General features: G+C 46.6%; 13 protein-coding genes and 1 pseudogene across 24 annotated transcripts; 10 read left to right on the top strand and 4 right to left on the bottom strand.

The window, feature by feature from the left end:
- The first annotated feature begins 24,533 nt into the window (after positions 1 to 24,533).
- Positions 24,534 to 55,367, top strand: MGAT3 (beta-1,4-mannosyl-glycoprotein 4-beta-N-acetylglucosaminyltransferase). The gene is made up of 2 exons (XM_070371544.1): positions 24,534 to 24,709; positions 50,662 to 55,367. Exon 2 carries the CDS (start codon positions 50,663 to 50,665, stop codon positions 52,271 to 52,273), a length of 1,611 nt encoding a protein of 536 aa, XP_070227645.1. The 5' UTR covers positions 24,534 to 24,709; position 50,662; the 3' UTR covers positions 52,274 to 55,367.
- A 15,372-nt stretch (positions 55,368 to 70,739) lies between these two features.
- MIURF (mitochondrial elongation factor 1 upstream open reading frame) lies at positions 70,740 to 74,988 on the top strand. The gene is made up of 2 exons (XM_070371543.1): positions 70,740 to 72,304; positions 74,748 to 74,988. The coding sequence occupies exon 2, from the start codon at positions 74,776 to 74,778 to the stop codon at positions 74,986 to 74,988; it is 213 nt and encodes a 70-aa protein (XP_070227644.1). The 5' UTR covers positions 70,740 to 72,304; positions 74,748 to 74,775.
- Positions 74,989 to 80,703: 5,715 nt separating this feature from the next.
- MIEF1 (mitochondrial elongation factor 1) lies at positions 80,704 to 86,985 on the top strand. The gene is made up of 4 exons (XM_070371541.1): positions 80,704 to 80,847; positions 82,518 to 82,695; positions 82,894 to 83,156; positions 83,683 to 86,985. Exons 1-4 carry the CDS (start codon positions 80,704 to 80,706, stop codon positions 84,487 to 84,489), a joined length of 1,392 nt encoding a protein of 463 aa, XP_070227642.1. The 3' UTR covers positions 84,490 to 86,985.
- Positions 86,986 to 90,555: 3,570 nt separating this feature from the next.
- ATF4 (activating transcription factor 4) lies at positions 90,556 to 92,636 on the top strand. The gene is made up of 3 exons (XM_005899452.3): positions 90,556 to 90,733; positions 91,319 to 91,633; positions 91,731 to 92,636. Exons 2-3 carry the CDS (start codon positions 91,414 to 91,416, stop codon positions 92,555 to 92,557), a joined length of 1,047 nt encoding a protein of 348 aa, XP_005899514.1. The 5' UTR covers positions 90,556 to 90,733; positions 91,319 to 91,413; the 3' UTR covers positions 92,558 to 92,636.
- Positions 92,637 to 95,237: 2,601 nt separating this feature from the next.
- Positions 95,238 to 98,915, bottom strand: RPS19BP1 (ribosomal protein S19 binding protein 1). Its single transcript, XM_070371542.1, has 4 exons — positions 98,757 to 98,915; positions 98,475 to 98,603; positions 96,070 to 96,167; positions 95,238 to 95,690 (listed from the first exon to the last, which is right to left on the bottom strand). Exons 1-4 carry the CDS (start codon positions 98,806 to 98,808, stop codon positions 95,556 to 95,558), a joined length of 414 nt encoding a protein of 137 aa, XP_070227643.1. The 5' UTR covers positions 98,809 to 98,915; the 3' UTR covers positions 95,238 to 95,555.
- Positions 98,916 to 138,028: 39,113 nt separating this feature from the next.
- Positions 138,029 to 251,086, top strand: CACNA1I (calcium voltage-gated channel subunit alpha1 I). Its single transcript, XM_070370085.1, is given in 37 exon segments — positions 138,029 to 138,261; positions 156,676 to 156,787; positions 158,326 to 158,459; positions 178,788 to 178,885; positions 196,268 to 196,427; positions 203,044 to 203,359; positions 204,726 to 204,818; positions 209,342 to 209,546; positions 209,549 to 209,647; positions 212,651 to 213,075; positions 222,529 to 222,680; positions 223,455 to 223,640; positions 223,951 to 224,068; positions 224,690 to 224,845; positions 225,346 to 225,439; positions 226,105 to 226,307; positions 226,955 to 227,422; positions 227,774 to 227,874; positions 228,530 to 228,653; positions 228,933 to 229,001; positions 229,525 to 229,709; positions 230,147 to 230,273; positions 231,572 to 231,697; positions 233,043 to 233,132; positions 234,862 to 235,054; positions 235,645 to 235,796; positions 237,057 to 237,166; positions 237,777 to 237,910; positions 238,668 to 238,738; positions 242,053 to 242,131; positions 242,821 to 242,942; positions 243,499 to 243,843; positions 244,098 to 244,244; positions 245,228 to 245,350; positions 247,274 to 247,439; positions 248,966 to 249,162; positions 250,418 to 251,086. Coding segments are annotated over 37 exon segments (6,582 nt in total).
- Positions 251,087 to 305,519: 54,433 nt separating this feature from the next.
- ENTHD1 (ENTH domain containing 1) lies at positions 305,520 to 391,978 on the bottom strand. The gene is made up of 6 exons (XM_005899454.2): positions 391,630 to 391,978; positions 375,429 to 375,671; positions 360,649 to 360,764; positions 346,784 to 346,907; positions 319,803 to 320,198; positions 305,520 to 306,124 (listed from the first exon to the last, which is right to left on the bottom strand). The coding sequence occupies exons 1-6, from the start codon at positions 391,976 to 391,978 to the stop codon at positions 305,520 to 305,522; spliced, it is 1,833 nt and encodes a 610-aa protein (XP_005899516.1).
- An 11,656-nt stretch (positions 391,979 to 403,634) lies between these two features.
- GRAP2 (GRB2 related adaptor protein 2) lies at positions 403,635 to 472,316 on the top strand. 2 transcript variants are annotated; one of them, XM_070371540.1, is made up of 9 exons: positions 403,635 to 403,863; positions 440,531 to 440,633; positions 450,117 to 450,208; positions 457,616 to 457,707; positions 460,753 to 460,872; positions 464,504 to 464,672; positions 466,730 to 466,918; positions 468,407 to 468,529; positions 469,167 to 472,316. In XM_070371540.1, exons 3-9 carry the CDS (start codon positions 450,131 to 450,133, stop codon positions 469,344 to 469,346), a joined length of 951 nt encoding a protein of 316 aa, XP_070227641.1. In that variant the 5' UTR covers positions 403,635 to 403,863; positions 440,531 to 440,633; positions 450,117 to 450,130; the 3' UTR covers positions 469,347 to 472,316. The 2 variants fall into 2 exon arrangements, with proteins under 2 accessions (XP_070227641.1, XP_005899517.1); XM_005899455.2 differs by lacking the exon at positions 440,531 to 440,633 and having other exon boundaries at positions 469,167 to 472,315.
- Positions 472,317 to 496,804: 24,488 nt separating this feature from the next.
- Positions 496,805 to 532,902, top strand: FAM83F (family with sequence similarity 83 member F). Its single transcript, XM_005899470.3, has 5 exons — positions 496,805 to 497,321; positions 521,149 to 521,316; positions 521,831 to 521,952; positions 522,792 to 523,483; positions 531,325 to 532,902. The coding sequence occupies exons 1-5, from the start codon at positions 496,833 to 496,835 to the stop codon at positions 531,372 to 531,374; spliced, it is 1,521 nt and encodes a 506-aa protein (XP_005899532.2). The 5' UTR covers positions 496,805 to 496,832; the 3' UTR covers positions 531,375 to 532,902.
- A 13,865-nt stretch (positions 532,903 to 546,767) lies between these two features.
- On the top strand, positions 546,768 to 809,342 carry TNRC6B (trinucleotide repeat containing adaptor 6B). Of its 6 annotated transcripts, none has more exons than XM_070371534.1 (25): positions 546,769 to 546,985; positions 615,673 to 615,746; positions 621,358 to 621,448; positions 641,961 to 642,028; positions 731,533 to 731,620; positions 736,411 to 736,432; positions 743,609 to 743,950; positions 746,284 to 748,632; positions 751,363 to 751,521; positions 754,932 to 755,107; positions 757,332 to 757,406; positions 758,546 to 758,591; positions 761,683 to 761,831; positions 767,396 to 767,521; positions 777,880 to 778,011; positions 778,278 to 778,373; positions 778,499 to 778,694; positions 784,569 to 784,703; positions 786,997 to 787,173; positions 788,532 to 788,678; positions 788,934 to 789,029; positions 792,037 to 792,261; positions 792,937 to 793,007; positions 795,806 to 795,945; positions 796,839 to 809,342. In XM_070371534.1, the coding sequence occupies exons 3-25, from the start codon at positions 621,404 to 621,406 to the stop codon at positions 797,224 to 797,226; spliced, it is 5,448 nt and encodes a 1,815-aa protein (XP_070227635.1). In that variant the 5' UTR covers positions 546,769 to 546,985; positions 615,673 to 615,746; positions 621,358 to 621,403; the 3' UTR covers positions 797,227 to 809,342. The 6 variants fall into 6 exon arrangements, with proteins under 6 accessions (XP_070227640.1, XP_070227635.1, XP_070227637.1 ...); XM_070371536.1 differs by lacking the exon at positions 546,769 to 546,985 and adding an exon at positions 547,010 to 547,114; XM_070371535.1 differs by lacking the exon at positions 546,769 to 546,985 and adding an exon at positions 547,013 to 547,123.
- A 6,172-nt stretch (positions 809,343 to 815,514) lies between these two features.
- On the top strand, positions 815,515 to 832,344 carry ADSL (adenylosuccinate lyase). Its single transcript, XM_005899458.2, has 13 exons — positions 815,515 to 815,733; positions 820,016 to 820,219; positions 821,862 to 821,906; positions 822,411 to 822,490; positions 825,274 to 825,445; positions 825,660 to 825,706; positions 826,507 to 826,597; positions 826,949 to 827,018; positions 827,163 to 827,310; positions 828,636 to 828,726; positions 829,322 to 829,411; positions 829,816 to 829,992; positions 832,062 to 832,344. The coding sequence occupies exons 1-13, from the start codon at positions 815,563 to 815,565 to the stop codon at positions 832,146 to 832,148; spliced, it is 1,473 nt and encodes a 490-aa protein (XP_005899520.1). The 5' UTR covers positions 815,515 to 815,562; the 3' UTR covers positions 832,149 to 832,344.
- An 11,896-nt stretch (positions 832,345 to 844,240) lies between these two features.
- Positions 844,241 to 878,237, top strand: SGSM3 (small G protein signaling modulator 3). 3 transcript variants are annotated; one of them, XM_070371531.1, is made up of 22 exons: positions 844,241 to 844,368; positions 869,753 to 869,864; positions 870,359 to 870,444; positions 870,811 to 870,877; positions 872,120 to 872,316; positions 872,389 to 872,496; positions 873,031 to 873,174; positions 873,391 to 873,586; positions 873,831 to 873,976; positions 874,207 to 874,431; positions 874,837 to 874,891; positions 875,044 to 875,171; positions 875,267 to 875,422; positions 875,549 to 875,603; positions 875,782 to 875,831; positions 875,993 to 876,145; positions 876,256 to 876,326; positions 876,445 to 876,493; positions 876,568 to 876,653; positions 877,130 to 877,252; positions 877,355 to 877,415; positions 877,626 to 878,237. In XM_070371531.1, exons 2-22 carry the CDS (start codon positions 869,858 to 869,860, stop codon positions 877,704 to 877,706), a joined length of 2,244 nt encoding a protein of 747 aa, XP_070227632.1. In that variant the 5' UTR covers positions 844,241 to 844,368; positions 869,753 to 869,857; the 3' UTR covers positions 877,707 to 878,237. The 3 variants fall into 3 exon arrangements, with proteins under 3 accessions (XP_070227632.1, XP_070227633.1, XP_070227634.1); XM_070371532.1 differs by having other exon boundaries at positions 844,302 to 844,368; positions 869,671 to 869,864; XM_070371533.1 differs by lacking the exons at positions 844,241 to 844,368; positions 869,753 to 869,864; positions 870,359 to 870,444; positions 870,811 to 870,877 and having other exon boundaries at positions 872,177 to 872,316; positions 872,928 to 873,174.
- Positions 878,238 to 878,241: 4 nt separating this feature from the next.
- On the bottom strand, positions 878,242 to 1,054,208 carry MRTFA (myocardin related transcription factor A). Of its 4 annotated transcripts, XM_070371530.1 has the most exons (16): positions 1,054,149 to 1,054,208; positions 1,011,391 to 1,011,652; positions 989,203 to 989,256; positions 917,772 to 917,837; positions 896,779 to 896,834; positions 894,224 to 894,299; positions 893,393 to 893,554; positions 889,795 to 889,970; positions 889,217 to 889,348; positions 886,998 to 887,263; positions 886,234 to 886,405; positions 883,943 to 885,160; positions 883,465 to 883,560; positions 882,940 to 883,092; positions 882,616 to 882,676; positions 878,242 to 879,555 (listed from the first exon to the last, which is right to left on the bottom strand). In XM_070371530.1, exons 3-16 carry the CDS (start codon positions 989,246 to 989,248, stop codon positions 879,053 to 879,055), a joined length of 3,183 nt encoding a protein of 1,060 aa, XP_070227631.1. In that variant the 5' UTR covers positions 989,249 to 989,256; positions 1,011,391 to 1,011,652; positions 1,054,149 to 1,054,208; the 3' UTR covers positions 878,242 to 879,052. The 4 variants fall into 4 exon arrangements, with proteins under 4 accessions (XP_070227631.1, XP_070227630.1, XP_070227628.1 ...); XM_070371529.1 differs by lacking the exons at positions 989,203 to 989,256; positions 1,054,149 to 1,054,208 and having other exon boundaries at positions 1,011,391 to 1,011,458; XM_070371527.1 differs by lacking the exons at positions 989,203 to 989,256; positions 1,011,391 to 1,011,652; positions 1,054,149 to 1,054,208 and adding an exon at positions 941,102 to 941,443.
- On the bottom strand, positions 896,845 to 917,754 carry LOC138987981 (large ribosomal subunit protein uL23 pseudogene; annotated as a pseudogene).
- Positions 1,054,209 to 1,080,342: the final 26,134 nt, after the last annotated feature.

The raw sequence follows: 1,080,342 nt of genomic DNA, 5'->3' as shown, positions 1-1,080,342 counted from the left end.
GGTCCTCTGGCCCATGGACGGTGGCAGGGCTGTTGTGTGGCTCCCAGTCTTCCTGGTGGCGGGCCCGGTTCTCAGCACGAGTGTGGTGTGGCTGTCAGGGCTACAGGCCTCCAGGACACAGGCCTCCCATCCTCACTGGTTAATATACGTTGAGAGGGTTGCTCAGCTTCGTTTCAGTTTTGTCTGCGTGGAAGCTATTCTATGAATACTGGTCCACGAAGAGCCTCTTCCTGCTTTACGGGACTTAGACCTCGTCCCTCTAACACTGTGAAGTCATGTGTGATGAAGACGCTGCCTGGTCATTGCATGTAGCAGGTGCTGCTGCTGCCGCTGCTGCTGAGTCGCTTCAGTCATGTCCGACTCTGTGCGACCCCATAGATGGCTGCCCACCAGGCTCCCCCGTCCCTGGGATTCTCCAGGCAAGAGCACTGGAGTGGGTTGCCATTTCCCTCTCCAGTGCATGCAAGTGAAAAGTGAAAGTGAAGTCGCTCAGTCGTGTCCGACTCTTCTCGATCCCATGGACTGCAGCCCACCAGGCTCCTCCGTCCATGGGATTTTCCAGGCAAAAGTACTGGAGTGGGGTGCCGTCGCCTTCTCTGGTAGCAGGCGCTACTGGCTGCGTATCCCAGGAACCCAGATGTCAGGCCATGGTATGGTTCTTGCCTTTTCTCAGCGAAGCCCAGAGGGAGGCTGTCAGCCAGGCTTTCAAACATTTCCTCCAACAAGAGCATCTTCCGTGATTTCTTTTTTCTGGGCCCCCTCCTTTGAAACCAAACAACGATGCAGATCACTGCTAACCCAGACAGGCTTGGCATGAGCATGCATTTTGTTCCCACACACAGGTGATGTCAGCTCAGAGCGAAGCTGACATTCCCATGCGTCTGGGTGGGCTCCTCGAGGACAGACAGTGTCAGGCAGCCAGTTCTGAGGAGTACTGACACCAGTTCATGGTCTCCATTCCTGCCTCTGCGACCCCCCTACCCTCCACCTTCAGGCTATCGGACCAGCTGGCTCATTCAGCCCCTGCTTGCCTTGTTCTCCCAAGTCACTCAGTGGGCCAGGGTGGACCTCAGAGCCCCACCCTTTCCTTCGAGGCCAAAGCCCCTGCCTGTTTCCTGCAGTTGTCTCTTCAGCAAAGCCTTCCTGTTGTCCAGACGATGCTGAGCTCAAGAACCTTCCTTATCTCCTGCTTCCACCTCCCGACACCTGCTGTGTCGCAGTCCTTTGGGTTTGCTCACTCCTCTCCTCGGCCCCCTCCAACCTAAACCCTCTTCCTCAGTCGTCTCAGTAGGCCAGCCCCTGGGCAAGTCGAAGAAACATCAGAGGAGCAAGAACAGGCAAGGGGTGAAGTGCCTGGGGAAGAGCTTCTAAAACTTTCTTACAGGAAACATCTCTACCCTATAGAAAACTATTCCCACCAGTACCCCCCTCCCCAGAGTTTGGAAGTGTGTAAGCAATTAGATGTCTTATAACTTATTTTGAATGTCTAGGTGAGTTAATTACTTACCACCAAGTAAGTCGATGCTTCAGGAAGCGCTCCATGTCAGACCTGTAGATTCAGAGGCCTCGGCACATTGCAGGGAGCCCAGCAGTTCCGAGGTTGACGGACCCAGGTGACCCTATAAAACTCTTAACTACTACGTGCCAGGTGGGAGGAGAAGGCAATGGCACCCCACTCCAGTACTCTTGTGGAAAATCCCATGGACGGAGAAGCCTGGTAGGCTGCAGTCCATGGGGTCGCTAAGAATCGGACACGACTGAGTGACTTCACTTTCACTTTTCACTTTCATGCATTGGAGAAGGAAATGGCAACCCACTCCAGTGTTCTTGCCTGGAGAATCCCAGGGACGGGGGAGCCTTGTGGGCTGCCGTCTATGGGGTCGCACAGAGTCGGACATGACTGAAGCAACTTAGCAGCAGCAGCAGCCAGGTGGGAACCTGCAAGGCATTAACTTGTGAGGGAGGCCCTCAGGGTGGCCCCCCTCCACATGCCTCCCAGTGCTACCAGGCAGGGATGTGTGCCCAAAGGTTCACTGGGTCCTGTTGGTGGTCCTCACTTTAGAAATGAAGAAATAAAGCACAGGTGGGACTTTGAAGAGTGGTCAGGAGACAGAGTTCTGCTCAGGATAAGGACTTGCTAGTAAGCCAGTGAGCTGTTGAACGTCAGAGGGGGCTACCTGCACACACCATAAACATGGAGATGTCCATCTTTCTGGTGTGTGAGCCGAGCTGCACCCCTGGCATCTGGTGGAGCAGAAGGGTTGAGCTCTAAACCCAGCCTGTCACAGACACTGAAGAGGGCGTAGTTGTTAAAAATAGATTCCTTGGCCCTACCCTGGACTCACAGATCACCACCTCCAGAGGGAGACCCCTGGGTCTGGAATCCCACAGGACCAGGTACCCCTGGAATTCTTGACTGGCTGAGCTGCATGGCCTCTGCTTACTTGCCCGCTCCGGGTGGCCTTCCATGAGTTGGTGCTTCTGTGAGTAGTACGTCTATGTGCCCCTGGGTGGCCTTGGATGAGGCCCCAAAGCTCTCTGATCCCTGTAGCTCAGCTTTTTGTGAAAACAAAGCCTGCAACTATCATTTAATGAATTGTAATCGTGTACCAGGCAGGTACCTGGCATGAGGTCTCGTGTAATAGTTAACAACCTGGCAAGCAGCAGATGTCAGTGACCTCACCGTAGAGAAAAGGAAACCAAGACTCGGAGAGGATAAGCTGGCGCCCAGGATCACGCGGGAGCAGGAGTTTGAACCTGAGGCTTTTCTCTACGCCCCAGGAGGTTTCCTCATGATTTTCAAAGGACCTTCTAGGCCTGAGAGGTGGGATTTGACAGCAGTCCCTCAGCGCGGGTGTAACATATCCTGACCCCCCGGGTGCAGGAGGGGAACTTTCACAAGGACCCTCTGAGATCACAGGTCACACTGGAATTTTCTCGCCGGGTCTGATTTGTCCTCTGGGATTTGGGGACAGGGGAGGTACCAGGCCTTCCCCAACACAGGGACGTGGCCCTCAACTTCAGACCAGGCAGGAATCGGCTATGGCCCTGTCCTGGCTCACAGTCTGGGGTTACACCTGACCAAGTTTCGAGGGCTCCTGGAAGATTGTCTGGAGGGAGTGAGGTGGCATCTTGACAGAAGTAGCATTCAGCTGTGTAGAGGAGGAGAAGAAGGCAGCTCCAGGTGGCCCGAACAGCAGGAGCACAGGCCTGGGGTGTGGAGGGCCTGTAGGGCTGGCTGCAGTGGGCCTGAGGAGGCTGTGGCCTGAGGAGGCTGTGGCGGTCAGGCCTTCCTCTCCGGAGGATGTGGGGAGGGAGTGGGGCTGGGCTGACGGAGCAGGCGGCAGGGGGCCGGGCAGAGGGTCAGGCCTGGTGGGGGCGGGCAGGGGTGCTGGCTCAGCCCTTCCCTGAAGGTCCCAACCCTGGGGCTGTCTGTAGCACCTAATGAGGTCGGCCCTGCCTCTCAGTGACCAGCAGGGCCTTGGTTCCCTTTAGTGGGGTGGCCTGCAGTTGAGGCCTGGTCCCAGCCTTCCTGAACTGAGCACTCCTGGGGTCTCAGGCCCAGGAGGAAGACCCGAGGAGAGTTCAAGGACAGGTAGGAGGTGATCCTGAGATGAAAGCAGAGGAAGGTCCCCTCACACTCCGCTTTCATCAGCTCCAAGCCTTCGCCCAACAGTCGCTTCTTCCCATGTGCCCTTGGCTTTCTTTCTCTGTCTAGTGGCAAAGCACGCTGAGCGCCAGCTGTGTGCAGCCCTGGGTCAGGGGCTGTGGGTGGGAGGGTGGAGAGAAGTGGGGAGTCCAATGAGATTCCTGCCCTAGAGGGAAGATAACCCAGCACCTGGAGCTCCAGCTGGAATAGGCCCTGAGACCCAAGCTGAGTGGGAGGCCCCCTTCTTGCTGACGGGTTCGGAAACTCCCCAGAGCCAGGGCTGGCATACTCCTCCAGGATATGTATGGGCTTCCAGTCTAGTCACGTCCCGAAAGCTTTGCTAAAGATGGCAAACTAAACAGGCACTAACTTTCTTCCCCTCTGAAACCCTGTGAACACTACAGAAATTTTTTTTTTTAAGTACAGAATTCCCTGACTGTCCAGTGGTTAGAACTCTGCACGTCCACTACTGGGGGCCCAGGTTCGATCCCCAGTTGGGGAACTAGGGATCTGCACCTACAAGTTGCATGGTGCAGCCAAAAAACATTACAAGCATAGAAAAAAGACAGTAATGTTTTGGGAATTCCCTGGTGGTCCAATTGTTAGCGTGCCACACTTTCCCTTCTGAGGATCCAGGTTCAACCACTAGTCTAGGAACTAAGATGTGGCAAGCTGAATGGCGTGGCCAAAGAGAAAAGGGTATAAACCATGAGGATGGGGCAAGCAGGATGGGAGACAAGTCAGTGCCGTTCTGAAGCTGGGAAGTAAACATGGAGTGGCGATGGACTTACGGGACCTCAGAAAAGCCATGTGCCAAGCGAGCAGGGTGGCAGCTAAGCCCCAGTGTCGTTCACCCCACAGAACCACCAAGGGTTTAGCCTTAAGGGGCAGCCCCAAGTAGGGTAGTGGGAGGGGGCGAAATAAAGAGTAGTCAGACCCTCAAATCCTATTGCAGAACTGCTAGGTCGTCACCCCTCCCCAGCCCCAGCAGGAGGAGTCATTCTCTGGTGACAGGCATCCCTGGGGATGGGGGCATCATACTGAAAACAGAGCTAGGAGGTGGGGGCTTCTGAGTTCAGAGCCCCTGCCTTATCTCCTGCCCTGCTCCCAGCAGCAGCCAGGCATTGACCCTCCAGGCAGGACATTGAAGGATCCTCTGGAGGTTTGAATCCTCTAAGAACAGATTCCAAAACATAGTGACATGGGGGGGCATCCCCAGCAAGCACCCCCCAAACCCCACTTCAGCAGGTTCAAGGGTGTGTCCTAACACACCTCGAGGAAGCTGTCGACTCTTTGAAAATGTGTATCTAGGACTTTGGTACATAAGTAAGATAAAAAAGACAAACAGAGCCAGCCGTTACCAAGTGACCTAGGAATTCCATCCCAGGAAATGGAAACAGATGTCCACACAGAATTTATACACAAACGTTCACAGCAGCACAACTCATAACAGCCAAAAGGCGGAAACAACCCCAGCATTCCTCTGTGGGTGGCTGGATCAGCTCATGGTGGTCTGTGCATACAGTGGAATATTATTCAGCCATAAAAAGCAATGAAGCACTGATGTATTCTGTAAAATGGATGAGCCTTGATGCCATTATGCCCAGTGAAAGAAAATAGACACATAAGGCCATGTGTTGTATAATTCCATTTATATGAAGTGTTGGGAATAGGCAAATCCATAGAGACATAAAGCAGATTAGTGGTTGCCATGGCCCGGGGGGAGGAGAAAATGAGAGTGTATTCTTAGTGGATATGGGGTGTTTTTCTGGGGTGATGAAAAAGTCTGAAACTAGGGGGAGGTGGTGGTTTTCCAAGGTTGTGAACACACTATGTGCCACATAGAATTGTGCTCTTTAATGTGGTGGCTGAGGGTATGTTACGTGAACTTTCTCTCAATTAAAAATAAACAGGAGAGCCAGCCAAGGCTTCCAAGCTCCACACTCCTCCTCTAGACTCAGCCGTCACCTGGATTAACCTGCCAGGGTTATGCTTCCAATAGAGAGGAAGTCTGAATCACAAACGCCATGCTAGATTGCTTCATGGTCACACTCAAAAAGTGGAAAGACTCGAGTGAAACTGATAGGCACAGAGCAAAGGGACAAAGCAGGTGATTAAACAGTTAACCGCACCAGGGGAGACCTCTGTAAGCTAATGGTCACTCGAGAAAGCAGTTTTGGCAACAGGAGCACGATGCCCCCAGACAATAAAACAATGGTGGCGTGAGCCCCACATCCAGCCCGGCGAGCTCAGTAAGTTAATGATTCACAGGATACGCTCCTCTGTGTACACGAAAAACCAGAATATGAGGAGAGGGTGACTTTATACTGAAGCCTGAGATGACTTGCCATAGTTTAGTGTATGTTACCACCTTTCTGCTCATTTCTGTTGCGCCGTGACAGTCCTGGCTTGGCCATGCAGGGACAAGGAAACTCCTCCTTCCGATGTGCAGGAGGAGCTGATGATGGAAGCTGGACATCTGCTCCAGGATGAGGAAGAAGGTGGTCCTCTCCTCCTCCCCACTTTGACTATAAAACTGTAGCCCATTAAGTTCTCAGGGCAGAGCACCCTCTTGGCCGCCCACTGGTAAGCCTCAAAAGTATCCCATTCTAATAAACCGCTTCTTATCTACCACTTTGCCTCTCACTGAATTCTTTCTATGCTGAGACAGAACAGAGTTTCTGTGGTGTCAGCATTAATTTTAATACTCTACTTCCTTTAACCCAGTATAGCCAAAATATCATTTCAACAGGTAATCAATATAAAAATTACTAATGAGAGGGCTCTTTCACTAAATCTTTGAAACATGAGTGTCTATCTGCACAGAGCATCTTGACGCAGACTGTCCACATTCCTGCACTTCACAGTCACTCATGTCTCATGGTCACCCCAATAGGACTGTGTAGCTCTAGAGAGTCTCAGACTGGAGTCTTGGGACATAACCTGCAGAGTATGAGAGTTTAAAAATATAGTGGGTTTTGGGTCTGTGAATTAAAAACAAATTGACTATAATCCTACTTAGGATCATCTGAATAATTGCTTAAAGATAAGTCCTAAATTAAACGTAGAATTACCATATGATCCAGCAATTCCATTTCTGGGTAAACGCTCAAGAGAAGAGGAAGCAGAGACTTAAACAAATATTTATACACTGACATCCATAGCAGCATTATTTACGATCGGGAAAAGGTGAAAACAACCCATTGATGGATAAAACTCCCACCAACAGATGAATGGATGAGCAAAAATGTATTGTATCCACACAATGGGCTATTATTCGATTGTAAAAAGGAAAGAAATTCTGATACAGGCTACAACATGTGAACCATAAGGACATTATATTAAAGAGAAATAAGCCAGTCACAAAAACACAAATACTGTGCGACTCACTCATACACCACACTTAGAGAAGTCAAGTTCATGGAGACAGAAAGTAGGAGGGTGGGTGCTGGGGGCTAGGGGAGGGGGAGCTGGGGGCTAGGGGAGGGGGAGCTGGGGGCCAGGGGAGAGTGGGAGCTGGGGCTGGCGGGGCAGCTGGGGCCAGGGAGAGGGAGCTGGGGCTAGGAGAGGGGAGCTGGGGGCTAGGCGAGGGGCAGCTGGGGGCTAGGGGAGAGTGGGAGCTGGGGGCTAGGGGAGAGTGGGAGCTGGGGGCTAGGCGAGGGGCAGCTGGGGAGTTAGTGTTTAGCAGGGGCAGAGGTTCAGTTTGGGAAGATGAAAAAGTTCAGGCGGTGGATGGTGGTGGTAGTTGTACAGCAGAGTGAATGTACTTAATGCCATTGAATAATAGGCTTTAAAATGGTTAAAATGATAACTCTGATGTATATTTTATCACAATTAACAATATATATATGTCCTGCTACTCGGTGTGTTTTGGTTTGTGTTGATCAGGGCAGTCGAGAATTTGCAGTCACTGGTGGTTAATGAGAAAAGATGGGGGAAACTTCGTACCCGGTGAGGACTGGGTGACCAGGATGGCCACGTGCTATTCAGGCACTGACTCCCCAGGTCTGTCTAGGCTGGTGAGGGGTGATGCAGGGGGCAGGATGTCCCCCCCCGCACTGTGGCCAAGGCCCCTCAGCCCCGGAGGACCAGCTCCCCTTTGAGTCCCCTGGACTGTGACATCTGTGGTGAGAGCTTGCAAGGTCCCTTCCTGTTGTCAGTTTGTATTTTGATTGGCTCTGCAGGGGGGTGGGTGTGTGCATCCTGAGTCTTGAAAGGGGAGTTTGAAGAGTAGGAGATGGGGAGCGGGAGGGGCCCATCTCAGGGGGAGGCACTAGCCCAGAGGGTGTCAGGGCTTCTGAACAAAGCCCCTGCTTTGCCCAACCCTCGGGGGTGAGCATCCAAGGGGTCAGCCTTCCCACCAGACTCTCCAGGACTCCCTCCTCCCCGAAACTCCGGACATTACCTAGTCCTGTTGGTCTCAACTCCTCTCTCAGCCCCCACCTCACGTGGCCCAGCCACCATCACCTCTTCCCTGCATCACTACACCTTTGGCCTCCCCAGCCGGTTAGGGATGTACTAGGTCCAGCAGGTGTTCAGTCATTCACTCGGTAAACATGCACTGATTAGCGTAGCGCTGATTGGGTACCAGGCAAAGGCCCTGCCCTGTAGGGGATGGAGGACAAACAAGGAAATGTAAGTGCATCATATGACCGAGTTGGGAGAAAAACAAAGGGAATGGGGGGAGGGCTCACAGGAAAACTTCCCTAGGTCCTCAGGTGGGTCGGTGGCTCCAGGCCCATCGGCTGGCCATGAGGCAGCAGCCCACCCCCACCCCCCACCCACTGGCTCCTGGAGGGATCTGATCACCGAGGCTGGCAGCCCCATTGAAGGCTCCGCCGCAGTGGTGAGAAAGCCAACGTGGTGTGGCCTCAGGACAGGGGGCTTCCAGGGTGGCTAAAGAATCTGCCTGCAATGCAGGAGACCTGGGTTTGATCCCTGGGTCAGGAAGATACCTTGGAGAAGGGAATGGCAACCCACTCCAGTATTCTTGCCTGGAGAATCCCAGGCACAGAGGGGCCTGGAGGGCTATAGTCCAAGGGGTCCCAAAGAATCAGACACAACTGAGGGGCTAACACTTTCACTTTCAAGGACAGGGGTCTCAGGAAAGTGACACAACCAAGGCCACACACTTAGAGGGTGTGCTCTTGCGACTGGGCCCAGGCCGGACCCCTCTTGGCCATCATATGACCTGGTGTGGCTGCCTGACCTTAGGCAAGTCAAGGTCCAGGTTCTGAGCCTGAGATTCCCGAGCTGTAGGATGGGCACAGGGTTGGTAGGCAGGATCACTGCAGGGACCAGCAAGGTCTGAATCCTCCAGGGAGGCTGGAGGGGCGCAGCCCAGGGAGGGACGAGAGACTGCCATCCCAGCCCGATTTAGAAGCAGCTCCTCTCCCCTCTCCGGAGCTGGAGACGTCGAAGTCTCATGGTTGTTTGCAAACACAAATATAGGTCTGTCCTGGTCCCTACTCCCCTCAGATCTTGCTGTGGGAGGAGTCCAGGTAGCGGATGTCCCGCCTGCAGCCTCAGGGTCTGCCATGTGACCATCCGCGCCTCCTCTTGCCCCCAGATACTGGGAGGCCTGGGAGATGGAGATAAACGCCGGGAAAGCTGGAGGCTGGCTCGGCATTGCTGGCCCTGGGCCTTCCAAGCCTCTCCCAGCCTCAGTTTTCACGTCTGTAAAGTGAAGCTGGTCCCTCCCCACGTGACAGGAGGAACAGATCATGATAAGTAAACCATCCTCTGCCATCGTCTTGGTGGGGGTGAAGTGGTGGTCTCCAGAAATGGAGTGTGGGGGGAATCCCAGTCCATGAGGCCACTCCAGTCCTCCTTTCGGCCTCAGAGGAACCATTTCCCCTGAGCTGCGGAGAGTTTGACCGGGAAGCTGAGGGCCGGGTGCAATTCCAGGCCTGGCTCTGTCTCTTTCCCGCTGTGTGATGTGGGCAGGTCACTCCCCCGTCTCTGGGCCTCTGCTTTCTCTCTGGGGGCTGGTCTTGAAGGTAGCACGGGGCAGCCCTCTAAGCACCGGCCCCAGAAGCTGGCTGCTTTGCACACCCTCCACACCCCTGCCCAGGGCGAATAATGAGGTCTGCTTAGGCACTCCCGGCACCCGCCCAGGCTCCTTCCTGCACAGGGATGACCCACAAATAAAATGGCAGGAGTGTGGGGGCATGGCGAGACCGCGGAGGGTAAGCCGTGCACCTGTCCAGGCCCACAGGAAGGAGCGGTGGGGGATGGGGAGGGCAAAGCTGGGCACGAGGGTCGGTGTGGCCCCCCCAAATGGGGGACAGGTACATACACACAGATGGTCCCATGGTGGTCTTGGCACCCTCAGCCCCAAGTAGACAAAGACGCATCTCTTTCTCAAGATTCCCCCTACACAAACCCCTCCTGTGCAGAAATGTGGTCCGACAGTCCCACCAGGGCGGGCTGAGTGCCCTGTTTCTGGCAGTTTCTCAGACAGGAAAGCCTGGAAAGAACTGGTGGGCGAGGGGAGGAAGGCCTGGCAATAGGGGAGCACGTGGGCTGGGCACTGCCCCCTTGCTGTGTGTCCTGTGGACTCAAAGTCCCCCACCCAGGGCCCTTCCCGCTCAGCCCTCCACACCTGGCCTCACCCGATGGACCCTGGGCTGCAGGGGTCTGGTGGGACGGGCAGAGGGGTGGCGGCGGACAGCCTTCTGCTGACCCCGAGGAGCCTGGGCAGGGACCAGTGGCTCATCTCCATTTCTCCCAGACAGGAAGGGACATGGGGGTGGGGACGGAGGACAGGTGGGGAGCCACAGGTCTGGGTGGAGTCAGGGAGTCGCCTTGCCTTTCGGCCTCACCCTGTCCTCTCACCTGGGGCTCCATCGTACGCCGCACAGGATGGTTGGATGCTCCCAAGCAATGGCGTTCCTATGCAGACGTGGTGCCTAGTCGGTCCCCGAAGCCATAGCCTTGGAGAGCGCCCTGGTGTCTCCAGGTCCCTGGAGACTGGCCAGCTTGAGAGAGTCTGCCTGATTCGGTCCTGGAGACCTTTTTAATTCAAAAGACGCTAGGGACTTCCCTGGTGGTCCAGTGGCTAGGACTCCGTGTTCCCAAAGCAGGGGGCCCAGGGTTCAATTCCTGGTTGGGGAACTAGACCCCACACGCCCCACGTAAAGATGCTGTGTGTCACAAGGAAGATCAAAGATCCCACTTGGTATAGTTTAGACCTGGTGCAGCCAAATAAATACAAATAAATATTAAAAAAAGACCCAAACTCCAGAAGTCTGGTGACTTCCCAAGATGGAGAAGGAAAATGACCCTCTATACCCTCTGCTCCAGACCGCTCAGCAGGTTGGGTGGAAGCAGCAGTACCCGCCACACTGCTGCCAGAAAGAGATGGGGAGGGACCATCGTCCTGCGTGGCAGGGCTGTTAGCCCAGGGACCCCCACCCCCACCCTGGGAAGCAGGAGTAGACGAGACTCCACAGCTCATGTTTCTCCAACACAACCTCTGGGCCAGCCTCGCTCTGCCTCCTCATGCTAGGCCACACGGTACTATTGTTATCCTTGCTGGGGAGGAACCACGTCCCAGAGAGGTGTTGTTAACTGGCTCAGGCCACTAGAGGAAGCAGGACTTGAACCCAGTGGGATTGACATGTTGCTGAGATCTTGAGATTTTTGGGGCCTTAAGATTGATGACTAGAAGTATATCAGCTGTCTACTGCTGCATAACAAACATGCCCCAAACCTAAGTGTCTTGAAGCAACCACCAGCATGGATCTGCTCACAACTCTGCAGTTTGGCAGGTCCAGGTAGGGACTGCTTGGCTCTGCTGGGTGTGGTGCAGCTGGGGCAGCCTGGCTGGCCTCCCTCACGTGTCTGGTGCTCCAGCAGGAGAAGGGTTGGGAGAGGGGAGGCAGGGCCTCTCTCCTCTGTCTTGACTCTAGGGCTTCTCAGAGCACAGTGGCATTTCTCTAGGAAGGGAATCCAATTTCCTTACATGGCTTCCAGCTCCCAAGCTGAGAAAATGGGTGCTTCAGGGCCTCTTGAGGCCTAGGCATGGAATTTTATCCCATTAGTCACAGCAAGTGGTACACAGGCCACCCAAATTCCAGGGAAGAGGAGAGGGTGGGTCTCACAGCCGAGCTACAGGGTTGGGAGCAATTGCTGGCAGCCATCTCGGTAGACTTACTTCCATCCAAAGGACTTGGCCTGAAAGCGACTGTTGCCAGCTGACAGCTTCCTGTGTGGAAGAGGGTGGAAGACAGGATGGTGACCCATGAGTATGCGGACAGGGGAGAGCCAGGAAGCTGGGAGGCTCAGCAGAGGGAGACAAGAAGGACAGGCTGGCTTTGGCCAGGTCCGAGGGGACCAAAGACCTCAGAGCCTTCTCTCTCCAGGCTTCTGGGTCTTTCCCCCACTATGCCCCAGTGGCTCTGCCCCTGAGGAGTGAGGCGGATGAGCCCCAGTGGGGAATGAAGCCAGGCCTGCTCGTCCTGTTGGTGACAACACTCTGCACCCTGCCTCGGCCCTGCTGGGGGTGTCCTTGCTGGCAGGGAGCAATGCTGTGGCCCTGCCTGCCACCTGCCACCTGCCACCCACCCTGCCCTGCCCCTGGGCCTCCCTGATTCTGAGAAACTTTCTTCCAGGAGCTCCACCTCAGCCCCACCCCAGCCTCACAGGTTCTGAGGAAGTGCTGTCCCCAGACAGTGACTATGCAAACCCTTCTCCAACCACCAACCTCCCGAGGACCTCAGGAAGCGCACAGCGGCTGTGGATTCAGTCCCGGCTCTGATGCTCACTAGCTCTAGGATCTTGGGAAAGTTACCTCTCTGTGCCTCAGTTTCCTTATCTGAAAAATGGGAAGAAGAGAGGACAAAACATAACCAGGCCTTGTTCCCAGGACTTTACATCAAGCAGCTCATTTAACCCTCCCAATGACCCTACGTGGGCTGAGGGCAGGGCGCTGTGTTATTAGCCTCACTTTACGCATAAGGAGATGAAAGCACAGAGAGGTCGAGTAACTAGCCTGGGGTCACACAGTCATCATTCTGGAGTCTCCGCTTCATCACTCCTGCAGTGTCTGTTCCCCGTCTCCTAATCCCTTCTCTTTTTTTATTATGGAAAAATATACATAGCAAGTCAAGGCTATGGTTTTTCCAGTAGTCATGTATGGATGTGAGTTGGACTATAAAGAAAGCTGAGCCCTGAAGAATTGATGCTTTTGAACTATGGTGTTGGAGAAGACTCTTGAGAGTCCCTTGGACTGCAAGGAGACCCAACCAGTCCATTCTGAAGGAGATCAGTCCTGAGTGTTCATTGGAAGGACTGATGTTGAAGCTGAAACTCCAATACTTTGGCCACCTGATGCGAAGAGCTGACTCATTTGAAAAGACCCTGATGCTGGGAAAGATTGAAGGTAGGAGGAGAAGGGGACGACAGAGGATGAGATGGTTGGATGGCATCACCAACTCAATGGACATGAGTTTGGGTAAACTCCAGGAGTGGGTGATGGACAGGGAGGCCTGGCGTGCTGCAGTCCATGGGGTCGCAAAGAGTCGGACACGACTGAGTGAATTGAACTGATACATAACAAAACTTACCATTTTAACCATTTTCAAAAATTATTTATTTTTGGCTGTGCTGGGTCTTTGTTGCTGAGTGGACTTTCTCTAGGTACGCAGAGGGGCTGCTCTCTAGTTGCTGTGCTCTGGCTCATGGTTGCCGCGGCTTCTCGTGGTTGCGCATGGGCTCTAGATCTCAGTAGCTGCGGTGCACGGGCTTAGTTGCCCTGCAGCACGTGAAGTCTTCCCAGACCAGAAATAGAACCCGTGTCTGCTTCATTGGCAGGCAGATTTTTAACCACTGGCCCACCAGAGAAGTCCATATTAACTATTTTAAAGTGCATAATTCAGTGGCATTAAGTACATTCACATTGTTGTACAACCATCACCACCATCCATCTCCAGGACTTTTTTCTTCTTCCCAAACTGAAACTACCCATTAAACAGTAACTGCCCATTTCCTGGCAACTACCATCCTGTGTCTATGAATTTGGCTCCTCATAGATCTGCAGTCATATGCTGTTTGTCCTTTTGGGACTGGCTCATTTCACTTAAATGACTCAACGGACATGAGTTTGGGCAAACTCCGGGAAATGGTGAAGGACAGGGAAGCCTGGCGTGCTGCAGTCCATGGGGTCACAAAGAGTCGGACACGCCTGAGCGACTGAACGGCAAGATTTCACTTAAAATGCCTTCAAGTTTCACTCATGTTGTAGAATCTGTCAGAGCTTCTTTTCATTTTTTGGCCACACTTCATGGCTTTGGAATCTTAGTTCCCCAACCAGAGATGGAACTTGGGCCCTCAGCAGTGAAAGTGGAGTCCTAACCACTGGACCGCCAGGGAATTCTCGAAGAATTTCCTTCTTTTTCAAGGCTGAATAATATTCCACGGCATACTTTCACCATATTTTTGCTTATCCATTTATTCCTCAATGGACACCTGAATTGCTTCTACATTTGGCTATTGTGATTAAAGAGTCTGCGAACACGGATGCTCAATGATCTGTTCAAGTCCCCGCTTTCTGCGCTTTGGGGTACATACCCAGAGGAAAAATTGCTGGGTCATAGGGTAATTCTCTGTGTAATTTTTTGAGGAGCTGTTGTGCTGTTTTCCACAGCAGCTGCACCATTTTACATTCCCACCAGCAAGGCACAAGGATTTCTGATTCCTCCTTGCAATCATCCAAGCCCAGGGAATGCTGGCAGCCCCTCTGGGTGCCAGGCAGGGCTGGGTAAGATGCTGGCAGAGATTGTCCAGCAGCTCCTAAGTGAGGAGTGTGTGGGGTGGGGCAGTGATGCCAGCCTTTTGAGCAGGCATCTGGGGAGCCTGTCCTGCCAGCATCCTCACCCATGGATGCCAAGCCCTGGGTTCAGTCCTCTGGCTCTGACCTTTCCTGACCCCGTTCTGCCAGGCCACCTTAGACCAGGGCAAAGGGCATGAGAGGGGCCAGCGTGGGGGACGCTGGCAGGCTTAAAGCCATGGCATAGCCAGACCCTGGGGCAGAAGGGTCCCTGCTCAGCAGGACCTCACCCTGCCCTGCCACACCCCTCACTCTGCCATCACCCTTCCCTGGCCTCAGTTACCTCTTCTGCTTTGTAGGGGCAAGCCTGAGAATTGACTTTGTGACCCAGGAGATGCCAGGCTCCCTTTAGGAATTCCCAAGGCCAAGCCCCTCACTGGGCAGGTGAGTCAAGGTGGGGTGGGAGTTCTAGAACCCTGGCTCCAGGCTCCCACCCTGGCTCACTCCACATCCTGCCCCTCTCCACACCCTGCCCAGGCTGCTAGAATCTTCCCAGAGGGGTGAGGCCATCAGGTCCTTGAAAGTCTGGACTCATTGAAGGCTCTGGTCCCAGGCTGAGGATGGGTGCTCTGCCCTCCAGAGAAGATGTCAGAAACAGAGCCTCTTTGGGTCCTCTTCCTGTCTCCTCACTAGTATAATGGGGTTAGACTGGGACTCAGTAGCCTTTAAAGGCCCTCCCATCTAGAAGATTCCATGACCCCAAACTTTCAGAAGAGGAGGAGAAGTCACTGAGGAGTGGGGCTGCAGTTTCTAGACCACATGCATGCGAAGTCGCTTCAGTCATGTCCGACTCTCTGAGACGCTATAGACTGTATAGACTGTAGCCCACCAGGCTCCTCTGTTCATGGGATTCTCCAGGAAAGAGTACTGGAGTGGGTTGCCATGCTCTCCTCCAGGGGATCTTCCCCACCCAGGGATTGAAACCGCATCTCCTGCAGCTCCTGCTTTGCAGGTGGATTCTTTACTGCTGAGCCACCAGGGAAGCCCTTCTGGACAATAACCATCTACAAACAGTAACAATGGCACTAGCTACGTTTTCTAAGCATTTTGACATGTATAAACTCATTCCATCCTTACAACAACTCATATGCAGAAGATATGAGTCTTAGTCCTATTTTACAAAAGAGGAAACTGAACTGCAGGTAGCAGCTAGCAGGAAGTGTGTAAGAGAGGCCAGAAGCCTGACCGCAAAAACAGGCCATATGAAGCTGAGGCCTATCAGGGGAGGGAGAGGCCCTCGGGCTGTACTAGTCAGGTCGTGTCTGGGGAAAGGCAGGGCAAGTGGGAGAAAGGCCGGGATGGAAAGTTCTGACAACCCTGCATCGGAGGAGCCGCTAAAGATCCTGGGAGGAGAAGTGGTGCAGGGACTCTAACCAGTTTCTGAAGGATGGTGGTGCCAGTGAAGAAGCTGACTTGCTCGGACCAACTCCAGGCAGTGGGATCTAGGATTTCTAATAGCTGAAGTTGTCCCACCGAAAAGAGCTGTCAAGGGAGACAGCAAGCAGCACATCACAGGAGGCATGTAAGCAGAGCCACGTGGGTCAGGGGTCAGAGGAGATGATCTTGAAGGTGAGGCTCAGTCGAGCCACGTCTAGGCAGCCCTGGCAGCCTCACGGTGCACATGGGCTCAAGGTTAGCAGCTGAACCCTTGGTGCTGGCTCAGGTCCCCAGGTGGAGTGCCAGCCCCGCCCGGGGCCTTTTCTGTGGCCAACCCACAGACATATTTCTGGGTGAATTTTTCTCTTCTTCCACTCCCACCCAGCAGCCCGGCTCCAGCTGGACAGCCTGGGCTCCCCGCAGCACCCACATTATTTACATTTTTGGTCATCAAAAGGACCAGAAAACCTGCTGACCCAAAGGACCTCTGAGACCCCTCAAGGACCACCTGTGGGCCCAGGGCGTATAGGCTCAGACAGGGAAAACAGTCTGGACGTCCAGAGGTTGCCTTCCGGGCTGGGGAGAGGTGACCGAGGGGGTGTGGGCCAGGTGGTGGCCCAGCAGCTGTGAGGCCGGAACCTCGTTGATGGGCCCCAGGAGCGGAAGCTGCCGTCGGGTGGACAGGCCGTGAGTCAGCAAGGTGGGCTGGTGCCCCCACCTCTGTTTCTGGAGTTTCGAGTCACCTTTGCCAGGGTAGGTGCTGGGGGCGCGGATGGGAGCAGCAGCTACAGGCCGGAGGGGGCTCCGGGTGGGCCCAGCCCAGTCCTGCCCTCCCGGCTGAGGCTGGAAGGAATGTTGTCATGTGAGTTTGTGGGGAGCACCCAGTAGGGTTTTGAGGGTTGCAGGGTGTGTGTCCTCTGTGAGTGTACAAGGGGTGTGTCCATGGGGCTCTGTGTCCAAGGCTGAGCGTGTATGTGTAAGTGGCACTAGAATGGGAAGTCTCCTGGTGGGCGTGCCCTGCTCCAAGCAGGTGCCAGGCATAAGCACGCAGGTGTGGTTGTGAACCTCTCTCTGCTGGTAGGACCACTGATGTGACCCAGAGCTGTGCCCTGGGGGACCCAGCCCCAGGGCCTCCCTCCAGCAGGCCACCCTCCTGGGCTGCCATCTGCCATAGGGGGTGTTCCTAGCTCAGCTGGTGACTTAGCCCAGTGTTCAGCGTCTCTGGTGTCTTTGGAGCTTGTGGAGACCCTCGGGCTGACTCACTCCCTGCCTGTCCCCTGCACGCTTTCTGGCTGTAACTAGTCCCTTCCCTGCCTAGCCTTGTACTGGATGCCCATCTCCAAATCTGCCCCAGCCTTCGAGGCCTGGCTGAGATGCTGCCTCTACCTTCCCAGCCGCCGGGGGCCTGTGGCTGTCTCGGCACCCCACTGGCCCTGCTTCTCCTGGGGTCAGGGATGAGTCTGACTGCTCTAGCCCAGGGCCTGATGTACAGTAGGTGCTCAATCTGTGAACGGATGTAACCTTGCACTCCCCCTGCCCCACGTGCTCACCTTCCTCTCTGGATGGGGTCAGCTGTGAGGAGGAGAGGACTCAGGGAGGGACCTAGCCCCTGGTCACTGGAGCCCTGGCTCTGGGCTTGTGTCCTGGCTGTGCTCTCAGCTGTCGGGGGGGCTCTATCAATCAGTTTCCTCGATGGGGGATCCAGTGTGCAAGGCTTGGGGGTCTCCAGGGAAGGCAAACGTGGTGGAGAGGGAACGGGCTCCCGAGTTTCTACGAGAGGTTGCCAGGATCCAGCTAAGTGTGCGGTTCATGGCACAAGATGTGACTGGGCTGCTGGATCACCTCGGTTTACAACCACACAGCAGCCTTGGCCCCAGTGGGGGGATTCTTCCAGTCCGAAGGTCTTCCCTCACCCAGAAGGGTGGCACTTCTCTCTCTAGGCTCCCAGCAGTCTTCAAGGCCCACACAAAAGACACTTACAGATAATGCATGCATGCATGCTCAGTCATGTCCTACTCTTTTCTGACCCCATGGACTGTAGCCTTCCGGGCTCCTCTGTCCATGGGATTTTCCAGGCAAGAATACTGGAGTGGATGGTCATTTCCTCCCCAGGGGATCTTCCCTACCCAGGGATCAAACCCATGTCTCTTGTGTCTCCTGCTTTGCAGGCGGGTTATTTACCAATGGCGCTACCTGGGAAATTTCAGGGGTGACCCTCAACACATTCAGTGGGGGGCAGGGAGGAGGCTTCCTTCCTATGAACAGAGATTACCCAGCCGCTGTTATGTGCCAGGCTTGTGGGTACTGAAGAACCGACAGCGGGGTCAGGACAAATATCACTGCCCTGCTAAGGGTTATGTCTAGTAGGGGAGACAAGCAAAAGGACAAGACACAGGAAATTACCTAGTATGTTGAAGGTGAAAAGTTCTAAGAATAAAGAAGAGAAGGCAGAGTGATCCGGAAGCCTGCACCTAAAGAGGGTGCTTGGGAAGGCCCTGAGTTTGCACCGAGACTGGGAGGGGGAGGAGCCATGTGGTATCTGGGGAAGAGCATCTGGAGGAGAGAACTCCAGAGGAGAGAACAGCCCGCCCCAAGGAGGTAGATGAGTTCAGGGAGCATGGAGGGGGATGGGGCGGGGGGTGGAGGCGGGCAGCAGGCCAGACCAGGCGGGCCCTTGCGGCTCCTGAAGGACTCTGGCCTCATGCTGGGTGAGATGGGAGCCATAGCAGGATTTGAGCGCTGGATCTGCCTTGTTGCTTTCTAGAAATGCACTGACTGCTCTATAGGGTGGAGCAGACGCACCAGGAGCAAAGCTATGGCAAGCATGCAGGTGAAGGACTTCCTTGGTGGTCTCGTGGTTTAGACTCTGCGCTTTCACTTCGGGGGTGCACAGGGTCGATCCCTGGTCGGGGATCTAGGAGCAGCTAAAAATAAATAAATAAAGCAACAACGGCTATTTAAAACAAAAAAGAATGCAGGTGAGAGCCATGGAGGGGTGAGAGGCAACTGGGGAGCCCCAGGACCCTCTGCTGTGGGAGGAGCATGGGAGAATTGGGGGAGGGGCCTCTGAAGGGCCTCAGCTGGCCCCCAATCCTTTGAGGACCCAATAACAGCCATGGGCCCGCTCCCACAAAAGCACACAGGTGTGCACGCACACGTCCACAAGCCACATGTGCTCATACACATTCACACGCGCAAGCACAAAATCACATCCACGTGCGGGTATACCCATACCCATGTTCACCCACATGTGTGCACACTCACAAACACACACCATGCCACAGGAAATTTTAGAAGACTCCTGGACCCCCTGACCTCCCAGGTCTAATCTATCCCCTCCTCTTGACAAGTATGGAAACTGAGGTTTGCAGAGAGAAAGGGGACTTATCCAAAGTCATCCAGGCAGAGAGGTTCTAACCAGCAGCATTTGGCCCAGACAAGACTAGACTCCCTGCCGTGGAGCTCTCTGTCCCCCTGAACTGAGCAGGGTGACCCATCTCATGTTTATGCCCTAAGAGCTCACCAGGAGGCCAGTCATGGAGGTCAGAACATCAGACAGGAAGTGCTGAGGGGCCTAAGAGGGCCCTGGACACCCATAGTGGGCCATGAAGGTGAACTTCAGGAAGGGGAAGTCAGAGAAGATTCCATGGAGAGGAGGCATTTGTAACCTCACCCTGGAGGACTGGATGGGTGGAATAAATACTTAGAGATGAGGCTGGGGAGGGCATTGCAGGCAGAGTCCGTACCACCAGAGGCCTTGAGGTGGAAACTCTACAAATCAGGCATGAGCAAGGCCTCTGGAAACCAGAGTGGCTTTCAGGGTTAGGGGTTATGTGGGTTGGGTCTTGAAGGATGAGTAGGAGTTTTTTCAGAGAGGCTCTCTGGGCAGGCTGGAGAAACTGCAAGCATTTCAGAGAGCTGCTTGCTGTGTGCTTGGGAGATGGGCTCAGTAATGAATGAATGAATGAATGAATGGAGTGCATGTAGGGGAGGGTAGGAGAGCCAGTCCGGTGACTTCATGTGGCAGGTGATGAGGAAGGAAGGGGACTAATATCCTGCTCCTGCTGCTAACCCACATGCTCTCAGGCGGCCATCTCATGCCCATTACACAGATGAATAAGCTGAAGCTTCTTTTTTCTTTGGCTGCACCACTGTGAGGCTTGCAGGATCAGTCCCAACCACCAGACAGCCAGGGAATTCCCTAAGCCATAGCTTTGAGCCAGCTCATACTGCCTATGGCATCACCAGGCTCCTGGCCCCTGAGGAGCCTTGGCAGGGCAGGTGTTTGGGCCTCATCACAGCTCAGGGGACTTCTCACCTGGAGACCCAGGGCCAAGTGAAGGAGAAGGGGAACATAGCTCCCACTGGTCAGGCAGCAGCTGCCAAAAGGGATAACAGACCTAGCAATTGTTCCCAGAGCCAAACAGGCCCCAGGTGAAAGGGGACAGCAGATCTGTAAGGTGACACCTGTCTTGGGGTAGATAATCTTGTACCCAGACCTCTCTCAGCTCCAGGCTCCCACAGCCTCCTTGTCAGGTGGCCTGGCCCCAAGGGAAGGGTGGGGAGGGAGGAGCACTTTCCAAGCCTCTGCCTCCCCAACACCCCCTTTGATGGTGTGGAGACAGGAGAGGAAGTGAGCAAGTGGGAGGGAGAGGATGGAACTATCCAGGTTCCACTGATATCAATGTGATGACTGGGCAGCAATCATTCCCATTTTCTGGATGAGGAAATGGAGGCTTAGTGCAGTGACATGATTATAACAGGTAGAGAAGCTGATTAGAGCCCAGGTCTCTTTTATTTATTTATTTGGCTGCACTAGGTTTTAATTGCAGCATGTGGGATCTTTGATATTCATTGCAGCATGCGTGATCTTTTTTAAAAATTAATTTTTATTTATTATTTTTGGTTGTGTTTGGTCTTCGTTGTGCACATAGGCTTTCTCTAATTGCGGCAAGCCGGGGCTGCTCTGGGTTATGCGGGCTTCTCACTGGTGGCATGTCTTGTTTTGGATCATGCTTTGGTAGTTGTGGCTCCCAGGCTCTAGAGCAAAGGTGCAATAGTTGTGGAGCACGGGCTTAGCTGCTCCACAGCATGCGGGAACCTTCCTGCACCAGAGATTGAACCTGTGTCTCGTGCATTGGCAGGAGGACGCTTTACCACTGAGACATCAGGGAAGCCCCTCTGAGTGGCCTTATGAAGGAAACTTCCTTATTCCCATTTTACAAACGAGGAAACTGAGGTTTAAGTCATCGACACAAAAACTCAGACTGAAGCCAGATGTCTCTGGTTCCTGAACCCAGTTACCACCACGCAGTGATCTGCCCACACCCTTATCTCTCACTCGGCCCCACAGGGAGGGCCTGGGGGGCTCAATGATAGATGACCACATCTATTTTGCACATCGTTAAAAAAAAAAAACAAAAAGGAGTCAAGCTACAAGTGTGATGAATTAGTTTTTAGGTCACAGCAAAATGGCTTCACACCAAATGAGCTGCATTAAAAAAAAGTGTCACAAGGGTAAAATCCTTACATAGAGGGGATCTGGGAGGCCTGGGCTGGGGCTAGGAAGCTTCCTTTCCACTGGCCACCCTTCAATAATTTTCAGATTTGTACTGTGTGAAATTATTCTCTACCCACCCAAATCAGTTAAATGATTTCAAAGGACAAAAGGCATATTTGTGGCTCAGGGCTTGATTTGGAATTGTGGGGCTTGTGGTCTTGTGGGGCGCCAACGTTTGTCAGAGGCAGAAAGAGCACACATTAGGTGACAGATGAAGGCTATGGACCACCTGCCAGGAGCATCCTGGCAAAGAGAGTGAAGACTGAGAAAGCCCCATAAACCTGAACTTGAGCCCGGGCACGTCACTTCACCTCCTCCCCTTTGCTGGGAGCTGTGAAAAGTGAGGGATGTGATATTTTGTGCCCAGCTTGGTGCTGGGCCAGCATCCAGGTTTCTGGAGAAGTTCGCTGGGGGAGCCAGACCTGCAACAGGGCTTCTCTTTTGGGCCGAGGGATGTCCACAGTGCTGCAGGAGGCCGTGGGAGAAGATTCTCCTGCGGAACATGGCTGGGCAAGGAAAAGTGTCTCTAAGAGGGTCCTTTCCAGATGGCAGGAATCCCCAGGTAGAGGTGGAGTGATGGCCACGGCAAGGTGGAGGTGAGTGTGTGTGAACAGTAGTGAGGATTCTGTAGGGGTTGAGCAACAAGGGCAGAGAGTCTGCTAGCAAGGCAAGTGGGGGAGAAGCGAAGGCTGACATTTTTTTTTAACATTACTTAATTGTCACTTGTTGCAATGCACTTTATCTATTTGACTTCCCCTGGTCTTAGTTGCAGCATGTGGGATCTTTAGTTGCAGCATGAGAACTCATTTGTGAAATGTGGAATCTAGTTCCCTGACCTGGAATCGAACCTCGGGCCCCTGCATTCGGAACACAGAGTCTTAGCCAATGAACCAACAGAGAAGTCTCAAGACATATTTTCAGGGTAGAATAGTTGGGATCTGGGTGGGGGAGCTAGTGACAGAGTAACTGAAGCAGGTGAGTCATGCAGATGATACATAAGGCATAGTGTGGCTTCCCTGATGGCTCAGAGGGTAAAGAATCTGCCTGCAGTGCAGGAGACTCGCATTTGATCTCTGGGTCAAGAAAATCCCCTGGAGGAGGGCATGGTGACCCACTCCACTATTCTGGCCTGGGAAATCCGAAGGACAGAGTAGCCTGGTACAGTCCATGGGGTCATAAAGAGTTGGACAAGACTGATTGACTAAAGTTTCTTTTTTTTTTTTTTTTTTTTTAAGAGTAGTGCCAGCTAGGAATGGTTTTTACATTTCCAAGTGGTTGGAGTAAAAAATCAAAAGAATAATGGTTTACCTTGAGTGTCCCTAAATAAAGTTTTCTTAGAACACAGTCATACTCATTCCTGTACACAATATCTATGGTTGATTTTATGCCACAATGGCAGAGTAGAGTAGTTGAGACAGAGACCCTATGAGCAACAAAGCCTAAAATATTTACTATATCGCCCTTGCAGACAATAGTTTGCTCATTTTGGGCTTAGAGGGTACTAACCAGCAGAGGTAAATAGCAGAGGGTCTATGTCACGAAGGCCTCCTTTTCTTCTCAAGAACTGAGCTTAAGCTGAAAGCAAGTGGGAGCCATCAGGTGTTCAGGGAGGAGAGTGTCCTGCTCAAGTAAATGTTGGAGAAGATTGACTGGCTGCTTAGCAAGAATCGACAAAGGTAGGCGAGGAGCACCTGAACCAGGAAGAACAGCAGGAGAGGGCTCCAAAGGCCCTTGGGGCTGCTCTTGAGAACCTTGTGGGTGCCTAGCCTGCAGGCAGCTCACTGCCCTCCCGGTGCCGTCGCCGCTGGTCCACAGCGAGGCTGCTGCATACCTACACCCGCTTACACACATAGGCGGAAGTGATTGCTAGCGGGGCTCACATGAGCGGAAGCGGAAGCCCACGGCCCTGGAATGGCGGGAAGGACGCGGAGGCCGCCTCGAGCCCCGTGCACAAGCATGAGGAGACAAGGTGTGAAATGGTGGGCGCTCGGAGAACCGCTGCTGGTTGTGCACCAGAAGAGGAGACGCAGGAGGTGGGCAGGACCATTGGGCTTTGAGTGCCCGCCGAGGGGTATGGGGTGGGGGTGGGGAGCAAAGTCCTCCACCGGGAGTCAGTGGGCCAGGCCTGGAATAGAGGGAGCGCAGAATTGCATTGGTCATATGCCTGGATGGAGGGGTCAGAAGGATACAGGCGGGACAAGGCCCAAGGCCCAAGGCCCAAGGCCCACAGGCCAGTGTACATCGGCGATCTTTACAAACACACAGACGTGTAGAAGTGGTCACAGGCCCGCAGCGATACATACAACACAATACCAGGCCCTTTGCACACGGTCACAGCAGCGTATACACATCATCACAGCCGCCCAGGACCAGGCACCCAGACAACACAAGACCCAGACGGCTCTCTGCATGGTCACAGATGTGTGCACGCAAACACTATCCAGGTACACGCAGGCACAGCGGCTGGGATCCACGCCCATGTACACACAGGAACAGACTCGGGTACACGCCTGGGTCACCCAGACCCATACATACGGCAAAACAGACACATGCATCCACGCACAACAGAATCGGACACGCAGACGCATGCACATGCCAGACACGCACACACTCTGACCCGCTCCGCCTCTCATCTCCTACACACACACACACACACACACACACAACCGCACAGGACGCACCGGGCCGTGGGTTGGCGCACGCACGGTCACAGGCAGGATCTCGCGCGCCTGGGCGCGCGCGCGCGCACACACACACACACACACATTTGATCGCACACGCGGGAGGCGCAGAGCAGCGGCGGCCTGAGACTGCGGTCCTAGGCGTCCCCGGCCCCGCGCGGCGAGCGGAGCCCGGCTGGCGGCGGAGGGAAGGGGGCGCCGGTGGGGGCGGGGCGGGGGCCGGAGCCGCCCGAGCCCGGCGGGAGCTGCCCCTCTACGCGCCGCGCTCGGGCCTCGCCTCCGCACCCCCCGCCTGCCTCCCGTGGGGCCCTCCCCCGCCGGGGTCCGCTCGCCGGGTCCCCGCCGCGGCCCCCGGGTGCAGACAGGCGGCCGCGCCGGGCCCGTGGGACGGGTTGGAGGTGGGGGCGGGGGCGGCGGGGCGGGGATCAGGGCCGGGCCGGGGCCGCGCTGCCTGCGATGCCGGGCGCCCGCCGCAGCCGCCGCCGCCGGAGCCCGGGATGGGGCGAGAGGTTGCGGCGAACGCCAGCATCTCCCCGCCGGGGGCCCCGGGGGCCGCGGAGCCGCCGCCGCCGCTGCTGCTGCCGCCGCCGCTGAGACCCGGCGGGCGATGGGTGAGTTGACCCTGGTGTCCTGGGGGCCCGCGTCGCAGCCCCCCGCACCCCGGCACTCCTGGCCCTGCGCCTCCTCCTCCGCGCTCGCTGTGCCCCCCGCCCCAGTCACAGCTCCCACAGCCCCCATCCCCGAGCGTGACCTTTGGGGGCGGGGGCGGGAACACCAGGCTGGGGGTTCTGGGTGGGGGCCGAGATGGGGGGCGGATGCTGGGGCGGCTACTCAGCTCTGGCACCCCCTCCCCCAACCTGGCTGCTCAGCTGAGCTTTCTGTGGCCCGGGAGGGCAAAGCCTCATTCCCTCGACCCCCCCACTCCCCTGACCCCCGGCCTGGGCAGGGGGCGTCCCCGAGGCGCTGGGTTTGAGCTAGGCTTTGTGCACCGCGCCCCTGACAAACCTCCCGCGCGCCGCGAGGCTGGGGGTGGGAGGCCTCGGCTCCCGCCTTCCCCTACCCCCCGACCCCGGGCTGCGGCGCGGCCGCGGCCGAGGCCCTGGCGCTGTCGGGGTGCTGGGCGGATGCGGAGGCCGGGATCAGACCGAGGGAGGTGGAGAAAGAACCCCAACCCTTTCTGGTGGGGGGGCTCCCGCTCTTTCCACCGCACTCCCCAGGGCGGGGGAGGGAACCTGGCTGGGGGAGGGTGCTATAAATATCTGCAAATAGTGGGTTCTGGAACCGGGGGTGGGGAGGGGACTGCACCTGGGTTGTATTGGGGAGGGGGGTCTGTGCCTGAGCTGGAGTGCCAGAGAGGCAGAGATGGGTCTCAGCCAGCCCTAGTGACCTGAGGTCGGGTGACTCTAGGCTCCAGGAGACTTCCTAGAGGTGGGCAGGACCACTGCCCCAGTGAGTTCTCTCTCTGGTCCCCAAGCCCGGCTCTCTCTGGGTCCACATAGCACTCCACTCCTGGGCCACCAGCCCAGATCTGCCTCGATGGGGAAGACTTGTGTCACCTCCCGGGCAGTTACTAAAAATCCAGGCAATGGGCCAAGCCTGGGGATGGAAGGAAGAGTAAGACAAGTTCCTCCCCCCACCCCACCCCACTCCCCCCAATGCCTCACCGGGCGGAGCTGACCATTCTGCAGGGTTATCAATGTTTCTGCCAGCTGAAGAGATAGACACAGGCTCCTGGGAAAGTTTGAAAAAGGGGCCCCCAGCACCGCCCTCCCCCCCACCCCCCGGGGAGAGAGAACTTGCTGAAAGACATAAAAGGAAGCTAGAAGGATTTGCTTGGGAGAGAAAGTGGGAAGGGTATTCTGGGCAGAGGGATGGATAAGGCAAGGCTCCAACATGTGCTGAGTGTATGCGAGAGCTGGAGGTGGGGGACAGCCAAAGCCCTGCTAGGGGCTGACATGAGAAGCCACTGAAGAGAGGGGAGGCGAGGCTGGAGGAAAAGGAAGGCCAGGTGGAGGCGAGGTGGTGGGCCACCCCAGGGAGCTGGCATGAGGACAGCAAGGAGACTGGCTGGGATGGCACTGGCTGGCCCAGCTGACCCCCTGCTGCAGGTCTGCCTAGCGCCCTTGATGTGGTCAGGGCTGCTTGACATTGCTGATCACTTTCACTGAGATAGCCGGACCACCTCGGCCGGACAGCCTTCTGAACCTCAGTTTCCATGTCTGACAAATGGGGAGATTCCTTCACTGAGTTGTGGCAAGGACTGCATGAGATGCTGTGTCTACATGTACAGGTATGCCCAGCACCTGAGAAGCACCTAGGAAACAGCTGGCAGCTCCATGGGTATTTTCACCTGTGTAACAGGGACGCTGATACCAGCTGGCAGGTCATGTCCACTTCATGGTGGTTGTGACCAGGAGGAAGCTGAGGCTTGGGGGAGCTGAGTGTCCCTGTCCTCCTCGGAGGAGACAAAAGTAGCAGTGAAGTGTGACCCAGGCAGGGTGGTCTGCATGGACAGCCTCCTTTTGCCTGTGTAGACACCCACCACCTTCTGGCCCCTGGCCAGGTCGAGCAGGGGACTCTGCTCTGCTCCCCAAGGCCAATTTTCGTTCTCCATGCCACCGCACGGTACACCCCTTCCCAGCTCTCTAGTCTACCACATGGGATCAGGGCTCCCTTCCAGAAGTTTCTTCAGATATTCTGGCCAACAGCATGATGTCCTCCTGCGAGGGGCGCTTTCCCAGGCAGCCTGGTGGAGAGGACAGAGGCCTTGCCCACCAGAGATTCAAATTGAGTTGGGCAGCAGATACCCCTGGGCACATGGGCACAGATACCCATGGTCTGCCTAGCTCTGTGCTGGCTGCTGGCAGGTAGGGAGCAGTCTCGATAATTGTGCCATGAGGCAGTCAAGTGCAGAAAGAGCAAGAATTTCAGATCCAGTGGCCCAGGTTCGGACTCTGATCCCGTCACTTCTTACACATGACAGTAGGCTAGTGACTCTGTCTCCCTGTGCCTCAGTTTCCTCGTCTCTAAAGTGGGGGAGATGCACACTATTGCTCTTTGAAGAGCTCCGTTCAGTTTCCAGTGGGCGTTCGCTGCCCCACTTCTAGAATGAGTCTCCCTATTCGCCTAGCCTGCCACAGTCGATGTGTGGTCCACTTTCTTGTTGTCTTCCCCTCTGTCTGTGAGTCCCCATGGGCTGGGTCCTGCCTCTCTGTACCCATTTCTTGGAGAAGGCAATGGCACCCTACTCCAGTACTCTTGCCTGGAAAATCCCATGGACGGAGGAGCCTGGTGGGCTGCAGTCCATGGGGGTCGCTGGGAGACGGGCTCGACTGAGTGACTTCACTTTCACTTTTCACTTTCATGCATTGGAGAAGGAAATGGCAACCCACTCCAGTGTTCTTCCTGGAGAATCCCAGGGACGGTGGAGCCTGGTGGGCTGCCGTCTCTGGGGTTGCACAGAGTCGGACACGACTGAAGCAACTTAGCAGCAGCAGCAGCAGCAGCACCCATTTCTTGGGCGGGGGGGGCAGTGGTCTGCTGGCTCGCCGATGAGCAGTGCTGGCCAGTTTCCGTGGTGTAAATCTTCCCAGCAGGACTGATTTCAAGCTGCCAACAGTTTAACAGTCTCACCATGGGAGCCGGTACAGCACCCAGGCATTCAGTAGGTGCTTAATAAATAACAGTAGAACAAGGAGGAAAGTCCCCAGGAGCTGTTGGTCAGATAGACTTGGGGAGCGGCCCCCTGATTCTGGAGCTGCGGAGGGCTTGTTGGAGGGCACTGGATAGGTTGAGGGTGGGCGAGAGACTACCCTGAGTAAGCAGCCACAGGGAGGAGGGGAGGGGGAATGGCGGGTGTCTCCTTCCCTCCACACCTCTGAGCCTGCCTCTCTCCTCTCTAACCTCTTCTCCTCCCAGGGACTCCCCTTGACCTTGGCCTGGGCCTTAGTGTAGAGTGGCCCTGCTGGAGCCCATGCTTTAGCCTAACAGAGCTCTGAGATGTGGTCCACACAGGCCCCAAACCTCAGATTCTATTCCTTTGCTTATGCTGTTCTCACCACCTGAATGTCTGTTCCACCTTCTGTCCCCTGGCACTCTGTCACTCACCAGAGGCCTCCGTGTGATGCCAGCGTGTTTGTTATTGTGTGTTTAGCCCCGTGGACCTACAGGAGCACGAATGAATGAATGAATGAATGCGTGATTCTCAGCCAGGGGAACATCCCTGCTCTTCCTTCCACCTATTCCTCCTCCTCCTCCATCCCTGATCAAGGACACTGAAGCTCCAGTGGGCAGCCTCACTTGCAGCAGAATGGCACAGGGACCTTGCTTGTCCCCACTTCCCAGAAGGGGAAAGAGGCTTCAGGAAGGGTCGAGAACTTCCCAAGGGCTGGAAGCAGGCCTGGGCGGGTGGAAGGGTAGTGGGCCACCCTCGCATCGTCTAGAATAGGCTGACCAGGGGCCCAAGACCTTGCTCATAATCCAGAAAGTTAACGGAATACTTTTCCTTACATTGCTGAAATTCTCCTGTTGGCTCACTTCTTTTCATCTTTTCTATAAAAATAAAATCAGAACAATAGTAATCATTCACACACCTAATTACTCTGTTGTCTTATGAGTTTAGAGCTTATTTGGCTAAGACTTTGGTTCCCACCGAAGTGGGAATCCCGGGGGTGGGGTGGGGTGGGGTGCGGGGTGAAGGCCAGGACAGAAGGTAGGAGTCTGTGCTGATGCTGGGGTCTCCTGAGGGCCCGGCCTCTGGCTACCCCTCTAGGCAGGCCAGGAATTTCCCAGAAGGAGCAGGCCAGGCGGTCTGAGGTCTGACCAAGGGAGGGTGGCCAGAGGCCGTCTCTGAGAGTCTGGATGCCAGAGACCCGCGATGGAGGACTTTGCAGTCATAATAATTTGCAGCTATTTATCGAGCACTTACTATGTGCTGGGCTCTGGGCCAGAGCACTTTGTCTGCATTATCTCAGAGACACCTCCTAACTTCCCACGAGGTAGGTACTATTATTATCCTATTTGGCAATGCGAAGGGGCTGGGGACCCAGGGCCGGGAAGTGGCAGGGCTGGGATCCATCATATCCAGCCTGTAGGTCCCCAGCCTGTAGGATGGGGCTGCTTGTCCAGGCCCTTCCATCACCCAGAGATGACTTCTGTGTGCGGCTCAGACGCCTTGGACTGCCGCCTCCCCCACCCCGCCCTCTGTGGGGGCCCTGGGGCTGCCCTGCTTCCTTCTCATAGGCCTGGGACCCTGCCTCAGGAAGGCCCGCTCAGCCTTGCCTGGGCACCAGGGGGATAGTATGGATTTTCCAGGCTCCCCTCCCCACCCCACCGAGTCAGAATCCCACCCTGGGAGGGAGGGTTGGAAATCTATAGTTTTGAATCCCCTGGAGATTCTGAGGCCTGTGGACTCCAGGAACCACTGCTTGGCCCCACGAATTCCATGCTGCCTTAGGAGACCCCTTTAGCCTCTGTGACTCAGCTGCTTCCTGTGTTCTCTCTGCTCCCACCCCTCCCATCCCTCCTTTCCCAAGCCCATTGCTTTTATCTCAGCACCTGCTGCTGCCACCTCCTCCAGGGAATAGGTCCCAGGCTGACTGTGGAACCCCCCAGAGCTTGCTTAGCACTTTGCACAAGCCCCTCGTGGCCGCCCTCCTCTTCTACTGGGGGCCCGGCACTTGGTCTGGGTGCATCGAGGTGACTGGGGAAGAAGGACTGGGGAGGGGAGCTGCCCATTAAGTGAGGGGCACTGGTTCCTGAGCTGGGCACACGGGCACTCTCTGGGGGGCTGGCACTGTGCCTCACATGAGGAGGCACTTGAGAAGTATTTAAGTGTTTGCTGAATGGTGATTTTGAGAATGGAGAGTGAGGGCCACTTCTGGAAACAAGGCAGATTAGCCGGTTTAGGTGAATGGTGGAGAAGGTGCCTTCCCGACCATCACCTGGGACTGTGCGTGTGTCACAACTCATGTTTATGGCACGAATGGGGAGGAGACGCTGGTGCTTTCTGGCGTGATTTCGTTTCAGCATCTCAGGGGCGCTGCACCAGCTCTCGCCCCGACCCAGACGAGCAGCGCCAGGGCCAGCTCCCCCTCCGGCCTGTCCTGGTGCTGTCCCTCTGTCTGCAAGTGCCCTTCCTCTCCTCTCCTGACTCATCCATCCTATAAGACTCCTCCAGGAAGCCATGTGGCGCTCCTACTACCCAGATTCCTGTCTGTCTGCCTGGGAGGAGACCCTTGTGCAGGGAGGTCTGTTGAAGGCCTGGTTGGAGGGGAGGATGCCAGTGGAGTGGAACAGAGAGGACTGGTCGAGGGGCTGGGGTAGAGGTCACCAGGGGCAGCCGAGGGGCTTGCTCTGCTGTTTATGTGTCCAAGTGGCAAAGGGAGGGGGGTACAGAAAAGGTCAAGGGGCCTCCTGGCACGGCTCCTGGAAGCAGCTGTGAAGCGCAGTCCAGCCAGGTGACAGTCACCTCAGCCTAGAGAGGAGGCCGCCCATTTCACAGAGGGGACGTTGAGTCCTCGGGCGCTTGGCACTGACCCAGAGCTTTGTGGTCTCTAGGAGGAGCGCCCAGGACTGTGGGTTTGCGCCCCGCCCCCATTCCTTTCCCACACTGGAGTGTTTCTCAGTGGGGTCCTGGTCAGGGGGTGGATGAAAAGGAGGCCAGGAGAGCAGAGTCCCCTGGCCTGCCCTCTGGTCCTCTGGCTTGGAGACAACGCTCCTTAGGAAAAATGCGTGTTGCCCCCAAACTGGCAGGAAATCCATGCCAATAGTTCATTCCAGCAAAAAGGTGCTCAGGAAAAAAGTTTACAAGAACTTAGGCTACAATGTTAGCCCAGGGGTGGCAGGTTGATGAGTGGTATCATCCTGTCTCTTTCGCTGTGATGTCTCAATTCCCCAGAATGTACGAGAAACCTTTAAAACCAGGAAGATGAAGTTAGGTTCTAAGAGAGAGAAGAAAAGGGGCTGTGAGAACAGCCAGCTCCCCATTTGTTGGGTTCTGGGGTCCCTGCTCATGAGTAGCCTCCAGGGAGGCTGGCTGTGGGGTCTCAGGGTAGGAGTTGCCCGGCCCCAGGGACATCCCCCAGCATAGGTGCACTGGTGCACACAGCTTCCTTCTCTCTCATCCCTGGAGACTGGGTCTGTGAGAGTCCAGGCCAGGGGGTATTGGGATGCTGCACCTCGAGAATTCTGTCCACACCTCCGACCTCCTTCCTGTGGCCCCAGTCCAGCCTTTGCACCTCTTCCCCTGCGCACCCCACATTTCTGCCTTGGGGCCATTACTGTGCTGGACTCTTCATCTGGAAAGCCAGCTAGCTCCACCCAGATGTTGCCATTCACCTAGGAAGCCACCTCTGCCCCTTCCAACCAGAGGCACCCCTAGGGCTGTAGACATTACTGCCCCCCCAGCCCCTGTGCCCAGTGTCTTCCTGACTGACCCTGTCCCTAAGCGCATTTCCGGCAGTCCTTCTGAGCCATAGTCAAGTTCTCACCTGTGGTCACGGGCTTCCTAATGACAGCTGAGCCCCGATTCCAAGTGGGAACTCGATCTCTGTCTCTGCCACGGCCCCCTGACTCTGTCCTTGGTACAGAGCACTCGTTCATCCATTTAGCACTTGATCATGGGGTGTCTTCTCTGTGCCAGGGCCTGGGCTGCGTGCCAGGGAAGGGTGTGATCATGTCTGTGTTTTTGTGCTTTTTTTTTTTTTTTTTTTGCGAGTTACCTACGCACACACACAGCAGGAGCCCCTCCATCATATGAATGCATGTCCCTTAGGCTGTGCCCGTGTGTAATGCTGCCAGTCCCGAGCATGCCTAGCTAATTCATTCAGCAAGCTTTTATTCAGTGCCCACAAGGAGGTGCCAGGCCATGACCCAGAAGCCGAGTGCCCCAAGGTCTCTGCCCTTGTGAAGTGCCTGTCTCGTGGGGCCATTATAGAGCGGGCTAGTGGGGAAGGGGGCCCAGCGGGCATGGGGGGTGGTCAGGACGGCATCTTGGGGTGACAAGGAGAGGGTTGGGGAGGGGCATTCCTGCCGGGGCTGTGGGTGTGCTCTGTGATCCCACCATGGCCCTGGGAGCCCAAGCGGGCCCTCCTTGCTGCTTTCGCTGTTCTAGGACCACGGAGCCCTGGGCTGTGAGTGCCGCCGCTGGTGCTAGGAGGAGGGCACAGTGCCCTGAAGAGGGAGCGTGTTGGCTGGAGAGCCTGGGCTGCAGAACTTTCTCTCGTTTTTTAAAAATTAGTTTATTTATTTTTGGCTGCACTGGGTCTTCATTGCCGCAGGGATTTCTCTAGTTGGGATGTGCGGGCTTCCCGTCGTGGTGGCATGTCTTGCTGCGGAGCGTGGCCTCTGGGTGCGCTGGCTTCAGCAGTTGCAGGACTCAGACTCAGTAGTTGTGCCACACGGGCTTGGTTGCTCCGCGGCCTGGGGAATCTTCCTGGACCGGGGATTGAACCCATGTCTCCTGCATCGGCAGGTGGATTCTTATCCACTGTACCACCCGGGCAGTCCCTCCAGCTACAAACTTTCTTTGAGAGGCGAGCCTTGGAACTAGAACCCAGAACACAGCACCCAGAAAGTAGAAACCTCCCCCGCCAAATTCAGACCAGGGAAACTAGAAGATAGAACTTGGAGAGGGAACATGGCGCAGCAAACCTAGAACGTGGCCTGTTGGAACGTGGAATGCTGATATGGGTCAAGCTGGAAGGTCATGTCTGCACCTCTAGGCGTCAGTGGGAAACTGAGGTCCAGAGAGGATGGGGCGGCCCTTGCCTTGGGGAGCAGCAGTGGGCATGCGCATGGCCTCCGCTGAGCCAGTCCCTTCCCGTGGCCTCCTTGGATGAGGCACGTCCCCTCTGTAAGCCTCGGTTTCCCCGTCTGTGAAGTGGGCTTGTGAAGATGAGCTAGGGCGAAGCACACGACCTGCGAAGGGGATGCTGCTCTTGGTGCCCAGGGTTAGCGGAATTGCTGAGGCCTGGACCCCAGCCACCTGGCCCCGTCTCACCTGTGCTGATGTTTCTGTCGCTACTATTTCATCCCCTGTCTCCTACCCTGTGGTCAGCGGGAAATCTGAGCACCTGCTGGCCTGTTCCAGAATGCTCCGTGGGTCCAGCGGGCAGGAAGGACCAAGTCATTACTGGCGGGAACAGATTGGTAGCACCCATGAAATTAAGGAGCAGGGGCCCAGCGCCAGCAGCCCTGTGTGATATCCCCTCCAGTGGTGAGGGTTTACGGAGAGCGCCTGGTGGGGACAGTCAGGTCCTGACCCAGGGATGCTGTAGCCCCTCACAGGCCAGGTCGGACAGAGAAGAATCAGGGAGGGAAAAGAGAAAAGGCTCATTGTTCAGCCTCGAGGAGGCTCACCAGGTGCCCAGAGCTGCAGAGCCAACCAGCTGTGTACCTGCTCAGGACTGCGCCCAGCAGGAGGTTAATTATGCTGCTCAGGTTCCCGTGGCCGCTGGGCCAGGTGCAGCCCCCAAACCCTCCTGGGAGCCTGCAGGCAGCGTTACCAGCCTCCCTTTCAGGCCACCGACAAGCCTGGAGAGAGTGGGAGTTTTGCTCGGGGTGGCAGAGCCAGGCTCAAGCCCATTTCCTCCCTCAGCAGCAGCTGCTTGAGCACCTACTGTGTGCCAGACCTGGATCTGTACACTGAGCACCTACGTGGTGAGCCTGGTGGGAGGATCCTAACGTGCGGCTGCTTCACTTTGCACCTCCCTGCCCCTCCTCGCGGCCATCAGGCAGCTCGTTGCCCAGAGCGCCCTGAGGATGGGGTCGTGCCCTGTGTCCCCCTTACCACCTGCCCATTGGAGGGGACCCTGAGGATACACGCAGACGAGCCTCTTCACTGGGGCGTCCTGAGCCCGAGGTCATGTGGCAGGCAGAGCTAGGACTCGCAGCCACCTTTCCAAGCCCCCGACCAGGCCTGAGAGCCCAGCGGCACTAACTGAAAAGTAGTGTGTGGATTTGGGGAGGCGGGGGGGGGTCTTTCACTCATTCGTTCTCCAAGCCTCTGTGGCAGGTGCTGGGCTGGAGCTAGGGACCCCGGGGTATCGGGGGGCCAGGCCAGGGTCAGAGAGGCCTGGAGGAAGTCAAGTCCAGTTCTGCTGAACCCTCCTGATCCCGGCATGGGGCCGGGGAGTGTAAGATTACACAGAAACTTGGAGCCTCCTGAGAGATCTGGACTTTATCCTGAGGCTGGGAGGGGCAGCGTCAGATGTGGCTCCTGCCTGGCTCCAGGGCACCTGGCTGGGAGCCCCCTCAGGAAGGCCACAGCTGTTGTCCAGGTGAGCACTGGCAGTGGCACGGCCAGTGGGGGACGGGCACAGGGTGAAGGGTGGGGCTCGAGAGGGTTCAGGGCACACGGAATAGACCCGCCTTGGTGACGGGTGTGTAGGATCAGTGAGAGGGAGGCTTTAGGGTGGCTCCTGGGGTCCTGGCATGGGCTCCCGGGTGGCAGCTCACATCACCGGCGGGGCACAGAAGGAGGCAAGTTGGTAACGGCCGCAGTTGTCCCCCTGTCCTGGGTGCCAGGCTCAGGTCACGGGTCATCGGCTCAGGTTGTTAGAACAACCGTTGGAGCGAGTTCTTTGTGCCGTCTCTTGCGGCCGAGGGTGGCACACAGGCACGATGGGAACTGACTGTAAAACCCTGCCCTCCCTGTGGCCCATCCGGGATCCCGTGGAGTCTGCCCATCTGTGTCCCTCAGCCCAGCCGGCGCTCGGGCCTCCCGCGTACATGGGTGCACCCTGACGCCCGTACACGTGGGGAGGTGCCCATGGGAGACCTTCCACTCCCACTGCCTAGGAACATGGGGACCAACCTCTGCCTCCGTCATGTGCCTAGGCACCCCCACCACCCTGGGCATGGGCCCCCTCTTGCCCCCCCACCCCCACAGCACAGGCACTCTCCCACCCCTACCTCCCAGGGTGTAACGCCTGGGACAAAGTTCCTCCAGCTGCAGCTTGACTCTCTCGCCCACCCAGCCTGAGCAAGAGAAAGCACCGTGAGGACAGAGAAGGGGTGGGGCGGACCCTCCCCTCCCCTCTCCTCCCCTCTGCTCTCCTCCCCTCCCTTCCCCCACTCTCAGGCCTTCTGGGCTGGAGATGGAGCTGAAGTGGCCCTTTGTACATTGTCCCTGGAGGATGGGCGAGCCTGAGCGGGAGGGGCTGGCACTGCCGGGGCTGCCTGCCTGGGAAGGATGGCGCTGATCTCAGCGGGGAGGGGGCAGGGGGCTTTCTCAGCACAGCGCAGAGCATCCTGCTAGGCGTGGAGTCTAGCACCACTTCCCATCCGGGTTCAGTACTCACTCAGCAGCTGTTGGTGAAGCTCCTGCTCCGGGGTGGGCTTTCCCTTAGGGAGTGGGGAGCAGTAGGGACCGGCGACTGTGGCCCATGGTGACCCTGCTCTCCTGTTGTTGACATTCCAAGGGAGCCGGGTGTGGGTTGGGGAGACAGACCACTAACACATAAACAAGGAGACAGACGGCTTCCGCAGTGGAGTGTTGTGGAGCCCGTGACCGGGGAGGGGACCACTGCTTTAGCTGGCTTTAGCGGGTTGGTCAGGAAGGCCCCTCTGAGCGGCAGCCGGCATGTGGAGATCCGAGGGAAGGGCATTCCGGGCGGAGGGAACAGCCAGGGTGAGGACCCTGAGACAGGTGAGCCTGGGGTGTGGAAGGGACGGGAGGCAGTGGCTGTGGCTGGAGTCACGTGGACGAGGGACATGAGGTCAGCAAAGATGCAGGGACCAGATGGCCAGGGCCTGTGGGTACAGAAAGGAGTTGGGATTTTATTCTGAGTGCGATGAGGGTTCAGAGCAGGGGGATGTGGCCCGATGGGGCCTTTGCAGTGACAGAACTGGTGGGGCTCAATGCCAAAGGAAAATGTAGGGCCCTTTGTTCAAAAATCGAGAATTTCAAGAGAGGGGACTTCCCTGGCAGTCCAGTGGTTAGGACTCTGTGTTTTCACTGCAGGAGGGGATGGGTTCAATCCCTGGCTGGGAAACTAAGATCCCACATGCCCGGAGGTGGCCAAAAAAAGAAAAAAATTTCAAGATGGAAAAAGATACAGGCAAGAGGGAGACCAGTGAGGAGGAAGAGGAGGAGGGGACTTTCAGAGAGAAGTGCCAACTGCCCTACCAGCATCCCTGCCAGGCCATCCAGGCACACGGAGGGCATGTGGAGAGCGGGCATTGACCCCAGTCCGGAAGCTCAGCGGACTGGTCTCTCTCTTTGGGTGTTATCCTGTTTAATCCTCCTGGGGTAAGGGGCTGGGGTGGTCCCACATTGCAGATGGGGGACTCTGAGGTTCAGGGATATTAAGTGACCTGCCCAGGATCGCACAGGAGTGCGAAGGCACAGGGGCCGGATTTGAGAACAGTGCCTCTGGATTCTGGATCTTGGGCAGCTGCTGCCCAAATCACAGTGCCCTGACCCACCTCCTGAGAGATGGGGCTGGGGGCATCTCCTCCTGTGCTGGGCCTGGAAATGAGTTTGCGCTCTCATAGAGGCAGAAGGTGCTCAGCCCCAGCCTGACTGGCCTTGCTTCTCCTCGCTGTGAGCCTAATCTCTGTTCTGCAAATGTGGACACTGAGGCAGGGCAGGGCCATCTGCTCTGGTCACCCTCTTGTCCTGATGGGCCAGGGTGGGTCATTTGGGTCTGGAAGGACGAGTGGCTGCGAGGTGGGCCAAGAGCTGCAGGCCCGAGATGCAGGGGTCTCTGGGGAGTCTCCTCCCCACTGGCTTTGGTGGGCTCCATAAAGATATGGGTAAACTCTGGGAGTTGGTGATGGACAGGGAGGCTTGGCATGCTGCAGTCCATGGGGTCGCAAAGAGTTGGACACGACTGAGCGACTGAACTGAACTGATAAAGATATGAGCAATAGGCCTGCGTGAGGCGGGCTTCTGGCCACATTCCGTGAAGGCCGGGCAGCGTGTTCCTGTCCTACACTGGAAGGAGCTGAGTTCTTCTCCATCCTTCAATCAGAAGCTCTATTAATGATTAATAGCCTGCCTGAGTTGTTATTGCAGGCCTGCGCTCCCCTCCCTGCTGCCTTGGCCCCACGCTGGCTGGACCCTGGCCTCCTCCCGCCTTCCTCCCCCTTCCAGCACCACATGGCACCTGCCTCTCCCAGCCCCGTCTCTCTCTGCAGAGAGAATCCGGCCCGGAGCCCTTGGTCCGCCCCCGACGTGGGGCTGTCCTCTCACTCGGGCCTTCAGCCACCCGACTGGGTGGGGCTGACCCTGCGTGACAGAGAGGGACACGGGCACAGTGGGGTTGTGGGGCAGACAGACAGAGCGACAGGGCGGTTCCCTCAGGTAGATGGGGCTCCTGAGCAGGCGGGGGTCGAGGCCCCCCGACCCCTGCTGAGAGACGAAGGCTAACCTGGGGGTGCATGGAGGGGGAGAAGGGAGTCCTGGGGTGGGGGGCAGTGCGTTTAAAGACGTCTAACGCATCCCACCTCCAGCAGCACCAACGCTGGCAGTTCTGCCGGCCACGCTCCTCCGGAGCCAGGGCCTGCTTCATGTCTTGACCCGCTCTGGAGGACCCTGGAGAGGCCCATTCCTAACACAGAGAACTAAGGCCCTGGCCAGCATGGACTTGGACATGGAGCCAGGCAGTAGAGTAGCTCGCTGATTTCTGATCCGAGGCCACCCGCAGCGAGGCCCTTCACCCTTGCCTGCTCCCACCCCAGGGCGGAGCGCTGGGCCCCGTCCAGGTGAACAGCCCAGGTCCTCTGAGGGGCAGAGTTGGATCCAGATCCCGGTCCCCACTTCGTCTGGGACACCGGCTGCCGCCAGTGGAGCAAGCCTGCTTCTGAGCTCTCCTGTGTCTACCTCCACCGTGTCCCATCCGCGTCCCACTGGACACGCCCAGCAGCCTCTGGGAGTCAGGGCAGTATCAGTTCAGTCGCTTAGTCGTGTCCGACTCTCTGCGACCCCATAGACTGCAGCACGCCAGGCCTCCCTGTCCATCACCCACTCCTGGAGTTTACTCAGACTCATGTCCATTGAGTCAGTCCTGGGAATCAGGGTAGGATTCACAGTGACCTTCCACCCAGAGAGGGAACAGGGCGAGGCCCCAGAGGAGCTGGGCTTACAGTTTCCTGAGTGCAGGGTACCAGCAGGCCCCTCACCTGCGAGATGGAAACCCCAGGTCCTCCACTTCCTCGGCTCCTGGCTCTGGGGAGCGGCTCCGCCAGGGTGGGGCTGCCTCACCCTGCCCCGCCATCTGGTTATCTGTTTGCACCTCAGTAGATGAGGAGACTGAGGCCTGGACAAGTGGGAGGAGGTGGAGCCAGGAAGCCAGGCCCTTTGAAGGGCAGAGCTGGCGCCAGGCCAGGCCAAGGCCGGCTCATCACGTAGCCACCTACCTGCTTGGCCTGGGGGGTGGGGAACCGTCCTCAGGGAGGAAGCAGCTGCCTTCCCGCCATGTGGGCTGGGCACTGGGTCGGGCAGCGCCTTGCAGCCACTGGGACGGGACACTGCCTCACCTGTGGCTTGCCACCCTGGGGTCCGAGGCAGGTACCGGGTCAGGTGAGGGGAATGTGGGCCTGGGGGCTCCAGGGAGGGGCCAGGCAGAGAGCAAGGCAGGGGAGGTTGGTGGGGAGTGGGAAGCCCCAGGGTCCAGGTCAGACACTCTGCCACCACTTAGAGGGTGGGTCAGGCTGGGCACTCTGACCCTGAACCTCTTTCCTCACCTGTGATGGCTCTGGCAGCTAATGAAAGGATCAAATTGGAGCAAAAGTACTTAGTGTCCCTGCCAGAGGGTGGTTCTGGGATAGGCCTCAGGTGGGCCCGCTTCTTCCGCCCATATTGGCAACAGGCTGGTGGCGATGGCTGTGGGCACAGGAGTCCGGGGGTCCCCAGGCCATATGGTCAGGCCCAGCTGGCAAACAGCAAGCAAATGGAAACCCCCCAGTGGGGGTGCAATTGTGTGGTACCCTCACTGTCTGAGCTCTGGGCCAGTAGGACCAGGGAGAAGATGATGGGGAAGGTGGGGATAAAAACTGATGAGAGAGAGGGTGTGGGCAGGGGGCAGCAAGAGTCAGGTCCTCTGAGAGGTTTCAGGCCCCCAGAGCTCCTGAAGTCCAGGCCTGGCCTCAGAGGTTCCCCAACTTTTTGGAGCACCAGACCCCTTCAAGCTACTGGAGACCACAACATGGGACCCTGTTCAGGGTGATCTGTTCCCATTGGAGAAAGGGCCCTGGGGCTCCCTCAGCCTTTCTCAGGGAACCCAGAGTTTTGTGAAATGTGTGGGTTTTTTAAATTCTACTTTTATTTATTATTTGGCTGTGCTGGGTCTTAGTTGCGGCACGAGGGATCTTTAGTTGTGGCATGCAAACTCTTACTTGCGACATGTGGGATCTAGTTCCGTGACCAGGGATCGAACCCGGGCTCCCTGCATTGGGAGTGCAGAGTCTTAGCCCCTGGACCACCAGGGAGGTCCCTGAAATGCAGTTTGAAGTCAATGCAGGCCAACCTTGCAGAGCATCTCAGGTTGGGGTGGGAGGACTCACATTGTTACAGGGGGAAGGGGAGGGAAGCTGCCAGCCAAGGGGGTTTGGGAGGGTGCAGCTGTCCTGGGCATGGGGCTCTGGTGGCTGGTCCGGGCACATGCCAGAGCCAGAGAGGACTGTGACCCACAGACTCAGGCCCACAGGCTCCTGCCAGAGGCCCGTCCCAGGGTCAGGCTCAATGCGGCAGCCTAGCTTTTGTCCTGGAAATCCTGAGTGAGGAGTCGCAGAGGTGGTGTATGGGGCTCTAATTCCTCCCAGCTGGGTGGTTTCTGGCAGAACTTTCCAAGGTTGATGGGAGGCTACCTCTGATAAACACTATCAGTTTTCTATAAATCCAGCATTTATAGGAAGTCAGGTCTCCTAGTCCTTAAGTTTAGTCTCCCTGAGGGTATATGTGTGAGAAACTCCACTTTGTATCTTCTCTGGTTCTATTTTATTTATTTAGTCTTGGCCACGTGGCATGCGGGATCTTAGTTCCCCGACTAGGGATCAAACCCATGACTCCTGCCTTGGGAGCACGGAGTCTTAACCACTTAAGCCCCTGAAGCCCTCCTCTGGTTCTATTTTAGGCTAAAAGTTTTGCACAGCTGCCTTGGGACTGCTGATCCAAGAGGGTGCTGACCAAGATGCGGTGCCCAGGCTTCTGCCCTAGCCACCCCCGAGTGTGGGGCGTGTCCGTGCCACCCCTCGAGGCCCCACACCCCTCCCCAGGCTCGGGGCCCCTGCTTTGCTGCCCCTGCGCTGGGGTTCCCGACACACTGGCTTCTGAGCCCTTGGCCCAGGGCCTGGGCCGCTGTCCCCACTCTGTGCAGTGGCTCCTTCTCAACCTTGGGTCTCCGCTGAAGGGTCCTCTCCTTGGGAGGCCCTCCCTGACACCTGGCACCCTCCGTTGGTCGGTTTTCTCATTTGTCCCCTGTCCCTCCACTGGACTGCGCTCTATGAGGACCTCCTCCCCGCACCTGGCTCCCTACTGTACCCCCAGCTCTATTGCCAGGAGCCAGACTGCTCTCTCCACCCACCTCAGGGCAGGCAGAAGCACCAGTGGCCTGATGGTGGTCCGTACATCTCCCAAGGCCCTCTCACAGCCCCCGGGTGCCTTCCCTCCACCCTGCCCCTGCGCCCCTGCTGAAGGGAACAGATGCAGCCAGATCCTTGAGCTTGAAATTCCACCCTAGTGCGCCTCCCTCTGTTGTTGTTGTTATTCAGTCGCTCAGTCTTGTCTGACTCTTCGTGACCCCACGGACTGCAGTGTGCCAGGCTTCCCTGTCCTTCACTGTCTCCCAGAACATGCTCAAACTCATGTCCCTGGAGTCAGTGATGCCATCAAACCATCTCATCCTCTGCCACCTCTCACCTCTGTGTTTCCCAGCATTGGGGTCTTTCCCAATGAGTCGGCTCTTTGCATCAGGTGGCCAAAGTACTGGCCAAAGCTTTTCCCTCTGGCTTGCCCCAAACACTCACTGAATGTCTGTCTGTCTGGGCCCCAGGCTGGGTGTGGGGAACGCAGGCCCACCTGACTTAAGAGAACAGTGTGGGGACAGAGGTGGGCGAGGCAGGGGACAAGGCCTGTTGCCGCCAAGGGTTACAGACCCAAAGCAGGGGTTGGAGGAGACTGGACTGCCCTGGCTCAGTGGCCCCTGGTCACGTCCAGGGGCAGTTAGGGTCAGGGCTGGGGCACCTTGGGGGTGCCTTGCTCTGGAACACCTGTTCTCAGTGCCCACAGAGCCCTTTCTGTGGCATGTTTGTAGGTCTGTGCGTCCAGCCCCTCTCCTCATCCCCAGAGCCACCCCAGAGTCCCCACTGCCACCTCAGAGGCCTCAGTAGTCTCCCTCCTCCCGTGACAGACGTTCCCCACGTGCCCCTCACCAGCTGTTGTCTCACACATACCTCCTGGTCCAGGCACTTCAGACATGCAGACCCCTCACCACTGCCCCGTGACGGCCACATCATCACCCCATTTCACTGGTGAGGAAGCTGAGGCCCAGGGAAGTGGCGAAGCCCTGCCATCTGGCTGCAGGATCTGGATGCTGTCTCAGGAGGCCTCTGTGCAGATCCAGGCCTGGCCCCCCCTCCCCCGCAGGCTCGGGTCAGTCTGTGTCCCCACCTGGCACAGACCACGGGCACTGGCTGGTCCCTCACGGCTCTGCTCCCGCTCTTCCACCTTCCCAGACCTTCCCCAGGCCCTGCCTTCAGCCGCCTCTTGGTCCCGGCATGTCTGGGCTCCCCTCAGAGCAGCATGCCTCCTCCTCTCTCTCCCTCAGTCACCTAGTATTTAGCAGTTAGTGTTAGTCGCTCAGACTAACGTGTTTGACTCTTTGCAACCCCATGGAGTCCTCTGTCCATAGGATTCTCCAGGCAAGAATACTGGAGTCGGTAGCCATTCCCTTCTCCAGGGGATCTTCTGGACCCGGGGATGGAACCCAGGTCTCCCGCATTGCAGGCAGATTCTTCACCATCTGAACCACCAGTCATTCCATAGTTCTTAATCCAGGCCGGCCCCCTGGAGCCGAGCCAGCAGAGAAAGTGGAAGTACCCAGGGAAGTGCCCTCAGTGCCCCATCTGGCTGGTCCAAGAACTGGTTCCCGGTGTGGCTCTGCCTGGCCGCTCGAGTCCCTTATCTGTGGATGGGGAGAGTGGTAGCTGTGCCCCACCTCCACCCCCCAGTTAAACAGGTTTTACCAGGACATTCCGGTCACCTGGGCAGACGGAGTCCTTCCCTTGAGCCGATGCCAGGGGAGCAGAATTCCTGGGGACTGAGGGTCATGGTACACCAGACCCACCCTCAGCCATTCTTGTCCAGCCCGGGTCAGGACTCCCAGATCTGCAGCCCCACTCCAGGTCTACCTGTTGGCAGGTGCAGGATGCTCGGGGAGCCTCAGTTTTCCATCTCATCTTCATTCCCACAAGCCCTGGGTGGCGGAGTGAGTAGCTTAACCTCTTGAAGCCCCATATTTCCTCATTTGCGAAATGGAGACACACGTACCTTCCTTCAGGCTCTGCCCCAGGCATCTGCCCCTGATTTTTTCTCCAGCCCTTGCATGGGCAGCGCCTGGCTCATAGCAGGTTCTTGGTAAACGTCCACCAGCAGCCTGGGTCATGTGCTGGCTGTCGAGTGACCCCAGGTGTAGGCTTGTTTCTTGTGGAGCCGGCCTGATGGATATGAACCAAAGGAATGAATAAAACGAGAGATGACTCAGCATCAGCTGTTTCTCCCACCTTGCCAGAGCTATGGGATCCGTCATGTTCCGTAGCCACCTCCTCAGCCTGTCTCGTCCCCATGTGGGATTGGGGAACCTCACGTCGGAAAGACCCTTATTTAGTTCCAGACTCAGTGGGAGGTGGTTGCTGTCTTCTGGTCCCTGAGACACTGGTTTCCTCTGCTGAGCCGTAAGGAAGAACCCGGAAGTGGGGCAGAAGCTCCAGGGAAGCTGATTGAGGCCAATAGAAGAATTTCTAGCAGCCCAAATGGCCCGGAATGGGCGGTACTCAGAATTGGACAAGCAGAGGCCAGATGGGCACTCGGGAGGGGCACTGGCCTGGGGCAAGAGGTTTGGTTCGGAAAGCCAGATAAGTCACTGAGAATGCATTGCAAGGTGATGGGTGCCAGTCAGTAAGGAGCGCCCCCCTCCCAAATCAGCCCAGTCATTTAACAAAGCTGGCCAGGAGCAAAGCCTGGCACACGGAGCTAGGCAGAGCCCTCGGGTACTGTAGAGCGGAACTGGGATGGGGTGCAAGGCAGACTTCGGCTCAGTCAAGATGCCCGCTGAAGCTCATGGGAGCTGGTGAGAGTTCATCTGAAGGTACTCTTGGGTTGGGGGCTGTAGATTCCTCTAGGAGTGGAGACAGAGGGTGGGCTCTGCAACCTCTGAGATTTCCCCCATGGATATTCCAAGAGTGCCCTGAGCACCTCCTAGGTGTCAGACCTGTTCACTGGTGGCCCCTTCTGTCAGCCGGAGGAGTTGGGTGCCCTGTGGCTGCTCCCAAGCTGAGGACACCAGGGATCACAGCTGTCAGCAAGGTGTTGCGAGGCAGACGGAGAAGGGGGCCAGAGGGTGGTGAACAGAGGACACGGCTGTTAGGAGAGAAGCTGCAAGACCTCAGCAGAGGCTGGCAGGGGCCAGGGTGAGGCCGGCTAAGGGCCGAGCTAGGACCCTGGTCAGCGCATGTGAGCTCAGGACCATGGAGAGCGCCACAGGAGCCTGGTCACCAGGTGACAGCTGTCAGGGTGCATCCACACCCGGGAGGCTGCTGCCCGCCTGACTGGCACACGAGTCACAGCCCGTGGCCTCCAGGGAGCACCTGTCTTTTCTCTGGTCGGCAGCCCCCACTGGACGCAGCCCGAGCCCAGACCCCAAGGCCGTGACTGGGTGGTGGGCTTTGGGCTCATCTTCCTTCTCTCACCTCATGAGCTTATCAAGCAGAGGCCGGGGGAAGAGATCACAAGAAGGAGGGAGGAGCAGGAAGAGACAGGGTGCAAAGACAGTCTGCCCAGCTGGAACCTTCCGAGCATGGCCATGGCTGTGAGTCAGTACAGAAAGAGGAGGCCCAGGGTGGGCTGGTCCTGCCAGCATCCTGGGTCTGGGTCCGCTTCCTGCAGCCATGATTATCTGACTGTCAGGAAGCACCTGATCTATTCCCATCACATTCCTGCAGGAGACCCAGGGCTCTGAGGCTGGTGCCACCTACAGAGTGAGTGAGTGAGTATGTGTGTTTGTGTGTGTGTGTGTGGCGGGGGGTCTTTTAAGGAGGCTTCCAGAGTCTCATAGTTCTTCCCTCCTTTCTGTGGAGCCCAGGGAAGCAGGGCACTGTTTCCCAGCCCATCTCCCATCAGACTCAGGTTCTGACCAGGGTCCAGTTGAGCCCCCTACTCGACTCCTTACTGCTGTTAAATAAGAAAGCACCCACCAGGCCCCAGGCCCTGCCAGGGGCTCAGCTCTGGTTGAGCCTGTGCACGTGCTGCCCCCTCCCCCCAGCTGAAGGCTCTCCCTACTCTGCTTCCAGGTAGGGGAATAACAGTAGTGGTAAGAAAAGCTAATGCTTATTGGGTTCTTACTCTGTGCTAGGAGCTTCACATGGGTTATTATTGAACCCTCATTTTCTAGATGAGCCAAAGGAGGGAAGTTACTTTGACCTGCCAAGGCCATGCAGATAGGAGATGGCAGAGCCAGAGGTTTGAGCTGGGCTGTCTGGCTCTAGGCTCTGTGTGCACACAGTTGGCGGCTCTGGTTGAAGCTCGCTCCCTGACAGCTCCCTGCCCCCAGGGGCTCGTGCCCAGAGATGAGGAGACAGACAGATGGGGAGATGGGCTCAGCACTGGGAAGAAGGGATGGGGTGGGGCTGCGGATTGGTCTCTCTGATTTGGTGACTGAAGTGGGCAAGGCACTTAGAGAGGACCCTGCAGAGACAAGAGCTGCCTCCAGCCCAGCTCTGCCATTTTCCGTCTCCATGGAGGCGGTTGAGGGATGACTTCCACCCTAGTCAAAGGCTGGTCCATTCTGCAGGTCCCGGAGCCACTGAGTGTGACTCGCCACTCACACTTCACGCCAGGTCTGACCGCTGCCTGCACCCCGCCCCTTGCCCAGACAGTGCCGCGGGCTCCTTGCCACTCTCCCTGCTCTGTTCTTCAGGGGACCGTCTGTTCTCAGCAGAGCAGCCCAGCTGAGCCTGGACGCTTAGCATCCTCCCGTGAAAGCCGCACTCCAGCACTTCCGTTCCGCCGCCCCTCCTCCCTTGTCTTCTGGACTCACTCTTAAGGCCCACCTTGGCCACCTGATTACCTGCGAACCTGCTCACTCCTAGTCTTCACCATTTTATTTTTCTCCAGAGCACATCTTTCTAACATACCGTATTATTTGGCTCATTTTAGTTGCCACAGCCCTGTGCCCCACTCACCCTGCACCAGCTCCATGAGTTGGGGGCTCTTGTGGTCCTCATCTGCTATGCTCCCAGGGCCAGTGCAGCGCCTGGCACTCAGTGGGCTCTTAATAAGTAGTTACTGAGTAAATGGAGGAGACGGGTTGGGTGACACCCTGCAGGGGCTCACATGGGTCAAATGCAGTGGTGGCTGTTCCATCCATGGACTGTCTTCACTGGTCACTGGTGGACTCTCCATGGGACCCTTATCACCCAACTTGGGTTTCACCCCACTTGGGCTGAACTTGGAAGGTGGAAGGGACCCAGGACAGCTTTACCACTGGATGAAATCCCACTACTGACCCCACAGGGTTGAGTCCGACCCTTACTAATTGTGTGTCACTAAGTTATACCATCTCTCTGGCCTCCGTCTCCTGATCTGTAAAATGGGAAAGACAGTGGTACCTGCTACATGGTGGGGGGATCTGGTGAGGACGTGCATGTCATGTGCTCGGGACAGTAGCTGGCCTGTAAGTGTCAGTGACCATCAGCTTTATCGGTACACCTGGTGGTTCTAGATGAAGCTTTATAATGGAGGCAGAGATGCTGAAGCAGGGGTCTAGTTTGGTTCCACGGCTTTAGCCCGCAGCCAGGCCAGCAGCACCAAGGAGGGCTATGGTCTCAGATGTAAGGAGGCAGATGCTGGTTTGGAAACCAAACTTACCTTGAGGTCCTGATTTGATCGCCTTCCTAATATCCTTTGGGGAAAGTCTTGCCATCTTTCTGACTCTCAGTTTCCCCATCTGTGAAAACGGTGATCACAATCCTCAGTCTCCCTGGGTGGGCAAGACTTACATGAGACCCCAGGGCCCACGCTTATTTATTCGGTTTCTTGTTTATAGGCTACTCAGTCTATAAAATGTATTTGAAAATACTTGAAGATAAGATAAAAAAAGATCAGGCCAAGAACAAGTTCAAGGAAAACAAAAACAAACAAAAAAAAAACAACCCAGACAGCTGTGTGTAACAGTGTCCCAGAAAACTTGGCCTGTGAGGCACTGCCTTGCTCCCGGCCAGCCTCTGTGTCTGTCAGCCTCCCAGCAGCCCAAGCCACGAGGGAGACACACTCCATTCCGTGATTCTTGGCGGCAAGCCGGGCTGGGGCCTTATCACATGGCCTCACCCTGAAGGCCCCTGCAATTCAGATGGGGGACCCCAGGCCCTGGCGAGTCTGTTTTCCAAAGGGTGCAGCTGGCCAGGGGTAACTAGATCCTAAAAGCTTGTCTGACCAGGGAGCTGAGGGGCAGCTGGGTCAGTGTGACCTCAGCAGGGCTGTGGGGGCGCCTTACCTGAGTTGATCTTACCTTCCTGGGGCCTGTGTTCACGGCTGCCAGGAGATTTCTTCTGAGTGGCGGCCCCAACCTTGCCCTTCACCACTCATGGCCAGTTCAGTCCAGGGAGGGCTGGGATTGGGGTGTCTCATAGAGACAGGCTCCAAGTGGGGAGAAATGATCCGCCAGAAGGATCAGGGCTGCCTTGCCAGGTCCTAAAAGCCCTCGGGAGGGTCACTCTGGAGACCTCTGCCATGCGGACCTCTTGTCTGCAGAGTCGCCTTGTACCTGGCCCTGCCCCACAAGAGCTCCCATCCTCCTGCCTCGACTGGGCCTCTGCCCTGGGCCACTCCATTCACCCCGCTGGCCTGTCTGCCTTTGCCAGAGCAGGGCTAGAATCTGTGGTGGGGACGAGAGCTCCCTTCTGCCTCCCGCAGAGCCAGTGGAGACCAGTCCCTCCCGCCTCTGTCCCAGGGCAGCTGACATTTACCAGAGGTCAGGCCCCTACCCCTGATTGTCCTGCCTCCTGCAGTCAGCTGTCCAATCCCCGCCTGAGGCCAGGCTCCAGGGTGTCTGCATTTAAACCGGAGGAGGGGGGACATCTGAGGGCACAAGTACCGCCCTGGTCAGCAGGATCCGCAAACTCAGCTGCTCCAAGGTGAGGCCCCTCCTCCCCGACATGAAAGAGTGGGAGGAGATGGTCCTTAAAGCTTGTTCTAGATCAAACATTTCATGATTGTGCGTCTTATGATCATGTAGTTTAGAGAACATTTATGTTTGAGTCTTTCAGCCTTGAGCTTTGAAAGAAGTAGAAATCTGTTGAATACCTGCTGTACACCAGGAACTCTGTACCCATTTCACAGATGCAGAAACCAAGGTTCAGAATGGTGAGGAGCCTGGCTTAAGTTAGGAAAGGAAGGGGAAAGTATAGCAAGGGAAGTGAAGTCGCTCAGTTGGGTCCGACTCTGCGACCACGTGGACTGTAGCCCACCAGGCTCCTCTGTCCATGGGATTCTCCAGGCAAGAATACTGGAGTGGGTTGCCATTTCCTTTTGCCAGGGGGTCTTCCCAACCCAGTGATCGAACCCAGGTCTCCCACATTGTAGGCAGACACTTTAATCTCTGAGCCACCAGGGACGCTCAAATGACCCAGAGGTCATTTGAGCCAGAAACATAGGGAGAGGCCACAGAAAGGAACATTTTAAGGGAAAGGACGGTGCGCCCCCGCCCTGCCACACACACACAGGGAGATCTGTGGAAGGGAAATGAAAACACCAGTTTCTGTCCCGGCCCCTCCTCTGACTCTGCAGGTCACTCCAGCCAAGGCACTGGTCATGAACTCAGTCATGCCTGACTCTTTGCAGCCCCATAGACTGTAGCCCTCCAGGCTCCTCTGCCCATGGGATTTTCCAGGCAAGAATACTGGTGTGGCGTGCCATTCTCTTCTCCAGGTGATCTTCCCAACCCAGGGATCGAACCTGAGTCTCTTATGTCTGCTGGCTGGCAAGCAGATTCTTTCGCACTCAGTGCTACCCGGAAAGGCACTGGTCTGACTTGGCCAGATGGGCGTAACCTCCTGGCCGGTGTGCCCTCTGTCCTGGGCTGCGCGGCGAGAGTCAGAGGTGTCGCACAGGCTCCTCATGAGATGAAGAGCGTGGCTGAGTGAAGTGTGGAGTCCAGTGTAATGTGAGCCTTTCCGTTTCTTAGTTGTGACCACACACTGCAGCAATGTCAGTGTCCACACTTGGGGAGACGGGGTGACGGGTGTGACGGAACCCTCTGAACTATCTTTGCAACTTTTCTGGTAAGCTACAAATACTCTAAAACAGAACTTTTTTTTAATTATGAAAATATATATGGCTCTCCATTGCACAACCATAAACTAATTGATAAACTGCAAACAAGTAGAGAATGGTCATAATCATGACCCCTCATAGAGAACGATTCATTCCAGATGAGTATGGAATATGTGAAATTTAAAAGGAAATGGGTACATTTATTTCTACTGATGTGAAATCTCTTTAACCTGTCGTTGACTGAGGAAAACTACTTGATTGGATGAGTGTTCAATAGAATAATAATCATAAAAAATATTAAGCTGAGAACAGAAAAAATGCATATAAAACCAATGATGCACCTCAAGTAGATAATATTTATGGCTGGTTATCAGTCCAGTGCCTTGCATGGAGCAATGAAGGAGTTGTTATTCAGTCACTCAGTCGTGTCTGACTCTTTGCAACCTCATGGACTATGGCACCCCAGGCTTCCCTTGTCCTTCTCTATTTCCTGGAGTTTGCTCAAACCCATGTCCATTAAGTTGGTGATGCCATTCAACCATCTTATCCTCTGTCATCCCCTTCTCTGCCTGCCTGCAATCTTTCCCAGCATCAGGTTCTTTTCCAATGAGTCGACTCTTCGCATCAGGTGGCCAAAGGATTGGAGCTTCAGCTTCAGCATCTGTTCTTCCATTGAATATTCAGGGTTGATTTCCTTTAGGATTGACTAGTTTCACCTCCTTGCTGTCCATGGGACTCTCAAGAGTCTTCTCCAGCACCATGATTCAAAAGCATAAATTGTATGCTTAGCCTGCTTTATGGTCCAACTCTCACATCTGTACAAGACTTTTGGCAAAACCATAGCTTTGACTATATGGACCTTTGTCAGCAAAGTGATGTCTCTGCTTTTTAAATACATTGTCTAGGTGTGTCATAGCTTTGCTTCCAAGGTGTAAGCATTTTTTAATTTCAGGGCTGCAGTTGCCATCCTCTGCAGAACTTCTTCTTTGTTTATTAAATATGTTAGAATTAAAAGTGTTCCCTTGAGACCTGGGAATTTTTTTCAGTGAAAAGTTTTGTTAATATAGCCACACACACACACACACACACACAAAGATAAAGAGACAGACAGACGGACAGATAGTAGGAGAAAGCATCCTGGACAGTGCAGGGAAGGGACCCCATGTCTGCAGCCTACAGCCCACTCTCCCCCTCCCTCAGGGCTGGTGAGCCCCCTGGGGCAGGTTCTGCATTGCAGGGTTGAGCTTCTCCCAGGATGCATTCTGTTCCTGGAGTAAAGCACAGCGATGCAGCTGGTACAGTCATGGTGGGGTGGGCCAGGTGCTGGAGCTGGCTGCTGTTCTGCCAAAAGTGTTACTTTCCTTTTAGTAAAACTTTTCAAAGGATTCATTTGAAACCACTCTTGCACACAAGTAAACAATTCCAATTTTTTATAGCAGATAATTTAATTTCAACATACAGTCACTAAAAGAAGAAAAATAGAATAGACAGATATAAAAACATATATAGCACCACATTGGGCCAACAACCTACATCCAGACTTGACCATCACTGGGAGGTCCCTGCAATCTGGAGTCCCACATGGGAAGGGTTTTGGGTGGTGCATACACCCCAGGGGTGATCATCCAAATTGCAGCTTTGAGGGCTCCTGCTTATAATCCCAGGCCACAACCTGATACTATAAGCAGTTTGTGTTCAAAAATGTGGCTCTGGGTTGTCTTTTTTTGTTTTTGTTTTTAACTTTTACAATGCTGTTTGTTTCACCTTGTGAGTCACAGGATTTCATTAGACCCCAGGGGGTTGGCCAGACCTCCAGGGGCTCAAGAATCCCAAGACCCCACTCCCTTTCTTATTTAAAGTGCTGCCTGACTTGCTGTGCTTTCAGGCAGGCATGGAATCCAGGCAGTGTGCAAGCAGGTCAGAGGCCGGCTCTCCTGCTTCTGAAGCCTGAACACGACTTTTTCTATTTTAGTTTCCCTAAAAGTTGCATTCCCTCCCTCAGGAGAAGAGCCTTAGGCTCCCCTCGCCAGGTCTGCAGATCCTGACCGCTGGGCTTTCTCCCGTTTCCTGCAGGATGAAGATGAAACGCTACAAGCTGTTTCTCATGTTCTGTATGGCCGGCCTGTGTCTCATCTCCTTCCTGCACTTCTTTAAGACCCTGTCCTATGTCACCTTCCCCCGCGAACTAGCCTCTCTCAGCCCTAACCTGGTGTCCAGCTTCTTCTGGAACAATGCCCCGGTCACGCCCCAGGCCAGCCCGGAGCCGGGTAGCCCCGACCTGCTGCGGACCCCACTCTATTCCCACTCACCCCTGCTCCAGCCGCTGTCGCCGAGCAAGGCCACGGAGGAGCTCCACCGGATGGACTTCGTGCTGCCTGAGGACACCACCGAGTACTTCGTCCGCACCAAAGCCGGGGGCGTCTGCTTCAAGCCAGGTACCAAGATGCTGGAGAAGCCCCCATCGGGGCGGCCAGAGGAGAAGGTGGAGGCGGGCGACGGCGCATCGTCGTCGGCGCGGGGCCCGGGCCGGCAGCTACTGAGCACCCGGGAGCGAGCGGGGAGCCGCGGCGGCGCGCGGCGCAAGTGGGTGGAGTGCGTGTGCCTCCCGGGCTGGCACGGGCCGAGCTGCGGCGTGCCCACCGTGGTGCAGTACTCCAACCTGCCCACCAAGGAGCGCCTGGTGCCCCGGGAGGTGCCACGGCGGGTCATCAACGCCATCAACATCAACCATGAGTTCGACCTGCTGGACGTGCGCTTCCACGAGCTGGGCGACGTGGTGGACGCCTTCGTGGTGTGCGAGTCCAACTTCACAGCGTACGGGGAGCCGCGGCCGCTCAAGTTCCGCGAGATGCTGACCAACGGCACCTTCGAGTACATCCGGCACAAGGTGCTGTACGTCTTCCTGGACCACTTCCCGCTGGGCGGGCGGCAGGACGGCTGGATCGCAGACGACTACCTGCGCACCTTCCTGACGCAGGACGGCGTGTCGCGGCTGCGCAACCTACGGCCGGACGATGTCTTCATCATCGACGACGCCGACGAGATCCCCGCGCGCGACGGCGTGCTCTTCCTCAAGCTCTACGACGGCTGGACGGAGCCCTTCGCCTTCCACATGCGCAAGTCGCTGTACGGCTTCTTCTGGAAGCAGCCGGGCACCCTGGAGGTGGTGTCGGGCTGCACGGTGGACATGCTGCAGACGGTGTACGGGCTGGACGGCATCCGCCTGCGCCGCCGCCAGTACTACACCATGCCTAACTTCCGTCAGTATGAGAACCGCACGGGCCACATCTTGGTGCAGTGGTCGCTGGGGAGCCCCCTGCACTTTGCCGGCTGGCACTGCTCCTGGTGCTTTACGCCCGAGGGCATCTACTTCAAGCTCGTGTCGGCCCAGAACGGCGACTTCCCCCGCTGGGGCGACTACGAAGACAAGCGGGACCTCAACTACATCCGGAGCCTGATCCGCACGGGGGGCTGGTTCGACGGCACGCAGCAGGAGTACCCGCCGGCCGACCCCAGCGAGCACATGTACGCCCCCAAGTACCTGCTGAAGAACTACGACCAGTTCCGCTACCTGCTGGACAACCCCTACCGGGAGCCCAAGAGCACAGCGGCCGGTGGGTGGCGGAACAAGGGTTCGGAGGGAAGGCCACCCGCCAGGGGCAAAGTGGATGTGGTTGAAGGCTAGGGCTGCATGATCTTACAGGGCCAGTGGCAGGGTGGGGGTGGGGTGGGGTGTTGGCACTGCCCCTCCTGTCGTTACCTTTCTGCCTCCTTCCACCCTCTGGGTGGTTCGTCAGAGGACCAGGAGTGGAAGATGGGAGAGTCTTTCCTACTCAAGCCCCTGTGAATCCAGGGTCAGGCCTGTGAGCTCAGAAAACACCCTTCCTCACCAGGGGAGGAGAGCAGGTATTACGCCCCTAGGGGTGCTGCCCCTGGGAAGTGCCCGCAGAGAGCGCAGGAGGGTTACTGGGGAGCAGGGGTGGGTGGGGGAGGGAGCCTGCAGGAACGCCGTAGGGCAGCCGAGAGGGGCGCCGCGGTCCCCTCCAGGGAGAAGCAGCCCACCATTTGGCCTCCTGGGGCTTTGGACGCACTGTAGGAAGGGAGAGATGCCAGGAGTTCCCAGGGCTCTGTAAATAGTCACATTCAGGCCCTGGACGAAGCAGGGACACCAAGGTGGGAGGGAATGAAAACGGCAGCTGGGAAGAAGCTCCAAAGGATGCTTTGTAGTGGCCTCAGGAGTGCTGGGCCAGAGGGAGTGGGGACCTCCACCCTCATCCCACAGGACATACAGCACAGATGGCCCTGTGCCCCTCAGCCCCTCTGGAGATGACGCAGGTGTGGGGAGGCCCGGGAAGTCTTCTTTTAGGTTCCCAAGCTGGCCTTGACATTTCTTCTTACTTTTTATATCACTGTCTTGTGGGCTGCCCACCCAGTCCTTGTAAGTTCCAAGAGTCCAGTTCTCAGGCTGGGATGGGACCATGAGCTAGCCTAGGTGAGATGTGGGGGTGGGGGGTGGGGAGCCTCCTCCCCCATCACCCCTTCCCACTGGAACCCACAGCCTCAGCTCGCCACTGTCTCAGGTGGAGGCACTCTTGTGCCCCTTTGGGGGCTGGCTTGGGGCCAGGAAGGGGCCACGAGGCTGCTCTAGGCCCACAGGGGACATTGAGGCCAGTTGTTTGTCGTCTCATTCCTTAGTTGCCTCGGGGGAGGGGGGTGTATATGTTAGAGTAGATTCTAAGCTGCTGTAATTAAGAGACCCCAAAATACAGTGGTTTCAGCAGACAGAAGCTTGTTTCTAACTTACTCTCTGGAGGGTGGTGGTCTGGAGGGCAGCTCTGCTTCCCTGCCTCATGCCTCCAACTCTGGATAGAGTGGTTGCTCCAGCTCCCACCATCATGTTTGCATCCATGTCCGAGGGAAACAGAGAACGTGCACACCCTTTCTGTTAAGAGCGTGAGCCAGAGATGGTACAGTCACTTCTGATGGCATCTTGCAGGACTCAGTCACCTGGCCACCAGGGAAAGTAGTTTCCAGCTGGGCTGCCCCTTTCACCCATTAAAGGAAGGAGGGAAGAAAATGAAGGTGGAGAGGATACTTACGGGGACGAGGGGCATCTCTGACCCCGAGGGAGGAGGGGAGAGGGCAGAAGTGACTGTCGCACTGGTGGGGTCCTGCTGGCATGCCCACAGCTCCTGGGTCAGCCCGTCCCTGCCCGCCTCACTGGCGACCCAGGGCTGGATCACTGAGAGCATGCAGGGGGCAGGGAGAGGCGCCCCCTCCCAACGGCCCCCTCGGGTGTTTACCCAGTGATGCTGGACGCAGAGCCTGCCTGTGGAACGGTCCATGTCTTTGCGTGCGTGTGTATTTATGGCATGGGTGCATGCTTGGTGTGGATTGTCCGTGTCCGTGTCGATGTGTCCCTGTACATATATGCCTGTGTGTGGGACGTGGGAGCCGGGCCCAGGCCTCCCCTTGCTGGGACCTGCAGCCTGTGGCCACACTTCCTGCAACTCCCCAAAATGACTGAGGCAGAAGGGCAACCTGGGGAGCCAGAAAGCCAGGCTAAAAGGGATATGGGGGTCCGTCTGTCTGTCTGTCTTTCAGTCCAAGGAATGAGAATGCTCTCAACCTGAGGGCTGTACCGCTGCGAGCCCACGACCTCCCGGCCTCTTCCCTTCAAGCCGCCAGCCAAGACTTTCTCGGCGTGTCTTACTGGGGGGTTTCCTGGGGAGCTGGTGTGGTGTGGGGAGCTGGCCGCGGAACAGCCTCAGGCAGGCAGGCATGAAGCAGGCTGGGGAGCCCCCACTGTCCCTCCGGTTGAGGGGGTGTCCCAAGGGAACCAACCCCTCCCTCGGAGTTAGAGCAGCACCTCCCAACCCCCCGGCCCCTTTTGGGGCTGAGAAGTGGCTCAAGAGGTCAGGGTGTCCCTGTGGCTCCAGGTCACCCCAGGCCAGGGCCTGCCCGCCAGCCACCTCTGCCCACCTCCTGGGCAGGCATCTCTGGGGACACATGCCTGAGCCCCAGCCCAGGGCCTCCCACCTTGACAGCCTCCTCACCCCACACCCCCACACTTGTGGGGAGGTCCCCCTCCAGGCTGGCAGAGGTCGCTCGCTTCCAGTTCGCCAGCTCAGGGGCAAAGGTAGAAAGAGGGAAGGAGCTCAGATGTGCCAGACCCCACCTTCCCTCTCGGACAAGGAGGTCCAGGCGTGTTCGTGGTCACCCCCCAGTGGAGGCCTGGCCATGGAGAGCAAGCACAACCGTCTGCGGGGTCAGGGGACCAAGGCGTGGGGTCGCAGAGTTTCACTCAGAGTCACATCATACACTGGGAACTTCGGGGACAGGGGAGCCCTGGGCCACTCCCCTCTATGAAGGCAAACCAAGCTGTGAAAGGGGACGCCAGCAGCTGCTGGCCCTGTCGTCATAGCCACCTTCCTTCCTTCCTTGGGAAGCCCTGGCCCGGGGGTTTCCAGACTCATGGAGGCTCAGCCCACCCTTCGGGGGTTCCCTAGGGTGTGGTGGTTCCCACAGGCAGGCGTGGGAGAGCTTTGGGGACAGGTGACAGGGTGGGGAGCTAGGACTTGCCCCAGCAGCAGGCAGCGCCCTGGGAAGTGTGTAATTTAAGGACACCGATAATAATAATAGTATTATTTTTTTTGTAAGGGAAAATCAATATGTACATTCTGAAATCATTTTCTCTGTAAATGGTTGGATTTCATTTCACCCTTAAAGGGATGCTTAAAGGAGAAAATAATATTAATAATAAAAACAGCTACAAAGTCTGAAGGTTGTACTTGAGTGGCTACTTTGGGGGTGCGCTGGCACAAGAAGGGGTGCAAGTGGGTGACTGGTCTTGCTGGGTCGGTGGGGGTTGGTGAGCCTTCCTGAGGACTGGACAGGCAGTGGGGGGGCATTCCAAGCATCTTCATTTAGGGATGCAGTTACCCCACTCCTGACCCTGACCAAGGGAGCCTCTGACCTCCCACCAGTGGAGACGGGCCTGGAAAGGGGGTGATGACAGGTGGTCCTTCACAGAAGGAGGAAGAAGGTCCGGGCCTGGCCACACCTTCCTGAGGTGGGCAGGGGACCTCTTTGGGGATCTAGATGTAGACCCTGGTGCCTCTAGGGAGAGGGGAGTGATTCCTCCACTATTGTGCACCTGTCAGGGGTCCTAAGGCCACACACATAGTGGGTGTGGGGTCGGACGTGAATTAGGGGTACCAACCCTCCAGGGCAGGTGGGGATGGCAGCCTCCAGGGTTGGTCGTCTCCCCTGTGGAGCTAAGCTGGACTTGTGCTGTGATGGCGCCCAGGCGGTGGAACATGGGGACTTCCTGGAGGCTTATTCCAGGTCTTTTGGATCCTGGCTTTGTCCTGGGGAGGGGAGCCTCTGGATATTTTCTAAGGAGAGTCTCAAAGATGAACTCTGCCTCGGTCCCTCATGGGGCGGCTGTGCAGCCTCTTAGATGGAGAAACTGAGGCTGGGGACAGGGAAGAGGAGTGACCACAGTGTTGCTGACCAGAGCAGGGGCTCATGTCTCCTGAGCACCTGGAAGTGCCGAGCCCTTTATGCCCATAACTGATGCCTGGACTCCTAGCCACACTCCAAAGCCCAGGAAGGTGCTCGCAATTGCAGACTTGAGCAGGAGTGGGAGAGATGTAGCCTGAGCACCCAGGAAGTGCTGAGCCCTTTATGCCCATAACTGATGCCTGGACTCCTAGCCACACTCCAAAGCCCAGGAAGGCGCCCGCAGGTACAGAATTGAGGAGTGGGAGAGATGGAGATGCTGCATCTATCTGAAAGATGGCAACAGTGACCCACCTGCCACTTAAGGTCAAGTTTACAGCCTTTAAATCATGTCTGATAATGAATCATCACCATTGTAATCCTTCACAAACATTTTTAATGAAATGCCTATTTTGTGCCAAACTCTGGGATAAGAGAGTTCCCTCCCTTATCATTCCCATGTTACAGATGTGGAAAGTGAGGCTTGGATACATTCAGTAAGGCAAGGAAGGGCAGTTTGCCTAACTCCAGAGACTGAGATCTTAACTGCCAAACTTCACTCCATCTCTGAGTCCATTCGGGGAGGAAGAGGAGGGTAGGGGGAGAGGTGGAGAGGCTGGGGGTGATGCCAGTGCCATCATTCAGACATCATCCAGGCTTCTGACAGCCAGGCACAGTGCTGGGTCGTGGGTCACCGAGAGAGAGGACAGTCCCTGTTCTCAGAGGGACCACAGTCAGTGGAGAAGACAGGGAAGCATGACCTCAGGACAGTGAGGCAAGGCTGGCACAGAGTCCCCAGAACCCAGAGGTTGGCATCACGCAGGAACCAGTGTCGCTGTCTGTCTGTGAGCATCAAGTAAAACACATCCCCTCCGCTGGCCATCCAGGTAGGTGTGGTGGCATCGATGGGCTCCATGACCTTGGAGGGGGGAACATATATTTTCTTCCAGACTCATTCTCCTCTCTACCAAAATAGCCCATAGAAAGCTTTACTGCATGCAGAGGATAAAATGAAATAAAGAGAAAAGCTTGGCAACCTGGTAAGCTCCATTAGGTTGGAAGAGACAAGAGCAAACGTGATGACTGCAGTCAAGACCTATCGTTAAAATCCTCCCAGTATGCTTTGCAAGTGGGGGCTTTGGCTGTGTGTAGATAAAACCCCCAAATCCCAAAGGCCCATCATCCTGGAGCCCATTGGAAATCTCCACCCATGTGCCCCAAATCATGAAACACCCACAGATGTTTGGGGTTAAAACAGATCTCTGGTTAAAGCTCAAAGGAGTGAGAGGCCTTGCCCAGGGCCAGCATCCTTGACTCTTCACCTGCTGTTCCGGTGAATTCCCAGTGACTCAGTTGTAATAGGAAACTAACTCTTTCAAATTAATACAGTTTAAAAAAAATTGTTTATTTATTTGGTTTTGCTGGGTCTCCGTTGCTGCACAGGCTTTTCTCTGGTTGTGGCAAGTGGGGGCTACTCTCGTTGCAGTGCAAGGGCCTCTTGTTGCAGTGGCTTGTCTTGCTGCAGAGCACAGGCTCTAGGGTGCTCAGGCTTCAGTGGTTGCGGCAGGTGGGCTCTGTAGTTGCAGCTCCCGGCCTCTGCAGCACAGGCTCAGTAGTTGAGGTCCACAGGCTTAGTTGTCCCATGGCATGTGGGATCTTCCGGGACCAGGGATTGGACCTGTGTCTCCTGCATTGGCAGGGAGATTCTTTACCATTGAGTCACCAGGGAAGCCCCCCAAATTAATATAGTCTTTTAATAGTCTTTTTGTTTGTTTGTTTTTAAACGCTGTTGCTATTTATTAATGCAACACAAATCACCCTGAAATATAGTAGATAAAACAACAATCTATTTGCTCCCAATTCTACAATTCAGGCTGGGCTCAGCTGAACAGTTTTTCTGATCTGCAGTGGGTGGACAGCTGCTATAGAGACATGTCCACCTGCTCAGACCTGACCTGCATTGTTTTGATGAAGGAAGGGATAACACACAAAGAATGAGCCTGCCAGCCCGTCAACAGTCACATAGACAGGTCTCCCTCACCCTCACAGACCCACTGAGAAGAGGCTCTGAGAAGGACCCATTTTACCCATGAGGTCTGCTGCTGAAAAAAACCACTGCCTGACCATGATCCCAAGGAAGCATCACACAAACCCAAATTAAGAGAAAAAACCAATCTGGCCTCTCATCTACCCTTCCACAGCCTGCAGTATTTGTAAGAAAAGCTCGACCCTCCATCAGTAGCACAGACCATCTTTGAAGCACCTATCCTAGACTCCTGAAAGCTTCCAGAGACAAAACATCAACAGTGACATAATTGTTATCACTGGGGCCTCTACATGTGGCCTGGCTGTCTCCATCATCCCACTGGTCAAGGCCAGAGGACTTCCAAGTCAAGTCCAACCCATCAATCCAGTCTCATGAGCTGAATTGCTTCAGCCACTAAACTGTGGGGGTGATTTGTTACTCAGCCTAATTGTGGCCCTACATAACTGATACAGTTTGCTTTCAATGAAGGATAGAAAGTCCAGCCCAAACTAGAAAAGCAGAGGAAGAGCTTATTGGTTGCTGGCAATAAATGTCAGTAATGGTAAAGCCTTCAGCTGCAGCTTGAGGCAGAGCTCAATGTCACATGGTCATCCAGCTCTCTCTGTGGCTCAGCCCAGCTCCACATCCCGACAGGTGTTGCCCTCATTCCCAGACGGTTTTACCCCTCATGCCTGTAAGATGGCTGTAGCAGCTCCAGGGCTCACACCATCCCATCTTGTGTACTCAGCACAGAAGAAATAGAGCTCCTAAAAGCCCTGGGTCTGGATCGCAGATCTCACTGACTTGGATGAGGTCATGTGATCATGCTTTGACCACTGAGAGTGGAGAGGGGTTGGCATATACTGATTGGCTTAGATCAACCAGAGCCCATTCTACATTGACTGAAAAGGAAGGGAGATGCTCCCCCAAACTCGGGGCAAAGATGTCACCATTGGTACAATCTCAGCTGCCTTCAGCAAGCCTTTCACCAGCCCTTGGTCAACCTCCTCTCCTGGATCATCTGTGAGCTGAGGGTCTTCATATAACAGGCTTCTGGAGTGGGTGTGAGGATGCCCAGAGCTTGGAACAGAGCCTGGAGCACTGTGAGGACTTTGTAGATGTGAGTCATTATTATGACTGACACCTCCCTGCATTTCCTCACGTGGTGTGCTTGACACATGCACCATGCATCCCTTTTCAACACTCCTTCCCTTAGCCTCTGTGCATTTCTCTTCCTCCTCCTTGTCATTCCTTCCTGGTTGCCTTTCTGGGCCCCTTTTACCCCATAGGGCTTTCCTGGTGGCTCAGATGGTAAAGAATCTGCCTGCAATGCAGGAGACCAAGGGTCAATCCCTGGGTCAGGAAGATCCCCTGGAGAAGGGAATGGCAATCCACTCCAGTATTCTTGCCTGGAAAACTCCATGGACAGAGGATCCTGGTGGGCTACAATCCATGGGGTCGCAAAGAGTCGGACACGACTGAGTGACTAACAATTTACCCCATACAGGCCTTCAATAAGGGGTCTCTCTGGGGCTTGGTCCTGGGCCCACAACTCTGCTTACAGTTCATGATTCTTATCAAGGTGGGATCGAGGGATTTTCCTGGTGGATACAGTGGATAAGAATCCACCTGCCAATGCGGGGGATATGGGTTTGATCCCTGGTCTGAGAAGATTTCACTTGCAGCAGGGCAACTAAGCCCGTGTGCCACAACTACTGAGCCCAGTGCTGCAAGTACTGAAGCCCGTGCACCTAGAGCCCGTGCCCCGCGTCAGGAGAAGCCACCATGGTGAGGAGCCTGGGCACTGCAACGAAGAGCAGCCCCTACTCAGCAGCTAAAGAGGGCCCGTGCACAAGACCCAGCGCAGCCAAAAGTAATTAATTAATCTAAAAATAAAGGTGGGATCAGATAAATCTCTCCAGGGAGTCCTCTCTCCTGAGCACCTTATTCATGGATCCCACTGGTGTTGAGTGTCACGGTCACTTCAAACACCGAAGAGCCAAATGGAACTCAGCTTCCCCAAAGGCTCTTTTCCCCGTACGTTCCATCCTGTTGATGATGCGTCATCTTCCCTGTCACAACAGCTGGAAATCTGAGAGTCATCCTTGAAAATTCCCTAATAGTAGCTACCATTACTGATCACCTACTGTATACCAGGGTTATGATCCAACCACTCAGGGTCCAAAATCCAGATTCCAAGTTGCTAATCACATGACCCTAGATGTGTTCAGCTCAGCATTTGTAAAGTGGGGATGACAACTCCAACCTCAAAGCATTGGCTGGGTGTGGGTATTAAATGAGGCCTGTGAAGCAGTGGGCACAGAGCTGGGCATCCAGTAAGTATTCAGTCAGTGCTACCTGCTGTGGACATCTGCACCTGTTCTTCTCAGTATCTCCTAGTGGGTACACCCAGCTTCCAAGGTGGCCCTGCATGGCTAAGCCAATGAGTACATCCATGGCCTGGTCAGGGCGATAGCTTCAGGGATGGACAAGTGGCCCAACTGGGACTTCAGTTCAGTTCAGTCGCTCAGTCGTGTCCAACTCCTTGTGACCCCATGAATCACAGCACGCCAGCCCTTCCTGTCCATCACCAACTCCCGGAGTTCACTCAAACTCACATCCATGGAGTCGGTGATGCCATCCAGCCATCTCATTTTCTGTCGTCCCCTTCTCCTCCTGCCCCCAGTCCCTCCCAGCATCAGAGCCTTTTCCAATGAGTCAACTCTTCGCACGAGGTGGCCAAAATACTGGAGTTTCAGCTTTAGCATCATTACTTCCAAAGAACACCCAGGACTGATCTCCTTTAGGATGGACTGGTTGGATCTCCTTGCAGTCCAAGGGACTCTCAAGACTCTTCTCCAACACCACAGTTCAAAAGCATCAATTCTTGGGCGCTCAGCTTTCTTCACAGTCCAACTCTCACATCCATACATGACCACTGGAAAAATCATAGCCTTGACTAGACGGACCTTTCTTGGCAAAGTAACATCTCTGCTTTTGAATATGCTATCTAGATTGGTCATGATACAGAATAAACTGCTGGAAGCTCCTAGAAAAGAAGTTCTTGGGGATACTTCCCTAATGGTCCAGTGGCTAGGACTCCACACTCTCAATGCAGGAGGTCCGGGTTCGATCCCTCGTCAAAGAACCACATGCCACAACTAGATTCCATATGCCCCAACTGAGAGTCCACACACCACAACTAAAGATCACACACGCCGAAATGAAGCTCGAAGATTCTGCATGCCACCACTAAGACCTGGTGCAGTCAAATAAACAAATAGTAACCAAAAAAGTTCTTGGGAATTCCCTGGCAGTCCAGTGGTTAGGACTCTGTGCTTTCACTGCCAAGGGACTGGGTTCAATTCCTAGTCAGAGAACTAAGATCGTGCAAACTTTACGGTGTAGCCAGAAAAAAAAGTTCTTTTCTTTAATAAAAAAGAACTTCTCCATCCACTACCAGAAAAAATACAGGGGTGTGTGTGGAGCATATAGCTTATAGCACTGGCTGCTATATGGAGCCTCTGCTAAAATACAACCAGGGACTTCCCTAATGGTCCATTGGCTGAGGCTCTGCACACCCAATCTAAGCGTCCGGGGTTCAATCCCTGGTCGGGGAACTATATCCTACATGCTGCAACTAAGACCTGGTACAGCCAAATTAAAAAGGAAAAAAAAAAAAAAAAAAAAACCCACACCCAGGATTTCTCAACTGTGTGTGCCCTTTTGTCAAAGGCACGCTGGGGCTTCCCTGGTGGTCCTGTGGTTAAGAATCTGCCTTGCAATGCAAGGGACACCGGTTCGATCCCAGGTCCTTGAAGATTCCACATGCCTGGGAGGAAAGAAGCCCGGGTGCCACAACTATGAGCTCTCGAGCTGCAACTCCTGAAGCCCTCACCATAGAGCCTCTGATCCACAAGAAAGGCCACCCGGCCCCCGAGCCTCTTCTGTGTCCACACCAGGCCCTTTGGCTATATGATCTCTCCCGTAATCCGAACGAAGGGTTTCCTCCCACATTCCAGAATATGAGATTGGAGGTGGGGAGCCTAGGATTTCGGGAGATTAAGGGTAGAATTGCTGAAAGGCTGGGAACCGCTTCCAGCCGGATTAAAGACCAGGGCTCTACCAGCCTTCTCGTGGCGCAGCGCTGCCCCCTAGTGGGAGAGCCAGAACCTGCCTCGCTTGCTCCCTTCTTTCCTTCCTCTTCCTTCTCGCTGGACACCACCCTGGATGTAAGCCAGATGATAAAAATACAGGCCACAGAATGGAAAAGCAAATGTATAAAAATTAGAATTTTGGAAAATGATAAAAGAAAACCAATCTCAGGAAGTAACACAACACGATGAAGGCGATGCTGGGGGCATGTCAGAGTGCTGAAGGCACAGCGGGGTAGGAGGTGGGGGTGGGGGGGCGAGGAAGGGAACCTTCTCTCCCCTTTACAGAGGAAGTGAACCAGAGGTGCTGGAGCTCCGAGAGAAGCATGAACAGAGGACATACCTCTGGAGCATCTCTCTTGTCTACGCAGAGGGGCTGGGCCTCACTTTTGGGTCTCCAGTGGTCTGCCCCAGGCCTGGACACACTCACTAAATCCTCCATGAATTGTACTGACCTGGGCACAGAGTAACTCACCCTTCCTCGGGTGACTGGTCTCCCTGGCCTCTAACTTGTAATAACAGTAGTAGACATTGGAAGGCAGTACCCTGACCTGGAAGTCGGCTAATGTGAAGTTGCCACTCTGTTCTGAAGACTTGGAGACGGGGTCCTCAAATACACACAGGAATTTGATATATGATAAAAGTGGCATTGGGGGAAAGAAGGATAGTTTCATAAATATCAGACAGTCGTTTCAAAAAAAGATTAATTACAATCCCTCCCTTGCTCCTTGTAACAAAATGAATTCACCATAGACATAAGATTTTTTTTAAAGTACAATTTGGCCAGTCTTTTCTGTCTCTTGAGTGACTGTACAGTTGAAGAGGGGGGTCTGTGCAGGGGAAAAATTAAGCTGAATAAACTCTCAGGTCTAACCCTCAGCCCAGCGACCCTCAGCCCTCCACACCCACTGCTGCTGCTGCTGCTAAGTCACGTCAGTTGTATCTGACTCTGTGCGACCCCACAGATGGCAGCCCACCAGGCTCCTCTGTCCATGGAATTCTCTAGGCAAGAATACTGGTGTGGGTTGCCATTTCCTTCTCCATCCACATCCACCTGCTTCCTGTAATACTTTGCCCTTGACTGGAATAATCTTAACTCTCATTTCTTCAACTCTAGCTGCCCCACCATGCCTGGATTTTCTCCTGGGACTTCCAGGAGGCGGGTTTGGGAGCCCTGCAGGTCCCAGCACTCTCCAAGAGTCCACCTTGGCTCCCAGGCTGTACCAAGAACTTCAGCTTCAGTTCCCGTCCTGAGCTGTGGAGGTATTTATCTTAGCTTTGAGCACAGCTGTGCTGTTCTGGTTTCCTCTTTCTATATTTTAAGGCTTGATGCTTTGTGATTATAGCTGGGAAGATACATCAGAGAGGGTACCCATCCTGACTCTGGTGGGCAATCATGCTTTCTCTCCGAATCCCTTTCCTTTCCAGCTCAGATGAGAAAGCCTTGTGAGGCTTTGGCAGACTCGGCAGGATACAGGAGCCCAACGAGTCATGTAGATGAATGAACACCCATGGATAAGATGACAGGGAGCAGTGGGGATCAGCGTGCGGGGGGAGCTCAAACTCTGAGCCAGTGCTTCCAGATCTTCTAAACATTTAAGCCGAACTAGAAAGCTGTCTTTTATATTTGTCTGTATCTTACAAAGCTTGATGTGAAGCAAGAACACATCTTGGTCCAGCCCAGCACGGGGACTTCCAGTTTGCCCCTTGAGGAGGTGAAAGCCTGTTCAATAGCTAAGTCATGAAGCTGTCTGAATGGTGCCTCATCTGTAAAATGGGTACACTGAGAGAATTCTCTTGTGATCCAGGGGTTAAGAATCTGCCTTCCAACAAAAGAGGCGCAGGTTCCATCCCTGATTGGGGAACTAAGATCCCACACGCAGCAGGGCAACTCGAGTCACATCATCCCAAGTGATGAAAGATCCCATACGATGCAACTAAGACCCAAGGCAGTAAAATAAATAAATATTTTAAAAATTGTGGTACACACACGTAATGGAATATTATCTAGCAGTAAAATGGAATAAACTGATATGACAACATGGATTAAGCTTAAAATAATTTTTAAAAGGCAATGGCACCCCACTCCAGCACTCTTGCCTGGAAAATCCCATGGACGGAGGAGCCTGATGGGCTGCAGTCCACGGGGTCTCGAAGAGTCAGACACGACTGAGCGACTTCCCTTTCACTTTTCACTTTCATGTATTGGAGAAGGAAATGGCAACCCACTCCAGTGTTCTTGCCTGGAGAATCCCAGGGACGGGGGAGCCTGGTGGGCTGCCGTCTATGGGGTCACACAGAGTCGGACACGACTGAAGTGACTTAGCAGCAGCAGCAATTTTTAAAAAGTGGGTACGCTAGTGCACTGCCCTGGCAGGCTGTAGTCAATCCATGGGGGTGAAGGATGTGAAGGAAAGCCAACTGCCACTCCCCGAGCAACTGCCCTGGGCTGGTCACTGTACTCAGTCTCCCCGTCTCTCTTCTACATCCTGGAACTCCCCGAGGTGCACAAGTGGAAAGTGGGGAGCTGGGATCTGGGCTCTGAGCCCACACATCTTCTGCCCTCAGTCCGCTACTCCTGGTGCCTGCCAAAGAGAGGTATTCAGTGAACAAGCTTCCGTTCCCTTTGCCCATTTCAGCACCACCTGGCACAATGTGGGCAGCAAAGATTTCACAGGACAATGGGGGAAACACCTGTCCGGGGTATCAGGTTCTAGTCTGGTAAATACAGAATCGATGACATCTGAAGATAGCAAACCCCATGAGGATGGAGTTAGCTCTCAGAGAATGATTTCCAGGTCCCTGGCCGCTTATATCACGGAGTCTTCATTGATCCGGTCATAGTCAACATCTCCATCATCCTGGGTAGTAAGAGCATCTACACTTTCCTACACCCTGAGTCTCCCTGGGTAGGCTGGGGAGGGTTGGTGGGCTGGGTTGGCTTTCTGTCTTGTTGCTGTTCAGTCTCTAAGGCACATACAACTCTTCGTGAGCCCCAAGGATGCAGCACACCCAGATTTCCTATCCTTCACTGTCTCCCAGAGTTTGCTCTGAAGAGCAAGAAGAGTCTGCGGGAGCTTATCTGAAGGGCAGATGCCCAAGGGGCCTTCCTCTTTCCTTCCTAAAACTAATGTTCTCCAGAACAGGAGGGTCAGGGGAGATATAAAAGTTCCCTTGGTCTTCCATCTGGGAATGTCACCAATTAGGCTTATGTGGGTCACAAAATTATTTCCTTAAAGAGCAAAGTAGGGCAGCCTCAAAGAGTTGGAAGAATACACATTTTGGAGTAAGACAGACCTGGGCTCCACAGTGAGCCTCTCAGCTGCCTGGCTTGGTGTCTTAGGGAAATGCCTGAACCTTTCTCTGCTTTGCCTATCATCATCAGGACAATCATGCTGACCCAACGTGGACTTTTGACATGAACAACATTTGTAAAGTACTTAGCCACGTGCCTGGCACACAACAGCTGCTTCATAAAGGCACATGTAGGGTCTGCTGCCATTTCGGTGTTTCTCCCACACCAATCCAGCCCTCGGGGAATGATGCCTAAGATCCCAGATGCCACACACATTATTACTCCTAAATCTTAGCCTCCTCAAAGCCCCTATCCAGGTCCCTCCCTTTCCTAGATGTTCCAGGGGTCCACGGTCTCCCCAGTATTGATGGGGCTCCCTCTGTCATGGGAGATCTTCCTTTATGTGAGTGGAGACTCTAGACCCCAGAAAACTGCCTTCTCTTAGAAACATGGGAAGCCTGGAAGATGCTCTTGAATAGGTTGGAGCAGGGGAAGCAATAGGGCATTACTCAGGCAGGACCCCAAAGCCATGGTTGACCCTCCGTCTCACTCCCCCATCAACAAACTGTGGCCCTACCTCCGAATACTTCCTGGATCCGACCACTCCCCTCCACACTGCTGCCCCCTGGGCCAAGCCCCTGTCCTCTCTCCCCTGGGGCTTTGCAGCAGCCTCTTGACCAGTCACTCTGCTTTAGCCCTTCAGCCTTCTATTAGTCTCCAGTCAGACTGATCCTTTGAAAATAGAATGCAGGGGCCTTTTTCTCAAAGATGACACCAAAAGTGAAGAAGAAAGCCCCTGCCCTCCCAGAGCTAACGTCAAAACAGACTTTGAAGGTCAGGAAGGCAGTGCTGAAATGCAACCAAAGACACACACACAAAAGAAAATCCACATGTCACCCACCTTCCAGAGGACATAGACACCATGGCTCCAATGGGAGCCTAAATATTCTCATAAGTGCATTCCCAGGAGAACCAAGCTTGACCACTATGCCAGTACCACATCCCGCAGGCCACTGGATCCGCTGTGAAAGAGAAGACAGCAACACACTCATGTTCTTTGTGGAGGTCAAGGCCATCAACACAGGTATCAGACAGGCTGGGAAGATGCTTTTATGACATCACCTAGCCAGGCCAGCACCCTGATGGGGTCTGATGGAGAGAAAAAGGCATATAGGTTCGACAGGCCCTGTAATGCTTTGGGTGGTGCCAACAAATTGTATCATCTAAACTAAGTCCAGTTGGGTAATTCTAAGTATAATTTTTTTTTTAACCACAGACAAACTAATGGATGTCAGATCCCATCACTACTTTACTCCAAATCCTCTGGTGGCTCCTGTCTCAGATGGTCTCCTCTCCCCTGTCTGTGACAAGGACCTCCTGTCTTGCCTCTTCTTCACCTCTTGCTCACTCTATTCCCCCAGGCACTGGCCGCCTCCCTGGCTGCTCCTAAGATAGACTAAGGGCCCACCTGAGGGCCAATACCTGGAATGCCCCTCCTGCAGGTCCTACTCAGGTCCTCTTATCAGACAGGCTCTCCAGCAACATTTCAGGTATAAAAGCAGCTCCTTTCTCTCCATCCTTACGCATTATTTTTTCCTCCCAATTCTTATCACTTCCTTTTACATCTGCCCCGGTGGGAAGACGAGGACGTGATCTCATCTCATCGGCCACTCGCGTGGCAGTGCACGGCATGTTGTTGTTGTCCATTCATTCAGTGTGTCTGACTCTCTGCAACCCCACAGACTGCAGCACACCAGGTTTCCCTGTCCTCCACTATCTGTTGGAGCTTGCTCAAACTCATGTCCATTGAGTCAGTGATGCCATCCAACCACCTCATCCTCTGTTGCCCCTTCTCCTCCTGCCCTCAATCTTTCCCAGCATCAGGGTCTTTTCCAGTGAGTCAGCTCTTTGCATGAGGTGGGCAAAGTACTGGAGCTTCAGCTTCAGCATCTGTCCTTCCAATGAACATTCAGGGTTGATTTTCTTTAGGATTGACATTAGAGACCCCAAACAACGATTTGTGCAAGAATAATTGGACGGGTGGGCAACTGCTCTGTGGGTGCCCACCCCTTCCTGCTCAGTTCAGTTCAGTTCAGTCACTCAGTTGTGTCTGACTTTGCAACCCCATGAATCGCAGCACGCCAGGCCTCCCTGTCCATCACCAACTCCCAGAGTTCACTCAGACTCATGTCCATCGAGTCAGTGATGCCAACCAGCCATCTCATCCTCTGTCATCCCTTTCTCCTCCTGCCCGCAATCCCTCCCAGCATCAGGGTCTTTTCCAATGAGTCAACTCTTTGCATGAGGTGGCCAAAGTATTGGAGTTTCAGCTTCAGCATCATTCCTTCCCATGAACACCCAGGACTGATCTCCTTCAGAATGGACTGGTTGGATCTCCTTGCAGTCCAAGGGACTCTCAAGAGTCTTCTCCAACACCACAGTTCAAAAGCATCAATTCTTTAGTGCTTAGCTTTCCTGACAGTCCAACTCTCACATCCATACATGACCACTGGAGAAACCATAGCCTTGACTAGATGGACCTTTGTTGGCCAAGTAATGTCTCTGCTTTTTAATGTTATCAAGGTTGGTCATAAGTTTCCTTCCAAGGAGTAAGCGTCTTTTAATTTCATGGCTGCAATCACCATCTGCAGTGATTTTGGAGCCCCCAAAAATAAAGTCTGACACTGTTTACACTGTTTCCCCATCTATTTCTCATGAAGTTATGGGACCAAATGCCATGATCTTAGTTTTCTGAATGTTGAGCTTTAAGCCAACTTTTTCACTCTCCTCTTTCACTTTAATCAAGAGGCTTTTTAGTTCCTCTTCACTTTCTGCCATAAGGGTGGTGTCATCTGTGTATATAAGGTTATTGATATTTCTCCCGGCAATCTTGATTCCAGCTTGTGCTTCTTCCAACCCAGCATTTCTCATGATGTACTCTGCATATAAGTTAAATAAGCAGGGTGACAATATACAGCCTTGATGTACTCCTTTCCCTATTTGGAACTAGTCTGTTGTTCCATGTCCAGTTCTAACTGTTGCTTCCTGACCTGCATACAGGTTTCTCAAGAGGCAGGTCAGGTGGTCTGGTATGCCCATCTCTTTCAGAATTTTCCACAGTTTATTGTGATTCACACAGTCAAAGGCTTTGGCATAGTCAATAAAGCAGAAATAAATGTTTTTCTGGAACTCTCTTGCTTTTTCCATGATCCAGCGGATGTTGGCAATTTGATCTCTGGTTCCTCTGCCTTTTCTAAAACCAACTTGGACATCTGGAAGTTCATGGTTCATGTATTGCTGAAGCCTGGCTTGGAGAATTTTGAGCATTACTTTACTAGTGTGTGAGATGAGTGCAATTGTGCGGTAGTTTGAGCATTCTTTGGCATTGCATTTCTTTGGGATTGGAAGGAAAACTGACCTTTTCCAGTCCTGTGGCCACTGCTGAGTTTTCCGAATTTGCTGACATATTGAGTTCAGCACTTTTACAGCATCATCTTTCAGGATTTGAAATAGCTCAACTGGAATTCCATCACCTCCACTAGCTTTGTTCGTAGTGATGCTTTCTAAGGCCCACTTGACTTCACATTCCAGGATGTCTGGCTCTAGGTCAGTGGTCACACCATCGTGATTATCTGGATCGTGAAGCTCTTTTTTGTACAGTTCTTCTGTGTATTCTTGCCACCTCTTCTTAATATCTTCTGCTTCTGTTAGGTCCATACCATTTCTGTCCTTTATCAAGCCCATCTTTGCATGAAATGTTCCCTTGGTATCTCTAATTTTCTTGATGAGATCTCTAGTCTTTCCCATTCTGTTGTTTTCCTCTATTTTCTTGCATTGATCACTGAGGAAGGCTTTCTTATCTCTCCTTGCTATTCTCTGGAACTCTGCATTCAAATGCTTATATCTTTCCTTTTCTCCTTTGCTTTTCACTTCTCTTCTTCTCACAGCTATTTGTAAGGCCTCCCCAGACAGCCATTTTGCTTTTTTGCATTTCTTTTCCATGGGGATGGTCTTGATCCCTGTCTCCTGTACAATGTCATGAACCTCCGTCCATAGTTCATCAGGCACTCTGTCTATCAGATATAGTCCCTTAAATCTATTTCTCACTTCACTGTATAATCATAAGGGATTTGATTTAGGTCATACCTGAATGGTCTAGTAGTTTCCCCTACTTTCTTCAATTTAAGTCTGAATTTGGCAATAAGGAGTTCATGGTCTGAGCCACAGTCAGCTCCCAGTCTTGTTTTTGCTAACTGTATAGAGCTTCTCCAGTTTTGGCTGCAAAGAATATAATCAATCTGATTTTGGTGTTGACCATCTGGTGATGTCCATGTGTAGAGTCTTCTCTTGTGTTGTTGGAAGAGGGTGTTTGCTATGACCAGTGCGTTCTCTTGGCAAAACTCTATTAGCCTTTGCCCTGCTTCATTCCATACTCCAAGGGCAAATTTGCCTGTTACCCCAGGTGTTTCTTGACTTCCTACTTTTGCATTCCAGTCCCCTATAATGAAAAGGACATCTTTTTGGGGTGTTAGTCCTAAAAGGTCTTGTAGGTCTTCATAGAATCATTCAACTTCAGCTTCTTCAGCGTTACTGGTTGGGGCATAGGCTTGGGTTACTGTGGTATTGAATGGTTTGTCTTGGAAATGAACAGAGATCATTCTGTCGTTTTTGAGATTGCATCCAAGTACTGCATTGTTGACCATGGTGGCTACCCCATAGTAGATATAATGGTCATCTGAGTTAAATTCACCCATTCCAGTCCATTTTAGTTTGCTGATTCCTAGAATGTCGACATTCACTCTTGCCATCTCCTGTTTGACCACTTCCAATCTGCCTTGATTCATGGACCTGACATTCCAGGTTCCTATGCAATATTGCTCTTTACAGCATTGGACCTTGCTTCTATCACCAGTCACATCCACAACTGGGTGTTGTTTTTGCTTTGGCTCCATCCCTTCATTCTTTCTGGAGTTATTTCTCCACTGATCTCCAGTAGCATATTGGGCACCTACCAACCTGGGGAGTTCCTCTTTCAGTATCCTATCGTTTTGCCTTTTCATACTGTTCATGGGGTTCTCAAGGCAAGAATACTGAAGTGGTTTGCCATTCCCTTCTCCAGTGGACCACATTCTGTCAGACCTCTCCACCATGACCCATCCGTCTTGGGTGGCCCCACATGGCATGGCTTAGTTTCACTGACTTAGACAAGGCTGTGGTCCATGTGATCAGATTGGCTAGTTTTCTGTGATTATGGTTTCAGTGTGTCTGCCCTCTGATGCCCTCTTGCAACACCTACCATCTTACTTGGGTTTCTCTTACCTTGGATGTGGGGTATCTCTTCACAGCTGCTCCAGCAAAGCGCAGCTGCAGCTCTTTACCTTGGACGAGGTCGCCCCTCTTGACCTTGAATGTGGGGTAGCTCCTCTCGGCCCTCCTGCGCCCGCGCAGCCACCGCTCCTTGGACGTGGGCTTGCTCCTCTCAGCCACTGCCCCTTCCTGCTAGATGCTTTTTAATCCTCACAAAGGCTGAGAGGGGCTGAGAGGGTCTGAGAGGGTCTGAGAGGGGTCAGGTTAGGAAAGTTGCCAGAGGGCAGGCTGCTCTCTTTAAGGTAGAGCTGAATTTGGAGCAGGCTGGGCCTGATTCCAAACCCTGCCTTTTCCCCTCCCCTTCTGAGATGCTGAGCTGGCAAAAGGGGGAAAAGGGCTGACAGATTCCATAAGGACATGGGCTCCTGCCCTCAAATCTGATGAGAGACAAAAAGTAATGGAGAAATTTAAAAACAGTGCCTAGCAAATAACAGGCGCCAAGAAACGTGTTTGTGTACTTCCCTGGTGGTCCAGTGGCCAATATTCTGCACTCCCAACGCAGGGGGCCCAGGTTCCATTCCTGGTCAGGGAATTAGATCCTACAAGTCACAACTAAGAGTTCGCATGCAGCAACAAATATCCTGAGCGCCCCAACTAAGACCCGGATTAGCAAAAAAAGAAAAAAAAAAAAAAACACAAAGCCCAAACAATACATTTCCTTGAAGGACTGAAGCCCTAACTGGGATGTGCAAACAGTTCTGTGGGACTCAAAGGAGACACCTAGGTGTGTTGGATGAGGGGCGCGGAATGAGCTGGAGACTTCTAGTGGGGATGTTTGAGGAGGACCTTGAACAGTAGGTCTTTAACAGTCGAGCGGTAACAGCACGGAAGGATGAAAAGAGAGCAATCTGGAAGAGCTTTAAAACCCACGATAGAGAACATTGTTAGTGCTAAACCTCCCCAGGGACCCTCCACGGCTCCAGCCCGAGATCAGCAAACAGTGCTGGGGCCTGACAGGTCATAGGGCTGACAGCAGGTTGGGTGACCAGCCCGCACAACGGTTTCCCCCTCTCTTCCATTGGACCACTTGTCCGCGGCCCTCTGGGGCCCTCTGGGCGGGGTCCAAATGGCCTGGCCAGGCCCATCCTTAGGTGACGTCACGTATAGAGGCGGGACTCAGGACTGTGGGGCGGGGCCCCGAGAGGGGCGGGGCCCGACGCGACTCCTGGCCCCACCCCGAGAGAGGCCTAGGCAGGGGAGACCGGAAGTCCTTCAGCCACCGTCGGCTTCCCGGCTCCCTTCGGTTCCTCCTCTCAGCTCCGGTCGCAAGGTCGTGGCCCGGAAGTAAAGGGGCCATGTTGGTGGGTGACCCTAGGAGAGGTACCGGGCGAGAGGCGAATCTCGAGTAGAGGAAGTGCGCGCGGTCCTCAGGTGAGCGAGGGGAGGAGTGACGGCTAGGGGTGGGGGTTCGCCACGCCTTCTCTCAGGGTCGCTGTTTGAGTCCCCAGCCCGGCCGGGGCCCACACTACCGGCCTGATCACCGGGGGTCTCGCCCCAGGCTGCCCTGGGTTTTCCCCTGGAGGCCGCTCCGGGGCCTCGCCCCAACCTCCGGAGCTCTCCCGGTGCCCCAGAGCCGGCCTGCCCCAGCCTCAGGGTCTTTCCACCCTGGTTCGGTGCGATCCCCCCAGGTAGGGGGAGGACCTGGGGACCCTCCAGGGCCCAACCGCCCATTCGCCTGTCGACCTTGTAACAGCTCTTGCATGCCAGTCCCCTCCTACTTCGTAAAACACTTTACTGTTGATTTCTGGGTTCATCTGTCCCACTCAGGGAGACTTGGCGCCGAGGGGCGCTCTTCTGCAGTTGAGGGTAAAGGGAGGAGGACGGTGGCTGGCTCACCCTCGCGCAGCAGGCTCGCAAGGCCAGAGGCTGACGGTAGCTGACTTTGGGCCCAAAGTTTAGACCTTTTTACCAGTCAGATACCTCTCCCATTCAGTCTCATTTCTTTATTTCAGAAAGAGGGGTGATCATTTTTTCCACACAGGGACACTGTGAGCGTCCTTCGTTATTTTTTGAGCCCTCGGTATGTGCCAGGCGCTGAACTGGGAAAGTCTGTACAGCACCTAGAAGTGCTGTATGCATGGTAAGATCCCAGCCCACGGTAGTTTTCATTCCACAGGCAGGCAGAGTCGGGGTCGGAAGTGCACCCCCCCTTTACAGCCCTGCCTGTGGGCGAGTTACTTCTCTCTGGCAGCATCAGTTTCCTCCACTTAAAATGGAGATAACTGGTGACACTAGAATTGTTGATGGAATGAGATGTCACGTGGGACCTGCTTGGCCAGTGCGTGCTATAATAGTAAACAATCAATAAACATTAACCATTGTTGTTATGAACCCTGTCCACTTCATAAGTTCCTCAGTTTAAATGTGATAATGGATGACAAAGCACTTTGCAAATGGTAACACTCCTAGTTCTGTAAGGGTTTATTGTTACTGAAGGTAGATGATGGTGGTTTATGTGTAACTAAATCTGATACTTATTGAACATTTACAAACACACAAGGGGAGGTAGCATTAATCATAGCTGCCACAATAGATGGCTTGGCATATGCTGAGTGCTATTCTAACCACATTTAATCCTCATACTAACCATATGGAAAATACAGTTTTAATCCTCATTTTACAAATGAGGAACTAAGGTAAGCCCAGAGAGGTTAAGAAACTTGCCCAGGGTAATTAGCTTACTAAGTGTTGGTGCTAGGATTCAAGTATGACTGAGGCCCCTTGTGGTGAAGTTATATTACGTGTGCTTCTTCCCTGGTGGCTCAGATGGTAAAGAATCTGTCTGCAGTGCAGGAGACTGGGGTTCAACCCCTGGGTCGGGAAGATCCTCTGGAGGAAGAAATGGCAACCCACTCCAGTTGCCTAGAGAAGCTAGGCTCCAGAGGAGCCTGACGGGCTACATACAGTCCATGGGGTCACAAAGAGATGGATGTGACTAACTAATATTTTTACTTCCTTTCACTTTACATGCGATATCTCAGGCAAGTTTCAAAATAATCCTATGAGGTAAGTACTATTAGCATAAAAGTACATAGCAGTATATAAATGTAGATAGCATTATTTCTATTTTACAAGCGAGGAAACTGATGCTCAGAGAGGTTATGTACTTTGCTCAAAATCATATGGCAGGTAAGTGGCAGAGCCAAAATTCAAGCCCAGGTAGTCCAGCTTCCAGTCCCTGACCTTTCAGCGTAGCTGGTAGTTTCCCAGGAGCAGGAGTCTGTAGGCTGGAATCTAGTCCCGGCCCTGCCACTAAGTCACAGTGTGACCTTGAGGGGGTCTCTGAGACCTGGATTAAAAACTACAGAATTACTGGTGACTCAGATGGTAAAGAATGTGCCTGCAACAAGAGAGACCTGGGTTCAATCCCTGGGTCAAGAAGATCCCCTGGCGAAGGGAATGGTTACCTACTCCAGTAGTCTTGCCTGGAGAATCCCATGGACAGAGGAGCCTGGCGAGGTACAGTCCATGGGTTTGCAGAATCAGACATGACTGAGCAACTAACACTTTCACATTTCACTTTCATAGGTCCTTCTGGGCTTTCCTGGTGACTCAGTGGTAAAGAATCCACCTGTCAATGCAGGAAATGTGGGTTCAGTCCCTGGGTGGGGAAGATCCCCTTGGAGAAGGAAATGGCAACCCACTGTAGTATTCTTGCCTGGAGAATCCCATGGACTGAGGAGCCTGGCAGGCTACAGTCCAAAGGGTCACAAAGAGTCGGACACCACTGAGCAACTGAACGAGAACAACGGTGTAGTTCCCTTCTATCATTAATTCTGATTCTAGGCTTCTCTTTCTTCCCTCCTGTGTATAGCTTGACGCCCAGCCCCTGTCAGTCCCCCATGGCCTCATGGAGCCGAGAGGCGGTGCTGAGTCTCTACCGGGCTCTGCTTCGCCAAGGCCGACAGCTTCGCTACACTGATCGAGACTTCTACCTTGCCTCCATCCGCCGTGAGTTCCGGAAAAATCAGAAACTGGAGGATCCCGAGGCCCGGGAGAAGCAGCTGGAAAAGGGCCTGGTCTTCCTCCACAGCAAGCTGGGAGGGATCATTTAGGATCCTCTCCTTTCCCCTCCCATCCTAATTCCAAGGGAAAGAGGACACAGGTGCCTTCCAGAGACACGCCTGCCTCTCTCCCACCTCCACCTCACAGATGCATTAAGAAGTCTCAGGTAGGTAGGCCTGTGTTCCTGTAGGTTTCATTTTTTCTGATACAGGGGACCAGGAAAGGGAGAATCTTTCCTTTTAGGGGCCAAAGTTCTTCAGGCATACTGAAGGAAATACCAACATAAATAACAGAATGTTCCCTTATAAAATGCTCCCAGTTAAAAAGGCCCTTAGTTTCAAGTCCTACTAGGGATCATTTTTCTTCATAGAACATTTAATGTATGAAAATGCTAGAAAAATTACTGGTTAAAACTTATATCTTGTTCCATCTGGCTCATTCTTCAGTGGATTCAGTTCTCTTGAGGATTAGATCATGTTCCCCCAAACATAACTATGTGGTTTAGTCACATAAGTCCAGTCCTACTCTTTGTGACTCCATGGACTGTAGCCCACCAGGCTCCTCTGTTCATGGAATTCTCCAGGCAAGAATACTGGAGTGGGTTGCCATTTCTTTCTCTGAGGATCTTCCCAACCTGGGGATTGAACCCAGGTCTCCTGCACTGCAGGCAGATTCTTTACCAACTAAGCCACTGGGAAGCTGTAAACATAACTATACTCGGTTTCAAAAGTCTCTAAAGCAAGTATAGTGTCCAGACCTCAGAGGACTGCCTTCGTGGCTCTGCTGCTAACAACTGTGGGATTTAGGGCAAATCATTCAATCTGTCCAGGCCTCCATTTCCTCATTTGTAGATGAAATAGCATCCCACTCCAGTATTCTTGCCTGGAAAATTCCATGGACAGAGGAGCTCGTCGGGCTAGCTACAGTGGGGTCGCAAAGAGGACACGACTGAGCACCACCACTAAAATAGTACCCACTTCTTCAGCTTATTGCAAGAGTTAATGAGAAAATGCACAGAGTGCTTCAATGGTTCTTGGCCGGTGGTATGTGAGCTCTGTTTCCTGTCATGCCAAGGTGACCAGCAAGTTCCACTGTAACCTGATGACTGTATTTAATTCAGCAACTAGATGGGGAAACAGTGGAAACAGTGTCAGACTTTATTTTGGGGGCTCCAAAATCACTGCAGATGGTGATTGCAGCCATGAAATTAAAAGACGCTTACTCCTTGGAAGGAAAGTTATGACCAACCTAGATAGCATATTCAAAAGCAGAGACATTACTTTGCCAACAAAGGTCTGTCTAGTCAAGGCTATGGTTTCTCCAGTGGTCATGTATGGATGTGAGAGTTGGACTGTGAAGAAAGCTGAGCACCGAAGAATTGATGCTTTTGAACTGTGGTGTTGGAGAAGATTCTTGAGAGTCCCTTGGACTGCAAGGAGATCCAACCAGTTCATTCTAAGGAGATCAGCCCTGGGATTTCTTTGGAAGGAATGATGCTAAAGCTGAAACTCCAGTACTTTGGGCACCTGATGTGAAGAGTTGACTCATTGGAAAAGACTCTGATGCTGGGAGGGATTGGGGGCAGGAGGAGAAGGGGACGGCAGAGGATGAGATGGCTGGATGGCATCACTGACTCGATGGACGTGAGTCTGGGTCAACTCCGGGAGTTGGTGATGGACAGGGAGGCCTGGTGTGCTGCAATTCATGGGGTCGCAAAGAGTCGGACACGACTGAGTGACTGAACTGACTGAATTGAAGACAGGTGACTGGAGTTGAGACTGAGCCAGGTCTAGAAGGACATCCAATCTCCTGTTGAGGAAGTCGTGATATCTGATGAGGGGGTGGTGGGCACCACAGCTTTGTCAGCCGGGGAGTGATGTGGATGAGGGGTCAGGGCAGGGGCAGCATGCAGAATAAATCGGTGAGAGGCCCCAGAGGGGGTGAATCTGAGCAGATGAGTGGAGGGACTGAGGCGGTGGGGTGGCTGCATGTAGGTGCAATGTGGGCAGCAGGGGACTTTACCAAGTGGGGGCTGGTGTAGCAGGAGGAGGGAGGATGAAGGATGACTTTGAGGTGGAAGGCATGCCAGCTGGGTGGAGGGTACTGTTTTCAACAGAGAGGGAAGGCAGGAGGAGCCATGTGGAATGGTTTTGGGTTGATTGGCAGACCTGCCTTTGGGAGTAAACAGCAGGTACGAAGTGATGCCCACTTCCCTATGCCTGCATAGGGAAAGTGGAAGTGAGTACTGAAGACTTTGTGTTCAGAGTCTGTTTTGAGTGTGAGTCGCGTTAAAGGTTGCTGCCACTACCTCCTCCAAAAACCAAAAAAAAACATAGACTTAGTAGCTCACGGGTGGAACAGATGCATCAAGTCCTGTCTGTCAAGTACTGCTGGCCCTGGGGGCAGTGAATGAGCCAGAATGGTCCTGGGGCATATGGTCTAGTGGTGCGTGGAGCGCAGATGGGTACAAGGTGGGGCTGCAGGCTGTTTGGGACCCCTGTAACCTGCACCCCAGCACCGTGAGCTCTAGGTTCAACTCACGACTGCACAGCTTACTCTCATGATGACTGACCTATGCCTCAGTTTCTTCATCTGACAGGGGAGCTAACAATGTGACTGACCTCATGGGATTGTTGTGAAGAGTAAGAGAGCAAAGAGGGGGAAAATGCCCAGCACATGGTACATGCTCAATGTATGTTAGTTCTTATCATGTATACTTAAACCAGGTCATGTTTAGTTCGAATCATATGACCTTTTCAAGTAAAAGAAGTTGGAATGTTCAGAGTTCTGTGTTGTCATCCTAGGAAGCCACAGGGCCAGTGTTACTCATCTCCGCCACTGCCAGTACACGGGGTGGTGAGTATGTCCGTTCCCATTCTTGTGTCTGAGGAGGCAGGTTAAACACCGTGTCTGAAGTGTCAGCAGAGTTCACATTCCGCATCCTCAGCCCTGCCCATTGAGACAGTGGTTCCTCCTCTTTTTTTAAATACTTTTAACTAGTTGTATGTGTACAGTTCAGTGGTGTTAAGAATATTCATCTTATGATGTAACAGATCTCCAGAGCTTTTTCATCTTGTAAAACTGAAACTAAACCACAGGGCTCCTTCCTAATTGCGCAAGGACCCAGGCTCCTTCCCCCTTGTTAGGCAGAGCTCCTACCCTTCACTGGCTCCCAGCTAGTAGAGCACGGCCTGAGTGGAGGGTATACTGTGGATAAGCAGTTTCAACTGGAACAGGTTGAGTTCAGTTTTAGAAACTCTGATCTCCCTGGGGGAGCTTGTGGGTGTTCTCTCTTCTTGCTGGTTGCTAGGTCATCAGCACCACCTGGTCCTTGGATGGGGCAGGGAATATACTGCGCTGGTGTAGAAAAGCCTTTTCCCAAGTCTGCTCAACGTAATAGTTTTGGTCTCAAGCCCAGGATGGCATCAGTGTGGGTTTCAGAGACCGTTCCTGGCTCCATTTCAGAAGGTGAAATGGACCTCACAGGACAATCTGGATTGCTGAGTGCCTTCTGAAACGTGACCTTTGTCCTGTGGATGGAAATCGTAAAAGACTTGATAGCCCACGTTCGTAGAGTCCTTTAACAGTTGATAAAATGTTCACGTGCAGTATTTTAGTAGCTGTGTTGTCCTTACTACAACCCTGTGATTTAGGCCGTGCAGGCGTCATTATCCCCTTTACATAGCTGAGGGGCTGAGTAACTCATTTGAGGTCACCCAGCTAGTTAGTCAGGGCTCAATGGCAAGTTCTCAAGATTTCTGACTCTAAGATTTAGCCTCTTCTGTCGTGCCACCTCACTGCCTCATTCTCACCAGCCATCAGAGGGTCAAGGACTAAATGGCCCAGAGAGGCTCCTTCCAGCTTCCGCGCAGAGGGGAGCTGGGCCCTTCTTGCTCTGCTGTATCATATGCAAGGATCATTTAGGAGATGGTTCTCCCTATTGTAAATATATCCCTAAAGAGCCTTTTGTTTTAAAAGAAATAAAACAGTGGTTGGAATAGAAAATGGCAGCCCGCTCCATTATTCTTGCCGAGAGAATTCCATGGAAAGAGGAGCCTGGCGGGCTACAGTCCATGGGGTCGCAGAGTCAGACACGACTGAGCGCACACAGAACAGTGCTCATCATTCTGTATGGGGACTGTACCTGTCAGCTTTGTCCTGATTGTGTTAGTTTGTCTCAGTGGCTGCTGGAGGGACGATAATGGCTGGAGTTCCTGCCTGACCCCACCTGCAAATACAGTTTCCCTCTTCTCAGCCTTGCTTGCTCTGAGCATTTGAAGTGGAAGTGTATTTAATTTGGCCAAGTCTCTCATCCTGTCCCTGAACCCGAAGCGTCTACTAACTGCAGAAGGTGAGAAGAGAACAGAAAAGTGCCAAAGTGGTGAATTCTAGTTCGAGAAAGAGTAAGGCTCGACTGCAACTGCTGCTGAAATAAGTGGGGTCAGAAATACTCCTTCCTTGTTGAGGAGGGCAGAAGCATGCGGTGTGAGGTGAGCAGTGCTCGGTTGTAAGGGTATTCGAAGGAGATCACTTCACACTGGCGGGCGCACCAGCGATCTTGCCTCTCTGTCCTCCCATTCTGGGTATACGGGTGAATGGTACACAACTGTTTACAGGGAGTTCCTGGGATACAGGGCACGGGGGGAAGAAGCAAGCAGTGTGAAGCGCCGTGCTCAGATCTGAGCCACTCTGTCATCCCTCATCTGGGTTGGGCCCAGGGTTTTAAGTCCATGGGAAATGGGTTTTTGGGGGGATGAGGGGAACTTCAGTCAGGATGACCCCGTTGTTGCCAGGGAACGAAGGTGAGCTCACCCTGCGTGAACCCTGTACGGAGGCCAGCCTCGTCTGCACTGTGCCTGTGAACTCCACTCGGGGGGCCACATTTTCAGCGCATTTTTCAGGTGCATGTGAACGGGTGGATTTTCTTGTTCTCCAGTTAGCAGCTTAGTCTCCAGCAACCGTCGTGTTTATTCAGTCTCTGCCCCAGAGCCAGGCTCACCTGAGCTTCTCATGGTCCCCTGCGCACTCTCCCCGAGAAACAGCATTTGTCAAGTGGGACTGTCCGCAGAGAGTTCTTTTCTTCTTTGGCCCTTCCTCACACATGGACTTGTAGTTACACCTCCATGTGCCAGGGTGTTCAGTCCGTGTCATCGTTGTTACCGTTGTTCGCAGAAAGTTCGCAGAATAGGAACAGTTTGATCTGGGCGAGGGTAGACATGATAGAGGAGGAAAAGCATCACGCTAGGAGTCGCGAGTTGTGCACGTGGCTCTGTCATCCCTTTTCTCTGAGCCCTCTGACAAGTCACCTCCCTGTGTGTGAGGGGATGTGATGGGACTAGATGGGCCACCTCTAATTAAATGAGACCTTCTCTGCTCTTCTTTCCACAAGCAGTGGCCGAAGGATCAAAGCACTATCTGCGCTACAGTGTTGGGAAAGGGGCCGGAGGATTGGGTTTCATGGTGGGGTTTTCACTCTAATACAAGAAAGGGTTGACCATGAGCTTAGTGCTCTCTATAATCTCAATAGACGGGTGGGGTGGTTTTCCCATAACTAGCATGATCATTTCCTCCGCCTGCATCTAGGTACATCCAGGACACACTACCTCCCTCCTGGCCCTCGAGCGTGGAGCCCTAGAGTCAGGAGGATTTGGTTTGCTGGAACTCAAGAGTACCCTGGACTGGCCCAAAGCAGGAGGGAGGAGGAGGTCTGTTCTCAGGGTCGCAGATGGTGACAGCTGTGTTCTGCCTTCGTCCTCAGGTGCGCGATGGCAGGCTCTGGTGAGCGCAAAAGCAAGAAAGATGACAATGGCATTGGGACGGCCATCGATTTTGTACTCTCCAACGCCCGGCTGGTGCTGGGGGTCGGAGGAGCAGCCATGCTGGGCATCGCTACGCTGGCGGTTAAGCGGGTAAGTGCACTCAGCCCAGGCCAGGCATTGGAGAGGTGGTGAGGCTGCCAAGTGGAGCTGACCTAGAATAAGACCGTGATACTGCTAATGGGAATGTAATATGGCAATTTGACATTATTAGACAAGACCTTAAAAGAATTAAGTAAATGTGCTTCTAGGATCCTGTTATAAAGTAACTGTTGGAAATACAAAGAAAGAAGTTTATCCCAGGGTTAAATTGCAAATAACCAAAATAGCTTCTTGTGACCACCTTACTTAAAATAGCAGCACCCTCACCACACATATATCCTATTTCCCTTTCCCGCTTTACTCTTAATTAACACCTGTATCTGCCTGCTTTTGCTTGTTGATTATGTATCTGAATCCCTGTACTGGACTGCAGACTCCATGAAGGCAGGAATTGGGTTGGGAAACTGATTTATTTTGTACACCTAGAACAGTGCCTGGCACAGAGTAGCCATTCAGTGATGTGTTTGTTAAATAAATGGATCGGTGTTTGACATTACGGTGCATTGATAAGGTACAGTGTTGTATCATCAGAAATTGTACCATATTGTTCAGCCCTGATTCATTCTTAGTGATACGAGGAGTGATAAAAATGACAAGTAAAAAATCAGTTTTTTAAGGTATATATAGAGGAAGATTGGAGAAGGCAATGGCAACCCACGCCAGTACTCTTGCCTGGAAAATCCCATGAACGGAGGAGCCTGGTAGGCTGCAGTCCATGGGGTTACTAGGAGTCGGACACGACTGAGCGACTTCACTTTCACTTTTCACTTTCATGCATTGGAGAAGGAATTGGCAACCCACTCCAGTGTTCTTGCCTGGAGAATCCCAGGGACCGGGAGCCTGGTGGGCTGCCGTCTGTGGGGTCACACAGAGTTGGACACAACTGAAGTGACTTAGCAGCAGCATAGAGGAAGATGCTAATTATATAAATACATATTTCCAGAAAGAAATATACCAAAATATTAATAGTTATCTTCTGGCGTGACTTCCCTGGTGGCTCAGGCAGTAAAGAGTCCACCTGTAATGCAGGAGACCTGGGTTGGGAAGATCCTCTGGAGGAGGAAATGGCAACCCACTCCAGTATTCTTGCCTAGAGAATCCCTTGGACAGAGAAGCCTGGCGGGATACAGTCCATGGGGTCACAAAGAGTCGGACACGACTGAGCAACTAAGCACACAGCACGGCACTTAGTCTGTCAGACCCTGTCATGTCCTGAAATGGGTACTGAGGCCCCGAAAGCACCGATGGGGCCTGACTCAGATGTCAGCCGCTCCTTGTGGGGTCCGGCTGGTGCCTGTGCCCCCAGAACAGAGAAGTGGCCCTGTGGACAGGTCCGGCAGGGGCACAGGTCTGACCCACGTCAGGGAAGCCCTGGGGCCTGGGTGGAGGAGGGGGTGTCCCCGAGTCACCCAGCAGGGTCTTATGAATAGAACTAGTAGAAATTCTGAGTTTTTTTTTCTGGGTTTTGACATTATAGATAAATGTGTTTCTTACTTATTTATATGATTTAGTATTTCCTGAGATTTTTCTGTGTGGAGCAAAGCATTCCATAATCTAAAATAAAATGACATTACTGAAAAGTAGTAGTGGAACTCAATATGGGAGAACTGGTGGGAAGCAGGAAAGAAGGTCCACATGCTGGGTCCTCTCTGCTCTTTCAGATGTACGACAGGGCTATCAGCGCCCCCACCAGCCCCACCCGCCTGAGCCATTCAGGGAAAAGGAGCTGGGAAGAACCAAACTGGATGGGCTCTCCCCGACTGCTCAACAAGGACATGAAGGCAGGCCTGAGCAGGTCCCTGCAGGCCCTTCCCACAGGCTCCTCTGCCTTCGACACAGGTGAGGAAGGCTGTTTCCCTCTGGGACTCATCTCGGGCTCTTGGTGCTACTCTTGCCCTCAACATGTTTCTTAAGGACACACACGCCAGGCACCATGCTGGCCTTTTGTGCTAAGCCCTTCTCCTCTCTGGGGCTGAGGCAGCTGTGGATGAGCAAGCATGGGATGAGCTCACAGGCCTCTCTTTCTTGCCTTGGCAGATACATTCTGCCCGCCCCGGCCCAAGCCATTGGCCAGGAAAGGCCAGGTAGACTTGAAGAAGTCACGACTCCGCATGTCCCTGCAGGAGAAACTTCTCACTTACTACCGGAACCGGGCGGCCATTCCTGCCGGCGAGCAGGCTCGGGCCAAGCAAGCTGCTGTGGACATATGTGCTGAGCTCCGGAGCTTCCTGCGGGCCAAGTTGCCTGACATGCCACTTCGGGACATGTACCTGAGTGGCAGCCTCTATGATGACCTGCAGGTAACCAGGGGGTGCTTACGAAGGGTAGGGTGGTTCTGACCACGATGCTTCTCAATAGTGCCATTGGGGCAGAAGATCAGTGTCCCAGGCTTGCCAAAAAAGATTAGTCTTACTCCTTCTGAATTCTGCACATGTGGTAACATTTGATCCCTGCCTTTAACTCGTTTCAGTCATAAAACTTCTAGGAAGCTTTTAGAGGCTTCCTCCTTCCTTATTCTTGTTCCAGTTTCTCCTTCCTGGCTTTCTGTCTTCTGGGATCTTGAAGGCATGGAGGATGTTATATGTACTTCTGAGTCCATAAACAGTGGGGTGTGTGGAACGAGCACAGGCTCTAATGTCTAACAGACCTGGGTTTAAGTCCTCACTCTGAATTGATGTGGTCATGTGCAAGAATTTTTAGTTTCCTTTTTTGCTGGGTTCAGAGGGTGGTGGTGGGGGATACAAGATGGTGAGACCTGTGTTTGGGGAAACTTGTCTCTTGAGGAGATGAAGGTCCCTCAAACCCTTTTTAATTTTGCTATAATAGGTGGTGACAGCCGACCACATCCAACTCATCGTGCCCCTCGTGTTGGAGCAAAACCTGTGGTCATGTATCCCCGGGGAGGACACCATCATGAATGTCCCTGGCTTCTTTCTAGTTCGCCGGGAGAATCCAGAGTATTTTCCTCGCGGTAGCAGTTACTGGGACCGCTGTGTAGTAGGGGGCTACCTTTCTCCGAAGACGGTGGCAGACACGTTTGAGAAGGTAGTGGCTGGCTCCATCAACTGGCCGGCCATCGGGTCCCTCTTGGACTACGTGATTCGACCAGCCCCGCCCCCAGAGGCCCTGACTCTGGAAGTGCAGTATGAGCGGGACAAGCACCTTGTCATTGACTTCCTGCCATCAGTGACCCTTGGTGACACTGTCTTGGTGGCCAAACCACACCGGCTAGCCCAGTATGACAACCTGTGGCGGCTGAGCCTGCGTCCTGCTGAGACGGCGCGCCTGCGGGCCCTGGACCAGGCCGACTCGGGCTGCCGCTCCCTGTGCCTCAAGATCCTCAAGGCCGTATGCAAGTCCACTCCGGCCCTGGGCCGCCTCACTGCCAGCCAGCTCACCAATGTCATCCTCCACTTGGCCCAGGAGGAGGCTGACTGGTCCCCGGACGTGCTGGCCGACCGCTTCCTGCAGGCCTTGAGGGGGCTCATCAGCCACTTAGAGGCCGGCATTCTGCCCAGTGTCCTGAACCCCAAGGTGAACTTATTTGCAGAGCTCACCCCTGAGGAAATAGACGAATTGGGATACACTCTCTATTGCTCGTTATCCGAGCCAGAGGTGCTGCTGCAGACGTAGGGCAGGTGAAGGCCAAAGCAGGTGTCGGGTGCTCAGGCCCGATTCTCTGTTAGAAACACTTGGCTACATAGTTGGTGCCTCACAGGGTCCCTAGGTGCCTCCTGTCTTGCTGGTCATCACCCTGGTGATTAGATTCTAATCTAATGGCAGATTAGAATGCCATTTCTGTCTCCTCTTTTCTCACCTTCCCTTTCGACTTTTGTTATCAAACACTGTGCTCCCTACTCTTCCCCTCCCCATGCTCCAGGCTAGTTTTCCTTGAATGAACTGAGAAGGTGGAGCCCTAGCCTGAGCTGTGGCGACCACTTGGTATTTTGCATCTTGGCCAGCCTGCCCTTCTTCGGTGTCTGCTCTGTCTTTCCTGCCTGTTCACATCTTCTTTGTTGCTCTTTTTTCCTGGAGCACATCTGCCTAATTAAGATGTTGCCTTGCAGTTGACTGTCACTGAAGTTAGGATTGCATGTTTCAAACTCAACTCTGCAGGGAGTGCTCAGACAGTATTTAGGATTTCCGGGGATAAAGCTGGTGGAAAAGCTGGTCTTTGACCCAAGTTCCTGGAAAAAAGAAGCCCACCCCCACCTCTTGACCAATTCATATCCAGAAGGACCAAGAAGGTCTCCTGGGCACCCTTTTGGCTGCCGCACAGGGGAGTGAGGGCTCACGGTAAACTGGATGCAGAGTTATTCGGAGACTGTCTCTCAGTGGCCATTGGTGAGAGTGCAGGTGGGTGAACCTGGAGGTGGCGGTGGGGTCTGCGTGCCTGATGTCTGTGCCTCACCTGGGGCTGCTCCCGTCCGGCGCGGGCGGAAGGGCTGCTGTTGGCCCCTCCCTGCCGTATTGCTAATGAGGACAAGGCCTTCAAGGACACAGTCTTAGTGCGTGAGGTTGACAGGCAGCTGACCATCAATGACCAATTCCTCCCTGTCAGGCCTGCGTTTCTCGGATATTGCCTTAGCCCAAGAACAGGTCCAAGAGCCAGCCCAGTGTGTGCCGTGTGAACATGAGGGAGTGTTTGCTGAACTCTGCAGGCATCACCAGAGGGCAGGCAGACATGCACAGACCTCCTCCCTCCATCCCGTCTCTCACCCAGCACCTGGGGAGATCGGTGCTACCCAGGAAGAGCACATGGCTAGAACACATGAGAGGGAGGTGGGTACTTCCCACATTCCTTCTTGTTTTCTGCTGCTAAAATTGCACTATTTATTGCAATGTAAAAAGTATCCTGAGAGTGGGGAGGAATATTTAATATACAATGTCAGTGCATCTTGTTTTGTGTGGTTTTTTTCCTGTTTGTGGCAGGAGGCTGATGATAATTCTATTTCTGATCTTCCCATCCAGTATTTTGTTCTCCCATCAAATCTTATTTTTATTCTTACTACCTCTCCATCAATGAGATTCTGGTGAAGCTCTCTGCAGCTGTCTCATTCCTTTCCAATGACAGCGACATGAAATGACTCTTTAAATAGCATTGAAACCTTAGCTTCCCTTTGAATTTAAGGTAGAGACTCCTGTCCCCTTTTTTGTCATGGTTTAGTAGGTTGAGCAGTAGGGTTAACATTGGCTATATTTAGAGTCTTCCTGTCTCTTCTCTTACATACATGCAAAGGCCCCCTGAAATGGTTCAGTTGTTCCCTTTGTATGAAGACATTGAGAGAGAATGAAAAACAACAGCCCCGAAGCCTGAGAGAGGTTCTCCCTCTTGGCTGTTCATCAGAGTCAGACCGGGAGTTTACAACGCTCTGTATGCCTGAGTACCACCCAGGGTGACTAGTGTAGAGGCTGTGGGGTGGAGCCGAGCACTGATGCACCCATCTACTGTCATTAGAAGAAAAGGACAGGGCCACGAGTGTTTGAAAAGCATTCCTTCTTGTTTTTCTTCATTCAGAGAAAGGATCTGGTTTTCCCCATGTGAATATTAGAAAACCTGGAATTTTCCCAAGGTGTCTCTGACCTAATTCTATATAAGACATTGGATGGAGACTCAAAAAACAAAAGACTTTAAAGACCAGATCCCAAATCATCTAAGCCAAGTGTAATTGTGATTTGAGTTTATCTCCGAGCACCTTTCTACAGGCAGCTCCGTCTCTTACCTGTTTTCAAAAACCAAAATGCCTAACTCTGCCATTTCACAAGCAAGAATCTCTTAGCGGTCCTCAGAACTAGAAGCAGTGGGAATTCTCGACTCTAGTCCTGGTGGATTTGCTGACTGAGATGGGGCAAGTCCCATCATCACATGTGGATGAAGTTCAGTGCTTTGAGATTCTTGGATGGAGGAGGGGACCCCCCACACACACCTACACACACACACTTTTTTTTTTCATCTTTGGGGAAAGATGTAGGGCCTTTCCCTGCCTTTCTACTCTGTAACTTTCACCTTTGCCTGAAGTAACAGCATCTGCTTCTACTCCATCTGGAAATTTTTTTGCACCATCTAGGTTAACAAACCACATAGTTAGCTTAATGCTTGAAAAAAGACTCATCATCTCGAAAACCCAATCAATTCCAAAGTGTATTTTGGTTTTCCCTGTTGCCCCTTCCTAAAACATGAGTTCAATTCAAAGTACTTTATACTCTTGGTTGTGACTTTTTTTCCAAATAAAAAAATAACTGAAGCTCATGTTTGGAAAAATTGTGTTGTGAGACCTATAATCTTTCCTCTTGGGCTCAGCCCCTGTGGTCCTCCTGTTCATATTCTTGATTGGCTGGTGTTGCTCCCTGGTACTTCACTCAAGTTGAGAACGCAAATGGTTTTGATGAGGAATCAGCTTCGGGATCAAGAAGCCCTGGAGAGGGTTGGGGGTGGGGATGTGTGAGCGGGGATCCCTGCCATGTGTCCAGAGGCTCTGTTGTGGCACATCTTTGAGACTATGACCCTGGCCGAGAACTGCTCTCACAGGACGTGTTAGAACCCTGACCTTTGAGCCGAAGCTTAAAGCCAAAGAGAATGGTAAGAGGACCCAAGACTAGAGCTGTGAGGCGGTAGCCCTCGTAGATACACTTAGCTGATTGGAAGAGGCCAAAATATCAGAGGTGTGTGTTCTGGGGCTAACTGTGTACAGTGCGTTGCTTATCTCTTCATTACAGTCACCTCATGCTCTCTATTCTTCACCCCTGAGGCCAGGCCCACAACATGCCATCCAGTCATTTGCCTGCCCTTCAATAAGAGGTTACTATGTCTGGAGGATAGGTTTGGAATCCAGCACCAGTCTTTTCTGTCCTGTCTGGGCTAGGTCCAGAGAGAAGCAGCTTAGCCCTGAGACCCAGACAACTACTATCCTTTTTCTCCTTGAGGGAAGAAATAAAGCCGGGGAATGTGCTGTCTGTCTACAGCACGGGAAGACGAAAATAAAGAGTTTCCAACAGCTTTGGCTTGTGTGTGTGGTATGAAACATTTTCCTACAGGACTGGGACTGGTTCTCCATTTGCAGGTAGGAGACACTTTGAACTGGGTTACCATAATGGAAAGGATGGGATGACCTGCTACTGGAGTCATTCTCCCACCACTCTGCAGTGTCAGTCTGGAGCAGGATTACTTTAATTCTCAGCCATCGATATGGTCATCTGTCAAGAAGCACTGACAGCTCCCTCCATACAGCAAATGGAGGACATGTCCCCCAGGGTCCTTGGTGACACCTTTGGAACACTTGAGTAGTGGCCCAGGGGTTCTTACTGTCTTTGCACTAGACTAGATGCCTTATGTATGTCGAGATATTTGTGATTCCTCAAGGGGAAAGAAAAACCGCATCTAGTATGCTTTGCCTATACTAGTTGTTCAGTTGTTGATTTCATCTCTGTAAATAATAGTCCTCTGAGGAAGCAGGATGATGTAATGGAGATGGGGACGGGGGACCTAGGAGGTTCAGAAGACCTCAGTTCTAATAAAAGTAGTAATAGGAACTATTTATCCAGCACTTATCAGATACCAGGAGCTTTGGCTCAGTGCTTGCATGTATTATCTTACTTCATTCTAAGCATACTCATCATGAGCCTCATCTTACAGATCAGGAATCAGACTCAGCAAGGATAACTCACTCAACCAAAACGTCTCCACTAATAGCCAAATTTGGGGGTATTTGCCCCTAAAAATCTCTCAACTCCTACCTCATACTGCCTTCACGGCGCAAGAACACTTCATCCCTTTAGTCCTCAGTTTATCACTGAAAAGAAATTGTTAGGCTAAACCGAATCAAGTCAATAAAATGGTCAGTAGTCACGGAGGACAGTGCTTCCTCAATTTTTCACATCACAGTCCTCAAAGGAATATTTGTAGAGCCCACTTAAGTGGATGGAAGCAAAAACTCAAGGTTTCCACCTCTACAGGGCTTTCCTCACCACTCTTAACAGTTCCCCAGTAGAGAGTGCAACACACACACACACACACACACACACACACACACACACACACGTCGCTCAGTCGTGTCCAACTCTTTGCGACCCCATGGATTGTAGCCCACCAGGCTCCTCGGTCCATGGGATTTTCCAGGCATGAATACTGGAGTGGGTTACCTGTTTCCTTTGCCAGGGGATCTTCCTGACCCAGGGATCAAACCCAGGTCTCCCGCGTTGTAGGCAGACGCTTTACCGTCTGAGCCACCAGGGAAGCCCATTGAAAACACAGAAGAGTAGGAGTAAGTTTCAAAAGGATTGTCAGTTGAGATCTTTTATAGAAGAAATCTACTTCCTAGAAGTCAACTCGCCAATTATATGCACAGTTGGAGACAAGAGGCTGCATTAAAAAAGGTCCAACTGGAAAATATCTCGGGTACCCAATTAGATCCAGTTATTCTGCGTCTGTGGATTTAAAATGATCATCATCCACGGTGGAACAGATGTGTCCCTCGTTGCTTAGAAAACCCACAGCTAGCTTGACTGAGGCTACGAACATGTGTTGGAGTTGGTTCTTGAGATCCTGAACACAAACTACCGCAATTGGGCATTGCTGGGAAGGACTTGCTGGGAAGCGATTGTGCCTTGGAGTTACAGCGGTGGGAGATAATTGAAACTACCCGAGAGACAGCAGCTTAATAAAATCTCTCCTTGTTCTTAGCGGAATTCAAACTACATAAATGGAAAGAAATCTCCCCTGTAACAGAATAGCAATTTATATTTTAGCAAAATGGATTATGTAAAAATACATTGGGCTGTAGGATTATGCATCTCCTCGACTTTTATAGTCAAAGTAGGGACGCGGAGCTGGCCTTTGATGGTAGGTGGGCACAGATGAGGCGATTCGACTGACGTCATCAGCCAATCTTTTCACAAGTGTCTGCATGAAAACGACACTGTGAAAACGCACACACGAAGTGGCACTTCCTTTTGCCTTTTATCTTCGGGCCTGAAACTGGTCGCTAGTTAGGGGCTTCACTGAGAACGGCAGGAAAGGACTGCATGGCCGGGACCTAACGCCATTATTTGGGACGCACTAGGGAGGCTGCCCCAGTCAATCAAGACCGGCTCCGGGCCGACCGGCCTGAGAAAACCACTGCAAAGCGTTACAACAGAAAAAATCGAGTGGGCGACAGCGCCAGACGGCGGGAACCTCACCGGCCGCTCCGCCCCTTCCCGCGCAGATCAGGAGCTTGAGCCAATAGAAATTGAAGATATATATGACTCACCGTGCCTGACCAATCATCTCGACGCGCTCTCTCCTCCATTATCTCGCGCGAGAACCAGGAGACCGTCTACTTCACAATAAAAACCTTTCTTGGGGTGAGACTTCTTTCTCCGCCCCTCGAGCCAACGCCGGAAGTGAGTGTACGGATCCCTCCGCGCTCTCTGGCGGAGGCCTGGAGTGACTCTTTGATTTTAAAAGCCTTGTAAAAAAGTGCACCTTTTTCCTGAAGCCGTAAATAAAAAACTTAACAAACTCCCTCTTCACTGATATGCCCTAGACATAAAAGTCGGAGATTTGTAAACGATCGGGGCGTCGGAGAGATGACAATACGTGGGCGGGAGGTGCGAGTCACGTGACGGCGGCGGAAGGATGTGGTCTGTGATGCGTCCTCACAGAGGCAGAGTCTATAAAGGATCCGCGCTCGGCTTGTTGCTGCCATTTTTCCTTCTTCCCGTCCATAGATGTAGTTCCTCCGGGCAAGTGCGCAGTCTCTACTCCCGCTCCCCCAGGGTCCGCGGCCACCATGGCGCATTAGAGGCAGCAGTGCCTGCGGCAGCATCGGCCTTTGCAGCGGCGGCAGCAGCACCAGGCTCTGCAGCGGCAACCCCCCCCAGCGGCTTAAGCCATGGCGTAAGTACCAGGGAGGAGCCGCTCTGGCCGTGATCCCCGGGTCGGTGAGGGGTTTTCGTCTGCTTGGGTGCGGCCGAAGGCCTGGCGGCGTCGCGGAGGGGGAAGCGGGTTTACGAGCGCCCAGGACGCGTGACTCCTGCTTGGGTGTCCCCGAAACGCCGGCGCCCTTCTGTCGGGAGATCGCGTTATTTTGCCGCGGAGCGAAGCCCTGGGCGGCCCCGGGCTCCCCGGAACCCACCGGAGTCCCATCTGGCGTCCCGTGAAACGTGGCAGCAAAGATGGCGGCGGGGCAGGGCGGCGGCCGCGGCTTGAGTCGGAGGGGCGTGGGCGGGGCCGGGCGGCTGGTGCCGGATTTGGACGCGAGGGTGGGGCGACTTCCTCTTGTGGCCGGTAGGGAAGGGCCGGGCGTCCATCTTGTGCGGCCTAATAGAAAGGTGACACCATGGCCTTGGGGTGTCACCATGGCCGTCCCTGTTCTCAACACGGAGTGGAGTTTTGATTTGGCCATCCTGGTTAATGGGTGAGAAGATGAAATTCTCGGACCAGCTGATGTCTAATGGGACTCGGTTTCTAATTGCTATCCAGGCTTTTCACGGCATTCAGCAGCAGCCTTGCTGTAACCGACAAAGACATCTTCGAATTAAGCACATTCCTCGAGTTAAGCACCAAAACCTCGCAACATGGCCGAGATGAGCTTTCTGAGCAGCGAGGTGTTAGGGGGGGACTTCGTGTCCCCCTTCGACCAGTTGGGTTTGGGGGCTGAAGAGAGCCTAGGTCTCCTAGATGACAACCTGGAGGTGGCCAAGCACTTCAAACATCATGGGTTCTCCTGCGACAAGGCTAAGGCAGGCTCCTCCGAATGGCTGGCTGTGGATTGGTTGGTCTCAGACAACAGCAAGGGTAAGAGGGACTTTTTTTTTTTTATCTGCTCGTGGGATCTGGTGATAGGGGCTCCTACGTTTGATTCAAGTTTCTTCCAACTTTTTATCTTTTCCAGAGGATGCTTTCTCCGGGACAGATTGGATGGTGGAGAAAATGGATTTGAAGGAGTTTGATTTTGATATCCTGTTCAGTAAAGATGACCTGGAAACCATGCCAGATGAGCTCTTGGCCACGTTGGATGACACGTGTGATCTCTTTCAGCCCCTAGTCCAGGAGACTAACAAGGAGCCCCCCCAGATAGTAAACCCAATTGGCCATCTTCCAGAAGGTTTACCAACAATTGACCAGGGTGCCCCCTTCACTTTCTTTCAACCTCTTCCCCCTTCCCCAGGGACCCTGTCTTCCACTCCAGATCATTCCTTTAGTTTAGAGCTATGCAGTGAAGTGGTTATCCCTGAAGGAGAGAGCAAGCCAGACTCCACCACTACTGGGTTTCCTCAATGCATAAAAGAGGAGGATGCCCCCTCAGATAATGATAGTGGCATCTGTATGAGCCCTGACTCCTCTCTGGGCTCTCCCCAGGATAGCCCTTCCACCTCCAGGGGCTCTCCAAATAAGAGCCTGCTATCTCCAGGTGCCCTCAGTGGCTCTTCCCGCCCCAAACCCTACGACCCTCCTGGAGAGAAGATGGTAGCAGCAAAAGTCAAGGGTGAGAAGCTAGACAAGAAGCTGAAGAAAATGGAGCAGAACAAGACAGCAGCTACTAGGTACCGCCAGAAGAAGAGGGCGGAACAGGAGGCCCTCACTGGTGAATGTAAAGAGCTAGAAAAAAAGAATGAGGCTCTGAAAGAGAAGGCAGATTCCTTGGCCAAGGAGATCCAGTATCTTAAAGATCTGATAGAAGAGGTTCGCAAAGCAAGGGAGAAGAAAAGGGTCCTCTAGTTAGGGTAGTCAGGAGTATGTGCGCTTGTATATAGAAGGCTGAAGCTGTGTTTTAATAAATTATTTTGTAGTGAAAGTACTACTGCACAGTCTGGTCTGTTGCCTCTGGTAAGAGTCCTGATGAATCCCAAGTCTCAATTGCTGTGGGATTGGCTGTCAGTATTCAAATGCACGGTGAGATTTTTTAATTTCCTGACCGGCTGGGCCATAGGTGAAGATTTTTAAATAACTGCTGTGCTAGGTTTTATCCTTGAGTAGGGATGGAACCTGGACCCTCTGCATTAGGAGCAGGAGTTTTAACCTTTGGGCCACCAGGGAAGCCCCAGGATGACTGATGCGGTTGGGCCTGAGACAATGAGTGGTTTACATCCCTTCCATAGGTTGATGGGTTTTCGCTGAAAACTAAGAACTATCAGACTTGATGCTGGTGGTAGGAAGAGCCTGGACGCCACTCCTGTTTTTGTGCCAACATTAAATACCCAGATAAAACCCCATGAGGCTGCACTAATCTGAATTCTGTACAGGCTTCTTCCCATAAGGGTCTGTTTAGAGAAAGTGGGCTCTAAAGTGGTGGCTGAAATGGGTGAGTGGGGTCAAAAGGCTGGCTGGTTTTGAGGCTCCCCTCTGGCACCTAGGCCAGCTGGAAGGCCTGCTATGCATTGGGGATGGGTCGGGGGAGAGTCAGCATGGAAGGGCACGGGCTGCGCTGCCCTTGCAACCCTGGCTGGTAATGTCCTAAAGCAGGATATGGCAGACATTTTCTTTGGGATTGTTGAGATCATCCCAGCCTGGGTAGGTTTCTTCCCTTATGTCCTTTGGGGCCTGTGGAGGGAAGATGAGTGTACTATCATGAAGGACAGTGTAGCTGAGTGTGTGTCATAAGGGTGATGGGAATGTGGCACCAGGCACTGTTCTGAACACAGTGCCCATGTCCTACAGCAGGGGGTGTTCAGAGTGGTAGGCCTAGCTGTTTGAATCCAGGGCTGGGCTGATTGGTGACCTAGGTGCAAATTTTCCTCCAGCACACCAAAGGTGTATGTGGCGTTGGTGACTTGGAGAAGGACAGGGAAAGTTGTGGAGACACAGAATGGGGAGGGCACCTGAGAGAGGAGCTCAGGCAAAGCCTTGGAGGTGGGGATGAAACCCCAACAAATAAACCTCTTGCAAGAGGACGGCCCTACCCCAGCTGTGCTACAGGAAGTCACTGGAGATGTGTAAGCCTCCCACCCACACGTGCCCATGCGGCTGTCTGGCTAGGGCCTCAGTCAGCCCTTCCACTCATGGAGGCTCAGGGCAGTGGATGGCTGGAGCAGCCCACCCCATGTGGAAGCCACAGGAAGCCTGGGCTGGGGCTCTATTGGTTACCCTAGGGTCTCCTCCAGGCAAATGTGCCAGCTGCTCCAAACCACCAGAGACATGCTTCCAGGTGCTTCACAGCCACTCAGAGAACTGGTCTTTCTAGCCTTGGTCTCAATATGGTAACCCAGTGTCCCCTTTCTTGGCTCCTGAGCCTTTCTTTCCCATTAGATCTGTCATGTGCATCTTTGTTAGGAAGGGGGCCTGATCAGCCTGTTCTTCAGAGAACAAACTCCTGGTGAGAGGCAGTGAGCAGCTGAGCCTGCTTCTTGCTAAGCTACTTAAAAGAGGAAGCACACCCAACCACCTTGCTCTGTGGGGGGAGGACGGTGGAGAGCTCAGGGCACACCAGCCTCTCCCTTCTTAGACAAGCCCATCTGAGGACATTGGCACAATACCGATGTGGAGTCTCAGCTCCTTTCCTCCCACCTTGACTTCCTGAAAGGCTGGCCAGCTTTCTACTCAGATGGTGGCCACCTGCAGACAGGAAGGATTCCAACTTGGACTCAGGCAGGTCTGTGGTCCTCTGAATCCCCACTGAGGATGGAAAGCTGGCTAATAACCAGGGAAAGTGCTCCCCATCCCAGGATGGGTGTGTAAGGAGTAAAACCACCTGCACTAAAGAGGCCGTGGTGGGATGGGCCAACTCTTCCTAGCCACGGGGCCCTTCGGAAGTTCTCACCAGACAATGCATGCCCCAAGGAGCTTTTTAGGCATGGGTGGGTGGGGGCCCTACAAGAGCCAGACTAGCAGCCTGAAGGCCTCCAGGGCCCTTTCTCCACAAGGCCCCCAACCTGTCCTCAGAAGGAACTCCTGGGGCTACCAGGCCTTGTCACCAATACCACACTGAGGCCCAAACTGGGCAGCACCACTCACCCACTTGGGCATGCCGCTCAGCACTGCCTGCGGCCGCCAGATGCGGCCCAGCTTCCACCTTCCCCCTCACCTCGCTAGTTCCCACCTCGTGACAGAAGTAAGAGGAAAAAAAAGTAGCCTTTGATATCTGTCCCCCGACTGCGTGTGCACGTGCCCTGGGCACTGGCCTGAGGCAGCAGTGATCCCTCCCTCAGACCCTGGTGTTGGCTTCCCTGGAATGAGCCCCCAGCAGCTGTGGGTGCTATTTTTGCCTCAAGAGCTGCCTTCTCAGCCGTGGCTGCCCGCCAGGGGGAGGAGGCTCATGGAGGCTGTGAACTGCTCTCCGCTGGCGCCTGCACTGGGGCTGGGCCCAAGGACTTCTCATCTGGAGCCTAAGCAGCAGCTGGAGGGGTGGGAGGGTGGTGGTGGAGGCTCCTTGGTACCAGGGGAGACAACGGGAAACACCCTGTTAGAGCAGTACACAGCCCCTGGGCCACATTTATTAGAACCCGAAGCCTACCCAGTGGCCCTCCTATCAGAGGTGTGGTCCCCAAGGGCCCAGTGACCGGCCTCTCCACAGCAAATAGCTCAGAGGCCCTTCCTGGGTTAAAGCAAACAAAACAATCAGAAAGGTTTCTTCCTGGCAGGCAGGTGGCACCTCCTGAGCCTGGAAATGTCAGCTCAAGTCTGAGCGAAGGTCCTCCTGTGGGCTTCCAGCTCGCCAGCTCCCCCAGGGGTTCCCCACCCCGGGCTGAGAGATCAGAGGAGGCTGTGCCCTCCTGGGAGCCTAGCTGCCGAAATATTCCCGCTGGAACTTCTGGAAGTCTTCCTCGGTGAACACGGTGCCCTCGGCCTTCTTCTTCTTCTTCGTCTTGGTCACAGGCCGGTCACAGGCCTTGCGGCCCCGGTTCTGGCGCATAATCTGGGGGCGTGTGGGGGTCAGGAGCCCTGGGTGGTGACTCCACCACCTGGAGCTCCACAGCCTAGCGCAGCCGCCCAAGGGCCGCCCTCTCCCCCGGCCCTCACCACGTCTGGGGAGGGGGAGGGCACATCGTTTCCATTCACAGAGGAGCCAACCGAGGCCCAGAGGGGTAGCAGGGGAGTGAAGCCAGGCTCCCACCTCCCCTGTTATGCTGTCAGCCCTCTGAGGAGGCCCCTCACTGCACAGCAGTGTGTCCAGCTCTCAGGAGCCTGGAGGGGGGCCCGCCCCCCACCCTAGGCTCAGGGCTGAGACTCCCACAGATCCCCGGGACAGCCTCAGCTTTCACCCCCACTTCCCACAGCCCATCCCCCTGACGAACCTGCCGGGTGACGGATTCGTCCACTGTGCTTCTTGCACTGGTCATAAACCTCAGGTTTACTCCAAGGTAACCTCGACGCTCTTTCTTCCGGAACTCAGCTGTGGAGGCAGGGAGGGTGGTATCATTCCAGATTCACTCCCTGGAAGCCTTCTGGGGTCCCTTCTGACATCTCCCCACTCCACCCCTGCTCCCCAGCCCTGCCGAAGGCCCCATGGTCCATTCCCCACGTCACTGCAACAGGCTGACTTCTTATGTCAAAACCACATTCCACACAGATCCCACTCAAGAGTCCCCCGTGGTTCCAGCTGCTCAAGTGATTTATTCAACAAGTGCGTCCTGGGCATTCACTGTGTGTCAGGCACTGTTCTAGGTGCAAGAGCACAGAGCCGGAAACAGAACAGCCCAAAAGTCCTGCCCTCGTGGAGCTTCCATTCTGAAGGGAGAGAGATGGTAAACAAGGCAAGCAGTAGTTTAGAGGGTGAACGTTTTATGGAGAAAAAGAGAACGGCAAGCAGAAAGGAGGAATGCAGGGGATGGGGGGAAGGTGGCAATTCTAAAAAAAATAGGAGGCTCTGAGAAGACCTGAAATTCACTGAAAGAAATTCTGAGCAAAGACTGGAGGAAGAGAGCATTAAACTGTGGGCGGAAGAGCATTCTGGATAGAGGGAACAGTCAATGCAAAGGCTCTGAGGCAGAAGTGTGACTAACGTGCTTGAAGGACAGGGAGGGGCGAACCTGAGGGTTGGAAGCTGGAGGGGGCAGATCACGGGGGGCCCTCAGCAGGCACGGAGGCATGGAGGCATGGAAAGAACTCAGGCTCTCACCAGGCCGATGGGAGCCCCTGGAGGGTGAGAGGCAGGGTAGAGACAGGTCTGACTTAGGATTTTACGGCATCACTTCAGCTGCTGTGGTGAGAACCAGATGACTGGGGGAGGGGGATCAAGGAGACCAATTAGCAAGTTTTTGTAATAATCCAGGCAAGAGATGGTGTAGCTCAGACCAAGGTGGCAGCCACAGAGGTGTCCTTTAGGTTGGCCCTGAGAGTCCCCTCACTCATGTGCCATGGCAGGGTGGTGGGATGGGGTGGGTGGGGATGGAGGGTGTGCCCGCTCCACCCTGGCATCACTGTGGCTCAACCCAGGCTCACTTCCCTGCTTTCACACTTGCTCCTGTTGTCTTACCTCCCCGAGATTCATAGTTCTTTTAACAGATACTTGAACACCTTTATATTGATTGCACCAGGCCCTGGAGAATTGAGGCTTCTCCTGTGGCTCAAGACAGTAAAGAATCTGCCTGTAATGTGGGAGACCTGGGTTCGATCCCTGGGTTTGGGAAGATCCCCTAGAGGAGGAAATGGCAGCCCACTCCACTTTGTTGACTGAAAAATCTCATGGACACAGGAGCTTGGTGGGCTACAGCCCATGGGGTTGCAAAAGAGTCAGACAACCACAAAACTAACACTGGGGATTTGAAGACACACTAGGAGCTCAAGTCCTGCCACAGGTCAAAACATCCAAACACCCCACGATCCTGCCCACCCTGTCCCTCTTCAAGTCTGTACATCTCATTAAGTGGCGCCAAATCCCTCAAGATGCTCCCTCCATCCTCACAGCCAATCCACCACTGACACCATCAACACAGCTTCCAGCCGCAGGATTCTTGTTATGTCTGCACTGTCACCGCTGCTCAGGCCACAGCACCTTCTACTTGAAGGGACAGGCGGGAGCAGGGCTCTGGAGACACACTGCCTGGTTTCCACCGGTACCATCTGGGCAGGGGTCTGTTTCTGCATCTGAGCAATGCGGGTAATGACAGCGCCGGCCTCACAGGGTTGTGAGGAACAAATGAGCAAACATCTGTCAGAGACTGAGAACAGCACCCGCAGTGTTAACTTGTACTCAACACTCAGTCTCTGACCCTCGTTTACTATATGTCACCTCGACCAGACTTCTTTCTTTCAACATTTCAAAGATTAATAATAAACTTCTGATTCCACATATGATAACAGTATACGTCCCCCAGCTCATTCTTATATTTCCATCAGGTCTGTGCTTAAATGTCGCTTCCTCAGAGAAGTCGTTCTTCTAAGTCCCTTTCAAAGTACCCTAGTTTTACAGCACAAACCTCATCACAGAGATCCAACCTGACGCAACCCAAACCCAAAATCAGTTTCAAAACGCTGATTTTGAAACTCCTCAGTGTTCTCTCCCCACTAGGACTGTAGACCTTGAGGGTCGGGACGATGTGATTCGTTCATCTCCGTGTTCCCAGGACCCCGCTCCGCGGCCGTAGCATGGCAGGTAGTCTAGTAACGCCTGGGGAAGATCTGAAGCCCTGACTCCAGCGCCAGTTCCTCCAAGGCACCGACCCCGGAAGCAGCGCGTTCAGCCCCTTCCCAAGCTCACCCAGCGCCGACTTGGGCACCTTTCCCTTGGCGGAGTTCCGCAGTTTCTGGGCCTGGGTCGCCTTCGCCTTACGGGTCCGCTTCATCGGAGCCTGGCTCGGTTTGGTGTGTCCTGGAGCGGCGCCGGGGGCTGTAAAGAACGGACTCGGGTCGGAGGGCGCTCAGGGTTCCCATCCCACCGAGGCTAAGACTGGTTTGGATCGTTGGGCGCCCTCGGGGTTCCTGCCCCCAGCCCCTGCCACCTTCCCGCCCGGCCGAACGTCCTCGGGCAGAGCCTCCTCACCCTCAGGAGCCCCCAGTAGTTCCAAGCCCCGCCGCAGCAAGGCAGCCGACATAACTGCCCTGAGTTCTGCCCACAGTTCTGCCCACACGTCTCAACTACTTCCGCCTTGGCTCCCGTGGTGGTTTCGACGGAAACCTGAGCCAGAAGCAAAAGTTCCACAGTGAGCGGACGGAAGTGCCCACCTTCCTTAGAACGCATGCGTGAGGTTTACTAATCGGCGGAAAGGGGGCGGGATCTGGAGGCGGGGCCAAAGCGCCGAAGGAAGCATTTGTCGTCCAATCGCAACCCAATCAACCCTTTGCGAGACAGGCGGCACCTTCTCCCGGAAGCCGCCCACCAGTAGCTCAGCCTCGTAGGTACAGCCGCTGCGGTCAGCCCGCTACGTAGTGGGCAAGGCCGGGGAGGGGACTTAGTAGTCTCAATTTTTACGAAAAAGGAGAATATGTTTTTGGAAATATTTTTTTATATACTTCAACCAGAGCAACGTTTAGTTCGGCGTGAGAATCCAGCTGTCTTGCATTAAGCCAGATATTAAAGATATTTGCAAAAACGTAAAACACTATCAGTGGGTTTTAGTAGTTTTTTCTAAATAGTTTTTAATAGTATTTTTTGAACTATTTTGTTTGGTTTTGGAAAATACAACCATTTTCATTAAAATACGTCAGTTACGTTAATATGTGAGTTTGATACTGTTATTTTAAATTAATATTTTAAAATGTATCTTTTAATTTCTAACATGGTAACCCTCATTAGATAGTTATGTATGCAGAAGCTCTTAGGGATTCTGAAGTTTTTTAAGAAGGAAGAGGATCCGGGGCCACCTCTTTACCTCTCAGTGGTAAAGAATCTGCCTGCCAGTGCAGGAGACACAGGAGCCACGGGTTCGATCCCAGAGTCAGGAAAATCCCTTGGAGGAGGAAATAGCGTTCCACTCCAGTATTCTTGTCTTGGAAGATCCCATGGACAGAGGACCCTGGCAGGCTGCAGCCAATGGGGTTGCAAAGAGTTTCTTAGATAAAATATTGATAGTTTGAGAAATCCTGGCTTAGAAATTAGTGCTCTTCTTGCTGCGGGGAGGATCCCTGTCTTGTTCACTGCTCCTGTGCTCCTAGCCCAGTACCTGGCATGCAGAAGGCACTCAATAAATGAGTGGAGAATGAATTCGCAGGACAAACATGTTCTGAGGGCCTTTTGTGTACTAGACACTGTAGAGTGTAGGACATGGAGGGGACTCAGTTGCTCCTATGTGAATGAACCTTACTAACCTCCACCAGCTTGTCCAGAAGGGAGAGAAACACCTAAACAAACATTAATAACAAACACTACCTCGAGGTGCTGTTTTCAGTGTTTTACATTTGTTGGCTCACTTATACCATCCCCCTCACTCTGAAGTAGAAACCACTGTTTCCCTCATTTTACAAATGGCCCAGAGGGTCACACAGGTGGTGTCAGAGCTGGGAATAAAGACCATGGGGCCGGAGCATTTATGCATTGCTGGCCTGTGCCAACCACCCAAGATGTGGTGTGGGTCAGGAGGCCTCTGGAGAAGAGCTGACAGTGTGGGAGGGGAGTGTCCGGGGCAGGAGGACCCTGTAGTAGGGGCATGTCCCTTGGGACAGGTGTGGCCCTGGAGGAGCAGAGGGCTGGGTGGTTTCATTGGCATCAGGGCCACAGATTTGCCCTGAGGGCTTGGTGGGGGGGTGGTCCCAGCATTCCAGTGATGTTGTCAGACAGGCTCTTTTTTCCTGCTTCTGAAATGACCAGATTTTCTTATTTCTGTTATTATATATTCATTGGAAGGACTGATACTGAAGCTGAAACTCAACATCAGTTTGGCCACCTGATGCGAAGAACTGACTCATTGGAAAAGACCCTGATGCTGGGAAAGATTGAAGGTGGGAGGAGAAGGGAACGACAGAGGATGAGGTGGTTGAATGGCATCACTGACTCGTTGGACATAAGTTTGAGTAAGTTTCCAGAGTTGGTGATGAACAGGGAAGCCTGACGTGCTGCGATCCATGAGGTCGCAAAGTCAGACACCACTGAGCGACTGAACTTAACTGATACATTCATGCAGTGTTTAATGAATGTTTCCCCACCCATTCCTCAGTGTAAACTCTATAAAGAAAGGCATCTTCCTTTATTCACTGTTACATCAAGCGCCTGGAACAGAGTCTGGCATAATGTAAGTGTTCCGTAAACGTGTAAATCAGAGAGAGGAAGGCAGAGATGTCCAGGTCCACTCAGCGTGGGATGAGTGTCTGCCTTTCAGGAGGGCAAAGGACAAAGCCTGACTGTAACCCATTTCTCCTCCCTACGTGGGATGGTCAGCACATGGTCGTCGTCGTGGAGGGATTTTTTTGTATCCCGATGTCCCAAACAACCAGTTGGATTCCTGTAGCATTTCCGCCGGCCTCTGGAGGGGACAAGCGGCCACTCCGGCCACTAGGTGGCGCCGCAGGACCACTTTCTCCCATCGCGCGGCCCTGCAATCTGGTTTGCCACTGTCCAGGCTAGGGTGCCGGCGTGGAGTGGGCACATCCCTCGGAGTCGGCTGGCTCTTTGTGGTCAGCCCTGCATGGCCCTGGCTTCCTGCTGTCCCTTCCCCGTGGCCTTCCAAGACTGGGTGGGGAAGCTGAGGTAGAGCCACCAGGTTGGACTGCCCAGTGGGGCGATAAGGCTTTCTTATGCAAAGGTGTGCAAACGACAATGGGGCATTCACCCAGTCCCTTAACAGACAGTGCCTCAGTTTCCTCATCTGTTAAATGGGGCTTAGCTCCCTGATAAAGTGAGGAGCCAGTAAGTTAATACTGATAAAGTTTGTATTACCCGACTAGAAACTGGGAAGGAAAGTACCCCACGAGGGTTCCTGGTGAATTTTACAGCCAGGTCTGCCCCACTCTGATCAAGAACTAGGTGCCTGCAATTGGGCACCTTAGAAGGGCCAGGCCTGTCCTGGTCCAGCTCCAAGAGGGCAGCTCCCTCCTGCTCACTCCTGCCCCTGGGGAGCGGGGGTCCTGAGGTCTCACAGGTGGGTTTCTGTCCTGGCTGCCTGACTTCCTGATGCTTTCCTGCTCTCAGCCTGTTTCTTCATCTGTTGGTGGAAGCGCTGGGTTCCTGCCTGAAGTGAAGTGAAAGTTGCTCAGTCGTGTCCGACCCTTTGTGACCCCAATGGACTGTATAGTCCATGGACTTCTCCAGGCCAGAATACTGGAGGGGATAGCCTTTCCCTTCTCCAGGGGATCTTCCCTACCCAGAGACTGAACCCGGGTCTCTTGCATTGCAGGCAGATTCTTTACCAGCCTGCCCCCACCCTTCTCTGGGTGCCCCTCTGTGCCTGCTTGGCCCGGGCCCTTAGCCGCACAGAAGAAGCATCCAGGTGAGGTGGCCGCCTCCCTAGCCCCTGTTGCCCACACGCCCCATCCTGGTCTCCTTCCTGGCCTTTCTGGAGCCAACTTAACCTCACCGGGCCTGGGGGCGGGGAACCTCAAGGCTCAGAGGGAGGTAGGGTCTTCTGCAGAGTCACAGGGTATTTCAAGAGCAGGGGGAGGACTAGGACCCACAACTCTGAGTCCTGATCAAGAGCACATGTGAGTGTGTGTATGAGGCCATTTTGAAATTTCTTTCTTTTTTTAAAAAAATTATTTGGCTGTGCTGAGTCTTAGACGTGGCCTGTAGGATCTTCAGTTGCAGCAGATCTGGTTTCCACTGTCCAGGAACTAGGTGTGGGATCCAGTTCCCTGTCCAGGGGTGAAACCCGGGCCCCTGCACTGGGAGGAGGGGTTGGCCACTGGGCCACTGGGCAAGTCCCTGTGTGGCCGTTCTGACTTGTGTGTTGGGGAGCACCTGGGATCTGGTGACTTGCTTTTGCCTCCCCCTCTTTGTGTGTGTCTTTATCTCCTCGCCTTTATCTCTGACTCTGTCTCTCCATGTCTCTCTCCTCTCCTTTTCTCCCTATCCCTGAGTCCTCTCTGTCTCTTTCTCAGTCACTGCACTGTCCCCTCACCCCCACCCCAAGCCCCCAGCCTCTCTCCATCTTCAAACTGAAAACCCAAATGGAATTTCCAATTGCCTTTTCCGACTGGTGATTGTGCGTCTCCGAGCCCCGTGTGCCTGGCCCTCTCCCTTCCCTCTGCCGCCTGGCCTCTCTGCCTCCTTCCCTCTCACCTCCTGCTCCTGCCATCAGTGGCTTTGAAGTGTGTTCACAAGAGCGTTCAAGAGAAAATCCATTTCTGCTCTGTCGGGTTCTAAATGGATGGGGAATGGGCTCTTTTCGGCCTCTGGTCTCATCGCCTCCCTCTCAGGGTCTCTGGAGCTTTCTTTTCTGAAAGGTGATGCTTGTGTCTCCTGTCTCATCTCCTCCTGATCAGGCTGTCACCAGGCAGTCACTCGTCCGCAGCCCCCGTGGGTAGGGGAAGGCCCTGTGGGCCAAGGGAGGGGTTGGGAGGTGGGCAGGGCTGCGGCTGGTGCAGAGGCTCTGGGCTCACACAGCCGCGTGCCCCAAAGTAGGCTGCCTTCCTTGTGTAGGGCTGTTTCCTCCTCTGTCAATTGGGCTTTGAGAAATATTGTCCGGCCCTCCTCCCAGGGCTGAGGGTTGGGGGCAGGGGGCGGCGCCCAGAGCTCCTGGCTCCAGGGTCCTGAGGTCTGGAGGGGAACATGGGTTCTGGAGCCAGGCTGTGTACGTTCGGATTCGGGCTTCTTCATTCACTAGCTGTGTGACCTTGGGCAAGTCACATAACCTCTCTGTGCCTTGGTTTCCTCATCTGTGCCTTGGTTTCCTCATCTGTGTGTTCATTATAATAATGGTCCCTGCCTTCTGGGGTGGCTGTGGGGATTGAGCGCAAAGTGTTAATACTTGGAATAGCACATAGGGTACAGAGTTTAAGCACAATGTGTTTGAAAATGAAGGATCGGCAGTGTGCCCTGGGACCTCTGTCCATGTCCGTGAGTGTGATCTGTGTGTCTGTGTAGCTGCTGGACCTCCATGCTCTTATGATCACACAGGGAGAGTGCTGTTCAAGAGCCTGGAGTCAGCAGGCTTGTGTTCAAATGCAGCCTTTGTCACCCTGCTAGAAATTCTCCATGGAGCTCTGGGGTCAGATAGTGACTCTGGGTGGGGGTCAAAGATGAGATCTTTTTTTTTTTTTTTTGGGGACCATTTTTAAAGTCTCTATTGAATTTGTTACAATACTGCTTCTGTTTTTATGTTTTGGGTTTTGGGCCAGGAGGCAAGTAGGAGGGTAGCTCCCCGATCAGAGATCAAACCCAACCCCCTCACTGGAAGGTGAAGTCTTAACCACTGGACTGCCAAGCAGGTCCCAAAGGTGGGATCTTTTTATGGACTTAGCCCTGACCGGCCAAAGACACTAAGTTGCTTGGGCCTCAGTTCCCTCTGGGGTGAGATGGGAGGGTTCTCACCCCCCGCCCCGGCCCCAGAGACCTGCCAGGTCCCCAGCGTCATTGAGATGTTGTGAGATTACAGGGAGAGGAAAAGTGAGCTTGGAAGAGTCAGGGGAGGACCCGAGGGGCCCTCATCCAGCCAGCACCCCTTCCTCTTGTCAGATGGGGGGGGTCCTTAGGCAATGCAGACTCTGGGGACCTGTCCTCACTGTGAGATTTTGAATAAGTCCCTTCTCTGCTCCAGGCTTCAGGCTGCCCATCTGGGCAGTGGGGACAGACACTAGGAACCTGGCTGCAAAGTGTCAGGATAGGGCTGGGGGACGGGCGAAGGGTGGGGAATAGAGGATGGTTCAGGTTCCAAGTGGCCAGGAAGGGTCTCATCCCTTCCAGCCTCAGCTTTTTAATTCTAATTACATCTCCATTAAAATGCAAATTTCCACAAACACCCAGGAAGGAGGACCTGTTGTCATGGAAACTGGAATCTGAGGGATGGGGGAGAGGGGAGCCGGTCTCCATCTCCTGAACTTTCAGTTTGCTTGGAACTGCTCTTCTTCCCTCTCATGCACCACCTGGGGGTCTCCGGCCCCAAGGCTGGGTCTTTAGGGGAAGGGAGCTGGGTAACCTTGATGAAGTCATTTCCCTCCTTGGCCTCAGTTTCTCCATCTGTGAACTGGGGATAACACTATAGGCCTCTTTTGTAGGATCGCCCTGGGGATTCAGTGATTAAATGTACAGGACATCAGAGCAGGGTCTGCTCTCCGGATGCAGTTCCAGGGTACCTGATGAAGCCGTGGTCTGGACCCCTCCCCGTGACGAACCGAGGAATTCTAGCTTCTGCTGCATCCCTAAACCAAGAGCCAAAATAATGGCATGAGTGACCTTCAAGTCCTGTGTATGCTCAGGTCCTCAGTTGGAGCCACTCTTACACGAATACTGCAGCCCTTTGACTTTATGCTGTTCCTTTCTTGCAAGGGAGATGTGGATGCCTAGAAAATGGTGGCGGGATCTTTGTACCCCAAGTGAATCTGAAAACAGGGAGGATAAAGAGAAGGGCAAAGACAGCTGGTGAAAGAAGCCATAAGGGATGATTACATGAAAGAAGCTGTATCCCTTTTTGCCTCTGTTACTAGGAAGCTCAGATTGGATGGCATTATTACTGTAATACAGTAATAAATGTAACCGATTACATTATTATGTTATATTATTCAGCTGTACTGTGTCCATTTCAGCTTTCTAATCTATCTAGCTCACTCTTTTTCCCTAAATGATTTCTAATCTTTTTATTTTGCTTCCTGAGAAACCCTCTTTAGAAATAGCTGAGAGTATACATGTTTTGGTAAATAAATCATGATGGCAGAGAGAGAAAGAATGAGCATGGGCTGTTCTGTGCAGACCTTTCAGCCTCTGAACCTGTGGGTGACTGTGGCCTTATTTTAAGTGCTGGAAGGGGGAGACAGGGAGTGGGGGCAGGGAACAGTGGCTATAAAATGTGTCTGATGGTTGATTTTGTGTTCTTAATGCTAAGTGGTTAAGATCACATCCCTACAAGAACAAGGGTGGGGCTCGAGGGTCTGGTCTCGGAGGGGCCAGATATTGAACAAGGTGGGGGTCAGTTCTCAGGAGAGGCCAGGAAGTGTGCATCAACCCCCTTACCCATCCTGACGGCTCAGTGCTGGAGTTTACAGCAGCTCACCAACCTTGATCGCTGGGTGGGGTCAGAAAATGAGTTCTGGCTGATGGTGTGTTGGTGGAGGAAATGACACAACTCTGGGCCTGGCCTGGCTCTTGAAAGCACCCCTTGCAATCTCCAGCTCATTTTCTTTCTTTTTTCCTTTTTTTGGCTGCACTGCATGGCATGTGGGATCTCAATTCCTTAATCAGGGGTCGAACCTGCGCCCCCTGCATTGGAAGCTCGGAGTCTTAACCACTGGACCCCCAGGGAAGTCCTTCCAGCTCATGTTCCTTGCTACCACGACCTTGGTACAATATACTATGGATGGCAGAGGACAGTCCAGTAGAGCTGTGACACTCATAAGAAATAAACTATTGTTACAGTTTTTTGTAACTCTGAGATTCAGGATCAGTTTGTTACCATAGCATAGCCTATCACATCCTGACTAATACACCTCCCAGTTCCTCTCCTGAGCGTCCCCAGGAGCCCCCAAGAGGTCAGGCCGGGGCTCCAGGATGACCTATATCGTCTATGCACAAAGGCAGAATGAGAAGGAGCAGGCTTTGTCACGGTTTCAGGATCCTGTGTCTGCTCAGTGGTGAAACTCCTGTCCCTGAAGGCTCAGGCTTCATGCATGCAGAGGACTGAGAGGCCTGGAGCTGGGGCTTGAGGCCTGTGGGTGTGCTGAGACCTCAACCAGGTCTCTGGGGCTTCCTCAAGCTCAGAGGAGGACACCCCAGGGTCCTGAGATGGCTGACAGGGAGGCTTAGTGAGGAACCAGGGTCAGAGGCTGGGGCAGGGTCATCCCACTCCTGCATGTCCTTGCTGGCAGCCCAGAAGAGGCTCCAGCCAACCTGTGGAAAGAGAAGGTGTGGAATGTCTGAAGCTCTTCACCGCACACAGGTGGAGCTGAGGGCACGGGTGATGGGGGCAGGGCCAGTGATGGGGGCTTCTCTGGACCCCAGAGCCCCGAACTGGGTGTATCTTGAGAGGCTGCCTCCCAGTCAGGACCCTGGGACCAGGAATCAGGATGTGGTCAGAGGGGAATCCCAGGATCTCCCAGGAGGACCCAGAGTTAGAAATTTGGGCCAAAAATTCCCCCAAGGAGGCTGAGCGCCAAAGAATGGATGGTTTCGAATTGCAGTGCTGGAGAAGACTCTTGAGAGTCCCTTGGACTGCGTGGAGATCAAACCATCAACTCTGAATATTCATGGGAAGGACTGATGCTGAAGCTGAAGCTCCAATACTTTGGCCACCTGATGTGAAGAGCTGACTCATTGGAAAAGACCCTGATGCTGGGAAAGATTGTCGGCAGGAGAAGGGGACGATGGAGGATGAGATGGTTGGATGGCATCACCAACTTGATGGACATGAGTTTGGGCAAACTCTGGCTCTGGGAGATGGTGAAGGACAGGGAAGCCTATTGTGCTGCAGTCCATGGGGTCAAAAAGAGTCAGACACGACTTAGCAACTGAGTAACAATGACTCCACCAAGGACCCCCAGGAAGGGTCAGTTTATTCCATCCCAACCCCACTGGTCCGACCCAGCCAACACTCCCCAGGGGTCTGCTTTTGCTAGCCCCATGCTGGGCTTTGGAGACACAGAGAAGAATTGCTCTGACCCCACCACCATCAAGGAGCCTGGTGGGGAAGACGGTGACAGTGTCCTTTGACTTGGTGTGATTAGGGCTGGCAGGCCTGAGGAAGTGGGGAAGGGAAGGAGGGAGCATCTGTCAGAGTCCTTGTTCCCTGAGGGCAGGACTAGCTATTTGTGGATCCCTGTGCAAAATAAGTGTGGCGCCCCTTGTTCAAAATGGAGACGGTGAGCTGAGAGCAGAGCCTTTAACCAAGCATGAGGCCCTTGGGGGTGGAGGTGGGGAGCCCAGTGGGACTGCCCATGCCTGGAAGGGTTTTTCAGCTTGGGATTTTTCTAAGGCACCCCTCACCCCTCCCACTGCAGCACAAGAACCAGCCAGTTTCCTCATCTGCAAAATGAAAAAAAAATGACACCACCTTCTAGAGTTGTGAGGATTCAAGAGAGTGTAAAGCCTTGAGGTGGGGTGGGGCAGTAATGGATCCACAGGTGATCCACCCTTCGATCTTCAAATGACCATCACACACCTCCTGCCGCCCCTGCCCCCCACCCCCGCCCGTGTTCACTCCACAGCACTAACCACTGTCTGACCACCAGATATTTTATTCCACTTCTTATTCTTATTTGTTGTCCATCTTCTCAAACGTGATGTGAGGCCCACAGGGCTTCTATATAGCCTTTTTTCCTTCTGTGTCTTTTGATTGAAACCTTCAGTCCATTTACGCTTAAATTAATTATTAAATGTAATAGGAATGCACTTATTGCCATTTTGTTAATTGTCTGTGGTTGTTTTTCTTGTTCTCTGCTCCTTCTTGCTCTCTTTCCTTATGATTCGATGACTTTCTTTAGTGTTATGTTCATCTTCCTTTCTGTTTATCTTTGTGTCATGGATTTTTGGTTTGTGTTTACCATGAGGTTTTATATAACAACCTACGTACATAGCGGTCTAAGTTGATGGTTGCTTAAGTTTGAGTGCATTCTAAAAGTGCTACATTTTTATTATCCCCCTACTACAGAGTGAGGTGTGTTTTTGATGTAATATTTTACATCTTCAATTTTGTGTATCCTTTAACTCATCATGGTGCTTCCATGGTGGCTCAGATGGCAAACTGTCTGCCTGCAATGCGGGAGACCCAGGTTCGATCCCTGGGTCAGGAAGATCCCCTGGAGAAGGAAATGGCAACCCATTCCAGTACTCTTGCCTGAAAAATTCCATGGACAGAGGAGCCTGGTGGGCTACAGTCCATGGGAACGCAAAGAGTTGGACACGACTGAGTGACTTCAAACTCACTCACACTCACTAACTCATTGTAGATTTTCTGCTTTTATCTTTTGACGTTCATATTAGCTCTATAAGTGGTTGCTCTATTGCCTTTTCTACTTATTTGCCTTTATCGTGAGATTTTTTTCTTTCATAATTTTGTATTCCTACTTATGGCCTTTTCCTCTTTTTCCTTTTAAAGGAATCCCTTTAACATTTCTTGTGAGGTTTTGCTTGTTTGGGAAACTCTTTATATCTTCTTGGCAGCAGCCACAGACCCTCGAATGGTGCCTGGCAGATATTTGTTGAATGAATGAATGAGTGTCAAGCCATTTGTTAGGTAAAAAATATGTACTGAGCAGCTACTGTGTGCCAGGGACTGTCTGAGGTTTCCTTATGAGTGAGCTTTGGGGCAGAAGTGAGGGAGGGGAGCAGAGTGAGTGTGGATGCCGGACGGTAGAGGGGCAGGCGGGGTGCAGATGGTGTCCACAGACTCAAGGACAGGGAGACCGGGTTGGGGAGAACGGGCTGGGGGAAGGCTTGGTCGGGAGGAGGGAGCATCCGTTCCTTGTACGGCTGTAACCTGTCACGGGGAGCCCACTCCTCAGCAGGCAGCCTGTTTCCTGGCAGGATGGCCTTCAGACCTGAGTCAGCCCCTGGCCCCTGCACTGTCTGCAGCATCTGTGCTGGAGGTCCTGAGTCTGGAATTGCCGGGAAGCGGGGCAAAGCCCAGCCTGAGGACAGTGTCACTTGTAGCTTCAGTCTGGGAGGGCGTCCTGGGTGATCGCCCCTTGTGGGGGTTCTGACTTGGTGGACACTGGCAGGACATGTCCCCAGTTGTTCTTGTTCAGTCACTCAGTTGTGTCCAACTCTTTGTGACCCCCTGGACTGCAGCACATCAGGCCTCCCTGTCCTTCACCATCTCTTAGGATTTGCTCAAACTCATGTCCATTGAGTCAGGGATACCATCCAACTGCCTCATCTGTCGTCCCCTTCTCTTCCTGCCCTCGTCTTTCCCAGCATCAGGGTCTTTTCCAATGAGTCGACTCTTCACATCAGGTGGCCAAAGTATTGGAGCTTCCGCTTCAGCATCAGTCCTTCCAATGAATAGTCAGAGTTGATTTCCTTTAGGATTTACTGGTTTGGTCTCCTTGCCAAGGGACTCTCAAGAGTCTTCTCCAGCACCGCAGTTCAAAAGCATCAATGCTTTGTCCCCAGAGGGTCCTGGTAGTTCCCCTCAACTCCTCTCCTGAGAAACGGATCAAAGGAGGCTGGTGAGTCCACTGGTCCTTGGCCAAGCCGTCTCAGGCTGTGTGGCTTCTGTGTGAACTCCGGCCTCTCTTTAGGGCCCAGACTCATTCTCCATGGGCTCCTGGCGTGTCCTCTGCTCTTGTGTGTTGCACGGGCCTCTCAGCCTCAACCTGTCCCTAAGGGAGCTTGCTCTCCTCACCCAAACCTGCTTCTCCTCTCCTCTGTCTCACTCCAGCCAGGAACTGGGGTGCCAGTCTCCCCTTGTCCTTTACCCCACCTGAGAGGAGTCACCCGTCCTGTCCATTCAACTTTCTAAATCACCTCAGAGTCTGCCTTCTCTCCACCCCCAGGAATGTGCCCCCAGGGTCATCGGGCCCTAGAGATGACTTCTCATCTGTCCCGAGGCTTGTGCCTGCAGATGCTTGCTTGGGATGGGAGTTGCTGGCAGGCCTGCCTGGGGAGTGGGCAGCTTTTGCCTGTCCAGCTGTGGCCTTTAGGGTGGCTGTTGCCTCCTCTGCTGGCCCCAGGGTTGGGAACACACCCTCTCCCCCCATACAGACCTTTTGTGCCTGAGGACCCATGGCTTAGGCTTCTACACCGACAGGCTCACAAGACCCCTTGGTCCTGGGGATGGGGCGCTAGGCTGTGCCTCCACCCCAGTCTGGTCCCAGAATTGTCCCTTCTTCTGCCTCTGCCTTCCTCTCTTCTCTGTCAGATGACCTCCTCCTGTGTCCTCCCAGGCCTGGTTGCTGGCTCCCTTCCCTTCCCTTTCCTTCATGCTCCCAGGTGGAGGGAGCAGAACATGATGGTTAAGAGCATGACTCTGGAGTCAGATGTCTGGGTTTAAATCTTAGCCCCACCATCTATCTGCTGTGTCTTAGGCAAATTACTTAAACTCTCTGTGCTCTGGTGGCTCCATCATAAACTGCTTAACGATAATGTCAACCCTGTAGGTTGTCATAAGGATTAAATGAACACATTCTAAGCGCCTTAGGAACCTAGCTGTTAAGTTTTTTGGTGCCTATCCATTTGTAGAGTGCTTTCCCAGTTAAACTCTGGGCCTCACACCTAGTCTATTTGGTGAATGCGGAAACAGAGGTTCCTACCTACTCGATGCAGTGGAGAGCATGAGACTGGGAGGTCAGACCTGGGTGTGAGTTTAAGTCAGGTCTTTTCCTGTGTGTCTCTGGGAGATGCCTCCTTCTGAGCCTGTTTCCTGACCTTTAGAGTCAGGATTATAAGCCTTACTTTCCAGGTATGTGAACTTCAGCCAGGTTACATGTCTCTCAGTGCCTCAGTCTCCTCACCTGTAAAATGGGGGTGATAATCCGAGCACCTACCTCACAGGGCTGATGTGAAGGTTAAATGAGGTCCTATGTGAAAGTGCTTAGAACAGTGCCTAACTCACAATAGAGACTGTATACATGTTTGCTATTATTATGAGTTGATGAAATTTGCACATGGGCACAAGATTTCCCAAACATTTCCAAGAGGTTCATTCCTGGAGTGTCAGCATCCTTGGATTAGATATCCCCTGGGATTCCTTGTCAGAAATGTGTGAGTGGGTATTGGAGATCCCTGTGGAGGTAGGACATTGAGCTGGGGCTTCTAGCCAGAAAGAACACCTCTGAGTCCTGGTTATGTTTCTTACCTACCTGGTGGTCTTGGGCGAGTCATCTCCTCTCCTCGAAGCCTCGGTTTCCTCTTTTGCAAAACACAGATGGTAATATTGGGAGGTAAAGGTTAAATCGGATGCAGTGCCTGACAAGAGAAGACCCTCAAGAAATGATCACAGTGATTAAAATGCCCCAGCACAAAGCAGGCAGTCCACAACCAACTTCCTGCTATGCGTGTGAGCTCTGTGGCTTTTATTTCTTTAAAATAGTGAGCTTACTTATTCATTTTCTTAAAAGCAGATTAAAAAAATTTTCTGTATTTATTTTTGGCTGTCTGGGTCTTCACTGCTGCACAGGCTTTTCTCTGGTTGCGGCAAGCCGGGGCTGCTTTCTAATTGTGGCGTGTGGGCTTCTCATTGCGGTGGCTTCTCTTGTTTTGGAGTGCAGACTTTAGGGCTCCCAGGCTCTGGAGTACAAGCTCAGTAGTTGTGGCCCATGGTTTTAGTTGCACCGTGACATGTGGGATCTTCCTGGATCAGGAATCCAACCCATGTCTCCTGCATTGGCAGGTGGATTCTTTACCACTGAGCCTCTAGGGAAGCCCTGAGCTTACTTTTTCTTTCTTTCTGGCTGCACTGGGTCTTCTTTGCTGCTCGAGGGTTTTCTTTAGTTGCGGCGAGAGGGGGGCCACTCTCTAGTTTTGGTGTGTGAGCTTAGTTGCCCTGTGGCATGTCGAACCTTCCTGGACCAGGGATTGAACCTGTGACCCCTGCACTGGCAGGCAGATTCTTAACCATTGGACCACCGGGGAAGTCCACCGTGTCTTTTAAAATATGGGGATTTTCCCAGTACGCCTTGCTTCCTCCACCAGCTGCCTCCTTACCCTCTGCTAGCACCCTGCTTACCCCCAAGTCTGATGGAGGGATTCCCTGCAGGGAAAGTGGGGGGCACACACAGTCCCAGAGGAAAAGGGGACCATGGCCTCTCTTTCTCCTCTCCCTGAAACAGGGAAGGAAATCCTCCCCCCATCTTGGGAACTATTGAGCATCCCCTCAGACTCCAACTCCAACTCAAAGCTCCTCAGAGACCTGAATGAATTAAAGATGTAATTAAATTAGGAATCCTTCATTATTTGAAGGCTGGGATTCTCTGGCAGGTGGGGTGATGGTGGAGATGGGGCAGGGCCATTTTTCCTGCAGAGGCTGTTAGATTCTCTCCTGGGGGCATGTGTGTGGCCAGGCTGGGGCCCAGAGACCTGGGAGACAGAGCCAGCTCCCTTCCCACCTGCTCCCACTCAGAAGGACCTCCCCTCAGTCTCGGGCAGCTTCAGGCTGCCCACTGTCTTCCTGGCCAGCCCTGCACCAAGGCCCTTCCTCTCTCAGCCGCAGTTTTCTCATCTGCAAAATGACACAAAGCAGGGAGGGAGGATTCTGTTAAACTGCTTTTCAGGTTGCTGTAGGCAGTAAATTTCCATCTAAGAACTTGGGAGACCTCTTCCTTCGAACGCCTGCAACACTCTCCTTCTAGAGGAGTCAATTTGCACCCCTCCTCCTCAATCCTAGGGCATTTAGTTAAGCATTTCTTTGACTCAGCTCACTCATCTAAAAGGAAGGGAAACCCAGGAAATGGATATGACAGGTTCTCTGCTGGCTACCGGGGATACTGAGTGTGGTATTTCCTGCCCTGCAATGTCCAGAGGAGGAGACAGAGAAGCTGGGCCTAGAAGGAGAAGAGGGGGAGGGAAGGCTCTCCGGGTTGGGGGTGAGAGAGGGTCACAGCATGTGTAAAGACCTCAGAGGCAGGAGACAGCAGAGGGAGGAGGCGAGTGTAACTGGAGCACTGGGGGGCAGGTGTGTGCAAGGGAACAAGGCTCCAGAGCCTGGTGTGTGATGGAGAAAGGGAGGGCTAGCACTCTGCTACATTCCCAGAGGAAAACAAAAATTTTCGAAAGTGTCAGAAATGTGATGGAGCTGTCAGGAGTACATGAAACAGCCACGTACCCTGGGAAATGGAAGTCAAGGCTCTGTTTGTTCCATGGCAGTGTGAAAACTCACAACCTTTTCATCAAGATGGGTAAGAAAAACACAGGAACACTAAAAGCGTTTTGGTTCAAGTCTGCTGAGGATGTTACTCTCAGCCCGCCCGGTTTCCGCTCTCCGGCCTGGATTCGTTTGTGCATGTCAACACTCACCCAGATCAGCAGACATCTCTCTCTGCTCTGGTTTCTCGACTTGTCAGCCATCTTCGCTGTGGTGTGCTTGGTCACTGTGGTTCTTTGAAAACGATGTCAAAGGAGAAATTGCTCTCCTTGAAAATCTTTGGCTGGAGTCACCTCTCTTACAATCCCTGTCCTCTGTCTCTGTCTCCCGCTTCCTTCCTGCCACTCTCCTCCCCCAACCCTGCTGAACTGCTAGGAGGGGTGTGGGTGGGAATGGACACTGTCCAGGCTGAAGAGAGGCATTGAGAGGTTCAGCACCACGGACAGCGACACAGCCTGCCATCTATAGGAAGTGATTCTGCAGGCTTAAGACTGAGCGAGTTGAGGGCTTTCCTGGTGGCTCAATGGTGAAGAATACACCTGCCAATGCAGAAGACACTGGTTGGATCCCTGACCTGGGGTGATCTCACATGCTGTGGGGCAACTAACCTCGTGCACCACAGCTGCTGAGCCTGTGCTCTAGAGTCTAGGAGCAGCAACTACTGAGCCTGTGTGCTGCGGCTACGGAAGCCCCTGCACCCTAGAGCCCGTGTTCCATAACAGGAGGCCACCGCAGTGAGAAGCCCGCACACCACAACTAGAGAGTAGCTCCCACTCTCCACAACTGGAGAAAAGCCCGAACAGCAACGAAGACCCAGCACAGCCAAAAATAAATACACAAAATGATCTAAAGAAAAAAAAAAAAAAGACTGGTTGCATGGCCTTGAGTGCCAACTCAGGAAGTTGGGGTGCAGGTGGCTGGGTTGGGGGTGATGATGTCAGAGAAGCTCCCTGTGGGTCCAGAGATGCTTTTTCCAGTGGAATTCTCTTTTATTTTTTCAAGACCCTCAGTCACCAGCCCTGCCCCCAGTTCCATTTCTTCCTCTTCTGCAGGACTTTGCTCATGCTCTGTCTCCCCCCAGGTTCCATGCTCCCTTCTCCAGGCCTCAGGTTGCCTGTCCACAGGCACTCAGCTCACCTCCTCGGGTCCACACCCCTGGCTCATGTGGGAGATCCTGGCCTGGCTGTCACAAGAGGCTCTGGTGAGGCTCAGTTACTTGCATGCTGTGTGACCTTGGGCAAGTGTCAACCCCCCCGCCTGACCTCCTAGCATCAGAAGGGGCAATTTGGACCATGTTATTTCTGAGCTTGGAGCCAAATCTCATGGTCAACTCCTGGCAGTCAATACACTGGTGGGGAGCTGTAGGTAAGGGCAGGATGCGTGCTGTTGGCCGCAGGAGGCCACAGGCAGGGCTCTGTGGGCTTGGGGGAGGGAGAGGCAGGGACTCTGAGTGTGTATGTGTGTGTGTGTGGGTGTGGGTGCTGGGGAGGGGAGGCGAGGGCGGGAGGAAGAACGCAGAGGAGCTGCTGGACCAGAACAGAAGAACCCCTTAGCCTGTATATTTAGCTCATCGAGGTATATAAACAGAAACCTGGAGCCAACCCAACGCTCCCCCCGAGTGTGAGTCATCTGTGCTTCTGCAGCTAAAGTTAGGCTCCAATCACAGGCTCCCTCTCCCTCTCTTTCCCTTCTTCACTCTCAGTCCCTTACTGCCTCCTTATCTTTTCCTCCCCATCTTTCCCCTCTCCTCTCCTCTCTTTCTCCCTAAACCTCTCTCCTCTTGGATGCTCTGAACTCCCCCCTTTCCCTGATCTGCCCATTCCCTCATTCTCTCCCCTCCCTCGATTTTTCCACCTTCCTCCTCTTTCTTATCCCTTTCCCTCTGTCTCTCTAACACTTAACTCTGTCTTTCTGCCTTCACGAGTGCATCTGAGAAAGGGTATTTTTTGCTCTTGTGTTTGTGTGAACCTAATAACAGTAACGCTCAAGTGGCTGTGTGTACTTGAGAGGGAGTGTGAATGTATCTGTGTGAATTTGTGTCTTGCTGTGAGGATGTATTCAATAAAAATTCTGTCTGGGTGTATATGTGGAGCTGTCTGTGGTGTTTGTGGTTCTGTGTACACACAGGAGTGAGGGGATTGTGTGTCTCTGTGTGTTTCTTCTCCTTTGAGGGGTGCAGCTCTATGCCCTGGAAGGGAAAGCAGTGGAGAACCCCTCCCCACTTTTACACAGAGGCTTGGGTTGCATGGAGATCGCCAGATGCCCTAAAGACTGGGAGCAGGGTGGTTACAGGCTCTAGACTATCTAGAGAGTGGACCCAGGCTCGGGCTTTTTGGCTCTGTCACTTTCTGCTGTGTGACCTTGAGTCAGTCTATTGGCCTCTCTGGTCCTTGCTTCTGCATCTGCCAGAGGAACATGATCCCTGCTCACCCTACAAGGCTGGAGGTGGGGACCGAGGGAAGTCCTAGGTGTGGAGTTGGTGAGGACACGCTGGTCACCAGAACACCTGAGGCCCCTTCATCAGGTGTGAGCTTTTCTGCTTCAATGGGTTGGCTCATGTTGCTTCCCCAACTGTGTGTTTATAATTTGATGTTCAAAGAATTGGAGGCTGGGTCCTCCCACTGGAAGTATCCCCCATCTTAATCCGTGGATGGCTAATCTCACCTTCAAGATGCATCTTGAAAGCCACCGTCTGCAGGAAGCTTCCCAGATCTCCGCCAAGGGTGTGTATCTGCGTCCTCCATCCCCCTGTGAGCCCTCTAACACCCCCACCATGGTCTGTGTCTCTGCCCTTGATGGAGGGATCCCCAGAAGCATTTTATGAAAGGAGATGTGTGTGTCCTGGGAATGGTGGAAGAGAATGGAAGATGAGAGGTGGATGGGAGGGGCAGAGATAAAGTGGGGCAGCTTGAGCCCCAGGCTCTGCTCACCCAGAGGGAGAAGTAGGAGCCTGGGCCTTCAGCTGGGCAGGTGGGCCCCGATGTCAGGGGCCATTTGCATCAGGGATCAAGGAACCTGCTGAGAAAGCATCAGTCCTCTGGCCCTAGAGCACATGGAGATGGGTGAGCAGTGCCCCTCCCAGTCTGGTCACCGTGCAGCAGCCAGGGCGACCCTTTTAAAAAAATATTAATTTATTTGGCTGCTTCAGGTTGCAGGGAGTGGGATCTTTGCATCATGAGAGATCTTTTGTTGTAGACTCTCTAGTTGTGGTGCGTGGGCTTAGTTTCTCCGCGGTATGTGGGATCTTAGTTCCCTGACCAGGGATCGAACCCTTGTCCCCTGCATCGCAAGGTGGATTCTTAACCACTGGACCACCAGGGAAGTCTCTAGGGAGATCTTTTAGGATCTGAGTCAGGTCACTACCTCACTTTAAATGACCCATCTGTCCTCACTGTCCATCTTGCTTTATTTTTCTTTGCCTGGAAAATTCAGTGGATGGAGGAGCCTGGCAGACAATAGTCCATGGGGTCACAAAGAGTCAGAAACTACCGGTGAACTCAGCACAACACACGACGTGTAGGCTGATCATATCTGGTGTACTGTGCTTCCCTGGTAGCTCAGCTGGTAAAGAATCCGCCTGCAATGCAGGAGACTCTGGTTCGATTCCTGGGTTGGGAAGATCCCCTAGAGAAGGGATGGGCCACGGTTCCAGTATTCTTGGGCTTCCCTTGTGGCTCAGATGGTAGAGAATCGACCTATAATGTGGGAGTCCTGGGTTTGATCCCTGGGTTTCAAAGATTCCCCTGGAGGAGGGCATGGCAGTCCACAGGGTCTCAGAGTCAGATGCGACTGGGCGACTAAGCACACATGTATTTCACACTTTTAGTAATAGTAGTAGCAGTGTTAGTAGCTCAGTCATGTCCAACTCTTTGTGATCCCACAGACTGTAGCCTGCCAGGCTCCTCTGTCCACGGGATTCTCTAGGCAAGAACACTGGAGTGGACTGCATTCCCTCCTCCAGAGGATCTTCCTGACCCAGGGATCAAACCTGGGTCTCCTGTGTTGTAGGCAGATTCTTTACTGTTTGAGCTACAGGGAATATTTTCTGACTTGCTCACTACAATATAAGATCCAAGAGGGGGCAAAGACTTCATTTTGTTCATTGCTGTGCCCCCAGGGCCTAGAAATGTGCCTGGCACATAATTGGGGCTCAGAGAGGAGCTGATGAACAGACAAAGCAGCCCTGTCACGCTCTCCTGTGTGAAATCATTCATTCATTCATTCAGCCATTCATTCGTGCTGCCACCTGCTCTATGCCAAGTTCTACCCTTCTTTGCAGGGGTCTTGGCCTGGCAGGGCAGGACAGAGTGCTAGGCCATCAAGATGGGGAGGGGGTAAGGAGTGAGGACCTCTGACTCAGCTGGTGTGATGGGAAGAGGAGGCTGAGCGGGGCTTGAAGGTGCAAAGGCACTCTCTAGGTGGAGACATTTGATCGTGGTTTTTCATCTCCTCCCCACAACCCCCAAGACCAAGGCTGAACAGAGGGCAGGATGGGGATTACTCTCTAAAGCTCAGAGTAGGCATGGGTACAGACCTGGCCCCAGAGCTGGGGCAGTGGGCTCCTTGATTCTTCCCAGGGTCAAGAGTTGGGGTGAGGGGTGGGAGTGGGTGGGGGTGGAGGGGTGTGGGGTGGGTTCCAGTTTTAACAAAGATCAGAACCTTAAAAGAAAGGAGAAATTTCAGCCATCCTGGGTGGCCGAGGAGATGGTCCCCAGAAGGCCCATCCTGAGTCAGCAGGGGTCCCGAGGTTGCAAGGCCAGGAGGCCTGAGGCCAACCTGGAACAGCCTCTCCAGCCCAGGACCCCGCTCCTACCTGGACAGCCCCCAGCCGTCTCTCCTGGAGGGTGGCATTGAAGGTGGCTTTCCAGAGGCCTGACTGCAGGGGTGCCAGCCTTTGTCCAGCCGAGGATAAAGGAAAGAGTGGCCTGCTCTATTATTCTGTCTCCAAACAGCAGGCAGGGCAGAGGGAAAAAGGCAGCCAGAGCATGTGTGGGGGGGAGACTTACACACAGGATGAAGACAGAGCAGCCCTCCTGAGTTAGGGAGAGGGGGAGATGCTGGGGGAGAGGGGACAGGATGGCGGGGGGGGGGGGGAGGGGGGTGGGGGTGCGGGGGAAGATGGGCAGAGCCGGAGAGAGGGGAAGACAGAAAGCAGCCCTCCTGAGTTAGGGCGAGGGGGAGATGCTGGGGGAGAAGGGACTGGACGGGATGGGGGCAGGGTGGGGGTGGTGGTGGTGGTGGAGGAGCAGAGAAGAAAGATGGGCAGAGCCCGAGAGAGGAGAAGACAGGAGACAGCTGAGGAGGAGGGAGCCGGAAAAGAGGAGAGGGAGAACGGAGAAAGACGGAGAGACCGAGACAGAGAGACAGACAGAGACAGAGAGACAGAGAGACAGAGGGACAGAGACAGAGAGACAGAGACAGAGAGAGAGGGACGGAGGGACAGAGACGGGGACGGAGACAGAGACAGAGAGATGAAGACAGAGAGACAGAGGGACAGAGACAGAGGGACAGAGGGACAGACAGAGGGATAGAGACAGACAGAGAGACAGAGGGACAGAGAGACAGAGACAGAGACAGAGAGACGAAGACAGAGAGACAGAGGGACAGAGGGACAGACAGAGGGACAGAGAGACAGAGACAGAGAGATGGAGACAGAGAGACAGAGGGACAGAGGGACAGACAGAGGGATAGAGACAGACAGAGAGACAGAGACAGAGAGACAGAGACAGAGAGACGAAGACAGAGAGACAGAGGGACAGAGGGACAGACAGAGGGACAGAGAGACAGAGACAGAGAGACAGAGGGACAGAGGGACAGAGAGACAGAGGGACAGAGAGACAGAGACAGAGACAGAGAGACAGAGGGACAGAGAGACAGAGGGACAGAGAGACAGAGACAGAGAGACGGAGACAGAGAGACAGAGGGACAGAGGGACAGAGGGACAGACAGAGGGACAGAGACAGACAGAGACAGAGAGACAGAGGGACAGAGAGACAGAGGGACAGAGACAGACAGAGGGACAGAGGGACGGAGACAGAGAGACAGAGACAGATGGAGACAGAAAGACAGAGGGACAGAGGGACAGACAGAGGGACAGAGAGACAGAGACAGAGAGACGGAGACAGAGAGACAGAGGGACAGAGGGACAGAGAGACAGAGACAGAGAGATGGAGACAGAGGGACAGAGGGACAGACAGAGGGACAGAGACAGAGAGATGGAGACAGATAGAGACAGACAGAGGGACAGAGACAAAGGGACAGAGGGACAGAGAGACAGAGGGACAGACAGACAGAGACAGACAGAGGGACAGTGGGACAGAGACAGACAGAGACAGAGAGATGGAGACAGAAAGACAGAGGGACAGAGAGACAGAGGGACAGAGGGACAGACAGACAGAGACAGACAGAGGGACAGAGGGACGGAGACAGAGAGACAGAGACAGACGGAGACAGAAAGACAGAGGGACAGACAGACAGAGACAGAGAGACAGAGGGACAGTGGGACAGAGACAGACAGAGACAGAGAGACGGAGAAAGAGAGACAGAGGGACAGACAGAGGGACAGAGACAGACAGAGAGACAGACAGAGGGATAGAGACAGAAAGACAGAGGACAGAGAGACAGAGACAGACAGACATACAGACAGAGAGAGCAACAGAGACAGAGAGATGGAGACAGAGACAGAGAGACAGAGGGACAGAGACAGAGAAAAGGCAGCAGAAGCTGCTTTCCCTGGTTCCTCCTTCGCTCTCCCCTCCGGCTCCCCCATGTCTCCTGTCTCTTCCTCCACCCCTCTCTCCCCAGGTCCTTCATCTCTTCCTCTCCTCTCTCTCTCCTGGGCCGTCTCTCCGTCTCTCCTGCACTGTGCCCATCTCACTCCCATCCCAGAGCCTGTTTTGCTGGGAGCAGCCCTGGGGGCTCTGTTGGGGGAGATATCAGGCATCGCCACCCGCCTGGGGAACGCCAGAAATCAGAACCCTTCTTCCTCAGCTTCCCCAAGTCCTGTCCCTCTGCCTCCAGCACATCCCTCGAGTCTGCTTCCATCCCTCCGGTCAGCAAACCAGCCCAGGCTCGCTAGGCCTCTGGGCCCCGGTTCTGCCCTCTGCAACAGGCTCTCACAAGGTACCCAGGTCCAGGCTTCACCACAAACCTGATGTTGCCACTCACGACTCACCCCCCACCCCTGGGCCTGGCATTCAAGGCCGTTGGTTCCCAAGACAATCTCTGCTCCTTCAGAGCCCCAGGCCTTTTCTCCTGCTCTTACCCCTGCCCGGGATGACCTCTCCCACCGCCCACCATCCCTCCAGAACTTCACAGGGCTCTCTGCAATAGGAAACCTGCTTTGACCCTCCTCACGGGAAAAGATGGTTTCCTTGTGGGGGGCCCCTTCTCCACTGCGCTTCATCAGGCTTGTCAGGCCATCGCCCTGCTGGGCTGCAACACCTCCAACACCTCACACACGGTAGACGGTCCCTAAGTGTCACTGAATGGCCCCCTGGAGTGATTGTCCCCGTGCCACATCTTCTCGTGACCTCATTTCCTCATCAGTAAGGTGGACATGCAAACAACTGCTCAGAGTGCTGGCACTCAGGAACGCACTGAGCAAACAGCGAGCACCTACTCTCTGCTGTTACACACGCCGGATGTCGAGAGGCACCAAGAGGGTGGTGTGCTCACGGTCAAGCACCAGCCGGACGTGAGGGGGTTTCTGGTGTCGTCTGGGGGTCTGGGCAGTCCTCCCCGCGGTTCTCTTCTCTGATGTTCATCCGGGAATGCAGGTGCTGGTGCTCCTGGCCCCCCGGTCCCCACACCCACTCCTGCCCTTTGCAGACCGCTGGGGCATCAAGTCACCCTGTCCATCTGCACTCAAGCTAGATTCTTCCAGCCCTACCCAGGAGGCTTCTAGGGCATCAGAGGCTTCTTTTGGGGCTTCCCACCAGGCAGGAACCTGGGGGTCCTGAGATCCGTCTCCTCCCCCTCTGCCCATCTCCAGCCTTCTTCCTGGGCAGGCAAGTGGGGGATGGGTCTCTATGTTCTCTCTGTCTCTCTCTCTCACACACACACACACTCACTCACTCACTCACTCTAGCACAGAATCCTGTTTCTGCCGCTCATTAGCTGGGTGACCCTGGGCAATTTACTTAATTTCTCTGGATCCCGGCTCTCCCATCTGTAAAATGAGCTTCCTGACCCCTCTCACCGAGGACTGCTGTCAGGTTAAGTGGGCTAACGAGGAGAAGGACACCTGTCTGGCAGAGGGGGCTGCCGTGCCTCAGCTGGGTACGGAGGCTGGACCTCCCCCCCCCACCTTCCAGCTTGGGTGGAATTCCTGGGGCTGCAGCAACTCTGGAGGGTTGCCAGCATCCTCCTGGGCCCCTCTGGCTCTGACCTTTGCTTCTATCAGCTTAGTCGAGTTGGGGGATGGACTGGCTGACCTGCCCAGGGCTGGCCTCGTGCACATCAGGTCTAAGGGGAATCCAGCCCCACACTGAAAACCCCACTCTCACAAGGCCTGTGTGCATCTAGCAACTTCCCCCGGGGCTTGTGGGGAGAGAAGACTGGCATATCCAAGTCCTCCTGTCTGGGGGCTCCTCCCTGGGGGCTCCCCCTCGATGTGACTCCACCTCCTCCTCTCCTCTCTTCTGCCATCACTTTCTGCTCATTCCCCTCTGAAACTTCCGATTCTCCCCTGACCAATCCAGCCACGATCCTCCAGACTGGGCTCTGGGTCCACCTTGGCCTCTCTGAACCCATCAAGCGCCTGCTCCCGGGAGGCCCAGCATTTGGTTCTCCTTCCCTCTGAAAGTAACTCTAAATCTCCTCCCTGTTTCATCCACAGTCAGCATTTCTGGGCCTTTCCATCTCATCACATTCTGCAGCCCTGGCATAGGCCTGGTACCCAATAGATGCTTAATAAAATCTCTTGGAATGTTGAAGTTTGTTTTCTGCCATTGATTTGCTAGCTGCTCCCATGGTGGGCTGCTTCCAGAGTCTGGTTCTTAGGCGTCCAGGGAGCTGGACTGAAAGCAGTTCCTCTCCATGCCCTGGAGGGGATGCCCTTGAAGGGCACGGGGTGGCCAAAGTGAGGGTATCACAGGCCATCCCCTCTCTGCTTTAGTGGATGGGGTTACTCTGCCTGTTTGGAACCCTGAAACCTTGACTCTTAAGAGTTTCTGGGTCTTAGAATCCAGGAGCCTAGTGAAGAGTACACACTCTGGCCCCCTGAATTCAAATTATTAGCTGTGTGACCTTGAGCAAGTTACTTAACTTTTCTCTGCCAGTGGTTCCTCATCTGCAACACAGTAGTGACGATTTACAAGACTGCGGAAAGGACTCAATGCGTTAATATTTGTCAAGGGCTTAGACCAGGGGCTGGTGCACATAAATGCTCTGTAAGTGTTTGAGAAATAAATCAGTGTGGATTTGGAGGAAATTGGAATCTGTGTGCTCTCAGGATCTTTTGGCCTGGGAGGGACCTGTCTCATGTCCTTGGGCAGGAATTTGACCCCAGCTTCCTTTAGTCCCAGCTTGCTTATCCCCACTGACAGATGTTCCCTACTCTTGCAGCCATGACAATTGCTAGAAAGTTCTCCTCAGGGATGGAAAGGAGTCTGGGCTTCTCTGCTCAGCAGCTGCTGGAGTGTGAGGACCCAACAAGGCCTGGACTTTGTTCTGGGGAAGGGGATGGTGAGCCTGGTCCAGCTGTCAGGTGGGTGCACAAGGGGACTCCAGGCCAGGGCCCAGCTCACTTACCTCCTGGCAGGGGCCTCCCTGCTCCCAGGGCAGGACAGGGCCTAATGAGTGTGTGCGGCTGCTGCAGCCTTCTGCAAATACCAGGCGCAATATAAATAGCAATAATGAATAAATGAAGCTCCAGCAGCCAGCGAGGGCCTCCAGGAGGGACTGGCACAGCCCTGCTTCTTGTGGAGACCTGGAGTTGCAATCCCATCCCCCAGCAGGTTTGAGGGTCACCCCTCATCCACACTGCTTCCATGACCTTTACTCCATGTGCACCCTTCATGTCCACAGAACCCATCCCGATGTTGAGCGGTGGGGTGGGCAGAGGGTAAAGGAATGCACCAGGAAGCTTTTTGCTGAAGCAGAAAGCATCTAGGTTGGACACAAAGCAGGACTTCTTGCCAATGTGGACGCTTGAAGGAGGCTGGGGAGGGGGTGTTAATCCTGTCGGGACAGGGAGGGGACTGGGATCATGGAGGGGGGCAAATATCTCCTTCAATCTGAAAAAGAATCGTGAATGATCGGAGTTGCTCAGAGAACAAAGGAGCCGTCCCAGGAGGTGGTGAGATCTACGTCACCCCAGGTATGCAGGCAGGAGCTGGGCCCTCACTTCAGGAGACTGTGACGGAGAAGCCCCGGTCCTGAGAATTCACCATCTGCTGGCTTCTCAGGGTCCAGCCTGTGAACTTAATGAAAACGTTGCCAGAGGAGACTGGAGAGAAAGCGAGCCGTAGCTGGCATCTTCTCCCTGCTTCGTTGTCTGATCTCTTTCACTCTCCTAAGCCCGGGGCTGTCCAGCTGGGTACTCAGCCGGTCAGGGCATGGAGTGCCTGCTCGCGCCACCTCCTTCCTACCTCCGAGTCTTTGCACATGTCCCTTTTCCCTCTTCAATGCCAGTTCTCCACCCACCTCGTCTCCTCTTATCTCAATCCTGCACGTGCCTTTGAGGTCCCGTGCAAGCCTTTGGCCCTGGATGAGGTCTTCCCCGAGACGTCTGATCTGCAGCCCACTCTGTTCTGAAATAAATCCATCCCGCCCGCGGACGCCTTCTGGCCTGCTCAGTCCATGCCTGTGAGACACCACCGCCCAGGCTGGTGTGTGCTTACATGACCTTGCGCTGCGGTCTGGTGATGAAGGTTTGTCTGGTTTCCCTGGACAGATGAAAAGGTAAGGAGCAATGAATGTTTGTTGAGCACCTACTATGTGCCAGGCATGGTGCTAAACCCTTTTTAGACTTCTCATTCTGCAGAGCATGAACTTAAATTCTTTTACGGGGAATCTGTGTGTTCCTTTCACAGAAGAGGAACCTGAGGCCCAGAGACTTCAGGGGGTTTCCCAAGGCCCTCTGACAGAAAGGGGCTGAGCTGGGATCAAGCTTGTAGGCATCCTCTTACAACTCTGTCCATTTAGCAGACCAAGTGGTTCCAAGGGAGGTCTCAGCATCCCTTCGCTAAAGCCCCAGCCCAGCAGGGTGTCCCCGCTCCCCCAGTCTCCAAGGAGATGAAGTGGGGGTGGGAGAGCTGAGCAGAGGTTCTGACCCTTCTGGGTCCTGTGGCCCCCGCTTCCCTGGAGGAAAGTGGTGAGGCTGGGGCATTTGCAGGTGGGGTGAGGTTTCCTTTCCACCTGAGAGCCCTCTTGGAAGCCTTCCTGGAGGAGATGGCTTTTCAGCCAAGCCTTGAAGAGTGGGAAGAAGCTGAGTGTGGGTGAGAGGAGGGGAGGCTGCCTGGGCTGTGGAGTGAACCTTTGGATTTGAGTTCTAAGCCGGGCTCCACCTTGGAAAAGCTGGTAGTCTTAGACAGGCAGCCCCTCACCGGGGCAGCAAGGACCCTCTCCCCGCCCTTCACACAGCATCTCGGTTAGAATCCGGACAGTAATGTGGCCAACCAGGCAGCGGGTCAGTAATGGGGTCCCTCCCTTTTTAATGCATGACGCAGCCCCCTTGTGGAGGGGATAGGACCCTCCCCCGGGCACGACCCTGAATGCTGAGGAGGTGGCCTCAAGGCTAGGGCGGCTTCCTGTCCTCTCGGGAGAAGAGGGGGCTCACCAGCCGCCGCCGTCGGTCTGTCTGTCGCCTCCACGCCTCCCCCCTCTAGCGTCCCGCGCCTGCAGCTTTCCCCGAAGACATTTGGTGTCAGTATAAGGACGGCTTTGCCTCGCACGCGGCGCGGCTCGGTCTCGCCGCCGCCGCACGTCCCCGCACCGCCCGGCGCTCGGGCTCCTCCGCAGCCCCCGCCGCGCGCAGACCCCGCGCCTGGAGCCCGGGGCCGGAGGCGCGAGCCCAGCCGAGCGGGGCGAGGAACGCGGCCCCGACCCCGGGCCTCCGCCCCGGGCCGCCGCCCGCGCGGGCTCCTCTCCGGGCACTTGCCCCGCCGCGCAGTCCCCGCAGCGCCCCCGCCCCCGGCCCCGGCCCCGGCCCGGGAGCGCCGCGCTCCCGCCCGCCCGCCGCGCGCTCCAACTCCGGCTCGGTCCGCGGCTCGTCCGCGCTGCCGGCTTCTCGCCGCCCGCCGGAGCCGCGCGACACTCCCGCCAGCCCGCCGCCTCCTCGCGCCATGGCCCGGGCCCCGGTGCCCGCCGCCCACCGCCCGCCGCCCCTAGCGTCCCAGGGGCTCAGCTGATCCTGAATTGGCGGGGGGCGCCTGGCGGGGCTGCGGGTCCCCCTCGATTTCCGGCTTCGGGGGACGCGTCGCCCCCGTAGCTCTAACGTGGACGACCCTCCCTCCCACCCCCCGCGGCCCCGCCAAGTCCATGCCAAGGTAGGTGGGGGTGGGGGTGGAGCGGGGGAGGGAACTGGAAGCAAGGGAGGGCTCCGCTCCGATGCCAATTTCTTGGCGCGTCGCGTTCTTTATTGGGGCGTTTATTTATTTCTGGGGACCGGTCCCCCCACCTGCGCGTGCCCATCAGGTCGGCCCCCCACCCCGAGCCTTGTGGGTAGGTGCCTTGGGAAGAAGGACGGGAAACTTTGACCGGTCCCTTCTCCAAGGCCACGAAAGTTCTCTCCGTGCCAATGCTGAAGCCGGCTGAGCCAGCGCTGCAGAAATTTATTCAACAAGTCAGGCTGCCGGCCGGGGGTTGGGGGCGGGGGGGCCCAGGCTGCCTGTCCGTCTATCCCGCTGTCCCTCCGTGGCTGCGGCTCTGCGGCCGGCGGGACCAGAGCTCGTGCCCGTGTCCAGGGGGCTGAGCTGGGAGTGTTGGCGGAGGCAGGGCGGCCGCAGGGGGATTGAATGGGGGAATCCCAGGCAGCGTTTAACTTTCCTCGAGGCCGGGGTGGGAGCCGGCCCCCTCCTTGGTCAGCACCCCGAGGGTGCCCAGAGCCTGGCTGTGGGAAGCCAGGCGGGGGTCGGAGGTGGGACTCTAGGGGGTAAAAGGAAACCTCAGTAGGTTGGGGCTGGTTATATAATGAGTGTTTATGATGACTGGGTTTTAATTGTGTGCTGGGTGGTGTGTGTGTAGGATGTGGGGGGACAGGAGGCCTTGGCAGGGGTGGCAGGCCTCTGGGTGGGGGGAGGGCATGATGCCTGGTGGGAGGGGGCTCTTAGATGGGTCCAGGCTGAGGCGTCAGTCAGCTGCTCTGCCTGTGTCTTTCTTTCCCTTCAGGGTCCTGGGGGCTCTGGAGCTGTGAATGAGGTTGGCCTCTGGAGACACCTCAGAGCTGTATTCTGGCCCTGGGAGTCTGTGGTCTGGGGCCAGGTGTGTGCATGTGTGTGTGTGCGTGTGTGTTTGTGTGTGTGTGTGTGTGAGAGAGAGAGAGAGAAAGCGAGAGGAAGCTTGCTTGCATCTGCTGTGGGTGTGATCAGGTCTGACATGTCGACATGCAGTGTGACGGCATCCTAGGGGCTGGGGTGCTCAGGATGGTCTGACCAGGGAGCGGGTCTGTCCTACTGTCTCTTGCTGCCTAGGGGACTCAGCGAGCAGATTCTGGCCCTGTCTCGCGCCAGGGTGCTGTGCAGATGGAGCTGTGGGTCCGTGTGCCGGGGCCCGTGGGAAAGGGTCTGGCTGAGGAGCTAGGCTGCTTGCCTGCTGCTCAGGCCCTGTCCACTCTGTCAGACCACCACTCAGATCAGTGTCTCCCCTCAGCCCCCAGGACTGGCCCTGGAAACTCTTGTCCACCCTTCAGGACAAACTTTCTGTTCAGGCTCCAGACTCCTGGGCCTTGGATGGGGACTGGGCTGGGGCATCTAGAGACCTCCCTGTCCCCTTCCCTCCTCCACCATCCATGCTGAGCCCAGACGGGGAGGACCCAGGGGGTGACAGGGCAGGTGGCACTGAGCTGGGACGATTCTGGGGCTGCAGTCTGGGGGAGGAAAAGGGAAAAGCCACATCCCGAGGGAGTGCTAAGCTGGCTGGCGCCAAACTCGCCCTGCCCCCCAACACCCCCACCCCCGGGGGGCCTGGGTACCACTCCAGGATCTCTGGGCTCCCTGCCTGGCTGAAGGTAGGGAGCCCAGAAGCTCAGCTCCCAGCTCTGAGCTGCCCAAGGCTGCCTCTGGAGCTCTGTGGGGGGCAGCTTGGGGGAGGGGCGGCCAGCCTGGCTGAAGGTCTCTCCCGGTTGCTTTGATGGAGGTCCTCCGCTCCTTTTCCCTCCACCTCTGTTCCAGGTGCTTCCAAGAGGGCATCTTCTAGGCCCACCAGGGGGCACCACGCAGCAGTTCTCTGTGCCCTGACTCCCCTTGACCTTGGGTGGGGAGGTGGGGGCGGAGGTAGCTGCCAGAACCCCCTCCCTCCCCTTCCTCTCCCAGGTGCTGGCTCCAGACAAGCCTGTCCCTTGCGAGCCCTGAAGCCAAGCTGGGAGCAGTTTCAGGGACTGGCATGTGACCGCAGTCTCCCGGGGGTCCTGGACCCAGATCCACATCCCGAAACCGCAGCGGGGGGCGGGGCGGGGGAGTCGCCTCCGACTCACCTCCCCCTGTCCCCCTCTACAGCCGTCTCTGCCCCCTCACCCTGTGCCCCAAGTAGGGCTCCTCGGGAAAGTCTGCTTCTGGGCCCCGCTCTGTCCCTCCCCAACGCTCGAGGGGCTCCCGTCCCTGGCAGCTTCTGAAGGCACACAAGGTAACAACAGGCTCTCGTGAGGCTCCTTGGTTTGTGCCATTTCCTCCTGGGCTGCCTTGTTCACCGGATGCCCAGTCAATGTGCTCAAAACTCTGTCTGGAAAGAGAGGCTGCCGGGCTGGGTGGGGGCAACAGGGGGTGCATGGCTCTTCTCCCTTCTTCCCCATCCCCTCTCCTCTTCTGGCTTCCCGCTTCCTTTGGTCCGCCCTTCCCCTTGCTCCTTTCTGACCTCTCCCCGCCCTCTGGTTCTTTTCTGCAGAGCCTTTTCTTCCCACAAGTTCCCAGGAGGTGCTCTTGGCTAGTGCCCTCAATCCTTCTTGCCTGCAGGAGGCTGGCGTGTGGCTCTGCTGGGGGCCCAGAGACCACCCAGAGCTAGGAGCGTATGGTCTGTGGGTCTGTTCTCCGACATCCATGGATCTCTGTGAATGTGTGAGTGTGTGGGTCTGCGAGCCTTTAGGTCTGTGGGACTGTGGGTGAAAGTGTCTGCGAGCCGGTAGATATGTGGGTTCGTGGGTCTGTGTGTCCGCACTTTCGTGGGTCTGTGGATCCTCATATCCAGGAAGATGTGGGCTAAGTCTCTCCCCTTCATGGCTGCCAGTCTACAGAGGGAAGAAAACAAATCCGATTTCCTGGATTCCCTTCTCTCTTTTGTGTTTGATAAGCACCTACTATGTGCCAAGCCCCGATCTGGGCGCTGGAGGGATGTAGCAGTGAACAGAGGGGAGAAGACGAAGGCTTGGAGCATCTGTGTCCCTAGGAGGGGTCTGGGCCATCCCCCCTGCCAGGTGCCCAGGTGTGGGCATGTGGTCATAGGGCCTGCTTTCCTCGTTCGTGCTCAGAGAGGAGAACCAGGCTGTGTTTGGCACCTGTGGGGAAGGGTGCAGATCATGGAAGCCTTTGGAAGCACGAGGCGTTTGGGTTCCCTGGGAGCTAGTGCTGGGAGCTTCCGGGGCTTCTTGAGCAGGAGAAGATGAGAGGGAAGTGGTTTCTCCAGGGTGGAGGCCACAGTCTTTTGGGGCCAAGGTCAACACAGGCCTGGTCCTGCCTTGCCGACCTTCTCCCTTCATCTTGGAGGCCCTCACTCTGCCAGTTCCCCGTCTCCTGCACTCTGGCCTGGGCAGTCTCGCTGAGAAAAGTGTCAGGGTTTTCCTTCTTACCGCTGACCACCGGCCCTGATGAGCAGTCAGGGTTGCCCTTCACTCGCCACTGGTCCAGGGACTCAGGCTTCCTCCCTGGATCCCTCAGCTCTTGTTCCAGCCGGAAGAGACATGAGCCCGTGCAGGGTCACAGGCCTGGCCCCTGAGGGGCAAGGCACTTAGCATCATGGGAGCATTGGCTTCTTATAAAATTGGGAAAATAGCATCCACCTTAAGGGATTTTTGTGAGGCTTAGAAATGTCTCTGCAATGCCTAGCACGGGGTCTGGTACAGGGAAGCTGCCTTTTTTCCTTAAGGTGCTTTCTGAATCTCCTTCCCCATTCACTGCCCCGTTTGAGAGATAGAGAAAGGACCCTGTGTTGCATTTTATACAAGAGAAATGAAGCTTGCTGTGACTACGATTCAGAGCAGGTGGAGCTGGGACTCCAGACCCAGGGTTCTTCCTGCTAGAATGCTCTTCCTCTGTCAGGGGCCACCGTCACCCTGACTGGTTCACTGAAGTAAGACCCCAGGCCCTACGTCCTGCAGAGGGACTGAAAAATGATCAGCAGAGTCACCAGATGGGAGATGTTCAAACACATGGATGGAGATTCAAACACAGCCCCACTTGCTGGGACTTGTCTTGAGGCCGAGGGCCGACGAACAAATGATGATGCCTAGTGACAGACATGTGGACAGGTCCTGGGGGTAAGAGCATGACTTCAGCCTTCCGTCTACAGCCTGGCCTGGACAACTCTTTAACTGGGGAGCTGGATTTGAATCCCCTCCATCCAAATCCTAGCTCTTTGACTAAGTAGCTCTTGACCTTGGGAAAATCCCTGCATCTCTCTCTACCCTGGTTCTTCGTCTCTAATTGGAGAGGGCAAAAGTGCTTACTTCATTGGTTTGTAAAAAGTGCCTGGCACATAGCATGTGCTCAACAAACAGTGTCGGCTGTGAGCCTTGTTAGCTGTCTTGGAGGGGTTGCTCATCCAATTCATCGAATGCAGCAAGGATGGAGGGCGAGCTGTTGATTCTGGTACCAGAACCAAGGTGACTGCAGTATGTGGGCAGGCTCAGCTGGCCAGACCAGAGCAAGTTTTGTGTCAGGTCCCGCATTTAGAGGCCAGATTTCAGCCATTCCTCTTTAGGCTAGAGGAGCCTTGACTTGGCTGCCGTTCCTCTGAAGAAGATTAGAGGAGACCGGTGGACCACACACCTCATAGTTGCTTCAGTCTGGCTGCTAGGCTCCCAGACTGCATCAAAAGAGTTCCCTCTCCATCTCCGCAGAGTCAGGAGCGGACCTGTCTGCTCTACTCTGGGTGACGTGGTGCAAACCTGGTCTAGCCCTTGCAGGGGGGAGGTCGGCAGACTCTAGCATGACAGGGGAGAGGGCCCAAGGAACAGATGATCTGGAAATTGTCACCCAAGAAATGGATCAGGGAGCTGGTGACAAGAGGCCTGGGGCAGATGAGGTTTGGGGGTGGGCGGGTGGTTGTCACACATCTGCTGGGCTGTCATCTGGAAGAGGGAGCAGACAGAGGGTGCGGGGGGCTCTGAGATGCCAGCCGGAAGATTCTGGTAGGCAGGTTTCCCGCAGCCTCATAGAGACTTTTTCCCAGGCTCTGCATTGGAGGGTGTGGTGTTTGTGTGTGTGTGTCTGTGCGTGTGTGATAATGAGTGTATGAAGTGTGTGCGTGCATGTTTGTGTGAGTGAATGTGTCTGTGTGTGTGTATCATGGTGTGTGTGTGTCTGTGTGTGTGTGTGCGTGTTTGTGACTGTGACAATGTGTAAGACATCTGTCTGTGTGAGTGTGTGATTGTAGGTATGTCTCTGTGTGTGATTGTGATTGTGTTATCTTGTGCTGGTGAATGTGTGTGGTGATGATCAGGTCACTTTTGGGGTCTCAGTCTTTTCAGAAGTTCCTTGTGTGGAAATCTGGAGCCACTGCGTTTCTGGGACACTTGAGTTCCAGGGTGCTGGAATTCTGCAGCTGATGCGCTAACACGTTTGTGAAACCATCACAGGTTCTTTGTGCACCGGCCCAGTGGCTGGTGGCGTGGTCAGGTGCTGATATGTGTTACCCCATTCATCCTCCCAGTGGCCCCACCACAGAACAGCCAATAGCCTCATTTTATAGGCAGGGCATCCGAGGTCCCTGCCAGGTTGTCATGTGCTAAGGTGAGTTGGTGTCAGAACTTGGACTCTGATACAAGTCTTGGCTTCCAGCTCTGGTGCTCTGAAGCACACGTTATAGAGTGTAAGGTCATCATAGTTAATATCTTGGGTCTTTAAGGTTCTTTCTGGGCGATTCTAAGATATTCTGATTCTGAGATTCCTGGATTCTAGGATTCCCAGAATAAATCTGTTGTCCTTGGAGCTGTGACATTAGCTGATGTGTGGTTGTTGACAAAGGGATAAACAAGTTGCTGGCCTGTGTGTACCTGTGAACACACACACAAGCACGCACACACACATGGCTTGGGTAACCCGGCCAGGCCTTGGGTTCTTCTCCACCAGGACTCTGGGCTCTGCAGAAACAAGGCTTCCCCATACCATACTCTAAATGCTCTGGCATGCCTGTGGAAAGACCCTGGCAGGCAGATTACCCCAGAGACTTGGGAAGACTTGAGGGGCCTTTGCCCACACTGGGGGTCTTGGCTGGACCAGCAGCTGTATCTTCAGTGCCTGGTGACTCAGCTGGGAGGGAAAGACTGGCTCCAGGGTACCTTTCTTTGTCCCAAGGTGGTGCCTGTGATGGTTCAGTGGGCTTGGGCTCAGGGTTGGCAGGCCAGGCCTGGAACCTGACTCTGCCCTATCCTGGTTGAATGATCTCAGGCACTGCTGGACTTCCTTGGTCCCCAGTCACATTCTCCATGAAGTAGGAATAAGCATGGTGTGTATATCATAGGACTGTGGTGGAAATCAACATGGACAGTGCATAGGAAGCCCTTTGCCCATTGCCTGGTATAGGGTCAGACTCAGTCAGAGCCTCTGTGATGCTGTGATGGTGGTGGTGATGGTGGTGGTGGTGATGATGGTGGTGGTGGTGATGGTGGAGATGATGGTGATGATGGTGGTGATGGTGGAGATGGTGATGATGGTGGTGATGATGGTGGTGGTGGTGGTGTTGACAGTGGTGGTGATGGTGGTGGTGATGGTGATGATGGTGGTGGTGGTGATGGTAGAGATGATGATGGTGGTGGTGGTGGTGGAGATGATGATGATGGTGATGGTGATGATGGTGGTGGTGGTGATGGTAGAGATGATGATGGTGGTGGTGGTGGTGGAGATGATGATGGTGATGGTGGTGGTGGTGGTGATGGTGGAGATGATGGTGATGGTGATGGTGGTGGTGGTGATGATGGTGGTGGTGATGGTGATGGTGATGGTGGTGATGATGGTGATGGTGGTGGTGTTGACAGTGGTGGTGATTATGGAGATAATGGTGGTGGTGGTGGTGGTGATGATGGTGGTGATGGTGGAGATGGTGATGATGGTGGTGATGGTGGAGGTGGTGGTGGTGATGGTGGTGGTGGTGATGGTGGTGGTGGTGATGGTGGTGGTGTTGACAGTGGTCGTGATGGTGGTGGTGATGGTGGAGATGATGACGGTGGTGGTGGTGGTGGAGATGATGATGATGGTGGTGGTGGTGGTGATGGTGGTGGTGGTGATGATGGTGGTGATGGTGGTGGTGGTGATGGTGGTGATGATGGTGGTGGTGGTGGTGTTGACAGTGGTGGTGATTGTGGAGATGATGATGGTGGTGGTGGTGATGGTGGTGGTGATGGTGGTGGTGGTGATGGTGGTGATGGTGGAGATGGTGATGATGGTGGTGATGGTGGAGATGGTGATGATGGTGGTGATGGTGATGATGGTGGTGATGGTGGAGATGGTGATGATGGTGGTGATGGTGATGGTGGTGATGGTGGAGATGGTGATGATGGTGGTGATGATGGTGATGATGGTGGTGATGGTGGTGGTGATGGTGGTGGTGATGATGATGGTGGTGGTGATGGTGAAGGTGGAGATGGTGATGATGGTGGTGATGGTGAAGTTGGAGATGGTGATGATGGTGGTGATGGTGATGGTGGTGATGGTGGAGATGGTGATGATGGTGGTGGTGGTGATGGTGGTGGTGATGATGGTGGTGGTGTTGACAGTGGTCATGATGGTGGTGGTGATGGTGATGATGGTGGTGGTGATGGTGGAGATGATGACGGTGGTGGTGGTGGTGGAGATGATGATGATGGTGGTGTTGGTGTTAGTGATGGTGATGGCAGTGGTGGTGGTGGTGGTGGTGATGATGGTGGTGGTGATGGTGATGGTGGAGATGGTGGTGATGGTGGTGATGATGGTGGTGGTGGTGATGGTGGAGATGGTGATGATGGTGGTGATGGTGGAGATGATGATGATGGTGGTGGTGATGGTGGTGGTGGTGATGATGATGGTGGTGGTGATTGTGGTGGTGATGATGATGGTGGTGATGGTGGAGATGGTGATGATGGTGGTGATGATGGTGGTGATGGTGGTGGTGATTGTGGTGGTGATGATGATGGTGATGATGATGGTGGTGATAATGGTGGTGATGGTGGTGGTGTTGACAGTGGTTGTGATGGTGGAGATGATCATGGTGGTGGTGATGATGGTGGTGGTATGATGGTGATGATGGTGGTGGTGGTGATGGTGGAGATGATGGTGGTGGTGGTGGTGGAGATGATGATGATGATGGTGGTGGTGTTGATGGTGTTGATGGTGGTGGTGGTGATGATGGTGGTGGTGATGGTTATGGTGGAGATGGTGATGATGGTGGTGATGGTGGTGATGGTGGTGGTGGTGGTGGAGATGATGATGGTGGTGGTGGTGGTGTTGATGGTGTTGATGGTGGTGGTGGTGGTGATGGTGGAGATGATGGTGGTGGTGGTGGTGGAGATGATGGTGGTGGTGGTGTTGATGGTGGTGGTGGTGATGATGGTGGTGGTGATGGTTATGGTGGAGATGGTGATGGTGATGATGGTGGTGATGGTGGTGATGGTGGTGGTGGAGATGATGGTGGTGGTGGTGGTGGAGATGGTGGTGACAGCACAGAGACGTTAGGGTGACAGCCATTGGGGATGACACCACTGGCCCCATACCTGCTTGGGCAACCACCTTGATGGGTCCTATAGCATCTTTCCATCTGTGTCACTTTGCCTCTTCACAGGAGCCTACAGAGGGAGGCAGGAGGAAGGCTGAGCTTCACAGAGAGAAAACTGAGACTCCAAGAGGCCAGTGGAGTCAGGAGTAGGTGGGGGTATGCTGTAGATACAGTGGGGTCCTGATCCTGCCCTGGTCGTGGAGGCCAGTCTAGTCACACACCACTGCCTGTGGGTCCACCCTGGGAGCACTTAGGGGGAGGAGGCTCTGAACATGGAGGCAGCTCAGACTCTGGGGGCAGATGGACCTGAGTTTGAATTCATCAGCGCTGCCTACCACCTAAGGTGAGTGGTCTGCTTTCTCTGAGGCTCCATCTGCAGACAGGACAAAGCCCAGGGGGGCCCAGCTGCCAACTCCCCAAGAACCTTCAGCCACAGACAATGAGCAGCGGGGGACAGGAGCTGGGCTACAGGCACAGAGCGGAGGGGATTGGGAAGGGAGAGCTGAAGCCAGAGAGCTATGGCCTGGGCAGCTGCGAGGGAGCAGGCCAGCAGGAGATGGCCTGGAGGGTCACGGGGTAGTAGGTCAGAGGGTGGAGGCTGGTGGGGTGGTGGGCAGTGGATTGGTGGCCTTGGCAGTCATGGTCTCTAAGAGCCCTGCAGTGTGCGAGGAGAGGCGTGAAAGCAAGGGACAGCACAGTGTGACAGCTCTACACAGGCCAGGTGAGGCAAAGAGCAAGTCAATACCGAGTGGAATGAGCTGACAGCGAGGAGAGGAGGCAGTTCTGTGCGGTCCCAGAGGCCACGGCAGCTGTTACCACCTCTGCTGCTCCCAGCAGGGCTTTGGTGGAGCTGGGCGAGGTGGCACTGGGGCCAATGCCAGGCCAGGCTCTTCTGCCTGTAAAATATACCTCAAAGCCACCCCTTTCTTTTCACCTCCTCCAGCATCCCAGGCCAGCCCAGCCCATCCTCCCAGGCTCCTTCTGGTCCTCCCCTGCCTTTCCACCTCCTCTCCCTGCAGCCCACAGAGGGGTGGGGTTAAAACGCAGCCCCAAGCACACCACTCCCTGCATAAACCCTTCCGTGGCTTCCTGTCGCACTTGGACTAAACCCAAGCTCCTTCCGTGGGCTCACAGTGGGCCCTGCCAAACTCTTCAATTTCATCCCTCCTCCCTGGCGCCGGCTCCGCCACACTGGCCTCATTTCTGTTCCTTAGACGCACCAGCTGTTCCTGGTACCTGGAGGCCTCTTCCCACCGAGCATCCGTGGCTGGTGCCTCCTATTCTTGTTTTTATTGTAAAGATCTGTCTTTAGAGGGCAAGATGGGTTCTTCCCGAGCCCACCTTTCTCCCTTGTTTGTTTACTTCCCAGCACTTTTTACTTATTTAGTCACCAACTGTTTGCTGAGCACCTGTTACGTTCCAGGCGCTGTCCAGGCGCTGGGGTGAACGATGCAGACCACAGTCCCTGCTCTCTTGCAGCCCCCTTTCAGGTCGGGAGACAGACGCTAAATCATAAATATGTAAATACATAAATTATGCGGCATGTTGGGTGGTGATAAGAGCTTTGAAAGCCTAGAGAGAAAAATGAATTGACCCATGTTCCTCTCTCTTTTGCTGGACTGAAGGCTGAATGAAGGCTGGTGCCGAGTCTGGCTTCTTCACCAGTGTAGCCCCCTGAGCCTGCACACTGCCTGCACATAGTAGGTGCTCAGGAAATCAGTGTTGGGCAAATGAATGAATCGTCAGGGCCTGGGAGAAGGGAGGATGGGAGATGGGGAGAGGGTGTTCTCGGGAGAGGGAGCCGCGTAAGCAGAGGTCTGGGAGAGGAGGCAGCCTGCACCCAGGATGGGACGAGGCAGTGTTTGGCAGGAGCGCGGGGCCAGTGTGGGGAGCGGTAGATTCGGGCTGGCACAGCCGTAAGCAGACCTGCAGCCACCCCGGGGAGGATGTTTCTCCGCCCAGTGGTTGACACGTGGCGGGCCGAGGTGCCTGGGAGCTTATGTAAGGCCCGTGGCTATTTCTCTAGAACCAAGAGCAAAGCTCTGAGCTCAGGAGAAAACTCGGCCTCACTGACCAGCCGGGCGAAGAGGCAGGAGGTGCCACCTCCCGCCTGTTGCCCCCAAGAGCCAGAGAAATGTCCAAATGTATCAGCTCTGGGTGGCCCAGCTGACAGCTTAGCAGCCACAGGCAGCAGCTGGGTGGGTACCACTCATCCCTGACTCCCACTGCCCAGCCTGGCACTGCCAGGGTGTCAGGGCCCAGGAGACTCCCCTGGAGGAGGATTCAGGGATTATTAACCTCTTGGGTGATATGGGCAGGGGCAGGCCCTACCCTTGACTGGCTGTGGAAGGAGCTGAGCAAGGCCACAGTCAGTTGTCACTGAATCTGGAGGCTGGTGCTGGGCTTCTGGCCTCTAGACCTGCCCTAGTTTAGCCTGTGCCTAGGTGTAACCTGCGCATGCCCCTCCCATCTCAGTTTCTCCATCTGCTAAATGGGCCCAGTAAGGCTTCTGGGGTTGTAATGAGCATCAGATGAAGCCAGGCTGTCAAAGTACCTCTGAGTGGAAGTCAGGACCAGTTAAGTGAGTTGCAGGTCCCAGCGCAAAATGAGAATGTGGGCCCCTTGACGAAAAGTATTAAGGATTTCAAGTTTGTGACAGCAGAACATTAAACCAAGCGGAGGGTCCTTCTGAGACACCAGGAAGCCAGCCCTGGTGGAGTTCTGTCTCTGACTTTGTGTCTATCTTCCTCCTTTGCCGTGTCTCAGTTCCTCCAGCTGTAAAACCAAGAGGTTGGTGTGTGAGGTCCCTCTGGGTTCTCAGCTTTATGGAGCAGTGGGTGGGGTGTCCCTGGGCTCCCCTGTAGGTCTCGGCTCAAGGGTCACTTCCTCAGGGAAGTCTGCCCTGATCCTACCCCGGCTTGCTCGGGTACCTAGAAGTCCCACGGCACCTCTGCTTTGCAGCACACGTCATCCTGGCAACGTCTGTCTTCCCGATAACTCTTGTCTTTCTCCTGCAACTTTTCTTCGATGATGCAATAAATATACAACTCTGGTCTCATTGGAAAAAAACAAAAAACAAAAACTGTGTTCTAAGAAGGTTTTATTCTCTCTACATTTCATCTCCTCCGAATGAGGTTCACCAAGGTTGACCAGACCTGCCCCAATACCACCAGCCTGGAAGTGGATTCCAACTTGGGTGCCTCCGGGCCCTCGACTCTTCTGACCCTCACAGCCAGAGTGTGGGCGAGGGGCCTGCGGGGCTTAAGGCTGGGCTGTCTGACCCGTGTCCCTTTGTCGAGGGAGGCGGGTGCCAGGCTCGCCCCCAACCCCCTGCCAAGTGCCGCCTCTTTTTCTTCTGCAGGGCTCCCTGCTCAGCGCCGACATGGCTGAGAACTCCCCACCGCCCCCTTCCCCCACCACAGCCCTGGTGGCTGAACCCGGAGTCACGGAGCAGCCGGGGCCCCAGAGCCCCCCTTCCTCCCCTCCTGGCCCAGAAGAGCCCCTGGACGGAGTTGACCCAGAAGTCCCTCACCCGGACCTGGCCCCCGTTGCCTTCTTCTGCCTGCGACAGACCACCAGTCCCCGGAACTGGTGCATCAAGATGGTGTGTAACCCATATCCTTTGTGGGGCCTGGGTTTATCTGGATTCTGCCCGGGGCCCCGCCAGTCCCTCTGGCCAGGAAGCCTGCGGCCCGGACTGAGGCTGAGAGGCTGTGGTGTCGGTTAGCAAGCTCAGGGGCTGGGCCTGGGAGATCTTGGACCACAGAGCTCGGACGGATGAGGACCTGGCGTCCTGCTGATGTGAATGTTCTGGGAGTTGCTGATGACCGTGGGTGGTCAGTGCAGTGTCCAGGCGGCTCAGGAAGCCCTCTGGTATGAACTTTAGGTCTGCAGGAGGAAGCAGAGTTAAGTCAGACCCTGGCCTGTGGCCCAGCTCCTGGTGATCGAGTCATTTGGGGGTTGCTGACCACAGGGGTGATGAGAGCCTGACAAGAAACTGTGGGCCTGGACCGTTGGCAGGTGACTCTGACACGCAGGGTGAGGCTCCACCCACCTCACCTCCTTACAGAGCTTCCTGCCTCCACTTGCTGCATCTCCTCCACTCGGGTCACCCCCTGGTGAAGACCGTTCACCCTTTCCCGTGGTCTTGGAGGCACGAGCAGAGTCCTACCCAGCCCCCAGGCCCTGCCCCGCTCCCCTCATTCTGCTTCCCCTGCTCTTCCAGGCCTCAGGGCCTTCTCACACACTCTCTCCTTTGAAAAGCCTTCCCTTCCCTCTTCACTGGGCCAAATCCTTTGTTGCCTCCTTCAAATCCCCACTTACACGTCACTTCCTCAGGGCAGCCCTCTGAGGTTCCTCCTCCGCCTCTCTTGCTTGTCCTGAGCTCATGTGGGACTCAGACTCTGACACTGTCTCCTCCAGGGCTCTGCCAAGTGATCAGGACACAGATCAAGCCTGTCTTTTTGCCTGCGGGACCCCAGCACCCAGCACAGTGCCTGGCACATCGTGGGTGCTCCTGCAGTGTTCGCTGGGCGCGTGTCTCCACAGTGAACGGAGCAGAGGCCCCATCACGGGGCACTCAGGCTGGGCTTTGGGATCTTGGGGGGATGTAGTGGGATTCTTTGATCCCGTGCCGAGGGCTCCAGGATTCTTCCCCAGCCACAAACCTCCCTCCTGCCCCTCCTTCCTGGGAAGGAGCTCAGGAAAGGAGCATTGCGTAACCCAGTGTTCCTCAGTGCGGGCAGGGTTGGCATTTGGAGCGTGATGGTGTTGTGTGGTCTGAGCTGTCCTGCAGGGCACAGGACGTTTGCTCTTCCTGGCCCCTAAATATTGGTAGGGAGCAGCCCTCCGTTATTGCAACAACCAAAAACGAGCCATTGCATCTGCAGACTTTGCAGGAGCCTGCTCTCCATCAAGAACCCAAAGGAATGGTGGACATGGAGGTGTCAGGGTCAGGCCAGTAGGGAAAGGCTGTCAGGACCTGCAGGCCGGGGTGGGAGCAGGGCGGTGTGGGAGGTCCGCCCGGGACAGACTGTTCCAAGTGCCGGAGTCCCTGGTGCTGAGGGGCCCTGGCTCAGAGCCAGCTGCCCTTTGAAACTTGGTGCTTCCTGACTCAGCTCCTCCCCAGCCCAGAGGCAGGCCCTGAGTCACCGCCTGACTCATTGGAGAGACAGAAGGCCGCTGGGACCCTCCGTAAGCTGCCAAGCTGGGGTGGCAGAGGTCCATTCACCCAGAGGTCAGCACTGTTCCTTACCTGGCCTGGGCCTTAAGCTCACACTGTCAGCCGGGTTTCAGCTGGGAGGACTCTGCGTCTGAAATGTCAGGGGGTCCGTTGTGCTGTTCTTTTTTTTTTTTTTTTTTGAATCAACTAATTTATTTTAAAAAATATTTATTCTTTGGCTGCTGTGGGTCTTAGTTGCCATCCATGGGGTCTTTGTTACATCATGCAGGGTTTTCACTGAGGTGCAGGGATTCTCTAGTTCTGGTGTGTGGACTCAGGAGTTGTAGTGCCTGGGCTTAGTTGCTCCATGGCACGTGGGATCTTCGTTTCCCGATCAGGGATCGAACCCACGTCCCCTGCATTGGAAGGCACATTCTTAACTATGGGACTGCCAGGGAGGTCCCCCGTTGTGCTGTCTGACTCATGGGTAGGTGGCATGTGGAAAGCATTGGGGACCGGAGTAAGACAGACCCATGGGCTGGTTCTGCCTGTTATTTGCTGTGTGACCACAAGCTGATTTCTTAACCTCTCTGAGCCCCAGTTTCTCCATCTGTTAAACAGAGACGGTATTTACACATTTTACTGGATTGCATTGAAGACCAAAGCAGTACATAACTAGCACATGGGAAAGCACATCTTTGTAGCCTAGAAAACCACACATGTGGTTATCACTCTTATCACCTGTGCCCAAAAGTGATCAGGGCCCTCACTTACAGCTGAGTAAACACTGCTCGTGGTAGATTCAACAAGACACCGGGCATCACGTCTTTAGGTAGAACATAACGCCTTCAGAGGGCATTGTTCCCAGGGAAAATCAGATTCTGTCTCTGTGATTTAGGTAGATTTGTGCCAGTTACCATGCTGATACCTGTGCCCTCATCCGTGCAGACATTGCTAATCGATCACAGCGTCCTCCAGCAGGGCACCCTTGGCAGCATGACTAATCAGTTTGAAACCCGTTTTCCACCCTCGATTAGATTTTGAGAGCCTTTCTTAGGCATGTCACCGGCGGTGTGCGGGAGAACGGCCAGTGGTGGGTTGTATGTATTCTGGTTTCCTTTCCCTGAGCCTTAGTTTTCTCATCTCTGTGATGGGACAAAGACGATTAGAGATGATTCTTGCAAAGCACCCAGCCATGTGTCCAGCCCAGAAGTGGGATCAGGGAGGAGGGGCGGTGATAATAACAAGAGCCAGCACTTAAACTGTGCTGAATGCTTTGCCTGCAGTATCACCTTTTAACCCCTATAACCACCCCCTAGGAGGTAGGCTTTCAGAGCCCCATTTACACATGGGGAAAGTGAGCTCAGAGAGGTTGACTAACTTTTATCCAGGTTGCACAGCCAGGATGTGGTAAAGCTAGCACAAAAACCTCAATCTCTCTGAATTCCCCAGGCTCAGCTTTTATCCAGGACACGGCTGCCACCTTCGGAGGCTGGAGACAGGTTCTCCACACTCCACCGGAGCAAGGATGCTTTGCAGTTCCAGGAGGCTGGGCGAGGGTCTTCCTGGGTTCCAGCTTCTACCTTCTGCAGCCACCTCACTGTGCCCTGCCAGGGGCCACCCCCCAGGAGGACTTTGCAGCCCCCTGCCTCCCCGCGTGCCCCTGGCTGCTGCCTGCCCCATGCCAGCCTGCGCTGAGCCAGAGCCGTGGGAGCCAGCCATGCGTGGTGGGAGCCGGTCGGCTGTGGAGGCTGCCTCTCTGCTGGGCAGGGGGAGGGCGCCAGCCTGGGCCGGGAGGCGGGAGACACCAGCTGCCGGTGACCTTGGGCAAGTCACTTCCCCTCTTTCGCCCTTGGCCTGCCTGTCTGCAGGATGGGGAGACTCGGGCAGTCTCCCCGAGTCAGGAGGGGCCGTCTGGGGTGCTCACTTCCCTGCTGCCTTTGTCAGAAAGTGTCCCCGTGGTGTGCAGGGATGGGGCTCTGTGTTCCCGGTGGGCAGGTGTGCTCGCTCTGTGCTTTCATGGCTGTGATCCTGGTTCTCATCTGCTCCTCCGTCCCTGCCTGGCTCTGCTGCTAGGACTGAGGGTCTGTGGGTGCGCTTGCATTGAAGCCCACCTGGCTGAGACCCCTGCCGCCTTGCAGACCCTCTGACCTGGGTCATCATGGGGCAGGAAGAGACAGGGTCCATTTTCTCATCACAGCCCTGCGGTGTCAAGCCTTGTGCTGTTCGCTGTGAGGGTTCAGTGAATTTGCTGAGGTGGGCGAACGGGCTCTTGTTCATCCGTCCTTTACTCACCCATTCATGAGCTGGGTCGGCAAGCCTTTACTGAGTGCCTGCCATGTACCAGGCTCAGAGGCCAACTATGGCTGTTTTGTGCAGGGGAGGGTCACTCTGGCTCCCTTGGTGAGAAGCCAGCCAGGAGACCATCATGAGAGGGGATCTGGGGAGGCTGGTGGCTGAGGGTGCTGGTGGGGCCGGAAAGGGGGTCCGAGTGGAGGCATGGCTGCCTTGGGGGTCACAGAGGTGACCCCAGGGATTGTAGCTTGGTCAAGCATGAATGTTAACCTTCTTGGCCAAGGAGCCTTTGTCTTTGCTGAGCCTCAGTTTGCTCATCTGTGAAATGGGAACTTCAACGACCCCCAGTTGGGAACATCAGGGGTTCCAGAGAGAATTCCAGGGCAAGCATTGACTGGGAAAACTGCTAAGTGTGGAGTAGCAGCTGTGCGCACCCTGGAGCCAATGATGGAGCTGACGGGGACATACTGGGGTGACTTGGGTGACCCGGCTCAGGACAAGGGTTTTCAAGGTTGGTGGATAGCTGGGTCCTGTGTCTGGATGATGGTCTGAGAAGCCTGTGGGCTGGGTTGCCCCCAGGGAGAGAGATGCCGACTCCTGCAGGGTGGAGGGAGGGCATGAAGTTTGGGGAGTGAGGGGGAGAAGGCCAAGAAAGCCCTCACCACAGGAAGAGAAATGGGGTGTCACCACCCTCCCATCGCCCTGCTGCCCTTGCTCTGGTCATTTAGTCCATCCCCCTGCCTCTGGTGGGCTACGCCTCTGCTGCATTAGATGGGCCTGGGGTCAACTGATAAGCACCTTTTGGGCCTTCTGAGGCTCTAGACTGACTGTCAGGAAGTCCTCCTTAATCTAACCCCCCCCCCTCCTGTTCTGAGCCCTTTCTCTGGGTCGGGGTCATTGGGAAATCCGAGCCTGTATTCCTCCACCTCTTCCTGTGTAAACAGGTGGCCTCTGGGATCTCACCCCTCCTGCCCCACTGACAGCTGGCATCTTCCTCCTTCCTCTTTCCCACATGGTGGAGAGAACCCCCGAGCAGGAACCCAGAGCGTAGCGCCCTCTGCTGAGTGCCTGTTTCCTGCACCCCTCCTCCCTACTCGCCTTCATCCTCCGGGGGTCCTGAGCTCCCGGTGTGGACGCGGTTTGTCATCAGTTAAGGGCTGTTCGCTCCCTCCCTCCCTCGCTGCCTTCTTCTATTTGTTTGCTTATTCATTCCTCCCTCAGAAACCTTCAGCGGCAATCTCACCCCCAGAATAGTCTCACTTAGCCTGGATTCGGGGCCTTCCACCATCCACCTGGTTGGCCTCCAGCCGCCTTTCTGCTGTTTCCCTTCACACACTCTATCCTGAAGCCCAAACACGCTGCTCGTGTTTCCTGACACCCCTGCCTGCCCGTCTTTGCTTACGCTGGGTCTGCCCCCTGAGACACCCTCTCCCCCAGTCTCTAGGGTGCCAAATCCTGCCAGCCCCACCAGCACCAGCTTCCTGGCCACCACCTGCAGGAATCTCAGCTTTTTCCTCTCTATCCTCCCGCAGTCCTTCCCTAGCCTCCGGCCTCGGGAGATTGCTGGTGGCTAGCCTTGTCTCCTCCTCCCTCAGTGGGGTCCCAGAGGGCTGGGCCCGTGGCTCTCACTTGACTCTGTCTCCAATGCACAGGCGTCTCATCACTTTCTGCCTTACAAAGTACTTTCCTGCTTGCCATGACCTCTCAGATACTCTTCTCCCGTGGGGTGCCGGGACCAGAAGTCTGCTAGCTCCCCATTCTACAGCTGGGAAGCCTGAGGCTGAGGAAGGGAGCCTGACCTGCCTGAGGGCACGTGTTGAGTAGTGGACAAAGCCAGCACAGATCAGAGCCCAGGACTCTCAGGCCAGGGCCTGCTAGTGGCTGGGGAAGGGGTTCTTTCGGGGAGGGTATCCCCTCCTCCTTCAGCCCTGGCCCAAAGGGAACGTCCAGACGGACGGCAAGTGTTGCTGGAAGAAGCAGCACATGTCTGGGAAATTGTCCGTTTCCCTCCATCTGGCGTAGAGAAGGTTGTTTTTCTCAGAAGTACAAGTCAGCACCAAGCTGTGCCCTGGGGATGCTCGCGGTGGTCAGAGTGGATGCTGCACACTCACTGGTCAGCAGGGTGGACCTGACAGCCAGTCAGAGGTCTGGGGCCAGGGAGAGCCTGACCCACAAGGCGGTCTCAGGTACTGTCACCTGGAGATGTCTATATAAACAGAGCTACAGGTGCAGAAGCTGCCCCTGACAAAGCCTAGGCGGGTTGGTGAAGCCTACCTGGAGGAAGGGACATTTGGCTGGGTCTTGCTGCATGAGTAGGAGTTTCCCAGGAGGGCAGATGAGGAATGGTGTTTTAGGCAGGGGGACTAGTGTAGGGAACAGGAAGGAGTTTAGTGTGGCTGGAGTGGTGTGAGGAGGGGCGGGATAGCAGGGTATGAAATGCCAGGTTAGAGCTTACTCTCCATCTTGTGGACACTGCAGAACCACTGAAGGATGTCCAGCAGGGATAGGGCACATGTAATTTCATTTATTAGAACAGTTCCTCCTGAAGCAGAATGGCAGGTGCTTGAGGGAGAGAGACTAAGGTCAGGAGACCAAGCAGGAACCACCTGTAATAGATACAGATCAATCAATTGATGGATTCAACAAGTGTTTAGCGAAGCCCAGCTTCAGTAGTGTTGAACACTGTCCTAGACAGAAGTGGAGGGCTGTTCAGCCACGCTGGGGGGGGGTCACAGTGTACCAGGCCTGGCACCCAGCCTTGGCCCCCGGGAGACCCCAATCTGATGGGGGAGGCAGAACCACACCCAGATCATACTCTAGTGAAGAAAAACGGGGTAAAGACTGGGCAGAGGGACCCTGAGTGGGCTGTGGGCACCAGGAGGCTGGTCAGTCCGTTGTGACTGGGAAGCCGCAGGAGCCCTCCGTGGACGAGGAGTGGGGCAGGAGAGACTTTGGTGGGGGAGAAGGCGGGGACGGGGCATGATATCCCAGTGGAGGAAACAGCCTGATCGGAGGTTCAGAGTCAAGCTGGGGTCACCAAGGTCGCTGACTACAGCCTGGGGGCTGGGCTGGGAGACCAGAGGAGTGGGGTCTGAGCACAGAGGGACATTCGGGGTCTAGATTCTGGAAGGCTGTGCCAGAGAGGATGCTGGTGATCCCTAAGGGCCTCCCATGCACTGCCTGGTGCAGCTCAGGTCCCTCCTTGAGATTTCCCATTTGACAGCTGAGGCTCAGAGAGGGGACATGCTTGTCCAGACCACCCTGCCAGGCGGTGGCTGAGGAGGCTTGGGGCGGGGCCCGGGCCTGTGTCGCCAGCCCCTCGAAGCCCCGAGGTGAGCCCAGCTGGGAAGCCTCGTTGTGATTGATATAGAGCGGGCGGATTAGAAGGAGGGCTGGCTGGCTAATGAAGAGTCAACCCCCTCCTGGGACATTTAAAACACGATTGGATTTTTACTGTTCAGTCCCCCCTCAGCTACAGCTTCATGTCAGAGGCCGACTTTGACCTGTCGCCTCCCTCAGACTGCCTCGCGGTCCTGTTGGGAGACAAATGGCCCCGTTCATTTCCCTGGGAGAGAAATCGATATGTCTTTTTAATCAGCCAGAAGGTCTTCCTGCTCATCTCCCTCCAGCTCTCCTATGGGGCCGCCATCCATGTTTCCTTCCCCAGCTGCCCTGGGGAGTCCTGCGTCCCCTGTCTCCCGTCAAGTTCAAATCCTGACTCTGCTGCTGACTGCTGTGTGGTACTGAGCAAGCCACTTGACCTCTCTGGGCTCCAATTTCTATCTGACTCCTGTATGTAGATGAGAAAGCAGAAGGAGAAGCCTTGGCTGACTGTGAGATTCTGTATGAATATTGGGGGCTGGGCTAGGGGAAGAGATCCAGCCCAAGTATAAGCCCTGTGACCTCAGGCGGTCACTCCTCCTGTCTTCATCTCAATTTCCCAAAAACAAAAAAACCAGGACTGAGGAAGGGGTTGAGCCGTATCAACCGTGATCTTCAGTTGGGTGTGATTTTGCCCACGGTATTTGACAACGTCTGCAGACACCCACTCCAGTGTTCTTGCCTGGAGAATCCCAGGGACGGGGGAGCCTGGTGGGCTGCCGTCTCTGGGGTCGTACGGAGTCAGACATGACTGAAGTGACTTAGCAGCAGCAGCAGACACTGTTGGTCATCACAGCTCAGGGAGGGTGTGCTACTGGGCATTGTTGTCTTTCAGTCGCTAAGTCGTGTCTGACTCTTTCCGACCCCATCCACGGACTGCGGCACATCAGGCTCCTTTGCCCTCCAGTATCTCTCAGAGTTTGCTCAAATTCATGTCCATTGAGTCAGGGATGCTATCTAACTATCTCATCCTCTGCCACTTCTGTCTTCTTTTGCCTTCTATCTTTCCCAGTGTCAGCATGTGTTACTGGTTGCCAGTGGGTAAAGGTCAGACATCCTACAACGCACAGGCTAGCCTACAACAAAGGGTCCTCCATCCCTTGATGTCAATAGTGCGGAGGCTCAGAAGGTCCCTGAGATCTCCTGAAGCTCCGAGAGTGTGGAAAGCATGGAGCTGAGGGTCTTGTGAGGAGGAGGGCTGAGACGGAGGGAAGCTGAGGATGATCACTGAGAGAGAAGAGGAGGACATGCAGAGTCCCAACTGGCAGGGTTTCTTGTGGTCTCCTAGACTTGAGTTTGAGTCCTGGAGCTGCCATTTACTAGGAGTCACATTCTCGATCACCCCCTTCCTTCCACCCACCCATCTCCCCACCCTCCTTCCTTTGCTTCATGCATCAATTCATCCAGCCACTCCCCAACCCACTCATCCATCCATCCACCCATCTATCCATTCATCTTTTCATTTCTTCATCTGTTTATCTGCACACCCACCCATCTATTCACTCAGTCCTTACATCTGTGCATTTATCTACCCACCTTCCCAATCATCTACCCATTCAATCATCCATCGCTCCAACCACACAAAGGCCTCCTTCTCACCCTCCTACCTACCCATCTATCAACCATTCAGTTATTTGGCAAATGCAGAATACCCAGCCCAACCCTCTGTTGGGCACCATCACTCTCTCCTTGTAGCACTTACAAGACCTCTTGTACCTGACTTCTTATTTTCACCTTCTGCTAGACTGTGAGCTCCCTGAGGGCAGGCTCCATGTTCCATTAATGCATGTCTCTTCTTCAGCCTTGACCCTCAGCCCTATGCTGCACATAGTGGGTGTGCAGCAAAGCTTTCAGCGAAGCACATCCTAGTCAACAAGGTTGGAGGTGGAGGTTATACAGACAGAGAGGAGGCTGGCCAAAAGCTCTTACACAATGGAACGCAGAGCCAACGAATCTGGAAATTCTCTGGAAGGCAGTAGGGAGCCATGGAAGGCTTTTGGTTTTGGAGGAGCCCTCGGACTGCTGCGTGGAGGGTGTGTCAGAGAAGGCAGGGCTGCAGGAGGAGCAGGCTGTTCAAGGACTTAGGAGTGAGAGAGCGAGGCTTGCCTGGGGCAGTGGGGTTCAGAGGTGGGATGGAGAGGAGAGATTTAGGGGGTGAGATGGACAGGTCTCTGAGATGGACGTCAGGGGTGAGGGGAAGGAGGGCTCTGAGGGGTTCTAGCCTGGACAGCTTGCAGGATTGGTGGTAGTTGGGGTCATCGTTCAGGGGGTGGGAAGTTCAGGGGGGAGTTTGGTGGTCTGCAGAGAGGATGACCTATCCCATTTTAGACATGATGACTTTGAGAGGTTCCCTGGGACATCCCAGAGCAGTGCTTGGGAGGCTGTGGCTCACTCTGGACCTGTCAGTCCAGGGAGGATCATAGAGGCTGTGGCTCTGGGTGTGGGTTCAGTGGATGGAGAGGGAATCTCAGGGGCCTGGGGAGCCCGAGAAAGGCCAGCAATTAAAGGGTGAGGTCCATCAAGCAGGATGAGGATCTGTCCAGGGGCTTGTGGTGTCCCCAGCGCCCAGCAGGAGTTTCTGGAACAAGGGTCTTAAACTGAGGTTCATCCACTTGAATCGGGACAAGCTGCGTGTTTGGTTTCATTGACTTCCAACTGAAATGTAGCATTTCTTTGTGTTATGAACAGAGGCAGCCGAGCACAATGGGGTTGCCGGCAGTTCCTGCGACTGTCACCAGCAGCAGTCACCGATATTTTGAGCCACATCACGGTTCCTTGTAGAGCTCTGGGAATGTCATTGTCATTCTCCCCGGCTTCCCAGGCACACAGGCTCAGACCCGCCCCTGGCTTTGGTTATTCATTGTGTTGATAACGAAGCACACAGAGTTCTCCATCACAAATTTGTTTTCCTAAAAAATATTTTGACAACTATTTTAACATAACTGTCTTCTTTCTTTTCTAATACTAAGCTTTCTTAAAAAAAATTATGCACTTAAAAACAGTATTCTGAGAAAGGGTTCATGAACTTCCCCAGGAGGTACAGAAATGCTTAAGAGCTGCTGGTGCAGGGAAGAGAGTGGGTCGGCCGTGCCCAGTGCTGCTGCTCCCAAGGGGGCGTGGAGGCTGGTGTGCACACACTTTGGCGTGTGTAAGTGTGGGAGGGGCTCCGTGCAAATGCACATGTGAACATGTACACATGTGTGGTCAGGGGCAGGCAGAGAAGACATGTGGTGGGGGATGGGCCCCCAGGAGGCCAAGGAAGAGCGGCATCACCCTCTGTCCAGCCCTCACCCTGTCCAACTGCATCTCCGTTAGTGTTTGTGTCTGCCCATGGCTTCTGCAGGGCAGGGACCATGTCATCTTCATTCAGGGCTTCCAGGGTCACTGTGGGCCAGACAGAGCGGGGGCGGGGGCTCAGTGAAGAGGGGCTGAGTATAGGAATAGTGAGTGATGGATGTTAGAAAGGAGAGGAGGGGGCGTTCGAGGTGGGGAGCGGGGCTGCAGATCCCTTCAACACAGAAATCCCTCTTTAGCCCCCTCGATGCCTCCAAGTGACGGGCACCTCAGTCCTTCCTGAGGTTGTAGATGCCCTGAGCTGCTGCTCCAGGTGGGCCTCTGGGCACAGAGAAGGTCGGATATGCGCTGCCCTTGGAGAGCACGGCCTGGTTGGGGGCGGGACACCGGGACAGAACCACACTGTCATCAGGGGCACGTCTGAGGTTCTGTAAGGGGCCCGGGGAGGCCTCCGCACCCCCTGCTAGGACTCCAAGAGGCTCCCCGGCGGGTGCACCTTCTTTGTGGATGGGCTCCTGAGGCTGGGTCGGCTCGCAGACAGCGGGACCCTGGTCCCCAGGGGCCTTCCCTGCCCGTCTCTTCAGCAGTGGCTGAAGTGTGGCATCTGGTGGGTCTCCTTGGCGGGAGCTTCCTTCCATGGACCATCCACCCCGGTTTTCTTCCAGGCTGGCGGCCCCAGTTCCCTCGCCACTGCCTCCTCCACTTCGGCTGTCTGCACTGGGCACGGAGGCCTGCTGGGCATCTGGGAATCAAAGACTTTGGCCAAATTCAATGAGTTGTCAAATTACACAGACTCTAAGAAGTGGGCTTGGGGGCAGCGACACTCTTTCTAAGGGATCTCAGCCCCCTGAACTTATAGCTTATCACTAGAACCAGTCAGCCTGGGGAAGGGCTGTGTGTCGTGTGGGGAGCTCCCTGTCACTAGAAGCACGTAAGTGGAGAGAGGATGAGGACCATCTGCCTAGCGGGTCCATTCACTTTGTGGAACAATTTTCTGTCTCAGCTGAACCACTGTGTCAGCTTGGCCAAATCCTGCCACCTCTGAACTTTCATTTTCTTTCTTTTTTTTTTTTTGGCCACACCATGAGGCATGTGGGATGAGAGAGCTTAGTTCCCTGACCAGGGATCAAATACATGCCCCTTTCAGTGGAAGCGGGGAGTCTTAACCACTGGATCGCTAGTGAAGTCCTGGGACCTTCATTTTCATATCTGTAAAGTGGGTGGAATGATGTCTGCCATGCCCATCTTCCAAGGTTGCCGTGGGCTCGGACAGAAGAAATTCTTAAACGAAGACAGGATGCTGCGAGGTTCAGATCCCCGTTCCGTCCCTTGCTGTGGCCTCGGGCAAGTCTGTGGAACAGGGGTGACACCGCTCCTTTGCAGGTTGTGGTGAAGGTCTTCTGGGGGGTCCCTGACAGCCAGTGCCCCAGCAGGGGTTGTGGCTTTTTAATTGTTGCATTTTATATTTCCCTATAGCTGTAGCTCGGCATCACTTTTTGTTACACTTTTCATTGTGATAAAATGTGCATGCAGTAGAGCTCGCAAATCTTAATGTCTAGCTCAAGGCATTTTTCCATGTAAACACACTCCTGTGACCTCACTCCGTCCAAGAAGGACATCTCCAGCCCTCGCAGGCTCCCTCACTCCACCCGGGATGAACTCTCTCTCCTCTAGAGTTGCTGCCCTCTCTCACTGTCGCTTCGCTTTGCCTGGGTTTTCACTTCGTATGACTTGGACGCTCTTTGCTCTTCTGGCTCCTGTTACCACTGTCAGGTCTGGCCGCTCCATCCACGCAGCTGTGGTAGCGTGTTCTTTTAGGTCACTGAGTAGTGTTCCATCAAAGGAAATGTGTCGCAGTTTCTCAGCCTTGGCACTGTGGGCATTTCAGGCTGGAGAATTCTTTGTGGTGAGGCTGCTCTGTGCATTGTGGTGCGTTGAGCGGCATCCTTGGTCTCCATCCACCAGATACCAAGAGCCTCCTTCAAAACCCAGTTGTGACAACCCAAAACGTCTCCAGACATGGCCGCATGTCCCCCCGGGGGCCCAAATCATCTCCAGTTGAAATCTCCTGCCCGACTCATTCTCCTGTCAATGGCCACTTAGATTGTTCCCAAGTTGGGACTGTTAAAGGTAACACGTGCTTTTTTGTGGACTTATTTGGGCATTTCTCTGGGGGGCGTGGACCCAAGAGTGGCACAGTTGGATCCTAGCATGGGCTTATGTTTTTTAAAGTCACCCTTCTTTTTTAAAAAATACTTATTTATTTAATTTTTGGCTGTGCCTGGGCTTCACTGCTGCACAGGGCTTTCTCTAGTTGTGGAGAGTGGGGGCTGCTCTCTAGTCACGGTGCGTGGGCTACTTGTTGCGGTGGCTTCTCTTGCTGTGGAGCCCAGGCTAGAGGGTGCTCAGGCTTCTGTAGTTGTGGCACATGGGCTCAGGAGTTATGGGCTCGAGAGTGAGGGCTCAGTGGTTGGTGGCACATGGCTGTTACCCTGTGGCATGTGGAACCTTCCTAGATCAAGAATTGAGCCCATGTCCTCTGTTTTAGCAGGTGGGTTCTTAACCATTGGATCCCCAGAGAAGCCCTCTGTTTAGTTTTAATAAATGCTGCCAAGCAGCTTTCCAGAGTGGTTGTGCCTCATAAAGATAAGTGGAGTGAATGAGTAAGTGAATGGATCTCCTCCTTAAAGCCCAGGGCCTGAAGCACAGCTAACATTCAGGATGGTAGCCACTTCTAGTACAGTGCATACTACGTGGCCTCAGACCATGGCAGGTCCTAGAACAGGTAAGCACTCTGGGCACCTCCAGCCTGGCTCATCTCAATACACTGATTCACAGGTCAGGTATCCAGTAGGTGTTCCATGGATGCCTGTGAACCTGGCCTTGGAAGAGCACAGAGCTGGCCCAAGAACAAGGGTCTGGAAGCTCGGGCCCTGGTCTATGAAGGCCTGAGGCCTGGGTGCCCATCCTTGGATGCCCTGGAGACAGACAGAGGAGGGAGCTCTGTATAGGGGCAGGCTCACCTTCCCTGCCTCCCTGGTCTAGGAGGATGTAGCTCCCAGCTTGCTTCCTCCACTTGATTTATTTAGACAACCGAAGTACACACTGGGAAATGGATCTGATTTCAGATTTGACAAAAATAAAAACAAACTTGGCTGCCCCAGCCAAACCGAGCACTCCCATCCCCTACCTACCCTCCCAGAGCCCCCTGGAATTGCAGAAACCATGACTGTCAGCTGAGCCTGCAGGATGGAGGGTGGTGGTTGCCATGGTAACCGTGCAGGCCTCTGGTTCTGGTTCCTGAAGAGGAGGCTGCCCTGAGGGGCCTGGTTGGGCTCTGGACATTGCCCAGCCAGTCACTCTTCTCTTTAGGAAGTGGCGGGTTCAAGGGGGCCCCTGGCATTGTAGCTTTGCTGGTGGCTCTGTCCTACCAGGTGACACCCCAGCTTCTTAAGACAGCAGCCAGGCATGGGGTGGAGATGGTCCTGGTCTGGCTCAGCTCTTGCTGGGGACTTTGAGGCTGGCACCCTCTCCTCACTGGCTTCCTCTCCCATCCTCTCCTCCACCATCTCCTTCCTTCCCAGTCAGAGTGAGTGAGTGAGTGAGTGAAGTCGCTCAGTCGTGTCTGACTCTTTGCGACCCCATGGACTGTAGCCTACCAGGCTCCTCTGTCCATGGGGTTTTCCAAGCAAGAACACTGGAGTGGATTGCCATTTCCTTCTCCAGGAGATCTTCCCGACACAGGGATTGAACCCGGGTCTCCCGCATTGTAGGCAGATGCTTTACCGTCTAAGCCACCAGGGAAGTCTCCCAGTCGGAAGGGAAAAGCAAATATTCCACTGAGCATGTGCCAGTCCAGGCCCTGTTCCCTGAGGCCACAGCATGTGGCTGAGAACATGGGGTTTGGAGTCAGGAGAAGCATGTTCAAATCCTGACTTTGCCACATACCAGCCATGGTATGACCCTAGGTGGCTGTGGCTGGAGCCCTGGAGCCAATGCTGGTGCCTCAGTTTCCTCATCTGTAAAATGGGGTAACAGTAGCACCTGCCAGTTGAGGGGACTCGGCTGAAGGTGAAGGACGACTCTCCAAGTTGTTGATTGATTGTATTTAAAGCCTGTGAGTGAAGGTTCAGTCCTTGGGAGGCAGCCATGGTCTAAAGGGTTTGTGATCGCATCTCTTGTCCTTACTCAAGGTCATGTTAAGTAATCAGCAGATAACACCAGTCTGAGATTCTCAGTCCTTTGCTGGTGAGGTGGCTTTTTTTTTTCGCCCAAAGTCAAAGAATGAGAAACCCTGGACCCTGTTATAGAAGAGGTGGACAAGGATAGGGGCTTCCCTGTTGCACATACATGACAAGCCCTGGTTCTTGTCCATGATCACATGGGTTCTGTGTTCTGGGGCCTCTGGGGTCCCTTCCTCATGTGCTTACTGTAAGGTTTAAATGACATATTATTAATATTTGCTATTTCATTAGAAAAGTGAAAAGCTCAGGGACCCTGTGGCTGGGGAGTCTCTTTCTTGAGGGTCACTTCTGCTCCAGGGTCATCATGTCCCTGGGATGCTCTCTGCCCCTCTGTGTCCCCTCTGTGCAGTGGGGATGGGATCAGGGGCTCTCTGAGGGCCGGGATGGGGTTGTTCTGTGGCAAAGGTCACCTGGAGAGGCGTGAGGGTCTGGGCGGCCAAGGGGGCAGAGTGGCAGGGCCCTAACCACAGAGCCTTGGGTGCCGGCGGGGCCCTGAGCTTCACACCAGCTTCCCACCTGGAGCTGGCACCCAGGCCCCAGCCTGCCCTGTTACCCAGCAATCCTGTACCACCCTCTCTGGGCCTCTGTCCTCTCTTGTGCTGTCCCAGAGTCCCGGAGCTCTGCTTGACGGCTTTCAGAATTTCCTGGTGCTTGTGACTAACGATGGCAGCTCTGGGCGCTGGGCCAGGCCCTTCACGCCTTCCACCACTCTCCTTCCCCGCGCCACGTGGTCTGGTTTAACTTCAAGGAGGGCTTATGCCTTTGATCCCCGAGCCAGTGGGGAGTGTGTCAGGATCTGCAGACAGCTATGCCAGCTCTGGCCTGACTTCTGAGCCTCGCAGGCTCCTGGAAAGGGCCCAGCCCTGCCATCTGGGATTTCCCTGAGTGCCTTGGGGCAGGGCTGAGACTGTCCATCCCTGAAGCTGAGCCATCTAGAGGTGAAAGCCGCTCCATCTGCCCCTTTCGAGGGACGTGCACCAGAGGTGGCCCTGTGGCAGCGGCTCCGGCACCACTAAGTCAGACCGTTCGGGCATCTCATTGACTGTGACCTTGGCCAGGTCATTCCAGCTCTCCAGGCCATTTCTCCATCTGCTCCCTGTGGGCTATGAGAAGAATTAGGGCCATGTCCCTAGGGGCCTGGCAGGCAGTAGTCATGACTACTGCCAAGTTCATTAACGCAATATGAGCTAGACCAGGTGGGTGGGGAGCACTTTGGGAAGGAGGCTGAGCCACCACTAAGTGAGTGGGGAAAGGTGCTTCAGGAAAGCTTCCAGAAGAGGTGACAGATGACCTGGGCTGTGAAGGATGAGTAGGAGTTTGCCTGGTAAAGTTGGTAGAAAGATATGCATGTTGGTAGAAAGGTATGCATGCATATCTCATTCAAAGGGTATAATTGGGGACAGCAAGAAGTTCAGTGCATGCCAAGGCTGGCGGGAGAGGCCAGAAGAGTTCATTGAGGTCAGAGTGTAGGAGGCTGTGGGTGTCAGGCTAGGGAGGCTGGAAGGCTTTTGAATAGGGGAGAGGTCTAATCAGAATTGGACTTCAGCCAGATTAATTTGGCGATGACGAAATGGGGCAAGAACAGCAGGCTCTGTTTTTGTAGCTCAGCTCTGCCTTTTTCCAGCTAGGGTCCTTGGGCAAAATTGTGTTCCCCTTTGTGACTCTGTTTCCTCACTTGTAACTGGGGCTTGTAATAGGGCTGGAGGATTAAATGCGATAATGCTTGCAAAGAGCTTGGATAGTATTGGCCACACAACAAACACCTCGGGATTGTATGCAGGGCAGATTGGAGCGGCAGAGACCAGAGCTGGAGGCCAGCAGGGAGGCTGGGCAGGGCTCAGGTGAGAGGTGCTGGAGATGAGCTGAGGCCTCAGAGGCTGGCAAGGAAAGACACGGGCAGAGACAAGCCCTGCACCACAGAGGAGAGCAGGTCTGGGGTGAATCTCAGCTCCAGCGCTTCCCAGCTGTGTGAGCTGGGAGAGGCCCCTCATTTCTCTGAACCTCAGTTTTCCTAATCCGTAAAATGGGTCTGCTGACCCCCACTGCTCAGGGCCTTGGTTAGGAAGAAGTGGGAGTGCCAGGTTCCTGGAAGACACCTGCCAAGTGCACTTTGAACTTGAAGCTGGCAGGAAGGGCAAAGGGAGCAGAAGAGGTGGCTGGAAGGAGAGAGAGCACGACAGGCCAGGGGAAAAGGCAAAGAGGATGGGGGACGTTTGCTGGTAATTAGAACGTTTGAACTTCAAAAAAGTTAATTAATGATGAAGCTGCTGCTGGAGCGATGCTCAGGCTAGAAGGGGGCCCTGGCAACGACTGAAGTTAATTACAGGCTGTGGTGGGAGAGTGGCAGAGGTTTGAGGGGGCAGGAAGGAGCAGAGTTGGGGCAAGGAGGGTCTGACAGGGAGGCGGGAGGGAAGGCAGTATCCCAAGGTGAGCAAGGACCGGGGATGGGAGGGAAGCGGTTGCCAAGGAAACCAGGTCAATCTTCCATTAAGCAAGAGATCCTCACCCCACTGCTGGGTGGGGTCTGGCTGAGAGTCTGACTGGCGTTGCTGCATCCGAGCTCAGAGAAAGGGCTTTGAAATTGAGGGGCCAGAGCTTTCATGTGGGGACACTCAAGAATCTTTGGGTGTCAGAGTGGGCAGCACCTAGAGAGGTTTACTCAATCAGACAGACATTTATTTTGCTCCTCCTAGATGCTTGGCACTGTTGGGGCATGAATGCCACCCCCCTGTCCCCTTGGAATGTAGGTTCTAGCCTTGGATAAAGACAATGAGCCTGTCAGCAAGTTGACCCATGAATGACCCAGGCCCTCGGGCCCTTCTGGGTTCTGGCTCCCCTGATTCCCTTGGGGGCTTGGGGATTCTAGGTTTGGGAGGGAGGGATGGGGCTGAACATCAGTGGGCTGTGTTCTAAGATTGAGCAGGAACCAGCCAGGAAGGAGCAAGGTGTTAGAGAGGAGAGCAGCCTGGCCTGGAAAGCCCACTCACCCGCGTCTAAGCATGTGCCCTTGAGGCCTGGCCCAGGCTGCTGGCTGCAGGAGCCTTTCTGCCTGGACAGGCCTGAGGAGGCTGAGCCCCACCCTGACTTGTGCAGGGGTTGGGGGGAGCCCAGGCACAGACCTGCTGGAGTCTGGCAATGGGCTGTAACCCAGCCACAGGAGAGGAGAGAAGTACAGGGTGTCTGGCCAGTCTTAGCCATGCTGGATGGACGCTCTGCAGGGTTCAGCTCCAGGGCTTGGGTAGAGATGGAGGGGGTGTGGGTGGAGGAGGGGAGGGATGGTCAGAGAAGGGAGGCAGTGACAGTCAGAGGAAGAAAATCAGAGTTAGAGAGGCTGGGAGAGTCTGGAGATGGTCCCCCAGTCAGGTCTCTGGGGATCTCTTCCTTTCTGGTTCTGGGAAGTTCAGGCTGGGGCAAAGAGGTCAGGGGAGGGCCATGGGGAGGGCATCCTGGCAGATGGTGGCTTAGTGGAGTTCAGGTTCTCTGGTGGGTTTGGCCATGTCTGTTGTGAGGAGTCGGGGTAGGCTGTTTAAAAGGTCTTTGAAAATATAGGCACTGACCCACCAGGGGAGGCACCTGGGGGGCAATGGGGTGGATATCTGTGTTGGTGGTGGGGGAGTGGCCCCCCAGCTGTTGTGTCCTTGACTTGGTGCGCACGTGGTTTGAATGTATCAGCATGCTGGTGATCCTGCTGAACTGCGTGACCCTCGGCATGTACCAGCCGTGCGACGACATGGACTGCCTGTCAGAGCGCTGCAAGATCCTGCAGGTGAGGTCGGCTGCCCCGCCCCGCCCCGCCCTCAGGCCCCGCCCCGCCCCGCCCTCAGGCCCCGCCCATCCTAGCTAGGCCCCGCCCCGCCCCTCCCACTCACTGCCAGCTGGTCCTACCTGCGTCTCTTCCATCCTCTCTCCCTCCCGTCCTCTCCTCTCTGTCTCGAGGCCTCTGCCCTAGTCCATGCCCTTCCTTTTCTCCCATCTCCAACTTCCTCCTGGTCTCCCCATCCCCAACCCACTATCCAGTAAAGCACAAGTGACCTGACACTCCCTGAAGAAGGCCTTGCCCTTCACGCCCAGTGATCGGGATAAAGGCCGAGCTCCATCACTATGCTGATGCCGTTAGGAGCCGCCTCCTGGACCTCTCCTATTCTCATCTCACAGAGATCCCAGGTGGAGGCCTGACCTTTGGCCCCTGTGGCACATGTACACCTATAGTGCAGGGTGTTAGGTCTATACCCATTTTACAGATGTGGAAACATCTAATTCTGTCTCCCTTAGAAACTCAGATTCCTCCTGAGAGGAACTGCCCTCGGCTTCCTGTGTTCCCACAGGACTCAGAGGTTCCCAAGCAGCCCAGTTTCTCCGATTCCTTTGGGGGTACATGTTCAAGATCCAGACCCCTGGCCCATACAAAACCTACAGAATTAGAATCTCTGAGGTGGGTCTGGGGTCCAAGTGGGTAACAAGCTCCTGGGCCGGCCCCAGGGTCCTGGGTGGAGTTAGAACCCATTATTAACCTCAGTGAGTACTAGACTGGCTTCCCTACTAGGTGGTGAATTTAGCGAGCATTCATCTCTGGGCCCCCAACACTCAGCCTATGAGCTACCCAGAGAAGGTGCTCAGTGTCCATTTGCTGAATTGAATTGTCTTCAACCTTCATTGATTCTGGAAAGAGGGATTCCACCCAGGTCCCATCCTCAGCAAATAGACGCTCACAGAGCCCGTGATTGTGGCCATATTTGGGGCCTTCCTTTCCGAGCAGAGGAAGACATCACAGGGACCTGTGCCCACTGCAGGTGTCAGGCCTGTTTTGAGAAAGCTCCTTCCGTGTGTGTTTAGGAGTCAGGGAGACCTGAGTGTCATTTCTTCCCTTCACTGCTGTGGGAACTGTGGCGAGTTTCTGAAGCAGTCTGAGATCCCGGTTCCTCATCTGTAAAATGGCAGCATTCAAGGAGTCACTCAGAGAACTGAAGAGAGAATGCAGGGCAAAGGTCTAGCCCAGGGCATGGCAATTATTAGGGAGACCCCCCTTTGCCCACTCCCATCTGGGTCCCTTGTCATTATGCTTGCTTTTAGGGAACAAATAGAGGGGGCTGGAAAACCCTGGGCAGTCTCCTCCTCTGTGAAATGAATGCCTTGGACTAGGATCTCTGAGGTTCTCTCCCGGACCAGGAGAAGATGTTTCCAGGTCTCTCCCTGGGCCCGGGTGTCCATCCCCATGTTCCCACCTCACACCGTGGCTCCAACGCTGCGTCCTGATCTGGGACCTCACGCTGTCCCTTGCTTCTTGTCTTCCTCCTGCCCCTGCAGGTCTTCGATGACTTCATCTTTGTCTTCTTTGCCATGGAGATGGTGCTCAAGATGGTGGCCCTGGGCATTTTTGGCAAGAAGTGCTACCTTGGGGACACATGGAACCGACTGGATTTCTTCATTGTCATGGCAGGGTAGGTAGATCATATCAGACAGGTCCTAGCCCCTGATGCATGCCAGACATCATGTAAATAATCTCTGGGGCTTCTGGGTAATAATGAAGAAGCTGTGTGTTATTGTCTGGATTCTTCCTGGGCCTCTCTGATGGAAGGAATGATGTCCCTTCCCTGAATGGCCTGGACAAACAGACATTCCTTCCCCCTCATTCTGGTGAACTGTGTGTCTTCCTGCGCTGTCAACTGATACTGGATCTGTTTTACACTAACTAACTGTGACCTTAAGAAAGCTACTTAACCTCTCTAAACCTCAGTGTCCTCATCTGTGAAATGGGGATAATGTATAACGAAGGCCAGCTCCATTAAAGTGAGCACCCAACAAATGTGAGCTATTATTATTATCATCCTAGATCACTTAGCAAGTTAGAGATCCAGCACAGACTCTACTGTCTGACTCCAAACTGTGGTTATTTCTGCCAAGATGTTAGCTATAGTCAGAAAGAGGTCAGGGGACAACTTAAACTGTTTGGAGCATCTTGGATTCTGCTCTGTGCCTTGTCCTTCCTTTCCTGGGTTAAGCCAGGCTGGTGGCCCATCCACACATTCATTCCACAGTCAGCAGTTGACTGAGCTCCTACTAAGTGTCAGCACTGTCTTCAATGCAGGGCAGGAAGGATGGCAAATCTAGACATAAACTTTATCCTTCCCAAGTACCATCTGGAGAGAGGCATTCAGCAGCTACATGGGTGAGCATGCCACATGCTGAGACCAGGGCCCTGGGAAAGAGTTATGATTCTCTGACAGCATCTTTGGGCCAGGCTGGGGGCTTGGGGATTTGACGACTTGCCTGAGGAGGTGACGCACACACAACAGCTGGAAGATAGACAGGTGTTAACCATGCCCAGTAATGGTCAATATGGCAGAAGTGAAAAGCAGGGACAAAAAGGCTAGAGACCCACGAGTGTGTGTGTGAGTGTGTACACGTGTCAGTGACCTTGAGAGCATGTGCATTTATTTGCATACATGTGTGTGCCAAGATATGTGTGTGATGCCCTTGAGAAGTTGCAGGGAGGGTGGCCAGGCACGTGGCTGAGATGGGAAGTCAGTATCACCATGTACACACTGAATTCTGCGGATGTGTCCTGAAGGGCCGTGGGTTGCTCACTGGTGTTCTTTAGAATGTGACAGTACCCTGTCCTCAGCGCTGTATTCAGTTCCACAGCCACATTATCAGTGACGATGTAGACCAAATTAGAAGTTAAACTGGGTCCCTACGTGGGAGCTGTGTCACCCTCTTTGTCAGATTCTTCCTTCTCATTCTCATCTTGGTTTGGCTGGAGGACATCCTTAAGTAGTTTTGTTTTTTAGAGAGTTCATTTGGGTTTTCCCATCACATGTTAAGGAAAAATCCGAACGAACTTTTTGACCAACTCAATAAAAAGAAAAGGTGTTTGGATAGTGTCGTTTTTCAGTCTTGCCTGTCCACGCATATATCCCTTTGACCTTGGTGGGTGAAGGGCAGTTTTTGTCTGCACTGCACTGGACTCGAAGTTTTTCTCCCTCAGAGCCCTGTGTGTGGTACTGTCCAAATCGACACCATATATTGCAGCCGAGGCCACTATAGATCTGGTTCTTCTTTGTTGGGAGAAACCTGCTTTTTCTTTGCTAGAAGCTTGAAAGTTTTCTCCTTACCTTCAGAATTCAGACATTTCACAAGGGCAGGTGTTAAGTGAAGGATCGCTTCTGGTGGGGCCTTTTGGAATTCAAGACTTGTGCATCCTTCAGGTCAGAAAAAAATTATTCCGTATCTTGTTTGGTGACTGGCCATTCTTCTCTGCTCTCTCCTAGAATTCCCAGTAAGTGGTTATTTCCATCATCTCTCTATTCTCTGCATGTTTCGTTCACCTCTCTTACAGATTTCATCTGTACTAAGAATTCCTTGACTTGGCCTTCTGAATCACTAACAATGTCCTTTTCTCAATTTACTGCCCCTAATGGAAGTGCTCATCTCCTCTGTGTCTTTTTAATTCTCAGGATCGCTTGTTGCTCTTGAATTTCTTATTTTTCAGAGCAGCTTGTTTTTATGGATGCAATATTCACTCACATCTCTTCGTATATACAAATTAGGCTTTACTGATCCTGAAGTCAAAGTATAATTTCCAGAAAGTTAAAAAAAATTACCCTCACACAAATCTTAGAAGGAACATGTATATTACAGATTTATTCGACTCATTAATGAGGAATCAGCAGGATGGTAATCGTCAGAACCAGAAAAACAGGCAATGGAAAAAAAAAACCTGGGGATATGAGGTGCTTAGAATCAAAGCTGGTTAATGGCCTTATAGGGTCATAAAACCGTAATCTTTGGGGTTATCTTTTTATATTGGGCAGAAACCACTTACAAATACCTCCAAGTTCACATGTAATTTCATAGCAGCCAGACCTTTAATTAACAGTAAAGAGTGAATCAGACCAAGGTGTGTTCCCCCAGATAATGAAATAATCTTTAGATGGGTCTGTTAAATAATGCTCCAAATGATATCACGAGAAATGCTGCCCTTCCTTTGCCGAAGTTCCAAATTTTAGGATGATTTTTCGTAACTCCTGTTTCAGGGAAGTCATTTGTTTTGCTGGCTCCGCTGACTGCCTCCTATGAGTGCCCCCGCTCTGCCCTTTTGCCTTGAAGAGTCTCCTCTATTGCTTAGCGGTTCCCCTCTGTCTGCTCATATTTATAAAAAAAGACAATAAAGATCTAAACTGAGTGGTCTAAGGACCTGGGCTGGCTTCAGCATTGTGGCGAGGTCTCCGTTTGACATCTTCTCTTGGTCTTTGGGGTGGAGACGGGGCGGGGATGGGGTCCACAGGCCAGCAGCCTCCTGGGGGGTCAGGGAGGGCTGGGTACATGTGCAGCCCCATAGGGCCCCATACTTGGGTTAATGCTCTGCTTTCATCAGTTTGAAATTCTTTTTTCTTTTTCTAGTGGTTGCTGGTGTTCCACAATGGAATTCTTTCTTTGAAAATTTTTTTATTGGAGGATAGTTGCTTTACAGTGTTGTGTGGGTTTCTGCTGTATCAGCAAAGTGAATCAGCCATATGTGTACATATATTCTCTCTCTTTTGGATTTTCTTCCCATTCAGGTCGCCACAGAGCACTGAGTGGAGTTCTCTGTGCTACACAGGAGGTTCTCGTTAGTTACCTGTTTTAGACGTGGAAGCCCCATTTTATATGTAGCAACATATCTCTGTCAACCCCCATCTCCCGATTCTCCCCCGCACCCCTTCCCCACCTGGGTGTCTGTGCATTTCTTCTTTACGTCTGTGTCTCTATTTCTGCTTTGCAAACAGTTTCATCTATGCCTTTTTTCTAGATTCCGTATATGTGTGTTAACACGTAATATTTGCAATTCTCTTCATAAAAAGATTTCACTGTATATTATTTTTTCTTACTTTTGGCCGCGCTGAGTCTGTTGCTGTGTGCCTGCTTTCTCTAGTTTGGGCCAGCAGGGGCTCCGGTTGTAGTGCGTGGGGTTCTCATTGCGGTGGCTTCTCTCATTTCGGAGCATAGCTGTAGATGCCTGGGCTTCGGTATTTGCAGCACATGGGCTCAGCAGTTGTGATCTTCCTGAACCAGAGATCCAACCTGCGTCTCCTGCATTGGCAGGCAGACTCTTAACCACTGTATCACCAGAGAAGTTCTGAAATTCTTAATACATTTTGAACAGGGGCCCTACGTTTTCACTTAGCCCTGGGTCCTGGGAGTAATGTAGCCAGTCTTGGCTTGGCAGTGGGCTCAACAGAGACATTTTTGTGAGTCATGAACAGCCCCATGTGGGATGCTGGGAACTCTGGGTCCTTCCTGTCCTTTGTGCCTAGGGATGGTGTGGGTGCAGAAGGCAGGATGGGGAGCCCTAAGCCTGGGCTTCAGAGCCCAGCTCCCCTCACCCAGTCCCACCCAAGCCTGCAGCTATAAATGTCCTGTTTCTTGAGCAACAGGCTTGCCATCCTGAGGACGTTTTCTTCCTTCCTGCTCCTCCTTATCCCCAAATTACTGGCTCCCTTTTCAAGTGACAGAGGAGACAGAACCCCCACACTGGAAGGTGCCTGCAGAGGTCAGAGCCTTCACCTCCGTATCCAGTCAGCCCTGCTTGCGTGCTGCCACTAGGGGCAACTCACAAGGCAGCCAGTTGCAAACTGGGACAGCTTTTGTTGTCCAGTCCCTAAGTTGTGTCCAACTCTTTGCGACCCCATGGACTGCAGCACGCCAGGCTTCCCTGTCCTTCACTGTCTCCTGGAGTTTGCTCAAACTCATGTCCAGCCTAATGTGCTGGAAAGTTCTTTCAAGGAGTTTGAAATTTGTCTTCCTGTAGCTCCCGCCCGATGGTAGATCTTGACACTTACTCATTGACAAAGTCAGCATTTATTGAGCACCTGCTGCACCCCAGGTGCTACGCAGGGAGCACATGAAAGGAACAAGACAGATGCTGCTGTGATTTCATAAAGCCCACGATCTAGGAAACAATATAAAACAGATAATAAAGTTCTAGATAAATTCTACTTGGGACCAAAGCCGTTGCAGCAAAGTGTAGAGGGCCACGAGGGCATGGACTGGGTTTGTATACAGCTTCCTGAGGAAGAGAGGCCTGGGGGTAAGAGTTGACCAGCAGGGGTTCGGGGAGGGTGTCATCAGTAGAGGGGACGGCTCGCAGGGGGCCTGGAGGGGCTGTTTGAGGAAGAGGAGGCTGTCAGAGCCCAGGGACCCGTGGGATGGGTGGGTGGGTGCTGAGAGATGAGGCAGAGAGGGGGCAGGGCCCTGACCGTCCAGAGGCGTTAGTGGCTCAGTCGTGTCCGACTCTTTGCAACCCCGTGAACTGTAGCCCACTAGGTTCTTCCATCCATGGAACTCTCCAGGCAAGAATACCGGAGTGGATTGCCGTTGCGGCAGGGGTGTCCCCAAAAGACTCGTGACAGCCTTCACACATTCGAAAGCGGCTCATTTCTTCCCCGAGTCTCCCCTTCCCCACACAGAATGTTTCCAGCCTCTCCCACTGTTTGTCAAAGGAGGGGAGGTGGCCTCCCCTGCCGGACCTACTTTAGGCGGTCTTGGTCCCTGGCCGGGGGGAAGGACCCCGGCTTCCCACTGATGACTTGTGGGAGAGAAAAGGGATTGCCCTCTCCTGGGACCGGCTGGCAGTGTGGCCTGCGGAGGGGCTGCGCTCTCTGCCACCCCTAGGTTGTGTGCAGTCTCCAAGCCAGGCCTCTTCTCCCCTGGAACTGAACACAGGTGATTTTTTAAAAAACACACAAATACCCACCTTTGCATTTATTGTTATTAATTTCATCTTACAGTGATCTCTTGGAGTCTTGTTTCCGTCACTCATTACATTTTCTTCCTGTGCTTGATCAGCCCGGGACAGTGAGGCCCTGGGCACCTCACTAGAGGCTCTTCCAGTGTGGACAAAGCCCCACTCATCAGTGGGCAATAGTGGAACCTACCTCATTGTGTTACTTAAGCTATGCTTCTCTGCCTTAGTCCATTAGGAGGTCATGAAATATTCAATGACATTCTCATTGAACTTGAGATTTTCTTTATCTATACATCTCCCTTGCTGCATCATACTGGTAATACTGCCACCTCCCTGAACCAAAAAAATAAAACCACATGAACTGGCCGTTGACAGCTGTGGAGAGGGGTCTGGGTTCCTCTGTTAAAGTCTTTCCCAAGAATTCTGATGACTGGTGTCTGGGAGGAGGGGTGGGTATGGTGAGCCAGGGCTGTAGGGCTGGGCTGGTAGGGACCTTTCTAGAATGAGTCTGAGCCAGTGCCTTTGCCAAGGTCATGGCTGGTGTGGGCCCCGCCTTGGAGGAGCTCAGGGAACAGGAGTGGCCTTGAGTCTGATGTCCCTTAAAAGCTTTTGACTATGATGGTATCCTGGAGAAGGCCTTGGCGTGGAAAGTGAAGCTGCTGAAGGATAAGCATGAGCCGATCAGGAATGGGCTCTTAAACATATGTGCAACCTTGTACCCCTTCTCTCTGCTCCTTGAAATTAAGAGAGCCACAGGGTTACTGGGGCACAGGTTAAACTACAGATTCTGGGGCCTCATCCAGGGGATCCTGACCCAGCAGGTACAGAGGGCCTAGGCATCTGCATTTTATGCAAATGCCCAGGTGGGTCTGGGTTCTTTTGACCCTCAGAGAGCCCCTCATCAGGAGTCCTTCGAGTGGTGAGCATGATTCCCGGTTCTGGGAACCACAGGAAGGAGAAGAGGCCTGGGGAGGGCTCTGTCTCTGATCTGTGCCCAGGATCTGAATTAATTCTCAAGATAAGCAGATGTGCTCTGTCAATGAAACAGTGGGGACTCGTAAAAATTTCTGTCATCGTTAATAATATTAACACGAATAGCGCTAACATCAGGAACTCTGCACCTTGGCCAGGGAGGAAGAAGGAGGGGCTGGGCCAGGATCTATCGTGCCCTGGAAACAGCTTCTCCCCAGAGTGCGTGGGGAGCAGCTTCTCCAACCCGACTCTTACAAGCTCTCGGGCAACAAAATGTCAATAAGAATTGTTCCTTATCCCTGAACTAGAGCTTTCTAAAGAGATCAGGTAGGCTTGTCCCCTCTGTGGTTGCTTGCTGAGAGTTCCTATTGTCCAAAGTGGCCCATCAGTGGGACTTTAAAAAGCAAAAGGAATTGAATCCTCTTAGGCATTATCCAGGTGAAAAAAAAATAAGAGCATCTACTGTTTGCGGAGTACTCACTGTAGGCCTGATGCTGTGCATTATCTGGCCTAATCTTCAAACTAGCACTGTGAGGGAGGCCCTGTGGTCAGTTCCATTTCACAGATGAGCACAGCAACAGGGAGTGACCTGCCCGAGGTCACGACAGACCTGGTAAGGGGCAGAGCCAGGAGTTGCATCCAGGCAGCTTGGCTCCATGGGCTGGCATTGAATCCTGGTTCTCTGTAACTTGCTGGGTGTATCTGTCAGGGATGCATTGGACTGCAAGTTCACAGGACATCTGACCACAGCGCAAATGCTGGGATGTTTTTCCCGACATAACATGACGTTCTGAGGTCAGCGGTTACCAGTGATGGCTCTGTGATGTGGGGACTGACGTCCTTGTGATTTTCCAGATCTTCTTTTCATGGGCACAAGGTGGCTGTTGAAGCTGTGGGCGTCATGTCTGCATTGAAGGCAGAAAGGGTGGAGGGAGACAGGACTATGCCAGCTGTGCGTATCTACTTGGATCTGGAAAACAACATTTTCTTTTCTAGATCCTTCCCCATCCCAGCACACTTGGCCAGAACTGGGTCTCATGGCTGTGCTTAGCTGCAAGGGAAGCTAGGAGAATAGAAAACATAATTGAATTTGGGTAAATCAATCAAGAATTGTTCCCTGGGGCTAGGCAAGATTGGAAGGAGAGAGAGTGCACTTTGGGTGGGCAACTCTCAGAGTCTGCCACCCTCTTCTCCTACAGTCTGTGTTTCTTCATTTGCTCTTGGCCAAAGCTGTGGCCCTACTATGTCTCCAAGCCCTAATTGGAGCCTCAGGAGCCCTGCCTGGGCTGTCTGGGGATGTACGTGATCTGCTGAGAAATCTAAAGTCAATTACCGACCCATGTAATCTCCGCAGAGGCTGGTGCCCACTAGCAGACTTGCTGTGGTTACTGGTGTGAGAGGGTCACCCCTGGGCTGTTTCCAGAAGCCTTTGCTGCCTGCCCACCTCCTGCACGGCTCTATGTGCATGATCTCTGGTCAAGGAAGCACGGCACATGTCCGCAGGCCTAGGTAGAATCCTCTTCGTTCTATGAGTTTAGACCCTGACTTATCCTGGGCTCTATAGGTCTGTCTACTCCAGGACCTGCGTGCCCCAGGGCAAGGGCAAGGCCAAGGCCGAGCCTGCGTCCTGGAGCCCCTGGGACTTGGCTCCAGGGCCAGCACAGAGGGGAAGCTCCATATTTGTTCTGTTTCTTTGTGTCCCTGCGGAGCTGGGGCATCTGGGGCCATTTTCTTTTAGCTGAATTGGCCCTTGGGTGGGTGTGGACCTGGGAAGATTCCAGGGAAAGTCCTGGTGTGGATGATTCTTCATTTGCATATAGAATAAAGTGGGTGGGAGAGACAGCATGATGATCACCACTCCGACCCGTTTCCATGGAAACAGGATGCTAGATGACATGGAGGACTGGGTAGGGGGTAAATCACCAGAGATTCTCAGGCTACAGGTTGACAAGCCAGACACCAGTCAGTCATAAATCAGTCAGGATTCTCTCAGTTTATACGAACAGGAAGCCTCTGAACCTTTTTTAAAGAAGCTTACTATTCCTTTTCCTGAAAGTCGAGGGGTCTCTGACTTTAGGACCCGCTCAATCCAGAATCCTGAAAGATGTCACCAGGCGGTGTGTCCTCCCATCCTACAGCTCTTCTCAGTCCTCTGACCAAGGACTTCCATCCATGGCAGCTTTCCTCTGGTTTGGAGCGGGATGGGCAGAAGAAGAGCACAACTCCTCCCTCCAGTTCAACAGAAAGACACCTCTGCTTCCTTAGCCACTCTAAGCAGAGTGGGAGAGAGCCTCGTTGGCTTGGATTGGCTGGAAAGGGTCATGTGCTCATCCCTGAGCCAATCAGTTCAGTTCAGTTCAGTCGCTCAGTCGTGTCCGACTCTTTGCGACCCTATGAATCGCAGCACGCCAGGCCTCCCTGTCCATCACCAACTCCCGGAGTTCACCCGAAGTCACGTCCATCGAGTCAGTGATGCCATCCAGCCATCTCATCCTCTGTCGTCCCCTTCTCCTCCTGCCCCCAATCCCTCCCAGCATCAGAGTCTTTTCCAATGAGTCAACTCTTTGCATGAGGTGGCCAAAGTATTGGAGTTTCAGCTTTAGCATTATTCCTTCCAATGAATACCCAGGACTGATATCCTTTAGAATGGACTGGTTGGAGCTCCTTGCAGTCCAAGGGACTCTCAAGAGTCTTCTCCAACACCACAGTTCAAAAGCATCAATTCTTTGGCATTCAGCTTTCTTCATAGTCCAACTCTCACATCCATACATGACCACTGGAAAAACCATAGCCTTGACTAGATGGACCTTTGTTGGCAAAGTAATGTCTCTGCTTTTCAGCCAATCACTGTAGCCTAAATGAGGCAGCACTCTGATTGGCCAGACCTAGGGCAAGGTCTATGTCCTGGGCCAGGTGTGAGGTTGACCTCTCTCATACCACATGGTCAGAGAGTGGGGAGGGTGCATTTGGCAAATCCCAGAACTGTTACCCTACAAGCAGAGAAGGAAGCTCCAGGTAGGCACAAATCAGTGATGATGCCTAGGTGGGTTGCCAGAACTCAGGTTTCCTGACTGAGTTGTGCTTTCTTACTCCCCCACTGTCCTGAGAACTTGAGGTTGTTAACCTCATTTCCCAACTGGGGAAATGGAAGCTCAGAGAGATCAGCAGCCTGTCTCAGGTCACACAGCCTGTAGGGACTGTGTGATGTGTTCAGGTTCTGGGGACAACTACATGCTGACTCACAACATGAAGGGTTTTACCCTTTCAGAGGCCAAAAGATCCCAGTCGCTCTGCCCTGGAGGACTTGGACGACCTCACCAGCTCTCAGAAGGATGTGGGATGAGTCCCGGAAGAGGGATTTTTTTTTCTCTGAGGCTGTGGTGGAGCCAAAAGAATCCCTATCTGGTTTCCAGCAGCTGTGCCCACCGGCCGTGGTGCCAAGACTACTCTGGAGTAAGGGAGCTGAATGTTGTGGGAGGCAGTCAGGAGGTATATTTGGGATGTATACTAAAAAATGATAACACTGTTTGCCTGAAGTTCAGACTTAACTGGGCATCCTCTATCTACTTGGCAACTCTACCCAGAGATAAAGCCAGTGAGTGTTGTCCCCTGCATAGAGCCTTGTGGAGAGATGGTCCAGGGTCTCCTGCTGCCGAGGTCCCCAAATTTCTTTTGTGGCCCCCAGTTCCTCCTTTACTCTGAACTTGACCTGACTTGGCTTCAGCCCATCAGTTTGTCAGGTAGGCTTAAGAAACCCAGTTCTTGGACTTCCCTGATGGCACAGTGGATACAAATCCACCAGCCAGTGCAGGGGTCATGGGTTCGATCCCTGGTCTGGAAAGATTCCATATGCCGTGGAGCAACTAAGCCTATGCATCACAACTTCTGAGCCTGCACTCTAGAGCCCTTGCTCTGTAACGAGAGAAGCCACCACAGTGAGAAGCCCGCGTACCCCAATGAAGAGTAGCCCTACTCGCAACTAGAGAAAGCCTACATGTAGCAATGAAGACCCAGTGCAATCCCCTCCCCCCAAAAAAGAAAGAAACTTTATTCTGGTCTCATAAGAATTGTGTGATGGTATCTGGGCAATAACAACCCACCAATCATAAAACACTGGCCAGAGTCAAGGGTTAACATTATCAGTCCCTAATTTTCTCTTTCCATGATTTCCTCTCTCCCGCCTGCCCTCCCTCCACTGAACACCTACTATGTGCTGGGTGCTGAGACAGTAGCATAAGCTGGTGGTCTAGTTACCACCCGACACAAGCCTGAGTCATCATAGAGCTGCCTCCTGACAGATGAGTTGCCATTTCCAGCATCTCAGCTTCCTTTCCATTAGCTACATCTTACATTACATTTTAAGAAAGCCCCTGTGAGTCCCTTGTAAAGACTGAGGAAACACCCTATTTTTATCAGTAACACTCAGAAATCATCTCCTGGGAGGGGTATTTCCTGGAAAGATGTTAAGTCTCAGTCATTTTATGTTGCTTCTTGTCGGCTCCTAGTTTTTTTCTTTTTTTCTGGTCTTGTCCCTCAAGTTATTTGTTTGACAAGCTGGCAGGGGGAGCTGCCTCCAAGCCAGGTGCTGGATGAGGGGCTAGGGACCTAACTAGGGCTCTGAGCCATGACCTGAGGAACAGGGACACGACAGCACCCCTTCGAGCCAGAGATGCCCTGGGGTGGGATCTGAAAGCTGGGAAGGGCGTCCCAGGGAGAGAGGCTGACAGATGCTGAGGCATGTCTGCTGGTGTATTCTGGGAAACTGAGATGTTCGGGTGTTCCTGGCTGCTGCTGCTGCTGCTGCTAAGTCGCTTCAGTCGTGTCCGACTCCGTGCGACCCCATAGATGGCAGCCCATCAGGCTCCCCCGTCCCTGGGATTCTCCAGGCAAGAACAGGAGTGGGTTGCCATTTCCTTCTCCAATGCATGAAAGTGAAAAGTGAAAGTGAAGTCGCTCAGTTGTGTCCGGCTCTGTGCGACCCCATAGACGGCAGCCCATCAGGCTCCTCCATCCATGGGATTTTCCAGGCAAGACTACTAGAGTTGGGTGCCATTGCCTTCTCCGGGGTGTTCCTGGACTGCAGGGCAAATGGTGGGCAGTGATGGAGTCTTGGTCGGGGAGCCTCCAGAGGCCCTTATCGCCTGGGCTCCCCCCGGGAGGAAGTGGGATCCAGGGAGGGTTTAAGCAGGTAGCATGTGATTTGTGGGCCAGTGTGCCCCGAGGCAGCAAATAAGGCTGTGATGTAATAATGGCTGGCTTTCATGTGCCAAACCCTGCCCTAGGTGCTGAATCCACATGTGAACGCATTTCCTCAACCCCGTGAGGTCAATTCAGTGACTTGCCCAAGGTCACCCGGTGCAAACCCCAAGCTGGGATTGGAACCCAGGCTCTGTGCTCTAAACATCGGGTAACATAGCCTCCATCGTTGCTGGCCCTGTTCCAAATGCTGCCGGTCCGATTTACTGGCTGGCTGTGGCAGTTGCTCTGCCTGACCTGATGATTGATGAAGTGTGGGGGGCAGGTCATGCAGAGCTCCTGGGCCCCCCACTGCTCAGTTGGGTTCTGTCTGTGCCTCAGCTTCTGGGGTGGGTGCCCTACTCCCTCCAGGGGAAGGGGCGTAAAGTGCCTGGCACACGGCAAGTGCTCCGGAAAGCCCTCTGAAGCAACAGGACCCTGCAAGTTGCCAGGGAGAGAAACCAGTTCACATGACACCTAGGCCCCAAAGGGAAGGGGCTGGCTCGTGTGCCTGGGCAGAACAGAGCACAGATCCACGGTTCGGGTGCAGCTGGGGAGGAGTGCTCCAGCCATATGGTCAGGATCCTGCCTTGTCCTGGTTCTGGCCTCCGCCTTCCTCTGTGTTGGCAGAGCTTTCCGGCCACCACGGAGGCAAGATGGCCATTAGCGCCTCCGGGTTTCCTGGTGGTGGCTTAGCCAGGTAGAGCATCTCTCCTCTGCAGTCCCGGCTCAAGGGCCAGCAGCTCCTCACGGCCCATCCTGAAGTAGTCATGGTGGCTGGTGGTGGTCGTGGGGGCTGGTGTCTGGCGGTAGACCAGGCCTGGGTCTCTGCGCTTCTCCTGGGAACCAGGGGAACAGTACAAGGGGGTGGCTTCTTAGCAGGAATACGTGGGGAGGGCCCTAAGAGCAGGTGTCCAACCTGCCTGCCCACTCTGGCATGGCCCACACTTCAGCACGGCCACACCCGAGCCCCTCTTCCCAGACGACACCCCATCCGGGAGCTGGGTGCAGTCACCCTCCTCCAGGGGTGATGTCAGGACGAATGTGCTCGCTTTAAAGCAAAATTACTTACCTAATTAGGCGCTTGGGAGCTGGCAGGAGGTAGTGGGGTGGGGGTTGTTGGTTTTTGTTTTTTTTTTAGACTTTTAGCACTGAAGCTGCGCAATAAAGTAACTGTGTAATTAGGGATTAATTTCTCACTCCCTCAAGTAATGTCTTACTTGGGGCCTGAGGGAAGTCAGCCGGATGGTTATTCACCCACAGAGCAGCTCTCTTCCCCTTCTCTTTTGTCGGCTGGGGGGAGAATGCTCCTTCAGCTCTCCCGAAGCGGGAGGTGGCTTCTTCCGTCCCAGGTGTTCTTCATGCTGCATAGATTCCCGAGTCAGTGCTGTGCCAGCTCTGTGTGGTGGGGCTGGAGCAGGCTGTGTCTGAGAGACGCCCGGCCAGCATCCAGCCGGTCGTCCAAGGATAACACCTCGGCCCCACCCCCGGCTGGTCCAGGTCTGATGCACACAGCCTGTTAGGGTCCCCACTGGGATTGCACCCCGTTTGTGTTTGCAGGGTAACCTGCTCACGAACAGCCCCTTGCTGGTTTTTCCCTCTCTGCCCCTTCTCTGGGCCTCCTGGGATCACCTCCCAAATAAACTGAGTCTCCTGAGTCCTTGGCTGAGGCAGTGTTGGGGGATCCCAAGCCAGACTGGAGTTGTGAACAGAGTGTGGGAGGAACCAGAGCCCAGAGGGGTGAGGGCAGCCCGAGGTGCAGGGAGGGGAGAGCAGGACTTCTGGAGGAGGGGGTCTTGTAGGCGGAGAGTACGGAGGATGGGCTCCACTCAAAGGAAAGGGACAGGGAAGTGTGTTTGGTGAGCTCGGTGCTCCTGGTGCCCGAGATGTGTGGAGTTGGAGCAAGGGGTGGGGGAAGGGGGCTGAGGCCAGACTGCAGGACCATGAAGACCCTGCTCAGGGGCTTGGACTTTGTTCTGAGGGCAGTGGGGAGCCATTGAGGGTTTAAGCCAGGAGTGACACAGCTAGCTTTGCGTTTCAGGAGCTTTGGGCTCACCAAGGCTGCTGCAGCTGTCAGCAGAGAGGGACGGTGGCTGGGCAGGGGCAGGGTGCTGAGGCTGTCAGTGACTGTCCACGTTGGGCTGGTGGGTACAGTCACCATCAGGACGGTGTGGTTCCAGGGCAGAGACTCAGACCTGCAGTTCCTACCTCCCGGCCCCTCGCTTGGCGCCTGTCTCCCCATCCTGGTCCAATATGCAGCTTTCTATCCTCTTCCTCTCAGGGAACTGTGAGATCTGCTGGATTCCTCACCGTGTACCTGCTATTTACTCTTTACCTCTGAAAGCATTTACACCTGGTCTTACTCCCCTAGACAGGAGATGCGGCTGTGGCAGGACACCCTGATAGGTTCACAGAGAGTTAGGACCTGGGAGTAGTGTTCAGGCAGAGGAATTCCCAGGGCCAAGGTCGATCATGCTGCCATGAACTCAGTGACTCATCACATTTCCCCTTTTGACTCGACTGCCAGGAAGCTCAGAGCCAAGATCTTGGCACTAAGTTCTTCAAGAAATTTCTCTGGGGGAGTTTTTCCATGGGAACCCGGGGGCTTGCAACTGACGAATTCTCAGGGGGATTTTTGCAGTAGAGGATGAGGTCAGAGGTGAAGGGAAGGGGCAGAGCCACTGTGTTGGTCTGGGTCTGCCAGGCTGTGGCTGTGTAGTTCCCTTCAGAGATGGGACAAGAGTCAGATCAGCCTCCATGAGAGGGCTGGGGTCTAGGAGGTGTTCAGATCCTAGGGCTCACTGGCTCTGGGTTATGGTGAGCCTTGGTGACATCCAGTAATAACTTGCATTGCACTCAGGAGGCAGGGGCCAGCCCGGCTTGTTTTAGAGAAACACGTGAGGAGGGTGAACCCGATTTTTCACCATCGGTCCTGAGTACGCAGGGCATCTGTAGTTTCCCATTCCTGCCCTCCAGCCTGTCCTGGGTCAGGGCCACGGTGGATGCTCCTGACTTAATTAAGAAGCTTTAGTCCCAGACTGTGGACTGCAGGTTCTTTGCGAAGGGATCGACAGCACGGAGCCCGCTTGGCAGAGTGGGGTGGGGGAGTCAGGGACCAGGCACGACTGTCTTGTGGGCTCCCAGCGCGGAGCGAGCCCTGTGTGGCTTGTAAGTGTGGGTCTGCCCTGGTCCAGGGGAGCAAGGAGAGGGTTGAGGTGGGATCTGAGTGATGTAGAGGGCACTCAGGAGGTTAACTCAGGTGAATAATGAGAACACACGCAAGAGGCCCTCAAAATCCATTCTTTTCTCTGTCTACCCCTCTGCCTGTGAAGCAGCTATTTATTTTTATTGTGAGACGTGAACAAATCCTGGACTGGCACCTGCTGGAGCTCAGAGGTGTGCCCGAGGCTCCTGGAATGTAGTCCCTGGGTGGGTTCCGTCTGGCATGGCTGAGGAGCCCCCCACCTCCAGCACACGCAGCGAGGCACCAACCGAGCCGGTTGTCAGGATGGAATAGAACGAGGCAGAAGGGGGAGGGTCTGCATTAGTGGGGATGGGGGAAGGGGGAGGGGAGGGCTGGAGCTGGGCCTAGCTGCCTGCCCTGGGGTGGCTGTCCCCGGCCTGGTGTGTGTGTGTGTGTGTGTGTGCGTGCGCCAGTGTGAGAGCCTGTTTGTGTGCCCACGTGTGCCACCCCCACAGCGCCTCCATCACGCACATCTCCCAGGCTGCCTGGAGAGCTCTTTCTTCCAGATAGGAAAACAACAGTTTGGCTTGCCCACGCACGGAATTCTCATGCAGTCCCCCTCCCCCGGCGCCCCTTCTCACGTCACCTGCTGCCCCTGGGCACCTCGGCCCTCGGCCTCTCCGCCTGGCTGCTGCCCCCTGTCCCCCTGCTGCATCCCCTCCCGCCCCTCCTCTGGTCCCCCTGGTGGTCTCTGTCTCTAGTTCTTAGGTCTCTGTCACATTCCTTCATCTGAATTTGGGCTCTGGTAGGCGCGAGTGTGGATGAGGGCATGCAAGGAGTGCGTGTGTATGTGTGTGTGCACCAGAGGTTGTGTGCAGGGGTTTGACTCTGGGTTGTGTGTGAAAGAGAGAGAGAGACAAAGAGAGGGAGTGAAACCTGGGCCCCAGAAAGCTGGGGGATGGATGGAGGCATTTGAGGCAAGCAAGGCTTTCACTCAATTACTCTTCAAGCAGCGGGGGAAGTGGGGGGGGCGGGCAGCTTCACAACAGTTGGACAGGTTTGCATGGTGTGCAGGAAAAGCCTTCATTCCCGTTGATGGCGGAGACATGTGGAACTGGCAGCCTGGCCCGAGCCTCAGGCTTGAGTTGCTCAGGTCTGGTGATTGGGGCGCCTGGGGTGAGGCTGGGGTGGCAGGCCCCTGGGACCTGTCTTTCAGAGGTGGGGAGCAGGTAGCGACTGAGCAGGGAGGATCTGGTGGACGTGCTGGGAACTACAGGCCCCCCCTCCCCTGAGATCTGCCTGCTGCGGAGATCCAGGAAGGCCTCCTGGAGGAGGCAGACTGTCTCTGAGTTGCTGCTGGACTGGTGGACGGTGGGAGGGGTGGGTGGGCCTGTGGGGAGAGGCCCCAAGGATGAGAAGGAGGGCAACGGTGAGGGCTCCAGGGCCGTCTTTGCCTTTGAGTCTCTGCCCTGCCTCCATGTGAACTCCTGAGGGTAGGGGCCGGTCTGAGTCGTTCTTGGGGCCATAGCACTTGGACTGGCCTGGTTCATCATGGACCTGGGTGTGGAGAAACTGCTAAGTCTCCAGGGACTTCTGTACAAAACCCGATTAAGGCTTCAATAGAGGAGGGAGGTGTTCCAGGCGGAAGGGACAGTGCGGGGAAAGCCTGGAGTGGGACAGTGCAGTCAGCCCGAGAGGCTGGAGCCTGTGCACCTTGCAGGGGCTGGCCGATGGGTGTGCCCCAAAAGAGGGGATTATTCCTACAGGGCGAGTACCACCTGCCTGCCACACCCCTGAGCCATGGCCTGTGAAGCCTGGCCTCGCAGAGCCCAGGTGAAACTCAGAGACGGGAGAGGGGGCAGAACTGGGATGGCTCCTGGCTTGAGCTTCTAAAGAAAGGCAATGCCAAAGAATGCTCAAACTACCGCACAATTGCACTCATCTCACACGCTAGTAAAGTAATGCTTAAAATGCTCCAAGCCAAGCTTCAGCAATACGTGAACCGTGAACTTCCAGATGTTCAAGCTGGTTTTAGAAAAGGCAGAGGAACCAGAGATCAAATTGCCAACATCCACTGGATCATGGAAAAAGCAAAAGAGTTCCAGAAAAACATCTATTTCTGCTTTATTGACTATGCCAAAGCCTTTGACTGTGTGGTTACAATAAACTGGAAAATTCTGAAAAAGATTGGCATACCAGACCACCTGACCTGCTTCTTGAGAAACCTGTACGCAGGTCAGGAAGTAACAGTTAGAACTGGACATGGAACAACAGATTGGTTCCAAATAGGAAAAGGAGTACATCAAGGCTGTATATTGTATCCATGCTTATTTAACTTATATTCAGAGTACATCATGAGAAATGCTGGGCTGGAGGAAGCACAAGCTGGAATCAAGATTGCCAGGAGAAATATCAATAACCTTAGATATGCAGATGACACTACCCTTATGGCAAAAAGTGAAGAAGAACTAAAGAGGCTCTTGATGAAAGTGAAAGTGGAGAGTGAAAAAGTTGGCTTAAAGCTCAACATTCAGAAAACGAAGATCATGGCATCTGGTCCCATCACTTCATGGCAGATAGATGGGGAAACAGTGGAAACAGTGTCAGACTTTATTTTTCTGGGCTCCAAAATCACTGCAGATGGTGATTGCAGCCATGAAATTAAAAGATGCTTACTCCTTGGAAGGGAAGTTATGACCAACCTAGACAGCATATTCAAAAGCAGAGACATTACTTTGCCAACCAAGCTCTGTCTAGTCAAGGCTATGGTTTTTCCAGTGGTCATGTATGGATGTGAGTGAGTGAGTGAGTGAGTGAAGTCTCTCAGTCGTGTCCGACTCTTTGCGACCTCATAGACTATAGCCTACCAGGCTCCTCCGTCCATGGGATTTTCCAGGCAAGAGTACTGGAGTGGGTTGCCATTTCCTTCTCCAATGGATGTGAGAGTTGGACTATAAAGAAAGCTGAGCACCGAAGACTTGATGCTTTTGAACTGTGGTGTTGGAGAAGACTCTTGAGAGTCCCTTGGACTGCATGGAGATCCAACCAGTCCATCCTAAGGGAGATCAGTCCTTGGTGTTCATTGGAAGGACTGATGTTAAAGCTGTAACTCCAATACTTTGGCCACCTGATGCAAACAGCTGACTCATTGGAAAAGACCCTGATGCTGGGAAAGATTGAGGGCAGGAGGAGGAGGGGATGACACAGGATGAGATGGTTGGATGGCATCACCGACTCAATGGACATGGGTTTGGGTAGACTCCGGGAGTTGGTGATGGACAGGGAGGCCTGGCGTGCTGCAGTTCATGGGGTCACAAAGAGTCGGACATGACTGAGCGACTGAACTGAACTGAACTGAACTGAGTTTCTTAAACCCATTCGCTAGGTGACCTGGGACATGTGACATCACCTCTCCTACAGCCTTCAGATCAGATCAGTCGCTCAGTCGTGTCCGACTCTTTGCGACCCCATGAATCACAGCACGCCAGGCCTCCCTGTCCATCACCAACTCCCAGAGTTCACTCAGACTCACGTCCATTGAGTCAGTGATGCCATCCAGCCAACTCATCCTCTGTCGTCCCCTTCTCCTCTTGCCCCCAATCCCTCCCAGCATCAAAGTCTTTTCCAATGAGTCAACTCTTCAAATGAGGTGGCCAAAGTACTGGAGTTTCAGCTTTAGCATCATTCCTTCCAAAGAAATCCCAGGGCTGATCTCCTTCAGAATGGACTGGTTGGATCTCCTTGCAGTCCAAGGGACTCTCAAGTCTTCTCCAACACCACAGTTCAAAAGCATCAATTCTTCGGCACTCAGCCTTCATCACAGTCCAACTCTCACATCCATACATGACCACAGGAAAAACCATAGCCTTGACTAGATGAACCTTTGTTGGCAAAGTAATGTCTCTGCTTTTGAATACACTATCTACGTTGGTCATAACTTTCCTTCCAAGGAGTAAGCGTCTTTTAATTTCATGGCTGCAATCACCATCTGTAGTGATTTTGGAGCCCAGAAAAATAAAGTCTGACACTGTTTCCACTGTTTCCCATCTATTTCTCATGAAGTGATGGGACCGGATGCCATGATCTTCGTTTTCTGAATGTTGAGCTTTAAGCCAACTTTTTCACTCTCCACTTTCACTTTAATCAAGAGGCTTTTTAGTTCCTCTTCACTTTCTGCCATAAGGGTGGTGTCACCTGCATATCTGAGGTTATTGATATTTCTCCCGGCAATCTTGATTCCAGCTTGTGTTTCTTCCAGTCCAGCGTTTCTCATGATGTACTCTGCATATAAGTTAAATAAACAGGGTAACAATATACAGCCTTGACGAACTCCTTTTCCTATTTGGAACCAGTCTGTTGTTCCATGTCCAGTTCTAACTGTTGTTTCCTGACCTGCATACAGATTTCTCAAGAGGCAGATCAGGTGGTCTGGTATTCCATATCTTTCAGAATTTTCCACAGTTTATTGTGATCCACACAGTCAAATGCTTTGGCATAGTCAATAAAGCAGAAATAGATGTTTTTCTGGAACTCTTTTGCTTTTTCCATGATCCAGTGGATGTTGGCAATTTGGTTTCTGGTTCCTCTGCCTTTTCTAAAACCAGCTTGAACATCAGGAAGTTCATGGTTCACATATTGCTGAAGCCTGGCTTGGAGCATTTTGAGCATTACTTTACTAGCGTGTGAGATGAGTGGAATTGTGTGGTAGTTTGAGCATTCTTTGGCATGGCCTTTCTTTGGGATTGGAATGAAAACTGACCTTTTCCAGTCCTGTGGCCACTGCTGAGTTTTCCAAATTTGCTGGCATATTGAGTGCAGCACTTTCACAGCATCATCTTTCAGGATTTGGAATAGCTCAACTGGAATTCTGTCACCTCCACTAGCTTTGTTCATAGTGATGCTTTCTAAGGCCCACTTGACTTCACATTCCAGGATGTCTGGCTCTAGGTCAGTGATCACACCATCATGATTATCTGGGTCATGAAGATCTTTTTTGTACAGTTCTTCTGTGTATTCTTGCCATCTCTTCTTATGTATATTCTATATATTATGTATATAATGTATATATATCTTCTGTGTATTCTTGCCATCTCTTCTAACCCTAACCCTAACCCTACAGCCTTATCTCATCATAAATCCAGGCATCTAACCCTGGCTTGGGGGGCTCCTGGGGACTTGGGGAGATGGAGGGACTGGGGAGCTCCACCAGACGCTGCTGCTGCGGCTGCAGCTGTGATGGCCAGTCACTGTCTGAGCTTAGCTTGGGGCCTCTGGGCACCTCCATTCTCCCCCTAGGGAACAGGGTGACTGCTCCCTGTTTGGGGGGCTGCCCTAGAAACGAGGGCAGGAGCTGCCAGCGCATGGCTGGACAGGCTTTGGGGACCCAGGGCCTCTGCTCCTTATTCCCTCTGCCCCCGGCCACATCTACCAGGCACCTCTGGGCAGTCTACATGGTGGACGTCACCAGCCCTGCTTACAGAGGAGGAGATGGGCCCAAGGGGACAGCCCGAGGCCACAGGGCTGACTGTGGCTTAGCCGGGGATGCTGACCACTTTTCTTACCCCATCCAGGCAGGTGTGGGCGTGGCTGGTCTGGCCATGGCCCCGCCGTCCTTCGAGCTCCGGGTCTCACTCTCCTCCCCTCTCTTTGCAGGATGGTCGAGTACTCCCTGGACCTCCAGAACATCAACCTGTCAGCCATCCGTACCGTGCGCGTCCTGAGGCCCCTCAAAGCCATCAACCGTGTGCCCAGTGAGTTGGTGCCCCCGGCCCTGCCCCAGGCCCTGCCACTCATGCACTCAGCAAGACTGCCCAGCACCTCCCAGTGCCAGGCCTGTGCTGGGCACGGGACCCTTCCGTGACAGGACAGATGTGGGCCCTGTTGCCCGGGCCTCTTGGGCCATTACTCGGGCCTGAAGATGCGGGAGGGTGGTCCTGATGCCTCTGGGTCCCCAAGGCACTCGTATTGCAGCAAGTTTCTGGCTTGTTGGGGACAAGGGTCCTTGCGGGGGGCAGTCAAGGTGGCAGGTGTGTGAAAAGAAGCTGGTTGGTTGGAGGGAGGTGTCATGAAGCTTTCTACTGAGGAGGGGCTCCTGGACTCCCCACTTGTGCCAAGTGACCTGGAACTTGAGCTCCTGACCCCCCTCCTCATCCCCCATAGGTTCACCACCCCCCTACATGCAGGTCCATCCACCCACTTGGCTCCCCCGTCTGACCAGGTGCCCATCCGTCCACCCACCTAGTATTGAGAGAGGTTATCTAAGAACAACAATCCCTGACATCTGCCTAGACTCACACCGCTTTCAAAGCCTTTCATCTCTGTGATTTCTTTTGGGCCTTACCATCCCCCTGGGCGGGAGCGGGAGGTGGGCTGTGCTCATGAAAAACTGAGATGGAAAAAACCGAGACTTGGAGGAGACACGAGGTTACTTGCCCAGGAGGTCCCCTGACTCTTTTCCACTTGGTGTCAAGGATGGAATGGGGATTCGGGAAAGGAGTGAGGGGCCCTGCCCCAGGGAGCTTCTGTCCTGATGGAGAAGGACAGGAACTTCCAGGAGCATCCGCCCATCTCCTGTGTGTCAGGCTCTTGACATGCTGATGGCTGACTTAACCCCCTCGACAACCTATGTGAGGTTCAGGGAGGTTAAATGGCTTGCAGAAGGTCACACAGCAATTCAGGGGCAAGGCAGGGATCTGAGCAGAGTTCTGTCTGTCCCGAGCCCCGCTCTTCCTGGACTCCATCTGAACTCTAGTTCTGTTCCCTGCCTGAGCCTCCGTTTCTTCTTCTGCAGAAGGGGAAGGGGCTCCTGGCACCTCGTTCTCCTCCCCAGTTGGTACGGACCCCGCTCCACCCATTCCCAGCCTGCCCACCTGTCTGCAGCCGTCCGCCTGACTCTGGGCTCGTGTCGGTCAGCCAGGGCAGGCCTGGCGTTGCAGGGGAGGCTGTGCTTTGGGATGTTTGTGGAGCAGAGGGACTTGGGGAGGGGGCAGGCTGGCTCAGGCTGAATGATGTGCAGAGGGGGAAGGGCTGATGTCTCAGGATCACATGTACAAGGTCACCTCCCCACACATGAGCCTTGACATGATGGGGAACTCGGGGGCCCCTGAGAGCTGCTGTGAGGGTCCCCAGGGAGGACTTGAGAGGTAGGAATCCAGAGGTGGGCAGTGGGAACTCAAGGTGTCTGGGAGCGGAAGGAAGAGTTCATCTTTGTCCCCTCCTGGTCCTAGGGAGACTCCCTTGGGGCAGAGAAGGGGCATCCAGAGAAGCCATCCTGGCTGGCAGCCTTTCTGTCCTTCCCACTTGCCACCAAGCCTAGGAGTCTCCTTAAAGATCACCTCATTCTAAACCGTCTTTACCCCTTTTAACAAATGAGGCCAGTGAGGCCCAGAGAAGGTCATGGCCAGTCCAAGGTCACACAGCAGGTCAGTGGCAGGGACCAAACTGGAGCCCATTTCTAAGCAGCACGCTTCTCCCAGGGGTGCATGTTCCCCTTCCCAGGCCCCATCTCCTCCTGGGAGGCAGGCCACAGGCAGCCTTTGTTCCCGCAGTGCCCACAACTCTGTCTGGTGTGTAGCAGGGGCTCAGTAAATAGGTGTGAAGTGGACCCACTGGGCAGGTATATCGAGCAGCTGTCCTGTGCTGCCCATGCTTGGACCGAGGGTTGCCGGGCATGTGGAGGGCACAGGGGTGCAGGGAGGGGCACAACGTGGGGCACTGGGGGTCTGAGGTGGTGTCTGAGCTGAGACCCAGCGGAGCGTGGGGACTGAGCCGACAAGGGAGTGTTTTATAGATGCCTGGCAGCGGTGGGCAGGTGGATACAAGACTGCTCTGGCAGTGTGGGTGAACGAGGGCCAGGCTGGGCAGGCTGGAGAGGAGCAGGTGGCTGGGAGGTCTGGTCCTAACTCTGGAGAGTCCTGGAGGAAATCAAGTGTCTGACCTGGGCAACTCCACAGGGAGGGCAGGCAGGGGCTGCATCTCTCCTGGGCATCCCCCATAGGGCTCCCCATTTCAGTCCCAGAGAAAGGCAGGGCTGCCCCCAGGGGGCGGCAACCACATGACCACTGTCACCCTCCTGGCCACGCAGCCCGCAGGCCTGGCCCCATTTCCAGAGATGCGTGTGCCGGGGTCATACAGGGGCGTTTGGAGGCCATCCTGCATTCTGCATCTCCCGTCAGGTCTCAGGGTCTGACAGGCATGGGAATAGCAATGTGACAGGGCATTTCTGAGATGGTCTGGGTGGGGGGTGGATGGGATAGACACACAGGCTATGGGTCTCTGTGGATGGGTTTCTGTACATTTGTGCGTGTGTGTGTGTGTGAGGGTCTCTCCTTAAGAGACCGTGTGTATATGTGTGTGCACATGTGGGAGTGTGCACATGTGGGAACGTGTACATGTGGGTGTGCACATGTCGGGGTGTGTACGTGGGGGTGTGCACATGTGGGAACGTGTACATGGGGGTGTGCACATGTGGGAACGTGTACATGGGGGTGTGCATATGTGGGAACGTGTACATGGGGGTCTTCACATGTGGGGGTGTGTACATGGGGGTGTGCACATGTGGGAACGTGTACATGGGGGTGTGCACATGTGGGGGTGTGTACATGGAGGTGTGCACATGTGGGAACGTGTACATGGGGGTGTGCACATGTGGGGGTGTGTACATGGGGGTGTGCACATGTGGGAACGTGTACATGGGGGTCTGCACATGTGGGGGTGTGTACATGGGGGTGTGCACATGTGGGAATGTGTACATGTGGGTGTGCACATGTGGGAACGTGTACATGGGGGTGTGCACATGTGGGGGTGTGTACATGGGGGTGTGCACATGTGGGGGTGTGTACATGTGGATGTGCACATGTGGGAATGTGTACATGTGGGTGTGCACATGTGGGAACGTGTACATGGGGGTCTGCACATGTGGGGGTGTGTACATGGGGGTGTGCACATGTGGGAATGTGTACATGTGGGTGTGCACATGTGGGAACGTGTACATGGGGGTGTGCACATGTGGGGGTGTGTACATGGGGGTGTGCACATGTGGGGGTGTGTACATGTGGATGTGCACATGTGGAATGTGTACATGTGGATGTGCACATGTGGGAACATGTAAATGGGGGTGTGCACATGTGGGAGTGTGTACATGGGGGTGTGCACATATGGGGGTGTGTACATGGGAGTGTGCACATGTGGGAATGTGTACATGGAGGTGTGCACATGTGGGGGTGTGTACATGGGGTGTGCACATGTGGGAATGTGTACATGTGGGTGTGCACATGTGGAACGTGTACATGGGGTGTGCACATGTGGGGTGTGTACATGGTGTGTGCACATGTGGGGGTGTGTACATGTGGATGTGCACATGTGGGAATGTGTACATGTGGATGTGCACATGTGGGAACATGTAAATGGGGGTGTGCACATGTGGGAGTGTGTACATGGGGGTGTGCACATATGGGGGTGTGTACATGGGAGTGTGCACATGTGGGAATGTGTACATGGAGGTGTGCACATGTGGGGGTGTGTACATGGGGTGTGCACATGTGGGGGTGTGTACATGGGGGTGTGCACATGTGGGAACGTGTACATGGGGGTGTGCACATGTGGGGGTTTGTACATGGGGGTGTGCACATGTGGGAACGTGTACATGGGGGTGTGCACATGTGGGGGTGTGTACATGGGGGTGTGCACATGTAGGGTTGTGGCCCACATGCCTCTCCTCACCCGCCCTCACTGCCCGTGTGAGGAACTCATTTGCGGCTCCTGGCTGTCAGGGGTCACTGGCAGGCCCCCCATGCCAGTCCGTCTAGTTGTCTAGAGAAGGGCCGGGCTGGGCCCCACGCTCATGGAGGTTCTGATTTCGGAGGCTGGGTGGCCCCCAGGGCCCAGAGAGGAGTCCGGGTCTTTCCTCAGGGGCTTCTTTCCTGCTAATAGGCTTTGCCAGGAGGCCCAGGGCTGCCTGAGGTGGGCAGTTCTGTTCCCACTCTGAGCTGTTTCTGCCTCTCAGCTGACAAATGAATCTCTTGCTTTCTCAGAACCTGGCCTGGGGGAGAGTTATTGAGAGCATGAGCCCTCCGGGATCCAAAATATAGCTCATGTGCCTCACCTCCCTCCCTGAAAGGGACCTTAAGATAAATCCATCTTCACGAGCAACTTAACAGGAGCCTCAAACTGTTGGAGCGCGTGCACTAATCCAGACCTTGCCACTTCCTTCCCAGGTGCCACGTGCTCTGCCCAGAGTCACTGGGAATGAGTGGCCTGTAGGGGTGCGGGGTCACTTAGAAGTGTCTGTTTGAGAGGTTTGGTTGGTTGCCTTCTTTTTTCCTAGCTGTTTCCCTGAACATTCCAAGTACTCCCATTTATCTTTTTTAGGCCGTGCCACATGGCATGGGGGATTTAGTTCCCTTAGTCCCAACCAGGAGTTGAACACGCATCCCCTGCATTGGAAGCATGGAGTGTTATCCACTGCCAGGGAAGTCCCCCATTTATCTTTATTGCTGCTTCTGCCCTGGGACTCGTTCAACAATAGCCTGTAGCTTTCAATTTGGCCACTAGATGGCAGGCTAGAGGATTGGGAGGGTGAAGTCAAATTATGGGTTATTAATTGCAAAGCTGTGGAGAGGGAGGTGGCTGCCTGAAGTTTAAAAACACAAGCAACCAGGAAGACTCAGTTGGGTTGTCAGGGAATGTAAGTTCTGCTTCTGAGCTCTGCTGAGAGTCTGCTGTGTGACCTGGGAAGCCCTTGGGAGTCTCTGGGCCTGTTTTCCTATTTGCACAAAGGAGGAGGAGAGGCTTTGTCCAGGATGGGTGGGGCACCTGGGGGTCGTGCTCTTTACAGAACATCAGAAAATGTGTCCCTCCCCCCACCCCTGTAGGTGTGTGCTGGCCACTCAACCATCGGTGGATAAAGGGCAGGAGGGCATAGAGGAGCCAGTTGGGGAGGGAAGGAAGAAGCACTAGACTGCCAGTCAGGAGGCTAGGTTCTGACTTTTTATAAGTCCTTGCTGTGTGACTTTTCATAAGTCATTATCCCTTTTGGGGCCTTGGCAAGATGGGGCTGGTTTATCTCTGAAAGTGCTCCCTCCTGGCACCAGCTGACTCCAGGTTTCACCCACCCTACACACCCCTCAATCAGCTGACTCAGTCGTGTCTGACTTTGCAACCCCATGGACTACAGCACGCCGGGCCTCCCTGTCCATCACCAACTCCCAGAGTTCACTCAGACTCACGTCCATCGAGTCAGTGATGCCATCCAGCCATCTCATCCTCTGTCGTCCCCTTTCTCCTCTTGCCCCCAATCCCTCCCAGCATCAGAGTCTTTTCCAATGAGTCAACTCTTCAAATGAGGTGGCCAAAGTACTGGAGTTTCAGCTTTAGCATCATTCCTTCCAAAGAAATCCCAGGGCTGATCTCCTTCAGAATGGACTGGTTGGATCTCCTTGCAGTCCAAGGGACTCTCAAGAGTCTTCTCCAACACCACAGTTCAAAAGCATCAATTCTTCGGCGCTCAGCCTTCTTCACAGTCCAACTCTCACATCCATACATGACCACTGGAAAAACCATAAGCCTTGACTAGATGGACCTTTGTTGGCAAAGTAATGTCTCTGCTTTTGAATATGCCATCTAGGTTGGTCATAACTTTCCTTCCAAGGAGTAAGTGTCTTTTAATTTCACGGCTGCAATCACCATCTGCAGTGATTTTGGAGCCCAGAAAAATAAAGTCTGACACTGTTTCCACTGTTTCCCCATCTATTTCCCATGAAGTGATGGGACCGGATGCCATGATCTTCGTTTTCTGAATGTTGAGCTTTAAGCCAACTTTTTCACTCTCCACTTTCACTTTCATCAAGAGGCTTTTGAGTTCCTCTTCACTTTCTGCCATAAGGGTGGTGTCATCTGCATATCTGAGGTTATTGATATTTCTCCCGGCAATCTTGATTCCAGCTTGTGTTTCTTCCAGTCCAGCGTTTCTCATGATGTACTCTGCATATAAGTTAGATAAGCAGGGTGACAGTATACAGCCTTGACGAACTCCTTTTCCTATTTGGAACCAGTCTGTTGTCGGCTGAGTATGAACTGCTGGCCCACCTGTGCCCCTGTACGCCCTGACCCAGGCTGTGGATGGGGTTGGGAGGGAGGCCTAGGGAGCTCGGGGCAGCTGTCCACCTCCTGGAGCCCTATCTGGCTGACAACCCCTGGGTCAGCAAGGACCCACCTCTGTGCAGGGGCCTCTGGGCTCTGGCTGGGCTGGGCAGGGCCCAGGGACAGGGGGGCAGAGCTGACAGTGCTGTGGGGAAGGCCCCTGTCGGGCCCCAGCTGCAGGCTCAGGACTGGAGATTAGCTCTCTACTGACAGGCCCCAGTTCTGGTCCTTCCACCCACCTGTTGTGGGACCCTGGGCCTCTGTTTCTCCAGTGATAAGATGGCATTAGTGATACCAGTTACTATATGGTTTTTTAAGGACAAAATGCTCCCATGTGTATAGAGAGCTTGGCCTGGAGCCTTGTATGCAGTAAGTGGTCAACAGGTGCTACTCTAATGAAGAAGGTGCTTGGGAGCATTGGGGTTGGAGGGTGAGGGCATCAGGACCTCTTCACAGAGGTTGCCTGTGGAAAATGCTCACCAGCAACACAGAGAACTGGGAAGAACAGGAAGAACAGGAACGGTGGTCCTGGCAGACGGAGTGGAATTGCACATGCCAGGGTGGAGGAGAGGAGCTCTCCTGGGACTGTGTGTATCTGTATGTGCACATGTGGGGTTGTGTGCACATTTTAGTGTGTAGGTGCAGAGCACTGCCCGTCACGGGGAGGCGTGAGGTGAGCGTTCCACATCTTCTAGGGATTTACTAATAATGATAAGTGGCTAAAATTTATCATATGCTTTACACAACTGTATCATAACAGTCCTAGGATGTTGGTACCATTGTGATGCCCACTTTACAGATGGGAAAACTGAGGCAGAGAGAGGTTGAGTAACCTGCCCAAGGCCACACAGCTGGCCAGCGCTTTATGCTCCCTTTCACAACCTCCTTCCTTTCCTTTTACTGGGTAGGCATCTTAGCCACCCACTCCGTCTGCATAGGGGCATCAGGAAAGACACCTGCCCACGTTCAAGGTCAAAGCAGAAAGGCCCCATGGGCTGAAGTAGTGGCCCCTTCTTTACCCCCAAGTTTGGTGTGCTCCAGACCTCTGAACGCCTTTCACTGTCAGGGTGAAGAGTTCTCGTGGTGCTGGGCCCTTTGCAGCCTGAGGGGGTGAGTCAGGGCAGGAAGGAGAAAGGTAGAGTGGTTAGTGCGGAGCATGGTGTCTGAGTTGCCCTGCCAGTGTTCAGAGCGTGGGCCTGTGTTGGTTAGCTGCAGGACCTGGGAAAAGAAACCTCTCTTGTTTTGGACCCCTGTCCTCACAAGGGGGATGACACACGGCACCTCAACGTGGGATAGTCTGCAGTGCCAGATGCAGAGCAGGCGCCTGGAGAGCTGCTCCATCCCCGCCCCCTTGGAGGGAGGGTCCCAGTGTCGGGGCTACAGCATCCAGAGCAGTTAGACCAGGGTTTGTGCCTGGGATCTTGGCCACCTCTCAGACCTTGGTTTCTCGGTCCATAAGATGGGTCCCAGCACTTGCTTGCTAGGCTTCGGAGTGGCAAAGCATCTTCATGACACCTGCTCCTAGAAGGTGCCCAGTGAAGGTGCCAATACTGTACGTTGATCTTGGGTCTCATGTTGTCCTTTAGTTGCTAAGTTGTGTCTGACTCTTTTGCCACCCCATGGACTGTAGCCCACTAAGCTCCCCTGTCCATGGGATTTTCTAGGCAAGAATCCTGGAGTGGGTGGCCGTTTCCTTCTCCAGGGGGTCTTCCAGAGCCAGGGACTGAACCCACATCTCCTGCACTGACAGGTGGATTCTTTACCACTGAGTCCCCGGGGAAGCTTGAGTGACTTCTCATACTCCAAATGTCATACTCCAGATCTATTGGCAGAGGGGCTGGGGTATCTGGAAACAAGGCTTGCATGAGAACCTCAGCATTTTCAATCTGTACATGTGTTCAGTGGGGCTTGGGGCACAGCTGAAGGGGGCTCTGATCCCAAGCAGGACCTTGAACTTCAGACTGTCTGTCCTTGGCACCCACACAGCTCCCCAGATGCCCCGTGGAAGAAAGGTCTGGCAGCCACCCGAGAAGGAAGGGAGGGAAGGAGGGAGGTGGGGAGAGAAAAGAGAAGACAGTGAGCAGGGGCCCGATTTCCCCAGGGCTGCTGCCTTTCAGAAGAGATGGGGGTGGGCCGGAGAGCATCTGGACAGACCATCTGATGAGAGCCTGACTCAGGAACAGGAAAGAGCAGCCAGGACTTCGAGAGGAGAGATGCTTGGGGTGGGGCTGGGGTGAGGGCAGCCCTCTCCTCCCTACTCTGCCTCTGCGGTGGGTCAAATTCCGCTTTACACATCAGGAGGGCGTGATTCCTGGACACCAGATCAAGGGAGAGAGCCACTGCGTGTGTGTTGACGCCTTCATCCGTTCATCCGGAGTAGCAGCCCCTGTGGGGCCACGGAGCCAGGCCTTGGGGCAGACGTGGGGGTCATGGAGAAGGCTCTGATGCTGCCCCGACTCTGTAGACAGATGCTCAAGCTGGGCGGCTGTGGGCCTGGGGCCAGGTGCCCTAACGGAGGCAGCCGGGCCGAGGCGAGGGGCTCCCGACACCGTACTTTGAGGAGGCTTCAGAGAGGAGCGGGCAAGAGACTCTGGAAGAGTGAGCGAGAGGACATCCGGGGCCATGGTGGGGTTGGGGACCTTCAGCAGGACAGGGCCGGGCACCCCCCCCTCCAGGGTGAGTGCTGACTGCCCGGGGAGGAGCCAAGGCCTCCCCTGGGGTGGAGGGCACGATGCCGCAGACCCCTTGTGTGGGCACTGCTTCTCGTCTCAGGAGTGGGCACTGAGGCCCCCCTTCAGTCCACAGGCCCCACCCCTCAGGGCTGGGGCCAGCAGCTGTGTCCTCGGCCGCCGGACCGTATGCTGCCTGGCCCGGCCTCCCGGGCACCCACTGTGCCTCTGATTAGTTGGCGCTGGCTGTGGCAGGAGCAGCACACGGCCTCTCTCAGCCTCTGCTGACCTGGGAAGACCAGGGAGAGAGGGGAGCCCCAGGGCCAGCCACTGCCTCACGGCCCCTTGCCCCGGGCCTACTCCCGTCCTCCTGGCTACGGGCTGAGCCCCTGGCAGAGGCTGGCATGAGCTCGGCTCTTTCTACTTGAGCTGCCCTGGCAGAGCGGCTGCGCTAATCTGGGCTGACAGCTCCTGTCTGCAGAGAGCACCCCAGACCTCCAGGGGAGAGGCCTGTCAAGAAGTGCACCCCCTTCGCCTCCTAGGCGCCCCGCTGCGACCAGGGGCCCTTGTCTGGCTGATGCCCATCTTTCCTTAGGGCAGAGGGCCTGGTCCAGGGGCTCGCTGGCGAGAAAGGGGTGAAAAGGTTGAGCAGCTCCATCAGTTTGCCCACCTGTCATCGTCTCCCTCAGCTCCTGGCATTTAAAATGCCACCTAGAGGGACTCCCCTGGTGGTCCAATGGTTAAGACTCCACGTTTCCTACGCAGGGGGCGCAGGGTCGATTCCTGGTCTGGGAACTAACATCCTGCATGCCTCACAGTGCGGCCAAAAAATTAAAAAATAAAATGCCACTACAAACTGTTTCTACCCTGGTGCCACCCACGTGATGCTCCAGGCCATACTTCTCCCTCTGAACCCCAGACCCTGAGATCTGATTTCACACAGGTATACACCAGGCACCCCCAATTCCACATATCCTCGCAGACCCCCATCTCCGCTGAGGGCTGCTGTGTGCCTCTGGACTCAGGCCCCCAACCTTGGAGATGCCCCAGCTCCTCTATTCCACTCACACCCACATCCTACCCCTGACTCAACCTTTGGAATGCCTCTAGAACCCCGCCTTGACGCCCCTCTCCACTGCCACGTCATCTGAACCCAGCCAGATGTGTGTTATCAGGATGGCAGGTGCGCGAGGGCTGGGCCAGGCCAGGTGGCCTGAAGTGGAGCAGGTAGACCGAAGGCCCGGTCCCCACCCTGGAGAGTGCCCAGTCCCAGCATCTGGCCTGGGCAACCTCAACAGGGAGGGCACTGGGCAGGAGCCTGAGTCTCTCCTGGACACCCCCTTGAAACAAAGAAAGAAAGTGAAGTCGCTCAGTCGTGTCCAACTCTTTGTGACCCCATGGACTGTGGTTCACCAGGCTCCTCCATCCATGGAATTTCCCAGGCAAGAATATTGTAGTGGGTTGCCATTTCCTTCTCCAGGGGATCTTCCTGACCCAGGTATCAAACCACTTGTGTTCCGCATTGCAGGCAGACGCTTTACCATCCGAGCCACCGGGGAAGTCCCCAGGCACCCCCTTGAGGGATCCCCATTTCAGTCCCAGGGGAAGGCAGGGGGTGCCCTCGGGAGGCAGTGACCACGTGGCCACTGTCAGGCTCCTGGCCATGCAGCCCACAGGCCCAGCCCCCTTTCCAGATGCGTGTGCGGGTTCCGGGGTCACTCAGGGGCATTTGTAGACCATCCTACAGGCTGGGTTCCGTAATGGCCTCCCTCTTCCGCCCCAGCCCACACAGTTGTTTTCTCTCCAGCAGCTGGGAGACCATGTCTGTCTTCTACCCGTGACTCTCAGTGCCAGTCAAAGCTGGAGTCACACGCTCTCCTGCAGGCAGCCCTGTTGCCCTCCCACCTTTGCCCGGCTCTCCCCTCTCCTGGAGAGCTCTCCCCAAAGTGGGCACACAGCTGCTCTGTGCGTCTTGGCAGGGTGGCCTTTCCCAGCCCCCGCTTTATACCAACTGGGCCCCTAGCCCCAGCCTGGTCCTCCTGCAACTTACTTTTTGTTTTTATAGCACTTACCACCCAACAAAGGAAGAAATGTACTTATTTATCATGTTTGCTCTTTCTTTGTATCTCGCTTGCTGTTTAGACGCTCAGTCGTGTCGAGTTCTTTTGCGGCCCCATGGACTGTAGCCCGCCAGGCGTCTCTATCCGTGGGATTTCCCAGGCGAGAATACTGGAGTGGGTTGCCATTTTCTTCTCTAGGGGATCTTTCTGGCCCCAGAATCAAATCCACATTTTCTGCATTGTAGGCAGATGCTTTACCGATGAGTCACCGGGGAAGCCCCTGCCTCTTCCTACCCTTAACCTGGAATGTGTGCCTCATAAGGGCAAGGGTTTGATCTGTTTGTGTGTGTGTGTGTTTTTAAACTGATATATCCCTAGAGCTTAAAACAGTGCCTGGCATGTAGTTGGCCCTTGCTCAACATTTGTAGTTGGAGAAGGCAATGGCACCCCACTCCAGTACTCTTGCCTGGAAAATCCCATGGGCGGAGGAGCCTGGTAGGCTGCAGTCCATGGGGTCTCGAAGAGTCGGACACGACTGAGTGACTACACTTTGACTTTTCACTTTCATGCATTGGAGAAGGAAATGGCAACCCACTCCAGTGTTCTTGCCCAGAGAATCCCAGGGACAGGGGAGCCTTGTGGGCTGCTGTCTCTGGGGTCGCACAGAGTCGGACACGATTGAAGCGACTTAGCAGCAGCAGCAACATTTGTAGAACAGATCCATCCACCCAGAGCATCACTCCTACATTCGTTCAGGCTGCCCCCCTTGGAGGGGTTACCCTGTACTGGGCCCCAGGCTGGATTGGGGGATGCAGAGCACCCCAGGTGGGCTTTGCACTCGTGGTTTCTGGGGAGAGAGGAGGGCAGAGCTGTGATGAAGGGTGGCAGTGTAATAAGTGGTGTGATGGAGGGCGGACGGGGCTGTGACAGCTCATTGCAGGGACACGAGCCCAGGCCTGGGATCCAGGAGAGGTGACCACACAGCAGAGGTCTGAAAACGGAGGAGAGATGGCCTTCTGAGCATGTGCGAGGGCCCGGCAGTGACCCAGAACCTGAGCTTCCCAGGGATTGGAAGTGGGTCAGTCTGGCTCCGGCATGGACCCTATCCTGCCTTGGCAAGTCAACTTGGCATTGCTCTCAGCAGCGCAGTAATAAAGGAACTCCCCTGGCAGAGAGTGGGTGGGGGGTCAGTGGGGGGCAGGATGTGTGCACAGGTGGGGAGTGGGCGTGCTGGGCGTGTCTGCAGTCTGGTGGAGCAGCAGGTTCAGGCGTGGCCTGGAGGACAGAGCGGGGTGAGGCTGGGGTGGCAGACTGGAGCCTGATGGTTGGGGGTCCTGCGATTGGGGGGTGGGATAAGGATTTATACTTTCCCCACTGGAATGGGAGGCTTTGACTTTGGGGGCACCCCCCGCTGAGGTGTTCTGGCCTTGGGGTCTTCCTGAGGCTGGACAGGAACCACTGTCTTCTTTTGTAGTTGAGGCCTCTGGGGCCCAGAGAGGGCCAGCTCTGCCTCAAGGCTGCCCAGCCAGAACTGGCCCCCAGATGTCCTGTCCTGAGTTGGTGCTCTGTCTGCTCATCAGAGAAAGGGCTACATGGATGTTCTGAGGACTCTGGGGTCCTCTTCCATCTTAACTAGGGGAGTAGGGCCCCAAGCTACACTCATGGGTCACCTGCAGCCTGCCCTCATCAAGGCCCACCTGGTCTCCATCCAAGGCTCAAGAGTCACAGAGACCAAAACCAGGTAATCTCACCCCGGGAGAGGAAAAGGGAGAGCCATAAGGGAGTGAGAGGCAGAAAGCCTTCTAAGTATCTGGGGGTGAGAATCAGAGAAGGCTGCCTGGAGGAGGAGGCCTTGGCTGAAGAGAGGTGTGGAAGATAAGCAGAAAAGGTAGTCTGAGGTAGATGGTGATGGGTCTTAAGAGCAGTCTCTGCCTCTTTCTCTCCGCCTCTATTCTCTGTCTACAATTCTCTCTTTGTTTCACTTTCTCTCTCTCTCCTGTAGCGGTTACCAGGGGAATCAAGGGCATGGCAGAACCCTCCGACTTGCTTGAGCTAATTACTTGACTGTGGGCATTGAAAGGAGGATTAGCTGGGTTCTCGTGAGGTCCTCCCTGGCTCCCTAATCCCGTGGCCCCTGTTCCCTGGCACGGAAGCGATGAACTTGCTCTGAGTCCCTAATTAGCTAATTATGCCCTGGCTCTGTGGCCCTGGGACTCCCTGGGCCCCAGGGGGGCTGTGAAGTGAGCTGGGGTTCAGCTCAGCAGAGGGGAGGGAGGAGGGGAGGAGAGATCGGGCTGCCATTAAGGGAAGCCAGCGGCCAGGCAGGTTCTCAGGAGCCTTTCAGAATTTCAGTGTCCTGGAGAGCTGGGAAATGTAATTAATTGAGCAACAACAGCTGGGCCCGGGGGGAGTAGGCGGGAGCAGCCAGGCTGGGATGGTGCAGAGCGGCCTCCTGCAGGCCTCTCTGAGCCCACCGCTTCTCAGGGCTGCTGCCTGGCCCTTCATGCTTGCCTCCTGCCTCTGTCCTGTCCTCCAAGATTGTTACATCGGCTTTAAAGCCCAGAGCTGGTCAAGGGCTCAGCCTGCTTAGAAATCTCCCAAGTAGCCACCTAGCAGAGACCCCCGGATGCCCTCTCTGACTGGTCACTCCTCTGTGCCTTTGCCATGGCTCCTGTCATCCTGCAGGGCCCAGCTCGAGTCAGTGCCTCCAGCGATGTGCCTAGAGCTCCCTTACTCCGCAGGCCTTGTCCCTTTCCCCAACACTGGGGTCCCCTGTCCCTCTGCTGGCAGACTGCAAACTCTGCAAGGGGTGAAAAATGGGATTTGGGATTTCCCACGAGCCCAGCACTGTGCCTGGTATGCAACAGTTCTTGTAAGTGTTTGATGAATGAATGAATGATGGGGCACCAGAAAGGCCCGCGACTGACTGACTTGATGTTTGGATGGATTGCAAACTGATTGCTCTGATTTCTCACTTCCCTCTTTCTGCACACCCCGTGTTGTGGGGGTGGATGTGGAGGGAGCGGGGTACTGAGCCCTCACTCACCCTGGCTTGCTCTCAATTGGAGAGCAGGAGCCTGCAAGGGAGCCCCACTGTCTTTCCCAAGAGGAGGCTGACCTAGTTTTGTGGGGTGGGAGGATGGGGGTGAGCATTAATTATTGATTGGAAATTGCTCCATACAGAGCTCGTGATGCAAATCCCAAATAATTATCCTCGTTAATAACTACCTCAGCCATTGCCCCTGGAATAAATAAAAATCTGGACAGAGCCGGTCTTCTTGTCACCATCCTTTCATCCTCCCCTCTCCAGTATTCCACCCCTCCCCATGACTTTGCACATTGTTCATTCGCAAGCAGTCATTCAATAAATGTTGAATGTAAATGGCTGAGACTCTGCTCTGGGCCAGGACCTGCTGGGTTCTGGGAGTACTGAGGTGACTCAGACAGACCCTGTCCCCAGGAGCGTATAGCCCAGTGGAAAAAACAGGAGAGTAAATGGATAATTATATATTAGGGTTAGAAGATTAGATGTTGATGTAAATGGTGCCTCCAAGGTTGTGCAGTATGCAGCCTGCACAGCTGTACATGACAGCCTACGCTGGGTCAGAGGTGCTACAGTGGCCCAGAACAGATGAGCGAGAGATGGGTTTAGAAGGGGTATGGGAAGTCACAGAGAGACTTCACAGAGAGAAGGCAGATCCTTAACTGAGCTATGGTGGCTAAATAAAGGTTTGCCAGGCACAAGAGAGGTGGAAGAGCGTTCTAGAAAGAGGGAACAGCATGAATAAAAAAAGCATGGAGGTGTGAAATCCCATGGTATCTTTGTGCATGTGTGCTTGCTAAGTCAATTCAGTTGTATCCGACTCTGTGTGACCCTATGGACTGCAGGCTGCCAGGCTCCTCTGTCCATGGGATTCTCCAGGCAAGAACACTGGAGTAGATTGCCGAGTCGTCCTCCAGGGGATCTTCCCGACCCAGGGATCGAACCCGCGTCTCTTACGTCTACTGCATGGGTAGATGGGTTCTTTACCACTAGTGCCACCTGAGACCTAGGGTGTGCCTGGGGACAGAGGGAGGGAGAGAGGAAGATGAGGCTAGAGAGGGTACACAGGAATCACAGGATCTTGGGTGGTGTACACTCAAGGGTGACCCATTAGCTCTTGACGCTCTTTGGAGCCACAGACACTTATGTGGACCTTCTTCCCAGAAAAATTCATGGCATCATACTTGCATATTTTATAGCAATTTCATAAGGTTCAATGACCTCTTGTAGTCCTTCCAGTGACCTCCCCCCCCACCTGCCAGGGGTCCACAAACCCTGGTTGCTGAAGAGAATGTCATCTGTTTGTACACATAGTGATGACATGTCCCCATTTGTGTTCTAGAGTGGCTGTTACCAGAAATTATCCCCTCTCTGTCCTGGGCTCTGCTTTCCCTGGGCTGGCTTCAACCCCAGACAGGCACTATCCCTGGGAAGCAAGATGGCCCCAGCAACTCCAGGCTTCACTCCTCCCAACTTTAATCCCTGCAGTAAGAGAGCGTCTCTTTTCCTGTAATTCCATCAGAAGTCTCATTGCCAACTCTCATTGGTCCTAGGTAGAGTCACATACTCATCCTGGACCAATCACGGAGCTAGGGAAACAGACTATGCTGATTGGCCAAGCCTGGGTCATGTGATCTCCATGTCAGCGCACGCAAACCAGGGAACTGGAATGGAAGAGTGATGCTGTGTTCAGAGGACTGGGAAAGAGGGGCTGGGCAAAGCCACAGAGGTGGCCCACCTGTCTGGGACATGCATTCCCGTGGGTTCTCCAGTGACTGGGGTGGCTGGATCTTCTTGAGGAGTCAGGAGGGAGTGGGTGACATGCAGACCATTACCAAAGCCATGGCAGTGGATGACATCACCCAGACTTGAGAGAGCAGGTGCTTTTCGCAGCTGGGGGCTGAGCCCATGGGGAGAGAGGGCTTGGAGGGTGCAGATGGGCCAGCCCAGGCAGGCAGGGCAGAAGGGAAGGGTAGGGGAGACAGACATGAAGAGCGGCAAGTGTGTGAAGTGGTGCCAAAGCTGAGCCTGTTCCCCACTTCCTCTGTGGGGTGGGAGCCCCAGTGTTTGCTGAGACTTGGGTGTGGGCCCTGAGCTGGGGGATCTTTGTAGCGTGGTTGCTGTCTTCTTGGGCCCCTCTGCTGAGGGGTCTTATCCTCCAAGAGGGGAAGGGACTGGTTCAAGGTCCCACAGGTCCCAGAGGCCAGCAGCGTGAGGATTTGAACCCTGTTCTCTCTTCATCATGGGCTATGTGCTTTCCACAGGCTTTCCCTACCTGCAGAGTTCTGGGATGTCAGACCTCCTCAGGAAGTGACTGACATGTTCTGTTCCCCTCTCCATGCCTGCCTGAAGCCCCAAACAGGGCACCCCATCACCCTCCCTGGGGACGTCTATCTCCTCTCTCATTTCCCCGTTTTCTCCTCTTGTTGCCTCTGGCTTGGCTTGTTCATTGTAGCTATTTCTAAGGAAAGGAAAAGTCCTCTTCCTCTGGCATCAGGACAGGTCTGGGTACCTTGGCTGGCCAAGGTTCTTCTCTAGGTGGTTCTGAGAACTCTTCCTGATTTCATCATGCAGTGGGGTGGGTTAGCAGGATGGTTTTGGTTGGTACAGATGTGTCCTGGCACGGTCAGGGCACTGACTGTTCCAGAGATAAAGGACACTCAGGACACATTTATTAGGGTACCAGTGCCCATCCTGGGTGGGTTAGGGAGATGAGATAACCTCAGTCTCAGACCTCTGGGTACTTGGGGGCTATGGAAAGAGTGCTAACTTGGTGTCAGGACACCTGGTTTAAATCCAGACCCTGCTGCTTCCTATCTATGCGAACTTGGGCAAGTAGCTTCAGCTCTATGAACCTCCAGTTGCCTTTTCTATAAAATAGGGATAATATTACCACCCTCATAGAGTTGTCATGGAGACTGAAGAGCTCGTATTTGTGCATTACCCCGAAAAGCATTTGGCACATTAAAAGCGCTCCGTAAATATCTGCTTATTCACCCATGATCTAGTGGAAATATAGCGGGACGCAGAGCCATTTGCATGGCTTCTGGGAGAAGGGGTCTGGTGGCCACTGAGCAGGTTGAGGGCAGTAAGGAGCCCCTGCCCACGTGTCCCACCTCTCCTCTCACCACCCCCTCTCTGTTCCTCTAACCCTGCTCTCTCCCTCTCCTCTCCGGGCCCTCTGCCCCTGTCTGCCAATCCCTCCACCCTTCCCTCGCCCAGGTATGCGGATCCTGGTGAACCTGCTCCTGGACACACTGCCCATGCTGGGGAATGTCCTCCTGCTCTGCTTCTTTGTCTTCTTCATCTTTGGCATCATCGGCGTGCAGCTCTGGGCCGGCCTGCTTCGCAACCGCTGCTTCCTGGAGGAGAACTTCACTATGTGAGTGCAGCCCCCCATCCCCTGCCCTGGGACTCCTGGCTGGCTTTACCTGGGGCATTGTTCATGCAGAATGTTTCCAAGCTAGGAAGGTCTCCCCATTGAGCACCTGGTCCCCATCCTTACTCCCGGTGGAGCAGAGAGATTAAGAGATGTGCCCAGGTGAGTTGGTGGTAGGTCTCCCATGAATGGTTGGACACCAAAATGAGAGCAAAAGGCCTCTGAGCCCTCCAAACTGTTATGACAAAGTCCCAGTCCAAGATAGGCCTTTAGATGCTAATTCAGCTCCTACTGACTCTTACTTAACACATAGTTTTAACTTACTGGGTGAAAGTGAAAGTGTTAGTCACTCAGTCATATCCGACTCTTTGCAACCCTATGGTCTGTAGTCTGCCAGGCTCCTCTGTCTATGGGATTTCTCAGGCAAGAATACTGGAGCAGGTTGCCATTCCCTTCTCCAGGGGATCTTCCCAACCCAGAGATGGAACCTGGGTCTCCTACATTACAGACAGATTCTGAGCCACCAGGGAAGCAGGAAGCAGCTTACTTGGTAGTTGGGACCAAAAGAGTGGAAGCATCGAACCAGAAGGAGGTTGGGTAGGAGGGGAAGACCCAAGCAGAAGTGACGACAGCAAGGAAAAGCAAGACAGAAAACCTCAAAAGCAGACATGAAGCCTGGCTGCCTAATTACAGCACAGACATTCCAATCGGTGACTCTGAGTCATCAGGGAAAGGTCAGCTTGCACTTGGCCCACGTGTGTCTAAAAGCAGCGGGGGTGGACAGCTCCCTAGAGAGAGGCTTGTCCAAAGCTACGTAAACAGAAATTGAGCTGTGGCTCTTGGAGAAGTTGGGTTGAGTCGTCGGAGAAATTGGACCTCTGTAGCATCTCAGCGAGGAGGGGTGAGCAGCACCTTTGAGTACACATACATGGCCATATGTAGTTGGACATGACTAAGCTTTCATTTCGTTTCACTAATATGCGTTAGTGCACTCCTGCTGTGTGCAGGCCCCAGGGACAGAGGTAGGAAAGCATTTTCATTCATCCTGTGACTTGACACGCTCACCGAAGCGGCGGCATTTGCGCAGCTCGGGGGAGGATGCAGCAGAAGGTGGAGTTCCAGCCCTTGGGGATCGAAGGGTGCAGGGACGTGGGGGCACTGCACAGGCAGGGGCTGGGCCTCCCTGTCCGCCTGACTGCTGGTTGTGGGGATGGAGCTACGCTGGAGAGCCAGGGGGAAGCCTGGGGAAAGAACTGGCTCCCTCTGCAGGGCTCCCTCTGCAGCGCTGCAGGGGCAGATCAGGGCCAGGGCACCCTTGTGGGTCAGGGCCCTGTTTGGGGGAGGGGAGCACACAGTGTCAGTCACTTGTAAGGGGCAGGCCCTGCTTCTCCTGGTCTGGCCTGCACAGATGGAGATGGGCAGGTGTGAGCTCTCAGCTTTGGGGGTTCAGGTCACATCCAGGCCCCTCTGCCTCCCATGGATCTTTTCCTAGTTCATCCTGAGGTGGCCCCCTCTCATTCACCCAGCTCAACCCCAGTGTCACCTCCTCCTGGAGGCCTTCCCTCACCACCCCTTTCCCTCAGACATTATCCCGCTTGATTTTCTTGGCACTGTCTCTGTCTGAACCTGTCTCGCTTGTGAGTTTATCTTCTGGGTTGTTGGGCATCTCTAGTCCAGTTCATCGCCTTGGTTAGCAAGGATGACACGCTCCTGTGTGACACGGGTGGTGACGGTGGTGCTTGACTTTTGACCCCATGCGGAGACCCGGAAACTGAGGCTGAGAGAGGAGAACCTTGCTCCAGGACCTCCAAAGCCTCCCGTGACCACCCCCCAGTGAGTGTGCACAAAGCCTGCCCCAGGCACATAGGCCCCCAGGGAGACCCCAGATGGCCAGACGGAGGGTTCTTGATGAGCAAAGGCGATGTCACCCACCTAGGAAGTGGCAGGGCTCCGTCTCGTGTCCTTTGCAAAGCATCTGCTCTCTTCTGGCAGATTCTGTCTAGCCATTAATGCACACGCACGACTGTTTACACCCCAGACAAGTTTTAAAAATGGGAATTGCTTTGGCAATGTGTCCTGAGTGTGTCTTACATCAGTGTTTCTTATTCTACAAATGAACCACAGTTCAGTGAGCCAGCCTCTGTCTATGGACTTTGTGCGGTTACCAGGTTTTTGGTTTTACGTGGAAGCCTGCAGGGAGCATCGTGTATGCTTGCCATCTTTGTATGCCCTTGTGTGATCAATAACTAGACTCATAATTGCTAGTCGAAGTGTAAGGCACACCTCTGAGATACTGTGGGTTCGGTTCCAGACCACGGAAATAAAGTGAGTCATGCGATTTTTTTGGTTTCCCAATGCATGTTAAGTTATGTTTACACCATCCTGTGGTTTGTTTTTTTTTTAATATTTCTTTTTATTTATGTGGCTGCACCAGGTTTTAGCTGCAGTATTTGGAATCTTCAATCTTTGTTGCGGCGTGTGAAATCTTTAGTTTTGGCACGCAAATTCTTAGTTGCAGCATGAGGGACCGACTTCCCTAACCAGGGATTGAACCCAGGCCCCCTGCATTGGGAGTGTGAACCACCAGGCAAGTCGTCTGGAGTCTGTTAATTGTGCAAGAGTATATAAAAAAGAACATGCCCCAACTGAAAATATTTTATTGCCAAAAAATGCTAGCCATCTCTGCTGAGCCTTCAGTGAGTCATAGTGGTAACAACAAACATCATTGATCGAAGATCACCATAACAGACATAATAATAATGAAAGCTTGAAATAGTGCAAGAATTACCAGAATACGACACAGAGACACCAAAAGAGCAGATGCTGTGGGAACAGTGGTGTTGGTAGGCTTGTTTGAGGCAGGGTTGCCATAAACTTTCACTTTGTAAGAAGGATAATAAAGCAAAGCTTAATAAAATGAGGTATGGGGGATTCTCTGGTGGTCCAGTGGCTAAGACTCCACATGCCCAATGCAGGGGGCCTGGGGTTTGATCCCCGGTCAGGGAACTAGATTCCGCATGCTGCAAGATTGCACACACCCCAACTAAAAAGATCCACATGCCACAGCTAAGATCCAAGATCCCACATGCTGCACCTCAGGCCCAGTGCAGCCAAATAAGTAAGTAAATAAATATTTAAAAATAATAAAATGAGCTATGCCCTGTGTCCATTAAAAAAAGATTTTTTTAAAAATTTTAAATTGAAAGATAATTACTTTACAGAATTGTGTTGGTTTCTGCCAAATATCAATATAAGTCAACCATAGATATACATATGTCTCCCTCCCTCTTGAACCTCTGTGTCCATGTTTTTTATTTGCCTTTTTTGGTTAAGGTATAAATTACACTCAGCGCCAGGCACAGCTAATAGGTGCTGTGGGGGGCGGGGTGCTCAGTGAGGTTTTCCCTGGATTAAGCACGGGTGTAAATCTACCCTGAGAAATTCACAGTGCCCAACAGGGCTCCATCCTGCCCCTTCCTCGTCACCCTCCCCCTCGCCCCAACGTAGTCGCTATTCTGATCTCTTATCTCCATGGACTCCCTTTGCCTGTTTCTGAGGTTTCTTTAGATGAAATCATACAGGCGGTTACCTTCTGTGTCTGCATCTTTGGCTCATGGTCCTGTGTCTCTGAGGTTCATCCAAGTTGCTGCATGTATCAGTAGCTCCTTTTTTATTGCTGCAAGGCTCCCACTGACTGAATACACCACGAAGTGTTGTGTTTTTCCATTCTCCTGTGGATGTGGGTGGTTTCTGGTTCTTTGGTTCAGTGCCTCATGAATATTCTTGCCCATGTCCTTGGGTGGATATGGCCGTTCCTTCTTTTGGGTAAATTCCCAGGAGTAGAAATGCCAGGTGAAGGGAGTGCCTGTGTTTACTGGCTTGTAAATTTTGTCAAGCCGTTTTCCAGGATGGTTGCACTGAATGTTCACTAGCAAAGTCTAATGAGTTCCAGTTGCCCCACATTCTATGCCGATGTTTGGAATTGTCAGTCCTTTAATTTTTACCATTCTAGTGAGAGTGCAGTGGCGCCTTATTGTGGTTTTAATTTGCAACTTAATTTGAATTTTCCTGATGGCTAGTGGTGATAGGCACTTCTCTGTGTGTTTATCAGCCATTGGTATATCTTCATGTGAAGTGCCTGTGTGGTTTTTGCCATTTTAAAATTGAATTGCCTTTATTTTTCTTATAAATTTGTAGCAGTTCTTTATATTCTGGATTTGAGTCCTTCAGTGGATATATATGTATTTATGACATATATCATATATTTGATTCCAGTTTGAATTTTATGTTTTCACTCTTTTCTCCCCCTTTAAAATTTTTCTTAATTTTGTTTTTTCTTCTTCCATTTTAATTTCTTTTTAAAGGTTTTTTTTGTACTTCTGTATTTTTTCTTTTCTAATTTTCTTTTTGTCTTTTTGCAGTTTTCACTTTCTTAATGGTATCGTTTGATTGATAAACAGAAGCTCCCCAGTTATAATGAGGACCAGATTATCAATTACTTTTCTAGTATTATTTTTTGTATGCAGTGTAAGAAATCTTTTTCTAACCCAAGGTTATGAACTGTCCTCCAGTGTTTTCTTTTAGAAGCTTTCTTGTTTGTGTCTTTCACATTTAGGTGTGTATTCCATTTCAAGTCATTTTTAGTATGGCATGCGTTTGGGGTCAAGATTCATTTTTCATGTGGATGACCAGTTGTCCCAGCGCTGCTGCTGGAGAAGTCCATCCTTTCTCCATTGAATTGTCAGAGTGCCTTTATTACCACTGGGGGACCATATGTATTTGGGTCATATGTCCACATGTTAATTGTTGATGGATGTTGCCAAAGTGCCCTCTAGAAGGGTTGTGTCAATTTAAACTCCCACTGCTAGTGTATGAGCGTGTCTGTTTACACTCACCCCCACACTCAATATTATCAACCCTGAAATGTTTGCTGTTTGGATGGATGTAAAGTGATCTCACTGTAATTTTTGTTTGCATATTCCTGTTATTAGTGAAGTGAGCATCTCTTCCTGTATGTTGGTCATTTTGATTTCTTCTGTGAATTTTCCATTCTTTCGTCCTTTATTTCCCTAGTGGATTCTTTTTCTTATCGAGTTATAAGAGATTTTAATATGTTTTAGATGATTATATTGTATTTGTTTTATGTGTTTCAAATACTTTATCACAGGGGATGGCAAACTCTGGCCTGTTTTTGTGAATAAAGTTTTGTTGGAACACAGCCATGCCCACTTGTTTATCTGTTTTCTGTGAGGGTTTTCATGTTACAGTGGCAGAGTTGCATGGTTGGGACGGAGACCATGTGGTTTTCAGAAAGAAAAAAAACTTTCTATTTGTCTCTTTATGGAAAAAGTTTGCCTACTTCTGCTTTATTGCAATTTGTTGTTTGTATACTATTATTTGTCTCAGAAATTTTGTATACACTCAATCCTGTCAACCTTTTTCCTTATAGATTTTGGATTTTATGTGTCGTATATAAGAAGGTCTTACCTATCCTGAGTTAACAAAAATACCTCATATTTTCTTGTAAAGTTTTTGTGGTTACTTTTGTTGCACTTATGCTTTTTTATTCACCAGGATTTTATTATTTAAAATTTTATGATATATTTTACTTAACCTAGTATGTCCAAAATGTTATTTATTTTCAGTGTGCGATCAATACAAACAATTGAGGAGATAATAGATGTTCTTTTTTCCTTTCAATACCATGTCTTCCATAGGTTTATTTTTGTATGTGGTGTGAGGTAGGGATCTAACTTTATTGTTTTCCAAATGGATAGCAGATGTCTTAACACCATTGATTGCCTAGGCCTTCTGTTCTCCATGGGTCTGAAGAGGCTTCTCTGTAATACACCAAGTTCTCTCTTATGCCTGGGTTTGTGCCTGTGTTCTGTGGTGCTCCACGAATCTTTCTGTTCCTGTGCAATACCACAGTGTACATTTTGACCTCTTGTAGGGCTGTACTCCACTCATCTTTATTCTTTTAAAAAATTGTCTAGACTAGTCTCCCATTTATATAAATCCTAGAACCATCTGGCCAGGTTTCATAGACAAAAGCATGTTGGAATTTTCATTGGGATTGCCGTGAGTCACAGATTAGCTCCATAGGATGGGTAGGGCAGGGATCGCTATCTCTGTTTTACAGATGAAGAAATTGAGATCCAGAGAGGGGAATTGACCAGCCCAAGGTCACAGAGATGGGACAGGGTGGGACAGGAAGGTATCTTACCTTGATTCGTTGAACCGGTAAAATTCAGCATTTGTATATTGAGCACCTGATCTGTGCCGAGCAGACAGTGTGCAGGCACTAGGGGTGCTGAGACCCAGTCCTCGCCCTGAAAGAGCTCCGGGATCGCAGGGAAGTTGGGTGCATTTTCCCCAAGAGCAATAATGGAGTTTGTGCAGGGCCTCAGGCTCCCTGAGGAGCGGGGACCCTGGAACGCCCCTCAGTGAGGAGGTGGGAGTTTTTGTGACGATGCCAGAGGTGGAGAAAGGCGTCCCAGGCGGCGGAACAGCGGGTATGAAGGCCTTGAAGCGATGACGGCTGGTGGTTCCAGTCCTGCCATGCTGCGTGGCGGTGACCCCTCCCCTTCTCCTCTTTTCTGCACCGTCACCTGCGCAGACAAGGGGACGTGGCTCTGCCCCCCTACTACCAGCCGGAGGAGGACGACGAGATGCCCTTCATCTGCTCCCTGTCGGGGGACAACGGCATCATGGGCTGCCACGAGATCCCTCCGCTCAAGGAGCAGGGCCGCGAGTGCTGCCTGTCCAAGGACGACGTCTACGACTTCGGGGCGGGCCGCCAGGACCTCAACGCCAGTGGGCTCTGCGTCAACTGGAACCGCTACTACAACGTGTGCCGCACGGGCAGCGCCAACCCCCACAAGGGCGCCATCAACTTTGACAACATCGGCTATGCCTGGATCGTCATTTTCCAGGTGAGGCCCTCGGGCTTGGCACCGGCCCCTGTGCTGGGGGCTGGGGGTGGGCAGGGGTTGGGGGAGCAGCTTCACCCGGCACTCTGTGCTAGACGCTTGCCACCTGTGTCACTGAAGTCTGCCTGACCTGCAGGCACGACAGGCACTATCATGCCCATGTTCCAGACAGAGCAACTGAGGTTTGGAGAAAGGACTGTAGGCCCTCGGGTGTATCGCCTGAAGTCTCTGTGCCTCAATTTGCTTATCTCTAAAAATGGGGCTGGAACTTCCCTGGCGGTCCAGTGGTTAAGATTTTCACCTTCCCATGCAGGGGATGCAGGTTCATTCCCTGGTCGGGGAGCTAAGATTCCACATGCCTTGCAGCCAAAAAACTAAAATGGAAGTAATATTGCAACAGGTTCAATAAAGACTTTAAAAATAGTCCACATCAAAAAAATTTTTTTTAATTAAAAAAATGGGGGTTATAACAGCTCCCTCCCCCTGCCCCCCAACCTTGAGTGGCTGAGAAGAATAAACCAGACGATGTGAGCAGAGCCCAGCGTGCGGTGAGTGCTCGGTCAGGGTTACTTTTCTGCTGTGGTTGGAAGGAAGGATGGGGCAGGCGCAGAGTGTGGTGGCTGAGAAGCCGCTGAGAGGGCTGCTCTGCGAGCTTTGCTCTGGGGAGCATCAGAATCATAGAATTCAGAGCCGAAGGTGTGATGTGATCATAGCCCAGCATCTGTGTTTGGAGACCTTCTGGCCCCAAGAAGGGGAATTGCTCTGTGCAATTGCCCAGAAGCCAACAAGACCGCAGTGCTGGGAAGGATCCAGTGTTCGTCTTGCCCAAGACTGCTCTGCTTTTCCTCTCTGGGGAAGTGCATGGGGGACAGAGTCACACCAAGCTCAGCACAGCCACTGTCCCTGGCTCAGCCGAGCTGCGCCCCCAGCCCTGCCGGGCGGGCTCTGTTAATACCATGCACTGAAGAAGCAGCTGAGGCTCAAAGAGTGAGTGGCCCAGGGGGTGAGCTGGAGTTGCAACCCAGACCCACTCCCGGCCACCTGCTTCCTCCAGTCCTTCTGCTTTGCTGTGGAAGACTGAAAGGTAGGGAGCTCTGGAGCGAGAGGGACCAGGTTAAAAGTCCACTATCCACTCCTTGCTGGCTATGTGACATTGGACAAGTGTCCTGATCCCTCTGGACCTCAGTTCCTCACCTGCATGTTGGGGATGAGGATGCCTGCCCAGTGGAGCCCTCGGGAGAAGTATAAGAGAGAACACGTGTAGTGCCCAGGTGCTGGGGGACCTCTGTCTGGGGCACTCGTTTTGCTGCCTGCCTTTCCAGAGGCTCGGCCAACTCAGCCTGTCTCTCCTGCTCTGTTCCGGCTGCAGGTGATCACTCTGGAAGGCTGGGTGGAGATCATGTACTATGTGATGGATGCTCACTCCTTCTACAACTTCATCTATTTTATCCTGCTCATCATAGTAAGTGTCAAGGGAGCTGGTGCTCTCCAGGCAAGCTCCAGGACCCACAGGCCAGGGGACCAGAGAGTCTTTGGGAGTCCCCAGGGAGACCCTCCGAGCCCACAGAGCTGAGTGGGAGAGAGCAGGAGGGGCAGTTTTTAAATGCACCCAAGCCATGGGTGATTGAAGGGTCTCGTTGGGGGTGGCTGCTGGAGGCATCCATCACTTCTGATTGCCTTCGTTTCTCATTTCTGGGCATTGAAGTCCACCCAGCACTCAAGTTTCTCTGCCTTGCAGTCTCTGGGAATACATTCTTTTATGACCATAGCAGGGATGCAGCCCCCAGATAAAGCTTCTCAAGAGCTCCAGCATCTCCCTTGTTTCCTGGGGCGGGAAGATGAGACGCTGTGAAACTGAAGGCTGGGGTGGCTTCCCAGGCAGGGTCTGGAGGGGAGACTGAGCCTGGGTGTGGGCTCCTGGAGCTCCTTGGAATTCTTGGAGGGACCCACGCCTCTCGGGCATCTCTTCCTTGTGGGGGAGACTTGGAGGTGAAGGGGGGCTCTCTCTACCCCCAGAGAGGGCTCCTCTGCTGACCAACCCTGCCGGGGACCAGCCCCGGCTGATCCAGGGTATTCGAAGGAGAGACGGCATAGGCGAGGATCAGGATACAATAGCTTCAATTAGATATTAATTAAAGATATAAAGAGTAATAGAATAAGGATAGCTCAGTAGGAAAATTCAGTGGAGAAAAGAGGCTGAGTAGCTTGGTTTACGCGGGAGACCAATAAAACTTCAAGACAAGAAGTTTGCACCACTTACGTAGGCCGCAGGCGTCCTTCCGTTCTCCCGAAGGAGAGGAGACACTGAGGCCTCCCCGGTCGGTTCTTAGAAGCCCAGGCATAATTAGTAAGCATGGTGGGTTCCGCGCTCCAGATGGAGACTCAACCAGAGTGAGAGAGAGAGCGACATGGGGAGACCAGTATTTTGAGAAACTGATCCCAATTCTTTATTTTCCAGAGTCTGTTTTTATACACTGAGATGTTATACAAAAGTCACGTGGGGACAGCAGTCCTGACTTGTATTAAAGTCAGGTGCTTCACACAAATGTATACAGAGGTCTTAGGGGTGTTACATCATCTTCTGGCCAGGGGGGCCTGCTGACAATTTACGACCCTCTCCTTGTGACAGCGGTCAGTCAATCAGGACACTTATTTCTCCAGGGCTGATTATTCTCAAAACAGACGCCACCCAAATAAAGTTACATTCCTACAGGGTGAGGGTGTAGTGGGTTTTAGTTAAGGAAAGAATTTACTTAGCCTAAGGTCTAACGTGATTAATATCAAAGGTTAATTCTATATATTCATTAATGTGTGTAAGGGCAGGGGATGTGGAGACTTAGCAACAAACGTTGGCTCAACAAATGAAAAACCCTTCACCAACACAATTTCTAATCAGCCCATTATACTTATACTAATAGTTTTCTAACTTCTCTAAAGAACCTGTTTTTAGAGGGTTTAAAGCATCTTGTGCCTCTCACGGTTGGGAGGCTGTGAGCAATCACATGTGGCTGGACGAGCCTGTCAGGCAGGCTAGAGAACCTTCAGAGGAGTTTGTAGGTTAAAACACTCTTGTCACACCCAAGAGTTTTTATTGACTGGAGCTCTAGGTTAACTCCTTCTCCGAAAGAGGTGGTGGGGGACAGCCCCCCGTAAAGTCAGAGGTGTAGGTAAGAGCACAAAGTAGTAAAGTAGGCAGGCTCTGGTAATGGGGGTAGATGCTCGAGGAGTTCCAGGGGGACTCCTGAGGTTCGATCCCGCCTTTGCGTATGTCGAGCCTCCTTCCTCATGACCTTTGCCATGGGCGGAGTACCTCACTCTGGCCCCCAACACAACCCCTCTACCCCCACCACAGTCTCCTCTGAGCTTAGAGCTCATCCACTCTGTCATGCCTGACAGTCTCAGCCACAACACAGTCCTCAAATGTCAAGGTGATTCACTCCCAGGAAAGTCACTGCTGGCTCCCTGCTGTAGGGCTGGGTTGTCTGGCTCCCTGGTGTTAGGAGAGGGTGCGCTTAGCGCTGCACCCCCTCCTGGGCTGCTGGGACTTTGACCTGGGGATTCAGGACAAACTAAGCTGAGACACACCCAGTGCTGGCTTAGCTTCAGTGCCTTCCTGGGGGTGCTGGAATGCCTTCCTGAGGGTGCTAGAATGCCTTCCATAAGGAAACAGTGCCGATAAAAGAAGATCCCAGGCTTTGTTCAGCATCCCTACCCATCCACTGGTTCGTTCATTCCCCAGCACTTTCAGGGAAGCCTGCACTGTGCCAGGCCCCAAGTGCTGGGTATCGAGCAGTGGATCTGGCCTGCCCTGCCCTCTGGGAGCTCACAGTCTCACTGGGAAACAGGCTGCAGCATCAGGGACCAGTCGCATCTTAGGAGCTGCCGCAAAAGGAAGCCCAAGAGGCTAAGGGAGTCCAAAGGAGGCTTCTTGTCCAGCCTGGAGAAGGGATGGGGAAGTGAGAGGTTTCCTGGAGGAGGTGATGCCGGAATCAAAGCTTAAAAGCTGGAGGGGGAAGAGCCAGAGGAAGCGCCTTTCTGGGCAGGGGGCGCCTTGTGGAGACCTTGAACCCAGACAGAATCCTGCAGTGGGGCGGACTCTGAAGCACTGGGGTGGCGAGGGGAGCCTTGAGATCCAGCGAGAAGCGGCCAGATGCTTCATCTGCTTCTCCTGATGGAGTTAGGACAGGGTCTGGGGGTGGCACCTTTCAGCGTGATTCTGGGCAAGCCCCTTGGCTCCCAAGCTCATGGTGAAGTGAGGAACAGTGGCGACATCTGGTTCACGGGCCCTGGGAGGGTTAGAGGAGACAGGGCCTGCCGCCTGCACAGCTCCTGGCACGCAGTACTTGCTCAGTAAATGAGTCCCGCTGCTATTGTTGCTGCAATCATTGGGCCCCAGGTGGTGACCCCATCTCAGGGAAAAGGGTGGCTGGCAGGAGGCCGGGGTGCTGGGTTGGCCAGGTGCTAGGAAGAGGGTAGCGAACAGCGCCTGAGCGACCATTCTGTCCTTTGACCTTCACAGCCCTGGCCAGGCCGGGTCACCTGCCCATTTCTCAGGTGTGCACCCTGACCCTCAGAGAGGCGAGGCGCTTGGCTTGGACCATGCAGCCAGTGAGGGTTCTCATCCCTGAGACCCAGGTCCCCTGTGCTCCTTCTGGCCGGATAAGTCCTGAGCTCGTCTGAGCCCTCCATTTGACAGATGGGGAAAATGGAGGTCCAGGGGGGAAATGGGGCGCTGTCTGGTCACCCAGGGACAGCGGCTGCAGAGGCAGGCTGGGCAGAGGCCGCCAAGTGTGAGGTCCCAGCGGGCGGGGTCCGTGCCCCTCACACGGGCCTGCGGAGCCCGTTTCCCGGAAATACAGAGAGCAAACGAGTGAGGCATCTTCTTACTTTAGAAGCAGGGGATTTTCCCAGAGTCTTCTGGGCCAGGAAGCCCCCTACAACCCTCACACCTCATCTCCAGAACCCCAGCTCCCAGCCGTGCTGTCAGGGAGAGGAAGGAAGAGGGGATGAGCGACCGACTGTTGCCTGCAGGAACCTTCTGGTGGGCAACCTGGAGGAGGGTGCAACGCCATTGCCTCTCTCACTGCAGCTGAGTCTGGTCCAAGGCTCAGCACGTGTCTGGGAGGACCTGACTCTGGAAACTGCGGCGGGAAGGGCCCTTCTGGCTCTGGGGGCCCCTGGAGTGGGGCCTGAGGACTTGAGGTAGCAGAACTCCTAACCTTTCCCTACCACCCAGTCCAAGCACACAAGGAAATGCTTTCTAAAGCAAGCCTCTCTAGTGGGATCTGCGGGCCTAACTAGGGCCCAAGTCAAGGCCATAGCGAGGGCAGGGCTGGAGTGGGTTTCAGGGCTAGCAGAGCCTGCGGGGTCTCTGCCTCCCTCCCCTGCCTCAGTGTCAATGTCCCAGGTGGGAGGGCAGCTGTGGTCAGGACCTAGGGGTCTGAAGCGGGTGGGCTTGGAAGCAGGCTTCAGGGAAGCAGCCTTCTGGGGGGCTGTCCGGGCCACCCCTGTCCTGGACCTCAGCCTCCTCTGGGAGCCAGGCCTCAGTGATCTTTTCTTGTTCCTATCTGTGCCCGTGCCTCTCCGTCTCTCTGGGCCCTCCACACCCTGCCCCCTCCTCTCTCTCCCCGTCCCCACCCGCCCCCTTCTCCGTGCCTCCCACACCCTCCACCTCTGTCCTCTCTGAGCCTGTCTCACCCTCCCTCGGCGTCTCTCCTTACCTTTCTCTCTGCATCCCACTGTCTCTGGCCGTCTCTCTGCCTGTTTCATGTCCGGGATCTGCCCCACCCCTTCCCCTGGTCCTCTTTCTGCCTCTGCATCCCCTCTGCTCTTCGCCCTGCCTCCATCCCTCGTCTCCACCGCTCCCTCTCCCGCCCCGTCTCTCCTTCTCCCTCTCCCACTGTCCTGCGGCCCCTCCCCCTCACCCCCACCCCCTCTCACCCCACCATCCCCTCTGTCCCTGTCCTCTCCTCCCGTTGGTCACAGGTGGGCTCCTTCTTCATGATCAACCTGTGCCTCGTTGTCATAGCGACCCAGTTCTCGGAGACCAAGCAGCGGGAGCACCGGCTGATGCTGGAGCAGCGGCAGCGCTACCTGTCCTCCAGCACGGTGGCCAGCTACGCCGAGCCCGGCGACTGCTATGAGGAGATCTTCCAGTACGTCTGCCACATCCTGCGCAAGGCCAAGCGCCGGGCCTGGGCCTCTACCAGGCCCTGCGGAGCCGGCGCCAGGCTGCGGGGATGCCCGGATCTGCCACACCCGGGCCCCGCGCCAAGGAGCCCAGGCACTACAGTAAGTCGCGGGGCCTCCAGGGTGCTCCACCCAGGCCTGGTGTGTCTCCAGCTGGGGACTCAGACGCGGCAGTTTGAAAACGTGGCCTGTCTCTCCAGCACAAGCAGAGGTGTCCATCTAGTTCAGAACCTGGGCCTTCCCCGGGAGCTGCAGTCCACACTCTCAGTTGCCTGTCTCCTTTCCCGATCACCTGCTGGGGCCTGGGCTGGCCTGGCCTGGCCCTGGACTTGGGGAGGCCTAGCCCCACCCTGGAGGAATTCCCTTCTGACCCCGTGTGTGCACAGGACTCAGGCTCTACCGTGGCTCCCTGCACAAAACAATGAACAGTTATCTGTCCTTTGTTGTTCTGCAGCTCAGTCGTGTCTGACTCTTCGCAACCCCGTGGACTGCAGCACACCAGGTTTCCCTGTCCTTCACTATCTCCCGGAGTTTGCTCAAAATCATGTCCTTTGAGTCAGTGATGCCCTCCAACCATCTCATCCTCTGTCATCCCCTTCTCCTCCTTCCTTCAATCTTTCCCAGCATCAGGGTCTTTCCAATGAGTCAGCTCTTTGCATCGGGTGGCCAAAGTACTGAAGTATCTGTCCTTAGTTTTCAGTTCAGTCGCTCAGTCATGTCTGACTCTTCGAGACCCCATGGACTGCAGCACGCCAGGCCTCCCTGTCCATCACCAACTCCCGGAGCTTGTTCAAACTCATGTCCAAGTAGTTGGTGATGCCATCCAACCATCTTATCCTCTGTCGTCCCCTTCTCCTCCAGCCTTCAACCTTTCCCAGCATCAGAGTCTTTTCAAATAAGTCAGTTCTTCTAATCAGATGGCCAAAGTATTGGAGTTTCAGCTTCAGCATCAGTCCTTCCGATGAATATTCAGGACTGATTTCCTTTAGGATGGACTGGTTGGATCTCCTAAGCATCAGTTCTTAGGCGTTCAGCTTTCTTTATAGTTTTCCTTAGTTTCCTTTATAGTTTTCCTTAGTTTTATGAAACTATAAAATCCCTTTCCGCTGCAGACCATCTCCCCTCCCCGACCCCGCCCATGGCTTCCTGCTGCTACCTGCCTGCCTGCTCGCACACCTGAGCAGGCATGTTGGGCACCTCACACACTGTGATCTTCTCCTGCCTTGGGATCATTTCTCTTGCTCAACTGTAGACGGTTCCAGAGAGTTAGCCCCTTAGGCTTCAAAGGGTTTTCCATTCATTTTCTCATCTGTTCTAGAAAACAGTCTTAAGAAGGGAACAGAGTAATATCGGCTCCCGTGTTCAGATGGGAATACTAAGGTCTAGAGGGATGAAAGAAGTCACCCAAGGTCACACAGTGTGTTAGGGACATCAGAGTTACAGGCTCTGCCGCTCCCCGCCCCCCACCACCCAGGGGGACGTGAACCTCTCCGGTAAGAGGAGGTGAAGGAGCCACGGGAGGTGAGCCCCAGCCCAGGCCCAGCCCTACCCCCCAGTTGGTGCCAGTGAGGAAGGCAGCCGGCCTCAGGACTGTACCCCAGAGCAGCGGCAGCTGTGATGCTGGCTGGCCTGGCTCCTCTGCGGCCCTCTGGTCTCCATCCATGGCGTGAGGATGAGGCCAGGCCCTGTGGAGTCAGCCACCCCAAGCCTCGCTCCTGCAGCTCTCATGTTCTGGGAATCTGAGATGCTCAGAGACAAGCTGGAGAATTCATCCTCAGGGCGGCCGCCCACCCATCCCCGAGTGCCAGCCATCCAGGCGTGGTCTTGGAGGAGGCTCCAGGTGGCCCGTGGGCTGGCCCAGCACGTGGTCGGGGGAGCGGGGGTCTGGGCAAGGCTGGCACCCTGTGTTCCTGGATGATGCGGGGAGGGTGTTTACCACTTGGGGACTTCCTGCTGTCGCCCACCACTCTCTCCCGAGAAATTGCGTGGAGAGAAGCCCTTAGAAGGCCTCTGGAGGGAGGTTGTCCCCTGCCCTGGGCCTCTGTGCCTCCCCCAACTCCTCCCTTCCTTGGGAAACAAGCCTTAGGGGGTCAACCCCATGCACAGCTGGGCTGGGAAGTGCTCTTCTCTGACCTCCAATGCTGAGGTGGGCCCACCCCTGGCAGCCCCACCGGTCTAGAGGATGAGTGAGTCAGAGAGCCTTATCCAGAGGTATTTGGTAGCAAGCGTGGAAATGAAGGGTAGACATTTCAGGCTTTTCTTCCCCTTTAATGTTATATATTTTTTGTTACACAAGCAAAACCCGTTTATTCTAGGAAAACATAGACAAATATAAAGAAGGAACCAAACCACCCAAACGGAGCCTCTCTGACGCCTCTTTGAAATGGTTCACGGATCATAGAACTTGGATCCAATACTGGCCGAGCTCCTCACCTCTCCGGGGACAGCCCTGGGATGACAGCTCCTGCCCCTGCCACGTGTGGGGACCTCCTGCCCGCTCCCCAGGGCCCACCTCGACTCAGCTGTGTGGAGGGGAGCCTGGGGACGGGGAGAGGTGCTTCTAGAATGAAGACTTTCCTTTGCCCAGGGCTCCTGCTTCCTTCTTCCCTGGATGCGATAGACCCCAGGAAAATTGAGGAACATTGAGGCCACCTTGGCTTCCTCTGAGGGGTGTCTACCCTCCACACCGGCCTTTTCAGCCGTTTTCCAGGCTCCATGATGCTATGAAGCAAAACAGTGGGGACAGGCTGGGGTACCTGAAGGGTCTTTTGGTGACTAATCTTGGGGGGCCACAGGTCAGGAAGTGATGGAGCAAGGACACTCCTCAGGGCTCATCTGCGTCTTAACCAATAGAACCCACCCTACAGCTCTGTGGGGTGGGTGCTTCTGGTCCCTGCTTTGCTTTGGGGGCCAGGAAAGCCGAGAAGGGGAAGCGCATTTCCCCAGGAACCACCAGCCGTCGGCCTCCAAGCAGCGCTGGTGGGTTCCAGGCAGACCCTGTGGGCTCACGCGGGTGGTGACCCAGGTTATGCCAGACCCACTGCAGGTGGGGACTGCTTCCTGCATGACCCGAGGCCCCGACCCTGACCCCTGCTTCCTTTCCAGAGTTATGCCCCCGACACAGCCCCCTGGACCCGACGCCCCACACGCTGGTGCAGCCCATCTCTGCCATGCTGGCCTCCGACCCTGCCAGCTGCCCCCGCTGCCAGCACGAGAGCGACCGGCGGCCCTCAGGCCAGGGCAGCAGCAGTGACTCGGGCCAGGAGGGCTCGGGCTCCGGGGACGCAGGGGGCAGCGAGGATGAAGTCGGCGCGGATGTGGCCCGGACCAGCGAGGACGGGGCCTCCTTGGAGCTGGGGAAGGAGGACGAGGAGGGGCCGGCCGACGGGGCGGCTCGGCTGTGCGAAGACGTGTGGCGGGAGACGCGAGCCAAGCTGCGGGGCATCGTGGACAGCAAATACTTCAACCGGGGCATCATGATGGCTATTCTGGTCAACACTGTCAGCATGGGCATCGAGCACCATCAGCAGGCCAGTGGGGAGCGGGGCGGGGCGGGCATGGGGCGGGCTGGCATGTGTGTGGCACACATGTGCTGGCACACACCTGCTGTGTGTCTGTCTCCCCTGTTCTGGGTCCCGTTCAGCCACGTGACCTCAGTGCCCAGCCCAGGGCGAGGCACGGAGGAGGCAGAGCTCAGGGTGGATGAGTGATCGAATGGCGACCTGGGGTCAGAGCCAGGGGGAGCACTTCCTGTCCCTCTCAGTGTGGACACCAGCTCACCCACAGCCCATCCCCAGCCAGTCCCCGCTGAATCCTGACTTCCATTCCTCACCTCTGCACCCGAGCCTTCCTGTCTCTTCTCTCCAAAACCCCTGGAGTGGTCTTTCCAGAAGCTGGGAGCGCCCTGGCCCCAAACTTCCACAGCCTCCGTCGCCCTCGGCACAAAATGCAGACCTTTTCACTGACGGTCAAAGCCCCTTGTGCTCTACCCATGACACACCTTCAGCAGGTGGGGCGTCCTTCTATCCCTGACCCCCACCCCAACTTCTTCTTCCCTTCCACTGTAGCCCCACGGCACTGAGGACCCCTCTGGGGTTGCCCTGCTGCCCCTGTCTCCCTTCTTGGCTGAACTCGTGGCTTCTTCTGTCTTCAGCTCTGGAGGCATGGGGGACAGAGACTGTGTTGACGGAGTTAAATGGTGGGTCCCAGGTCCCCTGGGCCGCCAGGGGTACTGCCCAGGGTTTAGAGGTGAGGCAAGTCAGACACGACTGAACGACTTCACTTTCATTTTTCACTTTCATGCATTGGAGAAGGAAATGGCAACCCACTCCAGTGTTCTTGCCTGGAGAATCCCAGGGATGGGGGAACCTGATGAGCTGCCGTCTCTGGGGTCACACAGTTGGACACGACTGAAGTGACTTAGCAGCAGCAGCAGCAAGTTCAGAGAAAGGGTCCTCAAAGAGGGGGGGGTAGCTGCCCATGGGGGCAGGGATGGCTACTGGAAGGTGGCAGGAACATAGGGAGGATGTGTGGTACCGGAGGGTATTTATGGGGGCACAGGACAGAGGGCTGGGGGTTAGCACAGATGTCTCCATAGCTCACACTTGGCTGACAGCCTGGACAAGTCAGTCCAGCCCTGGCTCCTTTTGGAAAAACATCATTTTCGGGCTCCCACTGTTCCCCAGCTGCTAGGTGGGGTCTCTCCCTTAACCTGCACCCCAGCTGTGTAAGGAACTCTATCTAGGAGCCAGAGGGGGAGGCTTGAGGCCCAGGGAGGGGATGTTACTGACCCAAGATCCCATAGCCAGCTGAGGTCAGATTTCATCCCCCATAGGGTTTCAACACCCCCTTGGCTTCCCAGTGGTCCTCTTTCTGTGGGGCCGTCCCACCCGCCCACAGCACCCCAGGGTGGGCCCCACTCTCATTTCCCTCTTCATTAGCTCACCAGGCACAGGCTCCATTCAATTTACTTAAATGCGGCCCCTGGGGCTGCCACCACACTCTGCTCGGAGCTGCCCGTTTGCCAGCCATTCCAGCTTAATTACGAGGGTCTCTGGGGAGGGCCAGTGGGGAGGCTTTCTGCAAGGGTAAAGTTGGTGAGACTGGCAGCCCGGACCCCCTCACCTCGGGTCTAGTCTGCTGGCCTTTGCCTGGCCCAGTGTCCCGGGGACGGCGCTGCAGTGAACGGGTGCTGCGGGGGGTTGGTCTGGCTTCTGGATGGAGCAGCACCCAGGGTGCCTGTTACAGTCCCGCCCCACCAGCGCCTGAGCACGGTCCCTGTGCTGGCTTGTGGAACCAGCTCACAGGAGCCCGTTTTCTCAGATTCCAGGATTTTGCAAGCCTACCCTTCCAAACGGTTTGGCCATGAAGTGGGGGGTATTTACTCGTAGAAACTGCCGTACGCTGCAAATCAGGGCTATTTTTCAGAGGCCTGTTTGCTACTGTGCCACTGGTTCCCACCTTCTCAGCCATCCCTCCAAGGCAACACAGTGGCTGCAGCTCTGACCTCTGGGTCCAGCTTCTCCCTCTCCCTGCAGCCCCAGACTCAGGCCAGGCCATGGTCCCTTCTCGAGTCCTCTCAGGGTCTCCCCACCTGGCCTGTCCCGCCTTCTCCTTCTGCTGCATCCTTTTGGGCAAACACTCCAGCCTTCAGATGGCGGGGGTGGGGGGGGCTCTTCTCTTTGGTACTGCAGGCCCCCTTTGGTCTCCCCACTGGGGTGCCCTCACTGGCACCCTCTGCCCCTTCACAGGATCCTCCCTGGCCTCTTCGTCCACAAGCAGATGCCCTGACTTCGTGCCCTTTCCCTCATAGGGATTGGCTCCCTGGCTCCTACTAAGCGCCAGGCCCTGAGCCAGCCTGGTGTATTGAGTTTTCACCACCATCCTCAAAGCAGGTATTAACACCCCCTGCCCCACCCCTCAACCTGACATCTACCACTGGAATGCTGAAACCCACTGCTTCATCCTTTGGTTCTGCTGTTGCCCAGGAGGGTGACCTTGGGCAAGTCACTTGGCCTCCTTCAGCCAGTAGCCCCATCTGGAAGTGGGCACATGAACCTCTCCTCCCAGAGCAGCCAGGAGGGTCAAGTGCGTTAAGAAGCCTGCAACATAGTCCACACCCACTAGTTAGGAATGGTTTGTGAACTTCTGTTGGAACCTTACACCACCCTTGGGGTTTCCCTCATAGCTCAGTTGGTAAAGAATCTGCCTGCAATGCAGGAGACTCCGGTTCAATTCCTGGGTCGGGAAGATCTGCTGGAGAAGAGATAGGCTACCCACTCCAGTATTCTTGGGCTTCCCTTGTGGCTCAGCTGGTAAAGAATCCGCCTGCAATACGGGAGACCTGGGTTAGATCCCTGGGTTGGGAAGGTCCCTTGGAGAAGGGAAAGGCTACTCACTCCAGTATTCTGGCCTGGAGAATTCCATGGACAGTCCATGGGGTCGCAAAGAATCAGACACGACTGAGCAACTTTCACTGCACCACCCTTGGGCTGAGTTTACCCAGCTACCGTCTGGAGCTTAAAAAAATTATTAAGGAAGAAGTGAGGGGGAGGGAAGATTTTAAAAATATTCTCTTTAAAGCAGCTCGGAGCGGCAGCCATTGTTTGGCGGAGCTCTGCGCAGGGCCCGCTCGTGGGGCGCGGGCAGCTCTGCTCCACGCCCCTCGCTCCCATCCCAGACAGTGCTGGCAGGAAGCGATCCGCCCCCGAGTCTATTTTGAGCAACTCCCGTCTGAGGTGGTGCCGGTAGAGAGAAAGGTGGCCCAGGGCTGCCAAGGGGCAGAGAGAGAAGCTGGGAGCGGGAAGTGGAGGCCGAGGAACACATGCAGTCCGTCTCCTGCAGGGGAGGGCACCCAGAGGGGAGGCATCCTGGGGGGTCCCTCATATAGCCCCGGCTGCACACCCTGCAGGCGGCGAGCTTGGTGTGGTCGCCAAGGTGACGAGGGCATGACAGAGGTCAGGTGTCACTTTCCTTTTCCGTCTGTGAAGGGGCTACCCCTGTGTGGTCACAGGGGCTCAGATGAGAGGTGAGACGGGGGTGCCCATGGCCTGTAGGTGGTCACTGCTGCCAAGATCACGAAGGAGCGTCTCCAGGTTTCTCATGGTCATGGATACTCCGTGCAGGGACTGGCCTGGGAGGAGGTGGCTGGGAAAAGCAGGAGTCAGCCAGGCAGGGGCCTGTGTGTGACCCACGAGGTGGTCAGATGGTGCTGAAGTCTGCTCCCAATCCGGCGCAGCCCTAGAGGGGAGGGGGCCCAGAATTGTCTGGGATGGAGTCCACGTGACAGGCAGGTGGGTGGGGATGGCTTGGGCAGCCAGATTCCTCCGTCGTCATCTGCTCTCCTGTGTTGTCATATCTCTTCCTGGTATGACCTCTCGGCAGCCCCTGGGGCAGGCGGGGCAAGTGTCTTGTCCCCACTGGGCAGGTGGGGAAACTGAGGCTCAGAGAGGTGAACTGGCTTGCCCAGCGTGGCATGGTGAGCGGCTGTCAGCGCTGGGCTCCGAGATGCTGAGGTTGAATTGGAGGTTCCAGAAGGCTGATAGGAGGTGAAGGGGAGGCACCATTTCTGGGAGGGGGCTGTCTCAGCCCCACCCTCTCCTGGCACTCTCTTGACCATGCCCATGACTCCTCCCGAGCTGGGCAAGGCCTTCCTGAGACTAGAGAATGGTTGGACGACACAAAGAGGATTAGAAGCTTCCCTCGTGGTCCAGTGGTTAAGGCTCTGCCTTCCAATGCAGGGGGCGCAGGTTCGATCCTTGCTTGGGGAATTAAGGTCTCATATGCTGCAGTGTGGCCAAAAAAGAAAAAGAGGGTCAGGTTGAATGGAGTGCAAGGCAGGGGTGCAGAAACCCTCCCTAGAGCAAGGCTGACCCCAGCTGGGGTATGTCCACTGGCTCTAGCTCCCAGGGGACAGCATTCAAGGCCTCCAAATCAGTGGATGGGTCAGAACAGGTTTTATTCTTTTCAGCAGTCCTGTCAAGTCACTGCCAACCTAGATCTGGGTGACTCTAGGAAGAGGAAGATGGGATAGCTTAGTGCCTGACATTCCAGCTCTATGGGGGCTTAGGAGAGAGACACACCAACATGGGCTGCAGTCAGGGAAGGCTTCCTGGAGGTGGTGGCACTGGAGATGGATCCTGAGGGTAGACAGAGGAGAGACAAATGCAGGCACCAGGAACATAGGTATTCCTATGGAAGACCCTCTTGAGCCCTCAAGGTGCATATGCACATGGGCCAGGGCAGATAGCCCAGGAGGCCCGGGGGCTGTCCATTCATGAAGAGTCTTGAGACTGGCTTTATCCTTAGGGCAGTGGGGGAGGGAGGGCATGGAAGGCTTGTAAGCAGGTCAGTGAGTCTGTGCTGAACTGGAGCCTCAAGTCAGAAAGGCAGGGGAGGCGCAGGCACCTGGACCATGGGGAGGTATTGGGCCAGAGGGAGGAGACCTGCGTGTGAGATCTGATTCTTCCGCTGCCTGTCTGTGGCCAGGGGCAGTCACTTTTCCTCTCTGGGTCTCAGGTTTTCCGGCTGTCAGATGGGGCTACTATAGGGTAATGTTTTAGCTTTGATGGAATAATTCATGGAACGTGCTTAGCACCACCTGGCACATGGGGATGTTTTTAACACCAGCTAGCATTGTTGTCATGGGGGTGATGCTGGGCTTGAGGGGTTCCTGGGGGGCAGCTTAGGTTCCTGCCCAGCTGGGCCCTTGTCTGCCCCTGCAGCCAGCCCTCCCAAGCCTGGCGTCCTTCAGGGGTGAGCTGGCCCTGCCCCTGCCCCCGTCTCCCTCTGCTTCTGGCCTCTCCTCCAGGTTGCAGCCCCCTCATCTGCCCTCCATCTTCCCACCTCTGGTGTAACCTGGTTTTTCTGCCCTTCCGCACCTCCCCTTCCCCTGGGTGGGTCTTTGCCGTCTCCAGCCACCTCTCTGCAGTCTCTTCTGTCTGCCTCGGAGCTCTCACTTTCTGGCTCTGTCTCTGACTTACCCAGTGTCGTGATCGCAGTCCTTCATTCTGTGTTTATCTCTGTTTTCCTCTCTTTGTCTTGTCTCTCCACACCCTGCGTTAGCTTCTCACTCCCTGCGTCCATATTGGTCTGTCTATACATCTGTCTTTTGCGTCTCCCTCTGTCTGTCTCTCTGACGGCTGCCCTGTTCCCCTCCACATGCCTCCCCGCTTGGTCTCTCACTCACTGTGCCTAGGTTTGTCTACCTGCTTGTCTCCCGCTCACTGCCTCTCTCCCAGAAAAATGCTCGCAGGAGTGATGGATGGTCCATTAGAAAAAGATTAACAGGTGTGTGCTTGACTAGAGAAACAGCTGTTGCAAGGGAGGACGGGAGGAAGCAGGTGACCTTTCGGGGAGAGCCGGGCGGCAGGCTTCCCATCAGTTGTGGGTGGGCGGGCGCGTGTGCGGCAAGTGGCCCCAAGTGGGGTGACCGCGGTCACAGACTGTCAGCAGCCACATCTCTCATCTCCCTTTTGGCGGGCTGGGAAATTGGTGACTCTCAAGAGCATCTGGGCCCTGGCTCAGCCTGGGATGCTGGGCCCCAGCCCCTCCCACTCTGGGGGCCTCTCTTGGGGTCCCACTCCCCTTTCGGGACCATTTTGTGAGTCAAATGTAATTACAGATGGAAATGGTGCCTTCTCCTTTGATCTGGCCTTGAGAGGAGCTGGCAGTTTTATTAGATTTCCCAGGCACCAGGCGGGAAGCAGAGGGTTGTGTTGCTATTTTTTTCTCTTCTCCTTTTGACCCAAGTGGAGTCAAAGTCAGGCCCTGAGTCCCTGTTACTCTATGCGAGAGAGTCCCAGTAACTCTATGGGCCAGAGCGGGCAGACCCGATACTGGGATTTCTCCCACCTCCCTCCCTCGCTCTAGCTGGTCCCTCTGCCTGGACACCTTCTCTTCTCCATGTTACCCACTCCCCGCTTGGCTTTGAGCTCTCCTTGAGATGTCACTTCTTCCAGGAAGCTGCTCCAGACTCCACTGACCCTATGGCCCAAACCACCTGCAACTTCCCTCTGTTTTTATCACCTGCCGACTGGTTTGTTAAGCTGCACGATGGGCTTTGCCAGTGGAGCCTGCACTCCTCAAGGGCAGGAAGAATGTCATGATTGGCTCACCACTGCCCAGCCTGGGTAGCACAAGCCCAGCCTTTGACCGACGCTGGGGAGAGCCTGCAGCAGTGCACGAGTGAATGGATGGATGGATGAGGTCGGGGGTGGGGGTGGGGACTGGGAGCGCAGGTTGAAGTCTGACTTGGTGGTTCTGCCACAGCCTTGCCAGGTGACTCTGAGCACGGCGGTTCCCTTCTCTGAGCCTCAGTTTCCTCATCTGTAAACCGGAGACGACAACAGTTGCCTCGCAGGCTGGCTGAGGTGTCAGTAACTGAGTTGGGGTTGAGCTCAGGCCTGACAAATGGCCCTTTCCTGCTGCATGATTTGGGCAGGAACAACCTGACCCGGTGGTGAGTAGAGACCAGACACTTCACCAGTCCTGGCAGAACCAGGGGAGGGGAGAGGGGTGGAGAGAGAAGGGGCTGGAGCCCTGTATGGCCCTCCCCTCACTCCATCTCCCATTTTATGGATGAGGAAACTGAGGCCTGGGCAGTGAGGGCGGACTTGGAACCCCACCCCCAGTCGTGCTATAGGGTAGCTTGTTTCATACACTGGCATTCCGCGGGTAGTCCCACATGTAGGGGTGTCACGTGCTGCTAATAATTGGCAGGTATACAGCTCCAGGGGCAGAGGGTGGGTCTGTGGACCGAGGGGCTAGTCTCCCTCTGAGTAGCTGGGACTTTGACCTTCAGGGGCTTCCCTCATGGCTCAGATGGTAAAGAATCTGCCTCTGATGCGGGAGACCTGGTTTCGATCCCTGGGTCAGGAAGATCCCCTGGAGAAGGGAATGGCAACCCACTCCAGTGTTCTTGCCTGGAGAATGCCATGGACAGAGGAGCCTGGCAGCTACATACAGTCCATGGGGTCGCAAAGAATCGGACACGACTGAGTGACTTTCCCTTTGACCTTCAACCTCTCTGGGCCTTAGTGTTCTCCTCTGAGCAGCAGGTGAAGTAAGCCCCACTGACCGGGTGGCCCAGTGTACTGAAAGCCGTGGTGGCACACGGTAGGGGCAGGGCCTCTGTCTGCCCTTCACAGTGCTGGTGGTCTCCAGCCACCCACAGTCTTGAAAAGGCAATTGCGAAGGAAGGAAAGAGGTTGGGGGAGGGCTGGGTATGGAGGGCCAAAGGGCAGAGCCTTGGAGTTAGGCTGCCTGGGTTCAAATCCAGGTACTAGCTGTGCAGCCTCAGGCAGGGGACTGGCCTTCTCTGAACCTGTCTCCTCATCTGCATAATTGGCTCTTCAGTTCAGTTCAGTCGCTCAGTCATGTCCAATTCTTTGCGACCCTATGGACTGCAGCATGCCGTGCTTCCCTGTCCATCACCATCTCCTGGAGCTTGTTCAAACTCATGTCCATCAAGTTGGTGATGCCATCCAACCATCTCATTCTCTGTCATCCCCTTCTCTTCCTGCCTTCAATCCTTCCCAGCATCAGGGTCTTTTCTAATGAGTCAGCTCTTCGCATCATGTGGCCAAAGTATTGCAGCTTCAGCATCAGTCTTTTCAATGAATATTCAGGATTGATTTCCTTTAGGATTGCCTGGTTTGATCTCCTTGCAGTCCAAGGGTCTCTCAAGAGTTTTCTCCAAGACCACAGTTCAAAAGCATCAATTCTTCAGCGCTCAGGCTTTTTTATGGTCCAGCTCTCACATGCAAACATGACTACTGGAAAAACCACAGTTTTGACTAGACAGACCTTTGTCAGCAAAGTGATGTCTCTGCTTTTTAATATGCTGTCTAGGTTGGTCATAACTTTTCTTCCAAGGAGCAAGCATCTTTTAATTTCATGGCAGCAGTCACCATCTGCAGTGATTTTGGAGCACAAGAAAATAAAGTCTCTCACTGTTTCCACTGTTTACCCATCTATTTGCCATGAAGTGATGGGACTGGATGCCATGCATGATCTTCAATTTTTGAATGTTGAGTTTTTAGCCAGCTTTTTCACTCTCCTCTTTCACTTTCATCAAGAGGCTCTTTAGTTCCTCTTTGCTTTCTGCCATAAGGGTGCTATCTTATCTGAACATCCCCATAGCCTGAGGAGCTATGGGAATGTCGTGGCTATAGGGTAGCTTGCTTAATACACTGACATTCCTTGGGTAGTCCCACGTGTAGGGGTGTCACGTGCTGCTAATAATCAGCAGGTATACATCTCCAAATCCCCATAGCCTGAGGAGCTGACCAACATCCTGGATATCTGAGCTTATTGATATTTCTCCTGGCAGTCTTGATTCCAGCCCGTGCTTCATCCAGCCTGGTATTTCACATGATGTACTCTGCATATAAGTTAAGTAAGCAGGGTGACAATATCCAGCTTTGACTTACTCCTTTCCCAGTGTGGGACTAGTCCGTTGTTCCATGTCTGGTTCTAACTGTTGCTTCTTGACCTGCATACAGATGGGCTCTTGTGAAGGACTAAGTGACACGATACTTAAGAAGTGCACAGAACAGGACCCGCACACACTCACTAAATGGGTTAGGGTCGTGGGCAAACAGGGATTTCAGCAGTCACTGGTTTGCCTTCCTGTCTTGCTCTCTGTCTAACTGTGTGACCTCAGGCTGCCTTCTGAGCCTTATCTTCCTTATCTGTAAATTGGGTATCATAACGTGGCCCTCAGTGAGCAGTACGGGCATCATTGCCCCGTTGATGGGAGGTCAGCCCCATGTGTTCTCATCTCAGTAGCCCTCTTGGGACAGCAGAGACGATGCAGAGGCCAAGTGCAGGGGGAGGATGGAGGTCCAACGAGGACACGGGCCTGCGGGCCATGGGGCCAGGGTGGCAGAGCCAGGCCCTCCCTGGGGATTTGAGAGCTGATGGGTGTCCAGCTGCCCTCTGGCCTGACCGGGTCCCTGTCGCCTGCCCCAACATCCCCACAGCCCGAGGAGCTGACCAACATCCTGGAGATCTGCAATGTGGTCTTCACCAGCATGTTTGCCCTGGAGATGCTGCTGAAGCTGGCCGCCTTCGGGCTCTTCGACTACCTGCGCAACCCCTATAACATCTTCGACAGCATCATCGTCATCATCAGGTGCTGACCCCACCTCCCCAGCCTGCGGACTTAGAGCGAGGCGGGAGGGGGATTCAATGCACCGACCCCAGCCAGTAAATGTCCGACTCTTTGCAACCCGATGGACTGCAGCACACCAGGCTTCCCTGTCTTTCATTATCTCCTGGAATTTGCTCAAACTCATGTCCATTGAGTCAGTGATGCCATCCAACTATGGATGTAAATGAAGTACATAAGATCAAAGGAAGTCAATTATACTGAAAACCAGTTACGAAAATATTTGAAAATGTCTGATTTATCAATATAGATGTGCTTCTGGGTGAATGAATTAAATATCAAGATCAATAGTAGTGGGTCCATGACAACCACATTCCAGAGAAATGATGAGCATAACTAGCGTCTGGAAATATCTGTATCAGCCATCACGTGATAGAAAACTACCAGTTATTTCGATTGGCCACAGGGTCGTAGGGACTGCTAATTAATTCTCTGCTGTTTGTTGTTGACCTTCATAATTAAAGGAATGTTGAATCTCAAAAAGAGGTCAGCGATATTCATGAGCTGTAGACTTCTTGAATGGGGCGGTCCGTGGAATCCAGGTTCAGAGCCCCGGGATTAGGGTGCACGAGCCGCAGCAACCTGGCAAACAGTATCTGTTGGGTGAATGAGTGTCTGAACGGAAGGTGTGCGTCTCTGTCTCCCCGGCCCCGCTTCTTCCTCTGCCCCCGTTCCGGCCTCCCGCTGACCCCTCCTGCCTCTCTCCCCTCCCCGCCCTGCCTGCTGGCCTGGCCGCAGCATCTGGGAGATCGTGGGGCAGGCGGACGGCGGGCTGTCAGTGCTGCGGACTTTCCGGCTGCTGCGGGTGCTGAAGCTGGTGCGCTTTATGCCCGCGCTGCGGCGCCAGCTCGTGGTGCTCATGAAGACCATGGACAACGTGGCCACCTTCTGCATGCTGCTCATGCTTTTCATCTTCATCTTCAGGTGAGCCCTGCCTACCCTGGCGCCACACCCGCGGGGTCTGCTAGGGCCCATGGGAAGGGGCCTGGGGGAGTGTGACTGAGCTTCTCCACGCAGCACCCCAGACCTGGGTGTGAATCCTGGCACCGTCACTTCATCCCTGATGGCTCTGGGCAAATCCTGCCCCTCTGAGCCTCAGTGTTCACATCTGTAAAATGGGACCAACTCTGGTGCTTCTCCTCTTAGTGGGCTGTTCTGAGAATGAAACAGGGTGGGCGGGCGGAGAGCTTGGTGTGTGTGTGAGTCCCTTGAGCCACCTGCATCCTTCCCCCAGCATCCTCGGGATGCACATCTTTGGCTGCAAATTCAGCCTGCGCACAGACACGGGAGACACGGTCCCCGACAGGAAGAACTTCGACTCCCTGCTGTGGGCCATCGTCACGGTGTTCCAGGTGAGCCCCGGCCTGTGTCCACGGGTGTCTGTCGCTTTTTGGAGGTGTCCCCAGCCTCAGAGAGTCCGGGGAAGAGCAGCAGCCTGCAAGGAGGCCCCTCAACCCCAGCCTCCGGTGGCCAGACTGCCACAGCTCTGGCTGTGAGAGCTGGACTGACCGCCCAGTGCCCATCCCTGTGCATCCACTCCTGCCCCGAGACTTTGGGGTTAGGATTCTTCCCTGAAACCGTTTCCTCATGGGTACTGTGGTCGTGGGGTGAGGTTGTGGGGGCAGCCAGGAGGGAACGCTGGTCACCAGGGAGCGAGTGTTAGGGCAGGAGTGTGTGATGCAGGCCTTGAGGGTGTGGGCAAGCCAGGCAGCAGGAAGAGAAAGGTGTGTGTGTGTGCACGTGTGTGTGCATGTGTGTGTGTTCACATGTGTGTACACACACGCACATGCGCTTGGGTCTGTGGCTGTGCCCCAGCCGAGGCCATGATACGCGAGGACCCTGGGTGTGCACGATTGTGAGAGGATGCTGTATGTGGGTGTGCATGGGCTGCTGCGTGCCTGCAGCTAGGACACCCAGGGGGCTGGGGCCTGGGGATACTCAGGGGCTAAGCAGTCGATCCTCTCCCCCCACAGATCCTCACCCAGGAGGACTGGAACGTCGTCCTCTACAACGGCATGGCTTCCACCTCCCCCTGGGCCTCCCTCTACTTCGTTGCCCTCATGACCTTTGGCAATTATGTGCTCTTCAACCTGCTGGTGGCCATCCTGGTGGAGGGCTTCCAGGCGGAGGTGACTGTGGCCTTGGTGGAGGAAGCACCTCTTTGGAGCCTGTATGAGACTGTGGGGGTGGGCAGTGGCCTGGATAGAGGAGGACCGCAATTCAAACATCTAGCAGGCAACGGGTCTCCAGAGGAGGGTGTTACCAGTGAGGTGGTGAGCTTCCCATCACAGGAAGCATGCAAGTGGAGGCTGCATCTAGGACCCCTGCCTATCCCCCAGGGATGTAGGAATAAGCCCCTCCATCTCTGAGGTCCTAGAGTCCCCAAGATCTGGGATGCTGGATCCTGCCTGCTCCATTTTCTGAGGCTTGGGGGACACTTGCAGTCAGGCAGATGTGGATTCTGGCTGAGGTCCTCATTAGCTTCTCACTTCCCTTTTCAGAGCCTCAGTTTTCCCATCTGTAAAATGGTGTGTGTGTGGGGGAAATGGTAAAAATACCCATTGAAAAATTCAGGAGGGAGGAAAGGGCTAAACTGACTTTCATTCCAATGTGAGGGACGGTCTCCCAGGGTGATGCCAATCGCTCCTACTCGGACGAGGACCAGAGCTCATCCAACATGGAGGAGTTTGACAAGCTCCAGGAGGGCCTGGACTGCAGCGGAGGTAAACAGATTTCCACTCATCACCTGGGAGGCCAGGACTTCTCCCCAGAGCCCCAGGTGGGCAGAGGGTACAGCATCTAGTTTCCCCTTAAGCCAAGGCTCCGGGACTGCTAACTCTCTATGGTTTGTTGTTTACGTTTATAATAGACAGAAATGCTGAATCTCAAAAAGGTCAGTGACAGTCATGGCTCTCCTGAATTCTAGCCATGCAGCCCACCCTCACCCCTCTACACAGCTGGCCTGTTAGGAAGAGCTTTGGGCCTCAGGATGCCTGGGTTCTGTTGAGTACTTCTGGGCAGCTGGGAAGAAACCTCCCCAGCCCATGCTGTGTCCTTCTCAGCAACTGGGCTAGACAGGTTCTGCCTTCTTCCTTCAATGAGTACAGGAGTGAGGCTCCTATGCTGGATGAAGCCCAGAGCTGGCCTCTAAACATGGAGGGCAAGGGCTTCACTCATCCAAAAGTAAAGCTGAAAGCCTTGGAGATGGGCACAGGGGAGGCACGTGTAATGGGGTCCAGCCAGGAGGACTTCCTGGGGGAGGAGGTCTCTCCAGAAAAATTCTTCTTTTCTGTTACTGTCCATGTCTATTTCTTCATCTCATGGCTTCTTTTGCTCTTGTTCTGTCCTCCTGTCTGCCCCTCCTTCTGTCTCTATCTGAACCCTCCAGATCCCAAGCTCTGCCCAATCCCCATGACCCCCAATGGGCACCTGGACCCCAATCTCCCACTGGGTGGACATCTGGGCCCCACTGGGGCTGCAGCATCTGCCCCCCGCCTCTCACTGCAGCCAGACCCCGTGCTAATGGCCCTGGGCTCCCGCAAGAGCAGTGTCATGTCACTGGGGAGGATGAGCTACGACCAGCGCTCCCTGGTGAGTCCTTGTGTGGTGCTCTGGATGGCTGCTTCCTGCCGGGTGCGTGCTGAGTGACCCAGAGAAGATGTGTCTGCCAGTCTGGTGCCAGCCTCAGACTGGTACCTAGGCTTAGGACACCAGACTGCCCAGCCAGAACCAGGCAGGGACCATGTCTTTGTATTCCTAGGTGCCCAGGGAACAAGGAATGAATGACTAAGTGCCAGTGGGTCTGGTGTAGAGTTGGGTTTTTGTCTTAGCAGCAATGTGCAGGGTAAATAGCTGGGCCTTGGGGTTGGGGAGACCTGAGCTTCAATCTGGCCTCTGCCACTGTGAAGCTTTGTAACCCTGGCCAAGTTACAATGCTTCGCTAAGCCTCCGGTTTCCTTTCCTGTAAAATGGGCAGATGCCCTAACTTGCTGTACCTTTCTTACGAGAAATGAGGTGGCAGGAGGGACAGAACCACAGGGTGGAGGTGACCAAATGTCCCAAGATGAGGATGGAGTGAGAGGCAGAGCAGGGACAGGTCTCTTGGGGTCTAGCCCATTCTGTCCCCCAGTGGCCAGGTGCGTGGCCCTCTTTGGGCCTCAGCGGGTGTGCAGGTTGCCTTCAGTCACAGCCGTGACTGTGTGTGATGGCGCTGACCAGAGCCCCGGGCTTCCTCCCAGTCCAGCTCTCGGAGCTCCTACTACGGGCCGTGGGGCCGCAGCGGGGCCTGGGCCAGCCGTCGCTCCAGCTGGAACAGCCTCAAGCACAAGCAACCGTCGGCGGAGCATGAGTCCCTGCTCTCCGCTGAGCGTGGCGGCGCCCGGGGCTGCGAGGGCGCCCGGAACGAGGGCCCGCTACGGACCGCGCCCCTGCACGCCCCGCACGCCCACCACGCGCATCATGGTCCCCACCCGGTGCATCGTCACCACCACCACCGCCGAACGCTATCCCTCGACACCAGAGATTCGGTGGACCTGGCCGAGCTGGTGCCCGCCGTGGGCACCCACTCCCGGGCGGCCTGGAGGGCGGCAGGCCTGGCCCCCGGGCACGAGGACTGCAATGGCAGGATGCCCAGCATCGCCAAGGACGTCTTCACCAAGATGGATGACCGCCGGGATCGCGGGGAGGACGAGGAGGAGATCGACTATGTGAGTGCGCGGGGCTCTGGGGCAGCCGAAGGGACCACGAGGTGGAGAGCGGGCATAGAACAGGGAGGGGCCGAGGGGCGGGGCTTGAATGGGGCCCCACCTGAGTGGGCGTGGGGAGAGGACTTCAGGAGAGTGAGCAGGGGGCAGGGCCTGGACTGCCCACCTCTGAGTGGGCCTACCCTTGGCACAGAAGCCCTCCTGGCCTACCCTGGGTGGGGCGAGGATTCTGGTCTTGCTCGCAGAGTTCAGAGGTCATCCAGTGGCCACACTCTGCTAGATAGCCAGGATGGGTGGAGGCGAGCAGCTCTGGGCAGCACTGACCTGCCTGACCCTGCGGCCTTCTCTTGCCAGACTCTGTGCTTCCGAGTCCGCAAGATGATTGACGTCTACAAGCCTGACTGGTGTGAAGTCCGAGAGGACTGGTCCGTCTACCTCTTCTCCCCCGAGAACAGGTGGGCAGGGCCAGGCTTGGGGTGCCATTGTGTAGGGGATTGATGTGTCTGGGAGGGGGAGATTTCTGCCAAGCCAAGCAGGACCATTGGAGGGGCATCACTTATACCTCAGAGCCTGCAGGGTAGGGAGGGGTTTAGGAGGGGGCTTTTCTGAGCATCTTGGATAAATCTTCTGAGAACCTGGAGTGCTTCCCTCTGGAGGGAGCATCCAAGGGCTTCCTGGAGGAGGTGGCCTTTGTTCTGGGCTTTGGAAGCAGACAGCATTCTGCAGATGAAGAAGGAGGTGTGAGAAGGTGGAGGCCGGTCCAGGTGGAGAGAGTAGCCTGAGGAAAGGCCTGGGGTCAGGAGCTGAGGGTATCGGGCCATGTGTGCCCATGCGGCTGAGGACAAGGCTCAGGGACACGGGCTGGTGTTTGGAAAGCTTTGAGTGTCGAGGCTAGGTGGGTGCCCTGCATCCTGGGGTGCTAGGAGCTTGCAGTGTGGTCAGGTGGCATCCTGAGAAGATGTGAAATCGCCACCTGTGATGTGTCCAGAAGAGAAGGGTCAGCTTTCCAGGACACCCTGGTCCCCATGTGTGCTGGGGCCTTCTGCCTTCCTTCCGGCCAGGGTGAGGGACAAACCGATACTCACGTGGTCCCCTGCCCACCCTGCCCAGGTTCCGGGTCCTGTGTCAGACCATCATTGCCCACAAGCTCTTCGACTATGTCGTCCTGGCCTTCATCTTCCTCAACTGCATCACCATCGCCCTGGAGCGGCCCCAGATTGAGGCTGGCAGCACCGTGAGTGGCTGGGGCCTTCAGGCGGTGCAGGGAACAAGCCAGAGGGACAGACTGCCAGGGCCTGCTGTGGGACAGCATGCCGGGCTGGGGGCAGGGGGTGGGAGAGCTCTATGAGGCCGGATGCCATGGAGGGAGGTGTGGCCGGGAGCATGCTTCTGGAGAGGGGGCCACCTCCATGGACTGTGAAGTGGCAGCCTCTCCTGGGTGCCCCTTGGCTGAAGGCAGAGGGTGACAGTTCTGGGAGGCCCCTGGACCCACGGCCTCTCCCGGCTCTTTCAGGAACGCATCTTCCTCACTGTGTCCAACTACATCTTCACAGCTATCTTCGTGGGCGAGATGACACTGAAGGTACTGGCTTCACTGAAGGAAGGGACCTCTCCTTCCCCCTGCCAGGGGCCCCAGGCTCTGGTCCAGCCTCCATCAGCTGGTCATCCACTTGCCCCTCAGCAGCATTCCACAGGGGGCATTGGAGGCCCATCCCCACTTGGTGCCAGCCACTGGGTGGGGCTCCTGGGGCGGAGGAAGGAGGAGGGGGGGCGGAGGAAGGAGGAGGTGGGCGAGGTCAGCTTCATGTCTGCCGGGCGGGCGCTCACAATGCATTTCCAGTGTCATGGAGGTGCCTGCTGGAGGCGTGGGGCACAGGAGAGGGTTCCGTGTAGGATGCTTCCGGGAGTGCTTGGCTTCCAATGGGGGTTAGCCAGATATGCAGGGAGAAGGGAACCGGGCAGTCGTGGGCCTGTGCTTCAGGGAGCGGCCCCTTGGGTAAGGGGACACCTGTAGCCTGCCTTCAGAGGGGTGGCAGTGACACGTCCACTCCCGCCCACCTGCTCCCTGGACACCTACCTGACCCCGCCCATCGCCCCGCCCCCAGGTGGTCTCGCTGGGCCTGTACTTCGGGGAGCAGGCGTACCTGCGCAGCAGCTGGAACGTACTGGACGGCTTCCTCGTCTTCGTGTCAATCATTGACATTGTGGTGTCCGTGGCCTCGGCTGGGGGAGCCAAGATCTTGGGCGTCCTCCGGGTCCTGCGGCTCCTGCGCACCCTACGACCCCTGCGGTAAGGACCCCGCCCCTGCGGATGGGGATCCCTGCACTGTCAGAGGAATCTCCCAGGGTCTAAGTGGACTTACTCTCCCTCTCTGCACCCACGCGGTCCTCTGTAGCATGTGCCGGGCACCATCTGAACCCCGGGCTGCGGGCCCTACTCCTGGGGGCGGGGCCTGCAGCAGGTGCTGGAAGGCGGGGGCTGAAGGTGGTCCCCAGGGCTACTACCCACTCTCTGTGTGTCCTTGGGGGGCTCACTGCCATCTCTGGGCCTCTAGTATCTAGAGGAGGGTGCAGCATGTATCCCAAGGGATTGGGGTGAATGCACCCTGCCTTGCTGTGCATATAATCTGTGACCTGGGGCCTCTGCTCTGGTGACTCGGGCCTAGTAGGGGCTGTCCTAGGCCTGGCTGATGGCTCATGGTATCCTTGGCCCCTCCCCGCCTGCAGTGTCATCAGCCGGGCACCTGGCCTGAAGCTGGTGGTGGAGACACTCATCTCCTCCCTAAAGCCCATCGGCAACATCGTCCTCATCTGCTGCGCCTTCTTCATCATCTTCGGCATCCTGGGGGTGCAGGTGAGGGGCCCCAGGCTGGGCTGTCAGTAGGCTGGGCTCTGTAGTTGAGGAAGAGGCTCCACGTTCCTGCCCAGCTCTCGGGACCTTGTGCCAGATGCCCTGGTGGAGCAGCCATGGTCTCGGCCAGCAGGGAGCTCCCATTCCAGGCAGGGAGGCAGACAGGCCCCAAAGTGCTGAGCGCAGAGCAGGCGGGGTAAATGGGATCACAGGGGGCCAAGGGAGGCAGGAACACAGGGCTGGGCCGGTGACAATGGGGAAGGAGGTGGCCTTTTCACAGGGCCTTGAAAGACAAGTGGTTTGGGCAGGTCACAGTAGGGGCAATGAATGTCAGGGGCAGATGGGCGCATGGGGAGGCAGGGACAAGCAGAGCACTGGTGGAGAGAGTCCTGGAGCTATGACTGGCATGCAGAGGTGAGCTGGACCAAGGTGGGCGAGACCTGGAAGGGCAGCTTGGCTTCACTGGGGTGGGCGCCATGGAGAGCCTCCAACCCAGGCAGGGCCCTGAGCTGACTCAGATTTTGGTTTGGAGCCCAGTCTGGGAATAGGATGGAGCCTCAGGGCTGGACGGGGGTGAGGGGTTGCAGACCGTAGACTGTGTGTTGGGGGTGGCCAGAATGACCTGGGCCTTCTGTGGTCCAAGTGCCACGGAGACCCTGTTTCTTGAGGGTCCGAGCCCTGTTCTGAGGCCCCCAGGCTCCCCACCTGGTCCTGTGTTCTGGGCTGTAGCTTTGGAGGAGTCCCATGCACAGGTGTCCTGTGGGGTCGCTGAGAGATCACAGCGTGGCTGCCTGGGCAGGAAGGGCTTCGTGCAGACAGTGGATCTGCCCCTTCTAGGCAGCTGACATGGACAGGGCTTGGGTCCCTAAGAGGGTCCCCTTGCTTCTTTCTGTCTCTCCCTTGGGGATGTACAGGCAACTTTCTTGTGTGGAGTCCCTGCCCGAATCCTCAGTGTACATACTGGGGTTTGATCTCTGGGGTCTGTGGAAGAGCTGGAAATCAGACCAGGCTGTGAACTTTGGCTCTGCCTCTTCCTGAACCAGAAATGACTTTGGGAAATTAACCTAACATCACTGGGTCTCAGTTTTCTTACCTGTGAGATGGGATGAGCGTAGCCCTGCCTCATGCTGGAGGACTTGGAGAGCGGGTGGGGTAGAGTGGGTTGGCTCAGGCATGTACAGAGGACGTGCCCCTGGAAGGGCAGGTCCTTTTTCTGATTTGCACCCCAGTTGTACCCCATCCACCACCATCCCCTGGGAGCACTGGCTAGATGGTCACTAGCCCTGTGTCCCTACCCCCAGCTCTTCAAGGGCAAGTTCTACCACTGTCTGGGTGTAGACACCCGCAACATCACCAACCGCTCCGACTGCATGGCTGCCAACTACCGCTGGGTCCATCACAAGTACAACTTCGACAATCTGGGCCAGGTGAGCACCCCCTCCTGGTCTTGACCTGCCCCACCCCAGATGGGTGGGGGTGACAGCTCTTCGGTGCCAACAGCCCTCTTCAGCGCCAACAGGACTACAGACCAGGCTTCAGTCCTCCCCTGCCAGGGCTTCTACTTTTCAAGCCTTGATTTTCTTTTCTGTAGAATGGGTAGGGGTAGAACTCCCTTCACAGGTACTGTGAGGCTTAGGGACCCTGAATACAGAGTGTCTGGCAGGTGCTTGGCATTTAGTAAGTGCCTTAGTGGACGTTGGTTCCTGGTCCCCTTCCCCCGCCCAGCCCTTTTCCATTCTGGAAAATCTGCTTAACGGCAGGCTGATGACCTTAGACCCCTGAGTAGGTCTCCGCAGAACCACGTGGGAGGTTCCAGCATGGCCTGGAGCCTTAGGTCCCTCCTGGACCTCTTAGCAGCTGTGTGCCCTCACCCAGCTCTGCCCCTCTCTGTGCTTCCGTGTCTTCATCTGTAAATGGGAGTAGTGATAGCAGGTCTGTGATTCCAAGGTCCCCAGGCTCTCTGCACTTCAGAGCTCTGTGATCTAAGGGCTCACAGGGACATTTGCCTCTTGAGCTGTAAGGGCTTCGTGTGCCTCCCTGGTCGAGAGGGCTCCCTTTTTGTCCCCTGTCCTGCTCCTGGGCCTGAGCCCTTTCCCGGCAGCACCGGCAGCAAAGAGGAAGGGTCTGAGGCCTGGATGGATAGGATGGAGGGGCCGGTACAGGGCAGGAGACCTCTCCCGTGGATGCTTTGGCCTGCTGTCCATATAGAAGCCTTGGCTGCCTATCCCCTGGGGATCACCTCTGTTTCTAATATCATTAGCGAGGGTAAATATTGCCATTTACAGACAAAGAAGCTGGGGCCTAGAGACATGAAGGAACCTGCCCCAAGACACACAGCCAGTGAGTGGCAGAACTTGAGCTGGTCCTGGCGTCTCTTGAGAGCTCCTGTTTCAGGCACTGGAGGCAGGGCCCCTCGTGTTTTCAGGAACCTTCCAGTTTAAAGTCTCTGCTGATCCTCCCAGCCAATGTGGCAGGCAGGCCCTGAAGGGTTAGCGCCATTCTGTGGGTGAGGAGAAAAGATGTCATGAATTTTTTGCCTGTTAATTTCAGAGCTGAGACTGGAGCCCAGGACTCCAAGTCCAGTGCTCGTTCTCCTGCAGCAGTGCCTGCGGGGTACATGGCAGGCACATGGTGTGTTCTCAGAAAAGGTCTGTTGGTCAAGGACACAGCTCTGCCCTGGACTCGGGGAAGGCCTCTCTGTCCCTCAGAGGGGGCAGATGCAGCCTGAGATGCCCGTGCCATCTCCCTGCCCCCTTCCTCCCGTGTTTCCAGGCCCTCATGTCCCTCTTCGTGCTGGCCTCCAAGGATGGCTGGGTGAACATTATGTACAATGGACTGGACGCCGTCGCGGTGGACCAGCAGGTGGGCATGGCCGGGCCGGGTCTGCCGGGCAGCAGGGGAGGGACACGGTGTCTTTGGGGCCCCCGGGGTCTGAAGCTGGTGTCTCCCACTGTCAGCCATACCCGCCCCTCCCTGTCCTGGCCTGCACCCTTCCATTAGGGCTGTGCTCTGGCTGGTGTAAGTCCGTGCTCCGATTGCTTCTGCAAGCCTGCTGTCTGCAGGGAGAGCGCTGTGAGCTGGCTCTGTCCAGAGGGCTGCAGAGCCCGTGGATGGAGAAGCGAGAGTAAGAGGAGGCCCAGGGCTGGGCCAGCTGTGAGGACAGCAGGTGCATGCTTGGGCGGGACAGTGACAGGCTCAGGGAGTCATGAGGCCAGGGCCGGGGGTAGGAGGTGGAAGGAGAGTGGCAGGAGGCAGGTGGAGGAGGTAAGCAGGGCAGAAAGGGCAGGAAGGCCTAGGTGCACAGCTGGGGCTGGAGCAGAGGGTAGTGGGCATCAGTGAAGGGGTAACAGTGAGGTGAGCTTGTGGGAGCCTCCTGGGGCTGCTGGGTGAGGATGGATTTGGAAGTGGGAGGGTGGAAGGGGTCAGCAAGGAGGCTGGGTCTGAGCCCTCACCCCCAAGATCCCTCTGAGAGCAGGGGTCCCCTCAGGGGCTAGGTGGGGGCCTTAGGCAAGACACATGGCTGATCAGGGTCAGCAGTGTCCTGGCTATGAAAGTCATCAGAAGAAGGAGCAGGGAGATGCTCTAGGTCATGCCAGGACCCACTCAGTGAGGGCACTGGAGCTGGGGATGCCCCTAGGCCTGTAGGTCCCCTCAGACTCTTGGCTTCACCCTGGATGGCTCTGGAGTGGACATAGAAGTGGAGGTTGGGGATGTGGAGGAATGAGAACATGTGGTGACATCACCTTCCACTTCTTTGTCTGTACACTCTTCCTGCCTGCCACCCCCACTAACACACACATGGACACACACAGATGCACACACACACACACACACACACACACACACACACACACCCATCAGGGCTGTGATCACTCCTCTGCTGGCTGCTTTGTTTCCTGGTTTGTTTCTAGATGAATGAATAAATGAATGAATAGTTGGATGAATAGATGGATGATGAGCACATGGATGAATAAGTGGATTGGTGGGTAAATGGATGAATGAGTGGATGGATGGGTAAATGGATGAATAAGTGGGTGATGGATGGGTAAATGGATGAATGAGTGGATGGATGGGCAAATGGATGAATGAGTGGGTGGGTGATGGATGGGTAAATGGATGAATGAATGGATGGATGGGTAAATGGATGAATAAGTGGATGGGTGGGTAAATAGATGAATGAGTGGATAATGGGTGGGTAAATGGATGAATGAATGGATGGATGGGTAAATGGTGAATAAGTGGATGGGTGGGTAAATAGATGAATGGATAATGGGTGGGTAAATGGATGAATGAATGGATGGATGGGTAAATGGATGAATGAGTGGATGAATGGATAGGTTGGTGGGTGGATGAATAGATGGTGGGTAGAGGAAGAAGACAGAGGGCAGGGAAGGGGGCACTGTCTTTGCTGAGCACCATCCTTGTGCCAGGCAGGGTAGGCACTTCCTACCTCCACCTTCAAATCTCCCAGTTGCCCGGGAGGCTGTTACCAGTGCCTGCCCTGCACGGAGGCTCGTCGAGGGAGGGTACCCCCGGCAGTGGGCCCCATGGTGCCTGGCCAGCCTCCCTCAGCCCCGTCTGGTCCCCGCAGCCCGTGCCCAACCACAACCCCTGGATGCTGCTCTACTTCATCTCCTTCCTGCTCATCGTCAGCTTCTTCGTGCTCAACATGTTCGTGGGCGTCGTGGTGGAGAACTTCCACAAGTGCCGGCAGCACCAGGAGGCCGAGGAGGCGCGGCGGCGTGAGGAGAAGCGGCTGCGGCGGCTGGAGAAGAAGCGCCGGAGTGAGTGGGTGACCTGCGGGGGAGGGTGATGGCTCCCTGGCCCCAGGGCTCCTCTGCCTGCTGCTCTGCGGAGGCCCGGGCCTGACCCCAGCCACTGGGCCTCTGGACCCAGAGGGAACGGAGGTCTCTGTGCCCCTGGCCTTGCCCTTCCCCAGCATCTGCCTGACCTGACCTCTGTCATCAGTGTCCATCCAGAGTCTAATGGTGACCCCACTGCCTGTCCAAACGAGGCCTGGCAGCTCAGTCCAGGCAGAGGGCAGAGACAGAGCCTGGATGCCCAGCCCTGAGCCGTGGGACCCCTATCCTGCCCCCAGCAGAACCAGAGCCCCTGAATGGGCACATTTGGGGTGAATGAGGACAATCAGGACAAAGAGGACAATCCCTCTCTGCCATCCTGCCTCACGTGCTAACCCCTTTCCCTCGAGGTGCCCTGGTTGGGTGGGGTGGACCTAGCTGACTCCCAGGGCCTGGGGTGGACCTGATCTCTCCCCTCGCCTCCTCCCTCCCGTCTGCCTCTCCTTCTGTGTGCTCTGTCCCCACCTCTGCCCCAACCCTCTGTGGTCTGCACCACCCACCCCGCACCCCTGCAGAGGCCCAGCGGCTGCCCTACTACGCTACCTACTGTCCCACGAGGCTGCTCATCCACTCCATGTGCACCAGCCACTACCTGGACATCTTCATCACCTTCATCATCTGCCTCAACGTGGTCACCATGTCCCTGGAGCACTACAACCAGCCCACGGTGAGCCCCGGCCTGGCCCCTGGCCCGAGGTCGTGTGGTGGGGTTGGGTCCTCAGGGGCCCGCACCCCAGGGATGGGCGGGCCAGGGTCTGAGCAGGTCCTGCACGGGGTCTTATGCTTAAGAAGCTCAGGGCCTGGTAGGATGGATGAGTGAGAGGGAGAAGTCACCCCTTTCCAGGGCAAGATCCTGGTGAGTGGGGTGGGATGGGGTGGAACGGGGTAGGAGTGGGGTGGGGGTGACATTCAGGTCCAGCCTTGAACGTGGATGACAGTGGCCGTGGTGTGTTCACTGAGACTCTTTGCAGGACACACTACAGATATTAACTCTCCAATCCTCGCAGCAACCTTAATGTGTGTGTGTGGTGGGCTTTCTCCAGATTTTGTAGATAAAGAAACCGAGACTCAGAGACATAAAACACGCTGCCCTAGTCATTCAGCCAGTGAGTGGAGGTGGGACTGGAACTGTGGTTTGCCACCTGGCTCCACTGCTCCTGGGCATATGGAGCCTGGCAGAGGGGCAGGGCCTCTGAGGGCAAACACTGGGGTAGGAGAGGTGACCAGTCCCCAGCTGGTTGCAGGCAGTGTTCATGAGGGACACGAGGGGTGTGTTATGTAGGGGCGAGTCTCTGGGAAGACTAACTGGAGTGGGGGAAGAGGGGAGAGCAGAGCCTCTAGATGAGGAATTGGTACGTTATTTTAAACGGTAGGAGTGAAATACAATGAGTGCAGGCAGCCGTTGATGGGATGCGGCCGTAATGGTAGAACTTCTAAATTAACATGAAGAAATGGAATAAGAATAAGTTCATATTAACCAAGTATTTATTCTGTCTGGTCTTGGACTATTACCTCGTTTAATTCTGAGGTGGGTGCTATTATCATCCAATTCATAGACTGGAAAACTAAGTCCTGGAGAGGTCAAGTGACTTGCCAAGGCTTCAAACAAGGAATAAGTGCTGAGTCTGAATTCACATCGATTAATACGCGGCCTGGTTCTTAACCACTACCTTAACCATTACCCCATACTGCCTCCACTGAGTGGCGATTGGACCAGACCAGCAGAAATAAGGAAAAGGAAACCGCAATCTAAAATAAATAGTGCACATTAAGTAAGGTGGGAAGAGTAAAAGCAGATATGTAAATCACTGCATTAAGTGTGAATGGAGTAAATTCTCCCCTTACAAGGCAGAGATTCTTCTGACTGGAGTAAAGGTGGCGGACAGGTCATGGGGCCTGGTCATGCTTCTTTTTGTTGCTCCTGCAGTCTCTGGAGACAGCCCTCAAGTACTGCAACTACATGTTCACCACTGTCTTTGTGCTGGAGGCTGTGCTGAAGCTGGTGGCATTTGGTCTGAGACGCTTCTTCAAGGACCGGTGAGCAAAACTGGGCTGGGCTGAGGCAGCGGAGAGTGCACTGCAGGAGAGAGAAGCAGTCCTGACCCCCAGGGAAGCTATCCTGACCCCAGGGGAAGCTTGGGGCAGCTGGAGGAGGGGAACCAGTGAGTCCGAGGACTGATGGTCATTGACCCCAGGTGCTGCCTTCAGCCCTGATGGGTGCCGGGCATTCTGCCAAACCCCTCTCATGGTCCTCCATACCCCACAGGTAGAGCAGAGCATACCTCATGCGAGTCCTTCTTTTCAGAGGGAAAAAGTGGAGCTCAGAGAGGTTGATGGACTAGCCCAAGGCCACACAGAGGGAGCAGCTGGCTCAAGATTCAGACCTAGGAGTCAGAACCCATTCCTCCTCAGATGTTCCTTTAGCCTGGTCAGCCTCTTGCTTGAGGGATAGAGGCTGTGGTGGGGTTGGGGTTGGGGGGCAGCGAGGGAGCTGGAACCACTGGGATCTGGAGGGGCTATTAGGGATCCCCGAGGGCCATGGCAGGAGGGTGGAGGGCTGGGAAACTCCTCCCAGCTGGAGTGTGTCTAAACTCAAGTGCTTCTCGCCCTGCATCTCACTCCCGCCCTCCTCTGCTCGGCCGCACAGGTGGAACCAACTGGACCTGGCCATCGTGCTGCTGTCGGTCATGGGCATCACACTGGAGGAGATTGAGATCAACGCGGCGCTGCCCATCAACCCCACCATCATCCGAATCATGCGGGTCCTGCGCATCGCCCGGGGTGAGGGTTGGGCGGGGCAGGATGGGGAATAGGAGCCCGTCCTTGACACACACTTGACGCCCCCATGCTGTGTGCCCACACTTGCCCTCGTCCTGACAGCTCTGTACTGCGCCCTGGCATGCCCCCTCCATATAACACCCTGCCCAGTGTGGTCCAGTCTCAGGTGGGGTTGAAAGGACCCCAGGGCAGCCAAGAAGACACTGGGTCCTCACCAGCCTTTCTCCAGCTCTGGCTGGGACACCTTGTCCTTGAAACCCTGTTTGTTCTCCCAGAAGTCTCCCTTTCGCCCCAAGGCTGTCCTCATCCTTGTTTCAAAAAACCTCCTGCCTCTGGCCTCACCCTTCTACCTGCCCCGCCCGTTGCCCCCAGATTCCGAGGTGGTGAGGGATCCCGTGGAGAAACTCAGCAGTCACCCTGGGGCCTCTCCAGCCAGAGAGGAAGGGAGAGACCCAGGGGCCCTCACGCGCTGCTCACTGTGGCCTCATCATGGTGAATTACGTGCCCACGCACACACTTGATATCCGTCTGCTCCCTTGTGCCTGTCCTCCTTCTCTTGGGCTTTTTTACACAGACACCCACCCCAGGGGGGACGTGTTTTTGTGCACCACCCCCATTCATCTGCACCCAGGGGATTGTAGTGTGGCGTCTCGTTCACGCTCCTCCACTTTCTCGCTCTACCGCATTCACATGCACACACACACACAGGCCTGTCCCTGCTGGTCTGGGCTGAGTGGGCCGGGTTGGGTGTTGCCCACAGTGCTGAAGCTCCTGAAGATGGCCACGGGAATGCGGGCCCTGCTGGACACCGTGGTGCAAGCTCTGCCCCAGGTAAGAGCCGCCCCTCGCCCAACCTGGCCGTCATCAGTGTCACGCTGGGCCCCTGGGGGGCATGGGCTGTGACTTCCCTTCTCTCCAGATCTGCCCAAACCGGAGCTGAGGCAGAGTCCTGCCTCCAGAGAAGCAATTGTGAGCTCAGGGCGTGAGAGATGGGCGGGTTCCCATCTACTTCTTCCTTCCTTTCTTGGCTGAGCCCTTGGTCCCTCTTCCCACTCCTGCCCCACCTGCCTGCTCTGTACCCCGCCCTCGGGCTGGACGCTGAGGACCCAGGTTCTGCCCTCAGGAGTCTAGGGGAACGACAGAGGCCTCAGGGCAGTGTGGGGAGAGGCCCGCACATGGGGAATCAGAGAAGGCATAAGGCACTTCGAGCATGACCTTATAGGGCGGCTTGACCTTGTCGGTGGCTTGGTAAGAGGTGGTGATGTGGATAGAGAGGTGACAGGTATGACATTCTAGGAGGGGATAGCATGAGACACTGACCTGGGGGTGGGGACCCTGGGAAGTTAGGAAAGCACCCCCCACCATTGGTGAGGGGAAGGGAGATGGGGTCAGAGCCACAGGGGTGCATCTTCGGTCCTCCTGGGAGCTCTGCAGTCCCAGGCTCCTCCTCCCCTGCTGTCCCAGCTACCGATGACTCCTTTTCTCCCTCCCCTCAGTGCAGCCTCACCTCACTCTGAGGTGAGCCTCATATACATTCATTTATTCACTATGACTCATCTAGTCTTAAGGAACTTCAGCTGTTTTAAGGTAAAAGGCACAGATACAGCATGCTAAAGATGAGGATGAAAGATAAACAGCCCAGGGAAAGTGAAAGCAAATTCTCTCAGGCACTTGGGCTGAGGACGTTGAGTTCCATTCTCAAGTTTGGTGTGAGCTTCCTGGCAGCCTCGTTGCAAAGGGCAAGCGACACAGCAGACAGCCGGTCTGGATGGAAAGCAAGGGCTTTCATTCAGAGAGCTGTGGTCTTTCCTAACATGAAATTCCTTTGGAGGGATTTGTCACATGGGAGATGGGGGTGAGTTCTGGGCAGATAGTAAATGGGTTGGAGACCAGACTCAAGCCTCCCTGAAAGTCAAAGTGTTAGTCACTCAGTCGTGTCCGACTCTTTGCAACCCCATGGATTGTAACCCACCAGGCTCCTGTGTCCATGGAATTCTCCGGGCAAGAATACTGGAGTGGGTAGTCATTCCCTTCTCCAGGGGATCTTCCCGACCGAGGGATCAAATTCAGGTCTTCTGTGTTGCAGGCAGATTCTTTACCATCTGAGCCACCAGGGAACCTATGGTCAAAGCCTAGTGCCCTGTGAGAGCCTGGGGACGAGGTGCCTTTATTTTTCTTGCCTGTGAAATTGGGGCGAGGGATGGTGGTAGCAGTAGTTCCTATCTCAAAGGGTTGTTGTGAGGTTTAAAATAGTTAAAGCTTGTAAAGCACTGGATCATAAGCAGCACCGTGGAAGAGTCCGCTAAGGACAGGAATGGGGGTGGCAAGTGTGTGCCCCCCGCCTGCCTGGCCTCCTGGCCCTTTCCCCTCTCCCTTTCCCCTTGTTCTGACCCTTGGGCATCCTAACCCTACGTTGGTATGGGGCACATGGAGATGCCTAGGAAGTCCCAGCTTCAGGTAGGAGACATGGAATAGTAATTACAACTACTTTAAGAGATGTGTGTGCCTAGAACCATGTGGTATTGGGGTGAGGGCTTACCCCTCAAAATCTATTAGCTGATCCTGGACATTTCCTTGGTTCTTTGTAAAGTGACAGGAAAACGAAACCTCAGCCCTTTCCTTCCAGGCTTTGTCTCAGGCACCCAGAGAGGAGGCCTGAGGGAAGGCTTCTCAGAGGAGGTGACCCATGATCCGGGTATTGAGGGGTGGGGAGTAGGCATTTTCTAGGCAAAGGCAGAGAGAAGGTCTTCCTGGCAGACAAAACAGAATATGCAAATGGGTCTGTTCTCTGTGTGGCTGGAGTCTGGAGTTGGGTGATCAGTCTGGGAGGGGTCCACAGGGCTGGACCCCAGCAGCTGGGGCCTCACACCTGGCCTCAGAGGTGCTCAGTGAGAGCTTGTCTCTTTAATAAAAAAGCATCATTTAATTAGACTCTGTTGGTGTGATTGTGGCGCAGCTCAGAAGGAAACCCTTGTCTGGAGTAGAGAAACATTAGGAGCCCGTGATTAACACGGTTTACTTTTCAGCAATTAACACGAACATCCTCAGATTCCATTCATGCAGGTCTCTGAGGGTTCTCAGAGACACTTCCTTTCTAGGGCAAGAACATGTTGGAACCTTATCTTACCCATAACATGAGTTAAAGGTGGTCTCTGGCCTACAGATAGACTTGAAATAGGTTTGAAATCTGCGATATTTTTCTCCCACCGGAGCTGTGGGAGGGGGGTGGCTGGGTCTGCAGGAGGCTTCTGGGGGGCCCAGTCTTGCATGATTCCTATATTCACGCCTTTCTGGGGCCAGAGCTCGTGCTGACCCAAGGAAGCAGATCTGAATTACTCCAGCCATGCCCCTGCTCTCCAGGACTTCCTAGACTGGCAGAGACAGTGACAGGGATACACCAGTTACACTCACGCTGTAAGACTGAATCCCTGTCTGTCTGAAGGAATTCAGGCAGGCTTCATGAAGGAGGTAGCATTATTGATGTAACTTCCTTTTCTCCCTCTCTACATTCATCTGTGGGATGGTACTGACCACACACAGGTGTAGAAGCTGTGTGCAGAGACCCTGGGGCCAGCCTGCTAGGCTTGACCCCAGTCCTACCACTACTAGCGATGTGGTCCTGGGCAAGGACTTCACCTCTCAGGACATCTGTTTAATCACTTGAAGAATGGGGGTAAAAGAGAGTCCATAGATCATTGTGTGCAGCCATGACTAAGGAATGCTTGAAATCGGACTGCTCATAGGAAGGGCGTCATGCTCAGTCACTTCGGTCCTGTCTGACTCTTTGCAACCTCATGGACTATAACTCACCAGGCTCCTTTATCCGTGGGATTCTCCAGGCAAGAGTACTGGAGTGGGCTGCCTTTTCCTAACCAGGGGAACTTCCTGACTCAGAAATCGAACCCACATCTCCTGTGGCTCCTGCACTGCAGGCGGATTCTTTACCACTGAGCCACAGGGGCCACCAGTAAGGGCTTCACACGTGTCTTGTGCCCTGTGCTGGACCTGGCCGGCCCTCCAGGAGGTGGGGCAGGGGTGGCCGACACGGACACAGAGCCTGCCCTGACCTTCAGGCTGGCCCTTTGCCTGGAGCCTGCCGTGCCCCCTCCCCGGACCCTGCCCAGCCCCACCCGCTGTCCCCACAGGTGGGCAACCTGGGCCTCCTCTTCATGCTGCTCTTCTTCATCTACGCCGCCCTGGGAGTGGAGCTCTTCGGGAAGCTGGGTGCGTGATGCTGAAGCCGACCTGGGGGGTGGGCTATGGAACAGGTCTGGTAGTGGAGGGAGGGTCCCGGCAGGGTGGGGAGGCCTGAGACACCCTCCCCCGAACAGACTGTCATGCCACGGTCTCTGTGATGGGGAAATGTTCCCACAGCGAGCCTTTGGGGGCTGGATGGGTGACCCTCCGCCATCCATACCCCGCTCCCAGCGTGAATAGAGGCTTTGGAGAGATGCTCGCCTGGGTCCATGGGCAATCCCATACCTGTGCAGTGGACCCCCCACTTGGAGCCCCCCTAGCTGTCTGACCTCTCAGGGATGCCCCTTCCAGTGCCACCTGCCAGTGCCTATCCCCAGTCACTGCCATCCCAGTAGGCAGAGTGGACAGGGCCCAGACTGAGGGCAACGCAGCCCACATCCAGGCAGCCTTGCACAGGGCCAGCTCCAGCAAGCCGGGCTCCTCTGGGCATGAGCCCTTACCTACCTTAGCCCAACTTCTCCCTCAGAAATTGATACTGGGTGGAGCAAGGAGCCAGGCTCACCTGAGCTTGAGTCTCCACCAGCATGCCACCTCTCTGAGCCTCAGTCTCTCCATCTGTGGGCGTGCACAGGCCGCACACGCCTCTGAGGTTATCTGAGATAAGGCTGAGAGGCAGCAGCGCAGGGCAGGCCAGGCTGACCCCACTCTCCTTCCAGTCTGCAACGACGAGAACCCTTGTGAGGGCATGAGCCGGCACGCCACCTTCGAGAACTTCGGCATGGCCTTCCTCACGCTCTTCCAGGTCTCCACTGGCGACAACTGGAATGGGATCATGAAGGTACACGTGGTGGGCAGGGGAGGGAGAGTCAGGCTGCATTCTGCCTGCCCAGTGGCTCGTCGCACACGGAGGGCGTGCAGGGCACAGAGACGCGGGGGTCCACCCACGGCCCTGGGGCACAGCAAGGTGGACATGAGGCCAGAGCGGGTTTTCTGTCCGCCCTGAATGCTGTGCTGGGATCAGGGCTCAGAATCTAGGGGACAGGACTCTGCTTGGGGCCAGAGGGGGTGCTGGGGTCCCGAGCCCAGGGACTCCAGGCGCCACTGCTCTGACGCTGAAGCCAGCCTAGGGGGTGGGCTATGGAACAGGTCTGGTAGTGGAGGGAGGGTCCCGGCAGGGTGGGGAGGCCTGAGACACCCTCCCCCGAACAGACTGTCCCTTGGCTTGGGCTTCACTGTCCATCACCCAGCACGGGTTCCCTGGCTCTGGCCTGCAGTTCAGCCTGGGCTGGGTGGAGAGGGGCCTCATGAGGACAGAGATGCGGCCTGTGTCCCAGACCCCCGGGCCTCGTGGCTAGCTCCCTGCTGCATCCCTCTCTCCCCCGTCCTCGGTGCAGGACACGCTGCGGGACTGCACGCACGACGAGCGCAGCTGCCTGAGCAGCCTGCAGTTCGTGTCACCGCTCTACTTCGTCAGCTTCGTGCTCACGGCCCAGTTCGTGCTCATCAACGTGGTGGTGGCCGTGCTCATGAAGCACCTGGACGACAGCAACAAGGAGGCCCAGGAGGACGCTGAGATGGACGCCGAGCTGGAGCTGGAGCTGGCTCACGGCCTGGGCCCCAGCCCGCGGCCACCGGCCAGTGCCCCGGGGGCGCCCGCACCCGCCCACGGGCCAGGAGGGGCGGCAGGCGAGGGTGATCCCGAGGGCCGCCTGCACCGAAGCTGCTACTCGCCAGCCCAGGTGGGCGGGGCCCGGAGAGGGCAGCGGGGTTGCTGAGGGCTGGGAGGACAGCTGGGCTGGCGGGGGGGCTCGGGCAGAGAGCTCTGTCATTCCGGGCCCCGCTTGCTCAGCTCCGTTTCAGGGGCGACCCTGTGATGTGGGGTCGGGCCCAGGCCACGGGCGGAGAACCAGGAAGGCAGCCCGTGCCCGCCCACCCGGCCATCCCGAGCTGGCCGATAATCCCACCTGTCCCCACCCCGTCCCCGTCCGCCTAGGAGAACCTGTGGCTGGACAGCGTCTCTTTAATCATCAAGGACTCCTTGGAGGGGGAGCTGACCATCATCGACAACCTGTCCGGGTCCATCTTCCACCACTACTCCTCGCCGGCCGGCTGCGAGAAGTGTCACCACGACAAGCAGGAGGTGATGACAGCGCCCCAGGGGAGCTGGGGCCTCGGGGTTGGGGGGTGGCTCCAGTCCTGGTGGAGGGCCAGCCTGAGGGGCGAGCTGCTCTGGGTGGAAGCCCGCCAGGGCCTACTTGATCAAGGCTGGTCCCATGGGGCTGTGGTGGACAGGCCTCCTCCCTGAGCCCAGCCTGGCCTGATCCTCTGCTCGGTCCAGGCCTGTGCTGTGGCCTCAGGAGCTGCGAGGCCCCGCTCTGGGCCTGTACACAGCAGGTGCTCAGAAAGGGTGGCTGCCCACTGTGGTGGTGCGCTGCGGGTGCCAGCAGGAAGCCCAGGCGTCACCTCTGGTGCAGTGTGCCTTTTCTGTGACGTCAAGGGGTCACCCAGGACCATCGTTCCAGAGCTCAAGGCCTGAGCACCCCAGAGCCTCTTCCCAGGGCCCCTGTCCTGGTTCCAGGGCTCAGCCCCAACCTCCCCAGGTGGGGTTTCCCTGATGGGCGCCGCAGGGCATCCGTGGCCTTGGGCCTGTCTTGTGCAGGCTCAGGCGGGCCCTGTCCCCTCTCCCCAGCCACGTGGGGCCCTGAGCACCTCCCTAGGAGTGGCCAGCCCCCAGGGATCCCCTTTAGCCTGAGATGACTTCAGACTCCCCAAGGCCCTAGGGGCTCACAAGCACCCCCAGCCCATGAGGGCAGCCTGCACAGAGCCACAGGTGAGTCATTCCCAGCAGCCTTGAAGGGCACTTGGTCTGCTTGGACCAGCTTTGGTTCACAGCCCTCAGCAGCTCACCTGCCCGCTGGCCCAGCTTAGGCCCAGCACTCTGCCGTCTGTGACATCCTCGGGTCGTCTCCCATTCCCAGCCCAGGCTAGGTCCCTGCACAGGATGGACGTGCCATCTGTGCTCAGATCTCTTGCCCTCTCTGACCACTGCCCTGTGTCTCTCTGGAGGACCCCTGCCCCACCGCAGCCCCAGAGGTGACACGAGGTGGCCCGCTCTCCCTGCAGGTGCAGCTGGCCGAGACGGAGGCCTTCTCCCTGAACTCAGACAGGTCCTCGTCCATCCTGCTTGGCGATGACCTGAGTCTGGAGGACCCTGCAGCCTGCCCTGTCGGCCCCAGGGACAGCAAGGTGAGCACAGTGGGCTCCTGGGCAGGTGGATCTGAACTTGCAGCCTGGCCTCTGCCTGCCATGCTGGGACACTGCCCCTTCCTGGCGCACCATTTAAGTGGCACCTGCTGCATGCTGGGCCCTCATCTCCTGTTGGTCAGATGAGGGCTGGGGACAGAGAGGTGGAGTGATTTACCTGAAGTCACACAGCAACAAGCCAGAGCTCCAGTCACAGCATCCAAGTGGCCCTGGCCACTCACTGTAGCTTTGGATGTTTTTGCTCCACTGGGAGTTGTCCCTGGTGGGCACACTTTACGGGGGCACTGGGGGAGGCTGGAGAGTCTCAACAGGTGCAGGCACCTACTGTGTGCCCTTTGTCTGCACTCAGTGTGCCCGCCCCCCAGCTCTGTGCGTTGGGGGTAATGTGACTCCATTCCACAGGCCAGGGCATGAGGGCTCTGAGAGGTGAGGTGGCTTGTCCTGTCGCATAGCTGGGCACAGTCCCCAACCTCTGCCCTCGAGGTGGTCAGTCTAGGGGAGGCCAGGAGGGCTGGAAGGGCTGCTCTGTTGATCCTGCAGACTCAGGCAGGGGAGGTCTGCCGCAGGGCTTGTGACCTGGAGGCAGAGTCGTTCTTTTTTTTCTTTTTTAAAGTATTTATTTCTTTATTTGGATTCCCTGGTGACTCAGATGGTAAAGAGTCTGCCTGCAATGCGGGAGACCCAGGTTCAATCCCCGGGTTGGGACGATCCCCTGGAGAAGGAAATGGCAACCCACCCCAGTATTCTTGCTTGGAGAATTCCACGGACGGAGGAGCCTGGTGGGCTCCAGTCCATGGGGTCGCAAGGAGTGGGACATTTGGGTCTGAGTTGTGGCATTCAGGGTCTTCACTGCATCGTGTGTGGTCTTTTGTTGCGGCACACGGACTCTCTCGTTGTGCTGTGCGTGGTCCCAGTAGTTGCATCAGGGGGCTTAATTGCTCCGAGGCATTCTAGTCGTGCTTGCCCAGGCTGGGGGAGGTGCGAGAGCCCCCGGCCCAAGGTGGGTATGCAGTGGGCCTCCCCTAAGAGAGTCTCTTTCCCCCTGACCCCTGGCGCAGCCTGGATTTGGCACCACCGCCCCCAGGGCTGTCCTCCATCAGCTCCAGGAAGGCGGGGATGGGGGGAGTGGATCTTGCTGGCCCCTTCTGTCCCCCTCTGACAGCTGACAGCCCCTGTCCCCCGCTGCCGCCAGCCCCTTCCTGCATCTCCTGTACCCCTGCACTATTTTCCCACACAGGATGTTGGGGTGCAGTTTCTAGGGTCTGGTGGTGTTGGTGGGTGCTGTTTTATTAGGACTCAAATAATAGTTCATAGGGGGCTCATCTATCTTGGAGGGGGCATAGAGGCAGCTTTTGAGACACATACTGTTCAGAGGTAACCTTGGGCTGCAGGGTTGAAGAAGGGCAGGCCTCAGGGAGTGCCAGGAAGGAGAGCTGGTTGCCAGAAGGAGTGGTTCCTCTCTCATTTATGGATGTGGAAACTGAGGCTCAGCCACAGGAAGGGACCTGCCCAGGGTCACGCTCACAAGGAGGCTTTGAAGCTGCTTGGTCTGTCTTCTGGTGCCTTCACCAGCCTAGGCTTGGCCTTTTTGCTGGCCAGGGTCTGTACCACTTGGCTACAGAGACAAAGAAGAGCCTCAAGAGTCTCAGGGTCACAAGGGGAGTGAGTGGGGGAATTGCTACCTGCCTGGGACATCAGAGAGGGCTTCTTGGAGGTGGGGTCCTTTTACCTCCAGGAGGTTTTGGAAGATGATGATCGCTGGCCAGGTGAAGGAGGGGAGGAGAAGGCCGTCCCAGGCAGTGAGAGCAGCGAAGCAAAGGGGTGTAGAGCAGGGGCATGAAGGCAGCTATGGTGGGCTGTTCCCCCCTCCACCATCCTGCCCCTTCCACCTCCCTTTTCCTGTAGGGCGAGCCTGACCCGCCTGAGCCCATGCAGGTAGGGGACCTGGGCGAATGCTTCTTCCCCTTACCCAACACGGCCGTCTCATCGGGTCCGGAGAACTTCCTGTGCGAGATGGAGGCCATCCCATTCAACCCCGTCCAGTCCTGGCTGAAACACGAGAGCAGCCAAGGTGAGGGTGGGAGCCCTGCCAGCTCCCATGGCCCTGATCTTGGGTGTTGGCTTCAGAGGGAACTGGCTGAGATTTTTCCTGAGTAATTTTGCCTAGACTATTACATCGAGTCCAGAAAGAACCAGATGGTTAATTGACAATAAAAGATAGGAATCTCAGGCCTGATAGAACAATGACAAAAGACCAGGAGCCAAATAATACAGAGAGATGAGGTCATAATTATACCGAAAATCTGGGCTAATGGATGATTCATGCTGAGTGTCCTGGGAGCTGTGGTGAAAAAGGAAACAGGTTGGCACACACAGCTCTCATCAAGCAGAAGGCAAGCTGCCTAATTATTGAAGCGTTTTTCTAGAGCTGAATTTGAGAGGTGTTTATCCCACAAGATCGTCATACAAGGTGATGCTGAACAGCAGATGCCTGTGGTCCTCAATAGCTCTTTCATACAAAGCCCTACCCTCAGCGTCCTCTGTTTGCACTTTGGGCTTGTGGCTGGGCTCTGGGCTTGAGGACAGAGGACTCAATTGACTGGTCCATCACAGGTTCACCTTCACCTCCAGTCTCTCTGGAAGGTGATGGAATCTGGCTTCATAGTCCCAGCTGGGGAAGGGGGGCAGAAAGATGAACTCGTTGGAAGAGCGGCCCTGAGATCCTGAGCCCACCCCATGTACTCTTCTGGGAGGGGCCTTGGCCTTGAGCACCTTCCAGGAGCTAAAGGTGGAGTGACTCTTCCGAGGACTTTCCTAAAGCTGACGGCCTCTGGCCTGGATATGATGGCTGAGGTGCCAAGACCCCAGACCTCCTGAATCAAAAGTTAGGGCACAGGACCGAAGAGCCATTCTGATCAGATGAAGTCCCATCTTCTTTACCTAACCTTTCATTAGCATTTTTCTTTAAATAAGATGCCAAAGATGAGGAATCCCCCTTACCTGGGGACATTCGAGCTTCCATCCTCATCCTGGAAGCCACTGAGGGGACCATGGGCAGAAGTTGCTTCCTCCCACCTGCAGAACTGCCCTCATCTCCACCTCACCTTCTCTTTGCCCCCTCCATCCCCAGCACTCTGTCTGCTCTGCTGTCCAGCGTGGTGCCCACCTGTGTGCTGTCCTTGGGTGGGGGGCCCCAGGCCTGGCCATGCCCTGAGGGTGTCAGCACTGTGGAGTGAGTGTCTTAGTGAGCGCTGCTGTTCATGGGGCTTGAGCTCCATAGCTGCCTCTTGCTCTTACAGCCATGTCTCCACTCCTCTAGGTGGGCAGCTGGTCCCCATTTAAAGAGGAAGGAACCTAGGGGGCCTTGAGCCTGGGTCTGCTTGGCTCCAGAAACTGCCATCGCCCAGTGCCCGTCCTCCCAGGGCTCACAAGGCAGGCTCAGTGTTTCTTGCTCTCACGATGGACTCTGAGGCTCAGAGAGGGAGGCTTGCCCATGGAGTCACAGCCAGTTTGTCAGGGGGCCCTTCCTGCCAGCCGACCCTCAGGGGCCTGCCAGCCTGAGCCTGCTCCCCTGTCCCTCTCCTCCCTCCCCAGCAGTGCCCCCGAGCCCCTTCTCCCCGGATGCCTCCAGCCCGCTCCTGCCCATGCCGGCCGAGTTCTTCCACCCTGCCGTGGCCGCCAGCCAGGAAGGGCAGGAGAAGGGCGCCGGATCCCGGACCCTCCCCAAGATCGCCCTGCAGGGCTCCTGGGCCTCCCTGAGGTCGCCGAGCGTCAACTGCACCCTCCTTCGACAGGTACGGTCCCTCGGGCTCTGAGAGCTCTCCTGTCAGGGGACATGTGAGGGGGCGTCTTGAAATCCAAGGTGAGGGAGGAGGGAACGGGCCCAACCAAAGGCACCAGGCAGGGCGGTGCCAGGGACACTTGGGAAAGAGGGGCATAGTGGGAGCCTGGAGGGAGGAGGTGACACTAGAGGCTGATGAAGTGGACAGGGCTGGGTCCTAGGGCATCTGGGGACAGCAGAGTGTGGGGAGTGCCCAGGTTGGGGGCCCTGGAGGAAGACCTGGGCTCTAGCTTGAGGGGACAGGGAGGAGGGGGTGTTAGGAGTCATTGCAGGGTTTGGGGGTGGGGTGAGGGGGTTGGCATGTGATTGCTAGGAATGGAGGTCTCGGTCTGTGAGGCCGCCTGTATTGAATTGGCCAGGGCTACCACCTGGGCACCCCTCAGGGCACAGAGCAGAAGGGTCTGCAGACCTGACATCCCTGGTCTGGGGGTGTGGATTGGGGGCAGCGGGGGCAGGGGGAGGGGACCAGGTCTCAGGGAGAGGCACAGTGAGGCACAGGGAGAGGCATAGTCAGCCCAGGGCTCTTGCAATTACTTGTTCGTCCAGTGACTGTTGACCCCAGCTCCCGCCAGCCAGGCTACAGCCGGCTGCAGGGTGAAAAAATCCCTGCCTTCTGGGGGGTTTACCGTTTAGTGTGTAGCAGGGATGTGCCAGGAGAGATGATCAGAATAAATGCAGGGAAAGTATAGTGTGTTTGGCAGTGATGTGGGCCAGGAAGAATGCTGCGGGGGAGAGGGGAGGGAGCTGGTGGGGGAGTGGGGTGCTGACAGTTCAGGTGGAGGGACTGGGAGGGCAGTGAGTGGTGACACAGGTGTATCAGGGAAGAGCTTTCCAGGCAGAGGTGGGGGTGGGGGTGCGGGGTGGGGTGGGAGGAGCCAGGCGAGTAAGGGGGGAGGGAGGTCAAGAGGGATGGGGTGGGGCCCAAGGGCTTTTCCTCCCAGTGAATTGGATCCTCCTCTGCTGGGTGCCTGACTGGGGTCTGAGCAGGATGACGCTGGTGGCACACTGAGGGCCAGGCAATGGGGTGGGGTGGGGCCCAGTCGGAAGCTGCTGCAGGGACCACCAGGAGGGCCACCCTGCAGCTCAGACAGCCGGAAAGCCTCGCCAGGCCCGGTGTGTTCCTGAGGGGTCGGAGGGGCTTGAGGGGGTGCCCATCGGGGGAGGGGAGCACCGGGCAGCACCCCCATCCCCTGTGGCCCTCCCCGCAGGCCACGGGGAGCGACACGTCGCTGGAGGTCAGCCGCAGCAGCTCGGCGGGCAGCCTGCAGACCACGCTGGAGGACAGCCTGACCCTGAGCGACAGCCCGCGGCGAGGGCTGGGGCTGCCCGCGTCCGTCCCGGGGCCCCGCGCCGGCCCGTCGCCCGCCGCGCGCCGCCGCCCGAGCCCACGGGGCCGGGGCACGTTCAGCCTGCGCGGGCTGCGGGCGCACCAGCGCAGCCACAGCAGCGGGGGCTCCACCAGCCCGGGCTGCACGCGGCACGACTCCATGGACCCCTCGGACGAGGAGGGCGCGGGCGGCCGGGCCGGCGGGGGCTGCGGGGGCGCGGGCAGCGAGCACTCGGAGACCCTCAGCAGCCTCTCGCTCACCTCCCTCTTCGGGCCACCGCCCCCGCCGCCCGGCCTCCCGCCCGCGCGCCGGTTCAGCAGCGCCAGCAGCCTGGCCGCCGGGCCCGGCCGCCCCCGCGCCGCCGCCGCCCCCGGGCCCCGCGGCCTGGCCCGCAGCCCATCCTGGGCCGCCGCTGATCGCTGCAAGGACCCGCCGCGCCCGGCTGAGCCGGCGGCTCCCCGGGACCCCGAGGCGCCTGAGCCACAGCCCCCGCCGCCGCCGCCGGGGGAGCCGCCGTCCGGGGACGCCGCGAGCCAGGGGAGGAGATGAGGGCCGCCGCCCGCCCGCCCCGTTTCACTTCTTTACCTCAGGAGCCAGGGGCAGACAGCAATACTTCGTCCAGTCTACCACCTGGACCTGGGCGCCGCGCCGGGGGGCCGCCGTCGGGGCGGGAGGAGCAGGCCCCCCCACGCCCGCCCGGTAGCCGAGGCTCAGAAGGGCCCAGCGGAGGTCCTGCCTGTGTGTATACGTGTATACATATGCATATACATAGAGAGAGACAGACATATATATTTATTTTTTCTACCGAGAGCTTATGACTTCCAGAAAGTGCTAAAGTTGAGCATAGCCGGTGGGGGCCCACTCCGGGGGTACTGGCGGCTGGAATTTCTGGTGTCTCCCTCCCGGGTTGAGAGTGGCTTGGAGAGGGCTCTCAGGCCTCTGAGGGTCCCTACCGTGGCTGGGGAGACAGGCCCAGAAGAAGAGGTGGAATTCAGGGTGCATTTTTTTTTCCTTTAAAGAAGAAACGCTGCTAAGATCCCACCCCTCTACATGTTGGGGTGTCTGTCTTGTTCCTGACCGTCTAGCTGTTGTGACAGTCCTTCATAGATGCCCCAGAGCACACAAACTCTCTTAGTCAACCAGTTAGATGTCTTTCTTTAGAAAAACCAGGGGTGAGTCCTGGTATTACTTTAAGGACAGCGGTGGGGGTGTAAAGTGGCTCCACGACTGGGCAGGGTTGGGGGGCCTCACCTTTAGGTGAGGTTCCAGGGGCTTTTGCCCCCAAGGAGCTGAGAGCAGCAGGGCTGCAGGAAGGAGAGGGACGGTGAAGGTATTAAGCAGATGAGATGTTTGGAGGTCATATGCTGGTCGGGCTGCCCCCCAGGGCTCCTGGGTTCTGACAATCAGTGGCCGGTTACTTATTGCCTTTTACCCCCAGCCCGGGGTGGACCCTGAGCCACGGCCATTGCTGGAGGTTGTACACACCCCTCCACTCCCTGTCCCCTGACCAACTCTGCTCCCTGCCCCCCATCCTCCATGGAGTTCAGGGTAAAACAGATCTGACAGGACCCTAAGTAGGGGTGGGGGTAGCTGCCTGGGCCCTGGGATCAGCCCTGGGCCCTGCACCTTCCCACGCCCGCCTGGCACCTGGAGACCCACATCCCCACATCCTCTCTCCCTGCTGCCTGCCTCTAAGTCTCTGTTTTATTCCCCTTCCCAGCTTTCCCAAAGCTGCAATACTTCTCAAATGGGTTCCCAGATGGGTATTTATTTGAATAGACTTGCATTTATCAGATGGGTATTTATTTGAATAGTTGTGCATTTATTTCAGTACTTATTAGAAAAAAAAACCCCAGTACATTGGACCCATGACATCACAGATATAGTGCTCAGATCAGGGCTGGGTTTTGAGCAGTGAATGGACTTGAAGTCATTTTGAGGAAGAAGGCTGGGTCATAGTGATGCAGTGATCTGCAGACACGCAGAGGTTGTGGGGTGGGAAATGCCGAAAGCTGGGGACTCACCGCCCTTCAGCAATAACCAGGCCCTCTGCCGGTGTGAGAGCCTCTCAAAGGCTTTGGCTGGCCCCGCTGAGGGGCCCTTGACCTTGTTCCCCAAACCTGACCTTAAAGAGTTTGGCTTTGGGCTGGGCAGACGGGTTCGGGAGAAGGGTCTTCTTGACAGGCTGTGGGTCTTCTAGGTGGCAGAGGGACCCCTGGGGTCTGGGCATCGTGCAAAGGGAGGAGGTAATGTGGCCTGCAAAGCCTTTCCCCAAGAGCTGGTAGGGGGAAGGGTTGTTTGGTCCACTTCACACCTGAGGAAGCCAAGGTCCACCCCAGGGGGTGAAGGGGCCACCCTAGGACCCTCAGAACCCGGGGAGCAAAGAGGCTGGGGCCCTGTGGGCAGCCAGCCCCTGAGTACCTGAAATGTGAAACAGGGACCCTGTGTTTCAAAGCAGGTGGATTCAGAAAGTCACAGCCGGGCTGCAGGCCTCTCTGCTGGCAGTGGGGGAGTTGGGCCATCTTGGTGGTCAGTCCTGGACTTGCCCCTGAGCCTCTGGAGCCTCCCTCTCCTCACCTGAAAGTGTGATGGTGGGCAGTCCTCTTTGAGGGGTCGCTGTGAGGCCACACAAGGCGGTGCCTACACGCTCTGCACTCTCCCAGGTGGCAGCCTCCAGGGGAGGGGCTGGCTGGGCCTGGGGTCATGTCCCCTCCTGCCCCCCAGGGGCCCATTGGCTGGAGGTGGAGGCTGGGCCCTAGTCCTGAGCTGCTTGCTCCAGAGAGCCTTGCACTGGCTGCCCTGGCCATGCTGGTGGTTTCATCACGGGGGTGCTTGCTTGTCTGGGGAAAAAGAGGGCGTGGGTAGCCTGCTGGGCTCTGCCTCACCCTCCCTCCGTGAGCCACGCTGGCCCCAGCAATCGAGGTGGAGGGGAGGCCGCACACACAGTAGCTGTGCCCGACAACGTGTTCCTGGAGGGACGTGTGTGCCAGGGGCTGGAAGATGGCTAGTGGGGCCTGGGAGGCCCGTGTGGAGGGTGGGTGGGATTCAGGGGATGGCATCTGACTCCGGTCAGCAGCTCCCGTTTTCTGGGCTCAGGTGTCGTCGGGAGGCCCTGAGCCGCGTGCACTGCTGCTCCACGCGCAGACCAGGGAACTGACTTTCCTGATGTCACCAGGTTATCAGTGGCTGGGCAGGGAACACATCTCCGGTGTGTCTGACATAAAGCCATCCTTTTACTGGGATCTGTGTGACCTCAGAACAAGCAGACACGTGGGAAGAGTGATCCAGCCGTCACCTGAGTGATGGTGGGAGGTCTGGTCAGAGAGGGATATGTCTCAGAGCTGAACACAGAAGATAGAAGCTTTGCCTGAGGGAGTCGTGAGAGATGGGCTTGTTCCTGGAGGGCCTCAAATGCTGAACCCAGGCACTTGGTCCTGTTCCTGGGAGTTACAGGTGATAGGGGACCAGGGAAGCTGTGGTTGGCTGGCCAGGAGAAGCCCAAATGGCTAAGGGTTGGGTGATTAGCCCCTTTGCCCTCTCTGATCCTGCGGCCTGTCTATCACAAAAGCACAAACCTACCCTAACCCACGTGGCCTGGCCCTGAGGAGAGTGGGGACCCTGGTGCTGGACACCCCAAGCTGTGTGTTTGCAGATCTCTGCAGGATGGTGGCTGGCAGGCACCTCAACACCTATACAAAGGGACCCAAGACCAGATGGGACATGGCCTGCCCTGGCCAAACCCTTTTCCTGTCTCCTGCCAGGCCTTCTCCTGCACCAGGCAGCCCCCTAAAAGTGGACCAAATGTGCACAGTATCAGCCTGTCTGCCTGTCTTCCCCCCACAAATCTTCCCACTGGAGCTTTCTGTTTCCAGGGCCACCTCTGGCCCCCTTTGCTGCGCTGTGTAAGGGCTTGGGGTCTTAGAAACCGCTGTTTAGCCCAGATACACATACTCTTTTTTGTCTTTGTGCAATAATCAGTGTTCCTGGCGGAGCCTGGGCTGAGCCAGGGTTTGAGGAGGAGACAGAGGCCGCCTCCTCCTGGAAGCCCTCCACCCAGCCCTGCTGCTGTGACTATCGCACTCCCAGTCGCTGTACAGTTTCTATGGTGTGAATAAACTTCCCTCCTAGTTGCTGATGGCGCTGGTACCTACTGGCCCAGACGGCCTGGGGTAGAGAAAACAAGTGGCAGCCGCCACCAGTGTTGTTTTGAATAAAACCCGAAGCCTATTTCAGAATTTTTCTGTGTGTCTGGGCTGTTCTTTCCCTAGTGGCATGGGTGTTGTACTGGGGGGTTTCCCGCTGGGGGGTGGGTGGGCGTGGTGGTGGTGATGTGTTTATTATGCCCAGGCTGCGGGGCCTGGGGTGTCTGGGACCTAGAGACACGGATGGAAGTTTCTCTCCTGGCTTGGGTGTGGGTCGGGGGCTGCTGGGCTGGGGAGGAAGCAGAACCTGGCTCTTTAGTGAAGATGCTGGACCTGGGTGAGAAAGTAACAAGAAAGAAGTCATCTACCTACCTGGCACTGTTACCTAAAGTCATACTGTGGGTATTTTCAGGACTCTTGGTTCAGTTCAGTTCAGTTCAGTCACTCATTCGTGTCCGACTCTTTGCGACCCCATGAACCGCAGCATGCCAGGCCTCCTTGTCCATCACCAACTCCTGGAGCTTACTCAAACTCATGTCCATGGAGTCGGTGATGCCATCCAACCATCTCATCCTCTGTCATCCCCTTCTCCTCCTGCCTTCAATCTTTCCCAGCATCAGGGTCTTTTCCAATGAGTCAATTCTTCGCATCAGGTGGCCAAAGTATTGGAGCTTCAGCTTCAGCATCAGTCCTTCCAATGAATATTCAGGACTGATTTCCTTTAGGATGGACTGGTTGGATCTCCTTGCTGTCCAAGGGACTCTCAAGAGTCTTCTCCAACACCACAGTTCGCAAAGGACAAAAATCCAACTCAAATGAGTTTGAAAGAAAAAGCTGGAAGAGAGGAAAGGAAGGCAGGGAGAAAAGAGAGAAATAAGATGAAAGTAACTTGGTGGCTCCAGTAGCTAGAAAGCCCAGAGGTAGAGTCAGCTTCAGGTGCAGTTGGATCAAGGGCTCCAACTAGGTTGCTAGGACGAGGTCTCTCTCTACCTCTTGTCTCTACTTCCTTCTGAGTTTACCTCCCTCCTCTCCGAGTGGCCACCAGAAGCCCAGGCTTGGGGCCTATCTGCCCATCCCCAGATGAAGGAGGGCGTCTCTCCCTGACAGTCTGGCAAAGTTCATGGACTCTCATAGGTTGACTGGGGTACGTGCCATGCTCTGATTGGCCAGGTCTGAACTCTGGGATCCAGGGATGGGGGTGACCCACCGGCATCATGGTCTGAGAGCAAGAAAGGGAGAAACTGTCAAGGAGAACCACTGTGTGCTTGTTGGAAGGAGGGGCTGAAGGCTGGACACGCAGAGAAACCTGGGCAGCCTCTCCTCCGGCTAAGCTGCGTGCGGCCTCATCCCTGGGAAGGGTGCTCTCATCACTGTCCCTCAGATCAGACCAGGGACCCAGAGAGGTCCAGAGACTGAGCACCTGGACATCTATAAGCTATGGGAGTGGAACAGCCAAGCAGTGGCTAGAGGCCTACTTGGTCCCCACCAGCCCTATCTAGTCCCCCCACCCCCTTGGTGTGTGCTCTCTATACTTGAGGGCCAACTAGGGCTTGGCCTGGACAGGAGAGGGACCTGGGGACAACGTGGGTGACCTCCAGTGGTGTCCACTTCAGAGAACGGCGGAGAACAGGAAGACCTGGGGCCACCCCACAGACAGGCTTGTAACCCTGGCTTTCCCATCTGCTCTGAGACCCCTTCTGGTGGCCCCTGGGGGCTCTGGGTGGGGTGGTGGTGGTGTGGACAGAGACATCACTGCAGCCTTCCAGGTCTCTCTGCATGGCGCCCACGTGGACGCTTCCAGCTGCAGGCTTTACTGCTCAGAGCACTAGGTTTTCCTTGCTTGAGGAGGAGGAGGCAGAGGGGGTCTCACCAGGAGCCCTTTTGAGGCCTGGGCGTCTGCCTCACCATAGATGAGGCATGGGGGCAGGGAGAGCGGCAACAGCTGGTGGGGGCTGCTGCACACGCATTGGTGCATGAGGGCCTGCCCCGACTCTTGGATCAGCCTGCCTCCACCTGGGGAGGGGTCTGACCCCCATTTTCAGATGAGGAAACAGGCAGGGCAGGCCTTCCCCAGAGCAGGCAGGGCTCTGAGTCCCAGTGTACATCCAGGCCCCAGCCTGAGCCTCACTCGTTACCCGTGAGACTTGGTCCAGCTGCCCAGCCTCGGCTCTCATGGCCGAATCGTCCAGCAAGCCCTGACTCCCTGGGGAGACGCCCTGCTCCAGCCCCTCCTCTCCCAGCCCCCAGAGGCAGGCCTGCTGGACTCTTCCACGGGGCGCTTCAGACTCCACCTGTTTAAAACCTCTAGACGCCTGACCCCCAACACCCATCCCTCTCTGGAAGCCTGGGCCCCAGACTCCTCTCCTCACCTACCAGGGGCCCCTGGCCTGACTGCCCACCTCACCCTTGCTTGCCTTCTGCTCCCCCACCCAGCTCCTTCTCACCACCTCCCAACCCTCCCTGCTGACCCCCCAGGGCACATTCCTTGGCCCCTTGGCTCACCTTGCAGGGCCCTTTGGAGGTGACTGTCCCTCCTCCTGGAACTCTGCTCCCTCCCCAGGCTGTCTCTGCCTCCTTTCCAAGCCTCATCAGCCTCTGTCACTCTGCAGACCACCCACGTGCTGCCAACCACACGCCTCTTCCCCCGTGTCCTGTAAGAACAGCCCCTCCCACACCTAGCGTCCCTTGTTCCCTTTCTCCCCTTCTTCTGGCTCTTGCCTACCACTTCAGCTTACTCGAATGCCACTTCCTCCAGGAAGCCTTCCCAGCTGCCCATGGCTTTGCTCTCCAGCTTCCACTTCTCCCTCCACACCAACTCTTTATCCCTGTGTCCTGTCTGTCTCCTGAGTCCCCATCACACTGCATCAGTCCAGTAATGGCAACTATGGTCCCTCCGCCCAGCCCAGAGCCTAGTGCCCAGCTAACCCCTCCCCTCATTTCTCTCCCCGAGGAAACTGAGGCCCAGAGAGGCGGGATGACCTGTGCCAAGTCACACAAGGAGGCGGTGCCAGTGGTGACCGTGGCCCGCCTGCCCCTCCCATAGCTGCGGAGCAGCAGCCCTCTCCGCGCCAAGGCCACTGCGGGCCCTAGAGAGCAGAGCCCTGCTTTGTTTTGCTCTCCCTTACGCGTTAATAATGGGATTAAAGGCAAGTTGCTGCCAAGGAGAGAGACTGAGAGAAAAAAAAAAAAGAACATTTTAAGAGAATGAAAAACTTCACCCATCAGCACTTTTATTTAGACCTGAATTCATGAATTTTAACCAAATAAACACTGGCATGTTAGGTATTAATATATGGACGATTATGCAAAACCGCTATTATGGCTGTAATGAAAATTAGATTCTGACTCGGAGGTAGCGTTCCAGGAGGAAGGCGTCCTCCAGTTTCCTGCGCGGTGACCTCGGATTGCCGTTGTCATGGTAACAGGGTTGCTCTGGGAATCAGTGGATAGGATAGGATATGTCCTGTGGGCAGGGGCCGCCAGAGGGCCCCGTTGGGCTGGTTCGGACCTGCAGGCCCCCGAATTCGGGCTGGGCCCCCACGGCTCTGTCCCCTGGGGCAGCTTGGAGACTCACGGACAGGTCACCAGTGGGAGGGGTGGGGTATGCACAGCGTCCCCACGTCACCCACGACTCTTTCTCACTCCCCTTCCTGATGGCTCTGCCCTTATGTGTTTCAGTAGGTGTTTGCTGAGCACCTACTATGCACCAGGTGACAGTTGCTGGGGATACAGTGCTGATGGGTCCCCGAGTTCAGGAGCCTGCTGGCTCAGATGGGGAGATAGAAAATGAACAGCAAACAGACACACGCGTGGGGTTGTTCCAGAACCTGAAAGCGCCAGGACTGCTCTGGACCAGGGGCTCTAATGGAGGGTGACTGAGGGGAGGCGGCAAGGTCCTTCCGCCAGGGGAGACCTCTCTGGGGGGGAGTCCTTTGAGCCAGGGCCTGGAGGACAAGAGGTAGACAGCCATGCAAAGGCACTGGCCACCCCTCAGAGTCAGGCCGCCAGATCAAATCCAGGACGCACGGTTAAATTTGAATATCAAATAAATCATGAATAAACTTTTAGTGTAAGTCCCATACAGTACTGGGGACATACTGACACTAAAGCCCTACCTGTGGTTTGTCTGGAGGTCAGATTCTTATTTGCTGATCTGCCAATCCTATCAGAGGGAGGAGGTGACTGACTTGCCCAGGTCGAGTACTGGTCTGATCTTCTCCTGAGTGGCTGCCTGGGGTCCCTGAGTGCCCCCACCCGTTGATGGCTCCAGATGTCAGCTCCTCAGGATGAGGTTTTTGAGTTTCCCCTGGGAGATGCCGGGCGCAGGAAGGAAGGTCTCCTCGTGCTGCTGCCGCCAACCCCATTCACCCCACTGCAGCCTGCCAGCGTTGGCCTCCTGGCCCCTGAGTTTCCTCTGCTGCCGTCCCTCCCTCTCTGCCCCGCTCCACGTCTGTCTCTCTCTGTCCATCTCTCCATCCGCTTCTGTCTCTCTGTCTTATCTTCCTCCATCTCTGACTCTCCATTGGTATCCTGACCATTTCCCCTGCATATTTGCAATAACAGAAAGCACGTCACCAGCCATGCGGCCACCCTAGGCCCTCTGTGTTCAGTCCCCGCAGGGAGGGCGTGGAGGTCTGCAGGTGGGCTGGAGGCCGGGTCACAGCCCCGACCTGATTCTATTCTCTTTCCTCCCCACACGGTGCCTGTCTCATGCGCTCTCACCTCCTCTGTCTTGGGAGATGGGAAGGACACTTAGGTCAGGGTCCCTGTCCTGCCCACCAAATGACCATGGTCCACAGTCACCCTGCTGGGGCAAATCAGGGGACAGCCTGCTGTGCTGGTGCTGAAAAGGGCCAGCTCTGGCCCTGAGGAAAGATGCCACCAGGACTTGTCAGCTAAATGAAGAACTGAGGGGGGGGTCCTCACCCCCACTCCAGGGCACCCCATATCACATACTACCGGGAAGGGTGTTCCCCACAAGACACTCCATCCTGGGAGGATGGAGAGGCAAAGGTCAGGGACTCAGGGTCCCAGCTGGATTTGGGACAAGGCCCAGGCCATCCATAATCACGGAGAGGAGCGTCGTCCCTCCAGGAGGCCACCACAACAAGGGATACAGGTACCATCACCATGGTTACCTCCCAGAGCCAGAGGAAGATTTGGAGAGAGAGCATCCAGGAAGACCGTTCCCAGCAGGGGATGGACAGGCCCCGGGTGTCTCACCCGAGGAAGGTGGCAGCTTGTCAGATGGTGCTCAGTGAGCCTTCCTCCTGGTACCCACTCCCTTGCAGAGTCCCCACCCCTAGCGTGTGGGCTGGACCTAGTGATGTCCTTCTGATGGCTAGACTATGGCAAAAGTGATGGGATGTCACTTCCGAGAGCCAGTGGCAGGAATCTGGCTTCTATCTCTGACTTCTATCTTCCTCGCCTTGTCTGGCCCGCTCACCTCCTTGCTCTGATGGAAACTGCCACACTGTGGGCTGCCCTATGCAAGGCCTAGGTGATAAGGGATTGAAAGATGCAGTCCTCAGGCCAGCATCCATGGGGGTGAGGCCCCGAGTCCAACAACCCTCAAGGTGCTGATCCCATCCACACCCATTCCAGTGAGCCGGGAAGCTGACCTCCCTCAGCCAAGCCTGCAGATGAGAGACTGCAGCCCCTGGCAGTGTGTGGATGGCAGCCTTAAGGGACCCCCAAGCCAGAAGGTCCAGTTAAGCCAGGGGGCTCCCCAGGTGGCTCAACAGTTAAGAATCCACCTGTGATGCAGGAGACGTGGGTTCGATTCCTGGGTTGGGAAGATCCCCTGGAGGAAGAAATGGCAACCAACTCCAGTATTCTTGCCCAGGAAATCTCATGGACAGAAGAGCCTGTCAGGCTACAGCCCATAGGGTCGCAAAAGAAACACGGCTTAGCGACTACACCACCACTGCCCGGTTAGCCATGTCCCGGTTCCCAGCCCAAAGAAACTGTGAACTCTTAGGTGGTGATGTTTTAAGCTGCTCAGTTTAGGAGTAATTTGTTATATAGCTGCAGATAGTTGACACAAGTACACACAGCCCTGTGTTATGAGTCATGTTCTGCATCATGTGAAATTCTACAACAGGAAGATTAACCTGTAGTGGAAACAAATCAGAACAGTGGTTGCCTTCTGGAAGCAGGGGCAGGACTGCCTGCAAAGAGGCGGGAGGACACTTTCTGGGATGACGTGTGCTCAGTTGCTGGGTCGTGTCCAACTCTGCGACCCCATGGACCTTAGCCCGCCAGGCTCCTCTGTTCATGGGATTTTCCAGGCAAGAATACTGGAGTGGGTAGCCATTTCCTTCTCCAGGGGATCTTCCCAACCCAGGGATCGAACCGAGTCTCTTGTGTCTCCTTCATTGGCAGGCAGATTCTTTACCACTGAGCCACCTGGGAAGCCCCTCTGGGATGATAGTCATATCCTTTATTCCGATATGGGTTTGTATTACATGTTTATATGCAAACGACTTTTAACTTTTGTGCATTTCACTGTATGTAAATTTCACCCCCCCCCCAAACAGTAAACCAGGAAGCATTGAAGGGGAATTGGACTGACATCATCAATTTACTTTGAAATGCATCAAAAAGTAAGACAGATTGATGGATGGATATTGATAAAGCAAGTATTATGAAATGTAAATGGTAGAATTCTACTGTTATAGAATCTGGGTGTTCATTACAAATTCTTTCCACTTGGCTGTGTATTTGAAACTTTTATAATACAATGTTTAAAAAAATCACTCATTTAGCAAATACAGAGTGCTTAATGGGAGAAAATTAGAATAATAGCACTGTGGTCTGGACAGTCATTTTAATCAAGGTTTATTATCTTAGGCATCTGATGAGGCTCTTTCACATGAGTTATTTCATTTCATCTTTAGGGACAGGGCACAGGATACTTTGATGTCTTTAATTTTTTACAGACAGGAAAACCAAGGCACAGGAGAATTCCTTCCATCAAGTTTATGTAGCAAGGAAGCTGCAGAGTGGGGGTTTCCTTGGGTCTGAGTCCTCAGAAGGCTTGAGCTGTGTCAGCCCAGGGGTGTCACACCCTTCTGGGTTTCAGTTTCCCAATCTCTGAAGCCCTTTAATAGCAGCTACATGTCTCAAGGGCTGCTCCATACTGGCTCATGTTGCAGCCACAAGAAGCTTGTGGAATGCATGGTAAGACCCTCCGCCCCCATGGTCCTGCTTCCTCCACGGGCAGAAGGAAGGCGCACAGTAACGGCGGCGCACAGTAGGTGGTTCTGGACAGGGAGACACGTCCTCCCTTAGAGGCTGGCCTCCTCTCTTCTGCGGCTCTCATGCCTGGCCAGGGGTTTCTGGAGCCTCACTCCTGTGTGGTCCGATTCCTCAGGAATGTGACTTGCTGTAGAGATGATGATGCCTCACGGCCTTGGGACTCCACGGGGCCCTCACCACCGCCCTTCCCTTCATGAAGAAGGAGGCTGCTCAGTCCATCTGTAGCCCTGGCCTGAGAGGAAGCCTTCATCTCCTCCATCCAAGCCCCTACTTCTTCTTTTTTTTTTTAATTTTATTGTCTCCATAGGGTCTTGCATCATGTGGGATCTTTATTGCAGAGCGAGGGCTTCTCTCTAGTTGCCAGGTACGGGCTTAGTTGCCCTGTGACACGTGGGATCTTAGTCCGCCAAACAGGGATGGAACCCACATCGCCTGCATTGCAAGGCGGGTTCTTAACCACTGAACCACCAGGGAAGTCCCAAGCCTCTGCTTCTAAAGTGTATCCAGGGGCACAGAAAACGCCCCTAAAACGCCTTTGAGACCCTCCTCCCCACCTGAAATCCCTCCCTGTCATTCGCGTCATCTTCTCTGACCCTCCCATCCCCCTCCCTCCCCCGGGATCGTGTTAGTTGTTACACGTCCTGTGTCCCCACAAGCTTCTCAGGCAGGGACAGAAGGAGGGATGAGAAGAGGGGTTGGGAGCTCTGGGCATAGAGCGCCAGATGCCAGCTAAGCACTTCCAGTGTGGTCCTTCACCCTCATGGCCGCTTGGTGAAGGGGATGCTGTTATTCCCATATCTGTGGGACAAGAAGATGGAGGCTCAGAGTGGTGAGATGAAGCCCAGGGCCCTCCACCACTCAAAGGCAGGGCCGAGATTTCCAGTCGTGACTCAGTTGACACTGCTGCTGTTGTGCTAAGCCCAGTCATGTTCGACTCTTTGTGACCCCATGGACTGTAGCCCACCAGGCTCCTCTGTCCGTGGGATTTTCCAGGCAAGAATACTGGAGTGGGTTGCCATTTCCTATTCCAAGGTATCTTTCTGATCCAGGGATCAAACCTGCATCTCTTTCGTCTCCTGCATTGGCAGGCAAGATTCTTTACCGCTGAGTCACCTGGGAAGCCCGTAGTTGACACTGAGGTCTGTGCTATTCCCAGTTGGCTCCACGGGGTTTAAGATGCAAGTGAAAATGAACTACCCTTTCCAGTAGTCTGCAGGCTTCTGAGTTTCCTTAATATCAAATTGCTGGGCTCATCTGTGTTCACAGCTTTCCCTCTGCTCTTTAACCCTAAACACCCAGAGGCTCTACTCCACGGTGGGATAAGCAGAGGAGGAAGGGGCAGAGGAGGGTTACTTTTCTCTGGAGTGCAGGGCAGTGGCCAGAATAGTCCCTGTCAAGGTCAGAGGGCTGGCCCAGGAAATGTCGGGGGCTGACAAGGATGCCAGGGGCTGATACCACCCTTTGCACCTTATTCTCTGGGGGCCTCCATCTGCAGCAACGGATGGAGCAGGGTTGTGACCTCTGCCCCCAGCATGAGCCCCCTCTGCCCTCTGGAATTTATGATCTATGGAGCTCAGGGCGGGAGGGCGGTAGGAGACGATGGGCTTTTAAGTGGCACTTTGTCTCCCAAAACCCTGGGCTCCCTGTGGCCATGAAGTGAGCGCTGGGCAAGTGCAGCCCAGTGACTGTCCATTTCCCCAGATGGCTGTGCGGGTCTCCTCTGTCCACTGAGTTCTTCTGGGAGCGAGGCTGGGCTGGGCTGCCCTGGCCGCGATCTTGTCCCATTCCGGCAGCTCCCCAGGGTGTGGAATGCACTCAGACATTTTATTTTGGGTGGGTGGGAGTCAGGCTCAGGTTGAGGTGGGGTGGGAACAACATTCCAGAGCAAAGTGCAGAATGCTCAGCCTGTCCCTCAAAGGCCTTTTCCAAGCTGGGCCACCTTCGCCAACCCTCTGGCTGGGGTCTGGGATGCGTCAGGGTTGGCGTCCTACATGAGTCTGAATTCCTTGCAAGGGCACCAGGAATGGAAAGACAGGGGCCACCCCTCTGTGTGTGGTCCACAGGAAGCTCTTGAGACTGTGGTTTGGTTGAGGAGGCTGAGAGGCAATTGAGAGGAAAAGAGAGAGAAGGGAATTGAGAGACATATTTGAAGAGATCAGCTTGCATGACTGGAGGCTGGCAAATTCCAGGCAGCCTGGGAACTCAGGCAGAACTTCCATGTTCTAGTCTGGAAGCAGAGTCCCCTTTTCTCTGGAAAGCCTCTGATTTTGCTCTTAAGGCCTTTTACCCATTCGATGAGGCCTACCCACCTCATGGAGAGCCATCTCCTTTACTCAAGGTCAACTGATCGTAAATGTTATCACACCCGCAAATTACCCTCAGAGCTACGTCTACACAGCGCTTGACTAAGCAGCTGAGCACCACAGCCCAGCCAGGTTGACACATAAAGGCGACATCACAACTGGGTCATTCTAACTCACACCTCTGCTAGTAGGGACCACTTACCACACGTGTGATCTTGTGGGTGGGAGGTGGGGGGGCTGTGGACAGCGCTGTTACCAGAGCTGGAGGGGGCAGAGGAGGAGACGTGGTCAGTTCCCAGCAGGGGGCCCTTCCTTTCCTTCTAGGCTGTGAGCCATTGAGGGTGGGGATCCGGAAGCCCATTCTCTGGCCTGATGTGTCTCCGTGTTGCAGGAAGGGGGACCCCTTCCAGGTCTCAAAAGGGGGCTCTTGTCTAACACTCAGAGATGAATTGTCTGAGGAGACACAGAAGCTGACTTTATTGGGAAGGGGTGCCCGGCGGGAGAGCAGGAGGATAAAGGAACCCAGGAGGACTGCTTGGCCAGGTGGCTCCAAGTCTTGGGTTTTATGGTGATGGGATTTCTTTCTCTGGGCTGTCTTTGGCCAATCATTCTGACTCAGGCTCCTTCCTGGTGGTGCACACATTGCTCAGCCAAGATGGATTCCAGCGAGAAGGATTCTGGGAGATGGCAGGACACATGGCACCTCCTTTTGGCCTTTCCTGAATTCTTCCAGTTGGTGGTGGCTTATTAGTTACCTGTTCCTTGCCAGGACCTCACGAAAACGGTTACCATGGTGCCTGGCCAGGGTGGGCAGTTTCAATCAATGTTCCCCTAACAACTGTATCCCTACAATGTCACCAATGCCCAGTGGTGGCCCTCATCCCTGCAGAAGTGGTCAATGAATGTCTGTGGCCTCTTGAAGACATGCATGCACAGTGGGTGAGCTGAGGACTCCAGAGACCGCAAGGTGTCATTAAGGACTGTGGAGATGAGGTTTTTCTGCATGGGGCAGCCTCAACGTCCTGCCGGCTCTGGGCCACATGCCACCTCCAGAGCATGCCCGGGCCCCTCCCTGCCAGCGGAGCCGGGCTGCCCTCTGGAATCTCGCCTGCAGGGAACAGAGCAGGGCCCGCCTGATTCTGTCTCCAGGGACCTGAAGTTTGGAGCTGGCAACCTGGTACTTCCCAGCCACGCCCTGACCCTTGGTCAGAATGGGCCATCACCTGAGTCATCACTCCACTACAACCCACGACCACCATTATCTTCTCATCCCAGGATGGCCTATGTCTGCATCTGTGTCCCCAATACACAGGAGCTCCTCAAGAGCCGGCATCACCTGCACGGTGTGGGGACCTAGTGGCCAGTGCCAGCCTGGCATAGAATGGTGACAAGGCAGAGAAGGGGCATCTTTCTCAAACCAATATCCCACTTGCAACTCCAGTAAGCCACTCAGGCTCTGTGAGCCATGGTCTTGCATCCTTGAATACACACACTTGAAGCCCCTAAGGCCTGAAAAGATTGTACAGGTTTGAGTTAGGAGATAGATGGGCCCCAGGTTAGACATTTACAACTGGCCTCCTGTTTGCATTTCATGGGCCACAGAGCAGTGGGCTTCAGGCTGGATACTTAAAACTGTTAGCATTTCCTGAGACAAGAGATAGGTGGGTTCCAGTTAAGGTATTTACAAACAGGTTCTTTTTTGCCCTCTGAAATGAAAGTAATAAAAGAAATAGGGTAAAAAGCCAGTGTTTCTCTCTTGTAAACATCTTAAGGTAATAGCCATGGCAAGGACAAAGAGGGGCAAAACTCTGTTTGAGTAAAGGATTAAGGGATCTTGGCTCCCCACCTCTTTGGGGACAAGGGAGACACTACATATGCTCATAAAGGCTCCTTGTGGGTCAAAAGTCAAGGGATAATGCCAGGTCATATGAGTCTTGCTCCTCCCAGAAGACTTCACTTCGAGATTGATCTTGGCTGAGGGGTACGTGCACACCCAGGGGAGGGTCTCAGGGTAGGTCAGGTGTGGAAAAAAAAATCAGATAATTGGCCTGAAGGAAGACAAAGACCCCGAAGAACTGACCTATATAACTGACTTAGCCGCCTCTTTACTGCCTTCTTCCTCGCTGGGGGCACACCCACGCCCTTCCAGTCCGGGTGTGCATACTGGCCTTGCTTCTATCTCATTTAATAAGCTGTTTCTCTGTGCACTCCTCCACTTGCTGTACTTTGTCTCTAGTAATAAACTTGGTGCCTGCATTTGTAGTTTCTGCCTTCGTAATAAATGCATTTTTCACTGGGGGCAAAGATCCAGGGAAAAGTATCTTCCAGCCTCTAGCCTTTGCTGGTCTGGTGGCTAGGGTTCCTGGTTCTCATCCAGCTTAGTCACTCAGTCATGTCTGACTCTTTGTTACCCCATGGATGGTAGCCCGCCAGGTTCCTCTGTCCATAGGGATTCTCCAGGCAAGAATACTGGGGTGGGTTGCCATGCCCTCCTGCAGGGGATCTGCCCAACCCCGAGATTGAACCCAGGTCTCCCACATTGCAGGCAGATTCTTTACTACCTCAGCCACCAGGGAAGCCCTTCATCCAGGCTACCCAGGTTCAATTCCCAGGCAGGTAGTTAAGATCTTGCTTCACACCCTTGCTCACTGCTGCCTCCTGAGATTAATACTAAACTACAGGACAATTCTACGTGAGACTTTAATTCTGACAAATGGTGGACCAGTAGCCTAAAGAACACAAGCTGCTGTCACAGGTTAAGTCCCAGGGGCTTTTTTTCTTATTCATCTAACGTTTGAAATGGCAGGCAGTGCTCCTTCAAGCAGTGATTAAGGATGCAGGCTCATCTGTCTTGTCACTCTGCCATCTTTCCCTGTGGATCGTGTGAGAGGTTTTCACAATCCTGATTTGGGAAGAGTTCCACTGGACATGCTACATGCTTAGCTGCAAGGGTTGAGGGTAGCTAGGGCTGCGGTCTAGGTGTGAGCCCCAAAGGAAGAAGAGATGGTTTGGTGAACAAGTATTTGTTCTGCTATAGTCAGATCCTCTGGGGGTTGAGGGACACTCTTGCTACAAAAACACCTAAAAATGCAGGTTCAGTTATTACAAACTTCTTTACTCAATGCATAGCTAAGTTTGCAAGAAAGTAAGGGAAATTCCTGAGAGCCAGTAACGATGTGGGAACTGATACCGGAACTAGAAGCAAACACTGCCTTGAGGCATTTGCTAACAGGAGCCTAGAACTGGGTTTTAACCGCAATGCACACGTTATCTTTGGGGCCTCCTAGGTGACTTGGTGGTAAAGAACCCACTTGCCAAGCAGGAGATGCGGGTTCAAGCACTGGGTCAGGAAGATCCCCTGGAGAAGGAAAGGGCAACCCACTCCAGCACTCTTGCCTGGGAAATCCCATGGACAGATGACTCTGGTGGGCTGCAGTCCATGGGGTCACAAAATGACACAACTTAGCAACTAACCCACAAGACATTGTCTTATCTAGAGCTTGTGGGAGCTTGGGAGTGTGAAGTGAGATCTGTATCTCAAGCTGGGACCCTCCAAGGCAGTACACTCAGCATAAGTTTGGGCTGTAAAAACCAAACTTTTAGCAAAGAAAGAGAGCAAGGATATTCATGTGTCCGGGGCCCTACAATGAATGAAGATAAAAAGATTTCTTCCTGAGAACGTGTCAATTTAGGCTGACCTTCACTAGCAATTGGGGCTCCAATTTGTGAGATCAGTGGTCCAGAAAACCCCAAGCCCAGAAATTAACCTAAAGTGGTGTTGGGTGGATAGACCTGGGGCACACGGCCAGAGCACACCCATGAATTCTAGGTCCTTCTGGGTTCCTACAGAATATCATTTGGGTACAATCTCAAATTGCAAAACACACAAGAAAACAATCCATGATGAGTCAGAGTCAGCAGAAACCACGCATGCAAAACTAGATCAAAAGATTTTAGATGTTTGAGTGATCAGAACTAGAATAAAAATAAGTTAAAAATGTTTCAAGAAAGAATTGAGAATACAGACAAGGAGGGGAAAAAAAAGACTATAAAAGTGATCCAAGAGATTGAAAAAGAGCCAGGTAGAACTTCTAGAAATGAAAAACGTAATAACTGAAAGACAAAACTCCGCAGATGGGAGGACCAGCATGTAGACCCAGTTCAGGAGGGGATCAGTGAACTAGAAGATGGAACAGAAATGCACAAATGCAGGACAGAGGAAAAGCCAGAAAATATGAGATATAGGCTAAGAAGAGGAGGTTGGGATGAGAAATAATGCACAGCTACACGGAGGGCCAGAGGGAAACAACCGAATACAGGAGAGACAGTCGTTATTCGAAGAGGTGATGGCTGAGAATTTTCCAGAATTGATAAAAGACATTAATTTCAGTTCAGAGAGCACAATAAATCCTAAGCGAGGGATTAAAAAAAAAAACCAAAAACCCACACACGGACCCATCACAGTGATGGAAAATAGCAAAGAAATCTTACAAGAAGCTGAGAGAAGAGAAAATGACCCACCTGTGAGTGGCAGACTCCTTAATGGCAGCGAGAGAGGCTAGGAGCCTGGAAATCAATATTATCAAAGACTAAAACATAAGTGAATTCATTGTCCAACTGGAATCTGTATCACGTAAACATGTCTCACAAGAACAGGATGAAGGCATCTTCAGACAAAGCCCAGAGGGGACAAGAGACCCCCTACGAGAGCCACTCCTAATGGAAGGTGATGGAAGGATGGAAGGAGGTCCAAGAGGCAAGAGCAGGGGGCAGGGAGATGGTCCACACGTGGGGAAAGCCTGGAGGTACGTTGACTTTGTAGAACAACCCTGTTGTTGTTTAGTCTCTAAGTCGTGTCTGACTCTTCTGCGACCCCACGGACTGTAGCCTGCCAGATTCCTCTGTCCATGGGATTCTCCAGGCAAGAATATTGGAGTGGGTTGCCATTCCCTTCTCCAGGGGATCTTCCTGACCCAGGGATTGACCCCACATCCCTTGCATCTCCTGCAACTGGCAGGCAGATTCTTTACCACTGAGTCACTTGGGAAGCCCTGAGCAATCTTAGTACTGTCTAATTTGGGGGATAAAATAGATAAGATGTCCAAGATTCTGGTATTTCACATGATGACGATCTTATGCTCTTTGGAAAAATACTAAATATCAAATTTTTTGAATAGCATTCTCTGCTTTGCCCAGAACCCAGGAGCACACTTTATAGACCTGAAGGATGGTTCAGCACCTGGACAGAAGCCCAGAACACGCTTTGAGGCCTCAAAGTCTTGGCCAGAGGGAAGAATTCCCAGAATTTGCTTTCCTGATGCTGATTTTCCCACGGTCCAGCCCAGCGGGTCTCAAAAACACTGGGAGGACATTTTATCCTCTGTGTCTGATTCAGCCAGAGAATCTATATTTCTGAAAGTTCCCAGGTGCCCCTGGGCTTGGCCCAGTTTTAGAACCATTAATCTAATCATTCGAAATCTCTCCCGTCTGTTGCAAGGTTAACACCCCTCCTCCAGGAAGCCTTCCAGCATGCACACACACCTCACGAAGCCAGAACTGTATCTTTATTATTACCGCTGCATTTTCATCATTTGCCTGCTCAGAACAGAGCAGATGCTAAGTCAATTTTAGTTGAGCAACTAACTACATAAACTTAAAGTGTATCTTTTGGCCAGTGGGTCTTTGAGTGGGGGTTCAAGTCAAAGATGTCTTCCCAGGTGGCTCAGTGCTAAAGAACCCCCTGCCAATGCAGGAGACTGGGTTTGATCCCTGGGTTGGGAAGATACCCTGGAGAGAGAAATGGCGACCCACTCCAGTATTCTTGCCTGAGAAATCCCATGGACAGAGGAGGCTGTCAGTCTACAGTCTATGGGGTTGCAAAAGAGTCAGACACAACTTAGCGACTAAACAGTTCAGTTCAGTCGCTCAGTCGTGTCTGTCTCTTTGTGACCCCATGGACTGCAGCACACCAGGCCTCCCTGTCCATCACCAATTCCCGGAGCCTGCTCAAACTCATGTTCATCGAGTCGGTGATGCCATCCAACCATCTCATCCTCTGTTGTCCCCTTCTCCTCCCACCTTCAATCTTTCCCAGCATCAGGGTCTTTTCAAATGAGTCAGTTCTTCACATGAGGTGGCAAAGTATTGGAGCTTCAGCTTCAGCATCAGTCTTTGGGATTTGTCCACACCGAGAAATCACTGACATGCCTACACAACCCATACATATACACAGTGCACACACCACACACACACACACACACACACCATTTCTGTTTACCAGAGTTGCCATATCTCCTCTGCCCCTTAGCAAGCTTACTTGAGGGCTCCCTGTGCGCCGGGCCTGGCACTGGACCCCGCTGGTCCTTCCGCCCCTCACGGGGCTCCCCAGGGGCTACGGGGATGGGGGGTGGGGTGGGGGGGGGGTGGGGCTACTTGTGGCTTCTTCTAAAGACTCTGGGCTGCTTCTAACTGCCCCGCCCCCTCCAGACCCTGCTTTATTCTCCGCCCCAAAGCTGTGTCCCTTAGGGATTGGTCCAGAGTCCTGGAAAGCCCTTGTTTCCTCCCCACCAGTGAAGATGTCAGGGTCTGGCAGGGGGACTAAGTGGAACGACACGGGCAATTGATCCCAACAAGCTTAAGATGTCCCTGTTCCGGGAGAGGGGTCTGCTGACAGGAGAGGCAGCTGCCCGGGCTGCTGGTGGGAGTCCTGCTGGAGCAGCTGGGAGCCCCCGACCTGTCGTTGGTGGCGGGGGGGCACGGTGGGGAGGAAGGATGGTGCTGGGCATTTTGGGGGAGCAGGCCCTCTTCTGGAGGGTTTGGCGGTCTCAGTGGGTGCTGCCCTGAGAGGTGCCCAAAGGCCTCCAGGGGTGGAGGGGCCATGGACGGGTGCCTGAGGAGGCCTAGATGGCTGATTTATGAGGTCAGATTAAGAAGATGGATGGCCTGTCCCTGGGCCAAGAAATGAGTCCTGTTGCAAACCTCTGAAGGGCACGGACCAAATGTGGAGGAGGAGAAGACTAAGAAGGAGTCGTTCAGGAGAGTAATGAGGAGTAATGGGTTGAAACTGAGCCGATTTCAGGAAAGAGATCTTGGCTGTGACATCTACTTTGGCTGGAAGCTGGCTCTGGGAGGAAGAGAATCCTGGGGTAGCTACTGGACCGGGCTGGGGAGGCACAGGGAAAGAGACATGGGGCCCTTTGGAGGCCCTCCTGCACCACCTCACCCTGAGCTGGTGAGACCCAGCCTGAGTTCTCCGCCACCCCCTGCCCCTCCCCAGCAAGGGGAGGGTCACAGCTCTAGGGCTGCCTGGAGTCGGGAGAGGTGGGGGCCCAAGGGATGACAGCTGACAGAGAACTGGGTGTAGCCCGGCCCTCTGCTCTGCTCGTAGGGGACCGAGTGGGCACCACCACCCACCCTTGGACAGGGGGCAGGGTCACACCAACTCAGACACTGAGCAGACTTGTGTCAGAGCCCAGCTTTCTGTTCAGAGTCCCTGCAACCGATGGCGTGGGAGCTGGACATGTGGGGACCTTGCTGCGTGGCCATGTCCTCGGGAGCAGAGCACCTCCAGAGGTCTCTGAGATGCCTCCAGGGCCTGGGGGAGCCTCTGCAGCCTGGAGCTCACTCCCAGGTCCCCTGAGTGACTCGGCTCCCAGGAGCAAGGCTGCCCTTCCTTCCACGTGGGGCCACGTGCCAGGGCGGCTCTCACGCTGGGAGATGATCCCCATGACTCAGGCACCAGCACAGTGCCCAGCCCGGGGCAGGAACAGGTTGCACCCTCAGAGAGCCTGGGAGGGGGCGGTAGGGCTGGGGGGCCTTCAAGGGGGCCCCCTCCCACATGCCCAGCCTCCAGCATGCCTCCTGCTGGGGTCGGGGGGCCTAGTTCTCCCCTTTTGTAAATGAGAAGGTTGCCGTGAGGCCTCGCCCACCGGGTTCTGGGTTGTCGAGGGCTGATGGGGTGGACCCCTCATATCCGCCATGTGCAAGGCCGCGTGTCTCTCTCTGTCATTAGTTAGGAGACCAGTTGCTTCACCACCCTCAGTCTCCCAGAAAAAGGAGTCAGGACCTGATACCCACTCCACAGGGTCCAGGGAGCTGAAGGTCCAGCCTGGCCCCCGGTAGGTCCTTCTGCAGACCAGCATGGGCCGTTTCCCTGCTGAGGCCCTGGGCTGTGAAACAGGGGTGTCCTCCTCATGCAAAACGATTGGTCCTTGTGGGCCTGGCACCCACTCTGGCAGCAACTTGCTTTGACCTCTGTCTCCCTGCGCAGTCTGGTCTGGTCATCCTGGATCTGTCTGGGCAAGTTCCACCCACCCCCAGGCCTCACCCAGCCCAGCACCCAGGGCCTGCCCTCCTCTCCCCATTCTGAACCTCCCCTTCCCCTCCTGATTCCCCTCTGGCTCTCCCCTCCCAGCCGCCTCCCCCGCTACTTCCAGCCCTCCACTCTGAAACAACCTTGCTGCTGTCTTTGCAACTTTCTTGCTGTCAGAAGGCAGCATGTGGAACGTGAACTGTTCGTTTGTGGGATTTTTAGTCACCCATGGAGCTGAAGCTTGATACTTGACAGATGAGGAGTAAGAAAGAAGTGTGAATGTCGGTTCTGCCTCCTGAGGGGACCCCCCCCCACAACCAGGTCAGCGCTGGTTCCTGGGGGGGCCCGGCCTCCCCAGAGGGGAGCTGGGGTTTGAGTGCTGGGCTGCGGAGCTGACGGCGCACTAAGCCACGCCCCTTCCCCATACAGATTTGTATTCCGGGAATACTTGGGGGGAAAGTAATAAAACATGAAGGAAAAAAAAAAAAACCAAACCCCAACACGTCCCAACAAGATTTCTCGTCAGTTTGAAAGATGGACTAGGACCTAGGTTTATAATGAAGAGACAGGGTTGTGTCCTGATTAAGCTGTCTGGCGCTTGCCAGTGACGCTACATCTCCATCCTGACCTTCACAGAGGTCTCCAAACAATGAGGCTCACTCCCAAAGAGACACTGCCCAGTTTCAGGTGGATTTAAAGCTCCCCATCCCCTCACCCGTCAAAGAGCAGGCCCCCAGCCCTCCCAGCCTCCCCTGGGAGAACAGAGGGGAGGGTGCTGGTGGAGGGGCTGTGTCTTCTCTTTCTGGACCACAGACTCCTCCCCGTTGCCTGGCAATCCTGCCTGGATAAGCAGAGGATCCTCAGTGAAATACTGCAGGCTGCCTGGTCCTCAGCCCACCCTCACTCAGCACCCCTTCCTCTCCTGCTCTTGCAGCGCCCCGCCTGGTCATCTGGTGAGAGAGGCCCACTGGCCTGCCCTGCCAAGCAGGATGTTGCTTCTCTTCGGCTGGGGCAGAAAGCCATCCCCCCAGCCCTGGTTCCAGGGCTCAGGCTCACCCAGCGGTTCTAATTGGAGGTGGGGAGCGACAGTGCATGAGTCCTGTGGACTTGGACTATGCTAAACCAGGAGTCATTTCTCAGCTAAGGGGCATCTTCTCCCTGGAGAAAGGTCTTAAAGTGTCTAATGAACAAGCACAAAAGCAGCTCGGGGCACTCTACGTGAAGCTCCGGTGGTGACAGCCGCTACATAAAAATGATAAGAGCCATTTATCTTCTGTCTTTGGAACATGAAAGCAGACTCTTAGGCCTGAGACTACAATATGTGAACGGAATTGTTATTACCTGCAGCTGACCGTGGCACCCTGCTTCTGGAGGCCAGGCCTCCGGGGCAGCCTGTAACCATCATTAGAGAAGGTTTTACACGCTCTTAAATAAGAGACCAGGTTTAACGGCCTCTCTCGCCCTTGGGCTCTGAGTGCAGTGGCCTCCCTCTTGCTCTCGCCCTGGACCACCTCACTGCCACTCTTCTGCCACCTGCGGGCTGAAGCTCACCTTGGTTTTGGAAACTGCTTAGGCCAGAGCTGAAGGAAACTGAGCTTCAAGCCCTGAGAACTTTGCCTCCTAAGTGTTTCTGGGGTCCTTCTTCCGTTGCCAAGACCTCTGTGCTGAATCACCTTGCCAGCTTTCCCCAGGACCCCACGGGGTCTCCTGACTCGCCTGCCACACTGACCACGGGATCTACGTGAAGCGTGAATGAATCTGACTGCATCAACCCCTCAGCTTTGATGGCTGCTACTGCTGCTATGTCGCTTTAGTCGTGTCCGACTCTGTGCGACCCCATGGATGGCAGCCCACTAGGCTCCCCTGTCCCTGGGATTCTCCAGGCAAGAACACTGGAGTGGGTTGCCATTTCCTTCTCCAATAGCTTTGATGGCATCCCAGTGCTTTCCACAAGGCTCTCTTGACCTGATGTCACCTGCCCTCTGCCTACTCGTCCAGCCTTCTCTCTGTGCCCTGTCCCGACACTCCATGCTGGCGGACCTCCCTGGTGGTCCAGTGGTTAAGAATCCATCTGCCGATGCAGGGGACACTGGTTCAATCCCTGGTCTGGGAAGATTCCACATGCTGCCCACGTGCCACAATTACCGAAACCAGAGTGCCCTAGAGCAAGCCCGTGCTCTGCAACAAGAGAAGCCACTGCAGTGAGAAGCACTGCAGAGTAACTAGAAGGTAGCCCCCGCTCTCAGCAACTAGAGAAAACTTGTGCACAGCAATGAAGACCCAGCACAGCCAAAAATAAAAAACAAACTCTGTGCTAGCTACAGCGCCCGATCCAGCTCATATTGCATGGCCCCCTCCATCTTTGCTTATGCTGATCCCTCAGCCTGGATGCTCTCCCTCCCAACTCCCTGCACTTTGCTGGACTACTGGTTTTATAAGTGTCTGAGTTATTTCCTCTGCCAGGAAGTCCTCCTGGAGCTGCAAACCCTTACCCTCTCTCAGTGTGCTGTGTCATGACCGTGCCCATTTGGGATCTGTCTGACCCCAGTGGCCCATCTCCCCAGGAACGCTAGCTCTGCCTATGAGGCTACTTGACCCTGTCACTCCCTGGGTCCCTGCAGCAGACAGAAACTGACTTCACCTGGATGGAGCCCCGAGACCAGCGTGAGACCCCTGCCCACAATGCCTGAGGCCGGATGCCAGCACATCTGGGACCCTGAGGGAGGAGGCCCAGAGCCCTTGCCCTCAGCTCCTGGGACCTCCCCTGCCACCTCCCTCCTTGGAGACCAGCTGGCACCGAGGAAGGGCAGGAGCAGCGCTGGGCTCTCCACTCGAGGGAAAGGAAGTCTAGAGCCCACCCTTCAGACAGCATCCTTTTCTCCCAGGTCTCACTCGGTTACAGCTGCTCTCAGCCAGCACCTTTTTGTCCCTGGGAGAGGGCTGCTTGGTTCTCAGTGCCCCGGTCCCCTCAGTCACCCAGCTCAGCGTCACTTCATTTTGTTTTCATCACATGCTCTCATCAGGGAGGCCAGGGGGGGGCCCGGGTGGCGCCAGGATGTGGATCCATCTGGAAACCTCTTGTGTCCTTCAGCAAAGAGGCCCCAGACTCTCAGAGCCCACAAGGAGGTCATGACAAGGACCAGATGGGGTCCCCACGGACAAGGGTCACATGTGCCTCGAATGCTCCCGTCTTCCCTGGAAGTGTCCCTGCGGTTGTCATGGTGATAGGGAGGTGGGGGCAGGGTTGTGACATGTCACATGGGGAGGAAACTTCCTCATTTTCTAACTTACATAAGCCCCAGCCACACGGTGCCCCTGTTACAACAATTCAGGGTCTCAGAGGGACAGTAAACCCCATGTGTTCCCCAGTGAGGCTGGTCTTGTCACCTCCTCCTTCTCTTTGGGGACCTGCAAAGGACTTGGGCACAGCGGTGGAGGCACCCGCAGCCCCAGGACTCTTAGGAACCCAGGGACCCTTGAGGCCACCCCAGGGCAGGATCATGTTGTACGACCTAGTGCTTTTGAACAAGAGCATTTGCCTGGTTATCTGCATTCCTTCCATCTCAGAAATGCGACTCACTCCTGCCACACGGGGGATCCCGGGCATGCACCTAGATTAGGGGGCTGGACGGGAGCACAGGGGAAACTGGGTCCGAGTGGAGGGAAGGCTGGATCGGAGAAAGTGTGCAAAGTCCCTGTACGTAGTCAGATGATGAACACGGACTCACAGCGAAGATCTGAGTTGAAACCCTGAAACTGTCAGTCATTTCTCGGCCAGACACAGACTTTCCTGGCCTGATGTCCTGATTTCAAAGGGGGCACGTGCTGCCTCACAGGGTCGAGGCGGGTACCCTTGGAAGTGGCTGTCAGCCCTTGCTGGGTGCTGAGGATGCAGATCCAGAAGACGGGTCTCCGCCCCAGGGGCCCACAGAGGAGGGAAGCACGTCTAGGCTTGTTGTGTTAGAAGGAATAACCCTGTTCGGAGCCAGTTTAAATAATGTGAGTGCTGTCAGGACCCAGGGGGATCTCCCAGGACTTGCTGCAGGGAGGGCGCACCTCTCCCAGCCTCTCGAGGCCCCCTGCCCCTCTCTGCATGCAGGCGCCATCCTCCACATGCAGGCAGAGCAGGCTCCGCCCTCCAGAAGGGCAGGGGCAGGCAGAGGACAGGGCGGGGTCCCAGGAGATGAGGAGATTTTAACAAGGCCACCAGCTTCCGAAGGCTGACTGACCTTGGCCTTGTGGCAACCCCAGCACCCAGCAGAAGGCTGGCTGGAGAAGCGAATGAATGAATGAATGAGTGAATGAATGACTCTCAAACGAGAGCAGGCCTGGCTGTCAGGCCTGCACTGGAGCTCGTGGGCAGGGGGGTGGGCAAGCTGGGCAGGACTAGCACAGGGCAACTTGCAGGCTGGTGGCTGACCCCTGGGGAGCGGAGTCAGGACGAAACGTCCACAGAGGCCTTGACTTTCAACCAAGCAGTTCCACTTCTGTGGAATTACTGGCATAAATATACAGAGATATTTACTACAGCCATGGAAGCCACGGAAACGACCATCACAATGGGATTCAAACACTGTACACCACGGAGCAGTCACACCATGGAATTCCAGGAGCCGTTAGCGAGAACCACGGCACAGAAGAGCAAGTGGAGCCATTTGCCCAGGCCACACACCAGCAGGGGGAGAGGGTCATTGGCCTGATGCTGAAGGGCTGCGAGCGGCATTGTGAGATGAAGAACAGCGCGTGGGATGGTGTAAGAAGCAGCAGAGTGGGTGGCCGGGCGGCATCAGAAATGCTTGTGGGAAGAGGCTGGGAAACAGCCGAGGGTGTTTTACTAGCTGTAAACCCTTTTGCTTTTTTCCATGTTTGTTTCTGTCTCGGTTTGAAAAGCGGTTATTATAGATGGAAAATAACAAAATACAAACTTATTTAGCATCTTTCTGGCAGAAAGGAGCAAGTTGCTTGCAAATAATGTGATGAATCTTTAAAAATATCGCCCTCAAACTTAGAGGCGGGGTGACCTTGGTCTAGATTGGGGCGCAGGCTGGTTCTGGGGGAGGGGGTGTTGGTCCCCTGAGGGCATCCGGGAGGGAATGACCAGCAGTTGACAGCTGCACTGGGCTCAGGGCTGGGGCCTGAGGGAGGGTGGGAGACGGGCCAGCTTGTGACCGGCCAGGCAGGGTCCAGACCACGATGCTGCAGCTGGGCCTGGGGAGCAGAGGCTAGGAAAGAGCAGCAGAAATATCTGCACTCAGACGAGACACATGTGACGATGACAGCTGCCACTGTGTGCCTGGCGTGGTGCTGGGCCCTGCCTCTGAGCATCTCACTGGCTCCTCTGAAGGTCACAGGCTGCAGGCACTCAGTGTCCCCAAGGCACAGACAAGCAAGGGGAGCCATCTGTCCAGACCACACACCAGCAAGGAGAAGAGGGTCATCAGACTATCTGGGCCCCGCCTCCAGAGAGCCCAGGGTCCAGGTGCACAGTGGACACCAGGGCGAGCGGGCACCTTGACTGGCCCTGGGTCTGGGCTTGGCGGTTTAGGATCCCAGAGCCGGCAGCACAGGTCTGGGAGGCTGGGACTGAGAGCTTGCATTTGCCCCCTGCCCCAGAGCGTCCTTAGGGGCTGCAGGTACCCGTATCCCCCACACTGCCCTCTGTGATGAGCAGCACAGAACTTGTATGGTTGAGCCTTTATGCCAGCTCTGATTAGGGATGGTATCCGTGACCCCAGACCCCCAGGCCTGCTGGGCAGGGTCTGTGTTCTGCTCTGTCTTGGGGCCTGAGTCCTAAGGCAATGCTTTGCCTGCACGTGACCTGGCAGGTAGAGGCTTTGCAGAAAAGATTCGCTGATTCCTCTACAGGTGTTTTCACTAGGCAGAGGCTCGGGGCATTATGAACTTGACCCCTAGGGGCCCCTGAGAAAGAAGGGGTCCAAGGGAAGCAGAGGAGGGGGCTGGGGAGAAGGCCCGGCTGTTGTCTCCTAGGGTCACACCCCACCCACCTCACCCAGGGCCACTCGGTGACTCCGTGTGTCTCCCTACAGTCCACCGACACTGTGAGAGCTGCACTCCTAGCTGGGCATTGGCTGTGGAGTAGGGTCAGGGCAGAAGCTGGAGGAGTTCGGTGAGTTATGATTTCTAATAAAAGTCACTGCAAAGCAGGATCAGCGTGAGAATGTTTTATTTATTCTTCTCAGTTTTAGGGAGGGCATTTCTTGCACAAACAGGCCATGCCCCAGTCCCCCAACTGCTGGGAGCCTAGGGCTTTGTTAAGCAGGAGTATTTAGTATTCATCTATCTGGGCTTCCCTGCCCAGGGGGCCACAAAGAGTCTGACACGACTGAAGTAACTAAGACACACACACACACACACACACACACACACCGGGCTTCCCAGGTGGCACTAGTGGTAAATAACCCACTTGCAAATGCAGAAGATGTAAGAGACACAGGTTCAGTCCCTGGTTGGGAAGATCCCCTGGAGGAGAGGAGGGCATGGCAACCCACTCCAGTGTTCTTGTCTGGAGAACCCCATGGACAAAGGTGCCTGGTGGGCTACGGTCCGTAGGGTTGAAAAGAATGGGACATGACTGAAGTGACTTAGCACACAGGCACATATTTGGGGGTGGGGATGGGCTTGGTTGGATTTAACATATTCAACTAATATTTCTTGAGCATCTGTAGTGTTTCCATACATCCTAAAAGTCTGCCTGGTTTCACCCACATCACTTCTGGTCATCCCAGTAAGAGGCCTGTGAAGTCTTCATCCCCATTTTACAGATAAGACAATGGAGGCTCAGAGAGCCTGGAAGCTCGCTGAAGGTCTATGCAGGCAGAGGCCGGGCAGGATGCTTGGCACACATCTGGGCCTCACCTGACTCTGCTGGGTCTCCAGTTCCTCCCAAGGCTTGACTTCCTTCTCTCCTGAGTCCTCAGGGACTGACTCAGACAACACTGCAGCCCCAAATTCTATGAGCCAGATCCTCCACCCCAGGCTTCCCTCCACTCCCAACACCCAGGCAGGTCCAGATCTCCACTGTACACCCCAGGCCTGCCTACCCCAGAGCATCCCAGCTCCTGGTTGGGAGAAATAGACTCAGATCCCGAGTTTGGGACATCCTTGTTGGGTAAGCCTGGGCAGTGCGTTCCAGAACACCAGAACTCAGGAGGTGATCTTTCTTGAATCTGAGCATTCAGGAAGGTCTGAGCTCCTGGGAGATGGGGGCTGAGATGACCCAGGAGCTAGCAAGGAGGAGGACACACCCCCACAGACGCACACTTGCTTTCTTTACTTTTCATCTGCAAGGCATGTAATGCGCAAAATGCACACGGCTTGGACAGCAAAGAGATCAAACCAGTCAATCCTAAAGGAAATCAACCCTGAATATTCATTGGAAGCACTGATGCTGAAGCTCGAATACTTTGGCCACCTGATGCAAAGAGCCAACTCATTGGAAAAGACCCTGATGCTGGGAAAGATGGAGGGCAGGAGGAGAAGAGGGTGACAGAGGATGAGAGGCTTGGATGGCATCACCGATTCAATGGACATGAGTTTGCGCAAATTCTGAGATGGCTAAGGATAGGGAAGCCTGGCTTGCTGCAGCTCATGGGGTCACAAAGATTCGAACATGACTTAGGAACTGAACAACAACAGCTTGGTTTGCTTTTCCGTGTATGTACCCTTGTGTACGGTCATCTACGCCAAGATACAGGAGAGGCCCCTTGCCCCTTCGCACTCAGTTCTAACTCCTCCCCGCACTGAGGTAATTGGTATTCTGACCTCGTTTATTCTATACCAGTTTTGCCCATTCTTGAACTTCATATAAATGGAATCATACGACTTAGTCTTTTGCTTCTGACTTCTTCCATTTAACATGGTGTCTATGAGATTCATCCATGCTGTTTCATGTCATGTATTAAATGCTCATCTCTGTCTCTGAAGTGTATCCATTGTACAAGTGTGACTCAGTTTACCCATTCTCCTCCCAGTGGACATTGGCCCATTTCTACTCTTCATTTTCTCACTTCCACTGTATAATCATAAGGGATTTGATTTATGAATGTGACTTTATTACGAATGTGGCAGCTAAACCATTTTGGCCCTTGTCTTTGGATGGATGGACTCTTTTCTCTTACTTTTCACCAAGAGGTGGAATTTCTGGGTCATCGGGTGGGTATGTTAAAAAACCAGTTAATAAATGCTAATAAATGTTTAACCACCCAGCTTTTTGCGGAGAAAAAAAAAAAAAAGCCCTGCTGTGTAGTGCTGGCCAGTTTTCATGGCATAAATAATTCCACTATGGCTGACTTCAAGCTACCCATGTGCAGTCACCATATCTAGACTTAAAAGAGAGGCATGTGATGGGACCTTGGTCCCCCTAGGAGCCAGCTCAGGATCACCACCACCTGGGCTGCTCTTTTCCTCTGGAACTTGTTCAAGCAGAACAGGGCCTCTGAACCCAGAGACTGGGCTGCTGTGTGTCCATTCATTGTCCCTGCAGAGTCATATTTGCTTTTCTGCTGTCCCCCAAGTCCAGTCTGTGGGTTCAAGGGCAGTGCCCACCTCTCAGCAGAGCATTAAAGGGGGTGCGTGTTCACCTGGCTGGCAGTAGGGATCAATGAACTGTGGAGAGCTGCCCACCTTGCAAGTATCCCTTTGCTGCCAACCTTGGAGGATGTAGGTCTTATTATTAAGGAAAGTGGTCAGTTCCTTACAGAAACTGAGGCTCACTGACTCGATGGACATGAATTTGAGCAAGCTCCAGGAGTTGGTGATGGACAGGGATGCCTGGTGTGCTGCAGTCCATGGGGTCACAAAGAGTCGGACACGACTGAGTGACTGAACCGAACTGAAGCTGAATGGCACCTCTCAAGCTGAGGCCTGGGAAGAAAAGACCTGATGTCAGAGAAATGAGCCTCTAGTGACTTTTCAGGCTCCTTTATAGGCTGGTCGGGGGTGGGTAATGGCCCCACAGGCCTCATGACACCCTGAAGCTCCCTCAGAGGGCTGGGCCAGCCAGTCAGGCCTTTCTGCCTCCTTTGAAGCCTCCGATTCCCCACTGTGTAGTCGCGGGTGGCATCTTACAGGCATAGCCAGCCAGCCCTCAGTGAGCTGGGTGCAGAAGGCTCTTCAGTCCTGATGCACGGCAGCTATTAACAGACATGCTGCTCTGAGGACCTGAAGCCTCCGAGGACACATCTGCTCCTCAGAAGGCTCTCGGATGTGACAATCTTCTGTCCCTGCACCCTGTTTGCCCTGAGGGAAGGGGGGTACCGTTCCCATTCCTTCCCCGCAGCTCCCCTGTGCCTGTCCATCAGGCACCAACTGGCCCCTGACTCCCCCCACCCGCATCCACCCCTACCTTGCAATAGACATCTCCCAGCTCCACACTGCCTGCAAGATCAAGGAACCTCCTGGGTTCCTTGTCTTCAGGGTTTTAACAGACGGTGAATCCGCTGCTTCCCAGAACATCTCCTGTCACTCACCATCCGGCCCTTCTCTGTGGACGTTCCACTCACTTTGCACAGCCTGTGCCCTTTTTGGAGCGTGGACCCCCATCTCCTACCTGGTGGGCTCAGCCCCGAAGACCTGGCTCAATAACATCTCTTCTGCACCAGGCCTCCCCATCCTCTGGGAGAATTTGCCCCTGACCCAGCGCCGCAGGTCTGCCTCCAGAACACTTCATTGTATGGTGATGGGGTGGAGACTGTCTGCCCTCAAGGTCACAGACAAGGTCATCTTCCTCTTGGGGCCTTGGGGCTTAGCCTTGAGCCCAGCACTTAGCAGCAGCAACTCAGGAAGTGTCCACATTTTATTGAAAATGAGAGAAGAAATATCTCGGCCCTAAGGAACGCCGCCAATACCTCCTGGCCTGAAGGTGATCCAGAGAGGGTGCAGAGGGTGGGGTGGGGGGTAGGGAGATGGGGAGGTGGAGAGGTGGGGGGGGAGTGGGAGAGGTTGGGGGGGGAGTGGGAGAGGTGGAGTGGGGTACGACCTTTGGCGTCCTGTCTCTGAGGAGGGTCTCCAGGCCCTGCCGTGGTGGCAGCCGTGGAAAGAGCCCCCGGCTGAGCGCTTGTCATGGGTCCCCCATCCCGCAGCTGCACGTGCAAAGTGGTCTCGCTTTCCTTCCTTCAGCCCGGCAAAGGCGGAGCCAAGGATGAGGCAAGAGAACGTGGACTTTGGGGCTACAGTTACCCGCGTTGCTTCCTGCCTGTGCGACCGACCGTCTCAACCCCGGGGGCAGATGCTCCAGCCGTGGGTTGTCAGACGTGGGACCGAAGGCCCCTGCAGAGGACCTGCGGCCCCAGGGGCTCGGCCAACAGAAGCTGCTGTCACCTCCCCGGCTTCCCTGGCCCAGCCTTGTGTGGTTTTGCTCCAGCTTGACTCGGTCTCAGCTGCGTGGTTTTTAAATGCAAATAAGAGGTGTCCTTCCGCTGTGTTCCCCCAAAACCGTCATGATCTCCTATAAACAGAGTAGAACTTAGACTCGGCGGGTCACTGCTAGGGAACTGGGATTGGGGCCGGGTTTTCTTTTCCTTCTTTCTCAAATGTTTTTTTGAGATGAGACTCTGTTCCTGCCCCAACCTTGTCTGAACCCCTGCTTGAACATCTGGTTCGTGGGTATATGTGAGGAGTGAAATAAAACGGGAAAGTGAACATCAGCCCAAACAAAGAATAAGTTCTGCTTCTAACATTCCAGACCAGGGTGTCGTGGGTGGAGGTGGGAGGGCTCTGTGGGTCCAAGGCCCTGGCGTCCACTCGTGAACTGCCAGGACATATCCTGAGCTTCTCTGAGACTTGGTTCCTCACGTCTGAGATGGACTAATCACATCCATCTCCAAACACTGCTGGGGGATCAAATGAAATAAGGTGTGGAGACAACATTTTCCACACTGAGATACAGGGTATAACTCCTAACCACCAAGGATCTTTCACCATTTAAAAAATGTGTGGTCTATCCATAAATGGAATATTATTCAGCCTTTAAAAGGGAGGAAATTCTGACATATGCTACGACATGAACGAACTTTGAAGACGGACTACTAAGTGAAATACGCCAGTCATAAAAAGATAAATCTTTTATGATTCCACTCATATGTGATACCTGGAGGAGTCAAGTTCATAGAGACAGAAAGTAGAAGGGTGGGTGTTGGGGGCTGGGGGCAGGGAGGATGGGGAATTAGTGTTTGATGGGCAGAGAATTTCAGTTTGGAAAGATGAAAAAGTTCAAGAGATGGATGGTGGTGATGGCTAAACAAACATGTGAACATACTAAACGCCTCTGAACTCGACCCTTAAAAACAGCTGACATGCTAAATTTTATGTTATATATATTCTATCACCAAAAAAAAAGGTGTGACAGCCACTTGGGAACGGAAATGAAGGGATGGAAGCACACACCTCATTTCCAGAAAACAAAGGGTGTGTGCGTGTGTGGGATTTGCTTTATGTAGATGACAAGTAAAATAAAGGGAAACGAGAAAACTTTAAAAAGGAAGCATGCCAGTCCACGGAGCTGAGGTTTTTATAGCCTCTCAGCCAGTGTCCTTCAACACTGGAGAAAGACTGATATGGCTTGTAACATTTTGAAAGGTCAAAACCAAGTGAAACGCCAGCCTACTGCCTAAATGCATGATAATAGCAAATTTAAAAATTAATTACAGGGTCCTTCCTGCTGACGCCTGGTGCCGCTCAGAGGTGCCACTGTGCTCAGATGCCTTCCACTGCTTCTATTCTCAGGAGCAGCTCAGCTCTGCCTCATGCCATTGTTCCCGGACAACGATACGTTTTGAAATGAAAACCATTCTAGTTGGACACAAAGGAGACAGCTTCCGGATTCCGAGCCCAGAGGGGAATAAAAACTCTACTCAGCTGAGGGCGGAAGGGGCAGCCATTCAAGGAGGGCATCTGGGGAGCCCTGAGTCAACTTCAGACTCCCTGAGGTGCATGAGTCCCCGCAAGATACACGCTGGGGGAGTGGGGAGGGCACCCATTACAGCCAAGCGATCCATGTGATGGTGTCTGATCAAGTTCTCCCAACCGTCCTGCCTCCATCATTTCTGTTTCCCAGAGGAGCAAAGCAGCACCCACGGAGGCTAAGCTTGCCCAATGTCATCCGTTCTAACACTCAGGCTGGATTCAATGCTTGCCCCCCCGATGGCCAAGAAGGAGCAGGAGACCGAGGATCCATCGCCAGCTGGTATCTAGGAGGCCTTAGGGAAGCATGTTTTCATTAGCTTATTTTGGAGATGGGGCTAATTTCTGCTCCAGTCAGTATTGAAACCAAGCAGGATCCTGGGCACAGAAGCTTTTCTTTCACCCCATTTCTTGTTCGTTAGGGAATGGCCTTCTGACTCTGTGATCTTCTCTGAGTTCCAAAGGGCAGATTTGAACAACTACTTATCAGGGAAGGGAGGGGATGCAGAGACAAGGGAGGAACAGCCAGGAAACGGTGTCGCAGCCTTGGGGTTCTGTCCTGGTTCTGCCTCAAGGGATACACACAAAAATATCTTGGAGTTCTTTACAGAACTAAAACCCCCAACAGATGGAAGGTGCTAGCATTCTTTATTCTAGAGAAGACCATGAAAGGAGTGCAGGCCCTGCATGTAACCTCATCCTGGTCAGCAGACCCCTCCCTCATTAGGAAGCTCCTCTCCCAAACCTCCCAGGTTCGCACACATCGTTTTGAGAGGCAGGAGCCTGCTGTGTCCCCCTCCCTGGCAAAGCAATAATGCTATCCTTTTCTACTTCACCCAAAACTCTGAGCTTCAATTCAGCACCAGTGCACAGAAGCTAGGTTTTCAGCATCAGTTTGGTAAGAAGCTGCGAGGTTACCTCCATCTGTACCAACCCAACGCTTGCTGGCTGGGGACTCTGCGGTGTTGCTGCATGGCACGGAACAGGTGACTCAGAACATAAAGGCTTCAGCCAGGTTTTAAGTGACACAGCCATACCTAACCTCCAGGGGAGTGGGAGGCGCAGTTTTGCCCTGCAGCAGGGAGGTTGGGACCAGGTTTATCTGATTCCATGGTGTTTTCCTCACTTGCTTCCTAGGTTATTTGCCAGGGAGAGAGGAAATGTATGAGATATACTTTGTTAAACATCAAATTCTCTGCAGGTGTAAATTCCTCATGTGAAATACAAATGTAAGCTACTAATGTATTACTGTTGTTGTTATTAGTGATATTAATAAACCTTTTCAGAGGAGGAAATGGCAACCCACTGCAGTATTTTTGCCTGGAAAATCCCATGGACAGAGGAGCCTGGTGGGCTACAGTCCATGGGGTCGCAAAGAGTTGGACACGACTGAGCAGACAGCACACACCTGTGTTTCACAACATCCGAGAATCAGACATGACCATGAACCCAAAGTGGTGGGAGGTGCACTCTTCCGGCCAGGACAGAAGGCTCTGAGCGGACCCCACACTGTGGCCATGCTCGCTGCATTTGGCTTCTGCCGTACTGGCTGTCATTAGAGTTTTTCTTCCTCTGCGGAAGTTTCTATGATTAGCCAATCCCAAAGCCACAGAACCATCAGAATTTTAACAGACTTGGGCTCCAGAGCTTGACTGCAAACATTGTGATGCACAGCTATGGATGGAAAGCAATGGGTCTTTACAAAGTGACTGAACACTGTGCCTTTTAAGCTATTCCTCGGGGCCCCAGGGCCCTGCAGGGGTGATGGAGAGGTTTCTGGGAAAACAGTCGGTGGTGGGGGGATCATTTAATTGTCTCCATTTTTCTGTCCCTGGCGCTCTCCCAAAGTTATGTCACCAGTTAAAAAAAACTCATCAAGAAAGATCTGACAACTGCTAAAATTTCCAAAGGTCTGTCCTTGAGTTTCATGCTGGCAACTGTTCCTTTATTCTCTTCCTCTGCAGTTGTTTCTTTTCCTTTCTCCTTTCCAGCTGATGGCATCCTCTTATCTCCACTCTCCCGCTACCACCCTATCCCTGCCCTGGACACACACACACACACACACACACACACACACACACCCTTAGCTCTGGGTTCTTTCTTTGCACTTCTCTGACGGGACGTGCAGTGTCTTGCAGAAGAGAACACTTGCAGAACACTTCTTTGGACTCAAGCAGATCTGCGTTCAAATCCAGCCTCTGACTTTAACTTGGCTGTGTGTTCTTGGGCAGTTCCTTAAGTTCCCTGAGCCTAATTTCCTCACTACAACATGGGGAAGGTAATACCTGGTTTGCAGAGTTTGGTGTGTGACTATGACTAATTTCCACTTCTTCCTCCCTTTCCCACTGCAGCTCTGCCCCGAGCCTTTCCAGCCCTGTGTGTCCCCCGGTTCCAGGTGGGGCCCTGGCTCACCCAGCACTGGAGGGCCTTAGTCCCCCTTCTGGAGCTCGGGAGAGATTGGGCGGGGCTCACAGAACTTGGATGCTGGGGCTCTGGCAGAGGGACAGCCCAGGAGAGGAGTGGGCTGTGAAAGGCAGAGAGGATCCACATACGTCCTGCTCAGAACACAAGCTGCACCAGCCTTAGAGATGTGAAGGTTTAAGGGAGAATTTCTGACGATCGCTTTTGGCTGTTTGCATCGGGCTCCTGGACCATGGCTCCATTCAGAGGCTGCCCCATGTGTGTCCATGACCCCAAGAATCATCCTCACATCAATGTTTCATCCCTTCACAGCTCTGTCCCTGGCACAGGCTTGTCCACAGCCCTGCGTGTGCTGGGCCCTCAGGAAACCCTGGTTCCGGCCCAGGCCCCTGTCTGCCAGTTTCTTGGTAACCCCGGGCTCAGCTTCCTGCTGGGGCCTCCAGCTTCCTCAGCTCCCCATCCTGGGCCTCCTGCTCGGTCATTCCTTGCCCTCTTGCAACCTTCTTTGCATTGTCACGAGGCAACCTGGACTTGGGGTGCTGGGATGACTTAAAGCCTCTTCTGTTTCTGGGGCCTGCCTCCTCCTCAATGCCCTTGCCTGCTCCCAATGCCCACTTGCCTGTGGCCTCTGATGGGAGGGCCGTGTGAGACAGTTTCTAACTAGATCGGGGCCTGCTTCTGCTTTTCCCCGACTGCTCACCTCAGCGCATCCCTTTGTTGTCTCTGGGGCGTCTGACGCTAAAGAGGCCCCTGGCTAAGGAGACGCCCTGGACCAGGAGGTTGGCTGATTTCTGGCATCAGCCTGGTTCCCAGGGCATGGCTGCCCTGGAAGGGGTTCCTCAATGGACTGATCCCTTCCTGGTGGAAGCTAAGCCTCCGGTCAGGCTTGGGAAGGTCCAGTGGGTGTCCTCTCCACGACTCCTTCGACCCAGGTGTGGCTTCTGCTCACCATCCCTCCCCAGAACTCTCGTCAATGCTCCATATATAGTCCCACAGTGGTGTCCCCTTCAGGATCACGCAGTGTCAGAGTTAGGGTGGGTTGCGCTGAGACCATCCACCCCAAGGCCTTTGTCTTACACCTGGGGAACAGGTCACCAGCTCAGGGGCCAGCCAGGGCCAGAGTCTGGTCTTCTGATGCTCAACCCAGCACACAGGCCTCCTCCAGAGCCATCCCTGCACAAGCAGCTCTGGGCTTCGCTCTGAAGTGAGCACAGACAGTGGAATCACTTGTATGGCAACTCCCCACCCTACTCCCCGCTGGACCCCTGGTAAGGCTTCCCCGTGAGGGTGACGTCCTGGCTTACGGCTGGCCGGCTTGGCCCAGGTGTCCTTCATGCTGGCACCGAGTGTGATCGCTTTATAGGAGCCAGGTACCTTCAGATCACCCAGATCTTTTAGCACTAAGATCTCCAGGACCACGGAAGGAAAGATGCTCTCACCTCGAGAGCGCTGGAGCAATCAGGGAACGGCTGAGTCTCCTTTCCTATCCTGGCTCATTCCGAGGCCCGAGTTCACTGTGTTACTTGTTACTGGCTCCTCTTCTGCAAGCGGGCATAGCTGAAGTATGGAGGTGGAGTTAGATGTGCATACTATGTGACTCCACTGTTCGTGGGGAGTGACAGCTAGGTCCCCCAAGCAAAAATCACCCAGAAATCCAGGCCAAGGTCGGTGGCTGCCATGGTTTGGGGGCAGAGCTGACAGCAGTCACAGTGGATGGGATTCATTCTGGCCCATCCCACACTGCGGTTTGGGGAGAGCTTATTTGTAAGAATGAAGTACATCTCTAGGTCATCGGAAAGCTATAATTTTGGAAATTGTAACATGTCATGGGGTGATGCTGCACTGAAAGAAGTTTCCAGGGGCCAGGGAGGAACCAAGGAGGAGAATCAAAAGGAAGGAACGGGCAGAGCGTCCACAGCCCCACCACGGGAGGAGCCCTGCCTCTGTGGGGCTGTCGATCCATCCTGCTCGTTACTCTTTCTTGAAGAGATGCTTCCTAGACTCTGGCTGTGCCCCAGGCACTGGGTGAGGTTCTGGCAGCCCTGGAAGGACACAAGAAGAGGGGCGGAGGTCCCTGCCTCTTCCTGGCTGCCTTCGGAGTGGGTGCCCCCTGCACTCAGGATGCGCTGGCCTGAGCTTCTTTGTGTTCCTTAAACAGTCAAGCTCATCTCTGCTCCGGGGCCTTTGCCCGTGCTCTCCTCCTTCTGTTCAGGATGCTGGTTCCTTGATTTTTTTTCATGAGTGGCTCCTTCTCGTTAACTGGGTCTCAGCTCAAAGTTACCTCTTGGGAGGGGTCTTTGTCGATGAGTGTCATTCACTTTCTGACCTGTTTTTATCCATTCTGCTTTATTTTCTTTACAGCTCTTACCACTCTCTGGAATTCTGACTTAGTTCTTTATTGTCTGTGCTCACTAACTGGGCTCTCAGGTCCATGACAACAGGAAGCCTGCCTGTCTCATTCTCCTCTAGATCCCAAGATCTCTCCTAGAATAGTGCCTGACAGACAGAAAGGGCTCGGTAAATAAATATTCATTGATGAATCAAGTTCCACATAGAACTCTCGAGCCGGCTCTTTGTGTCAGGCACTGTGCTTGGCACGACAAAGCTGTAAGTAAGTTGATGGTGCACATGCTTCCATACAGTTGCACCGTTTTCCATTTAATCTTTATAGGAGCCTCGTTGGGAGAGAATTAATATTATTTCCATAGTGTAAACAAGACCATTGTAAATAACTTGTTCAGCCAGTCCCATCACTTCATGGCTAATAGATGGGGAAAAAGTGGAAACAGTGGCAAATTTTATTTTCCTCGGATCCAAAATCTCTGTGGGCTGTGACTGCAGCCGTGAAATTAAAAGACACTTGCTCCTTGGAAGAAAAGCTATGACAAACCTAGACACAGTATTAAAAAAGCGGAGATGTCATTTTGCCAACAAAGGTCCATATAGTCAAAGCTATGACTCTTCTGGTAGTCATGTATGGATGTGAGAGTTGGACCATAAAGAAGGCTGAGTGCTGAAGAAGTGATGCTCTCGAACTGTGGTGCTGGAGAAGACTCTTGAGAGTCCCTTGGACAGCAAGGAGATCACACCAGACAATCCTAAAGGAAATCAACCCTGTGTATTCACAGGAGTGATGCTAAAGCTGAAGTTCCAATACTTTGGCCACCTGATGTGAAGAGTTGACTCATTGAAAAAGACCCTGATGCTGGGAAAGACTTAGGGCAGGAGGAGAAGAGAGCGGCAGAGGATGAGATGGTTGGACGGCATCGGTAACTCAATGGACGTGAGTTTGAGCAAACTCCAGGAGATAGTGAAGGACAGGGAAGCCTGGCGTGCTACAGTTCATAGGGTTGCAAAGAGTCAGACATGAGTTAGCGGCTGAATAGCAATAAACAACAACAACAGACCATAAAGGTAAATAACCTGTTTCTTTGTGTGGTTCCACCCTTCTTCTTTTGCCCCTGTCATGAGAGCACATCCCAGGGAGGGGCTGTTCCTTCATTCTGGATCCCAGAAAGAAGATGCCATGGATAAGAGCCTTGGCTGACCAGGGGTTTAACTTGAGAGAGAAATACACTGTGGTGTTCGTAAGCCATGGAGAATCTGGGTTGTCTGTGACCACAGCATAACTGAGCAAGACCTGATTAGTGCACTGGCTATAAGAACGTTGATAAGGAAACACTTTCTGGAGGAGGGCGCAGGTGTGGTTAGCTAGAGATACCCTGAAGAAGAGATGGGAAGATGCTGGGCCACAGAGGCACCTACAGGCAAGCATTCTGACCCCACACGATTTCTCATCTCTGCACTGACAGTCATGGGGATGCTGGTGTATTGTTTCCTGAATGGACACCCCATCACCCCAGGTTTATAACCAGGCCCCAGTCTGCCTCGCCAGCCTCGTCTCCCTACTGCTTTTCTCTCTGGACCCTGTGTTCTTTCCTGTCTCTATCCTGAACTCACAAAAGGGCAAGCATCTGGGGAAATGACTTCCTCTTTCCAAACCTCAGTTTCCCACCTGTGAGAGGAAGGATAATGAGAACTCTTGGGATTAAGAGTTGAGTTAATGCGGGAAAGTGCCTGGCCCTCTGTAGATGCTTGTTGAATGAGTGAATGAATAAACAAGTGAATGAATAAACACTCGAAGTCTGGTGCCAGAGAATGATCCAGCTCATGAGGGTCTCTTCCGATTTGAGTTGTTACAACTCAGTCTCTTCTGGCTTGAGCACTTCTGGAAAAGCTGATAAAGCCACCATTTTTGAACCTCCAGAAATTGAGACAGCGGTGACCTCGGCAAGGGGCACCCCTCCCACGAGTGTCATTTTGCAGCAGGCTACAGCCTCACCTGCCAGAGGCAGGGGCGGGGGAACCAGGGTCAGCTGGAGCCACTGAGCAGAGAGACGCGTGTTCCAGGGCAGCTGTTCTCTTCTGAATGCTGCTCCTGGGTGTGCAGGCTCCTGGGAACACGGCAATTGATTTCTGTACAGCAGACACAAAGGCCCACGCGACATGGGACCTGGAGAGACACTGTGACGGTCAGTCATTGCCAGGCCTGGCGTTGGGCCTGTGTTTGTTTCAAAGAAGGCAGCCCACCAGCTGGCTGGGTACCCCTTAGTGGATTCTTAAAACCCAGACACTGAAAAATGCTTCTCCTTGCCAACTAATTGAAACACAAGTTCAGCTTGAGAAGCACATATATGTTGCAGAATTGTTTATGTAATAATATCAAGTCACTGCCAAATCCAAGGACTGTGTAAGGTATGTGGGAAACATGGAGATGGAAGGAGAGAGCTAACACTGACTGAGCATCTACTATGTACAAGGCGTCTTGTAGACATGTTTTCATTTAATTCTCACAATAGCCAGGCGACATGAGTGCTAATAACTCATGATATGCAGTGAAACACCTACTTCTGCTTTATTGACTACACCAAAGGCTGTGTGGATCACAACAAACTCTGGAAAATTCTTAAAGAGATGGGAATACCAGACCACCTGACCTGCCCTCTGAGAAATCTGTATGCAGGTCAAGAAGCAACAGTTAGAACTGGACATGGAACAGACTGGTTCCAAATCAGGAAAGGAGTACGTCAAGGCTGTATATTGTCACCCTGCTTATTTAACCTATATGCAGAATACATATCATGTGAAATGCCAGACCGGATGAAGCACAAGCTGGAATCAAGATTTCTGGGAGAAACATCAATAACCTCAGATGTGCAGATGACAATACCTTTATGGTAGAACTAAAGAGGCTCTTGATGAAAGTGAAAGAGGAGAGTGAAAAAGTTGGCTTAAAGCTCAACATTCAGAAAACTAAGATCGTGGCGTCTGGTCCCATCACTTCATGGCAAATAGATGGGGAAACAATGGAAACAGTGAGAGACTTTATTTTGGGGGGCTCCAAAATCACTGCAGATGGTGACTGCAGCCATGAAATTAAAAGATGCTTGCTCCTTGGAAGAAAAGCTATGACCAACCTAGACAGCATATTCAAAAGCAGAGACACTAGTTTGCCAACAAAGGTCCGTTTAGTCAAAGCTATGGTTTTTCCAGTAGTCATGTATGTATATGAGAATTGGACTATAAAGAAAGATGAGCACAGAATTGATGTTTTTGAACTGTGGTGTTGGAGAAGACTCTTGAGAGTTCCTTGGACTGCAAGGAGATCCTAAAGGTCAATCCTAAAGGAATCAGTCCTGAACATTCATTGGAAGGACTGATGTTGAAGCTGAAACTCCAATACTTTGGCCACCTGATGCGAAGAACTGACTCATTAGAAAAGACCCTGATGCTAGGAAAGATTGAAGGCAGGATGAGAAGGGGACCACAGAGGGTGAGATGGTTGGATGGCATCACCCACTTGATGGACATGAGCTTGAGTAAGCTCCAGAAGTTGGTGATGGACAGGGAAGCCTGGCGTGCTGAAGTCTATGGGGTTGCAAAGAGTCGAACACGACTGAGAGACTGAACTGAACTGAACAGGTGAAGGAGCAGAGGCTCAGGAAGCTTGAGTAGCAGGCCCAGGGCTGCAGAGCTCAGAACAGGCAGAGCCTGGACTCAAATTCTTGCAGTCTGATCCCCCAAACTGTGATGCTCACGTTGCTACCTCTGTGACCCTGTGTAGCCTCTGAATGGCTGAAAGGGAACACAGGAGGGCTGGGCTCTAGTTACACTGCATTCTCTTGGGAGCAGGACTGAATTGAGGCAGGTGAGCCTTCAGACTGTACCAGGTCTTAGCTGCAGCAGACTCTTTGTTGTAGCATGTGAACTCTTACTTGTGGTCTGTGGGTTCTACTTCCCTGACCAGGGATGAAACATGGCCCCCGGCACTGGGAGCAGAGTCTTAGCCACCAGATCGCCAGTGTGTGTTCAGTTGTGTCTGACTCTTTGTGACCACGTGGACTGTAGCCCGCCAGACTCCTCTGTTCATGGGATTTTCCGGGCAAGAATACTGGAGTGGGTTGCCATGCCCTTCTCAAGGGGATCTTCCCAACCTGGTTATCGAACCTAGGTCTCCTGCATTGCCGGCAGATTCTTTACCTGGGAAGCCCCCAGATCACCAGGGAAGTCCCTAAATTACTGTTATTTTAAGCTACCAAGCATGTGGCCAAGCAGCCCTAGGACACTAACACAGGGATGACAATGGTGGATCAGCTTCTCCTCTCTGTGGGGGCAGTGAGTTCGGGCCCCAGCTTGAACAGTGCACTTCCTCAGTGAAACCAGCTCAACCCCATTGGAAGCCTGTGGTTATACCATTACACCCACTGGAAGTCCTCGCCCCCATCCCAAGGGTGCTGTGGTGAAGACATGGCTATCACATTTCCCATCACATTTCCCAAGGGGCAGGTGAACACTCCATGTAGATTAGAGGGTTGGTTGCAGGGCAGAGGGGTCTGCACAGGCCAGCTGCCAACACCAGAAGAGAGAAATTACAGAAAGACACACACTCATTCCCAACCCTGTCCCACCCCCTAGATTATTTTTAAAATTCTTTAAAATTCAGAATTTTATCAACTGCTTGTTAATATCCAAACATCTCTATTTACTGTATTTTTCCATGCGGTAATAGTGATGGGCTGAAAAGCTGGCAAATACAGCTATGTTCTCATGCTAAACAGCAGAGCCAAGCCTCGGCAGATTAGTCATTGAAATTCACCCCTTTAAAGATTGTCATTTAGGCATCAAGGCAGAATCAGAGTGGATAATCATTGCTAGCTCGCCCCCCCCACCACCCGCCCAGCTCATCTCAAGAATGTGAGGTGTTCTGATCTTTGTGTAATATTGTTTCCAGTAACTGGCTTTTAGGGGAAGAAGTGGCGATTAATGAGCCAATGAAAACACTAATTTCCATATATTAGAGATGATGAAATATGTTAATGGCTTAAACAAAGCTAATCTACAAGATTAAGAATATAAAAGACAATTTTAAGGGCAGAGGCTCCATATTGAGTTTTTGGCAGCTGATTAGAATGCTGACGCGTGGCTGTGCAGGGAGAGTGGCTGGAGGCGGCACAGCTCATGGGACAGGATGCCTCCAGCATCGGAACGTGGGGGAGGCGTCCTGCTGGCTGCTCAGTGCTGTGTGACCTTGAGCCACTGACTCAGCCTCTCTGAGGCTCCAATCCCTCATCTGTCTCCCTCTCAAAGAGTCATGAGACTAAAGTGTTAGTCACTCAGTCGTGTCCGACTCTTTGTGACCCCATGTACCGTAGCCTGCTGAGCTCCTCCGTGCATGGAATCCTCCAGGCAAGAATACCAGAGTGGGTGGCCATTCTCTTCTCCAGGGGATCATATTGACCCACGGACTAAAGACAGACATGTTCAAGTGCTTTGCAAATGGTAAGGCGCCCCACAAATGTTAGGAAGCCCAAGGCCAAGGGGATTTGAATAGACTGAGCAGTGAAAACCTTCTGAGGTGAATTCCCGGTAAGTGCAGCGATCTTTTGTGTTGTTTTTCCTCCTGCAGCTTCCTAAGATGCTTTAAAAGGAAATCTAGAACTTCCCTGGTGGTACGGTGATTAAGAATCCTCCTGCCAATGCTGGGGACATGGATTAGGTCCCTGGTCCAGGAAGATCTCACCTTGGGGTAACTAAGCCTGGGCGCCACAACTATGGAGCCTGTGCTCTAGAGCCCAGGACCCAGAACTTCTGAAGCCCGTGTGCCCAGAGCCCGTGCTCCGCAAGAAGAGAAGCCGCTGCAGTGAGATGCCCGAGCATCACAGCTAGAGAGTAGCCGCTGCTCACTGCAAGTAGAGAAAGCCTGCATGTAGCAGTGAAGACACAGTGCAGCCAAAAGGAAATAAATAAATACAGTGTTTTGTTTTTTTTTACAGAGGAAATCTACAGGCTTCACGATGAGGCTTGTTGGTCACCCCCAACCTACACAGCAGGTAGAGGAGTGTCTGGACCTTTCGTTCCTAAGTTGCTCGCCACTACTGTCCCGCTGGGAACCACAGCTGGTGAAGGCACCTCCCCTTCAGTAGAGCAGTGACGATTAGGGGACACCGTGGCAAGACCACGCTCAGCAGTGGTTCTCAGCAACAAGTGACTAAGCTGGCCGGGACCCGCTCAGCCACAGACAAGACGGTCCCCAGGGCTGGGCTTGCACAGGATCGAGCTTCTGGAAGGTAGCCAGCCCAATCCCCACTGCAACTTTAGGGGAGAAGGCAGGAAAGCTGTCCTCTCCATGGGCTTTCAGGGCCTCCAGAGGCCCCTGCTTATTTGGGGGCGCATATGTAGATATTGAAAGGTGGTGGCATCTTCTGGAAGGGCCCTTGTCTCAGGAATGTAAGAAGTTTTGGCTTTGGGCTTCCTGTGTCCTCTTTCATGGTCCCCATGAGGTGGACACGTGGCTGCCAGTGCTGCCTTGGTCCCACTGGGGCCAGGCCCTGCCTCTCCGCCTCCCGTCACAGACAGACCTCCCTCACCTACCACTGCCTCTTTCAGGCTCAAATCAGCTTTTCCATTAAGTCCCTTCTTCTGCTCTCTTGTCCGGAGCTCTGCAGCCACCAGCTGACAGTGTCCACAGCGGGTCTGTATCGACCGCCATCTGCCCTGTGAAAGGGACGGGGCGCTGTGCCCGCTGGGTCCCTGCATCCCCAGAGTCCGTGTTTGTTTGCCTCTTTCTTGCCAGCTCTCTTTATCTTTGGAATTTGTGCTTTTCAAGCTGTGTGTTTATTCTCACCTTCAGCTTAATCTAACGTGTTACTGCTTCTGGCTCAGTCCTTTCTCTGTTTTTGGTTTTTAGGGGGCTGGGGGCGGGTGGAGGAAATACAGGTGGAACAGACTGTTTGAGGGTTAATAGAAGCAGCTCCCCAGGACTCTTACACAGCGAGTGTGGACATAAAGCAAATATCACCCCATTAGCCCGGAGATAACGAAACCAACCACCAAGGGTCACTATGGAGAAAGTGTTCCCCATTAAAAAATGAAGTACGAGCATATTATTGTATATGAAACTGAAGTCAGAACTGATTTTTTCTTTAGCTTCTGTTGGCTGTTTCTGGGTTGCTCTCTGTGGTTTTCAATTGCACATTATATGCTCCAGAGGCAGAGATCCATTAAAGAAATGAAAATTCTCAGACTTCCCTGGTGGTCAGTGGTTAAGACTCCATGCTTCCACTGCAGGGGGGTTGGGTTCAGTTCCTGGTCAGGGAACTAAGATCCCACATGCCATGTGGCTCAGCAAAAAATAAAAAAGGGAGAAATGAAAATTCTCTGCTGCTGGGGTGAACCAGTGAAAGCAGTCCCCAATTAAAATCCTGTGTGTGTAGCCACATGACATTTCCCAGGTTTAATTGTGTGGAAAAAAGAAATTGGGACAGTCTCTTCACCTCCAAACCAGCTCTTATGATATTCTAGCTTTCTCCAGCTTCTGCTAATTTGGTCTAGACATGAAAGAGGGCAGGGAACGGCTGGGGAGTGTGTGTGGAGGCAGATAGCTCTTCAGAAAAGGGATACCAACAAAAGAAAGATCCAAAAGGTCTGGGATGGATGCTTCAGCCAGGTGGCTCTAGAAGTTGGGGGCGACCAACTGGAGGGCAGAGTGCGAAGGGGACAGCTGCTGTGGAGGCAGGAGCTCCAGCTCCTCCCCAAACCCGGGGCAGACAGGCTAGCCCCGCCCATCTTCCTCATCTGTCATCCCAGTCAATGACACCGACGCCCACCTTGTTACCCTCACCCTGAATTGTGAGGCAGTGAAGCCAGTGATTATAAGCACAACCTCTACACTCAGACGGACCAGGGTTCCTGGTCTGGCTTTGACCCTTACAACTATCTGTGTGACCCTGAACAAGCAAACTCAGCTTTTCTCAGCCTCTGTTTTCTCATATGAAACGTGGCAATACCTTCCTGGTACGGTTGTTGAGAAAATTAAAACGTGCTTAGAACATAGTTAGCAGTCAGTGAATGTCAACTATTCTTATTGTTGATGTTGATACACACACACACACACACACACACACATCCCAGAACTCTGGATCTCATCCTGATTCATTTCTTATTTTGCATCTCCCAGATTTAAGCCATCATCTAGTCCTAGACCTACTGCATTTTGCTTCGGTGTTCTTCAGTGTTAAGAACGATGCAGCAACACTATAGGGACAAGTTCTCAACTGCAGCACAACTGAACACACATATTGTGATCTTTTATAATGGAATTTTACTGTTTGAATAGCTTCGAATGCCCGAAGCCATCATTCTGCAATAATTACCCGTATCTTTAAGAACTTTCTGCATCATCTGTGAGAAAACAGAATTTGAAATTACCAAACACAATCATCTTCAGAACCTAGCTTCTTCTGAGCCAAATGACTCTTTTCTGAGCCTGCCTGCTGACAAAAGGTGACAATATATTCTAGCATAACAATAATATGGTTGGCCTCCCCAAACGACTTGGTGTTCTGCAAGAAATAAAAATTTCTCAATTCCACGTAAGTAAACCCTGCCCGCTTTTAAAAATCACATCTCAGAATCCATTCTATTAAAAATAAAGTGAAACTAAGAAAAACAATCCCCAGGATGCTGAGTACATAACTGTTCACCAAGTTGTTCTCTATTCCCTTTCTCTGTAAAATGAAGACACGGGAGAGAAGGGACTCCTTGAGCAACCAGGAACAAGCCACTGTCACAGCAAACTCATTTGGTGGGACGATGAGTCACCAAGATCTCCAAGCCCCGCTCCCTCACTCTTAAAGATTTTTCTTTGATGTGGACCATTTTTTAAAAGTCTTTATCAAATTTGTTATAATATTGCTTATGCTTTATGCTTTGGTTTTTTGGCTTCAAGGCAAATAGGATCTTAGCTCCCTGACTAGGGATTGAACTTGCACTCCCTGAATTGGAAGGTAAAGTCTTAACCACTGGATTGCCAGGGAAGTCCCATCCAAAACCCTTTTAAAAGCCTATTTTTATCACTTTGTGAGTGGATTTTGGAAACCCTTTAACTCTCACATTTCTGTGACGGTTTATTTTCAATATGATCCATTTCCTTGTTGCTTGGTCCTTTTCTGTTACTCAGTCTATAAATGTTACCTATGTGTGTGTGCGTGTGCTGGGTCATGTCCAACTCTTCATGACCCCATGGACCATAGCCCACCAGGCTCCTCTGTTCATGGAATTTTCCAGGCAAGAATACTGGACTGGATTGCCATTGCCTTCTCCAGGGGATCTTCCCCACCCAGGAATCAAACCTTCGTCTTCTGCATCTCCTGCATTAGCAGGCTGGTTCTTTACAAGCTGAGCCACCTGGGAAGCCCTAAATGCTACCTCTCATCTCCTATTGTAGATGCATAAAAGGAAACTAAAGTGCTCACATTTTTTTTTTTTAGATTCCTATTTAACATTTATTTTTAATTTATTATTAAAATTTATTTAATTGGAGGCTAATTACTTTACAATATTGTAGTGGTTTTTGCCATACATTGGCATGAATCAGCCATGGGTATACATATGTTCCCCATCCTAAACCCTCCTCCCACCTCCCTCCCCATCCCATCCCTCAGGGTCATCCCAGTGCACCAGCCCTGAGCACCCTGTCTCACGCATCGAACCTGGACTAGTCATCTATTTCACATATGATAATATACATGTTTCAATTCTATTCTCTCAAATCATCCCACCCTCGCCTTCTCCCACAGAGTCCAAAGGCCTGTTCTTTGCATCTGTGTCTCTTTTGCCATCTCACATATAGGGTCATCATGACCATCTTTCTAAATTCCATATATATGTGTTAATATACTGTACTGGTGTTTTTCTTTCTGACTTACTTCACTCTGTATAATAGGCTCCAGTTTCATCCACCTCATTATAACGGATTCAAATGAATTCTTTTTAATAGCTGAGTAATATTCCATTGTGTATATGTACCACAGCTTTCTTATCCATTCGGATGCTGATGGACATCTAGGTTGCTTCCATGTCCTGGCTATTGTAAACAGTGCTATGATGAACACTGGGGTACACATGTCTCTTTCAATTCTGGTTTCCTTGGTGTATATACCCAGCAGTGGGATTGCTGGGTCATATGGCAGTTCTATTTCCAGTTTTTTAAGAAATCTCCACACTTTTCTCCATAGTAGCTGTACTAGTTTGCATTCCCACCAACAGTGTAAGAGGGTTCCCTTTTCTCCCCATCCTCTCCAGCATTTATTGTTTGTAGACTTTTTGATATTTTTGACCCACCAGTTCATAATCCTATTCTCAGACTCTCGTTCTGGCTCCCAGCTCTTGCACATGCTGTTCTCTCTGCCTAGGAAATTCTCTCTACCCTAACTCCCTTTGCTTGACTAAATTCTGCTTATCCTTTAGGATTCAGTTTGGATTTTATTTCCTCTGGGGGGCGTTCCCTGACCCCAGATTGGAGCTGGTTGTGGTTCTTTACCAGGCTCTCCACACCATCCTTTGCCTCCCAAATTCACAGGACTTACACATTATACTCTAATTACCCATTGATCTGTGACTCCACCAAACTGTGCCTCTGAAGACAAGACTGCATCCATTTTGTTCACCACTGTATCTCCAATGTCTAAGAAACTGCCTACTTATAAAGGGTGCTTAATAAATATTTAAAGAATGAACACATAAGTAATTTGACAGAAAGTAAACTAGAAAATATTTTTATAATTGTCTTATAATAAGATCCTCAAGTTCCAAGTAAAACGCTTAAGAGAATAACATCTAATGAAGTATTTTTAATCTGAGATAATTACAAAGTCAATCAGAACATACCCACTCCTAATTTAAGCCAAGTTTGTTCTATTCGTTTAATGGAGTTGGCTAAATAGAAACTGAAATTAAGTGCTTGTTAATTATACTAATTAACAAACGCTTGAATTAAAATATATGAGCTATGTAAAACCTAGTTAAAATCTGAAGTTACTATGTGCATGTAATAAGTGCATAGGAAGTAAGTTAGTTTCTCAAGAGGATAGTTTTCGTTCTCTCCGTTATTTGTGGGGTTTCTCTGAGTAAATTTCAAGATGTCTGATATAGCACTTTTCAGTGATGGGGGTGGGGAGGAAAGAATGCTGTATCTCTGGAAGCTTTTTATTTTTATTTTTTTGGAAGCTTTTTATTCTCAACTCTTGGCAATGTACACCTAAGAAATTTTATAGCTGTTACAAAAAAGAGACCTTCCATCTTTCTATCCCTCAAGAGTCCATTGGTGGATATTCCCAGATGATGAAGAAAGCCAATAGAAGGTGTCTTATGATTTCATACTTATTTTATGCTCTGCTTTATTTCAGAAAGAAGTTTTATTTGCCCAACATGTCATTAGTGGCATTTATTTCAATAATCCTGGAACTTGTATTTCAGCTCAAAAGTTATTTCCTTAAAGAATTCTTACACCAATCAAATCCTATATATTATTTCCCAGAACTATTAGCCTCTCACATTTTAAAACACAACTTGATTAATCTGTCAAAGTTCTCCAGAATTCTAGAACTCAAGCTGTCGGAAAACAGAAGTTATATCTGATTTTGTTCGGCACTGTATCCTCAGGGCCTGGTATAGAGTCTTACGGCACTGAAAAAGATGGAGACCTGATAGACAGATGATTGCAGAAGCCACTTTTCCCTAAGGGCACGTGTTGAGTTCAACAAATTCCAATTTTCATTTTGGTGGCCTTGAAAGGTGATGAGAACAAATTACTTCACATAAGGTGGGGCGTTAAACAAAAGACACTCCTTATGGTGAAGTGGAACCATATGGCTATGCATTGATAATGAATTTGAAATGAACAATCTCTTATGAGGAATTTAAGTCTGAGATTAACCTGATTATTCTAGAAGACTTCAAGCAATGGCCATGATTTACCTAACTACTATGAATACTCATTGGAAGGACTGATGCTGAAGCTGAAGCTCCAATATTTTGGCCACCTGATTTGAAGAACTGACTCATTTGAAAAGACCCTGATGCTGGGAAAGATTGAAGGTGGGAGGAGAAGGGGATGACAGAGGATGAGATGGTTGGGCATCACCGACTCAATGGACGTGAGTTTGAGTAAACTTCGGGAGTTGGTGATGGACAGGGAGGCCTAGTGTGCTGCAGTGCATGGGGTGGCAAAGAGTTGGACATGACTGAGAGACTGAGCTGAATGGAACTTAAATTATATCTCAATTTTTAAAAATTTGTGGATTGCAGTTATGCAAAGGAAAATTTATAGCCTTATGCATGTATTAGACCATTCTTAATAGTTTGCTAGCAAGAATACTCTTTAGTTTACTTATTATTCTTACCAGTAAGAATTTTATACTAGTTTACTTACCATTTCTACTAACAAAGATATGCTTGACACTATCTGTAATAAACAGAGGTCTGTGAAAAATAATATAGCCAATTTTACAAGAACCAAGTCAGTCAGTCAGGCAGTCAGTTCAGTCGCTCAGTCGTGTCCGACTCTTTGCGACCCCATGAACTGCAGCACACCAGGCCTCCCTGTCCATCACCAACTGCCGGAGATCACTCAAACTCGTGTCCATTGAGTCAGTGATGCCATCCAGCCATCTATTCCTCTGTCGCCCCCTTCTCCTCCTGCCCCCAATCCCTCCCAGCATCAGTCTTTGCCAATGAGTCTTCGCATCAGGTAGCCAAAGTATCATCGGAGTTTCAGCTTTAGCATCAGTCCTTCCAAAGAACACCCAGGACTGATCTCCTTTAGAATGGACTGGTTGGATCTCCTTGCAGTCCAAGGGACTCTCAAGAGTCTTCTCCAACACCACAGTTCAAAAGCATCAATTCTTCGGTGCTCAGCTTTATTCACAGTCCAACTCTCACATTCATACATGACCACTGGAAAAACTATAGCCTTGACTAGATGGACCTTTGTTGGCAAAGTAATGTCTCTGCTTTTCAATACGCTATCTAGGTTGGTCGTAACTTTCGTTCCAAGGAGTAAGTGTCTTTTAATTTCATGGCTGCAATCACCATCTGCAGTGATTTTGGAGCCCAAAAAGTAAAGTCTGACACTGTTTCCACTGTTTCCCCATCTATTTCCCATGAAGTGATGGGACCAGATGCCATGATCTTCGTTTTCTGAATGTTGAGCTTTAAGCCAACCTTTTCACTCTCCTCTTTCACTTTCATCAAGAGGCTTTTTAGTTCCTCTTCACTTTCTGCCATAAGGGTGGTGTCATCTGTATATCTGAGGTTATTGATATTTCTTCTTTTCATTATAGGGGACTGGAATGCAAAAGTAGGAAGTCAAGAAACACCTGGGGTAACAGGCATATTTGGCCTTGGAATACAAGAATCAAGTAGAATTATAGAAATGGAAAATACAGTAGCTGAATTAAAAACTAAGTGAAGATTTAACAACAAATCATATATAGCTGAAGACAGAATTCGTTAACTTGAAGGTAGGTTGGGAAATAATCACCCTGAGATTCATTCAATAAGTATGCTGAAATATTCTGCTGTGAAGTGTCATGATATCTGAAATTTATTTTCAAATAGCTCAGCAAAATGTGTGTGTTTATCTATATAATGTGTATATAGACACAGATGTGTTTAGCAAGAGAGGGAGGTAAGGCAAATATAGCAGCATGTTAACAACTGGTGAATCTGAATAAAGGCTATATGGATGTGCAATGTACAACTGTACATTGAACATTTCTATAAACTCTTCTAAAATTACAAATAAAACTGGTAAAACAGTAGCACTTAAATAGCACAAAAATATGAAGAACAAAGGATTAAGTCTTTAAAAAAAGAAATAGAAGCCTTCTTGGGGGGAAATAATGAGCTTATTGAAAAACATGAAAAGAACATCTATATGGACAGAGGTTTTAGATATATACCATGTTCATGGATTGGAAGATTAAATTTGTAAAAATTTCTCCAAATTAATAGAGTTAATGCAACTTTATTCAAAATTGAATAGGGCTCTGGAAAGAACTTGACAAGCTGCTTCTATAATATATATAGAAAAGGGCCAAGAAAACAAAAACTCTTTTGGATTCCAAATGCCACAGACAATATTGTTTTGTTCCTACCTCAGTGGTGCCTCTTTTTCAACTTCCTTCCTTAGTTTCCCAGCTTCTTCCTAATCTTATGTTAGAATGCCCCAGGGCTCAGGCCTTCAACTTCTTTCCATTATCACACTGAGTCCTTTGGTAATTTCATCTAGTCTCATAACTTTAAATAAAAATCACTTACTAGCCTCCATTTCAATCTAGATCTCTCTCAAACTCACTCTTCTGTCCAATTGTTTACTTGATATCTCTACTTGGTTATCTAATAGACATCTGAAATTTTAAAAAATGGATGCCTTAAATTAAAAAAAATTAATTCAGTTCAGTTCAGTTCAGTTGCTCAGTCATGTCTGACTCTGTGACCCCATGGACTGCAGCATGCCAGGCCTCCCTGTCCATCACCAACTCCCGGAATTTACTCAAACTCATGTCCATTGAGTTGGTGATGCTATCCAACCATCTTATCCTCTGTCGTCCCCTTCTCCTCCTGCCCTCAATCTTTCCCAGCATCAGGGTCTTTTCAAGTGAATCAGCCATCAGGTGGCCAAAGTATTGGAGTTTCAGCTTCAACATCAGTCCTTCCAATGAATGTTCAGGACTGATTCCTTTAAGATTTATCTTTAGGATCTCCTTGCAGTCCAAGGGACTCTCAAGAGTCTTCTGCAACACCACAGTTCAAAAGCATCAGTTCTTAAGTGCTCAGCTTTCTTTATAGTCCAACTCTCACAACCATACATGACTATTGGAAAAACCATAGCCTTGACTAAAGGGACCTGTATTTTTTGGCCACACCACACAGCACGTGGGATCTTAGTTCCCTGATCAGAGAGTGAACCCATCCATGCCCTCTGTAGTGGAAGAGCAGAGTCTGAACAATTGGATCGCCAGGGAAGTCCCTAAATTTTTTTCTATCTGCAACTTTCCTTATCTTAGTTGATGGCAACTTCATCTTGAATTTTAGTTGCTCAGTCCAATACCTTTGGGTTCATCCTTGACTCTTCTCTTTCACGTATTTTATCCAACTCATCAGCAAACCCCTAAGTGAATCACTTCTCATTTACCTTTACTGTGCTGACCCTGGCTTGAGCCATGTCCAGCTCTTATCCGGGTAACTTCAACAGCCTTCCGACTGGCTTATTTCCTCACCCCATGTTCCTGCACGTGTCCTCTAGTTCTTAACCCAGTGTGCATGACGAAAACCAGTTTTCATTTGGGACCAGCACCCAGAGCACTAGAATTCTTTTTTAAATGTCTCATATTTCTTCAAAATTATCAGAGATTATTTTAGCCTTTGGTTAGTAATTGCCGAGACTGAACAATGGGTACATGGAGCCCTTTACATTGTTCTTTCAAATAAATATGAAACAAAACAAAAGCTTCTCTGGTGACTCTAATTGCAGCAGGATTGAGAATCACTGGTCTGTAATCCCCAAACCAGATCATTTCCCCCATAAATAATTGAGACAGTTCTATTTAAAAAGCTGTCTTAAACAATTAAAAAAGATACATAAAAGACTAAAAACACCAAATTTATTTTCCAAAATACAAGAAAAAGGTACACATTTAAATTCACTTTGCATATAACAACAACAAAAACAGCAAAACCCCACCTATTTCATGCCCTACTTATCTCAACTTAACTCGCAACCACCTGTGGCATCCACAAGAAGGGAAAGATTTTTGGCCCTTTTTTGCAGAACCTGAAAGGTGACATGAAAAGGTGTGAAACATATACCCCAGACTCAATTCTCCTGAGACAAGGCAAAGGCTTGTTAACGATGAAGCTCCATACTGATGGAAAATGAGAGGCTTCTTACTGCCAACTTATCCAGGAACTCTGGAATAGTCATCTGCTGTTTGAAGCATTACCACAACTTTCACTACTGCTCAATGTTATTTTGAGGTAAAGTTCAGAGCATGGAGGAATGAAATTCTCTTCAGTTTCAAATGAACTAATATTTAAACCTGAAAATATTATCAAAGGTGATTCTTTTTCTCTTTAAAAAATAAACCACCCAGACGAATTTATTGGTTTGACGTATACTTGTTTAATAAACCTGACAAAGAATAATCAAACTATCATTCTATTTTTGCACAGTATGAGAATCTATAAAATGTTTTGTGTTCTATCAAAAATAGCTACTGAGATAATTAGACTTGATCTGAGCCCGCCTCAGAATACTGGGGGAACTGCAGAGACTTGCTTATTTGTGGACTGGAGCCACTCATGCTTACCAGACGGCTACTGATGACATTAAGCTCTCGTATCACCATGCTCAGGTCTTCGTGCAACGTGACTATGGCATTTTTTACCTCCCCAAGAAGAACATTAGTGGAATTGTCTGCTTCAGGCTCCCTAGACAGGTCTTTGGTTGCCTGAGAACTAGAGCAGGACATTGAGGTGAAATGGTCTACATTCTGAGTGGAAAACGCTACCCAATTACTGCTAGAAATAGAACTTGTCTTCTCTTTGGCAGAACCGGAGTTGTCTGAAAGAATTTCCAGTAGGTTGAGGTGGTCATTTTCTTTTTCATCGGAGGACAATGGACTCCTAGGAGCGAAAGGGTGATGAATCCTGGCTGTCTTATCTATATTTTTAACAGAGGCAGAAGAAGATTGTTGACGGGACAAAGTCCAAAAGGAAGGTCCGGGCAAAACTGGGGGTAAGGGATGAACAGACTTCACTGGAGAGGCTGAATCAGGGGATGACACAGATAAAGTAGAAAAGGAGAATGTTCCCTCAGAGGCAGCTGAAACTAAAATGTATAAATGAAAGACACAGATTAGGCAACATACAAATAAGAGTAACAGCTTACATAATTTTACAATGTCAGATTCTATCTGGTCTCAGCATAAACTACTTAGAATTTTATATGTTAAAGAGTCACAATAGGCCCAAATAAAACCAAAGCAGGAAACAGAGAAAATCTAAAGATGTGTGATACATCAATAATACCCTAGAAAAGGGACTTAAATAGAAATATCAATATTCATCTTGACTCTCAAACTTTGCCCAATATATTTTTACACTACACTTATCAGAGAGCAGAAAAGTAGAATATTATACCCTCTTCTACTCACTGCCAGAATTTTAAGTTGACATTTAAAACAGAAAGTCTAAGAAACCTGTAACTTAGATTCCTTCTTTTTTTGGTTTTTAACAGAAAATATTATGGCAAAACGAACCACCAACTACAAGTGCCTTGGAGCTAAAAAACTGAGCTTTTTCTCTCAACAGTCAAATATAGTCAAGGCTGAGTCCAACCCATCCGAGATCCAGGACACTTTAGCACTTGCATATAATTTTTTTTTTCCACCAAGAAACTACAAATAAAATGAAAAGCATTCTAAGCCTATTTTCCATAAAATTAAACATTTGATAATGTTTTTAACTTCCCTTCAGGCAAAAATCATATTAAACCTCTTCTTTCACACTTTATTCTAAATCATTATTTCCCAAACCATTATGGAGAACACTGTGTCCTTTAAGATGTAAAAAGATGTTTTGTGAGAACTGGGTTTCAAAGTCAAATAAGATTGGCCAATCGCACACTGTGCCTCCCATTAGGAGATTAACAATATCCGTTAGCATATTCAAGGTTCTGAGAAATCCATAGTATAGTTGACCCTTGAACAACATGGGGGTTGGGGTGCTGGCCCGCCCCACAGTCAAAGACCCCCATATAACTTTACAGTTGGCCCACCATATCTGCAGTTCCAAATCAGCAGACTCAATCAACCTCAGATTGTATAGTACTGTTCTATGTATTTACTGAAAAAAAAATCGTGTATAAGTAGACTCATGCAGTTTGAACCCATGTATACAAAGGCCACCTGTAAGTTATTCAAGTGTTTTCCAAACTTTATTGGACATAGATCATTTTCTTGTCTCCTTGGAATGTCTTTTTATTCATTTATGCCTTGGGTGGGTTTCCCAGATGGCTCAGTGGTAATCTACCTGCCAAAGCAGGAGCCATGGGTTCAATTCCTGGGTTGGGAAATGGCAACCCACTCCAGTATTCTTGCCTGGAAAAGTCCATGGACAGAGTCTGGTGGCTACAGTCCATGGGGTTGCAAAGAGTCAGACACGACTGATGTGACTGAGCTCGTATGCCTTAAAAGGTGATACAAGTTGTCAAATTCCAGTGCCGAAGTCTTTGAAATTAACTCTGGACTTACTACTTTAAAAAAATTTTAATTGGCAATTCCCTGGCAGTCCAGTGATTAAGACTCTGTGCTTCCACTGCAAGCGGGCATGGGTTTGATCCCTGCTCTGGGAACTAAGATCCCACACGCCACGAGGCATGGCCAAAAACTAAAAGTAAATAAAATAACAGTGAGAATAATTTGAGAATAAAATAATTAAAAAAACAAAACCTTATTCACTATAAGTCATAGAAGAGGGAGATTAATGCTTACCACTTAGCACACAAGACTTATCTTTCTTTCTTATTTTATTTATTTTACATATTCATGTCATTCTAAACTAAATTGGACCTCTTGTCTAAAAATGTGGCCAGGGCAGACAGCTTCTATTTTTGGCTTCAAAGCCACCTGGTGCCCAGCTCCAGTTCTCAGGAGAGAATTCCAGTCACGAAACTTTAAGGGGTGAAATGAGTATTCTCAGCGCCTAGCTCCAGTTCTCAGGAGAGAATTCCAATCACGAAACTTTAAGGGGGTGAAATGAGTATTCTCAGCTGGCGCAGCAGCAGGCCACAGAAAGGAAAGTAGGAACTTCATTAACAAACGGTCAAGACAGGACAAGCACACTTAAGAATCCAGGTCAGGCTTATCCAACATGCTATCCTTGGATTAAAAAGAGGGTATGTGGTTACCATCCTGCCAATGACGGAAGCCTCTATATATGCGTGTCCTGAGTCACTCTGAAACTCTCTGGGCTGTACTCACAGCTGTCATTGGACACATCTCTATGCCACCCTCCTATTTTCCATCAATATATCCTGGATCCTTGTCTTTCTTGGTCTATTCTCAGGCTAGAGTAACACGTTCTCCAGTGGCTAGCATCTCACTTCAGAGACCCTCCATGTACCTTCTCCAGAAAACACATCTCTAGACTTCTGCCAGAGGTTGTGAGAGTTGGTTGAATATTCAGGGCAACTATTCATCTGTTTGACAAGGAGGAAAAGTCTAAGGATTTAAACTGCTTTTCAATTAGCTATTTTCGAATTCTCTTTATTTAGCACCACACTCCAACAACAACCTGTGGAATAGGCTTCATAATCCCATTTAAAACATGAGGCAAAGGCATCTCAAAGAAGCAAAGAAACTTTCCCAAGATCACAAGGCTAAAAAGGGGTAGAGATGAGACTCAAATTCAAGTCTGTGATGTTAAAGCACATAATCTAATCCACTAAGCTCTACATCCACACCATTCTAGTATATTATAATTATTTTTACTCTATTAGAGAGTTATGTTAAATTCTAGATATAAAGTTGAGAAGGCAGGCAACCAGGATGATGAGGGATGTAGAAGGGTTGCTGCTGTTGCTGCTAAGTCGCTTCAGTCGTGTCCGACTCTGTGCGACCCCAAAGACAGCAGCCCACCAGGCTCCCCTGTCCCTGGGATTCTCCAGGCAAGAACACTGGAGTGGGCCGCCATTTCCTTCTCCAGTGCATGAAAGTGAAAAGTGAAAGTGAAATCGCTCAGTCATGTATATGCAAATCTTTACCCCAAAACAGATAGGAAGACAAAGGGTAGGAGGCTATATTTAGTTAATTGAAAACAATCAGAAAATCTTAGTAATATTTATCTTCCGTTTCTCATATTGTGTACATGTTGGAACTGCTGTTAGCAGGAGAAAGTAACAGGAAAAGAGATTTCAGTCCAGTTGAAAAATGAAAACGTTTAAATAGTTGTGGTTTCCCACACTTGACACGCGCTGCTTTGGGAAGCGGTGAGGTTCTTAACACTCATGGAGCTCATGCACAGCCTGAGCAACCATTTGGCAGGAATGTTTCAGGCAAGATCAAGGCATCAGCCGACAGAGCTATATATCCTTGGTGAGATTCTAGGATTCTAGGACCCAAACCACACACGTGAGAGTACTAAGGAACTATTCCAGAAATAGTTCACTCTGGTAAGAAAGAATGATTTCATAAGGAAGATTTAAGAAGGCCAGGAGGAAAATAATATTTCAGTCAAATGTTAGTATAATGTTATCTTATATATTTAAAGATCTCTGGTTCCTCGGCCTGTTCTAAACCCAGCTTGTACATCTGGAAATTCTCGATTCAAGTACTGCTGAAGCCTAGCTTGAAGGATTTTGAGCATAACCTTACTAGCATGGGAAGTGAGCACAAGTGTCTGGTAGTTTGAACATTCTTTAGCATTGCCCTTCTTTGGAATTGAGATGATAGAGATTTTCTTTTCTTGGGCTCCAAAATCACTGTGAATGGTGACTGCAGCCATGAAATTAGAAGACACTTCCTTTTTGGAAGGAAGGCTATGACAAACCCAGACAGAGTATGAAAAAGCTAAGACATCACTTTGCCAACAAAGGTTCGCATAGTCAAAGCTATGGTCTCTCCAGTAGCCATGTACGGATGTGAGAGCTAGATCATAAAGAAGGCTGAATGCTAAAGCTTTTGAATTGTGATTTGAAGAAAATTCTTGAGAGTCCATTGGGCAGCATGGAGATCACACCAGTCAATCCTAAGGGTAATCAACCCTGAATACTCATCGGAAGGGCTGATGCTGAAGCTCCAATATTTTGGCCACCTGATGTGAAGAGCTGACTTATTGGAAAAGACCCTGATTCTGGGAAAGACTGAGGGCAGGAGGAGAAGAGGGCAGCAGAGGATGAGATGGTTGGATGGCATCACTGACTTGATGGACATGAACTTGGGTGAACTCCAGGAGATGGTGAGGGACAGGGAGGCCTGGCGTGCTGCAGTCCATGGGGTTGCAAAAAGTTGGACACGACTTAGTCACTGAACAACAACAAATATATTTAAAGATAACACAGTTATGGTAGGCACACACGTGTGACATGACGAGTACCTGGCTTCAGTTTTATGCTGAAACTGAAAGTTGCTCAGTTGTGTCTGACTCTTGGGACCCCATGAACTATACAGTCCATGGAATTCTCCAGGCCAGAATACTGGAGTGGGTAGCCTTTCCCTTCTCCAGGGGATCTTCCCAACCCAGGGATCGAACCTAGGTCTCCCACACTGCAGGCAGATTCTTTACCAGCTGAGCCACCAGGGAAGCCCACAGTTTAATGCCAGTGTTTCTTAAAGTGGGGTTCCTGAACCAGCAGCAGCATCACCTGGGAATTTGTTAAAATGAAGTTCTAGGGCCCCACCCCAGACCAGCTGAATCAGACACTGGGCATTGGGGCTCAGAAAACTGGGTTTGAACAAACCTGCAGGTGTTTCTGCTACGTGCTCTGGTCAGAGAATCACTGCTTCTTGCTGTATGCCCACCTTTCTCCTGCTGCGTAGCTACAACTGCTGAGTAAACAGCTTCTCACTGTTTATAGTTCTGCAGCTTTGATTCGTAGGCTGCTTGATGCTTTTGCTCATAAGAACCCACTTCATCTCTAATTGCTGCACGCCAATTTACTTTTGTTTCCAAACACACTGCAGCTGTACCAGCCACTGCACACTGCGCCTCAGGGCGCATCTCCCTCCCCAGTTAGTGACCCTTCTCTGGCTCACTGCGGGGCTCACTGCGGAGGTTGTTAACCAGCATCCTCTTCATACAGTCGACCCCCCAGAGCTGAAATGCAGCAAGTATTGCAAATCAGCTGCAGCAAATGGCTGGATTTAAAAGTCTCACTGTGTGATACAGGCATGCTAATGAATGCCGGACTCGCTTGAAGATAGCAGTGACAAGATTTTTCCAAATGCTGATGTGTTATCTCTAATTTTTTATACTCACAAATAACACTGGATCTGCTAATTAGGGTCACAAAGAGTTGGACACGATTGAAGCGACTTAGCACGCACACACTGTTAATTATTATACTACAATTTTAAACTTAAAAAGCATTTGGAAGTACTGGGTTGAAAAAAATAAGATAACAAATACTTCTGGAAATATTTAAAGTTATCTTTAGCAGTAAATGTAAATTTTTCTGCGAGCAGCTGGTCTTTGGTAAACAGTTCACTGTACAACAGAGGGATTTTTTTCTTTTTCTCATTCTCCAATTCATCTCTTTCAGTTTTCCTCACTAATATAGAATGGCTGTCAAGTTACCTACACACAGGAATTATATTATCCTGATTTTGTTCTATGGCTAAAGAATGAAACATTTACAAAATTCTTTGTAACAGAATTATTCATAACTGCCAAAAAGTGGAAACAACCCAAACGTCTGTGAACTGATTATGATAAAGAAAATGTGTTTATCCATACGTTGGAATAATATCCAGCCACAAAAAGGAATGACTTACTGATTTATGCTACATTGTGGGTAAACTTTGACAACACGATGCTCAGTGAAAGAAATTAATCACAAAAGGCCTCATGTTGCATGACTCCATCACGTGAAATGTCCAGAAAAGGTAAATCCATAGAGACAGAAAGTAGACAGTGGCTACCAGGGCCTGGGATAAAGGAGGCAGAGAGCAACTGCTCGTGTGTACGGAACTTTTGAGGGTAATGGGAGTGCTCTGACATTAGTAGTGATGACTGTACAACTCTGAGAATACACTGAAAAACCACTACACTGTCCATTTTCAAAGGGTGCATTCTATGGCACAGGAATTAGATCTCAATTTTTAAAAGCTGCCATATTTGAAAATTTATTTTTAGTATCATTATTATAAATAAGCTACATAAAAGAACCAGATTTAGGAGTAACATGGGGCTAGAGAGAAATGCTAGTAAGTCTGCTGCTTATTATTAAGTAGTTATAAATCACTTATGCTGGACTTTTATTGGGAAAATTGGATTATTGGATTAAAGATGAGTTTTCTCACTTGCTTACGAAGTATAAATGTAGTTCATTAAATTAAAAAAATCAAATCGGTGCGTCTTTCTGTCTGCACAAGAGCAGGCAGGAGCTGCACAGTTGGAAGGGTTGCTGGGGCCCTGTCTAGGGGGCGGGAGCACCCTGGCCGTGACTTCCCTGGAGGGTGATAAGCCTTCCTCTCCCGTCAACGCTCTTCTCCACATGGTGCCTGTGGCCCACACTGACCACTAGCTCACCAGAGTTAGCTGGGATGGTCTGTAGAACTGCTTTCTATCATTTCCCCCATTGCTTCAGGGACACTGTTAATCGTTCTAACTCCAAAGGCTTTTATAGGCAAAAAGAAAAAGGCATTGAAAATGAGTCTTCGGTGTGTGTGTCACTTTAGTTTCTTTTCCTAGCAAAGGTGAACTGAAAAACAGCTACAAAGAGCAACTACTGCTGAAATCGAGTAAAAAAAAAAAAATGTGGAACCAAATGAGACAGAGAGGAGGAAGCCAGTGAGAATGGTCACTGCTATCTCAACAAGACAAAGTACAGATAATTTTTTCCTCCCCCAAATTAGAAAGTAAAATCCAGTGTGTCTAACACACTCACCCTGACTGTGGCTTATAAGACTATAAGGAAAGCTGCCTGCCACCAAATTGGCTTCGAAGTATGTACTAGCTCCTTCTTCCTTTTTAGTGCGTGTTAAACTAACGACCTAAAACAACAGTTTGAGCTTCAGACAAATAAGCACAGGAGCAGAAGGAATGGGCTGTTCTCAGAACAGAGGTACTGAGCATCAAAAGGTCAAAGGAGGTTGCTGCAGCAAATTCATTCCTCTCATTCAGTAAAGATATTAAAGCTGGCTGCCTTAGATAGTCTCCCTGGTATCTGAGAACCGCTAAAATATGCAAGTACTTTTTTAATTTGTCCAGTTCATTATCTCCAAAGAGTTTTATGACATTGGACCTGGACCCTTCCTATAAACAAACACTTAAATGAAAACCAGAAAAAAAGTACTCTGTTGTTATACTCCACCACCCAGTATCCATGGAGACTAACATACATTTAGTCTCATCATTTCTTGAATTCCTCAACCACAATGACCTTCAGCCATTCCTCTGAGTATTCCCTAGAATGTCATCACTCACAACTGCCCTACTTTGAAACCTTGTTTTCCAAGATTACTTTTTCTTCTCAGTTTCTTCCAGCTCTATGGATTCCTTTTACATTCCTTTTTATACATCTGCACTTTGGCCTCATTGATGCAATGATGCCATGCAAAGATGCAGTGATCTTTCTCTTTTCTGTCTTTCTATCAGTGTCCTCTTGGTTCTGGCTCCTTTCTTAAACCAGTCTAGAATCCCAGGATCCATCACTTTAGCCATTTTCTGGCTACTCTCTTGCTGAATGTCTTCTGCCTTCAGTTCAGTTCAGTTCAGTTCAGTCACTCAGTCGTGTCCAACTCTTTGCGACCCCATGAATCCCAGCACGCCAGGCCTCCCTGTCCATCACCATCTCCCGGATTTCAGTCAAATTCACATCCATCGAGTCGGTGATGCCATCCAGCCATCTCATCCTCTGTCGTCCCCTTTTCCTCCTGCCCCCAATCCCTCCCAGCATCAGAGTCTTTTCCAATGAGTCAACTCTTCAAATGAGGTGGCCAAAGTACTGGAGTTTCAGCTTTAGCATCATTCCTTCCAAAGAACACCCAGGGCTGATCTCCTTTAGAATGGACTGGTTGGATCTCCTTGCAGTCCAAGGGACCTTACTTGCCGCTGATTTCTTTCTTTGGCCTTGCTGGGTGGCATGCAGGATCCTAGGTCCCCAACCAGGGAATAGAAACTGTGCCCCCTGTAATGAAGTCTTAGCCACTGGACCATCAGAGAAGTCTCCTTGCTGCTAATTGCTAATTCAGGAGTCATCAAAACTTTGATATAAAGGACAAGATAGGAGACCTTTTAGGATTTGTGGTTCATACGGTCTCTGAACTACTAAGCTCTGCTGATGTGGCACAAAAGCAGCCAAAGACAATATGTGAACCAAGTAGTATGGTTGTTTTCCAATAAAACTTTTATTTACAAAAACAGGCAGTGGGCCAGATTCAGTCCAGGCTGAAAGTTGGTCAATCCCTATCATAGGCCTATTTCAATTTAAATATCTGCCTTTTTCATTTCTATCCCTGGGATGCTCAGCATAGGAAAAAAAAAAAAGCCCAGACCTGAAAAACTGGACCACTACAAATTACTGCTCCTCCATCTTCTCAGAGTCTCAGCAGCTCCTTCTTCCATTTTCTGCAGTGGCTGTTCTAATTTTTTTCCAGTTTCTTCATGGAAAAAACGAAACCACTCCAAACCCTCAGGCTTGGCAGGTGACCCCAGACAGTAAGATACGGAGGCCATGACATACAGAGTGCAGCTCATGAATGTTCAGTACATTTAATTATTAAGAACAATAAGACCCTTCCCTCACATCCGGTACACCCTTTCTCCTCCTTCCTCATGGGTTCTCAGCACAAGGTGACTCTCTTTCTGGTCTGGATTCTAGTCTGCCTTCCCCATATCGCCCTCCGTCTCAGGATCTTTCCCCCTACCTTGCTCACCAGCTCTTGTCTCTATCTCTCACCTCAAATCTTTTCCTTCAGCCGACTCATTGGAAAAGACTCTGATGCTGGGAAAGATTGAAGGCAAAAGGAGAAGGGGCAGCAGAGGAAGAGATGGTGAGATAGCATCACTGACTCAATCTGAGCAAATTCCAGGAGACAGTGAAAGAGGGAAGCCTGGCACGCTGCAGTCCATGGTGACTCATAGAGTCAGACACAATTTAATAACTGAACAACAGCGACACTTTTAACACTAAAATTTAAAATAAAATATATGGCATTTTCTATTTACCCACATATTTACAATTTCTAGTGCTATCTTACCCCTCCCCCACGATTCACTGGGGTCTTCCCCTAGACATATATTATGGCTTTAACCACTGTGGTGAGATCCACCGGGTCCCCATCCTGGGTGGCAAGTTCTCTGGACACCCTCAAGGGCTATGCCTACATAATAGAGTTTGCCACTGAGAGCTCAGCCCAGGCCACCATGGAGCCGGACAAGAGCATCTTTCAAGGCCAGGTCATCAAGTGCTGCCCAAAAGGACCAACTTACCAGGGATCCGCTCCACAGACCACAGGGGCCTTCAGGAACACCCAGGTGCCGGGGGGGAGCCTTCCCCAACAGCAGCCTCCAGGGCTAGGCCCTTTCCAGACCATGAGAATGGAACCGGGGGTGCAGAAGAGTCTCACCATGGTTTTTACTGTGTTGAAGCGAGGACCTGATTTTGAGAGTGGGGCTGTAGTGGGGTCAGGAGTTAACACAGCTCTACTGCTGCTGCTGCTAAGTCACTTTAGTCGTGTCCGACTCTGTGCGACCCCATAGATGGCAGCCCACCAGACTCCCCTGTCCCTGGGATTCTCCAGGCAAGAACACTGGAGTGGGTTGCCATTTCCTTCTCCAATGCATGAAAGTGAAAAGTGAAAGTGAAGTTGCTCAGTCATGCCCAACTCTTAGCGACCCCATGGACTGAAGCCTACCAGGCTCCTCCGTCCATGGATTTTCCAGGCAAGAGTACTGGAGTGGGGTGCCATTGCCTTCTCCCCACAGCTCTACTTGGGACCATTTATTCCACGCAGAATAACTGCTCCACCCTCTTCATTCAGTGGGAGGACAGTCCAAACCCCATGCCAAAGCCATCGGGCACCCAGCAGGGCACAGGGTGGGCCTGCCATGGGGGCCAGTCTTGACTGTGGAGGGCACGGGGCAAAGCTGCGGGTAGGTGAGGCCCAGGCAGCCGGGGTCGGCTCCAGTAATGCCTTTTATAGAAAAGTAGAAATGTGTGTCTTATTGGTCAAGAATTTGGGCAGAGTTTACAAATGGAATATGAGACTCCTTCTGAGTCTCCCTCCCTTTCAGGGTTTCCCTTATAACTTTTCAACTTTGTTGCCAGTACTGAGCTCTCTCTTTTGACACCTTAACCTTTATGAACGGAATAGTATCCTCAAGGTCTTAATTTCAGCTAATTATTTTTCTGCTTTGGAATTCAGGAATTCGGTTGACTCCTTTTTATAGATAGCAGTATTCTATTCCAATGAAATTCCCCCATCTTTTCTTCTGGTTTTTTTTTTTTTTTTTTTTTTATATATTAATCATAATTATTTTAAAGTATGTATCTTATAACTTCATTATCTAGATTATTTATGAGTCTGTTTCTGTTGTTTATTTTATCCTGTATTTCTGGTCATTTGTTCATTTCCTGGTATGCCTGGTAATTTTTTGGTGAATGCCAAACCTTATGCATGAAAAATTGTAGCACCACTCAAGAAAGGATTTCATTGTCTTCAGATACTTTGCTCTAGCTGAAGCTGGGTTTCAGCATTTGGGAGGGCTGTTCTATTTCCAGGCTGTCCTTACTCCAGAATGTACCTCTGATGCATAGGGTGTAGCCCTTTAGAGGGCCCAGCTGAAAGGACGGCGTATTTACCATAGCCCCTACAATTCTGCATATCCTAAACTCCAACCTCCGTGTTCTTAGCACCACAAGACTATCAGGATCTCTGGTTAGCTTCTTGGCTTCTTCCCATTTAGTTTCTCGGCACCTTATCCAAAACCTGAGCAGTTTAGCAGCAGGCAAAAGTAACAGTAAGAAATTACACAAAGACTTGTGGACTTTTTCTCTGTGATTCCCTCGCCTCTGAAATATTAGCCCCTTAAGTCCCTGACACCTTGGAAGCCCCAAACGCCAACCCTACCTCCCAAGCTCATTGAGATAGCAGAAAGCCCAGGCCTCTCATGTTTCCTTGGCTTCTATCACCCTGCTCTGCTAACAGGCAAACAGGCAAGGGGGAGAAAACTGAGACACTACTCAGATGCCAGCTGCAGGTCCAGGCCTCCTCTATTTCTGATGTGCTGGCTACAAATTGAAGAATCCCACGGTACCCTCTTTGGGTTTGATAATTTGCTAGAATGGCTCACAAAACTCAGGACCTTGCTTTACTTACTATGATTGGTTTATTATAAAGGAACAACCAAATGGAAGAAATGCACGGGGCAAGGTATGGGGAAGGGACACAGAGCTGCCGTGCCTCCTCTGGGCGGTCGTCCTCCCAGAACGTTCATGAGCTCACCAACCTGGAAGCCCTCTCAACCTCATGGCCCACGGTTTTTACAGAGGTTCCATTACATAGGCATGACTGATCAAAGTATTGGCCCCTGATTTTTTTGAAACTATCCATCACTGTCACCTGCTTGCTCTTTTTTAAAAAGCATTTACTATTTGTTTTGGCTGCGCTGGGTCTTCGTTGGAGCATGTGGGCTTCTCTAACTGTGGTGTAGGCTTCTAGGGCATGTGGGTTCCGTAGCTGCAATGTGGGCTTAGTTGGAATATGTGGGATCTTATTAATAGTTCCCTGAGCATGGAGTCTTATCCACTGGACCACCAGGGAAGTCCCCATTGGCTTTTGATTGATCAAATCATTGGCCATTCCTTCTCCTCTCCCCAGAGGTCGGGGATGGAGTTGAAACGTAAACATATTCTGTTTATGATGAATAACAGAAAATGCCTCTTTCTCTTCTATCACTCAGGAAAATAACAAGGGTTTCAGAAGTTCCGTGCTAGGAACCAGGGGTGAAGACCAAATATACATTACTTATCGCATCACAGTATCACAATCCTTTCCCCTAGGACCCTGACCATCAGGCGTTTTCTACCTTCGTTGTTTTATAATGATTTCTAATAGTTTTCCAGCTTTAACCAATATTGTTGGTGGAGGACTAGACTAATGCTATCTACTCCATTGTAAGTAGGAGGAAAAGTCTTCCTTGCTAAGTGGTTTTAGAGGAACCTCTTGTAATTTTTCATCATTAAATATACTTGATATACAAGCTATCACCCAAAGTATTCTCAGTTTTCTTTTTGTGGTATTTGTGGAAGAAATGGACCAAAGTAACAGCTTCCCAGGGGACAGCACGCACATGAGCTAATCATAACATGCACTGGCTATCGTAACCAGCACTAATTGGTTTCTCCATCAGTAGTCTCAGCAGAAAAGTTAATTTTGTGACAAAACTAAGAATTAGTTTTATTTTTAGGTACTCAATTAAAAAAAATTCTGGGAAGAGCAGTAAGAAGAACCTCTGACTAGTCACTGGCCTTACTAGCATTAAGGTAAGCTTCTTTAACCTCAAACAATTCTGGCTTCCATTGTTGGTATTTCTATTGTACTTCTGACCTGAATTTGAGGCAGTTTAAAGGATTTCTATTTTAAAGGTTCATATTTTAAAAATTATATTTATGAGTTAGTAAGCATTATTACACATGAGAATCAATAAACTACTTAGTCTTTGAAACAAAAAAAAAGTGAAAGTGTTAGTCACTCAGTCATGTCCGACTCTTTGAGACTCTGAGGACTGTAGAAGGCCAGGCTCCTCTGTCCATGGAATTCTCCATGTAAGAATACTGCAATGGGTAGCCATTCTGTTCTCCAGGGAATCTTCCCAACCCAGGGATTGAACCCAGGTCTCTTTCATTGCAGTAAGGTTCTTTACTATCTGAGCCACCAGGGGTATGTACCAGCAAATGGGTTATTCTTTTACTAATTAACTCTAAGAAGAAAGTATAAACTACGAAATGTAGGATTTAACAACTGAAAGCCAATGACCTGGGATCTCAACTGGCTTTATCCTCTATCAACCAGTCTAACAATACTGCAACCCTCTCCATGTTTTGTAAGACAGAAGAGGGAAGCAATTCTCTACTCCCCCTGCCCCTTTTTTGTTATCAGTACACAGCGCTTTTAAAAAAGGGAAAACACACACATACATACCCATATGGATGTATGTGTATGCATACACACCAATATACACACTAATCACTTTCTCTTATATAGATTTTAAATAAGTAACCTAAATGTTTGACAGGAAGCTCTTATTTAATGCTGGTGCTGCTGCTGCTGCTGCTAAGTTGCTTCAGTCGTGTCCGACTCTGTGCAACCCCACAGACAGCAGCCCACCAGGCTCCCCCGTCCCTGGTATTCTCCAGGCAAGAACACTGGAGTGGGTTGCCAGTTCCTTCTCCAATGCGTGAAAGTGAAAAGTGAAAGTGAAGTCGCTCAGTCGTGTCCGACTCCTAATGACCCCATGGACTGCAGCCCCTCAGGCTCCTCCGTCCATGGGATTTTCCAGGCAGGAGTACTGGAGTGGGTGCCATTGCCTTCTCCGTATTTAATGCTAGTTCTTTCTAATTTGTTCTGTATCAAAACTGCTCAGAACTTGGGCTTCACTCAAGCACATGTAACCATGATGATGATCTGCTATTAGCCCTTTTTAAAAGGGGCACTTTCCCAACTCAGAAGTACCTCTCTTCATACCAACGGGAGGAAAATAAGAGAAGGCAACAAATCAGGAGACAGAAAGCAGAGAAAAGTAAAAGAAGAGTACTTCAAAAGACGGGTTTCTTGTAGACTCACCCCATGTGGCTAAGGTCTTGAGGTTTTCATCCTCCATCGGAACCAGGCCGGACCGTGTTGCTTTCTGATGACCCTTACTGATTACAGTCTCTTTCATTGGGTCAAATGTTGTGAATGAGGGAGATACATACAATGTCTCCACGGAGGCCTGGTTACGGAAAGCAGAATCCGACTTTGATGTCCTTAAATGAGGGCCAATGAACTCTTCTTGACTAGATGGCCAATGTGCTTGTAAAGTCGTCAACGTGTCACAGCTTTTTGCAGCTGGCTGCTTTTCTAAAGGCATTTGCAGAGGGTTTCCTGTGACGGTCTTTGTAATGGTACTGTCCAAGTTCTTGACCAGACTCACATTTGTCTGCAGAGATGGGCTTTTTTCTGAGGGAACAGGCACAGCATCTGTAAAATAACAAATGAAAGAGCTATAAAAATAGTAAAATGGAAAGTACTCTATGTCAACTTTATTGCATTTTTAATAATTGGGTATTTTTATGCTGTAACAGAATTCTCTGCTGTTTAGTCGATTCTACTTTTTCACTGTTTCTATTCTGTCTATTTAAAGTATACCCAAGCTTAAGTGATGACTAGTCATTCTGTGGCTGTCTTCTCTCTCTCTCTCTCCTCACTGAAGCCAAGGCCAGGCAAGCTTCAAATAACTTGTCTTTAAATATTTCTCCCTTCACCCACTTTTCCATCTCTGAAACCACTCTATTTTTAGTTCCTTCAAACTTTCATCTCTTACAAGATAAACTAGAGAAAACATGCCACCTCATACTGGTCTATCCTCACAGAACCCCCAGCTACAAAAAAGTCTTTTTGCCCCAAAATAAAAAATGTCTTCTCGCCCCAGTGTCTAATCCAGGGCCCATGAAAGAAAATCACTCTCTTAGATAGCAACCTAATTTTCATAATAACTCGGTGGGAGAAAAGAAGCAATTTTTCCAGAACCATTGTGACGATTACTAAAATGTACATTCCACTGGGTCAGGGATCTTTGTCCTTTTTATTCATTAATATCATGAAAGTACCTAGGATATAATGGGAAAAGTACCTGGAATATAACAGACAAGTAATATTTACTACAAATCAAAGGGATTGAGAGAATGGAGAGGAATTGAAATTTATCTATTGAATATGAATTATGAGCCTGGTCCAAGTTTCTGGATGTAAATTGTTACCAACACTGTCACTGCTAGGGACTCGCTCTCGAATAATTTCACGTGAAATAGTATATGGAAAGAAAGGAAACTGACAGAGGGCAAAAGGAAGACTGTCTCGTCTGAGCTCCCCCGAAGACAGGAGGCATGGGAGCTGTGCGAGTTGCTATGAAGTGCTGGCGCGTGCCAGTGCTCATCACAGGGCAGCTCACGGTGAGCACCGAGATGCTCGGCGCTACCACTCTCAGGCTGTGAGTTATTATAATGAAAAGCAAATTTTCTTTGACTCTAACCTTCTTTCCCATTTCATCCACAGTTGGAGGCTAACCTGGGTAAAAGTGCTGCTGGTTCACCACAGAATCAGACAGCTCAAGAAACCTAAATCTTTACCTCTACCAGGAATCCCATTCCCCGCCCCCCCAGCCCTCTCATCTCCGGATATTTTCATACTTAAAAACTCAGTTCAACTCTCGCCTTCTCTACAACGCTTGCTCTGATCCCGTCTTTCCTCGCTCTATCCTATTACTGTTTATCTTACGGTATCTTGTCAGGAGCCCTGTGAGCAGTTGTAACATGTCATCTCGCTAACTATTAATACAAGTCTGGCCGCCTACCTGAAAACAGGTTAGTTGAGGAGACCTCACTAGGAGTTTCCTTTGTACCCCAGCACCCAACAGTGCCATTCCCACAGGACGTGTTTGATAAACGCCTGTTGAGTGGAAGGCCAAACTGAAGCACAAGGATAAAAGAGGTGATGACTTTGGTTTTTAAATTGAATATAGTTTAACCACTTAATAGTGATTAAAGGAAACAGAAGATTGTTAGATAAAAATAATATCTAAAATGTTCCAGGTTTCATACGATCATGTTATATCTAGTGGATAAAGGTTCTGATAAAAAGATTAATATATTCTTAGTAGAATATGAGATCAATGGTATCCCACAGTGTATGTGTGCTCACCATATTTACATAAAAGCATGGCTAAGAAGTGAATTTTAGTCAAATATTTTTCCATTGACTTTCATTTTTCTTAGGAGAAAAGTCTTTCTATAAGTAATGAAATCATCTTGAAATTTAGCAACATGTAAACTGAGATAATTCAGAATGACAGTGACTTTCTGATGACAATAGTCATAATAATACTCCATCTAAATCTAAAGAAAGAAAGAAACTGAAATCTCAAGACACTCCTTGAAACTCATTCCTCTGTGGATGCTTCAAGTGAACTCTGCTGGCACTCCTTCATCTCACTAAGCAACCTTTTCAATATTCTTCCCTGGCTCTGTCTCCTCTAAAATGTAGACAGTCTATCCTCGGCCCCTTTCTCTTCTGCCTCCACCATATCCCAGGGTGATGTCACCTATTACTGCTCTTAAAGGAGGATGAGATCCATCACCTGTATGCAAGTAATTCACACATTTTAATTCTCAGCTCTGACTTCTGCTGAGTTCTAGCCCCCAGTACATACCCATCTCTCTGTACAGGGCGGTCTCACTACCCTCCAGCCTGCTCACCCTGGGTGCTTGTTCTACCTCTATTAACATGACCATTAACTCCCCGTCATGCAGGTTATTTGGAGCACAGTTGCTACTACCGCCTCTAAGAGGTCTCCCCGCCCGTTCTCTCAGTTCATTCTGCACGGTACCGCCAGAGTGGCCTTTCCAAACTGAAAACCTGCTCATGTCACTTCTTTCCAGTACGTCTTCAAACTACTTAACAGGGTTTACAAGGCTCTTTCTAAGTCCGTCCCCATTTACCTCTCGTCTCATTTTGTGCTGTTGTTGCTATTCAGTTGCCAAGTCGTGTCCAAGCCTCTGCGACGCCATGGACTGCAGCATACTCTTCCTAAGACTGTACGGTTCTGCTGAACCTCTCCCAGTTCTTCACATTCACCATGTTTATTTCCAGTACCAAGTCTTCACCCATGCTGCTCCTTCTGCCCAAAATGCTCCTCCCTCTTTATACCTGATTCCAGCCTCCAGGCTGATGGCCATCAGGTGGACATACACTTTCACGTCTCTGGTTTCATGTCTCTCTGTGCTCTTCCTTCAGTCTAGAACATCCTCATCCTTACCCTTCTTCTCTATCAAAAACCTTTCCACTCTTCTAAACTCAATTCAAATACTGCCTCCTTGGTGAAATCCTTTATATATCCTCCAAGTTAAAATGAACCCCTATTTTCTTTGTTTTGCATGATACAATGGGAATATCCTTGTTTTCACTTATCATTTCAAATATTTACAGCCCATGGGGTCGTGAAGAGTTGGACATGACTAAGCATGCACACACATCATATTTCAAATATTATTCATTCATTTGACAAATATTTATTATGTATTAGTATGTGGCAGGCACTAAGCTCTGATGTCAGCAATGAACAAATCTTGTTGTTGACACCTCATTAGAGCTTGTTGACAGCTCTGACACCCCCTAGAGTTTGCACACTCACTCATGGCATATATTGTGTTCAACTTGTTCAATCCATAAGTGACTGGCAGAGTACCTAACACTCACTTGATAAATGTTTGTTCCAGGAATCTTTATCTGGATGATCCAGTTGTTAAAAGGAACATGAGCAGAGGACAAGAGATGTCTTAGAGGACATTCTAATTCAGTCCTTTTGTGATACACAGGAGAACCTGAGATTTCTGGAGGTCAGGTGACTTGTCAGGCTCACAAAATGATTCAAGGGCAGAAGTAGGACCAGAAGCCCAAATTCCTGATTTCTAAGTCAATGCTCTTTTTATTAGGGGACTATGAGAGAGAATAACGAGAACCAGCTGCACCAAGTACTTCTTGACCAACAACTGTTGTAATGGTACATAACTGAAGTGACTGGAGCTTTGGGATCAGGACATTTGTCCCTGGGGCTGCCTTTAGGGATGTGGGACCCTGCAGAGGGGGACAGAGTTAAGTACACAGTTGACCTATGTATCTGTGCCTGTTTGTTTTCTCCTAGGAAGGGGTGTGGGTGGGGTAGATTTTTTTCTTTGATTCATATGAAGAAAGAATAGCATTTATGGAAAAATTTCAGAAGCCCAGGAGAACCTGTGAGGGCTTGATGGAGAACAGCAAAAGGTTTGTCTTTTTATGCTTGAACACAAAGCACAAAAGTGGATATTCTGTAAACACTAAAACACTAAAGGGACTGTTTCATGAGGGACTCCCAAATTTCCCTGGGAGAGAATTTCTGTGAGTTCCACTGAAAAGGCAGAGAGGAATATAGAGTGAATTAATTTGGTTGGCTTGCTTTATCTGGTTTCTCATTTTTTTCCATTTAAACCTGAATGTCAAAAAGCTTTATTCTCAAGTTATCTATCCAGCAGACTCCTGGATGGGAAGTCTAGAATTGAATTATGAGACTGTACTCAGTTTCTTTATTGTAACAGTGCTTTACACCTGCTAAAAACCTTGATTAATGTAAAACAGGACCTTGAAATGTCAGTCATATTAAAACTGGTTGATAGTTATCTTTAGGAAGAAGCTTATTCCCTATGTAGGACATCAGACAGCAAATTTAAATACAGATATCACCAAAATGCCTGAAGCAAGGGAAGGAAAAAAGACAGCCAACAACACAACTCCATGCTTTGAGCCTAAGGACAAAAGAGAAATAGCTATGCTGCCGAAGGTATTGGAAAATGTTTTTGCTGGTTCAGAGACAATGATGAAGTCATTTTTAAAAGAGAACATCAGATTTAATTCTGAGTTGAGAAACCTTGCCTACAGACAGGAACATTCCCATACTGGTAGCTCTTTTACAATTTTCAATAATTCCACTGCCTTGTTTCAGGTACTATAATCACTGCAAATTATTTTATATTCTATTATACTGAGAATCTAATAATGGGTGTTATATTCCAACAGCGCTCTTGCTGTGGTCAATTCTCCTGTTGGTCTGATACAGTGTCTAATTACAGCTACAAAGCAGAGAGCTGGCAAGGACGACAAAAGACGGATGCCACACCACGTCTTTCTGTAGTTTAAAATCGTGTAACTAAAGGCGCTTCTGCTTTAGTAATTATGTTAATCAGAGAAAACAGGACCTGAAGATAGTAAGGCCATTTTGCTAAGAGGCCACAGTTGTAAATTATTAACACAGAGGGGTGATTTGAATTGCTCATTAATATATTCGTTTAGAGTAGACAAGCTATAAATTTTAAATGGATATTTAACGTGAAACTTAAATAACATGTTTGACATGAACATTTTAATATATTTACCTTACAATATTTACATAAAGCCCCAAATAATCATTATAAGGTAGCATAGCTATACTCTCCCTACGATCTATGTTAAGTGTGTGTATGTACGTGTGTGTATAGTGGATGTATAGACACACAGTTGTGGATTCTGAGAATTTTTTATCATGTATCATCATACTTAACTGTAGTATATATTATATCCAGATATTAAAATAAGGAAATATATTTGGAATTATAGTTATGAAATATGTCAAGTATATTTACTACTTCTTTTGATATATGTTTGAGGTAATGGCTTAGCTTTGCATAGAGAAATAGAGATATGGACACATTTAAAGGTGCTTTTCTTTAAAAATCATCAAATGGGACAGCTGAGACTTTCAGGCCATGAAAATGGATTGTAATGTTGTGCTGTGAGCTGTGAGTTCAATGCTAATGAAGCAACTGTATAAAATAAAGTGTCTTGAGACAGGAACACACATAAAACAAGGTTATGTGTTGATCGGCTGGCAGTGATGTTGTGACCAGAGATCATGGGAACCTGAGTCCGTTTCCCAGGAGCAGGGATTCAGGAGGGAAGGTGTCAGTGTTTGTCGTGACCTCAGAGAACCAGACGACTGTATGTTCAACTTGAATAAATCCTGCCCAACCTTTTACTAAGTTGATTGTACCACCAGGGGAGCTTTTAAAACTCCCCTGGGTCAGGTTACACCAAGACCAAATAAATTAGCACCTCTGGCAAGGGGACTCAGGGACAGTGGTCTAAAAGCCAGCGTCCACTGTCACTGATAAAAACTCTAGGAGAATAGATAGGATGATCACGGCAATCAGCTCAGTTCAGTTCAGACGCTCAGTCGTGTCCGACTCTTTGCAACCCCATGAATCGCAGCACGCCAGGCCTCCCTGTCCATCACCAATTCCCAGAGTCTACTCAAACTCATGTCCATCGAGTCAGTGATGCCATCCAGCCATCTCATCCTCTGTCATCCCCTTCTCCTCCTGCTGCCAATCCCTCCCAGCATCAGAGTCTTTTCCAATGAGTCAGCTCTTCGCATGAGGTGGCCAAAGTACTGGAGTTTCAGCTTTAGCATCAGTCCTTTCAATGAACACAGCAATAAATAGTTGCTAATTTCACCCTCCTCCCCCAAAAAAAGAAAACAGATCATAATGATTGGATTATATTGGGTTGGTCAGAAAGTATGTTAGGGTTTTCCTGTAACATATCATGGAAAAGCCTGAATAAACTTTTTGGCCAACCCAATAATATAGGTACTGGATGCTTATTATTAAATTTTACACCATAGTTATGGTCTCACCAATAATAGAAATCCTAATTTCCCTTAACAGATTATCATTATCAAAACTGAAGCTCTAAATATCTTCGGGAAGCTGGGGATCATTACCTAGAGCGCCGTTTTCTGTCTTTTAGGCTAGCATTTACATGGATCTGGTGTCTGGCAGGCCGAGGTCTCCGTGTGCTACAGAGCACACTCCAGGCTGACTGCAATGGGCAGGTGCCTGAGGGCGCAAGTGTTTGTCACCATCCAACCAACCCTTATAAGCACAATAAAACCCTGCATGTGACTCCAGGAGAGTGAAATATTAAGCGGAACTGGACCAGCGGTCTAATTCTGACGTGACTTAAACATACGCAACGTTTGAACTGGTACCTGGCCCACAGTAAACAAATGTAGTAAACAGGTACTGTTATTCCGGGACAGTCTAAAGAAGTGGCATTATGAGGGACTTGCTGCCATGGCCCTGTCTGGAAGCAGATGGGGACCTGAACACACCAAGTACTCTCCTTTCCCCCCAGAAATTCCTGCATTCGCAGACCACAAAGCATAACCAAGACTTTGTGAGCACTGGTTCTTGTATTTGAGAACACGGAGCTGGCGTGCTGTGGAAAGATGACGTTGAAGAACTACAGTTGTCAAACGTTTTCCCCATAGATGTACAGACCAGTGACAAACTATTTTTTACCTTAACACTGAGTAAAAATCATGCCTAAGTCTGAAATACTGCAAAAAACCTTTAAATATAATTTAAATTGTGAATTCAAAAGCAACTACTATTTCTCATGATGCATGAGTTACTCAAAATAAGCACACATGAAAACCTTTCAACTATTAAAACTTCACAAATTATATATGTCCCTTTGGAAAATACCTTACAGAACACCTAAGATGCTAGGTACTGTTTCTCTTCCTTTGGCAGAGGGGGATGGTCCTTGTTCTTACAGCTTTCTGCTTATACACATATATATGCATTTTAATTGAAATATAATTGATGCACAATATTATGTGAGCTTCAAGTGTACTGTATAGCGCTTTGACGTCAGCATACATTATGAAATGATCACCATGACCAGTCTCGTAACCATCTGTCTCCATATAAAGTTATTACAATATTACCTTATGCTGTATGCTACACCCCCATAGCTTACTTATAACTGGAGGTTTGTACCTGTTAATCTCCTTCACCTATTTCCTCCACAGCTTACATTTTAATATAATATGATTTACAACACTATAATTTATCTATTGTTTCCTTTGCTGTTTTTATTTCACATGTTTTCATTCATTCATTTTTGCAATGAATATATTGAGGATGGATCATGTACTGTACATTGTGCTTGAAAATGCAAAAGTCAGCAGAATTAGACCAGCAAAGCCTTCAGACATTGTTAATTCATTGGAATTATAACATACAGAATATAAAATGACCACAGATATACTTAGCTTCTATAAAGAAATAAAAGCTTGAAAACATGAGCAAGAAATAAGAAATTATACAAATAGAACAAAGGACTTTCCTGTTGGTCCAGTGGTTAAGATTCTGCGCTTCCAATGCAGGGGGTGCAGGTTCAATCCCTTGGCGAGGAACTAAGATCCCCCATCCCGTATGTCACAGGACATGGCTAAAAGTAAGTAAATAAATAAAACCGAGTAGATCTGACAAAGATCCAAATAGACTTCTGTGCTGTGCTATCCTTAGTCACTCAATCGTGTCCGACTCCTTGTGACCCCATGGACTGTAGCCCACCAGGCTCCTCTGTCCATGGGATTCTCCAGGCAAGAATACTGGAGTGGGTTGCATGCCCTCCTCTAAAAATGAAAAATAAAATAACTGAAAATTTAAATGTAACTGGTTGATTTAAGCAGCAGATTAACTCCAGTTGAAGAAAAAACTGGGAACTGGAAGACAGGTACAAAGATTCAGAAGCACAGCACAGAGATCAGAGGGAGAGACAGTATGGATGCGAGGAGTGAGAGGTGCTCCATCCAAGTGGCCAGAGCTCCAACTCTCCTTCCAGTCTCCAGCTGCCTGCCCCATGCGAGTCAGCCATTCTCAAGTGCCTCAAAGGTTCCCCCGCACACCAGGGGCTGTCCCACCTGGCTTTTGCTCCCGCCGCTCTTTTACTTTTCTTTCCCTCTGTCTTCTGGAGGTCGACTTAAAGGAACAAAGCTCCCTCCTATGAGCTCACAGGGGCGGGTGAGGGACAGGTAAGGGACAAGGGTCTGTCTCTTCCTCACTGGTCCCTGCTGTGGTCATATACTGTTGGTGGTCACCACTCTTTCTGCTGAGGTCTCTCTGCCCTCCAGGCAGCCCTACTGGACAGGACCCAAGATGACCACGATGGCTCTCCGTCCTGCCAAACCCACCTCTGGGCAGCTCCCTACTCTGATCAACTCTGGGGCACAGGCCGAAACCAACTCACCAGGCCTCAGTGGCTTTACTGCCAACGTGACTGGTCAGTGTCTCTCACTTCAGGCCAGAGTCTGATCCTGGCTAAAATTCCAGATATGAGTCAGGCACCGGTTCTCCAATTCCAGGGAATATATCTCAGAGCCCCTCTCACTGGGACTGGGATCAGTGAGTAGCAGTCTCTTCAGTGCTCCTCCAAAGGGGGCGGTGCGTGGAGACTCGTGGCATATGGCATTAGCTCCCTCCCAAGACATGCCCTGCATACACACGGTATTGATAGTAACACGAAGAGGGAAAATCAAGCACCACTATTTCCATTTTGTTAAAACTGCTAACTTCAGGGAAACGAAGCTGTAGCTTGAACATGCTGGATATGCTGGACTGTGATCAACAAGAAGGGCAAAATGATTAACTTCTAAATTTCTCTCTGAATTTTATTAAGGAATTGGGCATGTTTGATGATGACCTACATTCAAGATGTGCCATGCTTTTTAAAATAGTAATAAAATTCTCAGATCTCTGAAATGCACTGTAGACATAACCACTATCCAGAAAGCACACACAGAATCTTTAATTAGATTTCTCACGGAAAGACTGATTCAAGAAATAGGAAAAATAATCGTCTAAGGTGGAATTCAGTTATTCTAGTGTACTGATAGTCAATATTTCCAGAACAAATATAGAACTCCGAAATGCAACTCTTATTATTTCCCCAAACCTCTTCTCTCCTGTCCTCCCCTTCTCAGTAAATGGCACCGTCACACATTCACTTCACAAAGGCAGGAAACCAGGAATCATCTTTGCCTCCATCCTTTTCCTCATGCTGACCACGGGCCATCAGGAGATCCTCAGGGCTGAACTCTAAACTGCATGTCAAATTTGTCCACTTTCCTCCACAGCCACTGTTCTGCCTCAGCCATGGTCATCTGGACGGTCTCCAGAGCCTCATCATTGGTCTTTCTGCATTTGCTTTTCTCCATAACGCATTTCCCCTTGGCTTATATTTTGTTCTTGTTGTTCAGTTGCTAAGTCATGTCTGACTCTTTGCAACCCCATGAACTGCAGCATGCCAGGCTTCCCTGTCATTCACTATCTCCTCGAGTTTGCTCAAACTCATGTCCATTGACTTGGTGATGCCATCCAACCATCTCATATTCTGTCAGCTCCTTCTTCTCTTGCCCTCAATCTTTCCCAGCATCGGGGTCTTTTCCAATGAGTTGGCTCTTCACATCAGGTGGCCAAAGTATTGGGACTTTAGCTTCAGCATCGGGCCTTCTAATGAATATTCAGGGTTGATCTCCTTTAGGATTGACTGGTTGGATCTTCTTGGTGTCCAAGGGACTCTCAAGAGTCTTCTCCAGCACCACATTTTGAAAGCATCAATTCTTCAGCACTCAGCCTTCTTTATGGCCCAACTCTCACATCCATACATGTTAAAGTTGTGGAAAAGTTCCATATCTGTACTGGAAGAACCACAGCTTTGACTAGACGGACCTTTGTTGGCAAAGTGATGTCTCTGATTTTTAATGTGCTGTCTAGGTTTGTCATAGCTTTTCTTCCAAGGAGCTGCTGCTGCTAAGTCATGTCAGTAATGTTCGACTCTGTGCGACCCCACAGATGGCAGCCCACCAGGCTCCCATCCCTGGGATTCTCCAGGCAAGAATACTGGAGTGGGTTGCCATTTCCTTCTCCAGTGCATGAAAGTGAAAAGTGAAAGTGAAGTTGCTCAGTCATGTCCGACTCTGCACAACCCCAGGGAGCAAACGTCTTTTAATTTTGCGGCTGCAGTCACTGTACACAGTGATTTTGGATCCCAAGAAAATAAAATCTGCCACTGTTTCCATTTCTCCCCATCTATTTGCCATGAAGTGATGGGACCGGAGAGCCCAGAGAAGCAATAACTCTGTCTCCAGCATGTTAGGAAAGGCTTCCTGGAAGAAGCAACATTTAGCTGAACCCTCAAGATTCAAATGAACAGGAATGGAGAACAGGGTAAGGGGCACATTCAAAGTGGGAGAGAACACGGCATTTTGGCAAGCTGCTCAGCAACCACTGCTAGACCACTGCGTGTGATGGAGGAAGGAGGAGGCAAAAGGCAAGCTGCAGAGGAAAGCGGAGGCCAACGAGGAAGGAGCTTATCCGCCAGGCTAAGGTGATAGACTTTATCCTAAGGGGAGCTTCTCAGAATTCTGACCGGATCAGAGCTGCATTTTAGAAATGTTCTTAGTCTCCAGTTCTGTTTTGACCCCTGACTGCTCTTCCTAACTTGTCTTCCTCCAATCTTTTCTTTACACCACATCCACAGTCATCTTCCTGAAAGCAAGGAAGATCTGGTTGTCTCATGTCCTTGCTTAAATCACTTCAAAGGCTCCCCATCATTATCCAGACACAACTGAAACTCCTCCAGCACATGCTTGCCTTAGTCCATTCGCGCTGCGATAACACAGTACCACAGACGGGGTAGCTTAGAGACAACAGAAATTTCTCTCTCACAGTTCTAGAGGCTGAAGTCTGAGGTCAGGGTACCAAGATAGCTGGGTCCTGCAAGGCCTTCTTTTAGGTAAAGACTGCTGACTGCTCACCGTGTATTCAGCTGGTGGGAGGGCTGGGGAGCTGTGTGAGGTCTAAGATCACCAGTCCCCTTCCAACTTCCTCTTACCCCACCCCCTTGTCCTCTCACACCCTCACACCTCTCACAGCCCAAGATATTCTGTTCTTCTTCCCTCGCTTGGTCTGGCTGATTCTGTGTAATAGGCAAAACAGTGTAGTGAAGTGTTTTTCAAACTGCAGGTTGTGATCTGTTAGTAGGTTATGAGATCGATTTTGTAGGTCACATCCAATATTTAAAAAAAAACTGTCTAGAATAAAATAGAATGGATCAGAGTACATTTCCAATAACTATCGCAACACTACTGTTTCTGGTGAGTGTGTGTACTGGGTCATTACACAAAAGGAATTTCGGACTGCAGATCACAGTTAAAAGGTTTGAAACACTCAGCATAGGCTCGGGGATCAGACTATTTTGGTCTAAATCCTGACTTTGCCATTTCCGAGCTCTGTGATCTTGGGCAAGTTATTTAAAAATTCTGTGTGGATTTTCTTCATTGATCTCATGAGACGGTTTTGAAGAGTAAAGGAATTAAAGTGCATAAAAGTATACCCAGCACACACATGACACCAGGGCTGGCAGTTTAGTCATTATCTATCCTTTAGGTTCCTGAACTCACTTTCTCTAGAATGTCTCCCCTAACATCTGAAGTCAAAGTCAGGTGCCCTCTCGTGTGCTTCCCGGCCCACTCTCTATCCTGACACTTGCCTCATCTGTCTGATCAGACCTGATCAGTCCTGATTAGATCCTGGACTGGAAGCTACATAAACTCAGGGATCTTTGTCATCATCGCATATCCAGCAGTTGGCACAGGGCCTGACACACAGTAGGTATTCAGTAAATAGCTGTAGGCTGCGTAACTCACTCACTTGGAAATAGATACACAGCCATCTGTTTCACTCAAATAAAGTCAAATTGGGACGTATACACCTCAGGTGTCACAGTCATTTGATAAAGAACTCGTCACCTTAGTTTACATTAAGACTGTTTCTCCTAATTTGAAATCTCAGAGAGTTATATGATATTTTTATAATGCATGCACTTGTTAGTAATGTAGAAAAAGATTTAGGTGGGATGGCTCTTGATCTAACATGCATAAATAATTCAAAAGTCAGTGTTTCTTTTAATCATTGCAATGATGAAAAGGGTCGGCCACTGCATGACAAATAAAAGGTGACATCTTTAAATACAGTTACCATCTTTCTAGTCTTTTAATTATTTAATTGACTTCTGCAGATGATTGTGGCTTTGCCCTATTCATTTTAGTAAGAACCTTTCACAGTTCCATTCATGTCAATTTTTCATGCACGAATCATGTTTTCCAGATTTTTGAAGTTAATAAGGTGGGAACAATTAAATTTCAAAAAAGGTTTTAATTGAATTTCTTCACCAACCATATAAAACATAGTTACTATGTTGATAACCACTCAAATTTCTGTAGTGAGTCTGAGTGAACTCCGGGAGTTGGTGGTGGACAGGGAGGCCTGGCGTGCTGCAATTCATAGGGTCGAAAAGAGTCGGACACGACTGAGCGACTGAACTGAACTGAACTTGCAATACTCTGATGATAGAAAGATACTTTCAGGGAAATGTGAAAGCATGGAGCAACCCCCCTCAAAATGGAAACCATGAATGCAATGCACCTAACCCATGAGCAACGGCCTGAACAGCGTCATATACACCTGGAAGTAGCGAAGAGCAGAGTTCACAGTCAGAGCAGAGTTACCATACCCTGGGGTGGTCCACAAAACCCCTGAATCAAATGATTCTCTTACAGAATCAAAGAGACACACAAGTGACACACATCGGATGGTGCTAAGCGTTTCCAGGAAGATAAAGCAGGAAGCAGGGAGACGGTGTGCCAGTGGAGGTGGTGAGGCGTCAGTTTTTGGTACTGTGCTCAGGAAAGCCTCCCGAGGCTGTGACGCTTCAGCAGCACCTGAAAAGAGCGATGCCAAGAGCCAGAGAAGAGTGAGAGAACACTGTGTGTGGGACTCAGAAGTGGCCTCCAGAAGAAACGCACTCCTCTGGCAGGCTGTAGAAGGAAGCGTAAAGGCTCTGGGAGATGGGACTGTTGGAAGGGATCTGTTCCGTGCAATGTGCTCAGACAACTTCTAACTGCCCTGGAATAAACTCTCTTCACCAACACACTAGAAACTATCATGACGGCACACCAGCATCACTGCAGAGCTTGTAGGGGCTGTCATCTGCGGGCTGGAGAGGACCTCAGGGATGATGCAGTGGGACTGGGTTCCCTGATCGCAGTGGGGATAATGGCATCTGGAGTGGCAACAGCTTAATCTTAGAGACAAGCGAGGCACAAGAACCATAGCAGGCCACAGGGATGCAATGATATCAGGGTTTTTTTTTGTATGTTTGTTTTTACTTTCAGGGATATATCAGATCAGATCAGATCAGTTGCTCAGTCGTGTCTGACTCTTTGCGACCCCATGAATTGCAGCACGCCAGGCCTCCCTATCCATCACCAACTCCAGGAGTTCACTGAGACTCACGTCCAGATATACGGTAATGGTTAATGAATGACAAGATGAATAAAAAATAGGTGGGCAGCTTCTGAAGTGCTGCTCTACATGAAAAAGTGAAAAAAGTGAAAGTGAAAGTCATTCAGTTGTGTCCAACCCTTTGTGACTCCAAGGACTATACAGTCCATGGAATTCTCCAGGCCAGAATACTGGAGTGGGTAGCCTTTCCCTCCTCCAGGAGATCTTCCCAATCCAGGGATTGAATCCAAGTCTCCCACATTGCAGACGCTGCTCTACATACACAGATGGAAAACCTAAGTAGTGTCCTTATGGGAGAAGTCACGGCCTTTTACTCAATTCCTAAACTCAAGCCAGTTCACAAAGCCAGAATCTCCTGATTGAGGGGAAGGTCAGATCCCCTTGAGAAAGAATCCCGAAATGCCCACCACAGGTATATATGGTAAATCTCCTAAACCTTCCCTAGAGGACCCGAAGCCATTTACAATAGTGACTCTCCTTGGGAAGGGAAACACACAGAACTCCCCGGTCTTGTTAGATACTGGCTCTTAACTGACACTAATCTCTGGAGATCCAACAATGCCATTTTGCTGTACTAAGTAGGGATTTATGGAAATCAGGTAACACATGAAGTCTCCACCTAGACAACAGCTCACAATGGGTCCCGTAAAATCGCAGACCTACCTCCAGTATTTCCATGGTTTCAGAATGTATAATGGGAATAGATACACTTAGTAACTGGCAGAATCCCCACTTTAGTTTCACAACCCATGGAGTTCAGGCTATTACGGTTAGACAGACCACATAGAAACCTCAAGAATTAATTACACCTCCTCACTCCAAAAAATACTTTTTGGGAAACAGCAGACATTAGTGCTACCATCAAAGACTTAAAAGTTATAGGGGCAGTGAAAAGCCAGATAGTTTGTAGAGAATGACTAGAGATCATTGCAAATATAATCAAGTGGTGATACCAATCATAGCTGTAATTCCAGCTGTGATATCTTCCCTAGAGCAAATCAACACAGCCCCTGGAATCTTATGTCCAGTTATTGGCCTAGAAATGTTTCTTTAAAAACCTCTATTAATAATGAGAATCAGTCTTCATGTGGCAGAGACAGAGTATACCTTTACTGTCTTGCTTCAATCTCTTTCATCAGAGACCAGACAGACCTGGATTTCCTTGATATCCCACAGAACATCACACTGGTCCTTCACGTTGATGACACAGTGCTAACCGGACTTAATAAGCAGGAAGAAACAAGCCCTCAGCGCTTCATGCATGCAGAGGTGGGAGATAAATTCTCAGAATGCTCTAGGGTTGCAACATTTGTGGAGTTTTTAGAGTATTCAGTGGTCTGTTGCATGTTAACATATCCTCTCTAAAGTGAGAGACAAGTCGTTGGGACTTCCCTGGTGGCCCAGTGGTTAAGACTCCGTGCTCCCAATGCAGGGGGCCCAGGTTCCATCTCTGCTCAGGGAACTAGATCCCACTAAGAGCCCACATGCTGCAACCCCAGCTGCAGCCAAAAAAAAAAAAAAAAGCAGTGAGAGACAAGTCGCTGCCCCTTGAATTATCCAACACAAAGAAATAAATCACAGTGAAACAGGCGTCTTGGAATTTCAGAGGCAATGTATACCACATTTGGGTTGTGCTGCTCTGACCATTTACTGCCATTTTTTAGTGGGGATCAAAGCAAGAAAAGGTTCTGCCACAGGCCAAGGCCACTGCATAAGCTTCTCAGACAGCTGGACCATATAACCTTGAACCAACACAAGTGCCTGATGCAGAGAGAGATGGTAAGCAGAGCATCTCGTGAGCCCCAATAGGAAAATCACAAAGCTGACCTCTAGGACTCAGGAGTCATGTCTTCTTTTGCCTACACCTCAGAACACCAAACAACTATGTGCCCATCATGTAATGGGTGTTGCCTGGTCCAAAGGACAAAGAATTGGGATTGCACAGCAGCATTCTATTGTAACAGCAAATGGAACAGACGAGTCCAGACCGAGCCAGAAGGCCCATGGAAACTATACAGACAGATAGCTCAGACTCCACGGAATCTGCTCTCATTATTTACTACTCCCCGCTCAACTTCCACCTCTAGCTCCATGCAGAACTGCCAGTTAACAGAGAAAAGTATAGGGCTGGTTTACAGATGAATCTCTGGAATGCCAGGAGTAGCCAGCAGTAGTTAACTGCTAAATCAGAGTCTCACTCACAAGTGCCCTGAAAGAGTAGGAAAATCCTCCAGAAGACAGAATTGCAAACAGATGCACACTTCACATGGAAGGCAAGAAGCAGTTCATGGTCGATGGGGGCTATCAGGGACCTGGAAAAAAAAAGATTGGAGGATTGGAGACCAATACGCGGATGAATCTTCAGGGTGTATGCGCACACTGTGTGAAGACACTCACGCCCCATAGAAGTGCCTGCCAGAGAACATTCACTGCAGAAGAGGCTCTCAAAAATCAGACAGGCAAGACACTCTGTTTAATGGACGTCAACCGCCCTCTTCCCTTAGTCGTTCTAGTAGCTGTGCAGTGGACTTTGGCCGTGTGGTAGGGGTGGAGACTGCATGGGTTCAACAACACGAGTCTTCTGTCACCAAGATCATGGCTACCATAGCTGCTGAATGCCCAACCTGTTAAGAGTAGAAGTTAATGCTATATCCCTAGCATGTCACCATTTCCCAGGAAAAGCAGCCAATTACCTGGTGTCAGGTTGATTATATTGGACCTACTCATTATAAAGGGGGCAGTGCTTTGTCTTCATGAGGAGACAGATGTATTCTGGGTAGCTACGTGCCTTCCCTGCCTGCAGTCCTTCTGCCAGCGCCATTACTGAAGGTACAGAATACTTTATCTACTTTCATATCATCTCACAAACAACCCTACACAAATTATTCCAGCGTATAAACAAAGAGCAAACACTTTCCAAATCTTTTTATGAGTCTGGCAACATCCCAGTATCAAAACATAACAAATAAAATATGAGAAAAGACAGTCCTGGTTAATTTCACTCATGGATACAGATGCAAAACTCATAAATAAAACATTAGCAAACCAAACCCAGCAAGATACATAAAAGATAATATATCATCACCAAGTTGAGTGTATTACAGAAATTCAAGGTTGTTTCAACATTTGGAAATCAGTTAATTTACCAAATTAACAGCTTAAAGGAGAAAAATCTATAACCATCAATATAGATACTAAAAATGGATAAAATTCAACACATATTCATGATAAAACTGTTGACAAAGTAGGAATAGAGATCTGCAAAAAACATACAGTAAACTTATCTTAATGGCAAAATGCTGAAATCGTTTTCTTTAAGATACAGACTGAATCTAGGAAGACCACGATCACAGTTTCTACTCAGCATTCCCTGAATGGTTCTGCCTAGCAAGGTGAGGTAAGAAAATGAAATACAAGGTACAGTTTACAAGTGTGAAATAAATCTGCCATCATTTACAAGTGATGTGATTTTCAACCCAAGAAACTGAGAAGAATCTACAAGAAAATTGGTAAGAATTAGTTGAGCAAGGTTACTGGCTATAAAATCAATATACAAAAAGTAGTTCTACTCATTCTCATCATCAACAATCTGTTAGAATATGCAATTTATAAAATTATATCTTTTACAGTAGCAACAAAAAATACATAAAGTACATAGGACTAAATCTAACAAAAGATACATAAGACTTGTATGGGGAAAAACTATAAAATACAACACAGTGAAGTGAAAGTTGCTCAGTCGTGTGCGACTTTTTGTGACCCCATGGACTCTACAGTCCATGGAATTCTCCAGGCCAGAATACTGGATTGTGTAGCCTTTCCCTTCTCCAGGGGATCTTTCCAACCCAGGGATCAAACCCAGTTCTCCTGCATTGCAGGAGGATTCTTTACCAGCTAAGCCATAAGGGAAGCCCAGGAATACTGGAGTGGGTAGCCTATCCCTTCTGCAGGGGATCTTCCTGATCCAAGAATCGAACCAGAGTCTCCTGCATTGCAGGTAGATTCTTTACCAACTGAGCTATCAGGGAAGCCAATTCAATGAAGAAGACTTAAATAAGCAGAATAATTTGATATTGTAAAGAGGTCACTTCTCCAAATTGATTTAAAGATTGGCGAGCCAATAAAAAACTCTAAGAGGTTTTTTCAAGGAACATGACAAGCTTTTATGTGGGAAAGCAAGCAAAGGGCCAAAAAAATTAAAAAAAAGGAAAAGAAACAATGACTCTTCCTGATAAAGGAAAAGTTATCAAGAATTATTACAAAGGTTGAGTAATTACAAGTATTTGTTGGTTCTGGGATAGCCAAATGACTTGTGGAACAGAACAGAACTTGTGGAACAGAAAGCTGAGAAACAAAAATCCATGCATATGTGTAAACTTGCTTTAGGCTATAGATGGTACTTCAGTTCATCAGGGAAAGGACAGACTTTTCAATAATTGATGCTGGGACAGCTGGTTATTCATTTAGAAGTAAAAATGGACTCCTGCTTCAACCATACACAAAATCCAATTCCAGCGGCATTAAGAGCTTAATTGTGGAAAGCAAAATTATAAAAATCTTAACCTTTATGGTCTTAAGACAAGAAAGAATTTTTATAGATCACAAGATACAAAAAAATACAAATCATAAAGAATGAAATTCTACCTCATTAAAATTAAGAACTTCTGCTACCAGAAAATTAACAGGCCCATTAATGAATTTGATAAAATTGCAGGATATAAAATTAATATACAGAAATCTGTTGCATTTCTATATACTAACAACACACATTAACCGTACACGTTCTGAAATATCAGAAAGAGAAATTAAGCAAATTATCCCATTTACCATTGCATCAAAAAGAATAAAATACCTAGGAATAAGTACCTAAGGAGGCAAAAGACCTGTACTCCAAAAACTATAAGACACTGATGAGAGAAACTGAAGATGACACAAACAAATGGAAAGACATACTGTGTTCCTGGGTTGGAAGAATTAATAGTTAAAATGACCATACCACCCAAGGAAATCTACAGATTCAATGCAGTCCTTATCAAATTGTTGATGGCACTTTTCAGAGAACTAGAACAAAATTTTTCTGTTTGTTTGTTTGAAAACACAAAAGACTCTGAGTAACCAATCTTAGGAAAGATGAAGGGAGCTGCAGGAATCCTACTGCCTGATTGCAGAGTATATTACAAAGCTACAGTCATCAGAACAGTGTAGTACTGACACAAAAACAGGCATATAGATCAATGGAAAGGATAGAAAGCCCAGAAATAAACCCAGGCACTTACGGTCAATTAACTTATGACAAAAGAAGCAAGATTACACAGTGTTGGAAAGACAGTTTGTTCAACAAAAATGGTGCTGGGAAAACTGGACAGCTACATGTAAAAAAAGAAATGTATTTAGATCATTCTTTAACACCACACACAAAAATAAACTCAAAATGGATTAAAGACGGGACACAAGAAAATTCCTAGAGGAAAACATAGGCAGAACACTCTCTGACATAAATCACAACAGTATCTTTTTTGCTCTGACTCCCAGAATAATGGAAATAAACAATGGGACCTACTTAAACTCAAAAGTTTTTGCACAGTAAAGGAAACATAAAACAAAATGAAAATACAATCCATAAATTGGAAGAAAATATTTGTAATGATGTGATTGATGGGATTAATCTCCAAAATTTACAGCTCATGAGGCATAACACCATCAAAACAAAGAACTCAATCAAAAAATGAGCAGAATACCTACATAGACATTTCTTCAAAGAAGACATACAGATGGCCTGAGAGGCACAAGAAAAGATGTTCAATATTCCCAATTATTAGGGAAATGCAAATCAAAACGAGTATCACCTCACACCAGTCAAAATGACTATCATCAAAAAATCCACAAACAAAAATAAATAAATAAAAGAATAAACAAAAGATCCACAAACAATGTATGTTGGAGAGGATGTGGAGTGAAGGGAACCCTCCTACACTGTTGGTGGGAATGTAAACTGGTACAGACACTATGGAGAGCAGTGCAGAGGTTCCTTAAAAAACTAAAAATAGAGCTACCATATGGTCTGCTCCATATGGTAGCTCCTAGAGGAGCTATCCCTCATTGAAGGTCAGGAAGGGTGGCGGTGAGGAGATACCCCTCGTCCAAGGTAAGGAGCAGTGGCTGTGCTTTGCTGCAGCAGCCGTGAAGAGATACCCCATGCCCAAGGTAAGAGAAACCCAAGTAAGATGGTAGGTGTTGCAAGAGGGCATCAGAGGGCAAACACACTGAAACCATACTCACAGAAAACTAGTCAATCTAATCACACTAGGACCACAGCCTTGTCTAACTCAATGAAACTAAGCCATGCCCGTGGGGCAACCCAAGACGGTCGGGTCATGGTGGAGAGATCTGACAGAATGTGGTCCACTGGAGAAGGGAATGGCAAACCACTTCAGTATTCTTGCCTTGAGAACTCCATGAACAGTATGAAAAGGCAAAATGATAGGATACTGAAAGAGGAACTCCCCAGGTCAGTAGGTGCTACTGGAGATCAGTGGAGAAATAACTCCAGAAAGAATGAAGGGATGGAGCCAAAGCAAAAACAATACCCAGCTGTGGATGTGACTGGTGATAGAAGCAAGGTCCGATGCTGTAAAGAGCAATATTGCATAGGAACCTGGAATGTCAGGTCCATGAATCAAGGCAAATTGGAAGTGGTCAAACAAGAGATGGCAAGAGTGAATGCCGACATTCTAGGAATCAGCAAACTGAAATGGACTGGAATGGGTGAATTTAACTCAGATGACCATTATATCTACTACTTTTTCTGAATCCCTCAGAAGAAATGGAGTAGCCATCATGGTCAACAAAAGAGTCCAAAATGCAATACTTGGATGCAATCTCAAAAATGACAGAATAACCTCTGTTCATTTCCAAGGCAAACCATTCAATATCACAGTAATCCAAGTCTATGCCCCAACCAGTAACACTGAAGAAGCTGAAGTTGAATGGTTCTATGAACATCTACAAGACCTTTTAGAACTAACACCCAAAAAAGATGTCCTTTTCATTATAGGGGACTGGAATGAAAAGTAGGATGTCAAGAAACACCTGGAGTAACAGGCAAATTTGGCCTTGGAATATGGAATGAAGCAGGGCAAAGACTAATAGAGTTTTGCCAAGAGAACACACTAGTCATAGCAAACACCCTCTTCCAACAATACAAGAGAAGACTCTACACATGGACATCACCAGATGGTCAACACCAAAATCAGATTGATTATATTCTTTGCAGCCAAAGATGGAGAAACTCTATACAGTCAACAAAAACAAGACCAGGAGCTGACTGTGGCTCAGATCATGAACTCCTTATTGCCAAATTCAGACTTAAATTGAAGAAAGTAGGGAAAACCACTAGACCATTCAGGTATGACCTAAATCAAATCCCTTATGATTATACAGTGGAAGTGAGAAATAGATTTAAGGGTCTAGATCTGATAGAGTGCCTGATGAACTATGGAATGAGGTTCGTGACATTGTATAGGAGACAGGGATCAAGACCATCCCCATGGAAAAGAAATGCAAAAAAGCAAAATGGCTGTCTGGGGAGGCCTTACAAATAGTTGTGAAAAGAAGAGAAGCAAAAACAAAGGAGAAAAGGAAATATAAAAGCATCTGAATGCAGAGTTCCAAAGAATAGCAAGAAGAGATAAGAAAGCCTTCCTCAGTGATCAATGCAAAGAAATAGAGGAAAACAATAGAATGGGAAAGACCAGAGATCTCTTCAAGAAAATCAGAGATACCAAGGGAACATTTCATGCAAAGATGGGCTCGATAAAGGACAGAAATGGTATGGACCTAACAGAAGCAGAAGATATTAAGAAGAGGTGGCAAGAATACACAGAAGAACTGCACAAAAAAGAGCTTCACGACCCAGATAATCACGATGGTGTGATCACTGACCTAGAGCCAGACATCCTGGAATGTGAAGTCAAGTGGGCCTTAGAAAGCATCACTACGAACAAAGCTAGTGGAGGTGATGGAATTCCAGTTGAGCTATTTCAAATCCTGAAAGATGATGCTGTGAAAGTGCTGCACTCAATATGCCAGCAAATTTAGAAAACTCAGCGGTGGCCACAGGACTGGAAAAGGTCAGTTTTCATTCCAATCCCAAAGAAAGGCAATGCCAAAGAATGCTCAAACTACTGCACAATTGCACTCATCTCACACGCTAGTAAAGTAATGCTCAAAATGCTCCAAGCCAGGCTTTAGCAATACGTGAACCGTGAACTTCCAGATGTTCAAGTTGGTTTTAGAAAAGGCAGAGGAACGAGAGATCAAATTGCCAACATCCACTGGATCATGGAAAAAGCAAGAGAGTTCCAGGAAAACATCTATTTCTGCTTTATTGACTATGCCAAAGCCTTTGACTGTGTGGATCACAATAAACTGTGGAAAATTCTCAAAGAGATGGGAATACCAGACCACCTGACCTGCCTCTTGAGAAATCTGTATGCAGGTCAGGAAGCAACAATTAGAACTGGACATGGAGCAACAGACTGGTTCCAAATAGGAAAAGGAGTACATCAAGGCTGTATATTGCCACCCTGCTTATTTAACTTCTATGCATAGTACATCATGAGAAACGCTGGACTGGAAGAAACACAGGCTGGAATCAAGATTGCCGGGAGAAATATCAATAACCTTAGATATGCAGATGACATCACCCCTATGGCAGAAAGTGAAGAGGAACTAAAAAGCTTCTTGATGAAAGTGAAAGTGGAGAGTGAAAAAGTTGGCTTAAAGCTCAACATTCAGAAAATGAAGATCATGGCATCCAGCCCCATCACTTCATGGGAAATAGATGGGGAAACAGTGGAAACAGTGTTAGACTTTATTTTTCTGGGCTCCAAAATCACTGCAGATGGTGATTGAAGCCATGAAATTAAAAGATGCTTACTCCTTGGAAAGAAAGTTATGACCAATCTAGACAGCATATTCAAATGCAGAGACATTACTTTGCCAACAAAGGTCCGTCTAGTCAAGGGTATGATTTTTCCAGTAGTCATGTATGGATGTGAGAGTTGGACTGTGAAGAAGGCTGAGTGCCAAAGAATTGATGCTTTTGAACTGTGGTGTTGGAGAAGACTCTTGAGAGTCCCTTGGACTGCAAGGAGATCCAACCAGTCCATTCTAAAGGAGATCAGTCCTGGGATTTCTTTGCAAGGAATGATGCTAAAGCTGAAACTCCAGTACTTTGGCCACCTCATGTGAAGAGTTGACTCATTGGAAAAGACTCTGATGCTGGGAGGGATTGGGGGCAGGAGGAGAAGGGGACGACAGAGGATGAGATGGCTGGATGGCATCACTGATTGAATGGACGTGAGTCTGAGTGAACTCCGGGAGTTGGTGATGGACAGGGAGGCCTGGCGTGCTGGGGTCGCAAAGAGTCGGACACGACTGAGCGACTGAACTGAACTGAACTCACTGATGGCCCTGCAATCCCACTCCTGGGGATATACCTGGAGAAAAACATGGTCTGAAAGGATACACGCACCCCCGTGTTCACTGCAACACTGTTTACAACAGCCAAAACAGGGAAGGGAGTTTTAGTTCTATCTACATGGTTTGAATTTTAAAAATCAGAATACATTCACTTATTATTTAGGTAATGTAAAAATAAATAAATCTTATTAAATAAATAATTATGATACAAAACTATAAATTCTATTTTGGGGGTATGGGCAAGTCCTGTGGGAACACACTGAAAGGAGAAACTAGTGTGTGGAAAGATTTTATAGCAATAGTGACATTTGAGCTGTGCCTTGCTGGTTTTTGTTTTTTTTTTTTAATTTATTTATTTTTTAATTGCAAGATAAATGCTTTACAGAAATGTGTTGGTTTCTGCCAAACGAGCTGGGCCTTGCTGTTTGAATAGGATTTTGTTAAGCATTCATTATTTGGTGAAGAATTGTGGCAGACTGTATATTCCAAAGACAACTGTGCTAATACACTTCCCACTCCATATGCTTTTTTTTCAATATGACATTGACACTTGTCCATTGAGAGGTAGGCATCTTCGTACCCTCCCCTTGAACTTTGGAAAGACTTCTCGATTGCCTTGATAAACTGAATGGGGTGGGGGAAGTATCCTGGCGTGGCTTTTGAAATTATTCTGCTCTGCTTGGTCGTTGCCTTCACAGGATGTTGAGCCTTGGAACCCAGCCACCGTGCTACAGGGATGCCCAAACTAGCCCACGGGGAGAGACCACATAAGGAGACGCATGTGGAGAGAAACTGAGGCCCAGCGGACACAGCAAGCATCAGTTACCCGACAAGTGAGTGGATGAGCCATCAGATGATTCCTGTCCCCAGCCTCTGTGTTCTCGAGCTGAGGCCCAGACATACGTCATGGAGCAGAGACCAGTCGCCCCCACTGTGCCCTGTCCTAATTCCCGACCCAGAGAATCCGTGAGCAGAATAAATGGCTATTTTATGCCACAAAAGTTTTAGAGCGATGTGTTATGCAGCTGAAGTAACTGGAACAAAGACATTCTAAGGAGAGAGTAATAGAATGTCACAAAGTATTGTGAATACTGGCAGTATTGGTAATGAGGCTGTAAAGGTTGGCCCGAACCAGACTATGAAAAGTCTTACAAGACAGTAAAAAAAAAAAAAAAAATTAGACTTACTGGCAGTAGAGAACTGTTAAAAGGTTTTAAGCTGGAAAAAAATGAAATGCTAAGATCTGCATTTGCAAGCTATCTCTGAGATCAGTGTGAAGGGAAGACTGGAGAAAAGACCAAAACAGAAATTCAATAAAGATTTTAAAAATGGTTCACATAAAAAAAAAAAAATCTTTAAAAAAAATCGGAAAAGCTCCTCCAATTAAGATGAGTCCTAAACAAGTAAAAGGGTAGAATCATCTCTCAAGCGATATGCTTTGTGACTTTTTTCCTCTTAAGGGTTGCTTCTGATGCTCATTTATACTCAATTTCTTGTTTAAAATGCTGGCAGAGAGAAGCATGTCACACAAAAACCTGCACAGGAGTATTTACAGCAGCTTTAGCTAAAATTGCCAAAACTTGGACATAACCAAGATGTTCTTCAGTAGGTGAATGGATAAATTCCCTCATATATCTTACTCAGCACTAATAAAAAAAATGCACTATTAAGCCATGAAAAGACATGGAGGAACCTTAAATGCACATTACTAACTGAAAGAAGCCATCTGAAAAGGTTACATACTACATGATTCTAACTTAATGAATTTCTGGAAAAAGGCAAAACTCTGAAGATATTTAAAATGTCAGTGATTTTCAGGGGTTACAGAGGAGGGAGGAAAGAATAGACAGAGCATAGAGGATTTTTAGGGCAGAGATGCAGTCTGTAGGATACTGTAATGGTGGATACGTGTTGTATACGTGTGTCAAAACCCATAGAATGTGCACCACCAAGAGTGAACACCAACAAAAAGTATGGTCTTTGGATGATTAAAAAGAAAAGTGTTAATGTAGGTTCACTGTTTGCAGCAAATGCAGCACTCTGGTGTGGGATGCTGAGAGTGCAGAATGTGGCGCTTGTTTGGGGAAGAGGGGTATATGGGGAAATCTTGGTACCTTCCCTCAATTTTGCTGTGAACCTAAAACTGTTCTTAGAAAAGTCTATTAAAAATATTAGGGGATGGAAATGTTAGGGGATATTAAAACACAAAAACATTTTCCTTACGTTTTCTTTCAAATTTCTGGATCTGGACCAATTTACATAAAGTGTATTCTAAGAATAAAAGCAAGCTGTCTAAAAAATTGTTACCACTTATAACCAATTATTTATGTGAATAACGCCAACCTTATACTACAAATATCACCATAACCCACAATTTCTTGTTTCTGGGTTGATTAAAATATCCTCACCAGTCTTAGAACTGGCTTTATAAGAAAACTATATACAAGTGAACTTTTACAGTAAAACTATACTAATAAACTTCAGTTTTAATATTTTGGATATTGGGACTCTATATAATGGGAAACTAAGGTGCATGGTCCAAAGATGAGGGAGAAGATGAAACTCGGAATATAAGGAGCCAACTCTGTGAAAAGGATGCCTGGATGAAAATAAAAGCAAAGATATATGAGCGGATAAAAACTACTTGGAACGTTTTGTTCATCTTCACAGATCTTTTATCCTTTTTTCCTGAGAAAATCAAGGGAAGAATGTATTGGAAACTGAGTTCATGGAGAACAGACAGGCTGGAGTGGCTGGACAGTGGATCAATCAGATCTTGAGTAGCAGTAGAGCCTGGCTGGAATTCGATAGTGTAATTTACTGGAGGCCAGTAGTGCACTGTGCCATTCTCTAGTGTTAATTACTCAAGAGATCATTAACCAATCTGTGGGACACCATGCTTCACACTTTCTCATATTTTCATCTAATGCTTGCTTCTGAAAAATATAAGCTCTTCATCAAAGAGAAGATTAATACAAACAAGAAAAGGAGCTAAAATGAACTTTATGCTTTAAAGAAAAAAATTTATGAATATAAAAGATTTAACATTTGTAGTTAATAATTTTTGAAATGAAACAATGAAAGTGAATAAAGCAAAACAGACAAAAACATTGAAACAAATAGTAAAACAAGATTCTTGGACCCTGTGTAGACTGAATTTATCCACGTTAATCTTTTCCCACAGGACCAAAGTTAAAGCCACTGTTGCTATATTTCACAAAATAAAATCTGACGAAAAACAATACCTGTCCAGTGTTTCTTATTCACGTTTCTGAGTACAATTTTTATTCTTTAATTTACCTGTATCCCAGAGATTATAAACATCTGTTTGCCCTTCTGACAACCGCGCCGTTGATGAGACAATGGAAGTAGGAATTATCGGCAAAACTGGCTTTGGATCATCCTCACAAAATAACATCAGGTCCTTATGGAAAGCAAAAGAGAACACGAAAGTAGAAAAAAATTAATCCCATTGCTTCAATTTGCTACAGCAAATGGACAATTTACGTAGGCACAATGTGTCTGTGTGTGCTAACATTATCATACATTTGGATTGAAAATTAGCACAGAAGTTATCTACACTTGGGTGTCCACTGAGTGTTGAGCGGTTTTCTACCCTTAAAAATCCCCTCTCCCTGCAGCAATGTGGCTGGACCAAGAGAATATTATGCTTAGTGAAATGTCAGACAGAGAAAGACAAATATTGTTCGACATCACTTACATGTGGAATATTAAAATAATGCAAATAAATGTATATGCAAAACAGACTCTCATATATAAAAAACAACTAATGGTTACCAAGAGAAGAGGCAAGGCGGAGGGGCATACTACGAGCATGGGATTAAGAGATGCCAACCACCATGGATAAAACAGACAAGCAACAAGGATATATTGTGATAGCACAGGAGATGACAGCCATTGTCTTGTAATAACTTTTAATGGAGTATATCTGTAAAAATACTGGATTACTATGCTGTACTCCAAAATTAACAAAATATTTTAAATCAACTATACTCCAATTAATATAAATAAATAAGTAAAAACGCAATCTGTACCTTCTAAGTATGAAAAAGTCGCTCTTTGCTACCTAGTGCAGATAAGCAATGATTTCTCTGAGGGCATGGACTTTTCCTGCCACTTCTTGAGCATCCTTAGAACTTACTATCTCAGAGGCAGACTCTGTTTTATTGGTAGTAACAGAGTTACCTGTGTGTGTCTTTTATCCATGTTTAAAATTTTAAACTTTTTATCACGGAGTAAAGAAAGCAGACAATAATCCGGTCAAGTAGGTTAAACAAGAATCAACTCAACCAGTCTTGTTTCATTTGTATCTTTACCACTTCCCATCTATTTTATTTTGAAGCAAATCTTAGATATATCACTTATTTCAATATGTATCTCAAATGATAAGAACTCTAACAAAAATAATTGTGTTTACACCTATAAAAGATAATGCTGTGAAAGTGCTGCACTCAATATGCCAGCAAATTTGGAAAATTCAGCAGTGACCACAGGACTGGAAAAGGTTAGTTTTCATTCCAATCTCTAAGAAAGGCAACGGCAAAGAATGCTCAAGCTACTGTACAATTGCATTCATCTCACATGCTAGTAAAGTAATGCTCAAAATTTTCCAAGCCAGGCTTCAACAGTATGTGAACCCTGAATTTTCAGGTGTTCAAGCTGGATTTATAAAAGGCAGAGGAACCAGAGATCAAATTGCCAACAGCCATTGGATCACTGAAAAAGCAAGAGAGTTCCAGAAAAACATCTATTTCTGCTTTATTGACTATGCCAAAGCCTTTGACTGTGTGGATCACAACAAACTGTGGAAAATTCTGAAAGAGATGGGAATACCAGACCACCTGACCTGCCTCTTGAGAAATCTGTATACAGATCAGGAAGCAACAGTTAGAACTGGACATGGAACAACAGACTGGTTCCAAATCGGGAAAGGAGTATGTCAATGCTGTATATTATCACCCTGCTTATTTCACTTATATGCAGAGTATATCATGAGGAACGCTGGGCTGGAAGAAGCACAAGCTGGAATCAAGACTGCAGGGAGAAATATCAATAACCTCAGATTTGCAGATGACACCATCCTTATGGCATAAACCAAAGAACTAAAGAGGCTCTTGATGAAAGTGAAAGAGGAGAGTGAAAAAGTTGGCTTCAAGCTCAACATTCAGAAAACTAAGATCATGGCATCTGGTCCCATCACTTCAAGGTAAATAGATGGGGAAACAGTAGAAACAGTGAGAGACTTTATTTTTCTGGGCTCCAAAATCACTGCAGATGGTGACTGCAGCCATGAAATTAAAAAGATGCTTGCTCCTTGGAATAAAAGCTATGAGCAACCTAGACAGCATATTAAAAAGCAGAAACATTACTTTGGCAACAAAGGTCCATCTAGTCAAAGCTATGGTTTTCCAGTAGTCATGTATGGATCTGAGAATTGGACTATAAAGAAAGCTGAGTACAGAGGAATTGATGCTTTTGAGCTGTGGTGTTGGAGAAGACTCTTGAGAGTCCCTTGGACTGCAAGGAGATACAACCAGTCCATCCTAATGGAGATCAGTCCTGAATATTCATTAGAAGGACTGATGCTGAAGCTGAAATTCCAATACTTTGACCACCACCTGATGTGAAGAACTGACTCATTTGAAAAGAGCTGGGAAAGATTGAAGGCGGGAGGAGAAGGGCATGACAAAGGATGAGATGGTTGGATGGCATCACTGACTCAATGGACATGAGTTTGAGTAAACTCTGGGAGTTGGTGATGGACAGGGAGGCCTGATGTGTTGCAGTCCATGGGGTTGCAAAGAGTTGAACACGACTGAGCGACTGAACTGAACTGATGAACATCACAATAACTCAATGTCATCAATAATGATAAACTGTTCAGACTTTCAATTTAACATAACTGTCATAAATAGGTTTTCTACAGCTTGTCTGGAGAAGGATCCAAACAAAGTCTTCACAGTGGGATTGGATGACTTGTCTTTCTTCCCCCATGAATAGGGGAAAATGGTTTTTTCAGTAATTACTGAGGCATAATTAACAAACAGTAAAATGCAAAACCCTAAGTATAAAGCTCAATAACTTTTAATATTCTGTGTATACTTAAGTAATCACATTTCCTTCATTCCAGAAAGTTCTCTCAAGCTCCTTTCCAGTTGATACCATCCTCTCATCACCAGTAAAGAGTATTATACTTTATACCACCATCAATGTTTGCCTGTTCTTGGACTTCATATAAATGTAGCCATACATTATGTATTCTTTTGTATCTGATTCCCACTGCTTAACATAGTATTTGTGAGATTCATCTATGTTTTGGGTGTATTGGTACTTTTTTCTATAAAAAGTATTACACTGTATGAAAATATCACAATTTGTTTATCCGCTCTCCTGCACATGGACATTTTGGTTGTTTCCACATTTCAGCTATTATGAATAAAGCTCTATGGACATTCTTGCATGAATCTTTTTGTGGACAACTGTATTTGTTACTCCTGGATATCTACACGGGAGGAGAATGGCTCGGTCATAGAATAGATTTATTTTTAACATCTTTAGAAACTGTCAAACCATTTTCCAGGTGATTTGCAACTTTTTATAATTCATCAGTATTCTGAAATCATTGTATATTCACATTCAGTTGTAAGAAATAACACAGAGAGATCTTGTGTGTCCTTTACACAGTTTCCCCTATAAGTAACATTGTGCGAAATTATAGAACAAAATCATATTCAGGATACTGACATTGTTATGGTCAAAATACACAAGATTTCCATCACCATAAGTCTCCTTCCTGATGCTTTTTTTTATTACCATGCCCTGCTCCCAACAACTACTAGTGTGTTCATTTCTGTAATTCTGACATTTGAAGAATGTTATATAAATGGAATCATACAGGATGTAACCTTTGGAGATTGGTTTTTTTCACCTGGCATAATTCCCAGAGAGTCATCCAAGTTGTTGCATGCATCAATAACTTGTTCCTTTTTATTGCCAAGCAGTAAAGGCAAAGTGGTTGTCTGAGGAGGCTTTACAAATAGCTGAGGAAGAGAAGCAAAAGGCAAGACAAAAAGGGAAAGATACACCCAACTGAATGCAGAGTTCCAGAGAACAGCACGGAGAGATTAGAAGCCCTTCTTCAATGAACAATGCAAAGAAATAGAAGAAAACAATAGAATGGGAAAGACTAGAGATCTCTTTAAGACATTTGGAAATGTCAAGGGAACATGTCATGCAAGAATGGGCACAATAAAGGACAGAAATGGCAAGGATCTAACAGAAGCAAAAGAGATTAAGAAGATGTGGCAAGAATACACAGAAGAATTATACAAAAAAGGTCTTAATGACCCGGATAACCACAATGGTGTGGTCACTTCCCTAGAGCCAGACATACCGGAGTGTGAAGTCAAGTGGGCCTTAGGAAGGATCAAAGCTAGTGGAGTGATGGAATTCCAGCTGAGCTATTTCAAATCCTAAAAGATAGTGCTGTTAAAGTTTTCCAATCAATATGTTAGCAAATTTGGAGAACTCAGCAGTGGCCACAGGACTGGAAAAGGTCAGTTTTCACTTCAATCCCAAAGAAAGGCAATGCTAAAGAATGTTCAAACTACCGTACAATTGTGTTCATTTTGCATGCTAGCATGGCTATGCTCGAAATCCTTTGAGCTAGGCTTCAGCAGAACTTCCAAATGTACAACGTGGGTTTCCAAGAGGAAAGGAACCAGTGATCAAATTGCCAACATTCACTGGATCATAGAGAAAGCAAGGTAATTCAAAAAACATCTACTTCTACTTCATTGATTACGCTAAAGCCTATGACTATGTGGATCACAACAAACTGGAAATTTTTTGAGATGGGAATACCAGACCACCATACTTGTCTCCTCAGAAACTTGTATGCAGGTCAAGGAAGCAACAGTTAGAACTGGACATGGAACAACTGATTAGTTTAAAATTGGGAAAGGAGTAGGTCAAGGCTGTATATCATCACCCTGCTTATTATTTTCTAATGTAGAGTTCAGTAGATAAATCATGTCTAATTCTTTGTGACCCTATGGACTGCAGCATGCCAGGATCCCCTGTCCTTCACTCTCTCCCCCAGTTTGCTCAAATTCATGTCCATGGAGTTGGCGATGCCATCTAACCATCTCATCTTCTGTCACTCCCTTCTCTTCTTGTCCTCAGTCTTTTCCAGCATCAGGGTCTTTTTCAATGAGTCAGATGTTCATATCAAGTGGCCAAAGTATTGGAGCTTCAACTTCAGCATCAGTCCTTCCAATCAATATTCAGGGTTGATTTCCTTTAGGACTGACTGGTTTGATCTCCCTGCAGTCCAAAGGACTCTCAACAGTCTTCAGGTTATATCATGCAAAATGCCAGGCTGGATGAATCATAAGCTGGAATCAAGATTGCTGGGAGAAATATCAATAACCTCAGATATGCAGATAATATCACTCTAATGGCAGAAAGTGAAGAGGAACTAAAGACACTCCTGATGAGGATGAAAGAGGACAGTGAAAAAGCTGGCTTGAAATTCAACATTAAAGAACAAAAATTATGGCATCTAGTCCCATCACCTCATGGCAAATAGAAGGGGAAAAAGTGGAAGCAGTGACAGATTTTATTTTCTTGGGATTCAAAATCACTGTAGATGGTGACTGCAGCCATGAAATTAAAAGACACTTGCTCCTTGGAAGGAAAGTTATGACAAACCCAGACACAGTACTAAAAAGCAGAGACATCACTTAGCCAACAAAGGTCTGCATAGTCAAAGCTACGGTTTTTCCAGTAGTCAAGTATGGATGTGAGAGTTGGACCATAAAGAAGGCTTAGCACGCAAGAATTGATGCTTTTGAACTGTGGTGCTGGAGAAGACTATTGAGAGTCCCTTGGACAGCAAAGAGATCAAAGCTGTCAATCCTAAAGGAAATCAGTCCTGAATATTCATTGAAAGGACTGATGCTGAAGCTGAAGCTCCAGTACTTTAGCCACCTGATGCAAAGAGCTGATATTGGAAAAGACCCTGATGCTGGGAAAGATTGAAGGCAAAAGAAGGGGGTGAAAGAGGATGAGATGGTAAGGGAGCATCACCAACTCCATGGACATGAATTTGAGCAAACTCTGAGAGAGAGTGGAGGACAGAGGAGCCTGACATGGTGCAGTTCATAGGATTTCCCAGGCAAGAATACCGCAGTGGGTTGCTATTTCTGTCTCCAGAGGATCTTCCTGAGCCAAGGATCAAACACATCTCTAAATCTGCACTGGCAGGCAGATTCTTCACCACTGTACCACCTGGGAAGTTCAGGACCCATGGACAAGACCAAACGTGTCTTTCTTCCTATGATCACAATATCACAATCTTATAGAAGTCCAATTTTAATGTAGTCAAATTCTCCTCTAGATATGGCATCTAGATATGAAATTGGAGAAGGAAATGGCAACCCACTCCAGTGTTCTTGCCTGGAGAATCTCAGGGATGGGGGAGCCTGGTGGGCTGCCGTCTATGGGATCGCACAGAGTCGGACGCAACTGAAGCGACTTAGCAGCAGCAGCAGCAGATATGAAGTTATTTTTAGAAATACTTTCTCTAGTCTAAGACTTTATAAAATGTCACTCCAGCTTTTTATTTCAAGAGACTATTTTTTAGATCAGTTTTAGGTTCATAGCAAATTTGAGAGAAAGCTATAGAGATTCCCCTGTATATCTCTATAATCCGTGGGGTCACAGAGTCGGACATGACTTAGCAACTAAACAACCACCACCGCCAACAGCAACCATAGTTCCTGGCACAGAGCTCTGAAAACCCTTGGAATTTCCTGGGTGATAGGAGTATCTTTTGTTCTAATGAAGGGACTCTTGGCGGGTTCTTCAAGGCTTCAAAATGGGGACTGGCCATGAGAAAGCTCAAGCCATGGTTAGATACTTGAAACTTTCAGCCCTAACCTTCCAAGAAAGGAGGTGGGTTGGAGATTCAGTTAATGATCGATCATGCTTATATGATGAAGCTTCCACTAAAAAATTCTAGGTACATAGTACAAAGAACTTCTGGGTTGGTGAACACAACTGCATGCTGGGAGACTGGTACACCCAATTCCGTGGCTACAGAAGCTCCTGCACACAAAATGGCTTTGGGTGCATTTTTCAATCTCAGCTTACGTATTTCTTCATCTGCCTGTTCATTTGTGTTCTTTATATATTCTTTATTATATAATAAACCAATAAATGTAACTTTCCCCGACTATGTAAGCAAATACTGCTAAAAGCTGTTTTATCAAATGATCAGACCTCAGGAAGGGGTCACTGGGACGTGGATTTATAGCGGCCAGCCAAAAGTATAGGTGACAACCTGGGACCTGCAATTGGTATCTGAAGCAGAGGCAGGGGGAAGGAAGTGTTGCGGACTGAGCCCTTAGCCTGTGGGATCTGATGCTGTCTCTAGGAGAAAGCATCAGAAATAGATTAAATTGTAGGCCATCCAGCTGGTGCCAGAGAATTCTCTAAAGTATAGAAAACCCATGTCTCTGATGTTAGAAGTGGAACGTGGTAGCAGTATGACAGTAAAGGCGAAACATGGGTGGGGTGGGGGTGGGTGGTGGATAATGTGTTTTTATTTCTAAAAGGCAAAAAAAAAAGCCATAAATAAAGTAAAAAATCAAATGAATGACAAAGGATTAATCTACAGAATACATTAATATAAGCAGCTCATACAGCTCAACATCAGGAAAACAAACAGCCCAGTGAAAAAAGGGGCAAAGACCTAAACCGACATTTCTCCGAAGAAGACATACAGATGGCCAATAAACACATGAAAAGATGCTCAACATCACTCATTATTAGATAAAAGTAAATCAAAACTACAATGAGGTATCACCTCACACCAGTCAGAGGGGCCATTATCAAAAAATCTACAAACAATAAATGCTGGAGCGGGTGTGGAGAAAAGGGGACCTCTTGCTCTGTTGGTGGGAATGTAAATTGATAAAGCCTCTATGGAGAACAGTATGGAGATTCCTTAAAAAACTAGAAATAAAACTACCATATGACCCAGCAGTTCCACTACTGGGCATATACCCTGAGGAAACAAGAATTGAAAAAGACACTTATATCCCAATGTTCATCACAGCACTATTTACAATAGCTAGAACATGGTAGCAGCCTAGGTTTCCATTGACAGATAAATGGATAAAGAAGTTGTACATATATACAATGGAATATTCCTCAGCCATAAGAAAGAATGCATTTGAGTCAGTTCTAATGAGGTGGATAAACCTAGAGCCTATTATACAAAGTGAAATAGGACAGAAAGAAAAAAACAAATATTGTATATTAACGCATGTATATGGAATTCAGAAAAGTGGTGCTGATGAATCTCCATGCAGGGCAGCGGTGGAAATGCAGACATAGTGAGCAAAGTTGTGAACACAATGAGAAGAAGAGGATGGGATGAATTGGGAGAGCAGCACTGAAACATATATATTCAGTTCAGTTCAGTCACTCAGTCGTGTGTGACTCTTGGCGACCCCATGAATTCCAGCACATCAGGCTTCCCTGTCTATCACCAACTCCTAGAGTTTACTCAAACTCATGTCCATTGAGTCGGTGATGCCATCCAACCATCTCATTCTCTGTTGTCCCCTTCTCCTCCTGCCCTCAATCTTTCCCAGCATCAGGGTCTTTTCCAATGAGTCAGCTCTTTGCATCAGGTGGCCAAAGTATTGGAGTTTCAGCTTCAGCATCAGTCCTTCCAATGAATATTCAGGACTGATTTCCTTTAGGATGGACTGGTTGGATCACCTTGCAGTCCAAGGGACTCTCAAGAGTCTTCTCCAACACCACAGTTCAAAAGCATCAATTCTTCAGTGCTCAGCTTTCTTTATGGCCCACATTTTACCATATGTAAAATAGAGAGCTAGTGGGAATTTGCTGTATGATGCAGGGAGCTCAAATCCGGTACTCTGTGACAACGTAGAGGGCTAGGATGGGGTGGGAGGTGGGAGGTGGGAGGGAGGTTCAAGAGGTAGGGGCCATGTATACCTATGGCTGGTTCATGTTGATGTATGGCAGAAACCAACACAACACTGTAAAGCAATTAGCCTCCAATTAAAAATAAATAAATTTTAAAAAATCAAGTGAAAACTAAAAATGATTAAAGGACCAGATAATGGGTTAAATATTTAACAGACAAATAGCTCTAGTAACTGATAAAGAAAAAGATAGAAACCAAGTGGAAAAATGGGCAAAAGACATGAATTAATAAATAAATAAAAAAAGAAACACAAAGCCCAATAAACACGTGGTAAGTTGTTCAAACTTACAATTAAGATAAAAGAAATTTAAACAAGATTTTTCTACCTCTTAGATTGACAAAGATGTAGAAATTTGATAATAGTATATACAAAGATGAGGGGATACACTTTTGGTGGATATAAAGTGGTGCAACTTTTGGGAGGACAATTTGGCAGTACTTTTCAAAACTAAAAATAAATATAACCTTTCAGCAATTCCACTTTTGGGACAGCATCATAAAAATGCATGTACAAGGTTGTTATTGCAACACTGCTTTTAATAGACAAAAACATTAAAAAAATCCCCAAATGATTACCAACAGGGATGGGTTAAATAAGTTAAGATTAATTTATACATCAAGAATACAACATAAGATAAATAAGTTCTTACCCTTTTATATTGTTTAAACTTTTCTCAGTATTTTCTAATTTAAAAAGAATAAAAATATAAAAATGGAAACAAATGACTTTTAAGCACAAAGATGCAAAAAAGAGGTAAAAGGAAGATGAATTAACATAATTAGGATAAGTATAATGTTCATTTCTCTAACAGCTTTGATATGTTCAAATTTTTGCAAATATCATAAATGATATATGTTAATAGACTCAAGAATAAAAATTGTTTACTCTTCACTTAATAAATAATAAACAGAGGCAGTAAGAAATAAACATTTTTCTTCTGTCACTAGCGATTTAGTAACTCAGAACTACACTGAAGGCTTTGGTCAGCTTTAATTTTGTGTGAACCAATTTATAGCATCCCTAACTGTTGCTATGGAAACAACTGAGAGCCAAAAAAATCATAACCTCATTGTTGGATCTTCTCAAGTAGGAAAAGAGGAAGGTCTTTTGAGCTGATGAAAAGCTACAAATAGCCTTACTAATTAGCAAATTTAATAATAAAAATTCTGGACAGTATGCAAAGACAGAACTCATCCATGTCTAAGTGTCATAAATTTAAAGGCTTTCTCTAGTTTTGAATGTATCAGAGGCAAGTACTATTCGGTTTTGAAAGTCCTATTCTGTTCAGAATTTTACTTACTGCTTTTAGATCATTTTTGCATTTGTAGAAAGAGAATAGTTAAAGAAGTTGCTATTAAAAGTTTTTAAAAGATTTTTTAAGTACCCCTCTTCTGCCAAAGCAATCAACAATATCATTTCTTTCTCATTCTGTACTAAGAACATGAGAATTTTAATGTAGATGCAGGACATTTGGCAACAACAATTAGATTTACTATTCATCTTGGTAGGTTTTGTCTTCTGCTACAAGAGAAGATTACTGAAGAGGACATGTTGGATTGCATCAAGTATTCTTGACAGTAATAACAGCAATGTTTGTCAATGGGATGACGGAAGAGTGTTCTGACATAGTTGTGCTTTGAAAAAGGAAGCTTTAAACTTCGAGAGATGGGCACCATTTTCTGCTCATGGATATAAGATGTGAAATGATGTAAATCAATTACAGCGGATTCCTCTAAAGAAAAAACAATAATGATAAGAATTTAAAGACTGATATTAAAAAAAAAACCCAGTAGGTGACATTTTATGTCTTTGTGAGACTCCATAGCATATAAGATTATTCAAGTCTATTCTCTCCCTTAAAAGCCAGCAGCAGCAAATAAACTGATGGCAAATTTTAAAATCATTTTGACTTAACCTCATAACTTTGAAAATAACCTATAGATTTTCAATCTGTGGGCTACTTTGCAATTAAGATACAGTGGAATTTTAATCCTATGCACTTTTCTGAGCTACTAGAAAATCAGGTAAATCCGATACCTAGTGGCTAGGGGGAAAAGGCTGGGAACAGAAGACTAGGAAATAGTTCCAACCCCCCTCATAAGACCTCCGGCAAAACCCTGAATGAAGCACTCAGAGCAGGAGGCCGAACAAGCCTCTATCACAGGAAAAGAGGGGAAGGGCACTAACATTGACTGTCTCCTCATTCATGCACTTCATTTTTCATTAACACAAAGTGGGCAACTGAAGATTCAATAATAGACCAGAAAAGTCTCCAAAGCTCTAGAAACGGACCTTTCTTTCTAGTAGGAGAAATACATAAAACAGAAAAACGAACGAATGAGACGATTTCATAGGGCCTTGACTGGAACAGATTTCCAGTCAAAATGGTTCTACTTGCTCATACTGCAGGGCTATGTGTTCTCCAAACGCAGAGCAATGGAGGAGAAAAGAGGAAAGTGTGAGAATTAAAGGCATCATCATGCTAAAGGACAAGACGAACGTCTTCACAGATGAGAGCACGAATGCAAACACATGACAGTGAGGAGGTTGAAGCTGTGGATCTCTGAGTGAAAAAAAAAAAGAGAGAGAAAGAGAGAGAGAAAAAACCAGAGGGTCAGTTCCAGAGGGGTAAATACAGATTTAAAATGATCACCGAGGACAGGAGTGCTGAACATGGGCTGCCTGCTTAAAATGATGCCTGGGCATTGGGCTCCCCTACTTACAAAGGAACCTGAAATAATTAACCTGGCATCAGTCACGGCCTTGGACTCTGGCTTCTCAAAGTATTACACAAATGGGTTCGAGAGGACACAGACTAAACTTCACCAGCAACTGAGCCACAGTATCCCTTGGTCTGGAGACTGGATCTGGATTATCTCTGACATGAGCGAAAGAAAGGGGCTGTCCTCTGAAGGGAGTGCCTCCAGTGAGTGCAGAAACCCTGAGCAGGTGAGAACAATCCGTGGGACTGAGCAGGCAGGCTTGAGAAGACACTTCTTCACCCTTCCTCTTCCAATCCCCTGGGGCAGGTGGTTTACCACTGAAGGAGTGCCTTCCTCTAAAGCTGCTTCTTGGGGTGCTAAAGATACAGACCTAATCCGAGGCACTGATCCTCAGAATGAGCAATGATTAACTCTGGTATTCTTGGACAGAGAGGGGAGGGGAAGGACGTGTTCTCCACCCTGCAGTCCACTTCTCCCCCATCTCACTTAAGCTAACAGAGCTGACACGGACTAAGGTCTGACCTCTACCAGTCCTAGACAAAGCAGCCATAATCTCGAGGGGTAAACAGTCATTTGAGGACCAAAACGATTTTAAAAAAACACTGAATTACAGGTTTTGTCAAAGTATAGATATTAGAAAAGATGGACCAAGAACTTAAAGTTAGTATACAAACTAAATAAATAAAGGGATAAGCAATATGCAACAGGAATAAACACAATAAAAAAGGATGAAATAGAAACATTAAATATCAAATGTAAAAACAGAACGTGGAAACAGAGAACACAGTCAGGATAAACAGTGGAATGGATTTGCCAAGAACAAATATCAAACTGGAAGATCACATTGAGAAACTCTAGATGAAGAAAAAAGAAAACATTAAATAGAGTCTATAAAGAAAACTGAAGAGATATGAAGGTAGAAATGGAATTACTAATATTCAGATAAGAAGAGCTCAAGAAAGAGAGAAAAATTAAAATGAACAGTAGGAAATATCTGAATCAGAGATAACTGTCTCAGAATTAAATAGAGGTGAGAGATTGTCCATTGGAGAGTCTCGCAGGGTGAGAAAGAAGAGAGATAAGGAAAATCTACACTTAAACACTTAGAGTAAAATTTCAGTCTTTTCAACAATGGTGTTGAAACAATTGGATATCAGTAGAGAAAAAAAGTTTTTTTTTTTTTTAATCTCAACTATACTTCACACCTTACACAAAAATTAAATCAAAACAGATCAGAGATCTAAATGTAAAACATGAAACTATAAAGCGTTTAGAAGAAAACAGAGGAGAAAACCTACATGATCTTGGGATAGACAAAGAGTTCTAAGATACAATACCAAAAGCACGGTCCATAAAGTAAAAAATTGATAACCTGGACTTCACTAAAATTTAAAACTGTTGCTGGAAAGCTGGGTGAAGTGTACCTGGGCCTCTGTACTATTTCTGCAACATCCTAAAGTCTATAATTATTTCACAATAAAAAATGTTTACACGAATAGAGGAAGATGGACTGTTTGATAAATTCAATATTATTTATCCATGAGTGCATGCTCTGTCGCTTAGTCATGTCTGACTCTGCAGCTCCATGGACTGTAGCCTGCCAACCTCCTCTGTCCATGGGATTTTCCAGGCAAGAATACTGAAGTGGGTTGCCATTTCCTCCTCCAGAGGATCTTCCCAATCCAGGGATCAAACCTGTGTCTCCTGCATTGGCAGGCGGATTCTTTACAAGACAGCCACCTGGGAAGCCCTTGCTTACCCACAGGGGGTGCAAATAAAATAAAATAAGACCCCTATCTTAACACTATATAGTAAAATTCTAGAGTGCATAAAGTGCTTCCCTTGTGGCTCAGCTGGTAAAGAATCCGCCTGCCAGGCAGGAGACCTGGGTTCGATCTTTGGGTTGGGAAGATCCCCTGGGGAAGGGAAAGGCTACTCACTCCAGTATTCTGGTCTAGACAATTCCATGCACTATGAAGTCCATGGGAGTCACAAAGAGTCAGACACAACTGAGCAACTTTCACTTTCATTTAGAAGAAAAAATAAGAGACTTTTCTTATATTAGGATAAAAAATTTTTTTCTTAAGATTTTTTAAGACACAAAGTATAAAGGAAAACTTTGTTAATAAAATTTTGAATAACAGAAGGTATCAAAAGCAAAGTTAAAGGAAGATAGTTTCTCTTCCCTGAAGCTCGAAAAAGAAAGAAAACAAAATTTCCCTTCAGGGCTCCAGAAAGAAATGCAGCCCTGTAGACACCTGGATTCTAGTCCAGTGATCCCTGGGTCAGACTTCTAACCTACAGGACTGTCAAATGCCACTTTTGTGTTGACTTAAGGCACTAAGCTTCTGGGAACTTGTTAGAGCAGCAATAGGAAACCACGGTGACGACTCACCTCTGTCGATTGCCAAGCATTAATCTTGATGGGTGTTTCCTGGGACAAGACAGTTCCACTGGGCACCTCCATGTCTTGACACTGCTCTTGTTTCTGTCCTGCCTTGGAAGTGTTTTCTGTCAACAACATAAAGCTAAGATTTTACTTTGACAAAAAAGTAGTCATGTTTTCACACTGGCTCACAATTTTTCAGTTAATCACTTCTGACGATCCATTTTGTCTACAAAACATTATGCGCCAGTGGTAACCAATGAGTATTAATCATTTAATATATCCCTTTATCATAACTGACAAGTTTGGACAGATTTTAAAAATACAACTTCAATTCTAGCCCTTTCTCCCATCAATGATTCTATTTTACAGCTTTATTATTTGAATCACTTAAAAAATAAGGTATAATATAGAAAACAGAGTTTGAAAATGTGAAAATTACTCAAATGAAATTCTAGCAAAGCAGGAGTAACATCTATAATTATTTTAATACTTAAAAGAACTTTATTACTATGGTGTGAATTTCATGTGTTCTAGGCAAAAGTAATCAGAAATATACAGGTTTTTTGAGAAAAAGAAACTTTAAACAAATTTTTTATTTGAAAAATTTAAAGAAAAAGAACATGCCAATGAAGATAAGCTATTTTTGTTTATATCTATTTGCTGAATTTAATGATTTTTGTAGTCAGTATCACTTTCCTTCCTATGTTAAGTACTATGTAAATGAGAGTATTAGAATCAACTATATCCCAGCATGTTATTGGGCACCACAAAAAGTCTAAGAATCTATCTTCAAAGTAGTATACACACTTCAGGGGGTATTTAAAGACTTCCCAAGGGTTAGGTGGGCATCAGTTCAGTTCAGTTCAGTCGCTCAGTCGTGTCCGACTCTTTGCGACCCCAGCACGCCAGGCCTCCCTGTCCATCACCAACTCCTGGAGTTCACCCAGACTCACGTCCATTGAATCAGTGATGCCATCCAGCCATCTCATCCTCTGTCGTCCCCTTCTCCTCCTGCCCCCAATCCCTCCCAGCATCAGAGCCTTTTCCAATGAGTCAACTCTTCACATGAGGTGGCCTAAGTACTGGAGTTTCAGCTTCAGCATCATTCCTTCCAAAGAAATCCCAGGGCTGATCTCCTTCAGAATGGACTGGTTGGAGCTCCTTGCAGTCCAAGGGACTCTCAAGAGTCTTCTCCAACACCACAGTTCAAAACCATCAATTCTTCGGCGCTCAGCCTTCTTCACAGTCCAACTCTCACATCCATACATGACCACAGGAAAAACCATAGCCTTGACTAGATGGGCCTTTGTTAGCAAAGTAATGTCTCTGCTTTTGAATATGCTATCTAGGTTGGTCATAACTTTCCTTCCAAGGAGTAAGCGTCTTTTATTTTCATGGCTGCAGTCACCATCTGCAGTGATTTTGGAGCCCAGAAAAATGAAGTCTGACACTGTTTCCACTGTTTCCTCATCTATTTCCCATGAAGTGATGGGACCGGATGCCATGACCTTCGTTTTCTGAATGCTGAGCTTTAAGCCAACTTTTTCATTCTCCACTTTCACTTTCATCAAGAGGCTTTTTAGTTCCTCTTCATTTAGACAGCTATAAAGGATGTAACTTTCAGATCCGCAAGTTTTGTATATATTCTTACCAAAAACTGACCTGCCTGAGAATGCAGCTATGCAGAAGCATCTGGCTAGTTCTTTTCCTCCTCCTTTCATAATCAATTTTCTCCCACTTTACAAAGAAAGACATTTTCTTCACCCACCTAATTATGGAGCATCTTCCCTTCAGCTACAAGAATAAGAATCTCCGAGGCACCAAACAATAGTAAAAAAGACTGGTGTAGGGAAGCTTCTTTTCTTCAAGGCATGAAAAACCCAAAGCACAGCTTCAAAGTTTGTCCCGTCTTACACGTATTTCTTTCTCTCAGAAAGCATGGCATAAGTCACGGGCCTTTGGGGCCACACCAGGATGTGTGGTACTCAGATGTATCACAGTATGGAGAAGCAGGACAGTGTCCTCTTGCTTCCCACCCCCTGGTACTGTCAAAGAATGCGTCATTCCTGGGGAAGAGTCCCAGAAGAGAAGAGCAAAGAAATCATCGGGCATAGAAGCACCTCATTCCACCAGCGCAACACACTCAGGGCAAGCCTTTGTGGTGGTGGTGGTGTCGTCACTAAGCCGTGTCTGACTCATATGACCCCATGGACTGGAGCCTGCCAGGCTCTTCTGTCCATAGGATTCTCCAGGCAAGAATACTGGGGTGGCTTCCCATTTCCTTCTCCAGAGGATCTTCCCGACCCAGGGATCAAACCTGGATCTCCTGCATTGCAGTCAGAATCTTTACCGATTGAGCTATGAGGGAAGCCCTAAGAGGAGTTCCCCCAATGCAACACACTTGCGCAAGGCTTTGTGCCTTAGCTTTGAGAGTGTTAATACAACCAGAGTGATGGCTGTTTCCATGTGTATTTAAATAAAGTAAAATGTTTTCCTGAAAGGAAGTTTAAATCTGATTTGACTGGTTGTTTTGACAATGAGGACCAGCTTTGTAAACTAGGTAAATATGATAAATATTTTCCAGTAATTGAATGAAACAAACCTGCAGTTCTGAAGATTTGATGAAAATTCATTTAAAGCATATGACACACAAAAAGAATCATTTCTCAGAAACATTTGTGTTGACAGGTACATTGCAATTAGTGTTTTTATTTTTCCCACACATTCTGAGTATATTGGGTTAACTTAATGTGTAACCAGTATAATTGATAGTCATTTGATACATTTTAGCGAAAGTTTTTTGGTATTATTCCCAGAAATTGAGAACATAAATTGCTCCCAGTGACTGTTTAACAAGTCTTTTCCTAAGTAGGCTGTTTCCAATCCTTTGCTTTCAACAATGAAGAAAGACCTAATCATGTTAACAGTTGACAAGTGATGGAAAACATTTTTATAATAAATCACTGTATAATTCTGGGCATATTACTTGGAAAGAAATCATAGAATTGATTGACACTGCTATAATAAAACACCTTCTATTCCCACCGACAATTTTATGTGAACAAGTCTTCTCAGCATTTACATCTATAAAAATGTAAAACAGAAACAGAATTTTCATTGAACCTTGTTTATTTCAAGCAATAAGTAATGTTCACATGTGGTAAATGAACAGTTTCATGTAGTTCATAAAAAACATGTCCTTCCAATAAAATTTTATTCTTTATGTTTAATAAGTATTTATAAAAATGTATAATACATTTATGTGGTTGTGATTGATTGTGTACTAAAAATAATTACAATGATAAGTCAATCTAAAGGGACTATTTTGCCACTTAAAGCCTCTGGTTGCAGACAATTTAGAAAAATAATCACAATTTATATACATATTTCACGTAGAGAAGGCTTTCAAGCATAAGCATACTTTCTGTTAGGAAAAATTCTGTGAGATGTGAAAGAGAAATATGACTTCAAGGAGAAAAGAGAATGATACAAAATTTCTAACAAAGAAGACCATGCATTTTTAAAAATGAACGATTACAGATATCAATCACAATAGTATCTATATTCCTTTGCTGCTGCTAAGTCGCTTCAGTCGTGTCCGACTCTGTGTGACCCCATAGATGGCAGCCCACCAGGCTCCCCCGTCCCTGGGATTCTCCAGGCAAGAACACTGGAGTGGGCTGCCATTTCCTTCTCCAATGCATGAAAGTGAAAAGTGAAAGTGAAGTCACTCAGTCCTGTCCGACTCTTAGCGACCCTATGGACTGCAGCCCACCAGGCTCCTCCATCCATGGGATTTTCCAGGCAAGAGTACTGGAGTGGGGTGCCATTGTCTATATTCCTTTAGATGCTCTTAAAAAACTCATGAAACACTTCTGATTGTTTTCTTGTCTTTAAAGTCAATATTTTGAATTATATCCTTTGCATTTGCTATAGCTAAGACAGAATTTCACATGTCAATTAAAAATATTTAAGGGGGAACATAATTTTTCAAAATCATTTTAAGAGTTATACAAGAAAAATAGCCTGATTTTTGCCTTCAAAATGTTTACAGACTGACTAGTGAGGTAAGTCTAAAATACGGACTTATAGGAAACAATTAGAGGAAAACAATTACAGGCAAAACTTTCTGAAAATAACTTTCATTGGAAAAGACCCTGATGGTGGGAAAGATTGAGGGCAAGAGGAGAAGGGGACAACAGAGGATGAGATGGTTGGATGGCATCACTGACTTGGGGGACATTACTTTGAGCAAACGCAGGGAGATAGTGAAGGACAGGGAAGTCTGGCGTGCTGCAGTGCACGAGGTCACAAAGAGTCAGACACGACTCAGGGACTGAACAACAACAATGAATAGATATTCTAAGGAAAAAATAATCAGTGTGCCCCAGAGTAATCAGAAAGAGCCTCAAACTGGAAGGAAAATTTGAACAAGGCTTTGATGGACAGCTAGGATTCTGATAAATATAGAGGAGAAATGATTCCAAGCAGAAGGAACTCCATAGGCAAAAGGAGCAAGTACGGTATAAGCCAAAGATGCTGAAGAACACAAATTTTGCATTTATGGCTCTAACTTTTCATTTTCTTATAACTTTATCCAAAAATTAATAATTAAAATGAGCTTATTTTGGACTTAGAGATTCTATAACTAATCCTGGCAAACAGCAGTAATTTGAGGTTTAGATCATCTATGGACTTTTCAAGTGATTTAATGAAGATCTATACTATCAGTCTTTGAGCATTCAGCAACTTATTATCCTTGAAATGATATGGACTTAAGTTTCAGACATCCCAGAAGTTGTTGTAGTTCAGTTGCTCAGTTGTGACCAACTCTTTGCAATCCCATGGACTGCAGCATGCCAGGCTTCTCTGTCCTTCACTGTCTCCCAGAGTTTGCTCAAACTCATGTTCACTGAGTCAGTGATGTCATCCAACCATCTCATCCTATGTCACCCCCTTCTCCTCCTGCCCTCAATCTATCCCAGCATCAGGGTCTTTTCCAATGAGTTGGTTCTTTGTATTAGGTGGCCAAAGTATTGGAGCTTTAGCTTCAACATCAGGCCTTCCAGTGAATAGTCAGGGTTGATTTCCTTTGATCTCCTAGCAAGCAGTTCAAGGGACTCTCAAGAGTCTTCTCCATCACCGCAATTTGAAAGCATCAATTCTTTGGTGGCACTCAGCCTTCTTTATGGTCCAGCTCTCACATCTGTACATGACTACTTTAAAAACCATAGCTTTGACTATACAGACTTTGTCGGCAAAGGGATGTCTCTGCTTTTTAACATGCTATCTAGGTTTGTCCTAAGTTTTCTTCCAAGGAGCAAGTGTCTTTTAATTTTGCGGCTGCAGTCACCATCCACAGTGATTTTGGAGCCCAAGAAAATAAAATCTGTCACTGTTTCCACTTTTTCCCCATCATTATTTCCCACGAAGTGATGAACGTTCATTTTTGAACGTTGAGTTTTAAGCCAGCTTTTTCACTCTCCTCCTTCACTTTCATCAAGAGGCTCTTTAGCTCCTCTGCAGTTTCTGCCATTAGAGTAATATCATTTGCATATCTGAGGTTGTTGGTATTTTCTCCTGGCAATTTTGATTCCAGCTTGTGTGTCTTCCAGCCCAGTATTTCACATGATGTACTCTGCATATAAGTTAAGTAAGCAGCATGTCAAAATACAGCCTTGACATACTCCTTGCATGTATATTAAATAATCTTATGGGGCAAGAAGGCAGGCAGAATACAGTGAGCCTACAGAAATCCATTTAGATTTTTTTTTTTAGTATCAGCACAACATTGCCAGTGAAGTGTGTTTAATTAAATTAGGTGATTACACAACATTGCTTTCTGGGTTTTCACAATCAAGTAGAGGGGGAGAACACACAGCACACATTTAGCTCCCTAGTGGAAATGAAGTACCTTGTATATCACAAGCTATTTATCAATTGAGACTGTGAAGTCACAGCCAAGGAGGACCAGTATGTGAATGAGAAACCTCAAAGGAAAAAGTCAAGATGTTGCAGGAAGTGATGCTATTGAGTCATTCAAAGATGAGCGCTTAGATACCGAGGCTGTAGTTACTTGGCAGAAACAATCTAGAGAGAAGCTACAGATCTCATTGAGCCTGTATCACTCAGATAATAACACAAAGCAGAACTGGTGAAGCTTGTGATACTTCTCAGATAAGGTATCAAACTGATGTTCAAACTATCAGACAGTAACAACGCCACTGCGCATTTTGGAGTTGAAATGCTCCGTGAGTGCACAAATTGTTCTATGTATTATTTAGCATTAATAGACACTTTGGCTATGTATTAATAGTGTCCTTTTAGGTGTAATTGAAGTAAACTAAGTCACGTACCTAACAAACTTAACTTTAAAAAATATGATTTAATTATTATTAGCATTTTTGGCTGTGGTGGGTTTTTGTTGCTGCTCACGGGCTTCCTCTAGTTGTGGTGAGCAAGGGCTACTCTTTGATGCAGCACTCTGGCTTCTCACTGCGGTGGCTTCTCTTGTTGCAGAGCACAGGCTGTAGGTGTGAAGGCTTCAGTGGCTCCAGTGCGGAGGCTCAGTAGTTGTGGCTGGTGGGCTCTGGAGCACTGGCTCAGTAGTTGTGGCACATGGGCTAAGTTACTCCTTGGCATGTGGGATCTTCCTGGACCAGGGATTGAACCTGTGTCCTCTGCATTGCAAGGCAGATTCTTAACCACTGGACCACCAGGGGAGCCCCCAAAATTAACTTTTAAAAATGAACAAGTGCATCAATCATAGAAAATGAAGAACTGATAAGGTTTCAAAGCCTCATGGTGATTAAGATTATCACGAGTTTGGAACCTTAACAATTTTAATATCATGGAGCAGACTGATAGAAAAGATGCAAGAATAGTACAAAGACTTCTCATCCAGAGCCGCCAATTGTTAACATTTTGCTTTATAATTCTTTCCTCGTTTATGTACATATCATTGTCCTATATCCTAAGTCTCGAGGCAAAGTCACTGCTGTAGGTTGGGTTCCCCAGGAAACAAGACTTTGAGACTCAGATTTGTATGAGGGAGATTCATTAGGAAACACTCTCAGAAACCACATCTAGAGTAGGGAAGGAGGCAGGCCTGGGCCAAGGGAGAAACTGAACTGCAGTGCGCTTGCAACAGAGCTCTTGGCCAATCCTCCTGGGAGCTCTGGGGCTGGAACAGCCCTTCACAGTTGTCCTGCCTTGAAGCAAGGTGGCTGGCCCATATCCACAAGTCATTGAAAGTAGGTTCTTTTAGGGATGGGGCAGAACTTTAGGCAGAAAGGTTTTCTTCAGTTGTAGGGAGTTTGAAGAGAACTCAGCCGAGACCCCTCTTGCGCCAGCTCCCCCAGCAGCTGACGGAATAAGTGCCTTGATTTTGAAGCAGGAATCTGGGAAACACCACAGCATCCACTACAGACACCACCTCTGTGATTTCACTTTACTACTATATTTACTCAGGACAAATGCTTCAGAGGGACAGTTTCTAGAAGCCACCTACACTGCTTATCACTACATCTTCAAACCTCCCATGTGGAGCAGTGGTAAACTGCTATCTGCCAACGCAGGAGATGCAGGTTCAGTTCCCGGATAGGGAAGATCCACTGGAGTATGAAATGGCAACCCACTCCAGTATTCTTGCCTGGGAAGTATCACGGACAGAGGGGCCTGGCAGGCTACAGTCCAGGGGAATCACAAAGAGCTGGACACAACTGAGTGGCTGAGCGTGCACATCTTCAAGCCAGAAAGGGTGCATCAAATCCTTCTCAATCTTGGAACCTGTCCGACTTTTTCTTCTAACACCAGCAAGAGCAGGGTGCCCTAACCCCTGCTCTGTTAGGAACAGGCTGCACAGCAGGAGGTGAGCAAGCTAGTGAAGCTTTAGCTGCCACTCCCCGTTGCTCTCCATCACCCACTACTGCCTGAACCATCCCCTCCCCATGGAAAACTGCCTTCCACAGAACTGGTCCCTGGTGCCAAAAAGGTGGGGGATCATTGAGTGAGAGAAAATTCTGCTTATAAGGGGTTCATGTGATTAGATTAAGCCCACCTGAATACTCCCTTTTTTGACATATAATGTAACATAATCATGGGAGTGATAATTCATCATAATTCACAGGTTATCCTTACATTCAAAAGAGGGGGTTCAATAAAGGTAAGGGTCATTGAGGTCTATTCACAGAATTCTGCCTACCACAGTAGTCAAATTTACAAATACTTTAAAAAACAGTATTTAATAGTTTGCTCTTTTCTTGGTTTAAGAAATCCTTCCCTATTCCAATGTGGAAAAGATATTCTATATTTTCTTCTAAACATTCTGAAGTTTTGCTTTTTCACCTTTAAGTCCTTAATTCCTCCAGGATACATTCTTGTGTGGGCTTCCCTGGTGGCTCAGATGGTAAAGAATCTGCCCGAAATGTGAGAGACCTGGGTTTGATCCCTGGGTTCGGGAAGATCCCGTGAAGAAGGGAATGGAAACCCACTCCAGTATTCTTGCCTGGAGAATCCCATGGACAAAGGAGCCTGGTGGGGTACAGTGCATGGGGTTGCATAGAGTCAGACAGGACTGAGTGACTAACATACACACACCTACACACACACACACATACACACATTCTTGTGCACAATATGAGACAGAGACCTAATTTCACTTTTCCCAGCATGGATAAATGAATATCCTGGTACTGTTAAGCAGTTCATCCTCCCCCCACCATGTGAAACACCACCTCTGTCATACGCTAAGATAACACAGTTGTACAGGCTTGTTTTCAGGGCTCTATCGTTGGCTCCACTGGCCAAGCACCTATCCCTGCATCACTACCACACTGCCATGATCAGAGCTCTTTGTTCTTGTGATCTAGAAAGGCAAGCCCTCCATCTTATTCTTCTTCAGGAACATTTTGGATGTGCCTGACCTTTTGCTCCTTTCGGATGAGTTCTGGAATTAGCTGATCAAACTCCATGTTTAAAATCCTTTGGGGACTTTGATTTTAAATGTAGTCAATCAGTGATTCTCAACTTGGGGCAATTTTTGTCCCCAAGAGACATCTGACCACATCTGCAGACATTTCTGGTTCTCACAAAGGGAAGGGGTGTGAGATAATAGCATCTAGTGGGTATAGGCCAGAGATAAGCCTCAGCAACCTACATTGCACAGGGCGGTCCCCACATCAAAGCGTTATCTGGCTTAAAATGTCAATAGTACCAGGCTTTAGAAACCCTCCACTAAATTTGTGCAATTTGGAGACAACTGATACTTACTATTTTTTAGACTTGCAATAAAAAATACATATATATATTTCATTATTTAATTAAGTTTTTAGAAGATCCTTGGAGACTTCCCATACCTCTGGTGAGTCCAGAAATGTCTCAGTATATCATTTCTAGTCTTTAATTATTGTGCAATAAATGAGTTTCTTGGAGCTCCTCATAAGTGTTATTACCAGAAGCAGACCTGAAATATCGTCAGTGAAACTTAGCATTAGCACAATTCCATTTTTATAAAAAGTTTCTCTCTAGTTATTCATCTTCATACGTATTTGTATGGATGGATGGTTAGCAAGATGCCTAGAATTTACATTCATCTGGTATCAATTATGGCTATTTCTGAGTGATTGGATTGGAAGTGATTGATGCTTTACAGTGGGTATATTTTTTTTTTTACAAGAATAAGGTGGTTTTTCTGAAACAAAAGAAGAAAAATAATAGGACTAGAAGCAAATATTCTAAGATGTGAATAGTGGTTGGTTTAGGGTGGTAGAGGTATAAGATGCTATTTCTTTTTTGTATATTTATTTTTAAATTTTAAAAAAATCACTGCTTAAACATTCATCAGTGTAAATGTCTTAGTAGCAATCACACTTGAACCACACACTCTGCAGCTGAGACTGTGATAAAGCCACCAAATATGGCTCTACATCAACTCTCCATAAATATAAAGTTCACTGTGGGAAAATGCTGGTGGTTTTTCTGTTTTTGATGCATGTCCTGTTTGTTTATCTTTGTGGTGGGTCCCCACTGCTCCGCACGGGCCTTCTCTCGTGGCAGCAAGTGGGGGCCACTCCCCAGCCGTGGTGCGTGGGCTTCTCACTGCAGGGACTTCTCTTGCTATGGAGCACGGCCTCTAGGCACACAGGCTTCAGTAACTGTGGTGTACGAGCTCAGGACTTGTGGTTCGCAGGCTCTAGAGCACAGGCTCAGTGGCTGTGGCACACAGGCTTAGTTGCAAGACGTGGAATCTTCCCAAACCAGGGATCGAACCTGTGTCCCTTGCATCGGCAGGCAGACTCTATCCACTGTGACAGCAGGGAAGTCCAACATGGGTGTTTTTGCTCATTAAAGTATGACAGCTGCTTTGAATTCTAACTTTTGGTTCAACAGGAATCGTGCAATTTTTAGGGAAATATTTCCATGATGTGAAATGTTATTACATTTAACACAGGCCAGAGCAATCCTTCTCTGATACAGGTAAAGTCCCACTGCAAAGAATAGTACCGCTAAAGAGCTCTTTATAGAAGACCTGATGATCCACAGAGGTAATGCTTTGCTGGTCTAGCTGTAAGCAATGTCTCCGGTGATAGTTTTTATAATTACTACCTCTGAGGAAAGGCCCTAACTCTGATGCTTACAGCTCATAAAAGCTGAGTTATCACTGTGCTTTATACAGCTTTCTGTCTTGCCATCAAGCAGCACTTATCCTTCAGCTCATCTCTTCCTTCAAACAACAAAATCATCTAAATAAAAAATACCCAAGCTATCCACCAGAATTAAAACATGAGGAAAACATCCAGGAATAGGAAAAAAGGAGTAGAAGCAGCGATGTGTGTATAACACCTTCTCTAAAGTATCTTTTTTCCCTTGCTAATTCACCACAAAGAAGTGAGGCACAGCTGTTTCAGCTCAAGATCCTAAAGCCAGGGTATCAGATTTCTAGCAATGCATTCAATTTTACATTTCATTATAACTAAATAATTCAGAAGCATCTTTAAATTCCTTCTGATGGAAATTTACCCTTATGAAACTACAACTTGCCTTCATTTTCTCTGACTCAAATGTTAGAGTCATTTTCAATTTCTGTCTTTCTTCTCCAATATATCATCTATGTATCCATTCCCTCTCTATATTCTGTCTTTAAACATTACCTTTTCCTCATTTCAATAACCTTTGAGCGGGTCCTAGATTCAAACAACTGTCTTCTAGAAAGCTTCCCTCCAATTTGTAGCTCCTTCATTTCTACACAAAGCAATAAGAATTATCTTCCACCAACAGCTGTTTTCAGTAATAAGAAAGCTAAGTTCTGTGACTAAGCTGAACGTCCCTTCTGTTCTCCAAGGCCTACTATGGATCCTTCTTGCTAGTTGTATCAAACAAATTTCCAAATACTGCTAATAAACTGTATTTATAAACGGTGCAGAGTACTCTCAACTATCTGCCCACATTTTTCTACGTATTAAAATTTATATTTTCTGTTCCATTTAATCTGACAACCATGTATTACCATGATTAGTTCATTTCTTGTATTCTTTCCCACTATGGTAGGGACTATTTGTTGTCCCCTATATTTATTCTCTCTTTCTTCCTTAACAACAGATTTTCTTTCATTTGGGCACATGCTGCTGTTATATAAAGACTACATTTCTTAGCCTTTCTTGAAGCTAGGAGCGTCCATGTAACTAAGTGCTAAACAATAAGAGTACATAAGCCAAAACGTTACAGGCAATTTCCATAAACGTCCTTAAGGGAAGGGGCATTCATATTTTCAACGCTTCCTCCTTCCTGCTGGCTAGAAGGCAGAGGTAATGGCTGGAGGCAAGCAGCCATTGTGGATCATAAAGTGGAAGTTACACGGTGAGTTTGGTGGAACAAGAAAAGAGCCCTGACATCATGAAGAGCCATACTGGTCCTAGAATACCTAGTTCTGGACTATTTTTAGAAGAGAGAAGTTCTTACTATGCTTACACCACTACCAGTTCTGTGGCCCTAATACTGTCACTCACGGGTGCCCCTGATTTTAACTGATCCACACATCTCCAAGTTTTTATTTGCTGTTTTTCCTGTCCTATTAATAATGCCTCCTAATAAACTTTCTTATCTTCCCCAGGCCCAGCCGAATTAACAGTTTTTTTTTCTTCTTTTAAAATACAGTTTCATCATATAAATGGTAGTTTATAGAATATAGAAATCAGGGACTTCACTGGTAATGGTTAAGACTCCAAGCCTCCAATGCACGGGGCATGGGTTTCTTCCATGATTGAAAAAAAAAAAAAAAATACAGTTTCAGATTCAAATGCCTACATGGATATGGTTAGTATTGCTAAGCTTACTTAATCCAGTTTCTCTTTTTTGAACACAAACATGCACTTCTATATATCCCCTTTGTATGTATACGATATACAGTGATGGTAAATGAAATGTTAAAATCATGTAACAGATTCTTTAACAAACTTACTACAGCTTTATATGTAAAAATTCATTATTCACTTTAAATCTTCGCTACAAATGCACCTCAGCGATGCTGCCATCCACCAAAACTCCTTTGAACATCTTTTTTTTTAATCGGACTGAAAGTCCATCACCGGATATAACCTCTGTGAGAGCAGAAATACACCCGATTTGTTTACCAGGCCTAGCCAACAGTGTCTGGCACATAGTAGCCAGGTACTCAATACATGTTTGTAGTATGAAAAAAATGAATTGTAGCAAAACTTCTTCATTTGCAGGTAGACTGATTTTTTTTAATAGTCAAAAGGTATTCAGAGCTCAGTCTAGTTGAATAACAAGCTATCATAAAGCTGGGAAGTATCATTTTGGGTTTAAAAAAAGCAGTGACTGTAAGGCAATAAGCTAGATTTTCATATATGAATCACGAAAATGGCTCAGAGCTGAGCTACTTCTGCAGCAGTTTAGGGATTCATCTCATGAGTTGACGGTGAAGGGTGCCAAGCTTTCTCCCATCTCAGAGCATCTGCACCACTGTTTCCTCTGCCCAAAGATCCCAGATATACCTAGACAGTTCCCTCACTTCATTCAGGTCTCTGTTTACATCTCTGCCTCCTCCAAAAGAACCCCCCTCACTACCTGACCTAAAATAAAGCCATTCCTGTCCCTCTCTGCCCTGTCACTGCTTCCCTTTGCTTTACAGGACTTGACACTATCTGACACAGTATTTTACATCTGTTTTATTTAAGTGTGTTTAATATTTATCTCTGGCACTAGAATATTTGCTACATGATGAGAGGGGCTTTGTTTTATTCGCTGCTTTCACTCCAAAGTTCTGCTAGATATCCAAATTTCAAATTATAAATTTAATAAATATATTTATAATGAAAGAAAGGAAGAGGAAAGCAAATGGAAGAAGGAAGAACAAAAATGATAACAGAGAAGTAGCGAAAGAGATGCAGAAACTCTAGGTGAGTCATAATTGGTTATTTTACTCTGATACTTCATTTTAGGTATCAGTTTGAATTTAAGGCTTCTATGAGAAAATTTCAGAATGTGTCTCTTTCAAGATTTGTTTCAAAGGACCAGGTCCCCAAAGAAAGAGGTTCCAGTACTTTTTAGAAGTATTTGGTTGGTATTTATTAATACTATTATAATTACAATGCCCACCTCTCTTACTATCTCTCAACTGCCCAGTCCACACCAGTGCAAATGGAGTGAACATTTGAGGACTCTTGACTTGTCAGAATAGTATTATACTTTAACGATTTTTAGCAGGATCGTTTTGTATTGGCATTAATATTAACATTTAAAATTTTTAATATTTAACTGACACCTGGAATGTCTATCTTTCAATATCTTGCTTAATATGGTTACATGATAAAGCTGGGAGGCAGGCATTTGAAGATGCTTTCAACTATGTGCTCCTACATGTATGTAACATACATGTAACATACATATATATATGTAACATAACATATGTGTATGTTACTCCTACTATGCCCCTCACTATGGCACAAAGTGTGTAGCTGCTTTCAAGGGCCAGTTACCTAAGTCACATTTCATTAATATTTTTGCTTCTTCAAACTGTCCATTCTTTACACACAATTTATGAACAGGGTTTATACTGGAGAAGTTAGAGCCAAATGACATTCCTTTGTTGTTGTCTAGTCGCTAAGTTGTGTCCGAGTCTTTTTGACCACGTGGACTGTAGCCCGCCAGGCTCATCTGTCTGTGGGATTTCCCTTTGTGTTTCAGCAAATTCAGTAGAAAAGATAACTGCCTTTCTGATTTCTATTAAAACATTATAAATAAGTGCCTTCTTTTCTAAGAAGGACTACTTTTCAGTGGTCCAGATTTAACGTTTTAGGTAAAGGAAAGTGTTATATAACACAGGGAACTTTCCTAGAAGAGTTTTACAGCATTCTCAGAATTTGGAGGCACATTTTTTAATGTCAATGTCCTGATTTGGAGGTTCAAAGAATGCAAATGTGTGCACACCCAGACCCCTAGTCTCCGAACACACTTCTCCTTCATCTCCAGTTATGATTAACATCTTAAAACTCAATCCGGATGCCAAATAGGGTAGTACTAGTTTAATACCTTTAAAGCTCAAAAACATTTTATTTGCATCCCAGATAACTGCATTCAGAAAAAGTCATAAAATTATCTACTGAACAGTATCCTTCATCACTGTTGTCTACATTATGATGTCTAATGTAGTAACAATACTACTAACATAGCATTAATACTTCAGTACTAAAACCCAATGTTTTCTACTTTTTAATTGTTCTTAAATGATATCTATTGCACTTTAGGCCAATGCCCATTATACGCACTTTTATTATGTAGCCGTGCAACCTTAAGAAGCTTATTCTTCTTCTCTGAAACAGGAATTTCTGGTGTGGGGGCAGAAGCGCACGCTGTTGGTGAGTTACCCGCACCAGGTAATCTTTTAGGAAATGTCATAGAGTAGGAGGTACGCCGTCTAGTCCGACACGCCACTTCCCTCTCTCTATGCAGCAACTGTTCGTCCATCAGCAACGTTATAACTTGTTTTGACTTTTCCCGGATATAATAACCTGAAAAATACATTAATTGGCTTAGAAAATTTTAATTAAGGCTACCATAGAATTTTATTCTAAGAAAAAATAAGCAAAGTTGTAAAAACCTTTAGCAAATGTAGAGGGAAATCCAAATTTCATCAGAATTGTCAATGACTATACTCTTATTCTTACACTTTGAGAAGTAAGCATATGATGAAATCACATCATGCACTGGCATTACATTTTTCAATGGCATTTTAAATATGCCATTGAATTTCTCTTCTGAAAGCACTACGTTATTTATTTCGTTTTTCAAAGTGGCATTGAGCACCACCTAATACTGTACTATATAGGCGTCTGTTTACTTGTTTATTAGTTTCTCACCTGGAATACAAGCTCCATGAGGGTAGAGACTCTTTAGTGTCTAGAAGATGATTGGCACACAGTAAGTGAAAGTAAAAGTCGCTCAGTCGTGTCCGACTCTTTGCGACCCCATGGACTATACAGTCCATGGAATTCTCCAGGCCAGAATACTGGAGTGGGTAGCCTTTCCCTTCTCCAGGGGATCTTCTGAACCCAGGGATCGAACCCAGGTCTCCTGCATTGCAGGTGGATTCTTCACCAGCTGAGCCACAAGGGAAGCCAAAGAATACTGCGGTGGGTAGCCTAACCCTTTCTCCCACAGATCTTCCCGACCCAGAAATCGAACTGGGGTCTCCTGCATTGCAGGCGGATTCATTACCAACTGAGCCATCAGGGAAGCCCATAGTAAATACTTAATGAATATTTACTGAGTGAATGAATCAATAAAGGAGAAAATTACCAAAAAGTCTCCATTTTCTTCTTGATGCAGTGCAAATGGAGCCAACAGATGAAAAATACTGGTTGCAATTTACAACTTAGCTGCCTGAGAAAGTTATTTGGCCTGAAATAATTTCTTAGAACCTTCCTAATTGGAAAAGGTTAGAACTACAAATTATGGGGCAGATGTGGAACATTCTACTCAGAGTCTGCATGGATGGGTGGCTTTGAGGAGAGCTGCAATAGTTCAAAGGGAGAACCAGGTGCCTTGAGCAGAATGTCAAATACAAGGATGAGGGGCTTCCCCCCACAGCCTCAGGCCTCCTTCCTGAGGAGCAGTCTGCAGCATCAGGACAGTGAGGCCACAACACTTCACAGAAAATTGGGAAGAAATCATCCCAAAGTGAACTTCCCATTCAAGGATGCCCACTGCCCTAGCCACCTCCCATCATCCCCTAGGTACTGGAGGGTAGGAACCTGGATGTTTAAAAGGATCAGAGTTGAAACTGAAAAGATTCAAGAACCCAATAAACCTGCTTCAATGATGAGGTAAATAATAACAATAGTAATAAGATGGCATCTACTTACTTCTTACCAATACATTTCTGAAAAGGATGAATATATAGTACTAAAATATAATGGGCTTCCCTGGTGGCTCAGTGGTAAAGAATCTGTATGCCAATGCAGGAGACATGGGTTTGATCTCTGGGTTGGGAAGATCCTCTGGAGAAGGAAGTGGCAACCCATTCCAGTATTCTTGCCTGGGAAACCCCATGGACAGAGGAGCCTGGAGGGCTACAGTCCATGGGGTCGCAGAGAGTCAGACACGATTTAGCACCTAAACAACAACAACAAACTAAAACAGGATAGTGCTGAAACAGTTAGGCAGCAACTACTCTGTGTTTGGAAAAAGGGAGAATAGTGAAGGGGACTGAAGAGGGGGAGAGAGGAGGGAAGGAGAGGGAGACAGAGAGACAAAGAGAGGACAGGGGAGGAGAGAGAAAACAGATTCTCTGAGATAGGAAATTAAACTACGTAACAGATCAACAGCCAGATACTACATAAGACACATCAAGATGGAAAGCTTGTTAGTTGAGGTGAAGGTTGAAACAAAAACAAAGCTATATACCATTTCATTGGGAATCTTCTGGTCATTAGTGACAGAACCTCAATTTGAACTGCTTGTGGGAAAATCAGGGGTTGCAACTGGGCTACAGATACAAATGAAGCAGAGACTAGCAAACTGCCAGCACCCTCGCCCAACCACCTCTGCTTCCCTCTGTGACGCCTTTTCTCTTCTCACAGGTCCGCTTCTTCAATCTGGATGTGGAAAAGGCCACAGACAGCTCCATACTCACACCTCAGACTGTGTCACCTGAGAAGTCTCCTTCTTCATTATTCAAATTTGAAAATTCCAGGAGAATCACACTGAGTGGCCCAGCTTGAAAGTCACCTACCCGTCACTATGGCCAGAGAGTAGGATGCTACCATTGGCAACCCTCATTAGAAAGACACAGTGGATTAAAATGCGTGAAATAATGCCGTCTGCAGCAACACTGACGGACCTAGAGACTGTCATACTAAGCGCAGCCAGTCAGACAGAGAAGGAGAAACACCATATGGCATCCCTTATACATGGAATCTAAAGTAAATGATACGAATGAACTTGTGAAACAGACACAGACTTAAGAAAATTATGGTTGCTGGGCTGTGGTAGGGGAGAGGATGGGGGAAGGGATAGTTAGGGAGTTTGGGATGGACATGTACACACTGTAACATTTAAAATGGATAACCAACAAGGACCTAATGTATAGCTCATGGAACTCTGCTCAATGGTATGTGGCAACGTGGATGAGAGGAGGGTTTGTATATGTATGGCTGAGTCCTTTTACTGTTCATCTGGAACTATCAAAACACTGTTTGTTAATTGGCTTTACCCCAATACAAAATAAGAAGTTTAAAAAAAATTTCTTAAATTTTGTACCCATATGAAATGATGGACGCTCACTAAACTTATGGTGGTAATCATTTAATAATGTATGTAAGTATGCTGTATATCTTAAACTTAAACAGTGCTACTGGCAGGCGGGTTCTTAACCACTAATGCCACCTCGGAAGTCCCATATGTCAAATACATCTCAAGAAAACTAGAAAAAAATTTTTTTAAAAAGACACAGTGGGGTGAGAGGAGGATCAACAGGATAGAAAAATGAACGAGGAAAAAGCCAGTATGAACAATCCTCCCAAACTCAAAGGATGAGAACATGCAAGTCTCTAGATTAACTATGCAACAGGTAATTCTCGAGGATGTTAACTTACGCAGTCGTTTAACCGTTTCCTGTATACTTTAAGTTTCAGGAAATATTCTAAGTAGTGGGGGCACCGGTGAGGAAAAGACAGACAAGATCCCTTACAAAGATAATTTCAGATAAAAATTCATGTTTTACAGGAAATGAAGAAGAGAGATGTGCTAACATCAATTCAGGGTGCGGTCAAGGAAAGTCTTACTGAGGAAGTTACATATCAGCTGAGGCTTAAACAGCAAGAAAAAGCCAGCTGCATAGACCTGCACAGGGAGAGCTCCTGGCAGAAGGAACAACCCAGATTTCGCTTCTTCAGGAAAGCCTCCTACTGAGAGATAACAACCCCTTTCCGCCTCACCCTACACGTACCTCAGGACCTCACTGGTCACATTAGGCCCCCCTTCACATACTCACTGGAGAAGAAAATGGCAACCCACTCCAGTACTCTTGCCTGGAAAATTCCATGGACGGAGGAGCCTGATAGGCTCCAGTCCATGGGGTCATAGAGTCGGACACAACTGAGTGACTTCACTCACTTTCACTTTCACACACTCACAGCACCAATACCTGTCTTTCAGAGGCTTCCACGGTTTGTAACTGTCTGTGTGATAAATGTCTTTTTCTTCTATTAGAGTACAATATCCATGAAGGCCAAAACTATCCTTGTTCTCTTAAGAGAAACTTAAGAAACATTTGCATGTTTCACAAGCTGGAATCAAGATTGCTGGGAGAAATATCAAAAACCTCAGATATGCAGATGACACCACCCAAATGGCAGAAATCGAAGAGGAACTGAAGAGCCTCTTGATGAAGGTGAAAGAGGAGAGTGAAAAAGCTGACTTGAACCTCAACATTCAAAAAACTAAGATTGTGGTATCCAGTCCCATCACTTGATGGCATATGTTGTTCAGTTGCTCAGTCATGTCCAACTCTTTACAACCTCGTGGACTGCAGGCTTTACCCACTGAGTCACAGGGAAGCCCAATTTATATGGTAAAAGAAATCAAATAGTCGTTGCCTCTAGGAAAAAGGGAGGCTTGACTGGAAAGGGTAATAAAGGGACTTTCTGGGATGATGGAAATGTTCTTTATTTTAAGTGGGTGATGGATATGTTTATCAACATTTGCCAAACTGTACACTTAAGATCTATGTGTTTTAAAGTACGTAAGTTACATCTCAATAAAGCATTGTTAGCATTAAAAATATACTTTAAAAATAATTTATAGTAAAGAAATGGAAAATATTATTAAAGGAGTCAGTTATCACTTTTACAGTTTTTATATTCCTAAAAGAAAGTCAATTGCTATAAATTTGCTGAAAGTATAAATACATAAAGGTATTAATCATCCATTCACCAAATACCTATTGGGTGATCCTACACCCACCCAGGCATCATACTAAGTACTAGGAACACTATTATTGCCCTTAAGAAATTCAAGTTTGGGGAACTTCCCTGGTTGCTCAGTGGTTAAGGACCCATCTTCCAATGCAGGGTATGCGGGTTTGATCCCTAGTCAGGGAACTATGACCCCACGTGCCGTGGGGCAACTGAGCCCGCGCGCCACAACTACTGGAGCCCACGTGCTGCAACGAAGATCCCAAGAACCACAATTAAGACCCAACACACCAAAAATAAGGAAATAAATATTTTTTAAAAAAAGAAGAGAAATTCAAGTTTTGTAAGGGATACAGACACGGATATCACTGTACTCTGACAGAGGTATACAGACACTGTGGACATAAAGGAGAGGATGGTCCACTCTCTCTGAGGATGTCAAGCAGATTCAGGACTCTTGACTCAACTATGGAAACAAGGCATCTTCTCTGATGAGTCTGAGCCTTACCTGTAATGGGCCCTAAATCAAAGATAAAAGAAAACTGGCCAGTCACGCTAGCTATATCAAGTTACTTGCCCAAATTAGTTACACTTGAGTGAAGCATTTTCTGTTTTAATTGGAGGATAACTGCTTTACAATATTGTGTTGGTCTCTGCCATACATCAACATGAATCAGCCATAGGAGTACATATGTCCCCTCCCCCTTGAATCTCCCTCCCACTTCCCACTCCATCCCACCGCTCTAGGTTGTCACAGAACACCAGATTTGAGCTTCCTGCGAGTGAAGGACTTTTTAAGCCATGAGAGCTGCAAGGGGTACATTTCTTATACCATCTTTGAATGGTATAAGATAAATAACCATAAATGGTATAAGATAAATAACTCTGAAACATGCAAAAAAGGATAAACTGCTCAGCTCCTGCTCCAGATTAGTGAACAGAGCTAGTTCAGTTCTTAGGTCCTTCCTATCTGCTTTGTGTAACTAGTTAAATGCTTGGTCAAGTCTGGAGACAGACACGTGTTGACAAGACGGAGTAGAAGTGTGACGAGCATCAGGAGGATGGGGATAATGTCATTCATTCATTCACCGATACACTGCAGTAGTTAAGAACATGGATTCTGAAACCGAAACACCTAGACTGCAATCCTGGCTCTGTCACTGTGTGAACTATTAGGTTGGTGCAAAAGTAATTGCAGTTTTGCATTGTTGAAATTTACTGTTTGATATTGGAATATATTCTTAAATAAATGTGGTTATGTTTACAGTATTTTAATGTGCATTTCTTGCTTTATGATTTTTCGCTAATGACTTATTACTTGCTCTGTATTTTATATGTATTTTAGACTATGAAAATGATGTTAGACAAAAAGTAAATTTGAGCAATTTTCTTATTCGAGTTCAAAATGGGGCGTAAAGCAGAAGAGACAACTTGCAACATGAGCAACGCATTTGAACCAGGAACTGCTAATGATCATACAGTACGGTGGTGATTTGAGAAGTTTTGCAAAAGAGACGAGAGCCTTGAAGATGATTGTGGTAGCTGGCCATCAGAAGTTGACAACAACGAACTGAGAGCAATCATCAAAGCTGATCCTCTTACAACTGAGAAGCTGCCAAAGAACTCAACATTGACCATTCTACAGTCATTTGGCATTTGAAGCAAATTGGAAAGGTGAAAAAAATCTCCATAAGTGTCTCATGAGCTGACCAAAAATGAAAAAAAAATCGTTTGAAGCATCTTCTCTTATTCTATGCAACAACAGCTAACCATTTCCCAATCAGACTGTGGCATTCAATGAAAAGTGGATTTTATCCAACAATCGGCAATGACCAGCTCAGTGACTGGACCGAGAAGACGCTCTAAAGCACTTCCCAAAGCCAAATTTGCACCAAAAAAAGGTCATGGTCACTGTTTGGTGGTGTGCTGCCAGTCTGATCTACTACAGCTTTCTAAATCCCGGTGAAACCATTACCTCTGAGAAATATGCTCATAAATCGATGAGATACACTGAAAACTCCAACACCTGCAGCCAGCACTGGTCAGTAGAATGGGTCCACTTCTCCACGACAACACCCGACCACACATCACACAAAAAATGCTTCAAAAGTTGAATGAATTGGGCTACAAAGTTTTGCCTCATCCGCCATATTCACCTGACCTTTCGCCAACTGACACTTCTTCAAGCAGCTCAAAACTTTTTGCAGGGAAAATGCTTCCACAACCAGCAAGAGGCAGAAAACGCTTTCTAAGAGTTCGTCAAAATCTTGAGGCACAGATTTTAAAAGTCATGTATTTATTTTGAGATAAACAATTTGATTCATTGCTTTAAATTTACTTCACCTGAAAAGCTGTCTGGAGGTTGAATAAAACCATACTGAGAATATCATTTGAAAATATTAACGTACTATTTGCAAATAAGTTTCTCTCGTTTCCCACTTCTTCTGACTTGTTTTCTCAACTTTTTTCCCCAGTAGTATCACTGTTATTAATTACTAAGCATGTTCTTTGTGATAGGCACCGTTGTAACGTTGGAGATGAAGCCTGGACAAATACCTGTGGCGGATCCATTTTGATATTTGGCAAAACTAATACAATTATGTAAAGTTTAAAAATAAAATTAAATTAAATTAAAAAACCAGACACAGAATGTTCCTGTCCTTATGAAACTTACTTTCTAGTAGGAGAAGCTATGTCATAAATAATAAGATAAAACATACCAACATCTGACAAGAAATATCATGAAGAAAAAGAAAACAGAAGGTGCAAAACTTATCAGTGCAAAGAGTGGGCGGGGCTGCTTTTTTGTAAATAGGGTAGATCTAGAAGTCTGCATGGGCTTCCCTAGTAGCTCAGCTGGTAAAGAATCCACCTGCAATGCAGGAGACCCGGGTTTGATTCCTCGGTTGTGACAATCCCCTGGATAAAGGATAGGCTACCCACCCTAGTATTCTTGGGCTTCCCTGGTGGCTCAAATAGTAAAGAATCTGCCCACAATGCAGGAGACCTGGGTTCAATCCCTGGGTTAGGAAGATCCCCTGGAGGAGGGCATGGCAACCCACATCAGTATTCTTGCCTGGAGAATCCCCATGGACAGAGGCGCCTGGCAGGCTATAGTCCATGGGGGTCACAAAGAGTCAGACACGACTGAGCGACTCAGCACAGCACAGCACAGAAGCCTGCACTAATAAGATGACTTTTTGAGCAGAGATCTGAAGGATGCAGAAAGCACTACAGATATCTGAGGACTCCAGGCAAAGGAACAGCAAGTATAAAGACCATGGAGGAAAAAAAAAGACTCTTTTCTATAATATCTTCTACTTTTATCTTTTCTCTGGTCTCTTCTTGATAACCTGTATCTAGGGTATGATCCAGCTGTAGATTACTTCGGTCACTACAATTTCTCCTTGATTAATTTCTCCCTACAGATTTCACTCTGCTTTTTTTCTTCTCTGATTGAACAAAATTATTCGCACCAAGCAGTTTTTTAAGGATCACATTCCTTTCTTCAAGTCTCTTGTTATTTTTATGACTTCCATTCAATAAAAATTTACTAATCATTTAACATATGGTATATACCCTCAGAATTTAGATAAGAACAGATATACATAGCAGATAAGATACACTATAAAAATACCACTCTGATATTATGCATAAACTGCTGTAGCAATTATTTCTGCCCAATGAAGAAAGGAAGAGAGTTGGGGGTGGGGGGTACAAAGGAAGACGCTTCTGAGCTAGGATCTGAAGGCTAAATAGGAATTCAAAGAGCAGATATCAAGGAAAGAATATTACAGGGAAGAAGAAACATCTTAAGTACAAGTAGAGGTGTATAAGCAAATAATATATCAGGATTGCTTGGTGATACAATGCACTAGATTGAAAACTAAAGAAATGAGTAGAAAGGTAGATTGGAAACACATTAATGGTCCTGACATTATCATGAGAACCAGTCGTTTTGAACTATTTCAATAGCACATCTCAATAACAAAGTTTTACATATGTATCCACCCCCTAAATATATGTATATTTACTTATGTATGAATTATCTCAAGAGCTACTATTCTAATATGTTACACTCACTAGAGAACAAACACAAAAAGAGAAGTGTATAAAACATAAAATAAGTAATACTTTCCCCAATGCAATAGTTTTTCATTAATATTTATTAAATTAGTAGTGTGCACCAGTTATCAATCGATAACTAATATGCCTTCCATAATCAACAAATGAATATGCAGTTGACCCTTGAACAACACGGGTTTGAACTGCGTGCGTTCACTTAAATGTAGATTTTTTTTTTCAAGAAATATGTACTATGATACCACACAATCCACTGCTGGGTGAACCTGAGAATGTGAAACTGAAAACAGGTTATAAAGTTACGTGCAGATTTTCCGCTGTTCACCGGAGGGGGACGGTGTCAGCGCCCTAACCCCCCAGTTGTTCAAGGGTCAACTGTATATGCTTCTGCTGAAAATTCAGTTCTAACTTGCCTTTTTTTTTTTTCTTTCTTGATGCTAACAAAGCGAGTATTTATAAAGTCCAACACAGCATAGTTGTATTTCTTTAATCCTAAACTCAAACATTAGGTAATCTGAAAGACAGTGTATTCAAACATAACCGTACATATGATACTTTGTACATATGAAAGGTATAAATGAATAAATAGATTTTTCTATATATTGATAATTGCATGCTTATCTACTTTCTCTCTCGAAATAGCTCATAAACTCTTTAAAGCAATGGCTGACCCTCTCTTTCCATTTAAAAAGATATTATCACAGTGGTAAATACAGTAATAACATAGCCGTTTTGTGAAGTACAGAAATGATTATACCCCATTCACCATTATCCAAAAAATTATGCCTTTAAAACCTAACTCTTGGGGAAAAACAATATCATATACTCCAGGTGGCGCTAGTGGTAAAGAACCCGCCTGCTGATGTAGGAGACATAAGAGACTCGAGTTCAACCCCTGAGTCGGGAAGACCCCTGGAGAAGGGAACGGCAATCCACTCCATCATTCTTGCCTGGATAATCCAATGGACAGAGAAACCTTTCTACAGGGTCCCAAAGACTTGGACACGACTGAAGCAACTTGGCACACACACAACGCATATATATGGAACCTAGAAAGACGGTACTGATGAAATTATTTGCAGGGCAGCAGAGCTTCCCCGGTAGCTCAGCTGGTAAAGAATCCACCTGCAACACACGAGACCCCAGTTTGATTCCTGGGTCGGGAAGATCCACTGGAGAAGGTTTAGGCTACCCACTCCAGTATTCTTGGGCTTCCCTGGTGGCTCAGCTGGTAAAGAATCCACCTGCAATATGGGAGACCTAGGTTTGATCCCTGGGTTGGGACGATCCCCTGGAGAAGAGAATGGCTACTCACTCCAGTATTCTGGCCTGGAGAATTCCATGGACTATTCCATGGGGTCACAAAGAGTTGGACATGACTGAGGGACTTTCATTTTCACTGCAGACACAGATATAGAAGACAGTCTTATGGGTAGGAAAGAAGGAAGGAGGAGGGTGTGATGTATGCAGAGAGTAACAGCTATGGCTTTTCAGTAGTCATACATGGATGTGAGAGCTGGACTAATAAGAAAGCTGAGCACTGAAAAATTGATGATTTTGAACTGTGGTGTTGGAGAAGACTTTTGAGAGTCCCTTGGACTGCAAGGAGACCAAACCAGTCAGTCCTAAAGGAAATCAACCCTGAATATTCATTGGAAGGACTGATGCTGAAGCTGAAGCTCCAATACTTTGGCCATCTGATGCGAAGAACTGACTCACTGGAAAAGACCCTGATGCTGGGAAAGATTGCAAGCAGGAGGAGAAGGGAATGTCAGAGGATGAGATGGTTGGATGGCATCACTGACTCGACAGACGTGAGTTTGAGCAAGATTCAGGAGTCGGTGATGGACGGGAAGCCTGGTGTACTGCAGACAATGGAGTCACAAAGAGTAGGACACAACTGAGCAACTGAACTGTACTGAACTGAACATGGAAACTTACATTACCATATGTAAAATAGAGAGCCAATGGGAATTTGCTGTATGACTCAGGGAACTCAAACCGGGGCTCTAACAACCTAGAGGGGTGGGATGGGGAGAGAGATGGGTGGGAGATTCAAGAGGGAGGGGACATATGTATACCCATGGCTGATTCATGTTGATATTTGGCAGAAACTAACACAATTCTGTAAAACAATTATACTTCAATTAAAAAATAAATTTAAAATTAAAAAAAAAGAAAGAGTTAATGTCTGTAGTTTTGAATCATCTCCTTAAAGAAAAAAATAAACCTAACTCTTGGGCTTGCAAAATTTTAATTAATATTTAATAATAAATTTAACCCTAATAATTTGTAATTTCTTTGTAATTTCTGGATTAAGTAGTACAGCATGCTCAAGACTCAAGAAGATATTCTCCAGTTTTATCATCAAGCCTCAACCAGACCTAAAATAAACACTTAAAAAAAGAGGACATTCACCATGACCAAGTGGGATTTCTGCTAAAAATGCAAGGGAAACAGGGGAAAACACATAACATCAACTGATGCAGAAAAGGCATCTGACAAAAGTCAACACCCTATCCTGAGAAAGTCGCTCAACAGACTAGGAAGAGGAGAGAACTCCAGCAACCTAATAAAGAGTATCTATGAAAAACCCATCCCTAATATCATACTCGAGGCTTCCCCAATGGCTCAGTGGGAAAGAATCTGCCTACAATGCAGGAGATTCAGTTTCCATCCCTGGGTTGGGAAGACCCCCTGGGGGAGGAAATGACAACCCCCTCCAGTATTCTGCCTGGAAAATCCCATGGACAGAGGAGCCTGGTGGGCTACAGTCCATGGGATCGAAAAAGAGTCAGACACGACTGAGCACATGATGGATGGAACATCATGCTTAATGGTGAAAGACTGAAAGCTCTTAAGATCAGAAACAAGACAAGAATGTCTGTTCTCACCATTTCTATTCATCATTGTACAGGAGGTTTTAGACAGAGCAACTAAGAGAGAAAAAGAAATAAGAGGCATCCAGAGTGGAAAGGAAGAAGTAAAATCATCTCTATCTGCAGATGACATAATCCTGTATGTAGGAAATTCAAAGAAATCTATATAAAAAAAGACCAAAATACCCCAAAAGTATTACAGCAAATAGTTATTACAGAAAATATTATAGCAGAGTAATAAAATACAAGATTAATATACAAAAATCAGATGACCAGCTGAATTTCTACACATTAGCAATGAAAAATCTGAAAATGAAATTAAGAAAACAATGTTTGTGGTTTTTTTTTTTTGGTCTGTGCAAGATCTTAGTTCCCATACTTACTGCAGCCCAAGTGCGGAGTCTTAACCACTGGACCTCCACGGAAGTACCCATCATTTCATTTATAGTAGCACCAAAAAAAAAAAAAATTAGAAATAAATTTTAACAAAAGAAATAAAACTTGTACAATGAATACTACAAAACATGTTTGAAAGAAATGAAAGAAGACCTAAATAAAAGGAATGATTTCTTATGTTTATGAATTTGAGGAAATAATATTATTTATATGCCAATATTCCTGAAATTGATCTTCAGACTCCACGTAATGTCAAACAAAATTCTAGATGTCTTTTTTGAAGAAATTGACAAGCTGATGCTAAACTTGATATGGAAATGCAAGGAACCCAGAACAGCCATAACAATACCAGAAAATAACAAAGTTGGAGTTGGAAATAAAGTCATATTCCTTTATTTCAAAACTTACTACAAAGCTACAATAATCAAAATAGTGTGGCACAGGCATAAGAATAGATGCACAGATCAGTGGAACAGAACTGAGTACAGAAGTAAGCCCATATATCTATGGTTGATTGATTTCTGTAAGCATGTCAATATAATTCAATGAGGAAAGAATTCTCTTTTCAGCAAATAGTAGTGGGACAACTGGGTATAAAAGAATGAGTCTGGATCTCCACCTCCCACCATATATAAAAATTAATTCAAAGTGGACCCAAGATAAATGTAATAGCTAAAACTACAAAATTCTTATAAGAAAACATAGGTGTAAATCTTTGTGACTTTAGGCAATGAGTTCTTACTTATGACACAAAGTACAAGCAACCAAAGGAAAAACAGATAAAATGGACTTTTTCAAAATTTAATCAAGAAAGGAAGAAAACAACCTATATAGCATGGGAGAAGATACGTGCAAATCATCTATCTGGATAAAGGTCTTATATCCAAAATATATAAAGAACTCTTCAAAAAAAAAAAAAACTTAATGGGCAAAGAATTTGGATAGACATTTCTCTAAAGAAGACATATAAATGGCCCAACAAAGACATGAGAAGATGCTCAACATCATTAGTCTTCAGGAAACTGTAAATTAAAACCACAGTAAGTATTAATACTGCTTCACATCCAGCAGAATGGCTATAATACAAAAGATAAAACAAAAACAGGATCACCAAGGATGTTAACAGCAATCCTCCTATTAATACACTGCTGGTGGGAATGTAAAATGGTGCCACTGCTAAGAAAAACGGTTTAGTGGTTCCTCAAAAAGCTAAATATTGACTTACCACATGACCCGGCAATTCCACTCCTAAGTATACTTTCTGAAAGAAAGAAACTGAAAGCAGGAGTCTGGTAACTTGTACACTAGAGTTCTCTGTAGCATTATTCACAACAGCCAAAAGGTGAAAACAGCCCATTAACAGATGACCAGATAAACAAAATGTGGTTAAGTACCTGCAGATTAATGTGATTCAGTATAAAAAGAATGAAGTTCTGCTACATCCTCTAACATGGCTGAACTTGGCGGACATGGTAAGTGACATAAGCCAGACACACAGAAAGACAACTACTACATGATTCCACTTCACGAGGCACCCAAAATAAGCAAAATCAGAGAGACAAGAAGCAGATTAGAGGTTAGCACGGGAATTGCTGCTGAACGGTTACAGAGCTCCTGTTGGGGGTGATGAAAACGTCTGGAAACAGACACTGGTGATGGTTGTGCCACAGTGTGAATGTAATGAATGCCACTGAGTCATACACTTAAAATGGCAAAGTTTATGTTACATTTATTTTATCTCAATTTTAAAAATTAATTATACACCAAAAGTCATAGGACTGTGACCTCTAAATGGGTGAACTGTATTGTGTATGAATTATGTCTCAATAAAGCTGTTTTTTAAAGTAAAAAAAAAATCAGCTCTCAAGCTATAAAAGATATAGAAGAATCTTAAAAGCATATTGCTAAGAGAAAAAAAATTCTGAAAAAGCTATATATGGAATGATTCCAAATATATGACAATCTGGAAAAAACAAAACTGCAGAAACAATAAAAAGATCAGTCACTGCCAAGGGCTCAAGGCAGGGGAGAGAGGATGGACAGGTGGAACACAGGGCACTTTGAAGGCAGTGAAACTATTCTGCACAATACTGGAATGGCAGATCCATGACATCATGCATTTTCCAAAACCCATAGAACTGCAGAACACAAAGTGTGAACACTTTGTGTAAACTAAGGACTATTAGTTAATATTACTGTATCAATACTGGTTTAATTGTAACAAATGTGCAACACTAATGCAAGATGTTAACAGGAGAAACCATGTGTGGGTGGGGAAGGGCGTGTGGGAACTCTACTTTCTGCATCATTTTTCTGTAACCCTAAAACTGCTCTAAAAAAGACTCTATTTTTAAAAGGTATACTTAACAGAGACTGCACTGAATTTTATCCTCTTCTCATGATTCATAAGGCTATTCACTTCAACAAATTATAATTTGACTTTAGATGGGAGGAAGTGCTGATTCTTTACCACTGTAGAACAATATCAGGCACTACTGAATCATCCCAGTGCAATACCCTATGCAGCCTTTCCCGACTTCTCTTCCACCCCCGACAATATTACTGCATGACCTAAATTTCTGTATTCATAAAACTACTCCCATCATAGTTTCTGAAGAGTCCATAGTCTTTGGAAACAGTTTATCACACTTATGACTAAATTCCAGTCTAATTATAATTACAGTGACATTATTATATTAAGTTGTCATGCCTCCTAGTTTATTCACTTTGTTCTTTTTTTTCACAGGGCCATGTTAGTTTTATTTGGTCTAATTATAAACTGTGTTTTAAAACATACAAGTTCATATAAAACAAAATACAAATCATCTCTAGGGACTTCCCTGGCACTCCAGTGGTTAAGACTCCAAGCTTCCATTACAGGAGGCGCAGGTTTGATCCCTAGTATGGGAACTAAGATCCCGCAGGCCGTGCACAGCAGCCAAAACAAACAAAAAACACAATAGCAAAATGAAAAAACATCATCTCTAGTCCTACCAGGACCACTTGTTAAACTCTTATATAATAAATTTCATATACATAAATATAATTTTTTAAACAAAATTGGGACAATTTGCATATTCTTTCTTCCATTTATTATCTCTCTTAACAAATGTTGATGGTGCCTCTTCTGCTGAGAACCAGCAATGGGCAAGGTAGACAACGTCCCTGCCCTCATGGAGCTGACATCCTTTGGGGAGAAACAGGCAAACATATTTACACTCCTCACAACCATCCTATGAGACAGACATTGTTCTTATCCCAATGTACAGAGAGCTAAACTGAGGTAATCTAATAAGTTACCTTAGTATATGCAGTTAGGCAGCAGCAGAGTCAGGATTCAACCCCAGGTTGAAAGAAAACCCTATTTGATAAAAAAATACTCTGAGCTTTTAACTCATGAAAGAGATCTTAATATGATATCCTGTATCTTTATAAAATCGTACCAGGATTAATACTTTAGATTAGCTCCCTAAAATAACACATTTACTCCAAGGACATAGTTCCTTGACTTTAATCATGAAGCTTGCTCATGGAAAATTATTCATTGCTATTTTGTCATATGTAAATTAAGCAGGAACTCAAGTTCCACTTTTTAACTTTTTGGTGTATTTTTTTTTTTCTTACTTATTTTTTAAATCAATTTATTTAGACTAAAACAAAAATAGTTCACACATTTTCTTCCCTCCCTCCGCCTCTGACAACTGCTAATCTGCTCTCTGTACCTATAAACTTTTCCTTTTTTTAACTCCACATGTAAGAGAAATCATACAATATTTGTCTTTCTCTGTCTGACTTATTTCACTTTGCATAATGCCCTTGAGGTCCGAAAGAATGAAATCTTTCCTTGTGCGACAACATGAATGGACCTTGAGGGCATTATGCTAGGTGAAATAAGTCAGGCTGAGAAGGATGAATACTACATGATCTCTCTTTTATGTTCATTGTCTACGAGGTGTCCTTTTATGAGGCACCTAACTGTGTTAGTTTGACACATCATTTTGAAAAATATATATACATTGTTTTCAAAGGCACTCAAGAGTCAACACAAAGGATTAAACAGGAAACCCAAACTGTCCCAGAGGAAAGGCAGCTCGTACATTTAAGAACTACTTTTCCCCAGCTTCTGCTTTAAAGTAACCCCCCTCCCACACTCTTACTCTTTACTAGCACACTGTATAAACTTCTTCATCTGGTACCTTGATCTTTTCCAGCTTCATCTATGTGTTGAAAATCTTTCAGCGTTTGAAGGTTACAGTACCCCTCTCTGCAATGCTGAATAACTTTCTTTGATCCATTCTTGATGAGATAATCCATTAGGGTAAGGGATTTATACACATGGCGCCAGTTCTTCCCGTGGTCGTTGAGTCTCTGCCATAGCATGTTCATAATTTCAGAGAGAGAAATTGTGTTGAAAGTCAGGTCGCTGATATCTAACATTAGAGAACTGGAAGGACCCCAAGGGTCATTAGAAGTTGCTTCCCTGACTTTTATTTCAGCATCTGAGTAATTCTTCACGAAGTTTTTCACTTGCCTCCTGAATGCCATAGGTAAGACCAATCTGAAGGTAGGACGGGGGCTGAAAGCAACACAATAGGTGCTTGTGTCATTGGTTTACAGAACCCTTGAGAGGTAGCTGGTCCCCAAGTCTGCTGCTCCCAAATACAAATGACTCCCCTCCATCTTGACAAGGTATCAGTTTTCTGCAAAGGAATACACACGAAAAATAAGTAAGTTAAACATTTTTTAAAAGTCTCCAGAAGAGCAATTCAGTCTGAAAAATCTAGCTGTAGTTTCCAAATCAGCGCCTCACATACATCAGCCAGAACTGAGGGGACCATGTAAATGTTCCTAGGATCAATACGGGAAAATATCTCACGAGGGATTAGCCTATGTTATTTAAAGAAACATAAGTGGTCTTTCGAGACCTAAAAGTTTCCATTGAAAGTATTGGGACTTCCCTGGCGGTCCAGCGGTTAAGAATCTGCCTGCCAATGCCAGGGGACACGGGTTCAATCCTTGGTCTGCGAAGATTCCACATTCTGCAAGGCAAGTAAGCCCATGTATGACAGCTACTGAAGACTGCACGCTCTAGAGCCCGTGCTCCGCAACCAGAGAAGCCACTGCAATGAGAAGCGCAGGTGCCACAACGAGAGAATAGCCCCCACTCACCAAAACTAGAGAAAGCCCAGGCGCAGCAACAGAGACCCAGCACAGTCAAAAATTAAAAAAAAAAAAAAAGTATCCCTGAACCTCTTTGGCCAGAAATAAAATTATTATAAAGTATTACAAGAACAGTGGACAAATTAATGGTGGACAAGAAAATGGAACTTGCACTGTGACATCTCAAGATCTGTTGTCACGTATAAATATGCTATGTCCTGAGACTAATCAAGCGAAAACTGAGTCTTACAATCATCAACTGACCTTTGGTCCTATCCTTCTCAGAACTTACAAGTCATTAGAATCAAATCTAAATATGGTCTGTTTTCTTGTTAATCTAAAAGAAGGGAGGATCATCAACTATTAAGAAATTGTCCTCAGTGGACTCTACATGTAACCCACGGTGCCCTAAACCAATGTTTTAGTCCTGGTAAGGCTGGTACGTCGAAGGAAAGGTTAAATTACTTTCTTTACTCAGCTTTAGAAACATATTCCCTGATAAGCATCCAGACCCAATGAGTGCTCAACAATCTATAATCAGATTTTACTAGAGAAACTGCATACATACTAAAGAAAAAATGCTAAAAATCCATAACAAATATGCTTGCTATTTTTAGTTTTGTTTCTCTTCCTTGACCTTCTTGATTTTTAGCTCAGGTTTGATGAATTTCTCTATATGTATTTAAGGAAGACATAATTTTCAGAAGCAACCTAAATAAACTATCACTTCTTTTTTAAAAAATAAAAGAAGGGAATAAGTAATCTTTTTTTTTTTTTTTGGTAAAAGTGCAACGCATTCTCAAATAAACAAGGCAGAAAATGTATCTTTTTAATTAAGATTTCTCCTAAAGAGACCATCATCAACCCTAGACAAAAAAAGAGAAATTGTGTATTTTTACAATTTTCTGATTTTCTCTCCTGTTTGCACTTTGAATACAGACATTTTTATCTGACTCAATCCTACAGTGAAAACTCGACTTATAATGTGTTTCAATAAGCTATTAAAATTTTCAGTCATGAGGGTTTTCTTTTTCTATTGTCCTTTTTTGCCCTCTACCAAGCTCACTCAATGCAGCGATGTACTGTGACATTGGCTTGGAGCAACAAATATTGATCTGTTTCTTTACAAGCCTATTAAAAAAAAAAAAGGCCTTGTTAGAATCATAACTTGGAGAATTGAATACAGTTGTTAAAATTTTTTTCTTTTTCAAATAGCTACCTATGTATATTTTGGAGGGACAAAATCGTAATATCTAGGTTTTCCTCTATTCTTAACCTGCATTTTTAAATTAAAAAAATGCTTTCTTAGATGAAGTTTCTGCCATAGAAAATTATCTACATAATAGCCTTCCATCCAATAGAGTAGTTCACAATGGGATGTGCTGGATTTATCAAAATTAAATATATTCTTAACCATTCAAAAAACTAAAGAAAAATGTCTGGATAAGTGAATTAGTATTATTTACTAACATACAGTACATTGTGACATGAACACAGAATACATAACACACCATTCTACTACTTGAAATCTTGAAATCTTCTCAAGCTAACAAGAAATTCATTTGTGTTCATTGTAAATTAGGTTGGTTTATTATGTGTTTTAGACACCTGGCTATATGCAAACACTCAGTTTACTCGGTCCTTCAAAAGTTTGAGATTGTAAATATAGTGATACAGAGACAAACGTAGTGCCTGAGAGGATAAATGTTCACACCTGAATTTTGGCTGCCTGGCTATCCAAGTCCTTATAATATATAGGGAAGTAAGATATTTCATGTTGTAAATTTGGGTTTTCTCCTCTGAAAGGCCTTCACCCACCACACTTACTACTTAGGTCCTCCCATCATGCTCTTTTCAGACCCAGTTTATTTCCTTCATGACACTTATCAGGATGTATAATCACGTGTTTGTCATTTTCTCTTCGGCTTTCTCCACCACCAGATTAGAAACTCCTTGAGAGCAGCAACCATGATCATCTTATCAGTAAATTCTACTGCATAAACAGGTACCTAGCAGGCACTCAAATATGTTGCATGAATGACCAAGTGGTGGATTGATTTTGCTTTGGGACAAACATGAATTGATTCTACAGCTTTGGGTTATAAATATGACATTTAAAAATATAATCCAACCCTTGCAATAGTCAAGTAAAGTTCTAATGTTTGCTTATGAATCTAGAATTAAAACTAGAGTTAATATCTAGTTTTAACTTTAGAGTTTAAAGCAAACATTTTCAAATCAATCACAAGTATTTCTTGAGTACTTATTTTTATATAGCTTTGTGGAAGAAATAATAAATGTAAAACATGCTGCATACATTTAAAAATATCAATTAGTTAAGGAGCTTTCTCCCATTAACACTTCCAAGATAAATAATTAGGTATAAAACATCTCTTAATTTTCTTACTCCATTTACCCACTTATTCAACTCTGTGACAAAGGCTGTTTTCTCCCTCAACTTTACCTGAATAACAGGAGACTATTTAAGTTGCCAACTGGCATTAAACTACAGGTCCACAGTCTCTTATCTGAATCTTTTGAGGCCAAATAAGTTAGGGACTTCAAACTTAATTGGGGTGTGTGAAAACCTTTTGAAAAGTAATGCCATGCCTACACTATATATTACATGATATCCACACAAAGGTCTGGGGTAAGTAAAGAGGTCTGAACAATTAAACACATCAACATGACTGCAATAAAAATTTGCAAATATTTGTAGTAAGTAAAGACAAATGGCTGTTTCATTTCAAATCTTGGACCTAGATAAGTTAGGGGGGGAAAAAGTGGTTTTCAAAACTTCTTGGATATCAGAATTGAGAATAAGAGATTGAGGGGCTACACTGACTTTATCCAAAGATTTAGGACACTAACTATAACAGCATCTAAGAGGCTGAGTACCAAGAGGCATCTTTGGAAAGACACATTTAGGGTAGTGCTATGAAGACAGAACAGCTTTTGTGTTTATACGGATTCTGCCTGCAGACATGAGATCAACTCAGGAGAAAATAAACTCTGGCCAAGATTGTTTTGGAAGAAGGATTACAGAGATCACCAGGGCATTAGCAGGTGTTACTGTTTTGATGGAAAGCACACTGCAAGAGGCAGAGAAACTAGAGTCCTGCCTGTGCGTTCACTAAATCACTCAACTATTATTTCCCAGAGTTTACCGTGTGACAGGCTCCATTTCTAAGAAACAGAGAAACAGGAGCACAAGACACAGTTTTCACCCTCTGGTGTAAATGGCATGCTGTTGTTGCTTAGCCACTAAGTCGTGTCCCACTCTTTGTGACCCCACGGACTGTAGCCCACTAGGCTTCTTCTGTCCACGGGACTTCCCAGGCAATAATCCTGGAGTGGGCTGCCATTTCCTTCTCCAGGGGATGTTTCCCACCCAGGGATTGAATCTCCTGCATTGCAGGTGGATCCTTAACCACTGAGTCCCTTCAGTGAAGTGCTGTGTAAGTGCTACTCTTCGCTGTAGGCTCACAACATGCTCACACCTAGGCATTCAGTACCTCACCTCATTACTTTAATTAGGACTCCAGAGGCATGGATTTGAGGTCCTAGTCTGCCATTTCCTATTAAGGTTTCTTTGAGCCTCAGTTTCCCCATCTGCAGCATAAGGGGAAAAAATCACCACATAAGGGGTGGTGGGAAAGACATGACATGCTCCACAAAGAACTGAAGGTAAAGAGCAGAGGAAGAATCCGCTTCCTGTATCCATTCCTTGGCATCACTTAATTCGTTCAACAGTGGTTTCAGAACGACCACTGTGTTCCATGCAGGCCGTGTGGGGGACACTGGGTCACACAGACGACTCAGACCAGTGACTGCCCTCAGAGAGCATGCAATGTAGTGGGAGTGGGTATTGGAGAAGCTTCTAGAAGGAGGGAGTGATGTAACACCGTCACACAACAGTGACCTTCCCTCAGGGAGACCTGCGGGCCTTGTCCCCTTCTCGCCTCGCCTGACAAGGCGTAGGGACCCGCATGGAATGGGCAGTCGGAGAGCACCCCTCCAGGCCCCCTCCATCCCCACCCCCACCCCCAAATGAGACGCTACTACCTGAGGGGAATGTCCAACCACCTGGCATCTGGGCCTTTTCCCTGCCAAACACCAGGCCGGCCCCCCGCAAGCTGATCCGCCTCCTCCAACCAGGCCGGAGAGCTCACGCCCTCCCCCACTTCCGCTTCCTCACTTCCGGCTCTTCACTTCCGGCCTTTCCTTCGGCTGATGCCCGCTACTCCCAGGACTTCGAGGAAGGGAGACGCCTCGGGTTAAAATAATCCCTGCTTGTGGCTATCCAGCGGTATGAAGGCAGATGTCTTCCTTTTGTGATCAGTTGGGGTGTGGCACTGCCTAATCCTTCAATGAAAGAATAAATTTTACAATCCGTGTTATTAGTCTAATTTTAACTGACTGGAAACGTGATCTGAAGGACAAAGAATATAATCTCTAGTAGTAGTCTCTAGAGATGAAAAGTAATGGGAAATGACTGAGTGCTTCCAGTGAGGGCCCTGGGTACCCCTGATGGCTAGTCATTGAAACAGTCAACTGATTTTCACTGAGCATCTAAAGCATCAAGGACTCAGATAGAATCGAGTTCGATTAAGTTGACAGGCTAGTGGAGGTGACAGGCACCATCACAGAAGATTGTGACAAGGTATGCATAGCATAATGAGAGAGGAGAGACCATCTGATTCTACCAAGGAGTAGTTGAGGGCAGCCTTGAGAGAAGAATTTATATCTGAACTGATTCTTAAAGGATGACAGGAGTTCACTGCATAGACAAGAGGAAGCCATTAGAGGCAAAGGACGCATCATGTGTAAAGGCTTGAAAGCTGAGAGAGCCTATAATCCTGGTAAAACTGCAAGCTCTGTAGCTACCATGGCAGTCACAAAGACTGTTAGTGAAACAGCAGAGGGAGGTGAAGTGGCAGAGGACAGTCAGATCATGAAGCGCCTTGTCTGTACTGCCAGGTGGGTTTTATCCAGAAGGCAATGAAAGTGTAATCAAACCTATGTTTTAAAGAACCATGGTGGCTGTGTGGAATACTGACTAGAATGGACGAAAACACATGTAGAGAATAGGAAAATGCTTAGTAAATGAAAGTTACCTTTGCTTTTAGTTCCTACTGCTTCAATCATAATTACTATAATAACAGCCTACATTGTTGATACTGGCATGTAGATGGGTAAGTGTAATATAAAATGATAGGAAATACGAAAGAAATTGGTGCATTATAACCAATTTAGCTGGCTGTAATATAGAGTAATGAGAGCAGAAGGCAGAGGGAAATTGAAAAGATGGTCTGGAAATGGGTGGTTCAGGACCTTGAAGGCCATGATAAGGTGTTGGGCTTTATAAAGTAGTGAGAAATAAACCAAAAGTGCTTTTTTTTTTTTTTGCATTGAGTTATAGTTTATGAAGATTTTCATATGTATATCTTATGTAAATTTTAAAGGAAGTCTGAAATATAGGTGATATTATCCCATTTTATAGGTAAGAATGCTAAGTTTGAGGAACATGCATTCATTCTTCATTAGAGCCAGGCACTATGCTGAGCCATGGGAATACAAGAAGGTTACAGTCCAATAAGGGAAACAGGAATAAATCAGTAACTGTGATAAATTACTATGATAAAGGCAAACATAGATTGATCTGAGAGTAAAAAAGGAATTTTTCTAAACAACATGGTTAGGAAAGGCTTTCTGGAGGAGTTAAAACTGAGCTGAGTTTGCAGGAACAAATAAGTTATATGAATTGTCCAGAAATATTCAGCTAGCAAGGATTTAACTGGAACTTGAACCCAAATCTCCTGTATACACTTCTATGCTCTTTCCCCTATGCTGAGAATCAATCTTTTGTTCTTAATGTTGAGCTCCATTGACCTTCTCAGTCATGAATTTAACTTTTGTATTTTGAGAAGGTCAGAGATCTCAATTTTTTCAATTTAAACCTATTCATTTTCTTCTTTCAGAACGAATCTCTGAGTGTGTTCAGAAAATTAGATTGCAAGCAGAACAGAGGGACTGGAAAAAGAACAGAATTTTATAGTGAAAGTGAAGTCGCTCAGTCGTGCCCGACTCTTTGTGACCCCATGGACAGTAGCCTGCACCAAGCTCCTCCATCCATGGGATTTTCCAGGTAAGAGTACTAGACTGGGTTGCCATTTCCTTCTCCAGGGAATCTTCCTGACCCAGGGATCGAACCCAGGTCTCCTGCCTTGTAGACAGACACTTTTACCATCTGAGCCAAAGTGATGAAGGTGCCTTCCCTGGCAGTCCAGTGGTTAGGACTTCACCTTCTAATGCAGGGAGTGCAGGCTCAGTGCCTGGCTGGGGAGCTCAAGTCCCTAAAACCTAAACATAAAAATGGAAGCGATATTGTAACAAATTCAATGAAGATTTTAAAAATGGTTCACATAAAAAAAATCCTAAAACATAAAGTGATAAAAGTCATAACCAAAGCAGAAGCCATTGTTGTGGCACATAATCCACTCCACTCATTCTCCTTTGACACACGTTTGTGTATGAAATTATAGCACAGAAGCTATTGGACTTGGCTCCAGATATATCTGGGAGTCTACAGTGACACTCGAGTTTCTTTTTGGGGTGACTCTGTGAATGGTGGTTGCTAGTTTCACTAAGATAGGAACCTAGTCTGAGGAGCAGATTTGGCAGGAAAGGTGATGAATTCTATTTTGGACATTTTGAATGTGAGGTGAGGTGTCTGGTGTGACCAGGTGAAGATGCCCAAGAGACAGTTGAGTAGAAAAAATTGGGACAAAGGGAGAGTATGCTGGGCAGGGCTCATGAACTTGAGAATATTCAGTACATACATAGGTTGTGATTGAATAGGCAGATGGAAAAAAGAGAACAACACAAACTCAAAGACAACAGTCCCATTGTAGGTGGAGAGGCTGGTAGCAGTCACTGAGTGGATCAGACAGGCAAAAGGCTCACATGCTACCCGCTATGGAATTAACTCTGCTGAAGTGACTATGGTTTTTCCAGTGATCATGTACGGATGTGAGAGTTGGACTGTGAAGAAAGCTGAGTGCCAAAGAACTGATGCTTTTGAACTGTGGTGTTGGAGAAGACTCTTGAGAGTCCCTTGGACTGCAAGGAGATCCAACCAGTCTATCCTAAAGGAGACCAGTCCTGGGTGTTCATTGGAAGGACTGATGCTGAAGCTGAAACTCCAATACTTTGGCCACCTCATGCAACGAGCTGACTCATTGGAAAAGACCCTGATGCTGGGAAAGATTGAGGGCAGGAGGAGAAGGGGACGACAGAGGATGAGATGGATGGATGGCATCACTGACTCAATGGACATGGGTTTGGGTGGACTCTGGAAGTTGGTGATGGACAGGGAGACCTGGCGTGCTGCAGTTCATGGGGTCGCAAAGAGTCGGACACGACTGAGCGACTGAACTGAACTGAACTGAAAGTGACATGTACAAAGAGATGTCTGCTTTCCTCCATTTGGGGGCACCATAATTTAGTTGCAATACTGTAGCATCAAGAACATAGACATCATTTTGCCCCAATAACTTGGTGTGGGTTTTAATTTATTTCCTGAACTCACAGTTTTATAAAAGTGAACAAAACTTTCTTCAGTTGGCTTCCAAGACATTACTTCTCCTTCTCGTCTCCTTGGCTGGTATCCTCTCATTTCTCTGACCTCTCAACTTTGGAGGGGTCAGTTCTCTGCTGTGTTCATTTCCGGGATGGTTTTATCCAGTCTCGTGGTTTGCAACACCCTTCTCTCTCTCAACAACTGTCAAGATTTCATCATCACCCCTAACCTGTGTTAACCTCCAGACTCAGGTGCCTAACTCCCTTGATACCTCCACTGGCATGTCTCACAGACATCTCAAATTTAATACATCTAAAAGCAAACTCCTCATCTGGTCTTCTAGACCTTCTCACCCACAGTCTCTCCTGTCTCAGTGAATGACACATCCTTGCTTCTAGTTTCTCAGGCCATGAACCTTGGGGTCACCACTGACGCCTCTCTTTGTCTCTCATACAGCCTGTGATATCCATGAGTACACCTGTGACACAGAGTGGTTACTGATTCTGGGTTATGTGTGCTCCGTAGGTAATAAATGGTTTATCAATGCCATGTTCTAATACACAATAAAATAATCCTATTTATGATTCCAGACTTTTTTGTTACCCTGTATATTAAGAATTCAATACTTCCCACCATCAGTCCTAAGTCACCATCATGTCTTGCCAGGATCATGGCAGCAGCCTCTTACCTGCTCGCCCTGCTTTTTCTCTTGCTTTATTACAGTCTAATCTCAATACAGTGATCAGAGTGAGCCTTGAAAAGCTTAAAACACAGTCCCTGGTGGCTCAGCTGTAAAGAATCCACTTGCAATGTGGGAGACCTGGGTTCGATCCCTGGGCTGGGAAGAGCCCCTGGAGAAGGGAACGGCTACCCACTCCAGTATTCTGGCCTGAAGAATTCCATGGACTGTATAGTCTTGGGGTTGCAAAGAGTCAGACATGACTGAGTGACTTTCACAGAGCATATCACACCCCAGTTCAAAATCTTCCACTGACTCCCATCTCAAGAGTAAAATCCAAAGACCTTGCCATGGCCATTGAGGTCCTATGTATTCTGGTCCCTACTCCCGCTCTGACCTCCATCTCTACTCTTCTCCACCTCACTCACTGCATCCACCTTCAGGCTTTGCTCCTGCTAGTCCAGATATCTGAAAAAGCTATTTCTCCCCAAAAGCCACCAGGCCAGATCCCTCGCTTTGTTTTGGACATTGCTCAGATGTCTTTTGATCTTCTAATTAAATCCCAACCCCACTTCAGCCACACAGTCTGTGACTCTTGCCCCATTTTATAATCCTCTTTAGCAGTACCACCATCTGACACACGTATTATTTCTTCCTCTACCAGAATGTGTGATCCAGGAGAGCAGGGACTATGTTTTGTTCTCTGATACATCCCAGCACCTGCAACAGACCTAACAAGGAGTAGGTGTACAAACGTTGTCTATTGAATGAATAAAAAGAGAACGTTTGAACCCATGCTATTGGATGAAGAGTACACGTTGAACCATGAAGTTAAAGTTAGTGTAATTTTACATAAGAAGTTCTGATGCCAACAACAACCTCTCAAAAGGAACTGTTGAAAATTTTTAAATACATATGGTTTCAAACAAAATTTTCTCCATGGTGGATAAATTCAGATTTCATATATTCCTTAATCCTCCCAAATTTGCTGATTGGGACACACTATTCTGAGTGTCCCTTGATAGTGAGGACCAAGTTGCTGACAGTCTCACATGAGAGTTTTTATTCTTAGGTTCTGCCTTTACACTAGTTCAATTACAGAACTGCTAGGAAATTAACCACTAAAGGAGCCTTGCTTCCTGCCCTATTGCTCTGTACCACGTCTGCCGATCATTACTTACTACTGAAAGAACTTCTCTGTGAGGTTTTCCTGTTCTGCACTCTGCCTCATTCTTGGATGAGAAGGGGTTGTGTTCTGTGTCCTGGGGGCGGTGTCCGGAGGAAAAGCAGCTACATCGTTAGGGCGAGTGCTGAGGACACCATGGTGCTTCCTGTACAGCGCTAGTCAACAGTCTGCTTTCTCCCCAATTCAAAACCACTGGCTTGGAACAAGAGTTGTGGCCAGAGAATTCCAGTGTTTGAGAACCAAGGATGAGGTCATCAGGCATAACGATGATCCCACCAAGAAGGCCCTTAGACCTTGGAGACTGAAGAACCCTGAGGCCCATGTGGAGATGTGATTGTTTTAAAATTGGGCACATGTTGTTACCTTGAAACTTCTGTCTTTATAATGTGTGGAAGTAGTGGGGACCCTATTCAGATGCAACTTGGATTCAAGAATCTTTGACAGACTTGCATGAATAAAGAGAAAGCCCTCTATTACAGATTTAAGAGGAACAAATTACTTCCTTTAAGTCATCTGACCAATCGTTTGCTGAGCTCCTACTATGATCAAATACTCAGATTCTTCTTTTCTATTTCAATAAAATTGTTGAGTGATCATAACCAACATTTCCACCCCCTCCCCCCAAAAAACAAATCTTGAGCAAGGTTTAGGTATAAAGGGGCAAAGAGAAAAGGATACCATTCCACAATGTGGAATAAGTTCAAATTCGAGATCCCCAAGTTGTCTTATCTGATTAATGCTGGAACATCTTGTCAGCCAACATTTCCATCTTTATTTTGGGTCTGGTCCCCCGACTCTGAACAGTGCCTCTTAGCAAGTCGCAATATCTCTAATTTTGTGCAAAAGATGCAATGTTGGCAATCCATTTTCTAGCAAAAGCAGAGACAGAGGAAGAGGCCTTAGCAAGTTACACTTGGTCTAGGAGGAAGGAGCTGAAAGAGGCGCGTGAGCTACAAATCTGAAGGTAAGAACTAAGGAAGTTGAAGGTGATAAAAATGTTAGGCCAATGAAAAAAGTCTTCAAATCCCAGAAATATTTTAGTCCAGCCTATTAAGGAGAAAATTAAATTCCCCAAATCTAAGTAACCAGCCCCAGCTCGCACTTGGTTATGGCAAAGCTGGGGTTGGAACGCATCTTGGTTTTGAGTTTTTCTTCTTTCTTTTGTTAGGGGTAGTATTAGGGGCTAAGGGTAATATTATGGGCTGAATACACTAAAAAAGCTTTTTTTTCCCCTGAGATTTGAATGATGTGAGTGATCCAGGATTCTGTTAAATAAGTTCCCCTAAGAAGTCCTAATGTTCTTCCAGATGCTCATACCTGCTTGGAGAAAGTGCATTTTCCTTAAGACCAGCAGTAACTTGCCAATGGACCATCTCTAGGATTAAAAATTTTCTTATGTGAACATAATCGTTAGGGGCAAACTTGTTAAAACTGAAACCAAGCATAAAGAAGCAAAAGTGTTTCAGTGAACCTCCTGCATTTTAGTTCAACTCCGGCAGCAAGAAAACAAAACCACATAATCTAAGGCTCACGCCCAACTCTCTGAAGCCCCATATCTGCTAGTTCCTGTGTGGTTTGCATACAGACTGCTGGGCTGACTGGGGGTAGTTTGGAGGAGGGAGTAAGAAGTCGGGGAGGAGGAGGCACTCAATGGATCTGCGAGCCTGTGCCCTGGTTTAGCGCGCTATGTGGACGACAGCCCAAGGTGGATCTGGACTCTGAAATGCAGTCATTTTGACGTCGGAATTCAGCTTCCTTCTTGCAAGAGAGGATTCTGACCATTCGGTGCAAAGCCATAGACTCAACCTCTTCTCTTCTGAAAGGTATGTCTTTATGCAACATCAGTCTACACGCTCTAGAGGTCTCAGATTTTTACTATTTGCAGAATGTTCTCTTGGAGTCAATCTAATTAAAATGAATCCCCTGGGCTCTGTAAATATTGGTTTTAATTTTCAGCTCATCAGCTAAGGTCTCTAAATCTTTTTCTGTAACAGTGTTTGTAGTGGTAGGATTCAACTTCCAGTGAATGAACTAGAAGACTTGCTCCTTTCAGCCAACGTTATCCAAGAAGACTCCACTAATTGGCTTCTGAGCCATCTCAGGGAAAGACTCTGGACCTGGGAGTACAAGGGTGGAATTCCCCTTCACCAGTGTCAGCATTTGTTCCGAATTGGCGTGGGTGTGGGAGGTGGAGGGCAGAGTAGCAATGAATGAACACAAGTACTGCATGGTCAGGATTTGTTCCTGGGGCTTGCATTTCTACTTCTGTTAGTGTTTATGTTGCCTATATGTTGCCTTTATAAAGAACCCCAGGTTGAGTTCCTTTACAAAAAGAAAACTGTACTTTGAAATGAGATTTGAGAGAGTGCTGTCTATATTTATCCCTTTATTAACAGTTAACACTGTGTCCCTAAGACCGTCTTCAGTTCAGGCATAAAATCTGAATACAACTCTTTGACACCCTACTCTTTGAACCTGAGGATTGAATATACCCACCAAAGATTAATCCAATTTAAAAATATCATGCTTACATATCTGGAATTAGATCTTGTTAATAAAGTATATGTAACTTCATCTGTACATTACTGAAAGTATACAACCCCAGATGAATTAAGAGAAGGGAAAAATGTTTAGGATCTAAAACTCCAATAGAAAAGATTACATTTGCTCATGTTCTGTCATCTGAGGGTGGGAAACCTCAGGTTGAAAAATGTTTCATTACCTACAACTGCATTTATCATAGATTTATTAGTTTTTCAGTGGGTCCTCTTTTCTTTTCTCTTCTTTTTTTCTTATTTTAGTTTCAGAAAGGACTGAGTATAAGCGTATTCTGCTTTAACAACCCAGTATTGTTTATAAAACTTCACTTTTATAAAATAATTTTAAAATGATCCTCTTTACAAAAGGATTCATTATTAAATAAGGAGCACCAATAAAATTGAGAACCATCTAACTGTATTTAAATTTCAAATTTTAAAAATTTGATTTGTACCCTTTTGGAGAACTGGGAGTGGTTTTTTGGGTAAAGGGAGACAGTCCTATATCATTGAATAAAACTATATTTTTAGATTGAACTTAGAATGTCTCCCATATAGTAAACTGTAATCTGATTCTCCCATTATAATAGATTTTATTTTTTTTTAATGACTTTACTGAAGCATAGGGGAAGGAGGTGATCGATTTGTTCAAAATGAAGAAATATCTCTATTGCTAATATAATATCCTTTTGAATATCTTTCATATCTTAGGCCCTAATGAAAATCTTCTATCTTTTTTAAAAATTTCAATTGTTCTACATCTATTTCTTAGGGATATTGTAAGAATAAATGAGTTAACATAGATATGAAATGGCTTAGGAAAAAGGTGCTGTGAAAACACAAGGTGATATCAGTATTAATGATTTCTTTGAATCTTGATCATTTTCTTCCCACCTTTTATACAAAATATATCTGACTTACTGCCTGAAGCCATCTCTTTTATGTCTTTGCCTTCTGGAGGGGCTGAAAATGAGCCTACTTCCCACATGTTTATTGATTCTCAGAGAATAACACCTGTAGGTTTTGGTGATTTGCAGGGCTTGTGCCTGAAACAGAGCTTGCTTCTTTTCCTCACTCAGGAAAAGTCTACAACCACTCCAGTATTCTTGCCTGGAGAATCCCATGGACAGAGGAGCCTGGCTGGCCACGGTCCATGGGATCGCAGAGAGTCGGACACGACTGAAGTGACTGAGCACGCACGCATTTAAACATGTGTTATTGTGGGTGATTCCATTGGGATTTCTTAAACAAGTTATAGTTGATACTTGATTAGTCTGAGGAACAGAGGCTTCATTTTTGTGCAGTCATGAAACTCAAAACTTGGTGAAGAATCTTTATGGCCTAAGTTATTTGAATCAAAGGATGAGACCGACTGACCCTCCTATTTGTCCACCTCAAGTACGTAACTCAGCATGTCTTGATCTACAAAGGAACAACACAGCCTCCTGTGCGTGCATCTTTTTTTGACCTCTTTACAGTTTCTTTGGAAAATGTAGCCTCATTTAACAAATGAATGTTTATTAACACATTGTACATTTACTACGTGTCAGGCCTTGTTCTAGGCACTGAGTTCTCTTCGACAATGTTAATATTACATTAGGTTTCAATGAACCAATGAACCAATGGGATATTCAGTAAGTAATTTTTAGAAGACAGATTAAAAAAATAAATCCATTCACAGCAAACATTTTGTAATTAAAAGAAATTATTACTAAGTACGTGAAGATTAAAGTCTTAAACTGCCCTCCAAAGAAGATATAAGACCTACGTCTTATGAACAAAGTGAAGAGAATGTCTAAACATAAAGAAAAGTTGAAATATTTGTACAGTGAATAATTCCATACTCACCTCCTAGATTCAACAGCTGCTAACTTTTTGACATATTTGTTCCACCTATATGTATCTCTTTCTAACTACTTGTAAGTTACAGACAAAATGATACTTCACCCCTAGATAATTCGGTACACATCAAAGAATAAGAACATTCTCCTACATAACTGCAATGCCATCATTATACCTAAGAAGATGAACAGTGATTCATTAATATCTAGTATCTAGACCATATCTAACCTTAACCATTTGTCCCCCAAATGTCTTCCATACCTTAAAAAAATTAAGATCTAATTTTTTTTAAAGAAAAAAATATTTTTTTACATGAAGGCTTCATGTCTTTTATTCAACGTTAGTGTTTTTGAAAAGGTTAGGTGTTGTCTTGTTGAATGTTCTAATTTGTTTTTGCCTAGCGGTGTCATTTAATTTGTTCCTCTATCCTCAATATTTCCCATAAACTCCAAATTAGAAATAAAGCATTGATTACATTTCAATTGAACGCATTTTACAAGGTGCTCCATATTGTATCTCAACAGGAGACACTTAGTTCCAGATTGTCCCTCTATTTGTGACACTCAGTTTGATCGGGGCTCAAGGTAGTGATCTCAGTTCAGGGATCCTTTTGCAATTAACAAGTAGTCTGGCAAGATAATGCTTAGGCTTTGTGATGATATCCTGTTTCCCAACAAACCTCACTTAATGGCTTTAGGTGATAATCCTTTCCTAAATCAACTATTTGTTTGGGGGTCATATACATTTTCCGTATACTTTGAAGAAGGATTAGACATACACATTCATTGTTATCAGCAGCCACAGCAGATATTTGAGTGTTTTGTTAAGTTCAGGTAATAACAACCATGATGATGATGATAGTAATAAGTAACACTTACTGAGAGCTTGCTGTAGGTCTAGGTTTGAGAGCCAATCCTTCAGTTACTAACTAGGCCAATTGGGACAAGATACTTAGTCTTTCTATGTCTTAGGTTCTTTAGCTATAAAATGAGAGTGATAATGGTAGCTATCTTATCATACTGTTTTGAAGATTAAGTAATTTATACACATAAAGTTTCTGACACAGTATCTGTTATTGCTATTTGCCAAGAGCACTGTACCAGTGTTAACTCATTTTGCTTCTCCTAAGGGCGCAATGAAGCAAGGGCTAATATTACCCTTCTTTTGTAAGTGAGGAAACTGGGGTGCAGAGAGTTTAGGTCACTTGCACAAGGTCACTTAACTAGTATATGGTAGAGCCTTGATTTGAACCCAGGTGGTCTGATTCCAGAGCATTCTCTCCAAAGGCTTCTGACACATGGAATGAGAAGGAACAGAAATGGAACTGAACGAAAAGCAGCTACAGCCTGCCCCTACCCTGGCATCCTATCACCGCCCAAGTTTTAAGTTCTTTTGAGTTATTCAAAACCTGAGACTCTTGCTACCAAAATATATTTTAGGTTTTGTTCATCTGATAATAGCACTCTAGTAAGCATAGATGAGTATACTTATTGCAATTCTATAGTTTCAGGCTCTGTATAAGAAAGTCTAAGAGAAAGAGATAATGTTAAGACTGGAAAATGTAGAACTATTCAGTATAAAGGAAGAGGAAGGGGAAAAACTGAAAGGAATAATACAAGAAGGGAGTTATGAGACCTCAGAGTCTTGGGGCAGAAGATGACATTTTGATACAGTCAAGGGGAGAAAATGCCTCTCGTTTTTTACATTACTGTACTGTGTAAAATTTTACCACTAAAACACAAGAGTATAGCCATTGTCAGATTTATAAAAGACCACATTGGATTTCTTTATGGGATGATGGATGAGTCTTGATAGTAGGTAACTTCTCTGGTTGGTTATCTCGGTCACTCAGACATTCCATAAGTCAGTCTGTGTCTTTGGAAATACATAACTGCACGCAGAAAAGGCCTCACAAACCATTGGTCCCTACCCCTTCATTAGCATTAAAAAAGGATTCCAGTGCTGTCTTATTCACTCCTTCTATTGCTGCTACAGAAAGCTCTCAAGTATGATTTTCTAAAGAGAACTAAAAATAAATGAGAAAAAAAGTCCAACATTAATGTTTTTACGCATTTCCAACACAAGCATTGCTAAATTGGTCCTGCCTTTTTATGTTTTTAATGAAAAGCAGGCTAATTGATCAACTGGTCAAGAATAATACTTTTTCATTTGTTTTTCTCCACACCTCTCAGCCTTCCAGAACCACAGGCTTAATGTGGCAGCCTACAAATGGTTTACGATTTGTGTCTATTGTCTGGTGCTTTATGGGAAAACACTGGAAACACACTGCTGGAAACTCTGTAGGAACTCAGTAAATAATAAGCAGATAGTTCTCTTGCTAAATATGATTTTAAAGAAAAATCTTAAAATACCTAGGACATTCTACTAAGGAAGTACACTAGTAGGGAAAAAAAAAACCTGGTTGATTTATCATTTGAATTTTCATCTTCATTTTATAAGTTATAGACTTTTAGTAGTTTAGGGAGCAAAGCATGAGGTCAGATTAATTCCCCTCTCCCGAACAGATTTGTATTCTAAAAATGTGGATTATTGAATTGTAAAGCTAGCAAGGAGATCCCAACTACACATTAAATCTAAGAAAATTGTCATATTTTAATACATTATATCAACCTTTTACATTGATCATAAACATGTTGATATCCACAGCACAGAGGTTCTTACTGGTGGTGGTGAGGCTAAAGGAGCAGGGGAGTTTCAGAGACACATTTAGGAAGCTGATGAAAGCTATAGAAGCACCAGGGGTGGAAAAAAATATGCCTAGCATCATTCACACACACCTTTACACAGAATATTCAGTGGCTCATGGACACTCCCTGCCTCCCCCTCCACCACCGCCAACAGTGTCCATCCATATATCTTCAGAAGGAAAAACATGCTTTATATGGAATTCTTTTTTTTTTAACCTTACCTTTTTTTTTTTTTTTAACCTGAGCCTTATAAAGTTTTAAAAAGCATTTTCACACATTATCTCGTTTGATCTGCCTATGATCTGTGAGGCAGGCAGACCACATATTTTGCCTCTCATGTTGCAGAGTGGGAAGGGCAAAGCTCGCAAGTTTAAGTGAGTTGCTCAAGGTAATTTTGCTAACGTCTACCAAGACATAGTACCAAGGCTGTGAAATTGTAGCCAGGGTTCCTTCTCCCACACTGGTCTGGGCACAGCATCAAGAAACTCTTGACGTGGGTTCTGGAAATCTGAATTCTGGCTTTATTGGAAATTACCTGCGTGACCTTGAACGTGACACTATAACCTCTCTGGGCCTCAGTTTCCTTCTCTGTTGAGTGAGAGGTTAGACCACATGTTCTCTGAAGCCCCTTCCGTTCTCTGTTGCAAACTATCTCATCCTCCTGCAGTCTGAGAGCAGAGAAAAATGACCTTTTCAGTGACAGATGGCAAGAACTTTCACCCTTCCCTGTAGGTCATAAGAGCTGGTGTCCGGTTCAGATGGGTTCCTTTCCAATGTCCAAATCCTGTTAGAAACTAGCAGCATGGATCCTGCTTTTGTGGGCTACTTGTGTGTCGTGCCGCTGGTTGCCTCCTTTTCCTGCAGGGCTGGCAGTCTCGCAACAATTTTGCTCCAACCCTGTGCTCTGCATCAGACAGACGTACCACGGTATTTTATGATCCCTCTTGGGTAGTTCAGGATATGATATGGAAATAAAGAATGCTGATGGACTTATTTGGGGCTGATAGAACTTATCCTTCTAAAAAGGTTATTTCTCTTGAAGGACGCACATCTTCCACCTGATTTTTCATCACTAACAGTTATTTCCTTTAACGTCTCTGAAATGTGCTTGGAAATTGGAGTTGAGAGAGAGCTAGCAGCACTGAACACAGATGCCCTGAGACGAGAAAGGATGTGACCAAACCCTTTCTTTTGGGAGATGGTTGAAGAATCTTTGAGTCAGTATAATTAGGACAAATTTGTGTGTTAGCCTTTGTTTCAGATTTCTAAAAAGTGTCCACAGTGCATGGATATACAAAACCCATGACACAGCCCCAGTTTTATTTTGGACTTCTCCAGGAAGATAAAACAAGCAGAAAATTCTCATGCTTTGGATGTCAGTAAACCAGGCTTTTGTAATATCAGTTGTCAAACGGTGGTGACTCAGAATCAAAGTTCTTCTACGCATCACAGGAACCACCCTGCTCTTAGTCTTCTGAAGCATCTGAGCCAAGAGCTATTAGCACAGACAGACTGGCTACCCCAGCAGCCAAAAAGGTGTCAGTCTCTATTTGTGATTAACAGCCAATGATAAAAAATTGGGGGCCCTGTCCTTTTGCTCACTGCATTTTCTACCTGAACGTCAGGCTGGAAAGTGGAATTGTATTAGCTTCTTGCCGAGAAGTGTATAATTTGCTCTGTCCCATGTCAGGTCATTGGACTGTGGGAGGTAATACTGTCCAGTGACACGAGTGGCAGAGCATGAACTTGGCTTCTGTGTTCTGCATTCTATTCTCAGCTTCGTGGGTGACTCAGAGTGCCCCATCCATGCCTCTGTTCTTTAAGCCACTACACAGGAGACTTAAGAAGAGCTGTGCATCGTTACCCCCAAAGATGTTTTTATCTTTGGTATAATATAAATGTGCAACCTCTCTTTTTTAAAAATGCATACCAGGGTGCTTTCTCATTTAAACTCATTTGTGGAATTTCTCTGTCTGAGATCAATGTTGTTAAATAGACAACTCATTCATTTTATAAACCAGAAGCTGTGTGATGTTGTGACTTGACACCGGTATACATGTACTTGTGTGCCTGGTTGTGTCTGACTCTTTGCTACCCTTGGTACCCTGCAAATATCCAAGTAAACAAAGAAGGAGATGTGTGAAATCGAAGAATCTCCCAGCTGGAGAGTAATTCCTAAGACCTGACACAAGGAAGATGGGGCTCTTAAATAGTGGCATCGACACAGAACTTTTTTTTTTTTTTTGGCTGCACCTGGATTTTTTGTCTCCACTGTGGAGTATGGGATCTCTAGTTGTGATATGTGGGATCTAGTTCTGTGACCAGGGATTGAACCCAGGCCCCCTGCACTGGGAGCATGGAGTCTTAGCCACTGGACCATCAGGGAAGTCCCCTGGACACACAACTTTTATTTTGAAATGCAAGATGTAGGGAAAAGTAAGATTTACTATACTAGCCAACTTTGTCAGCTCATATTATTTCATAAAGCAAAGGGTCAATTACGTGTTGTTATCATCAAGAGAACATACTGTAATGCTTTGTCATGTAGGCACTATAAAAAAAATATCACCTTGTCTGGTTACTTTAATTCATCTTTTGGCTGCCGTCAGCAGATATCCCCTCAGTCCCTAATTCAAGGACCCAGATGTACTGAGAACATTTAGGGTAATCAAAACAAAAAGAAAATGGGGCCCTTTCCTCTAAAGAGCTAACAAGCTATTAGGGGATCTAGGACGAGTGAAAGCAAATGCTTCCGCAGTGCCACCTCCTGAGGAAGAGGACTCAGGTGGGGCTTTGGAGGGAGGGCTTCCTGAAGGAGGTGGTTCTGCAGGCAGAGGAAGATGGCTTGGCAAAGGGACATAAGCTCTTCGCACTTCAAGGACATTGTAGGAGGAACAGAGTCTTCTTTGATGAAGACCTGTTTACCGTGCAAAAGACAAAGAGTCAAGAAGGCTCTTGGGATCCAGAAAGAAATTAAACTTGTGCTGCTGGAAACTCTACCTCAGACTCTTCTCAGATAACCTGTTCTTTTTTACTTCTCGTCATGTCCCCTTAACATCTTCTTTTTCAAGCATAAATATCCTTTGTTCTTTCAGCTATTCCTCTTGTGATGTGGTTTTACATGCTCTCATCATTTTAAGTGTTTACCTCTGGTGGACTATGATGTGAGGCATCTCTTAAATCATGGTGCTCAGAATGGGACAGGGCTCTCCAGGAGTGGTCTGACCAGTGCAGAATACCATGGAATAGTAACCTCCCTTGATCTATACCCTATACTTCTATTAATATGGCCCAAGATTTGCATTAGTCTTTTTGGCACTCAGTTAGTATGCTGACTCATTCTGAAACTGTGGTCAACTCATACCCATGAGTTCCCATGCTCTACTATGAAGCCAGTTCGTCCTTATTCTGTACTTACATTATTGGTTTTTTTTTTTTTTTAAAGAAAAGAAAGAAAACCCTAGGCACAGAATTTTAAATGTAGAGATATTTAACTCTATTACACTTGATCCAAATGATAACAACCCATCAATATATTGATATTTCAGAGCTAGAGTGTTAGTTCTCCTTCCCCAAGGTGAATACTTATCTGCTGGCATAAGGGCAGAGCTAGTCTCAACACTGGCCTGAAGAGATCTCATAAGGGTCAGGACTTTATTATCTACATGTTTAGACAAACTAGTGAGCCTAAATCTTTCTAACTGTAAACTAGGAACAAATGTGAATGGGCCTTTCCTTACTGAGGATCTGCAGCAGTGAGTCAGATGTCTGCAAAGCTCCAAGTCAGAGTTACTCAGAGGCAGAGGAAATTTTTATATCAGGCTTTCGGCAGCTTTCAGGAGATTTGATTACCCTGATCGCTATACATTACAGTAAATAGCACTCATTTTTTGCAACTGGTTTATAGCCATAACTGAGTTATCTGATTCGAGGTTGCATTAACTTCATGTGGTGTCAGTATAATTTCAGCACGGAATAATTTGTCATTTGAGGCAGGTTCACGAATCTGTTTCTTTGCAAGGCCCCATTTAAAATGATCCTCCTTTCTCCATCCCCTTCCCTAGGCCTCCGCACCCCTAGCCTCTTCCTCCCTAAAACAAGGACTATGAAAACCTTGAAGTTCAGATTTGCATCAGGGTTTTGGAAACCTTTCCAAGTTCTGCCAAACTAACATAGCAGCTCACCAGTTTTTGCAGGTAGCTTGTATAATATTTATAATTTCAAGCGAATAGAAATGTCACATTTCAAAACGCATCTCTGAGAGCTGTTTTATTCTTTACAGAAAAACGCAAGAAACAGTCACATTTTTCTAGACTGTTCTTCTAATACAAATTTTAATCTTGCTCTCATGACCTTGTAACTATTACGATTCAAATAGCCCCTCCCCTACCTCTCACGAGTGATTTTGTTCTGGGGCCTTGCTGCTCAATGGAAGGTCTGGGAACCCGTGATATTGATACCACCTGGGAACCTGTTAGGACTGAGTATCAGATCCTGCCTGAAACTTGCCAAATCAGGATATGAACGTTTAAAAAAGTCCTTTTGTGATTCTCCTGCACAATAAGATCTTAGGAACACTGACCTAGAGTGAAGGGATTTCATCTCACTTTACCCCTTATGTTGTTAAACAAACCTTAACAAAATTCTATTTGGTGTTTATTACTAGTTTTGTGTTGTTAGTAGTCGCTTAGTCATATCTGATTCTTCTGTGACCCCGTGGACTTTAGCCCACCAGATTCCTCTGTCCATGGGATTTCCCAGGTAAGAATACTAGAGTAGGTTGCCATTTGCTCCTCCAGGGGATCTTCCTGACCCAGGGATTGAACCCCAGTCTCCTGCATTGGCAGGCAGGTTATTTACCACTGAACCACCTGGGAAACTCTTTTTAACTAGCTTAGAGCAGAGTTCGGAGAAGGCAATGGCAACCCACTCCAGTACTCATGCCTGAAAAATCCCATGGATGGAGGAGCCTGGTAGGCTGCAGTCCATTGGACACAACTGAGCGACTTCACTTTCACTTTTCACTTTCATGCATTGGAGAAGGAAGTGGCAACCCACTCCAGTGTTCTTGCCTGGAGAATCCCAGGGACGGGGGAGCCTGGTGGGCTGCCATCTATGGGGTCGCATAGAGTCGGACACGACTGAAGTGACTTAGCAACGGCAACAGCAGCAGAGCAGAGTTGTTAAATGTTTACCAGATTTAAACATTCCGACTTTTCCTCAAAGTATCTATAACTGACTTTAAAATGCTCTTGCCTTTCTGGGTTCTTGTAGAGCAAGAATTCTCAAAAGGGGGTAATTTTCATTCTTCTTTTGTTTTTGCCATGCCATGTGGCATACAGGATCTCAGTTCCCCAACCAGGGATTGAACTCATTTTTCCCTGCAGTGGAAGCACAGAGTTTGAACCACCTGACCGGCAGGGAAGTCCTTACGAAGGGCAATTTTGAAACACCCTCCCCATCAGAGACATTTGGCAATGCCTGGAGACATTTTTGTTTGTCACAATTTGGGGGTGGAGGAGAGGGGCTGCCTCTGGCATCTGGTGACTAGAAGCCAGCAATACTAGTTTTGGACCCTATAATGCACAGAATACCCCCCACCATAAAGACGGAACCAACCGTACATGTCAATAGCAACGAGATTGGGAAGGCCCATAGCAGAGGTATGTGGTTTGTAGAGAGGGACTCATGTGTGCAACGGTTCACAGCAGGATGCAGGAAAATGAAGCCATGTGGCGTGTCATCACCTGATAGGAGAAGAGCAAGGGGACTGGTAGTGGCCTGAGTTATGACGCTGGGAGCCTGGGGGTGGGAGGCCGGCGAGCAGAGAATCCAGCCACAGATGAGAGGAGAGATCTCAGAGAGCTTGTCGCCAATGCTCTGTGCACAGACTGCCTAGATAGCAGGGTTGCGGTTCAGAGACTGGACATCAAGTCTGAGCTGGGGGTGGGGGGTGGTATTGCTGAAACAAAGCTTCAGTCCTAGACTGGATACGTTATGTGATCCCAAAATCACATTAGACCTGGAAAGCAAGAAAGGATTTCCGGTGTTATCATAGGAAGACTTGGGTGGATTTCTGGTAAATCCAGTAAGAGATAGACTTAGGTGCAAGGCAGAACCCCACTTGTTAGAACTGGACACCTCAGAGCCAGCCTAGCAGCAGGGGATGACCTGATGACAGTTAGCTGAGCTCTTAGCTAGAGTGAACTTTTTAAATCCCTTCCAACCAAGAAGAGCCTTAGGGCTGAGAGTACAGTGTGGCTGACTTGCAGGAAGAGGTCAAGGGCTTCCAGCTATGGAGTAAGGTGGACAAGAAGCAAGTCGGCTCCTGGCATTGGCTGCTGAAAATTCATAGGATAAGAACTGGCTAGAACTTGAGAGATCCTCTGAGTCATTTCCCTACTGCACAGCACCTAACTCATTTCAGAAAGGTGGCCTACTCTTCAACTGTAACATTTTCAAAGAAAGATTGCTTTAAAAAATTTTTTTATTTGGCTGTGATGGGTCTTAGTTGTGGCACTCAGGATCTTCGTGGCATCATGCGAGATCTTTCGTTTTGGCCACGGACTCTCTAGTTGTGGCACATGAGCTCAATACTTACAGCAGGTGGGCTTAGTTGCTCTGCGGCACGTGGGATCTTAGGTCCCTGACCAGGGACTGAACCCATGTCCCTGCATTGCAAGCTGGATTCTTAACTACTGGACCACCAGGGAAGTCCCCCTAAGAAACATTTATTAAGGACCTGTGTTGATGCCTTATAAACCATCTAAGTCAAAACTGCTTCTGCATTCCTAATCTTGTACCTCCTTACCAGACGTAAGTTGACTTTCTTTCATCCTACCCTTCATATGCTGTGCTTTCTAACATTCGGCAATGGTAAACAAGACCAACTTACCTTCGCAGCTGCCAAAACCAGCCTTCCCTTCTCCAAGCTCTTTAGCTCAATTTCCCTCAATTTCATTAGCGTGTCACCCTGAGAGTCTCTACCCAACCTCTTAATCCCTTTGTTATTCTCTGGACCCTCTCCAAGTGCTGCCTGTTTGTGATAGACACCACCAAAATGTATTTATTAAATATACACTGTATGTGTGGACTGCCCTTTTGACAGTGGAGGCAAAGGAGACAGAATAGAAAAGGATATACATGGTTTTGTTGGTTTTTATCTGTCTCTTTTCTCTCCAAGGAGGTGTCCGTCTTTGCCGAGTTCATAGTCCGGCCTTGGAACAACAGTCCTTAGGCCAAGTTCCTTTGTAAAACTTTAGTTGTCCTGCAAATGCTTTCTCTGTGACCTTCACCTAAGGACAATAGAGTGCACTATCATATAAAATAGGTCTGATGTGACTTTAACTGTAAATAAAGCTGGGATAAATGCATTTGTTCAGTTCCAGGGAAGGCATTATACTGCCACGTGGATTTTCTTTCAAATAAGCTGCAAAACAAAGTTCCTTTCCACATAAAGGGATTTATTCAACTGAATGCACTTGCCTTGTTGCAACTGGATTAATTTCATTTCACATCATGTCTCTAAGTAGAAAAGTAAACTGATTTGCAGCAAGCTAAATGGATATGTTGATACATCCTACGTCAGTAAGATTTATTCCAGCTAGATTACAATCACAGTCCATTGGTTGCTTTAGCTTCTATTAAGTAGTTGCAAAAGTGCACCATTTCAGTGTGTGCACTGAAAAACAGTTTATCAAAGTCACGATATATGGGAATGCTATAGAATGAGAGAACATGCAGATGTGTAAAGTGAGAAAAATGTTATAAAAAATTTGTCACTCTATATCCATGTTCAATATTTTTATCCATGTTTTTATATATTATTAAATATCCATGTTCTAAAAGCCACCATCTTAGATTTTTGAATTGTGTTTCTCATGGCACCATTCGATATACACGCAAGCCAACACTTGGTGAACAAGGGTGAACGAGTATTGGCCATGGGCTGGCTGGCTGTTCACCGCAGCGCCAGGGACCACCGCCCACCCAGTACCGGACCCCACCCCTCACCCCATCCTGTACTTCCTGTTGCACTCTTGCCTCTTCTGTGTCTCTCTCCATTTCCGCAACTGCTATCTTACCATCCTCCTGGGATTCTCAATCTCTATCTGTTTTAGGACCCTCCTTTCATCTCTCCCAAATTGCTGACTTTATCTTGGCTTGTGCTTCTAGCACAATAAAGCTCCCAGTGGAAATCTGTCTGATTTCTATAGCTAGTAGCTTCTATAACCAGTAGTTATTTTCAAAAGGAAATAGCTTCTGGAGATGAGTCTGTGGTGTCACAGGGCTGTTATATGGATCAAATGTAATAATGTGTATTAAAAAAGCCACTTGTAAACTGTAACATGCTCTCTGAAAGTAAATTATTACTGGATTATATGACTTTAGGGTTTCAAAAGCAGCTGGATGATATATAAAAGTTCAGTAAGACTTGGTAACCCAGTTGGAAAAGAAAATTAGAGAATTTGGGGCATTGAACCCTTCCATCAGTAAGCTAGAAGTCTTTAACATTTTTTACAGTCAAAGCACACCCATCCCATTGAGAACACACACTCTGGTCCAAGGACTGTGTCTGTTCACCATTCTGGAACTAGGCCTTCACTCTTACCTGAGTATCCCCACCCCCCATAGTCACCTTTCGAAATGCCAGCCAACCTTCAAAGGTGAGACCCAAACCCGGTCTCTCTCCCCAGTTCTTCCCCAGACAGAATTCATCTCTTTGTCCCCAGCACTCCAGTTCAGTTCAGTTGCTCAGTCATGTCTGACTCTTTGCAACCCCATGAATCACAGCACACCAGGCCTCCCTGTCCATCACCAACTCCCGGAGTTCACTCAGTTTCACGTCCATCGAGTCAGTGATGCCATCCGGCCATCTCATCCTCTGTCGTCCCCTTCTCCTCCTGACCCCAATCCCTCCCAGCATCAGAGCCTTTTTCAATGAGTCAGCTCTTCACATGAGGTGGCCAAAGTACTGGAGTTTCAGCTTTAGCATCATTCCTTGCAAAGAAATCCCAGGGCTGATCTCCTTCAGAATGGACTGGTTGGATCTCCTTGCAGTCCAAGGGACTCTCAAGAGTCTTCTCCAATACCACAGTTCAAAGCATCAATTCTTCGGTGCTCAGCTTTCTTCACAGTCCAACTCTCACATCCATACACTTATGTCAGCCTTAAATTATGTATGTGGGTGTCCATCTCCCTGTGACTTGCTGAAGAACACAGCCATCCTAGCGTTTGTCAGGCCCACCCCTCCCCAACAGCTCAAAGTAAAGTGGCTAGAGGATAAAGCAGAGAATTCCACGGGCCAAAAATGTCCTACAAAAAAGCTTTATCCCTGGAGGCTGGTCCCAGATACAAAAATGTCCTCACTTGAGCAACTAACTGTAGGACCCTCTGCAATGAAACAAAGTCTATTAAATAGACATAAAAAAAACCCTGTGAGTGGAGGGTACATGGAGGTTTCTTACTCTTTTTCATACTTTTCATTTGCATAGTTCATGTTTTTAAATGAATATAAAAGACCCCATCCTATTTAAAAGTTACTGAATTGAATAACTTATTTTCATTCTAACTTGATTTTCAGCCACAATGTTTTCCTGTAGTTTAAATGAGAAAAGCCATCCTTCGCATCCCAGCTTAGCTATATTTTATCTACTGAATACGGTACCCATTCAGATCAATAGCCCATGGACTGTATTCTACACAATTCCACCTTGCATTGCACCCGTAATTGAAAGGAACTCGGTGTGCAAAGTGTGGGGCTCTTGGAGAATGAAAAGTACTACCCTTTAGCACATTTTAAAAAATCCTTGGGCTGTTCTATTATTTTAACACTTTACCTTTGGCAGAGCAGAAAGTCTTTTTTAGGAATCATCTCTAAAATGATTAACCATGTTACTATTGCCAAGTACACATTAGGTGCTCAATAAATATTTTTAAAATAAGTGAAAATACTGTGCCCTTCAAAACAAAAGATAACTCCAGTCATTTCAAACAGACAGCAATGGATATGGTTTCCAGCTGTTGCTCTTTTGTGTTCATTAGAAATCATAGAAAAATGGAAATTTGTGGGAAAGATCAAACCTTTTATGAAACTGCATTGATGAGCGCAGATTGTAATTTTGTTTATAGTGATTTAATGTACAGTTGCTTGAGGGATTTATTGTTATCACGGATTAAAGCTGTGTTGTTACTATAATAGAAGATTGGCCCAGAGCCCTCATCTGATGCCAGCTCTTCAGCATTGCCTCTGTTCTTTCATCAGCAGCCCAGTGCACTGCCCTCCCCCCAGCTTTGTGAGCTACAGCCCTGGCACAGACCCCTCACTTAAAACTCCAGCCAATTTCCCTAACTACACACTTTCTCCCTTCACCTGCCAGATGCTTCTTGTTCTGAGACTGCACCTTGAAGTCGGAGGCTTTCAATGAGTTAAAAAGGGAAATATAGAATTACCTAGCTTATCAGTATTTTAAGTATTCTTGTAGACTTAAATGAGAGTTCTTGTACAAAACCACTTGAACTATTTCTTAAGATATGCTAATTTTTTTTCTCTCTTTGATTGAACTGTTGACCTTCTGGGTATGTGACTGGTTATTACCTCAAGTATGTTTGGAACTTTCTTGCCCTAACCATTCTACAAGGTAATTAGCGTGAAGACATTATTGTAGGAGCATGTCACCTTGGGCTGGGATCTCACTAATAGAGCAGAACTGTGCCTACTCTGTGCTCCAAAAAATCTCTAAGAAAAATCCACAGCATTGAGGGAAAGGTTAAAATTGCTGATTTCGTGGGCTGTCTCTTACCCATATATTTAATTTGTAGAAGGATCCAAACATAGGGAGGATTGTGGTTCTTCTGTTTGAAAAATGAAAGCAACTCTGTTTTCTCAGAACTCCGCTTATGCAACGTGGCTGCTCTCACAGCACTGGGTCAACCAAAACCAAAATAAGACATTTCAGAGCTCTTGCTTCCCCACCACCTCCCTCCAACAAAGAAATACATAGCATTTGAGGATATAATCCCATGCAATGACAGATGTTACAGAGAATGACTGTCCTCTGGGAGGTAATTAACATATATGAGGAAACTGAGGCCCAGGGAGGTGCAATAACTCACAGGTAATCCACATTCCTTCTTGAGCTCTCCTGTCTCTTCCACTGTAGAAGGAGCTCTTTGCTTTCTGAATTGAAAACCATTTCATGTTGCCTGCTCAGTTATTTCAGTAAATGCTCCTAAGTTTGGGACCCATCCCAACTGTTATAAAACCTTATATGAGTAATAATGAGGCTCTTCAATCCTAGGATCCCCAAGGTGATCATTTCTAGTTCATCGCAGGGCACTTTGGATGCCCAAGTCAGACCCTAAGTGATGGGACAAGCCTGCCTGATTCTACCATCTGCTTCATTTATAAGTCTATAATGTGTCAATATGCAGTGATGTGTCACATAAACAATAATTTCTCATTATTATAATAACATTTTTCTTTACTAGCAACAATATTTCTGACCTGATCTGTTCTTGTCCTGGCTGCGTGTGCAAGCCAAGCCTTGTTTGCCTCTGCAACGTATTAATAATGTATTAATTATCTTCCCAGTGCTGCCCCAAAAAGGAACAGAGAGGATTTATCTAAATCATGAAACATGAAATGAAGCTAACACTGCGTTAATTATATTTTAGGGTAGTCTCAGCGTTAGGTAGGGTAGCAAAATTTTGGCCTAATTTTTGACAGAAGATGGAAAGCACTACTCAATTAACAAGGCATTTGTTTAGTACCTACTGTGCACAAATTTCAAGAGACTAAGAGGGAGGGAATTGGCCAATTTAGTTTTATAGTCTTAGTTCAAAGCAATAAAGGGTAAGGTAATATAAGAATTTTGGTTTAGTGTCAATTAGCTTAAGTATTAATATATTAGACTGCACCATTCAAAACTGACAATGTCTGACAGTTTTTTTTTTACCAAAAGAAGTGGCAGTTTCATATGATTCAGCCTAACATTAAGGGACTCTTGTCATACTGTATCAGCTTCTAAAACATCATAGTGCTCACTCTATTTTTAAATGAAATGATTCAAGTTGAAGCTGTCATTATTAGAAAATCAGTAGAAAGTAAATATAGGTCAGGGATTTGACTCCCGTTTCTCATATTCATTTATTTTTTAGACTCAAAAGCAACATATATTTTGTAGTTTTAAAGTGATTTGGGGAGGATTGTTTCTTTGTTTTTACTGCCTTAGGGAATTCTGTTGATTGGGTTGAGTCATGGACGCTGCTACTTGTTCTTCAAGTGATATTCCTCAGCTCAGTTCTTCAGGCCATTTCCTTTATGATCTTCATGCAAAACTACCTATCTCCCTGCTTCTCTGCAGACATGTTTGATTGCAGAACTCTCTGCTTATATATGTATATATATTTCTTTATGAGAGATAAAAATCTTAATATCCAATTTTGCCAATCTGTCCCTGAATAACAGATTACTGATCAGTCAGAACAGGTTACTGCATATGTATTTCACTAACAAATATTTATCAAAAATCTATTTTGTGCAAGCAGTGGAGTGACTCTCTGTCAAATATAAAGTTGTATGAACAAAGTGCATGCATTAATATACATATAAACTTCAGTTCAGTTCAGTTCAGTCGCTCAGTCATGTCCAACTCTTTGCGACCCCATGAATCACAGCACTCCAGGCCTCCCTGTCCATCACCAACTCCCGGGGTTCACCCCAAACTCATGTCCATCGAGTCGGTGATGCCATCCAACCATCTCATCCTCTGTCGTCCCCTTCTCCTCCTGCCCCCAATCCCTTCCAGCATCAGGGTATTTTCCAATGAGTCAACTCTTCGCATGAGGTGGCCAAAGTATTGGCATTTCAGCTTCAGCATTAGTCCTTCCAATGAACACCCAGGGCTGATCTCCTTTAGAATGGACTGGTTGGATCTCCTTGCAGTCCAAGGGACTCTCAAGAGTCTTCTCCAACACCACAGTTCAAAAGCATCAATTCTTTGGCGCTCAGCTTTCTTCACAGTCCAATTCTCACATCCATACATGACCACTGGAAAAACCATAGCCTTGACTAGACGGACCTTTGTTGGCAAAGTAATGTCTCTGCTTTTTAATATGCCATCTAGGTTGGTCATAACTTTCCTTCCAAGGAATAAGCGTCTTTTAATTTCATGGCTGCAGTCACCATCTGCAGTGATTTTGGTGCAAACTAAATACCAGGAACCACTCTTAGCCTTTGACTTTTTAGTCTGTTTAACCCTACCCAAGATAGGTACATGGTTATATCCTTTTTAAAGATGAGGAAACTAAGGCCAGAAGAGGTTAAGTGTGCTTCTATCACGCAAACCTTTGACCAACCATTGTTCTGGTTATTGTGGAAACCCGAGGTTAGGAAGCAAGTGCTTTTCCCAGACCATGAAATTACAGTGGGACAAATTAGCAGTGACTTCTGATGCCCTAAAATGGTAAATAGCAACACAGACCGACCTGTGCACAATGACACAAAACACTCATGCCTGTCACCCTGGGTTTCCTCCCAGCTCAGAACACCCCTCGAGGCCCCGGGGCACATGGGGACGCATGCCACACGCGCTGACCAGAGCTTTCTTGCAGAGTCACATCTTACCCCAAATCTTATCACAACGCTGCCGACTGTCGGGCTCTATCAAGAAAATGTGCACTCATCTTCCCGTTATGCCCAACGTGTGAACACTGATAACACATCTAAATTCGAAGAAAATCAACAGAAGTCATCTCAGTCAACCTGAAAAATCTAGTGACTCATTCACACCTTTTTCACAGGGCTTCTGCGGGCACTGGCTTCTCCTGAGCCAGCCTCCAGGCTCCTGCAGCCCCAGAGTAGCTCAGGGCTGGAGAGCTCGGCAGGTCAAATGAGTGCTGACTCTCTCCTGCACAGACGGCAGGGTTGCTCAACCAGCGGCCCCTGCTCTGTGCTGCCGGTAACCCCATCGCTTCTGTCCCCCAGGCCTGCTGAACAAGGTTGCCTTGGGAAAAAGTAGCAGGAGGAAGATGCTGGCTTTTCAGCCCCAAGAATAAATTCCATCACTCTGAAAGTAAAACCATGATATCTAAATTTGATTCGACTTATGTCAGGTCTGATAAATACGTGCACACATGTAGATCCTTAAACCATGTACGTCGACTCCCCAAAACAAAACCACTTTCTCATCAGGAAGACAAGGTCTGGTAGACCAGTTCACCAGAATGAAGAACAGAAAAATTTTATTTTTTTTGTTATTGGATTTATTTTTTGGATATTCTAATTTACACATATACATACACACACACACACACACACACACACACACACACACACACACACACATTGGTATAATCCAGCCCACAGGACAGTTAATTGCCTTGGCAAGGATGGACAATTACGATTTTGTTTAAATTTAAACTGGTCCCATTAACTTAGTGAGCTTGGCTTTAGGCATCCATCCTCAGATGGATTTCAGCCTCAAGCCGGCAGTAAGCAGAGTAGGTGGGCTTCCCTGGTGGCTCAGATGGTAAGGAATCTGCTTGCAATGTGGGAGACCTGGACTCAATCCCTGGGTTGGGAAAATCCCCTGGAGGAGGGTATGGCAACCCACTCCAGTATTCTTGCCTGGAGAATCCCCATGGACAGAGGAGACTGGTGGGCTGCAATCCATGGGGTTGCAAAGAGTCAGACACGACCGAGTGACTAAGCACAGCACAGCACACTAGTGGTAAAGAACCCACCTGCCAATGCAGGAGACAAAAGAGACTTGGGTTCGATCCCTGGGTTGGGAAGATCCCCTGGAGGAGGGCATGGCAACCCATTCTGGTATTCTTGCTTGGAGAATCCCCATGGACAAAAGAGCCTACAGTTGGTCTATGGTCTGCAGTTCATGGGGCCACAAAGAGTTGGACACAAGTGAGCGACTGAGCACACACACGTCTTCCAGCTGTGCAACCCAGGGTAGTTACTTATCCACCCCATGCCTCTACTTTCTCACCTGTAAAATGGGAATAATGTAACTAAACTAACCCACCTGGGTTTGTTAAAAAGGTTAGATGAAATTATAAATGGTGAAGCATTGAGAACAATGCAAGCTCTCAAGACAAGGGAGTTTTTTGTAACAGTAACTTGAAATGGGTTCACACATCCCAATAGGAAACTCTTGAATTCTCTTTTATTTTTAAGTTTAATCTTTTTTTATTTTTTGGCCACACCACGCAGCTTGCAGGATCTTAGTTCCCCGACCAGGGTTCAAACCCAGGCCTCCGGCAGTGGAAGTGTGAATTCCGAACGACTGGACTGCCGGGGAATTCCCATAACTTTCATCTTTGTAGCACTTAATTTCTTATTTCTCCTTTTTTTATGTATGTGCAGAATGAAGGTGTTTAGTCATCCTTGGAATACAATCTTTCCTTTCATTAAAAACCATTATTAAGTGTCTTCAAGCTCCTTTTCTGCAGTAAATGATCCAGATTACTTAATTGTTCTGTTTTACATGCGTTAATCATTTATTTGAACTTCTCAACAATCTCTGAATTTAGTACATGCAGAAATATTGTCTAGAATAATTTGGCTTTGGAACCCCTTATCAGCTTCAGTCCATTAGCTCAAGTGTTTAAAATTAATGTTAATATGCTCAAAGTGAAGTTCTTTACCATATTTGTCAGTTGCTTTTATTATGTCATATTGCAATAGTCATGGAATTCTCAAATGCATAGTTTAGGAGAAGCCAAACCAGACAAGATGATAAGCCATCCATTCATTCATCAAATATTAATATTTGTTGAGGGGCTACTATGTGCCAGGTACTGTGCTATTCTCTAAGATTACAAATAAAACACACCCTGCTTAGAGGAGCTTATAGTTTGGAAGAGAAGACACAGAAGTAAACAAAGCATGGCCAAGATCTTTCATCTGATGCTGTACTTGAAGTCAGAAGGTGCCAGGATAACCTCGGAGCAAAAGGGAGGAAGAACTCAGCACTGCCCTGGTGGCTCGGATGGTAAAAAATTTGTCTGCAACGCAGGAGACACAGGTTCGACCTCTGGGTTGGGAAGATCCCCTGAAGTAGGAAATGGCAACCCACTCCAGTATTCTTGCCTGGAAAATCCCATGGACAGAGGAGTCTGTGGGCAACAGTCCATGGGGTCACAAAGAGTCAGACAATTAGCACTTTGGTAGATCTAGCAAGGCTGCACAGAGAAGGTGACTTTTGAGCCTTTTTTTTTTTTTTAGTATTCAGTTCAGTTCAGTTGCTCGTCTGTGTCCGACTCTTAGCGACCCCATGGACTGCAGTACCCCAGGCTTCCCCATCCATGCACTGTGTTTTCAGTTTTTATGAAAAAGCTGTAGCAATCCATACATAGGGATCTCAGTGAGACAGCCTAACTTCTTGAGGTTTCAGGTTTGTTTGTCATAAAATGGTACCCCCTTCATCCTAAGCTCATGGCCAGTTTTAGTTATCCATGTTATCATTGATGAATTCCATTCTTTAATCATCTTGCTCAGTTCAGTTCAGGCACTCAGTCATGTCCGACTCTCTGCAACCCCATGGACTGCAGCACCCCAGGCTTCCCTGACTATCACCAACTCCCTGAGTTTACTCAAACTCATGTCCGTCAATTCATGTCCGTCAAGTCAGTGATGCCATCCAACCATCTCATCCTCTGTCATCCCCATACTCCAATTAAAAAATAAATTAAAAATAAATAAAGACCCAGTAGAGAGGGGTGCCAGTTTTGGGGAATAGGAGGAGAAGAGAGAGAGGCGCTCGGAAGGACGCAGAGGTTTCCAGGGTGGACCACTATGCGGGCCACAGGGCCATACTGTGCCCAAACGGAGCAAACGCAAGTGGCACAAATCCTTCTAGAAATGCTCCTCGAAGACTTGTTAAAGGTCAGCAGGGAATGTCAATGTCATATGCAAAGAGTAATATACGTATATTCCCTATTAGTTATTCTTTTCAAAAGACCCCTTAATATATGTTACTTACATGAGCTAAGATAATACTGATGTGGGAGTCTTAATGTTTAATTTTCCGGAAATTGATTTTCTAGGTACAATAAGATATTAGCATTGTTTCAGTTATCTGTGCCTGATAACTACTTAGATATCTACTTATTCATTTACTTGGTTATTATCAGTCTCTCCACCCCCCTCCTCACTAGAGGACAAGCTCCAAAGATCAAAGACTTTGCCTCTTCTGTCCACATCCGCATCCCCAGCACCTAAAACAGTGTTTGGCTAATGGTAGGTGCTCGGTAAATATTTATTTGTTGAGTAAATGAATGCATTTCCATGTGGGCAAAAAAGAAATCATCATATCCTTTACTAATGAGGAAAGAAAAGAAAAAAACCCTGGACTTACAGCAATTTTTCATGAACAGATCCAATTTTGCAAAAATGAAACTGACGTTTAAAAGATATTTTTCTTCCTGAAGCTCTGCTTCTGGGAAAATCACAGCTGCCAGCTTAGATGGTGGTTTTAACTGCCCAGTTTCAAATTCTGCACAGTTAAAAAACTGCCCAGCTACAAATTGGCAGAGCTCAGCTTCCTTAAATGCTGTTGGATCAGTAAGGAAACGGTGATTTTCCTTATTGATTTCATGCCAGTTCCTTTTTTGTGAAAATTCCCATGTGCTGTTCAATGGAACATGTACAAGAAAACCTGAACAGTGGGGGCCAGAAATTAAATAGGTCCCTCATGTTCCTCTCTGATCAGGTGATGTCAAAACCTTTCTACTTTCAGGATGAAGCGTTCAATTGTTTTCCCCTTTAAATTTAGCAGAGAGCTTATTGCCCCTGGTGGACTACACATATGCTCCTTCTGATCTGTGAAATAACTCATTCCTGGATGAACTTTAAGCTCCCAAATAGCGCATGTAAAATACTGTTTATGAAACGTGGGAGAAATGTTTCACGTTCTCATTACTCCAGCACAGTTGCACCAAACCATTCTCTCCAAGGTTCCATTTTTCCCGAGAAGAAGGAAAAACAGGGACTTCCCTGGCGGTTCAGTGGCTGGGACTAGGTGCTTCCATTGCAGGGGGTCCCAGTTTCAATCCCTAGTCAGGGAACCAGATCCCACATGCTACAGCTAAGACCTGGCACAGTTTATTAAATAAATAAATATTTTTTAAAAAACTTCAACATCACTATGATAACAGTAATAGTAAGCACACTTCTGATGGATTTTATTCAATAGTCTCATAGAGGCTGCAATGTAGAAAACCCATCATCAGCAAAAAAACTCCCATGAACTGGATACTATGCCAGGTCCACACCCTGCAAGGAGGAATGAGGCATGGTTCCTATCCCCTGGGGCTCACAAGTTAGCCAAGGGCAAGAAGACCAGAACCACAGGGCAAATTGAATAGTTACTAATGAACTACATGGTCAGTGAGCGCTCCACGGGATTCAGGAAAGGACAGGGGTCATCAGACAGCGTTCCCAGAGGAGATGGACTTGAATTTGAGTTGGACCTTTAGTGGGGAGGCTGCACTGAGATAGAGAAGAGTGCTAGGAACACTCCTGGATGCCTTTGCTAGGAGTTCCAGCTGGCAGAGGTGCAGGTTGTAGCAGCTAAGGTAGGGGGCAAGATCAGGGGTGGTCTTGAATGCCACTCTAAGATCCGGGGGCTTGATTCTCGAAGTAAAGTGGAATCCTTGAGAATTTTTGAGCAGAAAGGATGTGAGCTAAGCAATGCTTCACAGAAATTAAATCAAACAGAGATCTGTGCTATAAATTTAACTGGGGGTCTTCAGAATTGCGATAATGAGACTGTGACCCAGGCTGAAGACAATAGGGCATCTCCATCACGCAGCACTTCTTAGTGATTCTACGAAACTGCACTCTAGCTGACTCCATACTGAAAGATGGTGAGTGATTCTGTGATCCTGAATGCTGCTCGGAAGAGGTCTCATTCCTTTCGTGCCCCACGGTGTGTAAATGGACCAGAGCCAGGTTTGGTCTATCTGCAAACCTCAGAAAATCTAGGTAACTTAGAGAATAAAAGCTGGGAGGGTTCTTAGAGCCCTCAGAGTCCACCCCTTGGTGTACCCATCCAGAGGCCAGCCCTTGGTCAGGTTCACCCAGCTCGTCAATGTCAGGCTAAGGGCATGACCAGAGCTCCTGACTACACTCCAGCAAAGCTTCTGCAGCTGGTCCAAATTCTTTTTTGAGGTGTGCGTATACACATTCTGACAGAATCCAGAAAAATCAGGGCCCTAACTGAGACAGTGGAAGCTACTTTCCTTGACTCCCCCCAGTATCCTCCCCCCAGATCCAGTCCCTGCCTGAGCCCCCTCTTCATTCCTGCCAACCCCCTGCCTCCATGATTTCCTGCAGCATCCTCTGGCTTCTGGTTCTCTACTCACATCCTGTTGTTTCTTGTGTCTTGCCTCGGATTGTGCTGTCTTCTTTGTCCAGAACCCTTACCACCTTCAGGAGACACCCCCACAAACACCCAGCCTCAGCTCCTCCCATAGGTGGGCTAAGTTCTCTCTCCCTGGAGCTCTGTGCTGCCCTATACAAGACTCTATCTCTGTGTCTCTTAGATGTCTTATAATTGCCTGTTCCTGTGCCTGCCTCCCTCCCTTCAACTGTGAGCTCCTGAGGGCAGGGACTTCGTATGCATCACCAAACACCCAGCTTCTAGCTCAGTGCCTGGCACCCAAGAAGCATTCAAGTGTCTGATGAATGAATGAATAGCATTTGCCTTAGTGCATTCATGTAACAAATATTTATTGAGCAGTTACTTATGATCAGTACTGTGGTATTCACACTTACGTGTCAGTATATACCAACACACTCAAGCTCCAAATTATGCACTGGTAAGTTATACACGTGGCATGTTCACAGGCACACGCAGCAGAGACCGTGTACGTATCTACAAACACCAGAGCTGGCAAATGCAGTAAAGTGCGTGCCAGATGTCTCTGAAATTTGCAAAGAACCAAGAACCAAAAATGACAGTTAGCTCCATAAGCCCTCTAAAAGAAAAGAGAAAAAGTGTAAAAGAACAAAAGAGCAGAAGGAAGTGGCTATGGGGTTTTTTTTCTATGCACTTGAGCCGGGGGTGGGGAAGATTTATAAAAGCATTCTATGCTGGGCAGGTTCATAAAAGCCTGAGTTCCTCAAGGGCTGGTTTTAGGAGCTGTTAGGAAAATTCACTACCATGCATGAGTCGGGGGATTGCTTTTTATTCCACTGGAAACTGTTAATGAGGACGCCATTAGCGGCCCCTTCTCAATTTGCCTGATAGAGACAGCGGGTTCACCTGAGCAATTCTGGAACCTGATCACTGCCAATTAGGGGAGCATTGTCTGGCTGACATAATCAAGTGAGTATAAATATATTTATCATGATTGGAGTGGGAAAGGGAGAGCAGAAAGATTGAGGCAGAAGCTGCCGCCCCTTGCCTGGCCCCAACCTGGATCTAACTCAGCGTGTCTGTCACCCAGCGCTCAGTAGAAGCCATCACCGGAATGCACAGTTGAGAATTCAGGACTAAAATTGTTTTCCCTAGAAGGGGCCCTGTCTCTCCTTATTTTTCCTCCTCACTTCTTCCCGTTTTTTTTTTTTTTTTTCATGATCGCTTCCATGAACGCTGCAGAGAGACAGGAAACCAGATGCCCCGTTGATCACATTTACATGCTGCCCCCGTGGCCATGCTGCCCCTACTTAGCTTATCTGCAGTTCAAAGTGATCTGGGGGAAGGTGGCAGTGATGAGACTCCTACCCTCTCTGCCTGCCTGGGTGTGCCTGTCGGCCTGGCATTGTTTTTATTTCATTGTCTATTTGTGGGACTTTGATGGTAATATCTACGATATGTCTCAGAGCCGGTCTTGAAAGACCCTGATAAAAACAGTTCCCCTGCAGTGGACTAGATATGGGAGGAATGTCTGATGTTTCAACAGCTAGAAGGTGAGGTGAGTTGAAGTTGTATCTGGTGGTTATTCTTGTTGCCTGCCTGGAAAGCAGGGTCTATTTAAGCATTTGCACGGATTTCAAAATGCAGACTGCATCTCTTCATCCCCAAACCAATGGCTGGGGTTCGATACGAATGGTCGAGTGGCACAGTTGGTGGGAAATCAATGACAAAACTGACCTCTTGGCTGAATTTGATCTTGGGTCGATGCAGAGCCAATCCATCAAAAGAGGGACTTGTTTCTTCTTCCCTCCCTTGCCTATTTGATAACAACATTAATAGAGCTGAGTTGATTTCAGTTATTTCCTCTGTTCTTATCACGTGTGTGCTGCTCTGTCTTGGCCCTTGAAGGCTGAAGACCCTTCCCAGTGGCTATAACAGATGACAAAACCCTGTGTCCTGCTCCCACAGCTGCAAATTGCTCTCAGCCTGTCTTCTTGGATTTGACAAAAACTATTTTATTACTGGTAGCACACATATAATACTCGGCGATATAAGGGAAGGTGTAGATACACAGAATAAATAAGGAGCCGGTGTAGGAAAAATGTCATTTTACAGAGATCACTCAGCCTTAAGGCATCTGACCACCCTTATTCAGCCTGTTCCTGCTAAATTTTTCCTTCTTCAGCCGCCCAGGAATTGTCAAGGCTAACCTCTTTCCAGCCAGCTATCAGAAATATGTATTTCTTTTGCTTTTCAGATCTTAATGGATGAAATATTTCTTTTTTTTTCTGTCTTCTACCTCTTGCCAGACATATTGGGGTTTTTTTTGAGAAAGTGAGCTCATTTATCACCGAGGAATAAAGAAAGTCATTCCATATTTACCCGTTAACAAATTATCACTTGCAGTGAAAATACAGCAGAACTCTCTCACTCTGTAAATAAATGTGTTACTCGCCTTGACCAACCCTCGGTCGATGGATAGCCACTGTTCTCTTCAAGTCGGCTTAATTTTCTCTCTTTGGTTTTTGTTTTCTTGAAGCAAAGAGATTCTTGGTTCTTTCTTTGATCCTGCTTTTGAGGAATGCGCCTGTCTCCTTTGAGTCTGTTTGTTTTGTGAACTGGCTCGATTAACCCCTTAGCGTTTATCGAGGAATGTATTGTTTGGGTGCTGTGGGTTCCTCTGAAATCCTCCCTGTTTGAACATTGAATGGAGTCACTTATCTGAATGCTGACTCCTTCCTAATCCATCGGTTTTCCTCTGTGTTGATGAGGGCATGAAATAGCCACATACCTAGAGATAGTATAATGTCGTCAACTGAGCTTAAGTGCTGTAGTCAGCGAGACCCAGATTATAAAACAGTACAGCCTTGGGCACATGGCTTCCCTCTTCTGAACCATGCATTTCTTGTCAGAGATGCTGCTGAATCTCTCTCTATATATCTATACCTAGCTCTAATACAGCAGTCTATTCCTTGCTGTTCTCCATACAAACGAGAAGAGCCTGGTTTAACCAAATAATCCTGGAGCAAATTACAAATGGCTGTAAGAAGGTATTTTTGAGCATTTTAGTGGCATTTACTGCAGTGTCTTTGTAGGTCAATTAGTTACAGGGATAAACCTCTTTAACACACACCAAGCTCTTGACCAGGTTGGACATTACATCTTACGTCACTTTTTTCTTTTTAGTCAGTTTACTTTTTGCTAGGAAGTGGTAAAAGGGAAGCTAGAGGTCCAGTTAGTAGTATCATACCAAAATTGGTTTCTTGGTTTTAATACTATAGTTTCGTGATATCTTTATCAGGGGAAGCAGGATAAAGAGTAATAGGGGAACTCTCTGTACTCTGCAACTTCCTGTGGGTCCATAATGATTTCAAAATAAAAAGTTTAATGAGAGAGAAAGAAAATGGGGTGGTAATTAGGAGTAATAAAGGCTCATCTTGGTTTTGGTCCCCAGCTAGGCAAATATTTATATTTTGTTTGCCTTTTCCTCCCCTTTTCACATACACATTTTGTGAGCAGTCAAACATAAGAGCCAGGGTTCATTTCTCTACAGAAGGGAAGAAAGAATTAGAATGAGCTAGGAGGACCCCTGCCATCATCCCCCCACCCTTTACCTGCACAGACTTACCCTCTGCATCCGTGCTCATCTTGTCCTTCATTCCTGTTCAAGGGGAGAGACCTCACCTGCTGCTACTGATAAACTCCTTCATCTGTACAAGGCATCCATGCCTTCCCGCTGTTTCCAAAGGCTCATCCATCTACATAATCTCCCCCTGTGATTCCTTCTTACCTGGGGTTTTAACAACCATCTAAAGAGAATAACTCCCAAATGTATATGTCCACTCAGACCTTTTTGCTGAGATCCACACCAACAGACAAGAGAAGACAGAGACTAGGAATCTCTACCTAGATGTTTCTACCTAGATGTTTTGAATTTCAAACTCCTTCCAAAGGATCATTTCTTCCTATATTCTCTTACCTCCAAAAATGTCATCTCCATCTACCATATTGCCCACAGAAGAAAGATGAAAGCCATTCTATTACCACACTACCCAATATTGCAGCCGCCAGACACGTGTGCTGTTAAGTACCTCATGTATGGCTGGTCCAAACCGAGATGTGCACTCAGGGTAAATTATGCACCAGACTTAGCTCAGAGAAAGAAGACGAAATATTTTTATATCTTAGACTGATTTCTTGTTGAAGTGATAGTATTTTGGATATATAAGATTAAATAGAATAAATTAAAATTTGTCCTTTTCTTTTTTAATGTGCTACTAGAATATTTTCAGTTACATGTGTGGCTTGCATTTGTGATCTGTATTCTATTCCTATTGGACGGTCCAGCTCTAGACTCTTCTTTACCTTTTAGTCACTCCTAATTGGTCAAAAAGTCCCGGTGACTCACCTGAGTTAAAACGAGGTTTACCATGTGAGCAAAGCGGGCTGAATTTGAATTCTAGCTCCACTAGATTTTGATGCCTGTGAACCTGGGGCATTATCTAATCTTTTTGAGTCTCAGTTTCCTTATCTATCAGATGGATTAAATGATAGTTCTTATTCCTCAGTTCAGTTCAGTTGCTCAGTCATGTCCGACTCTTTGCGACCCTTCAGGTTCTTGCAAATGAAGAGGATAAATGTGAGAGGATACATGGGAAGCACTTACTGTGGAGATAAAAGCACAGGAATGCCAAGGAAGAGCCCCGCCTCTCACTGTCATAGTTCAGACTCTCATCATCTCAGGCCAAGCCTCCTGTAATAGTTTCTTCATCTCTAGCCCACCATGCCCTCTAACCCTGCACACTGCCACCAGATTAAACAGTACCTAATGCAAAGAGTATCAAAGCATTTAGTGAGTCTCCATCACCCTTGGGATAAAGTCCAACATCCTTCCTATGCTACGCAAGGCCCTCCATGACCTGACCCCACCGGAAACACCAACCCCACCTCCTGCCAATCCACAATGGCCATCATGAACCAGTTGGGCGCCCCAGCTCCTACTGACACACACCTCTGTCTGCGGTATACGTGCCCTCTACTTGTCCACAAGGCTCAGTTCAACTGGCACCTCTTTAGGGAAGCTTCCCCGATCCCTGCTATGCCTGTACCCAAACCAGGAGCCAGATATGAGGAGCCACTCCTGTAGCTCCTCACACACTCCATTTGGCTCCATTGTCACACTTCTCCTGCTTATTTGGTCGACCTGTCTGTCTGTCCTACAAGACTCTGAGCCATCTGAGGGTAGGATGTGTTCTCAGATCCATGCCAGATCTCCACATCAAGCATGGTGCCTGGCACAATGCCAGGTATCTCCTATAGAAGAATCTCCTATACTTTATCCATTCACTCGACAAACACTCACTGATGCTTGTTGAGTGAAAGGATAAAGTATAGGAGATACTCCCAAGAGGAAGAAGGAGCATGAGAGCAGTGAGGTCAAACAGCAAAAAATCTGAAGGCTAACACGAGGAGAAATGGATGCTTCTTGGTCGTGCAGACAGAGAAGAGAGAAAGGAAAGAATCTGGGCAGGGAGATAGTCATGAAGGATTTGAAATGAAAGACTATAAAAAACAAGAAGATCATGAAAAGAACAGAACCACATTTGGTACTGCTGGTGGTTTAGTAACTTCCTCTGCAATGATTCCAGGAAGAGACAAGGCTCTAGGAAGGCAAAATCATATAAAGAAAGGATGAAGTATCAGCAGCCCATTCAGGGATTATTTGTCATCAGGACTAGATACATGGGTGATACAAGTAAATGTCAACCTGATGACTACGTGATGAGACTACTAATAATTTACTGGGGCCGGTGCCCAGGAATTTTTTTACTGTAGTGCAAATGCCAAGCATGGAAATTTTTGACACGTTATAGATAGGAGAGAGCAGATAGTGAATTTGAGAATAACGATGCGAAATGCCAGAATAATCACAAGAGAAAAGTCTGAATGCATAAGAAGGTTTAGAGGATTCCAGCTTTACCACAAACATGGATTACACGAAAAGTCACTTATGAAAAAGAGAAATTCCAGTATATAAAACCCACTTACCAAAACACTTAGCATTCCAGAATGCATAATAGTAATAGCGTGTCTTTGAACACACACACAATGTCAAAAGCAGCAAATAACACCAGAAAGGTAGAGAAAGTGGGATGTATGACATTTTGTGGCTCACAGGGCATATGAATGGGAAAATACATACTTCTACACACAAACCACAACCTTCACAAGAACGCCTAAATTCGGAGACCTCAGGTCTCATCCCTCAGGAGAGCCTCCGCCACACTTTTCGTGTGAAAGATCTCATGGGACAGGCCTTGCGTGGGGAGAAGGGGCAGCAGGGAGAATCGAGATGAGAGGGTGAAAAGATCAAACGATCCTTAGCCATCGTCCTTGACCGTGAGCCAGTCTACCTGTTCGAGAGTTCTCTGGACAAGGTAAATGTTTAGGACACACTTATGCTAGAAACAATTTGTTGCTTATCTGAAATTCACATTGAACTGGCTGTTCCGTGTTTTATCTCACACCCCGACTTCGTGAGATATACACTTCCTCATTCGTGCTGCCCTTGAGCCACACGTCTCAATAATTGAGGAAAATGCAAGTAGTCAAAATAGCTAAGAACGCCTATGTGCCAGGCCCCATGCTGAGTGGGTTGGGGGATATACCACTTGTTTTTCCCCAGCACACTGTGAGGCAGGCACTAGTCTTGTTCCTGACATTTAAAAAATTTTATTTACCTACTTATTTTTGGCTGTACTCGGTCTTCATCGCTGATCGTGGGCTTTCTCTACTTGCAGTGAGCAGGGGCTTCTCTCTAGTTGTGATGCTCAGGCTTCTCACTGCAGCGGCTTCTCTTGTTGCGGAGCACGGGCTCCAGGGCACACAGGCTTCAGTGGTTGTGGCTCATGGACTTAGCTGCTCTGCAGCATGTGGAATCTTCCCAGGCCAGGGATCAAACCCATGTCCCCTGCATTGGCAGGTGGATTGTTAACCACTAGATCACCAGGAAAGCCCCGTTTCTGTTTTAAAGATGAGGAAACTGAGGCTCAGAGCGATTAAATAACTTGCTCAAGGTCACCCATACAGCCAGTAGTTGAGCCAGGATTTGAACTCTGGCAGTCTGACTGCAAAGCCTATGTACTTGCTCGTCTCACCTGACAAGGCGACAACAGCCGGCAAGGGGTAGAGACATTGAGTCTCCAAGAAGAGTAAGAGAGAGTGAGAGCTCAGGGAATGAGCAGGGATCCCCTGACTGAGGCCTTATAGGAGCAGCTGAAGTTCAGCCAGCTGCCTTTATTTAAGTCAGAGGAGTGTGCCTATGGTTCTAGGCACGTGCAGTCCCCCCCTGGGACTGGGAGCTTGGTTAGACGGGCACCAGGTGAATTTCTTCAATCCCCACTGAAGCCCATTTGGGGGTCCTTGTTCAGTAGACAACCTGCACAGCTGTACATGCATGGCAGCCTGAGTTAGATGGCAGGAGGAGGACCAGTACAGAGGAAGGATGTGGATGGGCTGCTTAGAGAGCAATGAAGAGCCATTCACTAAGGCACATTTGCAAAGGGTAGGTGGTGCTCTGAAGTCAGTTTAGAGAGACAGGTTGGAAAGAGATTGCTGAAGGCCTGAAATGACAACAAGAGAGTCTTATTTTAAGGTGTTTTTTTTTTTAATATGGACCATTTTTTAAGTCTTTGGTGAATTTGCCAATGATATTGCTTCTGTTTGATGTTTTGGTTTTTTGGCTGCAAGTCATGTAGGATCTTAGCTTTCCAACTAGGGACTGAACCCACATGTCCTGCCTTGGAAAGTGAAATCTTAACCACTAGACCGCCAGGGAAGTCCCAAGAGAGACTTGAGTGGATCTGGGAGGTAGCTTGAAACAATTTGTTATGTATCTGAAATTCACATTAAACTGGCTGTTTTGTACTTCCTCGTTCGTGCTCCCCTTGAGCCACATGTCTCAGTAATTGAGGAAAATGCAAGAAATCAAAATAGCTAACAACGCCTATGTGCCAGGCCCCATGCTGAGTGGGTTGGAGGATATATCACTTGTTTTTCCGCAGCACACTATGAGGCAGGCACTAGTCTTGTTCCTGACTTTTTTTTTTAATTTTGTTTACCTGCCTATGACATTGACGAATTCTGAATAGAAAAATGACCCTCAGAAAGTGTGTGTCAGGACTCCTCAACTCACAGGGGTCTTTGCTCCGTCAAGCAGACAGCGTAGGGTGGGAGGAGGATGGGAGTGCATCAGCTAATGTGACAGCAGATGATCTAAAAGACACGAGAAAGTGAAACAACAGACTGGAAAAGAGGACAAGGAGCGGGGAACAGAAAACACATAAGAGGGAAAGTGAGTGAGAAGCCGAATTTCTTCCACTTTGTATTTCCCCAAGCATCCCTCAAGGAAGAGTTGACCTGTTCTGGTTTATTTTCTTCTCCTGAGGTTTGGAAAGGGCCACGGGCATGGCACAGTTTGCTTTCACAGCAAGGCATCTGGTTGCATTTTTCATGATACCCTAGAGAACAAGATAAGAAAGACAGGTAGAGAGATAACTACTGAAGCTGGCAGGTTTGCAGTTGATACACAAGAAATAGTGATGAATACGTGAATGGCAACCTGGAGGGAGTTTTTAGGGAAGGAAACAAGAGTTCAGAGATAACCAATTTGCTTATGACCACACAATTATTAAATGAAGGAGCCAGGATTCAAACCTAACTCTGCCTGCCTGCAAAGCCCGTGTTCCGTTTATTGTGGAATAAAGACCAAAAAGCCATCGAATTTGCTTATGGAAAGACAGTTGGAAGAGATAACCAAGAGGAGGGATACAGATCCACACCTAGGCAAATTGCGATGAACTAAAGACCTGCCAACAGGGAACAAAAACAAGAGGAAAGTCAGAGAGACTAAAGTTGAACCTCACATTTTCTTTCCCAAAAACATCCCCTGAAGAAGTGGACAAGCCTGGCTTGACCCTCCTTCACATTAAGAAACACCTAGACTTTTGTTGTAGTTGCTATATCCCTCAGAGCCAACAGTGTGACACCACTATAAAAATCTTGTTGCTGTTCAGTCGCTAAGTCGTGTCCAACTCTCTGCAAGCCCATGGACTGCAGCACACCGGACTCCTCTGTCCTCCACTATTTCCCAGATTTGCTCAGATTCATGTCCATTGAGCCAGTGATGCTATCTAACCATCTCATCCTCTGCCTCCCCCCTTCTCCTTTTGTCTTCAAACTTTCCCCCATCAGGGTCTTTTCCAGTGAGTCAGCTCTTTGCATCAGGTGGCCAAAGTAGTGGAGCCTTAGCTTCAGCATCAGTCCTTCCAATGAATATTCAGGGTTGATTTCCTTTAGGATTGACTGGTTTGATCTCCTGGCTTTCCAAGGAACTCTCAAGAGTCTTCACCAGCACCACAGCTTGAAAGCATCAGTTCTTCGGCACTCAGCTTTCTTATGGTCCAACTATCACATAACTACCAGAAAAACTGTAGCTTTGACTACACGGACCTTCTGTATAGATCTAACAATTAAATAGTCCTATACTACTCAGCCCAGCTGAAACCACATCTTGAATCCTGAATCCAATTCTAGATAACACATTTTGAGAAGAATATTGGAAAACTGCAGTGTGACCCGGAGAGCAAGGAGTTAGTGTGGTGGAGGACCTGGAATGGTGGTGGGGGAGGCTGATATTTAAGCTTAGACACAAGAATTTGGGGCTTATAAGCATCATCTTCTTGTATTTTCTTTTCTTCTTAGGGAAAAATTCAGACTGAAAATTATCATCAGACATTTTGGTTTCATGTAACCAGTTCACCAAGCTGTTAGTCTGTTCCTTTCAAGTCCACCTGCCCCACCCCCGCCACGTCCATTCTCTATCATCTTAAAAATTGGGAGAAGACCAACTTTCTGAATCACTTTCAGCTTTGAGAATCCAAGATTTAGGGCCTGCTTGAATAAAACTGGAAATTAAAAAGAAAGAGAAGGACTTTAAACAAGGCCCATACAGGTGTTCCTCTGTTCAAACAAACTCAAATTAAGACCTACATATCCAAAAAACAAGAATATTCCAGTTATTCATTTGATGGAAGCAATTCACAATATCCTCCCTTCTGTTGGCAGCTTTTTAGTACCTTTATGGGGTGACTTGATCAATAAAAATGTAATTACCTCCAATTTCTCAGGGATAGGCATGAAATGAAGGAAGGCAAGCTGTCATAAGGGTTCATGTCCGCTTTTGCAAGCTTTTGTGACCAGTGAACTAAAACAATGACCCGCATTCCAATAATAAATGGGGGCTGGGGAATATAAGTAAAAGTGACAAGAAGATTGAAGTAGCTGTGGTCACGCAGTCATCCACTCTACCCTGTGTGCTCTGGTGAAGTTAAGGTGGCCCCGAGCACAGATGGTGCGGGAAGGGAGGGGGAGGCTGAGAGTATTTGTGGTGTTTGTGAATGGTGTTACAGCCCTGGTGACAGCAGAGTAAGAAGATGAAGGCTTTCAAATATGTGATAAATGAGCCAAAGATTTCAGAGCCCAAATCAATAAAAACAAATGCGAAGTGAACAGAAGGGGGAAAGGGAAAGAGAACATGAAGGCTCCATAAAATCCTGGTCATAAATTCCAGAGGAAGTCATGATGTGAATAGAAAATAGGAAGTGAAAAAATGAAGCCTGGGGATGTGTAAAATGTCTGTTGGGCTGTCTCTTTCTTGTCTTCCACTCACATATACCACCATCCCCCCCGGCCCTCCAAACAGGGCTCCTTAAGTAATTTCTGATTCTGTGTGGGCATTTTTAATGCTTCACTCCTGGTTGGGTTTCGCCAGCAGGATTCGTGGTGTTTCTGCAGACAATTGTTATTGCTTTAGGAAACAATCAGGATAAAATGAGGAAGTGGCAATGATAGATTCGTCTTGCAGCAGAGTCAGGCTGGAGGTAACACCTCAGCGGGGTGGGCTCTTTCTGTTTCATTTTTGTTGCTATTGTTTTGGATTGATGTTTTCATGGGGCTATTTAAATACAAACAGTGTAGAAGATTTTTAAACAGGGACATTTTAGATATACTTTTTCTATCTAGATTCATGGTAAGTTTCGCTGATGTTTTGAAGACACAGAAAAAGAGAAAAAACGCAGAGCAGGGACTTCCCTTGGTGGTCCAGTGGTTAAGACTTTGCCTTCCAGGGCAGGGGGTGCTGGTTCAATGCCTAAGATGGCACATACCTCAGGCCAAAACCCCAAAACACAAGACAGAAGCAATATTGTAACAAGTTCAGTAAAGACTTTGCAAATGATCCACATTAAAAAAAAAAAAAAAAAAGTAGAACAGGTTGTAGGAAAAGGTGATGGTGGGAAAGGTTAGAAAAATATGGCATCACAAGAGAGAAACAGGGAGGGAGAGAGAGAAAGAGAGGGAGGATGGAAAGGAGAGAAGAGGACAGCTCCTTGTAAGTTGATTAACTGAGATTGTTTCCACGTCTGCAATTGCCAGAAAGCACAATTGCTTGGTGTAAGGTCAGCCAGGTTTATTAGAGTCTTTGCTCTTTGACCAAAGAGCAATGGGCTTGAATTTTGAGGGTATGTGAGAATTGTTCCCATCAATTTCTTGGCTGAAGGACAGCAACCCAGGAAGGTTCGGGGGCCCTAAGCTAGTTAGCAATTATCCTGAACTGACTTGCATATTTCGCTAGGACAGAGAAGAAAGAGCACAGCCTTAGGAGCCAGCAGACATGTACCCTAATCTCTCACCTCAGTTTCTCATTCATAACGTGTGAATGAGGGCATTCCCTGGTGGTCCAACTGTTAAGCCTCTGTGCTTCCAATGCAGGCGACACGGGTTTGATCCCTGGTCGGGAGACTAACGTCTTACATGCTCTATGGCACAACAAAAAATATATAGAAAATGTGAATAATAATAATGATTATGATTATGCATTTTGCAAACAGTGGCCCTTTGTGAAGCCCTTGGCACGTAATGGATCATATCGATGAATGAAACTTAGTCTTCTCTGGTTCTTGTTTCTAGGCATTGGTGAGGCATGTTCCCTGAGGTCTTCCTACAGGGAAGAGCTGGGACTTCCTGTTTCAAGATAGCAACACAGTGACCGAGCTCTGCGCCCACGGATAAGGTTCAGAAGCCAAATCAGTTTTGTGTTTCTCAAACTTCCATTTCCCCACTTCCCTTTGGTCAATGCTATCTTTTCTCGTTACTTACTAGATTGTCTTGATTACAATGCACTTGATACATTGCAGTCTGGGGTTCTCAGTAAGCAGGGAGAAGCTAACACTTGCCCAGAGGAAGATGGGGGCAGAGATGGGGGCCTTGAAAAGCTGCAAAGGAGTTTATGCTTGTGTTACGAGTTTTGACATTTTTGAAGTTAAAAAAATTTTTTTTTCTCTACGAAACAGAATGGTAGATAGCTAAGAGGCAAAAAGTGCTTTGGAGAAAGATCCACCAAACTGTCGGTTCCCAAGAATGAGCCATACTTCCTGTATTATCTTCCCGAAACACTGTGCTGCGAGGTGAGAAATCTCTCAAGCCCTGATGAAGAAACTGTAGCACAGAGAACTTGTTTTCCCCTGCTACCAAGTCAGCAACAGACTTGAGCTTTGAAACCAGGTCACCGTGGCTGGCAGCCTCACCTGGCAGAGTGACAAGACAGGAAAAAAAGAATTTGCTTGAAGTTTGAGAGAACACACACACTACGTTTAAAGAAAGAGATCTTTTTCTTACAAAAAGCTTGAAAATGAATGAGATCTTATACGGTACGCTTTGAGTTTAACGAGAAAGTTGTGTTTTATAAGCCGCACTGGTGTTGATGAAAGAAAAGTAAGGTAATAAATATTCGGAAGAAAGAAGAGCAAGTGACCCTTCTTCTGTTGTTGTTCAGTCACTCAGTTGTATCTGACTCTTTGCAACCCCATGGACTGCAGCATGCCAGGCTTGCCTGTCCTTCACTATCTCCCGGAATTTGCTCAAACTCATGTCCATTGAGTCAATGATGCCATCCAACCATCTCATCCTCTGCCACCCTCTTCTCCTCCTGCCCTCAATCTTTCCCAGCATCAGGGTCTTTTCTAATAAGTCGGCTCTTTGCATCAGGTGGCCAAAGTAGTGAAGCTTCAGCTTCAGCATCAGTCCTTGCAATGAATACTCAGGGTTGATTTCCTTTAGGATTGACTGGTTTGAGCTCCTTGCCATTCAAGGGACTCTCAAGACTCTTCTCCAGCACCACAATCCAAAAGCATCAATTCTTCGGCACTCAGCCTTCTTTATGGTTGAACTCTCACATCCTTATACGACTGATGACCCTTCTCCTGGGCATCACTCAATTTACAAGGCAGGGGAGGGGAGGGACCTGCACAGGGACTGTCTCCTGACTTGTCTCTTCCCTCTTTACCTTCCTCCCCTTGCCATCCTCTGCCCAAAACAAAAAACCTTAAGGAGGAAAAGAAGAGCTAATTTTAAGAGAGGAAAGCATCCTTGAGACCAATGAAATCTCCATAATCCACAGTGACAGACAGGGACCAGCCGAAGAGCAATTTGATTAAATAAGGATATCAGGAGCTTAGAGGGACTCTCTAGTTTGTGTCACGTTTGTCTGTTAGTCTTTGAAATATATTTCTTTAGCTTCCAAACCTAGAAACCAAGTGCCTTCTAGCTGGGGAGATGATTTCCATTTGGAAAATAGGAGAAAAAAAAAAAAATCTCAGGGCAAAGCCAAGGGGTCCAGGTGGGGCTGGGGATCCCAGGCTGGACTGAAACTAAGAGGCTGGCAGAGGGTCTGCAGGAGGCCCTGATGGAGAGAAATGTTAGAAGTTTGGGCTGGGTGCCACCAGCCTTGCAGTGGATGGTTATGGGCTGAGCTTGAGTCCATCCCGGGCAGCACACCTTCCCTGCCCACGTTCCTATCCCACTGCCTGCTGCCCATTACCTGACATCAGGGACCGCTCTGTTGCTGCTTTCCTCAGGGAAGCATTTAGAGGATGCATTGTTCTGTGTGGGACACACCTGTGCAGGGAGATGGCGTGTCCCCTGAGGCTTCCGTTCATAAGCCACTTCCTAGTGGCTCCAGGACTGGCATCAGCAGGTCAGCCGTCAAGGAATCACCATCTTCGGACAAGCTTCAAAGGCCCCCTCTGGTTGCAAGTCTTTGCCCAGGGCGGACATGCCAGGGGATTTATCCTTTCCTGGGGCTTGTTGTTGTCACTGTTGTTTAGCTGCTAAGTTGTGTCCAACTCTTTTGTGACCCCATAGGCTGTAGCTCACCAGGCTCCTCTGACCATGAGATTTCCCAGGCAAGAATACTGGGGTGCGTTGCCTTTTCCTTCTCCAAGGGCTCTTCCTGACCCAGGGATGGAACTCACATCTCCTGCATTGGCAGGTGGGTTCTTTACCACTGAGCCACCAGGGAAGTCCTTCCTGGAACTTAGGAGGAGGAAATATTGAGTCACCTGGGGACGAGAGGAAAATAAGAATGTCCCTGTGGACAAAATCATTTTAAATGGAGGCTTTTAGAGAGCACTAAAATCTTAGCCAGCTAGCCAGAAATGGTTTGGTGGGGTACATTTTGCTTGTCTTGGGTCACTCTGCTTGGGATAAAAATCAGAAATGTTTATATCCCATGGAGAGAGTACCTATGGAAACAGGCCAGATCCTCCTGAGAAGGCCTCAGAGATGCTAAACCCAGAAAGGAATGGTCCTGCGTTTCTGACTCGGGAGATCCAGAGAAGCACAGGAGCTGTTGGTTGTAAATTGCTTAAAGCAGAAGCCCCTGGTGGCTGCTCCCAAGTTCATGGCTATCTGCCGTAGATGGTAGCAGCCAAGATTCCAATTCCCACCTCACCCTCCACACATGACTTCAGATCCAAATCTCCAGAGAAAGGAGAAAAGGGATCTTATGAAAATAGGATTGGAGGCACTCTATTATAAGGGTTCCAGAGGACGAGTTAGGAGTAATTCAAGAGCAGGCGCAGAAAAGAAATCTGTAAGCCTTGTAAGACGTTCAGCAAGAAGGTTATTTCCAGCATGGCTGGCTGATTAAGAGGCACCCTGTGAGCAAGAATTCTGCTGGTTTAGAACAGAGGCAAAATGTTGTCATTTGAGAACCCAAAGTGAGGAAAGACCAGCCTTGATCTCTTGGTCATGCTCAGCCTTTTTCTTTGTTTTCACTTTCTTTTCCAAAACAGATCGATTTGGGTCTCTGAAAGAATAGATAAGCCAAGGTTAACAGGTGAGTGATAGGTAGCCGTCCACCCTGTGTGTGTGCACGCTAGTCACTCAGTCGTCCCACTCTGCAACCCCGTGCACTGTGGCCCACCAGGCTCCTCTGTCCATGGAATTCTCCAGGCAAGAATACAGGAGTGGGTCGCCATTCTCTTCTCCAGGGAATCTTCCCGACCCAGAGATTGAGCCCAGGTCTCCTGCATTGCAGGCAGATTCTTTTACCATCTGAGCCACCAGAGAAGCCCCGTTGTCCACCCTATGAGTATGAATTTTCAAGAAGGGCCCTCTATGACCTTTCTCGGTTTGCTGCTCTGTCCAATGCCCTGTAAGAGGTGATAAACAAAGGCAGAAGGGCTCTAAGCACAGCTGGAAGGTTAAGATAAAAGAAAACACACAGTTGAGGTTTCAACACACATCAACCTAGACCCACAGACAGGAGTGACGGGCTGGTCAGTTGGAGATGAAAGGGGACCTGCTTCCCAGGGAGCTCAAGGAGAACTGAAGCATCAGAAAATGTGTAGGAGCAGATGTCTTCCGATTCTTTTCCATTGAAGCAATTCTGTATTTTATGGGTTTGAGAGTCTTTGAAATGTTAAAGTTTATGCCTTAAAATGCACCAGAGACAAATAAGACAGTCGCCAACCTGTCTGGAGAAGGATTGTGAGGGACTCAAGATGCATAGAAAAGTTACAAGATGAAATCCATGGTTTGGGGCGCACCATTGCCCTCTATTGGATTAAATAAATCAAACCTTTAATGTGGGTGCATGTTTCATTATCTCTGGCTGAGTCTGCCAAGAAGTCAGGGCACCTTTGAATGGGAAATTAATCGATCCTTGTAAATGGGTCCTTCCATCGGCTGCCCCTCTTCTGAGGAAATCAATTACAGTTGTAATTCTGATGGCAGGTCGTTCATCATGTTGCCAGTCTCTCAGCAATCATTTGCTAGGTGCCACTAAGCACTGGCGAGGTAGCACAAGGCATGTAAGGAGAAATAACAGCAACTGCTGGTACTGTTCATCAGATGCCTACTGTGTGCCAGAGTCTTTATACACATTTACACACAAGACCCCCATGAAGTAAGGGTGGCTGCTACCGGGTTAGGATGGCAGGAGGAGAAGAGGATGACAGAGGATGACATGGTTGGATGGCATCACCGACTTGATGAACATGAGTTTGAGCAAGCTCTGGAAGTTGGTGAAAGACAGGGAAGCCAGGCGTGCTGCAGACTATGGGGTCTTAAAGAGTCAGACATGACTGAGAGACCGAACTGAACTGAATCAGGTTGAGGATGAAGAAGCAGGATGCTTGGGAAGTAAATGGCATGTCTGAGGTTCAAATACAGGTTCATCTACTCCTGAGACCCCAGGAAGTTTACAGACTACCAGGGGAGATAGGATATAGCTAAAAACATCTACATGGGACTTCCCTATCCAGTGGTTAAAACTCCTCTCTTCCACTGCAGGGGACACAGGTTTGATCCCTGTTCCGGAAACTAAGATCACACATGCCTCAGGGCATGGCCAAAAATATATAAATAATAAAATAAAAATAGCCTATTCCCAAACTCTCTAAAAAACAAAAAGAAAATTTTTAAAGACTATATGGGGTCTGTAAACTATGGCCAGTAGGTCAAATTTGACTCATGTATTTTTCCCACAAATGAGAAGGTTTTCACTTTTTTGAACAGTGGGGCAAAATTATAATAATAATATCTTTTGGCATGTAAAAATTATATGAAATTCAAGTTTCAGTGAGCATAAATAAAACTTGTTGTTTTTCAGTCTCTAAGACGTGTCTGACTCTTTCCGACCCCATGGACGGCAGCACACCAGGTTTCCCTTAACCACCTCCTGGAGTTTGCTCAGACTCACATCCATTGAGTCGGTGACGGCATCCAGCTGTATTAGAACCCAGCTCCTCCTGCTGGTTTACTGTTCTCTCAGGCTGCCTGCCTGAAAAAGGACAGACGCCTGGTCGTGGCATAGTCTGTACAGCCCCCAGAGCTGAAAATCTCTTCTCTCTGGTCCTTTGCAAAAACGGTCTGGAGGATTACTAGTCTATACTCGGGCTTCCCCAGTGGCTCAACAGGTAAAGAATCCACCTGCAATGCAGGAGATGAGAGTTGATCCCTGGGTGGGGAAGATCCCCTAGAGGAGGGAATGTCAACCCACTCCAGTATTCTTGCCTGGGAAATCCCATGGACAGATGAGCCTGGTGGGCTACAGTCAATGGGGTTGCAAAGAGTTGAGCACAACTGAGCCCGCACACACACACACACACACACACACACACATCTATACTCCAAGGTAAAATGTTATATATCAATATATATAGGTTTTTACAAAGCATTTGGGGGTTAAGAAAAGGGTAAACTAATATTTATTTAACCCACTATGTAAGGTGGGAGAAGATACACAGGTGCGATCTATTTTAAGACTCAGTGCACGAAAAACCCAGCCTTTAAAACAGAGAAATTAAAAGGTAGCTATTTGCATAACAAATTTTCCCTTTCATTTAATACAGGGATTCACCATGGGGTTCCTTTGTAGAATGAGTCTCCATAATGCACGCTAATATGATTCCATTTACAAATACTCTCTTCATAATAACTCTTCAAGAACAGATCTGTTGTGTACAGTGAGGCTTAGCGAGCATCATTTTTTCCTGGCAGCATAAGGTTTCCCACATCTGAAAAGCCACTGACCTTGTCAATTTAGGCGGGGAGGTGGGGAAGTGCTGCCTTCCCACTGCCTCCAAGAAGGGCTTTGCCTGGCAGATTGAAAGGGTGAGGATTTCAAGCATGTGTGCCTGGGACATCCCATGGACAGAGGAGCCTGGCAGGATACAGTCCATGGGGTCACAAACAGACACGACTGAGCACACACACAGGATTCCTTCTTTCCCCGGGGCCTGAGCCTGCATCTTCCACCAGCTCTGTGCTGTTATGCAAATACTCTTTTTCAGAGATACAGAAAACGAAAGCCTTGGCTGTTCATAGCCAAATTAGGAGGAGCTGAAATTGTTCAAGAAGTTGCTTCCCTGGTACCATTTTGATGGAAACTATGTATTTCTTCTGAACACATCCCCTGACTTTGGCTTTCAAATGCAGACTCTTTTAAAGAACTGTCTCCCAACTTTTGTTTTCATCCTCTGTGGTGACATATTTTAGAAGCAGATAAACATCCGTAGTATATAGCCTGACTGTTTTTCAGGGATTTTGGTGGTACAAGAAACTTAAATGGAAATACAAGGGCAGATAAAATCGTGCCGAGGGCATCCTGTTGGCATGCGGGGTGATCTATGTCTCAGGGCTGCTAATGGGCATTCCATGCCATTTGTCAAGTGGGAGAGGGAGAGAGATGCAGAGGGCTGGTGAGGAAACAGAGCCAGCACCTGGGGCAGGAGCCCTGTGCAATTCAGAGGCGGGATTCCTGGACAAATGCTACCATCCCCAGGCCTGGGATGAATAGGGGGAAGCGGCTGACAGCCGCTTGGCACCTGAATGCCGTCACTTCTTATTCACACTCTATGGCAGGTAGCAGTGCAGCCGTTTCTAAGACTGATCACTGGAAGGGAAAGCGCATTTAACCCGTCTGTGCGGCTCTCTGAAGAGGTGTCTGTCTTCATGTTCCCCTGAGGTCAGGAGCACTCTACTGCAAACAGCAGTGAGAAGGCTCCACCGCGTTCTTGAGTTCTTGAGGCTGCTGCCCTTTCTCTCTCTGCCCCACCCCCACCTTTTCTCTCGTGGAATTGTTGCTACCATGCTCTATCTCCATCATTTGTTACTTTTCTCTTGCAGATGCAGTATGTAGCAGTGGTACGTACAGACTATCAAACAAAATGGATAAATACTGAATAAACTGTGTTAGCTCTGTTTTTTTTTTTTTTTCCTGGGTGGTAATTTTTAACTTTTCAAAATTAAAACTAATGGATAGCAAGGAATAGGATATCAATTTCCACGCATTTTTATGATCAAACAGAAGACTAACCTCTGGGGCTGGCACATTTACCATTCTCTGCTATTAGGGAAGCAGAGAATGGTAAATTCAAGGGAAGAGCTTGCAAAGCCCTGTGATTTGAACGAAAACGGAGCAATCCCCCACCCCTTCCAGCCGGGGCATCTCTCTGCCACCAAGCAGCATCTGAACAGATTTCATTTCACAAATGGAAATGGGACACAAGAAAATTTTTTCAAAGTGATTTCATGAAGAGTGGGCCTGTTTAATTGGGTTTTCTGAGCCAGGATTAATATTACAAGCTGGGGAGCTCTGCAGTGTGCCTCTGTTGTTGGCTTTGCCACACCACCTGCCTCCTGGGGGAAGGCAGAGAAAAGTGCCACCATTCAGAAGCAATTTTCCTTCTGCTTCCAGTCTTCTCACTGAATGACTTAGAGCCAGCTTGGACCAAGTATCCAGGCCTGATCTGAGTTATATGTAAGGTAGGAAAGATCTTTCTAAGCTCAAGGTCATCTCTAGAGCATGCCTTAGGTTCTTTTTTTTATCTCTAATGTATGTGATTTTCTAATATGTCTAGCATTTGCCCTCCCCTTGTCTCCATTCTGCTTATTAAGGTAAATTTGCATAGAAATGGGATCTTGGTTTTCAGGACCATTCACCTGACACTTGATCTCCTGATGTGACCAGTGTCTGCTGCTGATACCATGAGGGTGACCCACGGGAACCCATCATCCTGCAAACCAGAGGCAAGGCCTTAATTAGGGAAAGCTTTGCATGTGAAAGTAATGGGGTGAATCCAATCAGCAAAAGCATTTAGCTTTCACCCAGGAGGACAGAGTACTCCTTCCTGTTGAGTGGGTCATCCCGGGTCACAAAAATTTTAATTTGCCTTAGATGGACAGATCTTGAAGAAAGTTCATAAAAAGTATATAGATTTTGAGTCTGGAAATAAGTTTTGGCTGGTGATAAAGCTCAGGCAGTGAGCTATGACATTTCACTTTGGCTCCTGAGATATTTTTTGCTTAATATGTCTTTGGGCTTTGTCATGCTCATCCCTACAAATGGCCTTTGGAAGACCAAGCAAATGTGGAGAATCAGAGGAGGCGCCCCTTGCTATCACTGCTGCAGCAGTCAGCTTTAATCCCCTGATCTATGCAAGTCAGCCCCTCCCACCCGCAACCACCTTCGTAATTTACCTAAATCTCCTCACTTGGGCAGAATTTCCCACTGAGAGGACACATGTGGTCCCAGTTTACTGGTCATAGAAAGTCAGTTAGGTTTGAGGGTTTCTGAGCTACAGGGTTTCATACTTAAGACAAATTTTGCAAAACATTAATGCCAAACAGCAGCATTCAAGACGGTGTCCTGACGGTGAGCAGAGAACCAAAGAACTTGAGGGTCATGGAGAATAAGCATCAAATTTCAAAGAGAAAACTTTATAGGAGGTGGGGAAAATCAGAAGAAAATTATTGTGGCTTTTGGTTAGACTGTGTTTGCTGAGGATAAATTCATTCTACAAAATTATTCAAACTCGGTTTTGTCTTGGATAACATCTGGTGTCTATTATTTAATTTCATCTTACATCCTTCTCCACTGAACATTATGATCACCCTTTTACAAACAAGGAAACTGAGACTCTAGGAGGTTTACTTGCTCAAGCTCACACAGCTGTCCATCAACAAAACCAGGACTTTTCTCTCTTTCTATTACACCCCACTGTCTCCTAAAAAACCCAACTATATTTCATTCGTAAGTTGACTTATTTATCTTTATACAGGTCTCACATATTATTAAGAGGGGCCAATATTTTCACTCAATTCAGAGGCATGAAAATGAAAAATTCCAAAACCATGTTGGCTTCCATAATAATAATAATAAAAGTTGGAATCTGAGTCTCCCAGGTCTAAAATGAGAATGCTTTCTACTCTCAAACCATGTAGAAGATGGCTAAGTTCCCCACTGACCAAAGCTGTCTAATTCTCTTAAATGATTCAGATGTAAAAGAGAAAATGGCATCTGTCTAATTAACACCGGCTGGTTAAATATAGCTGCCGAGGGACAGTGTTTACAGAGCAGTCCTTCCAGCCCCTCAGGCCCCAAGGTAGCGATGATAGTGAGTCTTCTGTCCTTATCAACCGGAAACAGAGATGCCCCAGAAATGATCACAGGCCAGGACTGCAAATGGGGATGAAAGGAGAGGGGGAAGGCGGTCACTGGCCTTCATTTCCTGTTCCTGGCATCTGGAGATTCAGAGAACGATGTCGGAAAACGGATCCTAGGGGCTCAGGCAGCTCTTTCTGAAAACAAAAACCCTTCCTGTGTGCCTGCACCTCCCTCTCCAGCCTGGAGACATTGGATCCTCCACTACCAACCGCTAGGACTGCCCTCCTGGCAGAAAACACAATGACCACATTATTTCTCTTCCAGCTTCACGTTACAACATGGAAGCCATTGCCAAGTTCGATTTCATGGCCTCGGGAGAAGATGAACTGGGCTTCCACGCTGGCGATGTTCTGAAGGTAGGTGACATGGGGCCCAGGAGAGCCAGAGAGAGTTTAGGTTATTCTGGTCTAATCGCGAAGTTAATCTAACAGTTGAACTGCTTAAACTGTTTCTCAAGAAACACAAACAGTTCTTTCAAAATCCAAAATTCACCTCAACCAAAATGGTTTCTTCTGAGCACCCGTGCACTAACCACCAGGCGGGGTGAAGGAAATCTGATTGTATAAGCCACAATCCCTGTCCTGAGATGCTTGTGGTCTGGAGTGGGAAATACATCCGTGTGCAGGGCTTCTCATAGATGTTTTATCTAAGTGCTCAGGAGCACAGGTATGGGACAAGGATCCCACCTTGAAAGATGGGGTTGTAGGAAGGGGTGGCAACGTCAGTTGTCAGGGAAAGCAGTAAAGGTGAGTCAGGCTTTTGGTGAAAGTTCAGAGATGGTCAAGCTCAGGCAGAGTCTGGTCAGCATTAGGAGGCTCAGCACGGCTGGAACAGGAGGAAGGTGTGGGTGGGGACGCCTGGAAAGGCTGCTGGAGGAAACTCAGGTCAGTGAAGGCCACTCACACCTGGCCACTCTGGGGTTTCTCAAAGCTTGTCTTCCACCCGCACTTGACTTGTAGTGGCGGTTTGCTGAGCTGAAGAGGCCTTGGACTTCTTCCACATTCCATGCGCCACACTTGCATGGACTCTGCATCTCAGAGTGCCAAATAGCACAAGCCCTTAAAGAAGTGATGGGAGAGTCTGTGGCACCCATGCACCGTGGCCTCTGAACACCTCGGATAGCCTGATCCCCAATCCTCAGCAGTCCATGTAGCCACTGTTGTCTCTCCATTAAGATAAAAGCTTACTATGGAAATAGCCTTGTCACACGTGAGCAGGGGAATCGGAAAGTGTCCGCAGGGCACAAACCAGGTGGAATTTGAACAATCCCCTTCCTGCCCTCTTCCCAGGTGGTGCTAGTGGTAAAGAACCTGCTTGCCAATGTAGGAGACGTAAGAGAGGCAGGTTCAATCCCTAGGTCAGGAAGATCCACTGGAGGAGGGCATGGCAACCCACTCCAGTATTCTTGCCTGGAGAATCCCCTGGACAGAGGAGCCTGGCGGGCTGCAGTCAATGGGGTCGCAAAGAGTCAGACACGACTAAAGCGACTTAGCGTCCATGCATTCCCCACTCCGAGTGTTTATATAACTGCCCTCACTGTGCAAGATCTGGCAATGTGGCTCCCAAGAGCACGCCTTCAATGCTGGAGCTTCTCAAGGTCAAAATACTGCTTGGGCTCCTGACCCAGGAAAAAGTGACCCTCACTTCTTCAGGACCTTACCAAGGTCACTGAGGGGTCTGGGACAAGGTGAGAAGTCCCTCCCTTCCCTGTTGGGTACTGTCACCATGCGGTTATCAACCACTCTGCAGTGTTCTCACCCAAAAGAGGCCCCTGGGAGGTGGGTGTGGGGGCAAGTCCCATCCTCACCTCCCATTTCAAACCAAATCATCTGGCTTAAGTTTTCTCTATTCTCCAGAAAAGGAAAAACAAAGAGCAAAAATCTTTCCTCAACTCTGCTTCAGCTTCTAATTTCTTTCCTCTCCTTCATGGCCACACTGGGAAAAGTTCTCTGTGCTGGCTGTCTCCACTTCCTCACTTCCCGTTCACTCCACTAGACCCTCTGGAATCTGACTCTTACTCCCAACACTTCGTTAAAGTCCACCAGTGACCTCCTGAGTGTAGAATGTCCTGCTAAACACCTATAGGACTTGAAACTGCTAACTGTCCCTCCTTGCATCTGAAAGGAGCCCTGTCCCACCCAGAAACACTGTACTTCACTCTGAATATTTCCCTTTTATCCTGTCTCCCAAGCAACCCACATCTTCACCGGAGAGGAGCCTGGTACCAGTTAAAAGGAAACCGGATGATCCATAAATGATCCCCATATTGTCAATATCACCCATTCTGCCCTTGACTGTTCAGACTATTGCCACATCCCCTTGACTGACCCCATTCTCTCCTCTCTCTTCCTCCTTTATTTTAAAAACTAGACCCAGAGGGATCTTTCTAGAAGATAAATTAGATCATATTACTTCCTTCCTCAGAAGTGTTCAGTGGTTCCCTGTGACCAGTGGATGGAAATCTAAGCCATCTGAGCTCAACCTACCACCCAACCTCATCATGCTCAAGTGCAAGAACATGTATACACACACACACACACACACATCTTTGTGTAGGAAATGGCCCAAGTCACACTGCAATATGCACACTGTCCTTTTTCAGGCTCTCCCTGTACTCTGAATGTCCTTCTTCTGCACACATGCCTTTGACCACCTCTGCCGGGGAACCCTCATGAATCCTCCCCACCCCCCACTACCCCAGTAAACTCGTTATGCCCTCTTCAGCTCCTCCATGGCATTTCACACACTCTGCTCAAGGCATTCACACCCTATTTACAAGCAGGCGAGCTCCGCTCTCTGCACGGAAGCACCACCTCTGCTGCTCTCCCCCCATGCCATCCTGATTGTCTGGTCTCACAGTGGCTGCTTCACTCCCCAGAGCTCTGCGGGGGTGGAGGCTGGGCCTGCAGAAAGGTGAGGAAGAGTCAATGAACGAATGAATGAGTGGGTCATCCCACCGCTGGTCTGAGAGCAGAGTCTTGCCAGCTTCATCTTTGTGTCTTCCCAGCACCTGACACAAGTCACGGCCCCAGATGGGGGCTCAGTACATATTTCTTGAGTTGTTACACTGTGTTTCTGCACACTCATTTAGAATTCTATCAGAAAGCCAAACCCTTCCTTCCTTTCAAATTCTATCCATTGCAGCCATAGTGGTAAAGAGGAAAAGGGACGGGGCTTATTGGCTGAGTCTCATGGAAGGTCTGTATCATGGTGGTCAGTGGGCCCGCCTGTGGGCCTCTGAGTACAACTGTCTCCTCCAGATATGGGTAGCAAGCCCCCGGAGCCTAGAAATTGGTGTTCTGTTTCTTGGGGGTTTTTTAGAAATTGTTTTCAAGGCCAGTTCTTGACTACCCCAGCAATGCACTCCTGAGTGCTCTTTCATGTTATGCCTTTAGTTCTAAAACACTAAACAGACTTTTTCATTAGAAGATACAAAAACTGTCTGATTTGCTCATCACCAGCTGCCTGCTGCAGTCTGTGAGGTCCCCAGGGTGTAGGCCCCAGCTTATTCATCTCTGTATTCCCAGCACCCAAGTGCAAACAGCAGTTGCTCACTAGATGCTGATCCCAGAATGGTAAACAAGATGGCAGACATGGAACTCTAGCCACATGACTGGATCCCACTTCTCCTGTAAGAGAAACATTCCAAAAGTCAGGGGTTGAATGTTTCATGTGCGTATCACGACCTCTCCACCTGCAGCTGCACACAGCACCCGGTTACACTTCCCACTCGAACCTGCCGGTCATTATTAAAAAATGTCTCTTGAGCCAGGCCATCTCTATGTGCTTCTGCAATTCATCTAACACGACCCCATTTCTTCCCCCTAAAACAGCGACCAAAGAGCCCCCAGAGTTAGTCCTACATAATTAACTTCTTCAACACTTCTGATTTCTGCTATGCCTTTAAGAGCTATAATTTCATCCAATTTTGAAATTCTTCCAGCCGTACATTTTGTCCTCTTCCCACGTCTAACTTATTCTCAGGCCACGTAACCCAGAAAATGATTCCGGGAGGCAACACTGTAAGAGTTAAGTTACAGCGAAGTTGAGGGTAAAACCTCATGGGTTTAGGCTGAACTCCTTGCGCAGGTTTGCACGATGGGGACAAGAGATAGACAAACGGAGGAGATGGAGAGATGAGAGGGACAGGAAGTACCAGCCCTGCCAACAACGGCGGGAGGAAACCACCACCACCACCCCCCAAAGACTCTTCTTTGCTGAAAATGAGATTTTTTTTAAACCCTTGCCTTTTATACATCATAAAAAGCCTATAAATTTGCCTCTTTGGGAACACAATGTCAGGCAGACCAAGTATCACGTGGTGAGGAAAATGGATGGCATTGTGGGATAATCTTTCGGTGGCTACAGGGTGTAAATGAGTATGAGCCACGATTACTAAAATTACAGCCAGTTTTGGGTCAGAGAGCTAAGTGCAAAATGTAATTCCTACTGCGATGAGCCCATTTCCAAATGGTCTCTTTTACTTCATCCCTGCTCACCTTGGTATTTGACATTTGCTCCCCAACCCACGTGTCTTCCCATGTGATGGGAGAAAGGAATTCCAGAGCCTTGAAATTTGGGGGAAATGGCACAGAGTAAAATGCCCTTGTGTTTTTTATGTGATGACGATGCCCTGGTGCCGAGTTTCCTAGTTCTTCTTTTGACCTAGATTTCCTGCTCCCCTACCCCCGCCACCCTCCTCGGCACACACATACCCGCACGTCCTTAGCGATACCAACAGTCACATTTGATGTTAGAAACTATAAAGTTTCCTTTTCTCAGCAATTCTAGAACTCAAATATGGGACACACTTTTATTTCTTCAGAACAAATGATCACATTCAAAACATACACATAGAACACTTTAAAGAACTTATCAACCCTCCATGTCCTTCAGACCTGGAGTTCTCCTTCATAAGAATATCACGTTGGACAGAATTATATTTAAAAACACAGCCTGTACTCTCTGGAGGACGTCCAAGGATGAGGGAGCATTTGATCCTTGCATCAGCTCCGTGAAGGGGCTGCCAGTTATTATTGCCCCCATTTTGCAGATGATAATTGACTCGCCTGAGGTCAGACATCTAGGGAACCAAGGACCCAAGGACCAAGGGCTTCTCCTTCCAAACTCAGGAGTGGTATTAGAACTAGGTCATCACTGCTTCTCAATTCCATTGCTCTCTTCAATTCTCTTCTCGTCTCTGGGAGGCAGAAACCAGAGGCTTCAAGTCCACCCACTTTTTTGGATGACTCTGAAATCCAGCTCCAGCCCTCACCTCACTGCTGAACCCAGACACACATCTCCAGTGCTCCCTGAGCTTTCCTTCTCTGAGGGTCCCAGGGGCAACTTGATTCACCCGCAGGCGATCTGAGGTCCATGAGTTTTCCCTCAGACCTGTTCCTCCTCCTGTCTTTTCTATTTTGGTAAAAGCGTCACCACCCACTCAGTCTCCCAAGCCAGAAATCCAGAGCCATCCCAGAATCCCCTTCTCCCTCAGCTCCTCGAACAGTCACGAAATCCTGCCCGTTTGTGCTTCCTGATTCCTTTGAAATCTGTCCTCACTTCCACCTAGCCCAGATCTCCTTCGTCTATGCCTGGATGGCTACGCTCCTCTTCCTACACTCTCTCCCCTGACTTCACCCCCACAGTCCATCTTCAAGTTGTGATACCCCACGCTTTTCTTAACACTGATTCTCACTGTGCTGTTTCCCTGATGAAAATCCTTTGATGGCTCCCCGTACATTTCAAGATAGAAATCCAGACTTTTGAACGTGGGCTACAAGGCCCTGTAGCCCTGGTTTCCCCTCTCTCTACTCCTGGGGTCACAATCTAAACTTCCGCCAGATTGAGGAGTTCTGTCCCAAGAGTGCACCTCACTTCCCCACGCCCCAGAAGTACTTATTTTGTCATCAGACTTTGCCTAGTAACTCACCTGGGCAACCCAGGTGGTCCCTGCTCCGAGTAAGCTTTCCTATCCATCTTCTTCTTTCCTCTTTATCATTTCTCTTCCATCAGTTAAGACGTTTTCAGCTATGAGAAACAAACTTAAAATGGCCTCAGATCAGTTCAGGTCAGTCGCTCAGTCGTGTCCGACTCTTTGCGACCCCATGAATCGCAGCACGCCAGGCCTCCCTGTCCATCACCAACTCCCGGAGTTCACTCAGACTCACGCCCATCGAGTCAGTGATGCCATCCAGCCATCTCATCCTCTGTCGTCCCTTTCTCCTCTTGCCCCCAATCCCTCCCAGCATCAGTCTTTTCCAATGAGTCAACTCTTCGCAAGAGGTGGCCAAAGTACCAGAGTTTCAGCTTTAGCATCATTCCTTCCAAGGAAATGCCAGGGCTGATCTCCTTTAGAATGGACTGGTTGGATCTCCTTGCAGTCCAAGGGACTCTCAAGAGTCTTCTCCAACACCACAGTTCAAAAGCATCAATTCTTTGGCATTCAGCTTTCTTCATAGTCCAACTCTCACATCCATACATGACCACTGGAAAAACCATAGCCTTGACTAGACGGACCTTTGTTGGCAAAGTAATGTCTCTGCTTTTCAATATGCTATCTAGGTTGGTCATAAAAATGATAACAAAGATTTATAATTTCTCATACAAAGTCCAGGCGTTGGAGGACTCCTAAGCAGCTAATTCAGTAGCTCCATGACATCGTCAAGGTTCTTCCCATCTTTTTGTTCTGCCATCTTCATTTTGAATTATTGTTTGAGTCTGTGCTACATATTTTAGAAATATCAGTAGGGGAGGGTAGAGAGGAAGTCAAGTATTTGTCTTTTGATGATAGGAGGTTTTCTGAAATGACCAGAAGCCACATAGAACCAAGTCTGGAGAGTCATATAAGTAATCAAGGCAGGTGATAACATTGGGGGTCATGGTCAAGGTAAGACCTTATAGTAATGAGAAAAAACTTCTGGTTTTGCCTATGATCGCTGTCTAAAAACAAATTTAGAAGAGATATTCCGGGTATCTTGAGTTATGTCCAAATTGTGCAAACATGGAATATGAACACAAAGAGTTACTGTTTTCAAAGCTAGCCCCCACTTGATGTTTAAGTTTTAATCCGCTAGTGTAAAAAAGAACAAATTAAAATTGTAAAAGGTTCTCAGTTACCTGGCAGAGAACCACCTGCCTAGATAAGGAGCTTAAAGTGCTAAGATCTGAGACACAAATTTTCAAAACAGGAGAAGAGGGGTTCGGAGAAGCCCCTGAGCACTGAGTTTGGGAGGCCACACCAGGGTGGAGTCACATGAGGGGGTGGCCCAAGTGTACAAAAATAGCCTGGGGACAAGAGAAGCCAAACTCCAAAGATAAGCCTGCTGCTCCCCCTCCAGTGGTCCTGTGGTTTCTTTGGCGTGTGTGTGTGTGTGTGTGTGTGTGTGTGTGTACGCACTTAGTTGATCAGTCGTGTTTGACTCTTTGTGACCCTGTGAACTGTAGCCTGCCAGGCTTCTCTGTGGGATTCTCCAGGCAAGAATACTGGAGTGGGTTGCCGTTTCCTCCTCCAGGGGATCTTCCCGACCCAGGGATCAATCTCTTGTCTCTTATGTCTCCTGCACTGGCAGACAGATTATTTACCACTATACCACCTGGGAAGCCTTCTTTGACTTATTTTCCTCTAACTTCAAAAGCCTTTGTTCTTTTGGATTGGGTGGAATTTGGATTGGGGGGCATAGGTTCTTTGCCCTGCAGCCCATTTCTCCTGGTTCTTGGTGTCCTCCCCTCAGTGACTTCATCCTTCCTTCTCCTCCCTGTAGATCCTAAGTAACCAAGGGGAGTGGTTCAAGGCGGAGCTTGGGAGCCAAGAAGGATACGTGCCCAAGAATTTTATAGAAATCGAGTTTCCTGAGTAAGTATTTCCAGCCTGTGGAGATAGGCCTGCCCACACACACTCCCCTTACTTTTTCAGTAGCCACTAAAATTATCCGTGCATAGCCCAGACGCTGTCAAAAACGGTCGCCTCTGGAGAGGGAACCACGCAGCTGAAGGCCAGGGGTGGGAGGGAGATTTGCATTTCACGGCATTCTCTTTTGAATTTGATACCATGTGCAAGTATCGCCTATTTTAAATTTATAAACCAAAGGCATCTCTGATTGTAACCATGGCGTTTCCAAGAATTCCAGTGGGGGCGCTGTCGGCCACCCCACCTCCACAGCTGCTGCTTCAAGAGCTCTTCTCCCCTATCTCCCAACCCACCCTCCATCCCAGTTCCAGGATGACATGATGAAGCTCTTGAAACCGTGAGCTTCCCGAAACCATGCTCGCACTCAGTGAGAGAGGTTGGGGAAATTCCCTCCATAAAGAGGAAACGAAAAGTTGAGATTGGGTCATGTGCGTCTCAAGAATTGACCACAAGGGTTAGATAGAAATCTAATCTTGTCTGAGAGTCAGGGTCTAGCCGAAGAGCAAAGGTTTGTTAGAAAACCAAAGCGGTGTTGGTGACTCTGGTGAGGTGCAAACGTACCACTCACAGAGAATCAGCACTGACCACTGAACCAGCAGACTGACCACCGACCTCAGCCAGGGGGCCCTTGAGGCTGCCCTGTCCCCTTCTAGGTGAGCAAGGAACACCTGCAGCTCCTCCACCCACCCCCGGCCACACACACTCTCAGCCGACCGCCTGGCTTCCAGGACAGTGGAGGCCCCCAGAAAAGCCCGTCTATGCCACCCGTCCTGACTCACTGCCTCCACCCACATCCCGCAACTGCTCAGACACTGCCTTTCCTGCAGTTGTTTGGAAAGAACCGTCTGTGCTTCGAGCAGAAGTCCTCCCCTCTCTCCCACATCAGCTTTCCTGCCTCTCTGCTGGCTCATACCCGGCGGCAAACAAAGATCCTGCGATTTTCCCCGGCTTACCAAAAAAACCAAACATGAAACCAGACAACAAAACCCTTAATCCCAAATCCCCTTCCCGCTACAACTCCACTTCTTCCAAAGAATCATTATATTCGCCGTCTCTAATTCCTCTCCTCCTGTTCTCCCTGGAAGCCCCATGACTCCTTGGAAACCTTTTTATCAAGGTCCCAGTGAACTGCGGGTCCCAGTGGTCAACTGTCGGCCATCATCTCAGCACCGTCACATTCTTCACTGGGCTTCAGGGACATTCTTCCTCCTGGATCTCCTCCCACCTCCCTGGCTTCTCCTTCCCCGTCTCCTTTGCTGTTTCCTCCTCCCCTCCCCCATCTCCTTTGGGGTTAGAACGCCGCCCTCCCCACCACCACATTTTAAGTGACTGCCCCCTCCCCACCTCTGCTCTGTGTTCATTTTCCCCATAGCATCACATCAGCTGACTCCATATTCTAATTACTTCATTGTTTATGATATGTCTGCCCCACTAGAATGTGAGTTCCATGAGGGTGCTTGTCTGTTCTGCTCACCACTACGTTCACTACAGCCTCAGAAGAGGGCCCGGCACACAGTACATGTTTAATAAAAGCTGTTCAGTCAATGAATAGCTTTGGAACCGATGTGTAATATGAAACTCTGGCACTCATTTCACAAGTAGCGTGTGGACATTTTTGTAAGTCTTGAAAGAAGTCACTTCTTTCAAGTGACTTCAACAAACCCAGATAGAGGACAAGGGTGTATTTTCTAAACAGTTCCCTCTCTGGTTGCTCCCTCTTTCAAGAGACTTCCTCTGAGGAAGGCTGCTGTGGAGGGGGGTCCCATTCTTTTCCCCTCCCCATTATATTGCTGTGGTGGCCACTCGTCAGTCCCATAGGTTCGTATGGCACCTACTCCGGCAGGATCTCCAGGCAGATGACAGTCAGAAACCCTGTTTCTGGCCCCTCAGATCCTGACCAACCTTCTGCTGCAGTCCCAGGTCTGGAAAAAGGATAATCCTCCCACCACCTCTGTTGGTTCAGTTCCTAAGTTCCAAAGGGCACAAGGGAAGGGCTCACAGAGACCTGTTGGATGCTCACCTTAAAGGGACACGCATGCTCGCCTTGCGGGGGCAGTGATTAGGTAGCCATGCTGCAGCAAAGGGACACCGCCCCCACCCCACCCTTGGCTACCGAAGAACTGCGAACACTTGCTCTGCTCCGCGAGGGTGAGAGAGGTTCCTGGCCTCCTGCCCTGCGGCTGGAGCCACTGTTTGTCTTGCCTGCGTGCAAGTGCTCAGCCTTTTTCACATTCACTGCACCGCCTGTAGCAACACTTCCAAAGGCTGCCACCCTGACTGCTAACCTGAAAGAGCAGTTTCTCCTCAGTTCCTTCTTTCCACAGCAAAGGTTATTTTCCAGCAGGGTTTCTTAGAGAGGGCCCGGGAGCTGGCCGGGTAGAAGCCTCTCTCTGGCTACCGCCAGCCTCGCTCACTTCCAAGCATGCATGGGGACCTCCCTGGGTGCCCCACAGCGTCTGCCAGGGACAAGGCACAGCCACTCCTGCCCCACGCCACCCAGAGACCCTTGGTTATGACCCTTCTTCCCAGCCACCAAGGTCTCAGCCTGAAGCCAGCACCCAAGGGCCCTGCCCATCCCAGCGTGAAGGGGTCCCTGTCCTCCCAATGCACCCTCTGCTCCTGCAGTCCCTTTCTGGAGATGTCCCTCTCACAGCCACTGGCAGGTGGCCACTGCTGCAGTGAGTCCCTCCCACGCTCTCCCGTTTTGTGCAGTGGCACATTTCCATGACTCAGGATTTCCAAGCAGGCAGGAGAGAGACTTCTCCTGGGGGGACAGGGCAGGAGGTACCTCAAGGGGACACTCACTCACTTGCCTCGCCTGGAAACTGCTAGAGCGTTTGTTTGGTCTCAAAAGCGCCTGGCCCCTCTTGGGGTCTCTCCTCAACCCTTCTCCCTGTGGGTCACCTCTCCCTGACTTCCTTCCCTCCCTATTCCCAAACCCCATCAGTCTGGCATCTCACCAAGATCCTCTGTTTTTATCTCACCTGATAGGTGGTTTCACGAAGGCCTCTCACGACACCAGGCAGAGAGCTTGCTGATGGGCAAGGAGCTTGGTTGCTTCATCATCCGGGCCAGCCAGAGCTCCCCCGGGGACTTCTCCATATCCGTCAGGTACTGGCCAATCCTGACTCCGCCCTGACCTACTAAAGCACTAAAACGACAAGGTGACCTCTTAAACATGACCTATCCCTCAGGAGCATGGTGGCAAGGGGCCCGGGCACAACGTATCAATACATTCACCTGCCTCCCCTTCCAGCCCCGGTGCTTCTGGAAAGACAGGATTTTTATCAACCTCACCTCTGTGTGTTTCACAGCACCATGTAAACCCAACAGGTGCTGGGTGAGTGTCTGTGGAAGGGGAATGGGAAGGGAGAAGGAACAGAGAATTTCCAGAGGTCCACATCCATCTTGGAGTTGCAATCTTTTTTTTTTTTTTTATTAATTATTTTTGTTTGGGCTGGGTCTCCGTTGCTGCACTCGGGCTTTCTCTAGCTACAGTGAGCAGGGGCTCCTCTTCTTCGCGATGCGTTGCAGGGGCTTCTCTTGTGGAGCGCAGGCTCTAGGTGCTGGGCTCAGGAGCCGTGGCTCACGGGCTCAGTTGCTCTGCAGCATGTGGAGTCTTCCCAGACAAGGGATCAAACTCATGTGCCCTATGTTAGCAGGTGGATTCTTATCTACTCTACCACCAGGGAAGTCCAGGGTTGCAATCTTAGCATTTTCTGTTACTACCAATGCATGTCTGAAGAAGGGCAGAGAAAAATCAAAACCCCCAGGCACCGCCATAGGACACATCCGTAGTCGTAGGTGGCTGCACAGAAAGAAAGCCTACTTCCACCCTCTGTAATGCTGTGAAACTGACAGGGACAGAGCAGAGCCCAGGAGGCCTGGGATGGGGGCACTCTGACAGCAAAGTCTCGCCAGTGTGCGGCACCCCACCCCTCGGGAGGAAATGACTCAGTTTAACATGACATAGCCCCACACAGAGAAGCCCCAAGTCTGAACAGACGGCGTGTGGTCAGCGTGCTGGAGATGGCGAGTCACACATCAGACTTGGTGACCACATGTGAAAGTGCAAGGATGGCAATAGCAGCACAGGGAGCGGTGCGACAACCTGTGCGGTGAAACCTCACTGGCAAGTTACCTGACCGGAGGTGCTGTCTGGATTCTGCAATGTGACTTGAAAGGCATGCATCTTTAAGTTCCTAAATCCAATCTCGGGTAATAAACGGAGGCCACATCACTATTTAGAAAGTGCGGTACTTTAAAGATAAGTACTTTAAGGAATAAGTAGGAAGGACTTAAAAAAAATGGCTTAAGGGGACTTCTCTGGTGGTCCGGGGTCTAAGGCTCCATGCCACCAAGGCAGAGGGCTCAGGTTCATTCCCTGATCAGGGAACTAGAGCCCACATCCCACAACTAAAGATCTCATATGCTGCAACAAAGGCCTGGTGCAACCAAGGAAATAAATTTAAAAATAATAATAATAATGGGTCAAGCATTTGTATGCATTTGTCCCCAGTAGGCTCAAGAATAGCTTGGTCTCTTAAGCATTGCCCTTGCAAGCTGACTCAAACTCTTAATTTCCCTTAACTAAAGCTTTCTTTTTTATAGCTTGGATGATGGTAAATTTTAGCTCAGGCCAGTATTAATGTATCACCAACTCTAAACTTGTTAGGTCTTAATTCATGAACTTTTTCTCTATTAATAAATCTTACAACTCAAACCTGTTTCTTCAGGGCCACAGTTAGAGGCAGCACCAAGCAACTTGTTAGATTGAAAGGCATCTCTTGGTGCCCTTGGTTTGCATGTTGAGGCTGGCTTTTTCAGTGAGGAATTAGGGTTTATCATTCCTTGATTAAATTGAATTCTACAAAAAACGATCGGCTTTGATGTCTGCCATGATCTTCCCTGCCACTGAGGCTATGCAAGCTCTTGTGATGGTGATTATTACGGTAATCAGTTTTACCTCTTCTGCAGAAATGTAGTCTAATATATTCCAAAGCAAAATCACTAATGTATTTATACATCTGCTTTCTGTCCTGGCACAGATAATTAAAAGCTAATTGTAATTATCTATCACTTAGGATTAGTTGAGGGTCTGAAACACTAGACTGAGACTCTGGAGCCCTGAGTTACACCCTTTTCTCTGCCCTTCTCAGACCTCAGGACAGTGGTCCAGCCCCTCTCTCTCCGTTGGCGGATGACCAACCACAGTCCTGACATGCACCCTGTCAGTACATGGGAGTGAAAGAGTTAATGTTCCTCATTCCCAGTTCTTTGACTAAGAGATGGTGGATGAATAATCGTGTCACAAGAATATTCCCTCCTCCTCACCCAGATGTGGGGAGTGATGACTGTGAGTCGAGCTGTGTGGTGCTGGAGTAAAGAAAGCGTATATGAGTGACTGAAGCCAAAAGGGGAAGGGCAAGCAAGGATTGATTGCCAAGTGTCAGCTATGACCCCAAGGTAGTTAGGCAGAGGTCACTGCATAGGTTTGCCTGCTCTGAGCAGTGCCCTGAAAATAAGATGAGGAGGAAGATCAAAACGCCTGTCCCCTCTGAACACAGACCTCTAAATCCACCCCTTAGAAAGAATTATCTTTACTCTCCAACAGTCTAAATTTTTTACCTTTCTGCTGGGTCATGCAATTGATAGCAATAACATCAGTTTATTTTTAGATATAAATGTGTGTCCATTTGACCAAGAAAACTTGACATCCAAACAAGAATGACTTAGTGGTGGAAAATGTCTGGGGCTGTTAGTAAAGGCCCAGTCTCCTCTTTCAGTGAATAAAATCCGAATTCTCCACCCCTGGTACAAACATGCTCTATCGCTTCTGAGTTCAGCTGGTGTCAAAAGTGCTGATATAAAAGAAGTTAACATGAGAAAAAAATTAGCACATGTGCTTGGTGTGACAGTCCCAGCTCACTAGACTGGAATTAGAGAACCAGGGTCCTTGCCTCAACTCTGCCCTTAACAGTGACCTTGATCAAGCCCCTCCACCTCTGAGCCTCAGCACATTTTTTCCCCCAACAACTCAAACTACTTTGTAACCTTATTTATGCAAAACAAGACCAACCAAGAGATCCCAGCTATGTAGAGAACAAAGTGTGACAGATTTCTCAGGGTAGTTTTTGAACTTAAAGGAGCTGGTTTGGACTATTTCTGTTAACTGAAAGACAAGAAGGGCTTGAAAAACTCCTCCCCTCTGAGTCTTGGCAGAGTTCTTAGCCTGGTAAGGTCTCAGGCGTTGCCATGCTTCAAATAAACATTGTGAAAAAAGTCCTCAACCTTGTAGTCTTTAAAGCACTTGGAATATTTTTTTCTTGTAAAAGGGCGATTCCAGTATCAGAAGAAAGATTGCTTTCTGCTCATGTAAAAAAGAACAAAAAACCCCAAAACCCTCCTCTCAGGAGCTCCCTGGTGGTCCAGTGGTTAGGGCTTGGTGCTTTCACTGCAGTGGACTGAGGTTCAATCCCCAGTAGAGGAACAAAGATCCTGCAATCCTCGTGGCAAAAAAAAAAAAAAATCCCCTCTAGCTCAGCTGGAGTCCTAAGCCGCCTCTCCCAGAAATCACCCCTAGAGTTTGACTAGGCCAGCCCACCTGCCCAGGGATGGGCCGGCCACCCACACCTCTGCTTCCTGCCCAAACAGAACTCCAGCATCCCTGGATGCAGTCGGGCCTGGAGGCAGAGACATGCTCACCACGTGATACATGATTTGGATTTGTCTTGCTCTTTAGGCATGAGGATGACGTTCAGCACTTCAAAGTCATGAGAGACAACAAGGGTAATTACTTCCTGTGGACAGAGAAGTTTCCATCCCTCAACAAGCTGGTGGACTACTACAGAAAGAATTCCATCTCCAAACAGAAGCAGATCTTTCTGAGGGATAGGACCCGGGAGGAACAGGTATGCTGCTGGCCCCCATCACCCCCAATCCAGAGATTCTTGGCGCTTTGGGTCCCTATGTGAACCCCTAAAACCATGCATTTGATGGGCAGGTCCCTGCATATTCTGAAAAGCAGAGATCTCAGTTTAAATCCTAGCTTAACACTTTCTAGGTATGTGACTTTGAAAAGTTCTTTAATTCTCAGTTTGTTCATCCACAAAATTGGGATAATAGTGACAGCTACTTCATAGGATGGTTCTGAAGGTTAGAGAACGATATAGTCCATCCCTTACTTCATTCCTAATCACGCCCCAAGCACTCAGTATACATGGGCTCTTGTTATAGACACTGTTGTTTCATTATTCACAGACATTACCGTATCACAGTTTTCAGCCTAGCTCAGGAGCTACCCAAGGATGAAGTAACTTGGAGGAAGCCGTAGGGCTACACATGGGGATATTAGAACCTCGAGTCCAGGACTAATGCAGCAAGTAGAGCTTTGTGACAGAATTTGGGGGTGTGGAGGGTAGAAGCAGGGGGCACTGGAGGAGAAAACTGGAGGTGGAATTCTTGCTCTTGGAACAGTTTGGAACATGAAGTATTGTCTTAATAGAAAATACTTCCAGGGACTTCCGTGGCAGTCCAGTGGTTAAGAATTCACCTTCTAGTGCAGGAGGTGTGGGTTCTATCCCTGGGCAGGGAACTAAGATCTCACGTGCCTTGGGGCCAAAAAGTCAAAACATAAAAAGAAGCAATGTTGCAATAAATTCAACAAAGATGTTAAAAATGGTCCCGCATCAAAAAATCTTTTAAAAAATGCATCTCCAACGGACCTGGCTTTAAAAACTGATTTCATTGCTAACTATCCTGATTACCCAGTCAAGTGAAGAAAACTTTCTGAGCATCAGTTTTTCTCATCTGTAGAATGGAGAGAATATAATGCCTTCTTCATTGAACTGTGGTGAGGATAAGTGAGATATAATCATAGCACTCACCACAGACTCTGGTCCCCAGATGGCACTAAGGAAATGTTAATTTGATTCCAAAAGTAAATTCACACATACACGCAATCTATAAAATATATTTCAAAGGAAATATCATGGTTATAGGAGACGGGTATTATAGGAACCAGCACTGAGTGGAAAAGTTGAAATCCCACAGACAGGTTATCTGAAAAGGCATTGAGACTTTTCAAAGCAACATGTGCTTTGGAGAAGTAAAGAAAACCATCCCTTTCAAGTAACAGGTTGACTTTAAGCCTGAGAAGTTACAATCAAAAGAGAAAAGGGTGTTCCCAAATGTACACAAAAGTTCAAAAAGGAAAACAAAGGTTAATACGGACCTTGTGAATTCTTTCAACCAGGAAATGGACAGAGATACTCATTTACTAAGATGTGCACGCAGAGATGAGAGAGGAAACATAAAACTGCACTAAACTGGATTTAATGAGTTCATTTTGCCAAGTGCTTAGAACAGTGCCTGGCATATGCTAAGCCCAGGGCTCTGTGTAATTGTTTGTTAAATAAAAATAACAAGAAAGTGTCTCTGAGTCATGAGGTTGTGGTAGCATTCAGGAGAAAGGTCTTGTTTTTCCCTACATGCCCAGCAGCAGGCCTGGTTTCCATGGTGCTGTGAGAGCGTTGCTGTTTGGGTCTTTATCACCAGGCTATAAATGACAGTTCAAAATCATGCAAAGTCAATAGCAGAGCTTATCAGGAGGATAGGATGTCCAGCGGTGTGGCAACATGCGATAAGGAGGGGTGGCATTGTGTCAGTAAAATGGAATATTTAAGCTTGATTACACAGAAAAACAAGCCCACGAGGAAGGGACGAGATGGGTACCAGGTGGAAAGTGAATGAACCAGAGACCCAAACTCCCAAAGCAGGAGAATCTGAGAATGCACAAGCCACTGTGAAAACATGATGATCTGAACCATTGATTTTCTCTAAGCTGCTCCCACCCCCATCAGCTTTGGAGCTGTCAGGAGCTAAGTCTCGGAACAGTTGCTGGAAGGGCTGGGTCGGGCCAGGAGAGGTGGGAGGAGGATGGATCTGTGTCATCTCTGTTCTCTCCCAGGGTCAGCGGGGCAACAGCCTGGACCGGCGGTCCCAGGGAGGCCATCCCCTGAGCGGGGCTGTGGGAGAAGAAATCCGGCCTTCGATGAACAGGAAGCCGTCGGATCACCCCCTGCTCCCTCCTTCGCAGTATCCCCCGGCCCCACTGCCGGCGCAGCAGCGGTACATGCCACAGCATCATTTTAATCAGGTACCTGGGAAGGATAAAGTGGGCACAGGGAGTGAGGAGGACCTGCTCTCCCCCCAGGCTTCAGCAGCCTTGTCCCCACTGCCACTCATCATGTGAAAAACCCCACAGTGCCGGAGACAACTGAAACAAATAAATGTTGGGGGCCAGTTGTGGCCCCAGGACCGTCTGTCAGGGGAGGAATGTCCCGGTCCAACCCTGGTCCCATCTGGTCTCACTGAGCCCAGAGAAAAGATCCTGGGTCCTCAGAGGGCAGAAACATGGAAACTGCTTTTGGCAAAGACGTCTCTGTGAATTAAATGAGTCCCTGCTTAACCACATATACACACACATACACAAACACACATATACACACATGCACACATTCACACACATATACACATGCACATACACTCATACACATACATACACACATACATATACCTATACACGTGCACACATCCATACACACACATATATACATACAAACACACATCTACACACACATACACATGTACATACACACGTGTGTATACATATAAACACATATACACATGCACACATCCATACACACATACAAACACACATACACACACATATACACATACACCTACACTCAAAATCACGTACATACACACACACACACACACACACCTGAGGACTCCGTGAACAATGACTTCATTTTTCCTATCAGCACAATTCCATACCTTTTTGTGCCCCTTAACCCATCTGGCTGTAGAGATCTACAGGAAAAACTGGATTAAGGCCAGAAATGGAGCCTTGCTTATTTATTTATTTATCCCCCGCCTTGTTCCAGATGGGATTTTAGGTGGCTCACTGAGATGGACAATGTAGCCAGATAACAACATCCCTAAATTGCTTAGCAGGGCACAGAAAGTCCTTCGTGAGCTGCCCCGATCTGCCTCTCCAGCCTCCTCCCCTGCTCCCTCCCCATGCAAACACATATCCCTGCATCGTTGTACTTCCTCTAGTTATCAGAACGGTTCACTGCATTTTCTCTCATGCTTTTGAGTCTATTTGCTGTCCCTTCTGCCTGAAATGCCGTTTCCTAGTCAATTCTACTCTTTAAACCGGAGTTCAAGCATCACCTGCTCTAAGAAGCCTTCCTTGATCACCAGGCCAACTCAGACAGTTCTCTCTGCTCACTCATCACAGAAATGCATACGGTTCCCCCTCTGAACTGATGTTCTCTGAAGACAGGGGCCTTCTCTTTCCAGATACACATCCCCATGCTTAAGACAGTCCTAGACACATGGTAGGTGCCTGATAAATATTCCTTGGTTGAATGAGTGAAATCTGGCATCATATTCACAACTTAAGGTCTGTTTGTCACCCTATACCCTCTCTCCCTTATCTGGGGTTTATTGTCCTCTGTAGTAAGTATTCTTGGAGCTCTGGCTGTGTCCATGGCATCAGAGCAAGGCGCTGGGGGAGCCCATGAGGGATGCTTCCAGCGGTGTGGTGATGGCTGTCCGTCACGTCTGTTTCTAGGAACGCCGTGGAGCCAGCCTGGACATAAACGATGGGCCCTGTGGCCTGGGCATGAGCACCGAAATGAATGCCGCCCTCATGCACCGGAGACACACTGACCCAGTGCAACTCCAAGTGGCTGGGGTATGTGAACAGCCCTCTCTGGGCTCAGTGGAGGAGACCGAGGGGCCAAGCAGAGAGACAGTTGGTCCTCCAGAAGAGGCCTCACACAGCACGGAGTTCACACAGAGGTGGAGGGAACCCAGCCAGTGATGGTGGGGCGAGAGTTCCCCGGCAGAGCTAATCCCAGCTGGCATCATCCAGCCTGCTGTTCTCAGTTTGGCTGTCGGGCCTTGCCCGGTTCTCATATTTCCTGGCTGCCATTCTAGCAGAGGGAGATCTGTTGCCTTTATCACCGATGAGGTTGTGCTGGCACCAAGGGCTGTTAGTCTGGGCACGCTGTGCTGTTTGTCACTTGAAGAAAATAAAGAAGACCGGCTATTGATGTAGGGAAGAGCAGCTCTCAAGGATCCCCTTGGGGCCTTGGGGGATAGGCTCAGAGGTTGCTCAGGGCTAGGCACCCAGGTCTGCTTTCAGTGGCAGCAGGGTTTGAGACCTCTCTGGAGAGCCATCCATCAGCCTTTGGGGCAGGCTGCTCACGGAGAGCTTTGTCTGGACCACAGGGCCAGCAGATTGTCTTCCGTGTGTGTGCTGGTGACTCGGAGCCCAGCTTGGCCAGCCCGGGCTCAGCAGGGCCTCTCTCTGTGTTTTCCCCCAACAGCGGGTGCGATGGGCCCGGGCGCTGTACGACTTCGAGGCCCTGGAGGACGACGAGTTGGGCTTCCGTTGCGGAGAGGTGGTTGAGGTCCTGGACAGCTCCAACCCCTCCTGGTGGACCGGCCGCCTGCACAACAAGCTGGGCCTCTTCCCTGCCAACTACGTGGCACCCATGATCCGATGAGGCCCTCTGGAGGGGATGGAGGCTTTTGTCTGAAGCTGCCTGACTGCAAGGGACGGGGCAAGGAAGAAAAGCTTGGAACTACACACACATACATGTATATATATATGCGTGTGTATATGTTCATATGCACACGCATATATATGCCCATGTGTCCACACATTTTTAAATAGTAATTTATTGGCAAGTTAGTTGCTTACTTAGTCGATGTGAAAGGAACTCAGGTGGAGATTTATATTCATAGTTATTTTTCTACTCCCCTCAGCTGGTGTGCGGAAAGAAGGCAGCGGGGGTGTTGGGAAGCGGGAGGCAGGGAAAAGAAATCCAAACGCTTCCTGTCCTCAAGTCAGCATGGCTCCCTCCTCATCTCAGAAATGCTCGCTGAGAGGAGCTAAGCAGGTCCGCATCTGGCGCTGGACACGGAACAGCAGGGCGGGGCTGGGCTTGGCGGGGCTTGTTCTAGTTTATCTGAATGTCCTGCTTCTCCCCCGCCCTAGGGTGGGTGTGTGGGCCCCTGACCTCCTCTCCCGCCAGGGTGGGCACTGCTGGGTGGAGGATGAAGGCACAGATCTGAGCTGGGCGCACAGAAGGGGTGCAAGGGGAGGGCTGGAGCAGCAGGGGGTCCCGGAGCCTGGGCAAGGCTGGCCCCCCTGGCCAATGCTCCCTCAAGCGAACATTCCTCAGCTAATCCTCTCGCCTGTGGCTGACGTAAAGAAGCGGAGACACTGAGAGCCAAGCACTGTTGGGAAACGGTGGGGTTTCTCACAAATCCCTCACTGGCTTTCTTGGGTGTAACCTCCATTTCCCCCTGCAACCAAGAAAGCAGCGTCTTAGCCTCTGTAAGGCGCTTGGAGAAGGCCCAGCTGAAGATGGTGGACTTTAGAACTACTGTTTCGTGGTTCCCAGGGTGTCTCTTCAGGGCTCTGTTTCTTTCCCCTCTTGGTTTTCTGTATTTTGAAGACGCTTTGCCCAGCGGCACAGAGAGACGCCCATCCCTCAAGAATGTTGTTTAGCGCCTCATGGACCGATTGGCCGTGACCCTGGGTGGCGGGGGGCTTTAAGAGAGCTTCCTGCTCCTCCGACTGTGGGCCCGCTGCTGGCACCTCCCAAGCCCACGAGCTGCACCTGAGAAGGAACCCCACTGCTGCTGTCTCTCCTTCACCTCAAAATAGACTCCTGTCTCCCAGGGCTCACCTAGGGGCGTGAAGCACAGAGCAGGCTGGCTGGGGGGCAGGGAGGGACGCTGGAGGAGGACGCCCAGGGTCTTAGGCAGGAACAAACCTGTCTGCCCCGGGCACCTAGGGGGCCAGTGTGTGTGTTGGTGGCGGGGGTCCTGAGACATGAAGGAAAGGGCTGGGGCGGAAGGGATGGTGAGGGAACATGGGGCTGGGAGGCGAGGAGGGACGGACCTGGGGCTCTGTCCTCGTCCCACCCGTCCTGCTCTGAGGAGGGACCAGGCAGCCTCCACCCAAGGCACTGAAGAAGCGTTTCTGACTCAGAAAGTCAACTGTCCATGTTAACGCAGGCTGTCTTGGACTCTGAAATCTCTCGTTCTCCTGTCGCCTTTAAAGAAAAGGGGGAAATGAAAAAACTCTGTGGTGGATCTTGGGAGGGAAGAGAAAAATAGCCCTGAGAGGTGGGGGGGGGTGGGCGGGAGTGAGAGTGAGGAAGCCGGCCTTAGGAAATGAAAGTGCGGGGAGGGAGGAGGGAGTGGAGACATTTCAAAAGATCCCGGAGCAGCGTGAGAGGCTGGAGGGGTGGAGGAAGACACTGGAGTGATGGGTCAGGGGGCAGACAGGGCGCAGGCAGGAGGGACCCGAGGCTGGTGGGCAGGAGGGACCGGGCAGAGAAGACACGGCAGGACCAAAGAACAAAGGCCAAGGAGCCCTGATAAAAGTTCCAGTGCTGAGCGATGTGAACAAGTTACAGTAAATAAAAGCCAAAAGTAGTGTTTGATTTTACAGTATTTACAAACCTCATGCTATAAGCGGCCTGCAGATTGGGTCCCTTTTGTCTCATGCTGTGGGAAGACCAGTCCCAGGGAAGATAGAGGAAAACAACTTGATTCTAGCCTGGGTTTTGTGCCTTGAAACTCCTCAGGAGAGCGGTCATATTAATAAAACACAATGCCCTTGTTTTTCTGGGCTGGGTCTGGTGTCTGTGTCACATACCCCTTGGGCAGAGGGCAGGAGTCACTGACCTGGAACGGCTGACCACACAGTGTGGGCAAAGCTTTCAGAACCCCTGGATCTGGACCTTCTGTTCCACCAAAGCTTTTATTTATTTATTTTTTAATTGAAGGATAGTTGCTTTACAATATTGTGTTGGTTTCTACCAAACATCAACATGAATCAGCCATAGGGTTACCTATGTTCCCTCCCACTTGAACATCCCTCCCATCTCCTACCCCATCCCACTCCTCCAGGCCCCGGGTATGAGTTCCCTGAGTCACACAGCAAATTCCCATTGGCTATCCATTTTGGATGGTATCACCAACTCAATGGACATGAATCTGGGCAAGCTCCAGGAGATGGTGAAGGACGGGGAAGCCAGGCGTGCTGCAGTCCATGGGGCCGCAAAGAGTCGGACATGACTGAGCGACTAAACAATAACAATCCATTGTACATGGCAATGCATGTGTCCATGTGACTCTCTCCATGCATCCCACCCTCTCTTTCCTCCCCGCATCCCAGCTGTGTCCCTAATCCGCCAGAGCTTTTAACCTCTCTGAGATGATCAGAGAGCCTTTCTCCTGCTTGTTGGACAGCTCAATTCAGAAGGAGGCCAGAGTCACCCTAACCACCCACAGAGAGAACGCGGACCAGACTAAGCGGACAGGGACCAAGCTCTCTCCACGTTCTGGGGGGAGGGGAGCCCTCTAGCTCTACCCAGGACAGCTCTCTCCACCCGCACCAGGGGCGGGTCCCCCGCAGGGCCTCGCACCAGTGGCACAACCAGGAAACAGCATTGTCTCTGAACCACTCTGGGTGACTTGGGAGCTACCAGGAACTTCCAGAGAAAATCCAGTTCCTGTTGGACCAGTCTGGTCTCCCTCAAGCTTGCCGAGGCTCGCAGCATTTTAAGCGTCTTGTGACTGCCCCCTCCCACCCACTTTTAGATGGCCTTAGGGTGACCTGAGGCAGCACTTCTCAAAACCAACGTTCCTATGAATTTCCTGGTTATTGTCATTTAGTCGCTAAGTCTTTTGAGACCCATGGACTGTGGCCCACCAGGCTCCTCTGTTCATGGGACTCTCCAGGCAAGAATATTGGAGCAGGTTGCCATTTCCTTCTCCAAGGGATCTTCCTGACTCAGGGATAGAACCCGTGTCTCCTGCATTGGCAGGCAGATTCTTTACTACTGAGCCACCAGGAAAAACCCAATGCGTGCTTGCTAAGTCACTTCAGTCATGTCCAGCTCTTTGCGACCCCATGGATTGTAGCCCACCAGGCTCCTCTATCCATGGGATTCTCCAGGAAGAATATTGGAGTGGGTTGTCATGCCCTCCTTCAGGGGATCCTCCTGACCCAGGAACTGAACCTGCACCTCTTATGTCTGTCTCCTGCATTAGCAGGTGGGTTCTTTACCACTAGCATCACCTGGGAAGCCCCATGGGGAATATGTAAAATGCAGAGTCTGACTCAATCCTGCATCAAGCTCCAAGGTGATGTTGCTGAGTCCATGGACCACACTTGAGCAGCAAAGGGAAAGAACTTGGCAGCGGGCTAAACAGCTACAAAATCTAATCAAATCTCTCTTCTAGGGATACTCAGGCATTTCTCTTTGTCGCTAACAAGTCACTTTGGCTGTGGAATAGACAGACATGATTCAGAACTGTCAGAACACCATTTGCACTAGGCAGCCCAGACGTCTTCTTTTAGCGTCTTCATCTCCATCAAGAATCAAGGAACATCAGAGCACAAGGCATTCCGATGAAACACAGACAGAGATTTCCTCAGTGATTACTGTAAACACAAGCAGAGATTATAGAAATCGTGAAAGCTTTCTCAGGAAAGCCTTATGCTCCTGTCAGGTGTGGTCCAGCTCGGAGGCAGGGGGTTGGCCCTATGACATCATCAGATCTCCGCTAAGTCCAAGCAAAACAGGTCACACGTGAGGCAGACTGGCGTGCTTCAAATATTTGCCGTTTGCTTTGTGTAAAGTTGGCCTGGAATACCAAGGAAAGAGCCTGAGAAAAACCTGTTGTATTTGATTTACTATGTATTGTTGGCTGTGCTGGGTCTTCGTGGCTGTGCAGGCGTTTCTCTAGTTGTGGTGAGGGGGTGCTGTTCTCTCGTTGCAGTGTCTGGGCTTCTCACTGTCCCGGCCTCTCCCATTGTAGAGAATGGGCCTCTAGGGCAGGCGGGCTCAGTAACTGCCGCTCCCAGGCTCTGGAGCACAGGCTGAATAGTTGTGGCGCGTGGGCTTAGTTGTGGTGCCCCAGCTCCGCAGCATGTGGGATCATCCCAGACCAGGAATTGAACCTGTGTCTCCTGCATTGGCAAGCGGATCCTTTACCACTGAGCCACGAGGGTTGCCCTCAAGTCTTTAAATACTTCTATCACCTTGGAAATGCTATCATCATCTCTCCCTTAGGCAACTGAATTCACCTCCACCCTTTTCTCCCTGCACAGCCCCTTGTCCCCAATTCATTCTCTATACAGATCCCAGAGCCAGCTTTGTAAAACATGAGTCTAATGGCACCACTTTCCCGCCCAATGCACTTAGGTTTACATCCAAAGTCTTAACGCAGCTCTGTGAGGTCTGGTCCCCCTTCACCCTCCCCAGCCTCCTCTGTTTCATCTCCCCTCTTTTGTTTCATGTCCCTGCCCCCCTGGCCTTCTCTCAGCCTCCAGATGGCCAAGGATCTGTCTCGTATCTTTCACACCTGCTATTCTCTCTGCCTGGAATGCATATCCCCTGCTTTTCACCTGACTCAACTCCTACACCTCTCCAGCTCTTGGTTTAAATGTTACTTTCTCAAATTGTCCTTTCCTGACCCCTAATCTAAAATAAACCCTTCCCGGGACTTCCCTGGCAGTCTAGTGGTTAGTTCACTGCCAAGGGCCTGGGTTCAATTCCTGGTTAGGGAACTAAGATCCTGCAAGCCACATGGCACAACCACAAATCATCATCCTTACCATCATCCTTCCCGTTAGACTATCTCGTGGTTCCTGGTACTTCTCCTGAGGAGCACATACACAGAAGATGGTACCAGAATGATTACTATGACCTATTAGACGGTAAGCTCCTTGCGAGCAGAATCGTCTCTGTTCTGTGAACCACTGTAGCCCCAGCATCTTGATATTAACATTGATGCCCGAGTTAAAGTAGCTCTTGGCCACGTGTGCGTGCTCAGTCTCTTTAAGTCGTGTCTCTTTGCAACCCCATGGACTGTACCTGCCGGGCTTCTCTGTCCATGAGATTTTTTCAGGCAAGAATACTGGAGTGGGTCACCATTTCCTCCTCCAGGGGATCTTCCTGATCCAGGGATTGAACCTGTGTCTCCTGCATTGGCAGGTTCTTTACCACTGAGCCACCTGGCTCTTGGCCATCTGCCCTCAAAATCTCCAGCTTCTTCTGGAAGCCCAAAAGACAGAAGATGGTATCTCTCATGTGTTTAAGCACCAGTCTGCTGGTATCTCCTACTCTGGCCGTCTTCAATTGCCCAGGACATTGTCTGCTGACAACGTCTCCCCTGATGCTGCAGATTCACTGTGTATTGCATCTGTCTGCTGGTGAAATGGCCCAGTCCTTCAGGAAAACAAATCTGCCCCATCATCCACGTGGCAAGGAGTGGGGTGGAGAATGACCTGCACCCAACTCTGAGTAGCCCTTGTCCCTGGACTCCAGAGAGGCACTGCTTGGGTCCAGGGTCCCTCACCAGAGTCTTTCCATCAGATGGGACAGTGATGCCACCTTCTCCTTCATCTCTTTTCTTTCTTTAAAATAAATTGTTGCTTTTTAAATTTATTTTTAGTCTATTTATTTGACTGCGCCAGGTCTTACTTGCATCATGCAGGAACTTCCATCTTTGTTGCGGCCATGCGGGTTCTTTGGTTGTGGCAGATGAACTCTTAGCTGAGGTCTGTGTACATGTGCATGCTCAGTCATGTCCAACTCTTTGTGACCCTGTGAACTGTAGCTCGCCAGGCTCCTCTTTCCATGGAATTTTCCAGGCAAGAATACTGGAGTGGGTTGCCATTTCCTCCTCCAGGGGACCTTCCTGACCCAGGGATCAAACCTAGTTCCCTGACCAGGGATCGAACTGGGCCTCCTGCGTTGGGAATGTGGAGTCTTAGCCACTGGACCTCCAGGGAAGTCCTCGTCTCTCTTCTGTCTCTCTTCCTATCACCCCTTTCTCCTTCAACTAAAAAAATGCTCCTGTACCTCTTCATTTGTGCAGTAATGTCCCAGGAGATGTGCACTCAAGTTGTACAATCTGGGCTTAGCTATAATTCATTCGTGAAATCAACAAATATTTACAAAGCACTCCCAGGGACCACACGCAATCAGCCATTGGGTCCTTCCCATCTCTTGACCTTGCCCTCTCTCTGCTTCTGAGCCACAGTCACCTTCTTGTTTCAGATTTCCCTTGCTTCCCTCCCAGGTCACTGCCATGGTCTCAGAACTGGCCTCCCTGCCTCCTGGGTGGCCCTCTCAATCCACACTGCCAGAGCTGATTAACATGCAAAGCTGATGACATCGGGCTTCCAGTAAAGCCTTCAGGGGCTCCCCGTGGTTTTCAAGCTAGAGTTTAAACTCCTTAGCTTCTCACTAAAGACATTTTGTGATGTCCTGACTCCTGCTTGTTTGTTCAGCTAAAATCCCCACCTCTGCCCAAAATGAGTCATAGTATCTCAGACCTCTGAGTCTTCCCAGTCTGTTCCTTCTGCCTGGATTGTTTTTCTCCCACTTTTGATCTAGACCAGTGCTGTCCAATACTGCAATAATGATGGGAAAGTCTATCTGCTCTGCCCAATGTGGTGGCCTCTGGTCGTATATGCAGTGTGTCCAGTGCAGCTGAGTTAGATAGCCAAGTGCCTACTTATTGGGCTGTTTGGATCCAGACAACTGCTACTCCCTTTCAAGGCTCACGTTCTGCACTGGAAAGCCACCCCAACTTCACAGCTGATGTGGATTCTCCTTCTTTATGTCCCATAGCATCTTTGCTCTGTCTCTGTCCCCACACTCAGAACTTCATTGCCTCAACCTGCCTCCCCCACTGCCCTGAACATTTCTGAGGGCAAACAGTTCACTCAACAACATGAATGCTTTAGTGTACTGGTACAAGTGTAACAACTGGCTCTTTGAGGAAAAGCCCTGATTTGTCATGTTTGTCAATTTAGTGATGTAAACACTCCTACGATGTGACCAGAGAATGAAAAGACAAACCACAGAATGGGAGAAAGTATTTGCAAAAATCCTATCTGATAGATACGTTATCTAAGACTGAGATCCAAAATAAACAAAGAATTCTTAAAACAACAATGAGAAAATGAACAGCCCAATTCAAAAATGGGCAAAAGACTTGAACAGACACCTCACTGAAGATATAAGATGGTAGGTAAGTATATGAAAGATGCTCAGTATCATATGTCACTGTGCTGTGCTGTGCTTAGTCGTTCAGTTGTATCCAACTCTTTGTGATCTCATGGATTGTAGCCCACCAGTCTTCTCTGTCCATGGGGATTCTCCAGGCAAGAATACTGAAGTGGATTGCCATGCCCTCCTCCAGGGGATCTTCCCAACCCAGGGGTCGAACCAAGGTCTTCCATATTGCAGGTGGATTCTTTCCTGTCTGAGCCACCAGGGGAGCCCAGGAATACCGGAGTGGGTAGCCTATCCCTTCTCCATGGGGTCTTTCCAACCCAGGAATCGAACCGGGGTCTCCTGCATTGCAGGCTGATTCTTTACTGGCTGAGCTACCAGGGAAGCTTCTCATATGTCGTTAAAGAAATGCAAATTAAAACTATGAGATACCACTACACACCTCTTAGAAAACTCAAGATCTAAAGCACTGATAACACCAAATGCTGGCAAGTGTATGGAGCAACAGGAACTCTCACTCACTGCTGATGCAAATGAAATGAAATCAAAATAGTACAGCCACTTTGAAAGAAAACTTGGCAGTGTCTTGCAAAACTAAACATAGTCTTAACATACGATCTATCAATCACTTGTGCTCCTTGGCATTTACCCAAAAGAGTTGAAAACTTATATCCACACAGAAATCTGCACATGAATGTTTATAGCAGCTTTACTCATAATTGCCAATGCTTGAAAGCAACCAAGATAGCCTTCAGGAAGTTAATGGATAAATAAACTGCAGGACACCCAGACATGAGCTATCAAACCATGAAAAGACACGAAGGAAACCAAAATGCATATTACTATGCAAAAGAAACCAATCTGAAATGGCTACAATACCAACTATATGATATTCCAGAAAATGCAAAACTATAGAGACAATGTAAAGATCAAAGATTGCCAAGGGTGAGCGGGAGAAGAGGTGGAACAGGGGATTTGTAGGGCTTCACAGTGAAAGTCATCTCTCTGATCCTATAATGGTGGTTGTACGTCATTTTGCATTTGTCAAAACCCACACCAAGAGTGAACCCTGACAGAAACTATGGACTTTGGGTGATAGTGATGTGTCAATGCACGTTCTTCAGCTGGAACAAATGGACCACTCTGGTGGGGGATATTGGTAATGGGGGAGGCTAAGCATATGTGGGGATGTGGAGGAAAAATAACAAAAATCTCTATCTTCTTCTCTAAAAACTTCTCCTAAAACTGCTTCAAAAATTCAAGTTTATAAAAAACAAAAAAACCCACCTTGGCTGATTTCAAGCTACCGACATGACATCACTGAATCAGAGTAGGGTAGAGATGTGCACAATCGACTCTCACGAGCGTATAGGAGCCAGCTCCGGCACACCACTGCACGAATGAATGAACGAAGTGTGCCAGATCCTGGGAATATAAGAGATGCCTTCAGACTCCTGGGGAAGAAGCCTATTCAGATTTGCAAGAAGCAGGACATGCGACTGCAGGTCTGATTTCAGTTTCCCGCCATCAGATAAAGAACTGAGGCATCATGTCTTTGACTTATACGGGAAGACAGCCTTTTGTTTCCTTTGGGTCCTTTATCATTAATAGTAAGCCTTGTCAGGGTGTCTACTGAGTGCCCCAGTAAGACTAGACGAAAATGAGTGAGGCTGAGGCCAGGAAGCAAGAGAACCAGTTAGGAGGGTTTGCTGTCAAGAACACGGAACCTTGACCTGACCAGAAGGGTTGTGATGTCCTATATAAGATGTCCAGAGGGAGGAAAATTTCTGGCTTGTGGAATTCAATGGCTCATTGATGCCATCCTCTGAGCATCGGTGGTGTCTCTTCTCAGTGGCTGTTGCAGTTCCAGGCATCACAAGAAGTTCCATTCTTCATCACAATGAAGAAGAGGCATATTCTCCCCCAGTTTTAGTTAAGGAGAAAAAACCTTTTCTGGAAGCCCTTCAGCAGCCATCTCCTCAGATCCTACTGGAAATGACTAGATCTACATGACATTCTTTTTTTTTTCTTCTCCATTTATTTATTTGACTGTACCAGGTCAGAGATGTGGGTGAGGAATCAAGAATCTTCGCTGCAGCATATAGGATTTTTAGCTGAGGCACGTGGGATCTAGTTCCCCATCCAGGGATCAAACCCAAGCACCCTGCACTGGGAGCCTGGAGTCTTAGCCACTGGACCACCAGGAAAGTCCCACATGCCATTCTTAAACCAACTGCTTCCGAGGGACAAGACCATGGTAACTGGCTTAGGCCTTTTGGGGGACCCGAAAGGAGACAGAACCTGGGAACCCAGGCAGGGCTCTGCCCACAGGAAGAACCGGGTAAGGGTAGAGTCAGATCAGATCAGATCAGATCAGTCGCTCAGTCGTGTCCGACTCTTTGTGACCCCATGAATCGCAGCACGCCAGGCCTCCCTGTCCATCACCAACTCCCGGAGTTCACTGAGACTCACATCCATGGAGTCAGTGATGCCATCCAGCCATCTCATCCTCTGTCGTCCCCTTCTCCTCCTGCCCCCAATCCCTCCCAGCATCAGAGTCTTTTCCAATGAGTCAACTCTTCACATGAGGTACCCAAAGTACTGGAGTTTCAGCTTCAGCATCAGTCCTTCCAAAGAACACCCAGGACTGATCTCCTTTAGGATGGACTAGTTGGACCTCCTTGCAGTCCAAGGGACTCTCAAGAGTCTTCTCCAGCACCACAGTTCAAAAGCATCAATTCTTTGGCGCTCAGCCTTCTTCACAGTCCAACTCTCACATCCATACATGACCACAGGAAAAACCATAGCCTTGACTAGACGAACCTTTGTTGGCAAAGTAATGTCTCTGCTTTTGAATATGCTCTCTAGGTTGGTCATAACTTTCCTTCCAAGGAGTAAGCGTCTTTTATTTTCATGGCTGCAGTCACCATCTGCAGTGATTTTGGAGCCCAGAAAAATAAAGTCTGACACTGTTTCCACTGTTTCCCCATCTATTTCCCATGAAGTGATGGGACCGGATGCCATGATCTTCGTTTTCTGAATGTTGAGCTTTAAGCCAATTTTTTCACTCTCCACTTTCACTTTCATCAAGAGGCTTTTGAGTTCCTCTTCACTTTCTGCCATAAGGGTGGTGTCATCTGCATATCTGAGGTTATTGATATTTCTCCCGGCAATCTTGATTCCAGCTTGTGTTTCTTCCAGTCCAGCGTTTCTCATGATGTACTCTGCATATAAGTTAAATAAACAGGGTGACAATATACAGCCTTGATGTACTCCTTTTCCTATTTGGAACCAGTCTGTTGTTCCATGTCCAGTTCTAACTTGCTTCCTGACCTGCATACAGATTTCTCAAGAGGCAGGTCAGGTGGTCTGGTATTCCCATCTCTTTCAGAATTTTTCACAGTTTATTGTGATCCACAATAAACTTTGGCATAGTCAATAAAGCAGAAATAGATGTTTTTCTGGAACTCTCTTGCTTTTTCCATGATCCAGCGGATGTTGGCAATTTGATCTCTGGTTCCTCTGCCTTTTCTAAAACCAGCTTGAACATCTGGAAGTTCATGGTTCACATATTGCTGAAGCCTGGCTTGGAGAATTTTGAGCATTACGTTACTAGCGTGTGAGATGAGTGCAATTGTGTGGTAGTTTGAGCATTCTTTGGCATTGCCTTTCTTTGAGATTGGAATGAAAACTGACTTTTTCCAGTCCTGTGGCCACTGCTGAGTTTTCCAAATTTGCTGGCATATTGAGTGCAGCACTTTCACAGCATCATCTTGCAGGATTTGGAATAGCTCAACTGGAATTCCATCACCTCCACTAGCTTTGTTCGTAGTGATGCTTTCTAAGGTCCACTTGACTTCACATTCCAGGATGTCTGGCTCTAGGTCAGTGATCACACCATCGTGATTATCTGGGTCATGAAGATCTCTTTTGTACAGTTCTTCTGTGTATTCTTGCCATCTCTTCTTAATATCTTCTGCTTCTGTTAGGTCCATACCATTTCTGTCCTTTATCGAGCCCATCTCTGCATGAAATGTTCCTTTGGTATCTCTGATTTTCTTGAAGAGATCCCTAGTCTTTCCCATTCTGTTGTTTTCCTCTATTTTTTTGTATTGATCACTGAAGAAGGCTTTCTTATCTCTTCTTGCTATTCTTTGGAACTCTGCATTCAGATGCTTATATCTTTCCTTTTCTCCTTTGCTTTTGGCTTCTCTTCTTTTCACAGCTATTTGTAAGGCCTCCCCAGACAGCCATTTTGCTTTTTTGCATTTCTTTTCCATGGGGATGGTCTTGATCCCTGTCTCCTGTACAATGTCACGAACCTCATTCCATAGTGCATCAGGCACTCTATCTATCAGATCTAGGCCCTTAAATCTATTTCTCACTTCCACTGTATAATCATAAGGATTTGATTTAGGTCATACCTGAATGGTCTAGTGGTTTTCCCTACTTTCTTCAATTTAAGTCTGAATTTGGCAATAAGGAGTTCATGGTCTGAGCCACAGTCAGCTCCTGGTCTTGTTTTTGCTGACTGTATAGAGCTTCTCCATCTTTGGCTGCAAAGAATATAATCAATCTGAGTTTGGTGTTGACCATCTGGGTGATGTCCATGTATAGAGTCTTCTCTTGTGTTGTTGGAAGAGGGTGTTTGTTATGACCAGTGCATTTTCTTGGCAAAACTCTATTAGTCTTTGCCCTGCTTCATTCCGTATTCCAAGGCCAAATTTGCCTGTTACTCCAGGTGTTTCTTGACTTCCTACTTTTGCATTCCAGTCCCCTATAATGAAAAGGACATCTTTTTGGGGTGTTAGTTCTAAAAGGTCTTGTAGGTCTTCATAGAACCGTTCAGCTTCTTAGGGCAAAGGTTGTCAAGACCCAACTACAGGGATTATTAGAAGAAGATCCACCTGGTTTATGACCAGGCCATTTCATAAACATTTCTTGAAATAATTAAGGACCTGGAGTCCAGTGGTTAAAACTTCGAGCTTCCACTGCAGAGGGCACAAGTTTGATCCCTGATCAGGCAACTAAGATCCCACATGCTGCACAGTGTGGCCAAAAGGAAAAAAAAAAACTCATCATGGTCTAGTAAAATGTTAATAAAATGCATTTATTATTATTTTTTTTTAATTAAGAAACAAGAAGGCAACATGAGGGAATATGGCTTCCTAGCTTTTCCCCCTCCAGGTTGAAATACCTGCATTGATACACACACACACACACACACACACACAGATACACACACATATATACACATACACACATATACACATGCACACATATACACACATGTGTGCACACACAGATACACACATAGATATACATGTGTATGCACACAGATACATATACACAGATAAACACACACGTGTACACTCATATGTGCACACAGGTACACATACACCCATATACATACACATATATACACACATACATATACTCATGTACACATGGATATACACCGATACACATACATACTCACATGCATACACATGTATACATGCAGGTACACACATACATATATACATACATACGTATACACACACACCCTGCCATCAGCACTCCTCTAAGGATTCTCACGTGCATGTCAATGGGGACAGGTTCCATGCTGTTCAAAGAAACCAGAACTGTACATACTAAGGCCCTGTGTCAGCTGTGAGGGTGGGGCCCCAGCCGGCCCGGGTCTGCACCATAGTCCCAGCAACTCTCTGGTCCTGAGACTCCCCCAGGCAGGGACCTCCAGGTGTGGCTCTGTCCAGGGTCATCTGTGGCCATGGCCTGATGTGGGTGACCCCGTTCTGACAGGTCTGAACTCCCCAGGGTTAGCAGCGCAGGGTGCCTCTCGCCCCTGCTCTGACCTGGTTATGGGTAGTTGCTAGGTAACGGCTTCACAGCCTCTGCTTCTTCCCACGCCGAGGAAGCCTGGTTACCATGGCAAGTCCAGATGAGTTGGGACGTGCAAAGGAAAGGGAGCATGGGCCAGGGATTGGCAGCCTGGACTCCGCCTCACTCTCTCTGGGCCACTGGACCTTGGGGAGGTCTCTTCATCGCTCTGAGCCACAGTTTCCTTATCAGTAAAATGAAGGAGGGGTTGGGTCTCTCTTGGCTCTAAATGACTGACTCATGCAGGCAGCATAAACTAAATAAACACTGATCATCAGATGCCTCTTAGGTAAGGATGACTCAAGATGAGTGCAGAAAAGGAGTGGATTGAGTTATTTGCCTTTAAAATAAAACAGAAACCAGCAAGCCTGTGTCTTCATTAGGACACATAGAAGTTACAGAGGTTCTTCCTTCTGTTGGCAGAAACTTAGCTTCTAAAATCAATATTCATAAGTCCATGGGGCTCCCCGGGTGCTTTTCTGAAATCAGACTTCTTAAACAAGTTCCCTAGGGTCCCCAGCTTGCTGAAGCATGCTGTCCCACTCCCAGGCTTTACTGGCCCTTATGTTCCTGCTGAAGCCATATCACCCGCCCAGCCCTCCCCAGGGATCAACCGTGATTCCTACAGTGTGGGCTCTGTGCAAGCCTCTGGGATCTGCTGTGGGTCCTGCCTTCATTCTGAGACCTGGCCCCTCCCTCTTCCCTGGTCCTTGCCACAGACTCCCCACCCAGGCCCAGATGCCAGGACCTCCTCAGAACCCAGCTCCATACAGCCCTCTACCACCGACTCCATCTTGTTCATGCCAACCCCCCTCCCAGAATCCAGGCTCCTGCAGCTGAAGTTTCCTAACCCTGCTGCCATCCTGCAGGTCTGCCCGCCTGAAGCTCCAAATACTGTAGGCTGCTTCACCCCTTGGCATTCCTTCCACCCCTGTGGCTGCCAGCTACATGCCAACACCACAACCTCCTCCACCCAAAGCCTGTGGTCACAGGTGGCTCCTGTGCCCCCATCCCACCCCCCAGAAGCTGATCGGTCTTTCCCTTCCTCCTCGGACCCTGCCTCCTGGTCCAGTTCTAAGTCTTGGCCATCCTCGATCCTTCTCCTCCAACCACACACACAGCAGAAAGGGTTGTGTCTGAATGTGCCCCAGGATGCTGGAGTCAGATCACCCCACACTGCAGAGTCCCCTGGTTGGGGGCAGAATGAGGACTTTATACCTTATACACAAAGAATGAGAACCACTAGATTGGTCAGGGCAAGTGGCTTTTTGACTGCTGGCTCTGTTCCAGGGCCTCTAGACCATCTCAGCCCTGCAGAGACAGCACCATCCTTGAGTCATGCAGCCCAGTCCCACCTTCCTTCTAAGGACTCCTGTACAAAGGTGGAAAAGTCGGGAAGGCACAAGCTTTGAGTCAGACAGACCAGTCCAGACTCTGCCTATGACGAGTCCTGAGCCTGGGCAGCTTACTTGACCTCTCTGAGCTATTCTAGAGAACTGAACAGAGCAACTTGGAGTTGTCATGAGAAGGAAACAAGTTAAAGGGAACTGTTTGGTGAGGGCCCTGCAAACGGTGGGCAGCCCCTCACCGCCCCCCCACCACCAACTTGGCAGAGACAGGCTTCCTCACCTCACCCCACTCCCAGACACGCTGCTGCAATGGCCTCTTTGCCTTTAGACTTGTCTGCCCTGTGTTCAGTCCTGTCGGGGTAAGTCTCTTGGTGCTTATCAAACTGATAACTTGCTGACATAGTAAATTAACTCTGGGGGAGCACCTCTCCCTGGGCCTCACTTGCCCTCTTCCAGGTGCTTGCTGCCCCGTGATGGTGGCCACCAGGGACAAAGTACTGAGGGTGCTGGCCAAATGAAGGAGTGATTTTTTTTTTTTCTAACATATACTTTTATTTACTTGGCAGCACTGGGTCTTAGTTGCTGCAATCTTTCATTGCAGCGCTCCAGGCTTTGTTGCCCTGAGGCATATGGGATCTTAGTTCTCCAACTGGGATCAAACCTGAGGTCCCTTTACTGGAAGGCAGATTCTTAACCACTGGACCACCAGTGAGTCCCAGGAATGATTCTTGAAGGGAGAAGGCCAGGACAGGCTAGGGTGTCCTGCAACCACCATCCCTTCCTCTGGGCCGTCTTCCTGCTTCCAGACTCTCTGCTACCCTGATCTGGCACTTTCTCCACAGGAAAACTTTCCCCCTGCCATGCCAGGCTTGGTGGTCACGCAGCCTTCTGGAGATGGTGGGGGTGGGGATGTGGAGACAGGACATTGCCCTGAACCTTGCCCTTCATTTCCTTCTTTGACGACTATACTCCTGCAGGTTCCCACCCGGAGTTCCTTTTTCTTTTTATTTACTTTTGTCTCTTAGCCAGCCTGCAAGGCCAGGGAAAATGTCACCAACCTCACAAAGTCTTCCTTGATTCCCTCCTCAGCCTGGAGTAACTCTCTCTCTGCAGAACCTTCTCCAGACACGTGCTCTTCTGGTCTTGCCTTAGAGGGGTGTGTGTGCTCAGAGCCTGTGCCCTGTGACTTTGGGGGTTCCAATCCCCAAAGACAGGGGTGAGTAGATACTAAGTGAATAAATAATTTCAGCCCAAGTCCTTCGGTTGGGGTCAGAGCTGTCTTAAAATTTGTCTAAAAATATTTCAGACACACCCCAGTTCCCCAGCCACTGGGAATGGGAAGTGCTTCGTGGCAGCTCCCCTCCCCCATCACCTACCAGGGATGCTGCTCCAGGAACTGCCCTCCAGGAACTGCTCCCAAGAGGAAGTGAGAGGCACCTCCGTCCCTCCTGAGGCTTCCCTCATAAAGCCTCCCCAGCCTCCGAGCAGAGGTCCTTCTCTAGTACCAAGCGTCACTGGAGCTGACCACGGCCATCCTGTGCCCTCTGCCAGGCACGTCCATCTCAAGCATCATCTGCATCCACCGTTTCCCATCTCCTGCACCTTCCTCGGCTGCCAACTGCCAAGAGTTAAATTCAAACTCAACTTGGAATTCAAAGATTCAAGAACTTTCATGAGGCAACCTGTATCTCCAGCCCGTCCCTCTCCCCGTCCTTGATGTATACGCATGCACGTGTATGCTCAGTCGTGTCGGACTCTTCGTGACTCCCTGGACTGTAGCTGCCAGGCTCCTCTGTCCATGTGATTTTCCTGGCAGGAACACTGGAGTGGGTTGCCATTTCCTCCTCCAGGGGATCTTCCCGACCCAGGGATCAAACCTGCATCTTCTGCGTCTCCTGCATTGGCAGACAGATTATTTACCACTGAGCCACCTGGAAGCCCGTACACATGCACACTTATACACATGTCTATACATGAGCATGTTGTTGTTATTTAGTTGCTAAGTCGTGCCAACTCTTTGTGACTCCATGAACTTCAGCATGCCAGGCTTCCCTGTCCTTCACTATCTCCCAGAGTTTGCTCAAATTCATGTCCACTGAACCAGTGATGCTACCTAAGCATCTCATCCTCTGCTGCCCTCTTCTCCTTTTGCCCTCAATCCTTCCCAGCATCAGGGTCTTTCCCAATAAGTCAGGTCTTCAAATCAGGTGGCCAAAGTATTAGAGCTTCAGCTTTAGCATCAGTCCTTCCAATGAATATTCAGGGTTGGTTTCTTTTAGGATTGAGTGGTTCGACCTCCTTGCAGTTCAAGGGACTCTCAAGAGTCTTCTCTAACACCACAGTTCAAAAGCATCAGTTCTTTGGTGCTCAGTCTTTATGGTCGAACTCTCACATCCATACATGACTACTGGAAAAACCATAGCTTTGACTATACAGACCTTTGTCAGCAAAGTGATGTTTTTGCTTTTTAATATGCTGCCTAGCTTTGTCATATCTTTCCTTCCAAGGAGCAAGCATCTTTTAATTTCATGGCTGAAGTCATTGTCCACAGTGATTTTGGAACCCAAGAAAATAAAATCTGTCACTGCTTCCACTTTCTCCCCTTCTATTTGCCATGAAGTGATAGGACTGGATGCCATGATCTTAGTTTTTTGAATGCTGAGTTTTAAGCCAGCTTTTTTACTCTCCTCTTTGACCCTCATCAAGAGGCTCTTTAGTTCCTCTTCACTTTCTGCCATTAGAATGGTATCCTCTGCATAACTGAGGTTGTTGATATTTCTCCTGGCAATCTTGATTGCAGCTGGTGATACATGAGTATTTGTTGCTGTTCAGTAGCTAAGTCATGTCCAACTCTTTGTGACCCCATGGACTGCAGGACGCCAGGCTTCCTCATCCTTTACTATCTACTGGAATTGGATCAAATTCATGTCCTCTGAGTCCGTGATGCCATCCAACCATCTCATCCTCTGTCATCCCCTTCTCGTCTTGCCCTCAATCTTTTCTCAACATCAGGGTCTTTTCCAAATACTCAATTTATACACATACATACATACACCTATATATACACTTACACCATGACCCAAACTAATTTGTTGTTTCACCTGTGTTTGTCTTGAGCATTACGTTCATTCACTCACTCACTTATTCATTCATTCACTCATCCGTCCATCATTCCCTCAGTGCCAGGTCCATATTAGAGCTGGGATGCAAATGAGAACACAATTTCCCTGCTTCTCCTGGGAGTAATTACTCTTCAGCCAGCCTTCTGATAACTTTGATTTAATTTTGACTACTTTAAATTTAAATAGTAGCCCCCCTATTGGACACCTGTATTATAAGTTCTCTTATAAAACCCAACTGTCCCTTGCGTCCCACAAACTTGACGGCAAGTAGACTCAGGTTTGAATCCTTAGCTGTGACCTTGACTGGGTTGCTAAACCTGAGTCTCAGCTTTATCAGTTATATCAGGAACAGGTTGAAACATACAATGTAAAGATGAAATGAGCAAATGGATGCCTGTGCCTAGAAAATGCTTAGAAAAAATGTTGAATCCTAAGCTTTGTCTCTAGAAATTAAATAATTATTTGGATGATGATCTCTAGCCTACTATTAACCTTGTCAATATTTTTAAAGGCTTTTAATATATTCAGGCGGCCTGAAATAATGTAGAATTTCTACCTCCTTCGCAGCTTCAAGGACAGCAAGGGAGACAGGTTCTGAAAATCCCTTCATTCTCTGGGCTGTTTTTGAGCTGGGAGTGGATCTGTGTTTTTTTCTTGAGTCCCCTGTAACACAAGGCTCCACGTATGTTTGCTGATAGAATCACTGAATTCACTGATAACAATACTCAGAATTCAGTCTAATAAATATTTGATGCATGCACTCTGGCAAGATACTGTGGGAAACACAAAGGCAAGCACAATAGTTCCCAACCTTGAAAACTTAATCTAACAGCGGAGGCAACATGTTTGCTAGTGATCGCGCCGCCCTCTGACTCTGGGCGTGAAGCCCTTGGGATCAGACCATTCTGGTCAGGCTAGGTGCCTCTGCCTGAGCAGGGAGAGATGCCGGCAGAGGGTGGGGTGGGAGGTGGGAGTGGGAGTCGGGGTGGGGAGGGTGTGAAAGCCTGGTTTGGGAACCTAAGGTTGTCTTGGTCCACCTACTTCATGGTCAGGAATCTTCTTCCGATATTAAACCAGCAGAAACCGCCTGAGCATGAGGCATCGATGACCTTTGTGTTTCCACAGTATCTCACCAGAGTGCATGCACTAAATATTTATTGGACTGAATTCTGAGTCAGAACTTAAGCTAATCTACCACAGCTATCTCTCCGGTGACCAGTTTTTGCTCTAGATCACTGCATCCATCCCAGGACCCACAGTGGGCTGACTCAGACAAGGGACAGGAACACCTGGGCAAGGGGAGAAGTCTCCAGAGGAGGAAAAGCATGAACTCCTGGGCCTCTTCCTAGGCAGGACTTTGGTTGAAGTTCTGCCCTCTCCAGGACTCTGCCCTCTGTCCCCTTCCTGGTCCTGCCCCCCACCCCACTTCCCCTTCAGTCTGCACCTCCCAGGAGGATGCGGATGCAAAAATTTGACCTCATCTTTAAAGTATACCGTCAGTTCAGTTCAGTCGCTCAGTTATGTCCGACCCTTTACCACCCCATGGATGGCAGCACGCCAGGCTTCCTGTCCATTGCCAACTCCTGGAGTTTACTCAAACTCATGTCCATTGAGTCGGTGATGCTATCCAACCATCTCATCCTCTGTCGTCCCATCTCCTCCTGCCTTCAATCTTTCCTAGCATCAGGGTCTTTTCAAATGAGTCAGTTCTTTGAATGAGGTGGCCAAAGTATTGGAGTTTCAGCTTCAGCATCAGTCCTTCCAATGAATATTCAGGACTGATTTCCTTTAGGATGGACTGTCTCTCTCTCTCACATACACTCCCCCGCTCCCCTCCCCCCACCACCCCCGCCCCCCTCCCCACACACAGGGTCACACTGTGTAACTGAATGGCTGAAACAACTCACATTCAACTGAGTTGACCTTTTCTTTCCAGGTTCTTAATCTTATATCCTTACTTCTTCTATACCAAGGGAGAAAAATCTTACCCATTTTTAAGAAGGAATTCCTGGGCTTCCTTGGTGGCTCAGTGGTAAAGAATCTACCTGCCAACGCAGGAGACACAGGTTTGGTCCCTGATCATGGAAGATCCCACATGATACAGAGAAGCTAAGCCCATGAACCACGACGATTGAGCCTGTGCTCCAGAACCTAGAAGCTGCAACTATCGAGCCCACAGGCCACAGCTACTGATACCTGCACACCCTACAGTCCGTGCTCCGCGACGAGAGAAGCCACTGTAGTGAGAAGCCCTCGCACTGCAACTAGAGAGTATCCCCTTCCCCCGTCAACTAGAGAAAAGACTGCCCAGCAACAAAGACCCAGCACAGCCAATGTTGTTCAGTCACTAAGTCTAGTCTGACTCTGCAACCCCACGGACTGCAGCATGCCAGACTTCTCTGTCCTTCACTATCTCCCGAAGTTTGCTCAAACTCATGTCCATCGAGTCGATGATGCCATCCAACCATCTCTTCCTCTGTCAGTGGCCTCCTTCTTCTCCTGTCCTCATATTTCCCAGCATCAAGGTCTTTTCCAGTGAGTCGGCTCTTCACATCAGGTGGCCAAAGTATTGGAGCTTCAGCCTCAGCATCAGTCCTTCCGATGAATATTCAGGGTTGATTTTCTTTAGGAGTAACTCGTTTGGTCTCTTTGCTGTCCAAGAGACTCTTAAGAGTCTTCTCCAGCATAAATAAATAAATAAAATTATTTTTAAAAAGAAGGAATTCCTTGTCAGTTTGAAGTAAAACAGCAGTGGAAAAGGGAAAAATGGGGATGAAGGTCCAGTGTTCAAGTTGTAATGGCTGGGAGTACTATGCTGAATAAGACAGTCCTGCCCTCCAGGAATCTACCACCTGCTGGGGGAGACAAGCCATCAACACACAGAGCCTGAGTGCTAAACGGGGGCTGAGCATGAAGTGAGTGCCCCTAACCCAGACCTCCGGGGCCAGGAGAGATGCCGTGGAAGAAATGACCAGGCAGAAGACAAAAGGATTAAGATGAATAGCTCATGGACTGGACAGAAAAGCATTTCAGCTACAGAAAGTCTCCAAGCAAAGCCACGACATATTAGGGAAGCAGAAGAAACCTAACAAGAAGCTTGGCCTTTGGTGGAGGGACAATAAGGCACTTTGGAAGAGTTTTGTGCAGGGAAATGACATATATGCTTGCATTTTAGAAAGAATGTGGCGGGGGGAGATTGAGTCAGGAAGATCAGTTATAAAACTCTCGCAACAATGTGGAGGGGGCGGGGTGTGACAACAAGGATGGAGCAAAAAGGGCTGATAGGGTCATCCCAGAAGAGCCTCACCTGGCCTGGTGGCCCTGAGATGGGGAAGAAGCCAAATGCATCCATGTGTCCCACTCAGGCCACCAGGCAGATGGCGGTGACCTTCTGGAGGAGACAGACCCAAGTAGAGGGAACAGGGAGATGGAGAAGAGGATGCAAGTTTCCACTGAGACACTGAAGGTGCCTGAGGGATGTCTGAGCAGAGATGAACAGCATGTGACCAACAGATAGACCAGCCTGACCAACTGGTCTAGAGCAGAGGAGAAAGTCCTGGAGTGAGAGAAGAGTGGGAGAGTCATCCAAGCCCTAGGGAGGTGGGAGCGCCCTTGGAGCATTTGAGGTCTAAACCAAGAAGGCCAAGGCTGAGCATTGAGGGCTGCCAACATTGAAGGGATGGACAAAGGAAGCCTAGAAGGAGTGGTGGGGAGGTGCAGAGAGGCCAGAGAGTCGGGAAGAAGGGGCAGGTGCAAATCAGTTGGGAATAGGAGCCTGTATGTTTCCAAGGTTGCAGATACAACCAAGTCTGGAGGTTGGGGAGGGCAGGTACTTGCCTGGTCCAGAATCAGTACGCCACAAATCAGTCCTGAACCAACAGTTGAAAGCCTGAGATGGGTCCTGAATGGCAGGGGAGAGGCCTGGGTGCATTCGCTTCTCCAGTCCGCAGAGCAGGCCAGAGGTGAAACTGCTCAGCTGGTTCAGCCCCAGGATCTAAACCCTCCTCCTCGCAGCCCCAGCTGTAACCGCCTCCTCTTCCTCTCTCATCCTCTCCGGGAACAGGCAGTAAGCACGAATCTCACAGAGGCGTGAGAAAGCCCCCAAAGTTTTATAACAGGTGCTCATGACACAAATTGCCACAGAGCAGGGTGGGGAAAAGTCAGCCCTGGGAAGCTTATCTAAGAATATATCATGAGTGGGCTATTCTGGGACTCGGATTACACAGGCGGGCCTGGGAACATAGACATGGGCAGGGATGAACGCAGCTACAATGAATGTGAACGCCAAGGTGTCAGATCTCGACTGCACACCCGACCGGCAGTGTGTGCAGGGAGAGGGAAGGCGAGTGAGAGCCAGGAGCCCAGGCGGAGGGGGAGGCGGCTGCCAGGGGAGAAGGAGGCCCGCAGGGAATGGGCGGAGGAGGCATAATTTCTCAGGAAGGCGCGGTCACCTTGGGCAAGGTGGCTCCCGAAATTGGAAGAGATGCAACCGTGGTGGGCCCCACCTAGTTCAGGGAAACACTGGACACTCTACAGGTCTGGAGGGACCGGTAGAGGACCAGGGGCTTTCCTAGGGTGTCACTGTTATGTGGGGTGTCCACAGACACCAGGTAGATCAGGACTGTGCCTAAAAGAATCGGTTTCCTGGCTAGTAAGGTCTCTTATCCAAGTACTAACCAGGCCTGACCCTGCTTAGCTTCTGAGATCAGATGCAATCGGGTGTGTTCAGGGTGGTATGGCCATAGACCAGCTGGTAAGGTATTTAATCCTCTAGCACTTTGGTCCCCTGATGCGAAGAGCCAACTCACTGGAAAAGACCCTGATGCTGGGAAAGATTGAGGAGAAGAAAGGGATGACAGAGGATGAGATGGCTAGACGGCATCATTAACACAATGGACGAGTTTGAGTGAACTCCAGGAGATGGTGAAGGACAGGGAAGCCTGGTGTGCTACAGTCCATGGGGCCACAAAGTTGGACATGACTTAGCGACTAAACAAAAACAAGGTGTCTAAAAACTCTTGCAGGGGATCAGGCCTCAGGGATGTGCGCACCGTCATTTGCACTTACTGGCTGATAACCTTGAATAAGGGCTTCCCTGGTGGCTCAGTGCTAAAGAATCTGCCTGGTAATGCAGGAGACATGGGTTCAATCCCTTGGTCAGGAAGATCCCTTGGAAAGAGAAATGGCAACCCACTCCAGTATTCTTGCCTGGGAAATCCTGTGGACAGAGGAGTCTGGCGGGCTACAGTCCACGGGGGTGGCAAAGAGTCGGACACAGCTTAGCAATTAAACAACAACAACAGCCTTGAACAGGACATCTCGCCTCCCAGAGCCTCAAGTTATTAGAATGCAGCACTTCACAGTAATCTCCTTCACAAGATGCCTTATACTCAACAGCGCCTCCATCGTAACCTTTCTTGTGAATGCCATTGGGTCACATCACCCTGCCTTGTAAAGATGGCTGTAGGTATTTGACTCCCAGCTAAACCAAGGGAACCACCAGGGCAACAAGCCATCACATCTGCTTCCTCTCGTTCATTCTCAGTGGCATGCTACCTAGTATACGCCGACTGCTGAAAACACTTGGTGAATAAATGTCATTAGTATGCAAAGGGGAATATCCTGAGAAGACCACTGTGTGTTTCATAGCAGTTAGATCTAGGAAAGCCTTTTCCCAATGTGAACTGTTACTAGAATATTCTACTCTGATTCTTACCTTCTGTCCAATTCCAAGTTTTGTCACATGATATTTGCGCTCCTAGAGAACACAACTCATATCTAAGTCACTTAGTTCAATGTAAGCGCCACGTGGGCCAGGACTTGGTTTTGTTCAAAGCTGTACCCTCAGTCCCTAAAACAGCCTGGTGTTTGTGAAGTGAAGTGGAAGTCGCTCAGTCGTGTCTGACTCTTTGTGACCCCATGAACTATACACTCCATGGAATTCTCTAGGCCAGAATACTGGAGTGGATAGCTTTTCCCTTCTCCAGGGGATCTTCACAACCTAGGGATCAAACTCAGGTCTCCCGCATTACAGGCAGATTCTTTACCAGCTGAGCCACCAGGGAAGCCCAAGAATACTGGAGTGGGTAGCCTATCCCTTCTCCAGCAGATCTTCCCCATCCAGGAATCGAACCAGGATCTTCTGCATTGCAGGTGGATTCTTTACCAACCGAATTATCAGGCAAGCTTGGTGTCTATTAAGGCTCAATAAAGATTTGGTAAATGAATGAGTGGTTTCTGACCCTCAGCACAATGCTATGCATTCTGCAAATTTTTGTTGAATGGATAAACTATTAAACAAGGGAAATTCTATTTCTTTAAAATGTCCCTTTCTAGCATTCTCAACAGAGGCAGTACAGCAAGGTGGGTAGGCAGGCAAGCCCGGAGTCATGTGGTCTGGGTTTGAATCCTGGCTCTTCTTACTTAGCAGCTGGGTGACCTAGAATGAGCTACTGAACCTCTCTGTTTCAGTTTTCTCACCTGTAAAATGAGGATAATAAAAATTTTTCTAATAGGATTACATGAGCGTATTTGAATGATATGTGTTTTGCACAGTGCCTGGCATATAGTAATTGCTGCAATTTTTTTATGACCATATTAGTCTCATAATAACCTCCAATGGCTCCCCTAGCTATAGACTAAGATCTAAAGTCAAGGTCCCCACAATTTGGTCCCAAGGTCTGTCTCTTTCCAGTCTCCTCTTCCCACGCTAATTACCCTTTACTGGCTGCTACGCTGTGCCAGACACTCCACTAAGTGGTGAGTATCGATTAACTAGATTTCCTTCTCCTACAGCTCTGTTAGGTAGGACCTATTACTGCCCATATACCACTGATGGGACCAAGGCTCAGAAAGGGACACACAGCTTATACCAGGAAAGTGGGATTCCATTCCAGGACTCTTTGACATGAAAGTTTGCACTCTTCTTCACTGGCTTCTGAAATCTTTGCTATGCCAAATGCGGTCTATGGACCACCATTACGAACGTTACCTGGGAGCTTCCTAGAAATGTAGACTCTCAGATCTCATATCAGACCAACTGAATCAGAACCTGCATTTTAGCAAGATCCCCCCCAGGTGACTACTGCACACAATTAAGTTTTAGAAGTGTTGTTATAAACTACTTTCTACTAGTCAGTCACAAGTGCTGATTAAAGCAAATACGTGATCTTATTTAGTCCCTAAAACAATCTGGGAGGTCACAGGAGTCAGCATTGTTATCCCACTTTGCAGATGAGGACACTTAAGGCTCTGAGGGTTAAGTATCTTAGCCTGAACCCAAATGCGCCTTATGCCAGCATGACGCTCCGACCGCATCCAATCCCAACTCCCTCTCCCTGGAATGTCTTCACTCCCCTTCTCCCTCTTGACTTCTTCTCTTCCTTTTAGGCTCCACTCAAAACCCCTTCCTGCTGGGTAAAAGCCTTCTTACCTACATCCCACTGGGCAGATTAATTTCTTGTTTCCTAAAAGTCCCCACAGCTTCCCACACCCTTTCTTTTGACCCTAATTTCATTCTTTTAAAAGAAATCTGTACTGAGAACCCACTGTGTGCACATAGTAAGCATTGAGTAAATGTTTGCTCCCAGTGCACTGCTGACTCAGTTTACTAAAAGCACTTTCATCACACCTGTGTTATCCTCCTGTGTGTTTTTCTGTTCCTCCCACTGCTCTGAGCTCCTCTGTATCCCCAGGGCAGAGAGTCTGGCATCTTGTAGAGCTTCAAGTTATTAGAAAACAAACTAAATGCTCTCCCATCTAAAGGTGAAATTTGTCTATATTTCAGTGTTCCTAGGAGTGGGATCTTCAAATTCCCAAGAGTAGCAGAGGACACAGGTGAGATGATGGACATGTCTCTGCTCACCATTCTTGACCTTATACAGCATGCTAGAACTGACTGGCCACAAAATTTGCATATATTTGCAAATATAACCCTCATTTTTCCAGGCCATCAAAAGGAAGACCCGGAAATACTAGGCAAGCTTTTCAAAATCCCCAGGGTTAAAACCATGGCCCCAGTAACCTTCTGTCATTTCACTAGAGAAGTAGAAAGGGCAAAGGTGGCTGTGATGTAGGGCAAAGATATCCGAGACACAGAGAACATAATATTCCCCACGTGCTGCTTCTACTTTTCAGGGAGATCTGGGCAAACCACAGGTTTCCAGGCCTCAATTTCCTCATCTGTCAAATGAGGGGTTTGAATTAGTTTCTAAAGCTGCTTCCAGCGCTAAGATGCTATAAAATTTGCTATAAAATGAGAGAACCATGAACCTTTGGTTGCTATGATCTGAAAATATTTTGAACGTGGAGAATCAAATTGTACAGCAGTGCATGAACAAAATAATATGTTAATGACTAAGAAGATTATACTTAATCCAGTGGGAAACAGCAGAGCTGCTGCTGGTGGTGGTTACGTGTGTGAGTGTGCATGTATGCTTGTGTCCTTTCCTTGAGCTCAAACATATTTTAAATCACTAATCTAGTAATCAGGCCCCTGGTTGCCTATCTTGCCCAACACACACACACACACACACACACACACACACGTGCTCAGACACCACTTCAAAATAAAATGAGAAAGCTCCACTGCTGGTGCTTACATCCTCGCTGTGCTTGGGTGGCTTTTTTTTTTTTTTTTAAAGAAATTTTTGTCCTTGTGAAGGTGTTGGACTGACAGCTCCTCAGTTCAGGTCAGTCTCTCAGTTGTGTGCCCTCTTTTCGACCCCACGGACTGCTGCACGGCCAGGCTTCCCTGTCTATCACAATTACTCAAACTCATGTCCATCGTGTCGGTGATGTCATCCAACCATCTCATCCTCTTTCGTCCCCTTCTCCCGCCTTCAATCTTTCCCAGCATCAGGGTCTTTTCCAATGAGTCCGTTCTTCGCATCAGGTGGCCAAAGTATTGGATGGAGTTTCAGCCTCAGCATCAGTCCTTCCAATGAATACTCAGCCCCTGGAGGCCTCTACTCTCAGAACTGTGACATGTGGGTAGGGGGATCTGGGGGTTTTATTAGCATTTCGCTTTTGCACATCAACCGCCCGTCCTCGGCCTTCACATAAGTATGGCCTCGCACAGGCCTCCCGCCCCGCCCCCCACAACGGGGCAGTAGTGATCAGGTCGGCCACCCCAGAAACGCCCTGGCTAGACCACGTGCTCCAGGCCCTACCAGCCGGAAAAATGGAAGCGCACCTGGGATGCGTCTGGCCGGCTAGGTGGCAGGAAGGGTTAGGTCCCTCACTGCAGGGTCAGGGCCAGGAGGCGGAAGCGGGCCAGAGGCCGCACGTGGGTCTAAGTACGGCCCGGCTCCAAGTTCCTGCCGGCTCTGGAGCTCCCGCCCCGGGCTGGGCCCCCGCAGGCCTAGGCCTCGCCGCGTCCCCAGCGGAGCCCAGCCGAGGTCGCCCGCCGCTGCTCGCGCCTGCAGAGGCGGAGGGCGCGGCCGCCCCTCCCCGCCCGACGGCCGCTCCCGCGCCCGGGCCCGCGCCGGATTGGCCGCCCTCGCGGCCAGGTGAGGCGCCCCGCCCCTCGGCGGCTTCAGGTGCGGCGGTGGGACCGGGTGCCGCGGCTGGGCCGGGGCCGGGGCGCCATGGCCGAGTCCCAGCTGAGCTGCCTGGACGAGACGCACGTGAACGAGAGGGTGACCGAGGCGCAGGCCGCCTTCTACTACTGCGAGCGGCGGCGGGCCGCGCTGGAGGCGCTGCTGGGCGGCGGCGAGCAGGCCTACCGCGAGCGGGTCAAGAAGGAGCAGCTGCGGGACTTCCTCTCCAGCCAGGAGCGCCAGGCCCTCCGCGCCGCCTGGAGCCCCTACGAGGATGTCGCCGCCGCCGCCGCCGCCCGGGGCAAGAGCAAGGCCAAGGCCAAGACCCCGGCTCAGGCCTCGGCCGAGCCGGGTGAGTCCCTGGCCTACTGGCCCGACCGCTCAGACACCGAGGTGCCCCCGCTGGACCTGGGCTGGACCGACGCGGGCTTCTACCGCGGCGTGAGCCGCGTCACCCTCTTCACCCACCCCCCCAAGGACGAGAAGGCGCCCCATCTGAAGCAGCTGGTTAGGCAGATGATCCAACAGGCCCAGAAGGTAGGCCCCCGCCCCTGCCCCGGCCACGCACACTGATGGGGACCCCCAGGACCGGCCCCTAAGACCAGGCCCCCGCCCCCCACCTTCGAGGCAAGGCCTGGGGCTGGCAGCCCTGACCACCTTCAGGAAAAGGGGCGCAGAATCCTCCCGTCCACCGTGGGGCTGCAGAGGAGAGCATAGATGTGTTTGGCGAATGACAAGGTGTTGGACAGTTGCTTGTCATTTTTACAGTGTCCAGCGGCGCTGGCTTCCCTCCGCTCAGCGCGTCTATGGGCCTGTCTGGTTTCTCTCTCTAGGCAGGAGTGGGGGCTGTGGAGCCCTGCGCTAAAATGGCCCACCCAAAGGTCTTGATAATAACCTGTGTGCTTCCCAGGGATTTAACAAAACTTGTCCCTGGTCATTATCTCATGTGATCCTCGGGCAATCGCAGGAAGTGTAGTGTGGCCTCCTCACCCCCACCCCAGCCACATTGCTCCTAGGAGGCACCCCCACCCAGAGTCAAAGCTGGCCTGGCCCCTGGCGTTCACACTGGCTCTGCGCCCAGCACTAGGGCTCAAGCAGCCTGGAATAAATGAAGGATGTTTCTTGACCACCTACTCTGTGCCTGACGCTGTGCTGGGCACTTTGACAGGGCAGCTCCCTAAACTCAGCAGGTCAGGGAAAAAGCTCCCACTTAATCCCATCTTCTTACTCTGCCTGGGCATTGAAAGGAGGGGACGTTTGCTGAGTCGCTGGTTAGAATACTGGTGGGGCCACTAGTTTGTTGGGCAGAGTTTCCAGATAAAATATGAGATGTCCTGTTAAATTTGAATTCCAGAATAACAAGAAGAAATTTTTTAGCATTATACAGTATGATTCAAATATTGCATGAAACATACTGATGTTAAAAAGTCATTCACTGTTTATCTGAAAATCAGATTTAATGAGGACATTCTGTGTTTTTATTTGCTAAGTCTGGTTCCCCTACGTTGAGATTTCTTATGAGACATCAGCAGCCTTTGGAACCCAGTTCAGAATATACAACAGAAGTGGCTTGGGTTCACTATTCTAATTCAACTCAAGGACTGTGCTTGGAGTCCTGTTACCCCTGGAGGCTGAACTTGAGACACCAGTGGTGGGGCTCCTCTTCTGGAAGGCATGATGCAGATGGTTGGCTAGATTGGCTGCCAGAAGGAAGGGTTAAGTTTTCACTGTCTGTGTTTCCACCCTCCCTCTCTAAAGAATCCCAGCTTGTCTGCCTGAGAGTTCTTTGTCTATTGCCTTCTGCAGAAGAGAAAGGCAAGTTTGAACAGAGGAGGAGAAAGGATGTGGGCGACAATACTGTGTAGCAGGCTGGAGCTGGGGTCAGGGGTCAAGTCCTATGATGTAACACTAATAAGCCTTGATTTATAAGTGCTTAATGTGTGCCAGCCACGGTGCTAATGATTTTCACAACTACTGAGTGAGATGGGTATTTTCCTTATTTTGGGACTCAAAACAGTTAAGTTGCTTGCCAAGCCAAAACTCAAACACTGAAGTGCTTCCTCTTAACCAAAGTACTGTTTGATGATGCAACAGATTAAACCAAGGATCTTGAATGGAACTAGCCTGATCACACCTGGGCAACAGGTTACAAGAAGGGAGAGACAGAGCCCTGCCCACTGGGACCTCTAGTCCCTTGTGGGATGTTGGGAGTCTCCTAGGTAGTGGAGTGTTCTGAACTCTTTAAATATTTAACAACAGAAACTTTAACAACTATGAACTGATCCAGTATTTACATATTAAACCAGTTATTATTTCCTGAGTTCCAGGCACTAGCCATAGAAAGATATAAGCTGTGGCCTTTGCCCTCCAAGAGTTAAATGCTGCCGAGGAGGGGTATGCTGTAAGGAAAACAGACTTTGAGGCTGGATATGCCCAATCTGGGAGGGCTTCCCAAAGGAGGTAAATTGCAGGGTTGAAAAGGGAGAGAGGAAACCGGAATGGAGGAAGAGGAAACTTAAGAAACTCTTGTTTCTCCTTAAGAGACTCAGGAGAGAAAGCTTTGTGCTTCAGAACAGCAAGTAGCTTTGAATGACAGGAGGGAAGAACTATTGTGGTGACAGCTGAGTATGTGGGGGGCCTGGTGCAGGGGTCCTAAAACTGGGTCCAAAGCAGATGACCAACCCCCTCCGCCCCAGGAAGAAGCAGCTTCTGGCGCTGTCTGTGCCCCAAACCCTCAGGCTCTCTGGACCCTGACTCTTAATCATGACCAGTCACCTGCGTGCGGCACCTTCTTCACAAAGATCTTGTGAAGTAGGCAGGGCAAAATTTGACCCTCTTTCACAGGCGAGGAAACTGAGGCACAGAGAAGGAAAGGGGCTTGCCCAAAGGTCACGTGGTTGGTCATGGAAACACCCAGATCCCCAGTTTCTACTCTGAAGGCCACACCTTCTTACCTTTGCCTATCCCCACCCCCCAACCCCACGCACCCTCAGCCAACTGGCACGGGGCACCGTCCATGACTATTACTCGAGAGCCTTCCCCATCCTTTTCACCCTGCTGCTGCTGTTGCTGCTAAGTCGTTTCAGTCGTGTCCGACTCTGTGTGACCCCAGCGATGGCAGCCCACCAGGCTGCACCGTCTCTGGGATTCTCCAGGCAAGAACACTGGAGTGGGTTGCCATTTCCTTCTCCAATGCATGAAAGTGAAAGTGAAGTCCTCAGTCGTGTCCGACTCTTAGCGACCCCATGGACTGCAGCCTACCAGGCTCCTCCGTCCATGGGATTTTCCGGGCAAGAGTACTGGAGTGAGATGCCATTGCCTTCTCCACCTTTTCACCCCGAGGGAGGGAATTTCCTTGTCTCCAGGGAGAGTCTGGCTGCTGTGAGGGCGGGTGGGATGGACCAAGATGATGTATGTGCAGAGGTGCAGGGGATGGTTGCAGATATGGTTGGGGAGCGGCAGAAGGATATAATTCACAGGTCCAACTGGGCACCAGAGGATTTTATTTTGTTTAACCCTCAATAACTTCATGAGGGGCTGTCATTTTTATTCCCCAGGGACAAAAAGGAAATGGAGGCTCAAGGGGAGTGGCTATGACTTGCCCACAGGCACAGACCAGCAAGAATTTTAAGCCTATGCCTCGCCTCAGGGATGTGGAGAAAGGAGCCTGATTAAAGGACACTTTGAAAATATGACTGGGCGTGGGGAGGAGGGGCAGAGAGTGGTGGCCAGTGGGGAAACAGCCCAGCCGGGGTGCAGGGGGACCATGTGGAATGGGAGGAAGCCTTTGAGTTGGTCAGTCTCAAGTTATCTGCTCACTGGGCCTCTGCAAATGGCAGAACGCCCTCCTGACTGCACCGGTGTTCAGACATTCAGCCTTGTTTCCTTGTGGCGTGGGGGTTTTTCCTGCTGTTTTAATACCCGTTACGTGATTTGCTATTTTTAGGGTCATTGAATGATGTACTTTGCTTGAAGTACAGGCTGGGACTTCCCTGATGGTCCCGTGGCTAAAACTCTGCTCTCCCAGCGCAGGGGGCCCGGGCTCCATCCCTGGTCAGGGAACTAGATCCTACATGTTACAACTAGAGATCCCACATGCAGCAACTCAGACCTGGTGCAGTCAAATTAATTTATTAAAGAAAAAAATTTTTTTAATAAAGTACAGGCAGAAAGGGTGTCTTCTGGGACCCAGAAGTGAGCTCATGGCCTGTTTCCCGCTGGCAGAGAGAACCAAGGAGGTTGCTGCCACTTGGGCTGCTTATGACCACTGTAACCCAGGGAGCGGGGAGGGGGCCTGGACTTAAAGCGAGACCACGTGAAGACAGGGAAATGGTTGATTCTTATTCACGAGGGCAGAGCTCAGAGGACCAAACAACTGCAGTTAGGAAGGATAGCGAGTTGGGATGTTGGACAAATATTTCAAGGTGTGCTAAGCACTTTAGTAGAAAACGGACATATAAAACACACCTCTGCTCTTAAATGGCCTAACAGTCTACTAAACCATCGTTTTAATACAGACTGATGAGTGCTTGACAGAAGGCGTGGCGGGGGCCCTAACCCAGCCCCCGAGCCGTGTGAGGGGAGGGCCTCTGATGCTGCCGCCTGTCTGCGGGCGAGTCTGAGCGCAGCAGACAGGATGAGACCGTGTGGCGCATCCACCCTTCTTGGCACCTTCCGACCAACGGCACCCATTTTTGAGGCTACTGGGCAGGTTTAGAGAGTCCTGCCTGTGCCTCAGGAGCAGAGGAAAGCTTAACCACCTCGAAGACTGACCCTTGGCCCCTGCCTTCCTGGGCCCCACACTCCAAGGTACCAGCTACCTGGCTCCTGGTTGCTCACCACAAGCCCCTCCCCCAGCATTTCCTCTGAACCTCAGTAACCATGTCAGTATCAGTATCAGTAACCATGTCAGTAGTGTCTTCTTTTCCCAGGGGCAGCCTCTGAGGTCCAGAAAGATGTGATGACTTGTCTTCAGAAGAGGGGATGACAGCTCCCCCAGGTCCAGCGATCAGAACTCCCAGTGACCCCACATAAACATAAACCCAACCCCAGAGAGGGCGGGATGCAGGGCCAGGCAGCTTTGATGAACCAAAGCCTCTCCTCTCCGTTCCAGTGGCAGCCGGGAGGGGTAGGCCCACCTGGTTGGTGGGAGGCAGAGGGGTGTGGGGAGCAGGCCTGGCTGTACCCCCATCTCTGCCTGTCAGTGGTTTGTCCTCCCCTTCAGGGCCTGGCTCAGAGGCTGATGCTTCCTTGGCACCCAATCAAGTTTTCAATCCATGAATGACTTTTTGTTCCCAGACGTGGCTCCTTGTTTGTGCCACCTGTGTGCCTGGCACAGGGCTCACTTGAGGAGAGCCCGTCTGATCCTCGGAGACCAGAAGCTTTGGAAGAGCCGGGACTTCCTTCCTACCCTCCCTCCATTGTCTTTGTGGAGCCCCAGCCGCACAGGTGACCAGTGGTTTGTTTAACTGATTGGAGACTATCTCCCACTGGCCCCCAGCCCCTCTCCATCCCTCTAGGGAAGTCTGGAAAGGCTCCAGTTGAACTGCGCATTGCTAAGGGTCTCCGTTAATCCTTCTCATAACAAGCCACCTGGCAGCGGAGGGAAGAGTGCTCTGAACTGGGGGGGACGTAGAGGCCTTTGGGGAAGGGCCCCAGAGCAGAAGGTGCGGTTGGCCAGGTGAGCAGGCTTGTTTAGAGGTCTGGGTAGCTGATAGGCGAGAGCTGCTGGGCACACGTGCCCAGGGGGTGTGGCTCACTTCACCAGGAGGCTCAGTTTGGCGGGTGGCCGCCTTTGCCACTGTCTTGCCCCATTAGCTTCTATCAGCTCTTCCTCGTTCAGGTACATCCAGCAAATAGTACACGGCATCTTCTTTGGACCAGGCACCGTACTGGGCACTGGGATATAAACAATGAACAGAGAAAAGAAAGAGGAAACAAAAACGCAGTTTACATGTATATGGACTTAAATATTGTTGGTTTGTGAAATTTGGGTCTGATGATACCTTCGTTAGCCACGTTGCTGCCTTATTTGAGAGCTGGTCCCAATTCTCCCTAATACCTTACCCTGTTCTCCTTCCCTTCCATGGCAGAGGTTTTAGCTAGAGCTCCTGAGCTGCCTTTTAAAAGCCTGATTCGGGAGGACTTCCCCAGTGGTCCAGTGGCTAAGACTCTGAGCCCCCAAGTCAGGGGACCCGGGTTCCATCCCTGGTCAGGGAACTGGTTCCCACATGCGGCAACTAAGAGTTAGCAAGTCTGTAATTTAAGACCCAGCACAGCGGAAGAGATAAATGTTAATAAAATAAAGCCTGTGCTGTGCAAAACAAGAGAAGGCCTCTCAGAGCAGCCTGTGACCTGCGGTCCAATATACGCCATATGCCCGCCTAACCCTTCTTCCCGCCGCGGACCATTCCATGTGGCATTATTTCCAAGGCTCAGAGCAGTTCCAGAGTCTTTGCCCCCTCGAGGCTGGTAATGACACAGCTGCAGTTCCAGGGACCGAGCACCTCACAGCCCTTCCAGGATCTTGTCTAGGCCTGTCCGGCATCTCTGCCAAGCCCTGGGCACTGTGGCTGCTGAGTTTTGAGTCTCTCTCCTTTATGCTCCATCACTGATCCTGGAAGCAACAGAGACCCAGCTTCACGTCAAGGACAAAGAATGGGCTCTGAAGCTGAACGGTCTTGGTTTCTGCCCTGATCTGTCTACTTACTAACTTTGGGTTGAATCACTTGCCTCCTTGGGACTTCTGACCTGCACAGTTGGAGGATATTACCTAGATTTCAGATGGTTTTGAAAAACAGGGAAGAAACAGTGTGAAAGCTGAGGATACCGAGAAAGTTCGGTACAAGTCCCCTCTCAGAGTTGGGAGGGAAGCGTGGCTGGGCTTCCTCCCAGGACTCGGGGCTGCCAGCCAGGAGATCAGTCCAGGAGATCAGAGTTCGGGCAGGCAGGGGTTGCTTCTCATCTTCAGGTTGGAGGCCCCGTGCAGGTGTGCTTCCTGTTTCCTCCTCTCATCAGAGGAGCAGCTCCAACGGTCCTCCCCTCCCCCTAGCCCCACACTTCTCTGCTGCCCTTGATTTGATGGCTGTTTGTCAGGGCAGCTCTCCTGCAGGGCTGTGGCAGCCAGGTTCTCAGCCAGGGTTCTTCTGTAGGATCCGCCACGGGTGCCCTGAACCGGGGATCCCCGAGGGCATTCCCCTCCCAGAATCACCTGGAAGAGCCAGTTCAGGAAGCCTGAGATCAGTCCATAAAGACTTCTCAAGAACTAGAGCCTGCGCAGGTGGCATGGGGACACGGCGGTGGGGTGGGTGAGGCACGGGACAGGCTGTGTTTCTGTCTTTGGGGAGGCTTGGTTCCTCTGAAATCTGACACTTTAGGTCCCTGAAACTCTGAAGATGGGTGTCTCCCAGGGGGATCACAAGTAGAAGATGGGGCCTCGATAGGGGCATGCCTTCTTCATGACTTCTTGGGCTTCTGGTGGCATAGCCAGTTTTGCTGGACACTGGTCTCAGGAGGCCAGGGCAACACCGGGGGAAGGGGTACACGGTTGGAAGCCTCGTTCTTGCCCTGGTTGTCTCTCTCCTCCGCCACCAGTTGACCTTGGGCAAATCATTTGACATTGGCTCGGCCTCTACCTCTGCATCTGTAAAATGGGAATAATTCTTCTCGCTTACTTTCATATGATTGCTCTGAGACTCTAATGCAAGACCATGAGACAGCATTTTGAAAAAGAAGAGTGAGAGATGCAGATACAAGGGGTTTATGTTAAAATGGGCTAACATTGTTGAAAGGTGCTCTGCATGTTATTTCCTTTAATTAATCGAGTCCTCAGCACCTGGCACGGGAAAGGGACTTTTCCCAGAGGCTCAGGGAAAGTGGGAGGCTGTAGAGCTGCTAAGAGTCTAGCTGGGATTCACCCAGGTCTGAGCTCAAAGCTTGTGTCCTTCTGCTACACACGCAGTTGCTTCTGGGGATTGTCCCCATGGCCACCTCTTCCCACTGAAATCCCAGATGCTAAGCATGTTTGTTGCCACCCAGGCTCTGGGAAGCTCACCAACTGGTTCTGGAAACAAACAAGAACGGGACTACTTCGGTGGGAGTAGGAAAGAGGAAGATTCTTGCTGCCTGTGGCACTGGGGCAGGTCACATCGCCAGGAAGCTGGTGTGGGCAGTGCCCAGGGACCTGTTTATTTAGTTTGGCCAAACTGCGTCGTTTGTGGGATCTTTGCTTCTCAACCAGGGATCAAACCCATGCCTTTTAACAGTGAGAGCGCTGAGTTCTAACCACTGGACTACCAGACAATTCCCTCCCAGGGACCTTTTTTTTTTTTTTTTTTTTTCCTAATGTATTTTTGGCTGTATTCAGGTCTTAGTTGCGGCGTATGGGCTCTTTGTTTCGGCAAGCAGGCTCAGTCACCTCGAGGCATGTGAGATCTTAGTTCCCAAACCAGAGATTAGACCTGGTCTCCAGGGACTTCTTACTGGCCACTTTCTGACCCCCCTCCCTGGACTTGGGTCCCCACAGTCAAACTGAGACCCTGATGGGAGTCCCAGCCAGCAACCCCACCCCCACGCCACCCCATCAGGATGCTACCTCACTGCTTCGCCTTGGCTGGTGGTCAAATCCACCACCCTCTCCTCCGAGTGTACAGGGCAGAGCATGTTCTGGGGCAGGCTTCCAGTCTGGGGGAGAGAGGAGCAGGGCAGACGACCACGAGTGGGGGCAGGTCCTGGCTGACCACCTGCCGCTGTTCTGGTGCTGTCCTGACCACCCCCCACCCCAGGCTGAGTCACTCTAGTGATCCCAGCCCCTCTGCCGCCCTCCTCCCCAGGGGCCATGACCATGCAGCCGTAGCTGGTCCGCTGCCTGCCCCTGTTTTCCTTTTCTTCTTCTGAAATTCGTGGAGTCTGTGAACTTGCTAATGACCCCAGAATCTTAGCCCAAGAAAAGAGCCAGTGGCTTTTCTAGTTAGTGGTCTCTCTGGCCCAAGTTTCCAATAATCTGTTAACTCACCCTGACCCAGCTTGTCCAGTGGTCACCCTGTTGGGCCTTTCACAGCCCTGGTGGGGCCTGAGGGAGGCTCCAGATAAAAGCTCTTTTCTGTTCTGTGTCCTAGCAGTGAGTCGGCAGAAGGTGGGGGCAGTGCAGGGACCAGGGCTCTCCACCTCTCTGTGGGTCTTGGAGGACCAACTGTGAGTATGGGTTCCCTTCCCCGCATTTGCTCATTCACTCCCCAGGTTTCACTGAGCACCTGGCATGCGCCACATTCCGGAAATACACAGAAATACACAGACTCATAAAACGTAGGCCCTGAGAAAGGCAATGAACGCAGGACGGGGAGGAGGGTAGTGACAGCCATTAACTGTTGTGTGTGCGTGCTCAGTCGTCTCAGTCGTGTCTGACTCTTTGCGACCCCATGGACTGTAGCCCACCAGGCTCCTCTGGCCATGGGATTCTCCAGGCAAGAATACTTGCCATGCCCTTACTCCTTGGAAGGAAAGTTATGACCAACCTAGACAGCATATTCAAAAGCAGAGACATTACTTTGCCAACAAAGGTCCGTCTAGTCAAGGCTATGGTTTTTCCAGTGGTCATGTATGGATATGAGAGTTGGACTGTAAAGAAAGCTGAGTGCCAAAGAATTGGTGCTTTTGAACTGTGGTGTTGGAGAAGACTCTTGAGAGTCCCTTGGACTGCAAGGAAATCCAACTAGTCCATCCTAAAGGAGATCAGTCCTGGGTGTTCATTGCAAGGACTGATGTTGAAGCTGAAACTCCAATACTTTGGCTACCTGATGGGAAGAGCTGACTCATTTGAAAAGACCCTGATGCTGGGAAAGATTGTGGGCAAGAGGAGAAGGGGACGACAGGATGAGATGGTTGGACAGCATCACCAACTCGATGGACATGGGTTTGGGTAAACTCCGGGAGTTGGTGATGGACAGGGAGGCCTGGCATGCCTGGGTTCGCAGAGTTGGACAGGACTTAGTGACTGAAATGAACTCTCCAGGGGATCTCCCCAACCCAGGGATCAAACCCTCGTCTTCTACTTCTTCTGCATTGTAGGCAGATTCTTCACCCACTGAATCACCTGGGAAGCCATAAACTGTTGAGTTCTTGAATACCAGACCACACTAGCCCTTTTGAAATACGTAATTTCATTTAACCTTCACGACAATCCAGGAACTTTCCATTTTACAGATGATAATGTCACACACGAAGTAGGAAATGGCAACCCACTCCAGTATTCTTGCCTGGAAAATCACGGACAGAAGAGCCTGCAGGACTACAATCCATGGGGTTGCAAAGTGTTGGACACAGCTGAGCCACTGAGCATAAAGTCACACATGCTTAGTCACTCAGTTGTGTCCGACTCTGCGACACCTTGGATTGTAGTTCCCCAGGCTCCTCTGTCCATGGGATTTTCCAGGCAGGATACTGGAGTGGGTTGCCATTTCCTCCTCCATGGCATCTTCCCGACCCAGGGGTTGAACCTGCCTTTCCCTTGTCTCACGGCAGTGGGTAAATAGTGAAGCCGAATGGGAACTGAGATGAGCCTGAGTCTCACTGAGCTCCAGGGGCACAGAGAACTCTTGGGAATTGCCAGCTGCAGCAGCCAGTATGGAAGGGCAGGTGGGCAGAGGGCAGGGTATACAAGACCAGAGGGCTGGGAGTGCACAGATTACACTATTCCCATCGCCCAGATCCTCCTGCCTGCCTTCCCCTGCTCCCCACACCCTCCACTTGCCTCTGGGGAAGCCCTCCCAGGAAGCTTCACTACCTGGCAGTGGCCACCAGGTTAGCTTGACCACCTCGCAGAACCTCCTGGGCAGACTGCCAACTCCAGTTATCTTGCCCTGATGGATCAATCAAGAAATAGCTTGAAGGTACTTCTTGGAGTCCTGCCTTCCCCACATATTGTGTGATGCTCAGACCTCCAGGCCAGTAACCCAAACCAGCAGCTGATCCTAAAAATCATCTGTGTATCTTCATTGGATTTTTTTTTTTTTTAGCAGCTGATTTATCTTCCTAATTATGTTTAGCTTTAAGCTAATGTTAAATGAGCTTGCATTAGATAATTTTCACTAATTAACACCAACTTAGAGCAGGGAAAGTCATCCCAGAAGCATGCCGTGGGGCAGTGAAAAGCTGGCCTAGGATCCTAAAAAGAATTGCTCTGTGTACTCCCTGGTGGATCACATATGCCGCTTTGCGGCTGAATTAGTTGACCTTGCTCACACAGGCACAGTCTGTTTTCTGTCTCCGGAGACCAGGCCCAAGTCTCCTTTCCATCACCCCTTCATCCACCTCGTTTGCAGAATGAGTGTCAAGAGCACCTTGTAAGGCTCAGATGGACGGGGAGTGAGCCCCAGTGGCGTACAGCAGAGTCAGGAACAGAGCTGGCCCAGAGGCCGGGGAGTCTGAGAGAGCAAGGGGCCTGGCTGGCAGAGTTGGGCTCCAGCGGCTGGCAGTGCAGGAGGGAGCCTGGTGTTTAATGATGTCTAATTAGTGAGCCTGGAACAAAGTAACATGGCCGCAGACAGCCGGGAATCCTCAGGGGACAAAGCCCAGACACCTGGCCTCCAGGCCGAGAATACCACCCCAGAGGTCTTGGCTCTGCCCTCTCGGTGGGCCAGGGCTCTGGTCCAGGCTGCTTCGTCAGGCCTTCGAGGGAAGCTCCCTACTGCGGAGGTGCTCTGTTTAGACCCATGCTTCCTGTGTAACACAGCCCGTCAGGTCTCTGTCCCCCGCCATGCGCTCAGACAGGCCTCCTGGGAGAGGCACACACGGCCCTGGGAGCTGGGGACCCTGGGACGGCCCAGGGAGAGGGAAGCAAGGACCTCGACATGGAAAGGGCATTCCTGTTCCCACAGGAAGAAGGCCGGTGACAGTGTGAATGAAGGCACGAGGGCTGGAGCCGGCGGGGTGTGCCTGGAGAAGGCAGAGGAGGTTGTCATCAAGGAAGCAAGTGGGCCAGAAGCACACAGAGGGGCTGTGGTGAGGCTGACCTCAGGCCAAGGGTTTGGGCCGGGCAGCAGCATAGTTCGGGTTGGGTTGTTGGCTCCACCTGCCAAGAGTGGAAGGCCTCTGGAAACTTGTTCTCCCATGGAGCTGACGCTGAGCCCCCAGCTCGCGCCTGGCCTCACAAGAACCATGAGGCAGCCTCGCTTTAGGCAGAGTTCCCAGCGGACAAGCAATGCCTACTGTCTCACCACCTCTGTGGGACCCCTGAGTCTAGTCTGTGCTTCCTCCACTTGCTCCAGGTTGCTCCTGGACTGTGGGGATTTCAAGAAATGAATCTAGAGTCCAGGGGGTGGAGGATGCAAGGTGTCTGTGGGTGTCCCTTAGGTGGCCGTGCGGACCTCCTCTCCTGAGCTCTCCTCTCCTCTCTCGCCCCAGGGAGCACACCCAGAATGCTTAAGGTAAAGCTTTCTCGTCCAGTTGTTCACATCCCACCGAGGCAGAAATTGGATGGGGCCTGTTGCAGCCTTCATGACAAAAGAAAGTCTTTGCGGTGCACTCAACAGCAGCCGGTTGGGTCCCGAGCCCCACCTGAAGGTGTTCTCCACTGGGACAGCAGGGTTTTTTGTGTTTTTTTGGCCATGCCATGTGCCTTGAAGACTCTTAGTTCCCCAACCAGGAATTGAACCGTGGACCCCCAGCAGTGAATGCTTGGAGTCCTAACCACTGGACCCCGCAGGGAACTCCCAGGGCCACAGTTTTCCTAGAGGTGTGTTTCCTGCTCGGTGAGGTAAGGCAGTCTCCCAGCATCGCTCAAAGGATTGCGCACTGTACAGACTCACTCGTCCCTTGATTGAGCTGCCCTTCCCCTCGATCAGTTCATGTTCTGACTCCTGGAAGTGTAGCTGCCTGGGCTTTCATCACCACCCCGGGCCGGGTCTGCTGGACATGGTATCAAGCAGAGGAAAATATCTGCCATGATGTCTGGGGCCGGTGGGCAGCTCTGCACGCCTGGTTCCTTGGGAGCATGCGCCCCCACGCTGGCCCGGCCACCTCCAAAGTGAGGCCCCTTTGTTCTGAGTTCCTTCAGAGGAGAGAAAGGGCTGCCGGCATGGACCCTCTACTCGCAGCAGGCCAGGCTCTGTGCTCCTTGCGCTGCTGCTTTATCTCATTTAAAACTCAGAGCAACCCTGTGAAGCGACCACCTCCCCATTTTAAAATGAGGAAACTGAGGCTTAGATTAAGTGACTCACTCAAGATCACGCAACCAGTGAGACCTTCTGCTTCCAAAGAATAGGTTCTCTTCCACATACCTGCCATTACTTCAAGCGTGATCCATCCTCCACCTGCATTCGGATCACCTGAGGCAGGCGGGGTGGGGGTTGGGGGGTGCTGTTAAAATGTACTTTCATGGGCCTGCTGAGGATGGGACCCTGGAATCTGCTCACCCAGCGGGTGCACCTCACCCAGCCACACACCAGGTGATGCTCTTTACATGCTCCAATGTGACAGCCAGTGCTCTGGAGACGTTGATGGCTCCCTGGGCAGATCAGAGAAGGTGCTCCACACAGCTGGGCTGTCTGAGCCGGATGCTGGGTGGTCCCCCCAGAACTGACTCCCCTGGACTGCCAGACAGATGGCTCTCCTGGGAGGCAGCAGCTGACCAGTCTGCCCACCTGCTGCCCTTCCTACCCCAAGGCACCTTCAGGCTGGAGGTGTGGGCAGCTGGCCCCATTCATTGGAAGAGGCCCTGATGCTGGGAAAGATTGAGGGCAGGAGGAGAAGGGGGTGACAGAGGATGAGATGGTTGGATGGCATCACCGACTCAATGGATATGAGTCAGAGAAAACTCCAGGAGATGGTGAAGGATAGGGAAGCCTGGTGTGCTGTGGTCCATGGGGTCGCAGAGTTGGACATGACTGAGTGACTAGACAACAACAACCCTGTCTAGTGATTGTCCCTCATAACCATATGGCTTTTTCATGGAATTTTATAGGCATGATCTCATCTGAACCTCCCAACAGCCCTAGGAGGCAGGCAGGGCAGACATGGGAGGTAAAAGTCAGGCCCTGGGCTCACATGGGTCATCAGTGGGCCTGCGGGGACTGGGACTGCCCCTGTGCCTCGGTGGGCTCCCTCCCTTCCTCCCCAGGAAAAAGTGACCAGTACATCCCTGCAAGGAGCATGCTTGACCTGTGGCCTCTTGCTTTATCCCCACCATGGAGCTCAGTGAGATGGGCGGATCTGTCACAGCGGTGGCAACCACACCCCCCCAGTGCCTAGGCTCCACGTCAGCAGGCCTGGGGAAACCAGTGAAGGAGAGGGTGGTGTTGTCCGGCTCTATGTGTGCATCCTGGTTTTGTATGATCAGGGGTGACCTCAGGTACTAGTCAGAGCAGGCCTCCCCAGAGCCTGCCCTGACTGCGTCGTCTGGGGGCGACAGCACTGGTCTGGGGTCAGAGCCTGGGCTTCCGTCCCACCTCTGCCAAAGACCAGCTGGGAGACTTAACCTCGGGGCTGGGCTCCGTTCTCTTTCCTCCTAGCTCTGAGGTTCTGCATGTCTGGAATGTCCAGTGCGGGGGCCATGGGCGGATATGCTGCCTGTGCGCTGCCCTGGCCTTGGTGGCTTTACGGGGCTGACTTGTATCCCATGCTCTGTTTACTAGCTTGCTTCCACCACAGGGAGGACGGGTACCTTTCGTAATCTGCACAGAAGTGCTGGCTGTACGTGCTGGGGGCACCTCTGCCCCCAGATGTCCTTGGTGTGGACTTTTACCCCTTGGTTGAGTACTGTCCCCACTCACCGGCTGGCTGCTCCGTCGAGACCTTGGGTAGGTGGAGTGGAGGCAGACCAGACCTGGGACCGGCATTCAGGCAGCAGTCCCAGAAGGCACCCGTTTCTTTTCCCTTCTCTGTGCCCTTGAGGAATGCCAACTCTGCCTTCCAGCGAGATCTAACCAAGAATCCTGCTAGCATTCTTTTCTTTTCCCCCTCCACCACAGTATCTATAGTCATTAATGAAATTAAAGAGATAACCACAAAGCTAGGTCCACACCCCACAAATAAAACAGTGGACATGAAACACCCTCCATTTAGACATTCATTCCACAGTCATGGAGAACTGACTGTTGAGATGTCCCCTCAGGGTGGAGATTTCGAGATAAATCAGATGGCCCCTATCATCCGGGAGCCCACAGCCCAGTAAAGAACAGAGCCATTGAGCAGATGTTACAATAAAATGTCAAGGACCTCTGTTGTTTGCCCAGGACACAATGTGGGCAGGAAGCAGGGCGTGGGGAACGTTCAGGAAATTCTTGCCTGGATCTTGAAAGATGCATAGATGTTTCACAGGAGTACGGGAGGGGAAGGAACAGGAGAACTGGAAACTACCTGTTATGTGTGCTGCTGCTGCTGCTGCTAAGTCGCCTCAGTCGTGTCCGACTCTTTGCGACCCCATAGACGGCAGCCCACCAGGCTCCGCCATCCCTGGGATTCTCCAGGCAAGAACACTGGAGTGGGTTGCCATTTATGAAAGTGAAAAGTGAAAGTGAAGTCGTTCAGTTGTGTCCAACTCTAGCAACCCCATGGACTGCAGCCTACCAGGCTCCTACATCCATGGGATTTTCTAGGCAACAGTACTGGAGTGGGGTGCCATTGCCTTCTCCCCTGTTATGTGTAGTGGTTCTCAAAGCGGGGTGGGGGGGTCAAGAGAGTGAGACAATTTTGTCCTCAGGAGACATTTATCTGTATCTATAGGCATTTTTGGTTGTCACCATTTTGGGTGATGCTACTGGAGAAGGAAATGGCACCCCACTCCAGTACTATTGCCTGGAAAATCCCATGGACAGAGGAGTCTGGTAGGCTACAGTCCATGGGGTCTCAAAGAGTCGGACACGACTGAGTGACTTTGCGTTCACTGGCTTGCTACTAAACATTCTGCAATGCACAGGATGGCACGCCCCGCCTCCCGCCCTGGCACCCTCCCCCACCTACACACACGCACAGCGAGAAATACTGTGCCCAGAAGTGCCACTGTAGAGAAACCCTGTGTTAGGGTAACTGCAGGTCATCCTGCATAGCTGAAAGCAGGGGGCAGACGTGAGACTGTCCAAGGTGAAGCTGGAGAGGAGGAAGGGGCCATCATAAGGTCCTTCAATACCAAGCTAAGGACTTTGACTGTAGGACCCACCACTTCACCAGTCTGTTGCTTGGGGGGAGGGGGAGTGTCACTGGTATGGAGAAAGAATTGGAGCACAGTGATGGAAAAGGCAAGACTAATTAGGAAACTATCCCAGAAGTTCACTAAGAAATGAGAAGGGGGACAACTTCCCTGTGGTCCAGCAGCCAGGACTCCATGCTCCCAAAGCAGAGGGCCTAGGTTCGATCCCTGGCCAGGCAGCTAAGATCCCACAGGCCACAACAAAGACCCAGCACAGCCAAATAAATAAACATTAAAACGAGGGGGTGCCAGGTGAGGACAGCCGTGCAGTGAGAGCAGAAAGGAGCTGACCCAGAGGAAGTGCACAGAGGAGGCAGGACCTGTTGGACTTGGTGGCGGTCAGATTCGGTCACAGGGAGGAGGAGGGAGACCAGTAGATTCAGGCTTCTGGCCAGGGTGACCGAGAGGATGTTGATTTTGGAAGTCCCTCCAGGGCAGGCCAGTGAGCATGGCTCTGTGGTACAGAGACCACCAGTGCGGTGGGCATCCAGACCAGGTCATCCCAACACACGCAGGGGCGCCAGTCCCCGATGTCTTGAGCAGAGCCGTGTGGAGTGCGCATGGCAGGTGGAGTCCTTTCCCTTCATTTTGTTAATCTAATGGTAATTAAGGCGTCCAGGAAGAGAATCTGAAAAGCTGGCAGTTTAATTAAAGGTAAATGACAGATGGAGGGGAATTCTAAGGCTCCCTAACACACCCTGCTTCCCTGCTCCACCACTGAGGCCAGATATCAAAGGAGGAGACAGCTAACCAAGTGCCCGATGAGAAGTATTACAGCATCAGAGCCTCTTTGCTGCCGCCTGCAACAGCGTCTAGAAACTCCTGCTGCCTCGAATTAACCTCTCCCCCCCAGGTGCTGCGCATCAGTGGGTAACCAGGTAAAGAAGGCTGGGAGCCTGCCGGGAAGAAGGAATGACTTTTCCCTCTTGACGAAATCCACGTCCCTCTTTTAAAACCCGATTTTCCATTTATACCGGGAGCCTTGAAGTCAGGTTTGACCCAGAAGACCACGTGGCACATTAAACGCTGGGCAGGAGTAGGGAGCTGGTTTTCGTGGGCCTCATGCCGCCCGTGGATCGGAATGTCAAGCCGGGCCTCCGAGACCAAAGCCGAGGGTAATTATCACCTCTCCTCCACAATGAGATTGCAGGAGTCAGCGAGCAATTGATTTTTTTTCCCACTACAGATATTTCACTGCTTAATTGGTAGTGACACAGATGGCTGGCCCTCACCAGGGCGCCGCAGACCAAGCCTCCCCAAAGCAAGGCTCCCCCCCCCCAGGACACATCTCTCCCTCTGGTTTGCCATGCTCTCCCCGCACCTCCTCCTTTGGGTCGGGGCGAGGGTGAGCTGGCTCCCTGCTCTTTCAATTACAAAACAAGAACACAAGTGAATCCTGATGTGCTTTCCTGAGCCAGTCAAGCCCTCCCCGGCAACATATTGAGAGTCCGCCTTGAGCTGGACACCGCAGAGAGTCTGGAAATGAGCAGACGGTGGACTCTGACCTCAGGCAGCACGTGGGAGACAACATATCCCTAGCCTGCTAGACGCTGGGAGCTGTGTTCTGCTGGATGAAGCCTGACGCGGCCTGTTAAAACCAAAGCCCACCGCCATCCAGCCCCACCCTGTCGTCCTTGCTGTTGCTCGGTCACTAAGTTGTGTCCGACTCTTTGTGGCCCCATGGACTGCAGCACGCCAGGCTCCCGGCTGTCCTTGCCCCACACCTACCCTGAGCTGTTTGGGCCAACTGTTTTTTGTTCGTTTGTGCTCTCAGGAGCAGACCTGATTGTGAAGCTCAGTTCATGGTCTGCTGCTGTCATCAATCCAGGGAAGGCCCCTCTGAATTTACTCTCTGCTTCCCTCCCATCCCTTTCTCCTGCCACAGGCAGCCCCTCTCCTCTATTCAGTGTATATCCTTGAAAAACATGAAGAGTTATCTTATGTAGTGTACTTCGATTTACATTAATGGTACTGGACTATAGATCACATGCTCTAATATTTTAAATCCAAATGTCCATTGTAAGGGCTTCCCAGGTGGCTTAGTGGTAAAGAATCTGTCTGCCAATGTGGGAGTTACAGGAGATGCATCTCGGTTGGGAAGATCCCCTGGAGTAGGAAATGGCAACCCATCCCGGTCTTCTTGCCTGGGAAATCCCATGGACAGAGGAGCCTGGCGGGCTGTAGTCCACGGAGTGCCAAAGAGTCGGACACAACTGAGCACGCACACGCGCACATCCATTTTAGAAGAGCTCTCCAAGTTCCACACGTGTGACTCGTCCATTGCTTCTGCCTGCCGTAGAGGACTCTGTCCTGAGCATCCCTCACATTTGTTCACCCGTTCTTCTAGAGATGCACATCTGAGTTGTTGCCAGCTCTCTGCTGTCCCAAAGCTATCGTGAGTGTCTTTGTTCCTGCCCCTGATAGACCTGGACAAAGCCCCAAGAGGCTGCCCTGGGTGTGTGGCCAAGAGTACACGGCTGGCTTCTAGGTGTGCTGTTGTTTGTCCAGTCATGTCTGACTCTTTGTGACCCCATGGACTGCAGCTCACCAGGCCCTGTCCCTCACCATCTCCCGGAGTTTGCCCAAGTTCATGTTCATTGCATTGGTGATGCCATCCAGCCATCTCATTCTCTGGTGCCCTCTTCTTTTGCCCTCAATCTTTCCCAGCATCAGGAACTTTTCCAGTGAGTTGGCTGTTCACATCAGATGACCGAAATACTGAAGCTTCAGCGTGAGCATCAGTCCTTCCAGTGAATATTCAGGGTTGATCTCCCTTAAGATTGGTTTGATCTCTTTGCTGTCCAAGGGACTTTTAGGAGTCTTCTGTAGCACCGCAGTTCGAAGGCATCAATTTTTTGGCGTTCTGCCATCTTTACAGTCTAGCTCTCACAACCATATGTGACCACCAGGAAGACCATAGCCTTGACTATACGGACCTTTGTCGGCAGAGTAATGTCTCTGCTTTTCAACACACTGTCTAGGTTTGTCATTGCTTTCCTGCAAAGAAGCAATAATCTTTTAATTTCGTGGCTACAGTCACTGTCTGCAGTGATTTTGGAGCCCAAGAAGAGGAAATCTGTCACTACTTCCACCTTTTCCCTTTCTATTTGCCATGCAGTAATGGGGCCGGATGCCATAATCTTAGTTTTTTTTTAATATTTGGTCTTCTAGGTATACACAGTCTTAAATCCATGAAGCTCTCTGCCCGTTGCCCTAAGGAACAGCTGTACCAGTGTTCCATCCCACCCACAGTGAATGAGGGTCCCCTTTTCTCACACCAACATTTAGAACTGTCCAGCATTCTGGTTTTTAGTTCATATTGTAAAGTCATATCTCTCTTATCTCTATGCTTTTTTAATTTATTTTATTCATCACTGACTCGATGGATATGAGTTTGAGCAAGCTTCAGGAGTTGGTGATGGACAGGGAAGCCTGGCATGCTGCAGTCCATGGGGTCGCAAAGAGTCTGAGCAACTGAGCAACTGAACTGATAAAATTTTTAAAAGTTCCATTTACTCTTATTACTATCTCTTGGCTTTAATTTGAATCTTTCTGATTACTTATGATGTCTGCTTCTCTTTATATACTTGTTAGCCATTCAGGTATTTTCTCCTTAAGGAACTGCCTATTCATAGCCTTTGCCCATTTTTCTAATTAATTTTCTGTCTTTTTCTTGCTGATGTGCAGGAATCTCTTGTATGTTATTAACTTCTTTTGGTTGTAGACATTGCAGGTATCTTCTGTCACCTCCAGTTCCCTTTGTCTATTGACATCTTTCTTTGAACAGAAAATCCCTAATTTGCTAAAGGCATTTAAAAAATTTTTATTTGTCTTATGATTCATGCTTTTGGAATCCTAAGAAATCTTTTCTTGCTTATGTCATGAAGACATTTTCCTACATTTCATGAATTCCTTTATTAGCTTTATCTTCCACTTTCAGATGGTCCAGCCTACCTGAAATCCACCTTTGTATATTGTATGAGGTAGGGATCTACTTTGTTTTTCTCTGTTTAGTATGACGATTGTCCCAATAGCATGTGCTAAAAAGCATCCTTTCTCCACCGAGTTGTGATTCTACCTCTACCAGACTTAAAGTTTACGCGTGTGTGTAGGCCCATATATATTTCTGGCCTCTCCGTTCTGTCCCACGGTCTATTTGCCAGTCCCTTCCCACCTCAGGACCACAGTTCTCATCCGCTGACGCTGCAGTGCGTCTTACCATCCAGTGGGACAGGTGTGCCCTTTTAGCTTTTCTTTTTCAAGATTGAGTTAGCTATTGTGGATCTTCATTCTTCCTCACATCTTTGAAATATCTGAGCACCTCAAAAAAAAATTTACTGCCTGTTCATTGGAACTGTATTAGATCTTGTTAATATGAGGACTGGATTTTTAAAACATTGAATCATATTATCGATGAACATGATTTATCTTTTTATTTACCCAAATAATTTTAACTGTCCTTTAACCAGAGTTTTCTAAGTTTCTCCATAGAGGTATTCATTCCTAAATATTACCTGCTTAAATTATAATTTTGAATGGATCTTATTTTCCTTTTTTTTTTTAAAGAAAAATTGATCATTGCTATATTAGAAGAATGCTATTGTTTTTTGTTTCCCTCATATCTGGAAAATTTTGCCAAATTCTCCTATTACTTCTAAAAGTTTTTCTCTGCATCCTCCTGGATTTTTAATAAAAATATCATCTCTAAATACTGATAGTTTTGTCTCTCTTAATGCTTCCAGCTCATTTCTTTTTCTTGGCATATGGCATTGTTCAGGACCTAGAGTACTGTTGAACAGCAGCAGTGATAGTGGTGATATTCTCAACTTGCTTAGGATTTAAAGGGAATGCAAATTTAAGTATGTTTCATACGGGTTTTTTAGTAGCTAGCCTTTATCATGATAAGGAAGTTTCTATTCCTAGTTTTTTGAGAATTTTAATCATAACTAGTGTTATCAGATACTTTTTTTAAAACTTAAGGTAATATATGATTTTCTCTTTTACACTATCAATGTTATAAATTAATATATTTCTGATATTGAATAATCCTTACATTTTTAGAATAAACCTTACTTGATTATGCTTTTTAAAAAATTAAACTATAGTTGATGTGTTTAGTTCACTTTTATGACTTATCCATGTCATTTTCATTTTCAAATTCATCAATGTGTGAATGGTCCTATTCTTTTGACCATTTTTACCCTTTCTTGAATAGTAAGAATTTCTTAAAAAGTGAATATGTCTGTGAAAGTGTTAGTCACTCAGTCGTGTCTGACTGTTTGTGACCCCATGGACTGTAGCCCGCCAGCCTCCTCTGTCCGTGGGATTCTCCAGGCAAGAATACTGGAGTGGGTTGCCATTTCCTTCTCCAGCGGATCTTCCCAACCCAGTGGTTAAACCCAGGTCTTCCGCATTGCAGGCAGACCCTTTACCATCAGAACCACCAGGGAAGCCCTAATATGGCTATAATTACTTCTCTTTTCTCATTCAGATTGTGTTTGTATCACCTCTGATTTTGTCAGCCACGCCTGTCCTCAGTGCCTCTGCCAGTGCTGTGTCCTTTGCCTGGATGCTCGCCTCCTAGGCCTTTGGTGGCCCAGGTGGCACCTGTGTGCAGATTAGGAAAGGGCCTCTCTCAGGCGGGCTGAGCTCCACTCGCCTGCTCAGCCCTGTGTGCAGTGCACAACCTACACACCCATGCATGGCAGCCCTTCCCGCTTCCCAGCTTGTTTATTCTCCGCTCATTTCTCATGGTGCCCAAGGCTGCCCATTCTTCAGTTTTCAGCTTCCTTGGTGAAATCTTTCTTGTCTCCGCTGACTGCAAGTAATCTTTCAACTCCGCCCTCCCTAAATCCCTCCTTCTCTTCCTCCCACTCCTCCTCTGCACTCTCACCGAGTGTCATTCGTGCATCTTGTAAGGCATTTATCTCGTTTTCCCTTATGTCATATTATTCTGTGTGGATGTCTTATGATTCCAACTGGATTAACCCCTTGAGGTTAGGGACTACAGTTTACTTGTCTTTAGGTCCTCCCTCTGCCAGTGGGACTCAGCAAATGCTACTTATATGAATGCTTGAGTATTAAATGTAGAGCACTTGTGGACACAGTGGGGAAGGAGAGGGCGGGACGAATTGAGAGAGTATTCACGTATATACACTACCACATGTAAAACAGACAGCTAACAGGAACTGCTGTCTAGCACAGGGAACCCAGGTCAGTGCTCTGATGACCTAGAGGGATGGGATGGGGGGCTGGTGGGAGGAGGGCTCAAGAGATACATGTAGCCGATTCACGTTGTTGTACAGCAAAAACTGACACAACACTGTAAAGCAGTTGTGTGTGTGTGTGTGTGTGTGTGAGTTGCTCAGTCATGTCTGACTCTGCAACTCCATGGACTGTAGACTGCCAGGCTCCTCTGTCCATGGAGTTCTCCAGGCAAGAAGACTAGAGTGGGTTGCCATGCCCTGGTCCTGGGAATCTTCTTGACTCAGGGATTGAACCTGGGTCTCCTACGTTAGCAGGCAGATTCTTTACTGTCTGAGCCATCAAGGAAACCCAAAGCAGTTATACTGTTAAAAAACAGTAAATGTAGGTGCTAAGAAGAGCCTTCTATAGCCTTGCATAAATGGTGTCGGGGGTGGTCTTTAGAGGGAAAGATAATGGCAGAGCACGCATGAAGGGCATGGTGACAGAGGATACACTTACTGAGTTTCACATGTGCCAGGCACTTTGCTAAATGCTTTCACAGTTTACTTCTCTAAGCCTTCTCAACAGCCCTTTGAGACAGGTGCTACTATTAGCTCCATTTTGCTGCCAAGGAAGCTGGCACTGATGAGTCAGCAGTACCAGGCCTGGTCTGCCCGACTTCAGGGTTCGGGCATTCATTTACAACCATGAGCAGCCTCCTTCGATCACACGGTGGTTACCATTTATTGTGGTGTTGTGTTTGATGCTTACAGATGTATTTCTAATCCTGATGCCAAATGTACCAGGTACCGAGTATCCACACTTGGCAGATGAGGGAACAGAGGCTCATCAAGGTTAAAGGACTTACCTAAGGTTACAGAAATGGAAAGTGGTTATAATCAGATTTCTCTGACCCCAAAGCATGCCCTTCCTCTGCATCACAGACACAGTGCTTGGGGCCAGCAAGAAAACCCTGCCTCTGGAGTGGAAAAAGGGTTTTTTGTTTGTTTGACCACATGGCATGCAAGATCTTAGTTCCCTGACCAGGGATCAAACCAGTGCCCCCCGCAGTGGAAGCACAGAGTCTTAACCACTGGGCTGCCAGGGAAGTCCTGGAACAAGGTTTGTTTGTATAGGAAAGTGAGGCAGCTGAGGTAAGAAAGGCAAGCTGCCTCGGGCTGCAGAAGGCCTTCCTTCTCAGGATGACTAATCAAGACTGGCTTCTGGAAATCATGGCTCAGATGCTAAAAAATCGGCCTGCAATGCAGGAGACCTGGGTTTGATCCCTGGGTTGGGAAGATCCCCTGGCAAAGGAAATGGCAACCCACTCCAGTATTCTTGACTGGAGAATCCCATGGACAGAGGAGCCTGGTGGGCTCCAGTCCATGGGATCACAAGAGTCAGACACGATTTGGTGACTAAACAGCCAGGAGAGGCAGGGACCTTGTTTTGAGGATGGAGCAGGATGGCTGGACCCCTGGAGGCCAAGGGAGCCTGAGCCAACTGGAGCTCTGCCTAGATCTGTGCTCAGGGAAGCGCAGGGCTTTGCACAGCTGCAGGGACATCAAAGCACTCAGGTCTGCAGAGAAAGTCGTATCTGAGCAGATCTGCAGCTTGCGGTGATGGTCCATCCTATGCATCTCTGTGACTGCAGCCTCTTGAGCCTGCTTATTTCCCAAGGGCATCAGGACCAGCTCTCCTCAGCCTCCTAGATCTCCCCCAATATGACTTCTGAAGAGCTGCTGGGAAACCCCCAGGGTAGGCAGTGGGGATTTGTCAAGGACGCATGGCCAGCACCCTCCGCACCATCTTCATTTCCCAGAGCAGAGCACCCATCTCCTGCTCAGTTGTGTTCAGAGGTGGGGGGGGTGGTGCAGGTGGCATTTCTGACTCTCTTGGGCACCACTTAGCCCAGCCCCGCTGGTCCTCTGCAGGCCACAGAGTGACTCTCTAGAGGTGCAGTCGCCATGTGCCTTACCAGCGCCCGTTCCTGCCCAGGTCGTTGCTGTGGTCATGGACCTCTTCACTGATGGCGAGATCTTCCAAGACATTGTGGACGCTGCCTCCAAGCGCCGGGTCCCCGTGTATATCATCCTGGATGAGGCAGGTGTGAACTACTTCCTGGAGATGTGTCAGGGCTTGGAGCTCCCTGACTTCCGTATTCGGGTAGGTTGTACCCCTGGGGCAGGGCGGGGGGTGGGAAGGAAGTGGGATGGAGACCCCCTCTGCCCCTTCCTAGGCCTGCTCCCCAGTTCAGGGGTCCAGGTGAGCAGCACTGCCAGCCCCCTTCCCTCTGTCTGAAACCTTGCCTCGTGAACTGATAACCCTAAACTGCACGCCCAGCTTAACATTTTATCCCAAGACTGCTGAAGCTGAGGTGGGAGGCTCTGGCCCAGTCCTGGGTGCTCAGCCCGCAGAGTCACTGTCAGGGTTGACGGTAGGGTTGTGTTTCTCTGCTGAGGAGCTTTGAGAGCAGGCCAGGGCTGCCCTGGGCCCGTCCATGCCCAAAGCAAGACTTGCTGACCTCCTCCGGCCGTAGGAAGCAGAGTCAAATACAGATAGGGGCCAGCAGGCAGGACCCTGTGGACAAGAGGGCTTGTCCTCTACTCAAGAAGATACTCGGCACAGAGCTTCTAGGCTCCCAGCCTGAGTGACAGCGCCCTTCTCCTCTTCCCGACAGAACATCCGTGTCCGCTCTGTGACAGGCGTGGGCTTCTACATGCCCATGGGGAAGGTCAAGGGGACCCTGTCGTCAAAGTTCCTTATGGTAGATGGGGACAAAGTGGCCACTGGATCCTTCAGGTGAGTTGGGCCCTGGTTGGGGCGGGGGGAATCTTTGTTCTTGGTCAGAAATGTTCGCATTCAGAAGGATGCTGGACTGGAGCCTCCACAGTCCTACGTGTCATAAGTCTAAGACCCGCTCATATTCTAAGTCTGTTCTGATGGCAAAGAATAACCCCCCGGCCGACCCCTTCCCTCAAACTCTCTGGCTGACGGACTATTCAAGAAAGACAGTCAACTTCTGTTGACCATTCAGCACTGCCTGCCTTCCACGGTCCACAACAGCAGGTTGCATTTTGAGGCTGGAAGAAGACCCCGGCAGATGGAGCAATTAATAAATGGCATCAGCCCTCTCACATGGTTTAAGTATGGTGCTTTGCAGATGCCGTGTGTTCTAAAAATTCAGAGAAGAACTAATAAGAAACGAAATGCTCATAACAGTAGTGGCAGCTGCAGATTCTACTTTTAAATGTATGTTTGTGCCAGGAACTGAGAAACCTTCTGTGTACGTTGTTGGACTTTAGCCTCACAACAGCTCTGACCACATGCCTCACGAGCCCTGTTTTACAAGGCAGGCAGAGTGGAAAGCAGGTTTGGATCCAGGCCTGACTTTTCTCGCCCTCGCCCTGCACCCACTGCCTGCTTTACTGCACGTGAGGCCAAGACCTGGACCCGAGGGAGTATTTGGGTCTGTGGAGGGAAAACAGCTGGCACAAGGCAGCAAGGCGTCCGGCCTCCCTGGTAGATCGGGTTGGGCCGGGCGGCGGGGGTGTTGAGATGGACTAGCCAGGCGGCAGCCAGCGGGGCGAGGCTGCAGCCCCGGGCACCATGTGTCTTGCTTTTCTGTCCCCGTGTTCTAGCTTCACCTGGAGTTCCTCCCACGTGGACAGGAACCTCCTCCTCCTCCTGACGGGGCAGCACGTGGAGCCCTTCGACGTGGAGTTCCGGGAGCTGTACGCCATCTCCGAGGAGGTGAACTTGTACCAGCAGCTGGGCCTGGCAGGAGGCGCTGGCAGGCCCGGCCTCCACTACTCCTCCACCGTGGCGCGCAAGCTGATCAACCCCAAGTACGCCCTGGTGGCGGGCAGCCGGCCCCCGCCCGGGGAGATGATGCGCTGGGCCGCTCGGCAGCAGCAGGAGGCCAGCGGCCGTGCTGAGGGGCAGGAGGAAGGCGACAAGGGCGAGTCGGCCCGGCGCCTGGAGAGCTTCCTGCACGACCTGGCCACCCTGGAGCAGGTGCTGCCCCCCGTGGAGCCAGTGCCCCTAGGAGAGCTGAGTCGGAGGGATGCCCGGGGGGTCTCCCACCTGCACACGGACCTGAAGTCCAGACCCCGAGAGGCCCTTGCCCGAAACGGCAAGGGAGAAGCCGCCAACGGGGAGGCCACCCTGGCCAAGGAGGGCAGGCGCTTCGGCAGCAGGATCTTCAGCCGACGGTCCAAGAGGCCCGCGGCACCCAATGGCACAGCCAGCGCCCTCTCCCCCAAGGCCTTGGCCGAAGCGGAGTTTATGACGGGGAAGAGGCCCAACGAGGGCTCCAGTGCTGACGTCTCAGGTGAGTCGTGTCCCGCCGCCCCCACCCCCAGCACCATCCCCAGGGCTCCCCAGGCCTCTGAGCCTGCTGACGTCTCAGGTGAGTCGTGTCCCGCCGCCCCCACCCCCAGCACCATCCCCAGGGCTCCCCAGGCCTCTGAGCCTGCTGACGTCTCAGGTGAGTCGTGTCCCGCCGCCCCCCACCCCCAGCACCATCCCCAGGGCTCCCCAGGCCTCTGAGCCTGCTCTAGTAGCTGCCTCCGGGCAGGAGAGCACAGAGCTCTGGGCCCCACCATTCTCGTGTCCCCGTCCCGCTCTGGCCTCTGCCCGCATGTGGCCTGGGCCAGCACTGCTCATCAGACCTCCAGGTTCCCCTTCTCCAAAGGCGGGGGAGAGTGAGCCTGTCCAGCCCAGTTGCTCCGAGGACATGAAGTGCTCAGGACAGTGCTGGGCACAGGAGTCGTCGGGGAGCTTTTGTTACTAGTGCCACAGGCCGGGGAAGTATCTCCACTGTAAACCGCTTCTGAACCTAGAGCTCCTCCTCAGCTTCTCGTTCCTTGCTGGATCAGGTGTTGTCCTGGACAGACACACCCCACCAATACCCTGACCCACTTTTCCTCATTTCTTTTGTAAAAGTTGGACGTGACTCCTCCCTTTGTTCATTTGATAAATGGCATTTGCCATGCTGCTTACTTCTGGGACAGATTGTCCCTGCTGGTGGTATCTTTCTGGCGGCGGGGAGGTCTCTCTGGGATGCCCTAGAGTCCTGGCCTTTATCTTTCTCTAGAACGGTCTCCAGAGTGGCCTTTTCTGGCTGGTGGGAACAGCCAGGGCCGCTGCCAGCACCTTTTCTCATGTCAGCATCTCTGGGATTGAAGGGGTTTCCGTGTTGGGATTTCTCCCTCCCTCCAGGCTGTGGGGCTTTGCAGCGGTGAGACTGGGCTCCCTGGCTGGTCCGGCGGGTGATGGCAGGGCCTTGCGTTCCAGGATTCCTGGGTCCCCTCCAGGCCCCGGCTTTGACCTGACCCTGGCTGGAGTGCAGGTCTTCCCCTCCATTGACACCCCAGCTCTGGTCCAGAGCCTTACGTACTCAGTCCGTGCCTCTTAGAGTTAGGACAGGCCAGGAGTGTCCGAGAATTTGGGCACAACAGCAGTGCCAGAGCTAGAGCTACATTCAGCCAGGAAGCATTTATTGAGCACCTCCATGTGCCGCGGCCTCTCTTACTTGGCTCTCAAAACAACCACAGAGGTGGCAGGTGGAAGCTCAGAGAGGTGAGTGACGTGGTCCCAGGGCACAGGAAGTGGTAGTGGGGCCAGGACACAAAGCCAGGCCAGGGCCCATGTCCTGCCAGGGAGGGGGAGCTGGGCCTGTCCCATCCCCGCGGGACTCCCTGGCTCCCCCGACACCAGATGCTGCTGCTGCTGCTCTGCACCGCTTGTTTGGAAGAAGGGTTGCCATGGTGAACACCTGGCAGGGAAGGGAAGGGGAGGGGCGGGCCCAACCACAAAAGGGACCGTTTGCCACGTCCTGACTCGAGGTGAAATAGAAGCTTTCTGTTTCTTCAGCCCCTCACCCCGAGGTGCTGTCTCCATAGAAACAAAAGGCCATCATCTTCTCCCTTCCTGTTTCCTTTAGTGAGTCTCAGCATCAGGTGCCCCTGCTTGGATGACTTGGACAGTCACTGATGCTGCTGCTCTCTTGAGTGTTTTCATGGGGTGCCGGTAGCCAGCCAAGCAGCCAGGGACCAGCCCTGTACCAGCTCCGCCCCCGAGTGCCTGAAACCCAGAGAGAGAACCAGAGACAGACAGAGAAGGGCAAGAGTGCAGCGGCCCATACCAGGGATGTCTAGCAAGATCACAGTAGTCCTGCTTCGCCCCTTAGGAGACACGCAGAGTGGCCTCATCCAGCACAGTGTCTGCATACCTGGACAGGCAGCCAGCCCTGAGGACCTGGAATTCAAGCCCCTCGTGAGGCCTTTCCTCTGGAAGGCAGGGCAGGAAGCACAGATTCTTCTCCCCAAAGGCCCTTTGGGTGGCCTTCAGCCTCACAAATGTTTGACTGGTATGGTGCCTCCTGTCAGGCAGCAAAAGCTTATTAGCAGGACTTCACGTGCCAGAGGGTCAGGTTACCGACAGACGGGGGTCCCTGATGTTGGAACTAGCAATCCTAGCATGCATGGAACTGCCATCAGGGAGGAAATCACGTTAGCTGCTCCCTTAGGGTCCCTCCAAGGTCCCTCTCCTCCTGTGAACACTGAGAGCACCATCAGAACAGCTATCGGATGGATGTCGGCTCCCAGTACCTGGCTCCCCAAAGCCGGCACACATCCTTTCACCTCCCCAGGGCTGTTTCCTGGTTAAGAAGAGGAGAGAGGGGTTGAGCCTGTGGGGTTGGGGAGGAGGCTGGTCCAGAGGCCCCTTTTTGAGCTCTGGTTCTGACTCCGTCCTTTCTGTCTCTGTTGCCCTCTTGTCAAGGGAGAGAGCCCGGGCCAATGACAGAGTGGGTGGAAGAGAGAAAAACAGGAAGGCTGAGAGCTGACAGCCTGTAAAACTGCTTGATAAGAAGTATACAGTTGTCAAACAGCGTGCAGAGTTTTGCACACCCAAGTGCGGGCCCCGGGAGAGCCTTCTGAAATCCCTTCCTTCGGGTCTGGCGGTCTGGCTGCGGGCGGCCAGGTGGTTTGAAGGTCCACAGCTCCCTCTACTGGTGGGAGCCAAGCGCCCTTTCCTTGCGGTTTTTCTCCTTGGCCCTGCGCTTGGCGCCTGTCAGCATCTTCCCTGAGCTGGCCACCTGCGCCTATCCAGGAGCTCTGGATTCTGGGGCAGAGACCCCACCTCAGGGGACCGCAGTCACTGGAAAGGCTGGTGAAAAGAGAGAGGAGTAGGTCCCGCTGGGCTGGGCTCAGAAATCTGCATTTTAAACAGTGTTGTCTGAGGGTTGTCCCACGCAGGGGCCCTCGGAGCAGCAGATCCGGTGACAAGGCTCTGCCCTTGGGGGCTGCCGGGTCAGGGGAGGAGGTTCCAGGTGGTGTCCTGAAGCCCCCCACCCTTAGTCCCCCTGGAGAAATCCCTGGGACACAGCCAGCACTTTTGTGCAGCAGGGTAAGAGGAGGAAGGGAGGCACAGGCTTTGGCTGGGCACCTGGAGTGTGCTGGGTGGACACGGTGCTGAACGCCCTCGCGTGGCCGCCCCACCTGATGGCGTCGTTTTACAGATGAGACCCCAGAGGTGCAGAGAGGCGAGGCCCTGTGTCCACGGCCATGAAGGAGAGCCTCCCAGGGCCTCACACAAAGAGTCATGTGGTCTCTGGAGGGTTAGGGTAGGCATCTTCCCTCTGTCTTTAAAGGCAGTTTGGAAGGGCCAGAGGCCTGGACACATGGCTGACTCTCCCCCAAGTGCCCACAGGTGCAGAGGAAGAGGAGAGTGCCTCTGGGTCACCCTTTTCCAAGGGCCCCTGAACCCAGGCTTTTAAATTTATTATTATTTTTGGTTGTTGCACTGCACGGCATGTGGGATCCCAGCTTCCCCCACCAGGGATCAAATCTACACCCCCTGCACTGGAAGCACAGAGTTTTAATTAACCTGTGGGCCACCAGGGAAGTCCAGAGCCCAGGCTTTTGTTCCCAGAGTTCCGTGCCGTGACTGCAGCCGCAGGTGCAGTCAGCCCTTTCCAGGGCTCTCCCAGGTCCCCTGATGCACGAGTGGATGGGCCACCCTGGCTGGCAGTGTGGGCTGGCTCCTAGGGCTGTGCTCGCTAGGCTCCCAGATTTCAGATTTGCCTGTGTCATTTTCCGGGTGGTGGTCTGGTCCCCTGTGTGGGATGGAAGGCTGGGTAAATGCCAGTCTTCAGAGTGCCAGGGTTCAGGGATCCTTAAGGGGCCAGGCCTCCAGTTCCAGGGTGAGCGTCCTCAACAGCTGTCTTGTCAAGATGGAGTTTCAACACTCAGTGTCAGACCTGAGCTCAGGAGGGCTTCCCCTGTGGCTCAGAGGTAGAGAATCCACCTGCCAAGGCAGGAGACGCAAGTTCGATCCCTGAGTCAGAAAGATCCCCTGGAGAAGGAAATGGCAACCTACTCCAGTATTCTTGCCTGAAAAATCCCATGAACAGAGAAGCCTGGCGGGCTACAGTCTGTGGGGTCACAAACAGTTGGATATGACTTAGTGACTAAACCACAACAAACCTGAGGTCAGGCCTCAGCTGATGTTCTCAGACTGCACTCTGATTCCATAAACCTGAGCACCATCACCAGCCAGGGCCTCGGTCACGTGGCACAGACGAGGGGAGCTGACTAAGGATCCTTCAAGGAGCTAATCCCACTGGGCTCTAGCAAAGAAGCGGGTGTCCTTGGTCCCGTTGGCAGATGTCAGAATCTCCTGCCTTGCTGGTTTCTCTTGGGCCCGGCCAGGGCTTCTGTCACCATCTGCATGGGTAAAGGCACATACGTCACCCAGTCACCATCCGCTGATGCCACTGTGGTTGCTCTTGCTGTCAGTATTGGCATGAACCCTTACATAGCTTCGGATCATGAACTCCTTATTGCCAAATTCAGACTGAAATTGAAGAAAGTGCAGAAAACCACTAGACCATTTAGGTATGACCTAAATCAAATCCTTTGTGACTATATAGTAGAAGTGAGAAATAGATTTAAGGGGCTACATCTGATAGACAGAATGCCTGATGAACTATGGATGGAAGTTCGTGACATTGTACAGGAGACAGGAATCAAGACCATCCCCAAGAAAAAGAAATGCAAAAAGGCAAAATGGCTGCCTGAGGAGGCCTTACAAATAGCTGTGAAAAGAAGGAAGTGAAAAGTAAAGGAGGAAAGGAAAGATATATGCATTTGAATGCAGAGTTCCAAAGAATAGCAAGGAGAGATAAGAAAGCCTTCCTCAGTGATCAATGCAAAGAAATAGAGGAAAACAATAGAATGGGAAAGACTAGAGATCTCTTCAAGAAAATTAGAGATACCAAGGGAACATTTCATGCAAAGATGGGCTCAATAAAGGACAGAAATGGTAGGGACCTAACAGAAGCAGAAGATATTAAGAAGAGGTGGCAAGAATACACAGAAGAACTGTACAAAAAAGATCTTCATGACCCAGATAATCACAATGGTGTGATCATTCACCTAGAGCCAGACATCCTGGAATGTGAAGTCAAGTGGGCCTTAGGAAGCATCACTACAAACACAGCTAGTGGAGGTGATGGAATTCCAGTTGAGCAATTTCAAATCCTGCAAGATGATGCTGTGAAAGTGCTGCACTCAATATGCCAGCAAATTTGGAAAACTCAGCAGTGGCCACAGGACTGGAAAAGGTCAGTTTTCATTCCAATCCCAAAGAAAGGCAATGCCGAAGAATGATCAAACTACCGCACAATTGCACTCATCTCACACGCTAGTAAAGTAATGCTTAAAATGCTCCAAGCCAAGCTTCAGCAATACGTGAACCGTGAACTTCCAGATGTTCAAGCTGGTTTTAGAAAAAGCAGAGGAACCAGAGATCAAATTGCCAACATCCACTGGATCATGGAAAAAGCAAGAGAGTTCCAGAAAAACATCTATTTCTGCTTTATTGACTATGCCAAAGCCTTTGACTGTGTGGATCACAATAAACTGTGGAAAATTCTAAAAGAGATGGGAATACCAGAGCACCTGACCTGCCTCTTGAGAAATCTGTATGCAGGTCAGGAAGCAACAGTTAGAACTGGACATAGAATAACAGACTGATTCCAAATAGGAAAAGGAGTACTTCAAGGCTGTATATTGTCACCCTGCTTATTTAACTTATATGCAGAGTACATCATGAGAAACGCTGGGCTGGAGGAAGCACAAGTTGGAATCAAGATTGCCGGGAGAAATATCAATAACCTCAGATATGCAGATAACACAACCCTTATGGCAGAAAGTGAAGAAGAACTAAAGAGCCTCTTGATGAAAGTGAAAGAGGAGAGTGAAAAAGTTGGCTTAAAGCTCAACATTCAGAAAACTAAGGTCATGACATCTGGTCCCATCACTTCATGGCAAATAGATGGGGAAACAGTGGAAACAGTGGCTGACTATTTTTCTGGGCTCCAAAATCACTGCAGATGGTGATTGCAGCAATGAAATTAAAAGATGCTTACTCCTTGGAAGGGAAGTTATGACCAATCTAGACAGCATATTCAAAAGCAGAGACATTACTTTGCCAACAAAGGTCCGTCTAGTCAAGGCTATGGTTTTTCCAGTGGTCATTTATGGATGTGAGAGTTGGACTATAAAGAAAGCTGAGCACAGAAGAATTGATGCTTTTGAACTGTGGTGTTGGAGAAGACTCTTGAGAGTCTCTTGGACTGCAAGGAGATCCAACCAGTCCATCCTAAAGGAAATCGGTCCTGAATATTCATTGAAAGGACTGATGCTGAAGCTGAAACTCCAGTACTTTGGCCACCTCATGCGAAGAGCTGATTTATTTGAAAAGACCCTGATGCTCGGAAAGATTGAGGGCAGGAGGAGAAGGGGATGACAGAGGATGAGATGGTGGGATGGCATCACCTACTCGATGGACATGGGTTTGGGTGGACTCCAGGAGTTGGTGATGGACGGGGAGGCCTGGCGTACTGCAGTTCATGGGGTCACAAAGAGTCAGACACGACTGAGCGACTGAACTGATCTGAACTTACGTAGCTTGCCTCTACCTGATTGTTCATTGTTTTCAGCAAATGTATATCTGTGCACTGTCTGCTCTGTGCCAGACACTGTCCTAAGTTCCTGGTGCAGCAGTGGACAAAGTGATGGGACTGTGTGACACGGAGGGCCCCAGAGGCAGCCTCAGCAACCCAGGAGGATGGAGACTGGAGGACCACCCAGCTTTGGGCCCCTTGGAGCCACAGGCTGGTGGACACAGTCGTCCGGCTCCCCTCGCACCTCCTCAGTGCTCCATCTGCTCTCAGATGGCCTCCAGGGAGGCTCAGCTGGACCCTCAGAGAGTCCCAAGGCCTGGGTTCCACCCAGCTAGGCAGGGGAAGGGCTCTACTCGGACCTGTTCAGCGTCATTCTTGTTAATGGCCCAGGAGAGGAGGCCAACGCCACCTCCATGAAATTCACAGCTGAGGTGATAAAGGAAGGTGGTGTGAGCGCCAGGAGATGACTCTGGCCCTGGTGGTGTGGAGAGGAACTAGAGGAAAAAGCACGGAGGCAGTCAGTACCCCAGGAGGGCTCCTCGCAGCAACGGGATGCTGGTCTGAGGGCAGGAACCCAGCTGGCCTCCGCCTGGGATGTAAAGGCAGTGGAAGTGCATGGAAGGGGCCTGGGAAGAGGAGAGCTGTGCCTCGCTCCCCCTTCTTTCCTCCTGATGAAAGGTGTTCCTTGTGCCCTCTAAGCCTGGGGTCTGTGCCACTGTGCAGGCCAGCCCCTGCTGGGGCTTCCAGAGTGGCTCGGCAGTGAAGAACCCACCTGCCAATGCAGGAGACGCAGGTTCAATCCCTGGGTCAGGAAGATCCCCTGGAGTAGGAAATGGCAACCCACTCCAGTATTCTTGCCTGGAGAATTCCATGGACAGAGGAGCCTGGCAGACTGCAGTCCACGGGGTCGCAAAGAGTCGGACATGACTGAACACGCATGCACAAACCACCCTGCTGAGGCCAAGAGATGGCAGATCCCTTGATGTCCCAACCAGAGGTGGTCTTCATAAGGCCATCAGGACAGGACCTTTCATTTTGCTTTCCTAAGGATCCTATGAGCTGGTTTCAGTAGCCAGGGAGGGAGACAGTGACCCCAGCACCCAAATTTGAGGTGTGGGCGGTGCACAGGAGAGGCGCTGGAGGCCAGCCAGTGAGTGCTTCACCTACACCCCCCTCACCTGTGTCCCTTGTCTCTGCAGGTAAAGGCAGTCCCAGTCCTGGCAAGAATAGCAACTGCGTGATCTCCTGAGCCGCGAGCCAGCTGTCGGAGGACCTGTGGATGCCCCGTCCTGTCCTGTGGAGACACAGTTCAAACTCTGCGCCAGTTTGCACATCCGACCCTACTGGCCTTCCACCCCAGCAGCCTCCATCCTGGCCTCAGGGACTCTGTATCCTGGATGTGAGGACCTGCAGCATCTCAAGTCAACTGCACACCTCCACAAGACTGTCGTGGCCAGGCCGGGCTCACCACTTGTTTACATGAAGTGGAAGCTTCACTAGTGTCTGCTCTCCTTTATGCCCAGCCCGCTGCCTCCCCTGGGCTAGCCTTGCCCTGCAGGCCCCCAGGTGGGGTGCGCCTACATCTTTATACCTGAATGTGATGGGCTCTCTGGAGCAGCTCCAGTCCCCCGGCCTCTCCTTCCCTGGGCTTCCTGGTGGTGCTGGTTCCCCAAGAGGTCTGGTGGAATAGAAGGGACAAGGACAGGGCTCTGAGCCAAGAACCCGGTCTCACTTGAGCTTCTGAACTCAAGGTGGGAGACTCAGCGAGGATGGCTAGGGGCTGGGGGCTGGGGGCTGGGGGCTTGGAGCTGAGGCCTTCCTGGCCTGTCCCTGCAGGCTCCTACTCTAGACTCTGCGTGGATCGAGGGCAGAATTTGACCCTGCCATTTTGAGAGCCCTGGTGCTGGGGTCTCCCTTCCCTCCGCAGCACCATCCTGAACGGTCCAGTTCTCCTTGGGCGCTGCAAGCCGATGTGGTGGTTCCCCGAGTGCCTTTACCTGAGGCCCTCCTCCCCTTTTGTGCCTTGATTGCAGCCCCAACGCAGGGAGACCCTGGCTGATGCTCTGGTGGTGTGGGAGGCTGGGCCACCTTCTGGAGTGCTTGCCCTCCCTCCACCCCAGGACCCAGGGCTTGCCCTCAGTCCCCCTCACCAGCCAGGATGTACGTGCCTTCTGTGGTTACACGTTGGCCAAAGACCAGCCTTGGCCTCCTGCCAAAGCCAGACTGTACTGAGGTGCCTCAGCCTTACTGGCTTCTAAGAGCCCTGGCCTAAATGCCACAATGCCAGGCCAGGAAGACCAGCTGAAAATCGCACACCGCCCCCTCTTCATATGTGTGACTGAGCAGATCTGCAGAGAGAACTGGGGAGTGGACAGCAGAGAAACTGCCGGACCACAGGGGCTGAGCTGGCCCCGCCTCGGGCCGGGTTGCTGGGGGGCCTGGAGAGCCCAGGGCTACGGCAACTACGAAAGCACCACGCTCAGCCTCTCCCAGCCTCCTACTTCTGAGCCAAACTCTGGTCCTCGCCTCTTTCCTTCTGCAAAATGCTGGGCACCGGCAGCACCTTGGGGAGGGTCCAGATGCTCCGGTGGCGCGGACACCAGCACTTGGTGGCAGTGGGAGCAGGGGAGCCCCGAGCATCCTCTGAGAGGAGCCTGGCCTCCCAGGTGGGCGGGAGGAGGGGCAGGGGAAGGAAGGGAGGACCTGGTTCCCGAGGCGGGTAGGGGGCCAAGGGACCTGATCCCCCCACTCCCTGAGCTCGTGTGAGATTAAACACTTCCTGGGAACTGTTTCCTTATGCACCAAGGCCTGGCGACATGGGCCTGCTTGTTCTAGAGGGGAAAAGAGCGGGGAGGTGGCAAACAAGGTGGGGGGAGGGGGCTACACCTCAGCTCAAGGTGTCTGTGTGGAGAGAGCGCCCTTGGTGGGCAGAGTGGACACCTCTGGCGGCCAGAGGAAGGGACCGGCTCCTAAGTGATTGTGCCAAGGGCTGTCTGTGCCTCCCCTACGAGAAGAAGTGAAAGTGAAAGTCACTCAGTCGTGTCCCACTCTTTGTGACCCCATGGGCTATCCAGTCCATGGAATTCTCCAGGCCAGAATACTGGAGTGGGTAGCCTTTTCCTCCTCCAGGGGATCTTCCCAACCCAGGGATTGAACCCAGGGCTCTCTCATTGCAGGTGGATTCTTTACTAGCTGAGCTAAGCAAGCCCACCAAATCTTTTTCCTGTCTCCCACCCAAAGCAGGCCCAGTTCCCTCCCCTCCCCTGACATGCAGGAGGCTCCAGACTGGAAGTCCCAAGTCTCTGTAGCCTTGAGCCAGGCCGTCCATCCTGCCCCGGCTTCTCGCTGAGCCAGCCCAGGGTGATTCTCACTCTCTTCAGAGAAGCCAAGCGGGGTGGGAGACCACGTGTTGAGGAGGACGCAGCGCAGTGTCCCGGGAAGAACGCTGGCCTGTGACGGGACACCTCTCCCTGTCCTTACAGAGGTTCGGGTGAGCTGGCCTCATGGCTGAGGACCCTGGAGTCGTAAAAGCAGCTTGTCTGCCTGAGCTCCAGCCCCTCCGTTCTGCCTCTCAGCTTCTCGGTTCCAGCACTTGTGCACACTTGGTGAAATATCCCTTCTGTCATCAAATCTCAAAGGGACATCTGGCCTTCCCAGTTGGACGGCAAGTTCAAGGATGGATCATGCCCTTGGTCCCTCCACAGCAGCTTCCAGAAGGCTGGTGACGTCAGAAGGGCTCCAGGAGGAACGGGGAAGAAACAGTGCTCTGGGTGCAGGGCCTGGCTTCGTGGCCCCCACCTCACCCCAGTCGCCAAGCTGCCCACTGTCAGAGTGCAGCCTTGTAGACCGAGTGCCACCAACCGGCACAGCCCCCTGAGAGGCCAGCCTCGGGGGAGCAGAGGCCCTTGAGGTCTGAGGCCTCGCCCCATTGGAGCGAGAAGGCGGGACCCCTGCACAGGGGTTAGGGGTGGGGGGGCTTGCCCTTGACATTTGGTGAAACTTCCCAGTCTCCCTTGTCAGCCACCCTCAGGGTCTGGTTAGCCCTGATCCTTCAGGGGTGCTTTTGAGATGGTCTCAGCCAACAGCACCACTCTGTGCCTATGTGGACCCTAATAGAAAGGCTAGACCAAGAAGGCAGCCTTGAGATAGGGAGCAAATGGGACCAGAAGGGGGTGGGGGCTGTTTTTTGTTTTTGCTGTGACTTTTTTTTCTCTTTTTAACTTATGAACACCTCCTATATGTCAGTCACTGTGCTGGGTGCTTCAGTTACCCAAAGGTCTTGTTCTTTCTTTTTTATATTTATTTACTTATTTGGCTGTGCCAGGTCTTGGTTGCGGCATGCAGAATTGTTTTTCTTTCTCCCCCTGAAGGATCTCCAGTTCAGTTCCCTGACCAGGGATCTAGTTTCCTGACCAGGGATCAAACCCCGGCCCCTGTATTGGGATGGCAGAGTCTTGGCCATTGAACCACCAGGGAAGTCCCACACCCGCAGGTTTCGAACTAAGAAAAAGTTCAGGGAAAGGCCCTTTCCAAAGTGAACAGGAAGTTTTCCCGTTCTGAGCCTGGAGCCTCACAAAGCCTGGAGCCTCCCATTCTGGAGACTGAGCCTCACAAAGTTGAGTGATAAGCAATTCAGATCTTAACCACTTCTGTTTTTCAGACCAAGAGGACACTGTTCACAGTCCCACAGCACCGCAGATCCAAGTCTGCTCCTCTGACTCAGGGCTTCCTGCCTGCAACACCAGTGACACCTGGGACCCCAGATTCTCTGCTGGGAGAGGGTCTGTCCTACACGTGGTAGAATGCCTAGCAGCGCCCCAGCCTCTCCCTGCTGACCGCCAGTAGCACCTTCATAACGGAAGTGTTAGTCACTCTGTCATGTCCAGCTCTTTGCGACCCCGTGGACTGTAGCCCGCCGGGCTCCTCTGTCCATGGCATTCTCTAGGCAAGAATACTGGAGTGGGTTGCCATGACCTCCTCCAGGGGATCTTCCCAACCCAGGGATCGAACCCAGGTGTCCCGCATTGCAGGCAGACTCTACTGTCTGAGTCACCAGGGAAGCCACAGCACCCTTCAGGTGAGACCACCAAAAGATAGCTCCCAAAGTTGCCAAGTGTCCCTGGGGGTTAAAATCGTTCCAGTTGAAAAAGAGCTCTTTGAGCTCAGTTGAAAAGGCCACATGCTCCTCCCTGGGCTGCTTTCCTGGGCATACCTCCTGCAAAACCATTCCTTTTGTTTGACAGGACACTTTGGCCCAGAGAGACTGGTTGACTTGCCAAAGATTTTGCTTTCTGTGACTGACACAATAGCATCTTCCATCTTCATTCTAGTTACCTAACTAAGCTTGTCCCCGCCTTGGACTCCCCAGAACAGGTGTGTGTATGTGCCACATCTGTCTTACTCTACTCAGCCCTGCCACATTTCCTCCCAATCTGTCCCCCTTCCTTCAGTCTCGGTTAAAGTCCTACACAGACAGCACCGTTGGACACTGTGTGTTGCCCAGCCACATCCCCACCTCCAAAGGCAGCCAGGGCTGACAGCAGAGAGACATCCACCCTCCTCCACACGGGCCAGTGGGGACTGCTCCTTGGGGTGCCATGACACGTTCCGAGTAAACACTGACGAAGCCCCCTTAGCAGCTAATTAGCCCTGCCATGCGCTGTGCGTATAGTTTATCGCCTGGCTGTGCGCCACCGTCCTTCCCGCCTGGAGGACCCAGCGGCTGTCACTGTCATTGTCTGCACTGCTGTTGCAGCAGCAGAAGGAGGTGTGGTGCAGAACAGGCACCCTGGGTTCAGGAAGCTGAGCCAGGCCAAGGTGGAGAGGACGTGCACCTTAGGAGGTGGTGGGGTGGATGTTAGCATGTTCTCTGGGGTGCGGGGGTGGGGAGGGAGGGAGGAGGGCATCGCTGGATCAGCCTGAAGGCTTTGAAAAGTTGGACAGGTCTGACTGACTCAACCCTCCTCTGTGAAGCTTCTGCCCTCCCGGCTCTGAAATGAGGGAGGCCCTGCCTCCCACTCCCCACTCTATGCTTCTGCCTGAAATGATACACACCCATTCTGTGCCTGGAGACAGGACACCATCTTTCTGCCTCACCATCACATCCGCAGTATCTGCTTAGTAACGACTCATTTGATGATTGAACACTTGACAGCCACGTGATGCAGAGAATAAGTCAGGCTCATACATGTGGGTGGTGTCAGAGGCTCTGGAGTTGATCATGACCTTTCAGTCTTTTTTTTGGTTCTGACGCACAGCATGTGGGATCTTAGTTCCCCCACCAGAGATTGAACCTGTGTCCCCTGTGTTGGAAGAGCAAAGTCTTAACTACTGGACCACCAGTGAAGTCCCTTTGACCTTTCAGTCTTATTCCTGACTCCTGAGACCGGACAGGGAAACAAAACAGGATTTAATTTCTTAAGGACTTTGGAGTCCTTCCTGATCCAAGCCTCTGGGAAGGCTTCTCCTTTCAGCATGTGTCCTCAGTGGACAGTCTTCATTTCCCAATTGCCCAGGTCTCCAGGCCTCTCTGGCTGCTCAGGAATGACCCTGTCTGCGTGCTTCTTGCAAAGGCTAACACAAAAGCAGAGAAGAAGATGGGCTTTGAGGTGAGGAAATGTGTCCACAGCCATCCAACAAGTCATGGGAAGGGCTCGAATCTGGTTATTCAGACCCTCCTAGGGCATTGTCACTGCATCCCATGGTCTCTTCAACTGATAGCCACTTGTCTGCAGCCACTAGAAAGCAGCTCCAGGGACAAATGTCCATGTCGTAGGAGACCCGCTAGGACCTGTTACGGAAGCCAGCAAATGCCTGGGGAGCCTGGAGGAGGAAGGGAGGAAAGGCAAGAACAGGCAGCATGGCCACAGAGGCCACAGTCCTCTGGGCACAAGCACGGGAAAAGCACATCCCATCCCATGCTAAGAGCCAAGAACCATGCCTGGGGGCCCTCACTTCCCGAGGAGCAGCTGGACTCCCTGGCTCATCTCCTCCTGGAAGTCTTGGAAGCTGGGCGATTGGACAAGGAAAGGCATTTCACGTGGTACCTGGAAGGCTTTATTCATCTGTTCATTCAATGGATATTTACCGCGTGCCAGGCCTGAGGATGAATGATGAGCAAGGGAGTCCCTCGCAGATTTAGCATGGGGACCCATCCTGCTTGCTGTCATCTTCACTGAGGCTCTGGCAGTGAGAGGACAGAGCAGAGGGGGCAGGCTTCCCCACTCTGGCACGCATCAGCTAAATGACCCAGCAAGCTGCTCCACATCCATCCGAGTACGACGGGGATACTCTTGGTACCAGGCGGAGTGAAGCACTCAGCTCAATGGCCAAGATAGATGGGGAGCTCCGGAAGGGCTGATGCCTCTGGTGGTGTGTGACTCGGAGGGTGGAGGGCAGGGGGAGCATTTCCCTTATGGAACATTCTCTTCTTGATGTTTTCCCCTGCTCCCTCCTGGGAAAATGGCCACTTTCAATGGTGAGTAGTTGGCCCAACACAGGCTTTCCCAGGTGCCTCAGCGGCAAAGAATCCGCCTGACAAGGCAAGGAAACACAGGAGAAGAGGGTGGATCCCTGGGTCTGGAAAATCCTCTGGAGGAAAAGGCAACCCACTCCAGTATTCCTGTGCCTGGGAGATCCCACGGACAGAGGAGCCTGGTGGGTTACAATTACTGGGGCTGCAAAAGAGTCAGACACGACTGAGTGAGCACACTATACAGCTGGCACGTGGAATTAAAGGCTGGTTCACCTGAAAGAAGTTTCCAGGTCAAGGTTCTCAAAGTAAGAAAAGTTCCAGAGATGCCACGTGGCACCCTCTGTTCAGGGCCAGAGCTCCTCAGTGCCCTCTCACCCCTCCCCCACCCCAGCTCTTGGCATTTGTTACTTGCAAGCCTGCAAGAGGGCCACCGTCTTACCTGGTTGTGCAAAAGTCCCAAACCTTTCTTGACCGATTAGTTTGGGGTAAAATTTTTTTTTAAATTTTTGTTTGGCGACTCCTTCCTATATAAAATACAAATGAAACCCAAACCAAGGAAATAGGACATCAGACAGGCCCGCCGAACCTCCGGGCCAGTCCCGAACCCTCCATGACGCTCCTGGCCCTCCTCAGCTTCCTTCTAACCCTTTCCGCGCACTTGCCGGCCACAACAACAGCCGGCGTCTCCCGGGCATGGACCGGGAGGAGCCCCAGGGCCGGCGTGGGTCGCGGCGCAGGACGGGAGGCTGCAGGTCCGGAAGCAGCTCCCGGGTGAGGCTCCGCGGGGCGATGCTGACCCCTGGCGGCCGCTCGCAGCGCCTCGCGATCCTCCTGGGGCAGACGAAGAAGGCAGAGGCCAGGGCTCAGCAAACTTCCTATAAATGGCCACAGAGTAGATGTTCTAGGCTTTCAGGACATTGGGGGTAGGGGGTCGGTGACGACCACAACCGCTGCAGTAGTAAAGCCTGAAAGCACTGTGATTGAGAGTGGGGTGGCTTTCCAGTGAAACTTTGTCGACCGTGAAATTTGAATTTTGTATTATTTTTGCGTGTCACAATATTACCCATCTTTTCATTTTCCCACCCCATTTAAAAAAATGTAAAAATCATTCTCAGCTCAAGAGTTGTGCAAAAATAGGCAGTGACTGGATTTGGCCTGCAAGCCAGGTGGACCCCTGGCCAGGGCCACTTTCCTCCCACTTCCCAGCTCTAACTGCCAACTGTCACCACTGCGATTCTTCACTGCTTTGCCACTGTTCCGCCAGGAGGACTCCCCAACCCCCAACAAGGTTGCTGCCACTGAGCCCCCTTCCTAACAAAAATTCTGGGGTTGTTGGTTTTCACTCATTTCATAAGTTTGTGTAAGTGTCCTTACATTTACATAAGGTGCCCAGCCCTGTGCTGAGGGCCATAATAACCAACATGGGTTTAACATTTGCTTTTGTTCATCTGTTAGTTCAAACAAACTTACTGAGAAATTCCTGTGTCCCAGGCACTGTAATAAGACAGACTTGGTCTCTGCCCTCAAGGTGTCGATAACCACGTGTAGAAGATGGACACAGAAGGCAAACGTGATGATGGAGAAGAAAAGGGGGTGTAGCAGCCCAAAGGAAGCACTTAACTCAACCTGGGGGTAGAGGTCATGGAAGGCTTCCTGGAGGAGGAGGTGATCTCTGAACCAACACTTGAAGAGTGAATGAGAGAGGGGAGACGGAGGCAAGACATTCCAGGAAAATGTCCAGAGCCTAGAAAGAACTCTTTCAAGAGAGTTTTAAACACCAAAGACAATCTTCTCTATGTCCTTCAGTTATAGTATCTGCCCTCAAGGCCTCCCCAGTCTGGTGAGGGAGACAGGCTGTATCACAAGCTGTCATATGGTTATGGGGAGAGATTTAAAGAAGTTTTCTCTCCAACCTCATATGATCAGTGAGCCTCAGGAGTGTAAGTGAGGGTTAAGTCAGGGCTCTGAAGCTATGAACAGTCCCTATGGCCAGGCCTGGGCTGGGCCTGACTCTACACAGGGAACTGAGAGAATCTAGGGAAAGACGATGTGGGTGGCTTCTCTGCTCCAGAAGCCCCTGGGAGGAACAGGGGCTGGACCTGAGCCTTGAAAGAAGTGTACACCTCAGAACTGGGGAAGGAAGAAAGGGGAACCGAGGCAGCAGCACCGGCGCAGACAAGCTCACTGAGGAAGGAATGGGTGTGGCCCCGCTGAGAGGCCACCAGGAAGTCCTCCTGCAGGAGGGAACCATGCTTCCAGTGTGGGTCTCCCAACCACCTCAACCAACAGGTGTAAGTTTCCTCAGCCCCACCAATTAAAAACCGTGACCTTGGACAGTTACTTAACCTCTCTCTGCCTTGGTTTCCTCCTCCGTACCGACCTCATAAGGTCGCTATGAGGACTGAATAAGTTAGTACCTCTATAATTACACAGCAGTGCTTGGCACTGGGGCCAGCTTCATGAGCATGCAACTTGAGGGCTCCCAAGGGTCCTGCACCCAGAAGGCAGAGGGTCCCACATTTAATGTAACGTTCTGCTCTTGCTGTCTTGAAATTCTTAATAATTCTGGAACAAAGAGCCCCGTGCTTTCATTTTGCATGGCCAGTCCCGCCTGGTGTAGCATGTGCTTACAAACTTGGGGTCTTGTTATTACTTTCGAGTCCAGAATAACACATCTGATCCAGCACCCTTATTTTAGACATGAGGAAGCTGAAGCTCAGACAGTTTATATGACTGGCACAGGATCACACAGCGCAGCCTGCAGAATGAAGGCTGGGGATGGAGAGGTGAAACTGCGATCTCTGAGGTGGAGGGAGGACAATGACGCTGCTCTCCATTCCCTCCGCCCCTGCCTCCCCGCCCCCCACGCCCCTGGAAGGCAACATAAGGAGAGAAGAGAGACAGACTCCTTAGAAGGAGCTGAGAAAGAGGGGGTATGAAAAAGAGCATGAACAGTTGTAGAGGTAGGAGGGGAGCTGGCTATTTTGAGGAACCAAGAGAAGATTCTCAGAGTAAAACATAGTGGTGAAGCCATGGAAACAAGGACTGAGAACATCTCTTGGATCTTGGCCACAAAGAGGTCAAAGATGAGCTTAGAGAAGTGAGTTTCAGCAGAGAGTGAGGGCTAGAAGCTGGGATATAGCAAGAGTGGTGGTGGAGATGGCCACAAGGCATTATTTAAGAAGCTGAGGAAAGGAAAAAGAAGGGAAAGGGCAGGCAGGCGGGCAGGAAGGCTATTCTTAAGGCAGTGGAAGCAGAGCCAGGTCCCAACTGGATGCAGAAGAAGGACCATCAGAGGCAGTAATTTTTTTTTTTTTTATGTAGAGTTGGTCTTTGCTTTTCTTTCTTAAATTTTATTTATTTATTTTTATTTGGCTGTGCTGGGTCTTTGCTGCTATGCGTGGGCTTTCTCTAGTTGTGGTGAGCGGGGCTGGTTTCTCAAGCCGTGGCTACTCTTGCTGCAGGACAGAGGCTCTAGGCGCCAGACTCAGCAGTTGCGGCTCGAGGGCTCAGGAGTTGTGATGCATGAGCTTAGTTGCTCCACAGCCTGTGGAATCTTCCTGGACTGGGGATCGAACCCATGTCCACTGGCAGGCAGATTCTTTACCGCTGGACCACCAGAGAAGTCCTTTAAAAAAAATTATTTATTTTTGGCTGCATCAGGTCTTAGTTGAGGGGCGCAGGCTTAGTTTCCCTGAAGCATGTGGGATCTTAGTTCCCTGACCAGGGATCAGACATTGGAAGGCAGATTCTTAATCACTGAACCATCAGGGAAGTCCCAGAGGCAGTAACTGAGCCCAGGAGGGGTGCACCTCTTTCCCTGAGTCTGTAGGGAAAAGAGCATGTGGTTGAGCTAATAAAGGCTCTGAGGGTGACTATTCATGGGCGCTGGTTGTTTCTCCAGCTGAAGTGTGGCAGGTCCAAGGGTAGACACCTCAGGACAAGGTAACAGCAGGGAAAAGAACTGACTCATTGGAGTCAGAGGGCCTGGGTTCAGCTGTGAGGTTATTAACTGTGGTGACCTGCTGCAAGTTAGTCACCCTTCAGAACCTCAGTTTCCCTACCTGGAAAGTGGGGACAACCATGGTTGTTGTGAAGATTAACTGCCACCATGATCCATGTAAAGCCCTCAGTACAGTGTCTGACACATAGCGAGTGTTCACCAAAGGGTAGCTGTTATTTACAGCACATCTGGTGCTCCTATGAACCTCCCTGGGGAGTCATGCTTTGGCCAGAGGGCGTTGAGGGGGGGATGGGGGTGTCCAGGGTTTTCCTACAAGCTTTTCAGGAAGTGTGGTTGTAAGAAATGAGACATGATTTAGAAGCGGCATAGCTTCTGTCATAAGGGCTTTGTTACACAATAAATGCTACCAAATGTGTAATAAATGTTTATGAGCAAGTCCTCTATAATCAGCACTCTCTAGAAACTTCCCCTCCCCCCAGGTGCTCTTGGCCTTGGCTGTGGCCACACCCACTGCCCAAGTGAGCCGTATCAGCTGTCAGCTGTCCTCTTGTCTTTTGAATTCAGTGCTTTTTACAGGGACTCTTCCCATGATTATAAGTTTGAGAACCGGAGACCGCTTTACAAACACTTCCCAATGTCTCGCAGCAATGAGAGGCCAGTGCAAAGGGTAAAGGGAGTTTTCCTGAGCCACGGAAATCAGAGTTGGAGCCAATCCAGCTGGCTATGTCACCCTGAGCTTGTGGGTCATTGCAGAATTGTTTGCAGAAATTCCTGTTATATTGGATTTTGCCCAGGCCAACGCAATGTGTTTCAGGGATCACAGAACAACCTCTCAAGGGAAAGAAGGAAGGCCTGTTGCTTGGAATGACTTAGAGAACTGTTGGTAGCCATCCAAGGCAGCCATCACTCATTAAATTTGCCTTCCCTTCCAACAAAAAGCCAAATGTATAGAACACCACATATAGAGCTCTAAGAATAGTACAGCGTTCCAAGAACATACTGAACTTGGCCTGCATGCAAGTGTGCAGGGCTTGGCGGGTCTTTTTACTCTCAAAGCTGGGTGGGTTGGAACAAACACCCCAAATATTTTCTCCAAGTAGCATGCAGAGAAGAAATGAGAAAGAGAGCAAAAGAGAGCACCCTAGCATGTCATTCTCCGACCTGGGCCGCCTTTTCAGGGCATGGATAGACCCTACAGCCACCAAAGCAGCTTGTAAGCCCTTGGGCAGTGAGCACAGTAGAGCCCCCTTCCTACCCACCATTCATTGATTCCACACTGGGCTGAGCAAGCCCCAGAGTCCTGTAACAGGTGGAAATTTGTCATCTGCTGCTACAGGAATTTGAAACCGTCACCCTCCACGTAGGATTTACTGGCATCCTTCCCATAAGTATAGAAAGTGAGAACAGGTTCCATCCATAGCTGAGTTCTGAGCAATGAGAGCTCTCAAAGTACTGACAAGACCCTGAGCCACACCCCACTGTTTGTTGGAAGAAATCCATGTGTGGGTCTATTCATAAAAGAGTCTGGGAAGACAGACTCCTTAATGGCGGTTGGCTCTAGTAGTGGGATTTGGGGGAGCTTTTCTTTTCTACTTTAAAACTTTCTGTATGGTCTGAAATCTTTACTCAGTGATCCAGAAAACAGCCACCGTATTTGGAAATTGTTTTCCTATTCTCGGGCGGGCAAACACAACAGGGTTTCTGGCTTCCTGCTTTCTTCTGGGAAGGGAAAGTAAGGTGGAGTGGGCAGACCCCCAAAGGCCCTCAAAGACAAAAATTATAGGAAGAACAGGCTTTAGCCATTCCTGGATATTCCTATCATGCTCCTTGCCCCCCAAGAACAAATGTTACAGGTCACCACACATCCTCAGCCTCTTGAATAGCTAATCACAATTCATTCTTTAGTTCTCCTTGTAGACGTCACTTCTTCAGGGTAGCCATCTCTGTCTCCTCAAGATTGAATCCCAGGACTCCCCTGGTGGTCCAGTGGTTAAGACTCCAAGCTCCGAATGCAGGGGGGCCCAGGTTTGATCCCTGGTCAGGGAACTAGATCCTGTGTGCTGCAACTGAAGACCTGGCACAGCAAAACAGAAAACAAAAAGATTGCGTCCCATATCCCTCCCTAGTTCTTCCAAGCCATCTGTGCTGCGATTACATGTTTACCTGTTGGCCACCCCCACCAATCAAGGTCCCTGAATGCAGACGTTTTATTCATCTGTGCAGCCTCTATACCTTAGGAAAGTGCCCACAAGTTCTATAAACATTTCCTGAATAATTATTTATAGAGGAACCTTTTGTAACCAGGGCAATTTAAGAGGTACAAAGATGAATAAGAAACCATTTGCTTTCAAGGAACTTAAAGCTGAGTTGTTACTTAGTCGCTAAATTGTGTCTGATTCTTTTTCATCCCCACAGACTGTAGCACACCAGGCTCCTCTGTTCATGGGATTTCCCAGGCAAGAATATTGGAATGGGTTGCCATTTCCTTCTCTAGGGGATCCTCCTGACCCAGGAATCAAACCCACATTCCTAACAACAGCAGGAGGATTCTTTACCACTGAGCCACCAGGGAGCCATGAAATTAAAAGATGCTTGCTCCTTGGAAGGAAAGCTATGACAAAACTAGACAGTGTGTTACAAAGCAGAGACAGCACTTTGCCAACAAACGTCCGCATAGTCAAAGCTATGGTTTTCCCACTAGTCATGTGTGGATGTGACAGCTGGACCATAAAGAAGGTTGAGTGCCAAAGAATTGATGCCTTCGAATTGTGGTGCTGGAGAAGATTCTTGAGAGTCCCTTGGATAGCAAGGAGATCAAACCAGTCAATCCTAAAGAAAATCAACCCCAAATATTCACTGGAAGGCTGATGCTAAAGCTCCAATACTTTGGCCATCTGATGCAGAGAGCTGATTTGGAAAAGACCCTGATGCTGGGAAAGATTGAGGGCAAAAGGAGAAGAGGGTGGCAGAGGATGAGATGGTTAGATAGCATATCAACTCAATGGACATGAATTTGACCATACTCTGGGAGATAGTGGAGGACAGGAGCCTGGCGTCCTGCAGTATTCGGGGTCTCAGAGTCGGACCTGACTTAGCGACTGAACAACAACAAAAAAGCTGAGCTGGGGAGACAGATGTATCTAACAATTAACTATAAAATCAAGCGCTAGTTTAAGGGTTAAAATAAGAGTTTCAAACAACCAACCATGAAGATAAGTAAGGTTTTGGACCCTGACTATTTCTCACTCATTTTGTTTTATGGTTCAGAATTATTCTCACACTGGAATGCTAGTGTGGGGTGTGTGCATATAGTTTTAAGGATTCAGGTTCCTAGGACCTTTCTTAGACCTTGACTCATGATTTTTCTTCTGTCCTGCTGGCAGTTGCCCTGGGAATACCTGCCATTTAATGTTAATTGATGTTTGTGAAACACTTATCCTCCTCTGCTGAAAAGCTGTAAGTGTTGAGCACTATTTCTGTGTTACAGTAGTTGTTTTATTATTCAAGCAGTGCCAGTGTGGTTACACAACAGCTTGGATCAGGAGACGAAACAAGGGCAGTGATCCTACTGAAGCTACAGGGGATGGGGATTTGGGATGGTAAAATGTTAATTACCCGAGATGGAATGTGGGCTCGAGTCCAGCACTGTGCTCCTGGAGATCATTTCAGTACCAGAGCCTGGGGCTGGTTCTCTGGCAGTGGGTCCTAAGCATTCTGCCCTCCCCTGGCTGGAATGTTGGATTCACTTTGCTGAAAGCTGCCACAGGAAAGAATTCAATGGCCAGGAGCCAGGAACACACCTCTTGCACAGCATAAGGGGCTACTCTGGAAGCTTTCCACAAAGGGCTGTTCTATTTGCATACAGTAAATTATTCCTAAACCGATTTATTCTCTTTCCCTCTTTGGACTCTCTCCTTGTTTCTGGCTCTTCAGGACTCTCTCAGAAAAGAATGAGCTGGAGGTGGATGGGTGGCAGTTGGGAAGGTAGGCTTGAAACAGAAGGCTGGTAGAAGTATTCATTTATTTATAAAGTGGAGAAAATGACCATAAAGGTAAATGGGCTTCCGGTCAGGAAACACCAAGACTGTTTCATTTAGGGTGGGAGGAATGGGTGCTGGAGAAGATACAGTGGAGGCAATGACAACCTATCCATAGCTTTAGTCCCCAACAGTGTCACCTCCAAAAACTGAGGACCATAGGCTCTGAATGAAACTTTTTGAAGATGTAGGGTTGGCTGACAGGAACGATTCTAGGCTAAGGGAGACACTAAAGTACAGTGAAAAGAGCTTAGGCCTTGGAGTCAGATCTGGGACCAAATGTTGGTCTACCAACTATTTTCTATCTAGGTGACCTTGGGCAAATGTCCTAACCTCTCTGGAGCCTTAGTGTCTTATCTGTAAAATTTAGAGAACCTATAACTCACAGCTTTAATCGATAGTCCTTGTAAAGAACTCTGCACAGTTGGCACAAAGCGAGCACGCAAGCGGTACGCAAGCGGGTAATCGTTATTACCAACTACAGGCCAAATGAACAGTCATCCAAACTGCCTAGCAAACAATTAACAGTGCGAATCTGACCGACGCGCCTGTCTGCCCAATAAAGTACCAGGAAAGAACTTGGTGGAGACAAACCAATGGCATTAGCCCTTGTTGTTGGACGGGCTTTCTTGCCGTTCCACCAATAGTTTGAAGATTTGACTAACGAGTGACATGCGGACAGTCCAATGACCCACAACCAGCCCACACTCAGCACTTCTGAGGGGATAAATCAAGGAGCCAGGACGTATAGATTCCGTTATTAGGCAGTACTGGATGGAAAGAGGAGCTTAGGGGAAACAGTGCGAGGGCGAAGCACTAATGAACTAATAAAAGGAAAAAGACAATGGTTGCGCCAACTGAGCTCGGCCGCCATCATGCTCTAGTTTCCCCTTCGCTTCTCCGCGTCCGCGACCGAGGAAGCGGCCTCTGGGATGCTGAGGGGGTGTGTCCCCGAATGATTGGCGCAGGGAGCTCAGCCAATCCTAGCTCGTCAAACGGAACGCATTTGACCAATGAGGGGCGGCGGCTGCGGCGAGGCATTGGAGGGGCGGAACGGCAGCTTGACGGGCACAAAAGCCAGCCAGTGAGGGCCGGCAGCATCCTCCCTGCGGCCAATGGAGTGGGACTCTGGGCGGGGCCCCGAGTGTTTGTGTTGTGGTTTTGGGGGAGGGAGGCGGAGGGGAAAGTTTGTTTATTTTGTTTTTAGTTTCTGGGGTCCCCGTGTTTCTCGGAGGTGAAGCGGGAGGGATTGACCCCCTCCCCCGAGCCCCTCAGTCCCCCTACTACGTCGCCTCCATAGCCTGCGAAGGAGCGGGGACCGCGCGCATCGCAACGCATCGCCTCACAGCGGAACGCCGCGCACTCGGAGCCGGCACGGCTCGGCGGTGAGTGAGGACCGACGGCCACCGCCGCCCTTCCCCTCCCCCCGCTCACTGCCCAGTCAGAGCCGGGAGGCCGGGTGGGCGAGGACGTCTGCGGGAGCGCGCGGCGCGAGGCCGGCCTGTCAAGCTGAGGTGCAGCGTGTGCGTGTCCTCGCGAGTGAGCGCGCGCGGCGGGGAGAGGGCCGGGAGGGGCGTGAGCGCGCGCGGGGCCGGCGGGGGCGGCGGCGTTGGGCGCGCGCTCCGCGGGGCGGGCGTCTGGTGGGTTGACCCCGGGGCGGGGGACGCGGGCGAGGTCCGCGCTCTGGTCTTGGGCTCCCGGAATGGCCGGGTCGGGGCCGGCGGGCGGGCGGGCGCGCGCGGCGGCGGCGGCGGGCGTCACGCGCCGGCAGGTGTGAGCTGGGGGAGGGCTTCCGGGTGGGCCGGTCTAGTCGAGTTCGCTTCCCGTCGCCGGGGCACCTCGAGGCCGGGAGGGGTCCCCATCGCGGCGGAGAGCCGAGGCCCACGGAGGCGCGTCGGGGCCCCTTTCCTGGCGGTGGCAGAGGGAGGCGTCAGGCCTCGGAGCCTCCCGGTCCCCACCTGTGTGCAGGACCCGCGTGACTGAGTGAATGCGCTCCCCTGCCCAACCCGGGCCGGGGGTCCCAACTCCACCCCTCACCCAGGAGCCTTGCCTGTGTGGGCACCTAAGAGTCGATTAACTCTTCCCCAGGGAAAGGAGGGCGAGGGGACTATCATCGGACGACCAGTCAGAAGTGTTTTCTGCCATTCCCTGGTCCTGCGCCCTGGGTTTCAAACTAGTGGGTTTCCACAGTGGGCTTAAATGCACTGTGTAGTGGCTGAAGACTCTCCATAAGGGTATAGCCTCTTGTCGGTGACCTTAAGGCCCAGCCCATCCTCGGTTATTTGAACACCAGGAATTAGTCTAGGTCTTTTCAGGCTCCCTGCCTTTTCACATATCTGCCGGCTGCACTACTACTTTTTAGCCTCTGTGCTAAAGGTTGAAGCCAGGCATAAGGTGAATTCAAGTTGGCCATTTGCTTACAATATAGGCAAAATATAGAACAAAATTAGCCAGAGATGTTTCTCCATAGTCAGTGAATAAAACGTTGTTAATTACTGTTCCGCTCCCCTAGCAGTTAAGCAAACAGAAATAAGATGTATAGAAATCTTACATTTTAGCATTTTGTGAAGGTTTAACAATAGCAGCTGTTTTCTTCCTAGTTGTGGGGAATTTCAATAGGATGATAGTTTCCTAATGATTCGGGTGGCTTTGGAACTATGTTTAGCTTTTGGTAGTGTTATGCAAATGGCTCTTAAAAAGCAGAACTTTTAGCACATTGACACCTCTACCGTGTGCGTTGTCTCACTAGGTAGGTAGTAGGAGAGATGTGAATGTAGTAGGTCCATACACTAAGGCAAGTATCCAGAACACGAATCAGACTGGTTTGTTCCACTTAGAATGCAGTGATGATATGATGCCTTTAAAATAATTTTTTAGTTCTTGACTCTTTTTAAGTGCTTGTCCCAAATATTTGAGCAGAAAAGTTTCTGATGGGACTAAAGGAGAAGAAATTCCCAAGCGGCTTTTCTAAGGTAGCACATAAATGTCATGCCCTTTGGGAGGTGGGTTGGGAAATATTTTTGTCCTCATTCAAATGGAAGCACTTAAAAATGTTTTAAATCAGAACAATGCCATTTGTTCAAATGGTAATGATAACGGTAGCTAACATTTTTTTTTTTTTGGCGTGCTTTGCCTATGTCAACCTGTTTATATTTTTTACCTAGTCCTAACCTCAAGCCTGTGAGGTCGGTATCATTACTGTTTCATGGATGGGAAAAACCGCCTCCAAAAGCCGTAAAGCTAGGAAGTTAAAGGGCATCGGTTTAGTCTTCAGTCTGATTTCAAACCCTATGCATGTTCCATTTTGCGCCCCCTCCCAAATTATCCAGAGGAAGAAATGCAGAAAGACACTGAGAAGCAGAAAGGGATGGAAAAGGGAAATGTAACTGATGATTAGGTTCTTCATATCTAACTTAAAAATTAATGAAACTCATTCTTAATTTTTTAGAGATTAGCATTTTTGCAGGTGTTACATCTAAGCTTTGTTTTAATTTCTTCCCTATTTAAAGTGCCTTTAATTCAGGGGTCAAGGCTTTCAGAGCCTTTTGTGCAGGTCTGCACTCTGATACGTTGCTGTTGTCAGTTAATCCTTCCAGGAACCAGGCATCATTCAGTTTTGTATCCAGCAGGGTGCTTGATACATATCATAGGGGCACAGTAAATGTCAGTTGACTTAAGAAACAGTTTAGAATGTCATGACTTAGGGTTCATTTTAGCAGTTTTAGTTTAATGGGACAGTAAAGAGAATAGCTCATGTGCTAAAGGCATGTTCTGGAAGAATACTTAAACGGAGCAGTTCATAAGCCTGGGAAGTAAATTTTTTAATTTTGAAAATTTCTGTTATTTATGTAGTAACATTCTGAATGTTAACACGTGTACAGATTCATGTAACCAGTGCCACAGTCAGGGTACAGAATGGTTCCATCACTCTCCAAAGACTCCCTCATGCTCTGTCCCTTTCAAGAGCCCTGAATTCCGTCCCAGAGAGAAACACTGAGGATCAGACTCAGGCTTGTTTTACTTTTTTTTTTTTTCCCCCTGTTTTCAACTACTTGAAAATGTTATTTACTTTTGGGATTTAAACTGTCACTTCTCTGTGTGTTAATCTCAGTATCCATGTCTGATCTCTCTTCCATTCTCTAAAACAACATCCATATTTACCTGCTGGAATTCTTCCCTAGTGCTTCATACTCAGTATGTTTAGAGTTGTGCCTCCCAGCCAGTGTCTCCCAAATCAACTCAGCCATCAGATTTTTCTATACTTTTTGGTAGTGCCATCCTTCTCCCAACCTTGCAACCCTGGAAAACTTGAAAGTGAAAGTCGCTCAGTCTTGTTGACTCTTGGCGACCCCATGAACTATACAGTCCATGGAATTCTCCAGGCCAGAATGCTAGTGTGGGTAGCCATTCCCTTCTCCAGGGGATCTTCCCAACCCAGGGATCGAACACACAGGTCTCCTGCATTGCAGATGGATTCTTTACTGTCTGAGCCACTAGGGAAGCCCCAGGGAAAACTTGAAGGGCCTTATTATCATTATCTTTTGGCCATGCCACACGGCATGTAGGTTTTAGTTTCCTGACCAGGGATCCAACCCTGCCTGCATTGGCAGCATGGAGTCCTAACCATGGGACCACCAGGGGAGTCCCTTGAATGGCCTTATATTACACTCTGTTACAGACCCCAGGTATGTTGCTATTCAGCTACAAATGCTGGCTCCTTCCCCTTTGCTCCCAAGCCAGCTTCTGTTCAGGGTGCTGAGCAGACAGAGCATAGGTGGCTGAACATTTGGAACCCACCAAGATTGGACCACTTCCCTGATCAGAACCCCTCACAGCTTCCCATTGCACTTGGACCAATTCGGGATTTATTTTCCATCCCGTGAGGTTGTGCAAGATCTGGCCTTCGCCTGCCTCTCCAGCCTTCTCACACCTTTTTTATGACCCACCTGCCTTCTTGACATTCTAACTACATAGCCTTTCTTTCAGTTGTCTGAATTACCCAAGCCTTTTCTAGCCTTAAGGTTTTTGTACACAGCACTCTCCTGGCCTGGGCCATTACTCCCCCTGGTCTTCACCCACCTGACTTCAGGGTTCACATGAAATTGTCACTTCTTCAGAGAGTCTTTCCTTTATGACCTCATCCCACTACTCCCATCCTCCCTCAGATCTCTCAGAACTTCCTGTTCTTTTGTCATAGTTCTCACCACAATTTTTGATTTAGGACCATGTCTGTTTTGTTTCCTTTACCTCCAGAGCTGAGCCAAGGACTAGGCATACAGCAGACTCCCAGTAAATATTTGTTGGCTGTGTTGTGAGTCTGGGTGTTTGCTTTTATAATTTATTGCTATCTTGTAGCTTTTGGTAGCCTTCCTTTCTGCCTCCTACCTACTCTGAACTTGATCCTACTGGCAGAGGTCTTGGCACAGAGAAAGAGAGATCTGGAATCGCTAAAGAGGACACCGATTTTGTTCTCCTGAATGGCACCTCTGCCTGGGAGCCCTTCGCACTGAGCCAGATGAGATCTAACCTAACTCTAAACTGGGGTTGGGCTCGCTAGTCCGCTGAGCCAGATGAGATCTAACCTAACTCTAAACTGGGGTTGGGCTCGCTAGTCCGCTGAGCAGTGCACCTTGGTCATCCAGGCTCACGTCAGTGCTTGCAGCTGTTCCTCTTCCCTCACCTCACCCTGCTCTTGGTTTTTTCCTCCTCTCTCCACCCAGCGTGGGACTCCTAAAGACCTTGTACACTTTCCAGCTGAACCCGCTTACCCTTTGACATTTGCCGGCCTTTTGACATTGACAGCCACATCTAGTGTCTTGACCCTACGGATGGCCCCCACACGCCTGAAACAGGGCTTCGTTTATGTTTCCTGCCCCCTCCCCAAGTCTACCACAAGCACTTAGGTTTAAAAGCATTCAATAGTGTTTCATAGCCTCAAGGGATTAAACTCTGTAGCTTGTTATTTAAAGCTCTCTGGACCAGCACTGTGCAGTAGAAATAGAATGCAAGCCGCAGATGTGAGCCACACATGTAATTTTAAATTTTCTAGTAGCCACATTAAAAAGGTAGAAATAAAGGGTGAAATTGATTTTCATAACACTTTATTTACATCAAGATATCCAAGATATTATGTAAACATATAATCGGTTAAAAAAACATATTGAGGTGCTTTACATGCTTTTTTTCATGTGAAACTGAAATCGGGAGTGTACTTTTCACTTAATACATCTCAGTTGAGACTTAGCACATTTCTAGTGCTCAGTAGCTACATGTGGCAAGTGGCTACCATGCCGGACAGCACAGCTCTGAACCATGTCCTTAGCATAGTTGGAGGGCTGCTGCTGCTAAGTCACTTTAGTCGTGTCCGACTCTGTGCGACCCCATAGACGGCAGCCCACCAGGCTCCCCCGTCCCTGGGATTCTCCAGGCAAGGACACTGGAGTAGGTTGCCATTTCCTTCTCCAATGCATGAAAGTGAAAAGTGAAAGTGAAGTCGCTCAGTCGAGTCCGACCCTCAGTGACCCCATGGACTGCAGCCTACCAGGCTCCTCCGTCCATGGGATTTTCCAGGCAAGAGTACTGGAGTGGGGTGCCATTGCCTTCTCCGAGTTGGAGGGCTATACCAGACTAATTGCCGCCACTGGCCTTTTGGTAACATTCTTCTCTTTCTTGAAATCAGGTCCTTATCCAAATATGCTAACCGTCCTTGCTGAGAAACCCAGAAAATTCAGTTCTCACCATCTCCTCTGAGCTGTTTTAACATTAATTTTTTCATGTAGCAGTATTTATCAGTTTGTATTATAATCAGGGGTAGTGTTAAAATATTCAAAAACTGATAAGACATGGGAATAGGTGCTGATGAATTAGAACCTATGGCAGCTGTGTTCTCATCTGTGTGTACCTGCTGAATTATAGCTCTGATTGTCCTGGGTTGTGTATTATTGGCTGAGTTCCTTGAAGGCAGGGTATAAGACTGAGTTCCCTGAAGGCAGGCTTTTGTCCTACTCAACTTTGCCTCCCTAAAAGGACTCCTTACCTGGCTCATAGTAGATCAGTTCAGTCGCTTAGTTGTGCCCAACTCTTTGCGAACCCATGGACAGCAGCATGCCAGGCTTCCCTGTCCATCACCAACTCCCAGACTTGCTCAGACTCATGTCCTTCGAGTTGGTGATGCCATTCAGCCATCTCATCCTCTGTTGTCCCCTTCTCCTCCTGCCTTCAATCTTTTCCAGCATCAGGGTCTTTTCCAATGAGTCAGTTCTTTGCATTAGGTGGCCAAAGTATTGGAGTTTCAGCATCAGTCCTTCCAATGAATATTCAGGACTGATCTCCTTTAGGATTGTCTGGTTTGATCTTCTTGCTGTCCAAAGGACTCTCAAGAGTCTTTTCCAACACCATAGTTCAAAAGCATCAGTTCTTCAGCACTCAGCTTTCTTTATGATTCAGCTGTCACATCCGTATGTGACTACTGGAAAAAACCATAGTTTTGACTATACAAATCTTTTCAGTAAAGTAATGTCTCTGCTTTTTAATATGCTATTTAGGGTTGTCAGAGCTTGCTCATAGTAGATAGTCTATAAATATTTTAAATCACTGAACAAATGCTACCTTGTATTTTGTTTTATTCTATGTGCTACATTTTATCTTTTCAATTAGAAACCAAAATACAAGTGCTTTGAGGATAGAAATCATGAATTATGAAGGACTAGATGGCAGTTTCTTGATTGTCTTCATAGGAGAAATTCTTCTGAATGAAAATTCACTTTAAAAAAATAACTGTTTAGAAGTTGTTATGGGTTTTCAGCCTGGGCAAATAATGAAGTGTGACTTTAATTTAATGAAACTTACTTTCTTTTGTGGTTTTGTAAGCTGGCTGTGTGGAGAAGGAGATGGCACCCCACTTCAGTACTCTTGCCTGGAAAATCCCATGGACGGAGGAGCCTGGTAGGCTGTAGTCCATGGGGTCGAAAAGAGTCGAACACGACTGAGCGACTTCACTTTCACTTTTCACCTTCATGCATTGGAGAAGGAAATGGCAACCCACTCCAGTGTTCTTGCCTGGAGAATCCCAGGGATGGGGAGCCTGGTGGGCTGCTGTCTATGGGGTCGCACAGAGTCCGACACAACTGAAGCGACTTAGCAGCAGCAGCAGCAGCAAGCTGGCTGTGAAAGCAGCTTCAAAAGAAGAGCTCCTTGGAATTAATGCAAACTCTTCCAGTTAGGGGCATGTTTGGTTCCTGGAAGGGACCTGAACTAGAAGTGAAAAATCCTGGGTTGGTTTGTGTTGTAGACATATACTTGAGTATCAGCTATGTTCCAAGCACAGGAATGATTGAAAATTCAAAAACATAGTATGAAAAAGTACAGCTTTAACACAAAGATGATGTGATTAATTATTTCTAGGAATATTGAATTTCTCTTTGCTGCTTTATACTTTCCTCATTTCTAGCATGGACTACACTGTATAGTGTTTCCAGATCTGTCTCTTGCATCAGATTGTGAGTTTCTTAAGAGCAAGACTTGCATTCATCTCTGTATGAATGCACACACTGTACTGCGCCTGCCATATTGTAGGCACTCAAATGTTTGTTGAATAAGTATCTTCAAATAAATTACTTACTGTGCAGAAGATAATTTTTTCCCTTGTAAGTAGGGAATTCTCTGCCTTAGAGAATTGTAGAAACTGCAGAAGGAATAATCGCTTAAGACTATGTGTCTGTTCTGTATATGTTATTCCTCAAATATAAAATATTTAACTAAGAAACAAGTGCAACTCTAATCACATGTATTCCCTACTTAAAATTGTTAACCTGTCCCCCAAACACTGCCATCCACCCTCTGGAATATAAACTTCACAAGAATAAGCATCTGATCTGTCTTGTTCACTAAATGCCCAGGGAAGACTGTGCCTCATTTCCTGCCCTCCTTTTCTTTGCTGCCTGTACTCTTGTCACATGGAACTTCTGGTTCCTGAAATGCATATCCCCTTCTGCTCAAGGTCTCCTCCTTGCACTTGCTATTCCCATGGTCTGGAAGCTTCGCACCCCAAGCCTAGTTGCCTCTTCAATCCCTGGAGCCCTGTTTATGTGTTATTTCTTAAGCACACACAGCTCCCCACCCCCACCCCCACCCCCCCAGTAGAAATGCTCCTTTTAAACACTCAGAGCACTTAATTTAATTGTAATTAAGTAATCATTTAATTTGTATATTGTTTCTCTGCTAGAAAATAGCTACGTGAATAAAAATGCCTTGTCTGTTTTGCTCACATTTTTATCACCAGTATCTGGCACCCACTGCACTATTCTTGCCTAGAGAATCCCCACGGACAGAGGAGCTTGGCAGGCTGCAGTCCATGGGGTCGCAAAGAGTCAGACACAACTGAGCAGCTCAGCACAGCACAGCACAGCATCACCCACTGTAAATTACACATAATAGGTCCTGAATGAAAAATTTTCAAATAAATTAGGAAAGAAAACTAAAACAGAAAAGTATCTCATTCTGATGGTTTAAATAAATATATGGGGGCAGGGAGGGGCTTTCCATTTTAGGTTGTCTCTGCTGCTGCTGCTAAGTCGCTTCAGTCATGTCCGACTCTGTGTGACCCCATTGATGCCAGCCCACCAGGCTCCACCATCCCTGGGATTCTCCAGGCAAGAACACTGGAGTGGGTTGCCATTTCCTTCTCCAACGCATGAAAGTGAAACACTAGGGTCTATTTTTTTCTTAATTTCTACCTGTAATAGGTAAACATTTCATTATTATAGAAAGAATATTGTAATAAAAAATTTTAATTTGTATGAGAATTTTATCTAGTCATTGTACAGTTGAGGTTTTTTTTGGCCGTGTGTGGGATCCCAGTTCCTCGACCAGGGATTGAACCCAGGCCATGGCAGTGAAAACCTGGAATCTTAACCACTAGACCACCAGGGATCTCCCGATTGCAGAGTTTAATGAGTATCTTTTTAATCCTTTATTAGTAGAAATGATCAGAATGGTTATTCCTTTTAAACACTTTTTTATGTGGTCGGTACTTGCTTGAGTACAGTTGACACTGAATGTTTGCGTGTGCACTGTGTGGTGCGCTGAACGCTGGGTTAGGACCTAGGACTACAGGAATGGGATAAGAAGAGATTTTTGTTCCCAAGGCACGCACAGCCAAGTGGGCAAGGCAGACACAGATGAGTGCCATTTGGTGTTGTGTCATAGTAGACATTCAGGGGAGGGGGCAGGGGTGAAAAGGAAAGTCGTCCACACAACTAGAGGTCAGGAAAGCCTTTCCAGGGAAGGTAACATTTACACTTAGTCATGGAGGAAGAGGGCATTTCAGGCAGGGCAAACAGCCTACACAGAGGCCCAAAGGAGCATATTTAGTATAAGGAGAAGATGGCACAGTGGTGTGCTTTTATAAAGCTGGTGTCAGGGTACAGGGCCAACAGCTGTCTTACAGACCTGTAAGTGACGTGTCAGACTCAGATTACATTTCAGAACTGGAGATAGTCTTAGAAATAATTGTTGTTGTGATTCCATACATTTGAACTCATAAAGGCATCATAAAGTACCATTCAAAGAAGCTAATGGTAAACCAGAATGATGCTTGTCACTTCTAATTAATATACTTGTTTGAATATAGCACCTATAACTAGGCAAATGATTTCAGGTGGAATTAGAAAGTTGTGACTCATTTAAGCTTATCTAGGAGCAGAGAAGCACAAGTTGGAATCAAGATTGCTGGGAGAAATATCAGTAACCTCAGATATGCAGATGACACCACCCTTATGGCAGAAAGCGAAGAGGAACTGAAGAGCCTCTTGATGAAAGTGAAAGAGGAGAGTGAAAAAGCTGGCTTAAAACTCAACATTCAGAAAACTAAGATCATGGCATCCGGTCCCATCACTTCATGGCAAATAGATGGGGAAACAATGGAAACAGTGTCAGACTTTATTTTCTTGAGCTCCAAAATCACTGCAGATGGTGACTGCAGCCATGAAATTAAAAGATGCTTGCTCCTTGGAAGAAAAAGTATGACCAACCTAGACAGCATATTAAAAACAAGAGACATTGCAAGATCTATCTAGTCAAAGCTATGGTTTTTCCAGTAGTCATGTATGGATGTGAAAGTTGGACCATAAAGAAAGCTGAGCACCGAAGAATTGATGCGTTTGAACTGTGGTGTTGAAGAAGACTCTTGAGAGTCCCTTGGACTGCAAGGAGATCCAACCAGTCCATCCAAAAGGAAATCAGTCCTGAATATTCATTGGAAGGACTGATGCTGAAACTCCAATACTTTGGCCACCTGATGCAAAGAACTGACTCACTGAAAAAGATTCTGATGCTGGGAAAGACTGAAGGTGGGAAGAGAAGGAGACGACAGAAGATGAGATGGTTGGATGGCATCACCGATTTGATGGACATGAGTTTGAGCAAATCTGGGAGTTGGTGATGGACAGGGAAGCCTGGCATTCTGTGGTCTAAGGGGTCACAAAGAGTTGGACACTACTGAGCAACTGAACTGAAGAGCAGAGAGTAAAGGAAGTCACCTCCAGATTATTTGAGACGTGCTGATCCACCTCACAGGACCAGATACTGAACCAGTCAAAGGGATGATGTCAGAAGGGATTACCTAGAAGGGCCTCCAGGTGCATGTACTGGGAAAGACGATTTCTACAGCTTGAAATTCTAGTTTTACTTAACCTGTAAGTTTAGTCAGAGCTGTGGCTTTTCCAGTAGTCATGTACAGACGTGAGACTTGGACCATAAAAAAGGCTGAGCACTGAAGAAGCACCAAAAAATTGATGCTTTCAAACTGTGGTGCTGGAGAAGACCCTTGAGAGTCCCTTGGACTGTAACGAGATCAAACCAGTCAATCCCAAAGGAAATCAACCCTGAATATTCATTGGAAGGGCTGTTGCTGAAGCTGAAGCTCCAGTACTTTGGCCACTGATGCAGAAAGCCAGCTCATTGGAAAAGACCTTGATGCTGGGAAAGATTGAAGGCAGGAGGAGAAGAGGGCAGCAGAGGATGAGATGGTCAGATGGCCTCTCCAACTCAGTGGACATGAATTTGAGCAAGCTCCAGGAGTTAGTGGAGGACAGAGGAGCCTGGCATGCTATAGCCCATGGGTGTTGCAAAGAATGGGACACAGCTTAGTGAATGAACAACAGAACAACGTAAATCTTTAAGTGGTTCACTGAGCCAGCATTAGTTTAATTTGATTCTCAACTGAAAGTGGAGAAAGGAAGAGTCATTGAATGGAAATTCAGCCCATATTCTTTAAGTTTACACCTCTTTAGTTTAATAACTCCTCTTTTTCAGCCCTGTTATTCTTAAGTAGTGCCTCCTTTTCCCCAGTTCACCCCAGCTCTTACTATCTTCATCCTGTGATTGTTAAGTACAATTAGGAGATGTCTGGGCTTTGTTGGCTAACCAGTGTTTTTCAGATTTTCATATTCAGAACTTGATAGTTTTCAGAAAAAGAGGTGATTAAGCTCTAGTAGTGCTGATTCCATTCAGAAGATGATAATTAACCTGTTACAAAGTCGATTGCTACAAATTTCTGTGTGTTCGTTTATTGACCTACATTACAAGGAGCTATGGAGACAATGGATGGTAGGGAAAATGACACCAGTGAGTATAGTTTATTTTAAGATGTTTGGAGTGAAAAAGCAGGAGAAAATGGAAGCAGGGTGAGGCTGAGAAGGCCACAGCATCTTGAGGTAAGATAGAAAATCTATTTAAAAATGTAGAAATGAGACAGGAGGAGAAGAAGCAGGGCAGAACCTTTAAAAGAATGACTTAGCTGTTAAGGATATGGCACAAACTGAGTAGAACTGATTAGGCTCAGGGTGGCATCAAAATTCAACTTCCAGTAGACCCTGAAGCTCATTATGCAGTCACGGTAATATACTAGCATATGATAGATGACACACCCGTGGGCACCGTGACAGTTGTGACGCTGACCATAAAAGGGCAAAAAGTGGGTGGTGGCCCAGTTCCTGGAAGTCCCTGCCCCTTCCCCCTGAAATAGTTGGAATAATCCTCCTACCCGCTAGCTTACCCAGCCCATAAACACTGAGCACCCCATATTTTGTGGCTGCTCTTGACTTTTGAGACAGCCCACACTCTGTGTGCGGAGGGTGTTTCTACCATGGTTGCTCACATTCTGAGACGGACTACATTCTATAATTGGAATGTGTATCACCTTCAGTAAACCTGCTTTTTAGTTACTGTGGCTCACTCTTGAATTCTTTTCTGCACTAAGCCCAGGGCCATCACTTGATAGTCCATCCCAGGAACCTGCCCACCACCTGGATCATGACCATCTTCTCATGCCCCATTTTCCTGCAACCTCTTTACAAAGGATATTGATAAATCTTTTTAGTTATCACTTTGCCTCTTGCTGAATTCCTTCTGCGCTGAGACATAAAGAACCTGAGCTTCATTAAGTCCTGAGATGAGTTACGCAGTTTCAGTTGGAAGATTGTGGGTTTGAGTCCCAAGTGAGGTGCAATTTCAGGAAGCACCCAGGAGAGTGGAGTGATAACTAGGACACGTTCCTTGTAGTTCCTGCACTAGAGAAGCGGGAGAAGTCAGGAGCCCGCTCTTGAATACGTAGAGCCTGAAACAAGCTTATCCACTTTGTTGTTTTTGTGGCACTCACAGAATGGTTTGTGTACAGTGAGCAGTACAAGAGATCAATCCACCGGATTGGAAGGAGTTATTGATTTAAACAGGCTTTAAACTTGTTCCAGTGACTGTATCGTACTCTCTGTGATTAATGACAGATGAATATGTTTATTATTCCTGTATTTTGTGAGTAGTACAGTTAATATTGTTTTCTTCCCCTAGAAGTGTTAATTACATGTATACATTTAAAATGTACCACAGATTTTTTAAAATTTATCTATTTTTTGCTTATTTATTGGGCTGTGCCAGGTCTTAGTTTCTTAGTTGTGGCACGAAGGATGTTTGAGTTGTGGCATGTGGGATCTAGTTCCCTGACCAAGGACCCGGGCCCCCTGCATTGGGATGTGGAGTCTTAGCCACTGAACCACCAGGGAAGTCCGTGGCACGTCTTCATTTTTCAAACCTAGGAAGAGCCTCCAAAAGTAGGAGAGGTCCAAGCTCCCTGACTTAGGCCCAGGTCAGTGCGTTGCAGGAAAATGGAGCACGAGAGGCTGCTTATGTTCCAGGTCTCGGATGAGTTTCTGGGATCAGCTGCCAAGGTGAGAGTCCTTGACTTCGCACAGGAAAGAATTCAAGAGTGAGCCATGGTGAAGTGAAAGCAGGTTTACTTAAGATTCGCACTCCATAGACACAGGGTGTTCGGTCTCAGAAGGCAAAAGCTGCCCCCAGATACGAGTGGTTAGTTTTTATGGGCTGGATAATTTCACAGGGTTCCAATGTGAAAGAACGAGTGAGAGAGAAGCCCAGGTCCCCCTAGGAGCTAGGTGTTTTCCTTCAGTGAAAATCTTGCTACTGGTGTATCGTGCTCAGTAATATCCTTTCCTTGAGATATTTTACCCAAATGTGTATCTTTGAGACTTCTATTAATAAGTAAACAACTCTACTTAGGTGTACCATGGACAACAGATTTTAAAATAGTTCCACCAACTACTCTTGTCAACCTTACTTTCTCTATAAAAATGTTATAGTTTTATACGAGGTGTTTAACATTTATGATGTTTTTATTTTGCAGTGTGGCTCTATACCCTAAACAAAAGGGCACACTAATTATAGATTCCCTCTTAAAGCATGCAGGAGAAGATCTCTCTCTGCCCCCACATTCCTAATGTATGGCCAACACATGGGCCCACAGGGGAAAGCGTTACTTTGAAAACACCAAGAGAATTGGTGAAAGGGCTCTTTGTGGAAATAACAAAACAAGAGAATGAAAATGCAGAAGACATCACAATCCAGGCCAGTAAGGGCTGGTTTGAAAACTTTAAAAAGGGGACCCTGTGCCCCACACAGAGCTTGTGAGGCGGCCTCAGCACATCGTGACATCACCCTACGCTTCCCGAAGCTGCCAGAGCCAGGGCTCCACACCGAGGCAGCATGTTTGCTTCTGAAGCAGAGGCCTGCCAAGCTTGTATTCACTGCACTTAAACACGCGTATTGAATGTCGTTTTCTCTCATTTGCCTTTCATTTGGGGTGCCATTCAAAAAGGTAACTCTGGGGGCTGGAAATGGGTCTCTGCTTCACCTCCCTCAATGATTTGCTCACTTGATTGGGTCCCCTCGTTGGTAGCCATCCTCCCAACACCTGCATCTTGAAGCCCGGAAACCCTGCATCTTGAAGCATTGCCATGTCTTACAGCTCTTTTCTCTGTAGCTTTGGACTTGGAGCTGCTCGGTTTTTGTTTTCATGCCACCATCTTGCTTCTGAGTCATCCTCAGGCTAGGTCTGGATTATTAAAACAGCTTCCTGTGCCTGACCTGTTCCTAGTCTCCCTCCAGAAAACGTTTCCTATGTACTATTTTCTTTTCCCTTCTCGATCAACCTTTCTTATTCTGTGAAGTCCAAACCTCTGTGTCTGACCCAGATCCTTTAATGCTTCCACCTATCAGCTCTTGTTCCCTAGAGCTCTTTGCCCTCTCCCCCACAATCTTTTCTCTGTATTTCATATGATTTTCTCCCTTTTTGTCCCTGTACTTTATAAGGGCTATGCATTATGTAAAATATTCTCCCATGTTTCTGGATTCCAAACCATTTTCCTTCTTACTCTTAAAAAACATTCTCTAAATCGTCTCCCTGGAAGTACGTCATTATTAAAGACCTCTTCATTTAGATAGTTTGTTTTTATTGATATGATTGTGACACTAATGAATCAGATAAAGTTTGCTAATTTCATTCATTACTTCTAGTGACTTTTTTGTAATCATTTTGTTTTTCTTCTATACACAATTATGTCATTTACCAAGAATGACAGTTTTACTTTCTAATCTTTGAGTTCTAATTCTTTTTTTTAATTGTTTATTTTCTTTTTGGCTGCATTGGATGTTGGTTGTGGCATGCTGGCTCTTTCGTTGCAGCGCGTGGATCCTCTGGTTGTGGCACACAGGCTCGGTGGTTGTGGTGTGAGGGCTCCAGAGTGCGTGGGCTTTGGTAGTTGTAGCACACAGGCTCTTTAATTGTGGCATGGGGGCTTTTTAGTTGCTGTGTGACATGTGTGATCTTAGTTCACCAACCAGGGATTGAACCCATGTCCCTTGCATTGCAAGGTGGATTCTTAACCACTGGTGGTAGTGGTTCAGTTCCTAACTCATGTCCAGCTCTTTGCAACCCCATGGACTGCAGCACGCCAGGCTTCCCTCTTCTCTCCCAGAGTTTGCTCAAACTCAAGTTCATTGAGTTGGTGATGCCGTCCAACCATCCCATCCTCTGTCACCCTCTTCTCTTGCTGCTCTCAATCTTCCCCAGCATCAGGGTCTAATTCCTTGAATCTATTTGTCACTTCCACTCTAAAATCATAAGGGTTTTGATTTAGGTCATACTTAAATGGTCTAGGGGTTTTCCCTACTTTCTTCAATTTAAGTCTGAATTTTGTGATAAGAAGCTCGTGATCTGAGCCACATTCAGCTCTATGTCTTGTTTTTGCTTACTGCATAGAGCGTCTCCACCTTTGGCTGCAAAGAATAAAATCAGTCTGACTTTATATTGACCATCTGGTGATGTCCATGTGTAGAGTTATCTCTTGTTTGTTGGAAGAGAGTGTTTGCTATAACCAGCGCATTCTCTTGGCAGAACTCTGTTAGCCTTTGCCCTGCTTCATTTGTACTCCAAGGCCAAACTTGACTGTTAGTCCAGGTAATAGTCACTTGACTTCCTGCTTTTGCATTCCAATCCCCTATGATGAAAAAGGCATCTTTTTTTTGTGTTCTAGAAGGTCTTGGAGATTGTCATAGAACCGTCCAACTTCAGCTTCTTCAGCATTTGTATTTGGGACCACCACGGAAGGTCCCTGAGTTCTTTCTTGTCTTGTACTGGCTAGGACCTCAAGTACTACGTGCTAAGTTGCTTTCAGTCATGTCTGACTCTTTGCAACCCCATAGACTGTAGCCCACCAGGCTCCTCTGTCCATGGGATTCTCCAGGCAAGAATCCTCGAGTGGGTTGCCATTTCCTTCTCCAGGGGATCTTCCCGACCCAGGACTCGAACGTGCGTCTCTTATGTCTCCTGCATTGGCAGGTGGGTGCTTTACCACTGGGCTTCCCTTGTGGCTCAGCTGGTAAACAATCCACCTACTGTAATGTGGGAGACCTGGGTTCGATCCCTGGGTTGGGAAGATCCCCTGGAGAAGGGAAAGGCTACCCACTCCAGTAACTGGGCCTGGAGAATCCCATGGACTGTGTAGTCAATGGGCTCGCAAAGAGTCGGACGCAGCTAAGCAGCTTTCACTTTCACTTTCACTTTTCTTTTCCGCTAGTGCCACCTGGGAAGCTCTCAAGTACTGTAATGGAAGTAATGTGAGCAAGTGACAGATGTTGGAGAGGATGTCGAGAAAAGGGAACTCTCCTACACTGTTGGTGGGAATGTAGATTGGTGCACCTACTGCAGAAAACTATGGAAGTTTCTCAAAAAACTACAAATAGAAATATGACCCAGCAGTTCCACACCTGGGATATATGAAACAAACAAAGAAAAAAACCGCGGATTTGAAAAGATATATGCACCCAATGTCCATAGTAGCATTTTTACAATAGCCCAGACACAGAAGCACCCTTAGTGTTCATCCACAGACGAAGAGATAAAGGTGTGGTGTATGCAGTGAGATACTACTCAGGGACTAAAAATAATGAAATTTTGCCATTTGCAACAACATGGATGGACTTAGAGGATGTTATGCTTAATGAAATAAGTTAGAGAAAGACAAACACTGTATAATATCAGTTATATGTGCATTTTATAAAAATAAACTAGTGAATATAACAAAAAGAAACAGATTTGCAGACACAGAACTAGTGGTTACCAGTGGAGAGAGGGAAGAGGGGAAAGGCAAAATAGGGGTAGGAGATTCAGAGTTATAAACCACTACATATAGAAGAGAATAAGTAAGCTACAAGAATATTGTGCAGCAAAGGAATATAGCCAGTATTTTATAATAACTATAAATGGAGGATAACCTTAAAATTATACTGTGTTGTATCCCTGAAAGTTACATATATTGTACCTCAACTACACCTCAGTTTTTTTTTTTAAAAGTGATATAAATGGGCATCTTTGGTTTTCCCCCAAACTCAAAGGGAAAGCATTGTGCCATTAAATGTGATGTTAGCTGTGTTTTTCCTAGTTACTCAGCCAGATATGCGAGGGGTCCGCTGCACATCTCTGGAGTTCTGTATCTGTGCAGCTGTCTTCTCTCCAATACTCCTGTGAACTACAAACTCTCGCTGCCTTGGACTTCCCAGTATCTCAGCTCCATCTCCTCAATGAAGGGCAGTCTCTGAGTTCTACCTTGGTTCCCCTTCCCTGTGCTTTGGGCTGGAGACCTTCCCTAGGTAGCAGACTCGGACAATTATAGGGCTTAATTACCTTCTTTGTTTACTGTCTCTCAGGAGTCACTGTCTGTCCTTCCTTGCCCGATGTCCGATGTTTTGAAAACCATTGTTTTCTCTCTTTTGTCCAGAATTGTAGATGTTTCAGGTGCAAGGGTGCATCTGGTCCCTGCTACTCCATCTTCTCTGGGAGTGGACATGCTGCCTTTTCTGAAAACATTTGAGGAATTATTTCGGAGTTGCTTCCAGAGTATGAGATATTCTTTGGAATTTCCGTAGGGGAAAATCTTCATTCTTTCAGGGTGGATTTGATTTTAGGGAGCAACCAAGAGTCATTTTTAAGTTCTGATTAAATAATTTGTCTAGGTAATACTGTTTGGGGTCCAAAATGATTTCGAGGTAATGAGGCAAGTTTCCTTGTGCAGTTTGTAAACTGTTTTGGAAGCAAAATAGGAGTTGCAAAATATTTTCAGTGATGGCAGCCTGATTGAGATAAATATAAACCTTTTCAGGGTGTGTATCTTGAAAAGTAACTTTCAGGTGAATGTTTCTATAGATTGGTTGGTATATATTTAATATCAGTCTATGTTTACAGCTGACCCTTAACTGCTTACTAAAGCTTTCTCACATTGTTTTTATGTGATACTCTCTCTCCAACTTGATTATAAACTCAAGGATACCTGGATACTTTTGTACATTCCTTCAGTACACTGCACTCCTAACTGTTGAAACTTCTTAAATCATGAGAGTAAACTAATTTCTGTGTAGGGAAACCAAGATCACCCTGTCAGAATATATTGCATGATATAAAAGGATGTAAAATTTGGTTTTTATACCGGTACAGCATTATTACATTATTAATACATCGTGATTTAAATTTAAAGTAATTTGTATCAGATGTTGGATTCCAGTTGGGTGAGCATGTATCTGTATCTTTCTTACAGTGTAGGAATTATGTGAATGACCTAGTTCAAAAAGATGCCTTGAATCTGGATCTGTTATGTAATTAACCAAGGGATATTCTTAGACCCTAGTAGATTGTTATACGCACTACATTATATGCAACCTTAATCACTAGGCATAATTCTTTGGGGGTGGAGGCAAAATTCTTTTCTCACAGTCTTTGTTTTCTAGCACCTAAAAGCCCCATTATTCTCAACTTCACCCCTCCATTAGGAAATAAGGACTTTTAAAACATATTCTTAATGGATTAAAATCTTAGATTTTTAGCTTTCAACTTTGATATTCTTTAACTTTGTGTTTTTAGTTAACTGAATTTAGAGCTTTATGTTTCTTTTATAGTAAATCTGTTAATTGTGAGTTTGGAAACTCTTTTACTTACAGGATGTCCTCTCGGCTTGCTTTTCATCCTTGATGCTCCTGTACCTGAATATCTTTTTGTTGTCTTTTTTCCCCTCCTTTTCCTTCCATTTATGTTTTGTTTAAATAAAAGGGAGATTACTATGGGAAATATTTCTTTTTAATTCTTACATATAAGATGAACTTCTAAAAATCCAAATTTACCCTGACATTTTTAATTTTAATTAATTTAAAATTCCATATATCAGTGACATTTTCATATGTACTCTTTCTGATGGCCACATATTTTTCTTAGATAGTAAGAACCACAATTTAGTAAATACTGTTTGAGAATAGCATTATCCTTTGTTTCTGGGATATAGCAATGACCATGTTTGCTACTGATACTGCTTTAAGGAGTGTATTCAGTTATTTTTCATTCTTTAATTTCTTTGAGTAGTATAACTTTGTGAATGCTTCCTTTGGATAGAAGCCCCAGATTATTTATTTGGGTCTTCCCAGGTGGAGCTAGTGGTAAAGAACCCACCTGCCAATGCAAGAGACGTAAGAGGTGCAGGTTTGATCCCTGGGCCTGGAAGATCCCCTGGAGGAGAGCATGGGAACCCACTCCAGTATTCTTGCCTGGAGAATCCCATGGACAGAAGAGCCCTGTGGCTACAGTCCATGGGGTCACACAGAGTTAGACTCGGGAAGCAACTTAGCATGCCCACCATTTACTGAAGGGATTTTCACTGCTTTTGTGTCTACCAGTTGTGAAATAAGGTTCCTGCTTGCCTTCATTGTTTCCAGCATTTGCTAGTTCTGTATATGAGAGAGAGTTGGGGAAGAAGGAAGGATTGGTGTATGCTTAAAAAATTAACCAGTTATTTCATGTAGATACTAGGGTTTAAAATATAATGTTGTACTTATGTTTATTAAAATGTTCATTCTATCTCTGTTTTCACATGAAATCTTCTAAGTTACTCTTCATTGTAATTAATTATAGGTTCTTAATAGTCTTATGTCTTAGTTCTTGTTTTAATCTGGCCTTATTGTTTTCTTTCTGTAATAGAGACTTTTGAGTTTTGCAAGCTTTGTTATCATTTGTCATTTAGTCATATAATAGAATTGATATATAACTGGACTAAAATATTTAATTTTCCTTACTTGTATTTGTTCTGTTTCTTGACTTTTGTGTTCTGTTCATCGATAACTACTTGGATTGTGTGACTTCTTTTTGATTTTGATTCTTTTAATGATTTAAATTGGTGCTTGTTAACTTTTAATATCTGTGTTCCTCTTTGATACATTTTTAAAAATCCTATGCCCTTTGTTTTGGGTTTTTTTTAAACATAAAAAGAAAAAAAGCATATTGACAGAGATCTGCTTTTTTAGCTTTACTGTCTTTACCCCATTCTGATTCCTCTAAGGGATTCTTCCCACTGTAGTAGATATAATAGTCATCTGAATTAAATTCACCCATTCCAGTCCATTTTAGCTTACTGATTCCTAAAAATGTCGATGTTCACTCTTGCCATTGCCTGCTGCCACCCTCCTGTCAAAGACTGATTTTAGCATTGCCTTCAGAGAGAAGTTGACTTAAAATAATATTGAAGTGGTATAAAATATTCTAACTAATAAGCATTTATAGAATTATAAATATTCAAAGTAGTATATGGGAAATAGATGGGGAAACAGTGTCAGACTTTATTTTTTTGGGCTCCAAAATCACTGCAGATGGTGACTGCAGCCATGAAATTAAAAGACACTTACTCCTTGGAAGAAAAGCTATGACCAATCTAGATAGCATATTCAAAAGCAGAGACATTACTTTGCCAACAAAGGTCCGTCTAGTCAAGGCTATGGTTTTTCCAGTGGTCATGTATGGATGTGAGAGTTGGACTGTGAAGAAAGCTGAGCACCGAAGAATGGATGCTTTTGAACTGTGGTGTTGGAGAAGACTCTTGAGAGTTCCTTGGACTGCAAGGAGATCCAACCAGTCCATTCTGAAGGAGATCAGCCCTGGGATTTCTTTGGAAGGAATGATGCTGAAGCTGAAACTCCAGTACTTTGGCCACCTCATGCTAAGAGTTGATTCATTGGAAAAGGCTCTGATGCTGGGAGGGATTGGGGGCAGGAGGAGAAGGGGACGACAGAGGATGAGATGGCTGGATGGCATCACTGACTCGATGGACGTGAGTCTGAGTGAACTCCGGGAGTTGGTGCTGGACTGGGAGGCCTGGCATGCTGCGATTCATGGGGTCGCAAAGAGTCGGACACGACTGAGCAACTGAACTGGACTGAACTGAAAGTAGTATATTTTAATAGTGATAAGTTTTAATTAAAATTAATTCAAATTTATAGGAATTTTTTAGAAGATACATATTTTGATAGAGATTGACAGGACTGTTTTAATAAAAACCCATTGTTAGGTTCATAGTCACTTACTGGAAATTCTAAGGGCCAGCTGTATTTTAGAATTCAGAATTTAAAAAAAATTTTTGGAAAGTTTATAAGGTGTGTTTACAGTATATATGTAATGCGCCTGCAGAGTCAGGGTAGCACTTTATAGTTAAATACATTAATACTTAGGCAGCCAAAGCCATGACTATTCTTATTTTAGTGGATAGACTCTAAATAGTCTTAAGTCAGTTCGGATCAGATTTTGCTGCCAATTAAATTCAGATCAAGTTTTACTACCAAGGACTGATAGAAAATCTTTGATTCTCAGAAATTTTTGCAGATTTTAAAATTGTGGCTAAAGGATTGCTGCTGCTGCTGCTAAGTTGCTTCAGTCATGTCCGACTCTGTGCGACCCCATAGACGGCAGCCCACCAGGCTCCCCCGTCCCTGGGATTCTCCAGGCAAGAACACTGGAGTGGGTTGCCATTTCCTTCTCCAGTGCGTGAAAGTGAAAAGTGAAAGTGAAGTCGCTCAGTCGCGTCCGACTCTTCGCGACCCCATGGACTGCAGCCTACCAGGCTCCTCCGCCCAGGGGATTTTCCAGGCAAGAGGACTGGAGTGGGGTTTCATTGGACCTGTATTTTCTTTCTTAGCTCTAATATTTGGTTACTTTTGCTACCTTCAGGAAAAGAAAACTGCTTTCGTTTTTTTCTTCTACAGGATATGAGATTAAATCTGTTCTCTCCAGGCCAATTAATAGAAATGAGGACACCTCTTCACAAAGCTCGACACCTTGGGCAGCTGTCACTGTCACGTGACACTTGCTACGCGGTATTGGCTTTATGTTGAGAATCTTATAGTTCTCATCGCCAGTCTCCTTTCTGAGTGTTCCGTGGTAATGAACAGTAAGGAAAAGACAGTTAAAATGTGCAGTGGTTCATGTGATACCTGTCCTGTCTCATGCACAGTGAGATTTCAGAAGGAGCAGCTTGTTCTCTGAGGACCAGCCTTTCTTATTATCAGCTAATGGTAGCCTAAAAAATAAATCTTTCCCAAAAAATACATGCTTATCGTAAAACAAACATTCATATGGTACAGAAGTATAAGTAAGAAGCAGACGTTTTCTCCTGCCCTGTGGTGCCCTTCGCCCAACCAGCTTTTAAATACTTGTTTTGTAGCTCTTATAGGGGTTTGAATCCTTTTTAACTTTTTTTTTTTAGTTCTGACTTTCCAGGAGACAGTTTGGGAAATTCTAATTAATTATTAGAATTTTAATAGTAGATACTATAACCCAACTTGGACTAATTTTGTGTTCTTTTTTTATGTTAATCTATGGAGATGACCTTTTCTGTTCTGGCTGACCTGTATAAATTTTGTTTCTAGAGCTTTTGGTTCAGACTGCATAGTTTTGAAATGTTAGATATGTGTTTTGAATGTTAATTGTTCCAAATTGAAGATGTCTATTAGCCACACATAGGAGTAAAAATTCAATTACTTACTGATTTACTTAGCAAATGTAAGTTTTTTAAAGTCAGAAACATACATAGTATTTGACAGAGCACACATACTTTTAAGGAACCCTTTTTTACTTTTAAGACCTGCTGGGCTGCCATCTATGGGGTCGCACAGAGTGGGACACGATTGAAGGGACTTAGCAATAGCAGCAGTACTTTTAAGGAGGAGGATGTTGGCTCATCAGCCAAGTCAGTGGTTCTCAAGGTAAGCATTTAAGCAGTGGGATGCAGATGGTCCCAGCAGTTATTACTGAGCACGTTATTGAAATTGCTTATGTTCTTCAGTTCAGTTCAGTCACTCAGTCGTGTCCGACTCTTTGCAACCCCATGAACCGCAGCACACCAGGTCTCCCTGTCCACCAACTCCCAGAGTTTACCCAAACCCGTGTCCATTGAGTCGGTGATGCCATCCAGCCATCTCATCCTCTGTCGTCCCCTTCTCCTCCCGCCTTCAATCTTTCCCAGCATCAGGGTCTTTTCCAATGAGTCAGCTCTTCACATCAGGTGGCCACAGTACTGGAGTTTGAGCTTTAGCATCATTCCTTCCAAAGAACACCCAGGACTGATCTCCTTTAGGATGGACTGGTTGGATCTCCTTACAGTCCAAGGGACTCTCAAGAGTCTTCTCCAACACCACAGTTCAAAAGCATCAATTCTTCTGCGCTCAGCTTTCTTTATAGTCGAACTCTCACATCCATACATGACTACTAGAAAAACCATAGCCTTAACTAGACGGACCTTTGTTCTTAATCCATGATAAATATAAGAACACAGTACATCTAAACATGAATGTCCTTCTGGGGAAAGTGTCAATTTTTGTTTTATATGGAATCCAGATTGTTGTATTGTTTAGTTCAACACACATTTATGAAGTACTAACCATGTCAAGAACTGGCTTCATAGTACGGAGATAGAAATTGCTGGGACATTCCAGGGGACTGTCCAGAGACTATTAGGAAAAGAAAATTGAGAACTACTTTTCCTAAGTCATAATGAGGCTGTTAGGCATATACCCTTGTAAATGAGGGTATACCTGAAAAGTATTGGCTGAAATTCAACTTAAGGTCACTCAGTTTGATATTGCTTAGTCCAGATCCCTGAGTGGCACTTCTTCATCCTAGCCATCCCACCCTTGCTGCCCCATATTCATGTACACACAGGGTCTGTTTGTTGTTGTTTTCCAGTTTTTGTGCCTGGCACTGTGTATATGGGACAAGAGAAAAAAATAGTCACTGGTGTCCTAGGTTACCTATTTGCCAGCTTGGAGCTTCTGACTCCTATTTTTGTTGAATGCATATAGACTGCTTTTTCTGTTAAGGTCAAGGACTCTCTCAACCCTTGTCCTCTTTTGGTGGAGCTTTGCTAGGATTTAACACTCTGCATTGAATAGGAACTTGTGTGACGTGACTGTAAATTGTGGGAGCACGACTAGAGATTTCTCAGTACTTCATGGCAACGCTTTGGCTGGTAGAGTGTAAGAGACCTCTTCCCTTCTAGTGTGATTTTGCAGGGAATGGGAACTGGGGTCTGTGAATTTACAGTAGTCTCTAGTCGTTAATCAAAGGAAAAAATACTGATTGATAAAGGGAGATGACTATAAAATGAAGTAGAAATAACACTAAGTGGCACTAATGTAAAATTCCCTTGTGGCTCACCTGGGAAAGAATCTGCGGACAATGCGGGAGACCTGGGTTTGATCCCCAAGTTGGGAAGATCCCCTGGAGAAGGAAATGGCAAGCCATTCCAGTACTCTTGCCTGGAGAATTCCATGGACAGAGGAGTGGGACAGGCTGCAGTCCATGGAACCACAGAGTTGGACATGACTGTGCAACTTACTTTCTTTCACAATGTAAAATAATAAGTCAAAGTTTGCTAAAAAGTCAGGCAAAGAAAATAGTCTCAAGTTGTAAAAAACCAATTAGCAGATTAAAGAATAAACAAATATCAGATTTTAAAATAGAACTGATAATTTTAGGCAGGCAGGTAGAACTTAGAAGAGTAGTATGGGCTTCTCTGGTGGCTCAGTTGGTGAAGAATCCGCCTGCAGTTCAGGAGACCCGGGTTCGATCCCTCATTTGGGAAGACCCTCTGGAGAAGAAGATAGCTAACCACTCCACTATTCTTGCCTGGGAAATCCCATGGCCAGAGGAGCCTGGTGGGCTACAGTCCATGGGGTAACAAAAGAGTCAGACGTGACTTAACAACTAAACAACAGCAGAGGAGTAGTAGAATTCAGTCAAGCTAGTAATTTAAGAGCAAATAAAGGATATAAATATGGAGAAACTTCAGAGTGTATGAAACCAGTACATTTAAACATGGTGACATATTTGTTATGAATTTCAGAAAAGGTATGAATATATATTGAGTGTGCTTTGTAGCTAATGCAGATTCTAAATTTTATGCGCACAGTTAAACTATTTCGATTTTCTGCTTTCGTCTTGTATTATTGGTAGTTTTGGTAATTTATGTAAGGTGTTATGGAAAAACCTGAGTGAACTTTTTGGCCAACCCAGTATTTCAAGGGATTGCATATTTCATCAGAATTATTTAGGTGTTGCCATAAATCTGTGTATAGAGTTCTTTTTGATGACTTTACTTTTATTTATTTTGGTGCTGCCGGGTCTTGGTTGCTGCACAGGCCTTTTCTCTCGTTGCAGAGAAGGGCCTCCTCTGTGGTGTGGGCTCCTCGTTGTAGTGACTGCTCTTGTTGAGGAGCATGTCTCTAGGGCGCTCCGGCTTTAGTAGCTGTGGCACGTGGGCTCAGTAGCTGCAGCTCCCAGGCTCTAGAGCACAGGCTCAGTAGCTGTGTGCACGGACTCAGTTGCTCTGTGGCATGTGGAATCTTCTGGGTCAAGGATTGAACCTGTGTTTTCTGCATTCTGCAGGTGGTTTCTTTACCTCTGAGATACCAGGGAAGCCCCATAATATATTTTTTATTACTATTTTAATGCCTGAAGCATTTATAGTGATGTCCTTTCTTTCATTAAAAAAAATACATGTTTATTTATTTGGGTGCATTGGGTCTTAGGTGCTTCATGCAGGATCTTTCATTGCAGTGCACAAGACTCTGTAGCTGTGGCGCACAGGCTCCTCAGTCATTGCAGCTCTAGTGGCGGTGCGCAGGCTGAGTTGCTCTGTGGCACCTGGGATTTTAGTTCCTAGACCAGGGATCGAACCCACGTCCCCTGCATTGCAGGCCAGATCCTTAACCACTGGCCCACCAGGAAAGTCCCCCTTCCTTCATTTCTGACATTGGTGATTTGAGTGTTCTTTCTTTTAGTCTTTACTTTAGCTACAAGTTAAACAATTTTATTGATCTTTTCAAAGAAATAACTTTGAATCTCGTTGATTTTCTCTGTAGTTTTACTGGGGCTTTGTTGCTGTTGTTACCTTTCAGTTCAGTTCAGTTCAGTCGCTCTTTGCGACCCCATGAATCCCAGCACGTCAGGCCTCCCTGTCCATCACCAACTCCCGGAGTTCACTCAGACTCACGTCCATTGAGTCGGTGATGCCATCCAGCCATCTCATCCTCTGTCGTCCCCTTCTCCTCCTGCCCCCAATCCCTCCTAGCATCAGAGTCTTTTCCAATGAGTCAACTCTTAGCATGAGGTGGCCAAAGTACTGGAGTTACAGCTTTAGCATCATTCCTTCCAAAGAACACCCAGGGCTGATCTCTTTCAGAATGGACTGGTTGGATCTCCTTGCAGTCCAAGGGACTCTCAAGAGTCTTCTCCAACACCACAGTTCAAAAGCATCAATTCTTCGGCGCTCAGCTTTCTTTATAGTCCAACTCTCACATCCATACATGACTACTTTATTAGTTCATATTACTACTTTTGGATTTAATTGGCTCTTCTAGCTTCTTAGGGATAGAAACAGGTCATTGATTTTTAAACCTTCTGTGTTTTCTGGTGGAAGCATTTGCCACTATAAATTTCCCTCCTAGCACTACTTAGCTACATTCCATAACTGTATCGCACACATACTTATATATCATTTTCAAAATATTTTCCCGTTTGCTTTGTGATACTTATTTGACCCATATGTTACATATAAATTTGTTTTTTAATTTCACCGTATTTCTGAATTTTTTTTGTTACTAATTCCTGTTTAAAAATTATATAGTGGTTGTAGAACACATATGATTTCAGTCCTTTGAGATCTATTGAAACTTGTTAAAGTCTATTTTAGTGAATGTTGTATGTGTACCAGAAAAACATGTTCTACTCTCCTTCAGGTATAGTGTGCTATTAATGTCAATTAAGTCAAGTTGGTTAATAGTGTTGTTCAGTCTTATATATCCTTACTGATTTTCTATTTATTGCATTCATTTCCATGAGGAATATAGAAATATTCACCTATAATTATGGATTTGTCTGTTTCCCGTTTCAGTTCTGTTCATTTTTGCCTCGTGTATTTTGAACTTCTGTAATTAGGTATATACACATTTAGGATTATTATGTCTTCTTGATGAATTGAGCCCTTTATAATTTAAAATGTCTCCTTTTATCTCTGGTCATATTCCTTGTCTTGGAGTCTATAGTGGGTGATATTATTATCTTCAGCTTTCTTCTGACTAGTGTTTGCGTGGTATATCTTTTTCTGTTCTTTAATTTTTAGCCTATCTTTGTCCTTTTTTAAAAATGAGCTTCTTTTAGATAGCAGATAGGTCTTGTGTTTTGTTTTTAAATCCAGTCTTACCATCTTTGCTTTTTTAAACAATAAGGATTGATTGATTTGTTTTTTTGGCTGCACTGGGTCTTCTTGGCTGTGCATGGGCTTTCTCTAGTTGTCAGGGAGGGCTACTCTCATTGGCAGTGCACGGGCTTCTCACCGTGGCTTCTCTAGTGAAGCGCAGGCACTGGGGCGTGCGGGCTCAGTAGCTGTGGCACCTGGGCTCACAGCCTGTGGGATCTACCCAGACCAGGGATTGAACCTCTGTCCTCTGCATTGCCAGGCAGATTCTTAACTGCTGGACCACCAGGGAAGTGCCCATTTTTGCTTTTTAATTAAAATGTTTAGACCATTTACATTTATGTCATTTTCAAAATGGTTAGGTTAATCATTGATGTGTAAGAACTTTATGAAGTACCCTTTTATTTTCCTCTTTTATCTTTAGGCTGTGATCATCCATGCCTTTTACTTCTCCATAGGTTGTTCACCCCACAGTTCATTGTTACCATTTTTGCTTTTAGTGAAATTTTTAAAAAGGGAAAAAAGAAAGTCTTTTACATTTACCCACATATTTGCCACTTCCAATGCCCGTCATTCTTTCCTTTGTTTAGATCTGACTGTCCATTTGTTACCAGTTTTCTTTAGCCTGAAAGACTCTAGCATTTCTTGTAGAAAAGATCTGATGGCAGTGAATTCTGTCCTCTTTTGTTTGTTGAAAAATCTCTATTTCTCTTTCATGTTTGAAGACTGTTTTCACTGACTGTCGAATTTTAGATGGGCAGTTTCTATCTTTCTGTACTTAAAGGTGTCATTCTATTGTCATCTATGTTGTATTATTTCTAACAGGAAGTCAGATATCATTCTCAGCTTTGTTCACCTGTATGTAATTTGCCATTTGACTGCTTTATAAGATTTTCTCTCGATGGTTGTCAACAGTTTGATGATGACACTGCATCCTGGGATGCTTTTCTTACCTACAAGTCACTGAAGCTTTGCTCATTTTTTTTTTTTTTTTTTAGTTAATAAATCTTCTTTCCAGTTATGTCTGTTGTGCGGCTTGACTTAGCCAGTAAAATTTTCTTTGCAACTCTAAAAGTTGTGTTTGATTATTTTTCATTTTTTATTTCTTATTTTGTTCATACTTTTAAGTTCTTGAACACATTTATAGTTATTGTTGTTCAGTTGCTAAGTAGTGTCTAACTCTTGCGACCCCATGAATTGCTGCACGCCGGGCTTCCCTGTCCATTATCTCCCGGAGTTTGCTCAAACTCATGTCCATTGAGTTAGTGATGCCATCCAGCCATTTCATCCTCTGTCGTCCCCTTCTCTTCCTGCCCTCAGTCTCTTCCAGCATCAGGGTCTTTTCCAATGAGTCTGCTCATCGCATCAGGTGGCCAGAATATTGGAGCTTCAGCTTCAGCAACAGTCCTTCCAGTGAATATTCAGGGTTGATTTCCTTTAGGATTGACTGGTTTGATCTCCTTGCTGTCAAAGGAACTCTCAAGAATCATCTCCAGGACCGTAGTTCGAAAGCATCAATTCTTTGGTGCTCAGCCTTCATTATGGCCCATCTCTCCTATCTTACGTGACTGTTGGAAAAACCATAGCGTCAACTATATGGACCTTAGTAGGCAAAGCCATGTCTCTGCTTTTTAATACACTGTCTGGGTTTGTTATAGCTTTTCTTCCAAGGAGCAAGTGACTTTTAATTTCTCGGCTGCAGTCGCCATCCCCAGTGATTTTGAGGCCCAAGAAAATAAAGTCTGTCACTGCTTTACTTTTCCCCCATCTATTTGAATGAAGTGATGGGACTGGATGCCATGATCTTAGTTTTCTGAATGTTGAGTTTTAAGGCAACTTTTTCACTCTCCTCTTTCACCCTCATTAAGAGGCTCTTTAGTTCCTGTTCACTTTCTGCCATTAAAATGGTATCATCTACATGTCTGAGGTTATTGATATTTCTCCCAGCAATCTTGATTCCAACTTGTGCTTCATCCAATCCAGCATTTAGTGTGATGTGCTCTGTATGTAAGTTAAATAAGCCAGGGTGACAATATACAGTCTTGATGCACTCCTTTCCCAATTTTGAACCAGTCTGTTGTTCCGTGTCCAGTTCTAACTATTGCTTCTTGACCTGCATACAGGCGTCTCAGGAGGCAGGTCAGGTAGGTGGTCTGGTATTCCTATCTCCTGAAGAATCTTCCACAGTTTCCACACAGTCAAAGGCTTTCACATAGTCAGTGAAGCAGAAGTAGATGTTTTTCTGGAATTCCCTTGTTTTTTCTATGATCCAGTGGATGTTGGCAATTTGGTCTTTGGTTTCCCTGCCTTTCCTAAATCCAGCTTGAACATCTAGAGATTCTCAGTTCATGTATTGCTGAAGCCTAGCTTGGATTTTGAGCATTACTTTGCTAGCTTGTGAAATGAGCGCAGTTGTATGGTAGTCTGAATATTCTTGGGCATTGCATTTCTTTGGGATTTAAATGAAAACTGACCTTTTCCAGTCCTGTGGCCACTGCTGAGTTTTCCAAATTTGCTGACATACTGAATGCAGCACTTTAACAGCATCATCTTTTAGGATGTTAAATAGCTCAGCTGGAATTTCTATCACCTTTACTAGCTTTGTTCATTGTAATGCTTCCTAAAGCCCACTTGACTTCACACTCCAGGTTGTCTGGCTCTAGGTGAGTGACCACACCATTGTGGTTATCCAGGTCATTAAGACCTTTTTCGTGTAGTTCTGTGTATTCTTGCCACCTCTTCTTAATCTCTTCTGCCTCTGTTAGATCCTTGCTGTTTTTGTCCTTTATTGTGCCCATCTTTGCATGAAATGGTCACTTGGTATCTCTTATTTTCTTGAAGAGATCTCTAGTCTTTCCCATTCTACTGTTTTCCTCTATTTCTTTGCATTGTTCAGTTAAGGCTTTTTTTTTTTTTTTTAATCTCTCTTGGCTGTTCTCTGAAACTGTGCGTTCAGTTGGATATATCTTTTTCTTTCTCCTTTGCCTTTCGCTTCTCTTCTTTTCTAGGCTATTTGTAAGTCTTCCTCAGACAACCACTCTGCCTTCTTGCATTTCTTTTTCTTTGGGATGGTTTTGGTCACTGCCTCCTGTACAGTGTTACAACTGTTTTAAAATCCTTATCTGCTAATTCTTTCATATTGGTCATTTCTGAATCTGTTTCTGTTGACTGATATTTTTTCTCTTAGCTAAGGTCTGTCTCTTTGCATTTATAGTAATTTCTTCCAATGTTGTCTATTGTGAATGTTACATCACTTGGTATCTTGATTTTGTTGTCTTTCTTTAAAGAGGGCTAAGTTTTATTTTGGCAAGCAGTTAACTCACTTGTGGATCAGATTGATTTTTCCTGGCTTAGGTTTTAAACTCTTAGTGTGGATCTAGAGTTGCCTTTATTCTAGGTTTCAAATTTAGCCCCTAAAGGCCTCTGCTGCATGTTTGGAGCAGTCTTTGAAGTTTCTCCACTCTGGCTGATTGAAACTCACATGTCTCTCGCTTGGGTATCAGTTCTGGGAAGTGTTCAGTTTTAAGCTGTGTAATGTTGGGTTTTCTCCAATAGTTTGTCTTTGCACAAACCTTACAGGTTGGCATTCAGCCGAAAACTCAAGGAGACCCAGTCATTTAGCCCACTGGGTTCTGCTTCCGTTCTTTCTCTTGTTGCCACAGTCTGGAAGGGGCCTCCATGTGGAAAGCCAGAGCCTTCACAGGACTCACTTCCTTGGTTCTCTTCCATCAGATGTCACAGGGCTGACTGTTGTTCAAGATAGAAACAGCGGTTTCATATGTGGCTGTTGTTCAGTTGTTAACTTGTGTCCAATTCTTTGTGACCCCATGGACTGCAGCACGCCAGTCTTCCCTCATTCACTGTCTCCCGGAGTTTGCTCAGATCATGTCCATTGAGCCATAAAGTTATCTAACCATCTCATCCTCTTGTTTCATATATTTTGTCCAGTTTTCAAGTTGTTTTTAATGGGAGGGCGAGTCTGGTACTAATTGCTTAATCATGGCCTGAAGCAGAAGTTAAGAGATACGGTTTTTATCTTCACTTTACAGATAAGGAACTCAAGGCCCAGACATATTTAAGGAAATTCTTCCTACTTCACAGTGTTCTTGCCTGGAAAATCCCAGGGAAGGGGGAGCCTGGTGGGGTCACACAGAGTTGGACACGACTGAAGTGACGCAGCAGCAGCAGCAACAGCACTCATTTAACCAGATGGACAGTCTTTATGTTTGTCTGTTTAAAGCCATATAATTTACCAGCAGCCACATTGAACCCTGTCTGCTCTAGACCTGGGGCTTGATCAAGTAGTTCTGTAAAGTTCAGATAGTCAATATTACAGGCTTTCTGGGTCACATAAGGTCTGTATAGCATATTCTTCTTTGTTGTCTTCTATAACTTTTTTAAAATGGAAAAGGTTGGGGAAAAAAAAGCAAGCTAGTGAGCCATGCAAAACCAGGCCATGGCAGGATTTGACCTGTGGGTCATAATTTATTTTCCCAACTCTAGACACTCCCTTCATACCTTGGACTTTTCCTAGTCCCCCTTGTCTGTCAGATTTCATGTATTTGCTTTCCTATTCCCTAGGGAATGGAAACAAGATTTATCCATTTTTTGGTTTGGAGCAAGCACATTCATCATTATTTCAATTTTTCAAATGAAGAAACTATAGCATAGAGAGGCTAAGTTCTGGGTGCATGGTAAGTAGCAGAATAGAGACTTAAGTTAGACTTAAATCTGTCTGATTTGAAACACCCCCTCCCCCTTCTTAGGGCTTCCCTGGTGGCTCAGACAGTAAAGAATTCTCCTGCAATGCAGGAGACCTGGATTCGATCCCTGGGTTGGAAAGATTCCCTGGAAAAGGGAATGACCACCCGCTCCAGTATTTGTGCCTTCCATGGACAGTGGAGCCTGGTGGGCTACAGTCCATGGGGTTGTAGAGTCGGACACGACTGAGTGACTAAACAACAACCCATCCTATAACATTGGAAGCTATGCGCTCTACTGCCTCTAGAACTGACAGAATAACAAATTTATCTTAAAAAATGTAGACCAAGATACTAGAGGTTAATAACGACATAACATTTTTCTCATTTATGAGAATTACAGAGTCATGGCCCTTCAGGTCTGGAAGAAACACTGACAATGTCAAGTCCAGGCTCTTGCTAAAGTTAAAATCCCTTCAGCAACATCCTTGTCAGTCATGCTGCTTTCATTTCAGTACCTTATGGCCTCTGTGAGCCCCTGTAAGTTTGGGTCTTGCTTGCTGGAAAAACCCAGAACAAGCCTGTTCACCATATTAAAGTCCTTCGTATGCCCTTCCTTTCAGGAATAATCAGATTTTTTTTCAGGCTATCTATGCACTTATAAATATGATGTTCACACAGTAGAAAGGAATGGACTACTGATGTGTACAACAACATGGCAGAATCTCAGAAACATGCAGAGATGAAACAACTGCATAAACTATGATTCCATTTATATGAAACTCTAAAAAAGACAGATCTATAGTGCCAGAAAGGAAATCAGTGGCTCCTTTAGGGTAGATGTTGGGTGAGGGGCGTTGACTGGGATGAAGCACAAGGAAATTTTGGGGATGATGGAACTTTTCTATGTCTTGGTGGTGGTAGTAACGTAGGTATATAAATTTGTCAGATTTCATCAAACTATATATAAGAGGGTACATTTCATTGTGGACATATCTTGATAAAGTTAATTAAGAAAATAGAGTTCTCAGAAATAGCTTTAATTTCGCTAGTACAGAATATGATAGAACAAGTACTTTCCAACAAGTGCTTCTCTCCATTTGAATACCTTGCATACCTATTAATAATTTACCTGTTTTAAGGAACTCCTTCATATGATTGATAAACATTTAAGATCATATTTCACTAAAACATTTCATGTATGTTATTATCAACCCTGAAGAACTCTTCATGTCTACTTTTACAATTGATTCTTAAAATGCATTCTCTCTACTCTCAGAGCATTTTGTTCATATACAGCCCTGTGATAATAGCTTTCATTCCATTGTGCTTTTTCTATTTAAGTGTCTGCCTCTCTGACTAGACAGTGAGCTTCCCCAGCAAAGCCTTAGGCCCTTCTGTATCTCTGGATCCCAGTATAGGAACTGGGTGTAACAGGCACTCAGTAAATATTGTTTGTTTGGATTCTAATAAGTGAAGGAAAACACTCTTCAGGACCCATCTCTCAGAAAAATCTCCTCCAACAAGTAGTTTCTTTTCCTCAAAGCTGGGTTAGATGTTTCTCCAGGCTACATCGCTAATACCCTGTGCTTATCCACCACAGTATATATTACTGTGTTTTTCATATTCCAAGGATATTCACTGTATTTATAGTAGTAAAAAATGGGAAATAATGTACCTATCCAACAACAACAAGGAAATGATTCATTATGATTCATTATCAATGGAATCTATATTGTCATTGAAAATAATATTTTTAAACACATGAGAAAATGTTCCTGATAAAATGGTAAGAGAAAAAAATATGCAAAAGGTTATATAGATTCTTGGGTGAAAGAAGTATAAATATGTGTATATACACGTGGAAAAAAGACCAGTAAATTATAGATGTTAGGAGTGTTTATCATTTCATAAGGGAATTATTAGGTATTTAATTCTTTGTTTTTATTTTTTGTTCTTTTACTTTTCAGAAAATATGTGTTACTGTTAATATAACCAGGAAAAAGACTGTTAAAAATATAATTTAGAGAAGGCAACAAGACAACTAGGTGTAATGAGGGACTAAAAAAGGACATTGTTGCAAAAACTGGGGAAATCACATTGAAATCTGTAGTTGATATAGCAATGTGAATTTCTTAGTTTCACTGATTGTACCATGATTATATAAAGTGTTAATGTTAGAGAAAGCTGCCTGAAGGTGATATGAGAACTCTGTACTATCTTTGCAACTCTTCTGCAAGTCTAAAATTGTATCAAAATAGATAGTAAAAAAAAAGTACAATTGAATGTCAATAAGATAACCCATTGAGACTAGAGACTGGGTCTTGTTCATCATGGCATACTTTGGGCTATATCAAGCACAAGTAGATGCTTATTAAATGTTTACCGGATGACCAGATTGAGTTGTAATTGTTTATTTTCTTAGTTTTTGCTATTCCAATTATTTTGACTCTAGTTTCAACCTCTTAGGGTGACATTGCATTACCTTGTCATCACCCATTCATGCACTAAATTTTTGTTGAATATTTATGATATATTAGTATGTAATGTACTAAGCCCCTCAAGCACTTAAAGATAGTCCCCTGGCACTTGTGAGGTAATGAGGTCAGAGGTATACAGATGCTTATAACAAAGTGTGGCTGTGCTAAGACCTACATGAAGGGTGCCAAACAGAATATTATGGAGGTGGAGAGAACCTCGGGAGCATATCCACTTGGGATGTTAAAGGATACTTACTAAAGAAAAACTTATTTGAAGGAGTGAAATCTTGAATTGGTGGTGGTGTAATTCTACTACCACATGTCAAGAAGAGAGGTGAATACCTTTATCTTCAAACGTGGCTTTTGCTTGAGGTGCTTGGAAAGACGAGACCCTTTCATTGACTTGAGTCATACTGAGAAAACCAGCCCTTCCCTTTTTACTAGGTCCTGAGTGCCAGGGGTGAGTGAAAAGGGGAGGTAGAAGAAACCAAAGGAATGGAGCAGCCTTCCCGCCCCCGCACTCCATTACATCCTTGATGTGTGTTTAGGAGCATGGAGCGTTGTGGACTCTAGGTTTTTATATATGATTCTGTCTTGTGTAGTTCTCGGGCTATTGTAACAAAGATTGGTGGTATATTGTCACATTCGTATAGATTTATAGATATGTGGCGCACTTACTGTATATGGTGTCTTCATTCGTCATTCCGTAAGTGTTCAGTGGGTGGTTTACACAGGAAGATGATCTCATTCAGTTCCCACTGCAGGCTCCCTGTGGGAGAGGATTCTAGGAGTATGTATAATCATGGTCAGTCTCCAGGTGATCAGGTTGCGTTTCAGAGAAGTTAAATAACTGAGTGAATAGCTTGGCATCACACAGCTTCTTATTGTTGTTGTTCAGTCGCTAAGTTGTGTCTAACTCTTTTGTGACCCCATGGACTATTGCAGACCAGGCTCCCCTGCCCATGGGATTTTGGGATTTCTCAGGCGGGCATACTGAAGCAGGTCTCCATTTCCTTCTTGAGGGGATCTTCCCAACCCAAGGATGGCAGCCATGTCTCCTTCATTGACAGGTGGTTCTTTTATCACCTTTACCACTGAGCCATCACACAGCTACTATGTGGTTATTTCTAGAACCTCTCTCTTCCTTTTCCAAATTAAGTGCTCTTCCTCCTTTGCCTACTACTGACATTTTGCTGAACATATACATTTTTTGAGAATTAAGTGAAATACTAAACAGTTTCAACTGCTGACCTTGTTGAACCTAGTCAAAAGGTTAGATCAAGGGAATAAATTCCTTTCTAACAGGAAGAGAGGCTACTCGTTTTTTTTTTATCCTAGAGACTTTCTATTCCAGTCTAAGAAACTAACAGTCCACTGCCCTTTACCCTGTGTGTCTTTTCTTAGAATAGCCATTAGAAATTTTCATTTTTGAAAATACTGTGATTCAGTATTTGGCATTTGCAGGCTGTAAGAGATCTTCATTGTACAGGAGAGAGGGATCAAGACCATCCCTGTGGAAAAGAAATGCAAAAAAGCAAAATGGCTGTCTGGGGAGGCCTTACGGGCTGTGAAAAGAAGAGAAGTGAAAAGCAAAGGAGAAAAGGAAAGATATAAGCATCTGAATGCAGAGTTCCAAAGAATAGCAAGGAGAGATAAGAAAGCCTTCCTCAGCGATCAATGCAAAGAAATAGAGAAAAACAACAGAATGGAAAAGACTAGAGATCTCTTCAAGAAAATTGGAGATACCAAGGGAACATTTCATGCAAAGATGGGCTTGATAAAGGACAGAAATGGTATGTACCTAACAGAAGCAGAAGATATTAAGAAGAGGTGGCAAGAATACACAGAAGAACTGTACAAAAAAGATCTTCACGACCAAGATAATCACGATGGTATGGTCACTCACCTAGAGCCAGACATCCTGGAATGTGAAGTCGAGTGGGCCTCAGAAAGCATCACTACAAACAAAGCTAGTGGAGGTGATGGAATTCCAGTTGAGTGATTTCAAATCCTGAAAGATGATGCTGTGAAAGTGCTGCACTCAATATGCCAGCAAATTTGGAAAACTCAGCAGTGGCCACAGGACTGGAAAAGGTCAGTTTTCATTCCAATCTCAAAGAAAGGCAATGCCAAAGAATGCTCAAACTACCACACAATTGCACTCATCTCACACGCTAGTAAAGTAATGCTCAAAATTCTCCAAGCCAGGCTTTAGCAATACATGAACCATGAAATTTCAGATGTTCAAGCTGGTTTTAGAAAAGGCAGAGGAACCAGAGATCAAATTGCCAACATCCGCTGGATCATCGAAAAAGCAAGAGAGTTCCAGAAAAACATCTATTTCTGCTTTATTGACTATGCCAAAGGCTTTGACTATGTGGATCACAATAAACTGTGGAAAATTCTGAAAGAGATGGGAATACCAGACCACCTGACCTGCCTCTTGAGAAATCTGTATGCAGGTCAGGAAGCAAGTTAGAACTGGACATGGAACCACAGACTGGTTCCAAATAGGAAAAGGAGTACATCAAGGCTATATATTGTCACCCTGCTTATTTAACTTATATGCAGTGTATATCATGAGAAACACTGGGCTGGAAGAAGCACAAGCTGGAATCAAGATTTCTGGGAGAAATATCAATAACCTCAGATATGCAGATGACACCACCCTTATGGCAGAAAGTGAAGAAGAACTAAAGAGCCTCTTGATGAAAGTGAAAGAGGAGAGTGGAAAAAGTTGGCTTAAAGCTCAACATTCAGAAAACGAAGATCATGGCATCCGGTCCATGGCATGGACTTCATGGCAAATAGATGGGGAAACAGTGGAAACAGTGTCAGACTTTATTTTTTTGGGCACCAAAATCACTGCAGATGGTGATTGCAGCCATGAAATTAAAAGACGCTTACTCCTTGGAAGGAAAGTTATGACCAACCTAGATAGCATATTCAAAAGCAGAGACATTACTTTGCCAACAAAGGTCTGTCTAGTCAAGGCTATGGTTTTTCCAGTGGTCATGTATGGATATGAGAGTTGGACTGTGAAGAAAGCTGAGTGCCGAAAAATTGATGCTTTTGAACTGTGGTGTTGGAGAAGACTCTTGAGAGTCCCTTGGACTGCAAGGAGATCCAACCAGTCCATTCTGAAGGAGATCAGCCCTGGGATTTCTTTGGAAGGAATGATGCTAAAGCTGAAACTCCAGTACTTTGGGTACCTCATGTGAAGAGTTGACTCATTGGAAAAGACTCTGATGCTGGGAGGGATTGGGGGCAGGAGGAGAAGGGGACGACAGAGGATGAGATGGCTGGATGGCATCACTGACTCGATGGACGTGAGTCTGAGTGAACTCTGGGAGTTGGTGATGGACAGGGAGGCCTGGCGTGCTGTGATTCATGGGGTCGCAGAGTCGGACACGACTGAGCGACTGAACTGAACTGGACTGAACTGAAGAGATCTTCATTGCTTCTACTTTGTATGATGGGAATTGAACAAAGACAACTAAAAAAAGGAATAGGAATGTTTTTATTAAATAAATATTTACTGTAGACAAAGCTAGAAAATACACATTGCCTATAGTCACTATAATCCCACTACACTGAGGTAACCACTGTTTACATTTTGGTGATGAATTTCATATTTTTTTTCCACAGAAATAAGCAACACAATTTGTACTGCGTTGAGACCTGCTCTGTCCACTCAATGTACATTTTGAACATCTTTCCATGTCAATAAGGAGACTTCATTTTTAATGGCTATGTTGTATTCCATTATATGCTTATATGAAAATTTCCCATACTGAGTCTAGCTTATTTTCAATATATTATTATTGTTGACATCATTGTAAATATGGTTATACATCTATCTTAGCACACATCCGTAAATAGCTAAATTTCTAAGAAGAATTGCTGAGTCACAGGGTATATGTGGGTTTTCTTTTAAGGCTTTATGAAGACAGTTTGTGGGGCTTCCCTGGTGGCTCAGTCGTAAAAGAGTCTGCCTGCCAGTGCAGGAGACACAGGTTTGATCCCTGTTGGGGAAGATCCCATATGCCGAGGTGCAACTAAGCCTGTGAGCCGCAGCTGTCGAGCTTGTGCTCTGGAGGCCAGGAGTGCCAACTACTTACTGAGCCCATGTGCTGCAGTTCCTGAAGCCCACGTGCTTAGAGCCCATGCTCCACAAGAGAAGCCACTGCAATGAGACACCTTCTCACGTTAACCAAGAGGAGACTCTGCTTGCTGCAACTGGAGAAAAGCCCTGGCAGCCACAAAGGCTTAGCACAGCCTAAAATTTAAAAAAAAATCAAGCACCCCATGCTTAAAAAAGAAAGAAAGATGCTTTGTCAGGCTAAAGGTAAGTTTAGATATACAGTTGACTTTTTAACTGCATGATCCACTTATATGTGGATTTTTTCAATAATAAATATTGCAGTACTACATGATCCACAGTTGGATAAATCCATGGATGTAGAGGGTCCGCTATAAATTATATGCAGATTAGCTCCTACTTTGTTCAAGGGTCAGATGTAGCAAGTGGGAATTTCTCTCAAGTGTCCACACTCCTTTACCACTTGAAGACTTATTAAATGACTTCATCAGTCTCTTAATGAGATTAGTTATGATTAACCACTGATTAATTGCTATTTTAAAATAGTATATTTCTCTTTTAAATGAAAACTGTTGTCAAAGGAAGATCTCTTCTTTAAGGCTGTCCCTTAGCCTAGAAGCTCTAGCATATTCTTAGAGAGTTTTAACACAGTTCCTCAGGTGTTTCTGACTCTTGGGACCAGTGCTTCTGGTCTTTTCCAATAGAGAGAACTTGATAACCTTCATTGGGGTAAGCAAACCACATTAGTCTGCCACCAGAACAAAATTCCTTTGAGATTTCTTATTTTAACTGAGAAATGTCTCTAGAATTTGTTTTTGTTCCATAAAACATTATTTTGTTTTAAAAAGAATTTTATGGTTTTTATTATTTGCATTTAATCACAAATCTAAATGAATTTTATTTTCTTACATATGAAGAAGGGTGTTTACCTGATTTTTTTCCAAATGGATAATCAGTTGTCCCCATGGCATTTATTAAATAATCGATCCTTTCTCCACTGATCTGCAGTACCCCAGATTCCAGGATATCAGTACATATACATAGGTCTGTGTTTTGGTTCTATTTGGGAATATATTCCTATGTGTGGACAGTGCTGTTTTAGTAACTATTGCTTTGAAGTATTTTTGTTAGGCAATTATTTAGTCTTATAATAACAAACAGTGACATTAAGGATCACACTGTACTCCAGCTGCCAGCCTCACCTCTCGTCTCTTACCTGTAACATACTCCCTCTGTCTCTGGCCATGTACTTCCCCAAGTGTTCCTTGTGTTATAAAATGTCCATGCCTCTGTGTGAGTCATTCCCTCTGTCTGCCCTCTTCTTCCAAAGTGGTTAATTTGTCCTTCAAGATCCATTATAGATTCATCTCTTGTAGTTCATTACACTCAGTTTAGAAAAACACAACAGAAGGAGCCTCTGAAGCGTTCTGGGGGTTCAGTGGTCCTTTCAGTGCCTGCATGCTTTTTCTTACCTTCTGTTTCACCTGACTTTACTACTTTCCAGCTTTGAAACCTGCCATCAATTATTTGACCTTTATAAGCCTCAGTTTCCTTACGTGTAATTTGAAGATAATAGTTTCTACCTTATAGGGTGGTTATAGGACTAAATGAGAGAATACCTCTGAAATGCTTATCCAATATTCAGAACATAGGCAGCCCTGAATAAATACTACTTATTATATCTGTCTCCACTGGACTTTGTATAAGACTTTCTCTTATTTATCTCTGAAACCCAATACTTAGCCCAGAACCTGGCAGGGAGTCAACTGATAAATAATTACCAGCTCAAACTCTCCCCTCCTTGTTTCACTCTTCTCAGTGGTGCTGTCGTTGTCTTTAGAGTCATCTTTAACTTTCCCTCTCACTCAAAACAAGAAACTTGTTGGGTATTTATCATAATTTAGGCACTGTGCAATGTCCTGGGTGAAAAAGAGAACAAGATTGCCTCTATCCATTGGAGCTTACAGTTTAATAAGGGAGGTAGTTTAGAAATAAAACTTTTAGAATCTGTAAGCTCATTATACTGTTTGCTCCACCTTTGTTTATGTTTATGAATTTTCAAAATAAGTTTTAAGTCAATGTATGAATATGTAGCTAATAAATGTTATGTGCTATGAAGAGTAAAGCTGTCTGGGGAGTTTATATTTAAACTGAGACTGGAGATTGAGAAGAAGCCAGCCAGAGGAGATGGTGTTTGACAGGGGAGTAGCATGTACCACGCCATCGGCGAATAAGTCTTAGCATAGCCATGAAATTGAAAGGTCAGTGCAGCTGTTATTAGAGCGGGAAAGAATGGGGCAAGGTGATAATAGCGAGCAGATAAGCAAAGTCCATTTTTCTTGCCTGGAAAATCCCACAGACAGAGAAGCCTGGTGGGCTGCAGTCCATGGGGTTGCAAAGAGTCGGACATGACAGAGCAAGAAAAAAATCAACAAGCAAAGTCCATATCACTTAGGATCTTAAATACCGAGAGGAGTTCAGATTTTATTCCTGTTTTTATTCCAGTGTGATGCTGTTGAAGACTTCTAACTGTGGAATAAGCTGACCTAATTTACTGTTTTGTTAAAATGCATGTATCAAAAAGATTGTAGGAAAACACTGTTTCATTAAAATGCACGTGTCAAAAAGATTGTAGGAAAACACAAGCATACAAAATCTATGAGATGCAGCAAAAGTAGTTCTTTGAGGGAAGTTCATAGTGATACAGGCCTTTTTTTTAAAACCATAAAAAAATCTCAAGTAAACAACCTAACCTACCACCTAAAAGAATTAGAAAAACAGAAAGTTCGGAGGAATGGGAGCAGAGATGCCAGCTGAAGCTATTGCAGTAGGCAAGAGATGATAATAGCAAGAGAGGAGAAAAAGGAACACATTTGAGAGCTATTTTGGAAATAGACTCGGTGGGACTTGCTGGTGAATTAGAAGTGGGAGGGGAGGGAAAGATAGGAATAAAGGTTTATGGCTTGAGAGCTATATAGTATGTTATTTACTGAAATTTGCTAAAACTGGAATTTTGGGGTATGAAAGTTAAGAGTTAAAATTGATCGTATTAAAGTTTGAGATGTTTTGAGGAGTTCAAGTGGAAATGTCAAGTAAGTTATTGAATATGGGAGAACACGAGTTCCAAAGAAAATTCCAGGCTGCAAATATAAATTTGACAGTTTTTACTGTAAGGATAATAAAGCTGTGGGAATGGATGATGCCGTTTAAGGAGAGAAATAAATAAAATGGGGCTTGGTGTTAAATTCTGAATTACTTAACATTTAGAGAATAGGTCAGAGAAGGATGAAGATGAGAAGTAAAAGGAGTGAAATATATATGGAAGGAAAACCAGGGAAGAGAGACACCACAGAAGCTCTTTATCCCCAGCCAGTGCCTAGAACAGTGTCCGGCCAGGACTGGTGTTCAGTCGTCATTGGTTGAATGAAATCAAGAGATTATTTCAAGAAGAAGGGAAAGATTAACAAAATTTAGTGCTGCTGAGAGACCTTGTATGATGAGGGGATAAACTACTCCTTGGATTGGCAGGATGGATATTGCTTGTGATGGAGGCAGAAGTCATATTGGAATGGATTTAACAGAACAAGAATGGGAGGTGAGAAGATGCAGATAGTATTTATTAATTTAACCACTTTACAGAAATTTGGCTGTGAAGAGAGTAGACAAATGGAGTTGTACCTGAAGGGGAATATGGGATCAAAGAAGAATTTTGTTTGTTTCTTAAAAGGGAACATACTAGAGCTTAAATGTATTCTATAGATGGGCGTGATCCAGGAAATAGTGGATGACGGTTGATGGAAAAAAAAGAGATAATTACAAGATTGGAGTTTTTGAGAAGGGAGGAAGGGAAGAAGGGAAGCTATCAGGACTGTAAGCAGAGGGATTGTTCTTCAGGAGGAGGAGGAGGATCGTGTCTGTTGAAACAGAGGAAAGAAGGGAAAACAGGTGCCAGCTCATATCAGTTTATACAACTGGTCATGATAAAATGACAGATTTCCAGTTTTAGGCTTGTTTAGGTTCTCAATGGAAAATCAAGGACATTAGCTAAAAGGGATGTCAGTGCTGTAAAGGAGGGGAAAGTGGGTAAGAAAGAGATTTCTTGGAGAGGGGAGGAATTAGAAATCCAGTTTGCTAGAGAAATCTAGTAGGATTGCCAGCTGAGCGCCCATTTAGTGACTTTGAATTTATGGTAAAAATAATCTAGCTAGTTGAATGCTTTTTCATCAGTATTCTTGATATGGAGAAGACAGTTTCTTGGTTCTGAAATAATGGAGTTTGAAAAAAAAAAATCTTTGGAGCAAATTGAGGGTTCTTGCAAGGGAATGATTCTAATCATTAACTATGAAATGTAAGCTAGATGAAGAGAAAAAATTGAAGGAGGAAAGGAGTCAAGGAACCAAAGGTCTTGTTGCAATTAAAAAGTCATTTTCATGGGGCTCTTGAGCAAGTGAAATAGAAGGATCAGATAGTGGATTGAGTTTGGTGTGATAGTGGGAGGATGTGGCTGAGGCAGAGGGAAGGAGAAGGTCCTTAGAGCTGAGAAGGGCAAGGCATTTGCCAGGGTTACCCATTTGGGTGGCGAGGTTATGTTGAATATGATGAACAAGTGTGCTAGAGAGTGTAACATTAAGCCAGATGTGCTAAAATATCAGAGTGATAAGTGTTTCTGCAAATAATTAAAACTGAACTCTCAGGTAGAAAGGGGATAGATGGCTTCTTCAGACCAGGTGGCCAGGGAAGGCCTCTCTGAGCTGGTGACATTTATGGTCAAATCTGATTGATCAGATGATGAATGGAGAGAATACTTACGGCAGAGGGAACAACTAGTACAAAGGCTCTAAACTGGGTATAAACGCCTCACCTTCTGAGGAAGAAGGGAAGCCAGTAAAGCTGAAGCTTTTTTTCACCAAGAAAGAGTGAAATGAAATGAGGCAAGGGGCTCCTCTAGTTGGCTCAGTGGGATAGAATCCACCTGCTGATGCAGGAGACATGGGTTTGATCCCTGGGCCAGGAAGATCCCATATGCCGAGAACCAACTAAGCCTGTGCACCACCACTGTTGAGCCTGTGCTTTAGAGCCTGTGCTCTGCCAGGAGAGAAGCCACCATAGTGCAACTAGAGAGTAGCTCCCGCTGGCTGCAACTAGAGAAAAGCCTGCACAGCAATGAAGACCCAGCACAGCCAAAAATAAATAAATTTAAAAAATTATTTTTAAAAGAAAGAAATGAAGTGAGGTTGGTGTGCATTAGAAGGGTGAAGGGTTTTGAAAGACAGTCCAGAGCTTACATAGCATAATGCGGTAGCCAGCCTGCAGGATGACCCTGATGATCCTCTCATGTTCTTGCCTTTGTGTAATCCTCTCTTAGGGTGAGTAAGGCTAACCTGTGTAACCAGTGAGATATTGAAGCAGTGCTGGTGTGATTTCCAGTGCTAGAACATAAGAGGCATGGCAGTTTCTGAGGGAAGGCAGGTTGCCATATTGTTCAATTCAGTTCGGTTCAGTCCAGTCAATCAGTTGTGTCCGACTCTTCGCGATCCCATGGGCTGCAGCACACCAGTCTTCCCTGTCCATCACCAACTCCTGGAGCTTGCTCAAACTCAGGTCCATCGAGTTGGTGATGCCATCCAACCATCTCAGAGGGACAACCTCTGTTGTGCCCTTGTCCTCCTGCCTTCAGTCTTTTGCAGCATCAAAGTCTTTTCCAGGGTGTCAGTTCTTTGCATCAGGTGGCCAGAGTATTGGAGTTTCAGCTTCAGCATCAGTCCTTCCAATGAATATCCATTCAACCCCTGGTTGGGGAACTAAGATCCTACAAGCTGTGCAGCATAGTCAGAAACAAAAGGGACTTCAGAAATGTATTATCCAAATGGTACATACATCCTTGTTTGGATCCTGATGCAAATAAATCAAATTTACAAAATCAGGGGAAATCTGAATGCATATTTTGGTGTGATATTAATTTTTCAGATAACTGCATTATGTTTATGTTAGGCTTTTTTAATATTGTGGGGACATGCAAATAGCCTGTGGAAAGGTTCCCATGGAGAGGACCTAACCTCCAGCTAGCAGCCACCATGTGAGGGAGTCATTGTGGAAGGGGATCCTCCAGCCCTAGACAGACCTTCAAATGATTGCAGCCTCTCACATGTATTTCATTTATAAATATCCTGTAAAGTGAAAGTAAAGTCGCTCAGTCGTGTCCGACTCTTTGCGACCCCATGGACTGTAGCCTACCAGTCTCCTCTGTCCATGGAATTTTCAAGGCAAGAGTACTGGACTGGGTTACCATTTCCTTTTCCAGGGGATCTTCCCGACCCAGGGATTCAACCTAGGTCTCCTGCATTGCAGGCAGACGCTTTACTGTCTGAGCCACCAGGGAAGTTATATCACTAAAAGTTAAAAACTCATTAAAAAAAAAAACCAAAAAACACTAACATAAGCATAATGCAGTTGTCACATCTGAAAAATTAGTATCATACCAAAATAAGGATTCAGGTTTCTGCTGATTTTGTAAATTTGATTTATTTACATCAGGATCCAAACAAGGATGTATGTACCATTTGGATAATACATTTCTGAAGTTGTTTGTGTTTTGGGCCATGCCGTACACTTGTAGGATCTTAGTTCCCCAACCAGGGATTGAATCTGGGGCTACAGATTCCTAGTCCTAACCATTGGACCACCAGGAAATTCCCTCCTGAGTGTGTTTATAGTTCCCTTTTCCCCTCAATTTACTTAAAAAATAAGCTTGGTCATCTGTCCAATAGTTTCTCACCTTCTGGATTTTGCTAATTGCATTTCTGTGACGTGTTTAACTTGTCCCTCTATCTTGTATTTCATGTAAGCTGGTTGTTATATCTAGAGGCTTGATCTAATTCAGGTTCTTTTCCTTGGCGAGAATACTTTATGGGAGATGGGTACTTCTGTTAGGAGGCGTAATAAGCAGTTGTCTCATCTGACTGTGATGTTAACAGACACTGAGGAGCAGTACCTCATTATTTATGTTACTCTTCGTTGCAAAATGGTGATATTCTAACTCTGTCATTTGTCTTGATTAATTAGAAAAACTTTCTCATATCTATTCTGTGGTTAATCTAAGGTATAGTTCCTTCAGGAAGGTGGATTAAATGCTTGATTCTTTTCCCTTTATCTGTTGTTGTTCAGTTGCTAAGCCGTGTCCGACTCTATGACCCCATGGATTGCAGTGCACTAGGCTTCTCTTTCCTTCACTATCTCCTGGACTTTGCTCAAACTCATGTCCATTGAGTTGATGATGCTATCCAACCATCTCATCTTCTGTCGCCCCCTTGTCCTGTGCCCTCAGTCTTTCCCAGCATCAAGGTCTTTTCCAGTGAGTCGGCTCTTCGCATCAGGTGGTCACAGTATTGGAGCTTCAGCTTCAGCATCAGTCCTTCCAGTGAATATTCAGGGTCGATTTCCTTTAGGATTGACTTGTTTGATCTTGCTGTCGAAGGGACTCTCAATAATCTTCTCCAGTACCACAATTGAAAAGAATCAATTCTTTAGTGCTCAGCTTTCTTTATGGTCCATCTGTCACATCTGTACAAGACTACTGGAAAGATAACAGCTTTGACTATATGGACCTTTGTTGGCAAAGTGATGTCTCTGCTTTTTAATATGCTGTCTAGGTTTGTAATGACTTTCCTTCCAAGGAGCAAATGTCTTTTAATTTCATGGCTGCAGTCACTGTCCGCAGTGATTTTGGAGCCCAGGAAAATAAAATCCGTCACTGTTTCCACTTTTTCCCCTTCTGTGTGCCATGAAGTGATGAGACTGCTTACCAGGTTTCAAAATATTAAGTTGGTTCCCTAGCATCATCCAAAGGAGACCAGGGAGTTTTTTAAAAAAATCATACTATGAATTCATGGATTTTTAACATATTTGGTATATGTGAAACCATTGCTATGATTATTTTTATTGATGCTTCAGATTGTCCCATTCTTAACTACTGGGAGGAGCCTCTTCGAGTTGACTTCTGAAGATGTTTTATAGCTAGCATCCTTGCTTTTTGATATGCAAGATGTCCGGTGCTTACCTTACACGTTTGCTGTCCCAGTTCTGAGTCAGCTGTTTCTTTGAGGAGCTTTGGTTCCTATCAGTGGTAAAGGCTGTATGTGAAGTTTGGATACTTGATCATGTATAGCACACATTTTAATAGATGCTAATCAGAATGTATGAGGAGTTCAAAAAAGATCTTTCACTTTGGGTTCAAGTGGATAGATATGCTATTTTTCTTAATCTAAAATATGTATTTTTTGTTTGTTTGTTTGAAGGGAAATAGGAAAAAGAAGGCCTTAGAAAAAAATAAATGAAGATTTAACTTCTCTTTTAAATTGTGTGTCCTCCTTCTGCTGTGCTTTATTCATTATGTCCAGTGAAGAGAACTTTTCCTATTTCTGGCTACAAAAAAATTTGATGTTTTTAAAGATTATCAATATGGCTTTTGGTTTATATACTTCCCATCTCTTTTTATGTCTAGATTTCCCCCTCCCACAGACACGTTTCTCCCACAGACACATGTCTTCTGGCATTTTTAGGAGGATATAGTATTTTTATTTTGAATTTTTTTTCTTTATTATAATACTCTTGGCTTATGCTGGCTACATCACCAGTGAAAAAACTTTAGTTTTTGTGACAAGCATAAGGAAACCTTGTTTCTTGATATTTTGATCTCTAAAACTCATTATATAAAGAGAGGAAATATATTCTACAAGTTGAATGATAATGTATTTAAATTATAAATCAAGTTAGAAGAGAATAAAGTATTGTCCCCCTTGAGAAGACTCTGGAATACAGATTTTTTCCCCCATATTTAACAATTTGATCCTTCTCACTTTCTCAGTATTCAGGATCTAGTTCATCAGTTTTATATATGAATCATTAAATATTTTATTCACTCATTCATTCAACCAATACTCATTAAGCACCTCCTCTACACCAGACATGGTATTGAGAACTGGGGATAAAGGAATAAGGAAAGCATTTGCTGATCATCACATAACTTTTTATCCAGTGGGAGAAAGACAATCAAGCAGCCACATTACTGTTAATACATATGTAACGCCAAAACTGGTAAGTGCCTTTTAGGAAATATAGGGAGCTTTTAAGACTGATTAACAAGGAGATCTGACCTGGTCTGAGAGATTAGGGAACACCCCTCTGAGAAAGTCACGTTGAAGCAAAGATTGAAATGAATGGCACGAGCTGGCTGGGTGACCATTTGGAGCAGAGCCTTCAGGTAAAGGCGCTGACGTGTAGGTACTAAGGGAAGAAAGAGCTTGAACCCTTGGAGGAACTGAGGTTTGCTGGAGACAGAGAAGGCAGGGTGGTAGGAGAGAAGCTGGAGATGTAGGCAGGCCTGGCTCTTGCAGGGCACTGTCAGCCTCAGTCTCCCTCAGAGATACAGAAGTCCAGCCACTTAACTGTTGGTGAGCCAGTCTCTTAAGGACCAGGCTTCCACATGACACTTCCCAGGACACGTTGGTGGGCTTTCTGGTGGCTTAGAGGGTAAAGCGTCCCCCCGCAATATGGGAGACCTGGGTTCAATCCCTGAGTCAGGAAGATCCCCTGGAGAAGGAAATGGCAACCCACTCTAGTACTCTTGCCTGGAAAATCCCATGGACGGAGGAGCCTGGGAGGCTGCAGTCCATGGGGTCTCAAAGAGTCGGACATGACTGAGTGACTTCAGTTTCCACTTTCCACTCCTGGGAGAATGTGGGGAACTCTCTTGAGTTCAGCTTCTCTGCCCTACTTCTTTTTTAAAATTTATTTATTTTTTTATGGCTGTACTGGGGTCTTCATTGCTGCATGTGGGCTTTCCCTAGTTGCAGCAAGTAGGGGCTTCTCTTCATTTCAGTGTACAGGCTTCCCACTGAGGTGGCTTCCTTAATTTGGAGCAGACCCTAGGCACACGGGCTCTAGTAGTTGCAGTCTAGTTGGACATAACTGAGTGACTAACACTTTCAAGGCAAAATTAATTTTCTTCCAAAAAGCAATTCTTAAAAATTGAAAATAACAAGAAGCAAAGAACCTAAAATTTAAAACTCAGTAATTTGAACTTTATATCCTTAGTGGTATATACTCTAAGGACAAAAAAAGAACTACAGAAAACAGGCAACAGCAAAATAACAAAACCCTTCAAGTGTACCATGCATTATTGGTGATGGTATCAGTATTGTCATTTGGAGATTGTTGTGTATGTATTGTCAGATAAAGCAAATGAGTGCTAAGGAAATGGCAACCCACTCCAGTATTCTTGCCTGGAGAATCCCATGGGCAGAGGAACCTGGCAGGCTACAGTCCATGGGGTCGCAAGAGTTGGACGTGACTTAGCGACTAAACCAACCAACCAACTTATGTGGCATTTTATCATTTCCAGTGTTGTTGACACTCAGATTATCAACATAGATGAAAGGAGATACAGGTATAAAAGAAGTGAATTAAAACCCTGTTAATTTGATTTTTTTTAATAGGCTTATTTTTCTAGAGCAGTTTTAGGTTCACAGTAAAACTGAGCACAAAGTACAGAGTTCTCATTTAACTCCTTCTCCACCCCCAACCCCCAGTTTCCCCTGCTATCAACATCCTGCCCCAGAGTGGTACACTTGTTACAGTTGAAGAACCTGCATTGATGCACATCACTGTCACCCAAAGTCTACAGTTTACATTAGGATTCATTCTTGGTGGTGTACATTCTGTAAGTTTTGACAGATGCTTCGTGACATATAACTACCAGTACAGTATCATAAAAAGTTTCACTGCTCAGAAAATCCTCTGTTCTCCCTCTATTCATCCCTTCGTCCAACCAAGAGCCACTGGCAACCTCTGATATTATTACTGCCTCCATAATTTTGCCTTTTCCAAAATGTCATATTGTTGGAATCTTACGTATGTAACCTTTTCAGATTGGCTTCTTTCACTGAATAATATCCATTTAAGTTTCCTCCATGTCTTTTTATGGCTTGATAGCTCATTTCTTTTTGGTGATGCATAATCCATTTTCAGTTTGTTTATCCATTCACCTACTGAAGGACATCTTGCTTGCTTCCAAGTGTTGGCAATTAAAGCTGCTGTAAACATCAGTGTTCAGGTTTTTGTGTAGATATAAGTTTTTAGTTCCTTTGAAGTATCAAGGAGTGTGATTGCTGGATTGTAAGCCTGTGTTTAGTTTTGTAAGAAACTGCCAAGCCATTGTCCGGAGTGGTTGTGCTGCACTGCATTCCCACCAGCCAGGGATGAGCATTCCTGTTGCTCCACATCCTTGTCAGCGTTTGCTGTTGTCAGTGTTTCAGTTTTTGGCCATTCTAATAGATGTGTAGTGGTATCTCATTGTTTAATCCATGACTCCTTAATGACATATAATGATGAGCATCTTTTCATATGCTTATTTGCCATCTGTGTGCCTTCTTTGGTGATGTGTCTTATTCAGGTCTTTTGCCATTTTTTAATTGTGTTGTTCATTTTCTTACTGTGTGTTAACAGCCCTTTATCAGATATATCTTTTGCAAATATATTCTCCCAGTCTGTGGCTTGTCTTCTCTTTCTCTTGATTAACTTGATTTTGAATTGGAAGTTTTGGGAAGAACTGTTGGTATATTTTATCTTAACAACAACCACCACCACCACCTACTACTGTATTCCACTGAAAAGCCGTAGAAACAGTGATCAGCCCAGTGGCAGTATACAACCCTAGTGTCCAAATTATGGTCTCAAAAATACCAGTTATCATAAAAGAAACAGCATTCCTTGGATAGCTTACCCAGTTCTGCAGCAGGAATCATACAAGATAAAGCTAAACCTAGAAATTCTTGATATATTATAAAGAAATCATCAAAAATTATGGCAGATCATATCAAAAGGGCCCAAGAGAATATAAATTGTTGCAGCCACAATGGAGAACAGTATGGAGATTTCTTTTAAAAACTAGGAATAAAACTGCCATATAACCCAGCAATCCCACTACTGGGCATATACTGGGAGAAAACCATGATTCTGAAAGACACATGTACCCCAGTATTCGTTGCAGCACTATTTATAATAGCTAGGACATGGAAGCAACCTAGATGGCCATTGACAGATGAATGGACAAAGAAGTTGTGGTACATATATACAATAGAATATTACTCAGCCATAAAAAGGAATGAATTTGAGTCAGTTCTAGTGAGGTGGATGAACCTAGAGCCTGTTATACAGAATGAAATAAGTTAGAGGAAAATACATATGTTAATACATGTATATGGAATCTAGAAAAATGGTGCTGATGAACTTATTTGCAGGGCAGGAAGAGAGACACAGACGTAGAGCACAGACTTGTGGACACAGATGGGGAAGGAGAGGTGGGACGGATGGAGAGTAGTGTTGACACATGTACATTACCATATGGAAAAGAGGAAACCAGGGGAAATTTGCTGTATGATGCAGGGAGCTCAACCCGGTGCTCTGTGACAACCCGGAGGGATGGGATGGGGTGGGAGGTGGGACAGAGGTTCAAGAGGTAGGGGACATATATGTATGCCTGTGGCTGATTCTTGTTAACGTGTGGCAGAAAGTAACACAACGTTGTAAACAGATTATCCACCAATTAAAACCAAATTTTTCTAAAAAAGGACCCAAGAGTATGCATGAAGAGACTCTCTTTGACCAATGATGCGACAGTTTGAATACCAATAAAAACAGTAACTGAAACATGTATTAGTTCATAGTAATACTTTATAAAAGCTTATTGGTTACCATTTGTTAGAGCTACATTAAGCTTGTGTCTTTCTGTTCCTATACAAATTGATCTGGCTTCTAGATCTGAGTACTAATTTACAAGAATTACAGAGGACAGAGCAACATATTAAATACCAACATGGGGGTCTAATAAGAAAAGTCTAGGCTATGGGAAACCGTACAGGACAAATAGCCTGGTTTCTTTGACAGATGGGTTGCAAAGGAAAAACACATCAAAGCAAACAAAGTAACAAAACCTAGTATATTTATGAGACATTTGAAAATTTGAATACCAACTGGTGACCTGCTGGTATTTGAATTATTATTAATATTTTTAAGTGTAATAGTGAAATTGTGAATTTTTAAATAGTTTTTTTTTTTTTTTAAGGCTAAATACTGATGTGTTTATCCATGAAATAGGTTTGGTTTAAAACTAATGCAGAGGGAGGGAGACAGATGTGGGCTGGATACAGATGAAATGTTGTTGGCCAGGAATTAACTATTTAAGCTGATGATGAGAACGTGAAGATTCATCATATTATTCTGCCTACTTTTTAAATGTAATTTTATTTCTTTCTTTCTTTTTGGCCACGTGGGATCGTTGTCGCTGTGCGGGCTTTTCTCTAGTCGTGGAGAGCCAGGGCTGCTCTCTAGTTGCAGTGCCCAGGCTTCTCATTGCAGTGGCTTCTCTCGCTCTCTTCTCTTCTCTTCACTAGTGCACAGGCTCTAGTGCACACAGGCTTCAGTAGTTGTGGCTCCTGGGCCCTAGAGCACAGGCTCAGTAGTTGTGGCCCACAGGCTCAGCTGCTCAACGGCATGTGGAAATCTTCCCGGATCAGGGATCTAACCCATGTCTCCTACATTGGCAGGTGGATTCTTTACCACTGAGCCACCAGGGAAGCTCCTATTCTGCCAACTTTTTGTGCTTAAATTTTTCCATAGTAAATTTTTTTGAAAATCTCCCCTAGGAATTCATAACCATGAACTGGCCCGTGTGTGAATGTGCGATTTGAATTCTTACTATCTGTGTAGCATGAGAAACTCAAGCTAATTTACTTTAAGCTGTTCTTGGGTTCGTAGTGTCCAGGAACCTGACAGAACAACACAAATATTCTCAGGGAAAAAAGAAAATCCTACTTAGGACTCAAACAAGTCCCACAAATACAATTCCAGAGAACAGAAGCCCATGATGAAAAATCACAGATCACTTAGGAAACAAGCTACAATGAGTGAGTCAGCAGAGAGAAAATCAGATGATTTGAAAAGACTATATATATATATATATATATATATATAGTAATGATTGAAACTGAATAAAGTAAAAATATTTGAATATATTTAAAGAAATAAAAGCAGAGGTTAAAAGCGTAACTAGGTAACTGAAACCATATGAAAACTGAGTTGAAAGTCCCATATGTTGAGGCCGGGTTTTACAGTTGCTGTGCATCATTGTAGAGCTATCTGACTAGCTTTTTTAAAAGATATTAATAACCAGATATATTTGAAAAAGAACTGTTGCCGAAATGAAGAACATGATTATTGAACTTAACAGTTAATTGACAAGTTAAATAGCAGATCAGACACATGAAGAGAGAATTAATGAACTAGAAGATAGAGCTAAAGAAATTGCCCGCAGAAAATCCAGAGAAACAAAGAGAAAATCTAAAAGAAAGATTAAGGCATGTGAAAGATACAATGAGGTCTGACATAACATCTAATCAGAGTTCTGGAAGGAGATAATAGAAAAATTGAGAGAGAGTCATTATTTGAAGAGATAATGACTGAGATTTTCCAAAATTGATGAAATACTTGAATCCTCTGAATTAGGAAGTTCAAACAGGATAAAGAAAGAGAAATATCCCCTCAATTCTTTGGAAAATACAAGATCTTAATAGTGGCCAGAGAGAGAAAGCAGACTATTCTCAGAATGATAGCTGACTTCTCATTGGCCAGAGTGGCAGCCACGAGACAGAATGCTGTTGTCAAAGTGCTGAGAGAAAAATAATTATTTTTCAAAGATGATGAAATCAAAACATTTTGAAATAAAGACCATTTTATGATGAATGGAGGAAATAGAAGAGTGTTTTGAGCTTTCAGCTATAATACAGTAATTAAGAAAGAGTTTAATACTCTAGAGTCAGCTTGAGTTCTGTTGCCCTTGAATATATTAATCTCTCTGCTTCAATTTCCTTCTCTGTGAAATGGAATGACAGTAATACACTTTGTGGCAGGTTTTAAATAAGTAAATGAGTTACTAAATCTGAAGCATTGTGTTGGAGAAGACTCTTGAGAATGTTGTGTTGGAGAAGACTCTTGAAAGTCCCTTGAACTGCAGGGAGATCAAACCAGTCAGTCCTAAAGAAGTCAGTCCTAAATATTAAGGACTGATGGTGAAGCTGAAGCTCCAATACTTTGACCACCTGATATGAAGAACACTCACTGGAGAAGACCCTGATGCTGGGAAAAATTGAAGGCAGGAGGAGAAGGGGATGACAGAGGATGAGACGGTTGGATGGCATCACCAACTTGATGGACATGAGTTTGAGTAGGCTCTGGGAGTTGGTGATGGACAAAGAAGCCTGGTGCGCTGCAGTCCATGGGGTTGCAAAGAGTTGGACATGAACTGAGCAACTGAACTGAACTAAACTGATTGTGACTGGCCCATAATATGCATTCAGTAAATGTTAGAGATTATAGTACTATACTGAATTTTAGGTACCATCAGTTGTAAGACATGCCATTATTTTATGCTCCTCTAAGTAAGGAAGAATGCTCTCAGTTAATTATAAGATATAAGATGGCATTCATTAATTATAAAATCTGCCTGGATTTCAGAGATGTTACCATGTAAAGAAAAAAATATGTACCTCAGAATTGGTGAAAGGAATATAGTTTTCCATTGTCCACTCCTGCAATGACTAGCTGGTTATTTGAAAATCATTTCTTGAATAACTTTGCTTTTCTTCACTGGTTTGAGGAGTCCTTTTTTTAATCATATTTCCTTTGTGTGCTGTGTGTTGTGCAAAGTCACTTTAGTCATGTCCAGCTATTTGTGACCCCATCACCTGCTGTGACTCCATGGACTGTTGCCCAGCAGGCTCCTCTGTCCATGGGATTCTCCAGGTGAGAATACTGGAGTGGGTTGCCATGCCCTCCAGGGGATCTTCCCCACCCAAGGATTGAACCCATATCTCTTGTGTCTCCTGCATTGGCAGTCTGATTCTTTACCACTGAGCTACCAGGGAAGCCCAACTTTCCCTTTCATTGCGCATTGTTTTCTCCTTGATTGATAAGCGCTTCGACCATGGAGTCAAGGAGATTAGTATATTGGATGAGAATTAATGGGAAGGGAGATTGAACATAAGCAATGTAGCAGATTGTAGCATCACAAAGGAATGACACTTGAAGAGCAGGTTTGGAGAAGACCATTTCTTTTTGGATAGGTTAGGTTGGGGGTTGGAGGGACCTTGTGATAGAAATTCTTATTAGGTTCCCAAATTCTCTCATCTTGGCCCATTCCTTTCTCTCTGTTTCTTTCCAAACCACTAATTCTCAAAAATTTAGCCTCCATCAGAATCACATGGAGGGCTCTTTAAAAAGCACAGATTGCTGGCCCTGCCTACAGAGTTTCTGATTCAACAGGTCTGAGTAAAGCCTTAGAAATTACATTTCTGTCCATTCCCTGGTGATGCTGCTGCTGCTGCTGAACTGGGGGACTTTACTTTGAGAACTACTGCTTAAGACCGAGCCCTCTTCCTTTCCATCTAGATTATTCTAAACAGCCTCTAGTTTTGGCTTCTTTTCCCAATTTTCCTGTCCTTTGACACCTCCTGATACAAATTAGGATTATAGTGGAGGGAGTAGACATGGAAAGAAAGGAATTAACCTGAACCACATTGCAGAAGAAAGATGAATGGCCTTAGGGGACTGAATAGATATGAGAGACAAAGCAGCAGGAAGCACAAGAGACGTCTTCTAAACCTTGCTACCAGATTTACTCTTAAAAACCCTCTTTCATCTTGTTATTTCCCTATTCAAGAATCTGCAGCATGATACATCTAAAATGAGATTTAAATAAAGTACAACTTACACTTGACACCTAACCAGTGTGATTTCTCCTGTTGTGTCTAAGTCAGATCTCTTCATGACAAGTGACTTTGCGAGTAAATTTCTGTATTACCAAATACTTTCAGGCCCATGCCAGTGACCTACTTTAAGCAATATCCAATTTAATGATTCCAGTTCAGCAAACTAATTTGGATACATTTTAGGACTTGCATAGAATTCAGTCTGAAGTACACTTGTATAAAGACTATCGATTTCTAAGGGTTAGTTTATACCCTATTTAGAAATCCTATTTATTGTATGTATATTATTATTTTTATCTCATTATACACTGTGCTTTCCATATTTACCTTTTTCTTATGCTTGCTGTTTGGCCATTAAAAAAGGGGAGGCATTATGCCAAATATTTATATTTGCAATTATAAATGCAATTGAGGCCAGAGTGTGTGTTTGTATGTACAGGTGGGATGAAATAAATAAATGATAGTGAAAGCCTGTATATCAAGATCACTGTGTTGATCCTGGATTTGAAAATAAGTATAGAGATGATGCTTTAGGTTTTTAAGATATTTAGTACATGAAATATTTTTATTTTTTAATTTTTAAAAGCTGACTTTTCTTGTTATTTCTCTGTTATTTCTCCCGTGTGTAGGTGAGATTTTAAATACGTGGGAATTCTGCTGTTTGTTGTTCAGTCGCTCTGTCGTGTCTGACTCTTTGGGACCCAGTGGACTGCAGCACTTGAGGCACCTCTGTCCTCCACTGTATCCTGGGGTTTGCTCACATTCATGGACATGAGTCGGTGATGCTCTCTAACCATCTCATTCTCTGCCACCCCCTTCTCCTTTTGCCTTCGGTCTTTCCCAAAATGGGGTCTTTTCCAATGGGTTGGCTCTTTGCATCAGGTGGCCAGAGTGCTTGAGCTTCATTTTCAGTATTAGTCCTTCCAGTGAATATTCAGGGTTGATTTCCTTTAGGATTGACTGGTTTGAGGACTTCTGGAATGAGGATTCTGGCTAGCTGTAAAAGAATGTCAAATATTTGTGTGGTTTTTTTTTTTTAATCTTTATTGTGGCATAATTTACATAACTATAAATTCTCCCATTTTAGGTATAAAATTGAGACAGTGCTTCCAGTTTGTATTGTTCATACAGAATAGAGGGGCACTGAAGGAGCACTCTTATGTGGATAGAGATGCATGTTTGGAGCCTTTGTAGCTTATTCATTCCACAGATTGAGCATCTACTACGTATCAGGCACTGTGCTATATATTGGGGAATGAAGCATGAACGACTTAGTTTCTGCTCTCAAGGAAGTAGTTAACCATAAGGGCTGTATAAAGGAAAACAAGCTATAATCCTGGGCCATGGGAACCCAGAAGAAGAGTAGCTAATCTGGAGGGGCTTTGGGGGATGGGGCATTATCAGAGTATATTGATTTATTAGTAATTGTTGTTGTTCAGTTGCCAAGTCATGTCTGACTGTGCGACCCTATGGACTGCAGCATGCCAGGCTCCCCTGTCCTCCACTATCTCCTGGAATTTGCTCAGATTCATGTTCATTGAGTTGGTGTTGCTATCTAACCATCTGATCCTTTGCCGCCCCCTTCTCCTTTTGCCTTCAATCTTTCCCAGCATCAGGGTCTTTTCCAGCGAGTCGACTCACTCATCAGCTGGCCAAAGTATTGGAACTTCAGCTTCAGCATCAGTGCTTCTAAATATTCAGGGTTGATTTCCTTTAGAATTGACTGGTTTGATCTCCTTGCAGTCCAAGGGACTCTTGTCAAGAGTCTTCTCCAGTACCACAATTCAAAAGCATTAATTCTTCAGCACTCAGCCTGCTGCTGCTGCTGCTGCTGCTAAGTCGCTTCAGTTGTGTCCAACTCTGTGCGACCCCATAGACGGCAGCACACCAGGCTTCCCTGTCCCTGGGATTCTCCAGGCAAGAACACTGGAGTGGGTTGCCATTTCCTTCTCCAATGCATGAAAGTGAAAAGTGAAAGTGAAGTCGCTCAGCCGTGTCCTACTCTAGCGACCCCATGGACTGCAGCCTACCAGGCTCCTCCATCCATGGGATTTTCCAGGCCAAAGTACTGGAGTGGGGTGCCATTGCCTTCTCCGACTCAGCCTGCTAATACCTAGTTAATAATAATACTTGATAATAATAGCTAGATTATAATAATAGCTAATACCCAGTGTTTATTCTCTCTCAGGCCTGTTCCAGACACTTTGCATATATTTACTCATTGAATCATTACAAAAACCTAGTGAGGCAGGTTGTATTTTCATACTCATTTTTATAGATGAAGAATCTACAAGATTATTGTTGATAAATTGACCAAGGTCACTCTGCCCAGTAAATGGCTGATCTGGAATTTGAACCAGTCGGTGTGGCCCTAGAATCTGTGTCTCCTGAAAAGCTTTCTCACTGGAGATGACATCCAGGCTGTGTCTTGAATGTTTGTACTTAGTCTGACAGAATGATGATTGGGTTTTGTCTCCATGGTCTTCTAGACAGATATCAGAAGTGAAGGTAAAGAAAGCTCAGGGTTGAGCACGAGCGTGACAGACTCCTTGTACTACCTGTGAAGAAGGTGGGTGGCAAGAGATGAGACTAGGAAGGCAGGACTGGATAATGAAGGGATGCCAGCTAAGGAATTTGGGTTCTGTCATCTAATTTTTAAAGTTATAGCAAAGATACCACTTTTTCCTTTGTATGTATTTGATCTTTGTTTTGCTTTCATTGTTTTTTATTGTGAAATATATCACACAACCAGAGACATGTATAAAATACAAATGTAAAACTTAGTTATTTTAAAATGACCAGTTCTGAGATCAAAGAATAGGACATTACAGGAACCAGCAGCCCTTAGTGAGCTTTCTAGAGACACCCCGACTTCCACCTGCAGGTAACCACTCTTCTGATTTCTTTTCTTTCCTTTCTCCTTTTATCACCCACGCATGTCTAAACATTATAAGTTTGGCTGATTTTGAACAGAGTCACACACTATATATTCTTTTATTATGTGGTCATTATGTTTTTGAAATCCATCCATGTTCTGTGTGGTTGTTATTTCCTGATTTTAATTGCTGTATGGTATTCCATTTTATGAATATGCTATTCTACTGTTGAGAATATCTGGGTTGTTCCCAGCTGGGGGCTCTTATAATAGTGCTGCTTTGAAAATTTTTGTGTATCTTTCAGTGCCCCTGTGCATGAATTCTTTGGGGTATATACCTGGGAGTGGAATTGCTGGATCGTGAAGTATGTCTCTTTTCCACTTTAGAAGAATAATGCCAGACTATATTCCAAAGTGGATATAGCAGTTTATTTATACATTCACACAAGTAGTACATGGTTATTCCCATTGTTCCATACCCTTGGCCACACTTGTTATTATCAGACTTTAAAAATTTTAATTGTTCTGGTATACAAAGTTATATCGCTGTGATTTTCTTTTTCTTTTTTTCCATCATGGTTTTGATGGAAGTATTTTTCTTACTTATTATTGAGGTTCGACAACTTTTTATTTGTTTTTGTGGTTTGTTTGTTTATTTGGTGATGTGCCTCACCTAGCCTCTTGCCCATTTTCCTATTGTTATCTTTCGTTTCTTGTCAGAACTCCTTTTTATTTTGAATATGAGTCTTTTATTGGTTTTATATGACCCACTTTTTCCTTTTCCTGAGGATGTCTTTTGGTGAACAAAAACTGAATTTTGGTATCGTTATCTTTTATCTGTCTTTTGTCCATGGTTACTCTTGTTTTCTGTTTAAGAGCTCCTTCCCAGTGCCTCAGTGATGGTAACATCCCACATTGTTTTCCGGAAGCTTTACTACTTATCTTTCACATTTAGATACATAGTTCACTTGAAATTGATTTTTATGCATGGTAATTCTTAATTAACTTATTAGTGCCTTGAAGATTATTTTTAATATTTTGTCCAGATTTTCTAGGCTATTCTTAGCAGGATAAGCTTGTTGGTCTGAATTATCTAGTTTAGCATTCCCAGAAGCAGAAATCTCTTTTTAAAGTTTCAGTTTCACTTTGGCTTCAAAATGACCTATCCTCTTCTGTAAAGGGGCCTTAATAAATATGTTTACTAAAAAATAGCATAAAAAAGACTGAAAAACTATATAGATTCATGATTGCTTTTATTATATAATTTTTTTATTTAAAAGACTAAAAAAGAAGTTTCTGTTTCATCTGTGCTTCTCTCAGCTATAAAACAACTGTTAGGCAACTTAAAGCTTGCTGCATGAAAAGAACAACTGTACTTATTGCAGGATAATTTTAGAATGTTTTATTTCCATTTAGAATTTTGCCATAGCTATACACTATCCAACGTTGATTGATCAAACAGTTTAATGATGGTGATGGCCACCCCCTTTCTCCCGTCTATCCATATATTTAAGCCTCTTTTTTGGCCAGAGATGGACTGTATGCAAACCACATCCAGCATGCTTTTAGTTTGTGCCACAAAATATGAAGAAAATGTTTTCAGTTTGTGGCAACTAGATCCATGACATATGATGCTCCGGGAACTGTTTTTACAGTCGCAAGATGCACGAGAACGGAATAGCAAACTCCCATGGTTATTGGCAAGGAAAAACTGGCTACGTGGCTGATGTTAAATGTGTTTCTTTAAGACAGCCAGATCAAGAAATGTCTGAAGAATCTGAGACTGTGGCAGAGAGATGATTTTGCAGTTAGTAAACACAGCCTTGGGAAGCCCCGGCAAGGCAGTTTCTTGTGAGCCATTTACAGCTTCTGGGAGGAGAGCGCAGTGGAGGTGCCAGCGAGCAAGGGCTGACGTGGCCTCCGGGGAATGTTACAGGGGCTGCAGAGCCTCCTGTGTGGGCACAGAGCACCACGGGGTTAGAGGAGGCTTCTGGTCCCCACTTTGCCTGGCCATTTCGGTCTCTCAGTCTCACGATGAAGGTGAGCCTGGTTGTAGCCAAGAGTTTACAGGGAAGCATTGCGTACTTAGAAATTATGGCTCTCCAGCCACATATTTCCTTCCTGCCCAGCCCTTGCATGTAGCATTTTCTTTCTCTTTTAAAATTAACGATTCCCCAAAGTGTGGTCCACGGATCCCCCGCACTCCCCCAGGTCTAGATCCTTCCAGGGGGTCCATGAAATCACAACTCTTTAATAACATTAAGATGTTATATGCCTTTTAAACTCATTCCTGAGTGTACAGTGGAGTTTTCCAGAGGCTACATGGCATGCAATACTGCAAAAGATTGAATGCAAAAGCAGATATTAGGATATAGCTGTTGTCTGATACTTGCAAAATATCAAAGATACTTACAAAAGTGTAAAAAAGTGGCACTGTTCTCTAAACTTTTAGCCTTTAAAATATTTTTAATTTAAAAATGTTAACATGTAATCATTTATTACTTATATATTTAAATATTTATGAGTGAATATTTTAAATTTTTCATAGTTTTCATTTTTAATGTGTTTGTTGTGGTTTAGTTGTTAAGTCGTATCCAACTCTTTTGTGACTCCACAGATCATAGCCTGCCAGGCTCCTCTCTCCATGGGATTTCCCAGGCAAGAATACTGGAGTGAGTTGCCATATCCTTCTCTAGGGGATCTTTCCTGACTCGGGGATTGAACCCATGTCTCCTGCATTGGCAGGCGGATTCTTTACCACTGAGGCACCTGTAAATATTGTTAACTACAACCCACATAAACAAAAGCTTTTGCAGATCCTTAATAATTTTTAGGGATGTAAAGAGACCCTGCAATGAAAAAGTTTTAGAATCACTGCTTTAGATCCCATCAGTTCCAGCCGGGATCTTGGTTTCTCCCTGAAGGCTGCACAGGTTGTCCAGCCCACCATTTTTTCTGCATCCTCGAAACTTCTGTGCCGCACAGCTTACTGCTTAGTTTTTGTGGAACTGCTTGGTGTGCTAATTTTCTTCTCCTTATCAATAATGTAAGACCTCTAAGGATAGGGAAAGTGTTTGTTGCTTAGTCATGTCCGACTCTTTGCAACCCCGTGGACTGTAGCCCACCAGGCTCCTCTGTCTGTTGGATTCTCCAGGCAAGAATACTGGAGTGGGTTGCCTTTCCCTTCTCCAGGGATCTTCCTGACCTAGAGACTGAACCTGGGTCTTCGGCATTGCAGGCAGGTTCTTTACCATCTCAGCCACCAGGGAAGCTCTAAGGATAGGGATCATATCTTAAATGAGATGTCCATGATGTATATTGCTGAACACAGCATAAATAGTTTCATATTATTATCTTCAATATCAATATTAAATTTTCCCTTATTGTTTTAGTGGAGAACCAATATGCATTTGAAATATTGTAGACAACCTTCATAGAAATACCTATTTGATTTTTTTAACTACATAAATTGAATACACAACATGGAAAAAGAATACTTTTTGATTACAGATCATCAATATATTGAATGCAAAAGCTGAGCATCTTAGCCTGTTTAATTATTTTCCTTTTCTTTAATATTTCTTTATTTGGCTGCACAAGTCTTATTTGAAGCATGATAAATCTTCCATCTTTGTTGTGATATATGGGCTCTTTAGTTGTGGCAGGTTGAGCTCTTATTTATGGCATGTGGGATCTAGTTCCCTGACCAGGGATTGAACCCTGGCCCCCTGTGTTGGGAGCACGGAGTCTTAGCCACTGGACCACCAGGGAAGCCCCCTGCTACCGCTACTGCTGCTAAGTCACTTCAGTCGTATCCGACTCTGTGCGACCCCAAAGACGGCAGCCGACCAGGCTACCCCATCCCTGGGATTCTCCAGGCAAGAATACTGGAGTGGGTTGCCATATCCTTCTCCAATGCATGAAAGTGAAAAGTGAAAGTGAAGTTGCTCAGTCGTGTCTGACTCTTCGCGACCGCATGGACTGCAGCCCACCAGGCTCCTCCATCCATGGGATTTTCCAGGCAAGAGTACTGGAGTGGGGTACCGTTGCCTTCTCCAGGGAAGCCCCCAATCTCTTTAATTCTTTGTGGCCAATGATTGCAGTAAAACCTAGTCAGAGGCCCTTGTTCTGAAACCAGCGAGCATAGTGCTAGGTGTTTCGTAAGCCTCAGGAAAGCTGGTTGAGTTGAATCTGCTGTTCAGTAGCTGCCTCTGCTGTTCTTATAGCTGGCAGTCATTATTCCCCTCCGTCCCGCCCCCACCTTCATGTGACTGGCAGTTTGTGTAGGTCTTAGAGGGTAGCTTTACTTTCTGAAGCCCTTTGTGTTAAAGAATTGACAAGTTGTCCTGGACTAAGCCAGAGGGCATTAGTTCCATTTGACCAAACTGGATTAGTAGTTGAAGGTGAGGCATGTGCCTTTTTCTTCATCGCTGCTTCAGTTTATTTATTAGGCAACTCTTCCCTGACTTAAAAGTTACAAGAATAAATTTAACATCTTTATGCCAGGGTCCTGTTCTCAGTCCCAGAGTTTCTTCACAGCTTCTCCATGGCAATCTGTGGGTTCATGCGGGTAGCACAGTGCCCTGAGAGCCTAGCATGACTTCAACATGGTATTTCTAGAACAGACATGAAACCTGGCAGGTGGCTCATTCACTGAGTGAATGATTGGAATCAGTACTGTGGCCCTGGGTGTACTCTTATAAGCCATGAACAGCATCCTGATTTCAGTAAACAAAGAATATTATATTGAGTTGACTTTATAGTTCCCCCCTCCAAATGCATGTTTTTGTTTCAGGAGAATTTATTGGAATATCCTTTGCACTGGCACTGTTTTACGTGATGGTGATACAGTGATAAAAAGACTTAGCCCTTCCTGTCTTCAGAAAACTTACAACCTTGTAGTCTATACAGCATAAACAAGCCTAGTGGAAATATATACCGAGTGTAGTTGCTAACCCAGAGGAAGGACCCATCCAGAGCACCTGGAGCAAAAGAGAAGAATCAAGACAAACTTGATAGGAAAGGTTTCCCTTTTCTTGCATCATCAAAATTGAAATTTGCCCTGTGAGAGAAGGAGTCCGGTTGACAAAACATGTACAAAATCACAGACACGTGAAACCCTGTGGTGCTTAAGAGAAACTGAAAGCAGAGTGGTTTTGTGAGATGAAGGTGAGAGCTGAATGGATCCTGGGCCTTGTATACCACGCGGTGGAATTGGATTTCATCTTGAAGATGGATGAAAGGCATTGCAAAGGCCCTGTGGTTTTGCCCTTTATAACGGTAATTCTAATGGCAGTGGGGGTGGGGTGGGTCTTAAGGGTAAGAAAACCAGTTTAAAAAACAAGTGGATAAATCAGTGGAGATTATGCCAGAACTAAGGCAGAGATGATAGGAATAGGGAAGAAAGTACCTGTTGAAATATTGGAGGATTAGAGCTGACAGCAGAGAAGGCAATGGCACCCCACTCCAGTACTCTTGCCTGGAAAATCCCATGGATGGAGGAGCCTGGTAGGCTGCAGTCCATGGGGTTGCAAAGAGTTGGAGACGACTGAGCGACTTCACTTTCACTTTTCACTTTCATGCATTGGAGAAGGAAATGGCAACCCACTCCAGTGTTCTTGCCTGGAGAATCCCAGGGATGGGGGAGCCTGGTGGGCTGCCGTCTATGAGGTCACACAAGAGTCAGACACGACTGAAGCGACTTAGCAGCAGCAGCAGAGCTGACAGTTTGGTGAGAGGAAAATGGAGGTGATGGTTCAAGATTTTTAAGTGGGATGCTAGTATTCCCAAGACAGGCAGATTATTTTAAGGGGAGTGTTATTTTGTTTCATTATATTGTGTTTTAGGGACCTGTGGAACATGAGGTAGAGAAGTCTATTGACATTAGGAAGTTATACAGATGGCTTTGAAGGTTTTAAGAAAGGTCAGCCCTAGAGAGAGATCTGGGAGTCATTGAGATAATGTTGTTCAGTCACTCAGTTGTGTCCGACTCTTTGCCACCCCATGGACTGTAGCCTGCCAGACTCCTTTGTCCATGGGATCTCCAAGCAAGAATATTGGAGTGGGTTGCCATGCCCTTCACCAGGGGATCTTCCCGACCCAGGGATTGAACCTGGGTCTGCTGCATTGCAGGCAGATTCTCTACTGTCTGAGCCACCAGGGAAACCCCTTCTGTGGGATAAAGGGACTAAATATGTTCCATGTCAGTTTGAGCATCAGAACTATGCTCAAATCCTTAAAACCAGGAGTTGAGTTGAATTTCTTCACCATGACCTTTGTTCCCCAGTCCTCCATGCGCAGAAGCAGCTGCTTCTCACCCAGCAACCCCCTGCCCATGATGGGAATCTGAAAACCAACAGTATTGACAAGGGCCTTGGACTGGCTGCAAGCCTAGGGAGACAGGGAGATCCAGACTCAGCCAAGGACCAGGAACTAAAGCGAAGTGCCCCTGGCCTAGTGATGAGATCTCACGTCCTTACCATCAAGATGGAAAGGGGCTTCCAAATGACACGTATTCAGATCCTTCTAATTTTTAGAAGCCAAAGAAAGGTTACAGCGAATAATTCAATGATAGCCATTGTATTTGACAACTGGGAGTGATAGGGAGAGAAACCAAATGTTGATGATGATTAAGTCCATGAGAGATTAGGACACTGAGACCACAAATAAAACTTCTTTTTAAAGAGCTTTGGACTTCCCTGGTGGTCCAGTGGCTAAGACTGGGCTCCCAATGCAGGGATCCTAGGTTCGATCCCTGGTCAGAAAACTAGATCCCACATGTCATGACTAAAGATCTTACATGCCACAACTAAGACCTGGTGCAGCCAAATAAATAAATATATATACATATTTAAGGGATATTCCCTAATGGCTCAGACAGGACATAATCCGCCTACAATGCAGGAGACCCAGGTTCGATCCCTCGGTAGGGAAGATCCCCTGGAAATAGAGCTTGACTAGAGGGGAGGAAGGGCACACCATCTGCAGGAGATTTTAGGATTAAAGGGGGTGATTTTAGGAATGGGCAGACTTGAACATTTTTACAGAATTTCCAAAGTGTTGAACTGAAGTAGACGTGACCTAAAACTGCAAGTAGCATTTCCAGATCTTGGAACAATGGTAACCCTTGGGTATTGGTAGCTAAATAAACCCATCTTCCTGTAGTAGTACTACCTTTATCTGCGCCCCTTAGGCTCTGACTTTATTATTGGTGTTACTTAATTCAACAGGTTCCTTTTTGCCCGCTTGGGCTGTGTGCCCCACATATAGAGCTGGATTCGTAGTCCCCTCCTGTCTGCCCCTAGTCTCCTGGTCTGTGCTCCCCTCCCAGGAAAACCTCCCTGGCCTCATTGCTGGTGTTTTGCTCCACCCCCATGTCTGCTGCTCTTCCAGACATCTTGCTTGAAGTTAGGCCAGTCGCCAACAATGTAGACAGTCTGGGTTTTCCGTGTTATTTATGACTCAGAAGTTTACAGTGTATTCTTAATAATCTGCATCTGGAGAATTATGCTGATTATCAAACATAGCAGTAGTGGTGAGTCCTGGGAGGACCAGGGCAGGGAGGGAGGGCAGTGGTCAAGGACTTTATCTATATTGCTTGAAGTTTTTGAAATGAGAATTAAAATTATATTTAGAAGAATCATGCTGAACAATCAAGTTTCAAAATTAAAATTCCATCATATCAGAGACATTATTAGTAAATATAGTTTATTGGATATGTACTTCTTTTCATATTCTTTGTAAAGGATTCAGTTCTAATTCCACCTGGTGAGTTTAGTTCTGTACTTGGCTGTGGAGAAACTCTTTAAGCCTACTTGAAGTTTTGTAGGGCCTGGATATTGATGTAGTCCAAGATCCACTGAACCTTCCCACCCCACTGTGTGAATTTCAAGACCAATTTGGTTACTCTGTGAGAGACTAGAGAAAACTAGAGCAGTTCAAGTAGCTTACTGCCATGGCTACGCATGATCAGATGGAAGGATTATAGGGCAGCTCTGAACATTTCAGATGGTGTTTGCGAGGAATTTGCCATTACTCATACCTTAGAAGGAAAACAGTGCTGTAGATAACTTCAATTAGATAATTTTCAGTGTTGATTTTAGAATTAAATTTTCTGTGTACCTTGAATAGGAGTGCATCTGATACAGAGGTTCACGGCCCTGCAGAGAAAGTAATGAAGCTGTTCTGTAAAAACTGGTTTCCAGAGTACTTGGAAAACTGCCCAGTTTCCCCCGCTGGCAACTTCTCTGCTTTAACTCCTTTTCCGTCACTGACCGCCAGCAAGTGTCTGGGACCAACTGCCAAACAGGCAAAGGACCGATCTGGCCACGATGTCTTAAGCTTGTCTGTTAGCAAGATATGTAATAATGGGCCCCTGTATGAAGTTGGTACAGAATTTAGTGTTTACCCTGAGAAGGATGTTTAAGCCTGGGCAGAAACTAATCACAATAGAGAACCGAAAATTAAGTCTTTTACCTTGCTAGTCTGTGGTTGAGAAAAAGTTCAAGAATCCCGTCTTTCTCTGAGGTGCTGAGCGTCACACATAACCACAGAGTTTACATCCTTGTGAGGGCCAGGCTCATCTTGGAAGCTGTGCCTGGCTTATTCAGCCTTCCCCGGTGCCATTTAATGGGGACGCTTCCACACTGCAGTACTGTTATTGGGGTCACATCAACATTCAGTTCAGTCTGTGTTTATTGAGCTCCATCTGATACCAAGTTCAAAGGTAATGTAAGACGTAGGTAGTCCTTGTTGTCAAGGAGTTCTGTTGCATGAATAAAACAGATCCATGGATATTACCGATATTGTATGGTCTCAGAAGAGGAATACTTCAGCCAAGAAGGGTACAGAAAACTGTGAGGAGCTAACGCCTGAGGCACATCTTAAAAGAGGAGTAGAAGGGAGTGAGGCAGCGGGCTCCCAGGGACGCAAGTGCACGTCATGAGCAAGGCTGCCCTGTGCCAACCATGCGACCAGGATGTGATGTGATGACAGGACTGGAGGGATTTTGAATTGTACCCTAATGACAATGGGTAGTTACTGACTAGATTTTGCCAGTAATGTACCCAAAGGTCAAATTGGCTTTTTAGAAAGGAAGATTGTTGGGATAACAGTGTGTTTAATAGGAGGGTAAAGCTAATAATTAAAATGTTACTGACACTCATCATATAGGACTTCCCAGGTGGCTTAGAGATAAGGAATCTGTTGCAATGCAGGAGATACAGGTTCGATCCCTGGGTCAGGAAGATCCTCTAGAGAAGGAAATGGCAACCCATTCCAGTATCCTTGCCTGGGAAATCCCAAGGACAGAGGAGCCTGGTGGGCTACAGTCTATGAGGTCACAAGAGTCAGACACGACTTAGCAACTAAATAGCAACAATAAATACTCATCATAGTACCATTCCATCTGAGATTTATTTATTCAAACACTGAAAATAAGCTAAGGTGGAGATGATGGTAGATAAGAGGGCAATAAGATACCTTTGAGATTGAGTAAAACATCACCTCAAATGCTGTGACCTAAGGTAGTTCTGAACCTGTAATTTACAATCTGTAGCCATGGGAAGTGGAATGTGCTTTCTTGGACAGAAATGTTAACTTGATTGTGAAACTAGGTGGCCAACTTCCAAACAGTGACGGGCTTTCTGACAGCAGTGTTGATGCTAATCACAGATAAATTTCTGCCGCATTTGTCCCCACATTGAGCAGAATATCCTTCTGGCATTTGTTTCTGCCATTGTAAAATGAAAGAACTGGCCTGGGATCTTTAACTATCTAATAATACATGGCTGTCATTTCATGTGTGTGTGTATATATATATTTCACATATATATAAAGAGAGAAGACATTCCTTCACGAAATAACATTTTCACTGCACTTATTAGCAGCTTGCTGTCATTTGCTTTGATTCTTAAGAGGCCATTCCAGCAATTAATTAGAAATGGCTTGGGGAGGAGTGGGAGTAGGCCCAAGAAAACGAGCTAAGAGGCCTCCACAAGTAGGAAATGATGATAGCAATGAAAATGAAGAATTATGGGTAGCTCTAAGATACGTATTTTGAAAGCAGGAATGATAGGGTTTGCTGACTGGCTGTAAGAGGACTGGGGTGGGATGAGAAATCCAGGATGAATCTGAAGTTCTGACCCCAGAACCTGAGTGGAGGATGACACCCTTGATTGAGACAGTGGAGACTGGAGAATGGAGTCTGGGGGCGGGGCGGGTTGGGGGTGGGAGATGAAGAGTGTGGTCTGGGATGCATTAGTTCTAAAGTGATGACGAGACATCCTCATGTCAAATGGAGAAAATAAAGCAGCTTGGTATTTTTCTGGTAGAACAAACAAGGTTAAATAAATAATAAAGGTTTAATATCAGTTGTAATGTTTTTTCCAGAAAATATTTCAGTTCACATTCTTAATATCCACTCACCTTTATCCAGCATGTGGCTGGTGCCCTGCCCTGTGCTAAAAGTGTTTTTACAAGTATTTCATCTAAACTTTCAGAGAACCCTATGAGGAAGACAGTGTTGTTGCTCCCGGTGTTGAATGAGGAAGCTGAGGCTTGAGCCGTTAGGCCACTGGCCTAAGAGTCAGTAGCTGGTAGACAGAGAAGCCCGGGTTTATACATGACTGCTGCTCACCACGGTGTCTTGCTGTGAGCATGAGGCTCATTGGGATTTTCTTCTCTTTTCAGGGTTTTGGTTTTTGCACTGAATGTAGTCTAGACTCATCCTCACGGGCTTGTGTTGCCCCAGGATACTGTCAAAGGTAAGTTTTAAAAATGAATATCCACCCGGTACGGGCAATGAAATGAGAGTGTCTTCACGTTTAAAAAAAAGAAAAGTACATTCTGATATTAATGCTTCTTTCCAGAGTTCTTACAGAAGGGAACTTAAAGTGGCCATCACTCCTGATCCTTTGAATTTCCACTTCACTAGGTCCCTTTAAAAACACCTGTATTTAGTTTGATACTGACACTTGGTGTCCCATCCTTTTATGGAACTAGATTTGTTATTAGATTTAGCAGTTTCGCAGTGTTACATGCGCATATCCTAGCTCCTCTGCCTCCGGTGCCTCCCCACTCCAGTGTGTCGTCCACACACTGCCTGACTCAGCGTCTAGCCATAGATTTGCTCACATTGCCCCTTTGCCTAAACAGCTCTTACGGCTCCCAGTCACTGCAGATGTCATCCTACAAACCCCTCCAAGACCTAATTCCAAACAACATTTCTGGCTTCTTTTGTAGTATACCCTTATCTGTAAGAGGCTTCTCTGGTGGCTCAGATGGTAAAGAACCCATCTGCCAATGCAGGAGATACAATAGATGCCTGGGTTCAATCCCTGGGTCAGGAAGATCCCCTGGCATAAGAAAATGGCACCCCACTCCAGTATTCTTGCCTGGAAAATTCCATGGGCAGAGGAGCCTGGCATGCTACAGTCCATGGAGCCACAAAGAGTCAGACACGACTGAGTGACTGAGCACCACTGAGTATCTGTAAACCTTACCAGACTATGTGAAGTTATTTTTCACAACTTTATGCCTTGATGGATTCTTTTTTCTTTGCTTAGATTTTGGAAGAGGGGACAAGAATGCCACTATTTACTTTCCTGCTTATATCTTTCCTCTTGTCCCCTCATCCCAGGCTCTTCTGGCAGAATTTCCTTTTTATCTGTGTTCCAGGGGCACCTGTTGTTGATACAGCAATAAAACAACATTATTTATATTAAGAGTTACTTATTTTTTTTGTCTGCTTTGCTGGTCTGTAAACCCTCCGAGACTTCTTGGGAAGGAACTAACTGTTTTTGTAGTGCCTGTTTGCTGCACCTGGACACCTTGCAGGAGTAATACCTCCCCCCGATCAGTTTTGTAGATGAAAATAATGCAGATTATAATGTTAGGTAAGTTGCTCAAGATTACACAGCTAAGAAATGACAAAGAATAATTGTTCCGCTCCTTCAAAGCCAAAGCTCATTCTCCTATACTAGTCAAGCACCATCTGGCATGTGGTGGGGACCCAGTGAACTGCAATTTTAAGTAAAAAAGACTTAGTTGGTTAATTCAGTCATTCTTACAGTGGAATTTATTGGATACTTATTAAATGCCAGGTGCACAGTTTTAAGTAATCTGGGCATGCAGAGATTGAAAAACAATGTCTGGTATCAAAGCATTGATAATCTAATAGGTGAGGCATCAGTGTAAGAAAATAAATCCTATGCAGTGTTACAGATCCGCTAATAAGTTTCTCACAAGATCCCTTGCAGACACTGGGAAAGGAGTCATCAGTTCTGCCTAGAGATGGGACAGCAATTACTTTATAAAAGCTGAATGTTGAATGAGGAGCAGGGAATAGAAAGGCAGAGGGAGTGATATGAACAAAAGCATGGAAACGGGAAACAATCTGGTGTATTTGGGAAGCTGTAAGTAGTTCACTGTTGGAGGAGGAAATGGCAACCCGCTCCAGTATTCTTGCCTGGGAAATCCCACGGACAGAGGAGTCTGGTGGGCTACAGCCATGGGGTCGCAGAGAGTCGGACACGACTGAGCGCGGCGCACAAGTAGTTCACTGTGGCTAGATAGGAGGGACCAAAGAGGCCTCGGCCGATGACACTGGAGAGGCAGGCGAGGTCTGGATCTTGGAGGGCTTTGAGATATGAGCATGTTGGTCAACTTTTAGAGAAGACCCAGCACAGAGCCTGCAGGACATTCCTCATGTTTGCTCACTAACATCTGCTGAGGCCTGCAATGCACCAGGTAAAGACTATCAGTCACCTACTTTATTCCCCTGTCTTTTCCTCAGAAGGGCAGGAAAACTGACTTAGACCCTGAGGCACAGGTATGAGCCATGTCTTCAATAAGAATGGCATCGAGGCTTTCTCAAAAACTCGTTGAAAAACATTAAAAAGAGTAAAAAGTCACCCGCCCAACACAATGAAGGCTAATTAAATAAAGGACATCAACCTGACATTTAATGAGAAACCTCTCAATTGCCCTTCCCCCTTTGAATTGCCTATATAAACTTAGCAAAAAGAATTTAAACATAGAACTTTACTGGTTTGATGGTGCTTGTGCTGTTTGAAATTCAGCTGCCTTGTAGCTTATCCATAGCAAATAACTGTTGCCCTCACTAGGTATCTACAAGGCCTGTAGGAAGAATGTCTCTTTTCCCTAAAGCCTAATCATTGCCTCAGCTATGCCTGCTTAGGAAAAGCTGTGCCTGCATAATTCAAGGTCAGGCAGCAGCCTTCTGTACTCTGGAGCCACCCAAGCCTGCTAATGCCCTCTTCCCTTTGCTGAGGCCAGCACAGCTGGCATTTGCTTGCTAGGCCAGAGTGGCCATTGTATGCTGGGGCCACTTGCACAGCTGACATTAGGTGAGCTTTCAGGACCCCACCATCACTGCCACTGCCAACTGTGCCTTGTTGCTTCACTGAGGCCAGCAAAGCCCCCGAGCCTTGCTCAATCTTCTGTGCCCAGTGCCTACAACCTTGTCTCTATAGAAACAGCCACACACCTGAAGACAGAGTTGCACTAAGGTTAAAATGCAGGGTGGCCTATGCTTTATAAACTTCAGTTTGGCCTCAATAGTTAAAAGCTAGTATATAACTGTAAAAACTCATGTGGCCTAATGTAAACCTCTATAAGATCAAAGCGCTATGCCCCCTCACAAAAGAACCAAGGCCCAAAGTCCTGGCCCTAACAAAAGCCTCAGAAATTTGACATGTATCTTTCTCCTCAAATTTTCCTTGGTGTCTATTAATCAAGACACTGGTCTCATGCATCAGATTTAAGTCTTTGAGAGACCTAATAAATAGTATTTTTTCTCTTGACTGAGTTCTCTACCAATTGAGAAATTTATTTCTCAAAGAGGAGGGGATTTGGGAGACCAAAAAACCATCTTTACACTAATAAAGCTGTGTTGGAGAGCTTCCCTGGTGGCCCAGTGGTTAAGAATCCGCCTTTTAATGCAAGGGACACTGATTCAATCTCTGGAGCAGGAAGATCCCATATGCCACAGAGCAAGACTCTCTAAGCCTGAGAGTCACAACTGCTGAGCCCACTGGCCCCAAAGACTGAAGCCCAAGCACCCTAGAGCCTACATTTTGCAGCAAAAGGAGCCACTGCAATGAGAAGCCTGTGCACCTCAATGGCTTTGAAGACCCAGCACAGCCATAAATAAATAATTTTTTTTAAAAAAGCTGTATTGGAGAATGCAGCTTACATCTACGGGAGGAAACAGAGTCTTAACAGTGAAGCTCAGAATTCAACAGTCTTACCTGTCACAGGTAGCCATGAGGGACCTGTGTTAATGGGTCTGAGAGCTGAGCACAGTGAGTGCTCCTGAGGGACAGGCAGCTTCAAAAGGGAGGAGACAGGAGGGGCCGAGCTCACATAGCTTGTTTCTCCTTCTCAACTCTCCATTCATATAAGATCCTGTCCCTCCACTAGGGTGGAGTGTGTGGATGGAGAGGAGCCAAGCGGGAAACCTCAGGAGAGGGAAGCTCGTTCAAATGGAAATGGCACAGAGATAATGGAGATGCCTTTCCTGGTCTGCTGTGGCTATAATGTATCATCTATGAAATACAATCTCTGTTCCAGTAAAGTAGAATGGGAACTTAAAAGACATTTGTGAAGCAGTTTGTATACCACATCTTTCTAGTTATGTTACCGAGTTTTTCCAGGGCTGTCAGTTTAGTCTTCATAGAAAGGGTAATTCTGCTTTGGCACAACTGTCACAAATAGGTGTGAGGTACAAAACCACCTAGAGAACGCCTGTTTCACTTTCTGCGTGTTTTACAGAGGGAATGGATGGTGTTGGTTTGTGTGGAGTGAGTGAGTGGGGTGGGGGTGGTCAAGGGACTTCCAGTGTACCAATTTCACATTTTACGTTATATATATATATAAACACTGGTTCCCAACAGACGTTATTAGACGAGCACAGTGGGTGTTTTTATGTCCTTTCCCACCCACCAGGTGAAGAAACAGATTCTTAGAAATACCTTTTGGTCTCAGACCTTGTGAATGGTTATTGAGAAGCCTGTGCCAGAACCAGATTGGCACATCTCCTATCTGCTGTATTCGTAAAGATTTCTCTCATGCCAAAAAGGTACACTGTCAAGCATCATTTTAGCTTTCCTATTTTGTAGCTTTGAGCCCTTTGAAGAATTTGAAAAAAATATTCATACCTGTATTACAATGGAGATTTGTTTGTGTCAGTTTGAGTACTTCAGTCACTCAGTCGTGTCCAACTCTTTGCAAACCCCATGGACTGCAGCACGCCAGGCTTCCCTGTCCATCACCAACTCTCAGACTTGCTCAAACTCATGTCCATTAAGTCGGTGATGCCATCCAACCATCTCATCCTCTGTTGTCCCCTTCTTCTCCTGCCTTCAGTCTTTCCCAGCATCAGGGTCTTTTCCAATAAGTCAGTTCTTCGCATCAAGTGGCCAAAGTATTGGAGCTTCAGCTTTAGCATCAGTCCTTCCAGTGAATATTCAGGGTTGATTTCCTTTAGAATTGACTGGTTTGATTTCTGGCAGTCCAAGGGACTGTCAAGAGTCTTCTCCAAAAGCATCAGTTCTTCAGCACTCAGCTGTCTTTATGGTTCCTATTCCTTAATAATTACATATTTAATGAATTAATTTGAAGGTTGCATAAACTTTTAGTAGTTTCTTTTGGGTTCATTTTAATTCATAAAATTTTAATATACTTTTATTTGACTCATTTTATTCTTAGAAGAAAAATTGCTACTTTTTATTGTCTTGCCCTATAGGCCTGTTATCATAAAAAAATAAATAAACTGAAATTTATTGAGCAGGTTTTCTTAAAATAGAAAGGTAGGATCAACCATTAGAGTATACCTGAATTTCAGTTATAAAATACCATAAATATTGAACGTAAATTATAAACCTAAGAAACCCAGCCACTTGCAGTAGCCTAGCCTGATAGTTAGACTATATGCCCTGCTACAGCATAACAAGTGGCCCCCTACTTTTCTCAGGTGGGCCACTTTTCCAACAGGTCAGTGTTTGTACTGTATGAATCGCTAGATTTTTACTCTTAACCTCTGCCACAAGTCAAATAAAAAGAGGAAAGAAATCTAGAACTGTTTACTAATCCAGTGTCTTCAGCCTTTCCTAATTATGCTCTCATAAGGTGGGGAAAACTCTCTCCCTGCCTCTCTCCCTGGGATATTTGTGTATGTATGCTACACACACACACACACACACACACACATGTGCATGTGTACACACACAATACTCAAGGTCATCGCTTCATACTATTTTTAGTCTTGGTGACAGAATTTCAATGTAATCTGAGAAAGCAAATATGCACACTGATTCCTTATGTGTGTTTTTTTTCTCTTCTTACCTCTTTTAGGCAGTATTTGTGTGTTTCTGCAGAGTTTTGCACAGAGTCTGTTCCCATGCAGACCAATGAGGGAGAAGTATCGGAAGAAAGCAGTTCCAAGGTCAGTGAATTACTAAAGGTGCAAACAGTCTGAGCAGAAATTAAACAGGGACAGTGAGTGAGGAGAGTGGGTGTTGTGTTTTAGGTGAATTTAGACATCTGATTAATTTAAATTAAACCTCACCTAAGATTGAAAGGATTTTTTTCCTTCTCCACTTTTGTTATATTCCTTGACAAATTTAAAACAAATTTCACTGAGCTCATAGAAAAATTTATGATTCACTTGTAGACTACTAGCACTTTATCTTTTAAGGTTTTATTATGCAAGTTGTATGTACTTATTTTAAAAATTAAAGCAAATCAGAAGTGTATAAGGTAAAAAATAAAAAAGCCTATGCCTTATTCCTGCTACACAGAGGTATCACTGATCATTTTTAGACATTTTTAGTTATAAATTTATAAATGGCATTTGGTTTGGTTTTTCAGGCTAAAGCTTAAATGAATACTTCGTTGTCACCTGTGTAGAAGTGGTTACGTTTGTGTTGATACCTGTCTATATCTAGCTCCATGTCCTGAGTCTCCTTGGCTTTTTCTCTTCTTGGTCATATAAAACCCTCATTATTCACCTTCACGTCCCTTTTTCTCCTGTCAAAATCACTTCTAATCCTTGCTGGGAGCTCCAAGCGTATCCCACACTGTGTTCTGAACAGTTCCCTGCACCTGTAGGGCTGTCTGCCCTGAACCGTCCTGAAGGAAGTCCTTTGCTGTTGCCACTGCTGCTTATACTCTCTTGGGAAGGTTTATTCTTTCTCCACATCCATGGGGTCAGACACCACTGAGCAACTGAACAACAACAACAAATTCTTTCCCCAGAGCAAAAGTGGAGAGGGGTCAGATGTCACCAGATGAAACTCCAAAACATCGTGCTAATTGGAAGAAGCCCGGCACAAAAGGTCACATATGATTCCATTTATATGTAATATGTAGAATAGATAATTACATAGAACACAGGCTGGTGGTTGCCAGAGATTGGTTGGGGGAAGCGGAATGAAGAATGACTACTTAATGGGTACGTGGGCTGGGCTACAGAGAAGCACAGTTTGTGCCCCGAGCCCCAGAGCTCCTTGTGAAAGATGCTCTTCAGCTTCTCTGAATCTCCCCTCATTACAGTCCATGTGTTAGGTAGAAGGACAGGTTCATCCTCTCCCCTTGTTTGTTTTTCCCCCTGTATCACCAGATCCCTTCCTTCTTTCTGCCAAAGTAGAATCCAATAGACTTTAATCAGACTCATCTAGATCCCGGCATCCCTGGTAATTCAGATGGAAAAGAATCTGCCTGTAATGCAGGAGACATTGGGAAGATCCCCTGGAGAAGGGAATGGCAACCCACTCCAGTATTCTTGCCTGGAGAAGCCCATGGACAGAGGAGCATGGCAGGCTACAGTCCATGGGGTTGCAAAGAGTCAGACACGACTGAGCACTTTGATCTAGTTCCTAACATGTTCACTTTCATCTAGATCCCTAAACCTGGTTTAAGGAGAGTCAGAATAAGTGAGAGATGCACACACTCTAAGAATGTCCCCCAAACACTCACACACCAAGACATGTACACCGAGGCCAGCCACCAAAAATATACAGACCCCAGGATTTCTACAGTACACACAGACCCTTCCCCAAGACCCTAATTAATTAGTTTATAATAAACCACAATGTTAAGGAAGACTAGATTCTTGGATCCTCTGACTAGTACATTCTCTTCCTGGAAAGCTAGGTTGAAATTGGAAGATTGCTTGGCAAGTATGTAACTAGATCGACATAGAATGCTTAGTTGTACCAGAAGCTCAGTTTCCACCTCCTTTCTGGGGAAGGAAGGAGGACTGCATTTCTTGATTTTTCAATTATTGAATATTTCATCAGTTCAGAATCAATTAGGCTAAAGAGTAAAAGAATATTTTTTGGGGGGGGACTTCCTTAGTGGCCCAGTGGCTAAGACTCCACACTCCCAGTGCAGGGGGCTGGGGTCCAATCCCTGGTCAGGGAACTAGATCCCACGTGCTACAATTCAGAGTTTACATGCCACAGCCAAAGATCCTGTGTGTCACAACTAAGACTTGGCACAGCCAAATAAATAACAGGTTTAAAAAAAAAGAATATTCTTTTTATACTTGCAATAAGTAGATGCTTCTGCTATTAAAATTAAATTATAACTTTGTTTTCACTAGTCTTCATTTACGTTACATTTTATGACTTTTTTCTTATGCTTCTCTTTGTTTAAAATCTTGAAATGATTTGATGTTAATGCAGGAATTTATCCTAGTACTATGGTAACATAATTTGTGGTTTTCTGTTAATAGAAATAAGTTAGGAAAGGTGAATGGTGTTGAGAAAAAGTGGGGACTTTTCTGCAAAACAATGACTTTGAATTAAATCATTAAAAAAAAATAATTCTTGAGCATATGTTATTAGTGGATACACTACAACAAAGAAAAAAGACATGGGTTCTTACTCTCAAGGTGGTTACATTTTAGTGGGAGAAACAAACATAAATAAAGATAGTGATTCTGAATTATGATCAATACTATGAAGAAAATAAAATAATACAATACAGGGTGACCGGAAGGACAAGCTTAGGCTAGTCAAGCAAGCCCTCTGTGAACACGTGGCATTTCAGCTGAACAGTAAAGACTGTTGAGACTCTAAAAGAGTAAAGAACAGTAAAGACTCTTTACACAGTTGGAGGGAGCCAACTGTGTAAAGAGCTAGAAGAACAGTACACCAGACAGAAGAAACAACTTCAGAAGCCCTTGGCCTCTTCCAAGAACTGACAGAAGTCCTGTGCCACTGAGTGGTGATAGGAAGTTACAGAGAGAGACTGAGACCTTGCAAGAACTTGACAGTCCTGGCATAGAATGTGGTTTCTGTCAAGTGGGAAGAATTTCTGTCAACTGGGAAGCCATTAAAGGCAGTTAAAGTAGGGAGTCATGTGATATGATTCCGTTTTAAAAAAATTTATTATTTATTTGGCTGTACCAGGTCTTAGTTAGAATATGTGGGATCTATAATTTCAGCATGTAAACTCTTGGTTGCAGCATGAGGGCTCTAGTTCCCTGACCTGGGATCGAACCTGGGCCCTCTGCATTGAGCGTGCAGTCTTGGCCACTGGACCACCAGGAAAGTCCCCATGATTTCATTTTTTAAAAATCACTCTGGCTTCTATGTGAGGAATGGATTGGACTGAAGCAGGAGTGGGAGCAAGAAGACCAGTGAGAAAGAAGACAGTCCTAGTCAGTCACGTGGGTGAGAGAGAAAGTGGATTTGCATACTGCACTGAAGTGGAGGAAGACAGACTGGAAATATACTGGAGGTAAAGCCGACGTGGGCACCCCATTCCAGCACTCTTTCCTGGAAAATCCCATGGACGGAGGAGCCTGGTGGGCTGCAGTCCATGGGGTCGCTAAGAGTTGGAAACGACTGAGCGACTTCACTTTCACTTTTCACTTTCATGCATTGGAGAAGGAAATGGCCACCCACTCCAGTGTTCTTGCCTGGAGAATCCCAGGGATGGGGGAGCCTGGTGAGTCTATGGCAGTTGCACAGAGTCGGACACGACTGAAGCGACTTAGCAGCAGCAGCAGCAACAAAGCCGACGTGACGTGAGGATGAACTGGAATACTTTTGCTTCCTAGAAACCAAGAGGTACATTTCAAGAAAAAAGGTAGAATCAATACTGTCAGATGCTGCTGAGAAGCCAAGGAGGTTGGTAATTTAGAAAATGTAGCTGGATTTATTTTTTGAAGAATTAATTAAAGAAAAGGTACACAAAATTTTCTGGAGAGGTGGAGGTATTCTGTGTCCAAGAGGAGTATGGATCACACGGGTGTATATCCATTTGTTAAAAGTATACTTCTAGAATTTGCAATTAAAAAGTACAACTTTTCAGGTACACTTTACCTGTGAAAACTGTAAAATAATAGTAATTGAATAGGGATGGAGAACGGATGGAAGTATGGATGAAACAAGAATGACAGAATGTTCACAGCTATTGAAGCTTGGTGATGAATACATAAGGATTCATTTGTATTCACTTTGTATATGCTTGACATTTTCCATAATAATGCTTTTAAAAGAAATTTATTAGTGGTCTTCAAGACGAAGAGGATGAGAAACCAATTTTATGGGTTCAAAGGAAATGAAATGATAAAAACATAAAGAGTGGTGGCTGTAGTCTACTATCCAGTTGTGAAATCTACAAGTAAATGAAGAGAGCAGAGCGCCGAATAGTGTGTGTGCTGTGTGCTCAGCCACGGCCAACTCTTTATGACCCCATGGACTGCAATCCACCAGTCTCCGTGGCCTGTGGGATTCTCCAAACAAGAATACTGGAGTGGATTGCCATGTCCTGCTCCAGGGGAGCTTTCCGACTCAGGGATCAAACCTGAGTCTGCTGCATCTCCTGCATTTGCAGGCAGATTATTTACCATTGAACCACCTAGTTCCCTGACCAGAAGGAGGTATTGGTTCAAGTGAAAGGAGTTTTTTAAGATTAAAAAAAATTGTGTTTATTTATTTGGCTGTGTCGGTCTTAGTGGCAGCATGCAGGATCCTCGTTGCAGCATGCAGGATCTTTCACTGTGGCACACAGATTCTCTAGTTGTGGCACATGGACTCCAGAGCCCCTGGGCATAGTTGCTCCGCAGCCTGTGGGATCTTAGTTGCCTGACCAGGGATAGAACCACATCTCCTTCATTGTAGGACGAATTCTTAACCACTGTACCACGAGGAAAGTCCTGTGAAAGATTTTTTTAAATGGAGGAGGCCCAGGCATGTTTGAGTAAAGAGTGAAGAAATGAGTGGAGCAAGGCTGAGTGTGTTTATGGAAGCGGTTCACCAGGTTTGTGAGTTTGAAGGAGCCTGGGGATCAGTGAGGCTGGCCCCTGCTGCTGTGGTGGTACCGGGGCTCAGGCCAGAACCCTGCTCTTCTGACTCTTGTCTGGTGGTGACTGATATTTGGAGGAGGAAAGAAAGAAAGTGGGGTCCAGCTTAATGTTCCCTCTGAAATAGAAATCATTGTTAAATTGAAGAGTTTAGCTTGCATGACTGAAATGACGAGTTTAGATTTCCTTTTAAGGAGGACAGTTTTGGAATGGCATTGGTAGAGAAGGTGCTAAGAATAGCTAATAAGTGAATGAAAGGGTCAGTGCAGTTTTTAAAAATACCCATGTACATATTGTACTGACAGAAATCAGGTGTGCCTTATGGTTGGACAGGATTGACAAAGGACATCTTCTTGGAGACTGTTGATGTTCTTTTTGAAGAAATATTCCCTGAAATCATCGTGCAGTATCTTCCAGAGGCTTTTTTTTCTTTTTTTTGGAGAGATGGGATTATATATTCTTGAGAGTTAGGAGGTGTACACTTCAGTCTGTTGAGTTTAGAAGACTCTGTCTCTGCTAGAAAGATAAAAAGCAGAGGATGGCTTCTAGAAGTTGGCTGTTGGGACTTCACTGGTGGTCCAGTGGCTGTGCTCTCAGTGCACGGGGATCAGCTTCGATCCCTGGTCAGGGAACTAGATCCTACATTCCACAACTGAGTTTCCATGCTGCAACTTAAAGATCTTCCATGCCACAGCTAAAGATGGTGCATGCCACAATGAAGATCAAAGACCCTACGTGCCACAACTAGACCCGGCACAGCCAAATAAACAAGTAAATACTAAAATTCATTGATGTCTACACTGTCTACACTTAGTTCAGTTCAGTTCAGTCGCTCAGTCGTGTCCGACTCTTTGCGACCCCATGAACTGCAGCATGCCAGGCCTCCCTGTCCATCACCAACTCCCAGAGTTCACTCAGACTCACGTCCATTGAGTCAGTGATGCCATCCAGCCATCTCATCCTCTGTTGTCGCCCTCTCCTCCTGCCCTCAATCTGTCCCAGCATCAGAGTCTTTTCCAATGAATCAACTCTTCGCATGAGGTGGCCAAAGTACTGGAGTTTCAGCTTCAGCATCAGTCCTTCCAAAGAACACCCAGGACCAGTCTCCTTTAGAATGGACTGGTTGGATCTCCTTGCAGTCCAAGGGACTCTCAAGAGTCTTCTCCAACACCACAGTTCAAAAGCATCAATTTTTCAGTGCTTCGCTTTCTTCACAGTCCAACTCTCACATCCATACATGACCACTGGAAAAACCATAGCCTTGACTAGATGGACCTTTGTTGGCAAAGTAATGTCTCTGCTTTTGAATATGTTATCCAGATTGGTCATGACTTTCCTTCCAAGGAGTAAGCGTCTTTTAATTTCATGGCTGCAGTCACCATCTGCAGTGATTTTGGAGCCCAAAAACATAAAGTCTAACACTGTTTCCACTGTTTCCCCATCTATTTCCCTTGAAGTGATGGGACCAGATGCCATGATCTTAGTTTTCTGAATGTTGAGCTTTAAGCCAACTTTTTCACTCTCCTCTTTCACTTTCATCAAGAGGCTTTTTAGGTTCTCTTCACTTTCTGCCATAAGGGTGGTGTCATCTGCATATCTGAGGTTATTGATATTTCTCCCGGCAATCTTGATTCCAGCTTGTGTTTCTTCCAGCCCAGCGTTTCTCATGATGTACTCTGCATATAAGTTAAATAAACAGGGTGACAATATACAGGCTTGACGTACTCCTTTTCCTATTTGGAACTAGTCTGTTGTTCCATGTCCAGATCTAACTGTTGCTTCCTGACCTGCATATAGGTTTCTCAAGAGACAGGTCAGGTGGTCTGGTATTCCCATCTCTCCAGAATTTTCCACAGTTTATTGTGATCCACACAGTCAAAGGCTTTGGCATAGTCCATAAAACAGAAATAGATGTTTTTCTGGAACTCTCTTGCTTTTTCGATGATCCAGCGGATGTTGGCAATTTGATCTCTGGTTCCTCTGCCTTTTCTAAAACCAGCTTGAACATCTGGAAGTTCACGGTTCACATATTGCTGAAGCCTGGCTTGGAGAATTTTGAGCATTACTTTACTAGCGTGTGAGATGAGTGCAATTGTGTGGTAGTTTAAGCATTCTTTGGCATTGCCTTTCTTTGAGATTGGAATGAAAACTGACCTTTTCCAGTCCCGTGGCCACTGCTGAGTTTTCCAAATTTGCTGGCATATTGAGTGCAGCACTTTCACAGCATCATCTTGCAGGATTCGAAATTGCTCAACTGGAATTCCATCACCTCCACTAGCTTTATTCGTAGTGATGCTTTCTAAGGCCCACTTGACTTCACATTTCAGGATGTCTGGTTCTAGGTGAGTGATCACACCATCGTGATTATCTGGGTCATGAAGATCTCTTTTGTACAGTTCTTCTGTGTATTCTTGCCACCTCTTCTTAATATCTTCTGCTTCTGTTAGGTCCATACCATTTCTGTCCTTTATCGAGCCCATCTTTGCATGAAATGTTCCCTTGGTATCTCTAATTTTCTTGAAGAGATCTCTAGTCTTTCCCATTCTGTTGTTTTCCTCTATTTCTTTGCATTGATCAGTGAGGAAGGCTTTCTTATCTTTTCTTGCTATTCTTTGGAATTCTGCATTCAGATGCTTATATCTTTCCTTTTCTCCTTTGCTTTTGGCTTCTCTTCTTTTCACAGCTATTTGTAAGGCCTCCCCAGACAGCCATTTTGCTTTTTTGCATTTCTTTTCCATGGGGATGGTCTTGATCCCTGTCTCCTGTACAGTGTCACAAACCTCCGTCCATAGTTCATCAGGCACTTTATCAGATCTAGTCTCTTAAATCTATTTCTCACTTCCACTATATAATCATAAGGGATTTGATTTAGGTCATACCTGAATGGTCTAGTGGTTTTCCCTACTTTCTTCAATTTAAGTCTGAATTTGGCAATAAGGAGTTCATGATCTGAGCCACAGTCAGCTCCCGGTCTTGTTTTTGCTGACTGTATAGAGCTTCTCCATGTTTGACTGCAAAGAATGTAATCAGTGTGATTTTGGTGTTGACCATCTGGTGATGTCCATGTGTGGAGTCTTCTCTTGTGTTGTTGGAAGAGGGTGTTTGCTATGACCAGTGTGTTCTATTGGCAAAACTCTATTAGCCTTTGCCCTGTTTCATTCTGTATTCCAAGGCCAAATTTGCCTGTTACTCCAGGTGTTTCTTGACTTTCTTCTTTTGCATTCCAGTCCCGTATAATGAAAAGGACATCTTTTTTGGGTGTTAGTTCTACACTTAAGGTTTGTATATTTTTCTGTTAGTAAATGATGTTCAATAAGGACAAAAAACAATTTGGGAATTTCTGTCCTTTGGTTGGCTAAACTCATTTTGAATATTGATTCTGTTATGCAGAATATTAGCTGTCCTTCTCAGCTTCTTATTTCAGCAAATATATATATTTCCTTTTTAAACCACTTATGGTACCTGGAATGGAGTGGGTGGTTAGAAAGGTGTAACATTTATAAAGTGGATGGAATTTAGCAATTGATGTGAGAGAAAAGGAAAAGGAGAAACCAAAAGTAATATCAAGGTTTCAAGCAAAATGACTGGGAGGATGGGGATGCCCTTGCCAAATAGGAAACATAATAAAGAAAACAGTTTTGGGAGGGAATGAGATTAATTCTGTATCAAACATACAGAGTTTGAGAGGCCGGCAAACTGTCAGCCAGGTGAAAATGCAGGACTGGAGGCAGGATATGTGGGGACTGGAAATACAGGATTGGGAATCACTCAAATTTAATAGTTGAGGGACTTTACTGGTGGTACAGTGGATAGGAATCCACCTGCCAACGCAAGGGACACAGGTTTGATCCATAGTTGAGGAAGATTCCACATATTGTGGTGCAGCTGAGTCCATGTGCCACAGCTGCTGAGCCCGAGTGCTGCAACTACTGAAGCCGGTGTGCTTGAGAGCCTGAGAGCCACAACTGCTGAGCCTGTGTCCTGCAGCTGCTGAAACCCATGTGCCCAGAGCCCGTGCTCCACAAGAGAAGCCATCTCAGTAAGCCCACACGCTGCAACTAGAGAGTAGTCCCCGCTCTGCACAAGCAGAGAAAACCCATGCGCAGCAACAAAGACCCAGTGCAACCAAAAATAAAATTGATTAATTTTTAAAAATTTACTAGTTGCAGCTGTGAGATTAGATGAAACTGCTGTGAAGAATGTGAAGAGAGAGGTCCAAGGACAGAAGCTGGAGAAATAAACGTTTAGAGAGTAGAAGAAGGAAAAGCAGAGATTAGCAGATTAGAGAGTCAGCAAGTTTATGATGAATAAGACATTGGTTTATGATAGTTTATGATGAATAAGACATTCATCATAAGGAGTTTGCATTCTTGCAGACAACAAAACACATAAATAGGTAATCCTTCAGATAGTGACGTGCATTATGCTAGAGAGTGGCTGAGTGTGGAAGCTCTTTCAGTTGGGTGGTTAGGATTCATCCATCACTTCAAAGACATGGCACTTGAGCTGATGCCTAAATGATGAGGGGGAAGCTTCCATGTAACACTATGAGAGAAGAGCTTTGTAAGTCAAGAAATTCAGAGGCGAGATGGGCAAGATATGGAGTATCAGAAATAGGATTTACCCTCCCACTGGAAATAACAACTTTACAAATACACGAATGTGTTTGAAACAACAGTTTTTCAAGGCACTGGACATCAGATAGTGAAGGACAGTGATAAGTGAGAAATGGAAAACAAGATGAGTCCTCTGACAACCCCTGTGTCCTGGCTTGAGGGAACCTCCGGGCCACAGTGTGGGAAATGGGGAGCCCAGGCAAAGCCCAGTGGACCCTCTCAGTTGAGGAAACACTGCTGAGAGTCTGGGGAGAATGAGGGAGCCGAAGTTTGTAGGACAGAGTATTGGAGAGGAGAGAGCAGCTAAGAGGGAGAAGTCTGGAGATTTGTGGAGGGTTCCCCTAAGTATTGAGCAGAGTGCTTTTTGGCATATGTACGTGACTGGTCAAGACTGAGGCAGGAGGGGGTCCCCACCCCGGAGGATTGGAAGTAACAGTGTCTGTCTAGCACTCAAACACTGTCAGTAATGGTGCCTGTTTCTGTGGACTAGAAACTTTCATAATTCATGGATCATTATCAGCATACTGAGCATTAGTACTAGTAGAGTTCTTACCTCAGGAGTAGGGAATAATTAGCCCTACCTAATTATGAAGTCTGACTTGAGAATCCTAAAAGCAGAACCTGAAAGGAACAAACTATTTCAAAATAATTTAGCTGCATCTCAGAATGACGCTCAAAAATATTTATAGGAATTCGAAAGTATTCAGGATCCAGCAAAAATTCTGTGTCTGTTATTCAAAGTAGAGATTTTTCAGGCATGTAAAAACCAGAAAATACAAGCATAGTGAAGAGAAAAGTCAATTGAAACCAACTCATAGTTGACCAAGATGTTAGAATTAGCAGACAAGGATATTAAAACACCTATTATAACTATGTTTCAGATAGTTCAAAAGGTCAAGCAGAGACATGGAAAATATATATTTTTAAAAGCCCCAAGTCAGATTTCTAGAACTGAAAACTATAATGTTTGAGATGAAAAATATACTGGATGGAATTGTGGCAGATTCGATACTGTAGAATAAAAGATTAATTTAAAGAACAGAAGGCAATGGCACCCCACTCCAGTACTCTTGCCTGGAAAATCCCATGGATGGAGGAGCCTGGTGGGCTGCAGTCCATGGGGTCGATGAGGGTCGGAAATGACTGAGTGACTTCCCTTTCACTTTTCACTTTCATGCATTGGAGAAGGAAATGGCAGCCCACTCCAGTGTTCTTGCCTGGAGAATCCCAGGGACGGGGGAGCCTGGTGGGCTTCCGTCTATGGGGTTGCACAGAGTCTGACACGACTGAAGCGACTTAGCAGCAGCAGCAGCAGAAACTATCCAATGTGAAACACAAAGAAAAAAAGAGTAAAAATCCAAAAAGTGAAGAGTATCAGTGTGTTGTGGACAACTTCAGTCACCCCAATGTCCCTGTAATTGGAGTCTCTAAAGAAGGCACGTGCTGTTCTGTGCTTAGCTGCTCAGTCGTGTCCGACTCTTTGCGACCCCATGGACTCTAGCCTGCCAGGCTCCTCTGTCCATGGGATTCTCCAGGCAAGAATACTAGAGTGGGTTGCCATGACCTCCTCCAGGGGATCTTCCCAACCCAGGGATTGAACCCAGGAATCCCACATTGCAGGCGGATTCTTTACAGTCTGAGCCACCAGGGAATCCCAAAGAAGGCATGTTGGGGCAGAAAAAAATAGCTAAGAAATAATGGCCTCAAATTTTCCAAATTTGATAATAATTGTAGACCGATAAATCCAAAAAGCTCAGTGTGCTTGAAGCACAAGAAATGAAGAAAACCACATCAAAGCCCATCGTTAAACAAATTACTCAAAGCCAGTGGTCAAGAAAACCTTAAAACCAGAGGAAAGAAGACACACTACTAAGAGAGGAACAAAGAATTTCTCATTGGAAGCAATGCAAGCAAGAAGGCAGTAGAGCAACATCTTGAAAGCACTGAAAGAGAAATTAACCTTGAATTCTATAACCAGTGAAAATTTCCTTCAAAATTGAAGGCTAAATAAAAACTGTTTCAGATATACTAATACAAAAACTGAAATAATTTATCTGTATCTTACTATAAGTAATGTTAAGGGAGGAAAGAAAAAGATGCCAGATGGAAATATTAATCTACACAAAGGAATAAAGAGCTCAGAAAATGAAAACTACACAGGTTAAATATGTCAGACGTTTTTTCCTGTTACTCACATCTCTAAAAGAGAATTGATTGATTGAACAACAATAATACAGATGCATTATGGGTTTATAACATTTGTATCTGTGAACTGTACAATAAGAGTGGTGTAAAGACCTAAAGAGGGAAAATGGTAGAATACTGTTATAAGGTTCTTATATGTGAATTAGTATAATTTCACTTGAAGCAAAGAGAATACAGTTGACCCTTGAACAATGGAGGGATTAGGGTCACTGACCCTCTGGACAGTCGAAAATCCAAATATAACTTACATTCAGCTGTTCCTATACTCGGTTGTCATATCTGGGGTTCTTCCACACCCTCTTATTCAACCAACTGGAGATTGTGTGAGAGTACAGTATTTACAATTGAAGAAAAAAATCGACATATAAGTGTACTTGCACAGTTGAAGCCCATGTTGTTCAAGGGTCATCTGTACTCAACTCATTCTGTGAGGCCAGCGTTACTCTGATAACAAAACTAGATAAAAACATTGCAAGAAAAGAAAATTACAGATCAGTATCTCTCATGAACATAAATGCAAAAATTCTAAGCCTGCTGCTGCTGCTCCTGCTAAGTCGCTTCAGTCGTGTCCAACTCCATGCTACCCCATAGACGGCAGCCCACCAGGCTCCCCCGTCCCTGGGATTCTCCAGGCAAGAACACTGGAGTGGGTTGCCATTTCCTCCTCCAATGCATGAAAGTGAAAAGTGGAAGTGAAGTCACTCAGTCATGTCCGACTCTTGGCGACCCCATGGACTGCAGCGCATCAGGCTCCTCCATCCATGGGATTTTCCAGGCAAGAGTACTGGAGTAGGGTGCCATTGCCTTCTTCGATTCTAAGCCTAATTTTAGCATATTGAATCTAATAATCTGTAAATGGATCATATGTGAACAAGTAGGGTTTACCCAGGATGGTAGGGTTGGTTTAACATTAAAAATCAATGTAATACACCATATTAACAAAGTGAAAAAGAAAAATCCTATGATCAAGAGATGCAGACAAAGCATTTAACAGACGTCATATCTATTCCTGATGAAAACGCTCAGCAAAATAATAGAAAGGAACTATTCAACTTGATAAAGGACTTTTATGAAAATTTGACAGTTAACATTGAGCTCAATGTTGAATGACTGAATGCTTTACTCCTACAGTGAACAACAAAAACAACAAAAAAGAACAGGCTGTCTGGTACTACGTTTCTCTTCAACGCCGTACTGGAATTTCTAGCCAGGGCAAAAAGACAAACGAGAGGAGAGAGAAGTGAGAGGAGAGGGGGAGAGGGAGCCAAAATAGTACATACTGTGTGATTCAGTGCCTGTGAACTCTGGAAGATGCAAACTAACTTATGCTGACAGAAAGCACGTTAGTGGTGGCATAGGGAGGGAGAGCAGGAGGGAAGGATTAAAACTGGACAAGATGGGGGACTTCCCATCATGCAAGAATTCTCCGGGCAATGCAGGGGACTCAGGTTTGATCCCTGGTTGGATCAGTACCAGCTCACTAAATGAAAAAAGGACCATACTTAGTGGTTTGCATGTTTAGAAAGCTGTGACAAACCTGAAGAGTGTATTAAAAAGCAGAGACATCACTTTGCCAACAAAAGTCCCAAAGCTGTGGTTTTTCCACTAGTCATGTATGGATGTGAGAGTTGGACCATAAAGAAGGCTGAGTGCAGAAGAACTGCTCCTTTCAAATTGTGGTGCTGGAGAAGACTCTTGAGAGTCCCTTGAACAGCACGGAGATTAAACCAGTCAATCCTAAAGGAAATCAACCCTGAATATTCATTGAAAGGACTGACGTGAAGCTCCAGTACTTTGGCCACTTTATGCAAAGAGCCGACTCATTGGAAAAGACCCTGATGCTGGGAAAGATTGAACGCAGGAGGAGAAGGGGTCAGCAGAGGATGATATGGTTAGATAGCCTCACCGACTGAATGGCCACGAATTTGAGCAAGCTCCAGGAGACAGTGGAGGACAGAGGAGCCTTACTACAATCCATGAGCTTACAAAGAGTCAGACACAACTTAGTGACTGAACAACAACAACAAATTTTTAGAAAGCTGAGGAAAAAGAAAGGATCCTAAATGTTTCCAAAGGAGTATCAGGTCATATCCAAAACATTAGGATTTATAATATTGAATTTCTATATAGCAACTCTGGGGTGCTAGAAGACAATGGAGCATGGCCTTCATATTTTTGGAAGAAAGGTTTACCAACTTGAACTTCTGTATCTGACTGTGTATGTGGATAAAAATATTCCATATGTTAAATATATGGATAAAATTAGGACATTTCAGTCATTCAAAATGTCAAAAAATTCACTTCCTGTATACCTCTTATTAGGAAATAACTGGAGTCTGTGCTCCAGGAATAAACCATAAAAGAGGAGCACAAAAGGTCTAGGAAACATGCTCCAGTGACGGGGAGAGAGTGAGGAATCCCAGAGATGAAGGGAGAGAGGCATCCCTGGCAAAGTGTCTGCTATTTAGTGGTCTGGAGAGCAGATAATCTCAGCTGGCACAGAAGAAAACCCCCAAGGGATGTATTCAAGACTGCAGTGAAATTGACAGATTACCTGAAGTGTTTGACTTATTAAGAGGAGACTCACCACTCTGTTGGAGGGTTTGCGGGTGAATTAGTGAAAACACATAATAAATACCAAGTTAAAAAAATTTGATAGAAAGTATAAGACGAAGTAGTAATTTTTAGTTCCAGGGAAAAGAAAAAATATCCAAGAAAGGAAACTTATTCCTTATGATTCAGCTGTATATGTTATTTACTGAGTAATAGCATTGTTAGAACTGAATATTAATTTGAACAAAAATTGTGATTTATATTGGGAGGATGGGAGAAGGGAGGTACGTTTGTGTTGTGGGGTGGCAGCAGAAGAGCATGCTCAGTGGTGAGAACATGGAAGTGATGGGGTGTGGTTTATTCTTTTTAAGAATTTGGATAGTAAAGGGAAGGGGAAAAATAGGAGGATATCTGGAGAGGTTATAAGGCCAAAAATAACTTTTTCAGAATAGAAGAGATTGGGCTTCCCTGGTGGCTCAGTGGTAAAGAATCCACCTGCCAGTGCCAGAGACACAGGTTCGATCCCTAATCTGGGGAGACCCCACATGCCAAGAAGCAGCTAAACCTATGTGCCACAACTGTTGAGCCTGTGCTCTATAGTCCAGGAATCACAACTACTGAGCCAATGTGCCGCAACTAGTGAAGTCCATGTGCCCTGGAGCCTCTGCTCCACAGCAAGAGAAGTCACCGCAATGAGAAGCCCACATGCCTCAGCTAGAGAGTAGCCCCTGCTTGCTGCAGCTGGAGAAAAAGCCCACACAGCAATGAAGACCCAACAGAGCCACAAATAAATACATAAATAAAATTATAGATAGAGATTATGAAGTATTTGTAGGTTGAGGAGATGGGTTTACTAGAAAGGGAGAAAGAAGGGTTCCTTAGATAATAAGATCCCAGAGGAGGCAGTATGGTGTAGGTCATGAGTTTAGCAACAAGTGGTGAGGTTAACCTTGCAGAGCAGTCAAGGGAGGAAATGGGTGAAGATGCAGAGGTTTAAGGTATAATCCCCAGAGAAAAAATAAGGGGCTTTTGGAACTTTGTTATTGGATAGGCTCACAAGATATTCGTAGGCATTGTCATCTTCAGAAAGGATGGACTTAGGGAGAATGCCTAGTGGGTGGATTTGATGTCTTTGAAGAGAGCAGAAAAGGTACAGGATAGATGAGTGAAGGATGTGGTACAGTAGGTCAGTCATTCAGCCCAGTCCTGGCACCTAGAAGGCATTGGGAAGTTTTGTTGAAAGAACCAATGATGGACCAGAAGGCCTGTGTTAGAGTCTGGGAAGGATCCACTGACAGAAGTTACATTGTTTCCCTCCTGGGCTCAACAGCAGGAGGGCAGCAGGTGAGCCAAGGATCATAGCTGCTTGCCAGGCCTTTCCGGAGCTACTGGGAAGGAGCACGGGGAAAGGGAGGAAGAGGAAGTGCTGGGAGATAGCAGAAAACACTTCCTAAAACAAGTAACTTTGCAACCAGGGTTTGAAGGTTAAGTGGAAGTTCACCAGAAAGACGGGATGAGGACAGGCTGTCCAGGCAGAGGTGCTGAATGTCAGCACTGAGTGCAAGTTAATTGGTATGATTTGTAAAGGAACCAGTTTTGTAACTTCCTCCAGCTCTGCACTCCAGAAGCTGAAGGGGAAAAGGAGAAGGATTTGGCAAGACAGGGATGTCCTAAGGACAAGTTGGTGGTGAGCGAATTTAGGACATTGCCGAGAAAAGTCACCAAGATGCCTGTCGGCTAGAGCTCTGAATACACAGTGAGGGAAGAGGAAAACCACAGAACTAGATGGGACAATGAAGACTCCTTACAGATTCAAGTGGAGGGGAGGAGTGGAAGAGGTTCTTGTGGTCAGAGGCGGATCTCAGAGTTCATGGACCTCAGTGTGGAGAGGTCCGGATGGATGGCAAGACTCAGCCTCGAGTCCTGCCCACCTCCTCATTGAAGCAGGAAGGAGATGAGGCTGCCTAGGATGGGTCTAGAGTATCTGATGCCTGTAGACTGAGTTTAGTGCCCTTCCTTAAGTTGTTCAATTGCATTCTCTGGCTGTTTTGTAATTGACTAGTTTGTCTTTCCCACCAATCTGCAAGTTTCAAGGGGGTGGGGCAAAAACTGTCTTCTTTACCACAGCACCTAGCATGTAATATGTACCCAACAAATACTTGTTAAACAGATGAATGGAAGTGAGAGAAAGGCGAGGATATGGTGTAGTTTTCTTTTTGTTTTGTTTTTTATTTATTTTTAACTGGGGCACAATTGCTTTACTATGTTATGTTGGTTTCTGCCATATATCAGCATGAATCAGCCATAAGTATACGTTGTCCCTTCTCTCTTGAGTCTCCTTCCTATCTCCCACCCCATCCCACCCCTCTAGGTTGTCACAGAGCACAGAGTTCGAGCTCCGTGCATCGTACAGCAAGTATCCACTGCCTGTCTAATTTTGCATATGGTAATGTGTATGTTTCAATGCTACTCTCTCAATTTGTCCCACCCTCTCCCTCCCCATGGTGTAAGTTTTATGAATGAAAATATTTAAGCTTCTGAAGATGAGGTCAAGGGAGAGGAATGGTGGAGATCATCAAATTAAGTCCCAAAGTGTTCAAGACATTTGTAGAAAAGAAATAAAGATGGGAAGAGACAAGAAATAAAGAGGTGGAAGAGAATAAAGAAGGAAATGGTCTTGAGAAAAACAGGAATTGGCAGTAAGGAGCAGTGATCTTTCTGGACCATTTTGTTGCCTTCTGAGATGCTGGACAGTGAGAAAAGGTAAGAACCCTGGTGAAGGAGATAGTGTCTTCTGGGGAAAAGCATTTTAACTGGTACTTGAAAGAATGAGCAGAAATGTGAAGTGAACGTGAGGCAGAAGACCAGGGCTTCTAGGCAAAAAGAGACATTATATGTAAAGGCACAAAGGGCCGAGAAGTTGGTGTGTGCTCCACCAGGCGTTCAGAATGGGTGAGTGAGGCAGGGGCGATAAAAAAGCTTACTTAGGCAAATGAACTGAACTTTTATCCCTCAAGAGAGGTGATAAGAGTGAAGAATTTCAAGGAGAGTGATGTGATCTTGTTTGCATTTTACAGTTTGCATTTGATGGAAGTGATTTGGAGGATGGATTGAAATAAGATGGGACCCGAAGGACAAAGACTAGTGAGAAGGCTTTTGTAGTAGTGAGATTTAGAGAAGCTGTCTTTACCTATGGCAGTTAAAGAGGATAAAGAAGGGGTGATGAGTGTGAGAGCTGTGTAAGAGATAGAAGCCACTGTACTTAGTGATTAATAAGGAAGTTAAGGGGTTAAGGAGGGGAGGTGGAGGGCCTGTAACCTCGATTATAAGTTTCCTGTTTGAGGATCTTAGTGAATGATAGTACCATTTACAGACATAGCAGATATAAAAAAGAGAGGAAATCTAAGGACAAAGATGGTGTTTCCTTTTGGACCTATTGGACCATCCAAGTGGAGACTAATAAAATATGGGGGCTTCCCTGGTGGCTCAGATGGTAAACAATCTGCCTGCAATGCAGAAGACATGGGTTGTCTCGGAGTCAGGAAGGTCCTTTGGAGAAGGGAATGACAACCCACTCCAGTATTCTTGTCTGGAGAATTCCAGGGACCGAGGAGCCCAGCAGGCTACAATCCCTGGGGTCACAAAGAGTCAGACATGGCTGAGCAGCTTTCACGCACTTTATGGGGGCTGCAGTTAAAGATTTGAAAGTCATTATAGGGGAGCTTGTTGAAACTGTGGGCTTTTTGATTATTGCTTCTTGTCATTATTGTGGTTATTAAAAATTGGTTGTAGATAAGCCTTTAAAAAACATCTAAGCAGAGGCCGAGTCCACAGTGTAGCGGTCTTTAATTGGAAAGGATTTTTAGAGATGAAAGATTGAGAAAATTTCATAGTATATAGAAAATAGTCGTTCTTTGAGAAAATTATTGCAAGAAACTTTAAAGAGTTTGTCATCTGTTTTTCCTAATTGAGGCATAACATTTATTTGTAAAGTTCAGAAAATGCACAGTTCATTGATTTTTTTCACATATGTGTACTTTCATGTAACCAAGACCTAGACAAAGATCATCTCTACGTCCTCATAAAGTTCCCTTTGCAACATTGTAACCATGTTTTTTTCTTCTAGAGGTTTAGATCACTGTAAATTTAGAATGGGAGAATCCTGTCTCTCCTTAGCAAAGCCTGGTGGGCTCCAGGATCAGGAAGTCCACAGAGAAGAATAGAAGTCGAAACCTGGTTTGAATTTCGCAGTGTGCGTCTTTTATTATTCTTACTTACAATTCCTCCAGTTTTTCCTTTTAATGGAAAGGAGATTTTTTCCATTAAAAATCTCAATTTTTCTGTTCTTTCTGAAACTTAGCCTCTTAATACTCTTCCATCTTCTCCAGTATTTCTGAGAAATGAAGGCTGCAGAGGGAGGGTTGCAGAACTGGAAAGCCTTTTGTTTTATTTGGGTTTCATTATGGTGTGTGTCTGTATTATTGTTGTCTATCTTCCAGATTACTAGTTTCTGTTAAAAGAAATAGCACAGGGAGCTCTACTTAATGTGATGAGCTGAATGGGAAGAAGACCCAAAAGGGAGGGGATATAAGTACATGTATGGCTGATTCACTTTGCTGTGCAGTAGAAACTAGCACATTGTAAAGCAACTATGCTCCAATAAAAATTAATTAACCTTGATTGCTGGGAAAGATTGAGGGCAGGAGGAGGAGAAGGGGGCGACAGAGAATGAAATGGTTGGATGGCATCACCGACTCAATGGACACGAGTTTGAGCAAGCTCCGGGAGATGGTGAAGGACCGGGAAGCCCAGCGTGCTGCCTTCCATTGGGTCGCAAAGATTCGGACACGACTGAACAACAGCAACAGTGGGTAGTATTTTTCTAAGTAGGGAATAATCCTTGAATACGTCTGTTGAGATCTCTCTCCTTGAATACTTTTGTTTGACTTTTTAAAAATTATGCCTTTGGGGGAAGTTTTCATAGGACTAATCGTCTCAGTTTGTGGAGGTAGCTCTGTCTTTGCCACTTAGTTTCCTTTATTGAGCAATAAACCATCTGGAATAATAGAATGCTTTGTTTCTTCTTTTGAAAATTGTATTCAGAAATAAACCATACTTATGAAAGAGAAAAGAAAAACACACAGTTACAAAAATAATTATAAAATAAACACCCATATACCTACTACATAGGCCAAGAAATAGAATCTATACCCTAGAAACCATGTGCCCCTTCCTGATTGAATCCTCCCGATTCCCTAAGATACTAATTAGCCTAAATTTTGTAATAGTTATTCCCTTTTCTTTATAGTTTTATAAACTATAAATATACATATGTGTCTTTATATATACATATGTGTGATTTTAAAATTTATATACTTGAATTTATGTTAATAGATTTATACTGGATTTGTATTCTTCTGTGACTTGCTTCTTTCACCTCGTATTGTGTTTTTTAACTCATCCAGGTTGAGGCGTGTTGCTGTAGTTCATTCATTTTCATGCAGTATTATATTCTATTGTCTTAAAACACCATTGCTTATTTGTCTACTTTTAGTGTTGATGAAAGTTTATTTTTTTCCTGTTAAAAATAGTGCTGCTAAAAATACTTTCGTATTTATGCACAAACGTTTCTTTAGGGTATATATCTAGAAGCGTGGTCACTGGTTTGTACAGTAAGCATGTAGTCACGTGTAGTAGATAATGGCAGACCACTTAAAAACAGCGGCACCAGTTCCCCTCCCGCTGGAATGGGCGAGAGCTGCTGTTGCTCTGCACCCTTGGCAACACTTGGTATTGCCCAACTTTTACACTTCAGCCAGCCTGGTGGTGGTGAAATGGTATCTCTCTGTGGTTTTAATTTGCATTTTCCTGATTGACAGGAGACTGAACATCTTTTCATTTCTTTAGGGCCATGTATGCATCCTCTTAAGTGAAATTCATACTCAGTTATTTTGTAGAGTTTTCTGGTAGGCTCTTTTTCTTACTGTTTCATAGCATTTTTTTTTTAAATTATATTCTGGATGCTGACCTTTTGTCACAGTTATGAATTGCAAATGAACATGCTTCCTTTTTTTATTCTGCAAATCTGGTCACGCAAGGAGAGATGCCATATACAAACATGGAGAAGGAAACCTTTGACTGGGGCTCATGTTCTAGTTAGGCATGTAGTGGAATGCCATGTGGTTCTGTAAGCACAGGCCCTGCACTTGGAAGTGACTGCATCTTGGTTCCTGACTGCTGCTGACCTGTGGTGCTTGACTTTGCAGGTGGAACAGGAGGATTTTGTAATGGAAGGGCATGGCAAGACTCCACCTCCTGGTGAAGAAAGCAAACAGTGAGTCACGGTTTATTTGAAAAGGGTCTTATTACAGATCTTCAGAAGTACTTTGGTTAAACCTGCTGAGAGCATGTTTGCAAGGGGTGTATATGTTGGGTACATGGTGAAACTCCTCCCCAGTTGCTTTGGTGGCTGTTAATGCATTGCTTCTGTTTATAGACAGACTAACTGGAGGGGCAAGAAAGTTGGCTTTGTAGTTTTTCACACTTGACTAATTAAAATTTATGTTACGCTTTAGCAAAGGCTTTAAGGCTTAGGATGTTTCAAATTGAACTAACTCAGTCTGGTTGATTTCCAAAGATAGTGTAAAATGGTATATCCTTTTCTTAGCAATGGCTTTATGAAGTGAACTGAATTAATAGACTGTTTCCCTGCATTCTAAGTGTGAATTTATTTAAATAGTACTTCCTGAAATTCTGTTCCATTTAGTTATTTATACTTCTGATCTTTGTTGAAATAACAAATTGTTTCCCCAGAGGAACAGGAATTATAAATAATATGACTTAGCCAACATTCTAAATAATTCAGGATCTCTCCTCTAACTTCTTAAGGAGTGATAAGTTCTAAATCTGAAATTGAGAGTCCTCTGGGTAGCTTTCTGGTGGCAGTGAGTAGATTTTTTCCTCCCTCTGTCACAGAACTTGAAAAATTATGTTGCAGAGCAGACTGGTGTTTCATATGCCCTTTTAAAGGAAAAACAGTTAAGACTGGCTTCAAGTACTGACATAACTACCATTTTTTATTCAGACAGTAGTCTTCTAAGTTATTGGGACAGTGACTTGTGGAATTCACTGAAAATCTGTAGAGAGAAACTCTTTTCTCTCATCTTTTTTTTTTTTTCCCTCGAAAATAGTTTTGGTCCGTCCTATGAAAATTTTGTCTCCGAAACCCTTTGGAATGAATTATGCAGAATATGCTATGCTGCCACAAGGCCAGGTTCATTAAAGGAGAATGCTTGTCTTGTATTTGTTGTGAATGGAAACCAGGATATTTTCACAGCTGGTTTAATTTGCTAACCAGGCAGTTTTAAAAATAGCTTACAATATAAATCCTAACTTTGCTGTATTCTGTCAAATGCACTTATATTCTGCATGGGTGGATGGAATCAATTCATCTTTAGCAAATTAGAAAGCCTAACATCTAGTCGCAGTAGAATTATAGGAGCACTTCAGGTGCCCTGCCCGCTATTCACTCTCCACTCCTACACTCAGGTCAAAGGTCTTATAACAGAAAAATCCTTGCTCCCATTTGACAAGAGTTTTCTGTGCACAAGAACTTTGCTTAGACACTGCCGGTGTTTTTTCCACCCTTCACAGCGTCTCCACTTCAGATACTGGAGTGGGTAACTTGCCTGCGATAATGCACCTTGAAACAGAAGTTAGGATCTGAATTGAATCTTTCTGACTTTAAAGTGTTTTATGATATCTCTTGAACTCAAATTCTTTGCCAACGTCGGGAACTATGTTCCTGAAAAGTATTGTGGCCAGCAAAACTGCAGTTGTCAAGATCAAAGTCTCATGGCTAAGAGTGAGTTGGGGGAAACAAGGAAAATGGCACAAAGCCTATTTTTAAAACACAGGTGAAGTTCCTATTCCCTGAAGGGTATCCATTTCCCAAACAAACCAGTCTTTATCTTCAAAAACCTGCTCCAGTAACCCCTATCCTGAATCAGCCCCTTTAGGTATTCAGGAAACATTGCTGGGGCAGATTCTCCCACAAGTTTTACATTATACAAACTATACTTCTTTTAGAGAGCTTCAGATGGCTCCAGCAGACTGAAACATCATGGGTTGTATACTTACCATTCTCCCTTGATAGTTTTGTTTTCACAAGTCTCTGCCTTTTCACAGATCAATCTTGTTTAATTTTGTTTTGTGAGTTTTTTTTTCCTGGGCTTGGTCAGCTATCATATATTGAAATGATAAAGCAGAAATGAATATTCTTGCTGGGTCTTCCTCCCATACACCTGCCCACTTCTTTTGTGGGAGTTGGGAGCAAAGTGGCTGTGTTGTTTTGTTTGAGGCAACAGAAATAAACAGATTGAAAAATTTTATTTTTTGTGTCTCAGAACTGCAGTTAGCAAAGGATCATTCCATCCGGATAGTAGGATCTAGGAACTGAATACTACATTCTGGATGCTGTGAGTGACATATTGCTGAATGACTTACGAAATTCCCATCTGTTCTTTTATTTTTTTAATTATAAAAGTAATATTTGGTCATCATAAAACATTCAAACAGTAAGCGTGAATTTAGAATTATTCGCTTCTTCTACCCTACCTTTCTTCTTCATCTTCTGAAACTTTTTCTGTGTATTTAGAAAAACAACTAAACAGATTTTTTTTCTAACATTCTCTGAGACTTACTTTTTTCATTTGACATCTTTTGCAGTCTATTTCATTCCTTTAAACATCTGCAGAAGTACATTCTGTTATACTATAATCATTCTCTAATAAATATTTTGGTGACTTGCACTTCTTTGATTATTAAAAATATTAATACTTTTTTTAACATCTTTATTCTTATATCTTTATACACAAATGTATTTCTGTAGAATAAATTTCTAGATATGGAGCTGTTTGGCTCATGGGCTGTGTTTTTTTACAAGGAGGTAGCTGCTATCAAATTACTGTTCAAAAGAACTCTATCAATGTTCATTTCCATCTGCAGTGAGAGTACCCGTTCCTCCACACTGTTAATGACAGTAAAATTATTTATCTCCGAATTTTTGCCACTCTAATATTTTATGGCTTTAATTTGCACTTTTATTCTTACTAATAAGATGGAATATCTTGTTAGTCTCTTGGCTGTTGATTTTTATATCTTGTACCACCTGTTTACATATGATTCCCACTTTTCTTTTGGAATGTTTGTTTTGATAGCTTTGTAGGAACCCTTTACAAAGTGTAGATATTAACCTTTGTCTTTTAAGATGTTTAAATATTTTCTCCCAGGCCTTATTGTTCAACATTGGGGCATCTTTCATACTAATAGACCACTTAAATTTTTATGTAGTAAAATCAGCCTTTATGGTTTCTGTGTTTCATGCTTGTCTAGAGAAGTCCCTTCTACTCTAACATGATAAAATGTCCTGAGTATTTCTACTGTATTTTTCACATTTAGACCTTTAACTGAACTGGTACTCGTTTTTGTCTTTGGTGAGAGGCAGAGATCTAACTTAATTTTTTTCTAAATGGGTTTTCCAAATGGCTGCCATTCATTGGTATTAGCGTGTATAGATAGCCTGTTTCACGTATGGAGGCAGGTGGAGCACAGGGATTATATAACTCGCAGGTCACAGAGTAAATTCTAGTAAGGATTAGGTCTCAAATTATTTGTTAGCTGATCTGTGCCACTTTCCTTCTTCATCTAACATTTTTACCATAGGTTCTGGAAGTCTTGAAGAAATTTTATTTCTGTGACGTTTATTTCAATGGTATAAGTTCTGTCAACAGGCAGTGTAAGGCAGCTAAGCATGTAGAAAGCTTTCTTGAAAAAATAACTGACTTCTGATATTGAAAATGTTTGTGCTAAATTGTTAACGTTTGGATCAGTTGTGCTGATTGCTGGTGTACATGTGAATAAGATTTAGCAGAATATACAACTTTAAACATTTGTTTATTTATATAGTCTGAATATATTTGCTTTTTAATGAGGTTTATTTACTATTAATGTTATCTATAATCATTTTTTTGAGTATATTCACTTATGAGCTATTGGAGAAAATCAGACAAACCAAGTTTATTGCCACATAATATTGATCACATGACATGTTTAACACTGGGTTAAATATAAAACTAGACAGCATATTAAAAAGCAGAGACATTACTTTGCCAACAAAGGTCCATCTAGTCAAGGCTATAGTTTTTCCAGTGGTCATGTATGGATGTGAGAGTTGGACTATAAAGAAAGCTGAGGGCAGAAGAATTGATGCTTTTGAACTGTGGTGTTGAAGAAGACTCTTGAGAGTCCCTTGGACTGCAAGGAGATCCAACCAGTCCATCCTAAAGGAGATCAGTCCTTGGTGTTCATCAGAGGGACTGATATTGAAACTGAAACTCCAATACTTTGGCCACCTGATGCAGAGAGCTGACTCATTTGAAAAGACCCTGATGCTGGGAAAGATTGAGGACAGGAGGAGAAGGGGACGACAGAGGATGAGATGGTTGGATGGCATCACCGACTCAATGGACATGGTTTGGGTGGACTCCGGAAGTTGGTGATAGACAGGGAGGCCTGGCGTGCTACAGTTCATGGGGTCACAAAGAGTTGGACACTACTGAGAGACTGAACTGAACTGAACTGAAATATAAAACTATTACAACTTTTTAAAACTCAGCACGAGCAGATACTTGTTTATAGGTTGTGTCTGATCATCCTTATTTAAAAGCTATTTCAGATAAAATAGCAGGGCTTCCCTGGTAGCTCAGAGGGTAAAGCATCTGCCTGCAGTGCAGGAGACCCAGGGTCAATCCCTGGGTCGGGAAGAGTCCCTGGAGAAGGAAGTGGCAACCCACTCCAGTATTCTTGCCTGGAGAATCCCGTGGACGGAGGAGCCTGATGGGCTACAGTCCACAGTGTCGCAAAGAGTAGGACATGACTGAGCGACTTCACTTTTCTTTCTCAGATAAAATATTTCTACACAGGCAGGATTTTGATTTGGTTTTACTTCTGATACAAGTAATGATCTAGATATCTGTGGGTATATCATTTCTTATAAATTATTTTGGAGTTAGATGTTAGTTTTGGTGTATTAATGAGTTTGTTCTCTTTTTCATTTCTTCCTTAAAATTTTAATATAACTTATAAACAAATCTAAGCTTTAAATCTCCATGTTGAAATTCAGTCATATTCTCAAGAGATACTTGTCTTTCACCTACTAAAAAAACTCAATTTTTCTAGTAAATTTTTATTGATTTAATTTTCTTAATTATTTTGGTTCGTTTTATGAAAGGTTATTGTTTAAAAACAAATCTCTCAGAGATATTTACACATTCATATTTATTGCAGCATTATTCATAATAGTCAAAAGGTGTAACAACCCAGATTCCATTAACAGATGCATGGATAAAGAAAATGTGGTATATACATAGAGTGGACTATTATGAAGCCTTAAAAAGAAGGAAATCTTGTCACATGCTACAATGTGCATGAACTTTAAGGATGTTGTGCCAAGCAAAACAAGCCAGTCACAAAGGACCGGTACTGTATGCCACCCATACGGGGTGTCTAACGTAGTCATAGAAACAGAAGGTAGAAGGTGGTAGTTGTCAAGTCCTAGGGGGAGAAAGGAGAAAGAATTAGTATTTAATGGGTATAGAGTTCAAAATGAGAAAGTTCTAGTGATCTGTTGCAAAACAAAGCAGATACACTTAACACCACTGAACTTGACACTTAAAAATAGTGAAGATGTAAAATTTATTTTTTTTAACCACAATAAAGAAAATTAGTGACCAGATTGAGAAGTTTAAATGTAAAATGTAGCCTGGATTTCAAAGAGTACAAAAAAAGAATGCGAAATTAATGACTTTTATATTGTTTTATTTATTCATAGTACTCAAAAGCAATTAGGCCATTTGTTGGTATTTAGGAGAGCATTCCTTTAAATAAGAGAAAGGACTCTGAACAGAAAAATCTCATCCTTTTATGAAAACATGAGACCAAATTCTCAATCATCTGTATTCTGCTTAATCATGAAAAAGAGCAAGAATTCAAGTTATAAAATAAATTAAACCAAACTGCCTTGTTACAAAAGAAATGAAGCTCAGGTTGCCCTTGGCTCCAAAGTCCTTATTTTCACACTACAGTGTTTTGAGTGAAAGTGAAAAGGTGTTAAAGTTGCTCAGTCCGTCAGTTCAGTCGCTCAGTCATGTCCAGTTCTTTGCTACCCCATGGACTGCAGCACACCAGGCCTCTGTCCCTCACCATCTCCTAAAGTTTGCTTAAGTTCACGTCCATTGCATCTGTGACACCATCCAGCCTTCTCATCCTCTGACGCCCTCTTCTTCTTCTGCCCTCAATCTTTCCCAGCATCAGGTACATTTCCAGTCAGTCAGCTGTTCATATCAGGTGACTAAAATACTGGAGCTTCAGCTTCAGCATCAGTCCTTCCAGCGAGTATACAGGGTTGATTTCCCTTAAGATTGACTGGTTTGATCTTGCTGTCCAAGGGACTTTCAGGAGTCATCTCTAGTTAAAAGGCATCAATTCTTTGGTGTTCTGCCTTCTTTATGGTCCAGCTCTCACAATTATATGTGACCACTGGGAAGACCATAGCTTTGACTATACGGACCTTTGTCGGCAGAGTAATTTCTCTGTTTTCAACACACTGTTTAGGTCTGTCATAGCTTTCCTGTCAAGAGGCAATCGTCTTCTGATTTCATGGCTGCAGTCACCATTTGCAGTGATTTTAGAGCCCAAGAAGAGGAAATCTGTCCCTACTTCCACGTTTCCCTTCTATTTGCCATGAAGTAATGGGGCCAGATGCCATGGTCTTAGATTTTTAATACTTAGTTTTAAGCTGGTTCTTTCATTCTCCTCCTTCACCCTCAAGAGGCTCTTTAGTTCATGTTCACTTTCAGCCATTAGAGTGGTATCATCCGTATATCTGAGGTTGTTGATGTTTCTCCCACCTATCTTGATTCCAGCTTGAAACTTATCCTGCCTGGCATTTCTCATGATGTGCTCAGCGTATAGGTTAAACAAACAGGGTGACAGCAGACAGCCCTGTTGTACTCCTTTCTCAATCTTGAACCAACAAGTTGTTCTATACAGTGTTCTAACTGTTGCTTCTTGATCCGCATACATGTTTCTCAGGAGTCAGGTAAGACGGTCTGGTATTCCCATCTCTTTAAGAACTTTCCACAGTTTATTTTGATCCACACAGTCAAAGGCTTTAATGTAGTCAATGAAACAGAGGTAGATGTTTTCTGAAATTCCCTAGCTTTCTCTATGATCCAGCAAATATTGGCAATTTGATCTCTGGTTCCTCTTCCTTTTTTAAACCCAGCTTGGGTATCTGGAAGTTCTTGGTTTGCATGATGCTGAAGCCTAGCATGCAAAATTTTATGCATGACCTTGCTATCGTGGGAGATAAGTGCAATTGTCCAACGGTTAGCACATTCTTTAGTACTGCCCTTCTTGGGAATTAGGATGAGGATTGACCTTTTCCAGTCCTGTGGCCATGGCTGAGTCTTCCGTATTTGCAGATATATTGAGTGCAACACTTTGATGGCATCATCCTTTAAGGTTTTGAATAGTTCTACTGGAATTCCATCACATCCACTAGCTTTATTAACAGCAGTGCTTCCTAAGGCCCATTTGACCTTGCTCTCCAGAATGTCTGGTTCTGGGTGACTGACCACACCATCATGGTAATCTGGTTCATGAAAATCTTTTTTGTATAGTTCTTCTGGGTATTCTTTCCATCTCTTACTGATCTCTTCTGCGTCTACTAGGTCTCTACTGTTTCTGTCCTATATTGTGCCCACCTTTGGGTGAAATGTTCCCTTGATATCTCCAATTTTCCTGAAGAGATCTCTAGTATTTCCCCTTCTATTGTGTTTTCTTGTAGTTTTAGGCACTGTTCGTTGAAGAAGGCCTCCTTACCCCTCTCTGTGCTGTTCTTTGGCACTCTGCATTTAGTTGGATATAACTTTCCCTTTCTCTCTTGCTTTTTGCTTTCTCTTCTTTCTTTCAGTTCAGTTCAGTTCAGTCACTCAGTCGTGTCTGACTCTTTGCAACCCCATGAATCGCAGCACACCAGGCCTCCCTGTCTATCACCAACTCCCGGAGTTCACTCAAACTCACGTCCATCGAGTCGGTGATACCATAGCTATTTGTAAAGCCTCCTCAGATAACCACTTTACCTTCTTGCTTTTCTTTTTCTTTGGGATGATTTTGTTTGCTGCCTCCTATACAATATTACAGACTTCTGTCCATAGTTCTTCAGGCAAGCTGTTTTCTGGGTGTAATCCCTTGATTCTATTCATTACCTCCACTGCATATTCATAGGGAATTTAAGTCATACCTGGCTGGCCTACTGGTTTCCCCCGATTTCTTTAGTTTTAAGCCTGAATTTTGCTATGAGAAGCTGATGATCTGAGCCACAGTCAGCTCCAAGTCTTGTTTTTGCTGACTTTACAGCTTGTCTATCTTTGACTACAAAAGTGAAAGTAAAAGTCACTCAGTTGGACAATTTTATTTTTGATATTGGCCATTTGGTGATGTCCATGTGTAAAGTCATCTCTTGTGTTGTTGAAAAAGGGTATTGCTATGATCAGTGCATTCTTTTGGCAGAATTCAGTTAGCCTTTACCCAGCTTAATTTTGTTATTCAAAGCCAAACTTGCCTGATACTCCAGGTATCGCTTGACTTCCTACTTTTGCATTAAAATCCCCAGTGATGAATAGAACATCTTTTTTTGGTGTTAGTTCTAGGAGGTCTTTTAGGTCTTCATAGAACTGATCAACTTCAGCTTCTTCAGCATCGGTGGTAGGGGCATAGACTTGGATTACTGTGATGTTGAATGGCTTGCCTTGGAAATGAACTGAGATCATTTTGTCGTTTGCATTTTGGACTCTTTTTGTTTATTGTGAGCACTACTCCATTTTTTCTGTGGGATTCTTGCCCACAGTAGTCGATACAATGATCATCCGAATTAAATTCACCCATTCTGGTCCATTTAATGGGTCCATTTCTGGTTCACTGATTCCTAAGATGTCAATATTTATTTTTATCGTCTCCTGCTTGACCATGTTCAATTTACCTTGATTCACGGACCTAACGTTCCAGGTTCCTACACAATACTGCTCTTGGCAGGATTGGATTTTACTTTCATCACCAGACACATCCACAACTGAGCATCGTTTACACTTGGCCTAGACACTTCATTCTTTCTGGGGCTATTACTAGTTCTCCTCCACTCTTCCTCAGTAGCATATTGGACACCTTCAGACCTGGGGGACTCATCTTTCAGTGTCATATCTTTTTGTCCTTTTATGCAGTTCGTGAGATTCTCATGGCAAGTACACTGGGGTGGGTTACCGTCCCCTCCTCCAGTGGACCACATTTTGTCAGAACTTTCTGATAACCCATCTGTCTTGGGTGGCCCTGCACGGCATGGCTCATAGCTTCATTGAGTTATACAAGCCCCTTCACCACAACAAGGCAGTGATCTGTGATGGGACAATGCAGGAGACCCAGGTTCAATCCCTGGGTTGGGAAGATCCCCTCTAAGGAAGTGGCAACCCACTCCAGTATTCTTGCCTGGAGAATCCTATGGACAGAGGAGCCTGGTGGGCTATAGTCCACTGGGTCACAAAGAGTTGGACACAACTGAGTAACTTAAACACTTGCACTTTTTTTATCCCCTTTTTATGTGTTGGTGATATGATTAATTATATCAGTTTGTGTATTTCAACTCTTCTTAGGGTACTATCTTTTTTGTCTCTTTCTAAGAGAGAATCTATTCTTGCAAGGAAGACCTGTAAGGAAATTAAATGTTGAAGACAGTTTTATGTTGATTCAGAGAGGAATATAATTTGGAGAGTCAACACTACCTTTTATGCCCCAGTGTGATATAGTATCCTTTCTGCTTGAGGTTCTGTTTTTTAAATGTCTTAACTCCAGTGTCTTGATTAGATTCTCTTCTAACTAATTACATTCTTTGCAACTTAAATGTCTAGTTATAAAATGTCCTTTTAATTTTTCTGAATTATTATTAGACCTTTTATGAATTCTGATAGCTAGTCCTTACCTTTATTTCTGCTCGTACTCTTAACTCCTCCTTCTACAGTTCTCTCTTCACATTCATCTTATGCTGCGGTGCAGCTTTTAAAAGTTTAGTTTTTGCAGATCTCTACAGTTGATAGTCCTTGTTTTATATTTGACTACCAGATTTAACACTAAACTCTTAGAGAACCATTTGTTTGGTGCTGACTTAAAGGCTTTACAAGTGCTTCTCTGTTGGTCCAGTGGTTAAGAATTCACCTTCCAATGCAGGCAGTGCAGGTTTGATCCCTGTTTGGGGAAGAAGGCCCGCATACCACGCAAAGACCCAGCATAGCCAAAAATAAATAATAAAGGCTTTGGGAAGCTTTGTAGCATTTCCTAAATACAGAGGAAATGAAAGTATTTCCACATTACTCACTTTATAGATAATTATCTTCAAAACGCAGACCTTGGTATTTGGCCGTAGGAAAGGGTTTTTTGGTTGTTTAATGTTTTATTTTCTGTTTTCTACCATCAGTTTTCATTAGCTTTCCCCCTGCCTTTGGACCATTAAAATATGTACGTGGTGAAATAAACTTACTAAGAGCAAATTGAAACCTTCTGTAATTTCAGTCATAAATTGGGCATCAGAGAAATGGTTGGGTTTCTCTCTTCATATTGTTTTTGGGAGAAAAGAAGTGAGTGTTATTTTCAAGTTGATTGGTATTTTGAAAATGCCACAAAGAGGTTCAATAGATAGTTATTTATGCTCATGGAATTTTTGCTGCTGAAAGTTTTAGTATAACCATAAACATTTTGTACTAGGTCTTTGGGAAACTTACACTTGCTAATAAATTTTCTAGTTTGCACAGAAGTCACTTAAATTAATTGTTTGAAAATGTCTTTAAGTTCTAAGCTGTATTTTATGAGGTTTTCCCTGTGTTTCCTAATTGCAAATGACTGTACACTGTGTGGATTGCTGGTCTTTATAGGCAAAGATGCCGACTTTAAACACAGTGAATAGGGTAGCACATGTGTCTCTCAGAAAACTACAATTCACTTACTAAAAGTCTTATTTATTTAGCTTATATTTTACTTATGGACAGATAATATGCCTTTATGGAAAAGCATTACTTGAAAGGCAAGATGTATTTGCCCAATTCCTTGAAATTGGTGTTTTAAGGCTGCCTTTTTCGAGATGTTACTCTTATCATGTAGTTGTGAAATGTTTTGAACATAGGATTATGTAAGTATAGACAAAAGAAGCGCATGTTCAGTTGCAGGAATTTTCAGTGGTATCATGAAGAGAGGGTAATGTTTGTTTCCCGAAAGTTTTATGTTCGCTAGAGGGTCTGGACACACGTTCTTCCCTAAGCACCACACCTTTCCCCTTTCCGCCGGAGTCTCTGTGAGCTGCGGTTTGGGCAGAAGTACTGGGGCAGCAGTGGGTGGAGGCTGGGGGGTGATGAGGGAGAGATTGTAGTAAAGAGGAGGCACAGCGTGAAGGCAGGTGGCGGAAGGTGAAAGGTCAGGCTAGGGGTTTATGCTCTGTCTTCAGCTCTACAAGAACAGACTTTTGCCAACATGGTCACTGCTGTTGGCACCAGAAAGCATCAATAAATGTATATTAAATAAATGAGGACATCAGTAAGTTTCCACAGACTAGTAAGAATCCCTGTTCTATACACTCACTTTGAAAATCTGAGGTGGGGTGACTAAAAATCCTAACTCCAGAATACTGTATTCATTATCAGCACAAGAAAAGTAAAGGGATAACCTGCCATGTTTGACTTTATATTCAGTACTTAAGTATATCCCAACAGACCCAAGTTTGTCACAGTTCTCTCTTAAGTGTCCCTACCTGTAAAACAGTTGATTGTGCTTATTTTGAAATGAAAAAAAAAAAGAAAAGATTTTCTATCCAAGCCTGAAGTCTTTCTTTGCTTCTGAGGGCCTCCATAGGATGCCTTTAGCCTACTTATACATATTTCTTCTACTGTTTAAAAGATCTTCCTGCTCCTGCCCAGTGTCTCTCCATAAGATCTTCCATGTATATCTGGTTTCCTTACCCCTTACATGCCTTTGTTCAAGCAAAGAGACCCTTCTGTCTGACCAGGAACAAATCTAGGTTTTGTGGGAATGCTCTTTAAGAAAAAGAAAATTAGATAACCAACAGGGACCTATAGTTCGAGAGTGGGAACTCTACTCAGTGTTCTGTTGTAATGTGTATGAGAAAAGAATCTAAAAAGGAATGAACATATGTATATGTATAACTGAATCACTTTGCCGTATACCTGAAACTAACACATTGTAAATTAACTATACTCCCGATAAAATTTTTAAAAAAGAAAAAAATTAATTTCATTTACATGATTAGAGGTGCATGTGTGCTAAGTCGCTTCAATTGTGTCTGACTCTTTGTGGGACTATGGACTATAGCTTGCCAGGCTCCTCTGTCCATGGGATTCCCTGGGCAAGAGTACAGGGGTGAGTTGCCATGCCCTCCTCCGGGGATCTTCCTGACCCGGCGATCGAACCTGTGTCTCAGGGATTGAACCTGCATCTCTTATGTCTCCTGCATTGGCAGGCGGATTCTTTACCACTAATGCCACCTGGGAAGTCCTAATTAGAGGTACAGAAGTGAATATTTATTTACAATGAGGAAAGAAATCACAAAAATGGCAACTCAAGAATTGACAAATACAAAATTCAGAAAATAACATAATTTTATATTCATTTGTATTAATATTTCCCTAACATGTTGCTGTGAAATTTTTTTCCAACATTTTTTGGCTGCTTCCACTTTGATTACCTCTTCATATTACAATTCTGTGACATTTTCTAAAAAGAGATAAAAAGATAATTCAATGTCTTCTATAACATGGTTGACCAAAGTATGCTTTTTGTTATTGATAGATTTTAAACGTTCCTTTCAGCTTCACAACTACTGCTGCTATTGTTCAGTTGCCCAGTTGTGTCTGACTCTTTGTGACCCCATGGACTGCAGCACTCCAGTCTTCGCTGTCCTTCACCGTCTCCCAGAGTTTGCTCAAACTCATGTTCATTGAGTTGTTGATGCCATCTAACCATCTCATCCTCTGTTGCCCTCTTCTCCTCTTGCCTTCAGTCTTTCCCAGCATCAGGGTCTTCTATAATGAATTAGCTCTTTGCATCAGGGGGCCAAAGTATTGGAGTTTCAGCATCAGTCCTTTGAATGAATATTCATGATTAATTTCCTCAAGTATTGACTGGTTTGATCTCCTTGCAGTCCAAGGGACTCTCAAGAGTCTTCTCTAACACCACAGTTCAAAAGCATCAATTCTTCGATGCTCAGCCTTCTTTATGGTCCAACTCTCACATCCATACATGACTACTGGAAAAACCATAACTTTGACTATGCGGACCTTGTTCAGCAAAGTAAGGTTGACAGCTGCTATTGGTGACATGATATAAACTTGTAAGATTGTTATCAACTTTGGGAGAACTCTAGCAAATATTGTTCATATATGGCCTGTAGGATTGCAAGGCTACATTTTTTCTTGTGTACTGACTACCCTGAAATACTATTTGAATTGACACATTTATATCATGGTATGATCTACCCTGCACATTTCTGTCAGCATGCTCAGTGGTCCAGCAACATCTTTGTACGCAGGACAGTTAATTTAACTCAGCCACACATGGAAGTGACTGAGGACCACATAAATATTTACCATTAAACCTAAAATCAATATATCATCAGTTTGGCTTTCCATTTAGGAATCCCCCAAGTGCCTACAGCTACTAATTCGACTGACAGGGGGAGATCATGGTGAAAAGAGGTAAAATGAAAAGAAGTTGTGGTTAACGATCTATGTTAAGTTTGTGAGGAAAAACATATTGTCTTTGCACATTTTATAAAAATAATTGGTTATTAGTAACAGAGTTGGAGAATTCACATTCCTAATTTCAAAATATATTACAAAGCTACAGTAATCAAAAAGAGTGTGGTACTGGCATTAAGACAGACAAATAGACCAATGGAATAGATAGAAACCCCAGAAATAAACCCTTTTATATAATGTTGAATAATCTTTGACATGAGTGCCAAGATCATTCAATGGGGGAAACAGACAGTCTTTTCAACATATGGTGTTGGGGATTTTGGGTATCTATTTGCAAAAGGATCAAGTTAGACCCTTATCTTACACCATATACAAAAAATTGTCATAGTGGATTAAAGATGTAAGCTTAAGACCTAAGACTTTGAAACTCCTGAAAGAAAACACGATAAAAGCTTCATGACATTGGCCTTGCAATGGTTTTTTGGATAGGACACCAAAAACATAGGCAAAAAAGCAAAAATAGACAAATGGAACCACATCATACTTAAAAATTTTTGAAAATTGTGTGCATCAAAGAACAATCATAGAGTGAAAAGGTGTCCTACAGAATGGGAGAAAGTATTTGCAAATCGTGTATCTAATAAGAGATTAATATCCAGAATATGTAAAGAACTACAACTCAACAACAACAAGAATCAAATAACATACTTTAAAAATATCCAAAGGGCTTGAATAGACATTTCTCCAAGATGCTAACATAAGTGGCCAGTAAGCACATGTAAAGACACTCAGCACCACTAGTCAGCAAGGAAGTATAAATCAGAACCACAGTGAGGCGTCACTTCACACCCGTCAGGAGACAACTATCAAAAAAAATCAAAACCAAATAACATGCTGGCAAGGATGTGGATAAATTGGAACCTTTGTGCTCTATTGGTGGGATTATAAGATGGCATAACTTCTTTGGAGAACAGTATTAAGTTTCTCCAAAACTATGTTTTCTACATGACAAATTCCAACTCATTCTTTGAGACTCAGTTTAAAATCTTACCTCCTCTATGAAACCTTTTCTGACTTAACAGCAGTTCTTTGTATTCCTAGAGCATAACTCTCTTGTATCTTTATTTGTATTTTAATTATGGCACTCACTATGCCATATTTTAATTATGAATTTGAACATCTCTGTCCTTCAGGGTGTTAAAATCCTCTTTGTACCCTCCTGGGCTTGGTTCTAGTATAGTACCTAAAACATAGTACATCCTAAAAAATGGTTCTTGACTGTATGAATGAATGGTGACTTCAGAGTTTGGAGATTTTTTTGTCTTTGTTTTTGTCTCTGCCATCTGGCTTACAGGATCTTAGTTCCCCAACCAGAGATTGAATCTGGGGCCACAGCAGTGAAAGCGCTGGGTCCTAACCCTGGACTTGGAGGCGAGAACCTGGACTCTTATTTTTAAAAGGGTTAATTGGCCTTATTATACTTTGTGGTCACAGATTGCATTCTTATTAACAGCAGTAGCCAGTTACTTTATGATAGAAGCTCTTCTACTTTTTAATACGTTGCATGTTCTTTGTACCTCTACTACCTCCATCTGATCCAGGCTATCTTCCCTCACCTAGAAGGCCATGGTTGCCTTCCAGCTTGTCTCTACTTCTCCTCATGGTCCTCAGTAGCATATTTTCTATAGGGAAGCCAGGATCAGCTTTTGAACATGTAACTCTGATCTGTCTAGAGTGGTTGTAAGACCGGCGTGGGTCCTTGGAATGCTTACTTTGGGAAGTTTTACAGACTTTTGTCCCACTTTATAGGAAACAATTTAAAAGCTATCCACATCCCGTATTAAATATGTGGTTTTATTTATTTATGTGGTTTTATTTATTTATTTTTCTATCATAGATTAAAAGAATTTTAATTGTTTTGCTTCTGACATTCTCTGGCTACAAATAACTGACTTAATTTGTAATTACCCTAAGATTTTTTAGTGATTAACATAGCATTTTTTGCAAAGTGAGAGTTGTTTTCAAATGTAGTGAAAACTTAAGAAATGCTTACCGTAATGAATTGTGTTGCTTGGTGTTATAGTCTGAGGACACTTAAGCATTTATTAATTTTTATGATTATAATTTTCTTTCTGTATTTTGGACTTGTAAATATATTTTTTCAGATCCCAAACATTTGCCTAGACCCTTGAAATTTTCAGCTTGTAGATCCTAGGTATTAAGTGGAGAGTGAATAATGGATAAAATGGCACCGTTCACTCTCCTTTAATATTCTTCTGTGACTTCCCATTCTTCTTAAAATAAAATCCTTTCCTTTCTGTGACCTTCAAGACCCAGTTTGATCTACCTTCTCCTACCTTCATCTCTCACCTCTCTGCCCTGGGCACCTGGCCTAGCCTCCTTCCTGATCATCCTTCTTGTTCTTTAAATACTCAAGCAGTTGCTTTTCTTTTTCTAACATTTATTATTGTTTTTAATTTCCTTTTGGCTCTGCTGGGTCTTTGCTGTTGCACAGGCTTTTCTCTAGTTGTGGCGCATGAGCTTCTCATTGCGGTGGCTTCTCTTGTCTTGGAGCACAGGCTCTAAAGTTGTGGCTTGTGGACTCAGTAGTCGTGGCTCGCAGGCTCTGGAGCACAAGCTTAGTGGTTGTGGTGCACAAGCTTAGTTGCCCCACGGCATGTGGGATCTTCCCGGATCAGGGATCGAACACGTGTCTTCCTCATTGGCAGGCAGATTCTTTACCACTGAGTCACTATGGAAGCCCAAGCAGTTGCTTTTCAACTCAGCTTAAATGCCCCTTCTGGGAAAAGCCTTCCTTAGCTACCTGATCTAAAGTGAGTCTCCCTTGGTTTTACCATAGTCTCCCAGGTAGCTCAAGTGGTAAAGAATCCACCTGCAATGCGGGAGACCTGGGTTCAGTCTCTGGGTTGGGAAGATCCTCTGGAGAAGGGAATGGCAACCCACTCCAGTATTCTTTCCTGGAGAATTCCATGGACAGAGGAGCCCAGTGGGCTACAGTTCATGGGGTTGCAAAGAATTGGACATCACTGACCGACTTTCACTTTCACCAACTCTTTAATTCCTTCTGAGTGAGTTTCTTTCTCCCATGAGGATATTGCTCCATGGGGGAATGAACCTACCTTATTTGGTACTGCTGTATCCCCACCACCTAGCATAGAGTCAGACACATATAAGGCAGTTAGAATATACTTGTTGAACAAATAAAGAGTTATGTTAATAAATTTTGTAGTTTAACAGTTCTTGTATTGTTGGTGTAAACTTTTCATGGTCATAATAAATTATGCTCTAATCCGCTAAGTTCTATTTACTGATACTTTACTTGGGATTTTTGTGTCCATCTTCACAGGTGAAGATTGATCTATAGTTTTATTTTTTTGTATCATGTCTTAGTTCAGATGGGTATTAAGAATATGCTAGCTTCATAGAATGAATTAAAGATTTCTTTCTATTCTGTAAATTTGAGAACAGTATGGATAATGTAGAGATTATCTGTTTAGTAGAAGAAAACCACTTGTGCCTGATATTTCAGTGGCTAGTTCTTTGAATATCTTACACATTTCTGCTATGGGTTTTTGTTATTTTCATAACTTTCTTGAGCTGCCCTTCAGTTCAGTTCAGTCACTCAGTCGTATCCAACTCTTTGCGACCCCATGAACTGCAGCACACCAGGCTTCCTTGTCCATCACCAACTCCCAGAACTTACTCAAATTCACGTCCATCAAGTCAGTGATGCCATCCAGCTATCTCATCCTCTGTCATCCCCTTCTTCTCCTGCCTTCAATCTTTCCCAGCATCAGGGTCTTTTCCAGTGAGTCAGTTCTTTGTGTCAGGTGGCCAAAGTATTGGAGCTTCAGCTTCAGCATCAGTCTTTCCAGTGAATATTCAGGGTTGATTTCCTTTAGGATTGACTGGTTTGATCTCCTTGCAATCCAAGGGACTCTCAAAAGTCTTCTCCAACACCACAGTTCAAAAGCAGTAATTCTTTGATGCTCAGTTTTCTTTATGATTCAGCTCTCCATACATGACATACAATATCAATACATGACTACTGGAAAAACCAAAGCTTTGACTATACAGACCTTTGTCAGTAGAGTAATGTCTGCTTTTTATTATGCTGTCTAGGTTTGTCGTAACTTTTCTTCCAAGGAACAAGCATCTTTTAATTTCATGGCTGCAGTCACCATCTGCAGCAATTTTGGAGCCCAAGAAAATAAAGTCTGTCACTGTTTCCATTGTTTCCCCATCTGTTTGCCATGAAGTGATGGGACTGAATGCCATGATCTTAGTTTTCTGAATGTTGAATTTTAAGCCAGCTTTTTTACTCTCATCTTTCACTTTTATCTAGAGGCTCTTTAGTTCCTCTTCACTTTCTGCCATAAGGGTGATGTCATCTGCACATATCTGAGGTTATTGATATTTCTCCCTACAATCTTGATTCCAGCTTGTGTTTCATTCAGTCCAGCATTTCGCGTGATGTACTCTGCATATAAGTTAAATAAACAAGGTGACAATATTCAGCCTTGACATACTCCTTTCCCAATTTGGAACCAGTCCATTGTTCCAGTTCTAACTGTTGCTTCTTGACCTGCATATAGATTTCTCAGGAGGCAGGTAAGGTAGTCTGGTGTTACCATCTCTTCAAGCGTTTTCAACAGTTTGTTGTGATCCACACAGTCAAAGGCTTTAGCATAGTCAATGAAGCAAATGTAGATGTTTTTATGAAATTCTCTTGCTTTTTTGTGAGCCAGTGGATGTTGGCAATTCTATCTCTGGTTCCTCTGCCTTTTCTAAATCTAACTTGAACATCTGGAAGTTCGTGGTTCACATATTGTTGAAGCCTCGCTTGGAGAATTTTGAGCATTACCTTGCTAGCGTGTGAGATGAGTACAATTGTGCATTAGTTTGAACATTCTTTGGCATTGCCTTTCTTTGTGATTGGAATGAAAGCTGACCTTTTCCAGTCCTGTGGCCAGGGGACCTTCCCAACCCAGGGATCGAGCCCAGGTATCCTACATTGCAGGTGAATTCTTTACCATCTGAGCCAGCTGGAAAGCCCAAGAATACTGGAGTGGGTAGCCTATCCCTTTTCCAGGGGATCTTCCCAATCCAGGAATCAAATCAGGGTCTCCTGCATTGCAGATGGATTCCTTATCAGCTGAGCTATCAGGGAAGCCCTTTGAGTTGACCTTGAAATTCCTATTTTCTTTGACTATCATCCATTTTATTTAATCTTCAGGTTTATTGACATTAAGTTATATGTAATTCTCTCATAATTAAAAATAAATCTCTCCAGATCTGTAGTTATAATGTGTCTGTTCTTAGCCCTAATGTTACTCATAACTTTTCTCTTATTTTTAGTTGATGAGACCTTCCAAAGGATTATCCGCTTTTGTTAGTTTTTATTTTTTATTAATCTTTAAAACTTAATTTAAAAATGTATTGTTTTTATTGAAGTATAGCTGATTTATCATATTGTGTTAGTTTCAGGTGTGCAGCATAATGATTCAGTTTTACATATATTTTATATATTCAGTTATATATATATATATAGGTTTCCTATAGGCTTCCCAAGTGGCTCACTGGTAAAGAATCCACCTGGCAATGCAGGAGACATGGGCTCAATCCCTGGGTCAGGAAGATCCCCTGGGGGAAGAAATGGCAGCCCACTTTCAGTATTCTTGTGGGAATAATCCCATGAACATAACAGCCTGGCGGTGACTGAGCACATACATTATATGTATATCCAGTAATATATATGTGTGTGTGTGTGTATACAGATATAGATATTCCTTTTCAGATTCTTTTCTCCATATAGGTTATTACAAAATATTGAGTATAGTTCCCTGTGCTATACAGTAGATCCTTATTGGTTATCTATTTTATATATAGTATTTTATATGGAGAAGGCAATGGCAACCCACTCCAGTACTCTTGCCTGGAAAATCCTGTGGACGGAGGAGCTTGGTAGGCTGCAGTCCATGGGGTCGCTAAGAGTCAGACACGACTGAGCGACTTCACTTTCACTTTTCACTTTCATGCATTGGAGAAGGAAATGGCAACCCACTCCAGTGTTCTTGCCTGGAGAATCCCAGGGACGGGGGAGCCTGGTGGGCTGCTGTCTGTGGGGTCACACAGAGTCTGACACGACTGAAGCGACTTAGCAGCAGCAGCAGTATATTATATATGTGTGTATCTGCTAATCCCAACCTCCTAATTTACCCGCACCCCCCCTCCTCAATCCCCTTTCACCTTTGGTACAAATAGCTGTGAAAAGAAGAGAAGGGAAAAGCGAAGGAGAAAGGAAAGATATAAACATCTGAATGCAGAGTTCCGAAGAATAGCAAGGAGAGATGAGAAAGCCTTCTTCAGTGATCAGTGCAAAGAAATAGAGAAAAACAACAGAATGGGAAAGACTAGGGATCTCTTCAAGAAAATCAGAGATACCAAAGGAACATTTCATGCAAAGATGAGCTCGATAAAGGACAGAAATGGTATGGACCTAACAGAAGCAGAAGATATTAAGAAGAGGTGGCAAGAATACACAGAAGAACTGTAGAAAAAAGATCTTCACAACCCAGATAATCACAATGGTGTGATCACTGACCTAGAGCCAGACGCCCTGGAGTGTGAAGTCAAGTGGGCCTTAGAAGGCATCACTATGAACAAAGCTAGTGGAGGTGATGGAATTCCAGTTGAACTATTCCAAATCCTGCAAGATGATGCTGTGAAAGTGCTGCACTCAATATGCCAGCAAATTTGGAAAACTCAGCAGTGGCCACAGGACTGGAAAAGGTCAGTTTTCATTCCAGTCCCAAAGAAAGGCAATGCCAAAGAATGCTCAAACTACCGCACAATTGCACTCATCTCACACGCTAGTAAAGTAATGCTCAAAATTCTCCAAGCCAGGCTTCAGCAATATGTGAACCGTGAACTTCCTGATGTTCAAGCTGGTTTTAGAAAAGGCAGAGGAACCAGAGATCAAATTGCCAACATCCGCTGGATCATCGAAAAAGCAAGAGAGTTCCAGAAAAGCGTCTATTTCTGCTTTATTGACTATGCCAAAGCCTTTGACTGTGTGGATCACAATAAACTGTGGAAAATTCTGAGAGAGATGGGAATACCAGACCACCTGATCCGCCTCTTGAGAAATTTGTATGCAGGTCAGGAAGCAACAGTTAGAAATGGATATGGAACAACAGACTGGTTCCAAATAGGAAAAGGAGTTCGTCAAGGCTGTATATTGTCACCCTGTTTATTTAACTTATATGCAGAGTACATCATGAGAAACGCTGGACTGGAAGAAACACAAGTTGGAATCAAGATTGCCGGGAGAAATATCAATAACCTCAGATATGCAGATGACACCACCCTTATGGCAGAAAGTGAAGAGGAACTCAAAAGCCTCTTGATGAAAGTGAAAGTGGAGAGTGAAAAAATTGGCTTAAAGCTCAACATTCAGAAAACGAAGATCATGGCATCCGGTCCCACCACTTCATGGGAAATAGATGGGGAAACAGTGGAAACAGTGTCAGACTTTATTTTTCTAGGCTCCAAAATCACTACAGATTGTGACTGCAGCCATGAAATTAAAAGATGCTTACTCCTTGGAAGGAAAGTTATGACCAACTTACATAGCATATTCAAAAGCAGAGACATTACTTGCTAACAAAGGTCCGTCTAGTCAAGGCTATGGTTTTTCCAGTGGTCATGTATGGATGTGAGAGTTGGACTGTGAAGAAGGCTGAGCGCCGAAGAATTGATGCTTTTGAAGTGTGGTGTTGGAGAGGACTCTTGAGAGTCCCTTGGACTGCAAGGAGATCCAACCAGTCCATTCTGAAGGAGATCAGCCCTGGGATTTCTTTGGAAGGAATGATGCTAAAGCTGAAACTCCAGTACTTTGGCCACCTCATGCGAAGAGTTGATTCACTGGAAAAGACTCTGATGCTGCGAGGGATTGAGGGCAGGAGGAGAAGGGGATGACAGAGGATGAGATGGCTGGATGGCATCGCTGACTTGATGGATGTGAGTCTGAGTGAACTCCGGGAGTTGGTGATGGACAGGGAGGCCTGGCGTGCTGTGATTCATGGGGTTGCAAAGAGTCGGACACGACTGAGCGACTGATCTGATCTGAACCATAAATTTGTTTTCTGTGTCTGTGTCTTTCTGTTTCATTAATAAGTTCATTTATATCATTTTTTTAGATCCCAAATATAAACAATATCACATTACAGGTGACTTCCTCTATATGGCTTACTCCAGTTAGTGTGATCATCTCTAGGTCCATCCATGTTGCTGCCAATGGCATTATTTCACTTTTGTGGCTGAGTAACATTCTTACATATATATATGCCAGTTCTCATTTTCAGAAAGGGCGCTGTACTTCTGGAACAATGAATATATTCTTAGTTTGAGGAGAATATTGATAAAATTCTGCCAATTATGTTTGGCAGTTTTTACAAAATCTCCAAAGAACACTGGAATCCGTAAGTGTCTTTTATGATGATTGTGTCATTTTTCTTTTTCTAACGTCTTTGTCATTTGATCTCATAACCCATACATAGGAAACCTATACAGATTTGAAACTCCCAAGATTAACATCACATGGTTCTATTCTGCAGTGAGTTTTATGAAGTTGTACATATATGTGGGTCTGTGTGTTTGTTTGTTTGTAGCAGAGAAAGGTTTATTGCAGGGCCAAATGAAAAGAATGGGGTGGCTTATCCTTAAAAACTCTGAACTCCTGCATGTTCTTAATTTCAGTTTAGAATTGCAAATCTAGGGATTGTCTGGTATGACATTCTGCCAGTATCCAGGCTCACATCTCAGCTGGCTTAGCCCAGGGAGAAGCGTCAGTGCTCAGGGTCATGTCAGTGATGTTTAGATTGCGTATGTTCTAAATTCTGTAACATCCTTATCCTGTTGTCTACTTTTCTTCTTACAAGTCATAGTAATTGCATCTTTTTCAGCTGCTTTTAATGCTGTTATTCAGGATTTGTGATAGTAGACTCTAGAGTAGTCCCTGTGTTCCCTCATAGCTCAGTTGGTAAAGAATCTGCCTGCAGTGCAGGAGACCTACATTCGATTCCTGGGTCTGGAAGATTCCCTGGAGAAGGAAATGGCAACCCACTCCAGTACTCTTGCCTGGAGAATCCCATGGATAGAGGAGTCTGGCAGGCTACAGTCCATGGGGTCGAAAGAGTCGGACACGACCTGGTGACTAAATCGTCATCATCATATATGCCACATGTTCTTTACCTCATTCATCTATTGATGGACATTAGGTTGCTTCCATGTCTTGACTGTTGTAAATAGTGCTTAAGTTGAATATTGGGGTGCATATCTCTTGGTTTTCTCTGGGTATATGCCCAGTTATTTATTTTTTTAAGACAAAGTTTTTAACACAAAGTTTTTAACTTAGGTATAGTTGATCTACTACTACTACTAAGTCACTTCAGTCGTGTCTGACTCTGTGTGACCCCATCGACCGCAGCCCACGAGGCTCACCCGTCCCTGGGATTCTCCAGGCAAGAACACTGGAGTGGGTTGCCATTTCCTTCTCCAATGCATGAAAGTGAAAAGTGAAAGTGAAGTCGCTCAGTCGTGTCCGACTCTTTTCGACCCCATGGACTGCAGCCCACCAGGCTCCTCCGTCCATGGGATTTTCCAGGCAAGAGTGCTGGAGTGGAGTGCCATAGTTGATCTACAGTAGGTTAATTTCTGCTGTATGGCAAAGTGATTCAGTTATACACACATTTTTTTACATGCTTTTTCATTATGGATTATCTTAGGATATGGAATATAGTTCCCTGTTACATAGTTGGACTTGTTTTTTATCCATTCTCTATATAATAGTTCGCATCTGGTAACCCTGAATTCCCAGTCCATCACCCCCATATCTCCTTCCCCCTTGGCAACAACAAGTCTGTTCTCCGTGAGTCTTTTTGTTTCATAGATAGATTCATTTTAAAACAAACAAAAATTTTTTGAGTCAATAAAGATTCAGTCTACTCTTCTTTTGACTTTTACTTTATGTTTATAATTTGGTCTTTATTTTCTTTTTTGAGTTTGTTATTCATTTTCTAGATTTTTGGGTTAAATGTTCAGTTTATCATTTTCAATCCTGTTTCCTCATAGAAATATTTTAGTATTTGTTACATAATCACCAAAGATGGCAACATTGAAAGAGAACACTCATTTGAGTATGTAAATTGTAAAAGTAAGCTCATTTTTTGTTATATTGTATCCTCACCTTGTAATATAATTTAAAAACACTTATTGCTGATATAAAAAAGTAAAACAAATATAAATAGGAAGTCCAAAATGTCTGGAAATATAGGAAAAATATGCCTTTATTACACTTCTTTCTTTTAGTGAACAATTGAATTAATTGCTTTAAGCTTAGCGATAACTCACCAACAGAAAAATTCCCTGGAGGTTGGAGAAAATTAGCAATCATATTATATGAAAATAGAACTAATACTTTGCTTTAAAATTTGTCTCTGTTTCTGGACTTCTTGTGCAGCGTGTTATTTAACAGAAAGGAATACATATACATTTTTATACAATAATATCTGCATTGAGGAGTGGAGACTTTGCAATATTCAGTCTTCTAAAGAAATTCTGTCCATCACAAATTAAACCAAGGCAGCCATACAGTCTCCATGCATTCTAACGTGTTGAGTATGCTCCATATAAGTAAGCTTTCCGTAACTCATCTGGAAGGTATTGGAAGGATAAAAATAGACTAAATGTTCAAAATTTCCATCCTAGGAGTTTCCTACTTTTGCCTACATCTCAATTGTCAGTCCAGGTCCTGGCTCCTACTCCACTCTGGTCTGTGCAAAGACAGTGGAAGCGTTTACGCCATAAATATTCAGGCTGCCAGATTGTCTGGGCATTGGCCTCTGCCTGCCCTGAAACAGCTCCTTTCCTGCTCTTCTGTCAGAGTGGAAAAAGTGAAGGAGGGAGACTGTACAAAGACCCAGAAGCCAGGATGACAAGCATGTGGGATTTAAAAGGGTTCATAGGTTTGTTTTCAAGGAATATGGAGCTTACAGAATCCATCCGTTCTCTGCTGGCTGGCATGTCAGATTACGCTCTGTCAGCCCAGTTTGTTTAGGGGAGTCCCACTGTGGAATCCGACCCTTTCTGGTTCATAGAGATAGATGGAGTCTGATGGTCACAGGGCACTTTTGCCCGCTTTCTGTCATTTTAGTTATTTTGCTTCCTTAAGCAGTCCTTAGATAGATAGAGATGAGTTTCTGAAAACTAGAGAAGGCAGTGGCACCCCACTCCAGTACTTTTGCCTGGAAAATCCCATGGATGGAGGAGCCTGGTAGGCTGCAGTCCATGGGGTCGCTAAGAGTCAGACACGACTGAGCGACTTCGCTTTCACTTTTCACTTTCATGCATTGGAGAAGGAAATGGCAACCCTCTCCAGTGTTCTTGCCTGGAGAATCCCAGGGATGGGGGAGCCTGGTGGCTGCCGTCTATGGGGTCACACAGAGTCGGACACGACTGAAGCGACTTAGCATAGCATAGCATAGCATGTGACTTTTATTCCTTGTCTTTGGATGGCACATTTCCTCAGATCAGCCCAGCACTTCTGAATGGAAGTCTAAGTCATTCATTCATTCATTTCCCTACTATGCAGGCTAGGTAGGTGTCAGGCCCCACACAGCAGTGAAGGAAGATGTAGTGTGTCCTTATACATACTGGGAATGACCAGCTGCAAGCAAGTGCTTTGACAATTAATAAACTGCAGTTACGACCAGTGCTATGAAGAAGTAGTAAAGGAATTATGGGAGTGTTAAACCGGAAGGCCTGGTCTAGACGGGAAGGGTCAAGAAAAACTTTCCTGGGGTAATGACTTGAGATGGCAAGGATAAGATGAAACAGAACTGCTAAAAAGAAAGAAACAGAGAGTACGGTTTTTAGGGCTGCAAGGAACCAAAGATACCATCTACTGATGTCCGATCCTTACATTCCACAAATGGGAAAACTGAGGCCCAGGAGGTGAAGGGAGTTGCCTGACTACAGTTACACAGCTTGTTAGCCCCAGGGCTAGAGATGCAAACCCAGCGTGGTTTTCTTAGGTGGGTAGAAAGCAAGATGCACTGAGTAGGAAGGGACTTAGGCTTGGGGGAAGCCAGGTAGGTTTTAAATTTAACGCTGCCTCCAGGTCAGCTGAAGAGCTACTTCTTCAGGTTGGGGAGGGCATTAAAAGTGACTCATCTGACAGTTTGCTGTAGCATAGTTTGGGGTGGGGGGAGGAGATACCAAACATACATACACCTGAAACAGTAAATATGGTGATCCAGTAGTTAAGACTCTGTGCTTCCAGTGCAGGGGGCACAGGTTCGATCCCTGGTCAGGGAACTTGAGATCCTGCATGCCGTGCAGCATGGCCAAAAAATAAATAAATAAATAAATAAATAAATAAAACAATTAAAAAAATGATTTTTAAAGTATAAATGTGGAGTTCAGTTGGGAGACTACTCACTGTTCTACAGCTGTCTAGCTGTGTGGAGAGAAGTCACATAACCTCTCTGAATTGGCATATAGAGCTTATACTTTGGTATATTTCCTTTCAGTCTTTTCCTGTGCATTTTAGGAGCTTGTTAGAGATCAGTTGTGTCCTATATTTCACCTCAGTCTTTGAAGACTAAAGTCTCCTGTTTGGGTAAAATATTGTTTAAGTCCCCCTTTAAAGAGCAGTTTGCCAGCCTGTGCTTGCCCAAGCATCCAGAGAATAACTGTAGCAAGTGAGCCAAGCTCCAGAATCTGTAAGAATCGTTAGCAACTGAGCATATTTCTGTAAAGCAATAAAGGTTTCTCTGTTTTGTTCATCTGTTACCCTTCTGCTGTTGCCACTTCCACATTCAGTGTGTGTAGGTGGAGAGTATGAGATAACACGGTTTCACAAATGAAAGTGAGTGGAAAAGGGCCGCTTTCCCTTTAAGGCAGTTTCAGCCCAAGCTCCCGCCCCTTTCCTGATTGACAAACCTGCCCAAAGTCACATGATCCGCCTCTATTTGAAGGTCACAAAAAGCTGCTTCCTTTAGAGACAGAGGGGGAGAGAGAGAGCAAGAGGGAGAGTGAGTGTGAGAGTTAGTTCAAGCCAAAATGGCCGACAGAGTCTCTGCTGGTTTCTGAATATTTAAAATACAAAAAAACAGATAGACAAAAAGAAATCATTTTTTGGACCTTTTTTCATTTCCATTTCTACCTTGTATGCCTCAATTTGCTGGATTTAAGCACTGCTGCACTTTATGAGGTTGGTAAATATTTTCAATTTTTTAAAACCAATTGATTTATATGGATCTTGTCTAACCGTTTTCACTAGTGGTGTTGCAAATCGACATTTGTCTAGCATGGAGACTGGCTTCAGACATTTCGTGAATCTGTAAATCAGACCCGTGATGTACTTTTGGTTCGGCATTTTAGAAATGGAAAAGCCTTGGTAAAATATTTAATTTTGAAGTGATTTAATTGCACTTTTAATTTATATGCAGATTTTCATCCTCGTTTGTGTCTTGCAAATAAATGAAGCTGTGAGTAATTGAAAATTTGATATTTAGAAAGAGGTTTTTAAAAAAAAAAAACCAACACAGACCTCTCCCTACCCCCTTAAATCTGCTGCAAAAATTTGCATAAATATAAATGGGTTTGCATTCTTTCGGCTGCTAAGGCCGACAAAGGATCTGGGAGGGCAAGCACTACCACGGGAAAGCCTTTTTCTTTTTTTCTTAAAGCTTGGCCATCCTTCCTAGAGAGATGTAAAACCTAAAATAAGACCTGATACATTTTAAACATCAGGCTGGGGGCGAGTGAACACCAGGAGGTTTGGGGTTTGTAGATTCCCCGGCTTGAAAACCTCCCAAGCAGTGTGTGGATCACCCCTCTCCTCTCGGCGCGCGCTCATTTGCGCTGGGTCTCTGTGTGTGTGCTCAAATGTGCAGCCAGATGCGCTTTTATTTTGATCGTGGTTTGAACCAAATGGTGGGAGTATCTTGTAAACATGGTGTTCGAAAGATAGAACAGCTCATCACCCCGATTAGGAATTATTTTTCTCTCAGTTTCTCCCTGTGGGTTGGCCTTCTCTGTTTCTCATGGCTTACAGTTTCTGTTTAATTTTATATGGATGAACTGGGCTTTTCAGCACAAATTCAGCTTCTGTATATCTAGTTGTCTGTTTCAGCCACGTATCCATTGTGAAATGGTCGTATTTGGTCACCTAAATAAGTAGGTGTACCTGTATGTCTGTTGGTTACCCTCGAAACTGTGCAGTGAGTGCCCTGAAGTTAAATTCCATTACTCCTAATGCAGGATTCTAGAAAGCCTGGGGATGGGGAGGGAAGAGGACTGAAAACTTGCCTTCTCAGAGCCACCTCCCCCGATCGTTGTGAGAGTGTGATGTAATGCTCTCGGTCTGGTGGGCTGAAAGGATTGTAGTTTGTGATGTGGCGGGGAAATATCCCCCACCCCTGGGGAAACTACCCCACCCCCCTCAGCATATCCCTGGCTCGCAGAGGCCTTGTTTTCTTTTCTTTTCTTTTTTTTCCTCCTAATTTGTATCCTCCTGATTTATGCCTTAGCATATTGGCATGAGAAAGAGACTGTTCTAAAGCTGTTACAAAGTATAGTTTAGAAAGGCCATTTAAAATATGCAAATTGAATTGTCATATCCCCATCATTAAATATGTAGACTTGGATTAAAGGTAATTAAGCATAAATGGAATAATTTTGATCAGAAGGGAGCAGTGGGGCTTTTTTTTGTTTGTTTCCTTTTTAATCTAATTATAAGATGCTTGCTGGGCCTGAGAGTGTTAAAAAAAAATGGAAAAAATGCTGGACCATTTTGAAAATTTGACAGTCTGCAAGAGGGTGTGTAATGCTTTCAAAAGCTTTATTCACTGTTAAAATGGATTGGCCTCTTGTGCTGAAAATGGCCTGTTTCTTTGGGCCAATTGTTTGTAGATGAAGGGACTTTCACGCTAATTTAACAAAAAGACGTTCCATTTGAATTCATAAAGATAATTAAAGTCCTCTGTCTCTAAAGAGCAAGTATTTTATTATTTTTCTAAAATTAATGTTGTTAGTAGCAGTGGAAATGAGTGGGGAAGTGACGGTTTAAATTCAGTGTAAATTTTTTTGGTGGTAGAAGTTCAGCTTTTGTGTAAGATTGCAAACATTACATTCAAAAGGTAATCTGGAACAAATTTGTCTCTTAGAAAATTTTTTTACAGCTTGAATTTGAAGGAAAAGACGTAGAAGTTACCATAGTAATAGAGAGTGTTGCTTTGTGGTAGACCTGAGGAAAATTAGAGTTCTGATTTTTGTTGTTGTTTTTTTCTGAAAATGAAAGCGCTTATTTGGGGCTTTACTTGTTAGATGATTCATTTTGTGCCCATTTCCTAAATTGGCCTTACAGAAGAAGAATGAGATGAACCTCAGCTTTCCACATTTTGTCATTAGCTTGTTTTTCTGGACTGTGTAAACATGTGAATAGCAGGTTAATTCAGTTTGCAGAGCGGAGGGACCAGAAGCAGGGTGCCTGCTTTCTTAGGCAAGAAGGAGAATGATATAATGAACATTTAACAGAACGCCATCTGATTCTTTGAAATGTTTTGGTAAATATTCTTCTCTCTAGACAGGTTGAGAAGTGTGATAAATAAGACCTGGTTTCACGTATGTTAAGCGTTATGGCTCTGGTGAGTTTCAGAAGCTCAGCTGCCATTTTGGATCTAAGTTCCTGCAGAGCCCATCCTTATGGCACACCAAACTCTGGTAATTCAGGAGCAAATAAAAATGAGTTATACATCAAGCGTGCAGGTGGATAGTCCTTAATTTGTGCCTTTTGTTGAAGTTTTCTTTCTGTTGGCACTGTGAAATGAATCTTTAAAAACTTGAGAGATGTGGCTGATGTTATGAAGAGCAAAACGCAGAAATACTACAACTTGCACGTTGTGGTTTTTAAAAATGAGGCAGTGTATGCAGAGGAAGTTTCTATCTGGAGAAAAAATAATATAATCGTCACTAAAGTCTCCCCACCCCCAATGCCTATTTCCTTTTGCTGGGTCTACTTGTGATATTATAGTAATGTTACTATTCACAATGCTACTGTGTTGCAGAAAGAAATGTCACAGATTCATTATTAAGATTTTACTGAAACCTCACAAAAATTGATAGCACCGTTTAATCAGAAGTGGTATCTTATTTTTAAATTGTTTTTCAGTCCTTTTATCTGCATACCAGAAAGAAAGTGTTGGCATCTTTGGTATACAGCGCAAACTCAACTCCGTTGTTCAGCTTTGAATGGCCATTTGTTATTCTTTTTCGCCACTGGGACAAGTCATTTAGAAATCAGCTTCTAAAAATTGAAGCAGAGACTTGTAAGGCTTTTCCAGCTCTTAATCCTATAAGAGACACGGAAGGAATGATCTGTGATGATGAGACCTTCAGGTTCTGCAGAGTAGGCCCCAGCAAGTAACAGTAGTAAGGGGTTACGCCTCACCCTACCCAGCTGCCCCAGGACTGAAAAGTTTGCAAGAGATTTAATTTTTACAGCTCAGTATATTCATTGACCTTCTGTCGGTTAAACTGGACAAGACCCTGAGACAACACAGATGAATGTACTTTGTCCCAACCCTAAGGAGTACCACTCTGGCGAGGGAGATGCTCCGTGAAAGAACCAGAGGCCTTACCTTGGTGCTCTGTGAGAGATAGAGCAAGTCCCTGGCGCATAAGTAGCCTGAGTATCTGTGTGAGGAGAACCTTTGTTTAAAGAAGCCAAATAATTACTCCTCATTAATTTCTGGTTGTCATTTGGCTGTTAGATTTTCTTTAAGTGGACCTTGTGATTTAAAGGTGGGGTTTCTGACCATTGGCTGGGGAGTAGGGCAGCCTAGGCTAATTGTTTCCTAGTACAGTATTGTTCAAGGATTTATACTAATCCGACTTCCCTCACCTGCTTCTTACGATTAGAACTGGGGGTGGGGTGGGGTGGGGTGAGGTGGGGTGAATTGAAGCCACTTGGCCTGAAAAGGGATTTAACCCATAATGGTGACATTTTAACATGTTTTCCTTTCTTCCTTCAAATACTCAGCCATCATTTATGGCAGATGCTGGTGTTGTAGGTGCTTTGAGAGCTAAGAATTAATTTGGTCTGCGCAGGGCCCCCAGGAACCACTGGTTCATGTGGAAATGTTTGCCATCTGATGACCATCTAACCTACTGCTTTGGGTTACAATTAGGGTAATGCTATAATTCCTTTCACCTGATGGTCGCCTCACTGATAATCAGGGAATGAATGGTAATTTTTGCTTCTGGTTGTGCTGCTGCTGCTAAGTCGCTTCAGTCATGTCCAACTCTGTGCGACCCCAGAGATGGCAGCCCACCAGGCTCCCCCGTCCCTGGGAATCTCCAGGCAAGAATACTGGAGTGGGTTGCCATTTCCTTCTCCAATGCATGGTTGTGCTAGAGACTTCCATTTAAGGTTTGACGAGGTAGTCATTTTATCCATTATTGTTTTCTTTAGCTGTGCGAAATTACCTTTTAAATTATTTGAGAACCCTGTGTGATCAGTTGCCTCCCTAGTTACTCTAGCACATCCCTCAGTTTTCCTCTTTTAATACCCTTCAGTTGTATCACTTGGTCTTCCCTGGTGGCTCAGTGCAGGAGACCCAGGTTCGATCCCTGGGTCAGGAAGATCCCCTGGAGAAGGAAATGGCAACCCACTCCAGTGTGCTTGCCTGGGAAATCCCATGGACAGAGGAGCCTGGCGGGCTACAGTCCACGGGGTCGCAAGAGTCAGACACGACTGAGCGACTAAACCACCACCAGTTGTATCAGTGTCTGAAATCACATTATTTGTGTGTGGCACCTCACTCCCCACTACCCAGAGCAGACTTGAGTGTTGTGCATGTTGCTCAGTCTTCAGTGTCTAGAATAGGGTTTAGCACAAGTGAGTACTCATAGAAATGTTTTTGAAGTAGACCTGAGTATAAGGTCACCAGGACCAAAATTAGCCCCTGTTTCTTCATCGGTAAAATGGGCACAGTGCTTTGTTGTGAAGCATAAAGGAAATGCTGGAACGAAAAGACCAGCACCTAGTCTTGTTGCTTAGTAAGTGTTTCCTTCCCCTTTGCTCTCCCTCTTTCTGTCTTTGTTCAATAAACCAGAAAGGCTGTAACGGCCCCACAGAAGCCTCGGTCCTCTGATGGCTCCCAGGATCAGGACGCCGGGGCACTGATTGCGCGGAGCCTCCGCCTGGATGAGGACAGGAGCCGCTCTGAGCCCTTTCTTTTATTCAAGTCCCTACATTCCTATGGTCTGATGTCGTCTCTTCATGCGCTCCAGTTTCCTTCATGCTCTGCCCCTGTGGTGTATCCACATTTGCTTGGCTGCTTTTCATACATTCTGTGTTTTGCATCAAAAGGTTCTCAGCAATTTCAAATGAATTGGTCTTAGAGTTTACAAGGAAAAGGAGAACAGAAAATGCAGTGGTTTTTTCCTTCATTTTTATTATTCTGAGCCTGCACATATAAACTCTTATTTATTTAACCAAACTGCTAATAGTTTTGACTCAGAAGACAGATAAAATTAAAATTTAGGTCAATTACCCACTTGATACAATGCTTTTGAATTAATAAAGATGACACATAACATTCATTCATTGACCTTGGATTGGAATTTATTTCAAAGAAAGCCATTTTTATCTGTTAATTCATTTCAGCAAATAATTATTGAATACCTATTACCTGCCAGGCATTGGAATAAGTGCTAGCATAGGAGTTTTATAGTAGGGAGATTTTTTTCCAGGTACCATTATGAAGTTATATAAATGCAGGGAGCCTGGTCAGTCCTCAGGGTGTTGGACGATTACGAAAGAGGGACACGCAACCCACATAGAAGGACCAGCTTATGCAAGGGCCCTGAGGCAAGAGAGGACTTCAGCATATTTGGAGACCTGTATGTAGAGTACTTGGACATGGTTGGAGCGTGATGTGTGTAAGAGAAAAGATAATCTGGGAAATGAAAGGTGAATCTGGAAAGGTAAACACTGGTGAGATGTGGGAGAGTCTATCAGTCATGTTTGGAAGTCTTTATCTTGAGAACAGTTAAAGAGTTCTCAGCAGGAATTTCACCTGTTCAAGTTGAGTTGTTGAAAGATATGCTCTAGTCACCCTGTAGAAATCCACGGCTGGAGGATTGAGTCTAAGACCGGATCGTATTGCAGTAACCCTAGGTAGTGGTGGCCTGGACTGACAGCGAGTTGGGAAGAAATGGATAAATCCAGAGACGTTTAGGAAGAAGATGTCACAGAACCTGATCATTGAGGGTCAGGATTGGGGAGATAAAAGATCACACCTCTGTCTCTGGCCTGGGCTGCTGATGAGATGGTTGTACCATTCACGGATTTAGGGTCCCTTTAGACAAGAGACAGATGTGGGATCGAGAAAATGAGTTCAGTTTTGGAGTAATTGGATCTTGGGACATCTAAGTGAAGGTCAGGGCTTCACACGTGGTGCTAGTGGTAAAGAACCGGCCTGCCAGTGCAAGAGTCGTAAGAGACACAGGTTCAGTCCCTGGGTCAGGAAGATCCCTGGAGGAGTAATTAGACACCTGGCTGGAGATAAAAATTTGAGAATCATCAGTGGTCCCAACTTTACCAAGATTTTCCTTTTTAAGTTGATTTCTTTGGTAAAATGTCCACAAATGGCAGTGTGTTGTGCAAGTGCTGTTAGGTACTGTCGGAAGGACTCTTTCATAAAGAGAATAAGGCCGCAGATGCACTCCCGTTACTACTGTGGTTGCCGTTAGAAGTACGGAAGGAGTTTCAGGGAGGAGAAAGGCTAATTTCAGCTCGGTTAATGAGAGAAGGCTTTATAAGGACCTTTTATTTGAGCTGAACTTTAAAGATCGGGCTTCCCTTGTGGCTCAGCTGGTAAAGAATCTGCCTGCAATGCAGGAGACCTGGGTTCAGTCGCTGGGTTGGAAAGACACCCTGGTGAAGGGAAAGGCTACCCACTCCAGTATTCCGGCTTAGAGAATTCTATGGACTGGAAAGTCCATGGAGTCATGAAGAGTTGGACACGACTGCTCAACTTTCACTTTCTTTAAAGATTGGGCAGAAGAGCAGACTTGAGGGCAGAGCATTGCAGCTGGAGAAGGGCTGATTGTGTTCAGAGGGGACTGAAGGGTGGTTGGTTGTCTGTAGGAGAGCTGGGATGCCCGCCGAGTAGTTTGGATTGCTGCGGCAGATAGTGGGGATCTGTTGAAAGTCTGATAGCAATGTGATCTAAGTGGTATTTTGAGAAAACTAGTATGGCAGTGGGGCAGAGGAGGACGAGTGTGGTGGGGTTGGAAGCGGGGAGGGCTGAGGGGATAATTGAGACAGGCAGGCCAGGTAGGAGGCTGTGGCGAAGAGGACTGTTCGTTTCGAAAGGGCCTGCTGTAAGACTGTGGGGCTAGAGGAGCTACCAGGGACCCCACGTGTTCAAGGTGAATGATGAGAATCTCCAGCAAAAGATGCAGCATTCCAGGTCAGACATACCAAGTTTAAGTTGATAGGCCTTCCAGATGGACCTGGTTGGCAGGCAGCTGACAATGTGGAACTGTTGCTTGAGAAAGAGTTCATAAGCAGAGACAAAGAATCGGAAGTCCTCCATGTAGAAGTGATAATTGAAGCTGAGAGGGGATGAGGTCACCATGGAAGTGCAGAGAATGGAAAAGAGAACTGAGAATGGGGCCTTGGGGACAGGAAGAGAAAGTAGACCTGGGAGAGGATTAAAGAAAGGTGCTTGTGCAGGACAGTCAGTCAGAGTCAGAGAGGAGAAGGGAAGGACTTCTCAGTGTCAGATGTGGTCAGCAGGTTTTGGGGTCACACAGGAAGAACAGTGTTTGGTTATGGCAGCCTCCCAGAACCTACTCATGGAAGGCGTTCTTGGTGAGAAAGGGTTGGGAATCATTAGGTTATGCCAGCACCATTCAGTGGAAATAGAATGTGAGTCATGTGTTATTTTACATTTTCCAAGAGTCGCATTAAAAAAAAAGGCAGGAATTCCCTGGCGGTCCAGGGGTTAGGCCTCTGTGCTTTCACTGCCAAGGGCCCAGGTTCTATCCCTGGTTGGGGAACTAAGATCCTGCAAGCCACGTGGTCAAAAGAGACACAGGTGAGATTAATTTTAATAATATCTACTTTATTTAGATATTTAGATGTGCAAAATAATGTCAGTTCAACATGTAATATATTTTAAAATATTAATGGGGTATTTGATATTCTTTTTTTAATATTCAGTTTTTCAAAATCTGGTGTTTGTTTTGTCCTTACAGTGCATTTCAGTTTGAACATAAAATTTTATTAGAAATGCTTGATCTGTATTTAGATTTGATAAAACTTGTAGTTGAAAAAGTCGGGGCTTCTCAGGTGGCGCAGCAATAAAGAATCTGCTTATCAATACAGGAGACGCAGGTTTGATCCCAGTGTCGGGAAGATCCCCTGGGGTAGGGAATGGCAACCCACTCCAGTGTTCTTGCCTGGAAAATCCTGTGGACAGAAGAGCCTGACAGGCTATAGTCCATGGGGTCACAGATTTGGATACAGCTGAGCACAGACACATACATAGTTGAAAAAGTATATTCACATACCCAGGTTTTTCCAAACATTTAAAAGTTTCATAATAATGGAAGTAAATTACCAATTAAAAAAAAAATCTTTTTTTTTTTTGGCTGTTGCAATGCAGTTTACGAGATCTCAGTTTCCTAAAAAGGGATTGAACCCAGGCCATGGATGTAAAATCCTAGAATTCTAACCACCAGGCAACTAGGGAACACCCTTAAAATTTAAGTTAAAATTCACTTGAAAATTCAGTTTCTCTGTCACAGTTCAGTTCAGTTCAGTCTCTCAGTCGTGTCTGACTCTTTGCAACCCCATGAATCACAGCACGCCAGGCCTCCTTGTCCATCACCAACTCCTGGAGTTCACCCAGACTCTCGTCCATCGAGTCAGTGATGCCATCCAGCCATCTCATCCTCTGTCATCCCCTTCTCCTCCTGCCCCCAATCCCTCCCAGCATCAGAGTCTTTTCCAGTGAATCAACTCTTTGCATGAGGTGGCCAAAGTACTGGAGTTTCAGCTTCAGCATCATTCCCTCCAAAGAAATCCCAGGGCTGATCTCCTTCAGAATGGACTGGTTGGATCTCCTTGCAGTCCAAGGGACTCTCAACAGTCTTCTCCAACACCACACTTCAAAAGCATCAATTCTTCAGTGCTCAGCTTTCTTCACAGTCCAACTCTCACATCCGTACATGACCACTGGAAAAACCATAGCCTTGACTAGACGAACCTTTGTTGGCAAAGTAATGAGTGCACATTAGCTGTGTGTGGCTACGAATTTAGACAGGGAGCATTTATGCAAAGTAAGACAGATACTTGCAGGTAATGTGCATTTTTGGAAATAGCCAGATAATCACTAAACATTCTTCCCATGGCAAAGCATTTCATAGGATTGATGTTACTTGGAACACATGTGGGCTTATGCTTATGAAATTTTTAGGATTGGAGGGGTCAAATCCTAAGTTTACTTGTGAGAAGATGAACTTTTTTTTTTTTTTAATGTGTAGGTTCTAAAATTTAAAACAAGGAATTGAAAAAAACTGTTCAGGTCTGCAGGATGGTACATCCGTAAAAGTTTTAAAATATAACCAATTTGTGTCCTGTTAGAAATGCTAGGTACAGAGGTTTACATCTAAGGAAGGGATAGTCAGGGAGATTAGGATGGACATGTACACACTGCTGTATTTCAAATCGATAACCAACAAAGACCTATTGTGCAGCACAGGGAACTGTGCTCAGTGTTATGCGGCAGCGTGGGTGGGAGGGGAGTTCGGGGGACACTGGATACATATGTACATATGGCTGAGCCCCTTCGCTGTTCACCTGAGACTTTCACAGCATCGTTCATTGGTTATACCCTAAGACAAAGTGAAAAGCTTTTAAAAAGTAATTAAAAGCAGGTTTAGCTGGAGGGGTAGAAGCACTGCTGCCCCCTTTTTCAACTGTGGAGCCAGTGAGATGAGTGGTTTAGGTGGGAGGTGACATCAGGATTCCAGGGTTCTCAGAAGCTTTCAGTCCTCTGTCCCAGTCTTCCAATGTGCATAGAGGTGCATGAGGGGGAAGGTGCCAAAGGCTAATTATCTTGGGCTTGAATCTCACTTCTCTTTGGCAGGCTGTTTGGCCATAGACTATTACATTCATTTTGTATTTCTTGACATCTGGGCCAGTATAATATTTACTAGATATGAGTGGTTTATAAAAAAGCAGGCTCAGAGATTTTTATTATATTTAGTGATCTCACTGATTTATACTGCTAGGTAGTCGCTAACTAGAACTTCTAAATAATAACCTGTAAAGATTAGGAAATGAACCCTAAATTCATTTCCAATTCAGAAATGATCCTGAATTGTGCTTGGAACCAAACCTTGTTCACACTGGAAAGTCAGGCGTTGGTTTTGGGTTGGTGCACAATTCCATCTTGGTGGGCATAGAGGACCTTATTTTTCCGTGAAATTTTCTTAAATTTCATATTTCCATGAAATTTAAGAATTTGAAGTGTCAGCTATTCTGTGAAGTCCTGTTTTTAAAATCAATATGAAAATTAATTCCTTACCTTTTTGTTTTCCTTTAGAAGTACATTTTGGTTATCCATGCCTTGGTTAAAAACAACTATACTGTGTAGTAGTGGGCTTACGTGATGCCCTTCATTTATTTTTTGATATTTGGGTGTGCTGGGACCTAGTTCTGGCACTGGGGATCCTCAGTGTACCTTGCAGCATTTAAGGTCTTTAGTTGGGGCATGTGGGATCTATTTTTCAAACCTGGGGCCCCTGCATTGAGAGCTTGAAGTCTTAGCCACTGGACTACCAGGGAAGGTCCTGCATGTGGTCATTTAATGGCTTAATAAGACCATAGTCCTAGGACAGGATCTCTTGTCCCCTTCTCAGGAACCCAAAGCAGTGAGTCTTGTACCTCTAGATGCCATTGTTTGTGGGGTTTTTTTACCCTTTGCTTGCAGAAAATAATTACCGCTCTTTTATGCCAAGAAGTTGCTATTTTTAAGCTGAAGTTAGATAGCTAATTGGGTAGTTTAGAACAGTGGCTTCCAAACTTTTTGATTGGATCAACACTGAGAAATATAATTTGCATTGAGATAAAGTATTGTTGTTTAGTCGCTAAATCGTCTCCAACTCTTATTGTGACCTCATGGATTATAGCCCTCCAGGCTCCTCTGTCCATGGGATTTCCCCGGCAAGAATGCTAGGGTGGATGACCAGTTCCTTCTCCAGGGGATCTTCCCAAACCAGGGATGGAACCCCAGTCTCCTGAGTCTCCTGCACTGGCAGCTTGAAGATTCTTTGCCATTGTACAACCTGGGAAGTGAAGTGAAGTTGCTCAGTCATGTCCAACTCTTTGCGACCCCATGGACTGTATCCTCGGTCCGTGGGATTTTCCAGGCAAGAGTACTGGAGTGGGGTGCCATTTCGAAGCCCCATACATAAAGTATGCACTAAAGCAAAAATATTTTCTACGTGATCTATTCTATCCTGATACGTTCCACTCAAGTCCATTTTTTAAAACAAAACCCCAAATAAGCTGATCTCAACCACTGAAATGGCTTAATGACCCACTCTGTGTTGTCTCACTGAAGTTTAAAGAAATTTTAAGGAACCACTCAGGAGTTGGCCATATTCCCAGACATGGTCCCCACTTTGGTTGGTTTTGAGAATCAGATTTGTCAGTCTGCTCAGTTGTCACACCAACCAGATTCATAAGTGATTTTTAGAAGTGTTCATTTGCTACTTGAGCATGTAGAAGATAGGTATTTTTGATGACCAGAATGTTGTCCTTCCTATCCAGAACATTCTGTCTGGATCACGAGGAGTTGGCCATCCATATTGAGGAATGGAGAGATTTACATATGTCCCCCCTCCCCAAATTTTAGAGAAGCTTAAGTAGAAAAACCAGACTACCAGATAATATATTTTCTCTTGAAAAAGCCCCACAGAGAACAGTCATACTCTGTTTTGGGAGGGGTGATTCCCGGCCCTCTTTCCAGGTTTCAGGAAGACACATTTCCACTAATTAACACATTCTGTTTTCAGATACACTTCAGTAGGTTTGATTAGTTCAGCATTTCCCACTGTCAGGGTACTAATAGGTTTGTCTGGGAAAAAAAGAGAAAAAAAAGGTTCCTTTCCTGAATTAAACTGATCTTGCTTACTACAAGGACTTAGAGTCTTTACGATGCTAATATGTATTGAGAATCTTAAAAGTGTTGTGTATATATAAAATCGTACCAGATTTTTATTTTTGTTTTTAGGCACAGTTTGGAGTAATGCATGGTGTGCTTTCCATTTTGATTACTCCTTTCTAAAGCTACATTCTAGGCAAGCAAGCCGGGCTTGGCTGTTGCCCAAGCCTCTTCAGACACTTTAACGTGGTGGTCCCAGATGTAGTCTCAGGGACTGTAGCGCTGCACAAGCAACATTAGGGCCCACGTGAGTTAACTGGTTTTAAATTTGCCATGTAACAGCATTTAGGAAAAAAAAAAGGCAACCCTATTTATTACCACTATTTCAAAGAAAAGGCATTTTGACAAAAGAGTAGAATGGACAGTCTCAGAATAAGAAACATTTTACTAAGTTGAATGTAGCTTTATGAAGACTATTACATGGGGAATGCAGATCAGCAGAGGTACAGGAGTTCAGCGTTAGGGAACCACCCTAATTATAGACCATCTCTTAGCATGTATTACAATTAACTATGTGCTCGCTGGTTTTATTAGCCTCACTCATAGAAATACAAGTTCTGAGACTGCCTTCCTTCATTCTTATTTATTGACTGATGATGGTTACTGTGTCACAGGATCTCACACTTAAAAAAAAAATTACTCCCTCTGTAACCAGATGACCATTCTACTTTAACATAAGAAGAAAAAAAAGCCAAGTCCATTAGGTGCTAAGCAGTTGTAGAATCTAGAAGATTCTATTCTAGTTGTAGAATTTAGAACATTCTATTCTATTCAGAGCCTGTTCCAAAGTTGATCTAATTTAATGAGGTATACAGCTGACCCTTGAACAATGCTGGGGTTAGGGACGACAGTCCTCTCTGGTTGAAAACCCGCATGTGAATTTACAGTCAGCCCTTCGTATCCGCAGTCCTGCATCTACGGATTCAACTGTCAAGTGTTTACTCTTGAAAAAAAAATCCACGTGTTAGTGCACACGCACAGTACAAACACTGATTGTTCAAGGGTCAGCTGTATAGTCTTGGTGATTTTGTGAAAGAGGCCATTAGATCATGAAACTAAATAATATTATGTACATTTCTGCCAGTCTGTTGGCTCTTGTTGACTTGTAAATAATGGCCATAGCTGATTTTCTGTCATACTACATATTATTTTTACGTCCACCCTCCCACTCTCACATCTTAAACGACAGAGACATTAAATCTGGCAGCCACACATCAAATGTCCCCTCTGTCCATCTTCAGCAAGAGAAAGTGCTTTTCCAATGCACTTTACTCCTGTAATCAAGGGGCGCATGGCCAGCAGCTCACTGGTCTGCCCTGCTGTGATAATGCTATCAGCTGGCTGTGGGAGTGGCCGTCCCCATGAGGGCTTTGACTTCTCCTCATCAGAGTCCTCTGGCCAACAGAGGAAGAGGGGAGAGTTTGGGGTTAGCAGTGTAGGTAGGGTGTTTAGAAGCAGTATCATGCTGGTAGACGGGTGAGCAGGGTATACTCTGCGTCCTGTGTACTTGAAAAAAATTACTACCTAAGTATTTGTGCATCAGGCACTGTAGGTTGATGGGAATAGTATAAAGATAAAGACCTGGTTTTTCTTTTTGGAACACAACCAGTAATATGAGCCTGCCTGTAATAAAAACAGGCATGATGCCAAGAGATCCTGGAGGTTGGAGGCAGAGCCTAGGGCGCTTAGGGAAGATTCCACCAAAGAGGAAGCATTTGACCTGAGTCATCATTGGTGTTTATTTTTTTTTAATATTTATTTAGCTGTGCTGGGTCTTAGTTGCAGCATGCAGACTCTTCGATCTTTGTTGCGGAACTTGTACTCTTAGTTACAGCATGTGAGCTTTAGTTCCCTGACCAGGAATCAGATCCGGGTCCCCTGCATTGGGAGTGCCGAGTCTTAGCCTCTGGACTACCAGTGAAGTCCTTGAACTGAGTCTTTAAGGGAAGTTAGGAGTTGCTTGAGGAAGGCTAAGAACTGAGGTTCTGAAGTCAGGACTGATGTATGGTTAGGTCAACCCACTGTTGGGCAAGTAATATCTGTGTGCCTCAGCTTTTTCACTTGTGAAATGGGAGGTAATAGCAGTACCTGGAGTCAGTGTTAGCTACTGTTCTCATACATTCTATTGCTAGGCAGAGGAAGTGGCTTGAAGAGAGGCGAGGACTTGGGGGTGGGGGGAGTATGAGAAATGGTGAGATGTTCGTGTAGGCTGCCTGGAGGAGAGGTGAAGAAGGGTTGGTTGGATTTTGTGTTCTAAGGAATCTGAATTTTATCCCATAGAAAGCAGTTTTAAAACCTCAACTTGCCAGGGCTTCCCTGGTGGCCCAGTGGTTAAGAATCCACCTGTCAATTCAGGGAACACAGGTTTGATCGCTGGTCCAGGAAATTTCCACACGCCTAGGAGCAGCTAAGCCCGTGGGCCACAGCTGCTTAGCCGGTGCCCTAGAGCTCGTGCTCCGCAAGAAAAGAAGCGCTCTTAGTTAGAGCCACCGCGATGAGAAGCCCGCACACTGCAACTAGAGAAATTTCTCACACAGCAGCAAAGACCCAGCGCAGCCAAAAATAAACAAACAAACAACTGTTCTCAATGTAAAAAAAAATCTCAACTTGCTTCTGTTGATCTCTGTGTTGGGATCTGAACAGGAGGAAGCATTGGGGGCAGTCAAAGCAAGAGGAGAGACTGGAAAATGTAAATTAAGTGAGTGACGGTACAGATGGCAAGAACTAGATTTTAGAAACAATTCGGTATTTCTAAATGGTGAAGTCCACTGGATGTGAGAAAGAGGGAGGAATTGTGCACAGGCCCCAGGCAGAGTGGAATGGGTGATGCCAGGAGTGGGAATGGGCATTCATTGGGTGGGGCAGAGGTGTTGAATTTGTAAAAGGGTGACGGTGGGGCTGACAGGCTTGTGTGTGCTTTGGACATGTTTGAGATCTTTGCTGGACATTTAGTATAACTTGCCTGGCATGCTGCGGTCCATGAGGTCGCAAAGAGTTGGACACGACTGAGCGACAACTGAACTGAACTGACAAGTGAAAAGAACCATCTGGAGCTCGAGAGAAGTTGGGAGCCATCCATTTACATCTGGAGATGGTCTTCTAGGTCATGGTTGTGACAGCACTCTCTTAGCAGATGATCAGAGGAGTGGGATGAAAACAGGAAAAAGGTGGTGCAAGAGGAGCCCAGGCAGGAAGGCGTTTAGGGAAGTAAAGGAGAGTTATCAGGGCTGGGACCTCGGGTCAGCCGAGATAAACCCTAGATGTGGGGGCAGTTAGGTTTGGCCTTTAGGAGCTCGGTGCAACAGGTTCAGGGCTCCATTGAGGTCCAGCATTCATTCCGCTTGCCGCTGTCTGTCACATTGGGAAGTCTGCCTGTGGGTTTTCGGTTTCTCTGTCACTACGGTGAGCAGCTCTAGGACAGGAGCCAGTTATGCTCACTTCTGTAACCCTAGCACCACACACACAACACACACACACCCCTTGGTGGTGTTATTACTGTTGTGTCAGTTGCTCAGTTGTGTTTGACTCTGCAGCCGCATGGACTGTAGCCCACCAGGCTCCTCTGCCCACGGGGTTTTCCAGGCAAGAACGCTGGAGTGGGTTGCCATTTCCTACTCCAGAAGATATTCCCGACCCAAGGATTGAAGCCGCCTCCCTTGTGTCTCCTTCATTGTCAGAGGAATTCTTTACCGCTAGCGCCACCTGGGAAGCCCTCTCCAGAGATAAAGCTGGGAGAAAAGAGATGAGATCCTTATCTTTGTAGGGCTTATGTTCTAAAGCATGAAGCTGAAGGCTCAGTGGAAAGAACAAGTCCAGAGGTAACCAGTGAAGATATTGGGATGAACTCTAACTTCATCATCCATGAACTGAGCCTGGTAACCAGGATGAATTTGCTACAGCTAGTAGGCTAGAACAGAGGAGAGGGTCTGAAAAGACAACAGAGCTGTGGGAAGAGATTTGCTGCATAGATGACAGGCTAGTCTTGGAGAGGGAAAAGTAAATTTGGAAATGGACAGAAGGATATTTGAGGGAGTTCCCCCTGAGGGACATTCACCTTTGAATAGGAGGCATTCCTCGCTGTTAAACACGAGATGGAATCTGAGTGGAGAAGGGCTACAGGAAGAGCCGTCTACCAGCTCTGTGGGCTTATAGTTGAGAAGACGTCCTTTATTTGTAATTGCAGCGCTCTGCAGCCATGCAGGCTCCTTCCAGCAAGGCAAGGTGAAGAACACAGAGAGTTGGGGTTCGTCTGAGGCTGAGTGAGGACTGACTTGGGTCGGTAGTGTGGAGTAGCCAGGGCATGAAGTCTTCAGGGAATCCTGGTGAATGTTCATGAGAGTTCGGGCTGGGCTGTGAATAAGATAGGACCAGGGTCAGGCAAATGACCTGAAAAGGAAAGAAAGGTCTGGGTTGGAGGAGGTGAGAAAATTATGCTTTAAAAGGGAAAGATAATACTTTCTTTGTGCTTTGAAGTGCTTTATATACATTAGCATTTAATTTTCATGACCATCTAACTACAGAGATGTTAAGTATCATGCCCAAAGCTGCACAGGTGGGAAGGGATCCTGACAGCCTTGGCTGCTGAGTTTGTGTGCTTGAGCGCTAACCCTGACTGCCTTGGGGGGAAACCAGATGTGACCACTTCTCCCAGGCCAAATGGCTTCACGGAAGTTTCCTGAAGTTGCTGAACCATCCTGCCTGGCCTTCTAGCAGGATTCTTTTGAAGTGGCATGAAAGGGACCTATGAACTGTTCCCTGCCTTTTAAGTACCTTTTACCCAACATTATATTTTATATAGAACTCTCTATTTTTCCCACCTGCCTTGCTCATGCCTAAACATCTTTGAATAGGAAAAAAAGACTATTTCACTGAGAAGACGTTAAATGCAGATCAGTCTCGAGTTCTTTGGGCTGTAGCACCTTCTCGATTTACCTGTCCTCCCCCCACCAAACTGAGAAGAAGAGCCCGAGCAGCTGGCACTTCCACCCATTTGAAGGGCGGAGAGACTGAAGTGAAGCTTGGCTGAAAGGAGGGGGATCTGGCTGTATTGCCTGTTGCAGCTTTTACAGTGGTTGGGGGGGGGATCATGTTTCCGAGTTTGACAAACGAGAATGCGTTCTCTTCCTGGGGCGAGTCCCCATGTGTTTTCAGTGACATGGGTTCTTCTGGAGAGCGAGTTGGACTTCTGTTGGGTAAGGAGTTAGGCCCCTGGCCCTGTGCCCTCTGCCTGTGTCTGAGGCTGTGACAGGTGACTCAGAGTTAGGCTCTCTGCAGACCTGGGGTTGGGAGAGACATTTTGACCTTTGCTTGGAAGCCATTTGGAAGCAGAGAAGCTTTGCAAATGAAACCTGTAGATAACTTTATCCTCTTGTATGAAGAATCATTTGTAGAGATAGCAGTGTATATTCATGGTACCTTAGCATTTTGTTTGCATTTTTTTAACATCTTGGTTAAAAGATGTTAACTTTGTTCTCAAAGCAGTTTGGAAGGAAGGTCACTATATCCTCCATCCCTTCATGGTAAACAAATTTTCATGATTAAAAAAACAAAAACAAAACACCAAAACCACAACTTTTACATGCCAGAAAAGCTTCAGTTCAGTTCAGTCGCTCAGTCATGTCTGACTCTTCGAGACCCCATGAATCACAGCACGCCAGGCCTCCCTGTCCATCACCAACTCCCGGAGTTCACTCCGACTCACGTCCATCGAGTCAGTGATGCCATCCAGCCATCTCATCCTCTGTCGTCCCCTTCTCCTCCTGCCCCTAATCCCTCCCAGCATCAGAGTCTTTTCCAATGAGTCAACTCTTCACATGAGGTGGCCAAAGTACTGGAGTTTCAGCTTTAGCATCATTCCCTCCAAAGAAATCCCAGGGCTGATCTCTTTCAGAATGGACTGGTTGGATCTCCTTGCAGTCCAAGGGACTCTCAAGAGTCTTCTCCAACACCACACTTCAAAAGCATCAATTCTTCGGCACTCAGCCTTCTTCACAGTCCAACTCTCACATCCATACATGACCACAGGAAAAACCATAGCCTTGACTAGACGGACCTTTGTTGGCAAAGTAATGTCTCTGCTTTTCAACATGCTATCTAGGTTGGTCATAACTTTCCTTCCAAGGAGTAAGCGTCTTTTAATTTCATGGCTGATATTTTAAATATCAAATGCATAGGACAGATACATCTGGCACTGTTAGCTGACAGTATTTAGTTCAGTTCAGTCGCTCAGTCGTGTCCGACTCTTTGTGACCCCAGACAATATTTAGGTTCACTCCTTATCTTGGTATTTTCTATGGAGGTCATGTCTTAACTTGCAGGGACTTCTGTACTTCTGCTCGGCTCACTGTTTGAGGCAAGCATTTTTGTCCTCCCCCTCCAACACTGCTAGAATGCCCATACTGCATCACAGTATTAACGCCTTTGGTTTTTAAAACTGCTTACTTCTGTACTTCCCTGGTAGTCCAGTGGTTAAGAACCTACCTGTCAGTGCAAGGGACACAGGTTCAATCCCTGATCTGGGAAGATCCAACATTCTGCGGAGCAACTGAGCCCATGTGCCACAGCTTCTAAGCTTGTGTTCTAGAGCCCATGCTCCGCGACAAGAGAAGCCAACCCAATGAGAAGCCCAAGCGCCGCAACTAGAGTAGCCCCCGCACACACCAGTGAAGACCCAGTGTGCTGCTAAATCGCTTCAGTCGTGTCCGACCCTGTGCAACCCCATGGGTGGAAGTCCACCAGGCTCCCCCGTCCCTGGGATTCTCCAGGCAAGAACACTGGAGTGGGTTGCCATTTCCTTCTCCAATGCGTGAAAGTGAAAAGTGAAAGAGAAGTCGCTCAGTCGTGTGCGACTCTTTGCGACCCCATGGACTGCAGCCTACCAGGCTCCTCTATCCATGGGACTTTCCAGGCAAGAGTACTGGAGTGGGGTGCCATTGCCTTGTCCGAAGACCCAGTGTAGGCAAACATAAAAATAGATATATAAAATTAAAAAAGAGAACCAAACTGCTTACCTCCACTTCATTTTAGTGATGTAATCTTCTCTCATCAGATGTTAAATTCTAATATTTAGTCACTGGTACTTGGCAGAGCTGGTTAGGCAGAACAAACAAATAAATAAATAACCTATCCCTGAGATAGTGGCCCCAGTGCCCTCAGGCCAGGATTAGTTGGGGTTTCTAAGACTAATTGGCAGCTTTATTTGGAAGTCAAAAGTAGAAAACATAGCCTATTTATTTCTCATGTCTTCTCCCTCTGAATATTGATACTATTCTCATGGGTGAAGGATAAGTCATTGCTTGTTTTTAAATCATGGAATTCTTGCTGTTTTTTTCATGTTTCTTTGTTTTGGTCAGGGGCAGTGATAGGCAGACACACGGTAAACCAGTGCTTGGGACCCGTGTTCTTTTGTAGATTCTCTCTGAGGTTTGTGTGACCAAACTGGAAAACACTGGTCTGAATCATACTGAGTTTTTCCAGGAGTCTCTTGTGGGGTCCTCACATTCAATAAGTACCTATTATATAGCAAGCACTTCTCATGATCCCATTGAGTCCTCAGCACAACCTGAAGAAGTGGAGTTCGATCTTCATAAGAAAGATGTGGGCACGAAGCTTAGTGTCTGATCTGAGACTGCTAAACAAGGAAGTGGAGGAGCTAGGGCTCTGATTGAGAATGTACTCTCTCCCCAAGCCTTCTCAGTAGCAGCACAGAATAATTTGTTAATTGATGGTAAACCTCGGTTTTATAAAGCGAAGTATCTTAAAATACGCACTCAAATGATGGAAACTGATGGCTTTATGAGAATCCTCAACACTGCATTGATAAATAATGACGAGGACAGAGAGGCCAGTACTGATGGCATGCGAGGCAGGAGGTCTTCGGGGGACCAGTCCTGGATGGCCACTGAAAGGCATTTTTCTGTTTGAGCAGCGTGATACATTAAATGGAAAGAGAAATTACTGAGTAGTTAAAAACTTTATCTCAAATGATTAATTGAAAAGCCAGATTGATTAATAAAGAGACATTTTTAAAAGGATCTTAACTGTATTGAACTTAAGTAGTAATTCTTAAAGTGTAATCAAATAGAGGACTTATCAAAGCTATAATGAAGAAAATAGAAATCATTTGTAATTAGACAGTAATTAAAAGCAAGTACATGCCCAGTGATTTTAGAGTGCTTGAAAACAATTACTTTTCTTAAGTAGGTTAAACATCTGGGTTACAAGCTTGTTTACACTATTAATTTACTTAACAAACCTGTTCTTCAGAGATGATGTAAAAGTGAACTTGAACTTGCCCGTCTGAATTATTACAAGTACCAACTCAATGGGTACTTTTTTTAAGAAATATTTTTTTACACTGAATTTTTAAAAGTATTTTTCTTCTTATCCTTCTTGAACAATTCAGTCCTAAAGCCTCTTAGGTAGACAGAGAAGATAGCTGACCTGGTCAGGGTGTCAGAGCCCAAGTAGGATGCAGAGGCCTTCACAAGCAGGGAGGGTCTGGTGTGGTGTGTTGGACCTGAAGAGAGGTGAGAAGGGCATGCAGTGAGGTTGGGGTGGCAGCACTGGGAGACTGGTTAAATATACGGGGGGAGGATGGATCAGCTGCAGATGTATGTTAAGTATAATGGGAGCTAGCAACTCTGTTGGAGAAGGGAGTTACAAATATTGAAAGGGAGAAAACTGGAATGAACCTTGTGAAGTTAAGATTGGAAGTATTAATGTGAACTCATGAATTTTAAAAAATATTGATACATATATAGAGAGATATTACAGGTGTAAAATTCATGCATGTGTATTTATATGCATACTTATGTGCCTACGTTTCTTTGTCCATAAAGAGGGTGAGGGTGCCTGGGAGCAGCAATACCTCAGAGGCAATGAATTCATCACAAGCTTAGATCTTGGCTTCTTAATACGATTTTCAACTACAAGAAACCCCAGCTTCTTGGACAAATGGCTGATTATAGGATTAGAGCAGAGAAGTTTGAAATGAACCTGGAATATCTTGTGCAAAGAAGTCTTCAAGGATGCTGCAGGTATTTCAGTAGGACACGAATGCCAGTTTGAAGGAGCTCCCACTGGCCAAATGTGGGGTAAATTTATCATCAGAATTTCTGAAGTGATAGTTATTAGGTAAAACCTGTTGAATAAAAGAGAGAACTGAAGGTTCTTACAATTTCGCATACTTTGCAATAAAACCTGTGTATGGACTAATGAATAAATTCAAAATGGCTCATTTAAATTTTAAAGTGCCTCCCCTCAAAATACTGAAAACAAAGGGGAGAAAAGAGTAACTTTACAGTGAAGAAGCATGGCAGATATTGCCTTAACCAAGTGACCTGAGTGAACATGACCAGCAGTAGGACAATAGAGATTGTGTCGCCTGATAGGATGCGATATTGCATTGGTGATACTTGTGCCAAGATGGATAGCCTGAATCTAATCATGAGGAAACATTGGATAGGCCCAGTTTGAGAGACAGTCCATAAAATGAGTGGACTGTGATCATCTTTAAAAGTTCAAGGTCCATGAAAGTCAAAGCAAGGTGACAAGGAACTATTTCAAACTGAAGGAGACTAAAAAGCTGATTTGAATCCTTTTATTTTAAAAGATCGTTGCTGGGATAAAGCATTAATTTCCTGATTGATAGCTGTATTTTAGTTACATAAGAGATTTTATTTTATTAAGAAAAACACATGAAGTATTAGAAGTGAGGAAGCATGAGATTGACAACTTACTCTCAATGGTTCTGGGAGAATGAGCTCTTTGTACATGCAACTTTTCTGTCCATTTGAGATTGTTTTAAAATTTTAAAAGAACTTTAAAAATAATATTCTTAGAAGTATGTAATTTTATGTATTTCTCTCTTAAATTGTGAGAAGTACATAGAATTAGAAGTCCCCCATTTCTCATTTTAAACACTGCTGCTCCCCAGTCGGGCTTCCCAGGTGGTAAAGAACCTTCCTGCCAATGCAAAAGACAGAGACCTGGGTTCAATCCCTGTGTCCAGAAGATCCCCTGGAGGAGGGCATGGTAACCCACTCCAGTATTCTTGCCTGGAGAATCCCATGGACAGAGGAGCCTGGCAGGCTACAGTCCATGGGGTCACAAGGAGTTGGACATGACTGAAACGACTTAGCTCCCATGTACCCACCTCCCCAGTCCAATTCCCTGGAGATACCTCTGTTAACAACTAATGCATATTCTTCTAGGCCTTTTATTTATGTATGAATGAATGTATTTATCATACATAGTAGATTATATTGAATGTATATATGGTATGCTGGCCACATTGCATTCCTAGCAATCAAAAGGCATAGTCCTTGCCCCCACTGTAGTAGCTGTGTGGTGTTATAGATGAGGTTTTGAAAACTTTGCCTTATGAATTTTGAAAGTCAGAGAATTGCTGTTTGCTCTAGTTAAAGTAGTTTAATCTGATGTTTATATTTCTCTATACTCTGCTTCAAGCGATGCTTTAAAAACTAGAATAGGCTTTTAAAACTTACTAAATGACTCCCTCCACCCTTTTTTTGTTTTTGTTTTTCTTTTTGCCTCTGGCAGACGTATTTGCAAATGACCAACTTTCTGTTACGAGTTTTAACAAGAATGTTTTCGCTTGTCACTTTTCGCGTTTGAAAGAATCAAATAATTTATTTTTAGGATATTATAATTGTGAATAGATTGCGATTTTCCTCTACTCCATGAAGGAATGTAAGTAAACCATTGCTCCTGATGAGTATTCATAAACTCATATAGGATGGGAGATATGCTTGAAAACTGAAACAGAAGAGAGTGTGTCTTTCAAAAGGAGACAAACCCATTTCTTAAAGATGAATCTGATTTATGTAGTGCTTCAATAGCAAATGACTTATTTCTCAGTTTGGAGATGCAGAGCCCACAGGGCCAGATAGTCACCCTGTTAGCTTTGCAAAGACCAAAATCTTTCCTCTGTGTCACTGGCCCATACAGATCTCAAGTTCTCGCAGATGTGTTAAAGGGGCCCGTATGCAGAATGCCTGCTGGAATCAGAACAGGAGTGGACTCACTGAGTAGAGGGGATAATTGCAGGTCCGGGGGACCGGGGGGAGGAGGACATCCTGTCTTTCCTCACACTCTTACTGTCTTTTCTTACTAACCTCTCCTTGCCCAGGTTTTCACTGATATTTTGATCTAAAATACTTCTGAATTTAGTGAGGAGGACATCAGAGCCTATTGCCTTGGACTTTGATGAGGCCAAGGTCTGTGTTGAATGGGTTTCAGTTTTGAAGGTTCATGTTAGCTTAGCAACAGGTTCCCCAAAATGCTGACCACTGATTATCAACCTGTCTTGTTGAATGTTTTCAGTTCAGTTCAGTCACTCAGTTGTGTCTGACTCTTTGCGATCCCATGGACTGCAGCACACCAGGCTTCCCTGTCCATCACCAACTCCCGGAGCATGCTCAAACTCAACGTCCATCGAGTCAGTGATGCCATCCAACCATCTCATCCTCTGTCGTCCACTTCTCCTCCTGTCTTTTCTAAGGAGTCAGTTTAGAGAGAACTGATTCATGGTGTTCACAGTGTTACTGAGCACACTTCACAGATAGTTCAAACAAAACACATTCATGGTCCTAAGCATTGGTATTTCTCAGCCCCATGTCAAGACACTTTAGTGCATCACAAAGACCTCACATGTCACAACATGCTAAGTTTTCCCCACTGCCCAGGGTCTGACTCGCCCCCTTACTGGATTCCCATCAGCCTTGCTTCTGACTGTATGCCCCACCTTCCTCTTTCCATTGATCCATGTCCCACCACTTGGCTTCCATAGCAGAAGTCAGCTACATGAGAGTACTCTTTGCTTCTACTTTAACCTCTTCAGGTATGTCATAAGGATGCAAAAATGTAATAGAACAGACTTGGGGAAATCACCCAGTAAACTCTTTTTTTCCTCAGTATTTTTTTATCGAAGTACAGTTGATCTACAGTGTTGTGTTAATCTTTGCTGTACAGCAGCGTGATTTGGTTATACAGGTATATAACATTTTTGTTTTCTATTCTTTTCCATTCTGGTTTATCATAGGGTATTGAATACAGTTATCTGTGCTGTAGAGTAGGATCTTGTTGTTTACCCGTTCTGTGTATAAAAGCTTACATCCGCCAGCCCCAGCCTCCCACCCCAAGCCCTGCCTCTGGGCAGGCCCCTCCCGTTTGGCCGCCGCCAGTCTGTTCTCTGTGCCCATGATTCTGTTTCATAGATAGGTTCATTTGTTGCTGCAGGTGGCGTTATTTCGTTCCTTTTTATGGTTGAGTAATATTCTGCTGTGATACCACATCTCTATCCATTCATCTTTATCCATCTGTTGATGGACATTCAGTTGTTTCCATGTCTTGACTGTTGTGAATAGTGCTGCTATGAACATAGGGGTACTTGTGTCTTTTTGAATTCTAGTCTTGTCTGGATATATGTCCAGGAGTGGGATCGCTGGATTGTACTGTTTTGAGTAACTTTCATACTATTTTCCACAGTCCAAGAAACTCTTTAATAATTACTTTGATAAATGCCACTTATGGAAGAGCTTAAAATTACAAAAAATTCTACATTTAAGATGAAAATCTGAGAGCTTATATCCTCTTCTTTCTTGATACAAGTCTTGAGTTTAGTCATCAGGACAGTCTCGTGCAGTTGAGGCCTTCAGCTTTTGCAGCTTTATCTTTTGTTTGCATTTCTTCAGAGCCCATTGCCATGTGCAGCTGAGAAGTACCTTCAGAAATCACTGAAAATTCTGCCCCCATCATTCTGCAGGGTGCCATGACCTAGAATCCAGAAGAGCTGTTAGTTGCAGGGTTGGAAGTCTAGTGGCCAGCCTCGACTTGGACCTGTATCTTGTCTCTTCTTAAAGTGTCTGTCTCATGTTTCCTTCCCTTCCCCACTTTTCCTTCTTGTCCTCCTTCCATCCAACTAGCATCGCCTTCTTTAGCCTTTTATTTCTCACGCCTACCAGCCCCTCAATAAATGAAAGAGAATCGAGAAAGAAAAGAGAAGAAAGGAAGAGTCATTATAATGCAAAGTTTTGAGCAAAATACTTAACCCTGTATCTTTATGTTTGTCACATCTCTTTAAAGTTTTAGAGGATGTAAATATTTTGTCTTTCTTATTTCCTTACAGAGCATCTATACTCTGTTTAGACTCTGTGAGTTCTTTATTGTTTCATTATAAGAGAAGAAGTTACGGGGCAGGACCTTTTTCATGAGCTTGCAAATTTCAATCAATCCTGTATTTAATCATGAGTCGGAAGGTAAACTTGGCATGCAGGTTCAATTCTTTTCCTCTTTGTGGGTTTGCTACGCCCAGTGTCCGGGGCCAGTCATTCCAGGTTCGCCTACTACCACTTTGGATTCCCCTGGACAAGCAGAGCTGAAGCAGTGTATGTTTTTCCTAGCTGTTGACCTGCCCTTCTGCTGCTTCTGCCCCACTGCATTCAGAAAACTACCAAGTTACTAAGTAGAGTACTTCTAGGTGTTGCAAAGCAGTTCCTGGAGCTTGGGTTTTAATGCCTGCACCATTGTTTGGAAGCAGGTTAAATCTCTGAATGGTAACATGTGTAACTGACCAGGGGGCTGCTGGGCCTCATGGATGCTCTTCTGTGAGAGAAATTGACTCTGGTAACTGCCCAGCTGCCTGCGGCTCTCAGGGAGCTCTGCTATATTTGTACCACCTGCTATTGTTCTCGGCAGCCACTGCTGCTGCTTTTTTTCTATTTTTAATAAGTTGCCAGTTGTTTTTGTCGGGATACCAATAATTCACTGAAATGGGCATAGCAAAAATGTAATTGCTTTCTAATTTTTATTTTCATTTATCCAGTGAAATTATTGATATTAGGAAGACTCTTGGCAGTTGTTATTTTGAAAATATGGGTGCATTTCTGTCTTTTTTTTTTTTTCTCCCTCCCCCTGCCCCTTCCCCCCACCACCTCCCCCATTTCTGTCTTAAAAAGCAGCACTGTTCAGTTTTTCCATTCTGAAAATGGTGGACAAGCAGGTAGCAGAGGGCACTTTCCCCAGCACAGGTTAATTTTGACGATGATATTAATTTCAGGTGTATCCCACAGATGTGATTTAGTAGTCTGATTAGCTGTTCCTAGCCACTCCTGAGCCACAGGGGAGTGTGCTAAGCCCAGTTCTGTTGGTTGGCTTGTTCGCACAGGGGAAATTGTCAGTATTTCTTGTCTGTTTTGTTCAATGATGGTCCCAAGTGCTTGATAGAATAATGAATAATATTTGTAGCATTATAGTAGGCAGACAGTGTAAATAAATAGATACCATTCACAGATTATTTGTTAATATTGGGTGAGATCATGTTTTTACGCACCAGTACTGCCTAGGATTCTTTGGTGTCGACTAGAGGCCAGAAGTTTACTGGTACTCTAGATATGCTGATTCTGTGACGTATATATTAAGAGAGCATTTACACACAGTGTATTAACGGGATTACTAAAATCGCAAGATTAGTTGTGTTGGTTTGCCCACAGTAATGGTCACCAGCCTAGAAGCTTGAGGATCCTAGTGAGGTTCATTACTGAATCTTTATAGTGACTCATTAGTGTGACAATTGACATTAAAGCATTGAGAATTGTTTTTAAAGTAATTGAATAATTATTTGAAAGTTACCACTGTTAACAAACAGAAATACTAGCTTTTGTGACATTCTCAGTTTACCAATTATCTATTTGTTTTTTAAATATAATTATCTTAAATGGTTAGAAATGTATCCTCTATAGGATTTTCTTCTAAATCAGAAAAGTGGTTTTGAACCTATAATAGTGTCAACACTATTCTGATTTAGAGAGCTCATCAAGTGAATTTGGGCAGCCTCATGGGACTTTGATTATTAGGAAGTAATAATTCCTTTTGTATTCTGACATTAAGTTGGATTTTATTCTTCTCATCTATTACAATACATAGGGACAGTACAGTAGTGTTTAAGAGATTTTGCAGTGGAACCAAATACTGGTTTCTGGTTACAAAGTACCTCCTTGGATCCTTGCCACTTTAAACCAGTTTCGTCAAGTGTAGGATGAGGTTAACAATTTACCTCAGGTGTGATGGTTACATATTTAGGGCAGTGTCAACACATACTGAGCACTGAAATATTAGATATTACTGTGGTAATCAAGGGGCTCCCAGGTGGCACAGTGGTAAAGAACCCACCTGCCAATACAGGAGATACAGGTTCCATCCCTGGGTCGTGAAGATTCCTTGGAGTAGGAAGTGGCAACCTGCTTCGGGATTCTTGCCTGGAAAGTTCCATGGACAGAGGAGCCTGGCGGGTTACAGTTCATGGGGTCACAGAGAGTTAGACACGACTGAGTGACTGAGCACACACACATGGTTATTAAAATGTCCGACTTTGGTATGAGATGCTCATTCAAGAAGTTACTGGGCATTAGAACCATTTTGAAAGATGAGCAGTTTTATCTCTTTTAAGTGACTCCTTGTTTGAGAATATAATCCTTGAAAGTATTACTACAATAGCAACAGAAAATATAAGAAATTTGGAGCTAAACTTCACAAGATCTCCATGCAAGAAAATGTATATTTGTATTAGATATGAAGATATAAATAAGCACAGAGCTCTGTCATGATCATTGGGTGAGAAGGCTCAGTAATTTAAAGATGTCATTTCTCTGCAAATTAGCATTTAAATCCAAAGCAATTCCAATAAAAATCCCAGTAATTTTTCTAAAAGTCGATAAACCAATTTTGAAATTTATATGGGAGAAAGGACAGGAATAACATGTAGAAAGTGAAAGTGAAAGGCGCTTAGTCGTGTCCAGGTCTTTGTGATGATGAAGTCCATGGAATTCTCCAGACCAGAATATTGGAGTGGGTAGCCTTTCTCTTCTCCAGGGGATCTTCCCAACCCAGGGATCAAACCCAGGTGTCCCGCATTGCAGGCAGATTCTTTGCCAACTGATCTATCAGGGGAGCCCCAACATGTAGAAAGACTCCCCCAATTAGATAGCAGGACTTCCAGTGAGCCTGTAGTAATGAATGCAGCCTTGAAGAGATGCAGGGTTAGAGATGGATCAGTGGATCAGAGTGGAAATGGAAAGCCTAGACTCAGACCGCCATGCGTGTGTGGAATCTATGATAGAACTGGCCTCACCAGTCTATAGTCAGTGGGGAGAGGTGACATTAACACGGCACATTAGCAGGAAAGGATGGACTTTTCAACAAATGGTGCTAGGACGCTCTATGTGATTATTAGTCTCCGAGGCTGCCTTAACAACATACCACAATCTGTGTGATTTATAGCATCAGAAATTTATACTCCTACAGCCCTAGAAGCTAGAAACCCAAAGCCAAGGTTTTGGCAGGGCCAGGCTTACTCTAGGCTCTGTGTGTGTGTTCAGTTGTATCCAACAGAACTGTGGAATTCCACAGTCTCCTTTGCCTGTGGAAATTTCCATTCAAGAATATTGGGGTGGGATGCCATTTTGTACTCTAGGGAATCTTCCCAACTTAGGGATCGAATCCTCATCTCCTGCATTGGCAGATGGATTCTTTACCACCACCACAACCACCTGGGAAGCCTGTACTAGGCTCTGAAAAGTGACAGTGTTAGTTGCTCAGTCGTGTCTGACTCTATGCGACCCCATGGACTGTAGCCTGCCAGGCTCTGTCCATGGAATTTTTCAGGCAAGAATACTAGAGTGGGTTACCATGCCCTTCTCCAGAGGATCTTCCCAACCCAGAGATTGAACATGGGATCCCCTGCATTGCAGGCGGATTCTTTACCATTTGAGCCACCAAGGAAGCTCGCTCTAGGCTCCCTGTAAAAGGCACTTGGGACAAGTCTTTTCTGAGCTTCTGGTATCGCCTGGCAATCCTTGGCATTTCTAGGCTTATAGGTGCGTCATTCCCATCACTCCGTCCACCTTCACATCACCCTCTTCCCCGTGTGTTTAAGAATCAAGTCAGACACTATATACAAAAATAAATACCAAATGGATTCAGTTAAATATAAAAAGATTTGATACATCTAGAAACAAATATTTCTGACCTTAGGACCAGGGATGTTTTAATCACAATGCTAAAAGCAAAAATTATGAATGAAAACAGTTGATACATTCATGTTAATCGTAATTAAGACCTTACATTCATCAAATGACATTATAGTGAAAGTAAGAGACAAACTAGGAGAAAATATCTTCAGCACATATGATCAGCAAAGGATTTGAGTCCAGAATACATAAAGAACTTCTACAAACCAATAAGACCTAGTAGAAAAAAAAGAATTTCACAATAGAGAACAATGCAAATGTACCATAGATATAGGGGAAAGTTCAACTTAGTAATCAAGGAAATGGAAGTTAAACCACAAGGTGATAACATTTTGTACTTATCCAATTAGCAAAAATTAAGATTTTAAAACCCCAGAACTGGTGAGGATGTGGGACAATGACAGTTTTTTATATTGTCCTGGTATGAGTATAAGTTTCAGTAACTACTTTGGAAGCAGTGTAGCAGTATCCAGTGAAGATGGAAAACCTGGACGCCCTGTGAGCCCGCACTGCAGTGTGTGGACAGGAACCTCTGCCCACTGAAGAACTCTTGCATATGCTTGTATAGGAGGCATGTTGCAGCAGGATGTTTATGGCAGCATTGTGTGCAATAGTGAAAGCTGGAAAACTGAAATGTCAGAAGGGGAACAGATAATACATTAAAAAAAACAAACCACATTGTGGTGTATTAACAGGGGAATTCTGTACAACACTTACATGAATGAACTGTAACACAGTGTAACAAATATATTAGTGTATTTCAGGAATATAGTGTTGAATGGGAAAAGCAAGTCCCCAAAAGAATAAAGTGGTATGATTCCACTTATAAAATTGACAGTGTATATAGTGCAGAGTACATCGTGAGAAACGCTGGGCTGGAGGAAGCACAAGCTGGAATCAAGATTGCTGGGAGAAATATCAATAACCTCAGATGTGCAGATGACACCACCCTTATGGCAGAAAGTGAAGAACAACTAAAGATCCTCTTGATGAAAGTGAAAGAGGAGAGTGAAAAAGTTGGCTTAGAGCTCAACATTCAGAAAACGAAGACCATGGCATCTGGTCCCATCACTGCATGGCAAATAGATGGGGAAACAGTGGGTGAGTTTCTGGCCTCCAAAATCAATGCAGATGGTGATTGCAGCCATGAAATTAAAAGACACTTACTCCTCGCAAGGAAAGTTATGACCAACATAGACCGCATATTAAAAAGCAGAGACGTTACTTTGTCAACAAGGTCCGTCTAGTCAAGGCTCTGGTTTTTCCAGTGGTCATGTATGGATGTGAGAGTTGGACTATAAAGAAAGCTGAGCGCCGAAGAATTGATGCTTTTGAACTGTGGTGTTGGAGAAGACTCTTGAGAGTCCCTTGGACTGCAAGGAGATCCAACCAGTCCATCCTAAAGGAGATCAGTCCTGGGTGTTCATTGGAAGGACTGATGCTGAAACTGAAGATTCGAAGAGCTGACTCATTTGAAAAGACCCTGATGCTGGGAAAGATTGAGGGCAGGAGGAGAAGGGGACGACAGAGGATGAGATGGTTGGATGGCATCACTGACTCGATGGACATGGGTTTGGGTGGACTCCAGGAGTTGGTGATGGACAGGGAGGCCTGGAGTGCTGCGATTCATGGGATTGCAAAGAATCGGACATGACTGAGTGACTGAACTGAACTGAAATTCAGATATATTTATTAGGTTATTGTTTAGGCATTATGTGGTATAGGAAGGGGGTGGTAAACATCCACTGAGGGATAGTTACCTCTTAGGATGGGAAAAGGTGAGGTCACAGAGGGTACCAGGGGCTCTAGTCTTCAGCTAAGTACTGGGTATGTAGATGTTCTTTTGTGTGTACTAAATGTTTAATAGTAAAAAATTTAAAAACTTTTAAAAAGTTACTCTCAGAAGTTTTCTCGTTTTTAAGAGTAGAAAAAGATGTCAAGTCTCTATCCAAAAAGTAACTCAAGCACCAAATACTTATTTTTGCGCGTTTTGAATTCTTTGTAGCTTAGAGATGCTGGAAACGGAGAAGGGAAAGGCAGACCCAGTGATCCTTGTCTGTCTTATGTCTCTGGCAGTGAGGAGGCTCCTGCCACTGCAGACGTGACATTGTGTCTCAAGACTCTGCTAAAGGGGTTTTTATGGGCATGTGAAAGCATATTCACATTTTTAACAAAGTAACAGTATGCCCATCTCCTTCATTTCATTTTTTCCTGGCATGTGAGTAACTGAGCCAGATGGAAAATGTTTCCCACATTAGGTTCTCTTTCAACATGTCAGCCATTTAATTTTATTGTCCCTAATCTCCTGTTGATAAGACTTCAGAATGTGAGTGGTTGACTAGGAGAGTCCGATTTATTCTAGTCAAGGTTGATGGCAGCCTGTTCTTGGGGCAGCCTTCCTTCGGAACATTTACTTCCCCACCAAGTTCTCCGGCACAGAAGCTTTTAAAGAGCTTGCACCTGCCCCTTTCCATTCAAACCATATACTGAACAGAGAGTAAGCACAGTAAAGAAAACCAGCTTTCGTTCCTCCAGCCCCTCAGGACATGTAGTCATCTGTCTGGCAAGAAAAACCCAGATCTTCGTCTCACCAAAGTAATAAGGAAAATTCAGTATTTAGCAAAAGAAAAAGTTTAAGAACGTGGGCTTGGCATCAGGCCTCAGATCTGCCTCTTGTGTGTAAAAACTTTGTCATTTACTTAAAGTCGCTGAGTTTCAGTTTTCTCACATGGCTCCAATCCCATAGTTTTAAGGGTTAAAGGACTGATAGATGTTAAACACGTGGTTTTGGACCAGCCCTGACTTTCATACAAAAAGCAGACACAGGTTGGGGCCTTTGGTCAGATATCTCTCCTGCCTCCCGCCCCTCAGGTTTCACAGGACACGTCATCTTTCCTTGCCATTTAACTAGTTGTTTGAGCCTGGGCTGGTCACATAAAATCTTTGAAAAGGCTTCTTCGACTATAAAACAGAGATTGCAATATCTGTGTCACGTTTTTGTGGCTCAGATCAAATCAAGTGAGATGAGACAGCAGGCATGAAAATGCTATGTCCTCTGTGAGTATGGACAGTGTGGGAACCTGTCCATCTCACCCCCACCCCCTTCCAGGCGAGCAGGTTAATGTTTGTTGAATGTACAGCGTTTTATCTTTGTAAAATAGCTTTGAAGGTACATGGCTTGGACAGGCTTTGCTTAAAATTGATAAGGGAGTTTGTGAATCGATTTCTGCTTGCAGACTCATTCAGAACTATTTGATACTTTGGTCAAAATTATTTTCTCCCATTTTTTATGCTGTGCTTTCGGTGGTTAAAATGAATAGGTGAGTCTAGAGTCTGACCACTTCTTAAATATTCCTCTTCATTGCAGGGAAGGCAGTGTTAGAATCTTAAATAAAGGTGAGGATAGAAACTATAATTTAACACACTCTTGGTAACATTCTTCAATTACTCATCTTTCCTAGACCTTAAATCAATTAAATAGTAAAGAAGAGAAAGTATTGGGGTGGCCAGAAAGGTCATTTGGGTTTTCCCATAAGATGTCATGAGAAACCTGAACAACCTTCTTGGCCAAGCTAATAGTTTTCTAATAAGCCCTGGTTTGTGAAGACTTCCATGGTCATTAGGTTTGTTTCTTGCCATCCTCTCTTCCCGCTCACTGGAGAGACTCATGACTCCTGGGACTCAGGCTCCTGTGCCCTGTAAAACTCCTGTTCCTTGTCACCAGCTCCACTGTCGCTCTGATAAGTTTCCAAGCCCTAGCTCAACATCTTTATCTGGATGCGCCTGGGCTGCCATATCCAAAACTGGACTCGTTATCTCTTGCCTCCCGCCCCCAGCCCAACATCCACAGTCTTCCTCCTGCGTGTTCTCTCTTGATTGATAGCCCATTTTCTACCAGTTACCCTAGTCTAGGAATCTGAAAATTTCCCTCAACCAGAGTTCCTAAACCTCAAAACTCTTTGGGTGGGGGGTCTGTCCTGTGCATTGTAGAGTGTTTAGCAGTGTTTGCGGCCTCAACTCACTCGATGCCACTAGGGCCCTGGCCCCCTTAGTGATGACAGTCAAATGTGTCTCTACACACCGCCATATGTTGCCAGGGGAGCAAAATCAGCCTTGTTGGAAATGACTGTCTTGCACTTTTTTTCTTACCTCCCACATTGAGTCGGCTACCAAACCCTGTTGATACTGTGTCCTGAGTATCTTTCTGAGACTTTTAGTTCAGGTTCTTTTCTTCTGCCTGAACTATTTCAGTCGTCCTAAGAACACCACCTGTGTTGGGCACCTCACATGCTTTACGTGGATTTACATGTAATCCTCACCGCAAAACTTGCTGTCGGTCTCTGAGTTTGCAAACAACCTAAATCTAGCTCAGACCTTTAAACCAAAAGGGGAACTTCAGGGCCTGTGTCACTAGGAAGCCCAGGACTGCACCCTCCTCTGGGCCGCTGGGCTGTGTTGCCTGTGCCGTGCCTCAGTGTGACAGGCTGTCCCCGTGGGGCAGCCCGAGACCCTAGCAGCTCCTCACCTGCGCGGTCCTGACCGCCCCCCACCCAGAGAGGACAGCGGAACAGGGTCACCAGAACTCCGGCAGCAGTGCGCAGAGGCCAGTTCCTCGCCTGCCATAAAACACTGTAGGGAGATGTCTCCTCTCCCCAGCCCACCTTCCCACTCGCCGCCAGCTGAGATGTAAGGAAGCTGAGGCTTTGGGAGGGGCACCCTGTTGGGGGTGGCGCTGTGTGGGGTTTGACCCCCGCAGCCTTACTCTCCATCCTAACTCATCTGTCCTTTGGTCTGTCTCTTCCCCTTCCTTCTTTTCAAAGGTCAGCTTTCTAAAACAACAATTTGGTTATTTAAAACTCCATTTACTTTGCTTAGTAGACTCCAGTGGTCCCTCAACAAGTGCAAATTTAGCCTGAAAGACGAAGGCCTTTGTACTGGCCCCTGTTGACCCTAGAACTAGCTCCTGTCCTTTCCCTGGGTGCTTAAGGCCCCAGCCACCCACGGCTTTGAAGTTGCCTGCCTCTGCAGTTCCTGCAGTCTCACAGAGTAGTCATGCTCACTGGGAAATATACAGACCTGTGTTGGAATTGTGATACCGCCCCAGTACCTGTGACCTTGAGCCCTGGCTGGACTGCCCTGCCCACCGTGTCCCCGAGCTGAGGTCTGTCTGTAGGACTGTGAACGTGGCCCTTGCTGAAGAGGCCTGGGCGGCCCCTCAGTACCTCTCCTCGCTTCACCTTCCGTTCTCGGCCTCTGCACCTACTGCTGTTAGCACTTTCATTAGTATCCTTATTGCCAGCTTTGGTTATTTTTTCAAAGCGCACCTTTGGGAACAGATTAGCTTGGAGTTTTTGTGGCCTTTGAGTGTGGACACAGGCCAAGCTTGTGGCCTCTGTGTGCTGGGTTTCTGCATGCTTCCCGCATGTGTCAGCTTCCCTTGTAGCTGCAGCTTTGCTCCTTCCTGGGTGCCTTGCCTTTCCAGTGGGGTGTTTCTGATTTCTTTTTCAAGTTGTATGAAGCAGTACTGTCCAGGAGAACTTCCCGTGATGATAGAAGTGTACTTACACTTAAGCTATCCATCAGGTAGCCAGGAGCCACACGGAGCTCTTGAACATTTGAGATGGGACTGAGGAACGAATTTTAAAATGGTATTTTAATTTTCGTTAATTTATTGTGGCTCGTAGCCACAATATGGGACAACTCTGGTCTTGACTTTTAGTAATTACTTAACCCTTACTATTAAATGAGACTTTACGTCTTCTCATAATTTGTAACTTCTGATCTCCTTCTGCTCTTTGTTGGAAAATTGTTATATACTTCAGTGCCTGATGCGCCTAGAGTAGTAAATTTGCATTAAAATTGAATAAAGTACTTAATGTCTCTGAACTGTGTACCTCAAAATGGTGAATTTTATGTTATGTGTGTTTTACTACCAAAAAAAAAGATTGCCCACATGGTGAAGGGTTGTAAAATCTATAGTGAAGAGCCATCAGCGAGGTTTTTGCCGAGGAGAGACCACCCAGAGTGGCTCAGAGAAGAGTGGCGACAAGTGGCTTCCTGCCCTGGGCCTGGAGAGGCTGGTTAGCAAGTGCGTACCAGGCCTTGAAGAGCCCTGAGTGGCAGGCTAAGGAGATGAGGCCCGGTCCCGAAAGCCATGGAGGGATTGTGAGCAAGCAGATGACATGTCTGCATTTATTTTTATAGGGATCACTCTGGCTGCTCTATGGGAAATGTTTCAGAGGGTGGCGAAACTGGACCATGGGAGACATAATCAGGCCGCTGACGATCACAGTGATAGTAACAGCAGCTAGCATTCGACTCTGCGGTGATTCAGGAGATGATGAGAGCCTGAGAGTGTGTGACCGGATCAGGAAAGATCTCTTATTTGAAAAACAAGATGTCCATAATTGAAGATTTCTTTATCTACTTTGCATTGTACTGCTGCATAGGAAGAGCTCATCCAAACCATCGTGTTCTTTAATCACTCTTGAAAAATGGAAAAAAACTCTCAATTAATATGACAAATGATAGAATAACTTATAAGGTCTTTTTCTTTCAAAATAATGTAAATAGGTGTTGGTCGGGGCAGGAGATGGCTGTGCCTGTAAAAGGGTAACCCAAGGGATTCCTGTAATGGAACTGTTCTATTATCTTGACTATGATGTGTTGATGGTGGTTCGAATTCACACATGACAGATTGCACAGAACACACACAAATGAGTACATTATAAAGCTGGTGAAATCTTAATAAGGTAGGTGGATCTTATCAATGTCAGTTTCCTGGTTGTGATATTGTGCCACAGTTACCTAAGATTTACCTTCGGAGGAGACTGAGAGAAGCGTATACAGGATCTGTGTTATTTCTTACTGCATGTGAATCTCCCAATTACCTCAAAATAAAAAGTTAGACACAAAAGAACTGAAAAGGTAGATTCCTTTGAAAGCTGCTGGTTTTCTATATTTTCCTTTTATTTGGATGTTTCTTCAGTAATAATTTTCTGGAGAAGTGACTTGTTTTGATTACATTTGACACATTGCTGAAGAATATTTAGCTGTTTTGTCAATTCTGATAGGCATTTTTTCTTTACCTTTTAACATCTTTGAAATATGGATGCATCTTACAATTCATGGAGATTTGGCATCGTCAGTTTCACCAGAGTGGTACCTACAGCATTGGTGTGTCTTACAATCACTGGTGTCCTAGGTTTGATATTTGATTCCTGAGTCATTTGGCCATGTTGGAAAAGAACAGAAGCTGGTGAAAGTTTTGCTTGACCCTTGTGTGTGTGTGTGTAATTTTTTTTTTAATATTAAGATTCTGTTTCTCAGCTCCAGGCCCACTCTTCTGTATTCTGTTTTGTGATGTAAAAGCTGGGATTCTACCAGCCTCATGTCTGCTTGCCACATTGGCCTTTGGGAGGCTGTGCCAACAGGAGTGTGAGAGGCTGCCTACAGGGCCAGAGGCGGAAGGAGGAACTTGCTTCTTCCTGTCTGCTTCCTCTTCCCAGGAGGCTCACTTGAGCTCTGCCCCAGCGATGGCAGCAGGGCCTTCCTGTAGCAGCAGCTGAATCCACTCTCCAGTTTTTCCAACAATTGCAGGACCAGCTTCCTTGCACTGCCCCCCTCCCCGCCAGGCCTTGGCATGCACTCAGAGCCCCCTGCCCAGAGCCTCTTCCCTTCTTCCCCAGCCCCAGGGCCATTGCTGTCTCTGTGATACCTCTGTGATAGCGCTCACTCTCTCTCTCTCTGTTTCACTTTTCAGTGACTAGTTAATATCTCTGTACCTAGTTAATGATTCTTTTCATTAAAGCCTGTCTGTGTCCTGCGGGGACTGTGACCCATCCTGGGGAGGCCGGCAGAACCAGCAGGACGTGCGGGGCCTGTGTCCTAGCTCCTCTCACGCACACATGCTTCCTCCCCTGTAGCCAGGGCCTGCTGTGAAACAGAAATCTGATCTCAGCAGTGGATTCCCATGCTCCCAGGGAAAAAGAAAATCGTTCACTTGGCCTGCAGGGCCTGTGGACCAGCTCAGTCTCACCTCACACTCCACTTCCTCTACCTTCATGACCCGGCCACACTGGTCTTATTTCAGTTCCTCAACAGCCAGGTTTCTTCTTCCTGCGCAGCCGTGGCCGGGGCTGCGCCCTCTGCTTGACACCTCTTTTATCCCCAGTTTGCTCTTTCTTCCATTACTCTCAGGTTGTTTTTTTTAAATAGATGCTTCATGTTTTTTTGAGTTTTAAAAAACACTTATTTGCGCCAGATCTGAGTTCTAGCACCTGCGATCTTTAGTTGCAGCATGTGGGATCCAATTCCCCGACTGGGGATCAAACCCGGGCCCCCTGTGTTGGGAGTGCAGAGGCCTAGCCACTGGACCACCAGAGAGGCCCCTCGTCTCAGTTTAATTGTAACTTCCTAGGGAGCGTCCTCCTCCCCTGGTCTCCCCCCCCCTCATTTGCGCCCATTCCAGGTGCGCTCATGGTATCTGAGTCCCTTTCGGCGCTTATCGCAGCCTCAGTGGACATTTATGTGTCTCTTTTAATGGTCGTGTCTTTCCCCAGCTGCACCGTTAGCGTCTCATGAAGGGCAGGACTAAGTCAGTGTTTTTTGTTTGTTTCTTTTTTTATTGCTGTACCACCAGTGCCTGACACGTTTATGTGCTCAAATATTTGTTGAATGAACAGGGATATTGTAAGATAAATATTTATTAAAACTAGGAAGGGACCATTTGGTGATATCTTGATAGTAGATTAATTTTTATTATAAGCTAAAAAAAATTTGGGGAAGAAAGTCTCTCATGCTGTGAGTTAAAATACTTCAGTAAAAATACAGACAAGGAGCCAAACCACAAGAAAAAATCACTTATTAAACTGGAGTTCTTGGTGTATTATTAGATTGCTGCCTTCTGAGATACTCAGATGAAAAGACAGTATGAAAACCTGCGTACCCCGCTGAAGCCTAGCTGTGCATTACCACCTCCTCCTCAAAAGACTGAAGTACAAGTTATCCTGCTTGCTTTCTTTGAGTTGCTGTTAGTCTCAAGTTGGAGATTCTGGCACAACATGAACCCACACTGTATGGATTTCTGCACTTCTAAAACTACTTCTCCTAATTCAGTTTGGTGCCCAGTGTTTAACCTTGCCTCCTTTCCTCTGACGTCTCAAGGTCTTGGTCACATGGGCGAAGCCTTGCTGCAAGCTGGGTATGTCCTACACATACCCCTTCTGAGCCCATTACCATACTCTGGAAACTCCTTCTGACATCGGAAGCACTTCCTTCACTGTTTTTTGTCTTCCATCATAGCATTATTGGCATCAGCCTTTCAGTAACAATGAAAAGGTAGAAGCTGTTTCTTCATACCTGTCCCCCATAGTCATTCCCAGATTATTTGATTGAAATTGGATTTTACTAATTCTCTCTAAAAGCACCATAAAATATTAGGGCTGAAAGGAGGCTTTCATCATCCCGCCCAGATTCCTTCTCTCATCTGTGTGACCCAGAGTTGGTGAGTGTTGGAGGCAGAGCCAGAGCTCCAGACCCCCTGCCTCATGTGTTCAGTGACAGAGCTGCAGACCTGCTGTGTGCAAGGCAGTGTCAGGAAAGAACCCACAGTGTGACTTTGTAGTTTTTTTCTAAGCCAGTCCTCTAGAATTTACACATCCAGGTTAGCATTGTTTTCAGAAAGTTGGCAGTGCAGATATTGAAAACAGTGCCTTAGCACTGGTACAGTCTGAAAGAGAAGTTCCCAAACTATTTGAGCCAAGAAAGTGTTAGTGGAATAAGCATGCGTGCATGCTTGGGCTTCCCAGGTGGCTCAGCGGTAAAGAATCCGCCTGCCAATGCAGGAGACACAGGTTCGATCCTTGGGTCTGGAAGAGGCCCTGGGTAATGGCAACCCACTCCAGTACTTTTGCCTGGGAAATCCCATGGACAGAGGAACCTGGTGGGCTATAGTCCATGGGGTCACAAGAGGGTTGGATACCACTGAGCTGCTGAGCGTGCGTGCAAACTATTTGAGCCAAGAAAATTGTTACTGGAATAAGCACATAACCCTTCGAGATAACTGCTTTGAAGAAGACAAAAGTTATTTGTCACAGTAAATCCTGGTTTATGATTGTTACATTCTCTGACTTATTTCTTTATAATAGTTTATAGAGTTAGGGCTACTATTTTCAGGGTGCTTATATTCTTGGGGTTCCTCTTGTGGCTCAAACGGTAAAGAATCTGCTTGTAGTGTGGGAAACTCGGGTTTGATCCCTGGGTCGAGAAGATCCCCTGGAGAAGGGCATGGCAACCCACTCCAGTATTCTTGCCTGGAGAATCCCATGGACAGAGGAGCCTGATGAGGGAGTCCATGGGGTCACAAAGAGTCAGACATGACTGAGCTTCTAATACTTTCAGTTTATAATATTCTTAAAAACAATGACTTAACTTCATAATACTAAAAATAACTGTGAAATCCTATAACGTGGTAGCGTATTGATGACTAGTTGATAATGAAGACTAGGACTTCTGGGCAGGGTGGGAAAGTGCAGTCTGAATGGCTTCTGTAGGAGAGAGACTCCAGCCAGCCCAGGGATAGTTGGATATCCTCTTTTATTTCTTTGTATTCACAGTCATTTATAAAGGGCCTTTCATGTACCAGAGAAAAGACAGGAGGTGACAGTGGGTTCTGGTAACAGGAAGTGAAGGTTTGAGGAGGCATGGTAGAGGAGATGGAGAAGTAAATTGAAGCCCCGGGCAGGGCAGGCTCTAAGAGCCAGGCTCAGAAGTGGAGGTTTGATCCTGATGGGTAGGATGAGTTTAGTGTCCAAATCAGGACGCTTTTGAGGAGCAACAGACTTAAACCAAACTTCCTGGGTATTCTGGGAAGCAAGGTCACTGGGCTCTTGTGTTTTCAGGCTGATCTGGACAGATGACATCACCCACAAAAGACTCAAATTGCTGTCAGAGGCAGTTATCAAAGTCATATGAACCTTTATTATCCCGTTACCCGATTGTGTAGAAACTGTTGACCAGTTCCTCCCCCAGGAGACCAGGTAGACCAGTGTCTGGTTCAGCCTCTGTATCCCGGGGCCAGAATAATACCGGGCACTTAGAAGGTGGACTGTCAGTATTTGCTTAGAAAAGTGAGTAAGTGCTCCAGGCTGATAGGAATCCCTGCGTTGGATCTAACAGGAAGACAGGGAGGTGGTGAGCCCCAAGTGGGGGGCTTCAGCTAGATGGAAGGCACACACTGCGGGCCCTCCATGTCCGCGGGTTCCCTGTCCCAGGTTGATTGAGTTCACGGGTGCGGAACCCGCGGATACGGAGGGCCGACTGGACTCCATCGTTTTGTATAAAGGAATTGAACTTCAAAAGGTTTGAACTTTCAAAAGGTTTGGTATCCATGGGTGGGGGGCCAGGGGCGCGTCCTGGAACCAGTCATCTGCAGATAAGGAGGGCCAGCTGTTTGAAGGAGCAAGAGTCATTTCTGGAGGCGGATGTCACCTTAGCCAGGGTCCAGGCTTGGGAATGTGGTCTGGAAGAGGCCGGGCAGGAGTCTGGAGGTCCTTTGATTGCAGCAGGAGGACAAGTCGTTCCTGCACGTGATGGCTGGTGCTGTTGGGTGTTCACCTTGAACCCTGCTCCCCGCCCCCATGCCAGCCTCTGACTGCCATTTACCCTGTAGACTTCGGTTAAGTGCTTTGGTGTCAACAGTGGCCACACAGGTCTTACTGTGCCTTTCACATAACGAGGTGGTTTCCCCCGTTCCTTTTAGACTGGTTCTTCCCTCTCTCTAGAATATTCTATCCTCACGTGGTTCTTTTTCAACAGTCAGTGCTCAAATATTGCCTACTTTCCTTGGAAGCCTTGCTCATCTTCTGTGGAAGAACCCATTCTCCGATGTCTCTGTTGCCATTACCCTACCTGGTTTATTTTCTTCACTGGTCACTAAAATCATGTTACTCGTTTCTTAGTTGGCTTACTACCTGTTTTACTGGAATGTAAGCACCGTTTCTGTCTTTCTCTCCTCTATCCTGAATACCTACCCGGCACAAGGCGTGGCCTGTAGGGGGCACTAAATGATTGTGTGGGGGAAGAAGACGTTACACAGGATTACACAGGAAAGCCCTTCGTTCTGGGGGGGGAAAAATCATTAGAAAACACAGGAACTTTATTAGCAACAGATTATGATAGAGCTCACAGCTGGTCTTGCTGAGTACTGCTCTTATTGTAGGGTAGGGGTGGAGCTTGGAGCATTTTAGCACATCCTAGCCTGGATGCTCTGGCCTCCTGAACCCTGGGTTTGGTAAGTGTAGTGGGGAAGTCTTGCTGAAGGATTCTCTTTTTTTTTTTAAACCTGTTTTTTCGGACACCACGCAGCATGTGGAATCTTAATTCCCCAGCCTGGGATTGAACCTATGCCCCCTGAAGTGGAAGCATGTTATCTTAACCACTGGACCACCAGGAAGTCCCAAGGATCCCCAGGTTCTTTTTGTTTTTCCTTCCGGTTCTGTTGAGATGTAACTGACATATGGCACTACTTAAGTTTAAAAGTGAAGTTGCTCAGTCGTGTCCAACTCTTTGCGACCCCATGGATGGAGTAGCCCGCACCAGGCTACTCCATCCATGGGATTTTCTAGGCAAGAGTACTGGAGTGGGTTGCCATTTCCTTCTCCAGGGAATCTTCCCGACCCAGGGATCAAACCCAAGTCTCCCGCATTGTAGACAGACGCTTTACCATCTGAGCCACCAGGGAAGCCTACTTAAGTTTAAGGTGTACAGTATGATGATTTAACTTACATTATGAAGTGATTACCACAATAGGTTTAGTGACGATCCATCACCTCATGGACACATTTTTTTTATTTTTTAAAGAAAAAAAATATGTTTTTCTTGTGTTTAGAACTCTTAGGATTTACTATCTCAAGAACTTTCGTATATAACATACAGCAGTGTTAATTATATTAATCCCCAGATTCTTGTTGACCATGGACAAGCCACCGAGTTCCTGGAGCCGGAACCCCCAGGACGACCAGGCGCGGGATGGAGGGCAGGGTGGTGTGAGTGCCCAGGTGCAGTCTCCTCTCCCTTGGAGAGGGGTGGTGGTTGAGCCCCCTTCCCTCCCAGCTTCCGGGGAACCTTTGTCCCTCTGTCCAAGTTAGAGTGGCTCAGAAGAGGGAGGGGCTGTTTAAATCCTCCCTGTTGGAGGCAGCAAACAGTCTGCATGTGTGCTCACTGTTGTTCAAGTGTTTGCTTAAATCATTTTATCTTCTAGGAAATATTTCTGCCTTTTGGTTAGCACCTCTGTGGTTCAGTTTTGGTACATAGTGTTTCATTTCCCTTCTTGTTTCATCCTTTTTTTTTTTTTTTTTTTAAAGCAAAAGCTGTACATACAAGAGTGGAAAGCTTAACTGGAAACCCCAACTTGGCCAGAAAAATTGGCAGGAACGCATTCTCTTTCTTCACTTTCCTTTCCCTTTTAAAGCCTTTGTTTTAGAAAAAAGGAAATTGGTGTGTTTGGAAAGCAGTTGTTAGCTTTTCAAGACTGGGCTCGTTGATCTAATTTGGTAAGGGCCCAGAGCATGTCAGATAAAATGAGTGAAAAAAGTAAAGCTAAAGCGGGCATGTAAGGGGAAAGCACACAACTATAGATTTTAACCCCAGAGCCCCACCTAACACGCTTTTAGTGAGAAGGCTTGGCTGTTTTGGGGAAGCGTCGGGTTTCCTGATGGTGATGGAATCCCTGTGAGGCAGCCCATCTCGCCCGTCCCAGCTCGCTCTCCCTTCCCTCCCCACCCCAAGCCAATTCTGTCGATACCTGTAGTGGTCTGTCTTCTGTCTAGACACTTAGGCCCCGCCAGCATGTTGCAGGTTCCAGTTGTTCCACTGCAACACAGCACAGCGTGCATTTGCTTTTTGTTGGGACAATGGCTTCCTTCTTTTAGGTGAATGAATTGTTCACAGTAGTGCTTACCTGTTGTGTTCCTAAGACAGCTCTGGGTGTCCAGCTGATGTTTCACGGGCCATGGTCTTACACCAGTTGAGTGCTCAGGAAAGATGGAAAGGCGGATTTGTTTGGATGCTAGTTTTCTGTTACTGCTTACTTACTACTTAAGTAGTCACTCAGTCGTGTCCGACTCTGTGCGACCCCATGGACTGTAGCCTACCAGGCTCCTCTGTTAATGGGATTTTCCAGGCAAGAGTACTGGAATGGGTTGCCATTTCCTTCTCCCTTTCTCTTAGGTGAAGATTATAGGCTCCCTTCTCACCCCCTTTATTGACTCCTGTCTCCCTTCTTGCTGCCCTGGCTCCAGGGCTCCCACTGGACATTCTGTCCCAGCCTGTCCTTGTTCCAGGTGACCTGTGCTTTAGAGTTCGACGGTTGCTTGGTGAGCCTGGAGTCTATATAAGGGCGATCTAACTGAAGGAATATAATGGCTGCTATCCTGAAGGTAAGGTGTCCTGGCCCATCCATCTCTTTTTCCATTTTAAGGTGTAGCCAGGAGGCAGGATGATGACTCATATGTAATAATGGGGGCACTTTCAACTCAAGGCACAGTGGAGACAACAGCAAATTCTTGTTCTTTGGAGTCTCCCCTGACCTCCTCTCTCTTCACAACATCTCATGGAGGTAAAAGTCGGAAGTCCCTGAAAGTTCTTAATTGTCCGTTTGCAGCTTATTGCTTGAGGAAGTTTTTGTTCTCTCATGGCTGATCCGGGCAGCCCGTAGCTTCATGTTTGTGGCCTGCACAGTTCCCTCTGTGAACCACTGTACAAAATGCTGAGGGGATGGGGAGAAGACCAAGGGGAAATGTCTTGGCTATTGGAAGGCCTTAGGTGCATGTGTGCTAAGTCGCTTCAGTCGTGTCCAACTCTTTGCAACCCTATGGACTGTAGTCTGCCAGGATCCTCTGTCCATGGGATTCTCCAGGCAAGAATATACTGGAGTGGGTTGCCATTCCCTTCTCCAGAAGATCTTCCTGACCCAGGGATCGAATTGGAGTCTCCTGCGGCTCCTGCATCTCAGGTGGATTCTTTACCGCTGAGCCACTTGGGGAGGATTGGAAGGCCTTAATTGGAACCAAAAGTTTGCATTCCAAGAGCATGGACCCGACAGGAATGGGGTTTGTCTGGGGAATGGAGGGTGCTCTTAGTGGAATCCAGACTCCTGTGCGAGAGCTCAACAGTGATCTTTCTTCTGTACTCAGGATAGCATCACTGCTTTGGTTGCCCATTAGACTTCCAGACCCATGATATATTGCTTACTCAAATAAAACAAAAAATTTTTTTTAATTTAAACTTTATTTTGAGATAATTATAGATTCACCTGCAGTTGTAAGAAATAACAGTGGTTTTTTAAAAAATATATTTTTTTAGGAAATAATCTTTACCTAGAATAGTCAAACTCATAGAATCAGAAAATACATTGGTAGATACCCTGAACTGGGGGTTGGTGGGGTAGGGAGGGGGGATGGAGAATCAGTGTTTAATGGGGCCAAGTTTCAGATTAGGAAGCTGGAGCATTCGGAAGATGGATGATGGTGAGGGCTGTACAACAGTGGGAATGCACTTAGTGCCACTGAACTGTACAGTTACGGTTAAAATAGTATGTTTTAAGACTTAACCACAAATTAAAAATTATTAAAAAAAAAAAAGAATCTTGTGTACTCTCTACTGTTTCCCTCAGTGGTAACATCTTGCTATTTTTTTTTTTTTTTAATGACTCTATATCTCCTATGCTGTGCATTTGATCCCATGACTTATTTATGTTGTAACTGGAAGTTTATGTTTCTTAATCCTTTACGTGTTTCACTCATCTCCCACCCACCCCCTCCCTTCTCTGGCAACCACCTGTTTGTTCTCTGTGAGTCTGTTCTGTTTTCTATTTGTTCTGTTTTTGTTTTTTGGTGGTTTTTTTTTTTGTTTTGTTTTTTTTAGATTTCACATGTAAGTGAAATTGTACGATATTTGTCTTTCTCTCATTTCTTTGACTTAGCATAATATGGAGGTTTCTTTCTTTTTTATGGTCAAGTAATATTCCTATATATAGATAGATACACACATACATATATACACATACGGAATCTTCTTTTTCCATTTATCTGTCAGTGGACACTTAGGTGGCTTCCATATCTTGGCTGTTGTAAACAGTGCTGCAGTGAACATAGAGGTACATGTATCTTTTCCAATTAGTGTTTTTGTTTTCTTCAGAAAAATACCCAGAAGTTGAATTGCTGGATTGTATGGTAACTATTTCTAATTTTTTGAAAAACTTCCATACTGTTTTCCATAGTTACTACATCAGTTTACATTCCCACCAACAGTGTTCCAGGGTTTCATTTTCTCCACTTCCTTACCAACATTTACTTGTTCTTTTGATAATAGCCATTCTGATAAATATGGGCTGATACGTGTCATTGTACTTTTGATTTTCATTTCCCTGGTGACTACTGATGTTGACCATCTTTTCAGGTGCCTATTGGCCATCTATATGTCTTTGGGAAAATGTCTAATCAGGTCCTCTGCCCATTTTTTAAAGTTTTTGGTTTTTTTTTGATGTTGAGTTATATGAGTTCTTTGTATACTTTGGATATTAACCCCTTATCAGATATATCATTTGCAAGTATCTTCTTTAAAACTGAATTTATTTGGTTGAAAAAAGTACACAGTTGTCTAACCACCACCCAGCTTTTCCTTTTCAATGCAATAGTATTACTGGTTTTTTTAAATGTTTTCTTCCAAGGAGTCTCTATTCATATATAAAGAGCTACACATAAGCCCTCTTTTTCTTATGTACCTGATAATTAAAGTACACTTGTTTGCATCTTGCTTTTAAATTTAACAATATATCTTGAAGATCTATTTTCATTAGTACGTAAAGAGCTTCCTTTCATAATTACATAGTATTTCCTTGTGTGGATAAGCTATAATTTCTATAAGCAGCTTCCTACTTGATGGACTGTTTCCAGTCTTCTGCCATTATAAACATGATGCGGTCATGTTCTTTAGGTCTGTCATCTCCCACGTGTATAATTATTTTCCTGCGATAATGTTCCTAAAAGTGAGATAGCTAAGTCCAAGACTGTGTACACTTTAACTTTGGTAGAAAACGTTTAAATTGTCCTCTATAGAGATTTTACTAGTTTATATTCTCACCAGCAACATATATGAATGCCTTTCCCCTGGCACCTTTGACAGCATTGTAGTTTTACAAATTTTGTCCTTGACAGTTTGGTAAGTGAGAAGTGGTATTCCAGGACAGTTTTAATAATGCTATTCTCTTACAGGGAATGCAGTAGATTATCTTCTCAGATGTTTTAGATGTGAACTATGAACAATGAGTTCATTTCCTTCACCTACTTTTCTATTGGATTGTTGACCTTTTCCTTACTGATTTGTGGGAGCTCTTTATGTATCACGGAACCCAACTCTTTGTGATGTGAATTGCTAATATATTTTTCCCAGCAAACACTGGTTGTGTTCCTGGTGGGTTTTATCATAATAATGGTTTTAAAGTTTATAAATATCTGTATTTTATATAGATACAGCAATCATTTGTTTATGAGATCTGAGTTTGTATCATAGTTAGAAATTAGAAAGTCTTTGTTTACTCTGTAATTATGAAAAGAGAAATCAGCCAGCTTCTTCAGTGCTTTAGTGAAGAATATGCACTTCCTTCTTTCCTTTATATTGAACTTTTCCCTTCATCTAGAGTTTATTTTCACGTGAGGTGTGCAGTATGGGTCTAATTGAGTAGAGTCATGGTGGCTCTTCAGTATGTCTCAGAAATGTTGTGTCTCATACCTCCTTGTGTCTTACCCAAGCCCTTCCTCTGGGGTTTATGCATCATAGATGCTTGATAGGGAGGAGAAGGCTGAGGGAACTGCTGCCAGAAGAGAAGCAGAAGCTGCAGCCCATGGACTGGCTATTGTAAGATGCTTTGATTCACTGTCTCCAGTCAGCACAGCCACTCTTCATGACAACCAGCATAATCCGCATTTTATAGATGCAAAAACTGAAACCTAGAAGCCAGATAATTTGCCCAAGTTCCTGCCATGAGTAGAAACTGAGGCTGGAGATGCAGGTAATTTGGTCTTAAAACTGTCAGACTTCAAAGCTTGTGTTTTCTCTTTGCCTGACCTTGGTAGAGGGCTCTGTTTGTTGTAATTGATTGTACTTGGATATGAGGGTTGTGGGAGATGGAATCAAAAAAACTTTGAAGATGTTGGAAACTGAGTCCTGAAACACACACACAAAAATAGAGAAACACTGCAGGCGTTTGTTGCGAATCTCTAGACTCAGAGATTATACAGATTTTATACAGGAAGCAAGATTCTTAACTACCAGGGGAAAAAAAGACCTTGATCTCTTGTTTAAGAGAAACTTAAGTGTTCTTTCAGAAAACCATGATATTTACACTTGGCTATTACTGAGATTGTTAAAAGCATACATTTGCAATTCCCTAGATTTGAATAATGTTATTAAAGGTTACAATGGTAGATTACTCTCTAAAAATTTTCCTCAGATGACCTAAGTAGAAATTAGGTACAAAATTGTGTATATAGAGCCATAAAATATAATCTAGAATTAGGCATCCTGTATGTGGTCTTGAAGCATCAAACACAGTTACATGTTGGCTTAGTTGTTACCAAAAGGCTGTGTATAAATGGCATTTTAAATTTTGAGTCATCTTCCCACCTGTGTATAATTTTAGATGAACAACTGGGTCATGTAAGTTCAGGAGTTATCCATACTCTGTAGCTGGTTACTTATTAACATCAAACATGCTTATCTTTTAGAAATGTACATTTCCCTCAAGGTAATTCAATTTTTATCATTCAACTTGCTAAATTTAAACGACAACTGGCATACAAAAACAGGACTTTGCATTTTTACTATTCTGAAAATAGAGCACAAATTAAAAGCATTGAGAAGTAGGGTGCGACTGTCAACCTGTGGATCCTGAATTCAGAGTTGATTTCCTTCTCTGCTCATTTTTCAATACCAAGATAAGTGTCACAAATAGCACCCTTTCTCAGAGGATTTCCAGAATTAGAATAACAGGCATAGACTTAGTACAGTGGTAGTGGTGCCTATAACCAGGAAGCTGCACCCTGCCTGTCTCACTCACTGTTGGCAGTAAGGTCCTATGTGATCTCTGAGGTAAGGCCCCAAGTCTCCTCCTCTTAATTTCTGAGTAAAATGCTTGGCTTTCTCTTAAGGCACAGATCTAGAAAGACGTGCAAAAGTCACTTTCCCTGGTGGCCTGTGATATGACAAGACCCTTCCCACCTTGGTCAGAGGAGAACCATGATTCGTTGTTTGAATTCCATTCTTTTCTCCCCTTTAGATCTGAGTCATGCTTTTAAAGGTTTTCATGCCCACTATTTAGCCCTGTTTCTTATGTGTGCCCGGGCAGCCCTGAGAAAGTGGCTTGGTCAGTGAAAGAGGAGACACCAGAGCCTGAGTGAGGATAATGGCCCACACTCCCTTCTCCTGTGTAGGGAGGCAACAGACCACCAAGAATCTCTCCAACCTTCCGGACACCCCACCACCACCCCCAACCCCAGCCCCTGGGAGTGCACTCACAGGAGTCTGAACTCAGCCCAAGCCTGCTGAGTGAGCATCTGCAGAGACCAGGCCCTGCTGGGGTAGACATGTGCACTTGAAGCATTTTGATGTCCTAGCCACCAAGTCCTCCTGGATGAACGTGGAGAGTACATAATCTTAAGAGTTGTTTGTCGTGCTTTTATTGCTTTAAAATTGCCTTCTAAAGGGGTTTTTAACTTACTGTGATTGAGTTGCAAACAGTCTATTGGATTTCTAAGGTCAGTTGTTATTACGTCTCTTGATGTATAATTGTGTTGGCCCATACATGGAAGCAGGCAAAGAAGGGTGGGAAAACAGTATAAAAACAAAAGCTTCTAAGTGTTTCGTGAAAGCAGCCCCACTGTCTACTGGTCTTAGTTGTTGATTGCTCTCTAAATGACATGTGCCTCACACTTTGGGTTCTCATTGATAAGCTGTTTTCTTTTCTGCTGAGAAACCATACTTTGCTATTCTGTTGTGGCTTCCAGAACCCTGGCTTGGACTCCTATAGCTTGTTTCTTTTCGCTTTCTCTACTGTTGAATACTAAGGGTAGAGTGCTTCTCTGGCTTTGTGTGTTTGGCCCTTAGGGTTTAAACATAGTCTTTAGTGGTTCCAGGATATACATATTAAAAGCCCTCCTCAGGATGTTGCTTCTTAGTCTATTGAGTATTTTGTAAACTACTCCTAGTTTCAGGCTGTCTTTTGGAGCCTTAGCAAGTACTTTCAGGAGTAAAATGTAAGATGGTGTTAACAAAGATTTATTCACCAGATCTTAGGTCTTGAAAACCTCAGGGATCTTTTGAGCTTGAAGAACCTTAGTTTGAGGCAAGCAAAACCAAAAGAATAGTTGAAAAATTAGAAGATTTGATTCAGAGTTGCACTATAAACACATCATAAAGGTATGAGGCTTCCCTAGTGGCTCAGTTGTAGTGAATCTGCCTGCCAGTGCAGGACATGTGGGTTCAGTCCCTGAGTTGGGTAGATTCCCCGGAGAAGGAAATAGCTACCCACTCCAGTATTTTTGCCTGGGAAATCCCATGGACAGAGGAGCCTGGCGTGCTACAGTCCGTGGGGTTGAAAAGAGTCAGACTCGGCTTAGCAACTAAACAACAACAACAGTATAGGTGTTACCAGCTGAATGGAAACATCAGGAGAAAATCCCAGTAAACAGGCTGGCAATTTATAGCAATCTAGAGAGTTAAAGCTCTTGCCTGGAAAATCCCATGGACAGAGGAGCCTGGTGGGCTGCAGTCCATGGGGTCGCGAAGAGTCGGACATGACTGAGTGACTTCACTTTCACTTTTCAGTTTCATGCATTGGAGGAGGAAATGGCAACCCACTCCAGTGTTCTTGCCTGGAGAATCCCAGGGAAGGGGGAGCCTGGTGGGCTGCCATCTCTGGGGTCGCACAGAGTCAGACACGACTGAAGTGACTTAGCAGCAGCAGCAGCAGAGAGTTAAAGCAGTGAAATGTAATGGTTTAAAAGTTCAGACATTTACCTTATTAAGATTTCTTTTACAGGAGGCTTCATTGCATTTAAAAATGGTACTTTACACTCACAGGAATGTTATCAATGCAGAAGCTCCGATTTAAAGATTTGGCATCTTAGACTGTCCAACCTGGATGAAATTTCAACTGTTAGAGCTCACAGGTACCAGTGCACAGTCAGGGTTCTGCCAGGAAAATAGAGGCCATTCCAGGTATTCCATGGAGGAAAGAGTTTCTTTTTCATTTTTATTTTCAGCCCCTTTTTGAGGTGTAACTGAAATACTAAATTAGAATTGAAGTGCTTAGATTTGAAGTGTTCAGAATACATGCAGTTTTGAACTGTGTATGCTTACAATGAAAAGTATATCCGTTATCTCCCAAAGTCTCCATCTGTGTATGTGTGTATGTCTGTGTTGGCTGAGCTGGGGCTTAGTTGTGGCATGTGAACTCTTAGTTGTGGCATGGGATCTGGTTCCCTATCTAGAGATTGAACCTGGCCCCCTGCATTGGGAGTGTAGCGTCTTAGCCACTGGACCACCAGGGAAGTCCCCACAGTCTCTTAGTGCCCACTTGTCCGTCTTCCTTTTGGCCCTGCCCTGTCCCTTCCCAGCCCCTAGGTAACTGCTGATCTGCTTTCTGCCCTTACAGATTAGTTTGTGTTTTCTAGAATATTATACAAATGGACCATACAGTTCTGTTCTGGCTTCTTTCATTCAACATAATTACTTTGAGTTTTATCCATGCTTTGTGTTACTGTTCCCTTATTGCTGAGAACTGTTTGATTGTATGCCCTACCACAATTTGTTGATCCATTTACCAACTGATGCACAATTGAGTCGTTTACAGTTTTCAGCTCTTAAAATCAAGCTGCTACAAAGTTTGCCCATTTGAAAAATAGGGTTTTTAAAATATATTATTAGATTTCCAGGGTTCTTTATCTATCTGGAGATGCATTCTTTATCAGATAGGTGATTTGCGAATATTTTCTCCCAGTCTGCTGCTCTTTTTCTCTTAACGGCATCTTTTGGACAGTAGAGGTTCTTAATTCTGAAGAATCAAATGTATTGTGTTTTTTTGTTCTTGTTTTTTTTTCTTTTGTGGATCATCCTTTTGTCGTTAGGGCTAAGAAATAATCTTCCTAACCCAAGTTCACAAAGATTTTCTTTTCCTTATTTTCTTTTAGTTTTATGTTCAGGTCTGTGGTCCATTTGAGTTGATTTTTGTATGTAGTGTAAGGTCTGGGTTGAGGGTTTTTTTTTTTAAACATATGGCTGTTCAGCTGCTTCCCCACCGTTTGTAGAGAACAGACTATTCTTTCTCTGCTGAATTACCTTTGTACCTTTTTGAAAATCAGTTGTCCATTTCTGTATTGATCTACCTCTGGAATCTGATTCATCCTACTGAACTTTTTGTCTTTGTCGATGGCAATACTGCACTGCCTTGATTACTATATCTTTATAATAAGTCTGCGTGTCAGGTGCTGTGAGCCCTCCAGCTGTTCTTTTTGAAACTTGTTGCCTATTCTGGGTCCTTAGGAATTTTTAAAAGAGCTTGTCAGTTTCTACTTAAAAGTCGTGCCGAGATTTTGATAGGGATTATGTCAAATCTGTAAATCAATTTTGGGAGAACTGACATATAAACAGTGCTGTCTTCCAGTCTGTGAACACAGTGTATCTCTCCACTTATTTAGGTTTTAAAATTTTTCTCTTATCAGCATTTTACAGTTTTCAGTGTACAAGGATAGGACTTTATCATCAGGTTTACCTCTAAATACTTCGTAGGTTTCAATGCTACTTAAGTAGGATTTCTAAAAATTTCAGTTTTTGATTGTTGTTAGTATACAGAAATAGAATTGGTTTTATGTATTGATCCTATATCCTGTAACCTTGCTAAAGTCATTTATTAATTCTGGTAACTTTTGGGGGTAGAATCGATTGTATTTTCCAAAAAGAAAAGGCTTTTCTATAGGGAATTAAAAGCTCACACAACCATTAGAGAGTCGGGGGTGGGCGGGAGTAGAATGCAAGAGACCATTGTTGTTGATGAAATTAGAATGCCAGGTTCCTAGGGAAGCATGGTCTCAGCGGTCGTCTGCAGCTCCAGTATGGCTCCAGTTCATCTGGAAGCTGCTGTGAAAGTGGAAAGTCCTGTCTGCCGCTGCCTGTGTGTCTGCTTCCAGCTATTTTCAGAGAATACTGACTTCTGTCTATACTAGAGCAGGAGCTTCTCATTGGCCGTATCTAACTTAAAACAGACAGAGAATGGGATTCTGGGAAATGTTGTGCCAGGCTTCCCCTGCCAGCTGTAGGGGGTGGCAATGCTAGGCTGACAGTCAGGCACAGAAGGCATTGGGAGAGATACATGTAAGACCCTCTACTCAATCACGGAGCAGTAACTTAGCAACACTGTGAAAAATAGGGGTGAGAAGTGGCTGTAACTCAGAAAGATGTGATTGCTGGGGAAGGCAGATGGGCTCTGCGACCGAACTGACAGTGGGGTATTATCTGTATGAGGAAGTGGCAGGCCTGCTCTGTTTGGTCCTGCCTTACCCAGCAATTGGATGCTCGTCGACACAGTGAATATGCCTAGGGGATGGTGGTGAGGGGCTAGAAAACCAGGTCACAGGTGAACTGTTTGAAGACTGTGAGGAAGCCTCTGGGATACATGATGGGTGGCTACAAATATGGATTTAGAAGACTTCTGTGCAGTCTGGAAAGGAAAGCTTAGGACCGGTGGGCGGAAGCTATAAGGAGATAATTCCCAAAGCAATATAAGGAACTTCCTACACAGCTGCACTAGGACTGAATAAAGATCTTTGTTAGATCTTTGTTAGAGACTGCTGGGCTGCGAGGCAAGAGTATATAAAGTATAAGAAGAGTCATTTCAAATGAGCTGTTTCTCAATCACCATTCTAACCCTGAAGGGTTTTGCAAGGGAAAACCTCCCCTATCACTCGTTATAACTTTTGCCACGTGGAATTTTTGAAAGTCAAAACAAGTTCTTGTAAATGTTTTTTCTTCCTTTTTCTGATTTGAGTAATTCCAAATAAACCTATTCCTTGCGTGTACCTTAGTTGTGGGATGTGGAGAGATTTGTGAGGCACTTGGAGTCAGAGGTTATGTTCACAGAAGTATTGTTGCCGTATTTCACTGATTCTGAAATGCAGATTCTTTTTGTGCTTGACATACTTGAAATCTGCATTCCCCTACAGCTGATGGCCCCCTTTGACTATTGATACCTACATTTGCTGTCATCATGGTTTGTTTGCCTGCACAGATGTGGTCCTAGCTATTCCTCATGTCGTTTCAATTAAATTTCATGCGTATTTGATATTACACAAGTTGTCTAATTGACTTTTAATATATCTTTATAAAGATTACACTGTCATTTGGCACTGAAACACAGATAGGAATAACGGGGCATAAGCTTGATGTTAATGAGGTTAATATTTATCCTTGAAGAAATCAGTACAATTTCATATTTTCCTAGAAAGAACAGCCAAGTGCATTGTTTCTGTACTATTCAAAGTAAGGTCCAGGGACCAGCAGCTTGTTAGAAAAGGAGAATTGTAGGTCCCCATCAAACCTACTAAATAAGAGTCTGCATTTTAACAAGATTCCCATTAAAGATTGAGAAGCATCGCTTTACACAACCACACGTAGGAAGGTAACTCATATGTAGAAGGAGCAGTGTTAATTTTGTTGTTATTGTACCGTCGCAAAATCTTGTCCAACTCTTTGCGACCCCACGGACTGCAGCATGACAGGCCCCCGCGTCCTTCACTATCTCCAGAAGTTTGCTCACGTTCCATCCTCTGTCTCCCACTTCTCCTTTTGCCTTCAGTCTTCCCCAGCACGAGGGTCTTTTCCAAAGAGTCAGCTCTTCGCATCAGGTGGCCAAAGTATTGGAGCTTCAGTATCAGTCCTTCCTATGAATATTCAAGGTTGATTTCCTTCAGGATTGACTGGTTTGATCTCCTTGCAGCCAGAGAAACTCTCAAGCCGCCGTACAAAAGAATTGCCTGTCACGTATTACATGATGCAACTCAGGGCAGGAGAAATTTCTGCATCCCTCTAAATTAATAAAAAATGTATTTACCTTTATTTTGCTTAGTTTAATGTTACTATTTTCTTCCCATGAGCCACTCAATGTTAAAATGATTTTGATGCTTCAGTGTTGTTTGGCCTTGACTACTAATTTAATATCATGTGCAAATTACATTAGCATCCCATTAAATTCCCTCAGTCAGATCCAGCAAATGAAAAAACGTTAAGAACAAATCCAACACAGATCTTTGGAGTACCCTACTATGTAATTTCCTCTGCCGAAATGGATTTATTCCAGCATGCTCTCTTTCTGTGTGCATTTTTAATTAAAAACACTCTAAATGGATACTTCGAGCACTTTGCTTAACTCTTGTCATTGCACTCCTTTTGTTAATTGTCCTCACTCCAAATATGTGTGTGGTATCATTAATCCTTAATTGGTTATGACTGTTAATGGTTTTGTGTCTAGTTATTTTCTTACATTTTATAAATTGCCAGGATTACCATTTGTCTTTTAAGGAAGTAACTGTCTGTACAAGTCACGTATATTAGCTGTGCTTTAGTAAGCTTATGTAAATCTGTGTTGGACACAGTTCTTAGTGTCAGACAGTGGAACTTTGACTGCTGCCAACGGTTTATTAAGTGTGATGCTGTCTCATAGATCCTTGGGAATCACACCACTGGGGGCCCCACGGGAACTTTTTCCTCTTCCTGTACATTCAGGAAACCGCTGTTAGAGGTTTCGGCTCCAGGACCACATCATGTCTGCTCCCTGAGAAGAGGGGTGCCCTGCACCCTGTCAGTTCCCTAGTAAAGTCACGCACACGTGCAACTTATTGGCAGAACATAAGTCACATTTCAATCTCTAGTTAAAAAGAGTTCTGGGAAATAGGCCAGAAGGGGCTTGGAGTTGATGTTGGCTTAGTTGACGTACTCCTCCACCGCAAAGTGAAATAATAGCTTTTATTACTGGTACAGTACTGACATCCTCAGTAAAAGGATGATGCTGTGGATCACGTGGTAGAGGAACATTTTAAACACCCTGTGGTGTCATATTTACCACATACCTAATGTATGGAAGACAAAGGAACCTCGACTGATAAAACTGTAACAGTTAATTTGGACATATTGGGGAGAAGTGTAGATTTTAGCCTATTTGGGGGAATACATTTTTTGAACGTCAGGACCACAGTGATTTCTAAAGTTCTTTTTGACTGTTCTGTGACTTTCATAAAGAGCTGTTAAAATATTTGTTTGAAATAGAAGTCCTTAAACGCTTTAAGAAGATAACTAAAAGATGAATCAGTATTTGAGGCTCTTTTTTTTTTCCCCCATTAAAATTGTTATTGAGATAATTGTAGATTCACATGTGGTTGTAAGAAATAACATATTGAGATTCCAGGCACCTTTTACCCAGTTTGTGCCAGTGGTTTCTTCTGGTGGAACTATAGTATAGTATCACAGCCAAGAGACTGATTGATACAACTCACTGATCTTGTTTAATTTCCCCACTTTTACTTGTGCTTATTTGTGTGTGTGTATGTGTTTAGTTTTATAGTTGTATTACATGTAGCTTCCCTTATCTACCACCACTGTCATCAACAGGCAGAAGTCTCATCACCTTTAGGACCACTGGTGTCACCCTTTTTTTATAATCACCCTGCCTCAGCCCCTAGCAACCCCTGACAACTGCTTGTCATTTCAGAGTGTTCTATAAATAGATTCATACAGTATGTAACCTTTGGGATTGGCTTTTGTCACTTACCATAATCCCTGGTGATTCATCGACGTCGTTGATAGCTTGTTCTTTTACAGTGTTGGTTTGCTTCTGGCACATTTCATCTGTTGGGTGGATCTGTTGTATGCATTTGGATCTGCCTGCCTTAATTATTGGAGAAGGGAATGGCACCCCACTCCAGTACTCTTGCCTGGAAAATCCCATGGACGGAGGAGCCTGGTAGGCTGCAGTCCGTGGGGTCGCTAAGAGTCGGACAAGACAGAGCGACTTCACTCTCACTTTTCACTTTCACGCATTGGAGAAGGAAATGGCAACCCACTCCAGTATTCTTGCCTGGAGAATCCCAGTGACGGGGGAGCCTGGTGGGCTGCCATCTATGGGGTCGCACAGAGTTGGACACGACTGAAGCGACTTGGAGGCAGCGGCGGCCTTGATTATATTATATATGGTTATGATCTGGAACCAGAGGTGCTGCGATACGTACCGACCAGAAAGTCGTCAGATGTTGACGGTGTTGTAGCCGGTTATTCATACCTGGCAGATACTCTTTTCTCTTGGGTCAGTATATTGGTGACTGCTGCTTTCAAAGTATGAAGTTGTCAGCCCTGCCTCTGCTTGATACTTGAGGCTCAGTGGGCTTGAGCACATTAATTCAGGAACCATTGGCTGTGATTCCAGTTTTTGGAAAGAGGTTGATATCTTAACCTGGCTTATCACAAGCCGTGAATTCACCTGTCCAAGGTTCTGGTACTTTCAAAACACCAAAGGCACCCCAGTGTCCTGGAAATCACCGACTCAATGGACATGAGTTTGAACAAACTCGGGGAGATAGCAAACAACAGAGAAACCTGGCGTACTGCAGTCTGTGAGGTCGTAAAGAGTCAGATATGTCTTAGCGACTGAACAACAGCAACAACAGCAAAATACTGGTAAAGAACAGCAAAATACTGGTAAAGACGGAGGGCAGAGTTGTGAGGCGAGATACAGCTGTTCAGAAATTTAAGCTGAGGGGCACTTCTTGGTGGGCCAGTGGCCAAGACTTCACACTCCCAATGTGGGAGGCCTGGGTTCCATCCCTGGTCAGGGAACTGGATCCCACATGCCACAAGTAAGACCAGGCGCAGCCGCAATAAAATCTGAACGGAGAGCGCCAGGAAGGCAAGCAGCACTGCGTGTGGAGTTGTTGGCCTCCAGCACAGAGCTTGGCAAGTAGGCACTGAAATAGGAAGAAGGAAAGAGGAAAGGAACAGAATGGGGGAAGCTCTTAAGAAATAGAACGCCTAGTTTTTTTGGTGTGAGTGAGGACTGTTAGAAAATAAGCACAGAAAACTCTGACGCCTGTGTGTGTGTTTTTGCTGTGGGGGAGGGGGCAGTGGGAGGAGGGAGGAAGAATATGCCTCCCCCCAAAAAATAAAAGCCCAAATTCATACCGAGCACCCTCCCATCCCAGGATCTTTGAACTTACTGTTCTCTCTGCCTGGTCGGTCACTCTTCTCCCAGGTAATTTCCTTCATTCCAATCTCTCACGGCCTCAGAGAGGCCTTCCATGAATGCACATCTTGTGTAAAGTACCCTGTCATCTTCCTTGCCCCTTCCCTCTTGGTCGCGCTCTAGCTCCTTTCTCAGCTTTATTTTCTTGGTGATGTTGTGTGTGTACATTTGTCTGTCTGTCTCTGTCTAGACCATCAGCCCCCAAGGCCACTGTTACATCCCTAATGCCTAGATCAGTGCCTGGCACATTACTAGTAACTCAGTGTCTGTCTGCTGAGTGATTTAACTAGTTAAATTTAATTGAGGCTTTTTCTTTCGAACCATGTCCCATTGAAAAGATAGAAAAGCGTCTCTCGCTCTATCATCATGCAGTTGGTAACATCCAGTGGAGGACCTCGTGTGTCCTAGGATTTGTGCTGGGTGGTAAGAAGAGGAAGGGCAGCAGTGGACTTCACTGTAGCAAACGCAGGCCTACTCAGCTTCCCGTTCTGCCCTGAGCGGGGCGGGCCAGCTCCTGTGAAGACAGGAGCAGCAGCTCTGAAAGCGGGAGGGGGAAAATGGGCTTTTCATGACAGAATTAGAGGTGGAGGAAGTGTCGGTTTGTGTGTGTACACCAGTCCCAGTTTGATCCCTTATTCAGTTCCCAGATGTGTCCCCTTGAATTTGAGAAGTGCGGTGACGTTCAGCAGGGCCCGGCTACCCCTCTGATCTCATCCACCGCCTTCTCCCTTATTCGCTCGACTCCAGCCTCCTTGCCAAACACACCAGTGTCATTCCTTTCTGCTGCTGTCCCTCTGCCTGGAATCCGCTGGCGCAGACAGCCACATCTCCCTCACCTCAGTGGGTCTCCATGCTTCGGCCCCCTTATCAGAAAGGCCTTTTCTAACCATGTGTAAGGTGGAACCCTCTTCCCTGCCTGTCCTTCTCAGGGCCAGACAAGAGGCAGGGCAGAGATGGTGAGATGTACAGAGGAGGGTGAGTTTCTTATGGGTTGAAGTTGTCAGGGAAGGCTTCACTGAAGCAGACAGCTACTGAGCCAGGACTTGACAACACGGTAAGGTGTGACTGAGCATCAAAAAGGAGGACGGTTTTTGCATCAGGTATGCACAGTAGGTGAGGGTAGTGTAGAAATAGGACCTGCACTGTGACTGGCCTTCGATGTCAGCTCTAGGAATTGGCATCTAGATATCCAGCTCTGGACCTCCCCACGTGGTCTTGGAGGTTTTGGATGTGTGAAACAGCCAGTTTCTAGGAATGCCAGCATTGTCACTCTTTAATGTCCTGAACTTGCAGACAGAAGTCTTGCTCTGCTTCAGCTCTGATGAGTATTGAGAGTCTCCCCTTTTATTCAAATACGGCCTTTCTCAAAAACAAGTCCCTTGCACATACTTCTTGAAACCAGTAGTTGTTTATTTAAAAAAAAAAAGAAAAGGAGAAAGAAAACACTCGTATTTTCTTCACCTTAGACATTTTAAGAGTAGTTTTGGCTTTTTACCATTCTTGATTTATTCTAGATTACGGTGTTTACACTTGCATCTGGCTAATGGTAAGCTTAACACGAGAATTTAGAGTAGTCATTTTCAATTCCAATTACATGTTAGAACCACTTGGGGTGGGGGCTTTGGGAAAAAACCCATAGATTCCTATGTGATCTGGAATGTTGCCTCTGGGAGTGGTTTACTACCATTTACTCTGGCCCCTACCTCAGTGTGACCTTTGTAACAGAAGGATCACACTTTGCTTTTGGTGGTTGTATCCCTTTAGTCCCCTTCCATTTGGAACAGTTCCCCCATCTTCCCTTGGTGTTCGTGACCTAGAAATTTTTGAAGATTTTAAACCCATGATATTCTAAAATGTCTCCCAATTTGGGACTGTTTTGATGTTTCTTTATGATGATATTCAGGCTATGCATATCGTAGGATTATTGCTGTGTTCTCAGAGTCTCCTGTCAGGTTACTCAGAATTTCAGTGTGTCCCATCATTGATGATCTTCATGTGGATTACTTAACTAAGGTGCTAGCCACCTGGCTTCTCCTCTGTATAATTATTGTTTTCTCCTTTGTAGTTAATAAGTGTTTCGTGATGTGGTGCTTTAAAATTATGTGAATATTACATTCCTTGGTGTTTCAAGGTATTCACTGATTTCTTTCTGTATGGACTCACGTTTTCCTATCTTATAGAATGGCTTATAATCTGTTGCTATCATTACTTATTTTGAGTGTCATATTGTCCCAGATTTAGCTTGTAAGACCCTCTTCAGGCTTCTGTGACCATTTGACATGTCCCTTCATTTGTCAAAGATTTTCTTGCTTGTTGGAAAACAAGCATTTCAGCTCATTTTGTGCTTTTCATCATCAAGCTCCCAAATTAGTTCTTTCTCAAAAAAAAAAAAAAAAAAACCAACTGTGATTCTCTTAGTGAAGGATGGTATTTAGAAGCCATAATCTGGGTTCGAAGTATGTTCATAGCTACTATATTTGGATGTTGCTTGTTCCCAAGTCCTCTCAGTGATAGAGCTAGGGAATAAGTATGTGTATTTGCATACATGAAGGAATATAAAATTGCATCTACTTTTTTTTGTTATGTCTGGCCCTGTGTATTAAAAATCATGAGTTCGTGCCAATAACTAATACTGATCCAACTCCATGGGGTTCATTTGAGTTTTCTTTTTCCATTTTGGTAACTCCTTTTTTCAATACTGAGAAACGTGACTGTTGTCATCCTTAATGTTATTATTGGTCAGTCCCCCACGTAACTGATCTCCCATCACTACCACCATAGATGGGTGGATGCTCTCTTCACCCCTGCTGGGCTCTGGCACAGCACAGAGATATTTCAGAGTTCTGCAAATGGTTCTAAGGTGCAGCCAGCATACGGCACAACTGAAACAGAAGAAGGTGAGCCCCACACTTTCTAATTGATTATTAAGTGAATGATGAGGTGAAGTCAGGTTTGGTTTGGGAAAATGAATTCTTCCTAAGAAAGTGAGATTTAAAGAGAAGACTCGATTCTACCAACACACAGTAAAAGATCAGGGTGAAAGCACAGTCTGTCTCCTGGAAAGCTTCAAAAAATATTTGTTTTGGAAATAAATCTGCTTGTAGTGAACATAAGTTTCAATCCCTTCCCCTGAATTACCTGTTTATAGGAAAAAATATTTGAAAAGGTTAGTTGTTTTTTTGAGAATGTGTCTCATTAATGACTAACTGCTTTTCTTTGTTTTACCTTGCCTTTTTAAAATAAACTTTAACAACATTATGCTTTTTAGAGCACTGAATATTCAAACAGATACTCATTCAGGCTATGGTTGCTCTTTTTCTGTAGTCAGTTGTACTTTAAAATATGGAAATCAAGTTACAGTAACTGGGTCACGAGGAACCCCATCTTCTCCTTCCATTTGCAGCCAGAGGAAGCAAGAGGTTCTAAGAGCCAAATATAACAGGATCTGCAGCCAGCCTCCCTTAGATGGTCAGCATCTATCTTGCCAATTTTCATAAATCCATTTTCTTAAAGTAGTACACGACTGCAAGTAGATTTTCACCAGGAACTTCACACTTAGGCTGATGTACACATAATCCAGCTCCAAAGAAAGCAGCCTTAAGCCTAAGGAAATTATAATAAAATCTCTTCTTTGGTTGTAGTTTTTAAGTTGTCATGGATGTTCGGCTTCCCGGTTGACTCAGTGGTAAAGAATCCGCCTGCAATTCAGGAGTTGCAGGTTCGATCCTTGGGTTGGGAAGATCCCCAGGAGCAGGAAATGGCAACCCACTCCAGTATTCTTGCCTGGGAAACCCCATGGACAAGAGGAGTCTGGCGGGCTACAGTCCATCGGGCTGCAAAACAGCTGGACACGACTTAGCAACTAAACAAGGTGGACAGCAACAACATGGCGTTGTGTTGGAATGTGAATTGTGCACTTTAGGCTTTTGTGTATTTATGCCCAGAAGTATAGGAGACAGGGCAGCATCTGTGAATGTAGAAAGAGCCACTGAAAACGTGATGTATAGGTAAAACACTTCGTTTGCGTGTTCAGTTCTTACTTTCTGTAAATGAAGTGTCACTGCCTGTTCATGGGAGTGTGCCTCAGTGCTGGCCCTTGGTTCCTTCTGGGTAGGTTGAGGGAGTTTCAGTCCCCAAACTTGAGTCCTTCAGGAACCATCATTGGGGTTTTTGCCATGTCTGCAGACATTTAACGCTTTTCTTTGTTTGACTTTCAACTTAGCCTTTATCTAAGTGATAATCTATGAAACCATGGATTTGCTGTCGGACCCCCTAAAACCACAAGTATTGCAGATGGCATCTCGTCAGTTGTTGGGAACTGGGAGCTTGATTTCTAACTCTCTTTTCCAGCTCTGAAATTCAATAAGCTTGGCATCTGGGGTTTCCAGCTGTGAGTTTTGAAGTAAGCACCAGTGGTTGTTTATGTGTTTTTCCCAGTTGATACATAGAAGTAGAAGTCGTCAACTTTCTACATATATTAGAATATTAGATTGTATGTAAGAATATTTTAGGTAATACGGTAAGTATGGCATTTTGCAGTTATTTTTCAAATGTGAGGGATAAATTACATGATCTTAGTTTCTTGTACATATTTCTCCAACTAGAATGCTTATTTTTATTTTTAATTGAGGAGAGCAAAACCTAGTGATCCTAACTGTGAAATCACCCAATAGGGAATACATGGATTTACAGGACCTTCAATACAGCCTTAAAAACACAAGTAGAAAACATGTAAAACATACAGTGTTAATAATGTAGAAGAAAAATACAGAATTTAGAACATAGGGTTTTATATTCACTGCTCTGAAGATGTCATGGGAAAATACCTAAATTATGATAAATACCTGTATACTGTAACTGAAGTCATATATTCTGCATTATTTGTGAGGAGTATTGTCAGAAGCCAACACAATGTTGTCATATATTCAAATTAGGTTCTTTGCTGAGTGGAAATACAATAACCATGTGTGTGTGTTTAGAAAGATATTATAAAAACTCACTTTACTGGACTTCTTTAAAACCAAACTTAATATCATGTTGCAAAAGGGGTTACAGACCAAAATAAGGAGGATAAGTAAATACGCTAGGTTTTATGTATCCTGCTAGCTTAAACGGAGTACTGTGCTCTGCTCGGTCAGAGATGAAATGTTTGTCGCCTTGCACACCATCTGTAAGCATTTAATTTGCTACACAAACAGACTGTGGGTATAGGTGTTTAACCTTGTGGCATGGCATTACTTTAACAGAGAGAAGGAGCACGAAAGGGAAGAACAGTTAATGGAAGACAAGAAAAGGAAGAAAGAGGATAAAAAGAAAAAAGAAGCCACTCAGAAGGTGGGTTTAATCAGTTATGTCTGTCTTTACATCCGCCGCAAATCTAGAATGAGTTGCCTTGTCTTGGATGCCTGACATCTTAATAATGCTACTTGAGGGATTAGTTTCCTTGAGAGCTTTAAGATTTGAAAGTGGGAGAAAGTTAAAGACCTGCACTGGTTATCGTGAAGTAGATGTTAAATTAATGCTGCAGCCGATTTTATTGAAAACAACAGTGAGTAATATCAAGAAAAGCAGGAGAGTTACCAACAGTTAAATGCTTGTTGTGTTTCCTTGTCTGTATCGTAATTAATCTCCATTTTCTTAAGCAAGTTTATGGAATGATTTTTCAAAGCTTGCTAGAGTTTGCCTTGATATTGTCCTTCTGGTCCACCTACATTGTCATTTTATATGAGTCTGCTTTTTTGATAATTCCATTAAAAAAAATCTCCCTCAAAATCCATAAAGAATCCTCCCTCAAAGAGGATCTGGTGGGGGAGGGGGAGCGCAACTTCCCTGGTGGTTCAGTGGCTAAGACTCTGTGCTTCGAATGCAAAGGCCTGGGTTCGATCCCTGGTCAGGGAACTCGGTCCCACATGCCACAAACAGGAGTTTGCATGCCACAACTAAAAATCCCACGTATTGCAGCTAAGACCTGGCACAGCCAAAGAAATAAATAAATACATATGATTTTTAATTAAAAGACGGTCTGGTGGGCCTGCTTAGTGCTCTGAAGGAGATAGTATTTCATGGCTTTGAGGCATTTGCTTAGGGAAAAAGAGATGCTAAAAGGAAAAAAGACATAGGACCGACCGATGTCAGCTGTCAGGGCTGTGGGGAACAGAGAGTGGCTAGACCTCCCTGCCCTGTCCCCTCTGCCCTGGCCACAGTCTGAGCTGACTGCCCGCCCTCACTGCTCTTTTAGCTTCAAGAGCTTCACCTGATGGGCTCTGGTTCGGCAGCGGTGCTTTGCCGCCTTTGCAAAATGCCTGGCAGAGTCGCTCTGCCTCCAGTTCTTGTTACCACTGTCTGACACACTTGGGAAGCAGACCCTCACCGTGAGGCAGGTTTGAGGGTCCCTGCTATGGAGCCAGGTTATTGAAGCTAGGTTTAGGGAGGGGGGCAACTGTTAACAGGGTTCAGAGGGAACTCTAGATTTAGAACAGACTCAAGGCATTCAAACTCAAGGGACACTGCAAGTTTGCCCTGCATCGTTAGATAGCATTTCCCTTAATTCTGTTCTCTGAATTATTGAAATCACGTAGGAGTGCCAGCATAAGACACAATACTGGAAATATTTTCTGGCTTAGATTGCATGTGACCCTGCTGCATTAAACATGTGAAATATAATTTATCTTCAAGGCTTAATTAAAAGGAATATTCATTATTGTTTGGTGCCGTAATAGACTGCTTTACTCTTTAAGGTTTTGTCTGCTTTTAATTGTGTTTCTGGCTTTATTAATAGTGGCGGGCTCACCATCGCATCTTCATGCTGTTAGGATACCTGCTTCTAATCTGAGCTTGTTGAAACTGTCTAAAATGACGGGACAGATTCTGAATTAAAATGTCAGATGACAACCCAGAGGCTTGTTTTATACTTGGTGGACACAGCCACCTTCCATGTCACTGAAGTTGTTACCTGTGGGGCCACCATCTCTGGGTTGTCAGAGGCGCTGCCCCTGTAGCCACACATACTGACTGTCCTATGGGAGTGATGGGAGAGTGAAGCTCAGTGAGGCTTTCTTTCCTTAGGGCATTCCCATTTCATCCACTAAATTGGTACAAGAAATGGATTTTGCAGTCTGTGGGACTGCATGGTTATAAGCTCTCCACTGGGGAACTTGAACAAAGGCTGATAACAAGAAAATGCCAAATAGAGTGAGTGTTTTGGGCCTTGTGGACAGTTCATCTTTGTTTTTCACATAGGTAACAGTGTCTTTTAACCTGAAATATCAATGCTAGAAGTGATTACTAATAATGTGCATCTGTAAACTTTTGTTGTGGATCCCCCTAATAGAAAAATGATTTAAAATAAAAGATGGTGTGGGTTTCTTCAAGAGTGAATGGGGATTATTTGTGCAGAGAATTTCGTATGTACAGCTGGACTGTCTACCCTGTGTGCTTGGTCTGCATTAAGAACTGGTTTAAAAGTTATGGCCAAGAGAAGTATCACTGTAAATGAATTTTCACATGGTTAATTAAGAACAATAAAAATTTGGTCACGTTTGTTCAAAAATGTTCTAAATTGACTGGGACAGGGTCTAAGCTTGACACATGGTCTTTGATATTGTTTTACCATCCTGAACCATTGTATAATTTCAGAATTAGATTCTGATTTAGCACTTTTAAGGAGCAAGCACAAAGCTCAGCATGTGACTGTCTTAGTGGTTTTTAACCTCACTGTAGAGACAGCATCTCAACTAAGAGGCTTAAAATGTGCTATGATGCAAAGAATTGTAGAGAATGTGCCAGTGGCCCTGTAATGGGGTCACACACTCGTTCAGTCAGAGAGTGTGGTGCCTCTTCTTAGTGCTTCCACATCTTGCTCGCGGCCTACCTCATTGCTTTATAATCATCTCTTCGTGTCTGTCTTCCCCATTAGCCTGGCTGTAAGTTTCTCGAGGTTTTATTCATATTTATATTTCCAGTAACTAGGACAGTGCCCAGGACAAAAGCATTACTCAAAAAAATGTTTGTTTAGTAAGTAAATGGTCAAGAATGAATGCTAGCAACACAATGTTCATGAAGAACTGACTTTTATTTAGCTAAATTAAATTATTTATACATAGAAATTAAATTTATACATAGAAATTAAAATGAGCTGCTTTCCCATTGTTCTCAGTGGTTATGGCGGTTTGCTCTTTCTAAAACCATCCCTGAGTAAACGGTGTTAGATTTCCAGTTATGAGGGAGGTGTCTGAGAAGGATTCGCCTCTCATTCATTAGGCTGATGCTGCTCAAGGATCATTGTTTAGTGTTAGCAGAACCCATGCTTTGATCATCCAGCTTTTCACCGTCTTGGGGGACAACACTTTTTAAAGAACCCACATTTTAAGACACATTTGACATTAGTTGGATTTGTTGCTTACAGCTAGGGAAGACATTGACTTCCTGTAATAACTGATCTTCCAGATGGCATTCTAAGAAGTATTTATTTACTGTGGTATAAATTGCCGTAAGGAATTGATATGTGGTTGCAAATCAGTTCATTCTTGGATAGGTGGGGTTACAGAAAAATTATACAGTAGAACTGAGCTGTGTAACAGTACTGGGAAACATTCATTTTAAGAGGCTGCTTAGCACAAATTCAGTACAGCTGAATTAGCTTGTCTTTTAATGGAAGAATGTAAGAAATACTCCAGGAGGTCGTCCAAATGGATTGTTTAATTCAGTGGTGTGCTGGAATCCATTTTGAAGCGGGCTGGTTAGCCACAGGACAGACCTTCCGAAGATGAGCATGTTTTCATGAACGTCCAGAGCGGTAACTTAGTATGATTACCAGCCACAAATAATCAGAGCTCTTCTTTTCTATAGGAATATTTTGGTTACAGAAGTTGGAGGACCAATACAAAAAATTTTTTTTGAAGATTAGCAATTGGGAACAAGGGGTCAAAATAACCCATGATCTCAATAATGTGATTTAACCCCTGTTGGAATTCTGGTACATTTCCTTTGGAATGTTTTCTTATTCATGACCTTTTGTGGTTTTGTTTAAATATTACAGGGCATGGATAATTAGATGCCCTCCTTTATTTTCCCCTCTTAATAGCAGAAGAGTTTTCCATGTGGCTCCTAGTCATCATTTCCAAACTCTCTCAAAACCCATTATTATATTTAGGATGGCCAACCTTTTAGGCTAATCACTTCCAGAAATGTATTAGTTACTATATAAAGAAATACTTTCAACAAAGTAGTCTGTATTTGTTCAAATTTATGTGTGTCTGTATGCTCAGTCACTCAGTCATGTCCGACCCTTTGCAACCCCATGGACTGTAGCCCGCCAGGCTCCTCTGACCCTGGGATTTCCCAGTCAGGAAAACTGGAGTGGGTTACCACTTCCTTCTCCAGGGGCTCTTCCCATTCTAGGGATCAAACCCACATCTTTTATGTCTCCTGCATTGGCAGGCGGGTTCGTTATCACTGCTCTACCTGGGAAGCCACATTATGATTTCAATCTTATTTCACATTAAATTTTCTATAAACTTTGATAATTATAATAGCAAACAGTTATTGAGCATTGCTATAGGTTATCTGGCTTAATCTTTACAGCAGTCCTTTGCAGAGAGATAACTGTTATTATCTTCATTCAACAGATAAACAGAAAACTGAGATCACACAGACAGGAGGTGGCAGAGCTTGGTTTTGAATCCAACTTTCCTACTGTGATCTCTGATGCCTCTGAGCGTGGGCCCTTAAACTTTGCTTTCTAGATTTGAAGTCAGGTGTCTGGGTCCATACTCACAGGGAAATCTTTTTGTATCTGTGGTTAATTTTGTTCCTGGGCCTTACATCCATTTCCTTTTCTGGATGTCAGAATGGGAAACATTATCCCCAGTGCAGGGACCGCATTATTTATCAAGAGTGAATGCTTTTTGTCTTAATTTTTGGACTCTTTCATAATGACGGTCATGTAAGTTACAGCCACACATATGGCCATTGTCTTTAGAGGGATGTCTGAGCTGACTTTTTCTGAATTTTAGCTCTGCCTATGTATCTGACAGCTTGAATTATTTGAGATATCAGAATTACAGTAATCTTATATGCTGGTTTAGAAAGCAAGTCTCATTTACCTGTATCTGTTTATTTTGTAGGTCACGGAACAAAAAACCAAAGGTAAGATTTTCTTTTTCTTTCTTTTTAGATTTGTGCTCTTTTGTGTTTAGATTCATACTTGCTGACTCAGCCTCCAATCCACTTGATGTGTGAGGGTGGGTGTAGAGTACGGTTGGTTGTTTGTAGTTACTGAAGAGCAGTAATGACAAACTAAAAGTACTTATACTAGTGTTTCTAGTTGGCTTTATGTTTCTTCAGGAGGCAGGAGAGTAGATAGAGTAATTCCCCATTTTAAAAGTAAGGAGGTCATGATTTTGAACAGAACCTTTTCAGAATTTTTCTTAGAACAATAACAAAAGCAGCACACTTGCCCCTACTTTACAGATCGCAGCTGCAGAGAGTTGTTAGCCATCTTGATCCGTGACAGGCATTGAGTATGAAAACGAGTGTTATATTTAGGATGGTCCCACTGTCTTCTGAGCTAGAGCCTGGAATATGCTTTTTGAAAAGATAATGTACTTTACCTCTTAGAAAATACTGATATGTGGTAAACAGAAGCAGATATCCCTGAGGTCATTCTTAACCTCTAATGGTCTGTGTGTTTTCACTTCTTTCTCCTCTGTTACTTTTGACTATGCGGTCTTGTCTGGTGATGGTCCTGCTTTTGGTGAATCCCGTTAAGGACGAGAGACATCATTCCTTGAGACCAGTGTTGTAGCCTCTATCCTCGCCCATTTGAATATGATGTTCTCTCCTAGCATATGCACTCGAATTATCTGCATAGAGCTGTCAAAATACCCAAGCCTGTTCTCTTCCCACACCTTCATGGTCCCAAGCCACAGCCATAACAGGTGTACTTAGGGAAGTTCTGTAGATGACCACAGTATGTCCCAGATTGAGAACCACTGTCCTAGATGAAGGGAATTGTGATAACCTGGGGGAAGATAGGGTCATAGAGAAGCCACGGCTTGATGAGAGCTTCACTGAGGACTGGTTTCTTCATTGTTCTGTTTTGTTGGACTAAGCATGTCACACAGTGACGGAAGACTAATAAAGGCAGTACTAGTTTCTTACGAAACTTAGTTCAGGAAAACAGATTCTCAGATGAGTAGACATTACTGCCGTATATTTCTAATCGAAAGGCATTTCAGGGAATTCCCTGGTGGTCCAGTGGTTAGGACTCCATGCTTCCACTGTAGGGGACAGAGGTTTGATCCCTGGTCGGAGAACTAAGATTATGCATACCTCATGGTGCTGCCAAAAAAAGAAAAAAGGGAAAGAAAGGCATTTCAAAGGAGAAAACAGTCTAGAATTTTGTACTGATTTATAAAATGAGCAAAACTTACTAGTTGTAATTATTTTAATTAGTTAAATAGCGTTCTCCCTTTGTACTTTGTCAATTCCTAACCCGGAAATAGGCATTATTTTGAAAGTATCTCTGTAAATTACTTGTTTGAAATATAAATTATACTTTACTAGAGAAATAGAGTTATTGATCATGAAACAGTGTCCATATTTTCTAAACCAACATACTATCTAGGAAAGGACTTTGGCATTTAAGTGTTTTTATAGGACTTTTTAATGACTTATGGGGACAACAGATGAGAAAATTGGCATTTTCCTAAAAAAATCCAGACTCTGTGGTTACTGGAACACAGTGGTTGGGTTCCTGGGCCTGGCCACAATTTTTAATACTTGTGAAGCCAAGGACCAGTTGAGCTGTTGAAACAAGCTGCTCTGTATGTTAAGTGGTGTTTCTATTGGAAAACTGAAAATCCGCTAGATTTTTCTTTCTTTTTTTATTTGTACCAGGTCTGTTCTTAGAATCACATTCCTCTTTCCTCTGCCAAAGCCTTAAAAGTTAAATTTTCTTTTTTACTTCTACCAAAGTTTCCCTCTGTTTAGGGTTTTTCTTATACCTACCATAAAATGGAGTACAGTTTCACAGTTTCCATATTCCCTTCAAAAATTAAAGTAAAATAATTCTGAAGTGAGCCGAGAGCCTGTTTTGATTCTCACAATGGATTTAATTGTTAAAACCAGAGAATAAAAATAAAAATTATCCCTGAGATATGTTAGACCATAAGAAAACGGAGGCCCTGATCTTTTTACCTTTTTTTATCCTATTTTACAGCCGTATCTTCATCTTTGTTCCCAGGAGTCTGCCCGAATCCCACTCCTCTTCCCTCAGCTGATGTTTCTGGGTCCTGTTCCTCTTCCCAAAGATGATGCCTGCCTTGGGCAGCCTCCCCTGAATTCTGAATCCACCTCTCTTTCCCCAGCAGATCCTATGAGAAAAAAAGAAAAGACTGTGTTGGTGTCAAGGCTCTGGTTGTACAGAGAGAACTGAAGTAAGATTTGTCCATATTTTGGAGGAAAAGTAGATTCAGTGTATACTTTTTATCCTCCATCATTTTTTTTTTAAAGGGTGAGGATTTTTGGAGAGAACAGAACGGGGCTTTCAAGTGGGGGTGATGGGCATGGGCTGGAACTGGGCCTGCTACTCAGGTAACAGATGCTGAAAGGTACTTAGGTAGCAACTGATCTTGTTTGTTGGGTGTTGGTCTTGGAATTGGACACGTTTGTAGGATTGATGTAATAGACCAGATTTAACAGGGATGAAGGATACAATTAGGATTAAAGAGGTAGACTGTGTAATGGAAGGGTTTGGACTTAACCATCTAGTGTTGTTGCGAAGGTACTAGGTTTTAGGGTGACGTTGGCTTAATGGAAGTTACTAATATGAAATAATTGATTTATAGAAACACAACTTTAAGCTACATTACTAGAAATACAGTATCTTGGCAGGGATTTGCAGTTCCTATACTGGGCACCACTCTATGGAAAGAAACAGAGATCAACCTCTATTGGATGGACCTTGAGAAGTTTGGGTCAGATCAATCAAGGAATTGAAACTTTTGTCCCCTCTGGGAGGACTAGACACTGGAAGGGGGGAGGGAATGTTTAACCCCCAAGGAAAGGCTTCTCACATGGGGAGGCTCTGATAACTTCAAAGATCTGAAGGACTTTGGTGCCTGACACTTAGCATTCCCTTGGTAAATGTCTGTTGGTGAGTCAAACAGGGAAAAACTTCTGGCTCAGTATAAATTAAAATTTTTAGATATTGTTGTCCAAAGCAAATTCATAATCTTTACCCACCTGGGACACAACGAAAAAACAATGTTTTCCCATCATCATGTCTGGGATGATGGACCATTTTATTCCACTGGCCAAAACGCTTATCTTTGAGTCTATTCCAGAAATCCTATTACAGCCACTACATGGTGCTCATCGTAATAACCTTCAGTTCAGTTCAGTCACATCCGACTCTTGGCAACCCCATGAACCACAGCACGCCAGGCTTCCCTGTCCATCACCAACTCCTGGAGCTTACTCAGATTCATGTCTATCAAGTCACTTATGCCATCCAACCATCTCATCCTCTGTCGTCCCCTTCTCCTCCTGCCTTCAATCTTTCTCAGCATCAGGGTCTTTTCCAGTGAGTCAGTTTTTCGCATCAGATGGCCAGACTATTGGAGTTTCCGCTTCAGCATCAGTCCTTCCAATGAATATTCAGGACTGATTTCCTTTAAAATGGATTGGTTGGATCTCCTTGCAGTCCAAGGGCCTCTCAAGAGTCCTCTCCAACACCACAGTTCAAAAGCATCAATTCTTCGGCACTCAGCTTTCTTTATGATCCAACTCTCACATCCATACATGACCACTGGAAAAACCATAGCTTTGACTAGACGGACCTTTATTGGCAAAGTAATATCTCTGGTTTTGAATATGCTGTCTAGGTTGGTCATAGCTTTTCTTCCAAGGAGCAAGAGTCTTTTAATTTCATGGCTGCATGTACTAACCTTGGGTCTACTCTAATTTGAGCTTCCCTGGTGGCTCAGTGGTAAAGAATCTGCTTGCCAGTGCAGGAGATGGGGGTTCAGTCTTTGGGTCGGAAAGACCTCCTAGAGAAGGAATTGGCAACCCAGCCCAGTATTTTTGCCTGGGAAATTCCATGGACAGAGGAGTTGGACATGACTTAGCGACTAAAACAACAAACAACAACTAGTCTAATTTATTAATATTTAAGGCAGGCTCCACCCCCACCCCCGAGGTTCAACCAGTTCCCATTAAACTGGGAACAAAATCACTAATGATTTAATGAGGAGAGAAGCTTCCAGTGAGATGATTTGGGGAAAAGCCAGTGTGCATTGAGTTTGGGGAATGAGTGGAAGGTAAAGAAACAGAGACAGTGCTTAGAGGTTGCTGAACAGTGTTGAGCTTGCATCGGCCACTCTATGTGTCATCAGTCTTTAAGATTTTTTTGTATTGCACTAATTATTATTCACCAAGAAATTCTTCAGTCTAAAATAATGTCTTTTGTAGAACATGTTTGTATTTTAACTATTACTTTTAAAAGATTACTGGAAGATTTTTTTTTTGGTTTTGTTTTTTAATGTTTGATACCATCAAGGTATTTAAAGAAAATAGTTTATTGGTCCTGCCCATCTCAGAATTTTCTTAAGAAAACTCTTATCTGAAAAAGCATCTTATTGAAGTTTTTCAGAAGTAGAGGCAATTAGAAGTTCAGACTATAAGATGAGATGAGATTGGTATAAAATAATGGCAACAGAGAAGGGGAGAAGATTGAATCATTAGAGGAAGTAAATGGTTTTCGGAAGTAAATGAATGGAAATTAGAAAGTAGGATACCCAGTTTTTTCCACACTGTCTTTATTCCCCCTTTGAAGCAGAGATCAGGTTTAAGCCACAGACCTTTTCTCTGGAAAATAAGAAACTATGCCTTTATTTTGAGCAGCTCATCTTCAGAAATATTTGTACCACAAGCTGCAAACCATTAAGATTCAGAGAGAAAAGAGACGACCTGAAAAGTAATTCAGACTTAATCATAGTTTCCCTCTCCTCAGTTATCCCTGATGTTCTGGAGTATGACATGATACCTGCAGGGATTCTGATGTCTCTAGTTGGACTTCAGGATGCAGGTTGGCTTGGACATCCTGCCTAACTTCTGCATTGCTCTCCAGTTAGTGCTTAGAGTGTAAAAACTCATTCAAGCTCTGAAACAGTTCGCTGTTAACATGTACTGCAGGCAGGCTTTTTCTGACAGTATCCTAGAGTTTTGAATGATTGATCTCCTAGGAGGGAGCACTGTGTTGGAAGGATAGTCAAGGGGTAGCCCCATTTTAATATGACTTTATTGCTTATGGACCATTGTTCCTCTAATGTGATGGTGGGGAAATGCCCTGGGAGCTTTGCAGGGAATCTTATACAGTGTAGGATGTCTACCAGATTTCTTCCACTGTGCTATGAGTGATTCAGAGTTGGGGCAACTGATGTTCAGATCTCAGCTCTATAGGCTCTTCTTACCATGTCTGATTCTATTCTAGGGAAATGAGTGACAAACCTGGTTACTTTAAAGTGGAGATTCTAGTCTTTTTATAGAAGGGTGGCCCTGTAGAAACATAATTCCTTCTGGCCTAAAAGCTAGTTGGGAAGAATTTTCCCCAGCCTTCATCAGCTTCTTGTTTATTCTCATAGTAAGAGGAGAGGAGATTGGGAATGCCGTGTGCTATGGAATCTTCCAGACACAGATAGAAAATGAATCATTAAATAATTCATCTGTATTCATCCATTTGTCAGTCATTTATACATTGGTCTTTATAAGTCATGCAAAGTCCACTATATTAATAATACTGGGTTAGCCAGAAGTTAGTTCAGGTTTTTCTGTAAGATGTTATGGAAAAACCCAAATGAACTTTTGGGTCAACACAATATTAGGCAATGGCCTATTTATTTTCTCGAGAAATATATTTATTTATTTATCCATTCATCCTCTCACCTCCCTTCCTTCCTGGGAGGCACAGTACTGCTTCATGGTTGGCTAAGGTTAGACCAGGGGTTTAAGCCTTGAAGTTATTTCAGGCTCTTACTCTTTTTTCTTCTTGTTACTCATAATGTTCCCCAGTGTTCAGCGGGTGTAGATTGGGCCCCCTGATTTCTGATGATGTATCTCTCTCATAACGGAGCCAGTTCAGTGAACAACCTGCTGACCCAGCATCATTTTAGCAGTCAGAACAATACTGCCACCACGGCTGGCCCTCGCATGACTCTGGGGGTCAGGGATTCTGGCCTCAGAGTCGTTGGAATTACCAGGCTGATGGTTTCTGTATTGCTGCCAGAGTGTGCTGCCAGGTAGATTTTCCTGGAAAGGGTGGAGTCTTTTGGTAGGATGAAGTGAGGGATTTGCCAGTCCAGAAGAACTTTCTCCACTGGGTGAAAGGGAAGCCAGAGGGTCCAGCAGAGCTTCATAGTCATCTCACATATTCCTCCCATCCTTCTTGTTTGCCATTTTACAAGGGAGGGAAACCTTAAATATTTAAACAGGAAAAATATCTACATTTTGAAATTTTTCGTTTAAATGAATAGTTGAAAAAAATACACATAAGGTCCACTTATTTTTTTTTTAATAAAAGCAAAGAGATTTATAACATTTCTAATATTTACACAGAATGCCAAGCAAGTGTCTTTAAGTTCAGCTGGCTGTAGAAACGAAAACCACGTTGATCTTGAGATTCTGTAAGCCTGGTTTCCCCTTAGGGGATATATTTTGTGCCGGGCCCTAAGGAAAAAAGGTGAAAGATGGGTTCTTGGCCATTGAGGGTCTTCTGACCTGGTGAGGAGAAGGATCTACAAATGGATAATCTCCATATAAACAGTTTTTTCAGTGGCACAGAGATGGACAACATGGTCCAGGAATGCACATGAAGGGGGCTGAGCATACCTAGTCCAGGGACTTTGGGTAAAGTTTCTTTAAGGATGTGGATGGAGAGAAAGGGCTGTTGGGCTGAGAGCCTTGAACCTTTCCCCAGGGATTTTGCCTGGGGTCTGTGTGCACCTGACCTGCTAGGCAGCCCTTCAGAGGGCTCCACTATTGATTTAGGGGAGTGAATGGTGCTTCTTTCCTTCTCCTCCTTAGTTAACGGAATGTCATTCTGTGATAGCGCAGTGTTTGAATCCTTGTCACCGTCACTCTCCACCCTTAGCTCTCTCCAGTAAACTGAAGGTGCTGAAGGATCTGGAAACATCATGTCCCTCAGAGTAGGATGAAAGGAGCATTGTCTTATTGGAACCTATCTCATGGACACTTTCTTGAAAAAATAATCTTCATAAAAATACACTGGATTTCAAAGGCTGTTTCCTCATCTCTCTCTTTCAGTGCCCGAAGTGACGAAACCAAGTTTAAGCCAACCAGCGGCCGCCAGCCCAATTGGCAGCTCTCCATCGCCACCAGTCAATGGTGGCAACAATGCCAAAAGGGTGGCAGTGCCGAACGGACAACCGCCAAGCGCCGCCCGCTACATGCCTCGGGAGGTGCCGCCGCGATTCCGTTGCCAGCAGGACCACAAAGTGTTACTAAAACGTGGGCAGCCCCCTCCACCGTCCTGCATGCTCCTCGGGGGCGGGGCAGGGCCTCCTCCCTCCACGGCGCCCGGAGCAAACCCCAACAACGCACAAGTGACAGGAGCGCTGCTGCAGAGCGAGGGTGGGACCGCGCCAGGTGAGCGTGCCTCGGCAGGCGGACGGGGTGAGGGGGCCCGGGACGGCTGCAGGGGGCCAGCGCGCCACTCTGTGTTGCCTGTCTACTGCCCACAAGAAGCGTTGATTATGCAGACTTAGTTAGTGTTAGACACTGGGTCATGTCCGACTCTTTGCGACCCCATGGGCTGTAACCTATCAGGATCCTCTGTCCGTGGGATTCCCTAGGCAAGAACACTGGAGTAGGTGACTATTCCTGTAGACTCTTGGGGTTATTCAGAAGATGGAGGAGGAGCCCAGTGTGAGATGTGTACCAGCATTTCTCTCCTGAAACTGGATTTCAGGGTCTGGTGAGTGTGCTCTTGGCCTGCTGCTCTTTGTCCACATTCTTTGGCTCCTTTTTTCCCTTCTTAGACGAGAGCATTACAATTCAAGCCCCCATAGCTCCAGGTGCCTCTTCAGGTGTGAACTGGGGCGACTAGAAATGAGACTAGTGCAGAGGCTGGTTCTGAATCTCAAGACGTGCATGTTTATGTTCCTGGAGCTCTGGGAACAGAGAGAGAATGGTCTCTTAGATTATAATGGAGAACTTAGGGGGAATTCCACATAATGCCATCCTTTTACCAGATTTCTAAGATCAATGTTTCTTTATAGAGAGCCCTGGATTTTGAGCTCTGTTAAAAACTGTATGTAGGTATAAGGAATCTTTACCTGAAGGGCTCTGCTGGAAGTTTTGAGAGTTTTTTAATTGATGAATACTTAACAGCCAACAGCCAAGAACTTCCAAATATCATCCCCCATTTTTTAAAAAATTGTCAAAAGATTTCCACTTATTCTTACAAATGTTTTTTTGAGACTACATTAAAATTCAGAGCTTGAAGACCATCAAGCATTGGCAAAGACAATGAATTGGTGGTTGTTAATGGTAGGATGCTTTATTCTAGTTCTAATTTGGACATAAAATTGCCTAGAGAATTTTCTTTTACCAGCTTATGTGCAAAGTAAAGATGGAGAGAAAGCTGGCAGTGACACAGGCCTTCATATAGAGACAAGCCCTGTTCATGAGGCTTCCTTTGGTAGCCGTCAGGACAGGCCCAGCCCAGACAGAGAAAGGCCTCCTGGCCCTTCCTTCCTGGCCCCTCGTCACCAGCTGCAAAGGGAAGTGTGAGGGGGTGTTTGTGTCGGGCACTTCAGCAGCTGAGTCTCGCCAGGCCTGGACGTAGACGTGGGTCCAGCATGAGTCACTCTTCTGTTTACATTCTTAAAACCGAGGAGGCCCCTGATCTCAGGAGTTTGAGATTCCCCGCTTCCTTCCTTTATATGGCGCTTTTTTTTTTTTTGAACTTCATATTGATTTAAAGCTGTTTGGTTAAAAAGAACTGAAATAAGTTTAGAGGAAATTATTGGTCTTAAAAACAGGTCATTCCCCCTCCCTCCCGCACCAATCAAATATGCTCTGAGCCAGACTCTTTTTATCAAGTTCCTTGGGCATGCAGACTGATTCATGCTTGTCTGCCCCGGCATCTAGCTGGGTGGGCATTCATCATTCAGCAGCTGCTTACTGAGCAGCAGTGCCTTGGCTGCCACATGGAATTCAAACGTTAGCAAGATAGGTCTCTGCCTGGAGGGCATTCATGTGAGGGAAGGAAGAGGTAAATGCAATACACGGAGCAAAACAGCTCCAGACAGAGAGAGGCTGTTTTCAGGTGGCGAGCTCAAAAAAACTTCATAGAGGTGGCACTTGAACTAGGCCCAGAAAGATGGATAGATTTCAGTGTGTGAATTCCCAAGGAAAAACAATAGAGGCCCATGGGGAATAGAGCCGGGGTGAGAAGGTGCAGTTTGTAGAGTGTGGGCATCATCAGAGAAAGCAGGGAAAGAGGAAAATGGAAAAGTCAATGGGTCCCAGGTTGTGGAGCATCTAGGTCAGACCTCAGGCCCAGGAGTTTAGCTTTATTCTTACGCACTACGAAACTCTCCAGTGTTCTCCATAGAGCAGTGATATAATCAAAGGTGTGCTTTATTAATACTAGGGGTGTTTAGAGTGGGTTGTAGCTGTAAAGCAAGGATAGGCTATTTACTGCATTGTCTCAAGATACGGGAAGCTCCTTCTCTGTCCCTGGAAGTAGCACGAGGGTAGCTTTGAGAGGCCCTGGGGGTTAGAGTTAGCAAATACACCAGCCAGGCAAGACAGAAGCGACTTCTCAGACAGGCATGACACAGTTAAGCAAGGCAGGCAGTGGGCAGAGAACTAGTTTGTGGGGAAGTGACAAGCTCACTTTTGGGGCAGTTTGAGCTTGAGGTGTTGAGATGATGCACGTGCCACTGTGATTAATGACACCATCTCTTTCTCAGAGTCAACCCTTGGAGGTGCTGCTGCTTCAAATTATGCAAATTCCACTTGGGGCCCGGGAGCCTCCTCCAACAGCGGCGCCTCCCCCAACCCCATTCACATCTGGGACAAGGTGATTGTAGACGGGTCTGACATGGAAGAGTGGCCTTGCATTGCCAGCAAAGACACTGAGTCTTCTTCCGAAAACACCACCGATAACAACAGTGCCTCAAACCCTGGCTCTGAGAAGAGCACTCTGCCAGGAAGCACCACTAGTAACAAAGGAAAAGGGAGCCAGTGCCAGTCTGCAAGTTCCGGGAACGAATGTAATCTGGGGGTCTGGAAATCTGACCCTAAGGCTAAATCTGTTCAATCTTCCAACTCTACCACGGAGAGCAACAGTGGACTAGGAAACTGGAGGAATGTGAGTGGTCAGGAGAGGATTGGACCTGGCTCTGGCTTCAGCAACTTTAACCCAAATAGCAACCCATCTGCCTGGCCAGCGCTGGTCCAAGAAGGAAATTCTAGGAAGGGGGCATTGGAAACGGAGACGAGTAATTCCAGTGCACAGGTTAGCACAGTGGGTCAGGCATCCAGGGAACAGCAGTCAAAGATGGAAAATGCGGGTGTTAATTTTGTTGTCTCTGGCAGAGAGCAGGCTCAAATTCATAACACTGATGGACCAAAAAATGGAAACACTAACTCCTTGAACTCAAGTTCACCAAACCCCATGGAGAATAAGGGAATGCCCTTTGGGATGGGCTTGGGGAACGCCTCCAGGAGCACTGATGCCCCTTCACAAAGCACTGGAGATCGAAAGACTGGGAGTGTTGGATCTTGGGGTGCAGCTAGGGGGCCTTCTGGAACTGACACAGCCTCTGGACAAAGCAATTCTGGAAACAATGGGAACAATGGAAAGGAGAGAGAGGACTCCTGGAAAGGAGCTCCTGTTCAGAAATCAACTGGGTCAAAAAGTGACTCTTGGGACAACAATAACAGGTCTACGGGTGGGTCCTGGAACTTTGGCCCTCAGGACTCTAATGACAACAAATGGGGTGAAGGGAACAAAATGACATCCGGGGTCTCTCAGGGAGAATGGAAACAGCCGACTGGGTCTGACGAGTTGAAAATTGGAGAATGGAGTGGTCCAAACCAACCAAATTCTAGCACTGGAGCATGGGACAATCAGAAGGGCCACCCCCTCCCTGAAAACCAAGGCAATGCCCAGGCTCCCTGTTGGGGAAGATCTTCCAGCTCCACGGGAAGTGAAGTTGGAGGTCAAAGCACTGGAAGCAACCACAAAGCAGGAAGTAGTGACAGTCACAATTCTGGCCGTCGGTCGTACCGGCCCACACATCCTGATTGTCAGGCTGTCTTGCAGACTCTTTTGAGCCGAACTGATTTGGACCCCAGGGTGCTCTCAAACACTGGCTGGGGCCAAACTCAAATTAAGCAGGACACAGTGTGGGACGTTGAAGAGGTGCCAAGGCCCGAGGGGAAATCTGACAAAGGAACTGAGGGGTGGGAGAGCGCTGCCACACAGACCAAGAGCTCAGGGGGCTGGGGAGACGCACCCAGCCAAAGCAATCAAATGAAGTCTGGATGGGGAGAGCTCTCAGCCTCTACAGAGTGGAAAGACCCCAAGAACACAGGAGGCTGGAATGACTATAAGAACAACAACTCTTCCAACTGGGGAGGAGGACGACCGGACGAGAAGACATCTTCCTCTTGGAATGAGAACTCCAGCAAGGATCAAGGGTGGGGAGGTGGACGCCAGCCCAACCAAGGATGGACTTCTGGAAAGAATGGTTGGGGAGAGGAGGTAGATCAGGCGAAAACCAGCAATTGGGAAAATGCTGCAAGTAAACCTGTGTCCGGGTGGGGCGAAGGTGGGCAGAGTGAAATCGGGACTTGGGGGAGTGGTGGGAACGCAAGCCTGGCTTCCAAAGGCGGGTGGGAAGACTGCAAAAGGTCTCCGGCATGGACGGAGACAGGCAGACAGCCCAGTTCCTGGAACAAACAGCACCAACAGCAGCCGCCGCCACAGCAGCTACCACCACCACAACCCGAGGCCTCTGGCTCCTGGGGAGGCCCAGCCCCACCACCTCCAGGCAACGGACGACCTTCCAATTCCAACTGGAGCAGCGGGCCGCAGCCAGTAACCCCCAAGGATGAGGAACCCAGCGGTTGGGAAGAGCCATCCCCACAGTCGATCAGTCGGAAGATGGACATTGACGATGGCACTTCCGCGTGGGGAGACCCCAACAGTTATAACTACAAGAATGTGAATCTGTGGGATAAGAATTCCCAAGGGGGCCCAGCACCTCGAGAAGCAAACCTGCCTACCCCGATGACCGGCAAATCAGCATCAGGTAGGCGATGGCTTTTTCTTACAGGTTTTGTTGAAGAAAATCAATCCTAAACCAAGGCATTTTTATTAAGAGGTATTTATTGAACTTAGCTTCATTTTGAGACTCTTTCCTGCTTTAACTGTAGGCTGTTGTCAACAAAAGCTCTCTTTACATCAAACGTTGGTGACGACAGATGCTGGTGGTACATGGTAATGCTCTTTCTTGGCAGAAGGGAAAGGTGGCTTCCCTGGGTTAGTCTCCCCCCTATTTTATTTTTTATTTTTTTGGTAATTGTATCGGTTTGCAGAATCGAAAACATTTAGATTTTGCCAAACAAACTCTGCTCTAGATTTAAAAATAAAGAATTAAAATAGGAGCAGAAATAGACCTCATTTCCGTTCCTGTTCTGCCTGTGGACATATCCTCTGTGCTGCTCTTTCCCCAGCACTGGGAAGCCGTCTGTGTCTCTTCTTGCAGAGGCCATCAGAAAACAGAGCCAAGCTGCGATCTGGAAGGTTTCCATCACTTTCCAGATGATTTGTAACAGTTAACCTCTGGAAGTGGCAAACTTTGTTATGTGGAGATTGTTGTTGTTGTTCAGTCACTTTTGTCTGACTCTTTGCGACCCCATGGACCTCAGCACGCCAGGCTTCCCTGTCTTTCACTCTCTCTCGAAGTCTGCTCAGATTCATGTCCATGAGTCAGTGATGCTATCCAGCCATTTCATCCTCTGTCGCCCCCTTCTCCTTTTGCCCTCAGTCTTTCCCGGCATCAGGGTCTTTTCCAGTGAGTCAGCTCTTCACATCAAGTGGCCAAAGTATTCCATCACTTTCCAGATGATTTCTAACAGTTAACCTTTGGAAGTGAAACACTTAGTCATGTGGAGATTATCTCATGATAATCAGTTGTTCAGAATTAAACTTTCTTCCCTCCTCCTTTGGATAAGAAACTGCTGCTGCTGCTGGTCGCTTCAGTCGTGTCCAACTCTGTGCGACCCCATAGACGGCAGCCCACCAGGATCCCCCGTCCCTGGGATTCTCCAGGCAAGAACACTGGATTGGGTTGCCATTTCCATCTCCAATGCATGAAAGTGAAAAGTGAAAGTGAAGTTGCTCAGTCGTGTCCGACTCAGTGACTCCATGGACTGCAGCCAACCAGGCTCCTCCATCCATGGGATTTTCCAAGCAAGAGTACTGGAGTGGGATGCCATTGCCTTCTCCGTAAGAAACATCATGCCTAGTAAATTAAAAGTAGTGTTGATAAAAACTTATAAAGGGAGGCGATTTTAAACAGTTTTTAAAAATATAGTGCCCGGTGATGGTTCTTAGTTTGGCATTGGCAACTTGAATGCCCTCATGTAAACCAGCAAATTAAAGGGATGCACCTTGCAGCCATGAAATTAAAAGACGCTTACTCCTTGGAAGGAAAGTTATGACCACCCTAGATAGCATATTCAAAAGCAGAGACATTACTTTGCCAACAAAGGTCCATCTAGTCAAAGCTATGGTTTTTCCAGTGGTCATGTATGGATGTGAGAGTTGGACTGTAAAGAAAGCTGAGTGCCGAAGAATTGATGCTTTTGAACTGTGGTGTTGGAAAAGACTCTTGAGAGTCCCTTGGAGTGCAAGGAGGTCCAACCAGTCCATCCTAAAGGAGATCAGTCCTGGGTGTTCTTTGGAAGGACTGATGCTGAAGCTGAAACTCCAGTACTTTGGCCACGTGATGTGAAGAGCTGACTCATTAGAAAAGACTCTGATGCTGGGAGGGATTGGGGGCAGGAGGAGAAGGGGACGACAGAGGATGAGATGGCTGAATGGCATCACCGACTCCATGGACATGAGTTTGAGTAGACTCCATGAGTTGGTGATGGACAGGGAGGCCTGGCGTGCTGCGATTCATGGGGTCACAAAGAGTCGGACACGACTGAGCGACTGAACTGAACCCTTAATTTGTTTGCATTATTTGAGTTAAAATGAATCATAATACTTAATTTTCCACTCTCCAAAGTAAGTCTCATGTTCAGTGAATCCAATTATGAAATGATTACTTTTAACTAGTTCTGGATTTTTAATATATATTGAAAAGAAAACAAAAGGAAATGAACATTTGCTCATTAATTCCCTATCTAGAACATGTAAAAAAATTTCTTCATATAGTAAAAACCTTCAAACTATAGAGAAAAGCAAAAGGTAATAAATGAAAGAATCTTAACCTTTAGGGTCTCTCCTTGCAGGTTTTAGAACTTTGTGTGCCAATCAGAAATTCTGTTCATACCTATAGCAGAATAGGTATATTTTGGTACAGTAGGGGAAATTGTGCTATATACACTGTTCTTCACCACGCTGTTGTCATTATTCTTCAAAACTTTTCATGTTAACACATTTCTGTCTTTTCAGTGCTTCGTTCGTATATAGTATTCACTTGATGGGCAATTCACGATTGGTCTGACTGGTCCCCGTTTCATAGATATTTAGGTTGCTTCCAAATATTTTCTGACAGTGATGCCATGAGCATTGTTGTACATGTAATTTCATCTACTTTTGCAAGTACATGTATGGTATAATATCCTGGCGGTGGAATTACTAGACCAGAAGTTAAAGTGCCAGTGCCAGGTGTCCTCCATATAGGTGGTGTCCACATTTCTATTTCCACCCATAGAATTCAGGAGGTCCTGTTCCTCCTCCCTTCACCCCTGCTGGATACTGCAGCGTTCATAAATCATTCTTTGAGATGCATCTCCTTTCTTTACAGTCTGGAGCAAAAGCACACCATCTGCTCCAGATAATGGTACTTCAGCTTGGGGTGAGCCAAACGAAAGCAGTCCTGGGTGGGGCGAGATGGATGACACGGGAGCGTCGACAACAGGCTGGGGGACTGCACCCTCCAATGCTCCAAATGCCATGAAACCTAGTAAGTACACGGCATTCTTTTTGAGGGAGTCTCTGTTAATTAGGAGAGTCACACATTTGGGGGAGGGCTGTTGTTACATTATCAGTTCAACGAGGTTCAGGGCCTTGCATCTTTAGTAAATGGTTAGCAGCAAATGATGGAGACTTGGCTTGGCATATGTAAAAATGCTTACAGTGAACTGAAAGTCATAAGTTAGTATTATTGATTTCATTTTTAAAAAATATTTACTCTCTCAGCTATGGTGGGTCTTAGTTGTGGCACAAATGCTCTTCCTTGTGGCACGTGGAATCTTAGTTCCCCAGCCAGGGATCAAACCAGAGCCCCCCTGTATTGGGAGCATGGAGTCTTAGCCACTGGACCACCAGGGAAATCCCTCCTTTAACTTAAGTTTAATGTCTGGCCAGAACTGAAATTTTGATGTGCCTTTTCTCCCATAGTAAGTTAAACATTGCTCACTATATCTATTTTGCATTTCTACTCTCGTGTTGGTATAAGTTAAAAAAAATAATAATTCCTGGCATTTAACATGGAACAAGGTCTCTGCTGCCCAGTGACTTCATCCTTCTGCTCCTTTCTTTCCCCTTTGTCTCTCTTCTCATAGTCCCACCCACACAGGGACATTTAAGGTTTCTTGAACCCAAAAAAGATTTCTTCATTTCAATTTTTTAAACAAAGCACGTCACACTTATTCATATTCACTGACAATCTAAGCTATACTTGATCCAGCTGGCAATGTGTACTCAGAGTAATTTGCAAAACTTCGTAAATGGATGCTGCAGGACTTCCCATTGGATGATCCTCAGTTGAAAAATTTAATTTCAAGTGCCTGTTGTCACTTTTTTGTAGTTTTCTTAAGAAGTATTTCAACGTCTCTTTTCTACCGTATTGCAGAGTTACAGGATTGTCTTTTGATTAAAAAAAGTGGTCAGACTGAATTCTCTGAATTGGAACAAGAATAAATTCCATTGTCAAGTTTATTTTATAATGTTTATGATTCTGACCATACCACAGAATGGAGTATCATCTTAGCTCTCTGTATTCTGGAAACTCACTCTTGTGCCTGTGTAACTTGACTGCATTTTGAAAATGACAAATCTCCTTCACTTCATAGAAACAGCTTGATAAAGAATTTGATCTTGTCTTGAATTTCATTGTAAAATTGGTTCTATCATCATGGGAAATACCATTCTGTAGACTTGGAATAGATCCAGAATGCTGTGGAAAGGCATAAACCAGACCCTTGGCACAAGGAGGCGCTTTAACAATACTTTGAAGATTTTTATGTGTCTTTCCCAACTTCGGGATCATCTTTCTTCCATCACAGAAATCACTTTTCTCCAGATTAAAAAAGGCTTCTACTCACTGGGATCATCTATATCTATAGCTAAAGCTGTAGTTACCTTTCCCCCTCCTCTGGGTAATTTGAACGTGTAATAGTCAGGGGAAGGGGCTAGATAGTCACAGCCTACTAATCAGTGCTTATGGTAATTTAACCTGTGATCTTGTCTAGACTATAGATGTCTTAAATCTGGTGTGGACTCCATGACTTCAGTATTGGAGCTCTCTATTTTTTTAATCTGTCTACAAGAAATTGTTTGTTAAAAGTGCAGCTCCTTTTTCTCGAAGAAGGGTTACATGGATGTCTTTCTTCTTTAAAAGGGTCAATATGTCACTTATGTTAGGTCTTTAATTCCTGTTGCTTGTCAGAGGATGTATAAAACCTATGCTTACGTAATAGTGGGTAACCTCCTGTGCAGGAGAAATGGTCCTTGTTATCCAGAAGCGGGGAGAACAGCCCTCAGGCCCTGCCTCTTGCCACTCAGTCACAGAGCCCCTGCAAAGGGGGACACTTAGTGAACCCCATAGAGGGTTCATCCCAAGGTTCACTTGGGCATTGCTGGGAGATGATGCCACCGTCTGAGGAAATTGACTACCTAGCTGTCTGCCTACTTGATTGATGCCTGGATGGCATCATAGGCCTGGTCCCAGAGCCTGGCAGCAGAAAGACCTGGTAAAGCCACTTTTCTGGCTCTAGATTCTTCGTGTGAAGCCATCTGAATCAAATAACTCCCTCCATAAACGTCTTGTCATTTTGTTAATTGAAGGTGTGGATGGAGCTTCTGGGCTTCTCAGAATCTGGCAAAGAATCTGCCTGTAGTGTGGGAGACCTAGGTTCAATCCCTGTGTTGGGAAGATCCCCTGGAGAAGGGAATGGCTACCCACTCCAGTAATCTTGCCTGGAGAATCCCATGGAGAGTGGAGCCCAGCCTATTACAGTCCATGGGGTTGCACACGGACTGAGTGACTAACGCTTTCATACCTTTTCATGGAGCTTCTAGGTGGGATAGTTTATTTCCTTTCTTCTGTCATTACCAGAAAGTGTATCCATACAAAATTTTCAGAAGGAGATTAAGGATCTATCCCAATCTCCAAATTCAAGATCTTTGTTTAAGGGGAAATGTTGGTGAAATTGACTGTGGAGCCTGATGATGACCTAGTTCCTTGAACAGTTGAGCACTGGTTTCCCTGTCTTTGTTCTCCCTTCCATGTTCTGTCTCCTACATTTCCTCCTCCTGTCTTTTATTTTATTTACTTATTGACTATTTATTTATTTAGCTGGACCAGGTCTTAGTTACAGAATGTGAACTCTTATTTGTGGCATGTGGGATTTAATTCCCCAATCAGGGATCAAACCCAAGCCCCCTCCATTGGAAGCATGGAGTCTAGCCACTGAACCACCAAGGAAATCCCTCCTCTGCCCGTCTTTAAAAGCCATTGCTTATACGTTGTCTTTGCCTAGGATCTTTTTAGTATCCGGTACATTTCAAGTGTGTAAATCTAGTAACTTTCAAATTTTCATGGCTATTTCTGAATTTCTCTTCTTTCACTGTAATTTTGATATTCAAAATCTAGTACAGTTTTCTTTTTTCTGTCCATCTTTCATGTTCTTTTCTTTACCCCAAATAAGGTTGACAGTTGTTTTTTATCCTGCCTCATATTTGTAAAATCCGTTACAAAGTACACCGTGTATTTCCTTTCAGGAGGGTAAAACTAAGCAGTGCAGTACAACATTCTCATTAAGAGTAACAGATTTCTTTTAATTTAAGTGTGAAATTTCTTGTAAGTAGTGATAGGTTCTTTTCGGTTGGGGGATTTCTGTCAACACTGTGTAAGGGGAAAAATCATTGAACTAGAAGCCAGGAAATCTTGATTTGTGGTTTATGAACTTACTGTGTATGTTTGACCCTTTTGGAGTTTCCATTCTGCTCTCTCAAGTTGGGAGAATATTTGCCTCGCCATACAGACAGATACTGGATACAATTACAAATACACTAAAATGCTGCATTTATAAGGAATGATCGTTGTTATATATAGCCATTGCATACAGTTGGCTCTTTCTTTTCTTAAAGATTCCAAATCTATGCAAGATGGCTGGGGGGAGAATGACGGGCCAGTGGCAGGAACTCGCCATCCCAGCTGGGAAGAGGAGGATGATGGAGGAGTCTGGAACACTGCCGGCTCTCAGGGAAGCGCTTCCTCCCACAACTCAGCAAGCTGGGGACAAGGAGGAAAGAAACAAATGAAGGTAGGCCACGTTAGAGGTGCCTGAACTTGTGTATTCATTCTTAGAAGGCAGAACTGAGAGTGTTTTAGTGGAAGAAGCCACGGAGCTGAAGACCTTGCCGTCCTCAGTGATGGAGAAAATACTTCAGAACACGTAACTGCTTCCTCTTTACCCCTCATCTTCCCTACCTTGACGTCTCTAACTACAAAATCCTCGCTGTGGATAAAATGGAATTTTCAGAGAAACAAGATTTGTCTTCTTACTTCATTTTCCAGACTTTCAGGACACCCTTTATAAATGTTTTACGCTTTTGTGTTCTAAAGCCTGATCAGTCCTTAGAGTAGGTCTCCCTGAATATGTAGAAGGGAAACCACAGTAATACAGTTCCTCCAGCAACAATCAGCGTGACTCATTTTTGTCTGATTTGGGAAATTCCAAGGCCCAAAATCCTTTCTTAACAAAATGAGGTGCCAGTGCATAACCCTGCATTAGCAGCTAGGTGACTTATCTCCATCCTGTACCAGTTGTGTCCTACACTTTTTATTTTCTGGATTGTAGAGCGACTTAGTTTCTCTTTTGATTTTCATAGTTTAATGACTGGTTTTCAATCTAGAACCTGAATGACTCTCAGTAGAAGCCCTCTTTTTTCATTCCAGCTTCTCATTCTACAAATACATTAAGGGGAAAAAAGTTGGGCAGCCACGTATGTTATTTCAGCACGGGAGCCTTGCTGCTCTAAGAAACACTTCTTAACTAAAACTCCTGGTTTTCAGGTACTGGACGCCATTTTAGAAGGTCCTCAGTTGACCAGGGGCTGTACCTTCATCCCCTTCACTTATGGGATTTTGTTCTGAATACAATTACTTTCTTTTATAGCCTGAGAATGCAGGTTGTTTCTGTTAGAAACATTTTGTTTAAGCTGTCATTTACAGTTTTCCCCCATAAAGGACTTTTATTTTCTTACTTCAGTCACAAAAGAAATTATTCCGTGAACTTTCTAACATTTTTAGTACATTTGCATTGTCTAGTCTACTGTGGCTTTCTTTTTATTATTTACAAATTAATAAAGAGACCGGATCCTAGGAAGACTGCTGAGGAAGCAACCAAGTGAAAGGTACTAGCCCCTCAGGGAACGGCCAAGATTCAGGGAGTCTAACTAGGAATTAACTGTTTCTGTTCCATGACTGATGATTCTGACGTTTCTTATTGTGTGTGTGTGTGCATGGGCACGTGCGTATATTCCAGTACAGCTGACGTAAAATTGACTATCTTAACCAATCATAAGTGTACAGTTCAGCAGCATTAAGTGCATTCACATGGTGGTGCTGTCATCACTGACATCTGTCCACAAAGCCCTTCTCATCTTGCCAGCTGAAACTTTGTACCCATTAAACAGTAACTACCACTCCTCCCTCCAGGGAGGGCTTTTTTGACCTTTAAACCTATAGAGGTACCTTAACACTTTTAAAAATAAAATTGACATGAGCCATAGCATCAGAACACACAGAGAATTTTTACCTGGAGAATGCACACGTGCACAAAGCCCCATCATCTCCAGCCCCTACCAGGTTCCCATCATAGTTCCACTCACCTTCTCCATAGAAATAAAACTGGAGCTGATGTTCAGCAGAGAAATTAGTTTGTCCCCTAAAGAAACAAACAAAAACCCGCCCCTGCCTGCCTTTGCCGTAAACTTGGTGATGGTGTCTTCTGCTGACTTCTTTCCACTTTCCACAGAACCCCGTGTCGTTAACACTCTGAAACAAGCAGATGAAAGTGCTGTGTGGATGAGCTCCTCCTTGTATCCACACAGAGAGTAATGACCAGTTTAATAGGCTCCTTTCCAAATAACATGCACTGGCATCAAACTTTTTCTTGACTCCTAATAGAAACCAGCTTGGGTTACAAGGAGAAACTGAGAGGGAAAGTACTAGCTTGCAAGCGTTATATTTTACAAAATCTGATGTTGATCCTTTATAGGGTGAAAGCCCTAGCTGACCATTTATTTTTCTAGTTACTTCTAACTCAGTGCAGTGAATAATAGAACAAGAATGAAAACATTAATGTAACTAAGGCCTGTTACTTTTTTATACTAACAGATCTATCAAAATAACTATAGTTAAAGAGAAATAGTTATGGTTGAAAAAGGTAAACTCTTGGTTTTACATTTTTAGTCATTACTTTTGCAACCCAGGAAGTTGAAATCAATTATTTGATTCTGAGGTTACATATTTCATTTCTGTAGTGCTCACTCAAAGGAGGAAACAGTGATTCATGGATGAATCCTCTTGCCAAACAGTTTTCAAATATGGGATTGCTGGTAAGTTTTATTTTTTCATAGGTGTACTATATCCCAGCTTTTACATTTAGTACAAATTTTAAGACCACTGCCATACATAGGACAAAATTACAGATTTAGAAACTGGTTATGCAACATTCCTGATCTGGATGAGGCAATGTTTCTTCTCTGTTCCTTTTTTCTTAATGAAGTACTCCAGTATTTAAAGGTTACAGCTTTTAAACGTGTAGCCTTTGTATTCTTTCCTTAGAAGGTTAGGGAAGAAAGAGCCAAGGACTTAAAATGTGTATAACTTTTGCTGACTACTGTACCATCTTTAATATTTTATTTAAAAAAAAACTAGCCATAGTAGAATGACTAGGGAAACTATTTGTGATTAATTATATAGACAGTTTTTGTAGAGCTTCTAGTTTTTTGGTCTTTGGGGAGTAATATGGGTCACCGTGTCCCTGGTTGCCAAAAGACAGATGACTTGGCTGCACATTGCAAGATTTGATGACTTGACAAGTCACGAGAAGAAGTTGTCATCATTTGGCTGCCACTCATGAAATTTGATCCCGAGCCGGCTGGAACTTGAGGACAGGGGTGTATTTCTCCAAGCAGCTGTTTAGCTATCACTCTGTCCATAGATTTATTGAAGCTAATCTGATGTGAAAACTGAATTTAGGAATAGAGGCACTGCTGCTGCTACTAAGTCATGTCAGTCGTGTCCGACTCTGTGTGACCCCATAGACAGCAGCCCACCAGGCTCCGCCATCCCTGGGATTCTCCAGGCTAGAACACTGGAGTGGGTGGCCATTTCCTTCTCCAGTGCGTGAAAGTGAAAAGTGAAAGTGAAGTCGCTCAGTCTTGGCTGAATCTTAGAGACCCCATGGACTGCAGCCTACCAGGCTCCTCTGTCCATGGGATTTTCTAGGCAAGAGTACTGGAGTGGGGTGCCATCGCCTTCTCCATAGAGGCACTAGCAGCAGTGAAAATTACTCATATGAAAAATGTTACTGTCTTCGTTCCAGTTGAAGATACATTTCCAAGGACCTGGTATAGTCCTAGATGTAAAGTAAGAGTAAGCTGTGGTTCGTTCATGAATAATGCTGTTTCTTCTCTGATTTAAGTGTTTAATTCCAGACTTTAATCTTCCCTCCCTGTTTTTCTTTTTTCAGAGTCAAACTGAAGATAACCCAAGTAGCAAAATGGATTTGTCTGTAGGTGTGTATCCTTCCACTAAACGAGTGAAATATGTTGTTATTTGTGATCCTTTGTTGGGATCCCTGCTCACTTTGAGTTGGGATGGGTGCAGTTCCTAGACTCATATTCCAACTTGCTCTACGGAAGGTACCATGCTCGACACTAGGTAGGGATTGAAAACTAATGACGACAAGAACCAAGAAGTGTAAATGAGTGTAAATGAGGGGTGTGTGCCAGGTGTGAACAGTTGAAAAGCCACTGGTTCACCATGGAGAGCCTGTGTACCACATAAAGGAGTCGGCCTTTGCTCGGCCCTTGGCACTTGTTGGCGTGGACGAGTGTGTGCTCAGCTTTGCCAGATCCTCCATGTTCTCAAGAGAGGCCAGAAATTCTTCTATGGTTTTAGTTTTAAATATTGAGAACTAATCCAGATTTAAAAATAAAAAACAAAATGTTGTGGCCAAACACAAGCTGTCTGTGACCCTGCCAGAGTCATTCTCAGGTGGCCAGGCCTGTCTGCACCGAGGTGTCATCAGTTCAGTCACTTCAGCTCAGTCATGTCCGACTCTGCGACCCCATGGACTGCAGCACGCCAGGCTTCCCTGGCCATCACCAACTCCCAGAGTTTACTCAAACTCAGGTCCATCAAGTCAGTGATGCCATCCAACCATCTCATTCTCAGTCGTCCCCTTCTCCTCCTACCTTCAGTCTTTCCCAGCATCAGTGTCTTTTCCATTGAATCAGTTCTTCACATCAAGTGGCCAAAGTATTAGAGTTTCTGCTTCAGCATCAGTCCTTCCAATGAATATTCAGGACTGATTTCCTTTAGGATGGACTGGTTGGATCTCCTTGCAGTCCAAGGGACTCTCCAAGAGTCTTCTCCAACACCACAATTCAAAAGCATCAGTTCTTTGGCACTCAGCTTTCTTTATAGTCCAACTCTCACATTCATACGTGACTACTGAAAAAACCATAGCTTTGACTAGATGGACCTTTGCTGGCAAAGTAATGTCTCTGCTTTTTAATATACTATCTAGGTTGGTCATAACTTTTCTTCCAAGGATCCAGAGTCTTTTAATTTCATGGCTGCAGTCACCATCAGCACTGATTCTGGAGCCCCAAAATAGAAAGTCTGCACTGTTTGCATTGTTTCCCCATCTATTTGCCGTGGCGTGATGGGACCTGACACCATGATGTTAGTTTTCTGAACGTTGAGTTTTAAACCAACTTCTTCACTCTCCTCTTTCACTTTCATCAAGAGGCTCTTCAGTTCTTTTTCGTTTTCTTCCATAAAGGTGGTGTCATCTGCATATCTGAGGTTGTTGATATTTCTCTCAGCAATCTTGATTCCAGCTTGTGCTTCATCTAGCCCAGCATTTCTCATGATGTACTCTGCATATAAGTTAAATAAGCAAGGTGACACTATACAGCCATGACATAATCCTTTCCCGATTTGGAACCAGTCTGTTCCATGTCCAGTTCTAACTGGTACTTCTTGACCTGCATACAGATTTCTCAGGAGGCAGGTCAGGTCGTCTGGTATTCCCATCTCTTTAACAATGTTCCACACTCTGTTGTGATCCACACAGTCAGAGGCTTTGGTGTAGTCAGTAAAGCAGAAGTAGATGTTTTTCTGGAACTCTCTTGCTTTTTCAGTGATCCAGCGGATGTTGGCAATTCTGCCTTTTCTAAATCCAGCTTGAACATCTGGAAGTTCACGGTTCATGTATTGTTGAAGCCTGGCTTGAAGAAATTTGAGCATTACTTTGCTAGCATGTGAAAATGAAAGTTACTCAACTGTGTCCGACTCTTTGCAACCCTGTGGACTGTACCGTCCATGGAATTCTCCAGGCTAGAATACTGGAGTGGGTAGCCTTTCCCTTCACCAGGGGATCTTCCCAACCCAGGGATTGGACCCAGGTGTCCCACATTGCAGGCAGTTTCTTTACCAGCTGAGCCACAAGGGAAGCCTTTGCTAGCGTGTGAGATGAGTGCAATTGTGCCGTAGTTTGAACATTTTTTGACATTGCCTTTCTTTGGGATTAGAATGAAAACGGACCTTTTCCAGTCCTGTGGTCACTGATGAGTTTTCTAAATTTGCTGACATATTGAGTCATATTAGGGACCAACTGCCCTTTGCAGGTAGAGCAGGTGCAGCATCAGCCCTTCAACTGGGGGCTCTTCACAGTGATGCTGTTGCTCACCTGGAGGAACTTAAGAAAGAATCAAATCTGGAAGAAAAGAAAACAGTCCTGGGAGATAAAAGAAACAGCCTGTGATCTGTGATACTCTTAAATAGGAGAATAACTTAAAAACGAGTTTCATGACAGTGTACAACAGCAAATTCATAGACATGTGGAAGAAAGTGGAATAGTCATTGCATCTGGGAGATGGCATTGTACCAGTAACCATCACCCGTGTTCAACCCAAGAGTTATCAATTTTAGGGCAACAACCATGCCTCTTTGCTGTTTGTAGTCCTAATAATTTCATTTCACAACTGGAACTATTTGTCTTGCAGATGCTAAAAAAGGAGCAAGATGCACATCTTCTCACTGAGGACATTTGAATATAAAAGCAAGATATAGTCATCAAACATGTCAATAACTAGTTTAAGTATTTTTTTAGTTAGATTTTGACTAGATTAGCCCTAAGATTCTTTCAGTCTTCCACAGAAAACCAGCTTCAGCTGATATATGTTGAAGGTTTTAGAGAGATTGTTTTGTTTTGTTTTTAAAGCATCCATGTATGCTTCCATGGGCTTCCCTGGTGGCTCAGAGGGTAAAGCAACTGCCTACAATGTGGGAGACCTGGGTTCGATCCCTGGGTCAGGAAGATCCCTGGAGAAGGAAATGGCAACGCACTCCAGTACTCTTGCCTAAAAAATTCCATGGATGGAGAAGCCTAGTAGGCTATAGTCCATAGGGTAGCAAAGAGTTGGACACGACTGAGCAACTTCACTTTATGTTTCAGGGAGGACCACAGCAGCCTGAACAGTGAGAACTCTTCTGGTCTATACCTGCACGCCACAGAGGTTGTTGGGACAGGTCACTCTTGGTCATGAGGGAGACATTGAGGGTTAACATGTTCATTCTTTCTGTGTTACTTTTCAGGGAGCCTTCCAGATAAAAAATTTGATGTGGACAAGCGAGCAATGAATCTCGGGGATTTTAATGATATCATGAGGAAGGATCGATCTGGGTTCCGTCCACCTAATTCCAAAGACATGGGAACCACAGATAGTGGGCCTTATTTTGAGAAGGTGAGTTGACTCCTTGGTTTAAGATAATAATTCATGAGAACCACTTTGGTTCCCATTTGTCTTTTGATAGTTCATTCCAGAAGGAAGCATAGAATTACTGAACCAAATGGGAAAAAAAAACTCAAGCATCACCTGCATTTGAACGGTGACATGAAAACAGTTGATGTTGATGGGTGATTAGGCAGCAGCTAGAACCACCTGTCTTTAGAATGCGAGCATTGTGAACAAGGTCTAAGTTTTGGGGAATTTATGAAGTTTGAGGGGGGTGTGGTCTGATATAGTGGGGGAGATGCACGCTGGGAACATACAGAAGAAATTCTAGAGACAGAGTTATCCTGAATTCTTTTTTCTGCTACTGTTTAATTACAAATTAAATTTTGAATCTTGTGCAGAAACTCTATGTCTCCTAAGGCCTTGCCTTTTAGCTTTGTCAAGATGACCCAAAACTTTCTCCGTTGCTATTCCTAAAAAAAACTCTGTTGTCTTCTTTCTCCATTTCCTTAATGACCTGTTTTTAGTTATGATGATATCCTGTTCAAATTCTCAACTACCTGCTTTAAATAAGTCATTTATACCTATCTGTTGGAATTTTTAACATTTCTATTGGAGGAGGTTGTTACTTGTTTCAGAATACCAACTTGGAATATTCCTGGTCTTCAGAAGGCAGTTAAAACCGAAGTTTGTAGATTTGGCACGTTTTTGACACCACTGATGCTGGTCCAGACAGCAAACATATTCACAAGAAGATGACTTTGGCTTCTGTTTCAGCAGCCACATAGTTAGAGTCATCAATATTAGATCCCTGAAACTAAAGTGTCTGGTAATTTTTATCATAGTGCAATGGACAGAATGTGTTACTAACTTAGAGGATACGAATCTATAGCAGAGAGGATGACAGATGGTGTCTTTTGGGCAAAGTATGATGGTGATGATCAGATCCAAATTCTATCCTCGTTTACTGCTAATACACTCTAACTTTTTTTGTTCCTGGTGTCTCTCTTTTCCCTTCTTGCATTCTGTTGCTTCACTAACCAACACTCATTGCAATTGGCTAACTGCTACTACTTTTCAGCTGACTTTGCCTTTCTCCAATCAAGATGGGTGCCTTGGGGATGAGGCTCCCTGCTCTCCTTTCTCCCCTTCTCCCAGCTACAAGCTGTCTCCCTCTGGTTCCACACTACCCAACGTCAGCCTTGGAGCAATCGGCACAGGGCTCAACCCCCAAAACTTCGCTGCTAGACAAGTAAGGAGGCCTCTCAAATTTATAACTGCTTGGCTGTGGCCTCGCCTTGGCCCTGGTCTGCAGTTTATTGCATCATTTGTCTGTCTTGGGAAATTTGTTGATTACTGAATGCACAGAATGATATTAAGTCTAGGCTTTTTATTTAGCTCTTTCAGCCCATAGAACCCATCTCTCTTCATGTTTCTCAACATGGATTTTATTTTAAATCTGTTTCTTTTGTCTTCCCATTTTTGGTCATAAGTTTACGCTTCATAAGTTAGTGAGTTGCTGGCTTAGGAAGATGTTAAAGAGGCTGTACAGGTACCTTCTATCTAATTTAGTGACATATTTGCCATTTTGAACATTAGATTGAATGGCAAGTACTACCTTTGATGTCTTTTCAATCTAATGTAATTGCTAATTAAAAAATAGCACCAAAACTAATAAGATTAAATATTTGAGGGTTATGGCAGCTTAGAAATCCAGTGTCTTCAGGTATAAAATTGCTCAGGCAAAGGTAATTTATATCTCACATAATGAAGCTTTAAGAAGCCCACATGCTGCCCAGCATTTGATTCAGGCTAGAGTAGCACCTTTCCTAGAGATGGATCTGCCAGTCCTCCAAGGAAGGGCTGTGCGGTAGAAACAGGCCTGTCGGGGCCGGCGTAGTAATGCCTCTTTGCTTTTGCAGGCTTGAGCGGATGCAGCCAGCCTCTCTCTGTCACCTTGCAGTAGCTCTGTTGTAGTTTTTGTGGAGAAAACCAGAAATCTGGGGACAATTCTTTTGCGACAGTGGCTCCAGCAGTGTTTTCCTAGCCTTATTTCCATGACTACTTACTTGCCCTTCTGGCCTTCACCTCTGGATATCATGGAAAGACATTTAATTATCAGTTGTAGCCATTCTGTTTTCCCATGATGACTTTCATATATAGATGAAAAGTTGGTATAAAACACTTCTTACTCCATAGTCCTCAGACTGCATGTAGATCTTTCATACGCTGATTGCTGCCTTAGCACATTTTAAAAAATGGATCATACTATGTCCATGTGTACAAATTGGTTAACTCTGGGTTGGGAGTTACAGGTAATTTTTTGTTTTCTTCCTTTATATTTCACTGTTTTTCTTAACATTTCCACAGAGGACGTGGTGGCTCTGTATTGCTTATCTAAACAGAGAGGAACAGTTGGCATCAGTTTTGGTGGGGAGGAGGGCTCTTTGGGTTGAGTTATAGAAAATATAACATAGTCTTCACACTCTTGGTGAATGGTGATAATAAATACACTCCCAGGACCACCTGATTATCAGATACTTTTAGTATATAAACTTTAATGTAAGTGACCAAACTCGCTGTGCACTGGACTCTTAAAAAAAGTCGTTCCTCTTCAGTTTTTTATCTGTGGATTGCTACAAAGTCCATTGTAAACCAAGTTGACATATACATGTTCTATCCAAATAAGGTTATGTTTTTCTCATACTCTTTTCATGAAGAGTTAATATACTGCATAATTTGAAATTTAAGAGTTTTGTTCAAATCACAGAAGATTTTGATCAGCTTAATAACCTTGTTTTTAATTTATATACCTTTCTAAGTTAAACACTGTAGTTGGGGCAAATATCACCAATAATTATTAGGTTCAGGTCATCATAAAAGTCTCACACACAGCAGTGAAATTTTAGAAATATATATATATATATATATAAAGCTTTTGGTGCCAGTTTTCCTAATGTCAAAATATAGTTTTTAAAAAGATTAAATTTGTATGATTACCATTCTATACATTACTGTGCAGAATAGCTACTTCTGAGCCAAGAAGATGACCAACTTATGATGCCAAGATTCCATATTAAAAAATGGTCCCCGTACTTCACTTTGTGCAGAAACATGGGCCTCATGTTGCCAGACTTTGTTTCTTTTCAAGAGGTACTGGAAATAAATAACATTAAAAAGAGGGAGAGGGTGGGAGTTTCCTGGTTGCCTAGTGGTTAGAATTCAGGGCTTTCACGATCGAGGCCCAGGTTCAATCCCTGATTAGGGAACTGAGATCACACAAGCCGTGTGGCACCCCTCCCCCCAAAAAGGAAGATTTAACAGTTAATAATGAATAAAAATGATCTAAAAAGGGTTTTGTTTTTAAAAAGAGAGAGAAGGTATTTTTTTGTATAAACTTAAGTTGACTCACCTTCATTATTATCCATCAGAGTGCTTGGTGTGGTTTATGAGACACTTGATCATAAAAACCTAAAACCTTCGGTGGGAGTAGAATGGGCTCTTTCTACTAGGAATAGGAAAGTAGGAATTGATTTTACAAAAACTAAAAAAAATTTTTTAACTAATACCTCTTACCAGAAAGAGAGGTTGAGATTTCAAATGACCCCTACAAAGCAGGTTGGGAGCCTTACAAAACATAGGTCTAGGGTTTAGCTGTCAGAAACCCCACCATCCAAAGACCCTCCCCTCCATGAATAATTGACATCTGTTAACTAGGTCATTATTTGATAGTAAAGTGTAAGAACTATCTTAGCAGAATAGTCTTAGCAAAATAAGTGTTTCCTATTTTCATTATAGGAGCTAAGCTCCTGACTACTAGGGTCTCAGAAAAGTTAGAGCTGAGCCATTTCACCTCAGAGTGACAAATTTGATTAGTAAGACAGGAGAGGTGCAGATATTGAAGTTTCTAGAACTAAAGGTCTTTTCATGTTTAAACAGTCCTTTGGGAGATTAAATATTCATGGTGAATCTTCAAATTTCTTTTATGAGATATACATAGATTTTAATTGCCATTTCTACTTTATGTTCACAGTCATTTTTATTTTCAATGCTTTTAAGTTCATTAATTTCCCTGAAGCAATCCCTTAATCTGTTTTGAATCATTAAGCCATCAATGATGCCATTATAAAATTCTTCTGTAAAATTACCTAAATCCCCACAAGTCCAGGGATAAGAATGGTGGTGGCAACCTCAGCCCAGAGCCCGCAGACTGGGTATAAGCAGTGGTGTAGCCGTCTTCACCAGTGGTGTTCAGTGGGATGTTCGTTTTCAAGTGTGTAAAATTGGTGGGTCGTGGATGTTTGCAAATGATGCGCTCATCCTACAGACCAGGGCTTGATTGAGTTTCTGGGAATACAAAGAGGGAAATTTGAAGCTGGTGGTGGAAAGACAGGGTGGAAGATAACTGTAATATGATTTGATGGTGGAGCCTGTCAAAGAGATTTCAAGTGTTTTGAAAACATAGAGGTAGGCTCAATGAACTTGAATGTAAAATGAGGGAAAAGGTCAGGGGGAAGGTATCCTTGATGAGGATGACCTCTGAGCTGGCACTTGCAGAGGCCGAGTGAAGATAGTGTAGAAAACTACATCATACGGGGCAACACAGCATCAAGTCTAATTGAATATGATTTCAAGGGCCATCGTATATAGCCCCGCTTTCTATAGCTCTCTGATGGGAACAGTCTTAGAAGTGCCTCAGCAAGTTGATCCTCCAGAAATCAGGGACCTAAGCTTGTTTTTTTGTTTTTGTTTTTTACGGGGTTAAAACATTTTTTATATACCCCTTCTTGTTTTCTTTAATGTTAGCTTTCAGAGATCAGGAAACTAAATATACTTCTGTCCCATTATTTCAATAGCCACATAATAGTCCATCTAATGAATGGCTGTTATTTTTGACTAGACTGATAGTTATACATTTGAATGAGAAGTTACAGGTGAGTAATGCTTTGTGTGTCCCTGGAATGATTTTTCACTTTTCCCCTTTCTTCCTCGTTTATCTCACTCTTGGATTAATTTACATTTCCTCCTTTAGCAAAGAAGGGACCAAGGAGACCCAAGATAGGGAAGGGCGTTCAGATTGGGAGTAGGGTCCTCAGGGAGCCAGGCTCACAGTTGAGTGGCACTGATTCTGTGATCAAATCAGCCAATTTAGAGAAGTTATATCATGGTTTTACAGCTGATATTATTCACAGTCCTGCATTTTTTACTCAAGTGCCTTTCAAAATGGGTCTCAGATTATATAGTTTGAGAATAAATTCTGTAAACCCAGTCTTAAAGAAGTAGTTGTATAAATGTTACACTGCCTTTACCTTTCAATAACAACAAATTAGTGCTTTTTCTAACATTTGACTAAGTTTAACCCTTTTGGTTTGTATCAGACTGCAGGGTGGTGATGATATGCCCATGATTGAATTTGAATACTTATTCCAAGGTCAGGAACTTTTTTCAGTTACAATGCTCTGTGATTCCATGGAACACAGGATGCTTCTTCTGAGGGATAGGAAACCTGAACTGTTTCTTACATGCATTTCCTCGTGTTAACAAAGGCCTCACTGTCACTGTTCTGTTCACAGGGTGGCAATCATGGTTTGTTTGGAAATAGCACAGCACAATCGAGAGGCGTGCACACCCCCGTGCAGCCACTGAACTCTTCTCCTAATCTCCGGGCGCAAGTGCCTCCCCAGTTCATTTCCCCCCAGGTAAGTAACTTCATGGATCCACAATTCAGAAGTAAAGTCCGATGGTTACCAGTTGTCAGCTGACTGGTTTTGTGGCATAAAAAGAATAACAGTTACCCGTCTAAAGTGAAAAATCTAGATGCCAAGGATCAAGATTTTTAAAACAGGATGGCATATCTTGTTTTTTGTCGTTGTTTTATCATGCATACAAAGTAGATGTTTTTGCATGAAAAACATTATAATTATAATGCCTTTTAGATCACCTGTATGTTTTTCCAATACTATATTGATTTTTTAAATTGTATATAATTAAAACTACTCTATAAATTCTAATGCCTCAATACTCAAAATTTGGTTGCCCTCAAGGATTCAGGGAAGCTCCAGGTTCTGGGTTATTCTTAAAATTTTTGAGGAGATACATACTAAAATACTAACTGGGTGATCTTGGGGGGTTTAGAACTGGTGAGGTGGCAGAAACTCATTCACAGAGCAACTTTGCATAGGACAGAGTCCTTTGGGTACCATGGGAACCCTTTAGGGCCCTCCATTAGCAAGAGATGGTCATTGAGTTGTTTGGGGGTTTATAGATGAGAGAATTGTGCCAGTCTACCACATACTGCCCCTCATACCCTTTGTGAGAAAAATAAAAGCTGAGAAGCTGGAGTAAGGATTTAGTATGTGAATCAAGATTTAGAGCTTTGGGTCTGTCCCCTCGTATAAAAGGGGTTAAGGTACTTACTAGATCCAGCCAACACATTGTGAAGGATAAGGTTCTGTTTGGGGTATTTTTTTTTTTTGATACATCTTTTGAGAAAGAAGTTAAAAATATTTATTTGGAACCATAATTTGTAGATTTCAGATGTTGCTTGTAATATTGAGTCTCTGTCCATCTTAGTAGAGAAGGAATGTTGATTGTGCCCCCTGTTCCTGTCTGGGAGTCCATTTAGGTCCCTCTTCTTCCCCTTCCCTCTCTCTGAGTTCCATCCATCCTTCAAGTCCCCGGTAGACAGAGCTGTTTTTGAGTTTCCCAGCACTTTACAGCAGCAGCATCTTGACTCTTAGAGCACTTGCCAGCGTGCCTGGGTGTCAGGCCAGCAGTCGTCCATGGTGATCCGATGTCAGTTGCCTGTTGGCAGCGCCGAGATGAAGAAGAGGCCATCTGTACCATGGCAGCCTCCTGGAGTTGGTGGCGATGGTGGCAGAATAGTTGGCAGATGATGTGCTAATGTTGTATGGAAATGCTTAACAGGGTCGGGGAGCTGGGTGGGGCCTCACGCTGGTAGTGGCGTTGAAGCATGAGTCAGTTCCCTGGGCACAGCTGGAGAAAAGGTGCCTTCCAGGAGACAGGAGTAGTCTATGTAGGGATAGTAACATCTGAAAGAACACGGCCGGTGTGGGGAAGCACGGTTATTAGTTTGAGCTTGTGTAAGCAGAGGTGTGCTGCCTAGAGGGGAACAGGAAGGAGCTTGTCAGAAAGTTTGGGACTACATTTGGAAGTTTTGTTTGCCTTGCTAAGGAGTTTGGACTTTGTCCTTTGGTCACCATGGTTGGTAACCATTATCTTGGCTGCTGTTTAAAAATACAGTGTCTGGGTCTTCCTCCATCTACTGAGACACTGTGTCTTGGGACCTCATTACCCCCAGGTGATTTTTACCTGTTCTCTAGAGTTCGGCTGCTCTTGCCAAAGACGATAAAGTATTAGGCAGGATAGCACGGTGGTACAGAAGACATGTGTGAAGGACGGAATCACTAACGCAGAGGAGCTCGGTCACGAAGCTAGTACAGGAACCCAGGCACGACTGTGGCTGTGGGGATCCAAACCTTCTTGTGAAGGTCACCGGTGATCTCTGTGTTGTGGATTCCGGTGGTCTGTTCCCCAGGCTTTTTACTCATGTATCAGCATTTCACCCAGTTGATCACGTCCTCCTTTTTGAGACTCTTCATTTGGCTTTCAGACACCCTCTGTATTAGTTCTCCATCTACCTTTTCTTCTCTGTCTGCTTTACAAGTTCTTCCCCACTTCCCCCATATTTAAACATCAGAGTACCCCAGTCTCAATATTTGAACCTCTTCTCACCACCTACAGCTACTGCTAGGTGATCTCACCCAGTGGAATGATTTTAGAATACTGACAGTTCCAAAATTGTGGCTTCAGCCTGGTTCTATCTTCACAACTCCACAGACTTCTGGCATCTTCACTAGGATGCCTATAGGCATCTGAAGTGAACATGCCTGAAACAGAACTTCAGCTTCATCCCACTCTCCCCTCAAGACATCCTCTTCTTCCAGGAACATGGCACTCTCATCTTCAGGTGCTCTGGCCAAAGACCTCACAGCCCACAACCAGTCCAGCAACAAATCTTCCCTTCAAAACGTCATCCAGCGTCCAACCATTCCCTCCCATGGCCACAGTCTCCTGACTGGTCCCACCCTGCTTCATCCCCCACTTGGTGCCTCGAGTCTGTTTTCCACCCAGAGTTCAGACTGATGCTCTAAAACTGCACTGTTCAGGGTAGCCATTAGCCATGTGAGTGCTTGAAATGCAACTCATGGAATGGAAGAACTGAATTTTTAGTTTTAATAGATATAAATTTAAATAGGCACACCAGGTTAACAACTACTGTACGGACAGTGCAGATGTAGAACATTTCTGTTAGCACAGAAGGTTAAGGTCACTGCTCTCCTGGCTCCCTCTCTCAGAGATTACAAAGCCAACTCTTCACTGTGATCTTTGAGGCTCTTGGTTACCTCCCTGCCTCCCACACCTGCTCTCCTGTTGGTTCAGGCCTCTCCAGCCAACTGGCCCCTAGTGCAGTACATGCTTCTAGAATGCTCTTCTCCCAGATTGCCACATGGCTCCTTCTCTATTTCCTTCAGAGTTCTGCCTCAGCCCCACCTTATCAGGCAGGCTATCCCAGGCTGTGTACATTACATGACCACTGTTAACCCCTCACCTCCCACCCCGACCCCAGGAGTGAAGTAAGCTTCAGAGTAGCAGGATCTGTGTCTGCTCTGTTCACTACTGCATCCTAAAGATCCTGCAGAGTGTGTATTTTGAGTTCAGTAAGCATATGCCTGTTGGGCTGCCGTCTATGGGGTCTCACAGAGTCGGACACGACTGAAGAGACTTAGCAGCAGTAGCAGCAGTAAGCATATATCAAGTCACGGGAAGATGCATTTCAGAATGATCTAGAAAGTGGAATTGTTAGACAAGCACAGTTAACTTAGTCTAAAAGACTTGGGGGCTGCAAATCTCTTGATGACCAAAGTTATCTGCTCTATTTGGAAAAGAAAAGTACTTGTGTTCTCCTACATTTTTGAAATGTGTTTATTTAGCAAAACATGGTTAGCTTTTATTTAATGCATAAGAAGGGCAAAATATTAAACAATGGAATCTTCAGGTTTTTTCCTGACATTTACATATTTTAAAAGACAAAACAGTTGGGTAGGTTTAAAAAAAAATTCAAGTAAAGAGAATATAATAACCACACTGAAAGTTTGGATTATGCAGAAAAAATTCTTCCCGCAACTACCCTCCCACCCCACTGGAAGCAATGACAAGAGTTATATTTACACAATCCCCAGATCAGACTTTGTTCATATTCAGGCGCACTTTTCACATAGTTGCATTCATGGTCACGATAGCCTGTTATTTTTGTTAACATTGAGTCATAATATTTTCTCATCCCTAAGACAATCTTTGGGTCGATCATTCTTAATGAAGAAGGCAAATGTTCTTTCAGGTAAGCTTGCTTTGGTTTGCCTTTCCCCGCTATTGGGTGTTAAATTATTTCTAATTTTTTCACTGTTGTAAGTTAATGCTATGGAAAAATCCTTATACATTATCTTTGCCCACATTATTTTTAAATTTAGTTGCCCAGAATGAAATTCTGGGTCAAAGCACACAAACATTTAAAATTGATGGATATTATCAAATTTCACATCCATTCTAACCGATTAAGCAGTTAAGCATCTGTCTAGTCCTTTTATATTCACTGGAGGAGGACAGTACTGTGAATCTGAAGAGAGAAGCTGAGCAAGGCTAGACAGGAAGTCCTCGAAGGGCAACCTTGATAGTCTTTTCTTAAAAATTACAAATGAAAAGAAAAAATTATGAACAATGTATCTTTTACTTTTTAAATTTTTATTTATTGTTTTATTTTTTATTTATATTTATAAATTTTATTTTAATTTATTAAAATAATTCATTAATAAATTTAAGTTTATTTATAATTTTTACTTATTTATTATTACGTTGCTTTGTTGTCGCGCGTGGGCGCTCTCTAGTTGTGGTGAGCAGCAGGCTTCTCACTGCAGTGGCTTCTCTCTCTCTGGAGCACGAGCTCTAGGGTGCGAGGTTTCAGTACTTGTGGCACATGGGCTCAGTAGTTGCCCTGCAGCATATGGAGCCTTCCTGGACCAGGGATCAAACCTGTGTCCCCCACATTGGCAGGCGGATTCCTAACCACTGGATCACTGGGGAAGTCCCCTGATAGTCTTTATGACTGTCAACGTGTAGAACATATGAGATGCTAGCATTTAAAGTACAGTATAAAAATGCTTTGCGTTAGCATTTCTTTACTTTTCTTTATAGTCTTTTTGTGCCTGTCTTTATATTGTTTCATGTTCCCTTTTTTGAACTTTATGTAATAAACTTATACAGAATGTAACCTCTGATTTTTTAACTTCATATTGCTTCTAAGATTTTGATTTGGGCAATTGCGGTTCATATTGCATTCTACTGTATGAATACCATCGTTCATTTACCTATTGAGTGGTTTCCAGATTTTTGCTATTTTGAGCATTGCTTCTGCAAGTATTCCTCTGTTTATCTCCTCAGATGAGTTTCTCTGGGGTATTTATGGGTCATGGGCATGTTTTACTTTGAGTGGTGGTTTCTTTAGCTAATTGTGAGTAGTAGGAATGGTAAGATGGCTGGGGGAATCATAGGCTCCTGGTTAGGGATGTCAGCTCTTCTCAAGACTGAAGAGAGATGGTGATCAAGAGACCAGCCAATTTATCCGATAGATCTTTTAAAACTGAAAGAAGGGAGGAGAAATGACAATTCAGACAATGGCTCTTTATTTTGGAAGCCAGTAGGTTGGGAAACAAAATGAATCATAGAGGAAAGCTTTGAAAAGGAAGTTAGAAACAATGGTCATCAGTGCAGACAGCCTGGAGCAGCACATCCAGTGGAAATGTAACAGGAGCCACATAATGGAATTTAAAGCTACATTTAAAAAATAAGAAACTGGTAACATTAATTTAACAATATATATTATTTAGCCTGAGGGCTTCCCTCCTAGCTCAGTTGGTAAAAAACCTGCGATGCAGGAGACCCCCGTTCAGTTCCTGGGTCGGGAAGATCCACCGGAGAAGTGAGAGGCTACCCACTCCAACATTCTTGGGCTTTCCTTAGGCTCAGCTGGTAAAGAATCCGCCTGCAATATGGGAGACCTGGGTTCCATCCCTGGGTTGGGACGATTCCCTGGAGAAGGGAAAGCCTACCCCCTCTGGTATTCTGGCCTGGAGAATTCCATGGACCATAAGAAGAAACTGGTAACATTAATTTAACAATATATATTCTTTAGTCCAGTATATCTAAATTATTATCATTTCAACCTGTAATGAACACTTTACATTAAAATTTTTACTTTCTTTTTTTAAAGCCTTTAGACTTTCAAAGTCGCATCTTTGAAATCTGGTATGTATCTTATACCTAAAACACATCTTGGGAATTCCCTGGCAGCCCAGTGGTTAGGACTGTGTACTTTCACTGCCAGGGCCTGAGTTTGATCCCTGGTCAGGGAACTAGGATCCCACAAGTCATGCTATGCAGCCAAATGTTTTTAAAAAATTTACAAAGTCTAAAACATATCTCAGCTTAGGTAAGCCATGTTTTTCAAGTGCTCAAATAGCTACACAAGACAAATGGTTAACTTACCAAATGGCACAGGCCTACCAGCAGAATTACTGTATTCATTTCTTTCCTAGAAACTGCTGCAGCAAATGCCTGGGTGGCTTAAAACAACACACATTTATTCTGTCCCAAGTTCAGGAGGCTAGGCATCTGAAGTCAGGGTGTCATCAGGGTTGGTTGGTTCCTACTGGTGGCTCCAGAGGAGAGTCTATTCCATGCCCTCGGCTGCTGGTGGCTGCTGGCAGGGCTTGGTGTTTTTGACTTGTAAATGCATTGCTCCCATCTCTACCTCGTTCATGTGGCGTTCTTCCCTATGTGTCTCTAGACTTTCTCTTCTCCATCTCTGTCTTTTCCTCTTCTTCTAAGGACACCAGTCATTGGGTTAGGGCCTCTTGCAATCCAGTATGTCGTCACCTGAAACGTGATTTTGTCTACAAAGATTCTACTTCTGAATAAGGCCACATTCTCAGATCACAATTGCACGTGAATTTTAGGGGAACATGATTCAGCCCAATATATTTGCTAAACCAAATGAATTTAAGATTCACACTGAAGGTAGTAAATACGATTTCATGAGTCACAGAGGTATAGTAGTCTAAGACTCTGGTTTAGAATATGGTATAGTAGTGTAGGCCATATCTCCACTCATAGTCTCCTTACCTGCCCCTGACCTCCCCCTCCCCCTGAGAGAAGGAAAAACCCTATTAATACAGTAAGCTTAGAGCCACTGTATCAGAGACAGTAAGTTAAGTCACACTAGTGCCCATTTGCCATGGCACCCCACTCCAATACTCTTGCCTGGAAAATCCCATGGACGGAGGAGCCTGGTAGGCTGCAGTCCATGGGGTCGCGAAGAGTCGGGCACGACTGAGCGACTTCACTTTCACTTTTCACTTTCATGCATTGGAGAAGGAAATGGCAACCCACTCCAGTGTTCTTGCCTGGAGAATCCCAGGGACGGGGGAGCCTGGTGGGCTGCCGTCTGTGGGGCCGCACAGTCAGACACGACTGAAGCGACTTAGCAGCAGCAGCAGCAGTGCCCATTTAGGTGAACTCAAAGGAGAGATGAAGAAGAATTATTACTTGAGGGGAGTTGTGGAGGATCCCTCATGTTGGCCGTTAAGCTGGTGCTGAGGCAGAGTGCACAGTCATGGTATGCTTGCTTTGAGCTCCTGTCTGCCAGGGATCTAACTGTTAAAATAGAAAATCAAATAAAGAGTTTCTCCCCCCTCCCCAGTCTTTTTTTAATTGAAATATTGTTTATTTACACTGTTGTGTTAGTTTCAGATAATATAGCAAAGTGGTTCTGTTTTCTATATCTACATACCTGTCCTGTTCTCAGATTTTTTTTCACTATAGATTATTACAAAGTATTGAAGGTAGTTCCCCCTGCTATACAGTAGGTCCTTGTTGTTTATCTTCTTTTACATATAGTAGTGTCAAGGTTTTGGTAACACTCAGCATCTCATAGAGAATGGAGAGGAAGCATCTGGGAGAACCATTACTTTAAATCAAAATACTTTCCAAAGTGAGAGAATTGATAGTTGAAGTGAAAGTGCTGAGATCTTGGAAGGAAAACAAGTTGGTGAGCCAAGTATAGAAAATTTGAACTGGATGTTTTTAGACTGGAAAGTGTCAAAGAAAAGATACGCAGGTATTCTTGAGAATGTAGCAGAGACCAGTGACTCAAAAGTATTAGGAAGCAGAAGAATTTGGATCTGACTGTGATGCTAAAGAAAGATAAGATGGGAACACCCCATGGGTCTTCTGATGACTCCGTTTTTATAGGGGCATTTTTAAAAGACAGAAAGTAAGGGTGTGCAAGCAGGGGTGAATGTGTGTGAGTGTCACGCTGGGGGGTTAAAACACAAAATAAGCTGAGGCTTGCAAAAAAGTAGGCAGGTCGAAAGTGTCTCAGAGCTTGGTTTGGTGCAATGTGGTGACTGGGAAAGGAATCATTGCTTTGGACTCTTTGTATAAGGCTGACTAAGTGGGAATAAAAATTTTACTGCTTATGTCTTTTCTATTAAGAATAAGGGTTAAGATGAATTAAATCCTTCAACGGAGAAAGAATTTGTGAAAAGAATTGCAAAACCCTGTCTGTGATCTTTGAAGAATGCTGGGGGTCTTCAAGGAGGCGGGTTTAAATAATGACACCTCCCTCTTTTCTGCCCAAATTCTGAATTTTGTGTGTGTGTGTGTGTGTGTGTGTAATAAAGTTTTATTAAACTATAATGGAGACAGAGAAAGCTTCTGACATAGGCCTCAGAAGGGGGCAGAAAGAGTACCCCCCTGGCTAGTCTTCAGCTGGATGTTATATGGTCACTGCTGCTGCTAAGTCGCTTCAGTTGTGTCCGACTCTGTGCGACCCCAGAGACGGCAGCCCAACAGGCTCCCCCATCCCTGGGATTCTCCAAGCAAGAACACTGGAGTGGGTTGCCATTTCCTTCTCCCAAATTCTGAATTTTTAAGACAAAAGGGGAAAGGCCTCCAGGGGCCTGAATGTCCACTATGCTGCCGAGAAAGCTGATATTAGAGAATACGAGCTTCCTAATACTGAATTCCATACATACCCCTTAGTAACTGAAATAGGGCAGTCCTCCTTGGGGGCTTCCTACCAAGAAGTAAGGGAAAGAGGCCCCAGAGTGCTGTGATAAAGGTGGATGCCCCTCTGTTTGGAGTTTCAGATCAGAAACAGGAAAGAACTATCCCTCCCCTGCAAGGAAGGAAGAAGAATGGAGCAATTTCTTTGTAATTTTTTTTTTGAAAGAACAAGGAAAGTGGCTTGAAGACTGATGAACTTGGTGCCGATTCTGAGCAAGATTCTAGACAAAATGATAAAAAATGTGATTTCTGAGCACATGTACTAAATCAAGAGTCATAGTTTGCTAACATGTTTGAACATAACCCACTTTCTTCACTGGTCAAAAAACGTTGGATTATAGGGATGATAAAGTTGTTGTGTCTCTGTTTTGACAAGTCACTTGACAAGCTGTCTCTTTGTTTTAGATAAGATGAAAAAATATAGGCTAAGTGCTAAAACATATGTGTTGATTAGAAATGATTGACTGTTCCTGGACTGATCAGTTTCAGATTGGAAGGACGTTTTTAGTAGCATGCTACTAGATTATCTTCAGCTCTGTTCAGCGTTCCCATCAGTGACCAGATGGGAAACACAAACTGACAATAAGCAAAATAACAGGTAGAAAATAACTTGATGAAGTGACCATTAATAAGTTAAAATATAAGAGAGGTTCATTCATCTCGTAGGTTTTATCAAGCATCTACTATGTTCCAGGCATATAAAGATAAATGTAAGGTCCTAAGGCTCAGACATAATAGTTTATAAACCCAGCTGCTTAAAAATTACACGGGAGAGTAAAACATATTTTAATATTGTAAATTTTAATGGACTGTGTGAATTGGGAGATAATTCGATACGATCAGAGAAGCTGAGATCTTAGGAACTGTTGAGAGCGTGGCTTTTAAAAGATGAGTTAGTGATGGCGAGATCTACCCAATATTAGAAAACTTCAGAAAATGGCTTCTCTGTAAATGAGAAATGAATGGGTTGAGAAATTGAACGATATACAGGTGAGAGAACTGACCCCAGCTAGCCTGGAGATGAGATGAAGGGGTAGGTGTAATCATTGTTTGTGGACACCTGAAGAACCACACTGTGGAATAATAGCAACATGTATGGAGTGCATTTCTATGCATTTGACATGAACTAACTCATAAAATCCTCAGACAGCCACTGAAGTTAGTTTTATTCTTACTCAGATTTTGCAGATAAGGAAAGTAAGGCTCAGAAAAGTTAAATAAGTCGCTTGCTCTGAGTCATACTGCTTAGAAATGGCAGGCCCATGCAGTCTGCCTGTAGGACTAAATTTTTGACCAGAATGCTATTGATATTAAGGGACTAAGTTTGTTCTCCATGGCACTCACTGATTCATTGGGTTCAGTGAATGTTTTGGGGGTTTGTTTGTTTGTTTTTATTTTAATTGGAGGCTAATTACTTTACAATATTGTGGTGCATTTTGCCAAACATTCACATGAATCAGCCATGGGTGTGCATGTGTTCCCCATCCTGAACCCACCTCCCTCCTCAGTGGATTTTTTTATAGCACATTTCCAATAATAACCTCTAAGACGAAAGTTATGTTGTCATTCATTTTTTTCATGCAGATATTTTCCTGATTGTAAAATTCATAATTTTCATTGTAGAAAAGTTGAAATGCCTAAAAAGAGAATGCAAAAGCTCCTATAGCCTTCACCACTCAAAAGATAACCACTGTTAATGCTTTGGTATATTTCTCCTAATTGTTTAATGTTTTTCATAAATATTTTTCAAGGAAAATGTTGATAGTGCTTGCTTTAGCTTTATTGAGATTCTTTTTACACAACACACAAACTTTTTTTATTTTGATAAATTCTGAAAGTTCCTTTTCTTGGCTAGGTTTCTGCCTCAATGCTTAAGCAGTTTCCCAACAGTGGCCTGAATCCAGGTCTTTTCAACGTGGGGCCCCAGTTATCTCCTCAACAAATTGCCATGCTGAGCCAGCTTCCACAGATTCCCCAGTTTCAGTTGGTAAGTAGCAGATTTTCCTCCTATAGCCAAAAGGTTTTATTATTATTATTATTTATTATTATTACTACTACTACTACTTGCTTCATTTCATGTGTTTAAGGGTTGATACGTCAGCTCAAGTCTTAAGCACACTCAGTTTGACCGGTAGGCCAGGATCTTGGTGGTACTTGCCTCATGGACACTGATTCGGCTCACAAACCCTTGCAGTTTTCCTAGTAAATCCGCCTTAGGAAACTTGGGTCCTCTCTTTCTCCCTTATTTTGTAGGCATGTCAGCTTCTCCTGCAGCAGCAGCAACAGCAGCAGTTGTTACAAAACCAGAGGAAGCTTTCTCAAGCTGTTCGCCAGCAGCAGGAGCAGCAGGTATGTGGCCTTGGAAGGGCCCCCTAGTGCTGCATGTGGGAATACGTCTCTGCTTAACCTCTGATGGCGGAAATGGATGTTGGCTTATCATGTGTTTGTTTTCCCTTGGGCCTCCTCACCTCCAGCTGGCTCGGATGGTGAGCGCCCTCCAGCAGCAGCAGCAGCAACAGCAGCAGCAGCAGCAGAGGCAGCCCAGCATGAAGCATTCGCCATCTCACCCCGTTGGGCCCAAGCCACATCTGGACAACATGGTACCCAACGCTCTGAATGTGGGGCTCCCAGACCTTCAAACCAAAGGGCCAATACCTGGATATGGTTCTGGTAAGCTGTTAGTATGCAAACTGCTTGTTGAAAAATCTGCCAGTCACACTCTCAGCCTAAGGGTTAGACCTCCATTACACTATTTTCACAGTAGCCATGCTGGGTCAGTAAATATTCTTATTCCTCTCTTGCAAGTGAGATACCTGATTTGCTGATATGTTTCCTGAAGCTCATCACACAATTAGCAGACAGCAGAGACAAGCTTCCACCTTCTCTGGGTCCAAAAGAAGTCTTTTATTACTTGGGAGTGGCAATCAGCTCTCCTACCACCAGGAACTTTTTAAAGCCCATTTGTACCTGCTGTGAGTGCTGCACTAGTCTGACGTTATAATCGAGCAAATTACGTACAAGTTGAGAGGCATTTAGCTCTATGGATAAAATTACCTTGAAAAAAAATGAGGAATTAAAATTATCAGGCAAACCAGTAAAATTCTTCTGATGTTAGTTTTTCATCTGATTTAAATAGAATTAGCACAAGTAAGGTTATACCTTTGACATTCATCAGGAATTTGTTGGCAGGCGAGTTGTAGCTCTTTCAGAACTGGGGAACATGTTGTAAGCAGAATCCAACCAGCGAGGCAACGGTGATTTAAAAATAAAATACAAAAGTTAAAAAAGTACCACCCACCACAGTGGGTCTCCTCTCAGATTGACAACATTTAGATTTTCTTTTGGTAAGGACTTTACTGTTCTCTGCCATCTCAAAAACAAGGGTTAAGGGAGATTTGAAAGCTGCACTCAAGTGACAAAGTGACCTTGGACAAATGGCCTTGCTGTCTGTGCTCTGTGAGGTGCCTGCTGGGGTGAGATGTCCACTGCCCACCGGGGAGGCCAGGACCTGATCCTGGATAGTTTTAAGGGAATTAATTTCTAGATCCTTAAGTTCTACCAACTGTACTTTTTCTTTAAAGAAAAGAAAATTGCACATTTATTTATTTGTTTTATTTTTTACTGTGGGGGGTCTTCACTGCTGCTGCGTGGGCTTTCTCTAGTTGCAGCGAGCGGGGGCTACTCTCTGTCGCAGTGTGTGGGCCTCTGATTGCAGTGGCTTCTCGTTGCAGAGCAAGGCCTCTAGGGCTTCAGTAGTTGTGGCTCGTGGGCTCTAGAGCGGACTCAATAGTTGTGGCACACAGGCTTAGTTGCTCTGTGTCATGTGGGATCTTCCTGGAACAGAGATCAAACCAGTGTCCCTTGCATTGTAAGGTGGATTCTTAACCCCCTGGACCACCAGGGTAGCCTCTGTACTTTTTCTTAAAAATGATTTGCATGAGAACTGACTTTTAAATTCCATTTGACATAAAAGAAAGTCAGACGCTCCACCATCCCCACCATCCCGTATCCTATCAGAGCATGGTTCTCTGGAGCTCCAGACAAAGAGGAAGCCTCCCGTGATGACTATCAATGGTGCCCTTATCCCTGGGTTTCCAGTCCTCACCTGCCGAATCATGTGTCCTCTTAGGGATGAAGCCTGACATAAGAGCCCGCATGTGCTGGTGTGTGTTCAGTTGTTCTGGATTTAGACAGTGTGCATGAGTGACGTGGGGGCAGCAGTGCTTCTCTTCATCCCCTTTTGTCAAAGGATGTGTAGTTCTTGAAGTGGAATCCAGTCGTATAGAGCGAAGAGAACATCAGGAAGCCACAAGTGACTTTTCCACGTATTTCAGGAACACAGTTCTTTTCAGACCTTCTCATTGCTCATCCTGAGGGCTTGTCTTAGCTGGAAAGAAAAGCACCTAGGATCAGCCCGAGCAGTATAGGTTAGTGAGACTGACTCTTTGAAACAGGTGTTTTCATGGCAAATAGGTAAAACCTGTGGATTTCCTTTAGAACGGGGTATGTACCAGTCAGTTAGTTGTTAAAAACCTAGAATCATAATGTATTTATTTCACTGACAGTCTTTATAACATCTTTACTATTTTCTACCCACCTATCAAAAAGTAAAATTATGTGTTGGCTGTAAATCTGTTCATTTTTAGCAGTGTATGTATACTTCTCTTGTTTATTGAATATATAGAAAAATTTTATCATAATGTCTTATTAGATTAATCATATTGTTTGTGATTATTATACTTAACTATTCCTAATGACTAAAGGATCAGAGTTCAGTATTTATACATATGTACATTTACTGGATACATTTCATGGTTTTTTAATATCATATTCCTGTTTCATAAGTAACTTAAAAATTTAGTTATGCTTTATTATCCAAATTAAGGAAAAAGAACATACTGACTTACTAACATTTTCATGTGATAACTTAGTAAACAATGGATACATTAGTTTTATTAGGTCTATATTAATTGTGATATGACCACTTATAATCACGATGCATTTTGCAGTTTATTTCAATTACAATTTTCCTTAATTCATATTATCAATTTATTGGAATTGAAAAACTGAGACTGAAAACAAGTCTGATTTGGCTGCCTATTTTGAATAAACTAAACCTATAGCTGTAAGGTTTTGATGAAAATATAGGTAAAGCATTTATACAGATTAAAGTTTTTTCGAAAAAGATGTAATACAATGAATGTATATATTATGAATATAAATAGTGCCTAGTATAGCAGAGTAAAAAAGAAAAAAGATAACCTGTAGGCTAAAGACTAGCAAGAATAATTAAAAATTTCGTAGTATGTTTTTTTCTTAGTACATTTTGATAAAGCCTCTACTGATATATTTTCTCAGAATTAAAGAGTTGAATGACTTTCATGACTGCTTAACTAACCCTTAGCTGATTGTTTTTTGTAAAATATTTTCTGCTTTTAACAAAATGGAAAATATGCCTAATTGAATTGTCAAGTGATAATGACCTATCTAAAAATTATGTTTTAGTAATAAATACTAAAACATAATTTTTAGATATCTTATTGAGCTGGGAGAAGGAAATATATCCAAAAAGTAATATAAAGAAATAACTGATGTGATTACAAGGCTCCTACTTTTCTCATCTACTTATTTGTGTAAATTTTCTTAGTGCTTTAAAAAGTCTATAAAAATTTTAAAAATAGGAATAGAATAGTGTGAACTAGATCAAGTCATAATCACTAATATCTGAATAATCTAGATACAAAGTCATTCATCTTGTTAGAAAGTGTACTTCCAATAAAATTTTACTTTTTATCTTTAAACTTTATCAAAATATGTAATATTTCTGTGTGTGGTATATCCAGTGAAAAGTAGAGATATGAATAATAGAGATTATTAAAATAGCAGAAGAATAACTGTATCCTTCCTGGGATTATGATGTGTCAGTAACACATGGGCATGTGGACATGGATTAGAACAGCTGTGTTAAAGAGGTGACTGTGGATGATTTCTTTTATAATTTATTGCTTATTATAATGATTATGAAACCAGGAATTTGTTTTTTCATCTACAACAAAAAAAGTAGTGGAAAATATAGAACTGTAGACAAAGAGAGTATAGGAGTGATAAATTAAGGACAAGTTAATTTGAGAGTTTCCTCAGGGAGGTTAAGCCAAGCCCTGAGCCAAGTGGTAGTGATGAATAGACAACAAATTAGTGTGTGTGGCCAAAAAAGTCATTCTGACAAGGACAGATAAGGTGGTCAAGGGCTTGTATATGTAGCAATGATGAGGTAGATAAAAGGCATGTCCTGGTGAAATGAGGCCCTGGGAAAGCCAGGGGCATGTCTTATCTCTGATTGTACCTCAGCTCCTGACACAGAGCCTGGCACAAATTAGGCTCTCCATAAATACTTATTGGACTGAATGAAATGGCTTGTTTAATTAGAAGTTCTGTGTCGGGGAGCTGGTACATGGAGGCCACTTGATGAACTGAGAAAGTATGTGCTTAGTTGCTCAGTCATGTCTGACTCTTTGTGACCCCATGGACTGTAGCCCACCAGGCTCCTCTGTCCATGAGGATCTCTAGGCAAGAATACTAGAGTGGGTTGCCATGCCCTCCTCCAGGGGATCTTCCCAACCCACGAATTGAACCCAGGTCTCCCACATTGCAGGCGGATTCTTTACTGTCTGAGCCACCAGGGAAGTCCATTGATGAAATAGCAAGGTCAAGTCTGTATCTTCCTGGATCTGGAGGTGTGATAGCTCATGAGCCACACAAAGGTCACGAGTGGAGTGCTATCTACAATAGCCTCTAGAGCCCAGAATTCCCTTCATCCAGATTTGTTGAGCACATTCCATCCTCATGTGAGGCCAGTCACTATGTGACATCGAAGAGAGACACAGAGTTACATAAAACCTTGTATTGATTTTCCTCTCATAGTTTTGGGTTTGTAGATTGAATCTTTCAAGGTACTTTTATCTCCTTTTTGCCTTCTTTATCTTTAATTCCTTTTCCCTTGCCAGACCTTATTGTTTAATTGTGGTGCTGCCATGTCTGGGTGGCATCAGATCTCCAAGTTTCTAATGAGAAAGATGCCCGCTTTATCCAGGGTTCCAACAAGACAGCCTCAGACGGTACGAGAGTTAAAGTGGGTGCCATGTGGAGTCTGGGCTGGTTGGAGCCACATGTCCGCTAGGGAGAGGGAACTTCCACAGGACACCTCTGCTGAGGCATGGTGGGAGCCCTGCTGATCTTCTTGGGTGCCAGTGCTTGCCTGTTATTGCTACACTAACTGTGGCTCATTCTCCTTTTTCTTTCTTTTTAAAATGCATTTATTTATTTATTTGGCTATGCCAGGTTTTAGTTGTAGCATATGGAATCTTTTGGTTGCAGTGTGTGGGATCTGGTTCCCTGACTGGGGACCAAACCTAGGCCCCCTGCATTGGGAACATGGAGTTCTCCACGTTCCCAATGGACCACCAGGGAAGTCCCCCACTTTTCTGTTTTTTATTAATTATTCTTCCCCTCTCAGTTTCAGCTGTTTATTTTAGTCCTTTATTTTACTTTTTTGAGCATAAGTTTAAAAAATATTTAATACATTCTAACCTAAAACCAGTGGTGCACCTTGTGAGGCTCCATCAACAAGCCTCTCCTGTGTGGCTTTAACCTGTCCAGCCCTCTGCAGTGGGAAAATCTTAACTGCCAGAGCCCTTGCTAACAGCCTAACACTTGAGGGCACACTCTGAATCTCTCACCAGTTGCTTGTTCAAGCTTTGGGGTCTTCGCCATTGTATAAAAACTTTCAAATTGATCTCCCGTAGTCTATCCCATTCTCAGACTGTCAGTTCTCTTTGTAAAATATAAACTTAGTTCTGTCTCTCACTTGCTAAAAAATTCTTTTTATCTCCTATCTTTGGGGGGCAAAAAAGTTCTAGACTTCTCGGCCTGACATATGTGAGACCCTACAAGCTATGACTCTTCATCTCTCCCCATCTCACTGCATCCATAGTCAGCCAGGCGTTGGAGTTACATTGGGCTCCTCGTCATTCCCTAAGCACCTGTGATTGTCACCAGTTAGAGCTTCGCACTTGGTTTTCTTGACTTACTCACCCTCCTGCCCTAGGCCCTAGATCAGCTGTCCTTCTGCAAAGCCTTTCCTCCCATAGAGACCTTACCACAACTTCAGGGCTGCTGTTGCATCGTGTTGGTTTGTAGTGTGGACATCTATCTCAGCTGGAGAACTGCTGGTCCCACATTCTGTTTGACACAAACCTGAGCTAAATAGATAACGTGAGTGCACATGTGCCATAAGATGTTCATCAGATGACATCATACGTGTTTTCATACCTGAACAGAGTCGTCCCTTTTGTAGCAGGCAGGAGCCCAGACCAACATTTTGAATCAAAACACTTGTTTCTGAGTGAAGAAAACTTCATGTGAATTAGTCTTTTAGGGACAAATGAAGCCATTTGTGGATTCTGCCTCAGACCTCTTGGTTATTGATACTAGAAACTGATTAAAAAAAAAAAAAAAAAAGACCTAAAATGTGCTTCTCCATTTCAGGCTTCAGCTCCGGCGGCATGGACTACGGCATGGTTGGTGGGAAGGAGGCTGGAACAGAGTCTCGCTTTAAACAGTGGACCTCCATGATGGAGGTGCCCTCTGTAGCCACACAGGAAGCCAATATGCACAAAAATGGTAAGACACACAGAGCCTCATGACCTGAAGCTCTTTTGATCCTCAGAGGCCTTGACACAGGGTCCTATAAGCTTGTTCTGAAGCACAGACCTTCAGCTTTTTCTTAAACAGTCTTGATTCCATCCTCCACCCCCACCCCTGCCATGATCACCTATGAGAGCAAGATTGGGGTTATGTGTATTTCAAACTGTAAGAAACTTAAAGTGCTAGTTGTACTTAAGGAAAGCAAAATTTCCCACCTGTGGTAGGATCAAGAGCAGTAGCAGTGAACTTGAGCTCCCCTTAGGGTAAAACCCTAATAAATTGCTTGAGAGAACAGAATCTGTTTTTGGAGCTGCGAGAGAGATCACAGTAAATATGTATCATGTTGACTGTTTCAACTCTTTGATCTCTAGAAGATGACTAATCGATCAGCACATGAGGTCTGGACTTTGCACCAAGCTTTCTTGTTCTTTATGAATTACAGTGTCTGCAAGAAAGCAGTCGAAGGTCTTGCAGGCTTTGGTCATGAAAGTGGGTCAGCTCTTCATCTCTCTCAGTTCTCTGTAAGAGCATCTCCATTTCCCTGTGAAACGGATGAAAGGTCTTGGGACCTTCCTGCAGCCATTGCGTCAGTGTTTGTTTCACTTGTCAGTAATTTACTTGGACTCGCCTGTTTCCATGAGAACCAAGTGTAAATAGGTGTCGGAGTGGCTCCTGCAGCAGCTTCGTGGAGCCTTAGCCCCATTAGCCTGGAGCCTTTCAGGGTTCTTTCTAAACCTGCTCTTTCACGTGCACTTCTGGAGGCTGGTGAAGTGGCCCCGTGGAGCTGTCTGCCTGCTATCTCTAAGTATCGTCATTTGATTTCATATTACAGAACCAGGAATGGTTTATTGAAATGTCCAGTCTGTTTCTGAACTGAATAATCCAAGCCCTGCATCTCTAGCGTTGGGCCCTCTGGCTGCTTCCTTAGGCTTACGATTCATCAGGACGTTTGTCCCTGAAGACATGATAGGTGTGTGATTATAAATGCACGTGAGAAGTGGTCTTGAAGGTAAAATACTCGCTTGCCATTTGAGAACTTACAGGTCACGTTTTCCCTATTTCCTGAGCCAGTCCCCAAGGTAACTGAGTTTTTCATTTTCTGCTTCTTCACTGTAATGTGCCTTTGAGTCAGATTCCTACCAGTGGCTCCAGAAAAGCAGATGAGTTCTTAGTGGAGCATGGAGATGGTTTTGAGAATACTGTGCTAGGCCAAACCAAGCAGATTACTTTAATCAATAGCAAACACAGAAAAAGACTTGTGTTTTTTGTTTTTGGCCATGCCATGTAGAGTTCAGGATCTCAGTTCCCCAACCAGGGATTGAACTCATGCCCCACTGATGCCCCCTGCAGTGGAAGCATAGGGTCTTAACCACTGAACCTTTTAATACCTTACCCTGGAAGTAATTCTATCTGTTCATAAGCTGCATCCTTAGAGTACATCAGGCAACACAATATGGCATGTAAAATTCATTCGAGAAATAAGTAGAATATTAGAGGCTACAATTTTCATTTAAAGCTCATTTATTATTAGTTTAAGGGAATTGCTAAGCTTTTAATTATTTTTTCTTGCCTCCCAGCACATAAGATGCATAGAGGGGATACCAACAAAACCCCTGAAACGCTCTGAGGAGAGCAGTTTTACAAAGGATTTGCTGTTCTTCATGTGTGGAGCCCAGGAGCTCAGCGCTGCAGAGTTCACGGCTGGTCTTGTGCTGGCAGAGACCGTCGGCAGGAACGCCGGCTCACTGCTCTGGAATTTAAAGCAATTGCAGATGCTTTTCTCTCCAGCAAGCTCCCTCTGTTTACTCTGCTTCTCCCACTAAGCTAGGCCTCGTCGTCACTTAAGGACTTGAGTGGGTTGGTGTCAGTAGAAATGTAGTTAAAAACCCTTTCATGTGCCGCAGATTGTTTAGTGTTTTTCCCATTCCTCATTCTTGAGTCATTAGTGTAAAGATGGTGGGGATGATGGTATGATTCATAGTTTATGGAAGTTTCTCAAGTTAATTTCATAAGACCATGAAGTTTTAAACTGAAAGGGGCATTCAGAAATGAGAACAGTGCTGTGTGCAGAAGTGCAGACTGAGAAGCTCGAAAGGTGAGATGAATTGTCATGGTCATCCTACTTCCTAATTATGCACTGCCTCTCAAGTGTGAACACCTCATTCCAGAACCAGATCCTGGAGACTGAGTTCCTCTGAATGAAAGCTCAGCAAGTTCTGTTCATAGGAGTCCTTTCTGCTGTGAGCTCATCACCTCTCTTTTTTCTCAGGCGCTATCGTGGCCCCTGGTAAGACCCGAGGAGGGTCACCATACAACCAGTTTGACATCATCCCAGGTGACACACTGGGTGGCCATACGGGTCCTGCTGGTGATAGCTGGTTACCTGCCAAATCTCCACCAACAAATAAAATCGGAAGTAAATCTAGCAATGCCAGTTGGCCTCCAGGTATTACCGTCCAGAAGATGGTGGTTTTGTTTCTGGGGTATCATTTTGTTTTGTAATCGTTAATTTCAGGTTCTGAACAGATTGCCTTTTGCCACCCACTTTGGTTTTTTTCATCTAGTTAATTTTTTCTGCTTTTCTTTGGAAAAATAGCAGATTTTCATGGGGTTGTGGGAGGTGGTCTTCGCTCTGTAGGGTTCAGTCAGGAAGACAAGGTGGATGCTGATCACCTGCAAAACAAGTTACTGAGTGGTAAATACAGCATGGGCACAGATGGGTCAAAGAAGTTAGCGGAGTACAGTCTGAGGATGAAAGAAGGTGACTTTGGAGCCAGGACTTGGCATTCATCTGTGCAAAGGATGCCTTGTAACCTGGCTTCTTCGGAAATGTCCAGTGAATTGATTTGTTTTTCATTCACCAAGTATTTATTGCCAGGTTCTAGGGATGTAGTAGACTAGTAGAGCAGTGAGAGTATTTGCTGTTTTTCCTCTTATATTCTGATACATGTAATCTGTTTTCATTGTAGAAAAGTCTAAAATTTTTACTAAAGCAAAAATAAAAATGAGTTTTAGTCTGTGTCCTAAACCTTTTTCTATATAGTATATTTGTGCTACGAATACATATAGTCTCTATTAATGCATATTATCCATATATACTACCATTGTATATATGTATGTAGTATATATATATACCATTCATATATATATACCATGCTTCCTCCTCATGATTTGGAACATAAAAGTTTATTAATTCTGTCATATGATTTAAATATGATATAAAGGTATATATGATATATAAAATATCATATAAAGCTTTAAATATGATATAAAGAAATTGTGAACACATATATTCTAGGCCTTCTGATGATAAGCCAAACGATTCCTGTCGGTTTTCCCTGGTCCTTCCAGGAGCAGTGATCATCTGTGTCTTCTTTTGTGCATCTGAGCCAATTTCCCAGTGAGATAAAGCAGAAGTATCTCCTCTCCAGCTCAGATGTTCTCCCAGTTTTCACCTTGATGTCCCCCTAGTTGTCCTGAGCACCACACTACTCAGTCCTGCCTCCCTGCCCTCGGGCCTGCGTTGGCCTGGGAGCCAGAAGGGCAGGAGCAGGGTCTGCCACTGTCTCTGGCATCAAGTTCACAGGCACAGAGAGGAAGTGGGTGAACATGTGGTGACAGCACAGGAGAGCTGCTGGCAAAGCCTGTGTTCAGGCTGACTTTTTTTTTTTATGATGAAAATCTGAGCTAAAATACCTTCAGAATTTAGACTTTTCATAGACTGATTTCTTGTATCAAAAAATTACTTGACCATATTTTGAACAATTTCCTACCTCAATCTAATATTTGTTCTCCTTGTCTCAGAATTCCAACCAGGAGTGCCATGGAAAGGTATCCAAAACATTGACCCTGAATCTGACCCCTATGTCACCCCAGGAAGTGTGCTGGGGGGTACAGCCACATCTCCCATTGTAGATACTGACCACCAACTTCTGCGGGATAACACCACAGGTAAATAAGTGAAACCCCTCATGTTTATCCAGCACCCAATATTTTCCTGTTTGGCAGTCTCTGGCTTCATTTGCATTCTCTGGTGTCTAGTAATTACACCAGGAAATGCAGGACTAGGTAGCTTTGTTTTTCACGCTTATTTTTTAGATTGTCCTTCCTTTTATCAAAGGTCAAATAAAATACTTCAAGATTTGACTAGTTTCACTGATACTTACCTGCAGTTTTTTCATCTCGTTCTTCATTTGTCATCCAAAGGGTCTAATTCTTCCCTCAACACCTCGCTGCCTTCACCTGGTGCCTGGCCCTACAGTGCCTCTGACAACTCCTTTACCAACGTTCATAGCACTTCAGGTAGGTGTGTGACCCATTCCTTCCCCTCTGGCTAGCACTTTCCTATCAGGTTGCATTGTACAAAGGAAATTGGCATTTATTTCTTAAGGAATAAATTATAGCAGCTGAACAACACAGGTCAGCATGGATGGAGAGACACCTCTCATATAGGCCGCGTCCCTGGGGAACTTGCAGGCTCACAGAGGCAGGATGAGACAAATACCATTTAGGACCGAGGCAGATGGTGACATCATTGCAAGGAGCTGTGGGTGTTGTGAGGACAGAGGTTATATCCTGATGACACAAGTGCTTTTCTTTTAACCGGTCTGCCAAGAAAATCAGGGGCCATGGGAAGAACCAGTTAAGTTCAGCTTGTTATTTCTAAGGCAGCCAATTAGAGCTTGCTTTTCTCTAAAAATTCTTCCACTTACAGACAAAGGCTAAGGGCAGATGGCCAAGGGGGAAAAAAGAGGACCTTGGTTAATTCTACAACATTTGCTGAGTTCCTTGTGTGTGTGTTTGTGTGTGTGTTTTGTTTTGTTTTTAAAGACAGTTGGGAATGGAAAACTTAATGGATATAAAAAAGCCTTTGAAGTCACTTACTTAGCACAACACCTTACAGGTTGGTAAACCAGTCATTAGTAATTGGCGCGTTGGTCTTGCAAAAGTTGGACCTTAAGCCATTGAAGTCATTAAGGCTTCTGCTCTTTGTCCAAGTAAATGCAAGTAAAACAAATTCTTAGCTACCTACCAAGACACTGCAGGTTAATGACCTTACAGATCACCTTCTTTTTGTTTCCACTTCTGCGTCGTGCCGACAGTACAGTAGCCTCATTTATCGAATGCTCCTGCAGACCATGCAGCATGCTAAGCCTTGAGCATAAATTCTTATCTTACCTTCACCAAAATCTGTGGGGAAGTTCCTGCTATTATCCCATTTTGTAGATGAAGAAACTGAGACTCAAAGAGCTGATAGAGTTTGTTGCAGGTCTGAGTGAGTGTGTAAAGGAGCCAGCTCCATGTTCCATGTTTCTGCACACCACCCTCCATCATTCTTTCATAGGACTTCGACCAGAGTGGTACATTTGTCACAGTTGATGAACCTACAGTGACACCTCATTCACCCAGAGTTCATAGTTTTGTTTTTGCATTTTTCTTTTTGACTGTACCATGTGGCTTGAGGGATCTTAGTTCCCTCAAGTGAAAGCTCAGTGTCTTAACCACTGGACTGCCAGGGAAGCCCCCTGTGTCCGATTTTTAAGAGGTACCAATGTAGGACTGAAGGCCTAGGACTTCTGCCTTTACATGTAAAAATTCGTTTTCACCTCTTATTCCTGTAACTGCCCACACCCCTTTTTTACAAGCAGATGATCCCCTGAGAGGTAACCCCACGCATCACCTGGACTTGTTTAAAACTGAACATATACCTCCTCCCCACCCCCAAATTGTCTTTCTTTCATAACTAAACTCTAACTGCTTAGTGGCGCTGTCGTGCATCCCTTAGTTGCAGCATCTCTTCCCTTTAGCCTCCTCCTTACTCTTTCCCGTCTCCCCTGCTCGCAGGATTCAGGCGCTGATGACGCCTCCCAAGTGCTTTCTTCTCTCTCACATCCATTTCTGCTCTTCCATTCTTTGTGCTGTCACCCAGGTTCTGACCCTCGTTTGAATACTACCTACTAAATCTGCTGCAAAACAGATGGTATCTAAAACTTGGGTCAGCCCCCGGTTGTCCTGTATGGCCTCCTGTACCTCTCTGCCCCGGGAATTGTTCGGCCACAATTGCAGGGAAATGTATTTGGTCCAGAGAGAGTTCAAGTTGAACCTTGGTTTGTATTTTCCTGTTTTGCTGAGCCCATCCATTTATATCAATCCTTCAAGACTTATCTTGGCACAGTCTTTGCTGAGAGCCCAGCATTGTCTTTCTCCTCCACGTATTGAGCAGATATGTTCCCTGGGGTTACAACTCTGTGTTCATCTGTTCCATCTTCCCATCTGAACTTGAAGTTCTTGAGAATAACTGTTTATATTACCCATAGCACTGATTTAGGGCCTTAAAGTAAACTAAGCGCTTAGTGAATATTTGTTGATTGTAATTTTAAAATCCATTTGAATGTTGCTGTCTACTATTCTGGATCAAGAAAAGTATAATTTTTAGTGTAGTTTCCAATCAATAAGTATTTATAGGATAAATACTTTAGTTCTTCCGGGGTTCACATTCTTTGATATCTGTAAGACTAATGGCTTTAAGGGTGATTTCCTTGAATTTATCTTCCTTTTCAGATTGTATTTAGTTAAGAAGCGGTAGAGAGTTCGGAGAAGGCAATGGCAACCCACTCCAGTACTCTTGCCTGGAAAATCCCGTGGGCGGAGGAGCCTGGTAGGCTGCAGTCCATGGAGTCGTGAAGAGTCAGACACGACTGAGCGACTTCACTTTCACTTTGCACTTTCACGCGTTGGAGAAGGAAATGGCAACCCACTCCAGTGTTCTTGCCTGGAGAATCCCAGGGACAGGGGAGCCTGGTGGGCTGCTGTCTGTGGGGTCGCAGAGTCGGACATGACTGAAGCGGCTTAGCAGCAGTAGCAGTTAGTTATCTTATTAACTCTTTGGGCTTCCCTGGTGGCTCAGACAGTAAGGAGTCTGCCTGCAATGCAGGAGACCCAGGTTCGATCCCTGGGTTGGGAAGATCCCCCTGGAGGAGGAAGGAAATGGCAACCCACTCCAGTATATTTGCCAGGAAAATCCCATGGACAGAGGAGCCTAGCAATCCATGGGGTCGCAAAGAGTCGGACAAGACTAAGTGTCTGAGAGTTAATTCTTTAGTTCATGTGTTAATATGTCAATTCAGAGTAATAGTCACTGAGAATTTATGTTAGATAAACTCAGAACAATGTTATTTTGTTATTCTTCAAACATCTACTTAGACTGTAAAACTGTATTTATCTGTGTGTATATGTAAAATATACACGTGTTTGTTGGCAAAACGGATGTATCTAACCTTATTTCCTCCTCCTTTTTCTCTTCTTACAGCAAAGTTTCCTGATTACAAATCAACATGGTCCCCAGATCCCATAGGACACAACCCCACTCATCTCTCCAACAAGATGTGGAAAAACCATATTTCCTCAAGGAACACTACACCGCTGCCCCGCCCGCCTCCCGGTCTGACCAACCCCAAACCATCATCTCCCTGGAGCAGCACAGCACCCCGCTCAGTCAGGGGGTGGGGGACACAGGACTCACGGCTCGCCTCCGGTGAGGAGCTGCCCGAGGGAGCATCATTGTTCCAACACAAGAGACTCATGCTCACACACAGTTGAAGACGTGACGTCTTCACAGGAGAGGAAATCATGGTTGTTGGGTAGAGGAAAAAGTACCTCTTGAGTAGAAAATTGAAGTCAGCCTATAAAGGCACAGGGACCTGAGAACTCCCAAGGTCTTGATGGAGTAAAGATGAGAACCTTGGGAGCCAAATGTTGTCTTGCAAATAAGGCATAAGAGTGTGTAGGATCACAATCTAGGAGAAGAGAACTGGCTGTTGAGTGACAGGATAAAGAAGGTCAGAGTGAAGCAGAAAGGAGAAGATTTTAAAAAAATATATATTTACTTTTTTGGCTGCATCAGGTCTTAGTTGCGTCATTCGGGGTCTTTCCTTGCGGTGTATGGGCTCATGTAGTAGTTGGACACGCGGGCTTTTTCTAGTTGTAGCACAAGGGCGTAGTTGCCCCAGGACATGTGGTGTCTTAGTTCCCATACCAGGGATCAAACCCTGCGTGGATTCTTAACCACTGAACCGCCAGGGAAGTTCCAGAAGATGATTTATAAAAGGAGGGAAGAAACGTGTGTGGGCTCTGTGAAAATGTTTCTCACATGTGGCCGCCTTAATTTTTTTGTTCGTTCTTCCTGATCCTTCTTTCTGGTTGCTTCCAGCCTCTACCTGGAGTGATGGTGGTTCAGTTCGTCCTAGTTACTGGCTGGTTCTTCACAATCTCACTCCACAGGTAATCATGCTTTCTTGGGATTTTCTGGCTGGGACTTGATTGTATTAAGAGAGAGACACTCAGAGATGTGGGGGTTTAGCAGATGGGAGAGTTCATTTACTTCCTGGTGAGTCTCCCCAACCAATGCCCAAAGCCTACTTCTGAGCCGGGGTGGGGAAGAGACGGTGTTGGCCACTCGGCTTCACGCCTGCCTCCATGGGATGTTAACACATCTAATTTATAAATAGTGAGTGTAGGGTGGTATTATCTGATGAGTTCTGTTTAGCAGAGATAACTTGCTTTGTGGATCTGCCTTGTCAGAATCTGGAACCAAGCAAAAAAAGTTACCTGTTTCTGTGTTGCTCATTCAACAGGACTTCAGGCTCCCTGTCAACCATTTCTGTGCTTCATTCATACACGACTCACCATAAAGCTCTGCATAGAAGGAGTGTGTGGATTTCGTGACTGAAATGCCACACGTGTGCTCTTGCTCTTCCATCCATTGTCCTCTTCTCTGTAGATGGCATTACTGATTCTCTCTCACCAGGATGTGCTCTCTGGGTTGTTGTCACAGTGGTGGGGTTTCATTTGCACCAGATCACCCTCTCTTTCACTTGAGTTGCCTGATAACTGACACGTTTGTAGCAACAGATGTTGAGTACTCAGTGAAGTGAAGTGAACCCATGGAAACTGAGCCCGTGGTCTTCATTTGGACTTGACAGCACAACCTTTTAACAGCACCTTGTTAAAAAGAAGTCAATTAGACCTCCCTCCCCTTGACACATTGAGTGAATTGTCTGACATTTAATTCATAAATGGATTCATTCACACCTTACTAAGCCAGCATTTTCCAGACTGTTCCCATAGGATAATAATAGGTCTCTGGCCTAATATATTTGAAATATATACTTGATTAGACAAAATGAAGCAGATACCTTCACTGTAAGACTTCTTAGACCCTTTAATATGCTAACATGCATTATGACCCTCTGTGGGGAAATGCAGATTCTCCTCTGTGTTTGCCCAGTGCACCTATTTGTGGGAAGTAAGTCCAGGGCTCGTATTTTAAGATTCACATTGAGATAGACAGTTTTCTAAATACAGTTAACATGAGAAACTGTCTGGATTAATTTCCATATCTAATCAGCTCAGCTGAAGTTCCTGGGTTATTTATTTAGCTAAGAGTTGACTGAAGTATGAACATTTTATATAACCATCCTCAGAGCTACATATGCCTCATTATTTCTAAGTCGTCACAGTGTGGTGGGTGTGATATGGTTAGGATGATAGAAGCAGTGTTGAAAGGAGCCTGTATTATGAAAAATAGTAAGTACAGACTACTATGTATAAAAGAAATAAGCTGCAGGGATATATTGTACAACACAGGGAATATAGCCAATATTTTATAAGTGGAGGGTGATCTATAAAAATTGTGAATCACTATTATACACTTAAAACTAATATAATACTGTAAATCAACTAGACCAATTGATTAAAATAATTAAAATTAAATTTTAATTTAAAAATAAAATTTGAAAAGAAGAATGGTACTTAATATTTGTATATAAATGAATATAGGGTTTGACTGAGTTTGTATTAGAATTGAGTCATTTTAAAAATCAGAAAGACCTAATAGCACATTAATCTCAACCATAGCTTAAAAGAAAGTTACAGGGTCACATCTTTGGGGACCAGGATAAATTTACTTGTCATCACCTACAGTTTATTGAGAGGACATCTATCCTGAGAAATCACTTGTGACACATACTGACATGCTGATATAGTCAATTGTCATTTTTAAATGCTGAGAGCTTTTCTTAATTATTTTCTATTAAGAATTATGGTGAGACTGGCAGTTTTCATCCTGCAGGATTTCCATGGTAAAACCACAGAATGTTTCCACCACTGCTGCCAGGAACACAACTTTTTAAGGCTGTTTTGGTAGTAATTTGTTTCCCTTCCCCCAAAATGAACCAAAAGGTTGGACTGAGCATCTCAAGTAAACCTAGTGAAGATCTGAATACAAATGCATCGACCAGAGTGAATCAACAATTTTGTTCTCTTAAGTCATAGATGAGGAAGGGCAGTTGTCCCAAATCGCTGAACATCCTCATGCTGAGTCTGATAGGGTGAGTGCCTGTAACCTTTGGTCACCTTGGCCATGGGCAGCAGAGAGCACAGAGAAGTAGGCAGAAGTGGAGTCTGTCCTTGGGATGGCCAGAGTAGGAAGAAGGAAGGCATCAGAGTTGTCTGAGTGAGGGCATCCATCAGCATTCTATGTTGTCAGATGGTTAGCAGTGCCTTCCTTGTTTGTGTCTTTCTCTTCAGCTTTTTGTGAGATGGGAGGAAGAATACTACATTAATAATGTTGCTCAGAACCTTGCATGTTTTCTTAAATTCTTATTTGGTTAACCATTTTATTTCTGTGTTTTAAGGCTCTACCAAACAACACAGGTTGACTCATTTACCTCTTAAGGAAAATAGACTACAGGTTGAATGAATCGTATGCTTTTTGTTTTGAGCTGTATTTATACAGACATTTTTTATCTGCAAAATGGGCACAGGAGATCTGAACCCAGTGCTTTGACTGTCTTGAGATTTGCTTTGAAGACCCTGTATTCAGCGCACTGTATTCAGGGGAGTCCAGTGCAACTCCCCTGTCTCCAGTTCTTCAGTCATCTCTCCAAAACTGATTTAGTACTGAGGCTGTTAGTTACGAACCGGAACCCCTCCTCACTCACAAAAATACAAGAAAGGTCCCCTGACTTCCTTTCCCACCCCACTCCAGTTTTTATCTCATGACTGTCATTACTCTTTAGATTGATGGGTCAACCTTGAGAACCATCTGCATGCAGCATGGCCCACTGCTGACATTCCATCTGAACCTAACCCAGGGCACTGCCCTGATCCGATACAGCACCAAACAGGAGGCGGCCAAGGCCCAAACTGCACTGCACATGTGAGTACCCATCCTGCCTTCCCTGAGACAGACACGCATGAGGAGGCTCACGTGAGTACCCAGGCATGTGCTTGATGAAACAGGGATGCACAGGACGTGCACACAGGCAGCGTCATCACGTGACCAGCTGCCTGCATACTGAGGTGGCTGATCTCATCTGCCTACGTAAGCGTGGGTGTCATATGTACCCAAGAATCAGAATTCCAAAAGTAACGGATTTGTACATTTTAATACCGTAAAACTAAGCCACTATTTAGAAATGAGACACTGTAAGTGCTGTCCCTTTTCGTAATAGAATCTCGCTGCTTGCTTTGGCCTCTTTGTGAGTGGTGATGAAATATTGTGGTCTTAGTTCTGCCTACAGTAGGTGGGGCTGGATCAGACTCTGACCATCCTCCTTCCCGCCGTCGTCAAGGTGGTGAACAGGGAGGAGGTGACTCCCCGTGGCTGCAAGTGCCACGATAGAAAGGTCACACAGAACAAGCGAGCGATGGCAGGCTTAGACAGTGAGCCCACCCTGCGGTGAAGCAGCGCCTCCGATTTCTGGAGCTGGGTCACCTTGATGCTTTGGGCTGTGATCTTTTACCTCCAAGGGAAAAAAGAGGCCCAATATTCACTTGACAAGCAAATTCTGTATCCCGAGGGATATTGCTACATCGTGTCATCCAGTAGTCTTTGGGTATCTTGAGATCGAGTGATACTTCATTGCTCTAAATCAGTACTTCTCAGTCACCTGGTGGTCTGGTTAAAAGACACGCTCCAATGCTGGGGATGTGGAAGCTGCCGGTGACAGACGCGTTTCTTTGAGTAGCGAGGACTCGGGATACTCCGTCTCCGTGCCTGCTTCAAGACCTTCCTCAGATGCATAGCTTTCTCCCTCCCCTTTCTTCCAGGTGTGTGTTGGGAAACACTACCATCCTGGCTGAGTTTGCCACTGATGACGAAGTCAGCCGCTTTCTGGCACAAGCTCAGCCCCCTACACCTGCGGCAACCCCGAGCGCGCCCGCCGCGGGCTGGCAGTCCCTGGAGACCGGCCAGACCCAGTCAGAGCCCGTCGGACCTGCTCTGAATCTTTTCGGTGGGTCCACGGGGCTCGGGCAGTGGAGCAGCAGTGCTGGTGGCAGCAGCGGGGCCGATCTTGCCGGCGCTTCATTGTGGGGCCCCCCCAACTACTCTTCTAGCTTGTGGGGAGTCCCGACCGTGGAAGACCCTCATAGGATGGGCAGCCCTGCTCCTTTACTACCTGGTGACCTTCTGGGAGGAGGGTCGGATTCAATCTGAACTTAGAACTTTCAACTCTGACCTCGTGACCTTTTTTGGAACAGCAGCAGCACTAACTTGACCTTTTCGTTTTTTTTTTCAACTTGCAATAAATACATTTTTAAAAGGAAAAAAGAAAACGGAGAGAGAAAAAAAAAGGTGGGTCATCGACAGACTGTCTGAGCACATAGTTGCCTCCCTCTGACTTCAGTTTTTCGTTTGGAATATGAATCCAAAAAGAGAACATATCACTCTTGAAATACTTGAATCATGAACGCCAACCTAGAAAGACAATGTGAAGCGAGTACACATACCATTTAAATCTAAACACAAAAAATTAAAAAAATTAGTTTCTAGTTTTTCACTTTTTTCATGTTATATGGAAGTTGTTGCTAAGAAACATATATACTGAAAAAAAAATAGCTTTTTAACTTTGTTTGCACTGGGTGTGTTTCCGTCCTTAGGTCTACCATGTTTGGGAGGGAGGGGAATTCAAAAGCATTGTTGGGGTGGGGGAGGGAAGACTTGACGGAGCCTCACTTTAAAAACAAAAACATAAAAAACCTAAAAAAAAAAAAAAAAGGAAAAAATTTGTGATTGGCTGGTTGATAAATACCAGTGTGTTCTGGCACATGTAACTGCCCAGGCATGCTCGTTCTGGTATGTGTGTGCACGTGTGTTCATGTGCATTCGCGTGCATCCTTCTTTCTGTCTCTGTGTGTGTGTTGTGTGCCTGTGTCCTCCTCTTCCTCCTCACCCCCAATTTCTCAGAAAGCTGCATTGCTGACAGTCCGCAGGCTGGCTGGCCGGCCATCTGCTTTTTATTTTTATTTTATTTTGTTTTTTAACTATGAGAACACAGGAGCACGAGCACCTCGGGGATCCGCTGCTGCTGCTGAAGCCACCCCGTTGGGCTGTATTGAGATGAACAGAGTGCTTTTTTAATGAAGAAAGCAGGGAGTTCCTTTACATCTGCGAAGTAGCCCGAGTGAGTTTTCTGTAGCTTTTCTTTTGACCTAGCAGTAGAGTGGAGCACTGCCAAGTCCCCAAAGCCAGGAGAACAGGAGGTACCTCTTGGAGCAACTGTGTGTTTATTTCTGTTTTGGGAAGTAAAGTGGCCATTGGGCACATCTGAATATCCATTCAATTTCATGCTGGCCTTTTTGTTAGTCTGAATGGGAACAGAAGATAAGACAGTTTTTAGTGCTGTGATGTCTCAAATGCAAAAAAAAAAAACTTATTTCCCCTTTCTTGTGTAATCAGGAATGAGAAGTTGGTCGGAAAGTCAGGTAATGCTGAATTTAAAATTTCTCTTGGTTCTCTATTATTTTATGAAAACAAACAAACAAAAGGTTGTGAGCAGCCTCCTGCAAGCATCTGCAGCTCCTCCTCTCTGCTCCCTTCTTGCTGAGCGTTACCTGTGCCAGGCCGCGGCGTGTTACAGCACCGGGCCATCACTGACAGAAACGTTTACTTAACGAATGTTCTTAAACCAGTGTGTACTTCAAGCGTTTCCTTTTGTTTCTCTGTGTTGTGTATTTCCTGTGTATGTGGTTTTGCTTAGGCAGGTATAACTTAGCAAAGACTTTTTAAGTATTGCACCTTTTTTTGGTTTTGACCTCTTTTTTTTTTCCTTGTAATGTTGCTTTTTTTATTTCGGTATTTAAAGACTTTTTTTTTTTTTTTAAGCATCAATGTAGTAGTACTCTGGGCTGAATAGGGGGCAACTTTTAATCCACAGTTATCACCAACATGTATGTACTTATGTTGGAATCAAAATGTATCAAACTGCTTTTTGTGAAGAGTTACAGCAGACCTGAAGGGGTACGCCTTTATACAAAGCAGATGGCTGGCGGGGCGGGGGGAGGGGACATGTGCCGGTGACGTGCTAGCGCTTGTGTGGACGCCCCAGTCTGCATTATACTGTTTAACATAAAGTGCCGACATTCTGTACCAGCAAATACCTGCCCATTCCAACCCTTGGTGGGAGCAGACCTCTACTGTCCTCCATAACTTGCTGCTAGTGAGGACAAGGGAGTTTTTCTTTCTTTAGCATCTTTAGTGAAGGATACAACAATGCCTAATAATGTATTTGACTTATAGCTTGGGTCTGTGGGTGGGTGGGTAGGTGGGTGTGTATAGGAAAAGGCAAAAGCTAATTATTTGCATTTAAGTGGTTTTGTGAGACAAAGAATGGGAATTCTGTAGTCCTCTCGGCTTACTCTGTTGATAAACCTAGCCTCGAAAGAAATTGACACACGTAACTCAAGTGAGCGTTGGCTCACTCAAGTCTTTCTGAGCCCTTCGTGGGTGGGTGGTCAGACTCGAGTTCCCAGTGTTGGTTTGGTCCCATTGGATGCCTTGTAGAAAACTAACTGTGCCCTCCGGTTCCATCGCCACCACGCCCCTTCCACTCTGCCCACGCACAAAACGTCTCCTTCCAGCCCCCGCCGACCGCTCTCTTCGTGGGGGAGGGCAAAACCCTGCCATGCGTGGTGACCTCCAGCTGAAGAGCAGCTGTGTTCAGACATCCGCAGAAGGCTAGCTCTGAATGTCCCTGGCCGGCTGTGTGTCTTGGGCTCACACGAGCTTGTGGTGACTGTCCACTGCTGCTCGTGGCCCCTGCCGTGTCCTGCCCCACCCTCCTCTCTTCCTGCCTGTTGGTTCCTTGACCTGCACTATGGGTTAGTTGAGTTCCTTACGATACTACGGTGAAAGCCGGGTGCTAGAGCCCCTCTTGTTTACAAGACATAATGAGGGATTTGAAATATGTAAAAAAAAAAAAAATAAATAAACATGAGAAGCTAAAATGTTCTTCCATCATAAGCTTAAAGGGAAAAAAACTAAAAACTTAAAAAAAGACCAAAAAGTGCGTATATATATACATATAAATATATATTTTAGATGAAGACTAACTCTGGGAGCATTTAACAGTGTTTTTTGTTTTTGTTTTTAACATTTATTTTCCTGCTTTAAAATTTGCAAGCATTCTCAGGAATTCTAGGGTAGGAAGCCAGTTTTTGGAAGATGGTTTATTTAACCGTATCTTATCCTAGATAGACGGCCGTTTCTTTCCTGTTAATAAACTTTTACAAGTTCCTGAAACTTCAGAAAGTTTAAACAATTTTTACTTAAAAAATGTAAAAAGTAAAGATTCCAAAAGTTATTGTCATACTGGGGATCATACATTTTAAAACACATAGAAAGAAATATTTTTTAAAAATTATCAATTTAGCAGCAACAAGTAAATTGACTATCTTAAAAAATATGGGAGAAGGATTAAACTTTATAAGAGCTCTATCATGGATTCATTTCAAATTATGTATAATTTAAGGGGAGAGTGTTTGGTGTATATAAATGGGACTGCCATCACTTTATTTCTTTCCATTTAAGACTGAGCTAAAATCTCCCCGAGGAATTTTTATTTTTATTCAAAGGAACCTTTCTCCCTGTCTCCCCAACCCCAGCAACAAAAGAAAGGAAGAAAGAAACAACAGCTTAAAAAAAAAATAGTAGCTCTAATCTGTAAAATATTACGGTTGGATTGCTGAGAATCTATGTAAAGAGTTAGGAAATATAGGTTAATAATTTTTGGAACAAATTTTAAATGTAGGCATTACTAGAAGAAAAATATCTATGGACTGTTCTATTAATGAAGAATGTGTGTCTTACCTCCATTTGCTATGGGAGGAGGAGAAAATAGTAGAAGAATCTAATAAGGAACAAGTGATTTTACTTTTTTTAGCTCCCAGCTACTGTTATGCTCATTTTAATTGCTGTTTTGAAGATCTGCTGCTTAATTATCCCCATCCCTCAGCCAGAGATGTGGAGTATTTCCTGTCAGTTTTTGGTGATGTTGAATTCTCCTTTTGTATTCCCTCCTGGGGCCAGGGGTTAGAATTCCCAAGCATGACCACAGCTGCTTTTAAACATCTAAGCTTCCCGGTGGGGAAAGAAACTCCAGCTCAACAGGTAAAGGGAGTGGGTGGGGTTGCTGCCTGCAATTTCTCTAAAACCGCTTTAGTGCCTTCGTACATACACTCAGACATCCTGAGCAGGGGGAACGCGTGTGTATGTGCATGTGGTCTCGTCCCTCCAGACGGTGAGATGCCCACCCGTTACAGAAATCGGAGTGGTTCTGGACAGGCCCCAGAGGCAGTGGGCTAAATGCAAAGTCATTAAACAAAAATCAAGGAAATGAAAAGTACGCTTTTATGTCTCGATTATGTGGGATGCCAAGGGCCTTCCTGGCTCTGTGCATCAGCTTCTCGAGTGACAGCTGCAGTGACTTGGAACGTCTCTTTGTGTCAGGCCAGTAGGAAGGGGTTCCTATTTTTCTGCTCTTGTCCTGTGTGTCTTCCCTTTCCCGTCAAGCCCCCTTTTCCTTATCGCGTTGCTGGAAGCTTTGTTTTACTGGTTGGCAGTGACCTAAGAACAGGATATTGTGAGGATACAATGGAAGAGAAAAACTTTTCTTTTCCACCATATTCCTTGGCAAGAGCCATCTCTGCTGGGAGGTCAGATGGCTTCAGGACACTTAGATATGCGATGGAAGCATCTTTTCTTCCACCACATTCTGGCATGGGTTCAGGGGCTTGCTGGTCACCTCACATTACACAGATTTACTTTATGAACATTTTGATCATGTACATTTGTGCTTTCCAGTTTTTACCAGGTTCCTGTCGTTTTTTAAGACACTTGATTACTAGTGGCCAGAGGTGTCCAGCTCTCAAATATCATGAACTTGGTTTCTGTTGACCACATGAGTGGCCAAAAGGAAGGAAGCACTAGAAGGGGAAGGGAAGTCTTCCATCAGACTCGGGACCTCCCCAGGCAATTGAGATCCAGTGCCATGACCTAATTTTAGGTGTTTAAGAAAAAAAAAAGTACAGATCTCCGAGATACTGTGATGAAATGGATGGTCCATGTGGCATCTCAGATTCTCCAGTCCCCAGCCCTCGATCTCTCTCATTTACAGCATTCACAGATGTTAACTTAGCAGTGCTGCAAGTTAAAGCTCCAAAGCACAGTCTTCCATCAGTGTCCCCCAGTCAGTCAACATTACGCCTCAGTTGCCATTCAGTCTGTTTTAGCATCTTGATTTGTGATTGCTATGACTCCTTTTCTAAGAACTTACCCACCTCTTCTGACGTGAATGTAGCATAAGTTAGCAATGGGTTCTTCCAAGTTCCTATGGGTTGAATGTGGTGTGTAAGGATATGCAGAAAGAAAAAAAAGAGAAATCTCTTTAAGAATTTGGAAGAGAGCTGTTGTTAATATAGCTAGCAGAAGCTAAAATTCCACAGACTATTAACTAATGACAAGGATTCACTTTCACCACTTTTGTGGGGGGAGGGGGCAGTTTTTGTAAGGTTAACAGCCAGATTCCATATTGACCTCTGATGCTGTGTACCTTTTCATTCTGTTTTTTCCTCTCTTCTGCCATCTTGACTCTTAAACAGAATGAAGATGTCGTGTGTGCTGAGCAGAACGTTTAGGCCTAGCCTTTTCTCTGCCATGTAAACAGGATGTTTTCAGCAGATTTGGCTATAATAGTCATCTCTCAGATTCGGGAACAATTGAGTCTTTATGCAGAAAAGGTCCCCTTCGCCCCCATCCTCAGAGTTCAAATGCAACATGCAACATTCTAGGTCATTGTTCTGAGTTTGGGTTTTTTTCTCTGCTTTTACTTATCTATTACATCTTTAGGAATAGAGATCCATTTTTAGCTGGTATAAAAAAACCTTTCTTCCAGTGTTTTGCCATACTTCATGTATATGCATTAACTACACTTCTTAGTGTTACTACAGAGAGAAATCTTGGTTCCCCCCCCTCCCCGAGTGTACAAATAAGGTTATGTGCGATAGTGCAGATGTAAATAGCCTCGCCCATGTGTATAAATGAACTGTCAATCTCTAGACCTCAGCAGTTAATCAGAAAACGGGCTGCCCTCCCCCTGGGCTGCAGACTGTGCCACAGCCTCTCTGCTTTCTTATCCCCAAGTACAGGGTATCCACACAGTCTAGAAACAGGCAAGTATATAAGCTGTCATCAAGGTCATCATCAGTCTGTTACAAAACATAGAATATTACCTCTATTTCCAGAGTTTGTGCACACCGTGTGATAAGGCCTGTAGGTTTATGGCCAGTGCCAAAGGTGTGTGTATTTTCAGAGATGGTCCCCGTTTGTTAATGATGGCATTGTTTTCTTGACCTGAAATTTGACAAAGGAGGTACTGGCAACACATTCTTTATTTGGAGTAATTATTGACTTCAAGAATCTCTGAACATAGTAATAACATAATTAAAATAGAACAGTGAAATGACCCTGCTCGCTCCAGCAGAAGAAGAGGCCTTGGACACCCACAGGATGGTAAAGGGAACACCGGTCAGGAAACAGCCCTACTCCCCACCAACTGGGTCTCCATGCCATTCTCATATATACGGTCACTTGGTCTAGATCTGGAGTAATTCCCAAGTATTTGATCCTTTGAGTGGTTTTTAAACTGGCAATCTCTTGTAATAACCTCCAGCCACCACCAAAATAGCAAAAGCGATAGAAATTGCCAGTGTTTGCCTCACAGAGTTTAAATAGTTTCCTCTTCAGCTAGCTGGGCATCTGAATTTGTTTTTAACAACTCTGCACGCCAGGAAAAATGGTACTGCCCTGAGCAAAAAGTCTCTACAGAATTCAGCTGTTGTTTCTTCTTTGTGACAAATGCTTGACTTGTTCACAGAAGGAGAAAGGTCAGAAAGAGGCAAGTGTTCTGTTTTAAATTGAAAAGAAAAAGTGTTTCCCTAAAGTACTTTGTGTCTCCCTTTCATTTTCAAACTATAAATCATTGCTTGGAAAGTAAATTCCCAATTGGAATTGATCCCTTTTGAGCCAATATTAACAAGCTGGGATTGTGCCCCCCCCCCCGCCCCGCCCCCAAAAGTAGAATTCCTTCACTGCTGCTGGTGAGCAGCTAAAGAGTAACTGTGGAGCGGCTTCTAGTGTGATTGTGGAGCCGAGTGCCTGCCTTCCCTTTCAGCCCCCCACTTCCCTGGACCTCTTACTGCATCTGGAGGGCCTTCTCCTTGGGCTCCCTAAAGGCATGCACAGTCCTGGGTGTGGGCGGCGGCAGCTGGCTCGTGGGAGGTGATGGGAGGCAAGCCGCCACCTCGCTGCAGGACCAGCTTGACAGCTGAGCTTTAAGGAAAGGAAGACAATGTATCTTGTGTGTGTCCACCAAAAATGCAAAAGGAGGGTAGGGTATTTATATAAAACAGCAAAAAAACCTTTGGAACCCTTAAAGAAATCACATACCTTTTAAAGGTAGCAGAGTTTTCACCAAGTGATGCATTCAGCTATGGCACGTCTCGCCAGAAATCTTGGGCTGAGTTAAAAGATAATGTGTTTAAAACACCACCTCCTTTTAAAATTTTGCCCAAGGAGTTAATTTCCTAAGTGTGGTATTTCTGAATGTGCCTTTGTGAGTTCAGAGACCGTCTGTTTTAGGAAGAACCTACCCATTGGGATAAAACAGACGGTCCCCTTAGTCTGTAGGAAAGTCAGCATTTCTCTGGGCCGCTGCCGTGGCAGCCGTGGGTTTTCAGTTGCCTCAGTGTTGCATACTGCAGTCACGGGGAAGAAGTTCGGGGACTTGGGACAGGGAATGAGGAGGTGATGGTGCACAGATGACAGACACTGGCTTAGTCCAGGAGTACAAGTTGAACGTCTCTCAGCATTGCCTAGTCTTCTCCGTGTATATGTGCGTGCGTGGCTGTGGCTGTCTTAGTTTTTGTTTTTCTGTAAGCACTGGAGAATTGAAATCTGGTAACACGGATTTGTGACACATCTGTGCACGTCGAGCAGGCATTTTCTCGCTCCTGCCGCGCACAGAGCAGGCAGTGCGTGGCCACCCTTTGAGTCTGTGTCCTGAGAAAGCAATTCTTTTCCCAAATGGAAGTCACATAATGTTGCTGTTTGTGCGAACAGGGTATATTACACACAAGGAAAAGGCTTTTGAAAGGATGAGTTGGACATGTTTGAGAAAGAAAAGCGAAAAATCAGAAACCATGTTTTATTTCTTCAGAACCATTGTAGTTCAACATTAGAAATCCGCAGTGTCTCCTCCTTTGTTTCACGTTTGTTTTAAACGATTCCGCCTCTTCTCCCCACTCCCTCCTAAAGAGATATCAAGTGAATGCTAAGGGCCATTTCCATAATTCCTCAGAACTCCCCAAAGGGGAAAGCAATCCCTCGCAAGATTCCTCCAGCTTCATTCAGGAAGACCTGGGGCGATGCTTCTGTGCTAGCTCCGTCCTCTCTCATGGCCTTGAAATGTATTATTATGCAAATGTGAATTTTGATACTGAATTTAAGAAGAGGTTGTTGGATTTTTTTTTTCTTTTCAAAAAAAAGAAGGGGGTCCGATATGTGGTCATCATTGCTTATTTTGTAACGTGAATTGTAACTATGCATTCTGCAAAGGGAGGGTGGGGGAGAGGGCAGAAAGGGGACGGAAGTAGCTTTGCATCCTTGTTCTACGGTTTCTGTGTCCATGGTGTGCCCCCCATGCTGGCAGGGAAGGGGAGTGAGAGCGAGAAGCCAAGCCGTAAGGTCCGCACAGTGAGGTATACAGGGCCCTGTGAGCCTCGGCCCGGCACTTCCTGGGGTTGGGAGTTGGGGGGCGCCATTCCTACCAACCATTGTGGTCCAGGATCTCCATCCTAGCTGTGCAGTGTTAGTTAGCCTGGTGCAGCATGAGGCCCCTGAAGGCCCCCCCACCCTGCCCCACTGCTCTTTTCTCTGGAAAAAAGTTCTCACCCTTTGCTGAATTCAGAACCCTTGCAAGCTCAGGAAACCATGCCTCACTTGTGCTGACCTTAATCTTTATGTCAATTTCAGAAACCTCCTCCTCCTCGCTCCGTTTTAATTTTTCTTCTTTGATGTTTTTAAGTGAATTTAATTGTAAGGCAACTCTCTGGAGAAGAGGACGGTTGCTTGACAGGCCAACGGGGCTTCTCTTTCCCAACCCCTCCTGCTCCGCCATATTGACATTTCTGCCGCCCTTGCAGTTGTTATACTGTGTGTAGCTAGTGAGCAGGAGGTGTTTGAAAGCCTGCAGCCTCCTTTTGGTCCTGACAGCATCCCTCCGTCGATCTTGCCTGCAGTGAGTCGTGGCCTCTGCATTGCTCTGGTGTAGGCATTTTTGGCAACACACAGTGTCCTAATAAAGCAAGCAACAGTGTTTCCATGCAGCGCTTTTGCTGTCAACATTCACAGTACTGTAACAAGTAACAGACTTGATCAGTCTCCTCGTGCCCCTGCGAGCCTGCACAGGCACGGTCTTATCAGGGTTCCAATCTATTAGATTGCCTTTAGACAAAAAAACAAACACACACAAAAAGCAGAATTCTGATGTTTCAGCTAACACAAAACAATACCTCCAGGTCCACTTCCCCTGCAGCGTAGACCTTTTAACTCCCCTTCTTTTCTGGCCACCAATGGGTTATCCTTGGAAAAATATGAACGTGTAAATAGGAGGATAACTTTTGCAATGTTTTCTTTGCTGTGAAAGTAACCCTAAAATATGATATTTTCCACATTTTTTTTTTAAGCCATAGGAAGTTTCAGCTCTTTTTCTTTCACGTTTAAGAAGAGCAGAACAGGTCAGGGGAGTGGACTTGGCGTTTGTGGGGTGGTGTTCTCTCTATCACCTTCCACACACAATGACGGCAGACCAGTGTTTAAACCCTGTTTGAAATAGAGGCCATCTATTTCAGCTCTGGGTCCAGGGTAGGGAGTGTCTGGATTGCTCTCTTCTGGAAGATCTGTCACCTCCAGGGACTCCAGAACATTTTCTCCCTGAGACCTTGAGCTCTCAACCTTCCTTGGTTCAAACACACACATACCCACTTTGAGTAACTGTAGATCATAAAGAGAATCAGTCCCTGGCATTTCAATTTTGTGCTGTAGAATTCATAGCCTTGTCACTGTGATGCTCTGGAAATTAGTTGATTTCTTATTTGGAAAGAAACTCCTCTGAGACATGCGGACAGCCTTCCTGAAAGGCGCTCGCACCCTCAGATTGTTCTCTCTCCACAAGGCTTGAAGCTGATACTAGGTGGAGGGAAACAAGTTTAAACAAGGGCTGCTTTTAAGGATCTGTCAGCTACTGCGCTTCTAGATTTGGCCGCTCACGAGGCAGGATCAGAATAGATCGTTAGAGATAGCTTCTTCACAGCCTCCCTAGCTTCCCCCATCTTAAACATAAACCCTGTATCTGTCAAGAAGCCCGTTGTAGGTTGGGCTCCCTGATCTTTGTCTAGTGACGACTTCCTTTGAGGGGAAGAAACTTGATAATAAATGCACACATATTCACCACCCACCTTCTGATTTGGGCGCTGTCAACTTGCGGATTTTATTTCTCTGTGTGATGGCTCCTTTTCTGTTTCCTCTTCTGGTCCCTCCTGAGGTTTTCCTGCCCTTATGTCCCTAGGGGGCGCTCCCGAAGGGCTCTGCTGATCTCTGCACTTCTATCCTGGGACACATCCCCCACCACCCTTTGCACACACAACAGTGACCAAAGTGTGTCCAGTGATCTCACAGAAGACATCAAAAATGGTGCATGCACCGTGAATGTGCTCACAGAGACACGTGCACAAGATTCTGCACCCTTGGCCTTAACCTTAGTATGACTTTAGGTGCAGGAACATTTTTAACAGGTTTAAAAAAAAAAAAAAAAAACCTTTCTGGGAGGAAAAAAAAAGAAACAGCTCAACTGTGCCCACTCCTAAGTCTCCCATCATTTGCTTACAACTTACTCCGTGCCCACCCCACCCCCTCCCTGTTTCAAGTAACTAAAACCAGACAAAGAGAAGCAACCTGAAGAGAGGTTTCTGGACTATTTTATCTTTCTCCATGTGGATGGAGAGATACATGCTGCTTTTGGGTTCCATAATCCTAGGGGGCTATGTTTACATAGTAAAATACATCCTACCAAATCAGGAAACTGAAGAATGGGAATCTCTGCAGTGAGAGGTCACTGATGGTGAACCAGAGAAGGGAGGGCTGGGGTGGGGGCAGAGGAGAGGCGGGAAAGCACCACCTGGTGACTCGGGCGGTGCTGCCCCTCAGTGCCCCCTCCTCCCCCGCTTCTCTCCTTGCCCCCTTTCACAGATGGTGCAGAGAAGGGCATCAGAAAGAGGCTGGATCTTTAAAAGGCAGCTTTCCAACTTTGCACACAAACAGGTAACAGGAAGGTACAGCAAAACCCTCTCATCTGAAACACTGTCCACAGAAACAAAACCTGTAAACGTGACTAAATGGCTGCACAATTTTGATGCTCTCTGCAAGTTACCTAGAAGTGTTTTGTTTTTTTCTTATACTTGAAATAGCTTTTACAATATTATTTTGATGGCTTTCTTTTCTCTCTTCTGGTGGGCGATAGAGAAAGTGGATGATGGGATTTAAGCAAGTTTGAGGGGAGAAAAGGGAGGATATGGCATTGTCTTTGTTTTTTTTCCTTAAATATAGAGGTTTAATCAGACTCCCATCTGTTGAAATTGCTCCTCATATGACTGGTTTTACATGGACACAGAAACTAGGCACTTTAGAGGTGCACTTGCATGGCAGGCTGGGCCCCCCTTTTCTATATTTTATTTTACTTTTTTAGTATAGTGGTACTTAAAATCACTGGTTCACTTAAAAAACAAACAATAAAATGTTAAACTCTACTAATGTACAAATAAGCTGAAAAGTTGCATTTTATGTGTATTTTTTGCCATAGCAGGTACTGTATTTCTCATGCTGGATTTCAAAAAAAAAAAAAGTCAAAAACAAAAAAAACTAAAGGGTGGTCTTTTATTGGATTGTGACAGGTTGAGTAATAAGGAATTAAGTCGTCGTCATTTCATTAAAACTGAGAGATGATGTAATGCATATATAAGAGTTTTCTGAAGGGTTTTTTTTTTTGGGCTTTTAAACAGCTTATTTTTGTTTTTGTTTAGTTTTTTATTTTATTTTATTTTGGAAAGATATGATTGTATTATGTGCAACTCAGTTGCTTACATTATAACTACAAAATATTTTTGGGTTCCTGGAAAAAAAAAAAAAAAAAAAGACTAATAAATGTGTTTGGCTGCTAAGCATTTATTGTGGTTTCCTGTTTTCTTGTGCCCATTTAGTTTGCTCATTTGTTGAATATTTATATTTTTTTTCCACTCTTCTCCGTCACTCTAGTCCACACACAAAAGCTGACTGACATTCAGCATCTGAACAGGACCTCCACTTGATCGATCTCACCTTGTTGTGGCTTGTGTTGCTGGGGTTCTCGGGTTGACAGTCGGTGGTGGGCTCAGGCTCCTTGCCACCTGCTGCGCTGCTGGGTTTAGACAGTCTGAGAGCAGTTCGAGTTCTCCTGCTGCCTTTTTGTCGCCTTGTTTTCGCCCCATGTGCCTTTGGGAGGGAAGACACTTGAAGGGAGCTGAAGGAAAGACAAGGCGTGCTTGGGGCTCTGCCACCGCCTGGGAGGGCAGCCGCGTGCCACCTCTGAACAGGAAGCCACCTTGCCTGCGCCTGCGCCCTGCTTGCTGTGCTCACCACTGAGGACGGGAGAGCCTTACGCTAAAGGCCAGCTTGTTCCCATCTGAACAGTCTCTTATTTATTGTTCACTGCTGGAGACTTGTTAGACCTGTGATCACGCAACACCGCTAGAATAGCAGAGGGGAAGAATGGAAGGAGATGAATACACTGTCTCATTCCCAGGTAGTGTTGTGTCTGATTGACTTCTCAGAATGCTGAGTGAAACGGATAGTACTATAGCAAAGCCTGTTTCATGAGGAAACAGCAACTCAGCAGAATTCAATCAGGTCAAACTAGGTAGCACAGACTAATTGCTTCCTATTAGCTGGGCACTGCCCTGAGGACACCATGTGACTTAATCATTTAATCGAAACCTGTCTCAGTCACCATACTAAGGAACCAAGGTTGGATTCCAAAATTACCATGCCAAAATGCCTTGTTTCCAGACACCTGGAATTCTGAAAAGGTGGTCAGTCTTAAGCAAGTCTGCTGTACAGAGGGTTAGGTCATTTAGCACTCAATTCTTACCATAAAATATGTGAACACCTGGAAATGTGAGGGGAGGAGAGGTGAACTAGATGTCAGAAACACCTTGCAGGCCTGCCTATGCCAAGTCAGTATTGTTTTTGTGGAATTGAGAGGGTCATTGCAAAACCTATGAAGACCTGTATCACTAACAACTCTACTCTAAATTTTGGTTATTTTTAAATGCATAAATTGCTAAGTGTAGGGGGCGGGTTGTAGAATTGAAGATGGCTGTCAAGACTTTAGCCTCTGACTCAGCCCTCCTCACTGCTCTGGGCTCTGCTGTCACCTAAGGTGACTTTAGCATCCCCTTGGGAAATCCATCCTAATGGCCAGGTTTCTGCACTCCCCCAGTCACTCTGGCCACATGCTCCCCTTGTTGTTTACTCCACAAGTTGTGTCCAACTCTTGATGAACCCATGGACTGTAGCCCCCCAGGCTTCTCTGTCCACGGCATTTCCCCGGGCAAGAACAGTGGAGTGGGTTGCCATTCCTTCCAAGGGGTCTTCCTAACTCAGGGACTGAACCCAGGTCTCCTGCATTGGCAGGTGGATTCTTTACCACTGAGCCACCTGGGAAGCCCCCTACTCACCCCCAAGTTGCTCCCCTCCTGAGTCACTAATTTCGGCATCTTTGACCTTGACCTCCTGTCTTCCGAACTGGTCCCTGCTGCTCTTTGGCTTTGTTTGGCCTCATCAGCTATTCCAGGATGGTGGCCTATTTACTTCCTTCAAGTCCATCATCCCTTTCCTTTTCCCACATCCTTCCTAAACCAGTTTAAATATAATAGCCTATATTTTTAATAATAAGGGTGCTAAAATTCCTACTTTGGAAAAACCCTATTTTCTGTTTTCTACCAGCAACCAAAAGCAGCATCTCTGGGTGGGGGGAAAAAATCACTGCAGAGCAAACAAGGACTCCTGTCAACCTACTGTAGCCAACCAGCAATGAGACCCTGATACTGCCAGCAAGCATCCTGTGTCCACTTGATACGTGGAGAAGATCAGAGGTATTGGAAGAATTTCTCACAAATTCCTGCTTCCAAACGAATCAGAGAGGTGCTCCCGTCAAGTGTTTGTTCCACCAGTGCTTGAGATCCTTTCCCTTCCTCATCCCTACCTTGGCTTTTTCTTTTTTTAACCATTTTTTTTAAACTTGAGAAGGGGACGACAGAGGATGAGATGGCTGGATGGCATCACTCACTCGATGGACGTGAGTCTCAGTGAACTCTGGGAGTTGGTGATAGACAGGGAGGCCTGGCGTGCTGCAATTCACGGGGTCGCAGAGAGTCGGACACGACTGAGCGACTGAACTGAACCGATTGCTGATTAACAATGTTGTGACGGTTCCAGGTGAACATCGAAGGGACTTCGCCATACATACACATGCACCCATTCTCCCCTTCCCATCCAAGCTGCCTCCTTGGCTACTTTTAACTCTGTATTCTCCATTCTGTATTCACATGATCAGCTGTCACCCCCATCCCTACCCTAAGCTACTCGATGCTGTTTTCTTCACAAAATTTAAGCACTTTCTAAATGATCTTGTTTAGACTTTATTATGCATCTTCTTCACTGGAATGGAAGCACCAAAAAAGGCAGAGTTCTTTGCTGTGGTGTTCTCCAGCTTGAGCATCTAAAACACCGATGGCTTTAGTTACCATCTATGTGCTAAAGACTGCTAAATTTATATTTCTAATCCTTACCATTGGGGTCCAGACTTGTGTATATATAATTGTCTACTTATCATTTTGAGACACCTGGGTATATTAATGACTTTGCAAACTTGGTAAACCCAAAAGAGAAGTCCAGCCTGCCTGCTTGGCCCTTCTCCCACCCCAGGATAAATGGCACTGCTATCCTTTCAGCGATAAAACCTAGAAACCTAGGCACATCACTGAGTCCACTCCCTTCCTTACTCCCCATAACTAACCCATCTCTTCCTTTCCTTCATTTCCTCTGCTGATTACTTCCTGTGCCCAAGCTAGATCACCCACACCTAGGTCTTACCTAGTCCACTGCATTAGCTCAGCCTGTTTCTCACATGGCATTCACTCCAGGTCCCTGCCCCCAGTCCATTCTACACATAACACCTGAGATGATGTTTTTCAGCACATACATCTAATGAAGTCATTCTCCAGCCTAAAACCTTTTAGTGGTTTTCCAGTGCTGAGAAGAAAATCCCAGATACCCTTCTTTCCTACAAGGTTCCCATGTTTGCCTTCCATCTACTCCTCTAAAGGTATCTCCCTCCCTCTTTCCACTCTTGTCCTCTCCACTCAAGCCTCCTCAGCCGACCACTGAATCCCAGTGCCTAGTACAATGCTTGGTGCACACTCGGCACCACTGAAATGAACGATCCTCATGAGTAACAGAATTTAAGAAACTAGGTATTTTAAAAGCCTGAAATAAAAATAAAAGGATAGATGTAAAATTCCCGATTTTAGAGATGCTGCTTTAGATATAGTGACAACCAGCTGCAAGTGTCTAGGTGGCCTTTGAAGTTTAAGAACCAAAACTCTGAAGAAACCTGTGGGCTCAGAAGGTAAGACTTGCAGACGTGTGAACAGCTTCCAAGGGGAGGAAAGGTGGGTGAAATCTTGAAATTCCCACCACTTCCATTTTCAAAAGTGAGAGAAGGTTGGATCGTCAGAGAGCAGTCAGAAAGAGGAGAATCAGTACAGTTTAGTTTTCAAAACAGGAGAGAGGGGTTGTCTAAAAGGTTAAGTATTTCAGTCAGCCACAGGGGATGACTTAATACAGGAAAATGGAAAACTGTTCAACTCGGAAATCAAAATGATTTAAAGATGTACATTGGGAAGCCTGTTCCCAGTTCTTACGTGGTCTACCCTGTTCCATGCATGTCCACCCCAACCCCCACCGCCACATCGACTTCATTAGTGATTTTCTATGCAAATAGGCAAACATTATGGCAAAAGGCCTTTTGATTTCTTTATTAGAGAAGAGACTGATGATCAGTGAAGGTAGTTGAGAGGATATGAGAGAGCAGAAGCTGCATCAGCACTAAGGAGTCAAGCAGGGAGGACAACAAATGTGTTGAATACAGGAGCCCCAGACACTGAGCCAGGTAGGAAGTCAGCATCTGTGTCACCTGCCTTTGCTCCTCACTGTACACCTGGGGATCATGAGCATATTTTACAGGTAAGAAGACCCAAGTGCCAAAAGATGATCACCCAAGTCACAGAGCTAGTAACTGGGCAGTTCTGGAACAGTGGGTGAAGAGGCAGCCAGTAAGAGAGATTTTCATAAAAGAGCATGTGAAGATGATTCTGTAGTGGAAGAGATCTGTGCATTTCACACACACACACACAAAAGGGAGGCAGAACTGGAGAGATTCAAGATAAAATAACAAAGAGCAAGTTCTTTCCTGAATGAAGACAGAGGCTGGAAACAAACTCTTATAGGAGGAGGCAACAGCAGAGTGAGGCTGGACAACCGAGGAGACTGAGGTTGGCAGGAGGCACCATGGAAGGCCACCATGGGGGGTAGTAAACTCAGCCCAGCCCAGCAGCGACAGCCCTGAAACACTCCACAGAGTGGGGAGTTGCAGGGAGTGGTCTTCATCTTTCCAGAACTGTCCTCACCCCCAAAAAACCAATCCTCTGCAGCTCCAGAGGGGAGATAGGTGAAGAAGATGTGGGTGATAAGCCCAGGTAACTGATGAGCTTCTCTGATGGCCAAGGCATTCCAGGATTGCTATTGTGGTCCACTCTGACAATTCTGAAGCCCAGGTGGAGACACGAAGGATCTACGGCATGAAGACACTGAAGGAACGTGAGAGACTGGGGGAAGAGGAAGGGCGATGTCAGGATCTAACTTGTATCTTGGTAACTGTAGGCCTTGTTTCTCTTTTGGGCTAGGCGCCTCTGGACAGCATTCATTCACCCAGCAAACACTCTGAGCATCTACGCTATGTAAGGTCCTGTGCTGGATCCACCTGCCAGAGACACCAGGGACCAAGGCAGGCATGATCCCCACCCACACCAAGTTTGCCATCCATGGAAAAGGCCAACAGCACTGAACTCTGGTGAGAGTTACAAGAAGCCTATATGAAATCTGAGGTGGGAAGGGAGAACACTACAGGGGTGGGCCGTCCGTTTTTTAGTAAATAATGAAAAAAACAGCAGAAATGGAAAGGTGACAGAAGTTATTGTCAAAGATGAGATCTTGCAAATCTTGAGATTTAATCAGAACTTTTAATATCCCTTAAGTCTTATGGTTACTGGGAAAGTGGCGACCTCAACCAACAAGCTGAGAATTCAAAATGGACATCCCCATATAGTGAGACACTCAAAAAAAGGTAATTTCAAAGCAATATAGTAGCTTCTGCTGCTGCTAAGTCGCTTCAGTCGTGTCTGACTCTGTGCGACCCCAGAGACAGCAGCCCACCAGGCTCCCCCTCCCTGGGATTCTCCAGGCAAGAACACTGGAGTGGGTTGCCATTTCCTTCTCCAATGCATGAAAGTGAAAAGTGAAAGCGAAGTCGTTCAGTCGTGTCCGACTCTTTGCGACCCCATGGACTACAGCCTACCAGGTTCCTGCATCGGTAGCACAAAGGAAAGAATACATTTGAATCTTGTAAGAACTGGGAGCCTGGAGCCTGTCCCCTACACTTAACTCCTAGCTCTTGCCCTAACTCCTAGCTCGTGCCCTTCTATCCACACGAGCTATCTCAAGACGGTCAACCTCCCCATGCCTGAAAAATGGGGATTAGAATAATGGCGGGCATTTATTGAGCACTTACTCCGCACTGGAGAGTAGTGTATTATTTAACAATACCTGAACAATTCAGGACCCTCACATGGATTTAATGAGACTACGTGGAGAAGGCAATGGCACCCCACTCCAGTACTCTTGCCTGGAAAATCCCATGGATGGAGGAGCCTGGTGGGCTGTAGTCCATGGGGTCGCTAAGAGTCGGACACGACTGAGCGACTTCACTTTCAATTTTCACTTTCATGCATTGGAGAAGGCAATGGCAACCCACTCCAGTGTTCTTGCCTGGAGAATCCCAGGGAGGGGGAGTCTGGTGGGCTGCCGTCTATGGGGTCGCACAGAGTCAGACATGACTGAGGCGACGCAGCAGCAGCAGCAGCAGCGAAGAGCCTAAACCCAGCAGCCTTGAAGGCTCGGGTCTCCCGGAAACCCCAGGGGTGGAACCAAGTGGAGGAAGTCCCGCCCTCAGACTTCCCCTTCCGCCCTCGCTGACCCTGTCAGCTTCGGCGGGGTCTAGAGCCCGGGATGGCCGCGGCGGGTGACCGTGGCGGGCGGGAGGCGGCCTGCGGGCATGACAGCTACCGTTCGCCGCTTGCTTCCCGTTATGCTAGCCCGGAGATGTGCTTCCTGTTTAGCGACAAGTACAAATTCCGGACCTGGCGGCAGCTCTGGCTGTGGCTGGCGGAGGCCGAGCAGGTAACGCACGTGCCAGGCTGGGACTTACAGCGCGGGCTGAGCCTCCCCCAGCAGCTGCCCCGCTATTTTCGGCCAGGTGTTCCCTTTCCGGAGGAACGGCCCCAGGAAGGCCAGGGCAGGAGGCCCAGCAGTCGCTCCCTGTTATCTCACATGTTTTAATGGTGGAGGGTTGGAGGCGGACGGTGGGCGGCGAGAAGTCCATTTACCGTTTCCGGGAGTAAGTTTTGGCGGTTCCTGTAGGAGTGCACCGCTGAGTACTCCTTCCGTGCCGTTGTGCTGGCTTCTGTACACTGCTGGGGACCAGCCCCAGCTGATCCAGGGTATTCGAAGGAGAGACGGCCTAGGCGACTATTTATATGCTAATTAGAGATATAAAGAATGATAGAATGAGGATAGCTCAGTAGGAAAATTCAGTGGAGAAAAGAAGCTGAGTAGCTTGGTTTACGCGGGAGACCAATAAAACTTCAAGACAAGAAGTTTGCACCACTTACGTAGGCCGCAGGCGCCCTCTCGAATAGCGGAAGGTGCCTCACCCTAGACACCTTCTGGAGTGGGTCTTAGAAGCCCAGGCATAATTAGTAAGCGTGGTGGGTTCCGCGCTCCAGATGGAGACTCAGCTGGAAGTTAAAGGGAAGAATGACATGGGGAGACCAAGCGTTGGTGAGCAAGGCCCGTAGCTTTATTTTCAACAGGGGTTTTTATACCCTAAGTTACACATAGAGGATAATAGGGGATGCAAAGTCAGCAGTCTTTGATTCTTATCAAAAACCAACGTTTCTTTCCTGCAAATTTATCGTATACAAATGGTTTAGGTGATTTACATCATCTTCTGGCCAGAAGGCCTACTAACATTTTATGACTCTTGACAAGGACTTATCAACAAAGACTTATTTTCTCTAAGAGTAATTATTTTAAGGTTTGGTGCCATCTTCCAAAGATAAAATTGCATTCCTATAGGGCGGATGTGTAATGGGCTTACAACAAAGAAAAGAATTTATTACCTTAAGGGTCTAAAGTTACTAACACCAAGGCCACTACTTATTTTTTCTATGTACCAACTATTAATTAATACACATTCAAGGATACAATTCAGGGGATGTGAAAACTTGGCAACAAGCATTGACTCATCAATGAAATCCTTTACTAGTTTATTCTGACAGTTTTTAACTCTCTGAGAGGCTCTAAGCTATTTGAATATCTTAAGCTTCCCGTGCCTCTGGAGGCTAGGAGACTGTAAACAATCGTATGCATAGCTGCAGGAGTCCGGGTAAACTTGTCAGGCGAGTTAGAGAGCCATCTGAGGGGTTTGGATTTAAACACTCCTAATTGCCCAGGAACTTTATTAATTGGAGCTGTAAGTTAACTCTTTGACAGAGAGAGAGCAAGATGGTGGTAGGGGACAGCCCCCAGTAAAGTCAGAGGTGAGAGCACAAAGCAATAAAGTAGGCAGACTCTGGTTTTTTGGGGGAAAATGCTCGAGAATATCCGGGCGGACTCCTGAGGCTCGATCCCGCCTTTGCGTATGCCGAGCCTCCTTCCTCATGACCTTTGTCACGAGTGGAATGCCTCACCGGCTCCCGGCATCACACGTCTTTACCCGGTTAACCCAGAAAGACTTTGCAAACTAGGGGGAGGTTTCCCACGTTATAGAAGAGAAGACCAAGCCCCGATGATGTGCCATTGAGATATTTGCTTCTAACCATTATGACAGCCCACTCCAGTATTCTTGCCTAGAGAATCCGATGGAGAGAGCGGGCTATACAGTCCATGGAGTCGCCAAGAGTCGGAAATGACTGAAGTGAGTTAGCACTCTCGTATAAATAAAGGAACCCGGGTGTGAACCCGTGACCATGCAAAGCCTGACTGAACGCCCAGCCACCTCGCCATCCACATGCCTCTGTGTAATCAGAGAGCTGTCACTGCAAAATACACATTTCCTGGGCCATTGTTTCCTCTTCACTAGACTGCCTTTTTTTGTCTCTGGGGAGAGAGAATCAGGGTAGGGGGTTATTAGATGCGAGTTATGGGTTCTGAGAGCTTCATGTAGAGGTATTCTGCCGAGCGGTTTCAGAAATAGCCCCAGAAGGATCTTCACAGAAGCGCTGAAGGAAGCTGAGAGTGATCCAGAGAGCTATAAAGTTTCCGAGGAAAATGACACAACAAGCAAGATGGCAGTCCTCTCCGAAATGACATTTAGTAACCTCAGAAACAATCTGAGTACCTACCTAGGACCAAGGTATAGGGTCCCCGAACAGAAAACTTTCTTCCTAAATTTTACCCCCTTCCTATCACCTTGCTCAAGAAATAAAGTAGTACATGACACTAGCAGACACAATACTCTGTAATGGCTTATCTAGGAAAAGAATCTAAAAAAGTGGATGGATATATGATAACTGATTGATTTTGCTTTTCATCTGAAACTAACACATTCTTTTAAATCAACCATACTCCAATAAAAAAAATTTTAAATGCTAGCAGACATTTCTACAGTGCCTGCTATGTGTGCTAAGCAGTTTGAAGACCTTAAAAAATAATTTACTAATTCTCAAAACAATTCTTTATAAGTATGTGATTCCTATTTTACAGAGGATAAAATGAAGGCACAGATTTCATAAACACAGAGCTCGGATAACAATAATAGATCAGGACATGAAGTGTGTTGTGGTTTGTTACCTTATGGGGTCGTACAGAGTCAGACACGACTGAAGCGACTTAGCAGCAGCAGCATCTACTCTGTTTTCTGTTTTACTTGGTACTCCGTGTAGATGAGGCTGATGCCAGTCACCATAGCTTGTAAGAACTTAAAGCTGGAATTGAAATGTAGAGTCGGTATGTATCCTTTCCTCTGCCCAGTCTACACATTGCCTGAAATGCATGCAATTTTGATATCTTCTGAGTCTGTATTATCTATTAGCTAGGGTGTCAAAATGAACAGCATGAAGTACATAATAATTTAATAGTTTAAAAAAAAATACTTGAGGAATAAGAGACTAGGGCAAGCGCAGAAAGTTCGTCCGCCTTGGATTTTGAGAAGATGCGTTGCTTGGGGAGGAAGCAATTTGACCACACTGCCCCCTGCTGTTCTGTTTTAGGAGGAGCCCTACGATGTCTCCGCTCAAAGATCCAAGGCAGCCTGGCCAGATGTAATGTGACCGAGGAATTGAATTTTTACTAGTTTAAATGTAAATAGCCACATCTGACTAGATAAGTCTTAAGATGTGAGCTCCTTCTCAGGACCAGGCCTTGGGACTTTGAATTGAGGTTTGGGTAAAATTCACCAATGTACATATTCAGCACTTGGCTCCAGGGTTCCGAGCTGCCTGTGGGCTGCCAGCTATTTTTTGTCAGCCTGATTTTATTCAGTGATGGATGAATGTAAGATGTTGATGTGTTTATTTTCTCATTAATATCTCCTGGAATTGCTTTCAGTTGCACTGAATTCGCAGCACATAATTTGTTGGCAGAGCTACTAACAGTGTTGCTAATTTTGGTTTCTCTGACTAAATCCATCTAGATCGGATATAAAGCTGTGGCCGGGATCCCACACTCTGGGCATTTAAGAACCGAGCACTAAAGAGCCTAAGCAATAAATACCACAAAGCTCTCCTTTCAGGGAGTCTATACATTCTAGAGAGGAGAGACAGGCTAAAAGATGTATAAAAATGTCATATGGCAGTAAGTGCTCTAAATAAAACCAGGTTAAAGGGATAGCGAGTGACACCGAAGAAGGGTGTTTCACACTGATGTCAGGAAAGCCTCTCTGAGGCGATGGCATTTGAGCCCAGAGACCAGAACCTGTGAGGGAGTGAGCAGAGGTGTCGGGGCAGAAGGAACAGAAATCAGGACTACGTTGTTGTGTATATTGGAGTTTACTTAGAATATAACTGCCATGATTCATTTAGAAAGTTTCCTGGGGACTTCCCTGGTGGTCCAGTGGGTAAGAATCCACCTTCCATTGCAGGAGATGCAGGTTCGATCCGTGGTCAGGGAGGTAAGATCCCACATGCAGCAGGGCAACTAAGCTTGAGCACTGCAACTACTGAGCCCGTGCCCTCAAAAAGAGCCCCCGTGCCACAACAAAAGCCCAGCGCAGCCAGAATTTTAAAAAGATAGTTGTCTCTTCCTCCCCATGTCCTTTTAGTTTAATTGCTCCAAATTTTAGTTTAAGAATTGGAAGGTAGGGCATAAACACTAACATGAATCAGTTTTCTTTTTTACTGTCATTTCCGTTCAAATGATGTGACATAAGAAGTAACTTCATTTTATTTTGCCTGTTCTGCAGACACTGGGTTTGCCTATCACAGATGAACAAATCCAGGAGATGAAATCAAACCTGGACAACATTGACTTCAGGATGGCAGCTGAAGAGGAGAAGCAGTTGCGACATGATGTGATGGCCCACGTGCACACGTTTGCCCACTGCTGCCCCAAAGCCGCCAGCATTATCCATCTTGGCGCCACCTCCTGCTATGTGGGAGACAATACGGTAGGAGCCCATGCTGTTCTGTGTCCCCTAGGACTCAGGCTTTATAATATCTTTATACATTTTAATTGATTTTGTCCATTTTAGGAAGTGAGTCCATAGGTCTTAGGATCTCAGCGCTCAGGATTTTTCTGCTTTTGGTATCCTTCCAGTCTAAACTGTAAACCCCTAATGACCTCCATAAAATAATGTACAGATACTGCCTATATACATCAGTATGCTGGACATAGCTGAAAGCTTAGCATTTTAGTGGCCAAAGTACTTTTCCAAAGGGATTTTCTTTCCAAAGTCCTTTATAACTCTTAACTTTGACTTCTGAAAAGAAAAGGTAATTGCATTATAATTCTTAAATCCTTTAATTAGCAAAAGTGTCTCATAGTCAAACATGAAAAAGTAACAAGCAGGCATTTTCCTAAAAGTTTACTAGGTGAGCACTTCATATGTATTCATTTTTTCATCACAACAGGCATAATAGATGCTGTTGTCTCCATTTTTAAATAACTTTATTAAGGTATAATTTAATACCATAAATTCATCCATTTTAGATGGATAGTTCAGTGAGCTTTAATAAATTTATGCAACATTCAGCCTCACCACATGCTAGTTTTAGAACACACCCCTCATCCCAAGACGGTCTGTCTTGCTTGTTTGCCATCAGTCCCCACTCCTGCTTCCAGACCCAAACAACTGAGACCTGCTTTTTGTGTCTATAGTTGTGTCTTCTCGAAATTTCACGTAAATGGATGCAGAATATATAGTCTTTGGCTCTGGCTTTATAATCCCCACCTCCACAGATGAGGAAACTTAAAGAGGTTGAAGAACTTGCCCAACCTGGAAAGTATACAGCCCTGGGTAGAATGACTCCAAACCTCTGCCCTAGTCACAGTGCACCCGTGGGACTAGAAGTTAGAATCCAGATACACTTCCAGTTCAGAAAGAAGCCAGTAGTTTTTAAGTTGCCCCCATATAACTTTTTTTTGTCTAAAGTGGTACATAATTAAAGGCATCTGTGTATAATTAGTGAGTCAGATAATGGGAGAAGAGCAGTCCTCTAACTTGGAGTAGGCTTTTTAAAAGTATCCAGCGTGTAGTTGGGCTCAACAGTTACCGTCTCAAGCATGTGTTGGAGTTGCTTGCAACACTTACATCATCTCACTCCCCCAAGAACAGCGTTAAATTTCCTGAACCTAGATCCTTTAGTTCATGCCTTTTTTGTTGTTAGCAATGACAGACATGGAAAGAGAAGGGAGCAGAGACTAATGGAATGTGCCCTGTGGAGTCTTCTCAGAAACTCAAATGCTATTGTCCGGGAAGATATAAACCCTGTTGACCTGGACATCTTTGTCATATTCATGACAGGGCTGCCCCTTATCATTTTCCAGTTAAGTTAGATACCCCATAAATAGAGCTTTATAAGTATAAAGGCTTTGTGCTTATAGATCCTAGCAGTACTGCGCTCCCAGTTGGTAGGCTTTTAAGGCAATAATCAGAAGAGTTCTGTTAGCAGCTTCTGACTTGCACAGTGTATTGCTGAAAGTAAGTTAGGCAACTAGCTAAGAAACCCAGATGTGACGGCCGTAACGTGTTAGGTCATAACATTTGGGCAAAGCTGATTAATGTCAGACCACTGCATTTTCCCTTGCAGGACCTGATTATTCTCAGAAATGCATTTGACCTGCTTTTGCCAAAGGTAAGAAGTTGACGAATTTCCTGCCAGTCCTAAGATTCCCTGTGACAGGAGATGGGCACCACCTTGAATAAATCAGCACAGTATAGATCTAAATAAGTTACTGTGTACTAAGATGAATGATCCTAGATCACATCTCTAGAACTAATTGTCTCTTCTTGAATTAAAACACTGTATGAGTTTGTGCTTTTAAAGCATAGCCTTTTAAGTGAGGGAAGTGTAACCAGCAGCATGTTGCTGGAATGTGTGGGTCAGATTATGATTTTGTTTTTCTTCATGAGCATGCCAGTGGTGTTAAAACTATGCAGAAATAATTTGTGGCATTTTAGGTAGTCAACTCAGTTTTTGAATGTTGTTTGGTACTTTAAGATACAAAGATGGAAAAATGTGGCCTCTGCCTTCTGTGAGCTGGAAGTGTAATTGTAGATGAATTTGTCTCCAGGTTTAGTTCCTGTTTATGCAGTGCTCAGCCTGAATTCACCTTTCTCCCACACCGTCTCGTTGCAGCTTGCCAGGGTGATCTCTCGGCTTGCCGACTTTGCCAAGGAACAAGCCGATCTCCCCACCTTAGGTTTCACACATTTCCAGTAAGTGAGAGGGTTATCTCTTGGGGGTTGGGCTTATTTATGGGCATTCAGCTTCCATTTATTCCTTCAGTTCTCCCTTCTCCATGGTAACCTTGAGTTAAGAAAACTCAAAATATAAGCACTTGGGATGCCTATGAGGAATGAAGCTTATACCTACCTTAGAAGCTGTACTGCTGAGAGAGTAAACCTAATGGTTCGTTTCACTGAAAACTATGTATACAGTTATGTATTCAGAAAGTGTTCTCTTTTTGTTGTTGCTGTTACTACTCTAACACTTCTGGTATCCCCTTTGCCTACAGGGAAATCTTTTAGTGGTAGGGAGGAGGTTGGAAAGCAGATCCTATTTAGGTGACAGGGCCTGATCCTTCCTTTCCCACTCCGGAATCAGTGCTGGTTGGTAGAATCAGCCCCGGTGGTTCTCCAGGTCAGGATAACAGATGGCTAGTTGGGGTCACTATGAAGGACCAGAGTTCAGGTGGGCATCTTCCTGTGGCGTGAGTGGGAAGGAGAGGGGCTCTCCCAGCCTTGTGGCCCAGGAAGGGGACACTCTTGATTGCTCCCTTCTTAGATCTGTTTCCACTCTGCCTCTCAAGAAGGTGCTCTTGATTCAGTGATTCCATTCTTGAGTATTTAATGCAAGTAATCCAAATTATGGAAAAAGCTGTATGTACAAAGATCATTGTTATATTATTTATGATGGTAGCCTTGGAAACAATCTATAAATGTCTAAGAATAAGAGAATACTTAAATAAGACTGTAGTATATACATAGGTTAGAATAATACACAGCCAGGAAAATGATGCTTGTTAGATTAATAAGACATGGGAATGCATGTGTAAATGCATGGGAATGCAGCATGTAAATTGTACAGAGATTGGAAGGTGCACCAAGATGTAAATACTGATTACTCTGGCCTTTTTTTTTTAATGTGCAAACATTTTTATGATTACCAAGTAAAACCCTTTTTTAAAGCCGATGATGTCATTTTTGGATTGCTAGTGGCAGGTTTCAGGTGATGATATTTGAGTCGTGGTGTATTGGCATCTGCCTTATGTTTTGACGGGGTAGGTATTGCTATGGCAACAAGGATATCATCTCCTGTAGCTTAGGAAAGCCTATTGAGTTGAATTTAACCTTCCTTAAAATTAGGGCCTACATTATTGGTTGCAGAAACCAGAAGGATTTGTTCACGTGAGGGGGTTGTTGCTCCGTGTTTGTGGCTGAGCCATGACAAAGGTTGCCCTCTGTGCTGGCTCCCTCCACACCTGGCATCATCTGTGTTGCAACCCTTCTTCGGCATCTGCTAGAGAGTATTCAGGGAATACAGCCATTCCAGTATTCCTTTGGGGATGGTGGAATGAGAGGTGTCTGCTGCCACAGTTGGCAGGTGTTAGGAACTCAGAAAATGGTACTGATGCATAGATCTCACCGCAGAATGGATCAGTCCCTGCAATTAAAAAGAAACAGCTTTATTGAGATACAACTGATGTACCATAAAATTCACCCATTTTTTGTATATTTACAGAGTTTATGCAGTCATTACCAGTGTGTAATTTCAGAATATTTCCATCACCTCCCCCTCAAAAGACCTGTACCCTTTAGGAGTCCCTCCCATCTCCCCATTCCCTATCTCTTGGCAACCACAAATCTGTTTTCTGTTTGTGGATTTGTCTCTTGAACACTTCAATCAAGTAGAATCGTGCAGTACTCATCTCCTTGTGACTGGCTTCATTTCACTTAACATGGCATTTTCAGTGTTCATCCATGCTGTAGCATGTGTCATTACTTAATGTGTTTTACAGCCAAATAACATACCATTATGTGGACACGCTACCTTTTATCTGTTCACCAGTTGCTGGACATTTGGATTGTTCCCGCTCTGTTGCTGTTGCGTGTAAGGCTGCTATGAATAGGTCCACGCAAATTTCTTTTCTTTATTATACCAATAATCTATTTAAGGAAAACTACCTAAAGATTAATTGGGGATTATGTGTCTGCTTTGGACATTCTTAGTGGGGTGCCTTCCTGTCGCCAGCTGTCAGTATCATTCGCCTAATAGAGAAGGTTAGGTAATCTATTAGAACTCTGGCTTTATTATAGTTTATTCATAATCACGTTTTATGTTATAAACAGACCTGCTGTTGGCTGGCATTGATTTAGACTGAAGACAAAGCCATTAGCTGTTCAGTTAGAGTCCTCTGATTGTGCGTGTGTCCAGGTGGTTCTCTGCGGCTCAGCTCGGTCTTCATCAGGTCTTGACTCTTTCCAAAGTCCTTTCTTTCCTGCCGGTCTAGAGTCACGGTCTCCAGTGTCCTTGTTTTACTTTTTGATAGCATTTTAAAAATGAGCAGTTATCTTGCTTGTTTACTTTTTTACACTACAGTCTGAGCTCCACTGGACAGGGACTTGGTCTGTTCTGTTCTTTGTTGTATTTCCAATACCAGCAACACATTAGATGCTTGGCAAGTGTTTGTTATGTGTGTATTTCTTGCCAAGATCTAGGGACAAACAAAGCAGACATTGTCTCTGCCCTTATAGTGCCTCTTGATGATGAAGCAAGAGCTATGCTAGTGGCCCTTTAGTTTTATAACCTTTGAATACTTATAAATGACATTGAATCTGCTTAACTAATATTTGCTTAAGCTTTTTAGCTCTTGTTTTGTCTTCACTTTAATTCTTTCCCTTCCCAGGGGTAACAGTGATTATTAGAAGAAGCAACGAAGGTTTTATGAAACAAGTCATTGGTTTGAGACTTCTGTGTGTTCTCTTTGGGTTGTGTTCAGGCCTGCTCAGCTGACCACAGTTGGGAAACGTTGCTGTCTCTGGATTCAGGATCTGTGCATGGATCTCCAGAACCTGAAGCGTGTCCGGGATGAGCTGCGCTTCCGAGGCGTGAAGGGTACCACTGGCACCCAGGCCAGCTTCCTGCAGCTCTTCGAAGGAGATGACCAAAAGGTGTGCTTTGAGAGTGACCTGGATGAGGCAGACCCAGCCGTGGGAGTGCCAGAAACAAAGCTGACCCCCGGGATGGTGGGAGCGATGAATCTTGGGGTGGGTACAGTCTCGACTGGAAGGGTACTGAAAGCATAAACCTGGGCAGGATGACGTGTCACAATGTTTTCCTACTAGACATGCCTGGATTTCTATGGGGATGTCTTTTTTTCCCAAGGTAGAACAGCTTGACAAGATGGTGACAGAAAAGGCAGGATTCAAGAGGTAGGTGAGTGGGGAAAGTGTCGGCCTCCCTGTTAGGTAATAAAAGGCAATATCCCTCCAGATTTGGCCTTAGCTGTTTGTTTCTTTTCTGTGTCTTTCCGCCCATTTCCTTCTATCTCTGGTGTGGTTTTGTTTCCTGGATTCTATTATATTCCTTATAATTTTTAAGAAAAAAGGGAGCTGTTTAGCTGTGAGTTCAGGAGAATAGCCTTACCTGTGTTGTTTTGGCTTTGTTTTTACTAAAGGCCTCTGACAGGTTGGTCTCAGTCTGTCTATTTGCTTCAAGGGCCCCCAGGCTCCCCTGTGGTTCCTTGTTTTTGTTGTTTTTATGTAAAATATTTCTTTCTTTCTTTCTTTGGTTGCAATGGGTCTTAACTTGAGTCATGTGAACTCTTAATTGTGGTATGTGGGATCTGGTTCCCTGACCAGGGATCGAACCCGGGCCCCCTGGATTGGGAGCACAGAGTCTTAGCCAGTGGACCACGAGGGAAGTTGTCCCTCCCCGCTCCCCCCCAACCCACCACGTTGGCTCCTTGTTTCAGGCACTTCACTGGGCTGCAGCAGAACAGAGGCTTGCTGGACTGTGTCCTCCTTGGGTCAGGGCGGCCACCTAGGTTTAGTAAAAAGTGGGGTGGGGAAGTGCAGTTTCTTCCTGGAGCCACTAATCAGCGCAGTCCTGGACTCAGTGCAACTTAACACCTCAGTGAGACCAGCCTTTGCTTAGGCTCTGCGTTGGCTCCCTTGTCTGACAGTTACATTTTGAAATATTTTCACTTAAAGCTCTTTCTATTTATTTCTAGGGCTTTTATCATCACAGGGCAGACCTATACACGAAAAGTAGATATTGAGGTGCTCTCTGTGCTGGCTAGCTTGGGGGCATCGGTGCACAAGGTAAGTGGAGGCAGCGGTGGGCAGTCGGCACACAGACTGACCCCTAGCCTCAGGCTCCGACTTCATCGTGCTCTCAAGAGATGTCAGATAGCGCTGTTCGTAATTTGGGTCTGTCAGGGGAGCCTCTTAAGTGAAGGTGTGTGAAAAACAAGGGTTGGGTCCTGCATCCCCTTAAGTTCATCTCGCCACGGTCTGCCCGTGGTGTCCTAGTGGGGTCTCCCCAGAGCGTTACCGTGCTGACGGTCAGCTCGGTGGCAGCACCCGAAGCGCTCACCTCCTCCGTCAGTCTAGCCCCTGCCTGGGCCCCGAGCACTGAGAATGTGGGTGACGCCTGGCCCCTGCTTCCCTCAGATTTGTACCGACATACGACTCCTGGCAAACCTCAAGGAGATGGAGGAGCCCTTTGAAAAACAGCAGATCGGTGAGTGTCGTGTGGAGACCTGGGAACACCGCGAGATGCGGCGGGTTTGTGGGCGCGTGTGAGCAGTTCAGCCGGCAGCCTGCTCGGCCTCCCACTGTTCCCTGAGGTCTTCCTGCCTTTGCTTCTTGTCCTTTACACGGGCAGGCTCAAGTGCAATGCCATACAAGCGGAACCCTATGCGCTCAGAGCGGTGCTGCAGCCTGGCCCGGCACCTGATGGCCCTTGTCATGGACCCCCTGCAGACGGCATCTGTGCAGTGGTTTGAACGCACACTCGATGACAGTGCCAACCGGTCAGTGAAAGGGGCATCACACACGGCAAGCTGTAGGAGGGCACAGAGGGCCTGGGAGCAACAGGACTACAGAGCATCCCTGTGTTCCCTCCTCGTCCATAGGAGCCTGGAGTCTTAACCGGGAGGCAGGAACGCGGTACAGTGTGATGCGTGTTAGAATCTGTACAGGGTATCCTTGCGGGGGCAAAGACGGGGTTGGGAGGCGTCGAGGGAAGCTTGACAAGGAGGCGGTGCTGTAGACTGAAGAAGTCTAGGCGGTTAACAAGTGAGGCGAAATCAGAAGCGTGGATAAAGCAGAGGCAGGAGAAAGAACGGTTTGGAGAGTTAGTTACTGGTAGTCAGGTAGCCCTGGAGAATGAAGTCCGTGGCAAGAAATGAGGTGGGAATGCTCGTGGAAAGTAGCCAGTTTATGAAGGGCCTTCTGGGCCCTGAAAACGAGGGTAGATGTTGTTCTGATGGCGGGTGGTGTCAGCTGTGGTATCTTGGCACAGTGACCTCTTGATTAGGTCCAAGATGGGCCAGGAGTAATTAGTAGTTACTAATAAGGTACCAGCATGCACGTGACTTTCTACTTTATGTATATACTTATTTGAAAGCAGATTCACTCTCATTTGCTTGTATTCTGCTGGAATTTCTTGAGAGGAAATGATCAGTAGTTAAAGCCAACTCTCTGGATTGTGTTCATAATCCAGGATTTATGGAAATAAAACATGTGAACTCATTCGGAAGTCAGACATTGACTGTATTTTAGCAAACTGTGACCCAGTCATCTGTGCCCACTAAAACACCCTGCAACAGTTTGGAGAATCAGGTATAAGACAGGATGCTGGTCAGAACAAGTTAGGAGGCTGCTTTAAAAACCCACGCCCACGCTGGCATGGCGGCAGTGTGACTGGAGAGGATGTGGATATAAATTGATGTCATGGGGACTGGCCTGGGCAGTTGGCTGGAGTGGGGGTTTAGATGGTGATGGTGTGCTGGTGCCATTTCCTGAGGCAGGAGCTACAGGAGAGGAAGAGTAGGGTGAGGAGCTGAGCAGGAGGCAGTGGAGAAGCATCTGCATTCAGTCCTGGGCTTGCGGAACCTACCGATGAGCCGGGTGGAACTCTCCAAATAGGTGTATGGCCTGGCGCCTGGGCAGGTGGTCTGGGCAAGAGGTGGTAGATTCAAGGGTCATCAGGATATTGAGGCTGTTGACGGGAATTGTCCAAGTGGCACATCTGGCATGAGACGTCAGTAGGGCAGCTCCTTGAGGCACACCCTGCATTTCACGGAAATTGTTATTTGTTTTAAGTTATAACTGAATTGGCTGTTTGTTTTTCTAGACGTATCTGTTTGGCGGAGGCGTTTCTCACTGCAGATACTGTACTGAATACGTTGCAGAACATTTCTGAAGGATTGGTGGTATACCCCAAAGTAAGAGGCCTCGCTGAAAAGCACAGTATTCAGGAGGGGTTGGAGTGTGGCAGGGAGTGGGGCCTTGTGCTCTGGAGTGAGCGTGTTGGAGGAGCACTTCCCAGCCAGAGCTCACTCTCCACGTTGTGACACGAGCTCTCAGGAACAAGTCTGTGGAATTCGTAGACCGGTTTATAGACCAGGAAAGAGGCAGCACTTTGAATTGGCTGAAAACTGTCTGCCACCCTGAGTCATCAGCTTTGCTGTGGCTGGCGTGGTAGACTGTTCCACTGGCCCGTTTGTAGGTGCCTGAGGCGGATGGGTTTGTTTCCATTCTGTACTCAGCTCCTGAAGTCAGGCCCCGAACTGGAGCAAACTTGAGGTTTGAGGAATTTTTCTGATGAAGTCAGTATCCCTTTTTAAAATCAGAATAATACTCTGGAGTATGAGAAGACTTAAAAATGCAGTATAGAATAAGACAAATTCCTCTACCCTCTTTCTTCGTGGACATGGGAGAACACGTCCCCACTGTGCATGATTTCGGTCGTAGTTTATGTCTTACTGTGCGTACGACTTTGTAACCTGAGGCATCCTTCTTGGCGCTTCACTCTTCCAGGTCATTGAGCGGCGCGTTCGGCAGGAGCTGCCTTTCATGGCCACAGAGAACATCATCATGGCCATGGTGAAAGCCGGGGGTAACCGCCAGGTGTGTAGCCCTCGTGCTCCTGCATAAATTGAAAGCACTGCACCTTTGGTCCTGCTCTCGTCCCTGAAGAAGGGTGGACGAAGGTGTTTCTGTCCTTCCCTTCAGTCATGGCGTTGGTGCAGAACAGTGACAACAGGCTGTCACAGAACAGGCTTATCTTTGGAGGGTGATGGTGGTGAAATCAGTTAATTAAAAAATGACTTGCTTAATCACTTGTAGAAAAAGTCTGCTTTCAGTGAAGAAATTAGGTTTTAGATTCCATGGGAAATGCCAGGAACTGGGCAGGACATAAGAGCAGATGGTTCATGAAGCTTTAGAAGAGGCCTTTGTAGCACCAGCCATAAACAGCGTCAACGTTCAAATGCCTGCTGTTAGTGAGACCCCAGTGCCTCCTGTCTTCCCAGGATTGCCATGAGAAAATCAGAGTGCTCTCACAGCAGGCAGCTGCCGTGGTCAAGCAGGAAGGGGGTGACAATGACCTCATCGAGCGCATCCAGGCCGATGCCTACTTCAGTCCAATCCACTCCCAGCTGGACCATTTGCTGGATCCTTCTTCTTTCACCGGCCGTGCGTCGCAGCAGGTAGGCCTCAGAGCGTTTCTGGGGGCTGCAGTCCTCCCCAGACACGCTCTGTTTACACTGCTGGGCTGCAGAGCCTAGAGTACAATCTGTGTTTCTGCTTCATAGGAGGTATGATGAGAACGGGGCTAGTTAGAATTCAGGGCAGGTTGCCGCCTAAAACTTAAAGTGAAAGTCACTCATTTATGTCCGATTCTTTACAACCCCATGGACGAAACAGTCCATGGAGTTTTCCAGGCCAAAATACTGGAGGGGGGTATCCTTTCCCTTCTCCAGGGGATCTTCCCAACCTAGGGATGGAACCCAGGTCTCCTGCATAGCAGGCGGATTCTTTACCAGCTAAGCCACAGGGCAATCTAAAACTTAAAATGTGGTTATTTTGGGAATGCCTTACGTTCGTTTCTCCCTGAGGATTTCTCTGAACTCTGCTTTGGTCTGCAGCCTGTGGTGTAACGGACAAAGACTGGGTTTTACTGTCAGGTGGCTCCGGGTCTGGGCTTCCTGGGTAACTCAGTTGGTAAAGAATTCGCCTGCAATGAAGGAGACCCTGGTTGGATTCCTGGGTCAGGAAGTTCCCCTGGAGAAGGGATAGGCTACCCACTCCAGTATTCTTGGGTTCCCTGGTGGCTCAGATAGTAAAAAATTCACTTGCAATGCGGGAGACCTGGGTTCCATCCCTGGGTTGGGAAGGTCCCCTGGAGGAAGGCATACAAACCCACTCCAGTGTTCTTGCCTGGAAAATCCCCATGGACAGAGGAGCCTGGCGGGCTACAGTCACAAAGAGTTGGACATGACTGAGCAACTAAGCGCAGCACAGTAGCAGCTCCGGGCTCAGTCTTGACTTCCTGCTTTTACTGGCTGATGGGATAGAGGTACATATCTCAGAGTGTGGACTGAAAGGCCTCGCTTGGTGCGTAGTAAGTATTCAGTAAACATTTGTCACTTTTCCTCATGGCCTTTTGAAGATTACAAGGGCTAATTCAAAAATATTCATTGAGTGCAGACTAGGTGCTCAGATTGTGTTTGGGTGCTGTGTTTAATTCTGGTGCTTTAAAGATGACTAAATAATCCTTATCTTCAGGGAACTCAAAACTTAACGGTAAAGGCTTGTAAGTAGGTCAGTGTGATATCAAGTACATGCAAGAATTGAGGGAAGCACACCTTTTTTAGGATCACTAAAGACACAACCCTAGGGTAGTAGAAGTTGGAAAAGACTTCTCAGAAGACATGATACCTGAGCTGAATCTTAAGGACAAGTAGGAGTTACTTGTAGGGAACACCAGGATGTGAAGAGACGACAGATGCATGGATGTCCAACATGGGAGAGAGTTGCCAGATTGTCAGGTGCCCCCAGAGTAGCTAGGATTAATGTAGAAGACAGATGGGAACCTGTCATTTATATCTGAGACACTCTGATGGACTGGATTTGAAGGACTTAAACTGGAGGTGAGAAGACCAATAAGGAGGCTGCTGCAACGGGTGAGCAGTTGGTGACGAGGGCTCCGAGCCAAGGCTGGGGTAGACAGACGCACATAGGGCGCAGGTCCGAGGGCTGTTAACGGTAGGTTAGTCACTTGGAAGCTGGGTGAAGGGGAGGAAGGAAGAAGCATGACGATTTTAGCTTTGGTGATGGGTGGGGAGTGGTGAGACCAATGGAAAGGGTACAGCTGGCTGGTTTGGGTGGGCAGCAGCCTGGTGGGGCAAGCTGCCTGTGTTTAGGGAGAGATTTCTGCAGGGAGTTGAGAAAAATAGAAGTTCAGTGGTTTGTCATCCATAACATCCATACATCTGTCGTCTCTTCACATCCTGGTGTTCCCTACAAGTAACTCCTACTTGTCCTTAAGATTCAGCTCAGATATCATGTCTTCTGAGAAGTCTTTTCCAACTCCTACTACCCTAGGGTTGTCTCTTTAGTGATCCTAAAAAAGGTGTGCTTCCCTCAAACATAAAAGTAGCATAAAAGTTTGTCCAAGTAAGTCTCTGTGTTATGAAGTGGCATTGAAAAAAGGATTCTCAGATTTCTCAAATTTTAACATTTTCTTCTGTCTTGCATTTGCTTTCCTCTTTGACAGGTACAGAGATTCTTAGAAGAGGAGGTGTGTCCCCTGTTAAAACCATATGAAAGTGTGATGAAGGTGAAGGCAGAATTATGTCTGTAGAGTTGGAAGAGAATTAAACAAAAACCATTGTTGGCTCTGTTAACTTTTATTGCCGAGTCATAAAAACTATTACCCTAGTGCCATATTTTATTTCAGGAACTGTTACCATAAATTAATACGGCACTTTTTTTTCTTTCCATGGTGCTTTCACATTTCTTACATTTACAATGCAGAAATAAATTGCATTGTAGTTGGACTCTGTTTTTCACAGCAACACAAGTTTGCATAATAAATGTAGCTCATAGTTTGCACTCTACTCTTTGAAGGCACATTTTCCAGCTAGTCTAATCCTTTTTACATGTTCACTTGATTGCAACATGGTGAACAAATTCTTGGTCCTCTCTTCTGAAAGTGAGTTTTATCTGGGCCTTGCAAAATAATCTGGATTCAGTGATTCATTATGGCCACATACCTACATTTCAGTTGTATTTGATGAGAATAAGTAATGAAATTTAGAGCTGTGATAAATTGTCAAAGAAACTGATGTGATCTTCAGGTTGACTCAGCTGAAGTTGTGCCCAGCTTCATTTGCTCTTTGGATAGGGCTGTCTGTCAAGGAGATGCTAACTGGATGTATTGATCTCATTGAGGCATTTGACAGTCTCTGATCCTGACAGCTGACTGAACCAGCTGCTGTCAGAGGTGAAAGGGAGTGGACGATCACCTCCCTGGAAGGAAAGCACTATTGTTACGCCATAGGCTTCTGTCCTGGGCCCTGCCTCATTCTGCATGTTTTTCCAGCAGAGATGAAAAGGAAGAAAGCTTATTTCTCAGTTTTGCAGATGACACAAAACTAGGACAGTTAACCAAGGCGTTTATTTGGTAAGATAATTAAGATGTCATCCAAAGAAAATAGATTAACCAGAAGTGGTTGCCAGTGAGATCAGAGTTTTAGGATATGTTGATGGTAGTGGTATCAGGCGAAGCCATTAGTCTCCATATTCCAGGCTCATGGCGTTGTGATGAGACACTCATGGGGTGTCTCAGTTTCAGACACCCCATCTGAGGAACAGAGATAAACACGAGATCCAGCCTCCAAGAACATAGGAGTGGTGAAGCAGTGTTAAGGCTCAGACCTTGTAAGAGAAAGCTTGGCATTGCTTCAAATATTGTCATGAGGAAGAGAGACACAGTTGAGACCCGTCCATACCTGTGGTTGAGAGTCTAAAGCAGGTTTGGGCCCAGACATCGGAACTGCTCTGAGTTAGTGCTTCTCCCCGCTCTTCCCCCTCAGATCACCTAGTAATCAGGAGTGGGGGTGTTGTGAGGGTGGAGCGGCTGAATCCTCCCCAGGTGTATCAAATCAAAGGCAGCCCAAGGTGAAGAGCTCGACCTATTGGGAAGAAGAGCAGGACGTGATCCTTAAAGTCAAATCTAAAGTACAGTTCAGGGCGACCGGCAGGCATGGACCACCATGTGGCATTTCAGTTCCTCCAGAAACAATTTGATTTCTCTGTTAGTCCTCTTGTGAGAGTCTGGGAGGAATGTTTGAAACTACTAGATCTGTGACCCAAGTGATTAATCACAGAGTGCTGTTCAGACACACATCTACTTCCTTCTCCAGTACGGGCTGCCAGAGAGGAAGCAGGTGCTACCAGAGCATCTGCAATCTGAGAGCTGCTAGTACACACACGGGGCGGGGGGTGGGGGGTGGGCAGGATATTGGACACCATGGGTTTTAGTTAATTTCCTCATAGCAAATAAGGAAATAGAATGCCAGTCTTGTTTGACAATTCTGATTGCTAGTGATCTGTGGTTTGGCTGGTTTTCCTTTCTGGGCTATTGGAGTGGGCAGATTTCCTTTTTTTCATTCTCTTTTGGTTTTATTTTTATATACTTGTGATATATTCTTAAGTGCAGTTTGTCATTTTAACATTTTTATTAAAGACATTTGGGTGGGTGGCAGGTTGGCTGAGGAGAGAACATGGCATCTCGAAAATTAGATTGAATTCAGTTAACCAGTGATGCAAGAAACCCTAGGATCTGAACCACCAGAAATTAGAATCTGAACCATCCAGAAATCAGGGTCTGGGCAGGCTGTGGGGCCAGCTGCAGTCAGATACCTGGGCAGTCACTGCCCTCTTTCCCTGCTACTGCTGTCACTTCGGTCGTGTCTGACTCTGTTCGACCCCATAGACAGCGGCCCACCAGGCTCCCCCATCCCTGAGATTCTCCAGGCAAGAACACTGGAGTGGGTTGCCATTTCCTGCTCCGATGCATGAAGGTGGAAAGTAAAGTGAAGTCGCTCAGTCGTGTCTGACTCTTAGCGACCCCATGGACTGCATGCAGCCCACCAGGCTCCTCCGTCCATGGGATTTTCCAGGCAAGAGTACTGGAGTGGGTGCCATATGATAGCCAGGAGAGCCTGGTGTCCTGCAGTGGAAGCAGAGGTTAGGTGCCTCCAAAAGAGTGATGTAAACCCAGGGTCTGACGTGAAGAAAGTACTCAGAGAAGGTCATTTTCCTTTCCAAGCCCAGGAGAGCTTGCCAACCTTCTTGATGGTTAGTTGGGGAACAGGCTGAGACCTGATGCTGCTGTTGGTTTGGTCCGCCTACCAGGGCTGAGTGCATCCTAAACTTGAACCAACCAGAGAATGGAGGACACGTCAACATCAAAAATGAATAGTAAAAAGTTTAAAAAAAAAGACTAGAAAGCTACATGATGAAACTGTGGTTTCTTGGATAATGAGTTTAAGGGGATTTTCTTCCAGTTTCATTGAGGTATAATTGACATACAGCTCTGTATAATTTTAAGGTGTACAGCATAATGACCTCACAATAAGCCTAGTAAACATAAATTTTTTTTAATTAAAAATATTTTCTAATGAGAACGCTTGGGATTTACTCTCCTAACAACTTCCACATGTAACATACAGCAGTGCTAATCACGGCCTCCCGGCTGGTGCAGTGGCAAAGAATTCACCCGCTAGTGCAGGAGACGAAGTAAACTCACTTTCGATTCCTGGGTCAGAAAGATCCCGTGGAGAAGAAAATGGCAACCCGCTCCAGTATTCTTGCCTGGGAAATCCCATGGACAGAGGAGTCTGTTGGGCCACAGTCTGTGGGTTTACAAAGAGTCAGACATGACTAAGTGCACACATAAACACTGTTAATTGTATTTATCATGTTGTACAATATACCCCTGCTGCTGCTGCTGCTAAGTCCCTTCAGTTGTGTCTGACTCTGCGACCCCACAGATGGCAGCCCACCAGGCTCCCCAGTCCCTGGGATTCTCCAGACAAGAATACTGGAGTGGGTTGCCATTTCTTTCTCCAATGTACCCCTAGATCTTCTTTATAAGTGGAAGTTTATACATTTTGGGGGGCAGGGCAGGGGTGAACTGGTCGGCATGTAGAACTTCCCAGACCAGGGGTTGAACTTGTGCCCCATGCAGTGGAAGTGCAGTCTTCACCACTGGACCACCAGGGAAGTCCAAAGACGTTTGTACCTTTTGACTGCCTTCAACCAGGTCTCCTTGCTCCCGCTCCTTACATCTGGTAACCGAAAGTCTGATGTTTTTCCTATGAGTTTGTTTTTGAAATAGTCCTACAACACTATGTTAGTGTTTATGTTGGTTTGGTCCGCCTACCAGAGGTGAGTGCATCCTAAACTTGAACCAACCAGAGAATGGAGGACATGTCAACATCAAAAATGAATAGTAAAAAGTTTAAAAAAAAAGACTAGAAAGCTACATGATGAAACTGTGGTTTCTTGGATAATGAGTTTAAGGGGATTTTCTTCCAGTTTCATTGAGGTATAATTGACATACAGCTCTGTATTAATTTCCTGTTAATCAACATTGATTTAATATTTTTATGCATTTCAAAGTGATCGCCACAATGTCTGGTTACGATTTATCACCATAAAAGATATTACACATTTACTAACTATATTCCTCACACTGTACATTTCATACCCATGACTCATTTATTTTGCAACTGGAAGTTTGTACTTCTTAACTTCTCTCTCCTAACCCCCTCCCTCCTGGCAACCACCTGATTGTTCTGTGTGACTCTATTTCTATTATTATGTTCTTTTGTTTTTAGATTCCAAATACAAGTGAAACCCTACAAACTTGTCTGCTGACTTACTTCACTTAGTATAGTAATCTCCAAATCCATCCATGTTGTTGCAAATGGCAAGATTTCATTCTGAGTAATATCCCATTGTGTCTTTACCAAATCATTACCCACCTATTGATGGGCACTTGGGTTGCTTCCATATTTTGGCTATTATACATAATACTGCAATGGGCATAGGGGTGCGTATATCTTTTCTAATTAGGGGTGGAATTGCTAGATCATATGGTAGTTCTATTTTTAATTTTTTGAGGAAACTCCATACTGTTTTCGATAGTGACTGCCCCAATTTACGTTCCCCATAACAGTGCAAATTTTTTTGCATGTAGCTATCCAGTTTTCCCAACACTATTGAAGAGGCTGTCTTTTCCCCATTTGTATTCTTGCCTCCTCCACATGAGTGGACAGTTCCTGGGCTCTCTGTTCTGTCCATTGGCCTACGGCTCTGGTTTTGGGTCAGTACTATACTGTCTTGATGACTGTAGCTGCGCAGTATAGTTTGAAATTAGGCAGCATGATACTTCCAGTTTAGTTCTTTCCTAGGATTGTTTTGGCTATTTGGGATGTTTTGTTTTATTTTTCCATGCAAATTGTTCTAGTTCTGTGAAAAATGTCACTGGTATTTTGATAGGGATTGCATTGAATCTGTAAATTCCCTTGGGTAAATATGGTCATTTTAACAATATTCTTCCAATCCATGAACATGGGATATCTTTCCATCTGTTTGTTTCATCTTCCGTTTCTTTCAGCAGCATCATAGTTTTGCAAGAACAGGTCTTTTACCTCCTTAATCAGACTTATTCCTAGGTGTTTTATATTGTCTTTTTGCTTCTATGCATTTTTTTCAAGGTTTGATGCAATTTTTATTTAAATTTTAGAAAAGTTTTAGATTTACAGGAAAACTGCATATAAAATAGAGTTTCCATATATACTGATTGGTTTCCCTTATTATTAATATCATATAACCATTTCACAGTTATTAACCAATTTTGATATATTAAAGTCCTTAATTTTTAGCTAATAACCTTTTTCTTCCAGGACTCTATCTGGAGCAGAAATTATATTTAGTCATGATACATTTTAAAAATACTGAAATTCATAATTCCCTAGTGGTCCACAGGTTAGGACTCTGTGCTCTCACTGCTAAGGGTCCAGGTTCAATCCCTGGTTGGGGAACTACAATCCCACATGTCACATGGCGTAACCAAAAGAAAAAAGATGAAAAATACTGGAATTCATATACATTACTTACAAGGTATGTTCTTTATTAGAGATAAAGACACAAAATTTAGCTATTTCTGAATGTGTGTATGTGCTAAGTCACTTCAGTTGTGTCCAACTCTTTGTGACACCATGGACTATAGCCCACCAGGCTCCTCTGTCCATAAAATTCTTCAGGCATGAATACTGGAGTGGGTTGCCATTTCCTCCTCCAGGGGATCTTCCCAACCCAGGGATCCAACCCTAATCTCTTACGTCTCCTGCATTGGCAGGTGGGTTCTTAACCACTAGCCCCACCATAACTAGAAGTAAAAGCAAAATTTGGATTTTCAGTTCTGGATCTGGTGTGACCCTATGCTTACCTCATTAAGTGCTGTGTACTGTACAGAAAGATTCTTAGAGGCCAAATTTTTGGAGAGGGTTGCAGGGGGGATGGTTTAAGTGGTAAGTATGGGTGGTGATTTGCCCTGGTGAAAAGTACAATCATGAAATGTACAAACTCAAGAAGGAATTGAGTTGGATTTCTGGCCCCAATTTCAACGTGAGCACTTCAGAGGATGAGATGATGTGTTGGTGACTATTGGACAAAAGGTCAAATGAGACCTTTGGGTGGCACGAAACAGGAGGCCCTCTATATCTTCTTGTGTAACAAGATCCTCTGGCCTTAGAAAAGTCAGTTAGAGCTGCCCTTTCAGATTCTAATGCCCTATTTTGTACTGAAAGTTCTCTTATATCATGGTGGTAGTCGGCCTTCCTCCTCCATAGTGGGCCAGAAGTTGTGGCCAGGCGAATGACTCCCAGAGCAAGCTGGTGTGGCAGGAGGGGCTCAAAGGAGTACTTGGAAGCTACTGCAGACCCCTCTTGTAAGGACAGGACTTTCCCCATGGGAGTTTCCTAGGAAATAATAAGTTCCTATCAAAGGAGACCCAGATGAGGTTGAGAGGGAGCCTGGAGCCAAGAATGCTTCAAAAGTAAAGTTCCCATCCACACATGATGTAGCCTTTCATTGATATGGCTCTAGGGCACTGAGAGGTTTAAAACTACAGGAAAGTGTTACCCCTCAGACAGGGCTTCATAAAGCTGTAACGAGGATAGTGCCAGGGCCAAGGCCAGTTGACCCTTGAACCACATGGGGCACTGACCTCTGTGTGGTTGAAAATCCACATGTAACTTTAAAGTTGACCCTCTGTTTCTGCAGTTCTTCAGCCACTTATCAGTTCTCATGATTTTGGCCAAGTTCTCTATAAAACTGTAAGCATAAAATTTGCCCCGCTTTTACCACAGGAGTGTTGTGAATAGCATGAAAGTGCTTTGTAAAGTGAGCATAATTCTATGAGGTCATGACTGAGAATGCCTTGTGTTTTGTAGATTTCATCTGTGGTTCCCATTAATTCACTGCATCATTCCCACCTTGGAATACCCTTAGGAATTTGAGCTTAGGTTAATAAGCAGCTCTCAAGCTAAATTGTAGTCTTTCTTTTCCAAATAAGGGTGAAATTTCTAGAAAAATATTCCTGTAATTCTGTTGTAGCTTTTGGTGACCTTTCTAAAACATGGGAAGTGTTTTATTTTTTTTTAAACTACAGCCTGATGTCAACTGGGACCTAGATATCAAATGGAGATGGGCCCGGCTAACTTCATGGACTGTTCAGTCATACTGTACTTTAACATTTTCTCAAATAGCAAGTAGTTCTCACAACAACCATAGGTTCATGTTCTCATTTTATGGCTGAGCCAAAAGTTACCGTGGTTGATAGACTGAAATGCAGACCTCTGACTACACCCTCACTGTATTTGCCCAAAAGACCTCAACCAACTTGTGAATTATGTAAGAGTGGGTCAGACTGGTCTAGGACTGGTTTCAGTTCAGTTGCTCAGTTGTGTCCAGCTCTGTGACCCCATGAACTGCAGCATGCCAGACCTCCCTGTCCATCGCCAACTCCCGGAGTCCACCCAAACCCATGTCCATTGAGTTGGTGATGCCATCTAGCCATCTCTTCCTCTGTCGTCCCCTTCTCCTCCTGCCCTCACTCTTTCCCAGCATCAGGGTCTTTTCAAAGGAGTCAGCTCTTTGCATCAGGTGGCCAAAGTATTGGAGTTTCAGCTTCAACATCAGTCCCTCCAATGTACACCCAGGACTGATCTCCTTTAGGATGGACTGGTTGGATCTCCTTGCAGTTCAAGGGACTCTCAAGAGTCTTCTCCAACACCACAGTTCAAAAGCATCAATTCTTCGGTGCTCAGCTTTCTTTATAGTCCAACTCACATCCATACATGACTACTGGAAAAACCATAGCCTTGACTAGACGGACCTTTGTTGACAAAGTAATGTCTCTGCTTTTTAATATGCAATCTAGATTGGTCATAACTTTCCTTCCAAGGAGTAAGTGTCTTTTAATTTCATGGCTGCAATCACCATCTGCAGTAATTTTGGAGCCCAGAAAAATTAAGTCAGCCACGGTTTCCACTGTTTCCCCATCTATTTGCCATGAAGTGATGGGACCAGTGCATTTTCTTGGCAAAACTCTATTAGCTTTTGCCCTGCTTCATTCCGTATTCCAAGGCCAAATTTGCCTGTTACTCCAGGTGTTTCTTGACTTCCTACTTTTGCATTCCAGTCCCCTATAATGAAAAGGACATCTTTTGGGGGTGTTAGTTCTAAAAGGTCTTGTAGGTCTTCATAGAACCGTTCAACTTCAGCTTCTTCAGCGTTACTGGTTGGGGCATAGACTTGGATTACTGTGATATTGAATGGTTTGCCTTGGAAATGAACAGAGATCATTCTGTCGTTTTTGAGATTGCATCCAAGTACTGCATTTCGGACTCTTTTGTTGACCATGATGGCCACTCCATTTCTTCTGAGGGATTCCTGCCTGCGGTAGTAGATATAATGGTCATCTGAGTTAAATTCACCCATTCCAGTCCATTTCAGTTCGCTGATTCCTAGAATGTCGACATTCACTCTTGCCATCTCTTGTTTGACCACTTCCAATTTGCCTTGATTCATGGACCTGATATTCCAGGTTCCTATGCAATATTGCTCTTTACAGCATCGGACCTTGCTTCTATCACCAGTCACATCCACAGCTGGGTATTGTTTTTGCTTTGGCTCCATCCCTTCATTCTTTCTGGGGTTATTTCTCCCCTGATCTCCAGTAGCATATTGGGCACCTACTGACCTGGGGAATTTCTCTTTCAGTATCCTTTCATTTTGCCTTTTCATACTGTTCATGGGGTTCTCAAGGCAAGAATACCGAAGTGGTTTGCCATTCCCTTCTCCAGTGGACCATATTCTGTCAAATCTCTCCACCATGACCCGCCCGTCTTGAGTTGCCCCACGGGCATGGCTTAGTTTCATTGAGTTAGACAAGGCTGTGGTCCTAGTGTGATTAGATTGACTAGTTTTCTGCGAGTATGGTTTCAGTGTGTTTGCCCTCTGATGCCCTCTTGCAACACCTACCGTCTTATTTGGGTTTCTCTTACCTTGGGCCTTTCAGGATCTGGAGATCTGAGCTCATGAAATGAGGTTCCTGACATTGTACAGGAGATTCTATCAAAAAGCTGCTGGGAGCCAGTGAGGAACTCCGCCCATGACAAGGTCATGAGGAAGGAGGCTCGGCATCTGGCAAAGGCGGGATCCTCCCCACTACCTCTCTGAAAAAGAGTTAGCTTACAGTTCAGTTAATAATTCCTGGGTGTGACAGTGTTTAACCTACAAACTCCTTTGGAAATCCTCTAGCCTGCCTGAATAGGTTTTTCCAGCCACATGTGATTGTTCAGAGCCTCCCAACTGTGAGAGGCAGGAGATGTTCTAAACTGTCTAAACACAGATTCTTCTGAGTAGTTAGAAGATTGATTAGAAATTGTATTGGTGAAGGGATTTTCACTTGTTGGGCCAATGTTTGCTGCCAAGTTTCCATATCCCTTACCTGCTGTGTCCCTGGCAGTGTATTGATTAATAGAATTGTGTTAAGTAGTAGCTTTAATGTTTGTAACCTGGGACCCTTGAGTTAATTCTTTTTTTCTTGTTATAGCCCACACCTTTGCTCTGTAGGAATGCAACTTTATCTAATGCTTTTTTGGAGGGTGGCTCCTGACCAACCACCTTTAGAGAAAAATAAGTTTTCTGAAGAAAAGGTCTTAAAATGTTAACAGGCCTCCGGGCAGAAGATGATGCAAATCACCTAAGCGTTTGCATATGATAAGTTTGCAGGAAGAAAGCCTGGTTTGCTGCAAGACTCTACCCCTTCCCCCATTATCCTCTATGCACAACCTAAGGTATAAAAACTACGTTGAAAAATAAAGTGCGGGCGTTGTTCAACGAAATTTGGTCTCACCATGTCGTTCTTTCTCTTACCTTCTGGCTGAATTCTTCAGCCTCTTTTCTCCACTGAATTTCCTCACTGAGCTATCCTCATTCTATTACTCTTTATATCCTTAATTAACATTTAATTAAGCAGTTGTTTCCTGATCTTCGCCTACGCCGTCTCTCCTTGAATACCTGGATCAGCTTTCATGCAGAGATGGGCTTGATAAAGGACAGAAATGGTATGGACCTAACAGAAACAGAAGATATTAAGAAGAGATGGCAAGAATACCCAGAAGAACTGTACAAAAAAGATCTTCACAACCCAGATAATCACGATGGTGTGATCACTGACCTAGAGCCAGACATCCTGGAATGTGAAGTCAAATGGGCCTTAGAAAGCATCACTACGAATAAAGCTAGTGGAGGTGATGGAATTCCAGTTGAGCTATTCCAAATCCTGAAAGATGATGCTGTGAAAGTGCTGCAGTCAATATGCCAGCAAATTTGGAAAACTCAGCAGTGGCCACAGGACTGGAAAAGGTCAGTGTTCATTCCAATCCCAAAGAAAGGCAATGCCAAAGAATGCTCAAACTACCGCACAATTGCACTCCTCTCACACACTAGTAAAGTAATGCTCAAAATTCTCCAAGCCAGGCTTCAGCAATATGTGAACCGTGAACTTCCTGATGTTCAAGCTGGTTTTAGAAAAGGCAGAGGAACCAGAGATCAAATTGCCAACATCCGCTGGATCATCGAAAAAGCAAGAGAGTTCCAGAAAAACATCTATTTCTGCTTTATTGACTATGCCAAAGCCTTTGACTATGTGGATCACAAGAAACTGTGGAAAATTCTGAAAGAGATGGGAATACCAGACCACCTGATCCGCCTCTTGAGAAATTTGTATGCAGGTCAGGAAGCAACAGTTAGAACTGGACATGGGACAACAGACTGGTTCCAAATAGGAAAAGGAGTTCGTCAAGGCTGTATATTGTCACCCTGTTTATTTAACTTATATGCAGAGTACATCATGAGAAATGCTGGACTGGAATAAACACAAGCTGAAATCAAGACTGCCGGGAGAAATATCAATAACCTCAGATATGCAGATGACACCACCCTTATGGCAGAAAGTGAAGAGGAACTAAAAAGCCTCTTGATGAGAGTGAAAGTGGAGAGTGAAAAAGTTGGCTTAAAGCTCAACATTCAGAAAACGAAGATCATGGCATCCAGTCCCACCACTTCATGGGAAATAGATGGAGAAAGAGTGGGAACAGTGTCAGACTATTTTTCTGGGCTCCAAAATCACTGCAGATGGTGACTGCAGCCATGAAATTAAAAGATGCTTACTCCTTGGAAGGAAAGTTATGACCGACCTAGATAGCATATTCAAAAGCAGAGACATTACTTTGCCAACAAAGGTTCGTCTAGTCAAGGCTATGGTTTTTCCTGTGGTCATGTATGGATGTGAGAGTTGGACTGTGAAGAAGGCTGAGCGCCGAAGAATTGATGCTTTTGAACTGTGGTGCTGGAGAAGACTCTTGAGAGTCCCTTGGACTGCAAGGAGATCCAACCAGTCCATTCTGAAGGAGATCAGCCCTGGGATTTCTTTGGAAGGAATGATGCTAAAGCTGAAACTCCAGTACTTTGGCCACCTCATGCGAAGAGCTGACTCATTGGAAAAGACTGATGCTGGGAGGGATTGGGGTCAGGAGGAGAAGGGGACGACAGACGATGAGATGGCTGGATGGCATCACTGACTCGATGGACGTGAGTCGGAGTGAACTCCGGGAGTTGGTGATGGACAGGGAGGCCTGGCGTGCTGCGATTTATGGGGTCGCAAAGAGTTGGGCATGACTGAGCCACTGATCTGATCTGATCTGATCTGATGGGACCAGATCCCATGATCTTAGTTTTCTGAATGTTGAGCTTTAAGCCAACTTTTTCACTCTCCTCTTTCACTTTCCTCAAGAGGCTCTTAAGTTCTTTTTCACTTTCTGCCATAAGGGTGGTGTCATCTGCATATCTGAGGTTATTGATATTTCTCCCAGCAATCTTGATTTCAGCTTGTGCTTCCTCCAGCCTAGCATTTATCATGATGTACTACTCTGCATATAAGTTAAATAAGCAGGGTGTTTGTACACCCATAAAGAAGGCACTTAAATATTTAGAAAATGAATATCAAGTAAGCCGCTCCTTTCCACAGCCCTGGAGCGTGTGTCCCACAGCCTGACCACAGACCCACCCCAATATTCCCCTAAATCCTCGGGCTGCAGTGCAGACGGGAGGCCAAGTGGGCCTCGCCAAGCCAAAACTGGGCTTTGAAGGTCACACCTCCCACCCCTGCCGCCCGCTGGAAGACGCAGGGTCGGCTTCGAAAAGAGCTTGGTGTGCCCGGTCCAGAGGCTCGCAGACCCCGCCGCCGCTCCCGCCCGGCGGACCCAAAAGACTACAGCTCCCAGAATGCCCCGCGACCGTCCGCTCGGCCCCGCGCGCGTGCGTGGTGGCGCAGCCAAGCGCTGACAGGGGCCGAGCCGCGCTAGCCAGTGCAGGGTTGGCACCGTGGAGGCGACGGCGCGCGGCGGTGAGGCAGCTGGACAACCCCCGCCGGGCAGGTGAGTGCCGAGCGAGAGGCTGGTGGCGACCCTCTGGGTCTGCGAGGCCCGGAGCCCACACATGCACCCCGGTGGAGACGCGGGGAATATGGAGAGACCGACTGACGCACGGACTGGCAGACTGACGGGCAGAGAAGCCGGGAGGCGCTGCCGCGGGCCGGCCGGGCCCTCGCTCGTCAGGCGCACGGGGTGGGGGTCTAGGCCGGCGGTCTCCAGTCGCGGGCTTGGTGAGGTCGGGTGCGGGGCCTGCGAGGCGAGGGCGGTGCTCGGGGCGGGGGTGGCCTCCCAGGGTCGGGAACCCCCGACCTCAGCCGGCTCAGCGAGAGGTGGGGGTCCCCGGCGTCCGAGCTGAAGCGCCCTGGGGGCTCGAGGCCGAATACATCCCCTCCCGCCGCTGGGAGCAGTTTACAGAAACCGCACCTCACGCCGGGGCCCTTTTCTTTGAAGGAACGGCAGCCTCGGATACATTTACCGCAGCAAAGTCTTCCTCAGGTGTGACTTGGAACTTGACGTTGAAGATTCAGGTCTGGGGTCAGAACACAGGCTTAGATTCTGGTCAGACTCAGAACTCACTGTATTTATTATGTGTTGGGAGTTGGTGATGGACAGGGAGGCCTGGCGTGCTGCGATTCATGGGGTCGCAAAGAGTCGGACACGACTGAGCAACTGATCTGATCTGATCTGAACTCTGGAGAAACTGAGGCGCGTATTATCCAGGATCAGCCTGTGTGGTTAGGATTGGAGTTCTGAAAATTATTCTCATGGAATAATGATTCAAGATGCTTTTTATATGGGGGGAAGGATGATTTGAAGTTTCTTTTCCGTGACGAATGACTGTTACCTTGTTTTCCAGTCTTGTGCTGCCTATGTGATTTGTGGTGGGTTTCTGGCCTTTTTTTTTTTTTTTTCTGGTGAGATGTTTAGAGCTGTCTGGAATATTCTTTACCCTTCTTTCTTATTCATCCGTGGTAAATTCAAGTTCCTAATCAGACCCTGTTTCACAAAAACTGAATTTTCAGCCTCCGCTTGGTTACTTGAAGCTTTTGTGAGTGTTTGTGATTAAGTTTGTAGATAACACATGTATTTCCTGCTGTTTTTCCTCCTCATCTCTTTTCCATCTTCCAGTTGTCTTGGAACTCTAAATGATAGTTGTATTTTCTTGTTTTACATGTTTATTTCTGTAGTCCTTGATTAGCTGGTAATTGATTGTAATAAAAGACATCTTCCCTGTATTTTGATAATCCCGGGTGCCTGTAGCCTTTTCCTCATTCCTTATTACATTAACCTGGGCTTTGGCCCACTTCCATATACCTTGTTAAGCAGGGGGCTGTGAGATCTGGGAGAGAGGGCTGAGGTAGGGTGCTGCTCTTGGCCAGATATAGGTAACAGGTGAACACAATCCATGAGCATTAACTTTAAATGGCTGTGGGGACTTCTCTGGCCATCCAGTGGTTAGGACTCCACTCTCTCGTTGCTGAGGGCTGGAGTTCAGTCCCTGGTGAAGGAACTAAAATCCCCCAAACTGCGTGGCATGACAAAATAAATAAATGACTGTGAACAAAAATTGTTTAAATACTAATCTTGTGATTTGGGGAACTTATAATGAATCTGACATCAGAGTAAAATGCTGAGAAAGGACCTCAGGGATGATGTTTTATCATACTGCCTTCTCTCTGTGCCCAGAGTGGATGCTGGGGACCCCTTGATGGCTTTGAAACTTAAACAATGTTCTGTGTGCTTGTGTTTTTGGTTTCCCTTTTCCCAGTTCTCAATGAATGTTTTGGCAGGAGCTCAAAATCTGGTACATTTGATAATTTAAAGCCAGTGTCATCTGCTTATTCTGCAGTTTGTCTCTCTTCCTTAGCTGGTGACATCACTGATTTCCCACAGCAGCCATTCAGGAGCTCATGCAGTCTGTCACGAGGAAGTGGAATAGCATGGAGGGTGGCTCACAGGAGAAACCAGGACCCTGTTTCTTTGCTTCGCATATTACACGTAGAGTGAGACAGGAAATCTGGGCGAAAGCACAGACTACGTGGGAGGTTTAGAACACCAGAGTCCAGGCTTCCACATAGGGTCATAGTGATTAGCACCACTTATTGAATGTCTCCTGTTTGCTTAGTGCTGTGACCTTCACAGTGAGGTGCGGGTGTTACCACTGTCATTTTGTATGTGTGTAAATACAGAGCTTAAGTAGTCTACAGATGTAGTGACAGGGCCAGATGCAAATTCAGGTCTCTAATGCTGACACCTTGCTCTTTGTACTGCGTTGTACTACCCTACCAACACATTCATTCAAATCTTTCTCATTCTTAAAAAACAAAATAAGCCACCTTAACTGGGCCACGTTACTTCACAGTGCTGTCTTTCTCCATCTGTTTCCTTTCTACATTTGTTCTTAAAAACAAACAAACAAACAAACTCTATGTCCTTCTCTTCCCTTTAGTCCTTAGTTCCTTGCAGGCTGGCCTCCACTGTTGACTCTATTGAAATTGTTCTCATGAACTCCACTCTGCCCTTGATTGAATGCCTATTGTATGGACCATCTTCTAGACTTAAAAAGAGGCTGAGATATAGTTCTTGTCCTGAGAGAGTTTAGGAGTTAATGAGGGAGAAAAAGAATTTCATACATGTCAATATATGTTAACCCTTGACCAAGCAGTCTTTGCTTTTGGGAGTGGGGGAGGAACAGCTCACTGAGAAGGTGACACCGGACTGCCAACAGAGAGGAAGCCTAAGCTGCAGACAGTGGTGTCAGGACTGCATGGTCAGGTGTGGATTTTTAGGAGAAGGTGCATCTCGCCAGTGTGAGATGATACAGTTGAAACATGCGGTGTAGGCTTTAGAGTCTGACAGGTCTGGCAACTGAGCCTTAATTTCTTCCTTATACCTGCGTACAGTGTCAGCGCTGTGAAAGCAGGGCTTTGTGTTTTTCACCACCTCCTCTCTTCTGGAACAGTGGTCATTAAATGTTTGTGGTGTGACTACCTCACAGGATGTTGTTCAGCACGTGGGAGTTGTTCATACTCCCAGCAGCACAGTGAGACTGAAGTAGTGAGTGGCCATCAGTGTGGTTTAAGAACTGATTTTTGAAGACACCATTGTTTGAAATAGTACACGCATAATCACCTCCCCTTTTTGAACATTTAGGCTTGTAATTTATGCTCACAGTTTAGAAGAGAGACATTCACCTCTTTTCCGTAGGTACTGTTAGGTGATAACTGTGTTTTCACTTCTAATATTATGCTTCTTTTCCAGTTATAAACACATCTCTGCTTTTTCTAATTGTTTGTGATGTGTTTTTTTTTTATGCTAATGTTGTAAATTGGTTTTGGAAGTTAATGTCTTTGGAATCATTACGTACATTTACCAGTAAGAGTAACATGAAAAATGAGATTGAAAGCACCAACCCAGTTATCAGCAGGCTTATTCTTGGGCAAGGCTTGATTTCCAAATAGGGCTAATAGATTTTTTTTTTCCTTAACAAAATCATACAACTCTTCTGGCCTTCTCGATATCTAGTTAGCCTCCCAGCTAATATTCTAAAGACATGCAGCAACAGATGATTTCCCTCTTCTTGTGTTTGAGTTTCATTTGTAAATATCCTTAATTTGTGTGACTTGAGGTTATAGGGTTAAAGTCCAAATACCACCTTTTGTTCCACTTTTGAAGTTAGTAGGATGTAGTAATTAATTAGCACCTACAATAAAGTTCAAATTCTGGCTCTACCACTTTAAACTTTGAAAACTTAACACAAGTAATATAACTTCCCAATGCCTCATTTTGCTCATCTCTAAAATTAGGGTGGTTACTCCTACTGTTACCACTCAATAATAGCTAGTGTTTATTGGGTGTTTACCATAGACTTGGCATAGTTCTAAGAATTTTATATATATTAACTCAGTCTTCACAACCATCCTGTATATTAGTATTATGCCCACTTAAGGTGAGGAAGCTGTGACAAGATGGATACCTGAGAGATGTAATAAAGGTGTTTAATAATCTAATGGGTAGTTGTACTAAATGATCTGTAAAGTTCTCCTCAACTCTGAGATAATGATTCTGTGATTGAAATCTAAGTCTCCAGACTCTGGGCCCTAGAGATTGCTCTAGAACAGACTCGTCTTGCCTTTCCCCACAGTGCCAGCCTGGTTTCCTGTTGTCTCCGCCCCACACCCCTGCTTCACCCAGCGCCTTCCGTTCTTCACGTCACCTTCTCATTGAGCCTTCCCTGAACACCTGCTTCAAAGTAGCAACTTCTTGAAATTGCCTGGTCCCTTTCCTGATTCATTTTCCTCTGTAGTGATGCTCATCACCTGGCATTCAGTGTGGTTTCTTTTTTTTTTTAATTATTTATTTTTGGTTTCACTGGCTCTTGTTTGCTGTGCAGGCTTTCTCTAGTTAAAGCGAGTGGGAGCTGTCTTCATAGTGGTATGCAGGCTTCTCATGGCTGTGGCTTCTCTTTTGGGGAACACAAGCTCTAAGGTGCGGGGGCTTCAATAGATGTGCCGCATGGGCTTAGTTGCTCTGAGGCTTGTAGAATCTTCTCGGGCCAGGGATTGAACCCGTGTGCCTTGCATTGGCAGGCGAATTCTCAACCACTGTACCACCAGGGAAGTCCAGTGGTTTCTTATTTTTTTAATCACCTGTTTCCCCTCTAGAATGCCAGACCCTGAAAAAAAGAGACTTTCATTGGTTTTGATCATTGCTCATCCCTTAGAACACTGCCTGGCACATAGTCGGCACTCAGTAAATGTATGTTGAATGAATGAATAGTTCCTCAACACAAAACATAAATATTGAGAGAAAGGACTAGGGAAAGTTTCACAGGAGTATCATTTAAGCTGAGCACTGTAAGACTGGTAGACTGTGGACATTTGGAAATGGGAGGTGGCTTTCTAAGCAGAGGAAGCACTATGGATACTAGCAGGGAGGGTATGTGAAGGGAAAACAAGAGCCGAGCCAACAGGTGGATTGGGGAGCACTGAAGAATATGAGGAGAGAACCAGATAATTGGGGCTGTGCTTCAGGAAATATTAGTCTAGTGTTTGTTTAACATGAATGGATGGAGAGAGAGTCTGGAGGCGCAGAAACCTGTTAGGAGACTTTTACAGTGGCTCTGAAAAGTGGCCAGGTCTTGGTCATGGCAGTGGAAAGAGATGCCTAGAAATATTTTAAAGATAAAATCAATAGACTTTGCAACTCAGTCAGTGTTGGGAACAAAAGAAACATAGGAGCCAGAAATTACCCTAAAGTTAGAATATGAGTGTCCTGAAGAAGAAATAGAGAAAATCGAAAGAATCATCTGGGATGGAATAAAAATAGATTTGTGTGAGAAGTACAGATTTGATGTGTTATGGGATAAGTCAACTGAAGTCATCCAACAGCAGAAAGTTGGAGATAGCAGGACTCGTCATGACTACAGATAGAGATTTATAGCTTATCTGTATGGCAGTGAGAGCTGAATCCCCAAAAGGGACAGAAATGGATTCCCCAGTAGTAATCCATTAGGAGTGGATTAAAAAAGAGAAGACCAATTTGGGGAATGTTTTGGGGGAGTCTGGAGGAAGAAGAGGAGCCTGCCTAGGAGCAAGTAGAGAAGAAGAACCCGTGTAGTCAGTGTCCTAGGAGAGCAGCTTCAAGGAACCCATGTAAGTCAGCAGATTCAAATCCTGCAGGGAGTTTAAGGAAATGAGGCCAAAGGAAGAGGATTCCATATGGTGACAAGGAAACCACTGGAAACCTTAGAAAGTCTAGGTGGTATGAGGAGAAGCTTCAAGTATGGGCTGACTGGTGAGGGAGCAGAATTCTAGTCTGCCTTTGAAACTATGGCAGTGAGGCAGGGAAAAAGAGAGAAGTAGGAGACTTGGTGGGTCCAGGGAGAGCGGCTTTGTTGTGGTTTGTTCTACTTAAGGATACAGGAGATCTGAGTACTGTGTGCACCAGACGTGAAGCCAGTGGAGAGGAGGAAGAGATTGAAGATGCTGTCAAGGAGGTGGACTGAAAGGTCTTGTGGGTGGAGGAGTTAACCCGGGAAGAGAGGGAAGCTACTTCTTCCCCCAAGAGGAGAGGACGAGTGAAAGAGGAAAAGGTGAAAAGACGGAGCAGTGTTGACTGCGTGAAGGAGGACGCTGAGGAGCTAAGCCTAGTGACCACAGCTCTGTGAAGCTGGCAGCCAGGCCATGAGCTGGGAACGCTGGCAGCAGGGAGAGTTGGTGGGCCTGGAGAAACATGGGAAAGGCTTGAAAGCTCTGAGGAAGCATCCGCCAGGTCAGCTGGAGAGGAATGAAGCTGCTGAGCAACAGGGAAGATAAGTAACTCGCGTAGCTCGTTTCCTGGTCATGACAAGAGGAGCGTGGGCAGAGCCTGAGGAGGACTTGCCTAGAGCTGGACAAGGCCAGTGTCATGTCAGTTTCAGTTTCAGTGTCGGCTCAACATGGTCGTGTCACTTCCTATGATGTAGGAGTTAGTATGTGGACCTGGTGGATGAAATCGGCACTGTTAAGTATGCGATATAAAGAGCTGCCCAAAACATTGCAAATTATTTAATGGAAGGCAGGCCATTAAAGGCAGGACAGGTATGGTCTGCCTAACTCTGATGTTTTACAACAGCAGGATGACAGCTTCCTCTGACATCTTTCCCAGAATTTCCGATGATGCTGCTGCTGATCTGAGTGTAATCCATTTTGCCTGTTCCTAAGTTGTTCCCAAGTTTTTTATTCAGTTTGAGGTGGGGTAGCAGAAATAGAAGATTTAGCTTCTGGTCCAGCTGTGTCTCTACTGTATAGCTTTAAATTAGTCTTTTGGCCTCTTTGGCCGCAGTTTCTTTCTTTTGAAAAAAGAGGGAGATGAACGCAAAGGATTCTTCTAACTGCATCTTCTGTGACCCTGTTTTAAGAGTGTTTGTCCCACACCCGGTACTAAAGAAGCTAATGATCTCTAAATGTAGGTGCAGATTGTAGTATAGGGATTCTCTCCTAATTTGTATTGAATTTGGAATTGTCACAAAAATTTCTGTTTCTCAGGGCTCCCCTGTGGTTCACTGATTAAGACTCCATGCTTCCCCTGTAGGGGTTATGGATTCGATTCCTGGTCGGGGAACTAAATCCCACAGGCTGCATGGTGCAACCAAAACAAAAAAAGCTTTGAAAAAAGAACTTTATGTTTCTTAGTACAGTTCAGCAAATGTCATGTTTTGACCCTGCCTGGGCTTCCCCTGGGCTCTATGCCCAAGTCAAGGTGCACGTTCTTACACGCACACAAGTGGCTTCAAGGTCTTCCCAGAACAAGAACTGACGACTCGGCTGTGCTAGTCGGTGTGGTAGAGAGGGACCACTTAGGAGTCACTTCTGACTCACTGGTGATTGATGCAAGATGCTTAACCTCTCAGAGCCCCGCTTTCCTCAAGTTTAAAATGAAGAGTGCTTAGCTAGTTTGGGTAAATGCTAACAAATGTTATTTTTCTTTCTTTCATTCTCTCTCCCCTCTAATGACCTCCATCTCCTGACTGCCACAAAGTACCTAGGACTGGATTACCATACTTTAAAGTTAGTAGGGAGGTATTTTCATCTCTGCAAATGAAAAATTCCCAGTAATGATATAGGTGGTATGGCTAAATAAGTGACTTAGTTATTTGAATTCTGTGGTTTGATTATATGAGGAATAGAGATTTCGTTAACTATATTTATGATTTGTTCCTTTTAAGTGCCCTAAGCTTCTATGTTAATATAAAGCTTAAAATTTTTTTGTGTCCCCTCTTTTTTTTTTTTTTGCCAGTCAGCCCTCAAGGAGCTTTATTTTTCTCAAAAACTCTTGTCTACATATTTCTAGAGCTACCTGAATGTTGAGTTAAGGTTAGCTACCCGTTAATTTACTTCATTTTACTTCTAAGGCAGGTGTTGCTCCCCAGCCCTGGTGGTGGGACTGACAAGATCCATGCACTACCTTGCTTCTCTTTTCCTTGCCACAGTCCAGGTGCTTCCAGGCCGTAAGTCTTAGGGGAATGATCCTGGGAGGTACCCAGGGAAGTGCCCAGATAACCCTGGGTGGTTAGTTTACAGGAGGACCTGGAGAGAGTGGGCCTGCTGTGGCGTCAGCACAGGAGAGCCTCAGGTACCTGGTGCTGCTGTGCAGGAAAGGGACGGTGTGCCTAGGCTTGCGGAGTTCTGGAGGGAGGATCCTGCTTCCCTCTTCTGTGTCAGTCTGATCTCTACCTTGCGCAGTCAGGCCTGAATCTTGCCTAAAGGAACACTAACTGTGGTCACAAAGAAAATATTGACTCAGGGATGAGGAAGCAGCCCAGCTGTAAGCCTGTGGGAGTGGAGCGCAGAATGGGGTTGGTTCCTAGGTCGTTTTGCTCTTTTGCTAATGCCAGTTTAGGAGGAGGCAGCTGAGAAGTTTGGATGTCTTTATTCACTAGGCAGATGAAGAATAGTGTGAATAGTAAATGTATTTTCAACAAGCATGATTGGGGTGACTTAGAAGGGGGGAGCGGTTCTAGATTAGCGCCACAAGCCACTTTACTATGATGTTCGATGGGGCTCAAGTCTTGTGGCTTTCTTTCCGTATTTTGGTACTTGCTTCATTTAGCAGCCTGCCCTAGGAGAAAGTGGTGGGTTCTGAGGTCTGAAAGAAGGGTGCTGTGGCCAGAGCATCACACGAGTGTCAAGGGCTGAGAGCTGAGGCTGGCATGGTCAGCGGGGACCACTAGGTCATGCAGTCTCATAAGCCAGTTAACAAATGTGGGGTTTTCCCCAAAAATTCGAGGGAAGAAAGAGTTTTAAAGGAGAGAAGGAAATTGTTGCATTTAAAAGGATTTCTGTGCAAGGTAGAGAGTAGATGGGGTGTGGAGGGCAGGGGGCAAGACTAGAGAGAGAGATCCTGTGGGAGTCTTACAGTAACTGTGACAGGGAGAAATGACCACAGCCCCAACTGAAAAGCAGCAGCAGGTTGAAGAGAAAAAGGAAGCTTCAGAAAACATCAGGAAAGGCCTTAGAGGTGGAGGTGGGGAGACCGGGACTCCATGGACCTCGATGCCCAGGTCCAGCTGGAGAAAGGAGTGGTGGCTATGCAGTGATGCCAGCTTCCTGAGGCAGGGTTTCCAAGGGAGCTGACAACTTAGTTCTGGAGTGTAGTAAATTTGAAGGATGTGGAGGACTGACCCAGTGGGCAGCTGGACATGCCAGCCTGAAGTTCAGAGAGAAGGTGTCCTGGGGATATAAATTGGCATCATCTGTCTGTAGATGTTAAATGAAGCCAAGAGTAAACCAGGGTGCAGGGAACCAGGGAGGGTTTAGGACCAACCATTAAGGCACCTTAAGAAGTAGCAGAGGAGGTGAAACTGGGGAAGGAGACTTAAGGAGAGCTGCAAGGACCAGAGGAAGCCCTGAGGTTATGACACTGACCCTGGAAAGTGAGTGCTTCAGGAAGAAGGAAGAGGTTACTGCAAGGCATGCTACTGCTACTAAGAGATCACATGTGGTAAGAACTGAAATGTCTTTGTGGATCTAATGCCCAGCAGCAGTGTTGGGGTTACCCTTTAGTACACCAGGCCTAAGCTGAGCACTAATAAAGCAGAGACAAAACAGAGAAAATGGAAAGAACTTGACCCTGGGCATTTCATTTAATATAGCAAAAATCATCTTGGAAAAGATTGTGAGTATTGTTGAACTTCCTCATACTCATTTTTTGTGTTGAATTAAATAGGGAGCACCCCAGTCTTTTTTATTCTATGGCTATCTGAAGGTCTTTTTTTTTTTTTTATGTTTAGCCCTATTTGTTTAAATAGGTAACACATTAAAATGGTTCAGAATTCAAAAGTACAAAAGGTTACTAAGTAAAAAAAATCTGCTACTTAGTTCCTCTCACTTATAGCCTTGTATTTATGTGAAAATTTCCTCCCTTTTTCTGCACAACTATTTACCGTTCCTCTCACTGTTTTTCTGCTTGATTTATTCATTTTGCAATGTATCTCAGAGATCATTCCCTATCATTGCACAGATAGCTAACCCATCCTTTTCATAGCTGCACACTATTTCATTATATAGATGTATTAGTTTATTTAACTATTTAATTGATCCCCTGCTGATGGAAATTTAGGTTTTCTAATATTTTACCACCTAAAGTTTTGTTGCCACAAACTGTGCTATAGGGAGTTACCTTGTATAAGTCACGTTTCTTAAGTATAGGATAAATTCCCAGAAGTGGGAATTGCTGGACCTAAGAGCCTCTAAAGGTTTTAATCCAACCTTGCTTATTGGATTAGAAAGCTTGCAGTGAATGGTGGCTATTATTAAGATAAATATAATATAGATAGGTTACATTAGAGAAAAATAGGGGCATCTGACACAGACCAGAAGCAAGGTCGGTGGTGGAAGCTTCCTGGAGGAGGAAATGCCTGAGAAGAGCCTGAGTAATGAAAAGTCAGATGAAGTGGAGGCGTTACAAGCAGCAGGAGCAGAAAGGGCCAAGCCCAAGAACTTAAAAAGGAACTTGTTTGTGAGGAATCTTCCAGGAGTTTAGTGTCGCCTCCATTCATCGAACAGTCCACTCCCTGCCACAGGTCAGGCGCTGGGCTCTGTCCTACATCAGATGGGCAGTACATCCAGAAGTCACAACGCACCTGCAGTATGAAATAAGAGGCAGTAGGCTGGGGGCCTCCCAGGTGGCTCAGTGGTGAAGGGTCCGCCTGCCACTGTAGGGGACTCGGGTTCCATCCCTGTGTGGGGAAGACCCCCTGGAGAAGGAAATGGGAACCCACTCCAGTATTCTTGCCTGGGAAATCCCGTGGACAGAGGAGCCTGCTGGGCTACACAGTCCATGGGATCCCGAAAAGAGTCCAATTTGACTTAGTGACTGAAACAACAACAACAGTAGTATATACAGTGATTAATTCTGTCGGAGAAAGAAGGAAGGGGGCATGGAAGGTGGAAGGGAACACATTAGAGGAGGCACATCTGAACTAAAATTCAAAAAAACTGTAACAGGTGGACTTCAGCGATTCTCACAGTGTATTTCCTGGACCAGCAGCATCAGTATCACCCAGCAGCTTCTCAAGCCCTACCCAGATCTGCAGAATCAAAGTTCTGGGAGTTGGCCTCAGCGACCTGGGTCGTAAGAAGCCTTCTGAAGTGATAGTCAGTCGTGTCCAACTCTCTGTGACCCCATGGACTGTAGCCCACCAGGCTCCTCTTTCCATGGAATTCTCCAGGCAAGAACACTGGAATGGGTTGCCATGCCCTCCTCCAGGGGATCTTCCTGACCCTGGGATTGAACCTGGGTCTCCCACACTGCAGGAAGCCCTCCAGGTGACCCCAGTATGCTCTGCAGTTCGAGAACCACTGATGGCGCTCATTTACGGTGAGGTCACAATACTGTAGAGTCAGGGAACTATGTAGTATTGCTGAAGTGTCGCTTGTGTTTTTACAGAAATAAAAGTTATATAAAAGTAGTTACTTTATATGCCAAAGAAATAAGCCAATAAAACTTGCATTACGTACATTATCAGTCTAAATCACTTATCTTGAAGTGTCAATAAAATGGACGTAAGTCCTGTACCCCTTGTTATGTGAGAAGGCCAGCACCCTTCACCAGGTTTTCATTATTGTCCCTACTTCCAGACCTTTCTTTGATTTCCCGCACAGTTAAGGATCTTATGAGTAGAGCAGGCTTTACTGAAGGTATGGAACACAAAGGGACAATACCTTGCAATTAAGACCTAACTGAAATTGGATTTTGGATTGCCCTTTCCTTAAGAGGCGTTTGGTCCACCCCAGGGCTGCGCTGCTTCCAGACGTGCCGCGTGCTGCCGCCCTGTGGGCCGCTCTGTCCTGAAGGAGGCAGCTCCTACCCATTCCTGGACTCTGTCCCTTCCCCTCTGTAACCCCTGTTTTCTCTTCTCCCCTACCTCCAAATTTCCATTAATTTTCTTTGCTAGGCAATTGATAGATCTCTCCTTTTCTAATCTGCATCTTCAGGGTTTACCTTCCACCTTTAAGGAGCTTATCAGAATATTTTCCCAAACAGAGGTAAACCTTGTCTCTGGGAAGCATTCTGGAGCCAACTATTAAAATAGTAATTTTCCACTGTGCTGTTATTATAATGTTATACAATTTTAGGTTCACTTTAGGGGTCATTAGGTTAATTACCTTGCTTCAAGTGGCATCATGTTAAACTCTAGCCAATAATTCTTAATCTAGTCCTTATTTCTGTTTTACAAAACTGACACTATAAAGTAGAAAAGACACATTTTTTTAGGGCATGGCAACCCACTCCAGTTTTCTTGCCTTGAGAATCCCCATGGACAGAGAAGCTTGGGGGGCTACAGTCCATGGGATCACAGAGAGTCAGACAGGACTGAGCGACTAAGCACAACACATACATTTTATTATTTTATTTTTATTTTTAATTGGAGAATAACAGATGCATTAACTTCATTTAAAAAAATCTTTGAAGGTCAAGTTTCTCACAACACTGTTATTAGTACAAAAATTGCTGTTGGGTGCCTAAATATTGTATCAAAAGATGACTACATTAGTAAATTACAGAACAAAGACTGCATAATTACTGGGGAAATGATAATTTAATGTTCAGTAGAGAAAAATATTTCAAAATCTAAAATATAAGAGGACTGTGTATGTGTAGAAAAAAAACAGAAGTGAGGAGAGGAAGGAAGAAAATGTGACTTACTGAATTGGCAAACTTGTGGCAGAATTTTTTAAATTTTGATTTCTGTTAATGTCATTGTGTTAGTATAATTACAAAGCTCAGAGGAGAGCTAACCCTAACCCTAACCCAAACTTCCCTTCCCAGAATATAAACCAGTGACTGTGTTTATGCTCTGAGATTGTCTTCTGACCTGTGGCTTACATTTGTCCCGCTACCACTTAAGTCTGTCCTTCATGTTCTCAGTGGAAAAGAGCGAAGTGCCCAGAGTGTTGGGAAGAAGCGCACCTGAGCTGCTGGCCCTGACAGCCCCTGTCCTCCCTGACCTTAGCTCAAGTGTCGCAGGAGACCAAGTAAACGTCCAGGCTGTGGAGAAAACAGGGGACAGGGGGCATTTCTGTACAACTAGATTCAGAAATAGCATTCTTCCCCCTTAGAGCCTGTCTTGCAAATTGATGTACTTTTCTGGTCTCCTGGTTTATAAGCTTCTCTTTTCCTTTAAACTGCTTTTAGTAGCTTTTGCTTTAGGGAAAGTGTTTCACATCACTGTAGTGGATGTGAAGGCAGATACCTGGGGATTCTGTTTAGCCTTAAAAAACAAAAATAAAATAACCTTGAAAATCTGGTTTCTAAGTGTTGTCAGTTCTTTTTCCAGTGATTACTTAGACCTTTGAGGGAAGTCTTGTTACAGTAACTTGAAAAATGACGGACTTTACCTTTTAGCAGCTCAGGGAGTTCCTGACTTCACACCTGCTGCTAAGAAGTGAGATTCATGCTGAGCAGTTTTAGTGAAGTGTTAGTTATAATTGGGATTCCCTGGTGGCTCAGACAGTAAATCTTCTGCCCACAATGCAGGAGACCCGGGTTCGATCCCTGGGTTGGGAAGATCCCCTGGAGAAGGAAATGGCAACCCACTCCAGTATTCTTGCCTAGAAAATTCCATGGATGGAGGAGCCCAGTGGGCTACAGTCCATGGGGTCACAAAGAGTCGGACACGACTGAGTGACTTCACTTTCACTTTAGTTATAAATGAGAAAGAAAAGGATTCTTTTCATGGTTACAGATAAACTATATCTAATAGTTTGCACCTTTTTTTCACATTTGCTTTCTTTGGTTTTGTATTAACATTGGAGATGGATACTTGAGGTGATAAGTAATATCGAGAGGGAAGGCGGAGGAGGAAGGCAAGATAAGAAACTGCATAGCTGGTGTAAGTTCAGGCTTCATTTGCGGACCTCAGGAAACACAAGGAGAACACATTCTTATTCCTCAGTGTTCTGTACTTAAACTGTAGTCTTTTCAAATTGAGATATAATTCATGTACCATGGAAGTTACCCTTTTAAAGTATACAATTTAGAGGTTTTCAGTGTATTCACTGTTGTGTAACCATTACTAATTCCAGAATACTTTATCACCCCAAAAGAAACTGCATATCCACTAGCAGTAATATCCTGTTTCCCCCTCCCTCCAGCCCCTGCAGCCACTAATCTACCTTCTGTCTCTGGGTTTGCCTCTTCTGAGCAGTTTATATAAATAGAATTACATGCTGTGTGGTCCTTTGTGACCGACTGCTCTCACTGAGCATGTTTTCAAGGCTCAGCCATGTTGGCACATGTGTCAATACGTGATTCGTTTTTAGGAAGAGTAATGTATTCCAATGCATAGATATATCAGGGCTTCCCAGGTGGCTCACAGGAGACCCAGATTCAATCCCTGAATCAGAAGGAGCGCCTGGAGGAGGACATGGCCGCCCACTCTAGTGTTCTTCTCTGGGAAATCCCAGGGACAGAGGAGCCTGGCGAGCTCCTCCACGTCAGCACATGTCAGTGCTTGATTCCAGTGTACTGGTATACCACATTTTGTTCATCCATTCATCACTTGATGGGCGTTTGAATTGTTGCCACTTCTGGACTATTATAAATAATGCTGTTGTGAACATTTGTGTACAAATGTTCAAATGTACAAATGTTTGTGTACAAACATTGTGTACAGATGTTTTGATGTGGTGTAATTATTTTTAAACACAATACCTCTGTACTTTTTCCAAAAAGAGAACATTTAAAATCAAAATGAGTAAGTCCCATACTCCTGCCACTTAACCCAGGCATATTCTTTTTATGTTACCTTCGATGTGTATGTGTTAAATACATTTTAAATGGCTGAAATCACATCTTCATGATCTACTCCATTTTTCTTCTGTTCCTGGTTAGACTTCCACCCTCACCATTAAAAATTAAAGCTCTCTAATAAACTGTACCAATGTTTTATTAGCTCCCGAGGCAAAAGAAATAAAAGTAAAAATGAACAAATGAGACCTCACGAAACTTACAAGCTTTTGCGCAGTAAAGGACATCCTAAATAAAATGAAAAGACAACCTACGGAATGGGAGAAAATATTTGCAAATGGTGTGACTGAAAAGAGCTTAATTTTTTCCAAAATATGCAAACAGCTCATACAACTCCATAACAACAACAACAACAGCAACAAAAACCCAGTCAAAAATGTGCAAAATACCTAAATAGATATTTCTCCAAAGAAGACAGACAGATGATCAGTAGGCACCTGAAAAGATGCTCAACATCACTAATTATTAGAGAAATGCAAATCAAAACTACAGTGAGGTATCACTTCACACCAGTCAGAATTGTTCAGTCGCTAAGTTGTGTCTCTCTGCACCCCCATGAACTGCAGCACACCAGGCTTGCCTGTCCTTCACTCTCTCCTGGAGTTTGCTCAAGTTCACGTCCATTGAGTCAGTGATGCCGCTGAACTGGAGCTGGTCCTTTCCCAGCACCTGCCCCAGGCTTCTGCTTCCAGTGAACCTGTTCAGTTCAGTCGCTCAGTCGTGTCCGACTCTTTGCGACTCCAGGGACTGCAGCACTCCAGGCTTCCCTGTCCTTCACCAACTCCCAGAGTTTGCTCAAACTCCTGTCCATCGACTCAGTGGTGCCATCCAACCATCTCATCCTCTGTCATTCCCTTCTCCTCCTGCCCTCAATCTTCCCAGCATCAGGGTCTTTTCCAAAGAGTCAGCTCTTTGCATCTGGTGGCCAAAGTATTGAAGCTTCAGTTTCAGCATCAGTCCTTCCAATGAATATTTAGGACTGATCTCCTTTAGGATGGACTGGTTGGATCTCCTTGCAGTCTAAGGGACTCTCAAGAGTTCAAAAGCATCGATTCTTCAGTGCTCAGCCTTCTTTATAGTCCAACTCTCACCTCTGTGCATGACCACTGGATACCCGGGCGGCATGTTGGCCAACACCTGGTGAAGGTTGCATCCTCAACGAGAACCAGCAGTGGGGCAACCAGGGCACCGGCATGTCGTCTGGCTGCCTGGAGTGGCTGAAGGATATGTCCCTTCTAGTCAGAGCCTGACAAAACATGGTCCACTGGAGAAAGGAATGGCACACCACTTCAGTATTCTTGCCTTATAGAATCCCATGAATACAATGAGAAGGAAAAAAGATATGACCAGTCATAATGGCCATCATTAAAAAGGCTGCGAGTGATAAATGCTGGAGAGGGTGTGGTGAAAAGGGAAACCTCCTGCGCTGTTGGTGGGAATGTAAATTGATGCAGCCTCTATGGAAAAACAGTATTGAGGTTCCTTAAAAAACTCAATATAGTTACTTCATGATCTAGCAATCCCACTCCTGAAGCATATACCTGAGGAAAACCTTAATTTGAAAAGATACGAGCACCCCAGTGTTCATAGCAGCACTATTTACAGTAGCCAAGACATAGAAGCAACCTAAATGTCCATTGAAAGACGAATGGATAGAGCCATGGTTTATATACACAATGGAATACTCCTCAGCCGTAAAAAGAATGAAATAATGCCATTTGCAGCAACCTGGGTGGACCTGGAGATAATACTACTAAGTAAAGTAGGTCAGATGGAGAAAGACAAATACATGATATTGTTTATGTGCAGAATCTTAAAAAAAAATGATAAAATGAACTTATTTACAAAACAAACAGACTTGTAGATTTAGAGAATGAGGGAGACTGGAGGATAGGGATAGATTGGGAGTCTCAGGTTAATGGGTACACACTGCTATATTTAAACTAGGTAATCAACAAGGGCCTACTGTAAAAATTAAAAAAAAAAATCATCTGTGTTGAGTGTTCAGTAGTTTTTTATTTACATAGATGTACCGCAATTCTTTATCCATCCATTCATCAGTTAAAGGATATTTGCGTTTTCAGATTCTGGCAGTTGCAGCTGCCACAAACCTTTTCACACAGGTTTTTGTGTAAACAAAAGTTTCATTTCCCTTAGATAAACATACCTAGGAATGGGTTTGTTGGGTTATATGGTTAAGTATATGTCTAACTTTATAAGAATCTGCCAAACACTCTTCCAAAATTTTGCATTCCCACCAGCAATGAGTGAGAACACTGGTTGTTCTGAATCCTCATCAGCACTTGATGTTGTCAGGTGGTGGTGGTGGTTTGCTTTTTAATTTAGCTATGTAATGTGTGTGTGGTATAATCTCATTGTGGTTTTAATTTGCCTTCCTTAATGACTCGTGGGTGTTGTGTATCTTTTCTGGATGTCTGTCATCTTTGTATCTTTGGTAATGCTCCTGTTCAAATCTTTTGCCCATTTTCTTTTTTAAATTGGATTGTTTGTTTCTAGCTTACTGAGTTTTGAGAATTCCTTATACTTTGGTTACATGTTCTTTATCAAATGTGTGATATGGACATAGTTTCTACCATGTGTGGCTTCTGATAATCTAATTTAATCAAATGTTTTCTTTTATATATCATGCTTTTAGTGTAATAGCTAAGAAATCTTTGCATAACCAAGATCACAAACATTTTCTCCTGTTCTAGAAATTTTTTGGCTGCACTGAGTCTTCGTAGCTGTGTGTGGACTTTCTGTAGTTGCGGCACACAGGCGTCTCTTGTTGCGGACCGTGGGCTCTGGGTGCACAGGCTTCAACAGCTGTGGCGCACAAGATTAATTGCTCCATGACATGTGGGATCATCTCCGACCAGGGGTTGATGTGTCTCTTGCATTGGCAGGCGGATTCTCAACTGCTGGACTACTTAGGGAAGTCCATTCTTTTAGAAGTTTTGTAGTGATTTTTCTAGGCCCATTTGTTGACAAGACTGTCCTTTCCCCATTGAATTGCATTTGTATTTTTGTTGAAAAGTAATTACTTTCCTAGGGCTGCCATAATAAAGTATCACAAACTGAGTGACTTAGAACAACCGTAATATTGTCTCAGTTTTGGAGGCCAGGAATCTGAAATCAAGGTGTCAGCAAGGCCATGCTCACTCTGAAACCTGTAGGGGAGGATCCTTCCTTGTTTCTTCCAGCTTCTAGTAACCCCAGGTGTCCTTTGGCTTATTGCACCATAATTCCAGTCTGTGCTCCACATGGTGTTCTTCCATCTCTTCATATCATCTCTCTCATATCTGTGCCCAAATTCCCCCTTTTTAAGAAGACATCAGATATAATGGATTAGGGCTCACCTTAATGAGGTCATCTTAAGTTGGTTAAATCAGCAAAGACCCATTCTCCAAATAAGGTCATATTCTGAGGTACCGAGGAATGGAACTTCAACATACCTTTTTATGGGGGACACAAATCAATTCAAAGCTTTAATTGACCACGTGTATGGGTCTGCTGCTGGATCACCTCTTCTGTTCCATTGATCTGTGTGTCTTTCCTTTTGCCAGTGTCACCCAGTACTGCATGTGTTGGGTTGGCCAAAAAGTTCATTCAGGTTTTTCCATGATGTAGTATGGACAAATTTGAATGAACTTTCTGATCAACCCAATAGTTTTATGGTAAGTATTGAAATCAGGTAGTGTGAATTCTCCAACTTTCTGCTTTTCCAAATTATTGATATTTTGAGTATTTTTATTCTTTTACCTATCCATTTAGCTTTTAAAATCAGTTTGTCAGTTTTAGCAAAATATCCTACTGGGACTTTGATTGGCATTATGTTGAATCTTTTCGTTGTTCACAATCTTAGGGGGACAGCATTCAGGCATTTATCTTTAAGTATGATATTAACTGTAGGATTTTTGTAGATGCCTTTTATTAGGATAAGAAAGTTTCCTCTATTTCTAGATTGCTGAGAGTTTTTATCATGAATGGATGTTGACTTCTGTGAAATGTTTCTTCTGCATCTATTGAGATAATCATATAGTTTTTCTTCTTCAGTCTGTTGATATACTGAATTACATTGATTTTTAAATATTAAACAACTTATCTTGCATTCCCAAGATAAAGTCTACTTGGTCATGATAGTATTAATTTTATGCATTGTAGAACTTACTGGCAGAAGTTGTTCAGGATATTCTCTTATTACCCTGTTAATGCCTACAGGGCCTATAGTAGTGTATCTTCTTCCATTCCTGATAATACTGGTAATCTGTGTCTTGTTTTCCTGTTCAGTCTGATCAGTTTGATTTTATTGATGTCAGAGGAACAGATTTTGGTTTCATTGATTTTTCTCTCTCTTTTTGGTTTTCTATTGTACTGATTTTTGTGGTTATCTTTATTGTTTGTCTTTTTCTTCTGCATACTTTGGACTCAAGTTACCAATAAATTCAACAACTTGGATAATAGTCAAATTCCTTGAAAGTACACAAACCATCAAAGCTCACTCAAGAGAAATAGATAATCGGAATAGCCTTATCCCTATTAAAAAATTGTAGTTGAAAATTTTTCCATGAAGGAAACTCCAGGCACCAGAGACTTGATTGGTGATTTTATTTCAACATTTGAGGAAGAAATAGTGCCAGTTTCTACACAATCTTTTCCTTAAAACGGAGGAGGAGAGACTAATTCCGAATCATTCTGTAAAGCAGATACCATCCTGATAGCAAACCCAAGAAAGGTGTTACTAGGAAAGAAAACTACAATCAAGCCTTCTTTATGAACATAGATGAAAAGTTCTTAAAATTTAAGTGAATTTCTGAAAAGGAAAATATAATCACAGTGACTCAGTAGGGTGAGCTTCAGGTATTATTCCTCACATTCCTTGCAGGTGGCTCTTTCCAACCTTGGGTAGCTCACATACGCACGCACGCACACACACACCCACACCCACACCCACACACACCCACACCCACCCACCCCCACCCCCACCCCCCCCGCCACTGAAGATTTGAGGGTGTTGTCCGCAGATTTCTGGAGTTCTCTCTGCAGGTCTCTGGTCTACATATTCAGGCTGCTTTGGTGGCTTTTAGCTCTCAGCAGCTCCTCGGCCCTCCTGGGTGCCCAGTCCTGACTGCAGACTCTCTCCAGGTGGTCACAGGGCTCAGCTCAATTGTTCTCTCTCTCCCCGGCTTCACTGTCCTGTGCGGCGTGTCGTCCAGTGTTTAGAAGCCATAGTTTCGTGTATCTTTCTGGCTTTTTAGCTGTTCAGGTTGGGAAAGTAAATCCAATTCCTTATAGCTCCATCTCGGCCAGAAGCAGAAGTCCATAACTGGAATATGAAATGATTATATCACATTTTACAGTGTCAATATACCCAGATCTTATTAATTCCTATAATATTTGACATATAAATTGTTCTCATGTTTTTGTTGTATAGATGATGCTGAAGTAGACCTTTTCATGCACATACTTTTTCGCTTCTATTGAATTATTTCCTTAAGATAAGTTTCCAGGAGAATATTACTGGATCAAAAGGTAATTTTAAGAATTGCATTTACGTGTTTTAATCTGCTTCCATTATATTCTTTACTATTCAAAAGTTTCTGCCTCTTAGTACCCCTGTGACAACAGCAGGGCCACCAGTGACCTGGCTGCTTCAGCCAGCTCCCAGATGGCTGCTTTCTGGAAGGTTCCCATAGCAACCGGAAGCTGGAAAAACCTGCCTGCCCAGATTAGTGATGTCACTTCCAGCTCCTGTTGGGAACTCAGGGATTCGGGGGCAGTTAGTGAGAGAAATGGCCTATATATATAATTTTCAGAGAGTCTTTAAAATATATCCAGAGTCTGGCCTGTTCTCACTGTTCCCACAATAGCAAAGCCAACATCATTCCTACCACGTCACCACCCCCTGCCCTGCAGTCTTCTCTGCACAGCAGCCAGAGAGAACTTTTAAGTCCTGAGTCAGATTGGGGCTCACCGCTGCTTAGAGCCGGTAGGAGAATGAGACCCGGCTGTCTGTGCGCTGAAGGCCCCCTGAGCCGGCCGCCCCTGCAGCTGCCGCCACCTGCCACGCCCCTCGCTGCTGCGCCTGCCGCCTGGACCCTCCTGCCACAGGAGCCACAGGACTTGGTCTCCCACTGCCTTTTGTTTGGGTCTTTGCTTGGATGTCACCTAATCCTCAGAGAACTTTTCCTGATCACGTTAGCTACATGGCCCCTTTCTCCTGACACTTCTGTACCTTTTCCCTCAGAGGACTGTAGGTAGCACCATCTGACAGCTGTTTCTGTGTTCGCTGAGTCTCTGTTGGGATGTAATTGTGGGGACTTGCGTTTTTCATTTTTGCATCTCGGCCCTGATAGCCATGCTTGTCTCTTGGCGGCGCCCAGTAACTGCTGAGTGACTGAACCAACAAGGGGCAAGCCAAGGTCGGGAAAGGGAGCTGCATGCTGAGAACAGCCTTCCCAGCCCACTCCATCCTCCACAGCAGCACCCGCTTCCTCCGCACGTCCTCGGCCCTTCTGGAGGAAACAGCCAGGTCACTGCCTCTGAGGTGCTGGTGAGGTGCCGGGAGCCGGCATATTGCATATTGAGTGCACATTGCATATTGAGTGCAGCACTTTCCACAGCATCATCTTTCAGGATCTGGAATAGCTCAACTGAAATTCTGTCACTGCTGGGAGCCAGTGTGAGGAACTCTGCCCATGACAAAAGTCATGAGGAAGGAGGCTCGGCATACGCAAAGGCGGGATCGAGCTTCAGGGGTCCCCCTGGAAATTCTCGAGCATTTACACCCAAAACCAGAGTCTGCCTACTTTCTGCTTTGTGCTTTCACCTACACCTCTGACTTTACGGGGGGCTGTCCCCCACTACCTCTCTGAAAAAAGAGTTAGCTTACAGCTCCAGTTAATAATTCCTGGGTGTGACAGTGTTTCAACCTACAAACTCCTTTGGAAATCCTCTAGCCTGCCTGAATAGGTTTTTCCGGCCACATGTGATTGTTCAGAGCCTCCCAACTGTGAGAGTCAGGAGATGTTCTAAACTGTCTAAACACAGATTCCTTTGAGTAGTTAAAAGATTGATTAGAAATTGTATTGGTGAAGGGATTTTCACTTGTTGGGCCAATGTTTGCTGCCAAGTTTCCATATCCCTTACCTGCTGTGTCCCTGGCAGTGTATTGATTAATAGAATTGGTGTAAGTAGTAGCTTTAATGTTTGTAACCTGGGACCCTTGAGTTAATTCTTTTTCTTGTTATAGCCCACCACACCTTTGCTCTGTAGGAATGCAACTTTATCTAATGCTTTTTTTGGAGGTGGCTCTGACCAATCACCTTTAGAGAAAAATAAGTTTTCTGAAGAAAAGGTCTTAAAATGTTAACAGGCCTCCGGGCCAGAAGATGATGCAAATCACCTAAGCTTTTGCATATGATAAGTTTGCAGGAAGAAAGCCTGGTTTGCTGCAAGACTCTACCCCTTCCCCATTATCCTCTATGCATAACTTAAGGTATAAAAACTACTTTGAAAAATAAAGTGCGGGCCTTGTTCACCGAAACTTGGTCTCACCATGTCGTTCTTTCTCTTACCTTCTGGCTGAATTATTCAGCCTCTTTTCTCCACTGAATTTCCTCACTGAGCTATCCTCATTCTATTACTCTTTATATCCTTAATTAACATTTAATTAAGCAGTTGTTTCCTGATCTTCGCTGAAGTTAGGAGAAGGACTGCTTATCACCCGATGCTTCCTGAGCATTCGCTGTGTGTCAGGGCAGTAGGGCCCTTTGTGTTCTCACGCCATCCTCATAACCACTTTAGGACGTAGGTAGGTACTGTTATTCTGTCCAGTCTGTGGAGAAGAAAACTGAGATTCGAACAAGTGATGTGAATGTGCCCAAGCTTATAAGCGGGGAGCCGCAGAGCTGGGGTGTGAATGCACACCTGTCTGACCAGAGAGGTCTTCACTTGATCCGCAGCACCGTCTGGCCCTGCACGAAGGTGGCAGAGGATGAGCTGGAAAGCCGCGCTCTCCTAAGGCTGATGCCACAGCAGCGTGCTCGCCCAGGGCTCCGGGCCGCAGTGGCATGGCCGAGCTCGGGGGTTCTTCCCCAGCACTGCCGAGCTGGTGGCTGACCGACAGCCTCTCCGCAGGTGCCATGCTGGGGACGGTTATCAGGGTCCGTTTGGGAGACTGCACGTGGGTCTCCTCTCAGCTTGTTTCTCATGTGTGAGGACTGGAGATAATCTACGTCAAAATATGCTGTGAGGATGCATGCTGACATGATTTTAAGAATTTCTTGCTTTAATGTAAAAATACTTGCTCCATCCATCACAGAATTCTGATTCAAACCAGGCCCCGCATACCTGTCACACTGAAGGAAGACATTACGTCTTCCTCTTGCAAAGCAGACAGACAGGTCTAGGGCGGCTGGCCCATTAGGGAAGTGGGTTCTGCCATCTGTTTCTCAGCAGGACTTGTCTGGAAGCAGGAGGGCTGCCTCCCAGGTGGGCCGTCATGATGAGCATTTAGTTCATACATGGCCCAGTTAGGTTGTGTCTGGGCAGGAGGAGGGGCTGGTGACCCAGCTGAACTGCCCTTGGGACAAGCTGATTAGTTTTGGCCCCAGATTTGCAAGTGTGTCTTTAAAGAGAGCTAAGATGTTTTTCATGTGCCTAATTTTCAACGTACGCTGGAGTAAAGGGTCCATAGGCTGATGTTTTCTCAGAGCGCCCTCGATGGTTCTCTGACTTTCCTTTTTGTTTCTTTCTCACTCAGCTGACCCTTCACGTGTACCCAGAACCCTGTGCAGACAGCAGGGAGGAGGTGGAGCCAGCAGCTGTCACCTTCACGCGCCTGTCACCTGAGAATGGCGGAAGGGTGTTTAGGGCTGGGCGGGTGTGGTTCCAAAACCCAGAGGGCACTTGTCCTAAAAGATTTCAGCCACGGCCCCATGGTTATCTTCCATTTATGTTACCTTCCTTTCGTTTCATGGTTAGAAGTGAAAGGCTTCATTCAGAAAAAGGCTGAGAAGCTGCATTTCTGTTGAGGCTGAAGTAGGTGATGACAGGTTCTTTCTAGTTCTAAAGGGAGCAGGTTAGAAAGTGAGAGGAAGCCCTGAGTGCTGATGCCTCGATTGATTATTTATTGTTTTAAAATTGACATACAAATCACATGCTACAAAGTTTACTACTTTTAAAGTGGATAATTCAGTGGTTTGAATATTTCTTGCTGTTGTGTGGCTAATCACCACTCTCCAATTCCAGACCAGTTTTCACCTCCACAGATAGATATCCCGCACGCATCCTTCCCCTGCCTTCTGCCTTCCCCTCTCCTCCAGCCCCTGGCAGTCACTAATCTACTTTCTGTAACTGGGGATTTGCTTCTGCTGGACATTTCTTTTAAATAGAATCATACCAATATTCATCCTCTTGTGACTGGCTTCTTTAACTGAGCATACTGTTTTGAAGATTCCCCTATGGTATAGCATCATTAGCACTTCATTCCTTTTTACAGCTGAATGATATTCCGTTGTATGGATATTCTGTGCGTTCCATATATCCCTGCACCAGTTCTTGGACACACGGGTTGTTTCTGCATTTTGGCTCGAATGCGTCATTCTGCTGTAAACCTCCGTGTACAGTTGTCTGTGTGGATACTTGTTTTAACTTCTGTGGGTAAATAACTAGGAGTGGAATTCTGGGGTCATATGGTAACCCTGCATCTCACCTTTTGAGGAGCGTCAGAGTGCTTTCCACAGCAGCTCCGCCATCTGACGTTCCCACCAGCAGCAGATGAGGCTTCTAGTTTCGCCACATCCTCACCAGCACTAATCATTGCCTTTTTGATTACAGCCGTCCTCGTGGCTGTGACGTGGTCTCTCACTGTGGTTCTGATGTGCATTTTCCTGGTGACTAATGATGTTGAACATCTTTGTACATGCTCACTGGCTACTTAACATCTGTTCTTTGGAGAAATGTCTTTTCAGATCTTAAGCCTGTTTTTAAAAATTGGGCTATTTGTCTTTTTAATGTTGGGTCACTTTTTTACGAGGACAAAAAGAGAAAGGCAAGGGTTTAAACAATAACAGGAGATTTAGTTAGATTGCAACTTCATAGTTTTCCAGCCGTGAGGTGCTGGAAAGTGTGGTGGATGAAGTGGAAACGCCAGAGTCAGGTGAGTGGAGGTACTGACTCAGACGTGTTCTAAGTGATTCCTCAAAAATTCTGGCTCGGAGGAACCTATTCACGGAAGTTTCGGCGGTGTCTGGTTTTTGTTTTCTGTTTTAGGAATGTTTGCTTGAGCGTAGAGCATCAGGACGTCTGTCTGTGTGGTCCTCTCCAGCCTTAGGAGTGCAGGGACTGAGCAGGCTCTCCTCTTGGCCCGCAGAGCTGTTGAGAACAAGTTTCATAGCTTCTTCACAGTGTTTTCCTCTTGGACGAAATGTTGAGAACAGTAGACTTTTTCTTTCAAGTGAGACTTTTCTTTCCCTGTCAAACATTTACCTCGCCACCGCCCTGGACCAGTATATCAGCCTACGTACAGAAAGGACCCCCTGCAGAGGGACTGCGGTGGATGACTTTCCCCTTTGCACTCCTGCCCAAGCAGATGTTTCTGGACCAGATGACACTTGAGGAGCCTCCCAGCTCTGAGACACTAGGCTAGGAAACCCTAGTCTGGATCTGCAGAAGATTCTCCTGTCCTCTCTGCACAATGTCAGGTGGGAGGCAGGGGCCTGGCTTGGAAATGGGGTGACAGGCCCTCCAGGGGGAAGGGAGTCTTACCCAAGAGGATCTTCCTGGTGGGAGGGAAGCCGGCTTGTTTCCCATGGACCTTTGAGGGTCACGTGGACTGTCCAGGTCAGAGGTGGAGGAAGGAGGAAGTCTTCTGACAGGTCTCTGGGAGGGTTACTGCCACTGTCTCCTCAGTTTCCCCGAGTCCCTGTCCCCCTCTCCCTGCAGTGCTCACACGCAGGTGGAAGGAGAGCCGGGGAGGGGGTCCGGTTCCGTCTGGAGCACACCGCTGGTCTCCTGTAACTGCCTCTAAAAGTTGCACGTTGCTAGCTTTCTCCCCTCCCCCGTCCATCCCACTCTGGATGGTCCAGTCCTTTAATGGTGGGGGGTGGGGGTAGAGGAGGGATGTCTCAACTTGAATTTCCCCCCTGAATACTCTGCATTATGTTTATCTCCTATTCCTGGTCTTCCCTGCTTTTAGGAAGTCACATACCTTCTGCCAATGGCCCCTTCTCAGCCCTGACTCCGAGTATGTGGCCCCAGGAGATCCTGGCCAAGTACGCGCAGGTACAGCAGGCTCAGCAGCTCTGCCCCACGCTGGGGTGCCCGGGGGGCCACCACCTGCTGCAGGTGTCCTGGGAGGGGAGCCGCTCCCCTGTATTCACATGGGGCCCCAGAGACAGCTTCTTAGCTCCACATCCTCTGTGAATCAACCATTAGGTTGGAGAAAAAGTATGACCTCTGCTCTCGGTATTATGGGGACACGAAAACACATAAAATGTGTTTCTTGACCTTATTATCTTTGACCTCTGAGGAAAATGCGGGGAGAATTCGAGAGGGTCGTTGGCCCCGTAGCTGAGAGATGACCACAGGAGGCTTCAGGGGAGGCTGGGAGGAGCGCAGCGGTGCTGACCTTCCCGCCCCCGGCTCTAGGAGGAGGCCACCGTGGAGCAGCCAGAGTTCCGCTATGATGAGTTCGGGTTCCGCGTGGACAAGGAAGGTGAGACTGAGCCCCTCGGGGGTAACCTGCCCCCGTCCTTGTTGGGGAGCACCAGCTCTGTGGCCGATGACACTATGGTGGCCTCGGGCTCTGGATGTTTCGCCCCGATGTTCTAGAATCATGGACAAAGCCACATCTGATGCTGATGCTATTACAAGTATATGGAGTTCTCCAGGATATTTTTGGTTTTGGAGGGGGGTGAGGTTCCCTTTTTTCTTTTCTTTGCTACTCTGCACAGCTTGTGGATTCTTAGTTCCCCAACCAGGGATTGAACTCAGGCCCTTGGCAATGAAAGTGCTCAGTCCTAGCCACTGGACCACCAGGAATTCCCCGTTTTTGTTTTTAAGATTAATTTTATTGATCGTAATATGATAATAAAAGCAATAATGTTCATTATAAAGAATTTTAAAAATACATCAATATGTAAAGATTAAAACAATCCGTAATCCTACAACCTGCAGATAACTGCTGACATTTCAGTGTGTTTTTCTCCTGGCTTTGTGAGTATCCGTCTGTACCTTTCATAACTAAGATGGTATCATATACATGTTTTTATATTGTTCTTATATCTCTTCACCTTATTCCATGAGCATTTTGTCTGTCAGTTAAGATATTCTTTAAAGAATATTTTCTGTAACTGTGTACTGACCCATCGCAATGGGCTGGTCATTGTGTATCTGTGACCGGTCTTCTGTAAGTGAACCCCAGGCTATCCCCACTGCTTGCTGCTGTCGGTCGCCACATGGGCGCTTGGGAGGCCGTCTGCCAGAACCCAGGGTGGCCTGCCACCAACCAGATAACTGACTGAGACCCAGCCGTCTGCAGGTCACGCACATTTCCCGTTCTGACGAGTCTTCGTTGTTGTCTGGTTCATAGGCAGGTATTTGTGAGTTAAAAGCTGCGCCTGAGAGGAACACGGAACTTTCTAGTATGATGGGAGTATTCTGTATCCTGACGGGGACAGTGTTTAGATGTTTATTGATCCTCGACAAAGACAAGGCCAGCAGGATTTTCAGGCCAGAAGGGTGAACACCTAGGGAGCAGGGACGGTGGGCTCATGGGTCTGGTTTGGGGGAGACAGTGAAGAGTGCAGATTTGCTGTTCAGGGTGCCAGGGAAGTGCCAGGGAAGTGACTGGAAAGAGTACCCTGGGTTTCAGGAGTGAGCTCTTGGCAGTGGACCCCGAGCCTGGCCCTCTGCTCTCAGAGCACAGACAGTGAGGTCGCTGTCCCCCTCCCCACAGACGCAGATGGCATCCCCTATTCCGGCCAGCTGCTGGAGGACCCGCCCCAGAGGCTGCGCTGGCAGGCCCACCTGGAGTTCACCCACAACCACGACGTGGGGGACCTCACCTGGGACAAGATTGCTGTCTCCCTGCCACGCTCGGAGAAGCTCCGCTCCCTGGTGCTGGCCGGGGTCCCCCACAGCATGAGGCCACAGGTGAGGCGGGGGCCCACGGAGGCCATGGGCACTGGGGCCCCACGGGGACTGAGTGCCGTGCCCCCTCCTCAGCTGTGGATGCGGCTGTCTGGGGCCCTGCAGAAGAAGAGGAACTCCGAACTGTCCTACCGAGAGATTGTGAAGAACAGCTCCAACGATGAGACCATTGCTGCCAAGCAGGTGAGGCCCTGTGGTGGGGGGCAAAGAGTCGGGGGAGGCCCCTCAGGGTTGGCCCAGGAGAGCTCGGCGGCCAGGAGGCAGCCCTGGGTAGTCCTTTCACCCCGACACCTGTGCCTGGAGCCAGCTTCTCCCGTGGTTGCTCTAGGGGTTGGGGGAATAGTCAGAAAGGTCACCATACCTGGTGCATATTAGGGTCCCCTGGAGACTTTAAATGCAGGTTTCCAGGCTTCTTTCCAGAGATGCTCATTCCATAGCTCTGGCTCAAGCCCCAGGCTTCTGTAGTTTTGTTGAGAAGATCCCCGTGAACCACGTGGCCTCAGCTGCACACCAGCTGGGCTCTCATCCCCAAGGGAGGAGGGTTAACTTTGACCCAGAGCCTGAGGACCCCCTCTTCCTGGGAGAGAAGCCAACCTGAGGTTTGCCCCACACAGGGGTCCCTGGCCTCCTCCCCGGGGGTCTCGGTGTCGGGGGTGCGGAGGCTGTGCCGCTGCAGCTGCGCCTCATGGGCTCTTGTTGTGGGCGGGCTGCCGGCAGATCGAGAAGGACCTGCTCCGCACCATGCCCAGCAATGCCTGCTTCGCCCACGTGAGCGGCGTCGGGGTGCCCCGCCTGCGCAGGGTGCTCCGAGCGCTGGCCTGGCTCTACCCGGAGATCGGCTACTGCCAGGGCACGGGCATGGTGAGCACAGCCCGGGGTGACCCACCTCATCATTGGGGTGGGAGGCGGGAAGGAGAGAGTGGCGGGGGCGTTGGGAGGAGGGAGAGGGCCACCAGGTGCCTGAGGCGGGCACATGGTCTGTGGCGTGACGCCCACAGAGGCCACCTTACTCTGATGGGTCCCCCCGACAGTGTGTGGAGACCCGGGTAGATGCCCCTCGTCCCCCTGCCCTGCCAGGTGGCTGCCTGCCTCCTGCTCTTCCTGGAGGAGGATGACGCCTTCTGGATGATGTGCGCCATCATCGAGGACCTGCTCCCCGCCTCCTACTTCAGCACCACCCTGCTGGGCGTGCAGACGGACCAGCGTGTCCTGCGGCACCTCATCGTCCAGTACTTGCCTCGCCTGGACAGGCTGCTCCAGGAGCACGACATTGGTGAGGGCCCGACCCGCCTCTGCTCTGGATCCCGGGGTCCCAGCTTGGGCTTAGGTTCTGCAGGTCTGAGGCCTTGGGACGTGGCCGAGCACGGCACCTGGCAGCTCAGGAGGGAGAAGGGGGCGTGCCCCCTGCAGCTCTCTTGCTCTCTGCCACCCCGCCTCCTCCACGGCTCGCGGGCCTGGGGGACACCCCGTTCTGGCGGCCGTGCGCCCACCACCCCTGCCCCGCCGTGTGTCCGCAGAGCTGTCGCTCATCACGCTGCACTGGTTCCTCACGGCCTTCGCCAGCGTGGTGCACATCCGCCTGCTGCTGCGACTCTGGGACCTGTTTTTCTACGAGGGCTCCCTGGTGCTGTTCCAGGCCACGTTGGGCATGCTGCGCCTCAAGGTGACAGCCCAGCCCCGCGTCAGAGGTGGCTTCTTGGCAGCCCCGCAGGGCCGGCCCTCCACCTCCCCGGTCCAGGTTGCGGCCTCCTGCGGCCTGTGCACCGGCCCATCCGGGGAGCGGGGGTGTCTCTCAGGGGCAGGGCCTCCTTGTGCTCAGCTTGACCGTGCAGGGAAGTCTCCCTGGTGGCTCGGGTCCGCCAGGCGGTGACGCCCGCCCTTTGCCCGGCCCAGGAGGACGAGCTGATCCAGTCGGAGAACTCGGCCTCCATCTTCAACACGCTGTCAGACATCCCGTCACAGCTGGAGGACGCGGACCTGCTGCTGGCGGAGGCCATGCGGCTGGCGGGCTCGCTCACTGCCGTGGCCTTGGAGACCCAGCGCCGCAAGCACCTGGCCTACCTCCTGGCCGACCAGGGCCAGCTCCTGGGCGCCCCTGCCACCACCGGCCTCTCTCAGGTGGGCGTGGGAGGGAGGAGGCCACGCTCACCTCTGCCCCTCAGCTCCCAGGGCCCAGCCTGGCCGGACCACCGCTGTGGAGGGACCACCGCTTTGGCCTTGGCACGTCTCTGCCAAGAGCTACCCTCTTTGGGCATAGGATAGACCCAGGCTTGATCTGACCCTCAGAGCTGGCGTCAGAGGCCACGTCAGAGAAGGCAGCGTGAGTGAGATGCTGGCCGGGCCTCCTCCTGTGCTGGGGTGCCATCTGGGTGCTGGGTGCCCAGCCCCGCTGACCTGACTTCGTGCCCACAGGTGGTCTGGGTGCTGGATGCCCAGCCCTGCTGACCTGACTTCGTGCCCACAGGTGGTCTGGGTGCTGGGTGCCCGGTGCCCAGCCTCGCTGACCTGACTTCGTGCCCACAGGTGGTCCGCCGCAGGACTCAGCGGAGGAAGTCTGGCATCACATCGCTGCTCTTCGGTGAGAGCTCCATGCTTGTGGCCAGGTGCTGGGCTGGGCTCTGAAAGTGGGGTGATGGGGGTGATCAGACTCACACCCCACGTGGACTCTGCGCTTCCCTGGAGTCGGGATGGGGCACGGCCACGGCTGCCATTGGTCTCTGGGCCTCGCAGGGGAGGATGACCTGGAGGCAATGAAGGCCAAGAACATCAAGCAGACGGAGCTGGTGGCTGACCTTCGGGAAGCCATCTTGCGTGTGGCCCGCCACTTCCAGTGCACGGACCCCAAGAACTGCAATGTGGTGAGTCTTGGGGCCCAGCCCTGGGTGCAGGGCTTGACCAGGGCCTCGCTGCCCTGGCCCTGGCCTGAGCAGTGGCCTTTCTGCCGCCCTGGCAGGAGCTGACCCCGGACTACAGCATGGAGAGCCACCAGCGGGACCACGAGAACTACGTGGCCTGCTCGCGCGGCCACCCGCGCCGAGCCAGGGCCCTGCTGGACTTCGAGCGCCATGACGACGACGAGCTGGGCTTCCGCAAGAACGACATCATCACGGTGAGTGGGGAGTGGGCGCCTTCCCTTGGCAGCGGGTGGGGTGGCCAAGCCCTCGCCTGGCCAGAGCTCTGACCCAGGACAAAGCTGGGCAGCCGGAGCCGAGCTTCCCACACTTTTCCTTGGCAGATCGTCTCTCAGAAGGACGAGCACTGCTGGGTGGGCGAGCTGAACGGCCTGAGAGGTGAGGCCTCCGTCTGGTCCGTGTCGTGCCGGGCCGGCGGGAGGGCGGGCCAGGCCGTGAAGCTGCGGCGGCTTTGGGTTTGCTCAGTGTCTCTGTCGCCTGTGTCCTCAGCCCCGTGGCGGGTGGGAGACCTCAGGATGCAGAGCCGCACGCCTCACAGGCTCTGCTTCTCCCCCAGGCTGGTTTCCAGCCAAGTTCGTGGAAGTCCTGGATGAGCGGAGCAAGGAGGTGAGCGCGCACGCGAGGTGGGCCTGTCCCCGGGGGCCGTGCCCCTTCTACCCCAAGGCTGGCGCCCTCCTGGCCCCAGGCTGTCCCCCTGGGCGTGTGGAGCGCTTGTGAGGATGAGGAGGGGCTGGCTGGGGCCCTCAGACCCCGTCCTCCCCCCTCAGTACTCCATCGCGGGGGACGATGCTGTGACGGAGGGGGTCACAGACCTCGTGCGAGGGACCCTCTGCCCGGCCCTCAAGGCCCTGTTTGAACACGGACTGAAGAAGCCTTCACTGCTCGGGGGTGCCTGCCACCCCTGGCTGTTCATCGAGGAGGTGAGTGTCCGGACCCCGTGGAGCTGGTGGGGAGGTGACCTGCTCAGCTGGGCTCTGTGGCTCTGACCTGGTATCTACCCTCGGGTCGCTGACACTCACTGTGCCCCCAGGCAGCGGGCCGGGAGGTCGAGAGAGACTTCGACTCCGTGTACTCGCGCCTGGTGCTGTGCAAGACGTACAGGTAACCTGGCTCCTGCGTCCTCCTGCAGGTCGCCCTCCCAGCAGCCTGGGGCCGGGATGGAGGGAGGGCGTGGCCCGAGCCCACCAGGGCGGTGTGGGCAGCTCTGGTCCCCCCTCAGGCTGGATGAAGATGGCAAAGTCCTGACCCCAGAGGAGCTGCTCTACCGGGTAAGGGGGCCGCGGGCGGACCGGCCTCTAGGGTGGGCAGCTGGGGACACCTGAGTGACCGCTGTGCCCCCCAGGCTGTGCAGTCTGTTAACGTCACCCACGACGCTGCTCACGCACAAATGGACGTGAAGCTCCGCTCCCTCATCTGCGTGGGGCTCAAGTGAGTGTGTGCGCCCCCGTGAGCGGGGGCTGTGTGTGTGCGTGCCCTCACGGGGGGCGGGGCTGAGCTGGGCGGACGGAGGTGGGTGGCGGCCAGGGTGGCTCCCGAAGATCGTCCTCCAGTGTGAGACCAGCAACCGCTTGGCAGGGAGGGGCACTGGGGCTGGTGAAGCACTGGTTCCAGTGAGGTGAGCGGTCAGGGCTCACCAGGGACCTGGCTGCAGGCTGAGGGATGCCGGCCTCGGGTGGGCCAGGCTGAGCGTGGGGTTTCTGGACTTGCCACCAGGCAGAGGGGCGGCGTCCAGGCTGCGCTGACCTGGGGGCGCCCCCGCGATGAGCTCAGAGCATGCCGTGGGGCGTGTCACAGGCTGAGCGACCAGCAGGGCTGAGGGAGGTGGTGATGGAGCCTCAGACGCAGGAGGGGCGGCGAGGGGTCGGGGGCGCGGGCCTCTGAGCAGGTGCCCTCCCTGCCCCTAGCGAGCAGGTGCTGCACCTGTGGCTGGAGGTGCTCTGCTCCAGCCTGCCCACCGTGGAGAAGTGGTACCAGCCCTGGTCCTTCCTGCGCAGCCCCGGCTGGGTCCAGATCAAGTGCGAGCTGCGGTGAGGAGACCCTGGGCTCCTGCAGGCCCAGCCCGGGGGTGAGGGTGGGCCGGGGGGGGGCTGAGCCTTGCCAGCGTCTGACAGCCCCCCTTCGCTCTCCAGGGTCCTCTGCTGCTTCGCTTTCAGCCTCTCCCAGGACTGGGAGCTTCCTGCAAAGAGAGAGGTGGGTAGTGGGGCCTGCCTCCCAGGGGACTGTAGCGGGTGGGGCAGGCTGGCATCAGTGCCGGGGGCCGCCTCCCCAAGCATTTCTGGGTGGCTGAGGCCTCGGGGGGGCCCTGAGTGCTGGCGCCACCTGCAACGACCACCCTGGCCCTGCCACCTGGCTTCCTCGCCGTGTGCCCAGCAGCTATGACAGGGGGGCTGTCTCGTGCAGGAGGAAAAGAAGCCCTTGAAGGAGGGCGTCCAGGACATGCTGGTGAAGCACCACCTCTTCAGCTGGGACATCGACGGGTGACGTGCTCCTCCAGGGGCCCCGTCTCACCCAGGCGCCGCCCACCGCGCCCCCCCCCCGCAAAGCGAGGAGAGAACGGCCAGCCCCGAGCTGCAGGGTCGAGGGGAGGACAGGCTCCAGAGTTCTGACTGGGCACCGTGGTGGGGGGGGTCAGAGTGGCAGAGGGCAGAGGGTGGCAGGAACAGGCGGGGGTGCCCAGCTTTGCCAGGTCCCCCCAGGGCTGGAGCAGGGCCCTGTCCTGCCAGCGTCTTTACAGAGGCCCTGGGCCCAGCTCCATGGTGCCAACCAAAAACTTCGTGACGGGGTGGCACGCCAACTCTGGGCTGTCAGGTTTTGCTCAGGAAGAGGGTGGGGTGGCTGAAGGCTCCTGGGCCTCCGTGATTTATAAATAAACTCTTGTCTTTGAGAAAGCACCTCCCCGTCTCCCATCCAGGCAGGGCTGGGAAGTGGTGTCAGGGTCACAGTGTGGACACCTGGGCCCAGCCCTACCACCCATGTCTCGTCTAACGTGGATTGAACGAGATGGACCAGCAAGAGGTGTTTTTATTTTAAAAAGTTCACACAGCTGTCCCACCTCCGGTTTTGGTGACGCCACCCCTCGTCCCGTGGATGACCGTGAGGGGCAGGAGGCGGTGGCCAGAGCCTGAGGGGCTCCCCCGCCAGGGCCGTGGTGGCTGCAGTGAGGCAGCAGACGGAATGTGGGCAGGAAGCACCCCGCCCTCGTGGCACTGATAAGGAGCAGGAAGCAGGAGGGTGGGGCTCAGGCTGTGGCGAGGTGGCTACACGTCAAACACAAGTGATGGGCGGGACCGCGGTGAGCCCCGCCCGGCCCTGGGAGCGGTGGTCTCCAGGCGGGGGTGGATGCGGCCGCCCCCGCCGAGATATGTGTATACGTATGGCGATATATAACAGAGGTATGTACACCTGTACAGAAACTGCCACCAACCACACGTGGCTGCACTACACCAAGACACTAAGATGCAGGGAGCCCCTCCCGGGAAGCCTGGGACCCTGGTGTTGGCGCCGCGAGGATGGTGAGGTAGAGGCCTAGCTCGTGCCCCCTGGGGGGGAAGAGGACACGCGGGCCCTGGCTCTGCCTCAGCCCCGGGCCTCGCCTCCTGAGCAGACCGCAGCCAGCAAGTGCACCCGGACCTCACAGAAGGTCGTCAAATAGGAGCCCGGCCCGTGCAGGCCTCCCGGAGCCCGGGGTGGGTCCCAGCACCGCCTCCCTGGAGCGGGCAGGGCCTGTGATTGTCAGGACTTCCGGCCTCACGGAGGGGCGGGATGGGGCTGGAAAGTGCCGGGCGCCCCAGAGTTCTCGGGGCCTCTAGCCCTCCCACCCCCAGGAACTACAAGCAGGAGTCCCAGTGCAGCTGCAAGTCGTGGCCGTCGAGGAAGTCCGTGGAGAAGAGGCTGGGGGCCGTGGTGCTGAGCGGGGCCAGGCTGAGCACCGGCCCGCCCGAGGACAGCTCCAGCCAGTCCATGCTGTCCAGGTGCCCGTCGGCCAAGTCCAGGCCCACACCACTGGGCTCAGGCGCAAAGTGCAATTCCGAGGTGTCCATGGGGGATGGGGGGTGGTCCAGGATGGCGGAGCTGCTCAGCATCTGGCTGTGGAGGTCGTCAATGAGGGAGAGGGGCTCCGGCCCCTCGTGCCCGCCAGTCAGCAGCGGCAGCCCTGTGCTGCTCTCCAGGAAGTCCTCCAGGCGCCCAGGCAGGGCCGGCGAGCCCGAAGGCGGCGGGGCGGCCTGAGGGAGCTCGGCCGCGGGCGAGGGCTGGGCGGCCAGGGGCGAGCCGCAGGCTGCTGTCGGGGGCGCCTTCTCTTTCCCTGGCTCCTTGAAATCCGCTGAGATCTCTGCCAATCGAGAAAGCAAAGGGGCGTCAGAAGCCAGCCTGAGTGTGACCTGCAATTGGAGCTTCCCCTTATAGCACGTACAAATATTAATTCAAAATGGGGCAAAGATCTAGATTTAGGAGCCAAAACTATAAAAGAAGAAAAGGGAACATCTTTGTGACACTGAAGTCAGTAGTGATTTCTTGGTTGTAACACCAAAGGCATAGGCAAAGAAAAAATAAACTGGCCTACATAAAAACTTAAAACTTTGTACATCAAAGATCACTATTGAGAATGAAAAGACCATACAGCAACTATACTTCAAAAAAGTTAAGTGAAAAGACAAGCCCTGGAATGGGAGAAAAATCTGCAAACCGTGTATCTGGGTAGGTGATTGATATCCAGAATAACTCCTAGAACGCAACAAAACCCAACTGGAAAATGGACCAAGAAATCAAGACATTTCTCCAGCATATAACAGGCGGCTGTAAGCACATGAAAAAGTGAAAAGTGAAGTCACTCAGTCGTGTCCGACTCTTTGTGACCCCATGGACTGTAGCCCACCAGGCTCCTCCCTCCATGGGATTCTCCAGGCAAGAATACTGGAGTGGGCTGCCAATTCCTTCTCCAGGGAATTTTCCCAGGGATTGAACCCCGGTCTCCCACATTCCAGGCAGGCGCTTTAACCGCTGAGCCACCAGGGAAGCCAAGATGCTCAACACTAGTAATCATCAGGGAAAGACAAAAATTTGAAAGTGAGTGTTGGCAAGGATGTGGACCAGCGGGAACCCTTGTGAGTGGCTGGTGTGAATGAAAATAGTGCAGCTGTGTGGAAAGCAGTCCTACAGTCCCTCAAACGTGAAAAGCACAGAATGACTGATCCGGCAGCCCCACCTCTAGGTGCGCACCCCAAAGAACGGAAACACGGACTCAGATACCAGCACTCGTGACAGCGTTGTACACAACAGCCAAAAGGCAGAAATAGCCAAAAGTGGATGAAGGGATAGGAAACGACCCACATGTCCAGTGGATGAAGGGATAAACACATTGGTACTGACACCATGGAACACTATTCAGCACAAAAGAAATTCTGGTAAAAGCTGTGACAGGGAAGAACCTTGAGGATATTATGCTAAGTGAAGCCAGCCAGAAACAAAAGGAGAAATAGTGTATGACTGCACTCACACACAGGTTTAGAACAGTCAATTCAGAGACAGGAAGCAGAAAAGGGTGGGAAACAGGGAGTTAGTGTGTGAAGGTGACTGTTAGCACGGGATGATGCAAGAGTCCTAGAAACAGAGCAGTGATGGCTGCACAACGATGAAAATGAACTTCATGCTGCTGAGTTTGCACCTTTCAAAGATGATTATGATGGAAAACCATGTTACATATGTTTTATCTCAATAAAAAAAAAATTAATGCAGAAACCAGGCTTGCTCCTTGGCCCTCTAGGTCCTGTCCCAGCTGAGCGCCAGACGCCCAGCCCCACTCCCCGCCTCCCTCTCCCTCAGCTTGCCTGCGCGCCCCTGCTGCTGACGCCCTCCTCCACGGCCCTGTGGCCCTCTGGGGGCAAACAGCCCCAGCTTCCTCCTCTGCTGTCTCTTCTCGGCTTCCCACAGCCCCTCTCCTGGAACCTCAGCGCCACCCGCCTTTATTAGAAACGCACCCCAGGCCCCTACTGCAGACCCTGCAATCCAGGGAGTCTCCCCGAGATCAAAACCAGTGACCTCGATTTTTTTGTAATTGAGGTAAAATCCACCACTTTAAACTGTCCAAGCTGATAAGCTGTTGCTCTTCCTACTGACACAATTAAATCCCTCAGGAGAGAAGCTGCCTCTTTCTCTGCCCACGCAGACACGCCCCTGGGGTCTCCTTCACCTCCAGACCACCAGCTCGTCCCACCAGCAGGCAAACACGCCTCCTTTCCATACCCACCCCTTTGCGGGGGACCCCCTGCAGAGAGCAGTCTAGACCCGCTGTCTCCCACAGCCCAGCCTCTCCAACCGGCTTCAGGCAGGCTCTGGCCACCAACCCACTGTCCAGGCTGAGGTCACTGGCGGCCGCCACCACGGCCCGGGGCCAGGTCTCGGTCCTCAGCTTTCCTGAGCAGCACTCAGCGGCCCTGGACCTTGATCCTCATGAGGGTGCAGCTCCCCTTCTGCCCCCTGGTCAGCCTCAGCAGCTTGAACCACCACCCCCCCCCCGCCACTTCCTCCTCTCTGCACACCCAGCCTCACCGCTCTGAATGCTGTCGGGACACCAGCAACCCCCTGACTCCTGCCTTCAGCCCAGACCTCCCCTGGCCTGGCCCTGTGGCCCCTCCATTCAGTCTAGGGACTGAGGCGCCCACGCTCCCGGGCACTCACGCTGCTGCTAACACCGCGCCCCTGGGTGCCGTGTCTCCTGGCCACACACCTAACTAAGCCACAGGAAACTGAACTGGCGCTCTGCGGACACTCCTGGACTCAGCCCTCCTGTGGCCCCCCCTCACACCCCGCTCTCCTGGATCACCAGCCTCCCAGTCTGCCCTTCCAGAGGAGCCACCCTTCACGCGAAGCTGTGCTATGGCTCCCAGCATCACCCAGGGTCCCCGTGTCTCAGCCTGGCGCCCCCAGGTGTCTGGACCACCCACACCTGCTCCAGTCTGCCCTGCAGCGATGAACAGCACCTGCCCAGCAACCCTGACCCCGACCACCCCTCGCACCTGGGACCCTTGCCTCCCCTGCTTTTTTTGACGCTCCGAAGGACAGTTTGTTTTATTCCTCCATCACTTCCCCACAATAGGCTGCAAGCCCCGCTGAGGTGGGCATCTCTCTCACTGCCTCACCCTGGGCTGCGGGCACAGCGCCGGGCACGCGGTGCAGCGGCTCAGGATACAACAAACGTGTGCTGAAGATGCACCCCCAGGGGGGCCCTGCCCAGCTTCTGGGACGCGTCTCACACGCTGCTGCCTCCTAAGTACTCACCAAGCCCCCCAGGCACTGTGTCAAGAACCAAACCAAACCCAATCAGCCAAGCCCAGGCTAGAGACACGAGGCAGGCAGGAGGGTGGGGAGAGGCAGCGTGGGGCCTCAACTTTACCTCCACTCTGAATCAGAATGTCAAACAGGTCATCCATCTGCTGGCTCGAGGAGCCATTTTCCTGTGGGCCAAAGACCAGAAAAAGATGAGGACCTACAACAGGGAGCCCCAGCCGGACTCAGAGCACAGACCCTCCCGGCCCTAAGCCAGCAGTCAGGCCCCAGCGGGCTGCGCCCAGGCTCCTGCAGCCTCTCTCCTGGCCCGACACCCCCTCTCCAAGGCCTCTTGGACCCAGAAGGCTGGCTCCAGCCAGCCAGCCCCACTCCCACAAGACCCGGGGGACTGTAACCACCCACTCCGCGGGCCCCCGGCCACCCTCTTTACCTGCCGCCTGGGCTGCTGGCTCACGGCTTCCTCGTAGCCAGGCGGCTCCTTCTTCGGCTGAGAAGCAGGGGTCCCAAACAGGGGCTGGGGTGGGGGCTCCAGGTCCATGTGGCCTGGGGGGCCGGGAGCTGGAGACTCAGGCTGGGACAGGGGCTGAAAAGGACAGAGAACCATGGCCGGCTGAGGGCGGCAGCCCGGGGCCCATGCCAGGCAGGCAAGGCGGGGAGCGTCCACCTCCGCCCAGGCCAGCGGTCGGTGCGGATGCACGCGCTCTCGGGGAGTTTCGTGGACACCCCTGGGGAAGAAGCCATACAGGATGGGGGTGGCCCTGACCTCTGACCCTGCGAGGACGAGTGGCTCCCTGGGGTCCCAGGGCACAGGCAGGGGCGCCAAGCTGACCGCCCCTCCCCTCCCCAGAGCTTCTGCTCAGGGCCCAGGTCCCTTTTCGAGTCCCCAGGACCTGTCACCGGCCCCACCCCCCAAGCCCTGCCGGGCAAGGCCACACAAAGCCTAAAGCAGGCTTACCTTTGGACCAGGCTGAGTGGACGGTCTGGGCTGTGAGGGCGGCGGCAGCAGGGAGCCAGAGGCCAGCGTCACCTTGCTGGGGGACGACTGGCCTCGCTGAGGGGAGGAGGGGCGGGGCTCCCGTCAGGCCCCGCCCCCCCTTCCGGGTGCACGCCACCCTGCAGCAGGGGTAGGAGTGGCCCGCCTGGTGGGGCCACAAACAAGCTCTGACACTAAGGGCCGCAGCCGGGGGCAGGCCCTCACAGCTCCACCTGCAAGGCTGGGGGTCTCACACAGGGGCCCCAACCTCCCCAACTTCCACGCAGTCTCAGCCCTGCGTGGGTGACCTCGAGTGGGCAGCCCTCATTTGGGAGGGCTGAAGGGGACGATCCAAGGACATGAGCACAACCTGCTCCCCTGGGAGCACCTGTGAACCGGCCACTGCCACTGAACGCCCTCTTGCCCTCCTGCGGATTCTGCACCCCCCTGCCCCAGGTACCTGCTGGGGGCTCCCGCTGGCCAGGCCAGGGCTGTCTGTGTTCTTGGTCACGGTGAGGACAAGATGGGTCCCTGCGGAGTCAGTGAGGAGTGGGGGCGGTGTGACCCCCTTGACGAGGCTGGGGCCCTGTGGGCCCAGCAGCAGCTGCGGGGCCGGGGCTGCTTCAGGCTCGGGCGGCACGGCTTCCTGCTTCACCACCACGACCGGGGGCGCAAGGGCACACGCCTCTGCGTGGGGGGCGGCGGGGGCCGCGAGGCTGGGGCTGAAGGGGAGCTCGGGGCCTAGGGGCTGCCGGCTCAGCTGGCAGCTGGTGAAGCTGTTCTCCTGCTTCACTGTGGGGCCCAGAGTGACCAGGGCCGGGGCCGGCTCAGGCTCGGACCCCACAGCCTCCTGCTTCACCACCACAGCTGGGGACACCAGGGCGCGGGCGTCTGCGTGGGGGGCGGCAGGGGCCGCGAGGCTGGGGCTGAAGGGGAGCTCGGGGCCCGGGGGCCGCCGGCTGAGCTGGCAGCTAGCCAGGTTGCTCTCCTGTTTCACCGCGGGGCCCAGGGCGAGCGGGGCGGGGGCCGGGGTCGGGGTAGGCTGCTGGGCCCGCTTCTCCTGCTCCAGCTGCAGCCTGAGCCACTCCACCAGCTGTTGCTTCTGCCGGAGCATGCGCGTCAGCTCCTCTATCTGCTTGTCCTTTTCCTGCAGCATCTGGTCCTTATCCCGGCCCTCCAGCTCGGCCCGCGCCCCCGGGCTCCGGCAGCAGGCCCCGGGGCGGGGGCCCTCCTCCTTCACAAGGACCTGCAGCGGCGAGGCCTGCAGCGTGAGCTGGGTCACTGGGGACGTCACCATCTCGCCAAAGCTGTCCCCCGGTGTGGAGTTCTCGTCGCCTGTGCTGAGCAGCGACCGCTCTGAGGGGGTGGGAGACACAGGCGGCGTGGAGCCCGTGCTGCCGAACTTCACCACACCGTTGCTGGTCACCGTGGCCACCACCACCTCGGCCGGGGCCAGGCCCGCTGCCACCAGGGCGGGCCCCGTGCTGAGCCGGGCGGTGGGGAACGCGACCACCACCTCGCCCGCCTTGGGCAGGAGGGAGGTGGCGGGGGCCTTGGGCGCTCCGGGGCTGGCAGGGGTGACCTGCTCCTGGTAGGCACGCAGGCGTTCAATCAGGTCTGTCTTGGTGCCCGAGACGGGCAGTGACCGCAACTTCAGCTCCTGCTTCAGCTCTGCCACCTGCAAGGGCACGGGAGTCAGGGCTGCCGGGGGGCGGGGAGCAAGACCAGCTTCCAACCACTGGGCCTCGTCTGTCTGGGCCCCACTGGCCACTTCAGACACACCAAGCCCCAGCCCTCCCACACCCTGGAGAAAGAGGCCTGCTTCTGCTGCCCCTCCTCCCTGTCCTCGCCCCTCGGCTGGGCAGGACATGTCCTCAGTTGTCTCCAGCCCCAGCCTGTACTCAACCAACACTTGAGTGAACTCACTGCATCTTACAGATGAGAAAGTTGAGCTCAGGACAGTGAAATGACTCCCTGGGGGTCATACTGGTGATGTCATGGTGGGCAGAGCTAGGAGTGAGGGCCGGGTCTTGAGGACACCGAGGCCCATGTTCAGGTCCCCGCCCAAGGGCTGTGTCTTGCTGGGACCCGGGTCATGACTAGGAGGGAGCAGGCTAGTCCAGGGCACAAACTTTCAAGGGAGAATGTGATCCATCCCCCTTCTGACCAAGGCAGAGAGCGCGGGCCAGGCCTGGGCATCTCCCGCCCCCAAGGCCCAGGACACAGTGGGGTCAGTGCCCCAAGTGCGGCCGCTCTCTCCTAGGTGGATGCAGCACTCACAGAGCAGGTTCAGCGAGATGTCAGGAGCCATGAGGAAAGGGCAGTGCTGCAGAGGAGCCCTGACCTGAGCCCTGGCTCGACCACCACCTGGGCCTGTGACCTCGGGCAAGCCTGTCCACCCCCTCCCCCAGGCCTCGGCCTGCTCACCCTGAATCCAGGGTGACACCCCCGTTCCTCACACTGCATGGGAGGCTGGGAAATCAGAGGCACACAAGTGCTCGGTGAGCCCACGCCCGGGATGAACACCAGCTGGCATCTTTAATGACAACGACCATGATGAGCAGAGCCAGGCGAGCCTCCAGGAAGGCTCCAGGTGCCTCCACTGCAGGAGACCAGAGTCCGGAGCCCTGCTCTGCCTTCCATGGCTGTAGTCCCCAGCCGGCCACCTTCCCTGCATGACGCCAAGCACCTGACGGCCCCACGAGAGGCCAGGCTGGCAGCAGCCAAGGCCACCAGGGCATAACCACCTACCTTCATGTCATCCAGGTTGGCGGGCAGGGCCCCCGGCTTGCCTGCCAGCGAGGTGCTGTTCTGTCGGACCAGCCCACTGGGTCCAGGGGCGCCCGAGCCAGAGCTGCTGCCAGTAGCGGAAAGGCTGCGCGTCGGGGCGCCCCCAGCGCTGCCCAGAGCCTCCCCTGCCGGCCTGAGAGGAAGAAAGCACAGGAATGAGCCCACGCCAGGCGTCGCCCTTGGCCTCTGCTGGGCCTGCTGGAGAGGGGCACAAGGAAGGGCCCTGCTCCCAGACCACTCTGACGGGACAGGGACCAAAGGGTCCCTGCCAGTCCAGGGTCACCCACACATCACCGGTCACCAGGCCTGTGGGCGGGTAGGGTGGCACCTATTTGGGTGGGGCCTTGAGTGGGCGGGTAGCACCTACTTGGGCGGAGCCTATGGGCGGTGGGGGGGGGGGCCATGGGCATGGCCCGTGAGTGGGCAGGGCCCGTGAGCGGCAAGATGGCACCTACGTGGGCGGGGCCTATGAGTGGGTGGGGCGACACCTACTTGGGCGGGGCCTGTGAGTGGGCAGGGCCCGTGAGCGGCAAGATGGCACCTACGTGGGCGGGGCCTATGAGTGGGTGGGGCGACACCTACTTGGGCATGGCCTGTGAGTGGGCAGGGCCCGTGAGCGGCAAGATGGCACCTACGTGGGCGGGGCCTATGAGTGGGCGGGGCGACACCTACTTGGGCAGGGCCTGTGGGCAGGCGGGGCCCGTGGGTGGCAGGGCGGCACCTACTTGGGCGGTGCGGGCAGGATGGTCTGGTAGTTGTAGTGCTGCTGCTGCTGCTGCTGCTGCTGCTGGTTGAGGATCTGCAGCTGCAGGAAGAGCTGCTGCTGCTGCAGGATCTTGGCGTAGGAGGAGTCCATGGGAGGAGCCCCCTTGTCCTGCTTTTGGTCCGGGGGGATATACTGGTGGTACTTGAGCTTCTTCACCTTTGGCTTCAGCTCCTTGGCCTTCTTGCTGCGCTGTGACTTCTCACTGGCAGACTTGGGTTGGCTTTGCTGGGGGCGTGAGACAAAGGGCACCATTAGGGGCCTGGGCGGCTCCCGTGAGGGCTGTGCATCCACCCTGCCCTGCCAGATAACACCCCTCCCAAAGAAGCGGCCTCCTTGGTGCCCCGGAGTGTGCCCGGGAGGGGGCGAGAGCTGATGGGGGCGCGGTGCTGTGACATGCCCTGCTCCTCACAGAGCTTCCAGCGGGAACAGGACATGGGGTGAAAGAGACTGGCGAGAACCCTGCCTTGCCAGGAGCCGGCGTGTCTACTGGAAGATGAGGAAGCGGCTCAGCGCAGTCAGTGGCTTGAGGTCACACAGTGGCTGTGATCTCGCCCACGAAGGAGCCGAGATCCAAGCCCAAGACTCCAAAAGCTCCTGTTCATGCACCCACAGCTGGCACACAGGGCGGCCTCCTGCTGGGCCTCGAGGGTCCTCTGGGGTGAGGGCGGGTGGAGCCGAGTGGGGTGCGTGAGCAGGGAACGGGCCGGGCAGGACCGAGAAGGCCTCGCAGCATCTGCGCAGAGACCAGCAGAGGGAAGGGCGGAGACTCCGTGCGGGGTCAGTGGGGGTCTGGTTAGGGGGCTGTGGGGACTGACAGGATGAGGAAAGAGGTGACCAACTAGGGGAAGAAGGGGCAGCAGAGCTGCGGCAGCCGAGCAGCTACACGGTTCAGGGTTCTGCGCTCTGACGGCAGCCCCTCCATGGTGGTGGGGAAGAGGGTTGGGTGGCCTGGGTGTGGAGAGGGGAGAAAGCGAGGGGCCGCTGGGGCCAGAGCTCACCCGAGAGGATGGACGGGGCCCGCGGAGAGGGCCCAGCCAGGCCGAGGGTGCAAGAAAGAGGCCGAGAATGGCCCAGGAGCACCTCACTGAAAGGGAGGCAGACAGGGAGTCCAGGGAAGCCACCCAGAGAGGAGAGCGACCCAAGCGGTCAAAGGTAGCTGGGGCTCCTCTGCAGGAGCGTTCACAGCGGGGCTGTGGAGCCAGAAGCCGAGGTGCTTCCAGAAAAGAGGAAGTTAGATAAAGACACACACACGGTTCTCACAGAGGGGAGGTGGGCAGAGGCAGGCACGAGACCTGTGACAAGGGGTATGTCTAGGGGAGGAAATCTGGGGGAAAACCTCAGATGTCTGGGCCAGTCGGGAACGGACCACGGAGACAAGGAAGGTGCGGCTGGCTGCCCAGGGAGCGGCTGGGAGCCACGGGGCACGCGAGCTCTGCAGGCCGGGAGGAGCAGGACCAGGGTGGGGCGCCAGCCCAAAGGGACTAGGAGCACCTGGAGACACAGAGAGGGCTCAGCCAAGGCTGTGAGCATCGGGAGAAGAACGTGGGTGGCCTGAGACTCCAGGCCAGGGCCTACGCGGAGGGACTTCAGAAATCAGTCAAGCGCAGAAGCAAGTGGGGCTGGAAGGAAGGGCCCCTGCCCAGCAGGCGCGAAGCACAGGCTGGAGGGGGCAGGCAGGGCCAAGGCCCCAGAGGCTGAGGCAGGAGGCTCAGCTGGGTGGGGAGGCCCAGACGCTGGCTCATGGTGCTGCTGAACTCAACCTCAGGGTCCAGCACCAAGCCCAGCACAGTGCCCGTGGGTGTCTCGTGGGCTGAGGCTAACTGGGGCCCCTCAGGTATTTCACGTCAGGACTCGGAGAAAGAGAATGAAGACGAACTCCCAGCACAGCTGGCCAGTGACCGTGGGCCACCATCTCGCTACTCGATCCCCTTAAGGTCTCACGAGGCCGTGCACGGGGCGGGCAGGAGTGACAGCCTGCCCTGCGCTCAGTACACTGGGGCCGTGACTGCAGCCCCTGTCCACGGAGGAAGTGGGCAGGCCACCTGTAGCCCCGTGGTGACCTCTGCTGGTCCCTGGCCAGGAGGAGAGGGTGAGCACCCCCACTGCCAACACTGTCCCCACACTGGAGTCAGCGAGGCATCAGGGGCGCGGGGCAGTGGGCTGGGGGTCTGTCTGTACCTTGATGAGGGTGGGGAGGGGCTTGGCGGCAGGGACCGTGGTTCCGTTGGTGAGGCTGGGAGGCAGAGGAGGCTGCTCTGCCAGGAAGAGCGTTTCTCCGGACTCTGGGCCCACGGGGAGCTGAGACACGACCTGGGAGAGAGATGGGGATGTGAGGACACCCCAGAAGCTGCACCACCTCCAGGCTCCAGCTGGTGCTGCAACCCTGCCTGGTCCGCCCGGAGGTTGGGCGGCCGTCACCCACTCTGACGGTCGCTGTTGAGGGCAGAGGAAGGAAAGCTGAGAAGAGCAGCCTCCAGGGTGGCGGTGGGAGGGGGGACTAGAAAAGGGGGAGCAGAATGTGGAGAATGTGTCACAGACCTGCACACACTCAGGAAAGGCAGCTGTTCTGCACGAGGGGACACAGGGCGGCAGGGAGGCCTCCAAATGTAACTCCAAAGGCCCGCTGCCGACACCCTCCACCCGAGCTAGCGGGGCAGCACCTCCCGGCTTCCCTGCCCCACCTGGTCCCAAGGAGAGACCTCGCAGGGGCTGCTCCAGCAGGTCTGGGCCCATGGGGAGTGGAAGAGGAAGCTCACCTGAGTGGGGGACACAGAGGTGGCACTGGGCGGCGGCTCGCTGACTCGGGCTTCCAGGGGCGACGGCACCGAGCCCTGGGACTCGTGGCTGGCAGGCTGCTCGGGGGATAAGGCATCGCTGCTGTCCTCGTCGAAGGACGAGCTGTCTGCTACTTTCGGGTAGTTCACCTGGCCCACTGAAAGCCAAGGCCCGGGTGAGACTCCTTCGGCTGAGGGCCCTGTTCCCCAGCCAGAGGCTGTCCTCTCGCCCCGTGGGCAGCAGGAGGAGGCAACTGGCAGCCGCCCTGCCTCTTGTACCCAAACAAGCCGGAGGAAAGCTCATCCTCACGGCCCCGAAGCGAAGGCCAGGAGAGCCAGTCCTACCGGCCCTCACGGCGCTATCTCGGCAGGAGAGGCCTGATTGCTGGCCCACTAGGCCCCCTTGCACCGCCACCCTGGAGGCTGCTCCTCTCATCCCTCCCGTCTTCGCCCGTCCTCTGCCCTCTAAGACAAGACGCACCCGTGTTCGGTCTTCACAGTGAATGTCTGCCCTCCCTCCCAAGCCTGTCGCCGCCTCCACCTCCTGTTTCCTGGCTGTTGCAGGCACTATACTTCCACCCCGGGGACCCTGTGAGGAGGGCTGAAGGAGTCGCGAACAGCTATGGGGGTGCAGCTCCTCCCCTGGGCTGCCTGACTCCCTGAAGACCAGGAACAGACCACTCGAGCTTCTGGCAGTCGTGCAGGTGGAGGGCAGGGCAGGGCAGAGGAGGGGAGGAGCGCCGCCTGCTCACCCAGGTGAAGCAGGGCCAGTGGCTCGCAAAGCTCCGGGGCAGCGAAGCCACCGCCCGCCCTCCCCGCTGTGAGGGCGCAGGGCCTGGAGGCCTGTGCGCCCGGGTTGGGGGGCCTGGCGTGGGAATCCCAGACGCAGAGGGAGGGGAAAAAGGGGACGGACAAGCAGGGTGTTTCAGGACTCCTGTCACGACCCCGCGGCCAGCACGGTCAGAAGAGAAGCGCGGCACGAGCCGCCGTCCACACAGAGGAACCAGGTGCAGGGGTGAGTGGGGGCCACACCACAGACGAGGAAGAGGAACAACCTGGAGCGCTCCCCCTCCAGGGCCGTGACCCGAGGACACGGGAACCTGGACAGGATGCCCCTGAGCTTACACCCCCCCCTCGCCGCAACCTGCCAGGGTGACCCTCCTGGCCCCCCTCACCTGCCCTAGACTGGAGCTCCGAGGGGGCACAGCCTCCTGACCACCGTGTGCCTCCTGCCAGCCGCTCGAGGCCCAGGTTCCTCCCCCGGCCTCCCACTCCCAGAGAGGCGACCACCAGGACCAGGGAGTGGACAGAGGAGCCTCGGGTCCACCCCAATTCAGTCCAGGGGTCACTGCAGGGTCCTGCCCTGAGGGAGTTCACGGTCCAGGCTGTGGGGCACAGCCAATGCTTTGCTAGACAGAAGCCTGGATGCTGAGGGAGCCAGGCTCGGGGAAGACTTCTGGGGCTTTTACACAACTCTTCCAGGTCAACTGGAAGTAGGTGTGTGAGTGTTAAGCGGCTGAGTGTGTGGGGGAATCTGCGGTGACAGGGACCACCTGCAAGGCCCCTCCCGGGCCCCCACCCTCAGCAGGCTCCCCAACCTCTGCCTCCTCCTCCCATCTTCCCACCTCCGCAACCTGCCCGTGACGCATCCTCTCAGCCCTAAACCTGCCTGCTTCTCAGCCTAAATATCCTTCCTGACCACCCTACCCACTCCTCTTGAACAACGGACGACATCTGCCCCCGCCCACCCCTCCAGCTTGTGACCACTGCTGGAGAACGGCCCTTTCTCTCCAGCCACCAGTGACGATCTCGCCACCAAACGCACCGGCTTCCCAGGCCTCCAGGCCACTGCTCACACTGCCCCTCCGCCTGGAATGGCCCTCAGTACCTGCTCTACTCGGTGCACGGACTCAACCTCCAGGCTGACCCCAATCATGCGCATCAGCCGTGCAACCTCCCCGCCCCACGGCCCTCCCCGTCTGGCTCGGACGAGCCCCGGCTGCCTGGCCACGTGCCCACTGTCCTGCGCTGTCCACGACAGCAGGGCCAGCTGCTCTATCATGAACGTCACTGCCAATGGCACAGCCCTTTCCCGAGCCTCCCCAGGCAGCTAGGACTGCGCCAGGCGGAGCCTGTGAGCTCCCGGAAGGCAGGTGACTCGGATCCCAAGTCACAGGGCCCGGGCCTTTCTCAGCAGGCAGCACCACCTGTGCCCGGGAGCAAGATGCGGAAGTCACTGGTGCACACCACAGCCTTCTCCCGTCAGGCCGAGCCCGTGCAGGGCAGCAGCAGTGTGTTCTGTGTCTGTGTTCTGTGTCTGTGATGGCCAGGCTCGCGCAGGCCTGGCGCCCGGCCAACTCTTGGCAAACATTTATCAGATCTGGGATGGCGGGAGAGTCCAGACTGACCTCGGCCCAAACACTGGCCGTAACTAGGGGCTGCTGTAGAATGTGCTGGAGATTTGAGGGGGAGCACACTGACATGAGAGGCTGGATGGCGTCACTGACTCAACAGACCTGGGTTTGGGTGGACTCTGGGAGTTGGTGATGGACAGGGAAGCCTGGCGTGCTGCTGTCCATGGGGTCGCAGAGTCGGACACGACTAAGCGACTGAACGCTGACACAGGCAAGACGAACACCTGGGCGAGGTGGGGAATGCAGGGAAGAGGGTACTGAGACCCCCAGCTCAGCCCACCTCTGCACTGGTGCAGGTGAGGCCCAGACCTGCCTCTGCTGACCCGGGCCCCACCCGGCCTGCCTTGAGCCAACCCGTGCCTACTCTGCCCAGAGACCCAGCTCACACTTATGGTGGGAGCACTCCAGCTGCCTCCTAGGCCAGATCTCAGGCCCATAGCAGCTACAGAAGCACGTCTGTCCCCTCACCGCGGCAGTGAGGGGATCAGGGGCGCACGCCTGACCATGGCCACAGGGCCCTGCAGCGCCCCCTGCCCCTTCCTGACACCCCGATTCGAGGTCAACGTGCAGGTGTTCCTCCTCCCCCGCAGACGCTTCAATTCCTGCTTGGCCTGCACCCCCACCTGGGCCTCACCTCCTCTGACGCCAACCCCCACCGTCAGGGCCGGGCCGGGTGGCCCTCGGTCCACTGGGGCCTACTTCCCTGCGTGGTCCACCTGGCAGGGCGTGGTCCGTGCACCTAGCCCGCCGCTCGGGTCTGTTGGCCTTTGTAAGCGAACTATCTGGGCAAAGGGTCAGGCTCCAAGAGGGGGCTTCACGAGTGAAAAGGAGCAGCAGGCATGGTTTCTAGTTCTCGGCATCTTCACGTGCTCGTGCACACCAACCCTGACACCTACCCACTTTCTCTGAGAAAGAGGGGTGACCCCTGGGTTTTGAGATGGGGAGCGGATGGAGGCCTCGGTTACTGGCTTAGCTGTTCCGGCACGGCGCTAATCCATGGGGCCATGGGCACTGACCCTGGCTCGCATGACCTGTTTGTCAGGCTCTGGTTCTCCACGCCTCGGCTCCCCCGCCCCACACTAAGCAGGAAGTTAGGGAGCAAGCAGCCTGGTGGCCCTCCCCCCGCGCCGGCTCGTGGGTCCACGCAGGGAGGCCTGGCTCCTCACCAATGATGGCCTCCTTCAGGCTGGACTCCACGGGCAGGATATTCTTCTCCACCAGCTCCATGGGGCCAGGTCTCTGTGCAATCTTCTCATTGAGGTCATCTGCCAGCCTGGCTCTCTTCAGCTTCAGCTGCTTGGCCTGGAGGGAGGGCTCAGCCGAGGTCTCTGCATGTGGGAGAGGGTGGAGGAGGATACAGGGGTGAGCAGGCTCTGCCCTGAAACCCCAGGGCACCTCCCCTTCCTGCCAGGGAAGGAGCAGAGACCAGCAGAACCAGGCAGAGTGGGGGACCCGGTGTGAAGTTTCACGAGGACAGAGGAAGGGGGCCCCACTGAGGACAGTGTGTGGTCACACCCAGCCGTGGTCACTAGGCACAGCAGGCCCAGACGACGGGGCTTGCTGCGGGGGACAATCTGCCTCCCTGCTCTGGGCCTCGGTGTCTTCCCCCTCAGTGGCTTCCTGCCACATGCAGGGTTCAGACTAGGAAAGTCTTCTTCCAACTCCAAAGTGGGTTCTAAACCAAACAAAAAATGGATAGACTCAAGCCCAAGCCTTTCCTTCCCTAGAACGAGGAAAGAAGTGTGTGGGCGGGGCACGCAGAGTTTGTCTGGGATGACCTCGCTTGTACTGCACAGGTGCTGGAGTAAATACCGAGTAAATGCATGAACGAGTGGAAGTAAATCACGCTAGAGACAGATCTGGGGGAGAGGACTGCACACCCCGTTTTTGTGAGGAATGGGGGCAACGAGGAAGAGTGAAGCAGCAGCGTGGGTGGCGCAGGGTGGAAACAGTGGGCAAGAGGGCCTGCATGAAGAGGCACTTCCGGCCTAACACACCTTCCAAAATGTGCATTCTGACCAGCTCCGATCTCTCCGGCCGGGAACGGATCTTCCGTTTCAGGTAGTCCTCTGTCTGCGGAAAAAACACACCAAGCAGCTCTCAGACGCAGGTCACAAGCTTAAGGCCTGGACAAGACCAAAAGGCAGCCGTGGCTTCAGTGGGTGACCTCAGCCGCCCCAGGAGCCCAGCCTGGACACTGCTGGGCCCCGAGGCCTGGGGAGGGTGCACCCACCCTCAGTGCACCTGCTGAGGGCTTCGCCCACCGGTGAGGACCGTCTGTCTCTCTGAGGCTAAACTACTAACATACGTTCTAATCTTTCACTTTTATTATCACAAAAGTAATATGAGTTCATTAAAGAAAACTTAAAAATTAGACAACAATGAAAAAAAAACATGTAATTATCCCGTTAGTACTTAGGGATATTTGTTTCTAGTCATTCTTCCATGCAGAAGATAGGTTTAATTTTGCAGAGCTCTAATCATACTGAATATAACTTTGCATCTTATTTCAAAATCTTTGGCACTGCCCGACACCACAAGCATTTTCTGTTCACTCTGAACTAATTTTGATACGTGGTGTCATAGTTCTAGTTCCTTAAAGTCTAATGTCCTCATTTCTGCACTTATGAGACTCCAGGCAAATTAAACCATTTCCCCGACAGTCCTGGAGCCAGCCCACTACCCAGCGCTCCTGGTATAATGTGTATGTGACCCTGGATCTGTCTCACTCTAGAGCCTGTGTTCTTAAGCTTTGCACCAGAATTTTTCAAACCATCAGCCAAGACCATCACCTCTCCTACCCAGCACATGTTAGGAGAGGACAGGGCACGACGAGACAGAGCAGAGGCAGGTAGAGTAGAACAGGGTGGAGAATAAAGTGGCAGAGCAGACATCAAGCCTGCAGCAAGGTCAAGACTTGCTCCCTGGCCTGGCTATGGCCCTAGCCCTGTGGTGCTGAGCTCCCAGGAGATGGCTTATGGTGGCCGTGGGCTCAGGGCCTGTCACCCATCTGTGGTGGGCAGAAGTGCTGCCCTGGCTGCTGGAGAAGAAAGCACAGCAGACTCTGGCCGGAGCCGGTCTTCACGGACAGCAGCGGGAGGAGGCCCAGGTACTGAGGAAGAAACACCTGGAGTCCACAGACCAAGGTTTCACCCTGGCCGCCACTGACTAGCTGGACAAGTTAGCTAACCTCTCTTAGCTGCATCTATTAAGGTGAAGATAGATGCCTAATTCATAAGAGCTGCTGCTGCCGCTAAGTCGCTTCAGTCGTGTCCAACTCTGTGCGACCCTATAGACGGCAGCCCACCAGGCTCCGCCATCCCTGGGATTCTCCAGGCAAGAACACTGGAGTGGGTTGCCATTTCCTTCTCCAATGCATGAAAGTGAAAAGTGAAAGCAAAGTCGCTCAGTCATGTCCGACTCTTAGTGACCCCATGGACTGTAGCCCACCAGGCTCCTCCATCCATGGGATTTTCCAGGCAAGAGTACTGCAGTGGGGTGCCATTGCCTTCTCCGCATAAGAGCTGCCGTGAACCTAAACACGAAAAGGACAGAATTGCACCTGTCAACTAGCACCTTTTCTAATCAGGTCACATTTACTCCTTGCCTTGGAGAAGCAGGCCAAGAAGTGGCACCAAGTCTTAAGACTGGGTGGAAGGCGCGGGCAAGGCCATTCCTCGTACTCCCTCATCCTCCGGCCAGTGCAACAGTGCACCCAGCCACTCCTTTCGTTCCCAGCACCCAGGCCCTCATTCTTCCTGCTCACTCTAAGAATTCATCATCATTTTCCTTAGAAATTGGTTAAAAATAAGATAAAAACAGAAGACCGTAAGGAGAGCCCTGGAGGTAAACGATTCAGTCTCTGACAGAGCTGTGGGTCCCGGGCAGCCTGTGAGCCTCCATCAGGGGAGGTTCTCCTCCCTTGTCTTTTACATAAAAGAAAAAGTGCTGGGCCAAGATGGGGAAGCACGCTCTGGCCACTTCCCCATCTCCACCCACGCCAGGCAGCAGACTACCCTCCGAGGCCCCTGAGGGAACTGAAACCGAGGGGGACAGAGCAGCAAGCCAGGTGCGGCAGCGTAAGCCGGCGCCCAGGGGCCCAGCTTCTGCTTCCACGGCCTCCAGTGGCCCCTGGCTGCTCAGGCAACAGGGAGGTCTCCAGGCCCACCTGGAGACATGCGAGCAGTGCAGCCAGAGACACGGAGGGACCACCACTCAGCAAGCTTTCCCGTGGCCGGTGTTCATGTCCTAACAGCTACCAAAGGTCAAGTGGAATTCAAGTTTGGAAAATACCAGCGGTCTCCAAACCCAGAGGAGGCTGGCGCCCATGACACACCCTTGGATGTACCAGAGGAGGACACTCATTCTGATCACCGTCCAAACCTTCATGCTGGCAGACGCTGGGGTGGGATGAAGCGGAAAGGCAGAGCTTTCTGTTTAGGACTGTGAGGCTGGGGCTGACCCTGGGGCCGCGCCAGGCCGGACGGAAGCTGGCAGCAGCACAGTGGGCTCTGACAGGGCTGGGGGGTCCCTGGGAAGAAAGACGCCTTACCCTGGCCCGCTCCAAGCTCCTTCTCTGCTCATGAAATGCAGCTGGACTTTTCAAAGCTGTTGGGAGAAGAAGCGTACAATAATTACATCAGAGTGAAGCACCGCGTCTACTGCTGCAGTTTACAGCGGAGAAGGCATCTTGAATTCAAGTTCACTTGAGCAGCGCTATTCACATCGGCTGACGGGAAGGGCAAGGGGGCGCCTGAGTAAGTACACGTCTGTACGGCTCAGAGGCCCCATCACTACAATCCTGGTGATTTCATTCTCATGGGGAATAGTTACTGCTAAGGTGCACCCACGGAACGTAACCCTAACACAACCCTTACGGAGCCACCAACCCTGGAAGACGGGGACACAGAGTACCCCTGCAAGCCAGGCGCCCCCACTGTCCTCCTTTAACCTCATCAGGAATCACCACATGACCAGACGGTGTGACTGAGGCAGCTCAACCAAAAGGACGAAGGTCTACTTGGTGCCGTTTCCTTCTTCGGTTCAGCTGGTGTTAACAGTGCTGCTAAAATTAACCTGCATTTCATCTTGAAGGACTAAAACCTTCAGTGGGCTTGTATGGCTGACTGCGGTGCACACAACCAGCGGCTGACCAGAAGGCCCCTCTGGAGCCCCGTCAGGGACTCGGCACTATTCTGGGGCAACCACCCCACGGGCCACAGCTCGCCACTCGGCAAAGCATGCTGGGGGCAGGGAGACCAGAGTCGGACCCTCTACAAAGCAGCACTGCGAAGCCAGTTCAGCAAATGATGAGTGGGGATACCCTGAGCTTGAACAGGGAACGGCTGGCCTGGCTCACTTCAAGAAATTCACCAGACGGGGGTCAGTTTCAGTTCTGCCGCCCCACGGTTTCAGAGCAGCTGTGAGACGGTGTGGAAGGGGCTGCCGGCTGTGGTGGGAGAGCAGGGTGAGGAGACGCTAAAAGTAGCCAGAGCACAGACTTGACCCCATCCTGCTGGGGCCCCTGCCCCCCGCTGCCCCACCCCACCCCGGGCTGGGCCTCAACAGCAGCCAAACCAGAAGGAAGTGCCAAATGTCCCCGTAGTAATTTTTTAAAAGTTTTTAAATCTTAGGATAAAAAAGAAACCATCATTTTTGAAAGGTCAGCTGAGAGCACCCTACCTCCTAAACAGCAGGGGGAGCTCTAGACTTAACAAATGATCTCTAAGGAAAACCAGCACACAGGCTCCCTCACCAAGCTCCCAGAGCCCACCCAACTCTGGTCTGAAGGTCTGGGCATCTCTGCAGGCCAGCAGGCCAGCCTGCATCTGCTTCTGCTGAGTACAGCTGGCGCAAGTCCAACATCAGCCTCCGAGAGCCCTGCTGGGCGCGGGGTGACGGACAGCAGGGCACACACACAGCCCTTGCAGAGGACGGTAAGGACCGAGAAGCAGAGGGAAACTCAGTGTCCGCTGCCCCGCCTCCGCCTGTCCTTCTGCCTTCTCCTTCTCCACAGCTCATTGCCGTCTGACACTCCAGAGAGTCGCACCAGTATCTTTCTAATTTACTGCCAGCCAGCTCCCTCGGGCACGGCAGGGGCCCGTGTCCTCCTTTCCTCTCTGACGGTAACCCCAGCGCCGCCGAGGGCACCCAGCGCGTGGCTCATTTGGTGATCTACTGGCTATTCCACGTGGAATGGACATACAGTTGTACCCTGGTGACAGAAAACCGGAGGACTCTGTGAACTCTGAACTTTCCCTTGAGCAGCCAGGATTAAGCTCTCATCTGGGTTCAAAACCTCAGGGGTCCCCAACAGAAAATGAGGACGTCTGTGTTCCCGTCGCTGCTGGTTTGACGGGGGGATCACCTGCTCTCTGGGTCTCGTCTTCTTCTGCAGAGTGGACTCCGCCCACTTCTGAGAGTGACAGCGCTCTGGGGCCGGGGGCACCCCCACCGCCGCGGGTAGGGTGCTGCTGGCACCCTGCATGGTGATCTGGCTGAGCTCTGGGTTAGATCCCCACAGGGGCTAGTGAGTTTCTGCAGCAGTCTTGGTGCTGGACGTGCAAGAGCCTACTCTGCTGCCCACGGGGGCAGGCACACACCCAGTCTCTGGGCACCAGCTCACGCTGCACAGACCTTCCCGATGGGAAAGGCCCGTGTCACCCTCCGGCCCACCAGCACGTGTGGTCGGGAGTAGGGATGCATGTCAGGTGCAGCTGACTTCCTGCGTGGCTCCATCTTCGTGCTAGCGAGGTGCTGTGGAGGACACCATTCTGGACACTTTGAAGTGCTGTCCAGTCGAATGTTCCTAGTGACTCCATGTGGTGTGCAGTGTTGTTTTACAGCCGTGGGCAGGCTCAGAAACGGGAGGAAAGGCAGTGAGCGGCAGAGTAAGGTTCTCAACCCCATCCTCTCTCACCCTCAGGTTGGCGTTCTCTCTCCTCTGGGCTGGCTTCTTAATTTCTTCAGAAGGTGGAGAAGGATGACCCCGCTGGATGTGGAGGCAGGAAGGCTGAGAAGCAGGGCAGAGGGCAGGCGGTGTGGCAAGGCTGGCTTGACCACCGTGCTGAGCACAAATGCTGGGAGGGAGGCTCAGAGGAGGGGTGCAGTGACTGCAGGTCCCAGAGCCACGGTCAGAAAGATGAGCCCACATGAGGCTGAAAGCGCAGCCTCCAGCACCGATTCCAGGAGATGAGCCAGGAGGGGAACAAGAAGACCAGAGGAGCTCAGTAGTTGCTCAGAGCTTGGGCAAAAGAACCAGAAGTGAAGACCCCCGCAAAAAATTCAACACCATGATCACTGATCCCCAAAGACGGCTTCATTTTATGACATTATAATCTCCCTGAATCTTAACCACCACGAGGCAGGTGCCACTCTCCCAGTTCTACACGTGAGGAAACCAACACTGCGGTGACCCGTGAGGCCGTTCACCGGGTACTGGACCCCAACCTGGGTGACAAGCGAGGACTGTCAGCCCCTGAAGAGCCCATTCTGCGCTCCCCATGTCTAATTCTGCTCTCTGAGAGCAAGTTCAGCGAATTCGAGCGCCACTTCCAGGAAGGCAAAGGAGGAGGCGATGGCCCCTCTCGTCGGGACTCCTAGAAGGCGCTTCTGAGGCCCGTTTGGGGATGCCTGGAGCTGGGTAGCCAGTGCTCTTGGAAGACTGGGGTACGTGGTGGAGAGGCCATCCCTGAACATGTCCAGCCAGCTTTGCTAGAAGCTGTGGCTGTGGAGGGTCGCCTAGTGAGGGGTAGGGGTGATAACGCAAAGCCCTGGCCTTTCTTGATATGGGAGCAGGTGGCAGTGTCAAGCCATGATCACCACACGCTTGTCCACTAAGGAACGAGACACCAAGAAGCAGAGCAACACAGAAAATACATTACAAAGTTCAGGCCTCTACGAGTTGTGGAAAATCGCCAAAGACTCAAAAGTTAACCCGTAAGTGTGTGTCTGAGTCCGAGGGCGGTGTTCACCTTAGACTCGCGTCTTCCTGTGCCAGACTGCCTTAATGGCTTTGCCCGAGGAGCCCAGGCACTGCTCACTTGGAACTTTTATTTTCCCAGAAACTCCAAGAAGGCAGTCTCTGAAAGAGACGTTCCCCTCCCGAAACCAACGCAAGCCCAAGAACCGCGCACGGCTGTCCACAAGAACACACATGCGTGGTGTCACTGGGCAGTGAAACGGGATTCTTCATTTCCATCTTCTCGAAACTGGTTTCCTGGGACGCTTGCACGGCTTTGTGTGGACACAGGGAGGACTGCAAACATGCACTGAAAGGAAACAGCAGCAAGGAAATCAAACGCGCGCAAGTGGCTAAGCGGTGCGGTGCTCCTGACCCCAGTTTTCGGCTCCAGCTGGCTCTAAGCACCAGCCATATACTGTGTTCCTTCTCTTCAGCGCCCATCTTCCTTCTCCCTGAACAGATCTGCTGCCTTAACTGAGGTCATTTGTGACCTAATAAGAGAAGAAACTGCTTCAATTTCCTTTCTCAAAGGAAAGGAGATTTCTGCTTCCCAGGGCCAGCTGGGTGCTGTGCTGGGCGCAGTTCTCAGGACACGGACCGAGTGCACAGAGGCGTGAGTGCAAGCAGCCTTCAGGACCTCCCCAGCAGGGGGCGCAGCGCTCTCCCACCACCAGCCCCAGACGCAGACAACGCAACGCCTCCTGCAAGCCACAGGGCACTTCTGGAAAAGCTTTTCAGCAAGAACGACAGCAACGAACGACCAAGACTCATTTCCTCACCACTGTCATTAAGGAATATTTATTAGGTGCCTGGGTCTGAATGTCACTTTATTAGGTGCTGACATAATAAACACAAAAATGATCGTTCCCATTCTCAGGAAGATACCATGCTAGAACTAAAGCTCACCACCGATGCTGTGTGCAGAGGAACTCAAAGGCTGCGATCACAGGACACCTCAGCGAGGTCAACAGAGTGTGACGGGCCAGGCAAGCCTGGGGGCTCTCTGTCCACGGCAGAAGCAGCAGCCCTGTGCACAGGCCATCAGTGGGGGCTGGTGTGTGTGGCAGTGGGGTGAGGGAATGGGGAGCAAACGTATTTAACAACTCAGGTGGGAAACGAGAGCCAGATCCATCCATCCATCTAATAAAGCATTCTTAAGCAGCTACTGTGCTAGTTACTAAGGACAAGGATGGACAGGATGGAGTCCCAGCCCTCTAAGGCAACTCACAGTCTGGTCAGAAAAAGACAAATAATGACACCATAAGAGAGAAGTATAGGTGCAGAAGTAACTGAAACGACATGAGACAGAAGAGGCAAAATTCTGCCTGAGGAAAGAAGTGTTTCAACTGTCCGGGTAGATTTACAGAGAAAACCCAAATGAAGGGAATAGAAATACCACATGCAGACAAGGAAGGGAGTGGGCCGGTCACCCGAGAGCACAGCAGCTTCACGGGACTACAAGTGGTCTGATGTGGCGGGTCGGGGGTGTTCATGTGGCGACCACAAGGCTTGGGGGGCCGGGGAGGGCCCAGCCCTTGAAGAACTCTAATGAGCCGTCGCAGGGCTGCATCAGGGGAGCTGAGAAGACATACTTTCCTGTACTCCTCCCACTGACTACAAATGAACACTCCAGACCTTATACAGTAGGTTCTCAAAGGTGGAGAGAAGGTGACAGACTGGCCAGGGATTTTGGAACCCGAAGGACACAGTGGTGGGTCCCTCATACATCCCAGACTTGGAGCTGACGAAGCCAGCAACCTGGAGATGCTGATGGAAGCGGACAAAAAAGCCCCAACAAAACCTACCCTCGCTAGCCACAGGACCAGGAAAAGGGCATCCCAGCAAGAGAGAGCTTAGACAATAATCAATCACTGTGAAAGCCCCACCCCGCCAGGAAAGGCCAAGGGGGAGTCCAGACTTCCAGCCCTCCACGGCTGTGATGAAGCATCCCAGTCCTCCTGCCACGGGGCGTCGAAGGAGGCCGAGGAGGAAGCTGCCCCAACCCAAGGAGTAAGTGCAGACCATGTAGGGAGCCACATCCCCGCTAGCAGTAAGGAGACCCCGTCCCCGCCGAGGGGACTGTCAGGGGAGCGCTGGTGAAGAGTCAGGACTTCCACCATTACAAGCTCACCTCCAACCCACAAAAACGTCTAACATCATGTCATCCAAGCTTTGGAAGGGGAGGAAAAAGATGGATAGGAAAGGTACTTAAATAAATGGCTGAAAACTTCCCAAATTTGGCAAGAGACGTAAGCCTACACATTCAAGAAGCTGAGTAAATCCCAAACGAGTTAAAGTCAAAGAAATACATGCCAGGCAGTGGAAACAGTGTCAGACTTTATTTTTCTGGGCTCCAAAATCACTACAGATGGTGACTGCAGCCATGAAATTAAAAGACGCTTACTCCCTGGAAGGAAAGTTATGACCAACCTAGATAGCATATTCAAAAGCAGAGACATTACTTTGCCAACAAAGGTTCGTCTAGTCAAGGCTATGGTTTTTCCTGTGGTCATGTATGGATGTGAGAGTTGGACTGTGAAGAAGGCTGAGCGCCGAAGAATGGATGCTTTTGAACTGTGGTGTTGGAGAAGACTCTTGAGAGTCCCTTGGACTGCAAGGAGATCCAACCAGTCCATTCTGAAGGAGATCAGCCCTGGGATTTCTTTGGAGGGAATGACGCTAAAGCTGAAACTCCAGTACTCTGGCCACCTCATGCGAAGAGTTGACTCATTGGAAAAGACTCTGATGCTGGGAGGGATTGGGGGCAAGAGGAGAAGGGGACGACAGAGGATGAGATGGCTGGATGGCATCACTGACTCGATACACTTAAGTCTGAGTGAACTCCGGGAGTTGGTGATGGACAGGGAGGCCTGGCGTGCTGCGATTCATGGGGTCACAAAGAGTTGGACACAACTGAGCGACTGATCTGATACATCACAACTAAACTTCTGAAAGCTAAAACACAGGCAAAACCGTGAAAGCAGACAGAGGAGAGACAATCTGAATGAGAGCAGTTCTCTGCCTCATCAGAGGCCATGGAGGCCATCCCATCAACCATCCCACCACCCAGGCGAGGGGCGTGACCCAGTACACGAGGGGTGTGGACTTATTTCCAACTTGATGTTTTGTGTCAAAAATTAAGTGGACAAAAAAAGCTAAGTGAGGAGAAACACACCTAGTAACTGGTGGTGTATTCATTTCACCGTGCACGTCTGCACTCACAGGCTCCTCACTCTTCCCTGCACTAGCTGCTTTTAATTCTCAACTTTTCAAACTTACAGATCACTGAAAGGGCAAGGAATAACCAATCTTACAACTCTGACCCAGACTCGCCAGGCACGTTTCAGCCATATTTGTGTTCCTCTCCTGTGCACACGTGCACACACACACGGTTTTGCTGGTTTGTTGATGAAATCACTTGAAACTGAGCTGCAGTCAGTCGTCCCTTGGCATCTGCAGGTGACTGGCTCCGGGATCCCCGTGGACACCAAAGCCCACGGACGCTCAAGCCCCTTACACAAAATGCATGTAACCTACGCACATCCCCATGTACTTTTTTATTACTTTTTTAAATTATTATGCTTTTACATGGTGAAAACTTTTATATCTGGAATTAGCCAGCTGGACTCAGTTTAGATGATGCCAATTCTGTTGGCAACATCCAAAGCATCACAGTCAGGAGCCAGTCGAACGTACGCCTTCTTCTCGCCATCAGGCCTGAGCAGAGTGTTGACCTCAGCCACGTCAGTGTCACAGAGCTTCTCCACAGCCTGTTTAACCTGGTGCTTGTTGGCCTTGACATCCACAGTGGATACCAGGGTGTTGTTGTCTTTTAATTTCTCCGTGGCTGACCCGGTGGTGAGGGGAGTTTGATGATGGCATGGTGGTCAGCTTTGTCTCTCCTGGGGCGCTCCTCCGGGGATATTTGGGCTGCCTCCCGAACTGCAGTGTTTTGGGCCGCTGGAAGGTGGGCAACTTCCGGATCTTCTTTTTTTTTGTGGCTGTGGACACCTTTCAACGCTGCTTTCTTGACCTTCAAAGCCTTTGCTTTGGCTTCAGCTTTAGGAGGGGCAGGGGCTTCCTCCTTCACCTTCGGCGCCATCTTCATGAAGAGCCCCCATGTACTTTAATTCATCTCCACTTATGACCCCTAATACAAAGCGACTGCTATGCAAATAGTTTCCAGTGTATGGCCAATTCAAGTTTTGGTTTTGGGAACTTTCTGGGATTTTTTTCCCCAAATATTTTCAATCTGTGGTTGGTTGAATCCACCACCTGTAGATACAGAGTGATGGCTGCCAATCATAATATTTTATCCCTAAATTCTACATATGCATTTCTTAAGAATAAAGACATTCTCCTTTGTAACTAAAATATCTTTAGCACACCTCAGAAAATGAACATTATTCAATCATATAGTCTAAAGTACAGTCTGTGTCTGAATTTCAACTGCCCCTCACATGTCTTCTACAGCTGTTTGGATTTTCCCCCCGAATCCACCAAGATATAATCAAGAATCATGCACTACATTTAACTGTTTGCTACTCAGTCTCAATCTGAAACGGGACTCTTGCCTTTTTCACTTTTCCTGATGCTGACTTAAGTGTGTCTAAACCAGCTTGTCCTGTGGAAAGAATGTCATATAATCTGAATTTGGCTGCTTCCCCATGATTAGATTTAGGTTAAATGTTTTTGGCAGGAGGAGCACAGAGCTGAGTGTACTTTTCAGCATCAGCGACACACGCGATGCCGTGCTGCCCAACTGATGGCAGTGCTGAGTGTGAAAGGTGACCCCAGCTCTCTTCATTCCGAAGCAAGCATTCCCCCTCTGTAATTAATACGTAATCTGTGGGGTAACACTTGGAGGCCTTGCGAAAATCCTGTTCCCTAAGCACTTCATGCTTTTAGCATCTATTGACAATACCTACCTGGAATCAGTTATTACGTTGAGAATCGCAAAATATTGAGAATTGCATTTTTACACGATCACTCTAGTAGAGATCAAGAGGCCATTTTTCAGAAGAAAAATATGGGGTGACCAAGTACATGGTCATGCCATCAATATTCCCAGAGAAAGGATACAGGAAGAATAAGCCTGGGGCATTACATAAGAGACTATGCTTACTGGGGGCCATGCTGGATGTGAGCTGATTGTGAGACATCCTCTCAAGAGATGTGCAAGTGGTGTGTGTGTGTGTGCATGCACACGTGTGTACATGTGTGTGTGCATGCATACGGCATCATCTAGGGATGATGTGATATATGTCATGGAGAGACGGAAGAAAACACTTCCCAGGATGAATCTTAAGAAAATCTTGGCATTTAAGCAGAAGTGATAAACAGAGCCCAGCAAAAGAACCTGAGAAGGCTCACAGGGGTGGGAGAAAGCAATGCAAAACGGATACAGAAACTAAGCTTCAAGAAAAAGAGATGCCGACAGTGGGCAGGTCAGACAAAACAAGGTTAGCCAAGTTTCCAGAGGATCATGATACTTAGGACAAGGCCAGCAGTCTCAGAGTGATGCCAGTGAGGTGTAGGGGCAGAAAGCCATTTTAACACATGGAGGAGGAGGAGAGGAGGACGTGGATTCCAGAGGTGTTGTCCTCCCAGACGTCACAACGTGCTAACACTCCCCATGCATGTTAACTGAGAGCCCGTGTGTCAGCTGGCGCTGGGATGTCCATGTTCTCATGGAGCTTACACTCCACTGAAGAATGAGGTGTCAGACATATAAACACCTACCACAGGAGGAAGCAATACAGGCTCTGAGGAATACAGAGCTGGGTATGGGTGACAGAGAGTGATGGGGCAGGGTTTATACACTGTGGTCAGGGATTCCTGGTGTGATGCTGCTGTGATGCCAGGGCTGAGACCCAGAGGAGGGGAATGAGCCCTGCAGGCAGGAGAGCAGCAAGCAGAGTGGCCTGGGGCAGAACCCGCCGGGTGGCCAGGCTGGCAGAGCAGAGTGACCTGGAAGAGTGGGAGGAGATGCAGGAAGAGGGGAGCTGCACAGGGCCTTGGAGGACTCAGGACTTTGCTCTCTTCTCCAGGGGTACTAGAAAAAATGAAATGGAGAGAAGAAATAAAGCGGGATTGTGCCCGTCAACCTTGCCATGGATAAAGTGGCTCCCAGGATCTGCTGCGAACAGTTTCTGTGTGTTTTCCCTGAGGTTTTCAAGATGGAAATGGCCTGATGTGAGCTCCTGAGTACCTGCTGTTTCCACACTTTATAAAGGAGAACTGACTTGAGTGGGGTCACATCCTAATCGGCTACAGAACGAAGACCAGGCTCTAGTTCTCCTGATGTCCAAATCCAGATCTTTTCGTGTGTGTCTATTTCCACATAAGCCAGGTAGGAGGAGGGTGGGAGTGGGTCAGAGGAAACATACTTCTCTGATTTTTTTTTTTTTTTAAGTTACTAAAAAGTAACCACCACCAGAGATTTTAATCTGCTCTTCTACATTTTGCTTTCCTGTCCTGGCTCTTCCTCTTGAGACAAACACCGCCTCGTCATTCACTCAAATACTGGCAACGGGACAGAAAGGACTTCAGACGCGACCTCGGGCCATGTCAAGGGGCACACAGTTCCCCACCCCTCTCCCCATCAGACCTCTCTCAGAGGGCTCAACAGAGCAGAGGGAGTCGCTATATAATCAGATTTCCTCCAAAGTGAACTCTGCCATGTCCCATGGCCCCAGCACGGAAGTCTGTCACATGGGTCTGGGCAGCGCAGGAACTGCCCAACTCACCCCAGCCGTGGTGCAAGGCCACTCGGGCGGCAGCGAGGTGGGCTTTTCCCAGCACTGGAGACGAGGGGCACCAGCTGCCTGCGCTCAGGCACACTGCAACAACCTCAACTGTCTTGGGAGATCCATCACTGACTCCTGACTCAGGTGGACGGGGCTACCCTCCACTCCAGGACTCCTGCGGAGAGGTGAACAGCACCATTCTATGCCATCAAGGGGAGAGAGGCCCTCGACCCTTGTCCAGTGTTTCCCCAAGTGGGGTTCCAAAAGTCTAGGAGGATACTTGCTTAGGAAGTCTTGGAGGGTAAGAATCTAACGCAGATTTCTGAGCTTCAAGAATTTTAATCTTTAATAAAAGCTCTTCGAGGAGGCTGGTGCCAGTAAAATGTGAAAACCCCTGTCTCCCTAGTCCAGAAGGCAGGAGAGGTGACACTACAGATGAGAAAAAAAGAGTTTTACGTGCTCACTCCCCACCACCGGGGGCTACGTGACTACGCAGCATGCCGAGTCAGGTCTGGGTAACTTTTCTAAACAGCTAACTCAGAACTGCGTCTCTGCTGGCGGTGCAGGTACCCACAGACTGGCGGAGGTGAATCTCCTGAGCCCTTTCAGGTCAGTGTTTCAACCTGCAAAGTACGTATTTCTGAGAGTCAACGCATCGGGGGCTGTTTGCCCGTTTGCCGTTTTCCTCACACCCTGATGAGGGCCTGCTTCAGCCAGGATGGACTCCATATGCTGCTGCTGGGACTGGCCTGGCAATCCCACTCCATGGAAGGCAGCTCCAGAAACGCGGCCCTTGCTCTAGAGCGAGTGGGTGGGGAGCTCGGAGGCTGCTGTGTCACTGGGTTCACAACACCATTAGGGCAACAGTTTTCCCTGGGACTCCATATCCAGGCAGAGCAGGGGCTCTTAACCTGGGGCACGCTGTACTACTTTGGATCATCTGTGAATCCCTGGAAATTGTGTGCTGAGGTCTGGGTTACTTGCCTGGGAAACCGTCTAGTGAGAGGACATGCAAGATTTCCCAAGGAGCATCAATGGCACCAAAAAAAAAAAAATCCAGAACCTCTGATTTAACTAAGAGTTGTTGAGACAGAGAAGAGACGCCCACGGCCTCCAAGCCAGCATACAGGAGCAGCAACTTGGAAGCAACTTTAATAGATGGCTTAAAATGATGGAGTTACTTTCACATATACCCTCCCCACTAACTTTCACTTTCCCCGCCAACCCTGGTTCTTGATCTGACACTGTTTTCAATTTTTAATATTTACAAATGTGACATTTTGGTGAGCTTACATCAGGCCATCACCATGAGATTCCACTATCAGTAAGAATCATTAGACTGTGACCTTCAGGAATCAGCCCGGGGTCTGGAGCCAGAAGACCCGGACTGGATTCACCTCTGTGTTCCACTGGTGCTGTGGCCTCAGGCAAGGCCTCTGAGCCTCTGCTCTTTGGTATCCTCATCCACAAAATGGCAACTACACAAACCCCTGCGGCAGTGGTTCTCAGCATCACAGTGAAAGTGCTCCACCACCTGCTGGAAGCTCTGCTTAATAAGCTTCTGGCATCGTTACTGTTTTAAACTTTTTTTTTCCCTGTGCCATTCTACTTCTGAAGAGAACGTGTGGGTGTGGAGTCAAATGCTGAGAGCTAACTGGGGCTGACTTCCATTTTTTGTCTTTCTGTTTTTATCTGTCACGCCAAAGTGCCTACAAAAATAACCAGCAATAATGATGTTAACCAAAGAGCTGGGTCGACAGTCCAGGGACTGGCCATGACAACGAAAACCAGAACTAAGTCCAGGAGAGTCAAAGAAAAAGCTTTGGTGATGGGCTATGGGGAAAGATCACACACTCCAGGGCAAGCAAGGATCCCCACTAACAGGCAGAACACGTGCTCCGCACACATCCTGTTTTGGTAGCAGGCTGGCCAACCACCCCTGTTTCGGCACTTGGGCTGTCACCCCACCCAAACCAGCAGGGGAGCCAACTACCAAGAACGAAGGTTAAAAACGGAGGCTCAAGGATGCGCAGCTTTTCCTTTTCAGAAGTGCAAGCTGCTCCCGGGTCTTCAACCTTGACCCCACAGACGGGCAAAAGACTTGAGACTGGGAGGTAAAAGGCATCACACAATTCTGCATGGCATGAATACCAACAGGTACAGTGAATTTCAAAAGCTTAAAATGTGAGGGGTCAAACATTCTGAACTTGGCCTTCCAAGTCTGTCTTTGGCCTTTTGCCAGGCCTGTTGGTATCCAGCCTTCACACCACAGCCCAGCCTAGCGCTCCAGATCAGTCCGTCATTCCAGTACACAGTCCATGCTGCAGCACACACAGACATACCTTTTTGAAGCCCCATAACCAAAATGTCTAGGCCACCTGTTAAATACAAGCTCTGAATCACCTCCGCTCCTCTGCAAATAACCTCCCATTAGGCTGAAGGATTTTAAATCACCACCATCATCAGATATCCATCAGGGCTCCCCTGAATGCATAATTCTTTAGGATTTCATTGTTTAAGAAAAGTTAGTACGTAGCTTCAACAAGTGACTTAAACTCCTTCACTATCTTGAAAAGATATGGCAAAGTATCTCAGATACTGTCTTTAAAAGCATCTCAGATACTTCCGGGAGAAGGCAATGGCACCCCACTCCAGTACTCTTGCCTGGAAAATCCCATGGATGGAGGAGCCTGGTAGGCTGTAGTCCCTGGGGTTGCTAAGAGTCGGACATGACTGAGCAACTTCACTTTCACTTTTCACTTTCATGCATTGGAGAAGGAAATGGCAACCCACTCCAGTGTTCTTGCCTGGAGAATCCCAGGGATGGGGGAGCCTGGGGGCTTCCGTCTATAGGGTCGCACAGAGTCGGACACGACTGAAGCGACTTAGCAGCAGCAGCAGCCGAAGCAGATACTTCCAGAACTATTAAATGAAAGTGAATACCTATTATACATTTTAGGTATTAAAGTGTATCAAGAACCTGTATCAGGAAGACTACTTCTGATGGTCTGTCCAAGAGAGCTCCCTGTTGGATTCCTCCTCAGATTCAACAAGGAAAATGCATGGAACATACAACTCATTCTAGAGCTATTTTAGGATTTGATAGCAACTGGACAAGGAGGCAGTTCCGTGCTAGTCACTGACCCCTGACGTAGGAACACACACTGCTGGTGACCCACAGCAGCAGGAAGAGAGATGAGAAGGCTGCTACCTCTCAGAAAGTGAAGTCGCTCAGTCGTGTCCGACTCTTTGCGACCCCATGGACGGTAGCCTACCAGGCTCCGCCGTCCATGGGATTTTCCAGGCAAGAATACTGGAGTGGGCTCCCATTTCCTTCTCCAGGACCTCTCAGAAAAGCAACATCAAATGGCAGGGAGCGACATGCCCAGCTGGTCTTCTCCTGAGATGAAAGAGAAGATTCCTGAGCCCATATGGTAACACAGTCTTCCCTCAGCTTCAAATCCAGGGATCAGGTTAGCCCCGATCCTGGAACACACGCTTGATCGTGGCGTTTCTCAAATGTCCTGTAAACCTAGGATCCAACTAGAGTTAAATGGTCTCGCTCCTGAGCTGAGGATACAGCATCTCAGATAGGCAGAGTTCTCTGCTTTAAAAAAAAAAAGTAATGTTGTACATCTGAAACAAACATCACGTATACCAGCCATATCTCAATTAAAAAGAAAAGGCAGAAATAAACTAGCTCTTTCACTCAAAGATACCTATGTATCTGAAAGAGCCAACGGGACCACACTAAAAGCTGTGAGAGTGAGCCCCTGAGAAGCACAGGCCCGGGGTCCCCACCTGGGCTGGAGCCGGGTGCAAACTGCAGGCTTTGGAGGAGGTCTTTTTCTGAGCTCTTACTGGAAAGGGGTGCAGGTCAATCCTGTCCAGACTTTTCTGGCTCACAGGGAGAGCTATTCTGAGATGACCACACAGAGCTTCTGTGACTCCCAAGTGGACTGGAGCACACAGGCAAGGGCCGAGGCCCAGGGGAGAGCCCGCTCTCACCCAAACGCATCAGCTACACAAGATCCTCTCAGAAAGAATGCCTCGCACACACTAACACTTCACTTCAAATCAAAACAAACAACATTTCCTTTCAGCCTACAATTCTGTCATCTTCCATCTTTATAAGTTTTTTAAAAAGCGAGCAATTTGTCTGCAAACTAGACCCTCATCTGCACTGGAATCACCACTGGGTCCCCGCTGGTGAACATTTCAGTCTCTTGGCAAGCTGCCCAGAAATTAAAAATATATACATTATTTCCAACCTATCCACTTACATGTTTTAAGAGAGATTTAAAAAAAAAAATTACCATGAAGAGGGCACGCTAATAAAAAGAGTCGTCCTGTTAATATTCAACCAAAAGGGGAGCAACCTTAACAGAGTACCATGTGTGGCTAGTGGTTCTCTCTCAACGATTTTCAGCAAATTGCTCTTATTTTATTGGCTGTGCCTCAAGGCACGTGGGATCTTACTTCCCCAAACAGGGATCAAATCCAGGCCCCTACAGTGGAACTGCAGAGTCTTCCTCTAGGGAAGTCCCTCAGCAAATGTTTTTTAATCCAAGAGTAGAGAGGAAAGTGAAATTAAGGAGAATTTTGTTTACTGAAGGACAGTTCCTGTGTCCAAACACTGGTTTTCACAGAAGTTAATGAGCTATATATATTAAAAGCTACTTTCAGATACCCAAATGGCAGATCCAAGCGAAAGCTCCACTCACTGCAAATAATACTGCCCGTATCTCAAAAGTAGGAACAACACATCATCTCATTTATCTCCAAAATTAACTGTGGGGTAGAGAAGCATTTTATTTTTTTCACGTATTTTATTGAAGTATAGTTGATTGACAATGTTGTGTTGTCTGGTGTGGAGCAAAGTGAATCAGTTATACACATATATATAATAGCTTACATCTGCCAATCCCAAACTCCCAGTCCATCTGTCCCTCGCCTCCCCGCTCCTTGGCAACCACAGGCCGTTGTCTACATCTGTGAGTCTGTTTGTTTCATTTGTGTCATGCTTCAGATTCCACAGAAAGTGACATCATATGGTATTTGCCTTTCTCTTTCTGACTTATTCTACTTAGTACGATAATCTCTAGGTTCATTAATGTTGCTACAAAAGGCATCACTTCGTTCTTTTTTGTGGCTGAGTAGTATTCCAGGGTGTGTGCAGAATATCTTCTTTATCCATGTATCTGTTGATGGACATTTAAGGTTTTTTCCATGTTCAGATAAGAATTTTACAAAAGTAGAATTTGAATTCAGAAAAGTGAAATGAGTTGTCCAAAGTCACCTTGTTTCTAAGTGGCCGAATAAAGCCTAAAATCCTATTGTCTAATACTACAGCCACCACCCACATGTGACCATTTAAATTAATTAAAATTACATTAAAAAATTCAGTTCTTCACTCAAGCTAGCCACATTTAAGTACTCAGGAGTACCTGTGGGTAGCGGCTAGTGTCACAGAATACTTCTACCAACACTGAAAGTGCCACTGGACAGGGCTGGTTTTGGGGGGGCTAGTTCTTTAGAATTCATGGAAACTTGGGGAAAAGATGCCATGGATCTCAGTATTTAATAAAGATGGACTGAGAGTTACAAAGTTAAATCACAGCTCCTTTCTTATTACAAGAAATTTTGAGGCCTGAGGTTGGTTTATCTTCTCAGGGGTTATGAACACCAAGAGTTATTTTTAAAAGAGCTTCACCAAAATGGATTTTATCCATATGTACTCAGGAAAGAGAATCTTGAAACAAGGTTTATATACCTTTGATGAAGAATAATATAAGGAATAATTCCCAAGTTACAAATAACAAAAATATTATTATTAAGAAGAAATTCAGCTACAGAGGAAAAGAGATCATAATAATTAACCCTGACACTTTCAGCCATTAAATAATCTTTTGTCAGAGTTTAGAAGAAATTTCTTCCTGGTACAGAGACTGCTATAGTCAGATGAACAGGAGATTTTCAGCTGACGTGGGACCCAGTAAAATGCCAGCTTAAGCAACTGGGTCTCTGTGCAGCACTTGGCCAACGCCAACAAGCTGAAGCTTGACAAAGGGGTCGAACTACCGAACTGAAGGGTCAGGAGTCAAGATGTGGTAAAGCTTATTAAAAACAGCTGCAGGAACTCCATCACACGAGACCATTTTTTTCCAGTTTCAATGTGAGAACATGGGGCCTACCAGCAGAGCCACAAACCAATCAAACGCACTGACCACTGGTTCACTTTCTCACCCAGCAGCAAGGCTGAGTGCCTCTCAGGGCCCAGGCTGATTGAGAGGCTTCTGGATCGACCCCGGCTGCCCTGAGTTGTGATGCCTTCACACTGTGTGTGTTTTCTCCCAACAATTCAGAAGAAAGTGTCACCAGGGGCAGTGGCTAGGTGCGCAGAAACACCATTTAAAATGAAAAACAAAACAAAACAAACAAACAAAAAAAACTCACCCAAGAAATACAGAGGGAAGTCCCTAACCTATTGGATATACAGACGATTTCCTCACGGGTTTGCCGAGGTACTGAGGCTTTGCTCCCATATGCATACGGGGCAATAATGAACTGGTGGGGGAACCGAGGCATCAGAAAAGTGACCTCTGCTTTTCTTCAAGGGCTCACAGGACAGTAACAGGAGGCTGAGAGGGAAGGACAAATGAGGCTCTTCTCTCATATCTAGGAAGATTACAGGAAATTTATCTGTCATTTGTTTGGGTCAGGAGAACGTCCATGTTCTCCTTTAAAAGGTTGTTCCTCTGCAGCAGCCCTGACTGCCAGAATATTTTTCTTAGTTTTCACCTTAACTTTCTGGCTTGTACAACTTCAAATGTCAGAGAGAAAGGCTGTGGGGAAAACTCTGTTTGGAAACAAAGTGAACCACACAGGACCCACCTCTTCTATGACTTTTCATCTGAAATACAGAGGCATTCCTTAATTTCTGGACTTGAACACCAGCTTCCTATCTGTGCCATTTCTCCTGTTCCCTCAAGATATGCAGAGCTTCAGACATCAGGAAAGAAAGCATAGGACCTAGAATATGTAATTCTTTGCTATCTGGCACTCTGTACTTGGTACGGTTTAAGTAGTGTTAAATTTGAGACACAGGTTTACATGATGAGAATGAGGGATTCTGAGAAATGACCCTATTTAAAAACACGTTAGAAACCACAAACTTCTAGACCCCATAGTTCAGATGCCATGAGCAGAGCATATCAAGCAGTAGAAAGAGGTGTATGGGAATTGAGAGGCTCTTAGTGAAGTTGCTCAGTCGTGTCTGACTCTTTGCGACCCCATAGACTGTAGCCTACCAGGCTCCTCTGTCCATGGGATTTTCCAGGCAACAGTACTGGAGTGGGTTGCCATTTCCTTCTCCAAGAGATCTTCCCAACCCATGGCTCGAATCTGGGTCTCCCGCATTGTAGACAGACGCTTTACCATCTGGGCCACCAGGGAAGTCCTTAAATCCCCTGAAATCTATGGGAAGGCCACTGCCCAACTTTGAACAATACGCAAAACTACCAACAACCCTGAAGGCAGGGCAGCCACTGAAAACATCGTGCCTTGCAGACATGATGTCCAGACTGGAAGCCAGAGACCCCTGTGGGAGCTGTGGGAATGCTCTGTGAAACAAGGTGGGTGGGTTTTTCTTCCCAGAGCTACAGAAAGATCGGGACGAGATGAATTGGATAAAAGACATAAACAGAAACTGATGAGGCAGAATACGGCCATGACTACACTGCTCCTTTCCCCTGGTGTGAGGGTCTTTAACGACTTTCATAAGTTGTACAGGTAACTTAAACATAAAGGCACTTTTCAGAAACTCCTCAGGCCAGCGAGATGGAAGTGAAACAGGCACTTCAAACCAGATGCTATCTTTCCAGATCGCCCAGTCTTCAATAACCAACAAATTGCTGATCAGTTACGATTTGCCCCCAGCACTACTCACATTTTCTTTTGAAAGACGTGAGCAAAGGATGACCATGGAATTGGTGGGGGTGTCAGGGAGGCAGAGAATGTCCCAGATTATAACAGGAGTTACGGTAGTGGCGAGGGGCTGGGGTGAGGAAGTGGGGTTACTCAGAGGGTGAGGGGCTGGGAACCTCATCTTTGGGAACTCTGGGCCCCGTCTGCACCTCAGTTGGTAAGCTGAGGAGCAGGGCACTTCACACCTGGAGCTTTTCCTAGGCCTCAACACTCCCTCTCTCACAATCTGAGAGTTTGCTACCTACTTTCTTCACTGGAAAAGCTGAAAAACAAGCTGTGCCCATCGTTGAAGGTGGCTTGTGTTACAAGGGAAAATGCAATATTCTCACAGAAGCAGGGCATTTCTATTCCTATAGGAAGGGCAGTTACTCTCACTTCACAGATGCAGAGAACCACCCAAGGTACACAATTAGACACTTAGAATATTTTAGAATCTGAGCTCCTGGGAGAACAGGAGTGTTGTTTCAAATTCCATGCCCAGAATTCCAACAAGTTTGCAGTTAAGTAGTATCTGTTTCTGTCTGTCTTTCATTCTCTCTTTCTCTCTCATACACATACCATTTTACAATTGGCTGTCTTCATTCATTCATTCAGTGCCAGGTACTGGGGGCAGAAATATAAATAAGATATCTCCTCAAGGAGCTCACAGTCTAACTAGAGAGACAAACATCTAAGCAGATAACTGCAATATTCAAGCATCGTTTGTCTTAACAGCACAGAATACTGTAAGAAATGCGACACACTAAATCCTACTAAGCAGTTATCTCCAGTAGTCCCTGGTATCAAATGAAAGGCTGCAAAAAAAATGTAAGGCCCTCATCCTCTGAGTGGTTTTTAGATCCTGAACATACTACAGATTCTGAGAAGCAGCACTATGTTCCCAGAACTAGTACTGTAATCAGAGTCAGCACCCCACAGATCAGCACTGAACTGCTCTTTATGTTGTGTATGGGCAAATCCTACCACCCAGATAAACTGTTAAGTGTCTTAAGGGCAGGTCCCATGCTGAATATTTCTTTAATCTCTAGAGCACCTAGAATTATCACAAGCAAAAAGCAGACCCTAAACACAGGATGTCCTTGGCGAAAGGGACAATGAGACTGACACGGGGTGACTTGTTCCTCTACAAGGTTTGGAGACTGGCAGATTTGGAGTGTTTTATAAAAGCACACCACCACTCTACCTGAGCACATTAACAGACCCACACTTTAAGGACAAGAGTCCTTCACTGCAAGGTCAGAGGAGACAGCATGTGGGCAAATGGTTTGGTAGTTAACTGCAATTTTAAAAAAAATAAACTTGAGACTTGAATCTCCTGGCTGATGCTTAGGACAGAAACAGACCTCAGGATCTTTATACGTGCTATGAAGTTCCAGCTCTTAGAAATGGATCTGACATCCCCACAAGGTCAATCAGATCCTGTCTTCACTTACTTGAAAGTCTTCAATGGCTTCCCATTGCAGTCAGAGTAGAATCTACCTCCTCCGTGCGGTTGACAGGGCTCCAGTTCTGGCCCCGCCCAGCCTGCCTATCTTAGCTGGCCCTCACTCTGCCCTCACTCAGTAGGCCCAGCAACCATGGCTTCCTTGATGTGTTCAAACATGCCAGGCTCTTAACTGCACTGGGCCCTCAGACTTGCTTTCCCTTCTTCCTGGGTCCTCTTCCTGCTTCTGAATGACTGACCCCAACTAACCCTTCAGATCTCAGCTCAGATATTTCCTTCTCGAGGAGGCCTTTCTTGACCAACTTCTTCAAAGTGATCCCCTCTCATCCCTGTTATCTGTTACTATGCCAACCGGTTACATTCACTTCAGAGCACTTACCATGTTCTGAAGCAACGGTGTTAGTGTACTTGTCTCCCTGTTTGTTACGTTATCAGTCTACTTAGTAAGTGCAAAACTCCTGAGAGCAGGAGCTGGGTTTATCTTGCTGCATCAGCAGGCACATACCAGTTAGCCAAATACTGTGAATGAATGAGTGAGTGAGAACTAGCAAGATACAGCGGCAGCAGGTTAGCAGGCACTGAGTTAAGGTTTAAAAAATTAAAACATCAGTCCTTCCACTATGAAGCTGGAAGTGGTAAATGATATATAAATTTTTATTTCATTCAGCTGTGCCCAAGTAGCAGGAACACACAAAGATAAAAAAACGAAGAGGGAGAGCCTAAGCTCTCCACAGATGACTCAAAAAGAAATGTCAAAAAGAGCAAAACCCTGCTGGTGTCAGCTTCTGCTTGTTTTATAAGGCTGCTGGTATTAAAGGCAAATTTTCTTACTTTGAATAGATTCCAAGATGGGTTTTATTTCTCCCGAGTGATGCGGTTCTGCACCGAGCCCCGCCCTACAATACCCCATCAATGACTCCAGTTACACCAGGCTAGGGTACGTGAGGCTCTCACTCTAAACAAAACTGGGGCTGACTTGGAATACTAGGAATACTAGGGAATACTAGGGAAAGGGCCATCCCTCCCCAAGCACCCCAACATTCAGGCTAAACACACGAGGGGAGAGCGCTCCCTCACAGAACCCCAGCTCACGATCTGTTCCTCCTACAAAGGGAAGTGGCACAGGGCGGAGAAACCCTTTTAAAGGTGCAGCTCACAAGCTAAGGGTGATTCAATGGCACCCATAAGCCGAATGCTGTTTTTCTGAACTTGATCAATGAGCACAGGTCTCTTAACCATGGCCAAGTGAGAGGCCCTGAACTTGGGAAAGTGTGACAAAGAAAGGAGCGAAAAACGAGCCCGGTGGCCCTGTTTTCTGTTAGGTGCTTCCCGTGGCACACTGGGTACACACACCGAGTCCCCAGAGCACCTCCGTCAGGGGCTGAGAGGCAGGGGGTACTTACGCGGCATGATCCCTTGGCTCACCAGCTCCTCCCGAGTCCGGCGCTGCTGGAGCTTCAACTGCAGCACTGCAGGGCAGCAGAGAGAGAGGGGAGATGAAGGCTCAGGCAGCTGTTCCACCACAAAAGACACATTTTCAAATGCACAGAAAGCCTCGACACACAAGGGTGTAGTGTGAAACAAGGATCCCTGGTAACTGTGGCTGTAATTGCAGAAGTGGCCTGATACAGCAGGGCTTCCGTATTCTGCTGTGGGCGGCGAGAGGAAGTTGCGAAGGGTCTTGCAGGGCGATAACAATCCACAAAGTACCAGAGTCTTGCCTATTGCTCAAAACCTCCTACAACAAACACTGTGTCCTCCTCCAGGACCGAAAAAACACAAATTCTTAACTCAAAGAAAACATAATGAGGACCACCGCCCAGCAGAAAAGGCTTTTTCTAGCTGCTCTACGCCTTCCTCCTGGTGGTAAATGTTTATCACAGTTAAGTGTAGTGAGTTACAGATCAGGGAGTATTGGTTATTTGTAAAATCTTCTTTTTTGGATCTAAAAATTATACCTGTTTTCACCAAGCAATGCACTTCCCTCGGCCAGAAACTATTTTCCCATTAAGACAACTCTTCTCTGCCTCTTCCTCTGCACTTTGAGCCTTCTGTTGACGTGAAACACAAAGCTAGGTGATTCAAAGCACATCCGGGCCAGGGGAGGGTGATGAGGGGGTTTTCTCCTATTTCTACTCTGGCAACACCACCTGATGTAACAAGTTAATAGGAATTTTTTAGAGTTAAAAGCCAATTATCTTTATTTCAAATGTGAGTGAAACCTAAAGGGTATTATTACCACTGCACACCATGCGGAATGACAAAGGCCTCCAATCAGAGGCGAAGTGAGAACATGTTCGGAAAAGGAAGATTGAGAGGATCTCACTGGCCAAGGGAAGTTCCTTTCTGTGATAAGTCTTCATTCTAAGGTCCTGCAAGTCCCATCTGAGGGCGACCTGTATCTATGTGGAATTGCATTACCCTAAAGTCTGTCTTCCCCATCCACAAAGCAGTTTTAAGATGGCCTCCCCAGATGGCAGACCTGTAACCAGTCTCCTGACCACCTTCAAATCCAGCAGGTCCAAAACCTACTGCTTGTGCCTAGTCGCTCAGTCCTATCCGACTCTTTGTGACTCACTGGACTGCAGCCCGCCAGGCTCCTCTGTCCATGGGATTTTTCAGGCAAGAATACTGGAGTGGGTTGCCGTTTCTTTCTCCAGGGGATCTTCCCAGACCCTGGGATGGAACCTGTATCTCCACTGTCTTCTGCATTGCAGGTAGATTCTTTACCTGCTGAGCCATCTCTTCCCCACCCAACTCCTCAAATCTAATCAACATTCCATCCTTTTTCTCTTTAATGGTATCACCATCCTCCTCCCCAGTACTAACACTAAAATTTTTAAGCCAACTTCAACTCTGCTACCTCCTTACACTCCTATTTTATCAAGTTTACTGCATCTTCTCATGCTGCAGTGATAGCACTGGATCTTCCCAACCCAGGGATTGAACCCCAGTCTCCTGCATTATAGACAGATTCTTTACCATCTGAGCCACCAGGGAAGCCCTCACCCATTCTAAGTCACCACAATCCGGATTGTCCAATTACTCACAATTCACTTCACCTGGAAATGCCCACCTCATCACTTCTTCACCTGACCTTCCCAACTGAGAATTACTCCAGGCCTCCGATGAACTACCTTGTATCTGTTATAAAAAGTAGAGAGATATTTTGCCCTGTGTAATACTTACCCCCAAATAATGTAAACTCCTGGAGGACAGGGAATGTATCTTATTAATCTATGATGCTCTCCCAACCAATAGTACTCAATACACAGTAGGTATTTGACAATTTGTTTCTTAAATTGAACTGCATCTCTAAATGATGATACATACAGTCAGAGAAATCTAAATAGGAGGGTATTATTATCATTTACAAATTAACACTGTTAAAATTAAGAAAGCCTTGCAGAATAAAAGATAAAAGTGGCAACAGCCACACTAATAGCTAACACTGATAGAACCAATGGACAGAACAGGTATTATTATCCTACTTTACAGGCAAGGAAAATGAGGCCCAGAGAGATTAAGTAATTTCCCTAAGGTTATCCACTAATAGAGGTACAACAGGTTCGGAACTCAAGCACTCTGATTCCAGAACCTGGGCTCCCCACTTCTCTGTTTCTCCAGGGTCTCCTGTAAGCCTGTGCTGCTAAGATAACAGGCCCGGAATGTGATTGCCTGGGTTCATTCTGTGCCAAGACAGACAAAGGGGCTGAGGGACATAGATGATTCAGGCCAGGGACAAAGAAGTCTAGGAGATCAGCTTCAGTAAAATAAATTTAAATTAAGAACTTGATTTCAGAATAAATTATAGATCAGCAGCAACAGTAATAATAAAATTATAAGAGGGATCATTGAGTGTTGCTACGTGTCAGTCCTATATTAAATGACTGACATACTTTAAAAAAAAAAAAAAAAGCCCTGTGGGGATATTACAATTATTATCTCCATTTTACAGATGGAAAAACTAAGGACCAAACCTTTAAACTTTTGCCTTAGGTCAAATGGCTCAAAAGTGCAGGAACTAGGATTCACATCAGGTCTCTGTGATTCTAAAGTGAAGGGAAATACTTAATACTGTGCCATATGTTTCCTTGGAAGAAAGAGGAGGGCCAGGCAGAATAAAGTAAGAGGGGAAAGGGGAATCTGTTAGCTTTTACAGTGTTTCTAAGGCCCAGTGTAAGATGAGTTACTGGAAAATGATTAAATGTATCAAACTTGTTTCATTTCAGAGAACAGGGAAACCTAATGCAGTAAGTCTGAACACTTCAAAAAAACAATAATGAATGAAAAATACGTCTATTATCCAAGAATAGTTCTGAAATAGCAATCCGCGCCTTTCCAAAAACCCATATACAGATAGGGCCATAAGGAATCCATTATGCAAACTTCTTGACTGAAAAACTTCTTGCTTCATGAAAGCAAAAGGTTAAGTCTATGATTCACGGAGTTTAGTTGCTTTTTTTTTTAATGGCTCTAGTTCAAAGGGGAAGATTCATCTAATAAACCTTTTCTATCTCAAACTAAATGAAATTAAAGTTCAGTTATCTGAAAATTCCATTTGTGCCTCTCAGCAGTTAATACCAAACTCTAGTCTAATCTGCAATCTGACCAAGTTTCCCATTCACGTAACAGAATCAACCCTGTGTCAGTATGCCCTGGGTACTGCTACAACCTGACAGCAGGTATGTATTACTTCATACATTGCATAATCCCTGCTCACCCTAACAATGTTTATAAGGAGGAAAATAAGCAGCAAATTCAGAATTATGGTGTACGGTATCTGTTTGGCTGTGTATATATACAACAATCCTTCTTCTGAGATGTCTGACCACAAAGAAACAGTATTTACATGAATTTCCCCTTTCCTTAGTCTATCTTAATTCCTCTTAATTCTAAGCAGTCTAAATAAAACGCCTTTATGTTTCTAGGCCTTGGGATTATTCATTTTAGAAGAAATCATTTAATAATTTAAATACCATAAGAGTCATATATTATGTATTCACTGCAAAAGATACTCAGATCAGGAGCACATTTAAGAGAACATAATTTAATACACAACCACCCTCACCAAGATAAAGCTAACACTAGTTCAAGTGATTATTTTCAAACACAGTGCTAGATCAAGGCAATTTTTAAAAGTAGGAATGCGATAAATTCTATGTTAGTGTATATCACCATTTAGATTTCCTCTCCAGTCCCCAAGTCAATAAAAAACTAAACAAAAATACCTATTTATGTATAAGCACGAGTCTTTATACTTTCACTGTTACCGAATTCCACAAATTTAATATAGCATCTGGTTTTAAATGCATCTGTGCAAGCAGCCTATTATCTATAGATGAACAGATGTCTTTGAAGCTGATGCCTGGTGAATCAGCTGAGCTGCCTGCCAGTAAAGGGTTCAAAGAAAAGAAACAAACCAGAAAGTGGGAACCTGAGCTTCTCCATCCCCATGAAAAGAACCAAGTTTTCAACCTATTTCAAATAAAGGTGATCAACTGCTATTTGAACAACTGGCTACTCAGGAAATTAGAGCAAGGGGAGGAACCTGACGTTCTTCTGCCCGGTAAGACCATAAAGGTATGCCAATGGTATTCAAGGGCTGATGCCCAAGGACTGAATGTATCAAACAACTGAATCTATCAGGTGGTATACTCCCAAGTCTGGCTCTGTGGCTCCCACTGGTCAGAAGTTCTGTATTTTACTGGGAAGGGAGATGTGCAGCTCAGTAGGTTGCTCCTACCTCATTTGTATTCACCCATTACTGGTTTCCCCAAGACTTCTAGAATAGGGAGGGGAAGTGTGAGTTATGAGGGAAATAGAAGAGAAGAGCAAAGAATTAGTACAGGAATAACTGGGAAAGAGCAAAACCCCTCCCCGTGTACCATCCTTGCTCAGGACAAAGACCTCTTCAACGAAGAATCTGACTGCAGGAACGTCCCATTACCTCGGCTCTGTCAGAAACACCGATAAATCTTTTTCTCCATTCTTTAAATCTGGATATGAAACTTTAAACATAATCAAAAGACCATGAATTTGACTGCAGCTTTTCAGAATATTTATGTTATGAAAAGGCTCCAAAATAAACTTGTTGATTTTGGGAATAAAGGAAATGCTCCTTGACTAGATATTACAAGTTAGCCCAAAAAGTCAGTGCTGTATTAGAAATTCAGTGAGGTTTATATGCTTGAAGAGAGCAAAAGGCAAACAAGCCTTCTCAAAAATCTTTTCTCCCCACCCCAAAACCCCACTAAGATATCTGACTCTAAGCCATGGAGGTTCTCATAGTTCCAAGGAGGATACACAAACCCAGAAATGATCAACTGACAGACTGGCCTGGTTGGAGTTGAGTCTGAAATTATGAGTTTTCATGAGGATGAAAAGTGATCGCCATAGTAAGATACTAAAATAAAAAGGACGAATACACTAGAAAATAAATTAGATGTCATTCCTGGTATTCCTAAGATACAACTAATACTAGAAGATTTCTCCATTTTAATTCAACTTCATGATACTTACATGATTTAGAATAAAGAATGTTTGATTTATCTACTCATGAATTACAATCAACCTCGTTCTTGATAATGAACAAACATGCAGAAAATCTACAAGAACGTCAAGACTCGAACAATACACTCCACCCAACAACCACAGAACACAGATTCTTCTCAAGCATACATGAAACGGGCTCTAGGACAGATCATATACTAGGCCATAAAACGACTTTCAATAAGGTTAAATGAATTTAAATGATACAAAGTACATTCTTTGACTACAATGAAATTAAATTAGAAACTAACAACAGAAGAAAATCCGAGAAATTCAAAAATATGGAGAAATTAAATAACACACTCTTAAATCAGATTGATTATATTCTTTGCAGCCAAAGATAGAAAAGCTCTAAACGGTCAGCAAAAACAAGATCGGGAGCTGACTGTGGCTCAGATCATGAACTCCTTATTGCCAAATTCAGACTTAAATTGAAGAAAGTAGGGAAAACCACTAGACCATTCAGGTATGACCTACATCAAATCCCTTACGATTATACAGTGGAAGTGGGAAATAGATTTAAGGGACTAGATCTGATAGAGTGCTTGATGAACTATGGATGGAGGTTGGTGACAATGTACAGGAGACAGGGATCAAGACCATCCCCAGGAAAAAGAAATGCAAAAAAACAAAATGGCTGTCTGAGGAGGCCTTACAAATAGCTGTGAAAATAAGAGAAGCAAAAAGCAAAGAAGAAAAGGAAAGATATACCCATTTGAATACAGTTCCAAAGAACAGCAAGGAGAGATAAGAAAGCCTTCCTCAGCAATCAATGCAAAGAAATAGAGGAAAACAATAGAATGGGAAAGACTAGAGATCTCTTCAAGAAAATTAGAGATATCAAGGGAGCAATTCATGCAAAGATGGGCTCAATAAAGGACAGAAATGGTATGGACCTAACAGAAGCAGAAGATATTAAGAAGAGGTGGCAAGAATACACAGAAGAACTGTACAAAAAAGATCTTCACAACCCAGATAATAACGATGGTGTGATCACTCACACTCACCTAGAGCCAGACATCCTGGAAAGTGAAGTCAAGTGGGCCTTAGGAAGCATCACTATGAACAAAGCTAGTGGAGGTCATAGAATTCCAGTTGAGCTATTTCAAATCCTGAAAGATGATGCTGTGAAAGTGCTGCACTCAGTATGCCAGCAAATTTGGAAAACTCAGCAACGGCCACAGGACTGGAAAAGGTCAGAGTTCATTCCAATCCCAAAGAAAGGCAATGCCAAAGAACGCTCAAACTACTGCAAAATTGCACTCGTCTCACACACTAAAGTAATACTCAAAATTCTCCAAGCCAGGTTTCAACAATACGTGAACTGTGAACCTCCAGATGTTCAAGCTGGTTTTAGAAAAGGCAGAGGAACCAGAGATCAAATTGCCAACATCTGTTGGATCATCGAAAAAGCATGAGAGTTTCAGAAAAACATCTATTTCTGATTTATTGACTATGCCAAAGCCTTTTACTGTGTGGATCACAATAAACTGTGGAAAATTCTGAAAGAGATGGGAATACCAGACCACCTGACCTGCCTCTTGAGAACTCTGTATGCAGGTCAGGAAGCAACAGTTAGAACTGGACATGGAACAACAGACTGGTTCCAAATTGGAAAAGGAGTACGTCAAGGCTGTATACTGTTGCCCTGCTTATTTAACTTATATGCAGAGTACATCATGAGAAACGCTGGGCTGGAGGAAGCACAAGCTGGAATCAAGATTGCAGGGGGAAATATCAATAACCTCAGATATGCAGATGACACCACCCTATGGCAGAAAGCAAAGAACTAAAGAGCCTCTTGATGAAAGTGAAAGTGGAGAGTGAAAAAGTTGGCTTAAAGCTCAACATTCAGAAAACTAAGATTATGGCGTTTGGTTCCATCACTTCATGGCAAATAGATGGGGAAACAGTGGAAACAGAGATTTTATTTTGGGGGGCTCCAAAATCACTGCAGATGGTGACTGCAGCTATGGAATTAAAACACGCTTGCTCCTTGGAAGAAAAGCTATGAACAACCTAATCAGCATATTCAAAAGCAGAGACATTACTTTGCCAACAAAGATCCGTCTAGGCAAAGCTATGGTTCTTCCAGTGGTCATGTGTGGATGTGAGAGCTGGACTGTAGAGAAAGCTGAGCGCCGAAGAATTGATGCTTTCAAATGGTGATGTTGGAGAAGACTCTTGAGAGTCCCTTGGACTGCAAGGAGATCCAACCAGTCCATCCTAAAGGAGATCAGTCCTGGGTGTTCATTGGAAGGACTGACGTTGAAGCTGAAACTCCAATATTTTGGCCACCTGATGTGAAGAACTGACTCCTTGAAAAAGACCCTGATGCTGGGACTGATTGAAGGCAGCAGGAGAAGAGGAGAAGAGAGGATGAGATTGTTGGATGGCATCACCAACTCAATGGAGATGAGTTTGGGTAAACTCGGAGTTGGTGATGGACAGGGAGGGCTGGCGTGCTGCAGTCCATGGCATCGCAAAGAGTCAGACACGACTGAGCAACTGAAATCATGAAATAGCCAATGGGTCAAAGGAAAAATAATAGAGACATTAGAAAGTATTTTGAACTGAACATATAAAAATTTATGGGCTATACATCTAAACTAATGCTTAGAGGGAAATTCATAGATTTAAATGTTTGTATGAAAATAGAAGGAAGACTTCAAACTCATGCTATAAAGAAAAACTTCACTATCAGAAGCTAGAAAAGAAGTGCAACTAAACCCAAGTAAGCAGAAGAATGAAAGTTAAATGGAAGTCGGACACGCAAAAGTTGTGTCCGACTCTTTGCAACGCCGTGGACTGCAGCACGCCAGCCCTCCCTGTCCATCACCAACTCCCAGAGTTTACCCAAACTCATCTCCATTGAGTCGGTGATGCCACTGCTTTAAATTATAAAGCAATTATGTAGAAAATAGAGAAAACCAATAGAACCAAAAATTTGCTGTTTACAAAGATTAACAAAATTGATAAATGTTTAGTTAGAACAACCAAGAAAAGAGAGAGAAAATCAGGAATGTAGGAGGAGACATTATCACCAACTATAGAAATTAACAAAGTTAACAGAGATACCATGAAGAACCACATGTCAACAAATTAGATAACTCAGATAAAGTGGACCAGTTCCTAGACTGGCACAGACTATTGACATTGATTAAAAAAAAAAAAAAAAAAAAACCCAAAAAACAGAATATCCAGACAGACGTATAAAAAGCAGAGATTGACTTGTTAATTTAAAATTTTCCTCAAAAGAAAATTCAGGCTCAGATGGCTTCACTGGCAAATTTTACCAAAAATTTAACAGAAGAATTAGTAATAATCCTTTAAGAACTCTTTCAGAAAACAGAGAAAGGAACACTTTCCAACTAACTCTATTAGTTACTCTGATACCAAAGCCAGAAAGAGACCACAACAAAACAGCTTATAAATACTGACACAAAAATTCTCAACAAAATATTAGAAAGCAGAAGCCAGGACTAGAACCAAATATGCTGAATTTTTATCCTTGCATTATTTCCCCATTCCAGTGATTCGCAACACGTACTTCACAAATAAAATTATCTGAGAATTTTTAAAATTTACTTATTTTTTACAGTAGGTCCTTGTGTTATCTATTTTAAATTCAGCAGTGTGTATCTGTCAATCCCAAACTCCCAACCTATCCCTCCTCCCCACCCTTCCCCACCCCTCAACCATAAGTTCATGGATAACGTTTTTAATTGGTCTGGAGTGAGGCTTGGGAATCAGGGTTTTTCAAAAACTTGCCACGTGATTCTAATGCAGTGTCAGGTTAAGAACTGCTGCCCCATTTAATGATAGTTTGGTCTAACTTAAATTCACTTTACTCTGGAAAATTAAACATGCTGCATCCATGTTCATGATGCCAATCATAAATCAGGTTGAGTATCTAGTACTTGAGCTGAGTGAGCTGACGTGTGTGTTCAGTCGTGTCTGACTCTGTGACCCCATGGACAGTAGCCCAGGGATCAAACCCCAGTCTTTTATGTCTCCTGCACTGGGAGGTGGATTCTTTACCACTGCGACACCTGGAAAACCCAAGTAACTAGTATTAAGCAGATTTAATTCACCTTTCTTTTGACAGTCCCAATTAAGTGCTTTTAAAGCACATCATGGGCTTCCTAGGTAGCTTAGTAGTAAAGAGTATGGTCACCAACGCAGTTCATGGGGTTGCCAAAGTCAATACAATGACTTAGCGACTGAACGACAACAAAGTACATCATCTTTTGTTGTGCACTGAACAATGTTCAGTGTTTTTAAGTTAAAAATTTTGTTTCAAATTTGTTTAAAAGTTTGTAACAGGAGAGGACTCCCATTTTCTAACACATTTCTTCTGGAAAAATTATTTGTCATTTTTAAAAATTGTATTTCATTATTATTTATGATATTGGTTTGTTTTCTGTCATACATCAACATGAATTAACCATAGGTGTACATATGTCCCCTCCTCCCTGAACCTCCCTTCCACCTCCCCACCCTTTTCCACTCCTCCAGGTTGTTACAGAGCCCCAGTTTAAGTTCCCTGAGTCATTCGGCAAACTTCCATTGGCCATCTGTTTTACACATGTAGTGATTATGCTTGCATGCTGCTCTCTCCATTCATTTCACCTTCTCTTTCCGCGTCCCTGCCCTTCTCCACAAGTCTGTTCTCCATGTCTGCGTCACCACGGCTTCCCTGTTAAGTTCATCAGTATCATTTTTCTAGATTCCATATTTATGCTTTAATATACAATATTTGTTTTTATCTGACTTATTTCACTCTGTATAACTGGCTCTAGGTTCATCCACCCCATCGGAACTGACTCAAATGCGTTCCTTTTATGGCTGAGTAGTATTCCATTGTACATATGTACTACAGCTTCTTTATCCATTCATCTGTCGATGGATATCTAGGTTGGTTCCATGTCCTAGCTACTGTAAACAGCGCTGCAACGAACACTGGGGTACATGTGTTCTCTACTATTGAAGGTTTGTCAAAGGGAAAAGAATGGTGAAAGAACCACCTCAGAGAGAGAAAATCTGGTCTCTCTCGACTCGTTTCTGTGAGTCTTTGATCTAAATCTAATGCACTTGATATGATGTAATATCTCCTAAGTTCTATTCTGAACACAGCCTAGCACGTTTAGAATATTGTTACAACTAATTTTAGATAGTATATATTCTTACTCCAAATTCTGTTCCTTCTATAAATCCCCAAAGTCTGATTTCATAATAACTGGTACATTTTTTCCTCCTCATTAACGTTCAGATATCAATCCCAGAAGAAATAAACAAATACAATTCAGTTCAGCAATAGATACCACCACCCCTAGCTTCAAACTGGAGAATGTGTTTTACTGGGAAGACGAGAGAAGGAACAATGTAGGTTTTATGAGCAAGCTTAGCATGCTCATAATTAGAAAATTCATCTCTGCAGCAGTGAATTATACTGATGCTATTGGTGTATTTTTTGTTTGTTTTTGTAAATTATTTATTTTAATTGGAGGCTAATTACCTTACAATACTGTAGTGGTTTTTACCATACATTCACATGAATCAGCCATGGGTGTACATGTGTCCCCCACTGGTGTATTTTTATACTTCAGTTTATTCTATAAATTGCAAAATCACCCAAATAGTAAAAACACATCACCCATCACTGAAAACCAGACTATTCTCTGTATGCTCACTCGTTTCATTATTAGAATATATGAATAAAGGTAGGTGAAGGTGTTTATGTCAATTACATCTCAATTTTTAAATTATTTTTAAAAGTAAGTGAAGGTACCCCCCGAGGAGGGTATTTATTCCTCATTTCTGCTGCCTGGGTTATTTTACAGCATCACCTCCAAAATAGTGATTGGGGGTCAGGATGAGCAAAGAGTTCTCCTCCATGCATTCTCTCATCCACTTACCTAACATATTTACTAAATAAATATGTTAGGGTCTGTGCTAGTAGGCTGGAGACAACTATGGTCTCTGCTCACATAAAGCTTTCAGTCCAGTGGGAAACAAGACATCAAACTGCACATATCTAAGTACAAGTTGTAATTAACGTTTTATAAGAAAGAATAAAGAATGAAGGATTCAGACTCTGGAATCCACAGTTACTTCTTTAATATTCTGCGATAACTAACGTTCCACCTCTCCTCTTCACTGTGACAGTCAATTACCTAAGATACTAACACTCCGTGAGAAACAGAGACCTCAGGGTAAGCTGTCTTAAAATAAGTTAAGACATAGTTTCATTTATTCACTTTACATATATTTGCTTAGCTGCTTGAGGGCTCACACATTTGTTGGTGAGCATGCCTACGTACTTCATATTCATGCCTTATTCAGTTATTCCTCAGCTCCTTGTCAAAACTTTCCTTGGCGTTCACTCAAAAAATCTGAGGATCTACTGCCTGTGCCAGACACTGAGCTTGCTGGGGGGGATAAAGTAGCCACTAGACAGAGTCTCTGCCTTCAGTGGCTGTTTGAGGGCAATAACCATCAAATAGGTGTGCATAAGAGTGAAGAGTATTTTCAAATAAAACATCACTCAGACACCACATCCCAACCAAGTGGTTTGATGGGGCCCACAATTCAATTCATGCGTTCAAACATTATTCTGTACTCTCAAAGCTAGGGCTGGGTGCTAGAAATACAGACATGGTTCTCATGCTCGAGGAATCTTAAGTCTAATGAGGGAAAAATGGTCTCAAAAGTGAATAATTACGATGCAATGAGAAAGATATTGATGTAATGTAGATTTTTACTTAAGTCACAGGAAAATGCAACTTTAGCTAGCACACATGCCCTACTACTGGGGCCCCTGACAATTTCCAAGTCATTTGGCCTCATGTGTGATACACGTGTGCATAAATAATAAAAAAGGAAGTGCTGGTTTCTTAAAAACTCAAATAGTTATGTATTTGTAGGTGCCAAGGGAATACAGAGGTGATGCTACCCGACGCTGGAAGTCACAGAGAAAGAGAAACAAGAGCCTTTCTACGTGGGGTAGGACAAGTGTGGACTGATGTTTCAAGTAATTTTCTGATATCATTCCCAAAAGTACCATTCCTGTGGGCCCCTATTTACTGCAGCCTCTTCTAAGTCCTTCCTGCAGACGCTACAGAGATGTGACAGACAGGGGGAGGCCTCTGCGCCCCACTGCTCTCCCCTGCCTCTCTGCGTCCTGGCTCTCAACTTCTGCCCCGTCCTACAGCATCCCTGCAATGTTTTCTTCTCCTGCTCCTTATACAGAGTTTTTCAAGCTTTCTAGACCATTTCATGATTTTCTTCCTTCAACTTGGAATATCAGCCTGAACAGTTAGCACAGTGTGAGTGAAGTCGCTCAGTTGCGTCTGACTCTTTGAGACCCCATGGACTGTAGCATACAAGGCTCTTCCATCCATGGGATTTTCCAGGCAAGGGTACTGGAGTGGGTTGCCATTTCCATCTTCAGAGGATCTTCCCGACCCAGGGATCGAACCCGGGTCTCCCACATTGCAGGCAGATGCTTTACCATCTGAGCCACAAGGGAAGCCTAGCATAGTGTACATGGCACTAAAAATGTATTTCTGGCCTGTGCTTTTAATGTAAACAACAGTATTTTAAACAGTACTAACCTTTAAGGGTAGACCAAAACATGGAAGAATGGGAAGGCAGGGGTTCCAGTCCTGGCTCTGCTGCTACCTAATCAAGTCACTGGATTTCTTTTTAGCCTCAATTTTTCTCACTGTAATACAATTTGGTAAAATAACTCCTGCCCTTTGAAGCTCCAAAAAACCTCATGTATGTGAAAGTGGAACACATGTATACCTGTGGTGGATTCATTTTGATATTTGGCAAAACTAATACAATTATGTAAAGTTTAAAAATAAAATAAAAAAAAAAAAACCGTATCACAGACTATAAATGTCTCACTAGAGGTCTTTACATCAGATAGCTTTTCTCTTGGACAGGAGCAAGAACTGCTAGGAGTGTAACCTGGTACCATACCCCCAAAGAGAAACTCTATTTTGCAGAGTAAAAGGGCCTTATATAAAAACCTCCTTGTTTAAAATCACACCCCAAGTTGTGTGGGGCAGGAGGGAGGGGGAGAGGGAAGAGGAGGGGAGAACTGCTTCCTTCTGGAAGGCTTCTGGAAGGCAGTTCTGGGACACGCAGTGAGTGAAGCAGCACGCTCTGTTCCCGGACTCCAGACGACCTGGTACGCATAAGGAGTGAGAGACAGAGAAAGGCAGAAGAATCAGCACTCATTCATTAATAAAATTAAATGTACAGTAAGTGTTCAAAGCACGTGCCTGAAATTCTGAGCTGTCAATACCAAAGCAGTGGTTAACGGACCCAGAAGGGTCCCTTTATTTGTTGCCAAAGAAGGACCTGCTAAAAGTCAGATACGGAGTAAAGACAAAAAGGAGGAGGTAGAGGTGAGAGAAGGAAAAGTTGATTTTCTCTGAGATCCTACTGATCCACCATCTAAAAATCATATGGCCAAATGCACTGCGGTATTCTAGACTGGATCTTGGAACAGAAAAAGGAGATGAGTGGGAAAACAAATGAGATCTAAATAAAGCGTGGAGTTTACTTAGCAGTGTAACCAATGTTAATCTTAGTTTTGACAAATGCACCACAGGTATGCAAGATGCTAACATTTGGGGCAGCCAGTGAACGGTATACGAGAGCTCCCTGTTCCATCTGTGCAACCTTTTTGTAAGTGCAAAATTATTCTGAAACAAAAAGCTTACTTTAGAAACCCATGACTTTGACTCTCCTTTCAGAGAGATGTATGAATCAGTTATGAAAACATATTCAGGGTCAGGGTTTTCAAACTGAAGTGCTACCATGTGTTGGACAGAAAGAAATGACTAATTCCTATAAACGATTGGTTGTAACAAATAACAGTCTAATAAATTCAAATTATAAAATGATTTGTGGCATAAACAAATACAATAAACAATGGAACGTTGAAGACTTGAAGACAGGAATACCTAATTCTTTAAAAACTACACATACCAAAATCACTATTTTAGCGATATGCTCATTCAACCCTTTCAAAATCCCACAAATGTCTCATCTCTCTAAACAGTGTGTAAATACGACTTAATATGTAATGTTGATGAAATATGTAAATATGATCTCTCAAATAATCTGCTTTAGAAATCAGAAATAATATTATCAAAAAAAGATAAATATCTTCTATTTAATCTGAATACCAGCAGAGAGACAGGCAGTGATGAGGTATTCTCCTGGGCTGGTAAATCTGGTAATTTACAAAAGATAAGCTTGTGAAAATTTAACTTGAACTACTGAAGTATGAAAAATAAAAGGGCTCTGTATTGTGTAATAATACTTATAAAATGGTGGAAACACGCATGCATCATCTTATTTAATTCTTGAAACAAAGCTATGTGGAAGATGTTATAATTATACTATTTGTAGATGAGAAAACTGAACCTTAGGGAAATTAAGCAATTACTCAAGGTCATAGGGTAGGTAAAGGGTAGAGAGCAGAAACTGGAGCCCAGCTCTATCTCAACCGACAAGCTGAGCTTGTGACCACTACTACATATTGTGCTTCTCTCCTTCCACAACACACACCAGTTCCACACTTTTAAAAATGACACTGTATTAGTAATGTTATCTGCATGAGTGACTGGAAAAAAATGATCTATATTCTTATGAACCAGGGGAAAGTCCAGGTGATTTCAGCTAATAGCATATGGCATTCCAGAACTCCAGAATTGAAAAGGCTCCCTCTATTCAAATTCCAACAGAAACAGAGACTATAGATAACAGTGGTCACTTGTAAAGGTCATTCAAAGGGGCTCCTCCCAGAGGTGGGAGGCAGTCGGGTAGGATCCCAGAGAACTCCACAGGCCCACTTTCCACTTGGAGCTCAAATGTGGGAACATCCATGCTGAACAGGCGGAGAGCACCTGCTTCCTGGTACAATTACCTCTCTGCAACCTGCCAGGGGCTCTTTCCTGGTACTAGGGAGGTTCTGGGTTGACTCATTCATTCATTAATCAAACTAATATTTATCAGGCACCTACTATGCGCTAGGCACTGTGTCAGGTGATATAGCAGTAACATGGACAGATGGCATCCCTGCCCTCACACAGTGTATGTTCTACTGTGGAAAACATAGTAAATAAGTTATATAACTTACAGTGGACATTATATGAAGAAAAATAACAGTAGAATAAAAGGAAAGAGAGAGAGGTTGGGTGGTCATTTTATACTGAGTTCACAGGCAAGGCCCTTCTGAGGAGACAGATGCAGAAATCTAAATAATATGAGAAACCATGAAAAGATCTGGAGAAAAGAGTATTCCAGGCAACAAAAATAGCAAATGCAAAGGTACCAAAATTAGAAAAGACTTGTCTTGAGAAAGAAACTGAGACTTAAGAAATGAATTGAACACACTGAACTTTACTATGCAGTCACTGAGTTGGGTACCCTACTACAAGGACTCATTCAATCTCGGCAGCTACTTAAGGTACGTACTGCCTCTATTTTATAGATGAAGAAGAAGAGGTTCAAAGAGGTTAATTACTGTTTGCACAGCTAGTAAGAGGTAGAGCCAGAGTTCAAACACAAGTTGGTCTGATCCCAAAGTCTGTGCTTTTTCTATTACATCATATTTAATGCCAGAGTCATGGCAAAAATACTAATAATTACATATAAGTAAGCAAATAAATTAAACTCCCACGTCCTCAAAAACCTGAGGCTCACCATTTCATTTTGGGTAGCTGCTCATCACACCCCTGAAGTGATCTTTTCTAACTGCAGCAGACAGATTGCAAATTGCCAGCCACTTCAATGTCTCCAGTCTCTTGCCGGAGGATCAACAAGGCAGCGCTCAAACGACCCACCACAGAAGACCTGAGAATAACGTGTACTTGCACCACACGTCTGAAAGATGGAGATAAACTGGGAATGTACTTCCTTTAGACTGGCAGAGCCGTCTGAACAAGCCCTTCCAGCTTTAAAGGCACCAGGAACAGCACTTTTCCTGTCACGTTAGTTCTGCACGTTCACCCAGAAAACATGGGCTGCTTCAAATTTCACTTGCTATTTCCCTGCCGTATAACTGGTGGGGGCTTCCCAGGCGGCTCAGTGGTAAGGAACCTGCCTATAATGCAGGAGATGCAGGAGACGTGGGTTCGATCCCTGGGTCGGGAAGATTCCCCTGGAGGAGGAGGGCTTGGCAACCTACTCCAGTATCCTTGCCTGGAGAATCCCATGGACAGAGGAGCCTGGCGGGCTACAGTCCATAGGGTCACAAAGAGTTGGATGTGACTGAAGTGACCAAGCATGCATGCCCTGTGTAACTGGTGCTGACATGTGCACCCAACTTTGCTGTGGGCAGGTGACAGGCGAACAGATTCAAAACTTGGAACAGGGTAGTTCTTCCACAGCAAGCCAGAAGTGAGCCCAAAAAGTTTTCTCTTAAAACTATATGAGAGCATTTATTCCTTCTGTATCTTTATAATACGGATTTGAAAACACACAACATGGTGGGATAATCATGACTGTGATAAAGGAGGCCATCAATCTTAAGGGAAATCAACCCTGGATATTCACTGGAAGGACTGACGCTGAAGCTGAAGCTCAAGTATTCTGGTCACCTGAGGCAAATACCCAACTCACTGGAAAAGTCCTGATGTGGGAAAGATTGAGGGCAGAAGGAGAAAAGGGTGTTAGAGGATGAGATGGCTCGATGGCGTCACTGATGCAATGGACATGGAGCTGGGCAAACTTTGGGAGATGGTGAGGGGCAGGTAGGCCCCTCATGGCGTGCTGCAGTCCCTGGGGTCACAAAGAGTAGGACACAACTGGGCAACTGAACAACAGCAGCAAAATTCTTTTCTGCAGAAGAACGAGATCCATAAAATTAAATTTCACGTAGTATATGAGGTGTGAAAGCTACAACTCTATCAGCTAAAATCGTTGGAAGAGTTAAAATTCTCAAGATCAGAAAAGTCAGTCTATTAAAATACAGTAGCCCATCTAACTACTGTAGGATTTTCCCATGCCCCATCCCCCCAGGCTTACTTAGTAAAGACATCACAAAAGTAAATGTGTAAGTAACTCTAAGGGCGGTCTAAGGGTTGTTAGGAGAACTACAACTCTCTATTTCCTGAAGTTTCTGTGGTCAGGTTTGCAAGTGGAGCATTTCATTACTGCAGGTTTTACACAGAATTTTACGAAACAAACCTGCATTAAGTTAAAGCAGAACTGAAATCCATGCCTTCTGGCCACTTCAGGAATGATTTCTCTCTGTCTTCCCATCACAGAAACCTCCTTTTAATTTAGATGTTTGGCTCTTCAACATATACAATGGGTCAGAGGGGACAGTGCAGCTCCAAAGCTAAAATGGAAGTAGAATGCAAAGGGACCAGCCGATTACCCAGTGACCACACACCGCACCTTCTAGCATGATTCTGAGTGACGGCAGAGGGTGCCACGCCTTTTAGCAGAATGCTTATTTTTAAATTATCCCGGATACCAGCTTATAGCTTCCTTCCTCCTGCACTTTCGAATCGTCCCAGCATTAATAACATCCCTCCCTAAGAAGTCTCCTTGTAGTTGTTTCAGAAAAGTGCATTCGACGTGTTTGACACACTGTGTGATACACAAGCAAGACCCCTCTGTCTCTGGCTCTTCTGCCTCTCTGGGGCATGAAAGCAACCAGAACTACAGCAACAGCTGGGGATCATTAAACCGACAGAAATAGCTTCGGAGACTCCACTGGTGAGTGACTGGGGGGAGGAGAGGCTCAGTATCAGATTAAAACAAATCAAAAGGGCAACAGGAAAAGGGCGGGGAGAGGGGTAAGGTGAAGCCCAAGTTGTGTATCACACCCGAATTTCCTTTACACAGTCCAAGGGATGCACCAAAGCAAAATAAAGGGACGGGGGGCTGCAGCCTCATTGAGCCCCACCTATTCTCGGATGGAAGGTTGAGTCAAACCTAAAAATGCGGGTCAATGACGACAGGCTGGGGGAGGGCCAGGGGGAGCTGCAGCATCACAAAGGCTAACCTGGGTCACCCCCAATCTGCAGGAACCACTAGAGGATGTGAGACAGTTCTGGGGCTGTGCAGACAATGAAAATCAACTCCACGATGGAGCAGGGGCAAGGGGATGAGTGTATGTGCCAACCCCTAGGTAGACTCGGAGACCAAACCAAGTCCCAGGGCATCCCCTCAAGCGGGGAGGACCAGACGCTGGATGAAACGCAGGCCCGCAGGCTGTCCGCTCCAGAGCAGAGCCACGCCTCCAATGCTAGCTCTGGAGCCTGGCGGGCCTCCGAAGGTCGGTGCAGGAATGTGCCATCTGCCTGGCCCCGTGCCCGAGTGTGCTCAGCACATATCTGAATGCCCCAGAAGAGCTTTCAGTAGGTGGCCCCACGGGAGTGCACTTGCATATCCTGATCCATACCTCAAAGTCTGGTTAGTCCCGGGATCCGCGGGGTAGCCTCTGCAGCTCCCCACTTGCTAGCCTACACTTTTATCACTAAGGCCGCTCTCACCAAGGCATGCTCTTTATAACTAATCTTACAGGACTGCAGCTTCAGACAGTTTCCCCCACCTGCAAGCCTGAACAGGAAGTGATTCGATTGCAGATATTAGGACTGCAACTCTCTTTGGCAAGAGCATTTAGTAACTGTGAGATTGCGTGAACTTCGGCTGAACATTTTATTTGATGCAGCTAATGATTTACTAGAGAAGGCTCCAGGCTGATGGCTGTTCTCAGCAAAAAGCAACCAGTACCCTATCCTCCTTCAAGAACGGACTGCTCCTTTTCTAACCCATAAACCTTGTAAGAACATATCCTAATACATATTTCCAAAACCTGGTTTTCTATAATGAGTTAAAAAAAAAAAAAAAACTCAGAATAGTTGACTCATTCTGAATATTTTAAGTATTAAGAAGGGTAGAAGATACACAAAGATAAATCCATTACAGAGGAGACTGAGAAAGAATCTCTATATTTAACTATATATACATAGTTTACACACACATACATCTGCTGCTGCTAAGTCACTTCAGTCGTGTCCGACTCTGTGCAACCCCATAGATGGCAGCCCACCAGGCTCCTCCGTCCCTGGGATTCTCCAGGCAAGAACACTGGAGTGGGTTGCAATTTACATACATCACATATAATTAATTTTAAGGCTTGTGGTTGCTACTGTTTAGTTGCTAAGTCCTGTCTGACTCTTCTGACCCCATGGATTGAAGCCTGCCGGGCTCCTCTATTCATGGGATTTCCCACACAAGAATACCAGAATGGGTTGCTATTTTTTTTCTCCAGGGGATCTTCCTCAGCCAGGGATTGAACTACGTCTCCTGCATTGGCAGGCGGATTCTTTACAGCTGAGCCACCCGCGAAGCCCAATTTTAAAGCTGCATAACATCAAAAGACAGGATATATTTTAACCAAACTATTGTGACAATAATCACTTCTCAGTGTATGCATTCTAGGTGGGAGTAATTGCATCAATATCTCTTTCAGCCACCTTTAACAGAGTAAATGGTTTACATAAAATGTAAAAAATTAACGTCATAAATATAATCAATCACTTACTATGTACATGTCTTGGTAAAAGGTAGGAATTAAGAAGGAAAATAACCCAATACGTTTATATAATACTTTTCAAAGCTACTTTCACACATACAATCTTATCAGTTGGGAGAGCAGATATTATACTCACTACACAATGAAAGAAACTGGTCTGCTCAGCTTAGAATCATTTAGCCAAGCTCCTCACTGGCAAGATCAAACCAAGAACTTCAGGTTCCTGACCACTGGCTCAGTGTCGAGCGCTAGCTGTCTACCATAAAAAGGCTTCTGCCCTCAAGGAAGTCATCTCTGACACCTAAAGCCTTGGCCAGTGTTTCCTAGATGCACTACACTTCTTTCCAGTGAGAATCTCACCAGTCTCCGGTTCCAACATCATTGTTGCTGTTGTTTAGTCATGAAGTCATATCCGACTCTTTTGTGACCCCATGGACTGTAGCCCACCAGGCTCCTCAGTTCATGGGATTTCCCAGGCAAGAATACTGGAGTGGGTTGCCATTTCCTTCTCCAGGGGATCTTCCTGACATTATATTTTGAATCTAATTCAAGACAATTATGTGAAAAGGTTATTAATATCACTGACAATTAAAAGATGTGAGTTCCTTCTGAAGGCTATAATTATTAATATGAGATTGAATAAAACTGAATTAGGACAGAGTGCTCCAAACCTATCACTGTGGGACACACACCGCATTTTGCTTATGGGCATGATACTGCCCTCTAGCGCACAATAACCTTAACAGACTCAGCTAATGCACAGCAACCGCCTTCTATGAATAGACGCTGGGCTTCCCAGGTGGCTCAGCGGTGTACAGTCTGCCTGCAGATGCAGGAGACACAGGGCCGATGAAGATCCCTGGAGTAGGAAATGGCAACCCACTCCAGTATTCTTGCCTGGAAAATTCCATGGACAGAGAAGCCTGGTGTGCCACAGTTCATGGGGTCGCAATGAATTAGACACAACTGAACACAAATACACATGTGTATAAATGCACTTTGCTAAGCATTCTGGAGGAGAAAAAGGAGAATAGGCTAAGTCTGTCACATATGTACAATCACAGCAACCATATAAGGCCCCCAGGGAATATATAAATATAATGGAGAAGACAGGAAATGTAAAACAAAATCACTGTAATCAAACACCGTATTATAAGTGCTTTAAGAGACTGCAGATGATAAATCAATTGAGTACAAAAAGAATTAGGTACGCTTCACTGGAGCAGTAGCATGCACACCATCATTGAAGGACCACAAAAAACTAAAGTAAAAGCATGAGCCAAGACCTGGCCTACGAAACACTGTAAGGGTAAACACACGATCAACACGCTGCGGTCTAGCTGGAGCATTAAGTCCGTTAAAAGGAGTGGTAGAAGGTAGCTAGAAAGCAGGCTAAGGTCAGAATGTGAAGGGTCTACAACTGTGCTATTCAATGCGGTAGCTACTTGCCACATATGCTATTTGAAATTAAATAAAATTAAAAAGTCATTTTCTGAGTCACTCCAACCACATTTCAAGTCTCCAAAGCTATGTGTGTCTAGTGGTTACCACAGTGGACAGAACAGCGGTGGTACTGGGCAACACTGCAACAGAAGGTTGTATTCAACTACAAAACGTCAATCTTTCAAGGCTGATCAATCCTTCAAGCTCACTCCTCCCCCAAAATGCAGATCTGATCCTTGCCAAAGTCTGTTAATAAAGAAAACCACAGGTCCTAATGCCATAAAAGGTAAATAAAAAAGGTTGGTCTCTATCCTTCTAGCCATTTCCAACTGTCAGCTAAAGCAATGAGAAAAGTGTTACACATGGCCTCCTATAAACAATTATCTCTCAAAACATGTGCCAGCTTTTAGAATCTACTTTTTTATTAAGAAAAAAAAAGACAATTAAGAAACTATGAAAGAAGAAAAAATATTATTCAAGATTCATTGATAATAATAAAGCACAAGAGTAGGAAGTTACTTCCACTGAGTTTCTTTTGAGTATTTAAAGGAAGAACTATCTTTACTCTTCAGACACCTGCTTCACCTCGAAAGAAGTAACATCAAGCATCTTTTCTATCTAATGCACAGCCTATTTCTTTTCTGCAGTTTACAAAATGCTAATATTAAAAAACAATGTTTATATATATTTGTAGAAAGTAAAATATGAGTCTACTTGAGATCAGGAAGACATACAGAATTCTAAATACAGGGTTCTAAGCGTGGTTTAAAGCCAGAAAAACATACAGTCAATTGCTTAGGACAGTTGTCTAAAACTACCATTCTGACCCTACTTATGAAAAGAACTCTGCATTTCTATTTCCTATATACTCCTGCATTTAAAGATGCTCGTAATGATCAGACTGGGAATCTAAAACACCACAGTTCCCTGGAATATAAAAAGTCAACAGAGCAGCACAAAGTCTTAAGTCCTGAGTCATATTTTCTCTGCCGCTCAGTCTTCCCACTAATGTTGCCATGGTGTTCCCTTGACATTAGTCCAGAACACATCTAGATATTCAAAGAAAAATCAACTGCCTCTCAACCAGTTTTTTAAAGTATTCTCTTTGCAAACCGGGCACCAATAAACACTCATGACCTATTCAATGAACTCATTCATTGTGATGCCACATGCTCAACTCATCCTGTCAAATGTTAGTAAAGTCCCAAAGAAATCTCAAAAATTCAAAAGTTATATCCAAGTTTTTAGAGAAGCAGAATTTATGTGACCAATAGTAGAGACTGTATTTAAATTCTGATCATGGATAATAGAAGATTTCCAAGCTAGGAGAAGGTAAATGTTAATAATTCTTTTCCATCTACATTTGATAGAATTTGGATCAAGTCTGTATCCTCCTATTTTTCATAACCCAGAAACCCTCTGAAAGACTTTTTTTCCAGCAGTTTCAATATTCCCCCCGCCCAGAACTCCAAGAGATGGTCTCAAGGAAAACTCCTCATGGGTGTTCCCTTATAAATAGTTTCCTGCTGTCTTCCATAGACTTGGATATGATTCTAATTCTGCAATTACACAAAAGACTGCAAGGCTAGTTCAAACTGTCCACCCTAACCAAAACTAACATGCAATATAAATAAAAACCTTTCAAGTGGTATTTTATTTTAAATTATGGTGTCTTAGTGTTACAAGCTCTTAGAGGTTATCTATCTGCTTTCAGTACTTAATAGAAGAAACTGAAGTCATCATCAACAGCTCCTACTGATTAGTATAGTACTCATGGCCAGTGTATGTTTTACTAATAAAAACACTGTGTTTGATCTACATACATGGGAAGAATCCCACCTTACTAAAGAAAAGACTTTTCTTTCTTCTTCCATAATCTCAATTTGATACATGAGCTCTGCACGGGTGAAAGGAAAGGAGTAATAAAGTGAAACATCCTAGACACTGTCCCATCAGGTCATGAAATACACCCTACAGGTCCCTGCTCAGTTATCTATCTGCTTAGTGCTCAATAAGCTTCAATAAAAACCATCCAAAGGATAAACCATGCAAAGTCAAAGCGTGCATGGCTATAGAGAAACAGGGAGGGGATAAAAAAGACAGCAGTAAACAGAGGCGAAGACAAAAAATACATGCAAATCCCCAAGGGACAAATATGCCAACCTTCCCGTAAACTGTGATAAGGGGCCAGGCACATGGCTGAGCGGCTGTCCTTCCCCGGCTTCAGGACAATCCATGAGAGCGGCAGGATCCTGCAGGTGGGCTGATAAATCCTGGCCCTCTCCTCCAGCACGCTGGGGGAGAGGTGAGACTCCAAAGGCCAGTGTTGCAACAAACTCATCCTCCTGCCCTCGCTCTTTAAAGAGTCCATTTATTATGTGCAGTAAATCTGATCAGCATGGCTCTTTTAGTTAAAGTGGGTACTTCATTTCTGCAGCCCTCGGACCTGCAAGAACAGCCAGACCCCAAGTTTACTTAGGGAGTGTGGCATTAAAGGCAGTGACAGCAGAAGGTCAGAATCAGTAAGTCTCCTGGAAAACATTTCTTCCTGTCAGCACTGGGCCTCGACACAGACACCTCCCTCCTCTGCCCAAATGCCAAAAAGCAGCACTGGGATGATTTCGACGTGTAGAGCTGGAAGACAGGAGGGTTCCCTGAGAGAAAATGCTCGTAGCAACCAACCAACCTCATTCACCCAAAATAGTAAACAGTTGGTTTCTCTGCTCAGAACCAAAAGGCTTCTGCCAGACAAGCAGCATCACATGACCCAGCTCTCTTCTCTCCTCCTCCTCCCTCCTTTCTTGTGCAAAGTCGGCACCAAAGTGGAACAAGGAGCTATAATACTATTTTATTTCACTTGACATTTGCTTTTAAAATGTTTATAGATCAAAGATATCAAACTGGGAGGAGGGGAAGATACTAAGAGAAAAACTCAAAAGAATTTACTTTGAAACAAGCCATATCACAACACTAAGAAGGGAACCACAAACAGTGGTTAGCTAGTAAAGGTGCCCAATGAATGAACGAAATGAGTGAAGAGACACATTTCTTAGCAAAGTATTTTGCTGATAAAAATCTCCAAAAAAAGATACAGCTCGAGACATACTTGACTTGCTCTTTTAGAAAGAAAACAAAGGCTCTTAAGAAGCTGACTGACGTCAGAGACAGTGCATTGCAGCAACAGTGGCAGCCCCGAACCTGAGATCCACAGGTAAGACCCACACTCCCACCTCGTTGGCCGCACTTTCTCTCACCATCTGATTCTGCTCCTTAGACGTCACAGTCCCACCATGCAAGTCACTGAGGCGGCGACTGGGGCGACTACACTAACAGAGTGAGCTGAAAACCCTACCCAGCTCATTATAGCAACAGCTGCCACCATGATACTCCCTGGCATTTCCACCTGAAGCAGGTGGTGGTGAAAGGCTGGCGGCACAGCTGGTGCCCGATGTGGCACCATATTCCTCTCCTCACAAGGCTCATACGCACTTGAAAGCTGTGCAAGGCATACAGGGCAGAGACACAGAAGCAAAAACCTCCATGCAGAGCAATTTGTTCCAACAGGAAAACAGGTGAAGTCTAAGTGTCATTTAATAATCTACGGCATCACCATCACATGCATAGCCTCCACTCCAGGGACCAACTGGAGGGCTCCGAGTAGATTCACTCATCCTCATCCACCCCGCTGCATTGCAGGATGATCAATAAACATTTGTAAAATGGAAAGGAAAGCAAATGGGAAATGAAAAAGAAAAAATATCAGAAAATTTAAGCAACAACTTTTCCCAACAAGACTGTGCGAAGAGATTTATTTGGCTAATGAAAAAGTGAAAGTGTTAAGTTGCTCAATCATGTCTGACTCTTTGCGACCCCATGGATGTAGCCCACATCAGAATACAAATACTACTGATGAAATAATTTGCTGGCGAGGATGGGGAACAACTGGGACTTTCAGACACTGGGCAGAATGCAAAATGATAATGCCACTTTGGAAAGTTAAACTTATACAATCCCGTAATCTCATTCCTGAGTATTCAAACAAAGGGAAATGAAAACAAATGACCACATAAAGAGCTGTACATGAATATTCAGAGCAGTTTTATTGCCAAAAACTAGGGAGGGGGGAAATCCAAATGTCCTTTAACTTGTGAACAGAATAAAAATTGTGGTGTATCCATACAATGAAATATTATTCAGTGATTTTTAAAAAATCCCTGAACTGCAGGTATAGACATCAGTACATATGAACCTGAGAAGCACTGTGCTAAGTGAAACAAGACAAACACGAAAGGCCACACGTTAAATGACCACACATTTATATGAAATTCAAGAAGAGGCAAACTGTAAGGGCAGAAATAAGATCAGTGGCTGCCAGAAGCTGGGAGTGTTTCTGATGGAAATAGTCTCTCTCGGTTGTGGCTGTTGCTTGCCTTTTACCAAGATGTACTAAGCTGTACTCCTAGAAAGGGTGCCCATTACTGTATATACACTGATCTCAATTAAAAAAAAAAAGATTATGAAATAATATGCATAGAGACAGAATGGAATCATAGTTAAGAATGTAAGAGTTAAGAATATAAACTCTAGAGCTAGACTGCCTGGGTTTAAATCTTGTCTCTCTCTACCACTTTCCAGCTGTATGACCTTAAGATAACATCTGTATGCCTTCATTTCCTCATCTGAAAAATGCGGATAACAGTATTCATCCCACAGGGGTGCTATCATAAATGATGAAATACCTACAAAGCACTTATGACAGTGCCTGTCCTAAACATGGGATTCAGTAAATGCACGCTGTGGTCATCACACAGTCATAGAACACACAGATAAACATGTCTGGATGGTGGTGGGAATAGGATGTTTTTATTTTCTACTTTTCCCTTTTGTTTATCTGTATCTTCTAAATTTTCTACATTAAACAACTACTGCCTTTATAATAAGCAAAAAAATCCTTTTTAAAAAAAAAAACAATGAAAGAAAGGACACTGGGCTAGAACTCGGGAGCTCTGTTTTTCAGCTGTGCAGCTAATTATTAATTACTTAGTTGTAGGACTGCAGAGCGTCATCCTCATCTCTAAATGGGAGGAGGGGCTAGAGCTGAGAGGCTCCATTTCTAAAATGAAATGGTTCTGTGAGATGTATGGTGGAACTGTGCAAGCTACACCGTTTACTTATTTTTCATTCCACATTTACTGCCTGCCTACCATGAACCAGGCACCACGACACACACATAAAAACATTCTATTCACTCCCCTCATGGAGCTTACAATACAGGCTGTGCAAAGAAACAGACAGACGTGTACCCAATTATACAATCATCAGCATGACAAATACTCTGAGAGGAACATAAAGAGGGGAACTAATTAGGTTGGAAGGAGTCAGAGAAGACACGCAAGCCAAGACCTGAATGTTTTGTTTTGTTTTAAAAGTCAAACCAAAAAGATGGGGAAAGGAATTGCAATCAAAGGGAGAGGAAGCTACAAAAGCAAAGATGTGACAATAATTTCTTGGGCAATGGAGGAGAGAGAGAAGGAAAGGACAATCTAACAGCAGTGTGAAATAAAGAGAATCAAGACTCTCTCAGTGGGGAGGCTGGTTAGGAGGAGGGAAATGAGAGGTCAGGCTGTTGATAATCTCCAGAAATCATATAGAACTGTAAATGTTTTATTCTTATTCAAATATCTATATGTGCCATGAATAAACCTGAGAAATATTAGTCTAAGATGTACTTTACTATACTTACAAATACAGCATATAGTTGCAAAAATTTTACAAAAATGTCCTTTCACTTCCATTTTCCGTGGTTAATTGTTCTTTCAGTAAATATTTATTGAGTGTGCGTCATGCACATGCTAGGTGCTGGGGAAGAAGGGGAGACACAGAGAGTAAGCAAATGAACCACCAAAGAACCAGACTGCTTTTTCGTCTGTCCGAGATCTACCAAGATTCTCTACCCTCTGAAGCACGATAGCGGCAATGTGACAGGAGGCTGAGCGCTTTGCACTTGGAACCAGACAGATCTTTGTTCCAACTCTGCCTTTTACCGCCTACCACCAGTCTGGCTTTGAGTAAGTCTCTTAACGTCTCTGAGCTTTCGTCCCTCCTGAAAATGGGGGTAACATCACCAAATTCATGTGGTTTTAGGGTGACTTTAGTGGGACAATCAATCAACAATCAGTATGCCACAGGTACAGAAGATGTTCAGCAAATGGTTCTTTTCACTGTTGTTCAACTTCAGTCTTCCACTTTTAGGGCAGCCCACGATCTCCCATTAAACAGACAAAATTACTCTGAGCAGAAAATAGGGAGAACAAGGTATAAAAATCTGTTTAACTAAGTTCACATTTTAGTGAATTCACAACTGTTTTCTTATAAAGATGTTGTGCTTGGAACTGACATTCCTTTAGGATTTCTCAAACTGTTAATATCTGCCTACATTACATGACCGAGTAAATTAAATAAAAGCTATCACCCAAAAAAGGGAGCCAGTCACAATCTCCCCTGGGATTTCTTCGTTTGGCCTCTGACTAACACTGAGTCATGCAAAGACCAGAGACAACAAAGAGCACGGATAAGCAGTCAGCACACCATGGGGAGCAGGCTGACCGGGTCCCGCAAGCACCGCTTTCTGAAACAGAAAGGCCGAGACAGAGTTTTCTAACTGGATGTGCCTTTCTTGAGCAATGATGCCTTGAGGAGAAAGAGGCATACCGATTAACATGCTTCTCGAGGAAAAAAATTAGAGGCTGCAACCTTCCTAAAATTACATACTCAAAAATGTTTTAACCATCTTTTTAAAATGTTTAGTTTTTACAAATGACTTTGTACAATACGAAAAGAAACTGTCTTCCTTGGGACCCCAGACTGTAAAGGCCAAAAGGACTGTATTTAAACCTTCCTCCTTAAATTTCCCTCTACAGTGAAACGAGGCAGTGACACTTCAGCCTAAACAGAAGAATTTCAAGTACAGTTTACATTTTTTTTTTAAACTGAAGTAAAAGTCTACATTTACAAACAGAAAGAGTACCGCACTTTTATGGCTCTTTCTCTCTTTAGTGGTTTACAGTCTTCTTTATACAGACAGTGCTCTGGAGGTAACTGTCATCCTTCCAGGGAACCCCAGGATCTTTCTGCCCACCTCATGCTACAGAGGGCCCCCTTTTGGAGCTAGTTTCCTCCAGTCTCCTCCTGTCATTAGTGCACAGGGAAGGCAGCAGCTAGAGAAGCTTCTGAACGACTGACATCCCCACCGTGCTCCGTTTTTCTTCAAGGTCTCCAGGCTGCACTGTGTATCAGCAAGACGAGCCTAAAGAAACCACAAAGGCAGGTTCTTCCCTTTAGGTAGTGGGGTGCTGAGCCAATGAGGCAAGGAATCCAAGAGTCTGTGCTAGCCTCTCGCATACCACCATCTGCTCTTCCTCAGCAGCCCAGATGCCACCAGCCAAACAAGCTGCCCATATTATAAACTAACAACCAAGTTATCAGTGCACAGTTCCAGGGAAAAACCTATTAGCTGATGTCAAACTACATTTCTGCTGGCTCTTCATTGTCTTTGATTCTTATCCTATGTCTTTGATTCTTCATATTTTTCAAAGTCAAAAGCTGCTAGAACTCCTCCAGCACAAAGTTACCTCCCTTCACTTTTCTCCACTGAAGCAAGAGTATACTGCATGTTAATTCTTCTGCAAATCCAGACATTTTCCCTGGAATTCAGGGTGCTCAGTGGAGACTCACTCACCAGGGTTACATGTTTCCTGTCACAGACATCAATTCTCCAGTCCATACAGACACACACGAGACGCAGTCTGCGGACAGTACACACAGGACAGCCACTGAACTACATGGTGTCTGTAACGTGCCAGCTGGAAGAAGCTTTGGCCCTTTAAGATACTGAGTTTATTTATTTATTTATTTTTTGCCATTGCCTGTAACATGCAGGATCTTAGTCCCCTGACTAGGGATCAAACTCATGCCCTCTGCATTGTGAGCTCAGAGTCTAAACCACTCGATCACCAGGAAGAACCCTAAGATAGTGAGTTTATTGAACTCCTTATACTCAGAGAGTCAATTCCAATTTGCAATGCTTCATAATTTTAAAAAGATTAGAGTCCATCAAACATCTTAACCTGAGACTGGTATTATTCAATAACAAAAAAAATTTTTATCAAGACTGTACTGCAAAGAAAGTATCAACACTTCCTAGGATATTTAAAAAGAAATAAACTAAGGTTGCAGAGACCCACTGAAAAAATTCAGTTAAATTTCGATAAGAACAATTACTAATGTGATGGAATTCCAGTTGAGCTATTTCAAATCCTAAATGATGATGCTGCTAAAGTGCTGCACTCAACACGCCAGCAAATTTGGAAAACTCAGGCATGGCCACAGGACCGGAAAAGGTCAGTTTTCATTCCAATGCCAAAGAAGGGTGATGCCAAAGAATGCTCAAACTACCACACAATTGCACTCATCTCACACGCTAGCAAAGTAATGTTCAAAATTCTCCAAGCCAGGCTTCAACAGTACCTGAGCCAAGAACTTCCAGATGTTCAAGCTGGATTTAGAAAAGGCAGAGGAACCAGAGATCAAATTGCCAATATCTTGTTGGATCACAGAAAAAGCAAGCAAATTCCAGAAAAACATCTGCTTTATTGATTACACCAAAGCCTTTGACTCTGTGGATCACAACAAACTGTGGAAAATTCTTAAAGAGATGGGAAAACCAGACCACCTTACTTGCCTCCTGGGAAATCTGTATACAGGTCAAGAAGCAACAGGTAGAACTGGACATGGAACAACAGACTGGTTCCAAATCGGGAAAGGAGTACGTCAAGGTTGTATATTGCCACCCTGCTTATTTAACTTATATGCAGAGTACATCATGTGAAATGTTGGGCTGGATGAAGCACAAGCTGGAATCAAGATTGCCAGGAGAAATATCAATAACCTCAGATACCCAGATGACACCACCCTTATGGCAGAAAGTGAAGAGGAACTCAAGAGCCTCTTGATGAAAGTGAGAGGAGAATGAAAAGCTGGCTTAAAACTCAACATTCAAAAAATGAAGATCAATGGCAAACAGATGGGGAAACAATGGAAATAGTGACAGACGTTATTTTCTTGAGCTCCAAAATCGCTGCAGGTGGTGGCTGCAGCCAAAGATGCTTCCTCCTTGGAAGAAAAGCTATGACCAAACTAGATAGCATATTCAAAAGCAGAGACATTACTTTGCCAACAAAGGTCCATCTAGTCAAGGCTATGGTTTTTCCAGTAGTCATGTATGGATGTGAGAGTTGGACTATAAAGGAAGCTGAGCACAGAAGAATTGATGCTTTTGAACTGTGGTGTTGGACAAGACTCTTGAGAGTCCCTTAGACTGCAAGGAGATCCAACCAGTTCATCCTAAAGGAAGTAAGTCCTGAATATTTATTGGAAGGACTGATGCTGAAGCTGAAACTCCAATACATTGGCTACCTGATGCGAAGAACTGACTCCTTGGAAAAGACCCTGATGCTGGGAAAGATTGAAGGAGGGAGGAGAAGGGGACAACAGAGGATGAGATAGTTGGATGGCATCACAAACTCGATGGACATGAGTTTGAGCAAGCTCCAGGAGTTGGTGATGGACAGGGAAGCCTGGAGTGCTGCAGTCCATGGGGTCACAAAGAGTTGGAAACAATTGAGCAACTGAACTAACTAATTAATAAAGAACCCGCCTGCCAATGCAGAGAAAAAAGAGATGCAGGTTCAGTCCCTGGGTCTGGAAGATTCCCTAGAGAAGGAAACGGCAACCCACTCCAGTATTCTTGCCTAGAGAATCCCATGGACAAAGGAGCCTGGAGGGCTACAGTCTGTGGGGTTGCAGAGTCAGACCCGACTGAAGTGACTCAGCACGTAGATGCATGCAATTAATTTCATAGCTTTAAAGATAAATGGTTAAGAAAGTTCAAAGCTGGATTGGGGCTTCTCTGTACAACTTTGTTATTTTAAGGAAACAAATATTATATTGTTCTATAATTGAAAATTAATTTTAAAGATTAAAAGTTGACTACCACTTGCTTTGTAATTAAAAAAAAAATTTACCTAGATTCCTCAAATTTCTTAGGTCTCAAATTCTCAGATAATTTCAGGATAAATGCTGCATCTGGTCAGAAGTCAGGCCAATGTATCAATACATCAGCCTTTTAGAAAACAGTAACTTTCTCCTGTTGTTGTTGTTAAAAGAATGTATTTGCTAAAGAGTGCTCTTAAATACTTTTAGGAGGGCTTCACTTTTTTGGTTTGCATACATAGGGACATGCGCTTCCCAGGTGGCTCAGTGGTAAAGAATCCACTTGCCAACAAAGCAGATTCAGGTTGACCCCTGGGTTGGAAAGACTCCCTGGAGAAGGAAACAGCAACCCACTTCTGTATTCTTGCCTGAGAAATCCCACGGACATAGGAGCCTGGTGAGCTCCAGTCCACAGGATCCCAGAGAGTCAGATGCGACTTAGCAACTAAATGACAACAAAGGAACATATAATATTATTCATATGTGTGACTAATTAAGAAACAGGTCTTTTAAAATTAGACTTAAAAAAGGAAATAGTAACTTTTCTGAGTAGTAAAACTAGGTGAATGGTAAAGAAAAATTAAAATTACCTCTAAACCTTACATTTTTATGAAAAGCAACAGAGAACTAAAAAATTATTTTCTGAATCCAAGTCTTATAATAAACTTCATTCCCACAAATTCAAGCAATCAAAATGACAAACAGAGGCATAGCAAATTAGTCACTTAACTAAGTGAGAACCTAGCAAAGGGTTTGATCAAACAGAATCCTCAATTTAGAATCTCAAGATATGTGATAAGGGACACTTTAAAATTATGAAATATTCCAAGTTGAAGCTGACTCTTGAGTATATAATCTTCTAGGAAACTCAGATATGCCAACTATTCACGTGCATTGTCTTAAAACCCTGGCTCCAAAAGAAAAAAAGAAAAAAAACCACCCTGGCTCAAAACTTACCTATTGCAAGAAACCTTCCTTAATTATCCTCTGAAAGCTCTGGTCACTCCACCTGCTGTACGTTCTTATAAGGATAAGCATAATATTTTCTCTTATTTTGTAGTATAATGACCAAGTCTATCTTGAGCTGAATGTTAAACTCTTTGTTGAAAAGGATTAGCATCTTGATTATTTTATTTTGCCATAAAATAAAACAGGGCTCTATCCAAGAGATACTCAGTTCAGTTCAGTCGCTCAGTCATGTCCGACTCTGCGACCCCATGAACCGCAGCACACCAGGCCTCCCTATCCATCACCAACTGCTGGAGTCCACCCAAACCCATGTCCATTGAATCAGTGATGCCATCCAACAATCTCATCATCTGTCATCCCCTTCTCCTCCTGCCCTCTATCTTTCCCAGCATCAGGGTCTTTTCAAATGAGTCAGTTCTTCACATCAGGTGGCCAAAGTATTGGAGTTTTTTTTTTTTACTTGAAATACTGTCAGTTCTTCTTTTTTTTTTTTTTTTTAACTTTACAATATTGTATTGGTTTTGGCATATATCAACATGAATCCACCACAGGTATACACATGTTCCCCGTCAGTCCTTCCAAAGAACACCCAGGACTGATCTCCTTTAGGATGGACTGGTTGGATCTCCTTGCAGTCCAAGGGATTCTCAAGAGTCTTCTCCAACACCACAGTTCAAAAGCATCAATTCTTCGGCACTCAGCTTTCTTTAGAGTACCAACTCTCACATCCATACATAACCACTGGAAAAACCATAAGCCTTGACTAGACGGACCTTTGTTGACAAAGTAATGTCTCTGCTTTTCAATATGCTATCTAGGTTGGTCATAACCTTCCTTCCAAGGAGTAAGCATCTTCTAATTTCATGGCTGCAATCACCATCTGTAGTGATTTTGGAGCCCCCCAAAATAAAGTCTGACACTGTTTCCCCATCTATTTGCCATGAAGTGATGGGATCGGATGCCATGATCTTAGTTTTCTGAATGTTGCACTTTAAGCCAACATTTTCACTCTTCTCTTTCACTTTCATCAAGAGGCTCTTTAGTTCTTCTTCACTTTCTGCCATGACAGTGGTGTCACCTGCATATCTGAGGTTATTGATATTTCTCCCGGCAATCTTGATTCCAGCTTGTGTTTCTTCCAGTCCAGCGTTTCTCATGATGTACTCTGCATAGAAGTTAAATAAGCAGGGTGACAATATACAGCCTTGATGTACTCCTTTTCCTATTTGGAACCAGTCTGTTGTTCCATGTCCAGTTCTAACTGTTCCTTCCTGATCTGCATACAGGTTTCTCAAGAGGCAGGTCAGGTGGGTGGTCTGGTATTCCCATCTCCTTCAGAATTTTCTACAGTTTATTGTGATCCACACAGTCAAAGGCTTTGGCATAGTCAATAAAGCAGAAATAGATGTTTTTCTGGAACTCTCTTGCTTTTACCACGATCCAGCAGACATTGGCAATTTGATCTCTGGTTCCTCTGCCTTTCCTAAAACCAGCTTGAACATCTGGAAGTTCACAGTTCACTTATTGCTGAAGCCTGGCTTGGAGAATTTTGAGCATTAGTTTACTAGCGTGTGAGATGAGTGTAATTGTGTGGTAGTTTGAGCATTCTTTGGCATTGCCTTTCTTTGGGATTGGAAGGAAAACTGACCTTTTCCAGTCCTTGTGGCCACTGCTGAGTTTTCCAAATTTGCTGGCATATTGAGTGTAGCACTTTGACAGCATCATCTTTTAGGATCTGAAGTAGCTCAACTGGAATTCCATTACCACCACTAGCTTTGTTCGTAGTAATGCTTCCTAAGGCCCACTTGACTTCACATTCCAGGATGTCTGGCTCTAGGTGAGTGTGAGTGATCACACCATCATGATTATCTGGGTTGTGAAGATCTTTTTTGTACAGTTCTTCTGTGTATTCTTGCCACCTCTTCTTATATCTCTTGCTTCTGTTAGGTCCATACCATTTCTGTCCTTTATTGAGCCCATCTTTGCATGAAATGTTCCCTTGGTATCTCTAATTTTCTTGAAGAGATCTCTAGTCTTTCCTATTCTACTGTCTTCCTCTATTTCTTTGCATTGATCGCTGAGGAAGGCTTTCTTATCTCTACTTGCTATTTTTTGGAACTCTGCATTCAGATGGGAATATCTTTCCTTTTCTTCTTTGCTTTTTGCTTCTCTTATTTTCACAGCTATTTGTAAGGCCTCCTCAGACAGCCATTTTGCTTTTTGCATTTCTTTTTCCTGGGGATGGTCTTGATTTCTGTCTCCTGTACAATGTCACAAACCTCCATCCACAGTTCATCAGGCACTCTGTCTATCACATCTAGTCCCTTAAATCTATTTCTCACTTCCACTGTATAGTCATAAGGGATTTGATTTAGGTCATACCTGAATGGTCTAGTGGTTTTCCCTACTTTCTTCAATTTAAGTCTGAATTTGGCAATAAGGAATTCACGATCTGAGCCACAGTCAGCTCCCGATCTTGTTTTTGCTAACTACAGAGCTTCTCCATACTCAGTAAACATTATCAAATACCCACAGAATCTAACCCACTATCTTTCAACCAGATGCTCACTAATTACTGAACCCTTAGCAATGTTGTCATCGCTGCCAGATCCCAGACAAAGGCAAGTGGTAAAAGGTCAAACTCAAATTAGCCCCTGGAAGTGATAAGGTCTAGACTGTGGTGGTCTGTGTTTATGTTAAAATAGAGTTTAAAAAATTATTCATGAGTCTTACCCAAGCTCTTTCACACTGTATCTAATCAAGAGACTGCATGGTTTTCATAGTTAGGAGCTCTTAAGTTGAAGGTACAGCCCTGAGCTCTAGCACTTATCAGTTAGGTTCCAGTTTAGTTTCTAGCTAGGTTCCAGTTTAACTCAAGGCAAAATTTTACTTAACTTGAAGGACTGCTGTTGGAGCTAAATGAGGTGACTATTTAAAGTGCCTACTACAAGGGAGGCAGTCAATACATGGTACTTATCATTACTGTCAACACAATTAATTATAAAGCTAAAAAAATTATTCACAATATAAATTTTACTATACTATGACATTAATTCCCTGATAAAATATGGTACATAAAATACAGTCCCTTCTCAAATGTGACCTGCTTACCACTATGCTAAACTTCCCTAGAAAAACGATCTCTGCTGCGAGGTAGTTTGTCAGGGATCTCGGGAAGAAGGTTTTGTACTCACATAAAGACATATGTCCCAGCAAAACCCAGTGTTATGCAACATTTTCACATTAACACATCTTAGAATCCAAAAGCCCAACTTTCTACTGTTAGCAAACTACTGTATTCGTCCCCTGGTCCCTCACAATCCACATGTCACTTGCATCTCAAGATGTGGCTGCAGTGTCCAAAGAAGGTGGGCTTTCACATGGCTTACTCAGCAAACCTGTTAAGAATCCTAACCAAAATCCTGACTGGAGAGAGATTAAATTAACACCAATGGTTTCCAAGATGGTGCAGTGGTAAAGAACCCACCTGCCAATACAGGAGATGTAAGAGATGTGGGTTTGATTCCTGGGTCAAGAAGATCCCCTGGAGGAGGGCATGGCAACCCACTTCAGTATTCTTGCCTGGAGAATTCCAAAGACAGAGAAGCCTGGCAGGCTACAATCCATGGGGTTGCAAAGAGTCGGACACACACATTTGTGTGTGACTTAGCATGCACACACAAATGAACAACAAACTATCACATCATAACCATTAGACGAGTCAAAAATGTTTAAGGGTTTATAATACCTATGTCGAACAGAGAGGTAGGGAAAATGGTACTCTCATACAGGACCAGTGGAATGGGAAGCATTATAGTCTAAAAAACAATTTGAATACTGCATTTATGGAGCTTAAAAATACATATTCTCTTTAACTCATCAGTCCCACTCCTAAAAATAGGCACCAGAGAAATAAAAACAAAACATATGTAAAAAGGACATTTATTGCAACAAGCTTGTAATAGCAAAAGAGAAAGAAACAAAACAAATACAATATCCTCTGATATGGGAAATGTCTGACTATGTTAAAGTACTGGATTGGCCAAAAGGTTCCTTCAGTTTTTAAGTAAAAACAAAAGATACATTTGTCATTTTCACGAAGAACTTTACTGGACAAGATATTCACCACTTTGTTCCACTACCTTCTGCCATTTTTCAGGCAACTTCATAATTCCATATCCCCAAAACTTTTCATCTGTTTGAGCAAAGAACTGTTCCTGGTGCCTTTTACCGTCTTTCCGGGAACTGAAAGCTTTTCCATACAAGAATTTTGTAAAGATGGAAACAAATGGAAATCTGAAGGTGCAATGTCTGGTGAATAAGACAGATGAATCATAACCCCTCAGCCAAGCTGCAACAGTTTCTGCCTGGTCATCAAAGAAACATTCAGTCTTGTATTATCCGATGAAGATCAGGGGTTTTCTGTTGACTAATTCTGGATGCTTTTCATCAAATACTGCCTTCAGTTGGTCTAACTGGGAGCAGTACTTGTTAGAATTAATTGTCCCCTTTTCCAAAAGGAGCTCATAATAGAGGACTCCCTTCCAGTCCCACCATATACATGACAGCACTTTCCCTGGATGAAGACTGACTTTGGGTGTGGTTCATTTCATTTGCTCCATGATCTCTTCCGTCCCACACTATTATGCAGTATCTACTTTTCCTTGCCGATCAAAATATGTTTTAAAACCAGAACATTTTCATTACGCTTCAGTAGAAAATCGCGTGCATAGTCAAGGTCTTTCTTGCTTAACTTACATGGAACCCAAACACCAAAATGATTACCATAACCAAGCGGGTGCAAATGATTTTCAAAACCTGATTTGGGTATTTGGAGCAGGTCATGTTGAAATGCTGACTGTTCTCAATTAATGTCTTGATTTGATCACTATCAACTTCAACTGGCCTACATGATTGATGGTGAAGCATTGTCCAGCAAGGTATCTCTAGCATGAAACTTCGCAAGCCACTTTGACATGTTCAGTCAGTCACAGTACCTTCTCCATACACTTTTTTTTGTTGTTGTTCCAGTTGCATTTTTACCTTTTCAGTTTCGTTTTTAACCTTACCTTTTACTCCAAACTCTTTTTTGTGTTTCAGTTGTGTTTTTACCTTTCTTGAAATAATAAAGCCTAATATGCCAAAAGCGTTGCTTTTTTTCTTACATCTTCAATACTGAAATGGCTACACAAAAACTCATCAATTTTGGTAAGTTCCTAGAAACAGTATCCGAGGATTCCCTTTTTCCCACATCCCCATCAATATGCCATTTGTGTTCTTTTTGATGACAGCCATTCTGGCCGGCGTGAGGTGACACCTCCTGTGGTTTTGATTTGCACTTCCCTGATGATTAACAATGTTGAGCATCTTTTCATGAACCTGTTGGCCATCTGCATCTTTGGGAAAATGTCTATTCAGGTCTCCTGCCCATTTTATTTATTTATTTTTTCTTTTTAATTTTATTTTTAAACTTTACAAATTGTATTAGTTTTGCCAAATATCAAAATGAATCCACCATAGGTATACCTGTGCTCCCCATCCTGAACCCTCCTCCCTCCTCCCTCCCCATACCATCCCTCTGGGTCGTCCCAGTGCACTAGCCCCAAGCATCCAGTATCGTGCATCGAACCTGGACTGGTGACTCGTTTCATACATGATATTCTACATGTTTCAATGCCATTCTCCCAAATCTTCCCACCCTCTCCCTCTGCAACAGAGTCCATAAGACTGTTCTATACATCAGTGTCTCTTTTGCTGTCTCGTACACAGGGTTATTGTTAGCATCTTTCTAAATTCCATATATATGCGTTAGTATACTGTATTGGTGTTTTTCTTTCTGGCTTACTTCACTCTGTATAATAGGCTCCAGTTTCATCCACCTCATTAGAACTGATTCAAATGTATTCTTTTTAATGGCTGAGTAATACTCCGTTGTGTATATGTACCATAGCTTTCTTATCCATTCATCTGCTGATGGACATCTAGGTTGCTTCCATGTCCTGGCTATTATAAATAGTGCTGCGATGAACATTGGGGTACACGTGTCTCTTTCCCTTCTGGTTTCCTCAGTGTGTATGCCCAGCAGTGGGATTGCTGGATCATAAGGCAGTTCTATTTCCAGTTTTTTAAGGAATCTCCACACTATTCTCCATAGTGGATTTACTAGTTTGCATTCCCACCAACAGTGTAAGAGGGTTCCCTCTTCTCCACACCCTCTCCAGCATTTATTGCTTATAGACTTTTGGATCGCAGCCATTCTGACTGGTGTGAAATGGTACCTCATAGTGGTTTTGATTTGCATTTCTCTGATAATGAGTGATGTTGAGCATCTTTTCATATGTTTGTTAGCCATCTGTATGTCTTCTTTGGAGAAATGTCTATTTAGTTCTTTGGCCCATTTTTTGATTGGGTCGTTTATTTTTCTGGAGTTGAGCTGTAGGAGTTGCTTGTATATTTTTGAGATTAGTTGTTTGTCAGTTGCTTCATTTGCTATTATTTTCTCCCATTCTGAAGGCTGCCTTTTCACCTTGCTAATAGTTTCCTTTGATGTGCAGAAGCTTTTAAATTTAATTAGGTCCCATTTGTTTATTTTTGCTTTTATTTCCAATATTCTGGGAGGTGGGTCATAGAGGATCCTGCTGTGATATATATCGGAGAGTGTTTTGCCTATGTTCTCCTCTAGGAGTTTTATAGTTTCTGGTCTTACGTTGAGATCTTTAATCCATTTTGAGTTTATTTTTGTGTATGGTGTTAGAAAGTGTTCTAGTTTCATTCTTTTACAAGTGGTTGACCAGATTTCCCAGCACCACTTGTTGAAGAGATTGTCTTTAATCCATTGTATATTCTTGCTTCCTTTGTCAAAGATAAGGTGTCCATATGTGTGTGGATTTATCTCTGAGCTTTCTATTGTGTTCCATTGATCTATATTTCTGTCTTTGTGCCAGTACATACTGTCTTGATAACTGTGGCTTTGTAGTAGAGCCTGAAGTCAGATAGGTTGATTTCTCCAGTTCCATCCTTCTTTCTCAAGATAGCTTTGGCTATTCGAGGTTTTTCGTATTTCCATACAAATTGTGAAATTATTTGTTCTAGCTCTGTGAAGAATACCGTTGGTAGCCTGATAGGGATTGCATTGAATCTATAAATTGCTTTGGGTAGTATACTCATTTTCACTATATTGATTCTTCCAATCCATGAACATGGTATATTTCTCCATCTATTAGTGTCCTCAGTGTTTTATAGTTTTCTATGTATAGGTCTTTAGTTTCTCTAGGCAGATATATTCCTAAGTATTTTATTCTTTCCGTTGCAATGGTGAATGGAATTGTTTCCTTAATCTCTCTTTCTGTTTTCTCATTATTAGTGTATAGGAATGCAAGGGATTTCTGTGTGTTGATTTTATATCCTGCAACTTTACTATAATCATTGATTAGTTCTAGTAATTTTCTGGTGGAGTCTTTAGGGTTTTCCATGTAGAGGATCATGTCATCTGCAAATAGTGAGAGTTTTACTTCTTCTTTTCCAATTTGGATTCCTTTTATTTCTTTTTCTGCTCTGATTGCTGTGGCCAAAACTTCCAAAACTATGTTGAATAGTAATGGTGAAAGTGGGCACCCTTGTCTTGTTCCTGACTTTAGAGGGAATGCTTTCAATTTTTCACCATGGAGGATAATGTTTGCTGTGGGTTTGTCATATATAGCTTTTATTATGTTGAGGTATGTTCCTTTTATTCATGCTTTCTGGAGAGTTTTTATCATAAATGGATGTTGAATTTTGTCAAAGGCTTTCTCTGCATCTATTGAGATAATCATATGGTTTTTATTTTTCAATTTGTTAATGTGGTGTATAACATTGATTGATTTGTGGATATTGAAGAATCCTTGCATCCCTGGGATAAAGCCCACTTGGTCATGGTGTATGATCTTTTTAATGTGTTGTTGGATTCTGATTGCTAGAATTTTGTTAAGGATTTTTGCATCTATGTTCATCAGTGATATTGGCCTGCAGTTTTCTTTTTTTGTGGGATCTTTGTCGGGTTTTGGTATTAGGGTGATGGTGGCCTCATAGAATGAGTTTGGAAGTTTACCTTCCTCTGCAATTTTCTGGAAGAGTTTGAGTAGGACAGGTGTTAGCTCTTCTCTAAACTTTTGGTAGAATTCAGCTGTGAAGCCGTCCGGACCTGGGCTTTTGTTTGCTGGAAGATTTTTGATTACAGTTTCAATTTCCGTGCTTATGATGGGTCTGTTAAGATTTTCTATTTCTTCCTGGTTGAGTTTTGGAAAGTTGTACTTTTCTAAGAATTCATCCATTTCTTCCACATTGTCCATTTTATTGGCATATAAGTGTTGATAGTAGTCTCTTATGATCCTTTGTATTTCTGTGTTGTCTGTTGTGATCTCTCCATTTTCATTTCTAATTTTATTGATTTGATTTTTCTCCCTTTGTTTCTTGATGAGTCTGGCTAATGGCTTGTCAATTTTATTTATCCTTTCAAAGAACCAGCTTTTGGCTTCGTTGATTTTTGCTATGGTCTCTTTTGTTTCTTTTGCATTTATTTCTGCCCTAATTTTTAAGATTTCTTTCCTTCTACTAACCCTGGGGTTCTTCATTTCTTCCTTTTCTAGTTGCTTTAGGTGTAGAGTTAGGTTATTTATTTGACTTTTTTCTTGTTTCTTGAGGTATGCCTGTACTGCTATGAACTTTCCCCTTAGGACTGCTTTTACAGTGTCCCATAGGTTTTGGATTGTTGTGTTTTCATTTTCATTCGTTTCTATGCAAATTTTGATTTCTTTTTTGATTTCTTCTGTGATTTGTTGGTTATTCAGCAGCGTGTTGTTCAGCCTCCATATGTTGGAATTTTTAATAGTTTTTCTCCTGTAATTGAGATCTAATCTTACTGCATTGTGGTCAGAAAAGATGCTTGGAATGATTTCTGTTTTTTTGAATTTACCAAGGCTAGATTTATGGCCCAGGATGTGATCTATCCTCGAGACTGTTCCATGTGCGCCTGAGAAAAAGGTGAAATTCATTGTTTTGGGATGAAGTGTCCTATAGATATCAAGTAGGTCTAACTGGTCTATTGTATCGTTTAAAGTTTGTGTTTCCTTGTTAATTTTCTGTTTAGTTGATCTATCCATAGGTGTGAGTGGGGTATTAAAGTCTCCCACTATTATTGTGTTATTGTTAATTTCTCCTTTCATACTTGTTAGCATTTGTCTTACATACTGCGGTGCTCCCGTATTGGGTGCATATATATTTATAACTGTTATATCTTCTTCTTGGATTGATCCTTTGATCATTATGTAGTGACCTTCTTTGTCTCTTTTCACAGCCTTTGTTTTAAAGTCTATTTTATCTGATATGAGTATTGCTATTCCTGCCTTCTTTTGGTCCCTATTTGCATGGAAAATCTTTTTCCAGCCCTTCACTTTCAGTCTGTATGTGTCCCCTGTTTTGAGGTGGGTCTCTTGTAGACAACATATGTAGGGGTCTTGTTTTTGTATCCATTCAGCCAGTCTTTGTCTTTTGGTTGGGGCATTCAACCCATTTACGTTTAAGGTAATTACTGATAAGTATGATCCCGTTGCCATTTACTTTATTGTTTTGGATTCGAATTTATACACCGTTTTTATGTTTCCTGTCTAGAGAATATCCTTTAGTATTTATTGGAGAGCTGGTTTGGTGGTGCAGAATTCTCTCAGCTTTTGCTTTTCTGAAAAGCTTTTGATTTCTCCCTTCATACCTGAATGAGATCCTTGCTGGGTACAATAATCTGGGCTGTAGGTTATTTTCTTTCATCATTTTAAGTATGTCTTGCCATTCCCTCCTGGCTTGAAGAGTTGCTATTGAAAGATCAGCTGTTATCCTTATGGGAATTCCCTTGTGTGTTATTTGTTGTTTTTCCCTTGCTGCTTTTAATATTTGTTCTTTGTGTTTGATCTTTGTTAATTTGATTAATATGTGTCTTGGGGTGTTTCGCCTTGGGTTTATCCTGTTTGGGACTCTCTGGGTTTCTTGGACTTGGGTGATTATTTCCTTCCCCATTTTAGGGAAGTTTTCAACTATTATCTCCTCAAGTATTTTCTCATGGCCTTCCTTTTTGTCCTCTTCTTCTGGGACACCTATGATTCGAATGTTGTAGCGTTTAATATTGTCCTGGAGGTCTCTGAGATTGTCCTCATTTCTTTTAATTCGTTTTTCTTTTATCCTCTCTGATTCATTTATTTCTGCCATTCTATCTTCTAATTCACTAATCCTATCTTCTGCCTCTGTTATTCTACTATTTGTTGCCTCCAGAGTGTTTTTAATTGCATTTATTGCATTATTCATTATATATTGACTTTTTTATTTCTTCTAGGTGCTCGCTAAACCTTTTTTGCATCTTCTCAATCCTTGTCTCCAGGCTATTTATCTGTGATTCCATTTTGATTTCAAGATTTTGGATCAATTTCACTATCATTATTTGGAATTCTTTATCAGGTAGATTCCCTATCTCTTCCTCTTTTGTTTGGTTTGGTGGGCATTTATCCTGTTCCTTTATCTGCTGGGTATTCCTCTGTCTCTTCATCTTGTTTAAATTGCTGGTTTTGGGGTGTCCTTTCTGTATTCTGGCAGTTTGTGGAGTTCTCTTTATTGTGGCGTTTCCTCACTGTGTGTGGGTTTGTACAGGTGGCTTGTCAAGGTTTCCTGGTTAGGGAAGCTTATGTTGGTGTTCTGGTGGGTGGAGCTGTATTTCTTCTCTCTGGAGTGCAATGAAGTGTCCAGTAATGAGTTATGAGATGTCTATGGTTTTGCGGTGACTTTGGGCAGCCTGTATCTTGAAGCTCAGGGCTGTGTTCCTTTGTTGCTAGAGAATTTGCTTGGTATGTCTTGCCCTGGAACTTGTTGGCTCTTGTGTGGTGCTTGGTTTCAGTGTTGGTATGGAGGCGTTTGATGAGCTCCTGTCAATTAATGTTCCTTGGAGTCAGAAGTTCCCTGGAGTCAGGGTTTGGATTTAAGCCTCCTGCTTCCAGTTACTGGTCTTATTTTTACAGTAGTTTCAAAACTTCTCCTTCTATACAGCACTACTGATATTCTGAAAGGCATTTATTTTAAACCCTCCACCTGATAGCATCTTCGTCTCTCAGTGCTCCACACAGGAAAGGCAGGGCCTAAACCCGACCCAGGAACCAGAGGGAAGCTGTGGAAGCTCACGGACCTGAGAACCACGTGACAGCACCTCCTGCCCATTTTAAAGTTGGGTTGTTTACTTTTTTTTTTTTTTATGTTCAGTTGTATTAACTTTTTATAGAATTTGGATACTAACCTCTTATCAGTCACATCATTTGCAAATATTCTCTCCCATTTAGCCAGTTGTCTTTTCGTTTTGCAAATGGTTCCTTTTGCTCTGCAAAAGCTTTTAAGTTTAATTAGGTCCTATCTGTTTATTTTTGCTTTTATTTCCTTTGCTCGAGGAGACAGATTCAAAATACATTGCTATGATTTATGTCAGAGTGGTCTACCTATGTTTTCTTCTAGGAGTTCTAAGGTTTTCAGTCTTACCTTTATGTCTTTAATCTACTGAGTTTATTTTTGTTTATGATGTTAGGGAATGTTCTAATTTCACTCTTTTACATGAAACTATCCAGTTCTCTCAGCACCACACACATTCTTGCCTCCTCTGTCATAGACTAATCAACCAGAAGCGCACGTGTGTATTTCTGGGCTTTACATTCTGTCCCACTGATCCGCGTGTCTGTTTTGTGTACTGTAGCTTTGTAGTCTAGTCTGAAGCCAAGGAATATGATTGTGATTCCTCCAGCTCTGTTCTTTATTTCCCAGGACTGTTTTGCTATTTAGGGTCTTTTGTGTTTCCATATAAATTTTTAAACTATGCATTCTAGTTCAGTGAAAAATGCCACTGATAATTTGGCAGGGATTGCACTGAAACTATGCGTTGGTAGTATGGTCATTTTAACAATAGTAATTCTTCCAATCCAAGAACATGGTATATCTTTCCATGTGTTCATGTCGTCTTCAATTTCTTTCAACAGTATCTTATAGTTTCCTGAGGACAGGTCTTTTACCACCTTAGGCAGGGTCATTCCTTGGTATTTCATTCTTTTTGATGTGATGGTAAAAATAATTGTTTCCTTCACTTCTGATAGTTCACTGTTAGTGTATATCTTGTATATAAATATAAGATTTCTGTATATTAATTTTATATCTAAAACCTTTACCAAATTCACTGATGAGCTTCAATAGTTTTCTGATGGCATCTTTAGGATTTTCTACGTATAGTATCATGTCATTTGCAAACAGTGACAGTTTTACTTCTTCCTTTCCAATTCAGATTCCTTTTATTTCTTTTTCTTGTCTGATTACTGTGGCTAAGATTGCCAATACTGTGTTGAATAAAGTGCCAAGTGGGAGCATCCCTGTCCTGTTCCTGATTTTATGACTTTAAAAGATTTATTCAATTATCTCATTCTGACTGCCACATTCATGTTGATGTTTTTCTACACCATGTTTCTAAAACAACAACATCCTCCTCAATTTATCACCACTTTCACAGTGTAAGCAGAGTTAAGATATACAGAAGGTAAACACTACTTACAAAAGTTAACCCAATGCACCAGCTACCAGCAAGCACAGATGAAACACACAAAAACGGACTCTATAAAATATAACCATGACTATAACAGGATAACTATAGTCAACAGCACTATATGAAATACAGGGGAGTTGTTAAGAGAGTAAATCCTAAGAGTTCTCATCACAACAAGAATTTTTTTTCCTTTTTTCTTTTCATCTTACTTTTTATTGTACCATATGAGAAGATATCTAGATGTTTGCTCAAGCTATTTTGGTAATCATCTCAGAATATATGTAAACCAAACCATCATGCTGTTTGCTTTAAATTTACACAGTGGTATATGTCAATTGTTTCCCAATGAAACTGGAAAAAAATTTAAAACCACAAAATGTTCTTGAACACACTATTATTTCAATTCTTCAACAGCCAAATACAATAAATACTGATCATGCTGATTATGGCTGGTGAGTTGACTAGGATAGATGATGGTTTCCATTAACAGCTGTTGAAAACCACTGTGTACCCAAATAAAAGTGCATGTTAATATTAGAAACCAAATTCTTACATTATAAAAAAGTGGCCCCAAATTACAGTTTCTATGGCAAGAACCTATTGTTAACATTCCTCCACTTTAAAGAAACTTCCAATTGAGATACTTTTTGTATCTAAAGGTAGGCCCAGAGGTTCCTGAATGAAGAGAACCAGTTCAACCCACAGAAAGTGATAGTATGTATAAATAAATTTAATTGGAGACAGACAAATCCATTTTCAAATACTCCATCAGCATCTGTGCTTTAAAGTTTTTGTCATTTACTTAATCAAATGGGAAACTAAACTGTCTAGGAGAAACACTTATTCTTCCCTAGAAACCACTATGCTAATTTTAGTAACAGCTCACTTGCCAGGTACTGTTCTAGATGCTCTACACAGATCAACTCCTTTAATCCTCACACAAACCCAGGGTTCTCACTCAGGGTGACTTTGCCCAGGAGACAAATGGAAGTATGTGGGGACATGTTTGCTTGTCACACTGGAGGGTGCTATTGGCATCTAGTAGGTACAGAGGCCAGGTGAACTGCTGAACACGCTACAGAGCACAGGACTGCCTCCACGACTCCCCCACATGGATGACTCAGCCCCCAACGTCGACGATGCTGAGGCTGAGAAACTCTGCAATGATGCTATGAGGAAGGCACTACTGTTGTTCCCATTTTTCAGATGAAGCAACTGAGGCACCAAGAAGATAAGTAATTTGCCTAAGGTCATACATCTAGCAGATGGCAAAGCCAGGATCTGAGGTCTAGCTCCAGAGCCCTTTCTCTTAACCTGTCCTAAGAAAAAAGCACTAGTTGGGAAGCTTACCTACAACTTTCTCCCCCTCTTCCTGGCTTCCAGGCTTATTTGGGAGAATGTTACCATTTATTTGCTCATTCATTTGAAATCCAATCTATCTGCCCATCCATTCATTCAACAAGTATTTGTTGAGGGTACATGCCAGGTCTGCTCAAGGCAATTCTAGGTGAACAGTATCTCTGTTCTTGTGGCACATGCGTTCCTCACTAATATTCCCCTACAGTCCTTGCTAGCGAACATGCTAAGCATGATCACACTTGTGCCTGGCAAGTGTTTCCCCAGGAAAAACCCTCACTTTCTTCACATCTCTGCGTAAATGTCACTTCCTCAGAAAGGCCCTCCTTGACCACCATTTTTTTTCTTTTTTTTCTTAGGCCTCACCCCACAGTTTGTAGGATCTTAGTTCCTCAATTAGGGACTGAACCCACACCCTGGGGAGTGAAAGCGCAGAGTCTTAAACCACTGGACTGCCAGGGAATTCCCATGACCACCATTTCTAAATTAGTTACAAGCTCTTATCATCCGTCCCCTTTCTCTACTTTTCGAAACAGCACTTATCATTCCTAATAGTGTGTTATGTATTTTCTCATTGTCACTACCTCCCTTTTAGGCCTCCCTCTTACCAACAGAACCTAAACTCCATGAGAGATCCACCTCCAGAACTGGGAAGTCTACATGGCCTCTTCAACCAAACCATTTCTTCAAGACTATGGCCCCTCACCTGGATCCTGAGACTGCTCCTTACTTAGTCTCCCTGCCATCTTTCTTCGGTGTGTGCGCAGCTGCTTCCGTTGTGTCCAACTCTACACAACCCTAAGGACTGGCACCTGCCAGGCTCCTCTGTCCATGGGATTCTCCAGGCAAGAATACTGGAGTGGGTTACCATTTCCTACTGCAGGGGATCTTCCCCACCCAGGGATCAAACCTGTGTCTCCTCCATTGGCAGGTGGGTTCTTTCTTAGGCCCCTTCAATTCATCTTCTCCACTGAAACCAGAAGAATTTTTCTAAAGTGCAAGTCTGATGTCATGTCTCTACTGAAATCCCTTTAGTGACTTCCCACTGCTCTTAGGATAACATCTAAACTCCTAACATGACTTTTAAAACGCCCTCGTATCTGTGAGCTACTCTTACCATTTATCATTTTATGTTTTATAGCTGTAGTCACAGCGACAGCAGTACTAGCTAATATGCGCTGAGCACTTGCTATGTGCCATGCACTAATCTAGGGGCATTACATGTCTGAGATCATTCAGCCCTAATCTGTGGGGTAGGAATTACTGTTATGCTTGTTTTCAGATGGGGAAACTGAGGCACAACTAAATAACTGTCCAAGGGCAATCAGTAAGCAGTAGGGCCAGGATGTAAATCCGAGCAGTTAGGTTCTAGAGCCCACCCTCAAATCTATGATATTCCACCATCTCTACACACAGCTGTAACAGAAGTCCATGAGCTCCTTGAAGGTGCTATTTTACTTCCCACTGTCAGATCTTCACATTGTTCTTTCTGCTGGACCATCCCTCAGATCACCGCTTAAACATCCCTCTAAGAGGCCTTCTTGCAACATACCCTGGCTTTGTTGGGATCCCTCTGCCCTGCTCTCCCATGGCACTCTGAATTTCCCATTATGACTCCCATTCTCTGTTACTGTAATTACTGGTCCGCCTTCACCAATAAACTTCAGGCTGCACGAGGACAAGAGCCATGTCTGCGTTGTTCACCACTGTACCCTGGCATGGCCCTGGGATATGCCAGGGGCTGAGAGAATCATTTCACATGGCACTGGCACCATGCAGCCTTCCTCAAACGCCAGCCCAAAGCAATTCATTGTATCTCTAAGAGCCCTGCCCCCAGGACACACATTATACGCTTCATATTTTGCTATACAGTATCTACTAAAAATGATGTATATATGTGTCCTTTTCCTGTATGCTGGTGAAAAGCAGCCACATCTTTTCAGGTTTATGTGAGCTTTCAAGTGACGCTTACAAATTCTGCTCTTAAAAAAAAAAGTAATTATTGTGTACAAGGGATCTCTCTGTATTATATCTTACAACTGCCTATGAATCTATGATTAACAAAAACTTTAAAAGATAATTACTGAAAGAAATGGATTGATAAATAATTACTCAAGAGTTTAAAATGACTCCCCACTATCTGTTTAAGGCCAAATCGTCCGATTTAACATTCAGGATCTTCAATTATCCAGCTCCTTATTACCTTTTCAACCCAGTCTTCTCTTCCAGCTCTCCTGTACCTCCTATTCTGATCAAGGCGAAAGCCTTATTCTTCCTTACATACCAGCCTCGTCTAGTTTCCAAAGCTTCCCTTAGGATACTCCATCTGCCTGATCAGCATGGGATTCAAACCTTCCCGCCTTCGACTCCTCATCTACTCTACCAGCACTTTTCCTCTAAGGTCCAGCTCTAATCTTATCTCCACTGTGAAGTTTTCCTAACCTCATTTCCTTCTTTTTTCTTAGGATTTTATAATCCTCAATAACCACAGTATCTCCAACAAGAATGCAAATTTCTTGAGTCTCAGAATCATTCCTTTACACTTCTCAGGAATCCTAGCAGAGTGTTACGTGCATATATATACGTGTGTGTGTGTGTGTGTGTGTGTGTGTGTATAAAATCAGTAATAAATAAATACTTGCTGATTAAGAGATCTCATTAGCCCATGCACATTATCAACCCTCAATCACCCAGAATAACAGAAAAGCCAGCACACAGAGAGACAACCTGCTGGTCTGGCCACACCTACACTCATATTAAATACTGGTTGTTGCCAGTTGCACAGGTAGTCACAAGGTTGCCACAAATGGTCTAGCTGCACAAGTCTTCCCTTGTCAGGGTCTAAGGCTTTCCCAGCTTATCATTCCATACTGACAAACAACTGTATAACTTTTCCTCATCAGTGACACAAAGATAAAAATAAGCAGAGGTAGTCATATTCTAAACCTTTGCTGGTTCACACCTTCTCCTAATAGGGAGATCATTGTTTGGGCACAAAAGATCATCTATTTGAACTCTCACTGGGCAAATACCTTGTTTGTATCAACAAAGTGCTTTTGTAAATAGAACAGAGTGACAACATCAGTAAGAATTTCAAAGAGAGGCTTGCCAAAGAAAATCCCTGGGATGATCGACTCTTGGGCTAATCCAGAATTGATAAAGAGCCAAATTCTTCCCACAGTCCACAGAGATCTGCCTCGGCCTACCACTACTCTCCCTAGGTCAAAGTTTCTAACTCCTCAGACTCTCTGCTTAGCTTCTCGTTCTCATTCAATTAGTCAAAGTTTTCTTATCACAACACACCACATACCTGAAAAGCTGTTTTTCATCCTGAATTTTTATTTTTACCTGGTAGAAACTACAGCTTGCTCCCAGAGGGATTTCAAAATGCCTAAGCATCTCTCCGAAATATACTCCTCAAATATTTTGCTATTAAAAAAAATTTCCCAACATCTTTCTGTCTTGGCAGGCCCTGCTGAAATCCCCCCACCCCCCTCATAAGGAGGAATCTGAGTAAAAACACTACCAGTTCAAGTTCCCTTAGGCAGATTTCCAGCCCCAATGCAAGGCCACGAGGTTAAACATTTCTCAATGACGCAGGCTCCCTCAGAGGGAGGAACAAGAAAAAATAAATAAATAAAAACTTATTCTTCCCAGTGCAATAAATCAAGAAACAACAGCCAAGCTCTAAAAAATAAAGGGTGAGTGAAATTCAACTATAGACTGTTTGCTCTGCCAAGGCCACAAGTAGGAGCACAGAACTGGGACGAGAGCTGCGGGGTGGGAGAGAAGGCAGCTGCAGAAGCAGCAGTCCAGCCAAATGGACAGACGTTCTTGAGGTCCTTGAGAGAAGCTCCAGAATACTAATACTGTGTACATTTCCAGCCACTACATAACTTATGGTAACTAGAGCAACTAAAGCTAAGTAGTCAAACTGGTGGCGGTGGGGTAAAGAAATGGAGTCACATGTGAAGCAAATCATTATTTAGGGTCAAAATATGTATCAAGGTGGAAGGCTGGGAAAAACCAAAGTGAAGGATGTTTAATCAACTTCTCAGGGAAAGAGGATCAGGCTGATCACAGAGAAGGCAAACTCATCTGAGGGGCTGGGAGGGCTCCTGGACCTCTGGTCACTTGCAGACAGAGAGAAGAATGAAACAAAACCAGAATGGTACCCTCAGACCTGATCTACAGATCACAGAAATTCAGAGTCAGGAAAGGCCTAATGCGTACAGGAAAATGCAACTGTTAAAAATACGGTTACATTTGTACAGCACTTCACTTTCAAAATGCTTTCATTCATTTAGTCCTTAAATAAAAATGACTATGACAGGTATGCTGTATGACAGGAACTGAGGACAGAGAAATAAGACGCCACCCCTACACTCAAGGAGCTTACTGCTGAGATCTTCTAGGAACAATGACATAAGAAAATTAACCTTCCGGTGTGTTAGTCACTCAGTCGTGTCCAACTCTTTGTGACCCCATGGACTGCAGCCCACCACTCCTCTGTCCATGGGATTTTCCAAGCAAGACTACTGGGGTGGGTTGCTCTTCCCTTCTCCAAGGCATCTTCCCAACTCTGGGGTTGAAACCAGGTCTCCTGCATTGCAGGTGGTCTGTCCCAAGCAGAGGGAGAGCACAAGAGGAGGAGCACTAACCCCATCTGGAGTCAAAGACAGCATGCATCTCGGAAGAGGGAGCCCTGGAGCTGGGACTTAAAAGCAGAAGTCAGTAGGCTGACAAATGGAGAGAGGGATGGTCAAGGCAGAGGGAAGATTGTATGCAAAGGAACAGAAAATTAGAAGAGCACAGAATGTTCTGGAAACTAAAAGCAGTTCATCATTGCTGGAGACTGTGAAGTTACAAATGACAGGAGATGACCAAATCAGAGGCCAAATAAACAATATAATAGCTTGAGTATCATAGTCTGAATTTTACCCTATTAGAAACTGAAGCATTCTGAGGAAAATAAAACGATTAGAATTGACTGTCAGAAAAAGTATACTGGCAGCTGTATGAAGGTCAAATTAGAGAAGAGCCAGATTTCAGGCAGAGACCAAAAAAAGGTTCCCTGAAAACTATAGTGAGAAACCGTGACAGTCGGATCTAGGGCAGTGGGACAAGATATGAGAAGTCAAAGTAAAGGTAGAGCCTACAGAGCTCAGAGTCCAAACAGATGTGAGGAATCTCAGCAAACAGGAACTGAGAATGACTCCCGATTTTCTGGTGAGACCAATGCTCCACGGTAGGGAATAAAGGGTCATCACAGGGACAGGTAACAGCAACTTTAAACCTGTACAAGCCTGAAATGCATGTGGCCACCTAGATGTCCAGTGGGAAGACGTAGTAGATTAAACGAAGCTCAGGAAATACGGTGGGGCTAGAGATACAGGTGTGGACATCCTGAAGAAGCAGGAGCTGAAGCCATGAGTTGGGATGACGTTGCTAGAGTGAACGTGAAAACTGAGAATAAAATGGGTCAAGGATTATCCCTGGGAAAACCTGACATTTAAAGGACAGGAAGAAGAGAAGACTGAAGAAGAGACTGAATAGTGGACAGAGAAGTAGAAGGCAAGCTAAAGAGAGAATGGTGTCTATAGTTTAGTTGCCCAGATCTGAATACCTTTCCTATTTGGGGTAAATTCCTAGATAGGGGAAGGCAGGCCTCTCTTCCTACTACAGAAGCTGCAGAGGAACATAGAGTCCCCGTCTCAGCCCCTGGCATCTGGCTCACAGATACAGCCCACATCCAGCCAATCAGATCTTCCCATTTAGAGTACTGAAAAATTGGGGAAAATGACACAAAGATGGGAAATACACTCAGAAATTACCCACAGCACTGTGGCAAGTATCTCCTGGTGACACTGCCAAAGGCTGCAGGCGCTCACTGGAGACCACGCCAGCAGCAGTGCCAGTCAGAGTTCTCAGCAGACAAGTTCTGGGACTTGGTCTTCGCTACGTCTCACCTCGCTCACTTTCTGACCTTTGATAACCAGCCTCCTTATTAAGTCCTTCCCTGGTGGCTCAGATGGTGAAGAATCTGCCTGCAATGTGGGAGACCCAAGTTCGATGCCTGGGTCAGGAAAATCCTTTGGAGAAAGGAATGGCAACCCACTCCAGTATTCATGCCTGAGAAATCCCATGAACAGAGGATTCGGTGGGCTACAGTCCAATCTTTGTGGTCACAAAGATTCAGACACGACTGAGAGACTAACACTTTCACTTTCACGTCTTATTAAGGCTGTGCACTATCCAATAATAATAACTATCCAGTTCAATTCAGTTCAGTCGCTCGGTCACGTCCGACTCTGCAACCCCATGGACTGCAGCACGCCAGGCTTCCCTGTCCATCACTAACTCCCGGAGCTTGCTCAAAATCATGTCCATCAAGTCGGTGATGCCATCCAACCATCTCATCCTCTGTGGTCCCTTTCTCCTCCCGCCTTCAATCTTTCCCAGCACCAGGGTCTTTTCAAATGAGTCAGTTCTTCACATCAGGTGGCCAAAGTATTGGAGTTTCAGCTTCACCTTCCAATGAATATTCAGGACTGATTTCCTTTAGGGGGACTGGTTGGATCTCCTTGCAGTCCAAGGGACTCTCAAGAGTCTTCTCCAACACCACAGTTCAAAAGCATCCATTCTTCAGCGCTCAGCTTTCTCTACAGTCCAACTCTCACATCCACACATGACCACTGGAAGAACCATAGCCTTGACTAGATGGACCTTCTCTGCTTTTGAATATGCTGTCTAGGTTTGTTATAGCTTTTCTTCCAAGGAGCAAGCGTCTTTTAATTTCATGGCTGCAGTCACCATCTGCAGTGATTCTGGAGCCCAAAAAAATAAAGTCTCTCACTGTTTCCATTGTTTCCCCATCTATTTGCCATGAAGTGATGGGACCAGATGCCATGATCTTAGTTTTCTGAATGTTGTATTTTAAGCCAACTTTTTCACTCTCCTCTTTCTTCATCAAGAGGCTCTTCAGTTCCTCTTCACTTTCTGTCATAAGTGTGGTGTCATCTGCATATCTGAGGTTATTGATATTTCTTCTGGCACTCTTGATTCCAGCTTGTGCTTCATCCAGACCAGCATTTCTCATGATGTACTCTGCATACAAGTTAAATAAGCAGGGTAACAATATATAGCCTTGACGTACTTCTTTCCCAATTTGGAACCAGTCTTTTGTTCCATGTCCAGTTTTAACTGTTGCTTCTTGACCTGCATACAGATTTCTCAAGAGGCAGGTAAGGTGGTCTGGTATTCCCATCTTTCGATCCACACAGTCAAAGGCTTTGGCACAGTCAATAAAGCAGGAGTAGATATTTTTCTGGAACTCTCTTGCTTTTTTGATGATCCAACGGATGTAACTATCCAAGACTCCTCCAAAAACCCGGTTTTATGCTTAGGTTAACCGAGACTACAGAAAAGAACCCTGAGCAGTACAGAATAGGAAGAGAGCACTGAATAGGGTCAAATGGTGAAGAAAGGTCAAGTAAGGGGAAACCTAAATGGGCCCCCTGCACAGGGTGCGGAGTAGGTCAGTGGCGATCTTGGTGACATGTTTCACGTGTGCAATCTCATTCCACCCTTATGACATCTTCTGGGGAAAATGACGCAAGTACTGCATCTTTATTTTATGGTGAAAATATTGAGACTAAAGGAGATTAAGATTATTGCTTAAGATCATACAGTTCTTTCAACTACCCACAGCTACTCTCAAGAAAGTTACTTTATAGATGCTCATTAAAGGAGGTGTTAAATGTCTACACTAATTCTTACACAGAATGTCAACTGAACCAGATGATAATCACATACGGTTCCCAAGCCAGGACTTCTAGCTTCTTCGACTTCGGTAATATAAAGAAGATCCCAACCAAAGCACTAGGATCCTTGTAGACAGCCACCCAGAAACATTTCTCAAGAGATGCAAGGCTCCTTGTCATCACTCTTCCATGGCTCATTCAGGGTGCTTTGGCCACTACGTGAAGTCTATATCATCAGCTACGAGGACTCCTCAAGCGGAAGAAGGGACCTTCTATCCCTGACCATGAGAACTACTGTGGGAATGAGAGGCTGAGAGCTTTCAGAAGAAGATGGTTATTTCTCAACTTCATTCCTTTGGGATATGTCACAGCCAAGAAGGGAGAAATTGGAAATAGCAGCTTTCACAAGCTGCCAAATCCATGTTCTAGTCCCAGGGGATAATTAGCCAATGAGGTTTTGCAGAGCTGATGTAATGTTGGCAGAAGCTAATGCTTTATGATTGAACATGTAGCCTCTTGATATGTAGCTACAGGGCTAAAAGGGATGACACTCTGGAAAGCAAAGAACGCATAACACCACCACTTAGCAATCTGCATCTTAAAAGTAATTTGTAAACTTTAACTAATCTGTCTTTATAAAGAATAGTTTACAAGAGCATTTGTTAAACTATAAATTTTCTAAATCTTATTTTGTGTAACCCCTTTACTAGGAAAAGAAATTTCCAAACATCTCCAAAGAAAACAGAAGATTTAGAAACCCTAAAGTAACAAAAGAAAGAAATTAGAAGAAAGGAAAGTTTTTCAAGGAAAGAAGTCTTTTGTGGTACTTTAGTCCCACTACAAATACATCAAGTTTAAAGCTGTCTAATGTCCTGATGAATTTTTGAAACTGAGTCCACTGAGACAAGAGCTTTCAGCAGCACCTTGTATCTCACAAAACTTGTCAACCTTCACCTTCAAAAGCACTCTGAGAAGCAGGAGGTAAGAAATCAATGGGCAAGCAGCAGAAGCAGTCAAACACTAAACTCTTGGTTTGAGCCCGAGCTTTTAAATTTCAAAATGAATCCTTGCCACTTACTAAAAATAGTTAAGTCCTTTGACTTAAATATACCATAATGATCTCACAAGGCCTGAGATAAAACTAAGTATATTAAAAAGAAAAAAATTAAATCCTCTAATCAATTAGCCAAAACATAATGCTCCCAAATATGTACTAGCTCCTCACTTGAAGCAGGAGATAACTTCTGGTCCAATCTGGGGCCGAAGTGTATCTAGTGATAGAGATACAAATACTCTGTAGTTTATATATCTTGACAATTTCACAAAAGCCGAGAATGACTTATCTCAAAGTGAATGATGGAGAGGGAAAGATGGTACAAAAATCCTTGACCCTCTACATCTTATAAAGGAACTGGAGAGTCATCCTTAGTGGGTTACTAAGGATGTGCTTGCTCTTCGAGAAATACTTGGGTTGGAGAACCTAATACCAAATGTTCCAAGAGTGGCTTTCATCTTCCCAATGTCTCCAATATTTCATGTTAACTTCATTCACTCATTAATGTACATTTATGCAGCAGCTACTACCCAGCAAACTAGGTAGATGCTAGATATAAAACAAAATTAACAATAACAGGTAAAATAAAATTAAAATTAAGATAAATTAAAAGAAACAGGTGAGGCCTTCGTAGAGTTGATGAAGTACTGAGGGAACCACACATTAATCAAACAGTCACATAAGTAAAGACATAATCTCCAAGTATAAATCAAGAAGAGAGAATGAGAAAGAATGAAAATAACCAGAGGTGAGGGGCACGGTAGAGGGGCAGTCTCTGAAACACTAAGGAAGGAGAGGTGTGGATGGAACCTAGAAAGCAAAAAAAGGAAAATGAGCAGGAGGTGCCACTGGAGAAGTAGACAGGGACAGATAAAATGAACCACACACACTGAGAAACTCGCCTACTATTTCATGAATACAAATATGGAATTCAGAACTAGGTATCTAAGCTCTTCTGCTAAACCATCTAAGCTAGCATATGACCCTATGCAGGGGATCACATGGTTTTCTAGATTCTCAGACACTTTTCATGTACCGCCTAGGAAATTCTAAGAGTACATCAAAAAATACACTTTTTCCTTCAAATTTATCCAGACTTTTCTAAAAACATTTGTAGTACCACCTTAGCTGAGAATCAATATAATAAATTTAGTCACTGAGTCAGTTGACTAAAAGCCGAGCTGCAAGAGGATCTTCAGCGTAAAACTCATGGAAGATTACCTGCAAATGCCTCATGGACTGACTTACAGATACAAAAGCCAGCTGTCAAGACGTTCTGAAAGCTCTGTACTGTGGAGTTCAGAAGAAAAGGGGGAAAGACGCAAGGGACCTTTTTTCTTACCAGAGTTAGCAAGGACCTTCACATGGAAAATGTTTCTACTCTAAAGATATACAGGTTTAAATTTATTTCCTACTCACAGAAACCATTTGCTACATCGGAAAAAATTTCTAATGCACGTTTATGGCAAGACATTCAAGAGGTTTTGCTTAGTTTCAAACATATGACGCTGGTTTTGGCCATGGGTGCAGAGTTTGAAATCTTGCTACATTGCAATTCAAAATAGCATCCTTTCTAATCCTCGTGAACAGGTACAAGAATCACTGTTAAAAAGAGGGAAGCTTCAAGGCAAAGGCTAGGGCTTGTATGAAGGGTTAAATGTAGGGGGAAAAGGTCATCCCGATGTAGAAAGGAGATTTAGGACAAGAGCATTTAATTCAGATACTGAAAAAGAGGAAAAGGTCAGAAAAGCGTTTAACAATTAGGTCACCCTGTGCTTAGGGTGGGGGAGTGGAGGATAAAGAGGGAGGGAAGACGGTAGAAAAGACTGTCTGTGTAATGGAAGACCACCACCAGGAACCAAGGCAAGCCGGACAGCCTGTCAAGAGGCACCATAGAAGCGGGGCATAAAGGTTCACATCAAACAATACAATGCAGTGGTAAAGAGCATGGATCTGAAGCCAGGCCACCTACCAGGTGTGTGGACAGATTCCTTATCTACTTTAACCCGCAATTTCATCATCTGTAAAGTGGGATAAGAGATCCCATCTCACACAGTTGTTGCAAGAGTTATTTAATACACGCAAGGAGCTTGGAACACTGTCTGGCATGTGGTAAATCCCATGCAAGTGTTAGATACTATTATTTTATTTTAAATATATGTCTATATTTTTGCTGGAGTTTTTTTACAAAATATATTTCGAATTCCATACTCTATAAATGTGTTTCTTATATTCTGTGGTTTGTTGTATTTTCCTATGTGGTCTCTAGTATTTTGTTTTTGTTTTTGTTTTCCTTTCTTCTATCAAGCCACATATTAAGGATGTTTGCAAAAATGTAAAACAATGACATTATCTTACTAATTTTTATTTTAGAAAATATAGCTATTTTTCTTAAAACATGTTATTTATGTTAACATATTAATAGGTTCCTTACTGAAGTATAGTTGATTTACAATATGGTGTTAGTTTCAGGTCTACAGCAAAGAGATTCAGGTTTACATATACATTTTCAGATTATTTTCCACTACAGGTTATTATAAAATACTGAATATAATTTCTGATCTCTACTAGTTTTTAATGATTTGTTTTTAAAATATAAGGCTGTCTTGCCTATGCTTAAGGGAAAAAGTAATTTAAAAATCCCTTCACCTGTGGAGAATTTTAAATGGGGAAATACTCTAGCACTGGGTTTAGGCGCGGTCAGGCCCAAGAAGAGAGTGAGGGTGAGGGAAGAAAACCTCAGGGAGAAAGCTCAGGAACCACGTACAGAGATGCTTTTGCTAACTTAGAGACGGTCTTCCACAGCCGTTCTCACACCTTGGAGGTTTTTGTGTGATAAGGCACACTTGCTGACAAGAGATCAGCGAGACAGAGGTGATGGGGGTGTGAAAGAAGTTCACACACTTGGGGTTTTGCTGTGTTTCATTTGTTTTAACCACTACCTAGCAGTGCTACCCTTTTCTCCTTTTGGCTTACTTCCTTTAAGAGGAGTTTTAACTCCAACCTCCTGGTGCCCAAATTAGCCTGGGGTAGTCCAGAGTGTATGAAGGTGAAAGGCAATCAACCTGATTTGTTATATCCAATGGAACATTTTTCTGTTGTACATAAAAGGAAAAAGGCAACAATAGCCAATACAATGTTCCATAAACTTAAATTTTTTTAGAATAATCACACCCACTCATTGGTTTTGAAAAGCAGAGCAACAGAATCATGCAAGTTCAAAAGCACAAGAGCACAGTCTGAATGAAAATGATCAATCTAATTTCACTGTGTAAACTGACTAGATGGAAAAGGGAGACAGACCTTAGCAACAGAAGTCAGAGTTCCCAAGTTAATTTTTTTTAACAGCTGTTAGCCTATATTAAAAAGAGTTTTAACATAAATATGACTTTAAGCTTAAAAGAATCAGAGATAATGTTACAAGTTTCGGAAATCAATTTTACTGAAGTTTAATCTAGATACAATAGGCTCCCGAATTTTAAGCACAGAAGTTCAATGCCTTTTGACAAATGTATCCACCTGCATAACCACTATGACAATCAAGAAATTTGACATCTCCCCTTGCCGCGCCCCAAAGTGCTCCTATGTCCTTTTGTAGTTATCTTCTCTTCCTGGTCCCAGGCAACAACTGATAGGCTATCTGTCACTCTAGTTGCTGTTCAGTCACCAAGTCCTGTCCAACTCTTTTTTCCTTAGTTTCAAACACAGGACACTGGTTTCCGCCATGGTGTAGAGTCTGAAATCTTGCTACACTGCAATTCAAAATAGCATCCTTTCTAATCCTTGTGAACAAATACAAGAATCACTATTAAAAAGAGAGAAGCTTCTAGGCAAAAGTTAGGGCTTGTATGAAGGATTAAATGTGGAGGAAAGGTCATCCTAATATCAGTTCAGTTGCTCAGTCGTGTCCAACTCTTTGTGACCCCATGGACTGCAGCACGCCAGGCTTCCCTGTCCATCACTAACTCCCAGAGCTTGCTCAAACTCATGTCCATCCAGTCGGTGATGCCATCCAGCCATCTCATCCTCTGTCGTCCCCTTCTGCCTCCAATCTTTCTCAGCATCGGGGTCTTTTCCAATGAGTCAATTCTTCACATCAGGTAGCCAAAGTATTGAAGTTTCAGCTTCAGCAACAGTCCTTCCAATGAATATTCAGGACTGATTTCCTTTAGGACTGACTGGTTGGATCATCTTGCAGTCCAAGGGACTCTCAAGAGTCTTCGCCAGCACACAGTTCAAAACATCAATTCTTCAAACTTTAGCTTTCTTTCTAGTCCAACTCTCATATCCACACATGACTACTGGAAAAACCATAGCTTTGACTATGACATCCCAATATAGAAAGGAAATTTAGGACAAGAGCATTTAATTCAGATATTCTAAAATAGGAAAAGGTCAGAAATGTGTTTAACAATTACATCACTCTAGAGAAATCTGCAATTTGTTCTCAGACTTATTTTTTAATTGTGATATAATTCACATACTATTCAATTCACTCAGAGAGTAAAATTCAGCAGTTTTTCATATATTCCTATAGTTGTACAACCATCACCACCCCTAAGAAATCCACATCTCTTACCAGTCATTCCTCATCACTGTCCCATCCCCCACCACCAAGCCCTGGCAACGACTATACTATCCCTATGGATTTGCCTATTCTGGACATTTCACATAAACGGATTTATATAATATGTGGCCTTCTGTGCTTGTCTTCTTTCACTTGCAATGTTTTCAAGGTTCATCCATTAGTATTTCATTCCTTTTCATTGTAAGGATATACTACATTTTGTTCATCCATTCATTAAGTGACAGACATTTGAGTTGTTTCCACTTGGGGCTACTTTTTTTTTAATTTACACTTTTTATTTTGTATTGGGTACAGCTGATTAACAATGCTGTGATAGTTTCAGGGGAACAGTGGAGGGACTCAATCATACATACACATGCATCCACTCTCCTCCAGACTCACTTTGGGCTAAGGTTGCTATGAATGCTTATGGATGAGTTTTTGTGTGGAGCAGTGTTTTCAATTTTCTCAGGTATATACCTATGAGGAGAATTTCTAGGTTATATGGTAACTCTGATCAATGTTTTAAAAAGATGCCAAACTGAGTTTTCTTAAATTTTTATTTTAAGATGATTATACATTCCCACCCATTTGTAAGAAATAATTTAGAGATCAGCTTATCTTTCACCCAGTTCCCCTCAATGTTAACAGCTTGCAAAACTATACTGCAACATTACAACCAGGATACTGACACTGATACAGTCAAGATACAGAAAATTCCATCTGTATAAGGATTCTCCATGGTGACTTTTGATAGTCACAATTACTTTCCTCCCAACATCACCCCCGCTTCCCTGGGGGCTCAGTCTGTAAAGAATCTACCTTCAATGCAGGAGACACAGGTTCAATCTCTGGGTGGGGAAGATTCCCTGGAGAAGGAAATGGCAACCTACTCCAGTATCCATGCCTGAAAAGTTCCAGGGACAGAGGAGTCTGGCAGGCTATATAGTCCATGGGGTCACAAGAAATGGACAAAACTTAGCGACTAAACCACACCAGCATCACCCCATCTTAGCTCCTGACAGCCATCAATCTGTTCTCTATAATTCTGCCATTTCAAGAGTGTTATACAGATGGAATCACGTATGTAACCTTTTGGGATTAGGTTTTTCACTTTCCATGATTCTCTGGAGAGCTGTTTTATGTATCAACAGTTTACTTCTTAAAAAACAAAAAAACAAACACCAACAGATTGTTTTTCTCTTTCACCTGTTCACCTCCAAAACAAAGTCAATAAAAATAAAGTATCTGTTGGAACAACACTCCTCAACTTTAATATGCACCTGAGGATCCTGTGAAAATAAAAACTCTGAATACCCGTCTGAGGTGGAGCCTGAGACTGTATTCCTAACAAGTTCCCAGATGATACAGATGATGCTGGTCCTTGGAACACACTTTGAGTAGCAGGGTGTTAGAAGTGCTAGCAAGGTTACAGCATCTGTTTGTATAGCCTAATTAATGTTCACACCATAAATTTTCAATACTCTACACAGCCAAATATTTTGTCAATTAGTCTTATGGCACTGATTTGAGGAATATAATCTAAATGTTTCTCCTAAGAAAATCAAGGTCAATTTAATTAACACTCAATTCTTCAGCATAAGTACTTCAGTTCCTATCCACAAAGCAAAGATGAGGCAGTATGAGTTTAGGCTTTCTGACAAGGAGTAGACGGATTGTCAAAAGGATCCCCACACCTACCCTAAAGTCAAAGAAAATATATTACAGAAATGTACTTTCAAATGGTTAAAACGTTTTATATCACCACCATTATTTTATGGCTAAGAGAACTCAGTTTTCTTACCCATCAAAAACAAACAGAAAAAAATTAGTGTATTTTGTAGGTCATCAAAACCTCGGAAAGGTTCAGCGAATTGTGACTAAGTTCGTATGCAGAGAATCTACAGTTCTGGCAAGAATATGACCTAATACAAACACCGAAGATAAATTTCAATAAATCTTACAAAGCAGAAACAAAGGCAAAAGATATAAAAGAAATTTATACAAACTAGACCAGTCAGAAGGAACAGCCTAGTGGGATGGAGTGCCTCTTTAACACTGTTTGGGAGGTGGAGTGCTTTGAAGACAGAGGTCCCGAATCAACAATTCAAGCTCCTGATCCAAGACACTATACACCCAGCCATTTTCTGCCTCCCTCAACTACCTACGTGCTCATGCTATTTAATATGAGTTTTATTTTAATACACAACAGAAACATATGCTTAAGATATAGGAAAACAAAGAAGAAAGAAACCCCAGTTAACCAGGGACAGCTATTAATATTCTGAGGTATATCATCCCTATAGCCATTTCTTTAGGGTTATATGGATAAATGGCAAACATTTTCTCACATCTTTAAAAAAACCTATGTGTACTAGTACCAATTATGTTACTATATGGTAAGTTATTTAACCAATACTCTACTGCTGAAGTATAGGCTGTTTCCGTTTTTGTTTTTTCTATTATAAAGAATACTGCTATGAGCATCCTTATATATAAATCTTACATATCTTTTAAAATATGTTTAGAACAAATTTCCTGAAGTACTTCAAGGTTAAAGAAGGTTTTTTATTATTTTTTTTTAATTTGTGAATTGTCAAATATCAAGTGAGTTGTGACAAGTTGTCAGAATATCCAGGAAGAAATAAAAAACTACCTGCATCTATAGTATTCAAAATCCCAACAACAGAAAAACAACCACAATAACATCAAAAAACATATAGCATTTATTATATACCAAGAATCGTTAGAAGTATTTTACACACATTCAATCATTTAATACTTACAACAACTTCCTGGGGTTGGTACTAATACTATTAGCATTAAAAAAAAAAAAAAAAAACAGATGCAGCAATAGGCACAGAGAGGTTAAGCAATTTGCCCAAGGTCACACAGCTGGCAGAGCTTAAAAGAGACAACTTGGATTCCAAAGTCTATGCTCTTAAAAACTATACTATTCTTCTCAACCTTTTTGACATCAGGACTCTTTTACTCTCTTACAGTTACTGACAATTTTGAAGAGCTTTTGTGTATATGAGTTACATCTATTATTACTTATCATACAATAAGTCAAAACTGAAAACATTTAAAATATTTATTCTTTAAAAATAGCAATAAACCCACTACATGTTAACATTTTTATGAAAAAATACTTTCCAAAATAAAAAATAATAGTAAAAATATCATTTTATCATTTATTTTTGCAAATCTCTTTAACATACAACTCAGACAGCTGAATGCTCATCCCTGATACTGCATTCAAGCTGCTGGGATATCATCATACCATCACGTACATCTGGAAAACCACACAGCACACTCACGAGACACCAAGAGTGAAAAAGGCAAATAACACGTAAGTATAAACATATAAGCTATTCCAAATCCTGCAAGATGATGCTGTGAAAGTGCTGCACTCAACATGCCAGCAAATTTGGAAAACTCAGCAGTGGCCACAGGACTGGAAAAGGTCAGTTTTCATTCCAATCCCAAAGAAAGGCAATGCCAAAGAATGCTCAAACTACTGCACAATTGCACTCATCTCACATGCTAGTAAAGTAATGCTCAAAATTCTCCAAGCCAGGCTTCAGCAATATGTGAACCGTGAACTTCCTGATGTTCAAGCTGGTTTTAGAAAAGGCAGAGGAACCAGAGATCAAATTGCCAACATCCCCTGGATCATAGAAAAAGCAAGAGAGTTTCAGAAAAACATCTATTTCTGCTTTATTGACTATGCCAAAGCCTTTGACTGTGTGGATCATAATAAACTGTGGAAAATTCTGAAGGAGATGGGAATACCAGACCACCTGATCTGCCTCTTGAGAAATTTGTATGCAGGTCAGGAAGCAACAGTTAGAACTGGACATGGAACAACAGACTGGTTCCAAATAGGAAAAGGAGTTCGTCAAGGCTGTATATTGTCACCCTGCTTACTTAACTTCTATGCAGAGTACATCATGAGAAACGCTGGACTGGAAGAAATACAAGCTGGAATCAAGATTGCCGGGAGAAATATCAATAACTTCAGATATGCAGATGACACCACCCTTATGGCAGAAAGTGAAGAGGAACTCAAAAGACTCTTGATGAAAGTGAAAGAGGAGAGTGAAAAAGTTGGCTTAAAGCTCAACATTCAGAAAACGAAGATCATGGCATCCGGTCCCACCACTTCATGGGAAATAGATGGGGAAAGAGTGGAAACAGTATCAGACTTTATTTTTCTGGGCTCCAAAATCACTGCAGATGGTGACTGCAGCCATGAAATTAAAAGACGCTTACTCCCTGGAAGAAAAGTTATGACCAACCTAGATAGCATATTCAAAAGCAGAGACATTACTTTGCCAACAAAGGTTCGTCTAGTCAAGGCTATGGTTTTTCCTGTGGTCATGTATGGATGTGAGAGCTGGACTGTGAAGAAGGCTGAGCGCTGAAGAATGGATGCTTTTGAACGGTGGTGTTGGAGAAGACTCTTGAGAGTCCCTTGGACTGCAAGGAGATCCAACCAGTCCATTCTGAAGGAGATCAGCCCTGGGATTTCTTTGCAAGGAATGATGCTAAAGCTGAAACTCCAGTACTTTGGCCACCTCATGCGAAGAGTTGACTCATTGGAAAAGACTCTGATGCTGGGAGGGATTGGGGGCAGGAGGAGAAGGGGACGACAGAGGATGAGATGGCTGGATGGCATCACTGACTCGATGGATGTGAGTCTGGGTGAACTCCAGGAGTTGGTGATGGACAGGGAGGCCCGGCGTACTGCGATTCATGGGGTCACAAAGAGTCGGACATGACTGACGACTGATCTGATCTGATAAACATATAAGAGCTCCCCCAGTGGCTCAGCGGTAAAGAATCTATCTGAAGTGCAGGAAGTTCAGGAGACTCAGGTTCAATCCCTGGGTCAGGAAGACTCCCTGGAGGAGGGCATGGCAACCCACTCCAGGACTCTTGCCTGGGAAATTTCATGGACAGAGGAGCTTGGCGGACTACGGTCAATAGGATCACAAAGAGCTGGACGTGACTGAAGCGACTGGGCACTCACACGGAAGTATGTAAAGAGCTTCCAGCTCACGTCCACTGAAAAAGTCTCAGGGGTGCCCAGAGGTCCCGAGACCATGTTCTGAAAACCCGCACTAGCTACTGCAGTGCATGCTACACAGGATACTTGAAAGACATGTTTTCAGGAACATACTTGCCTAAAACATATTCCAAACTTTCTGGTAAATCATTTATTCAAGAATTATGAAGTGCATACTATGCAATGGGTACCTTTATAGATACTGGAAACACAGTAGAAAACAAGACAGAAAAATCTCCTACTTTGAGTTATTTATTTTATAGTAGGGAAAGACAGCAGTATCCAATAAACGAATAAACAAATCACATTAGTCAGGCCTCCATATCCACAGGCTCCACATCCACAGATTCAACTGCACACAGAACAAAAATATTCGGGGAAAAAAAATTCAGAAAGTCCCCAAAACCAAAACTTTAATTTGCGGCGCAGGCAACTCTTTCTACAACGTTAACCTTGCATTAGGTATTGTAAGTAATCTAGACATGATTCGAAATGTGTATAGGTTACATGCAAATACCCTACCATTTTATAGAAGGGACTTGCGCATCCATGAATTTTAGTACTGGAGGTGGGGGTGGGCTGGAATCAATCCCCATCAAGGGATGACTGTATTCTATCAGATGGCAAGCAGTATGAAGACAAATAAAAGCAGAATTTTTAAAAACAGGGTGGTCAGGGAAGGCCTAACTAAGAAAGTGACATGGAAAAAAGTTATGAAGGAGGTGAGGGAACAGACCATGAGGCTACCCAGCAGACAGTGTTCCAAGCAGAAAGAACAGCCAGCCAGCAGGCAAGCCCTGAAACAGGAGCACTGGCCAAGGTCTGCAGGGACAAGTGAGGCTGGCACGGCTGGGCCAGCAGCGGCAAGGGAAGAGGAGGGGAGTGCAGTCTGAGAGGAACAGGCTGGGGCCTTGAAGGCACTGTAAGGACAGGGGCCGCGTCTGTGACTGAGAACCTGGGGCAGGTTCTCAGTGAGCAGGGACACAATCTGACTTTCATTTTACATGGAACACATAAGCGAGCAGTGTTTCAAGTAAAACACCTAAATTTAAACATATTTTCCATCTCTTACTATGTGCCCTGAAGCCTCTCTGAACCTCAGTGCTCTACCCTACAAACGAGAAGATACAAATACCTCAAAGTTGTTGAGACGATCAAGTAAGATATTATATATAAAACACTTTAAAATTATGACACACTATAAAAATTTCACTGCTGAGTTTATTTTCACTATGTAACTGCCACAGACACCTCTTTTCAAGGCCCTCTGTACTCACCAGACTGCTGCCGCCACCCCACTTACGTGCCTGCCCTGAGATTAAGTGTGCCCCAGCCCCCTAACATCATGAGCTCAGCCTGACACTGCCCTTTGGCTTGGTGAGAGCAAGGCAGAGAATGTTGTTTTTTGTTGTTGATGGCAGACCGGGAGGTTTTTAATTTTTTCCCCCTTGTTAGTATAAAGAAAATCCTTTCAAAAATAATGCATGTGGTAATCATAAAAGTGAAGTTCCAAAAAAAACAAGACTGTACGAGACTCATCTTTATTTAATTTGGCACGGCTGTAATAAAGCTAAAACTGTGGTTCATGGTCTTGACAGCCTGCCTCATCCAAAAGGAAACAAAAGGGAAGAAGAAAAGATAGAGACAGACAGATGAATTCAAATTCCTTTGATCTAGGCCCTAACTCTAAGGGGACCTTGGATACATTAACAGCCAGAGAAAGGGCAGTAAGATGTAGTCCAGAATGCTGATGACAGCGTCGGTCTGTCTGCCTACCTGTCTTCTGATATCACCATCAAGGTATGAGATCATCAGCCAGGCCAGAGACGGCAAGACAAGAGGGAGGTCCACCAGGGACCACAGAGCCTGCAGCATCTGCCTCACTTCCCAGGGGCAAGAGGTGGACCCCAGGCACTGGATTTTATCTCCACCTCTTAAGATGTGGGTTAATCTGAGAAGTGATGGAAACCCACGATGGAAAAACCCAAAGAAAACCAAGATCTCTAGAGAAAATTCTAAACAATCTCATACATTAAAGGTCTCTGATGGTTTCTCTGTGAGTATGTTTTAGAAAGAGCACTGACATGGGAGTAGGTAAATGAATTCTCCTTCTGTGTTGGCCACTAGTTAATCATGTGACTACAGGAAATAATCTCAACCAGCCAATTTCCTCATCTTAGTTCAGTTCAGTTGCTCAGTCATGTCTGACTCTTTGCGACCTCATGGATTGCAGCACACCAGGCCTCCCAGTGCATCACCAACTTCCAGAGTTTACTCAAACTCATGTCCATTGAGTCAGGGATGCCAGCCAACCATCTCATCCTCTGTCTTCCCCTTCTCCTCCCGCCTTCAATCTTTCCCAGCATGAGGGTCTTTTCAAATGAGTCACTTCTTCGCATGAAGTGGCCAAAGTATTGGAGTATTCCTCATCTTAAGGAGAGGACAAAAAAATGCCTAACGTTTCCTTCAAGCTCTAAAATTTCTTAAATATAAACAAATATATATATATATTTAAAAGCCTGCACTAATATTTAAAGTATTAATAGAGTCAAAAGGTAATTATTGCTGGAGGTTCTGGAGTTTTTTACTCCAGAGTGATGTGAACCCAAACAGATGGTTCCTTTAAGCACTAACGTATCATCAAAAAGGGCACAAGTTGTCTGCCCACCGTTTTCCTTTAACTTTATTTTTATGAATTACTACTCCTCTCACTCTAACCCATACTATTATAATATACAGGTCAGAGACAAACTGTAATGATCAGGGAACTAGAAGTTAAGTGAATATACAGGAATTAAGTGTACAGACATCAAGGAAAGAGAGAGTAAAGAGACCTAGGAAACACTTCTGTACGGTAGCATGTATGCTTCCCTGGTGACTCAGACAGTAAAGAATCCGCCTGCACTGCGGGAAACCTGGGTTCAATCCCTGGGTTGGGAGGATCCCCTGGGGAAGGGCATGGCAACCCACTCCAGGATTCTTGCCTGGAGAATCCCATGGACAGAGGAGCCTGGCGGGCTTCAGTCCATGGGGTTGCAAAGAGTCAGAGAGAAGAGTCAGACACAAGCAAGCAACTAAAGCACATGTACACGATACACACACAAAAATTTTTAAAGGTACGTAAAGTTAAAAGCAAACTAACAAAAGTTTCCTAAGGGACAAATTGAAGAGGGTACTTAGGGGACTTCAGTGTATATTGTGCTGCATTTCTCAGGCTGGATACTGTGTCCATGGGCCTATGTGTTCTATATACCCTTGTAATATGTCCTCTGTGTATTCCTTCACAATTACAGGGTATCCCAAAAGGAGAAGGGGGCGGCAGAGGATAAGACGGTTAGATAGCATTGCTGACTCAATGGATATGAACCTGAGCAAACTCCAGGAGATAGCGGAGGGCAGAGAAACCTGACGTGCTACAGTCCATGGGGTTGCAAAGAGTCAGACACGACTTAGCAACCGAACAACATAATCATAATGAACTTAAATGAGGACTCCACTGTTCTGTGGAGCAAGAAGTCTCTGCCGTCCCAACCTCCCAGCTTCCATCCCTTTTCCCTGAGGCAGTAACTGTTACCAGCTCCTTACAGTCCTTCCAGAAACAGCTCATGTGCAGACAGATAGATTCTTCCAGAGACATCCTGTACAGAGACAAGAGAGGGGAGGCGGGTGTAGGGTGTGGATGGAGTGTGTTGTCTGTGTGTGCGTGAGTGGGTGGGGATGCGCAGATATGCCCACAAGAGATATGGAAATAACAGACTGGCTCCCTAACTGGGCTGCATCACGATCAGGTGTATGTCATGTGATCACACATACCTAAGAAACCGCTTCAGTCCTCTTCTCTACACAGAAAGCCACCCCCTGCTGCAGAGTTACAAACTAATAAGGCGACTGCATCGGCTGTATGCAGGCACAGGGTGTGCCTGATCAAAGCCTCGCACAGTAGCTATCAACAACCAAGCCCCAGCACTCCTTGGTTCTAAAACATACCAGAGTCAACGCTGTACCCCAATATCCCCTTAGTCTTAGCTCCAGAAATCCCAAATGTCCCTCTCAGATCATTAGCTTTCTAATCACACTGATGCAGACAGGGTGCCACAGCGGTGACAGGTGCTTTAATCCTCTCACTGTGTCTTGATGAGAACACCTGGGTTCACCAGCACACATCACAGGCTGACAGACGGGCACACTGCACATCCTGAGATGCGAGAACTTCAGTTTTGAGAGCTGCGCTTTCACGTGCTGTGGGCAAGGGCTGGCTAAGATACAGATGGCGGTTAGAGGCTTCATGTCTTAATATGACAACAGATCTTAAAATACTTGGGTAAAATCTTGAAATAAAAGGCTTACACCTATTTATTAGGGAGGTATGTCAAACCAGATTTCTTCACTTAAAATTTAAAAAATACATGTCAGGAGCCAACACACAGATGAATATACTGTATTGCTTTTGAGAAGCTAATAATCTAATTAGGCAGACAGGAAAATGATAATCTACAGTCTACAGTCTACATTGTAAAGGCAGTGCTGCAGAAAGAGAAGGAAGGGCTGATTCTATTGAGAGAGGCGTCACAAAAACGCTGCAGTTAAACTGGATCTCAAAGAGTTAGAAGGAGACCACCAGCAGTGAGGAGGATCAAAGTCTATATGTAAGTATGCCTCACCCAAATCTCCAAGCTCCAAATACCAAACGAAAGTTGATATAAACACACAGTGTACCCTGGAACTTGGCTCTAACATTCAGTATCTTAAAGTTTAACTTAGGGTAAAAATCTTATATCGTGAATCTTGTCTAAATTGCTTTCATTACCTTGAGCATTTCATTAAACAGTAGTTTCACCTATAAAGCCTATATTCATGGAGATCCAAATACTTTATTCCTGTGAAACTCACTCAAGGCTCACATAGATAGTCTAAATTTTGTCTTTAGTTTTTTAGAAAAAAAAAATGACAGGCCTTTTTTTTTTAATTAAAACTTCATAAGAGATGTTTTTTCATTTCCTATCATAGATATGCCTGTCATTTACTATTACAATCCAATATAAGGGCGAGAGCATAAGAAGAAAACAGTAACAATTTCACAAAACAACACAGTGCTAAGGTTTTTGAACATTTAGGAACCACAAGTACTAGAGATATCAGTTTGCTATTACTTCTTTCTATATCCAGTTTCTCTACTTTTAAGAACATACACAAAAGAAAGAGGTTCGCATACATGCTAGTCTCTGCAGATCTTTCGTTTTACCTGTATCCAACACCCTTGTCAATTTCACCCACCCTTGTCTAACGTACTACTATCCTTTGAAAGTTTTATGAAGTAGCTGGTCCAACAGATGGGTGGCTAGCCCTACCCAACATATGTCATTAGAAAAATGGCTCTTGGGCAAGACAAGAAAATACTAAGTAAGCCCCTTTCCCTTACTCGGCAAGAACAGTGAGACCCCAGCTCAGAGGAAAGCAAACAGTCTTTTATCTTACTAAGAAGTTACTGGACTGAGACAATCTGTAGGTAACAAGATGAATAAAGAAGGGAGAGAGAGTCCAAAGGCTCACTTGTACTCCCTAAAATAAAATATGCCCTTGCCCACATACAGCAGAGAACGAAGATACAGAGCAGTGGTAAGAAAATCTGAGTCACTTTAACTGGGAACTATTTCATCAAAGACAGATGGGAAACGTTCAGATAAGCACACAATCTTGTTTAGAACACAAAGCTCAACAGATCTGTGGGAGGAAAAGGAAAGGGACTTGGAATGCACAGCATATATGAACAGAAAGACAACTAATACATGACTCAGTCAAGGTCATCCATAAAACAAGAACAGGACAGTGGCGGTCTTTCCTTTTTGTCCACACTCTGTCCTAAAGCGTAACCTGACAGCACCTGACTCGGTCTTCAGATGGAGATCTGTGTCTGGCAGCGTAACACCTAAGTGCTCCCCGAGGAGAGCAGTGAGACCAGTTCTGCCAGAGACAGCGTCTGCCAGCACCAAGGAGGCTCATCTTCCTTTGAGTAAAGGCCAGTGGATGGGAAGAGGTCCCCAAATGCCACTTGTATGAATCTTTTGAGATAGTCTCTGAAACAGGAAAACACTACAGGCTACATTTTAGTAGAAGTCTAAAAATAACCAAAGAACATTCTCTATTTTTAGATATCTAACTTACAAATTTAAGGGCACTGAAAGTAAAAGAAATTATTAAAAACAAACTGGAATTTTTTTAAATGTTTTAAAAGACACTTTTGAATTGGGAAAACTGTTCAAGAACCTCGGAAATCCTGCATTCCTTCTGTTGACTGCCTCCTTGCTCCAACTTCCCTCATCTTCAAAACTTAAGATTCCCAACCCTACATGTTAACAAGAGCATCCCACAAAGAACCAAAAGACGATACAGATAGAAGGTTTAACACAAAAGAGAAATTACAGCTAAGGAAAAATGTTAAGACAAGCTTTCACAGAGTCATTTAAAAAAAAGTATAGATTAGTGATTAAACACAGTACTGTTCAAAACAGCAAAAACAATTTAATTATATTAAAAGCAGCACCACTACAATCACAAAATACCTAATTAAAGAAGACAAGTAGCTTTCCCTTACATGTCTCCTCACTGAGCAGTCTTAAGATTGATAAGCATCTAATTCAAAGCGATGTCTGAATATCCAGAATTTGCAATCAAGAGAAAATTATTATGTTTTACAATAAAAATCTGAAAATGCAGTACATTTACTGGACAATTTAGATTTACCCTCCCTCTGCCTTCCTCCTCATCTCCATCCAGTCCTAGTGCCAAAGTGCCCAGTGTTTTTTAAGAAAGCTAAGGCAAAAAGGATTTGCAGGAAATATGGGAATTACCGGACTGTACAGCCATCATTAACATCTCAGGTTCCAGTAGCGTCATGACAGATTCTTCTCAGAAACAACAGCCCACAGATATCATGAAAAAAAAAAAAACAAAGTCACAGAAAAGGTTGTCTTCAGAGGCTACCGAAGCTTTCATAAATTCAGTCTCACACCTTATGTTCAAATCAGACTGTGAGAACTCACTCCTCTTCTGAGTGCAGTTACCAATTCATCCACCCTTCACGCAAGTCAAGATGGCACAGAGCTGATTTACTGCCGACAGGAAACCAAACAGCACTCAAGTTAAGACATATGAAGTGTGGCTAGAGCAGTAAGAAGCTCCTCCCCTTGCTGTGCAGCTCTGGGGGTGGTGGGAAGAGAGGTACAGAAAGAGACCTTCAGAAAACACATCAACTGCTTTTTTGTCTTCCTCTCTTTTCAACGAGAGAAGATGAGGTTTTGTTGAAAACCTTAGTGTAAGGGACTCTGCTGCTAATGCAGCTTAGAACAGATTAAACATAATCCGAACAACTCAATCTTATGAAAGGCACAGCCTGATTACTGACCCATGAATGGAGAATGGATGGGGATAAGGCACATATAAACACATACACACAAATAAATATGTACTGTGAGTTATTTTCTGAAAAAGCGTTCCAACGGCTTTCTCATCTGTGATATTTATAGATAACAGGCTAAGGAAGTTGAGTATTTAACTACAGAAGCACAAATATTTCTCCACCCCCTCTCCAATTAAAATATCTGTTTCAAAAAGTCATCTGAATACATTCCAGAGCTATAATCTGTCTTTTCGATCTGCCAACCCCTTAAAAGAGCTCCTTACTTGTGCCTATGTAGGACATGGGCTGTGTGAACAGACAACTTACTGATGTTATTTGACTCTTCTAAAATGCTTTATGATCTGACTGGATGTTTGAAACACACACGAAGACAGAAATAAGAATTTCCCTTTCCTCATAAAGAAATGTCAAGTCATTTTCCACTAGCAGAGAGCAAGATCTGAATAAAAACGAATGTGGACATTTTAACCTTTCATCACAAAAACAAAAAGAAACTAAAATCCTGTCAAGTTATAGCAATTTTTATTTATCCAAAATTAAAAACATTCATTCCCTTCACAGCACATTTTACTGATAGTCTTAATAAGGATAGTAAGATGTCTTTTACCTTATCTGATTAACTTTAAAATAGCTGAAAACTAGAAATCCATTTTTGGTATGGTTAACCAGAAGGCCTCCGTTTTTCTGGTTAAGTGACATCTTGAAAGCCTACTGGGGGAACCAAGCCCAGCAAATGCCTTAATGCTCACATAGTCACACAATGATAAATGAAAGTGCTGAGAGGCCTGAAAAGAGAAAACAGTCTCAGAACGACTGAGGGCAATACTGTTACTAGAAGAGAGTGAGCAACGCAGATTTGGGGTGGGGGAGTCTGTGGAGGAGAAAAAAACTTCCTTTCTTTCCCACTCCAAGAACATCATGTTTAAAAGAAAAGCCAGAAAAGCTCTATATAGAGCTGTGGGAATGACTCAACAGGCAACGGAGCGGCAGCCACGCTCTGGGAAGAGAAGCATTCTCACTGGCCCCTTCTCTCCACCAAGCTCTCAAACTGTCTTATGAAAAATGGGTAAATTCTCTGGTCAGAGGTTACCAACAAAAGGAAAAGAATCCCGAACAGCTTGAGTCATCCCTGTGTCCCTATGTGGGCTGGACAATTTGCTACGTGAGGGTTTTTCAAACAAGACAAGTTCTCACAATTCTGTACTTACAGGAAAATAAATACAAACTTTAAGATTCCAGCAGAGAAGATGGTAGGAGGGGCACAGGGCTATTTCCCTCCTGCCAACACTTTTCTCAGAATGCAACAACTGTCCATATTCCAGCCCCACAGAGATACAGTGCTGATGGTCATGTGCTGGTAGTAACATAAACAATCACAGTTCAACCGATCTGTTAACTTTTCACAGCAACTCCACAGTCATTTATTTCATCTGTACTTTGGGATAAAAAGAGCTAAACAAAAAGTTTTTAAAACAGAAATCCAAAAAATTAATCTTAAAAAAAAAAGAAAAGAAAAGAAACCGGTAAGCAACACCATCTTTGCCTACCACTAGGATTTTGCATTCACCCTGAAGAGTAACAGCACAGCATGAGACTCACTGGGAAAACTGCATTTAAAACAGGTGTCACAATTCCTAAACTCTGAACCCAGCTTCTGATCCACTAATTTTGGGGCAATTTAGCAAAATTTCACAGAAAGGGAGCTAGAGTAAACTTGGAAAAGGTCTCTGCACAAGTGAACATGATTTTCAAGTAGATGACACCAAGGGAATGAAGGGTAATGATCTTAATTCCCAATAAAATAAAAGCTCTTCCGCTTTTAATCATAACGTTCTAGCTAATTAGCACAAATTTCATATGGTCTACAATCTCTATTAATCCACTCTAAAGGGACTAACAACTGCAGGATAGTAAATATAGTTTACTCATAAAGCTGTCCCACCCACCACCAGCTCCCCAAAGGCCTTTAATGTTCATAAGCAAGAGGAACTAGACAAGCTCTTATCCTACTTGACTTTCCTCCTGGATCTGTCACAGTTTCCATACTCTTCCTAAAACTTCCTATTTCCTTGACTTCCTTTAAAAATCCTCTCTCTCAGACTTTTCCTCTCGGAATTCTAACTGGCTCCTCTCTCTCTACCCCTCTGCACCCCTTCCTTTCCTCTTGCACACATTCTCCCAGGGCAACCTCAGCCTTTCTTAAGGTTTACCACCACCTACATACTCATCTGTATCTTGCTTTGTCTTTACTTGTAAGCTACCAACCATGCACTGCTCCCTGGCTTGGCTGTCCTAAACTCAGTATGTACAAAAGCAAACTTGCAATACCACTGCTCCGCACCAAGTCCTCAAGATACGTGGCTTCCATGTGCCATAATTTAGGGAACAGTGCTCAGGCTTTAAACCATCAACTTAGACCCCCCTCCTTCCCTCCAGCCCCAAACATTCAACTTTAACTAATTACCTTATAACTTATTCCTCAAATCCATCTTTTTATCTTATAACTTATTCCTTTTGTTCCACCTCTACAACCAGTGCTTTACTTTAGGTCCCTAATAGTTCTTGCCTGGAGCACAGTAACAGCTTTTTAAAAACATTACTGAATAGTGCGAACAAACACAAAGCAAGAAAGAAAGGCAAAATAAGGAGCTTATGTAGCTCATCACTCAGCTTCAAAATGTATCAGTACATGCTTGCTCCCCCTGGCACCCAGCCAATTCTGGATCACTCTGGGACACATGGGCTTCCCAGGTGGCACTAGGGGTAAAGAACCTGCCTGCCAATGCAGGAGACCCGGGTTTGATCCCTGGGTCAGGAAGACCCCCTGGAGAAGGAAATGGCAACCCACTCCAGTGTTCTTGCCTGGAGAACCCCATGGACAGAGGAGCCTGATGGGCTATATAGTCCATGGAGACGCAAAGAGTCAGACATGACTGAAGCGACTTAGCACAGCACACACATTCCAGGCATCATGTAATTTCATCTTTATTCTATACCTTGAAGAGAAGAACTATTTCCTTAAATAATTATACTACCATTACAACACCTAAATTTTTAAAAATTGTTCAATATTATCCAACTATTCAGTAGATGTTCAAACGTTCCCTCCTGTCTCATAAATTCTTTAGAGATGATTTATTCAAATCAGCGTCCAACAGGGCAACATACGGCATTTCATTAATGTCTCTTAAATCTCTTTTTTTGGCCACACCACCCGGCCTGTGGGATTTTAGTTCCTTGACACGAGATCAAACTTGGGCCCCAGGCATTCCGAGTCCTAACCACTAGACTGCCAGGGAATTCCCTCTTAAAGCTCTTTTAATCTACAGATTACTACTTCCTCTTTTTCTGTACTTTATTTGTTGAAAATAACCAGATAGCTTCCCCAAGTTTGGGCTTTGCTAACTGTATCCCTAAGATGTCATTTAACATGCTGCGCAATCCCTTTATAGCCAGTAAGTTAGGAGTTAGAGAGAGTCGTGATCCAATTCAGGTTCAAGTTTCTCACCAGATATCTCACAGGTGGCAGCGTGTGCTTCAGCAACAGCTTCTTAACACACTCCTTCTCCCCAGCCTTGCCTCAATTAAGACACATCCTTGCTACCAACTGACTCTTATTCATCCTTCAAAACCCAGTTTAACTGCTGCCTTCGCCAGAAAGCCTCTGGGATCACACCCTCCACAGATGTGCTAAATACCTCTCACTGATGCTCCCTAAGAACCTGTGCCCCACTCTATTACTGCTCCTTACCATGTGGTTTAATGTCTCTGTGTGAACAGAGCTCACACAGCGCCTAACGTGTGACAGCATTCATAAATGTAAGCCAAATGAAATGACAAGCCCTATTTATCTCAGCAAATTCTAACAGCATGGGAGAAGTTCGTAACAAAAGAATCCCTACCTACCCAGAAAAGGCAGGTGGTCTGCTCCAATTTTCATTAGAACACATGCTGAAGTGCCATTAACTAGAAACCTTAGATGAGGAAGACTGAAATTATCCACAGTACTGAGGTACAGGGTTAACATAAAAAAGGACATTCACAATAAAAACCTCAGGAATGTTAACTGCTAATAGCAAGGAAAATGCTCAAACTGGAGGCCATGAGTAGGAGAAACCGGAGAGGCAGAGAGCCTGGCTCACCTAACAAACCAAGCAGTCCTTTAAGCACTGAGAGCGTGCAGATTCTCTAACAACTGACAGCAGTTTCTATGAGGAAATGGAGTATACACAGGTATATACAAAATTAAGAATGCCTTTCTGTGATCTCTGTGGCATTTCAGAACACAGAAATGTAATCTTGTTCCCGTGTCCATTTCTCCCATCCAAGTACCAACCAGGCCCAACCCTACTCAGCTTTGAAGATCAGATGAGATCCCACGTCCATTTCTGATTTGGGTTCTCACAAGTATTTGCAGGAGTTTACTGAGGTTCAGCTCTACAAAGATCGTCATCACAATGAATTTTTACAGGCTCCAACCAGTTAGGTCTCTCCCCCAGACACCTGGTGTTGGGCAAAGTGAAAACACCCAAAAGATAACAAAACCCAATACCCAGACAAGTTGTTACAGGTCCTGGGCAGCTTCCACTTCCTGTGAACACAACGGACCACTGATGAAAACCCAGCCAAGACGCGTCAACCTGGGAGGCTGACACATTACCACGGGCATGCTATTCCTCAGCCCCAGAGCAGACAAAGGCTGTTCCTCCAGCTAAGTTTTCAAAGGACAGTCAACGTTAAGGAGTATGATAGCCACAAATACAAACAGCCAGCTAGCTTATTTACATGGCATGTTGGAAATATCATCATTATGTATGGTGTCAACACCAGTGAAGGCAGAAACACAAGGATGAACCGCACGCCACCGCCTCTGCCTTTGAGGAGCTCATCATGAAGGTAGAAAATCTCTAACGAACAAACAAAAGAAGAAACCAAGAGTCGAATTAAATAAGAGTACAAACAAAACGCTAAAGAAACATAAAAGCAGCAGCAACTGGTTCTGGTTACCACAGACCTGGATTGCTCCTTAAAGAAAGATGATGTGAGCTGGCTCTTAAAAGTCACCAGAGATTTATCAGTTTCTTTTCCAGTTCCCAACTCGACACACTTGTATACCCATGAATCATAAAATAATACAGCCATAAGAAACGCAGTTTTGACCAAATCCAGCCCCTTATTCAGAGAACTAAGAGTGAGAGATGCAAGAAACTCTTCTTTCAATTCCTAACAAGTGGTTCCCAGTCTGTCACCTGAGTACTTGTGGGAGAACCTTAAAAATGACATTTTAGTAAGAAAGGAATGGTCCATTTAGTAACAGATGGAACGGTCCAAAATGATGACAAACATTTGGGGAAAGATTACTCTTCAATAATTACCAAAGAAATACAAACTGAAATGAAAACATTTCAACAATCACATCAGCAAAGTCCTTCACAAATAAGACTATCAATGCTATTAAATGAGCCAGGCACTTAAACAGGGTTGACAGGCGTGTACACTGGTGGGTCGTTTTGGAATGGAACAACACAACGTATTTCTCAAGAACTTCAACTGTTAATACGACCTAGAAAGGCCCCTTACTACCTCTTATTTCACATCTCTCTCCTTCTCTCTCTCCACTGACAGAAGGATATTTGTTCAGTTCTTCTGTTCCAAGTTTTCCCCAAAACCCTTGTCCCAGACCCCTTTCCCCACCTCCCCCTCTCCCCCAGTCTTAACACAGGCTATGCCCTCTTTCCTTAGATGGGCCAATCACACACTACTTGTGCTTTGGTTATCAGTCTAAATGTCCCTTCCGCAAAGAGGCCTTTCCTGACCACTCGCACCACCCCCTCCCAAATTAGAACCATCACCACTGATTTGCTCTTCTATACGACATCTTGTGCTTTCTTCCCCAAGCACTTCCCAAAATTTCTAACTATGAATTGGCTTGCATAATTGTTTAATCTTTCTCTTTCACTAAACTCCACGACAATGAAAACCTTACCTGTCTTGTTCCTTATTTGCTGTCCAATACTGAGCATACAGGTGATCTCACTAGTCACTTAATAAATTCTTTCAGTGTTAAAATGGTCAAATTCTTTAAGCCAGTATTTCACTTCTAAGGAAATAACTCAAAATGCAGAAAGACTTTAAAAATGTTCATCTAAACATCAGTGTAAGTGCAAAAAAAAGAAGAATGATTCAAAAGTCCAATCAGTGGGGAAATTAACTCAATGATGATACAGAACATAAGTTTTACACATAATGAAAGGCTGTTTATAAAAAAATATTTCAGTGACTGAAAATCTTGAGTTACAATGCTAAATTTAAAAAAATGACAGTTGAGTCTATAGTACTGCTGCTGCTGCTGCTAAGTCACTTCAGTCGTGTCCGACTCTGTACGACCCCATAGACGGCAGCCCACCAGGCTCCCTCGTCCCTGGGATTCTCCAGGCGAGAACACTGGAGTGGGTTGCCATTTCCTTCTCCAATGCATGAAAGTGAAAGTGAAAGTGAAGTCGCTCAGTTATATCCCACTTTTTACGACCCCATGGACTGCAGCCTACCAGGCTCCTCCATCCATGGCATTTTCCAGGCAAGAGTACTGGAGTGGGGTGCCATTGCCTTCTCTGGTCTATAGTACTAGCTCAGTTATTTTTCAAACATACATTTAGAAGAAGACTACAGGGAAATAAATCATGTGCTAAGAGGAATTTTCTCTGGGAGACAGGAGTTAATCTCATGTGTGCTTGTTTGTTGTGAGGGAGATTCTACCTAGTATCTGTTTTCCAGGTGCCTAGCACAACATGCTCTGGAGACGGCAATGGCACCCCACTCCAGTACTCTTGCCTGGAAAATCCCATGGACGGAGGGGCCTGGTGGGCTGCAATCCATGGGGTCGAGAAGAGTCCAACACAACTGAGCGACTTCACTTTCACTTTTCACTTTCCTGCATTGGAGAAGGAAATGGCAACCCACTCCAGTGTTCTTGCCTGGAGAATCCCAGGGACGGAGGAGCCTGGTGGGCTGCCGTCTATGGGGTCGCACAGAGTCAGAAGCGACTTAGCAGTAATAGTAGCACAACATGTGATGAATACTCAGGAACGGGAAATTGATTATCTCTTAGTACTGAGATGAAATAGGTTATGAAATTCTCTAAATCACATTACAAAGAAAAGTGCTTAATGAACTAACGTGCTTAAGATCTGGGCATTTTTCACATTGGCTAATCTAAAAAACCCTTAACAACCAGGCTTCCTGAGGAACCTAAGTAACAAAACTCCTTTCTCCAAGAAAATAATATAATTTGGATCAGAAACTGCCCACTCAAAACTTTTTACTTTTCCCAGCAGTTAATTAGTACCTCCTGTAAAACACTAAAGCATGAAAGGGCACAGTGTACCCTCGAAGGAAAAAAACATTACCCGCCCTTTCTCCCACAGGCTACACCTATGGAAAACAAATGAGTATTTCCTAAGTTTTACACATAGGAGAAAAATCTATGAAAGGGGAACAAATGTGCCCTTTACGAACGTGTCCTTTTCACTCCCATTCTATTCTGTTCATTTCTCTTTATGTAACTCTTCTCATTCCACCCAGCAGAGCCTATAAAAACACATACAAACTTACACCTGTTATTTCTTCCAGAAAAATACTTGGGATCAGCAACAGAACTTAGAAAGTTAAAAAAAAAAAATTAAATGATACCACAACAGTATTAAAACATACGAAACTTTAAAAAATAAATCTAACAAAAGATGTGTAAAACCACAACACAGAAAATTATAAAAACCTCATTAGGAGATTCGGAAAATCTAAATAAATGGAGAGGGAATTCCCTGAAGGTACAGTGGTTAAGACTGTGTGGCCACAGGATTGGAAAAGGTAAGCTTTCATCCCAGTCTCAAAGAAAGGCAATGCCAAAGAATGTTCAAACTATCACACAATTGCATTCATTTCATACGCTAGCAAGGTAATGCTTTCAAAACCCTTCAAGCTAGGTTTCATCAGTTCGTGATTCAAGAACTTCCAGATGCACAAGCTGGATTTAGAAAAGGCAGAGGAATCAGAGGTAAAATTGCCAACATCCACTGGATCATAGAAAAAGCAAGGGAATTCCAGAAAAACATCTATTTCTGCTTCATTGACTATGCTAAAAACCTCTGACTGTGTGGATCACAACAAACTGTGGAAAATTCTTAAAGAGATGGAAATACCAGATCACTTTACCTGTCTCCTGAAAAACCTGTATGCAGGTCAAGAAGTAATAGTTATAACCGAACATGGATCAACGGACTGGTTCCAAACTGGGAAAGGAGTATATTAAGGCTGCATATTGTCACCCTGCTTATTTATATGCAGAGTATATCATGTGAAATGCCAAACTGGATAAATCACAAGCTGGAATCAAGATTGCTGGGAGAAATACCAACAACCTCAGATATGCAGATGATACCACTCTGTTGGCAGAAAGTGAAGAGGAACTAAAGAGCCTCTTGATGAGGGTGAAAATGAGAGTGAAAAAGCTGGCTTAAAATTCAACATTCAAGAAACTAAGATCATGGAATCCAGTCCCATCATTTCATGGCAAATAGAAGGGGAAAAGTGGAAACAATGACAGACTTTATTTTCTTGAGCTCCAAAATCACTGCAGTGACTGCAGCCATGAAATTAAAAGATGCTTCCTCCTTGGAAGAAAAGCTATGACCAACCTAGACAGCATATTAAGCAGAGACATCACTTTACTGACTAAGGTCCATATAGTCAAAGCTATGGTTTTTCCAATAGTCATGTATGGATGTGAGAATTGGACCATAAAGAAAGCTGAGCGCCAAAGAACCGATGCTTTCAAACTTTGGTGCTGGGGAAGACTCTGGAGAGTCCCTTTGATAGCAAAGAGATCAAACCAGTCAATCCTAAAGGAAATCAACCCTGAATATTCTTTGGAAGGACTGATGCTGAAGCTGAAGCTCCAATATTTTGACCACCTGATGTGAAGAGCCAACTCGTTGGAAAAGACCCTGATGCTGGGAAAGATTGAGGGGAGGAGGAGAAGGAGGAGACAGAGGATGAGATGGTTGGATAGCATCACTGACACAACAGACATGAGTTTGAGCAAACTCTGGGAGACAGTGAAGGACAGGGAAGCCTGGTGCACTGCAGTCCCCGGGGTTGCAAAGAGTTGGACCAACTTAGCAACTGAACAACACCACTGAGCGAAAAGAAGATATAATCATGCCATTCACATAAACTTCAACTAAACTACACTGCTTAGAAATATATTTATAGTGGGTAAAACAAATTATTTTCAAGGAGTCAGAATAGTGGTTCCTCCTAGGAAGAAGAGATGGTGTTGTAATCAGAGAAGAGCATATGGGAGGCTTCTGCGGGACTCACAATGAGCTACTATTGAACTAAATAGTGGTTACACAGCTCTTTGTTTTATGGTTATTCTGTAAACTACCGTGATTTATGTACTTTTCTGTGTATATGTTATCGCCTTCTCCAAAAAAAAAAAGAGAAAAGACGTGAATGGTAAAATACACGCGAAGTCGCTTCGGTTATGTCCAACTCTGTGTGACCCTATGAACTGCAGCCAGCCAGGCTCCTCTGTTCATGGGCTTCTCCAGGCAAGAATACTAGAGTGGATTGCCATGTCCTCCTCCAGCGGATCTTTCTGACCCAGGGATTGAACCTGTGTCTCTCTGTGTCTCCTGCATTGGCAGGCTGGTTTTTACCACTAGCTCCACCTGGTAAAATACATACCACCAATCTAATTCTAAGGGGAGTGATTAGTGTAAGAAGACTTTTCAGCTATGCAGATTTAACTTCAGATCTTCTGTCCTGTTATTCTCTAAGTATATTCATAACTGCTGGATCGTGAACAATCTGTGATTCAGAAATAAAGGTTCCTACAGGTACAGATAAAAATAATTTCTTGTGGGTGATATTTCAAGTTTTTATTTACTCAATCCTCGGTGGGTTGGAGAAAAGTATTTTCTCAATAACGAGAATGCAAAATATAAAACTTCAAGTCATATGACATTCTCAACAGCTTTAATAACCGAACATGGATCTGTTACCTAGCACATAAGAAGTTCAGGAGAGCAACCGAGGGAATGCTAGGGGGACCAAGCAGGAACAGGGAAAGGTTAATCTTACCATTGTCAAAATTGTGCCTGGTATTCAACCTCTGTGGCCCCCAAAACTATCCCCCATAAACAGACTAGCCTATTATTTAGTATGTGGTGGTGGCGGTTGGTGGTTTAGTCGCTAAGTCGTTTTCGACTCTTGTGATCCCGTGGACTGTAGCCTGCCAGGCTCCTCCGTCCATGGGATTCGCCAAGCATGAATACTGAAGTAGGTTGCCATTTCCTTCTCCAGGGAATCTTCCCTACCCAGGGATCGAACCCAGGCCTCCTACATTGCAGGCAGATTCTTTACCAACTGAGCTATAAGGAAAGTCCAAAATATAGAGGATAGTGGTGGTGGTGATTTAGTCTGTAGCACCTAACATGGGAAAGAAAAACAGAAATTTGGTATTGGTTAGCTCTGATAAAACAGCTAATGGTTTGCTCATTAAAGTACAGGAGACGGGGCTTCCCTGGTGGTCCAGTGGTCAAGAATCCGCCTTGCAGTGCAGGGGACAGGAGTTCAACCCTAGGTTGGAAAACTAAGATCCCAAGTGCTGCGGAGCAAGTAAGCCCAAGCCACAGCTGCTGAGCCACAACTACAGAGTCCGTGTGCCGCAACTACCGAGCCCGCGTGGTGGAACTACCACCTGATGCGGCCAAATGAATGAATTTAAATTAAACTTAGAAATAAAGGAAAAACTAGTAGCTGAGGTCCAAGTTATTCTTCTGTATACAACATCTTCCTTGGGCACTTTATAAATATCTGTTGAATAATCATTTCCATACTGGTCATAGTAGTGAAAAGGAGCAGGATTGTAGGAAGGTACTAATGACTGTCCTGAAATAAAATTTAAAGAGTCAAGGTAAAATAAAAGGTCAAGATACAATCTCCAAAATACCAGCTTTCTCTTAGAAACATTTATGAACTTGTCATCCATTAAATTATCTAACTATTTGTCTGTAATGCCTTCCCAGTAAACCATTCCATGTAACTACTATTTATTGTGTCTTAAATCTGTAACACCCAAACTTCAAGAGGCACACCTCTCAGGGTATAAGCAAGTCCCCAGCATATAAATGGATTATATTCCAAAACTTCATTTGTAATTTGATCATTTGGAATATGGAATGTACTTTCCCACAAAGGCCATGAAAGATGAAATATGGCAAAATTCCCAGGGTTCCCCACAAAACCTATAAGGTAACTAAAATGTAATATACTTGCAATGAGAAAAGGGGCAAATAGTATTTCAGCTCTCATCCTAGAGGCTCTTGAAAGCAGGCTTTATGCAGTCTCAGCCAGTTCTGAAACTCATTCATACTTGAAAGACTGTTATCAGTATAAAGAAGGGGTGGATACGTAAGGAAGAGACAGCCAAAGAGTACTGCGCCATTAAAGGAAGAAGCAAAGTAAAACTTAAATTTTCCATCATGACACATTCATTCAATGTGTGCCAGAACTCCTGTAGCTGGAGCCAAAGGGGACGGTGTTAGATCATTAGAGAGTTTTTTCCAGGCTTCTCCAAGCCCAGGCTGGAGAGAATCTACAGGTACGTCAAACTTATCTTTTAGAAGACGACAGAGGACTAAAATACACCTTGAATCACTCTCCCAACTTTTTCCAATTAGGTCAGTAAAGGTCGGGTTAACCAAAGGCACCTCCTCGCAACAGAATTCCAATTTCCCCTGTTAAGGAAACTGAAGTATCAGGACTTTGCCTGCCTGCTCCATAAGAATCCTTGCTCAACCAGTGAGTTTCCATGTAAGATAGGCTTCTAAAAGAAAGATCTGAGAAGAAGCAAAATTTCACTCCACCTTTTCAACATAGAATACATCATCCATGAAAAAGTACCTCCTCTAAACCCCAGAAATTATTTTGCTCTAGAAAATCACACTTCCCAGTTTCATAATCCCCTCAGGGATTTTCCATTTCTGCTCTTACCTTTACCTCCCTACCAATAACCGTGCAAAACAGACCTAGTGCAAAATATAATAATTTCCCCCTTTTGACAGAAAGAAGCACCACTAAGATGAACGAACAGAACACCCAATTATGGCCAGGAAAGCAACACAACCAGATCCTAACACCACCACCCCGGTCCAGATATTCATATGCTGGCTTCTGGATGGAATAAAAAAGAAACTAGTCAGATCTTTCACCATGGACACAGCTCTTCTGCAACTTTCTAGTTTTCTTAACTTGATTAATAACTCCTATTTCCCCCCTATAATAACAGAATCTGATTTTGATAGTCATTTTAACAATTTCTGCCAAGCACTTAGTATTCCTGGCCATTGCTGTACATTCCCTAAGGTATTTTTCTGTAGTCAAACTTCTTATAGATTATTTCTTTATTAAGCCTGTCCCCTCTTCTTCAGCATTATTCTAATACCAATATTTCACCACTGTTTCCTTTCTAATGTTGAATACAATTTCAATTTGGGGGGGTTATTTTCTCCTGCCAAAATGACAATTATGCTGTACAAACCATTGTGTTTGTCAATTATAAGTATCCAGATTCTCCTATAAACAAGATCACAATGAATAAATATGGCGCTCCTGGCAGTTAGGAGACCATTCTAGCAACTGAAGAGGTTGGCTTAGACACAGCTCAAACTAACAGAGACAGATGACCTAGATCAGAAGTTTTCAACTTGTGCCCTTTCAAGAGCAGCCTGAAGGGCAGGGTGCCAAGCAAGCAGGGCTCTGGCTCCTTCATACAGGTTTCTGCCAACCCAAGCAGCTGTTGTACACACTGGACTTATATATGTAATTTCAAACTTACAGAGATCTTCAACTTAAAAAAAGTAGTTAAGACTTCTGGTCTAAATGTTTTATCACTAATTAAGACAATAAAAGAATGACTCCACAAAATACTTCACCTGTAAAGAAATGGACTCAGTCTTTCTTTCAAATAGTCTAAACCATAAATTAAACAAGTTATTTTTTTCTGTCCAGCAAGAGTCAATAATCACTTTATTAATTGCTCAGATCTAATAAATCAGTGTTTCAGTGACTTAATAGTTTGTTTCACCACTCATTCATTTGCTCACACATTCCACAAACATTTATCAAACACCTTGATACTCAGATTAACAGCACTAGCATCGCCAATGGATGCTAGTTAGAAATGCAGAATCTCTGTGGATAAACAACAAGGTCCTTACTATAGGATAGGAAACTATATTCAATATGCTGTGATAAACCATGATGAAAAAGAATATGTACATAAATTTATATCTGAATTACTTTGCTGTACAGTAGAAATTAACACAACATTGTATATTGACTACACTTCAATAAAAATTTTTTTTTTCAAATTTTTTCAGAATCTTGGGCCTCACCCAGATTACAGAATCAGAATCTGCATTTAACAAGCACCCTTCTTGATTCCCTGACAGCTCAGTTGGTAAAGAATCTACCTGCAATGCAGGAGACCCCAATTTGATTCCTGGGTTGGGAAGATCCGCTGGAGAAGGGACAGGCTACCCACTCCAGTATTCTTGGGCTTCCCTGGTGGTTCAGCTGGCAATGAGGGAGACCTGGGTTCATTTCCTTGGTTGGGAAGATCCCCTGGAGAAGGGAAAGACAACCCACTCCAGTATTCTGGCCTGGAGAATTCCATGGACTGTACAGTTCATGGGGTCACAAAGAGTCAGACACAACTGAACAACTTTCACTTCTTGATTCATAAGTACATTAGAGTTTTTGGCTAGGCACTAAAGATACCACTCATCTCACTCGCAACTGCACTCATCTCACACGCTAGTAAAGTACTGCTCAAAATTCTCCAAGCCAGGCTTCAACAGTACATGAACCATGAACTTCCAGATGTTCAAGCTGGTTTTAGAAAAGGCAAAGAGACCAGAAATGAAGTTGCCAACATCCGTTGGATCATCGAAAAAGCAAGAGAGTTCCAGAAAAACATCTATTTCTGCTTTATTGACTATGCCAAAGCCTTTGACTGTGTGGATCACAATAAACTGTTGAAAATTCTCAAAGATGGGAATACCAGACCACCTGACCTGCCTCCTGAGAAATCTGTATGCAGGTCAGGAAGCAACAGTTAGAACTGGACATGGAACAACAGGTTGGTTCCAAATAGGAAAACCAGTACGTCAAGGCTGTGTATTGTCACCCTGCTTATTTAACTTATATGCAGAGTACATCATGATAAACGCTGGGCTGGAGGAAGCACAAGCTGGAATCAAGACTGCCAGGAGAAATATCAATAACCTCAGATATGCAGATGACACCACCCTTATGGCAGAAAGTGGAGAACTAAAGAGCCTCTTGATGAAAGTGAAAGAGAAGAGTGAAAAAGTTGGCTTAAAGCTTAACATTTAGAAAACTTAGATCATGGCATCCAGTCCCATCACTTCATGGGAAACAGAAGGGGAAACAGTGGAAACAGTGTCAGACTTTATTTTTTTGGGCTCCAAAATCCCTGCAGATGGTGACTGCAACCATGAAATTAAAAGACGTTTATTGCTTGGAAGGAAAGTTATGACCAACCTAGATCAGATCAGATCAGATCAGTCGCTCAGTCGTGTCCGACTCTTTGCGACCCCATGAATCGCAGCACGCTAGGCCCCCCAGTCCATCACCAACTCCCGGAGTTCACCCAGACTCACGTCCATCGAGTCAGTGATACCATCCAGCCATCTCATCCTCTGTCATCCCCTTCTCCTCTTGCCCCCAATCCCTCCCAGCATCAGAGTCTTTTCCAATGAGTCAACTCTTCCCATGAGGTGGTCAAAGTACTGGAGTTTCAGCTTTAGCATCATTCCTTCCAAAGAAATCCCAGGGCTGATCTCCTTCAGAATGGACTGGTTGGATCTCCTCGCAGTCCAAGGGACTCTCAAGAGTCTTCTCCAATACCACAGTTCAAAAGCATCCATTCTTCGGCGCTCAGCCTTCTTCACAGTCCAGCTCTCACATCCATACATGACCACAGGAAAAACCATAGCCTTGACTAGACGAACCTTTGTTGGCAAAGTAATGTCTCTGCTTTTGAATATGCTATCTAGGTCGGTCATAACTTTCCTTCCAAGGAGTAAGCGTCTTTTAATTTCATGGCAACCTAGATAGCATATTAAAAAGCAGAGACATTACTTTGCCAACAAAGGTCCATCTAGTCAAGGCTATGGTTTTTCCAGTAGTCATGTATGGATGTGAGAATTGGACTATAGAGAAAGCTGAGCACTGAAGCATTGATGCTTTTGAACTGTGGTGTTGGAGAAGACTCTTGAGAGTCCCTTGGACTGCAGAGAGATCCAACCAGTTCACCCTAAAGGAAATCAGTCCTGAATATTCATGGCAAGGACTGATGCTGAAGCTGAAACTCCAATACTTTGACCACCTGATGCAAAGAACTGACTCATTTGAAAAGACCCTGATGCTGGGAAAGATTGAAGGCAGGAGGAGAAGGGGACGACAGAGGATGAGATGGTTGGATGGCATCACCAACTCCATGGACATGAGTTTGGGTAAACTCCGGGAGCTGGTGATGGACAAGGAGGCCTTGCGTGCTGCAGTCCATGGGGTCACAAAGAGTCAGACAAGACTGAGCAACTGAACTGAAAGATACCACAATAAATAAAACATAATCCTTCCTTTCACAAAGTTTCTCATCTAGTCAAATATGATAACAAATAAGTAGGTAATTATGCACAGGGTTCTTCTGAAGAACACAAAGGGTAAGCCCCTAACCTGAGAGTCTGAGGAAGAAGTCCTGAAGGAAGCAGCACCTTCCCCTGGTTCCAGACTTGAAAGAAACAAGAGTCAGAAGAGGAGGAGGAGGAAGGTTCTTCCAGGAAGGAAAAAGAGGACATGAAGTGGAACTGAGCTGTGGAAGTGTCTCTTATGGGAAAACCTAAATATTTTATTGTGAGCAGGAAGAGATGAGGGGCGGGGCAGAAGCTGGCTGTGAAGGTCTGCCAGGATGAGAACAAGGGGAGGAATTGGGATCCGCTAAGGGACTTGATGGACATGAGTTTGGGTAAACTCCGAGAGTTGGTGATGGACAGGAAGGCCTGGAGTGCTGCGATTCATGGGGTCGCAAAGAGTTGGACACAACTGAACTGAACTGAAGGAATTTCATGAAGGAGAGCATCAACCTCATTTATGTCTTAGAAAGATCATCCCAGGGCCCCAGGGACAAGATCTAAAACAAGGAGACATGAGTTAGAAGGCCATTCTTGGAGTAATCCAAATGTGACATTATTAAGAGTTTGAACTAAGTGTCAGCCATAGGGACTGCAAGAAAAGAATGAATTCAGTAGAAATGAGCATTGTGAAATTTACAAGAATCGGTGACTGGGAGGAAAGAGGAGAAAGAAGATGGAATAAAAAATTACTTCTGGAGGACAATTTGGAAATAATGACTTTAAAATTAAAAACTTCATACCCAAACATGCCACGTTTGCCATCAGAAGGACAGTGTCCTTTACGTCCTTATCTTTTCATCCTGCAAGTCTGTCCTGCAGTTACTTACACCAAGACTTACACCAAGATTTTACTGCAGTTTTATTTATAACAGAAAAAAATAAAACCAAGGCAAGAGTTTCAAAGGAGACTGGCTAAATGCCGTATACGCACACAATTCAAATATCAAGCAAAGAAAAATGTTTTCTAAGACAGCTGAATGTTATAGCAAAATCTCATAAAATAATACTACACGAAACTAATTTATGCAGAGTATGTATGTGTAAGAGTAAACAAATGAACAAACAAAAAATGACAGAAAATATACTAACTGCTCCTACTGGCTATCACTGAACTGCACAGTTACGAGGGAATTTTTCTTTTCTTTTTTCCTATACTTTATCTGATTATGAAACAAATGAAGCTCTTTAAGATTTCATTCAGAAAGAAAACAAAACAACTCCCTGTTCTGAACATCTGGGTAAAAGGTGGTCCCAATTCCTACAATGAAGAATTCAGGAGTAACAGCAATAAGATGATGAGTTTTGCTCCGAGCATATTCAGTCTGTAGCACATCCAGTGAAGACACAAGGCAGCCAAGCGTAAGAGTCTGGACTCAGGGCAGAGACATGGCCTGGAGAGAGAATATGGAGTCAATGGCATATAATGGTGGTTAAAGCCAGAATTCTGGGGAACACCATTCAGGGTAAAGATACCAAGTAAGAAGCAAGGAAACTCCACAGCTGAACACTGGAGAGTAATAAAATTTAAGAGGTGAGTAGTCGTCGCTGTTGTTGTTCAGTCAATAAGTCACGTCTGACTCTTTGCGACCCCATGGACTGCAGCGCTCCAGGCTCTTCTGTCCTTCACTATCTCCCAGGGTTTGCTCAATTCATGTCCATTGAGTCGGTGATGCTATCTACCCATCTACCACATCCAATTCACCTCGATTCATGGACCTAACACTCCAGGTTCCTATGCAATATTGTTCTTTACAGCATCAGACTTTTACTTTCACCACCAGACACACCCACGACTGAGCATCATTTCCACTCTGGCCCAGCCACGTCATTCTTTCTGGAACTATTAGTAACTGCCCTCTGCACTCCCCCAGTAGCATACTGGACACCTTCCAACCTGCGGGGCTCATCTTCCAGTGTCATATACCTTGTGCCTTTTCATACTGTCCATAGGGTTCTTGCGGCAAGAATACTGGAGTGGTTTGCCATTCCCTCCTCCAGTGGACCATGTTTTGTCAGAACTCTCCACTCTGACCTGTACACCTTGTGTGGCCTTGCATGGCATGGCTCATAGCTTTACTGACTTACGCAAGCCACTTCACCACGACAAGGCTGTGATCCATGAAAGGGAGAGGTGAGCAGAGAAAGACAGTAAAAAGATCTGTGCAGAGGAGTGACTAGCAAGATCAAGTTTTTAAAACCAGTGAAGAGCAGTGTCACAGACAACACTGGAGAAAGAGTTTCGGGGTGGGGGGCGGTGGCCAACCCAATGCTGCACTGAGGTCAAACAGAATAGAGTCCCTATCTGACCCACAACAAAAAGACACTAATGATTTTGGCAATGGCAGCTTCTGAAGAGAGGCAGGGACAGAGGCCAGAAGGCAGGAAAGAAGAGACAGTAACAATAAATTCCTCTTTTAGGAGCTTGACTATAAAGGGAAGGGAATTGCTGTTATTCAAAATGGCGGGGGGAGGGTGGGGATTGGCTGATTTATATGACAAAGAACTGAGAGAGAAAGGCTGAAGACACACCAACGCCTCCGCCTCAACGGCGACCGCTGCCTCCTACTCCCTGAGACCATCGCAGCTGTCTGCACCAATTTCACCCCTTCCTGCCCAAGAGACGAGAGCTTTGCTGTCTGCCCCTGTCGTCCCCTGCGCTGCCGTTCCTCCCATCCCAGAGGAATGCCGGTCCCCACTCACGCTCAAGGCAGAGCCAGTATCTTTTGGATCCCATCCTTTCACATCTCCCAAGAACTTTGTTCCATCAGTCACCCTTTCTCTTTTTCTGTCTCCAGCTTTTCCCTCTGGACTAACTCTTTCCCCTTAGCATATAAATAAGCTGAACTTTCTGCCATCTTGGGGAAATAAGTAGAAATTAGAAATGGGAAAAGAACACAAACAATTGCTCGAGCGTCCACTATTTCCCAAAATAAAAAATGCTTGAGTTTCCACTACATTTCCCACTATGGATGTAAAACAGAGTTCTTGCCACAAACATGTAAACCATTCACCTATTTATTCAACAAATATTTATTGGGTGCCCACTATGAACCAAGAGTAGAATATATACCGTAAACAAAAAAGTTTCTAGCCTCATGAAATGTAAATACTATCACAGATGGGGAATACGGATAATAAAGATATATCCACACACGTACAAATCCACACATACAAGTCATAGTAAGTGCTTAGAGAAAAGCAAAGCAGGACACAGAGTCACAGGAGGTGCTATCTTAGATAAGATAGGTGGGAAAGGCCTCCCAAAAAAATGACATTTGTGCAGGAACTTCAGTAACGGGACAAGTATCAAGGCCCTGGGGCGGAAGCATACTTGACCCGTTCAAGAAACAGCAGGGAAGTAACCGTGGCTGGAACAGAATGAGCTGGGGAACAGAGGTGAGCAATCAGGTCAGAGGTGATACCAGGACCACCTCATAAGAACTATGATTCATCCTAAGTCTCATGGCAAGTCACTGAAGGGTTCTGAGAGGAGTGTAACAATGACTGACTTCAGACTCAGCTGAGTGGAGAATGCCAATTACCACACAGGGAGATGAAGAAGTACGACGACAAAGGGCAACTGGGCAAACACAAAGAGCGACACCTACCACTGGATACGAGTGGCGGCAGCTTCTCAGAGGGACTGATGTCCGAAGAGAATACTGAAGGACAAGTAAGAGTTAGCAAGAAAGCAGCAGAGGGTAGAAGGGGTGGAAGTGGAGGCCATGGATGTAGAAAAGTCAGAGGAGTTCTGAAAAGGTTTGGTGTTCAGTACACCATGAAATTAAAAGACGCTTACTCCTTGGAAGGAAAGTTATGACCGACCTAGATAGCATATTCAAAAGCAGAGACATTACTTTGCCAACAAAGGTTCGTCTAGTCAAGGCTATGGTTTTTCCTGTGGTCATGTATGGATGTGAGAGCTGGACTGTGAAGAAGGCTGAGCGCCGAAGAATGGATGCTTTTGAACTGTGGTGTTGGAGAAGACTCTTGAGAGTCCCTTGGACTGCAAGGAGATCCAACCAGTCCATTCTGAAGGAGATCAGCCCTGGGATTTCTTTGGAAGGAATGATGCTAAAGCTGAAATTCCAGTACTTTGACCACCTCATGGGAAGAGTTGACTCATTGGAAAAGACTCTGATGCTGGGAGGGATTGGGGGCAGGAGAAGGGGATGACAGAGGATGAGATGGCTGGATGGCATCACTGACTCGATGGACGTGAGTCTGGGTGAACTCCGGGAGTTGGTGATGGACAGGGAGGCCTGGCGTGCTGCGATTCATGGGGTCGAAAAGAGTCGGACACGACTGAACGACTGATCTGATCTGATCAAACAGTCAAAACGTATTTTATAAAAATATACCACTTATAATGTCTGCCCAAGAAAAAGACATCAGGGAACAAACCTAATAAAATATTTGCATGACCTCTGTGGAAAAAAATTATAAAACCAGTGCGTAAGTATTAAAGAAGGCCTATTTAACCAGAGATATAAAGCTAACTAAATGGACAGGAAGACCCAATATTTACAATGTATATTTCCCCCCCTTAAAATCAAAATCCCAACAAGTACACCCAAAGACATGTACAAGAACTCCACAGCAGCATGATTCGTAATAGCCTCAAACTAAAACAAACCAAATATCCATCAAAAGTAAAAATGGACAAATTACAATCATGAAATGGTTTATACAGCAATGAAAATAAACTACAGCCACACACAATTCAACAAAAAAATTTCAAAAACATAAAAGAAGCCACCAAAGGAACGCCGATTCCGTTCACAGCAAGTTTGCGTGTGTGCTGTCGCTCGGTTGTGTCCAACTCTTTGTGACCCCATGGACTGCAGCCGGCAGGCTTCTCTGTTCACGGGATTCTCCAGCAAGAATACTGGGGCGGATATCCATTCCCTTCTCCAGGGGATCGTCCTGACCCAGGGATTGAACCCAGGTCTCCTACACTGCAGGCGGATTCCTTAGCGTCTGAGCCACCAGGGAAGCCCCAAGTTTAGAGACAAACAATGCTAACCTATTAGCTAACCTATTATGTTAAAAGTCAGGATGATAGTTTTCCCTGGGCAGGAAGAGAGAATACTGATTGGGAAGAAGCACAAGGGGTGGTTCTAGGGTGCTGGAAATGTTTTATTTCTTCCTTAAGTAGTAATTATGCATGTATATTCACTTTATGATAACTCAACAACCACAATGCTTACAATTTGTGTTATTCTGTATCAATGTTATACTTTGATAAAATGGAAATGTACTAATGTCTGCAATTTACTTTGAAATGCATCCAAAAAATAAGGTGGATTGATGCACTGAGGGATAGATAGATCTATTATAAAGAAAATACCATAAAATGGTAATGGTAGAATCTGAGTGATGGATATAAAGGTGTGCATTGCAAAACTCTCTACTTCATCATATGTTTGAAATTTTTCATTTGGAGGAAAAAAATCTCAATGAGTTTTCTTGTAGAACTTCACAAGCTGATTCTAAAATTGTGGAAAATTAAAAGGGCAAGATTAGCCAAAACAGTTTGGCTCCCCAATTAATATAAGTATTACATAAATGTGTATATGGGTTTACAAAGTGAGAAATATTACTACATAAGGAGAAGCAAAGAAGTAGGAAAAAAAAAATAGAACATAATTATGGTAATCCAGGCAGGAAATGCTGGGCTTACAGTGATCATCTAAACTTATTATTTCTCCATTTTATAAGAAATAGTAAAATTATAAGAAACTTCCAAGAGACATAAAGTAAGGATCTATGACATTATAAACATGAAGACCTTCGTTCAAATCATGCAATTCAATAATTCCATATCTACTCACCATTCTTCCGCTCACTAAGTGGAGGCAAATTGGGATTCCTGCCAGGGTGGAGGCCGAGGGTCAGCTCGGGCTGCAAGGAGAGCTCCTGCAGTTCATTGGCAACAGCCTCGCTCTGGGGGCTGGGAGCCGCGGACAGGGACACCAGAACGGGTTCATCGTCATTCTCGCCGGCCCCTCCTCCGTCCAGCCCATTCACAGCAATGACGGAAGGGGGCAGGCACACTACACTGGAGAAATCCACCTTGGCTTTCGTGATGGCAACCTGGAAACGGAGAAGGAAACGCAAAGTTCAGATGTGGAAAAGAGACAATTCCACTGAGTACAGAATGCTGAGTACTAATATTATATCACTGGTGCGCTACCACTATTCTTAAAAAGCTTTTTATAACGTAAGCTAGCATTATTATTAAATTAATATTTACTATGCTCACAGAGTGCATGAGATTTCAAGTCTGGCAACTGTCCTCAACTGTATCACTCAGGAGGACAGTGTACAATTGAAATAAAACCAATGCACAAACATGTCGATATGTGGCAAAAAACATCACAATATTCTAAAGTAATTATCCTCCAATTAAAATAAATTTTTAAATAAATAAAATACTATAGAAATAAGAAAAACCAACGCACACACATGTCTCATAGGATAAAAAGAAACAGTAGCAAGGAGAAAGAGGTATGAGATCACAGTTACCTTCCAACTACTAAGGAAAAATATCTTGAGAAATAACACTTCATGAGTACAAGATATTAAAGTATATTGTACCAACTTAATCTGGGGGAGAAAATTTCTTATAGAAAAGAATTCCTTAACCACTAGACTCCACATGGAAATATGGAGATGTTTGTTTGATAATGGATAATTGCTCAAATTTTTTAAAATTTTTATACAACTTTTAAAGGTTACTTTCCATCTAAATACTGGCTATATTCCCCGTTTTGTACACTACATCCTTGATCGTATCGGACACCCAACAGTCTGTGCCTCCCATTCCTCTTCCATCCATATTGCCTCTCCACCCCCACCAGCCCCCACTGGAAACCACTAGCTTATTCCCTGTATCTGTGCGTCTGCTTCTTTTTTGTTATATTCACTAGTTGATGGCACATTTTTAGATTCCACACGTAAGTGATATCAGACAATACCTGTCTTTCTATGACTTATTTTACTAACAAAATGCCCTCCAAGTCCATCCATGTTGCTGCAAACGGCAAAAACTCTGTTCTTTTTCATGGCTGAATAGTGTTCCGCTGTGTGTATATGTGTGTGTGTACACACACATATATATACGTACGTGTGTGTATATATATGTGTGTATCATGTCTTCCTTATCCACTCATCTGTTGATAGGCACTTAGGTTGTTTCCATGTCTTGCCAAGTGTAAATAATGCTGTTATGAACACTGAGGTGCATATTATCTTTTCAAAGCAGTGGTTTTGGTTTTTAGCTCAAATATTTTAACCTACCTGAATATTTAATCATAGTACCCAGGAATGGGATACTAAAATGCAAAACACACGGCAACATAAGAAAAAGATCTTTAAAAATGAAAAAGAATACGAATAACATGAAAGTCTTTTCAAAAACATGAGAATTAATGGTTAAGGGAATTAAGACTATATTCACCCACCAAATCCTGTGGAATTATGAAGAAGATTTTTTTCAAATCATTTAAAATGCAGAAAATGTTTATTTAAAGTTTTAAAAAGTAAGATATAAAAATACATACTCATATAAAAATATTACACAGGGGAAAAAAGACCATAAAGAGTTACTCAGTCATGTCCAACTCTTTGTGACTTCATGGACTATAGCCCACCAGGCTCCTCTGTCCATGGGCTTTCCAGGCAAGAATACTGGAGTGGGTTGCCATTTCCTTCTCCAGGGGATCTTCCCGACACAGAGATCAAACCAGGGTCTCCTGCACCGCAGGCAGATTCTTTACCAACTGAAGCCATGAGGAAGTTTACCAAAACACAAAATGGGTTCTGTTTGTTGGACTATGAAAATTTTTAGTTTCCAAATTTTCTCTAAAACATGTATTGCTTTTTATAATGAAAAGGCTATAATTCTTAATCTAAAAAGAGGACTTAGGGGCTCCCTGAAGACTTTAATGAGGACTTGCATCTAATATGCTTCAGATGAAGAAATCACCAAAATATTGGAAAGCCATGAAATGAAGAAAGACATTGAAAACGAAAAGGACCATCACATCCACCTTCATGTAAAGCTTTCCCTGTGCCCAAAGCTAACTGTAGTTCTGGTTGATCCTCATAAAATACAAAGGAAAGGAAATGATCCAGGTAAGAGCAATTAAAGGGGGAGGGGTTTGACATTAAGAAGAACAGGGATATTAAGAAGGACTCTCTACTCCAAAAAGGATGAAAGAGAGTGAGTGAGGGATGTTCAAAAGAAAAAATATATACTAGGAACTCAATAGTCCAAGAGACAGTGCGGGCAAACACTGGAAACAACTGTTAAAGGGTTGGAAAATTTTAGGAATTATATAATAACAAATGCCTACCAAGAAAATCCAGAATCTGACCTTCAAAGAATTTTGCCCATCTTGTCTATGATTACCATCATTTAAGCCATGTCTCTATGTGTACCGGGAGAAAACAATTATTATACATGATTAATCCATCTGGCTTGTTTGCTAATAGCATGTTTGCTTTCCTTAACAGGAGCCTTTTCAGACTAAAAAATTCAATTTTATGTTATTCAAAAATCCTTTGAGGGGAGAAGAGCTCTGTGTGGGGGGCTGTGGGCCGGCTCTCCATGTACCACATGGAGGAGCTGCAGCCTGGCTCCAGGAAGCCTGAGTGCCCAGCCTCTCCCTGAGCCCCGTCTGCCCCTGCCCTCCGCCACCCCTGCATCTGCAGCCCTTCCCCAAACTCTGTGGGACAGACCCTGTGCTCTCCATCCCCAGACAGGCTCCGGGCAGTGGGGTGTGGGCTTAGGGTCTGCCAAAAGTCACTCGAGTTCATGACTGAGCCACATCTTTCCTTGTCCCCTGCAGGAGAGAGAAACCAACCAGAAGGCCCAGAGCCTAAGTGTTTCTCAGACATGCTGTGTGGCCTCAGGTCCCATCTTTGGGTTCCAGTCTATTTTGTCAAGTGAAGAGGCCAATTTCGATTCCTAGCAATGAGGCAGGGACCAGGTAGTCTGAATGTTTCTTAGCTATAAAACACCTAGAAATGCTGGATAAAATTGAACAAGCGTTTTAAATGCATAGCTGAACTAACAAAAAAGTAGAGAAACCCCTGGCTCCAGGAATGAGGCAGGAACTAGGAATCACAGAGATGACACGAAAGTAGTCAAGATGCTGTGCAGCACACGGTTGGCTCTGGGAAAGCTGCTGGTCTTGGTGGCCATACAGCTTAGGTTTTAATATCCACAGAGGACAGAAAAGGAGGTTTTGAGTCTGACAGGCTAGGGAGCTGGACTGAAACTTCTCTGTAAAGTTGGATTCAATTTCACTGAAGTATAAATCAGTGAAATTTTAGATTTAAAAAAAAAAAAAAAAAAACAGGGTTGGGGGGTAATCCTTTGAGACTCAAACTCCTTAGGATAGAATCCTCAATCACCCTGAAACATATGAGCATGCTCACACAGACACACAAACGCACATAGATGATGGCACTGAGAAGTGAGTTTAAACACACACACACACTCTCTCTCTCTCTCTCTCCTCCCAACCCCCCCAAATGAGTCCTAAGGAAAGCAGGAGCAGGACAGTACCAAAACTTCAACTTTAGGGTTGTGAAGATACACTGGAACATTACTCAGCCACAAAAAAGAAGGAAATACTGCTATTTGCAAAAATACGGAGAGACCTTGAGCACATCAAGCTAAGTTAAATAAATCAGACAGAAAAAGACAAATATATGAAATCTAAAAAACAAAACAAAAATAAAAACTCACACACAAAAAAGATCACACTTGTAGTTACCAGAAGTGGGGGTAGGAGGTGGAGGAATTGGATGAAGGTTGTCAAAAATACAAACTTCTAATCATAAATAGAGCTAACACTGTTATATGGCATATTTGAAAGTTTTTAAAGAAGTATATCCTAAGAGCTCTCATCACAAAGAAGAAAACATTTTTCATTTATATGAGATGATGAATGTTAACAAAACTGACTGTGGTAAACATTTCACAGTATATGTAAGTCAAGTCATTACGTACACCTTACACCTTAAACTTCCACAGTGCTATGTTATCCATTATATCTCAATAAAACTGGAGAAAGACATTTGCTAAGCCATTATAGACTGTATGAGTTCATACCTCTCATTAGAAAAGGAGAAGTTTAACTGAGATGGTAACAGCTGTGTGTGTACACAGCAGACAGACCCTGCAAATAGTATTTGCACATTTAACATCCACTTGATAAAACACTTGTGCATAAGACAAAAGCAAATGAAAGACACTTAAAAGATAATCTGGGGACCAAGACAGGCAGGTCTCGAGGAAAATCTGAATGATATAAGAAGATTGGACAGGAATCAGCAAACCTCATTCAAGTACTCCAGGTAAACTGCTGGGGCAGAATCATACTTTCATATAAAAAGTTCTTAACAAAACAGCAAAATCTCCTTATTTCAGACTTCACTGATATCAGTGAGTCTCCAACCAAGTATGAGATTAAGAAAAATTTTATGGTACTTGAAGGAGGGGTAGGATAAAAGAATGTCAGTAATTTTATAGTGTTTACCAGATTAAGAGAAAAACTAAAATACTGCCTCATAATGTATAATTGTTAACACAATTACAAAAGAGACTAACACATAACACAATGTTAATATGTCAATGTTAACATTTCTCATTTCAAATGAGAATACATTTCAAATGTACTTCTCATTTCAAATGAGCTATTTTTGCATTTAAAATGGCCTAGCAATAGTATTTCTCAATGTGGAGTTTCAGCTTTGTAAGATGCAAAAATTCTAGAGATCTGTTGGACAATAATGTGAATATACTTATTTTGAACTGTGGTGTTAGAGAAGACTCTTGAGAGTCCCTTGGACTGCAAGGAGATCCAACCAGTCCATTCTAAAGGAGATCAACCCTGGGTGTTCTTTGGAAGGAATGATGCTAAAGCTGAAACTCCAATACTTTGGCCACCTCGTGTGAAGAGTTGACTCATTGGAAAAGACTCTGATGCTGAAAGGACTGCGGGCAGGAGGAAAAGGGGACAACAGAGGATGAGATGGCTGGATGGCATCACCGACTCGATGGACGTGAGTTTGAGTGAACTCCGGGAGTTGGTGATGGACAGGGAGACCTGGCGTGCTGCGATTCATGGGGTCGCAGAGAGTCGGACACGACTGAGCGACTGAACTGAGCTATCCACTTAAAAATGATTAAGATGGTAACTTTAATAGCATGTGTTTTTTACCACAATAATTTTGAAATAACTTGGCAAGATCTCTGCTTAAGAAATAATTTACTAAACTAACCCATATTAGTCACTGAGTTTGAAAGAATAAATTGTCTATTCTTTAAAGTGCCCTTAAATTTATTTTTCAGTAATTCAGAACAACCTTTCTCCTATTACTTTGAATTAGAAAATTATTATTGCTAAGATGCAGAGATCTGACATTCACATGTGTTACTGCTCCCAAAAGACAATCAAGATCCACCCATCACATGATATCATGATTTTTTTAATGAAGCAAATGAAGTTAAACTGCATAAGTCTGTAATTCTGGTATGTACTTAATACACATAACCGATACTTCTTTTAAAAAAAAAAAAAATTTTTTTTCTCTTTAAAAGAAACCAGAATATGGCCCCTCAAAGAAAGTCAAACCAAGTCCAGGCATGAAGAAAAATGAGGTTAAAAAGTGATGTTTTTTACTCGTGCATTTTTAGTAGATTACAGAAAGGAATATCAAATTCTGTAATGACCTGGACCATGACTGCCTGCCACTATCTTGAATGAAAGAAAATGCAGTTTGAAAAACTTTTATTCAGTGTTCCATTCAGAATTTATTTTAATAGTTTAGCACCTGACTGTGAAAGTTGCTCAGTCATGTCCTGCTCTTTGCAACCCCATGAACTATACAGTCCATGGAATTCATACTGGAGTGGGTAGCCTTTCCCTTCTCCAGGGGATCTTCCCAACCCAGGGATTGAACCCAGGTCTCCCACAGTGCATGCAGATTCTTTACCAGCTGAACTGGTAAAGGGATTAAGTTCCATATTTATAATATTATTAAGGGCTTGAAGAAGTCACATGAAAATCTTACATACCTATATAGATAGTTTACCACACATTTTACCAGGCAAGTTACATGCTATAGTAGTCTTTAATTGAAAGATTTCAAGTTAATTGATTTCAATTTAATTGAAATATTTCTTTTAAAATGCTAACATTAAATGGTATTACAATAAAATTCTTCCATAAAAAATCATTAGGGGCAGGCAGAACAGATGAAACGAGAGTGGCCCAACACTGGTAACTGCTGAAGCTCTATATTGGGCATATGGAGACTCATTACACTATTGTTCTCTCTATACTGACGTATGTTGGCTAACATTCTTATGATTTAAAAAAAATTTTTTTAAACAAGAGTCTTCCATAGAACAAAGTAAAGACCTGGTAAGACATAAAGCAAGGTTTCCTTAATCTTCTCCTTAGAAAATAAGCCAAACAAAAGTCTATTGCAAGCACTGACAAAAGACAAGAGAGAATATTTAGCATGAAATATATACACTGGGAAGATTTATTTCTCCAGCAAACATACCTATTTTCTACTCACTTTTAAACAGCCCACAGGACAAAGTCCTAGTCAACTGGGAATCCAGAGACAAGAACCAAAAATGCTGAGGCATTGCCATCATAGATTAAGTCTACCAGTTCTTGAATACTCCTAAAATTTTATTTACTGTACAATTTGCATGAAAAAGAAAAGCTGAAAGAGTAATATTTATCTCAGATTATATGTATAATGCTATTTAGAAAAATTTTAAAGTTATGTCTCAAAATACCTTCCGAAATATCTCAAAGGAAAGGTAATTAAAATAACCAAGAGAAAAATATCTGCATCACGTTTTAGTGGTGTGAATTTACACTTCTACTGAGTCCAAAGCCAAACTTTCTTTTTCATCGTGGAATCACCAACTTCCATTTCTTGACTGCTGATTCACATTCGATCAGTAGCAGCCAGAACCAAAACAGCGTGGGGGCAGGGTCATCTCCCACAACCCATCTGTTTCCCGCTCCTGCTGGCCCGGTTCCGCCTCGTCTTTTCTCCTCCCCACCCCCTTTGTGGGCCGCCTGCCTTCTGCTGGTGCCGAGCGGCATATGTAACCAGAAGCGACGGCACAAAATGTGTCAGAGAAATGGAAGAGCTCAGGCAGACAGCTGATAAATCTGAAAAAGTATACACTATCATGGTTTTGTATTATGACCCGTGATAAGAGAGTTTCACACAACCAAATGATATGGTTCTTCAAAAAAAAAGTTTCTCTGTATAAAAAGTGGTTTTTAAAATCAATTAATGAAACTTTTTTTAGCTGTACAGATTTTTACTTTTATTCCCCTCGATTTACTTTAACAGATAAACCAAATCTTTAAAACTCTTACTGTGTAAGCCTTGCACTCCCAGAAGTTCAACTATTCTGATGGACAGGCCATAAAGAGAGGTCTCAAGACTACACTGAAAAGAAAAGGGACCTAGCTAAGACTAGCCTTCCAGATACCCCCACCAAAGTGGCAGGCAGGTACTCTCTTGGACCCACTAGGCAGGCCCAGTCACTTGCTGAATGACACCACGTGGACCAAGTTAACACCACGTGGAACAGAACACCACCCAAGCTATGCCCCGCCCAAATGCCTTACCTACATTGGGAGACACAATAAATGACATCGGATTTCTTAACATCAGCACTGGAAACAGAGATAGAATATGCTTTCAAAGTCTCAGAAAAAAATTATTTTCAAACTGGAATTGCTTATATAGCCTATCACTCAAGTAGGAAGGCATTTCAAGTAACAAACTTTACCACCCAAGTAATTTTTTTTCAGAAAACTTCCCTGGATCTTCAGCTTTTGCTCACTTCAAGTTTTCAGCTCCTTCCAATCATTCTACAGGGAATCAGCCATCAGTCTTTCCTCTTATTCCAACAAAACATGTAAAAGCTAACAATAGAGAACTGCCTCTTCAGTAACAGCAGTGCAGCGCCCTTCAGAGCACCTGCTTCACTTCTCATTTCTCCCCTCTAAGCAGCTACTGCGGCTTTCCACTTGTGACCGCCTAGAATCGCCTCTTCTTCTGCAACCCACCTTCTTCTCCCTATCACTTGCCAACAGGCTATGTTTCCATAATATCCTGGGCTTGCTTCTCACTGCTTGCTTTTACTACTATTAAAACAGACTGACCCTCCACTAGGCAGTCAAGTGCACTGAGGAAAGAGATTCTGTCCTACTGTCTTTTTGACTCAAGTACCTGGATATTATACTTGACACGGAATAAGAACTCAATGAACATTTGCTCATCTACTGACTATATTAACGTCGTGGAAACTACATGACATATTAACAGTCAGCACTGATACAAAAAAAAAAAAGAGAAGAAGGTCTGCGGGGAGCGAGCTCCGCCCCTGGCAAAGGTCATGAGGAAGGAGGCTTGGCATACGCAAAGGCGGGATCAAGCCTCAGGAGTCTCCCTGGAAATTCTCGAGCAATCTACCCCCAAAACCAGAGTCTGCCTACTTTCTGCTTTGTGCTTTCACCTACACCTCTGACTTTATGGGGGGGGCTGTCCCCCACTACCTCTCTGAAAAAGAATTAGCTTACAGCTCCAGTTAATAATTCCTGGGTGTGACAGTGTTTCAACCTACAAACTCCCTTGGAAGTCCTCTAGCCTGCCTGAATAGGTTTTTCTGGCCACATGTGATTGCTCAGAGCCTCCAAACTGAGAGGCATGAGATGTTCTAAACTGTCTAAATACAGATTCCTTTGAGCAGTTAAAAGATTGATTAGAAATTGTATTGGTGAAGGGATTTTCACTTGCTGGGCCAATGGTTGCTGCTAAGTTTCCATATCCCTTATCTGCTGTGTCCCTAGCAGTGTATTGATTAATAGAATTGGTGTAAGTAGTAGCTTTAATGTTTGTAACCTGGGACCCTTGAGTTAATTCTTTTTCTTGTTATAGCCCACCACACCTTTGCTCTGTAGGAATGCAACTTTATCTAATGCTTTTTGGAGGCTGGCGCCTGACTTTAGAATAATCACCTTTAGAGAAAAAGGCCTCCGGGCCAGAAGATGATGCAAATCACCTAAACTTTTGCATATGATAAGTTTGCAGGAAGAAAGCCTGGCTTACTGCATGACTCTACCCCTTCCCCCATTATCCTCTATGCATAACTTAAGGTATAAAAACTACTTTGGAAAAAAGTGCGGGCCTTGTTCACCGAAACTTGGTCTCACCATGTCGTTCTTTCTCTTACCTTCTGGCTGAATTATTCAGCCTCTTTTCTCCACTGAATTTCCTCACTGAGTTATCCTTATTTCAGCCTCTTTTCTCCACTGAATTTCCTCACTGAGCTATCCTCATTCTATTACTCTTTATATCCTTAATTAACGTTTAATTAAGCAATTGTTTCCTGATCCTCGCCGACGCCGTCCCCGCTTCGAATTCCCTGGATCCACCGGGGCTGGACCCCGGCAAAGGTCTGTCACAGGTAGGTATTTATGTTTAAATAAAAATACACACAAGATCAGAAAAGGTTCCTAAGACACTGAAGTTTGAGAACAGTCATAAAAAATGGACAGTGTTACAGAACAGAATGGGGCTTCCCAGGTGGTAAAGAATCCATCTGCCAAGGCAGGAGATGTAAGAGACATGGGTTCAATCCCTGGGTGGGGAAGATCCCCTGGAGGAGGGCATGGCAACGCACGCCAGTATTCTTACCTGGAGAATCCCATGGACAGAGGAGCCTGGCAGGCTACAGGCCATGGGGTTGCCGTGACTCAGACACGACTGAGCGACTTAGCACACGTGCACGCACAAAACAGAAATAGGCTCACACACATGCAGAAGAGACTCGAGTTGTCAAAGGGAGGGAGGCACGGGGGAGGGAAGCACTGGGCGTCTGGGATTATACAGAGACTGGACGAACAACAAGGTCCTGCTGTATACCACAGGGAGCTATATTCGGTATCCTGTGATAAACCAGAATGGAAAAATATTTGGAAAAGTATATATATATTAACTGAGTCACTTTGCTGTACAGCAGAAATTAACAGAGTATAAATTGACTATACGTCAATAAACACTTTTAAACGGGTACTACTGACAAGATTCACTTATTTTTTTATTCATTCTCTCAATAAATATCTACTGAGTACCTACTCCATGCCAGGTATTCTTCTGGGTGCTGAGGGATGCTACAATGAATAAAACAAATTCCTGCCCTCAGGGAGCTTATATTCTTCCAGGAAAAAGAAGAGCCTAAACAAAAACATGGGTGTGAAAAGGTGTGGAAGATTTCTAAAAAGGCAATCGCATACAAGCTACATGAGATGTGCCCTGAATAGCAAGCTGAGCTTCACTCTAGGAAACAGGAATAAATCAACTACAGTTCAATATAAAATAAAATAAAAATTTAAAGTAGGGAACAGCATGATCAAACCATGTTTTGGAGGATTAATCTGGCAGTGGAATAAATATTGGATTGGCAAAAAGGACTATGAGGTTGGGAAAAAAGTTACAAAGCTACTTTCATTAGGCAAAGAATAACTTACTGAAATCCTGAATTGCAGTAGTCAATGCAGAAAGACAGGAACTGTCACACACAACATGGAGCCATACCTGGCACAGAGCAGAAAGTCAAATCTCTGCTGAGTTAATGAATAAGAGAGAATTTTTAAGTGATACAGTTGGTTTGTATTTGGTTATGGGGGGAGTGAAGAAAAGGAGGTATCAAAGATGATACCGTGGTTTTAAGCCAGAATGACTGCAGAACACTAATTCTGCTAATAGAAACAGGGAAGAGAGGAGGACGACCTCTACCTGAGGGGATAATGAATGTGATTTTGGGTACTGGATGCAGGAGCCAAAGTGAGACAATAGAAACATCATTTCAGTTCCCTGGTGGTTCAGACAGTAAAGAATCTGCCTGCAATGAGGGAGACCCAGGTTCAATTCCTGTGTCAGGAAGATCCCCCGGAGAAGGGCATGGCAATCCATGCCAGTATTATCTTTTTTTTTTTTTTTTTTACTTTTTTTAAATTTATTTTTTAATTGAAGGATAATTGCTTTTCTGTCAAGCCTCAACATGAATCAGACATAGGTATACATATATCCCCTCCCTTTTGATCCTCCCTCCCATCTTCCTTCCCTTCCCACCCATCTAGGTTGATACAGAGCCCGTTTGAGTTTCCTAAGCCATACAGCAAATTCCTGTTGGCTATCTATTTTATATATGGCAATGTAGGTTTCCATGCTACTCTTTCCATGCATCTCACCCTCTCCTGCCCTCTCCCCATGTCCATAAGTCTATTCTCTATGTCTGTTTCTCCACTGCTGCCCTGTAAATACACTCTTCAACACCATTTTTCTAGATTCCGTATATACGTGTTAGAATACGATATTTATCTTTCTCTTTCTGACTTACTTCACTCTGCATAAATAGGTTCTCGGTTCATCCACTTCATTAGAACTGACTCAAATGTGTTCCTTTCTATGGCTGAGTAATATTCCATTGTGTCTATGTAGCACAACTTCCTTATCCATGCATCTGTTGATGGACATCTAGGTTGCTTCCATGTTCTAGCTACTATAAATAGTGCTGCAATGAATGTTGGAGTCCATGTGTCTTTTTCAATTTTGGTTTCCTCAGGGTATACGCCTAGGAGTGGGATTGCTGGGTCAATGGTGGTTTATTCCTAGTTTTCTAAGGAATCTCCATACCGTCTTCCATAGTGGCTGTATCAATTTACACTCCCACCAACAGTGCAAGACCATTCCCTTTTCTCCACACCCTCTCAGCATTAATCATTTGTAGACTTTTTGACGATGGCCATTCTGATTGGTGTCAGGAGATACCTCATCGTAGTTTGATTTTAATTTCTCTAATAATAAGCAACGTTGAGCATCTCTTCATGTGTTTGTTAGCCATCTGTATGTCTTCTTTGGAGAAATGTCTGTTTAGGTCTTTTCCCCACTTTTTAACTGGGTTGTTTGTTTTTCTGGTATTGAGTTGTAGGAGCTGCTTATATATTTTGGTAATTAATCCTTTGTCAGTTGTTTCATTTGCTATTACACTCCAGTATTCTTGCCAAGAGAATTCCACAGACAGAAGAGCCTGGAGAGCTACATAGTCCACAGGGTCACAAAGCGTTGGACACGACTGAGTGACTAACATTTTCACTCATATACATATGGAAAACATGGACATGAGTAGAAAGACAGAAACAAAAAGGAATATAAGAATAGGAAGAAAACAAAAAAAAAAAAAAAAAAAGACAGTAAGAGGAAAAGGCAGAGGCACAGATACAAGGGAACGGTAAATTGTTATCATACCTGACTCTGGTGGTAACTCAGGAAGGCCCAGTCTCACATTGCCTACTTTGAGGTTTAGACCATCCCTCTGATTCCTAAAATTATCATATACAGCTGAGTATCTAATTACATATCGGTACTTTCTACTCACACTATTTTAGAAGAAGCTCAATAAAGCTGTAACTTTATAATGCTGAGGGGCAACCAGCTGTCCCCAAACTTAAAGACACAAGTAAGCTCAAGGGCTTATAAAAAGGACATGAACTTACCAGCTGGAAGCAGGAGAAATAAATAAAAACATTTAGAATCAAGAAAAGTAGAATATGTGTTTTATCTGCAGGTTCAACTCTTTTTCCTTGTATTACCTCTCCACACCATTCTCTACCAGCCCCTGCCAGATACCCATGGCCGAGACCGCAACCTAAAGGTGCTGGGCACACATGGGAACACGCTGCACTGAGGGACGCTAACTGCCTTCAGTCCCAGTGTCACTAAGAGGGCCTTCTGGGATGGATCTGACCTCCATTAATTCTCCCAACAAATATATATTGAATATCAGGCATTGTTCTAGGCACTGGGAGTGCAAGAGAAAATATTCCTTCTTTCAAGGAGCTCTACATTACAATGAAAGAGACACAGACACAAAAATAAATACACAGTAAAATAATTTCAGGTAACCATAACTTTTATGGGGGGTGTGGGATGGCTGATTTAAATTAAATGCTCAAGAAAGGTCTCACTGAGGAGATAAGATCTGACCTGAGACTTGAATAACAGCCAACACTTAATGAGCACCTATGTGTGTGAGACACGTCATATGTGTGTATTCAACCTTCACAACATTAAGAGGTATTTACTCATATTATCCAATTTTTCACAGTTCAGGAAATGAAGGCACCGAGAGGTTAAACAGTAACTTGAACGCAGGCAATCAGGTTTCAGAACCCATGCTTCCAACCACTACACAATCCGACGCTACCTGAATTTGACAAGCAGCAGTCTACCATGCAGAGGAAACAGCATGTACAAGTTCAAAGGCCATGAGGCGGGAACGAGCTTGACATCTTCAAGGAATTAAAGACCAGCCTGGGCAGGGAGCAGAGGAAGAGGGTAGAGAAGTACATTCTATGAAACACCATATGCCCCATGAGGTTTTAAGCAATGGAGTGATATGATCTGATGTATGTTTTTGAAAGATCACTTTGACAGCTGCACAGAGAACAGATTGTAGGGGAAACTGTTCACCTTAGTCTGCTGCCTGATTTTCGAGTTTGGTATGTTCTGCCTGGCCCCCTAGAGACAACTGCAATAACACTGTTTCAGGGAAAAGTTATAATATGTGACCTGTATCTTAATACCTTGTATCACTGAGTTTGGTGATATGACCTTGGGCAAGTCACTCTGAATAAAGATTCTTAGCAATGGCACACCACTCCAGTACTCTTGCCTGGAAAATCCCATGGACGGAGGAGCCTGGTAGGCTGCAGTCCATGGGGTTGCTGAGGGTCGGACACGACTGAGGGACTTCACTTTCACTTTTCACTTTCATGCATTGGAGAAGGAAATGGCAACCCATTCCAGTACTCTTGCCTGGAGAATCCCAGGGACGGGGAGCCTGGTGGGCTGCCGTCTATGGGGTCGCACAGAGTCGGACACAACTGAAGTGACTTAGCAGCAGCAGACCTGTTCTCTTAAAGGATATTATGAGAAGTTATCCTTGAGAAGTACAGAGTTTAACTACCAGGTAGCCCTTTTTTTTTTTTTTTTTTGCATGCGAATATTTAATAGAAATTTGACAATTTGCCTTAACCCATCTCCAATTCCATCTCCCCCCACCCCCAAGAAAAGGCTGCCTGAGATTTAAAGCACTATTCTGGCAAGATGACTTCATTACATTCCTTGAACTATACTCATGCCCACAAACACTACAGATATGCTTTCCTTATGATTCCTAATCCCTCTTCTGCGGTACTCAAATGCGTTCTGATTTTTAACTGTGGAATTCTATTTGTCTTTTAGAAGTTTCTTCTCTAAGAGAAAGAATGATGGATGTTTAGAAGTCCACACGCTATGTATAAAATATCTGAATAAACTTAAATATGATCTGAACATACGTGTAATTTCACCTACGAAACTGCATAATCCGTCATGAGACAGTTTTCAAGGTAAGAGTTCTTCTGTCACCTCCTCTTTGACACTAAAACCTTACACTCCAATAAGTCAAGACAACCTGAAATGCTGCCAGGCCACAGTATAGAAAATCTGCCCTAGCGATGCTGTTCAGGTATGAATAATATGAAAAAAATTAGTTATTTTTGAACATACTGACTTTGGAATGAGAAACTTGTTGAGACAAACCTCATCGAGGGTGAAGACAAGCAGCAGTTGGGGGGAGAGGGAGGCGTGTACAGAACCGCGCTTTGTCTCCACACTACAATGGAGTGTTTGAGGAGAAGCACTGTTTCCAGGGCCAGAGGCTCACGTCCTTAGGTTCCCCAAAGAGCTCTCTCCCCATAACTTAAGAGATGCTCCCTTCCTTATAAAATGAGCCCTGGATATTTCCTAAATCCTTGATCAAACATTTCAAAACACTGAGAACGAAATATCTGGCCATAAAAAGAAGAAAAAAATCCAGAAACTGTCACAATTTTATAGGACTCCAGCAAACTCAAATCCAAATACAGGAACACACTCTCAGAGAAGAAGTACACTGAAGACTCGAGTGTCTGTGGGTCAAGGAGAAGAGGCCAGACTACGGCTCCTAGGCACCCGCTGGTGCTACAACGAGGGACCCTCAGGACAATGTACATCTACGACAGCACTTGCCGCATTTGCAATGAAACACCAAGGTATGTCACCAGCACGCATGCAGGCATGCATGCTTAGTCGCTAAGTCACGTCCAACTCTTTACAACCCCATGGACTGCAGCGCGCCAGACTCATCTGTCCACGGGATTTCCCAGGCAAGAATACTGGAATGGGTTGCCATTTCCTTCTCCAGGGAATCTTTCGACCCAGGGGTCGAACCCACATCTCCTGCATTGCAGGCGGATTCTTTATCACTGTGCCACCTGAGAAGCCTATGTCACCATCATACTCATCCATTACTCTTCTGATTACACTTTAATTATAAAAGCTACCCTATTAATTAAATGAATCTATTCTGACAAGATCAGTTACCATCTTTGGTATGGTATGGTATACCATATCAGAGCACTGGCTCTTCACATTACCTTCACAGTAAACAGTGCAGAATTTGTGTTTAAAAATATATTCTCAGTTGCTCATGGTCATCAATGGCTTCAATCAAGGCAGAATCTCTGGAAATATAATAAATCTCAAATAAAAACAGCTAAGTCATGGTCCATTATTCTTCCCTTCTGACAGCCTCTTGCTTCAAATAGTATTACTCTCAGCCAATTAATATTTTGAAAAAGGTGCTGAGAAGTTCTGTTGGGATAAAATGTAACAGACGTCAGGAAATATGTTAACTTCAGTACGATTATATTTAAAGTTCTGAAATAAAGAGGGAAAAAAGACTACAGGCAAAGAAATCCATGTCCCAAACAAAGAACACAATGAAAGTGTTCTCCAAAGCACTGTGGGACTCTCCACCTTACAACTACATCTAAGAGCAGATGCTGTAGAATTTGTAAAACTTTAAGACACACAGCAGCAGCCAGCAGTTAACACAGTGCATTTTGAAGGTGTCTGTGCAGGCAACATGATGTGGATATAGAAAAAGAAAAGGTAAGTGTACAGCAGCATGGAAAGCTTCTATTGTCTTCCTAGCATGTCCTGGGTTACCCATATCTGGACTTCTTTTACATGCTACTGCTACTGCTAAGTCGATTCAGTCGTGTCCGACTCTGTGCGACCCCATAGACGGCAGCCCACCAGGCTCCCCCGTCCCTGGGATTCTCCAGGCAAGAACACTGGAGTGGGTTGCCATTTTCTTATCCAATGCATGAAAGTGAAAAGTGAAAGTGAAGTCACTCAGTCGTGCCCGACTCCTAGCGACCCCATGGACTGCAGCCTACCAGGCTCCTCCGTCCATGGGATTTTCCAGGCAAGAGTACTGGAGTGGGGTGTCATTGCCGTCTCCATCTTTTACATAAGATGACAATAAACTTATATCATATTTAAAGTCACTATTATTTTACTTTTGAAAAAAAGTGAAGTGGTAGTTGCTCAGTCGTGTCCAACTCTTTGCGACCCCGTGGACTGAAACACACCCGCCTCCTCCGTCCCTGGGATTCTCCAGGCAAGAATACTGCAGTGGGTAGCCATTCTCTTCTCCAGGGGATCTTCCCGACTGGGGATCAAACCCACATCTCCTGCACTGCAGGCAGATTCTTCACCATCTGAGCCAGGGGGTTGCAAATGGTTGAACATAATGGTAATACATAATCTGGTGTCAGGAAGAGAATGCTTCATGCAAAAGAACATAACATTTGCAGTGAGCCTTCAGATACTGAAGACTGAAAAGCTAGTGATGACTGTTATGCAGTGAGAAAACACCTCATTAAAGCACTGCCTGATTATACTGGAATGCTTCAAGGGAAACAGGAAAGATTCAGAATGTTGTATGTGTTGGCTGCTTCTTGCCGCTTTCAACAATTTACATGAGAGGAGGGGTAAAAGACAACAAGGACCTACTGAATAGCACATGGAACTCCAGTGAATGTTATTAATACACGTGGCAACCCGGGTGGGAGGAGAGCCTGGGGGAGAATGGATACATGAGCATGTGTGGCTGAATCCCTTCTGCTGTTCACCTGAAACTACCACAACATTCTTAGCTGGCTAGACCCCAATACAAAACAAAAAGCTTAAAAAAAAGAAAAGAAAAAATGAGAGGTAAACAACTAGAGCAAGTTAGTTAATAAGAAGAGATATAAAGGAACGTATCATTGCTAAGGAAGGTGTTCTCTTCCCTGTGGCCTGCAATCTCAATTGACTAAAAGCCTCTCACTTTGGAGCCTTATAGGGTAGAAAGAGGAAACCACTCCACACTCCAAAATGGTACAGTTAAAAGAGGTGACTGCCAAATGGAGATAAGACTGGACCTCTGCCACATAAAGGCTATGAACCCAACTGCCAAAACAAAATGGGGGTAGGGGGACCAGTGGGGAGCCAATTGGTTCAGACAGCCTCGCCGTGACTGCCATTATGCTAAGATGGGGTGGAGACAGGCAAAGCACAAAGCTGAGTAAGGAAAAGACCAGAGTTATCAAACTTGAAAACCACGTTTCATCCAGAAATTTGTTCCTCTGTCAGGACAAAAAGTCTTCAAATATACTACTACACAGTAGCACTTAATAATTGCTATAAACCAGAGAATTTTATGTTACCAATCCTCCCCTTTTCTGAAACCATGTCAAAAAAACTAAAGGAAGCATGAGAACCATGTCTAACCAAATAAAGAATATCAATAAAAAGACAGAAATTTTCCAAATGGCAGGTTTTTTTACTGCTATTATAATTCTATTACACCTATTGTACACTACTTATTTGGGGCACAGTTACCTTGTCTTTTAGTTTATAAGCCCTGAACCATACCAACCAAAGAAGACCATACATTACTCAGACATCCTGGGCTTTGAACTGAATGCCATAACTGAATAAAACATTGGGGGAGTTTCTCTTAGGATGAGGTGAATGTGTTGCACATATGAAAAGAAGGGTAGGCATATATATTAGAAAAACCAAAGGGGCAGACTATGATTTAAACAAACAAAAAATCCTAATTACACCCCCAAATCAATTCTCCTCTTCTTAGTAATAAAAGACTCAGGCAAATGGCAATGCAGATTAGTGACTACAATTCCCAGCCTCCCTTGAAATCAGGTATAACATTCTGGCCAATGGTTTCTAAGTGAAAGTACCATGTAGAACTTCTAGGAAGTATAAAGGGAATAAGCACATGTTCGGGGCTTCACTGGTGGCTCAGTGGTAAAGAATCTGCCTGCAATGTGGGAGACCCAGGTTCAGTCCCTGGGTTGGGAAGATCCCCTGGAGAAGGAAAGGGCAAACCAATCCAGTATTCTTGCCTGGAGAATCACATGGACGGAGGAGCCTGGTGGGCTACAGTCCATGGGGTCACAAAGAGCTGGACATGACTGAGTGACTAACATTTTCACTTTCACTTTTCAAGCAAGTCTTCAGCCCTTCCCCCTTCCTGACAGCTAGAATACAGATTGTATGGCTGGAGCCCGAGCACTTCAGATTATAAAGTAGAAAATGCATGCTGAAGATGCTGAGGAAGCCCAAAGCTTGAATTTATACCTATTACAGAGACCAAATTGTCAACATTCATTGGATCATAGAGAAAGTAAGGGAATTCTAGAAAAACATCTACCCTGACTATGCTAAAGCCTTTGACTGTGTGGATTGTAACAGACCATGGAAAACTCTTAAAGAGACAGGAATACCAGACCATCTTACCTGTCTCCTGAGAAACCTATTTGTGGGTCAAGAAGCAATACTTAGAACACTGTATGGAACAACTGACTGGTTCAGGACTTAGAAAGGAGTATGACAAGGCTGTTTATTGTCACCCTGTTTATTTAACTTATACGCAGAGCATTTCACGTGAAATGCTGGGCTGGATGAGTCGCAAGCTGCAATCAAGACTGCCAGGAGAAATACCAACAGCCTCAGATACGTGAATGATACCACTCTAAAAGCAGAAAGCAAAGAGGAACTAAAGAGCCTCTTAATGAGGGTGAAGGAGGAGAGTGAAAAAGACAGCTTAAAACTCAATATTAAAAAACTAAGATCATGGCATCCAGTCCCATCACTTCATGGCAAACAGAAGAGGAAAAGGTGGAAGCAGTAACAGATTTCCTCTTCTTGGGCTCTAAAATCACTTTGGATGGTGACTGCAGCCATGAAATAAAAAGACAATTGCTTCTTGGCAAGAAAGCTACGACAAACCTGTGTTAAAAAGCAAAGACATCACTTTGCCGACATTCTGAAGATGCTGAGGTCCATATAGTCAAGGCTATGGTCTTTTCCAGTAGTCATGTATGGATGTGAGAGCTGGACAGTAAAGAAGGCAGAGTGCTGAAGAATTGGTGCTTTCAAACTGTGATGATGAAGAAGATCTTGAGAGTCCCTTGGAAAGCAAGGAGATCAAACCCATCAATCTTAAAGGAAATTAACCCTGACTATCTTTGGGAGAACTGACACGAAGCTTCAATACTTTGGCCACCTGATGTGAAGAGCTGACTCATTAGAAAAGATTCTGATGCTGGGAAAGATTGAAGGCAGGAGGAGAAGGGAACGACAGATGACGAGATGGTTGGATGGCATCACCGACTCAATGGACGTGAGTTTGAGCAAGCTCTGGGAGATGGTGAAGGGCGGGGAAGCCTGGTGTGCTGCAGTCCATGGGGTTGGGAAGAGTCAGACACGACTTGGTTAATAAACAAGAAAAAGGTCTTAAACCAGCTGTTTCAGATATGTTCAAAGAGCTAAAAAGGAAACCATGCCTTAACAACAACAACAAAAAACCTAAAGCAGGAGAATAACGTCTCACTATTAAGAGGTTAGAAATTATAAAAAAGAACCAAACTGAAATTTGGGGGAAAAAAAAAATAGAATAACCGAGGTGAAATATTCATTGCAGGAAACAGTTGAGCAAGGCAAAAGAAAAAAAAAAAAGTCAATGAACTTGAAAATCAATTAACTGAAGTAATACAATCTGAGGAATGAATAAAGAAAAATGATAATGTCCCCTGAGACTTATGAAACACCAAGTCCAACATATGTATAATGGGAATCCCAGAAGAGGGGGAAAAAGGGACGGAAAGAATATGAAGAAATAACGGATGAAAATTTCTCACATATGATGAAAAATGTTAACCCACACATTCAAGAAGGTCAATGAACTCTAAGTAGGGTAAACTGAAAAAGATCCACACCCAGACACATCATATTCAAATTATAAAAAGACAAAAAATCTTGAGAGCAGAAAGAAAAAGTGAGTCTTCATGTACAAGATACTCAATACAAATAACATGACTTCTCAACAGAAACCCAAGAAGCCAGAAGGCAGTGGGATGGCATATTCAAAGTTCTGAAAGAAAAAAAGCCTGTAAACTAAGGATTCTATATTAAGCAACACTACCCTTCAAAAATGAAGGAAAAATTAAAGACATTCTGAGGGGGAAAAAAATTGAGGAAATTTGTTGCCAGCAGACTTGCCTCACAATACTAAAAGGAATCCTTCAGTGTGAAATGAAAAGACACTAGAGAATAATTCAAATCCACACAAAGAAATAAAAAATATCTATAAAGACACTATATAGGTAAACATTAAAGAGAATATAAATGCATTTTGCTTCTCTTGTCTCTGAAAAGACAACTGTATAAAGTAAGAATTATAAATCTGGGTTGTAATTTGTGACATTTAACAGCAAAAGGGAAAGGGGAGCAGAGCTATACAGGAGCAAAATGATACTACTGAAATCAAGTTGATATTAACCCCAACCAGAGTGTAAATTACAGATTTCAACTTCTGGGATCTTAGTATGAGGGGCCCCAAGAGCAAACGCCCCTGGAAAATAAGCACAGCTAGTGAAAATTACTAAAAAGAAAAATTAAGTCTCTGGAAATGGTCCTAGAGGCAAACAGCAAATAAAGAAGTAGTTATTCAAGAGAATCGACTAACGTTTGCTAACAGAGTACATCTGTGGCATTTGAGCTTTTATACACTACTCCAGAGTCAGTGTGATGGAGCTTCACTCCAGTTGGGTGTGACTAAGCAGAAGGTACTCCTCTTCTCCTTAGCTCCCAGCCACTCACTAGAAGGAGACGACCACAGGATTTCTCATCTTTCACAACTCCAACCTGAAGAGGCTAAATTCCTCTTCAGGAATTTAGGGACCAGGAGATAATGGGGTCTCTTCCTCCACCCAGCCCTATCCGTAGGACAGAGGCTCTCTCCAAGATGCAGCAGTCCAAGAATCCTGTGGCCTGGGCTGTATTCTCCCCAGCTCATAGGGCAACAGCTCCATGCCAGGACAGACAAGCCAATCAAGCAAAAAGCTATCAGGTTTGCCAAGAAGTTCATTTGGGTTTTTATGAAAAAACCCTAACCCTAACCCAATACAATCCTGGCCAACATCCAGAGTAATGACTCAGAGATTCTGTCCAAGGGGAGAAGTAGTCCATAAGATAAGAAAGCTCCAAAGCTCTCCCAAAGAAACTGGCTTTATTTGAAACAGACTGTAGGAAATTCAGGCCTAAGGAAGTTCTTGAAAAATAGCTCCTCTTAATCAGGAGCAACAAATTAAACCATAGGTCAGGTAACTCACTAGTAAGGGACCAGAGAAAGAGACAGCTAAGAAGAGCCTCTTCTGGACTAGGACAAGCCACAAAGACTGGACCTAAAAAATCACCCCAGCCCCGAATTTACTGGGTCAGACCAATGAACAATTAATGCCACGTCAGCTCAATGAGGGGAAGAACAATCTTTTCAACAAATGGTGCTGGGACAAGTGGATATTCACATGAGAATGAAGCTGAACTGCTACTTCACACCATATATAAACATTAACTCAAAACGAATCAAAGATCTGAATGTAAGTTTAAAAATGTACATTTCTGACAAAAAAACATAGGTGTAAATCTTCATACTTTCAATTAAATGATTTCTTAGCTATGATACCTAAACCACAACCAAAGAAAAAAATTAACTGGATGATCAAAATGTTTAAATTCTGTGCATCAAGTGATACAATCAAGAAGTGATTTCTCCTACAAGAATGGGAGAAAATACAAATTATATATCTAATAAGGCATTAATATCCAGAATATATAAAGAACTCTTAATTTGATAATAAAGGAGCAAATAAATCAATCTTTAAATGGGCAAAGGTTTTGAATATACACTTCTCCAAAGAAAGCATATAAATAGCCAATAAACACATAAAAAGATGCTGGGCATCCTTAGTCATTTGGGAGTATGAAATAAAACCAAAACCACGATGAGATACCACATCACACCCATTAGGATTGCTGGAACCAAAAAATCAGATTAAAACAAATCTTGGTGAGGATGTGGAGAAAATGGAAAGATTACGAAATCGTACTACATGATTCTGTTCATATGAAAGTCTAGAACAAGGAAATCTAGGGAGGCAGTAAACTAGTGGTTCTTTATTTGGAAAGGAGCAGGGAGACTGCGAGACAGTGATAACCAAGTGGTACAGGTTTCTTTTGAGGTGATAAAAAGATTCTAAAATCAACTGTGGTAATGGTTCCAGAGATCTGTGAATATACTGAAAAACACTGGACTGTACCCTTTAAATGGGTGAATTGTGTAGGATTTGAATTGTATCTCATTAAAGCTGTTTAAAAAAGAATGAAGCAGTAGCTACTACACAGATGAACTTTGAAAACACTGTTCAGTGAAAGAAGCCAGACATAAAAGACAACATATATTCCATACAAATGGAATAATATAGCATAGGAAAATCCATACAAACAGAAAGTAGATTAGCAGTTGCTTGGTGCTGGGGGTCAGGGAAGAATGGTAACTGCCAATAGGTATTGGGTTTCTTTGGGGGTAATGAAGATGTTCTGGAATTGGACAGTGGGTAATAATTATACAACCTTGTTAACATACTAAAAAATAAGGAATTGTACACTTTTAAAAAGTGAATTTTATGTGTGATCTATATCTCAATTTTTTATTTAAAAAAAGGTATATACACTACACTACCAGGTCCAAATAGGTAAAAACTCGCACTGCTGTATCAAGGACATTTGTAAGTGAAACCACTTTTTTTCCCCTGTAAGTGCACAGTGGTTAAATTAAAAAAAAAAAAACCCACAACTCTGAGCACAGTTGGGGCCACTCCCTCAATTCATGCTAAGGTGCCAGCAGTCTTACCCATCACTGCTTCTGCATCATCAATGTAACTAGCAACACAATGAAATGAGAGAGAACATCTTAGTATCAGCACAAACAGTTCTGAAAGTAAATCAGGAACCCCCAGCAGTCCACCTGAAGGCTCCACTTTGCAAACTCCTGGACTAGATTCTAAGCAGCTCTTAGAAAAAGGGGACACATTCACACACAAGACAGCTCAGCGAGTCAGAAAAGGAGCATGGACTGTTCTGTCAGGCAGACTTCGATTCCAATTTCAGAGCTGTTATTTAGGTTACAAAAGCTTAAATTCTCTATGCCTCAAGTCTCCCGTACTATAAAATGAGGATAAGACCTATATAACAGGGTTATTATAAGGATTAATGAGATGAAGACCTAAAGACCAACTGGAATACAAGTGTACAATAAATGTTAACTCCCTCCCCAGTTTGTTCCCAACCAGCTAGTACAGGGCCTTGTAAAGAAGATGCTCAACTGCTCAATAAATATTGGTGGAATGGTTTAATTAACTACCTCATACAGACCCATGAAGTCAAAGTTCTAGATTTAGATATAAAATATTGAGATGTGTTCAGATACTTTTCACAAAAATACACTCACTTTAGGGTAAATTTTAAACTGAAAAATAGTACTATTTAAAAATAGTCCTTTTTTTTTTTTTTTTTTTAGAATTTGCTCTCCAGATAAGTAGTAGTAAGAAGTAAAATGATTTGTTAAGTGCTAGACACAGTTTCACACCTCTGATTCAAAACGTGTTTGTGGCCTGCATATGCAAGGAGACCAAACCAGTTAATCGTAAAGGAAATCAACCCTGGTATTAATTGAAAGGACAGATGCTGAAACTGAAATTCCACTACTTTGGCCACCTGATGCGAAGAATCAACTCACTGGAAAAGACCCTGATGCTGGGAAAAATAAAAGGAAAATAGGCCGACAGAGGATGAGACAGTTAGACAGCATCACAGATGCAATGGACATAAACTTGAGCAAACTTCAGGAGACAGTGAAGGACAGGGAAGCCTAGAGTGCTGCAGTCCACAGGGTTGCAAAGTCAGTCACAAATTTTCAGCTGAACAACAACATATAGCTCACTCTATAGCTCACCTACTTGACATTCAGTTGATATAAATAATCCATAGTGACTTTATCAAGCCAATATGGTGATGAAGAACATGAGTATTTTAGTCAAAGAGCCTGACTTCACATGCCTACACTACCACTTACTAGGCTGTGTGACCTTAGGCTAAGCACTAACGCTTATGGAGATACTAAGGATGTTCAGTTACCCCGAGGACTAAATGAGATAATACATGAGAAGCACCTAAAGCAATGCTGACAGTAAGAATTCAACACATACTATTTTTACGCATTTCTCTCATTTAAATATATTATATTCCATTCTTTGGTAGCATTCTTATGCAGCATTCTGACAACAAATACAGATGCAATTTTTCTTTTTAAAAAAGGTGCTTTTTATTGATCTCAGTAACTTGTGAATGAATGCTGATAAACTTTTAATGGCATAAAAGTTTTCCACTTCTACCATAAACCTTACTTTTCCCACCTTTTTATGGGATAATCCAAGAGATTCTAAATCATGATAGAAATCTGAAATCCCCTAGAGAAACTGTTTCCAAGTCAGGTTTTGGCTTAAACTTCCACTTTTCCCACAAATGTAGTTTGGGGAGACTACACAAATGTTCTTTGCACACTGGCAGATCCCTACCTTCAATGAGGTAAATGCATCTTTAAAAACACAAAAATGTCTACCGGGAAAAAATCCAATATAACATTTAACTGAAGTAGTTTGTTTCCTGTCACCATTAAGATAATTAATGAAACAAGATTACAGCTGAGAAGCCCAAACATTCCTGACATGAGTGTGCTTCTAGCTTGAAGGACCTCATTTTGCAGTGGGGGAGAGGACGTCCTTAAAGAATGTTGTATATATAGAAGACATTAACCATTTTAAGTTGACAATGACCAAATGCAGCAAAATAAACAAACACCACCGTTGGCCCCAAACATGGCATATTTATGTAAACACTTCTAAATGTCTCTAGAGTACTGACATGCCTTCAAAAGCTAGGCAGAAAAGCAAAGAGCAGAGACAGAGAAAACCATCCTTATTGAATTTAAATCTGATCTCTTTAAATTACTGTCCTGAAAAATGCCTCAAGAGTTCATGATCTTTTCAACAGCACTGCTCTCCCCCAAGCACATATCCCAGCTCAAAGCACACTGCCCTAAAGGAGCCAAGAATGTGCAATGGGGAAAGGACAGTCTCTTAAGGAAATGCTGTTGGGAAAACTGAACAGCACATGCAAAAGAATAAAACTGAGCCACTACCTTACACCACACACAAAACCAACTCAAAACGATTGAAGACTTGAATGGAAGACCTGAAACCGTAGAACTCCTAGAGGATAACACAGGTGGTAAATTTCTTGACATTGGCCTTGGCAATTACTTTTTTCCACCAAAAGAAAAGATAGCAAAAGCAAAAATTGATCCATGGGACTACACTAAATCTAAAAAGCATCCAAAAAGGAAACCACCAGCAAATTAAAAAGACAACCAACTGAACGGGAGAAAATCACCGCAAATCAAATATTTGATAAGGAGTTAATATTCAAAATATATGAAGAACTCATTCAACCCAACAGTTAAAAAAACCTTGATAAAAAAAGGAGGGGGGCATTACAAGAACAGACATTATTCCAAAGAAGACATACAGATGGAGAATTGGTACATGAAAAGATGCTCAGTTATCACTAATTATCACAGAAATGCAAATCAAAACCACAATGTGATACTATCTCACATCTATTAAAATAGCTATCATCAAAAAATTAAGAAATAACAAGTACTGGGGAAAATGTGGGGAAAAGGGAACCCTCGTGCTCTGCTGCTGACAATGAAAACTGGTGCAGCCACTGTGGAAAACAGTATGGAAGGTTCTCCTAAAAATTAAAAACAGAACGAATAACATGATCACGCAATTCCACTTCTGGGTATTTCTCGCAAGAAAACAGAAAAACTTGAAAAGATATATGCACCTTCATGTTCAATGCAGCATGATTTGCAACAGCCAAGACGCGGAAACACCTACATGTCCATCGAGGGATGAATGGACAAAGAAAACACAGTTTTAAAAATAAACAATGGAATATTACTCAGCCATGAAAAAGAATGAAATCCTGACATTTGTGACAACATGGATGAACCCTAAGGGCATTATGCTAAGTGAAATAAGTCAGACAGAGAAAGACAGATATCAGATGATCTCATTCATACCTGGAATTAAAGATTCAAACAAAGAAACAAACAGCTCATAGATACAGAGACCATATTGGTGAGTGCCAGAGCTGGGTGAAAGGGTGGGCAAAATGAGTAAAGGAGGTCGGAAAAAGTACAAACTTCCTGTTATAAGAGAAATAAGTCATGGGATATAATGTACAGCATGGTGACTGCAGTTAATAATACTGTACTGCCTATTTGAAAGGTACTAAGACTATAAAAAAAAGTTCACATCACAAGACAAAAAAACTGTATGTATGGTGGCAGATGTTAACTACACTTACTGAGGTATTCATTTCACAATAGATACAGATACCGAATCACTATGCTGTATACCTGAAACTCATATAATGTTACATGTCAATTATACTGCAATTTTAAAAAAATAATGATACTTCTCTAGGGGAAAGTCTAACTTGAAAACTCAATCTAAAATATAAAAACTCAAATCATTTCTTGGAAAAAAGGGAAACTAGGAAGAGAATATTCTCTACACTAAACAGAAGAGATCCTAGTCACATCCTTACCTCTAACAGTGACAGAAAGGAAACTGGGATTATTAGGGAGAATATCCAGAGCCAAGCCTGTTACTTAAAAGATAAATACTGGGACTTCCCTGTCAGTCCAATGGTTAAGATTCTGTGCTTCCAATGTAGGGGATATGGGTTCATTCCCCGGTCAGGGGAACTAAGATCCCACATGCCATGAGGCATGGCCAAATTAACACATAAATAAATGTTTTAGAAAGATAAATACTGAGGAATTCCTGAGTCTCATAAAGGCACACATATCTTGTGCTATCGGAGAAGGCAATGGCAACCCACTCCAGTACTCTTGCCTGGAAAATCCCATGGACAGAGGAGCCTGGTGGGCTGCAGTCCATGGGGTCGCTGAAGGTTGGACACAACTGACCGACTTCACTTTCACTTTTCGCTTTCATGCATTGGAGAAGGAAATGGCAACCCACTCTAGTGTTCTTGCCTGGAGAATCCCAGGGACGGTGGAGCCTGGTGGGCTGCCATCTATGGGGTCGCACAGAGTCGGACACGACTGAAGTGACTTAGCAGCAGCAGCATCTTGTGCTATTTCTCTAAGGTTTGTTTAAGCTGAGTAGCTAAAATAATTAATCATCATCTATTCCTCACTCCATTGTTCAGATGCAAGAAGTTCTATCCCTAGGAGCTCTTCAAAAGTACACTTCCATCTGGTGATTCACACTTTCTCATTATATACAGTAAGGGTTTATTAAAAATAATATTATCAATAAATCAACTTTTAAGTCAAACAATGACATTGGTGCCTGCCAGTATCACAGTAGTTGACAGTCTTCCTCAAACTGTGTGAAAGAGCACGTGAAAGGAGCTCTGTGCCCCTTCCCAGGCAGCATTACCACACGAAGACCGGAAAACACAGGTGCTCTCACAGAGGAAAAGCCAAGTTCTAACTATAAAACATAAAAACTCATGCACCTTTCTTAAGAACTCAGACTAGTAACTAATGTGCTGTGTAACACTATGTTGATAAAGCATTTTTCAATCAAGAAAAAATATTCAAATATGGATATGAGTATTTTTAAATGAAAATATGACATAACTCACAGCACATACACTTTTTGCACTTCTCTAAAATTTATGACCATTAGCAATGGATCATTTCTTTGACTGTAATTATGAACACATTGAGGAAAAATGTGTAGGCCAACTGATTTTTTTAAACTTATGCTATACAATTTTCTTTCACTTATTTGATTTTTATTTTTAGTTATGAGAGATTTTAAAATACAGTAAAGTGTAATATAGCAAACTCAAATACAACAATTATAACACATGGTCATATTTGCTTCTGACTTTTTTTTTCATTGAAACAGAAAACTCAGGTAACTTGGTCTTCCTGCTCATTCTACCATACTCTCTGCCTTGCTGTTATCGTTGTTGAGTTGCTCAGTCAAGTCCAAGTCTTTACAACCCCATGGACTGCAGCAAGCCAGGTTTCTCCACCCTTGACTATCTCCAGGAGCTTGCTCAAACTCCTGTCCATTGAGTCAATGCCATCCAACCATCTCATCCTCTGCCATCCCCTTCTCCCGCCCTCAATCCTTCCAGTATCAGGGTCTTTTCCAGTGAGTCAGCTCTTCGCATCAGGTGGCCAAAGTACTGGACCTTCGGCTTCAGCATCAGTCCTTCCAACGAATATTCAGGACTGATTTCCTTTAGGATGGACTGGCTGGATCTCCTTGCTGTTCAAGGGATTCTCAAGAGTCTTCACCAGCACCACAGTTCAAAAGCATCAATTCTTTGATGCCCAGCTTTTCTTTATGATCCAACTCTCACATCCATACATGACTACTGGAAAAACCATAGCTTTGACTACAGGGACCTTTGTTGGCAAAGTGATGTCTCTGCTTTTTAATATGTTGTCTAGGTTGGTCACAGCTTTTCTTTTAATTTCATGGCTGCAGTCATCATCTGCAGAGATTCTGGAGCCCAAGAAAATAAAGTCTGTCACTGTTTCCATTTTTTCCCCATCTGTCTTCCATGAAGTCATGGGACCAGATGCCATGATCTTAGTGTTTTGAATGTTGAGTTTTAAGCCAGCCTTTTCACTCTCCTTCTTCACCTTCATCAAGAGCCTCTTTAGTTCTTCTTCACTTTCTGCCATAAGGGTGGTGTCATTCGTATATCTGAGGTTACTGATATTTCTCCCAGCAATCTTGATTCCAGCTTGTGATTCATCCAGCCTGGCATTTCGCATGATGTAGTCTGTATATAAGTTAAATAAGCAGGGTGACAATATACAGCCTTGACGTACTCCTTTCCCAATTTAGAACCAGTCTGTTGTTCCATGTCTGGTTCTAACTGTTGCTTCTTTACCTGCATACAGATTTCTCAGGAGGCAGGTAAGGTGGTCTGGTATTCCCATCTCTTGAAGAATTTTCCACAGTTTGTTGTGATCCACACAGTCAAAGGCTGTAGTCAATGAAGCAGATGTTTTTCTGGAATTCCCTTGCTTTTTCTATGATCCAACAGATGTTGGCAATTTGATCTCTGGTTCTTCTGCCTTTTCTAAATCCACCTTGAACATATGGAATTTCTTGGGTCATGTACCATTGAAGCCTAGCTTGAAGGGTCTGGAGTTCTACCTTGCCAGTATGTGAAATGAGTGCAACTGTGCAGTAGTTTGTATATTCTTTGGCATTACCTTTCTTTGGGATTGGAATGAAAACTGACCTTTTCCAGTCCTGTGGCCACTGCTGAATTTTCCAAATTTGCTGGCATACTGAGTGCAGCACTTTCACAACATCATCTTTTAGGATATGAAATAGCTCAACTGGAACTCCATCACCTCCACTAGCTTTGTTCGTAGTGATGCTTCCTAAGGCCCACTTGACTTCACACTCCAGGATGTCTGGCTCTAGGTGAATGATCACACCATCGAAAGTTATCCAGGTCATTAAGACCTTTTTGGTACAGTTCTTCTGTGTATTCTTGCCACCTCTTCTTAATATCTTCTGCTTCTGTTAGGTCCATACCATTTCTGTCCTTTATTGTGCTCATCTTTGCATAAAGTGTTCCATTAATATCTCTGATTTTCTTGAAGTGATCTCCAGTCATTTCCATTCTATTGTTTTTCTCTATTCTTCCACATTGTTCACTTAGGAAGGCTTTCTTATCTCTCCTTGCTGTTCTTTGGAACTCGGCATTCAGATGAGTATATCTTTCCTTTTTTCCTTTGCTTTTCACTTTTCTTCTGTCAGGTATCTGTAAGGCCTCCTCAGACAACTATTTTGCCTTCTGACCATAGTTCTTCAGGCACTCTGTCTGTTCAGAAGTAAAAGCCCTGCTAAAATTCATGTATCTTCTTCTAAACCATGTTTTTAAAAACATAAATTTTCAGAATATATGTTGATCCACAGACAACACAGATTATTTTATTTTGTTTTTAACATTTGTAAGTAGTATCACATTTAACTTTCTGTAACTTGCTTTCCTTTTTCTGAACAAAATGTTTCCAGGAGTTGCCTATGTGGACACAGGCAGACCTGGTTTGTCCATTTTGCCTGTATAACAGTAATAAATTGCACTGAAATACCACTGCACAATTTATTATCCATTCCTCTGTAGTCTGATCATTTGTTTCTAAATTTTTCCTATTACAAATTTAACTGAAATAAAAATGATTGTACATGTATCCTTTTGCATAAGTGCAAGGTTCACTTTGCAGAGTTATATATCCCTTTAATTGCTGTTCTTAGGATTTGTTCATTTCCAACTTCACAAAATCTTGCCAAAAACTACACATCCCTCTACAGCGTATTAGGGTTTCTCTTCCCCACAGCCGTGTCAAACTTTAGATATACTTGCACAATTCAAGCGTGTGAAACAGCATCTCATTATCTGAGAATGAGCCGATTTTTACCGTTTTGTTAGACGAGCATGCCTTCTCTTCTGTCATGTTCCTATTTCTAGGTCACTATATAAATCTGCTCCTTTGCCATGCTCACCCATGGAGCCATGCACTACAGAATTTTTAATTTCACATTCAGTCTTTCAATAAAACAAAATCTCCTTTATAATTATGATTTTCAAGTTGGCATAAGCCTTTAGAAAAATGATATACAGTATCTTTAATAAAAGCATCCAATGTGCTAAAATTTCATATAGCTTTATCCAGCAAAAAGCGTAGACATCTTACCCATAGACAGATAATTTGGTCCTTTTTAAAAAAAAAAAAAAACAACACTTTTACTGGGCTATAACTCACATACCATACCATAAAATTTGCCCTTTTAAAATGGACAATTAATTGGTCTTTCGTACATTCACAAAACTGTGTGTCCATCACCACTATCTAATTGCAGAATGTTTTCATCACCTTAAAAAGGAACTCCGTAGCCATCAGTAGTTATTACACACGCGCGCCCTTCTCTGATGGCGAAGGCAGTCTAGTCCAACTTCAGCGCCCTTGGAAAGTCACGGTTTCGCACAAATCAGAGCAGTCCTACCTAACAACATGTGAATACTCTAAGTTTCTTTGAGACACTGTCATACAGACACACAGTGTGCAGTTCACTGCTCTTTCTCTTCAAAAAAAGCCGATGGTGATCTGGCTGCGAGTACTTAGGGGTGAGCTGGATACGGTGCCCTTCATTAGGCACTGCAATGGTAAGTGCCTCAGTGGAATGAAACAGATGATAGATTTTAGGGCACATGTTCTGTCTCTTCTACCAAATGAGGTAAACAGCCTTTAACAAAAGGGCTGTGAAAGAGCCTAAAGAGCCTGAGTGCCAGCAATCTACTGGTTAAAACACAAGAATTTTGTTTTGCAACCATTTTCACAGGACGTTAATGGATGTCCACCAATCTTTCAGATAACCTGAAAGCAAATACAGTCACTGGACAGCTCACTAGTACCTCAGAGAAAGCTATACTGTTTAATGGAAAACAAAAGGTGTAATAAGGAAACCTGAGCTCCGTATGTGACACTAGGGGCCCAGCTTACAAACAGGGCTGTCATAACTTTGGTATCCTTAGCTTTTCTGGTGCCAAATTCTCCTGCAAAACTGCCTCAGGATGTAAGTGGAGTGTTTCCAACTCTCTAAGCAATGAATTCTCCAGCTTTACCTCTGGCTTAATTACATGCGCTCCAGGCACAAACATAATACAAAGAGAACGGCGTAAGAAATCAGCCTTGCGACTCAAGTAAAACACAGTCAAGCAGAACCCAACAGGCTCTTTAAAGAGGATCATACAATGATGACCACAGAGCATCTCACACAAAGTGCACAGGAAGCAACTGCTTATCCACATTTTTCACCCCCACAGTGGTAAAAAATACGGTATATAATTATTGGTTATCTGTTGTATTTTACAAGTTCATACTATTTTATAACCACAATTTTGGAAATATTCCATCATAATAATAGAGTGTGATAGACTAAAACTTACTTTCCTTCTTTGAGGCATTCAGATTCAGGATGGCTGAGTAGATAAAGAGACTATCTCAAAACCTTGTCAAAAGGTGGTAGAATTGCTGAATTTTAGGGTATGAAGAAAGCTTCAGGATTCAATGATTTCAGATGATGAAGAAACTAAAGCTCAGAAGAGTTATTAGCAATTTGCTCAATGTCACCAGATGAATTAATGGCAAAGACAGGAGGAGAACCCAAACCTCCTGACTCCCAACTCTGCATTTCCATACATCCATGTTCCTTTCCTGCAAACAAATGATGAAATAGGTATGGAAGATTCTGGGCTATTTGATTCAGCACACTATCTTGCCTTCTAAAATGACAAATCTCCTCTCACATTAGCTTACCACCCACCTCCAAACAAAGTTACAGCAAAATGCAGAGCAGCTACCATTTCTGCCAATCTGAAAGAAAGAGTAGATCAAAAAAGGGGGTCAAGGGGTACACTGGAAATGAGGTGAGCATAGCAGGGTTGTGCGAATAGCAAATGAACAAACAAGGATGGGAAGACTCTGTTTAGGCCTCAACATTACTGAACAAGAGGGCTCCATGAGGTAACTTGTTCTAGATACCTGAAAATGGTGATTACCTTAACTTTTAATTTTTAAAGTTTTATTAAAACGCACAGACTAGAAGTATAAAAAAAAAAAAGCAATAGTCAGTGGGATAGTATGACCAGAATAATATTTTTAAATCATCTTCAGGGAATTCCCTGGTGGTCCAGGGGTTAGGACTCTACACTGGTCGGTGAACTAAAATCCCAGGGGCTGTGTCGCATGGCAAAAAAAAAAAAAAAAAAAAAAATTAAACCATCATTCATATAGTGGAAAGGAGAACAGAGTTGAATGGCGGTAGAACATGAGAGGAAACAGGGAGTGCAATTAGGAGGCTACTGGAGAAGTCTAAGAGAAATGAAGGTGGCTTAGCCAAGGTCAGTAGTGGAGTAAATAGATATTTCTGGGATGCAAGGATAGCTTATTTAACTTATAGGCAGAGTACATCATAAGAAATGCCAGGCTGGATGAAGCACAAGCTGGAATCAAGATTGCTGGGAGAAATAGCAATAACCTTGGATATGCAGATGACACCACCCTTACGGCAGAAAGTGAAGAGGAACTAAAAAGCCTCTTGATGAAAGTGAAAGAGAGTAAAAAAGTTGGCTTAAAACCCAACATTCAGAAAACTAAGATCATGGCAACTGGTCCCATCACTTCATGGCAAATAGATGGGGAAACAGTGGACACAGTGACAGACTTTATTTTTGGGAGGCTCCAAAATCACTGCAGATGGTGACTGCAGCCATGAAATTAAAAGACGCTTACTCCTTGGAAGGAAAGTTACGACCAACCTAGACAGCATATTCAAAAGCAGAGACATTACTTTGCCAACAAAGGTCCATCTAGCCAAGGCTATGGTTTTTCCAGTGGTCATGTATGGATGTGCGAGTTGGACTATAAAGAAAGCTGAGCACCGAAGAATTGATGCTTTTGAATTGTGGTGCTGGAGAAGACTCTTGAGAGTCCCTTGGTCTGCAAGGAGATCCAACCAGTCCATCCTAAAGGAAATAAGTCCTGAATATTCATTGTAAGGACTGATGCTGAAGCTGAAACTCCAATACTCTGGCCACCTGATGTGAAGAACTGACTCATGTGAAAAGACCCTGATGCTGGGAAAGATTGAGGGCAGGAGGAGAAGGAGATGACAAAGGATGAGATGGTTGGATGGCATCACCTACTCAAAGGACATGAGTTTGAGTAAACTCTGGGAGTTGGCGATGGACAGGGAGGCCTGACGTGCTGCAGTTCATGGGGTCGCAAAGAGTCGGACACGACTGAGCAACTGAACTGAACTGAAGGATAGTTCCACATACACAAATCAATTAATATGATACATAGCATTTTTAAAAAATTAATAAAAACCACATGATCCTCTCAACAGATGCAGAAAAAGCATCTGATAAAATTCAACAGTCTTTCATGATTAAAAAAAAAAGTTCAACAAACTAGGAATAAATGGAAATTACTTTAACATAAGGAAAGCCATACAGAAAAGGCCCACAGCTAACATCATACTCAACAGTGAAAACCTGAAACTGGATACTAAGATCAGGAACAAGGCAGGGATGCCCACTCTCACCATTTCTACTTGACAGAGTACCACAAGTCCCAGGCAAAGCAACTGGGCAAGAAAAAAAAAATAAAAGGCATCCAAGTCAGAAAGTAAGAAGTAAAACTGGACCTGTTTGCAGATAACATGTTTTTATATACAGACAACCCTATGGACTCCACCAAAACCCCAAACTATTAGAACTAATAAATATAGTAAAGCTGCAGGGTACAAAATTAATGTACATTAATAAACAAAATACCTAAAAAGGAAATTAAGAATCCCATTTACAACAGCATCAGAAAGAATAAAACACTAAGAAACAAAACTGAGGACGTGAAAGACTATAGAACACTGACAACAGAAATTAAAGACACAAACAAATGGAAAGACATCTCATGTTCATGGATTGGAAGACTTAATATGGTTTAAATGTCAATACTACCCAAAGAGATCACATATTCAATGCAATCCCTATTAAAGTCTCAATGGCATTTTTTATAGAAAGAGAAAAAACAATTCTAAAATTCATACTGAACCACAAAAAACAACAAATAGCCAGTTTTTAATATCAATTAAAAGGTGATATATACATACAATGGGATATGATTCAAGCTTAAAAAAGAAAGAAACTCCCTGTAATACGCAGCAACACAGATGAACCCTGAAGACACTTTCCTAAGTGTAATAAGCCAGCCACAGAAGCACAGAGAACACATGACCCCACTCATATGTGGGATGAAGACTGTCAACCTCACAGAACAGAAAGGTGCCTACTAGAGGCTAGGGAGACCCTTAAAGCGAAAGATGCCCATCAAAATTTAGTCCTGTGTGCAAGATGAATAAGTTCTAAAGATGTGCATACAACACTGTGCATATAGATAACACTGTCCTGTACACTTTAAAAATCTGTTACAGGATATATCTCATTTTAAGTGTTCTTACATAATAATGTAAAAAAACATTTTAAGACATAGACATAATTGGGAAATATTTTAAACCTTGGGCTACAATCTCATGACTTTATATCCTACAGCAGTATTTTTCATATTGCAATTTGTAATACAAAGGTCACAAAATCAACTTAATAGACCAAGGTCAGCATTTTAAACTAAATAAGATAGATACTATCAGACAGTACCACATGTAGTAAGAGTATTATTCCATGAAACTTTGGTTTCAGATATCCGTATACTAATTGTATAACTGGATTCTAATATAAAATATGTCTCCAACTATGAGTCACAGTCCAAAAACATTTTGTGTAACATTCCTTAGGAAATTGAGAATACTTATCTTCCCTAAAATCTTTGTCAAAGTTCTACATTAGGCTCAAGTGAAACAAGCTACAACAAGTTCAAGTAGATACCTAATATAAACATATTCATCTGCCAAAAAAATACATCATTTGGTCTTTTTTTTAAAAAAGAACAGCACAAGCAATATTCAAGCATCACTGGAATGTTAGGCACAAATTATGTTGTTTCTACTAACCATGGAGATACACAGATTACTAAAGGAACATAATGCTAATTTTCTTTAGCCACTAAACCATTCTAACCATTCAACTGCTCCTAACTTTAGGGATTAAACACCACCAATGCACATTCACAATGGCAACGCTTTCAGATTTTTCAGGAAAATACCTTACTCTCCCAAATAATACGCCTACTTCTCCTTGAAGAATTCAGAGATCATATACTACAGTTCTGAAAAGTTCTTTTCAGAAAACCTCCTGCCTTAAGCAATAACCATTTGTAAATAACTGAGGGTAAAAGTAAAACATTATCTGCCAATTCGACAAGTCTTCTGGGTTCAATTAGCTCACTTTCTCAACAGCACCACTACTGCCGCTGTGGATGGGAATTCCCCGTTTTGGACTGTTATCCTGAACCCTGACCGAATCCCAGTGCTGCGTCTCCTGCTCCCCGCAACAGGCACTGTGACAACCAAGCGCGCCCATACTCTTCCACATGCCCTCTGCAGACACGATGCCTTTCCAACTGAGAACCGCCAAAAAACACCAATGATTCTCCTTAGTTAAGTGTGACGGACACACAATGAACTGCGGCCTCCAACTCAGGGCAGAAAGGCTGGGCAGTTATCAGTGCCTTGAATTTAAACGTTTCCATGGAAGTATTAAGATCATGTGGTCTGAAGTAGAAAGAATATCTACCACTTTTCTTCTAGTGCTAGGCAGTTCCTGGCTGTTATTTTCAAAGTGGGATACAGCAAATGTAGACATTTAAGGGAGGGGAGGGAAGAAGGTTAACATATGGATTCTATAAGTATTCTAACTTAAAAGTATCTATTCAATACAAAAGGATGAGACAGAATTCCAAAGAAATGTCTAAGATTATTTGCTTGGACCAAGTCTACAGGTGTGTGTGTGTGTGTGTGTGTGTGTGTGTGTAGTGCACGGACTTAAGAGAAAAGTCACTGAGTAATATGTGACAAGTCTTGATTATCAGATTGAGAAGAATATATAACACTTCCTAAACACCTGTGTCCAGAAACCATGCCAAATGCTCATTTAACACCTGCAGCAAGCTTATAGGAGGGGAAACTGAGGTACAGGAAGGTTAAATAACTTGTTCATGACCATGTAGTGATTAAGTGGTTGAGACAGGATTCAGATCCAGATCAACTCCAGGGCCCTCACTGAGAGCTGTATCATTTCAAGGCACTAATAACACTGGAGGAAAGGATTTTTAAGAGCAGGAAAGAATTTATCTGAAAACTATGAAAAATGTTGAATACACTAAAGTTAACTATGAAAAGGTTATCAGCAAAAATGCCTATGACCCAAGAAAAATTAGATTTTCATCCCAAGGCTCTTAAGGAATCATATTTAAACTCTGCACTTAAAAGTTCACATTACAAAGAAGCTCAAATTAAATGAACTCTGAACTCCATTTTGCACATGCTGCCTTGCACATAATACTGTTTTTAAACATTGTTAGTCTGTTTGGTATGGCTTAGAGGCATTTTGTTCCAAAAAAAAATCTTTACTTATTTGGCTGTACCAGGTCCCAGTTGCAGCTCATGGGATCTTTCAGCTGCAGCATGTGGGATCTAGTTCCCTGACCAGGGATCGAACCAGGGATGCCTGCATTGGGAGCTCAGAGTCTTAGCCACTGGACAAGCAGGGAAGGCCCAAGAGGCATTTCTATTTTAACAACCACGTGATACTTCATTACTTCAAGATACATAAAAGGGAATTACTATTATTACCCTAATAGATTATACACTGCAAAGGGGAAAAGGCAAATTTATAACGGATAAACCTGGCACATGAAAACTTAACCAAGAGTGAGATTTAACATCACTGATAATGAAACTAACATCGTGGGCCTCCTGATGTTAAGCACTGAGAAAGACAAAACATCCTGCCTACAATATCTACCCTGACGTTATTCAAGAAGGAACAGATAAATTCAAATAAGGGATATTACACAAAATAACTGGGTTCCCAAAATGCTGTTGTCATGGAAGACACCTCCCCCTTCCTAAAAGAGAGCTAAGGGACTAGTATGGAGTACGATATATGACGCCAACTCTTTGGAAAGACCCTGACGCTGGGAAAGATTGAAGGCAATGGAGAAAGAGAAGAGGGTGGCAGAGGATGACATGGTTAGATAGCATCACCGACACAATGGACATGAATCTAAGCAAACTGGGAAACAGTGGAGGACAGAGGAGTGTGCTGCAGTCCATGGGGTCACAAAGAGTCAGACACGACAGTGACTAAACAACAAATATGACACCTAAATGCAATACATTTGACTGAATTCTAGATTTCAAAATTTTTAAAGTAATCTATAAAGAACAGTATTAGAACAACTGGGGAAATACACAATGTGGACTGTAAGTTAGATAGTGATAATACGTCAATACTGTTTACTTAATGTGGACATTACCTAAAGGATTAAGACAGAATAACAGAACCATTCTTCATGGAAAAAGGAAGGAGCAATGAATCAAGAAGCGGAAGTCAGAGAGTAAGATAGGAATTCAGGCCACTGCAACTTAAACCCCTGTCTTCCTTTTCGTATAACCTCAAGCACAAGCGTGCTGCTGACAGAACTTCAACACCGCATCTCTAAAGTAAAAGCCCAGTGTGCAGAAAAGGTGAGTGTTCACTCATTCACCAGTATTTATTAAATATATGTGTGTGTCAGACTCCATGGCCGCAATACACAATAAAAATAAGATTCTGGAATCAGTGCCCAGGTTTGAATCCTAGCTTTACGAAATCCCAACTCCACTACGTGCTATTGGTGTAACTTTCGGCCAATTACTAAATGTCTTAGTGCTTTGATATCCTCATTTTTAAAGGGAAGATAATAACAGTACTTACTTTAAAGAGCTGCTGTGAAGATTAAATGACACAATACATGTAAAATGCTAGAATACTGCCTGGCATATACTAAACAACCCAGTAGAGAATAGCTAGCTGCTTTTTTTTTTATTATTATTAGGCACTGGAGATACAAAGTCAAAGAAGATATATATATAAAAGATTTATGTGTGTGTGTGTGTGTATAAAAGTGTCAAATGCCTCAGAGGGGTCCTTCCCCAACACAGTGCCTGGCACACAGAAGGGGCTCAACAAATACCTGATGAACCAATTAATATAAAGAAAGAAATATTCACTGATTTGGGACTTCCCTGGTAGCCCAGTGGCTGAGACTCTGCACTTCCAAGGCAAGGGTTTGATCCCTGGTCAGGAAACTAGATCCCACAAGCCATAACTAAGAGTTTGTATGCTGCAATTAAAGATCCTGCCTGCCGCAACTAAGACCCATCACAGCCAAATATTTTTTAATTAAAAAAATAAAGGATTCACTGATTTGGCAATATGGAAAAAACAGTGACTGGTGACTTCAGTGAGACCACAGGGTACCTAAATGCAAATTCAAAAAAGACATATTCTTTGGGTGGGCACGTAGATTGATAAGCAGGGCTCAGGCTGGACTTCAGCACCCCTCTCCACTAAAACACACACAACATCCTCAGGGCTGGCACAATGTGCGGTGAACAACTGCAGCTGGTTAAAAAGTGAGCAGAGATATGGAAGTGACAGCAGCAAGTACAGACGCTACTCCTTCATAACCTGTCCGAGAAGGGAAACGCACAGGCCTCTGGGAAGGGGAAATTTCTCCAATTTTAAAAGTGGTGAGAGAATGGACTTAAAATGACAAAAAGATGGTTAAATTTGATGTACAATAAGAAACTAACATAAAAATAAAAGGGGGAAAGAACACATGCGATAGAATGCTAGGAAACTTTACAGGAAGATTAAATTTGGTGCAGAACTTAACAAAATTTATGGATGACTTTAAAGGAAGTTAAAAAGTGGTGTTTACAAGAGATCTTTTTGGGGTGCTGGAAAAGTACCACTGTCATGCAATGATTACACAACTCTACAAATCTGCTAAAAATCACTGAATTGTACACTTCAGAAAGACAAATTTTGCAGTATATAAATTAGGCCTCAATAAGGCTGTTGTTTTTTTTTAAGTGGTATCTGTTTGCTGAAGTATGGAGAGAAAATTACACTATTAAGAGTTTCTCTGACTAAAGAAAGGAAGTAGCCAAGAGGAAAAGTATAGTAATTCATTTGACAGGAAAATAAAAAGGAAATTTTTCATAGATTAAGAAATACTAATGTTTTCACTTCAGCCCAATGAAGAATAGTATTGCATCTCTGGGTAACTACAGACCTGGCAAAGACCACAAAATCTTCCTATCTTAAGAGTATAAAGACAATAGATTTGGAAATCTTAAACGTGGCATTAAGGAGAAGGAACACTTCAGCTTACTTTCCTATCCTCCTCACTTTCCTTTCCCCAGAAGAGAATAACCATTTATTCTAATCTCACATTACTGCATGTGCTGAGAAATTACAGAGATGGTAGCCCCTCTGAGAAGAATTTTTAAACATTTGAAAGCAGGAAATCAAACTGTTTTAAAAGAACCTATGGTAATTTCTTTACCTGTCTGATGACAATCAGTCAATTCCCTTAGTCAGTCAAAACATCTACATGGGGTATTTTTTGGTATTTTTGGAGAATATTAATTTGCATTGGTTCAGGGACTTTTGCGGAAGTTTCCCAAAACAGCAATACTGTATTTTAAAATATTTACCCTATTTGTAACTACAAAGATCAAGCAAAAATGCACCTACAAACGACCATAATTCACATTTGCTTTGAGCTATGAAAATATTAACCTACTCTGACCTCCCCTGGCACCAACTCCAGCAAATCCTGGGTCAAGTCTCAGCTTCCAAAACAGCACAGGTGTCTCTAATTTCAGACCTGTGTGTCTCCTCTCTGACTTTGGCTAAATCAGTAGCAAGCCCAGAAAATAAAAACAAAAAGCCATGGCATGTAGGTATTTTCTCTCTTCCTCCATAAAAGAATGTTCCAGCAGATACAAATGAAATAACCTATTAATGTATAATTCTATCTCCTCTGTGTATAATAAGAGTCAAAACAGTTCAAGATAGTGATATTCATGGTGTTAATCCATCTAGACTTGAAAAATTGTAATATTGATGAACTTTAAAGTTTACAGTACCATGCCTAACCTTCAGTAGGCAGTCAATAAATGTTTCTTTCCTTTCCATTAATTCTTAAGAGTATTTCCATAAAATAGTTCCTGTTCATTATACCCCAATAAAAAGCAGGCAAATAAAAAAAGATAGTTTCCTGACTGCACACCTGGATCAGACTCTGAAAATTCAGGCCACCAGATGATGATGAAGGCTGTTCTGCAAAAGTTAAATTTTACTCTCTCTGCCTCCCTCCCTTCTGCTACAGGAAATGGCTCGCCTGTTTTCCCCGCAGCAAGGCACCAGCCGTCCCCGTTCTTTGGGACTGGAAGCCGGTCTCGAGAACCTGTTCTGTTCTAAGTGCAGGTGCAGCAAGAGCCCAGATCACTGTCGTCAGCCCACAGAGCCCCACGGTCAAGCTCCCAGGGTTCCTGGCTGGAAGATTGCGGGGAGTACTGCCATTGGTTTTTTGGTGACCAATTTCACCCTCCAAATGATCCAAGTTTCCTGCCCCGAGGAAAGGGGTCTCCACACACCTAAGAATATGGAAAACTAAAACTACGTGCAACGGCACTCATCTCTGCTTTGACAGGAAATGTTCTGCCAGAAATAGGCTTGCAGAGCTGCACGAAGCTGCCGTCTATAACTCTTTTTGTGGGCATCTGATACAAGACAGATAAATAAGTCAAAGTCATAACTGGTGTACTTTTGTTCAGGCTCCAGAGCTTAAGATAGGAACACAAGCATGCTGTGTCAAATCAACTCTAGTGGTTACAGACGGACAGACGATTCTGTCACCAGTAACAAAATTTATAGTTGTCAGCAATAACTGGCTGGAGTTACAGTTGTCAGCATGGCCTGGCCACTGTCACGATAAGCCCTTTGATTGCATCTAGTCACCATTCAGACAGGCTACTGAATTTTAGTGACCAGAACAATTAGCTGGCCTGTCATCTCCCACTACCTCGAGCTAGTTTCTACAATGGCTCCAATACAAGAGCTTGTGGCTCCTCAGGAGTGGGTCATGGGGAATGGGGCGGTGGGGTGTGTGCGGCTGTGTGGGGGTTGGTGTGTGGGGGGGGATGGTGGGGTGTGTGTGGCTGTGTGTGGGGGGGGGGTGTGGGGGTGTGTGTGTGGGGGGTGTGTTTGTGTGTGTTTTCATGGTTCAGTTCTATGACTACCAGAATTTTAACTTGGTTGTGCTGCTTACTGGCATTCAGTACCCTCTGACAAGACCCTAGATGTAGTCCACAATACTAGACAAACTATCATAGGGCCATTACGGGGCCACGATGAGTACTTCCTAAATAATAACCAAATTCAATCAATCCAAGTTCAGTAGAACTGAAAACACGAACAAACGCCTTAGAGAAGAAGGCAGGAAAGTGTAAATAAACCTGGGACCTACCTTGTTTACAACTCCCACAGACAGATGAAATTCAATTCCATGCCAATCATACCCCTTCGATCACTAAAACACAAACAGAAAAATAAAAGTTCATGCCATATAAGCAGTTCTTCCAGTTCCTACAAGGTGCTTGGTTTCAGAGGTGACCAGCTATTTATCTGCTTCCTATTCTCTCCACTCCCACAACAGCAGCTGAGTGTCACTGGCAAAAAGGCCCAGATATTGGGGGCAGGAGGAGAAGGGGACGACAGAGGATGAGACGGCTGGATGGCATCACCGACTCGATGGACGTGAGTCTCAGTGAACTCCGGGAGTTGGTAATGGACAGGGAGGCCTGGCGTGCGGCGATTCATTGGGTCGCAATGAGTCGGACACGACTGAGCCACTGAACTGAACTGAACGTGGAGTTAGATACAGGTAACACTGATTGAACACTAATTATATGCTAGGCACTATTCTAAGTGCTTAAATGTACTAATTAATTTAATTCTCACAACCCTATGAGATATTGATCAACTCGTTTTACATACAAATGACAACTGACCTGTACCTCTGAAAATTGCTCTTTCAGTTCAGTTCAGTCGCTCAGTCGTGTCCGACTCTTTGTGACGAGAAGCGAAAAGCAAAGGAGAAAAGGAAAGATATACCCATCTGAATGCAGAGTTCCAAAGAATAGCAAGAGGAGATAAGAAAGCCTTCCTCAGCAATCAATGCAAAGAAATAGAGGAAAACAAAAGAATGGGAAAATTGCTCTTATTAGTGTAAAGAAATGCCTCTTAAAAATGCAGGCAATCTCAAAAAATTTTTAAAATGTAGGCAATCTCAACCACTGTTGCTGGACTGTCTCAATGGTTGATGTTTATAAAATGTTCCATATTCATCCATTCATTTTATATTTCTTAAGTCCCCATGGTGAGCTGAGCACTACACTAGGTGTTAAACAGGATTCAGTCTCTGTCCTACAGAGTTGAGAAACTAGTTGGGGAGATCATACTAAATCCAAGAAACAGTCCAAGAAATGGAATGTCCTATTATAATGTACACTCTCTCTGTGCAATCATTCAGTTAAAAAAAAAAATCAGTAACCTTTGGGAAAAGCAAAGGAAAGCTTCACAGAAGAAGTGCCTTAAAGTTGGACATTTAAAAAAAAAAAAAGGCAGACAGGAGAAACGCCCTACGGGCACGGAAACAAGAACAAAACCATGAGGCAGAGACAGTCATCCGGGTCCTTCATCATCTGATCCCATCCAGTCTCACCAGCCTTTGCCCTTGTCCACTGGCCTCTCTCCCCCTCCTCATTAATCATGTCCAACTTCTTCCTTCTAGAATACACAATCTTTGATAGCTCTGTTGTTTCTCCTATTGCCTTGAAAGTTCCCCCACTCCCCAACCCCAGACTTTTTCCCTGGTAGGTAACATTAACTAATCCTAATACAGAGTAGGTACTCAATAAAATATAACCTCTGTTATAAATACTATTATTCAAGATTCCACTGAAACATTTTTCTATAACCTTTTCCAATTCTCCAGAGTTAATCTACTGGCCTCTCTGCCACACCTGCGTGGAACGGCATTTGTCCATTTCTCCACCAGGACGATAAAACATTCTCCTGTCCTCAGGTTTCTTTTTTGCTCATCTCTTACTTGAACAGGTAACATCTTTTATATGACCCTATATCCCCCAAGACCTAGTGTCTGGCACGTAATAGGTGCCAATTATGCACTTGTTGACTGAAGGTCCAACAGACTCAAATTTACAAAACGAATAACGACAGGATTCCTCTAAAAAATCAGGACTTCGGTGGTGGTCCAGTGGTTAAGACTCTGCACTTCCACTGCAGGGGGCACAGGTTCAATTCCTGGTCAGGGGAACTAAGATTCCACATGCCCCATGGAGCAGCTAAAAAATTAAAATATTAAAAAGACTAAAAAGTCAGTTATTTAGTACATTTAAACAATTCAGTTTGTCAGAAATTTAATGTACTTTAACATCTTCATGAATATGTATGCTACATAATTATACCAACAATTCATGCACAAAAAAGTCAAAGTGGATTCACCAAACACAACCAGCTGACTAGTTTTTGCTTGATAAAATAATAAGGTCCTCATCCATGCCAATGGACAAAGGTAAAATTAAGTGAATTGACTATTTAGATATTGTGGATGGTGATCTTTCTCACTGAAATGATCCAACTCGAATGCAGTTGTTTAGTCTCTAAGTCAGGTCCAACTCTTTGTGACCCCGTGGACTGCCATCTGCCAGACTACTCTGTCCATGGGATTTTCCAGGCAGGAATACTGGAGCGAGCTGCCATTTCCTTCTCCAGGAAATCTTCCCGATCCAGGGATGGAACTCGTGTCTCTTGCTCAGCAGGAGGATTCTTTACTGCTGAGCCACCTGGGAAGACGTATGTATGTTTAAATAGGTATTTATACTGGCTTTAGTCACAGATGGTAGAGGTTACAAATTTAGAAGACCAATCATAAATTAAGGTTTATTTATAGAAACTTTCCATATGGTAAGAGTTTAAGAAGTAAGACAGCAGCCTTTTTCTCTGCCCAAAGCAGAGGGTAGCAGAGTGCCAGAGGACCAGACCCTCTCTTGACTCTGCTCCTGACACTGCTTCCAGCAGAGGAAGAAAAGTGCCAGCCACGCAGGAGCCTCACTGGCATCAGTCACCCACGGCAAGGCGCATTTTCAATGTCTGTGCTCTCCAAGGCTTAAGTATTCACTTTATACAGGTCTGTGTTCATTGAAAGCACAATTTGTGGCTTGGAACTTAAAAAATGTTCTAATGTGCTGGTCTGCCCACATACTAATTGAGTCCGCCAGGTTTGAACACGCCAGGCTTAAAATACTCCTTAGATAGTTGTGCAAAGGTATGAGCTCAATCCTTTATTCTCAGGAAAAGGAACTCAGTCAGGGAGAATGACTGTAGCAATAGTATTTCGATGAAAGCCATAGCAGAAAAAGTCAACCGAATAGTTTTGAGTTACTATTTTAAAATATCATAATAGAAATAAGATATGTGCTAATGACAGATTGCTTACAATGATTAATCTCACTTAAAATGAGATCCTGGTTTTTAAGTTCCAAGTTGTCAGAGAAAGTATTTTGAAACTGATTTCTACATGAGACCATCTCATAAAAAAGTTGTTTTAGTCATCCACTGACTAAACCCCTTCAGAATCCAGTCTAACTTACTTTATATTGAAACAAATTAAGTGCTTTATATGAACAGTATTATAAGCAGAACTTTTTTACTCTTTTATCAGCTTTAGAAAAATGCCAGTAAAATTGAAATGACTGAATTTTTATAAATAAACCTCACAAGCTCACACATCTGATCCCTTCCATCTCAGTTGGGGAACCAGAGCAGAAAGGGTTCAATGACCTGATAACAGGGAGACGGGGACCAGAATCTGATTACTAATCCAATTAATTTATTCTACTCCAAACTACCTAACACACTGTTTTATCAAGACAGAACATGTTTTGGAAATTACAATGAAAAAAAGTTTAAATACCTACACTTATTCACTAGCTGAAAAGAATTTAAAAACTAAATTTGCACCCTAAAGATGTGAAAATGCTGTCCCTTAAAAACTTGAGCAACAGAAAAATTACAGCAGTTATTTTCAATGCTTTTGGCTCAATACCTGCTTACACAGAATCTTTGCTAGGAGTTTAGCTTTAAAAAGTTTTTCTCACATTCCCAAGGGTATGGGAATAATTTTTACAATCTAAGATGACATTATCCTTATCTTTTAAAACATAAACTTCCTGCCAAAAAAAAAAGTAATTTCACAGAATCCAGGGTCATCTTTCAAACAAACATTTCTTTTGAAAGAATGCTATTGTCTCACTTTAATTTGGGGGGAAAGAGATGCAAAAAACCGAAGAAAAGTAACAAAAATAAAATGGAAGGAAAACGAAAAAAGGAAGAAAAATCAGTATAAATGTTTGTCTGATATCAAAGAAGGAGGAGAAAAACAATTTTCAATTTAATAAATGAACGACAGTTTTTACACAAGCTCATCTACAAGGTATGGTTACATAGCTCCTCAAACTGAACACCTAGAAGAAAAATCTAAACCTGATTTTTGCCTGATTCCTCTATCTGTTCTTTCTTCCACTTCCAAAGATAAGAGCATTAAGTGGATTGGGCCTCCTGGAACAAGAAAGGAAGTGAGAAATGTCAGTCCATGCAAGCCCCCTCAAAGTGCTGGTACTGGCTGGGACTATTAATACTAGAGAGCCTCAAAGCGAGAGTCAAGAAAGACCACTGTTCCCAGACAAGTCTATAACCTCCTCTAGAAGAGACTAGAAACATGAGGAGCCATATACTCTGCAGCCTTTCACATGCACCAAAAGCCCTTCCTTTCCTATTATCAATTTAACTTGGACAGAAAATTTAAAAAACATTTAAGATAACATTTAATTAAGATGACAAGAGGAAAAAAGAAGCAAAACCATATGTACTATATATACATATATATGATGGGGGAAGGGATAATTAAGATCTATGTAGTCCGATTATCAACACAGCTGCAGCACTCAACCTAACACATGCCTGTGTGTACATGCTCAATCACTCAGTCCTGTCCAACTCTGCGACCCCCTGGACTGTAGCCCACCAGGCTCCTCTATCCATGGGATTCTCCAGGCAAGAATACTGCAGTGGGCTGCCATTTCCTACTCCAGGGGATCTTCCCAAGCCAGAGATAAAACCCACATCTCTTGAATCTCCTGCATTGGCAGGTGGATTCTTTACACTGCGCTACCTAGGAATCCCTTGCTAAGGCACTAGAACACAGACATAACTTACAAATAAAAAACTAAAATCTCAAACCCTCCATGCAGATGGAGAGTTTCCAACTCTATTAAAGTTCCCAGTTTCACCTTCCCCTGCCAGCACTCCGTAACAAGTCATGGAAGCGTTGCCCATCTCACTGTGTATGAAGACTGAAGTCGTAGCTCCAGATGGGCAGATACAGTGATCACTTTTTGAAACTGCAAAGCAAAACTCACTTTATAGTTTTCCAGGTGTCTGGACATCTACTGTCTTATGTGATTCTCCTAACACTGTAAGGTGGTACTGACAGAGATGATGGGTGGAGAGTAAATCGCAACAAAGCCCTATTACAAGTGGATTTGCAGAGGAGGAGTCCATTTGTCTCTGAGTTCTAATCATTTTTTAGATCTCAAACCTGACTCTAACACCTCTGCAGCAAGTTTTAATAAATGCATACGTTCCTATTTTCTTAAACAGAATAAAATGAATATTACTATTCCTTGCTTTTTCTCCGTAATAAATTATTTTAATTTTTCAAAATAGGTAATATACAACTATGGTTTTAAAAAACCTCGCAGTACAATGAACGCATCGTGAAACGTAGGTCTCTTTCCCACCCAGTCCCCCAGTACTTCTTTCAAGAAAGGATACCAAGGTTCTTGCCAGTTAACACTTTCTTAACAACTGGATCACTCTCCTGTGCTTACAAACACAGCTGCAGTAGAGTGACTTAATGGTTATCGCCCCACCAGAGACAGCACATCTCCACCACCACTGAATCTGGAGGCCGGGCCTCACTGTGGCACCGCACGTTTGTACCCCCTCCCCACACACACTTCCACTCAAGTGCACACACGAGACGAGAGGTTTCTTGTACATATGCATGGTAAAATACTGTTGCTGTTGTTTAGTCACTAAGTTGTGTCCGACTGTGACCCCCAGGGACTGTAACCCGCCAGGCTCCTCTGTCCATAAGATTTCCCAGGCAAGAATACTAGAGTGGGTTGCCATTTCCTCCTTCACGGGATCTTCCCAAACCAGGGAAAAAACCCACGTCTCCTGCATTGGCAGGTGGATTCTTTACCACTGAGCCGCCTGGGAAGCCCACGGTAAAACAAACAAGACATAAAATTTACCATTCTAACCATGTTTAACTGTAAAATTCAGGGGCATTGGATTTACAATGTTGTGGGACCATCACCACTATTCACCTCCAAAACTTTTTCATCATCCCAAACAGTAACTCTGTACTCATTACACAGTAATTCCCCATTTCCCCTCCCTTGAGCCCCCACTAACACTAGTTTACTTTCTGTCTTTATGAATTTACCTATTCCAGGTACTTCGTGTGAGAGAAATCATACAATATTTGTCCTTTTGTGCCTGGCTTCTTTCACGCAGCGTAGTTATCCTCAAGCTTCCCATGTTGTACGTTGTTTCAGAATTTCCTTCTTTCTGAAGGCAGAACAATATTCCATTGTGTGTACATAGCACATTTTATTTATCCATTCACCAGCGGAGGGACATCTGGGTTGTTTCTGTCTTGTAACTACTATGAATAATGCTGCTGTGAACACTGGTGTACAAGTGTTAAGTCCCTTCTTTCAATTCTTTTGGGTATTTGCTTAGAAGTAGAATTGCTGTACCTATGGCAGTTCTGTGCTTAACTTTTTGAAGAACCACAAAACTGTTTTCCGCAGTGGCTACACCGTGTTACAACTGGGATACCTAGGTTCCAGTTTTTCCTCCTCAGTTTTTTGGTAATAGTCATCCTAAAGGATGTGAAGTGGTAACTCACTGTGGTTTTCATTTGCATTCAAAGGAGAGGATTCTTATATCTATGGCTTCAAAACACTTTGCATTTGAAGGTATTCCTATGGCACTGGTCCACCTCTGACCCACAAAGAAGTGTCTGATCTGGCTCTTCATCGAGGTTCTCAAGAGTCTACCACTCATTCTGCGTCCCAGTCACTTCAAACCTTGCCTACGCTGACTACCACCATTCTCCACTCTGCCTTCTCTGCATGTCTTAATATCCTTTCACCTAGGTTTTTTGGCTTTCTTCTCAAGAAATGCTGACCTATTTATAACTAGACATTGCCAGTTTAATCAACAAGCTGCCTCAATTTCTGGAAGAAGTGACTACTCACAGCACTTCTGGCATTCAAGTCTTCGCAGGAATTGTCAACATGCTCAAAAGGTCTTTCTTTCTTGACTATCTAAGGCACTTGCTTTTCTTTTTCTTAATTTTGGGTTCAGAACTCTTCTGGATGCTTGAAAATGACAGCAAATTGATCTCTGGATAACCAAAGTTTTATCAGAGGCATTTTCATGCCTATTTTTACCTGCATTTAAGCAGAGCTTGCAGATAAATGAAATAAACACATTAAACCTCTCATCGCTCATAAAGAATACAACGAAGATGACAAAATTTAAAAGACTTTGGTTAGTATCCCACAATAAACTGCTATTTGACTGCCTAAGGTGCCTAGAACCTGGTAGGAACTAGATAAATATTTATTGAATGAATGGTTTAAGAAGATATAATATGGCAGCAGAGAACGTAGGCTTTGGAGTCAGATCCGGATTTGTATGTCAGTTCCAACCTTCATTAGTCATATGATCTTGGAATAAATTGCTCAGCTTCTCTGAGGCTCAGAGATGCTTAAAAAAAAAAAAGATAATACCACCTATCTTCCAGAATGACCATAAGGAGATGTTACTGCTGATATATTCAAATATATAAACCGCTTTGTTGGTATAGGCTCTAGGTACTTCAAAAACATGGATTTAAGCAAAAGCAACAGTTCAGTAGCTCACAGTTCATTTATTTATTCAACAATCATTTAGTGAAGGCCTACTTCATGCAGGCACTGTAGCTGCAAAGACACATCAGTGATCGCGAAAGACGGAGACCCTTGTTCTCCCAGAGCTTATATTCTGACAGAGACATAAAAAATAATAATAAACATAATAAGTAAATTGCATAGATCTTAAAATGTAATGAGTGCTTTAGGGAAGAAAAAGAAAAGGTAGATGAGGATAAAGAGACTCAGAAGTGGTGGGAGCAGATCAAGAATGAAATCTATTCCACACCACAGTTACAGGTATGGGGTCAAATCACAGTAAATGAGGTAGAACGACAAATACAAGCAGCTCCTGGCATCTGAATTCTTCATCCAACACTGAGTTCTTCATCCAGATGGCAGCTGGAAGAGCCCTAACATGATCGATCACCTCCAGTCTCACAGGCTCCCCTTGTTCCAAACTTTCCCTAGAAGGTCCCCAAAGAAGAGAACAGACCAGAGCCTGGGAACAAACGCACCCAGACTGAACAATGGAGAGAGGGGCCGACACAGGGCTAGCGTGACCCACATTCTGAGTCAAGGCCACAGGAGAAATTGAAAAATCACTTCATCTCAGGGCTGGAAACGGACCATCATGTGTCAACAAATATTTTCCAAGTGACCATGTGCTAGATGCTAAGGATACACAGATGATTATGACAAAATCCCTATTCAAGGCATTGTGTGCTACGTACTTTTTATTACAGGCATTAACTAATCGTTATGGGAGTTCAAAGGCAGGAATAAAAAAGCAAAAGAAATTGCCAAAACATTCAAAATAAATTGTGAAGAATCATCCCGGGATCACCACACTCACCATCTCCTACCAATGCTACAAACAGAAGATTCATCTGGTGCTTCCGGGCAAGGAGAAAGCAAGGCTGTGACCCTTGCAGGGACAGGCCTTGAAGCCTCTTAGAATCTTGTTCTCTCACGTGGTTTGTTAAAGCAAGCACTTGGGCTTCCAGGGGGCTCGGTGGTGATGAATCCACCTGCAGGAGGCCTTGGGTTCGATCTCAGGGTCAGGAAGATCCCCTGAAGAAGGAAATGGCAACCCACTCCAGTATTGTGGCCTGGGAAATCTCCTGAACAGAGGAGCCTGGTGGGCTACAGTGCATGGGGTCGCAGAAAGTTGGACTTCACTCAGCAACTAAAACAGCACCTAAACACCAAAGTAGTTAAAGGCTGTTATGATCATTTACATCCCCCCTTCCATTTCTTTTCCACAAAACATTGGAATCACAGGAGAACACTGTTCCAGTCCAACCATTCACTCAATGCCAATCTCCAAATTTTTTAAAAATAGTACTTAATCCTTTAAAATATTTGCTGGAAGAAAACAGTGTCTTATTTTCCTGTCCTAAAGGAAATTTTATTTCACCTAGGCTATTTACAGAGATCTAAGAGATCTACAACTTTAACTTCTAGAATAAAACTAACCATAACCACTTCCGAGCCGTGTGTCTTTTCTGCTGGCCCAGGTTCCAACCCTTCCGCCTACCAAGGCTTAGGAGTCTTTCCAGGTCTAAGTCTGCCAGCACTCTTACTTTCCATTTTATGGCTAATTGTGACTCTCAGGAATCCAGCCACAAAGTACTGTGGGAAATTGTTAATCCACACACCATATTTCATCTTCATCTTCCAGACAGAATCTCAAAGGCCTGTAAAGCACCGTGTCAAAAGTATCTGTCTTTATACCTCTCCAAAGGAAAAAACAGAAACATCACTTTGCCAACAAAGGTCCGTATAGTCAAAGCTATGGGCTTCCCTCGCAGCTCAGTCGGTAAAGAATCTGCCTGGAAGGCAGGAGAGCAGGGTTCAATTCCTGGGTCGGGAAGATCCCCTGGAGAAGGAAATGGCAACCCACTCCAGTATTCTTGCCTGGAGAATTCCATGGATAGAGGAGCCTAGCAGGCTACAGTCCATGGGGTTTCTATAGAGCTGGACACGACTTAACCAACTAAACCACCACCACCATGGTTTTTCCAGTAGTCATGTATGGACGTGAGAGTTGGATCATAAGGAAAGCTGAGCACCAAAGTATTGATGCTTTCTAACTCTGGAGCTGGAAAATACTCATGAGAGTCCCTTGGACTGCAAGATCAAACCAGTCAATCCTAAAGGAAATCAACCCTGAATATTCATTGGAAACACTGATGCTAAAGCTGGATGGGCCACCTGATGTGAAAAGCTGACTCACTGGAAAAGACCCCAATGCTGGGAAAAATAGAAGGCAAAAGGAGAAGAGGGAAGCAAAGGGTTGGATGGTTAGACAGTCTCACCGACTCAACGGACATGAGTTTGAGCAAACTCCAGGAGACAGTGAAGGACAAGGGAGTCTGGCATACTGCAGTTCATAGGGCAGCAACTGAACGCTGAACAACAACTAAAGGAAAAAACTTATCTCTGACTTATTTTCACTTATTTCACTTGTTTTCACTTATTTGTAATCTCTCTACATCCAACAGAAACATACTTCACCAGGATAACATATCTCAGCAAACTGCCGCTATCTCAGCAATTACAATGCAGTATATGCTTTCAATAATGAGTCAGGCCTTGGGAGTGGTTTAGCACATGGAAATTCACCAGCTGGCATCTACAATTAGATTCAAGGAGGCAAATGGAATTTTTCTGTCAGGTTTTTCCAAAAGTTAGCTGGTTCTTAAATTGATTATACCCTTCTGAAGTATTTACAGATGAAATGATATAATGTCTGGGATTTGTTTTTAAATACTGAGGCGGAAGAGGGGAGTAAGGTTAAACAAGATTGGTCATGTGTTGATAACTGTTGAAGCTGGGTGGTAGATCCATGGTGGCGGTTGATTTTATTAGTCTCTTTACTTACACGTGTGTTTGAAATGTAGTCCATTAAAAAGATCTGATTTGATTTTTCTTAAAAGTACTTTACCTGACTGAGGAAATTCCCTTCTATTGTTGGTTTCCTGAGAGTTTTTGTCATGAATTGGTATTACATTTTCTCTAAAAAAAAAAAAAAAAAATCTGATTTTTTTTTTAAACTTATGTCATGATCTGGAGAACCTGAGTAACAAAGAACAAAGTGATTCTTGGAACCAATGAGCCCCATAATCTACCAGAGTAAAAACTGTTCTTAATATATATATCTCAATTCTAACACTTAGTTTTCACTGAACAAATACTTACCAAGCACAGCTAGCAGGTGCCAGGCACTAAGCTGAGTTCTGAGGACACAATGATAAAATCCAGTGGTGACCTGTTTTATGAAAGGGGTGAGCACACCGTGCCACAGACCAAACAAGAAGAGCTAATCCAACTCTGGCCAGGAAAAAGTTCCCAAGAACCATCTAAATTAATTTAACCAAAATGCAACCAGGGAAACAAAGCACCTAAAAAAGGCCGCACAGTGACCTTTATCGTCTTGTAGATTAAGGTCAGTAGGAAGATGTGCGCTCGTCTAAAAACTAAAGCACCTGTTTCCCTGTAAAGCAGAAATTATCAAACTGCCATTCATTCAATGAATATTTATTTAAAGCCTACCACAAGCCAACACATGCTAGACAAAAATCATGGTCTCTGCCCTCATAGAGTTCATAATTTCAGAGCACAGAAAGACAAAAACAAGCAAGTAAGCAAGCCATCAAAAAGAAAACTAAGTACAAATCGTTACCAGGTTATAAAAGAGAACAAAGAAGGAATTCTGCGGCAGAAAGCACCTACTTTTTAAATACGGTGATAAGGAAAGCTGGACCACTGAAGAGAGACCAAGGGATGACTGCGTGGCTGACTGAGGGAAAGGGCCCATGCTGTGAGGCGAGTGCAGACAAGGCGTGTGTGGGATGCGGGTCACAGGAAGAAACACCCATTCCACTCTAACTGTGATGGGAGACGGCTGGAGGTGAGGGTTTCACAGAGAGAAGTGACAGGATTCAATTTGTGTTTTTAAGATCATTCCTGCTACTCTGGAAAGAATGCATTCAAAAAGAACAATAATGTTTACCCAGAAGAATTTTAGATGAGTAAAACCAAAACACCAGAATTGATTTGGCCAGTGAAAATCACCTCTGCATCCCCATTATCAACCTGAAATCTTTTAAATTACCCTACCAAGTCCAGGCTCCACGGTACAGTTTTTGTTTTGTTTTGAGCACTTACTACCCATAGGTCGAGACCTCTGAGGAGCTCCCTGGGAAGCTGAAACAAGCCTAGATGCCCGGGGTTAGCATTTTTCTCATTCTCCAATTGCCAAAGTCAGATTCATTTTCATTTACTCATCTCCTAATCCACAATCAGCTTCTTGACGAAAAAGAAAGGAGGAGGGAACTTCCTGCAGTTTTTCAGGCAACAATAAACTTACTGAGCATCTGATAAGGCATGTGATTGCACAACCTTTCTTACCGCCAACTATGTTCCAGGTGGGAACTCCACTATGAACGCAATTCTAATTCTGTCCCAAGTTGGCTAGATCTCAGAAGGATGTCTAAAGCAAGCTCACTTAATTCTGCTTTTAAGAAACTTTCCTCATTCCAAAGTCTGAACAAGAATAAATTTCTAATAGCATTTGTAATTGACAAGGAAAGAAAAATAAATTTCACTGTCAATCCCTGTGACATGTGAATAAGCAACTTTGACAAAGGCATTAACAAACCAAGTTATGCTCAAAGAGATTTTACTGTCATTTCAAAAACAGAATGGAAAGAGGAGCAATGGACAGTACCAACATCTGTGGGGCTTTCCCTATGTTACATCACTCATCTTGACGTCACTCCTACGAGAGAATTATATCCCCCTCTAACGGATGAGGACACAGGCCGAGAGAAGGCGGTACTAGTTCAGGGTCACACAACTATCAAGTGGCTTCCATGGCCCCTACACTAAACAAATGTTTAAACAGAGATCTAAATCCCAGAAAGTCTTCCACATGACTACTGGACTAACAGATAAGGAAGTTTACACATACGCGTGTGTGTTTCATCTGGGGGTCTAATCACCAACTGTACTATTTCTTCAGCGAGGAAAGCGTTTAGGATTCCTACTTGCAGACCACCGGAAAGCACCTCTGAAGAGACCAGGGAGTTTGATGGCAAAAGTTATCCAAGTTATTTGCCTTTAATGAAATCAAAAGAGCTTCTCCTTGAAGGCAGTGTATACTGGTACTTTCTTGGGGTTGCAGCAGTGACTCCCTAAGAAAAGCTTATAGGGGCTCACAGAAAACCATTGCAGGACTGTCTGTGAGTGATTTAGGGTGGTGACACTGAGCAACACTATTCCGTCAACAAACAAAACCAAATGAGACAGCAGACACGAAAACACCCAACAGTGGCTAGCATAAAACACTCAGTAAAGAACAAGCTTCTTCTATTATCTGCTCTGAGTCATTGGCACAAAAAAAAAAAAACTGCTGGATGGAGTCATACCATTTTACTTAGTTGGGAAAACTAATGAAATTCTCTTCCTCTCAAATCCAGCCAGACTGAGTTTAAATATCTGGGCCCATATTTGCTAAGAAAAACAGGGACACAGCCAGCAACATTTCAGAAGTCAAAAGTCTTCCCTTAAAAATGATTTTATTTATTCCATCAGTCAGCAGCAGAACAATGGACAAAACGGTATCTTTAACGCAAGTCTTAAGAGTTGAGTGCAACACAACCCAGCAAAACCACCGAACTGTTGCTGCAATCGACATTACGATCTGCATTCCTCCATTTCTATGATCCCGGAGCGGCCACACACAACCTGGCATATTAATTAGATCACTGCTAAACACCTCATGCAGGGCCAAATGAGTCTTCAACTATTTTAATGGTTTAACTTTTGAAACGGGATGATCTTCTCTATAAAACATTCTTTGAAATTAATTCTATCATTTAGATGCTTCTGAGATTCAGACCGAGATTAACAACCTCCTACCCTAATTAAAGTTGAGACAGTGTGAAATGGTAAAGACTGCTGGAATGAACATCGTGATAAATATAAGGATCAAATGAAATCACAGAAGGGCTTTTTAGGGGTCATCTAACTTAATGCTCTTACAGAGGGAAAAAATTAGATGTTAGAAAACTTGTTCAATATTACACAGCTTATTAGTGACAAAATGAGGTGTTTTTTTTTAAGTCCCAAGCCTACTGATGTCCCGTTGGCCAGCTGACCTCTCTCTACTAATAAAAGCCGCCACTTTTCAGATAATCACAACATGCCAGGTGCAGCACCAAGGGTTTTACATATGTGATCTCATTTAATCTCACCACAATCCTATGAGGAAGGCACTATCAAACCATTTTATAAATAAGGAAACCAGGATTCAAACCCAAGTCCGTCTGATGCCAAAGTCTTTGGTTTCAACCACTATACGATGCCTCTCTACTTTCCATTCATTCATTCATCAAATACTCGCTAAGCAACTATAAGTGATCAAGTTCTGTCTCAGCCCTAGAGACACTAGTGATGCAGACAGACAAGGTCCCTGCTCTTATGGTAACAACTGAAAAACAAAAAAAGCACTGCAGGTATGACTGATAAGTGCTGTGGAAGAACAGTAATGTGATAACAACTACAGAGGCAACATTATGCCACCAATCATATATGAAAACACTAAATACATAAAAAGACTACCATCTCAGAGATAACATTAGGATATCTACTAAGGAAAAAAACAAAACAACAAGCACTGGTAAGGATGTAGAGAAACTGCAATGCTTCTGAAGTGTCAGTGGTAATCTACAAAGAAAGTAAATTTAATCTTAGATAGTGAAGTAACTAAACCAGATTCTGAGTCCTTCAAATATAATAGGGATTTGAAACAATATATTCTGAAAAGCAGAAACCACTGTCCTCTTTCTTCAGTATGATACTAATTATAGCACAGGCATAAGCAGAAAACAAGTATAACAGATCTTTCTAAATTAAAATGGTGGAGAGGTCTGACAGAATGTGGTCCACTGGAGAAGGGAATGGCAAACCACTTCAGTATTCTTGCCTTGAGAACCCCAGAAACAGTATGAAGGCAAAAAGACAGGACACTGAAAGATGATCTCCCCAGGTCAGGAGGTGCCCAATATGCTACTGGAGATAATGGAGAAATAACTCGAGAAGGAACGAAGGGATGGAAGCAAAGCAAAACCACCACCCAGTTGTGGATGGGACTGATAGAAGCAAGGTTGGACGCTGGAAAGAGCAATATTGCATAGGAACTTGGAACGTTAAGTCCATGAATCAAGGCAAATTGGAAGTGGTCAAACAGGAGATGGCAAGAGTGAACACTGACATTCTAGGAATCAGCAAACTAAGATGGACTGGAGTGAGGGAATTTAACTCAGATGACCATTATATCTACTACTGCGGGCAGGAATCCCTCAGAAGAAATGGAGTAATCATCACAGTCAACAAGAGAGTCCGAAATGCAGTACTTGGATGCAATCTCAAAAACAACAGAATGATTTCTGTTCATTTCCAAGGCAAACCATTCAATATCATGGTAATCCAAGTCTATGCTCCAACCAGTAATGCTGAAGAAGCTGAAGTTGAACGGTTCTATGAAGACCTGCAAGACCTTCTAGAACTAACACCCAAAAAAGATGTCCTTTTCATTATAGGGGACTGGAATGCAAAAGTAGGAAGTCAAGAAACACCTGGAGTAACAGGCAAACTTGGCCTTGGAGTACAGAATGAAGCAGGGCAAAGGCTAATAGAGTTTTGCCAAGAGAACGCACTGGTCATAGCAAACACCTTCTTCCAACAACACAAGAGAAGACTCTACACATGGACATCACTGGATGGTCGACACTGAAATGAGATTGATTATATTCTTTGCAGTCAAAGATGGAGAAGCTCTATACAGTCAGCAAAAACAAGACCGGGAGCTGACTGTGGCTCAGATCATGAGCTCCTTATTGCCAAATTCAGACTTAAATTGAAGAAAGTGGAGAAAACCACTAGACCATTTAGGTATGACCTAAATCAAATCCCTTATGATTATACAGTGGAAGTGAGAAATTGATTTAAGGGACTAGATCTGATAGACAGAGTGCCTGATGAACTATGGACGGAGGTTCGTGACATTGTACAGGAGACAGGAATCAAGATCATCCCCAAGAAATGCAAAAAAGCAAAATGGCTGTCTGGGGAGGCCTTACAAATAGCTGTGAAAAGAAGGGAAGTGAAAAGCAAAGGAGAAAAGTAAAGATAAACCCATTTGAATGCAGAGTTCCAAAGAATAGCAAGGAGAGATAAGAAAGCCTTCCTCAGCGATCAATGTAAAGAAATAGAGGAAAACAGTAGAATGGGAAAGACTAGAGATCTCTTCAAGAAAATTAGATACCAAGGGAACATTTCATGCAAGGATGGGCTCAATAAAGGATAGAAATAGTAGGGACCTAACAGAAGCAGAAGATATTAAGAAGAGGTGGCAAGAATACACAGAAGAACTGTACAAAAAAGATCTTCACAACCCAGATAATCATGATGGTGTGATCACTCACCTAGAGCCAGACATCCGGGAATGTGAAGTCAAGTGGGCTTTAGGAAGCATCACTACAAACAAAGCTAGTGGAGGTGATGGAATTCCAGCTGAGCTGTTTCAAATCCTGAAAGATATGCTGTGAAAGTGCTGCACTCAATATGCCAGCAAATTTGGAAAACTCAGCAGTGGCCACAGGACTGGAAAATGTCAGTTTTCATTCTAATCCCAAAGAAAAGCAGCGCCAAAGAATGCTCAAACCACCGCAGAATTGCACTCATCTCACATGCTAGTAAAGTAATGCTTAAATTCTCCAAGCCAGGCTTTAGCAATACGTGAACCGTGAACTTCCAGATGTTCAAGCTGGTTTTAGAAAAGGCAGAGGAATCAGAGATCAAATTGCCAACATCCAATGGATCACTGAAAAAGCAAGAGGGTTCCAGAAAAACATTTATTTCTGCTTTATTGACTATGCCAAAGCCTTTGACAGTGTGGATCACAATAAACTGTGGAAAATTCTGAAAGAGATGGAAATACCAGACTACCTGACCTGCCTCTTGAGAAACCTGTATGCAGGTCAGGAAGCAGAACTGGACATGGAACAACAGACTGGTTCCAAATAGGAAAAGGAGTACATCAAGGCTGCATATTGTCACCCTGATTATTTAACTTATATGCAGAGTACATCATGGAAACACTGGGCTGGAGGAAGCACAAGCTGGAATCAAGATTGCTGGGAGAAATATTAATAATCTCAGATATGCAGGTGACACCACCCTTATGGAAGAAAGTGAAGAACTAAAGAGCCCCTCTTGATGAAGGTGAAAGAGGAGGGTGAAAAAGTTGGCTTAAAGCTCAACATTTAGAAAACGAAGATCATGGTATCTGGTCCCATCACTTCATGGCAAATAGATGGGGAAACAGTGGAAACAGTTGGCTGACTTTATTTTTCTGGGCTCCAAAATCATTGTAGTTGGTGACTGCAGCCATGAAATTAAAAGATGCTTACTCCTTGGAAGGAAAGTTATGACCAATCTAGACAGTATATTGAAAAGCAGAGACATTACTTTGTCAACAAAGGTCCGTCTAATCAAGGCTATGGTTTTTCCAGTGGTCATGTATGGATGTGAGAGTTGGACTATAAAGAAAGCTGAGTGCCGAAGAATTGATGCTTTTGAACTATGGTGTTGGAAAAGACCCTTGAGAGTCCCTTGGACTGCAAGGAGATCCAACCAGTCCATCCTAAAGGAAATCCGTCCTGAATATTCATTGGAAGGACTGATGCTGAAGCTGAAACTCCAATACTTTGGCCACCTGATGTGAAGAGCTGACTCATTTGAAAAGACCCTGATGCTGGGAAAGATTGAGGGCAGGAGGAGAAGGGGATGACAGAGAATGAGATGGTTGGATGGCATCACTGACTGAAAGGACATGTGTTTGAGTGAACTCTGGGAGTTGGTGATGGACAGGGAGGCCTGGCATGCTGCGGTTCATGGGGTCGCAAAGAGTTGGACACGACTGAGCGACTGAACTAGAACTGGAACTATCAAGATTACACACTATGCAATTCCAATTCCCACTTCTTTTTTCCTCATTCTCATATTCCTATTAACTTTCTTTTCATCAGTTCCTCTGATATCTCAGCACAGAGACAAACTCTTATAATTGTACAGGTACAGGCAGTTCATTAAGCTGTCTTACTGGACTCAGATTGCTGCTGTGGGAACTGCCTCCTCTTAAGTTTCTGGGCTATTATCAGATAGAGGCAACTCTTAATCTCCCTGGCTTCCTTTCCAGGGGCTTATGCCAAGAAAAGGTGGAGAAATGACCTAGTCCAGTATCTAAAGTACCGTACTTCTAACCATTATGGGCTTTGAGTTGCACGTAATTTACCTTCACAGTAGAATGTACAGTCAATATGCTTTTAGTTATTAAACACACTTGGCACAGATCTTAGATACACAGAGAAAACAGTACAGCTACCCCTCCCTACTCTCAGTGAACTACAATGTCAACAGGAAGAAAAGGTCTTGGTGAAAAAAAGAAATGTTAAGTTAAAAAAGAGAGAGAGAAATAAGAAATTCCCTGGAAGTCCAGAGGTAGGACTCGGCACAGGGAGCATGGGTTCGATCCCTGGTCAGGAAACTAATATCCTGCACACCTCGTGACTTGGCCAAAAAAAAAGAAAGAGGAGTAATAAGAGAGTACTACAGGGAGAGGAGAGTGTGAAAACAAGTTTGAGGCTGTATTGATCAAGGAAAGTTTTTCTGTACAGTTAAGCCTCAGGCTAACTTTTAAAATGGCCAAGGACATAGTTCAGGGAAGGGCAGGAAGGTTACTTGGAGAATTCAGAGCAGCAATATCAAAGGAAGGTACCAAGTATCAGAACAGAATGATAACTAGTGCTTTTTAAAGTTCTGGTTGAAAAAAACATGTAATAATTCTGCTTTGTTGTTTAGTCACCAAGTCGTGTCCGACTTTTTTGCAACCCCATGGACTGTAGCTTGCCAGGCCCTCTGTCCATGGGATCTCCCAGGCAAGAACACTGGAGGGGGTTGCCATTTCCTTCTCCAGGGGATCTTCCCGACCCAGGGATCAAACCTGCATCTTCTGCACTGCAGGCAGAGTGTAAATGCTCAAGACAAAGAAATAGAAGCTGAAACAGATTCTAAGCAAGAAGAGCTTATCCAGTCTCTGCTTTTATGCCAAACATAATTTTCATATGTGTGTGTGTATATATATACACATATATACAGATATACACACATATACACAGATCATATATATATGATCTGTCCTCAAGGTACTTTGGCCAGGAGAGGCCACTTAACTTCATAATGACTGGAGTCAGAAAATTGCAGGAGGCTGAAGGATGGGATATTTTCTTACAATGGAGCTGCAACTCCTTAAACAGAAATTTGAAGGCCTATTATAGGCCAGGCACTCCTGCAGTGCATGTGTGGGTGGGGGTAGAGATCAGCTGTTAGAAACTGGCTGACCTCAACCAAATTTGGCAGGCAAACAACTTTTGTCTAGTCCAGAGTGTTGACCTGTACAGTATTTTTTAAATAAACTCTGAGGCATAATTTACTCACAATAAAATGCACACATTTGAAGTGTACATTTCCAAGAAGTTCAATGAGTTTTGACAAATGTACACCATTGTGCTGTCACCACGCCTAAGCAAGAAAAAACATTCCCATCGTCCCTCATGTCATTTTGCAGTCAGTCTCCACACTCATCACCAGGCCAACCACTGACCTAATTTTCGTTACTATAAATTAGTTTCACTTATTCTAAAACTTCAATATAAATGAAACCATACAGTAAGTTCTCTTTCATTTCTTACTTTCACTCAACATGTTTTTGAGATTCATTCACATTGTTGCATAAACTGATAATCCACTGTTTTATCTATTGGTTTATCTATTGACCTTCTGATGATGGTTATTTGGACTGTTTCCAGTTTTTTGGCTATTAGGTACTATGAAAATTAATGTGTCTTTCTGTGAATATGGTTTCATTTCTCTTTAATAAACACCAAAGTGCAGGATGGCTGGGTTGCATGGTAAGTACATGTTTAACTTTAGGAGAAACTGACCAGTTGTTTTCCAAAGTGGTTGTACCATTTCACGCTCCCACCAGCAACATAGATTAATTCTAGCTTTTCAAATCCTCACCAATACTTGGATTTTTTTTTTTTTTTTTTTAATTTTAGCTACCCTTGTGGGTATGAAGTGGTATCTCACTGTGTTTTTAATTTTTATTTCCCTGGTAACTAATGATGTTGGGCACCTATTCATATGCTTTCAGACATTCAAATATATTTTCTTCTGTAAAGGGTCTCTTCAAACTTCTGCTCATTTTTAACAGGGCCATTTGTTACATTACTGAATTTTAAAATGTTTTATATATTCTGGATTCAAGTCATAGGTATGTGTGTATACATATGCAGCATATGTGTGTTTGTAATATTTCCTTCCAGTCTGTGATTTACCTTTTCATTTTCTTACAATGTATTTTACAGAACAGAAAGTTTTACTTTTTATAAAGGTCTGACTTACCAATTTTTTTCTTCTATGGTTGGTTAGAGCTTTCGGGGTCCTAAAACAATCTTTGCCTATTTCAAGGCCACAAAGATTTTCTCTTTTAATTTTGCCTATACATTTTATGGCTTCAGTTTGTATATTTAGGTTTATGAGTCACTTCAAATTAATTCTTCTGCATAGTGTCAGATAAGGATTAAGACATTTCTTTACATACAAATATCCATCCAACTGTTCTAGCAACATTTTTTGACAAGACTATCCTTTCCCCGCTGAATTATCTTTTGGCCTTTGCTGAAAAATCAACTGATCATATATGTCCCTTTCAAGACTCTATTGTGGTCAATGATCAACATGGTTTTTAATACCAATACCACAGCGTCTTGATTAGTCTAGTTATACAGTAAGTCCTAAAATCAGGTAATTTAAGTCATCTAAGTTTATTCTCCCACGTCTAAATAGTTTGGCTATCGTAAGTTCTTCACAGGTTCACATATTCTAGATTCAGCATGTCAATTTCCACACACCCCCCAAAAATAGAAGCCTTCAGGAACTGAGTCTGTAAACACACTGCATCTTAGTAGATTATTTGGGACTACTGGACTGTTCAACAGCACTGGGTCTTTCAAACCATTAACACGGTGCATCTCCACTTATTTGGGTCTTCTTTTTCTCAGCCATGTTTTGTGATTTTCAATGTAAAAGTTTTTTTACATTTTTCATTAAATGTATTCCTAAGTATAGAAAATTTTTCAATTCAAACTGGTTGTCAACGTTTTAATATAGAGAAAATTCACAATTAAAAAAAACCCAGACTTCTGGCTCCCCTGGGAAAAAAATCAGATCAGCAACTCTGGATCTATATTTCCCAAATGCCAACAATAAATCAACACTGAGTACTGGCTGCCCTCTCTAGACAGGGCACGTTCTTCTCTCCAACTGCAGTAGTTCCTACCATTCCGTATAAAACCTCTGACCTATCCAATTCCATTCATATAAGTTATCTGCTTGGAACCTATAGACAGAGAAAGCCTAGGGAACAAGGACTGGTGATATGATTAGACCTGCATTTGAAACTTGGGGTTCGGTGTGGAGAAATGATTATGGTTAGAGGGAAGGATGTAAGCAGGAAAATTAGCCAAGAATTTATTGAAGTGGTCCTGGAAAGGGCATGGCTTGGACTAGAGTGGCTTCAGTAGAAGAAATGAGAAGTTGACAAATGAGATAATATTTATAGAGTGATTATTAATAGAAATTGATGATGGAATGGATGAAAGGATACAAGAATATGTCAGAGATGACCCTCTGAATTCTGGCTTATGTAACTTATGTAGACAGAAGCACCATTCACAGAAATGGAGGAGAACACTGGACTAGGAACAACTCTGACAAGAGGCAAGGAAGGTTAAAAGTTTAGTTTGAAATGTAAATTTGAGATGTCTGTGAGACATCCAAGTAGAAGTGGCAAAGTGATTTGTATTAAAAAAGATAGACACATTTGGGAATCATCAGCATATAGTTGGTGTTTAAAGCTATGGAACTAGATAAGATCTCTTATAGAGAGAGTAAGAGGTTTGAGGGTTTGAGCCAGAGTCCTGAGAAAATCCCACACTTGGGTCAGGGTGAAGAAGAGCTAGCAAGAGGCTAAGAAACTACTGCAGGAGAGGTAGAAAGAAGGGACAAGGTACTAGGTGAAGAACTAGTGGCCCCCCAGGCTCCTCTGTCCATGGGCTTTCCCAGGCAAGAGTACTGGAGTGCGTTGCCATTTCCTTCTCCAGGGGATCTTAACCACCGAGGGATGGAACCAGGGTCTCTGGCACTGGCAGGCGGGTTCTTCACTGCTGAGCCCCAGCGAAGCCCGAATAATGTCATAGCAAGAACAGAAAATGGGTCAAGAAAGAAAGTGATCAACTATGTTCAATACCACATGAGAGGGAAAATATAAATGAAAATATCCATTCCTTCACTTTTTCATTCAAAAAATATTTATGAAGCACCTGCTGCTGCTGCTAAGTTCCTTCAGTCGCGTCCGACTCTGTGCGACCCCATAGACGGCAGCCCACCAGGCTCCCCCGTCCCTGGGATTCTCCAGGCAAGAGTACTGGAGTGGGTTGCCATTTCCTTCTCCAATGCAGGAAAGGGAAAAGTGAAAGTGAAGTCACTCACTCGTGTCCGACTCTTAGCGACCCCATGGACTGCAGCCGACCAGGCTCCTCCATCCATGGGATTCCCCAGGCAAGAGTACTGGAGTGGGGTGCCATTGCCTTCTCCAATGAAGCACCTACTACATGCCAAGTACTAATGGTACTTAGGAAACAACAATAAACAAAACAAGGTAGCTGCCCCTTGTAGAGACTATCGTCTAGTGGCAGGAGACAGACAACATACAGACAGACGCCACGGGTTGAATAGTTTTGTGGAGAAAGTGAGGCAGGGTAAGGAAAATCGGGAAAGCCTGGGATTTGGGAGTAAAGTGGCTTTTTTATACATGATGGTCTAAAAATGTGACATCTGAGCAAAGATCTGAAAAGAGTAAGGAAGTAAACCATGTGAAGATCCAGGGATCGGGATTTCAGGCAGAGGAAACAGCCAACACAAAGACCCGGCACAACCCAGTAACATCGAGGAATCCAGGGGGGCTGCTGTACAGTGAGCATAGGGCGGGGGCGATCATGAAACTGTCTCTGGAGAGCAAATCATAAAACCTAGGACGTATGTGGACAGCACAGCATAAGAAGTCAAGGGCAGAAGCAGGGAGTCAAGTTCAAAGGAAGCTACTGCAATAATCTAGGCAAGAGATAACAATAAGACAGTGATGGTCAGCTGTGTCTGAACATCCCAGGTGACTCAGTGGTAAAGAATCTGCCTGCCAATGCAGGACATGAAGGAGATGCAGTTTCGATCCTTGGGCAGGGAAGATCCCCTGGAGAAGGAAATGGCAATCCATTCCAGTATTATTGCCTGGAAAATCCCATGGACAGAGGAGCCTACCAGGCTACAGTCCATAGGGTCGCAAAGAGTCAGACACGACTAAGCGTACATACACGCAGAGTTCTGTCTACTTGGTTAGGCTAAGGTCCCCAGTTATTCAAACACCAACCTAAGTGTTGCTTTTGAAGGTATTTTGCAAATGTGATTAACATTCATAATCAGGTGGCTTCAAGGAAAGGAGATTATTCTAGGTGATCCAGGTGGGCCTGAATCCATCAGATAAAAGGCCTTAAGAGTAGGTTTCTCAGAAGGAGAAATTTCACGTTCAATACCAACTTTAGTTTCTGCTGAGAGTTCCAATCTGTCCTTCTTGACAGTCTAGTCTATGAAGTTCCAGTTGCCTAGCCAGCCACCACAACTACGTAAGGAATCAGTTCAGTCCAGTCGCTCTGTCGTGTCCGACTCTTTGCGACCCCGTGAACTGCAGCACGCCGGGCCTCCCTGTCCATCACCAACTCCCGGAGTTCACTCAGACTCATGTCCATCGAGTTGGTGATGCCATCCAGCCATCTCATCCTCTGTCATCCCCTTCTCCTCCTGCCCCAAATCCCTCCCAGCATCAGAGTCTTTTCCAATGAGTCAACCCTTCGCATGAGGTGGCCAAAGTATTGGAGCTTCAGCTTTAGGATCAGTCCTTCCAATGAACACCCAGGGCTGATCTCCTTTAGGATGGACTGGTTGGATCTCCTTGCAGTCCAAGGGAACTCTCAAGAGTCTTCTCCAACACCACAGTTCAAAAGCATCAATTCTTCAGTGCTCAGCTTTCTTCATAGTCCAACTTTCACATCCATACATAACCACTGGAAAAACCATAGCCTTGACTAGATGGACCTTTGTTGACAAAGTAATGTCTCTGCTTTTCAATATGCTATCTAAGTTGGTCATAACTTGCCTTCCAAGGAGTAAGCGTCTTTTAATTTCATGGCTACAATCACCATCTGCAGTGATTTTGGAGCCCAAAAAAATAAAGTCTGACACTGTTTCCCCATCTATTTGCCATGAAGTGATGGGACCAGATGCCATGATCTTCGTGTCCTGAATGTTGAGCTTTAAGCCAACTTTCTCACCCTCCTCTTTCACTTTCATCAAGAAGCTTTTTAGTTCCTCTTCACTTTCTGCCATAAGGGTGGTGTCATCTGCATATCTGAGGTTATTGATATTTCTCCCGGCAATCTTGATTCCAGCTTGTGCTTCTTCCAGCCCAGCGTCTCTCATGATGTAACTCTGCATATAAGTTAAATAAGCAGGGTGACAATATACAGCCTTGACGTACTGGTTTTCCTATTTGGAACCAGTCTGTTGTTCCATGTCCAGTTCTAATGCAGGTTTCTCAATAAATCCTTACAATAAACCCCCTAATCTCCTACTGGTTCTGTTTCTCTGGTTGAACACTGACTGATACAGATTTTGGTATCTTGAAGTAGGGTGCTGCTATAACAAATTCTTTAAAATATGGAATGGGACTTTGAAACTGAATACCGCATGGAAGCTGGAAAGATTCTGAGAAGCTAATTTAAAGACCTGCTGCTGCTGCTGCTGCTGCTAAGTCACTTCAGTCATGTCCAACTCTGTGCGACCCCAAAGACGGCAGGCCACCAAGCTCCTCCGTTCCTGGGATTCTCCAGGCAAGAACACTGGAGTGGGTTGCTATTTTCTTCTCCAAAGCATGAAAGTGAAAAGTCAAAGTGAAGTCGCTCAGTCATGTCCAACTCTTCGCAACCCCATGAACTGCAGCCTTCCAGGCTCCTCTGTCCATGGGAGTTTCCAAGCAAGAGTACTGGAGTGGGTTGCCACTGCCTTCTCCGTTAGAGCCTAGATTGCCTTAAACAGACTGTTCGTAGAAATATGGATGTTGAAAACATTCCTGGTAAGAGCTCAGGAGGAAGTGAGAAGCACAACAAATAAAGTCTATCTCATTTATTAGAATACATATGTCATCATAAACAGAAAGCTGGTAAAAAACAAACATTAAAGGTGCTTCTGGTGAGAGCTCAGAAGAAAATGAGGAACATTATTAAGAACCGAAGGAAAAATAATCCTTTTTAAATAGTGGCCAAAAAAAAAACAAAAAAAAAACTTATGTGAACTCTGTCCAGAAGTTGTGTGAAAAGGAAAAGTTGGATATTTAGCAAGGATAAGCAATGAACTTCAGTATTTAGCTAAAGAGATTTTCAAGCAACAAGTTGAAGATGTGACCTGGTTTTTCCTTGTTGCTTATGGCAAAATGCAAGAGGAAAGATAAACAGATGGGCGAAATGTTAAAAGAAACCAGGACATGATGATTTGGGAAATTCTCAGCTTGTCTAGATCACAAAAACGCTAAAATTAGGAGATACCCTATTAAGAAAGCACTGCTATGGAGAAAAAGCCAAGAGTGTGTCTGGGCAACCTTTCATTAGTGCTGAAAGATTACACATGTGACTCAGGGACCCCTCACCCAACCACCTAAGCAGAAGCTAGGAAGCAATATGAGATTGGAGGACCTTCTTGTCTAATGACAAGAATCCCCGAGATACACACAGGAGACTCAAAAGGTTTCTGAGAATGTTTTATCAGCAGAAACACTGCCAGCTTGGCCTGAAAGGGGCAGAAAGAGAATAAAGTAAAAGAAAGACTGTCGGACTACCAAAATTCTACAGGCAATTTAACTACTAATAAAACCACTCAGTTGAAAACATGCACTACTTACCCTTCAAGAAAAAGTAAGGATAACTCTAAGAACTGAGACTTGGGCCCAGATGCCAGAGCCACAGGCCCAGAGGGCAGGGTCCCTGGCCACAGAAGATTACTTCCAGGCACTGCAACCTGAGAAATTCTCCCTGCTGAATTCTGAAACTGCCTGGGACCAGTGACACCCTTATTCCTTGTATCTCCTCCTTTTTGGATTTGGGAACGTCCATGATGGTCATATTTTGCATGTCCCACCGCTGTATTTTGGGAACACATAACTCGTTTTCTAGTTTTCCAGGCCCAGAGATAGAAATTTTTCCCCAAGATGGATCACACCCAGAGTCTCACCTCTACCTGATTTAGATGATGAGATTTTGGACTTTTGAGCTGATGATATTTAGATGAGAT

The sequence above is a fragment of the Bos mutus genome, chromosome 5 (assembly GCF_027580195.1).
Source record: "Bos mutus isolate GX-2022 chromosome 5, NWIPB_WYAK_1.1, whole genome shotgun sequence".
In the NCBI taxonomy this organism is placed as follows: domain Eukaryota; kingdom Metazoa; phylum Chordata; class Mammalia; order Artiodactyla; family Bovidae; genus Bos; species Bos mutus.
This window is presented reverse-complemented; position numbering and strand designations above follow the sequence as displayed.

What these genes read in the sequence shown, in the direction of transcription:
- MIURF (XM_070371543.1), top strand. Translation starts at nt 74,776, where the DNA reads ATGGCCTCATGGAGCCGAGAGGCGGTGCTGAGTCTCTACCGGGCTCTG.
- MGAT3 (XM_070371544.1), top strand. Translation starts at nt 50,663, where the DNA reads ATGAAGATGAAACGCTACAAGCTGTTTCTCATGTTCTGTATGGCCGGC.
- RPS19BP1 (XM_070371542.1), bottom strand. Translation starts at nt 98,808, where the DNA reads ATGTCGGCTGCCTTGCTGCGGCGGGGCTTGGAACTACTGGGGGCTCCT. An exon ending in GGTGCCCAAGTCGGCGCTGG is followed by an intron (nt 96,168 to 98,474) that starts GTGAGCTTGGGA and finishes CTGCCTCCACAG; the next exon opens with CTGAGTTCCGGAAGAAAGAG. An exon ending in ACGAATCCGTCACCCGGCAG is followed by an intron (nt 95,691 to 96,069) that starts GTTCGTCAGGGG and finishes ACACGCCCCCAG; the next exon opens with ATTATGCGCCAGAACCGGGG.
- TNRC6B (XM_070371534.1), top strand. Translation starts at nt 621,404, where the DNA reads ATGCAGACCAATGAGGGAGAAGTATCGGAAGAAAGCAGTTCCAAG. An exon ending in AGATTCCCCAGTTTCAGTTG is followed by an intron (nt 778,012 to 778,277) that starts GTAAGTAGCAGA and finishes CTTATTTTGTAG; the next exon opens with GCATGTCAGCTTCTCCTGCA. An exon ending in GCCAGCAGCAGGAGCAGCAG is followed by an intron (nt 778,374 to 778,498) that starts GTATGTGGCCTT and finishes CCTCACCTCCAG; the next exon opens with CTGGCTCGGATGGTGAGCGC.
- MIEF1 (XM_070371541.1), top strand. Translation starts at nt 80,704, where the DNA reads ATGGCAGGCTCTGGTGAGCGCAAAAGCAAGAAAGATGACAATGGCATT. An exon ending in CTACGCTGGCGGTTAAGCGG is followed by an intron (nt 80,848 to 82,517) that starts GTAAGTGCACTC and finishes CTGCTCTTTCAG; the next exon opens with ATGTACGACAGGGCTATCAG. An exon ending in CTCCTCTGCCTTCGACACAG is followed by an intron (nt 82,696 to 82,893) that starts GTGAGGAAGGCT and finishes TTGCCTTGGCAG; the next exon opens with ATACATTCTGCCCGCCCCGG.
- ADSL (XM_005899458.2), top strand. Translation starts at nt 815,563, where the DNA reads ATGGCCGCGGCGGGTGACCGTGGCGGGCGGGAGGCGGCCTGCGGGCAT. An exon ending in TTAGGTTTCACACATTTCCA is followed by an intron (nt 822,491 to 825,273) that starts GTAAGTGAGAGG and finishes GGTTGTGTTCAG; the next exon opens with GCCTGCTCAGCTGACCACAG. An exon ending in CTTTGAAAAACAGCAGATCG is followed by an intron (nt 827,019 to 827,162) that starts GTGAGTGTCGTG and finishes TTACACGGGCAG; the next exon opens with GCTCAAGTGCAATGCCATAC.
- ENTHD1 (XM_005899454.2), bottom strand. Translation starts at nt 391,978, where the DNA reads ATGGCATTCAGGAGGCAAGTGAAAAACTTCGTGAAGAATTACTCAGAT. An exon ending in ATGCTTGGCAATCGACAGAG is followed by an intron (nt 346,908 to 360,648) that starts GTGAGTCGTCAC and finishes GCTTTCCATAAG; the next exon opens with GACCTGATGTTATTTTGTGA. An exon ending in TTATAATCTCTGGGATACAG is followed by an intron (nt 320,199 to 346,783) that starts GTAAATTAAAGA and finishes GTTATTTTACAG; the next exon opens with ATGCTGTGCCTGTTCCCTCA.
- ATF4 (XM_005899452.3), top strand. Translation starts at nt 91,414, where the DNA reads ATGGCCGAGATGAGCTTTCTGAGCAGCGAGGTGTTAGGGGGGGACTTC. An exon ending in GGTCTCAGACAACAGCAAGG is followed by an intron (nt 91,634 to 91,730) that starts GTAAGAGGGACT and finishes TATCTTTTCCAG; the next exon opens with AGGATGCTTTCTCCGGGACA.
- MRTFA (XM_070371527.1), bottom strand. Translation starts at nt 941,309, where the DNA reads ATGGACTCTTTAAAGAGCGAGGGCAGGAGGATGAGTTTGTTGCAACAC. An exon ending in GCCAGCAGCCCAGGCGGCAG is followed by an intron (nt 882,677 to 882,939) that starts GTAAAGAGGGTG and finishes TTTGGCCCACAG; the next exon opens with GAAAATGGCTCCTCGAGCCA. An exon ending in CATTCTGATTCAGAGTGGAG is followed by an intron (nt 879,556 to 882,615) that starts GTAAAGTTGAGG and finishes CTCGATTGGCAG; the next exon opens with AGATCTCAGCGGATTTCAAG.
- FAM83F (XM_005899470.3), top strand. Translation starts at nt 496,833, where the DNA reads ATGGCCGAGTCCCAGCTGAGCTGCCTGGACGAGACGCACGTGAACGAG. An exon ending in TCCCTGACTTCCGTATTCGG is followed by an intron (nt 521,317 to 521,830) that starts GTAGGTTGTACC and finishes TCTTCCCGACAG; the next exon opens with AACATCCGTGTCCGCTCTGT. An exon ending in CTCCAGTGCTGACGTCTCAG is followed by an intron (nt 523,484 to 531,324) that starts GTGAGTCGTGTC and finishes TTGTCTCTGCAG; the next exon opens with GTAAAGGCAGTCCCAGTCCT.
- GRAP2 (XM_070371540.1), top strand. Translation starts at nt 450,131, where the DNA reads ATGGAAGCCATTGCCAAGTTCGATTTCATGGCCTCGGGAGAAGATGAA. An exon ending in ATAGAAATCGAGTTTCCTGA is followed by an intron (nt 457,708 to 460,752) that starts GTAAGTATTTCC and finishes CTCACCTGATAG; the next exon opens with GTGGTTTCACGAAGGCCTCT. An exon ending in GACTTCTCCATATCCGTCAG is followed by an intron (nt 460,873 to 464,503) that starts GTACTGGCCAAT and finishes CTTGCTCTTTAG; the next exon opens with GCATGAGGATGACGTTCAGC.
- SGSM3 (XM_070371531.1), top strand. An exon ending in GTTCCGCGTGGACAAGGAAG is followed by an intron (nt 870,878 to 872,119) that starts GTGAGACTGAGC and finishes CCCTCCCCACAG; the next exon opens with ACGCAGATGGCATCCCCTAT. An exon ending in CCTGGCTGTTCATCGAGGAG is followed by an intron (nt 876,146 to 876,255) that starts GTGAGTGTCCGG and finishes CTGTGCCCCCAG; the next exon opens with GCAGCGGGCCGGGAGGTCGA.